At 40.6% G+C, this 1,105,088-nt stretch overlaps 5 protein-coding genes, 6 long non-coding RNA genes, 1 other non-coding gene and 4 pseudogenes across 38 annotated transcripts; 8 read left to right on the top strand and 8 right to left on the bottom strand.

The window, feature by feature from the left end:
- The first annotated feature begins 8,060 nt into the window (after positions 1 to 8,060).
- On the top strand, positions 8,061 to 54,320 carry WDSUB1 (WD repeat, sterile alpha motif and U-box domain containing 1). 8 transcript variants are annotated; one of them, XM_032355663.1, is made up of 11 exons: positions 8,061 to 8,168; positions 10,714 to 10,915; positions 12,773 to 12,957; positions 15,167 to 15,259; positions 19,562 to 19,655; positions 29,377 to 29,410; positions 30,732 to 30,772; positions 30,853 to 30,959; positions 31,819 to 31,995; positions 37,603 to 37,743; positions 53,923 to 54,320. In XM_032355663.1, the coding sequence occupies exons 2-11, from the start codon at positions 10,791 to 10,793 to the stop codon at positions 54,078 to 54,080; spliced, it is 1,155 nt and encodes a 384-aa protein (XP_032211554.1). In that variant the 5' UTR covers positions 8,061 to 8,168; positions 10,714 to 10,790; the 3' UTR covers positions 54,081 to 54,320. The 8 variants fall into 8 exon arrangements, with proteins under 8 accessions (XP_032211554.1, XP_032211555.1, XP_032211551.1 ...); XM_032355664.1 differs by having other exon boundaries at positions 8,075 to 8,243; XM_032355660.1 differs by having other exon boundaries at positions 8,075 to 8,243; positions 10,494 to 10,915.
- Positions 54,321 to 58,205: 3,885 nt separating this feature from the next.
- TANC1 (tetratricopeptide repeat, ankyrin repeat and coiled-coil containing 1) lies at positions 58,206 to 290,222 on the bottom strand. Of its 8 annotated transcripts, XM_032355656.1 has the most exons (27): positions 289,836 to 290,222; positions 242,150 to 242,201; positions 211,330 to 211,409; positions 183,299 to 183,499; positions 143,889 to 143,993; positions 131,738 to 131,868; positions 130,482 to 130,668; positions 117,050 to 117,313; positions 111,755 to 111,877; positions 110,686 to 110,967; positions 109,578 to 109,735; positions 108,560 to 108,791; positions 106,911 to 107,077; positions 104,596 to 105,203; positions 97,588 to 97,696; positions 96,623 to 96,745; positions 89,780 to 90,016; positions 87,590 to 87,775; positions 84,961 to 85,039; positions 70,308 to 70,441; positions 68,189 to 68,312; positions 67,696 to 67,871; positions 65,052 to 65,184; positions 63,583 to 63,674; positions 61,546 to 61,692; positions 60,359 to 60,459; positions 58,206 to 59,718 (listed from the first exon to the last, which is right to left on the bottom strand). In XM_032355656.1, the coding sequence occupies exons 3-27, from the start codon at positions 211,388 to 211,390 to the stop codon at positions 58,287 to 58,289; spliced, it is 5,592 nt and encodes a 1,863-aa protein (XP_032211547.1). In that variant the 5' UTR covers positions 211,391 to 211,409; positions 242,150 to 242,201; positions 289,836 to 290,222; the 3' UTR covers positions 58,206 to 58,286. The 8 variants fall into 8 exon arrangements, with proteins under 8 accessions (XP_032211547.1, XP_032211542.1, XP_032211545.1 ...); XM_032355651.1 differs by lacking the exon at positions 242,150 to 242,201 and having other exon boundaries at positions 289,836 to 289,917; XM_032355654.1 differs by lacking the exon at positions 242,150 to 242,201 and having other exon boundaries at positions 111,776 to 111,877; positions 289,836 to 289,917.
- Positions 204,820 to 222,779, top strand: LOC116597660. The gene is made up of 3 exons (XR_004288724.1): positions 204,820 to 204,830; positions 210,919 to 210,924; positions 222,722 to 222,779. It is a non-coding gene; the product is annotated as an uncharacterized LOC116597660 (long non-coding RNA).
- Positions 222,697 to 222,804, top strand: LOC116598029 (annotated as a pseudogene).
- A 24,395-nt stretch (positions 290,223 to 314,617) lies between the features above and the next one.
- Positions 314,618 to 317,191, bottom strand: LOC116597659 (annotated as a pseudogene).
- Positions 317,192 to 321,190: 3,999 nt separating this feature from the next.
- On the top strand, positions 321,191 to 321,379 carry LOC116598031. Its single transcript, XR_004288938.1, has one exon. It is a non-coding gene; the product is annotated as a U2 spliceosomal RNA (small nuclear RNA).
- Positions 321,380 to 340,305: 18,926 nt separating this feature from the next.
- LOC116597661 lies at positions 340,306 to 348,202 on the bottom strand. Of its 3 annotated transcripts, none has more exons than XR_004288727.1 (4): positions 348,060 to 348,202; positions 347,576 to 347,752; positions 345,738 to 346,313; positions 340,306 to 340,656 (listed from the first exon to the last, which is right to left on the bottom strand). It is a non-coding gene; the product is annotated as an uncharacterized LOC116597661 (long non-coding RNA). The 3 variants fall into 3 exon arrangements; XR_004288726.1 differs by lacking the exon at positions 340,306 to 340,656 and having other exon boundaries at positions 345,527 to 345,945; positions 346,117 to 346,313; XR_004288725.1 differs by lacking the exon at positions 340,306 to 340,656 and having other exon boundaries at positions 345,527 to 346,313.
- Positions 348,203 to 380,883: 32,681 nt separating this feature from the next.
- LOC116597658 lies at positions 380,884 to 383,575 on the bottom strand (annotated as a pseudogene).
- Positions 383,576 to 386,502: 2,927 nt separating this feature from the next.
- Positions 386,503 to 407,178, bottom strand: DAPL1 (death associated protein like 1). The gene is made up of 4 exons (XM_032355650.1): positions 407,037 to 407,178; positions 397,955 to 398,042; positions 395,360 to 395,420; positions 386,503 to 386,785 (listed from the first exon to the last, which is right to left on the bottom strand). The coding sequence occupies exons 1-4, from the start codon at positions 407,092 to 407,094 to the stop codon at positions 386,669 to 386,671; spliced, it is 324 nt and encodes a 107-aa protein (XP_032211541.1). The 5' UTR covers positions 407,095 to 407,178; the 3' UTR covers positions 386,503 to 386,668.
- LOC116597653 lies at positions 395,129 to 395,353 on the bottom strand. The gene is made up of 2 exons (XR_004288722.1): positions 395,215 to 395,353; positions 395,129 to 395,184 (listed from the first exon to the last, which is right to left on the bottom strand). It is a non-coding gene; the product is annotated as an uncharacterized LOC116597653 (long non-coding RNA).
- A 78,955-nt stretch (positions 407,179 to 486,133) lies between the features above and the next one.
- LOC116597649 lies at positions 486,134 to 502,807 on the bottom strand. Of its 2 annotated transcripts, XR_004288715.1 has the most exons (4): positions 501,794 to 502,807; positions 492,795 to 492,923; positions 486,803 to 487,024; positions 486,134 to 486,334 (listed from the first exon to the last, which is right to left on the bottom strand). It is a non-coding gene; the product is annotated as an uncharacterized LOC116597649 (long non-coding RNA). The 2 variants fall into 2 exon arrangements; XR_004288716.1 differs by lacking the exon at positions 486,803 to 487,024.
- A 1,823-nt stretch (positions 502,808 to 504,630) lies between these two features.
- LOC116597650 lies at positions 504,631 to 514,678 on the top strand. Of its 2 annotated transcripts, XR_004288718.1 has the most exons (5): positions 504,631 to 504,932; positions 505,025 to 505,149; positions 506,496 to 506,585; positions 513,741 to 513,869; positions 514,239 to 514,677. It is a non-coding gene; the product is annotated as an uncharacterized LOC116597650 (long non-coding RNA). The 2 variants fall into 2 exon arrangements; XR_004288717.1 differs by lacking the exon at positions 513,741 to 513,869 and having other exon boundaries at positions 514,239 to 514,678.
- PKP4 (plakophilin 4) lies at positions 511,712 to 755,971 on the bottom strand. 8 transcript variants are annotated; one of them, XM_032355642.1, is made up of 22 exons: positions 755,866 to 755,971; positions 679,447 to 679,583; positions 620,934 to 621,046; positions 591,721 to 591,755; positions 572,286 to 572,417; positions 571,986 to 572,176; positions 568,000 to 568,552; positions 562,635 to 562,823; positions 560,208 to 560,427; positions 552,475 to 552,607; positions 551,191 to 551,404; positions 536,657 to 536,840; positions 533,476 to 533,593; positions 531,542 to 531,733; positions 531,169 to 531,342; positions 526,994 to 527,144; positions 523,511 to 523,706; positions 519,556 to 519,640; positions 519,315 to 519,432; positions 516,482 to 516,610; positions 514,671 to 514,744; positions 511,712 to 512,720 (listed from the first exon to the last, which is right to left on the bottom strand). In XM_032355642.1, the coding sequence occupies exons 2-22, from the start codon at positions 679,576 to 679,578 to the stop codon at positions 512,472 to 512,474; spliced, it is 3,582 nt and encodes a 1,193-aa protein (XP_032211533.1). In that variant the 5' UTR covers positions 679,579 to 679,583; positions 755,866 to 755,971; the 3' UTR covers positions 511,712 to 512,471. The 8 variants fall into 8 exon arrangements, with proteins under 8 accessions (XP_032211533.1, XP_032211539.1, XP_032211534.1 ...); XM_032355643.1 differs by having other exon boundaries at positions 512,472 to 512,720; positions 560,208 to 560,424; XM_032355644.1 differs by having other exon boundaries at positions 512,472 to 512,720; positions 572,292 to 572,417.
- On the top strand, positions 574,108 to 614,081 carry LOC116597651. 2 transcript variants are annotated; one of them, XR_004288721.1, is made up of 4 exons: positions 574,108 to 574,187; positions 586,277 to 586,358; positions 604,505 to 604,607; positions 613,982 to 614,081. It is a non-coding gene; the product is annotated as an uncharacterized LOC116597651 (long non-coding RNA). The 2 variants fall into 2 exon arrangements; XR_004288720.1 differs by lacking the exon at positions 613,982 to 614,081 and adding an exon at positions 613,093 to 613,189.
- A 51-nt stretch (positions 755,972 to 756,022) lies between the features above and the next one.
- On the top strand, positions 756,023 to 1,024,613 carry CCDC148 (coiled-coil domain containing 148). The gene is made up of 16 exons (XM_032355649.1): positions 756,023 to 756,647; positions 820,524 to 820,586; positions 821,628 to 821,749; positions 828,946 to 829,049; positions 834,957 to 835,039; positions 835,246 to 835,397; positions 837,035 to 837,130; positions 837,210 to 837,391; positions 856,368 to 856,506; positions 858,672 to 858,878; positions 913,437 to 913,577; positions 941,890 to 942,008; positions 987,626 to 987,743; positions 990,147 to 990,287; positions 994,480 to 994,649; positions 1,022,332 to 1,024,613. The coding sequence occupies exons 1-15, from the start codon at positions 756,623 to 756,625 to the stop codon at positions 994,624 to 994,626; spliced, it is 1,839 nt and encodes a 612-aa protein (XP_032211540.1). The 5' UTR covers positions 756,023 to 756,622; the 3' UTR covers positions 994,627 to 994,649; positions 1,022,332 to 1,024,613.
- LOC116596847 lies at positions 961,101 to 961,972 on the top strand (annotated as a pseudogene).
- Positions 1,024,614 to 1,105,088: the final 80,475 nt, after the last annotated feature.

Genomic DNA, 1,105,088 nt, shown 5'->3' with positions numbered 1-1,105,088 from the left:
CCCTCTCCTCAATTCATGTCACATTCTTCACGTTATTCTTGTAAAACCCTTCTTTTATTTCTTTACTTCTTCACTCAGCAACTCTTCAGTTTCCTTCCCCCACATACAAATATTTTTATATATCTTTCTAGGTAACCCTTTTTGTATTTATTTAGCAACACAGGTATCTTTACAAATACTGAGAAAAAAATTATTTTTAATTTTGTCAGTTGCATTATGCTACAAGTTTGTTTTTCCATTTCTTTTGAGTTGAAAAAATACTGTGTAAATCCGGTTCATTACTTTTCACTGCTACAAGGCATTCCATCACAGGCATGTACCACATTTTACTTTCAAATTTCTCTTAAGAAAGAAAACCTGGGGTGCCTGGGTGGCTCAGTAGGTTGAGGCCTCTGCCTTAGGCTCAGGTCATGATCCCGGGGTCCTGAGATTGAGCTCTGCATTCAGGCTTTCTGCTCAGCAGGGAGCCTGCTTACCCTTCTCCCTGCCTGCCTCTCTGCCTACTTGTGATCTCTCTGTCAAATAAATAAATAAAATATTAAAAAAGAAAGAAAGAAAACTAAGGGGCACCTGGATGGCTCAGTCAGTTAAGCATTTGGCTCTTGATTTTGCCTAAGGTCATGATCTCAGGGTTCTGGGATTAGGCCCCAGATCAGGCTCTGCGTTCAGTGGGAAGTGTCCAGGGAGATTCGCTGCTTCTCCCTCTGCCCCTACCCCCTGCTCACTCATGCTCTCTCTCAAATAAACCTTTTAAAAAAAAAAAAAAAAGGAAAGAATGAAAACCTGAGATGCCTGCAATTTCTTGTCACTGCAAATAATACTGCAGTGAATGTTGTCATACATATCCAAGGTGTTTCCAGATGACCTTCATTTTCTGGTACGCATGCCCTTGTATAATCCTTTTCCACACTGTATCAGGCTTAGCCTGTGTGACCAACATCACACACAGTGATAGACTATGAATTCCCAGATTAGGTCATGAGATACATTTCCGCTTCCACCTTGTTTTCTTGGAACATTTGCTCTGGATAAACCCAGCTTCTGTGTTATGAGGACACTAGTGGCGCTCTGGAACAGCCAATAGCTAGCATCAACCTGCAAACCATATGACTGCTGCATCTTAGAAGTGGATCCTACAGCCCAAGTTAAACACTCAGTTGGCTGGAGCCCCAACCAACATCTGGATTACAATTTCATGAAAGACCCTGAGCCAAAACTACCCAGCTAAGCTGCTCCTGAGGATTTTGTTGTTGTTGTTGTTTAACTAAAGGATAGTTGACAGATTCGTGTCAAGTGTACATCATAGTGATTTGATATTTTTATACAGTATGAAATGATCCGCACAATAAATGTAGCTACTATCTGCCATCATACAAAGTTATTATAATATTATTGATTCTGTTCCCTATGCTATACACTACATCCCCATGACTTTATTTTATAACTGGGAGTTCGTACCTCTTGACCCCTTTCACCTATTTCAGGCTCCCAAGCCCTCTCTTCTTTGGTAACAGTATGTTTCCTGTATCTATGAATCTGTTTCTGTTTTGTTTTTCCACATAAAAGTAAAATCATATGGTATTTGTCTTTCTTTGCCTGATTTATTTCACTTAGCATAATGCTCTCTGTGTCCATCTTTGTTGTCACAAATGGCAAGATTTCATTGTTTTTTATGGCTAAGTAATACTTGTGTGTGCCTTATCTTTTTTATCCATTCATCTGTTGACAGACACTTGAGTTGCTACCATATCTTGACTATTGTTACAATGAACATAGGGGTGCATATATCTCTTCAAATTGGTGTTTTTGTTTTCTTCAGAAAAGTACCCAGAAATAGAATTGCTGGATTGTGTTGTGGGTTTTAATTTTTTGTTTTTTAAGAACTTCCCCACCATTTTCCATAGGGGCTGCACCAATTTATATTCCCAACAGTATACAAGGGTTCCCTTTTCTCCACATCCTGGCCAATACTTTATGTCTTTTTGATAATAGCCAGTCTAACCATTGTCAGGTAATATCTCATTGTTTTGATTTGCATTTCCCTGATGATAAGTGATGTTGAGTACTTTTCATGTGGCTATTGGCCATCTATATGTATTCTTTGGGGAAAAAAAAGTCTTTTTTTTTTTTTTTTTGCATTCTGTTGTGTGAATTCTTCATATATTTTGGATATTAGCCCCCTTTTTGGATGTATGACCTACCATGCAATAGGTTGCCTTTTTGTTTTGTTAGCGATTTCCATTACTATGCAAAAGCTTTTTATTTGATGGAATCCTATTTGTTTATTTTAACTTTTGTTGCCCTTGCCTGAAGAGACTGGTCCAATAAGATATTGCCAAGATCGACGTTAGAGAGCTATGTTTTCATCTAGAAGTTTTATGGTTTCAGGTCTTATATTTCAGTCTTTAATCCATTTTGAATTTATTTTTATATATGGCATAAGATAATGGTCCACTTTCTTTCTTTTGCATGTAGTTTTCTAGTTTTCCCAAAACCATGTATTGAAGAGACTATCTTCCCCTTGTGTATTCTTTCCTCCTTGGTCATAAATTAATTGATCATATATGCATGGGTTTATTTTTGGGGCCCTCCAGTCAATTCCACTGATCTAAGTGCTTTTGTGCCAGTACTGTACTATTTTGATTACTATCACTTTGGATTATACTTTGAATTCCAGAAGCGTGATGCCCTCAGCTCTTTGTTCTTTCTCAAGATTGTTTTGGCTATTCCAGGTCTTTGTGTTTCCAAACACATTTTCAGCTTGTTTTATTTCTGTGAAAAATGCCATTGGTATTTTGACAAGGATTGACTGAACCTGTAGATTGCTTTATATACTATGGACATTTTAACAATATTAATTCTTCCAATCCACAATCATGGAATATCTTATCTTTCCATTTATTTGTGTCTTTCATCAATACAATATTTGTAGAATTTGGGTTCCAGGTTTTTCACCTTTGTCAAATTTCTTCCTAGGTATTTTATTTTTGATTCAATTGTAAATGGGATTATTTTCTTAATTTTTGTTTGATAGCTCATTATTAGTATGTAGCAATGGAACTGATTTCTATATGTTACTGAATTATTGACTCACAGAAACTATGATATAATAAATATTGTTGTTTTAAGTCACTCGGTTTTGAGTAATTTGTTACATAGCAATAGAAAACAAACTGTGTGATAAAAGTTTCTCTAGAATGTGCACAGGTTAGGTATATCCATGCTGTTACCATACTGCTCTCCAGATAATTGCACCAGTCTACACACCTACCAGCAGTGAAAAAGGATTCTTTTTCCCTACCTCCCAATGAGTGTTCAATATTTGTATTATTTTTCACTAACAATTTATTACGGATTTTAGAATTTGAATACCATGTTTTGAAAAGTATCAAGCAATTTATCTGCTCATATTAGCAGCTTCAAGTTTGATGTGCATTTTGTACTGTTTGTTTGTTTGTTTTTAATGTAAATGTCATTTCTAACCCTATCTGCTTTCTAGGGACTGTAAAACCTGCACCCAATTTTATTTTCAGCCAGTGGTATTCAGGAGATGAAACATTTGTGTTTGCTCTAGTTAGCTGGAAGCATTGATACTGCTAAAGAAAAAGCTCAGGTATATGCAGGTGAATAGAAGATATTGAGAATTCTCAGGTATTGCTGGGACTTGCGTAGATTTATGAGTTACTATAGCAAAAGTAGTGCTTGGAAGTGTGGTGGGTAAGGGGTTGGCTAAATATAGGGTTAAAGGAAAAGCTAATTTGGATCCTCTGGACCTTCATTGGAAGAGAACTTTGCACCTTAGCATTTAAATCAAGGGGGAAGGCAGGAGCACTTGGGTGTCTCAGTCGGTTAAACAGCTGACTCTTGATTTCAGTTCAAGTCATGATCTCAGGGTTGTGAGATGGAGCCCAAGGTAGGGCTCTGCACTCAGCAGGGAGTCTGCTTGAGATTCTCTCTCCCTCTCCCTTGCCCTTCCCTCCCACTCTCTCTCGAATAAATAGGTAAATCTTTTAAAAAAAGATAAGTCAAGGGGAAGGCAATACCAAAATTAGTATCTGAGATCTGTTTGTTATTTCTCTACCTCGACCATACATGTGAAAATCATTCGAGTTGTTGTCTTTGGATGACTAAATAAAAGTGTTGTGAGGTATAAGTTATATGTAGTTCATTTTTGAACTTTTTCTTATTCAGATTTATTTATTTGAGAGAGACATTATTTATTTGAGTGCGTGCATGCACTCAAACAAGCAGAGGGAAGAGGCAGAGGGACAGAGAATCCTTAAGCAGATTCCTTGCTGAGCAAGGAGCCTGATGTGGGCTCAATCCCATGACCCTGAGATCATGACCTGAGACAAGATCAAGGGTTGGCCTCTGGACTGAGTCACCCAGGTGCCCCATTATTAACTTTAAAAAAAAAAAAAAGATTTTTTTTTAAAGATTTTATTTATTTATCAGAGAGAGAGAGGGGGAGAGAGCGAGCACAGGCAGACAGAATGGGAGGCAGAGGCAGAGGGAGAAGCAGGCTCCCCGCCGAGCAAAGAGCCTGATGTGAGACTCGATCCCAGCACGCTGGATCATGACCTGAGCCGAAGGCAGCTGCTCAACCAACTGAGCCACCCAGGCGTCCCTAAAAAAAAAGATTTTAATTAAATTTTAAACTAAGTATCCAGCTCGATTTCTAAGGGTACTCTTATCCTCCTCGATCAGAATCCTTACCATGTCCTTTAATGAAAAAACAGCCCTAATAATCATGGTAGTAGATATCAAAGAATATGGTGAATCTTGAGGGAGAATTTGGTAGTGAATGATAGAGGCCTAAGGCTTAGAGCCAACTGGGAATAGATCGTGGGTTCTGAAGTGAAAAGAAAGCTCGGTGAGTTCATTAGATCACCAAAGGATAATGAGGCATTTATACAACATAGGTTTGTATGGAAACAGTATAATGTTTTGAGAGGCTGTATACTTATTCTAGGGATTCCTCCAATTCTTAAAATATGTTTACAACTCCTTTTTAAATATTGCTTTCAGCATTTGTAATACACTTTTCTGAATATTTTCATTATAGGAAATCTCAATTCTTTTTAGTATAAGAATGACTTTTTAAAAACAGATTCTATTCAGCCATTCAAAACTATCATGTGAGGGCATGCTCTCTCTCTCTCTAATAAAAAAGTCTTAGAAAAAAAAAAAAGACCTAACCAAGTAGGATAAATTTAGCTGATAAATATTAACTAGTGAATATACTGAATAACGCTATTTAAAAAGGATTAAACATTGAGGCATAACAATTGAGATGTGGCTTATTTCACATCTATTGAGTTATATAGCTTTCTATTATATAGATACTTTCCACACGGAAGATACTTTAACGTATGTAGTAGCTGTCTTGTCTCCTTATTTCCTTCCACCTACTCTAGTAGATGTTGGTTGACCATATGCTTCAGGGGAATGTGGATCCTTTTCCAGCCTCTGGAAGGTAAATCTTAATTAATGGCAATTCCATTACTCTTGAAAGTGGTTGCTTAACACATGGCATGTGATACAATTCTGAGCAGTGACACAAGAGAGAAAAGCTGCTGCGGGGCTTCTGAAGAATTGTCCAGAGGAGAACTGTCCAAAAGGGACATCAGTGTTTGTCATACTTTCTTTCTTTCTTTTTTTTTTTTTAAATATTTTATTTATTTGACAGACAAATCACACGGAGGCAGAGAGGAAGGCAGAGAGAGAGGGGGGAAGCAGACTCCCCGCTGAGCAGAGAGCCCGAAGCGGGGCTCGATCCCAGGACCCTGAGACCATGACCAGAGCCGAAGGCAGAGGCACCAACCCACTGAGCCGCCCAGGTGCCCCTGTCATACTTTCTTGTGTAATAAAAAAAAAAACCATGAAACTTGGGGTGCCTTGGTGGCTTAGTTGGTCAAGCATCTGCCTTCAGCTCAGGTCATGACCCCAGGGTCTTGGGATGGAACCCTGCTTCAGGCTCCCTTCTCTGAGGGGAGTCTGCTTCTCCCTGTCCCACTCCCTCTCCCTAGCTGATGTTATTATTGGAAAGTAAAGATAAAATAGGATTAATTATTGACCACAGTTATATATTTTTTTCAGTTATATAATTAAAGCAAAGAATGCATAAAATATGAATCTTTAAGATTCTAAGTTTAAGTTCCAACTATTTTGATATTCTGTTGTGTAAAATAAGATAACCAGCTCACTTATGTGATCAAAGATCTCTACACATTCTTAAAATGTTTCTCTACTATATTGGCAAGATATTTTATTTTTATTTTTTTATTTTTTTTTTTTTAATTTTTTTTTTTATTTGTTTATTTGACAGACAGAGATCACAAGTAGAGAGGCAGGCAGAGAGAGAGAGAGGGAAGCAGGCTCCCTGCTGAGCAGAGAGCCCGATGCGGGACTCAATCCCAGGACTCTGGGATCATGACCTGAGCCGAAGGCAGCGGCTTAACCCACTGAGCCACCCAGGCGCCCGGCAAGATATTTTAATTAACATCTCATAAATTGCAAATCCATAGACTAGAGACCAGCCATAAGAAGGCTTCTTCTCTCTAAACTTGCCTTTCCCTGAAACCATATGGGCCTGGAGGTCTCTGGGCTAAAAGATTGGCATGTGTAGGCAGAGTTATTTTTACATAGTTTACTTATTAGAATATTATAACAAATTTGCTCATCAAATCAGTGAAGATAAAATAAATATTATCAAGTCTGTCAAGAATGAAGAGAGACAGGCACAACCATATGTTGTTGTGCAAACCACACAACCCCTCTGAAAAGCAATGTGGCAGTAATTATTAGGAATTTTACACCCTTATGCCCAGTAATTCCATTTCTATTTTTTTTAATTTTGTAAAAAGATTTTATTTATTTATTTCACAAGTAGGCAGAGAGGCAGGCAGATAGAGAGGGGGAAGCAGGCTCCCCAATGAGCAGAAAGACAGATGGGGAACTCCCTTCAAAGGACCCTGAGACCATGACCTGAGCTGAAGGTAGAGGTTTAACCCACTGAGCCACCCAGGCGCCTCTCCATTTCTATTTAACAATTTAATTAGTAAATGTTCATGAATGTGGATAAAGATTTATGTACAAAGCCATCTAATCCAGTATTATTTATAATCACAAAAATATGTAAACAACCATCCAACAACGGGGAAAATGTTAACTAAATTATGGTATGATTCTGGAAGTGTGGATTTATGCAGGGAATAATGAAGCTACTGGAGAAATCTTAGACATGGAAAATACTCAGGATGTAAGTTTAAGTTTAAAAACACAGTTCACAGTGCTTTTTTGTAAAATTATTGATATCTATTTGAGTGAAAGACTAAAAGGAATTATTACCTGAGTGGGCTTTTTTTTAAGTGTAGCTGACATACAACGTTGTATTAGTTCCAGTTACTCACACAATGATTCAACATTTATATACATTTTGAAGTGATCACCATACATCTAGCTGCCATACAAACGTCACATATTTTAAACTTATTCCCTATGCTGTACATTGTCTTCCCGCGTCTTATTTCATAACTGGAAATTTTAATCTTTTGATCTTTTAATCCCCTTCCCCTATTTTGCCCATGCCCCACCTTTGGCAACCACCTGCTTGTTTTCTGTACCTGGGAATTGGTTTCTGTCCAGTGAAAAGGGCCCTGGGGCTCAGGGGCGAGCGGACCGCCCTGAAGAGATATGGGAAACCTTAGCACAAAGATGGCAGAAAACACCAGGTTATGGACGGCTGAGGGTAGAGCTAGCCTCAACAGAAAAGGGCAATCACGGAGGCTAGAGGAGAACGGAATACAGGGCAGAAATACCAGAGAGGAAGGAGATTCAAAAAACCCTGAGCTGCAATAACCAGAGAGTGGATACAATGTCACCTTTAAAACCATATTTCAGGCACATGCTGAGCCTTGAGACTTCAGCTTGCCCAGCTGGGAAAAAACTGCGAATAAACGCTCTTCCCAAAATTGAACTCAGGTCGACCTAAGGCCAGTACTAAGAGACGCCCGCCGCGGAGGGTGGGAGGCCACGCATGCGCCCTGGCGCGAGGCGTGTTCGGGGGGCGGGGCCTGTTTTCTTTCTTGCAGGGTTTCTGCGGTTGCCAGCCCCGCCCGCCTCACCTGCGCGTCACGTGGTCCTCGCGCGCCTGGGGACACCTGAGGGTGGATCCGCGCGGCTTGGGTCTAGGAGGTGGAGGTGGCCGCGTCCGTGGGCCGGCTGAGCAGCGGCGGCGGCAGGTGGGAAAGCACGGCCAGGCTCAGCTCGCGAAGCCTCCCTACTCGGGGTCTGGTTCTCGAAGTCTGGTTCGAAGCGCGCGACGGGGGCCGGCCAGGACTAGGACGGGAGCGGGGCGCGGTGATGCTCCCGGGGCCGGGGCCCGGAGCCCGGGGCGGCCCTGCGGGCGTTGCGTGGATACATCAGCTGGGCCGAGTCGGATGCCGCCGCCCCGGAAGGCCCGGCTCCCCGGCAACCGTCCGTCCGCCTGGCGGGGTGGCTCAGTTGGCTGAGGGCCGGCCGACTGTCAGAGTGGGGCACACTGCATGCGGGGGGTCACTGCGTGAGGGGGAGTAAGTCGCGGGGCTTTATGTGGGGAGATTTGGGGCACATTTCCGGTTTGCTTTGGATTAGATAGGAATGCGTGTGTTGACACTGGCGAGTTGACCAGCCCCGGGACTGACCCTTAGGCCTGACGGCTGAGTGGACCGACGCTCGCACCCCGACGAGGCAGGTGGTGGTAGGCTTGAGAGTGCTTTTCAAACAGACTTTGATTCAAGTGATTATGTGTCTATTTTACCATCTGTTTGGTCTGGAACTGCAAAGGGAGCCGAGTGCCACAAGGGTGTGGAAGCCGAAGTTTGTTTGCAAGATTACCTAGTGTCTTTGCACAGTTGGGATTTGGGAGTTCTTCAAAAAGACCTCATGATCTTGCTTGTTTTCCGTGCGGTAAGACAGGTGACAATCCACGAGGACATTTCGTGGGTTTTTTGGTTTGGTTTTGTTTTATCTTGGCTTGTTTTTTAGACGTTGTTGAGGTTTGTTTGGGGGGAAAAAAACGCTGAAGTTTTGGGATACAATGAATATAAATGTGTTACATATATTTGTAAAGAATTCTGCAAAAAAACCATGCAACAAGGGATTGCGAATTACAATCTAAGGGTATACCTATTCCTTAAGACCTGATTATTGTTTCATTTTGCATTATTTTCCACTGCTGCATTTTTTATTTTTAGTATTGGTAGCTTTATTTTAAATTTTCTAATTTTATATTGTGTTTCATATATGATAGAGGTAGAATTCAGGTGGATTTGGAAGAAATCAACAAATATTTATTTGAGCATATTAGGTTCTGACACTGTTTTATGTGCTGTGGATAAAGAAATGAGCAAGATGGACAAGATCTTCACTCCTTTGGAATTTACATCCTCGTGGTGGAGAGACAACAATTACATCCTTGGTCGTAATTGCTACACTGAGGATTGAAGCAGAGTTATATGTTAGCCTGGAGGGTGGCTGTTTTAGACTGGCAAACCCTCTCTGAGGAGAGACACTGGAGTTGAGATCTGAATTAAAAATAGGATCCCAAAAGCAAAGGGAAGAGAATTTCAGCCTGAGGAAACAGCCTTGTGAAGATCTAAGAATCCATTTGACCAGGCAGGCTGAAGGAAATGAGGGAAAGGGAAAGGGGCAGGACTTGAGATCTGAGAAGTAGGTGGCAAAGAGCCAGATACATACAGTATTTTGTAAGCTTTGAGGAAGGGTTTGGATTTTTATCTAAATTCGTAACTTTGTTCTTAAGTTTAGTTTGGCTACGTTCATTTTTTTTTGCCACTCTTTCTCTTTGGTTTCCTTCTCTTGGTTTTCTTGGATTTGTTAAATTGGTTCTTTACCTCAAATCTTCTATCATTTTATTCGTTATCAGACAAGGTGGCACACCATGACATAGGAGCTTGTAGCACTGCCACTGAAATTTTGAATGAAACCATTTCTTAGTTTTTATGAGTGAAAGGTACAGTTAATGCATCTGAAAGGCAGAGCTGTCTCCTTGGCTCCATTCTGTGGAAGGAGCTGCTGAGACAGTTTTTTAAGAGTGGAAAATCTTTTTGAGTTGGGATTAGCAGATCTGGAGTGAGACATTTTTGAGAAACAATTAGTTAAGGGAAGGGCTTCAGAGGTGAAATAAACACCCAGTGTTTTGGATGTTCAGTGTCAAATCAGTTTGATGTTATTTGACAGTGTTCTTTTTCAGGAGTTAATGGAAATTTATTGGTGTGTCAGGTGTGACTGTGATCATCATTAGAGTTTATGGTCTTACCGGTATTTTCTCTCCAAATTATTCTTATCTCAGGTACAATAGTTTGTCCTTTAAAAATATGAATGTAAGAGCTTTCACTGAGCAAATCCTTAAATTGATTTTGACTCTTTTCTACGGATTTGAGTTGCATTTATTTGACTCTAAGGATGAAGTAACCTTTATTTAAAAATTGCAGGACATTTTACCTCAAGTAAAGAACATGGTGAAACTAATTCATACCTTAGCCGATCACGGTGATGATGTCAACTGCTGTGCGTTCTCCTCTTCCCTCTTGGCTACTTGCTCTTTGGACAAAACAATTCGCCTGTACTCCCTAAGTGACTTTACCGAGCTGCCCCACTCGCCATTGAAGTTTCACACCTATGCTGTCCACTGCTGCTGTTTCTCCCCTTCAGGCCACGTTTTGGCATCCTGTTCAACAGATGGTACCACTGTCCTATGGAATACTCAGAATGGAGAGACTTTGGCAGTGATGGAACAGCCCACTGGTAGCCCCGTGAGGGTTTGCCAGTTTTCCCCAGACTCCACTTGTTTGGTATCAGGCGCAGCTGACGGAACAGTCGTATTATGGAACGCCCAGTCATACAAATTATATAGGTATGAATATTTAGACCCTTTCCGTTTTTAACCCTATTAACAAGTTTGCCAAGAAAGAAAGAAAGAAAGAAAGAAGAATATGTTGATGACTTAAAGGACCAGATAATTTTCCGATATTGCAAGGAAAGACATTTTGACCTGTCTTTTGAAGGTCATAAAAACAAATGTTTAATATGGTTTTTGTAGTAGATTTGCTTAGCCCTGAGAGGTTTTTTTTTTTAAAGATTTTATCTATTTATTTGACAGAGAGAGATTACAAGTAGGCAGAGAGGCAGGCAGAGAGAGAGAGGAGGAAGCAGGCTCCCTGCTGAGCAGAGAGCCTGATGAGGGACTCGATCCCAGGACCCTGAGATCATGACCTGAGCCGAAGGCAGCAGCTTAACCCACTGAGCCACCCAGGCACCCGCCCTGAGAGTTTTAAATCTCCAATCTTTCTCTTGTAAAATACACGTTAATTTTGTTAGACTTTTATGGATTTTTACTTTAAGAGCTAGATGAAGAAAACAGTCTTTTGAATAAGATTCAGTAATTTTAGGCTTTATTTTTGTCACTTGTGACTCAAGCATTCGCAGTAATAGAGTAATGGTAGGTAAGTCTCACCTGAGAAACACAGCTGTTTCCTGACTAGGATTCTACCTGGGGAAATGATCAACCCCAGAAAAAAGAACCTTGTGATTAGTGTGGTGTTGTCATTAAAACAAAACAAAACAAAAAACTACCTGAAAAACTGCTTTTAGATGAAAATACATCAATTAATTTAAACTTGTAATGTTCTATTGCAACTTGCCAACATGAAATCTATGTACTTTTATGTCTATTATGGTGAGCTATATATCACGTAAAGTTGACCATTTTAATAATTTTTATGTGTACAGTTCAGTGACATTAAGTACATTAAACACCATAAACTTAAATGTTACCAAGTGAAATAGCCCAATACACTTTCTCCTGTCCTTAGACCATTCAGAGCACAATTGTTGCTCATTAGAATTAGGTCGTGGGTTGAAGAAGGTGATGTGTTTTAAGTGGCATTAATGAACCGTTTAAAGAGACAGCTCAGAAAGAAGGAATCGTTCAAGGTTTTTTTTCTTATATATGAATGAAATATAGCTGTCAACTAAGAAATTTTCTTTTTCACTTATCAGGTGATGAATTCTGCCTCTCTGTCATTACTTCCCTAATGTATGCTGCAGTATAAAGATAACACTGCAGTAGCACTGGATGGGACCCTGCACTAATTGTTAGGCTTTTATCAATTTATTTTTCCTAATTGAGAAAATTAAAATTAATACTGTCGGCACATTGCCTCCTTATCTTCCCAAGATAATTTTAACTTGTTCACAGAATTTTCTTTTCATAAAGAATGTATATTTCTAGTTTATATTTATTTGTATTTTATATTTGAAGGTGATGCTTCTAGGTGATTTTAATACAAAAGTTGAAAGTACTTTTGACCTAATAATATGTTTTCCAGCAAAAGTAGTTTTTTAAAAAATGTGTACCTTTAGTTGATATTTTGGTTGTCAGAGCTTTTTTGGTTAAGTTTCGTAGATTTTAATGCGTTCATACAGACTTGGCATATGGAAAAACATGAAGCTACATGGACTTTGGTTTGGATCTATATAGCTTAGGCTTGAATACGTTACTCAAGATAATGTTTAAACCCGTTTTTTGGAAAAGCACGTCTTAGTTCATAGCATATGATATTTCTACAGACATCTGTTGCCCTTTCTAGTTCTCTATTAGCCATTTTTCCTGTTTTTACTATAGTAAGCTGCTGTTAGAAATTGTAATATAAAGTAAGAGATACTCCGAAATGAAATGAAACCCCCTGCCCTTTTTTTGGTTTTATTTCAGATGTGGTAGTGTTAAAGATGGCTCCTTGGTGGCCTGTGCATTTTCTCCGAATGGAAACCTCTTTGTCACTGGATCCTCATGTGGAGATTTAACAGTGTGGGATGATAAAATGAGGTGTCTGCATAGTGAAAAAGCACACGATCTTGGAATTACCTGCTGTGATTTTTCTTCACAGCCAGTTACTGGTTAGTATTTTAATCTTTAAAGCGCTAGTAGTTCCTATTTGTAATTTGTGTGCGCCTTTTAATTCTTTTATTCATTTTCATTTCATCTTCAATAAATGAGAAGCCCTTTTAATTCATTCCTGTTGAGGAATCATTCTTGTTCTTTATTTGATCAAAATGAAATCATGAAATATCATAAGGGAAAATCAGGTTATTTAATATACATTGGGGAATGACTCAACTTTGTATAGTAGATCTGGATTCCTTAAATATGGTAATTTAGAGGACCTCACCCTATTGGTTGTGCTGTGGATTTTTAAAATACAGTATATTGATCTTCAAAGAGAAATGTGAAATTAAAGAATTGGAAATGTGAATTAAAGAATTGGAAATTTTCAGTTTACTAATTTAATCTTCCAAAAGCTGAATTTATAAAATAAGATATTTAACAACACAATTAGCTTTTAAAGGGAGAAATACAAGCTCCTGAATATAGATAGACTCTTGTGTTAAATAGAGAACGGTGGGGGCCCCTGGGTGGCTCAGTGGGTTAAACCGCTGCCTTTGGCTCAGGTCACGATCTCAGGGTCCTGGGATCGAGTCCCGCATCGGGCTCTCTGCTCAGCGGGGAGCCTGCTTCTCTCTCTCTCTCTCTCTGCCTGCCTCTCTCTCCATCTACTTGTGATCTGTCTCTGTCAAATAAATCCATCTACTTGTGATCTGTCTCTGTCAAATAAATAAAATCTTTTTAAAAAATAAAAAATAAAAATAGAGAATGGTGAATTGGGAAGCTCTCTTCTGTTTCATCCTGTGTGATAGGATGAAGTTTAGCTTTTGTTGCTTCAAGTCCTGTTCCACCACCAGTTCTGTCCTATTAGCAATATAGTGTGAGCTACATTGTAGATTTAAGACTTTTTAGTCGTAGGTGAAATTAATGTTCATGGTAAAATTTTATTCATGTATAAAATATTTCAATAATTGATAGTAACACATAAGGTATTTCACTATTTTTGATACTAGGTTTTTGAAATCTGGTATGTATATTATGTCACGTTTAAATTTGTCCTAGCCATGTTTCAAGTATCCAGTAGCCACATGTGGCTAGTGACTACCTTATTGGATAGCTCAAGTCCAGAGGTGGGCAGGATGGTTTTGGCACTCCCCTAAGGTTAAGGTAAGGTACAAATCCTTTGGTACAGATCCAAAACACAAAGCCTGGAAGTACCAGACACATTGTTTGCCTGCCTCCTCTCAACGCACACTTGGTCTCAGACATTTTCTTGCCACACTGGACTCCTTTTGTTCCTTGAATGTTTCTAAGATGTTTCCAAGCATTTTGCCATATGGACCCTTCAGCTGGTTCACTGTTAGTTATCCTTTAGATTTCAGGTAAAAATCGCTTCAAATAAGCCTCCCCTGTGCTTACTTACATAGTTGTATCTTAGTATGTATCAGTGCCAAAACTTCCTTTGATGAACTGTAGCTGTGAAGTTAGGTGGGACTCATATAAAACTGACTTGATGATATCAATATATACATTAGCTACAAATATTTAGGAACTTATCTAGTGTATATATAATTATACACTGAAATTATCTCAGCATTAAAAACTAGTGGGTTTTTTGTGACACCAAATTTACTAATTACTTTCCCTGATTTGTATAATTTCTACCAAATAAAACAGACCGAATTAATGTTATTTTGGATTTATATAATTCCAGCCTTTGTCTTGATTCAGCCGAAGGGGGGAAAAAATCTCTATTATTCCATGTGAATTATAGACTAAGCTTTTAAGAAATGGGTATATCCTTAAAAAAAAAAAAAAAAAAGTTGGGAATATAATTAAATGTTGAACACTCATAACTTTTCTTCCTTATTTTTCCCATCAGTGCTAGCCTTATAGACTCTAAAATGGGTTTGAAGGATGGCCCAGGCTTAGTAGCTCAATATTGGCCCATACCCTTGAGTTACATTCTTAGTGGAAGGAAATAAAAAGGCAAGTTGTTGTAGTAAGTTCAGTGGCCAGGGTTATAATCCTTTGATGCACCTTGTTTAAAATAAATTCTTTAATTAGCATTTCATTCTATGGTTTGTGTTTAGTTAATGTCACGTTTGAATATGGTTTAAGTGAATAGAATTAACAGATCTCGATATAAGAAATTGAAAATTTTTTGTTTTAAATATTTTACCAATTCTTGTGTATTTATTTTTCACAAACTTACATTTTTAGATGGAGAGCATGGTCTTCAGTTTTTTCGATTGGCCTCATGTGGGCAGGATTGCCAGATCAAAATTTGGGTAGTTTCTTTTACCCATGTCTTAGGTATGTATGTGTGTATTCAACCAGTAGTTCTCTAAAATTGAGTATCAGATAGAATTTCTGTTTTAATTCATCTTTTTATTTAAGGAACTCTGGATTTCTAAAAGTGATTATAAAGTATGTATTAATTATTTTTAGTCAGAGCAGTTACATCCATATGCATGATTTAGTAATCGGATGCTCACAGCTCATAATGACCTTGCCGCTACCACCACACACATTCCTGCTCAGCAGAAAAACCACCTTACACTTTATCTGTTTGCAACTCTTGGTGGTTTTGTTTGTATAACTATTGTTTTTCCACCATATTTAAAATTTTTTCACTGTGGTGACTGTTTTTTGGCAGTGTGGGGGAGGTCTTTCCTGCATGTAATGCACTGTTCCTTCAGGTGATCCTTCAGTCAAGAAACTCACATTGTTCAGTTTCGGAAAACTTTTAAGTTAAAGGTTTGGAAAACCTTTAAGTTATTTCTTTAATAATTTCTTCCCCATTTCTTCTCTTTTTAATAATTCTCATTAATTGAGTGTTGGACCTCCTTGATTTCTTTCCCTGCGTCACCCACCCGCCACATTTATCTCTTTATCTTTTCCATACTTTCTGAAAACACACCTTAACTTCATCTTTTAACCTTTTGTGTTTTTTATTCCATCATATTTTCAATTTCAATAAGTTCATCTTCTTCTCTGTTTCCTTTTTCTCCGTGTTCTCCTTTTATTTTATGAATGCAAGGTCAACTCAAAACTCAGGATACCAGTTAGAGGTTTTTGTTTTGTTGTTCCCTTCTGTTTCCTGATTATCCTTGTTTGCTCTTGAGTCTTTTTTTTATTCGTTTACACTGATCTTTCTCTTTCATATGGTTACTAACTTCTTCAAATTCTGGTGATCCTTGTATTCCATTGACATTTAAGAATTAGGCAATAATAAGCTGTTTAGAAGCTCTGTGCACATAGTGGTTTGCTATTGCTGGCTTCCCTTTAGGGTGAGGAAGCAGGTTGTTGGCCCTGACTGGAGCAATTCAGGGGCTTAGAGAATTGCCCTGGAGCTGCCAGGGAGCTCCCCAGAAAGCCATTCTTTTCCCCTAGAAATGTTTTGCCTAGAGAGAAGCATCTGGCTTTTGTGCAACATGCTGTGGGTGGGACGAGGGAAGGATTGGAGGTGGACACCAACTGTTCTATCAATAGACTTTTTGCTAACTTTTTTGTTTTCAGGTTGATATCTGTGTCATCCTGATTTTCCTTTTCCCCAGCTATGGATAAGTCTTTTGGGGTATTCTAGGGCAGATTAACTTTCTTCTGGGCTGTCACCCCTCCCTTTGCACTCTGAGCTATTACTCCTCTATACTTCCTCCCCAGTTATTTTGCTTTCTGCCTTCCCAAAACTGGCTTCAGTTTCCGGATTGCTGATGCCTCTCTTTCCATTCTCTTCACTGATGTGCTTTTATATCTTTATTAATTCTTTCACTGTCATTTTAATGGGAACTCCGAAATTAACATGGGCAATTGTCCATCTTGCTTTAGATGCCTAAAAAGATTCTTTATTGATACCTAATAAGCTTCAGTTAAATTACAAACTGCATTTTGTTGTTTACAGTTATTGTTAAAGAGAAACAAAGCTGGACACTAAAATATAAGGACAGAATTTCACCAGTAGTATACTTTTGCAATTGGGAGAGAGTCAAACATGAATGGTACTTAGCTTCTATTTATACAGAGGTGACTTGGCATTTTGAAGGGAGAATGAAGAATAAGGAGGGAGGTCAGTGGGGCTCAGTAGAGTCAGGAAAGTGAAAAATTACAAACAGGAAGGATAGGGGCCATGCGAAACTCGTCTGGGTTTGCTAACTGGCACCTAGGGAGATAGGCTCCTACTCTCCCAGAGAGTGGGAGACAGGGGTCCTATCATCAGGTTCTGGCTGGAAAGAACAGCAAATTCTATTGGCAATCTTGAGTTTTCTCAGGCAGGTACTTTAAGGGGGCTAGGATTATCCTAGGCATGCAGCCTTGAGCTGTCAGAAACTAGGTTAATGTTAAGTCTTTATAAGCTAAACTCAGGGCCTTAGTTGAGAAGAGGGCTCAGAAGAGCCTAGCTAGAGTTTGATCAAGGAGAAAATCTTTGTCATTATACCAGTGTATAGAGAATGGCCCATTATCTGGAAGTAAGTAAGTATTTTATTAAAATAAATTTCTCTTTGTGGAAATTCAGTTAATTTATTGCCTGTTAGGTTATATTTAAACATTCTTTTAAATGTGTTCAGTGACATACTGGTGAGGACCTGTTGCTTTCATTGGTCGATCCTGTCTTCTTACTCCTGCCAAAGTAAAATTCTTAATGAGAATCCATAAATATAGTCATATATTGGATGTTCTCAATATGTCTTTAATAATTGTTCAAAAATCTAATGGTTTATGTTGTTAAACCATTAAGTTTGAACACCGTTTAAACTTTTTTAAGTTTACGGTTAAAGCCTTTTTATAAAGTGTTTATCATCACTTGCATCTAATTTTTTTAATTGCTTATTTGTTAGGGAGGAGTATATAGACTTATGGATCTTACACTTGAGAATATAGCCTATGGCGATATTGTAAGTTTTATTGGTCTTCATGTGGTTTACAACTGAACATTTTTGCTGTGTTCGATTGATTGTGCCAGCTCCTGATCTGTATGTTCATAGTGCTTTCATGGACTACATCTCCTCTCCCAGATAAAAATACATGTTTTTTTCCTATTATGAATAGAAATAAAGTGTGTGTATTTAGTAACAATAATACATTTTTTTCTATTTGTTGAAGCTTTTACCTACTTTAATGACCTTTTTGTTTAATTAAATGCAGTTATCTTAAGAGGAATTAATGCTTCAAAAAAGTTTTTATTCTGAGAAAATTGATAGCTTTCACTTATTTTGTCTCCTCAGATCAACTTTTTTTTTTTTTTTTAAAGATTTTATTTATTTATTTGACAGACGGAGATCACAAGCAGGCAGAGAGGCAGGCAGAGAGAGAGGAGGAAGCAGGCTCCCCGCTGAGCAGAGAGCCTGATGCGGGGCTCGATCCCAGGATCCTGAGATCATGATCTGAGCCGAAGGCAGTGGCTTAACCCACTGAGCCACCCAGGCGCCCCTCAGATCAACTTCTTAATAGTAATTTTTATAGGTTGTCACGAAAAACTATTGAATTCCTTCGGTTTAGCTTTAAAATAGTTGTGATATGTCTTTTCAGTGATTACAGAAAGCACAGAAGGGAGTTTAGTGTTACTGTACTTTGTTGGAGTATTATAAGATATAATTGGAATTATAGGATGTATAAATTACTATTATTTTTTATCTGTGAAATGAGAGAATATTTTCTTGATATCAGATTTTAAAAACTGATATTTGTGGGACACCTGGGTGGCTCAGTCAGTTAAGCATCTGCTTTTGGCTCAGGTCGTGATCCCAGAGTCCTGGGATTGAGCCCTGCCTTGGGCTCCCTGCTTAGTGGGGAGCCTGATTCTCCCTCTCCTGCTCCCCCTGCTTGTGTCTGCACATGCTATCTCTCTTTCTCTCTCTGTCAAAGATATAAAATCTTTTCAAAAATTAAAAAAATAAAAACTGATCTTTGTTTAGGTATTGGGGCAATTTGATTCTTTCTCTGTATTCAGGCAATTGGTGTATGTGTATATATACTTGTGTATATATATATATATTTTTTTTTAATACTTATTTTATTTTATTTTTAAGTAGGCTTCATGCCCAGCATGGGGCCCAGACTCATGCTCCTGAGATCAAGAGTCGCATGCTCCACTAAGCCAACCAGGCACCTCAATTTTTTTCTTATATTTTTAAAAATTAAATGCCAAGATTATCTTAATAGTTTAAAATATTTTTTAAAAAGATTTTATTTATTTATTTGATAGACAGATATCACATGTAGGTGGAGGGGCAGGTAGAGAGAGAGAGGGGGAAGCAGGCTCCCGCAGAGGCTTAACCCACTGAGCCACCCAGGTGCCCCAATAGTTTAAAATTTTAGCTTAGCTTAAAATGTTAAATTTTTATGTATTTTATAGAGTTTAAAATTTTAAAACTACTTGATCATTATAATCCCTCCACATTTGCTGAGTGCACCATTTTCTTTACCCATTACTGAACATTTGAAACCACTTAATCACACTGCATTCCAATACCTGAGTTGCAGGAAGATTTTTTCATTTTTTTATTCTTCAGGCACTTAAAGATAATTTATTAAAATAAATGAGTGAAATAATTTTAACTTAAACATAAATTCTAAGCACAATAAGCTTGCTAATTTTTCTTGCCTTGTTATTTGCAGGTTTTGAATTAAAATATAAAAGTACACTGAGTGGGCACTGTGCTCCTGTTCTGGCTTGTGCTTTTTCTCATAATGGGCAGATGCTAGTCTCGGGGTAAGCTATTTAGTTTAATTTCCTTAAGCCATTTTGATATGAAGTAGAACAGATATACAGAAAAGTGCATAAAACGTAAGAGAACAACTTTGATAAATGGATGCAAACCTGTGTAACCACTACTCAGGTCAAGAAATGGAATGTCAGTGTCTTCCCTTTCCAGGTGCCCCTTTTGGGTGACAACATCTTAAGTCATATGCAATATCACTTTTTTCTTTTAAACTGATTTATAACAGATCATATAATGTGTATTATTTTGTGCCTGGCTTCCCTTAATCAACATGATGTTTGGCACATCCATTCATATTAATGCATACAACTCTGGCTTGTTGGTTTTCATTGCTATGTAATATTCCAGTGAATGTATATACTATAACTTATCCATTTTAATGTTGACAAAAGTGGATTATTTTCAATTTAGGAGCATTACAATAATGTGTGAAGCTGTCTGTGTCTTCTAATGTACATGTTTGTGCATTTTTCTAGGAAAAACACATAGGAATAGAATTTATGAGCCATAGAATAATTGTGTTTTCAGCTTTGGCAGATAACATCAAATTGTTTGCCAAGTAGCCGAGCTCCTCTATAGCTGTGTTATTTCACAGCCTAGCTTATACTCAATATTTGGTATTTTTGGTTTTTTTAATTTTTAGCCATTCTTATAAATGTGAAGTGTTATCTTACTGCATTTTAAATGTGCATTTCCCTGAAACAGTGAGGTTAGAATCTTTTCAGAAGTTTATTGGCCACATGTGTTTCTTCTTTTATGAAGTGCCTGTTCATGTCTCTTGCTCATTTTTCTTCTGTATTTTTCTTATTGATCTATTGTTGAAATTGTATTTATTGTCTCTATAGTTCAGTGTATGAGCCACTTATGTGTTGCAGATATCTTTTCCCTTCTGTGTATTTGTCTTTTCAGAGCTTCAATTTTAGTGTAGTCAGTTTATGTTCTGAGTCCTGAGGATATTTTCCCATATTAACTTCTAAAATCTTTATTGTTTTTACTCTATCAGATTTGATTTGTGTGTATCATGCCCAGTACAGTAGGAGTCCAGTTTTATTTCTTTCCATGTGGATATTCAATGTCCCAGTAATACCCATTGAAAAGATCATTTTTTCTCATATTCTGCTACCTTGTCAGAAATCGCTGGCGATATATGTGTGGATCTGTTTCTCAGCCCATTTCATTCTCTTATTTTATTTATCCTTGCTCTAAAACCATTCTTTCTTTCCAAGGCTTTATATTTTAACTATTCCTGGATTTTTGACATTCCATATAGAGTTAGCTTGTCAGATTGCCTCCAGCTATCCCCTTTACACACACAGACCTGTTGGATTTTTGATTGGGGTTCTGTGGAGTCTGATAAATTTGGGGATAATGGACATCTTTATGATTTTGAGTCTTTTAATCCATGAATATGGCATTTTCTCCATTTTTGTTTTGATGTCTCTCAATAATTGTCTTCTATGTAGGTCCTCATCTTTTACTGGATTTATTTCTAGGCACTTAATTTTTTTGTTGCTATTACAAAAGACATGTCTGATATAGGGATGTGTATATGGAAAGACAAAGTTGAGATCTTATAAGGGTCTTAATTTTTATATTTTTTATTTACAAAATCATACCACATGTTGATGGCTTTTGTTTCTTTCATTCTAATTATTATACCTTTGACATCATGTATGCCTTATTGAACTAACAGTACCAGGATAATGGATATAATGATAACAGCCAACCTCTGATTCCTCTTTGCAAAGGAAAGCTTTCATTATTAAGTGTGATCACTGTAGGTTTGGGGAGATAAATTTTATTAGCTCTTCTGTCCCTTCTAATTTGTAAGAGGTTTTGTTTTGTTTTTATCATGAAGATTCTCTTCATGTTATGATTCTCTTGAAATAATCATGGTTTTTCTTTTATTCTATTAGGGTGGTAAATTATATTGATTTCTCAAATGTTAAACCAGCTTTGCTTTGTTGGAATAAACACAGCTTAAAAAGGATTTGACTGTTTTTGTGCATTGCTATAGAGAAGCCTGATTCTAACTGTTGCTTTTCTCTGGATGTAACTTGTATTTTTTTCACTGGCTACTCCACAGAACTTTCTCTTTGTGGGTTTTTTTTTTTTGGGGGGGGGTACTTACTTTGTATTGAGATTTGGATATCTTTTTACCGAGTTTCCTTTGAAATTCACTGAGCTTGTTAAATATATAGAATGAAAATTCAAACTTCAGATCTCTTCAAATACTGCCTCTATCCTTCCTCTCCTCTAAATCTGGGACTCCCAACTAAATGCAAAATATACTTTCTTACTAGAAACTTTATATCTTTTCTCTTCTCTTCTGTATTTTCATTCTCCTATTTCTTTGGCTTTATTCTGAGTGGTTTCCCCTTTGCTGATGCTCTCCTTAGCATTATCTGATATATTAAACTGGTCCATTGATGAATCCTTAATTTGGTTTATTTTGTTTTTTGGTCCTGGAATTTGTATTTGGCTATTTTTTCAGGTCCACTGTGTAACTTTTTGATTTCTAGTTCTCTGTTAAAAATCTTAACATTGGCTTTATTTTTCAAAACTTTGTTCTGTAAAGCAATTGGTTTGGTACACAGTAGCATGGTTCAATTACTTTGTATTCTCTTTGTATACTTTGGTATATTTTCTCCTTGCTGCCATTGGATTTTCTCACCAATGCCTGTTTGATATCACAGGCCACATATTCATGTCTCTTCATAAGCAGCTTTTGTTCCAGCCAAGATATTCAGACTCCTAACAATCATTTAAAATATTCTGGACTAAGCTTGATTGTTCTTTTCCTATATGTTCCAATTCTTGCCAAATAATAAGCCAAAAAATTAGTTAGATTGCCATTATTTTAGATATGAGTCTTTTATCTCAAAAGATGAAAATGGTTCATCATAAAAAACCAAGTATATTAAAAAAAAAAAAGCAAGTATAGTAACTCTCTTTTGATAGAATTGAAGTCAGTGAAAGTTTAAAGAAAGTTGGATTTTCTTCTGTTGTTTTGGAGGATATATTGTGCATTTCACTCTTAAGAGTTTAAGTGACAAAATGATAATATGAAATTCAGCAAGTATTTATGACTGTCTTATGTGTCCAAGTCTCTGCCAGTTGCATTACAGCATATAAAAGGAAGTAAAAGACAGTGTGCCCTTGGAGATGTTTTAATTCTGTATCCTGATGTTCACTGGAAGATCTGACATGCCTTTGCCTTCTAAATCTTAAAAGAAGTGTTAGGTGAAACTCAGTAGAGTTTTTATGTTATGAAAACTATTTGTTATTTTAAAATGCTATTTTATAGCATTATAATTCCTTATTAGCTTGTTTATCTGTCAATTGTAATTAACATTTTATGTTAACTAAAATATACCTTTTTCAGTCATTGTGGATAAATATTATTTTGCATTATTACATACCTTTTGGTATATGGTATCGCTGTAGGTCACATATATTTTTTCTGAATAGTCTTAATTCATTTGAATAAATACATAGGCAAGTGAATGGGTTGGAAATGTAAGATGGTGAAATATAAACATTTAGTTTTTTAGGGAAATTGGGAGATATCCCACTTAAATCCCACTTTAAATCCCACTTCATGAGTAGGTAAAGAACAGGTTCATTGGTCAGTGATAGATTCCATTTGTGACTAAAGGTATTGGTGAGGTGGAATGGATACATATGCTAAAGAGGGAGACAGTGGGAAAAAGTGAGTAGAATAAAAGATACTTGAATACAAGGGGCTACATAGGAAAAATGAATTGACAACAAAATGGGATTATACATCAGGTGTGCTGAGGAAGTTGTATGGGGCACAGATATAGGGTAACCATATAAAAGGCATCATGGAATTTATGCGGATATGGGAGGATTGGGAAACTAAAGGGGGATTCCAAGAGGCAGGAAATTCTTGAGTGGATTAAAATGTATGATAAATATTGGGGCGCCTGGGTGGCTCAGTGGGTTAAGGCCTCTGCCTTCGGCTCAGGTCATAATCCCAGGGTCCTGGGATCGAGTCCCGCATCGGGCTCTTTGCTCAGCGGGGAGCCTGCTTCTCCATCTCTCTGCCTGTCTCTCTGCCTACTTGCGATCTGTCTGTCAAATAAATAAATAAAATCTTTAAAAAAAAGTATGATAAATATAAAGAGGAGTAAGGAGAATTGAGACAGGAAAAATAGATGGTAGAGATGATAGAGAACTAGGATGTTATTACTTTGTATAGATTTAGGAAAATGAAACTTTCAAAGCAATTCTAATATGCATTGCGTAGCTACGGGAGATGCATGCTAAAGGTGAAGTACAGAAATGGAACCATGATTTAGGTCAGTGGTTCTCCTATGTTTTGGTCTTAGGATTCTTTGAAATTCTAGTTCTAGTTCTTATTGAAGACCTCAAGGAGCTTTTGCCTATGAGTTATATATATTGTTATTTACTGAAAATAAAGTTGAGATAATTCTAAAATATTTTTAATTCATTGAAAAAAAATTCAATGCATGGCAACATTTTTCCTTAGGGAAAATAAAAAAATAGGGGCGCCTGAGTGGCTCAGTGGATTAAGCCGCTGCCTTCGGCTCAGGTCATGATCTCAGGGTCTTGGGATCGAGTCCCGCATCGGGCTCTCTGCTCGGCAGGGAGCCTGCTTCCCTCTCTCTCTCTCTGCCTGCCTCTCCATCTACTTGTGATTTCTCTCTGTCAAATAAATAAATAAAATCTTTTAAAAAAAAATAAATAAATAAAAAATAAAAAAATAGAAGAGCGGATTGTTTTATTTTTTAAAATCTCTTCAGTATCTGGGCTAGCAAAACATAGATGGGTTCTCATATCTGCTTCACACGTTCCATTAGCTCTCAGAGCTATGATGGCATCACATACATCATGGAGCAAAATATGCAGGAAATTCTTCCTTCCATCTTTCTTTGCATCTCTCCTCTAATAACCTCCTCTAGCCTCTTAGCAGAATTTGTCTTTTGTTCCACCCTACTTCTCTTGATCAACCAGATAAAACGATCGTTAATGTATATCAGCTTCTATTCAGGCAGAAAGATGAGTCTTCATAATTCAAATAGGTCTGCTTCTTTCCATAAATTCTCAGTTTTAGTAGCTAGGATTTCTTGGAAAGCAGTTTTAAAATGCCCATTGTTAGAGTTTTAAGAGTTTGATAAATAACATCCTCTTTTCTTCTTCTTGAGCCAAAAACCAGTAAGAGAGAAATAGAAGACAGACCGGGTAACATGACGGTAGTTCTGCAGCTGAGCTGCTCACCTGCTCTCAGGCACCTTGGACCATTGCAGACTCCTCTGCAGGGGCAGATCAGATAAAGCAACATACAGAAGGGCCTGGGCCACATGACCTAGCATCTTCCCCCAAACTTTGTAATAATTTGTCATTCTTTTTTCTGCTAACCAGGTGAGGGAGAAGAGAGGCCAGAAACCTTAGTCCAAAAAGTGGGAAGTGTCCCTTCTCATCCCAATAAGAAGTCTGTTTATATTTTATCTATTTTATAACCGTGAAGGATAGAGTTTTATTGTCATGAACTTGGAGTGGCTTTACAAGCAACCTTTTCTTGCTCACTAATGACTAGCATGAGAAACTTAAGATCACTTTTCCAAATCTCAAATCATCTTTTCCCCCCATCTCTTTATAACATTGTTCATAATCCTATAGAACAGATTAGTTCATTTAGTAGCCTAAAGGTACATGAGGCTGTTTATTATGGAGGGTGATTAGATATCTCATTGCTTGAAATTAGGTGTCTTATGAAAGCTTTAGTGAAATTTGAATAGCTGTGCCACCTGCTTTATATGTTCTTAGGCTAAAAATGTCAGGGTATGTTCCCATTATGAATCACTTTTAATTTTAATACATTCATGGGGGATGATGATCTAGGAAGTGTAAAGTCCAAAAACTTGTGTTTGAGGATCACATAGAACTGAGTTTTCATCCCAGCCCTTCTACTTCCTAGACATGTGACCTTGAGCAAATTCTAATTCCACATCTTATTTCAGCTTCACTTCTCTGATTTATAAAATGGGGAAAATAATAATACATTCCTAATAAGATTGTTCTGAAGCTTAAATAAGAAAATGCAGGCAAAGCATTTATCATTGGAAGGCATAATAATTGTTCAATACATGATTATTAAATGTTATATTTATTTATTTATTTTTAAAGATTTTATTTATTTGACAGACAGTGATCACAAGTATGCAGAGAGGCAGGCAGAGAGAGAGGAGGAAGCAGGCTTCCCACTAAGCAGAGAGCCCAATGCGGGGCTCGATGCCAGGAACCTGGGATCATGACCTGAGCCGAAGGCAGAGGCTTTAACCCACTGAGCCACCCAGGCGCCCCATATTTATTATTTTTTATGTAATCTAAAAAATTGGACATTTTCTGTTTTCTGCTTTTTCTGAGTTTTAGCCATTGACCTATCCTAAGGGGGGATTATAAAACAGCTGTTTGAAATTTACCATGGTCATTCAGAAAGAGTTGTTGAGGACTTGTGTTGTAGCATCCTCTATGTAAAGCCCTTGGGGGTAATAGTTCTTTCAGGTCTCAGTCTGAGGAATTGATGTCTCTTTTCCAAACTTTGGGGTTTGTGTTTCTATCTTATATGGTGTTAAAAGATCATGTTTTCTTTTTTGAATTGCTGTTGAAGAAGCTCAAAACCAAAATTGCAGCCCTCCTGTAGCAGGGTGGACTAGATTTTATGATGTGTTCTGGACAATGCATTTTTTTAAAGATTTTATTTTTTTGAAAGAGAGTGAGTGAGTGTGAGTGGCGGGGGAGGGGAATAAGAGAGAGAAAGGTACGGGCAGACTCTCATTGAGGGTGGAGCCCGATCCCATGAATCCTGAGACCATGACCTGAGCTATCATCAAGAGTCTGACATGTAACCGACTGAACCTCTCCAGGCACCCCTTGGACACTAAATTTTAACCTTCATTTCTCTTGTCCACTTCGTCTTGGTATTGTCTTCCTCTCTAGTCTCTCAGATAATTTTTACCTTGTTTTTGCTACATCTTTGTAAGAGGCTGCAAATACTTTCTGAATGAGAAGAAACATAGGTAGATATATTTAAAATGAAAACACTTAAGTGCAAAATAAATCTTTAAACCTTAGGAATACACTTGCCCTAAAGAAATGTTGGTAATTTCATTTGATTAGCCTCTTCTCTCTCTTATTTTTTTTTTAAAGATTTTATTTATTTTCTTGACAGAGAGACTCAGTGAGAGAGGGAGCACAAGCAGGGGGACTGGGAGAGGGAGAGAAGCTGGGTCCCCAATGAGCAGTGAGCCCGATGCGGAGCTCAGGACTCTGGGATCTGAGCCGAGGACTCTGGGATCTGAGCCGAGAGCAGACCCTTAACAACTGAGCCACCCAGGCAACCCTGATTAGCTTTTTGGCTATTGTATAAAGCTAGTTTAGACCAAAATGCTTTAGGTGGCTGCCCAATGTTAGTTACTGTAGTATCATGGATCACCCATGAGTCTATGGTTATACGCTCTTCCGTATCAGCCACATAACATGTATGTTGTTGCTCTCTCCCAGTATCAATGTAGATATAATTGACATACTTACAGTCTTGAATGAGCAGTGTTGAGGTTTTAGAGTGCCACAGAACTGAAGAAATGGAGTATCAAAAGGCGTGTATACTAATGCCTCCTTTATAAGGAAATGTGGGGTTAGAGCAACAGGGCAGACTGTGGTGGAATGTGGGTACTGAAAAGTTGGGGTAAGATTTACGTGCAGTAGGCAGGAAGTGTATAACGAAACAGTTGGACTTCTTGTGTGGTGTTGGTTCAGGTTCAATTTAGGAAATATTTTGAAGTTTTATATTGTTTGAGTGGTTTCATAGTATTTTATTTTGTGTCTGTTTACAGTGGCTCTGTTATTCTTCTAGTCTTTCAAACTCCAACCTCAAATATTAAAAACTATTTTTTTTTCTCAAAGCCTAATTTCCTTCCCCCAAGTCTAATCTGTTATCAAATCCTATTGTATCTTTTCTTTGAATCCCATGACCGAATTAGAGACTATAGGAGGTGAGTTGACAAACTTTTTTATCTCCCAGAGTTCACAGATCTTCGTTTATGATTTCCATTCTTCTTGCCTGGATTCTTTAGACTTTTAGGAATTCTTCATCTTTGGCCTTTTGTTTCTCAGATTCATTTTTATACCTCCATAGCAAGTGGCCCTGTTCCATTGCCATCAGAGCTGGCTCTCTGTTGCCTACCAGACTGTCCAAATTTCTTGGGTGCTTTGTGTTTTTTTGTTTTGTTTTGTTTTGTTTTGTTCTAGTCTGTTTTTGGCCTTATTGCTTGCTGTTCCCATAGTGGACCTTGCTTATTGCCCTAATTTCTGTCTTCGCAGTATACGGTGCTCGTAAAGATTACTAATGGTGATCCATCTCTTCAAGTGTTACAGTATTAGGATGAGTTAGGGTTTTGGTTTTTATATCATTAAAAGAAATCATGTAGAGTTCATATCAAATTTAGAATTATAATGTTCAAAAAAAGAAGTCACAAGATGTGTGTGTGTGTGTGTGTGTGTGTGTGTGTGTGTGTAGAGAGAGAGATTAGTAATTAAGCCATGGCCATATCATTGATAAAGAATAGTGCTGTCTGAAACCAAACCCAAGAAACAAGTACTGTTGACCCTTGAACAACATAGGTTTGAACTGCGTGGGCTTACTAATATGCAGATTTTTTGATACAGTACAGTATTTTTTCTTAAGATTTTAAGATTTTCTCTAGCTTTATTGTAAGTAGACAATATTGAATATATATATCATACAAAATATGTGTTAATTGATTGCTCGTTATTGGTAAGGCTTCCAGTCAACAGGAGGCTTAGTAGTAGTCAGGTTTTCAGGGAGTCAGAAGTTATACAAGGATTTTCAACCACATAGGGAAGGGGCTCAATGCCCTGAATCCTTGCATTGTTCAAGGATCAACTATAATAGCTTTCCCTTGTAGTGGGTGTTCCCTTTGAGTTATTAACCCGATATGGGATTGTGTCTTATTTATACACTCATAAATACTTACTCTTTTTATGGCTAGATGGTATAAATAGCATATGTGACTGCTTATTGAAGTTCGTAATTTTCATATAAATTTCATATATGGCATGTAGTTTTTTGAATAAAATGTCATACATAGGAACAAGAAGAGGCTGAATTCTAAATATTTGCACAACAGGGGCACCTGGGTGGCTCAGTCAGCTAAGTGTTGGGCTTCAGCTCTGGTCATGATCTCAGGGTCATGGGATCAAGCCCCCCATCGTATTGGGCTCCCCACTCAGTGGGGAGTCTGCTTCACCTGCTGCCCCCTCAACTTATGCATGTGCATTCTCTCTCTCAAATAAATAAAATCTCTTAAAAATAAATGTTTACAGGGCTCATGGGTGGCTCAGTGGGTTAATAAGCCTCTGCCTTCAGTTCAGGTCATGATCTCAGGGTCCTGGGATCGAGCCCTGCATGTCTGCTCAGTATGGAGCCTGCTTCCCTCTCTCTCTCTCTCTGTCTCTGCCTGCTTCTCTGCCTACTTGTGATCTCTGTCAAATAAATAAATAAAATCTTAAAAAAAAGTTTGCATATCAATATTTCAATCTTTTCTAAAAAAGTTACTTAAATGATTTAAAAATACTAATTAATAAATGCTGTACTGTGTTTTTATAGAACTTCTCACCCATAATTTCCTTTTTCTTTTAAAGGTCAGTGGATAAGTCTGTCATAATATATGATACTGTAAGTATTTCAGAATTTTTTGTGTGTGTGATGTGTGTAAAATACGTTTATTAGGCTACTGAACTAAAAATTTAATTCGGCAAGATAAACAAAATGTATCCTTTTTTCGAGTGCCTAAGAGTATACATTTTAAGAAATGGTAAGATAGTTATATAGGGAAAGATACAGGTTCTGGGACAAGACAGATGTTTAATCTGATCAAAGAAAATTGATAGATTTATAGAGCACCTATATCCAAAAGAACAAAATATCATTTCAAATTGATTATTCTTAAATTTTTATAGCAGGTTTCCATAATAGCAAAGGATAAATGTTTACCCCGGATTGTGGAAGTACACTAGTGTAAGCTGAAAGTGGCCTACTGCCGGCAGAGTTCTGGCTGGGTTTAGAGTATAAGGAAGAGTAGGATTTAATGGACTTGGGAAAATGCGAGGTTTTGATAGACCCATCTGAATAAAGACCAGAGTTGCACAAATATGAAGAAAAATGCATGTTTTTTATTATAAGTGAAGATGTGGTTGATGAAAATACTCTCCAAGAGAGAATGGAGAATGTTGAATGGAGCCTTATAATGATGAGTTCAGGCCACAGCTGTGCCAGCAAATGAAACAGACGTAAATCATCCAAGTGTAGTGGGTCAAGCAAGGAATCTATGTTAGTCCTCCACATGAAAAGTTCAAATCACTTGAGCACTCTGGCAGGAGACGGGCAAGAATCCTCAAACTGAGTGAAGTAGATCCTGAATGTTTCTTAAGAAATTGTCATGAGATTTTACAAGAATAGCTATAACATTAAATTTTCTCCATTAAATATGAGTCTCAGTTAAATACAACTAATTGTACACCTGAAATGAATATAATACTGTATATTAATTATACTTCACTTTTTAAAAATTAATGAAATAAATATGTCTAGATGCTAGATGGCCAGCTAAGTATACTCAGAATCTAAGTGACTAATTTCTACTCACTGGTTCTGCAGTGGATGCAAGTCAAATGTCCTAGCGAAAATACAGATCATTTCCTGTAACAGATGTTTCAGGTTACTATGAGTAAATTCAAGTAAGCCAACAAAAGCCAAGAGTGTTTTACACTAAATTTCTAGGAAGATAGTCAGCAGGCAACAGTGCTAACTATTGAGAAGGAGTGAAGTAAGTACTTGATAATATTATTAGTTATAGATGCTATCCTCTTTCTGTTGGGTAAAGTGTTAGCTTACATATGTGACTAATAATAATATTAAAACACAGCATATAAACCATTTATGTCAGTAACTCTACTCTTGCTCAAGTAAATATAAAGCTGTTTTTACTGTTTTTCAGAATACTGAGAGTATACTTCACACATTGACTCAGCACACCAGGTCTGAACTTAACCTCATTTTGCATTAATATAATTAAAAAATTAGTCTGAGGATGTATAATAGTTGTTTTTGTTAACTAGGTATGTCACAAGTTGTGCCTTTGCACCCAGTACTCCTTTACTTGCTACTGGTTCAATGGACAAAACAGTGAACATCTGGCAGTTTGATCTGGAGACACCTTGCCAAGGTTAGTAAGGGCATCATATTTAACCCATTTCAACCCACTCACCACTAAAATTTTAAATTCCATAATTTTTTGGCAAATTATTCTCCTTTTTCCTCAGGATAAAGTATACACCCAAATTTAATATAATTTAAAAATAATTTTAGAGAAGCCAGTGTTTAAAGTAGTCGGCCTGTGTTAAAACTGTTGGTAAGTGCTTTTTGGTGCACATTCATGGATATCATACCTCCCATAGTTTTGTAAGCTATTCATTTGCGCTGCATACTATTTTTTCAGAAAAATACAGCCTGGGAAAAAATAGAAATCACAGTTTTAAACTTGCTTATTTTATTTTTGGCCTCATCAAATAATGTTGATACATAATTTAGGAGTTTTATTTTTATCACTGCCAGAATTTACGAAATAGTGGTGCTGATATTCAGATGATAGAGCACATCGAGTACTCTTGCTGATAGGAGGTTTTTGGTATTTGTTTTGTTTTGTTTACAGTAGGCTTTGCGTGCAGCATGGAGCCTGATACAGGCTTGAACTCATGACCTGAGGTCAAGACCTGAGCCAGCCCTTAAATGACGGAGCCATCCCAGCACCCAGACATGAGTTTTATATAATAAAAAAGAATTGTTGTTCTGGAGTGAAAAGAAAAAGTTTCAAATGAAGAGTATTTAATATAGCATTAAATAATGCTATAATTATACATAGTATTATTTGATTTTTTTTAATTTCTTAAAAGAATATTAAAGTAGCAAAACACAGATTTAAGGAAATTTCATTTACTTTTTAATTCCTGGGATATTTATGAAGGAAGTACTTTTCTTTATTGTTATTTTACCTGCCTTTTTGTTTGTCGATTTGTTTTTAAAAGCAAGGAGCATGGAAGATCAAGTGAAGTTTACTGAAGATTGGTCAGAGGAAGATGTCTCAGTGTGGCTTTGTGCACAAGGTTTAAGTGACCTTGTTGGTATTTTCAAAATGAATAACATTGATGGAAGAGAACTGTTGAATCTCACCAAAGAAAGTCTGGCTGATGATTTGAAAATTGGTAAGATTAGTGGAAGATAGTCAGTCTTTTTTTTTTCTTTTTCCCAAGATCTTATTTATTTACTGGACAGAGAGAGCATAAAATTAGGCAGAGAGGCAGGTAGAGGGAGAGGGAGAAGCAGGCTCCCTGCTGAGCAGAGAGCCCAATGCAGGCCTCAATCCCAGGACCCTGAGATCATGACCTGAGCAGAAGGCAGATGCTTAACCAACTGAGCCACCCCAGAAGTCCCAAGATAGGTGGCCTTAAAAGTGACTTAATAATTTACTTTGAGATTGGTTTTAATTGTATTAATAGTCCTCTTAATATTCTGGCATAGTAATTATTCCAGTATATATCTTTGTAGATATATAGATATAGATATAAGGATATATAGAAGGACAGTATATTTTTATTAGATTATGGAAAAGAAATGTTATGTAGTGTTTCATTAAAGCGACCATTAACTAATTTTAAAAATGTATATATTTTAAAACTTGAGATAAAATTCACATGATAAAACTCACTCTTTTGTAAGTGTACAGTGGAGTGACTTTTAGTATATCCACAGAGTTGTACAGCCATCGCCACTGCCTAATTCCAGAACATTTAATATATTCAGAAAGAAACCTCATGGCCATGAGCAGTCAGTCCTCTTTCCCTTTTTCTCTAGCCCCTGGCAGCCATGAACCTGCATTCTCTCTCGAAGGATTTGCCTCCTCTTGACATTTCATAGAGTGGATCATACAATATGTGGCCTTGTCTGACATCCTGCTTAGCATGTTTTCAAGATTCATCCATGCCGTAGCATATAGTTAATACTTCATTTCTTTTTTTTTTTTTTTAAAGATTTTATTTATTTATTTGACAGACAGAGATCACAAGTAGGCAGAGATGCAGGCAGAGAGAGAGAGAGAGAGAGAGGGAAGCAGGCTTCCTGCGGAGCAGAGAGCCCGATGCGGGGCTCGATCCCAGGACCCTGAGATCATGACCTGAGCCGAAGGCAGCAGCCCAAACCACTGAGCCACCCAGGCGCCCCAATACTTCATTTCTTTTTATGACTGTTTTAATTCTATGGATTTATCACTTTTTGCTTATCCATTTATCCGTTGATTGAATTTAGAATGCTTCCAATTTAGCCATTACAAATAATGCTGCCCTGAACGTATGCATACAAGTTTTTGTGTGGTAATGTTTCCAGCTTTCCTGGGTGTATAATTAGGAGTGGAACTGGTGGGTCATGTAGTAACTCAGTGCTGACATTTGAGGGACTGCTGGGCTCTTTTCAAAGCTGGCTCTTTTTCGTTCTTACCAGCTCTATAGGAAGATCTCAGTTTCTCTGTGTCCTCCTCAACACTTGTTTTAATTACAGCCTTCCTAGTGGTTTCTTATTTTGGTTTCAACGTACATTTCCTGGTGACTGGTGATATTGAACATGTTTCCATGTGCTTGTTAGCCATTTGTAGATCTTTGTAGAAATGTCTTTCAAGATCCTTTGGCCATTTTAAGAACTGGATTTTCTTTTTTATTGTTTATATAAATTTGGATATAAGACTTAACAGACATATGATTTGTAAGTATTTCCTTTTGGACACTTAATTGACAGAGCCACGTAGGCACCCCCACACTGTGTTAATTACTGTGGCTTTGTAGTAGGTTTTGTTTTAAGATTTTATTTATTTATTTGAGAGGAAAGAGTGAGTGAGAGTGAGCACAAGCTGGGGAAGGCACAGGGGGAGAGGGAGGAACAGACTCCCCCCTGACCAGGAAGCCTGAAATGGGACTCGATCGCAGGACCCCGGGATAGTGACCTGAGCTGAAGGCAGATGCTTAACTGACTGAGCCACCAAGGCACCCTGTAGTAGGTATTAAAATGAAAAGTGTATGTCCTCCATCTTTTTTTTTTTCCTCTCCAAGATTGATTTTGCTACTCTGGGTTCCTTGCATTTCCATATGAATTTTGGAATCAACTTGTCAGTTTCTGTTTCCAAAAAAAAAAAGGGGGGGGCCACCTGACTTTTGAAAATTTTAAATTTTTAAATTTTTTAAAAAAGATTTTATTTATTTATTTGACAGAGATCACAAGTAAGCAGAGAGGCAGGCTCCCCACTGAGCAGAGAGCCGATGTGGGGCTTGATTCCAAGGTCCTGGGATCATGGCCTGAGCCAAAGGCAGAGGCTTTAACCCACTGAGCCACCCATGCGCCCCATAAATTTTTTTAAGTTTTAATTTAAATTCCAGTTAGCATGCAATGTATTATTTAGTTTCAGGTGTACAGTATAGTGATCCAGCACTTCCCATACAATACTTAATGCTCATCACAAGTGTCCTCCTTAAAAAGCCACCTATTCTGGTATGAATTATATTGACTCTTATGAGTTAATTTGGTGATTATTGTCATCTTAATATTAAGTCTTGCAATCCATAAGCACAGGACCTTTTTTTTTTTTAAAGAGAGCACGTGTGATGGGAGGGGAGAGAGGTTTTTTTTTTTAAGATTTTTTATTTATCAGAGAGAACACAAGCAGGGGGACTGGCAGAGGGAGAAGCAGGATTCCTGCTGAGCAGAGAGCCATCTAATTTCAGAACTTTTTTTTTTTTTTTTAAGATTTTATTTATTTACTTGAGAGAGAGACAGTGAGAGAGAGCATGAGCTAGGAGAAGGTCAGAGGGAGAAGCAGACTCTCCATGGAGCTGGGAGCCTGATGTGGGACTCGATCCCGGGATTCCGAGATCATGACCTGAGCCGAAGGCAGTCGTCCAACCAACTGAGCCACCCAGGCGTCCCTCAGAACTTTTTTTTTTAAAGATTTTATTTATTTGACAGAGATCATAAGTAGGCAAAGAGGCAGGCACAGAGAGGGGGGAAGCAGGCTTCCCACGGAGCAGAGCGCCTGTTGCGGGGCTCGATCCCAGGACCCCTAGGATCTTGACTTGAGCCAAAGGCAGAGGCTTAACCCACTGAGCCACCGAGGCGCCCCCAGAACATTTTTATCCCCTCAAAAGAACCTTGTTCTCAGGGCACTTGAGTGGCTCAGTGGGCGGAGTGGCTGCCTTCAGCTTGGGTCCTGATCCCAGGGTCCTGGGATTGAGTCCCATGTCAGGCTCCTTGCCTGGTGGGGAGCCTGCTTCTCTCTCTCCCTCTGCCTTCTGCTCCCCTACTGTCTCTTTCTGTCAAATAAATAAATAAAATATTTTTTTAAAAAAGAACCTCATTGTCTTTATCTAGCCCTGGCAACCACTAATCTACTTTGTCTTTATGGGTTGGCCTGTTTTGGACATTTCTTTTAAGTGGAACCATTAGTGGGTGCCCTTTATATCTGGCTTCTTTTAGGTAACATAGTGCTTTCAAGGTTCGTCCATGTTTTGTATGTGTAAGTACTTCAGTGTGTGAGGTTTCCAGTTTCTTCACCTCCTTTTCAACACGTGTTATTACCTGTTGTCTTGATTAGACAACATGTGAAGTGGTACTAGATCGTGGTTTGGATATGTACTTACCTAATGATATAGAGCATCTTTTCAAGTGCCGATTGGCCATTTATAGATCTTCTTTGCAGAAATATCTGTTTAGATGCTTGGCTCTTTTTAAATTGATTTATTTGTCTTTTTATTGTTGAGTTGTAGGAGTTGTTGATATATTCTGGTTACTAGATCTTATCAAAAATAGTTTGAAGTCTTAGTGTCATGCTCTAATAAAAATAATACCACAGGGCGCCTGGGTGGCTCAGTTGGTTAACAGACTGCCTTCAGTTCAGGTCATGATCCCAGAGTCCCAGGATCGAGTCCTGCATCGGGCTCCCTGCTTGGCGGGGAGTCTGCCTCTCCCTCTGACCTTACCCCTCTCGAGTGCGCGTGCACACTTTCTCTCTCTCTCTCTCTCTCATTCTCTCCCTCTTAAATAAATAAAATCTTTAAAAATAATAATAATACTACTACAAACTACTATTAACATACTGTAATAAAATCTTCATGGGAAAGCTTGGGAAAATAGGATACCCATAATGAGGAGTTGAATAACAACAAAATAATTAAAACCATTTTAAAGTACAGTATTATCTTTCCTTACATGGTAAATAAAGCATGTGAACGTATTTAAATATCTTGGAATCTTATGTCTTTTTAAGAAAGTTAACAGAATGATGGTTTGTCAGATAGTTGTGTTCTCAGGCCATACTGTGAAAGCCATTTTTGTATCTTTAATAACTTATATCCTATATAATTTACTCTTTCCTCCTTAAAGTGGGTGATAGAATATAGGGTTTTGGGGGGAGGTTGTGTTTTTTTTTAAGGTCTGCTGCATTTAGCATCTTCACTGGTTGATTTCTCATTCCTCTCTCATAATTAATCTTTACCTTATCATGCAGAAGCACTTGACAGTGTAAAGCGGTAATTTTGGATTTCAACAGAGGGTGTTTGAAAACATAAAAGCAGCATAGTAAAAACAATTAATAGCAATAGAATTATATTCTGATAAAGAATAAGAAATTTTTGGATTTAATTAATGGTTTGAAATCGTTTTTGAAGGATGAGTCTCAGGTTTAGTAGTTAGAATCATTTTAAACTTCAGTGAAATAAATTTCAGAACTATCAGCCCAAGCCAAAATTGAAATGTAATTTAATTTCTGTGGTAGTTTAATAGCAGAGTTAGGAAAATCATTATTATGAATGGAGACATTAATGTTAACATTCTATATAGTAAATTAAGGAATTTGTTTCATGTTTAAGATTTTAAAAGTTAGTAAATTGAACAAACAGAATAAATTATTAAATAAATAGACTAGGGCATTTATTTTTTCCACATCATTCTGAAATATTTTAAAGTTCTAGGGCACCTTGGTGGTTCAGTTGGTTAAGTGTCTGACTCTTCATTTTAGCTCAGGTATGATCTCACGGTCATGAGATCAAGCCCCATGTTGGACTCCATACTGGGTGTGGAGCCTGCTTAAGATTCTCTCTCTCCCTCTTCCTCTGCCCCTACCCCCCATGTGTGCTTGCATTCTCTTTTTCTCTCAAAATGAGTAAATATTTAAATAAAAATGTGAACAGCTAATAACATTAAACCTCCTAAAATTATACTAAACTTCCTGAAATTAAAATTTAAAATAATTTTTAAAACTTGATAAAAGTAAAACTATGAATGAGTGAAACGTGTGTGTATAGTCTTAGACAAACAGATAAGCTTTTTTAATGATTGTGTTTCATATGAGATCAGCAAATATATCTAGTTTCAGAAATTTTTTAAATATAAGATAGAATTTTTACATTATTAAACTGAAGATCTTTAAAAATTACTGTTAGGAAATTTTTTGTTTAAACAAAGTAACCAATAATAATGAACCTTTTCTGATTTTATATAGTTTATTAGTATTCAACAGTCTGAAATTCTCCAGTCTTCAGAATAAAGTTATGTAGAATAAACTCTCCATTAGTTGCTGATTTATTCTAGCCCCATGGTATTCTGTACTACAAAGATTAAAGGTTTTATAAAGAAAACAGTTCTGTGTGGTAAAACGGTATGTCTGAAGATTTTTGGTTGTAATAGATACGATCTGTTTGCTGGAGACTTGGATAGAGGTTACCCAGTGCTTCTCCCACCCTAACAGAATCTCCCCCCCAACCCCACCCCCCCAGAATCTCTAGGGCTGCGGAGTAAAGTTCTAAGGAAAATTGAAGAGCTCAGGACAAAGGTGAAAACCCTTTCTTCTGGAATTCCTGACGAGTTTCTCTGCCCAATAACTAGGGAGCTTATGAAAGATCCTGTCATTGCATCAGGTATGTGTGATGCTTTTCTAAGTTTCAGGGCAAATGTGCAAATGAAAAAATAATGTAGGTATTTCACAGGAGTATGTTTAAATATGGAAAATTTTAAAAATCTGTCTTACAGATCATAAGTAGTTTTTTTTAACTCCTTTGATCCGAGGTAAACTAGTGAACATTATATATTAATAAAATTAGATGAAGGAGGTTTGGATGAGATTAGAGACAAAGGGGTAAGTTTAACAAGCTTTACTTGTGAAAGGTGTTTTTGGTTACAAGAATGCAAGGTAAAAAAAAAAAAGAATGCAAGGTAAAATACTGTTTTTGAGATAGACTGTTGAGATCTCTTATGTTTATTTTGTTTATAATGAGTTTAAACAACCTTATAGAAATAAGACTTAAAGATTATAAATTGTATCTTTCCACATGAATTTCTAACCTTTGTCAGTAGGCACAGACATACATACATACAGACAGACATAAAGTACAACTATGTACTTTACATAGTTGTAATCAGTAAATCCATATTATGTTTTTAAAAATTTTTCTCTAAAACAGTATACATTTCTAAATACCAGTTTAGTCTACATAATTTTCCATTTTTATTCCACTGTGGCTCTATGCTACATTTTGACTCCTGCAAACACATACGTGTACCAGATAGTGGAAATCTTTATATTGTAAATAGCATTGCAATGATATCTTGTATTTCTTTTTTTCTATTACCCATTACTTAGGGTTATTTTTATGGCATGTGTGCCCCAAAGCAGAATTAACCAATCAGAATATTTTGTGAACATGAAAAAGAGCGGTTTTGATCATTTTCATTAGAATATTCAGTGGACATTTGAAAAGTGTGGTCTTTCCCCATTTTGTAGTCTTGGCACCCTTGTTGAAGAGCATTTCACTACATATGTCAGGGTTTATTTCTGGGCTATTGTGTCCCATTGGTCTGTATGTTTGTCTTTACGCAAGTACCATGCTTTTTTGATTACTATAGCTGTGTTTTGAAATCAGGAAGTATAAGGCTTCCAGCTTTATTTGTTATTTCTCAGGATTGTTTTAGCTCTTTAGGATACTTTGGGATTTGCTTATGACTTTCAGTATGGGTTTTCCTATTCCTGTAAAAAGTGGCATTGGGATTTTGATGGAGATTGTATTGAAACTGTAGATGACTTTAGTTAAATACAGACAATTTAACAATATTAACTCTTACGATCCATGAATAGGATGCCTTTCCATTTATTTGTATCTTCTTTTACTTCTTTCCAGTGTTTTGTAGTTTTCAGTATAAAAGAATTTTCATCAGAATGGTGTTTAATCTATTGATAATTCAGAACGGACAGCTCCAACTCATGAATATCACACAGCTTTCCCTTTTCTTTTTTATGTCTTGTTTACATTCTGTTAGCAGTGCTTTGTGTTTCAGTGTATAGGTTTTGCACACACTTTGCTAATACTGTCCTTAGGTATTTAGTATTTTTAGAAAAAAGATTTTAATTCCTAATTCTTCATTGTTTGATATTTCACAGTTGATTCTATAGCTTGACTTTGTATTCTGTGATGTTGCTTTAGTTTTATTAGTAATTATACTAATATAGATCCTTTTACTTGATTTTCTTCATACATGATCATGTTATCTGCAAGTAGACATTTGTATTTCCAGTCTGTGCCTTCCTCCACCCCTACCTCTTGTCCTGTTTCTTGTTATGTTGGCCAGGATTTGCAATACAGTGTTGAAAAGAAGTGGTGGGAATTCCTTAATCTGCTTTTAAGGGGGAAGTAACGCAGTTCAATTCAGTCTTTCTCCATTAAGTATGACGTAAGCTGCCTTCTATCAAGTTAAAGAAGTTCTCTTCTGTCTCGTTGCTGATAGTATATAAGATGCTTATCCACTGAAATCAGATGGTTTTTCTCTTTTATCCTTTAGTATGATAGATTACTATATTAGTTCCCTGTTGCTATCATAACAAATCACCACAAAATGAGTAGTGCAACATTTCTGTAGGTCAGAGGTCCAGTACATTCTCACAGGCAAAAGTCAAGGTATTGGCAGGTTCTGTTCCTTGCTCAAGGCTCTAGGGAAGAACCCATTTATTGCTCATTTAGGTTGTTGGTAGAGGCCAGTGCCTTGTGATTTTAGGACTGAGGCCCCTCTTTTTTTGCCGACTATAAGCTGAGGGCTGTTCTCGCTTGTGGTAGGCAGAATGATGGCTCCCTGAGGATGTCCGTGTCCTAGAGCCTCAGAGCCTATCAGTGTTATTATCAGGTAGACCCAGTGTAATCATGAGGATCTTTGTAAGTGAAACAAAGGAAGCAGGAGAGTCGGTCAGAGGAGAGGTGACAACAGAAGAGGTTGAAGCGATAAGGACCATGAGCTAAGGAATTCAGGCAGCCTCTAGAAGCTAATAAAGACCAGGAAACAGATTCTCCCTTTGAGCCTTCAGAAAGAATACCATCCTGCCGACACCTTGATTTTTAACGCAATGAAACTGATTTCGTATTTCTGATCTTCAGAACTTTAAGATAATAAGTTGTATTAAGTCACTAAATTTGCAGTAATTTGTTACAGAGGCAATAGGAAACTAATACAGTGACTCCTTTTTCCAGCGTCAAACCTAATATCTCCTTGTATCACATTGCATCTCTTTGACTCACTTTCCCCTTCCTCTTCTGCTTTCAAGAACTATGGTAAGATACTTTACTGTCTTAAAATCAGCTGATTAGTGACCTCAGTTCCTTGGCAAGCTTAATTCTCTTTTGCCGTGTTAACATAGTCAAAGATTCCAGGATTAGGAAGTAGACATGTTTGTGGGTCATTATTATGCCTAACAAAATTACATTCATTGATTTTTTTTTTTATTGTGGTAATATACAAATACATAAAATCATTTAAACAGTTTTTGAGTATATAGTTTAATGGTATTGAATTTATTCTGGATAGCTCATATAAGGAGAGTCATGCAATATTTGTCCTTTTCTGTTGACTTACTTGGCATAATGTCTTCAGGATTCATCCACATTGTATCATGTGTCGCAATTGCTTTTCTTTTTAAGGCCAAAAATATTCCATTGTATGTTTATACCATACCTGGTATATACATCCAACCGTGGACATGTGAGTTTTTTTTGGTTTTTTGTTTTTTACCACCTTTTGGCTATAGTGAATAATGCTACTGTGGATATGGGTATACAAATATCTGCTCAAGTCCCTGCCTTCAGTTCTCTTGGGGTATATACCCAGAATTTGAATTGTCTGGTCATATAGTACTTGTGTATTTATTTTCTTGAGGAACCACTCTACTACCTTCACAGTGGCTGCACCATTTTACATTCCCACCAGCAGTTCACAGGGGTTCCACTTTTTCTACATCCTTGCCCATACTTATTGCTTTTTAGTTTTTGTTTGCTTTATAATAGTCATCCTGATGGGTATAGGTGGTGTCTCATTTGGGTTTTGATTTGCTTTCCCCTAGTGACTGGGATGTTGAGTTTCTTAGGTACTTATTGGCCATTTTCTATATCTTCTTTGGAGAAATATCTATTTAAGTCCTTTACCGTTTTTTAATCTGTTTTTTGTTGTTGTTGTTGTTGTTGAGATGTAGGAGTTCTTAATATATTCTGGATATTCCTTATCAGATATGATTTACAAGTATTTCTCCCATTCCACAGATTACCTTTTCATTCTGTTATAGGGCCTTTTGATACACAAAAGTTAATTTTGATGAAGTCCAGTTTTTTTTTAAATTGCATGTGCTTTTGGGATCATATTCATAGGATATCCTTAGCAAATCCAGTGTCATGAAGCATTCCCCCTATGTTTTCTTTTAAGTGTTTTATTGCTTTAGTTTCTACATTTGAGTTTTTGTTCCATTTGAGTTTTTATATCTCACGTACTTATCCTTTTGTACGCAGATATCCACTTTTCCAGCACCATTTATTAAAGAGACTGTTCTTCTGCCATTGAATGGTCTTGGCACCCTTGTTGAAAACACTAGGCTATATATTGGGGGGTTAATTCCGTATTCTCTTGGGGTGCATAGCTACCTTTATGCCGTACCACCACTTTGGTTACTGTGGTTTCGTATATAGTAACTTTTGAAATCAGGAAATGGGAGTCTTCCAACTTTTTCTTTGAGATTGCTTTGGTTCTTCAGGATCTCTTGCAATTCCATATGAATTGTAGGATGGATTTTTCTATTCCTTCAAAAAAATGTCTTTTGCATTTTGAGAGGAATTGTGATGGGGATCACAGTTCCCATGGACTCTTTAATTACTTTGAGTAGTATGGGAATTTTAACCATTGTCTTCCAGCCCATGACCACAGAATTTCCTTCCTCTGTGTCTTTAATTTCTTATAGCGATGTTCTATAGTTTTCAACATACAAGTCTTTTATCTCCTTCCTTAAGTTAGTCTTTAAATCTTTTTGATGCTGTTTGTAAATGGAATTTTCCTAATTTCCTTTTTGGATTCTTCATTGTCAGTGTATAGAACCACAGCTGATTTCTGTATTTGATTTTGTATCTTGCCACTTTGCTGAATTGATTTTAGAACTTTTTTTTGTGGACTCTCTAGGGTTTGGCTTCTTCGCTTATTGCTGGATTTGATATGCTAATATTTTCAGGATGTTTATATCTGTGTTCATAAGAGGTATTGGAGTTTTCTTTGTAGGAGAGTTTCCTAGTAGGAGATTTGAATTACGAATTCAAATAGAGCTTTTAATAGGTTACTTCATCAAATTAGATTTCTGAGTATTCTCTCGGAGGTTTGCATTTTCTATTACTTTTAAGATATTCTTGTTGGCATCATTTTAGTGTATTTTATGTTGAATTGTATCATTTGTTTTAATCTTGATTCTCTTGTTTTTTGTTTATAATTGCATGGTATTTTTCTTTCAGTCTACTTTATTTATTTTTTCAAGATTTTATTTATCCATTTGACAGAGATCACAAGTAGGCAGAGAGGTAGGCAGAGAGAGAGGAGGAAGCAGGCTCCTCACCGAGCAGAGAGCCCGATGCAGGGCTCCATCGCAGGACCCCGGGATCATGACCTGACCTGAAGGCAGAGGCTTTGAGCCACCCAGGAACCCCTCTTTCAGTCTTCTTTTAAAACAAACAGTATACATCTTGAATTTTCACATAATATTTCACCAAGGGTAACACATTGCCTAACTTTTAACATTATAGATGGATAAAAATGCTTTTCTGATTAAGTTTATCTAAATTGAATCATAAACTAGGTCTTTTGGGGGTCTCACTTTTTGCCTTAAGCACAGTTTGTGTGATTTATCCATGCTGTTTATCCAGCACAGTAATTTATTAATCTTTCTTTTTTTTAAAAATTAATTAATTTATTTATTTGACAGAGAGAGATCACAAGTAGGCAGAGAGGAAGGCAGAGAGAGAGAGAGGAGGAAGCAGGCTCCCTGCTGAGCAGAGAGCCTGATGCGGGACTCGATCCCAGGACCCCGAGATCATGACCTGAGCCGAAGGCAGCGGCTTAACCCACTGAGCCACCCAGGCGCCCTTTATTAATCTTTCTGTGTAAATATACTACAAACGATCCATTCTATCATTACTGCCTGCTGTGGACTTTTATCTTTTTCTTTGGTGAATACACAGGTGCATTGTTATTGGGTATATTCCAGAGATTAGATCTGTACAGCCTGTTACCCAGAGCTGTTTACCCAGAGTGGCTGAAACAGCTTATAACCCCTCCCGGAGTATGTAAGAATTCTAGTTGCTCCCTAGCTTTATGTTTAGTACTGCCTGTGTCTTTCAAGATTCACATGCAGTTCTAAAAGAATAACAGATCCTGTACACTTTGCCCAGTTGTTCTGCTAGCATTTTCTGGGGTTTGTGCAGTCCTGCATCTGCTCTTTGTTGTCTGAGTATTCACCTTCAGTCAGGTTTTTTGTTTGTTTAAGATTTTATTTATTTATTTGACAGAGATTTCAAGTATGTAGAGAGGCAGGCAGAGAGAGAAGAGGAAGCAAGCTCCCTGCTGAGCAGAGAGCCCTATGCAGGGTTCAATCCCAGGACCCTGGGATCATGACCTGAGCCAAAGGCAGAGGCTTTAACCCACTGAGCCACCCAGGTGCCCCAAGTTTGTTTGTTTTTAAGATTTATTTATTTGATGGAGGAGCAGAGAGCCCCATGTGGGACTCCATCCTAGGACCCCGGGATCATGACCTGAGCTGAAGGCAGATACTTAACCGACTGAGCCACCCAGGTGCCGCACCCTCAATCAAGTAGTACCTGTGGAGCTTCCTTACCCATGCAGGAAGAGGGCATATAGCTCCAGAGAAGTGCTGGGCTTGCTTTGCCCATTTTCCAGGACAACAGGGGGACTGAGCAAGTTTTTTTCTTCAACAAAGATAAAATAAATTCAGAGCCCAGGCCAGTGAGCTTATATTTTCTACCTGAACCTTTCATAAGGGTGAAGCCACTTGAACCTGAAGTCAGATATACATGTAAAAAGATGTTTCTTTTAGTCACATATCTAAGTATAATATAGCAAGATATTTGGGGTTTTAATTGGCTTGATTACCAGAAATGGAAGTCTAAGAAACAAATCTTTTAATAGGTATCATTTCTTTGGTGTTTTACCAAAGAAATGAATAGGTATCATTTCTTTGGTGTTTTACCAAAGAAATGAACCTGTGCACCAGAGTATATTAAATTATTAAATACTGTTTATTTCCTAGAACTACTAGAACTACCTGCTGGTACAGTTCTTGATTTATGCACTCGGTATTTTGGGTTATAGCAAAAGTCAAATGGTACTGTTTGGATAAAAAAATTTTATGGAAGGATTTAAAACCAAGTCAATTTTAAAAAGTAGTAAAAACAAGCAAACTTGTAAAAAATTGTCATTTTTCTCTTCTAGCCACACCTTTGATTTAAATAAGCTAACTCTAGTTGTAGTAAATTTCATGCTTGAATTTTTCAAGGAGGCAGGAGTGTCATTTTTATTATTAGTTATTAGTTATAATAATGCTTCGTGCCCTTTCATTTATACATGAAAGACTGTGTATGTGGAGATGGGAAAGGGTCTTTACTTCGGAGCTCTGATAATCCCTCTTACTGCTCTGAAAGGAGATTTAGTAGAACAGTGTGAAACCTTATATATCATTAGCAATGCTATAGATCCAATCCAAATTCCTGCTTTTCCTGTTTGGCAAATATCTGTTACCAGCAGAAAACTGTTGGTTAAAGAATCACTATTTTATAATACCATGAAAAGCTGATATTGAAGTATATGTAAAATATGGGCAGTGTAACTGACTTTGATATAGTAGGAAACCTGCCCCTACCTCCATAGACTGATTTGACATTTTATTCACTACCACCACCCAAGAAACCAACAATCTGCAAGCAGGGAAGGAAAACTTATTCACTTGTGGGAATTCAGTTAAAGATGATAAGATGCTCTAATAGTATGGTAAAAGGGAGAGTAGAGAATATGAAAAGCCTATTTGAAGTTTTAATTATTTTCTTGGTCTCTTTTTAAAAAGATTTTACTTATTTGAGAGAGTGAGTACAAGAGGGACAAGCAGACTGCCCACTGAGCAGGGAGCCCAGTGGGGGCTCAGTCTCAGGACCCTGGGATCATGACCTGTGCTGCAGGCAGACACCCAGCTGAGCCACCCAGGTGCCGTTCTTGGTCTCTTTTTAGAAGATACTAGGATAAAGGTAATTAGCAGATCAAAAATACCTCTCTAAGCACTAAAATTGATGAAACCAGCTCCTATAGTGAAAGTTTATTTATGTGATATATAAAAAAGAATGATAAATATTACCAGTTTATTGTTCCATAATTCTGTAGTTTGGTTTTAACTCCTCCATAAAGAGTAAAAAGATTTGAGATTAGCTAACAAAGCACAATACAACCTAAAGGATTCAGGAAGGCTAGATATAAAAGGATAGGTAAACATGACACAATTGCAAGTAAAAATGAAGAAGGGGGTTACATACATGTCTGTAAAAATAGAATTCAGACCCCCCCAAAATTTTTTAAGACACACACAGGAAAATACTATGTAACACCGAAGACCACAGTTTTCAGGGAAGGTGGCTATTACTAGCTGTGCAGTCTTAGACACTTCAAAAGCACAGTAATAGGCTTGATCATATCTCTCAGTTTAAAATAGATCTATGTACCAAACCCTGAACATTCAAAATAGAAAGTATATGTTTTTAACAGATATGGGACATTCATAAATATTAACTATATTTAAGCAACAGACACTACCAGAACTAACACAAAAACTGGGCCCCTTTCACCTGGAAGGTAAAAAACATTCTATTAGATTTATCTAGCCTGGTGGCAAATGAATTAACTATTACTGAATTCTTAATATCCCATATAATAATAATATTAACATGGACATTATCATTAATGGGCCAATGTGATGGTAATATAAGATTAAGGTTCATTATACTCAACCTTTCATAAAATAAAAATTGAGTATATTTTCCTACTTGCTATTCTTACAATTCAACAGACCAATTAAAAAATAGACCTTTCTCCATAAGAAATATACAAATGCCCAATAAGTACTAGAAAAGATGTATGGTATCATCACAGAAATTAAAATCAAAACCACATTGAGATACCACTTGATACCTACTAGGAAGACTACAATCTAACATGTGTTAGAAGGATTTGCAGAAACATTGCAAGTGGCAATGTGAAATGGTACAGCTACTGTTGAAAATAGTTACCATGTGGTGTAGCAATTGTACTCTGAGGTATATATCCAAAAGAATTGAAAACATTCATCCAAAAAGTTGTACATCAATGCTCAAAGTAGTCTTATTGCTAAGAGCCAGAAAGTGGAAATAACCCTAATGTCCTATCACTGAATGAATAAAATGTGGTATATACAAAGGAATGTTAATCAGCTGTAAGAAGGAACAAATACTTGCACATGCTATGTGGATGAACCTTGGAAATGTTCTGCTAAGTGCAAGAAGCCAGACACCAAAGGTCACATAGTGTATGATTCTATTTACAGGAAGTGTCCAGAACAGGCAGATGTAGAAAGAAAGTAGATTTGTGGTTGCCAGGAGAGGGGAGAGTGAATGATCTGGGGTACAGGGTTTCTTTATGGAGTAATAAAAATTGGTATAATTCAGAGTTGTACAACCATCACCATTAAGAATCTGAATTGTAGGGGCACCTGGGTGGGTCATTGCGTTAAAGCCTCTGCCTTTGGCTTAGGTCATGATCCTAGGGTCCTGGGATCGAGCCCCGCATCAGGCTCTCTGCTCAGCGGGGACCCTGCTTCCCCCTCGCTCTCTGCCTGCCTCTCTGCCTACTTGTCATCTCTGTCAAATAAATTAAAATTTTTAAAAATCCTAAAAAAAAATCTGAATTGTATACTAAAAAGGGTAGATTTTATGTCAACTGTATCTCAAAAGAGAAAGGCACTAACTGTATCTGCAGAAATCATCTACCATCTCTAGGACTCCAGGGAACAAAAGGAAGTTGAGGTTATCAGAACCTCCCATGAACCAGAATTTAGGTCTTTAAGAAGGGGTAGCTTCTGGCTGGTCTTTCTAAAGGGGGGAAGGATAAGACAAATTTGGGTAGTACCTTCAAGGAAGCAAAGCAGAAAATCTGCAGAGTATAACCAGCCTCCCCTGCCAGATGAAGGGCCATGGCTAGGCACAACACTGGTAGGAGTCTTCACTGTTTTTTCCTTCTTCTAGAGGAATCCAATTGCAAGATCTAACAAGGAGCCAGGTATAAAGCCAAAAAGTGGTTTGCATTATCCTGGCTCCAGCATGTGGAATCCTCCGTATCATGCATGAACTTAGAGCTGAGAGACAATAGCTTAATAAGTCCAATCAGCATTTAGCAAGTCAAATCAAAGAGGAATCAATAGTCCTCAGTGGGACTGAGAGGGTATTATGCTAAGACAGAGAAGAACAAGTGCCATAGGATTTCACTTCTATGTGGAATCTTAAAAAAAGTGAACAAGAAGGAGAACAGACCCACAAATATAGAGAATAAACTGATGGTTGCCAAAAGGGAAGGGGGGTAAGGGAATGGGCAAAATGGGTAGAGCAGGGAGGACATAGGCTTCTACTTGTGGAATAAGTAAGGGGGACAAAAGGTACAGCATAGGAAATATAGTCAAGGATACTGTAATAGCTTTGTATGGTGACAGATGGTAGCTACACACTTGTGAGCATAGCATGATACACCAAATCACTGTGTTGCACACCTAAAACTAACATTGTGTGCCAACTTCAACTTAAAAAAGAATGTAAAAGGGCACCTGGATGGCTCAGTCATTAAGTGTCTGCCTTTGGCTCAGGTCATGATTTCAGGGTCCTGGAATTGAGCACCACATAGGGCTCCTGGTTCAGTGGGGAGCCTGCTTCTCCCTTCTGCACTTCCCATGCTTGTGTTCCCTTGCTCTTTGTCAAATAAATAAAATCTTTAAAAAAAATGTACAACAGAGGACTTAATGTACAAGGTAGTTATGAAGAAAACTATAGAACATCCCTGCAAAGTAAATTTAGAACAAATGGAGAACATACCATGATGACAGGAAGACACAAGGTCAACAAGATGTCACTCTTTCCTAGTGAATATAGAAGATAATGATTAGCTTCCACTGGGAAAGGCCACCCAACAAATAATCTAGAAAATAGGGGTGCCTGGGTAGTTCAGTCCTTAAGTGTTTGCCTTTGGCTCAGATCCTGATCCCACGGTCCTGGGATCAAGCTCCACATTGGGTTCCCTGATCAGCAGGAAGCCTGCTTCTCCCTCTCCTACTCCCCCTGCTTGTGTTCCCTCTCTTGCTGTGTCTCTGTCAAATAAATAAACAAATATTTTAAAATGAGGAGTGTCACTAACCTTATCAGATAATGGAACATGTTTTAAGCCTTTATAAATAACACAGAATGGCACGTGAATAGACAAAACAATGGAAAAAAAATTTTTTAAACCCAGAAATTGATTCAAGTGCATTTGGAAATTTAGTGAATGGTAAAAATGGCATATGTTAAATCAGTGGTAACAATAAATATTTAAAAAGTGGTATTCTCACAACTAAATAGCCATATGGGAAAGGGTAACACTGGCTTCATCTCTTACGCTGCACATCTAACTTTCAAATGGATTAGAGATGTAAACATTAAAAAAAAGTCCCAGAAGAAAATGTAGATAAATTCCTTGATAATATGGAAATTATTTTCCTAATTACTTCCTAACCTGGACTCAAAATCCAAGAGAAAGGTGTGGAAAACTAATGAAGTGTTTATATTCCAAAGATATTAAAAATATTCAAGGAATACCAATTTTCAAGTGTACAAAAACTAGAAGAGGGAGTATTTCCAAACTCATTTTACAAAAGCAGCATTACCCTGGTAGTAAAACCATATAAGAACACTACAAGAAAATTATGGACCAGTATCCCTATTGAACACAGATGTAAAATTCCTCAGTTTTAGCAACCAAATTCAATACATTAAAAGGATTACACACAGTGATCAAATGGGATTTATTCCAAGGTTTCAAGGATGGTTCAACCTCTGTAAATCAACATGATACACCACATTAATAAAAGGATAAAAATCCTATCTCAATTGATGCACAAAAAAACCATTGACAAAATTCAACATCTGTTATAAAAGTGCTCAACAAAATGGGTATAGAGGTAATGTACCTCAACATAATAAAGGCCATATATGACAAGCCCGCAGCTAACATCAATGTCAGCAGTGAGAAGCTGATGTCTTTTCCAGTAAGATAAGGAACAAGCAAGAGGACCTACTTTCCTCACTTTTACTTAACATAGTATTGGAAATTCTAGCCTGAGAAGTTAAGCAAAATAAAGTAAAATAAAATGCACCCAATTTGGAAAGGAAGTGATAAAACTGTATTTGTAGATGACATGTTTTTATATATGGAAAACTGTAGAATCCACAAAAAACCTGTTAGAACTAATCAACAAATTCAGCAAAGTTGCAAAATATAAAGTTAATACACAGGAATTTGTTGTATTTCTATATACTAGTAACAAGCTCTCAGAGAAATTAATACTCCCATTTACAAATGTATCACAAAGAACAAAATACCTAGGAATAAACTTAACCAAGGAGGTTAAAAAAAAAAAAAAAAACCTGTACACTGAAAACTGGAATATATTAAGAAACTGAAGAATATACAAAGAAATGGAAAGACATGGATTGAAAGAATTAAAATATCCATTCTACCCAAAGCAATCTACAGATTCAGTGAAATCCCTGTCAAAATCCCAATGGCATTTTTTCACAAAAAAATATAGCAGATTTGTATGGAATCACAGATCCTGAATAGCCAAAGCAATCTTAACCAAAAAAGCTGGAGACTTCACAATTCCTGATTTCAAACTACATTACAGAGCTGTAGTATTAAAAGAGTACGGTATGGGGCGCCTGGGTGGCTCAGTGGGTTAAGCCGCTGCCTTCGGCTCAGGTCATGATCTCAGGGTCCTGGGATCGAGTCCCGTATCGGGCTCTCTGCTCAGCGGGGAGCCTGCTTCCTCCTCTCTCTCTCTGCCTGCCTCTCTGCCTACTTGTGATCTCTCTCTGTCAAATAAATAAATAAAATCTTTAAAAAAAAAAGAGTACGGTATGGGCATAAAAACAGATAGAATAGAGTGCCCGGAAATATACCTACACACATATGGTAACAAAGGAACCAGGAATATACAATAGGGAAAGGCCTCGTCATTAAATGGTGCTGGGAAAACAGCAACCATGTACAAAACAATGAAATGGGACCACTATCTTACACCATCTACAAAAATTAACTCAGAATGGATTAGAGACCTGTAGGACACAAAACCAAAAAACTCCTATGAGAGGGGCACCTAGGTGGCTCCGTCGGTTAAGTATCTGCTTCTGGCTTAGGTCATGATCTCAGGGTCCTGGGATTAAGCCACACATTGGACTACCTGCTCAGCGGGGAGTCTGCTTCTCTCTTTGACCCTCCCCCTTCTCATGCTCTGTCTCTCTAATAGATAAATGCAATCCTTAAATTAAAAAAAAAAAAACTCCTAGGAGAAAACATAGTTGGTAAGCCCCTTGATATCTGTCTTGGCCATTATTTTTTTGATGTAACAACAAAAGCAAAAGCAAAAATAAGTGGGACTACATCAAACTAAAGAGCTTAGGCACAGCAAAAGAAACCATCAGCAAAGTGAAAAGGCAGCTTATGAAATTGGAGAGTATTTGCAAATCACATATCTGATAAGGGTTAATGTCCAAATTATATAAAGAACTCCAACTCAGTAGAAAAAAAGAAAAAAGATGGGCAGAGGATGTGAATGTTCATTTTTCCAAAGATGACATACAGATGGTCAACAATCAGGGGTCTACCAAACCACAATGAGCTGTCACCTCGTAACTGTTAGAAATGGTTATGATATATATATATAAAGTGTTGGTGACAATGTGGAGGAAAGGGAACCCTTATTTGCTGTTTGGGAGGAATGTAAAATGGTGCAGCCACTATGGCAAACAATATGGAGCTTCCTCAATTTAAAAATAGAACTACCTTGTGATCCAGCAATTCCACTTCTGGGTATTTTTTCAGAGGAAGCAAAATCACTAATTTGAAAAGGTATCTGTAGCCCCACATTCATTGCCAGTATTTATAATAGCCCAGACATAGTAACCACCCTGTCCATTAGTGGTTGAGTGCAAAAAGAGAATGTATATATGCACAATGGAATAGAGCCTTACAAAAGGAAATCCTGACATTTGTGCCATCGTAGCTAGACCTTGAGGACATTGTGCTACGTAAAATAAGTCAGAAATAGAGAAATACCCTATGATCTCATTCACATGTAGAATCTAAGACAAAACACAGAATTCATTGATAGAACAGATGGGTGGTTGCCAGAGGCAGGGATGGGGGAATGGTCAAAGTGTGCAGGGAGTCAATAAAAACCTCCAATTACGAAATTAGTCTAATTGATACAACGTTCAGCATGGTGACTATAGCAATAACGTATTTTAGAAAGTTGCTAAGGGATTTAATTGAAATCTCGTTGACCCAATTAGTTTGAGGCATACACACAGTGATTCAGCAAGTCTATACACAATGCCTCACTCACCACAAACGTCGCCAGCCTCCGTCTCCGTACAACACCACTACAAGTCATGGACTGTATTCCCACTGCTGTGCCTTTCATCTCCATGACTTACTCATTGTTTATGTGGAAGCCTGTATCTCTCTCTCCCTTTCCCTCTTAAAGAAATCTTACAAGTCTCCCATCACAAGAAAAAGGAAAAATTCGTAATTCTGTGTGGTGATGCATGTTTATGAGAGCTATTGTGATTTCACAATATAGCAAAGAATTATGTTGTGCATCTGAAACTGGTATGTCAATTACATCTCAGTGTTTAAAAAGAAAAAAATCTAAGTAAAGCCTAATAGAAAAATGGCCCCCAAATAGTTAACAGTTCACAGGAAAAAGAAAAGCAATTGGTTCTTAAGCACTTAAAAAGAAATGTTCTATCTTCCTCCAAATAAAGCTGCCTGATACACTGTAGCATTGTTTATGAGAGACTGGTAAAAATCCAGTTTGACAACATATTCTCTTGGTGAAGCTATTCGGGGAAAAAAGCACTCATCAATGTAAGTAGCAGGAATAAAAATGGTAGAATTCCTATGGAAGTATTGGCATATCTAGCAAAATTATATACTTTTTTAAGATTTTATTTATTTACTTGACTGAGATCACAAGTAGGCAGAGAGGCAGGCAGAGCTGAGAGCTTGACACGGGTCTCGATCTCAGGACCCTGGGATCAGGACCTGAGCTGAAGGCAGAGGCTTTAATCCACTGAGCCACCCAGGCACTCCAAAATTATATACTCTAATGCAGCAATCCTGCTTCTGGAATCCCCCCCCAAATAAGACTGTCCATTGCAACATCATTTGTAAAAGGCAAAGACGGGAAACCGAGATGTCCATCAGTACATCTGTACAGGGGACCACCATGGGGGAATAAAAAGGCAAAGGGTATAGTTAAAACAGGTGCAAAATAGTGCACCATATGCTAGCTCTAGTAAGAATGTGTATGCATTGTGTTTACACACGCTTATATTTCCAAGAAGAAACAAAAGGATAAAAATATACATGGTTACCTGTTTGGGATGAGAACAGACTCCTCTGAATGTACCTGTTTTACAGTTTTTACTCTGCAGTCACTTAAATGTTTTACAGAATTAAATCATGCAAAACAAACCGACCTAAAAATTGAGAGGCTAAAAAAGGGAAGCAAATTAACACAATTATATGTCAAGTTGGTAACATAACTGAATGGAAGAACTTTTTTTTTCCCAAGTGATTTTCATCAAACACAGTATTTCAGTTAGAAAACCCTAGTGGATCTATTCTTGTTGACACAAAGAGCCAGAAAGAAACCTTAAGTTTCTTTCGCAGTCTATGTTAGTCATATATTGACACTGTTAGTTTGAAACTGTTCTATGTTTGTAAATTAAAGCAAATAAATGTGCACATGTAACCAGGAACTAAGATTTTTCAGTTTAAAGAGAAGGAGCTAAGAGTAAAAAATAAAGTAAAGCAAATACTCATCTTTATATGTGCAGAGGCAAAGATTTTTGCACAAACGTGTATAACAAACCTCAGCCCTTGGCATTTAAAAAAAAAAATCATAAATCCCTTTATTATCAAGTCCTTAGTGGGATGAGTTCTATAATCTCTTGGTATCCATTTCCCTGAGTTTTCAGTATGTCAGAAAGTTTGGCTGAGTTATTGCTAAGGCTCTCCTCGTTAGCGATCTTACTTTTCACACACCGCTGACAGCTCTAAGGCAGTTCGTCTTCACAACCGCTCTCCTCGACCTGGCTCTTTTCCTTTCTTCTTTTCTGCTACACCTAAATTGTGGACACAGAACTTTGCTGTAGTTTTTATGTTCAAAATTATCAGTAAAATACTGACACCGTTGCAGGTAATTTGTGCAATCTCAAAGCATCTTCTAGGGCAGAATTTAAGGTGTGGTGGCAAAAGTATTTTAGGAGTAGTGATACAAGATTACCACTTAAATCACAATAATGGCCTTGGCAGTTGAAGTTGGTATATTCAACTCCTTTTTGCTAATCCAAACCTCCCTTTCCTACACTGCAAATAACTTGTGTGGGGGGGTTCTTTTTTTTTTTTTTTAGATGGCTATTCATATGAAAAGGAAGCAATGGAAAATTGGATCAGCAAAAAGAAACGTACAAGTCCCATGACGAATCTTGTTCTTCCTTCAGTGGTACTGACACCAAACAGGACTTTGAAAATGGCCATCAGCCGATGGCTAGAGACACATCAAAAATAAAATTATTTATACTGTTTATATTCTTCAGTGATCTCGATTGAATGATTGAAAGGTAAATACGAATCAGATATTATTAAAAGCAAAACAGAAAGAGTGAATTTAGTTACCTATAAAAACCTTTTCTTTAAATTGTATGGACTAAGTAACATATCTGACTTCTATTTTTACTATAAAAGCCTTTTTGTATTAGTGAAAGAAATCTTAACCTGTAGGAAAATAAAGTTTCACTCTGACTTAAAATTGCAGTGCTCATATTTATTCTTGCTTAGATACAGGTCATGTTCTCATTACAACTACAGATCAGAATAATCTAGAATACAACACTGAAATCCTAGTTAATAGCCATTAATTTGATAACTCTTTGGAATCCTTTTAAAGAGAATTTATAGGAAAACAGTTGCAGTTCTATCACTAAATTGAGAAAGTCGTTTTGAAATGCTTATTAATGAGCAGTTCCATTGGATTCTAAATTTGCAAGGTGGTAATGATTTTTCCCCACAGTCCAAACCTGTGTAGAAGTTAGATGGAGTAAATTATCATGAATATGTCATGCCTTGTTGAAATATAGTAGCAAACCAGCCTCCTTTTAGAGTTCAGAATTCAAGTTATCATGGAACATTCTAAACTAGGGTAACGATACACTTTTAAAGAAGAGACTGGTGTTTAACACAACACCCTGATAAGAGTTCCCTCAGCAGAAAACATCAAGTTCACAAAGTTGAGGTGGTAGTGACTTTCCCTGCCTGTCCTGAGCTGTGTCCCAGAACGGAAGGCACGTTAGAACCCAGCCATAAGAGCAGGCAGGGCCCAAGACTCTGTGCTTACCCCCCACCCCAAACCCTCTTTTTAACTGGTCAAAAATTCACTCAGAAATGAGAGGAAAAGTGATGTAACTATGTATATAGTCTTTTTCTATATTTTACAAATGTACATCTAATATGCTCTATGTTCACAGAACTGTGGAAAGCCTAGCTACCACAAAAATCTGCAAATAGCTTATCTTATAATTGCTGCCCTGTAGAACTTCCATCCTCCTAATGGATTACTAAATTTTATTTCCTTTGTGTCCTAGCTGGGATTTACAGTCTGATTCCACAAGAGGATTTTCTTTTTCATGCCACCCATACTTCTTACATTCAAGTGAGAACCGGAAAAAAAAAAAAAAAAAAGGTTGGGAACAGGTTTTAGGTGTTTTTTCTATTGTATTCTTTAGAGGAAGTATATTAACATAATTTTAACAAAAGATTTTTTTTTTAAGTGACACAGCCCACCACTGGGCCAAATATCTTTTGTTTTGATTGACAGACTTATTTTCCGAAAGAGGCGGACTGATTTTTTACATAAAAATTACTAAAAATCATTGACATAATTGATAGAAAACAAAGACAAAAGACCGGTTATCTTTTAAATGTGTTAAAGAAGGCGATTTTCTCTTCTACATTTCACCATCATAGTTTCTTATTAAACAAAATGGTTGAAAACTAAGATACCAATAATTTTTACTAAAGTGAAGTGCTTCTGTTTATGAATGCAAATAAATTCATAACCAGACAACTCCTCCTCCCTGCCCCCGACTCAGACGCACAAGCAAACCAAATCCAAAACCAGCCAGAGGAAGGGTCCCCCCAAGGTCCCTCCGCTGTCCTCCCCAGGCTGAGCCCTTCTCCGAGGACAACATGGGAGCAGTGCTTACCTGCCCGCAGCCCCGGCCCAGGACTGACTCGTGGCTTCCCAAGATGACTTCACTCCTTTCTGGGGTAACTGGACCAAATAACTTTACTAAGACTATATCTAAATCCTAATGTAGTTTATAATAAATTCCAGTAGTCCCACTGGTAGCTTCATATCCAGAGTCATCTAACAATCATCTATGAGTTAAAAACTTATCCCTCCCATCTTTGTTTTGTTTTTAACCTCTAAGTTTAATATACAGCTTTAAAGAAGGTCTGCAAACACTTTCTTCAGTCTTGCTAACAATAGCCATACCCAGACACGAACCTGAAGGAGTCCTGGGGACACCCTGGCTTAAGACTCCCCATCAGGGTTTTATCACAATAGAACCCAGTATGATGTTCACTTTCATTCCCACTGCTCCGAGACAGAACTGTGTGGGTATAAAGACAAATGCATCCTTTTAACTGAAAGATTATATCATCAACACAGTGTTCGATGTATTGCCAAAGTGAGAGTTACAGTATGAAAGGGCTTCTGTTGCCAGTAAAAACAGACACCAAGATTTCTGGAACATGAAGTACAGAATGCTCTTCCTCCTACTGCAGGCAAAAGGACTAATGTTAACCATGAATATTCTGGGATGTCTTGAAGCCTCTTCTTTTTCTGAAATTATTATTCAATGAAATTAAATATGCATCTGGTAGTATTACTATAAACACAGACTTATCACTGTTTCCTTTAAGGCAATAAGATCACCCAGGGTTAAACCGAAGCAGATCGTTGTCATCACGGCAGTCTCTACTTACCCACTGTTTCATTTACTACAAAACAGATTCTATTAATACTCTTTATTCCATATGGAAAAGTACAGTAGTTGTGCAGAAACAAAACTACATAAAGAAAAAGACTTTCACAAATATTAAAGAAAACAATGAACAATAAATAAGCCATAGTAATTATAGCAGAACTCATGGAAAGCCTATAAAAACGAGAGAGCTGTACAAAGTACGCTTACACACTCAGGAACAAATGTTGAAGAATGACACCAGAAGACCTCCTGTTCATACAAAACCATAAGGATGCTCACAAGAACTTCAAGACAACTATTCATTTTTAAAACATTCTGTAAATATAGAACTTCCTTCTCCCCAATTCTAGAAAATAAATTTCACATCCCGACATATAAAACAACTATACTCCCACTTCTCTCAATTTAGCATTTTCACATCCTCCAATAGCACACCATTTTCGTATAAAAATACCTTTAAACCAAGGTTCATTCTTGTACCTTATTTTTACAAAGGAATAATACATCAGTTTGGACTTAGTAGCACCTCAAAGGTGTTCATATAAATGAGATAAAGTGCTGTTACTGGTATACTGTTAACATGCCTTAATAACATTGTTCAGTGCAATAACCAGCATGAAGGAAGCTTACCAAGAACATGCAAATATATGAGCTTTTTTATGATTAACTACTTGAAATAGTTATATTTACAAGTCTGAATACAACTTGCCTATCTAATATGTACAACATGTGACTATAAAGTCATGATTGTGTAATGAAACAAAAGCAACGACCAACCATACTTTAAGTATCCAAATCCAATACTGTCCTTAAAGGACATGGGAACACCTGTTCCAGGAGTGCGATCATTGTTAAAAGCAGTCTGGGAACCAGCTGAGAGCGAATTTACGTTATAAACAGTGCTGTATTCTTGGTATTTTAGCCTAAATCCAACTTTAGCCTAAAACCACCAATCATGATTCTAAATGGCTTACGCTATTTCCAAATGTTAAAAACACCTTGAAGTGGGAATATAGTTCCAAAAAAGGTGCTATAAAAATATTTTTAATGAGAACCATAACATGGAACTAAATGTTTAATCCTCTTAAGGGAACGATTACTCAGGGAGCAATACTTGGATGTTCTCGTATTTTGCTTAGAAAAACAGAAAAAAATCAGCTGTATAACATTTATAGTCACATTTATGTTCAGCTAGAAACTTTTATATATTTATGTATAAAAAATTGGAATTTGACTCAATGGAACTGAAACTTGAAAATTCCATCTTTTCCAGAATACATTGTGCCATGAGTTAGACCTATCACTAGACACTGACATTGTGCCATGAGTTAGACCTATCACTAGACACTGACATTCTCTAAGAAATAGTACAATTTTCCCACATAGCAAAGGCTAAGAGAAACGTGATAGAAACCAAACCATTTCATAGAGAAAAGCGTAAGTTAATGTCTTCTTGGCATTTTTAAATGTTTAACTGAATATGCATAACTAGTTATAGTTTTTAATTCTGGTTAACATTTTTATTTATGGTGACTCCTAGCTATTTATCAAAGAAATTTTATCCCACATTTTTTGAATGTATCAATGGCACCTGATCTGCCCTCAAGGAAAAAAGAAAAAAAAAATACATAGCTGACAGGTAATTTTTCTCATTAAAAACCTTTTAATTACCACCAGGAGCTAGCACATGGTTTTCCCAATCCCACATGTGGTTCTCTTAAGGCTCACACATTTGATTCTATGAATGATCGCTTTGGTTTGGCTGAAGGGAGGTGACTCCTGTGGGCTTCGTTACTGACGTGAGGCTGCTGTTTAGAGCTGCTCTCCTGATACAGATGAGACACAGTCTTGGCGATCCTGTTATCTTGACAGTGGACTGCCGTTTGGCATTTCTTCTCTTCCAGCTCTTTCCCCGGTGCCCCATTGTGGACACTGCCACCCAGGGTAGAAACAGAACAGGTTTTGGCTTGGCTAGCGTATCCTCCCGCTTGTTTGAGAGAGGGCTTCTCCGAGTTCAAGGACTGCAGGCCGGCTGCGGAGGTCGCGTTCGTCAGGAGCCCCTCCGGCAGCTGACAGTGCCAGGCGCGGCCGGGGGGATTGCTCTGCTGCTGGAACCTCGCAGTCTTATCCATGATGCCCATGAACGGAGTGTTGCGCGGCCTGTGCTCCGCTGTGCTGCTCTGCACCGGGTTAACAGCCTTGTCTTTAATGCGAACGTCCGGTCCTTGGCCCTTGAAGCCGTCGGAAAAACTGCTGCTTGACGTCAGACTGCTGGTGGAGCTTGACATCTTGATGCTGCCGGACGGAGAGCCAGAAGAGCCCGAGCTCAGGGAAGCGGGATGTCGCCCGTCGCCGCGGCTGGCCAGCCCGCCCTGGTTTAAAGGAGCCACGTCCATAGCAATGGGGGCATGAGACAGAAGCCTCTCCGCAGTTTTTATCTTGCTGGGTAAAGGATAGGCGGCAGCCCCCTCGCCGAGCGGCCGCTGGACGCCGTGGCTGGGGCCCAGCCGCTCTCCGAAATGGCCGGAACCGGCTCCCACGGTCAAAGTACCTGTGCCCTCCAGACGCTGGTTTCTGCCGCCGGCAGGAGCGGCCGCCATCCCCCCCGGCAGAGGGCTCGGGGAAGGAGTCTGAGCGGAGACCTGCATTTTGGTGCTGCCGCTTCGCACGCCCGCCTGCCCGGGCCCCGGACGCTGGCTGGTCTTCACTATCTGCGCCTGCCGCGTGGGCTGCATCACCAGCCCCGGCGGAGCCACGGCCTCCCTCGGCGCCTTCCCGACCCCCGGCCTGTTCTGCGGGGACACCGGCCTGACTCTGGACTGCAAGCCTTCCTGAAGGTTTCGGATGTACGGGGAGGGGACACACGAGGGTGGCTGAGGCCTGGGCGTCGGGGAAACGGACTCTTCCTGGGAGGAAGTTTCTTCTTCTTCGGCCTCCTCGAGATGGAAGTGGTCGTTCAAGCCAGGGGTCGGGGTGTCCTCTTCGTTATCCGAGTCGTTGGGTGGCGCTGGTGGTGGGCCCTGCTGTTTCTGCTGTTGGCTCCTCTGGACTTGCTTGCATTCCTCCTCCACACGGGCCAGGAGCCTCTTGATTTCCTGATTGGTGGGACACAGTTTCACAGCTTCCCGTAGGTCAGCCAGGGCCGCCGCAAACTGCCTTTATGGCAAAACAGAAGACGGAGTTACAAGCTGTGTAGGAACATGCTCTGAAGGTCACTGTTGATAACAGAGCTCTGCTAACAAGAACGAGTCTGGAACACCGACCAGGGTGGACAGGAGCCATTCTGCACTAGCTTAGAGCTACTCAGCCACGTGGGAGCGAATTCTGACCCACACCTGCGCCTTGCCAGGGGCCCCCTTTCTCTGTAAACACCCACTGGGCCAGGAGCGGGAACAGGCATAAACCAGTGGGGGTCGGACTCTTTCTTCACCACCGCCTCTCACGCGGTCCATCTCTAACCTAAAACTCCTACAGGCCTCTCCTCCCTTCCCCCACCTACCTGCTCTCGTGTCTCTCGCCGGCAGCTTCCCTGCGACACAGACTAATCTAAGGATTCTGTGTTGCAGTGTCAGCTGGAGTGCAGGGAGGAACAGGTACTGGGATGTCAGGAGACACACGTCTACCCGTTGCTAATACCCACTGTGGCGCCCCTTGGAAGCTACCAATTTAGTATCAAAAGGGATGAGAGGCATTTGAGTAATGCCTGTGAATGACACCCCCCAAGTCAACCAGCAGCGTCGGTACCAGAAAGCCCCGAGAAGGCGTCTCTAGTCGCAGATCGCACCCCGGACAGTACCTGCTATTTCTCTTCGCTCTTGCCCTGGCATAAAAGGCTTCATAGGACTTTGGTTTCAATTCGAGAGCCTTGGAAGCAAATTCTTCTGCCATGCCAAAGTCCTAGTGTCAACATTTAAATACAGGAGTCAGAGGAAGCCCTGAGACAGGATTACGGGCAGCTTTTTTTTTTTTTTTTTTTAAAGATTTTTATTTATTTGACAGACAGAGATCACAAGTAGGCAGAGAGGCAGGCAGAGAGAGAGAGGAGGAAGCAGGCTCCCTGCTGAGCAGAGAGCCCAATGCGGGACTCGATCCCAGGACCCTAGGATCATGACCTGAGCCAAAGGCAGAGGCTTTAATCCACTGAGCCACCCAGGCACCCTATGGGCAACTTTTTAATAGGAGTCTTGTTCTACAGGTTAGCAGAGAATTGGGATCGCTGGGAAGGAAAAGGCCAAGGGAAGTTTTATTTCTCTTGTTTTAAAGTAGGGAGATAGTTAAAGCTTATTAGTATCTTAAGAGAAGCATTCAGTAGAGAAACAAAAATTAATGATACAAGATGGAGAAAACAGCAGTAGAAGCCGTGCACTGGCAGGTGAGCGTGGACGGGAGCTGCACACCCAGGAGCAGACTCAGAGAGGGGCAGAGACGCCCCCACTGGCACAGCGAGGCGCCCGAAACGCGGACACAGAAACAGGCAGGTCAACGGATTTGGTGGTAAGAAGAGGAAGTTAAAAAAAAAAAATAAGTAGGAGAAAGAAGTACTGAAACAAGTCCACTAGTTACTAGTTACAAATTAACTATGAAGTAACTACTACTAATTACAAGTTAACCAATTACTGGTATAGCCTCTGGGCAAACGCAATAACCACTAGACACATCCTTCCCTTCTGCATGGGGAGAGCGCTGCCCGTGACCATGTTGGCCATACCCAGCTGGGAATGGGCAGGGCGGCATCTGGTGGCCTCTCACTGCTGAGGCAGAGGACAGTGCCCTCCTGTGCATTTTCTCGGCACCTTGAGAGGAGGGCCGTGACAGAGCTCACATGACGACCACCCAAGAGAAGCAGCTCCCCACACGCCAAGTTCACAGAGATGTGCGAATAAATCCCACAGGACACCCAGGCCTTGGCCTGTGCAGGGTTGGCCCTCACCGCGAGCCAACACTTCTACTACTAAAAGAACAGACTAAGGGCCCACAGCTTACATTTGTTTTTCTCCGGCAGCGAGACAAATTGAGATAGAGAGAAACTCTTAATTCATTGAATGGCCTCATATCCTCTCCAAATCCTTCCCGGGGAAACTTCCTTAAGGCATACTGGTACCTCTGGGCTGCCTCTTTCATCTTCCCTTTCTAGGAATCAAAAAGCACAGAAATTGATCCTTTTTCAGATGCTCCAAGACGAATAGGCTCCCACAACCTGAAGACCCTGGCAAGGCTCTCCCCCCATCACGGAAACCATCAGAACACATGGGAGGGTCCTGCTGAGGGTGCTGCGACCCGGCTGCCATGAACCGGCCTCACTGTCCACACAGGCTCCGGGAGCTTCCGGCCTCATGCAGGAAGACACAAGCTGGTTTTTTTACAAAGCAGCCTGTACATTGCCAAATTGAGAACTATCAATCTTAATAGATCAGATTATCCAGTTATATATATTTTTATTATTATTTTCAGAGAAAGAGAGAGAGAGAGGAGACACACGCGGGGGTCGGGGGAGGGCAAGAGAATCTTAAGCAGGTTCCATGCCCAGCTCAGCCGGGCTGGGTTTCATGACCCCCAAGATCATGACCTGAGCCAAAATGAGGAATTGGAGGCTTCCCGGACTGAGCCACCCAGGTGCCCCTCCATTATACATTTTTTAAAACCATCTCTGAAATTATCCTCGTCTAGAGATGTTTTAATGCTAAGTGTAATAGAAATCAGATGAAGAAATGATGCAGTTCTCAAGGCAAGTACAGTCTTGTGGAGAAGCTTAGAGCTTGCTGCAGAATCATAATTTTTCTTTGAAGAGGAACTAAACTACGGGCTTTAAAAATCGAACAGCGCTGCACGTCATTTTCAAGGCTAAAGAAATCCATTTGCTCAGTCAGTTCCACAGCGCAGCAGGTATGAAGTCTGTTGAAAATGGCTTGATAGTTCTAACATAATTGCCTACCAAAATTCATATTAAAACCACTTCAAAGCCACAACAACACACACTCTGAACTCAATTTCAAAAGGATTCCAAGGCAGGAACCCTGCTGGGTTGTGCTAGAAGCCTACTTATTTGTTATTATTGAAAAAAGAAAAGGGAAAAACTAAACGTAGCCTGTGCAGCAGCCTCACGATAAAAGGATTAAAATGCTCATAATGCCGTTTTTTGTTTGTTTTCAAAACATTTAATTTTGTCTAATCACAGACCTGGAAAGAGCAGTGCTCCACGTAAATGGCCTACCGCATCTATCTAAGCCAAGGATGGGCCAGCTACAGCTCCCAGGCCAAATATGGCCTGCCACCCACATTTACAAACACAGTCTGACTGGGCCACGGCCACGCCCATTTGCTCATGTGTCACCTGTGGCTGCTTTCCTGCCACACCAGCGAAACTGGAGAGCGAGACAGAGACCACACAGCAGAGCCTAAGACAGTTACTGTCTGGCCCTTTACAGGAAAAGTCCGCTGGCCTCCTATCTAAGCTGATGTCTTATTTTGGAAATTTTACTTTAAATTTTATTTGAAATTTTTACTTTTAAATTATAAGTCTTTATATTTCCATTTTCAAGGGAAAATGGGGGAAAAATTAAGTCAGTCTCCTGAGTAACAGAGTATTATATGCTCCCTATCTTAAGTGAAAACATCTCTAGAAACCATTTCAAATGGCAGAAGCTTATGGCTATTAAAACTAAAGTAATAGAGTCTTAGGAGATTTAATGATCCTTTTTTTCTGAAGCTGTCTCTTGAGTGTCCCTTTCTCACGTGTGTCCCCATGCAGTGTGCTAAGGGACCTCCCGCTGGGAGCCACTGTGCCTTCATGCCAAGGCTTCAGGCTGAGTCACAGCCGCAAGGACTCCTTCCGAGGGAACAGTTCTCACACAGAGAGGGGTCTTCTCCCTGGAAGGTCCTGCTGTTAAGGCACAAAAGCCTGGGCCCCGGGCCTCGCAAGTGGCTCCTGAAGCCAGGCTGTGGCTCCTGAACCGGTGTGGTGTGCAGGCTAAGAGACCATTCGCAGGCCATCACATCCTAGAAAAGGCCAATACCACTTACTTTGTACATCATGTTTCCTTCCTCCATCAACTTCTGTAAAAGTATAATCAAAATATCAGGCTTGGAAGTGGCCATTGCCCAGGCAGCATTTCCTGCAAAACAAAGACGCATTTAGACACATGTCAGTGCTCTGAGAGGAAAGGAGGTCATGGCTTCTGAGGCAGCGCCACAGTGAAGGTCACGGACAGGAGCATGGTGTGTCCGCAGCCTCCAGGCAATGGTAAAATGAAGGGGACACGGGCTGGCCCCGGGGAGTGGGTCTCCCTTCGACCTGCCTCACGCTGAAGGAAGCACCCGAGAGGGAGGCTGTTACCCTGATGAAAATGGAGTGCCGGGAACGGGGGCATCAGAGCAGCTGTGCCCATCTCCCTGACCCTGTTCCCATGGGGAATTTGGGGAGGATCAATTAAACACGGCTTCTGAATAATCTCCTCCGCTTCCTGCAGGGAAGTGGCTGGCGAGTGCAGGCGTGTGCCCTCAGCAGCCTGCGCACTGCGGCCGCCCCGCACCCGGCTCTGGCCAGGCTCGCGCTTCTGCGGCCCACAGCCCTGCTCCCACGCAACCCCGCTCCTGAGCACAGGCAGGCGATGTGGCTTACGGAGGAGCCAGGTCAGGAGCCACAGCACTCAGCTTCGAACACGGGCTCTGCCGGGCACTACGGCCTCAGGGAAGCTATCTGCCCCCGCTGTGCCTCGGTTTCCTCCTCTGTAACATGAGGGGGTTATCACTATCTACTGAGAGGGCAGGTGAGGATGAAAGAAGCTGAAACTAGAAACAGCTCAGAATAACTCCGCAGACAGTGAACTGCTTAGTAATATCCGCTGACCTTCTCCTCTTCGCCAGAGTCCCCTCGTCACGACCACCGCTGGGCAAAGTTCTGGCACACTAAACTACAAAAGCCCTGTTCTGGTGGCCCCGCACCCACACATTCTGGGTGGTGGTGGGTCACGTTCCGGGCAACCACACAGAAGGGGCTCTCCCTACGGAGACCCCTCTGCCCCCTTAATGTCCTCAAGTGACCCCTTCCATCCTGTTCCCAGTAAATTCTGTGACTTCCTTCACAGAAACTGTTGGGGCTGCCCCTGACGGAGGTTCTCAAACTCAGAGGCTCAGCAGAGGCACCTGTGAGCTTTCCTAACCATGATACCCAGCATCCCCCCCAGAGACGAATGTAACTGCTCCCCACCACAGCACCTGGGCATCCCTAACACCCTCAATTCTAGACTGCTTTTCAACACTGGCTGCTGCTCTCAGCCCACACTACAGTGATGATGTTATAAGCTATTTAAACATTTTGGATAACTGTGATTAAATGAGCCTTAAAGTAAAGGAAGAAAAAAGAAAGTCTCTAAGCACCTGACATCTTACTTCCTAACGTAGGAGCAGGTTAAGTCTTTATGGTCCCTGCCATACGCTAGGATCTGGAGCACACCTCCCTCTCCTGCTGCTGAAACGAGGGGTTTACTGACCTAATTTGGCTCCTTTTCTCAGCAGTGTAACCACTACGGATGTGTTTCGACAGCCAATGGCTCTGTCCAGGGGGCGCATGCCGCTGTGGTCCACGTGCTCGATCACGGCTCCCTTCTCGACCAGATACAGCACCTGCGGTGGGAAAGACAGAGCCCTGAGCGGTGGCCGGTGCCACTTGCTGGTGGCAAGAGGGCCGCGCCCACCCACCTCTGCCTCTCGGGGAGGGGCTGGCAGTCTGAGCTTTACTGTGACTTCCCTACCTCTGCCCATTAAGGACCCTAATGGAAACGAAGCAGACAGGAAACAGGAGCTACAATCCAGTCTGCCGCTGGCAAGGAGGAAGGTGGGTGAACACTCCTAAGGAGGGACACGCTATGTACATGCACCCGCACTCCGCAGAGGAGTATATGCAAGTCCACTTCCCAGCCACAGAGATGGCCACAATCCTCCTTTCATCTCCAGTTACTGAGGAGGCAGATGTCAGCAAACCGCCCATGGGCTGGTAGCCCAAGGCAGTGGTATCTCAGAAACATGCGATCCACACTGCCTGTGGCCCGCAAGCTGGAGAAGCTCGAGATCAGATAAACTCAATTACAACTCACTTTAAGGCTTAGGAAAAAGACTCAAATACTGGGAATGTAAAGGAGCAAGTTTTGAGACCGTGCTACAGAGACAGATTTGATGTGGTATGACAGCAGTCACCTGGACATAGATCACAGAGGTAAAAACCATTCTGGCTTCTCAAACTGTTCTAGTCAGTAGAAAAGAAGTCTGTAGCCAACTTAACTTGTCATGTGAATCTGATAGTCCACCAGCTGCTTAAAATGACACTGGATTAATTTCCATAATATATAAAGAGCTTCTACAACTCAACAACAAAAAAACCAAATAACCCAGTTTTTTAAAAAAAGGACAAAGGACATGACCAGACATTTCCCTAAAGATGAGATACAAATGGCCACCAAGCATCTGAGAAGATACTCAACATCACTGATCATTAGGGAAACGCAGATGGAAACCACAAGATTATCACCTCACACCATTAGGATGGCTGCTAACAAAAAGAAGGAAAACAAAATTGTAAGTGTTGGAGAGGATGTGAAGAAACAGGAACACTTGTGCACTGCTGGTGGAAATGTAAACTAGTGTGATCCCTCTAGACACAGTATGGAATTTCCTCAAAAAATTAAAAACCTGACTATCACCGGATCAAGCCATCCCACTTCCGGGTATACATCCCAAAGAATACAGTTAGATATGGAAGAATTTACAGGACCTGGAAGCAATACAAGCATTCATGGACAGATGAACTGATTAATACAGTGTGACAGAGCCACATGACGGGATGTTAGTCAGCCTTAAAAAGGAAGGAAATCCTGTTATAGGCTGCAACACGGATGAACCTTGAAGACATGATGCTTTGTAAGGCAGCCGGTCACTGAGGGACAACTACTCTAGGACTCCACATAGATGAGGTAGGACAGGAGCCCATTCACGGAAACAAAGCAGAACGGTGGCTGCCCGCGGCTGCAGGAGGAGAGAACCAACGCCTCGCTGAGTGGGTGCAGTGTTTCAGGTTACGGAGAGAAGCGTGGATGTTGGCTGCACAGGAATGTGAAGGGTACGTACACTACTGAACTCTTTGCTTAAAATGGCTTAAGATGGTAAATTTTATGTTGTGCGTTTTTTAATCACAATGGAAAAAAAAATTACACTAGAATGCTAAGTGCTTCACACTTCCCTAATACTGATAAACTAGGATTTGGTAAGGTGATAAAAGCTGAAACATAAAAGTGTGGATGTGGGAGATTTAGTTACACAACTGTTTTTGAATATCGACATTAAGTACAATTTACACTGTCCAGGAATTTGAGACCATTGAATGCCAACATCACTGCCTCCTAAAAGCATTAAGGCACAGACATGCAGGATGAGGACAGCTTCTGCTCCAAGCTCCACTGCTTCCAGCAACCCAGGATCTCTCTGGCTAATGTGCACATGAGAACATGAGACATACTTAATGCTTCAGAAGTGGTAACTCTCAAGGAGCCGAACATTCCTTTAACATCTGCTCAGTGACTGGGACGTGGAACCTGACAAAGACTTGGTTCTCTGCCCTGAGAGACATTTTGCAGTTCTTAGCTTATTAACATTTTGTCCTTTCTTATCTCTGTTAGACTTGGACACCTGGCAAAGAGATAAAGATAGTGCCCTAAGCATTTACTATTATTTCTAGACAATGGTACATCCATTTAAAAACAAACCAGATAACTATGTGATTAGTAATTTCTCATATAAATAAAAAAGCGATTTTGAAATGCTCTGTACAGGAATTCTATTTATATGGTTACTGAAAGAAAATAAAACTACATACGCACGTGTGTATACATTTTAATTGTGCTTCTACTGGAGACGGTGTGTAATTGAGTATTTTGAAAATTTTAAGAGTCTATTAAAATCTTTACTAATGTTCTGGAACAGACTGCATGTCACAGAATAAGAGAAAAATGAAAGCAACCCCACAGCATGCCCGCACACGCTGACCACATGCAGACACGGCCTCACACACACACGGGGACCGGTTCGACTCTGAGAATGGTTTCTGTGTGCGGCTGGACAGCGGGACCACCTGCCGGTACCTACCGTCTCCGCGTCACCGTAGAAGGCGGCCAGGTCCAAGGGAGTGCGGCCGTTCTTGTCCGTCTGGTCTATCTCGGCTCCTTCCTCAACCAGGAACTGGACCACTGCTCTGTGACCTTTCAGACAAGCCCAGCTTAAGGCCGACAGCCCCTCTTTGTCCAGAGAAGAAAGTGCGGCACCTGCAGGAACAGTGCATTCAGAGAACATGAACTTGTGACACAAAGCCCAGAAGCAAACAGACTCACACCTGCAAACACCTGCACTGATGGGCAGCAATCAGGCCTCTGAAATCTGAAGCTGGCGAAATGATCACCGCTGTGCAAGCTGAGAAATGGGTACGACATTCACTGCCCACTCTTTCTACTTATGTGCAGATAAAAAATGTCCGTAACAAAAACACTTTGCAAACTTGAATCAGAGTATGGTCAGTAGGTCTGCCAAAGCTCTTTGTTTTGTCCTTCTGGAAGAAACCTCACAGGGGCTCCCGCGCTGCTACCTTTTGAAAGGAGAAATTCCACGGTGCTCAAGTGTCCTTCACAAGCGGCCACCATGAGGGGCGTCCGGCCCTGCTTGTCACTTAGGCTCACGTCACAGCCGCGGTCCAAAAGCAGTCTAACAATCTGAAAGAAACACTTGGAATTACAATCTCCCTGCTCCATGCTCTCTACCCAGGCAGATTTTTCTACACTTAAAAGTAGCACAGGAGGGGCGCCTGGGGGGCTCAGTGGGTTAAAGCCTCTGCCTTCGGCTCAGGTCATGATCCCAGGGTCCTGGGATCGAGCCCTGCATCGGGCTTTCTGCTCAGCAGGGAGCCTGCTTCCTCCTCTCTCTCGGCCTGTTTCTCTGCCTACTTGTGATCTCTGTCTGTCAAATAAATAAATAAGATCTTTAAAAAAAAAAAAGTAGCAAAGGATTATCTTCTTCAAATGCCTCTCAAAGTTGTGTGATTTGTAGGGCCTGTGCAATCTTTCCATTGTATTCCTTTCAACAGAATCTTCTTGCAAATATATACTCTTTTTTTGACAGGTTCAATTCATTACTATGCCTGTGGAACACGTACATACAAGGCACGAACAGTAACAGGGAGAAGGGGAGATACCGATCGCAATCAAGCAATGACCAGATGGCCACAACAGGGCATAGGGGAGACTGGAGAACTGAAGGAGGGGGCGAAGGTCATTCCCACCAGCTACACTCTGGTAGGAGACACAAGCTCTCAGGAAAGTGGTCACCCACCATACCCCCAAGCAACCTGCTTTTCTAAGCCTCAGGGGCTTAGTGGATGGCTTGACCTTCATAGCAGGCAATTTTTAGCAAAGCTTCCTGAAGACATTCTCAGCCTCAGAACTGTGCCTTCAATCAGTGCACGGTGATAAGGCTGGGGAACAAAAACAAAAAACCAGAGGCTTCTCATGCAACTACCATCCCAGTGGGAGGGGCTTTACGGAGGGGGTGGGCTGGAGTCCCCCCTCCCCCTGGCACAGTGTCTGTTACACGCGGACAGCAACAAAAGGCGGCATATTCCCCATGCTTTCCTGTTCCTCAAACACTGACCTGTGCTTTCCAAACTTCCCCATGATTTAGGAAGTCTGAGACCCAGAGACAGGATGAGCAAGGGCAGCACAGAGAAGTTGTGAGGATGATAGGGAGAAAATGGTACAGACCAAACTCTTGGAAATGGAACTGAAAAGCCAAAAATCTTGGTGGGGAGCACTTGCAGCTCCTAACAATGGGACGAACAAGGAGTGACATGATTCCATGATGCAAAATTGGATCTAGAAAATTCTTCCTATAATGCACATGGTAGGATCCATTTGCTTGCAGCTTGTGTGGAACCTGATGCCAGGCATGGGGTAGGTCCATGGCCACTGTTTACAAAATGAATAAATGACCGAAATGCTATTCTCAGTGATCCCTGGTCTCCTGAATTAAGGCAACAACAAGTCACTCCTAGTCAAAGAAACCAGCCTGATGGGGCAATCTGGGTGGTGCAGTCAGTTAAGCACCCAACTCTTGGTTTCCACTTAGGTCATGAGCTCATGGGGATCCAGCTCATGGGGCTTCCAGCCCCACATCAGGCTCTGTGCTCAGCAGGAAGTCTGCTTGAGATTCTGTCCCTCTCCCTGCCCCTCATGCTTGTGTCCTCTCTCTCTTTGTAATAAATAAGGAAATCTTGAAAAAAGAAAGAGAAGAGACAAGAAGAGACGAGACAAAATCAGCCTGAATCACAGTGCTAGACCAGAGAGAAAATGCTTCCTTCTCTAAAGAGCACAAGAGAACTACTCTTCTTCCAAGTATGCCAGATGAGTAGGTCACACAGTCGGGACAACAGCTGTCATGGCTAGTCCTCTGTTATGGTGACAGGGTGCACCCATTCCACTCTCCCTCGCAGGGTCAAAGGAAGCAGCTGCGGGTCTCCCCCGGCCGCGGCCTAGCTCCTGGTTACCAGCCTACAATGGCGGACTGTGCTTGCTTGTCAAACATTTATGGTTACCGAGACCTGACAGCACAAGCAGAAGCCAAGTATGTGAAAAACCCAGGGCTCAGGGGAGACGGGCCACAGTGAACTCTATCCCACCCGCTGCTTCTGCGGCCTCCACGGGCCCACCAGGTACCTGCCAGTGCCCCTGGCGTGCCGCACAGAACAAAGGTGGGACCCCTCTCCTGTTGGTCCGGGACACAGCAGCTCCGTGCTCCAGCAGCAGCTCGCACACCTCCAGCTTGCCTCTTCCGGCAGCGGCAGTCAGGGCTAGAGGAAGGTCACAGGAGAGGGGGAGTCTGTTAGTGCGGGGTGGCCCCAAGTTCTCCCGTCAGCCTCCCACTGACAGAAGACGGCTGTGCATCCTCCCCGCCGCCTCTGAACCTGGCTGGGCTCTGCGACAAAGGAACACAGAAGAAACGACAGCGTGCCAGCATCTGAGCCACGTCCTGAGACGGGCAACATCCACTTCTCCAAACACTCATTCTCAGAACCCAGCTGCCATGGCCAGAGGAAGCCCGAGCACCCCGCAGTGTCACTCACAGGGAGAGGAACCTAGGCCTGTGTGTGCCTGACAGTCCCAGGTGAGCTCTGAGCAGACAGCGAGCAACAACCCGGCAAGCGTGTGTGTGTGCGCCGTCCTGGCAACGGATCCCCAGAGTCTAGCTCCACCATGTAAAGCAGGTGAACAGAGGGGAACCTTCCCTGGCAAGCCCAGGCCACACTGTGGATTCAAGAGCCACTATGCTTTTGTTTTACTGTTTTACTTTGTTTTTTAGTTTTGTTTGTTTTCTCCCCATAGCAAGAGAGAACCAGAATATAGTGCAACACACACACACAGATCAGTATATTACCCAGTCCAGCCTCTTCCCTTAGAGGCATACATTTCTTTCTTTCTTTCTTTTTTTTTTTTAAAGATTTTATTTATTTATTTGACAGACAGAGATCACAAGCAGGCAGAGAAGCAGGCAGAGAAAGAGGAGGAAGCAGGCTCTCTGCTGAGCAGAGAGCCCAATGCGGGACTCGATTCCAGGACTCTGGGACCATGACCTGAGCCAAAGGCAGAGGCTTGAACCCACTGAGCCACCCAGGTGCCCCAGAGGCATACAATTCAATCAACAAGAACTAGTTATTACTGAGGGAGCCAAGGGCATATCAAATCATCCTGTCTTTATGGAGTTGAAAAGCTCTGTAACTAGTCAAGATTCTGCATTAAGACTGTCAAGAAAGCAAGAGAAGAGGGTTGGATCGTAGGTTTTCTTGAGTGCTCGGGTGACCGGCCCAGGGAGATTCTGAGTGAGTGGCCCGCTGTCAGCATGCGTGTTCTGGGGAGGTCAGCCAAGGATAAAACAAGAACAGTATGGAAGGAAAGAGAACACATCGAAAAGGTTCTCATGGGACCCCCACATGAGTGACTGTGCCCCATGATCCCCCAGGTCATGCATGATTCCTGATTGGGTGTGGTAAAAAGAGGGGTTTCATTGAAGAGGGTCCACTGCTATGTCTCATGAATCATCATCTAGAGGAGAGGACAGCGGTCGATTTGGAGGACAATCCCAAGCCAGGAGGACACGTGTCAGTGAGTAAAGGACAGGAAGGGGCTGTGGTGGGACAGTGAGGCCACAGGAGGGAGCACCTACAGGAGAGGCTCTCTTCCTGTTGCTGGCCTGTGACAACTTTGTTTTTAAATACAGCCTCATACTGACACATTTCCAGCTTCCAGAATAGATGGAGTGTTCCTACAAATCAGTAAGACATGTCAGGATGAAATCAGGAAAACACGGGACTAGGCTGTTGACTAGCCTAATGCCAACGAATTCATGAGCAGTGCACAGCCTCGTGAGCCGTCCAGCGAACTGAGGACCAGGACGCGCGACCTCTGGCTGAAGACCCACCTAGTCCATTCCACAGCAGCCCCCCGCCGGGAGACACGTGCCTGGGGATGCCCTGTCGCGCACTGAGGGACGTCCTCGCAGCCGCCCCAAACCGGAAGCAACTGCGTGGCCATCAGGAGTGAAATGCATCAACAAACGATGGTCCGGTCCACCAGGGGAAGATCACACAGCAATGACAAACGATATGCAGCTGAAGGCCACACATGGGCCAATCTCCCCAGCACATCAGCAGTTCAAGGAAACACCACACCACAGAACCCCAGGGTGAGGGGGCCTACAGCGCAGCAACAGAGCCCCACCCCGGCCTGGCTCCACCGCCCACCCAGGGTCTGTGCCCTGCTCTCCTGGGCACCCACAGGAGTGAGGCCCAGGGGAGCCACGTGCTCACAGGTCCTTCCTTCCACACGCACATCTCTGTCCCTCTCCTCCTCAGACCCTCTGAGCGCAGACGGCCGTACCTAATCCAGCCCCAGTCAGCCTGGCCACAGCTCAGGGCCCAGGAGCCACACACACCCAGAGATGGAAACCTGACGTCTGGGCCTAATCTCCCCGTGACAAAGAGCAGTTCCTGTGAGAAACAAAGACGTCCCCTCAGGCCGTCTCCAGGGACACAGGTGCAGCGGGCCAGCAACTTCGCCTCTTGACGCAGAGGTGCCATGTCCGCCAGGCAGATACCTGAGCTCCGCGCCGTCCCAGGGACCTCATGCGCCAGCAAAGTGAGGAAGGCGGCGGGACTCGTGAGCAGATGTGTCAGGCTGTCCTACCCCTGGGGCCCTGAGGATGTGAAGGTCAGGCTGAGGAAGCCGGTGGGGAGAGCAAGCCCTCTCTCTCCTTCCAAAAGAGAGTGAGCACTCACCTCGCTCCCGGCCCAAGTCCCCAGGCAGGGGATGCGTCCCCAGAGCAGCCTGTCATGGGGCGATCTCAATAATGCTCTCCTGTCATTAGCCAGAGCATTTCTGACAACTACAAAAAAGAGCCATGTTTAACGACAGTTGTCCTCTGCACTGCTGACTTTCTCAGGATGGAGAGGGGGAAGGTACTGCGGGGTCTTGAAGGCTGGTGCCTTTCCTATGTGTGTTACACAAAGAGGCTCACAGCCACTCATCATACATTGAAACATGTAAGTAAATTATAAATAAATAGCATAAACAGAACAGTATTTAAATCAGTTTTACATACCAATGCACTGCGTTTGAAAACCAGTGGTGAAGGCGATCCTTTGTATATCACACAATCTAAACCAGCGTGTCCTGGCCCCGGCGGTCCCCCCCGCACGTCCCACACAGTCCCTTCCTGCCCGGGCGTCAGTGTTAACTCCTGACGAACAGGAGCCTTGGGGCACGTTTATGTGAGCTTTCTGGACGGATCGGAACATGACCACGGAGTGGCTGGCGAGGTGGGAGATCCAGGTGACGAGCCACCCCCTGGACCTGCTGCCCCTCTGCAACCCCCCTCCAGGCAGGGGTCTACTCTTTGCCCCCCTCTGGCTACAGTGACCACAGCAAGGACAGGGGGAACAAAGGAATCCACACGCATGCCTGAGGCAGGATCATGGCCAGCAGATACACAGGACGCCCTGGGAAGGAGCAAACTCGGGGCCCTGGCGCTGGAGGAGATCTGAAGCAGCTCACTCGCATTCCATTATCTCGTGTCTGGTAAACAAGCCCCAACCCTGTTGTAAACAGGGCCTTAAGTCAGGACTTCTGGTGCAGCTGCTACTGAATCTTTGCCACAACAGCCCATCAGAAAGCACAGCCCCGCCTAAGAATAGGGCCACATGCTTCACGGAGGCGCCAGAGAAGCCTGAAGCCTGAGCAGCTGAGGAGATGAGAGCGCCCCCCACAGGCCTGGCAACGGGGCCGGACTCCAGTCTCTTCCTCTCCAGCCAGGCCCCTGTGTCCTTGTGAGGGATTTCTTCTGAGGAGAAAGCACCAGTGAGCATAGGCTGGTAGGCCGCGTCCACAGAACCTGCTCAGACCTGACACGGCCCACGTTCTGCACACACAGTTCTAGTGAGGGGCTCGCATCTTCCAGTGACGGAGACCAGCAGGACCTGCATGTCCCTTTTTCTACTCAGAGTGAAGAATTTTGGCCTCATCAAGACCCCTGAGGTTAGAGGGCACCTTAAGCTCTAGCAGCCTTCGAGGGAAGGACATCGTCTTCCGAGACAATCAAGACTGAAGAATGGTCAACTAGTCAACTACAGGCTTAAGCAAACAAGGTCAGGCAGGACTCTGTTCAGAAATGCCAACGACGCTGTGGGAAAGGCTGACCTCCGAGCCGACCCTGGCTCCGACGAGGGTCCGTGGGCTCCGTCTGGCCAGAGAAAAGCAGTGCGGGGAGGAGGGCAGGAGCAGCGGGCGCCCTGGCAGAGGAGCGCTGCCTGTCTTCTGGCCAACGGGGTCCAGAGACAAAGGCAAAAAGAGACGCTAAAACTCAATGTAAACATATGGCACTTTCTCTGACTCAAACCAAACACAAATTCATTTACTTGCAAATTCTTTAACAAGATGGCATTTTTCTAATGAAATTCCCATGAAAGCAAATTTCCTCTGACGATCCTGAATAATTGTACCTCGGCAATACTGTCCTGTCTTCGGAGCGTGAGATTTGTCACCACAGATGTTCATTTTAAGAAAACCCCATTTACTCCCAGTAACACCAACTTATTGAAGACATCAGATATGGTTCTCTGGAAACCAGATCATTTGCAGGAATCCTTGACACATTAAAGTTCTCTGGGCAGACGTGTGACTTACAAAAACTCCCCTGTCAACTTGCCAGAACTCAGTCATTCTGTGAACGGGGCTGTTCATAACATTTTATGGCAGCTCTGTCCCTCAAGTACACAGGTGCAGGATGGCCAGCTCTAGGGCCTGAACTATGGATAATCATTCCCTCGCCCCCTTGGATGCTTCTGTCCCTAATTTAGAGACTTTGAGAGAAGGGTGACAGGTCTGTGCACACGAGGTGGTTCCCACTTCCAGAAAGCCACCTTTTCCTACATTCATCCCACACTGAGCATCCACACAGCCCTCCCAGGCCCGAGGTGGGCACGTGAGAAGAGTCTACACCTGCAGAGGGGCAGTCCCGCCAGCCGAGAGGGCCTCAAGCACGATAGGGACAAAGTGGCTCTGCATTGCTTCCACACTGACCTTTGCTGGTGCATTATTTCCTAATATATTGGCTTTTCGACCTTTTATAAAAACAAGAAGATTAAAAAGAGCAAAGTCAGTAATGAGCAGGATTCTCATAAATGCCCTCTAGCTGCAACCAAGATGGAAACCGCTAGATGTGCCAAAGGCAGCGACGTCTGAGGCTCAGCTGGACGCCTGCTGGGCTACCCCTCTCAGCAGTAAAGGAGAAGGAAAGTAAAGAGCGCGCACACAATCCCGGAAGAGCCTCCACTATTTTATCTAGAAGGTAAAGTGTAATTGGGGATTTTATGATTTTTTAAAATCTTTCTGGGCATGGCAGCCCCTCTCCCTTGATTTCTGACAACGGACAGGTTAAGTGGTGAGGAGGGAGGCCCCCATCCCTCTGCTGTGTTTGGCTTTCCTGTCTTTGAGTCTGGGCTGACTGACAGGCTGGCCCCAAAGTCCTGGGCCTGAATGAAAGCAGCACCAAGCCCCAAACAAAAGCTAGGCAACGGTCCCTGTTCCAACTTCTAGGAACGGAGCAAGATTTATAAAAGCCAAATCTCCTGGCCTTGCTTTGTTAGGCGTTTGCTTCCATCACTGAGGGGAAGGGAGGGCTTCTGTTCAAGAGAACAACTTGCCGACAGCTATAAATCCTTCCTCTCCACAGAGGCCGGGCAGTTATTTGATCTAATCCTTAACAAGGTAAAGAGTAAAATGAAACACGAGAAAGATTATATTCTTACTGAAAAATACTACCGCACTGGGAGATGAACCCCTGAGAAGCCTCCAGGTCTGCCAGCCTTGAACAAAGCCCTGCTGAGCGAGCTCCGCACCCTTAGGAGCGGGCAGCCAGCCCTGCCCAAATGCCCCATGAGTCTCCTAACTCGTTCTGCCCCTGCAGCGTGTTCTCCTTTTGCCACAAGTTCCCCAGGAGGGCCTGGGGCAGCCAGGATGGAGGGGAGGGCATCTGTATAACCAGGGGACAGGGGGCAACTGAGCATCACATAAAACGCAGACTCCCCTCCACATGGTCCCAGCTCCCAGTGAGCTACTATGGAGGTTAAAACAAGGCAGGAACCAAATCTGAGTAGCCAGGACACTCCAGACACGTTACAAGTTCTGTAAAAACACACTGTCCATCTCCATGGGAGGATTAAACATGAACCTCAAATGGTCAAGGAATTCAATGAGGAAATAAAAAGTACAACTGCCACTAAGCAGGACTCTCCATGTAACCCAAATCCATTTCTGTCCCTCGTACCTGCAAAATAATCCCAACGTGAACTAAGATTTTATCACTTAATCATCTGCTTCAATAATCTATTAAGACCAAATAAATGTCTAAGTAAGTAACATTAAATATTAATCAATTTATCCCAACCCTGGAAGCCTGCTGCAGTTGTTGAACACTTACAACAGCCAAGCTCTGGGTCAAACACTGTGGGTGAACTTTTATTCAATCTTGACAAGAATCCTTTGAACGAGATGATTGTTCTGTCCATTTTATTGAGGTGAAAGAATTGTTACATGATATGCCCTGAACCCAGACCCCATCAGTATCACTCAGGAGTTAAACCAAACAGCTGAATGAAGCTAGATCTATGCTCTCAACAGAAATAAGAAGATCCTGACATATTTTATTATTCTACTATGACACCTATAAAATCCTTCCTACACTGACACTTCATGGCTCTTTAAAGTCATAAATTCATTTAATACACAACCAACTTCTATGAGGCAAGTATCACTCACCTCGAATTACAAATGAGGAAAATGAGGCCCAGAGAAGTTAAGCAACTTGCCTGAGGTCACACAGCTAGTGGGAGACAGGAGATAGGATGTGAAGTCCAAGATCCTAAGTCCTCTGCTCTTGCCTCCAGGAAGTTTTCTTTAAAAATAGTCAACTAATGAAGCCGACCATAAATGCTGTTTTAGACCAAGAGTGCCAGAAAATACTTTTCTTTTGAATAACCATTAAGCTTTCTCCCAAAGACAATAAGAATAATCTGCAATGACTATGTTCCCTTGGAACTCTGGTCACATAGCATCCTAAAGCCAACGAACAGGAATACCGTGCTGCGCCCTCTGCCCTGGTCTTGACTTTAGTTTTTTTCCTATTCCTTCATATATTATTTCAAATAATCCTCTTTAAATCCTTTGAGGAATAATGTGTACTATAAATAACATAAACTCAATTTAAGAACAAATTCCTAAAACGTGGACAACATAAATCACATTTCATGCAGACTTTGTTCTGAAGATCTATCAGAAGGACACAGCTTCGAACAGCTGTCACTTCTGAAGTGTGCTGAGAATGCTCACATTCTTTGATAGATCCTCTTACACACCAAATATTTAAAGCATGTATAACGTGTGGTTTTGCTCTCCTGAAAGGGCTGGGCAGGCAGTGAGGACAGTTATGTGCAGAACTCCGTACAAGGAGGCAGGGTTAAAAAGGGCATTTCCACAAAACCATTCTTTCTTTCTTTTTTTTTTTTTAAAGATTTTATTTATTTAAGAGAGAGAGAGAGAGAGAGAGAAACCATGAGTGGGGGGAAGGGAAGAGGGAAAGGGAGAAGCAGACTCCCTGTTGAGCAGGGCATCCCAAGCAGGGCTCGATACCAGGACCCTGAGATCATGACCTGAGCCAAAACCAAGAGCCAGATGCTTAACAGACTGAGCAGACCAGGTGCCCCTCCACAGAGCCATTCTATACAAGCTCATGTTCAGCCTAGAAGGAGGGAAGCAAGGAAGGAAGGAGCCACACATTTCAGTAAGAATTTGAAGGAACAATTGGGATTTTTCTGTGGAAGTGCAGACGACCATGCACAGTCCTCCTAGGACTGAAAGATGAGCAGCAGTGGAGGTACAGACGCTCTAGGCACCGAAATGTAGAGTTTCTAATGCTGAAAAGTTTCAGCTGAAACTTTAGAAGCCAAGCTTCTAATGCTGAAAGCAGACCTTTGTTGTGGTTTTTTTTTTTTTTTTTTTAATATTTATTTTTTACTTATTTGGCAGAGAGAAAGATCACAAATAGGCAGAGAGGCAGGCAGAGAGAGAGAGAGAGGCAGAAGCAGGCTTCCTGCCAAGCAGAAAGCCCGATGCGGGGCTCGATCCCAGGACCCTGAGATCATGACCTGAGCTGAAGGCAGAGGCTTAACCCACTGAGCCACCCAGGCGCCCCTGTTGTGGTTTTTTAATGAACAGTAAGGAACTACTCATGGGAAGGATGGACTCCATGCACAGCAAAAGCAACATTTTACACATGGTGAACAGAATCCCAGTCCATGGTCAGGCTACCAGCTCATTTGCACCTGAGGTGCACTGTGTGGGTTTTCAGCACTCCCTGCCCCCACGTCCCACTCCCTGCCCCCACCTCCCCGCAGGCACACACCGGTCAGCTGGTTTCTGCTGTCCTGCCAGCAGAGAGGAATGGCTCTCCACAGCGTACCCATGCCAGGGGCAAATCCCAGGGGTCTGATAGAGAAGGAAGAAGGCAGGGTACAGACAAACCCAGCCCCTTAGTTCTTATCCCCAAATCTCTCTCTACTCTAGGGTGTCCTTCATGCCCATCTCCCTCCTTCCAGAGCCTGGGTTAGCCTCTTCTCCAGGGTCCTACATTACGAGGCTTTGTCCTCCCCCTTATAGGGTCCTGGGTTAACCTATCCTGCCCCACTCCCAGGAGGGTCCTAAGCTACTCCCTCTTCCACACCCTCCAGGATCCTGGACTACTACCCTCATCATCCTGGTTTATTCCCCCCTACACCCTCTAGGGTCCTGGGTTACCCCTCTATCATGCTTTTAGGCCCAAACCAATCAAGAACATCTACCTTTGTTTGGACTGACAAAATCTGAATTTCCACTAATCTTATGTACTCTCAAACACTAGCAGAGGAAGGAATGTCTTGACAAGGATATTCTCAAACAACAGCATGGTGAGATTCTGAGGACCTCCAAAAATGGAGTATCCTTGCAGTAGCAAGTCACTTCGCTTGTCTCAAGAGGATACATTTAGAGAAGTCCTCACCACAAATTCTCCACATGCCTCAGTGGCAATGGACAAACGCTTTTCCTTCCAGTCTGTCACCTGAAAATCTGCTCTGAGATGTCCATACATACATCAATGCCCAACTCAATGCCGTAAGTTTTAAATGTACTCTAAACAGTGAACAAGTGACAGCCCTCCTCTCTTTAAAAAATGTCAAGTAAAATATGAATGAACAAAGGGTTGTTTTTTTTAAAATTAAGGTTTCATTTGTTATTAATTTGTCAGAGAGAGTGAGAGCACAAGCAGGGGGAGTGGCAGAGGGAGAAGCAGGCTCCTTCCTGGGCAGGGAGCCTGACAAGAGACACAATCCCAGGACCCTGGGATCATGACCTGAGCTGAATGATGGCAGACGCTCAATGACTGAGCCACCCAGACATCCCACAGAGGGTCATTTTTTAAAAAATTAACATATAATGTATTATTAGCCCCAGGGGTACAGGTCTGTGAATCGCCAGGTTTACACACTTCACAGCACTCACCACAGCACATACCCTCCCCAATGTCCACAACCCAACCACCCTCTCCCTACCCTCAACCCCCAGCAACCTTCAGTTTGTTTTGTGAGATAAGTCTCTTATGGTTTGTCTCCCTCCCAATCCCATCTTGTTTCATTTATTCTTTTCCTACCCCCCAAACCCCCTACGCTGCATCTCCACTTCCTCATATCAGGCAGATCATATGATAGTTGTCTTTCTCTGATTGACTTATTTTGCTAAGCATAATACCCTCTAGTTCCATCCACGTCATCACAAATGGCAAGATTTCATTTCTTTTGATGGCTGCTTAGTATTCCATTGTATATCTATATACCACATCTTCTTTATCCATTCATCTGCTGATGGACATCGAGGTTCTTTCCATAGTTTCCCTATCCACAAAGGGCCATTTTTAAGCTAACAGTAAGGCATCCTGTTTCCTGGGGTGTGTGCACCTTAGTGTAATAAGCTCAGCTGTCCATGGCCTGGGTCCACCTGCGATTCAGAGCTGAAGGTCACGCCTCCCCTGGGAGGGTTAGCAGAGCCACAAAGTGGGAAATTAAAGCAGTTTCAGGGAGAAAAGATGGCAACTTTGAAAACATCAAGGATGCCGTGCAACTCATTACTCAGCTTCATGGTCCAGCACAGAAACAGATGTGAGTAACCCCTGCACCCAACACCAGCTGACAGGGCTAGACCTCAGATTCAAGTTCCAGAGGCAGCCAGGTCCTACCCAGAATTCTGTCCAGAATAAAGAGAACAGTGAGCCGTGATTAGGACACATGCTACACCAACCTGCCCCAACCCGCCAGGAAAGGGAGGGCCCTGGAGCTGAAGAAGCTACCCAATGGACAGCAGAGGAGAGTCAGCTCTTTGAGAGGCAAATCAGGTATTAACAGCTTTGGCATTAAAAAAACCATAATATTTAGGGGGATCTAGGTGGCTCAGCCAGTTAAGTGTCTGCCTTCAGCTCAGGTCATGATCCCAGGGTCCTGGGACTGAGCCCCGCACCGGGCTCCCTGCTCAGCGAGGAGCCTGCTTCTTCCTCCGCTTTGTGTGCACAAGCATTCCCACTCTCTCCCTGACAAATAAAATCCTTATAAAGAAAAAAACCCATAGTACTTACAATACTTAAACTTCTTTAGAAAGAGTTTACCAACCAAACTATCTTACCAACTGAAATAGCCTGAGCAACGTAAGAGAACATTTGACAGGAAGGATTTCAGTCAGACTTCTGACTTCCCCTGACAGGACAGCCCGTTGCAGAAATCAAGGAAGGGGAGCTCTGGGAGCTGTCTCCGACGCGCACAAAGCCCAGGGCCTCAGGCCTGTTGACAGACCAGCTAGAAAGCGGTGGGAAGGGTTTCTGAGGGAACAGTGTGAGGGCACAGCACATGTGGGTGAGCAATGGAGCTGGCGGCAGAGGGAGGGAGGCATGGGGCCGTCAGGGACACAAGGAGGGGCTGGCACGGGTGCTGGGTGCTATCCGCCACACCCACACCCCTTCTGGTCGCTAACAGCCATGTTCCTGCGTTTGCGAGCCAGCACCCTGCTCCACTTTCCACACGTGCACGGCGCTGCTGACTCAGACGAGAGTTTCTGAGCCAGCCCAGAATCCAGCAGGACACCACCTGTGCGATGACAGACACAAAGAAACTACAAGACTGGGGCCTCAGGAGCAAGAGGATTCTTACCTCTTCCTCTCCAGCAACAAAATTTGTCCCAAATTATTCTGCAAGGTTAATGTCACCTACCCTATAAACTATACGGTTTTGTTTTCTATAAACCCACTTGTTCACTCAGCCAGCACCCAAGTGACAAGCACCAGCCGAGGCCAGTGGCTCGAAGCCACCAGGCTGGAGAGCACAGAGTGCATTTCCAACATCACAGAAAGTTCTGCTGGACAACACCAGAATCAAGAGTCGCCATTCACACAAGAGACCAGGAAACATCTGACGTCTTAAAGCCCACAGTTTGGGGACAACAGCCTTTGATAAATAAACAACATCAACAACTAAATATATAAATGGCTGACTTGCAAAATGTCCCAACGGAGTCGGGGTGGGGGAAGGCTCTGCTTCAAGACAGGCACATAAAATGACAAAGGCTGAAAGAGAAGGGCCTCTGTCTCCCTACAGAGCAAGAGAAAATTTGACCCAACACCCAGGGAGCAGGCTCACAGGCTTGAGAGCAGCCTGCAGCCTGGAACCACAGCTCCTCGGACAACTCGCCATGGCATGCCATCACCAGTGAGGCATCTCCCATCATTTCAGTCTGAGCTCATTCACCACAAACACAGATATGGAAACAGTAACTCGGTTGGGCTGGGACTTCGTGGGAGCCAGCAATTACTTGTCATGACTGAGGAACGCCTGAAACAGATAACAGAAGCATCTGACAGGTTGGTGTTCTGTTCCAGGGTGCCCTGAGACCATGGGCCTGAGACCATCTGGCAGCATCTGTGAATAACCCTCACGGAGCAGAGGCTCAGAGGGGCTGTGGGTAGAGGCCCCCTCCAGCCCCTCCCTCCTTGGTACCTCCGTGTCTTCCGATGGGTCCCACCACCTCTCACCAGACTCTAGAGTGGGACTCTAAATGTCAACCAAACATGAAAAGCAAATGGGCCCAGGTGTTGGTGAAAGGGAGACTTACATAAATTAAGCTCTCTGTTCTTAAAGGCAGTAGACACGTCCTGTAAGTTTTCTAAAAGCTGCAGGTTTACGGCAATAAACTTTCAAATTAAACCCTGTTATTATTTTAGATGAAAGTCTTTAAAATCTATTATACTTTCAACCTCAGATAGGAACCATCCCCTTTTGTGATGACATTTAGTGACTCCCGGTCTTCAGCAGGGAGATGCTCAGGGTACAGAAGGCACATGACTGTCCCTACTCCAACCAACCCTGCCACGACTGGCCAGAGTGACCAGAAACCTCCAAGAGGACTGCTGTTCCCTGGGCTCCTTCCTCTCTGGCCGTCAGCTGTCATCGCGGATGACTTGCAGCTTCTGATCAGCAACAGGCATGAAAACAACACTTTTGCAACATAAAGGAGATACACAAGGTGCTCAACGGTCTCTCCCGGCAGCAAAGTGGGGAAGGATTTTGTGCACAGATGTAGCTGCCCCACTTCTGGAACATGGCTGTGAGAGCAGGGAGGGGCAGGGAGCTGCCATCAGCAAACCGGGCGGCACCGCTGCACAGAGAAAGGATGGGAAGGCGAGCCAAACACGGGCCAAGGAGACCCTGCCTGGTGACCCCATCGGTGGGTATCCTAAAGCCAAGCTGGCCATCGCTGACTGTCTACTGAGCAGACCTGTATTAACCTCCACAGAGGTTCAAAAAGAAATGCCGAACTGCTTTATCCATATGCTTCCAGTTACGCCCGTCTCCCTCCCACGTTCCCGAGAGGATCTCTCGGGGGATGCTACCCTTGGGCTGTGCCTGGAGTCCCACAAGCTCCAGTTCAGAGTGCTTGAGACGCAAAGCACCACGGACCACATTCGGGAATGATGACCAAACACAGCCAGGAAGTAAATAACTTCTTTTACTTCCGAGGGTTGTCAGCGAACAGAAACGGGTCCCGCAGTGAGGCAGTCCACATAGGGATGCTGACCTCTGGCTCAGTACAAAGCCAAGTCCTGCGCTGTGACCTGGCGGGCGCCACACTGCTACCTGCCACACAATATGAAAGTGGATGGACGCTTCTCTTTTGCCAAATTACAGAGCAGCCTGTACTGCTTGAACAGGTGGAAGAGAGGCTCCACAGAATCCAGGACACTAGTTAAACCTATGCGCGTTCAGCCCAAGTGTAATCAAACCCCATCTGGGCCTGCCTTCTCCGGAGGTACCACAGCGAGCTTCCTAAGCCAGTCACATGGCAACAGCCCCAGAGAGAGGGCGCCAGGAGGCTCGGGAGCGCAGGCCCGTACTCCCTGCTGGGCACTGGATGTGCTTCCCAAGTGTGAGTTAGCTGAGCAGCTCTACCCACTAGCGTTTGGCTTGCTAGGAAACAACTGGGAAGCATGTGGAAATACTGCGCAGGTACAGACTGAAGGCCGACACAGGCATACCTTGTTTTATTGCACTTTACTGCAGGTCACAGACACTGTGTTTTTTATAAACTGAAAGTCTGTGGTAACCTTGCCACCGAGAAAGGGTTGTTTTCCAATCATAGTTGCTTACTCCATGTCTTTGGGTCACATGTGGTAATTCCTACAATACTTAAACTTTTCCATTATTTTATTTGTTTGGTGATCTGTGATCAGTGATTATGATTCACTCAAAGCCTAAAGGATAGCTTTTTTGGGCAAAGATTATTTTTTAATCGAGGTGTGTATATTTTTAAAGACATAATGCTACCACACAATTAGCAGGCTACAGTACAATGTGAACATTTACATGGACTGGAAACCCCCAAAATTCATTTGACTTGCTTCATTTTGTTATTTGCTTTATTGTGGTGCCTGGAGCTGAACCTACAGTATCTCCAAGGTATGTATGCCACAAGCCACAGCCTGGAAATGCATTTTAACACTCTTGGTTACACCGATTCAATAACAACTCATCACTTGGAGTCTTATCTTTTGAAACCCAACTCAGTCAAATGGAAAATTTCAAAGCAGCATTATCCGCACTCATCTGACAAGTAAGTGACTCAAATCTTCATCAGGATGTACTCACCTCGGGCTTCCCTCCCGCACTACAGTTAAACACGATACCCCACACACTGATGAAAAGGGATTTAGTATCTTATAATCAGGACTTTAAATAGTTCCCCACCCCCACCCCCCACCCCGGGGTTGCAGTCCTGTTCTCATTCTGCAAGACTGGCTGCAGCCTTCCTTGCCCGGCACCATCGATTCATCAGAATACCAGGCTGGAAGTTCCTGCCCTGCTCAGGCTACATCATTCACAGGAAGACCAGGCTAGTTCAGATACAGAAGACTCTATCACGCAGAAACTACCATCATATTTCGGTATTTCTAGCTGAGATTCATTAGATGTTGCAGGAACTGCTAGTCTAATTCAAAAATTATTTTACTGGTGTCGAGAAAAGTTTTTACTACTCATTTGGGAAGTTTTAAAAGCTCTACCCTTCAAATGCCTCGTGATAAAGTAACAATAGGACTACATGCATCCCAAGTCATTTTTAAGACAATTCAGGCCAAAACGGGGGCTAGCCCATCAAGAAAGCTGGCCCAGACCACAAGCCGGGGAACCATAATTACCTGTTTCTCCCCACAGCGCGTCAGTGCCATTGACGTCTATTTCGTGCTCCTTCTCCAGCCCCAGCAAGCACTGGACCACCTGTCAGAAGTGGCAAGGTGACTTAATGAGTTCTCAGAGCCATATGTGCTTATTATATCCCATGTATCAAAGGAGAGAGGGTGTTGTTTTTGTAACCATGATTATCTCATGCTGCACAAGGAGACAAAATACAATGAAAACTGTTTTCAAGCATAATTCATATGCTATTCACATTTTCACTTTTAGAAGAATAAAAAAAAACCTCAGTGAATGTCAGCAACATCGTTCAGGATTACTAGGCACTCAGAATTCTAATGAATTCCAACATGACCCAAATATGCCAGCCTAATCAACAAAGGACACGGGAGATGGTACAAAGTGCAGTTTCTGCATAAATCGCCATGAGACAGGGAATCCGTTTTTTCACAAAGACAGAAAACAAAGCAAGATACACCTTTTCAATAAAATAAAATAAATAGTATCATCCAGATGATTTTTCTACTGACAACATTCTTCTTCTTTTCCCTAGCTCTTTTCCTTTCTCCCTTAGCAAACAGAGCATTGGATCCCAAGTGTGCAGGCAGGAGTGCTGGCTCGTGGGGAAATGGCAGCACGTGAGCCCCAAGCCAGCGTTCACCCTGTGCAACAGTGCCAAGAGGAGATCGTCACAAGGCCCTTTTCCATTCTCCCAAGCCATAGCCTTTGTGGCAGCCTGCATCACGGCCCCAATATGTCCACATCCTCTGCCTGGAAACCTGTGAATGTTACCTTATAGACAAGAGGGAATCCACAGATGTGATTATGAACCTTGACATGAGATGAGTATCCTGATTATCAGGTGTACATCTCACAGAGACCTGACATAATCACTCAAAAGAGGGAAAGGAGGAACCAATGTCAGAGCAAGGAGATGGGATGAGAGAAGCACAGGTTAGAGTAACACACTTTGAATACAGAAGAAGGGGCCACTACCGAAGGAATACAAAGCTTCTAGAAGCTCTAAAAAGGCAAGGAAATGTTCTCCTCTAGATCCCCCAGAAGGAACACTGGCTTTCTGACACCTGAATTTCAGCCTTCAGACCTGTAGAACTGTAAGAGAATAGGTGTGTGTTATTTGAAGACATGGGAGCTTGTGGTCACTTGTTTCAACAGCATTAGCAAAGGACTACACCCTTCAAGTCTTCTGGTGAAGGAGCCCTACCCCCTTCCCGGAGACCATTCCGGGCCCCACAGAGGCTGCTTCTGCACAGCCTTCCTCCCAGCCAGCTTTGAAACAAGTTGAGTATGACAGGAGTTAAGACAACGGTCACATCTATACATGGCATTCATTGTCCTCCTTATGATGATTTTTCACACTCTGTTCCCACACAGATTTAGGGACCACTTTAAAAAGGGAAAACATCACTATTTGCAAATGTGTGTATTTAACACTCTCTCAGTGCATCTACATATATGGCAATTTAAAAAACACATTCATAGTTTTATTTTAAAGGAATAACTATACACCCATTATACAATAACATTTAACATATTGCTACAAAATATGTATTTTTGAAATGAAATTACTACTTTTTTCCAAAAATAAAATACATAGGTAGGTTGGCTGGCATTGTTTCATATTTTCGTAAATCTTTTTTACATGTCTTAAGAGAAGACAGCTGCATTCTCTTGTATTTCTGCATTTGTTGCGATATATCGTGCTGGCTTAAGTACACTATCTACCTGTACTTTTAATGTTTTAAATGCCACAATTAAGCCAGCTTTCAGTCCATACACATGCGTGCATGTGTGCACAGGGGTGTGTGTGCACATGACCGTGTGTCTGCCCTTGTGTCTTAAATGCCAGAAAGCCAGCCAGCCAGCTGGCTTTGGCTTTGCACCCAAATTTACTATAAATCATTGTGGGTTAGGATCTTACCAAATATTGGCAACTCTAATTGCCTGAAAGCAATAAAGAGTGAGAAAGAGGTAGAAGAGAACAGGTAAAATGTTATTAAGTCCCAGACCCACGGGTCTGGAGATGACAATTAAATCCTCAAAGGGAGAAATACCAGCACCTACCAAAAATAAGAGCTCTATTTAACTACTCCACGAAGCTTTCCTTCAGTGCCGGGACTAGGAATGACAAACATTCTCACATGCTAGCAGAACTTTCAAGTCCTATTTTTAAAAATGCTTCAAATACTCACCAACAATTTTAGAATTAGCATTCCACGTGATTATTTTTAAACCATCACAAGGACAAAAGAATGAATCAAAGGGAAAAACTGGAAGACAGCAGGGCCGGTGAGTAAACGTACAACAGAGGAGGAACTGGGACACTAACAAGGAGCAGAGAAGGAGTACCATGCGGGCCCCCTCCTCACCGACCCTGGCGCAGAGCACGCATGGGCACTGAGACCCTGGACTCGGGGGTCTCTCCCGGGAAGGGTGGGACACCAGCCCAAGGTCTGAACACGCGGTCAAACCAACTGCCATTTCTTGAAATCCTCATTTCCTTTCATTCCTTATGTGCATCACAGGCTAGCAACTAACTAAGAAGACCGGAAAAGGCACCCGACACACTGTGACTTCCAGTTTCCCAGGAGGGACCCCATAGTGCCGACTCACCGAGCTGTGGCCCATGCTGGCGGCCGCCGTCAGTGCCTGCTGCAGGGCTTGGCTCTTCCGCAGCGCGCCCGGCTGGGAAGGGCCCGCCGACCACTCACAGGTCAGCAGGTACCGGAGAATGTCGCCGTGACCCCTCAGTGCACTGTGCACCAGGGCGCACTGGCCTTTCTTATCCAAGTGGTCCACCTGGGGGGCAGGAGAAGGGCCCGGTTTAGTATCACCTCCCCTCAGAGATCACGGGTGCACCCCAAATGAAGTGCACAAGCCCCATCCCACGGCAGGTGCTTGTGGGGTTCCCATTCCAAGGCAACTTTCTCTAGAGCACTGATTCTCCATTTGAATGACTTTCTTGTAGTGAATGGACCCCAGGCCACTGGGACCCTTTGTAGATCTAGCAATCACTTCCTGGCTCTCCAGCAAATGACTTTAGAGCTCCAAGTTCTCTGGGAGACATGGGTGAGGACACAGACCAAAACCTCAGCCAAAGCCCTGGCCTTCCCAATGCTGGTCGCATGAGTGGAACACTCTAAGTCTGCTTTGACAAGCTAGGATTTGGGGAAATAAAGCAGTTGAGTCACTGAACCAGGAGAGCAGCAAAAGGCAGGGATCTGGAAAAACCCAGCTATGAACAGGAAAGAGCAGCAAGGGACCCTGAAGGTTATGTAACTGGGGAAGGAGGTCATGTACAGTCAGGTGAGCTAGGACGAGTTAGCAGGTAAAGTGGGGGCTCAAAGCCAGGAAGGTCAGCTCGCCACAAGGTCAGTGTCTAAGGGCGGCCTACCTCCTAAAGGTCCAAGAGGCCGCAGACGATGTGTCATTCCCTATCTAATCCCAGAAATACTGCACTTGAAAGGAGCTCAGGGTCTGCCCTCACCCCCTTGCAGATTCTGGGGACACTCTGCACCCCCACCAGAAAGCTCTGCAGGAGCCCCCTGAATGCCACCCAATCTCCTCCTGTAGGGCTGTCAGCTGTGCTGGGAAGGGCCGGCCAGCCTCGGAATAAAGGTGCCACAGTTTAGATGCAAAAATGAAGGAACCCACTACTTCACTGCCAGCACTCTCCTTCTTCCGGGAGCTAAAGTTCATTTGTCCCAGATGTTGTATTTTGGAGGGGAAAACAGAAAGGCTCCACAGTTACTGTAAGCCTAATAAATGTCTTTTTGTTGAAACTTAATTCACCATAAGGACAAATATCAGCAATTTATTTCTATTGCACACCCCCCCCCAACGAAATGCTTATAGTAAACCTATATAGTTTACTGTGAGCTTGGCACTGTTCTCATTTAATCTCTTCACATTGATGACCCTAGAGTAACTTACTTAATAACATGGTTACATTTACTTAATGCTCACACAGCAGCCCTGTGGTAGATCCTGTTGTCATACTCATTATACAGATGGGAAGCCCGAGGCACACAGGCTCCACAGGGTGTCCAGTATCCTCTCTGGCAGGTGGAGAAATGGGGATTCCGGCTGTCCGGCTCCTGTGCCACATGCTCAAGCATGTGGCTTCTAAGACCCACAGGACTCATTTGATTGTTTAAAAAAAGAGACATGAGGGACGCCTGGGTGGCTCAGTCGGTGAAACATCTGCCTTCCACTCAGGTCATGATCCCAGGGTTCTGGGTTTGAGCCTGGTGCACTGGGCTCCCTGCTCAGTGGGGAGCCTGTATCTCTCTCTCCCTCTGCCCCTCCCCCTGGTTCACATTCACTAGCTGTCTGACAAAATCTTTAAGAAAAAGAGAGAGAGAGACATGCAATGAAATGGGGTAGGCAGAAGAGAGGGAAAAAAAAAATCAAACATCTAAAATCTTTTCAATCAATCCAGCGCTGTGTTACAATGTGTGACTGAGCTCTAGGTCACCATCTCCAGGCTTTTGGAAGGATAACTCCCCCCTCCTACGGCCAGTGGCCAGGGGTGTTCTTGGTATCTGCCTCGTTTTGGACAGTATGAAGCAGAGTTCAAAGTTTATGAGCAAAACACAGGACCCTCTCTCCCCGCCAAGGCTGCGCCCCGAGCACCACCCTCAGGCTCCGCCTGACACAGGCTGCTCACCCTTTCTGTTTGTGTGGCAATTTCTATCTGTTGCAATTCGACAAAGCAGAGAGGCTGGCCCTGCTGACGATAATTCTAATAAGGCTCTGAAGACATCACCCCAGCCCCACCCACTGGGGAATGCCACGGCTTACCCTGGCACCCTTCTTGGCCAGCAGACACACCAGCTTCATATGGCCGGCAGCTGCGGCATAGCAGAGGGCGGTCATGCCATTCTCCGACGTTCCCTCCAGGCAGGCGCCAAATTCCAGGAGCAGAGTGACCACCTCCTCATGGCCGAGGTGGGACTGGACGCAAAGGATTGGGGCGTTATTTAACACTTCTGTCCTGTAGTTCACGTTGGCCCCTCCCAAAATCAGGAGACGGCTCACCTGTTGATTGATGTCCCCCAACAAGATTAATTTTTCACATAAATATCAGTCACAATAGCATGTGCAGAGAGGGGCAGCATCTGTACTTTAATCCGGGGCCCTCAAGCTAGAGTATGCAACAGTATGACCCAAAACGCACAGACCGTGTCCTTTCTTGGCGGTGGAAATCTAAAATGGCAGCTGCTGTGGAAAACTGTGTGGACCTTCCTCTAGAAGCAATCCTACTTCTGGGACTATATCCAGTGGAAAGGAAATCAGGATCTCAAAGACATATCTGCACCCCCGGGGATCACTGCAGCACTCTTCACAGTAGCCAAGAGATGGAAGCTAATTAAAATGTCTGTGGACTCATGAATGGAGAAACAGAAGTGGTGCCTACATACAATGGAGTATTATCCAGCCTTTATTTATTTTTTTTAAAACCTTTTTTTTTTTTTTAAAGATTTTATTTATTTATCAGAGAGAGAGAGAGCGAGCACAGGCAGACAGAATGGCAGACAGAGGCAGAGGGAGAAGCAGGCTCCCTGCGGAGCAAGGAGCCGGATGTGGGACTCGATCCCAGGACGCTGGGATCATGACCTGAGCCGAAGGCAGCTGCTTAACCAACTGAGCCACCCAGGCGTCCCATTATCCAGCCTTTAAAGGAAGGCAATCCAGGGGTGCCTGGGTGGCTCAGTTGGTCAAGCAGCTGCCTTCAGCTCAGGTTGTGATCCCAGGGTCCTAGGATCGAGACCTACATCAGGCTCCTTGCTCAACAGAGAGCCTGCTTCTCCCTCTCCTTCTGCGTGCTCTGTTTCTCAAATAAATAAATAAAACCTTTAAAAAAAGAAAAAGGGAAGGCAATCCTGTCACATACTGTACCATGGATGAACCTTGAGGACATGAGACTAAGTTAAAAAAAAAAAAAAAGCTGGTCACAACAAGAAAAGACAAACACTGATGTCCCCTTACATGGGCTGCCTAGAGAAGTGAAATCCAGAGAGACAGAAGTAGAATGGCGGTTACCAGGGGGTATGGGGAGGGGAAAACAAGTTGTTTAGTGAGCGCAGGGTTTTAGTTTTGTGATGAAAAAGTTCAGGAGATCTATTGTACAATAACAGGAGTACACCTAACACTACCGAATTCTGCACTTAAAAAGAGTTAAGACAGTAAATTTCATGGTTTTTTTAAACAGAAGTAAAAAAACCACAAAAACCTTTTATTTAAAAAGTATATTTAAAATGCACATCTTCAGGTCCCACCCCCAGATCTCTGACTCAGTAGGTCTGCAGGAGGGCCTGAGACTGTGCATTTTTAATGAGTTTTCCCAGATGATATGGATGCTGTTGGTCAGCAGACCACACTTTGAAAAATCACTGCTTAATCTAAATAAAAACAGAAAATTCATTTTTCTGACAGGTAAACAATCATCACAGGATTAAATAATTAACAGTGAGCTACTAAAGCCGAAAATAACGGCAAATACTCTTTTCTTTACAAAAAAGCATCCCTAAAAGAAAAAGTACAATACATTAAAATGTTCATGTGCCTCTGGGACTGTCAGCCACAGAAGACTCCCAGAAAATCACCAGCTTTTTCTACTAATTACTACATCCACCACACACTAAACTTGCTGTGAGACTTTCAGAAAATTACTCAATCTCTCTGTGCTTCAGGGGTCTCCTAAGAAAACAATAGTATGCCATCCCATCTTACCCCATAGGGACTCTGCTAACAGTGTTGTACGTCTAGTACGTCCTTGCTGGGTTCCTTGCAAGACTTTATCTGGAAGGTATGCACTTAGAGGCAGAGCTCTCCTAAAGATATCTGTCACCAACCCACAGTTCATCTGCTTCTTGGGAAAAACATTTCCTTTGCTGGTGTGATGCTACTGGTATTTTTACCACTTAACCCCCAATTGGTCTGTGGCTCTCTCCCTAGCCCACAGTTCCTAACCTCACTGCACACGGAAACCCCCCTGGGAACTTCAGAGTTTCCAATGTTTGAGGCCCACACTTGGAGATTCTGACTTGGCCATGGTATCAAGAGCTCCCAAGGGATTCTAGTTGGCAGCCGGGGCTGTAAACACATCAGGTGATAAATGCAGCTGCAAAGCACGGGCCTGCTCGGAGCCAGGCACCCTTCCAGCTGTGAGATTTGAGACACGCTACCAATTGTCTCCAGGCTCCACATCCTCTTTGGAAAAACGGACATAAGAGTTTCACTTCTCTGACTTGTTGCAAAGATTAAAAATGAGCATGCCTCACACACATACAGTTCTTGGCACAGCCCTAGCATCCTGTAAGTGCTAAATAAATATTAATTGCTATTGTCAGTCACCTTCCACAGACTCTTTAGAAGGGACAAGACTCCAGGTGCCTGGCAACCCAGAGGTCCACCTAACAGCCCCTGCCCCGTCACTAGCACAGAGCAGCAGGGAGACCTCCTGCTTACTTGAGGGGAGATGTAGCATCTCCTGTAACAGGCACTGGGAAGGTACATCCAGAAGTTCTCAGGGGCCTACAGCAGAGTCTCAGTTCCCTGAGAGTAGGCAAAACCTAATAAAAAGAACTCACTTAACCATCATTAAAAAGAAAACCACCAGTCCAAAATGGATGGTGTTACTTGGGCCAGCCCAAGTCACCAGACCGGGGCTTAATACCTAAGCCCTGGATGCAGTTTCAATCTCCTCCAGAAACTAAGTCTTTATTTTTTTTTTTAAGATTGTATTTATTTATTTGACAGACAGAGATCACAAGTAGGCAGAGAGGCAGGCAGAGAGAGATGGAGAAGCAGGCTCCCCCCCGAGCAGAGAGCCCGATGCGGGACTCGATCCCAGGATCCTGGGATCATGACCTAAACTGAAGGCAGAGGCTTTAATCCACTGAGCCACCCAGGTGCCCCAGAAACTAAGTCTTAATCTGTCAATCTGGAATTTTCTGATCAGCATTAGTGAGGTCATCTGCCATAGGAGCCTTCTCTACCTGCCGTAGGAAGATGGAAAATGAGATATCTGCAAACAAGACCCCTCTTACCCCCAAGCGTTTGCCTTCAGCTCAGGGCTCAGGTAGTGATCCCAGGGTCCCGGGATTGAGTCAGCAGGGAGTCTCTACTTCTCAGGGAGCCTGCTTCTCCCTCTCCCTGCCACTCCCCCTACTGTGCAGGCTCTTGCTGTCAAATAAATTTTAAAAATCTTAAAAAAAAAACAAAAAAAACAAAACGCCCTGCCCTTTCCCCTATGGGAAAGTGACCTTGCCTGGAACAATCTTTTCTTTACTTTTGCTTATAACTTTCCTCCCCCACTCTCCTTCCTCTGAAAACCTGCCATTTTGTACAACTCCTCCATGCGCCCCTCTGCTCACTAGATGGGATGCTGACCCATTCATGAATCCCTTAATAGAGCCAATTAGATCTTCATATTTCCTTTGGTTAAATTTTGTTTTTTACTATCACACAAGAGATGCCAGATGTTCTTCCAAAAGTGGTAACATCTTGATGAGGTTTCGGATCGTGTAAGACCGGTTCTTTGGTCACCTCCTATTTGACAGGTGAGAAAACAGAGGCTCCGAGGGGAAAGGCACAGATCAGCTCTGGGCACAAAGCTCATTACTGTTGTGGTTCAGTGGCGGCTGCGGCAGCTCTAGCTAAGATTACTCCGCATTCAAGGAAGGGACTTAATGGTTCATCCTATACACTAATTCCTAACCCCATGGAAATTTCCTCTTCCTTCCTACCACATAAGCTCTCCCTGCCTAACATTTGGAAATGGAAATATTATCTATAAGCGTCTGGTTTAATGAATGGAAGAAAATTAAAAAGGGGTTTAAAGAAGACAGGCAAACCAATGAGATCATGAAAAACCAGAAGAGGCACCAGAGTTCCAGTTTTCCCAGTATCCCACAGGTTCAGACCAAAAGAACCCCTTTAAATGAGTATTGCCTACTGTCATGCAGAATATGACCAGACGCTTTGCATCAGGGCAAGTCCGGCCAAAGTCCAAGCCTAATTCCCGTCTCCCCCCCTCCCTCTGCCTTCAGCCAGAAGAATCACAGCCCCAATTCTCCCAGTTCATGGCTCTGGGAAGCCCACAGCTGGCTGCCACTCTGATGGGACCACGTGAGCAAAACAACCCGCCAGGCGGGTGCCTAGAAGCCCTGGCAGCCAGGACCCAGTGGGCCGGCATGACCCCGGCCTGCAAGGGGAGACTACGCTGTTAGAAATCACTAGCATGCCAGTAAAATTAAAACTCATCTACCAAGCAATCATTCTGGAGCAAGTCACTTTAATTTACCAAAGTGGCAAACTGCAATTATTGCTCAAAATGACATTCATTCCTGTATGACAACATTTAATACTCTCTAAAAAAAGTTCCTTAATTGCATGCATAATTTTAAATTACTGTAATTTGTTCAAGATTCTGTGAAAACCCTTTTTTTCCCCCTGAAACATAAAAGAAACAGAAGGATAATGGAAAGCCTTAAAATTCTATAACCAAGTCATAGAATTCTGGGCATCATGTAGATGTAGGTGACACTGGAGTTCTACAAAACAAAGACAACTCTTAAAATTGCGAGTATGTTGAAAAGGGAAGTCTATGATCTCAGGCGGGTCAAGCTCATTACATTCTCACTCTGTACCTTTTAATTCACTGTCTTAAAAACTCGAACTCGACAGGGTATGACACTTCCCATTTACTTCTCTCCACATTCAAAGAGTAACTTCTGTGCCCATAATTCATTCAAGTAATGAAAACAGATATGGACATTTTTATTATTTTTCTTCCTCATCATTACAGAATTTTACTAATTATGGAGAAGCCAAAAGATATGCTTTTAGCTGAAAGAGGAAACCATGTTATCACAGTAACCTCGACTCTCATTTATGTAAAATCTAAGTAAAACAAAAATTCTTAATAGGATTTCTTCCGTATGTGAACTTAAAACTCAGCCGTGGTCTCCACCTTTCTTCTAGAGTACCTCCACCCAGAAGGGAAGAGCTCCCAGTGAGCAGGAGCTCCACCTCCTTCCCTACAAACATCCACATCCCCATCCACCCGCCTTGCACGGCGTTCCTGTGGGTTCAGCCGGCACGCGGCAATCACACCTATCTGTCAGGTGAGGGAGCAGGGCAGAGCACAGCGTCCTTGTGAGTGGCCGTCCATGGTGCTCTGCTATCAGAGGCCCAGCCAAGAGGGGAGGGAGGCTGAAATCCAAGGTGCCCTGGGCTCCTCAAGCCTGGAACCCTAACAGAGGGCTGAGGCTGCCCGAACGAGGCAGTGCTCCTCTTTGCAAAGTTCCACTGTGCATCCGTCCAGGCACAGTGGCCCTTGTCTACCCAACCCCGGGGCGCTGCCCGGGCCATCAGGGCCCGGGGGGGAGCTGCCCCAGACTCAGAGCACTGCCACATCCTTCCTGACACGTGGCCTCCTCTCCTCGGTCTGCTCATTCTAGCTTCTCCCAAGCACCAGGAAGGCAGAGGAGGGAGCGCGGGGGCAGAACTCTATCTACCAAGGAAGCGGTCTGCAAGGTCCATTCTTGCAGACACACAGCTAAGGCAGAGGCACTGAGGGTGGGGTGTGCAGACGGCAGGGGAGGAGAGGGGCAGGAGCCCCCAGGAGTGTCCCCAGAGCACCCTTCCCAGGTGGGCCTGATGAACTGGAGGAAGGAAGAGGGAAGGGAGATGCCCAGAAACCTCCAGGGCTTCGCTCCTCCTTCCCCACATGACCACTTACTTACACTCGCCCTTCATGCTACTGAGCAGGGAAGAGGCAGGACTGTGTTCATGGAGGTGTTGGAAGGGGAGAACCTGGCTCCTTGAGAAACGGCCTCAGAGGTTCTGTACGCAGCAGGGCACGTCAGCACCCAGGGCTGAAAGGCCTGGAGTCTCGCTGACATGTCCAGTGGAAGACATTTGTGATCTTTTTGCCTTGCACCCCACAGGATGGTTGTAAGCGGCTGTAATGTAAACCAGTCATTCCCACACTCTTTCTCGAGTCAGCCCTTCTCTGCTGCCATAACAGACACTTGGCCCTCATGTGTTTTAGATTCCCAGACTGGGCTAAACAAGGAAGGAAAATCTACTCTAGAAACACAGCAGAACACCGTGACATGACAGCCAGTGATCAAGAGTGAGGACACTCCTGGCCCAGCCGTGGGCCGACCCCTGCCTGCTATGCCTCCCATGATCACAAACACACGTACATGCAACTTCTAGAACAGTGTGTCTCTGTGTACCCATTGCTTTATTGTCGCCCATCAATGCTTAATTTCCTATGAACCATAAAGAGATGGCCCAGATTCGAAACCCAAGACATTTTAAAAATCCATTTCCCCTGGAAATCTCCCTTCGACCTTTGCTCTCCTTTGTGAACTGCTTCCTCATCACATCCGCTCTGAAACTGTCACCACATGCTCACGCGGCAGCACCCATTCTCCCGCCCAAGCAAAAGCTAAACTTCTGGAGAGAACCAGTCATAGGGCATTCAAGCCTCTTTGACTTATATTAGTGAAAAAAGCATCATCAGCAGCTCGGCCAGCTCCTCTGGTCACTCCCCAGGGCAGAGGAAGGCAGGACGGCTGGAGGAACAGTGGCGGGGGCTGGGGGCTCTCCATGCAGAGGGTCGCTCACCTTCACATTGGGAGTGTAGAGGTTCCTGAGGGAGGCGAGGGCAGCAGAGAGCCCCTCGGTGCTGTAACCGATCCACAGGGCTTGGAGGTGACTCGAAGAGATTCCTGTCTTCTTACTGAGGCCCTGGAAGCAATCAGAGACAAATGGGCGTCCATGTCTCTGTTCCCAGGGGTGTCTGGCTGCAATGGGGGTACACCTGGGAGGGGGCAGCTGGGCACTAAGGCAGGGCATATGCTGTGGCACGAAGAATGGCAGGACCTGGGAGCCTGACTTCCTTCCCTAAAAGCGAGAGTCAAGGAACGTGCCTGCCCTTGCTACATACACTACAGCAGAAGAGAAAGTTTCTTTTTATAGAAGTTCTCCAATCACTTCATAAAGGAAGAATAAAAACTGGGAGTATCATCATTCTGCAACCCTTCATGAAGAGTCCAGGCAGACATCAGTAGTCACTGGTAACAGCCATTAAGAGAAGCAAGCCCAAATGCTACCCCTCCTGATGCCAGAAAGCCCCAACAGACTTAGAAGTTTAAACTCAAAAGTAACTGTGACATTCTGCCCACCCCCAAGAAAGCAACAATCAAACCTGAACCTGATTAAGCCTCTAGATATAACTACCAAATGACAGGAAATCTAGAGGAAAGAGAAAAACAAAAAACAAAAAACAAAAAACAAAAAAAAACGTTAAACTAGACCCCGAGAAATGGGGACGCAGAAAATCCAAGGAGTACAAAACCCCACAGGTCATGTAGTTCAGGCTCTTCAACATCTATACACCCAAGAAACAACAGGGAATGAATGAAGTGGAATCTTTAGGTGAAAATGAAGTTTTAAAAGAGACTCAAAGGGGGAAAGACAAATGTGGCTCATGGAAAGCTCTCCGAGGGTTAATCAAGCTGTTGAAAATATCCAAAACCAAAATCCATCAAAATGGTGACGAAACTTTTCCTGGCAGTGATGTGTCTCACCTTGAAAATGTGTGCCTTCAGGATGTGGTGGCCAAGCTCCATGGTCTGCTGGCGGTTCAGCTTGCCCTCTTGTCGAGAGAACATGAAGGCCAGGAGAGCATGCCCATTCCTAGAAGAAGAAACACAAGGGCTGGGAACAGAGCCTCCACGAACTGTAGGCTCTCAGGTGTGAACATCTCCACACGACTCTTGAGCTGTTCTCCTGGTGCCTCAGGATCGCCACATAAAATAGATGAAAATCTGCCTCTTTATAAAGACGGTCCATGCTGTTTATTCTTCCCATCATTTTAGGGCTTTCTCTGGATTCCCCTATCTCTGTGGAGTGACCTAGAAAAAGGCCCTAGGACAGGACAGGTCTTAATCTTTGAAACCATCTCACTCTCTGTCCCTCATCCATTACTCCTCACTTCACTTACTTATGTCCCTCACAAAAATGTAAATTCCACGAGATGAAGGGTCTTGCCTAAGGCACACTGACAGTCACACGGCCGAGCAAATGCCCGCCCCTCGGCAACCATTCAAGTATATGTTTCTTGGATGGAGGGACAGGCAGATGGAGCAGAACCATCACTGGACCAGGAATCAGGCCTCCCCTCAGCATAATCACCACTGGGAGGAGACCTGGCCAAAGGAGAAAATCTGACCATGAGAAGGAATGAAAAATCAAGCCAGGCAATGCAACAGCTCATGACAGAAACACCTAGAATTCTAGGCAGTTCTTGTCAGGGGGAGAAAGTTAAATGCACAAGTGAACTTGCTAGGTCTGGGCATATGGTGGACATTCAACTAACACCACCAACTCATCCCCCACCAACCCTTTCATGAAGGAGCCATCCCACCCAGGATGCTCTCCACATCCGCAAGCCACATTCTGTCCCCTGTGGGCTCCAGGCCTCTGTCTGAGCCCATCTGTCTGGGGAAGATGCTAAGGGCTGCTTACTCCAACAGCACTGACTTCTGTACAGTGTGAATTATTCTCATTTCTGGCTCTCCATGCAGAGGGTCTCATGGAGACCCTGAAACTGAGGTGCTGGGGTTTTTTTGGGAGGGGGGGCAAAAGAGATGAGCAGGTAATTGTAGAGAAAAGGATAAAGGCTAAGATAAAAAAAAAAAAAAATGCATTCTCCCAAGTGTTTTCTGATAGTTGCTAACCTAGATGATTAAAAGCAGGCATTACTTAAATACTGTTTAGCTGTTCAGCTGCAGGCCTGTTTTTCAAACAGGTCACAAACCATGCTGGAGATGAGGAGACCAAGGCAGGAGACCAAGAGATTGCTTTTTACACTATAGGGTAACAACCACACTGACACCGAGTGTCCTGTCTGACGTCTTGTAAGGGACTAGAGCTCTTCCACGAGCACACATCCACCTCCCAGACCTCAAGCGTGGGTTTGCCCTCTCAGGTGAGATCCTCCCATGTTCCCACCCCTCCTGCTCTCTGCCGCCTTCCAGTGCTCCCTAGCCATGGGCAGGTCCCAGGCTTCATCCCGGCCCACATTCCCCAGCCATGGGCTAAGCTGTTTTCAGTCTCCCATTCTGCCGAGCTCAGTGGCCATGCCAACCGTGTCCACCACAAAGACACGAGAGGCTAAGCAGCATGGCTGCCCCTTATGGGGAGACGATACATCACCCTTCAGTGGCGAGATCAACAGCTTCTACTCACCTCAGCTTAACCAACAGCTTCTTGCCTGAGGAGACAACTCACCATGTAATCACTAGACACCTGCATTCCTCTATATCCCTTTCACCATTTTGTCCCTCCCTCCTGGTCTCCGGATCACATGCTCCTCTTCTACCTGCACTCGTAAGTCTGTTCTCCAAAGCTGCTCCATATCAAGCTTTCACTATATGCCAGATGCAGAAACTGAATTCTTTCATTCATCTGCACAACCCCGTGAACCACCAAGTATCATAATCTCAATTTGTTTACATGAGGAAACAGAGGCCGTACAGGTTAAGGGACGTGCCCCAAAGACCAAACAGCTGAGAAACAACAAGCTGGGAATCTGAACCACCATCGGCCCAGTGCGAGGGCCTATGCTCTTCGTCAATGCCTGGTGATTTTTCATTCATACGTAACACCACCTCCTAGCTAGCACCGTGCTGGACACAGGATTCCCTGGGGAACGAGGTGAGGCGCTTCCCTGGAGACACTCTCCGCGACCGGAGGAGAAACATGGTAAACATGCTTCAGTAGAAATGTGCCAGGAAGGGCCTCAGCAGGGACACTGAGGAGGCAAGCTGCCTATACCCCTGCCCCAGTCCCCTTGCATGTCCAACGTCTCCTTCTTCTTCACGGATTAGGTTTCCCCACATTATTTCAACACTGTTTCCAACAACACCTGCACCTCCTGTGTCAAAAACAAAACCCTCCCCCACCCTGCCCCACACAAACAGTCCTCAGCAAGCATGATCATCAGCCGCTCTGAGAGACACTGTGACACTGTGTGCCTGGGGCCCCCTCCACCCTTCCCCTTCCCATCCCAGGACCTCGGCTCTCCCCTCCAGTGCCCCTCACGGCCGGATGCAAGGAATCTCTGAGGAGGGAGGATCCTCCCCTCACACGAGGAAGCCAATGGCTCCCTCTTGGTCTTCATCTTCCTTCAGCCCTCAGCAGCTCCTGAACCCCAGCCTCCTTCCCGGAATCCTGCTCCAGGCCCCACAAGTCAGGAGCTCCCTTTCTAGGTAACGACACTTGCTACCCAGGCACTTCCACCACTTCTCCCACCAATGATGCCACGTCGTCGACTTCCCCAGGCTTCAGACCCCCCATTCACTTCCCCACCAGAACCTACCCACTGGTGGCACGGGGTGGCGTGGGGGCTTCTGCTCACCCCACAGGCTCAAGCTGCATGAAGCAAAACCTGCTCCTCAGCTCCTACTTCTCTTAGCCTTCCGAAGCCCGGCGCCACTCCTGGTTTCCGAGGCTTGATACCTCAACATCGTCTACAGCACCTCCTCCTCCGCGACTCTGCTCAGAAGGCCACGCTGTGCCCCGCCATCTCACACCAGGGCCTGCCTCTACCCTGCTGCACCCCCAAGCCAGGGTCACCGAGTCCCCACTGCCTGTAACACAGGTCCCCAGGCTCTACACCCTCCACACTCCTGCCCACGCAGGCAACCTGCGTCCTGAACCTGCTCAACCGTGGGTTCTCCGCAGACGACTGATTCAAGTCCACTTTCCCCAGCACACGCTTTTCTGTTAACTCCTCCAGTCCCTGACAAAAACTCGAGCCAAACTAGACTTCCTGTTGCCAGAACACACCCTGCTTATTCTGTCCGGACGCCTCAGACAGCTCTTCCTGTCCGCGGTAGTTCATGCCACCCCTTGACATCCCACCCGGTCATTCCTCAAGTCCACGACATGTAGAAAAGAGGACAGACAGGAGGCTGTTCAAGACATTCAGACTCCTCATGCAACCCTAATGAACGGACAGATCTGGGAAAGGATCATCAGCAGCCCTAAGGCGTTGTGGGCATGATGATGGGAGCAGACGTACCACCTATTAAGGACCCTTGCAAAAAATACTTTAAGACAAAATCTGATCAAGTCTCTAGATTTAAACACCAGTTTCAGGAAATAGAGGTGACAAGTGCATTAAATACCAAGAGGTTGCAATCAGCAAAATTCAGATTATAGGAAACGATACAGAACAAATTACTCCATCATTTTATTTTATTTTGAGAGAGCATGAGGAGGGGAGGGGAGAAGGAGACAGAGGGGGAGAGAGAATCTTAAGTAAACTCCATGCCCAGTGCAGAGCCCGACACGGGGCTCAGCGCTTGATCTCATAATCCTGAGGTCATGACCTGAGCCAAAATCAAGAGTCTGACACTTAACCAAACGCACCACCCAGCTGCCCCTCCATCATTCTCTTAAAGAAATGTAAGGACAAAGCAAAAAGAGGAGGAGGAGAGAATCTAGAGATTAAAAGAGACCATAAAACATAATTTCATAGATCTCATCTGGATCATGATTTAAATATACCAGAAAAATATGAAGGAAGTAGAGAAATTTGAGCACAGCTAAATGTGTGAAAATACTGATGAATTAGTATTAATATTTCAGGTGTGGTGATGGTGTTGTGGTTAAAGATGAAAATGTCTTTCTGGACACCTGGGTAACTTAGTCAGGTAAGTGTCTGCCTTTGGCTCAGGTCATGATCCCAGGGTCCTGGATGGAGTCCCGCCTCGGGCTCCCCACTCAGAAGGGGGCCTGCTTCTCTCCCTTGCTCCTCTCCCCTGCTCATGGTCTCTGAGTGTCAAATAAGTAAATAAAATCTTTTTAAAAAAATGTCTTTTGGAGGTCCATAACCCATTCCTTAGGAGTAAAATGTCATGGTGTCTACAACTTGTATCAGCAAAAAACGACAGACATAATGAAATGTGAAGAATGTTTAAGCCTAGGTGATGTGACTGTAGACTCCAGCAACTTACTCTTTATCTTTTTAATTCTGCTCCTGTAATTCTGACCTAAGGAATAATCAAACCTGCGAGGAAAGTTCTATTGCTTCCCTGCAAAGCACCAAGACATTCGCAATAGGTTTTTTTATGTATAAGTAACCAGAAACAACTGCCAAGCCCCCCAATAAGAGTACAGTAAGGCGCTTTATCACTCGGCTACTAGGAGGTTTACACAGCCCTGAAAAATGATACTTTCCTAACATTTCCAAACCGTTCGCTGAGCTGTCCGTGATGTGTCAATTTTAAAAAAGCGGTTTGGGAATTTTATAGAAAAATTGCTTTGGAGAATGTTTAAAATGAACAGAAAGAGGCAGAAATAAAAAGTAAAATGTCTGGGGCTCAGTAGGTTGAGACTCTGCCTTGGCTCAGGTCATGATCTCAGGGTCAAAGGATCCAGCCCTGCATCAGGCTCTCTGCTCAGCGGGGAGCATACTTCCCCCCATCTCTCTCTGCCTGCCTCTCTGCCTACTTGTCATCTCTCTCTCTCTCTCTCTGTCAAATAAACATAAAAAAATCCTTAAAAAAGAGTACAATGTTATTATCTCTGGGTGTGGGGTTTTTCTTTGCTGCTTCTCCATAATTAGGGCAGAATTACAACTAATTGAGTGGCAAGAGAAATGCTACCCATCCTTCAAGGTCCAACCCAAATGTCCTCAGGTATGTGAAATATCTTCCAAAAATGATCTCCCCTAGCTGGAATATTCTCTTCCCTTTTCCTTACACATGGTCACCTCCCCTCCTGTCATCCCCGCCCCTCCGGTGTGGGAAGTCCCCGAGAGCCAGGCCCTTGTCTCAGAGAATTTGTGTATTTGCCACAGTACCCTGCAGGGGATGGGTCTGCAAAAACTTTTGCTGAAAGGCATCCAGTAGCATACTCATACCATCTCTATGTGCAAAATGAAGCTCAAGAACTATAGGGGTCTTGGGTAAATGCTGATGTACACAATCCTAAGAAGTAGCAACTCCTTACACTTTGCACTGGGTGTCTCTCCTGCCCTGGTGCAGTCCTGGTCCTACCCTGGGTCAGTCCCCACGGCTGCTTATTGGAAAACATCAGCACTTGGGAGCTGCCAGTCACGGTGCAGTGGGCTCTGTCCTCAGCTGTGTACCCTCAGTGCTGCCTAACCCCTCAAACCAGAGCGATGCTTCATGGTGACTCCAGTCCAATGACTTCTGCCTCTAACTCCAGTAACAAAACTACACACCCTGCTGAAGTCTTTCAAACTTGTTTCTATGTTTCTACAAACTCAACTATAGCCTATCTTCCTAGACAATGATCTGACTTGGCTAACTGTATCAAATACAAAGTGGCATACATTTCCACTCAGTTATGATAGCCTGCAGGCTACAAGTTTATTGCCTCAAACCAGACTCAAAAGAACAAATTTTTAGCCCAGGGTTACCTACGAAAACAAGGCTACCCACAACATGAAACAGCAGCCAGACCCGTATTAGGTCAATGTTAAGTCAATCCTCGTGGGGAGGAAGGTGGTGTGCAGCTCACTAATGCTTTTTTACCTCTTCCTTTTGGACCCCAGCAACTGGTCAGTTGCCCCCCGCCCCCCCAGCTCACAGGCGACAGTCCAGTCTCTTGCTGTCTCTGTTACAGAATCGGGGACAATTCTGACTCATGGAGGGCAGAAGCTCCCCCAGACAGCAGTGAAGCAGGCCAGGGCCCGGCAGAAGTGGCGGGACAAGAACCTACCCTTACTGAAATGAAAGTATCTGCACCCTCAGATACCCTAAACCCCCACCCCGACTAGGACAAGACCACCCGAGGGACAGGTATACCTCCCAGCCCCGGGCAGGGAGGTGAACTGCACCCCAGACCAGCCCTGCTTGAAGCCTCCATAGAACCTTCGACTCCCTGGATGCAGCCGCCCTAGCGCCATGTTGTAAACGGGGCATCTGAGGTTGGAACCTGAATCCTGCTGAGCCCAGGTTCCAACCTGTTACACCACACAGAACCACAAATGCAAAATAAAGCAACCTAATGTGATCTAGTGCTCCAGTGTGGGCTCGCAGACACACCTGGTCCCTGGGACTAGAGGCTGCCTGCCCCAGAGGTGGTGGCACAGGGGGTGGGGGTGGGGTCCAAGACAGTCCACAGACTGCAGGTGAAGAGACTGAGCTGCGAGCAGCCTCTGGAGAAGCCTGCTGTCCCCCAGAGCACAGAGCACACTTTCCCACATGTGATTCCCACAAAGGGCCCCGAGGTCTAGAAGGGAACAAAGAAAGGGAAGCAAAGAAGGGAGCAAAGAAAGGTCACCAGGTGTTGCCTAGCTTCTGTCTCACCAAAGGTACTGAGGAACCCCCAAATTCTAGCCATTTGAGGAAGGAAACTTTTGTACAGAAGCAGGGTAGTCTGTCGCCCTCCTGAATTATTCATCCTGTGTTGCCTTTCCATTAAAAAAGGTGAACTATTGGAGGTGGGGGGGCGGGGGAAGGTGAAAAAAGGAAAAAGGAAAAAAGGTGTTTCAAATCCCTTCCCCAGCCGCACACCGGACTCCCCACGAAGCGCTGACAGGAAGCGGCCTGCCGTACCTGGGCTCACACAGGAAGGCTGTGTTCTCGCCATCTGCTCTCCAAACGAGCCACTCCCTGAAGGACGGGTGGCAGAACATGCGGGTCTTGTCTCGCCTCTTAATGAGGAAGCAGGAGAGCGCCTCCATCCTCTGCTGGAAGTCCTCCCACCCCTGCTCCCCTTGTATGTGGCCTGCATTAATAGCCTGGAAGATCTGCTCGTCAGTCATGGGGTGGAGGGACGCCAGGGCCACGTTCAGAATGGGCAGCGCTCTCTCGAAGGCGGACTGGGTCATGAACTTCATGTTGCACTGCAGCAGATAGAGCTCGGACAGAGACACGGGCACCACCTTGTAGCTGGCGCTCTTGATGACCAGGTGTCCCCTCTGGAAGAGGTCCAGGGTGAGTTTGAGGTACAGGTAAGAGCCCAGGCTCCGCAGCACCAGGTGGCTGCTCACTTTGCCAATCAGGGCGGCGTCGGCCTTGCCGTTCAGGGAGATGTTGCTGAGGATGTCCTGGCTGCTGTGGACCCGGTGCTGGACGTAGGCATGCAGGTCACTGTGAATGTCCTTGTTGTCCGGGAAGTCATCTAAGGAAAGCTTGACGAAGGGCAGCGTGCTTACGATTTCCTGCGGGGGAGGGGAAAAGAAAAGGAAAAAAAAAACCCACAGCGTCACTCCACAGAGATTTCTTTTTTATGGTAGCTGCATTTCAAACCAGACTCACTAGTTTTCTTTCAAGAAGGATTTTCATGGATTACAGGGACTCATTGTTTTGTATTAAAACATGTAATAGGATAAGTTGAAGATAAAAAGCTTATGTGAAAGAAATCCTGATGCGAGATCGAATCAGTAATGGCTTTCCCGAAGCCCTCGTCCGAAGACTAGGAGCCGAGGGAGACCGGAGGGCCCCAAGCAGACAGCGAGCTGGCCGCACCAGCCAAGGGCCAGGAGCTCCTGAGGTGACCTGATACCCATAATCCTTACACTGTGCAGAGGTTACACAACAAGCACAGACACAAACCAGCACTGTGTATCTAAGAACATGGCCAGGCACCGAGATAAGAGGCATCCCTCACCATGCATCAGATACTGGGACTGCAGAACCCAGCCAGGAAATCCGAAACGGGCCCGCCCCCCGCCAGGCTATGCCCCAGCCCCAGCCTGCCCTGACATAGCTGCCTACTTCAGACTTCAGTAGAGCCTACCATCTTTTTTTTTTTTTTTTTTAAACTGCTGTCCTTTCAAAGTCAACTTTGAAATGGAAGTATAACTTACAAACCATAATGGCATGGTGTCATTAATTTTCACAAAGTCAAACATACCTGTGTAACCAGCAGCTAGAAACAGAACATCGCCAGCTCCCGGAAGGCCCACGCCCCCTCCCAACCCAACCCCACCCCCAAAGATCAGCACTATCCTGCCACCTCACAGCAGAGACGGTTTCGGTTTTTTCTTTAAACTTCCCACTATCATCTCTGAAGAATTAACTCCATGTCCTTACTGAATGTAGTAATTGCAGCGGGCAGGCTGAGTTGAAGCACTCCCATTTTACAAAGATGCTAACAGACCTGTCAGAACTTACACAGCTAGTACAGAAAATATGGGACGCTGTTCCTGTGCTCTATCGATTGCCAAATTCTGCTTCCTGTGTGATAAATGACTGTAAAGGGTATGAATCAAATGGCCAGAAAAACAAACATCAAGCTTGGCTGAGGCCTAATGCCACTTCTAATGAGGAAAGAAAGAACCCAAATGCTATTTTTAAATAGACATCATCATAAAAGGCAAAAATCAAAATCTAAGAGTAATGTCTTTACTAAAAAAGGACAGGGGTAGAGGGAAGGAGTCAAAGGTTGTTAAGATGTAATTTAGGGGTCACATGAGGGGAAAGATGGGGAAGAGAATTAAAAAAAAAAATCAAAACACCGCTCTATCTGGCTGCGTGAGGTAGCTAGCTCATGCTTAAGTCGTATGAAAAAAACGGACCTTCTTTAGGCCTTAAAACTATTTCCTTTCTTCAAAAAACAAAAACAAAAACAAAGTCCCACTGCTACCTCACACAAATTAACTAGCAGCAGAGCTGACACTTGCATTTTAGAAGTGGAGGGACAGTGCCATGCTAAGAGGAGACTTTCCTAACACCCTGATTCATGTGCCTCAGATAGTAAAAAGGTTCTGGTTTCACCCATTTGGGGCTCTGTGGACTAAATATTTCAGAGTCCTAATACAGTTTTCAATTCAGCAGCTACATGCTTTATAACAGTTAATGTTGTTAATCACACCATAAAATTTAGGTATGGGGTCTTGGAAAGAGATCTGAGACTTCTTTCTTACCTGAAAATTCGCTCTTACAGTCACAATCAACTTCAGCCAGGCAGGAAATTTAGAAATAATTTTGGTAATAAATGAAGAAAGCGTATCTCCATAGTCAGGCTTATGAAACTCAGCCTCGTTTAAGCCATCTATCAAAATAATGTATTCTTCTTCAGGAATTTTCTGCTCTAAAGGATAAAATAATTTTTTTAATTAAGAAATTATACCTTTCTATAAAATGGCATCACCCAGTGTATTTTAATGCACATTTTAAAGTGTGAAGAAAAAAAGGCTTACATATCACAGAACTGGTTTTCCCAGAAGCCTACTTCTATTAAATTTATAGTGAAAACCAGAGCACACAGCCAAGAGAAAAACAAATCTTATAAACAGTGTTCAGAAACACATTGCATTACACCCATTGGCAGAATCTCACCTGCATATATGATACCGTTAGCTTTTCATAAACTCCTGTCACTGGGGTGAGCTATGGCAAAGATAACTAGCACACATGGAGATTAACTCTGGAGAAGACTCCAGGTCCTCCCCACAGAACCCTCTCAGTGGATGTCAGGGAATAAAAACAGACCCTCATAGGCAAAGCACCTGGCCCAAGGCACACAGGCAGCCCATAGTGAGAACCTCTCTTTTATAGACTTCTCAAACAGGGCTCTTTCCCACAAGCCTCCAACTAGTTTCCCATTTATTAGCACCAACTTTCTGCCCATGAAAATGAGGAGAAGTGATGACAGATCTGTTTCAATCCCCTTTTCTCTCACAGAAGTGTTAATGCAGGCAGGTAAACTCACCCACAGGTGAGGGACAAGGAGGAGAAAGGATAAGAAATGCAGAAACCCAGAAGAGCACACGGACATCTACCTTGCTGGATATTTCAAGGACGAAAGAAAGAAAGAAAGAACGAACAAATGGAGAGAAAAAGCGAGGGGAAGGAAAGAAGGAAGGAAGGAAGAAAAAAGAAAGAGGGGGAGGGAGGGAGGAAGAAAGGAAGGAATCAAATGAACGCTTCTAGAAAAGCCTTTAGGTTCAACTCAACTGAGCAGAGGCGCTGTAAAAACATATGCTGGCAAGTCGCTCAGTCGAGCAACTTATTCCCCTGCTAGGTAGGAAGGAATATGAAATATGCAGGCAAGAGTTTACAGGACATAAGTCCTCTAAATAACCTATGGTTATAAAATTAGCTATTTTGGAAATGAATATTCAACTGTGGAGGTAATTCTTTTTTTTTTTTTAATTTAATTTATTTTATTTGACAGATAGAGATCACAAGCAGGCAGAGAGGCAGGCAGAGAGAGAGGGAGGAGGAAGCAGGCTCCCTGCTGAGCAGAGAGCCCGATGTGGGGCTTGATCCCAGGACCCTGGGATCATGACCTGGGCCAAAGGCAGAGGCTTTAACCCACTGAGCCACACAGGCGCCCCAGTAATTCTTTATTAGAGGCGTTCCTTTACAACAACACCATTCAAGAAGCATGGAAGGGCTTTGTTCCGGGGAAGAGAAGGAGCTGTACACAGATGCACCCACATCCTCCCTAGGCGCCCACCCTCACTCCCAACCAAGACCTTTGGAGGACAATCCTGGGGACTCAGGCCTCCTAATGAGTGAGGAGACAGAGAGAGCGAGAGAGAGAGAGAGAGAGACTGCTCCGAGGTACCGTTTCTTAGGCTGGTGAGTGGTTCCAGCACCCCCCTCCTGAAGGCGGCCACGGGGTCCTGCACGCAGGACCTGAGGCTCAGCACGCTCTGGAGCTGGGGCTCCTTTATCAGGAGGTCCCTGTAGGCGGCCAGCTGCTGGGACCGGCACAGCAGGGCTGCGATGCTGTGCACGAACTCGGGCACCAGGCACGTGTATGTGTTGTCGGCTTGGCAGTAGTGGTAGGCCACGACCTAGGCAAGAAGCACGGCCATCAGTGTCCCCTTCCCCCCATCACATACTTCCTCCCAAACCCTAACAGACACAGTGTTCCCGTCCACCACGGTCTCGAAGCACGTCGCCTCTATTCGCCAGCATGGAGTCATGATTTATCCTAACTGGTTCAGCCATTCTTTCATTCACACGCTTTGCCAAGTTCTGGGCAGACTTTTAGTAGCCACAAATCCATCTTGATTAGCACTAAGATCGGTACACCTTACTCCTTACGGAAAACAAAGAAATAAAACTCATTCATAAAACCTGAAGCCTACCCTGGCTTAAATCAATGCTGAATAATCCCAATGTATTCAACAGTGGGAAGTGCCCTAGTCAGCGTGTTTCTGCTTTGACAAACAGCAGCATCTCCTTGGGAAGCTCATCGGCAGCTCCCCCGGACCAGGTAATGTTGGCGGCTGGGGAGCTCTGCCGAAAGTCACAGCTGCTGCTTTTCCCAGACAGGAGGGCCGGGCAGCCTGGCTCAAACCCCCTCCCCACACCTGACACGGTGGAGAAATTCAACAGCAACAGAGTTTGAAGGACCCAAATCAGAAACCACCAACTGTCTGCCTGTCCTGTCATTAAGACCTCTTACCTGGGGTACTCTTGCTATTTTACCAAGAGCTCCATTTTTGCATTATTATACGCAATTACATCTGTTTTAAGATCCCTCCTTAAATTCCTTTCTCAGAAGCCAAACTAACAAATCTCTCTCTCTCCCCTGACTCCTCTCTCCAGAAGGCTCCCCCAGAACAGGAGATTACCTTTGAGGCAAGGTATTTCACGGCATCCTCTCTCGGTCTCTGGTTCTCAGGAGCATCAGGCGCAGACCCAGGGGGTGTTCTAGCTGTGTTGGTAACACCTGCAGAAGAACTTGGTGAAAGCAGTGGGGTGACAGGAAGATCCTGGGAAGAATCCAAAGCTGCAGAGAAAGAGACCGATCTCATTATTACAACCTCAAAACAGGGCCACGGTGAGACACTGAACATATTTCTTGATTAAAGGCAGAGAGTATTTTAACAGGTAAGGAATAAACACGGTCCCAAATGCAAAGGTCCAAAGGAGGACACCAGCATCCCTCTCAGTCTTGCCTTCTATCCACTCAGATGCCTTCCTGGGAGAACTGCTGTTTCTTGTTTCTTTTACTAAATTCCTTTTGCTTTTAAAAAAAAATCATACTCGGGGCACCTGGGTGGCTCAGTGGATTAAGCCTCTGCCTTCAGCTCAGGTCATGATCCCAGGGTCCTGGGACCGAGCCCCGTGTCAGGCTCTCTGCTCAGCAGGGAGCCTGCTTTCCCCTGTCTCTCTGCCTGCCTTTCTGCCTACTTGTGATCTCTATCTCCGTCAAATAAATAAGTGAAATCTTAAAAAAAAAAAAAAAAACATACTCTTTCACAGCTCACTCATTCCTGTGTACCATGTTAGAGACACCTTCTTTTAACAGGCTTATTTTACATAAAATAAGACAGGACTAGTTAGGTATTTAACTATAACCCATATTTAGTTTTTAAGCCTTTGGTAAATCTAGCAGAGAGGGCACAGGCTGAAGAGAACAGGGAATAAGAAAATTGTGCACAGACTCCTCCTGGCTGCTTCCACAGCCTGGTTTTAGGACCCAAACTCCCCAGGACAGCCGATCAGGCCTCACTGCCCACATAAAGAGGGAGACAGGCCCTATAGGGAGAAGGATGGCCTTACCCCAGGGGAGGGAGACAAGGAGGGGGCGTTCAAACGGTTCTCCCATGTGTGCCGGCAGATCTGACCCGCAGCTGGAGGGACGTGGGGAGAACAGAGAAGGGATGCCTATCCAAGCCACGCCCCACCTCTGCCTTACACCCCATCACCTACTAACCGCATTAAACACGCACATACTTTTAGGCGGTGAACCGGGGCTGCTGGAAGCAATCTGCCTCATGCGGCTTCCGTGGCAGCTAAGTGCCACCAGCTTAGAAATGATGGCTGTCTTCCCAAAGCCCACGTTTCCAACAACCACGGCGCCTCTATTTTCTGTCAGTTCTGTGTTCCTCAAGTTTTCTTCTATCTGGTGAAAGAGCCAATCCCTTCCCACAAACACAGAGTCTGTTGTTATGCTTGGTACTTCAAACAACAGGGGTTTCAACAAAATGTCCTGTGGCTTGTAGGGAGCAAATCGTGCTTGGGGGGAAAAAGAGATAATTATTTTAGAAGAATGCCATCATTTATACACTTAAAAACTCAAGTTAGCATTGCTTGTAAGTTATACGTAGTACTATATAGCCTTTAATTGTATGCCACCAGGGATCTGTAAGTGTTTTCAATCTGGTTCTATTAATACTTCTGTCATATCTCATTTATAATCCTCTGTGGGTTTTACAAAGGGTCCTATTAAAATGACCAGATAGTTCTGTCCTCACGACTCAGGACAGACGTGCAGAGGATTAGAGAAAGCGATGCAGGAGGCCAAACCAGGTCTCATCAGTTTGTGTGAAACAGTATCTAAGACCGGTCTCTTCCACTACGGTAGAAGGCGAAGGGAAAGGCATCTGCCTGGAGACAGGGCCCCAGCTCTCATCAGGCCGTGACGACGAGAGGCCCCCTCGGTGAGGCTGCGGACCACCCGACTGTGAATTACAGGAGGTGGCCAATGGCTCATGGACCTGAAACAAAGCTGATTTTCTGTTGGTGACAAGTGAGTGTTATCCAGGGCGTGTTAAATTACCCCTCACTTCAAAATAACATATTGCAGAATTATTTTTCAACTGCAGAAATGAATTGGTCACACATTTTTAAGGAAGAAGCCCCAAACTGTCAAAGAGGGCCTCCCAGCACTGACAGACCCACTTTTAGCAGTACATGTCATGTTTCTAACTGAGCTGACTTAAATGCTGGTCATCACAGATCCTCAGTGTTGGGTGACCCCATTCACGATATCCACTGTCCCAGCAGAAACAAAGGTAAGTACCTTGAACTTCCTGTGCCCTACCTCCGGCTGTATTGTGCCACGGCAATCTAATGGACGTTCGAAGAGGGGCATTTCTCTGCCCGTCTAAATAACTCAGATCTTCCAACTTGGTGGAGCTTGTCGCTGAAACAGTAAACTCAAGTTTAGTTTTTTCAGAGTTGATTTTAATATCATACCCAAACTACTATCAATCATAAATCACTTAGCACTAAGCAACTGTGTTCAGGCTTTCAACAAAAATGACTTCAAGGTAATTTCGGTTTTGTTTGCCCACGCCAGCTTGTTTTTCCTGGCAGTGAGGTTAACTGAAAAACGGTAAACACCAAGTGTTTCTCATTCTCAACGTTGTGTTGCTAAGATTGCTGGAATTCTCCATCATTCCTGGGAAGAGACAGACTTCACCAAAAATGTTTAGGAAGGAACCTGACCCTCACACATCACTCAGTGAGGCTGCAGTACTACAGCAAACACACAGCTGGGTGCTAGAGACTTCTCGGACTTCTCAGCAGTTCCGGAGAGCCTTCCAGGGTGGCTGGAATTCCAACCTTATCAATTAAATGAGCAGAGTCTGCAGTTCCATCCCACAGAGCTCGAACACGAAACGTCAGCTCCCGGCTTGAAAGGAGTCATGTGGATTTCATCGGAAATAAACATATTCCCAAACTTTAGATTTTTATGTATAAATGATATACTATACTACAGGTATGTACTTATTTAAATTCTAAAAAGAAGTAGTATTTACCAGTGATCAAATCAGTAAGACTCAGGGCACACAGGTACCCATTATAATGCATTAAAATCTGCTTGAGCATACATACCAGTTGGATTATAAAAACAATCAATACAAAATAGTGTTGCTAATTCTTACCAAATCTTAACAATAAATACATGATACATGTTTCTGCCCAAAAAGAAAAAAAAAATAAGAAGAAGAAAACCTCCTCTTATTTGCATATACAACCCAGGCGACAATGAGAGAATTCTCAATAAAATTAACCTAATTTGCTTGTGGGTTAAGTGGCCCAACATAATGTACCACTGACCCAAGACATAACAGTTCTCTTCTGGGACATAAGCACAGGCATCATTTGAGGGTAAATAAGTGGGGAGCAGGAGCTGACTTCCAAGGGCGAAGGCTTCCAGGGACTGGTGCAATCATTGGGACCAGGTTTCGAGGGAAAGAAGTCAAGTTGGGCCATCTCTCTGCTGAAAACCTTCTGGCTCAGAGCATCCAGCCACTGGCCAGCACCACTTGCTCAGTCTGGGTCCTCCCTATTCCCCCCCCCCGGCTTTCATCCTTTTCCTCCTCACTGTTAACAACCCCCACGCCCCACCTTGACTCCTTCATTCAACAAGACCTGTGTGGCTCCAAGCTCTGGCTCTGTGGTGGCATGTCCCCCCTTGCCGCATTCCCCAGATGGCAATCCACCACACGCCCGGTCCCAGGAGAGGCATCTGATGCCTTGACTTCACAACAGCGTATACTTAATGTTCCAGTATCCTTCTGATGCATAGCCACAGTTTATTTACACTTATGTCAATACCCCCACACAAATCTCTCCTATGAGAAAGATTCAGCTAATTCCTTAGGCAGGACTTCTAAATGGACCCAATTTCTGGGAATCCAAAAGCAGCCTCTAGCTTCTCTCTGGGTTCTTTACAACTAGGTGTGTGAAACTCCCCGGTGGGCCACCGGGACCCTCACCCTGGCTCCCGACACTTAAACCGCCCGGAACATATATTTCTGGGCTGCTGCCTGAGACCTGGGACTCTGACCCAGGCCTCTGCAAATGCCCCTCTCCTCAACACATCTTACCATGAACGTGCCTGCATGCCGGCAGCTGAGGGAGGAGCATCCACCGCTGTAACCTATAAGCCAAGTGCAGTACGGAGCCGGCACAGCCTCAACTATCTGACCGGCCACTTCAGCCCTGGGCACCTGGAGCCTCCCAAGGGTTTCCTGTTTTCCTTCTTCTCCTGACCCCTCAGAACACAACATTCAGTTCATAATTTCGTGACAACTGGAACGATTAAGAACATGAGACTCTATAAAGGCTTTGCAAAGAGAGGATCGCGATGGGGCCCCAGCTGGACCCAGATACAGGAGATGGTGACGCTGCAAACAGCCCTGTTTTGAAATTTCCAGTCACTACATCTCTGGCTCCCAAGTATGCAACAAAGTGGCCTCACCCACTCCGCAGCCTTCCTGATTCTCTGTTTCAAGCATGATTAAGATGCAGTGAAATGGAGTAGCTCGGAGAGGGTGCTGCCAGCCAGGAGCTGCCAGTCGCCTCTGCTTCCTAAGCTGTTGTCAAAGCCACTGAGAGAGACAAGTCGGGACAGCGGAGCTCCAGCCACCTGCTAGGCCCCTGGTGTGCTCCCCCGGCAGAGCAGGCTACCAGGACCACAGGGTGCCTTCCCACACATGCGCACAGTAGGTTCTCAGACACAGAGACTCACTTCCGATATTTAATAATAACTGTTTTCAAAGTCTCAGCTGGACTCAGGGTCAAGAAAAAAAAAAGCAATAATTTTACGCTGCAATAAGCCTGCTGCTAGTAAACCTACAGTTAATTTATACACTCACTGCACGCGCGCACACACACACACACACACACACACACTGCATCTAACATCTGAGTGAGAAAGACATTTCCGGATGCTAAGGAGGAGAGAGTTTTTTAGGGAGTGGGTAGAGTGGAGGGAGAAGCAGAAGGAAACATCCCTAAACTGAGCAAAAAGAAACACCTGTTGAAACACCATGTCCTAACATATTAAAGGTAAATGCCACAAAGTCTAGGCAATTTCATGAAAACTGGCTGGTCATTCTGTTTGTTGGTTTCTTGGAAAACTAAATACTGTGTCTATGATCCACTTAGGAAGCATTTCAAAAGAAAAAAGAAGTTCGTCAAAAACAACAGAACCTAATCACCCAACTTCTAGATTATCTAAGATACCACTTTAAAGCCTTCTCTTCTGTTTTCTAACAAAGGAATGAGGTGTCCATGCCGCACATTTGATGTGGTATAAAGTAATAATCTGAATGTAGCATTTGAAACCAATTCCACTCCAACAAATACCTTTACAAAGAAAGTCTTTCTACAGTGAATCTCCAAACCCAGCCAACTTATTTTGATAGTCTCCGACATAAGAATTTTACTGTACTAGACACAACAGTGAAGAGATAACCACAGTTCTTGGTAACAGGCTCACTGACAGCAAAGGCTGGCAACCTCAGGAACCTGTTTCCATACTCTCACCCCCCAGGGGAGGCCAGAACCCTCGGGGCAGCTGTGAACAGAGGCTTGGCATCCCCGTTCCTCACCTGCCAGTCCTTACTCTGCTCTCATTAGCCCAATTTAATCGTTTGATGTTCCCCAAATGCCAATTTATTTGTGTTTATGTGGATCTTCACATGCAAATACTTCCAAGGGATTGCAATAATGGTCTTGGACATATTATTTTAATCCTTCCAACACTGAGGGTTGCCTACTGCCCCCTCTGAAGCAGCTGGCCTTCTAATCACTAGAAAAAGTGCTACACACAGTCTACACAACCTGAATCTTTTACTCTTTTCAACGACACGTGGAAAAATCTTGCCATGACTTCTGAACTGAGGTTTGGCTTGAGGGGGAAGGAAGATTGGCAGTGAAGGCTCTCCCAGACTCCTAGCTTGTTAACAGATACCATGAGGTAAGGAATTTGCTTGTTTCCAAAATAAGCTTTTAGCTGATAAAACTTGCAACACAGAAGAAGTGAGCCAACCCATTAGGCCAGGCAGACACAGCTCAAACCTGGAGGTAAAACCCTCCCATTCCACAGGAGGTCTAGCTCCAGTGCACACATAGACCCTAATGAATGAGCACAGCAGAAATCTGAAAGCCCTGCTCTATAATCACTGCATTGTCCTGGAAAGGCTCAGCTCCTACCCATTGTTGCCGCACATGACAGGCCACATGAAAGAACATCAGGCAGAAACATCACCCCAAATGGGGGGCTTTCAACACTAGCAATGTGTTTACTAATTTTAAAACAGCTTGGCTAAATTGAATACAAGTTTTCTATCTTGTTGAAGTCAATAAAACTATCAAGTTCTGGGATCGTACACACGAACCGCTCATCCTCATGAGGTAGTCGCGGTATAAAATGCCTTGGGTGTGTCATGCTGTACAGTTGGGAGTGGGGAAGAGGTGGGAGGGCATAAAAGCTTTTGGAAGAGCCATCACTGAATATGCAGAACGCTCCCCAGAACGTCTCTCCGGCAGACATGCCAAATCCCTGTTCTGGAACAAGGCCATTTACATCCTTTGAAAGTGAATTAGAGCTGCCTCTCAGACTTTTCCATTAGGGCCATTTATGTATCAGCTGCTTCAGAGTTCCACTGGAAAAAAAAAAAAATGCCCCACAACAACCAGACTGACCTGCCATCTCCCCAAGAAGCAGTATAAAAAAAAATTCTTTGATGTAGGGAGAAAGAACCTGGGTCTTTGTGTTAGTAGAGGAGAAGTTTTAAGTGCTCGGTTGGAGAAAAAGAAGGACTGAAACAAGGTCATCTTCTAAACTCAACCCAGGAGCATGGAGTTCAGAAACTCGGGACCATAAAAGCAGTCAGCACAACTTAGAACCAGGGTTCTTTCCTTCGCCCACCCCACTGCTCTCCCCGCTTGGTGACCACTCACTATCAACCAGGAACAGTCGCCCCTTTTTGGGTCCTCGTCTCGCTCCAGCTGCCCCATCTTGCTGAGGGGCACCTGCCTCGCCTGCCTGCATGCCCTCGATTGAGAAGCCTCACTTGCACCGCGTAGGTTTTAAGCTGTGAGCTCCCTTGTAACTGAACGATACAGAGAGCAGACCTCCCCTCTCTAGGATGCGCCTCAATTATAGAAAAGTAAGTTTGAAAGTTGGATCAGAAATTCCTGGAGCTGATATTAACAAACTAATTCTAAATAAGGATTCGTGTTTACCAAGATGTAATAGAAAGTTATGAATTTACTCAAGCTTAAAATATCAAAACAAGGACAAAGTTTTTGGCACTTTCTTCTTTCGTACACAAAAGAACAGAAGATTCTAAATATTAGTTTTACAGAATTCCAGGGTGAAAGGATCACTTAAAGACCATGAAGGACAGTCTTATCATTGTCACAGATGGATAAACTGAGGCCTAGATGAGGTAAGTGCCCAATCCACGATCACAAAGCTGGCTTGTGTCCGGATGCGATCCCCAAGTAGAGACAGTGAACATGGGGCACCTCGGACCCAGAGAGAAAACCCTCCTGGAGAGAGGCATGGCCTTACCTGCAACTGAGTTGGGCCGTGGCATTACTAGCGAGTTGGAGCTCTGAGAATAAGGGACCGGACCATCTCCAACTGAGGCTTCAGTGTCAGGCAGCACGCTCTCCGCTGACCCAGGGGGCTCCTCTTCTGCCACTGGGGAGCAATTATCTGCCCTGCGATCATGAAGGACTCCTTTCTGTACCCCTAACCTTAGGCTTCCGTCCTTATTCCATTCCAAACTGGAGCCACTCCGGTCATCATTTTCGGATGAACTTGTAATGGTGGCTGAAATGAGAGACCAAAATACTTTGAAGGAGGCCAGGCTGAGCTGGGGCTGTTCAGAGTTAACATAAGCACCCTGCCCTCCCCGTGATCAATGGAAACTTTTCTGGTCCATGCAGATTTTTATCCAAGTATGTTTCAAACAGTGTATTTTGGTAAATTAGAGGAATGTTGCTTATCAAGGAAAATAAACTAAGGCATTCTACAGGGGAGGGGAAAAAAGCTGGTAAGATAATGAAAAAGCTGTCTAAAAGTATCTGAGAGTTAACAGTAAATCCATGTAATTTAGAGATGATGTATCCGTCTTTTTAACAAAGATAAAATGCTCACAAAATTCATATCTCATTAAATTCCTCTGAACCTATAAATATCTTTTCCCAAATTAGGGGGCGAGGTGATATCAATGGCTAATGCAGAAAAGAGGAGAAAATCTATAAAAACAAAAACATGAAAACAAAAATTATAAAGTCAAGCAGAGAATTTGATCCTTAGATTTAAACTTTGTAACAGCTGTTGACGATCAACCGGAGAGAGTGACTTTATTCCTTTAACAGCACAGAGTGGAAGACCTCCCAGGACACACAAAACAAGCATGGCAAGGGATGCTGGACTGCAGAATTATAACTTAGCCTCTAAGAAAGGAAACCAGTATGGAAAACCTTCTTGGCATAAGAGGAACATGAAGCAAGAAAACAGCAGTACCCATCCTGCGTGGCTTCTACAGACAGTCACTTCCAACTTAAACACCTGAGCCCCTTGCAAGCCCAGGTTACCATGGACCCAACACTGGCTTGTGTCCTTGAGAACAAGGGCCATGTCTTCTGATCCCTTTGTGTTCCCTGCTGGGATCACCACAGCCCAGACCCTTAACAGAGACAGCCAATGGGATGCGGCCAGAGTGTATGGAGGACTCGGCCACCTGGATTAAGCAACTTCATCAACGTGACCTGATGACACACTAGCAGCAGGCTGGTGAGTCAGCTCCAACAGCCTGTTCTCCAGAATCAAAGGGTCTGAGTTTTGTTTTGTTTATTTGTACGATGCTCTTTAAAGGTTTAGCAGTAAAGACAAAACCATCTCCTCCCTGTGACTGCAGGACTTCTGTCACAGTTCCTCCTGTGGCTCCTGTCCGGACTCCTTATCCACTGCTGTCTCCCTCTTCAAAAATCCCTCCTGCGTGCTAAAGCCTCAGACTATCTCCCTCTAGCCAACAGCTCCCTTTTCTGAGCAGCACAGCACGTGGAACATACTAAGCGCTCAATAAACGTCTCCTTAGTCAATAAATAAGCAAATGAACACACTTCTCTTCCAACCATGGTCAGAGACACTACACTTAATTAATCTCATTGTTATGTATTCAGGACTCGATATTCTGTCTCCAGCCAAAAGCTGAGTGGATCTGGGATGCGCCCATCACTGGCGTCTGCCATTACTCCCAGCATTTCCAAGTGTCCTATCAACAGTATTAAAACTAACCTCTCCATCTCTCTGGAATCAGTGTCTTGTGTGGTTTTTTTCAGTGGACCACTCCTATGAGCATAAGTATAGCAAGAATGACTCTTTCCACGCTGAACATGCTGGCGGTGGTGGTGACAGCAGCCACTGACGTCTACTTAAGGTTCCTACATGTCAGGGACTGTGCTAATGCTTCACAGTAATAGTCTAATTTATTAATGAGATCATTGCTTATTAATAATGATTGAGGGTAACCTCCTTAAGTTGTGACTGTGACTGTGAGCTTTTCTTATAAGTCCGGTGTTAGGGACTCAGAATGCTTCTCCCACAGACGTAATTAGTTAGGTTCCTGGGCTATGCCAACATCTAAGTTACAGGAAAAGTGTCAGAGTGAAGATGATCTGTTTGGTTTTCTTTTGTGGCCGTTTTTTCTGGGGGCACATACTGTTAAGGGAAAAAACACACAGAAAATCCAAGTGGTGTTTCTCCGCATTCACTTTCCCTCAGTGCCATGTACTGCAGGGTCCCAGCCCCAAGAACCAGAACCCTGGGTCAGACCTCAGGCAGTGGGAACAGGAACTGGGACTTCCCGACTGCCTGCTGCAGTTGCAGCAGAAGAAGCAGCGTTCCGGAACGGGGACGGCCTGGTCAGGAGTCCCAGACCGCAGGGACGAGCTGAAGGTCCTGCTCCCACCACACATGCCCAGGTACTGAGGAGGACAGTTGGGTGGGAAGGGTGGGGTGGTCACCCAGCTACAGAAACAGGAGGGAAGGCAGGTCCAAGAAAGGGTTGCTGTTTCAAAAGGAGGAGAAGTTTATAATGGGTTTCTAAATTAGGAGACTCTCACAGATGCCCTTGTGATGTTCAACAAAGACACACATTGCACTGTGCAGGTAGGCGAGCTCCGAAGCCGCAGGCGTTCCTGCTAAGATTGCCCCACTTGATGATGTTCTGCCCTGCCATCCGGCTCCACTGGGAGCCCACAGCGTACTTTCCTCTGAGTTCAGGCACCATTAAGCCCTGATACAGACTCAAGGGGGCCGATGAAGACCTGACACATTTCCCGTATGACCCAAGAAACACACTGCATAGGGCAGCTCCACAGTAGCCAAGAAAGGGAAGCTGGTTCCCGAAACAAAGGACAGACTATTCAAAAATCCCGATTTTTCTTCCTGGCTACCAAATTCCAGCTCCTCATCAGGTTAACCTGTCACCTCCAAGTTAACACACACGTGCACAACTATGGCAACGTCTTCAAAATGATGGCTTCAGAAAAACAAAACAAACCTCAAAAACTGACGTGACATTTGACATTTTCTGGAGACTCCAGTCATCTTTCAAGGTCTGTAACAACTGAAACATCCTAACATTTTATTCCATACATCAGTACCGATGGCAGCTTTTGTCATTGAAGACTGGCCACCACCATTCAGATGGCAGTTCAACCACTCTCCCGACACACAGCGTTCGGTTAAATGAGTGATTTGTCAGATCTCAAGTTTTATCGAGCTATGAGGTTAGGCTTTGCTTCCCACAATTTAGTATTACTTTAAGTCTGGTCCTGCTCATTGATTTACGTGTGCTACTTCCGACGCTCTGTATCATTTGAAAACTCCTTTTAAGAAAGGACAGCATACTCTCTTCCTCTGTTGTAAATGGCACGTTTAACCAGACTTACGGGTGCACAGGGCTACACAGCTTCCAAAGCATGTCCAACACATAGCAGGACACATACATGATCACCACAGTCCTGGAGAAGAGGGAGACAGGCTGAGAACCATCAACCCACTTTAGAGATACAGAACAGACTTGGGAGAAACTCCTCTCTCTCCCCTTCTATCTTGCTTCCCTGCCTCTCTCTCTCTCTCTCTCTCTCTCTCTCTCACACACACACACACACACACACACACACACACACACACAACTTACTGGTAGGTCTAACACCAGCCCTTTTGCCTGCCCACGCACTATATTAAAACTCCCTTTGCCCTGCATAGCTCTCAACAAGCCAAAGTTCTCTAAGCATCCGTGACTACAAAGTATGTTGCAGTTCATGAAGGCTGCCTTGTTAAGAACAGCAGTCCCCAGGCAGGGGCTGGTAGAGAGAAGCCAGTCATGAGTGCACCGCAGCCCAGACGAAGCTTCCGGTTGACTAGGAGGTTGGAGAGACAGACAGACCCTCCGTCATTACATGTTTTGCTATATAAAGTACTGCAATAAAACTGCATTCCTTCTCCTTCCCTGCTTTGCCCACTTCTTTGCCCACTGAAGGCTCTTTCACACGCTGAATGTATACTTAAAATAGAATTTAAAAAAAAAATCAGTGTAAGTTCAGGGTCCAATAAGTAGTTTGGCAGGATCTAAACCAAGTTGTGGGTTTAAAGGAACACGAAGAAGAAAATTAAAATGAGTACAGTGTTAGTCCAGAATTGTTTAGGAACGAAGGGTTTGACATCAAATGGATACATGTAAGTAGAGCAGAATTCACCCGCCTTTGAGGTGGAGAAAAGTTACGAGGTAAAAAATGCAAAGAGCTTGGGTTCAAACTTTGGCTTCTCCCCCCTGAGGATCCACCAAGGGCAAGTCTCTCCACACTGAATACTGGGAATGCGTACCTTTTTTTCTTCACCTTACAAACATCAACTTATGTATTTGAGTTTCTTTCTTTCTTTCTTTTTTTTTTTTTAAGATTTTATTTATTTATTTGAGAGAGAGTGAGCGAGAGAAAGAGCACAAGCTGAGGGTGGGGAAAGATTGGCAGCGGGAGAAACAGACTCTCCACAGAGCAGGGAGCCCGACATAGGGCTCCATCCCAGGACGCTGGGGTCATGACTTGAGCGGAGGGCAGATGCTTAACTGACTGAGCCACCCAGGCGCCCCTGAGTTTCTCTTTACACTGGCTACTAGGAATTGTCAAACTTCCTAGCCACTGATAAACAAGATGAAAAAGTCTAATAAAACTCATTCCCAGCTTCATCTTTTCTTTTTTCTTCTTCTTCTTCTTTTTTTTTTTTTTCATTTGACAGAGAGAGACACAGCAAGAGAGGAACACAGGCAGGGGCAGTGGGAGGGAAGCAGGCTCCCCACTGAGGGGGAAGCCCGATGCGGGACTCCATCCCAGGACCCTGGGATCATGACCTGAGCGGAAGGCAGACGCTTAATGACTGAGCCACCCAGGGCACCCCCCACGCTTCAACTTTTCTCTTGTATTTTTTTTTACTGGAGTATAAACAAATGTTACCTTAGTTTCAGGTACACAACATAGTGATTCGGCAAGTCTATACACTATGCCCCACTCACAAGTATAGCCAGCCTCCGTACAACGCCACTACAAGCCCACAGACTTGTATTCCCACGGCTGTGTCTTATATCTCCACGACTTATTCATTCCTGAACTGGAAACCTGTACCTCCTTCTCCCCATCCCCCTCACCTCCCACCTTCGTTCACTTGCTCTTTTGCTCTTACTTCCTTTCCCCAAGTCATACCTTTGTTGGGGGGGGGATCTTCTTTTACTAAATGTCTATTTGTAAGCATTTCAACTGGGGAGCGGGGAGGGAGAGGAAGGGAGTACGTATAAAGTAGCCTTAGGAAATAATAGCAGTGGCTACCATAAATATATTCATGCTTCCTACTGGGGGCTCTGATCTCAGCTCGCTGAATACTCGGACCAGCTCCCAACGCGGGAAGCTCCGTGAGGCCTGAAGCCACGCCCCAGGGCTCTACACAGTTTTGAGCATACCATACTACCAGAAAACGTGGAGCAGGCACCCCTATACATGCATTTACAAGATATGTACCTGCAGTACCCTAATTTACAGTACACACACACACCCAGAATTTTGAAGAGACTTTTCTTAAAAACCCAGAAACTGCCATTTTCTTCGGGCACTCCACAGATGGCCTTGCATTCTCCATTTTCAAAGCCAGGGCTCTATGAAGAGAGTCCTTCGTCCTTCCCTGGGTTGTGGAGAAAATCAGACACAAGGGCAGGTAGGTAAAGTGCCTCCTATCTCACGAGTACCCAAGAATGTTTTTCTCCCATACAATGAAAATAAAGTAGCACTGAAAAAAACAAACATTTTTTAACTTCTATATTCAGTTTCATGGTTGACACAGCGTTTAGAAGTTAAAACACTGGACCAATGAATTAAAGATCAAACAAGAAAAGGACGTAATGGTTGCTGGGAGAAATGCGAGAAGGGAATGAGAAAAGAAAATCCAGCTACTGCAGATACCGCCTTTGACCTGACAGAATGAAGATCACTAACAACTATGGAAGGAAAAACAAGAGTTTAAAGCAGATGGGGTGAAGAACCAAGAGAAAAGTCAGGGCAGCATCATGCCCGACCCCCTGGCCTTTCTGGCCTGCCAGGATTCAGTTCTTCCCTTGCTCGCCCCCACATCTTACACGTGGTTCCAGCTGCTGTGATGTATTTTGGATTTCCCCAACGGACGAAGGAAAGGAAGGATGGCAGATATGAAACCAACCTGCCTGAAACCTTCAGACAGAAAGGCCAGTCTGGGCTTCTCCCTCCTCAGCCCCTGCACGCTAACGAACACACAGGGAAGAAAGGCGGCTGACCTGGAGGGACAGCTTTTACCTCCCACAGCCCTGCCAGGAGAGGACTCCAGGGAAAGTGGCCCGAGTTACCTCTGGCTCCAGGGGACTTTCTGGCTTCTCCTCCCACAGCTTCTGGGGGACCACAGTTGGCCTGTGTCAAGCACCGCAAAGCCTGGCTCTCCTTCTGGCCTTGCCCGGGGCGCCGGGCTTGGGCTTGCAGCAGACAGATCTCAGTAGCACATCTCCGCCTCAGTGCTCCTGGCATTGCGCAAGCCCTGCTCTGCTAGGACATGCAGTGAGGCCAGGGACCCAAGCCATGGCGCACAGCAGCACCTGTCGGTGTCTTGGACTTTGGAAACCCCTTGAGGGTCAGCAGGGACAAGGAACTGGAGGGGCGGCCACACTGCCCACACACAGTCTGATATAGCAGGTAAGAGCCTCCAGAGAAAAGCCTGTGGATCTGTACGATGTGAAGTTTCCTAGCAATAACACCCAACGCCGTGTTTCCGTAAAGCCTCGTCTGACCTATACACTGAAGGCGTAGACACTGGAGCTTCAGACACTGTCCAACGACTCTGCAGAGTTCTGGGCTCTTCCAGAAAAGAGCACAAGGCACTATCAGTGGTTGGTATTATTATGCACCTACAGCCTACATCTTCCATCAAGAGGTGTCAATCACTGCCATGTTTTAAACCCTTTTCAATAACTGACAACTTGCCCAGGTCTCCAAGGGCAGATGCCCACTCTTTGGTTCCTCAGGTGGACAAGTTTTGAAACAGATATTGTACCTGAGCTTTACTGTACCAGTACGAACAGACTTGCTCCTGGTACACAGTAGATGCCAATAAATGCTTGCTACACCGCCAGAACAGCTGCCTGAAGAATCCAACCCCAGTGTGAAGGAATACAAGTACAGTAGGCATTCTGTTGCCTCGAATCATCGCTACAGATTTCTTTCCCACGTTAAGTATATCACCGAATTATATATGTAAAGGCAAATTTTCCTCCTTCACCCGAGATGATTAAAAAAAAAGAAAAGCTTCTATAATTAAGGATGATTTTTTAAATTGCAGGCAATGTAGCAAAATGAATATTAACACAGATCTGAAACACGCTAAATAGTTATTACCAAATCAATTTCAAAGCATTTCAATTTAGTAGCAAGCAGGGCAATACAGGTGGCAACAAAGTAGGATTAGCATGAAATCAAAAGGGCAGGATTCACAACAAGTTAAAAATGAAAATAAAATACAATTAATTCCTCTTTGTAGGCCTCTCTCCGCATCTGATCATCTCCCTTGGGACACAAAGTCCAGGAAACAGAAGGAACAAAAGGTCTCTAGCTACCTCCAGAATCACTTTCATTTTACAAGCCCAGGAGGGAGTCTGGTCAAGCCACAAGATAAAAGTCAGCACAGGATAAACTTTGTTTTAATATCTTAAGAATGGCCAGAAAAACAAACAGTATCAAACTCTAGTAAGCACCAGCAGGACACAATCAAGTATCCAGTACTTCCTGCAAGCCACTTCTGCAGGAGAAATGTTTCTGGGAAGGTATTCCCCTGCCTAAGTTTACACCTGCCTTCCAGCTTCAAAGGAAGAGCAAATGCAAGCCACACCCACCTCCCCACCAGAGAAACGGGAAAGGCGGCAGGAGGAGCCTTGGTTCTTTACCCTTTTCATATTCTGAGCTCCTGAGAGCTTTCTGGCCTGGTGGAATGTGGTGGCTCAGGTGCTGGGAAGCCGAGCAGGTGAACAACACACCTGCTCTAAGTGGGAGGCAAGCCCAGCGTGGGGAGATGTGGACACCGTCCACTCGGAATACACCTCCTCCTCCCAGGGGCTGTCCCAACTTCAACTCTCAAAGAGAAACAGATCTGGGATTCTACAAAAGTAATTTGGAGATGATAAATGTCAGCAGGTAGAAGCAAATAGTAGAGAAGGACCTGGAAGGGACAGATAACTAACTTTTAATGGTCTCTTACTCAGCCAGATTGCTACCTGTAAGTCCTTCCCCTGGGCACACCTATTATTAATACATAGAAATGATTTTTTTTTTTTTAAGTCTTGATAGGAAGGCTGGGTTTTGTTTCTCCTCATCCAGTATCCGTTCCCTTTCTTCCTAAATAGAGCAATAATCCATTTTTTAAAAAAACACAGAAACACACACAATATCGATCATGATATGGACACAAACAAAAACGAAACAGTACATTTAAATCAAAAGGTGCTTGTTAAAACCTATTGCTTTCAGTGATGTTTTTGGAAAAAATCAGATTGAGGGCACCTGGGTGGCTCAGTTGGTTAGGCAGCCAACTCTTAGTTCTGGCTCAGGTCATAATATTGGGGTCCCGGGATCAAGCCCCACATCAGGCCCCGTGCCCAGCGGGGAAGCTGTTTGAGGACTCTCGCCCTCCCCGGCCCTCTGCTCCTCCCACCACTCACATACCCTCAGTCTCTAAATAAATAAATAAATCTTTAAAATAAATAAATACTCAGATTGGCTTTCATACACATTCTAGTGAGTACACCTACTTTATTTTTTGTCTAAGATGATATTAATACAGTTTACAATTTCCGTTTGTTAGCAGTTGGAAGCAAGTTTATTCAAAGGAGTGTCACTGAGGAAAAAATGTATTCTCAGGCATGGAGGAAACACCTGTAGAAACCACTTTATTTTTGTAGGCAGAGAGGAAAGAGGGGAGGTGGGGGTGGGGAGCAAGCTCCCTGCCGAGAACAGAGCCTGATGTGGGGCTCGATCCCAGGACCTTGAGATCATGACCCAAGCGAAGGCAGAGGCTTAACCCACTGAGCCACCCAGGTGTCCCTAAGAAGCCACTTCTTTACAAAGTTTTCCTTTTAGAGCAAGTTAATAAAAAGCTACTTTATGCTGATTGGGTTTAAAAGTTCTTTACACTGCAAATTTAAAAAGTCAGACATTAATTTCTAGGTAATGCTAATGATTCTTGTATGTCAAGAGTAGGAATTTTTGCTTTCAAAAATATACATATTTGCTTCCAAATATACATACACACATACTCTGGTTTCTCTTCAGATCACATAAATCTTTCGCCTTTTACCAAATATACATACACATATTTGTAGGGAATTCAGTTACATCCCTCCCGCTGAGACAGTACTTGTACATGACAGATTACAGCCTGAAGAACATTTAAGAACTCGGACCTCCTCAAATCACATGAAGCGAGACTTCCCTCTGCAAAACACAGTAAAGTTGGAAAAGAGGGCACAGAGGTCTGCAAAGCTCTGACCTCTGCACAAAGAGACAGGAAGGGGTCCGACAAACTCTTCTAATGTGCATGGTTTTACCCTTTCTCCCACTAAGCCATTCCTAAAAAAGAAAATCCTCCTCACCTCCAGTACATCAAAACCAGCAGAAACAGAACACAGAAAGGGCAGCCCATGGCGGCCCCAAGAAGGCTGTCTGACCACATGGGAATGCTTTCCCTAAGTAGCATCTGTTGGGCAAAAATATGTAGATTAAATATAATCACCATGATGGAAATCAGCTTACATACTAAGAAGAGGGCTAGGAATTTCTAAGGCTGGGTTAACACTATTTGAAATTTCCCCTAAGTGCCCTAAATAAATGGTCCCAACACTGTACATGCAGCTCTGAGCCCCATGTGGGCATCTGCAGCCCCGAAGCTCATCACGCCGTGCCAACTGTGTGCACCTGTCACCAGCCCCCACCTCCCGACACCTCTGCTGCTCCGACCTAAGCTCTAGGGGTGGACACACCTGAAACAACCAGAAATGGAAAATTCAATGGAAACTTCTTCCCCCTCTCTCCAGAGCCTGAAGAATTTAGAATACGGATCCTAAGCAGCCTATCACAAGCAGCTGCCAGGCCTTCCAAAGCAGGAAGCCAAGGTATCGTCACCTTCATCTTTGTCCACTAAGATCACCGTGTTCTTGAATATTTTATTCTGTTAAGCATTTAAGATGCCTAAAGGCTGCCGTTCCCAGGCTACACCTTATAAAAACAGTCCTGTTCCTCAGGTGGAAAAAAGCACACACCCCAGCCCCAGTGATCACAGAATCACAACTGAGTCACAGATCCCCGCTCCGTGACAAGACCATGAAACCTGCGGACCCCACACTGATTCAGGAGGACACGCTCTCCCTCCTCAGGCCCTCCCACTCCCACCTCTTCAAGGAGCTGTGACTACTGTCTGCCTGGAGAGGAAATACTTGCTTTTTCCCCTTCTCTTCCCCACCACACCTCCCATGTGTCCCTTGGCAACAGGTTCTAGTTCTACAGGTCCCGGAAGGAGAGCGAACAGAGGAACATTGTCACCAACACTGAGCTTCCTGCTCAGCCACCTACAGTCCTTACTCCCGGCAGGAGGCCAGCTAAGCAGTGAGAAGCACCATCCCCAATGTTGGAGGGACTTCACTTCCTCACGACCCCCAGTTTGTCTCAACTGTCACCGTTTTTATGTGAAGCTGCGTTAAGGGAACATGTCTGACTTAAGCCAAGGAATGAAGGACAGCCTCACATGAAACGTGTCATTTAACTTTAATGACAAGACACAGCTTACAATACAGGTGCCATTAACAGACGTGACAATGCCAACTTGGAACGGGAATCTTGTACAGCTTCTTTAGAAACCAACTAGACTTTTCCTCCTCCCATGCAATGTGACCGTGGCACCAATTCTCTTTTCCTTAATTTCTCATTCTCAAACCATGCTAGGAGCCCAGATAGCCAGAATAATATGAATGAGAACTCCCTCTTTCCCCTACATATAGAGACAAAAATAATAAAACATGATCAAGTAAATTGAAGGAAAACATTGAGGAGCTATGGAGAGCATGTAATAGGGGGACTAAGCACTCTGGGACCAGAACGGACGTATTCAGTCGAGTTCTCATTCAGAGCCTTGGTGTTCCTGCAGCTCGAACTTGACAAGACAGAAAACCAAACTGGTAACTTCCCCTTTTTAGAATACTTTTTCTTTTTTTAAAGATTTTATTCATTTGACAGAGAGATCACCAGTAGGCAGAGAGGAAGGCAGTGGCGGGGGGAGGGGGGGAGCAGGCTCCCTGATGAGCAGAGAGCCTGATGCGGGACTCGATCCCAGGACCCTGAGATCATGATCTGAGCTGAAGGCAGAGGCTTAACCCACTGAGCCACCCAGGTGCCCCTTAGAATACTTTTAAAATTACAGCACTGTATCTCAATGAGAGAGAGAGAGAGGAGAGAATGAAGGGATAAGGGTCCTCTTTGGTCACTGAAAAAGTCTCTGTCACAGTAAGAAACTGGCTTGGTTATAATCAGAGACATACAATGCCAATGCCAGATCATATAATGAGAAGAGAAAAGGCGGCCCAAAAAACCGTGTAGCACTGAACTTCTCGAAAGAAGATAAACTATAGTGAGGACAGGACATTTCAGGAAAGTGAAGAATGCTGTAAGGGGAGATGCCTGGCCATCGCAGACCACCACAGGCCTGGCAGTGGCGGACAGCTCAGAGAGGGCATGAGGGCAGAAGGTAACATGGGGAAAAATGAGTTGGACTAAAAGGCAGGTGGGGAAGCAGAGTGAGGTGGGAACAGGAAATCAGAAGAATACGTGAAACAGTTTACAATTGCTACAGAAACCTCAAGCCACCACTTTAATGCAATGTCCAGAGGCAGCTAATATCTACGGAGACAGATGGTAGACTACTCGATGAGCAAGGCTGGGGATGCAGGGCGAATGGAGTGTGACTTCTAAAGGCTACAGGGTTCTTTCTGGGGTGAAAGTTTCTGAAATCAGATTGTGGTGATGGCTGTACAACTCTGAACAGACCAAAAACCATTCAGTGGTTTAAATGAGTGAATACTATGGTATGTGATTGCATCTCATTAAAACGATCAAAACCGAATGAAACAAAAACCTACTGGAGTGGAAACTAAGGGCAGAGGCAGCCGTCCCTGTGTAAAGGGCCCCTGAGATAGCTACAGTGACGTCTAGGTCACAGAGCCCACCACCCAGCCCCAGCGACCTCACAGATCTTCTGGGGCAATCTCCAAAATATGAAGTTCACGAACCTGCAACTTGGTTTTGCAAATTACACTTGAAATAGCAGGTGACAGAAGAAAATAAGGAGCTCAAATGTCATTCTCTCTGATTACATACTTATGTGGAAGTAACTGGGGTTCATTTCATACTAGAATGTAAACTGCCCCTCAAAGACACACACGTATATCAGAAAAAGGGCAGGAGCTGTATGTGCAGTAGAGCACCGATGTTTAACAGCAACACAATCCGGGAGCAGAGGAGGGCCCAGGCAACCCATCCAGTAGTCCAGCACACCTGTTACCTGAAAGGCACCGCGCCGGACACCTGAGACACACAGGTGCACAGCCCCACCTGCAGAAATGTAAAGGCACTGTGCCTGGGATAGGATGTGAAAGGTAAGGGCTCTTTCCCCTAGTTGATTCTAACGTGTACCTGAGACCAGAAACTACTGAACCAATCAGAATCCTTACTTTAACAGAGAAGGAAAGGGCAAAGTATGCAAAGAACTCCAATGTTATGCAAGTGTTGACCTAGCTAAGCACCCTAAGAGTTGGGACTAGAATCTGTGTCTCCTCCTCCACAGTTCAGGGCAAGGAAACCCACTGGTGTGGGTGTGGGTGTGGGAGAGCGGGGGTCCCTGGTGGACATCCTGAGAAAATTCTAGCCTCAAAAAGAGTGGTCAGATCCCATGAAAAGAAACTAAAGAGAAAATACCTGGATCTAAGTGTAGAAATGAATGACCTTGAGATTGGGCTGGGAAGACGCCTCAAAACACGGGAACTTATTGCCCAGTTCTGTGTCCCGGGGGGACGAGACATCCAGCAAATGGAATTAATTGACGAGGAGGTAAGATTTTGTAACTTCACAGGTCTGATGCGATCAGGGAATTTTTTAACCAAATGAGCCCAGAGTGATAAAAACCAACACCAAGGAACGTAAAAAGGTGAGGAGGCTTCATCTTCTCGGCCGTCCACAGAGCCGGCACCGGCTGCAAAGAGCAGGGCTGGGCCCTGGCCAAGCGACCTTCACGGAGCAGGCTACAGTCCTCTGCAGTCACGCCTGGTGGGCGCTCTGGCTGACGGGCACGGAGCCATTCCGTTACCGAGCCGTGTGCTTCTTACCTATAATTCCACTGTCCTTGCTTTCCAGGGTGGAACTAGGGCTGCTAACGGTCTCACAGGGACTTTTGTTGGCTGCCGTCTTGCTGACACAGCTATTCAGGGTTGAGCAGGGGCTATCGGTGCTGGGAGAGGCGGTGCTGCTGGTTAGTGTGGAGCAAGGACTGATGCCTTGGCTCAGAGCTGTGCGCTGCAAGGCGAACGGAAGGAGGGTTAGCATGGCTTCACACACGACGCTTCCACGCAGGCTTCTCTTTCTGACACTAAAGCAGTAACACTGCAAACAGGAACGGGAAAACCGTTTTTCCAACTGAGGGGGCTTTATATATATATATGTGGCCTCTCAGATTTTAAAACAAGAAATCTCTTTGTTTTGCCCCCTTCCCCGGTGATTTTTTTAAAAAATCATTATTATTAAAAGGGCAGTCTCAGACATAATTTAGTGGGAATGCACATTCATAAAATAGAAATAGCAAACGGGCAGACTTCCTTTCATTTAAAGTCTGCAGAAGACAAATGCGTTCTTTGACCTCTGTACGGAAAACCTGGGAACTCTGTTTTTGTCATGTTTCATGAGCACTGCAGCCTGATTCAATTCTCAAAGATTTATGGGCTCTGCAAGCAGGGCCAGGAGGCTGGTGGCCACTGCCATCTCAAACAGTGCGTGACACCCTCACAGAGATCCTCCCGGGGCGGGGGCGGGAGCTCTGGCTCCTCACCGCTGCGCAAACCTTACACATCTCCACTCTGAAGGGACAGGCTGTTGGCTCCCTAGGATGCAGAAGGCTCCTCCATGCACGACTCATTTGATCGTATCTTATTTTGTCTCTGCCTCACCTCCTACAAATCTTTCCTCATCCCACCGACCCTCCAAAATCTCAGCCTTTAAAAAAAAAAAAAAATGCACAGGAAAGCATATCCCAAAGCAGCCAGGTGAGAAGAACCATGTTATAAAGATAAGAGTAGTTATTGTGACGATGGGAGTGTTTCAGCCACTTCAGTTCATTTAGCTACTCTTCTCTGGGGGGTGACTCAAAGATTAACGTGGATATTTTCTTCAGTTCTGCACCCTTCTGCCTCACCCCACCTCCCTACTGCAGAAATCACGAACTGTTGAAGTAAATTTCGATACACAACAGCCCAGACTCTTCTGACTGAACCAGGCCTCCCCCGACGCAGGGAGGGGGAGAAGAGGGTTATGCCTTCCTTCACGCATCCTCTGAGCCAGTAGGATCTGCAGTGTCTTCCTCAGGCATTACCATGGTCTCATTGTTTTCTTCAATGGTTATGTGTGTGGCACTTGGGATCCCTTCTCCCAGTAAAAATCCCAGCCTTGTCAACAGTTCTTGAGCTGCTGGCGAACAGCTCGGTTCATTATTGGCCTTTGCTTCTGGAACAAAGAAAGAAAACAATGAAGACGCCCCTCTGGGGAATTTCAGGTTTGCATCTGAAGTGTTACAGCTGTTTGTGGGTGCTTTTGTGTATTCTTATAAAATGCACAAAGTTTGACAATGCTGCCTGTCCTCTAGCAATACATTATAATTAAGAGGCTGTGACGGGTTAAGAAAACAGTGAAAGAGAAACTCCAAGTGCTAAGAGTGAAATATTTGACCTGAATCAGAACACAGTGTGATTAGAGGATAGCAATCCCTATTTCCACGGCATGTGAAAAATGGGCACACCTCCCACGCCAGAGGCAGAAAGAGGCCTTCGTCTTAACTCTTTAAGAGGACAGGGTGGCCAGTGCCCACAGGAGGCAGAGATAAAGTCAAACCCAAGTGGCATGCTGGCAGAGTCCCACAATACTTAGATGTTGGGGTAAAACTGAAATCCAAGCTCTCATTAACCAAAAACAGGGGCAGGACTAACTTTGGTGGAAACGTGGTGTGCCTACAGCCACAGCAGTCAAAGTCAAAGCCAGGACCCCAACTCGAGGGTCAGTCGTCAGGAATCCACTCTGAAACAAAGGTTTTAAATCCCAGCAAAATGTGTCCCAGGAGACAAAGCCCAGTGACACATTCTCCTGTTCGTAGGAGATGGAGAGAAATCAGGCTGTGTTCTCTGCACACTCCACAGTAATGCTGGACACACGGTTAACCTGAAGGTCACAGCTCACACTCGCCACCTTTCCCTTCTCTGGCCTCCCCCTGAGAAGCTGGTCATCTAGCTTTCTGCACTTTTTAAAGAGTTCTGTTGTTGGGTTTAAATGTTGAGCTACAGGTTAACCTTGTATCCAAAAGACTAAGGGAACTTAATTACAGCTGACGAAATGATGGTCACATCATTCTAACACTTCTTGTCTATTTTTAAATCAGCATCCATCAGGGAATGAAATAACGTATAAAGCAAACCCTGCTTACAGAAGTTAGAACTTAAGAACAATATGTCACTTGTAATATACTCATTCATCTTAATGTTTTGTTCTTTTTTATTAATCATCTAGAGACACAGACCCATACATTGACGAATCCGTTTTTCCTAGATGTGGAAATCTACAGATAAGTCTTAGAAATATAACATGAGGAAAGAACAAAACAGCAGTGTTACCTTTAAGCTACAGTATCCCCACCCAAGTTCAGTGCTAACTCTGCCTTTTGTACGGAGCCATAAAATCAAAACCAGTAGAGCTGAGAACCATTTGTATTATCTTCACTCACATACCAGTTTTGCTCAGTCATGCTCCCAGGATAGCAGCTACAAGGGAAACCAGGCTGGCTGTATCCTCAAGGAAGGAAAAGCATCCTGCCCCTTGCTTACTCTCAAAAGCTCCTGATGTTTGCAGTAAGAATTGTGGTTTGCCTGCCTGGATGGTGTTTTTTTTTTTTTTTTTTTTTTTTTAGCTGCTCCAGAAAACTGCAAGGGTAAAATAACCACGGGATTGATTGTTCTGGGTTAAGAGAGCCTGGATGTTTCTGGATCATTTGTGTTAAACTCCTGCCAGGAAGGGGCAATGGCCCCAAGCCAAAAGGGGTAAGAGAGCACCCTGGGGCAGGTCAACCACACCCAGAAGACCACTCTACAAAGGATCCCTTCCCACCAGAGATTTCCAACCATATTTTGATTACCAGGGTACTTGGGCATTTGGGAAAAGCAAGCAGGAACCAAACCAAATCAGCAAAACCCAGGCACACCCAAGGGCTGAACCACTTTGGAACAGGCAGTCCCACCCTCCCTCGCCCCAAGGCTCAGGCGGGACGGCCCTTTTATCTCAGGTGGCGGCCGGACCAGAGCGGGAGAACAGGATGCAGATGGCACGGGGAAGAAGTGGGGAAGGGGGCGGAACTCCGCAGTTTCTCTACTCCACACCCCCGTTTCCTTTCGAAACAATCTCTATACTGCTCCCCAACTGTGAATGTGCGCCTGTCTAGCTTCTGGTTCAACCTGAAATTCCAGGGAAAGCGCCAGAAACGACTCCCAGTTGGCAGCTGCTGTGGAAGCACACAGAACAGCTGCACGGGCTTGGCTGCCACAGAATTTACCCTGACGACAAACGAGGGCACAGCCTGTCGCTCACACGGGGCTCACTCTGAGACCCTGCATCCCACACAGGTCCTGGGGAATGGGGTGCCCCCTAGGGCGCCACTGCTGCCTCCACACTGTGTCCATAGACAGACACCCCAAATTGCCAAGGTTTTCATGAAAACATACATATATATATATATATATATAAAATATGTATACATATATATTCTACATATATATATTTTACAGATTTTACTTATTTATTTGACAGAGAGATCACAAGTAGGCAGAGAGGCAGGCAGGGAGAGAAGGTGAAGCAGGCTCCCTACTGAGCAGAGAGCCCGATGCGGGACTTGATCCCAAGACCCTGAGACCATGACCTGAACCAAAGGCAGAGGCTTAATGCACTGAGCCACCCAGGCACCCCCAAAACATATACTGATGCAAAGACAGCTGACTTCTCATCCAAACCTCCCCCCTTCAGACAAGCTGGGAGCTGTGGCAATCCCTGGGTTCAATGTCTGAATTGACAGGACACCCCTCCAAGCTCACAGCCAACTTGTCCTCTTAACCATTCAGTCTGCACTCGTTGCCACCAAAGTTCCCCAACTTTACCTGGGTTCAGGATGCGTGAATAGACATCCTTCATTTCAGGTTTAGCAACTAGTAAGTCACCGCAATTTCATTTTGTCCAAAAGCTTCCCAACTGTCTTTTCATATTTTTCTCTTTGTTCTCAAATGTCATTCCAGTGACCTTCCCTTCAGAAGCCTCCTTCAGTTTGAATCCCTTAATCTACATTAAGCTGTCCACAATTTCCCCTCCCTAACGTACAGATTTCTCTTTCTGAACTTTCCATTCTGGCAGAAGGACCCCTGGGTGAAGAGTGACAGTGCCATTTTGGGAGAGATGAGTTGCCTACAAACTCACACTGATACACTGGACTGTGAAATTAAAATACATTTCTACTTCCACAGCCGATCAACAATTCTAAGATTTGAACAGTCAGATAAGATTTCCTTAGAACACATTCATACTCCAAAATGAAAATCCAGTGGGACACTCTAAATGGAAAGTATTTTCATTCATGTAGCTAATATTAAAACACTCACCAATAATAGGTATACCTTACCCAAAACCACCGTTAGGATACGAACTGGAGATAAAGATATCACATCTTAGCAACACTTTACATCTCACAAATTCCAATATCCAAAGAATTTATGATGGCTGTATTTGGAGTGGAGAGAATAATTGGCCTCACACTTTCTGGGAATCCATTAGACAAGTGGAGAGTGATTTCTCCCCCATGATGTTCTCATAGAATCCTCACTATCACACCATAATGGAATAATCAAGTGGAAAAAGGCAAAGGGAATTTCTTGGGTCACTTCCTGTCTCTTTTTTAACTAATCACACTTGGAATTGTGGCACCAACCCTCAAGTACAGTCCCTACACTGACCGGTAACTCCCCAGTTACCACCCCCATAATGTCAAAGCCATTTGTGCCTCTTATAACCATCCCCCCATCCTTCCCTTCAGCCTCAGAAGAAAGGTTTTCTTCTCCCTACCAAAGCTATTCTGGACCACTTACTGTGTGAACCTCTTTAACCCTCAAGCTCCTCATGAGGGAAGTGACCATAACCACTTCTTCAAGGTCGTGAGCTTACCAAAAAAAAAAGTGAGAAAATAATTTATATACCAAGCATCTTCGAGATAAGATGCTATATCAAAGTTGGTCATTATTTCTACCAACTCTAACAGCAAGAGTCCACTTTCTCACTATTATTTCATTTTCTGGTTTCTCAGATTTCTATCTATATTCAATTTCTCTTAGCTAACAAAAAATAGTTGTTTTTTTGTCGATGACTTTTCTGCCTTAAGTAACTTTTTCTGAACCTCATTACTTCTTGAAGACAACACAAAATTTCCTTTTTCTAATTATCAAACTGTTCCCACTTGGCCCACACTAATTGCTTTCATTTCTTAACTCATCATTCTCTCTTCTTAAAGTCGGACTATGTTAAAATGGTGGAGGTTCCTGGGGATGACCAAAGATCATTCTATCAAGACACGCCCTTTCCCTTCTCTCCTCCTCCTCAAACTCTATGAGTTTGGACACCACTGACAACGTTCAGCCATTTACTACCACGTGACCCTGAGCAACTGACTTAATATCCGTTTCCAAGATAGTACTTCTGAACGGAGCCTGTTAAATGAGACACAGCCTTAGTGGATGTTAAGTCCCACCCTCTGCTTCTAAATGTCCATGATCTGCTTCTTGCTAAACTTCTTGCCCTCCTTGCCTTCTATTTACATCCTGTTTCTTCCCTACTGCTCCTTCTCCTAAGCCACCTTCCCTCCTCCTTGAATTTTCAAAAATAGTATTTACAGAGGAGTACCTACCCATGGACTGACTGCCCTTAATTGGTTTTTAGTCCTGAATAAAAAAATATACTTATCACACAATTTATCTTTAAGCTCTCCATCCCATACACCCCGTACTGAAACTGTTATCAAAGCTTACCACTTCCTCTTTCAAAATGTCCCTGAATTAGTCTCTTTCTTTCTAGTCATACTGCCATTTATCAAGTCCTCATCCCCTCAAGTCTAGATAATTATCAGACTCTGGACCAATTTTCTCATCTCTTTTTATTTTCTGTCTTCTTTTCCTTCCTCAAAGCCAGTGGTTCTCAAACTTTTTGTCTCAGGTTTACTCTTAAAAATTGGGGACTACAAAGACCTTTGGTATAGGTGAGCCATTGATACTTATCATGTTAGAAATTAAAAGTAAGGGGCGCCTGGGTGGCTCAGTTGGTTGGGCGTCAGCCTTCGGCTCAGGTCATGGTTCCATGGTCCTGGGATTAAGCCCTGCATCGGGCTCCCTGCTCTGTGGGGAGCCTGCTTCTCTCTCTCCCACTCCCTGTGCTTGTGTTTGCTCTCTCGTGGTCTCTCTCTGTCAAATAAATAAAAGCCTTTAAAAAAAAATTTATTTTTTAATTTAAAAAAATTTTTTAAAGAAATTAAAAGTAAGAATCATTTTAAATCTACATCAATTAATCATAAGTTCACAAAACCTACAAGTTAAACATTTTTAAGAAAAAAATATTTTTGGGGCGCCTGGGTGGCTCAGTGGGTTAAAGCCTCTGCCTTCGGCTCAGGTCATGATCCCAGGGTCCTGGGATCAAGCCCCGCATGCCTGCCTGTCTGCGGACTTGTGCTCAAGCCCCACATCAGGTTCTCTGCTCGGCGGGGAGCCTGCTTCCTCCTCTCTCTCTGCCTGCCTCTCTACCGACTTGTGCTGTCTGTCAAATAAATAAACAAAATCTTTAAAAAATTAAAAAAAAAAAAAGAAAAAATATTTTTTTCAAAGATTTTATTTTTAAGTAATCTTTACACCCAACATGGGGCTTGAACTTAGAACCCTGAGATCAAGAGTTACATCTCTACCAACCCAGCCAGCCAGATACCCCACAAAATATTTTCAGTTTAAAAGGTTAAGAATAGCATTGTTTTACACTTCTCCAAATTCTTCTTAATGTCTGATTAGTAGAAGACAGCTAGATTCTCGTGTCTGCTTCTACATTTAATCTGTTGTGATACATTCTTTTGGTTAAAGCATGTGAAGAACGGTGGCCTCAGAGATATGTAGCTGGGAAAGGGAGGAGCCTTCTCAATTAATTACAGATATTCTTCTTTGATACCACACCAAAACTTGACGAGTAGCAATTTCTTAAAGGTTAGTTCTACTGTTGACTTTGAATCTGTATGAATACACTTTTTGTACTGGGTTACAGCAAAAAGTCAACAGTCTAAGAGTCAAATGGATTTTTACCCATGCAGGATTTTTTAACATCCTGCATTGAGTCATTTGGAAAATACTAGTTTTGCAGATCTTAAAAGAGCTGACACATTTTATTATATAAGACCAAAATATCACATTAATATCACTGCATCTCAAATGAAAGGTCCTGAGAAGCCATCAAGCTCAAGGTGACAGAAAGAAATTCTCAAAACTTAATTTTTCACTTGAAAGGTCAGATTTTATCATTAGCAAGGAATCCCTCTCAGTGTTTTTTAATTGAAATGACATGCTCATTTTGCTCCTTTTTGAGAAAATGTGTGCCTAATACCCAATTCTGAATAACCATGGTTCGCCAGTCATTCTTTCAAGTAAAAATGGTGTTCCACTACAAAACTGGCAATTCCAACGGTCACACAAGTGGTTTCCTTTGAGACCATCATCATACTTCAGCATGCAGTAGAAGTGCTTTATGGAGACTTCCCGTTTCATCACACACACTATTAAGATGATCAATCTAGGGACAAGATTTAATAACCTTATTTCCAGGGCTTTGTCAGGGACGTTACTGAGTTATTATTTTCAATGCTAGTGCATGGTGGTGGAAGATACTACATCTGGCCCTAGAACAGCAGATGCCCCTACCTTAACGTGCACCAATGCATCAGAAGTCTTACTAGCAATTGCTTTTGCACCATCAGTGCAAATGTCAATGCAAGAGATATGAAAATATCATCCTAATATCATTACAAAAAGGGTTTTGACCTCATAGACCTCCGTGAAGGGCTTGGGGATGCCTAGAAGTCTGCAGCCTACATTTTGAGAGCCTTTGCTTTAAGTCTTCAATTGTACGAAGTTGTCCCTTTTCTTTAAAATCAACAAAAAATGATTGCTAAATACACCTCTCAACCTATTAACTGATCTCTCATCTCCCCTTACCTGCTCAAAATCTTGGGGTAAAAAGGCAATGGTCTATCCCCACCAATTCCATTTCCCTTTCGCCTACCTACAACTTAAAGTCATTCACCTTCACTAGCCTCCTGAACCAGACCTGGTAGGCACAGTAATTTTGTCTTTTTAAAAGGCTGATCTCCTCTTTTGATTTTCCTGTAATTTTTGACCTTGGAAATACACTGTCCTACAAAGAGGAAAGTGGCAACTCTCACATCAGATACTCAGAGAGGAAATCCTTAGTTTCCAGGATGGAAACTTATGGTCTAATGGGTTCTTCTTCTACCCATTCTCAGTTCTCTTCTCCTAATGACCCTTTCCCTAGTCTGACACACCCTCATTTCATCACATTCCCTCTAAACAAAAGTCCATACCCAGAATTTTTGAGACCCAGTTTGATTTTCCACTGTTCACGGGCATTTGGGCCGAGATGTTCCACTAACATCTCAAGCACAATATACCTGAAACTGAACTCAAACCGAAATGGACGGTTCCCTCTTTCAGTCCATCTGAATATTGTTTCAAAGCCTTGAAGTCATCAGCTTTGTCTCTTCTGGCTTCCAGGCCCATTCAATTTCTCCACAATCTTCCTATTCCCCACCTCTTCTTTCCCAATCCTGTTCTAATTTGAGACCTTACTCTGTCTTATCAAACTAATGAAATCTCTTCCTCACCATCTTCCTGACCCTAGTCTCTTTCCTGCCCCACTGTATCCTATACTTTATTGTCAGGTCAATCTTAAAGTAATCAAATCCTGGGGCGCCTGGGTGGCTCAGTGGGTTAATCCTCTGCCTTCGGCTCAGGTCATGATCTCATGATCTAGATCCCAAGGTCCTAGGATCGAGCACCGCATCGGATTCTCTGCTCAATGGGGAGCCTGCTTCCCTTCCTCTCTCTCTCTGCCTGCCTCTCTGCCTACTTGTGATCTCTGTCCGTCAAATAAATAAATAAAATCTTAAGAAAAAAATAAAAAATCCTTCCCAGCTCAGCTCCTCCACTGGCACCCAGTTTGGATTAGTCAACAGTACTTTTCCCCCTTGTATTACAGTCACTCTGCATGTAGACAGGTCTTTAATCCCCAACCAGACTCTAAGGCTCCATGGAGAAAGAACCTATGCTTGATAACACATCTCAAATAGCACCTAATACAGCACGTTTCACAGCATCAGAATTAATATTTACTTAAGGAAATGCATAATGAATGGATACCCTACCTCTGGCCACTTTTCCATGGCACACATACCAGGCACATCCCCTTTCTGAACTCTCATCTAACTCACACCTTAATCAACTATTAGTCAAATGGCGTATCACCATTCTAAGAAGCTGAATGTCTGAAATAATAACCAAAAACATAAGGTGTCAGTATTTACTGAAACATATCTAAAAAATGACACTCCTCCCAAGATAGCTTTGCATGTCATTATTCTGCTGTTTCATATTGTTAGTTTTTACTTGCTAACAGAATGCCAGAAGAAAAGTTTCATCATATTTTGAGATTGATCTTCACCAAGCAATGACTCACTAGACTAAAACTTTCTCACCCCTCCCCATCGAAGCTTGCTCAAGTAGCTAATGACAGATGGAAGGAAACCTAAATGGATTATGGTTGCCCCTAACTCAAAGAAATATAGCTGTGAATCCTACTGTAATTTAATAATCCTCTCTAATTTATCTGTTGTTTTTTTAAAAAATTTCCCTTAAGGCAGAGGTATTGTCTTGTAGGCAAATGACATTCTCCCCCAAACAATATGTTGGTTTAGCAATAGGAAGCTCATTCATGAAAACATATTCTGTACGACACACAAGTTATTAGAACTATTTGACAGAAAAAGGGGAACTGTATTTTGAGGAACTGATTAAGTAACTTTTTTTTTTCTCCAGAGTAGAAAAATGCTATTTTTCCAAAATATTTTAGAATATTAAATAAAGTAGAATATATTTCTCTAAAAATGTTCGCAGGTAAATGTAAACTTTAACAGATTGATTCTTTGCATATAATAAAGATATTCATCTGCCCGTATCCTACAACCCACTTTCCAGATGGCTAAGATATGCAAATTCACATAAATAAAATTACTTATAGATTAATGAACAAATTCAAAGTGCTCTATGGTTCTGCTTTACTTTGATTTAAATTTCAAATAGCTAAGAATCAAGAATTTATGGTGCTAAACCATAAAATGAGGCAGCTTAGTCCGGGAAGGGTATTTCAGACATTTAGGAGTAACTCGATATTTCATGAGCCTATGGGAAATTCTGAAAGCATTTCACAAAGAGCTGTTTTCAATAGTTTGTTAGTCTGGAGAATACTGAAATGCTATCATTGAGAGCATCCAGAAAAACATCTTAAGGATAGAAAACAAAATTCCCAAAGAAAATATGAAAAGCATAAGTCCAAATTTTAAGTCAAAACTGAAGTGATAATGCTGGATAGTCAGCCCTAGAGAGTAGGTCTGTCTACCATACATTAGTGTGGTCTTGGATTAATACCCAAACTCAATTAGTTGTATTCTGCTCCAGCCTCTCCTTTAGGTTCACTGACCTGGATATAAAATTTACACTTTAATACAGCAGATTTAATTAACCCTATTGAAATGTAAAAGATTCCACGGGGATTACAAAACACACCATCCCTTACTAATTGCCGAGCTGAATTGTGTCAAGCAACCACTTTCTCTTGAACCAGTAGATAACTGCGGGGGCTTCCACCAACATCATGACGATCCACACAAGGCCATAGGCTTACAAAGAGGAACTGTATCTCTTTCTCTTTGCCTGAACACTGAAAGGCAAAGTGCACCCTCCTTCTTATTCTAGGCCAAACTTCTGGAAACTTCTGGTCTGTATTCACAGCCCAGATATGTCATGAGTTCAGTCCCCTCGGAGACAGACAATGCCGAATCTGAGGGCTCAGGTCTCAGGAGTGAGTGCACGTGCAAACTGCAGGACATGCTAGCAAGACCAATCTTGACACTTTAATTAGTTCAGCCGGCAGCCAAGCAGGAGAATGCCTCCCCCAAGAAAGATAGCTGATTCCGCCTCGGGCAAGAGAAGAAATGTTGACAATGGGAACTCTTTTTAACCTCTCTTCTTTGCCCAAAACAAATCCTAAATTTCTCCCCATTCTTACCCCAGAGAGAGTCCTAAATGTTACACAGGACCTCAAGGAGGTTACATCATGTGGTCTAGGCCAGTCAAAACACCAAGGGCATAAATGACCAGGACTTCAAAGGCTTTGGAGGGTGGGGATGAGGGTTAGGCCCGGTTTATTCTGAAATGGGCAAAGAGCTTGGTAAATCTGGTTACTGATACTCACTTCAGAGGACAAAGCCTTTATTTTTCTTTCAAAACCCAGCATAGAAAGGAGAGAAGAGATCTGAAAATGGACACCCTCACACATGAATTCACCACCAACAGGGTCCTCATGTCTCTAGAATGGCCAGATACCGCCGGGGCCTTTCCCCTCTTCACCACCATGCACCTGGCGCCCTGCCCTCCTCAGCACCATCCCAGTGGGAACCTCTTACCCAAACCAAACAGCTTGGCGCCTGGACAGAAGGGAAAGGGTACAATTTCTCATGCCAAGACGCAGGCAACAGCACCTCTTCCCTGCCCACAACGCCCAGCTCCTGGCCCCCTCTCCTCTCCCACCAATTCCAAACGCCCCCTGCTGAGGTTTACCTTCTGCCAACTCCTCTTTTCAGCTCATTTTTAGGTTTATTTTCACCACCACCCTCCTTACTCCATTTTGCTACCATGTCCTACTTTGTACCACTCCACCCTATGTATCCACAGAAACACAGTGGTTAGGGGCGCCTGAGTGGCTCAGTGAGTTAAAGCCTCTGCCTTCAGCTCTCAGGTCATGATCCCAAGGTCCTGGGATCAAACCCCACTTCGAGCGAGCTCTCTGCTCCATGGGGCGCCTGCTTCCCACGCCCCCCACCCCCCCACCGCCTGCCTCTCTGCCTACTTGTGATCTCTGTCAAATAAGTAAATAAAATCTTAAAAAGAAAAAAAGAAAGAAAGAAAGAAACACAGCGGTTAGAACATAAAGGAACTGTACCCCTGACCACCCACAGCTAGGAAGAGGATGCTAAGTATTCCAAAGGGGAAGTATCGATAAGCTTTCTCTTTCAGCAGGACTACATAAACTTGTACCCACACTGAAGGTAAAATGGGCTTCTCTACATAAGTCAGGATTCCTAACCACATGTTTCTGCAGGGAAATGGGATACAAGTTCAAAACATACAAATTAAAGGATCATAGAATCATGAGCTGGGGACCCCCTGATACCACGGAAAGAAACAAATAGAAAATCCTCTAACTGATTTAAAAAATAAGAACAATTAATATACCTATGAAATACTACAGTTTGTAATGTCTGTTACACTTATTTCCAGATCTAGGAAAAAAAAGATATAAAATATCTTTACTAAAAGATTTCAATTAATTTGGGCTTTTTTTTGGTGGGGGGATACTCTCAGTTCAGCATTCCCTAAAGAAAAACTTTAGATCTTAAAAAACAAAAAGCGGGGTGCCTGGGTGGCTCAGTTGGTTAAGCGTCTGCCTTCGACTCAGGTCACAGTCCCAGGGTCTTGGGATGGAGCCCCACGTCAGGCTCCCTGCTCAGCAGGAAGCCGGCTTCTCCCTCTCCCACTCCCCCTGCTTATGTTCCCTCTTTCGCTGTCTCTAGCAAATAAATAAATAAAATCTTAAAAAAAAAATTAAGATAAAAAGCAAAAAGCTTTCAAAAGCTATCAAATGCTTTTAAGAAGGCGAGTTATCAGAAACTTGTCCAGTGAAAGTGTCAGGTTTTCAGCCAAAGCCTGTTGAATTCTCCAAACGGTGGAGTACCAAAAAGCAAAACAAAGCAGCGTGCTGGAAACCGTCTACGACTGGCTTTCCTTATCTCCCCACGCCAGGGAGGTCAAAATTGAGAGGAAATAAGGCTCAACCCTTAAATAATGCATATGCACCCACTCAACTATTCCTACCGGTGTATATAAATCCAAGAATTTACATTAGCTCACCACATCTCTGGAACTGGCCGGGGCAGGGGGGAGTCCTCCCAAACACATTCAGTTTGGCAAAGCATTCCTACAAGAGGCACTCCAGTTTCACTCAGAAATGGAATGTCATTATGTAAAATCCTCTGGGGGAGGGGAAGGGAATCATTGAAAATATATTCTTACCATTCTCACTGGGCTCTGCTGCCTTGGACACTTCTCGGAACGGGATTATAACTGCATCTCCAGGCACTCTGGGGCTTTCCACATACTTGGGCTTCCTGACGGGACCTGTGGTGGAAAAGATCTGAGTGTGGCTAATTTTTTCCAGACGCAAACAAAGCTTCGGCATGTACAGTGTGTGTGTGTGTCCTCACCAGGACCCAAATATGCCTCAAGGAAGAGCCGGCCCCTTCTCCTCCCTTGAACACACACACACGGTCATTCCAGCACAGACGCGGGAACGTCCAGCCTGGCTGCCAGAGCAGAAATGGGTAAGCTCAGTTTCGAGAATGTCAACTCTGGCAAAAACAAAAGCTGCGCGTTTGCTGTGAAGACGCGACAGCTGTCTTTGGTGTACATCAAGGAAGGGATTTTGACATGTTCAAACCTGGACAGCTTCTGGCAAAGGGTTTTTTTATTTGGAATCTGTCTCTAATTGGGACAAAGACGATTGGGTTGCTTGCTATCTCCGAAGTCAGGAGGCAAGGATTACAAACATCAACACACTCCGGGCGGCCACGGAGCACCGGCATTTTATCGCCCTGGTGACGCACTGAGATTGTGTGAGGCAGGGAAGGCGACAGTTTTCTTGGCACGTGACAGAGCGGCCTTCAAAAAGGCACAGCAGCCCGTCCGGCATGCGACTCGGGGACACAAGAGGCCCGTCGGTCCTATTTCTCACCTTCCCCTCAACCTCAACTTATCATCGGAAGATCTGGAATTCTCAGGAAGGCTGAATGGACCCTTCACACGCCGGCGGGAATGAACAGGTGCAGCCACTTCAGGAAACGGTTTGGCAGCTCCTCAAAAGGTTACACACACAGTTATTAAATGGTCCAGCAGTTCCGCTTCTCTACTCACACACGTTCACACAGAAGTTTGCACACCCGTGCTCGTGGTAGCATTATGGAGAGCCAAACGTCCATCAACTGATGACTACAAAATGTGATCTGTCCATGCAGGGGGACAGTATTAGGCCACACAGAGGGATGGAGTCCTGATTTATGCTACAACAGGATGAAATCTGAAAACACGATGCTACGTGAAGGAAGCCAGTCCCCACAGACCACATATTATAGGAATCCATTCATATGGAATATCCGGAACAAGCAAATGTATGGAAATAATGAATGGCTGCCAGAGGCTGAGATATGCAAGCTAGTGGGGTGATGGCTAAAGGGCAGGAGACTTCTTTTTAGAGTGATTAACATGTCCTAAAATTAGTGGTGGGGGCACCTGCGTGACTCAGTCATTAAGTGTCTGCCTTCGGCTCCAGTCGTTTCCCAGGATCCTGGGATCGAGTCCCATGTTGGGCTCCCTGCTCAGTGGGAAGCCTACTTTTCCCTCTGCACCTCCTCCTACTTGTGTTCCCACTCTCACTGTCTCTCTGTCAAGTACATTAAATCTTTAAACAATAATAATAAAATAAAATTAGTGGTGATGGCTGCACGACCTTGGGAATATACTAAAAACCGCTAGAGTGTACACTTTAAATGCGTGCATCGTAGGACATGTGAATTATATCTAAATGAAGCCGCATAAAAAAAGAAAAGGTTGCCCATCCTGTCTGTTCCTTTCAAGCATCACATTACACTTGGCCCAGAATCACCCACTCGACTTTCATTTTCCTTGGCTGCCTTATACTTAAAGTAAGCTTTTACAGGGCCACAGAGGCAGGGCATGTTCCACAGCAGTGAGGGAAAAGCTGGTGGGAAGAGAGGCAGCCAGGGGTCTGCAGCCCTCCCTCCTGCTCAGCCGACCCTCCGGGGCCTCGGCTCCATCACCACACACTGGTTCTGTGAATCAGGCGGGTCCTGAGCGTCCTTGGGCATGAGACACTATATGCCTCCAAGGAGTTCTGTTCAGACTGTGGTTTGTGGTGAGAGATGCTGCCATCTAAAGGCTTCCCGCATAAGCATCTACATCAGTCTAACAATATCCCAGTTCCCAGCGCCTACAACGGACTACACATGAAAACAGGTGACATTATCAAAGCAGCGTCTGGTGCTTGACAAATAGGGATGGTGCCTCAAACTCGACAAATCATGGTTTTTAAATAGCTAACAGTATTTAATCGCATGACTGTCTCCACAATTTACTTAACCCTGTCCGAAAGGGGATTTTTCAGAGGTTAAATTGGAACGGTTACGGGGAAGAGGGAGAACATGTTCACAATATGAAAGGAGGATGTAGGCTCTGCAGCAGAATACAAAGCATTACTCAGATTTTATCTAAAATCTACACATACCCTATATAAATATTCAGGGAGAGAAGACTAGGGGGAGGGGCATAAAGGAAAATTTAACATATTTGCTATGGGGGAGCCACACACTAGGAAGAAGGGCTCTAACAGGGCAGGAAAAAAATGGAATCAGGACAAGCACAAGAACATTTCTACACTTTTGGTTCCTGACCTATTCTCTGTGGTAGAAGAGATCACAGGGATCTTTTCCCCTACCATCTGCTATCTTCCACTTAAAGGACTCTGGGGAGGTAAAGCCCTTTATTATTACTGCCCAATGATTCAAATTGTCCCAAACAGCAACCACCCCTCAATGGTTGAGGGATGACAAATCAAAGGTTGAGGGGTGCTCAAGAGACACCTGTAAATTTCTGCTCCCCTTAACTTTTCAGGGTATAGTAACAGCAAATCTAAGCAGGAGATCTATTTACAGGCTCCAATCTACCTACCCCATATATCCTTCAAAAATAGTCTCTGACAGTGAGTAGTCCTAAAACATGGGACATCTCACATGGATATACAATGGTTTTTATGAATGGCTGGAACAATGAACCCCAATGTCATCCAGAGCCTTCATAAAGCATCCAGGCCTATCCATCTAATGCTCTATCACCATGTTCAGCCAGGAGGCCAACTGCTACCTGTAAGAACTACTCCACACTGAGGAGTCAGAGTGTGAAGAGCAGAGCCTCTGGAATTGGGCAGACCCACCTAGGTTCAAATACGGTTCCCTCCCCAGCTCGAGCCTCAGTAATATCCTCAAGATGTAAGATGACCAAGTAAGCCTCCTGTTCCAAGGGGAACATCCAGGAGAGCTAAGACGTGGATCTGATTCCCAGGCTTAGCTTAGTACCTGGCACAGTAAACAGTGGCACTAGATGGGAAAGGAGATATGGAATATCAAAGTAAAGAGAACATGTATTCAGTGGGTCACACGAGGCTAAGCACTTACATACATTAATTCATTCAGTGGTAGTAACTTAGGGAGAAGAGTACTACTTGCATTTTTAGGTCAAGAAACTAACGCTCAAATTAGTTAAAAAAGTTTGTTGTGGCCCACACATGGCAAAACACTAGTTCTGTGGTCCATGCAGGTTTGAAGCCCGAGTACTCAACCAGCACGTAGCACCGATAAAAGCAGGAAACCCAGATGAAACATGCAGTCCTAGAAAAGGCCAGAACAACAGAAACTTCCACCACCACCTAGTCACCCATGGACCTGCCCAATGATTCAAATTGTCCCAAACAGCAACCACCCCTCAATGGTTGAGGGATGACAAATCAAAGGTTGAGGGGTGCTCAAGAGACACCTGTAAATTTCTGCTCCCCTTAACTCTTCAGGGTATAGTAAAAGCAAATCTAAGCAGGAGATCTATTTACAGGCTCCAATCTACCTACCCCATATATCCTTGGGATAGGATAAGTTGGGATAGTCAACAAATATTTTATTCATACTTGTCTCTGATCATCCCTTTTACTAAGAATTGAGATATTCTACAGTGGTTACAGGCATACTTTAAATATTGGAGATACTGCAATAAAGTGAGTCAAATGAATTTTTTTGTTTCCCAGGACAGGTGACATGTTTACACTGTGGTCTGTTAAGTATACGATAGCATTATGTCTAAAATCAATGTGTATACCTTAATTAAGAATTACTTTATTGCTAAACAATGCCTACTATCATCTGGCCTTTCAGTGAGTAGCAATCTTTTTGCTGGTGCAGGGCCTTGCCTTGATGTTGTTGGCTGCTGACTGATGAGGGTGGTGGCTGTGGCCATTTCTTAAAGTAAGAATCCAATGAAGTCTGCCACATCAATTGGTGCTTTCATGAATGACTTCTCTGTCACATGTGATGCTGTTTAACAGCATTTTTACCCACAGAACTTCTTTCATAACTAGAGGTGAACCTCTTAAATCCAACTACTACATTATCAACTAAGTTTATACAATATTCTAAAATCCTTTGTTGTCATTTCAACAATCTTCATGGTACCTTCACCAAGAGTAGATTCCATCTCAAGAAACTATTTGTTTATCTGTAAGAAGCAACAGTCCATCATCCATTAAAGTTTAATCATGAGACTGCAGCAGTCCAGTCCCATCTTCAGGCTCTACTTCCAGTTCAAGCTCTCTTGCTACTTCTACCCCATCTGCAGTTACTTCCTCCACTGAAGTCCTGAACGCGGAGAGTCCTCCATGAGGGCTGGAATCATCTTCCGAACTCCTGTTAATGTCGCTATGTTGACCACTTCCCATGAATCATGAATATACTTGGGGCATCTGGAATGGTAAATCCTCTCCAGAAGCTTTTCAGTTTAACTTTGTCCAGATCCATCAGAGGAATCACTATCTGGGGCAGCTACAGTCTTACAAAATATATTGCTTAAATAACACCTGAAAGTTGCAATTATCTCTTGAACCATGGGCTGCAGAATGGACGCTGTGTTAAACAGCGCAAAAATATTAAGCTCCTGAGACATCTCCACCAGAGCTCGAGTGACCAGGTGCGTTGTCAAAGAGCAGTAACATTTTCCGAGGAATTTTATCCTGAGTAGTAGGTCTCAACGGTGGGCTTAAAATATTCAGTAAACCATGTTGTAAATAGATGTGCTGTCATCCAGATTTTGTTGTTCCATTTATAGAGCATAGGCAGAACACATTTATATTAATGCCTAGGGACCCTAGGATTTGGAGAATGGCAAATGAGCACTGATTTCAACTTTAAAGTTACCAACTCCATCAGTCCGTAACAAGAGACAGCCTGTCCCCTTTAAAGCTTTGAAGCCAGGTATCGACTTCTCTTTTGTTAGGAACGTCCTAGATGGCATCTTCAGGAACCAATCTCTATTAGCATTCAACTTTTCTTCTATAATCTCCTCATCTCTCCTCAGCCTTCATGAACTGAAAAAAAATTAAGGTCTTACTCTGGATTAGCTTTTGTCTTAAGAAAATGTGGCGGCTAGTTTGATCTTGGACCCAGACCACTACAACTTTCTCGGTATCAGCGATGGGGCTGTGTTTGCTTTCTTATCATTCAGGTATAACTGGAGTAGCACTTTTAACTTCCTTCAAGAACTTTTCCTCTGCATTCACAGCTCAGTTAACTCTTTGGGGCAAGAGGCCAGGCTTTCAGCCTAACTAAGCTTAATCATTTTTAGCTTTTGATTTAAAGTAAGAGATATGGGACTCTTCCTTTCACTTAAACACTTAGAGGACATTGTACGGTTATTCAGTGACCTAATTTCAATAATGTTGTGTCTCAGGCAACACCAAGGCCCGAGGAGAGAGGGAAGAGACAGGAGAATGGCAATTTGATGGAACCCAGCCAGAACATACCCAACATTGATCAATTAAGTGTGCCGTCTTATACGGGCACAGTTCATGGTACCCCCAAAACAACTACAATAGTAACAAAGATCACTGACCACAGGTCACAGTAACAGACATAGTAATGAAAAAGTCTGACATATTGCAAGAATTATCAACATGTGACACAAAGACATGAAGTGAGCCAATGCAGTAGGAAAAATGGTGCCAAAAGACTTGCTGGACACAGGGTTGCCACAAATCTTCAATCTCAAAACTGCAACATCTAGGAAATGTGATAGAACAAACCTCCATAAAACAAGGCATGCTGGTGCAAGCAATGGCTCTCCAATATGATCCTCTTATTTAAATTGCTTTCCACAAACAGCTGAACCTCAAATGCTATAAAACAAGAAAAATTTATAACTATAGAGGTTTTGTTCCTTCCTCCTCTCTATCGCTCATTAGAGACTCCTTGCACACTTTCCATTAAATAACCAGATGAACACTCGTTTGCCTTTACTCCTTTCCAAAACATCATTAGAGTTGCAGTAAAGGGATTTGAGAGAGACTGATGGGGAGCGGAGAACACCGCAGGCAAGAAACCAAACTTCTGAGAGTGGGAAACAGTTTGCCAAGGAGCAGTGAATTGAGTGGGCTAGAAAAGGTCAGCTCTAGGGTAGGGGATGGGACGGCTCAGCCTCAGAGATGGGAGGCACTTCTGAAGACAGGGGCATGGATGGGGCCACGCAGGATCAGAATCTATTTTAGGGAGAGTCAGACCCTCAGAACCAGGAAGCATTCCCTCTCACCCTGGAAAGGCATAATGCCAAGAGCACAGAGACTCAAGAGCTAAACTCTTAAGTGCTAAACTAAAAAACTGGGATTAAGAAAAATTCCACATGTAGACTGGTGGGCCATTGGCGTGGGTCTCCAATGCCCCCCACCCCGAGCTGTGAGACCAGCGACAGCAATCTCGCACACCAGGGCAGAAAGACATCAGAGGATTCCACTCTGGGGAAAGTCACTAAGAGAAAAGACCAGTAAGTGAGAGTTGGGCACATCCCCTCAAAGAAATGGCACATCCCCAACCAACCATGGTATCACAAAGCCTGTCCTCAACACATAGCCAGCACTTTCAATCAGCCTCTTTGCTCTTCAGATACGAACTAGGATCAGACAGTCGAGGAAGACCTTACCCTGAAAAGCAGCCACTGGAACAAGAAGAGCGCTGTGAGGGGTCCGAGAAAACAGGAGGAACCCCCTCCAGAATGAGGAGTTATTGCTTCCACTACCCAAAGGACGACCATCACGAAGGGCACCTAGGGTCCCTGTGGTGGGCCGCTGAGCAGACTGACTGACGGACGAGGAGAAGAAAGGCCACGCTGGCAGGAGCCATGTGACCTCCAGACACCCATCTTACACCTGAGCTGCTATTAAACCACAGTGACACTGATTTCTACACCTGAAACAAACTCCCCTAAAACAAAGTGGCCACCATGTCAACAGGGACCCAAACTGAGAATTCCATCACCCTGCCACCCTCTTACTCAGGGTATACTACTGCCCAGCACCTTTCTAGACACAGCTTTTTGTTTAAAATAAAATGTTCAGGGGCACCTGGATGGCTCAGTGGGTTAAAGCCTCTGTCTTCAGCTCGGGTCATGATGCCAGGGTCCTGGGATCGAGACCAGCATCGGGCTCTCTGCTCAGCTGGGAGCCCACTTCTTCCTCTCTCTGCCTGCCTCTCTGCCTACTGGTGATTTCTGCCTGTCAAATAAAAAAATAAAAATCTAAAAAAAAAATTTTTAAAAAATAAAACAGAATGTTCAATGTTCCCAAGCATAAGCTAGCTTAAAGTAAAATAATCTCCCCCCTTCCCTATCAGGTTAATCCCCACAAAATAATCAAAATATAATACTACATAATAATTATGCAGAAAGCATGGTATGTTTGCCACTAGTTGGTTTTTTTTTTTAAGGTGGGGGGGGGCAGAAGGAGAGAGACAACCATGCAGGCTCCATGGCCAGCACAATCTCACAAGCCTAAGATCATGACCTGAGCCAAAATCAGGAATTAGACACTCAACGGACTGAGCCACCCAAGGTGCCCCTGCTGGCTACTGTGTTTTAAGGCAAGCATTCCTTAAAAACTATATATGACCATCAGGTATTAGCTTGAACATCAGCAAGGGGAACCTGGCTGGCTCAGTCCAGAGAGCATGCAACTCTGAATCTCAGGGTTCTAAGTTCAAGCCCCATGGCAGGTATAGAGATTACTCAAAATTTAAAAAAAAAAAAAAAAAAAAAAAATTGTGAGAAATTCAGCTCAGGTAAAGGCCAACATGTTTCCCGGTCACGACGGCCTCACTTCCCAATCACTCCTGGGCAGCTCACCCATAACACTGGTATAAAGCACTTTTCAAGTTCTACTGTGTATAGAAATCGCCTGGGTGGGGGGTGGGGGAGCCTATAAAAATGAAGATTCTGATATCCTTACTAGGTATATAAGGCTGGGACCACAGCCACACTTTAGTAGCAAAGGCATCAAGTAGGGCAACAGAGCCACCATGGGCAGGGCCCCTAAAGAAGACCACCCTTTCATCAGGTCTGAGAAGGACCTAGGGTTGTGTGGCTGGAGCACCAACTTGACCAATTTACCAGGTTTTAGATAAATGAGGATTGTTCTCAGTCAAATGGAACTCATTCTTTTTTTTTTTTTTTAAGATTTTATTTATTTATTTGACAGAGAGAGAGCGCGTGACCGAGTGAGCACAGGTAGGCAGAAGGAGAGAGAGAGAGAAGCAGGCTCTCCACTGAGCAGGGAGCCCGATGTAGGGTTCAATCCCAGGACCCTGGGATCATGACCTGACCCAAAGGCAGTCGCTTAACTGACTGAGCCACCCAGGTGCCCCCAAATAACTCATTCTTGATCATAACCCATTTTTTAAAAATTTATTTGACAGAGAGAGATCACAAGTAGGCAGAGAGGCAGGCAGAGAGGGAGGGAGAAGCAGGCTCCCCACTGAGCAGAGAGCCTGATGCAGGGCTCAATCCCAGGACCCTGAGATCATGACCTGAGCTGAAGGCAGAGGCTTTAACCCACTGAGCCACCCAGGTGCCCCGATCATAACCCATTTCACAGCAACTCCAGATTCTTTACCTCATCCAGTCTCCCCCACCGCTCACCCACATTCTCTACTATTTGATACAGGGGAAGGGCCCTCCACTTTAAAGATGAAGGGCTCCAAAGATAGACAGACACTGAAGGTGTCCCAAAGAGGTTAAACAGGTTCCCGGCATGCAGCTTGCACGAGAAGAGCTCCTGCCAGCTCTTTCCACTGTACAGAACAGCCTGTGTGTGTCTGGGAGGGGGATCGGTGAACCTCGCCCTGAATCACGTCAGTCTACAGCCTCCAAGGCAGGCCTTCTCCCCATTCAGTCCACAGCCTTTATGTAAAACTCCAAATATACTTTTCCCAGCGGTCAGTTTTCCAGCTCTTTTAACATTTTAATCACATAGCTGAGTATTCGGCTGCTTAGAAACTGCCATATAAGGAATATTTTTTAAAAGGGATGGCAGAAATAAACCAAACTGGGCTTTATCTCCAGGCAGTGAAAGACAGAAGGGCAGGGGTTACTTTTCATTTCAGAGTGTTTCAGTTAAAAATAATTATATATATAAAAGCAATATTTGGGACACAGAACACCTGAGGCTACTTAATGCATTTAATGCAGTCTTACATTTTTCACATCTGGAGAGGAAAAGTGACACTTTGAATTATCAATCATTTTACAGGTTTTTGTTTGTTTGTTTGTTTGTTTTTTGTTTTTAGCATCTTGAACTAATCTTGGGCTAGCATCTTGGGCTAATAATACATTATATGTTAATTAATGTTATTAATTATGAGGTTAATTATGTTAACCTCAGACAAGGTTCCTGTCAATTTTATCTGGTCTGGGATTTTCATTTTACAATGGGAAATGTTCATACAAAGAGGGGAACAATAAAAAGGATAAGTAAGAGAATTTTCTTTGGGGGAGGGGAGCTTTATCACTAAAGCAAATGTCATAAATAGTCAATTTCCAAATGGTGAACTGTGGCAAACTATCAGATGACAGTTGGGATTTTTAAAGGGCATGATACTGAGAGCTTCCAACGTCTGACCCTTCTCCTGCCTGTATCCCAAAAGCCCAGTGTTGCAGGGAGGAAGAGACACATGCTTGGAACTGAGAAAGGGGGATATCTGGCCTGAGGGCATGAAAGGAACACCTTCCCGAGGACTGGGCTGTCCTGCCTCCCTGCTGCTTTGTCCTGTGCTGAGCTGAGGCAGGGCAGGTAAGCTGATGGGACTACCCACAACCCTACCTGTGAGTGGTGAGAGCTTCTTGGGAACAGTCACTTTGAGGGAAGGAGGAGCCAGAAAATGAACTGACCCAGTCAGAAGCCTCGACCCAAAGGGAGGGTAATTTCAAGCACAATGTGTTGTCCGTCATTTGAATTTCTCCCACAAGAAGCAGGGAAGAGACTTCAAATAAAAACCTAAAATGCTGCTTGAGATGGCTCCACTCCACGGATGGATAGAGGCAGCCCAAGCCTTCCCTACCCCACATGCCTGGGTATACTAGGAGCTGATGAGAGGCAAGGCACCAGGCGAAGTGCCTCAGCTGCCTCAGCAGGAACTTCTCTGGTCTGCTCTCTGGAAGCTTCCAGAAACTTCTAGAAACAGTTTTATGACTGACTGGGGCCTTGTGCAGGGAGAGAAGGATAGTAACTCAGTGCAATCGGAGTTGTCACCACTGGGTATAACCTCCTCCACACTCCAACACAGGTAAGGTCTAGGGAAATTCAGACTAATTCTAGGGAAGAAAAATACAGGTGAAAACCACAATGAGATACCACCTCACACCAGTCAGAATGGCTAAAATTAACAAATCAGGAAATGACAGATGCTGGCAAGGATGCAGAGAAAGGAGAACCTTCCCACACTGTTGGTGGGAATGCAAGCTGGTACAGCCACTCTGGAAAACAGCATGGAGGTTCCTCAAAACGTTGAAAATAGAGCTACCCCATGACCCAGCAATCACACTACTGGGTATTTACCCTAAAGATACAAATGTAGTTATCCGAAGGGACACGTGCACCCAAATGTTTATAGCAGCAATGTCCATAATAGCCAAACTATGGAAAGAACCTCAATGTCCATCAACAGGTGAATGGATAAAGGAGATGTGGTATATATACACAATGGAACACTATGCAGCCATCAAAAGAAATGAAGTCTTGCCATTTGTGGACCCAGATGGTATTAGGCTTAGTGAAATAAGTCAACAGGAGAAAGACAACTATCATATGATCTCCCTGATATGAGGAAGTGGAGATGCAACATGGGGGGTTTGGGGGGTCAGAAAAGAACAAATGAAACCAGATGGGATGGGGAGGGAGACAAACCATAAGAGACTCTTAATCTCACAAAACAAACTGAGGGTTGCCGGAGGGAGTGAGGGAGGGAGAAGGTGGTGGGGTTATGGACATTGGGGAGGTGCTCTGTGCTGTGTGCTACAGTGAGTGCTGTGAAGTGTGTAAACCTGGCAATTCGCAGACCTGTACCCCTGGGGCTAATAATACATTAATATGTTAATTAAAATTTTTAAAAATTAAAAAAAAAAAAAAACCAGAAGGTGAGAGGAAAACAATGGGTCACCTAATGGTAACTGAAATAGAAGAGTTACCTGACATTACTCTTAATAAGCCTCCTCTTTCTTATTTCGAATACCTTCTTTTTAAAGAGTGCATAGAGAAGGGCACACAGCCTTTACTCCATGGAATGCACAAGGCCCTGTGTGATATAAATGTGCATTGCCATTTGGGCACTTAAATCTAGTAGGAAAACAGTTCCAAAATGGAGCCACGTTCCTTTCAATAAATCAGCTTTAAAATAAATGTTGACAATGATTTTCTAGTCTCAGTTTGCGGTGTGCACGTTTACAACACTGTGAGTATAATAAACCCCTAGCTCAACACAATACCCTGAGTCATGTTTTTCCACTTTCTCCCAGCGCAGTTTGGTCCATCATGCTGTTCCTGTACTGAACCTGTTTTTATGCACTAAGGCAGGGAAATGCATTCATTCACCTTACTTAGTTACTCAACAAGCACCCCTGGCACCAACTGCACACCAGGCACAGGGTGAGAACAAGACATGGACACGCTCTCCTGGAGCTCCCAGGTTTCTGGGACAGAACTCTATCACATTGCCCAAATTTTATCTCCAAACACCTCCACATAACTAATGTGATATAAATGTGTGTCAGGTGCCTTCAAGCTAATGCCTAAAAGCAATTAGTTGTCTTAATCTGGAATAGGGACTCTAGAGGTTAACTAGTCTTTTTTTCCCCCTAAGATTTTATTTATTGGAGAAAGAGAGCATATGGAGGGGGGAAGGGCAAAGAGAGAGAATCTCAAGCAGACTCCGAGCTGAGCGTGGAGGCTGATACAGGGATGCAATCTCACAATCCTGAGATCTTGACCCCAATTGAAACCAAGAGTTGAGTGCTTAACCAACTGAGCCACCCAAGCACCCCAAGGTTAAGTAGCCTTTTTTTTTTTTTTTTAAAGATTTTATTTATTTATTTGACAGAGAGAAATCACAAGTAGTCGGAGAGGCAGGCAGAGAGAGAGGGAAGCAGGCTCCCCGCTAAGCAGAGAGCCCGATGCGGGACTCGATCCCAGGACCCTGGGATCATGACCGGAGCTGAAGGCAGCAGCTTAACCCACTGAGCCACCCAGGCGCCCCCGTTAAGTAGCTTTTAAACAAAAGGCCTGGGGCACCTGGGTAGCTCAGTCAGTTAAGTGATTTAACTCTTGATTTCTGCTCAGGTCATGCCCTCAGGGTCATGAGATCAAGCCCAACATAGGCCTCTGCCCTCAGCAGAGTCTGCTTGAGATTCTCTCCCTCTGTCCCTCCCCTCCACTCAAGAGCACAAGCGTGCATGCTCTCTCTCTCACTCTCTCTCTCTCTCAAATAAATAAAAGCTTTGAAAAACTAGGGGCACCTGGGTGGCTCTGTCGGTTAAGGATCAGACTCTTTTGCGGGGGGGACAACAATACTGATTTTTTAAAACTGAAGTATAATTGAAGTATTGAAGTATAATACACAATGTTACATTAGTTTTAGGTGTACAACAAATCAGATTCTTGATTCCAGCTTAGGTCATAATCTCAGGGTGGTAAGATCAGACCTACAGGGCAGGGGCTCCACGCTCAGCACGGAGTCTGCTTGAGATTCTCTCCCTCCTCCTGCTTGCTCTCTCTTTCAAGTAAATAAAATCTTTTAAAAAATTTAAAAATAGGGGTGCCTAGGTTGCTCAGTGGGTTAAAGCCTCTGCCTTCGGCTCAGGTCATGATCCCAGGGTCCTGGATTGTGTCCCGTATCGGGCTCTCTGCTTGGCAGGGACCCTGCTTCTCTGTCTCTCTCTGCCTGCCTCTCTGCCTACTTGTGATCTCTGTCAAATAAATAAATAAAATCTTTAATAAATAAAAAATGAAAATAAAAATAAAAAATTTAAAAATAAAATAAAAGGCGACACTCAAGAGCAGACCACCGCCAGTTAGTCAGGTAGCCATCCTTACCACAGTCACACAAGTTAGTACACTTGAGGTAAAAAATGGACTTCCACGCTGGCTAAATCACTAATTTTGTTCATCGGTATTATGGAGCAGAGTTTCAGGTGGCTCCTTCTGATGCCATTATGTCTGTGATGGGTTCCTGTATAGGGTGGGGGTGGGGTGTGTGTGTATGTGTCCAAGGTTTATCGAAGGAGAGCGGAGAAGTCTGGACCTGGCCACTGTGGAAGAATGGGAAGAGAGCTGTTGAGTGAGACGTAATTGCTCTTCTCCTGCCCTCTCTTGAATGGTTGGGGAGGGCTCATGGAGCACCCGCCTACGGGTGGGAACCTCTGGATGGATTGGGACGCATGCTTTTCCCTCCCACCTCTTCCCTTACCTCCCAAATCTCCCACCCTTAACAGAAAAGATGAAAGAGGATTGAGATGAACAGGATTCCATAATAGTGACTGTGCTGAATATTTGAAAAAATGGTCCCAAATCAGGATATTCCTTAGAAGTTATCAGTTTATAGCAAATAGGTGTAGTTCTTTTAAAGAGAAGCCACTTCTCCTCGTCAGAAATAGTATTTGCGAACTCCTTGAGTAATAGTACTCTAAGGGAGCCAGCAAGGGGCAAGGTTCTCTGCCTCAAGCAGCTTTCATCCTGCGTGGGAATGGGAAGAGGAAAACACTGCTCCACTCCATGCTCCCACTTCCTTCCAACAGTACTCATCATCCTGTCCCACCATGTCAACCGATCCTTCTGTGTTCTTGGTGACAAGACCAAGGGCAAGAAAAGACAAGAGATTCAGACTCCGCAGGTCCTATAGAGAAATAACTGAACTGTTGCGCTGGATAAGAGGGTTTACAGGCCTAATAAGAATAAGTTGAAAGATCAGCAACAGATATTGTTACAATCTCACTAGGTTGCCTTGAGAATTACCACAATGTACCTAGCAGAACGGTAGAATTTAAAAACAAAAAACTGAGGAGTAAAAAGTGATGTGAGGATACAAATCAATGAGAATTCTTCTCTACTGTTGGCGGGGAAGCAAGATGGTACAATCACATTGGTAAAGAGTTGGCATTTTTATGTAAAATTAAACACACCATGGGACCAAGCGATTCCACAATAAGGCACTGACCCAAGAGAAATGAAAATGTATGTTAACCCAAAAGCCTGCATTTACATGTTTATGGCAACTTAATTCATAATCTACCAAAAGTAGAAGCTACTCAAATGTCCTTCAATTGGTAAATGGATAAACTACAGTATATCCACACAATGGAATAGTACTCAGCAGTAAAAAGTAAAACAACATTGATACCCACTAGAGTAGAAATGAATTCCAGGGGCACATGTCTGACTCACTGGGTTAAGCCTCTGCCTTCAGCTCAGGGTGTGAGCTGGGATCGAGCCCCGCCTCAGGCTCCCTGCTCATCTGGGAGTCTGCTTGTCCCTCTCCCTCTGTCCTGCTCATGCTCACTCTCTCAAATAAATAAAATCTTTTTTAAAAAATGAATTTCAAATGAACTATACTCAGTGAAAGACGCCAGACTCAAAAGGCTACATACTCTATCATTCCATTTATGGGACATTCTGGGAAAGGCAACTACAGATTTAGACAACAGATCGGTGGTTCCCAGGGAGCAGGGGTGGACTACAGAGGGAGCAGCCTGAGGGAATATTTTGGGGTGAGGTAGCTGTTCTGTCCCTGACTGGTGGGGTGCTGATAACACAACCCCAGGCATTTGTTAAAGTGCACAGATCCGTACAACAAAAAGTAAACTTTATTGTATATAAACAAAAATGAAAAAAATTTTAATTAAAAAAAGAGAGGTCTGACTTAGGGTATCCATCTATATGGGGGAGAAGCACTACTTGTCGGAAGCCTCTTTTTCTGACCTACAGAGAGAACAAGGCCGGTTCCAACATCTACCATTCCCTTCTACTTTGGTAAGAAAGCCATCGTTTCTAACTACTTTAGAAGAGTTGAAGTTTTAAGAAGTACCCAATACATAGAAAGAGGCAGAGAGATGACAGAGTGTCCCTTGAGTTGGGTGTTAGGGGGGGATTACATAAAGCAGACTTTCCAGGACTATCTCATTCTACACTCTGGGCTGACTGACTAGCAACTGGACTATTTCACAGTTCTGCACACTCTCAAAAACGTAGTAGCAATGCAAATGATTCCCGTCCATAGCAATGGAAACAAATGTTGTGTGGCAGAGAATATAAATCGCCGTAAATCCAAATTCTCATTTAAATTGGCCTTAACATCTTACTCATTTCCCTCTTTAATTAATGAGCTAAATAAAATTATTGACATATGACCTTTACCATTTGCATGTCCTATTTTCGCCTTCTTGAAAATTATGCTTCAGCAGCACAGGGAATTAAATAAATCAAAAAGTGCCTTTCCCAGCCTCCTTGGCAGCGATGTAAATGCAGTCACTGCGAGGAAATCCAGTATTGGGTGGGATTTCAAGGAAGAGTGTTTAAAACAAGCCAACCAAGCTGAGAGGGGCCCCTTATGACTCTTCTCACTTTCCTCCATCTGGCAGGAAATGCTGACTTGCTAGCGCTAACAATCATGCAGGACCCTGAGGTGAGCTTGAGGGAGGAGGGTACAGCAGGCTGATAATGGCACCCAAAAATATGTCCATGACCTAATCTCTGAACCCTGTAAATGTTCTTTATTTGGAAAAGTGGTTTGTGTGATTAAGCTAAGGATTCTGCGGTGAAGGAATCATCCTGGATTATCCATATCCATAGCCCGAAGTACCATCATGACTGTTCTTACAAACGATACAAAGGGAGACCAGATCACCACACAGAGAAAGCCATGTCACGACAGAGACTGGAGGGAAGCTGCCACACAAAAAAGAATCCCCTGGAACCCCCAGAAACTAGGAGAAGCAAGAACAATTTTCTCCAGAACCTTTGGAGAGAGTACAACTGTGCTAAGACCTTGATTTCTGAATTCTGGTCTCCAGAATGGTGAGAGAATGAATTTCTGTTGTTTTAAGCCATCCAGCCTGTGGTACTCTGTGACAGCAGCCCCAGGAAACTAACACAGAGGGAGAGGGTAGACACAAGACAGGGCCTGGTTCCCTGACGACAGATACCTTGAAGTCACCTCAGCCCAGCATCATCTAACTCTAGACTGTTCACAAGAGAAGAATGAATTTTTATTTTATTTATTATGTATTTGATCATTCTTAATTGAAACCAAACTTAATCCTAATATAGTAATAAACTGTAATAATCAATTATTGGCCCCAACCTCAACAATCATATTGGTCACCCTAAAACCTCAGCAAGGTTGAGAATTAAATCAAGAGCTGAAGAAGTTGAACTCCAAGTATTGATAGGACAGTATTACCTTTAGAATAACTTTTCCATTGCTGACATACTCAGGGAATATGTCTAATAGAGAATTTTTTTAAGTTTTTTTTTTTTTTTTAAGATTTTATTTATTTATTTGACAGACAGAGATCACAAATAGAGAGGCAGGAAGAGAGAGAGGAGGAAGCAGGCTCCCCGCAGAGCAGAGAGCCCGATGCGGGGCTTGGTCGCAGGACCCTGGAGTCATGACCTGAGCCAAAGGCAGAGGCTTTAACCCACTGAGCCACCCAGGCGCCCCTAATAGAGAATTTTTAATGTTTTTTTAAAATGTGGCCTACCAGGACTGATTAGCTTTGTGATTCCTATTTGAAGTATGTAATTTTTAGCTTTAAGTGAAATTCATATTTAAATATAGGACTTTAGATTACAAATATAAGATTTATAAATTGAGTTTAAAGGCTATGGAAAGCTATGTTTAAAATTATTTAACCATAGTACCTTGCACAGTAATTTGAAACCCTTATCATCATATGTATACAAAATGCTGCTCTCAGACATCAAAAGACTCCTTTTAGTAATGGTCTCTCCACAATATAAAGTCAGTCTCTCACCTTCAAAATGCTCACTGGAAGGAATTCAAGATGGAAGGAAGGAGGGAGAGAGAGAGGAAAAGAGGACCTAAAAATTCCCTTAACTCCAAGTTTACTACAGTCCATAACCCACGGCCCTTCACAGCCATTAGCCAGCCAACAAAACCAGCCATCATTCATTTCTAGTCCTTCAGCTAAATTCTAAAACCTTCCATGGGCCACCACAGTCCCCAGGGTCATCAGGCTATTCTTGTTAGCATCCCCCAGACAACTCACTCCTCTCTGTTCCTGGTGTCTGAAAAGAGGCGGCACTCTGCTTTGAGACATTCTCTCTAAGGTCAGAAGCAGCCCATGGTGTTGCTGTACATGGCCAGAGGTTGGTGCATAAGGCCACACGCTCATGGCCCCTGACAATCCAGGGAGTCCCACGACAGGCTCATTGGAGACTGAAAGCAAGAGCAGAGCGGAGACTGGGCTTGTGAGCCTGAGGCAAATGTTCTTCTGTGACCTCTTTGGTGAGAAGCTCACTCTTGAAAGCATGTGACTGCCATTATCTGAAATACCTCGTGGAAACATCGGGAACCTAAGAGAGCAGCCGCAGAGTGGTATCTGGAGGCTTAGCTGTTATCTCTTTCAGTTTGAACAGGACAAATTGCCCTCACAGATGACATAGGGAACACATGACACCACTGACAAAGAATTAGCTGAAGAGCCACTGGCAGGGCACATCTCCTTATAGGCAGCCAGCCCCTAATGACAGAGCCCTCTCAACCCCCCTCCAGCAACATCTGTCTCTCTGTGTCCCAACCGCAGGAGTAGGGTTTGTCCACAGAGTTACAGGACGGTTCTATAGAACTTTTCTTATCCACCAAAACAACTACAATTTTATCTCACTTTCAAAAGCTTATCAAGATTAACATTCAGGGGTGCCTGGTGGCTCAGTGGGTTAAGCCTCTGCTTTCAGCTCAGGTCTGGATCTCAGGGTCCTGGGATCAAGCCCTGCATCGGGCTCTCTGCTCGATGGGGAGCCTGCTTCCCCTTCTCTCTCTGCCTGCCTCTCTGCCTACTTGTGATCTCTCTCTCTGCCAAATAAATAAATTAAATCTTTAAAAAAAAAAAAAAAGATTAACATTCAACTTGGAATTCCTGATTCCACACTGGCTTATGACAACAAGAGTAGCCACTCGAGTAGCTTCTTGATTTTTTTCTCTTTAAACCAATCCCAAGAGGCAGTCATGCTGACCTCCAGCGTAGCACTTGCTACCAGTCACCAGGTCAATCACGAGGCCCTCTAAGTTACCCCGCCGACTCTCCAACCCCTCCCATTCCGAAGACTCCTCCTGTGGTTTTGAATGTTCCAGAGGGCAGAGATCCAGGAGCCCCACCCCTCCACACACATTGCCACACATCATGGTGGGTGTTAGCAGCCTCCCTGCCTTCCTTCCACACAGGCTCGAACACCTTAAAACCCTTCAGCAAAGGAGAATGACACTCTCAAAATCAGTCCCCAACCTGCCCAAGCCAAAGAAAAACAGCTCCAGAAGTTCTAGGTTTCAATCTGTGGCACTTTTATGTCTCAGCAAATTTTGAATAATCAGAAAGAAAGCTTACCTTAAGCTATCCAGACACCCTTTGGGTTGGGTGACCAAAGTTAGCAGTTACTATGCCATAAGAAAGAACTATTGAGAATTTTAACCTTCAGGTGTTTATTTTGTAGGCACACCTGGTGATGTATGAAGACAAAGTCGGAAGTTAGCCTCTTTTAAGGATATGGGTCGGAAGAGTCCCAGAACTAGGCAGACACTGTTCCTGGAACACACTCATCATTCAGCATCTACCACACGGTGGCGCTGCTTCAATGTGGATTTCAGACCAAATCCATAAGGGCATTTCTTCACCATCTGAGAACAATGCCTGCACCCATTAGAAGTTGGGAGAGTGAAACGGACAAAAGCTTCTTGACAGTTCAGGTAACACCCATGAGGTCAACAGTCTACATAGAGGACAGCAGCTCTTTGCCCAGGTTTTAGGCCGAGCCTCACAGAATTCTGACATTCCGGGCCCCTGCAAAGAGCTTCCCTTCACTTACAACCTAGCCCACAAGGCAACATGTAGGGCAGAAGGGCTGAGGGTCCCTGAGTTGGCCGTCTCACAGCACAACCTGAAATGTCATCTGCCTGTGACTCCAGACTGATATAACCGAATGGGGAAGAAGAAATGAATCTCCATGTGGAAAATCCCAAATTTATGCAGATACCTCATTGTCAAGGAGGGGGAGGAGAACACCCCACCCTTCCTATGTGGGCTGCTCACAGCACCTTCCCTCCAGAGAATAGGATATGGAGAGCAGCATAAGAAGGGAGAGTAACTTCATTATGGAGAAACCTGAAAACCACTACGTTGGCTGGGTGGCCAAAGTTAACATAAACTGTGAGAAGTCACATTGCTGGTGTTCACCATCAACATGTTGTGATAAGACGGGCACTTCACCTCTACGGTCTTCCTCTCCAAAACCCCCTAAATCTAATCATGACAGAAGCATTAGACAAATCCCAGCAGAGGGGCATCCTATAAAATTCCAATCAGTCCACATCAAAACTGCCCAAGTCATCAAAACCAAGTCAAGTCTGAGAAACTATTACAGCTGAGAGGAGCCTACGCAGACATACAAATAAATGTAATGTGAGACCCTGAATAAATCCTGGATGTTGGTTATAAACTAGATAAATATGAATGAAGCATAGATTTTAGTTGCTAATAATGTATCAGTATTAGTTTATTAATTGTGAAAATACATAGGGTGCCTGGGTGGCTCAGTCGGTTGGGCATCTGTCTTTGGCTTGGGTCATGATCCCAAGGTCCTGGAATCAAGCCCATGTCAGGCTCCTTGCTCAGTGGGGAGCCTGCTTCTCTCTCTCCTTCTCCCTCTGTTTGTGTTCTCTCTCCCTCTCTCTGTCAAATAGATAAATAAAACATTTTAAAAATATTTGTGACAATATATCATTAATGTACTCTGTTAATAACAGGAGAAACTGGGTATGTGCTAGATGGGAACTCTGAATTACATTTACAACTTTTTCTATAAATCTAAAACTATTCTAAAATGATAAGTTTAGGGGCACCTGGGTAGCTCAGTTGGTTAAGCATCTGACTCCTGATTTTGGCTCAGGCCATAATCTCAGGATCATGAGATCGTGCCCCAGGTCAGTCTCCATGCTCAGTATGGAGTCTACTTGAAATTCTCTCTCTCCCTCTCTCTCTGCCTCTCCCCCTGCTCTCTCTCTCTAAAATAAATAAAATCTTTAAAATAAAATTAAAAGTTTATGTTTAAAAAAAGTCCATTCAAGGCTCATATGGTAACCAACACCTTCACATACAGGACAATGCCTTCTGTATTCAGGAATTCCAGCCGTGTTCCTGACAGTCCTGATACCCACCGCAGAAGAAGAGGGTTGTTACAGGATGAATGGTGTTCCCCCAAATTTCATGGGTTAAAGGTCCAACTCCCAGTATCTCCAAATGTGACTGTACTTGGAGACCAGGCTTTTAAAGAGGTAATTAAGTTAAAATGAAGCCACAGCTGTGGGTACTAATCCCATCGGCGTGGTGTCTTTACAGGCAAAATCTGGACCCACAGACACACACCAGGACACACAGGCACAGAGGAAAGACCACGTGAGGACTCAAGGAGCAGAAGACCCTCTGTAAACTAAGGAGAGGGGCTAGAGGAAGAAGTAAAGCTGTAAGCACGCTCATCTGGCACTTCAGGCCTCCTGAACTGTGAGAAAATGCATTGTTGTTCTTTGAGCCACCCACTCTGTGGTACTCTGTTATGGCAGCACCAGGAAACTATACAAGGGGGAGGCAAAAATCCCCGGCGTCAATGAAGGTCATGGGGATGAAGAGGTTGACGGTTTCCATGCCTCATGTCCCCACCGGGAAGAGTCTGACCAAATGCTGCCCTTCTGGGCAGCGATGAGGTGAAATGGAACTGCCCAGGGCGTTTGGAGTCAGGCTGCAGAACTTCAAGCCCCAGCCAGCCAGGAACAAGCTCCACAACTTTTGGGCAAATTATCCACTCCTGGGTCTCTCCATCAGCTGCAAATGGGGTTAGTACCTACACCTCAAGGTTAAATATAGACTGTCTAGCATGTGGTCAAGTACTAAATAAATATTTTCCATCCCCCCTTCCTTTCCTTTAAGCTGACAAACTATGCAAACAGACTCCCTGCATGTTTCTATATTAGTGCCACAGAGCCATGACCCTTCGTTTATGGGCCAACTGTGGCTGATCTGTGCTACGACGAGAAGGCTGAGTAGTCACAACACCAACCCTATCGCCCTCAAAGCCTGAAATATTTACCATCTGGCCTTTGACAGAAGAAATATGTCAGTTCTACTCTGTCATCAGTTACCCCATTTCCACAGGCGAGCACCTTTTATCCCTTATTGTACTTGAACTTCCCAGCCACTGCCGCAGATGCCACGTCTTGAACTCCTTCCTCCTCCCTTGAGCACTCGGCGCTCAGGCTCTGCGCTTGCGACTCCCCGGTGCTCTTTATGAACAAGGCTCTGTGGAGCGTCTAAGGTTCAAGACACTCAAAGTCAAAATCTCCCCCCCACCCAACCTACCTGTTTCTGGATCCTACATTGTAGTTCATGACACAACACCTGCGCCTTACAGCAGCACAGAAATAGCAGGACTTGAAATCCCAGGACCCGGGTTGAAATTCCAACTGTCAGAGCCTTACCTAAATTGCAAGAATAATGATCACCATGGAGTCACTTCCTAATAATTACATAGCAGGGAAGGGTAAAGCCACTAGGGCAACAACGGTTTTTTGAATCTAGACCCCCCTGAGAAAACCAAGCCAGAGCCCTTGGCAAGATTCCCAACTGGTTTGCAAAGAAGGAGGAAAGCATGTGCAGAGATGTGGATCCCTCCGCTGTCTGGACTGCTGGTCAGTGCCCCAAGGGACAGTCCATTTAGCCCAAATGCCGAACAAATCTCTCCCATGTGCCACGGTAGGACAAGAGACAGCAAGGTCTGGTCAGAGCCATTCTGCACTTGTCTTCCTTCCCTCATTCTCAGGTACAAACAGGTACACCACAACCTATAGACTCTTTTCCCTACAACTTTCTCAGACTCGCACTTCCCTCCATTCTCCTGTCACTGCAGAGGTTTCGGTTACTAGACTTCAACTGAATCATCACAAGAGTCCTAACCAGCTGCCCCAACTCCAAGTTGGCCCATATAAAAATAGTTACTGTCTTAAGACCCCGATTTATACATTCTTTCTACTTAAAAATAATGGCCAAAAAAACACCACTGCCAAAAGACTAAAATCACTCCTGGCTCCCGCTGAAGATCCATGCTCTTCTCAAACGCCGGCTGCCTCACTGTGCCTTGTGAGCTCCAGCCAGGGCTGCCCAGTCCCTCACATTCCTGCGTGCTCTCCAGACTTCACACAACTGTCCTCCTGCCCACCCAAGCCCCGTTAGCTATGCAAACCCTAATTCACGCATTAAGAGCACCTTCTAATGTCACATTGGCACCTTACCAGCTGCCCCCAGAGATTCTCACTCATTTCCATGACATCGCAACTCTGTAGACAGCTCGAGGTCTCACAAGTCATCACCTCTCTCGCTAATCTGGGAAGTGCCCAAAGCTTAGGGCCAAGTGTTTGTTTACCTTTCTACCTACCTCACCTCTACCCCACCACCCAACACACAGCTAATGCTCAATTAGCCTGAATAAGACAAGTGTTTATGGAACCTCATGAAATCACCAAATCAAAGGAAGACTGAAGTAACTCAGGGGGCCTCAGAGGACATTCGAAAAAATAAAGGTCACCATCACGAAAAAGTCACATCCACCTACAAAGTATCCCCTTATGATGAAAGGGGCCCTGGAAAAGTCTCTTGCCAACTCAGCTGCCAGCCAGCCCAGAAGAGCTGAGGGAAGCAGGAACTCCTGAGAGCACCAGTGCACAAAGAGGGACTATTTTTAAAAGCCAAAGGGCACACGAACTACGAATTTCCAGTTTGAAAGGAAGAAACAGGGAAACTAAACCACAAAAATAGTAAGAATATCCAAACGCAAACTAAAAATGATTCTCTTGAGCAGTCCTCTAGAAGGTTTCTTTCTCATTTCAGAGAAAACCTATTGGACTCAATAAGTTTTATTTTTTCCTTACACTGTATCATTAAGAAATCTATAAGCAACAGTGAAAAAGTCAAGGTGACTCACAGGTATGAAGCTGTAGAAAGACTTTTACTGCCTTGAAAGGGCCTGTTTTTCTTCAATTGCTTATTAAAATACCATAAACTTAAAAAAAAATGCAGCAAAACCTAATGTAGAATAAATATCACGTCTCAGAAACTGTTTAATGTGTGCTTCCTTGACCCGGGCCTGTTGACAGCATTTCTTTGTGAGAGTCCTACTGGGCCCAGGTGGCCATTCTGAGGAATCTTCCACACAGGGCAGAATCAATCCCCCCTCAAAACAGCGTAGAGATGCAGGGTGATTTCCCCACCCTCACCCCAAAATCTCCGGTATCAGCTTGCTTCCTTGTGAACTGTTTCTCACACTCCAGATCTTGGTTACCTGTATTCTCACTGATCTTTGCCACTTTCACTATGAATTCTGATAGCACCAAGAATAAAGAAACAACGCACTTGGCTGGGAGGAACACCTACTGCAGGAAACGAAAAGCAAGGAAAGATGGGATGAGACCTTTCACACAAGCTGTGGAAGGGCGACCTCTGCAAAGCCAACACCCAGAACTGAGAGAGGCAAATCCAGCAAGATGTTAGAGGTCCCTGCTCGGAGACAGCAGTGCCTTCCCCACTGTGCAGGTCAGACGAACAGAAGAGGAGGAAGTATGAGAAGCCAGCACATGGGAAAGGGGGCAAGTTATCTGAGCTCAAAAGTTGGGGCAACAGTACTTCCCGAGCGTGTTTTAAGAGCTGGACACTTTACCGGCATCCCCTCTACCCTCTCAAAGAACTACAAGGAAACCAAGAATCAGAAAGCTTGACAAGTCACTTCCAAGCACACAGAACTTAAGAACAGGACTATGGATTTGAACCCCAAGTCTATCCAGAAACTTCCCACAGCACAACATGGCTTGGACAGAATTTCCCCCAGCAGGGGAAAGACGTGTACAGAAGTTCACCTTATATAATGCAGACAAGATCTGTTCAAATCTCACCACCACTTCTAAACAAAACCATCCACTCTGAGAATCCTTTAAACGAATATACTCAAATTTAAACGTATGTTTGAGTGCATACATACATTCATTCAAATCTTAAAGAACACATACCTGGCTCTAATAACTCTAGAACTGAGAAAAAAATGTTGTAAGTTATTTTGTAAAAGCAAACCAGTTTTAAAAAGAAAATGTCTATTGAATTTTCGCTAAAGATCTCAAAGTTCTTTTTAATGAACAAAATAGGAGATTCCTAGCCTCTAAGTTTCACTTCCAGACCTCTAATTCCCAAGTCAAATATAAACACCAGAACCTAGGATGTATACAACAGGCACATATTTTGAGTCCTGAAGACCCTCACATCCAGAGTCCTTGTGAAGTATCAAAATGTCCAAGACACAGGTGTCCATAATCCTGCCTATGTTCTCAGATGACGCCTCCCTGCAGTGTTACAGGGGAGTTGTGACCTGGGCACAACCACGTCCCCTGCATTCAACCACATGTGTGCCACAAGGTGGGGGAAAGGTTCTAGAGGATGAGACCCACACATCTACTACTGTCTGAGCCAGCCCCGGCCCCTCAGGCCCTCACGCAATGGGATTCCGCATATAAGGTACTTATTGCTGCTATAACACAGACCTAAGCCCAAGTTACCTACTTCATCAGGCACGTATGAATAAACAACCCTGTGTGTCAACGGCAGAGAATCAACCGTGCCATCCAGTGACAGCATGTCTGCACGTGGCATGTCTGAGCAGCCTAAGGGATGTCCAGGAGTAACCCGACAGAGGTTACTTACGCTCCATCAGCGTCAGCCGTCACTTGCTCTGGTTTGTACAGAGCTCACAGGAGCTTCACAGATCACTGAGGCAGGGCGGCACCACCACGCACCCCACCTTTGCCTTGCCCAAATGTCTCTTTTCTGCTCAGAAGTGCTTTCTGAAACCTTTGCACGAGCATCTCAGCTCGCAGAGCTAGCTTCCTCTACAGGGCAGTGGTACAGACACAACTCTAATCTTTTCATACAATCTCGTGCAAACCAAGGGAGGAATAATAGAAGTAGTTGGTGGCCAAACTGGGGTCAGAACCCAGTGGCTCAGTCACTGCCCTATCCTGTTTCCGTGTCCTGTTCACAGAGAATAAAGCCTTCTGCCCATGAGGAAGACATATGCTTGCCAGGAAACACAGATATTGGAGGATGATATCCGTTGGGGGCAGACAGCAGGGGGATCTGGCTGAGGATGGAGAACTGAGACGACCGGTACTGTGAGATTCCATTCTTGGCCACCAAGTCAGATGAAGGAAAATGAAGATAGGCTCCAAGGCAGATGGCTACATTCAAACAACAATCCCCAAAGAAGAGCATATGCATCAGGCCCTTCAATTCACAGTCCACATCTCATTTAAATTTCAGTTACCCTGTAAAGAGAAGCTTTCATTACCCCCATCTCCCAAATAAGGAAACACCTACCCAAGCACACCAAGTAGGAGGGGTGGCTGCCCAAAACTGGCGTGGCTGGAGACTTCTGCACCTGTCAGTATCGTTAATATTTTAGTTAGTTAAAAGCAGAGTCTCACAGGTTTCTGACTGATGGCAGGTGATACATTAGGCTTTTCAAAATATGAGCTCCATCTGAATAGGCCTAAAAAGCTGTTAAAGAAATTGAATCAACAAATAACCTTCCAAAATAGAAAGTGCCAGGCCCAGATGGGTTCATTGGTGAACTGTACTAAAATCATACGAGTTCTCTACAATCTCTTTCAGGGGACAAAAATAAAAGGAATACTTCCTGATTCACTGTAACAGATTCTATGAAGCCAGCATCCTTAATACCAAAACCAGAGACAGTACAAAAAAACTACACACCAATGGCTCTCATAAATATAGATGCAAAAATGCTCAACAAAATATTAACAAATCAAATCCAAGAATGCATAAAAGAATTATAGGGGGGGGCACCTGGGTGGCTCAGCGGGTTAAAGCCTCTGCCTTCAGCTCAGGTCATGATCTCAGGGTCCTGGGATCGAGCCCTGCATCAGGCTCTCTGCTCAGTGGGGAGCCTGCTTCCTCCTCTCTCTCTGCCTGCCTCTCTGCCTACTTGTGATCTCTCTTTCTGTGTCAAATAAATAAATAAAATCTTAAAAAAAAAAAAAAAGAATTATAGGGGCACTTGAGTGGCACAGTCAGTTGAGCGCCTGAGTCTTGGTTTCAACTCGAGCTGGGGTCTTGGGGTCATGGGATCAGGCCCTGCATCAGGCTCTGTGCTCAACACAGGGTCTGCTTCAGGTTCTCTCTCTCTTTCCCTCTGCCCCTCCTGCTTGTGTGCACACATGCTTTTTAAAATAAATGTCTTTAAAAAAATAAATTAAAAGAATTCTATATCACAGTCGAGTGGGATTGATTCTAGATGTGTAAAGCTGGTTCAACATCAGAAAATTAATGTTCTCCATCACATTAATAAGCTAAAGAAGCAAAATCACATGATCACATCAATAGATGCAGAAAACACATAGCAAAATTCAATACCCATTCATGACAGAAACTCAGCCAACTAGGAATAGAGGGGAAATTCCTCAACTTGATAAAGAATGTCTACAAGAACTCTAATATCATACTTGATGGTGTAAACAAGAAGTTTTCCCACTAAGATTAGGAACAAAGCAAGGATATTCCCTCTCACCGTTCCTTTTCAACATTACCCTGGAAGTCCTAGTTAATATAAGACAAGACAAGGCATATAGATCAGCAAGAAGAAGTAAAGCTGACCTTTTCCACAGATGACATGATCATCTACGTAGAAAATCTGAAATAATGGACCAAAACATTGCTGGAACAGGGATTATAACAAGCTTGTAGGATACAGAATTAATATACAAAAGCCAACTGACTTCCTATATACCAGTAATGAACAAGTGGAATTTCAAACTAAAAACAATACCATTTGCATTTGTACCTCAAAAAGTGAAATCCTATGGGTGCCTGGGTGGCTCAGTAATTAAGAGTCTGCCTTTGGCTCAGGTCATGATCCTAGGGTTCTGGGATCAAAACTGGCATCAGGCTTCCTGCTCAGTGGGAAGCCTGCTTTCCTCTCTTCCTCTCCTCCTGCTTGTGTTCCCTCTCTTGTTGTTTCTGTCAAATAAATAAATAAAACCTTAAAAAAAAAAAAGTGAAATCCTTCAGTATAAACAAAATGTGTAAAAGATCCACATGAAAAAAACTAAAAAATACTGATGAAAGAAATCAAAGAACTAACCGAATGGAGAGAGATATTCCATATTCATGGAAGGGAAGACTCTATATTGTGAAGATGCCAATTTTTCCATCTTGATCTACAGGTTCAATGTATTCTCAATCAAAATCCCAGCAAGTTATTTTGTAGATATTAGACAACTGATTCTAAAGTTTATATAGAAAGGCAAAAGACCCAAAATAGCCAATAAAACTTTGAAGAAGGGTGGACATTTACATGCAAGAAATTAAATCCAAACACCAACTTCACACCCTTCACAAAAATTAATTCAAAATGGATCACAGACCTATATATAAAAGGCTAAACTATAAAGCTCCTAGAAGGTAACATAAAAGAAATCCTAATGACCTTGACTATGTCAATGACTGCTTAGATACAACCCCAATTCACGAAAGAAATAACTGATAAGCTGAAATTCATTAAAACTAAAAACAACCCCTCTGTGAAAGACAATGGCAAGACAATGAGAAGACAAGCCACAAACTGGGAAAAAATATTTGCAAAACATATATCTGATTAAGGACTAAATCCAAAACATACAAAGAACTCTTAATAAGAAAACGACCTAATTTTGAAAATGTCCAAAACCTTAATAGCTCACCAAAAAAAAAGATATACAGGTGAAAAATATGCTATGAAAAGATACACTACAACATATGTAATCAGGGAACTGCAAATTAAAACAATAAGAGACCACCATACACCTGTTAGAATGGCCCAAATCCAAAAAAATAAAAAATAAATAAATAATTTTAAAAGCCTGGGGCGCCTGGGTGGCTCAGTGGGTTAAGCCGCTGCCTTCGGCTCAGGTCATGATCTCAGGGTCCTGGGATCGAGCCTCGCATCGGGCTCTCTGCTCAGCAGGGAGCCTGCTTCCTCCTCTCTCTCTCTGCCTGCCTCTATGCCTACTTGTGATCTCCCTGTCAAATAAATAAATAAAATCTTAAAAAAAAAAAATTCAAAAGCCTGACAACCCCAAATGCAAGTGAGAATGTAGCACAACAAGAATTCTTTTTTTTTTTTTTTTAAAGATTTTATTTATTTGTCAGAGAGAGCGAGCGAGAGCGAGCACAGGCAGACAGAGTGGAAGGCAGAGTCAGAGGGAGAAGCAGGCTCCCTGCGGAGCAGAGAGCCCGATGTGGGACTCGATCCCAGGACACTGGGATCATGACCTGAGCCGAAGGCAGCCGCTTAACCAACTGAGCCACCCAGGCGTCCCAACAAGAATTCTTATTCACTGCTTGTGGGAATGCAGAAATGGTACCACCACTTTGAAAGGAAGTTGTCAATTTTTCATAAAACTAAACATACTCTTAACCATATGAGCCAGCATTCACACTTCTTGGTATTCACCCAAAGGTGTTAAAAACTTATGTCCACACAGAAACTGGCACACAGCTGTTTACAAAAGACCTATTCATAACTGTCAAACCTGAAAACAACCAAGATGCCCTTTGGTGGGTGAAGGGATAAACAAATTGTGGTGCATTCAGACAATGGAATATTACTCAGCACTAAAAAGAAATAAGCTATTAAGTCATGAAAAAGACATGGAGAAACCTTAGATGCATAATTATTAAGTGAAAAGACCAGCATGAAAAGGTTACATACTATAGGATTCCAACGACATGACCTTCCAACAAAGGCAAAACCATGGAGATTATAACTACAAAGGTGAGTAGTTGCCAGGGCTTCAAGGTGGGGTGCATGTGATGGACGGAATGGAGCACAGAGGATTTTTAGGGCAGTGAAAATACATTACGATACCATAATGATGGATACATGTCATTATATGTTTCCCCAAACTCAGAATGTCTAACACCAAGAATGTGAACTTTGGAATTTGGGTGATGATGGCATGCCAATGCAGGTTCACTGGTTGTGACAAACGTCCCACTGTGATGGGGGATGTCTATAATGGGAAGGCTGAGCGTGTGTGAGGAGGGCAGGGGTGTATGAGACACCTCCAGACATTTCACTTAGTTTTGCTGTGAACTGCTCTTTTTAAAAAAATTCTATTAAAAAAACAGTAAGTGACCTCATCAACTGCCACTTAGGACCTTTGACCAATAAAGGAGGATCTGGTTGGTGATGAAAGTGGTAAGAAAGTCACACTTTCCTGTAAGGGTTTCTTACATTTTATTTCTCAGAACGCTTGTGCAAACAAAGGGTTCCATATGTAACTATTTGCCAGCTACTCTCCATAAACCACCAGAGGCAAAGTTTACTGGTTCAACACACCAGGCCTGGATAATGAAGATTTTCCCCATGGTCCCAGTTTTCCCTTTGTAAGGCGCTCTGGTTCTTACTGAGCTCTCCTCTGGAGATCCCCATTCTGTGTTCCCTTCAGCTTTCCAATGCACACCTTTGCCCCTCCACCTAGAACACAGCTAACCATTCCTGCCCCACCCCACATACACACTTGTTTCACGACCAGCTTGAGAATTCAAGATGGCGCATCAAGCTTTCCTTCCCATCTATTTCTACTATAACATTCATCAGTGTTAACTACAGGAACCATAGCTTCCATGGGCTTCTGTTACTTCTGTCTGAGAATCAGAAATGATCGAAAAGAAGCGAGTCCCACCACTGCTCTCCCTGTCCCCATCTGTTTTCTTTCTTTCTTTTTTTTTTCTTTAAAGATTTTACCTATTTGTCAGAGAAAGAGAGAGAGAGATCACAAGAAGGCAGAGAGGCAGGCAGCACGGGGTGAGGGGAAGGGAAGCAGGCTCCCCGCTGAGCAGAGAGCCCAACTCGGGGCTAGATCCCAGGACCCTGAGATCATGACCCGAGCCTAAGGCAGAAGCTTAACCCACTGAGCCACCCAGGCGTCCCCCCCCATCTTTTTCTTGAGGTAAAAAGACTCATTTCTGAGCATAGCACTGGGGTTTGTTCTCGCTGCCATCTGACACCACCACAGGGTGCAGCTGACGTGGCTGTAAGTGTGAGTGGATAAAGCCTCCAGTCATCATTAACTGCAGGCGGTGGGAAACATGCAGCAAAAATGCCAAGAGGCAGAGAACATGGCAGAGTGACAGGAGCATAGAGAAGGAGCGTTGAGGGATGCCTGGGTGGCTCAGTCGGTCAAGTGTCTGCCTTTGGCTCAGGTCATGATCCCGAGGTCCTGGCATAGAGCCCCACATTGGGCTCCCTTCTCAGCTGGGAGCCTGCTTCTCCTTCTCCCTCTGCCCCTTCCCCCTGCTTGTGTGCTCTCTCTCTTTCTCAAATAAATCAAATCTTAAAAAAAAAGAAAGAAAAGTAGCATTGAGAAGGTCTCTGACAAACCCAGCTTAAAAGATACTCCCCTTTGCTCACTGCCAATTGATAGCAAAGTCCTGACAGAGTAGTAAGACAGGACCTTAATTATAAAGGACCAATTCTCTCTATATATGGGGGAAACTATGTTTCTAACTTTAAAAACCTAAGGTACCATTACATTGAAATGGCTTATGTATCCATTACTATTTTCAACCAATCACATGGGGCTGATGACTGCTAATTACTAAATTCCTATCCATTTTAACAGGGTAACTGAAAGAAGTGATTAGATCCTATTTCCAAGGCTTCCATAGGGAAACAAAGTCAAGAAACAAAGACAAGGAGCTCTGGGAATGTCAGGGAAGAGATGTGCAACAGACGTCTGTGCAGAGGGAGAAGGAAGCACCGTGCTACAAGTGTTTGGAGCAAGAAGTTACTTCTCACATGGGGAAAAGGAGAGACACAAAGGAAGGCTGGCTGAAGCAAAAGATGCAGGCCACACATGAGGTCAAGTCTGATAGAAGTTCTGACCTCAGGAACTGGGAGGGGAATAAAGTGAAGGGGGAAGTGGAACATCGGGCTGGTTTAGAGCATAGCAGTGACTTGGTCAAAGGCCATTCAACAGGGGAAAAGATTGTCTTTTCAGTAAATAGCACCAGTTCAAATGGATAACCACATGTAAAGGAATGAAGTTGGCCCCTATCTCAAAACATGTATGAAAAATCAACATAGTCATACGTATTTGTGGCTTTAGATTAGGCAATAGTGTCTTGGAGCATCAAAAGGACAGCGACAAAATAAACTGGACTACATCAAAGTTAAAAACTTGTGCTTGAAACAACAGTTATCAAGAAGGTGAAGACAATTCATAGAATGATAGGGAATTTGTATACTGCATAACTTGTAATTAGAATAGAAAAAGCATTATTACAACTTAATAATAAAACTACAAGGAGATGCCAGTTCACATGCAGTAGGACAGTTGTAATTAAAAAAAAAAAAAGATGGACAACAACCGTTGAGAAGAATGTGGAGAAACTGGAAATCTCACACTCTGCTGGTGGGACTCCAAACTGTTGCAATAACTTTGGAAAATAATTTGGCAGTGCTCCAAAATATGATTCAGCAATTCTATCCCTAGGTATATACCCAAGAAAGGAAAAAGATATATACACACAAAAATGCACACACAAATGTTCATAACGTTATTATAAAAAGTAGAAATCCAAATGTCCACATACTGAAGAACGGATTTTTAAATGAGGTGTATACATACAATAAAACATTAGGTAATGAAATGGAATGCAGTACTGATACATACTACATGCAAAGTGGATGAACCTAGAAAACACTGTTATATGAAAGAAGTCGGTCACAAGAGCCCACGTTACAGGACTCCATTTATATGAAATGCCTGGAATAGGCGACTCAGAGATAGAAAGTAGATTACTGTTTGCTTAGGGCTGCGGGATGGTGGATTAGGGAGAGGGGGAGGGAAGTAGGCAGGAATGTGGAGTAATTGCTAATGTGAATGGGTTTTTTTTAAGGGAGATAAAAAGGTTCTAAAATTAGACTGTGGCAATGGTTGCACAACCCTGTGAAAATGCTAAAAACGCTGAACTGTAAACTTTAAATGGGTGAATTATATGGTATGTGATACATCACAATAAAGCTGTTTTTAAAAAATGCAACCGGATAAATCACAATGGAAAAGTATGTAAATTTGAACGGAGAGAACAAAAAACTTTAGTAAGTCATAAAACACTTATAAACATAGTTAAATGGAAAACAACGATCTGGGGAAATGCTTTTGTGACCTACATGACTGATAGCCTTAAAGCGAGTAACAGGAAAGCTATGATGATCCGGTACGACATACAGATCGCCCAAGTAGAACCTTAGACAAATACCACAAAAAAGACCCCAAGGAAAAAAGTACCAATGACTGGTAAGTATATCACAATCCATTCTCAATATTAGTATCCATCCAGTTATCCCACTTGCATAGTCTATCCAATAAAATATTAGAGATGCCTTTAAATATTAATATAAAAGTATGTTCTGGGTGCCTGGGTGGCTCAGTGGGTTAAGCCTCTGCCTTCGGCTCAGGTCATGATCCCAGGGTCCTGGGATCAAGCCCCACATCGGGCTCTCTGCTCAGCGGAGAGCCTGTTTCCCTTCCTCTCTCTCTGCCTACTTGTGATCTCTGTCTGTCAAATAAATAAATAAAATCTTTAAAAAAAAAAAAAAAGAATGTTCTTCTACTGTTCTTCATTTGGTGGAAAACTGGGAACGTCTTATATGCAGTGCTCAGGCAAATGGTCAAATCCATCACATCTGTACTATAAAACAGGGCAGGAAAGACACTGAACCGAGTGTCAAAAGAGGTGGTCTTTCTGGGGGTACGAGGAAACCCAGATTTACTGGTACCTTTATTTAGTACATTTTTGTAATGTCTTTTCCTCCTCAAATATAATTTCTAAAATTTAAAAACTAAAGCTAATATCAGTGTATTTACCTTCATTAAAAAAGAATATGTGATTATGTCCTATAATTCTAATTCCTTACCAGTGGCTCTCAAACTTTGCTACATATTAGAATCACCTGGGAAGTTATTTTTGTTTGTTTTTAAATCCCAATGTCCAGGCATGCTTCATATACATTAAATCAGAATCTCTGAAGGCAGACCCAGACATCGGTCTTCTTTAAAACTCTGGGGCGTGTCAGAGGCACGGACAAAGTGTATATGGATGACCTAGGATCACAGGTGTGAAAATAAAGGGCACTCAGAAAGGTCCTCAGGTTCACAGTGGAGAAAAGGAATGCATGTGGGTTCAGTGTGTAAACACAGAACAACAGAGTGTGTGTGTCCGGGTCACGGCTGGGCGTGGCAGTGTGGCACAGGCAGCCGCCTACTCCTTGGAGGAGGCTATCAGGTAACAGGTCTCTGGGAGGAAACAAAGAATGTTTTCCTATTCACCACAGGAGGAGGAACTGTCCTTGCTGAAAATCAGAGCCCTAACTGTGGCCCACACCACTTAGGTGAAAGCAGGGCCTCATACTAGCCCAGTGCTACAGGCAGGCTTGGGCTGGGACTGGGCCATTTCCTGAGTTATTCTCTCCCCTCCCCCATCAAAAAGCCTCACAGAGGCATGTGGGTACATGAAGCCCATAGCCTCCTGTTGTGCATGTAACCAGAACACAAAGCCCTGTCATTTACGGCTCATGTGTCAACAATGAACAGGCAGAGAACAATGCAGAGTGGCATCAGAGAACATGCTGGGGACAGAGCGAGGGACCTGGGCGTAGACCAAAGCTCCACCAGTAACTTCCACACTGGGGCAAGTTCCATGCCTTCCATACTTGCAAAGAGGCCTGGCACGGATGGCCTGACCTGGTCCGGAGGCCTCACCAACTTGAAAATGTCTATGATCCAGGGACGCCTGGCTGGCTCAGTGGGTAGAGCATGCAACTCTTGATCTCAGGGCTGTGAGTTCAAGACCCATGTTGGGGGTAGAGATTGCTTAAAAATAAAATCTTAAAAAAAAAAAAATAGAAAATGTCTATGATCTTCCCCACATAACAGAGAGTGTGGTTGTAGCTAAAACTAGAGGCCAGCTGAGTGTTTTTTTCTGACCGTGAACTTGATCTGACTCAGCTGCAACCATTCCCCTGACACAGTATCATGGAAGGAAAGAAAACGGGAATTGTCTGAGCAGTGCAGACAAAAGGGAAGTTCAAAAAGAGGAAGGTGACAGGAGGACTTCTCTCAGCCCCTTCTATCTAATTCGGACAAAGCACTGCACCAGCACTATCCATCTGAGATGGTTCCCAGAAGACTGTTAACTTCAAAAAGAAGCCTCTCAAAGAATGCGGGAGGGAATGTGAAATCAATACAGCTTTTCTGGAAAGTGACTGGGCGGTATGCACCAAGAATCTTTAAAAACACAGTCCATTTAGTTCAATAATTCCACTTCTGGGAACTTGCCACTCTTACAATATCAGATGTGCGCAAAAATTACTGCACAAGTACAATCACATCAGGAACTCTGGAGACTGGGTGCACAATAATGTGAATGAACTTTACATGGCTGGGCTACACATTTTAAAATAGTTAAGATGGTGAATTCTGTTACTTGTATTTTACCACAATTAAAATTTCTGAATTCGTAGGTACTGAACAGCAAAAACAAAGCAAAATATCTTGGCTCATGCTACAATTTTAAAACCTAAAAAGTAACAAATACCCAACAACTAGAAATTAGTTAAAAATCAACCATGGAATATTGAAACAGAAGACATTAAATCACAAGTTCTTCAGGCAAACTGAAAATTGTTCATGATATTATATTAAGTGAAAAAAGACCATGCACGTGTGGTTTCAGGTCTCGTTGAACCACCCTGGTGCTCCCTTGATGAAGTAGAATAAAAAAATCTTTTTAAACAAAAGCGCTAATTTTCTATAAGAAACACTTGCAGGGTGAGACAGGGAGGGCCTGGACAGACAATTAACTTATGGTCCAAGAATCAAAGGGCAGAATGACTTCCACTTCACAGTCTGTCAACTTGGAGGTTCCTCTCTTAAAGAAACAGCCAGCCAGGGCGGTTTCCAAAATGGCTACAGCAAGAAATGGACCTGGAACCGAGTGAAAGGGCCGGCACCAGCAAGTCTTGCCACACAAGCACAGATGAAAAAAGCAGTATCTCCCACTTTCCACCCTCTACTGCTGTACCCCATCACAGTATTTTAAAAGCGTGCTTCCCGTTCATGCCCTACCTTTTGGAGTGTTGCATAATGGGCCCAAAGTGATCTGGGAAATATAATCCAAATATAAAGTAACTAATGATATTACTAATAAATAAACCACAGGAAATGGGCTTTGTTTTCTCTGGAAGACAAAAGGATACATTACAAATATTAATGATTTCTTAATCCAAAAAAGCTTGCAACCACCACAGGACTATAATGGATACTGGCCCTTGTTTTCTTTACCAGCAAATGTAGTTTCCATTCCAGGGGGGAAATAAATTGAAACAAAACACAAAAACTGCATCTTTAGACTAACAAGTGAAAAAATATAACTATATGGAACAAGGTAGTATGAGAGCAAATAATATTACCGAGCAATATGAGTGGAACGTAAGAAACTCAACCATGAAAAATGCAGGGTCACATTATTGCAAGGTTAATGAAATTGTCTCTGGCCCAAAGTTCCCATGGCTCAAGAGCTAATCACCTATTGTATTAAAATACAAGCTTTCATTAAAACAGGCTACTTGGAGTGCCTATTATAGGGGTTTATAGTCTTTGACCTTTGCTAGAAGTTTCAGTCCCTGACAGTTTCTTGATTAGCATCAATTAGTGAAGAGTTTCTATCCAAACAAGTAAAACAGGTTTAGATTTTCTTACTTTTTTTTTTTTTAAATGCACCTTCTTAAACAAAAGAGAGAGAAAAGGGTCTTATCATACAAATGAGAACAGAAGTCATCTCTGTAATTCAGAGCTGGTTCTGAATGATGACAAGATCCTGAAGCCCAGCCGGGCAGGTGTAAGGGGAACGCAGCGGGGAGGGCTCCGTGCCTATGGGCACAGCACGCACACCGTATTTACTGTATCATTAGCAACAACAGTGTGAGCTTTTTAAATAGATGGCTATTTTTAAATCCAATGCACGTTCACAACCATATGCCAACTAATCTTACAGGCAGGTAGAACACTCGGTCTCTGGATACGTTTCTAACAATTGGGCTTAAACAGAAACCTATGAGCATTAGACATTGTGGAAAAACATTGTTTATTGTCTGTTGTACTCTGAGTCACTGCCATTTTTAAGCAAGCGTATCTGCCCTTAGCTTCCCTTTTGAATTAAAATTGCCAAGATAATGAAGGCAAATCACCACTGTGAGACACGAATTTGCTGCACAAATTTGGGCGAAGCACAAACATGGCTCCGTTAGAGAAGGATCTGCTTAGTGTATTTAATTTGGACCCAAAGCATCTAATATGGAGAATATTCTCTTTGATCCATTAAAAGTTTGAATGTCACACAACTACTCCCTTCTGTTCATAAGGCCTTGCCTCGCAAAGAATTCAGCAGAAACAAATTTTATTCCTATGGAGAAAATCAAACTATACAATATTTTCTCAAAACTAAAATACCAAATTTGGTCAGGCGTCCTCAGGGCCTTCTGGCCCGTGAGAGCCTGTGGCCTCTGAGAACCTTCAGGATAGCCATCCTTTCCGTGTTCACCATGACATTCATCACTACTTAGCAGCCCACTAACACCCCACAAAATAAACACACTGTAGCTATGAGAGGATGGATGTGCTAACCTCACTGTCACCATTTTGCCATATACACACGCACATAAGATCATTATGTGTTACACCTTAAACTTACAAGTTATAGTTGTGTATCTCAACAGAGCTGCAAAAATCAAGTTAAAGATTAAAAAGATTCAAGTCCCACTAAAACAAACATCTGTTAATAATAAAATTCCCAGGTCCCTGGGTGGCTCAGTGGGTTAAAGCCTCTGCCTTCGGCCCAGGTCATGATCTCAGGGTCCTGGGATCAACTCCCGCAACGGCTCTCTGCTCAGCAGGGAACCTGTTTCCCCCCACACCCCACACCCCCCACCCCCCGCATGCCCCACCCCTGCCTGCCTCTGCCTACTTGTGATCTCTCTCTCTCTTTCTGTCAAATAAATAAATAAAATCTTTAAAATAATAATAACATTAATAAAATTCTCTCTGAAATACATATTCCCTAGGCTCTTAGGTAGTCTCACCAGACCTAAGGCCCAAGATGCATCATTTCATTTGTAGCAGCACAGACTATAGGAGAGCAAATTCTACCAAAGGTCGAATCTCTGCACTTAGCACTTGCATTACCCTCAACCAAGGTCCCCTAAGAATCCAGATAGGGGGCACCTGGGTGGCTTATTCAGTTAAGCATCTGTGTGCCTTTGGCTCAGGTCATGATCCCAGGGGTAAAGAGTCTGCCTTCGGCTCAGAGCATGATCTCAAGGTCTTGGGATCGAGCCCCATGTCTGGCTTACTGAACCAGCTTCTCCCCCTCCCCCCTGCTCATGCTCTCTCACACACTCTCTCTCTCTCAAATAAATAAAATCCAGAGAGGTTCAGAATTCTCTTATCAGTTTTTATAGATGAAGTATACTCAAAGAAGCCATCATGCCTATCCATGCCCATCAGACACAGGCTACACATAAAAAACACTGACTCGACGGGAAAAGGACAAATGACAGGGCTGATAAAGGAAAAAGTAAAATGCTGTGCACAATTTGTAGGGAGAAGATAACTCCAATGGGGTAACCATCGAGAAAGGCAGTGTGGGAACCACAATTTGAAAGAAGGAAAGAAATCTGACCAAAAGATATAGTGGTGGGGAACGGCAAAGAGAAAGAAGGACATTCCAGGAATTTCCCCAAATACTGATAAACAGGTCAAATTCCTTGGCACAGGAAATTGCTTCATACCAAAAGGGTTTCCAAGTTCCAGCTAATGACTGGATTGTAAACAATGCTGTCCAAAATAAGAAAGCTCTAGAACAATAAAGCGTTTTGGACACTTACCAATTCATAGCACCATTTCTAACATTCAGAGCCTCAAGGTTTGCCTTCTAAATTTTGTCACCACACAAACTGCAAATATCCGCTAAAAGATTCAGAAATCATGCCTATCACGTGTCAAGTAATACAAATACTTAGGAAACCAGAAAAACAGATTCCAATTTTATAGCCCCAGGACACATTTTAGACCAATTCCAAATTCATTTATGTGTATGTGAGAAGAATCCTTACCCTCTCCACCCCCCCATATGGTCAACAAAGGCCCCAAACTATACTGCCCTCACTAAACAAATGCTCAGCAAACCTAAAACATCAGAGGAATGCTCATGATTGCAGGTTTCCAGAAGGCTTTCCTCACATCTGAACCATAACCTCTCAAAGTTAAGTAACATTTGGTTTTCACTGGTAATGTTAAGTGCAAAAACTTGGTCATGATGAGGGAAGCCACAATACTTTAAAACAAGTAATCTGTAAGACCCTTGCTCCCACCCCTTTATAAGTCTGAATTTTCAAAAAATTTATAATTGTTCCAGGGCTGGGTGATGTAATCAAAGAAAGGACATCAGTTTGTAACACTAGGCAGTAATAAATGAACTGTTGTCAGATAACCCTTGCCAAAATCCAGAACTTTTAAATGTACCACAGTGAGTTTAGATTATAGCATTCCCAAATTCATGACCAAGAAAACAAGACCAATGATTAACATCAATATTGATAACAAGATCTTGACTATTTATAAAAGTCTAGCCTGAGCAATCAAAAGTTTATACACAGGCTGAACTAAAGAAATGAGTGTATTCAAATCATAACTTTCTTTTTTAAGATTTTCTTCTTCCAGAAATTACTGTAACAAAGCAAACAACTTCCCAGAAAATTCCTTATAAGCACCAGTTTTGCTTCATTTCAATAAAAGCATTACATCTATAACCAAACTAGTTTGAGTGCTGTTTGGTTGTTCAGTTACCTGGAGATTTTTTATTTGATCTTGATTGCACTGAGTGAGACTGTCGAGGCAGCAGAGGTGATGAAGGCAGAGACATGGAGACACCTTTGGCCAAGCTCACCCTGTAGGTGTCCTCTGCTACAGGGAGGCTGCTCACGGAAAAGTCGCCACCATGGCCAGAGGGCAGGACTTGGGGGGACGTCTCTGGACCAAAGTCACCTCCTGGAGTGAAGAGAGAAAAACCTGAATTTAGATCATCAATTATAGGTCAATTAATTCCTAAGAACTACATCCTTGGAATGTAATTCCCATATGTCTTATGTGTATGTTGTTTTCCTTAGTAGTTTTTTCTTTTTTTTTTTTTTTACCATTCTTAGAGGACTTTTTATCATGTGAGAGAAAATTCAAGTTGCACCACTCAGGTATCAATGAACTCCATACCTCATACCCTTTTCTGTATTCTATCAACTAGCCCAGTTTTACTCCTAACAATGGGTCCAGAAAGCCACCAATCTGAGATTATATATATTTTTTTAAGATTTTATTTACTTATTTGAGAGAGACAGAGGTAGCAAAAGAGAGCAAAGCAGGGAGAGAGGGAGAAGCAGACCCCCCGCTGAGCAGGGAGCCCAATGAGGGGCTCGATCCCAGGACCCTGGAACCATGACTTGAGCCGAAGGCAGACGTTTATCCAACTGAGCCACCCATGCACCCCAAGATTAGATTTTTTTTTTTAAAGACTTATTTTTTTGAGAGAGTACACGAGCAGGGAGGGGAACAGATCTCAAGCAGACTTCCTGCCTGCTGGGCACAGAGCCTGATGCCGGACTCGTTCCTAGGATCGTGTGGTTATGACCTGACCTGAAATCAAGAGCTGGATGCTTAACCGACTGAGCCACCCAGGCGTCCCTTGAGATTAGATTAAGACCAAGTATGAATGATCCATAAGAAACTATGATTTCGGGACGCCTGGGTGGCTCAGTTGGTTAAGCTCGTGCTCTCTCTCCCTCTATCTGATAAATAAATTAATAAAATATTAAAAGAAAAAAAGAAACTATGATTTTAGCTCAAGTAAGGGAGGGGATCTTACATAGGTATCATAGAATAGATTCAAACACCCAGATGCTTTCCAGAACTCCCTGGCTTCCCGCCACTTCTCTCCAATAAGAGAACCCAAGGGAGAGTCTCCCAACTTCAACATTCCTCCCCAGTACCATAGACCTCTTCTCTCATCAGATCCACACCACAATCCCCACAGCACAGCAACCACCTTCCTACAACTCGACCAGCCCAACTCTTAGTCATGGGACTGGAAACAGGATTCACTGATGAAGCAGGTTCTCCCTGGAATTCAGCCCCAAGTGAACTTAAGGACAAACAAGCTTACGATCATGAAATTAGATACTCTAGTGTAAGCAGATCCAATGACAAAATACAGAGGACACAATTACAGTATAGAAAGGACAAAAGGAAGAGTATGTTGGCTAAGACCAGCCTCTCTGGAAAAGATACAGCTGGTCCTCAAGCATTCTGATAAGAAGCTCTCCTCTATTGCTCCTCCCCTATCCATCCCTTCCTCCCCTCCTGAGTGCACTAAGAAGCAACTGAGGCTGGGTGAGGAGGGAAGGTAAACCTTTACCCTGATGATGAAAACATCTACAAGCTCTAATTTTTTTTTTTAAGATTTTATTTATTTATTTGACAGACAGCGATCACAAGTAGGCAGAGAGGCAAGCAGAGAGAGAGGAAGATACAGGCTCCCTGACGAGCAGAGAGCCCGATGCGGGGCTCGATCCCAGGACCCTGAGATCATGACCTGAGCCGAAGGCAGAGGCTTAACCCACTGAACCACCCAGGCGCCCCAACAAGCTCTAATTTTATATACAGCAGAGCTGGAAAAAACACAGGAAGCTTTTCATAAGCAAACTAGTCTCTCTGCTAACTACTAACCAACTGGTCCTTACCAGACCTTCCTGACTGAAAAACCAAGGCTTGGATTTGAATCGTAAGCTCAATTTTTGTCGGTCTTTGTGTGCAAGACTCAAAAGAGACGTGACCTAAACTCTCAAGTTCGAATTGTGTCGCTGTGCTCATTCACCATGTTGGGAGGTATGGTAAAATAAGTAGTCACCCCGTGCACAGATGGGGGGTGAGGCTGGGGTTAAAACAGGCAGACAGGCTCATGCCTGGCTTTCAAAGGCAACTCAGAACCAGCAGAGCTGTGAATGGAAAAGCCATGGGTCCCACAATAGGTAAGTTTGCAACATCAGAAAGGTCATTTGAGTTTCCCCTGGGCCAGCTATGCCTGAAGGGTTTTTGTTGTTTGTTTGTTTGTTTTTAAGATTTTATTTTTATTTATTTATTTGAGAGAGAATGACAGAGAGAGAGAGCAAAAGAGGGGTAAGTCAGAGGGAGAAGCAGGCTCCCCACCAAGCAGGGAACTCAATCCTGGGACTCCAAGATCATGACCTGAGCTAAAGGCAGTCGCTTAACCAGCTGAGCCACCTAGGCACCTGCTTTAATAGGTTTTAACAGACCTGGGAAATTAAAGATTTATCACTAAATGTCCAAGCGACTGGTATTTGAAAAAATAAATAGAATTACCAGGAAACCCTCACTAGAATTTTCAAAAACAAGAACATCCACACAAACGTTCTGTTCCTGGGGGAAGGAAGCTGGAATTAGTGGAAATCCTTACATCCTGAATCTATGTGAATAGCAGCAGGGCCCCAGTCTGGTCCTCCTATAACCCTCGCTTGCCCCACTTCCTGATCTGCACTGTAAGAAGTCACCACCAATGGCCAGGCCCCCAGAGCTGCTCTTACACCCCTGGAGATCAGCCAGAAATCCTTTAAAACTACCTCCTTGAGGTCTTGAGCCAGGACACGAGGTTTCCCGGCTGCTTCTCTGGTGATCTCTGTCTATGGAAGGGAACTTAAGGCACAGCTGCGGGTACACTGTAATGCAAACTCCCTCTGGGGCCGAGCAAGCTGCACACTGAGGAGATTTGAGAAAGCAGAGGGAAGGAGAGCAGTCTTCTCTGGTCCAGTCTCTGGAACACATGACCACCACCACACTGGGCTTATGTAGGGAATGCAAGCAGGCGCTACGCCTACAAGAATGGTGCCTGGTTGCCTGATGTCTTGGATATCTGGCAAGGAACACTAGGAGATGGAGAAGAACTTGGAAAGCACGGAGGCCAGAGCCCCAAAAGGTACGCACAGAGGAGGTGGGGGGCACCTCGAAGAGTTACCCATGTGGTTTGCCCTGTGGCTGTCCTCATACTATCTAAATCATAGACCTGCTAGTTCAACAGCTAGACTGGCCTGAGAGGAGCAGGTGCTGTGACAAGGTACCATCTTCCCTACTCACACACAACTATTTCCAACCTGTAACAACAACAACAAACCCGAGACACCTGGGGGGCTCTGTTGATTAAGCATCTGCCTTCGGCTCAGGTCATGATCTCAGGGTCCTAGAACTGAGTCCCATACTGGGCTCCCTGCTCAGCAGGGAGCCTGCTTCTCTCTCTGCTTGTGTGCTCTCTCACTGACAAATAAATCTTTAAAAAAAAAAAAAAAAAAGCAAACCCCAAACCAGACTTCAAGCCCCTTAATTTGTGGGGACACAACAAAATTAGGGAGAAATGTATCTATTATGTCAACATCTGAAAAAAACAGTAAACCTTGTTACTGAAAAAAGGTTTATTTTCTTAAATACTTAGTATTCTCCAATGTGATACAAGCAAAAAACTGGGGAATGAAGGGTAAAAAAAATTAGAGAGTTATCTAATTACAAATTCTGCCCATAAACTTTGTTTATATCAAGCAAAGCAAATATTTTCATTAACTCCAAGTATGGTGAGGATGTTTCCAAAGCAGGCCGTAACCATGAGGACCTCCAGCCTCCGGAACAGCTGCACTCTGACACTGTGATTTTATGTGGTCTGCAATAAAACGACACTTGGAGTTGGGGCTCGGGAAGGAAGGATTTCTATTTCAAGTTTACTTTGACATCTTACCATAATATCAGTCCCAAACATGCTGTCCTGTTGCTTTGTTTTTCAAAGTGAAAGACCCCGAACTTCCAGCTCCCTTTTATTAGAAAGGCACAGAGCTGGAAGAGAAGTTTTACCTATGAACAGGCAACATGAAATGAGTGGGGTGAGCCGGCAGCCTAGAAGCCGGAGGCGGCATCCTGGAGCCTGGTGCTTTAACTTCACGCGAGCTAAGGCGTTCAGGTCAACATAAATCCAAGAGCAACACAAGGACGCAGACGACGCCAGTGGCAGAGAGCGAAAATCTCTCAGGGGCATCCACGAGAGTTATCCAACATGGCTTCTGGGCAACAGGACACCAGAAATTCTCTGGCTGACTTAACATTCCTCAGCAGATGCTCCAGGAGATTTCGAGAAGAATTAAAACCATTTCACTGAAAAAACCGGCACTGTGAGCACAGTCCCCTTAGCGCTGGTGTTCTTTGAACTGTGACCTATTTTCTTCCCTCCTCCACTAAGTGATGAGATACACTCGGATCACCCTTCTGATTGGTATGGCAGAAATGCCAGCCGTGGTAGGCCGAGGTGTCCTCTCCAGAGTAGGAAAATCATGTTATCAACTACCCATGATCTGCCGGGCTGCCTCCGGTCCCACCAGCAGGTGTTTCCCATGGAACACTAATGGATCCCCAACGTGCCTTCAGTCTCAGAGAACATCCAAGTCCAATCAGACTGCTTCACAGACAGGAAGCTGGGACGTGGAGGTTAACTATTGGGAGCAAGGGCCACATACCTAGAATGACCTCTTTTCTCAATGCCCGCAACTGGCCAGCTCACACTGCTCTACACATTCAAGGACTTTATTTCAAAAAAAAATGGAGGTCCCCAAAACAGACATGATTTTAAATTAAGACAACTTTAAAGGGTCAGAACATTTTGCTTTTAAGGATTAGGCTTTGCAGGTCATGTACAGCCGCTGTCATACACACCCACACACACGCACTTTTCTTATTTTAAAATCACTTCTTTGAGTTCCGAAAATAAAAGACCATAAAGGGCATAGGGGCATAAGGTTCTTCCCATGTGTCATAAATATAACTACACACATACATATGCACATACTATAAATTCAAGTCATAGTTTACAAAGATAATGGAATTATCAAAAGGATAAAGCCATCCAATAAGGCATTTTAAACTGCAGAAACGGCTTTTGATAATAGTTCTTTATTTTAAAATTTTTTTCACTGGTACAGACTGTGAAAAGGGATTTAAGTTCATAATGGGAAGAAAATGCAAATCTGGGAGATGATGAATGTTTAAAGGTGTCTATGCAGCATGGCAATGTCCAACATTACAGATTAAAGTAAATGGAGTGCAGGATTAGAGAAAGCTTTAAAAAAAAAAAAAAAAAAGAGGGCAAAGAAGCTAGGGAGATGAAAGCAAAATCACATTTCAGAAAGAACAGACCCGAGAAAGGCAAGGGGGAGCTTAGACATTCAGGTAAATAGGTCTACAGATGCAGGAAATAAGATTTCCATTTATTGTGCCATTGAAGTGACTAGGTGGAGAGGGGAGGGGGACAGAAGCTCAGAATAGAAAGAAAGGATGTTCTGTTTATCCAGTTCCAGAAAACGAGACTTGTGCAATACATTTAACTGGGGCATTAAATGTGTTAGGGCATCTTTTGTGCAGTCCCTGCCTGGGAGCACATTCATGTTTCCCAAACATATTTCCCATCATAAGGTTTTATAACCACATAACTCATATAGATTTACAGAAACCTAGAAAATTGGAAAAGATTTCCTCCCACAAGATCCAAGTATCATTCCGGGAGCCTCTGGAAGGCCTCTCTGCAACTGAAAACATTTTACGCTGTTTTATGTCTTACAGGATCTTCCCCCAAGTAACCAGCCAGAGCTACTGATTGTTAATGTACATTTCCAAAAAGAGAGCTAAGATAAATGTATCCAAGAAAGCAGTTTTCCAGAACATTATTCAGAATCGTGACTAAGACTCAACACTGCCAAGAGGCAACAAAGCAGCGAACTCCCCCCCTCCCCCAGTGTAGAAAAACCTGGTTAATGGGACAAGTTTATCCATTTGCCTTCAAAAACCCACCAACCAGATTCTAAATGGAGATCAGTAAATACTGTGTACCTCACAATTTTACTCTCAATTTTCAGTGCTTAGAGAACTAAATGTACTTTGCCCTGACCCAGGTAATGGCGAAAGAGACAGGCATTTGCTCTCTTATTGTCAAAATTCTCCTTTAAGCAGGTCACCAGGAAAGGGTTTCTAAGCTTAAAAAATACCAAGACCTCAGAGCACCTGAGTGTCTCATTGGATTAAGCATCTGCCTTCATCTCGGGTCATGATCCCAGGGTCCTGGAGTCCCTGACTCGGGCTCCGTGGTCGGCAGGGAGCCTGCTTCTCCCTCTCCCCTACCCCTGCTCATGTGCTTCTGCATTCTCTCTAATTAATAAAACAAATAAAATCTTAATTAAAAAAAAAGATACAAAGCCTCAAACATGTCCACCCCTAAGCCCCTGGGGGGCGGGGCGGTATTTCAACACAATAAATGCTTTCCTTGGAGTACTATGCGTTAGGACAGGGTTCAAGGCACTTTATACCCATTATCTCCTATCCTCACAAGGACCTTGAAAGTGGGTGTTGTTTTCATGCTCCTCTGACAACAAGACCACCACACAGAAAGCACCGGGTATCCTGTTCACGGACACTGGCCAATGGCAAAAGCAGAGTCTGAACCCAGGAGGTCCAATCCAGAATCCATTCTGCTACCCTGAAAAAGGGCTACTGAGCTAGGTCTTTCAACATTACGTCATTTTGAATACTTAATAGGGAATGCCAAAAATAGTATTTATAGGTCTATACGCAGTACCAGGCCACCGTGAGAAGAAACCTGTTCCCTCATCTATTTTCACGTTTCGTGCCGGCTGGTTAATTAGCTCCACAGCATTCCTGGATCATTCCATTTGGGAGGCACCCGGGCCCAGATCGTTAATTTTCTTTCCGTCAGTCACACCTTATGCTGTCACCATACAAGCGAAGTGGATCCGAGATAGATGTTTAGTCACCAAGCACCTGAAATAGTTTCTTCTCCTCTTCCTTTGCGTTCTAAGTTCCTTTAACTCCTGCAGCCTTTGGGCCTGCTCTCTCTGCCCAGGGTGGAGGCACTGAGTGCCGCTCCCACCCCATCTAACCAAGAAGCTCGCCACTCAGCCTGCCCCAGGTGAAGAAGAAAGGAGTGGGCCGCTTGCATCAAAAGCACGCTGATATCTGCATGGAATCCTTTACTCCCCATTTCCTCGCCAGGGGTACTCAGGGCCCCGAGCCCTGTGGAACACCCCCCACGGAGAGTGGGCGGATCTGCCAGGCCTGCCGCTCCCAAAGCCACAGTTCCCAGGCCCTGCACACAGGGAAGCCGCCGGACCCAGGGAGGCTGTCAGAGCAGCGCTGGGGTGGGCTCAGGAACCGGCAACTCTCTTCCCTGAGTGCCTCTCAGGCCTGGCCGGGGCTGAGAACCACCAAGGCAGCAAGGCAGACAAATAATATTTATGCCCCTCTCCAAAGATAGGTGAGAGAGATGAAAAAGGAAACTCCATCATACAGATGATTAAAATCCAACGTACATTCCTTTAGTGTGTGTGCGTGTGTGCTTATGTATGCCTCTCTGTATACACACGTGCATATACACGGTATCCTTATGTATATATGAAAAATGTAAACATACACAGTTGTATGTGAGCGGAGGGTCTCTAGAAGGACACACGGGAACTGGCAGCAGTGGCTGCTTCCGGGAAAGGAAGCGCACCAAGGAGGAGCGTGAATGGGAGGGTTACGCTTTTACACAGTTCACATTTTATGTGCCTATGTTTCCTGTAAATATTTTAAATTTGCATTCCCCAAGACTGCAATGTCTAGATACAAAGATCTTAAGTCTAAATGGGTCACCCACCATGGCCTGACTTGGCAAATGGGTGAAAAAAAGATCAATCCCACAAAGACCATTCAAAGTGCTGGCGTGGGGGGCTGACTGCCAGGTGGTGAGTTTATTTTCTATAGCTGAAGTGGACGCAGTGCGGGGAAAGCACTAGGGCACCCTGATCCAAAGGAGGTGGGGTGTTCAGTCTCACTGAGCACTCATGCCCCCCTCCCGATCATGGACGGGCTCTATGTAGGCACGCGCTCCATTCCTCCTCTGCCCACCCTGCATTCGGGTTCACTTCCAGTCCAGGGCATCTCCACCGCTGGTGGGGGAGTGTGGGCATGCCTGCGGTTGTGGCACACACAGAGTAATCCGGGAGAGGGCAGGAAGAGGGAAAGACAGGCTAAACAGGCTCTAGAGAGGGTAGGAGGAAAGCAGGGACTGCAAAGGCTAGGAATGACGCAGGACAGGACCAAGGAATATGGGGGTACAAGGAAAACGGGGAGCATCCAGGAGTGCAGTGGGTGGGGTGGTGGTAGGCTAAAGGTGATAAAAGCAGAAAATCCTGTTTCCTTTAAAGCTGCTAGCAAAGCGTCTCCCAAGATCCCGATAAGATACTTCTAACTACAAAGTAAAAGAAAAACTCATAAATGCAAAAAGCATATGGAAAGATAAGGGAGTGCCAGAAAAGGAAAGAATTCCCAATAATGTTAAGGGTAACAACAGGGCAATTTTGTTATTGCAACAACTGAGGGCCTAAATGCACTTAGCCCACTGGGTCAGGGAGCGATCCGGGCCCTCACCCAGGCATCCACTCCTGTCTTCGCCCCACGCCCACCAGCAGGAAGCAACAGATCCATGTGGGTAAAACAGGGCTGACTAGACTCTATCTCTTTGATAAAAAGCCTCCCCCTCAAACCTGAAGTAATAAATGGTGGGAGAATGAGAAAACACACAGCTTATGAGAGAGAGGAAAGGGAGTATCTTTCTGAAGACTCAAAAGAAAAAAGGCAGAATTCATTCCATGAAGGGCATGGCATCCTCAAAAGAATACAGAAGAACATGGCCTTCTAGATCCTTCATGCGTTGCGTTTCTTTCTTATTTTCTCTATATACCAGACTCAGATTAAAAATAAGGGAAGAGGGGCGCCTGGGTGGCTCAGTGGGTTAAAGCCACTGCCTTCGGCTCCGGTCATGATCCCAGGGTCCTGGGATCGAGCCCCGCATCGGGCTCTCTGCTCAGCAGGGAGCCTGCTTCCTTCTCTCTCTCTGCCTGCCTCTCCGCCTACTTGTGATCTCTATCTGTCAAATGAATAAATAAAATCTTAAAAAAAAAAAATAAGGGAAGAAAAGCAAGGAATTTAAAAAGCTGTCACCAGATTATGATCCACATTCCAGGCATGGAAGAGTAGAATTCACACTAGAGAATATCGACTCCATGATGAAGAAGTCTCCCCAGATGCAGAGACACGTGGTCAACATGTTAGTAAGATTACAGACAGGAAAAACAAAAGGTGTTTCTGAGAAGAAATGAGGACATGATCATTTCAAAACCTAAAAACAAATCTTTTATTTTTAATTAAAGTATGCAGATAAAAAGGACTCCCCATACCCTGGGCTGTGTCCCTGAAGGGAACACACCTGGTGTTCATCCTGGCATAGGATGAACTATGGACTGTAGTCATACCTGGACTTATCCTGGCAAAACTAGGTTGATAATATTTTCTTAACCATAAAAATCCAGGTAAATACAGAGTTTAAAAAAAAATTGATGGGCTGCAAAATGACAGATTTTCAAAGAAACAAGAGCCCAACTGACCTATCTTAGGTCCTCAGGCTACTGTAACAGCATACCACACCCTGAGTGGCTTAAACAACAGAAGGTTATTCTGCCCCACATCTGGAGGCTTTGAGTCCACAATTAAGGTGTCCAACAGGGCCAGGCCCTCTCTAAAGGCTCCAGGAGAGAATCGAACTCATGCCTCTCTTGATTTGTGGCACTGCCTGTTATCTTTGGTTTGTAGATACATCACTCTAATCTCTGCCTCTGTCATCACATGGCATCATCCCCAGTGTCTGTGCTTTTCTTCTAAGGGTGGTCCTAGTAAATTAGGGCCCCCGCTAACTCGGTATGACCTCGTTTTACCTCTGTTACATCTATGAAGACCCTACTTCCAAATAAGGTCACCTGCACAGGCACTAAGGGTTAGAACTTCAACATCTTTTGGGGGGTAGGGAGAGACACAATTCAACCCACAACACTTCTCCTCTCTGGTACCAAAACCAGAGGTGGAAAGCAACACCTACAAAATTTGAAGGGAATAGAGAGACCAAACCTTATAAAAACCACACCCAGTTTTCTATTAAGTATAATATCAACCAAAAAACAGTCTCATATATTCAAAGGTTCAGAAAATACCCAGCCCATTTATCCTTCTTGAAAAAATAAAAAAGTCTCTTAAGAACCAAAATTAACTTTTCAACAGTGAAGACGTTATCATTAAGGGGACAAAGGGGTGAGGGCTATAAACTATAGCCCAAGCCCAGTCTTCAAACACTTCACTCAACTGTCCCTCTTCTGCTTCCACTCCCTTCTCATTCAGGAAATGTGGTTTTTGAACCATATCCTTCACTCCATAGTGCAGAAACAATCTCTTACCTTATCTGGCAACCTCTTAAAAAAATAGTGCCCTGTGCCAGAACTGCAAACAATGGCTAACATTTTTTGCAATGGTTGTGACACTGGGCAGAAAAAGCTCTCCCACACGCCCCACCCCACGCCCCAACCTCTAAAGAAGCAGAAGAGCACAGAACACCACAACCACCATCTTCATTGCCAAAGAACCAAAATTACAAAAAAGGAAAATTTGAGTTTATCAGACGATCAACATTTTTAAAGACATATGGAAGAAACATTTAAGCCAGTATACACAGTCTTGTATATGTGATGACAATAGGAAAATATGTATAATTAAAAGCTAGAAGGAGGTTCAATAAATGTTGATGGTTATTCTTACGGGGGTGGAAACAGCAACCGTTGTTCCCTTTTACATTTTTGGTTTGACATATGTTCTGACATTTTCATAATGAGAATATTTTAGAAGAAAACATACTTTATTTTCCATTAAACATTTATTTGAGACATTTGTATCCATTTCTTTCTACACTGGGAGGTTTCCCAGCAATCCCCTCTGTTGGACACCTGCCAAGTTATCACTCTCATGAAGCCCCTTCCTCAGGAAGGAGGATTCACCTTTCCTTTATCTGAGCATATCCAACTGTGTCTACTCATCCACCTGGTTGAGACTTGCCTTTGTCTGTGTAGCTCAAACTGTCCATAGTCATCTCTTCCCCAGGGCTTACAGATACTGAATGGTCTGCTTTACTGACTGCTCTCACAGTGAAGGTCTGGACTGGCTTCCTCTTATCGTCACTGTGTGGCTCAAGATCCAGTTCCTTATTCTATGTACTCTGTCTGTAGTACTACACTGGCTACTATACAAAGTAGTACATAGTACTGTATGCAACATCCAAAGGAACCGCACTGCCCCAGCTCTATCTACATGCCTGACTTCTCTGCTTACAACTTTCAATCTATAACCAATCACTCCTTAACATTAAACTCTCCTGAGGTGTCTGGGTGGCTCAGTAGGTTAAGTGTCTGCCTTCAGCTCAGGTCGTGATCTTGAGGTCCTGGGATGGAGCCCAGCGTCAGGCTCCCTTGCTCAGGGAGAAGTCTGCTTCTCCCTCTGCCCCTCCCACTGCTCATGCTCGTTCCCCCCCTCTCTCTCTCTCAAATAAAGAAAATCTTTAAAATAAATGACCTTTCTCAAAAACAACATCCTGAATATGACTTCTTTTTTTTAATATTTTTTTTTTAAGATTTTATTTACTTATTTGACAGGCAGAGATCACAAGTAGGCAGAGAGGCAGGCAGAGAGAGAGGAGGAAGCAGGCTCCCCGCTGAGCAGGGAGCCTGATGCGGGGCTCGATCCCAGGACCCTGGGATCATGACCCGAGCCGAAGGCAGTGGCTTTAACCCACTGAGCCACCCAGGCGCCCCCTGAATATAACTTCTTACAACATAGAAAACTCTCCTTTTTCTGTAGATCTTGGGTGTGATGTTAAGAATGATGAGGATAGGACCACCATGCTGCCACTGTGCTGTCTCACATCCATGTGAATGGGGCCCTGGGCCTGCAAGGTGGCGGCCCCAGAGACTGAATATCTGACTCCTAAAGGCATTCTCTACCTCAGTTACACGTTCAGCCCCCTACGATTGCTGGAGCCCACTTACCCTTGAATTTCATGTTAAAGCAAGTACCCAAGTAACACATCAGGACCTCCACTGAGTTCTCTATTCTAAATATAAATGTATGTTCACCAAATGTATCTGTCCAAATAATAATGAGGGTGATCAAGTTAGTAGTAAAGCCTTACATGCTACACCAGACCTAGCTAATAAGCACTTTACATATATTAGCTTATTTTTATATTTTATATTTTATATTTTATATTTATATAAAATTTTTATATTTTATATTTAATTTTTATATTTTATATTTTATTTTTTCACCCTGTTCCATTTGCTGTCATTGTCCCTGGGCTACAGATGAGAAAACTAATGCCTAGGGAGGCTACTAAGTAAGCTGCCCGGGGCCCCACAGCCCACAAGTGGTAGATCTGGATTTGAACCGAGGTAGTCTGAGCCACTGTCCGAGCTCTTCATCATGGCTGTACGCTGGTTTGCCTTTGTAACGGTGGGTCCCCTGACCAAGGTGCATACCAAGCACGGAATGCTGTTAGGTGCTTAAGAAATTCTGATCGTCATCCACAGATAATTTAGCGAGTCATGTTTCTCTGAATGGTAATCATCGGGAACATTCTGTCACATTGGACACGATGACATTTTGGGGGTGGAAAAATAAGTGGAAGGGAAAAAGACTTTTAGAACAATGCCAAAACCAGCACATCACCCCCTCACTAACTAGTCGAATCCAAACTCTGGCAATCCCACCCGCAATGCTGCTGCCAACAGGCCTCATTACAAGAGAAAAGAAGGACAAGAGGGAGCTGCTACCATTTATCTTATTTCAACTCCTTAGAAGGAAAATGGGACCTATAAACATTTAGGGGGAAATACCTCCAAGTTTCTAGGCAGCACTGAAAGTTTCCTCCCCACAAACACACGTTAAAAATGCTATATAACCAATTCAGCACACATTCTAGAAAAAAGCAGACTAAGTCAATTGTGTACATGTGGCTGTTTAACAAGATCCTTCCTAGGCCTGTACTGGGGGGCAGGGAGTGGAGAGAGAGAATGAGAAGACTACATTTTCTGCATCTATTATTTTTTTTTTTTGCTATATTCCTACTCCACTAGCACCACAGAGGAGGAGAGGGGAAAAAAGGCAGCATTGCTCAGTTTTCAAAACAGCAGCCTCAATGACATGTCTGGTATGATATCTTAGCAACAATGTCAATATTGTCTCACCACAACTAACCATATTAACATTCCACTCTAATCATGATTTCTCAAATATAAAATGGAATGCGCATTACTCCATTCATTCTCTGAGCATCGCTCTTGGAAATGCAGTCCTGCAACAGTTTCTATAACATTGTATGTCAATTAAGCATCAAAATTATATTCAATAGCTATCACCTCTGTATTAACTTGGAAGCATGAGAATACGCAAATATTGATGAGGAATCGACAATAAACACAAGAACCAAATAAAACATACTGACAAATTGCTTTGATGAAACCCTGTCCCTGGTTATTTCTGGAATGGAACCCTTGTCACTCGTCTCCTTGTAGAGCTGCATTCCAGTTCACCTCTGGAGGGCTGCCAAGAACAGGGTTGACAAGATAATGGGGGAGCTCCTTCTTGAGACCAGGAGTTCTCCCAGTCACATATATGTACTTCTGCCATGGCTGGCTGAGGCTGGCCCTGCACAGCATCCTAATAGTTCTCAAACCTGACTAACCATTCAAAAAGCACTACAAACTCCCATTGCAGGTAGGAATTTGACTCACAAAGCTCTCGGGGAAGCAGCCAGGTTTAGGAATCCATGCACTGGACAACTACGCGAAAGCCCATTCTGACGAAGACAAAGAGAACACCAGATCACACAGGCACCGCATCTTCGAGTACACACACATCTTCTTGGATACCAAGGCCTTCTGGTGGTGGATCCTTGTGTTAGGGGCTTAAACCTTTTCTTTTCCCCTTCCCTGCCCAGGTAGCACATGCCATCCCAGACTGCTGACAGCAATTGCCCCCACAGCACTCTGCTAAGGCCAGACCCCTCACCATGGCTCTCTTCTGTCCGCACCAGATGAAATGGCTAAGTTGTATCTGCCACACAGGCAAGGAAACAAAACTATCCAAGACACTGCCATTCACTAAAGCCTAAAGGGATCAAAAGAGGGTGTAGCAGGGAAGAGTCCAAATGACACAGAAAGTGCTATCAGTCATAGTAAGAGCAAATGTAAAATGCTTACGATGGTCCAGGCACTGTTCTAAGCCCTGTAACTCACAGGATCCTCAGGACTACCAACCACCCCAGGAGAGAGAAACTGTCATTCACCCCGTGTTGCGGATACAGAAGCATACATAGCTTCTGGCTGATACATTACAGAGGACACCGGCTTTGGAGACAGACAAACGGGTTCAAGTCTTGGCTCTGCCATCCCAGCTGAGTTACCCCAACTGTAACTCACAGTTACTGTGAGTAACTGCACAGTAATTAAACTAGCTCTTTAATCTCCACTAATAAGCTATTGATTATGTGGGCTAACTATTTACAGGCATTTAGCACATGGATACACAGTAAATACTCAAACTCATAGTAAATACTCATAGTAAATACTCAAAGAAAAAGTTGCATCAGTGCTGCCCTATTCTCTCCCAGGGGGTTCACTTCCTAGCTTCTCTACTATGTCTGAGGAAGAAAAAGAGATCTCACCCCTCCCTCAAAACATCTGGGTATCAAAAGTTCCTGATATAAATTTAAATATTTACAGGAGTGTATCTGATTTCCTTACTTGACAGGCATTTCCCCAAACCAAGGATATCATGTGGTAAAAGTGAAACAAATTCCCCTCAATTAAAACAAAACAAAACAAAAAAAAACAAAAAACACAAACACAAACAAAACCTTCATTTCATTTGACCTTTATCATTATTGTATGGCAGATTATTACCTTCATTTTTTTTTAAAGATTTTATTTATTTATTTGACAGACAGAGATCACAAGCAGGCAGAGAGGCAAGCAGAGAAAGAGGAGGAAGCAGGCTCCCCGCTGAGCAGAGAGCCCGACGCGGGGCTCGATCCCAGGACCCCGGGATCATGACCTGAGCCGAAGGCAGAGGCTTTAACCCCTGAGCCACCTAGGCGCCCCTATTACCTTCATTTTATAGGCAAGAAAACAGAAATTCAGAAAAACGAAACACTTGTTCAAAAGGAGCCAGCAGCTATATCAAACTGGACCTTCAGGAACAAGTTTCCTGACGCCAAGCCAGCAGACTGCTCGTTCATCTTTGAGAAGCTGTTTCCATGAAGTCAGACAGGATCTGAAGTACTGTTTGGGGAGTCCAATAACCATGGAAACCATGTAATGGATGGAGGGGGAGGAAACTCCAGAATCTCTAATCTTCATAATCTTAGAGCTAAGGATGTAGCTTTAAGAGGTTTAATAAGATTAGCAGCATCAAAACTCTCCTACAAAGCAGGGAAAGAGAGCTGACCTCCCTGAAAGAATGATGTGTAACCTCTCAGTTTTCAACACTGAAAGTACAGAATTAAAACAAAATCTCTCACTTAATCCTACCAAAAATGAAGATGAAATATACATGAATCTTTTTAGGTTTTATAATTCAAAATTAAACATTACATGTGTGATTTGCTTAGAACTCTAGCTGGTAAACAATTAATGGTTAACCACTTAAATGCATTCCTTAAAATAAACATTAAAGAATATTAAAATGAATACTAAAGAATATTAAAACAGATCCTAAACTCAACAACAACAACAAAAAATAGGTAAGCATACAGGCAGGACAGAGAAACAAATTTAAATCTCTCTGATAAATACTTATATAATATATATGTTGTGTCAAGCATAGATTTAAGCACTTCATAAATATTAACTCTTTTAATCCTCATAAGTGACCCATGAGGCACAGAAAGTTTAAGTAATTTGCTCATTTTCACACAGCTGGTAAACTATGGCACCAGGCTACAAATCCAGGCAATAAGATTTCACACGGCCAATAAACATAAAAATGCGTTTGAATTCATTCTGAAGAATTACTTAATTAAAACAATGAGATACAATTTTTGCCTACCACATTGCAAAGATGAAATAATTTGATTATAACCAGTGGTGTTAAGTGTGTAAATATATATTCTCATATACTGAAAATGGAATTGGCAATTTAATGCCATCTTTCTGAAGGGCAATTTGACAAAAATCTAGGAAGATTGTAAATGAACCAACTTGTTAACCAACAATAGGAGAATAATGAAATAAATTATGAGCTATCTGTCCAATATAATATTAAGCAAATTTTGAAAAACCTATCAGTATGTGCTAATATGAAAAATGTCTAAAACTGCAATCAAATTTACAAAATAAAACAGTGTAAATCTGTGCATTTTAAGGACCTATGCATGTGTGTACATATGCATGCATATACACAGAAAATATCTGGAAAGATCAAATAAGAAACATTAATTGCCTTTAGAGGCAAAAAGGAAAGCAGAGAAGAAATAGCAATGTACCTATTTCTAATACCATTATATAGCTTTTTTTTTTTTTAAGATTTTATTTATTTGAGAGAGAGAGAGAGGAGCATGAGCAAGTGGGCAGAGGGCCAGAGGAAGAAGCAGGCTCCCCACCGAGCAGGGAGCCCGACATGGGACTCAATCCCGGGACTCCAGGATCATGACCTGAGCTGAAGGAAGACGCCCAACTGACTGAGCCACCCAAGCATCCTAGCTTTCTTTCTTTTTCTAATAATTGTATATTTAACTATTTACATTTATGGTGCTTATATGGTTTTACAAAAACAGAAAAGGATAGGTTTGTAATCTCAAAGACACCAAGCAGAAATGGTCCTTAAGATATAAAAAAAGGTTGCACCTGGGTGGCTCAGTCAGTTGGTTGTCTGCCTTCAGCTCAGGTCATGATCCTGGAGTCCCCGTGTGGAGCCATCATCAGGCTCCCTGCTCAGCAGGTAGTCTGATTCTCCCTCTGCCTCCCAGCCAGCTTTGTTCTCTCTCTCTCTCTCTCTTTTGCTCACTCTCTTGCAAATAATAAAATCTTGTGGGGGGGGGGAAGTTATAGAAAAAGAAGAGATACTACTCAGTTACTGAGTCTTGGTAAAGACCATATAAGAAACTCAGAAATAACCCTTTGGGCCTGGGACAGGGTAGAAATCACTTTTCCTGGAGAGAAAAGTTATAAAGGAAATCTACTGCCTTCTGTCTCAGGGATAGCTTTTCCTTTATATTTATTCAGTGCTAGAAATAAAAAAAAATAATGGGAGCTATCCAGAGACATAGTAGAAACTGAACTCGTCTGGAGTCAGAAACTATACTTTGATTCCATTTTTGCTTTAACTAGCTATATAACGTTGGGCAGTTGATAAATGCCTCTTTTCTAATTTTCCTCAAGAAATGAAGACACTGGGGCACCTGGGTGGCTCAGTCGGTTGAGCGGCTGCCTTCAGCTCAGGTCATAATCCCAGGGTCCTGGGATGGAGGCCCATGTTGGGCTCCTTGCTCAGCGGAAAGTCTACTTCCACTCCTTCTGCCCTCCTCCCCCATCCCCCCTTGTACTATCTCTCTCTGTGTCTCAAATAAATAAAATCTTAAAAAAAAAAAAATGAAAGACACTGGGACACCTAGGTGGCTCAGTAGATTAAGCATCCAACTCTTGATCACAGGGTCCTAGGATCGGGAGACTGTTGGCCAGGCTCCCCACTCAACAGGGGGCCAGTTTCTCCCTCTCCCCGTCCTTCTGCCCACCCCCTGCCCCAGCTCATGCTCTCTCTCTCTCTCTCTCGCTCTCAAATAAATAAAATCTTTAAAAGAAAAAAAAAAAAAAGAAAGAAAATGAAAACACTGAACTCAATTTGTAAAACTCTTCTTGGTCTAAATCCTTTAATTTCATTACTTTACCTTAGTTTAAAAAAGAATCCCTACATCTAACAATCTAAGATTATGAACCATGGACCAAAATATTTACACTTAAGACTACAGCAGTTTGGGGCACCTGGATGGCTCAGTCAGTTAAGCGTCTACCTTTGGCTCAGGTCACAATCCTAGGGTCCTAGGACTGAGTATTGCTTCCGGATCCTTGCTTAGCGAGCAGCCTGTTCCTCCCTCTGCCTGCCACTCCCCCTGCTCTCTCTCTCTCTCTTTCAAAAGAAAGAATACAGCAAAAGTTATTAAGGAGATGCTTAGCTATCCGGAACTATCCCTGCCAGCTGGGAGCAACTCACCAGAAGCCAGGTGTCAGGAGGGACTGAGACTTTTCGTGTACAGAGGCAGAAACTCACCAAGTACTGTAGAAAATCTGATGACTCATTTTGAGTTGGTTTTATGCCTTCATTTTGGTTTCTCTGTAAATTTCTTAAATAGAAGCCATCAGACCAGCAGGCTCAACACAAACCTGAAATTTTAACAACACCAGAGACACTTCTACCCATGGAACACAGGCACGTTTTAGTAACTTCAATAAAAATTCCCCAATGAGTGACTTTATAAGGAAATCCCACTACTATGCACCAGGGGCCATACCAGGGTAAGGGAAGAACCAGACTGAAATGGAAAAAAATGTGCAGTTGACCCTGGAACAACACAGGTGTGAACTACACAGGCCCATTTAGATGCAGAACTTTTCCAGTTAATACTGTGCAATATAGCAAATGTATTTTCTCTTATTTTTACATTTCTTCTCTCTAGCTTACTCTTTTGTAAGAATACAGTATATAATAAATATATAAAATGTGTCAGGTGACTATTTACGTTATTGGGAAGGCTTCCGGTCGACAAGAGGCTATTATGTTCTGGAGAGTTAAAAGTTATACTTGACTTTTTGGGTATGGATGGGTATGGAGGAGGGTGGTCAGTGCCTCTAACCCCCATGTTGTTCAAGGTCATATAAAGACAACGAGGAGAAACTATAAATGGGCAATGAATATTTAAGAGGTCTACCAATCTCAAAGAAATGCTAATTAAAAACAAATATATGCTGGGACCTACAAAATCAGCAAAAATTATTAAAATCTACAAACACCCAAAACTAGTAAGAGTCAGGCAAGCAGGCACACTCACACACCGCTTACACAGGTGACCACACACTCCCTCTGGAAAACAATCTGGCAAGAGGTACCACGAGCTTCTGAAAAGTTTGTTTTCATTATTAATTCCTTGCCTAGAAACATTCTATTAAAATAATCAGAGATTTGTACACAGGTACCTATTTTCCAGAGGCTTTTTTTTTTTAATGAATGAAAAAATCATACCCACACAAAATCATTCATTATAGTACAATAAAATATTAGGCATTTATCAAAGACTAATGACATCAAAAAGGATAAAGCAAAAGACAAAAAATATCCTGGGGCTTTTTTCTTTATTCTTATTAATATTTTCCAAATTTTCTACAAATGAGCACATATTATATTGGGCACAGATTCAAAGACCCATGTTGATTCTCACCTTACCTTCTCTAAAACCGAAATGTAGATACTAGCTGACGGCATCTTTAAAAACCGGCATCAGCCAGGCAATGACTGCAATCTCACAGCCGCTGACTGCAAACCTGGGCTGTCACATCTGGTCGAGGGACAATTTTAGCTCTTTCCAGGTTTCAGTCAACAAATCACTTAGGGTCAACTGTGGAAGAAAAATGAACCCTGGAGTTTATCTGAAAGCTTTCCATTAAAATCTCCTTTGAGATCATGAAAGGATGGTGTCAATGTAGTGCAGAGAAAAATGGATATGGACAACTAGGTAAAAAAAAAAGAAGAATTAGGCTCTGAATAGAAATCAGAAATGCTTTAACAAACCTGTTTATATTTTCCTCCAGCTTTTTCTTTTTAAGATTTATTTATTTATTTGAGAGAGAGTGCATGTGTACGAGCACAGAGGCAGGAAGGGAAGGAGAGGGAGCAAGAATCCCAAGCAGATCCCGTGCCAAGCATGGAGTCCAAGGTGGGGCTCAATACCATGACCCTGAGATAATGACCCAAGCTGAAACCAAGAACTGGACGCCCAACCAACTGTGCCACCCAGGCGCCCCTAATTTCCTTGTTTAATGAAAAAGATTGAGATACATAAAAATAACTCTAAAGAAAGGAATTCTTCAGTAAGTCAAACATTTAAAGTAATAAAGTACTATCCGTTAATTGACAGTTCTTTCTTCCTCAGAGGTACATGAAATAGGATATGTTTTATAATCAATGAAATACAGTATGACAGTGCTATGGGTTGAATATTCCTATGTTGAAGCTTTAAACCCCCATGTGATGGTATTTGAGATGGGGCCCTTGAGAGATAATTAGTTTTAACTGACATCAGGGGGTGGGGCCCTTATGATGGGATTAGTGTCCTTATAAGAAGTACCAGAGAGCTTGCTATCTTCTCTTGCTGTTTGAGGACACAGGAACTAGGCATCTGTCTACAAGCCAGAGGAGTCTTCACCAGAGGGTGGAGAAATTCAGATTCTACTTTCCAGATCCATGATTGCAGATGTGAATAAAGGGTTTCTAAACTTGAGGCTAAGGCTATCCAATGGTTAGCCCTGGGGGCTAACATGACAAAGCTCTGGAAAATTAGGTATATAGAAAATAAGATCATTGTTTTGGGGTTATTTTACAGAAAAGCAGCTTTAATTTTTTGAAAAAGGATTTATATAATGAAATTGGATTTGACCCAAAAAATGAGACTCTGAACTGTTATTTTATATTCTCTATTAAGTTTCCTACTACCTTTACACATATACAGTTGACCCTTAAATAAAACGGGTTTAAACTACTCAGGTCCGCTTCTACATGGCTCCCCCCCACCCCGGTAAATATAGTCAGTACTGTAAAAGTATTTTCTCTTCCTCAAATTTTCTTAACAAAATTTTTTTCTAGATTGTAATATAGTATATATAATGCATATACAAAATATGTGTTAATAGATGGTTAATGTTATCAGTAAGGCTTCTAGTCCAATAGGTTATTAGAAGTTCTGGGGAGTCAAAAGTTTTATGTAGATTTTCAACCATGTGGGGGCTGGAATCCCATAACCTCTTCATTGTACAGGTGACAGCTGTACATACAAAGAGGGACCGAAATAAATGAATGTTGTTGTTTGAGAATTCTGCTACCAACTTTATGATGATTTGGATAGGCTGTGACTTCTTGGGGGGTCTTATTAGCCAGAAAACATAGAAGATCCATGAGGTGTCTTGATTTCACCTTCCCCGTCCAGAGCGTTCTCTAATTATGCCCTTCACAGAAAATAGGCTCTAGGATGAGCCAGCTTGGTCGGCGATGTGTAGGTGCCTGACACATGACCAGTGCTAAGTATCTGTTCTCTTCCGTCTCTCTTTCCTCCGTTGTACTTCCCTAAAATGTATGCAAAAGCTACAAAGAGGATGGAGGGTAGATTCTTCTACAGAGGAAGACCTTCATCAATTAAGGATGTGTTGAAATGAAACATCCCAGAAACTATATAAACTGTACTTAGAAATCTATTCTTAAAGCTGCTGCTTACTGACTCCCAAAATCTCTTTAGCAAGGGGAAAGTCTTTTAGTTTAACTTCACAAAGAAAAAGGACACAATACCAGTACTTGATATAGGCTGAAAGGTAAAACAAGTATTTCCCAAGTATAAATCACCATATAAGAGACCAAGGACCCAACTTTCCTAGTTTTGTTATGAGGAAAAGGGTGAAGATGGCACCAAAGACTGCAGTATGCAAGCGTGATGGCAGAATCCATATTTGAAGATGGAAAGTCATGCAAGAAGCCTCCAGAACATCACTCCTCTGCCTGAGAGCATTCCTGCCTTCTCTTCAAAAGGGAAAGAACAAGAACTCTGACAATGGTTTTGTTCAAAGTACCATACAGTTTTCTCAGGAAAGCAAAGGTCGCAGGGTATCTAGCAGAAGCCAGGTGTCAAGCGATACCCTTCTGCAAAAAGGTTCTCTTATTTAACCCTGATGACATCCTTGTCAGGCAGCTTAGTCAAGTTAAGGAATTTGTCCAGATTCATGTAAATGGGAGGTGATCAAGCTGGGAGTTGAATCTGTGACTTCTAATTCCAAAGTCTGCTTTTTCTAGACTGTGAGACAGGTATAAGAGACAACAAAGAGAAACTGCTAACCGGGCTAACCAGAGGGAACAGTCCTGATTCTTCCAAAAACCAGCTTGGCCTCTATTCTGTGTTTATATCCTGCCCCAATATTTTACAAAATTTGTTTAAGTGCCCTGGTGAAGAGAAATACAGTATCGTTAGATTGAATTATTTCTGCCTGTTTTGTTGCTTGGGAAACATTTTTGGAGTCCGTTAACAACAAGATACCAAATATCCACAGCTCAGCAAGACAGTCACTGCACTAAATTCCTAAGTAATAGTCCCCAACCACAGAAAATGGGCAATGCAGCACAGAATAATCAAAAGCAGCTTCATATTTTCCGGATAAAACAAAGCATCGTTTGTACTGGGGCATTTTTAGAAGGTACCACTGAAAACCAGACTGCAGCCTGGAAAGGCTTAAAATACCACATTTAACAATCACATCAATGGCTTTTAAACTTTAGAGGCAAACAGCTTCCTTTTACTACAAATTCAAAGTGAAGGATTAGATGCAAAGCTAACAGATTAATTCAGTACATACTCAAGTTTATAGAGACTATCCAATGCCTTAATTAACACCATTAAAAGTGCACTTAGCCGACCAGCTGGGTTTTAACGAAGAAAAGGTGAAGGTCAAATGTCTTTTTTTTTTTTTTAATAAATTGCTTCAAACTTAAAAAAAAATAATGAAACTGAAAGGAAAAGACTAATAAACGATTATTTTGGCATATTAAGTAACCCTTCCTTCATCAGTCTGTATTTTAATTGAGGCAGTACCACAATTAAGTTCACCAAACTTTGTTCTTCTGCCTCAGTGTGGAGCTACTTCCACACCAAGACAGAGCAACTAGAAAAGGTGGACAGGACAAGAGGCTATAGTTTCAAGATTAGCAGAAAACAGGAGAAGGGATGCATACAGAGGGAGAGGACCAATCCTCTCTTGGAGGGCGATGGGTCTTGTCTGCCTAATGCTTCCAGAAAGATGCCACGATCTCTGGGATTAAAAGAAAAAAACCAAAACTGTTATCAGCTGTGAGCTATAATTATTGCAAAGATGTTAGATAGGGGCGCCTGGGTGGCTCGCTCAGTCAGTGATGTATCTGCCATCAGCTCAGGTCATGATCCCAGGGTCCTGGGATCCAGCACCACATTGGGCTCCTCGCTCAGCAGAAAGCCTACTTTTCCCTCTTCCACTCCCCATGCTTGTGCTCCCTCTCTCACTGTGTCGCTCTGTGTCAAATAAGTAAATAAAATCATTTAAAAAAAAAAAAAAAGATGTTAGATAAAAATCAGGATTCATTTCTTGGAGACCAATAGGGGGAAAAAAAGGTCCAAAAAACTAACCACATCATTTATTCACTATGTGGATGCAGTAGTTATTCTAACGAGCTATACTAAATATCTATGCTTGGTTTTTGTAGTAGAGGGCACCTGCCCATGTCGATGACAGAAGAATCCTCCACAGTACACGGCTTGGTGGGAGGTGAAGTCCACTTTGCCCTACAGATGCAAAGAAGTCAAAATACACATTTGTCCAGCCTCTCTTGCAGCTAGAAGCCAGGCATGGGAATCAGGCTCAGCCATTTAGATACACTTGCCCCACACTTTCAGTTTTTCCTTGGCTCTCTTAAGCATTTTCTCTTCCAGATGAATTTTTTAAACAACTAGTTATGTCGTGTTTAAAAAAAAAAAAATGACAGCGCTTTTCTGGGCAGTGAAAATACTCTGTATGATACTATATCAATAGATACAGATCACTGCGTATTTATCCAAACCCAGAGAATGTACTATACCAAGAGTGAATCCTGATGTAAACTGTGGGATATGCGTGACTATGATGTGTCAGTGTGGGTTCATCAGTTGTAACAAACATACTGCTCTGGTGGTGGGTATTGATCATGGAGGAGGCTCTTTATGAGTGGGGACAGAGGCTACATGGGAAATCTCTGTACCTTCTGCTCAGTTTTGTTGCAAACAGAAAACTGGTATAAAACAACAAGGTCTTTAAAAATAAAATAGTTGGGATTTCATTAGGGATTAAATAGAATGCACAGGTAATTCTGTAAGAGATAGTTGGTTTAAAATATTGCATTTGCCCCTTTGGAAACACTGTATTTCTTTTCATTTATTAGGTCTTCCGTTGAGTGCTTCAGCAAAGTTTTCTCTTCAATGTAAGGTTTGCACATTTTTTCTTAGGTTAATATTTAAAGTTTTATTATAAATTGGGACATTACCCTGTGCATTATCTAAACAGTGTTGTACAGAGAAGATATTAATTCCCTACACTGTTCTTCTATCAGCTCTAAACTCATTTTGGTCCAGATTTGTATCAGAATACTCTCAATATACTCACAGTACAGTAATTATTTAATTTTTAAATTAAATAGATTTAGTCATAGTAACATGAAAGTTTTTTTATAGCGAAGTTCACTTAAAATAAAAAGATGTGGTTTCTCCTTGGAGAGCCTCAAATAAATACTACACTGTTTTGGATCAAGGTCTTACATAAGAGCAGGAAAGGAAGGAGAAAAAGAAGAAGAAGAAAAAAAAAATATATATATATATATGCCCTCATCTACCTCTCTCCACATTGTGGTTTAATATGGATTTTTGCTCCCTCAGGCCTAACTCAAGGTCAAGAGAAGCACAGTGCTCATTTACACTGATGGAACAGCAAGAACAAGGCAAGTGTACTTCCCCCCAAAACATTTAAGTTTTTAATACTGTACTCTGACACAATTCTACTGCTTCCAGAAAACAAGTTTTGCTTAGCTGTAAGCATTTCTTAGGTTAGCCAAAAAAATAAAAATGCTATTTTTAAGATTTCAGTGTTCAACAGTTTAATACTATACATATTTCAAATACCTTTATATACATATAAATTTCAATACCTGCTAAAATTTTACTGGTAATTTAAAGTAGATACATGTGACATTTCCTTTTAGGGATAGGAACTGAAGGTGTACCAACTTTTCAATATTTCTGAAAAGTATTTGTTTTCTTTTGAATACTAAATTTAACTCAATGATTAGGTTTTCTAAATTCTCAAAGCCGATTTTAAAAAAAAGAGGTTCAGGGCGCTTGGGTGGCTCAGTGGGTTAAGCCTCTGCCTTCGGCTCAGGTCATAATCTCAGGGTCCTGGGACTGAGCCCCATAGCAGGCTCTGCTCGGCGGGGAGCCTGCTTCCCCCCACCCCGCCTACTTGTGATCTCTGTCAAATAAATAAATAAAAATCTTTTTTTTTAATTTTAATAAATAAATAAATAAAGGTTCAAGATTATAAAAACAACCTACAAAGGATATATAAAATGCTGAGCTCAAGGTTTTGGACAAAAATATTTCCTAAATTTCTGTAATTGTGAGTTCGAGTACATAGAAATGAATTTTCCTTTGTCTTTGCAACAAATATTGGTTTTAATTGGAAACAGTAGAGCAAAAATTTTCCATATTGCAGGAGATACTATTACTCAAGTTTCAGGGCAGTCTCTGTAGATTAGCCAGCTTTAATTTACAGAGAAAACTTAGTTATGATCTACTTATATAATGAGAGTTGGCACAGAGCTCAACATATGAATGGTCAAATTCCAAGTATTTTCCCCAATGATCTTGTGACATAACTTCACCAAGATTTAAAATTCCATCTGCTTTGTTCCCCAACTAACACAACCAGGTTCTAGTTAAGAGAAAAAAAAGGCACATACCATACAGATTTTATGAGAAATGTTCCCATTGCTTTTTCAAGTTGGTTTGCATTAGGCAAAAGCCATACTGTGGGAATTATTATGTAGAAATGATTCAGAAAAAACAGTAGTTGCTCTTAAAGACCTGAGAGGGGAATAATCCCCAAATCACACGCTCTAATACTGGAAAAGTTACAAATGCAAACTATGTTCACTGTCTGGCCATTCTGAAAGGCAGGGTGCCCCAAATCGTTACTGTACTGTCTGTCATTTCACAGGCACTGGTCAAAGAGGATGGGGAGGGGGTGGGTGTCTGTCGTGAAAGATTCCATTACTAAGTAGGGAGTTTTGGCTTGGAGACCCAGGCCACTGGTTGGGCCGCTTCAGCTAGACAGACAGCTTAGGACCTAACTTTATGCTGGAAATTACAAAGACATCTAAAGAAGCAAGTAACAAAGTCCCTAGGATGAATGTCAGATGAGCCAAAACTTGGAGGGGGAGGTGGTTTTTTTAAAACTGCTTTCAGAGAAATAAAGAGAAGGATATTTTGGCCTTGAACCAGCAGAGGGTGAATGTACTCCTGGACAGAAATTATGTGAACTGAAAATTCTCCATAGTAACAATTCTAATTAATTATTCAATGGTAGGGGTTGGTTTCTTAAGGTTAAAAGCTGACTCTGGTCTCTTACTTCTGTCATTAAAAACTGAATTCTTTTCCTTGTATCTGCTTATGCAGGGATAAGGAGAAGCTTCTAATGGAATCTTAATAGTAACTTTTAGTAAAGTTACTTTTAGTAAAGACTCTACTTTTAGTAAAGTTTGCCATTCTGCAGGCTTTTTAGTTTAAGGGGTAACAGAAAATCTGTTTAAGTTCTATGTAACTAAAAAGTTTAAGCCCGCTTATTCTATTATGTAAGTAACTATCTGTAAACAACAGATAAATGTTGTCATAACATTACATACATTATATGTAATTATATACATACATTATATGTAATAAAAGGTACTACAAGATCTTTTCAATTGAAGAGTTCACTATAATTCAGTGATGTTTTGGCAGTAAGTACTTATTTATACTTTAATAGAAATTAAAAACTGAAGTATTATTCAATAAACAGTAACTCAGGAAACCACTTTCCAACTCTGAACTATCATAAGTTTGCAGAATAAAATAGCACATTTTGGGGAAATTAATTCATGCTAACAGATTTTTATTGTACAATAATGGTAAACAATATGTAATTTTTCTAGAAAAGTAGACCACTAAGCAGTCACCAAAATAACCTTAGAAGAGTTTGTCGCATGGAATGCAATGAAGAGTCACACTGACCACATAAGCACCAGAAGTTTATAAACAGAAATGAAATCTAAGCCAAATTAAGTAGCTTTCATCTAATGAAAACTAGCAGTCTGGCACTGAGTGAGGCTACACCTGTTACGCAGAAAATTTGATACTCAAAAGACGAGGACCAGTCAGCCAGCTGTTGGTTAAACATATAAAATACAATCACATGTGGGAAAAAGGAAAGGGCTTTCTAGAAACCAAATTCCTGGACACACCCGCTATCCCTCCATGTCTATAACTCTGACTTGTCTCTGAATCTGAATGATCTGTTAAAATCATGAACCTTCGAAGTGTTCTGGGGCAGGATTTGGTTTGTAACACAAACTCACTTTCCATAAGAAAGCTCAGAAACAGGGGCACCTGGTTGGCTCAGTTGGTTGGGCATCTGCCTTGGACTCAGGTCATGATCCCAGAGTACCAAGATGGAGTCCCACACCAGGCTCCCTGCTGAGCGGGGAGTCAGCTTCTCCCTCTGCCCCTCACCCCACCCGTGTTCTCTCTCACTCTCTTGGTCTCTCTCAAATAAGTAAAATCTTTAAGGAAAAAAAAAAAAAGTTCAGGAATACATTTAGTTTTCTCATAGCTTCCAGTATTAGTGCGTCCTAACCCAAAACACTCCTCGAACCCAACTCCCATGCAACAGCTCCGCCCAGCCTAGAGTGCGCAAGTGTCTCTGCCCCACAGCCCCCTGCTTGTTCGCGCTGCTTGCACATACCTGTTTCCTTCCTGCTCCCCTTGCCTCCCTCTCGGCTCTTCTTCAGCACAGCTTTTAACATTTTCAACACTCTTTTTCTTCTAAAGAGAAAAGGAGGGGAGGGAAGAGGAATTAGGGGTTGTGAGCTGGAACAGAACTTACATATTGACACAAAAGGTAATTTGGCCTCTAACAGATTGCTTAGCAGAATATAAAGATACCTGGAGTTTTACAGTCATTTTCTGTGAAAAAACTAAGATGGGGAACTAAATGTTAAAGACAAAAGGAGTATTTTATAACTTTTAATGAAGTGATCGTAAGTTCATGGACTTGTTATAAAAGTTAAACACACACACATACACACACACAAAACAGGCCCTTCTCAGCATTCCACAACTAATTAAGGTTACGAGGCTAAATCTGGGCACATGACCGTAGCAGGTCTGGCATAAGAATTCAGATCTCCCAGGCCCAGCTCATCAAAAGAAAACATTAGAACGGAGAATCAACGAGATAATAGTTAAGAAGAAAGCTGCATGGTTAGAGGCATGGTTTGCAGATGCTACTGATTACATAACCACAAGGAAAACATTTTGGAAGTTTATCAGATTAAAACATACCTTATAAGCATTTGCAAAATAAATACAATGGAAACACATTTTAAAGCTGACGTTGGGGGACCCAATCAAACAGCATTCGCGGCAGTGGTTTTTTTCACTACATACAGTTAGGACTTGGGGTGGGGGGTTCAGGAGGAAAGCAGAATAGTCTGTGGCACTACAGCTGAATCCTTTAAATGATAAGCTGCATTTTTAAACTGGGTTGTACCAAGCATGGAGAAACAACACAATGGCCCAGGCCTAAGATGAAACCTAAAACCCTCCCTATAGCAAGAGACAGACAAAAGGACCATTATTTCATCAGTCTCCTGCAGCTCTCTTTTCCCTCTAGCAACTCAGAGGAGACGGCTGCACAACTCCCCACAGTAACAAATCCGCATGGGTTATGTTACCCATCGCACCCTTGTTAACGCACTAAGGACAGGAAGGCGGAAGGCAAGCAGGTTGCTCCTGGAAGAAGGAAGGGGGGAGGGGGCTAAGAGGGAGAAACTCGTTTATGAAGAGGGCCTCCCTTAGTCCCCCCTCCCCGTGAGCCTGAATGCTTGAAAGGGCCTCCGTGTAGCTCCCCACACAACTGTTCCAGCCCAGAGTTAAGCAGAGCCTCTGCACAGAGAGGAAAGGGTCCCTAAGCACCACACACGGTGACCTTCGTATCATTTCGTCCGGGCCTGTATTTATTTTTCTGGGTCCTTTGTTTGCCTGACAGAGAAACAGAGACTCTGTAAGGCTGACTGCCCAGAGGTCACACAGCTAATTAATAGCAGGGCCCGAATCCAAATCTGCGGACTCCCAGCCAGGGTCCTCCTCCTCCCACCGCTCTGCCTCTCCTCCCAGAGAATGAAAGCTTGGGGCAACAGCTATGAGACAAGTGAACAAACAAAAATCAACAGACCAACCCAGCCTAGAGATACCAGAAAGACAGTATCATTAAGCAGAATTTGGAGAAAGCTGTAGCACAGTTTGATAGGGTTAAATCACCTTACAAACAGGTCCTCTACACACAAAACAGCCATGGCTTACAGCTTAATTTTTGTTTAAAATGCTGCTTCAGGGGCACCCGGGTGGCTCATGACTTAAGGGTCTGCCTTTGTCTCAGGTTATGATCCCAGGGTCCCTGGATCGAGCCCCCCATCAGGCTTCTGCTAAGCAGGAAGCCTGCTTCTCCCACTCCCCTGCTTGTGTTCCCTCTCTCGCTGGGTCTCTTTCTGTCAAATAAATAAATAAAATCTTTAAAATAAATAAATAAAATAAAATAAAATGGTACTTCTGTGAACCCAGGTGCAAAGATTTGGGTTTCACCAGAAGGGCAAGCACTGAATCCGGGAAGACAACCACAGTGTGCTTCTACAGCATAACTACAGAAACACAAATTTCTCTTGATGGTCATGCGGAAAACACCGCAAAATGTTGTGTAAAAAATGGTGGACAAAATTCAGTAATAGCTGCCTGCTCAGCACAGATACTTTCTTTCCCAAATCAATCAACCTAACTTCAGGATTTGTCATTTCATGAAGACTACATACTTTATTTTATTTTTTTTTAATATTTTATTTATTTATTTGACAGAGAAATCACAAGTAGATGGAGAGGCAGGCAGAGAGAGAGAGAGAGAGGGAAGCAGGCTCCCTGCTGAGCAGAGAGCCCGATGCGGGACTCGATCTCAGGACCCTGAGATCATGACCTGAGCCGAAGGCAGCGGCTTAACCCACTGAGCCACCCAGGTGCCCCAAGACTACATACTTTAAAAAGAAAAAGAAAACATGCCAACAGAGCTTAGCCACGGTCCCTTGGCGAGCTCTCCGGGAGCCCCACACTTCTCTGGATCTCAGACTAGCTCAAGCCCCACTGTGGTGGTGAGGCTGCCGGGGATCCATCACCCTGGTCATCTCCAACCTGCAGCAGATCTGCTGTGCCACTGGGAAGATGTGTCCCACGGGACAAGGACTAGGACACGCTGACTCGGGAATCTCATGCCAGACACCTTGGATGCCTACTTTGGGGAGCTCAGCTGTTTTCAGGATCGTCATATCTTCCACATCAGTGGTCTTGAGTCAAGTGAAAGAGGCTATCAGATAGCCACTCTCACTTTTCTTTCCAGTTCCTGCTTTCCTCCATAAATAGCAAGTCAAGGGGAAAAGCTTTAATTTATATTCTAAGAGCCATTGTGACCTGGAGAAACGTCCAATGAGTCTACCTGAGTGCAAAAGTCACTTCGGCTGCCATTTCTTTAAATTATATACTTTTGAAGGAGAGAGAAAAGACCAGCCTCCAGACCAGCTTCTGAAATTCTCTAATGGGAGAAAACTTCCCATCATTTTCATTTAAAAGAAAATAAAATGTGAGAACAGGACATTAACCTTAGAAGACCAACGACCTGCAGGTACCTACATTTCCTTACTTTTCGACTGTCATTCAACATGTGAGTTCCCCAAACACCACAGGTTCTTCTTTTTAAAATGCCCAGAAGTTACATAAAGTACAAAACTGACTTTCACTTTTTGATTTCTCATTTACCACACAGTCTTTGAGGATAGGTACAATGTCTCCATGTTCTGTGTTAGAATTCTGCACAGTGATTACAGTGATAGATAAAATATAACAAAGATCACCCTGGGTAAAATGGGGAGGATTTCAAAGCAAAAGGCAAAATCTTTTTCGGCTTGTAATTACAATAGCACCATCATAACCATGACCAGCTTGTCTGAAATCACAGAATAACACCAGTATTAAAATTTTCCTCTTCTGGAGTGCCTTACTGCCTGTTTACACAATTCCAAGTTGAATCTGTGAGCTGAGGGCAGGGACTATGTTTATTCTTTAATACAAACAGAAGCCAGAACACAGGCTTCGCACCCACTCTGTTCTCAGTATTTGTTGACAGATTTAACTAGGCTGCAATGAACACAGATGAGCGATTTCCTCCAAATCAAGCGATTAGCCAACATTTACAGCAGTTTATAAGTTACAAGGGAACATTCCTATATATTTTCATTTGCAAGGAATGCCAGAAAATGCCATTAAATCCATGTGACATCAGGCAATGAGATACTAGGGAGGAAAATGCTGCATTTCATAATACCCCTTCATGTTCACACCTGAATTAACCTTAAAAATCTCAAGATCACAAAATCTTATTATCCAGTTATCCTGAATTTGTGCACAATCCATTGGAAGGAGCTTCTTCCATCAAACAGTTTATCTGACCTCAGAGCAAAGCTGCTTCTGAAGGCGCCTCCCTTCTTTTGTCAACATCAAGCAAACCAGAACAGCAATATTTACAAGTGAAACACTGAAAACTAAGTTGTACTTAATTAAGGGTTTCCACTCCCAGAAAAGGGAGACATCAAAAACATCCTCAACTTTGAGGGTTTGAAATTTTTTTCCAACCAAGATTTGACTCAGCTGTATAATACCCATATCCTCTGTATAGCTACTTTTAGAATTTACTTTCCATTAGCAATCTTTAATGGTTACTAAAAGAAAGGAAATGTGCGGCGGCAGTGGGGTGTCTGAAGCACCTTTCAAGATAAATAATATATAGAATAGAGCAAGTCAAGAAAACAAAGCAGAACAGAGACCACAAAAGGAAACAAAGAGGCCTGCTAGATGGGGCACTGGCTGTTGGCTGGAAATTCACGGAAAACTGCGTTATAGAAGCTTCCTGAAAGCAAGAGCCATATCTCAACATTCTTTCAGAGCTCCCATGAGGCTGGGAAAAAACAACCCTTGATGAATACTTGAAATTCCAGTAGGTCTCTCTCCCCACTCCCCACTTTTTTTTTTCCCCCTATAGTAGAAAAAGCCCAGGAACAGACTTAATCCTCCTAGCCCTGGTCAAGTCACTGAACTTCTCTAGGATTTAGGATTCGTCCAGAAAAGCTGGGGAAAACAAAGAGTGGTTACTGACCAATCAACCAGAAAGTGTATGATGTTACTGCCCAATTTCCACTGCTGCTATGGTATCACTGGGCTATAGTTTATTCACCAAGACATGAAGGCTCAACCATTCACTTTTTATTCAAAGCCACTGCACAAACGGTACCTCTAATTCTACTGCTCTTCATAGTTAGGCTTGTTGTAGACAAAAAGACTTCCAATTGGAGTATGCCTTATTAAAAAGCATAGCAAATTTACAGCCCCACGTAATCTGAATTTAAAAGATTTCTGGGCATGAAGTCTTAACTCAAACATTTTCTGATGCACAAGTGGAAACGCTCCATTAGACTGAAATCGCTTTCAGCCCATATTTTAAATATTATCTAAAATAGAGAAGTTGCTGGGGCGCCTGGGTGGCTCAGTGGGTTAAGCCACTACCTTCGGCTCAGGTCATGATCTCAGAGTCCTGGGATGGAGCCCCGCATCAGGCTCTCTGCTCAGCAGGGAGCCTGCTTCCTCCTCTCTCTCTGCCTGCCTCTCTGCCTGCTTGTGATCTCTGTCTGTCAAATAAATAAATAAAATCTTTAAAAAATAAATAAATAAATAAATAAAAAAAATAAAATAGAGAAGTTGCTTTAGGGAAAAAAAAAAAAAAAAAAAAAAAAGCCACTCCTGGGGCACCTTGCTGGCTCAGTACTAGAACATGTGACTCCTGAACTTGGGATTGGGAGTTGGGAGCCATATGGTGGGTGTAGAGATTACTTAAAAAAAAATTTAAAACCTGACTCTCTCAAGCTGGTATTTCAAGTTACTAGAAAGCTACTAATGTGCAAGTGTGTTCAAAGAAGTTCTCATATTGTGAACTACCTGGCAAAAAGGGTATTTCACTTGAGGAGGAAAATATGAACAAGCTACTTCCTTCTGGCTCCAAGAGCCTTTTTTTTTTTTTTTTTTTTTTTTTTTTTTTAAATTTTGTGAGATCTGTTGAGCCCAACTTTTAACACTATTTCCTCCATAAAGCCTTCCCAGGCCATGGGCAGTCAACTCTACTAATCCCTCCTGGCACCTAGCAATGTACCTTCCAGATAACAAATACTAAGTACATTTTTTTAAATGAATGAATAGCAGGTTGTCATAGAAGGGAATTCAAAACCAATGGCCATTCTCCCCCACAAGGGGTCTGGACCAATAACTTCAGAAATTTTCTGTTACCAACCACTAGTTTCCAAGTTTATGGTCAAAGTTATCTGGCCCCTACACAATCAACAACTCAATTCCACAGCAGGATCTGTTCTCTTATCAGGTCTTCAGAAGGCTGCCAGGAGGTTTTATTTCAGTATTTTAAATACACATTCAGAAGGGAGAAGTACAAGGACAGAAAAGCCAAAATCTGAAATCAATACATTCTCCTTCAAACTAGGAAAAGCTCAGATAAGGAGATAACCAAGGGCAGCATCCCTGGAGATAAGCCTTTTGCCTCCCAGGCCAAGGGCTGTCGCAAAGGACTGAGCACTGGTCTCACAAAAGCCCCTGCTTACCCAGAAGCAGGCTTCAGGTTGGATGCTCCTCTCAACCAAGCAACTCCCTCCCCACCCCAACAGCAAGATGCTCCAAACCAGAAGACAAAACAGCTGCAATACTAAAACCACACCACCATCCAGACATTCATAGATATTTAGATTTATTTGAGAAAGTAAAGGCATTTCTCAAGTCCACTTCAAAAGCCACCTCGGGACGCCTGGTTGGCTCAGTTGGTTAAGCAGCCAACTCTTGGTTTCAGCTCAGGTAAAGGTCTCATGGGTCCTGGGATCAAGCCGCAAGTCATTGTCGGGCTCCACACTCAGGGGGGAATTGGCTTGAAAGAGTCTCTCTCTGCCCCTCTCCCTACTTGTGCAAGCTCTCTCTCTAGTAAATAAAGGTTAAAAAAAAAAAAAAAAGCCACCTCAAAACTGCTCAAAGCCTTCCTCCAGTAGGCTGTGAGCCAGGACAGTCAGACCTTGCCCCACTCCCCACCCTGGCACAGTATTTGTTTTGTTGCTTCAATACCAGGAGACACGTTGGGGAGGAACATAATTATAATCCATCTGTAATTCTCAAAGGGAATGGCTGTATCTCAAAACAGTCTACCATCCTTTAATAAATTTAAACAAATGTAACAGCCTCATCTAAAATGCAAGGTCCTGAGCATCAGAGGAACTTATCCTGACTCTCCTGGGTCAGCAAGCGGCAGACAGAGCTGGGGTGACAACCTGATTGTCCAATTAAGGAAGCAGCACTGGGCTAGAGATGGCAGTTTTTCATTCTACACAAATTCTTAAGTATCTGTACCAAAAGCAAAGAGAGACACAAAGTCAAGCATAATATGATAGAGAAGAAAAGAAAGTCAACAAACATAGGCAGGAAGCTAGGAGTTCATGCCTCCATTTTCTCTATGAAGTAAAAATAAGACGGGGTGCTTGGGTGGCTCAGTCGGTTAAGTGTCTGCCTTGGCTCAGGTCATGGTCCCGGGGTCCCTGCTCAGCAAAGAGTCTGCTTCTCCCTCTGTCCCTCCCTTCACTCGTGCTTATTCTCTCTCTCTCAAATTTATTTTAAAAAAACCTTTAAAGTAAAAATAAGGTATGAGAGGAGCAGTAAAAGTTGAAAACAGCCTTTGTAAAAGAGAGGAAGGCAAGCGCAAGATTACAAGGACAGCTGAACAGCTCTGACTGCCCAGTCCGGGTTGCAGACCAAGACTTGGCACCAAATAAGGAATCTATGCATCTGTGTCTTCTGATGTTCAGCCCCAGGACCCCCCGAGGACGAGATCAGTGATCAGTGACTGAGTGTCTGCAGCACAAGTCCAGGAGGACTGAGAAGGTTGCCCACGTGACATCCTTGGAGCCGTGGGCCACAGAGTCAGGACTGGCCAGGAAGGCAGTGAGGCCCTCAGAGGTCTGATGGCCCGCAAAGACAAGGATGGGGTCTCAAGGACATCAAGGAACAAACACAGCCAGACGAAGTGAATGAGGGAGTTGAGAAAGAGTCCAGTCCTTTAAATGAATTTTTTAATTTTGGATATGGAATAACACCAGGCAATGAGGAAGGCCACATGATGGCCAAAAGCACGGTTTAGTCAAGTGGTCGGCCTTCCAACGAGGGTGGCCAGAAATAACTTGATTCTTAGTGTGGGAAAGGGCCATTCAGGTGCTTACTACAGTAATGGAGGCAGCATCTGGGCTATCAACTGTCATCCTAATAGCTAGTATTTAATAAGCATTTACTGTATGTCAGGTAAAGAGTTTTACATACATATGTAATCTCTTTTAATCCTTAAAAAAAAAAAAAAAAAAAAAGACCCCAAAAAACCCTGTGAGACAGTTTATGGATTCTTTTTTTTTTTTTTATAACCAAGGAAGCTGAGAAGCTTTGATTCACAACTTCCACAAAGTGACACAGTGTGTAAAGGTAAAGGCGGTCCTGGGACTTGAAAGCTCAGGCACCAAGTGGCTGCTTCCAAAGCCTTCAATGAACCTGAGGGCCGGGGTAGGGAAGTGACCAGGAGAGCGCATAACACATGCCTCAAAGACAAGGCGGCTTTTGCAGAAGGGTGAAAGTGTAGCTGTTTTGGATTCAGCCACGGTGAGCTGGGAGAAAGCCAACATCAACTCTGAGCCCCAGCGGCCACGAGGTCAGAAGCCCACAGAGGACCACCTAGGGTTTGAATATGGAGCAGAGTCTTTGAACGTGCTCCCATCCTCTTACAGAGCCCTGTAGAGGACGTGACTAGGGTCACAGGATGTTGCCCCACAAGGTCTGCAGCAGCTGGAGACCCAAGCCCCGATCCTCACCATGGCAGTTAGCTCCACAGACAGCCTCTCGGAACCCATTTTTGTCACTTTCCCCTTCTTCCTTTCTGTGAAGTTTTCCACTTGTATCGTACAACTGAGCTATCAACTCCCAGTTGGTCCGTACAACTACACGGACCAACTTCTTGATATCTGGCAATTACAACTCCCTGAATAAAGATAGAAAGCATTCCATAAGCAAGATGACTTTAGGCAAGTCATCACTGAATGTCACCCCTTCACGAACTCATCTGTCTGACAGGGATTCTGCTCTTTTTCCTGCTTGACTGGACAATCAGGCCTCTTCCACCTGCAGGTACTATGATTTTATGGGGAAAACTTTATTTCCGGTTCATAAGACCTCTGTCATCACAGTAGCTGAAAAACCATCACCACAGAAGAGAAAAGAGCTCCTGGCTGGAGTCTTGGGCAGGGTGATAAGCCTTTACAGGAAAAGGAGAAGAGACCTTGAAGACACGTCAGAAAGTCCATTTTTCAGAAACTGTTAAAAGGCAATCAATCAATGCCAGCAGAATGAAGTCTGGTATTATAAATCTAAAGAAATTAAATTTTTTAAATTGCACGGCATCTGGCCTCAAAGTGAAAAAGGTCAAACAACTTCAAAGATGCCCCGTGAAAGGCAGCTATTCATTACACAAAAATCTCTTGCTTATGTAGCTGACAGATGGATCATTCACTTAAAGCCCTGGAACAGAAGACATCAAAATCCCTCCTCCACTTCTGTCAGTGACTCTTGAGGATGCTCCGAACAAGGTTATAACCTGCCCCCAAGCCCTTGATTTCATTAGGATCGGAGTTCCCAATACCCAGTGTAGTTTTTCAGAACTCCCCCAGGTGACTGAACTGTGCAGCCCGTAACATCTATTTGACACGAACTCTGTACCAGGTCCTGTTCGAAGCATGTAGAACACAGAGAGTTACTCCTCACAACCACCCTCTGCAGAAGGTACTATAAATATCTCCATTCTACAAAGACACGGAGAGGCTAGTGATCTGTTAGGGTCACATAGCTCATGGGAGCATAGCCAGGTTCCCCATCCCAGTAGTTGTGCTCTAGAGCCTAACAACACAGTCCCTATCTTATGCCTTTTTTTTTTTTTTTTTAATGGCTAAAAATGAGACAGACTAGCTCTCAGGGGCCTGGTGAGGTGGTCAAAGAGACAAAACTCCCTAATAGGACAGAGGGAAAAAAAAATCATCTTTGGCCGCACACACACACCCCTCCACCCACAGCAGCATCCCATGTCTCAAATCTAACCTGAAAAAAGAAAAACTGCCTCTTGGGAGAGAATCCTACTGTGTACTCACTCAGGCACCTCGGAGTTATTTCAAACACCAGTGTTGTCAACACTGGTGACCTGGAGGCATCATACCCCAAAACGCAAGCAAGCACTTGGATTTGTGAGCTTACGGAAGAACAACACTGGAAGTTGGGCCATATCACCAGTGGGGAAGAGTATGTGGGACAGAGACCACAGTGTCACATGGGCAACGCTTCCCCTATTCTTAACACCCCGAAGTTAGGAACAGTGTGATTCAAGAGAGGCTCAAAAACCCCACCCCCCATCTCACTGAATGAACTGCATAAAGCCTGAACTGCATAAAGGGGATGAAAGGTGGCAAAGGTGTCCTGGTGTCCAGGCTTTCTTTCTCTGGGCAGTTTTACCCAGATATAGATATAATAGGGTTTTAACCTTGGTTATCAAGTTCTAAAATAAAACTAGGGAATGCCTGCCATGGTAACACAATGAATAGCTAAATGAAATTCATACAAGTCACACGGCATTCTCCCCTCCATAGTTAAAGCAAATAATATCAACACACAGAGCACTGTATAGTCTTAAACCTGAAATTTGTAAGCGAAACCATTTTGGCCATAGACACTTGGTTGCAGTAAGCAATCTTAAAGGGGACTGCTTACAGGGGCCCATTAAGAAAGGTTACCCAGAAATGGTAGAGTGTCATTTTTTTTTTAATTCACTCCAACAGCCCCCAAATGGGGGAAAATCAGAGTCCCCCAAATCAAAGACAATTCATGCTAGGAAACAAAAACCAAATGGGTTGACTTCCCCCCCTCCCCACGTTAACGAATCTGGTCTCAGAGTATGAGAGAGCTCAAGGGTGCCATCTGAGGCAGGAGTCTGTGACCTTTTAAGTATCATGGACTGCTTCAATAATCCAGATCCTCTCAGAGTGTTTCTGAATGATTCTGACAAAGAATATACCCTTACAAAGAAAATCAATTATACTGAAACACAGATATAAAAATATTTAAACAGCAAAAGGGTGAGAATAGTCAATGTGTGCTTAACGCACACAAGACACAGCAGCAGGTCTAAAAGCTACTGCCATTGTCTAAGCAAAGATGAGCATAAGCGATAGTTTCAACTATCTCCCACAACATGATACAAGAATCTAATTTCTACTTGCCAAAGCCACAGGTGCTACTGACCATATGTGAGGCTGCCCACTTTCATGACAGAGAAAAAGCGACATTCTAGTTAGAGATCTTGAAAACCAAGAAGTCGTTTTTTTCCCCACCCACCCACATTTACAGATCCCCTGAAGTGCATCCAAGGACCCCAAGGACTAGAGACTCTGACCCAAAGAATCAGTCAGACTCAATGGGACAATTACGCAGACGTGCTAAGTGCTCTGCTAATAGCCCAGGAGCCAGGAGCTTCTAGAAACACAGTACAGCAGTTTTCTCCTACTCACAGAACCACTGCAATTAGACAGAAAATTAGACAGTCATTTACTGACTGGCACAAGATGGGCAATCCCACACAGGCACCACTCCTGGCAATTAAATGCCAAGTCCCATGATTAGTTTTCCATAGTGATCTATAAAAGTTCTATTTAACAAGAAGGTCCATCACCACCAGATTACTGACCAACCCACCCACAATAACCAGCCTGGCGCTGCAAGAGAAAGACCTGTGGGAATTTACACTGTGAGACAACAGACACAAACAGGAAAGCCAGGCTGAGTATATGGGACAAGCGTATTTTATTATGGTTCTGTTGTTTTCTTGGACGCTCTCCTTATCGCTTCTCGGCCTTTTGGCTAAGATCAAGTGTAGTATCTGTTCTTACCAGTTTAATATCTGATACGTCCTCTATCCTTATCCTTTTTTAAAGTGTTTAAAACCCAGAAGATGTAGCCTCCAATTAACTGGGTCAGGCTTCCTAGCTCAGGGGTGTCTTCGAGGTTCCCCCACCCGCACTGCCTCATACAGTCAGGCCATTCCCCAGCTGCGTACCCTAAACCAGGGGATGCCTATAGTAAGACAAATAAAATTTAGAGTCCAAAATACATGGACTTCCACTGGGCCACTGCCAAGTTCTCATGGATCCTGGGTAACTGAGATGGTTTTTGTTTTCACGGTCAGGACCTACAACAACAGCTGCAGGAGCGTAATACTTTTTCTAGACTAATAAAATTACCTAAGTCTGGCTCACAGTTTCAGCCATGGCAGCCGCTCAACTTCCCAGAAGGATGCGAGCCTGGCATAGTCGTAGAAGGGCTGGGAGAGCAGTGCCGTGCTAAACCGGTGGCTTTCACACCCGACCCAACTGCAAACGGCACTGTGGTAAACTGTGAATTACAGAATAATTCCTATGCGTGGAGATTACACGTGTTCTTTTCGGGAGTCCCGTAAGCATTCCTTCAAACCTATGAAGATCAAGCTTTGCACGGGAGTGAGGGCACATGCCACAGACAAACATCAGACTTCTCTTCTCAAAAACCCAGGGAAAGGTTCAGTTAAAGCCCTTCGCAACTCTGCAGGGAAACCTTTGATCATGGATTCTGTCTCTGCGTATTGTAACACATACAAACAGTATGAAACGTATCTCAGACCTAAGGACCAAAACTGGAACTGGGAGATGGCGCAGAAACCACACCCACATATCCCTACAAATACACCTAGATCACGCTCCTTTCCAGTTGGGGGAGCCAGTGTGGAAGGGTGAGTTTCAGATGCTACAGTCTCCACACCTACAAGGTCCCTTGTACTTGTAGCACAGTTACAGAGTTATTTTCTAAATACAAGTGTGTGGTCCCTTTAAGGAAAAACATCCCGATTGGAACCTAGTGAAAAACAGGAACACATGTTCCTTGAACAACGCTGAATTAGAAACCCTGGCAGTGCAATTGTTCTCGATATAATGAAGATGCTGCACAGATGTACTAAGTTTTCATGATCTCAGTGAAACATCTTTCAGCTACAGCAAAATATGTGGGTCTACAACAGAGCTGGATATAAAATAAGCTTTTTAAATGCCTGGTCCTCGTTTTTAGGCAAACTTCCCAAGCCAACTCCCTCTGCCTTCTCATAAACCTAATAAAACGCATATTTCTGTGTATGGATAATTCATTGAAAAGTACGAAGTCTTCCATCTCCAACTGAGACTCAGGACTACTTACAATTACCTCTTCTTATCAATACTGTAAACCCGCTACAAATACAAGACTTTTACTCCACAAATTCAACAAGACACCATGAAAACGACAGCACAGGTGGACACAGAAGCAAACTTTGGCTGGCACTGTGGGGTTTTCCACGGTGAGGGGTCCTGTCCAGTCCTCACAAAGAGGAGGTAGAACTCTAATTGTCCCCTTGGACACAGAAAGAACTTGGGACAGAGAAACACAGGAGCCTGCCCCAGGCCACCTTCACTCTGAACACTAACTCCACTTCTCTCTCAGAGGAAAAAACAATAGGAACCTTGTCTTTGGAACCCTAAGCCTTGGATCCCCAAGCTTGGATGATGTACAAGACCAGCCGCTATCACACAGCAGGGGGCCTCTAAAGATAGCATTATGACAAAACTCCAAAGGAACTGGGATAATCTGGTTTTATTTAAAACTATTATCACCACATATTCCTAAATTTTATACTTAAACTTTATACTTATGCATCTGACAGAAGCTGAATGCAATCATCGCAAATATCCCATTCCAAACCAGTCAACCTCAGCTCTTTTCTCTGCACCATTTTCCTTGGAAAACTGATGTGAATTCCCACTTCAACGGCCACCTCCATGTGGGCAACTCACAAACAGGTCTTCCCGTCATTTCATCTGGGCTGTAGTTTTCATACTTTATTTCCAGCTCGCTGACATCAACTCTAGCAACACAAACTCTACATGTCCAAAACTAAACTCATCTTCCTGTTCCCTGGAACTCCAACACCCACACCCCCCGCCACCCCCTACCAGTGTGGGTTCTGGGTTTCTGTTGATAGCACCCCCACCCCGGCCTCCCCGTTTAGTCCACAGACTCCAGGCCTCTACCTCCTCCTCATAGCCTTCTTCCTGGTCTTATCTTAAGAAGTAGCCAATTGAATGACTAAGTCTCACCAGTTCCAGCTCCTCTCTACTCCCTCCCACCACTCTGGGGAGGTAATCATCATTCCCACAACTGGACCACCTGAAGGGCCTGCGGCCTGATTTCTCTTACTTTCCACCAGTTAAAGTGCATCAAAATCACCCCTAGGGCTTGTTAAGCCAGACTGCGGAGCCCCACACCCAGTCTGACTTTTAGGTCTGGTTTGAAGCTGAGACTTTCTTTCTAATAAGTCCCAGCTGATGATGACACACTCTTCAGGGTCCAATACCAAAGAACCACGGCTTGTGACTCTCCTCTTCCCCTTCCATCTCACATCAATTCTTCCAGAATTTTTTCTTGATGGACCAGCAAGAGTCTTTTTAAACCTAAAAAATGTAGGTCTCTGGGGTGCCTGGGTGGCTCAGTCCATTGAGTGTCTGACTCTTGATTTTGGCTCAGCTCATGATCTCAGGGTCATGGAATTAAGCCCTGCAAAGGCTCAGCAGAGAGTCCACTTGAGACTTTCTTCCCCCACTTGCACACACGTGTGTGCTTTCTAAAATGAATTAATCTTTAAAAAAAAAAAAAAAAAGGAAATAAAGGCTTTTGATAACTAAATGGGGACAATAAGACCTACTCTTCATTGTGGACCTAACTCTTAATTGCAGACAGAGATTATCTCTGTCACGTTACAGTGACAACCCTGCAAAATACAGCACTGCCTCCAAGTTTATAAAACAACTTTGTAAAAAAAAAAAAAAAAAAAACTGAGACTTTGAAAGGTTACACAGTTTCTAAATTCCACAGTGACAAATTGGTTTTATGTATTGGTTAAAGGGGACCCTCTCCTTAGACAAACTTTTGTTACCAAAATCTGATGCAGGAGGGAGAACAGTGATGGAAAACAAAGAATATTTCCTTCCCAGGACAGGGTAAAAGGTGAGACCTATAAGGATACAAAGTGTAGGACACCTGTCCGTGATTTAGTTTGTCTGGTATAGCACAACTCATGTTGAAATCCATCCTCCCAAGAGCAATTTAACCAAATAAAAAAAACATCAGTAGACTCTGCTTTTATTTACCTGCCTCTACCTACATATGTACTCTCTGCTTTCCATAGGTCATACCCTCATCTATTCTAGCACATTTAACCTCAAGCTAACAACTAGGTCCATCTATGCTATTCTCATTAACAAGGTCTTTACTTGAAAGGGCCTTTTCTGCCTTCGTTATGACCAGCATATGAATGATTCAAACAGCATGACCAGAGAGTCAGAGGATTCTACATTTTCACATGCTGTCATTTAAAAACAAAAAGGAAAGGCTCTTCAATAGACTCATTTCAGACCTAAATACACCTGCAGATTGAAAGCAAGGAGATAGAGAACCATTTTCCTCACAAATGGACATCAAAAGAAAGCCAGAGTGGCAATATTTATATTGGACAGAACAGACTTTAAAACAAGGACTGTAACAACAGACAGAGAACACTATATAAAAATAAAGGGGACAATCCAACAAGATGTAACAATTATAAATATATATTTACCCAACACAGGAGCATCCAAATACATAAAACTGATAACAACAAACATAAACTAATGGATAACATTACAGTAGTAGGGGGACTGTAACACCTCACTCACAGCAATGGACAGATCATCTAAACAGAAAATCAATGAGGAAACAATGGCTTTGAATGACACACTGGACCAGATGGACTTAACAGATATATTCTGAAGGTTCCATCCTAAAACAGTAGACACATTTTCAAGTATACATAGAACAGTCTCCAGAATAGATCACATAACAAACCTCAACAAATTCAAGAAGATCAAAATCATACCATGCATAACTTCTGGCCACAACATTATGAAAACAGGTCAATCACAAGAAAAAAAATCTGTAAAGAACATAAATACATGGAGATTAAATGACATCCTACTGAAGAATGAATGGATCAACCAGGAAATAATTTAAAAAGTACATGGAAACAAATGAAAATGAAAACAATGGTCTAAACCTTGGGATGCAGCAAAAGCAGTTCTAAGATGGACATTTATAGCATCTCAAGAAGTAAGAAAAAAATCTCAATTAACCTTACCTGACACACAAAGGAGCTAAAAAGAACAAAACCTAAAGCTAGCAGAAAGAAGGAAATAATGAAGATTAGGGCAGAAATAAATGACACAGAAACTAAAAAACAAAAAAACAGCAGAGACCAATAAAACCAGGAGCTGTTTCTTTGAAGGGGAGGGGGCAATAAAACTGATAAACATCTAAAAGACTTAGCTAAGAAATTACTCAACATCACAGATGAGGAGAAAGAGTCAACATCACAGAAATGCAAATAATCATGAGAATATTATGAAAAACTATAGGCCAACTGACTGGACAACCTAGAAGAAACGGATAAATTCCTAAAAAACATAAGCCACCAAAGCTGGAAAAGGAAGAAAGAGAAAACTTAGACAACCAGAAAAGAAACTGAATCTGTAATCAAAAAACACCCAGACAGCTTTACAGGCAAATTCTATCAAATATTTAAAGAAGCATTAATACCTGTTCTTCTCAAACTATTCCAAAATAGAAAACTTCCAAATTCATTCTATGAGAACAGCATTACTTTGACACCAAAACCAGATAAAGATGCCACTAAAGGGGCACCTATGTGGTTCAGTCAGTTAAGCGTCCAACTCCTGACTTCAGCTTGGGTCATGATCTCTCAGGGTTGTGAGATTAAGTTCTGCTGTGTGTGGAGCCTGCTTAAGATTCTCTCTTCCCTTCTCCCTTTGTAACCCCCCCCATACCACACATGCAAGTGCATACTCTATCAAAAAAAAAAAAAAAAGACTACTAAAAAAGGGAACTACAAGCAATACCCCTGCTGAACATATATGCAAAAATTCTCAACAAACCAAATTCAACAGTACATTTAAAGAAAATCATTCACCATCATCAAATGCGATTTATTTCTGGGTTGCAATGGTGGTTCAATATTCTCAAAACCAATGTGATACACCAGAGATGCAGAAAAAGCATCTAGCAAGATACAATAGTATTAATGATAAAAATTCTTAACCAAGTAGGTTTAGAAGGAACATATCTCAACATAATAAAGGCCATATATGAAAAACCCACAGCTAACATCATCCTTAGTGGGGGAAAATGGAGACCTTTTCTAAAGTCAGAAATAAGATAGGGATGTCCACTCTCACCACTTTTATTCAACACAGTAATGGAAGTGCTAGTCATAGCAGTCAGACAAGAAAAATAAAAGGAATCCAAATCAGCAGGTAAGAAACAGAACTTTAGCTATTTACGGATGATATGATATTCCATATAGACAACCCAAAGACTCCACTAAAAAAACTGCTAGAACTGATTAATTCAGTGAAAGCTCAGGATTCAAAAATCAATGTACAGAAATCTGTTGCATTTCTATACACTAATAATGAAGCAGCAGAAAATAAACTAAGGAATCAATCCCACTTACAACTGCACAAAAAAGAATAAGATACCTAGGAATATACCTAACCACAAGACGTGAAAGACCAGTACCCTGAAAACTATAAAACACTGATGAAAAAAACTGAAAATGACAAAGAAATGGAAAGACATTCCATGCTTAAGGACTGGAAGAACAAATATTGTTGAAATGTCTCTACAACCCAAAGCAATCTACCCATTTAATGGAATCCCTACCAAATACCAAAAGCATTTTTCACCCAACTAGAACAAACAATCCTAAAACCTGTATGGAAACACAAAGACCTCAACTAGCCAAGGCAATCTTGAAAGAAAAGCAGAGCAGAAGGCATCACAATTCCAAAAGTCAAGTATATTACAAAGCTTTAGTAACTGCAATACCTGGCTGACTCAGTGGGTAAAGGACATGACTTTTGATCAGGGGGTTATAAGTTCGAGCCCCACAATGGGTGTAGAGATTAAGTCCTAAAAACAAAAGAACTAAAAACCCAAAGCTGTAGTAATCAAAACAGTATGGTACTAACACAAAAACAAACACAAATATCAATACAACAGAATAGAAAATCCTGAAATAAACCCACCATTATATGCTCAATCTTTGACAAAGCAGGAAAGAACATTCATCAGGATAAAGTCTCTTCAACAAATGGTATTGGAAAACTGCATAAAAACATACAAAAGAATGAAACTGGACCACTTTCTTACATCATACATGAAAATTCAAAATGGATTACAGATCTAAATGTGAGACCTGAAACCTAGAAGAAAACACAGGCAGTAACCTCTTTGACATTGGCGGTAGCAACTTCTTTCTAGATAGGTCTCCTGAGGCAAGGGAAACAAAAGCAAAAATAAACTATTGAGACTACATCAAAATAAAAAGCTTCTGCACAATGAAGGAAGCAAAACAAAATGGCAGCCAAGAGAATGGAAGAGGATATTTGTAAATAACATATCTGATAAAGGGTCAGTATCCAAAATATATAAAGAACTGATATACCTCAGCACTCAAAGGCAAATAATACAATTTAAAAATGGGCAGAAGACATGAACAGACATTTCTCCGAAGACATCCAGATGGCCAACAGCCACATGAAAGATGTTCATCATCATTCATCCTCAGGGAAATGCAAATCAAAACTACAGTGAGATAACATCTCACACCTGTCAGAATGAATAAAAACAACACAAGAATGATAGGTATTAACAAGGATGTAGCGGTAAAGGAACCCGCTTGCACTACTGGTGAAACGGCACATTGGTGCAGAAGCTGTAGAAAACAGTATGACGGTTCCTTAAAAAGTGAAAAATAGAACAATGTTATGATCCAGCAATCACAGTTTCCTTAAAAAGTGAAAAACAGAACAACCTTATAATCCAGCAGTCACACTACTGGATATTTACCCAAAGAATACAAAAATACTAATTCGAAGGGAAACATGCACCCCTATGTTTACAGCAGCATTACTTACAATTGCCAAATTATGGAAGAAGCCCATGTGTCACTTGACTGACGAATGGATAAAGCAGATGAGGCATATATATTCACACACACACACACACACACACACACACACACGGACTATATACAATGGAATATTACTCAACCATAAAAAAGAATGAAATCTTGCCATTTGCAACAACATGCATAGAGCCAGACAGTAAAATGCTAAACGAAATCAGTCAGAGAAAGACAAATGCTACATGGTTTCACTCATATGTGGAATTTAACAAAACAAGCAAAGGAAAAAAAGAGACAAATCAAGAAACACTCTTAAAAAAGACACTGAAGGTTGCCAGAGAGGAGGCAGGTTGGGAGTAATGAGTGACATAGGTGATGGGGATTAAGAAGTGCGATGGGGGGTGCCTGGGTAGCTCAGTGGGTTAAGCCGCTGCCTTTAGCTCAGGTCATGATCTCAGGGTCCTGGGATCGAGTCCCGCATCGAGCTCTCTGCTCAGCAGGGAGCCTGCTTCCCTTCCTCTCTCTCTGCCTGCCTCTCTGCCTACTTGTGATCTCTGTCAAATAAATAAATAAAATCTTAAAAAAAAAAAAAAAAAAAAGTGCGATGGACACAATGAGCACCAGGTATTATACGGAAGGGAAGTACTGAATCACTATATTGTACACCTGAAATTAATACAATACTGTATGTTAATAAAACGGAATTAAAATAAAAACTTTAAAAGACAAGAGAGGCTAGGGATGCCTGGGTGGCTCAGTTGGTTTGGCATTGGACTTTGGCTCAGGTCATGATCTCAGGGTTGTGGGATCAAGCCCCATGTCCAGCTCTGTGCTCAGCATGGAGTCTGCTTGTCCCTCTTCGTCTGTTCCTCCCCACCAATTCCACAATTACATGCACGCTCACTCTCTAAATAAACACTATCGTTTAAAAAAAATCTTGTCTTTAGCACCTACTACGAAGAAAAAAATATATAAGACATAGAGATTTGAGTAACACCCAGTTCCTGCCCTCAACAAAACCAACCTACCAACCAGAAGTCTAAAACTGCATAGCATGGGAATACAGCAAGACAGAGTGACATGGTGTCAAAGGTTTTGGAGTCAGGCTTAATATCCCGCAGTCCCAACCCCACCATGCTTTACTTGCCCTGTGATCTTGAGCCAGTAACTTAAACTCTCTGAAACTTAAGATTCCACACTTATGGGGCACCTGGATACCTCAGTTAGTTAAGCATCTGACCCTTGGCTTCAGCTCAGGCCATGATCTCGGGTTTGAGAAACAGTACCACCCACCCTCCCTCCGCAGGGTTCCGAGCTCAGTGTGGAGTCTGCTTAAGTCTCTCGCTCCTTCTGCCCCTCCTCCCCACTCACCCCCACACATTCTAGCTCTAAAACAAATCTTTAAAAAAAAAAAAATCCTCAAATATAACAAATATGCCACAGAATAGTTGTGAAAATTAGAAATAACATATGACAAGTATCTAGGATTATGCAGAGTACAAAATGTATATTAGAGAAATGGTCATAATTGTCTCGTGTTACTGGGTCTGCTTATATAAGCCCAACTACAACTTTAATGCCCATATTTAAATGTCAGTGGAATGGCCTTTTCCTTTTTTATTTAGGTTATTAAAATGATAGAATTTAATTGCAAATGAAGATATGGGACTGGCTGAGGGAGGATGAAGGATGAGTCACACATTTTCTGGCTTGAATAATGCCAATGACCAAAGTGGGAAAAAGCAGGCAGGAGTCTGGGGATGAGGAGACTCGTGGGAGTCGGGGGGGTTGGGGGGAGGGAAGCAGGGAGACAGACAGAAGGAGACTTATGTGAGTGGGGTAGCGGGGAGCAGGGAGACAGGAAGCAGGCAAGTACTGGGAGGGAAAGGAGTTCAGTTTGGAGATTCCTACTTAGAAGTAAATAGGAGTCATCCAAGTAGAACCGTCCAAGAGATTGTTTGAGACAAGAGGATGAACTCACAGAAAGACTTAGGGGTCATTAACACGTGGGTGGTGCTGAAACCACAGAGGCACTAAGGTCCCCCAAGGAGGCTCAGCGGACTGAAAGAAAAACCACCAAGGATCAAATCTCAGGGAACATGAACATTTAAGGGCAAATACAGTACGACCTAGGAAGAAATTAAAAAAAGAAGACATGTAGTCAGAAATGATGCAAAGGAACCCAAGAAGGAAGTTTCAAATGAGGACTGGTCAGTACTATCAAGTGCTACAGAAAATTCATGCCAAGGACGCCTGGGTGGCTCAGCAGGTTAAGCCTCTGCCTTCAGCTCAGGTCATGATCTCAGGGTCCTGGGATCGAGTCCCGCATCGGACTCTCTGCTCGGCAGGGAGCCTGCTTCCCTCTCTCTGTCTGCTGCTCTGCCTACTTGTGATCGCTGTCTGTCAAATAAATAAATAAAATCTCTAAAAAAAAAGTCATGCCAGAGAGTTCTATCAGAGGCCATGCGTAACCTTAAGAGCGGTTTCCATGAAACTGAGGCAATGAAAAGCAGGTAACAGGTCATCTGTCAGGTCCCGCCTCAACAGTAAGATTCTTTGATCTCAAAATATAAATTCATTCTCCATCAAACCTTTACGTATTAAAACTTCAAATAACAAGTTGCAAGATTTTCCTTCAGAGAAAGGGAATTTGCAAAAGAGACAGTTAAACATTTAACATGATCTTTGCTATTAAAGCTCCTATCGACTTCCTGAAGTTGGTCCCAGGGAAGGAATAAAGAAAAATTAGCTAATTCTCTACCACCCAAAAACCTCCTGGAAGAGGAAAAAAAAAAGTCTATCCCTTACTAAATAAATTTCCTGTCTAATAAATCTCTGGGGGCAATACATTTAAATTACTATTTCAATACTACTTTGAAAAATGTGTTACCATAGGTCAAAAACCTTTGGTTTCAATATGCAAATCTCTGCATTCTTTGGGTGAAATTCCATTTAAGCAGATTCCCACCTGGATTCCTAAATAAGCATTAACTGTTATTAAATTTAGAAAACTGTTCATCAGTGTCATTTTTCTATTTTATTGTATACTTACAACAGTAAAAAGTGTTGTCCCGGGCAATTCTAACTTAAAGTTATAAAATGTTTCTACCATGCAAATTATGGCACAATAAGGGAATGTTTGGCTTGGCTGTATGAACTGGTTAAACTAGTTAGAAGAGCTCAAAAATAATTCCCCCAGACATCTGCTCAGGCTAAGAGTTTGTTTTTAAGTCCAGTCCACATACAAATATTTTTCAAGAAGTTATACACTATCTCCATTTGAGGAGTTTTAAGAAAACATAGCAGGGACTCCCTCCCCAACCCCGAAGTTCTAGTTCAGCACACCTGGGGTGGGGGGTGGGGGGAGTCCCAGTATTCTAATTTTTAAAGCTTCACCTTGGATTCTGCTGTGTACTCCCCAGCCACGCTCCTGCTGAGAAGCTTTACCTTTCCGCAGGATCCCGCGAAGTTTTAGGGGAAATGTGACCATTGTGTTCTTTATGACAAGCAACGCAGGGCAGGAGGGGTCAGGGCAGAACCTGAAGTCCTGCCAGCAAGCCACAAAGGACATATGGCAGAGTTCACCTGCATGTTACATGCACGTTTCAAGAATTAACAGTGGTTTGGAAGCAGCTTTAACCTTGACTCCCATCTCCTAAGGGGACCTCTTCCAACACCCACAGAGAAGGAATATAGGGCAGTTTTCAGAGCCCTCAGTCAACCAGTCTATCCTGGACCTCCTGGGGATGCCTGCTCCATGGCCTCAACTGTGAGCAGCTGAACATAAATAACTAACAATCCTCCAAGCTGTGCTCACTTAAGATGGAATTGGAAGACCCAGTTCTCAGCGAACTCTCTTCTCAAAGGAAAGAGGGAATATTTGAGTCCTGCTAACTGCCACACATTAGAGATAGGGAATGCAACTAACAATGTGAACAGAACAAAAGTTTTACCCATCAGGAGCCTCCAGGCTTACCCAAACCCCTGAAGTAGGGATTTTTGTTTGAAAATTCACATATAAAACTGCAGCACAAGAAAACTATAGTACAGGAGTTTAACAGGTTTCCTAAAGTTTCTGAAGGGAAGGGAAAAGACACAACTCAGAATAAGTTAATAGGACTTCTGTGTTTGCAAACTGTCAATAGTAAGGTATTAAGCTAGTCACACAACATGTATTATATGCTTTCAGTGCGGTACTGTGCTATGAACCATACAGAGACCCAAATCTTGATATGGGCACCAAAAAATGGAAAGGGGGAAGAAAACCATATTGAAGCATCCCTATTAATAAGAGTGTTTTAACAAAGTAATTAAGACACAAATTTTTTTTTTTAATTTCTTTGACTAAAATCCCAATTTACTTTCAAAGCCCTCAAAATTTTCAGAGAATAACTCATCTTGGAAAGCAGGGTCTCTCAGAGGACGGATTCTCCGTGGGTCCCACTCACCTTGCCTCATCCCATCCACGTGCTGGCAACAGAGAGAGGTGGTCTCACTCGGGGGTGTGGGGGGGCACCCAGAAAGCTCCCCTGGACAAGTTGACCACAGAAAGCTAGAGAGAGAACTGGACAAAGGAAATCCTGTGAGCACACTCCCCTAGGAGACAAGAAGCAGAGAGTTTATAAAAGCAGCTACAACCTCCCGGAAACTCCCGACAAAGCCATGATGGAAAGGAAAGAGACGTCAGCACATAACATACTCTTAACAGAAGGGAAAGCAAGGTTACCGGCTGGCAAAAGCAAGAAAATTCATTCTTTCTTCTGATGCCCTCCATCTGAGCTGACAGGAGACACTTACTGAAAGCCTCCGGTCAGGAGCAGGGTACTGAAGTATTTGTTTACTTCTCCCATCTCAGGTTTTCCCTTTAAGTGATGCTAATAGGTCTGCAGCCCAGGACACAAAGAAATGTTTCAAAGCTTTGAGATAAGGGGCCAAGAACCTCCCTAAAACACGCAGGGTACTGAAGTTCCCACATTCCCTGCCCCAGTCCTCACAGGTCCCAGCTCTCTACAGAGCTCACTCTTTCTGAACACACTGCCCAGTTTCACACCTCTGCTCTCCTGTTCCCTCATCCTGAAGCACCTCTCTCCCACTCTGGAAATTAGTCACCCTCCTAGCACAGTTCCAATATCCCCCTGCATGCCCTGCCCCCCTCCCCCCCTCCCCCACGGAGTTACACCAGTCCTTCTTCTCAGGGACCTGAGCTCTAGCATCTGCTTCCTTCTGCCTCTACCTCCCCTCCTACCAATTTCTCTAAGGCTTGTCTGAACTACCACCCCTACCCTGACCTCCTGCCCTTGTCACATGAAGAGGCAGGTGCCCAGTACATGCTTGTTGAATGAAGGACTCCAAAAGCAGGTTCCCATGACTGACTCGGCCTACTTGCCAGGGAAATGTTCTTCTGCAAGGGTGCGACCCATGCCCAAGCAGACCAGCCGTCAGGTCCAGTCCACATCAATGCCCTCACAGCACTGCTGCTGGGCTTCCCTGCCAAAAAGGACAGAATCGTGTATAGTCACGTTTAGGCCCACAAAACCATCTTGGCAGGGCAGCGGAGCCTAATAGGTTCGTGCACGCAAAGGCTGGGTGGAGGCCTTCTCTCCCCTTTAAGTCTGTTTAATGAGAAGCTCTAAGAGACATGCCCCCCTTCCCCACCAGGACTTCAAAGATGAGAACAGAACATAGAAGCCTTTCTCGGGGAGCAAACCGAGGACGGGTTCAAGTCTTGCCCCACTGCAGAGACAGCAGAGATCCTGCTGGAGCAGAATGCGGAGGAGAAACCGACATGGACCGGGTGATCACCTTGGGTCAAACGTTTCCTCAAAAATGGCCTCATCTTGAATTCAGCGACAGCCTACAAATGCTGCCGAGGCCTCCAGGCCCCAGTCGTCAAGCTCACGGGTAACACTGGAGCTTCACTGAGAGACAGCACCACCTGGTGAAAGCCGTGGCTCTGGTGTCCCAGGGCGGCCCTATTATTCGCTCATAAAAGGGATCACCTGCCTCCTTACAGAAGGTTCTGGCAGCCAGGGAGTGGCTCCATCTCACAGCTGACGCAAGCTCTTCAGCCAGCCTCGTTTCTTAAAGCAGAAAAGGCAGCCTTCTCATTTGTCCCAGCCACACCTACACACAAGTACTCAAAGAATACCCATCAACAGCTCACAATACACCAGCTGTCAGGCAGACCCTCTGCCCAGAGGACCCACCGATGTGCGGGCACCATCAAAATTACATCTGCAACAGGTTATGCACACGCACACTTTCGCTCTAGCCCCTTCTCCACCTAGAGCAACCCATCTGTTACACCACTTCTGTAAGGACAAGGGGAAAGGTCCTTTCTGAGTCCCAGACTACAAAGGCACCACTATAAATTACAGAGTCACAGAGGTCCCAAGGGGAGGCGGCTTCCTGCAAGAAGAAAGACTGTCCCTACAGCCTGTTTTTGTGGTGATGAGATCACAGAGTTTAGATTCTGTATTTGGTCCTACATGGGTTTTAAGGGTCATCCATATTCAGTAATTACAGAAAGGGGAAAAAAGCAGGTCAAGGAGACCAGAGGAACTCTGAGTGGTGTTTGAGAAGTTACTTAGAACTGCAGTGAGATCACTCACCCCAACTCAGAAACTGTGCCTTCAGAATCAATGTTAGGTGAGAAAAAGGGACAACTTTCTTTTTACTTGCTTTCCAGTATTCCTCCATTCGAAGGGCTCCATTCACTTTCAATGTATAACCCAAAATTTGGGCCCAAGAAAGTTTTGAAAAACTAGCATTATGCCACAAAATATTCTCCTGTAAAATTCAAAAGGCAAAAAAGTGTACTTATTGGAAGAATTTTTATGGAACGTAAAACACAGGTGTTTAGAGACCAGATGAATGATAACCCCCAAATGCCAATCAGTAGCTCTTAATTTGCAGATCTAATTTTTAATTGGCACCTGAAAAAAAAAAATACCTTAAGATGCTTTTGAGAATTATTAGGGTTTACTTCCGGGCCATCACTCTCTTTCAAGGATGAACAAAGACACTCCCAAGGTGTTTATCCAATCGAAGTAAGTATTCGTCAAAAAGAATTTTTATTATCCCTCAGGTTATATCCCTAAACCCTACCAATGGGCCTCCTCAGACCACAAAACCAATTACCGTGCATGTTCGTGGACCAAAGCCTGTGACCCCTGGTTCCGCGTGTGACAGTCCACATCCTCTCCTTGCACAGAGTTCTGCAGCCTCAACATTGCTTCCCTAGGAATGAGGCCCAGAGCGGGGACGAAGGTCACATGAGAGTTCACGGAGGTGCAGGTCACAGTCAACTGTCAGAGTGGAAAACAATACCACAGAAATGCTAACATGAGGAAAGGAATGTTCTCGTTTTGTTTCATTTTGAATGCTGGTGTTTAATAGAAAGCAGGCTTAAATAAAGATGGAAGGCAGGGAAAGAACCTCAGGGACTCCGCATGCCCTGGGGACAGGAGTAGTAAAAGGCATTATTTTAAAATATTTATTTCCTGGAATATTATGCAGCCAACAAAAAACCCCGGAAATCTTGCCATTTGCAACGAAGTGGATGGAATTAGAGGGTATCATACGCTAAGTGAAATAAGTCAATCAGAGAAAGACAATTACCGTATGATCTCTCTGATATGTGGAATTTGAGAAACAAGGCAGAGGATCATAGGGGAAGGGAGGAAAAAATGAAACAAGACAAAACCACTCTCAATTTCAGGAAACAAACTGAGGGTTGCTGGAGGGGAAAGGGGAGAGGAATGGGGAGGCTGGGTGATGGACACTGGGGAGGGTATGTGTTGTGGGGAGAGCTGTGAATTGTGTAAGACTGATGAATCACAGACCTGTACCCCTGAAACAAATAACATCTTCCATGTTAATAAAAAAAAAAATAAAAAATAATATAAAGTGCCTATTTTCATTTCAAATCCTGCAGCTTCCATTTTCCTTGAAACGCAGGCACTGCTTGTGTCATTACATGCCATACCAAGGTAGCTTTCAATCCTAACCGCCGGATCAGAATCTCCGGGCGAGCTTTAAAAATTCTGATGCCAAGAAAAATGAAAACAGAATCTCTGGGGATGAGGCTCAAATGCTGACCCTTTATAAAGCTGATCAGCTGATCTTAAGGTATAGCCGGGCCTAGAACCACTGCCCCCCGCCCTATCCCGGGGCAGTTTTCTTTTTACCTGACTGGTGTGGGGGCAGCAGGAAATATTTATGCCTTAAAAAGGAGGGTGGAAGGACAAACAAAGGGACCAGGGACAGAGCTGGAGGAAGCTGAAGTGCATAATAATTTGCAGGTGGTGTGCACTGGAGTGGGTGCAAGGCGTGGCCTGCAGGGCACACTCCCTCAAGGAGAAGACAGGAGTGGCACAGCCTGGGCCGTTCCCGGAGTTAAGCCCTGGAGGGCAAGAAGGGAACAATTCAAAGCTCATCTGTAAAGAACATTCCCATGTCAAGTGTTTGCTGTGTAAGAAGGGATTAAAATATGGTTTTCATATGGGAAGAATCTACTGAACCGTATTTACCCCATGATTTCTCCCGGTTATTCCAGTAACAGTATTAACAGGGTTATTGCTTGGCTTTGTTTCGTTTTTTTTTTAACTGACGATCCGCATTTCCTCGCTCACCAAATCTAACAAAGCACACAATCATTAAAGGAAAACTTCCTAGAGTTACAGCACCCAAAAACCACAGCTTCCCTAGGCCTAAAACCCAGCTGGCTCAAACAAGGGCTGACCCCGGACGTGATTTTAATTTAGCATCGTCATGCTCTCCAGTAGGACGGTGACTGGCTGAGGAGGACACGGACATTTGGGTGAAGGATGAGGACTACGGGAAGGCCGTCTCCAGTTGAGCAGTTAATTCTATTTTCCCTTCCCTGGTCCTTAATTCTTAGGCTACCTGCTCTACACGTCCTTCTGAAACAGTGACAAAAATCAGGCAGCCGAGCTCGGATGCCTCCTTCCCAATTTCTGTCTCTCATGGGAAAATTAATCGGCTTTGCCTAATCCATCCTTTGCCAGTGTTTCCCAAAGTCTGTCCTGCAGGCCACAGGAGCAGAATGAGGTCATCCCTGGACACCACCTCGGACCTCATGAGAAGAGGACCACACTACCCCGAGTAGAGCCCGAGGGCCTGCACTTTAATCAGCCACACAGACACAACAGTCAGCAAGCCAGTCACAAACCCTCACGCACTCCCCTTTTGAAATGGGTTCACCAGATGTGCTGCTAAGCGTCTCCAGAGCTTCTGCCACTTGCCCGCTGGGGTTACATGTTCCCAGGGAAGCTGGTCTCTCCAGCGTCACTGCAAGAGCACTTTCTCAAATACCGCTTGGCCCCCAGCACGGTTGGCTCAAGGTTCCCGACTCAGTCCCTCTGCTCTGAACCCAGAGCAAAACTTCTCCAGCACTTCCACTTGGGATTTCGGGTCTGTTAGTTCTCTCTCCCAACCACATGCTAAGCTTCTTAAAGGCAGGCTCCACATCGTGCCTCTGTATCTTCCACACAGCTCCATGCCTCTTGGTTTCGAGAATAGTGCCTGACTGACGGAACCCTCGCCTCAGCCCTGAGTTTTTCTTCCTTTACCTTCTTCTCATTGTCCCTGAAAAAACATTCATGCTCTTCTTGCCAGGACAAAATCGCTCAGGCATGGGTGGGAGAAAAGAATTACACACTAGTGAGGACAAGAGGGGAGGGGACAGAGTCCTAAGCTAAAAGCAGCTAGGAACCAAAATTTAGTCTTTCCAGCTGCCAACATCTGCAATCCTTCAGACAGCTCAAAACACATACAGCTAGAAGAGAACTCGCCAGCCTCTCCCCACCTCTATCCAACACCTCTTTCGCAGGCCCTCCCTGAGAGCTCTTCTAGATAGGATTCTAACAGGAGGGAAATATTTGGTTTCCCAGGCCACTGCAAATTAAGAGGGTAGTGGGTAACTGCTAAATTAAGGTACAATGCCAGCCCTGAGACAGTATGACTGACAGGGACAATTTATAAAATCCCAAACAGTAGATTTCAGGTTGTTATAGTTTAAATAGACTTTCAATCCCCAAAAGTGTCCAAGGACACCAAAACAAAGCATTTCAAAACAGCACAATTTGTGGCCCTGAAAGATTATCCTGGGCACTAAGAGAAGGTTATTTTCACTTTCTGTAGGTCTCCAAGCCACTCTATCCCAGAGGGAAGATGCCCACATGGCCAACCTCAGTCCTCAGGACCCAGGTGTTCTCAAAAATAGGAAAAGATGCTCTATCCAGCTGCAGAGTGCTGGCTCTTGGTGGTCTCCAACACTACTGAACCCCGGGACAGACTTTCAAAGGCAGGTACAGCACTGCCATTCTGATGGGGAAGCTTCTGTCTGCCTACTCCCATCCTCGCCACACACTGGCACTTCTCATCATCTACATTTTCTTGTGGTGCTTACAGTTAACATCCTTACCAGATTTAAACTTCTTTGAGCAGAGGGATACCATGCATGGACACCATGTCCCCAACCTCTGCAACTCACAGCTGATGCCTGCTTGCCCTCCCCCAGTTCCCTTTGTCTAGAAGCCCAGATGGTCTTAAGGAAGGAGGGATTTTTTTTAAATTAACATATATTATTTGCCCCAGGCATACAGGTCTATGAATCATCAGGTTTACACATTTCCCAGCACTCACCACAGCACATACCCTCCCCGATGTCCATAACCCAACCACCCTCTCCCTACCCCCAACCTTCAGCAACCCTCAGTTTGTTTCCCGAGATTAAGAATCTCTTAGGGTTTGTCACCCTCCCAAGCCCATCTTGTTTCATTTTTAAGGAAAGAGGGATTTAAATAAGTGTGTTTTAAAATAGCTCAAGCATTTCTTTTTTCCTTTTTTTTAAATTCTAATGCCAGTATAGTTAACATAAGCCCAAGCATTTCTATAGTCTTTAAAGATGATGATCTTCCTGCTTTCGTAAGGAGTTAAAAAATAAAAGTTTAAATGTTAGGATTCTATAGTCAATGGGGCAAGCTTCGGTTTAGCTTGGAAACTAATCTATATGGGACATAGAGACAAGGAATAAATTCTGCATCATTGCATGTACCTATCTGAACCACAAAGGTTAGGGTGAGTTTTTCCTCATCTAAGAGCAATCTAACCCTCCAACAACTTCAATCATTTATCTATTCCGGAACTGATTATTGGGTAACTTCATATTTTTTTGTCTTGGTAAGTAATAGCATTCAAAAGTACTGCCTTGCTTTGGGATTAGTAAAGAGAGTAGTTTAATGCATTTAAGTGGCAATTCCATAATAAAAGGTCATGGTTTACACTTCCTTCAAGGGATTTTTTTTTTTTTATCTAAAATGAGTTAAAAACTAAATCTATTTCCAGATTCACAAAAGCAATTCTGAGTTTTGTTTCAAGCTCATTGTTGAATGTGTCTCAGACCCACTCATTTTACAAACAGGCTACAATGACCTACCGGGATACGGGAAACCTCTCTATTTTAAGAGGGTGGAGGTCAAGGTTGTCGGGACATCCAGGCCTGGCCTGCTGTTTTCAGCTTCTACAGCCCTTCCTTCCCACAGCTGAGGCCTCTTGACCCTTGCCCCACCCCGCTGCTTTGGCTCAATCCAGAGGGAATTTCTAGAATAGAGACTTAAACAGTTAGGGCCAAGTTGCTTTTGCTGCTTAACCGGCCCTGACCCAGTGTCTAGTGACTCGACTTCTTTCTCCTGCTTTCCACAGGCCTCACTCACTTGGTTCTGATAACCTGCAAGTCTCTGGAGGCTGAGGCCCTTCCTTGCCCTTGGCAATCCTCCAAGGGACCAGAGGTCTTTTCTAGACCCACAGGGAACACGGATGCCCCGGTCAGGCTGCTGTGCTGTGCTGGGCCGTTCCAAACCACCATGTGCCAGGCCACTAGCACTGAAGACGGTGTTCTTTCCTCCTGGCACACTAGACTTCCTCCCAGCTGCAAACAGTAGGTCTGTTGCCCTGCTACATGTCTCCCAGCCCTGGGCAGGGAGTTCCAGGCCCAAACGGGGCCTCAATAGGAAATGACTCAGATCACAAAAAGCAGAGGGTCCCCTGGCCAGAACACAAATAAGTCACAAGATCTTAACCTATCAGAAATGCAAATCCCAGCAACAAAACATCAACAAAGCAAGAGAACATAGGACTTGTCTGTTCTATGAGAAAAATGCCCCCCTCCCCGGCCCCCTCACCCGGGGCTGACCGTGGATACGCTGACGCCACTGCAGCTTCCTTCAGGAGTTCGAAGGTGAAACCTGAGGAAAATCGGAGAAATGGCTACAACTGTGTCTTTCCTGGGTGGAGGGGAGTGAAATTCTTACAAACCACTCCAAAGCTAACACCTATAGCTACTGAAATTACAAATATAAAAACGAGATAAGTCTTCTCTCCAAAGAAATCAAGTCATGTTCTAAAACCCTGTTAACAAAGATAAATTTATATGTACATTTTTAAATCAACATTTAAAAAAAAAATTAGACAACATTAAAAACTCTAGTTGGCTCAACTGTATCCCAATTCAAAAATAACATGAAAAACTGTAACCTTCATTTTCTGGTCAAAGCTTATTTTTGCAACACCTATCATTTACTACAGAATTCTAGCATTTTCTGCTTTCCACCGCTATTTTATAGAAAGACATTTCCCCCTTGGCTTCATATCTTTGCTTTTTGATCTTGTTAACAATCCAGAAAATTCCAACCTTGCAATTTTTTTCAGTCCTGGGAAGGAATAACACACAGTGATTTAAAAACCAAAAGCAGTGTTAACACTTCCTCAGTGACACAGCTGCTGTAAGTGACCAGCGAATAAAAGCTTGGTTTGGTTTTTCCCTTTTGGAAAATGATGACTTTGCCTCAAAATAATTCTCAAAGTTCCTGAACACATGGTCAAAAACAGTAAGGCATCAGGAAAGCAAGAAGCACTAACTACCTATGATCACATACAGCGAATACATGAACAAGATGGTCTGTCCAATGACTGTGGACAGGAACGGACCCATTCTCTACGCCATGAATTACGAAGAGCACAGATTCTGTATTACTAACCTAAATCGATATATCAGGCCTACGATCCAGCAACCCCACTTCTGGCTATATTAATCCAAAAGAACTGAAATCAGGTTCCCAAAGAGAGATTTGTACTTCCATGTTCATCGCGGCATTATTGACAATAGCCAAGCCTACAAGCAAACTAAATGTCCGTTGACAGATGAATGGATAAAGAAACTGTAGTACACACACACACACACACACACACACACACACACACACACAGAATATCATCCAGCCTTAAACTAGGAAGTAACTCTGTCACGTGCTAAGACATGGATGAACCTTGAGGACTATGCTGAGTGAAATTAGTCACAGAAGGTCAAATACTGTATGATTCCAACTCATGAGGTATCTAAAGGAGTCAAACTCAGAGGCAGAAAGTAGAATGGCTGGTTGCCAGGAGCTGAGGGAAGGGGGAAATAGGGAAATGTTGTTTATCGGGTATAAAGTTTCAGTCGTGCAAGATGAAAAGGTTCTAGACATCGACTGTACAAGCTTGTGCCTATAGTTAAAAATACTGTATACTTACAAATTTGTTAAGAGGGTAGATCTCATGTTATGTACCTGTGTGATCAACCACAATTTAAAAGAAGGAGGAGGGGAAGGGGAGGGAGAGAGGAGGAGGGGGAGGAGAAGAAACCAGAATTCAGATGATGCTGGCTTCAAATTTCCCGTCCCTTCCGCTTCGTACTGCCTACATGCAAGAGGAGTATGTATGATAGAGGCGAGCACAGAATTCAATGCTAGAGCGCAGGGTAGGGAGAAGAGAGGGGACAGGGAGCCAAAGAAGCCTGAAGCAGTTGAGGAAAGCATCAAAATGGAGGGTGACTCAGCTCCACCCCTGAAGGAGTAAGCTGAGCCTGTGGCGCCTCCAACAAGCCTGGCATGTGAGTATGGACACGGAGCTGGTCCAAGCCAAGAAGGCATGCTAGGAAAGAGACTTCAACGGCTGTGGGGGCCAAATTATGTAGAACGAACTCCACACTTTCAACCCATGAATTACTCACCAACAGCTAGAAACTGAAGCAAAACCGAAGGAACTGGTCTGGGTATCCTAAGCCATTTATAATCTACCCCTCAGAGTTTCAAATGTTTTCCAAATCCTGGAATAGATCTTGCAATGTGACAAGTAAGTAATATAAAAAATTGTAAGGCACAGCTCTCCATCAAGGCTAATCTGAATTAAAACAATCCAAAGTAGGACCAAATAAAGTGTATAACATTTCTAAAGAAAGGAATAAAAATACGGTATGAGAGTAATGCCCCATCTATCCAACATCCCTGAAAAATTAGGTATGCTAATTAAATGAATCTTTTAGATAATAAAACTGCTCCCTTTAAGTATAAAACCTGTGTTAAGGGGCACCTGGGTGGCTCAGTCAGTTAAGCCTCTGCCTTCAGCTCAGGTCATGATCCCAGGGTCCTGGGATTGAGCCCAGACATCGGGCTCCCTTCTCAGTGGGAGCCTGCTTCTCCCTCCCCCTCTGTCCCTCTCCCCTGCTGGTGCACATGCACACTCGCTCTCAAATAAATAAATAAAATCTCTTAAAAATAAATAAATAAATAAACCTGTGTTAATAGGGGACATCTGCATATAGACTGGTGTGGGACAGATACTTTGGAATTATCTCTATTTTGCTGTGTGATAATGGCATGGGGGATCCTTCTTAGAGATACATAGTGAACTCTTTGCAAGGAAAATTACATAGTGTCTGGAATTTGCTTTAAATTGCTCTAACCACATAAAAATCAGTGAAGGGTTAGTAAAACAAGATTGGCAAATCTTGTTTTGTCAGTATTTGTGAAGCTGGTTGATTGGTACATAGCAGTTCATTATATTCTCACTACTTGTATGTTTTTTACAATTATCCATAATAACTTTAAAAACCCCCAGATGACCCATTTGGAATGAAATTGTCTCTAACATTTACAATCCAGATTCCAGCTACCCTATTAGCATACACACATCTCTCTCAACCTGGAATATCATTTTGGTTTTTTTTTTTTAAGATTTTATTTATTTGTTTGACAGAGAGAGATCACAAGTAGGCAGAGAGGCAGGCAGAGAAAGAGGAAGGGAAGCAGGCTCCCTGCCAAGCAGAGAGCCTGATGCGGGGCTCAGTTTCAGGACCCTGAGATCATGACCTGAGCCGAAGGCAGAGGCTTAACCCACTGAGCCACGCAGGCGCCCACAACCTGGAATATCTTTTTACTTCACCTGGACAACTCCCATTTATTCCCCAAGTCTCTACCACGTTGTGTTCACTCCAAAGTGGAGGTCTTCATTTTCCCTCTGCTCCCACTATATATCCCATTCATCTCTACCCTGTACCCCTTATTATGCTGTCTTGTATTTGCATACAAAACCATCTGCCCCCTTGGAGCGCCTGGGTGGATCAGTGGGTTAATCCTCTGCCTTCCGCTCAGGTCATGATCTCAGAGTCCTGGGATCAAGCCCCACATCGGACTCTCTGCTCAGTAGGGAGCCTGCTTCCCTCTCTCTCTGCCTGCCTCTCTGCCTACTTGTGATCTCTCCCTCTGTCAAATAAATAAATAAAATCTTTAAAAAACAAAAACAAAAACAAAAACCATCTGCCCTCTTAAATTTTAAGTAAGGAACCCTATTAATTTGTCATCATATGCCCAGAGCCTGGCACAGAGTACACAACAAGTAAGTATTTGGGAATCTAACAAAGCCTAACCTGGAGTCATCACAAAAACCCAGTTACTATCCTGCCAAGGGATCTTAGAAAGGCCTGTCAGGCTGCACAGCATGTTTTCTTTCCAAGCTGATGTCCTTATACAGTCAAGCATGCCTCCAACTTCCATACTGTCATTTCTATGGGTAGAATCCCCAAATACACATTAGTGCTCACAATTCAAATGGCCTCCAGCTAAAAGAGCTCTGGGCAACACTTAGGAGACAGGTGTGTATAAACACACATGATCTATTTATTATGGACTACTCAGAGGGCTCTTCTGTTTAATTCCAAAAGTGCGACTGTGTTCAGAACAACTACATTGCCAAGGGATACATAACTGTCCCTGTACAATACCTACATCTCCTGCCTGAGGAGATCACTAAAAGCACCAGCAGAGAGAGAGTGGCATTCTGGCCACTCCCCTGACAAGCACTGTCACCTTGAGGGTGGTGTGCCCCCCCCACCACCAGCAGACTCCAAATCTCAATGAACAGGAAAGAACAGACCTCCAAAGGCTGTTGTGAGCAAGTAAAATCATGTACGCCCAAGACTTTCAAAACTATTTTATGTAGCAGAACTCTTTTCTTGTACAATGCCAAAAAAGACATTGATCTACTAATTTCCATAGGAAAATTTTTCAGTTTAGGTTTTAAGGTTTTTTAAATGAGAGTTGAAAGTCCCCTTTCCTGTCCTCAAACTTTGACTTAAGGCCTGTATCACATACTCTAGCCCTTAATTATATGTCACTCCATATTTTTTAACCCTTCTCTTGCACATGGACAAGAGAACTCTAAAGTCACAGTAATCTAGATTCTCATACTAGCCTGTCAATACTTTACATACACTATTTTTTTTAACTTTAGAGCAATATTCTTTGGGGTGTGTGTGGGAAACATTAAATTTGAAAATAACATTTAAGTTCAGCAATTCCTTTGGGTTTAATTTCAGTTGTATTTTGTTCAATTTAAATAAAATTAAATTTATTGTCTTATTTTAAATGCGTGCAGGAAAGCTCTGAATGATAAAATCACTTTTCTGCATTTTTTTTATTTGTTCCAGAAGCATAGATTACTTTTGTCATTGGGAAAATAACCTAAAAAAGGGGGGGGGGCTTAATAATTTTCAGTTGAGTGAGAGAAGCATCCAGGAGACCTGCCCTCTAGTTTCAAATGTAAACTGGAAAACCATGGACACCTACCAAGTGTGCGGGGGGGGGGGGGGGGGGGGGCTGTGCTGGGTGGGGGTTGGGTGGGAGGATCAAATATTAGATGACCGTGATGATTACTCTATGTTTCATATGTAAATTATCCTTTTTAAGTTAACAATTCTCCTTATATTCTCATTTATAGTATTATCTCTTAGATGATCAGATATTTTAGTTTAGTGTCCTATGCTAATTAGGTAAGGAGTTGGGTATCTTAGCCTCCAGTAACTTCAGACTCCAAGCATCTCACAAAAGCTCAAAAGATGATCCAAAACCACACCTGTACTTGAAAACCACTTCAAACACTGTAGTGATGATCCACAGCTCAGAAGGTGTTCGTGTGAGTGATAACACATTATTATACTTTAACTTAACAAGCCCCGTTTTCCCACGGATGATGGAAAGATCCAAGCAGCAGCACTATGGTACCTAGAAAAAGACCATGGGACCAGAGGTCAGGGAAATGAGAAAAACTGGCTACACTATTCAACAGATGTGTGTGTCCAAGAGAGTGATGTCTATACCACCCAACAGAGGTAAATGTCCAAGAGGGTTATGTCTATACCATTCAACAGAGGTGAATGTCCTACAGGGCTATGTCTATACCACTCAACGGATGTGTGTGCCCAAGAGGGTTCTGGCTGTACCACACAACAGATATATGACCTTGAACTAGGCTCTTAAATTTGTTGGCCCTGACCGGCTTCATATACAAAGTCAGCTAATTGGATTAGATGTGTTGAAGTGCTTCCAATTCTAAAATTCAATCTAGATCCAAATTCTTAAATGACTGAATGAAAAGAAATAGGTGTGTACAGTCCTTACCACATGGGCTAGCGTGCAGCAAGCACGTCACAAATGCTAGCAGCTGTTATTAGAATAAGGTGGTTTAGGTTTATATGTGTTAATATAATACATGGCATGTATTTGAATTTCTTTGGTGGGCTTTTCTAAAAACACACACATGCACGCACACACACGCACACTTTAAAGTCCTATTTTAATCAGCGTTGTTAAGCCAAAAAAGTCCTTCATAAATTATGAAGCTCTGCATGAAAGGACATGAACATCTCAAGATCAACTGGCTTTGTTTTGTTTTACGTGAGACACTCTTGCAGCAGCAGGAAGAACTCACGAGTGCTGTGAAGACTCCGCACACATTTACGGAACATTGCTGCCCGAAAGCTGCAGCTGGGGAGGCAAACATCAGCAAGGCCTGCCTCTGGGTCCAAACAAGGGCAAGTGATGGGAGTGTCAGGGTAACAAACTGTAACAACTTTTACCTGCTTGGGTAGGTAAAAGGTTATCGGGAGACCTCCAGAGCAGAGGTCTCTTAACTAACCGGTGACAGAAATTCTGTCTGGCCCTCATGCTTTGTTTTTGCTTTTAATGGAGTTAGGTAGCCAAGACTCAGAATTAGCGAAGTCATACAGAAAGAAGGAGTTCTAGCTTCTCTTGGAAATTTGGAAGTGCTGGCAGTATTGAGCCACATTTCCACTCAGCAGCACTCCAGCCCTGCTGCTCCCTTAGTCAACCCCAGCACCGGGGCTGAGGACCGGACGCCATTCACCGCCCCGCTCGCTCTGTCGCTGGCTCAGGCTTCCACTGGCCTTTGTCCACGCCACTGGCACACAACCAAGTTCAGGCTCTCGTGCAGAGACCACTGAGCTGGCATCTCCGCTCGGCCACATACTAGCCATGTTATTATCTTAGACAAATAATCCATCGTTGTTTCCCTCGACCCAACTGCAACATGGAGAGTATCCCCGTCTCGGGGCTGGTGTGAGAGGGGATGTGCTGTTACCTGCAAAGTGCTTAGAGCTGTTTTATTTATAAAGCAACTGCTTTATGAATATGAGATGTTACTACCGTCTGGCCCCCGGAGGCACAGGAGTTTTGAACTTCTGTCCTAGAGCTTTAATATCCTAACGTTCTCTACCACATTATTTTATGATCAAAAAGAAAATGGCATATGGTGAAAGCTAGTCGGATAGAACTTAAGAGTTACCAGACGTTAAAAAAAAAATTACCAGACCTGCCAGACACAAAGGACAAATACATAACTGGGCTTAGATGAGGTACTCAGAATGGGCAAAGTCGTAGAGACAGAGAAAGCAGACTCTCTCTGAGAGGCGCACCAGGGAGGTGGGAATGGGGGCTTACTGTTTAATGTCGCAGTAATTTTAGAGTTTCTCTTGGGGATGATGAAAATTTCTGGAGGTGGGATGTGGTAATGACTGTGCAACAATCTGAATGTTCTTGACACATGGTTAAAGTGTACATTTTGCCATATATATTTTAGCACACCTTTTTTTTAACTAATTATTAGAGGGGCATCTGGCTGGCTCAGCTGGTGGTGCACGTGACTCTTGATCTTGGGGTTGTGAGTTTGAGCCCCACACCGGGTGTAGAGATTACTTAAAAATAAAATCTTAAAAAAGATGAATTATTAGAGCCTACATAATTCAGTCTGCCACTATTTGCTAGAATTAAATTGTTAATGATCTCAGAGACCCCAAATGTACTATAAGTTCATGTTCTCAAAAGCCAGATACTGTATTTCCCATAATAGCTGAGGAAGAAGAGTATTAACTATTTTAACAGCTGTGCTGCACAAGAGTGGGCTTTCTCTCCATTTGGTGGCCTGGTGGGAATGCATCTGCAGCAAATACAGTATGAGGCCAGTGGGATAGACTTTTAATACCTGCCTACAGCAGTCAGGCTGTTCTTCCTTCATTATAAAATGCTCCACACAGATGCCTCTGTCTCTCTCTTCCCTCAACAAATATACAGAATGGGAGGCTTCCTGCCAAGCACTATGTAACTGGCTGCCTTTGAACTGTGGGATGCTGGGGCAACAGTGACAAGAGGTTTTGATCTCCATGCCTGTTCTATAACAGCATTCAAAACACATACACACACACACACACACACACACACATACGAGTCTTGCCAGGCTATAAATCAACATGCACAAGACCATGTCCCAAACCATTTCAATCAGGGTCTTATTTTAAAATTTCAACATGCTGACATCTGTCCTTCATTTTTTAAAAAAAAAGTATGTAAAATATAAGCAAACTTAAAACTCCTTTGAAACTTGAATTTAACCTGCGCGCACACAGTACAACATGTATCTGTAGTCTCTTCCGACTCAGAACCACTGCAAATAGTTACTTCCTGACATTTACAGAGCCGTTTCCTACTAATTTACAACCCCGAGTCAGACAAAGTGGACCTGGCTCTAAGAAGAAACTGCACTACGCTTGCAAATTTCTTAAATAAACCGATATTTTTTTTGGCACAAAGTTTATTTGGTAGGAACGATCCCTTTAAATATTACTGAAAATTCAAAGCCATAGGATATATTTTATCTTTTAGATATTATATTCTGAGTACCAACCCAAACTTGGGGTGGGAGAACTACCTGGTGCCTTGATTTTTACTGACACCTGGTAGCTAGGAGACCCATCACCCAGGGAGCTGCATATCCTATATATAAACCCACAAACGCTGACAGTCATTTTCTCCTGCAGACAGAAAAAGTGTTCCTAAAAAAGAAAAGATCACAAAGTGCACATATATTGGTTTATAGCTCTTAAATCAATGTGTACATCAAATCACAAGAATTTTTATATTCCAGAGATCAAAGGGGGAGAAGATTAATGTTTTTAAAAACAGTAAAAAACAGCTTCAAGTAAAACTGTTGTGGCTTAAGAAATGACTTCTGTCTGTAAACCAGCATGTCAGGGAACCAAAAGGATAGCAATTGGCATTTCTAAGAGTAAAAAATTCGGCTTTCCCTGTCCAGGCTGTATATATAAACCAAACAACAAATATTTATTAAACAAGGTTGAGAAAGTTGCTAAATTCGGGAGACAAAAGAATGGGACCCCAGATATACTGCTGTTATGAACTGAATTGTGTCCCTCCAAAATCCACTATACCTAACTCCCAGTACATCAGAAGGTGAGTTTATTTGGACACGGGGTCTTTATACAGAAGAAATCAAGTTAAAATGAGATCATTAGGGTGGGCCCTACAATATGACTGGTGCCCTTTAAAAAAAAGGATAAATTCGGACAGATACCAAGATGCCAGAGGAAAGATGACATGAAGGCACAGAGAGAAGAGGGTCATTTAAAGCCAAAGAGAGAACTGGGAACAGAACCTCTCTCACAGGCTCGGAAGGGGCCAACACTACTGACACCTTGATCTTGGACCTCCAGCCTTCAGAACTGTGAGACAACACATTTCTGCTGTATAAGCCTCCCAATTGTGGGACTTGTTACAGCAGCCTTCACAAACCAATATAGCTAATCCAGACTAATACAGCTACCAACCGCGTGGCTTAAGACTCAACCAAAGCCAGTCATCAGGGGCCTCTCCTATCAAGTGAACTCAAGACAAGACCCATGTGAGTATCTTGCAAATCTACAAATGGCTATGTAGCTAGTCAGCACTGGGTCAGGCACAGTGGGTTACAGAAGAAATCTAAAACTCTCTCTACCCTCTCCTCCCAAGATATTACCATCTAACTGGCACTTGTATAATATATAATGCACTGCAAATTGACCAGACGGCTATAAATCAAGGCTAAGAATATATTTTTAAAAAATCAAATTCTTTACTTATCAGCCAACAACCAAAAAAACAGAGCCAATTTTTAGGACAGGATTTTTTCCCAGGACAAATGGCAAGTGTGTTATAAAAACTCCCATGTTCTGTGAGGTTTGGGCACATTGGGATGTGTTATCATCTGTCTCACCCCCTTGGGACACAATCTTACTGCAGGAATATGACGTAACTGTCCTGCTTTGTCCTCCAAACAGAATACAATATGCCTTCAATATGTCAGCCTGTTTCATCTCCCTAAATACATAATTGATTTTCAACATTTTATGCTCCAGTTACTGCCCAAAGCAGACTGGGATAAGTTCACATGTCAAATGGTCCTTCCTTTAAAGTACAAAAGGAGTGATCGCAACAATTAACGAACGGTCATTAATTTTTGTGGGAGGAGTCGTTTGGTTACCAACTCTCCAGCTTCTTGCTCACTCACATATATATATCCCTCAAGTATCAGAAAAGATACAGAACTTACACAACGTGGTAAAAAACAGAGCCATATATACCATGAGAAATAACCAAAAAAAAGAGAGAGAGACAGAGACAGAGAGAAAGGAATTTTCTTTATTTAGAACACTGAAAGACTAGCTACTTACATTCCCAATAGAAGCAGAATTAGGACCAATGTCAAACAAAAATTAAAAGCTTAACTTCCCTTAAGAAAAAAAAAGTAGAACTATATATTTAGGTCATTTTATTTTTAACCACAGCCTTCTGAATGACCTGAATATCCCAACATCCACTCTAAGTGACAAGTTTTAGAATTCGTATGAATAATTTAGTTGAGCAAATTTGTTTTACTTGTTGAATAAAAATGCTACTTAAGAAAATGACAAGCCAGTTGCCCACAGTATTTTTCAGTCTGAGTATCTTCCATTACTCTTAGGGGGAAAAAAAGTGTATGATGGGAGAGAACAAACTTAAAAACTGGGTCTCTCGCAAAAAAAGAAATAAATAAAATAATGACAGGATCTCTTGCATAGCAGAGACTTCAACAGCCATGTGGATAAGGGCGGGTTTTGTTTACCTGAATTGTTCAACCTACTCACCATCTCCCAAAAAGACTAGAAGCGCCAAGGTATTTTAAAGTTCCAAAGGCATGCATCTGAGTTCAGTTTCTGAAAGACACTGCTACTAGCACAATGACCAGGATTAGAGCATGGAGTGAACAATACAGGACATGACAGTTTAATTTGACTCCTGCTAAGATGGAAACCAGAGGTGCTGGGCCCCAGCAACAACACAGGTAAATTGTTTTGCTTTGAAATCCAATTTCACTTTTACAAAAGTCAGGATCTCAAGTAGAAGAGAACAATTTGTCCCAAACTCCAGAACGTTGTTGACTTTGGAAAACAGAACAGCATTTAATATGGGGAGGGTGGCAGGGGAGGCAGGGGAACAGGTAGAGGGAGTGGATACCTAGTTCCTGTTTCCCTTCACGGGGAGAGCAGACCTCCAGCCACCATCTGGGTCTCCCCACTGGCCCCCTCACTCACCCCCTCCTAAATGCCCTAGCGACTTATCTAGTCCTTGGGGTTTGGAAACAGACACTAGGGATGGGGACCCAGCCCCTCCCAACTTCCTCTCCTTGGGTGCCAAGCTACTCTCTTAAAGCACATAATCAAAACAGACAGAGGGGAGGAAAAAAACAAAACAAAACTACCACACAATTAAGTCTTCTTAAAATGCTGACTATACGGGTGCAGGCCTCCGGGTCGGGAGCCTCAGTGGTCCAGCGCGACCTGTGAGCCGCCGGGCAAGCCTGCCTGCCGTGGGATTCAGAGTTAGAAAGCTCACCGTTGACACATACGTATGTCCTCTTCCTATTCCCTAGTATCGGTAAAAACGGTGCAGTCTGGGGGCACCTGGGTGGCTCAGTGGGTTAAAGCCTCTGCCTTCAGCTCAGGTCATGATCCCGGGGTCCGGGGATCATCCTTTCCTCTCTCTCTGCCTCTCTGCCTCCCTGTGATTTCTGTCTGTCAAAATAAATAAAATCTTTAAAAAAAAAAAAAAAAACGGTGCAGTCTGAATTCCCAATGTCTTCTTTCCCCTGTCTCTCTGTCAGAACTGGTTCAGAACTCAGACTGACCAGAAAAACTAGGGTGTCACTTCCCCAAATCTGAACAATCCAAAAAATGAGTTTTTCCACTTCTAGGGGTAGAATCTGAGATCTTGCTATCTTTTAAAAAGTCTGTTTTACTTCCAAGTAACCGAGGAGAGAAGAGAACAACCCCAATACCCCAAATGCTGACTTTTTTTCTCATTTCATTAAAAAACTTATGATGAATCACTGTTACTATTATTACCACCATTTCCCTCCATATTCCAGCTCAGCCACTTATTAGTGGGAGCTAATAAGAGTGACCTTGTCCACGTGATTCACAACCATTTGTAAAATGGGAACAGTGATGTCACCAGCTTACGGGGAGGATGTAGAATAAAGAAACGATGAGGATTAAAGGAACTTTTGTACGCAAAGCACCAGGAACATACGCAGTAGTGTTAAATAAATGTCACCTCTCACCCTCGTCTACTCAAAAGAGACACACAATGATCTCTTCTACTTGAGATCATCTCTCTCTAGATTATTCCAATAAACTGCTCTTTTATTTTTAGAGGAGGAACTTGAGACCAAAGTGAACAAGTGATGTACTAAAGGTCACTCGGAAAAAAATTCCAAAGTTTTTCATTCATTTCCACAAACACTTAGTTCTGAATGTTATCCCCTTCCCACATCCTTGAAATAGGGTTTGGCAGATTATAATCTATACACAAGAGCCACACATTCCTATGAATTCCTTCACCGTCCGAACAATGGGTTTATGGGCACCCCTGCCATAGGACAGGCCCTCCCAGGCGCTCCCAAGGCTTCTCATTCAGAGAGGAAGGGCTCGGTTACATTCCTCTAATGAGTAATGTTTCTGGAATCGACATAACTTTTCCTTGATTCACTCCTTTAGTGAGGCCACTTTTCTCAAGGAATTTTCGCAAGAAAAGTGACCTCACTAAATCCTTATTTTATCAACCCCAAATCCTTATTTTATCAGTCTCCAATTCTATCCGTGGCACTGCTAAGTATTTGCCAACTATCACGGTTTCTCAAATTCCCCATTAAGCCACAAACACATCAACCAATAATTTATGAGTGGCTAAGCCTTTTTTATGTAACATTAAGAACAGCAATAGTCACGTTCTTACTAGTCACGTTCTAAAATACTCTATCATTTTTAAAAACTTCTCCAGAGCCGAATGCTGCCAAAGACCAGGTACGTTTAGAAGAAGTTCTCAAGGGAAAAGAAGGTACCCATCAATGGCCCATATCTGCTTTTTCCTCTGGTTCCTTAATATCCGGCTCACCTATTCCCAGAAGAGGCTTTTTACCTCTTTTGTTGTGGAATGTCTCTCCCAAAAATATTACAGTAGTTCCCAGTACAATAGCACCAAGTATTGTATTTGTGGATGATGAATATAATGCATCACGGAAATGCTGTCACATTGTACTTTCCATTCAGTACTAAGTACACAGCTTTGTGCATTCGCAAATGAAAATGACGCTTTGAGCAATCTTTCATTTACTTCCCTGGTCTGCTTATAGTTGTTCAAGAAACAAACAATTTGAATTCTGTATCTGTCTGTAATTCCCCACTTGTCAAAGTAGATCCACCCAGTCCCAAGCATCAGCAGAAAACTAGATGATCATTCTGTCCCAACCATCATCCCAAATAAATTCATATTCGTTACCACTGGTTGGTGTGAGGCATTTACCAATGGTGCCAGGCTGAAGACTTCTACCACAGAATGCCACCTACTACAGCACTCTCCCCAGATGCTCTACTTACTGAGCCAACTAAGTGAGCCTCACTCAGGTCTACTTTTAAGTTTGTTGACTTGATAGTCTCACTTTCCTGTGATCTTTTAAATCAGGAAACAGGTAAGGTATTTGACAATCTTAGAAAATATTAAATTGTGGGAAACTAAGACTAATTCACCGGCAGGTATTTCATAAGGACAACAGTAAGTGCCCGACTCCCCCCTCTACTCCTGGCTTTGCAGAGACCTCAATGGCCCACTCCTAGGGCAACAGTCTTCACCTCCTCCTCACCCCTTTCTCCATCCAGCCTCTTGCCAAGGTCAGGTCTGGTGATTTCATCTTACTGCCACTTTCTCATTTCCAAACTTAACTTCCTTACTACTCCATTCAGGTCTATCCCTTTCAAACAGTTCAAATACCTTTCAAATTTGAGAGCAATTTTGCAAACCTTAGTGTATGCACCATATTTTTTCCCCTCTAACTCAGCAAGGCTGGCATAATCAGTCACGAGGAAGTGATGGGACCATTCTAATGGGAACACTCTAATCCTTGGGAGTTTGGTTTATGACCACCTTACCAACATTTTCAAGCAGATGGCCAGGCACAGCTTTCTGGTTCACTCCGCGAAACATCCTACACTCAATCTGCCTGACAGTTTACCTCTCTGTCAATTTCTCATCCACACCCCACTCCATCTAGCAGACCTTCCTTCAAAAAATACTACGTGCTTTCTCTTCTGGATTACTTTCAGTCTTTCTAAACCAGATCAAAAGTGGAAGGTGCAAGGTGATCTCCTAGATGTAAAAAGAAAACATCAGAGTGTCTAATCATGTTTACTTGTCTGATTCTTTTATTTTATTTTTGTATTTTTTTAAAAGATTTTATTTATTCATTTCAGGAGAGAGAGAGCACAAAGGGGGGAGAAGGGGCAGAGATAGAAGCAGGCTCCCAGCTGAGCAGGGAGCCCAATGCAGGGCTCGATCCCAGGATCTCGGGGTCATGACCCGAGCCAAAGGCAGATGCTTTACCCACTGAACCACCCAGGCACCCCTATTTTTGTTTGTTTTATAATGACTATAATTCATAAACATACAAAATATATAAAATGTTACAGGTATGAGCAAAAAGTAGTTTACTGATAGGATTCTGTGTCAAAAATGTTTAGACTACCAGGTCAAACAATAACACATTCTTCTTCTTTTTTTTTTTTTTTTAAATATTTATTTGACAGAGAGATAGAGAGATCACAAGTAGGCAGAGAGGCAGGCAGAGAGAGGAGGAAGCAGGCTCCCTGCTGAGCAGAGAGCCCAATGCGGGGCTCGATCCCAGGACCCTGAGATCATGACCTGAGCTGAAAGCAGAGGCTTTAATCCACTGAGCCACCCAGGCGCCCCTAACACATTCTTCTAATAAACCTTTCCTGGTGCTGTATGGACTATTCCTACCAAACTACTGTATTCTAGTAGTTTGGCTAAGAAAATATTTTGTATTCATGCAGTGTAACATAATATTCTTATTACTAAAATTAGACCTCACTCTTGGTTTTCCTGTAATATCTCTGAATTATATTTTCTCACCCAACTCTACCTTTTTTTTTTTTTTTAAGTAGCCTTCGTACTCAATATGGGGCTTGAATTCATGACCTTGAGATCAATAACCATATGCTCTACTGACTGAGACAGCTAGGTGACCCTCACTCAGGTCTACTTTTAAGATAAAATTTAAAAAAAATTTTTTCGTTGTTTTACTTCAAAATTAAAACTAAGTGAACAATCAAACATCCTTTAAAAGATAAATGAGACTTAAGGCAAATTTTCAAACACATACAGCTCTTATCAAGGTATAGGCAGTGTTCCAAGTTCTTATTTAATCTTCATAACATTATTATAATTATAAAATTATATGATTAGGTTTATTTTTAATAAAACTAATTATAAAAATTAGTTTTTAATAGATAAACTTTTGTAAAACTCAAGACCTCTCTGTAACCACAGTAAATCATATTTTCAATCAAGAGGTTCTGAAGAGAAACCTTTATTCTCTGTGCCTTCCACTTTCTGTACCTATTGTCAAGGTATCCCAGTTATTAATGGTGTGGCCTCAGGCAGGGAACTTAACCTCTCCATGCCTCAGAATCCTTATCTGTGCTAAATTCATTCGCTGGAGCGCCTCCTCTATGCTGGGCACTATTTTTGGCTGGGGGATATAGCCTGAACAAAAGACAAGATCCTGTTTTCAGAGAGACTTTCAGATAATACCCAGAAGGCACTTGGCCCAGAAGACAACCACTCATTATGTCAGCCATTGTTATTTCCCAAACTGAGGGCTACCTTCATTATTGTTATTTTAGTGCTTATTTTCACTCTAAGGTAAATCCCACTAGCCTTCCTCTATCTGGCCCCCAAGTGTTTCTTAGCCAGAGAAAAAGGACAGAAAAAGGGACAGTTAAATGATTGATCAGAATCTGGCACCAGCAGGTACACAAACTCCCTTCCCTTGCAAAGCTTCCTTATAAAGCTCTATAGATCCAGCCAGCTACTGGGGGTAAAACGTATCACAGGCAGGAACAAGGTTCTACAAAGGACTTTGGATGGAGAGCATCCCGCTGAGCTCAGATCCTCCCAGAACTTTCCAACAATGCTGATGAAAGTCTGTTTACACCTGGAGGTTACAGCCCTCGTAAGGCCGCATCTCTGACAGCTGCAAGATCCGACTGCAGTGCAACTTAATCCCTTCTGATGCCAGCTTCCAGGCTGCCCTTGCAGGACCTGTCATGAGAACAGCTCTTTATTTATTCAAAATTATTATATAAGCCCAGGCCACACTCTCCAAAGTCCCCACTGTTACACAGAAAGCAATGCTCAAGGAGCCTGCCTCACAGCACAGAATCTAAAACCACCAGCAGGAGAATGAAAGAGTTCTGCTGAATCCAATGGCAGCACGTGGAGTGACACACTAACAGCTCTCAGCAGAGCACCTCCCTTACAAACAGCTTGGATCACCTCACAACCACCTCGCTGAACCCAAAGATCTGAGCTAGGCCGCTCTCTGCAGCCCCGGGGTCACCACCGCCCTCAGCCACCACTGAACACAGGATATGCTTTCGGAGGGTCAGGTTACCCTCAAAAACTTCCCGAAGAGCCAGGTGCATCTATTTCCTGATACAAGTATTTCCCACCATCGTGTAAAAAAGAAAGAAAAAAGTTTGGATTTTGCAGGAAAACGTTTGGCTGATCGGCTACCAAGGCACAGAGCTGGCCACGATCTGACCTCCCCTTTAGTATTTGCTCTGTCAGCATGAGAAATACAGCTGAGCCCCCTCACTACCACCAGCTCATCTCCTCCCAGATTCATCCACTAAAATTCACCATCAGGCTGCTGACTTCGGAGTCAACAGGCAGTTGGAAAGAAGCTCAGGAGGAAGTTGAGAAAGGAGGTACAGGCTAAGCCCCATCTCTGCACACTGCACCCCTCTGGCCTCTGCTACACAGGTCTGAGAAGAAACTTCTCCCGACAAAACTACAGATGGCAAGACACCTCCCCTCACAGTCTGCCCTTAGGGGTCCCGACAGTCCCAGCCCCCTTCAGAGACCGGGTCAGGCAGGGTCCGTGTCGGCTGGCCTTCCCACCAACGCTGTCAGAGCTCATGCCTAATCCAGACACGGAAGGGCAGTCCCTGCGTCCAACGTCTCATGGCCATGGTCCTGCTGCTCCCCACTTCACCCAACCTCATCACGTCGCCAAGCGTCTTCCTTACCCCACTTCTTCTTCCACCAACAACCCCACGCCTGCCCTCTCCACCACCTCTGCCTCTGGAACTTTCTTTCCATCGTTCAGTTCCCTAGGGGTTAATGGTAGTAAGGGCTTTGGAGTCAGGAGGATCTGGTAGCGCCTAGCCTCTGCCATTTTCTGCATATATGACCTTGGCCGAGTTGCCTAATCTCTTCAAATTTCAGATTCCTCCTCTGCACAACAGAATTTACCTCATTTCTGAAAGTGAGGATTACATAAAAATACACATAGAGCACTTTGCAAAATCCTTAGCAGACACTCAAGTATGTAATAAGTGCCCGCTCTGTACTGAGAAAATCATAAATGGTCACAATTATCATTTCTCTGTTCACCATCTTATTTTGTATTGTGGTAGAACATACTACCAACATAAAACTTACCATTTGGGCCGTTTTTAAGTGTGCACTTCAGTCGTATTAAGTGCATTCACATTGTTGTGCAACAGTCACCATCATTCATCTCTAGAACTTTCTTAGCTTCCCCAACTGAAATTTTGTGTCCATTAAACACTAACCACCCCTCCAATCCCTCTTCCCACCTTTCACGGGGCCTCTCTCTACCAGGAGGCACTGGCTGAACCCACTTCTCTTACAAACACATGTAAAAAAATTCACCCTCCTTTGAGTTTGTCCCCCCCTCTGAGACTCACAACCCACAGTCATCCCACTCTCCACCCCCATTCTCAGCTGTCACTTATCTGTTTTTGGTAACTTCTCAGACACTAGAAAAAGGAAGGGGGGACTTGATTTACAATTTTCTCTTCCGCCAAAGGTCAGCTCCTAAAGGAAGGAGAGCTTAGGGATTTGGGGGTAGGGGAAGGACACCCTAGGTTAGAATTCCATCATCTATTAATTGTGTGACCTTAACCAATTACCAGTCTTCCCCAGGGCCTCAGTTTCCTCTGAATGGGGATAATAACAGGTCTATCGTCCACAGAGATGTTGTTGAACAGTTTAAACAACATACAGCAGTTCCTAACACACAGCCCTTAGTCACTGACCTGAGTTACCATCACTGTTACTGCACTTGGGCTTCTAATCCTTGGCTCCTGACTCTCGTCAGCCATTCCCAGGACCACACTTCAGAGTCAGAGAGCACAATTCAGTGCTCCAGCATGAAGACCAAATCTGCTATCCTTCCAGTTCTCACGCGCCCTCACTCCCAGGGTACTTGCTCTTTGCTGCCCTGGAGTGTGTCCCCTTTGTCATTTCTTAACAGTGGACCACACCATTGATCATCCAACTCACCCCCCACCCCCTTGCCACCACCCTCCATTCTCTGCAACGCTCTCCTTTTGCTACACCCATGGGAATCAACACCACAACCCATTTCCTCATGCCTAAACGCTAAGCCGGAAATCCCCAAAGAGAAGCCACTCTACGCGCGCAAGGATGCCACTGCACTTGAATGTCTTGGACCCAGAAAGACGCTCAGTGCCCTTTTTTTTAAAGTCCCCTCCCAGTCTCCTTAACAACTATCTCAAACTTATGCTTCTCCTCAACCCTGCTCTAAGAAATGCCCTTCCCTCCCACTTCACCCAGAAAACCAAAGCTGGCAGACTTGACAGGCTTACACCCCAACTTCCTGCCCCTGACCTTACCCACCAGCATCCTTCCCTGGCTTTTCTTTTTGCTTCTTTTCCAAAGTGACCTTTACATGGGTCTCTCCTGAACATCCCACTGCGCTCCATGTTCCCTCCACTTTGTTCCCACACAAAGGTTTACCTTCCAAGTCTCAGCTCTATCCTGTCCACTCAACCCACACCTTACCTGGCCACTCCCAAGCTGTGGCTCAAGAATTACCTCCTCCAGGAAGTCTCCCCTTGCTCCTCCACTGACCGCTTCAATCTTCTACTCACACCTCTGCAAACCACTGTGCCATCTCCTCTGATTGTGCCTCTCCCCGAGAGCAGAGGCCACAAGGTCCCCTGTGAATCCCTGGTGCCCGGCACTCAGGGGTGTCGACAACTTTGAATAAATCCAACGATGGGTACCAGGGACTCTGCCTTCTGCTCTGAAGTGTTTCATTAAATGTTTGATTTAAATGTTTTCTTAAAAACGTCACCAATTAAGATTCACAATCAGCCACTTACATATGGTGCCTTACATCTTCTTCCTCTGATCTAGTCTGAGAAACATCCCCTCCCCCTGCTTTCCCAGAACAAATATTCCTTTGATGAAAGAAAAAAAACAGAAACAAAAACACTACTTCCTCCTCAACCAAAACAGAAAACCCAAAATAGCAAGGCAGATTATGAAAAATATCCAGCTGACACTGGCTTAGGTGGGGATAAGTACAGTTGTCTGCACTTAAGAGGAGAAAGGGAAGTTTACTTTGGATGGCTGTTCAGGGAGGCAGTGATCTTCAAGTACTAAACAAGAAAGCTGACCAAAATAATAAGTCTCAGGTCTATTTATAAGGCAAAGGAGGAAAAGGAAGTGGGTAACTCCAGTGGAAATTTCCTTCCTTTGCCTACTTTTACTTCAGGTATGTCTTCCATACTAATTTCTCAATCCTAACTTACAATGATTCAATTTATAGGAAGTGATTTCGAAGGGCCCAGGGAGCCGCAGATGGATGATACCTCAGGGGCCCATCTGTTGAAGGATGAAAGCTTGGCACACACCATGACATCACCCTGACCTTCCTCAGCAACTTCCTATCCAACAAAATCTAGATGTTTGCTCTGTCAACAAGATATTTGTGTTTGTCCCCTCTGCCTCCGGCTTCGGTTCCTGATTAGTTTAAAAATCATTATGCACCCCAGCTGAATAGGGCTACTGTTAGCAGCTGTAAGGTCCTCTTCTGGGCAAATCCCCAAGTCTGTGGCCTTCAGGGAGTGATTTCTGTCCTTTCCACATAATTACACACTCTCCTGATTGATGAGCTGATCAGTCCTCCTACCCCTGTTCAGAGCTAAAGCCTCCCTCTTCCCGCTATTTATTTTCCCAGGGGACCAGAGAGGAGGGAAGAATGGCATGGGCAGGGAGGCCTTGGACCCTCCCCAAATAAATGCTTAGGCACTATCCATATACCTGAGCGTTTCACACCATCCCATTGCAGAGCCCCCATCCCTTCCCGCTATCCTGAGAGCTGCCTACATCGGTGTGAGGTACTGGAACCACGTGGCAGGAAACCAGCTGCTGTTTCCTGGACGCTCCCAGACCCGACAACGCCCCAGCACCCGCAAGCACAGCTCCATTTCAGTCCAGCATGGCCTCCTAATCACATGCTACTGTGATCACCGCTGGAAAGTGCCGATGTAACCTTACATCCTCTCTAACCGGTCGTCCTCCTCCGTTCTCAAGAGGGCACAACCACAGACATAATGTCAACTGTGAGTGCCCAGTGGGCACTGGATAACAGCCTGGGCAGAAATTACATTCTAAACAGGTTTTGCGATCTTTTCTTGGTGGAGTGGGGGAGGGGGTCACACGTACTGATGTCTGCAACTTACTTTGAAACAGTTTTAAAAATAAGATGGGGGCGCCTGGGTGGCTCAGTTGGTTAAGCGACTGTCTTCGGCTCAGGTCATGATCCCAGCATCCTGGGATCGAGTCCCACATAGGGCTCCCTGCTCCTTGGAGAGTCTGCTTCTCCCTCTGACTTTCTCCCCTCTCATGCTCTCTCTCACTGTCTCTCTCAAATAAATAAATAAAATCTTTAAAAAAATAAAAAGAAGATGGATTGGGGCACCTAGGTGGCTCAGTGGGTTAAAGCCTCTGCCTTCGGCTCAGGTCCTGGGATCAGGCCCCGCGTTGGGCTCTCTGCTCCGCGGGGAGCCTGCTTCCCTGCCTCTCTCTCTGCCTGCTTCTCTGCCTACTTGTGATCTCTGTCTGTCAAATAAATAAATAAAAATCTTAAAAAAAAAATAAAATAAAATGGATTCATGGGTGGATAGGTAACAAAGCAAAGACCACAAAATCCTAATTGTTGAATCAGGGGGAGGGTATGTGGCTGTTCACTGTACATTTCTTTCAACTTTTCTTTACATTTGAATGTTTTCATAATTAAATGTTGGGGGGATTTTAGAATATTTTGAAAAAATTAATCAAATTCCAGACCTCGGGGGTGCCTGGGTGGCTCAATGGGTTAAGCCGCTGCCTTCGGCTCAGGTCATGATCTCAGGGTCCTGGGATCGAGCCCCGCATTGGGCTCTCTGCTCGGCAGGAAGCCTGCTTCTCTCTCTCTCTCTCTCTCTCTCTCTCTCTCTCTCTGTCTGCCTCTCTACCTACCTGTGATCTCTCTCTGTCAAATAAATAAATAAAATCTTTAAAAAAAAAAAAAAATTCCAGACCTCATTTGGGTTTTTCTAGTTCTTCCATAAACATCCTTTTTCTACTCCAGGATCCCACTTTGTAATTACTGATCCTATCTACTTCGTTTTCTCTGTTCTGTCACAGTTTCTCAGTCCTTCCTTGTTTTCCACGACTTTGACAGTTTTGAGGAATACTGATCCAGTACTGTGTATAAAATCCCCAGTTGAGATTTCGTGATGTTTTTCTCATAGTGAGACTGCAGACGAGAGGGGAAACCAGAGAGGTAAAGCGCACTTCTCCTCACATTATAGTAAGGACACATGCTAACAGCATGACTGTCAGTGATGTCAACCTTGATAATTCAGTTAAGCTAGTGTTTGTCGGTTTACTTCACTCTAAGTTTACCTTTCACCCTTTCCACATTGTCTCCTTCAGAAGTGAGTCACTAAAGTCAGCCCCACCCTCCAGGGAAGGAGGGAAATTAAGCCCCAGCTCCTGAAGGAGTAAGAGGAATTAACATAAACTATTTGGAACTCTTCTATGAGGGACTACTCAAAACACCATTTTCCAAAGTTGTCAGGTTCACGCTTTTTGTCCTTCATCCCTTTCAGTGAGGTTTTGTCATATAATTGTAATACAGGTAGATTGTTTTATCAAAGTCTACATTCACCCTGGGACATACGCCGCCATACACACCCCTCTCCAGTTCTTTGTTTTAATTTATATACAGTTCTTGCATAAAATTATTTTTCTTGTCCAGCTGTACTGATGTTTAATTGACCAAAAAAAAAGCTGTAAGATATTTATTGCGCAGGGATGCCTGGGTGGTTCAGTTGGTTGGACGACTGCCTTCGGCTCAGGTCATGATCCGGGAGTCCCGAGATCGAGTCCCACATCGGGCTCCCAGCTCCATGGGAAGTCTGCTTCTCCCTCTGACCTTCTCCTCGCTCATGCTCTCTCTCACTGTCTCTCTCTCAAATAAATAAATAAAATCTTTAAAAAATAAATAAATAAATAAATAAATAAAGATGTTTTTTGCGCACATGGTATTTTGATACATACGCATTATGAAAGGACTACCCCCAAGTTAACATACCCATCATTCCACATATTTACTTTTTTTATTTTTGATGAGAACTTTTAAGTTTAACTTTCTTAGCAAATTTATTTCAATTACATATAAAACAGTATTATCAACTACAGTCACCCTGTTATACACCAGATTCTCAAATTTTACTCCTCTTATAACTGAACGTTTGTCCTATTTTGCCAGAATCTATTCCCCCAACCCCCATCCACTACTTTTCTACTTGCTACGAGTCTGAATTTTTTTTTTCTTTTTAGAAATGATTTCACATATAAATGATACCGTACATTGTTTGTCTTCCTCTGTCTGGCTTATTTCATTTGGCATATTGCCCTCTAGTTTCCTACACGTTGTCACAGACCACGCAATTTCCTTCTGTTTTAGGGCTCAATATTATTCTAGTGTGTTTGTGTGTCTATTTTTTTTCTTTATGCATTCATCCACTAATGGACACTCAGGTTATTTCCATAAGTTCTTTAGTATCTATTTTATATATTGAAATACCTGACACCCTATTAGTATACCTGTTTATTTGATCATTCATACTTTAATATTTAATTCTGAGAGAACCCCACAACAACTAGAACAGTCCCAAACCATGGAGATTACTTGGACAGTAATAAAATAACAGATTCTACAACTTCATTTTTTTAACTACTGTATTAAATTGATTTTAATACAGTTAAATTGTTGGAAGTCTTTCAATAAAACTGTGGAAGGAGAGGGACACCTGGCCAGCTCAGTTGGTGGAGCATGTGACTCCTGATCCCACAGTTTTGAGTTCAAGCCCCACACTGGGCATGGAGCCTACTTTAAAGAAAATTAATTAGGGCGCCTAGGTGGCTCAGTGGATTAAGCCGCTGCCTTCGGCTCAGATCATGATCTCAGGGTCCTGGGATCGAGCCCCACATCAGGCTCTCTGCTCAGCAGAGAGCCTGTTTCCCTCTCTCTCTCTGCCTGCCTCTCTGTCTACTTGTGATCTCTATCTGTCAAATAAATAAATAAATAATATTAAAAAAAAAAAGAAAACTAATTAAAAAAAAAAAAGACCACTAGGGTGGCTCAGTCAGTGAGGCATCTGACTCTTGATTTCAGAGGTCATGATCCCGGGGTTGTAAGACTGAACCCCACACATCAGGCTCCTATTGGGCAGGGGGCCTGCTTAAGATTCTCTCTCTCTCCCTCTAACCCCCCTTCCCTCCCTCCTCCTTCTGGCCCCCTCTACCCTTCTCCCTCTGCCCCTCCCAGCCCCCCAAATTAATTAATTAATTAATTAATTACAACCAAAAGCTGTGGAAGGAGAATGTTCACTGGGGTATTATTTAAAATTCAATAATAAATAGTTTTAAAAATTATGTTATACCTATAGGCTAGAATATGAATGATACACAATCATTTCAAATCACTTATAAAATACATCTTAATATAAAATAACACATACCATGTATATGTAAAACAGCAAACTATATAATAGAAAACATACCAAGTCGTTTAACATACATATCATGTGCATGTATGCCCCTGAAAAGAAAACACTGAAGGAAGGAACACATCAAAAAATTATTTTTTAAGATCCTTTTTATCCCTCCTTTTTTTTTTTTTTTTTTTTTTAGTTAAAAGTAAAGAAGAGAAGACTAATTGCTGTGTGGGAAACCTTATATTGGACCAGACGAAAAGGAAGAAACAAAATCAGGAGCTGTGTCCTAAAAGTCCTCATTGCTTCCAGGTAGGAGATGTAAAGAAAAACAAGCAAAAGTCACAGCTGGTGGGTGCCCACGGGTCAGCCATAATCAAAGATGAGGACAGCGGTGCCTGCGCTAACATGTTTACCGCAGGCAGAAGTACAGAGTGGAAGTGAGCACTGTCTGGGAAGCATCCTGAGAAATGTGGGGTCTGGAGAGAGCCTTCACCGCCAGGAAAGATTTAGTGAGAGGAAGGGGGAGGCAGTGTGAATGCAGACAAGTGTTAGTATGACAACCTATCCAACTGGAAGTTTTCTCTTTATCCCATTCTATAAAGACCCAAGGAAGATCCAAAGCAATTCCAGCCATTTGGGGAGCTTCAGTTTGAAGTATCAGACCCTCTTGCTAGCTGCGCTCTGGCCAAGGGCTTGGGGATGGGTGGGGAGGATTACCCAATAGGATCTCGCTAGCCTGTAGCAGATTTGATAACATTCAAGTGCCTGATAACAGGAGCCTAGCTCCCGGTTTTCAAAGATTAACATTTTTAAGGGCGCCTGGGTGGCTCAGTTGGTTAAACAACTGCCTTCGGCTCAGGTCATGATCCTGGGGTCCTGGGATCGAGTCCTGCATCGGGCTCCTAGTTCCACGGGGAGTCTGCTTCTACTTCTGACCTTCTCCCCTCTCATGCTCTTTCTCACTGTCTCTCTGGCAAAAAAAAAAAGATTAACATTTTTACCCTGGAATTTGCACTTCGTCCCTATAAATCTTGTTTTTGTATTTTAAGATTTTATTTATTGAGAGAAAAAAAGAGAAAGAGAGCACATGGTAGGGGTGGTACAGAGGGAAAGGGAGCAGCAGACCCCCGGCTGAGCAGGGAGCCCAACGTGGAGCTCGATCCTAGGGCCCTGGGATCATGACCTGAGCCGAAGGCAGATGCTTAACCCACTGAGGCACTCAGGGGAACTCGTATCTTGCTTTATAAAAGAAAGTAAGACAAACACTGGTAACTGGTAACCATCCATTACACTGAAAAGTTCAGTGGCAATAATGACCAAATTCCAGCTTGTCCTAACATTTCAGGGTGCAGCACTGGGCCCACCAGCTAGCTAGCCAGCTCCAGCTAGGACCATAGCACACACAGGTGTCAACACAGAGAAAGAACTGTCATCTCAACCGCAAGAGTGGAGAAGGAACTCATATGTGCTGGACATTTAACTGGACAAGGATCAGACATTTCATGCACTGTCTCTCTGTCTTCACAACCAGCAAGGCAAGGATTGGTCTTGGAAATGGTCACTCAGTGTGGAAATGGCAGAACTTCAATTCACTTTGCTCTGTCCAGCTCCCAGCCTTTCATCTTTCTAATGACACTGGTGTCATCTGTTCCAACAAACTGGAAAGCAGACTTAAACATACATTTCGTACCACTCCTTTAAAAAAAAAAAAAAATATATATATATATATATATATATATATATATGAGATCCATTTTCTCCTCAAAATAATAGTTCTTTTATGATATGATTCATATAGAATGCCAAGAATTCAATTTTAAAATCTAAAGTATCTTTTCAAGCCCTAATACAGTAAAGTTGATCAGATATGATCTAGCAAAACAATACTACAAAGCCCTCAAATAAGTCAACTTGATTGTAAGTTGTTTTTCCTAAAGGAATGCAAATCTAAAATATTAAAAACTCAACATTTTTCAATATGAAGATCTCAAATTGAGATATGAACATCTAGACTGATTTTCTTCATTCTCAGTGAAAACGAATGTAGTTTGCATTCTAAAATATACGACCTTGCTCCTTTCTACCCCGTCTCCCCTTCCATTCACTCTCCTCTCCGCACAAACAGATCCTGCTTCTACAGTTAATTACAAAACAATGAATCTATTCTGTGATCTACAAACCATGAAGTAAAAAAAAGGCTAAGACCCACCGATAGTTTAACCTCCACTGTACTGAGACAGAAACTTCCCTTGAAAGTTTAAACTAGATTAAGTCAAATATACTAGAGTTACTTTGCCCAAACCACCTGAAAAGTTTTTCATATTGGGGTGCCTGGGTGGCTCAGTGGGTTAAAGCCCCTGCCTTCGGCTCAGGTCATGATCCCAGAGTCCTGGGATCGAGCCCCACATCCGGCTCTCTGCTCCGCAGGGAGCCTGCTTCCTCCTGTCTGCCTGCCTCTCTGCCTACTTGTGATCTCTATCTGTCAAATAAATAAATAAAATCTTTAAAAAAAAAAAGTTTTTCATATTAAAATGATTTAATTCGGGGCGCCTGGGTGGCTCAGTGAGTTATGCCTCTGCCTTCCGCTCAGGTCATGATCCCGGGGTCCTGGGATGTAGCCCCTCCTCGGGCTCTCTGCTCGGCAGGAGGCCTGTTTCCTCCTCTCTCTCTGCCTGCCTCTCTGCCTACTTGTGATCTCTCTTTCTCTGTCAAATAAATAAAATCTTAAAAAAAAAAAAAAAGATTTAATTCCTTCAGCACCCTTTAAATGATTAAGAGTGATAATGTCAAACACACAGTTGATGTTTGAATCATCACTACCAAACCAGCACACTCATTCGCGCAGGAGACACCAAATGCTATTTGTTATGGAGGAAACACAAGTCAGGACAAAAGACAATTCCTTCTCTCTAGACAAACCAAGAGAGAGCTTTAGTAACCACGTTTTTAAAATTTTAAGAAGAAAATTTTAATTTGGAGCAGCCGGTGGCTCAGTCAGCTAAGCGTCCAACTCTTGATTTCAGCTCAGGTCACGATCTCAGGGTGGGGAGATCCAGACCCCGTGCTGGGCTCTGCTGAGCATGGAGTCTGCTTAAGATTTGCTCTCTCTCGGGACGCCTGGGTGGCTCAGTTGGTTAAGCAGCTGCCTTCGGCTCAGGTCATGATCCCAGCGTCCTGGGATCGAGTCCCACATCAGGCCCCTTGCTCCGCAGGGAGCCTGCTTCTCCCTCTGACTCTGCCTTCCACTCTGTCTGCCTGTGCTCGCTCTCGCTCTCTCTCTGACAAATAAATAAATAAAATCTTTAAAAAAAAAAAAGATTTGCTCTCTCTCCCACTCTGCCCCTCTCGCCCGCCTCCCCTGCTTGGGCACACATGCTTTCTCTCAAAAAACATAATAAAACAATAAAAATAAAATGTGCGGATCCCAGGGTGAAGCATGTAAATGGTTCCTCTATTAGGAAAAAATAGTATAGAACTGATTTTTTAAAATAGGGCAGGCTGTTCAATCCTATCACCCAAAGATCTTCCAGACTTTTTTCTACCTTCACAATCCATTTAAATGGGGCTACAAGCTACACACAGTAGACCCTCAAAGGTGTCAGTTAAATAATGCACACTTTCAAGAAAAAAAGCACTAGTGCGATTATGGCATGCATACTATTCTACAGCCTGTTTTTCAACTTAACAGCGGAAAGAAGACATCTTCTCACATCCCCCCATTCAGTTCCCTCTCAGTCTTCACAAAGCTGCTTATTATTCCACTGTATGGGTCACCAAGTTTATCACCAAGCTCCTTTTGAGATAAATATTTGGTTTCCCCACTTTTTTGCTATTAACCAATATTGCATTGAATACCCACGTAATATAACTTTATGTATTTATAAAATTATCTTCTGGGGCGCCTGGGCGGCTCAGTGGGTTAAGCCTCTGCCTTCAGCTCAGGTCATGATCTCAGGGTCCTGGGATCAAGTCCCACATCGGGCTCTCTGCTCAGCAGGGAGACTTCTAATCCCCGCTCTCTCTCTGCCTACCTCTCTGCCTACTTGTGAATTCTCTCTCTGTCAAATAAATAAATTTTTAAAAAAATTATCTTCTTAGCATAAATTTCTAGAGCTAGAATTTCTAGGTCAAAGAGCTGGCATATTGTAAATTTGCACATTGAAAGATTGCCCTCCAGAAGAGTTATCCCCATTTATTCCCCCAACACTGTAGACTACTCATTTCCCAATTACCCTTACAAACACTGGTTATTCTTTTTCACCAAACCATGAGAAGAAAAAGTTATATTAGCATTGAATAAGTCCCTAGCATGTGCCAGGCACCATCTTAAAAGCTTTATGTGTACTATGATAGCCCTGTGGAGGTAGGCACCCACACACACTTTAGATCTACTTAACTAATTATAAACTAATGCCCAGAGATGTTAAGTAACTTGCCCAAGGTCACACAGCTTGTCAAAGAGGCTGCTGGGGTTTGAACCAATTTCACCCATTGCCAGAACACACCAGAGCAATTAAATTTTTCAAAAAGGTCAAAATCCTCTTCACTCATTCTAAATGGAACCCCACCATCTCTTTTCCCAGCAAAACCTACTGAAAATTCTGATTTCAGTAATAGTGGGAAAATGGCTGAGGTCAGGAGAAGTGAATTCAAGTTTGAGTTCAGCTACTTACAGGTTGCTGCTATGTGAGTTTGAGGACTGCATAACCCAAATCTCTTTCTTTGGCTGAAAACTGCACGTATCTCCCTTCTTGCCCTTAAAATGCTGTTGTAAAGCCCAAAAGGAACAACCATTCCTTCAAAACTACTTGCTGAGTCCTTTCCCCATGCCCTGCAGTCTGGTAACAAAGGGGCATCGTAGCTCTGAGGATATAGTTAGAGATGAACATCAACCCAGAAAACCAGCACACCTGTGATAGCATGTAAGCATGAGTAAGTCACAGGGGCCACAGAGAAAGGAACCACCTCATCCCCCACCCCCCCCAAAAAAGTAGGTTTTCAAGAAGATAAGGAGAACAATTACACAACGCTCAGCAAAACACATGAAATCATATAAAAAGAGAAGTCCATTAAGTAAATGTGCATTTGCGTTGTATTTTTCACAAAGGCTCATATACAAAGAATGGACGGGAATAAAACCACGGATGTTGCATTAAAGAAGTAATATTCTCCTTTTCCAAACTTTACAGAGCATCATCTAACATGTACAGTTCTTAAAACATTTTAATTGCTGTGAAAGTACAGAGGAAAGTGATTAATTCTGACTGAAGTAATGTATGTGGAAGCGGAACACTCTAAATGAATGGGATTATTGTCAGAGCATGAAATAATTTAGCATTCTGCATAATAGCCTTATAGAGCAGCAGCCCACATTATTTTTACACTGCTGCTTGGTTTCTGCCTCACCTGATAAAGTACAACACTGGTCATTTCTTTACAGTATTTTCCTTCTTTAAAGAAATCCATGCATGTGGAAAAATGGACAAGTGGTACGAAAGGGTCTTCAGTAAAATGGATGACTGTCCTGCATCCGTCAGAAAGAAAATCGTGGCTTATATATACAGATATGTACTTCCAAAGACACCCTGTGCATATATATCTTTTTCATTTAAAAATATTCTTAGAAGTTTTTCCTTAAGAGCACATATAAACTGACCTCATTCTGTTAACACCAGCAGATCACTCTCTCCTACAGTTGCGCACTAATCTATTTAATTCAGACCGTGTGCTATAAAAATGCCCAACAATGCTATTAAACACTATTTATGTAACTCTTTTTCCTTACATTTTGATTTTCCATCCTAGCAAATTTTACATCTAAGTTTCTCAGCAAAGGCCACCAGGCTCTCCAGGCTCCGTTCCCAGGACCTCCTGCTTCCCACCAAACCCAGGCTGCGTACAGTTCTCTTAAACACTCCATGCCTTGCTCATGCTATTGCTCTAACAACAACCCATCCCACCTTCCTTTGCTTGCTTAATTCTTACTCAGTCCTTCAAGAGAGGGCTTAGGTATAACCTGCTTCCAGAAAGCAAGGATTTCCCAATCCTCAGGGCAGAGGAAATGCTCCCATGCGTGGCTGCCCCCACAGCCTATCCTCCCTCAGAATAAATTTGTGCAAATCAAACCCAGTCACTAGATTTTAAATGTCTCTGGGAAAGAAAACATTGCATTAATCTTTGCGCCTGCCAGAGTTTAGCACAGTATCTGGCACACTGAATCAAGCCAGGACGAGAAAGGAAGCTCCGAAACACATACTAGCGTGTAAAACCCTCCTCTAGATGTAGCACACAAACACTACTCCTCCCTAACCAGCTTACAGATGAAGAAACCAACCATAACCAGCTTACAGATGAAGAAACCAAGGCCCTAAAGTTAAGAAACCTGTCTAAAAGCGTTAAGGGGTGGGGCGCCTGGGTGGCTCAGTGGGTTAAAGCTTCTGCCTTCGGCTGGAGTCATGATCCCAGGGTTCTGGGATAGTGCCCCATATCTGGCTCTCTGCTCGGCAGGGGGCCTGCTTCCTCCTCTCTCTCTCTCTCTCTCTCTCTCTCTGCCTGCCTCTCAGCCTTCTTGTGATCTCTGTCAAATAAATAAATAAAATCTTTAAAAATAAAACAAAATAAAAGCATTAAGGGGAGCGAAAATTTGAGAGCAAGTCTACTTTACTCCAGAATCACTGATCTCTCCATTCAGCAGTTAGCCACACGTTCTGATCCTGAAAGTTCATTTGAGGAGGTCAACTAGGCAGTCCTGAAGGGTAGGACACCTTCATAACTGTTGTGGGTAACCCAAATCCCCCCCTGAAAGTCAGCCAAAAGCAACCTAGAATGCAGGACCAAAATAGCAGAAAGCAAAAAGGAGGTCATCAACAAGCAAATCTCACCTACAGCATTCACGAATGTGCACGTTGCACACTCAGGCAGGGTCTTTGAGGAGCCATTCACAATAAAGAGGACAAGCCTAAGTAAGCAGCCGTGATATCCCCGCGTAATCCCACCAGCTCACTCTCCCAGCGAGCACTCCTCCTCTCTCCCCACCCCCAACCAAGCCGTATCCACAGTCCCCATAACCACTGACTAAAACCGACCTCTGGGCCTGCACCCATAAAGGATTTAAAAGCTGACCAGTTCTGCAGAGAATGAGCCACCCCTGGAAAGGGCCATGGGTGGGTGAGAGGCAGGACAGAGAGCAGCTTGCAGGAGCAGGCACCAGAGTCCTCCTGGAAACCTGCCAGGAGGCCCCAGGGCCAAGGACGGACCCTCATCGGCAAGCTGAGCAAAGACTGCCCACTCCCACGGCCTCTAAGGGTATGAAATCGGACTATCTAAGAATAACCACAGACCCCAGAGCCTGGCACCGAGTCAGAGATTGCACAAACCAATCAGAGAACAAGTGGCTCCCCTTCTATGCTTTCCACCAGGACAGGGATTAGAATATGGGACAGAGAAGTCCTATAAGGAGCACAGAAAGTAGGAGTGGCATTTAGCAAAGGTGGAAACACAAGATGAGGCTGCTCCTCCCTCCCACACAGGAGAAAAATGAACCACTCAGCAGCAAGCAGTTAATGAACCCAAACCTTACTTCCTCAGAGAGAAAAAGCAGCAGAAATTGTCCCAATGGTAACCAGACATCAACGCAAAAGACACACAGGCTGAAAATAAAACCTAAAAAACCCTTTTTCTCCTATTATCAGCCACAACCAAACAAGAATGCCTACCTCTTTAGGCAAGGTAGGATACGGTAGGTAATGGTTCAAAAGAAATGCACTGCATGGTCAGCCCTCAGTACGTGGCCAAGTGGAAGAAGCAGGCGCTGAAGACTTGTTGGATGAAACAGATTCCCGAGTCTCACACTCCCTCCCAGGATTAAGGGCGTAAGGCTGGGTTTAGGCCTGGGTGTTTGGACCTGATGTCACTCAATTCCCAAAACAACCTTCAAGAGTACTCACATTCCCAAGTCTTGGAATAATCCAAATAACTAAAAAACAGCCTTGGCAAAATTAAATATGAATGTCTGAACATTGCTAAAAAGAAGCAGTTTTCCAAGGTGTTGGTTCTTACCAGAGATCAACATCATGTTATATAAGGAGCTATTGAAAGGCCCCGAAAAAAGTAAAGTGAAAAGACAGCCTGAGCCACACAGAGCCAAACATTCTCAACAGTCCAGTCCTGTTGCCACCTGCCTGGCTCACTCCAGGATCCCAGAATCCTGAAAGAAACGCAGACTGCCAACCCTCACTCCAGACCAACAGAAACATCAACAGGCACGGGCTGGAAAGGGCCCTTCGGATTAAGTGCAGTGCAGCACTGTTTAGGACTGGGGCTCAGGAGGAAGGGCTCATTACTCATCTCCTCCTGTAGAAGTTCTAGTCCAGGCCTACCTGAAGGACTTCAAGGAGTTCCCACAGGGAGGATAGGATGTCCTCCAAGAACCAAACTTCCAACTGGCCATAGGGAATTTTCAAAAGGGTATCCCCGAGGGGCCCTAAACCCTGCCCCACACCTCCTCAGCAAGGCCCTGGTCATGGCTATCACCCATTGTGCACACACACCTTGCCACCTTGCCTGGAAACAGCTTTGCCATCTACCTTGAGTCAGCGGCTAAGAAGTCCTACTCTGTTCTGGGATCGGCCTCCACTCTGCTGCAAAAATCATCTCCCAGGCTCACCCTCCTCTGCGTTCTCATTCCCTCTGCTGTGAAAGCACGGTGGCACAGGGCTGTCGACCCGAGCACATCTTAGTGGAGCCAGGGTACTTTAAGCCCCTTTCCTTCTCTGCAAAATGAGGGTGAGGACAGCCGCACTCCATGAAAAGTGCTCTGCAGCAATGACATGAGCGAATGCACAACAGAAGGTACTGAACTGACACTGGGACTCTTCCTCCTCCTAGCGCAGGCCCCAAACATCATCTCTCACCTGACCTACTTCAAAAGCCTCATAACAGGGAGCCCTGCTGCCCATCTGTGCCCGAGCCAGTCTCTCCGCCACGCCGCCGCCTGAGCTTTTCTCCCGAAACATAGCTGATTACATCATCTCCCTGCTTTCAAAACCTGTGACAGCTATCACTTGCTTTACAGGATCAAATCCATACTTCTCTGCCTAGCATGCAAGGCCTTCTGCAATCTGGCCCTTTCCTCCCTGCCACGGTACCCAAATGCCAAGCACCATCTGTTCTAGTAACAGTACCCCAAACATGACTTGTATTTTCACGCCTCCCTGCCTCTGCTGCTCCTGCCCCCTCCCAGACAGCCCCTCACCCCCTACCCTGCCTGGCAAGGTATAACGCACCCTTCACCCTCTCCCTGAAGTCCTCCCTGACCACCAACTCCCCTTTTTCTTCCTCCTCCTTCTTCCTCTGCCCCTCCTTCTCTACTGTCCTGCTGCACACCTGCCTTCTATCACTGATACTATGCATGCACTTGTCTCCTTGGATTGAGGCAGAGCTGGGCCTTGACCTCAGAAGGGCGCAATGGACCGCCCTCGAGAAATATTTGTTGGAAAAATTATTACAAGACTTCCACCAAATGAAAATAGTTTCTAATTTGTTAAACAGTTAACATCTTCATGGTCCCTTCTTACTTCTAAAACTCATAAGGATATTATATTCCTTGAGCTAGCTAAGATTGCTCTTTTTTTTTTTTTTTAAAGATTTTATTTATTCATTTGACACAGAGAGATCACAAGTAGGCAGAGAGGCAGGCAGAGAGAGAGAGAGAGGAGGAAGCAGGCTCCCCGCGGAGCAGAGAACCCGACGCGGGACTCGATCCCAGGACCCTGAGATCATGACCTGAGCCGAAGGCAGCGGCTTAACCCACTGAGCCACCCAGGCGCCCTAAGATTGCTCTTAATAAAGGAAGCAAAAAAGCCCTGTGAAGGTGAAATGCCTTTGCAAGTTCCAACTGCTTGGAACTCAATCACTGACCCTCTAGAAATGACATCTCCTCCCTTTTTCCATGATGGGAGAGGGGAATCACGCTCTCTGATTCTTTCCGGCTTGACTTTCGGTATGTGGAGCTGGACAGCTTAAGGGGTCCCTCTTGCTTAAATAAAACATTTCAGAAAGGAAGGGATAAACAAAACTGTTACTTAATGGTAGTGGGAAAAGTATAACAAGTTCGAGTGCACAGGACTTGAGTGCCCTTAAGGAATCAGGTTCCTTTCTCAGAGAACAGGTGCTGCCTGGGCGGAGAGCACTGTGAGCCCTTGTCTTAGAAAACACAGGTCCCAAGACTCAGGAACAGCTTATTGGAGGAGACTTCTTGGTTTACCCAAAATCCCAAGGAGTCAAGACCCATAAGTGTCTATTTAAGCAGCCTCCAAAATGTGTTCCTTGACTTCTTTCATTCAGAACTTAGGATATAGTCATTCTCCCTTTACATGAGTCTTTAACAGGGCACAGGTCAGGAAGGAGAAGCTCCCCTCGTCCCCACTGTGAAGCTCTGAGGCCCTTCAGGGAAGCACCAGCCCCACTCCACTGCAGGACGGCTGCTCTTCTGGCTGCCAGTACCCTGTTCATAAACACACACGTGTTACTTGATTGAGTCTGGTGCTACAGGCTTAGTTCAGCTAAGATAAAGTGTATTATTTATTCTAAGCCACATTCAAGTGAAACTCTTCTGAACTTTGCAGAGCTTCTCATGTTCTCACAATCCTTAGTAAATAAATGGATTTGTAAAATACTGTTTTTCATTTAAAACCAGACCATTTATTAGCAATACCCTCATGCCAATTAAAAAAATATCCTTTCTGGGGTACCTGGGTGGCTCAGTTGGTTGAGCGATTGCCTTCAGCTCAGGTCATGATCCCGGAGTCCTAGGATCAAGTCCCATATCAGGCTCCCAGCTCCATGGGGAGTCTGCTTCTCCCTCTGACCTCCCCTCTCATGCTCTCTCTCTCTCTGTCTCTGTCTCTCTCAAATAAAGAAATAAAATCTTAAAAAAGAAAAAAAACCTTAAAAAAAAAAAAAAAAGCCAACTTACGTAAAAAAAAAAAAAAAAACCCTTTCTGGGGCACCTGGGTGGCTCAGTGGGTTAAAGCCTCTGCCTTCGGCTCAGGTTATGATCCCAGGGTCCTGGGATGGAGCCCCACACTGGGCTCTCTGCTCAACGGGGAGACTGCTTCCCTTCCTCTCTCTCTGCCTGCCTCTGCCTACTTGTGATCTGTCTGTAAAATAAATAAATAAAAATATTTTTTTAAAAAATACCCTTTCTTCTCTGGTTCCTTCTGCTTTGAAAATTACCCCCTAAAAATGTCCCACTTGTTTGTTCAAAACATTTCATATAAACATCTAATTGTTTTAATATAAGCAACAAACTATACCAATTATCTTGAAATCAAGGTCTTATCCAGACTTCCATAACAAGTATCTTAAAATTAGCAATTTTTAAAACACTAAGAACAAAAATAAATAAATAAAAATAGAAACACTCTGGACAAAAACTTCCATACAACGAATGATCCAAAAAGTTGAGCTTAGAAATATAGTCAAGAGCAAAAGAAGAGAGAAGAGGGTGTGTTTCGACACCTACGAGCCAAGCACCGTCTAAGCATTGTTTTGTCTGTTTGTTTTTTAAGTTTTTTATTCCAATTAACAGAGCATGCCATGTTAGTTTCAAGTGTACAATACAGTGACCCTGAACTCCCATTATGTCACTTGATGCTCATCACCAGTAGTGGTGAGCGTTTTATACAGGCTCTCACCTTCAGTCTTGGCATGAAGCCTATGAAACAGGATTACTACCCCCATCTTACAGATAAAAAGACAGAGGTCAAGGAAGCTGCCCAGAATTACACACAAAACCACAGTTCACTAGGCTTCAAAGATCAGGCTTGTTTCACTAAGTCTTATATATTTGTATTTTTTTTTAAGGAGGAAAAAAAGAGAGCACTCTGTGTGTATTTTTAGTGTAGTACTATAGTTCCAAAGTACTTACTATCCAAGGTACCTTATTATTCACAACAAACAAATTTTAATATATAGAACAGTATTCCTGCCTTCTAAGGGATTAAATCAAGAATGTGCTGGGAACTACCTATGATAGCTACCATTCATCATGCAAGGTTACTTTATATACACCATGCTATTCTTCATTGAGACACACAAAATTTCTTTGAGTTTAATTTTTCCCAGACATACAAGTACTTGGAAGGATATCAAGGGGAAAAAAAACTTAAATATCAAATTAAGTTAGCAAAGTCAGTTATAATAGGAACTTTTATTTACGTGTCTGAGTTTCTAAACAATGTACATATAAAATTATGACCCTGAGGGTATGCTTAGATTAATAACTGTACTTTAAATTAGCATAAGCATTTATCAGAAAAATATTCTGTTAGAATTTATCCAGTAGAGGTAGAATTAATGCATATTACTAAATTAATGTGCTTAGAATAAATCTTTATAGAATCGTGTTTTACAATTACAACTCAGATACCCTGTCATTTTTTCTTAAGATTTTTATTTATTTGTCAGAGAGAGAGCGAGCACAAGCAGGGGGCAGGCAGAGGGAGAGGCAGGCTCCCCGTTAAGCAAGGAGCCCGGTGCAGGACCTGATCCCAGGACCCTGGGATCATGACCTGAGCGGAAGGCAGACACTTAACTGACTGAGCCACCCACACATCTAGATACCCTGTCATTCTCAATAAAATTCAACCACCAAAAATGTTTAATGCTCAAGCCACTTTACCCAGTAGGCACATGGTTTATAATCTTAAAATATACTGAAAAATTATAACCATTCAACCAGGCCAACTATTCAGAATAACACCACGCTTCCAACCACAACTGGAATAAATTAAGCTTATACCTCCTTGTTATACTAATAAAATTAATTTCCAAGTGAACTCTAAGCCATTACATATATTTATATAGCATATATATATATATATATACATATATATATATATATATATATAAATTGCTAAATTAAAATGCCTGTTCCCAAATCCTAGGGAAGAGAAAAGCATAGTCTAGAACCTATTCTTTCCCAAAATATTCAACCTGAATTTAAACCAGGCCTTGAGATCTAACCTCTAATTTTTAGAAAATACAGAGGACAAAGGACAAGATAAACAATACCACATATGGGACATCATACAAGATCTCTTCTAAAAGTCAGAAGGGAAAAGGAAGGAGTGGTGAGATAGCATCATTCTACATTTAAAAAGACAAAATCAACAAAACCCCACAGTGCTACTATGAAAACCTTGATCAAATCTCAGTTCCAAGAAAACAGAAATGGTGACAAATGCCATCTGGGGAACAATTCGATGACATTAAGAAATCACTTAATTTTATGAAAAGTGATAATGAGGTGGTAGGGTTTTTTTTAAGTCCTTAGCTAGAAATGCATACTAAAGTTTGTTAGGATGTCTAGGCTTTGCTTGAAAATATTTCAGCAAATTAGGGGCACCTGGCTGGCTCAGTCAGTGGAGCAACTGAGACTCTCAATCTCAGGGTTGTAGGTTCAAGCCTCACACTGAGTGTAGAGATTACTTAAAATTTTGTCTTTAAATCTTGAAGAAAATAAAATAAAATAAAAATATTTCAGCAAATTACATCCAACATTGTTCTCAGGCAAAGATGCTTTGCAAAAGAAAGTTTCTACAATTCAATGTATTTGGGAAATGCTTAAAACTTTGTTTCCCTCCAAGGAGATTCACAAGGATCATTAAAAAGAATGGTGCTCAGGGCACCTGGGTGGCTCAGGGGGTTAAAGCCTCTGCCTTCGGCTCAGGTCATGATCCCAGGGTCCTGGGATCGAGCCCCACATCGGGCACTCTGCTCAGTGGGGAGCCTGCTTCCTCCTCCCTCTCTCTGCCTGCCTCTCTGCCTACTTGTAATCTCTGCCTGTCAAATAAATAAATAAAATCTTAAAAAAAAAAAAAAGAATGGTGCTCAAAAGTCTTGCAGTTAAAAATAAAGAGATCTATTTTATTTTGGTTAACCCAGATCCTCCCACTTATTTCAACACAGAGCCTTTTAGCACTGCATCACATCTACTAATTCCCTGAGAATCAGTTTCCATGGAACTCCCTTTGGGAACTGCTATTTTACCCAGCTAACTTACTCTGAAGTAAGGCTCTCTTAAGTCACATACATGCTCCAAGAACCCTAAATAATAATAATAAAAAATAAATAATTGCATCTATTTGCAATTTAGGAACCTCTCACTTTTTTCTGTCTTTGCATCTATCAATAAGTATACATTGACTCTTTAACATGTTTAATTTCTAAATCAAACTCTTTGTATAACACAAAATTGCCACTGCCAAATTTCCCTCAGTGGAGTTAAATTTTACTTATTCAAATCCATTTCCTTTGAAATCCACAACGGAATAGATTTCAAATTCATAAGTTGTCAAAGCACACCATGTTTTCACTTTCGAAACTTCCTTGATACAGTTCAAAGACTCCTCAAACCCTCACCAATGACTTCTCAGAATAAGTTACTGGCTTCACAGTAACAAAACACAAAAATAAACAAAACCTGAAATCAAAACTCTTTGACTGTCTTTCAGGTAATTCTTAAGGGCTTCTAACAATTTACCTCAAAGTCCCCCAAACTGCCATTTTTAAGCACCAAAAGTGGTCCTATTCTTATAAAGGGTCTTTTGGGTACTTGAACAAATTACATCCCAAGACAGACTGACCTTATCAAAAATTCTATCTACTCTATGGCTAAAAGTGTAAAAGCAAGCTTTTGACTAATATCTGCAATTCATTTGAGTAAAATATATGTACTATTCCATTTAAAAGCATCAACACTTAAAAACTCTTGGGGAACACACTTAAAAGAAGACAAAAATGGCTAACAAAGAAATCTGAGTGCAAAGTCACTGCTATAAGGGAACAATAAAATTTGATGTCTCCCTTGCATCAAAGAGGCAATTTACAACATTCAAAACCCTTTCATAGACATTCTGTCATTTGACCCTCAAAACCCTGGAGAGATGTCTGTTTTCCATCATGATAGCATATATCTAACATGGCTCAACTTGAAAGCCAACAACTTGTCAACCCTCAATTATCCTTACCATGGAGAGAATAACAGCACATGTAATTCGATTCAGCTGAACCATGTAAAGTCCATCACCTCCTCCAGCAGGGACACTCAGGCCAGACCCTCCCATGGGAGTCCCCCTGTGATTTTTCTTGGTGCGACTTGCAGGCAGCCCACTGTCCATGGGCACTTAGAGCTTCATACAACACATCTTCCAGGCTTTGGGGAGGAGACTCTCCTTTGAACTGACTGCCCCTGCCTAGCATTGGCCCGTGATGTTTCTGCAGCGTCAGCCCGCAGAGCTTCCCGGGTGCGCCCATGTCACTGTTCCCACATGAAAGGAAAACAATGTCTAACTGTGGACAACACATATGAGGCCAGACAAAAAACTCTGGTATAAAAATTCGCCGGGTTTGGATCCAGGATCCTCCCATCTTAGCCATGTGCATTCTTTGCCCTCAGATCCCTTAGACGTATATGAGCACTCTACGGCCGAAGGCTGTTGAGGGCTGGAGGAGAGAGGAACCCTCCCTGCCAGCCAGTAACCAGCACAGAGCTGAATTTAACAACTGTGTGTTCTCTGCTTGCCTCCCTTTGCTCCCAAGAAAGGGAAACAAGCAATTTAAAAAACTGACTAAGGTAAGGCAGGACTCCAACCATCAAGACGCCTACAATCCATGGTGCTAGCTAGCTTCATTGTTAGAGCATGCGATGCAACTCTTGATCTTGGGGTGGTGAGTTCAAGCCCCACACTGGGTATGGGGTCTACTTACGAACCCATAGGCAAAGCAAGCAGGCCAGCACCTTATAAAAGGCAAAAAGGAAAAAAACACTGTAATTGTCCAAGTAATGCTCCCCAGGGGAATTAAATAGAAGGAACCAACCATGCAAATACAGAAGCAGAAGACGAGAAAATGTTAATAACAAAGCAGTATTTGAGCTTGAAGGACAATGGAAATAGGGTGGGAAGGGGCGCCTGGGGGGCTCTGTAGGTTAAACATCTACCTTCAGCTTGGGTCCTGATCTCCCGTCCTGGGATTGAGCCCCATGTTGGGATCCCTGCTCAGCAGCAAGTCTGCTTCTCGCTCTCCCACTGCACCCACACACCCCGGCTCATGTGCTATCTCTCTCTCAAATAAACAAATAAAATATTTTTTAAAAAAATTTTTAAAAAGAAAGAAAGAAAGAAAAGAAAATGTAGTGGGGGATGGGGAGGACAGCCTTCCCTGAGGCAAAACTGATACACAGTATGTGACAGTTACAGAATGGGCAGGACCTGAGTGACATTTGCAGAGACAGAAGACAACTGGGTCTGGAAAGGAAAGTAATGAACCATATCGTGGAGAATCTTGAAAGCTGTGAGTAAAAGGGAACAGCCATGGCTCTTATCGGTCCCTGCATCAGTTGTGCCTTCAGCTACAAATAACAATTCTAAAACTACAGACGAAAACACAGTCTCAAAACTTTTTGGCCATGTAGCCCTAAAGGTGAAAAAATTAAACATGTACCCCCAACATGTTGTAAATTGCATATAATTTATACATAATTAAAACTCTGGGGTTATGAATTACATGTGTATAATGTAGTATGTACATTATAAAATATCCATTAAAAACTTTTTAAAGGGTAAGAGTGATGCAAACAGTATTCTTAAGTTTATTTTTATTCATACAAATCCATACACAATTTTTCTGCCAATTTACTGAGTTCAGAGTCATTTCCTTGGGGCGCCTGGGTGGCTCAGTTAAGCTTCCAACTCTTGGTTTCGGCTCAGGTCATGATCTCAGGGTCCTAACATGGAATACCTCAACAGGCTCTGTGGGGGGTCTGCTAGAGAGTCTCTCCCTCCCCCTCCACTCTTCCCTGAGCCCCAGCTGGCACTTTCTCTCTCTAAAATAAATAAAATCTTTAAAAAATAATCATAAAAGGGGCACCCAGGTGGCTCAGTCGGTTAAGCATCTGCCTTTGGCTCAGGACATGATCCCAGGGTCCTAGAATCAAGCCCCATGCCGGGATTCCTGCTCAGCTAGGAGCCTGCTTCTCCCTCTTCTGGTGCCCCTGCTTGTGCTCTCTCTCTGTCAAATAAATAAAATATTTTTAAAAAGTAAAATAAAAAATTTTTAAAAATTCATTAAAAAAGTCATTTTCTCATCTCCTAAAGACACTTTCTTCATCCTATAAACTTAAATCATTACCATTAAGCTTTCTTTGCAAGAATCTTTTTAAGCCATTTGCCCATTTTGTGGGAGTCATTTTACTCAAAAATAGGTAATATAATTCATAAACCCATATACATGGATAGAGTTCACCAAAAGCAAGAATAAAAATGAGAGTACCCCTGGCAATTCCACTAGGTTGTAAAGTGCCCACTCATCTCTCATGTAACCTAAGTAACAGGAGATTTTCAGGTATACCAACCAGTGTCAGCCATCTATTAAACATTAGTAAAGCTTTTCTTTTTGGAAAAAGTTCTAATAGTTCCTTCCTTTCCAGACTGGATGGACTAGCATATTCCATTTGGAGATAATGGCCTCAAACAATAATAAAGCTGTTCCGAGTCGCAGTGGTTTCAGGGTTAGTTCATTCAGCAGCTGGAAAAGGTCACTGTTTTCTTAGGCACATCCATCTTTGTTGTCCTCTATGATCCTTAGAGTGTCAACCTGTTCTATTTTGCCGACAACATTCAGTTCCCAATATGGTGGTACCTAATACTTGTCATATAAATATTCATTAATCAGTCACTAGCAAGAGGTATGGTATTACTAAAGATGACTTGACTTTATCAAGATTCACTCCCTAGGGCAGAGGATACACCCGACGTGCCCTGAAGTGCATGGCCAATGGAAAACTCATCAAAAGCAAGATGACAATTCTAAGTAATGTGGAAATTACTATAGTGGTGGTCCCCATAAAGAATCATGTAACCATTAGAGTGTGAGTGAGCCTAAGCCCAGGCAGAAAAACCAGCCAGCTGAGCCCAGCTCCAATTTCCACTTCTGGATCAACTAAAGAGTAGCTGATTTAAACCACAAGAAGCAAAAGGGGCCAGGATGCGGAATGCTATGATTTGGGCAACAAACCATCCCTGGTATAACACTCTATGCACACAGGACAGTGGGGAAAGAAAAAACTACACTGTCTCATTTCCACTAATTTTTTTTTTTATTCAAACATCTAGCTCAGAGTAAGCAAGCACTCAATAAACATTACTAATTGATGTCACTAACCCCAAGTAATTTAGAATAAAGCATGGCAAAAGAGGGAAGTATAATGGGATACATGATAATAATGACCAATTCCCAACTTTTTTGCAGTAATTCAATATCCTGTTATACAAGCGCCTGTCTATGCAGCAATTCAAATCTGCAAAGAATGTGGAAAAGTCTCAAGACTGTAGGGTGTACATCACAGGAGCGTTAAAATCGTTCTTACCCTCTGGTACATTGGTATGTTGTTATGACCAGCAATACCACTTTTGGTAACATATCCTGCATCAAACAACTAGCTCTTTTTGTTTAGCCTGCTCCCTCCCTCTTCCATTAACAATGAACCCCTTCTCTGTGGGACACTTTGTCTCCCCACAGCCCATCTTGTGGGTCTAATGGAGACTGCCAACCGTAACTGTCCTTTGGGTGGCATCAGGCCAATCCGGTTCTCTCCACGGTTTTCCCAAACCGGAACTAAGAGCAAAGAGTCCGTTTCTTGATGATGTGAGATTCTGAAGCTACCAGCAGCCGGTGCCCCTATGTGGGCCCTGTAATTTAATGATGAGTAAACCACATCTGAGCCAAAGGGCTCTGATAGCCTAAGAGATACTTTTCAACACAACTAAACATCCAAATAGACTGGTTAAATAAATTATGTTAACATATGTAATGGATTTACCAAACAGCCATTAAAACAGTGCCAAAGAATATACCAATATGACGGAGGGGGAGAAAGCACATTACATAAGCATACACTATGCTTTAAACTGCGCAAATTGTATGTACCCTTGTATGTCAAACCTTTCTCACATTTCTTCAAAAGCACATGTAATAAAAGATCCTGGTTTTGCATGAATATATATGCATGAGAGCATAACCAAGTGTTCTTTAGAGACTGCCCCACCCCCCACCTGGACTCAAAGAAGTAATAAGCCATTATTCATGACAGGCAAGTAACCCTAGGTGTGCTGGGTGGGGCAGGGAAGGTGGTGAGTCACGGTGGCTGTGGGCTATATGACTGAACATATATATACTCGGTTCACATTTACCTACAACTGTGGCTGGAAGATTTTTACTAATAAATTCCTTCACGGTAGCAGCAAAAATCAGTGGGTAAAATCCAGGGACTATACCATCCCTCTGCACCAATTTCCTTGTCCTTGACATTTTTGCCTATGAGGCTCTTCTTTCCAGAATATTCTTCTTGATCACACGTACCTGCAAGAGCCCTTAAACATCTACTTGAGAAGAGCAACCGCCATCAGTACCATAGCCACACCACACCAGAACCCCTTTCACTTTCCACAAGATAATGTTTCCTGACAGCCTTCTTTTTACCAAAAGTTTTCCTCTATCGTTCAAAATCCAATCTTCTGCTTTAAAAAAAATAAAACCAGGAGCTCTTCTGCTTTGCTGCACTACTTCCCTTCAGGTACACTGATAACAAAGTCTCCCTCAACTTCATTAGCAAATAGTGTTTCCTTATGCTCTCTACTCACACACCTGGAAATGGCAGCCTTTCCAGTCAGTCAATCAGTACTTCTTGGGTAACTACTCTTTTTTTGAGGTTTAAACCCCACTGCTTCATATTCCGAAGAGGCAGTCTTCTGAGAATAAGTTTAAAAAGCTCAAGATGGACAGGCTGTTCAGACATAAAAGGGCCTGTAGCTTTGCACATAATTTTATTTTAGAACCTTTTAAAGAAAATCCATACCAGCTTTCAAATGAGTGTCAAGTTTCACTCTGCTCTTAAGCAGGCAAGCAGGACACAGGACAGACATTTAGAGTCCCTGTGAAAATGGGTCACCTGCTGCCTAATCCTTACTTCTTTACTGTTACACCAACAGCATTCTTCCCTAAGAACTTATGTAGCACAGAAAGTGCTGCAAAATTAGACTTATCCAGACATCAGTAGAAAGAACCCAAGAATGATGACACCAAAAAAGGGACATTTATCCAGGCTTTGTAATTCTGCTAAGAAATACCAAGATAAAAGGCAAATGATATGTTCATTTCTTATTTTTAAAAAAGACATACAGATTTGAGAAGTGATTTCCTTAAGAATGCTGTCTGGGTTACCAGTCTGGATTATAAATCACACTAGACCCTGAAGCCTACTTAATAAAAGAGAAGTTGAAAATAAACAAATGATTAGTTTGAGGTATGTGAATTTCTGAAACTCTCTTTGGGGAGAAAGTTTTATTACCATTATCACTGATCTGTTTTTAATCTCTGACATCAAAGCATAGATGTTAACCCTGGGGTCCTGAAACCAGAATAACCCATAAATGAAATATGAGAAATTGCCACATATTAACATTAGTCTGTTTGTCAAGTTTTTTTTTTTTTTTTAAAGATTTTATTTATTTATTTGACAGAGAGAGATCACAAGTAGGCAGAGAGGCAGGCAGAGAGAGAGAGAGGGAAGCAGGCTCTCTGCTGAGCAGGGAGCCCGATGCGGGACTCGATCCCAGGACCCTGAGATCATGACCTGAGCCGAAGGCAGCGGCTTAACCCACTGAGCCACCCAGGCGCCCTGTTTGTCAAGTTTTAACCAATTCTCAGGTGACTCCATAAATGGGGGTGGGGGGGGGAATCAGAGGATCTAGCTTCAAGTTTAACTCCACAATTTATAGATGATACCCAGTAAACTGATCTAACTGGCTCAGCCTCCGTTTACTAAACTGAGAATTAAGTGTGAAAATATGTAGGTAAAGCCCTTTGTAAACTCCAAAGCACTGTGCCAATACTACAGCACTGGTTACGGAATGCCTGCATTTCTCTAACTCTCAGAGAGAAGTTGAGCACTGAAAAGATAATTCCATTTTAGAGATGACAATGATGAGGAAAAAAAAGGCCCAGAAAGGTGTTGGAGCCTTGCACAGAAAACATTTTTATAAACTGGTTGGGAGGAGGTTATTTCCACCACTGAAAATACACAGTTAAAAGACAGTCAAACAAAGTTATCCTAGAAACTAAAATCCCTCCCCAGCAATATGAGTGTGCACACACAGATAAACACACACACACTCACTCACCCACACACACAGATCCTCTGCTTCATTTTGCCTTTGTGAACTTTACTCCTGTAACAACTTAAACTAAACTTTTCATCAGAAAGATAAAAATAAAGCCACTTCTCTGACTGTGAGGCTCACAGCCTACTTTCAACCCAGCCTAGACAAAACCTTTACAATTGGGTTAGAAATGTCTAAAAGAAACATTGACATAACATTAACCTCCGGCTATGCCATACGGCAGGCATCATTATAATATGGATTATAGTTTTAGCAGCCCAGGGATACTGGTTTTAATGTTCCCTGGGAGATAAAGAATTAATCAGCACTCTGAAGGGGATATTGCCTAAAAATGGACAGTTTAATCAAGACAATTTCATTGTCTTCAAAATTGTGCCCTCAATCACCCAGTATCAAAAACCCAGTATGGCCCCAAATAAATCGTGTGTGGTGAAAGAGACAAAATGTTCTTTTTTTCTACAGGCTCTTATGGGAAGCAGAAAAGGGCTGACTATGAATCAGTTATGCCTTAGTTCCACTATGGACAAAAATTATGATAATTTGGACATTCTGGTGGTTAAACCGGGAAGGCAGAAAAACATTGCTTTCAAGTCCCAGCATTAAGTTTGTGGCATCTCAGCTGAAAGACAGGGTCATGAAAAAGTAACCTTACATTTATTTCTGGACTTTCCTGCCTCCTCTAAAATGGATGACACTATTTCCCATCCCTTATTGTCAAATCAGAACAGTCCGGAAGCCTGGACCAAGTTCACTTGGCAGGTAACAGGAGCAACGCTAGGAGGAAGTCCTGAAGGATGTCAGATACCGTATTTCCTTTATCCCTGCATACTTTTCATCTCAATACCACCAGGACGTATTTACCACAAGTTCTGACTGACATCTACCAAACATTCTGGCTGACAAACTCTGCAGAAACTGGCATACTCTCAGGAAGGTCCTTGGTGAGATTTCTAAGTAGATTAGCTGACTGAAACATTCAGACTGTACTATAATGACCATCTCTCAGTCGCTCGTAAATTCTCTCATTCCCAGCAATCAAGAAACAGCTGTTAAAATCCAGGAACGTTCCTAAGGAGTAGCAGATCTAAAATACCTCCAAGCTGGCCGGAGGAGCTTCACAACCGCTGCTTCTCCTTCCCCTCCCCCATCCCTGGAGTGCCAGGAATAAAGATGACCCAGGAAGGGGGAGGGGAAAAGTAGGGTAACGGATCTGGGGAGAGTAGATTTCCCTCATTTCCTCTATAGAGGAATACCATGTCTCTGTACCAACTAACTGGATTTCTCCTTTCCTCTCCCATCCCCACCCCCTCCAAACACATTATTAACCTCTGCAGTCTGGTGGTCTGGCATTTCCAGAGTTGGTGACCTCAGCAGTCCTAAACCCTTTCTCAAAGATTCTAAGCCAGGAACTTCTCTTCCGTGCCAGAGTTCGAGGCCCATCCCACGGTTAGATACAGCTTGCCTTTACCTTGTAACGCGCCCAGACGGCGCTGCTCCTAGGGTCAAGTTCAAGATGAAAGTGCCCTCCTACCTTCCGCTGGTCGACTCCCGCAGGGACAGCGTTACCGATAGGAGTCTCATCACCAGAGAAAGGCACAATGATCTGGGGCTGCCAAAACTCGGCTGGAGGGGAAGACTGTAGCCGAGGCCAATGTCCTCCGAACCCCTGGCCGCGACGCGGTGTTTCTACCTGGGCACCCCTGCATTTCCTCCCGGAGCCTTACACAATAAGTCAAGTAAGTTTTGAGACTACCGATCCCGAGACCTTTCTGTCTCCAAATACGCCACACAATGCTTAGGGCTTCCTTCCTCGCCAGCCCTTCCGGAAAGGTGTCGCGCCAAAGCGGGAGCCCTCCAAGCCCCCAGCGCTGAGCGCCCGCACCCCCAAAGTCTTCCAGTAAGACGTGAGCCTTGACATAAATTCCTCCAAAAGTGACCACTCTACACTACCCACGAACAAGGGAAATCACAATCTTGATACAATCATCGTCTTTCCCAGCTCCCCCTCAATGTCTAATCCTACCCCCCCCCCCAAACACATAAAAGAACGTGGATATGCTAATAGCTGTGTTTGGGAAGGGAAGCAACAGACTTTCAGCCCAGACTGGGGAAATACCACAACCCCCACTCCGCCCTCCGGCTTAAGTTCAACCGGCAACTTCACGACCCGAGCTCCCATACACTCCGGGGGCGCCCTGGACCCCGCGGTGCCAGGCGCGCTTCTCTCCGCTTCCCCGGCCCCAGGTACCAGGCGCAGCCCGAGCCTTTGCCAAGCCCGCGAGCTACACAGGAGGAGGGAAAGGGGGCGAGGAGGCGGGCCGGGCGGGGGTGGTCCCGAAACTCCAGCGTGCTGCCGCGCGTCCCCGGTGCCCCCGCACCCTAGTTCTGCCCGGGGCGATTCGGTCCGGCGCGGACCGGACCGCGAAAGGAAGGCGCCGACTCTCCAGAGCCGGCAGGACCAAGGCCCGGGCGCCCAACATGTCCAAGCCTATCCCGGGAAAGCTCCCGGGTGTGCCCAGCGAGGGGGGGCTGGCGGGGGAGACAAGCTCCAGAAACTTTCCCACATGCCTTTCCACTCTCCCCATCTCCCTCTCCTCCTCTGCGGGACCCTCTCCTTCCCTCTGCGCCGCTGCAGCTGACCCTGCCCGGGACACATGGGAGGCCGGCGGCGGCGCCAGGGCGGCGGGAGTTACCTGCCGGGAAAGTTTCCAACTCCGCGGTGCGGTTCTCCACCCCAGGGCCGGGCCTCGGGGCGCGGCCAGCTCGACGGTCCGCCGCTGCCTCTCCTCCGGCTCCCGAAGCGGCCACTGCTCCGGCAGCTGCCACAGCGAAGGCTGCGCTCCGGCCCGTCCCCCACCCTCGCACGGCCCACACCCGGGCCTCATTGGCAGCGCGAATCCCCGCCCTTGCGCGTGTTCCCGAAGGCACCTTCCTCTCGCGCGCCCGCCCGGGCCGCGCCTCCCGCGCCCCTCCCCGCCGCGGGCTGCGGCGTCTCCCGGGACCCGGTGGGACGCAGCGCGCGAACTTTCCGCCCCGCGCGGGCGCAGCGCCTTCCCGCCTCACCTCTGCGGGCCGGGTCTCCAGCGCCCCCCAAGGGGGCTAATCTCTCGAGGCTGCGCCTGGGCCCCTCCGGGCCTGGATTGGATGAATGGTCGTTTTTCAACCCCTTTGGAATCAGCGTAGTGACACGGCGTCTCCTTCTTGCCGCGTTTTGAAAACAGCCAAAGAAGACATATGGGAGTAATTAAGCTGAAGTTTTTGTGGATGCTTCACGGTGACTTTTGTGGCTTTCTTGAATTTTCTTTCCCTCACTTAGCATACACATACACACTCGAAAACTCACTTTCTGGGGCACGAATGAGCTAAAGGAGATCGAAGGTGTAAGGGGCATCTCCCCTGCTGTCTTTTTCTTCCCAAAAGCGAAATAGGGATGTTCAGGGACTGTTGATGGCCGGGGGTGGGGGAGGGGGGTCCCCCAGGTCCCAGTTCTGCAGCCTTCTCCAACCCCTCCGTGCTGGCCCTGTGTTGTCTATGCTACATTCACAGAGGGCCAACATCGTGTTTCTGTCGGTGGGAGGAGGGAGGTATGGAGAGAAGGGTAAGACAAAGATGTTATTATTGTTTCGGCTGGTAGCAGTAAATTAAATTCCCGAGTTCCCAAAATATTTTGTTATTTCCCAGCAGGGCGAAAGCCAGGATAGGGCCTACAGATTCTGGAGTCCTGGGTTCGCTAGCACCCCGCAGGAATCCCAGGCAGTCAATTCAAGCCAGGGGAGAGCTCAGCCCACTCCACGCCTGAAGCCTTTTGGACCTGCTGCGGTCGCTGAAAGCAACTAGGACTGCTGCTGCCTTGTGTGGCCTGCGGAAATTGTGCACGGGTCACCCCAATGGTGTGTCTGGAGCTGGGATTACAGAAGTTGCTATATGGGTTTATTGGCAACCCCTAACCTTGCTGTGGCAAACCCGCCTTTAATTGTGTTTTAAACAAGTTCCCCATAAAAATTTCAACCTCATGCAGAGCTTCCCAATATAAAGATACCCCCAGAGAGGAGTGTCCATATTTAGAGTTCTTATTGAAAAGGACAGGAAGCAATCTTCCTACATAATCTTCCTACATAAATGAAAAATGACTGAAATTCGCTGGATTTCTCACCTATAGTTTCAAAGATCTGATTATTATTGTGCTGATATTTGAGCAGTAAACACATCCGCAGCCCAAAGTCTTCCTCAAACAAAGCAGGATATGAATATTTATAGTAACATATAAACTTATTAAACTGAAAAGAATTGACCTATTTCTTCACTCTGAAATGTCTCATTGCTGAAAAATATAGTGATATGTTTTATTTAATTTCTCTCAAAATGAAATGTATAAAAGTTACCAATCTTTCAACAACAGATGAAAAGGCAGTCTTTATTTTTAAGGCAACCTTAAAAATAAAAGAATGACACAAAACAAAACAAAGAGTCTACAGTGATCTAACTAAACGGAAATACTAAAATATAAAAGAAACCATCCTAGGGAAATACACTGGTAAAACTGTCTGCCTCAGACTTCTTTATAATGGGTGAAATGTATAACAGGTGAAATTTACAATTTGAATCACATTCTTCTGTCTTTGGCTCCTTTAAGCCATATCTCCAAGTTTTTGATGAAATTGCTTAAACTGGGCTTTGAAAACAATGATATTCATTTTCCCCCTTCTTTCCTCAAAGCATCCAAAGTAGCAAGTAGAAATCACAGAAAGTATATATTTTCATTATCAACATTATCTTTAAATTATTTTTAATTGGGGAATTCTTGTCTTTATAGTTCCAGAAGTCACAGTCACTAAAGAAGTAACTTCATCACTGCCTAGTTAGGAGTGTTTAACATTCTAAACAGGCATATAGCTAGCAATCTGAAATTTGTACACAGAAGGGCCCCGTCTCCTCTTCTTCCTGTAGTGTTTATATAATCCAAACTACATATGTTATTATGCACAATCTGATCACCAGCTTTAAACAGCTAACATTACATACAGTATGTATGTCATACTAAGAACATCAAAGCTGTCTTAAGCTGTGAGTGAAAATGGTACATTTTATAGAAGACAAGGCCAAAAACACAGAGTAATCAGAATTCATGCATGAAGGGGGAAGGGGGGGTTCATTAAGATTAAGTGTGTAAGAGAAAAATTTGAACATTTTCTAAGAATCTAAAAATATGAAATATTAGCTGAGCCCAAGTTCAAAAAACAAATTTCAATGTTTGCTAAGGATCTTCTTTTCCCTTAAAAAAAAAAAGATATTTTTAGTTAGTTGTTAGACAATTGTTATTTTTAGGGGGAGAGGGGAGCAAGAATCACCTCTTACATTCCTTAGGACATTTCTGATTATCCCATTGAATTTAAAAAAAACTCACTCATTGCATTTCTGTTGATTCCAGCTGAAAAAAATAATTGAAAGACAAATATAGATCACATTAGTGTTATATATTCACCAAGCATACATGCAATACGTTGGATTCCATTTTAAAATTTTCTGTCGGTTTTGCCAGCAATGGTAGCTTTTCTCGGCGGAGTGAAAGAAAACAGCAAATAATAAACTGGTTATTTTACTGTAAAATTTACTGCCCAGGGCAATAGGCTGAGGAAGGCGTGAGAAAAGAATGTGTCTCGTGAGTGTTAGTATGCTTTTTTCCCCTTGCTCAGATTCTTAAGTACTTCTATTTTAAATCAAGCCTAAGTTAGGATCAGAGCCAGTGTTTATTATGGTATGTGTGGTATAGAATACATAGTGAGAAGTGAAATGTTTAAAACAGTGTAGGAATTAAATACAAAAACTGAGATGGAAGTAAAAAAAAAAAAAAAAATTAAGGCAAGGTAGGAAAATCCAGGCTTAATTCAGCCCACAAACACTTTTTGCCTATTTTGGAGTATCTTTTAAAGTCTACATAATGCATTCTCCTTTGGTCCACTCAGTCTTCCCTTCCCTTTTAACACTTTGGGGACAAAAAGCATTTTTAAAGAAGTGGGGAATGCTGAAACAAATTAGGCCATAGTTAGAAATCTGCTGGGAAAAGCAATGAAATTGCATACCCTACACAGTTCCAGGGTATGTAACAATTCATGGTCACACATGTGTATCAACACCATGGTCAGAGGTGGGCTAACGGCAGACATTCGCCCTGGGATATCAAAAGCCGTATTTGTGTACAGTTAACCAGGCAGACAAATTAAAAGTCATCTAATGGGACATATAAACCCCTCTGCAGGTCTAGCACATGGCCTCCCAATATTGTAGAAACTCATCCAATAGGGGCTAGGCAGTGAGTTATTTAAACTGAAAAGGAACCCACTAAGGGAAGAAAATAGGGAAATAGATGCAGGGGTTCACATTTCCTTGTAAGAATATAGGCATAACTAAAATCCCAGGAAAATTTTGTTTAAGATGGCATGCCATCCGATTAACATTTTAAACATAGATTTAATTCAATCTTCTGACAGTGAAATAGTCTATAGGGAGAAATCGAAATTTTCCATCGTGAGGAAGGGTGAAGTAATGCAGTCAAGTAGTAATCCCTCCAATAAATGTCTTTGAGTCTAGTTAATATGGCTTAAAAAGAAATGTGCTGTTAACTTTGAGTATAAGAAATGCATTTTAGGGGCGCCTGGGTGGCTCAGTGGTTAAGCCGCTGCCTTCGGCTCAGGTCATGATCCCAGGGTCCTGGGATCAAGTCCCGCATCCGGCTCTCTGCTCAGAAGGGAAGCTTGCTCCCCCCTCTCTCTCTGCCTGCCTCTCTGCCTACTTGTGATCTCTGTCTGTCAAATAAATAAATAAATAAAATCTTTAAAAAGAAATGCATTTTAAGGGGTGCCTGGGTGGCTCAGTCATTGGGTGTCTGCCTTTGGCTTGCGTCACGATCCCGCCGTCCTGGGATCAAGCCCTGCGCTGAGCTCCCTGCTCAAAAGAGAGTCTGCTTCTCCCTCTCCCACACCCCTGCTTGTGTTTCCTCTCTCACTGTGTCTCTCTCTGGCAAATAAATAGATAAAAATGTTTTCTTAAAAATGCATTTTAGGGGCACCTGGGTGGCTCAGTGGGTTAGGCCTTTGCATTCAGCTGGGGTCATGGTCTCAGAGTGCTGGGATGGAGCCCCACATGCATCGGGCTCTCTGCTCAGCGGGAAGCCTGCTTCTCCCTCTCTCTCTGCCTGTCTCTCTGCCTACTTGTGATCTCTGTCTGTCAAGTAAATAAATAAAATCTAAAAAAAAAAAAATGCATTTTAATATTCTCCACCTTAAGAATGGTGCTTTCCCTCTTCTTAGCAAGTTGTATAAAAGGCACTGACACGAGAGTCGTGAAATCTAGATCCCGGGTCTGACTTTGGCAGTTTCTGTTGGTGATTCCTGGCAATTCCTTTGAAATAAGGAGGAGAGCAAAAAATCTCTGCCTCACAGGTTTGTTGGGGGGATTAAACAAAATAAGGGGAGCAGCGCTTCAAAAATTAGAAAGTGTTCCACAAAAGCTAACTTTTATTTAGTAGACAATAAGCTGTGCTTTTCCCTCCCCCTGACCCGAGGCTGCTTTGGATGGAATAACAACCTAAAGTCTTGATCAGAGGAGTCCAGAATGCCCACATTTGCCAAATGTGAAAGGAAGAGTGCCTTAAAGATGATTTACTAGTAGATAATAACTCCAATTAAGCTCTCAGAGGCTCATCTGGGGGTAAATTGACAGTTCTTCTCTCTAACAGAAGCAATCGGGAGCCATTTACAGAGTTACCTTTTTCTCCTGTGGAAAAATCACATTTTTCCTGAGGAAAAATCACAGCATATATATACAATAAAAGTGTACCTCATGTTATGCAAATCAACATATGGAAATTCTTAATCACACAGCGTATGAATTTAAAGGAAATGTCTCCTTAAAAAAAGTTCTTGCTCAGATTCTTTGCAAGTGCCACTACAATGTTATTTACATTACTAATAACTAACCATGCTTTCAATTCTGAAATAGCACTGATCAACACAAATGAGATTATGAACTTGAACTCGTATAAATATTTTCTGTAAGACCAGGCACTAGTCAAACCTCCTTTGCAGTTGCATATTTACTTGAAGAAATATAAATCAGGGAATAGCACCTACCAAAAGATTCTGTTTAAACCAGGGGGTGGGGGTGGGGAGCATAAATATGGACAGCTTAGCCAAAATGAAAACTTTGGTTTTATTTAAATATCAGTTTGCTGTTCTTCCTTTGATGATCAGACAGCATAATCCAGAAACAGATGAGGAATATTGATGATGATGATGATGATAATCAATTTTCTAGAACTGAGAGAGGTTTCTCCCCTAAGAGGAGATGCAGGATAGACAGGTGTAGCTTCCAAAACAAAATGTACATAAAGCAGGCTTCCTGCATTTAGAAAACTATTTTTTAAACTAGTCTTGGGATTTTAATCCAGTAATTAGAAGCTCTATCTAAAACAGTCTATTAAGGATCTGAACATTTTAAATTTGGGGCAGAAATGTTTAAATATAAACTTTTGCTCTATCTTCTGTGTGTGTCATGACTAAATGTTTCAGTAGCTTTAACGGGAGTCATGTCTGCCTGAGAGAAAATAGGACACAATGTAATTATCACGAGAAATTAAACCACTGGGCTTCATTAGAGAAGTCACCTCTTACTTAGAGCATTTGCTCTAAAAACCAGCTACTTAGTAAAGATTGATTTGACTACCTAGTGAGCTGTAGCTAAAGCCCTGCTACCTTTCAGTGGATTCAAAGCTCTTCCTAAGCCTCTTTTCGCTTTTACAGTTCCTCTTTTGCCTCTCTTCAAGGTTTTCAGTGCCTTTGAAAAGACCTCCTGAAGGGAAAGAGATTACTGATACAATTACAATAGAAACAGGTTAAAACAAGACATCAGGAACCCAAAATAAGACAGCAGTCACTGGGGGTTAAAATTAGATGGTGTCCTCATCGGTCTTCATCTTCTTTCTAATTCTTCATACCCTCATCCTACCCTAAGAGCCAATCAGAATGTTAGAGGCCTAAAGCTTGTTACAAAGAATTGGTACCTGCGGCGGGGGTGGGGGGAAGGGATGATCTAATATTTATCTGGGAAACTATATTTAATTTACCATTCAAAATCAGGTGGCATGCGGAGAGACTGAATCACTCATACATTGCCGATGGAAATATAAAATGAAACAGCACCCTTGAAAACTGTTTAGCAATTTCTTTTGAAAATGCTACACATGTAACCACCATATGATCCACCAACCACACTCCCGGACCGTTACCCCAGACAAATGAAGATGTGTGTTTACACAAAAACCCAAACACAAGTATTGGTAGCAGCTTCCTCTGTAATAGCCAAAAGTGGAAATAATCCAAATGTCCTTCCGCTGAGGGATGGTCAGACAAACTGTGAATACTAGTGAGCAGTAAAAAGGAATGGATATTGACGAACACAACTTGCATGAATTTCCAGGGAATTATGCTGAATGGGAGAAGCCAATTCGAAAAGGTTACATAACGAAAGAACCTTTTACATAACATTCTTGAAATGACAAAACTATAAAAACAGAGGACAGATTAGTGGTGGCCAAGAGTCAGGGATGGTGTGAAGAGGAGGGAGCCATGAGAGGAAATCAGAAAATATCCTCGTAGTGATAGGAATGTTCTGCTTTTCTTTCTTTCATTCTTTCTTTCTCTCTTTCTTTCTTTCTTTTCTTTCTTTCTTTCTTTCTTTTTTTTAAGATTTTATTTATTTATTTGACAGAGATCACAAGTAGGCAGAGAGGCAGGAGAGGGTGGGGGGGAAGCAGACTCCCTGCTGAGCAGAGAGCATGATGCGGGGCTCAATCCCAGGACCCTGGGATCATGACCCCAGCCGAAGGCAGAGTCTTTAACCCACTGAGCCACCCAGGTGCCCCGAATGTTCTGTTTCTTGACTGTGTCAACATCAGTATCTCCATGGCAGTACACTATAGCTTTGCAAGGTACTACTGTTTGGGATAAACTGGGTAAAAGTGACAGAAGAGATTTGGTTTTTGTCTGTCTGTTTTTTGGTTTTGGGTGTTTTTTTTTTCTGGGGGGGGGCTTTGTATTATTTCTCACACCTGCGTGTGTTATTAACAATGACGTCAAAACAAAAAGTTTAATTTTTTAAAAAATCAGATGGGAAAAAATACTCAAAAAGGTGAAAACCAAAATAATACTTTTTAAAAGAACCATTACAAGAAGGTCCTGTGTGTCATCACTTACAGTGACAAATGTATCAGAAACAAAGACTGGCTCCAGATGTTGATTGAAACATAACTTCCAGGGGCCCTTGACAAGAGCGATCTGCACAGTAAATAATGCCAGTTTCCAAATGGCAGAGTGGCTGAAAAGTTGACGGTGTTTTCTGCTAGAACGTGAGCTGCATAAGGACAAGGAATGTGTTATGTGATTGAGTGAATATAAATTCCACATTTTTCCAAGTCACCTAGCGCTGCGCGGAGAAGCACCGCAAACATGGTGTCTTTGTACATGACGATCCCCAGTCCGGGCTCAGCCAGGCAGTCCTCACCCGGGATGCATCATGAGTTGCAATCAGAGTACAGCTCAGCACGGTCTGGCACCCGGAAGAGCTAGGGCCTCCTAGGCATCTCTCTGTCTGGTTGCATGGTTTCTCCACGTGGCAGCCCTGGCATAGCCAAACCTCCCACATAGCAGCTGGAGGCTTATAGAGCGAGCTCCCGAGAGCAGCAGCCGCAGCTCTATGACCTTCTCTAACCTGGACTCAGAAGTCACATAATCTTTAATGTTCTCTTTGAGAGTTGCCATGCCAGAATAAAAAGGCGTTGGGCTTTAGAGACAGGCAGACCTGCTTCACGTCCCACCTCTGCCCCTTTTAGCCAGTAATTTCACCTCATTGCACCCCAGGGTGAAACTCTTATCTTAATAACTGGCATCTGAATTTCCCTTTAGAAGATCTTTACTGGGAAAACATTTATTGGGTCAGGAAGTGAGACCTTTGGTCCCGAGTACAAGTTAACTAGCAAGATATCACAGACGAGGGCCAGACTGCTCTGAGTGTGACAAGGACAGGAATTTGTGTTTGATTCTAAGGAGAGGAGGTGAAAGGAAACTGTAAGATAGCAAAAGGATGAAGCAGTGTGTATGGAGGACCCCCGTCCCTGACCCAGAAGTTTCCTGCAATGAGTACACCAAGGAACATTCTTTTTTTTTTTTTTTTTAGGGGCACCTGGGTGGCTTAGCCAGTTAAGCATGTGCCTTCGGCTCAGATCATGATCTCAGCGTCCTGGGATTGACACCCCACATCAGGGTCCCTACTCATCAGGGAGCTTGCTTCTCCCTCCCCACCGCCCCCTCACCAACTCATGTTCTCTCTCTCTTTTTCTGCTCTCTTTCTCTCAAATAAGTATATATTTTAAAAATCTTAAATAAACTTTTAATTTTTTTATGTAATCTCTAACCCCAGTGAGGGACTTGAACTCATAATCTCAAGATCAAGACCTAACCAGGCAGCCCTCAAGAAACGGTTTAAGGATGAGAGAGTGCTTATTATTAAATTTAAAACTGGGATGCCTGGGTGGCTCAGTGGTTGAGCCTATGACTCTTGATTCCTGCTCAGGTCATGATGTTAGGGTCCTGGGACTGAGCCCTGTGTTGGGCTCTGCTCTCTGCAGCAAGTCTGCTTGAGGATTTGTTCTCTCACTCTCCCTCTTCCCCGACTGGCGCATGTACTCTTTCTCTCAAATAAGTCTTATAAAATAAAATTGTGGTAATTCATTGCTTCTGTGTGTCCTTCTCTGCCATTCTACTGTTCTCTGCAGCTGACATTTGAGCTATGTTTTTTTTTTTTTAAAGATTTTATTTATTTATCAGAGAGAGAGAGGGGGAGAGAGCGAGCACAGGCAGACAGAATGGCAGGCAGAGGCAGAGGGAGAGGGAGAAGCAGGCTCCCTGCGGAGCAAGGAGCCCGATGTGGGACTCGATCCCAGGACGCTGGGATCATGACCTGAGCTGAAGGCAGCTGCTTAACCAACTGAGCCACCCAGGTGTCCCTTGAGCTATATGTTTAATGAGTACGATTGTAACTACTTTTCTTTTTGTTGTTGTTGTTTTTATTTTAATTCTGGTTAGTTAACATACAGTGTAATATTAGTTGCAGGTGTATGGTGCAGTGATTCAGCAACTCCATAACAACACTCATTGCTCATTAAAACAAGTGCACTTCTTAATCCCCATCACCTATTTTACCTGTCCCCTCCCCTACCTGCCCTCTGGGAACCATCAGTATGTTCTCTACTGTTAAGAGTCTGTGTCTTGGTTTGCCTCTCTGTCTCTTTTCTTCCCCTCTTTGCTCATTTGTTTTGTTTTTTTTTTTTTAAGATATTTATTTATTTGACACAGAGAGAGAGCCAGAGAGAACAAGAGGGAGGAATGACTGAGGGAGAAGGAGAAGCGGGCTCCACACTGAGCAGGGAGTCCAATGCGGGGCTCAATTCTAGGACCTGGGGGTCATGACCTGAGCTGAAGGCAGACATTTAAAGATTGAGCAACCCAGGCACCCCCATTTGTTTTGTTACTTAAATTCCACATACGAATGAAATCATATGGTATTTGTCTTTCTCTGACTTATTTCACTTAGCATTATACTCTCTAGCTCCGTCCATGTTGTTGCAAATGGCAAGATCTCATTCTTTTTTATGGCTGAATAATAGTACCTACTTTTCAATGTAATGGCACACAACAAGTAATAAATGATAACAGGTGTCATAATTATGGGTCAAAGATTCAAATTTACGTGTCTTAGTAAAAATAATTATTTCTTGATAAACCAGTTAAGGCTAGAATCAGGAAGAACTCAGCTTCAAAACACTTAACCAATAACAGTGTTAGTGGCTCACATAAGTGCCAAGGTAAAGCAAACTTCAAATTAGATGACCCAGAAACTCACCAAGGTAATCAAAGATCCATTTTCTTTTCCTCCTCTACTCAGGTACGTACAATGTGAGCTTCATCCTTCATCTTAACACCTCATAACAATGTAATAGAACTATCAACCTCAGCTGAGCTGTATGCTTCCTTGTTTATATCCAGGAGGAGGGAATACACATTCCTGTCCCAACATTCTGAGCAAGAGCCCTGAAACTGACCTTGACTGGACCATGTGGTCCAATGTCCTCTTCCATCAAATCAATGTCAGTGGACGGGACTGGAATGTGCTGATTACCTAAGTCAATCATGGCCTAGCCCTGGCGTTAGAGAAGATGGTTAGTTTGCCTTGAAGCATGTGGGCTACACCACGAAAGGAAGTTCCCAAATGAGTATCTGACTGGGGAGAAGCAAACCAACAAATATCCACCACCAGTGGCAAAAACAGATTAAAGACCAAAGTCTCCAAATAAGGAACTAGATGGGGGAAAATCATCAAGGGTATCTCTGGTGGTCAAAAAATAAGCATGTGTGTTTTACCACAATGTTTTTTTTTTAAGATTTTATTTATTTATTTGAGAGAGAGAGAGAGAGCGCGCGCACAAGCAGGGGGAGGAGCAGAGGGGGAGGGACAAGCAGACTCCATGCTGAGCGCTGAGCAAGAAGACTCACATGGGGCTTGAGTCCATGAGCCTGGAATCACGACTGGAGCGAAAAGCAAGAGTCGGAGGCCTGGGCAAGTGAACCACCAGGCACCCCTTACCATAAAACAAACAAACGACAACAACAACAACAACAAAAATAGACTGGGAATTACGTGTAAAAGGAGAAGCCAAAAGGGGGGAAAAGAATAGATAATAATAGATGGATTGTAAAAGGAAAAAAAAAAAGGAATGAAAGGAAAAACCATACAGTTGGTCCCTGACGGATGGTTCGTTGACTATTTTTTGACTTTATGATGGTAGAAAAGTGATACACATTCCATAGAAACTGTCCTTCCAGTTTTGAATCTGGATCTGTTCCAGGTGAGCGAAGTGTGGCATGATCCACTCTGATGGCACCCCCAGTCCCCACAAGATCTCAAGGGCGATCATCCTGTACGATTGCCACCATCCTGCACCCACACAATCATTCTGCGTTTCACTTTTAGTGCCATAATTCCATACATTACATGAGATTTTCTGCACTCTTAAAAAAGTTGGGGGGGGGGCTGCTTCGTGTTTGATGGTTTTGCCGAGCTTGTAGGCTAATGGAAGTGTTGTGAGCATGTTTCAGGTAGGCTACGCTAAGTTAGGCTGTTTGGTAGGTTAAGTGCTTTACTTTTTATTTTTTATTTTTTTTAAAGATTTTATTTATTTATTTGACAGAGAGAAATCACAAGTAGTCGGAGAGGCAGGCAGAGAGAGAGAGAGAGGGAAGCAGGCTCCCCGCTGAGCAGAGAGCCCGATGCGGGACTTGATCCCAGGACCCCGAGATCATGACCTGAGCCGAAGGCAGCGGCTTAACCCACTGAGCCACCCAGGCGCCCCAGGTTAAGTGCTTTAAATGCATTTTTTACTTACAATAGTTCCAGTTGATAATGGATTTATTGGGATGTGGCTCCATGTAAGTCAAGGAACATCTGATAGACAAAGACAATGATTTGTAATAGTCTTGGCTCAATAAAAAGCTATTAGGTTGTGTTTTTTTTTTCTCTTGAACGTGAATGACACAGAGGCCTAATTATCAGGTTTATTTGAGTCATCAGCAAAATGGAACAGAAAAGAACAGAACAACCTGTAATAAATCTCACCTAAAAAAAGGTGGGAACAAACACTAAATAAGAGATGGATATAAGTAAAGAAGCATCTGAAACCCAATTCTCAAATGGCAATATTGATGTGTTCCTTTTCCCTTTTACTTATTTTTTTAAATATTTTATTTATTTATTTGACAGAGAGACATCACAAGTAAATGGAGAGGCAGGCAGAGAGAAAGGAGGAAGCAGGCTCCCTGCTGAGCAGAGAGCCTGATGTGGGACTCGATCCTAGGACCCTGAGATCATGACCTGAGCCGAAGGCAGAGGCTTTAACCCACTGAGCCACCCAGATGCCCCGTCCTTTTCCCTTTTAATGTATAAATACTTTGAATATTACAAATGGAATAAAGAAAAAATAGTTTTTAACAGGAGATATTTAAATGATACAATATTTGTCTGAGTTTCCCGTGGCTGCTGCTGCAAATCACTACAAACTCAGTGGCTTAAAGAAACAGGGATTTCCTTTCTCACAATTCTGGAGGCCAGCAGTCTAAAATAAGGGTGTCAGCCTTCTCTGCAGGCTTCTCTGCTCGTGGCTGTGGGGGAGAATCCTTCCTTACCTCTTCCAGCTTCTGAGTCTCCCAGCATTTCTTGGCTGTGGCTGCATAACTCCAGTCTCTACCTCCAACTGCTCACAGCCATCTCCTCCTCTGTGTCTGTGCTTTCTTCTCCTCTTCCGTCTGGCTCAAATCTCTCTCTGCCTTTTTTTTTTTTTTTTTTTAAGATTTTATTTATTTATTTGTGAGAGAGAGTACAGGAACAGAGGTGGGGGGGGGGCAGAGGGAGAGGGAGAAGCAGATTCTGCACTGAGCAAGGAGCCCAGACAGGGCCTTGAACCTACACCACTAAGATCATGACCTGAGCTGAAGGCAAACGCTTAACTGACTGAGCCACCCAGGCACCCATCTCTGACTTTCTTCTATAAGGACACTTGTAATTGCATTTGGGGCACTACTCAAATAATTCAGGATGATCTAATACCCAAATCCTTAATTTAATTACATCAACAGACCCTTTTCCCAAATAAGGTAGCATTCATATGTTCCAGGTACATCTTTTGGGGGTCACCACTCAATCCACTACAGGATTTGTTAAAATGGGAAAATAGGCTAGCAAAAGTGAGTAAAGATTCTAAGACTAGATTTCAATCTATAATTTAATTTTTTAATGAAATGTGTACAGTTTTATTTTTTTAAGTTAAAGGCACATAATTTATTGTCTTTAAATAATGCCCGTAGATGTAACCATCTAGAGATTTTTATCATCGTAGAGACTCGCAGAACAATTAGATTGATGACAAATGGGTCAGATGTTTACAGGTTTAAGAAAATCCGTTTCCACTAGCAACTTTCACAAATGAAAAAGAAGACTTTGGGTAGCCATCAAACACCAGTCACTTTAATAAAATACGTAGTAGAATTATAAGACCCAGCTTGTAAATCAGGATCTAGTCAGGAAAATAGAAACCAAACTAGGTATTTCAGAGAGACAGCATTTAATATAGGCAATTATATTGTTGCGAGAGCTAAAATGTCAAAAAGGGAAAAGTCAGTAACCCTGAGGTTCATAAGGACAGAAAGACAAACGGCAGCTGAGGGAACAAAAAAGAGGAGGTAACACTGTAAGAAAATAGGATTGCATTTCATACTGTGTCACTGGAGATGCTAAGCAGGGTGCTGGGAACACCAGAGAGAGGGCATCCAGAAATGAAGTCACTACTAGAGATACTGCCAGAAACAGAAAGGGAGAGAACTATGACTTCTCCTCTCTTTCCTTCGAAGGCCTTCTAATTTGCTGCTGGAAACTTCTATTGGCAGAACCTAACAGAAAGCCAGCTAGAAATGAAGCCTGAGAAATGAGGTTTGCAGGCTCCTAGCCCCAGCATTCTGAAGTAGTTTGTGTGGAAGGGTAAATGGGGAATTAAGGGACAACAGGCAAATAATCAGCATGCCCTGTGATGTGGAAAAGCGGGTGGGTTTCTACATTGCTGAGGACACTGTGAGTCAGAGCACTGAGACAAGTAACTCTTCATACCTATTGATTAAATGATACCATTTGGGGGAACATAACCAAAAGGAATAAAGAAATAACCTCAAGGGGAAAAAAAAGAAAAAAAATTTATACAAAGATGATGGAAGTGGCATCATTTATAACACAAAACCATGAAAACAACCCATAATGCTCAACAATAAGCAAACGATAGCAGATCTATGTAATAAAATACACTAAAGCTTAAAAAAAAGAAATACATATTTCAAATAAGTATGAAAATGTTCATATAAAATAAATTTAAGTGGAAAAAGTAGAACCCAGAATTGTATTTCTACTATAACAATTGTAATTGTATAAAACTGTATGAAAGTATCTGAACAAAAATCAGGAAAGAACTGGAATGATGTAACCAGTTTAGAGTTAATGTTTCTTAGGCTTCTTTTTTCCTATAAAGTGCTTAAGTTCTTAATTAAAAAAGAAAAGTAAATGATTCTTTATTTTCAGATTCTAAACCAGCTAAAAATTATGTGTTTCATGCTAAGCTGCTTTGAAGGAAAAAAACTAACACACACACACACACACACACACACACACACACACACACACACAACAACCTGGCTAACCATTCCCACCATAGCACTTTTTACAACTCTGGCATTAATCACTGCCATGGCCCGAGGCCAGTGTCCGATTGGTCTAGAGATTTTATTTTACAACCTGAGAACACTGGCTAGCTCCCAGTGCCTGCGCTTTCCTGCCCTGAGCTGAGCCTTTTTTCTTGTTACACTACTTCATGTATTTTACCACAGGCCAGGAGCTGTTAAAGTTAACTAAAGCAATGAATAAAGATAACAGGGTAGTACAAACCGCTCCCCCCACCCCCATCTGCATTTTAATGACTATTTAAATTTTTGTCAATATTTGTTGCTTCAAGATGATTTGTTCTCTCCCCGAGCCCCAAGTGCCCACACCATTCCTAAAACAAAGCTCCCTCAAGACAGAGGGCAGAAGGCCACACCTTGGAAATCACCCTCCCCCAACCCATGTTGCTTCCCAGAATCATGAGGTGCCAAGAAGTTTTTTGCACTCATGAACTCTGCCTCATTAGCAGGCTCATACTGATGCTTGTCACAGCTGCCTCAAGACCATTTGGAGTCTGAGAGTAGGTGGTTACATCAGGGAAAGTATGACAGCATAACTGCCTCCCATGGGGACCTGCTGGCAATCAGCCCAAGAGACCTTGGCCATGCCCCCAGCTGGCTTGCTGTGTGATTGATTAAGCAGCGGGAGGACTCCCAGGACAACCAAGCTCCAGAGCCCACCAGCTTGCCATTTTTACCTTTATGAGTTTTGAGAAGCGTCTTCCACAGGGTGCCTAGCTCTGCCCACCGCTGCCACCGACCACCTTTGTGTAACCCTTGGTAAGCGATTTCAGCCCTCAGTTCCTCAATTTCCTAATGTATAAAATGGGCAAATAATAGTAGCTGCTTTGTAGTTTTGTTGAAGAATCTGGGATAATGCCCTTGAGGCTTAATGGAGGATATTGCTAGCTGTTTATCCAAGATCCATTCTACCTTTCTCTCTCTCTCTCTTTTTTTTTTTTATTATTAAAAGAAACACGATTTCATTTGGGGTAGCAATATGCCCAGCTAAAATACTCCCTCCACAGACTCCCTTACAACTATAGTGACCATATGTTTCTGTTCTATAGAGAAGAGTTTCCAGAAAAGCAATAGTTCCTGATTTTTCTTTCGTTTTTTTTTTTTTTTTTTTTTTTTTTTTTTAAGAAAAGTGGGGGACAGAGCCAGCCAGGATGTGTATTTTGTTTTTTGGTCTTTTTTCATTCTGTATCAACATGAGCACACCTAGAAGAAGAGCAGCCATCTTGTAACCAAAAGGACAAAAGCTAAGAATGTTAGATCAGGAAGCTAGGAAGACTCTGGGTCCTTGAAGATATTCTCAAGCAGCCAGGCCAAAAGTGAACAACCTACTTCCGAACTTCATGTACATGGAAAAATGAACTCTGTTTGGCTAAGCCACTGTGGTTGGAGTTCTGTCCTACGAAGCTGACTACAATCCTGTTCCAAACACTCAGCAGACTGCCTGCCAGCAGTAATACCTGACTAAAGGTTACCTTTTATTTTTCTATAAAGTATCCCAGTTATGAATCAGCTGTCATAACACTAAGCACTAAGAGAGGCTCACCATTATTATTGTGGAATTCAGTTAACAGTAAATAACACATAAAATCCTCCATTATCAACTTGGGCTGGAAAACATTCTCATTATTCAGAGACACTGGCTGTAATAACGTTTGTTAAAATAAAATTTGCCCTCCTACTGCATTTTTTTATTGCTACTAGCTCTCTGAGGAAATGATTTTATTGATAAATCTAGTAATTGAATGAAGAGGAATGGAATAGGACATTTAAATACTCTAACATTTATTTTTCTCAAAATTACATTTTATTTGGTGAAAAGAAATATTCCTTTCCAAGAGATATGGTCTGTACTTTTATTTAAAAATAGAGCATATTCGTTTCTTTGGAACTCAACAATGCTTTCTAAGTAAGACTGCTAGTAGAGGTAGGGAGAGTACACTATTGTTGATTTAGCTGAGAGGAAATCTGAAATACATAAAAGCCCTAGGAGATGTCTCAAGATTTCCCCAAGTGTCCATTATGACCATGTATATAGTTTGCCCTCATATCTCTGCCTCCTCAAGCTCCCCTACTTGGGCTGAAACATGAATCTGCCTCTACCACCAGAAAAGCTGTTTCTAGATTCAGTCTGGGAAATACAACTTTACCATAACACCAGGGAGAAATCAGAAAATCTGCCAGATGTCTCCACAATCCACTAATTACATTGTGCTCCTCTTTTCTCCTTGTTTTTTTTTCTTTTTTCCTTCTCTCTATTTTTAAACTTTGTTGTTCAAATAGAGGAGAGCAACAGGATAGGTTGGGTTATCCTGTAATAGTAACACCAAATCTCACTGGCTGAAAAATGCCAAAATTTGTTTCTTGTTTATTCTATTCACCCTTAATGGGTCAGCAGGGACCTTCTCCTCATGATAACCGTTGAGCCCAAGCTGAGAGAACTGCCGCCATCTTGAATGTTGCCTATCACCATGTCAAAAGGAGACTGCACGGGCACTTTCAAATATGCATCATTTTTGCTCACAATTCATTAGCTAGACCCAGTTTCGGGGCCCCATACAGTCAAAAGTGGACCATGAAGTTCAGCCCTACCACATGCTGGAAGCGGCGTAGGGGGGGAAGGGGGACAGCGCTAGTAACAGGAGAGAGTTCGCATGACGGAGAGGACCACCTACCTATAGCTGTGAGTCATATCACTCATGTTATCTAATTCTCATAACAAACTTTGATATTGTTTAGCTTTAATTTTCAGATGAGAAGTCCGGGGCTTAGACAGGTCAAGTAATTTATCCAAGAATCCCATCTAACGTGTACACTTGATTTCAGTTTCATCTGATTCCAAAGTCAGGGCTTTTTCCATTATTTCCCTAAACCTCCCGGTATCACATGCTCAGTGGCTTACAACCTCCCAGCCTTGGGGGGTCGGGTGGGATAGGGGAACAGAGAGTGAAGAAAAGGTTTATTGTTAAGAGAGAATTCTCTCCACAAAGCCAAATGGTGCAAACTTCTGTGGCCTCATTAGTACAATGAGGTGACCAACTGAACTAACTTCACTTGAAACTAAACCTGACACAACCAGAAGCAACATCGACTAAAATGAGATTATGGAGAAGGAGATACTAGGAATGCCAAGTTGATCATACAGACATTGCCACAAAACTGAGAGGCAGCATTATGCTATTTCTGGTCCTCAAAAATGATCCTTCAGAATGCCTTCTAGTACCCAGGGTGATACCCAATTGTTTTCTTTTTTCTTAAGATTTTATTTATTTATGTGACAGACAGAGATCACAAGTAGGCAGAGAGGCAGATGGTGGGGAGAAGGGGAAGCAGGCTCCCCGCTGAGCAGAGAGCCCGATGCGGGGTTTGATCCCAGGACCCTGAGAACATGACCTGAGCTGAAAGCAGAGGCTTAACCCACTGAGCCACCCAGGCACCCCAACCCAGTTGTTTTCAAGAGCTCTATTTGCTACTACAGAAATCTCACCTTTAATCCCTAGAGAGTGCAGGTAATTTTGTTAAGTTTGTTTAAAGCATTATAGACACATTTTTGTTACTGCTCCAAATATACTGATTTGGGGAGGGATTCACATTTTGAAGTGAGCTCTGCACTCAAGCACTGCCAGAGAAGCTGATCTAACCTAGACGTCTCATGTAGAGGATGGTTGCGTAGCCCTGACCTGCTTCTTCGAGGGATGTAATTGTCAGCAAAAGGGGGATGATCCTTTAAGCTTTTAAAATAGTTTTTACAGGACGCCTGGGTGGCTCAGTTGGTTAAGCAGCTGCCTTCGGCTCAGGTCATGATCCCAGCGTCCTGGGATCGAGTCCCGCATCGGGCTCCTTGCTCGGCAGGGAGCCTGCTTCTCCCTCTGCCTCTGCCTGCCATTCTGTCTGCCTGTGCTCGCTCTCTCCCCATCTCTCTCTGATAAATAAATAAAGAATCTTAAAAAAAAAAAAAAACGTTTAAAATAGTTTTTACATTGTGTCTCATTTCTACTGCACAGCTAACTGTAAGACCTTAAGTATTCTACCAAAATTGAAGCTGTTGATGTAACAGAGCTCGATTTTGACTTTTCAAAGTATATTCTAAAAAAATTACAAACATGAAGGAATAGAATTCCTTGTTAGGAAGACCTTACTCAAAAAGACTCATGATAAAACATGATCTGTAAAAAGCGGTCTGTACACGTATGCAGCCTTTTGGCTCTAGGGCTGTTAAGTAGCCAGTATGTACCAGTTTCAATACACCATGGATGTGCTTGGCTGAGTCACTGTCCCACCTCGCCTCTCTGTGGGTCTATTTTAGCAGCACTTGTATTTGAGTCATAGATTATGGATGATTTTTCCCTCTGTTTTTTAATTTTTCTTTAGTGTTACTTTTCTGTTTAAAAATTTTTTTTAACCTGAAGAGCATTTACAATATGAGTTCAAATACTTCAGATTATGCACTCCTATATTCCTAATAGATTTTTTTTTAAATGAGAAACACTGTGAAGATAGCGTATCAAAGACTCAAATAGTACTCTTAAAATAATCAGTAAGGCATGAAAGTTAAAACTCAATTTTAAGAAGAATGTCCTAAAGTTGAGGGTCAACCCCTCCTTAGAACAGCCAAAATTTAAGTCACCTGAATAAATAGAGAGACGAGAAGGAAAGGGCACTCTGAACTCTGCAACCTCTCATATTTAAAAGAAGAAACAGAAGAGGTAATTCCAATTGACCCTTTGTGCTTTATGGGTTTTGCATCTCTGGGAAGGTTAAGATGACAGCCCATTCTAAACACATGTCCATTTACATTACCAGCCTTTTCTATGGGTGACTTAAGTGCATATTTGAAACATTCCAACAGAGAAACAAAAAAGACATCAAAGGACCAGATAAATCCATGCAAGCATGGGGATTTGAGAGCCAGTTTATTCGGACTTTATCTCACTCTTATTTACCCACCACAATCCAAATGAGACCATAACACAGTCAGTACCCTAAAAGACCTGCTTTCTGTAGTCAAAACAGTATAGATCTCCACTATCTTCCGGGAAACTCATAGTGGATGCTTTAACTATGTTAGCAAAGGGGACTAGCAGAGGATATGGGGACGGTTATTTTACAAACATATTTTAAGTGTGTCGAATAGGTGTCGAGTTCCTGTCTGAATGCTAATTAAGCCTGGATACTAAAAATGAATGAGAACAGGTTGAGAGCAGTTTTTATACGACTTGGGTGGTTAGCTGGAATAGCCATGATTGAAATGTGCTGAGCACCCCAACTTGGGTTGATGATGTAATTCAAGTTGAACAATTACTTTAACTTCAAATAGTCAGGCTAGGTCTAGATTCCTTTGAAATGGCCAGCCTAACATTCTCTTTTTAATGACTTTTCCCCTTCTTCTCTTACACTCCTTGCTCCCTTGATGGTGTCATTACATATGGAAAATTGCAGATGTTTAGTTTATACGAGAGGAAAGATGAATATTCACTTTTTAAAAAATCTGGTACATGAATAAAGTCCCTGTAACAGTACATCCGATGCTTACTCGATAAAGAACTCTGGGACCCTTAACTTTAGTAAGAGCTAAAGAATGTTTTTAAGTAGAGAGGAAGAAATGATGGGAATATTTGCTGCAGGATACAGACATCAGTCCCCTGGTTCCATTAGCTCAACAGGAATTAAATGTAACTATGACCAGGGGAAGTCATTAAGTCATTGTTTTGTTTTGTTTAAGAAGTCCTTGCTTTGCAACCTGGCTGGACTGATTTGTTGGGTTTGTCCAAGGAGTACAGAGATACAATAATTGGGTAGAACACAAGAAATAACATAAACAAAAGACAAATACTGAAGTTCAAATGGGTACAACCCAGGAAGGCTATGGAGTGTTGAGAAAGAAGCAGATGTTAAATACTTACTTAACTTCTTCAGCTGGTGTTTTAACTAGGGGCATTACCATTAATCAAAACTGCAAGTTTAAGTACTGGTTCTCGAAGGAAAAAAATCAGAAAGGGGTTCTTTGTCCTTTGTTAACACAAACACAAACATTTGTACAACACAGAGAAATGCCTTTCTGTAGTTTTCTCCTTTGCAAGTCAGGGATGATTGGGTAATATTCAGGCAGAAAAACATAATAATGATCGACGACTGGCAAAGTCTTTTATTTTATATCACTATGAGTAGATATTTTTAATATATTTTTGGCCTGTTTTTCTATACATGCAGTCACTTCTGCTAGTCATTGGAAGAGTTTCTTAGACAACTTTTGAAATATGTATGATTCTTTATAGGTCCCACAAATGATGAGCTACTACTTTTCCTTAGAGTTTGCCCTCTTCAACTTAAATTTTTTCTTTTTTAATTTAAAAATTACAAATGTTGGGTGCCTGGGTGGCTCAGTTGGTTGAGCGACTGCCTTCAGCTCAGGTCATGATCCTGGAGGCCTGGGATCGAGCCCCACGTCGGGGTCCCAGCTCCATGGGGAGTCTGTTTCTCCCTCTGACCTTCTCTCCTTTCATGCTCTCTCTCGTTCTCTCTCTCAAATAAATAAAGAAAATCTTTAAAAAGAAAATTACAGATGTTGGGGCACCTGGGTGGCTCAGTGGGTTGAGCCTCTGCCTTCGGCTCAGGTCATGATTTCGGGGTCCGGGGACCAAGCCCCGCATCGGGCTTTCTGTTCGGCAGGGAGCCTGCTTCCCTCTCTCTCTCTCTGCCTGCCTCTCTGCCTCCTTGTGATATCTTTCTGTCAAATAAATAAATAATTAAAAAATCTTTAAAAATTATAAATGTTAACTGTAAAAATGTAAACAATGAAGAAGAATAGAGAAAAAAAAATTTTTTTAAGATTTTATTTATTTATTTGACAGACAGAGATCACAAGTAGACAGAGAGGCAGGCAGAGAGAGAGAGAGAGGAGGAGGAAGCAGGCTCCCTGCCCAGCAGAGAGCCCGACGCGGGACTTGATCCCAGGACCCTGAGATCATGACCTGAGCCGAAGGCAGAGGCTTAACCCACTGAGCCACCCGAGAAAAATTTTTAAGTAGTGCTCTCCCTTACCTTTCTCTTCATACTCATTTTAGTTATCTACTATTGCATAACAAATTGCCCCCAAAACTTAAAGGCCTAAAGCACTAAACATCTATTATTGTACCAGTTTCTGTGGATCAGAAATCCAGAATGGCTCAGCTGGGTGGTTCTTGGCTCAGAGTTTCTCACAAATTGCTGTGAGGATGCCAGCAGGAATGGTAGTCATCTGAAGGCTTGACTGGGGTTGAAGAGTCCACTACCAAGGTAGGATCTACTCCCACAACTGACTAGTTAGGGCTGCTTGTTGGCAGGCCTCAGTTCTTTAACATGTGGACCTCACCTTCAAGCTTCTAGTTTCCACAAGGTAAGAGCTAGCTGTGTCAAGGGTGAATGGTCTAAAAGGCAGAGTAAGGAGGCATCCAAATGTCTTTTATAACCTCATCTCTGGAATCACACACACACACACACACACAATCCAGCCACACTCGAGGGGATAGAAATTGGGCCCCACGTTTGCAAAGAGGAATACGGAAGTACTTGTGGACATAGTTTAAAACTACCACAGTGCTCTTAATCTTTAAAGGTAATCACTACTAATATATTGGTCTATAACTTTCTAGATGATTTTCTATGTATGTATAAGTATGTATAATGTACACATGAATTTTTATATATAAGATATATGTTAGATTATGATTCTATTATATTAGATTATGTATTTATAGTTGTTTTACAAAACCCAGAAAATGCTATGAATATTATTTACAAATTTTTATTCATTAATTTATAAAAGACATCATTTATCCTCATGCCACAGAGTTTCATCTTTTACAGAGCTGCATAGCATTTCATTGGCTATTTATATCATTTATTTAAGCATTACCCTAAAGATGTACCTCTGGGTTGTCTTCAGTTTTTTGTTACTGTGAATAATGTTGCAGTGGACATCCTGGTACATAAAACCTTTCCTGCTTATTTAAGTATTTCTGTATGAGATATTCTTATAAATGAAATTGCTGCATCAGAATATTTCTGCTTTTACAATTTTGATAAGTACCATCCAATTGCCCTCTAAAAAAGTATAACACTTGTTTAGTCATTATATTAGTTAGGGTAGGCTAAATAGAGCTAAAAACTGTCCATGGTTTCAAGATAGTAAGTTCACTTCTCTCTACTGTAATCGTTCAAAGCAGATTTTTCTGTTGGTAGTGGTAGGACTGGAGTGATGGGAGGTTTTTGCCCACATGGCTCTTATCTACATGGTTCTCCAGGGATACATGATTATAGTGTGTCTGCCATTTTTTTTGATATTCCAAGGTGACTTTGGTTGTCGCCATCATCATTCTAAGAAATGAGGAGGGAGGGGAGAACATAAAGGGATAAGTCTAAAAATTTTTATTGGCCTGGCCTAGATGTGACATTCATTGCTTCCCCTGGAACTTCACTGAAGAGAACTGCAGAGGATACTGGGAAATATAGTAAGGTTGGCAAGTATATGCCCAGCTAACATCTCTGCCACAGGGATTTTAAAATATTTAAAATTGGCATGTCCCAGATGTCAGGTAATCAAAGTGACTGCTAATTAAAAACAATTAGAAGAACCAAGCAGTACCTATTGGCTCAATATTAACCCTACTACTGCCATGAAAAACTTAGAATAAAAATCCCAATAATATTTTTCATGGACTCGAGAGTGTATTTTGTTTTGCAATTTAAATGTTAAGCTTATCCAAAAGAGCAACTTTTGAAAAGGAAAAATAATGAGGATGTTCTTGTGTTTTTAGATATCAAAGCATAATATGAATACAGTAATTAAAATAATGAAGTACATAGGAATAGATCAATGAGAATTTATAAAGCTATAAATTCTGCCAAACTCTCAAGTGTATTAATCATCATTTTCTTAGAGACCACCCTCTCTAAGACTGCTACCCTCCTGCTTCCCTGTGGAGTGATTTCTTTCTAGGTCTCTTGCATGCCTGAGGTTTTTCTTTGGGGCCCTCCCTTTCCATTTTTATTAAGATTTTATTTATTTATCTGGGATAGAGAGAGAACGTACACAAATGGGGCGGGGGTGGGGGCAGAGGCAGAAGCAGACTCCTGGCTTGGCACAGAGCCCGACGACGTGGGGCTCTTATCTCTTATCTCTTTGAGATCACGACCTGAGCCGAAGTTAGATGTTCAACTCAGTGAGTCACGGAGGTACCCCTGTGACTTTTGTTTCCTTTGTTCCATGCTATCTTTTTTCATGGTTTACATAGTCATTTTGCTGGAGCCCAACCATTGATGGCTTCCTGAGAGAGAGGAAGGTAAATCTTCCAAGGCCTTGTATGACTAAAAATACTTTTATTCTTCCTTCAAGCTTGATTGACAGTTTAGCTGGGTATTAATTGATAACCCCCTCCCCCACCCAGAATTGTCTTCTGGCATCCAGTGTTGCTATTAAGATGTCTAGTGTTATCTCCTACCTATCCCTTTATGGGTCACCTTTTTTTTTCTTTCTTAAAGCTTTTAGACTCTTCTCTTTTTCCTTGATGTTCTTGGCCTATGTCCAGACATGCTCTGGCTTTTTGTCTGTTGTTTGTCTCATTTGTTTCACTGAGCACTCAATGGGACCTCAGCCTCTGAAGATTGACATCATCCAGTTGGAGGGATGCTCATCCATTATTTCTTTGCTAATTTCCTCTACTCCATTTTTTTCTGTTCACTCTTTTTTAAAATCCCTCTTTCCTATTAATCAGATGATAGATTCCTAGATTGATTCTCTTTCTTATTTTCTCTCTGTTACTTTTCCACCAGTACTTTGGAAAGAAGGTTTTCATCTTGTCATCCAGTAAGATATATTATTAATTGCCTATAGGCTCAGGCTCTCTTTTTTTTTTTTTTTAAAGATTTTATTTATTTATTTGACAGAGAGAAATTACAAGTACACTGAGAGGCAGGCAGAGAGAGAGAGAGAAGGAAGCAGGCTCCCTGCTGAGCAGAGAGCCCGATGCGGGACTCGATCCCAGGACCCTGAGATCATGACCTGAGCCGAAGGCAGCGGCTTAACCCACTGAGCCACCCAGGCGCCCCAGGCTCAGGCTTTCTTGATCATCATCCTCTTAGCTTGATTATCTGCCCCAAACTTTTTTGTTTGTTTGTTTGGTTTGGTTTTTAGGATTTTGTTTATTTGAGTAGTTTGTAGTCTTCTCTGAGAGGCAAGCAAGGAAGAAAAAATTCTTCCTTTAGAGTCTGAGATATTGAGGCCGAAGTGTGCTCATGGCAGGGTCAAAGACACAGCTGGTAGGGAAGACAGCTCTAAAGCTGCCCGAGGCTGTGTCCCAGGCAACAGCAGCCCCAACCCTGCCCCATATAGCCATGCACAGAGAATTGTGTCCTAGCTTGGGAGGGGACAAGACAGACCCCTACCCGATCTTGCCCACACCCTCTTAGCTGTGCCATTCCTAGGCCCTGGAAAACCCGCCACCTGATAACAGCCTAGATGGTGGTTCCTGTGCACACTCACATAGACACACTCACCCACCATGCACACGGCTCCATAATAGGCAGCCCAGGCAGAGGCACACAGCTGTCCCCATGGGCACATTGCACACCTACACTACCCTATATGGAGCTCACGTCCTAGCAGAAACACCTGTGTCCTTGCCCATCATGGGCACAGTGGCATGGTAGGGGGGTTGGGAGGGTGGTCACTGGGTAGGCAGGTAGTCATGGCCACTGTGGCAGCTTCACCAGTTGGCCGTCACTGCTTTGATGTCATTCACAAGGCTCTGGGCCAAAGAGATACCAAAGATCTGAAGGAGAGTGACGGCCACAAAGACTCCAGCCACAGCATTCAGGTTGTCCTGCAGCCACTTGTCGAACTGGTCCACGTAGCAGCCTTTGGTGTGGATGGAGTTCTGCTGCTCCAGCTCCAGTTTGAGCCTGGAGTCCGAGCCACATTGGGTGCTGAGGACATCTCTGCAGGGTCTCTGATGCAGCAGGAGGACACCGTGCAGTGCTCCCAGCTAGAGTTCAAGTCAGTGCAGTTGAAATAAATATTGAGGTTCCAGTCATTAGGCCCCATGGCTCCACAGCAAGATGGCTATTACCGAGCAAAGTCAGTAAGGTTCTGGAACTCAATGTTGTCCCGAAAGGCCTTGACATTTTTGTTGAGGAAGAAACTGAGCAGGTCTCAAATTGTGTTCTCAAACACAAAGGCCAAGATCCCTGATGCCAGCTCCGGGAAGACGATGAGACCCAAGAACACGGAGAAAAACTTGAGCAGAAAGGTGATCTCCCAGAGGGCCTGGATGCAGCAGGCAAAGCCTAGCACCAACATGGTGCCTCTGATCCTAGAGCTGCCCAGCGGGGTGGAGGCCTCCCGGACCTTCCAGCACCGAGCGGCTGGAGAGAACGCCCTTCTCACCCCAGGCCCTGGAGCCAGCACCCAAAAGACAATGTTGAAGCCAAAGGTGGAGTATTTCCTCTGGCAGCCCATCTCTGGTTGCTGGGAGAGCTGCTGCTGGCCCCAGAGCCACTGAGAGTGGCCTCCTGCCCGCCCGGGGAAGCAGGGTAGGGGCTGCACCGGCCCCTCACAGTCCCACGTGGGCCAGAGCTCCTAGAACCCCAGCCGGGCTGGGATGGGGAGGGGTTTCCTGCCACACAGAGCACCGAGGGGTGGGGGCCACCAGCCCAACAGGTGCCACCAGAGATAGAGGCTGCCCTGAGCCCACACAGCGACAGGAGTGCTGCTCCCCCATCATTATGGAAACCTGGTCCCCCTGAAATCTTTGCTTCCAGTGCTCCTGCCAGTGTCATTCAAGTAACTCACCTTCTGTTGGTGTCAACAGATACACATTTTCTGTTCACGGTCAAGCTGACTCTGACCCTACTCCCTACTCTTGACAGACTCACTCTCCCTCCTTATGGGGCCTGTGCACAACTGGCTCATCTCTGGCGTCTTGTAGCTTTTCCTCTTGTAACAACAATTTCCCTGTAGTTTTCACCAAACGCTCCCGAGATAATCTAATTCTCCCTGTAATCATCATCATTCCCGTCTGGGCAGCTCGTTCCTGCCGCCGCTCCATCTACCTCTGCCCTATAGCTTGGCTGCCCTTGAGTCAGGTGGCGTCTTCTGGCAAGATCAACTGTGGGCTGGGAGTGGCGGTGGGTGGGGAGATAACATCAAACACTCCCGCCTGAGGAACCCCACGGGGTCATTTTCTGCCAAAAGTCTTCGGGTATGGTAGGTATTCAGAAGTATGGCCAGCCCTTTACAGTGACTTTAGATAAAATACTCAAACCTTAGGAGCCTCGATGGCCTCGTTGAAAAGTAAAAGAAAGTAGATATCGCCCATCTATTTCATAGGATTGTTCTGAAAATGAAATAAGCTGTTGTAAGTGATAAAACACTGCTCCATGTAAGCAGCTGGCGAAATGCCTGGCGTATAATAGATGCCCCGTCCACAGCTGTAACGGGATGCCGTAAAGTGCCTGGGACCAAAACGGGCTCTTTGGGGCCACTGCTGAGAATGACATCGCTAAGTGCCACATCGCTTTTCGTCCAGGGCCCTCCCAGGTGCTGGGGCTACCTGCGGGGCCCACTGACAAGGCCTGTCAGAGAGCCTCCAGGTCTGCCCTCATTCCTGCCCAGAAGGCCTGGGGGGAACAAGCTGGGGGTTTTGTGGGGGTGGTTTGGGGGGAACTTCAGAGTTCTTAAGGAGAGCCTGTGCCCTCTTCTTGCCCACCTGGGAAGAGGAGCGAAGATGCTCTCTCGAGGCACAAGGGAGGGAAGCCTCATGAGTGTGTGTGCACGTGCGCTCAACCACACAGCCCTCCTGCCTCCCTGAATCAGGGATGAGTGAGGGTCTCCAGTGTGAAGCCACCAGCGCCGGGACTAACAGAGGACCCGCGGACACCCTGTGCGAAGAAAAGGGGCGGGAGAAGGATGAGCGAGCCGAGAAAGAACAGACGGTCTTTTATAAAAAAAGCTTCCCCGGAAGCTAAAACTTTTAATTAAAAAGACTAATTTTTCCTTCTTAAAAACCCCTTTTTATAGTAAAATACAGCACAGAAAAAAACATCAAATGTGCCGCTTAATGAGTTATCGAGGCACTATCTGTGTAACCATCACTGAGGTCAGTAAATTGAACATTGCCAGCCCCTCAACTGTGTCTACTTGGGTCTCTCCAAAATCCCCACAAATGTAACCATAACTTTGTCCTTTTTTTTTTTTTTTTTAAAGATTTTATTATTTGACAGAGAGAGGGAGAGAGAGAGAGCGAGCACAAGCAGGGGAAGAGGCAGGCAGAGGGAGAGGGAGAAGCAAGCTCCCTGCTCAGCAGGGAGCTCGATCCCAGGACCCTGGGATGATGACCTGAGCGAAAGGCAGACACTTAAACAACTGAGCCATCCAGGCGCCCCTTGATCTTTATCACAATTTTTTTTTATTACTTTTTTCATGTAAGTATGCACTGTGAAGCACTGTGCTTTAGTATTGCTTGTTTGGGGACTTAATGTAAGTGGAAACATACAGTATGCATATACATCAGTTTGTCTATCTAGCTACAGTTGAGAGCAGTTGGTTTGTTTCCAGTGCGAGGCTGTCATGAACATACTGGCACGAACGTCCTTGCACGTGGTCCTGGTGTGCGTATGTATAATCTCATGGTGGCGTACAGCCAGGAGTGGAAATGCAGGATGGTAGGGTACTGGAATCCTCCACTGGACTACAGCTGTTTTCAAAGTGGACCTTCACTGTACATTTGGGGAGCAGTTCTGCTTGTTCCACATCAAAGCTGATAATTCTTCACTCCGCGATCATGTACTTCTAGAGAAAGAAGGCCTTTAGGGGCACCTGGGGGGCTCAGTGGGTTAAGCCTCTGCCTTCAGCTTAGGTCATGATCTCAGGGTCCTGGGATCAAGCCCTGCATCAAGCTCTCTGCTCAGCGGGGAGCCTGCTTCCCACCCCCCATCTCTGCCTGCCTCTCTGCCAGTTGCGATCTCTGTCTGTCAAATAAATAAATAAATAAACAAATAAATAAATAAATATTTTTTAAAGACCTTTTTAAAAAAATGAAAAAATAATGGCAGAATAAACAGGTAACTCTTTTTGAGTGACTTTACATGGCAAAGCAAAGAGGTAGTAGTTCCACTTAGACCTATTTTCATCCCTTGAAAAATCTCCTGGACCATGCCATCTCTAATGCTGACAACCACTGTTCCATATAACATGCTATCGATTGTTCCTATTTACCTTTTTTTTTTTAAAGATTTTATTTATTTATTTGACAGACAGGGATCACAAGTAGGCAGAGAGGCAGTCAGAGAGAGAGGGGGAGGCAGGCTCCCTGCTGAGCAGAGAGCCCGATGCAGGGCTCAATCCCAGGACCCTGGGATCAGGCTTAACCCACTGAGCCACCCAGGTGCCCCATGTTCCTATTTATCTTTTTTAACATAAAAAACCACATGACACATCGAGCATTCAGCCTCCAAGGTGACAGACCCAGTGAACCTCCACTCTTGGTATTTATGCCTTTGCATAGACGTCGCACCCTGAATAAGGGCTGGTTTTGTGACCATTTGAAGTGTCAGCATATGAATTCACAGGGTAGGTAAGGAAAGACACTGCCACTTCGACATTGCTCTTCTGGACTGATCAGTGTGGAGGAAGTCAACTACCATGATGTGAAGTTGCTCAAGGAGCCCTACAGACAGGTCCACATAGAAAAAGAACCCACTTACTAATGCCAACTTGCTAAACAAGTGAGTGAACCAGCTTGAACGAGGCATTCAGCCTTTGGTGATTTCAGTCTAGCCTCTGAGTTTTTCAGCTTGACCCCAGAAATCACAAGGCAACAAGCTGTCCACCTGTGCCCTGTCTGAATCCCTGACCCATAGAAGCCACGAGATAGTAGATAATGACTGTTGTTTTAAGCCACCACATTTGGGGATGATTTGTTACACAGCAAGAGACAACTAACGACATACATAACTGCCTAGGAAGTATCCTTGCCAAAAATTTGAACCTGAATTTGAACATGCCTATATGTTTAATGACAGATTTAGAAGAAAGAGAAGGACAGGGGACACCACAGAGATGCAACTAGCAAAATCCAGAATATAGGAAATTCTACAGCGCAAATTACCCAAGTTCTTCAACTGGTAGATTGTTGGGTGGGGGGGAGATGAGGAGAGAAACCTAATATTGAAAGAAACTAAGAAGTTATGACAGATTGCATTATTCTCAATACATGTGGCCCTCCGTTTTGGGAGAATTATGCTTCTTTTTTTCACATGACCTCAACTTTGGCCACATGATTTTCTTTGATCAATGAAATGTGAGCAGATGTGATATTTGCTACTTCTGAGCAGAAATTTTAAAAGTCAGGCACCTGGGTGGCTCAGTCGTTGAGCATCTGTCTGCGGCTCAGGTCAGATCCCAGGGTCCTAAGATCAAGTCCCACATCAGGCTCCCTGCTCAGCAGGAAGCCTCCTTCTCCCTCTCCATCTCTGCTGGCTTGTGTTCCCTCTCTCATTGTCTCTCTGTCAAATTAATAAATAAGAGCTTAAAAAAAAAAGAAATTTTAAAAGTCATTGTGTGTTAACCATTTCTCATTCCATCTGCCAGGAAGTGGGTGTATCCCAAGCAGGGACTGTTTCTTCAGCCTGTGGCCAGGAGTGAAGGGTACGTGAAGCTGATTCACAACGGAGATTCACGTGAGCAGGAAATAACCCTAAGTTGCTATAAACTGCTTTGATTTTGGAGCTGCCTGCTACCATAGCATAACCTTAGGTAGTCTGCCTCCTGTAAGAAATGTTTCAGTAAAATGAAACAGATACACCTTATTAGGATCTCACTTTATGAAACCATTGTAGAACTTTATTACTATAATTTGGAAATTTCCCATAATAAAAATTTTTTTAAAAATAGTCTAGGGGTGCCTGGGTGGCTCAGTCATTAAGTGTCTGCCTTTGGCTCAGGTCATGGTCCCAGGGGCCTGGGATTGAGCCACGCTTCGGGCTCCTGCTCAGTGGGGATCTGCTTTTCCCTCTCCCTCTGCTGTTGCCCCTGCTAATACGCATGAAGGCTCGCTCTCTCTTCTCTCTCTCACTCCATCTTTCTCAAATAAATAAATAAAATTAAAAAAAAAATAGTCTATTCCCTTGAGACCCAGAGTTGTCCCTGCCTCTCAAAGAGGTGCAGAAAATATGGGAGCTGGGGGATGGAGCCAAACAATTAAGTTTAATGAGTTAGTATAGGAAGGAGGGGTCTGAATAAGGCCCCACGAAGGAGACATCAAAACTAATCATCTCCATGGCGCCTGGGTGGCTCAGTTGGTTAAGCTTCTGCCTTTGGCTCAGGTCATGACCCTGGGGCCCTGGGATGGAGGCCCGCATCGGGCTTCCTGATCAGCGGGGAGTCTCCTTCTCCCTCTGCCCCTCCCCACTGCTTGTATGTGCTCTCTCTCTCTCAGATAAAGAAATAAAATCTTAAAAAAAACACACACACAACAACTGATCATTTCCAGTAGGAAATATTTTTCTTCAGGAGCATTTTAACAATTCCTATCAGGGCAAGATTCAGAGCACTGGAGAGGTATGGGGAGCTCTGGAATAGTAGCTTCCACCTCAAGGGTGAAAAGGAAAGGTGTGGCTTAAGTCGAACCATTATCTCTTCTCTGCCTAGTAGCTAAAATCAAATGCAGTATCTGCTTTCACCAATTAGAGCATCTGATGTGTTCTCTGTCTGTGTACTGGGCATTAAGTTACTGCCTGGAATTAGATGGGTTGGGAGTTTGCTCTCTCCACTCCCCGCCTCAGCCTGGAATTGCATTACTTCTAGGAATGATGCATTCCTTTGAGTTAATGACAGATGGTTTTCTATTGTTCCACTTGTTTCCTACAAAGTGCTCTAATTCACTCTTCATGAGGCTCCAGACTGCATTTCCGCCATTTGCACAGCAAAGATAGAATTTCCTCTAAGTGGAGTAGACCCAGTAACTGAGCCCGGCCATTTTGCCAGTACCACATCCAAGAGAATGTTGTAGAAGAGGGCCACTTGGGTAAGGGGAGGCCTGAGCTGAGAGAAAGAAAAAGTGGCTGAGCTCGAGGCAGACCCCAGGTCAAGAGACTATGTGGTAGGACATGTGCTCCCAGGGAGGGTGAGGCGGGCAGCTATGCTGGGGAAGAAAATCTGTTAGCATTAGAAAAGCAGCAGTATGGGGTGCCTCAGTGGGTTAAAGCCTCTGCCTTAAGCTCAGGTCATGATCCAGAGTCCTGGGATCGAGCCCCACATCGGGCTCTCTGCTCAGCAGGGAGCCTGCTTCTCTCTCTCTCTGCCCGCCTCTCTGCCTACTTGTGATCTCTGTCTGTCATATAAATAAACAAAATATTAAAAAAAAACAAAACAAAGGCAGCAGCAACCTTGGCCCTAGCACCCACTGCCCTCCTGCCTCAAGGAGCAAGTGAAGAGATCCCGCCTCTCATTCCATCCCCCAAACCTCGGGTGGTCATCTCTAGGACAGAAGAAGAAGATGGGTGTGTGAAGGCAGACACATCTCCCACCCCCACCCCCACTCCCTCTAGATAGACGTTTAACTTTTGTGTTGTTTTGTTCTTGAGATGGAAGTGGAGAAATAAGGAGAACCGAACATTAGAAATAGGACTGGGGAGTTCCAGAATCGGGAGGGAATGTCAGTCAGGTATGAAAGGAGCCCACGGCCCAGGGATTCCACTAGAGGAGGCTGGGAGCGGTTAAACAGCTTCATGCTTACATCCTAGTGAATCGTTATGCCTCCATAAGCATAGAGTTCCTTCATTCCCCCTGACAACACAATAACAAGAAATAAAACCAAAAAACTTGGGTTTGGGTTTTTAGCGATACACCATCTACTTTATTTTTTTTATTTTTATTTTTTTAAGTAATCTCTACACCCAACGTGGGGCTGGAACTCACAACCCCAAGATCAAGAACCGTATGCTCTAGGGACTGAGCCAGCCAGGTGCCTCATACCACCCACTTCGCACTAGACAAACCCTGTCCTTGGCAATTGCCCTTCTTAATCTTTCCTGCCTTCTGCCTTCTCTCTCTTATCCTGCAGAAAAGCTATGCCCCCTGCTGCCCTCTGTGCAATTAACTAGAGCCAAACTTATGTACCATCAAGGACACTAAAAATAAATATCTATATTTTCTTTTAATATTTTGCCTACTGTGACCCACTTTTAGCTCAATTTCAAAAGCAAGGGAGTGAGGTGTGTCCTAAATAAACAGGGCATTGAACTCTGTTCTACTGTTTTGGCTGCATAGCTTTTTACAAAAGTTGTTTTCTACAGACAGTAAGAGCTTAAAAGACCTTCTGTGTCAATAAATTGATATTTAAGCTTCATCAAAAATCTATTTCCTTGGGGACCGTTTCCCACTGAGAATCCTGGTATTGAAAAGCTCTGGTTACGATCAGCTCTAAAGAACCTGAGTCACATGTAGAATCACTTACAACCCACCCACGTGTCTGAAAACACATTTTTCAGCAATTAAAAAGTCAAGAGCTGTGAAGATTTCTTGCAAAGAGAGTATTTCATCAGCTGGTGTTATTTTAATTATTTGCCTTTAATGAAGAATCTACGAATGTCTTAAAAAAAATCAGACTTAATAGGTAGACTGTCACTTAAAAAATATCAAGTTGCGGTCTGAAGGTTTCACAGGCATTGGGCGATTATTGTCATAATTTAAATACTTCAGTTTAGACAGCAAGATATATGTGAGTGCTTTAAAAGTTAGTTTTAATATTCACCCTAGGAGTTGTTAATGACTACTTTAAAGTGCTCTAATGGGGAATACAAACTCCAGGGGGTGGTTTGTGAGCACTGATGGGCTCTAATCAGAACTTGGCCTTGGGATCTGGGGCTATTACAGCTCGTTGAACAATTCATTTCTGAATCTACACTAGAGGATTTATTCTTTAGCATAAGAGACGCTAGAAAGAACTTTTTATTAGTGAAATGCGTGGTTTTTGCGGTGCAGTGTAGAGAGCAGGAATCTCACCTTTAAAGGAAAGGGGCGTTAAGTTTTGGCTGAGTCCTGAACAGGGCTGTCAGTTTGGGTGTTCATTTAGTCCTGTGCCTGCTACTTCACGCAGGATTCTGTCACCTGAGTCAGTGAGAAGTGTGGCCAGGTCCTGCTTTAAGAGAACGTGGTATGGTTCAGGCATATATTTCAGTACAAGGTTCTGGTTGGGAGCCTTGAGTTCAGGGAGCTAACAAGGACTCTTGTGTTTGTTTGCCAGTGTTTGGGTGTGGAATTTGGTCAGACACTGACTTTCATGGACCTCACTGTCCAGTGACCCTATGGAGGGCGAGATGCCCCAGACTCCAGATGCAAATTGGCAGAGGCCCCACCAAGACACTGACAACGGTGTACCATCAAACTGACTTAAGCCAGTGAACCAACATTTGGTCCACAAATAATTACCATGAGATGTAATGACAAAGAAAAAAAAGAGGGCCAAATAGAAAAAAGAAAATGTACTTACAATGACAAAGATTCAGGGAGATTCATAGAGAAAAATGAGGTTTTTGTCTGCATAACGATAATAATGTAAATGAAGTATATAAGGCTTCCTATATGTCCGAAACTCTCTCTTAACATAAACATATACATGTATTCACTTAATACCTGCCCCAGCTCCATGAAGAAACACTATTATCATTTTTTTTTTAAAGAGTTGTTTATTTTAGGGAAAGAGAGAGAGAGAGAGCAAGTGGGTGGGTGGGGGGGCTAAGTGCTGAGCCCGATGCGGGGCTCTATCCCAAAACCCTGAGATCATGACCTGAGCCAAACCCAAGAGTCAGCCGCTCAACCGACTGTGCCACCCAGGAGCCCCTGATTATCATATACTTAACTGTGTTTCAGGAAACAGGAGCACAAAGTGCAACTTGTCCTAGAGCCTACAAAGTGAGTAAGTGGACAAGCAGTGATTTGAACCCAGGTGGTCTGACTCCAGAATCCAGGCTCTCATTGTTTGAGAAACCAGAGTCTTCTTCCTGAAACACAGCCATCGCTAAGTGACTAGAAGCCACAGGAGTTTATAGAGTTAAAGAAAACTGGACTTGCTCTAAGGGCCCAAGGGGAAAACTAAGGAATTCTGCGGTTTTCCTTGGCTTGAGAAAAGGCCCTTGCCAACAAGAGAGCTTTCTGTCAGGCATCATTTGGGCAGCAGGGCTTCTGCGATGAATTAAAATAAAGACCTGTCACTTGGTCGATGATGTGTATAACAGTTCTCCTAGACGCAACAAAGCTGCCGAGTATTAGAAGACTTTGAAGAAAAAGGCAGGCAGCAGACAAGCTGTTTTTCTCTCTTCCACATTTCACTTCTTCCTTTTCCATCTCCCTATATCATTCCATACCAGATCAACTGTTCACACATGTGAGGTTTGATGTAAGTCACAGCAAACATCCCTGCATGAAAGCACATTTTTCTCTGTCCCTTTCAATCCCTCAGCCAGGGCAAGAGTTGGTTAATTTTTTTTTTTAAGATTTTATTTATTTATTTGAGAAAGAGAGAGTATGAGAGAGATCATGAAGGGTAGGGTAGAGAGAGAAGCACATGTCCCACTGAGCAGGGAGCCCAGTGTGGAACTTGATCCCAGGATCCTGTGATCACGACCTGAGCCTAAGCAGATGCTTAACCTACTGAGCCACCCAGGCTCCCAAGAGTTGGATAATTTGATCACCGGCACAGTTTTTTAACGAACTCTTGACCTGCATCTACAAATCTGATCTTGAGCCTTGCTTTTGCAAGATCCTCCATGGATAGTTCTTCAAGGGGACAGAAACCACCAGCCCACAGCTGGCATTCTACAGATCCTTTACCATTTACTTGCTTTAATTCCTGCAGCATAATTTTACCCACGTCTCAAAGAAGTGAGTGTTTGGAGGGCCACTCAGGGCCTTTTTCTATTTTCCTGTCCTTGAGGGGATATGGTGTGCCTCTCTTCTTATCCTCTTTTTTCAGCCTATTTCTGTGTATACTCATGATCCTGGCAAACCACTCACTCGGCCACATCACAGAACTACAGGAAGTTCACCGTGAGCTCAGCAGACCTAACATCACGGCTCTGGCGGCTGCCAGATCCACAAACATTTCAAGGTTCTAGGACTTTTAGGGTTCTTATAACTGTTACTTGGTAAGTTCCAAATACTTTTTTTTTTTTTTAAGATTTTATTTATTTATTTGACAGTAGATGGAGAGGCAGACAGAGAGAGAGAGAGAGAGGGAAGCAGGCTCCTTGCTGAGCAGAGAGCCCGATGCGGGACTCGATCCCAGGACCCTGAGATCATGACCTGAGCCGAAGGCAGCAGCTTAAACCACTGAGCCACCCAGGCGCCCCAGTTCCAAATACTTTTTTAAAAAATCCCCAATATTTGCATATACCAGATCAATTTTATATAAAAGCATAATAAGTAATTAATGTATTCATCACATTTGAATTGAGACCAGGAATTGAACCCAATGCTAGAAACTCAAGAGGAATAAGATATGGATCCTGCTCATTTGCTGGGACTCGTTTTGCTTATAGGTAGTAGGAATCCAACTTAAAGTAGCTTCAACAAAAAATGAAATGTGTTGTTTCCTGTAACTGAAAAGTCCGAGCATGAATTTTAGGCATGGATGGATCAAGGGAGCTTCTCTTTTCACCTCTGCTCATCTTTGACTCTCTTTCTGTGCTGGCCTCATTTTCTTAAAGATACCCTCTCCCCAATATAACCTGAACCAATGGCTTTAAGAAGCTTCAATTTAGGGGCGCCTGGGTGGCTCAGTGGGTTAGCCGCTGCCTTCGGCTCAGGTCATGATCTCAGGGTCCTGGGATCAAGTCCCGCATCGGGCTCTCTGCTTAGCAGGGAGCCTGCTTCCCTCTCTCTCTCTCTGCCTGCCTCTCCATCTACTTGTGATTTCTCTCTGTCAAATAAATAAATAAAGTCTTAAAAAAAAAAAAAAGAAGCTTCAACTTAAGTCATTCTTAGGGATCAAAATAGCAGAAGAATAGAGACCTTCTCTCTCAGATCCATTTGGCAAAAATCAAGGAAGATTCTGACTGGCTGCAGTTGATGGCGTGCCCATTTGATTGCCCACTCTGGCCAGGAGAATGGAATATTCAATTAGGCCATGCTTAGGTTCGCTGCTTCCCTCCCCCCAGATGAGGAAGGTTCAACTCCAGTTGTACAACATGAAATGCATTTCCCACACAGAGAAAGGGGTGAAGGAGAGAGAAAAAGAATAGATATTCACTATGGTAGTTAGCCTCAAAGACGACCCCAAAGGATTTTCACCTCCTGGTATTTATATCCTTGCACAATCTTCCACACTATATCAGGACTAGCCTTTGTGACTAAAAGAATCCTGCAGATGAGATGGTGTGTGACCTTTAAGGCTAAGTTATAAAAGGTATCGCAGGCTTCACCTTGCTCTCTCTTGGATTACCTGCTCTGAAGGAAGCCAGCCACCATGTTGTGAGGACGCCCAGGCCACCCCCTGAGAAGATCCCTGGGGAGGGGAACTGAGGCCTTCTGCCAACAGTTAGTTCCAACTTGGTAGCCACTTGAGTGTGCCATCTGGAAAGTAGATTTTCCAGCCCCAATCAAGCCTTCAGATGACTAGCAGCCATCGCCTTCACCTTGACTGCAACTTCTTGAGCAACTACCCAGCTAAGCTGCTTCTGTTCCTGAGCTGCAGATACTGTGAGATCTGTGAGGTCATAAATGTTTATAATCCTTTCAGGCCATTAAGTCTCAGAGTAATGTGCTCCTCAGAAGTAGGAACTCACATCCAAGTAGCTCATTGCCCAGCCTAAAGATGTAGACATTAAATGACTAACTTTAATTTGTGAGTGGGAAGGGAAGATGGAAGAGAAGCGTCCATGCAGTTTCACAGGAGAGACCACCTCTGAGCTAGGCTCAGGGAAGAATGTGACAAGGAACTGAATCCAGGCCAAGGGAACAGTCAAAGGCTCTCAGAGACTTGAAAAGTAAGCTGTGTGTTCACGCAAACGCAAACAGAATAGTGTGCTTACGGTTAAGGCAATGGTTCATCAGAGTCACAAGGAGAATGTAAAAAATACACAGCTACTCAAATCCTAGACAACCTGGTGATTAGGAAACAGTGGTTTGGGTTCTCAAGGTTGTTTTGGTTTGGGGTGACGTGGTTAGCTGTTTGCTGTGAAGATGTGTGTCTGGTGCAGTGTTTTTGGTGCAGTCTTTGAACCACATGCTACAGAAAGCAGAAAACATAGGCGCTTGGGGCCAAATCAATCCTAATAAAATAGAATATGAGTGAGCAGGTAGAGTGGAGTCCAGAGATCTGCATTCTAACAAACATTTTAGGAAATTTTATGCACACAAGTGCATTAGCGTATAAGCTTGAGAGATGAGTGATTTGTGGAAAACCCAGGAAAGAATTGTCTTGTGGAAATAAGGAGAGTTTCAAGGAGGTGAGGAATTCTAAATTGGATATACATATTTTCCATAATGATGTAAAAATACACTTAAGTAAAACGACTAGCAGGAAATACCCCAAAATGGCCATGCTTATATTATGAATTATGATGGTGGCAGCTGTAGACATTAGGGTTTTGGTTTTGGTTTTGTTTTCTGTAGTATAGGTCCGTTAGCACCACAACTTAATGATTTTTCAGAAAGTTTAAGGAGCTGTGTTAATGATGTGGAGAAGTCAAGTCGACAAGGGTTGAAAAGAGGTCATTGGCCTTCACAAGTGGGAGGCCATTGGAGACCTTTGGATGAGGGGGTGGAAGCCAGATTACAATGGCTGGATTCAGTGAATGGGGAGGAAGTAGAGGGAACCACTAAGTCAAGAAGTTTGGCAGCAAAGGCAAAATTTAAAATAAAATTGTTCTCTTTTTTTGTAGACTATAAAAGTAATACTTGTTCGTTATATAAAATTGGGTAATTCAGAATATTAAGAACAGAATAATAGTCACCCATAATCCCACCACCAATGCCAAAACAGGTTAACAGTTTGGTATATTTGTTGAACATTTCCCCTTTGCAACAGTGCTCTGAGGTAGAGAGAATAGCTCAAAATCGTCCACATTATTTTCAGTTGAGGAAACCAACGCTCAGAAAGAGATTTTTCCTGAGGCACCAGAACAATCCATAATAAAGTGTTTGGTTTCCTGGTTGCCCTGCCCACCGCAAGAAGTGGCCAGTCTAGCCATTTCCTTGTGCCCTACGGTGTCCTGAACCAATGTTTCAGCCGCAATGCCTCTAACATTCCACTGCACCTATGGATTTACATTCTTCAATTCTTTCTAAGAGTAGGACCTGGGTCTCATTTATCTTGGTATTTCCAGATCCTTGGATAGCATTTGATAAAGAATCATTGCACAGCACATTTCCAGAATGACAGATGATGGGCAGTATTTGATATAGTAACTGATGCAGCTTTCATTCTCAGTAGTTCTATTCTTTGTAATACTTCCCCCATCCTGGTGGCAGCTAGGGTGTTCTGTACACAGACTCTCTCAGATAAGAATAACAGTAGAATCAGAGTCCAATGATTTGTTTTTGACTTTTAAAAGTGCAGGTGGGGGCGCCTGGGTGGCTCAGTGGATTAAGCCGCTGCCTTTGGTTCAGGTCATGATCTCAGGGTCCTGGGATCGAGTCCCGCATCAGGCTCTCTGCTTAGCAGGGAGCCTGCTTCCTCCTCTCTCTCTCTGCCTGCCTCTCTGCCTGCTTGTAATCTCTCTCTGTCAAATAAATAAATAAAATCTTAAAAAAATAAAAAATAAAAATTAAATAAAAGTGCAGGTGGGTATACATAACATATATGGAAGAGCGGCTAAAGGGCTGTATTACCCTTGACTAAATGTGGTCAGATTGAGAAGAGAAAGGAAGGTGTATAAGAAAGGATACTAGTGTGAGTTCCCTCCCAGGAAAGGGGCCTGGTGAATCCCTGGTGAATCCCACTCTGCTCAATCCCATTCCAGAATAGAGGTAATAAAACACGAGAGCTGTCCATGCTTCAGTGTGGCTTTAGAAGAGCAGCAAGAAATGGCCATGTGGAGAGTCTAGACCAGCACGCTGTCCAACAGAAATACAATTTGAGCCACATATGGAATCTTCAGTGTCCTAGTAAGTAGCCACATTAAAGAGAGTAGAAAGAAACTGGTGCAATGAGTTTTAATAAAATATTTTATCTAACCTAATATATCAAATATTATTGCCCCATGTAATCAATACAGAAATTGTGAATGAGATATTTTGTATTCTTTCTATGAAGTCTTTGAAACCTAGTATGTATTTATAGTCACAGCACATCCCAGTCTGGAGTAGCTATATTTCAGTTTCGTGTTCAGCAGCCAGCTATAGCTGATGGCCATTTTATACTGCCCAAGTCTGGACAATCAGACATAAAATGGCCCCGTGGAATGCCTAATCACCTGTCTGAAAATTGGAGCCTTAGGATTTTTCTTATGTGCTCAAGAATACATTGACAAGCCCCAAAGAGTCAGGTGACTTAAGGACCTCATGTTCCAGGCTGAGTGGGGTCTCATCTGCATGCACTGAGCAGACAAAAGGCCATCTGGATGTCTCAGTGGATGCGATGGAAACACGGCAATCCAGGGTAAACCCCCAGGAACTTGGACACCACCCTGGGGAAAGGTGAAAGTCCACCTAGTCATGATTAAGAGTCCACTATGTAATAGAATAGGACAGGGCTCAAAAGAAGTTCTATATAGAAAAAGAAAGTTACAGTTATTTTGAAGACGGAGAGTCAACCTCACTACAAAAACAATGAATGAGCATAAATAGAATTGAGGTTATTGGAAGCCCCGTCTTCTGTTTTTTATGGACTGCCAGAGCTGATTTCTTTCTTTTTTTTTTTAAAGATTTATTTATTTAAGAGGGAGAGCGTGTGTGCTAGAGCATGGGGAGGAGCGGCAAGGGGAGAGAGAGGATCCTGAAGCCGCCTCCCCAGTGAGCACCAAGCCTGACTCTAGGCTCGATCCCATGGGCTCAATCACAGGACCCTGCGACCATGACCTGAGCCAAAATCAAGATTCAGATGTCTAACTGACTGAGCCACCCAGGTATTCCAACCAGAACGTGATTTTTTCTTTTTTAAGATTCTATTTATTTATTTGACAGACAGAGATCACAAGTCGGCAGAGAGGCAGGAAGAGAGAGAGGAAGGGAAACAGGCTCCCCGCTGAGCAGAGAGCCTGATGCGGGGCTTGATCCCAGGACGCTGGAATCATGGCCGGAGCTGAAGGCAGAGGCTTAACCCACTGAGCCACCCAAGTGCCCCCCAGAACGTGATTTAAAGGAGGGTGTAGCTATTCATCAAGCCAATGTCAGGAGAAAAGACAGGTGGGATAGCACTCTTCTATTAAAAGTATTCAAGAGACTTAATAGCAGAATGTTAATATATTCAAGCGCTGTATTGACTGGATCCTGATTTGAACAAATAAAAGATTTTAAGGAAATCGAAGACACTTGTATTTTAATTGGGTTATTAGACGATTGCTAATTTGGATGCTATTGTGTGGTTATGTAGGGAAATGTCCTTATCTCTTTGAGATAAACATAAAAAAATTAGGGGTAAAATGTCATGTTCCTTGTAGACCAATGTTCGTAGCAGCCTTGTTCATAGTAGTCCCAAAGTAGAAAAAAACCCAAATACCCATCAACTGATGAATAGATAAATAAAATACGGTATATCTAGACAATGGGATATTATTCAGCCATGAAGTACTGACTCATGCTACAACATGGGTAAACCTTAAAAATATTATGTTAAATAAAAGTAGCCAGTGGGGTGCCTGGGTGGCTCAGTGGGTTAAGCCTCTGTCTTCGGCTCAGGCCATGATCCCAGGGTCCTGGGATCAAGCCCCGAATAGGGCTCTCTGCTCAGTGGGGAACCTGCTTCCCCACCCCTTCTCTGCCTGCCTCTCTGCCTACTTGTGATCTCTGTCTGTCAAATAAATAAATAAAATCTTTAAAAAAAAAAAGTAGCCAGTAACAAAAGGTCATATGTTATGATTCCACTTATATGAAATGTCTAGGGCACACAAAATGTATAATAGAGACGGAAAGTAGGTTAGTAGTTGACTAGGGCTAGGGAAGTGGTGGGAAGTAGGGTTAACAGCTAGAGAATTTAGTTTCTTTTTGGGGGTGATGACAGTGTCTTCAAATTGATAATGGTAATGGTTGGACATACCTGTAAATATACTAAAAACATTAAATTGTGCTCTTTAAATGGGTGAATTGTATGCTATATGAAGTATACCTCAATAAAGCTATTTTTAAAAAAGAAAAGAAGGGAAAAGAGTCATGCTCTATAATTTTGTTTAAAACAAGGAGCAAATAGGGGTTGGTTAAATATCTGCCTTTGGGCTTGGGTCATGATACTGGAGTCCTGGGATCGACCCCCACGTCAGGCTCTCTGCTAAGTGGGGAGCCTGTTTCTCCCCTACCCTGTATCCCTCCCCCACCCTTGTTCTCTCTCTCAAATAAATGGAATCTTTAAAAAAATACTAAAAAATAAAAATAAAACAAGGAATATAGCAAAGTTCACATCGTTAAATCTGGGTGTTGGATATATGGGGGCTCATTATATTATTCCCTCTACCCCTTTGTATATTTGAAAAAAAAATTTTTTTTTTTTAAATGAAGAAAGGAGGGTAGTGGTTCTATTTAACATCCATGCTCTTGGGCATTCATTTGAGAAGGCATTCCCTTGCCTTTACTAATTGCATAATAAAATAGAGGAAGATAGCACTTTCCTCTCTTTTGCAGGTGCCTGCAATGCAGGGAAGTGCCTGAGGGATAGTAAATATTATTTCATTTCCTCTACTACTGATAAACTCTCTGGGGAGCAGTCAGGGGCTACCTGGAGAACCAGGCTTTGGGGGCTGATAGGAATGACCCCTCACACTTCCCGGCCACCCCAGATCTGAAGGGAGTCCTGCGCTGGCAGAGCAGAATCATGGAAGAGAAACGCAAAGACAGGAGACAGGGAGGAAGGAGCATTAGAGTTGTGTCTAACTGTAAGAAAATGTTAATTATAGAAAGAAAATGCCAGAAAACTGAGAGATTATAAGACAATTATTCGTTTTATAGAAATACTTCTAAGGCTTTATAAAAACATACCTAATAATTTTCAGTGATACATGCAAATACATGTAATGATGAAAGTCAATAGTTGTATATAGTACTATATTCGTTGTTCCACTTTCCACAGAATTAACTCGTTTAATCCTCATTTTAATCCCCATTTCACAGCTGAGACCACGGCAGGTTGAAAATCCAAACAACAAAAGGACAGACCAAAGTTTCCAGTGCCAGGCTCTTAACTGCTACACTTGACCTGCCCCCTCCTACAAGACACAAAAGGGCTCTTCCCCTCCCCAGAAGCCACCACTGCCACCAGCTTCCTGGGGATCCTTCCAGAAGACAGATAATGCAAGGAAACTTTTCTCTTGAAGGCTCATTCAAGCCCATTTTTCAATCAGCAGTTTGGAAAATGGATTCAAATGCTCCTTTCCATGCACGCGGTTAGTTCTGACTCATAAACTCTAAGTCCCGAAGGCGCCCGCAGAGAGGCACAGCCCATTACATTGCCACCTGTAAGCCCACAGACCCACAAACAAGGGGCCTCTGATTTACTAGGCTTCTCCCTGCTGGTCCACAGAGCCGTTAATCTTCTGCCCGGGGGCAGCATTTGACAGCTCCCAAAGGTCCCGTGAAGTACTCTTTTCAAAGTGAAATTCGCAACCAAATAAACTTGAAACAGACTTGGTCTGGATCCAGGTACAGACCTGCCCCCCCTCCCAAGACCCCAGGCAGCAGTTGGCTACCCTTCACTTCCTGGGTTTTTTGAATCCTCTGGTGCAGACTCCGTTTTTTTCCTTCAATAAAACAGTGATTTAAAACCTTCATTCTTCCTGTTTTAAAACGGTGCCAAGGCATAATCATCCTGTCTTCACCAAGGAGGACACAAAAATCAACTAGGGCTCTGTAGTCACTCCCGTGGTGGATTGTCAGGTAAGTAAATCCTTAGACCCGCCCAGCTGCTTTTTGAAAAATCTCTAACTTTTATCCAATTAGAACTATTTTTTTCATTCCTCCTTTTATTTCCCCCCTGTTTGAAATTTTGATTCTTTCTAAGCATTCAGTTTCCCTTTAAACATCCAGATTATGCCAACTTTTTGGTGAGTGCCTACAGATTCTCCTCACCTTTACCAGGGACTTCAGTGGTTTCCACGGTGACTATAAAAATACAAGTTTTCTTTGTTTTTTCCTGTAAATTCTGAGAAGAAAACAACGCAAGGAATGACTTCTTATGGCATAGTAGTGGGAGAAAGGATTTGTGAGGGACAGAGGTATACAGTAAATTTCTAATATCTCCACAGTTTATTTTATTTTTTTAAAGAGTTTATTTATTTATTTCACAGAGAGAGAGAGAAAGATCACAAGCAGGCAGGCGGGGTGGGGGGGGAAGCAGGCTCCCTGCTGAGCAGAGAGCCCAATATGTGACCCCATCCCAGGACTCTGAGATCATGACTTGAGCTGAAGGCAGAGGCTTAACCCACTGAGCCACCCAGGCACCCCCTCCACAGTTTAGATTCACAGTATTTCAGAAAAAGTTCAGAATAACCACAATGAAGAATCAAGAGCATTGTGGATCTTTGCCTCAGACCATGAATACAAAAGACAAGGGCTGTCTTGCCACCTGATGGAGGGATCTCAGATGAAAAGCCAATTCTATTGATTCGCTTAGCAAATATTTATCAAGGACCTCCTCTGTTCAAAGCCTTATTAATAAGGGTAACAAAAAACTTTATTTGGTTATCAGGACAGTTTATTTACAAGACACTGAAATGCCAGATAATTAAGAATAGCCAAAATAACTTAGTATATAAGATGCTGTGCAATTTCCCGTTGTCTTTAAGCATTTTCCAGCTATACAATTTTTAAAGGATAGATTTCTAAAAATGGTAAAATCATGACTCTCAAGCAGATATGAAATGAACTCCTGTTAAAGATTTTACTTAATTCATTATTCAGTGAAGAAACAGGAAATACAGTGCATCTGGTTCAAAGGAAAAATCAAAAGAACACCATTTTATATGGAGTAAAGAAATGTTGAAATGAATTCATGTAGGGACACAATACTGGCATTTTTCACTTGGGTGGGGCTTCAGGGGTGTGGGGGAAGTCCATTTGAATCACCACACCACAGTTTCACCATAGAATTTATTCCCATGATACTAGATAATTATTTCTCAATGCTATCACATATCTACAAATTGAATTATAAAATAGCTCAGTGAAAAGCTTGAATCGAAGATAAAGGAAAGGGTGTGTTCAAAGAAATGTAATTTTTCATGAGAAACATCCAGTAATCTCCTCTGTTTATTCTAAATTTCCTTACAGAGGGGCGCCTGGGTGGCTCAGTGGGTTAAGCCTCTGCCTTCTGCCCAAGTCATGATCTCAGGGTCCTGGGATTGAGCCCCAAGTCGAGTCGGGCTGTCTGCTCAGCAGGGAGCCTGCTTCCCCCCTCTCTCTGCCTGTCTCTCTGCCTGCCTCTCTGCCTACTCGTGATCTCTGTCAAATAAATAAATAAATAAACCTTTAAAAATAAACAAACAAATAAATTTCCTTACAGAATGAATTCCCAAAATAAAAAGTAAATAAAAATAAGTAATGCTATTCAATCGGTGCTTTCCAAGTCCTAGGCAATATGCTAAGGTCTTTACATACATTATTATTAGATGGACATTAATATTACCATTTTACAGATAACTGAGAATAATGTGCCCAATACCCTGACATTTATTTATTTATTTATTGAAGTATAATTGACATAGTTGAACTATAATTGACGTATCCTATTAGTTTCAGGAGTACATCATAGTGATTAGATATTTTCATGTGTTATGAAATGATCCCCATGATACCATCTGTCATAAGTCTGTCACCATACAGGTACTACACTATTATTGACTATATTTCCTATGCTGTACATTATATCCTGGTGACTTACTTATTTCATAACTGGAAGTTTGTACCTCTTAATCCCCTTTACCCCAACTCCTCCCCTTCTGGTAACCAACAGATTGCTTCCCAAATCTACTCTGAGTCTGTTTTGTTTTGTTTTCTAGATTGCCCATATAAGTGAGCTCAATATTCCAATATTGAAGTGAAAGCAACTGATTCAGAAGCTTTCAAAAAATATTTAAGATGTTGACTAAATTTTTATAAAGATGTAATAAGATGTTGACTAAATTTTTATAAACATGTAATTATAGATTCATGTAACCACAACCACAATACAGGACTGTTCCATCACCCCCCAAATCTCCTAGTGCTATTCATTTGTAGTCCTATCCTTTCCTTACCCTTGGCAACCACTGCCTGTTCTCTGTTGCCATACTTTTGTCTTTCTGAGGATGTAAAAAAAAAAAAAAAAAAAAAAGGAATTATACAGTATATAACCTTTGAAAATTTTTTTAAATTTTGAAATAATTATAGGTTCACAGGGCGTTGTAAAAATTAACGCACAGAGATCCTGTTACTCTTCACCCAGTTATCCCAATGCTGGAATCTTAACCTTGCTACAGTGCAATATCAAAACCAGGACATTGACCTTGGTGCAATCCACAGCCCTCATTCCATGTTCATCAGTTTTGCGTGCACGCATTTGTGGGTGTGTATACGGTTCTGTACAATTTTATCACGTGGGGGTTTGTATAACCACCACCACAATCAAGATAGAGAATTGTTCCATAGCTGCAAAGACCCTTGTGTTACCCCCTTTCAGTCACAATTTTTGGAAGCCTTTCCTTATATGTTCCCCTCCTTTTAAAAAAGACCTACCATAATGTAATTTAACAGAATTAATCCAATTCTTTTTGCGGGGGTTCTGTAAGTTATATTATATTTTGTTTTTTACTGACATGATTATTTTTAGAAATAAGTAATATGAGGACGGCTTGGGTGACTCTTTCAATTAAGCAACTGCCTTTGGGTCAGGTCATGATCCTGGGGTCCTGGGATCAAGCCCCACCATCAGGGAATCTCCTTCTTCCTCTCCCTCTGCCCCTCCCTCATGGTTTGTGTGTGTGTGTCTCTCTCTCAGTGTCTCTCAAATAAATAAATAAAACCATTTTGGGACGCCTGGGTGGCTCAGTTGGTTAAGCGGCTGCCTTCATTCAGCTCAGGTCATGATCCCAGCGTCCTGGGATCGAGTCCCACATCGGGCTCCTTGCTCCGCAGGGAGCCTGCATCTCCCTCTTCTACTCTGTCTGCCTGTGTGCTCGCTCACTCTCTCTCTCTCTCTCTCTCTGTCTCTGACAAATAAATAAATAAAATCTTTAAAAAAAAAAAATTATTTATTTATTTATTTATTTATTTTTAATCACATAGAGAGGGTGTGTTAAAAAGTAATCTATCCCAGGTAGATCACTTTGCTATGTGGGTCATTATTTGGAAACCAGAATCTTGGACTTCCCCAGGCATCAAGTATGCAGTAGCCCATCGCTAAAAATGAGTTCAAACTCTCTTACAGCTGTTGAGCCAAATGGCAGAACCTTAAAATAATTTTTCTTCCTCAGTATTTTCTTGAAAAACAAATTTTATAATAAAAAGTATAACATGTTAAACTTATACAAATGTCATACTTTGGCAGTAAATAGATGAACTATGGAAATGGAATAAATAGAATCTGTCTTTAAGTTAAAAAAAAACTTTTTAAGGGGAAAAATAGTTTCCAACCCTATAAAATTATAGTGTTTCCTTGAGTCTCTTTTTCTCCTCCCCATCCAATCAGATTTTTATTATTACTTTTTAAAGATTTACATATTTGCTTTTAGAGAGAGAGAGCGTGAGCATACTGTGGAGAGGGGTACAGAGAGAATGAGCGTCCCACGCAGACTCTGGGCTGAGTGAGGTATCCGAAGAGGGGCTCGATCCACAACCATGAGATCACGACCTAAGCTGAAACCAAGAGTCAGACACCCAGGCGACTGTGCCACCCAGGTATCCCTCAGATTTATTATTTTAAGGTAATATATCCAATATTACTTATTTACGCACTTCATCTCTAATTTTTTTCTATTTGCTTATAAATTAAAATCAATTTTATTCGTAAAGAAGATTGCTGCTTAGGAATTACCAGACTACTATCCGATCATATTGATTTGTGAGGGACACTCCTTTCTTATTGGCCCCATTCATTTCTTCTTTCATGTTGTTTCTGTCATGAATTAATATTTATTTTAAATGTAAGTTTGGTTCCTACCTTTTGCTCAAGTTATCCCTCTTGTTATCCGGTCTGTTTAGCTTCTATTCGTGATGGAGTTTTTCTCCGAACACCTGGACAGAGACATTCCATTCAGCTACTGATGGCGTATCTTTTTGCAGACACGTGGGCGGAAATAATAAAGAAATCAAATACTAATGAGAGGGGACAACAAGAGAAGTTTTTACTTTTTCATTTTTATTGACTCTTAATGAAAAGTTTGCTTTTCTGTTTTTATTGACTTTTTTAATATGGAGTCTCTTTTCCATATAATTGGAATTATGAGCCAAGATGTGGGCAACTTTCAGAGCTGACTTAATGAACTCATTTTCATGATTGGGTAAATACATTGTCTGTGGTTCTTTGTGATTGGCTTTGCCCCAAGGTCCACAGACACGGCTACAAATGAGCACAGTACAACATTGCTCCTTCGGGTAGGAGGAGAATTCTCCATTTGCCCCTCCAGATTGATGCTCTACTCTTCCCCACCTAGGGTTGCCAGATTTAGCAGAACTACAGGATGAAGAGCAAGGTGGGATGTTTCCCCCCAACTCCTCCTCCTCTGGCTCCTGAAGGTCATTTGGGTCCCTCCACAAAGCCGCAGCCCCTGCAGGTGGCCCATCTTACAGATAGATTTATTCTCCACTCCCAGGAACTCTCTTGTCTCTTGACCCTCGGGCACGGAAAAGGCAAAGGCTCTCTCTGTTCTAGCCCCAAAGTGCTTCATCAATCCCATTCTGGTTTCCTTGAACCCTGACACACTACTGAAAATGGTCCCTCCCTTAAATTCTGCTCAGTTCCCCATTGGAAAATGCCATCTGTTTTCCGTCAGGACTCTGACTGACATAAAATCTGATTAGCAGAGAACATATGACCTGTTCTGTAGAAATATAAATTGTAAATTGAATCCTAGTTTTCCATTTACATAAATCTATGTTTGTGGGCTTCCAGAATTTCAAGGGTGCTGTAGCTTAATTTATGATTATCTTCAACTGAAGGGGAATACTAATATCTCTGTTTTTGGAGGTGTTGGAGATGGCTCTAGTCATTCACTATTAGAAGTAAGTCAATAGTGAAGATGTCTATGTGTATGATATTTGATATTCTTTTGATCCCTTCCTTGCATAAATATGATGAATATTTATGCAATTTATTCACTTAATTTACTTACTTTCTAAGATAATGTAAATGTGTGCATGTATAGATGTGTATCTGTGTGCCTGCATAAAAGGTAAAAAGAGTGGGAAAATGATTAAATAAATCATGATAAATTCATACTGTTGAATACTATGTAGTCACTAAATAGAATGAAATAGGCCTTTAAGTACTAATATGGAAGTAGCTCTAAGACATTTTGTTAAGTAACAAAACCAAGATCTGACCGAAAAAGACAGAACCAAATCCTGTGTGTATGTGTGACGGTGAAGAGGAGATGGGGAGGCTGAGCCTGCCAGCCCACAGCCAGTGCCTTGGCTCAACAGAGAACGGTGCTTTGCTCTCTTCGCTTACATGTGGCAGAGGACTGTTGAGTATCTTTTATTCATTTATTTATTTTTAAAAATATTTTATTTATTTATTTAACAGAGAGAAACACAGCGAGAGAGAGAACACAAGCAGGGGGAGACGCAGAGGGAGAACCAGGCTCCCCACTGAGCAGGGAGCACAGCGTGTGGCTCAACCCCAGGACCCTGGATCATGACCTGAGCTGAAGGCAGACGCTTCATGACTGAGCCACCCAGGCTCCCCTCTTAAAAGATAATGTATCTTTTAGAATGTGTGTTTTGTGTTCATTAATGATTTCTCCTAAAACCTCACCAAAATGACAGTGAAGACATAAAGAGACAATACAGGGCGAGTAGAACAGAGACCGCGATTGAGGATTAGAGACAACAGCATCTGGAAGGTTAAAGTGGTGGCTAGATAGTACCTGAAGTATTACAGCAGTAAGATCTGAAGCTTACGCCTCTGCACAGGGGCTTGCAAGAGAGAAGCAAACTGATTCATGGCCCAGAACACCTGAAAGACTCAGAAGCTGGACACCTTCAAAGGAGGGGCAAGATGTGAGATAAACATAGGATAATTAGTTGAGAGTTTGCATAAGGAGCAGTTAGATGCCTTGAACTTCTCCCCACCCCTGAAGTCCAATGATTCCAAGGAAATAGGAGGTTTGGTGATGGAGAGATCATGCCCAAGAGACTGTGGACTCAGGGATGATTCCAGGCACAGTTGAAGGTGGGCATGAGGCATGGGACAGAAGACAGCAGGACTGAGTGACCCTAACGGACCAGTCGGCTACTTGCAACCAGGCACAGTTCTAAGATGACCAAAAAAAAGGTGAGGGAATTTCCATGCAGCCCCCATACTCCCTCACTCTGCCCTATAACTAGAGCCCCTCCAGAAGAACAGAACCAAAACATGATAACATATGAATGTAATATATTCATTATAAAGAATCAGCTTACTTGAACATGGAGACCAATTAGTCCCGGATCTACAGTCAGCACGCTAGAAACCCAGGAGAGCCAAAGGGAGAGCTCCAGTTCTTGTCGGAGTCCAAAGGCAGGAGAGCGCCAACAGCCCAGGTAGTAGGCAGTCAGGAAGAGAAAGTGAATTCTCTTTAAAACAACATTTGCTCCTGTCCCTGGAGTTTCAGTGAATTGAGTGAGGCCTACCCACACTGCTGAGGGCACTCGGCTGCATTCAGTCTACTGATTCTGATAAGGAAAGTCTGTGTTCTGAGTGGCTGACAATCCAGCAGTGGAATCCCAGTCCCGGCCTCAGGGCCATTGCAGGCTTTCCCCTAGCCCCACGGGTCCCAGCTGTAAGAGTGGCACAGATACGGAAGTACAAGTATATGAGATAAGTGTGTAAGATACCCACTTTGTGCTTGGGGCTCAGACCTTGAGAGATTACTCTTTTCTGGGCCTGCCAGTGTGAAGTAAACCTCAGATCCTCCAAGGTCTCCGAGTATGGCTTGGTTCTTCTGCCAGAATCCAGTCCCTAACAATTCAAAAGTAATCTCATCCTGAAACGCTCACAGACACACCCAGAATAACGTCTGACCACGAATCTGGGCACCTGCGGCCCAGCCAAGCTGACACATAGAAGGAACCATCATAGACAGATATGCAGCATAGCCCAGAATAAAGGATAGGAAGGGTCCCATTAAGATAGAGAAATGAGGGGCGCCTGGGTGGCTCAGTGGGTTAAGCCGCTGCCTTCGGCTCAGGTCATGATCTCAGGGTCCTGGGATCGAGTTCCGAATCGGGCTCTCTGCTCGGCAGGGAGCCTGCTTCCCTCCTCTCTCTCTGCCTGCCTCTCCATCTACTTGTTATTTCTCTCTGTCAAATAAATAAATAAAATCTTAAAAAAAAAAAAAAGATAGAGGAATGAAAATGACCCATACCAAGGCACAACATGGTAAAAGCCCCAGTAGGGATTAAAAAAAAAAAAAAAATTAAAGCTTCCAGAAAGAAAAAGAAAGGTCATGAGGAAAAAGAGTATCGTTGAACTCTCAAGACCAAGGGTTGAAAGCTAATGAAGCAATGCCTTCAGAATTCTGAGGGAATATCTTGCCAACCCAATTTTCTGCACAGCTTAACAATCAAATATGAAGATAGAAAGATACTTGCAACCAGGCACAGATGTTTTCAAACAGGTAAATCTCCAAAAACTCTGCTTTACATCTTTTTTTCCCACCAGGAATTTCTGGAACATGTATGCTACCAAAGGAAGAGAATAAACAAAGAAAGTGGAAGACATGAGGAAGGAAACAAGAATTCCAACAAAGGAAAAAGGCAAATTGAATTTCTAGTGTCATGAGAAAGAAAATAGGAGGCTGACAAAATTTAGCCATTCTAGAGATCAACCAGTCTTGATAGAAATAGCAAGATGGAAGGGTCTGAGAGAGATGGCTCCATTAAGAGCAAAAACAAAAACAAAAATCACAAGAGAACTTGAGGTGCTTGACAATGTTGCTGGGAAGAGAATTGGAGAAGTATAAGAAAAATTATACTCATGCACATACAACTTCCATTCACACATACTAAAACAAAGCAAAACAAATAAATAAGCAATATTTAGCTCCTGGAAAGATAGAAGTACAAAAAAGAAATGTATACAATGCATTGCTTACTTGCAAGCAATATTTGCATAATTATAAAAACTGAATATTCATTTAATACAAAATTATGATTAAAATACACAGGGTTGGGGGAGAAGAACGTGTGTGTGTGTCTGTGTATAGGAGTGGTAAAAGAATATTAAGTCCTTCCATAATGGGAAGTCAGTACATAACGTCTAAAATTGTTTAATCAGTAGCTGCATACTAAAACTAAGGAGTAAAATATAAGCGGAGAAACAGCTATTGAATTAAAAATTGCCTCTGCCTTTGGGGAATCTAATTCTAGGGCCAACTACTGTTTTTTTGTTGTTGTTGATTGTTATCATAAATTTGGTGGTATTAGTTGATCTTCCAAAACACATCTGAGTATTTTTTGTTGCCCAAAATATTTTTATAACCAAAAGAAATTGTGTATAAGGTGATACAAAAGATATTTATGTTAAAGGTTTCCTTAAGCTTTCTGGAATAGGTTGAGCCCAGATAAACAAGATATGTTGATATTAATTACCTACTAGTTATTAATCACTATTTTCCTAATTCAAGTGGCTAAATACATTAGGACATATATTTTATTTAATCTTAATTTTATGTAATGCAAGAGCCTTCATAAAGAAATGAAGATCCCGGGGCGCCCGGGTGACTCAGTGGGTTAAGCCGCTTCCTTCGGCTCAGGTCATGATCCCAGGGTCCTGGGATAGAGTCCCGCATTGGGATCTCTGCTCAGCGGGGAGCTTGCCCCCCCCCCCCCCCCCCCCGCTGCCTGCCTCTCTGCCTGCTTGTGATCTCTGTCTGTCAAATAAATAAATAAAATCTAAAAAAAAAAAAAAAAGAAAAGAAATGAAGATCCCAAGAAATGGCTAAACCTGAGTGGTTTTATTCTCAGTTTGAAGACGAATGGAAAGTAGTGGGAAAATGTGGGAGGGTGAAAATGTACAAATTGAGAGTGCTAAACTGGGGGAAACTTAGCAATATTTCTTTGGATCCCTCTCAGAGTCCCTTTGTCTTTTTTTTTTTTTTTTTTTTTTTACGACAGGGATGGGGCAGGAGGAGCAGAGGGAGAGAGAGACTCTTCAGCAAGCCCAACACCCAGCACAGAGCCCAATGAAGGCCTCAACCTCCCAGCCCTGAGATCATGACCTGAGCTGAAATTAAGAGTCAGACACTTAACTGACTGAGCCACCACCCAGGTGCCTCTTCCTCTGTCTTTGAAAGAAAGGATGGGATGCTTCTTTTCTATGGGTATAGGGCTTCTCATATGAGGGGGTTTTGTTGTTGTTTTTAAAGTTTATTTATTTGTTTGTTTGAGAGAGAGCAGGAGTACGGGAACACAAGCCGGGGTGGGGGGAGGGAGACAGAGACTCCCCACTGAGCAGGGAGCCCAAGGTGGGCCTGGATCCCTGGACCCCGGGATCATGACCTGAGCTGAAGGCAGACGCTTAACTGGATTGACCCACCCAGGCGCCCCTCATTTGAGGGTTTTATGATCTAATTCAGGGCAGAAGGGAAGATCATTGAGTCTTTCCTTGCACCTACCATTTCCCAAATTCCTTGAGCTTAAAACATTCCATATGCCAAGGTGCCATATTTGGGAGTAGTGTGTTCTCAACCCTGTCACCATCATGAATTAAATGTATTAACTCTTTGAAATATTGTTGCTAAGAATCTTTATATAGAATCAGATAATTCTGTCATTTTAGTTCACTCTTTTACATGAATTTTCTACCATGTTCTCTTAATAACCATCAAAGGAAACAACCCTAGATTAATACTTTAAAAGTTAATGAATTATTTAGACATATCCTTTGGAGATATTTAGATATATCCTCTCTCATTTAATTTCCTCCCTCTAATCACTGTTGAAGTATTAATATCCAGTGTCAAAACCTTGGCTGAAATTTCTTTAAATTATCTTTGTGTAAGTAATACTCTTCAAATAAATGTAGTTGTGCAGAAAACAAGCTGGAGGAATATATAACAAAAAGCCTACAGTATCTGGTAAGTGACATTGGGGAGGGTTTTCTAAAATGTTTGCTAGCATCTGTTATTTTTATAATCAGAATATATCTCTGTATAAGCATGTGTATGTGTGTATATAGAACGAGAGGTTGCACATAGTAGGTTTGGGCTCTATTACTGCTCTTCTTTCTGGTCTTCACCTTGATCACAAAAGGGTTTCATGAGTATAAACCTGCAAGGATTTCCTGTTGAACTTCACATGGCATTCTAAGATATGATTTAGCTATTCTGACCAAATGACTCTGAACCGAGGGGACCAAAGGCAGCTGCCCTGCTTGAGACTGTTAGACCCAGGCTGGGGTCAGCATGTTAACGGTGTGGTGAGGAACGTCCACGCTAGGCTAATGGGCAATCACTCGTCAGTCCACAATCAGCCACAGCAAATACATGTGCAAACATGGAAATGAACTTTACACAATTAAAAAACAAACCAACACATGAATTATTATTAATTAATAAGCAAAATATATTTCAGCTAATTTTTTTCTTCTTCTTCTCTTGTTAGGCCATTTTATGTTGACCAGCATATAGAAGTAGCAGAATTTCATCTTTTTGGTTTTGCCCTCCTGGAGAGGAAGAATCTTTTTCTTCCTTTCTTTTTTATAAAGCTTATTTATTTTTTTAAGTAATCTCCATACCCAGTAAGGGCCTGAACCCATGACCCTGAGATTGCAAGTCCAAGTTCTTCTTGGACCAACCAGACACCCCCATAGTAGCCCTTCTTAGCTGAGAAGACCCAGACTTGGTTTTTTTTTTCCCTCTAATTTCTAGGACAAACCACTAAAGGATTCTTGGTCTCATGTTCGCAGTTTTCACATTATTATTCCAGTCCTTGGCACACACTTAAGAGACCCTAATAGAGTTCTGCAGATAATTCATGGTGGCATTGGGACTAGAACTGTTTGATAATCTCTGCTCTGCACCTGCCTCATACGTGTATGTGCAGGTCCTCTAATTCCTATGTTGAAACCTACCCCCCACTGTGGTGGTATTTGGAAGTGGGGCCTTTGGGAGAGCATTAGGTCATGAGAGTGGAGTCTTCACAAATAGGACTAGTGCCCTTATAAGAGAGACCCCAGGGAGCTCCCTTCTGCCAGGTAAGACACAGTGAGGAGATGGCCATCTCTGTCCTCCCCAGAGATCAAATTCTTCCAGCGCTTTCAGAAAGGTGAGAAATAAATATTTGTTCCTTCAACCATCAGGTCGTTGGTATTTTTGTTATAGCAGCCCAGATGGACGAAGACACATGGGAGATAAAAGAATCTTTGGAGTCCCCTTTGACAACTCTCAGTCTCTCCTGACCCATAGCCAGTCCATTAGCAAGTCTTCCCATCTGACACTCCAAAATCTGTTTCTAACGGGCCTGCCTCTGTCCAGTTTCACCACCGTTTTGGTCCTGGCTCTCAGGGGAGGTGTCCCAGAGAACTGCTGTAACAGCTGTAATTTTATTTTTGTTTACTCTGGTGTGTTTACCACATAGCAACCAGAGTGACCCTTCTAAAGCACAAATTTGACAATGTCTCCTTCGTATTTTGCTATTAAAAATGTTTAACGTCAGGTTTGTTGAGGTATAATGTATATAACAGTAAAATTCACCCCTTTAAGCGATACAGTTCCTTGAAGTTTAACAAATGTACACCACATCCACAATATAGAGAAATTCCTTTGTCCCCCAAAGTTCCCTTGAGCCCCTTTGTAGCCAAACCTTTCTCAACCCACAGCCCCTGGCCACTGATCTGTTTTCTGTCTTTAGAGCAGTACCTTTTCCACAATGTTACAGAAGTGCAATCACACTATATGTAGCCTTTTTGAGTCTGGTTTCTTTCACTTAGCAGAAAGCATCTGAAATTCATTCATTAGCCGCATGTGTCAGGTCTTTCCTCTTTATTGCTAACTGGTATTCCAGCAATTATAACTCATTATCCATCATCCGTTGGTAGACATTTGAGTTGTTGCCAGGTTTGGGTGACTACAATGAAAGCCACATTTATGTTCTGGTTTGTTGGATTTTTTGGATGGAGAGACTTAATGTATCCATTTCTCTTGGTAAAATACATAGGAGTGGGATTTCTGGGCAGTATATAGTAAATGCATGTTACATGTTACAAGAAACACTCTCTGCTTTCCAAAGTGGCCATACCATTTTGCATTCCCACCAGCAGGGTATGAATTCCCGGGGCTCCCCATCCTCCTCAGCACTTGGTAATGTCAGGTTTGTTCACTGGAGCCATTCTGGTTTTAACCTGCATTTCCTTAATGATTAACGTTGTCGAGCAGCTTTTCATGTGCTTCGTTGCTACCCATCTCTTTTCTTTGGGGAAGTGTCCAAATTCGCCACTTACCAAAAAAAGAAAATTGTTTTGTTACTGAGTTGTATTGTTATTATTTTAAACTTAAAAATCCTGAATAGATAATACACTCACATAGTCAAAAAACCAGAAATGTTCAAAAAAGTCATTCATGTGCCCTCTAAACCTCTGACTGCGCCGCTTTAGAAAACATTCTCATTAACTTGTGTTTCCTTCCAGAGTTTCTTTAGGTAAATACAAATATATATTCCTATCTCCTCTCCATTCTTACAGATATAACATACTATGTAGACGTTCAGCATCAGTATTTCCTGGAATGCGTCCTCATACAGTGTGTTTTTACCACTGCGTGTGATTCTACTGTGGGGATAAGGCTTATTTAGCCGGTCCCCAACTGATGGATGTTTGTTTCCAATTACTTCTTTACAAATAACACTACATACAATGAATAACCTTCTACAGAGGTTCTTTGGTAATGTAGGCAGTTTTATCTGTAGGCTATATTCCAGAAGTAATTTTCAGATTACTATTTCTTCAAGTATGACTATGTTAACATCTATGTAAGTTTCCTCTGTTAATTTCAACTCAGCTCAAGGGCTTTGTGTGATCCCTATTTATAAAAAAGAAAACTGGTGTGTGGGGGGGAATGGGGTGGGAATAGGGAGGTTATAGATTGGGAGCTCCTCATATCTCAGACTCTACTTGCTAAGAAAGGTGTAGGAAGAGGAAGTGCCCCGGCCCACAAAGTTCCTCTGTGATACAGTGACATTCTTAACCCTGCCCCAAACCTGACTGTGTCTGTGTTCTGTTTATTTTACAGCAGATATCTCATGCTTCTATCTGTGTCTTTTGCTTCTGATCTCTATCTGACTAAAGAAAAATTTTTTTCTGATGTGTATTTCAGACTCACTAGCGATTTATGGCGTTTGCTCTTCATAAGTTTTTCTTCTGATCATCGCTCACCCTCAGTTAATTTGCTCAAGTGAAGAGCGAAATCTCGGGAGGAGATCAGCAAGAAGAAGAGCATTTAGCTTTATCAAATGAAGTGTTTCTGAATTTGATCATTCCCTTCTCACTCAAGGGGAAATTTAAGTTGTAGTAGTAACCTCTTTGATACTTGACAATCTCATTGATGGTCTCAGTTACTTACGTCTTAAAGGGCCACACCGACTTTAAATGCCCATTATTCCTTTAAACCTTATTCACATGCTAAAAGCAGAAGCTGAAGGCAAAACACAATCACCAACCAGACTGCCTTCTCATTAGCCCTGAATTTAACTGGAATCTTACCTTGAGTATTAAAGAGACCTTTTAATTTTGGCTTTCCTCTGTACACAGGGGTATTGTGGAAACTGGGAGCTGGTTGTTTAAGAGGACGAGACGATTGTGCAGTGAAGTCAGAGAGCTTTGCCCGCACATGTACCACTGGTTCACCTCTCCTGTCCAAGTTATTTTCAGAACAAAATGCTGCAAATAGAGACCATAATATTTTTCTTCCCACATTGTTTATTTCAAGAGACATGAGAACTATCACGAAGAAGATTCATAGGCTTAAAATGTAAACCCTGCAAGTCTGCTTTGTTTGAGTTTATGAAGATGTGATTGTGGGGTCTCTTCTTCCTGGGTCTCACCTCTGCCCTGAGAAAATGTCAGGTCCTGAAATTTATGGGAATTCTGACCTCAGAGGCCAGGAAGTGCCTGAGACTGGAGAAGGTGGGAAGCGTGGTGTTTGACCCTTGATGGGGTGCATTCCCAGAAGAGAAAATAATATTACCTGTAGCTCTAATTTCCACAGCACTGTTTTTAAACACGCAGAGATTTGTTGTTCTTGAAATAGCCCCAGGCATATGGAAGATACTAGATTTAAGTAACTTCCCTTCCTTTCCAAGTCCGAAGGCTGGAAGCTTGTCATTTTATCTGGAGGGGAAAAAAAAAATTCCTTGAAGCCATTAGAAAATCCCTTGTCTTAAAAATGTAGACACAAATTGCCCATGCACAGTACAAACAAAGTTTTAGGGACACATGATTGATTTTAGGTTGAAATTTACTGGGAACAATTTTATTTCAAAAAATCAATTTTTGCCATTTCTATTAAGCTGACAAGGACAAGGCTGAAAGAAGCCTTAGAGAAGTCATGAAAGCTCCAGATTAAAAAATATTTTTTAAATGGTCTCATTGAGAAATTTTTCAAATAAGAGTCACACTTGAATGAATGAATGCTGTATCAAATTATCCGGAGACAAAGAAGAGAAGCCATTCTACCAGAACAAATGCAGCCTGCTTTGTTTAGAGGACAAATCATTCTTGCAGCCAGTTTGGAAATGTCACTTTTAAGTCAATGAGAGAGTTGTGTTCAAATAAGAGGGGGAAGCAAGACCCCATTATATTCACGAGGATGTGATGTTTTGCCTCTGAATGGTTTCTACAGTACATGAAAATTCTTTTTTTTGGAAGGGGGTGTGTCTTTTTAATGTCTTAAACTGTTTTCAGGTTTTACAAAGTGCTTCAGTTCTTACATTGAAAGGGCAGACATGATCACACTGGAACACCAGTTGTCCAACTATAGAAGCTCTGGACTTTTTGGATAAGACTTTTGAACTCTTGGTAAAAATCAGATTCATTGGCTCCCGTGGGGAAGCCATCTTCTGGAAATGATCCAGGGCTTGTGGTGGTCCCACCCAGCCGTTTTCTCCATCTTTCCATGATAAGGCCACTGGAGCCCTGGCTGTAATGGGGTTGATTCGAGCAACAGTGGTGTCCAGCGGAACAGGAAGTTCAGAGGTGAGACTGAGCAAAGCTGATGGGGAAGTCAGTCCGTTGCCAGGCATTGAGCAGACTGGCTGGCAACTGTGGGGTTTATATGCAATCTGGCCTTCTTGGTTCATTTTGGCAAATGCTAAATCCCCCAATACTATCGGTCAGGTCAAAAAATCACTTCATTTTTGTTGCCAACATTAAAAATAATTTTTTTATTACTGAAAGAGACTACAATGCTAAGCAACAGTCCAACACCATCAAATTATTATATCTTCTGGCAGATATAATAAAACACTCAAAATGACTGATGATGTTTTTATATCATTTTGAAGTCTGATTTTTATTTATTTTTTTAAAAGCAAGCTTCTCCATGGAGATAGGAGGATGTAAGCTGGGCTGCAAAAAGCCACCATCCTTGCTCAATGACAAGGAAGCCTGGGCTGACACCAGCTGAGAAAGCAGACACTCACCGGGATCTGTCAAGGTCTATCGAGAAAGAAACAAGGGAGGACACCTAGTGCACAGTCTCACAGCAGAAACTCAGAAGTTTTTGAGTGATCCAAATAAAAGATCTCCTTCCAAAAAGAAAGCAAGTTTTAAAAGGGCACAAATTCCACACATTATCTGTGGACAAAAATAAAATTCTCCACTTAATTGCATGACTTTCCAGTTTGGTTTTCGAGTAGAAAGCAAGCTTTACAATAGTGGGGAGCAGTCTGTGGACAGGGTACTGTCTAGCTTTGGGAAGAATCAGAAAATGTACTTTGTGTGGCTACTTCTCAAATGTGCCTTAAGGTAAACAATAAATGGCACAAATGCCTGTGACAAGTATTTAATTCCAAGTCTAATGATACTGTCATTAGTATTTATAAAAGGAGTATTGAAAGTAATGCTAGGTGGCGCCTGGGCGGCTCAGTGGGTTAAAGCTTCTGCCTTCAGCTCAGGTCATGATCTCAGGGTCCTGGGATCGAGCCCCACATCGGGCTCTCTGCTCACCGGGGAGCCTGCTTCCTCCTCTCTCTCTGCCTGCCTGCCTCTCTGCCTACTTGTGATCTCTGTCTGTCAAATAAATAAATAAAATCTTAAAAAAATAAATAAATAAAAGTAATGCTAACAGTAAGCATATATTACATTTTACTATATACAAGGCACTGTTATGTGCTGATGTACATTTATTTGTTTATGTATTTATTTATTTGACACAGAGAGAGAGAGAGCAAGCACAAGCTGGGGGAGCGGCAGGCAGAGGGAGAAGCAGACTCCTTGCTGAGAAGGAAGCCCAACGCAGGGCTCTGCTCGATTCTAGGACCCTTGGATCATGACCTGAGCAGAAAGCAGCCACTTAACTGACTGAGACACCCAGGCACCCCGCTGACGTACATTTAATCTTTAAGCAGTCATAATCGGGTTGGCACTGTTAGCCACATTTTACAGATGAGAATAACAAGGCTAAGAAAGTTATGTCCATAGTACTAAGCTATTTATTTAGCTTAGAACCAGTATTTGAAGCTAGACAGGGTAACTGCAGAGCCTCAGTGCCTGAAGCTTTAATAAGAGCTCGCGCTTACGAAGCATGTGTCTACTGTTATTACTATCATTTTACAGATAAGGAAACAGGTAGGAAAACTTTCCCAAGGTCACACTGCTATTAAGGATGGAGGCGAGATGTAAACCCAGTCATTCTGACCCTAGATTACGAACACTACATGTCCAAGGTTGTTGAACCAGTTAAAATGTACATATTCCTCATGAGAGTTAGTAAAGGTATTTTCATTCTGAGTTAGAGAAAAATGGGACCTGCATGGTTTTGCCCAAGTGGCCATTCTGAAGAAGTGGCTGTTTACCATGGCTTAATGGCTTAGTTGGTCTCAGGACCAGGCCTCCGCGGGCAGGATGGCTGGGCTTTTTGCTGGTGTATACTGCCCTCTAGTGGTTGATAGGAAATTCTGATACTACACCTATTTGATGACAAAGGAATAGAATGTTGTTCATGAACACTCCTTTAACCATAAAGTTATGAACATGTATTGATAGTATTTGTACTTTTAGTATCTTTTGACTGAGAAAAATATATAAATCCAAGGAGCTACTATGAATTTAGTATCTCTTTTATGCGGATGCATTTTTATTCATCTCAATGGTATACATATAGATTGAAAACAAGATGACATACATGTATTATCCTGGATATATGTACATATACATACATACATACATACATGTATATCTGTATATATGCACATATACATAGATAGGCATGTGTGTGTGTGATTTATTTGTAAGTCTTAGACTTACATTTTTTTATAAGTCTAGACTATGCTAGGGTGCATTGATGGATTTGAAAGCCCTCACAACTGACTTTCCTTCAAGGATCTTTGGCTGGAACTTCAACAAATACCCATACCGAAACCAATCACAGACAAGAGAAATTGAATGAACACAAAATCTTAATCAGTATATTCTCCTGAACTGAGAATAGGGTCCCCTTCCTTGAGAGCAAGAGACCTGAAGAAAATTGATTTTCTGTTTACAAGGAAGACATCCTACTACAGGGTACAGAGCAGTCTTACTTAAGTCTCTCTTGTCCCCTGGTCTGCATCCCCGGCTGACTTGGAGGTGGAGGCCTGGAGCTGAGAGGATGCTGGGAACAATCCTCGGGCCATAAGGAGCGCATTGTCTAAAGGGAATTTAAAAACAATAAACCAACTAAAAGTGGTTTTTATTATCACCATCAGTCTGCAATCTTAAAAAAATGACAGTGATAAAATAATTCTCCCTGAAAATTTTTGTTGTTGTTTAACTTCTTTTTTAAATTTTATTTTATTTTATTTTTAAAAGATTTTATTTATTTATTTGACAGAGAAATCACAAGTAGGCAGAGAGGCAGGCAGAGAGAGAGGAAGGGAAGCAGGCTCCCTGCTGAGCAGAGAGTCCGATGCGGGACTCGATCCCAGGACGCCGAGATCATGACCTGAGCCGAAGGCAGTGGCTTAACCCACTGAGCCACCCAGGCACCCTCTTTTTTTTATTTTATAAGATTTTATTTATTTATTTGACAGAGAGAGATCACAAGTTGGCAGAGGCAAGCAGAGAGAGAGAGAGAGGAGGAAGCAGGCTCCCTGCTGAGCAGAGAGCCCGATGCGGGACTCACTTCCAGGATCCTGAGATCATGACCTGAGCTGAAGGCAGAGGCTTAACCCACTGAGCCACCTAAGTGCCCCTGTTGTTTAACTTCTAAATAACTACTGTGGTTCCTATTTAGTATATGTGTGTGTGTGTATAGTTTATATATATACATATGTATGTATATATATAGACATGTATATAAAAAATATATATATATAATATATATTTATATAGAAAATAAAATTAAAAAATATATTTCCAATTACATTTTTATTACTCACATTTTCATAAACACTGTGTTTTACACCATGAAATTCATCTGGAGAACTTCTGGTTATGAGCTGGCCTAGGACACATACAGACTCAGCTATAAGTATTTGTTTTAGGAACAAGTTCGTGATCAGTTGGAATCATTTAGACCTCAGTTTGGGCACAGCTGGTTACATACTCCTGAGTCTAAAGTGTAGATCTGAACTAATCAATGATAACCCAGTTATTGTAAAGATCAAGAAACGGAACTAGAGCAACTTTAATTCTGTCCACATGTGACCATGCAAACATATTTGCAAACCATCAGAATCAACCTAGAACAATGTACAGTGAAATGATAGGCTTTATTTATTTATTTTTAAAGATTTGAGAGAGAGAGAGAGAATGAGAGAAAACACAAGTTGGGGAAAGGCAGAGAGAGAAGTAGACTCCCCGTTATGCAGAGAGCCCAGCTCTGGGCTAGATCTCAGGACTCCTGGATCATGACCTGAGCTGAAGGCAGATGCCACCCAGGTACCCCAAAATGACAAGCTTTTAATTGTTCATTAAAGACTGGCACAGAGAGGGGCACCTGGGTGGCTCAGTGGGTTAAGCTTCTGCCTTTGGCTCAGGTCATGATCCCAGAGTCCTGAGATCAGGCCCCGCATCGGGCTCTCTGCTCAGCAGGGATAGTGCTTCCCTTCCTCTCTCTCTGCCCGCCTCTCTGTCTACTTGTGATCTCTGTCTGTCAAATAAATAAAATTTTTTTAAAAATCTTAAAAAAAAAAAAAGACTGGCACAGAGAAACTGTGGAGAACACCACCAACTCTGCAAAAGCAAAACACAGGGAAATGGGCATTTCAAAGAAGAATGACAAGAATGTCTTTTCAACAAAAGATACTGGTCTTGCACATGGCCAGAAGAAATCAAAAGGACAATATCGGAGTGCTTCAATCATTTTCACCATGAACTACACCCTCCTTCTAAGGTAAAGGATCACAATCAATGTTTACTATCAACTTTCTCTGGTTTTTGTAAAAGAAAAATTGGGGGAAATTTTAATATAATAGAAATTAGTGTTTCCCCCAAATTCATGTTAGAGTCCTAATCCCCAATGTGATGGTATTTGGAGGTGGGGCTTTGGGAGATAATTCGGTTTAAGTGAGGTCATGAAAGTAGGGTCCCCATAAAGGGATTAGTGTCTTTAAAAGAAGGGGGTGAGACCCCAGAACTCTCTGTCTCCACACATGTGTACTGACAGAAAGGTCCTGTGAGAGGCAGCTGCCGACACACCAGGAAGAGGGCCCTCACCAAGAACCTGGGGGCACCCGTATCTTGAACTTCCCAACCTCCAGAACTGAAAAATAAATGTCCATTGTTTAAACCATGCAGTATATCGTATTTTGTTATGGAGGCCTGAACTAAGACATCCCACTAAGAACAAATTGGTAGACTATTGTTTGGATTAATTGATTTCTCAGGAAATCCCACTTTATCTTCCTCATCAAGAATTTTCTGGAAAAAGAAATTTACACTACTGCAGACAGTAAATTGTGTGACTGCACACAGTTTCAATTCTCAGTGTATGCAATAGGTGCAATAAAGAAGCTCAATAAAATAAAGTTCATGCTGTTTGCATTTCTTTTCTGGCTATCATTATTACTCCTTTTTCATTTCATGATTATATCTGAAATTCGGTTGTTTAGGAGAGGGTTATTAAAAATGATCTATTCTGGGAGTGTCTGGGTGGCTCAATGGGTTAAGCCTCTTCCTTTGGCTCAGGTCATGATCTCAGGGTCCTGGGATCAAGCCCTGCATCAAGCTTTCTGCTCAGCAGGGAGCCTGCTTCCCCCATCTCCTCTGCCTGCCTCTCTGCCTACTTGTGATCTCTGTCTGTCAAATAAATAAATAAAATCTTAAAAAAAAAATCTATTCTGGTTGCCGGTTATGCAAGGGAGTCCTGCTGGTGGGGTTATATACAAAGAGCCTGTGTCAGTGTGGCATGGAAAGAGTAGGGTCCTTGTATAATTCCCACAAAGGGAAATAGTTTATAAAGTAAACCCAGAGGTACTCCAAAAGGCCCAAAGGGTTACTCGTCATGCAACTTTTTTGAGTACGTTTAAAACATTAAACTAGATGTGGAGAAAGGGGAACCCTCCTGCACTCCTGCTGGGAATGCAAGCTGGTGCAGCCACTCTGGAAAACAGTATGGAGGGTCCTCAAAGAGTTAAAAATAGAGCTACCCTATGACCCAGCAATTGTACCCCTGGGTATCTACCCCAATGATATGGATCCAGTGACCCAAAAGGGCACCTGCACCCTGGGGTTTATAGCAGCATGCAGCATGTCCACAATAGCCAGCCATGGAAAAAAAACCCCAGATGTCCATCAACTGATAAATGGATAAAAAAAAAAATACAGTGTACACACACACACACACACACACACACACACACACACACTGGAATACAACTCAGCCATCAAAAAGAATGAAATCTTGCCATTTGCAATGCCGTGGATGAAACTAGAAGGTATTATGCTAAATGAAATAAGTCAATCAGAGAAAGCCAATTATCATATAATCTCACTGATTATGTTGAATTTGACAAACAAAACACAGGATCATAGGAGAAGGGAGGAGAAAATAAAATAAGACAAAATCAGAGAGGGAGACAAACCATAAGAGACTCTTAATCATACAAAACAAACTGAGGGTTGCTGGAGGGGAGGGGATAGGAGATGGAGTGACTGGGTGATGGACGTGTGATATGATGAACACTGGGTGTTACACGCAGCTGATGAATCACTGAGCTCTACCTCTGAAACTAATAATACACTGTATGTTAATTAATTGAATTCAAATAAAATAAAATGAAATTAAAAAACAAATAAAACACTAATTTGTACACTCATGTTCATACCAGCATTATCCACAACAGCCAAAAAGTAGAAACAACCTGGTCTGTGAACAGAAGAAAGTTCAACAAAATGCGGTACACAAAACAATGGAATATGATTCAGCCTTAAGAAAGATGTTCTGTCACATGCTGTTAACATGGATGAACCCTGAGGACATGACAGTAAGTGAAATAAGTGAAATAAGTCACAGAAAGACAAATACCATATGATTCCAGTTATATGAGGTACCTAGAGTAGTCAGATTCATAGGGACAGGAAGTAGAAGGGTGATTGCCAGAGGCTGGGGGCGGGGGTTGTTGTTTGATGGGTATCGAATTTCAGTTTTGCCAGAAGAAAAGGGTTCTGGAGATTGCTTGCCCCGGATTGTTAATGTATTTGACATTATTGAATTACACACCTAAAAATGGTTAAGATGGCTAATTTTATGTTATATATATTTTATTGCAATTAAAACAATACCAATTTATTTCATGGAAACATGGACAACCCACCAAGATTTGCATAACCTTAACTGGAAAAACTTCCTTTTTTTAAAAAAAAAGAGGGAGAACACCACAGCAGCCAACACTCAGTTTCTTTGTACGACTAAGAAAAGAAAGCTTTTCCTTCCAACTTGCTGCTGTCTGCCAGAAAACCATTCTTTTTTTTTTTTTTTAAAGATTTTATTTATTAATTTGACAGACAGAGATCACAAGTAGGCAGAGAGGCAGGCAGAGAGAGAGGGAGAAGCAGGCTCCCTGCTGAGCAGAGAGCCCAATGCGGGGCTCAATCCCAGGACCCTGGGATCATGACCTGAGCCGAAGGCAGAGGCTTCAACCCACTGAGCCACCCAGGCGCCCCTGCCAGAAAACCATTCTAATGCATGTACAATTCTACGGCGATCTCAGTATGAAGGGTGCCCCCTAGAATTGTTCAGTGTGCTGCCTGCACTGCTAAAGAGCCTCAGAATGCAGGGACCCAGAACCCTCCACCTCTGAGAGGCTCTGAGAATGGTCAGGGCATGAATGGTGGCTTTTGTCACCTTTGGGAGATAAGAAAACACAAATGTTTGATAGAAGAGTCTGAACTATTCAAGTTGCAGCAGTTGAAAACGATGTTGCATCAAAGTCCAACATGAAGTTTCTCAGGGGGTTGGGCTGGCAACTCAGCAGGTAGCTCGGAGTCAGAAGTAGTGGCTGAAGAAGTCAGAAGTAATGGCCACGAGCCACTAACAGAAGAAGCGATCCCTAGGGCTGGCCTTACTCACAGAGAAGTGACATTACCTGGAAACGCTGAAAAGGCCCTCCACACAGTAATAATTTTGCTATTATTTGGGAATGCCTGAAATTCCAGTTACTTGCTTTATGACTTACAGATTGTTAGAACAACAAATAACCTTATACATCCCTTCATTCAAATCCCTCGTTTTGTCAATGCGGTCTAGAATGTTATATGACTCACCCAGGCTTGCACACTAACTGTGGTGTTCGGCTTTGCTCTGGCATCTGGAGCTGGAGAGGCTCTGAAAGGGCGAAGAGGGCATCAGTAAAGAACAGGTAATTCTACCTGAATATAGAGGTAATTTTACCTCTATATTCCAGAGACAGGGTTGCCCCACTTCACAGTCATTATAATTTCCCTTTTCCCATAACCTCTAAACCCCAGGAAGAATATATGGGGAGGGAAAGGGGGGTGCACAAGAATATCCATACTATTGGAAGCGTACTAAAGCTTAAGAAGAAACTAGAAGCCGTGTGTATTAGACTTTTCATTAACCTATTCACTAAATATATTAAACATCAGCTTGTGAGAGAGATTATGTACTTGAGGACCTTAGAGCCCACTGGGGGAGATATGCAAATAGATGAATTACAATAAACCTAGAATACATGGTGTTAGATGTATCAATTCAGTGCTAAGGGGACCCTGAGGAGGGAGCCACCATCTTTCCACACAGGCTTTGGAAAAACTTCCAGAGGAAGGGAAATTGTAGAAGGGTCTTGAAGGGTGAACAGGAGTGGGGTAGGTGGAAAGGGTATGAGGGAAGGTCCTAGGAATCCTGGCGGGAAGGAATAGCCCTGGACCCCAGGGCAGTCTAGAGAGCACGGCTGCAGGTATCATCCCTTTAGGAATGACTGAAGGGTCATGTGACAGGAGCATTCTGTGATGAGTAGAGCACGGGAGGCGACCCAGGCCAAGTTAAGGAGTTGAAGTTTTCTCCTGTAGCTCACAGAGTCATCAAAGGCTGTTGAGCAGAATGTGAGCAGATTCCTTGTTGAAGGAGAGAACCCTGGCTTCCGTGGAGGGCGAATGGCGTGGGAGAGAGCCGTGCGGGGAGGCCGGGGAGGCGGCTCTTCCAATACCCAGGCTGTTCTATGTCTGTGAACTTGCCAGGACAGGACCAGCCTGGGCAGGGAGGCGGCTCAGCCTTCACCCACGGCAGCCATCTGCTCCCTCCCACACAGACTGTGCCTCCTGCCTCCTCCCACTCTTGAGTCCACAGAATTTCTGCCATGGACATTCCAAACAGTGGGGAAGGCTCAGAAACAGGGAGGTGTGCGGGTGAATACCACCCCCTCCCCAACTCCCACCTCGAGGAGATGGGATGGTGTTTATGGTTTCACAGGCAGTGCTTGCCTCCAGCAGTAAGTAGGTAGAGAAGGAATGCCTCTTTATCCCTTCTGGGGAAACAAGCTGCCTTGGATTCCAAGAAATAGAGGAGAAATCGGGCATCCAGGTACAAAGCTGGAAAAATGGTTGGAGGAAAGGGAGAGGCTTTCATTTGGCAGCAGCTGGACGCCAGGGGAACCATATTAGAGTGAGCTCTAAGGTTGCTGCCAATTCCTGCGGGAGCAGGCAGGGGCCTGTGGCCAGGGAATCGGCTGAGCTCCAGAGGACAAGAGGACCCTCAGCTATTGGGCTCCCACAGCCTTCCCAACTGAGGACACTTTCAGCTGAGGATTTGAGAAGAGTTCCTTGTTTGGTAACCCCCAGCTCAGCATAATGCTGTTTTCAGTAAAGGATTCTTAAATGGAATCAAACTCAAGTGATTAAGATACTGAGACTCTTGTATGACTGTGTATGCCTGGATATAGTCCCGGGGGAGGGGTGGGGGGTTTGTAGCAGCTTTTTATTATTATTTTTTTTAATCTGCCCATTATTATCTGGGCAGGTTAACACTGAGAGAGATGAACAAAAAGGGTCTTCAGAGGGCTAGAACCAAGAGCAGAAGCAGGGGGTAGAGAGAAGGCTGTGCTGAGCAGGGTTTCTGAGCTGCTCTCTGGAAACCCAGTAAAGGTATTTTCTCTTCAGTTGCCTGACAGAAATACGAGTGTCCCAGGAGAGAGGTGGTGGTGGTAGGCACTTGCGGGACTTGTATACCTGGTGGGGAATTCTCAATATTTTAATTATTTCTTAACAATGTATTTACTTTAGAGAGAGAGGGAGAGAGCATGCACATGAACAGAGGGGGAGGTAGGGGCAGAGGGAGAGGGAGAGAGAGCATCTCAACCAGACTCCCTGCTGAGTGTGGAGCCCAACGCCAGGCTCGATCTCACAACCCTGACATTGTGACCTGAGCCGAAATGAAGAGTGAGACGGTTAACCGACTGAGCCACCCAAGCGCCCTGGAAGTTCTCAGTATTTTAAATAGCTGTGGCCATCCAGGTGCCCCCAGTTACTGAGGGGGCGTGGAGAGCAGGCAGCAGACCTGGGGCAGGTGCTACCGAAGGACTTTGCCAAGATGTGCTCATGGCATAACAGACTGCTGCAGAACCCAGGCTGGAGAAAAGAGGAAACAATACTAAAAATCCTTTTCAAGCCTTTTATATGTGTGTAACTCATTTAAACCTCACAACAATTCCACGAAGCAGACATTTTTGTTCTCCTGGTTTTGTAAAGGAGGAAATGGAGGACCGCCCAGCATCATACACTTGAGAGATGAGAACAATGGATACAGTATGAAAAGCATCTGGCTCTTTCATAAGGGTTTGAGAGACAATAGCCTCCCTATCACAACCTGCTCTCATAGCCCAACGTCTCCAACAGCTGTAACCTTGGTTTGTGGTTGATGGACTGGAAGGCAGGTGATTAGAGTAGGAAACATGAGGGAATTGCCTTAAAAATTTACAAGTAAATTAATGAGAACTGAAAAACAATTCTCTGTTCCTGTGTTAACCGATGCTGGGATAAGGCAAAAATAAGTTAGCTGCCTGCTCCAGGACATTGCTACCCGTCGGAGATAAGAGGAGGAGCCCCTGAACAGCTTCTGGATCAAGCATAACAGCTTGTGCATGGAGAATTCTCCTCGAGACCATTGCCTCACTGAGCCCATGTAGGCAAAGCCATTGTGTCATAAAAAATCTGATTAATTCCAACCAGCTCCTCACCTTGCAAGACCTGCCTAAAAAAATCATTCCGCCCAGGCCTTGAAAACCTGAAAATATTCTGCCCTTCAAGGTACTGTGTATCCATAGGCTTTTCTGGGATTCACGACTGACATTAGGTATATATTTAACGAGAACGCTGTGGTAACATTGTGACCTTACCAGCAAGATGACCCGGTCTTAGAGCAGTCTCGTGGGTGTAAGACACGCCTGCGGAGCCTCCTGCAGCCATGATCTGTGCTCCCAAAGGGCAACCTTGGTCCTCTGACCTGGGGAGCCCAGGGCGACTGCCTCCCTGTGGTAGAACGTGGTCATTGCAACGTCTGGCTCAGTTTCCTCCAAGGGCCCAACCATCCACAGCCCCTTGAGTTCCTGCCATGCACCCAAGTTACCAGGAAGTATGAGACCCTATCAACCCGGCCATACAGATTGAACCAGAAATAGGGTTCTGACCAAGGCGACTCTATTTGTAAGAAGTCAAGAGAGTGGAGGTTTCTTTCTTTTTTTAAGATTTTATTTATTTACTTGACACAGAGAGAAAGACACAGCGAGAGAGGGAACACAAGCAGGGGAAGTGGGAGAGGGAGAAGCAGGCTTCCTGCCGAGCAGGGAGCCAGATGCAGGGCTCCATCCCAGGACCCTGGGATCATGACCTGAGCTGAAGGCAGAGGCTTTAACCCACTGAGCCACCCAGGTGCCCCTGCCTTGTCCCTTCTTAATTCTCCCTGACTAGTGACACGTTTTATTCACATCTAGCAAACACCCTATAGATGGGGCCCCCCAAACCTTGCTGGCCAGTCTCTCTCACTTTGGGTGGTATTGTGTGGATAGCCCCATCACCACTGCTAAATATTTATGTTCTTTGTTATCTGAAGAATCTCCTGTGTCCTCTAAAACCTTATCTGAACTTGCAGGGCACAGCTCTTTGTCACAACTCAGCGATTTCGAGAGGTGGGTCACAGTAATCCTTAAGTTTACAGAAGAATAATGAAGAATCCCATGTGCTGGGAGCATCAGGGAGGTAGAGGAATTGACAAGAGCCGTAAATCTTCAGGGGTCAAGGGGCTTGGGAAGGCCTCGTCCATCGGACAGCAGAGAACTCTGCAACACAGGGAGCGAACAAGGCTTTCCTACAATGACAGATAAAGAGTACAATCAAGGGCAGAGGCTCTGCACAGTGGGAAGCCTGCAAGGAAGGGGTCCCCCTGCCCTCAAGAAGCTGTTCAAGGTGCAGCTGACCAAGAGCAAAGAAGGTCCTGGAAATGCTGCCGAGAGAGCTCCGGAGTTTAACCCGCCACCACCAGTTTCCTGAGTGGTGTTCTCAGGGTTCCTCAGGAGCAATGCACAGACAGGATTGGGTTGCTCTCCCCTGAAATGACTCAGCGTTCGTCTGGGCTTGATGGGTCGCAAAGTAACAGCCTTACAAAGACACGCAAGGCCTGGTCCTGTATTTCTTCAAATTCGTGTTTCTTTTCGCTCCCTCTTACATGCCCAAATTGGGAGCCATAAAAGGCTACTCTTTTTGGCTATCTGGCCAAATAAACCAGACAAAACACCCCTAAACTTTTTTTTTTCTAGTATCCATCGAATGTCAAAGCATTTTACGGGTCGCTGAACAAGTTCGAGTTCAAGAGAGGAGACTGAATGTACAGGACAGCAGAAAGGCATTTCTTCCTGGCTGTGTAACTTTGGGTAAATGACTTAATCTTTCTGAGCCTCAGTTTCTTGGGATGATAATAATACCTGTCTTCTATATTTATTACAGGCATTAAATGAGGTGACGAGTATATAAACACCCCCCCCCCCACCACCGCATATCATAGCACTTATTAAATGTTAGTTCTCTTTCCTTTTCTGTCTGGGCTTTACTTACTTCACCTATAAAATCAGACTTGCCTCATGAGGATCAAAGGAGAAAAATCTTTGTAAGCTGTGAAGGGCCACATGTGGTAGTTATTGTAGAACAGGTCATTATGTTTTCATCGTATTTGTCTCAGTCACTGCTTTGTTCTCCAGATATTCCTTAAAGTCAAAGCAGAGCGTGCATGTAGGTCCCCAAACTTCCATTTTAAAGGGACTAAAATATAAACTATCAGGGTTAAGAGCTTGAAGAGTTAGGAGAAAAGAGAAGAACAGAATTTTAATGGGAGGGAGAGAAATGCCCAAACATCCTTTCAGACAAGGGGATATTTTTAGTACTGTCTTCAAAATACAGCTTGAAAAGCTATTGGATTATGAAAATAAATTGTATGTCCTTTCCCATGTTGTAGAATCTCAGACACCGAGAGGCTCTCAGGCATTGATGAATGGGCTCTAAGTTATTTATTTTGAAATTATCCTCATAATTCCTAACCACAATAACATGTTGAGATGGAAATTTCAACGGGAACCTAAAATGCCATAGATGTGACCCTCCAAGGGAGGCCCTGTAACCGTAAGTAGAATGAAGAAGTAATTGGTAACCCAGAGGGAAGTGAGCCCCAGAGGTTTCCACCAGGGCAGGGACAGTGGGGGTTGATGGGGATGGGCCTTGAGAATGAAATGCATTCCATATGTCCTGAGAGTTATACAAGTGATTCCTGGATAGGAATCTTTGAAAAAAACCACAAAAGCACCTCCCCAAAGGAAAAGTCAGTTGTGATTAAGTCTTTGTCAAGGAACTTGGAAGTTCCCCACTCATGTTAGCAAGCTGGGGTCTGGAGTGCGATATGGGGAAAGTTGACCAGAATCCCCTTCCCGACTGTAGATTTCCCCTGTTAGCCACCCAAATTCCATCAGAGTTTTGGTTTTTACATTGATCGGGCATCCTAATCATTGAATAGAAACTGTGTATGTGACCTAAAGGAACCACAAAAAAATCAGTGTCTGAAGACTTGAGAGTGAATCGGTCAGTCACCATCCTGCCTTTGACCAGTGCCACCTCCTGACGAGTCACTAGGATGTGTATGGGAGCGTGTTTTGATTGTCACAATAATTAGTGAAGAGGGTGCTGCTAGCCTTTGGAGGGCTAGAGCCTGGGATGCTAAAAATCCTGAAAATTGTCCTGCTTGAAATGCTAACAGTGTCTCCACTGAGACACCCTCAAAGAAGAAAAAAACAGGAGAATGCTTTGCCTGAGTAAAGTTTTAAAAAGACAGTAGAATGGGGTGCCTGGGTGGCTCAGTGGGTAAAGCTTCTGCCTTTGGCTCGGGTCGTGATCCCGGGGTCCTGGGATCGGGCCCCGAGTCGGGCTCTCAGCTCAGCGGGGAGCCTGCTTCCCCCTGTCTCTCTGCCTACTTATGATCTCTCTTTCTCTGTCAAATAAATAAATAAAATAAAATAAAAAGACAGTGGAAGACAAAAATAAAAGTGTATTTTGATTATATCATAACATATAATTCAGGTTCTTCACCATATCCATTTCACTTGCGTTGAAATGATTTTGTGGGCTCTTTGCTGTGATGCAAGAGCTCTTCTCTATGGCTGTTCAGGCTCTGTCCTGGCTGCTTGGCTGTAGATCATGGAGTAAGGTAAGGATCCCGAGCCCAGATTAAACTTGATGTGGTAAATGAAGACTAGATCAGTCCCAGGTTTGAGGAAATGTGGCCAGCCCTGGTGTGGTAGGCTGAACAACGTCCATGTCCTAATCCTTGAGACCTGTGAATATGCTGCCTTGCAAGGCAAAGAGGACTTTGCTGAGACAGTTATTGTGAGATCTTGAGATGTGGAGATTAACCCAGGCTATTGGGTGGGACAGTACATTCAGAAGGGTTCTTTTAAAAGGGAGGCAAGGGGATCTTTCTACCTCAGAGAAAGGCGGTGTGACCACAAAGGAAAGATGGAGGGTTCAAGGTGGCCTCTAGAAACTGGAAGCAGCAAGGAGATAAATTTTAATATGGAGCCTCCAGAAAGGAGCACAGCCATGCCAACACCTTGACTTTGACCCATTAGACACATTTTGAATGTCTGATCTCCAGGACTGTAAGATAGTTTAACTGCCGTGTTTTGTTGTTGTTGTTTTAAAGATTCATTTATTTGTTTATTTGAGAGAGAGAGAGAGAGAGCAGGAGCAGGAAGGGCAGAGGGGAAGGGAGAGAGAATCCCAAGCCGACTACCCAGTGAGTGCAGAGTTCACCTTCAACGTGAGGTTCAATCCCCAGGACGCCAAGACCACAACCCAAGCTGAAACCAAGAGTCAGATGCTGAACCGACTGGGCCTCCCAGGTGCCCCATGTTGTTGTTTTTAAAGCCACTAAATTTGTGGTAATTTGTTACAGCAGCAGTAGGAAAACCAAGCAGCTGGTTTAAAGTGTAACAGAAAACTGCCTACTCTGGAGACCTGTAGATTTGAATTTTTCCTGAAGAGTCTCCACCCCAGCACACACCTCTCCCCATGATTTCCCGAAATTCCGGGGAGATACAAAAGCCAGTCGGTATCTCCCAAAAGACCTCGTGGACATTTGCAGTCATGGCACATTGCTATGTAATAGAAAATGTGTGTGCACTGGGACAAGCGTCCAAAGGGAATAAAAAGGATTTCCATATTATCTGCGGTTTTCCTCACTAAAATTTCTCACTCTCTACGAGGATAGTTGATAATGTAGCCCATTCCATGGGGGGTATCAAACAGCTTAGATTTTCATAAGGACTTCCCTTACCCTACCAACTCCTGGATCTGATCCAGGAAAGCCTCAAGGGCTTGTGAAAATCTCAATTAACAAGGTGAAATAAAAATTAGAGAAAATTAGGGGTGCTTGGGTGGCACAGTCGGTTAAATAGCAGGCTCTTGATTTCGGCTCATGTCATGATCTTAGGATCGTGAGATCCAGCCCTGTGTGGAGCTCTGCATTCAGTGCAGAGTCTGAGTAAGACCCTCTTCCTCTCCCTCTGCCCCTTCCCCCACACCATGCATGTGCTCTCTCTCTCTCTCTCTCAAATAAATAGATCTTTTAAAAAAATTAGAGAAAATTAGGTAGACATCGTTTTGAAAACAAAAAGAACCTCCTTTACTCAGCAGAGCAGAGCCTTTAAAATGACAGTAACTATGTCACCATTTCCAGACAAATCTGTAGCTACAAACTTGAAGACAGAAGAAAGCTAGACTTTCAATTTATTTGACAAGTAAAACTTAGCATCAGATATTTGAATCATTAAGGAGAAAAGACCAGGCTAATGAGTCTTAAAACTAAAGATTAACCAGCAGTCAACACAGATTGCCTTGTAGCGTGTGTTTCACTCATTTCGGTAGGAAAAATGTTAATTCATTCAGAACTGGATATTATGCACAGAGTACGGGATGCCCTGAGAAGGTCTGTTTTCTCTCAGGAATACTTTAGTCTGGCACAGGGCAAAAGAAAACAAGTCTTAAAAAAAGTCTTTCCTGGGTAGTAATTTTCTCTGGAGACTTAACAAAGAAAACAGGCATTTATGCAAATGGAAAACTGTCTCTGCCATCTCACTGTGGATGTCAAATGAAAATGCACAGAACAGGCGTCCCCGGGGAGCTCAGGTCCGCCTTTCACTGACTAAACTCAAAAATTTCAAATGATAGTATGTTTCCTTTTGTCGGTTGAAAACTTGGGAAGGACAAGTTTATATGTGTGTTTAATTAAAAAAAAAAAAAGAAAGCAGTCCAATAGAGTTAATATTGCACATATAGATCCTAATTTCGCTGAAGTCTGACAAACAGGAGAAAAATAATCAATGTTATTAATCAATTTGTAATTCTGTTAGTATTCCATGTAAACTTACTACTCAATTAACATGCCTATGGCTACATTAGATGAAGATCCAATTATGGAAACGGGGCATCTGGTATCTGTTTATGGTTAGGAGGCCCTCCGCTTTCACTGAAGACTGGCGCCTGACTCCTCAGTCCTACCACTTCTTTATCCTGGTGACCTTCACAGCAACCTGTGCCCTTCCCTAGCCCAACTTGACGGCCGCAGCCCAAGGCCTGCGCACAGGGGCTCTGACCACACCCTTACAGCCTCTCTCCTACCTCACCAGCTCTGACCTTGGGGAGCCCTCTTTAACCTGAGACCTCCTTGTTCTTCTCTTCATGAACACCTTTCGTGGTTAGCTTGTCCAGATACCGTTGCTCAGGTACTCACTCCCCTGGAAATCAGGGCCACGGTAGAGCCCTAGGCACGGAAAACGTTATGGTGCCGTTGTCCTAGATATAATTCAGAGAGCAGAAGGAAGTCCAATCTCTGATTTGTTTCCTGTAGTGACTGCTTTAGTGTTTGCTTATTTGTTTGTGGAGAAGACGAAGGAATTGAGGGGAGTATATACATGTTTTTAAATTTTATGTATGTATTTGAGAGAGAGAGTGCATGGGTGGGGAGAGGGGCGGAGGGGAGGGAGAATTTCAAGAAGATTCTGCTCTGGGCGTGGAGCCTGATGCAGGGCTCGATCTCACGGCCCTGAGATCATGACCTGAGCTGAAACCAAGAGTTGGATGCTAAACCGACTGAGCCACCCGGGTGCCTTAAGAGAATATTCTTAGAAAAATTTTTTTTTTCATTTCTGGGTGTCCCTGCATTGTCAGCACTTCAAGAATGATTTTCATCTGCTCATCGGGTAATTAGAATCGTTTTCGGAGTATTCTCATCTCCTCTGCACACTGTTCCCCGACTACCCAGTGAGGCAACAGCCAATGCGAGCTCCCTGTGCTCTCACTTCAACATGCCTTAGAATCTCCTGTGATGCGTATTTCTGTTGCTTGCTACCCACCTCAGCTCCCACTGGCCGTGCCGACCTCCTGATGGTCTGCTCTGACTGGGATGGGTACAGGGTTGGCTCATCCCTCATGATGGTGACTCTATGGCTTGCCGGCCACCCTCTCTGCTCATTTCTCCATCTCCTCTGAGGCCTGAGGGAAATTCTAGTAGCATCCCGGCCTCTTAGAGTCAGGGAGGCTTGTCAGAGCAGAGGCTAATTAAGTCTCTCTGTCTGTCTAGACTTGTCCTACTAAAGTTGCTACTGGAATATGGCTGCCCAATCCTAGTTTGGAAGACATTTCCTCCCAGGGGTTCAAGAGGGAAGTAGGGCATGAGTGACCCCTGCCCACTCCCCACCCACCCCCACTTCGGACCTATCTGGGCATTTAGGACTCACTCTCCTATCTAATACTCGTCCCCTCCTCGCTGCTCCTGCCAACCACATGATGACACTCTTCTCCTGAGGCAAAAAACAACTCCCACATCTCATAGAAATCCTTCTCCTATGGGCTCTGTGAAAGCCAGGTTCCTGCTCTAGATATCTAAGAGGAAGTTTTTAAAATACAGAAACACTTTTCTCTCTCAAAAGGGTATCAGTTCTTGGCTCTGAAAGCTTGAATTTCCAAACTATTTTTTTCTTCTGGGTTCCTTTAAAAGGCCTGTACTCAACATCACAACTGAGCAATGATTTTGTTATTATTCTGAACTCTATCTCACCTCCCACCAAAACAAGCTCCAGTGAGTTAAAATGTGTAGGGCTATAAAGACATAGGGGAATAAAAAAAAATACTTCAGGTAATATTAGGAAAAAACAAACCATACCATACACACATACACGCCCCCCCTCCAACAGCAATGGACTGTTAGATCTTGTTTTGGCCTGGACAGCGTTTGAAACATTTAACTACCTGTCCATATTTTTAGTTGGGTGATTTAATCTAAAAAGCTGTATTTTGGGTGCTTGGGTGGCTCAGTCAGTTAAGTGTCTGCCTTTGGCTCAGGTCATGATCCCCGGGGTCCTAGGATCAAGTCCCACATGGGGCACCCTGCTTAGTGGGGAGCTTACATCTCCCTCTGCCTGCCACTCCCCCTGCTTGTGCTCTCTCTCTCTCTGTCAAATAAGTAAATAAAAACCTTTAAAAAAATCAAAAAATGAAAAAGCTGTATTTCTGCTTTCTCTTGGAGTCATGGCCACACTGGGCTGTAACAGTCACCGGGCTGTCCCAGGGGATAACCCTGCCTGCCCCAGTTTGATGAGGTTCAGGGTTTGCTGAGCGCAGGACCGGGCTCCAGAAGGCATTTGTAACCTCTTGTCCTCAGCAACGTTTTTCAGTTAGCCTTACCCCTTCTTGTCGCACCTCTTCAGGTATTCCAGACCTCTGTACTGTCCTTAAACTCCTTACTCTCCTCCTAAAACCCATTCCCCTGTACTCTCAGTGGAGGACTTATTCTACTGAGAAAATTGAGGCCAAAATTATAGACATTTCTATTGTCCAACCTACAAAGTTTTTGACATCCGTACTGGTCTTACCTCCACTCTCAGGATGGACAATCCTCCTCTTGGTCAAAACAACCTCTTCAGTTATGCTATTTAAAACCACAATGTTGGGGAGCCTGGGTGGCTCAGCTGGTTGAATGATTTCCAGTTAGGTCATGATCTCAGGAAATTGAGCCCGGAGTCAGGCTCTGTGCTCTGCATGGAATCTGCTTGAGATTCTCTCTCTCCCCCTAACCCCCTCTCCCTGCTCCAGGTACTGGGATTGTGCCCTGCATTGGGTTCCACACTCAGCGTGGAGTCTGCCTGAAATTCTCTCTCCTTCTCCCTTTGCCCATCCTGTTCGTGTTCCCTCTCTCTCTTTCAAATAAATAAATCTTTTTTAAAAAGCAGGCAAAAACCAAATAAAAACCATAATGTTGGGGCACCTGGGTGGGTTAGTGGGTTAAGTCTCTGCCTTCGGCTCAGGTCACGATCTCAGGGTCCTGGGATCGAGCCCCAAATCGGGCTCTCTGCTCAGCAGGGAGTCTGCTCCCCCCCACCTCTCTGCCTACTTGTGATCTCTGTCTGTCAAATAAATAAATAAATAAATAAAATCTTTAAAAAAACACAAAAAACCCATAATGTTTCTATAATTATAGAAATGACATACCCTAGTAACTGTTCAACCAAAATTAAAAATAAAAGTAATCCCCTCCACAAATCCACAATGATATTATGCCCCAAAAGTGAATACTGGTAAATTACTGGTAAATACATGGCATGTATCCTTCCTATTTGGACACACTCATACCCACACAGAGATAAAACCCCATATAAAGCTAAACATATGTATATACACATAATTCTTTTTTTTTTTAAAGATTTTATTTATTTATTTGACACAGAGAGATCACAAGTAGGCAGAGAGACAGGCAGAGAGAGAGGGGGAAACAGGCTCCCCACTGAGCAGAGAGCCCGATGTGGGGCTAGACCCAGGACCCTGGGATCATGACCTGAGCCAAAGGCAGCGGCTTAACCCGCTGAGCCACCCAGGCGTCCCTATACACTTAATTCAATTGTGTTTTTCCAACCCTGTGATTGTGTATTGTCATATAATATGTTTTTTTCTACTTAACAAGGATTGTGAATGCCTTTATGTGTTAGTACATGTAAAACTACCTCCAGCGGCTGCAAAATGTTCCATTGTTGGAGTATACCATACTTATTAGAACCTTACCAAAAATACAGAAGCAGTATATGCCCACTAAAAATAATCCAGATTATACAGAAGTATAAATGGTGCAAGATTCTTCCCGTCGCATACTCCTCCACACGCATTCTCCCTGTGGGAATTATTATTAGCGGTTTACTGGGAACCTTTACAAACTTTTTAAAAAGTCAGATGTATTGAAGTGTAATTCATATGCAGTAAACTTTACCCTCTGTGATGTATAAATGCGTGCAGTTGTGGAACTGAAACCACAATTGAATTAAGGAATGATTCCATCACAACAAACATTTCTCTTGTGTCCCTTTCAGGTGACTTCCTTCCCGACCTCCAGCCCTGGCAACCACTGATCTGTTTTCTGTTCCTATAGTTTTGCTTTTTTCAGGAGGGTCATATGGATGGAATTACATTGCATGCAGCCTTTCAAGTGTGGCTTCTTTCACTTAGCATAATGCATAGGAGATTTGTCCATGTTTGTATGTTACTGAATCCTTATTTTGTCTAGTACACGGAAACAGTTTTTGTTTCCAAAAATGGAGCATGCTATACCTAGAACTTATATATATATAATACATAATATTTTATATTAGAAATATAATATACAATAGATAATAGATATAAATGTATATGTATAATGTATATATAATATATAAAAACATAAATGTATAAACGTTTTTGTTTGTTTTGCCTAAATATTATAACCCAACTTCATATAATTTATTAAATCTAGATCTAATTCTTCCTATCTCATAGCTTCCCAGTATTCCATCATATATTTGCTACATAATCTATTTCACTGTTCTTCTCTCAATGGACATTCAGGTCACATCCAATTTTTCACTATTTCAGGCAAGTATAAAAATAGGTACCAGTAAAACACATACTTACTCATAATTTCTTGTGTCTGTATAGAGGTATTTCTGTAAGATAGACTTTTAGAAGTAGAAATGCTAAGTCAAAAGTCAGGTACATTGAAAATTTTAATCGATACTTCCAAAGTGCTCCCTCAAATGATTGTATATATTTAAATTCCATCAACCCTGTCTGTGAGTATCTTTTTCCCCAAAACCTCACCAACAACAGATATTAATCCTTCAAATTTTTGTTGATCTTATTGGCAAAATGATGGTATTACTGCATCTCTCTCCTCCCTAATGAGATAGGTCATTAAATATACATTTATTAACTATTTGACTTTCATCTTCTATGAAATGCCAGTTAATTGTTTTCGTCCATTTTTCTATTAGATTGTCATTCTTATTTTATTTATTTATTAAAAAGATTTATTTATTTTTTAGAGATAGAGAGCAAGTGGGGGGAGGGACGGAGGGGGAGAGGGAGTCAGCGTGGAGCCCAACACAGGGCTCCATCTCACAACCCTGAGATCATGACCTGACTCAAAACCAAGAGTCTGATGCCTAACTGAAATGGGGTGCCTGGGTGGCTCAATCCGTTAAGTGTCTGACTCTTGATTTCAGCTCCTATCATGATTTTAGGATTGCGAGATGGAGCTCCGTGTAGGGCTCTGTGCTGGGCATGGAGCCTGTGTAAGATTCTCTGTCTACCTCTTCCTCTGACCCTCCCCACCTCTCCTTGCTCACTCCTTCTGTCTTGCTAAAAAAAAAAAAAAAAGAAAGAGAGAATTTGAAGGGTTCTTTATATATTAGGTAGACTGAAATGTTTTTTCTAGTTTACTTGTTTATAGGGTCTGTAGAAGCTGTTCGTTTTATTATTATGTAACACCTTTCTTTACGATTCCTGGACCATATCATATATAAGGAAATCTTTCCACCCCAAGATTTTTTTTTATATAGATTTTATTTATTTATTTGACAGAGATCACAAGTAAGCAGAAAGGCAGGCGGCGGTGAGGGGTGGAGGTGGGAAGCAGGCTCCCTGCTGAGCAGAGAGCCTGATGCAGGGCCTGATCCCAGGACCTGAGATCATGACCTGAGCCGAAGGCAGAGGCTTAACCCACTGAGCCACCCAGGTGCTGCCCCCCTCAAAAAAAATTTTTAAGAAAAATCTATGTTTCCATCCACAAAGGACAGAAACAAACAAAACCTAGATCTTGGGTTGCAAAATATTCTTTCTTTTTTTTTTTTTTTAAAGATTTTATTTATTTATTTGACAGAGAGAGATCACAGTAGACAGAGAGGCAGGCAGAGAGAGAGAGAGGGAAGCAGGCTCCCTGCTGAGCAGGGAGCCTGATGCGGGACTCGATCCCAGGACCCTGAGATCATGACCTGAGCCGAAGGCAGCAGCTTAACCCACTGAGCCACCCAGGTGCCCGCAAAATATTATTTCTAAATAGTCTGAAATAGCTGTAGGGACTCTAGGTCTTCAACTTGGGCCTGGGGGGCAAGGCTAGCCTGCCTTCCTTCATTGGACCTCTCGGGCTTACCTGCCTATCCATATTTCTCCTTTTTCCAATAGAAGCAAGCTCAGTAACAAAGTCAGAGACTAAAAATGCACCCCAAGATTTCAAAGCCATTCTCAACTCCACAGTTTACTAATCTTTTGCTGAGAGACATATAAATTGTTTCAAATTTTCCCTATTATAAGCAATACTGTCTTGAGCACCTTTGTACGTATCTCTTTGCCTTTGAAGAATCTTGCAATCTTGTATATTTTTTCCTTCTATGTGAGCATTTTTATACATTTTTTGGTAAGATTTCTTTTTGCAAGATAAATTTCTAGAAGGTGGATCAAAGGTTAGGCTTATGTCAAATTTTATTTATCTGAGCTCCTGGAAGCCACATCATCAGACTACTTGGGGACCTTGTTCTATTAGGTATCCCCGCTCTTCCATAAATCTTTGGTGTCTCTCAATCTATGAGCTCTTTCCTTCCAACCTACAAGTATGCTCTGGACTCACACTCTCCTAGAGACAAAGCAAAATAAAACAAAATAACTTCTCTTGAGTCTGCATTTTTTTTTTCTACTTGTCATCATATCTCTTTTCTTCTTAGCCAAATTGTTGACCGGGTGGTCCACCCTTCCTCATCGTCCTTTCACACTGTCCATTGCCATCTGTTTTCTACCCCCTGTACCCCATTGAAGCTGCCGTGGAAAAAGACACCTCGGGACCTCCTGGTGGTCTTCTCAATTTCATCTATTGACCACTCCCTCTTCCCTATTAGTTGTCAGTTTCTGCCTCCATGACACCAGCTCTTTCCTGGTACTCACCTTCTTTCTCCATCTCCTTTGGGTTCCTTCTACCAAGGCTCACTCCCTTAACTTTGGTGTTCCCACTGTCCTGTTCTTGATCCAATGCTCTTCTTTCCATCCACACCTCTACCCCACTGACTCTATGTACGTACTCTCATTAACTTAATGCCAACCACACATGTAGGCTAAATAATATCCCTTAGCTATATCCAAGTCCTGATCGTTGGAGCCAGTGAATGTTGCCTTATGTGACAGAAGGGACTTTGAAGTTGTGAATAAGTTAAGGCTCTTAAGATGGGGAGATGTAACCACAAGTGTCCTTGTAAAAGGGACACAGAGGGAGACTTGACAGTAGAAGATACAAGTGAGATTCTACAGTGCTGGCTCTGAAGATGAATGAAGGGCCACAAGCCAAGGAATGTAGTTGGCTTCTAGAAGCAGGAAACAGTAGGGAAAGTTCTCCCCTAGAGCCTCCAGAAGGAACTAGCCCTGCTGATACCTTGACCTTTAGCCCAGTGAGATGGATTTTAGACCTTCCACCGTCAGAACTGTGAGAGAATAAATCTATATTATCTTAAGACACTAAGTTTGTGGTAATTTATTACAGCAGCCTCAGGAAATGAACACAATGCCCAAATCTATATCTCTAAATACCAGAACTCTTTTCTGATTTTCAGGGTCATAGCTGCATCTGGCTGTTACCTTCAAATTCAACTTGACCTAAAAAGGTCCCTCCTCCACCTACCTTTCCCCATTCCATTTAAGGGAACCGCTATTCCCCAAGTCACGCAAGTCAGAACCCAGGGGTCTTCCTGGCCTTCTTTCCCTACACCCATTAGTCAGCGAGTCCTGTAGTGTTTTTTCAAATATGCCCCATCTTCTCCATCCCTATAGATTAGATTGATCCCCTCCTCAAATCCACCTTCCAGGCAAAAGCTAAGATGAGCTTTCTAAAGGCAAATCTGCCCAACTCCATCCTTTAACAACTGCCCAGCATCAAGCCCCAGCTCTGGCACAGACCATCCACGGCCCTCCGCTTGCCAGCTATGTCTGTTAACACCTTGAACTCTAGTGACATTGAGCCGTTTGCCATTTCCCCATCTATACTGGCTACTTTTGTGTCTTCATGAAGCTTAATGACCTGCCCCTCTGCTGCCCCAGCCCTTTCTTTGCTCAGCATTAACCTGTCTTTACAACTGAGCTCATTTTCTCTAATAAGGCAGGGCTCCGTGTCCTTTCTCTGTTCTCCTGCAGCATTTTGTGTGTGTCTGCTACAGCACAGCAGTGCCCACATGAAGGGGACATTCTTCGTATGCATCCTGAAGCCAGGACCAGTGTCTTATCCATCTTTTCAATAAAGCTCGGTAGTTTATACCAGGCCTAGTAAATGTCTGTTGAACTGAACTGAATTGCACTATGGGCAGAAAAAAAGTATTTCATTTGCTCATAATATTTCAAAACTTTAGAAAGTTCTCTTTTATAAAAACTTAATCTCTTCTGACAGTTCTGGGCTATAGCCACATAGAGCAAAAAGCAAGAACACAAAACTGACATTGTCTGGAAATTCCCAGAGTGAGGCATTTAAAAAATGTGGTCAGCCCATCTTTTCAGTGTTCTTTCAAGAAACACATCTGAAATTTTATTGTTCCTTGATGTTCAAAACTGGCCAGAATATTTAAGAAAATGTCTTGGTATTTTGGATTTGACCTTTGACAAGCCCAGAAGCTGACTTTTTGAGTCAGCTGTGAAAGGTAAATGCAAAGCACATATGCTTTCACCCACAGCCAAGCCCTCGGGTTGAGCACACATTCTGTGTAAATAAATGAAGCAGCTATTAGAGCTCTTTCTTTATAAACAAAGATAATATCCTAAAGCGATAGAATGGAGAGATCTACGTGATATACTGCTAGGGGACGAGAGCAAAGCACGGAATGGTGTGTACAGCACAGCCCATTTTCTGTAAGGAAGGGAGGAGTGATATATTTTAGCATACATAATCAGAAGCTAATAAATGTAGTTATCTGCAGATATGAGGTAGCTTAGTGGACGGGGATGGGGCAGGAGTGACATTTCTCAGTATCTACCTTCTCATAGTGTAGATTTTTTAAAAAATATTTTATTTATTTATTTGGGAGAGAGAGTAAAACTGTGGGGGAGAGCAGCCGAGAGAGGGAGAAGCAGCCTTCCCACTGGATGGGGTGCTGATGTGGGGCTCCATCCCAAGGCCCCAAGACCATGACCTGAGCCAAAGGCAGATGCCCAATTGATTGAGCCACCCAGGTGCCCCAGTGGTCAGATTTTTCAATCATATAAACATATAATCTATTTAAAATAATTGTAAAAAAATAAAGTAATATCAGACATAGGCCAGTAATATCGCCAAAATGATATGTTACCATTTGAGAAGCAATAGTGTATTTTTAGTTTCTGGCCTAAAGTCTTCTTTCACTTTTAACACTTGATTTAGAAATAATATCAGATTTTTAAAAAATTACAAAAATAAAAAGAGCACAAGGAAGATCTGTGTGCCCTTTACCAGATAAATTTCTTATTAGCATTGAATCGCATATGAAAGTACTCTAGCTATGATCTACTTCTAATTTTGTGTCTGAACCATCTGAAGTTCATGATCCTCTACTTCTAAATATTTCCACATGTATTTCTTTCTTTTTTTTTTTAAGATTTTATTAATTTATTTGACGAACAGAGATCACAAGTAGGCAGAGAGGCAGGCAGAGAGAGAGAGGGGGAAGCAGGCTCCCTGCTGAGCAGAGAGCCCGATACGAGGCTCGATCCCAGGACCCTGAGATCATGACCTGAGCCGAAGGCAGAGGCTTAACCCACTGAGCCACCCAGGCGCCCCTCCACATGTATTTCTATAGACTCTAAGCACAGTAGGGTGACCAGGTCCCTGAATTGGCAATGATATGATGTGAACCAGAGAGTCTTCTTGTGGAAACCAGATGTCTCCTAAACCTAAGACCATCTTAACTTTCACATTGTACAAAATGGACTTCGGGCCATCTACTGTTACAGGTGAGGAGCTCATCAAACACATCCCATAGATTCCCAGTCAGTCTCAGAAGATCAGTTTTTCCTTCTCTTAATGGTATAAATCAAGCCATTCATTTCTAAAAGCCTGAAGCTTCCCCAGTGTCCCAAATTTTAAAAATTCTACATGCTCTCATTATAGCTCAGTAACAGGCTTGGAAGAAGATTCCTCAATTTTACATTGTTTAAAAGGGATTGTTTTTTGAAGATTTTATTTATTTATTGACAGACAGAGATCACAAGTAGGCAGAGAGGCAGGCAGAGAGAGAGGGAGAAGTAGGCTCCCTGCTGAACAGAGAGCCCGAGGGGCTTGATTCCAGGATCCTGGGGTCATGACCTGAGCTGAAGGCAGAGGTGTTAACTCACTGAGCCACCCAGGTGCCCCAAAAGGAATTTTAAAAATATAAATATTACCTATTTTGAATCCAATTGTTTGTTTCCATCTGCAACAGTGGTAAATGTGGTCAGGTTCTGGCCCTGCATTTTTTGTCTCTGACTTAGTTACTGAGTTTGCTCCTGTTGGAGAAAGGAGAAATATGGATAGGCAGGGAGGCCCGAGAGAGGTCCAACGAAGGAAGGCAGGCTAGCCTTGCCCCCCAGGCCTAAGTTGAAGACCTAGAGTCCCTACAGCTATTTCAGACTATTTAGAAATAAATATTTTGCAACCCAAGATCCAGGTTTTGTTTGTTTCTGTCCTTTGTGGATGGAAACATGGATTAAAAAAAAAAAAAAACTTTTTTGGGGAGGGGGTGCCTGGGTGGCTCAGTGGGTTAAAGCCTCTGCCTTCGGCTTAGGTCAAGATCTCAGGGTTCTGGGATCAAGCCAGGCATCAGGCTCTCTGCTCAGCAGGGAGCCTGCTTCCCTCCCTCTCTCTCTGCCTGCCTCTCTGCCTACTTGTGATCTCTCTGTCAAATAAATAAATAAAATCTTAAAACAAATTTTTTTGGCTTATTACTATGTATATAACACCTTGATGAAAATCCTTCTGTTAGTATATATCTGTTCATTTGTTTGATGATTTTTTATTTTTAAGATTTTATTTATTTATTTGACAGAGAGAGAGAGAGAGAGAGAGAGAGATCATGAGTATGTAGAGGGCCAGGCAGAAGGGAGGGGGAAGCAGGCTCCATGCTGAGCAGAGAGCCCGATGTGGGGCTTGATCTCAGGACACTGAGATCACAACCTGAGCTGAAGACTGAGGCTTAACCCACTGAGCCACCCAGGTACCCCTGTTTGATGGTTTCTGTAGCATAAATTTCTGAATGTAGGGTTGCTGGATCAAAAAGTGTGCCTCTATTTTTGATGTTTGATGCCTCCTGCCAAACTGTCCCCCTGAAAGTGTTCTACAATTTCCAGTCCCACTAATAGTGTACGCAAGAATGTGGTGTCTTACTCTTAGAACCCACCTGGTCTCTGGAAGCTTGCAGTTCACAGTCCCTACCGAGACATCAGACTGTCTGGGTTCACACCCTACTTCTGCAACATACTAGTGCTCTTTTGTAAATGATATGATCTTATTAAATATTTCCTTTTCCCTCCAAGGGGAATGATAATAACACCCTTCTCCCGTGAGATACTGGCACTTGTTACTTCTAGCTCCTGTCCAAGCCTCAAGAATAGCCTTTCAACTGCCTTGTCTAGTCTGAGGCTGGGGGCAGAGCCAGGCACTAGTACTGTGGACAGTGAGCCTGAGGATGGGACCACGGGAGGGAGCTGGAATATAAAAACAGAGCTACCTTTATTACTTTCTTTAGGTGTGTCATGACACATGACCGAGGATTCAAAACCAAGTTTTCTGGTTTTGTTTTTGCTTTTTTTTTTTGGTAATAGTTTTTTTTTTTTTTTAAGATTTATTTATTTATTTTAGAGAGAGAGAGCACAAGTGGGAGGGGCTGAGGGGAGAGAGAATTTCAAGCAGACTCCGTGCTGAGCGAGGAGCTCAACACAGGGCTTGATCTCATGACCCTGAGATCACGACCTGAGCCAAAACCAAGAGTCAGATGCTTTTTTTTTTTTAAAGATTTATTTATTTATTTATTTGACAGAGAGCGATCACAAGTAGACAGAGAGGCAGGCAGAGAGAGAGAGGAAGGGAAGCAGGCTCCCCACCGAGCAGAGAGCCCGATGTGGGACTTGATCCCAGGACCCTGAGATCATGACCTGAGCCGAAGGCAGCAGCTTAACCCACTGAGCCACCCAGGCGCCCCCCAAGAGTCAGATGCTTAACCAGCGCCATTACCCAGGCACCCCAGGAACAGTTTTTTAGAGGTAATGTATATATCATATAATTCACCTACTTAAGTGTATAATTCAATGGCGTTTAGTATTTTCAGAGGTGTGTAAGCAAAAGTGCAATCAATTTTGGCTTATCTTCATCACTCCAAAAAGAAACCCCATAGCCTTTAGCTGCCACCACCAAACTTCTGCTTCCCCCTTTCCCCCAGCCCCAAGTGACCCCTAATCTACTTTTTGTGTCTATATATTTGCCTATTCTGGACTTTTCATATAAGTGGAATTTTACAATATTTGGTCCTTCATGACTGGCTTCTTTCCCATAGCACGAAGTACTCAGGATCCGTCCATGCTATAGGAGGCTCCCATACCTCATTTGACAAATAATATCCCCGTGTATAGATATACTACATCTTGTTCACTCATTTATCTCTTGGTAGCCATTTGGGTTGTTTTCAATTTTTTGTGGTTAGAGATAATGCTGCTATGAACATTTGTATGCAACTTTTTGTGCGGACACGTGTTTATTTCTTGGGTAGATACCTAACAGTAGAATTACTTGGACATTTGTTGTTTTTTAATATGAATAATGTTGTAATGTATGACTTGGAAAAAGATGAGAGAAAAATGTCCACATCAAAGGAAAAGAATATAGGGGTGACTGGAGCTTAACCTCTCTGAACAATGAATTTGGCTCTATAAAACATGTTGTTGTAAAGATTCGTGGATAGATAGAACAGAAGGTCCTTGGGGCACCTGGGTGGCTCAGTGGGTTAAAACCTCTGCCTTTGGGACGCCTGGGTGGCTCAGTTGGCTAAGCAGCTGCTTTCAGCTCAGGTCATGATCCCAAGGTCCTGGGATCAAGCCCTGCATCGGCCTCCCTGCTCAGCAGGGAGCCTGCTACATCCCCCTCCCTTGTCTGCCTTTCTGCCTACTTGTGATCTCTGTCAAATAAATAAATAAAATCTTTTTTTTTTTTTTAAAGATTTTATTTATTTATTTGACAGACAGATCACAAGCAGGCAGAGAGGCAGGCAGAGAGAGGAGGCAGAGAGAGGAGGCAGAGAGAGAGGAGGAAGCAGGCTCCCCCCTGAGCAGAGAGCCCGATGCGGGGCTTGATCCCAGGATGCTGGGATCATGACCTGAGCCGAAGGCAGAGCCTTTAACCCACTGAGCCACCCAGGCGCCCCAATAAATAAAATCTTAAAAAAAAAAAAAAAGGGACAGAAGGTCCTTGGTACAAGTAAATTCTCAAAACACGATAGCTACTATTCTACACCTGCCAAACCTGGAAGTAAAAATCCTCATGGACCTAGCCTCTTCGTCAGTCCATCCTGTCAACAGTATCAGATTTCCCCGGTTTTTCTTTTTCATGACCTTGTATTTTATTTTGTCAGCCCCGACATAAGCCTTCTCTAACTGCCAGACTTCTACCGCCTGTGGAAACTGAAGCCGGGCTCTGCCCAGAGTGAGCTGTTCCTCATCATCCTCGCATCCGAGCTCCCGCTGACTTCTCCGGGTTGCTGACTCCTGTCCCCGCACCCCCACCGCAGGCCCTGCTCTCATATCCCTCAATTCCGAGACACAGCAGAGACCATCCATCATCTGCCCAGGTCTTCTGTGACCCCAGCACCATCTCTCCTCTCCCGCTTCTTCCCCATGGTCCTTTACCCCCTCTAAGCCCCCTGGCATGTTTTGTGATCTTGCACCAGTCTAGGCTTTCTTTTTCCACTTTGTTGAGCATTCTGTTATGGTGTGGAAAATTTCCTACAAAAGTCCCCTGCTCCGCGCTTCTAAAGATAGTGGCAACTTGTCCTCAGTGTCCTCTTTTCTTTGTAAAGTACCACAAGCTCCTTGTTTCCCTATCGGGCTCACTTCCCCTTCCCCTTAAGTGTCTGCCATTGAAAATAGCACTTTGCTCAGTTCTTAAAGGTGTGGGGAAGCTGGACCGCATGTCTGCCTGAGCTGGGAGGGCTTCCGTGCTTCCAGATCCGGCTCACTGAGAACCACTTGACCCACCATGTCCGCTATGGGGCCACTCCTTTCTTCGGCAGCCATGGCCAAGTGCATGGCTCAATCTTTCCTTGCACTTGATCGGTCTGGTTAAACCTTCTATTATCTCGGGCTCTCTTCGGGTACTGTATTCTGCCCATTTTCAACTTGCAACAATCCTGTCTCTTTTCATAAACCTTTGATTTTAGAATGGAGTTTTTTTGTTCTTTTATGACCTGGTTCTGCTCTTAACACCCCCGTTCTGCTTCATCTATTCTTTGATGTCACTGTTTCGGCCCCAGTGTCTTCACCTTGGTTTTTATCTGTCTGTGCTCTCCCTTAAATGCTTCTGAGGTAAGATCTATTTTATTCTTGGAGGCCTTTAGCTATATTCCTTTAGACAGCTCTCTCTATGTCATTGAAAAAAAGTTCCATCATTCTGAAATCTTTAAAGGGGAGCATAACTTCAGTTCTTCACTCTTTTACCTAATTCCCTACATTTTAAGAAATTAATTTCAATCTCTGACATCGCATGAATAGAAATAATAAAATTTTTCACTCTGCGCTTTATGATCTCTGGCATTTTTAAAAAAGATTTTATTTATCTGACAGAAAGAGAGAAAGAGAGCCCAGAGCGGGAGTGGTAGCAGAAGGAAATGGAGAAGCAGGCTCCCCGCTGAGCAGGGAGCCCCATGTGGGGCTCAATCCCAGGACCCTGGGATCATGACCTGAGCTGAAGGCAGACGCTTAACCGACTGAGCCACCCAGGTACCCCAATCTCTGGCATTTTTGCTTATAAGAATCTGAGTCCTACGAAATTCAAATGGCTAGCATCGGCTGGAAATATCCTTCTCTCTAAAGTAATGGCATTTAAACTTGAGTAATTGATGGACCTTAAAAAAAAAAAAAGTTTTCTGGACCTGTATCACTGACGTGATAATTTTATTTATAATAAATTGCTGTTTTAATAGTTATGGTCCTGGCTCATTTGGACAGTTTCTTGATTTTAGCAACCCTATGGTGACTCAATTCACTTGCATTTTTCCCCCAAACTATCCTGAAACTTTTGTTCATGAGGAAGATTTATGTGCCATCTTCCTCTTTTCTTTTCTCACAGGTCTTTGGTAATTATAACAGTGGTATGATCGAGCCCTGCAGGGTTGAAAACTACCAGAGCAAATGTGGGCCTGAGGCCTGTTGGTATGCCTGTTCATGAAGTGGGCCTACAGGTTGTTCAAAACATGCTTTTGCATCCATCTATCTATCTATCTATCTATCTATCCATCTATCTATCTATCATCTATCTATCTATCTATCTATCTATCATCTATTTATCTACCTCTGAACTTTTTATTGACTTCCTGCTCCCCAAAGGGTACCCTGTTTCTGCTGCCTCAATGTCTCAGAATTTTAGTGTCATTGGTCTCAGATACCACATTGCTGTCCTCAATCCTGCAGGTGCTGGTCTTCTGGATAGTTTGCAAGAAATTGTTGCTGTCCAGAGTAACACCAAGACACAAACCCTCCCCGTCTGCCAGCAAGCAAAGGTGGGTGGTGATCTCAGTGTCCAGCCTGACCTTGATTTTCAGCAGGGCCTGGTACTCCTGGGTCTGGCACTGTGCCTATTCCCAGGTCTGGGACAGCTCTGACTCCATGTGCAGCAGAACCCACTGAGCTGCTCCATCTACATCGTGTAGAGGGCCCCCAACTCCCGCAGGCTGTTCTCCAAGCTGGCTTTCAGTTTTCTCATCAAGTCCAGGTTGACTGGGCCGTATGTTTCAGCTCCGTGAGGGTCATCTCAGCTGCTCTTATCTCAGCGGTTATCGAGGTGACCACTGTGATGCTGTCTTCAGTCTGCTGGAACCAGTACTTGTCCAGCTCCTCTTGCTTCTTCTGAGGCAGCTCATCATACTGGGCCCAATGTCTGCTGTGATCTTGAGGTCCGGAGATTTGGGGCATCCAACTCCACCATCAACCCAGAGTAAGCAGTTTGTTTTGTAGACCCTTTACTTCCTCCTCATGGTTCTACATGAAGAGTACCTCCTCCCTGAGGGCCTCGACCTCTGTCTCCAGCTGCAGCTGAGTGACATTGGTGTCATCAGTGATCTTGCAGAGTCTATGGATGTCATTCACAGACTGGTGACTGGTCAGCTCCATCTCATAGTCAACTCTGAAGTCATCACTGTCTGTGGCATTGGCCACAGAATTTGCAAAGATCTGAGCCCTAAGCTCTTGATGGTCTTGAAGTAATGCCCCCAGTCTCTGACCTTCTCTAAATGTTTCCAGATTTTAATCTCTGGTCTCTGATTATCAGCCTCTAGGCTCCTCACTATCTCCAAGTAGGAGGCCAGGCAGTTATTCAGGTCTTGCATGATCTCCTTCTCACCTGGATGCCCCCTATGCCTGCCAGACCTCTAGCAGCAGAGCCCCATGTCTGGCTTCTTGCTCAGTGGCCAGGCTCCTAGAAGCTGGTGGAGAGGGATATGGAGAGATCTGGGAGCTTGAGCCTTTGGGCACCTGCATAGACGCTGGCCAGCCAGACCGGCTGGCTAAGCAACTGCATGGAACCTAGGGACTGATAGTTGGAGAAGAAGGGGGAGTGGGTGGTGAAGCTCTGCTGTTCGGGGAGTATGATGAGAGGCCAGGACTCAGGCTCAGGCCACTGCTCTTGCAATTATTTAGCTTGATTTGAAAAGCCCTTGTAGAAAACATTCACATCTCTGTTATGTGTTTCACTGTCGTTTATCCACTGCCCTGGCTCCTTTCCCAAGATGCATCATGGGCATCTCCTCCAGCCTCATACCTTCACTGTGCACAAGGGAGGCGTCCAGTCCTTAACTAAAGACTGTGGACATTTTCTCTTTCTCTCTCTCTCTCTTTTTTTTTTTTTTTTTGGTTTTCTTTTTTTCTTTTGGGGGTTCATATCTATAAATTATTTATTTTCTCCCAATCTGGTTTGCTTCTATGATCTTTCAAACTTCCACACTGTGTCTTTTAAACAAAAACCTGAAAATCTGAACTTGAATGGCTCTTCCCCTATTGAGGGATTTGATTAGTCCTAAACCAGTCTGTTCACACAGATTTCTCTCTCCAAATGCAGCTCTATTTTTAAAGTAGAATTACATCCAGGTCCTCTCTGTTTGGAGACTCCTAAGCGTTAGTTCCAGCCTATGTTCTCATGGGGTCACAGAGACAGCTGTAGTTTGGGATTAAGAGATTCCCAGAGAAATTCCTCCACTTAAACTACAAAACCTTGGAATCTCTTAACTTCCCTGAGGCTCATGTTTGTCATTTGCAAAATGGGATAATGACAGCTACCATCTTGTGATTCTTGTGAAGAGTTCATGAAATACTGTATGCAAAAGCAGGTTCAAAATTCTATGTGGATTCTATATTTTTAGCTGAAGCTCTGTTCACCCTAATTTCATGTGTTTTTCTTTCAGTCCTTCAACATTTCCTTTGGAAGGTCTCCACTTTTCCCTTTGGCTCATTTTTCTTGGCTCAAGTTCTCAGTCACTTCAGTCTTTCTAATGAATTAATTAATCAATCAATTACTCAGCCATTCCTTCATATTTGGATGAAAACGTTGACATCCTGACAGTTGATGTCAGACTTGGTGGGAGCAGGGTGATTATTTGGGGATAAGGTGACTCCCACAGGATGTGTTTTCCAGGAATCAGGGCAACATAAGAAGTACTAATGTTGATGTAGAACTGAACAGAAATCAGGAGGAAGGGAAGGGTTGGAGAGTGAGGAAAGGGGGGTGGGAGAGAGGAAGCCATCAGCAAGATGGTGGGAGGAATAGAAGCTTGCCAGGGGTACAATGAGCAATGAACAAAATCGTGGGCTGGAGGGAGTGGGAAGTAATAGAAGGTCATACACATAAAATCTGGGAAATCTAATATTCTACTGCAGGTTCTGGTTCCTGTGGTATGAACTCTGCTAAATCTTTTTGGTCAGCTAATCACCCTCTGCAGTAGGCTTTTGGTAAAGTTATGGAAAAGGGCTGAATCCCAAGATGAGATCAGGGAGCCCGATGTGGGGCTTGATCCCAAGACCCTGGGATCATGACCTGAGGTGAAGGCAGACACTTAACGACCGAGCTACCCAGGTGCCCCTCCTCTTATACATTCTCTGAGATAATTTCAATTCCTTTCATATCTGAAGCTCTCATCAAACTTCTTACTTTCTACGATGTGGTGGTTTGAGTGACTGTAACTGTGGACCAAAATCCATGCTGGGCTCCTGACTGCACAGCGGTTTCCCTTTGAGCTGTCTCTCTTCCCTCACAATACACCTTCCAACTTAGAGGGAGAGAATGGCATCCTCTTCTTCTTCTTTTCTGGGGGTGGCTGGCCCTCCTGCCGCCCCGGGAGAGGCAAATCTATCAGTGCCACCATCCCAGCTTCCCATTTCCCTTATCATCCTCTCCCATTTACTCCCCTCTTCCATCTGGCCCCAATCTTCAGCTTTTCCCTTAATTCCTATTCTAGATTCATGTTATACCATCTCTAATCGTTCTCCTGCTACTATAGTTCTGGCAGCTTCTAGAACTGTCATCCTGGTACTACCATGCTCTCACTACTCTTGAAATGGCTTATTACAAATCTCAGTGTCCTTTTGTCTTTTCCTAGTGTGCCACTGGGAAGGTTAAACTGGGGGTGGGAGGGTCTGGTGTCATTATGCCCATTTGACAAGATTCTGAAAGGCTAAGTAGCTTGTTTAAGGTTGAAGAACTAGTGAAGATCAGGGGCGCCTGGGTGGCTCAGTTGGTTAAGCATCTGCCTTTGGCTCAGGTCATAATCCCAGGGTTCTGGGATTGAGCCCTGTGGATTGGGCTCCCTGCTCAGCAGGCAGTTTGTTTCTCCCACCCTCTCTGCTGCTCCCCTGACTCTTGCTCTCTCTCTCTCTCTCTCTCTCTCAAATAAACAAATAAATAAATAAAATCTTTAGGGGAAAAAAAAAGAACAAGTAAAGGTCAGAAGTGGAAACTTAGTCTCCTAATCTCCGTCCAGTGTTCCAGCTAGCATCTAACATCCTCTTTATATTCTGCTCCTGTACCCTGGGGAGTCGTGTCTGACCTTGAACTTCTGTGCATTTACAAGAACAATGTGCCTTGCAACACTTACCTTTCTGGAATATTTCTGACAATGGTCCAGAGGACTGGGAACTGAGCTAAGCCAAAGTGGGGTGGTTAGGACTCACTGTCTTATTGACTCATGCTGGCACTGACTGAAATTTCAATATTGTCTCTCCAACAATTTTCTTATTTCTGAAAAAGAGCCAAAATGCAGGGTAGGAGGCAAGATGCAACAGCAGGATCACTGGACTTTAGCCAAGCACTTCTGGAGTTCCAGGAATCAGAGCTAGGCATGGCACCAGGTCACACTCCAAGGGTTATCAACCTATAACATGATGGCCTAGAGTACTGACCACTTTTTTGGGTCAAGACAGGTGCTGATTGTTGGATAGCATTATTAATGAGAAGTGCAGAAGTGATGCTGTGACAGCTAAGCTTTGTAGAAAAAGGATGTGGTTGCCCCTACTATCACCTGAAGGTTCCCCTGGATATTCACATGTGAGTATACAGAGAGAGAGAGACAGAGGGAGAGAGTGTCTGTGTGTATGTGTGTGTGTGTGTGTGTGTGTGTGTGTGTGTGTGTGTCAGCGCGCGCGCGCACGCAGTGGAGGGTAGGAGAGCTAGAGCTGGTTTAGCCTGGCCACACTTTCCCTCCTGTTCCTCCCTTCAACTAAAACAATGGGTTAGGGATGCCTAGGTAGCTCAGTCATTAGGTGACTGACTTCGGCTCAGGTCATGATCCCAGTGTCCTGGGATTGAGCTCCACATCTGGCTCCTTGCTCAGTGGGGAGCCTGCTTTTCCCTCCCCCTCTGCCTGCTACTCCCCCTGCTAGTGCGCTATCTGACAAATAAACGAATAAAATCTTTATTTAAAAAAAAAAACAGGGACGCCTGGGTGGCTCAGTTGGTTAAGCAGCTGCCTTCGGCTCAGGTCATGATCCCAGGGTCCTGGGATCGAGTCCCACATCGGGGTCCTTGCTCGGCAGGGAGCCTGCTTCTCCCTCTGCCTCTGCCTGCCTCTCTGTCTGCCTGTGCTCGCTCGCGCTCTCTCCCTCTGTCTCTGAAAAATAAATAAAATCTTTAAAAAAAAAAAAATTTAAAAGAAAAAAAAAAAAACAAAACAGGGTGCCTGGGTGGCCCCGTGGGTTAAGCCTCTGCCTTTAGCTCGGGTCATGATCTCAGGGTCCTGGGATCGAGCCCCACATCGGGGTCTCTGCCTCAGCAGGGAGCCTGCTTCCCCTCCTCTCTCTGCCTGCTGCTCTGCCTACTTGTGATCTCTCTCCCTCTGTCAAAAAAATAAAATCTTTAAAAAAAAATAAAAAAATAAAACCAACATCTATACCCTAATCACAATGCCCTACAGCATCATGACTCCCCACCCCCAAGTTCAAGAGCATGAACTTTGTGGGACGCCCTGAACAAATCTTCTGCTGAAACTGTAATTCTACCTTTCATCCTTGATAGCTTTACAGAAGACAATATGTTTTTAACAAACCTAAGGCTTTCATTGTCCCTCACCAAACCTTCGAAATGAACCTCCATATTTATGTGGGGAGCCGGAAACGACATTTCACCTCAAGTGAAAGCTGGAGCATCTTAGGATAAACATACTGAGAAGAATCCCGCCTCATGTTTGCGTAGAGTATTGGCCTCTGCACAGCTCAGAGTGTTCCTGTCTCCCCTCTGTCCTTGCGAGCGAACTCACTGTGGGTGGAAGAGCTCAGAGTCAGCATCAAGGAGAAAAGGGCCTAACCCGGGAGGTGGAGTGGAATACCCAAGTGTTCTGGATTCTCCAGGTTTCCACAGGATTACCTATGTAATCATCCGTGGGGTCCTGACCTGGACCAAAATGAGGCCCAAGAAGGCACTGGATTTATAAATTTGGATGCTTTATTATCTAAAGTCAAAAGAGAAGATACAAAAGCTGTTTTATTTACCAAGCAAGTGTACTAGGCCTATGGAACATTTTGGTCCTTTTCCCTAAGCTGTCAGATGTTCGCAGCAGTTGGCCAGACGCCTGTGTTTTACGTTCCAGCTTAACATTTTCGAGGCTGCTGAATAATGTAGATCCTTTTCAGTGGAGTGACCTTCTCCAGGGCGGGTCTGGGTTTTTGATGTGCCATGTGCATTACTGCTGGAAATTTATGGCTGAGCTAAAGGTGAGAAGGAAAGAAAAAATAAGCGCATTGGATCTCTTTGGTCATGAAGTATTACAGTAGTAGAGGGCCATATGGTTGGTCAGGGCAACTTCACAGTTCTGGTTACTTCTCTCATACGTCTTTTTCCCATACCACCTCCTGCTCTGGGCTCACATATGTATGCATTCATTCCGTTTCTCTTATTAGCTTGTTCTTGATTTTGAAAACTATCAACTATATTATACCCAAGATGATGTACAGGATACACATATGCATTTATATGTATGTTTTGAAGTGACACTTTTAAAGGTAGGAATGCTTAATTATATCTCATCAGTCCTCCAAGATTAACAAGTATTTTGGTGTATATATAGATCAGTATATATAGATCAATATATATACAGAATATATATTCTAAGGAGGCTGTAGGGAACACCAGAGAAGATCCCACTGGGGAGGAATTTTGTAAAAAGATCAAAAATAAGGAACCTCTGAAAGAAGCCATGGAGAGTTAGGGCCAGTTAGTATGTTGAAGCTTGAAATGGCTGTTTCTGTAGGTAAAAAATGGTCCAATAATGGCAATTTCCTATGGTTCAGTCTCCACAGCCTCATAAAAAGAAAGCTGAGGAGTGATTAGTAGCTCCAGGTAACAAAAGTTCTTATTAGTCATCCCACAGAAGATATCGTGAGGAAAAGGGCTCCAGTGAACAAGTGAAAATGGCTCAAGTGAACACAAACAGCTTTTGACAGTAAGAGGAATTTCATATGGAACCGAGCGACCTTATGGAATTCACACTAAGGACAGCTTCAGATGGAAAAGGTGCCCAGTGCTGTAAACAATTCACATGCAGTTCTCCTAGGAGAAGAATTTGGACCCAGTGACCTTTTGGGTCCATTCCAGTTCTTGGTTTCTGAGCCAATCAATACAACAGAAAGATACCTAAGGACACCCACCTTAGCCAGCAAGGAAGGGATGCCTCAGCTCATGAGGAAATTAACATCGCTGCAGAACTTACATGCCCTTGCCCTCACACTCAAGCTAAATAAAGGGGGAGATGAACTACACATGACCCCAAGCATCACATTGTTTATGGTTTGTTTGGCCTCTTCTAAGCCAGGGAAAACATTAGTGTCTTATATCTCTTCTCAAATGTCCCTGAGCTCTAGGCACACAGCGTTCCCTTTCATGTGCTACTTGACTCCAGAAAGTCCTTTCTTCTTGGTCTTAAACAATTAAACACCCCAGAGGAGTATACGCTGATGTGTTAACAGTGCTTATCTCTGAGGAATTATGAGCAATTCCCCATCTTCTTCTTTACTTTGCCTGTGAGTATTTTTCTACAATTTTTCTTTTACCATGAGCAGGCAGAAGTAATATCATAATGAAACCCAGGGATGGTCTCTGTGGGCGTTCTAGCAGGAAGGAAGAAACATAATCGAGGTATTAGTCATAAATGTTGCTTTATAATCTAAAAAAGAGCGAGTGACTTTTTTTTTTTTTTTTGGCCAGATTAATTACCATTGGGCCACAAGGTATTTTAGAGTGTGGTAAGGGCAGTGTGTTTTGTTTTTGTTTTAACATTAGAACCAAAAGGAAACTTAAGAGGCCACTGACTTCAGTAATTTTCTTCCAGACTGGGTGTCTTCAGTGTCAACTAAAACAGATAGATTGTTTCAGGTTGGCTCTAAACCACATACAAGAGATTACAGGTGGGAGGATCGCCTGCCAGGTTACATGAAGTCAAGCACAAGATGAAGGGGGTGGGAAAGGAAACAACAAGTAATTCTGACATAAAAGAAAAGTGGGCAAGTAGACAAGGTGAGATAGGGCAAGATGACAAGTCGACGCTGAGGACACAAAGCCACAGAGTCACTGTGACAGTGACCACAGCAGGGGAGGGGAGGCATCAACTCATGACCTGACTGTCTCTAGGCTTATCTCCACACTTTAGAGGCTGTATTTTTTTTTTTTAATCTCTTAAAAATTTGTAAAATCCGCAGGACAAAATTTATCATTTCACCCACTTTCAAGCGTACAGCTTGGCGGCATTAAATGCATTGACACTGTTGTGCAACCATCTCTGCCATTCATCTCCAGAACTTTTACATCACATCAAACTGAAGCTCTGTATCCTTTAAACAACAACTCCTCGCTCCCTCCTCCCACCTTCCAGCCTCTAGCAACCACATTCTACCTTCTGTCTTATGACTGCTGACTGCTCCGGGTATCATGTGTAAGTGGACTCATGCGGGATGTGTCCTTTTGTGTCTGGCTTCTTTTGTTTCAAGACTTACCCAGTTGTGATATGTGTCAGAATTCCCTTCCTTTTTAAGGCTGACCAGTATCCCACTGACTGTGTGTATACCGCATTTTGTGTATGTGAGATGATGATATGATGATGGACATTTTGGTAGCTTCTACCTTTTGACTATTGTGAATAATGTTGCTATAAACAATGGTGTATAAACATCTGTTCAAATCCCTGCTTTCCATTCTTTTGGGTATATACCCAGAAGTAGAATTGCTGGATGACAGATTTCTATGTTTAATTTTTTGAGGAGCTGCCATATTGTGGCTTTTTTTTATAGTGGCTGTAAGATTTTCCATTCCCACCAGTAATGCACAGGGGTTAGGGGCTACATTTTTACTAAGGCATTTAACAGAGGTCCTCAAAGTTCTGCTCAACTGCTTTTCAGGAGGGCAATGCTGCAGATCAGAATTAATGGGAGGCTGTCCCTGGGGCCTGTTGGCCATCTGTGAACTGATCTGGGAAAGTTTAAGGGAGGAAAAAATCAACAGGATTGAGAAAGAAATGGAAATAATTCTGGCAAAGGTAACAGCCTTAGGGAAACTGCCCATAATTATTAAATTACAAATATACAGGTCTTAAGGAGCCTGGAGCAGGGCTGTCCGGCAACTCTTGAATATCCAACAAGAGAATCAAGTTCTCTTTCTCATATGCTCCAGTCCCTCAATGGAGAACACCTGAATGTAGAAGGACTTGCGGGTTGCAGGTGGAGAGTCTACAAAGAGTCTTCTATCAGAATTGAAACTGTTAGGGACGCCTGGGTGGCTCAGTTGGTTAAGCAGCTGCCTTCGGCTCAGGTCATGATCCCAGCGTCCTGGGATTGAGTCCCACATCGGGCTCCTTGCTCGGCAGGGAGTCTGCTTCTCCCTCTGCCTCTGCCTGCCATTCTGTCTGCCTGTGTTCACGCTCTCTCTCTCTCTGACAAATAAATTAAAAAAAAAAAAAAGAATCGAAACTGTTAATAAAATGGCTAACCTCGAAATAGACTAAATCTTTGCTGTAGATTTTGTATCAATGGCAATAGGACGATTGTATTTTCTAGCGGGAACCAGAAATAAATAGGAATAGCTTTCCAGAGTACCACCTCCAGCCAGGCTTCAGTCTGGCATCTGAACCTTGGGGAAGCTTTGGATTTTTCATCATTAGTCTTTATAGAATGACAGTGTTTGTAAAAAAGAAAGGTGCTTCTTGTCTGATTCATTAGGATAGAGAATCTCGGGTAACCTTGTAAGGGAAAGAATTCAAGGCCAGTGTGTGTACAAGAATTTCGGTCTTGCTGAGACTCCATCATATAAGGGGCAACATACTGAACTTGAAAAGCAGATCAATAGAAACTCCCACATGCAGAATTTACCTTCATCTTGGGTAGCTGTGACCTCAGAATCTATAGTTTTCGTTTCCGAGAAAAAAGCAAAAGAAGCATAATAAAAGTCTTTATGATCGGAGCTGTGAAAGAAATTCTAGATGCAAGAAAATGAGTGGCAGGTTTTGTTTTAGAGCCTGAAGTTAGGTAGTATTCACAGACTGGCTGTTCTTCTATTCATCTTTCCAGGGTGTTAACTTCCAGCCTGAATGTTAGCACTTAGATTTCCACACCCCGTTAAGCAAAATGCTTAAAACAAAACATTCAGCTTGAGTCAATGAAATTCAAGGCTACTCCTACTGTGACGTTCATCTACAGAACAAGAGACACCTTTTTAGATTTGCAGATGCCTTTGATAGTTTCCGCTCCCTTAGGATCTCATTTCACATACATCTCACAACTCTGGCAGTGGTGACACATTTGGCAACTTGAAAAGTGGCCCCAACTTTAACTAGGCTTCAACAGTCCACCCCACGCCACACCATAACCCGACCCTGTTACTAACGCTTCAACTGGATACTTTCATGTTCAGAGTAGCTTCACAATGATTGCCAAATTTTATTTCCATAACCGTCTACAGAATTCTATTTGGCAGTATCATTGTCTTTCACTCTCTGCCTTAAAAAAAAGAAAAAAGATTAAATGAACGACCATAAATCTCAGAGGAGCTACGTGTCTTCTAAAGAGTCAAACAGCCTTGAAGGAGTTGGTGGAACTTGGTCTGAGACCGGTTCTTCCAGATTTTCAGCTGAGAGAATTTGGGGGTTACCTAAGGCCTTTTCTGCAGGAATACCAGGTTATATGGCCTGTCACCAGGCAACCTGAGTTTTCTCATTAAGGAGGGCTGGAAGAGGCAGGAAGGGCTATCTGGAGAGGGAAAGAGGCAAGGAGAAAGGTAGTGGGAGACAGAGTTCTGTGTGCAGAGAAGAGTTGGGGGAAGTAGTGGGAGGGGAAAATTTCAGGCTGCTTCCCACCTAGATTCATACAATTACAGGCTTTGGGGGATTGTTTTTCAATCACCCACATCTCAGCCCTTAGGTCGGTTTTAAAGCACGGTATCCAGGGATGAGTGACATATGGATAGAAATGTCTTGCCATGTGTAAGTGGTTGATGAGATCCTATGAATAAGACTGTCCTCTTACTGCCTTAGACTCTTTTTTTTTTAGAGAGACACAGACAGACAGAATGCACATGTGCATGAAGGACAGGGCAGAGGGAGAGGGAGACACACTCCCAAGTGGGGTCCATGCTCAGCATGGAGGTGATGTGAGTCTCGATCTCACAACCCTGAGATCATGACCTGAGCTAAAATCAAGAGTTGGACACTTAACCCACTGAGCCACCCAGGCACCCCACTGCCTTAGACTCTTAAATTCTTGCATTGGTATGAGAATTAACATGGGTTCTTGGGACCAGACATAACTCTAGCTGAGGGCATGAATGTTTCTAAATGCAGAGGATATGACCCTCATTTCTGCTACTGTCTTTCTTCTGGCCAATTATATATTGTTAGGTCTACATGACAAAGATATTGTGGGGGAATGGTAATGCTGGTGAAAAGCCATCAGTAGATATCTATACTTACATTTCTCTATCTTTTATATATCTTAATTTTATTGTATGAGGCAGTATATAGTTTATGCATTTTTCATTTTAAAATTAATGTATAATTTATTTACAGTAAAATATACCCCTTTAGTGTACAGTTCTATGAGTTTTCATAAGTACATACAGTCTGTGACCAAAATTAAGAGGCAGAACCCTCAACCCTCAGATTTCCTCCTGTCTCCTTTTGGTCAAACCCTTTTCTCACCCCTAGCTCCTGACAACCACAGATCTCAACAGATCTATTTTTAAAATGTCTTTCCATCCCAAGTTGACCTTTACTATAAAATCTTAAGAGGCTCCTAGGTGGCCCAGTGGGTTAAGCCTTGGATTCTTGATTTCGGGGTCAAGAGACAGAGCCCTAGTGTAGTGCGGGCTTAAGATTCTCTTTCCTTCTGGACGTCCCTCCTTGCTTCCCACCCTTTCTGTTCTCTCCCTCTCTCTTATAAAAAAAATCTTATTGTGCTTCAGGTTGAACTACAGACTCCGGAGGGATTTTTTAGTGGTAAGAAAACACATGGATCCCACCAATTACCATACTCAAGATAGTCATATATGGTGATCTTGGGACTTGATTTTGTTGCGGGCCTTTTATCCTTTGCCTGGGATTCCAAGTGAGATCCTGTAGCATGCTTGCCCGGGAATAGAAGCTAACATTTATGAGGGCGAACTGCACTTGGCTCTGCTAAGTACTTTGTGTATATTACATAAGGTCATTTTATTCTCACAACATTTCTGTGAACTGGATCCTATTAACCACATTCCCATTTACAGATGAGGAACCAGAGGCATAGGAAAGGGAGGAAATCTGAGTGACAGAGCCATCAGGAGACACATCTGATGTCTGATGTCAGCCCTGTTTTAACCAGTAAACAAACTCTGTACTCTTAGCCACAACCCTACAGCAGTAAACATTGAACTAAGAGTTAAAATTGTGTTTTTCTTTTTTTAAATAGGTACAGTTGCTGTTAAAAATATTTGTAACAACACACCATCTCAATGTTTTCCTGTGGTTTACAAATACAACTTGTTATTGTCGTTGATTTTCCTTTTAATCTGTGAAATAAGGAAGTGATATTTTTAACTGAAAGGGAAAGAACTCCTCTATGTCATGACATAAGCATATGTGTCTATCAAAAACAATATAGACTCTGGCACCATAACTCATATATAGCCTAGTGGTGCCTGGGTGGCTCAGCTATTAAGCGTCTGCCTTTGGCTCAGGTCATGATCCCAATGTCCCAGGATAGAGCCCTGCCTCAGGCTCCCTGCTCGGCAAGAGGCCTGCTTCTCCCTCTCTCTCTGCTTGTTTTCCCTCACTGTGTATCTCACTGTCAAATAAATAAATAAAATCTTTTTAAAAAAATGTATAGCATAATCAGCTTCTACTGACCACTCCCTTTAAACATTTTATTTGGGGTTAACATATATTCTAGAGGACTGTGTCCAGTCCCTCCAGTTCCATTTATGAGTGCACCCAGTCCGTGGCCCCCGAGGAAGAGGCGTTTTGTGGGCAGGCGCAAGAGGACGTGGGATGCAGAAGCCGACAGACAGCCTGTTTTGCTCTGGCACATTCATCCCAGCCCCTCTTCTAAAGCCAGGGAGGCAGGGGGCTGTTTATGACATCACCTCAAATCTATCTGTGGGAGAAACAAGCCCCTCACATTAGAAGGCTTTGTAGCGGTGGCCTATAATCAAGATCTCGCCTTGTACTGGGACACCTGGCTGGCTCAGCCAGTAAAGCATGCCACTCTTAATTTCGAGGTTGTAAGTTTCAGCTGATGTTGGGCATGGAGATGACTTAAAAAAAAATCTGCTTAGTACCATCTGCCTTGATACATCCCGTGGACTTCAGATATATCTATTTATTTTGCTGTCACAGAACCAGTACTACTAACCCGAGTGCAAACAGGTTACACTGTGCCAGGCACGGTTTTAAAAGCATCACACGGGGGCGCCTGGGTGGCTCAGTGGGTTAAGCCGCTGCCTTCGGCTCAGGTCATGATCTCAGGGTCCTGGGATCGAGTCCTGCATCGGGCTCTCTGCTCAGCAGGGAGCCTGCTTCCTTCTCTCTCTCTCTCTGCCTGCCTCTCAGTGTACTTGTAATTTCTCTCTGTCCAATAAATAAATAAAATCTTTAAAAAAAAAAAAAAAAAAAATAAAAGCATCACACGTACAAACTCATTCCACACAACAACCCTGTGAAGGATATACTCTTCCTTATCACCATTTTTTTTTTTTTTTTTTTTTTTTGTAGACTCCATGCCCAGCATGGAGCCCAACACAGGGATTGGATTTGTGACCCTGAGATCAAGCCTCTGATATCAACACTTGAGCAGAGATCAAGAGTCAGACACTCAACCAACTGAGCCACCCAGGCGCCCTTCCTTATCTCCAAGTTACAAATAATTTATCTAAGGCACAGTATGAGTAATTTGCTCAAGGTCATACCAATAAAGTAGAGAAGCCGCTACCAAATGGAGGCCCCTAGAGGTCTAGCTGCTCAGTTTCTGCTCCCATCTTTTCCAGAGCCCTGATTTTGGCAGTGACAGTCTTCCTTCTATAAATTATGCACAGTCCTGTCCCTTCCATTAACAGGAGAGCAGCAGAGTGGTTATTCTTTGCTTTCAATGCAAATTATCTGCCCTAGCAGGGTAGAATAAGGACCTTCACTTAGTTTACCTACAAAATTCAAAAACAAACTAGTAAATCCAAAACCAAACCACTGTTAATCTGGTAAGAGTTTTCCAAGTTTCTGGAGCTACTTAGAAGAAATACAAGATATAGAATACATTTAGCAACGGCCAACCACCCGCACGAACAGATTTTCCTGGATAAACCTAGCCAGTGCTGAATGTTCCTCCAGCCCTAACCTGTGCAACTGTCTGCCACTCACTTTCACCTCAAATCAAATATTGCCTTGTGGGTAGGAAGTGGTGGGTAGCAAGGTCCCGCACTGCTCAAGTCCCAATCCACAGGCTGCCTTTTTATAAAAACATGCCGATGATTCTGAGAAATTTCAGGATGGCACAGTACAACTCTGCCACTTCGGTGTCATGATTCTTGCCTTGTTTTCTGTCTTATTTTTCACATGATTTATTAAACAGACACTAGGAACTTGGGAGAAACAGGTCTTCTCACCAAAACCTCTTTGTGTTCCTTGGACTGAGAGTGCAGTCCTCCCCAAGAACGGCAAATGTCTGAGTTGGATAAAAGCTCAGTGCTCAGTTTTGTTCACTCATTCGACCTGACTGTTGGATAAATCCTGAGCGGGAGCGTCCGTGAGGGGCCTCACCCACACCCCGCCTCACCTTCTCCAGCGTGTCATTCAGAGCATCCATGGCCTGGAGTTTGGCAACGCTTGCAATGGCACTGTAAAGATGAAACAAAATTTCACTTAGGACCCCAAAATTTTCCTACTAAGGAGGTTAAATGATTGCTACAGCGACTGTCTACTTGGCCTTTAAGCTTTTATTCTGCTTCGCAGTATCCAGAAAAAAAAAAGATTCTGCTTTTGTGTGTCTGTGTGCTGTAAAAATCTTTGTAGGCCAAGTTATTATTACTGGTGTATTTTTATTTCATCTTTCCATGGGCGTATATAGCTTGGTGACTCTTCACAACTAGCCAAACCAGCTGACCCCAGGGATAACCACTCCCCTGACTTAGAGCCCTGCAGATTAGTTTTGACTGTTTCTGTACTTCATAAAAGGAATCACACAGCATGGGCTCTTTTGCGTCTGGCTTCTTTTTCTCGGGCCAATTTATTTTGAAGGAGAGCGTCAATCAGGGCTGAGCCTGCTTGTACAGCTTCTTGATGGAAACTTTGCATTTGGCACTTTTTTTTTTCTTGGATGGCTGGCATTGGTGAGGGGAAGTTATTAGGACATGGACATAGATTGATGGTACTTAGAAATTTATTTTCTCTGATACATTTTGCAAAAGCCATCCTCCAAGAAGATGTAAGGAAGGATGTTTGTCCATGAAAATGAGGGCCTCATATTTCCTGCACGCACTCCCGAAGCACAGGAATGCCAGCGGCTGAGGGAGATTGAGGGTGGAGGGAATGAAGCTCCAGCTTCAAGGCCTCGCCCTGCACCGGCTCCTTCCTCCTCACGGTCAGGCCAGTGCCCAGCCCTTTCATATCTGTGAAGTTTCATCACTTCTCTTTAAAGTGGCCCCCAAATCCTACACACATCAAGCCCCCTATAACTGATGCTAGTGAATAGGGCAATAGAGAGGTGAGCTATTTCCTGCTGTTTATGTTCTGCTGTGGACCCATTCTCATTTTTTAAAAAGATTTTATTGATTTATTTGGGAGAGAGAGAGAGAGAGAGAAAGTGAGCATGAGAGGGGGAGGAGGGTAGAGGGAGAAGCAGACTCCCTGATGAGCGGGAGCCCGATGCAGGACTCCATCCTGGGACTCCAGGATCATGACCTGAGCTGAAGGCAGTCACTTAACCAACTGAGCCACCCAGGTGCCACCCCTCCCCCCATCCTCATTTTTGAATGACTATAAGACAACACCTGAATTTTTAAAGAGGGTTCCAATCTCCACTTTGTTACTCTCTGGTCAGCTCTTCCCAAAATGTTCGGCTGATGCCAGAATTCATAGTCGAGTCCCCATTTCCTGAGGTGCAGAGGAACAAATTCCTCGTCTACTGGCTGCCAACTGGATGTCATTTCCAAGCCATGACTTTTTAGTTCCCGAGTCCCTGGCCCAGGCATGATAACTAGGGTCACCATGAACACGGCTTATGCTTGATCAGGTTTTAGTGACAGAATCAAACCAGCCTGCAGTTCAACAACAGCCTGGTGTCGTTTCAAGGGCTTTCTCTGTTCTAAGAACTGTCCTAGAGCTCGGTCAGCCGCTGAGGATTTACAGCCTTGGCTTTCATTGTGTGGCAATTATTTCTGATATCAGAAGAAACAAAAAACATAACTGGTAATGGGGCCAACGCGCATTTCGTTTTAAAAGTGGAACAAATCCTCAGAAAATTCTCTTCCCAGAAACTGGGAAGAAAACTTTAAAAATGATTTCAAAATAATTTTGTATGAAAGAGCCAGAGAAATTCCACAGTCTATTTCCCGCTGCATTCCCTTCTGAGACTACTGTTACACATCCCTACGCATCCTTGAATGTCCTCTAACTCACTCTGTTTGAATCACTCTTCAACTCATCTGTGGAACCCATGTTGAAATTGTCTCTGAAGTGTCCCCATCACCTCCTTGGAGTTTTGCACGTTTCTTTCATTTACAACACAGTCATTTTCCTTAACCACAGTCCTGTGCTTGGGCCATTTGCGCACCTCCACAGCCCACAGCTCTCTGATGAGCTGTGCCTTTTGTCAAGGTCACAGCAGAAGGAGCAGAGAGAGACCAACTTCAGTATCTCTATGCCTTCTGGCTATGCCAAATATCGCGGCCATTATTTTCTAAATAATTAAGTGATGGATTTACTCCCCCCCCCCCCCCCCCCCCCGCAAAACCCATTTATTTTTAATTCAGAAGATTTGCTACAGCAGAAAGCATACTATGTAAACAGGGCCAGCCTAGGGACATTATTTTAAAGGCTAATTTGAAAATAGGATCAAGGAACATGATTCGGGTTTGGATGCACTCAGGATTGTGCTTTGTAAGTACAAGGGAGATGGGCAGGCTGCAGAGAGGAGGAGGATGTGGGTAATGAGTGGGCCCAGATAGAGTTTTCTAGAAGGTAGCAACCTTTCACCTGAATGTGCCTTTCTTTAGCCCCTGCCCCCACTCCTCAGCTGGCTGGCTCTAACTCTGTTCAGTAAAGGCCTGGGGAGCCTTGGTTTATCGTAAAATTCAGGGAGGCCTCTGACTTCTGGAAGCAGTCACTCAAAACTCCTTGAGGTGATGAAGAGAAGAAATTCAGTAATCCCTACCTTGTTTTCTCTAATCCTGTTTTTTTGTTATGTCTCTCCAGGACACCAATTTCTTGTTTTTTGGAAATTCGCATTCCTCCAGCCTTTACTATAAACAAATAAGCACCAAACAAACAACAAACAAACAAAAACAAAACAAATAAACAAACAAGCATCAACACAGGAGTTGTGATTAGAATAAAAACAGTAGGCTTGCTTTTCTTATTCAAGGTATGAATTTAGATTTGAAAAGAAATTTAGAACTTACTTTTTGAAGATCTAAACTTTTATCTAAAACAACACAATAAAATGTTACCTTGAACTGAATAGAAGAAAAAATATTGTGTTAGGCAGACAAGGTGGGGAAGCGGAGAAGGGCTGAGGTCTGCTTGTTTATGTTCAGAGAGCAGGAACTGAGGCTAAGAAAAGTAGCAGAGGTTTACACCTTTGGTTTGGGGAAGAGAATAGCAACATACTCCCTACTCCCTTAGGCATTTCGCTGAAAAACATTTTTTCTTGTTATCAAACCAACTATGCTTTTTATGATAGCCACAGACAATTACAATGTGACCCTCTTGTTTTCCCACAAGATTAAAGTTTGTGCAAGGCTTGCACTTTTTTTTTCTTTTCAACTAAAGCATTCAAAAGCACAGATTCTGAGGGATGAGCCAAAAGTCAGGGCATGTGATGGTAACAGCCATTTAACTCAAGAGAGATGCCTCTGATCCCACCGGAACCCCACCTTCCATCTCAGACCCCAAACCTCCAGACATTGGCCAAGCTCAGATGTTCTAATGAGTAATTAAACTACATTAAAAATCCTGCCATTCAGGAGATCAATTAGTGTTAATTAGGCTACAGATGACCTAACAGCAATTCAAGTGTTTAACAATGTCAGATGAAATCAACTTTTGAAAAGGAACAACCCATTTCAGATTGCAAGTCAAAGCAAATACTTCTTTCTGTTCCCAGGAAATTTGCACATCTAAAATCTGACAAGCTCAAATGAGAAAAAGCTAAATGGACATTGATTTGTTTGAACCTGTTAATTCTTTTTATGGAAATGTCAAACTGATAAATTCCAAAGCTCAGTCCAATAAAATGAAAAGTAAGGAAAACCTATTCTATTTCTCAATGCACTTAGAAATTTGACTTTATCACTGTTCTTTAAAAATTATTATATATATTGCTGATTTTGTGAAATATGCATAAGGCCCATAATTCAAAAAGTGTAAAAGAGTCTGCAGTCTCCCTCCCACCATTATTTCCAGCCCCTAATTCATCTCCTAGATACTGCTAATGGTAGACAAGTCCTATGTTCATCCCCAGATACTGCACATATTACTCTTGTTTAAATGGCAGCATAAGATACACCTTGTTCTACATCTTGTTTATTTACATTTTTCATTCAATCATATATTCTGGAGTAAATTCCCTATCTATCTATATATAGAGAAATGTGTCGTTCTTTTTAACATCTGCTTTAAATTTTCATTATGTGAACGTCCTGTATTTACTTAACCAATTCCCAAATGTTAGACATTTCAGATGTTTCTAATTCATTGATGTCACAAACAATGCTGCAACAAATATCCTTTTATACGCATAATTTTGCACAAGTGCAAGTATACCCGTGGGAGAAATTCCTACAAGTGATCTTGTTAGTTCTGAAGGGTATGTGCATTTAAAATTTTGTTACAACTTGCCAAATCGCCTTTCCCAGAGGCTGTACCAGTTACAGCCTCAGGAACGAAGATGACAGTGATTTTTTTCCTCCTACTTTAACAACAATGGGAGCTGGGAAATATTTGGTTTTGATGAGCAGGAAGGTAAAAAAGAAAGATAACGTGTTTTAATTTGCATTTCTTCTATTTTACTAAAGGTTGAGCTTATTTCTGTGTTTTAGAAGCCATTTCTATTTTCTCTTTATGAGCTGTTAAATTTTTTTGTCCATTTTTTTTAATGGTCTTGCTTTAAATTTAAAGATTTTTTTTAAAGGGAAAATTCATATGTTTATATTTCTGTAGACTCTCTATTCAAGAACGTGGTATGCATTTCCATTGTTCACATCTTCTTTGGGGTCCCTCAGTAACTGGTTTGCATAGATCTTACACATTTATTGTCAAGTTTATTCCTTAAGCATTTTACCTTGGCTGTTGCTATTGTAAATGGGGTCAATTCTTCAATTATAACTCTGACAGATTGTTGTTCTTATATCACTGACTTTATACCCAGACCTTATTGAGTTCTTACTGTTTATAATGTTTTTTTTTTTGTTGCTGATTCCCTTGGGTTTTTCAGGTAAAAAACATTATATAACCTGTAAAGAATTATAGTACTACCTCCTGTAGAATAATGTTAAATAGTCATGATGGTTGACATCTTCATTACAATAAGTTTTAAGGGATTGTTTTTAAATTTTTCATTACATATGATGTGTACTTAGGTGGATACACACACATATACACAAAAATATATATGTATATGTAATATATATATATTTTTTCAAATTAGGGAAATGTTCTTCTATTACTATTTTGTTGGGCTTGAAAATTACAAATGCCTTTTTAGCATTCATGCATATGATCCATGATTTTTATCCTTCATGTGGTTACTTATATTAACAGATATTAATCTATAAAGATAGATTAATGGTTGTCTTACTATCAAACCATTCTTGCATTCATGGAATAAACTCCACTTGGTCATTTTGAATCACCATGTTGTTTTTTCATTGACTATAAAAGCTTCTCATGAGAATTTTGCAGTATTAGAGTCAGTCTAGGAAAAGAATGCTATTTTTACACATGGTCTGCTTTAAATTCATGCATACCCAGAAAGAGACACATATTATATGAGAAAAAGGCATGCAGAGTAATCAGCAACAGAAATCAAATGATGAGAAAACATCTTCTGAACAGCCACGGAATGTAGATGTGAAATAAACCAAGGGATGGCTTTTCCAGGAAGACGGAGGAGGGAGTGCCTCTGTGTGAAGGGGCTAGTGTTCACAGCCCCTGACTCTTGTGCTGAGAGGAGCCAAACAGGAAGTCTAGAGTTTGGGCCTTCAGTACCCCTCCCAACTGTGTTTTTCTTTCTCCCTGTGACAAGTGCTTTTGAAATATGGAATGCTGTAATTATTTTCTTATTAACATTCCTTGTGTTTTCCCTGATGCTGTTGTTTCTATGTATTTATTCTTTTTTTTTTTTTTTAAGATTTTGTTTATTTATTTGACAGACAGAGATCACAAGTACACAGAGAGACAGGCAGAGAGAGAGGAGGAAGCAGGCTCGCTGCTGAGCAGAGAGCCCGATGCGGGGCTCTATCCCAGGACCCTGGAATCATGACCTGAGCCGAAGGCAGAGGCTTACCCCACTGAGCCACCCAGGCTAGGTATTTATTCTACCTAGACTGATTATTATCACCAACTATAGAAGCAAACTTGTTAATAGTTAAAATAAGCAAGAGTTAAAAATGAGATGCCCTTTGGACTGTTGAGTTCTGTGCTACTGATTTGCAAAAATCTTGACAACTTAGACAAGTCAAGAGGAGATGGGCCAGTGTGAAGACGGGAGCCACATCACAGGAGGAACTAGGAAGTATGGAAACGTCACTTCTGAAGAAGATAGACTCAAGAGAATGTAGGTGGCATCTCCAAACATCTGAGGGGCTATCATGTGGAGGAGGAATGGTTTTCTGGTGAGGAATTTTTTTTTTTTTTTTTTTTTTTTTTTTACAGTAGATTCCAGGTGTGGGGCCCAACATAGTGTTCAAACTCACCACCCTGAGATCAAGACCTGAGATTAAGACCTGAACTGCGATCAAGAGTCAAATGCAGGGGCGCCTGGGTGGCTCAGTGGGTTAAAGCCTCTGCCTTTGGCTCAGGTCATGACCCCCAGGGTCCTGGGATCAAGCCTCACATCGGGCTCTCTGTTCAGCAGTGAGCCTGCTTCCCCACATCTCTCTCTCTCTCTCTCTCTCTGCCTGTCTCTCTGCCTACTTGTGATCTCTGTCAAATAAATAAATAAAATCTTAAAAAAAAAAAAAATGGAGTCAAATGCTTAACCAACTGAGCCACCCAGGCACCCATGCTGGTGAGGAAATTTCATGTAGGGTCAGATAGTTCTACCCCTACTGAGCTCTGGGACCTTGAGCAAGACACTTAAATCCCCCTAAGACTCAGTTTCTGTATCCTTCAATAAGAATAATTGTTCAGGTTACTCTAGACAATAGAGGTGACAGGAGCACCTGATTTATGGTAATTGTTATTATTTATATTTACTTGATGTTGTTCCAGAGGAGAGACTGAAGACCAAAGGATAAATGTTCCAGAAAGATACTGGCTACTGGTCTGGCTAGTTTGTATTATTCAAGGGGAAGTAGGTGCCTAGTAGAACAGTAAGTCCCTTGGCTCTCAGTGTGTTCAAGAAGTGCCCCTGCCATGAACATCTTAGGAGGACGTGGGGGAATCTGATGGAAGTTAAAGTAGGTGATCTTTATCATTAAATCTTTGTCTCCAAAATAAAATCACTTTCCTCCCTTTGGAAAGAATATAAGGCACTTAACAGAGAAGTAAATGCCAGAAGAAATTGAAGAATGTATTCTTAAGAATAATAAGACAGAGAGATTTGAGGGGAAATTAAAAATTCTCCCAGAAGATTCCTACTTTCATCCAGGAGACTTTGAATCCTCTCTCTGATGGGGCTGTATGCTCTAACTCAGTGATTTAGGAGACATAAGTAAACCACACACACCTTGGATTTCCAGAGCACAGTTCTTGTATCAAACTTGTTCTGGTAGGTAATTTGCTTGGTCAGCCACATATAGCAGAAAGACACAGAAAACAATATCCCCATACTCTACATGGACATACTAAGATATAGATTAAGGCTCCTCACACTACTTGGGGTGATTGAACCAGATGGAACCGGTTTATGGGAGGGTCATCATCAAAGCTCTGCTGGGAACACTAGTCACACTGGTCTCCCAGAACTGAGATAAACCACTGTAAATAAATATTTACAATCCGACACAATCAGATACTGCCCATGTTCGATAGACCAGGTAGGTCTAACTCATGAGAACTCTTCGAAGTTTCACTGTATCTAACTTAGCTTAGTTAAAGCTGTAGTAATTTACACAATTCCATGTTTGGGACTATAATGCCTTTTGAACTTCTATAGAAGGACCAATCAGAATTGGGCAAGGTAAAATATGAACTGATTTTAACATTTTAATAGTTGAGTACAAATACATAAGATAAGACTTTATGCAAAATGAACTAGAGATTTAAAAAATGTAAAAGAGAGAGATGCCCTTCTGGATAATTTCATTAGAAAATCTAAATTTATGTGGGGGAAAATGAACCTTTGCTGAGCGAGCATTATACTCTTCTGGTTGCTTTTGTAGTTTATAACTTTGCAAAAATAGGCACTTGAGTTTAGGATGCTATATGATAATCTTCCAGTTAAGATCTTCCAGACAACATTTCTGGTAGAGGATAGTCAAGATAAAGAAAGACACATCTGTCCGCAAAAGAAGCTTTTCTCTTTCACGAATCAGTGGAAAATGGACGGGAAAAGGCCGAATAACACAAAGGTTTGTGCACACGCTGCCTTGTGACTGAGCTGTTATATTTGAAGATTTTAACTAAAAGTTGAGATGTGCATAAAACATTCACTTTGCATTTAGAGTCAGTTTGTCAGCCCATTTTAAGATGTCAATCGAGACCCAAAAGGAAAGTCAGGAAAAGTTGGTGAAGTAAAGAGAGAGGGCTCTAGAGCAGGGGAGCATGGGGCTCCCTTTATTTTCAGATCTCAGCCCCACTGCCCGAACTAGCTGCATGGCTTCGGGCTAGTCCCTCGACCTTGCTGACATTTAGTTTGCTCCTCTGTGAAACAAGGACAGTGCATTGCCGGTCTGCAGGGCTGTGGCCGTGTCTAGGGAAGCAGCTGGTCTTACAGTCATCCAAACCCCTGTCCCCGTGATGTCTGGGGGACTGCGTCTCACCACCTCTCCTCCAGCCTCACAGATCAACCCGCATACATTGACTTGAGCGGACGGGAGTTGAGAAAAGGAAGCCTGTGGTGTTTATTCTATTTTAAATGATCCGGGCCCTTTTGTAGCTATGGTTCCCCCCTCATTTTCTGTATAAGATTCACACTTGCGCATGTCTCCAAACTTCCCTCTCTCATTAGTGAGCCAGAAAACTGATTCTCTCTGGGGGTTTCAAAGTGAGCCCTCTGAAGGCTCTGATTCATTTGACTTAAACCCAGTTACAACGTGCAAGAAATACAGAAAGCCTCGGAACTCCTGCTCTTTCTAGTTCCTTGTGTACTTTGCTTCCTTCTATCACCTTCCGCTCACAGATTTTTGGCCATTCACGTGATGGATTTCCTCTAAAACTGAGAGCAAGGCAAAACAAAAAAGCAGCAAATCCAGAGCTAAGCTGAATAGCACCTAGACCACCTCAAGCTTAATGTAGTCTTGTTTCCCAGCACAAACCGATAATCAGGGCTAACCAAACTGAGATGTTTATTATATTAATATACAAAAAAGAAACGTGACTAAGCACTCCACACGAAGGTGGGAAAGAGTGACAGCTGGTTGATTTCTGAGAGGTTTCATTTTCAACTATGAGGAGGCAAGCACATTTATCTTGTCCCTTTCCTTCAGTTCCCTTCTGTTCTGACTGCCGCAGTCGTGCCTTGTGCAGCTGTGAACATCAGAAGCCCTTGCGAGCGACTGGGAAGGATCATTCCTTCTGCCAGAGGTGTGTTTCACTAGGGCCTGCATTTTAAGGAGACTAACATTCACGTATCAGCTGCTTTACATGGGTTTTCTCCTTTAATTATCATAACAATCTAATAGTATCAATTCTGTTTATTAGCTGCTGCTTTAAAGAGGAGGATTCTGGGGCGCCTGGATGGCTCAGTGTGTTAAAGCCTCTGCCTTTGGCTCAGGTCATGATCCCAGGGTCCTGGGATCGAGCCCCGCATCAGGCTCTCTGCTCAGTGGGAGCCCGCCTGCCCCTGTCTCTCTGCCTGCCTTTCTGCCTACTTGTGATCTCTGTCAAATAAATAAATAAAATGTTAAAAAAAAAAAAAAAAAGAAAGAAAAAGATGAGTTTTCTGTGGCCAGGGGTATGGAATGAAGGCAGAGGGTAAGCCGAGACTCTGCCCAGTTCCAAAGGTGGTGTCAGTCCCTTCCCGCCACATCGCACCTGCTGCCCACTTCAGGGATTTCTATTTTGCTTATAAAAATCAGGTGAAGATTTAGTGGCGTTTTGGCAATGAATTATTGTTCCATCAGTAACATTTTGCACCACAGCAAACTGGTTCAGACTTAAAATATGTAGCAAGACAAGCTGAAGGAGGAGGTTTCTTTGTTCGCTTGCTCTCTGTGGGGAGGCAAAAGTCTGCCTTCATCTCCATCCTAATTACCCCAAACCTCTTATCTGTAGTGTCACAGTTCATAATAATTAATTGTCATGCCAGGGGCATTGTGACATGCTTGATGGAGTCATGGTGTGCTATGTACACAGAGTAATTAGCAATCATTAGCGGTGGGACAGAAAGTTCCTGGTGGTTTCATTCAAACTTTCATTTGGTTAAGTTTATCTCGTGTTCTTTGTGCATAAATGTAATTTAGTGAATCAGGTTTTAGCTTCTCCTTTTCATGAAGGATGGGGGTGGAAGAGGTGGGAAAAGAATGTATTCTTTTTTTTTTCCTTTCTGTAATGAATGTTGCTTCTAATAATTTGCATATATAGTTCCTGACCATTAGTTAGCATCAACTCTATTTTGTTTATTTTGTTTTGTTTATTTATTTTAAGAGACGTGGGCAGAGGGAGAGAGCAGCCCAAGCAGGCTCCACACCCAGTTCCGAGCCTGATATGGGGCTTGATCTCACAACCCTGAAATCGTGACCTGAGCCGAAATCAAGAGTGTGACGCTCAACTGACGGAGCCACCCAGGCGCCCCAGCATCATTAACTTTAAATACAGATAATGTTAACTATTGCCAAATCCAATTGCAAGTATAAAAGGTCAGGAGTCTGCCACAGGAAACTGAGGCACAATGCCTAGAACTTAAAGCTCAGAATTAGTAGTAAAATTTAGACTCTTTCAGGTGAGCGGTCCGCCACAAAGCTATCGAACCTCTGTGTTCCTTTTCAAAGCTTTCTGAAGGTGATTCTTGCCAGCATCCCCTACAGCAAAGATAACTGAAAAAACCTTGGCTTAGAGGTGCCAAAGCATTATGCCAATAAATTTTGTCAATGGAGAAAGGCAAGAACAAAGTGGTCAAGATTTTGAGATGTTTCTTAAGGAAAAAAAGAAGGAAGACAGTTGAAAGAACATGAAGCTAGCTAAAAATAGACCTGCTCACCTCAGCCAAGCTATATGAACAGTAAGTACAATAAAGCTAACTTTCATATTACAGAGAGTCTACGTTAAGAAAAAGAAAAATAAAGAGAGAAAACTATGGCTACTTTGCCAAATACTTTGATTGCTACTTTCCCTAGTCAGCCCCCTCCAGTGCTTGGGTCTGCATTAAAAAGTGCTCCTCAGCTTGATGACAAAGCAAACTACATTCTGGATAACACTGCCAAACCCCAAAGCCTGAGAAGAGAGAGAAAAATAAAGTTGCTGTCCTCTGTGTGGAAGCTGGTTTCCCTGGGTCTGAAGTCAGAGGATGCACAGTCATCCTGGGGCAACTGAGACTTAGAGCTGGCTCCTCTTGAGAAGAAGGTTGCCATGGCAGTAAATTGCCTTCCTGTGGATGCCTCGCTGCTTACCTATGGCCCAGGAGGGAAGGTCCAACCTTAGCTCTCCCCTTTCACAAGCTCTGAATCCCTTATCCCTTCATTTCTAATGAGGTTTTAATTCAACTGGGGCTTGACCAATCCTCAGGTGGTGTATACATAAGCCCGGAGAGTTCCAAGATGTAGGAGGCAATGAGGTCGTGTGATGTGAATGTGACAAGGGAACGCTGGGAACCTCGGCTCTGTTGGGGAGCCCCTGTTGCAGGCACTGATGGAAAGAGGAGCAGCAGGGAGACCGGTGCGCTCTGCAGGACGGCAGAGGGCAGGTGGGTAGCCTACCTGCAGGAGGATGCCCCCCTTTCAGCGGGGAGAGCAGGACTTGTACTTCATTTGCCATAGCTTGTGCCAGTGCCAGTGCCAAGGCCAGGACGGTGCTCCGGAGGCTGGAGGCTGCGTGCCAGCTGCTGCCGCCCCAGTGCAGCCTGGCTTTATATGGGCAGGGGGCGGGGCCCCTTAAGGGCATTGCTGAGCAGCAACAGGGCTTGTCACCGAGCTTTGTGGGAACCCACATCTCCTTGGCAAGCTTTCTCTTCAAAGAAAACTTTCTTCTTGGTCCCTTTATCTCAGAAAGCAAGGTAGACAGCTGAGGGAAACTCCCATTTTCTTTTGCCAGAGGAAGGGGAGAGGATGAAGTTCAGGGCAATCCTTTTTCTTTCTAACTATCCCTCCATCAAGTATATATCGTGCACCTACAATGGGACAGAAACGACAAGGAGGTCAAGATTTTTGTTTCAAGACATCCGTAGGCTTGCTGAAGAGACAACTAGAAAACAAAGACAATGTCTTTTCCCCAGCCTTTGCAACCGTAAGCATTCACAGTAAGAAAGGAAGCGGGGTTGTGTGCAGAGACTTCTCTACAAGGATGTCAATCATGCATTCCTCTTTCGTTTTGTTATTTTTTTAGATTGACTGGTATCAATACAACATCCCAAATTAGAGAGGGAGAGTTAAGATATAGCCATGAGAATCCTATGTACACATAACGTATCATATTCTCAGATAATTTTTAATGATGTGAAAACTTTCATGATCAGATAGTGAAAAAATAGGCTAGAAGCCAATGGATGCCAATTTTGCTAAAAAGGAAAAGTCCAAATTTCAGCTTTATTGTATCTCCCGTGCTGATCAAAGTTGGGTGTATGGCAGTTACTAAGACATATTTCTTTGTTCTTCAATACAATTAAAAACTTCTGCTCTTCAAAAAGGGGGGAAAAAAAAAACCAACCTTCTGCTCTTCAGAAAGTATTGTTAAGGAAATGAAGACCAGCCACAAGCTGAGGGGAAGAGAAAAAAATGTGTAGAACACATTCCTATAAGTACTGGCATCTAGAATACATAAAAAAACAACTCAGTAATAAGAAAACAAATGACCCAATCTTTAAAAATGGGCAAAAGATTATAAAACAAAAACTTCACATAGCAGAGATATGGACAGCAAGTGCATAAAAAGATGTTCAACATCATTCATCATTAGGAAAATGCAAATCGAAACCACAATGAAGTATACTACATATGTATTAGAATGGCTTAACCAAAAAAAAAAAAAAAAAAAAAAGGAAAACACAGCATCCTAATGAAGATGTGGAGCAACTGAAACTCTCATCTGTGGCTGGTGAGAATGCAAACTGGTAAAGCCATTTTGGAAGCTGGTATGACAGTTTCTTATCAAATTTCTTATAACATTAATCACATGCTTACTGTATGACTAACAATCCAATTTCTAGGAATTTTCACAAAAGAAATGAAAACACATGTACACAAAAATGTATATATGAATTGGGCATAGCCATACAGTAAGATATTACTCAGCAAGGGGCTCCTGGGTGGCTCAATCGGTTAAACATCTGATTCTTGATTTCAGCTCAGGTCATGATCTCAGGATCATGAGATCGAGCTCCATGTTGGGTTCTACACTGAGCATGGAGCTTGCTTAAGATTGTCTCTCTCCCTCTCTCTCTGCCCCTCCCCAACCCCTGTGCTCTCTCTCTTTAAAGAAAAAAAATTATTCAGCAATAATAAACAAACAGATATTTACATGCAACAACACAGACGAATCTCAAAAGCATTATGCTAAATGCTAAAGAAGTATGTCTTAAAAAGCCACTTACTGTACAACTCCATTTGTATGACATTCACGAAAAGCCAAAACTACTGGATAAGAAATCAGATTTGATTGCCAGAGGAGGGGTTAAGGAGACGGGTCTAATCACAAAGGGGCAGGAGGGGATTTTGAGGCTGTTAGAAATGTTCAGGAGAATGTGGTAGCGATTACATTCATCACATATCATACACATATCATATAAAAGTGGTGAATTTGGGGCACCTGGGTGGCTCAGTGGGTTAAAGCCTCTGCCTTCAGCTCAGGTCATGATCCCAGGGTCCTGGGATCGAGCCCCGCATCGGGCTCTCTGCTCCGTGGAAAGCCTGCTTCCTTCTCTCTCTCTCTCTGCCTGCCTCTCCGCCTACTTGTGATATCTCTCTCTGTCAAATAAATAAATAAAATCTTTTAAAAAAAAAAGTGGTGAATTTTACTATATGCAAATTGTACCTCAGTAAACAACAAAAATATCTATTTGTTAAATAAATGAATGAAAATATCCCAGAATGTTAAGAGTGGTTGTCTATAGGTGGGACAATTATGTGTTGATTTTATTATCTTTTGTATTACTTTTATTTTATTTATTTATTTACTAAGCCTTTATTTATTTATTTATTTAAATTTTTAGAATTTTAGTTATTAAGCTCAACATAGGGCTTGAACTCATGAACGTAAGATCAAGACCTGAGCTGAGATCAAGAGTCAGACGCTTAGCCGACTGAGCCACCCAGTCACCCCGTTTCTGTATTACTGTAAAAGCAATAAAACTCAATAAAAACTTTTTTGGGAGAAAGGGTGTTGAAATGTTGTGACTAAGGTAGGTGCCTGCTGTGGGAACCAAGAGAAGGGATTGTCCCTATCTAAACAAACAAACAAACAAACATTGGTGAGTGCCTTCCCTGTAGAGTACGGGACTAGGAGCCCGGGTAGGTCCCGGTGACAAAACCCCACCCCGGCTTTCAAAGAATCTCCCAGTCTCATGGGGGATGCAGATGATGAGATGAGAAGAAGGCGAAGAAGCTTCCTTCTGTGGCTGACAATAGAAATGTCATTTCTATTAAGGAAATGAAGACCAGCCAGTGATGATGGAAATGTTCTATATCTGCTTGGACCAGGAGGGGAGTCACAGCCCCATTTGATGTAGGCACTTGAAATGTGGCTGATGGAACAGAGAAACCAAATTTTCAATCTGATGAAAATTAAGTAGTTACATGATAAATTAAAATTTAAATAGTCATATAAATAGCTACCTGTGACTTGTGGCTACCATTTTGGATAGCACGGGTCTGCAGCATAAAACCTAGATGCATGGTTTGTTGCCCAGAATTCACTGATCAGCCTCGATTTCTGCAAGGTGCCGAAGGCTGGGAAGGCATCAAAGAGCAGCCAACCCTTCTGAGAAGCTGCGCGGAGGGCAGCCCAACTGGATCAGAATAAGACGCGTGTCTGGTCAAGGCAAGTTGCTTCTGAGCAAACACTTGTTTTACCATGAAGTTACGATAAATAGAATTCCTTTCACTTCATTCACGGGGAAGGCTTTTGACAGTGGATGTGTGCTTTGACCTTCTGGAGAGCGAGTTAGTGGGCAACATTTTCACGATGGAAACCAATGTTCTCACAGCCCTAAATAAAAACCCTTAGACTCTGTGCCCTTGACATCCATGAAGGACCACTGCGATCTGAGGTAACAGGAGTGATGGTGTCCAGGAGCTGATGGTTGAAGGAGGAAGAACCAAGGCAAGGCGAAGGGTGTAAGTAGAGTCAACAGGCCTCCCCTCTCTCTCCTATCCTTCCTAACCCGATGCATTTCACATGAGCCTCCCAGACGAATATGTAATGTATTAATTTTTGTCTTGTTGACTTCTGCCCCAAATAGAAAGTAACCACAAGTTATTAACAGGACTGTAAATGGGGTTTTGTAAGGAGTGGCATCACCTACAAAGAGACGGTAGACCTGCTTTACTGTGGAAACATGAGAGGAAGAGGGGAAGAGCGAAAATGAGGCCCGTGTGTTTTCCCTCCAGGCCTCTTCCAGCATGTTCCTTCCCACCCCGCCACCATCTCTGCGTCCATGGGAACAGGAGGTCTGGAGTCCCAAATCCGACTCCCTGGGTGCAGGGGCACCACTGTGGGGCGGCACCGTGGCAGGGTGGGGTGCTCCCTTGCTGGATCTTACAGAAGTCATTAAAAGTCCACGCCTATTTTGCAGGCTGTGAGGTGAGGATAGCCTGGATTTCTTTGGGGATGGACTACAGCCTCCAGCAGGATGAAAGTCTCATCCAAAAAAAGGTAACATGTTATTACACTTTAAAAGGAGGCTTATAAACCTCATTTTAAGAGGGTTATTGGTCTAGGTAATTATAATGGGAGAGTAGTTCTGCTAGGACCAAAGTATTTGAAATTGTGCTTAGTAATGCTAACGGCCTAGTAAAATGGCTTCGCATGACTGTGAAGTTGCCAGATAGCTTTTTGCCTTGTAAGTGAAGGAACAATATAACATTAAAGACATTAATAATATTTTAAAATTCTACAACACTTTCATCGTAGTACTTTCTTCTTTTAATTTGTGTGTGTGGAGCCATCATTAGCTTCTTCATATGATCACAAGTTTGCAGTGGGCAGTTCATTTTTATATTTGGCTTTTTTTTTTTTTTTAAGATTTTATTTATTTACTTGAGAGACAGTGAGCAAGAGAGAGCATGAGCGGAGGCAGTAGCAGGGGAAGGGCCAGAGGGCAAGGGAGAAGCAGACTCCTCCTGAGCAGGGAGCCTCATGTTGGGCTCAATCCCAGAACTCTGGGATCATGACCTGCACTGAAGGCAGATGCTTCACACACTGTCATCTGCAAGAAAGCTAACCAAGAAGGGCCTGACTCTCCTGTTGGGGGTGGGGGAGAGGGAGGAAAGGGTGGGGTGGTTTTGAGGGAAGCCCCCTTCAAGGGGCCCTGTCCCTGTTTTGTAAGATGCATCTGAGCTTTCAGTGCCTGCCTGGGTTTACCAGCTTCCTCTGTTTGTTTTTAAGATGTAGTATGTCCTGGGGCGCCTGGGTGGCTCAGTGGGTTAAGCCGCTGCCTTCGGCTCAGGTCATGATCTCAGGGTCCTGGGATCGAGTCCGGCATTGGGCTCTCTGCTCAGCAGGGAGCCTGCTTCCCTTCCTCTCTCTCTGCCTGCCGCTCCGTCTACTTGTGATTTCTCTCTGTCAAATAAATAAATAAAATCTTTAAAAAAAAAAAAATAAAGGACGTAGTGTGAATGCCTATATTGACTGCACCCTGTCCTAAGGCTCCTACGGATTAGTCAATTAAACATCTCTGAAGTTTGTTATATTTTTAATTTATTCAATAGTTAACATGTTAATTAATTCAAAACTCAAAAGATACAAAAAGTTATATAGTGAATCTGTGTGCCCGTCCTCTGATGGCCTTCCCAGGAACCTCTAGGTCCCCTTTCCAGGGCAGCTGAAGTAATCAATTTCTTAAGATATTTTAGACATTAAGAAGAAATTCATACATAAATGTTTTTTCCCTCTTATAACACATATGGTAATACACACACATATTATTATGTACCTAATGTTTTCCAGTTACAGCGTATCTTTTTTAAAAAAAATATTTTAGGGACGCCTGGGTGGCTCAGTTGGTTAAGCAGCTGCCTTCGGCTCAGGTCATGATCCCGGCGTCCTGGGATCGAGTCCCACATCGGGCTCCTTGCTCCGCGGGGAGCCTGCTTCTCCCTCTGACTCTGCCTGCCACTCTGTCTGCCTGTGCTCACTCTTGCTCTCTCTCTCTGACTAAATAAATAAAATCTTTAAAAAAAAAATAAAATAAATATTTTATTTATTTATTTGACAGAGAGAGAGATCACAAGTAGGCAGAGAGGCAGGCAGAGAGAGAGAGGGAAGCAGGCTCCCCGCTGAGCAGAGAGCCCGATGCGGGGCTCAGTCCCAGGACCCTGAGATCATGACCTGAGCTGAAAGCAGAGGCTTAACCCACTGAGCCACCCAGGTGCCCCCAGTTACAGTGTATCTTGAAGATAGTTTCCTAATCAGACATAAAAGATTTACCATTATTCAGTGATTTTCATTTTATGGATGGATTAGACTTTATTTTACCAGTGACTTTCTATAAAGATTGAAGTTGTTTCTAACCATTTACTATTTCAAAAAATGTTGCAGTGAATAATCTTGTACAAAAGCAACTTTGCCTGCGTGTGTCAGCTTATCTATAAGATGAATTCCTAGAAGTAGGGTGGTGTATTAACACGTAGGTGTATTTGTGAGACTGACTCTGCCAAGTTGCCTTCCATAAATCTGGAGGGCAGTTCCCCCAGAAATATATGAATGCTTTTCCCCCATTGTCTTGCCAATATGCCAATTTTTGATCTTTGTCAAGCTGATAGGTGAAAAATAGTATTTATTTTTAACTTTACGTTTCTCTTACTATGAAGAGAAGTTGAAATAAAATTTTTTAAAGATTTATTTATTTATTTATTTATTTATTTATTTATTTTACAGAGAGACATCACAAGTAGGCAGAGAGGCAGGCAGAGAGAGAAAGGGGGAAGCAGGCTCTCCGCGGAGCAGAGAGCCCGATGCGGGTCTCGATCCCAGGATCCTGGGATCATGACCTGAGCCGAAGGCAGAGGCTTTAACCCACTCAGCCACCCAGGCGCCCTGGAGTTGAAAAATTTTTAATGTTTAAGACACATTTATATTTTTATTTTGAATTGCTTATAAATTATGTTGATTCTCTTATTAATTTTTTTTGGTGTTTTGGTCATTTTTAGTATTGCTTTTTCGAAACTCTTCACATACTGTTAGCGTAACAAGCAACACTTTGATCATTTTTTGTATAAATTAGAAAGCATGTATAAATTGATGCCTATGTCAAAAATCTCTTCTGGAGGAAATTTTGTTATTTTTAATGCTGTTACATATTCATTTAACAAAAACCTTTCTTTAAAAAAAAATTAAAACAATTTTTTAAAGATTTTATTTATTTGAGAGAGAGAGCAAGAGAGAGTGAGAGCATGGGGGGTGGGGTGAGGCAGAGGGAGAGGGAGAAGCAGACTCTGTGCCTGATGCAGGACTTGATCCCAGGACCCTGAAATCATGACCTGAGCTGAAGGCAGATGCTTAACTGACTGAACCACCCAGGCGTCCTAAACTAAAACCTTTCGTTATTGATATTTTCAAACATACACAGAAGCAAAGCAAACAGCGTAACAAATTTCCACGCATCCTTTACCTAGCTCCAGCAATCATCAGCATGTGGCCAGTCTTAGTTAATCTATAACCTTTCTATAACCCCCACCCTCCCACAAAATTTCTCCTGTCTCTTAGACCATTCAGATGCAAAATTCCTGGCATTCTATAATTTTGCCATAATGATTCCTATCATTTAAAAATATCACTTCTATGTCTTCTATGCAAAATTCACTGTCATTCTTTAATATCATCAAATATTTCAGAAGGGGGTGCCTGGGTGACTCAGTGGGTTAAGCTGCTGCCTTCGGCTTGGGTCATGATCTCAGGGTCTTGGGATCGTGCCCCACATCTGGCTCTCTGCTCAGCAGGGAGCCTGCTTCCCTCTCTCTCTCTGCCTCTCTGCCTACTTATGATCTCTGTCAAATACATACATTTAAAAAAACCTTAAAAAAAATTTCATCAGTGTTCAAATTTGCCTGATTGTCTCCAAAGTTTTTTGTTGTAGATGGTTTGTTCACATCAGAATCCAACCCAATGTACACTTTGCATTATGTTGACAGATCTGTTAAATCTTTTCAACCTATATAGGTTCCCCTCCCTTATTTTTTTCCTCACAATTATTATTATTATTATTTTTAAAGATTTTATTTATTTATTTGTCAGAGAGAGAGCGAGCGAGAGCGAGCACAGGCAGACAGAGTGGAAGGCAGAGTCAGAGGGAGATGTGGGACTCGATCCCGGGACACCGGGATCATGACCTGAGCCCAAGGTAGCTGCTTAACCAACTGAGCCACCCAGGCGTCCCATTTCCTCACAATTATTAAAGAAGGTGGGTCTGTAGGGGCGCCTGGGTGGCTCAGTCAGTTAAGCGTCTGCCTTCGGCTCAGGTCATGATCTTATGGTCCTGGGATCAAGCTCCACATTAGGCTCCTTGCTCAGCAGGGAGTGTACTTCTCCCTCTGCCCACCCCCCTTGCGTTTTCTCTCTCACTCTGTCTCTCTCTCTCTCAAATAAATAAACTAAAAAAAAAAAAAAAAAAAGAAGAAGGTGGGTCTGTAGTCCTGGAGAACTTGCCACATTCTAGATTTTGTCAGATTTGTCATATTGCTTTTTAACATGCTTTCCTCTTGTCTTGTATTTCCTGCAAATTGATGTTTAGAACTAGAAGGTCGATCTGATTCAAGTTTGATTTTTTCTTTTTTCTTTTTTTTGGCAAGTAGACTTCGGGGGTGTTAGTGCACACTTCCTGTTGAATTATGTCAAGAGACACATCAAATTTTGTTGTCTCTCTGGGTATTCTGTGGAGTTTGATCGGGCATTTTAGCTGACATTCTGGTTTTGAAGAACACTATTAGATATGGAAAACAAAACTCTCTCTATAGAAAATGAAGTGCTAGAGGGGAGACCCCTCCCAACTTCATTTTGGGTGGAGAGAATATGCAATGTGGGGAGCCGGCTTTCATATTTAACATGGTATAAGTCTCAGAACAACACTGTGTTCCTTTGGTTCAGATTCCTTTTCGTGATTTTATTTATTTATTGGAGCAGAGAAGGGGAGAGAGTGTATGCGCACAAGCCTCAGGGGGAGAGGCAGAGGGAGAGGGAGAGGCAGACTCCCCGCTGAGCCTGATGTGGGACTCTATCCTAGGACCCTGGGATCATGACTTGAGCCGAAGGCAGATGCTTAACTGACTGAGCTACCCAGGTGACCCCAGGTTCTTTTTAGACTTAAGGTCAGGTATTTGTGGGAAGAATATGTTGGTTTACTGTGACAAAATGTATTTGTATTTCAGGCATATTTATACCTTCTTGTCCTTTTCATTTGAATTTGAATAAAGATTTCTTCAACTTGCTTATTACATCTCAGTTTTAAAAATGCTTCTGCAAGCTGACTCTAAAACTCCAGTGAAAGTCTAGGAGCTTGGAACATGTCTTTCCAGGAGCCCCGGATACCTGCGTCTCAGCTGGGGCCATGCCGGCTCTCAGTTTCTATGTGTCTTGGGGCTCTAAGCTTTCCCTTCCCTCTTCTCTCTGCACTGCCCCGCTCTGGCTGATCCCAGCCTTTCTTGACCTCTACCATCTGTGAGATGCTTCTCCTATCACCCACATCTCCCCAGTTATAATTCTTTGTACAGCTAATAAATGAAGTTTCATGGTATCTCGGGTTTGGACCAACCCATGGGTCCTCAAAAAATACGTGTTGAAAGGCAATCAAGTGTCTGCTTTTTACTACATTAAAACTGTATTTCTTCAAAGACAAGTAGCCAACACGGTTTCTCAATGGAAAATGACTTTTTCTAAAGCCATGCTACAATGTCTGCAATGTTTCTAGTGCTTACACATTTAGGTGACGTGAACTTCATGGTCATCTTTGGTAAGAGAACATTCCCTATTATTCACATAAGTAGAAACACAACCGTGAATAATCTTATTTTCTGAATGGTTTGAAAATTCTCTCAATCCTATTAGTTAATCCTACTTTAACCATAAAGAATGACTTTCTTAAACATAACTCATGATAATCCTGTTGTGAAACATGAAGTGATAAATGACACAACTGCAAACAAAGTATCTCTCTCTTTTTTTTAATATTTTATTTATTTATTTGACAGAGAGAATGAGCACAGGCAGATAGAGTGGCAGGAAGAAGCAGAGGGAGAAGCAGGCTCCCTGCTGAGCAAGGAGCCCAATGTGGGACTCTATCCCAGGAGTCCGCGATCATGACCTGAGCCTAAGGCAGCTGCTTAACCAACTGAGCCACCCAGGCGTCCCAAACAAAGTCTCTTCTTTGAAAACTTTCCACGTATGTCCCTACTCTGGGCCTCCTATTTCCTGTTGATCTGAAAGAAACGACAATAATCTGTCCTCAAGTTGAAGACGTGTGCTGGTGTGGGTTGAGGAGTGGATGTACTTGGAAAGGAGGCACCTTTCTCTCTTGGAGATTGTGCTGTTGGTGTGTGTGGTGATTGAGGAACTTCTGAAATTGAAAAATAAATGAGAATCTGAAGACACTGACAGAATCTGATTGGCCTTGTAGAATCTGATTTCAACTGTGGTTGAAGAGAAGTAGTGAGAAAATGCCCACTGTCCTAAAATAATATGCTCTTTAATAGCATTGGTTGGTGATTAAAAAAATAAGATACACATACATGTTAACATTTTATACTATGTCACTAATACATTTTGGGCATTATGTAACCCAATATCTGATTTCTGAATAAAAAACCTGTTCAAGGAGATAATGATAAAATAATTCCTCCTTTCTTATAAGATAAAAACTAAATATGGATTTAAAAACATAGTCCCTGGGCTCAGTGGGTTAAGCCTCTGCCTTCGGCTCAGGTTGTGATCTCAGGGTCCTGGGATCAAGCCCTGTGGGCTCTCAGAGAGAGAGCCTGCTTCCCCCTCTCTCTCTGCCTGCCTGCCTGCTTGTGATCTCTGTCAAATAAATAAATAAAACCTTCTAAATAAATAAATAAAATAGTCCGTTCTATTTGCTTTGCTTGAATTACATGCTATTTGAAATCCTATATTCTGTGTGTGAGTGTGGAGAAAGTCACAGATTTTAAGATGCAGGAAGTCAGGACAAGAACCTTGACTCTGGATTCTGGGTCTCTTCAGCTCCTGGATGGATTTTAATGCAGGCTAATTTGCAACATCTGCCTTTTTCTCCTTGCATGCACTTATAGGGGCGGGGGGTGGGGTTAGGAGAGTGGAATCTGCTTGTTATTCAGATCACATGACATGTGGTCGGCACAAAATAATGCGTGTTATTGGTGCTGAGAATACTAGGAAGGACAGTGGTGAAAGGGGTTTTGATCTCTATTGTGCGGTATCAGGAAGAGTCACCCAGGAAGCTGGCTTCTCCAACTTCCAGAATTTCACCTCAGAAAGGGAGAGCTGTTCTAATTCAGGTCACCTACGAATCTTACTGATGCACTTGGCAGACAAAACGCCAATCACTTGGAATAAACAGTAATTTTAACGTTTCTCCCTATGACCAGTGTGTATCCCATGAAAACAGAAATGACAAGAAAAGCATCTTAAGCCTGTGAACTACGGAAAAGGTCAGAAAATAGCTGTGGTAGCAGGCAGTGAATGGAAATGTTAAAAACTGGGCAGGAGAGAGAGACTAAAATAAGAAAGATGCAAAGAATACATTTTAAAGGATGAAAGCTCGGTGGAGATGAGGAGTCAGAGGGGGAGGGGAGCTGGTTTCTCCAACTCTCTAGATAACTGGGCCCTACTGAAATGCCAGAGGGTCTGTATTTTGAAGCCAGCAGGAAATGCTCAGAAAAGCAGCAATATCCTTTGCTGAAGGATATTGAACCATTCAGTTTCCAAGTAGAAATGTCAATAAGGACGGTGTGCCTGTCCTTCCAACCCAGAGGCATTCTCATGCCTTGTGTAGGGAAATAGAATATGGAGCCCTCAAAAGAGTATTTCTTCTAAAAATAAGCTTACTGAAAATCAACTTTCATTAAATTTTCTCACACGAGCCAAATGCACTCTGGCTCTTTTCCTAGCGTGCCAGATCTCAATTCATTTGGAGAGAAAAAAAGCTCTAAACACCTCTTTCATTGTCTTTTAGCCCATGGATGCCATGTTCTGAAAGAATTTTGTCAGCCAAAAGGCATTTGATAAGCACGACCTATTTCTCCTGCCTTCACCAAAGCTTTGGCTGGGCATTTCTTCCCTGCTGCTAAAGTCTCAGCAAACTGGCTGAGCTAGCCTGGGAGGCAGGGGGCGCCATTTTGCCCCCTGACTGGAATGGCTCAAAGTTTATTTGGGCAGTTTTGTTTAAACTGAATTTGAATACCTTGAGGTGGGATGAGTGCTCTGTTAGTCTGCCAGAATTTACACCACCCTCTATGGTATTCCTTCTGCTTCATACACTGGTTGGATGGTCTGGCTCTTGGAGGCCCCTGCTGGGAGAGTGGATAATTTTGCCACATTGAAAACAGATTTGGGTCATGAGTGCTCCTCTTTATAGTCTCCAAGCAGCCTGGCTATCCCAGAATGGGGACCGAAATTATTTCTACAAGGGAATCCATGTGGTTGGGGGGATGCAATTATGTCCTGAGGGTCTCTTAATCATCAGCTACCTCTTTGAAAGATGGGTTATTATTTATTAACTTTTTCATTTTTGCTTAACTTTTGTTGGCCCCATTTGGCCACAAAGTCCTTCTAGCAAATGATCACTAAGGCAATATCGAAACTCTCTCATCACAGGTCCTTTGTTCTCTGTTTGTTTATTTGGTTCTTCTTTTCATCGTTCTTTGATCTTTAGAGAGCAATAGAGAGAAAAACCAGCTCTGTGCAGAAAGGAATGCAAAATAACCTTTTAAAACATACAGTAATATCCTCCCCTGCTAGAATCTTGGCTAAAAAAAAAAAAGAAAAAAGAAAAAAAGAAATAGGAAACTTGATCTCAGTATCAGAGATAAAAATAAGCTTTAAGCTTTGCCTAAAAAAGTCGTATCTATTTGACGCTGTGATTACCATTTTACAATTAATGAAGATTTGTTTAAAAAAAAAAAAAAGGTGAGGGGTGCCTGGCTGGCCCAGTCCATAGAGCATGTAACTCTTGATCTTGAGTTCATGAGTTCAAGTCCCACTTTGGGTGCAGATTACTTAAAAAAAGATAAAGTGAGTTTCTCTGGTATAATCTTAGTTTTCTCTTTATAATGTAACTTGTTGTTAAATTACATTGGTATCAAAATACACAGCCCCAGCTTTGCTGCTGAAATTCTGCCTGGATTCAAAATGAGGCAGAAGAATATAACTCTGTGGAAAGCCTTCAGCACAAGAGGAAAAGAAACAACAGGTGGTAATAATGTGGTTGGAGAACGCCAGGCTCTCGGGCCAGGAAGAACCCTTAGAAATCAGCTTAACAGACTGCTTGTACTTTATTTTGGATTATAGTATTATTTCTGCAATACCTCCAAATTTCTATTCCGTAAGTCCATTCAAGATGGAAAATACCATATATTTTTTAATATAACTAAGGATTCAAAGCTTCAGCTAAAAGAAAACCTCACCCTCTTTTGACTTTAACTCTGTAGATCTGAGAAGAGTAATTTAACTGGCAGGAGAGCACAGGGATTTCGACATCTGAAGAAACTGGATTTGAATACTAGTCTCACCACCTATCAGCTATGAAAGTTGGGAGATAGCTCTCTCAGAGTCTCACATTTCTGCACTTGCCGTAGTTTTTGTATCAGATCATCTTTCCAAGGGTGTTTGTATAGTAAACAGCCTTAGAAGATAAAGCGTCTCCCTCCGGGGCACTGGTCCCATTTGTTGTTACCCAAGATAATACAAATAATGTCACTTTTGAGGGGAGAAGTGGGCAAGTTTACTAACTGCTATCTTACAAGACTGGGATGTTCCTGAGCTGGGGTGGGGGGTGGGGGGAGCTCGGTTGTTAGTGTAAAAGCATCACACCTGGGCTGTTCCCCATTGCCTTTGCAGGATTTGGGGGCAAGGGGAACTGGGATGATCCTCTGCCCTGGTTTGCCTGGAACTTTTTTTTTTTTTTAAAGCTTTTAATCTTTTTCTAAATTTTATTTATTTACTTGAGAGAGACAGAGAGAGTGAGAGAGCAAGCCCAAGGGAAGGGGGGCAGGTAGGAGCAGAGGGAGAGGGAGAAGCAGCCTCCCCCAGCAGGGAGCTCAACATGGGGCTCCATCCCAGGACCCTGAGATCATGACCTGAGCGGAAAGCAGATGCTTAACCAACTGAGCCTGGCACCCCACCTGGTACTTTCAATGCAGAAACTGAAACAGTCCTGGGCAAGTGGAATGGATGGTCACTCTAAGTAGAAAAGTGATGTGTATGCAAAGCTCAGGGGGTCTGCTACTCCAGGAAAATGAATTTTTAAAAAGATTTATTTATTTTAGTGGGGAGGGGGAGAGGGAGAGAGAGAATCTCAAGCGGTCTGTTTGCTGAGTGCGGACTTCAACCTGGGACTCAGTCTCATGACTCTGAGATCATGAACTGAGCTGAAATCAAGAGTTGGCTGCTTAACCAACTGAGCCACCCAGGCACCCTAGGAAAATAATTTTTTTCCGTCTCCAACCCAGGAGTTTCCTGTCTTCTGCCAGCATGTATGAAATTGGCAGGCTAGTTCATTAACTTATAAGTAGTGTAAAATCTCAGACCCTTCTTGACAGTGAGATGTTTGGTGAGTACTTCCCTGCACCTTAGTTTTCTTAAATGTAAAATGGAGATGATAACATCTGCCTCAGAGAGTTGTGAAGATAAAGGAAATGGTGCGCATTAAAGCCTAAACACCACGCCCAGGATATAACAGGTTCTCAACAGACAGTTGCCACTTTATTACTATAATTCTTGTTTGGTAGAAGTGTTCTAATATAATCGCTTCTTTCGTTGGGTTGTGCATATCTTCCTCTCGGGGTCTTCACACAACAGAACACAGCAGATGGAAAAATGCTCAATTATATATTTTTGATCATTTTTGTTACCAAGATCAAACTGATTCATGGTTGAGTCTAGTTACTAATTAAAATGTCCCCCAACTGGATGATTCCATGACCCTATTTAGTTATTACATGTTTTGTAAAGGTCTTTTTAACCTGGCAAAACAGTGTCTGGTGGTATTTAACAAATCAACTTTGATCTCTTCCCTTAAGATCTCTAGGAGATAATAAGATTAAAGTTCCAGGCAACACTCTTCAGAGATTTTTGACGTGGCATCATGTGGAAGCATTTCACTTCTTTCATATGAAGTAAATGTCATAGATACACCTGTTAATCTCAGCTGCTCTGATAAACAAAGCTGGGGGAAAAAAAAAAAAAGAACATTTCCATCATGATTTGTATTTCCAAAGATTTTATAGATATTTTTTGTAGTGAATATATATTTATGGTCCTTTCTTATAAGAGTCAGAGCCAGTTTTCCTCACAAGAAAAAAAGACTCCAGTTTTGTTGTTTCTGTGTGTGTGTGTGTTTTCTTTTCTTTTTTCTGTAGGATTCAGAATAACAAACATCTGGGCAGTCTTGTGCTCGTTTGGAAATGTGGATAATGTTCATATTTTGTGTGACAGAGGAATGTAACATTTCTTTCGTGGGTTACAAGGAAAGCATATTTCAACTGAATGTGGTTATGAGATGATTTGAAACTGTCTAGGAAAATGGATCCATTTGGGGCACTATGATTATACCTCAGTTAGCTAGTTCATTTTTGTGTGGGTAAGACGAGAATGCCAAACAGAAATGAAAACCCAGTGCCTCTGCCTCTACTCAGATGTGATCAAGAGCAGAGAGAGTTCATGCATTATTCTTTTTTTGTTCTGAAACACTATTTCCATTTTACTTGCAGGCTCAGTTCAGTTCTGGTTGTTTTGCAAATGTAACGTGAGACTCCGTAAATTCACTCCTAGGCCATCAGACTTTATCTTTTCCGAACTGACAACTGCCTTGGTATTTCCCTTGGATCAAAAATGCAAGTTATGGCTTGATGTTTATCTGTAGGAAATAGAAAACATTCAGACATTTTGCCTAAAGGAACCAATTAAATTCTTAGTGTGATGGAATCATAAAGGCATGGGGTATTCCTCTCTGGCCAGAGTTGAAAATCCTTCAATAGCCTCAAATGTTCTGTTGGTTTCTGTACATAGTAAGGAAGCTAGACCCACCAGTAATAAGCACTAATATACATTTTGGGGATTTTTTCATGTTTCTGTTTTTTACCTTATTTATTTTTATGAAGGTAAATGGACATTTTGAGAACATAATCTTATTTTTGAAGAACTGTTTTTTTCTGTTTTCCTTTTGCCCAGTTACTTTGATTTGAATTAGGAATATCTTTCTCTGTCTTTGAATGCGTCAAGCTTCTTAGCTCTGAATGTGATTTCTTTAGCCCCAAAACCTCCCCTTTAGACCTTGTCCCCCTTATTCTCCAGGCCCAAGGCCCTACATTTTGTCTTAGTCTTGTGCTATTGGCAAGATGTCTGCTGGCAGTTACCCCCACAGGCCAAGAGATGGTACTCCCATGACTCTGACTGGGCCTCTGTATACCTCGGCCTTCTTCCAGAGCTGGCCTCCATCCCTCCCCCATAAGTTTGCAGCTTTCAGCCCTTCCTGGGCACCATTTTTTTGTTTCTGTTATATGGCTTCTATAGCACTGAGAGAGAAGTTTGGGTGAATTGTGGCCTCCGTGGAATTCTTTCTGGTCGAGGTCAGACTCCCAGGCTTTGCATTCTGGTGCAGCCTTCACTGTCTTCCCCTGTATTAGTTTGCTAAGTGCTGCCATAACAAAGTACCAGACTTAACTGGTTAAACAACAGACATTTCTTTTTTTTTTTTTTTTTTTGAGATTTTATTTATTTATTTGATAGAGATTACAAGTAGGCAGAGAGGCAGGCAGAGAGAGAGAAGGGAAAGCAGGCTCCTTGCTGAACGGAGAGCCTGATGCAGGACTCGATCCCAGGACCCTGAGACCATGACCTGAGCCGAAGGCAGAGGCTTAACCCACTGAGCTACCCAGGTGCCCCAAACAACAGACATTTCTTGTCTCACAATTCTGGTGGCCAGAAGTTCAAAGTCAATGTTAGTGGGGCCATGCTCTCTCTGAAGGTGAGAGAGAATGATCTGCTCCAGACCTCACTCCTGGCTTCTGATGGCCTCAGACATGTTGGCTAGTAGACGACCATCTTTTTTAGTTTGTCTTCACACTGGCTTCTCTCTATTTATGTCTGTCTCCATATCTAAATTCTGCCTTTTTGTGAGGATGGTCATATTGGATTAGGGCTCACCCTCCTGACCTCATATTAACTTGATTTTTGGCAAAGACCCCCCCTTTTTTTTTCAAATAAGTTCACATTTACAGGCACATCTTTTGGAGGGAAATAATTCAATTTATTTAGTCCCATTGCCTTTATATCTCCATTCTCTGCTTTCAGTGCAGGCCATGGGGTGAACCCAGGCATCCAGCTCAGGGGCGGTGAGCACTAAAGTCCAACCAGGACCCTCACCCTGGGTCATGATTTTTTGTTTTGCCATAATGCACAGCCATGTTCCCCCAGGATTCGGTCACCCAAAAAGGCCTGGCTTTTTCTAACCTGTACAAGTTTCCCTATAAGCCAGCTAAAGTCTCATGGGGTCAGCTTCCGATTTATTCATGGACATTAGCTATACAAAGAGATTTTCCCACAATTCATTTTGCACTCGCCTTCATGTATAAACTATGTAGTCTGTTTTGTTCTTTAAAATGGGCTTAGGAACGCCTGGGTGGCTCAGTGAGTTAAGTGTCTGTCTTTGGTTCGGGTCGTGCTTCCAGCATCCTGGGATGTGGTCCTGCATCAGACTCCCTGCTCAGCGGGGAGACTGCTTCTCCCTCTGCTTGCTGCTCCCCCTGCTTGTGCTCTTTCTATCTTTGACAAATACATAAATTACTTTAGAAGAATAAAAAAATTGGGGCACCTAGGTGACTCAGTTGGTTGGGCAGTGGCCTTCAGCTTGGGTCGTGGTCCCAGGGTCTTGGGATTGAGCTCCACGTGGGGCTCCCTGCTCAGTGGAGGGCCTGCCTCTCCCTCTCCCTCTACCTGCCACTCTGCCTACTTGTGCTCTCTCTCTCTCAATCAGCCAAATAAATAAATAAATAAATCTTTAAAAAATAAAATAAAAATAAATTTAAAAATAAAATGTGCTTAGCCTTTCATTTAGTAGAAATAGCCCCTCATTGTCATCGTTTTCATACCCAATGCAAAATATATTTTCTGTAAAATTTCAACATTCAGAGTAAGGAAGCCCAACAAACCTATATTATGTATCAGATGAAATAAAATCCAGATCAGAGACTTTGCCTGGCTTCCTGCTGCCCCTTCCATTCTGATTTCACAAGCATCTCACAGGCTCAACACACAAAAATCTGGAAGGAACAATTATTGCCACCATTTTTCCACAGTATCCAATTGTGGAATGAAAATTGAGAGCTGGACTGGCTTATTATTTGCAAAATTTCAAATCTAGTTCACTAGTGGCTTGTAATTAACAGAAAATTCCATCTACCACAGTTGGAACCTCTCCCAAGAACATGATCGAGAGCTGAACACATTTGAATCACCTTCAAATCTTGTCATTGTCCATTAAATTCATTGGACAACAATAGCCGGGGCCCAGCTTTCTAATTCTGGAATTTGGCAAGCACGGATGGTATCTCAGTTGCTCATTGGGGATGGGAATGCCAGCTTTGGGGAGACCAGCCTGAATAGCATCTGCCTCTCCATTTAATGCTGACTCCGTGCGGGGTCTTGCCATGGATTCATCTGCCTGGGCATCTCTGCCAAACCAGTAGGGTAAATTTGAATGGGCCCGGAGACTGTGTTTCCCTGCCCATGACTTCTCTAGAGAGCTCAAAGGCCCAGGACTCAGATAATGACCTGCTGATTTAGCATGGTCAGTGGCTCATGTGTAAATCCCTGGTTGAGCATTATTCTGAGATGCTGGACAAGGTCTGTAAAAAATTGCTCAATATAAGGCATAAAAAAAAAGGCAAGGTATATCAGAGTCCACTGTGGGGATATATTTAGGTGTAGATTAATGATTTTTTTGGTCAGCATATACTGCTTTTTTATATAAAGTCTGAGCACTTATAATATCTTTCTAATGTTTTTAGATTAAACAGGATTGTTACATTGCCTTTTTCTTCTTTGTCTATAGTGACGGTTTTGAGCCTCACCAAAGAGTCTGTTTTTCGCTCATTAACTTGTATTTTTTACAAATACTGGAATAGAGTATTTCTTGGTGGGAAAATCAGGGACCTGGGTGCTCCAATGTGGATGGTAGAAGAGACTTCAGAAAAGCATCGTAAGAGTGAAAACTGTAGGAGACGTGAGAAAATGACCTGGTGAAAGGGTCAGCCCTGAGCTCTACTTTGTAAGCTTTCCTGCAATGGGAAGAAGCAGGGGCCATGGAAAGTGCGCTCGGGCTGCCAGTGCTGGCCAGAGGAGGGTCTGGTCCTAGGCCTGCGGGGTTGCCATATAGGGGCTGGGAGAGAGAGGCACAGTGGCCCTCAGGGGCATAGCACTCGCTTCCATCACCAGACATCTTCTGCAATGTGGTTTTTGGGTAGTGCCCCCAAACGTCTCACCTCCGAGCACGATTCTCCAGCCTTCCTGGAAATTTCTGGATGAGCCACCTGCCTCCTTATAATTCTTTTTCTGCTTAAATCAGCAAAAGTCAGTTTCTGCCATATGTATCTGAGGACCTGAACTGATCTGAGTACTCTGGAGGGGAAACCAGAATTTGAATCCAGACAGTTGGACCAAAGAGTCCGTATTCTTAAGCCCTACAGGCACCACCTGTAACTACAGGCCAGTCACTGTGTTAGTACCAGACTACAAATGCTTCACACAGGTGACCATATCTAGTATTGCCCAAAATGGGACATTTTTTGAGAATGGAAAGAACTTTTTTTTTTTTTAACACTGACTCTTTTTTGTTTTATTTAAGCTTTTATTTATTTGTCAGAGAGAGAGAGAGAGATCATAAGCAGGGGGAGTGGCAGGTAATCGGAGAAGCAGGTTCCCTGCTGAGCAGGGAGACTGATGCGGGCCTCCATCCCAGGACCCTGGGTTCATGACCTAAGCAGATGATTAACCCACTGAGTCACTGAGGTGTCCCGAGAATGGAAAGAACTTCTATTTATAATTATGCTAGGACTGTCCTGGACAAAGAAATGGTCTTCCTACCTACATGCCCTACTAAAAAAAATTATGCCTTTTTCCTTATGCTATAGAGGCTAATGGGATCAGCTGGAAACAATAGGTGTGATTTAAGGCCCAGAGCTAAGGGTCAGACTCATTTGATTCTATTTTCAATTTCCCAGAATAAAGTCTGTTATGTCCATTCTGCTAAAAGTCCATTTAGTTTCTTTACCAGCAAATATTAAAACTCAAGAGCAAGTACTTTCCTAGAGGGACAATGCCTACCTGTTCTTAAGTATAAATGTAGAAACATTCTAGATCATACTCATCACAAACACTAATTTTAAGAAAACAAAAAAGCAAAGGGATAAGCCCTACATTTTTTCAATCAACTCATGAAATTAACAAACCAGGAAATGAACAAGTGATTGAAAATATACTTGAGATAAGGTTAGTGGTTACAGGGAGATCCATAAGGCAGAAACAGACATTTTTTTCTCTTAGCTGCTGGTAGATTTCTTCTTGAGAAGGGAATTGTTTTTGTTTGGAAGTAATACATATGATAAACTGGGAGGGAAGGGTGAGGCCCCAAGAGGCGAAGTCAGCCAGCAAGAGAGAATGGATACACTGGCTTCCAAAGAAGGTTTCTGTCAATTGCCAGGCCTTTGGTTGAGCACCTTGGAGAACTTGAATCTACAGAGATGGGCTCTGCAAAAATGGGCTCAAAGCTGAGCAAAGTTCAAATGCCCCGCACAGAAAATGGTGTAGGAAGTAGGGAGGGAGAATGGAGGTGGGAAGGCAGAGGGGCTGGGAGCTATCTAGGAACCTCTTGAAAAGAAAACTGCTCTGATAACAATGTTGGGGGGGGGGGCGGCGGGGGAAGGCCAGACAGAGCCTCCAGGAGAACAGACGTATCTAATGTGCTACTTCATTTGACCTCTCTGTGTGTGGGACCTACGGAGTATCAGGAAAGACCAGAGAAACAAAGTCAAAAAGCTTGGAGTAATGGGGTTCTTGTGATAATCGGTGAATGATCTGTGTTCCGCCTCTCAGCTGACATGGGATCAAGAAGCATGTAGTACACCTGAAGAGATGGCTGAGTAGTGCATCTTACTTTGATGGGGTCCGTGATCAAAGGAGCGAGACTGATACAAAGCGCAGGTCAAGCAAAGCTTTATTTCGTGCCAGCATCGAGAATCAAACTGACCGGCCCGGGCTGTCTCTTATGGGGAGAGCGACCACTCCCAGCCTCACAGACTAGCTTTTATAGAGCAAAGGCCATGTGGTTGAGCCTGGCCAATGAGATTGTAATACACAGAGAAAGTTGCATAGTCATGCTAGGTCACACATGGGTGGCCAATTGAATTACAGTTTACCCTGTAGTAGCTGTTTGAACTAGCCTATCACTCTGGTCAGAATTGGCACCCTAGTTTGGCACCCAAAAGGCAGGGTTTACATTCTTTGGTGGTTAGGGAGATAGTATGTGTGCTTTACTGATTGGATGTCTCTACCTGGCCTGACTCGTCCTTGCATTCTGGGCTCTGTTATCTCCACCAGACCTGACCCGTCCTTGTATTTGGGCTCTGTTATCAGGGACTGGTCGACCATATTTTACTGGTTTCCCAGACTTGCTTTTAAGTAAGTTCTCCTGGAGGTGGAGGCCAGGGTCAGTTTAAGTTTTACTGCATAAACAACAAAATGGCTGTTTAACCGAGATGGGAGTCGCTCTGGCTAAGTAGGGCCCCTACAATTTTGCATCTTCCCAGAGAGCCAGGATTGGTGGGAGAAAGGGCATCTTCAGGCCATGAGAGCTGAAATTGATGAAATGAGGACAAACAGCAGGGAAGACAAAAAGGGCCAGTGTTCTAGAGAGAATCTGGGCTGAGAGCGCTGTCAAGGTTCTAGCTCAAGTGCAGACATAGAGTGACAAAGGATGGCGGAGGGAAGGGGCAGGTAACACAGATTCCCCTGCATCACTGAAGGCATGAACAGCTCATGCCAGGAGTCCTAGAGAAACGGGGTCAAGAGGCCCAGTTAAGCCAGACACTTGGGGCACCAGCTGACAGATCTCAGCAGTATTGTTGATGCTGAGCTTTGGTGGAGCCTTTGGCTATTTTCCTCCAGCTGCTTTTATTATTCTTTCTCCCATTATGCCAAGAGATAAACTAGGTGGAAATGTGAAGTGGAAAAAGGCAAGCTTGTGACTTATTTTTTACTCCTGCTTCCTACTTTCCTCTATTTACTTCCAACTTCTGCCCAACTCCCAAAGTGTCCAATATTTTTGAGAATAAAGACATTTATTTACTTATTATTTTTTAAAGATTTTATTTATTTATTTATTTAACAGAGAGAGAGAGAGAGAGAAAGAGAGCACAGGTAGGGGAAGCTGCGGAGGGAGAGGGAGAAGCAGGTTTCCCACTGAGCAGAGAGCCCAATGTGGGGCTCAATCCTAGGACTCCGGGGTCATGACCTGAGCTGAAAGCCAACAGTTAACCAACTGAGCCATCCAAGCACCCCTTTTTAATTTCTTTTTTTTTAGGTACCCCTTGAATAAAGATTTTTTTTAAATAAAAAAATCTCCAGAAAAGCTGCAATAGTAGCTTCTTTTTTTGACTGATAAAAAAATACACATTTTCAAAATATTGCTAATGTAATATATCTTTCAATTGGACATTATCTTATTAATTTTAATGGTGTCTAAATACAATTGAGAAAACAGCAACACATATATTGGTTAGGATTCGATGTAACTGAAACAGATCTGAAAAACAGGCACTTAAACAGTAGAGATATTTATTTTTCTATCACATAAAAGTCTAGTATGGGGGCTCCTCAGTCATTGGCAACTGAGGGTACCTTTAGCTTTCAACTTCACAGTCACTAGGGTGTGGCTCTTGAGATCGTGGCCCAATTTAGGATTCTATAAAGGAAAAAGCAAAGGGCACACGTCTCTGGTTCTTCTTTTTTGTTTTTTTAAGCTTTTATTTATTGGGATCCCAGGTAAGAGAGGGAGCCTGATGCAGGGCTCCATCCCAGGACCCTGGGATCATGACCTGAGCTGAAGGCAGATGCTTAACCAACTGACCCACCCATGCATCCCTCTGATGTCTTGTGAGGAAATTTCTGAAAACTTCTATGTAGTCTTGCCTCAAACCCTACTGGCTAGAACTTAATCACAGGGCTACATCTAGCTGCAAAGAAGGCTGGGAAATGCAGTCTTTATTCCTAGCTGTCACATGCTCAGATACATTTGCCATTGCCAATTATATGCAATTACGAATGAATATTGGGGTAATTAGTACTTTTCCCCCCAACAGATGTGTGTGATTTGCCCACAGCCACCCAGCAAGTGATTGCAGAGTCAGGACTACATAAAACCCAGTTCTCCCAGATTTCCCATTGCTTGTCCGGTATCTTTTTTATTCTAGCTCTTTATCTCATCCACTGGACGGCACACATAGCTCTACCATGGGTAGATGCCTCTCTGGTGACATACCAGGTTTCCTTAAATTGCCGTTTTCCTTTGTGTGTGACATCCTGGTAATGTATGTAATGCTGTGTATGAGTCCTCTTGCCACACTTACTGCCACATGGTAGAATATTCTCAGGTTACAACAGATGAGGGATTTGGGGCTTAGGATTGTCTCTTGGGCCCCTAAGAAAGAGTGGAGAAAGCAAGGAGGCAGACAAGAATTGCCAGCAGTTCATGGAGGAATTCACAAGATAATCAGGAGACGCTGCATTTCGCAGAGGTGGAGATGAGACCCTTGGGGATATGTAAAAGGATGAAATATGTGAATAATAAAGGAAGTCTTCGTGTTTGGGAGATCTCTTGTGTAATATACTTTCAGAAGGTGGAAAAATATTTATGATGGCTCTGTTGTTGCTGCGCACAGCTCAAGACTAAAGATGGGACTCTTACCATTTAAACAGAGCCTAATCCCATGGCTTCCAATTTCCTTTTTCTTTGTGCACTGCTGAGAACTAGCAGGTAAAATTGGGGCATCAACATTTGCCGAAAACTGATACCCGTCCTATTTAACTATCTTTGAAATCCAAAAGGACAATTAAAGACTAATAACTTCTGGGGGTGCCCAGGAAGCTCCATCAGTTAAGTGGCTGCTTTTGTCTCAATTCATGATTCCAAGGTCCTGTGATTGAGCTCCGCATGGAGCCTGGCATGGGGCTCCCTGCTCAGCAGGGAGTCTGCTGCTCCTTCTGCCCCTCCCCTACTCATGCTCCTCTTGCTGATGCTCTCTCATAAATAAATAAATAAATAAATAAATATCTTTAAAAACTAATAACTTCTTAGCCCTTTTACAAAGCCAGGCTCTCGTTTTAGAGCTCAAGAAAGAAGGTAGACATAGCATATTGCCTTACAGTGTTCATCTTTATTTCTAGTGAGAATTATTAATACATATATTAAGTTTAGTATTGTACATCTTTCTTCAGGAATGAGGAGCATGGAGCCAGATCCTCATTCTGGTGTGAAATCTCTTTGGCTGGTTGACTGCTTCCAACACAGTGAGGCAAGCGACTCCGTGAGGGTTTAATTAGGGACGCAGAATTATGGAGGAAGGAATTCAGTGTACAATGGTGGGAGAGGATGGCGAAGTAAGATCCTGAAAGGAGGCGCTGGAGAAAAGTCACTTATCTGCCCCCTCGATGGTGGACTTGGTGGGCAAATTGCAGGGGCATCTATGTGGGAAACCAGATACATGTGGTTGCCAGAATAGGACCATGAAAGAGGTCATCTGTGTGCAACTATGGCTTCTGAAGGTCTGCAGCTAAGCTCCTCGTGGGGGCCCTGGGGAGTGGGTGGTCAGTAGTGTTGGCCGTTGAGAAGAGCTGGACACAGAGTAGGAGAGAGTGAGGATAGGCTGGACCTTGTCCATACTGCTGTGTCTTTCTCCTCCAGAGAATAATGGATACTGGTATAATTCTACCTTCCAAACCTTGCCCAAATGCCTCTTTTGGCCAACTCTATCTCAGAACCATAAGGGGGATCTGGAAAACACAGTTCCAGATAAACCACGTTGACACAGTACATATAGCCAAAAAAGGGGGAAATCATACTTTGTACATTTCAAGAAACTTTCAAATGAGTCCCAGTCCACCCGTTTCTTACAAGTATAAAAATGAGAAAAATCATAGAAAATTAAACAGCTACAAATATCACGTGATATTTATATTTTATAAGTGTGGAACAGCTATAAAATTTTACCCTTAAAACTCCCATTATAGTTATGGTTTTGATTTCTAGTAGTTGCAGGGGGAAAATGTCCCGGAGAGTTGAAACACGGAATGCTTTCCTGGGTTTGACAGAGTATCAAGAACAGAGTGCTGTACTCTGTGGACCACAAAGCATCTCACACCATTTAAAACGGCGATTTATCCCAGTAACAATCCCACTAATAGTTTCACACTTAGTGCTTATTAATGCTCATTACAGATTATTTCCCTTTGCTCCATTAAGCTTTAATCTCTACTGTTTTCTGGCACATTAACAATATGGCAGACCACCAAAGGCTGGTCACAGACCTAATGTTATGCACAAAATAATTTGGCCAGTGAATTGAATAGATTGGAAAACCAGAGCAGGATCCCATTCTATTCAGAAGATTCCAAGGGGCTGTGAATCTTGAATGTGACAGCCTTGTCCTCTTTACAGGGTAAAGGCCTAAGAGGAGCATTAGGTTGATAGCCTCCAAAGAAGAGGACTCAGTAGTTTTGGGAAGTCACACAAAATGGAGAGCATACTAGCATTTCAGTGTTGGCACTCCATTTGTTCTCTTCCAGCCTGAGGCTAGGTTGGGAGGCACTGAGGGGTGGTGTCCCTGTTTCCAAAGACTTCCATGAGCTATGCTCAGGGCTGGCTCAGGGCCAAACCATGGGGAAGGCCACTCCCTGTCTGGTGCCTCTCCTACTCTCTTTTGCCTTTTAGATACCTCCTCCCCTGATGGTCTGCATTAAACCTTTGGTTGCCCAAGGTCACTCAGAATCTTTTGCTCCTTATGCCAGCTTTCTTTGGTCAATGCTTTATGCTTTGGTTTCTTTTTTTTTCTGCCCCATGTACCATTTGAGTGTCTCTCTGAGACATTCCTTCAGCTAATATCACAATAATGCTAATGGGTCCAGAAATACTGAGTCAACAAGAGTCTTTAGTGGTGGCAGCTGGGTGTGTCTGGCTTCCCAGCTTTCCCTGCAAGTTCTAAATTGGGCAGTCTGACAGAAAGATAACTTGGGTGAGCTTAGGCAGTTTACACTGGCCACCTACTCCACCTACAATAGGGTAAATCACAGACATAAATGTCTGTTTAGTTAATTATTAATGTGATTGATGGTTACTGATAGCTCAAACTCAAGATCCCAAGCGTTTTGCACCTACTAGGTGCTTAATAAATGCTTATTGAATAATGTAGTTTTTGAATTATCTTTGTCTAAGGATTTTACTCTCTGAAATGTCACGGACAGGTGGGGCACTATTATGCCAGGAAAGAGTGAGCACTAGCTCCAGAGGAAGAGGAGCAATCATGGATGGCAGGCTGGGCATGTGGCCTAGTGGGCAGGATCCACAGCAAGGATGTCTGTAGTTCTAGGCCAGGTTTGTCAGCACACCTGAGCTTGTGGCAAGATATGGAAGAGAAGGTGAGTCATTGTTGGGGTCTATTGCAGAAAAGGGTAAAGAAGACCCAAGGGCAGCTATGCCAGACAAAACAAAGGGCAGACCAATGCAGTCAGTGCCTAGAAGCAGGGAAGAGTTCAGATCACTCATAGGAGCTCATCTTTTCTAGGGGTTCTTGTCTAACAAACTCTTTTCACTGGTCCTGCCAGAGTGTTAGTCTTATACCATGTAGGTCCTGCCTGCTCCTGTGCAGGAGTTGTAGGACATGGAATCTGAAGCATTTATTACCTATTGGGTGATTGGCATTGGGTGATTGGCATTTTTTCCTATTGAAAAAAATTCTTCCTTTCTCACTGAACCATCTGTTGAGGGAAGGGACTCCGTTTGGGCACTCTAGAGTCAGCTCCAGGTTTCGGATACAGTAGAAAGCCACAACTGGTGGTTACCAATGTTGTTTGGCTAATTGCTTTGACCCATACAATGTAGTAGTATAAGCAATAGACTTGAAGATATTTTGGAGTAAATCTTGGTTTTCTTGATTGATCACTTATAATTTTGGGCCACACACAACCTCTCTGGGCCTCAATTTTCTCATTTATTACATGGTGGCTTAATGAACCTACCAACCTCCCAAGGTTTTTGGCAAGATCAAATCTGATCATGCTCATGAAAGGGCATGGTCAACTCTAAAAACTAAAATGTAGGAGGCATATACACATATGTATAACTAGATCAAAATTCTTTTATTCACCAAAATATATTTAGAATGAATACTTGTTTGAAAAGAACTTTCTGATAAGCTTTCTTGGGGTAGCAGCTGAAATTCCAGACTCTAATGTTTCAGGGAAAGGAATGAAACTCCACTTGGGATGAGTTGAGTTGAGTTCTGTTTCATCTTGGGGTGTGTGTGTGTGTGTGTTTAGAAGAAAGGAAGAAATAGATTGAAGAGAGAGAATAGATACAATGAGAAGAAATGATTATCTCTTGACTATATGGGCCAGATTCCTTTCACTAAGATTTTCCTTTTTTTGACAGAGAGAGAGAGCACACAATCGTGAGTGAGTGAGAGAGTGAGTGAGTGGTGGGAGGGGAAGAAAGAGAGGGAGAGAGAGAATCCCAAGCAGGTTCCATGTTCATCATGGAGCCTAATATGGGGCTCAATCCTATGACCCTGAGATCATAAACAGAGCTGAAATCAAGAGTTGGACACCCAACAAACTGAGCCACCCCTTCCACCAAGGATTTTTAAAGATTTTGTTTTATTTTATTTGACAGACAGAGATCACAAGCAGGCAGAGAAGCAGGCAGAGAGAGCGGGGGAAGCAGGCTCCCCGCCTAGCAGAGAGCCCAGTGTGGGGCTCAATCCCAGGACTCTGGGATCATGACCCAAGCCGAAGGCAGAGGCTTTAACCCACTGATCCACCCAAGCACCCCCCACCATTTATTCCCCACCTTGTGCTTTTCAAAAGCACAAGGTGGGGAATAAATTCTACCCTCTTAAGCTCATTGTCATCCTTAGAATGCTATCTGCCGGGACACAGGAACTGTGCCCTTTATTTGTTCTGTACAGAGCATGTTGGTACTCTGAAGGGGTTTTAGATGATGATAGTGTTGGGTGTTGTAGAACAAGAAGTCAGGCTCGACCTGTAGGGTTAAAACATGGAGGGACAAGGTCAGCCAAGATGGCTGTGCCTGGGCTAATTGAGCAGAAACTTCCATAGGTACTGGTTGGAACTAAGGGAGAGCAGGGGGGGACCAGATGCTGAGAGAAGGAGAGTGTGAGGCTCAGGATGGAAAATTGTGAGCCGGATGAGACTATTAGGCTGATGATACCAACAACTTTTGAAATCACAACCAGAAAAATCAACCAACTTCCAGAAGTAGAAAAGGATCCACTTGAACACGGATCTACATATATTGGAATTAATGCAAAGTCTTTCTGTGGCCTAGTGACAGCCTTTAAAAAATTATTCTGGTAAAATATACATAACATAAAATTTATCATGTTAGTCATTTTAAAATGTACATTAAGTGGCATTAAGTTCTTTCTAACTGTATGACTGTCATCACCATCCATCTCCAGAACTAGTTCATCTTCTCAGATGAAAACCCTATAACCACTTAACACTATCTCCCCATTCCCCATCCCCCCAGGCCCTGGTAACCACAATTCTCCTTTCTGCCTATGTGCCTTTGACTACCTTAGGTACCTAAGTAGAATCATTAATATATATCCCTTTGTGACTGATTTGTTTCACTTAGTATGTCTTCAGGGGTCGTCCATATCATAGCATGAGTCAGAATTCTCTTCCTTTTTAAAGGCTGAATAATATTCCTGTGTGTGTGTGTCTCTCTCTGTGTGTGTGTGTGTGTGTGTGTGTGTGTGTGTGTGTGTGTGTTTATTTTGTCAACTCATTCAACCATTGGTGGACAACTTAGATTGTGTTTACCTTGCTGCTATTACAGGATGATGCTGCTGTGAACTTGGGTGTACAAATATCTGAAACACTACATGACATGAATTAGTAGAGCCAGCAGCTGGTTAACCAAGGGTAGTGATCTTATTTTCATGGCACATCTATCTTACAAAGATTTTGTAAGTTTATCTAAGTGCAGGTGATTTGAATTGTGATATCTGTACTGTGGATTGGTTGGTCTTGTTTTTGGTAGTCTCTCCATGTGGCCTCAGGGCCACATATAACTCAGCCCTGCTCCCAGAGAAAGAAGCATCACTGGGTTAGAATTTCTAAACTCTCTTGAGGAAAATGTTGTTTTCTACTTTGCTTCAGACTGTGCTTGCAGCAGACCTAAGGTCTAGACAACATAAACTGCTTATAAAGCCCTTCTGTTACCTAAACCTGGCCTAGAAATTTGCTGATTTTAAGCAAATATGAACACAAAAATAAGACAGTTTACAAAAAGTGGAGGATGAAGACCTGTAGGGTGGTAGTGGTGGGAGTGGTCAGACTTGTCCTTTGATGGGGGTGGTGGAGGGTGGAGGTGATGGGGAAGTGGATGGGTGGACAGGAAACTCAGCAGGCTTCCTCCCTCCCAGTCTCCTCCTCCTAGGGCAGGCCGGCTGCCCGCAGAGGAGTTACTGGTCATGTCATAGGACATTAAGGAACCACCTTTCCTGTTTGGGCTTCTGATCATTGATGTTGGCATTTTCAATTTCCTGATATTTAAAGTGTCGGAAATATAATCGAGGGTCTATCGTTTTCCAAATTGATTTTTATCTTTAATTTTATTTAACATCTTAATTAAATTCCCCAAATGGGAATTCTTCATCTCTGCCCTTATGAAATGTTTTCTGAGCCAGTTAATCCTGATTCTTCATGGTTTCTTCTAATTATTCTGAGGAGGCTCTCATGATTTATGCTCCTCATGACCTTTCCCTAGGGTGATAGGGAGGTGAACCTCAACCAGTCAGCAATCCAGCTCTTGCTGAGGGAAAGAAGTCAGCTCAGGACATGTTTCCACCTGCCTTCAACCCAGGGACAAGCCAGCTTTAGACTTGACCATTGACCTCTAATGAATTTCCTGTTAACTTAGATCAAGTATGATAAACTTGGGTTAGTCTGGGCAAAGAGTCTCAAGTTCCCCATGAATTTGTAGTAGGTAATCCAGTGCCTGGCCTTGTTTCACGGAGTCATTGTAGCCAGTGACTCCCCTATTTACCACTGTGGTAACTCCCTTCTCCTACACACATTCTCCAGACAAGTTCTTACCTGACCTGGGAGGGATGAAAGCGGGGAGGGAGGGACTTTAGAGACAGGAGGCCACCTTCTTGTTCAGGCAGTTATCAGAGACTTGTACTGACTTGGTTAAGAACATCTGCTTGAAACTACGGTGTTCAGTGATGCATGTCCCTGAACAGACCTGGGAAATCTATTACCTTTTGGTTGTCCCTCTATGATTGATTAAAATGTTCACTGATTTTTGAGGAAAGTTTTATTTGAAAATTAACAAGGTTTTACATTTAAACCAACTGTACAGAAGGGTAAAATATAAAAGCTCCCAATTCCCTCTTCCTCATCTCCTCATCCTATCTTCCCAGTGCTGGGTGTGATCCTTTTGGGTATATTCTAAACACAAACACATGCATATGCTTTAAAAAAATACTTAAAAGGTCATATCATAATACTGTCACATGATGTGTTTTTTATGGCAGAAATATCTATGTTAATTTGCTTTTCTTTCTTTTGTTTTTAAAGAAAAAGTTGTAATAAGAAAAGGAATCAGCTTTCTCATAGGTTCAGACCACTTAGCTGAGAATCACAGGCCCTGGGCTGTTGGCTCCCTGGCCATGACCGCCAGCCACCATCACTCATGTGTGTGCCCACCACAAGGATGCTGGCATCTTGTTAGGTGCTTATGGAGGGGTTAGGCAGGGACTCCTGGAGAGGAAGACTGAGCACATGGCCAGTTTGGCAGGAAAAAGAAAAGTCTAGAACTACTCCTGGTTCCATGGTTTTCCTGGGGTTGGCAGAAGACTTCAAACATTGTCTGGTTCAGTGGATGTTGGTACCATTTCTCATTATGAATGGTCCCACATCAGCTGCCAGCCAGAATCTCCAGAAGCTTATGGACAGCTAGTGGTCCAGACATGCCAAGGGAGTCAAATCACTAGAATCCTGGCTGTTTTATCCCTGCCTGTACTTTGGAGGAATTTGGGAGTGTGGGGATATGGGAGCTTTGTCATTGCATGTAAATTAAGAAAGAACTTGGAATATGACACATTCCTTTGGAGAGTCATAATTTAAGTGATTTCTGGCAATTCAGAGGTTAATTCTCTCAACTAACACCCACTCTTCTGAACTGCATCTCTGTGATGATGACTTCTAGGCCCTACTGTCCTTTGCTGTGAACTCCTTGAGCTCCCAGTCTATTGGGCCAACTTCCTTCCGGAAAATTCACCCTGGATTCCTAGGCCACTCACGTCTAATATGTTCAAATTGAGGTTATTATCTTTACTTGAAAAAATATATATATATATATAGATATAGATATATTTATATATTTATATATACCTAATTCTTTTTTTTTTTTTTTTTTTTTTTTTTTTTATTTTTTTTTTTTTAAAGATTTTATTTATTTATTTGACAGAGAGAGATCACAAGTAGGCAGAGAGGCAGGCAGAGAGAGAGAGAGAAGGAAGCAGGCTCCCTGCTGAGCAGAGAGCCCGATGCGGGACTCGATCCCAGGACGCTGAGATCATGACCTGAGCCGAAGGCAGCGGCTTAACCCACTGAGCCACCCAGGCGCCCATATATACCTAATTCTTATTTCTACCTATCTGGTCACCCAAGAGAGAAACTGCTAAATTATTTGTAATTCTTTCCTAATTGTTTCAATAAGTCCTACAGAGTCTAGCTCAACATCTCTCAACATTGCTCCCTTTTTCCTAGTCCCACTGCTGCTGCCTACACTAAGACCATCACTGTCTCCCAATTCAATAAATACTACTAAATATTACCATGTACCTCTTTATATATAATGGAATACTCTGCAGCCATCAAAAGAAATGAAATCTTGCCATTTGTGACGACGTGGATGGAACTAGAGCGTATCATCTCAGCGAAATAAGTGAATCGGAGAAAGACAACTATCATATGATCTCCCTGATATGAGGAAGTAGAGATGCAACGTGGGGGTTTGGGGGGTAGGAAAAGAATAAATGAAACAAGATGGGATTGGGAGGGAGACAAACCATAAGAGACTCTTAACCTCACAAAACAAACTGAGGGTTGCTGGGGGAGGGGGGTCAGGAGAGGGTGGTGGGGTTATGGACATTGGGGAGGGTATGTGCTATGGTGAGTGCTGTAAAGTGTTTAAACCTGGCAATTCACAGATCTGTACCCCTGGGGCTAATAATACATTATATGTTTATAAAAAATAATTATTTGTTTTTCTTTTTTTAAAAAGATTTTATTTATTTATTTGACAGACAGATCACAAGTAGGCAGGGAGAGAGAGAGAGAGGAGGAAGCAGGCTCCCCACTGAGCAGAAAGCCTGATGCGGGGCTCGATCCCAGGACCCTGGAATCACGACCTGAGCCAAAGGCAGAGGCCTTAACCCACTGAGCCACTCCGGTGCCCCCAAAATTAAAAAATGATTAAAAAAATATATTACCATGAACCATGATGTTTCTGCCAGCCAGGGGCTCATTGTTGAATGATCCCATTTAACCTCCAGAGGGATCTTGATAAATTACAAATCTGCCCATAACTCTTCTCTGTTCAAAACCCCACATTTGCTCCTTGCTATCTACAGATTTAACCCAACTCCTCGGCTGGACCTCCCCCCCCCAACCACGCCCTCTGTGGGCTCATCCCAGCACCCCACCCCCACCCCACATCGTATGTTCCACAGATTCTTGTTCCTGCACATGCCAGTTCCTCAGCTTGGAACATCATTCTCCAGATTCTGCATTTCTTACAAGCTTGTATTAGTCTGCTTGGGATGCCGTAAAATAACAGAGAGTGGGTGACATGAACAACAGAAACCTATTTTCTTAAAGTTCTGGAACCTAGAAATCCAAACTCCTGGGAAAGTCCCACTTTACGATTCTGTTCAATGCTAACTCCTTTGTTAAGCCTTTGCTTGTTCCCTGTCCTCTCAAGATTCTCCTTCCCTCCTCTATCTTCCCATAAGGCTTTGCTCATAGCTCTGTGACGGCACTTATCATCTTTACTGCATGATTTGCTCACATCTTTGACACTCCACTAGCCCCAGTTCGCAGCCTGTCAGCAACTTGAATTCAGGGGCTACACCTTCATGTTCGTATCCCTGGCACCTGGCTTGATATAGTACTTACTATGTGGGTACCAGATTGGTTCACCTCTGGACTGAATGTTGCAAACAAGGCTTGTGAGAAGTGTGCTAATACCTAAATATATTGATTGCACATGACCGAAACCCATCTCCCTGTAAGCATAAATTGGTTTATAGAACGGGTTAAGCCAAGGGTCCAGCTGGATTTGGGGAGCCCACACAGTGCTCTCAGGGCTGTCTCTCACCAACTCTCATCTCTGGTTTTCTTTGCAGGTTGGTTTTATTTTTTTTCCTGCTGAAGCCTGGCCACTTTATACCTATGTCCTTGCAGTTTATGATCCAAAAGAAATCTTCTCTCTTGCAGCATCCACACAGCAAATCATAAGGAAGTCTGCTTGGACCTGATGGTTATATCCCTGTGGGAACTATGTGACAAATTCTCCAGCAGGAAGAGGAGTGCTAGGCAGACAAAGGCATCAGATGTACACGCCAGTTGCATGTGTTTGTCATTAAAAAAAAAAAAAAAAGGTTTCATCTAATTTGTCTGTGAGCTCTCAGTATAGCTGAGGTTCATGAAGGGCCCACTGTATGAAAAGCAGAACAAAGCTTTAACACAGTAGGTGTTCTAAGGCAGTGCAGCTCAAACTGCAAAAATGTGAACAGGAATGAACCTTTTTAAAATCCAGGTTCTCATTAGTTGGTTTGGGGGTGGGACCTGGGATTCTGCATTTCTTACAAGCTTGTATTAGTCTGCTTGGGATGCCATAAAATACCAGAGAGTGGGTGACATAAACAACAGAAATCTATTTTCTTAAAGTTCTGGAACCTAGAGATCCAAGCCCATGGTTGCTTTCTGGTGAGGACTTCTTTGCTGGCTTGCAAATGAGAGCCTCCTCCCTGTGTCTTCCCATGGCCTTTCCTCTGTGTGTACACGGAGGAAGCAAGAGCTCTTGTGTCTCTTCTTTTTAAAAAAAATAAGGATACCAGTCCTATTGGATTAGGACCCTGCCCTTACAATTTCACTTAACCTTAATTACCTTTTTAAAGGTTTTATCTCCAAATATAGTCTTGGGCAGTGGAGAGGGGGAGGGGGCGGGAGATCAGGGCTTCAACATTTGGGTTTTGGAGGTAAGGGACAGAATTCAGTCCAAAGAAAATGTACAGTTGAAGGGACCTCATGGCTCAGTTGGTTGGGCATCTTCCTTCAGCTCAGATCATGATCCTGGGGCCCTGGGCTCCCTGCTCAGCAGGAAGCCTGCTTCTCCTTCTCCCCCCATGCATGCTCTCTCTCCCTCCCTCTCAAATAAATAAATAAATAAATAAATAAATAAATAAATCTTTAAAAAATAATCTGCTTCTACTTCAAACTACTAGTAAGTTTATACTGGGGATGCCTGGGTGGTTCATTTGGTTAAGGATCTGCCTTTGGCTCGGGTCATGATCCCAAGGTCCTAGAATCAAGTCCCACATCAGGCTCCTTGCTCAGCGGGGAGCCTGCTTCTCCCCTTCCTTCCTACTCATGCTCTCTCTCTCTCGCTATCTCTCTTGCTCTCTAATAAATAAATAAAATCTTTAAAACAACAGCAACAACAACAGAAACCAAAATGTGGAGTTGAATGTGTCCTGCAGCACGAACAGTGTCTGCCTGACCAGCAGCCCCTGGGGAAATTAGCTGGAGGTGGGTCAGCGGCTGCAGTGCAGCTCAGAGCACAGAAGCCACGTTCTGGGGATCTGGAAGGACCAAACCCTGTGGTCGATTCTCTCAGATTCTTTGAATATTGCTCTTTGAGGAGGTCTCCAGTAAATATTAAGACAAAAGTGTCTCTCATTTGGTGATTATTAGTTGTTCAGTTATTTTGAAATGGATCCAAAAGTTTTAGAAGAGGCTTTCTTCAATTTTGAGAAAGTGTGACTGTGAAATGTTTTCTAAGTACCCCTTTAGCTCCAGCCCTGCTCTGGAGAAGTTTGCAAAGACATTTACTACCCTAGAAAAAGGGCCTGTGCTCATGTGGGCTCAGTCTCAATTCACTGGGCTTTATATTCATTAAGATATTTAAATGGCAGCACAGGAAGAAGGGGCAGCAGTGGGGTGCAAACCCATTCATTGCCGCAGGCGCCATCTACCCTGCGCAATGAATTGTTCCAGACCTGTTAATAGGCCAAACTGTGTCTCCCCTCAGAATGTCACTGTATTTGGAGGAAAGATCTTTAAAAGGTGACTAAGTTCAAATAAGGATGTTAGTGTAGGGCCCTAACCCATTAGGTGCCTTTGTAAGAATTGGGAAAAGGGCATCCGGGTGGCTCATTTGGTTAAATATCCGACTTTTGATTTTGGCTCAGGTCATGGTGTCAGGGTCATGAGATGGAGCCCTGTGTCAGGCTCAACACCCAGCTCTCTCTCTCCTTGCCCCCCACCCCCCCCACAAAAAAAGAGTAAGCAATATCAGGGTTATGCATACACAGAAGATAGGCCATATGAGGACACAGTGGGAGGCAGCCATCTGCAGCCAAGAGAAGCCTCTGGAGAAACCAAACCAGCTGACACCTTGATCTTGGACTTTTAGCCTCCAGAATAGTGAGAAAATAAGTTTCTGTTTGTTGAAGCTACAGAGTCTAGGACATTTTGTTATAGCAGCCTGAACAGACAGATGTAAGACCCAAACAGCTACCTTCTATTGTATTTGGTGAGTATTAATTTGACAATTAAATGTCAATTTATTCAACAAATGTGGCCTGGCTCTGTCCTGGTGCTGAGGCTCCACTGACGGAAACAAAGCATGGTACCCATCCTCGCCTGGTGATGGAGACAGATCCTTGAGTGGCCAGAGTGGTGGAGATGGGTCTGGAGGTGAGGGAGCCTGGCCCATCAGGGAAACTGAGAAGTGGGTGGCCCAGCCCCGCTGGGTGTCAAGTGAGGGTGGCAGAAATAACTAATGAAGAGGCTGTGGGGGGAGGTCATCACGGGCAGCTCATATTGGGCCTTGGGGAGGCAAGCTGAAGAGGGATGGCATTTTGGCACAGAGTATGGAAGGGTCGGGGGGAGAACGGGGGACGGGGGTGCACACACATTCAATGGCCATTCCATCCAGGCACCCCTCATGGTCACTACAGGGAATGAGGCTTTGTAAAATAGGGGGTGAGTTTGCATTATGGTTTGTATTATTAAGAAGCATATGGCTCTGAGTTGGGTTTTCTCTTTCCTTTACGATATGCTTGGTAAGAGCAATTTCTGGGGAGCTTTTTCTATATATGTTCCACCCCTACACACACACACACACACACACACACACACACACACACACACACACTTGCCTGAGCAAAAATGTCATTCCTAACACTCTGCTTAGTTGGTGGTTCACAAACCTTACTGAGCAGGACTTGCTTGGCCAGTTCTCCAGAGAGGAAACTGCAGACACCATCACATTCCCAGCCAGCTGAGCAGGTAGGAAACCTAAGTGCCACCTAGATGTCTTCCTCCTGCTGACTGTGCCCTTTACAGTCTCCCTGTCCCCCGGGGCCCTGCCACTGCTCTCCTTCAGCTCAGCCCATCTGCCTTCGCCTGCTGTCTCAAACCCAGCTGAGAGGACCAACCTCAGCCAATTTGGCCAGGCACAATTTTTCAGTTCTTTTTGTTAAACCCCAGTGACAACCAGTCGCTTTGAGGAATGAGAGTTTTAACTTCTGCCTCCTACCTTCTGGGTTGTCACTCGGGGGTTCATAAGCTTTATTTTCATTAGCGTCTAACTGAAATTTAGTATTCCCCTCAATCATAAGTAGAAGCAACAACCACAGTGTTAGCATAGTGACTCCTTCAACAGGAAAAATCACGGATATTTTTATGTCACGTTAGATTCATTGCAGGTATCTCAGAATACCGTGTATGCTCATCCTGACAGTGTAATTATTAGTCATCAGTAGATTATGTTCTCAATTTCTGCTAACAAGGAAGCACAGAGGGGCCCATAGAACAATAAAGGTTAAGAGCCTCTGCCCCAGAGGGTAACTTAGCAGTGTGAGAAAGCCCCAGGAGAGGGGACTGTGGTATGGAGTACATGTCTAGGGTGTTGATCATGCATTTGTTCAAGGGGTGGTTGGATAGAGACCTAGAAGTGATAGCTTCTGGGACAAATCTTGGTCTTGGCCTCAGGTGAGCCCTGTTCTGCTCTGTCTGGTGCTGTGATGGCCCCTGGCTGGCCCAGTTCCTACCTCACTTGGTCAGTTGTCTTAGTATTTGGAAATATAACAGGACACTGTGACAGGACACAGAGACTTAAAAAAATTTATCTCTGAACTATTTGCTGTCTACTTTCCTGCTCCCTGGTGGAGCCCTCTTCAAGACCAACTCCCCCTGTGTACCTCACAGGGGATGACTCTGGCCGCTCCAGACACACCACCCGTGCTGTTTTGTGCTTTCCTCTTGTACACGATGCTCCATGTGGCTTCCACGCCCTCCTCCAGGCCATCTGTCAGGATCCCACTGTCCTCCCGTTCCCAGGCATCTCTTGGCTCAAGATTTATTATTACTATTTTTTAAGATTTTACTTATTTACTTGAGACAAAGCAAGTGTGAGAGAGAGCAAGAGAGCACAGAGGGAGAGGGAGCACAGACACATAGGGAGAAGCAGACTCACTGCTGAGCAGAGAACACAACTTGGAACTCAATTTCAGGATGCCAGGATCATGACCTGAGCCAAAGGCAGACTCTTGACCAACTGAGCCACCCAGTCACCTCTCAAGATTTTTTTTTTTTTTTAAAGATTTTATTTTATTTATTTGACAGAGACAGCAAGAGAGGGAACACAAGCTGGGGGAATGGGAGAGGGAGAAGCAGGCTTCCTGCCGAGCAGGGATCCCAGGATCCCAGGATCATGACCCGAGCCGAAGGCAGACACCTAAGGCCTGAGCCACCTAGGCATCTAAGACTTACTTTTTAAAAACAAATTTATTGGGGCGCCTAGGTGGCTCAGTGGGTCAAAGCCTCTGCCTTCCACTCAGGCCATGATCCCAGGGTTCTGGGATCGAGCCCCCCATTGGGCTCTCTGCTTAGTGGGGAGACTGCTTCCCCCACCCCCGTCTCTGCCTGCCTCTCTGCCTACTTGTGATCTCTGTCTGTCAAATAAATAAATAAAATCTTTAAAAACAAATAAAAACAGATTTATTGAGGTGAAATTTAGATAACATAAAACAAACCATTATAAACAATTTCATGTCACCTAGTACACTCATGGTGTTAAGCAACCGCCACCTCTGTCTAGCTCCAAAACATTTCTATTATTTCAAAATAATATATATTCATTAAGCAGTCACTCCCCATTCAATACTCTCTCCAGCCCTGGACAATGACCCATCTGCATTCTGTCTGTATGGATTTGCATATCCTGGATATTTTGTGTAAATGGAATTATATACAGTAAATTACCTTTCATGTCTAGCTTTTCTTTCCTTTTTAAAAAAATTTTATTTTTTTCAGTGTTCCAAGATTCATTGTTTATGCACCACACCCTGTGCTCCATGCCTAGTCCTTTCGGCCAAATTTGTCAATCAAGCATAGAAAACATATAAGCAACAGTCACTTTGGTGAATGGAAATTCTGATTTAATTAACTTAATCAAAAAGAATTTAATACTGTCTTTTCAGTTATTTCACTTACAAACTTTACTTTTTAAACCCTTCAATAACTCCCTCCCTCCCCTTTGTGCCCATCCCAGACTCCCCACACGCATACCTAATCCATCCCTGCAGCCCTGCTCTTATCACACGATATCGTAATTCTATATTGCAATTCTGCCTTCACTTGTCTCTCTCCATTGTTAGCCTTGGCAGGCTGGGATTGCTTGTGGGTGGAGATGTTCTGGTGCCCACAGCACAATGCTGGCCACTTAAAGAGGCAATAGGCAACTCTGGCAAGAAATGTGTGACTGGGGGGCTCGTGGGCTCCCCCTTGTGGTGAGCAGGAATGAGCCTACCTACCCGACCTGGTCCTACCTACCACCACCAGCACCACACCCTCTGTTGATTTTCACAAGGATGAAACAAAGACAAATGAGACACCAGATGGGCAAGCATGCTGAGCTCTTGGAGAAGAGAGGCTGTGTAAATCCAAGCCTTTCTTTTATTGGGGGCAACAAAGCAAATGACTCCAAATTGTCTTCTCTTTATCCTGCCTGCACAAGTCAGTCCAGGGGATGGAAATTGCATTTGGAGGCTATTGAATGAATCATTATGCAATTACCATAGGACTCTGGAGAAACTCTGACTCTGGTGTGCAGTGCTCTAGACTAATGATGAGGTGAATGTGTCCCCTGGCCTGACTTAGCCCTTTCTTTTCATTTGTTGTCTCCTGCCAAAAAATTGGAGGAGTATACTTCCTCTTCTTGCTGCCCACTTTTGAGCATTTCCCCACTGCCTGTTTACTGAAAGGTGCCCAAAAGGTGCCAGGCCCCAGGAAGCAAAGATGAGTAAGATCTCACCCTGTTCTCAATGTGTCCATGTGCAGGACAGTATATGTTAAGAAGTCATATCCCTCGATTATTTTGGAGGAAAGAAATCTCATTGGAAAGGGATCTAAAATTTGTTTCCAGGCATACATGAAAGATTTGGGAAAGAGCAGTTACATGTGCTTTACTTTGGTTTTATGTGGTCAATGGGGTCCCTTCCTCAGATGAAGGGCTAAATATTTCTCACATGGGTTGGCAGTTATAGGGCTGTTATAACACTGATTTTCTAGTACCAAAAGAAAGCAATAGATTAGGTCAGAGAGAAGGATTTGACCATGTGCTTTTCTCAACAGAAGTTATTTCACCATAAAAAAAAAAATAAAAACAGACTCTCTGTGTGGAACAGGCAACATAGGATATGAGAAGAACATGGGATTTGTGATTAAAAACTTGGGTGTGAATCCTAGATCTGCTACGCATGTGTCATGTTCCAACTAACATGGGCCTGGGGGGCCCTGAGTTGCTCATCTGGGTTTGGGTTGTTATCCCCCAGCCACCTTGGCAACAAAAAAACTAAAGCCAAAGAAATTTCATCAGCTTATTACATTGTTTTAAGATCATAGGCTTTCTTCCTGAACCTCAGTGTCACATTTTTCATTTCTGAATTGGCAAGGATCATTATGATGGTGTCTTACTGCTTTTGTTATTACTATGTATTGGCATGGGTTGCAGGTAAGTTTGGAAGTTGTCTCTAAAAACCGAAACCTAAACATCTACCTTAACCACTTCTGCCTGTCCAACTTAACAAGGTAGGATGGGTTCTCCTTCCTGCTCAGAGATCTGAATTCCTGGGACTTACTTCCTGTGCTTCTCTAGCCGCTGCTCCCGCAACCCCAGCCCCTGCACATCTGCCTCACTTCTTGTGCTCACTTGCCGTCTTCCCTTTTGCACCAACTCCAATGCAGAACTCAGCTGCCCTTTGAGATGCCCCCAAGCCCCCCCCTGACACATTAGTGGGCAGCAGAGCCCCATTGCAAGGCTTGGTGGGGGTTTTGGTGGAGCCGGCCCTGGGAGAGCTCACACAGCGGGCAGCGGGCAGCCTTCCCTCATCTGGGTTTCTAGCTTTTCCATTTGTCCTTTTCATTTACCTTTCCTCAAGCTGTATTTTAAAAAAAAAAAAAAAAAAAAAAAAGCCAATCCTCCCAGGTCTCCTCAGAACCATTCTGTCCACACAGGTCTCAGCTTCTTAGCAATTATTTCCCACTGGAAACAGCCTTCCCTTCCCAGGAGGAATTCTGGTGAGTGGATTTCTTCCAGCTCAGCACCCATGCTTTGGGTAGCCATCCATGCCTATGGGGGCTCAGGGTCAGGAGGCCAATGCCAGGGCAGCTTCCTTAGAACCTGCCAGGACTTGTGCACAGCTTGGATGTCCATTTTTAACTCCCATAACTTATATTTGGTATTTTAAGTAAAATTTTAAAGCAAGTGGCTCTCCACCATTAAGGGTTATCATTTAAGTGTTCTCTCTTTTGTCTCCCACACTCCCTACTGCTTTTCTGAGGAAATGACCATCTGGCGGGACTTCCTACAGATGACCACTAGAGGGCACATGGTTTCCAGCTCACACGGACTCTCCACAGCCAATTCGGGTGGCTTTTGCTGCAGAAAGGACAGTTTTTGTTTGTTTGTTTGTATGTTTGTTTTCCCTCAGAAACAGGAGGAAAGCACTTGAAATTCCCTGGATGCAGCTAAGGCATTTTCTACGGCATTCATCTGTGAAATGCTGGCTGCAAGAGGCACACATTCTGGTGGGTGGAGGAAAGAATGCGTCCTCTGTTCCTGTCATTCATTCCCACCAAGGGGAGGAGAAGAGGGCTGCAGATCGCTGAATGAACGGGTTTTGTTTCTAAGATTACTAGGAGAATCTACTTGTAGGCTATATGTGTCTATGCAGGCCTCTCGGGATAGTGAAAATAATGCGTTTTGGAATTGGGCATGTATGGGATTCACCTCCCACACCTGGGCTTCCTGCCAAGTTGGCAAACTAGTGTGGGCTGCTGGCAACCCTGGAGAAACTCCAGTACTAACTCGATGGGAGGTAGGAGAGGAGTTAAGGAGACCAAGTGACATGGGAGTGTCCCTTGGAAAGCCCCTTGGACCTGTCTCTCAGAGGAGGGGAGATGTACCCTACTTGCTAGGGGTGGGGAGAGACAGAGATAGTGATGGGCTTGAGAAGTTAGTAGGAGTAAATAAGATCATGAGTTTGAGTCAAAAGTTAGGAGTGACCAGGATAAGGTCAAAATTAGAATACTTTTTTTTTTTTTTTTAAAGATTTATGCATTATTATGTTTGTGAGACAGAGAGCGCAAACGGGGAGAGGCAGAGGGAGAGAGGAAATCCTCAAGACTCCAGGCTGAGTGAGGAGCCCAAGGCGGGGGTTGATCTCAAGACCCTGAAATCATGACCTGAGCCGAAATCAAGAGTCGGTGCTTAACTGACTGAGTCACCCAGGGGCTCCTAAAAGACTTAACTTCTAAACTAACAGCAAATATTCAATGGAAGAGGAAATGGGGCGGGGGGAAAGGGAATTTAAGAAGTCCTGTGTTTGGGGCACCTGGGTGGCTCACCGGGTTGGGCTTCTCCCTTGGGCTCAGGTTGTGGTCTCAGGGTCCTGGGATCGAGCCCTGCATCGGGCTCTCTGCTCGGGGTGGGGGGGGCTGCTTCCCCCCCAACCCCTGCCTGCCTCTCTGCCTACTTATGATCATCTCTCTCTCCCTGTCAAATAAATAAATAAATAAATAATAAACTCTTATTAAAAAAAAAAAAAGAAGTCCTATATTATAAATGAAAAGTCTCAAGATGCTGAACTAAGTCCTCATAAAACAGTAATTAATTCCCAGCTCCAGCACTTACTAACTCTGGAACGTTGGGTAAGATACATGTTTTTTCTCAGCTTCAGTTTCTTGTCTCCAACACGAGTAAGGCTACCGTGGTTATGGTCAGCTGTGAAGAATACTAATGTAACATACGTAAGTGAGCCCTCTCCTGCCTGCTTTTGCTGGATGGGCCACTTTCTGGTTGTTTTCTCTCTTCTCCCTCGTTAGCATGTGTAGCTTGTAATCATTTATTCATTCAAGAATACTTACTGAGGACCTGTACTGTATCTGTCAGGTGGCTTTCAGCAGCAAGTGACAGAAAACCTCACCTAAATGGCAGTAAATAATAAGGAAAAGGTATGATCTCATTCAGGAAGTCCAGAGGTAGAATGGTTAATGCAGAGTCTTAGCAAAATCACCAAGGGCTCAGATGGATTCCATCTACCATTTGGCTCTGCCATCCTCAGCAGATTCACATTTGTCCTGTTGTCTCTCTTGTCATGGCTGCGGGATGGCTGCCACTCCAGTCACCTAGAGACAGGCATGGGCTCCTTCTTCTCACGCAACTCTTCAGAATCTTCTAGGACCTGTTTCTCAGGCAGCAGACCTGCCTTCACGTCTCATGGACCAGAAGTGTCCTTTGTCCTTCCCTAAATCAGTTCCTGCCACGATGAACGGGTTTCCATCCTTGGGACAGATCAGTCATGATTCATGCGAAGAGTTCCCTTAGTCTATGGGAGTCACTGATATCAGAATAAAATAGGGTTCAGTTAGGTTTAACAAAAGGGGGGAGGTAAGTAAGAAATGACTATTGGGGGACATCTGGGTGGCTCAGTCAGTTAAACTTTTGCCTTTGGCTCAGGTCATGATCCCATGGTCCTGGGACTAAATCCCACATCAGGCTCCTTGCTCAGTGGGGAGTCTGCTTCTTCATCTGCCTACTCTGCCTTCTCTGCCTGCTGCTCCCCCTGCTTGTGCTCTCTCTCTCTCTCTCTCTCTCAGACAAATAAATAAAAAAATCTTAAAAAAAAAATGACTATTGGCAGGCCATCAAGGTGTTTTTCAGGCACTGTAGTTAATGTTGAGCATATAGAAGTTAATTAAGTCCAATGCCATTCCAGGGGAGCTTGTTAGTTCAGGTAAACTGGCATTGACAATATAATGTGTAAGTGCTGTGTGGGGAGAACCATGAGGAGTAGCCCATAATTGGTGGTCAGGCAGACTTCTTAGAGAAGATGATCTTTGTTGGAGAGCTGAGAGATAAAGCAGAAGTTTTCCAGATGATTAGGCATAGGAATAGAATGAGAGCTTGTGTGAAGCCCTGGGAGCAAGAGTGTTTATGATATGCTCAGGTAACTGAAAGAAGTTCATCATGGGAAGGGAGACTGGGATGGAGGAAGCTGAGTGGTTAGCAGGGCCCATCATGAAGGTCTTGGAAGCCATGTGTGCTGCGGGGGAGGCAGGGAGAGTTGGAATTCTTTTCTGACAGCAATGGATCAGATACATTTATAGCAATAATCTTCAAAATGTGGGTATGAAATCAATACAGTGGTTTATAATGACTGTATAAAAATAACGTAGTAATGGTAAATTCTTAAATGGTAATGATGACATTCAAGGTGTTGTTCTGAGAGTTTTTGTATTCACTATTAATTCCATGACAAGTTGAGGCTGGCACTACAGTTTTCCCCTTTTTGCTGATGAGGAACCGGAAGCATTTGCCTAAGGTCTGTTTTAGGTTGAATTGTGTTTCTCCAAAAATAGACATGCTGAAGTGCTAACCCTCATGACCTCAAAATGCAACCTTATTTGGAAGTAGGGTGGTTGCAGATGCCATTGGTTAAGATGAAGGTTGTACTGGAGTAGGGTGGTCCCCTTCTCTGATATGACTGGTATCCTTTTAAGAAGATGGCCATGTGAAGACGGAGACCCAGGAAGAGCACCATGGCAAGATGGAGGCAGAGATCAGAGTGAGATATCCACAAGCCCAAGAATGCCAGGGACTGTAGGCTGTCATCGGAAGCTGGGAAGGAGGCCCAGAACAGATTTTCCCTCACAACTCTCCTAAGGAACCCACCCTGGCCACAACTTGACGCTGGACTCCTAACCTTCAGAACTATAATAGAATATGTTTCTGTTGTTCTAAGCCACCTAGTTGGTTGTGCTTTGTTATGGTAGCCAGAGCCACCTGATATGGTCACATGGCTAGTAAGTGGGGAATTGAAATGGAAAAGTCTGGCTCCACAGTCATCCTCTCAACCACCATTCTTTCCTCAACAGAAAAGAGAAGGCAGTGTTAAGTAGTTGAGGGTAAGTTGTATGTGTGTATGTGTGTATGTGCACTGGGTCATAATTTAAGATGTATTTCTCCAAAATTTGAATGTCACTGCCTTAAAGGGGTTTGAATGAAGTAATAGGGCCAGTTTGCATTTTAGAAAAAACTATGAAACAGGTCAATATTTCAGGACCAGAACTCAAGGAGGTAAACTCTCTTTTGTGGATGAGTTTAAAGGCTTCATTCTTTGTCAGGGTGTGATGGTAGGATATCTACATTGGGTAGGTGGTGGTTGTGCAAGTCCAGGGGGACCTGTTGTAATCTAAGTGTATAGTGCTCTAGGACATTGTGCAGTGTACAACCTGTACAGCTGTCCTTGGTGGCTCTAGGATTGCCTTAGAGATATTCACTGAGCAAGAAGTAGGAAGATAGGAAGGAAATAGCCATACTAGTCCCTCTTCTTAAGCACGTTCTTCAAAATGGTTCCTTTTCAACAGATCCTTAAAGGTAATATGCTGAGGGGAGCTTGGGTAGCTCAGTGGGTTAAATCCTCTGCCTTCAGCACAGGTCATGATCTCAGAGTCCTGGGATCGAGCCCAGCATCGAGCTCTCTGCTCAGCAGGGAGCCTGCTTCCCTTCCTCTCTCTGCCTGCCTCTCTGCCTACTTGCGATCTCTGTCTCTGAAATAAATAAATAAATAAAATCATGGGGAAAAAAAAGGTAACACACTGATATTCTGGGTATAAAGTTTATAATGAACATCACTAAAGGCAGCATGACTGTGAGACCCAGGTATTAGAATATAGGCTCCTCCAGAAGGTTAGCTCCCCACCAGAATGTAACTCCACAATGACACAGACTATGTCTATGATACTACTGGTCCTCAATCCCAAGAATAAATACCCAGCAAGTGCTTTATGACTGTTGAAGGAATATTGCAGGAAATATAGTAAGGAATATGAATGAGACTAAGTCACATGGTGGTCATTTTTAATGTTTGCGCTTGCCGCCCCCCATCCCCACTGCCTGTCCCCACTACCCATTGAGCACCACCCCCCTCCCTACAGGCTGCTGAGCACACATCTCTTCCATGTCCCTTCCACCTCTGAGACTCTACAATTCCACATCTGCCTCTCCTGATCATTATGCGGCCAGAGGAAAAGGAAGCTGGTGGCAAGTCGTGTGGCCCCTACTGACTCACATCCTCTCTGACAATCAGCCAAACACTATTAACGACTCTAAGTCGGCTTCAGAGGCGCGTGTGACATTTGTGGCTGCCCTGAGCCCCAGTCCACAGCAAAGGATTATAGCAGTGTGCACAAATCCTTGTCTGTAAGAATACAGTGCTACCGCAGAGTGACTGACAGAATTAAACATGGTCTAGACTGATGGTGAGTCCAAGGAGGGAATTATGGCCCAGTATATAAATATGTAAATTTTTTTCTCATTCAAACCATTCCTATGCTATCACTGATATTTGTTTTCTCTAGCTGTCAGGATTAATTCAGCCTTCTGCAATAGGAAGTTGACTCAATCCTGCGTAGCCCCTTGCCTGCCCAGGCTCTGAGTTCTTGGATCTCTCTGTTTCTCTGTGTGCTCCCTGATGGGAGTCTGTGGCTCACAGACACATCATAATGCCCCAGCTATCACCTGAGCTGTGCTTTGAAGGAGATTGTTCCAGCATGATCTGAATGCAGGGGCCCATTAAAGGTGACCAACTCTCCCAGTCTGCCTGAAACTCTCCCAAGTTTTAGCATCAAAATCCCCATACATAAGAAACCTCTTGGTCTGGGGCATAGTGGGACAGTCAGTCGCTAGAGCACGTCACACTCAGAAGGGAAAGGAGCTTGTGCCTACTTGTTGGCACAACCAAACTGGCTCAAGTCAACTATTGAAGGGCCTGCCGAGATGAGGACTGCCTTCCTTCTCTGGCAAGACCACATTTTATTAATGAAATGGAAATGCAAGATACCCAGAGATAGAGAGTAGCCCTGATGGTTTTGTTCCCCACCCTTCCCACTGCCCCTAAGTAGGTGGTAAGGAAAATTCAGAGTACCTACATTCAAATTCTGACCCGGGCACTTATAACTACAAGTTCCTCAACCTCGGTGCCTCAGTATCCTCATCTGTGAGAAGGAGGTAATCAAAGTATTGGTCTCACGGGGTTGCTCTAAGGACTAGGAGAGGAAATACATATAACAGTCTTTCAACTGGAATTAGTTGGAGTAGGTACTCCAGAAATGTGAGCAATCATTAGATCTCTCTAGAGAAACAGGGTTCTTCCCATTTTCTGGGGCTGGCACTGCTTCCTAAGCAATGGGGGGAGATAATCCTGCAGCTGTCTACAGATGAACACAGCTAGGAAACAGTTCCAGTGGGAAAGTGTGCCCTGTCCTCCCTCCCCCTTTTTATCCTTTAATGTTAAATGTAACACAAATATAGAAAATTGCATAAAACAAATGTGTAGCTTTTACCAATTATGATGTGAAAACTCATAATAAGCACTTTCACTGGAAGGGAGAATGTTGCCAGCCATCCAGGAGTCCTCCACTGCTCTGTCCAAAAAAAATAAAAAAAAAAAAGAACAAGAAAAAGTGGCATTGTGTTGCTAGCCAATCACAACTCTAACCTCAAAACAGAAGGGCTGGGCCTCTTTTTTTTTTTTTTTTTTTGGAGGAAATAAAAAAGCAAAGGAGCATGATTTCTAAAGGAAAAGGTTTAAGTAGGAGTTTACAAATGTTACCTTCCTTTTTGTGACTATGCATGCTATCTCCTGGAAGGGGTGCATAGATCTCAGTGTATGTTGCTTAAAGAAAATAGACAACCGTCACAGTCCATTAAAATCCCATCTGCTTCCCATAAACTGGAAAAGTCATTACTGGCTGAGTCAGGGGGTCTCAGCTCATGTCGAGGAAGTGATCACCTACCAGTTCTCTCCTTACAACCTTGCAACTTGCGAAGGGCAGAGCCACCCCCTTATTTTTCTACCAGGTCAGTGCTTTTTACACCAAACCATGCTTCTCCCCAAACAGTTGTTAGTATAAAACATTCCTAATACTATTTGCATTGGTGCTGAAAAGAATACAAAGCCCAGATGTGTGATTGCAGTATTAATTGCTAGATTTAGAAAGGGAGAGGCTGGGTGGATATGGAAAAGGTCACTGGGACTTAGGACTTGATTCAGACAGGGAGGGAACACGCTTCTCTGGGGAATGGGGCGTGGAAGGGAAACGTGGCTTAATGGAGGAAATTGTTCATTGATGGGGCAAGCAGTTAGAAATTAAGACCAGGAAGCACAATTTGAAATACAATTTGCTGTATCTGTTAGGATTAGCTTCATCTTCAAAGAGCAGAAAACCCAAATAAGAGTAGTTTAAATACAACAGGGGCAGTTCAGAGTACGTGTGTTGATTCCGGCAGCTCAGAGTAGGTGTGCAGCTCAGAGTATTTATGCAGGTCAGAGTAGGTGTGTTGATTCCAGCCCATGATGAGTAGGAGCTTCTGCCTTCCTGCCTCATTATCCTAAGCAAGTGATGTCCATCCCTGGGAAACTTATGGTCCAAAACGGCTGCTGTAACTCCACTTATCACCTGCAAGTTTTAGGCAAGAGGAAGCCTCAAGAGTAGAACATAGTATGTCTTGCAACAGTGTAGCCTTTTAAGTAACCTTTCCAGAAGCTACACCATACAACTTTTCTTCTATCTCATTGAACATATCAGGCTGAAAGGGAGCTGGGGAATGTAGTTTTGGCCTTCTAGACTAAAAAAGATTCTTCAGAAAAGGGAGACAGGGAGAATGAATAGGATGGTGGAGCAAAGAACAATCTTATCTCAGTGTATGCTGCTTAAAGAAAATAGAGGAGGAGGAGGCCGTAAAACTTTATGGTTAAACATGGAGCCTTGAGGTTACCTGGGTTAACATCCGGGCTCTATAACCTACAGGCTGTATGATCAACAGATCAAGAAGACACCCAACATTTCTAAGACACAGTTTCCTCATCTCTGAAGTGAAGAAAGTAATCAAGCCCCTCCCAGAGGATTTTCGTGAGCGTCAGGTAAAAACTGTGATGGAGAATGAAAGCTCAGTGCAGTGTTTGACACATAAAAGGGCCCCAAGTTGCAGACATTATTATGACTCTGATTTAAGAGACCAGGAAAGCAAAATTTCAACCACCTCTATGTTTATGTGCGACAAAATTAAACTCCACACAAATACATGTGCCATCCAAAGAGCATGACTGAGGGTTCCAAGCCTGTGTTGATGGCTCCTTTTGAGTGCAGTCCCCATAGGAGTAAATGTTGTGAGATATCCCTGAATTTCCATGTAAAGGGGGTTGGACCAGTGTGAGGGACTCCTCATGACCTGAGGTGATGTGGGCTTTCCCTCATCCCACTGCTGCCAGCCTGGTAGGGACAGAAGGGCAGATGCTGCACTGACCACACTTAAATGGGCCAGACAGCCATGGGAAGTTCTACAGACGTTCTGCCTTCACACCTGATCTATACTCACTCCAGAAGTAAATTCCTCCCATTCTTTTCTCCATCTCTGGGCTTCAGGCCATTCTGCTTAAATTTTCAACCTCCTTCATCTCTCTGGAAAACACTTTGTTTCTATCTTTTGCTGGTCCTAGTTTCACCTAGTTTCATTTTCCGAAACTGTATCTTAAGGATATTAGTCTCAAGTTATCATAACTATTCCATGACCAAATTCACGTGAGAAACATACTCTAGCCCTCCTTTGGGAGGTCACAATGCACATAACATAAAGGCTCTGAAAAGTACTGCAAAAAACTAAATTAATGTTCTTTAACTCAACATTTCCCACTTATTGACTAAAAAACCTTGACTTGGAGGTCAGCTTTAGGAGCTTGTATCCTACACATCTCAAATTTCCTAAAATTCCTAGCCAAACATGTGTTTTTCTGATACAGTTTTCTTATTCCTGAGGGAAATCTCCTACACAGTCTCTCTTTTCAGCCAAGGAGATATCTTAGGCTTGAAGCCCCTTTATAGATCTGAGATGATCACCACTTTCTTGAAACCAAGACATGAGGCATCCCTTTCTGGTGCTATTTATAAACTTTCCCTACCTTCTTGTGTTCTTGAGATGAGGAATGAGATCATGTCTGTGAAAAGAGCTTTATAAACCATTAAATGCTATATAAATGTTAGTTGTTACTATTCTGATGACTCACTCCGGTCTGCGATCCCCCTCTCCCTGGGAAGTGAACTTTTCAGAATTATAGTCTCATTACAGAAAAGTAACTGAAACCTACACATACAGCAATAACCATTTCTGTTAAGAGGGCCCCACTCTGGTCGTGCAATAAGAAGGTGAGGGTAAAGTACACAATCCGTGCTCTACAGAACGCAGGAAGAAGTGTGGACAGCATCCCCTCCAATCCTCAGGCTATCCCCAAGCAGAAACCTGGAAACCACCCCTTGCACATGTGCGGACACTCAGGGCTACCTCTTGCCTGCCTGGCCCAAACCTCTGCGGTCAGAATCTCTGCAGTGGCAACCCCTCTTGTCAGACTTCACGGTGACAGCCTGCTCAGGATCCCTTTCAAACCAGGCCAGGAAATGCTAGCCAAGGCCTGATTCATCTAAGCCCCCAAACAATGGCCCCTTCCTTGTTTGTTTGGAGAGATCTGAGCCGGTGGGTGGCTCCTCCTTTCCTCAATTCCACAGCACTTTTCAGGGGCACACCCAACCGGACAGCTCAGCCAGGGTTGGCAGTGGCTCAAGGGCAAGGTTTAAGTTCATTTTGCTGACTTCTTTCCCATCTCTACTTGAGAGAAAAAAGAAAAGAAAGACAGGCCTCTCTAGCCCAAGTCAAACAGCCACAGCTAAAAATATTTGGCTCAGCCAGACACAAAAGGACAAAAATTATATGATTCCATGACCCAGAATAGGCAAATTATCATAGAGATGGAAAGAAGGATTGAGGTGACCAGGGGATACAGGCAGAAATGGGGAGTTGCCATTTAACGGGATGGAGTTTTTTGTTGGCCATGACAAAAAAGCTCTGGAAATAAATCGTGGTGATGGTTGTAGAGTATTGTGCATGTAATGTCCTGCACCGTATACTTCAACATGGTTAAAAAAGACAAATCTTGCGTTATGCATAATTTACCACAATAAAACAAACCACAATGGCACCAATAAAACATGTGGTATCGGTTCCCCTAACATGGTATCCGTCCCCAGGGACACCCACGTGTGGTTGTGTGGCACAGATGCAGTCAGGGGAGGAAGGACAAGATGGACTGGATCTTCGGTTCTGGCCACTGCGTGACCTGCCCCCTTCTCCCCCCACCGCCGTGAAGAACCCAGCCACACTGCAGCACCGAGAGAGTGCCTGTATGTTTGGGACATAGGCAAGAAGTCTCCTCTGGTCTCTCTCAAGCATCTTCCTTAAGTCTTAAGACAGCCCGAAAAGTTCTGTTCTTTTGACAGAGGCTAGAAAGTATTGGAAAGTATCCTTGATTATGTGGGCCTCCCTCAGGCCGAGAGCACTGTAAGGGGAGGGTTTGGGAATCACAGAAAGCCAATTTTGAGTTGGTAGAAGCGGAATGGGGTCTACTCAGCAAAGAGAGGTGTTCTAAGGTTTTTTGCTCCAAGTGAAAAAATGAGAAAGGAAAAAGACACAACAGGTTGGCGGCCGGAAGTGAGGCTGAATTTAAGACAGTGGCCTCTAGGTGGCGCACACACCGTAATAAAGACCCCGAGAAGAGCTTTCATTTGCAAATGAAGCTTCAAGGCTCTGAGCTGAAGTGGGGGAGATTCTGTAAACAAGCTATCCCACCCCAGCTGAAAGATAACTCCTAAATCTAAGCCCTTGGGTCCAATTTAAAGATGGTAGAGCTTTGATCATCTTGAAGACAATAAGAAGAAAGGGATGGAATCTACTAGAGGCCCATGGAGCCGTCAACTCTGGCTTTTCCTAGAGGAGAGAGAGAGAGAGAGGTAATGTGCACCCACGGAAACGTTCAGCTCTGAGGAAAAAGGGCCTCATTCACCGGGGCTATTGTTATTCCCAAGAGAGTGTCAGTGGTAGTGTTTCCTGAACACAATGGTAGAAGGGGTGATTCTCTCACCTGTCAAGCAAGAACGTATTCGGTTTGCTCAGTTCCTCTAGTAGGCTTTCCTCAGTTCCTCTAGTAGGCTTTCCTCCCTCCCCTTTTCAAGCCTGCTTGCTCTCTCAGCAGGTGCCCAAATGAGCAGGAGACCAGGACACGAGACGCAGAAGGAAGGGCCAGGAGCCAGGAAGATGAGGACCAGTGGCTCCTTCACCCTTCCAGGGCCATTCTTATTTACACAAACAATTAACAAGCACACATGCAAACCCAGGCAGGGACAGACTTGATAATGAGCTGGATAATGAAGCAATCCATTGCTGCAGAGAACGGAGCGAGCAGCACTTCACTCTCAGTGCCCGGATTAATTCCATTTTTCTCCATTATACTGCACAGCAGTGAGGGGTCAGTTATGTCACCTTTGCTGAACGGGTCTATTCATGATTCTCTGCAAACGGGGATCACTCAGGCACTCGGTCAGCCTCATTTACAAAGGGCCTGCTAAGGGCCCCACGCTTGACTCCAGGCTGTGGCAATATGAGGAGGAAGCAGAAACTTCTGTCTCGGCCTCTATGAAGCTACAGTGTAGAGCTGTGTTATCTATTATGATAGCCACCAGCCACATGTGGCTGTTCAAGTTAAAATTAGAAGAACTAAAATAGAAAATTCAATTCTTAAGTGGTACTAGCCACATTTTAAGTGCTCAATAGTCACTTCTGACCAGTGGCTACTGTCTTGGACAGCACACACACACAAACCACATTTCTATCATTGCAGAAACAATCCCCTGGACAGTACTGTGGCATTTGGGGCACCTAGAGGAACAGTATGAGGCCACTTACAAGGGTGGTAATTCACTAAAAGCAAATTAATGGGAGGAAATGAAGGCTCAGACATGTTGCATCTCCCAGCCTCTGGGTGGTCTTCCGATTCCTATTCCAGGTTATGGGAGCATCCCAAGGGTACCTCCATTTGAGATGGGGGTTTCAGAAAGGTCGCCTTCCATTTTTCTTTCACATCTTCTTCCTTAATAAATGCCCGTTGGGGCGTGTGTTTGCCCCTGAGGGCTAGTCCCCATGGATTCACAGTTAAAGTCAGAGGGTTTTCTGGTCTATGGCTTTGTCTAGTCTAGGAGTTCTGTCTAGAACTTTGGGAGTTCTATCCTCAAGTTATGGATTCCTATTTCCATCTCAAGTGCTTCTTGCTCTGGTTCCCAAGAAGTTCCTATTCTCCTACCTCCACTCTGCAGCACCCCATGGACCAAGCTGCCCTCTTACCAACTGCCCCATAATCACCCAAGGGAGAAGCTGTGCCCCCATCCGCTCACTCTCTGCCCCCATTCTGGACAATCTGAACCCTGGCTCCCTGCTCTCTCTGCTTCTAGCTATCCTCTGCTCCACCCCCAAGTCTTTGCTCTTTTGTTCCAGCAAAACCATTCAGCGTCTCCCACTCACCCACGGGATATGGCAGGAGTAAGGACTCCTAACAATGCATCCAGCTAATTTCCCTTACTAAGGTCTGCAGGGGAGGGATCTCATGGGCAGATACACAGCAAGAGAAGGTAGGTGGCTTATGAATTACACATAGACAATGCCAGCTACAGCTATAGGAGGCAGGCTCTGTTTGGTTTCTCCTCTGTGGTTCTGATGCCTGGCTGAGGGGAGAGGATGGAGGGAACCATGGATCCTCCAGGATCACAACAGCCACCTTGGATAGGGTCTGAAGCTGGTGGGCCAAGGCATGCTCTTTGGAACATGGTTCTGATTTCACTTTGCTGATATTGGAACTTGTGTTTGGGGAAAGCAGAAGCTGAGGTTCCCCTAGCCCTTTAGGTTTCCATGGCTGATGTCCTGTTCTCCTTCTTTGCTTCACCAGACACACCTGTCTGGAACACTCTGATGGTGTTTTATGCCATCCAATCACTTATCTGTGACATTAGTTACAAAAACCTTGACCCTAGGTGCTCGGACTACACCAACTCCATCATCCTACTGGGCAGATGGTACTTTTGTCACCAGTCCCTTTGGTAGGAAGGGTCCCTGAATGTTGATGTACAGAATTGCAGACCTACCTGGTACCCATCCTCACACCCAAACAATGGAGAACTCTGAAGTTCAGAACACCTGGGTTCACTTCCCAGCTCCTCCACCCATTTGCACATGATCTTAGACAAGTTATGCGACCTATCTGTGCTTCAGTTATCTATAAAGTGGGGTGAATTTGGGGTGCCTGGGTGGCTCAGTCGTTAAGTGTCTGTCTTCAGCTCAGGTCATGATCCCAGGCTCCTGGGATGGGACCTGCGTTGGGCTCCCTGCTTCTCCCTGTGGGAAGCCTGCTTCTCCCTCTCCCACTACCCCTGCTTGTTCTCCCTCTCTCACAGCCTCTCTGTCAGATAAATAAATAAAAATCTTAAAAAAAGAAAGAAAGAAAGTGGGATGATTTTAGTATCCACCTAAGAAAGTTATAATGAGGCTTAATAAGCTAATAACATGATGTGTTTAGAATCGGACTTAGAAAGTGCTTGCTGTTCTTGTTGATGGTAGACACAGCATTACAGCAACACACGTCCTAGTACAGCTGCAGAGAAAGCTACCACAAACCACCTTCTAGAGTGGCAACAGCCACCGCTTGCTTGGAGACCAGCTAAGCCAACAGTGAAATGTGATCTACGCCACGAATAAATACATGGCTTGCTTCCTGCTGAACTATGGCCAGGCTATTCCTAAAGACATCCAATTTGCCCCTGTCCCCATCAGGATCAAAGCAGTATCCCTTTAGGAGAGTTGAGTCCCTCTGGCTTTGGGGTGGCTGCTCCTTGCCAGGCTCCTGCTGAGGTCCTGGCCTGGGGCCAGCTGCCTGGCTTCCTGGTCGTGAGCTGTACCTGATGGAAAGCAGGCATTGCCTTCATTCCCCAGGTGGCAAGAACCTGACTGTCTTAGAGACAAATTAGGAAGAATTTGTTTCTAGTGACTCCTGATGTCTAGTGATGTCTCTCCAGTGAAGGAGAGAATAAAGAAGGTGGGAGAGGTGCCAGTTCCTTGCTCCGTTTGGCACTGAGCATGGGACATCTGCTGATCTTTAGCCAAAACCCGCTCACTGACGGTCCACTGCCAGGTGAGACTGTCCTACCCACGGAGATTGCCTCTCAAGTTTCCCGCTCTCTTTTCTTTATGTCTCTGAAAGTTAAGGCTTTGGGGTATGGGAGTGTGGAACCATGTGTACTGATCCTGTCCCAGATATCTTGAACCCAAATCTCTGAGGACAGAGCTCAATCCCCTCGCTGATTCCTGTGTACTTCTCTGCTGGAGAACTAAGGGTTTATGGGAATCATTGGACCCTGAGGGGTCTGGAGCCAGATGGTCATTTAGTATAAGCTTAGCAGGTTTTGTCCAAAGGCAGACAAAAACTGGTATTTCTCTGTCCTGATTCTAGTTTTCTGAGAACTGCCTCAGTAAGTCAATAGTTGGGTCCAGATGAAAATGATCTTATTTTTACTAGCTGAATTTGGACGCCACGCTGCAAAGTTTCCCAGCCTTCCTTCTGCTGGATCATATGCTGAGATGGGTGCCATCACCTAGGTGAGGCACCCTATCTGTGTTGAGGTGTGCCCTGGTCTGAGTGGCAGAGCAGATTGCATGGGAAGGAACACACTGGCCTCAATGGGAGGGAAAGTGGGAGTCATAGTAGCTCATTAACCCAGGCTGCAGAGAGGTTCCTGGTGGCCATGAGCAGGCTGCCATGGATGAATGAAAACATCTTCCATGGATCCTATCCCTCACTAAGAGGCTGGGGGCTTGGTGGGGGAGCCCAGGCACCATCTCAAGCACACACCTCACTGGACAGTTTGGCAGCCTTTGTCGTACATGAGAGCACACGGCTGAGAGATTTCCCTGCAGGCTCCTTCCTAAGGACAGCCATTCTGGCAGTCAGCAGGCAGCTTCTGGACAGACCCCAGGCCTGGGAGGTAGATGGGCTTGGGATTCACATAGTGTGAGCCCAGCTCTGAGAAATGAAGCTCTTCCTGGGGCAGGGCCAGCCAGGCGCCGAAGACTGTGAGAATAGCCCAGCAAAGCCCTCCTCAGTGGATTTCATGGGAGAGGAGCCTGCAGGGGCTGAGGGCCAGGCATTTGCCTGTCTTTAACATAAAGAGTTTTGTAATCTCATACGCTGTTGGTGGGGCTGATAATGAGGATTAAACATCTGTGAGGTGCTGTGTTCCTTTATCAGACAAATCACGGAGGCCTGTGCTGTTAATCCCGTACCCTGTCAGCAGATAAGGGTGGGCGCTCATTGGTTTCTAAGGCTGGAGAACTGCTGTTGGCATTGTTTGACTTCTCTCCTCTAGACTTGCTGCAGAATAGCTTTGTAATAGTTATTTGCAAAAGCAGGTGGAGCCCTTTGAAGAAAAGCCCTGTATAAACAGAATGAGCCAACAGCAGAATGTTCCACTTTGAGGCTAATCCCCCCCATCCCTGTTTAGGCTCTGTCATGTCAGTAGGGCTGTGCCTTCCATCGAGAAGGGCCCTCTGAGGTAAAGGGGAGAACACCCAACGTGGCATCCTGGTCAGAAGATCTGAAGCTAAGCCCTAATCCGACTGTGTGACCTTGGCTAAGTCGCTCAAGCTTTTTCCTGACTCTGTCATCTGGGAAATGTGGGGAAACAGAGCTACTTTGGTGTTGTGTGAGGATTAACTACTCACTGCACCAGAAATGTATTGACTGATGGCTGGAAAGTCCTTAGAAAGTCCTGGTTTCTAAGTCCTTCCTGCCTGAAGGCAGCAGCCTTCAGAGCTCTAAGGCTACCACCAGGTTTGCCCCTTGGTCTTTCTTCCCCTGGGTAGACCCTGTCTCTGCATATATCTGGCAGCTCTGGCCGTAGCCTCTCACCATGGCAACACCTAGAGCAGCAGAGAAAAACGTGTGCCTCCGGCTTGGCATCCTGGCATCCACTTGGAGATTCAGTCTGCCCAGACCAGGTTAAGTCACCTGCCCATCCCTGAACCAAACACTGTGGCCAGGACACTGAATGCATGGACCAGCTTCACTGGCTTTCTCACCTGTTCACCAACTGTTGACTGAACAACTACTATGTGCCAGCACTATTGTATATTCTGGGGACTTAGTAGGGATGAGACAGATCAGACCCCAACCTTGTTGGGACTTTCTTCCCAGTAGGAGAGACAGAAAACACATACATTGTATAAAAGGACACAAAATTGGGAAATGATGAGAGCTATTAAAAAACAAACCAACAAACCAAATAGATTAAGAGGGTAGAGAGTGATGTGGGTCAGGGTGGAGTGCTACTTTAGATAAGATGGTCAGGGAATGCCTCTGTTAGGCGGTGGCATTTTAACAGAGATCTGAATGAAATGAGAATAGAGACTGTGTGAGGAAGATCTGGATACAGATCATGCTGGGCAGAGGGAGGAGGTGCAAAGGCTCTGAGGCAGATTAAGCCAGGCTTATTAAGGAAGAGCCACAAAGGCTGGTGTGGCCAGAGCAGCACGAAGAGCGAGCGAACGCAGTGGGAGAGGAGGGGAGAAGGGGCAGAGCCATGCTATACTGGGCTCTGCAGGCTGAGGGAATGAGACAGAACTTTATTCTGACCATGATGGGGAGTCTGGATTCTTTCCAGAAGGGAAGAGACAAAACATGAGTTATGTAGGAAAAATACATCCACATACAAATGGCCAACAGGTATATGAAAAGGTGCTCAACATTACTGAGCATCACAGAAATGCAAACCAAATCCACACCTGTCGGAATGACTATCATCAAAAAGAGATAATGTTGTTGGCAAAGAAGTGGAGAAAAGGGAACCCTTGTGCATGGTCAGCGGGAATGTAAACTGTTGCAGCTATGATGGCAAACAATTTGGAGGTTCTTCAGGAAGTTAAAAATTGAACTACCATATGATACAGCAATTCCACTTCTGGGTATGTAAGTAAAATCAGTATCTTGAAGGGATTCGTGTACCCTCCCCATATTCATTGCGGTATTATCCATGATAGCCAAGACACGGACACTATCTGAAGGTCTGTCAATGGATGAATGAATAAAAAACATGGTATGTATACAACTGAATGTTATTCAACTATGAAAAAGAAGGAAATGCTGCCATTTGCAGTAACATGGATGGAGCTTGAAGGCGTTATGCTGAGTGAGATAAGTCAGAAAGAGAAAGGTATACTGCATGAACTCACAGGTGAAATTTTTTAAAAATCTGAACTTGTGAAAAATGGATTAGAATGGTGATTACCAGGGACTGGGGACTGGGGGATGGGGGAATTAGAGAGATGTTTTCTAAGGGTCCAAATATATAACTAGTGGGTAAATAAGTTCTGGAGATCTAATGTACAACCTAGTGATTATGGTCAACGACACTGATTGCTAGCTTCAAAGTTCCTAAGAGACTAGCTGAGACTAGCTCAGCACAAAAAAGAAATAATAAATGTGTGACAGGACGAGGGTTGTTCACTAATGCCAATGCAGTCACGATCGTAGTATGTAAATGTATCAAACCAACGTGTTGTAATTCTGTCACAACTCTAAAAAGACACACGTATAAAACAGGTCATAACAAAAAGAGGCCTTTGCTGCTGTGTGGAGAGGGCTGGGGGAAGCAGGGACAGACAACAGTGGCTGGGACCCAGCAGCTAGACTTGAGTATTTTAAGTTATGGGTTCCATCCCTGGAAGCAGAACCTTGTGACCTTCCCACATGGAAATGAGGGGCTGTCACCAGAAGTGGTGAGATTAGAAGCTGGTGGATGAAAAGCATGAGCTCTCTATGCTTTGATCATTTGTAGTTTCATGCAGTTTTGCCTTTTGGAGGTTTATTCTCACTCACTATCATTAGCTTTTTTGGGTTAGGGACTGTATCTCCAGTCTTGTTTCCTTCCTCCGAGGCCTAGAATCACTGTGAAGGGTTTTAGAGAAGAAGTGGTCCAGCCCCAATCTTTATGGATGAGAATCTTGGTGATGGTGCAAATTCCCTCTGCTGATTAGAGCTGGACCCAGGATGCGGCTCTCCTTACCCCCTGTGCTGGCTTCATTCACAAACACAGGCTCAGTTTGAGAGGTGCTGCCAAGGGTGATGGGGATGATAGAAGGGAGTTTAACCCTCCGGCAGCCTCCGTCAGCATCTCCCAAATAATCAGTGTGCTCAATGAACAGGGCCCCCCTTGACCACAATGCCACCTAAGGCCCCTCGTATAGAAATCCTCGAGACACCCCCGGGCTCTGTCAGTAGCTTTTCATCAGCAACTTCAATAAGAGTCAAGAGTCCAGGCCATAAAAGGCAGGCACACAGATGGGAAACACAGGGTAGTGCCTTATTTATATTATTATTATTATTTTCTTTTTTTGTAGCGGAAACTTTATCTGAGGCATAGGATTTCCATTCCTGCTGGGAGAGCTGCCAGTGGACAGTTCATTGCTCCCAAGCCAGAAGGATACATGTTAGCTTTTGAGCAGAGCTGTAGTTCTACAGTCTATAAAGCAAGATGCATGGACAACTTTGCAGGATGGAACAGCCAGAGATGGACTGTCAGAAGTCCTCCTGCAGATGCTTAGCCCTGGCCAGGCTCCTCTGGGAGGGGGAGCTGGGGACACTTAGCTTTTGCACTCGGGACCCAGCACAGTGCATGGTGCTCAGGAGGAATTGCTACATGCTTGGTGAGAGCAGGGCCAGAGTGGCTTCCCCAAGATATGCACCGCCCTCTGGCCTGCCTCCGGGGTGACTGGGAGGCTGGGTGTCACAAGAGTGGAGATGGACTGAGTAATCTGTGGTTCTCCCCAGGGTCATTGCAGCCCGGGGCTCTCTCTGACTCTTTCTCTCCCCACCACCTGTCCCCTGGCTTTAATTCTCTTCTAAAAAAATAATCCAGCTTCTTGTTAATCAGTAACCACTGTGGTCAGGAGAAGCCATCGCAGAGGTCCGGAAGCATGGTTAGGGGGTTTAATCATGGAAATGGCCGGGCTGTGCTCTCCGAGGAGGGCAGGGAAGTGATGTTATGGGTGGCTATCTTTCCTCACCCTCCTTGCAGTGGGGAGGCAGCTGGCAATGTAGGGCTGCTGTCTCTCGGTGTCTGTGTGGTGCTGAGGGAGCAGGCAGGATGCATAAATAGCAGTAATGAGCTCCCTGAGAGTGCGGGAAGTCTTGATGGAAGAAATGGGCAAGAAGCGCATACAGCCTCTCTGGTGGGAAGCAGAGAAGTGGGGACAGGAGCCCAGGGATACACGAGGTGGGGAGGCCTGACTTCAGGACAGGCTGCTGACCTTGAGCACTGATCAAAGATTCTTATGGGCCATTAGATGCCCGCCAGCCAAACAAAGAGGGATGTTGCACTGGGGCAGGGGTGCAGTTGGGGAGAGGGGTGAGGAGAGGCTGGCATTATATGATTTGGCCCAATATCCCCAACTCCTTAATTCTGACTTTAACAAAGAAGGGGTGGGGCAACACACACACACACACACACACACACACACACACACACACACACACACACACACACACACACACACACACACACACACACACACACACACACACACACACACACACACACACACACACACACACACACACACACACACACACACACACACACACACACACACACACACACACACACACACACACACACACACACACACACACACACACACACACACACACACACACACACACACACACACACACACACACACACCTTCCTGCTCCTGATCTTAGACAAGAGGGTGCAGCGGCTGCCCTGTGCTTGGGTGAAGGCAGCTCTCCATAGGTGCTGGCACCTGGGAGAGCACCCCCATCAACAAGGAGAGGGAGTCGCTGAAAGTGCCCAGGGGGCTTCAGCCTCCAAAGATGTCCACCAGGAAGGGGTGCAATCCTGCTTGGATCTTTTTCTGTCATTCTGCCCAATAGCCCAGCTCCCCAAGGCGCTCAGCCTCCTCCCCAGGCCCTACCCAGCGAGTAACACCCTGGCTCCTGGGCCTCCTCCTCTCAGCCCTTAGCCCAGTACTATGTGGAGCCTCTGTGGCTGGTGAGGACATCCTCCCGGATGGCTTCTATGTGTGTAGGAACACGCACGTTTCCATCTCTAACATTTCCTCACTTCCCGAGGTGGCAAACACAGCTAGTGGAGGGACTAGCTCCTGTGCCTTACTTTTCCTCTCCTGTTCCCTGTGGCCAGGGAACACTCTGAAGCAACCAACACACCTCTTGCTCTTTGAGCCCATGTGTCCTAGAAGAGGCTGCCATCTGTCCTTCTTACAAAATACACACACATACAGACAACAGACATATTTTTCTAGCTATGCTGATTTCAGCTTCCCCTTTAATCAAAATTTCAGCTCTCAGGATGTATGTGTGTGTATACATGGGTGTGAGCATATGTGTGTGGGGGTGTGCACATGCATGTGTGCCCTTGTACATACACATGTTGGCCAACTTCTGCCCACCTTAAAAACAAATCAACTCAGGGGCGCCTGGGTGGCTCAGTGGGTTAAAGCCTCTGCCTTCAGCTCAGGTCATGATTCCCGGGTCCTGAGATCGAGCCCTGCATGGGGCTCTCTGCTCAGCAAGAAGTCTGCTTCCCCTTCTCTCTCTGCCTAATTCTCTGCCTACTTGTGATCTCTGTCTGTCAAATAAATAAATTAAATTTAAAACAACAACCACCCCCCCCTCAAAAAACAACAAATCATCTCTAATATCTCTCTTGCATCACAGAAACCCAGCAGGCATCAAAGTAAAGCCATCTTAAAAGGTGGTAAATTTACCGAAGACTTCCCTCCCCCCACCAACCCACAACTCCAGGAAGCACACTGAAATGTCTGGGGGAAACGGCACCGAGACCCGGAGCACAAAGGCACAAAAAGCATCTCTCCTGCAGGAAAGCAGTTGCTATTATTTTGGTCCCACGTGAGCAACATAAAAATACCAGTTGTCTTTCTCTGGCAGCCACTCATATCAGAGGTACCTCTGTGGCCCTCCTCTCACAGATCAATTTAATTATAGGCACGAATGCCCACCGAGTGCAAGGTACAAACTGGGAGCCTTGGATTTCAATAAAGTCCAAACTGCTTTGAAATCCAAATACAGCCAACCCTCAATTATCCACACTGAGGAAAGGGAGCGTGGATAATCCTGAACAGCAGATGATTAAAAAATCATTTCTTCTGGCTTTTGGGAGGTACCATATGCTATTTGCAACAGAGCAGCAAAATTTCCTCTCTGGTTATGTTTTGCAGAGATTAATATTGCAATGAGCTTGCATTTCTCCTCATGCACCAGCTGACAGCAGTGGGAGTAAGGCAGAGGAGTCTGCAGGAACAAGCTGAGTGGCAGGGGAAGCCAGCTTGAAGGGAAGGAGGAACATGGCCTGAAGCACTGGTTTAAAAAAAAAAAAAAAATCCAGGCTCTGGGTGTCTTCTCTCTTAACTTGAAAAGAGAGTAGAATGGAAAAGAAGGAGAAAGAAGAAAAAGAAGAGTAAACAAATTTCAAACTCTAATTGCAGAGACCAGCTTTAAGAGAGCAAGTTCTCCTGGGGCATGGCCTTACTTCTGTCAAGCTCTTTGAACATACAGGATTCTGTGACATGATCCATCTCCTTAGAACACCCAGCGTGCTCTTTGTGGAGCATGACTAGTGCCCTCCTGCCTCATTTTTACTTATGCTGAACCACCTGCCTACAATGCCCTCTTCTCCTGTCCTATCCAAAGTTCATCCATCTTTCAAGATCTGGCTCATTTCCTGCCATTCCAGAAAGTTCTTTTATCCTTGTATCCACTGGAAGCAATCCTTCCTCCTCTTCCACTCCCTTCCCAAATGCCTGGAGCCAGTGTTTTATCTGCTAACCTATTTGGACTGTAGGCTCTAGGAGCACAGGGAGAGATACCGTGCCAGATGACTCCGTGTTCCTCATTCTGGTACATGGGAGGTGCCCCTTACCTAGAAACTGAGAGACTAAGTCCTGTAGCAAGGTGTGAAGACACTAAACCAATGATTCTCAAGCTTGAGTGGTGTTGGGCTCTCATGGGGGACTTGGTGACAGGGTTTTCCCCCGGATCAGCCCCCCGGAGATGCTGCTTCAGTAGGTTGGGGGGACTCAGAGTTAGGCATTTTTCAACAAGTACTCAGGAGACAGAGCCCTGAGAAGTTAGCTGTAAGCACACATAACACCAAGGCTCACACACTGAACTTCCCTCCTGGCATTCCACTTATATCGGTGACGCCAAAATGTTAAGAACAGAGACACTGAGAACCACACTGGGGTTATTACTGTTCTCCATCATACTTCCTAAGGCTGAGGTCAGCATTTTCTTAAGTAAGACAAAAAACAAATAATAATAAAAAAAAAACCCTGCAAAAATGGCGGTAAAAACAGTACAGAGATTTGCAACAGATTCTCCGTATTTCCTTGAGCTGAAGCTGCATGTTTTTGCACTTTTTAGAATCTCTGATGTTGGGGTGCCCCTTACTATCTACATTTGGGGCACAGCCCTGACTATGTGTGCTAACTTATTCCTAGCTCCTCACTCTGCCATCATCTACACCAATGAATGATGTGTGTTCCTGGGGCTACACATGTTGACTTTCACTGCAATTTAAATATTTTTTTAAAAGATTATGCTAGGGGCACTTGGGTGGCTCAGTGGGTTAAGCCTCTGCCTGCAGCTCAGGTCATGATCTCAGGGTCCTGGGATCGAGCCCTACATCGGGCTCTCTGCTCAGCGGGGAACCTGCTTCACCCTCTCTCTCTGCCTGCATCTCTGCCTGCTTGTGATCTCTGTCAAATAAATAAATAAAATCTTAAAAAAAAAAGGATTGTGCTATAATTTGGTGTTAAATGAAAAATTGTGAGTACAGAAGGGCATGAAAACTGCACAGCAAGGACTAAATTTGATATTAGTGAAACAAACATCTACTAGAAGAATAACAATACCTCTAAACTTTCTTGCAAAGCAGAGACTGAACCAATTGCGTGATAGCATTGCTATTTGAACTGCAGTACCGTTGGTATGGGAGCATATGAGAACTAGAGCAATGCAGACTCTAGCCCACACCTCTTTTATATCTGCTTTAAAACAGCATCCTCAGGTGATTTGTATGTACATGAAAGTTTGAGAAGTATAGCTTTATAGGACTCAAGAAAGGAATATATCTGCCAGTAGATAAAGCTGAGTTATGTTTAGTTACCAAGATAAGTACAGAAGGATTGCCTATCACACGCTAGGCAAAAAGGCCTACAAAAAGAGATGACAGTGACTTAGAGAAAAGAATACGGGTAATAAGGAAACATATCATCAATTCACTTGCAAGTCTGGAGGACATGATTGTAGAAAAAACTATGGCCATGGGTGACTTAAAAGTGATTGGGAAAAGTTCAATTGAACGTGAATAAATTTTGCGCAACAACTTAACCAATTTATTTCACGGTCTCCCTTTTTAGATATGTATGAGAGTGATTTGTGGTAACAACGGATGTTTAAATTAATCCAAAAGAGCTCTTTCAATGAGAGAAAAAAATTATGAGGAAAGAAAGCATCGTGTCATAGTTTAATTAGGAACATTCTTTGTTCTTAATGATACAGAAAGTGACAGGGAATCTTACAACCAAAGCATTTCAGATTTAAAGAAATGCAAGTAAAAGTCCCACACACTTCACCACCTTGCCTTTTCTTCTTAATTTAAACTTCAGTAATCATTGTTTCAACTCTGATAATTCCTAACATCAAGTTATTTTACATAAAAATGAAATTTTCAGATTTACTCTGCTTTTTCTATTTTTACTTTTTTTTTTAAGGTCCACCAACTCTGTGCCATTAATCTCTTACTAAGAAAAAAATATTTTGTCTCCTCTAGCCACCATATTTTAGAACCTAGAGAGTTAGAGAAGAATGAAGAAAACATCTCATGACAGATGGAAATGAGGTGGAAAGATGTTGGTCCAGGCTGACCCTAATAGCTATTGTACCCCCTTTTCCTCTTTCAAACAATGGCAATCACAAAACATGTGAAAAGCCTATTGGCTGTTTTCATAATGTTCTTATTTAATCCTGAGAAATCTGTTCAACAGCTACTATTATCCCCTCCTTTGCCAGTGAAGGGAATGAGGTCAGAGGCATGAAAGAACTCACCAGAGAAGACAAGGTCCAGCATCGGGGGTACTGGGACTAGAAGGACGCATCACAGCAGTGCCTCTGAGCCCAAGGCTTGGGAAATGGAGTCCCGCCAAGTGCATTGTTGGCTGTCACCAGGGCTGCACCACAACCACAGCCAGCCTCCAATGGTGGACTGTTCAAAACTCATTCCTCAGAGTCAGTGAGTAATCCAGACACTGTCTTCTGTGGCCGCGAAGGCCTGCAGCTGAGTTGCTGGCCCAACGGTGCTCTTGGCTGAACAGCAACCACTTAGACTGCAAAAGCTCTTGCTTGCCTCTGGTGCAGGAGAAGCTGCTACCCGTTCCTCACTGTGCCAGGGCCTCCTGGACCTCAGATTTACTTTCCATGTAATATGCCTCCATGTCTTGTAGAGTTTCGTGCAATTTTCTTTTAGATGGCGTTCAGCTCACTTCACACCTGGCTATCATTTGCAAGCACACTGTGTGACTGACCCCATGCCAGACCCTGGGGGTGCTCACTGCTAACCTTTGAGCCTGCTTCATGGATTCACTGCAAGAACCTTCTCCAGGAGATTCCTGCTCCTTTCTAATGAACTCAGAATGCTATTCTGAAAAGTGAGCTCTCTTACCTTTTGCTAATTATGTTAATGGTTCTCCATCTTTGCTTATGTTAGAGTCACCTGAAGAACATGAAAAAAGTCTCTAGCTCTCAGGCCATGCTGCCTCCTGCTGATTAAATCAGACTCTCTGGAGGAATCTCTGGAGGGACCCAAGGTCAGTATTTTTTTTTTTTTAAGATTTTATTTATTTATTTGACAGACAGAGATCACAGAGAAACAGGCAGAGAGAGAGAGGAGGAAGCAGGCTCCCTGCTAAGCCGAGGGCCCGATGTGGGGTTCGATCCCAGGACCCTGGGACCATGACCCAAGCCGAAGGCAGAGGCTTTAACCCACTGAGCCACCCAGGTGCCCCCAGGGTCAGTATTTTTTAAAATCTCGCTGGTGATCTCAATAGGCAGCCAAGTTTGTGAGGCAGCAAATCACCTCATCTCCTTAAGCTGCAGTTTTTTCCCCTTCCAGTTAAGTTCTCCACTTCAAGTTAAAACCCCTCTAATAATCTTCCCTCACCTACACAGCCAATCCACAAAAATAGCTTTTGTTTTTATTCTGAAAAAGCCCCACACTTATTATACAATCGTTAGCCTTGCAAATACAGCCAAGCAGAGGGAAGGAAATGCTAATCACCAGTCACCTCACTAGGAGGCAGTAATTGCTGTTAGTGTGTTCCTGAAGACAGGCCACCCATCTTTTCCTTGTATCTATTCTGTGCACGTGTGTTTCTTGTATAGACATTTTTGTAGCCTGTTTTTCTACCATAAACATCCTTTCATTTGATCTTCTTGACCTCTTGCCTTTTCCTCTTCTGTCCTGACCTCCATAGCTTTCATAATTCCATCTTTGTTGGGCTTTTCAACCTGGACTTCTGTTGTGAATTCTGAAGCCTCTTTATCCTAATGGGTGACTCAGTTCAGAAACACAAAACATGTTCCTTCTGGAGCCACTGTCTTTCCAAATGGCTCTACCATCTGGCTGCCCAACTGCTCAAGCCAGACGTACCTGAGGTCATCCTAGATTCCTTGGCCATCTCACAATTCATTTCTAACCAATTATCAAAGTACACGTGTGCCTTTTTTTTTTTTTTTTTTGAGTCTGTACATATCTTTGTAACTCACAGCTGCAACTTCCTTCCATTGAGACCACTCTTGTTTTTGCCATGGCCTCCTAAATGGTCTCCTTCCCTTGCTTTTCCCTAGTCCACTCCCCACACAATCTGAGTGATTTCAGAAAGGCATTCCCATTACCTTTAAGGTAGAGTCCACACATCTTACGAAGGCTTTCAAAACCTATAGGATCAGCACCTCTTTATCTCCTGTCTCCCCCCAATGTCCTCCTACAACCCCACACATTCCTGGTTCAGGAACACCGAACTGCATCCCTCTTCGTTCTGCCTAAAACATACTTCCCAATCCTTTTCTCTGATGTATGACTGTTCATCTTGCAAGTCTCGGATGGTTTCTCACTTCCCTGGAGAAGTCTCCTCTGACTCCCTAAATCTGACTCCCTAAATCCCTCTTTGGGGCCCCCTAATGTCCTGCTATCCCTGCTACCAAAGCTCATAATCACAATGAGTTGCAATCATCTCTGTGCTTTTCTTTTTTTTTTTTTTTTTTTTTTTTCTCTGTGCTTTTCTATATTCCCCTCCAGATTGGGATGAGGGGACACATCTGTTTTGCACATCACTATGTCCCCAGCATCTAGTAACAAATACTTAAAACATTTGTTGAACAGACAATGAATGACTGGATCCCTTCATATTATATCCTGTAATCAGTCTTTAAGCACAGGAGGGGGTCTCTTCCAGATTGTGATCTCAGTGGCTACTTAGAACATGAGCAGAGGCTTGGTGATGCTTTTCTCTGTGCTGCAAGGGGAACCCTGGCAAAGGGGATGGCTTTTTCCTGTCCTATTGACTGGGCTTCCAGTCTTCCTCTGCCTCATACCCTTTCTGATTTTCTTTTTTCTCCTCTTCCTGGCTTCCTCCTGCTTTGCAACCTCAAACAACCTTTGCAATTTCAAGTCAAATTAGCCAAGTTGAATTGTGTATGAGCTCAGTTTTATTTTTTCACAGCAGAAGCTCCATACCTCCTCATTAATAGGAGACACCATTGTAACCCAAAGCTCTGCAGCTTTTCAAGTAAAACCATGAATATCTGATGAATATCTGATGTTAGCTTGTTGCTGATGCCCGCATCTTCAACACTTAAGCCGTGGGAAAAACAAAAGGAGTTGGCAAAAGTAGAGATAAAATTGTATGATTTCTAGTCTTTCAAGGAATTTGGGTTCCTTCTTCAAAATGTTGTGCATCTTTAGTGCCTCGGAATTAGCTACATGACCCCATCTGGGGATGAGTGAGGTTTTTTTTTTTTTTCAATTTATTTATTTTCAGAAAAACAGTATTCATTATTTTTTCACCACACCCAGTGCTCCATGCAATCTGTGCCCTCTATAATAACCACCACCTGGTACCCTGACCTCCCACCCCACCCCGCCACTTCAAACCCCTCAGATTGTTTTTCAGAGTCCATAGTCTCTCATGATTCACCTCCCCTTCCAATTTACCCCAACTCCCTTCTCCTCTCTAACACCCCTTGTCCTCCATGCTCTTTGTTATGCTCCACAAATAAGATGAGTGAGTTTTTACAGAATATTAGGCACGTATAATCTGGGGCGCCCCTTGAAAAAAAACCCACAAAATTATAAATGTACTACTTATAAGCCTTGAAAAGTGCTTGTGGAGGTTTGAGGCCCCTGAAAATTATCCTTCAGTAGGGAAGCCTGCTCTCTGTCTTCTGCGTTAATTTTTTAACTGGAGAAACTGAAGCCCAGAGTAGTAGTTCCATCTGTGAGTTGTCTTGAGAACTGACGGCTGACCTCCCTGTCCCCACAGGAGGACTTCTGCTCACGAGGGAGCTAGATGGGCTTTAAAAACTAGCTAAGTCTTCAGTTTCTTACTCCATTCACACAGGCCATGACAGAAGGATAAAAATATAGGCAGGTAAAAAAAATTTTTTTTCAGCGAAGTCAGGTTCTGTATGAGCAACGGGTTTTTTGTTCTGGTGGGAAGAGCTCTAGGCTGGGAGGTGGGAGAGGTGGTTCTGTGGGATCTTGTTCGTACTGGTATGTACTTACCAAAAATTGAGCTGTTTATACTGATTCTGAAACTGATTATTCTTGAGTCAGTTAATAAGTTTCTATTCCATGTGAGCAGGAAAATAAGCAGATTCTGAACTTGGTAGAGTTGAGCAATATAGGCATCTAGCCAGTTTTATAAGAACAGGGAAGCAAGATCCGAGTACCACTTGACCATCCAGTCACCGTGGGACTGTGCAGGGGTGGAGGGACTCCTCAGAAGCACCCCATCCCAGCCCGGAAGCCATCCTGACGCTGAGGTCAAGTGCCTGGATTCCCTCTGTCTGCTCCACTTCCCTAAGACACTTTCATCAGTCTGTGTCTGTTAGTAACTTCAGTTTTGCCTCCCAGCTCTCTCATGGATCACTCTTGCCCACGCAGGGCCCCAAAGTCTTTCCTGCAAGCTCACACTTGTCCAGGACTGTGGCTCCAGATCCTTGTTTGGGGAGAGTACCGGTGGGACACCAGTTACCAACTGTGTCGTCCATGTTGTCATTCTGCCGGCAGGAATATTAATGTATTAGGGCGTGGGGTGTGGTCACACAATTTAAAACTCCAGTCCCAGTTGTGTGTTTTGGAGGGCATCCTTGCTCCAGGTTCGTAGTTTATAAACCTAAGGGCTGAACTTCACACATTTTTTTTTTTAACATATAATGTATTATTTGCTCCAGGGGTACAGGTCTGTGAATCATCAAGCTTACACATTTCCCAGCACTCACCATAGCACATACCCTCCCCAATGTCCATCACCCAACCACCCTCTCCCTTCCCCACACTCCCAGCAACCCTTAGTTTGTTTCCTGAGATTAAGAGTCTCTTGCAGTCTCTCTCCCTCCTGATCTCATCGTTTCATTTTTTCCCTCCCTACCCTCTAAGATCCCTGGCCCTGCCTCTCAAATTCCTCATATCAGAGAGATTACAGGATAATTGTCTTTCTCTGATTGACTTATCTCACCTTGCATGATACCTTTTATGAACTTCACACTCTTTTTTTTTTAATTTATTTTTTATTTTTTAAAAGATTTTATTTATTTATTTATTTGACAGACAGAGATCACAAGTAGGCAGAGAGGCAGGAGGAAGCAGGCTCTCCGCGGAGCAGACAGCCTGATGCTGGGCTCGATCCCAGGACCCTGGGATCATGACCTGAGCGGAAGGCAGAGGCTTTAACCCACTGAGCCACCCAGGCGCCCCTGAACTTCACACTCTTGAAGGCCTTTTGCAGCTCCGTAGTCTGCAGATGCTAAGTTAAAGTTGTAATAAAAATAAAATTAAATTAAAAAGGACCCAGGTGCCTGGGTGGCTCAGTCAGTTAAGTCTGCCTTCCACTCATGTCATGATCCCAGGGTCCCAGGATGGAGCCCCGAGTTGGGCTCCCTGCTCAGTGGGGAACCTGCTTCTCGCTGACCCTCCCCACTCTGTGCTCTCTCAAATAAATAAACAAAATCTTTAGGAAAAAAAAATGAAGGAAATTTGCTCCTTCATCTTTTAGGGGAGCTTTTATTTTTTTGGTTAATGAGGTCATAGTTAAGCACAGTCAGTCCATATGCTATACCTGCAGCACTTTTTATTTTAAAGGATGAACTTTGAGACTTGTCAAATTTCAGTGAAAAGAGAGAGGGCATGCTGCCAGGAGGGCTGGACCCGAGCCCTGGAGCCAGCAGGCACTGGCTGTTTACATCGGGTAAGACTCATGACAAACAGGGGTGGGGTTGGCAATGAACAGGCAAGATGCTGAGCAAGCGGGGCGGGGAGCGGATCTGTCGCACCACCCTCTCTGAGGGGTTGGGTTACAGGCCAGTTCTGGGGATTCAGGGCAGCAACTAGAGATACCGAGGAGGAGCAGGTAGGTTTAGAACTGAGGGCAGGAGGTTCATTTGGGAAAAACTCACTGAAGCCTTGGGGCAGAGCCATATGGCATTTTTAGAGGGCCTGGCCCTTCACCTATGATGGTGAGGTCAGAGGTGGCATACAACGGTGCTCAGTAAAGGGCAGATTCCCTCCCGCTGTCCACCTACCACCAGGTGCCTGTTTACTCAGGCAGTGCCACAGTGGTTTGCCTGTGGGCACCCCGGGCTTAGTGACCTCCAGAGTCAATGTTAGGCAATTGTTGGGCCAGTTGTGTTTGCTAAAGCTCTTTAAAACAATTTGTACAATCTCAGGCTTGTCACACACTGTATTCATGGCTCTGAAAGGGCTTCTTGTGCAGGCAAACCCCCCAGAAGGCCCGGGGCAGGGGGTGCGGTCACTCCCTGCCTTTCCCAGTCTGGCTGCCAGCTCTGTGGCTGCAGCTGTCACTGGGGTGAGGCTAGGCCTGTTGAAGACCCTGAGCAGGCTGAACAATACTGTCCTTGAAGACCACTGGGGTCCATGTTGGCGTTGGTAGTGGAGAACAAATGGGGAATTGTCTTGAGGCTTCCTTGTGCTCTGCTGAGGGTTAATAATGGACTCCTTGGGGAGGCAGAAAGGCAGGAGCCAGAAGGGCCCAGTTGCTGTAAACCCAGGTGTTCCTCTGTATTGAAACCCTCGTCCCAAGAAGGCCAGCTCAGCTGGCTGCATGCCTGCCTCAGGCTCTCTGGCTGGGCAGGAGAGGGAGGAGCCCAGACTGGGCTCTACTCTCTGCACCTGGACACAACTGGGAACACACATATTGGTTATCTGGGCATGTTTGGGCCAAATGCCATGCCCAGCACCATGCTTATCTTCATAGCAACTGACCCCAGGAGACAGATGCTTCCTGCAGCAGTACCCCCAAGGTTAGAGATGAGCGAGCAGGTGCAGACAGGCTGTGTCCAACACTACATGGCCAGTTAGTACACGGTCAGGATGTGAACCCAGGTCTGTCCAACTTAAATGGGAGCTCTTCGCCTTGATGGGAGTCAGCAGATGGACATGCTGTGTTCCCATGAGCAAACTGCTTCTTTCTGAGCTGCAAGTTTCTCATCTGTAAAGGGGAGCTAATATACCCCCTGCCTGGGAATTAGATAAACAGAGCCCAGCTCTGCACTTGGCACACAGTAGGAATTACATTTGATTCTTTATCCTTCCTTTGGACATGGGGTACTTTCATTGGAGTCCAAGATGGGCATGAGAAAGGTTGTGGTCACTTCCTGCTTGCCTTTCGGCCCCAGAGCATGTACCAGGAGTGCTTGGGTGCCCGTTAGGTCAGCCATGGAGGATCTGTGAGACAGCACAGTGACCTTGGCCCCTGAGTGCCCCCTGGCCACTCTTCCATGACAAATGGACATCTTAAGCCAGTACTTCCTGCTGGGTTGGCACAATGCCCCCAACACTCGGAAGCTACAAAGCAGTGTTCCTACCTTTCCAAGATGCCCATCCTTTCCCTAAACTCGCTCTTCCTCTGGCCAGAATCCTGAACCTTGATCTCTTTTTCTTCTCCTCCTTCCACTGTGACCCCATTCCCCAGAACCCTGACAGATTGCGTAGTAGGCTAAAAATGGCCCCCAAAAGATATCCACATCCTAATCCTGAAACCTGCAAATGTTATCTTGTAGGGCAAAAAAAAAAAAAAAAAAAAAGGACTTTACAGATGTGATTAAGGATCTGGAGATGGGGAGATTATCTGAGTAGGTTTTAAATACGATTACAAGAGTCCTTGTAAGAGAGACGCAGAGGGAGATGTCACACACAGAAGGAAGAGAAGGCAGCATGAAGAGGGAGGCAGAAATTGAAGGGATGTGGCCATAAGCCAACAATGCTGGCAGCATCTTGCAGCTGGAAGAATCAAGGAACAGATTCTGTCTAGAGCCTCTGAAGAGAGTGTGGCCTTGCTGACTCTCTGAGTGAGACCCAGTGATACTGATTTTCAAATCCAGCCTCCAGATTTGTGAGAGACTAAATATCTGGTTTTATTTTTTTAGTTTCTTAAAATTCTGTTAAAATATACATAACATGAAATTTATTATTTTAACCACTTTGAAGTGTACAGTCTGTGGCATTAAGGACATTCACATCATTGTGCTATCATCACATTTATTCATCTCTAGACTATTTAATCATTCTAAACTGAAAGCCCACACCAATTAAACAGGAACTCCCCTTTCTCCTGTCCCACAGCCCCTGGCAAACAAACCTTCTGCTTTCTGCCTCTGTGAATTTGACTACTTTGTATACCTCATATAAGTGAAGTCATACAATATTCTTTTGTGTCTGGTTTATTTTACTTAGTATAATGCCTTCAAGTTTCACCCATGTCACAGCATGTATCGGAATTTTCTCCCTTTCTAAGGCTGAATAATATTCAGTTGTATGTAGTATATACATTTTATTTATCCATTCATCCATCAGTGGACAGTAGGGTTGTTTCTACCTTTTGATAATTGTAAATAATGCTACAAACTTCTGTTGTTTTAAGTCACCAAGTCAGTAGCAATTTGTTACAGCAGCCATATGAAACTAATACATAGGTAATTTGACCTCTGGCATTCCCATTTTCCTCTCTATAGGTCAAACAATAAAGTGGTGTTTCTTAAGGTATGGACAGCTGATCCCCTGTATCAGAATCACCTGGAGGAAATATAGAGACGAGACAGATTTTTTTTAAAAACATACAGATTCCTAGGTTCCACCTCATATCTTCAGAATCAGACTGACAGGATAGGACCAGGGAATCTGTATTTTTAACCTGTGTATCAGAAGATTTTATTTATTTATTTATTTTAGAGTATGTGTGTGAATTGGGGGTGGGTGGGGAAGGGCAGAGGGAGAGGAAGAGAATGAGAATGCCAAGCAGACTCTGTGACCAGAGTGGAGCCAGATGCAGGGCTCAATCTCATGACCCTGAGATCTGGACCTGAGCCAAAATCAAGAGGGAAGGCTTAACCGACTGAGACACTCATGTACTCCCGAGGATTTTTGTATATACTGTGCTTGAAAACCAGCTTAATGGGTCACTTCTTCCAATACAATGTTTGATTATATGTATCTTCTGGATATAATCCCTTAATCTGAAGGAATGAACTTTCTGGTGGGGGTGTTAGGCATAGAGGTCAGAAGCACCTCTCTGAAGTGTCAAATCACATGGCAGGTAGAAATGGACAGATGGAGAAGACACCTGTTATGTCAGAAGTTGAATGCATATTTTCTTTTTTTCGTCTGGGAGGAAGAACTGTTTTCAGTGAGAAGAACTGCCTTTTTGTTGTTTCTCACGCTACAGGAACCTAGCCTCCCCAGCGCTGAGAGAGAAGATCACTGGGCCTGAGCTGGATGGAGAAGGATGAAACTAAAAGAGGCTAAAAAGCTCTTGTATAAATTCAACAAGAGGGGGCGCCTGGGTGGCTCAGTGGGTTAGAGCCTCTGCCTCCAGCTTGGGTCATGATCTCAGGGTCCTGGGATCGAGAGCCCAAGTCGGGCTCTCTGCTTGGTGAGGAGCCTGTTTCCTCCTCTCTCTCTGCCTGCCTCTCTGCCTACTGGTGATCTCTATCTGTCAAATAAATAAATAAAAATCTTTAAAAAAAATAAATATATTCAACAAGAAATGTTGGAAGTTTTGTTAGCACCCAGGAGGGGGAAGAGATGAGAGACAGAAGAACAGACTTGCAGGAGTTGGCCCAGTGGTCTAGAGGGAGCTCTCAGGAAAGCATGGGGCACAGTGTCATGGCACAAGGCTACAGCACATGAGAGGCAGAACCAGAAAGGAAAGCCCTGCTGGTAAGCAGAAGCCACCAAAATTAAGAAAAGTGATGTCTGTCTGAGAGTGAATTTGTTACAGAACCTGGACTGGATCCTGGCCAAAAAAACAAGCAGTACTTGGAGACCTTGGAAGATGGGAGGTTTGTTTAACACTGGCAGGCTCAGAGGACAGTAATTTCCCAAGGCCTAAGGCCTGAGCACAAACAAGGAGGGTAGTTTATATACTTTTACTTCCATATCAGTGGCACTTTTTGGGGCCACGGCAGGTGGGGAAGGAGGGAGAACCCAGAATGGCCCTGGGGCCGGGACTGGGATTTCCCTTCTGATTTGGTGGCTGCCTTAGAACACAGATTTCCCTATCAAATTTACTTCCTACTTTGTGCTATAATTACCCTCTATGGCCACAAAACCTTCAGTAAATACTTGCATGAAGCTGTGTACAAAGAACTTTTCAGGAAAGGAGGACAAGAGGTTTTGAGCTATGCCAGGACATCTTAAGAAAGGAGAGAGGTGGGAACGGCAGGAGTTGGGGTGATAGTGAGGAAGCGGGTGGTAGCAAGGAGTGGCCAGAAGAATGTGAGCCCCTACTCCTGGAAATTCACACACAGTTTAGGGAATGCCAGATTTTCTGCAGTAGGTGAGATAGAGGGTTTCCTAATCCATTTAATTTGGTATTAGTGAGTCTCTCTGACAGAAGCTGTGTTTGTGTGTGTGTGTAAAACAGAAGATCCATCAAATTACTGGAAGGCTGATAAAAGGTATCCTGGAGATAGAGAGTAATAAAAATACAAACTTCTCTTTTGGATATTTTTTTCCTTCATTCTCCTAAGGCCAATGCTCAAATATGTGGAATTTAAATAATTGTTTTTAAGTCGAATCAATTTTGGAACAGAGAGTTAGTGGTTTATAGACTCCCTTGGTCGTCAGTGATTGCTGATTAATGATGCTGGCGTCGGTAATTATACTGCTGTCAGGAGGCTGAGTGTCCTCGATAAATCCAGGCTCATCTGCCTTCCCAAGACACTGGCAGAGGAGTGTCTTGATTTATCCCCCAATTGGCACATATTCTCTTTACCGTACCTTAGAGAATGCTCAACTACTTAATAGTATGAGAGGTCAATTTTCATCTTGCTTGTATTGAGCAACCTAGAATTTAAGTGTCCTTGCCCACAACCATAAAGACATAAATTGGACATTTCTTCTTATTGCCTTTTCGGTTCATTTTTCTCTCCCTAACTAACTTCTTTCATTCAAAAACTGGGTGTGGTAAATTGCAAAAATGGTGATAACTTGCCACTCCTTTCTGAATCCATGCCTTCCAAAATGTGACACTACTCCTCCCATTGAAAGCTGTAATGATGGAGCCTGTTTTGCTTCCCTTTGAATCTGAGCTGACTTTGTGACTTGCTTTGGCTGACAGAATGTGGTAGAAGGGACGTTGTGCCAGTCTCAAGGCTGGACCTCATGACTTTCTCTTTTCCACTCTGAGAACCCTTCCAGCGGCCATGTGAACAGACTCAGGCTCAGCTGCTGCTTGAGGAAAGACATATGTCCATCACCCTGTCCCACCATCCCCTATCCTCAGGTCAGAGCCTATACGACCTGCAGCTAGGCTCAGCCCATGCTAGAAAAACCACCCAACTGAGCCTAGTTTAAACTGCTTAATTGCTGAATCATGAACTAAATAATGATTGTTTTAAGTTTGGTTTGCTATGCAGAATTATTATGGCAATAAATAGCCAATACACTGGGTACCTACTATACACTAGGAGTCTGGAGTCTGGAGCCACACGGAATGAGAGACAGAGATATGAGTAAGACAGAGTTCTTACCTTTGGGGAGCTCACAGCCCAGTAGGGCAGATAGGTTGACGTATATTTGTGATACGAAATGAGAAGGGGACAAATATTTATTGAGTACCATCTATATGCTAGGTCTAACGGTAAGCATTTTATATTACATTATCATCTCACTAGTCTTTGCCACAAACCTCTGAAGCTGACACTATTATTAACCCATTTTAAAGATAAGAATACTGAGATTTACAGACGTTAAGTCAGGTCCTAACTCCAAAGCCCATGGTTGTCTTGACAGCTCCCGGTGCCCCTCTACAACAGGGATAAATCTTTTTTTTTTTTTTTTTCATTAAAGATTTTATTTATTTGACAGGCAGAGAGAGAGAGGAGGAAGCAGGCTCCCCGCTGAGCAGAGAGCCTGATGCGGGGCTCGATCCCAGGACCCTGGGATCATGACCTGAGCCGAAGGCAGAGGTCTTAACCCACTGAGCCACCCAGGCGCCCCCACCATGGACAAATCTTAAAGAATCAGACAAAGTGGCAGCTGGTGGTTGGGGGAAAGAGGCAAAATCTTGCTGGGACCGGGCTATTGGAGGAGACTGGGAGCCCGAGGTCACAGGCCACTGAATCGGCCTAGTATGAGGTGTTGGAATGATGACCTGGAGAAGTGTGATAGCATGCATTTGGGCTGGGGGCCTGCTGAGGAGCCTGGAAATGTCTTCAGCTCATTTCCATAAGCTAAGAAGGCAGGACATAATGTGGGGAAGACAGTGGTGCATGGGGACAGGAGAGACTTTGTTTGCTCTCTTCATCAGAAAGCATTTCTGCATTCCTCTACTACAGAATGCAGTATTCAACGCCAGATAATACCTGACCGGGAATTACTGCATTGAATGGATTTTTTAAAAACACGTTATTATTGATAGGAAAGTCATTTTTTTCCTCTGTTGCCTTTTCTGGAATGCTATTTTCAGATTCTTGTTTTTAAATGCATTGCCCAGCTTCCTTTTGGACTCCTTTGGCTGAAGGGATTGCACACTGTCACTGTGTGTGATATGCCAGTCCTGGGAGGCTCCTTATCTACTCTCTGCTCTAACTAGCATTTCCTTCTTTCTGTAAAGGAGCCATACAGAGGGGCAAGAACAAACACAGAGTGGGTCCTGACATTTGCCTGGGCGGACTCTTTGCAGGTAGCGCCCAGGTCTGCTATATTTATTGTTCCCTTACTATAAGTGGAGGTCTGCCGCAGTAAATATATAGCTAATGTGTATTGAAAACTGTGTACCAGGCACTGCTGCGTTAATTTGTAGTGACAGATATACAATTATTTTCCTAGTTTTACAGTAGAAGAAAAAAACAGAGGAAAACAGCTGTGTTCAAGGCCCTGGAGCTGGGAAGGAAATGGATGTGAACCAGGCCATGTGGTTCTGAAGTCCATGGTCTTAAACTCTGCTCCAATTGGGTGGAATGAAATCCCAGCGGCAATGGTCTGGGAGAAGTGGTTCAGGGGAGGTGGGTAGGGATCTTTCATTTTTTACTTTATACACTTCTGTAATTGGTTGAGGTGAATATGTAATAAACATGCAAATCTGAGGAAAAAGAATTTTAAAAATTCCAAAATATTTTTGAAAAATCATGCAATGGAAATGACCTTGGAGATGATCTAGCCCAAAGAGTTCTGGAATTGTCTCTCTCTCTCTCTCTCTATATATATATATATACATATATATATATATATATACACACATATATGTATATATATATATATACACACACACACACACACACATATAAAATTTATTTATTTACTTGAGAGAGAGAGAGAGTGCATAAGCTCTCTGTTGGGGGGACAGAGCAAGAGGGAGAAAGGGTCTTAAGGGTCTTAAGCAGACTCCCCACTGAGGACGCTGAGATCATGACCTGAGTCGAAACCAAGAGTCTGACGATTAACTGACTGTGCCACCCAGGTGCCCCTCAAAGAGGAAAATATCTTGAAGTTGAAGCAACTGCCCCAGGGCACACAGTTAGGTGCTGACGACAGACTCTGGAGGAGAACCTGGCCGTCTTCCCGTGTTTGTTTCTTCCTTTTAACTCCACCTACAGGACAGTATTTAGGCCAGGGTCCCCTGCGGGTGGCGCTGTGGTCTGAGGTGAACTTGCCCTGCTTGTTCTTTCACTTCACCGTCCTTACTTAGCATAATACCCTCAGGGTCCATTCATGTTGTCACAAATAGCAAGATTTCCTTCTTTGTGGTGGTGAAATGATATCCCATTGCACACATATGCCACATCTTTATCTATTGATGTTGTTGAACCCTTAGGTTTCTTCCAGGTCTTGGCTATTATGAATAATGCAGCAGTGAACACGGGGGTACAGACATCTCTTTGATATTCTGTTTTCATTTTCTTTGGATATATACGTAGAAGGACTGCTGGATCACAGTGTAGTTCTATTTTTAGTTTTTTTGAGGACCCTCCATATTGTTTTCCATAGTAGCTGAAGCAATTTACATTCCCACAACAGTGTACAAATTCTCTTTTCTCCATATCATTGCCAACACTTGTTATCTCTTATCTTCTCAATTATAGCCATTCTAACAAATGTAAGTCAGAGAAAGACAAATACTGCACAGTATCACTTCTATGTGGCATCTGAAAAAGCCAAACTTGTAAACACAGAGAAGAAAATAGTGGTTATCCAGGTCTAGGAGGTAGCAAATAGATGAGAAGTTGTTTAAGGATACAGACTGGCAACTAGATCTACATCCTGGAGATCTAGTGCAGAGTATAGTGAATATAAATAGTCAACATGTTAGAATCATGGAACTCACTAAGGCACTAGGTATTAACTATTCCCACTACAAAAAAGAAGTAATTATGTAACATGAGAGAGGTGCTAATTATTGTTACAATGACAATCATGTTAGACAAATGTAGCAAATCAACACATTGTACACCCTAAATTTATACAATGTTTTGTATCAGATATATTTCAATAAAAAAATGAAGTATATCTCTCCCTCATTCTCACCATCTCCTCCCTGCCTGCTTCAAGTACTTGGGGTCCTCATGCTGGCTCCAGGCTGACCACAGTGGCTGTTCTGGGCCCCATTTGGGCCTACTGTTCAAACATGTTCCATATTTTTCTGATGTCCCTCCCAATCAAATCTGCCTCTTGTCCACATCTGCTTCCTTGAGCCTATCTGGTCAAGCTGGAAAAATGAATTCAAGTTAAAGAGTTAACGACTGACACTATTCCCCCCCGCCCCGCCCCTCACATTTTGTAGCTGGATTTTAACAGCAGTCCTCAATGACTTGAAGCAAAGGACTTTTAGAGCCATTGCAGCTGCCAGGCCTGGTGAGTGAAGAATCTATTTAAGAATGTAATGCCTCAGTTAATGTCCCTAGCAGCAAGAAGAATTGCAAAGTAGAAAGAAGAACTAATTGCAGGCAATGGTAAAGTCCAAGGCAAGGCCAGCAGAGACAAGTGATGTCAACCCCAAAGTCCCTTGTCCTTTCTCTTCTCTTTCCCCACTAAAGAACTGCTCTCCTCTCTGACCATTTGCAGAGAAAAGGGGGGCTATGATGTCACCATAGAGAAAACAAATATCAAGGCCTTCAGACAGGAGCTCTTTTCTGGGACAAATGTTTAGTTTTTCTAACACCATCTAGTGTCTCACTTTTTTCGATGATTTTGCCCTTGTGCTGAACTTTCTTCAAAATAAGAGAGTGGTCATTTCCTCCTCCTGATTCCCTGAAGGCAATGTGGCAGACAAATCACTATTGTGTTGTTCTGGGATCACAGGGCATGCTGCTTGGATGTTATGTTTCCTGGGAACATTTCTTCTCTGTAAATGCCTTCTGAAGCCCAGGCCACTTCCTGTCTTGAGTCGCACAGTAGGCTGTGGTGGCCAAAGAGGAAGTGAGGGTCAGGGAGCAATTTTGATCCTCATCCTGTATTTAGGATTCTAGCTTCCCTTCACCTCCCCAGAGGTTTTGTTCTCGAAAACAGCACTTGTTTTCCACAGAACAAAGGTTTCTGGAAAGCAGGAAGGCCATCCTGGCAGAGCCCTGCGTAGAGCCAAGAGTAGGGAGCAAGGTTCTAGATGCTTCATTGGTGTGCTTCTGCTAGGGGGGCCTAGAGAGGGAGGCCCAGCTAGGATTCAGGGCATGGGATGCCAAAGGGCCATCCCAGGAGGTCAGACTGCACCCATATCTAGCAGGACAGGGCTCCAGTCAGAAATTGCAGGGACTCTGTGATTAGGAAGGACCTTTAGGAACACACTTATATTTCTTTGGGTCTCTGTCACCTAAGAAATAAGGATAGTAACACTTTCCCCTCTTACCTTGCAGAGGTAGTATACAGATAAAAATAATTAAATTGGTAAATAAAAGAGAGTAAAAGCAAAGGTTATTAGTGTTGGGAAAATACAAAAGATTACCATGCTCCCTCTACCACTCTACCATATGTGTTCTGTCGAGACAGAATGTCCACCTTCCTGGAGACCAGGGAGGACAGCTTGTAAAGTAAGATGCCAGTCCCTTCCTTGTAGAACCTGGGTCCTGAGATGACCCCCTGGATTACGTGTGGGGCTCAGTATTTCCAAAGTGGATGCTATTAGAAGATATTACTAGATATTCTGGAAAAACATGTTTTATGCTCAAATTAATTTGGGAAACACTGGATTAAAAATTAAGCATATTCATTACTGCAGATTTTCTCAGAGCCTTTAGTATGCTAATTGCATTGAGAGTCCCAAAGGGAAGGACATAAAATAAAGACTTTCCCAGATGTTTTTGATCATAAAAGAATATTATTCTCGTGGCACAACTATTAATGAGTCTCAGAACAGAATGGTAAATGCTGATGCTCATTCTTACGCCTTCGGCTATACAAAATTTCTATAGTCTTTATTGATTTTGACAAAGTAAGATAATGCTGTTCTTGATATCAACTTCATTTTAAAAACATGGCTAAAATTCATTCTCTCAAACTTCTACTTCTAGGGAGATGGACATACTTTTTCCTATTCCTTCTGCAAACTACAACTGAAAACATAGATATTGCATACAAACCAAACATAAGAAGACTTTGAAAAGTAAAGAAAAGAAGGCAGTTGGGCGCCTGGGTGGCTCAGTGGGTTAAGCCTCTGCCTTTGGCTCAGGTCATGAACCCAGGGCCCTGGAATCGAGTCCTGCATCAGGCTCTCTGCTCAGTGGGGAGCCTGCTTCTCCTCATCTCTCTCTGTCTGTCTCTCTGCCTACTTGTGATCTCTCTCTCTCTGTCAAATAAATAAATAAAATCTTAAAAAGAAAAGAAAAGAAAAGAAGGCAGATAGGCTAGAAAACTTAGGACTTGAGGAAAGACACAATGATGAGTTCTCTGAGTTTTCTTTTTGCCTCAAATATCCAAGATTTGGAGCTGTAGAAATTCAAAACAGCAATAAGCACAGGCAAAAGAAGTTCCTGCACAAGTCTGTTTTCTCTAGCCAAAGGACCTGAAAAGTGGCCTTCTAAGCCAGAAAACTTTTATTTTTTATTTTTAATATATTTATTAATTTGTTTGAGAGAGAGAGCAGGGGGAAGGGCAGAGGAGAGAGAGAGAAAGAATCCTTAAGCAGACTCCCACTGATCCCAGGACCCTGAGATCATGACCTGAGACAAAACCAAGCTCTGGACTCTCAATCAAATGAGCCACCCAGGCACCCCTAAGACAGAAGACTTTTAGATAGTAACAATTCTACTCCAATAACAGAGAAACATATTGTGTCCCCTCCTCCACATTTAGTAGTAAAGGTCAAGTGGCGAGCCTAGATTTCCACCCTCATGAAGCTATAATGAGGAGCTCCAACGCCCCCCATCAAAGTGATACTGGAGAAAGCCAAGTAGGGAGGCAGAACTTTTACCCCTGCTGGCTGGTAATGTTGCACCCTCCTCTCCCACAGTGTTAATGGAGACCACATAGGGAGCCTGGAGTTCTACCCTGACCTAAGAGTAATAATGTATCTCCTGCTCCCTCCCCCATCCCTGGCTGGATAGCATCACAGGAGACCTAATGGAGAGTCAGGATTTTTACTACTGTCCAGTGGCAAAAAGACTATCCCCAATAATGATGTCAATGGAAACCATGTTAGGAGCTAGAACTCCCACCTGGCAATAATAAGGAGCCCCATCACTTCCAGATATCAAGGGAGGCTGGATGGGAAACCTGGAATAGTACCTCCACATGGCAATAATGATGCAGCTTGAGTACCCCCTTCCCCTGCTAGTGAAGTGTCAAAGGATACTAGCTAAAACAGAAAACAATATAAAAATGTCCAAGTTTCAATTAGAAATCACTCATCGTACCAAAAAACCAAAAAGCTCTCACACTGAATGCAAAAAGACAACTGACAAATGCAACACTGAAATAACAGAGATGTTTGAATTATCTCATGATTATTTTATTTTGTTTTTTAGTAATCTCTATACCAAATGTGGGGCTCAAAGTCATGACCTGATATCAAGAGTCACTAAGCCAGCTAGGTGTCCCTGATGATTTTAATGCAATCATGATCAAAATGCTTTACGAAGACATTATGAACATGCTTGAAACAAATGAAAGAAGAGAAAATCCCAGTAATGAAACAGAAAGTATCGGCAATGCAATATAAGAATAATATAATTAATTAATAATATAATACAATGTAAATAAAAAATCAAAAGGAAATTTGGAACTGAAAAACACAATAACTAAAATAAAAAACCTCAATATATAGGCTCAACAGCAGAACAAAAGCAACAGAACAAAGAGCAAGAAATATAAAACGACGGATTTAAGAAGCTGAGGGAAATACAAATGAGATAAACTCAAATCCACATCAAGACACATAATAATCAAATTTCTAAAAACCAAAGACAAACAAAATAATCTTGAAAGCAACCAGAGAAAAACAATACCACATCTATAGGAAAAAACTTATTTGAATGACAGTGCATCTCTCATCAGAAACAATGGAGGCCAGAAGGAATCAGCATGACTGTTTTAAAGTTCTGAAAGAAAATAATTAGCATTAAGGTTAGTGTTCTATAGCCAGTAAAAATATTCTTCAGAAATGAAAGGAAAATCAAGATACTCTGAAGTGAAGGGAAACCAAAAGAAATTGTTGCAAGCAGACCTATCCTGAAAGAATGGCTAAAGGAAGTTCTCTAAACAGAAAGGAAATGAAAAAAAGGAATTTCAGAATTCTTCTTTTCTTCAGAAAAGAAGAAAGAATATGGTAAGCAAAAATACTGATAATTACAATAGTCCTTACATAGCCTTTTGAGTTTTCTAAATTACAATATGCAAAAATTACAATATGTCTAACATGGTTCTTAATGTATGTAGAGGAAATATTTAAGGTAGTTATATTGTAAACAGAGGAAGATAAAGGATATAAAAGGAGGTAAAGTAAAGTTTCTATACTTCCCTCAAGCTGGTAAAATGACAATACCAGTATAGCGTTATAAATTATGTGTGTACAATGTAATGCCTAGAGCAACCACCAAAAAGCTATACAAAAAGATACACTAAAAAATTATAGGTAAATCCAAATGGAATTCTACATAATGTTTAAGCAAGCCACTGGAAATCAGAAAAACGAAAAAGATCAATTAAAAACAGAGAGAACGAACATAAAAAAAAAATGGCAAGTTTAAGTCTTAACATGTTAATAATTGCTTTAACTGTATAGAGTCGAAAAACATAAATTAAAAAGCAGAGAATGGCAAAGTGGATCAAAAAAACATGACCCAATTCTATGCTGTCTATAAGAAACTCACTTCAAATATGATGACGAAGGCGGGTCAAAAGTAAAAGGATAGAATCACTTCACATCCATTAGTATGGCTATTAAAACAAAAACCAAAAGAAAAGAACAAGTGTTGATGAGGGTATGTAGGAACTGGACCCTTTGTGCATTGCTGATGAAAAAGTGAACTGCTGCAGCCACTATGGAAAATGGTATGGTGGTTCCTCAAAAAATTTAACATAGAATTACTCTTCATTTGGCCCAGCAATTCTACTTCCAGGCATGAACCTAAAGGAAATGAAAGTGGGGATTGCAATAGCTATTTGGACATCTGTATTTATAGAAGCACCATTTACAATAGCCAAAAGGGGGAAGCAGCCCAAGTGTCCACTGAAGGATGAACAGATCAATCAAATGTGGTATATACATATAATGGAATGTTATTCAGCCTTGCAAAGGAAGGAAATCCTGACACATGCTAACACATGGATGAACCTTGAAGACATTATACTAAGTGAAAGAAGCCAGTCACAAAAGGACATATACAGTGTGAGTCCACTTATATGAGGTACGTAGTCAGATTTAAAGAGGTAGAAAGTAGAATGGTGGTTTTTAGTGACTAGTGGGGATAGGAAAATAGGGAGCTGTTGTTTCATCATATAGGAATTTCAGTTTGGGAACATAAAAGGGTTCTGGATGTGGTGATGGTTGCACAACCATGTGAATGCACTTAATGCCACTGAATTGTACACTTAGAAATGGTTAGAATTATAAAAAATAAAAATGTCAAAGCACAGAAAAGGATATAGCATGTAAACATTAATCAAAAGAAAGCAGGAATGATTATATTAATATTAGATAAAGTACATATCAGAACAACAAAAAAAATGACCAGAGACAGAGAGGGACATTATGTCATGATAAAAAGAGCAATTCACCAAGAAAACAATTTAGCAACACTCAATGTGCACCCACCAAACAGCTGCAAAATATGTGGAGCAAAAATGAACAGAAGAGACAGGAGAAATAGACAAATCTGTGATTATCACAGGAAACCTTACAACCCTTCTCTTTCAACACCTGATATTAACAACTTTGCTGGCATATCTGAATCTGATTCTGACACTCGCTGTCTCTTCAAATTGTATTTTCTGGCTTTTAGTATGTCTTGTAGTTTTTTGTTGAAAGCCAGACACGATGTACTGGGAAAAAGAACTGAGGTAAATGGCTGTTAGTGCTGTAGGGGTGAAGTATGGAGGGAGGAGGATATTTTACAGTCTTGTGACTAGAACTCAGTCTGTCAGTGATCCTGTGCTCCTGGACTGTAACCTTCACACGTGCTCCTCAGTTACCCCCAATTTAGGTGGGACAGGAAGTCAAGGGGTGTTGAGTTAAGTATCTGTCTTCTCTCAGGCTCGTTAGGCTCTGTTAGGACCTCGGTACATAGGGCTCTGATAAAACAGTTTCCCTTGAGGGCAGGCCTTGTTAAGAATAGATTATTCTCCTGTGTTTTAAAATGACACTCTTTCCCCTCTTCCCAGAAGCCTGAGGAGATATTCACTGTGAGAACCTGGGAGGGCTTACAAAAATGTGTCCCTCCTCCACTAAAACTGGAGTCCCCTGGAGTTCTGAACTGTTAAGAGTTGAGACTGATGAATTATTGAGCTTCCACCAATTCATTGACTACAGATGAGGTATTCCTACCCAGCAATGGTTCCCACAGAAGTTTTGCTCTGAGGGCAATTTCCATTTCCAGGATCACAACCAAAAATTTGTGTCACTTTGGCAAATGTTCCCTGGAGGCAAAACAGCCCGCTGGTTGAGCCCACTGCAGTAGACAGAGAAGCATGTGACCTTGGAGACAACTGCTCTGAAAAATCAGTAACACTTAGGTTTTTACCTTTTGGGTTGTACTACAGGCTGCTAAGAGACAGGTAATAAAATTGATTTGATGATGCTCTTGTTTCTTCTGATGATTTCTCTCTTTCTGCTGTGGAAAATTCTATAGCTCATCTTCTTCCAAGGCTGCCTGGTGAGCGAGAGAGAGAGAGAGAAGACAGATGGTTGTTAAACCCAACATGGCCTTACCTGGCCTTGGGTGGAGCCCTCCTAGGAGGTCATATTAGAAATCAGTTCCCCATGGGGCCATATTTTCTGTGGTGGGAAGGGGAGTCACACACCTGAACCTAATTTGGCTTTTGGGGCAATAACTATGAGGGACAGGGGAGAGGAATGCTGAATGTAGGTACAGCTCAATTCCTTGGAGGCCCAATTCCCCTTCAGAAGAATATATCTGGTTCAAACCAGACTTACACATCCATTAATTTTTTCCCCCTTTAATCTTGACATTGTTTGTTTTCATTGCTGAAGAGTCAGCTCAGTAATTGTTGAGGTGTAGCTGCTTTTTAAATTTGTAGTGACAGGAATCCCTAATTTCTGTGTACCTAATGGGAACCACAGATCATCCCTGCCTTCATTGGAGTCCCTCATCAGGGCTTTAACATTTCAGTGGGGGCCAGGGAGACAAGAAATGCCCAAAGACAAACCACAAGGAGGGGAAGCAAGACATCTGGGCGATTCACAAGAATAACCTGAAAACAGCTATTTGTCTTGATTTCTTGATTTTTTTTTTCCTGCCTTGGTTCTTTGGGTGGGAAAGCCATGCATAAAACTGAATCAGCAGTCAGCACATCACCTGGCTTCTGGCAGTATTTGGAGCATCTCTGCCCTTTCTCAGGTTTCTGGTGTCCAGCAGACAATAAGACACCAACTGTCGCTTATTTGGTAGGAGAACTCACCAAGGCCCTTTGTGGCCCTGCTCTTAGACTTGGACAAAAGGGGTTTCTGCTCTAGGCTTGGTACATAACACACACAGCCCTCGGTCACTCAGGACCTGGTGGCTTTGCTGAGAGAGCCTAGACCCAACTGGGTCTCATCAACAACTGCTATCCTTATCAGTACTGCTCAGGACCCACAGAGAAGCTTCTCCATACCTCTTGCACTATAAACTTACAACCAAACACTGTTACAGAAGGCCAGGAAAGTGTATGTAGAACAGTGGCCTAGACCAGAGACAGATCTTGTTTTAGAATGCAGGAAGAATTTCAATAGTGAAAATGCTTAAGAAAAAGAAAAGTTATAAAACAGTGTGTCAAATCTTCATTCTCAGGTGGTATGAATGCAGTAGACTGCCCTATCATAAAGTATCATATCCTACTTGCGGCAGGCACCCAGTTAAATTTGTTTCTCAAGTTCTCCCCTGTCATCTTGGGGGTCTGCACTTTATTCCGGAAGGACAGTTGGAGTCTAGCACAGTGTGGTTCTGAAAAGTAGTAATGAAGCAAAATTGTTTCAGGGGGCAGAAGTTCAGTCTGCAAATCTGGTTGTACACATTCTATAGAAGGACAGGCCTGTGTAGTCCATTTGGGCTGCTATAACAAAATACCACAGACTGGCTGGCTTATAAACAAACTTATTTCTCAAGTTCTGAGGCTGGGAAGTCTAAGATTAAGGTATTGGCAGATTCAGTGACTGGTGGGGGCCCATTTCCTGGTTCTTAGATGGCCATCTTTTTGCTGTATGTTTATATGGCAGAAGGGGTAAGGGAATTCTTTGGTATCTCTTTCACAAGGGCAAGAATTCCATTTGTGAGGACTCAATACTCGTGACCTTACCACCTCCCAATTTCCCCTCCTGATATCCTCACATTGGGGATTAGGTTCCAATAATTTTGGAGGAAACAAATACTCACTCCATGGCAAACCCTATGCTTAATTTTCTTCTGAATTATTGTGTAGTCTCTTGAACTATTCATTTATAGTTTTCCTCCTTTTTGCTTCTCTGGGCTGCACTTTGGGTAATTTGTTTAGAACTACTGTCTAGTTCAGTAATTCATACATCAGGTCCAGTAAGCTACTTAACCTTTCAATTGGTATTGTTCATTTAAATTATATTACTTTTCATTTCTAGGAAATCTATTTGGGTCTTTAAAAAATATAAGCCATCACTTTTTAAAGCATCTTGCTCTGTGGACATTTAAATGTTATTTCTTTAATGATATTGAATATGTATTTGGCATTATTGTCTCTGATGATGTCAACATTTGATGCATTTTTACACCTGTTTTTCTTATTTGTAGTTTCTGCTGACTCTTATTCAGGGTGGCTTATTTACTTGTGCATTATGTAATTTAATAATATTATATAATCTATTTTTAGTTAATTATTATAAAGAGTGTAAATTCTGTATCTAGATTCATTTTTTTTTTTTTGAATGTAGATACCCTGACATTCTAGCACCATTTGTTGAAAGACTATTTTTGCTCCATTGTATTGCCCTTGCAATACAATTTGTCAAAGATTAGTTGATTCCATTTATGTGGGTTTATTTCTGGGAAAGCTCTCTGTTCTGTTCCATGAATCTATTTGTTTGTTTCTTCTTGAGTATTACAACTGTCTTGATTACCGTAGCTTTACAGTAAGTCTTAAAGTTGGGTAGTGTCAGTTTTCTGACTTTGTTCTTCTCTTTCAATAGTAAGTTGGCTGGGATGCCTGGGTGGTTCAGTCAGTTGAGCATCTGACTCTTGATTTCAGCTCAGGTCATCAACTCGGGGTCATGGGATTAAGTCCCTTGTCGGGCTCCACACCTGATGGGGAGTCTGCCTGGGATTCTCTTTCTCTCTCTCCCTCTGTCTCTACTCCCCTCCTGCCAACCCCCCCCACCCATGCTCTCTGTCTCAAATAAATAAATACATCTTTAAAAAAATGTTAGTTCACTATTCTGGTTCTTCTGCCTCTCCATAAAAACTTTAGTTTATTGATATTCACAAAATGACTGGCTGGGATTCTGAATAGGATTGCATTGAATTTGTAGATCAAGTTGGGAAGAACTGGCATTTGACAATATTGAGTATTCCTAACCATGAAGATGGAATATCCCTCCATTTATTTAGTTCTTCTTCGCTGTCTTTCAACAGAGTTTTGCAGTTTTCCTCATAAAGATTTTTTTACATATTTTGTTCAATTTACACTTAAGTATTTCATTTTTTGGGGGATCCCAATGTAAATGGCCATGTGTTTTTAATTTCAAATTCTACTTGTTTATTACTAGTATAAAGGAAAGCAAATGATTTTATTAACTTTGTATCCTGCAACATTGCTACAATCATTTATAAGTTCCAGATTTTTTGTCATTTATTCAGATTTTCTGCATATACAAAATGTCATTTTAAAACAAAGAGTTTTATTTCTTCCTTTCCAGTCTGCCTACATTTTATTTCCATTTCTTGTGTATTTCATTAGCTAGGACTTCTAGTATGGTGTTAAAAAGCAGTTGTGAAAGGGATATCCTCGCCTTGTTCATGATGACAGAGGGAAATCTTCAGGTTTCTCACTATCAAGTAAGCTATAGGTTTTTTTGGTAGATGTTCCTTATCAGTTTGAGGAAGTTCCCCTCTATTCCTAGTTTGCTGAGATAATTTTGTTTTTACAATCCTCAAATATCTCTCTGGCCAGATAAACAGTGTTTATTTCAAATCCCAAAGGGCTGACTACTCACTGATCATGAATATTTAAATTATACACACACACACACATACACACATAGACACACTTTCTGTACTGTGGTAAAAAACTGTAACTTGAAGTTCACTATCTTGACAATTTTTAAGTGTATGATTCAATATATTATTAGCATATTATTAATATATATTAACATTGTATATGTAGCTAACATATTGTTATAGTATTAAATATATTCACATTTTTGTGAAACAGATTTCCAGAATTTTCTCATCTTACACTGAAACTCTATACCTATTAAACAACAACTTCTCCTTTCTTCCTCCTTCTAACCTTTGGTAACCACCATTCTACTTTAAATTTCTATATATTTTCTACTTTAGCTACATCACGTAAGTGGATTCATGCAATATTTCTTCCTTCCTTTCCTTTCTTTCTTTCTTTTTTAATAACTGGCTTATTTCACTTAGCATAACGTCCTTCAGGCTCACCCATTTTGTAGCATATGACAGGATTTCTTTTTTTCAAAGGCTCAGTAATATTCCATCATATGTACAGACCACATTTGGTTTACCAATTCATCCATCAAAGGACATTTGGATTGTTTCCATCTCTTGGCTATTGTAAATAGTGTCATTATGAACATGAGTGTGCAAATATCTCTTCAAGGGCTCGCTTTCAATTTTCTTCGGTATATACCCAGAAATGTGGTTGCTGGGTCACATGACAGTTTTATTTTTGTTTTTTGAGCATGCTCCATACTGTTTTCTATGGTAGCTGCACCAAGTTACAATCCTACAAATAGTGTACAAGGGTTCCAATTTTTCCACACCCTTGCCAACATTTGTCTTTTTAAATTGTTTTTTATTTTTTAAAAGATTTTATTTAAAAAAATATTTTGTGGGCGCCTGGGTGGCTCAGTGGGTTAAGCTGCTGCCTTCGGCTCAGGTCATGATCTCAGAGTCCTGGGATCAAGTCCCACATCGGGCTCCCTGCTCAGCAGAGAGCCTGCTTCCCTCTCTCTCTCTCTGCCTGCCTCTCCATCTACTTGTGATTTCTCTCTGTCAAATAAATAAATAAAATCTTTAAAAAAAAAATATTTTGTTTTTAAGAAATCTCTGTACCCAACATAGGGCTTGAATTCACAACCCTGAGATTAAGAGCCACAGGCTCTCCTGTTTTTTTGGTAGTAACCTTGTAACCTTGGTAGTAACAAGGGTAGTAACCCTTGTTTTTTGGTAGTAACCATTCTGATGGGTGTAAGCTGAAATCTCATTGTGGTTTTTTTTTTTTTAAGATTTTATTTATTTATTTGACGGAGATCACAAGTAGGAAGAGAGGCAGGCAGAGAGGAGAGAAGGAAGCAGGCTCCCTGCTGAGCAGAGGGCCCGCTTCGGGGCTCGATCCCAGGACCCTGGGATCATGACCTGAGCTGAAGGCAGAGGCTTTAACCCACTGAGCCACCCAGGTGCTCATTAAAACCACCCTCTCATTGTGGATTTAATTAACATTTCTCTGATGACTAGTGATGTTGAGCATCTTTTCATATGCTTGTTGGCCATTTGTTTATCATCTTTGAGAAGTGTCTCTTCAAGCCTTTTGCCCATTTTTTAATTGGGTTATTTGATTTGCTGTTGTTTCTCCTTAAGTTCTGATATGGGGTTCTTTTTTTTTTTTTTTTTAAAGATTTTATTTATTTATTTGACAGAGAGAGAGAGCACAAGTAGGCAGAGAGGCAGACAGAGAGAGGGGGAAGCAGGCTCCCTGCTGAGCACAGAGCCCGATGTGGGGCTCAATCCCAGGACCCTGGGATCATGACCTGAACCGAAGGCAGGGGCTTTAACCCACTGAGCCACCCAGGTGCCCTGATATGGGGTTCTTAACAATAGTAGGGAGCAGTGTATTCACAATAGTTGCACATAGTAACTGGGGAACTTTGCAGTATTGATCTATGTTACTTTAAATTTGTACATATGATGATTTATAGGTAATATGCATAAAGCATGAAAATAATTATTTTGGTAACTAGGTGCACAAGCATCTAGAATTGCAGTTTCATTTTTATTGAAATAGGTAGTAAGGTTTAATCAAATTTCAAAAGTGAAATTGATGTCAGCTTTATTTAAATTCTTAGATTAAAAATTTTCTATTTATTAATTAGAATTTATATTTTGACTTCTATACTTTTGAATATATTAGGAGGAAGATATTTTGGAAACATGAAAAGTAATTTATATTTTTGATCTTTACATGCACTTTAGTTTGCATTTTAGTAAAAATATAAACCTACACTTTGAATATACCGTCCTTTAAAGAAAATTACATTTTATTAAATAATTTTTAATATGACTAGAACGCATATTATATAAAAGTACTGATCATAATCACATCATTAATGATTTTGCCAAAATGAAGGCAAGAAGGTATTATATGAAAAAAATGTTTACAATAATGAATTATGTTTATTATCCTTCCAAATAATGCTGCCCTCAAGATATATGCAATAACTAAAATCAGTCATATCTGATATTTTATAAACTTTCAGTCATATAAAAACCATACCTGTAGGCATGGTTTAAAGTTTTTGTTGTTATGAAGAATATCTCTTGTTGAGATAAATACATGAAACATTTCATATAACAATATTAGCAGATTTAGATCTTAAATGTCTATATATTTAAATGATATGTGGGCCTCTGTTTGTATCTCCCTGTGCACCATCAATGTTAAGGGTAGCCCTGCACTTTTGTGCCTCTAGTCATGTTAGAAGGAAAGCAAACCAATGACAAGCACTTACGCATAGGCCAGGCACTATGCGAAGTGCTTACATGCGCTATCTATCTCAGCAAATCCCACAGCAACGCATTCTATAGGTGACGAACCTAAATCTCAGTGGGCCATGTGCTTTGCTGGAGGTCACTCTGCTAGTTAGTGGGTGAGGGTGGACTCTGTCCTATCCACTCAACCCCAAAATCAGAACTTCCACACCTCATAAACCCAAGTTCTTACACAGGAAGCTGGTAGTGGCTACTGCCATGGTATATAGCAAGATCCTCAGGGTTTCATTTTCTCTCATTTTAGCCCAAGGCAGAAAAGTTGTTAGCTCTGTCTGACTGTTCACCTGGGGACTCTACAGAACCAGGACCCATCTGGGTCCTACTTATCTAGAACCATCTCTTGCTTGGTCCTAAGAGGCTGACCAAGGGAGCATCTCTGGCACAGGTGCAGCGTGTCACCTTTATGCTCATATCTACCAGAGCTGGTGTCTGTCTTTCCCTCTGTTCTCCTTTGTGTCTGAACTTCAAACCTCCCCAGGGCCAAGATAAAAGACTGTTTCATCCTCCTCCCATGTGTGAAGAAAAATAAAAAAATAGCTCTTCTTGGCTCATTCATATCATGGACCTACTCAAACCCTGCAGGAGAACAGGACATGGATTATAGATAAAGCTTAAATCCATTTTTGAAGGAATTAGGCGGCTTACAAATGAAGGCAATATCTGTGTTTGCACAATGGCTACCTTGGGGCCCTTATGGCTTTAATGAAATTCTATACATCAAAGCTCTTTAAAAACTTCTGAGTCAAGAACATGCAAACTGACCTCTACTCCTCTGGGCTCCAGTAATCACAGTGAGAAGCGATAGGAGTGGGGAGGAATGGGTATCAGCCAGGCCAGAGGACGGGGGGTCCCTGAGAAGTGGATCCTCGTGATCATATACATGATACTCCCAGGAGCAGGGAGACCCATCCAACCCTCCACCCTTCTCAGGTATATACAGAGTTAGAAGGAACTGGGCTGATCATCTAAAGTAGCAGTTCTCCAAACGTGTTACTGTGACCCTGGGGCCCTACAGACCTTCTCAGGGGGTTCACAAGATCAAAATTATTATTTTCATAATATTAATATGTCATTTTCCTTTTTCACCCTTATTCTCTCATCAGCATACAGTGGCACATTTTGAAGACCAGATGACGTGTGATGTCAGAACAGACTGAAGCTGGAACTGGGTATGAGGATATACCTATATTCTATTAAGCCAGGCATTAAGGAGATTTTCAAAAATGTTAAGCGGGCGCCTGGGTGGCTCAGTGGGTTAAACCACTGCCTTCGGCTCAGGTCGTGATCTCAGGGTCCTGGGATCGAGTCCCGCATCGGGCTCTCTGCTCAGCAGGGAGCCTGCTTCCCTCTCTCTCTGCCTGCCTCTCTGCCTACTTGTGATCTCTGTCAAATAAATAAATAAAAATCTTAAAAAAAAATGTAAAGCAATGCCATTCTTCTTACTGATTTATTTTGTTTTGGAAAATGATAGTTACTTTTCCTAAAATGTGTAGTTTATGTTAGCATATAATGGGTTTTTAAAAAAATAAATTATTAAATATTTACAAGTTTTGAGCTTTTAATTTCTAATATCATAAATATCAACAGATATAGCCCACATATACAAGAATACTCCGGGTATTCTCAATATGTTTTAAGAACATAAAGGGATCCTGAGACCAGAAAGTTTGATAACTACTGAAGCTATGAGTATACAGAACATCCCTACATCATTCAGAATCAGTACCTAGGGTCATATTACATGCCTATTCCCTACAGCTACAGAATAAATAAATGGGTTTAGATTTTAATTAGGCTACCTTATATTTAAGGGGATCTTAGAGTCTAAGAAGATAAATTTTAATTATAAAAGTACAGAATATGCAAGTAAAAAAGAAACCTCACCTATGAGTGAGGGAAAAAACAAAAAAACTTTTATCTACTTTCACATTGCACAGAGTTCTGCTGAATACTGTTTCTAAAATAGGTACTCCTACCCCAAAGAAAAGGCTTTTTGGTCTAATAAACTTGAGAAATACTGGACTTCTGAATCCAGTGTTTACCACAAAGTTCTCAGAGCCTTCAATATAAGCATTAAAGATATTGTGACATCTCTGAGACACACCATGCTGCATTTTCCAGACTCATCTGACCATAATGCTCTTCTTAGGGACAATTTTGTAGAACTCATCTTTCAAGGAACATGGGAAACTTCTCCACTTGGCAAAAGGATGAAGAGGTCTTCTGTGTGCTGAGAGCTGCTTAGAACAGGGAAATCCACCTGCTTGCTTCAGGAAGGTAAGTTAGGGAAGCCTGCATCCTCACTCAGAGGTCTGCAGGAGTGTCTGGCTAGGGGTGGTACCGTCTGGGAAGTGTACACCCAAACCAAAGTGATTAATGAGTCAGGGGGATAGAGAGGTGACTTGAAAGCCCAAGTCAGACCTTGGGGAACAGCAGAAGTGAAGGCTTTCTAGAGGAGAACTGGGGAGGAGAGAGAACGCCCCAGAATGGGGACAGTGACAGACTGAGGGAAACCTATGGCAGGTCTGACCCACCCTACTCACCTAGCCACAGGCAGGAAGCTGGAATGGAGTTTCCACGTTGGTCCACAAAAGATGAGACGTCTGCACTAACCCCCAGAGTGCCATGGCTGCTCAGAGGAGCTCCTGCCCCTTCTTCCCTGCTCTCTCCAGTAGAGGAGCAGTTATTAATCCGACAGGCGACAGCCGAGAGACTGATACTCATTTAGGAAGGTGGCTCTGGCAGCAGATCTTTGCCATTGTCACCTGGGGTGACTTTCTTAACCTCCCTCTACTGGGCTTCCTCATCTATAAAATGGAGTCAACAGTGGCACCTGCCTCATAACCTCTGAGTAAAACAATCCATTGTGGCGTTATTTCTTGAGCCACATTTCACCTTGGGGTGGGGGGTGCGGGGAGCACTGGGCTCAAGGGGGCGGCCCAGCCTCTACAATGCTCAGACGTTCTTTCCCTGCCAGGACTCCTGCAATGCAGCCTTTCTCTAGTTTCCCTTCCAACCTCTGACGGGAGGGAAGTTCTGCTCAGACCTGCATCGTGGACTTGACTGTCAATGTAGGGAGGCGAAAAGAAAATAGCGAAATCTGACTTCCACAGTCAGGTCTTGAGCCAGGCACAGCCGAAAGAGCACACCGGAAACTGGTTCCTGGGTTCCGGTGCAGTCCGGGCTTGTGAGGCGGGACTTCCGCCCGGAAGACAGACTCTCTTATCTCTTCTCAGGGAGGTGGTTGTCTCACAGCTTGACAACCTGACAGGCATTTTGCGGTTCGGGTGTTCCGCACATAGTCCTCTTTTCTCAGGGGAGCAGGCACTGGAGTTACGTGTGTTAGAACGCCAGATGAGCGTTTTCGTTTGCGAAGTGGGACTGATCGCTTGAACCAGAGCAATAGAGTCTGTTCTGTGGATAACTGGATGAACCGAACTCACCCTGAACTCCCCAAAGCAGGATTTCAGGCCTCCCCGAGGGCAGAGCGGGCCTGGTGATGCCACTGTGCAGATCCCACCGTCCGGATCCCACAGTGCAGGAGGCTCTGGCCGTCACCTGGGACCACGAAGCGCCCTAAGCTGACCTTTTCGTCCTCTCATCACATGGCCCCTCTCCTGCCCTTGAAGAGGAGTGAGGAGTAAAAAGTGAGTGGAGCGCCAAGGGAAACAAAGAGTTTGCTTCAGGGTTTACCAGAATGTCCATAGTTCCCTGTTTAGACTTGCAGGGCTGTGAGTGACCATTGTTCAGGAAGGTCTTTTTCCACAGAGTTAGGCTCCCTTTGAGCCTCCTAAACTTTTCCCAGGCGGAACTGCTGGCCTGACCCCCACCTCCAGCCCAGGCCTCAGCTCCAGCTGAGTTGCCTGTTCAGGCTGAGCTGGAGGCAATGGGCTGGCCCAGGCAGGGGCAGAGCTGGGGGAGGGTGGGATGCTCTCTTGGGTTCCTTTGATCTTCGAGGTCTTTTGCTGCCCATCTGGGGAGACTCACAGCATAGTTTGTGAACAGGCCACTTTGTAGTTTTCTGTAGTTTTAAAAACATCAACTTTGATTTGAGCAAATAAGGTGTTTTCCTAGGTATGTTTGCCCAGGCAAACATTAAAACTAGTTTGCATTCTTTGAGCCTAATTTGGCCCAGGAGCTAGTAGGACTAGGAAGGATGTTCCTGATTCTGAGAGAGATTGTCACATGGGTTTACTTTAGCATAAACACAGAGTATGTGAAGGTTGGAGCCTTCTGGTCTCCTCCGAGACCCAAACGGCTAAAGGGGCTCCAAAATCCAACAGATCTAAGTTACAGTCTTCGACTGATGTGAGCTTGAACACTTACTCTCCATTTCTTAGGACAGTTTTTTCTCTTATAGTCTATCTTAGGACTGTTGTAAGATTAAATGGGATAGGGGCACCTGGGTGGCTCAGTGGGTTAAAGCCTCTGCTTTCAGCTCAGGTCATGATCCCAGGGTCCTGGGATAGAGCCCCACATCGGGCTCTCTGCTTAGCAGGGAGCCTGCCTCCCCCCTCTCTCTGCCCGCCTCTCTGCCTACTTGTGATTTCTGTCTGTCAAATAAATAAATAAAATATTTAAAAGAAGATTAAATGGGATAATGTGGATAAGGCACTAGCACAGTCTTTGACACCAGTAAACATTCAGCAAAGGTTTATTCTAAGGTTTGTTTTTACTCAAAATCAGTGAGAGAAACTCGCTGTTGTTTCTTTTTCTTTTGCTTGACCTTCTTCTTGTCCTGAGTTCAGCTGATTTTCTCCTTAACCCCCTGCCAATCGTATTTATTTCCTGACACCTTTGCTTAGAATTAATCTGAAGTTCAGCTTGAGTCCCTTTTGCTCTCTGAGACTTTCCTTGACAGCTCAACTCAGACTTGATGGGTTCAGTGAGGCTCAAGTTCTTGAGGTAATGGCAGCCTCATAAGCCTTTAGGTTTTTCCAAGATGCCTAGGTCATTGTATGAGAATACTCCACAGACTCATAATGAGTTAAAGTGACTCACCTGAAGAAGGTGGCTGCTGTTGTGAGTCTACCAGGCTTCAGTCAGGAGCACACAGAGCTATAGGTCTCCAGCCAGTTGCCTAAGGTCAGTCATGGACTGTGCAATGGCTATTACTACTTTGTTTGGTTTTACTGGAGAAATTTTGTTAATATAATCTTACATGGACATATGGTATAGAAACTGCTCATGGTGGGCTGCTATTGATACAGTGGGGAGATGGGTCCATAGTCCTTCTCCATTGACTCCTGAGGTGCTTTTGTGGACACCCATGGCTTTGCCCCTTGGAGACTAGAAGTCATAATGAGGGCGGGGTTTCTGACCACAGATTACTGATGGTAACTGGCTTTTGATGGTTAACTTCTAAGCTAGGAGATGGAATAGTAAATTGAACCTGACCTGCTGGGGACAACCTGAACCTGAGAAATTTCATCCACTTTTGGTTATCTTTCAAGTCTAAGGAGGGATGGGTACTATGGCTTCTCCCCAAGCACGGAATTAATACAACACAGGTCTCTGGCATGGGGCTTACATTCATAGGAACCAAAATAATGGAAGGGTAAGCATCACCTCATAGAATCATCTGAATCCTACACAGAGACTGATTGTGACTTTCCCTTATCCATCTCCTCATTTTCCTTATAAACAGAACCCCTGCATGGGTAGAGATGGCAATGAGCCCAGGTAAAAATAAGATGTAGGGGTGAGGAAAGGTCTTTTAAGAGAATGATTTAGTTGGCAGGTTCAACTTTCCTACTCCTTTCTCCTTGTTAAAGAATGAAGATGTGATGGCTGGAGATTCAGGCGTCAGCTGGGAAGCCATAAAGATGAGGCCCGTGCCCAGAGAATACGATGGAACCTGGGTCCAAGAGGACATTTTAGAGCCACCATCCTAGTATTGGTCTGTTTTTCTATGTTCATTCCAATATGTGAAGGAGAGAAAACCCAAAACCTGTAACTCATCTTGTTGAAGCCACAATTTTGGACACTTTGTTATTACCAGTCAAGTATAATTCCCTAGTGATAATACATCGCCACTATGACTCAGTGATGTGGCCTTGGAGGACAATATTAGTAATTTCAAGTGGTATTGGACCAGCTTTTCTCCAATTAAGATGTTTTATAATTATAGGCTTGAAGAGTTTCAGTACCACCTCACATTTCTGTTGATAGTTTTTCTTTATAGAAGAGTTAATTATCAAAGAAACAATTAAAAAGTATGGCACATGAGAGAAAAATGAAAAAGGAGGCACCTAATTATTTGTAAACTGAATAAACACACCATTATCTTTTGACCACAGTTTACAGACAAGAATGATCATACAGGTTACTAAGTCTAGACATAATTGCAGTGATGTTGGTGGACGTGTAAATATTTTAATCACTTAGCTATAGAATGTGCTTCCTGGTTTGTCTTCAGAAAATATTTTTGTAAAATCTTGAAATACATTCCTCACAGCACAGCCATCTCTATAATGGCCAGATCTCCTCCTATGATGGTATTTCCATCCTGGAGCCCATCTGGATTGAATTTTTTCCTCTAGTTCTCAGGAAGCTGGGCATACCTCATTCTACTCATTCTCATACCTGGGAAGGAAAGAGAGTTCCTTGCATTGGGCTGGGACAGCCACTGTCTCTGAAGAACTCTGAAGAGAGATGCTAGAGGGATGTCACCCTCCCTGAAGTCATTTTATTAGATTAGTACGCAGTGGATGGCAGCTCATCAAGGCCAAAGCTCAACATGTTACATTTTATTGCCAGCAAATGAAGGCAAATTTCAGGGGTGTTTCCTCTGGGGGAGCAAATGAACAGTTATAGGGGATTTTTGAGGGAAGAATCGGGTATTTTCCCATTGAGCTCAGAATTACACCTTTGACCCAGCACAAGTTGTGTTTAGTTGTATTTTACAAGGTAGTGCCTTGGTCAGCTCTGGAATCACTGGGTTGTGAATGGAGGGTTAAATAGTCCATTGTATTCTGAAGTCTTTATCAAAATTTCCCCAACCATTGGATGGGCTTTAATAATGAAAGAGCTAGTTATGGCTCATGCAGACAATTATGATAGCACAAAATGCTTTTTAGTGATTTTGAGTTAGAATTAGGCAACAGCAATAGGCACAAACAGCCACTTATGGGACATGCCAGCTGCTTCCAGCAAAGCTGCTGACATAAAACAGGGAATGGCACTAAAACAGATACAATTCAAGTCATAATTTGCTTGCTAATAATTTCTTTTTTGTCTCTACAGCCTTGAAGGATTGTCCTGAATAAGTGCATTCATCAAGACAGCAAGCCAAGCCATCAGGCAGATGAATAACAGCAAACTGCCATCACAAGGGTGAGTGAAACTGGAGACAAAAGTCATGGTCTTCTAAAGTGAGGCATCAGAAAGGATGAATACCCAACTTTCGTAGCAACATGGACGGGACTCGAAGAGATTATGCTGAGTGAAATAAGTCAAGCAGAGAGAGTCAATTATCATATGGTTTCACTTATTTGTGGAGCATAACAAATAGCATGGAGGACATGGGGAGTTAGAGAGGAGAAGGGAGTTGGGGTAAATCGGAAGGGGAGGTGAATCATGAGAGACTATGGACTCTGAAAAACAATCTGAGGGGTTTGAAGTGGCGGGGGGGTGGGAGGTTGGGGTACCAGGTGGTGGGTATTATAGAGGGCATGGATTGCATGGAGCACGGGGTGTGGTGAAAAAAATAATGAATACTGTTATGCTGAAAATAAATAAATTAATTTTAAAAAAATAATAAAGTGAGGCAGAATTGACAAGTACCAGTGGTGAATTGTTACCGTGTAGGGATGGCCGTTCAGGGCTGCACATAGCTCTCTGAGGCTGAGTCCATTCCTTGGCACAGGCTAGCAAAGGGCAGCTATCCATCAGGATGGAAATCGGCTAGAGAATTCCAAACATGGTTTGTATCCTTTGTTCTTTTCCAGCTCCCTCCCCAGAGGCATTCTAATTAAGAGTAAGACTGTTCTCTACTTCTCTAGCAAGGATTTCCTTGACCTACAGCAAAGATCCTTTTGGATTCAAAGTCTGCTCTGCATTTGTCGAGTTAAAAGTCCCATTAGCTGCTCTGCCTCTGATTTCACTGACCTGTTTGTTTTGCTGCTAACACCTCCCTGGTACCTTGCTGAAAGGATATTCTCCCCACACTCCTTCCCTATGCCTTGGGAGGCACTGAGGTGGATGAGGTATTTATTTACACCTCTCTTTGGATCATTAGGTAAAAGGGGTGACACACTTCTCTCTCTTGGCAACATGTTTAAATATGAGCCTGTTTTACTTCTCAACTTACTTTCTTGTCAACACACATGTAAATCTGTATAAGCATAGCTCATTCAAAAGACATTCCCATACAGTGCTTTTCAAATATGTATTTTCTAGATTTCTGCTTAAATTTAACTTTGGTGAGCTGTCAGCCTTTAAATAGACTTTGTGTATATACTACAAAGAATTTTGTACTACAGTCTTTTGTTTGAGAAACTGCTTTTTGGTCTGCAAACGGTCCTCTGTAGATGGAGGGCCAGGAGAGACTGAAGAGGCGGACCATCCAGATATGTAGGTGACAGATTTAATAAGCAAGAGAATTTGTGAGGCTTGTCTTGGGTGGTGACAAAATGAGCGGATCTCTGCACCTGCCCACCAGAATCTTTAAAGTTTATATAGAAGCCTTAACTGAGTTTAGTAACATATGCCATTCAGATGGCCTCAATGCCATATTACTATCTCAAGGCTGTGTCCTTGCAGCAGCTTCTAGGGTGGTGAAGGCAAGCAGAATGCTTCTTCTAAGGATGTTTGGGAAGGGGATCGGGGGCCTCTGATTGCTTAGGTCCAGCTCTCAAGTCAGTTGGTGTTCACATCTTCTCCCTGAACATCTCTAACAGCACATCTTAAGTAGATAATTTTGGAAGGTTTAAAATTTATAAACAGATTTTTCTCAACTCTGTAATCACTCTGATTCTAAGTCATAAAACTAAGTCTCAGATAATGTCATCACATATTTCCTTAGTGCCTTTTAAGACAAATGTTAATAACTTTTTAAATTGGAATAAACCTTATATGTGGTAAAATGCACAGATCTTAGGTGAACATTTTCATGACTTTTGATAAATGTATATACCTGTGTAAGAGCACCCCCCCAATCAAGATATAGAACATTTCCATCATCTCCAAAAGTTCTGTAGTCAGTACCCACCCACAGAGGCAATAATGGTTCTGACTTCTACCAGCATAGATAAGTTTTATCTGGTATTGAAATAGGATCATCCATTCTTGTAAGTATCTGTGGCTATTCTTTTTAAGTTCTGACTAGTATTCTATTACATAAATGTATCATTCTCTCTTCTCCTGTTGGAGATTTGGGTTGTTTCCAGTTTTTGCCTATTATGAATAATGCTGTTATAAACAACTTTTAAAAAATCTAGTGAAGTGAACAGCAGGGGCCAAGTTTACGAATATTTTTTTCCTTATAATCTGATTTGATCATAGAAATAATATCACCATCCAGTGGATTTAGATCTGTGATGCTTTAAATGTATTACTGAGGCCCCCCAACAAAAGGGTTATCTTGTGGAGGATTTTATTTCAATGGGCCTATATTCAGAGGCATGACTGAGAGTTCTCAGCCCACCTAAACTGTCATACACACCAAGACTGATCAGGACCCAAGTTTCCCAAAACATGGTGCATGTAATACTAGTTGTGGCGGACAGTGAATTCTGGTGGTCCCTGGAAATTTGTGTGTTTAGTAATTAAGTGTTCATTTTTATGGTGACTTTTTAGGTATGGCAGGTGATGGTTTTTCCTTCAGGGATAGAGTTTCCTTTGGAAAATTAAAGACAAATATGAACATTTTTCATTAACTAATAGCTCAGTTGGAACTCAAATGACTGAATTTTAAAAACACTGGTGTCGTAGTAAAGATAGACCGTGGTACTAATCTGGCCTTGGCCACTTACAGACTGTGTCATTTTCAGCAAGTCGCTCCATGGGTGCTTTAGGATCTGTAAAATGGGATATTAGTACAGATTTCATGCAGTTACTATAAAGGATAAATGATAATATATGTAATACTTAGAGCACACAGTGTGTGCTCGAGGAAGTGAACTATTGGTATTTCACTGCAATAATTAGTCATGTGGACAACCAAATATTGGCCAGGGATTAATTATTGGATTAATGGGTCTGTAAGGTCAACATTTCTGATACTCATGAAACATCCTTGGGCTTGAAAAGACATAACTTTAAATAGTGCATAAGCAAAAGATAACATACTCTGGCAAGAAAGAAAACCTCACCTCTCACATTTCACATTTAAAATCAGTTATGGTACTCCATAACTGTATCAAAAGTAACAGTATCTCTGTCACTTTATGATACTCCATAAATTATGATACTCCACAGTTATGATACTCCATAACTGTATCAAAAGTAACAGTATCTCCGTCACTTTTCCAGGCAAACTCCACACCTGAAATTCTGACAACGAAAATGTCAGGTCACAGGAAGGTAGAGGATAATGGCATGTGGGCCAAGTGGCTTTCACCTTGACTGCACATGACAGTCATCTAGGGAACTTTTCAAAAATACTGGTGCCGGGACCCCATTTCTTGTGCTTTTGATTAGTCAGGATAAGGCCCTCCTAGTTGTGAAAGCTGCCCAAGTGGTTCTAAAGTGCAGTCAGGGTAAAGACACACTGGTCTAGCTCTCCAACATTGGCTCAGTTCAGCTCTGACCTTGAGGGATGCAAGTGAAACTGCACTGAGCAGAACCACAGACCTCTTCCTGGGGGCTGAATTCTGCATGCTATCTTGTAACGGAAGGGCAGCAATGCAGTCAACTTTGGGGGCACCTGGGTGGCTCAGTTAGCCAAGTGTCTGCCTTTGGCTTGAGTCATGATCTCAAGGAGTGAGACTTTAAAAAAGAAGTCAACTTGATTATAGCAGAGCTTGTTTATTCTTACACTTTGGAAGGGAGAGTTGGATTAGCTTTTTGATCAGTGATACAGTTTTGTATCTTTCAGGCTCTGTCCATAGCTTCTTATCTCTAGTCATAAGGAAGGAGCCTTATAGGGCATCTGATCTTCTGCCCATTCCTCACCCACAGGTCTCTTTCTGGCCCATTAGGAGGTCCGGGTTGATGCCCAAGTGAGGAGTTCTTTGTAACCCAAATTTGGATGTTTTCTGAAATGCTCCCTGTCAAAGTTAGGGACCTGGGTCCACTAAGTTACCCAAAGATAAATGAGGTCACTAAAAGCAATAGTCAGTTACTGTCACTTAGCTTATGCCAGCTATAGATTCTGTTGTATTCCTGACTCCTCGAGAGAGGGCCTTCAACCCAGACATGAAGATGTCAGGTTCAAGGAAGTCAGTGATTCAAAGCACAGATGGCTACCTAGATATCTCAAAAGTTTTAATGCCATTTCCTTGGGAAAGTCTGGCAGTGTCTGCCATCTAGAGGGCTGTTCGCTGAAATCTGCCAGGGTATGCGAGGCCTGGGGCAGCTGGGCAGTCTTACTGTGGGTCATTTCGGAAGGCATGCACGTCAGAAACTCCCCCACTGACAGACTTTAGGAATATTTGTTTGTATTTGGATTTCCATTTCACTTTGGATTCTAATCTTGGGCTGCAGTTCATCAACAAGAGAAAGCATTTTTCTCCTAGATCTCCTTCCACATACTCACAAATATAAGCACATGTTCTAACCTAGGATTTATACATCATTTGCAGGATATACTGAGCTTAGTCAACAGCTCTGGGTTTGACTTGCCATATGGGCTGTTTGCCATGTAAGATCCAGGGTAGAAACTGTACGACTTAGGAGGCCTCCTGGGGCTTATGCCCCTCGTCTCGACAAATGGAGAAAAAGCTTACAAATAATGCTTCTTGGTTATTGGAACCCCTTTCATGGATGTGGGGCTTCCTCCACTCTCTCTCTAATCCAGGGATTATTGTCTCATGGGATCATTCAGCAAAATAATTATTTAGAATTTGTTTTAGTTTCCTGCATTGGTGTTAGCTAATTAAGTGCCCAAACGTTATTTTTACCTAGTTATTGAGTTCTTTAAAAAAAAAAAAACTGCCAAAAGGAGTCATTATCAGTTTAGTTAGGGCTTGTCTTACCAGATGTAATTTCATTCAGGTGAAAAGCTGTGTTAAATACATACAGCAGTCTGAAGACAAAAAAAAAAGAAAAAAAAAAAAAAAAAGACAAGTACATTAGATTCAAAACAGATTCCTCCAAATAAAAATATTAAGGTAGATAAAGATGAAGAAATTTCATAGTTTCATTCTTTGGTATGGTCCCTCTCATAAAGTGTATAAAACTAGGAAAGTCCATAATACTCAGATATATTTAAGCTATTTCCAACATGCAGTTAGGTTCACATTTATAGAATGTGCTTTTCCATATTATACACAGAAAATAAAAAAAGAACAGGGAACAAATTTCCAAGGATGAAATTTCCACATTTATTTTTCTTTCATGTGCATAGAAAATGGCAGTGAAGTGTCCTATGAAAAAGGCAGGGAATGGGCATGGCGCTTCTATACCAGACTGGACTTTGTGCTTCAAAGGTACACTATTCATTTTGAAAACAAAGGATGTTATAATTTGTTTTTCATTGCTAACAACTCCTTGGGTTTCCCATTTGTTTTTTAAGCTGTCAGTTTTCTTCAAATCTCTTTTCAAATGACACACTGCATTACAAATGATGGCACTTAACCAATGTGGCATTTCCATATTTACACCAACAAAAGAAATTTACAAGACATAATAGCATACAATCTTGACATTTAGTAATAGCAATAAAACATGAAGGGCATCCATTTTATTATTTTTTTCTGTACAAACTATCAGAACATAACTTTATTCACATTAAAAAAATCATCTTTAATTTGATTTGACCTACACATCCCCCAACTCATTTCACCCATTTCTCAAACCTCTCATCACATCGCCCACACCTTCACCCGACTACAGAATCTACAAGTAATTAGATCTAACACCTAAATAGAGCTTAGAAAGTCCTCTCTCCCAAAGGTTTCCTTACTCCCTGATAATTCCTCAAAAAAGAAAAAAAAATATGCTCTTCACTCAGTCCTTCCATTTCACTTTCACATTTCATCAGCAAATCAGCAAGACGGATTTTTCATTTCAATCCAAACAAGGTTAGAAAGAAGAGTTCCTCTATCGAGCATCTTGATGCTACACCCACGAGTCTGGGGACCCTGGGTACTGTTCTGCCCTATAAGAAGGTCGTTTTGTGGAATAAAAGTCTACATAATTTGTGGTCGATTTCAGTCCATACTGTGTTGAATAATCAGAAGAAGCTGGAAAGTGAACTCGGTCATCAAAATAAGGATCTTCATAGCTATGAGGAGACTGCAAATACAATCTGTATGCGTCAAAGTTCTTTCTGTTGGAGTCATCTTGACTATAGTACAGCTGTTGATGCTGTTGATGAAATAAAAAAGCAAATAAATGAAAGCAATTTTTGGAAATATGTGTTTAAGGGAAATTAATGTGGGTTTCCTGCTTCATATTTTTAAAGCAGTATTTAATATTTGTGCATATATGATTCAGAGTTCTTTCTGGTACACGCTGTATATTTACTATTAGAGTGTAAGGATTTTAAACTATGTTTACAAGTGGGCTGGCAGAGTTTGCTCAAGTCCTGTTCTAGGGCCTCTAGAAGCTGGTGTGTCTGGAGAGCCCAAGATGGCCCCTTGCTACCTCTTTCCCCCTTAGAGGTCCAGTTCTGTGCTCTGCTGTGGAGCGGTCTGTTACCTGGGCATGCCCAATGAAAGGATAGCCTTGATTTTTGCTTTGACACAGGGAACCATGAGTAGTACATCATGAATTTGACTGTAGATTAGATATTCATGCTTCAGATAGTTGTGTATGTACAGAACCATCCTTTAAAACATTTACCTCAGAGATGAAGATTGAGTCCATCCCTCAGTTTTAAAAGAAATGTGAGGTATTGTTAAAGGAGTAAGCAATCTCTGGGCAGCAGGATAATAAAATTGGGAGAGACACGTGAGCAAATAGGTCTAAAGGAAACACCTTCCCCATGTCAGGATTAATAGATTTGTAAGAAAGCAAGGTGAAATCCATGTGGGCATCCACCTCAGGGTACCCTCCCCTAATTTCCTTTTGTGTTACCTTATCTCATCTCTGACCTCACATTAATTTCTTCAAATATGTTTGGAGAAAAACTGTCATGGCTCTTAATGTCTGTTTTCCCTCTTGATCATGCCCCAAACCCCCCACTTAGTAAGATGTAACAAATTCACCATGTACATATAAACATCATGTTCTGAAACTAAATTCATTCTAACATTAAAAGCATTTCAGAGCTAAATTCCCTTTTTAAGTTAGTTATGATTTTAAGATTTTTTTTTTTCTCCTGACTTAAAAACTATAGGATAAATTATGAATAATTTGGGAAGTTCTTTTTTTTTCCATCTACAGAGAAAAAATGATGAAATGGAGGGAGGTCTTTTGAGTATCCTTATCTGAAGTTCAGGATGCAGGGTTGTTTGGAAAACCCTAGCTGCTTTTGTATTCTTGGAAGGTAAAAGGAGAGATCAGATAACCTATGTGAGTATGGCATCACGAAGGACTGATATAGGGGTGCCTGGGTGGCTCAGTGGGTTAAAGCCTCTGCTCAGGTCATGATCCCAGGGTCCTGGGATTGATCCCTGAATCAGGCTCTATGCTCAGCAGGGAGCCTGCTTCCACCCCTCTCTCACTGCCAACTTGTGATCTCTGTCAAATAAATAAATAAAATCTTAAAAAAAAAAAAGGACCGATAAAAATTTTAGGCCCTGTGAAAGCAGAGCTTGGATGCCACAACCATTAGTTCCCACTCTGATGGAGAATGGGGTCCACCCCAGTAGGGCTGAATCCCCTTGGACTTCTGAGATTAATGGAGACCTGGCCACTGACTCAAGTGTTTTCAAACCACAGATGCTTGGATATGGAGGGAGTCATGAAGATGGGAAATGAGATGTACAAAAAAGAACAGTGAGATGAGAGAATGAAGTGTGCTTACCACCTTTTTCAACCCAGAGGATGGAAGAGAATTTGGAGGTTAACAGAAAAAAGGAGTGGGAAAAGGAGATTGTTGGGCAAAGAATACGTATTAAAGACTTCTCAGGTGGTTCCCATCAGTGGCAATGGTGGTCTCAGCAGCATGGATTTGAGTACTCAAGCACATGAGGCTACTGTGGAAGTGCTTTGCTTAAACCACAGATGAGCTTCTGAGGAGCAAAGATCCCCAGGGAAAGCTCCTTGGCCCCTGCTGTGTTGGGCCAGCTCTGGTAGGTCAACCGACGCGGACCCCTTACGGTGTTGATCCCTGCTAATCGGCCTTCTGTAAAAATGATACTGCAAATTCACCTGTAGCCGTCTATTTTGTTCTCTTGCTGGTGAGGAATAGGAACTGATGTAAATTGGTGAAGGTTTGCTGGAGCCTGTAAGAAAATATTTTATGAAATTAAAACTAATGCTCATTACTCCGGGCCATTAGGCTGTGTGGGCTTCCTGCACTAGGGCTGGTGCAGTCCCTGACAGGGCCTGCCTTTCCCAATACCAGCGGAGACCTGGACAGGCAGCCGTCTGAGTTCCCCAGATCTAGCCTGGCAGCTGCTCACCTTAGGGCTGTTAGGGGATAATGGATATGGCAAAGATAAGTCACGTGTGTGTTTCACCAAAAAGCAGTATCAATCCAAAAAGGTTGCCTTCTCAACCTCTGGTCACTGTGGGGAGCTGTGCATACCTGTGAAGATTTCCCTGGCTGTCTCTGAACCAGGCCTTGCTCCTTGAGCCAATGGACATCGCTTTTCCAGGGCTCTGAGATAGAGCACTGGGTCAGATGGGGTAAGGGAAACATATTAGAACAAGCTCCCTGCCTTCAGAACAGATAGGATCCAAAGTCCTGGGTCCCGAAAGGAGCAGGCACAGGCGTGTTCTAAGCAGTCTGGCCACATGGGGGCACAGTCTTGTGTCTGCCATCTTTAAGTACATTTTAAAACAAGAATCTGATAATCAGATGGCTATCTTGTTCAAGAGTCCACAACAGACTCCCGATGATGTCACTGGCTACCATTCTAGTACTGTTAGGGCTAGCAAAGATTTTTTTTTTTAATGAGGAAAATGAAACATACTTGAGGCAAATTAGTTTATTGAAGCAAGCAAAAAAGATACAGAAGGGCATGCAGGCTAAAGAGGCGATCTTTAAAATAAAGCAGGCTGCTGCAAATCTGAAGCAACAATGCACTTCAGTTTGTGCATTTCCTTTGCAAAGAGCTTGGTGTTTGAGATGTAGCATCTGCAATTTTCTGAGCTATTAATTGCCATAGTAACAATCGTCGATTAGTAAACAGTCCTGTGAAATCACAATTTCAAAGACAACAGCACAACTGAGACGGCTCCCCCAGCAGTTGTTAAGTTGCCACCAGCTTTCATTTCTTTTTAATAAATAGGTTTTTTTTTTTTTTTTTTTTTTTTTGGAGGAAAGAGTATTCTTTTGTGGTAGCTCAGTCACACCCGTATTTGAAAGCTCTAGAGTAGTTATAATTTGCCAGAGAGTTGAGAATGGGGACAATATGAAATCTTGGTAACTCTTCGGGCTGGCATCCTTTACATAAATTAGATGCCCAGCTTTCTGAATGACATAAAAATATGAATACTATGCAACATTATTTTTGTTATTCTTAAAATATAATCACCGCGGGAAGAATCACATTATACATTTTGTTATTCATTCAAACTCTTTTCCATGAAAATGTAAATGAAATTGATCTCCATTCTCAGATTTGAATTTAAGAGATGCGCCAGTCTAGGAGATGCAGCCTTGCAAAGCATTCCGGAATGCAGAGTTCTGACACAGGGGAAACACAGGGAGACACTGCAAGGACAGGGCGGGAGCAGAGCGAAGGGACTGCACTGGGGGACAAACAGAAACCATCTCTCTTGGAAGCGGTGCTCTTTTTATTTGTGGTCAGTAGGCCACTACCTTAACTTGTTTTCCTTAAAACAAGCGGAAAAGACAACAACCCCGGAAGCAGGAAATGGAGAGACTAGAATGGGGTCAGCTGCTGGAGGACCGTCTCAATACAGGCAAGGGCTACTTCCCAGGCCACTGGCAGGGTGCCTGGAAATGAGTGGCTTTTCAAGATAGTCTATCACACACCCAGCTGGCGTCTTACCAGGGTATAGGCCTTTATGTGTGGCATCCCCTTGGCTATTGTAATACTGCATAGGTGGCTGGGTCCTATCGTATTCAGAGCGAGGGTCTCTGATTCCTAACAGTGCTGGTGAGGAGGAGGTGCTGCCGACTGAAGGGAGAGGCAGAGGAGGAGGGAGAGAGAAAGGAGAAGAAAGAGAAAGCAGACTGTCAGTGTCTCTGCAAAATCCTCTCTGGAAAAATAAAGGTCAGCAATTAGAAATGCCACGCAGCTGGTACTGAAAATCAGCTCTCAGAGATACTGTGCGTTGAAGAGCAGCCAGCGCTAAAGCCTGGGAAGGACCCCCAGGCCTGCTGCTGAGAGACCTGGAGCCAGCATGGCCCTCCCAGAGCTGCCGCAAGAGCTGAGGTGCGGGCTGCCTGGTTAGGGGCGCAGGGCCCAAGCCGTGCAGCCTTCTCAATGGTGGGCCTCCAAGACTCCAGTCGGTCTTTACAATTGTGGGAGAATAACTTATTAGCCATATAAGAGTTCCATTTGCTATTTTATGATCTCAGTGCTGTTGCTTGTAAAACACCCATCTATTATCCTTTATGGACAGCTCTTCAGTAAATAGGTGTTTTATGGCATATTTTGATTTTTTTAGTTATTTCAAAAATATCTGCATCTTGAAATGTGTTTGAGTATAAGTGCCCAGCCCATAAAATTTATAGTTCTTTTTATGGTGATCAGCTGTCAGGGAAATTTTGTAAACTCAGTAAGACTGGTTTCTCAAGAAGTTCACAGTGCTAACAAGACGAGCCTTGCAAAAGACCAGACATTTTTTTTATCCCAGTTAGAGCCAAACATTTAATAATAAGTATCTACCCATAGGTCTCCTTTTGAACATTTCTACACAGAAGGAAAGCATCACACTATTTTTTTCTCATTAAAAAGTCCTCTGGCTTGCACGGAAGTTAATTCTAAAAAAAAGTGGTCACTTGCTCACTTGACCCACTGGAAAGCAGATGCCCCCCACCCCCAAGCCTTGCAGCCAGGGGTTCTGCAGGCCTTGATGCTTTCAGAGGCAGACTGACACTGAAATATTTTCTCTAAAAGGTCCCTTCACTGACACAGGGTTACTGTGTGTTCAACAAAGGTGGGTGTGCACAGGCAGTGTCTGTGTGCTACTCACCTTGCTTACTTTCTGGAAGGTAAGAGGACAAAGAACGTGCCCACCTACTTTCCACAAGTACATTAGCAAGGCATCAGGTTAGTGCTGAGAGATAGGAGGATTAGCCCTTAGAATAAATGGAGCAACAAGTATGAATTATATCTTACCTCTGAAACAGAATCCAAACAGGTACCTAGGAACTTGGACGGGCTCATCAGCACTGTCCAGTGTGTACATATGAGGTCCTCAAAATAGGTTCATTGCTTAGTAACTACGCCCTCATCAGTCTGAAATTATTCTTTTGCCTATACTACATATGCCTTTTGTTAAGCAGCCAAATCTCTTGTTTCCCCTGACACCCCTATTTCTAAGTTCCTAAAGGATTCTGAGCTTTTTTGTAAAAGAAGACAGCCTCAGGCTACACCTGGGAGCTCAGCAAGGATGTCAAAAACCAAGCATAAGTCTCTTTGAAGAAAACAACTCAAAATTTAAAAACTAAGATAAAAATATACACCATACGCAGCAGGCACAGATAATTAAAAAAAAAAATTCCTCATACAAGTGGAGATGTCCAATTATGTGGCAAGAACCGCCAGTCCTATATTTGTCTTTTTGGTCACATTTGTCCACATGAGAAGTAAGACTGCCAGCAGTAGCACAGTTGAATACAACAGATAATATTTATATGTCAGAATGGGGGATTTAAAGCCAAATAAAAAAGGTCTTTATTACTTTTCCTATTTCATTTAGTTAGGAATTAAATTTATAGAACTTGTCTTGGCAGTAATATTCTGCCCTTACATATAAAAAACAGTCTGGGGGCTCCTGGGCCGTTAAGCCTCTGCCTTTGGCTCAGGTCATGATCTTAGTGTCCTGGGGATGGAGTCCCAGTTCTCCCTCTAACTCTAACCCCAGCCCAACTTTCTCCCTCCCTCTCTCTCTCTCAAATCTTAAAAAAAATAACAACCCCTTCTCCCCACCAGTCTGAGTCTCAGAACATTCTTTCTACTAAATTAGGCACTAAGAAGTAGGTAGTGTGGTTGCCAAGATTCCCAATTTACACATCAAAGGGAATTCCTGCAAACCCACCTGTAGGGCCTGTTGCCATCAGCCCTGGATCTGGGGGTGGGTGGGGAGGCAGTCCTGGAATACAGCCAGGGGATGGAGGTTTAACTGGGAAGGAGGAAGGTGCAGAAGATTGTGGCTCCCCCAAATGCTGGTATGAAGATCATGTCTAAAGGACTCTGTTTCTAAGAGTTCTCACCAAGAAAACTAAAAGATCACTTTGGAGGAGATTCCAAACGTATGGCCAGTGGGCAGGTAGGGCAGCTGTTTTCAAGTCTAACTAGTGGTTCTCGAAGTCTACTCCTCCACTCCAGCATCCACATCACCTGGCCTGTCAAACATGGAGTCCCCAGCCCCTTCTCAAACCTAGTGAAGCAGAACCTTGGGGGAAATGGGGTAGAGGGCCTCGGGATACATTTACGTGTAAACTTGCATAAACTTAAAATGGAAGGAGGAAAGTGGGTCTGTGGTTTCCAGTGGCATGTAATTCCCAAAGAAGGCTCTTGGATTGAAAAGCAAATACACCTCCTAAGTGTTTGGAGGTGACAGGCTTAATGGTCTACGTTCAGTCTTCTTTGGCTGGAAAATGACATCTGTCACACAAATGTTCCCGCGAAGGAGTGGAGTTTGCCTACTGACCTGACTGAATGATGGGTGACATCTGTTGGTTGGTGGTAGACAAGGAAGGATGTGATTTGAATCGGTCTCGCTCTAACGTTGACACAGGTGTAATAAAATGGTTCTGATTCCACCCATCCTGTGGAGTTAAAAGAGAAAAAGAAACCTCTCAAAATGAATAATGACATTTCATTACAATAAATGACTATGAATGTGTGCTCTGATGAATGCTAATTATGCCAGAGCTATTCTTGTAAGTTACCTTTTTATAAATGCTCCGGAGGTCCCGATATTGCCATAATGTATTCAAGACCTGGGCTGCTGCCTTCACCACTTTCAGAGATGATCTAGGGAGACAGCGAAGATGTTAATGAACGTGGGCGGCACAGCCTCAGGCTCACTTGCAGAGATTCAGGCTGCAAAACAGCGGCCAAGAGGCCATCTCTCCAAGGACCAGAGGGCACAGGGGCCGCTGCTGGAAAACATAACCAAGGGATCCGGTGTACCTGGGAGTTGGGCAAGTTCAGGGCCAGCCAGGGTGGCAAGGACTGAAGTGAGGCTCTCAGGCAGTCAAGTCTGTGGTGAGAGGCTGTGACTGGGATAAGCAGTGACTCTCTGAGCTGGAGGCCTCTTTCGGGTGTCAGCCCCTAGCCTCCCCTTGTATCTCCCAAGGAGCTGACCTTGCTGGTGCTTTGGGATGAAAGCAACCACGACCACGAAACCTGAGGGTCAGAGGACCCTCCGAGTTAATCTGTTTTCCCATAAATAGGGCTTTATATAAACACCTGCATTGCCTTATCATTTATGCCTCTACATTAACAAATGTACACCTGTGCCCTAATGTTCAATGTGGAAAACAGGGTTGGTTGTAAATTCTCCTCTCTGAAGACATTTGCTGAATATTGGCCTTTTGTTCAAGCACTGCTGGCCATGAGTCACTGCTTTTCACCTCGGGAGCTGCTCCCCTAACTCAGTGGCCTCAGCGGGAAGTGTAGCTTCCTGCCTCAACACAGGCTCCAGACACCACACCAGGGGGTGGATCAGTGCTTGGGGAGTCAGCTGGAAGGATAATGGAATACTTCTTGAGAATTCATTTCCGCACTAAAAATTTGACTTCAAGTGTGTATCACAGGATCTAAAATCTGATTTCCTCTCCTTATCTTCTCAGTTAAACTCTCATGAAAGGGAGGAGTAGCAAGGTGAGCAGACTGGAAGTATGCTCTCTGCTCCAAACAACAGGATATGGGTTGCAGTGATTCCAAGGGCTTCAGCAAGGACAAAGTATTGCCAAGTTCAGGGGTGGCACAGTCTGTTCCTAGAGGTTGGGCATTTCTGCATCCATCTCCACTACCACCTCCCATCCAAGACTCCCCACACCTCTTTTAAAAGATTTATTTATTTGACAGAGATTACAAGTAGGCAGAGAGGCAGGCAGAAAGAGAGAGAGAGGAGGAAGCAGGCTCCCCGCTGAGCAGAGAGCCCGCTGTGGGGCTCAATCCCAGGATCCTGGGATCATGACCTGAGCCGAAGGCAGAGGCTTTAACTCACTGAGCCACCTAGGTGCCCCTCTAAGACTCCTTATCAATGTTCCTCATTGAGTCAAGGCTAGAACCAGTTCAGACCAACCCCCTCAAAGCTATTCTAAATTTTCTATTTCTTTAAAAAAGAAGAGTTACATATTTTCATAACTCTAATTCTGCTCCTCCAATTTCTCATCTTCTCGGAAATGTGTGACTTCAGTAGTGTTCAACTGGACAAGTCTCAGTCCTCATCCTCCCTGGCTGAGTAGGAGCACCTGACATGTGCTCACCCTTGACACACCTCCTCCCTCGGCTTCCTGCACACCCTCTTCTGTATGCTCTGGTTCCTCATTCTTGAGATGTTTTGCTGGCTCCTTGGCCTCTAGCTATGAGCCCTGAAACCTCTTTGGTTCTCCATCTACATTTTTCTTCCTTATTCATCTTAGCCTATTTCACTTTTCTAAATATGCCATTTATACACTGACTCCCAAATTTATATATGTAGCTTGGACATCTATCCTGAACTCAAGTATATTCTACTGCTGACCATACATGGATATCTAATAGAGGTCTCAAATGTCACTTGTCCAAAACAAACACCTGGTCTTCCCTAAAAAATCTGCTTCTGCAGGCTGCTTCACTTTGGTGACTGCAATTTCATCCCATTGTCTTTTTTGCCAAAGACCTTGGGGTCTTTGACATTTTCCTCCTCTCCTGCTGCTCATCTGATCCCTCAGCAAATTCCATGGACTCTTTCAACCATGTCAGAATCAACCGCTTCTTCACTGCTACAATTGTTGACATCATTAGTCTCTACTTGGTAGAAGGGAAGATTTGTCAAGTCACAGTGACCCCTTTAAGGGAAGTCAGACCATGTCCCTCCACTGCTGAACAGTCTCCAGTGGCTTTCAGTTTTCCACAGAGTAAATCTAAGTCCTTACGCTGACCCACAGGGTCCTATATTTCTGGTTACGTTTCCTCCCCCCAGCTCCTCCTGACTTGCTCTGTTCCCACTAGCTTTCCACTGTCCACCACACGTGAGGTCCTTCCCTTCCTTTTTACCACCTTTCCTGATTTTATTATTTGCTCCATCTGCATCTGACAGGTGGTGTTTCTTACTCACTGGTACTTCATCTATGTCCCCCAGGAACATAAGCTACCATGGGGTAGGGGTTGTTGTGTGATCTTGCTGCTGTAGTACATAGCAGGTGGGCAGTGAACTTGGTGAATGACTCCTAATCGAAGATCAGCGTGTGTTCAGAGGCCAACCTGAGCTGATCCAGGACTTTCTGAGTCTCTTGTTTTGAAAAGAGATTACACTGGATGAGGGTTTTTTTTAAAAATATACAAAGGTTCTGGCACCAGTTCAGAATCTCTCTAGCTTCTTCTTACGCCTTTCACAAATGAAGGCCCTTTAATGAAATTTTAAGAGCACAAGAAGTGATTATGATTACCTTAGCTTTATCTGTAACATTTCATTTCCTCTGAAATAAAAAGGTGTGTGTGCATTTATTACTAATGAGATTAAAAAGATACAGAAGAAAAAAGGACTGAAAGGAAATGTGGTTAATGTTGATAGGTGTGACTTGAGGGGAACGAGAACTTGTCTTGCTACATTATTCTTCTATTTTAGAAATTCCTACAAAAGTATTACATTACAAGAAATAATGTGAGTTTCAGCACTGTCACTCAGCCAAGTAATAAATACTGACCGAGCATCTCTCATAGGTCAGGTTTTGTTCTACATGTAGAGGGTACAGCAGTGAAGAAAAGACAAAGTCCCTGCTACTCGGGGAGTCAGAGGCCTTTAGAGGAAACACTAAATAGCATATCAGGCAAGGGTTCATCAGTGCTGTGAAGGAGAACAGAGCAGGGGTAGGGGGTGGAGAGTGGGGAGACAGGTGCCATTTTATGGATTAGGTGGCTATAGTCCTGTGTATTGAGAAGGCTTTGAACAGCTCTATATCCCACTTCCTTGAAGGATTCTTTGATCTGATACTAAGGCAAATTTATAGTCAACTGCTATAAACTGCTATAGCTCTGTGACAAAAAACAAAACAAAAAAACAAAAAAAACCCCACAAAAACAAAAAACCAAAAAACCAAAAAACCAAAAACCAACCAACAAACCAAAACCGAAAACCTTCCATTTTTGCCACCAATTCCCTAATCCCTTCTTCTGCTGCTTCATCAATTAGGTATCACCCAGAAGAAAAGGGAAATGTATGATCCCAGCCCTGGGCACATCCTGAGGCCACACAGCAGGCTCTGATGCAGAGCAGTAATTTTAATCCTTTTTGGGCACCTGGGAGTGTCAGGTGACTGGCACCTCAGTCCCAGAACTGAGGATTCAATAAGATGTTCTTGCACAACAGGCCCTAGAGCCCGGGTAGTCAAAGGTGAGAGGGAAGGTGCCCTCAGATATTCCTCATCATAGCATTTCTGATTCTTCCAGGGTCAGCAAAGGCAAACATGGCTTTAGAGACAAAGCGAATGTAGGGATGTTAGAACCAAGTAAATATCAGAAAAGGGGCCACCTGGCTGCAAATGCCCCTTCTCTACAAAACAGGTTTTCATTGGTGGAGACTGTAAGAAATGCAGAAATAAATCCTTTCCAATAGCAATTTCCTTCTCAAAGGCCCTTATCACAGGACAATCCGAGTAAGAAGAGCCTCGTTCCTCATCTCCTTGCACTTGCCTGTCTCCTCTTCCCTTGGTTATATTCACCAGCTTCTCTATTCCCCCTGAGTCGGCCAGGGCTTTGGCGTTCTCCATGTTTTTGCTGGTGACCTCGTGCAGAGCACAGCAGATGGCGGCCATGGTCTCATCGGACAGCACACTGGGGCCAGTGCCGCCAGGAAGCCGGTTGACCAGGTCTCGCATGGCATATTTACCTGCCAAATGCAAAAGATTTCATTCCACTTTCAGAAGGTGCGAGGGTTTTGTTATTGTTGCTACTGAAAGATCCTGACAGTGTATTCTCTCTGAAAAACAGAACCTCAGAAGATAATAACATGGCAAAATAGAAAGTGACAAATACTATAACCGAAGGGGGGAAGTTAATGTTTATTACAGTGCCACTTGACGAAATGATTGGTGTATAAAACATTACAGCAAGCCACTGCAAGAAAATGTAAATCAGTGTATAAAATTGGGTATACCAATCAAGTTGCTTTAGTTGAACTATTTTCATTAACAGAAATAAAGAAATGATAATAGTTTTATTCTCAATTGAATTCCTATGTATCAAAAATACCTTAACTTCTTAAAGCTTTTGAAGAGTTACCTTTGAATAAGTTTTAAAGCTGGACCAAGTAAAGCTCCCACACAATACTTTCCATTTTATCTCTCTGGGTTTTTAAGTGTGAGCTGGCTACCATTACACATTTTTATCAAGTTGAATGTAAATACCAGCTGATTGTTTCTTTTAACAAGACACAAGTGACATTTGGAATTAAAATGATGGCTACATTATCTGGTAGGGATAACAGAATTCTTGACAGGACAGGGCCGGGGAGCCCCTTAGCTACTGAAGCATTTCTTTATAGATACTCAGTTTCTCTTCTATCCAAAACCAAAATATCTCTAGCTTGTTCAATGTCAATTACTGTCTAACTAGAATAATTGCACGACATGCAGAAGAAATGAACTAAAACTCAAGTAAATATTTTCTTAGTTTTTTTTTTCCCATGCTAATAATTGAGTGGATACAAAATGGTGTTTTATTAAAGTCCTATTTATATTACAATGGTAAGCAGTAGAAGACAGGCGCTGACTACACACTGCATAATTTACAGCATTTCAAAGGGAAGGCTCTGGCTTACTCACAGTGAACACTGTTGTGAATAGCAGAAAAACAATGTTGACATTATAAGCCAGAAGATAAATGTGGTTTTCAGAACAGATGGAAGTTAGCATTGGTGATTTTGAATACTCAAGAAAACCCAAAATGTCCATGACACACAATGCGTCATTTTGCTAAGGCACAACTTTAAGCTGCCCCCTGAGATTGGCTTAAGGCAGCTCACTCTGTCTGTGAGTGAGGCCGGTGGTCCCCTTGGAGCCTGCAGCTCTGGATAGCTGGGTTGGTCCAACTCAAGTCCAGTATATGCAGTAATTTTTGTAGAGTGACAAAACTTTGTTTCCTTGTGAAAAATGGTTCTGAAGAGAAAGTCCATCACTAGTGCTGGTGATGGACATGAACAGAGAGTGAAAGGGATGAAGAAGGGGATGGTTCTTAGGAACAGAAGTACTGAGTGAATTACAGTCGAATACTGAATCTGGGAGGGGCTTAGACCTCAGGAAAGAAGGGAACTTTATAGAGAAACAAGAAGGTCATTCATGAAACCATTTAAGAGTGCTCCAGTTGGGTAAAAATATGCTCATAGCTGGCGAGAGAAAATGCTCGTGAAAGTTTACAAGAGCGTCAGGACCTTCACAGAAAACACAGGGATGCACTGAGAGAAGCCAAGACTCTCATACACTTTCATCTTTCCCAGAGGTCCTGGCCCTCAGTGGTGCGGGCCCATATCTCTGCACCTCTGTGTCCCCTTCCAGCTGTGGAATGATAGGCCATATGTCATCACATATTGTCAACCCTTTCTTTTTTAGCATCAGGAATTCCCTAACTATATGTGCTTCTTATAAGAAATTCAAACACTATAGATTTTTAAATAACTTAAAAAACAAAACAAAACAAAATCTCTTTAGGGACCTAAAGGATTTCTCTCAAGGAAGTGCGGGAACTAAGAGTTCTGGTTTGCGTACTGGCAACAGGCACCAGCTGGACTGTAAGAAGGGTGTGGAAGAGGCTGCTTTTCTCTCCATGGGGGACAATTTGGCTCAAAAGAATGGTGTGTTAAGAGCAGGTTAATCTAGGTGATAATTTAAAATAGCAATTCTGCCAGGCCCTGTGTAAGTGCTTTCATGTAAGGTGCCACAGTGAATCCTCTTTAAAGTAAATATTACGGCCCTTGTTCTTAGTCTCCCCCTGCCCCCGACCCTGGGCAGGCATATTTTAATGAGTTCAATACCTATTCACTATTCCAAATAAGATCCTGTCAAATCCCTCCCCTTCCTCTCTCCTGGCCTGTCCTCAGCTGTGGGACTGGCGGGGAGCGTTTTCTAAGGAGCTGCTTCATTCTCTTGTTTGAGTTGCACAGCAAACCCGTGGTAAGGACAGCAAGGTGGTCAGCTCCCTTTCAGACACAGAATTAAGGAAGAGTTTTCAAATTTAGATGAAAGACTTGAAGCTGAGTGGGCTCACTCACAGGACACAGCCAATGAGAAGCAGATCTGGGGTTCAACTTGAGGTCCACTAGAGAGTCTCTGATCTTTACCCTACACTCTGCTTGAGAGTGTGGCAATGGCCTTGGAGGCAAGCATGCTAAGCTGCCGAGGGTGTCAAACTTGAAGACGTGCTCAGTGTCAGGTTCATGCAAGTGCCAACCCTACATTTGGACAGCTCTGAGGATGGGTGCCTCCTACCATTTTATACCCTATGTGTCTCCCTTGCTTTAGCCTTGTCCTGACCCTGCTCTGGTGTGGAAATGGCCTTGGGACAGTGGTTCTGTCTTAGCATGTACACTTAAACAAATCTGAGAGAGAAAAGCTACAAACCATTTATGTTATTTTTAAAATTTAGAACATGGTAGTGTTGGTAAATTAGCAGATATAAGTCTCAGAAATCAGAAGTGAGAATTAACTTCTCTTTTTGCTCAGGAAATGAATCTCTCTTGGGAAATAGAGACACCAAATCAAGCAATGTAGTAATGTGTAACTGAAATTGCCATCTTTTTTGAAAATTTTCCTTCCCTGATCAATGTTTAATTAATGAGCTTGCCTCCTGCTGAAAAGGAATGGTCACAAAGGATAGATAGCACAAAGGGTACACAGATATGCCAGGAAACCAGAGAGTAGAACTCAGTTACTGATCATTTAAAATGTTGTATTTTTACAAATCAAAAGAAAAGGTTTTTTTGGTTATTGTTATTTTTTAAGTAGGCTCCACATGCAGTGTGGAGCCCAACATGGGGCTTGAACTCATGACCCTAAGATCAAGTCCTGAGCTGAGATCAAGACTTGATCTCAGTCTTGATGGCTGACTGAGCCACCCAGGCACTGGTAGTTTTATAAATGTAGTTACTTTTTCTTTATAACTTACCTTGTTACCAGAACATACCTATGAGCTCCTTGTTGCGAACATCTAGCGCCATATTCCTCAAGGCAGTTGCCACCGAAGAAACAACTCTATCATTATCCATTCTCAGCAGTTCTACAAGGATGGGGAGCCCTTTTTCTTTGCGGACAGCTGCCCGTATATATGCTGCAAACTAATGAGTAAAACAAGGCAACAGTAGTATAAAACACAGTTCAACTCTCAGATGTTACTGTCACCTAAAAAAGATGTTTCCAGAAGATAAACTAATAGATTAAATGTTTTCTTTTCAATCAGAGATTAAATCTGTGGTGTCAGTAAAGAAAAAGCTATAGTTAGAGATAAAGACAGGCAAGGATGACTGATTTAAAAAGAAATCCTGAAGCCTAAAAATCTCAAACCACCATCTGCCATATATTTTTGTGCAGAAAAAGAAGGCAGTGATTGCTTTCTATCTCAGATACATAAACATGATTAAGGAAAGATCTTGGGTCTTCTCTGCAATTGGCCCCATGCCAGGTCCAGAGGCTATAAATAGGATGGCAGAGATGGTAGCTGATCAGTGCACATGACAGGAGAACCTGTCTCCACCAGTACATTCTTTTCCTGTATTCTCTGCAACAATATTTAGAGTTCAGTAACCTTTCAAAGAGATTGACTGAAAAAAAGCCCTTGCCTCAGAAGAAAAGAATTCTCCAGAAACATCAAGCATCATAATTCATACAGACTGGTGAAAAAGTATATTTGTGTGCAAAATGCTTTCTTATGCAAGATTAGTTTGCTGCTTTTTTTAATTCATAGTCAAGAAATTCTTTTTGTGGCTATGAGGCAAGTCTGTTCAGCGAGTCAACGTGTGTACCATTTGAATTGGAAACGAATGCTAGCTAAGTCATCAGGGATATTAAAAAAAAAAAAGTAGCATTTGAAAATTGGGTCCTTAATCTTGTTTTGAGTTTTTATTGACATATTTTACCAATGCATACTGTTTTTCAAAATTTAGGATAATTGAAAAATGTTGCTCATAAAACATCTAATACCTTCCTGCTGTGGTCAAGATAGGAGGACAAAGATCGGCCAGCCTTTTGTACTATTTTGAACATTAAAATATACGGTTGACCACTCAGTTTCTTGAATACCAACAGAATAGATTACTTTAATAATACAAGTAAGAGGAAAAATGCATTTCAAAGATCCTATTAACATTCTTCATATGAAAAAAATACTTCTATTTTCTAAATCAAATGAAATCTACGGTGGAGCGGTGAGGGGAAGGAAATGGAATACATGACTTGCTATAGAGTAAAGCATCCAGGCAGCTTTCTCAACCTCTCTCTGAAATCTCCAAGGACAGAGCCAATACCCTTCTCATCCGGAGACCACCTAGCCCAGCCCAGCCAGCCCAGCCCAGCCCAGCCCAGCCCAGCCGAGAGTGTTTCCCTCTGGGGACACTACAGTTTTCATCACTCCCAAAATAGCTTCTGACTTGATAACATCTGTGGTTATGACTATCTTGTTTTCTTAATGAGGCTCTAATATTTTGATTTATTATTTTAGATACTTTTGAAATGATTGTAATATAGTATTTATATTTTAAACGAGCTAGCCATCTAACTTTCATTCACTAAATGACTCAAGAGGTGAAATTAAACACAACTCAAATCTCATCTCTGTCAATTACTATCTTTTTTATTGTCATCAAATGTATCTCTTGGGTTACAAGAAACTGGATGTGAACACTGGGTCACCAACATAAATATTTATAAATACTTATGTGCTATACACTGTCCTAGGTCCTTCACATTTATTATCTCATTTAACTCTTACAACCACCTCATGAAGTATACCACCTCATGGTATTATCTCCATTTTACAGATGAAGAAATTGAGGACGGAAAGTACAAGGCCCCTAGCTATTAAGTGGAAGGGCCAGGATTCAAAACCAAGGCATCTGACTCCAGAGCCAGCACTTAGATGCTGAGCTATTAGCATGTTACTTAAGAGCAACAATAACGAAATGACCATGCTGGCTTAGCACCAGGCCATAAATAACTTGTATGCATTCATTATAGCAGGTGACTGCATGAAACAAACCACACCTAGCTTGACCAATGCTTTTCACTCTCATGGATAATACAGTGGCCAAAAGATTCCCCCTTTGGGAGGTGGTGGTGAAGGAAGAAGCCAAAAACAAGCATTATAAAAACTCTACTAAAATACCCTTGTCAGAAAACTCAGAGGCAACCTACGGAATGGGAGAAGATATTTGCAAATGATGTCTCTGATAAAGGGTCAGTATTTAAAATCTATAAACAACTTATTGAACTCAACATCCCCAAAACCAAATAATCCAGTTAAGAATGGGCAGAGGACATGAATAGACATTTTTCCAAATGGCCAGCAGACTATGAAAAGATACGCAACCTCATTCATCATTAGGGAAATACAAATCAAAACCATGATGAGATACCACCTCACACCTGTCAGAATGGCTAAAATTAACATCACGGGAAACAATAGATATTGGTGAGGATGCGGAGAAAGGGGAACCCTCCTATACTGTTGGTGGGAATGCAAACTGGTGCAGTCACTCTGAATAACAGTATGGAGGTTCCTCAAAAAGTTTAAAATAGAGCTATCCTATGATAGCAATTACACTACTAGGTATTTACCCGAAGGACATAAAATAGTGACTCAAAGGGGCACATGCGCCCCGATATTTATAGCAGCATTATCAGCATAGCCAAACTACGGAAAGAGCCCAAATGTCCATCGACTGATGACTAGATTAAAAAGCTGTGGTGTATATGTAGATGTGTATCTCTATATACATATATACATACACACATACCACAATGGAATATTACTCAGCCATAAGGAGTGAAATCTTATCATTTGCAATGACGTGGATAGAATTAGAATACATTATGCTAAGTGAAATAAGTCAGTCAGTGAAAGACAAATACCATATGATTTCAGTCACATGTGGAATTAAAAAAAAAAACGGGAACATTGGGGAAGGATAAAAAAAGGGAGGTAGGCAAACCACAAGAGACTCTCAACTATAAAGAACAAACTGAGGGTTTCTGGAGTGGAGGTGGAGGGCTGGGCATTACGATCAACACCTGCTGGGATGACTACTGGGTGTTGTGAGTGATGAATCACTAAATTCTACTCCTAAAACCAACATTACACTATGTGTTAACTAAAATTTAAATAAAAACTGGAAACAAAAAAAATACACTTGTCAAGAAGTGTTTAGAGGCTGAAAATATTTCAGAAAAGGATTGTCTGGGAAATTGGTAGATGATGTTTATAAAGTTTTGAGAACCTCTTACAGTGGTAACAGTAGGAAACCACTTTCAGTTTTCATAAAGAAGTTACACACCTTTAAGGAGACACGGTAACTTTTGCCACACATGTATGTTCTGTAAGCGTGTGAGAGAGGAAGAGGGGTCCCTTTTCCCTGCAAGTGCTGCCCTAGCTCAGCTCTAACTTAGGCCTCTGGCACGTTTAGCACCGAATCCTAGTCTCTACTTTCCTCTTCTTTGAATTCACCTTCTGTACTGTGGCAGAGGGACCCAAGAGTATCCACATCTGTATGACCTGTCTGCTTGAATCCTTTTAGTGGCCCTTCTGTTTTGCAGGTCAAATCTCAGCTCTTGATGCTTGGCCGCCAGGCCTATCTCCAATGCCTGGATCCAACCTGGGCCACGCCTGTGCTGTCCTTGATGCCCGGCACCCATCTTGCAGTCTCCACCATGCTGTCCTTTTCTCACCTCAAGGCCTTTCTTTTGTCCCTTTCTCTGGATCACTGCCTCTACACCCTCAACCTCAGACTCTGCTGGCTGGCTTCTGTTCATTTTGAAAGATTCCACTGGGGCAGCACCATCTCTCCAGGAAACCTTCCGTACTTCTGGTCTCCCCTCTTTGCCTTTCTCTCACCTGCCAGGCTGGGTTAGATGTCCATTTTTGAGACCCTACAGTACTCATATTCTACACTATACCGACTTGATCTGTACTTTCTTCCTGCGAGCTTTCAGTTTGTACAGGGAGGGCTATGTCACATTCATCTTTGAGCCTAAAGCCAACCGCTATCGCCCCTCTCCCGTTTTTGCCCTAATAACTGTGTCCCTTTCACTGTCATTGTTGGTCTGGCTGTACAGATAGAAAGAAGTGGGGACCCCTGGAGGACATCGTACCTTCCAGTTTCCGGCAGAGAGGTTCTGGAGAGATCCGGCAGAGCCTTCCAAGGTGGCTGGGTTGGAACTTTCTGCTAGAAGAGTCAGATATGGTTTTACCACGGATGGATGCCACAGCATTTCAACCCCTTTGGGGGACTTTGACAGTCCTGGGATAGGACCAACTCCATCCCACTGAAAAACAAAGAGCACACATGAAATGGAAGCAAATGAACACAATCTCCAATACTTGAAAACATTCCTCTCTGCTGGATTCAGCTACAGTTAGGTAGAAAAACTGTATAATGAGAAATTTTCTTTTCTTGCCAAATATGTGATTTCTTACTCCTAGAAAAATGAAACTTTAGAGTTTCATGTCAAATAAAATGCTAACTTGATCCTCTTGTGGCGTTCTCTTTTTCTTTTTCTTTTTCTTCCCCCAGCAGCTTGGCTCCGAGTCCTTGCTGGGAGACTCTTTTCCTAGTAAGTCATCCAGCTCACTCAGCCCCAGCAGCCGGGCCTGCGGGACCTCCAGTTCCAGCCGATAGGACAGGTTCCTCAGGGTGCACACGCAGTTCTCCACAGTCTGCAAACCAACACGGCGTATAATTAAAATCATCGTAGCACATTACTGCAAACGCTTCTGTACTGAGCAGCAGTGAGCTTAAGTAAATGCAGAATCTGAGAAGACTGCTTTTTCACTTATGGGAACCTGAAACAATCTAGGAAAAGAATGATGATTCTATAATTTTTGTGGGATACCCAAATGACAGAGTGCAGAGCTGTCCCTACTATGTCTGTGGATCTGATTTTGGGCTGATTAAAATGTGCAAGGCTCTGGAAGAGAAAATGCCCAGCGTTTCTGCTTCGGGGTTGCTGCAGGGGCAGAGAGGCACCTAAGTTGCCAGAACCTCACTCCTTCTTGCCACTAGAAGTCTTCCCCATGACAAGAGGTGTGAGCGACCCCATCTCTGGCGAAGGCCCTCCCCCCAAGTCTTGTCTTTGGCCTTTCCATCCGTCTCCGAACTCTCCCCTCCCTCTTCGGAAAGTTCTATGATCTCTTTGTGCCATTCTGCCTTCTGTATATGGTCTTTTGCTTCTTAAGGTCTGTATCACACCTCTGACTGCGGGGCTGTCACTTCATTGAGAGCACCTAAAGCCAAGCTCACCCCTTTCCCAGGAAGCTCTCCTTCCACTTGCTTACTCCTCTCAACTTCATCTACAGATCTTCTGGTTCAATGAGGTTCAAACAAAAGTCTGGCCATCACTTTGAACTCTTCCCCTATCTTCTCCCTGAGCCTATCACTCATCGTTCTTTTCTCTCTCAGAGCCACATTTATGACACAAGGCTTACTTCTGGCCTCTCATCTAGCCTGTCCTGAAAGGCAAGTATCTGGCCTACCTTGGAAATCCTGACACCTTTAGTCCCTCCTTCCTATCTTTTCTTTTTTTTTAAATATTTTATTTATTTATTTGACAGAGAGAGATCACAAGCAGACAGAGAGGCAGGCAGAGAGAGAGAGGAGGAAGCAGGCTCCCTGCGGAGCAGAGAACCTGATGCGGGACCCGATCCCAGGACCCTGAGATCATGACCTGAGCCAAAGGCAGCGGCTTAACCCACTGAGCCACCCAGGCGCCCCCTCCTTCCTGTTTCTTGCCACCTTCCTCAGCCCCTGCGCCTGGGGCAGATCCTAGGTGGTTGTCACAGCTAAAAAAATGAGTAGTAGAAGGCTCTGTGCTGGGGCAAGGATGGGGAAAACAGGAGGGGAGCAGAAGGGGCACCTACTGGGAACAAACTAACCAGCATGGCAACAGAGGGAGGGATGAAAGGGTATGACTGGGGATGTGTAGAGAAGGGTATCCAAGTGGGTGTGGGGTGGGGGGCTATGGCCTGCACTGGGGCTAGAAAGGCAGAGAGGCTGGTGGGTTACAGCACCTGACTAGGAACGTTTATTCAGTAGATACTCAAATACAGATGGATCAGATTCTAGCCATAGGGCACATGACTGGAGGCAACAGCAGCAGGGGCAGTCACAGTGAAGATTAGCTCAAGACAACCATAAAGAAAGTCAGGACCCTTCCATCCTATGCTTAGTCCTTGGCCATACGGAGTTACTCAGTTTTAATGGTTTTTAAGGCTATTTTCTTAAATTGTTATGTCTCTGTTAATTTGTAATTTTAAGAGAACCCCCCCCCCTTAATCCGGAGTATAGTGTAATGAGTACGAAAGGGTCAAGAATTCCAGAAAGAACAGTGGCATGCAAGAGCAGCGTCAGGCAGCTATTGTCACCTGCCATCGCGCCCCTCGCGTGGCCAGCCAGCACTGACCTTGCTGTCGTAATCGGAGGTGTTCACACACGTGTGGATCACATACAGCAGCGAGTCCACCAGCCCCTCACAGGAGCGCATTTGCTTCCTGGCTTCCTCCCCTGCGGAGCTGAGGTTCCTGAATGGCAGAGACACATGGAAGCTGCTGAGATGAACAACTCACTCCTTAGCCATGGAGCCTTACCGGATGGTCTGAGGGGCCGGACGACCGAGAGCAGCCATGTAGATCCTGTGTGAGGAGACCCTGAGAACTCCCAGTGACTAACCCCTCATTATCCACTCAAACAGAAGGGAGCAGGGCCATCTGAAACTCTGTATCCCCCCTATGATAAACCACTTTTTAACCTCTTAAAAATGGTTTTGAGGTCCATCCTCCTCAGCTTCCTCAATATGTAAAAAGGGGAGAATAATACTGACCACCTCACAGGGTCATGTGAGGAAGCAACGCTCCTTATAAAAGAATTAGCAAAGGGCCTGCAGTGTCTGTTAACCATGGTTGTTATTTCTAGACATGCTCTGCTCTGGGCCACCATGACTGGCAGTCCCTGCATCTATTACAATGTTTTGCCTGTGAGAGGTGGTCATAAATCCTTCCTGAATGAACAGATGAAATGTCATTTCTTGTATAACCATTCATATTAAATATGGACATTTGCTTATGGTACAATTTTCCTCATTTTTTCCCAAATATAAAAAGCCCTGAAAATTGTTTTAGGTCTCATCCATATTAAAACATTTTTCTTTTTAAAGATTTTATTTTTAAAATAATCTCTACACCCAGTGTAGAAATGAACTCCCAATCCTGAGATCCAGAGTTGCATGCTGTACCGACTGAGCCAGCCAGGGGCCCCCATACTGAAACTTTTGATATCAGTTTGCCTTAATGAATTGACACCAAATTTTAAGGAATCAATTTTATATCTTATTAACAAGAGTTCTAGGCTAAGTCTGAGATTTTGTAAAAGCTTAGGCCAAATAAGGGGGTTTTGGAATGATTTTTCATCTGTATTTTTCTGGGGCCAGAGAGTGTCACCCATGTCCCTTCTCTGCTCTTATCTTGTGTCACTTCTCAGCAGCAGTCAACAGCTGCCGTCTTACGTTCCTTTACAAGCCCCCGGGACTCTTTACCTCTTTAGTTTTCCTCCCATCTTGCTGCCTTTCCTTCTCAGTCTCTTTTGCTGGTGGGTCCCTCTGGAGTGCCCAGGACTACCTTGGTCCCTTCTTGTCTTTATCTTTACATTCTCATGGGTGTTCTGCTTCTATCCCTTGGCTTTAAGCCAACCTGCAGGCCCAGGCAAGACTCCCAAACATTTACCTTTAGGCTGACCTCTCTGTAAAACTCCAGGCTCCTTTATCCAACTGCTTTCCTGGCATCACCACGTGGAGAGCTAATCAGACATCTCAAAACTCTCAACAGCTCATCCCTCCACCCTTTCTTCTTCCTGTGCTCCCAGTTGATCCAGCCAAAGATTTAGGTATTAGCTCTCCCTCCACAAAAATACCCTCTATTTCCTGTTTTGCTCCAGCACCTGGTCTAGGCCACTGTCGTGGTCTGCCTGGATTGCTGCAACAGACTCAGCCTCCTATTTCTTCTACTGCTGCCCTTGTTCAGTCTTCACACTGAAGCCAGGATCCAGTCCCGCTACTTCCGAGATTAAAACCCTCTGACAGTTTCCTGAGACATCTGGAATAAACTGTAAACTCCTTCCTCTGACTTCAAAAATCTTACATAATCTGGTACCACTCTGTGCCTCACCCATTAAGCTCCAGCCTTGAGCCCATTTTTGTCTCGAGCCATTCTATTACCTGTTCCCTTTGCTAAGAACACGCCTCCTCCTGACCCCACCCCATCCTCCAATGAGCAGCTCCTGGTGGGATTTCTGATCTAGACTTTAACTTCACCTCTTGTGAGGGGCACCTGACCATGAAAATAATCTCCTAATGACTCTTACATCACCATGGCACCTACTGTTATTTTCTTGTTTGTTTTCAATAGAATATGGTTCTCTCAAAGCAGGGACCTGTCTTGTTCATCACTGATTTCACACGGGGGGTGTGCACCAAAAATGGTTATAGCCTGGAGCCCCCGTGGGAACTGGACTGCTGTGTCCTGTCTCTGGGAAGCCGGCAGGCTGGCCAAGGAGTGATCACAGCCTCCCTGGATCCAGGAGCAGAGAAAGGATGAAACGTTCCTTCCACAGACCATCGGGAGGTAATATAATCTGCCCTCTGATGCAGGCATCTGAGTTAGGGAGCTGGCCTGTTTCCCAGGATCCTGACTCTTGTCATCCACCCACAGCAAGGCGGCTGACAGTCACTTGTCATAACAGTGCTGCCTCAGAGTAGCAACTCAGGCTCCCTCCCCATCTTTCAAGCTGTTATAGGGATGCTTAAATGTTAGCTAGTGCCCACTGTGTGTCAGCCACTACGCTAAGCACTTTATATGAGCTGCTTCTTCACAAATGTGAGATGGTATTTTAATGCCTATTCTAAAGATGAGGAGACCGAGGCTCAGAGTGGGGCGGGAAGCCAGGCTGCCTCTCAGAGTCACCACGCCACTCTGTCCCAAGGCTTCTGCTTCAAGTTCCCAGAGCACTGTATGCTTGGGACACTGGGTAGAAGCTGAGCTGATGAGTATTAACGGTAAACAATAAGCACGCCTGTCCACACTTAAAGGAGCCCTTATGAGTTTCACGTGCTAAAGATAATGACTTAAAATAGTATTTGGGCTCATTTTCAGTTATTTATAAATTCAAACCCAGTAACTGTTTAAACCACACACCTTTTTTTTGCAGCTTTTAAAAAGCAGGGAAGTCTTAACCATCACATTTTGAATTTAAACAAAAACCAGGCTGCAAACACATTAGCAGTCAGGATGTGATAACCAGGAAAATGCTGTTAAGTAGAAAACACTGGAATTTTGGCAGTAATTTCAGCCTGAAAGGGCCCTTTTTACTAATCCACAGAAGAGTCATTTATCAGATAATGTCTTTCAGGCCACTAGTCTGTGCTCATGGTGTTTTCCTCACAGGGTAAGAGTCCAGTGGCCTAAATTTTGAAGCAAACTTAGAAAGGTAGGTAAGTGTTTATAAGATGAAATAAATCCTTCTAAAATCAACTCAACCATGACACATGTTATTTAATCAAAGAATTCATTGGAAAGAAGAAATAAAGAACTTACCTCAGGCAACCTGTAGTATTACGTAGAACGAGTGACGTCTGAAATTTAATTTTATGATCATCATCAAAAGAAGAGTTATTCCATCCAGAATGTGGAACGATCACAGTGTTTGTTAAGGTTGAGAGCGCATCTCGAATGATTGTCATCTTTACAGCATCACATGAAGATAAATTCCAAAGAACTCCTAAAAAATGAGATTAAAAAAAAATCAAACCATCAGTTAGAGATCCTGTAGGTTCAGGAATAAAACAAACATATTAGCCCTAAGTGATGTGAACTCAGTCTGTTCCATATCTAATCTATGGCCTGAATTTGCAACCAGGCAGGGGACGGACCTCTAATAAATGTTGAGTGAACATATGTGAGCTTCTGGCAGCGTATTACAAAGCGCTAAGAGTCCTTAAGTTTTAGAGCCTATGTGTCTACCAGACAAGATGACTGTAGCTTCAGCAAAGCAAATTAGAGCCACTCTTGGAGGGGGAGGGGCATAATCCAATCAAGGGTCATGAATTTAATGCACCTGTGATTGTTGTAAAGCTGTCGTGCATCATCCCTTACATACAATGTTCTGTGTGACAAACCATTTTTAGAATTTTGTACTTGGAAACAATTTCTCTTTCTCAAAAGGCTGACACATTTCTCTGTATCATGCTTCCTTTTTCTACTTTTGCTCCTGGGAAGCTCAAACTTAAGTATGCTTGCAGTAACATACGTAACATACACTGCAGTTCCATTTGCTTCGTCTCCCTCATTAGGATAAGGTTTAAACACTTTTATTTCCACATTAAGAGTTTTATTACCATGTGCAAGTTATTGCTATTCTCTTTTGGATACAGGTGAGACTAACAAAACATTAAATCCCTCATATTGTAATTCGTATCAGGATTGCCCAACAGACCTTAAACGGAGCTTATTAGAGGGGTATTTAAATTGTATGCATATTAGAGCATCTTCATTTCTGTGTCAAAGATGAGGTGGGTTAAATTATTGTTACAGCACACATATTTTCTAGGAATTATCCTTTTAGAAATTAGAGCTAACTCAAGAGTAGACCTACTCTACGTCATTTTCACATTACTGCATTTCCCCAAGGAAAAGGAGGGGCGAGGAGAGGGGGCGCATTTGGTGCTGAGGTTCCTTCTGAGCCCCGCACTCCTGGTGGATCCCTGACAAGACACTTAAAAGCCCACACGGTGCTTTTAGAATTATCAATACACAGAAACGCTTGAGGCCCTGTGGAGGGGAAGGAGCCGGCAAATCTGCTCATTTCCGTGAAAGCGTGTGAGGCTTGTGAACATGACCGATCAAGAGTGTGGGGAAAACTGCTGCTCCAGTGCCTGCCCGGTAACAGCAGACTGTCTGCTCAGCCTTTCTGAGGCCGGGAGAAACTGCAGGGCCCTCTACAAAGGAGGGAGGTGTGAGAGCTGACAGAAGCTCTTCCTTTGGAGGAAGGAGAAGTACAAGCATAGAGCCAGAACTGCAGATAGTAAACTGATACTCTGAGTGGAGAGAGGACTGCCCCTTCCGTGCACATCACCCTGTCCTATCCATGCTACAGAGGGAGAGGTCGCTGATGGAGGCTGATACTTGGGCTCTGGTCTGCGAAGGGGTTCTGCTCCGCGCTATGCCTGGTTGCTCTCCTCTTACCCTTGGCTTTGACTTCTGGACCTGGCTATATGGTCTTACCCTTGTTTCTCAAGGTCTTTCGCCCTTTTCTTGCTCCTACCCTTTGGGGTGGGTTAGCTCACCATCACCAGAGGACCTTAGCCTCGGCAGTGGTTCATCTAGCTAGGCTCCAAACGGGAGGGAGGTAGACAATTTGTGATCAGTAAAAGTAAAGACCTTGATTTGTCTCTGAAAGCTTGTTCTGTTGACCATTATAGACCTTTGTTTATATAATCATCACGTGGCAAACAAGAAATGGGTTCTAGTCAGGAGTGCAGCATACACTGGGGGTGCTTCTGAGATGAACTTCAGTTCCTCAGGTGGAGCTATTTCTCCCTGCATTCTGACAGAATTGGCCAGAAGTTTCTATATAAAATGGTTTTAATCTAGGGAGGTTGTGTTACCTATTTTCTGGAGGTTTCACTGGACTCTCTCAGGGGCAGCCGTGTGAGGTGTGGGGAGAGGAGGATTGGCAGCAGGCTGCCAGGTCCCCACCCCAACTCACCCAGAGTGGCTCCATACTCATCTGTTCTCAGGACTGGGCCACACTGTGTGTTTCTGTTGGAAACAGAGTTTCATGTGTAAAAGACACTTGAAAAGCATTGTTTCAGGGGAAAGGTATCAAAGGACTGATGACCAAGGGAGAGACCTGGTTGCTAAGGATGAAAAACAAGTCCCTGGAGGTTTAATTTTGATGCAAAGACGGGGGAAGGGAGAGAAGATGGAAGAAAGAGTGGGTTGAGACACAGAAGGGGGGTGATAAAGGCTGCCATGAATGGGGCTTTAGCACTTCTTGCTAAGAGGACAGCTATAGTCGACCTAGGGAACTGCCGGGGCCTGCTGGGGCTGAGCCAGCCACAGGCAGCCCGTAGCCCAGACACTGTTGGTGAGGAGGTCATCTCCTAAACTCCTCTGACAATTTTATAACATATTTTCAGATTCCTCACTTCACAGAATTCAACACATGGGGGAGGGCACCATTTTCTAATAGGCTACGTTGTACTTCACAGAAGAAATGTATAAAACTTAACCGTAAGGCAAGGCCTATGGAAAGGAAAGCCTATTACATTATAGGCTATAAGTATAAAATTAGATATACGGCTACAGAAAATGAAACAGGGTGAGTCACAGACTTCAGGTGAAAACAGGACTAAGAAAAGGGGTGGTACTTTAGCACGATGGGTCTAGGAGTTGATGCCTAGTTTTCTGATCATTGATAGAAAGTCTTGTTTTTCATGGTTCCTGCCTCCCCTCCTGACTCCTGCTAACACCTACTTTTGGGAAAAGGCTATTTCCCAGATTTGTGGATTTCCCTGCCTTTCTGTGCAGGTACCAGAATTCTGTCCTCCTCTTTCTTTTATCACGTATTTAGAATGACCAGTGGAATTATGTCATTCTATGGTTTGCTATTAGCCTTTATCTACATGGGATTGAACAGGATAAATGCTCATAAATCAATATAAACTACAGTAACATGATCATTTACTGTGATTTTACTCTGTGCCAGGCATTGTGTGCTTTACATATAGAATCAAGCTGCACAAAATGAATTAATTTGCCATTTAATTATTTTGTGGGATTGAAATATTCTGCATGTTGACTTTTTAAAGAATGGTTATTTTTTTTTCTAAATTTAATTTTAATTACATTAGGCAAGTATAGTGAGGAACAATTCTACCATGATCCATTCCTTTACATGTGTTGTTACACATATGCAGCACACAATAGGTGCTCACAAATATTTGTTGGTGGGTCCAACTTAATAGCATGTATTTATTTTTGATTTCCCTTTTATTTCCTTTCCGTCAGACTTAGCTCATAATTATTACCTGACTTCCTTAAGCTGAGTATTCAGCAGTGTCTTAAGTTTATAACTACAGGGAGAAGTCAGAACAAAATCCTGGATCTTTAAAGGAATTTGCCAGCATAGTTTTGCTCGCCTTTCATATGAAGACTAAAAGAGATGGTCATTGAAATCACCATCTTAGCACTGAGGATAGAAGAATTCCGTTTCTGTTACATCTCTAGAACATCTCCAGAAGTTAAGAGTTACACAGTAGCAGGCCAGAATCCTAACCCCTCAAAAGTGCAATAAAGAAAAAGATTGGTGTTGCCCAATTATAAAATGTTAAATTGTCTGAAAATATGTAACCCTTCGGTACACAAGGTAACTGTGTTATCTTTTGGTCAGGTGAGACGACTTACTGATTGTAAAGCCAGTCTACTATATAAAAGTCTACTACAGGCTTTCTGTAACCTCAAAAAATGTTCAAAATTATTCTTGACCACAAAAAAGGGAACGATTCTATTTTTGCTAAGTCCGCAGCATTCAGAGGACCCATACCAAGGCAGCGTGATGATTTGCACTGAGTTACATTATCCCTCTAATCCTGCACTTCACCATGTAACACAAAGCTACAGCACTGGGTGTGGATTTAAACCAGCCACTTCAAATATCAGAGACATTGATTTTTCTCTTCCCCACCTTCTATTTCAAAAACAAGATTATGGAAAGCCTAAATAACCAGTTCTGATCAACCAATATTGGATGAAGAAGGTTCAATTAAACTTAAAAGCTTTAGCTATGGAATGATTAATTTGGCTGATCTATTCGAAGTAAAAAAGCACCATTCTTATGACCAGCTAATAATACCTGTGTATACTCTACCTCACTACAGTAGTAATAAAACAATGTTCTCCCCACTTAGTCTGTCTAGGCCTTCATTTAATGGGTCAGGAAGAATGTTGCTAGAGCAGTAAGTAATGAACTGTAAATGCACCAACTCCCAGATGTGGCGAGACTGTTGAGAAAACAGAGAGCCAAAGGATTAGCGTCCTTAGTAACATGATAAACCTCCAGCGGCTACATCCTTATGCAAAGTTTGCTTCAAAAATATTTAGCAGCATACTTCATTATCCCCCGGTTTCTAAAGAGAAAGTTACAAATAATCTATAATTTGGTTTAGGAAGCTTGAGGTTTTTATTTAATTTAAGGCAATTAGCTATTTGTTGTGAGGACTAAAAATATACACATACAAACTAAATCAGAAAATATTAGAGCATTTCATGCATATTATTCTAGAAAAAGCTGTTTCTTCTCCACCGCAGGAAAAAGTACATGCAATTATGAGTAACCAATAATTGCAATGAAACACTCCCATGAAAGATGAAAGTTCATTTCCCCCACAAAGAATGAATAAAGTAGTTAAAATACTACTTCACATAAATCCTACACTGCAGAATTTTGAAAGAGCTTGTATTTAAAAATAGCTTTATAGCTATTCTAACAACTAATTGATAATTTTATAGTCAAATTAGAAACTGATCTTACTGATTAATTAAAGTAATAGCCCTATTTGAAAAATGTGTTTCTTAATGGACATTAAAAACCAACCGAACAATATTTGGAAAATATTATTTCTCTGGTAGCAGAAATATGTAACAGCTTACACAACTGCTTTCTGTTATGAAAGAAATCTAAAAGCATGAATTTTTACATAACATTCAATTCGTGTCCAGTTTCCTAATTATAAAAAGCTTCCCCCCCCAAAAAAAAAGAAAAAAAAAAAAAAGAAAAAAGAAAAAAGAAAAAAAAAGGGCCAAAAGAACTAGTGTACTTCTGGATATGTTCCTGCATTTTCTTCCATGAGTAAGCCTTATTCTGTCAGTCCTGCTCTTTCACAAGATGTCCATGAGGTAAAGAGAACTACCCAAGCCTTAGTGGGGAGGAGAGTATTAGATCAGAGAACAGAGGATGCGGTCCCACTATTCTGACAGAGTGAGCGTCATGACAGGTCACTCTCATGTCTCTGCTTCAGCTCTGATATACGTCTCAGCCCCTGCCACCGCCCCCCCAACCCCCGCCCCGCCATCTCTGTGTGCGCCTTGGAACACAATGGTGTTGGGATACCCACCCTGCAAATACTCTTGGTTAAGTCGGGATACAAATATTAGGCTAACAGTGAAAATATAAAACCTCAAGGCTTCAGATTGCATATGAAGGTCCAAGTGTGTGTGCATCTTGCAAACTCAGTCTGTGGATAACAAGGCAGGAATATGGGCTTCTGAAGCTAGGGCCGCTGCCTGTTCTGAGCATGTGCTTCCATTATTATGCCCCTAGACAATCTTTTGCTGAAACACTCATGATCTAGCAAATACACCTCTCCCATTTCTGCTCACTGAAGCTGCTCCTGAAGCTCTCTCCTAACCCCTTATGGTTTTGTTTTGTTGTTGTTGTTGTTGTTGTTTTTTAAATCAACCTCTGAGGCTCTCTGTTGGGAAGACAGTAATGTCAAGATTCTATGGCTACTACATCTGGTCCCAGTATGGCCTCTTATATCCCTGCCCATGAAGGCTGTGCAGCTCAGGCCTTTCACATGCATGTTACTAATACCCAAGCATGGTATAGATCTGTGCCGCCCTACTGAGGAACTATGGGTCAGATGTGGCTAGCCCAAATTGAGACAGGCTAGAAACATCTACATAGTGGAGCATGAAGACTTCGTATGAAAGAGATGCATGTAAAACCTCATATTAATAATTTTATATGGCTTATAAATTATTTTAGAAGAATTGGGTCAAATAAACTACATTTTTAAAGTAAATAATACCTGTTCCTCTTTCCTTTTTCATGTGGCTACTAGGAAGTTCAGAATTACATGTGCCCTACATTATACGTCTATTGGGAAGTGCTGGGAGAGATACTTGTTCACTTCATGCCAACATCTAAGGGAGACCTGTAAGTGAGCCCCCTGCTCTCAGAGGCCTTGCCACAAGCAGTTACAACCCAGAGTAGCCATCACAAAGCATGCAAGAGCCGGAGGAGCAACAAGCACAGCTTGCATGTCATCTGTGCTAGGCACTCCACACCCATCGTCATGCCAAGCAACAGATACTGGGCTTATCACTGGGAGATCTGGTGCTGGCAGGGGTGATTTGCCTGGGGCCCCAGAGCTGGGAGGAAACAAGTCAATCTCATCCCAAACCTCAGTCACTCCAAGCATGCTGCATCTCCCTGGATGTTCTTCTGAATGTAGGAACCTGTCTGGTAGGAGTGGGCACCACCACACCTGAGCTGCAGTGTGAAGGGCCAAGGCCAGGGAGAAGCACTGGGGTTGGGGGAAACCCTTCCAGGTGGGCTGCAGCCTTGGGGGAGGGGCAGGAGTTGGGGAGCTGTGAGGCTTGGGCTGGCCTAGAAGGGAAGGACAGGGGCTGCAGACATGAACAGCGAAGTGGAGAGGTGTAGAAGGGAGGGACAGGTTTGATCCCAGGGGTGATGGGGGTGCTCATGGACCAGGAGGGGGAGAGCCTATGTTCCAGGAAGGAGTTTAGGGGGAATGTGATGAGGATGAGATAGATGGGAAGGCAAAGAGGAAGGGTGAATGCTTGTGCTGACAGTCTGGAGCCTGATGCAAGGTGAGGGTAGCCTGCAAGCTGAGCCCCAGCTTGGCATCTGTGTGAGAATCTGGAACTGTAATGGGAAGGAGGAAATCGAGGGGTAGCAGGAAGAGATCACTACAGTGAAAAATGCCTACCATTTGTGGCTTCAGGCAAATCACTCAAGCTTTCCACCAGGACTGGAATGCTGTGAACAAATTATGAAACAAATGGAACTGAAATAATGGGAAAGCAATTATTATGAGAGTGAACAGAAGTACTGTCTTTAATCATAGAAAAGTCTTTCTTTCTCTGGCCAAATGCTGAGGACACAACACTCCTGGTGGTGTCTAATCGCTCCCAGGCTTCCCCCGATGCTCCCATCTCAGCAGAGGTTGGCTGAAGTGTGTGCAGTGATTCCTGGTAGAACATGCCGTCATGGATTCTCATGGCTTCCTTCTTCCTGCCCTGCTGCCAGGCTAGGCCTGCTTGCTGTCCTCCCTGCAGGCTGGCACAACTGCCACGAGGGCTGGGTCCCACAGAGAGGCCTGGCCTTGGTCGCCTGCATGTTCCCTGCGGTTCCCCGCACACAGCTACGGCATACTCCCTGTCAGGCATGGACAAGTTCCCTTGGGCCCAGCTATGAGCATAGTGGTCACCACATCTGGTTTCAGCAGCAGGAGTGAGAAGGCGCTTAGGTGATATGGAAGGAGTCTTCCCTGGAGGGGGCAGTGGGGAGCCATGGCCTGGGCTAGCTGCAGAGGCTGCACACAGTGGGGCTCTAGCCTACATATTCAATTTGAAGGAGATTTATCCTGCTGTTTTAAGTTTTCCCCTGCTGAAGGGCATGAGTGATAGATCTTTAGAATCTTTAAAGAACAGAAGGGTTAGACTGCGTTTCTGTGATTTTTCAGGTACAAAGGTGTATCACAGCATCTTTTAAAAGATCTGTCAATTTCTAGAGATCCGTTTACAGACTCACATTTACATTTTAACATACTCTTTTTATTTCAGGTTATTTTGCAACTTCATGGGTGGGTTGAGAGGATTAACTACATAATGTAAGTATGGAGTCGTCCAGACCCTAGAAAGGCATTTCTGCTGAAAATAAACCAGCAATTCAGAATTGCTGACTGTAAGGGATGTAAATGCCCGTAAGGGATGTAAAAGATGGCTCTTTCATTCGGGGGAGTTTGTAAAAGCTAATGGGGTCACACACGGGGAAATACTCCCAAGAGAATCACAGTGATGCCAAGGTGGCAGGGAGGGCAGCGACCTGGCCACCCTGATTGTTCTTCAGGTTACTTCAGCCTCTGGCACAGAATTAGGTCATTTACTGTCCTAGAGATGTGCCTGAGAAAAAGTCACTGAAGTTACGTGTTCCATAGCTAACTTTGAAGGGTTCCAGGAATGTGCTTCTTCATGGGCACAGAATTGCTGACCTAGCTGTCTGGTGCCAGCAGAAGCCTAGAGGCAAATGTACCTCCAATACTAAGCCATGAGAAGTTCTACAGACTCAGAAACTGCGAAGTACTCGAGAGACCTGGGCTGGTGTCTCTTGGGTGTCTTCTTTTTAGATTTTTGTCATATGCCTTCATCCTTCTCAGATATACTGACGGTCTGATCTCCCGAGGGAGCGTGTCACTATGGGGCCTTTCTTGTACTTAGAAATTCTGTTTTGAGCAACAGCTGACCACCTGGGGTCTGTAAGTATTTTTTTTTTTTAAGATTTTATTTATTTATTTGACAGAGAGAGATGACAAGTAGACAGAGAGGCAGGCAGAGAGAGAGAGGGAAGCAGGCTCCCTGCTGAGCAGAGAGCCCGATGCGGGACTCGATCCCAGGACCCTGAGATCATGACCTGAGCCGAAGGCAGCGGCTTAACCCACTGAGCCACCCAGGCGCCCCCCACCTGGGGTCTATAGGGACCCCGAGACCCCCCACTTGACTGCCTCATTTTCCTTGGAATTTAGAAGCCTACACATTAAATAGAAGGTCATATTCTACTTACAAGTTTGAATCTTTTCATACTTAAATCTGTCATACTACAAATCTTGAAATATTCACAAGACTAAATCACATTTCATGTTTTCTAAGCAACCTGACACTTTCTGATTATACCTACTGGTTTGATGTGACCGTGCTAGTGGCCAAATTCAAACACATTTCTCTACATTCTTGGGCAAAATTCAGAAAGTAAAAGGTGTTTTTTCTTTCCTTTTTGGTGGTAATTTGAAAGAATTAAGGGAGCTGACACTTGAAAATGGGCTAGCACACCCCCAGATTCTGCCCCTGCTCAGCACTTTTCAGTGGCCCAGGGAAGGGACAGGGAGGAGGCAGAGGAAGAGGCAGGGAAGGACGTGCTCCGGCCTACATGTTAAGAACCCAGCCACGACTCAATCATGCTGGACCCCAGTTTCCCATCTGCAATATAGGGGGGAAGAATAGAAGATTTTTTTAAGACCCTTTCCAGTTCAAAGTTTTGTGACTCTGCCTTATAAGTTGTCCCATTTATAAGACACCATTTTGTCTTGTTACCAATTAAACTTCTTTGTCATTTTATTTCTTATTACCAATTTTTATGGTCTGAAATGTTCAGTAAATAAGAAAGCACAGAATTCTGTTTTTCCTGTTTTATAAAGTGGGGCAAGTAGTTAAGGATCCCACTAACGTTGGCTGGGAATTGGGAAGAGGTATTGCTAGATTTCTGGAAATTCCCCATGTAACACCTGATGGCTCTAGTGGTCCACGAAAAGCAAGAGAGAAATAGGCTAACTCCTCTCTGGACCAAAGAAGAAATGACTTTTTTGAAGGCATAATAATTAGACCAAGGGGACATGTTTAGTAAATTATTTCATCCCGTAATGGCACTTAACAGTCCAAATGGCTGAATGCATGTCCACTAAGCTCCTGCTCTTTATAGAACATCCTACTGTTTGCTCAACTTTAGACTGGCCCATCTACCCTTCCTTAGTGCAGGGCTATCATTTTCCTCTTAATTTATTACCTAATTAGAAACATGGTGCTAATGATCGGTGAGGGAGTAAACCTAATTTCATGTTCTGCATAGTGTCTGAAATCCACAGCTAGCATCCAAAAATTTTTAAATAAACAGTGTGGAAATATTTTACTTAGCCATATGGATGAATAATCACTTGCTAAATTGGAAAGAATGTGAATATAGCAGTCATTTAAACAAACTCAATTATTATTCAAGAACAAAGGCTACTTTTTGATATTTAACACTAGTGTTAATAGGGATAATAGAAGTGTAGTAGTTTTAGGACATCTAGTATGTTAAAACGTAGGCCTCTGGATTCTGTGCACTATCAGTTTCGATAGCTTCTTAAAAAATGATGCTTTCAGGATGCTCAATAACTCGAAACTCATATTTCCTGGCTTAGAAACACTATTTAATTATCTTGGGCAAATGAGTTCCACATATCTTTCCTAGTGACAAGATGTTCCCACTTTCCACCCATAGTGTGTGGCCTAGAAGACATTCATTTTATAACCCGACTGGGAACAACCATACTTCATGTAGCTTTCAAGTTTAAGCACAATAAAGGCAAAAAGTGTCTTTGTGATTATATATGTATTAAAAAAACCCCAAACCAAAAGACCCACTCCAAGCACCCATATAAATTAGCAATTACTAAAAAAAAGCTCATCAGGTTTCAACCTGGAAAATGTTCAACACAATTAAGAAAACACAAGAATCCTGTTACATTATTAGAGGACCATTTTAATTAACAATGACAGCCCTACTGTCTTGAGAAAATACACCTCGGCAAAAGCATTTTTCCTTGCCAATAAAGATGTGGTCCAAAATGCAGGTGCTGGGCATTTATTATATTCCAAGCAAAAGAGAGGCATCTTTTTAAAACAACAGCTAAAATTTCTTCACTTATGTACATTAAAATGCCAAACTGAAACAAAGGGGACCAGAAAAAATATGTCTTTGGATTAATAACTAGGTGGAATTACTTACTACTAAGAATAAAATAATTTCAAAGGGGATAGTAATTTTTTTCAGAAAACACAGTATTTTGAACATATAGCAGTTCATTGTGCTTTAACAATGCACGATCCTAAACTGACTATAATCCCCACTAAGGAACTTCTACACCACACCTGCAAAGGGCAAGCATTGTGCAAGGCTGGCCAGGGCCAGAGTGATTTGTGGAAACACTGCAGAACATTGAAGTTTGGAAGAATAACGTTCTGTTTTCAAAGAGGATTTCACAGGAGATGGGCAGCTCATATGGCCTGCCGAGTGATGTGGTCACATAGCACCCAACTGCCCATGTTTGGAGCAGACATGTTTTAATGAGAATGGTCTGGAGTGGGACACACTCTCCAGGTTAGGAGAGATCTGGGATGCTGGATTTAGGGCCTACTGGTCTTCTCTGCTAGGGCTGTTCCTAGCTCAAATGAGCTCCTGAGGGCCTATCTTTCTTGCCTTCTCAAGCCACACTTAATGTCTTCTTGTTGCTCTTTGGATAACATGCCACTCAGTCTTAACCCCACAGAGCCATGGGTTCTCTGTCCCTGTGGGCCCAAGCACATCATGGGTGGCTACTTTACTTGGAAGCTGTACAAGGGATACATGCATTGGATAGCTGAAGGGACAGAATTTATTTTGAGGTCCCCTCCAACCCTGTGATTCTATGGTTCAAAGATGGCTTAGGAGTATTTCAGTTGAAGAAAGAGTTAGTGAAAGAGTGCAAGGGTGTCTTGATATTGTCATGCTTTCAAACACTTCAGGGACTACTTATTTTTTAAAAAATTGCTGAACAGCATTTAAAGGTGGTACCACTAAATTCTGGAACTGGAAAATGTGAACATATAATTTTTCTTGTCTTCATAAATCTTGGTCTATAAATACATGCATGCACGCAACAGACACACACATAAGCAGCTAGATTTATATTATGACTTTGTAGTTTGATATTAGCTGGATAATGTTTATATACAAATCAAACTCAGGCTGATATTTAGCATTTTGGAGCTGGAGATTCACTTCTGAAGTCCTCTGGTCCAACTCCTTTATATAAGTCAACTGAGTCAAGTGTTCACAAACTGACCACTCCCATTCCAAAGCAAAGACAACTTTTGAAGAGAATCTTTTGTAAGCAATCAGCTCTTCTATCAGTATAAATTATGAGGAGTAAAAGTACAGAGTTTAAAGGCAATTCCTAATTTTCCCTCTCCTAAAAGTATGGACAAAAAATATTTCTTAAAGCCTAAAGCCAACTGGCAGTTGTTTAAAAAAAAAAAAAAAATCAGAGGTTGTTGCTAGTTTTACATTGAAAGCAATATAATCTACTGGCAAAATAGACCTTTTCGAATTAATAAACACTCATATCCTCCTTTCAAGGCTAGGGCCCATGTATGAAAACATCTTGTGTTCTCAGCAGCTAATACTACACCCACACAGAAATAGTGGAACATGGAGGGAAGCCTAAAGTAGCACTTAGAGCTGGAGTACGCGCCAGGTGAATTAGTACCTAAAAGCTCTTAGTAGTAAAGTCTGGCTCTCTACTTCAAATAAATCGGATTTACTCTCAAATGAAAAAGAAATCACCAAACTTTCATGTACTTGCTTCTTGTTTATCACTAAATCCTACAAATTCCTTGAGCTTGGCTCAGGACAGGTACTGTAACCATTTCACCCAAGGATAAAGCCTGAGAAACAAAAATCCAGCAAAGACTTATTCCTCCTGTGACAAATTATGACAGAAGAGAAAAAACCCTGTATATTTATCATGACTAGCTAATCAAAAGAGAACCAAATCTGAGTAGAAGCTGTGCTTTGAACATCAGGATATCCGTGGATCACCACTGATCTCGCAGGGAGCCCACACAGGTCAGTCTGCCGACTCACTGGCTGCCCAGGTATTACAGGGAGAAAGTATCTAGACAATTCCCAGGAAGGTAGCAGTGATGGAGAAGAAAGCACTTATATGCTTCAAACATGCCGTCTCCTCTAAACCTCCCTAACAGAGAACTTAATGCTAATTTTGGGGCAGAATCACAGTGATTGTATTGACTTCTAGAATGGTTATATCTATATTCTTCCTTTTCCCTTAATTCTATTTAGTTTGTCTTAATTTTCATTTTATACACATATACATTTAAGTAGAAATAATTTATTTCTTGGTGTGAGAGGGTTTGATGCATCCAAAACATTTGAAAAAGGAAACATACCAATAAATCAATATGTAATTTAGATGTGTTGAAACAATAATATTCAAACTACATTAAGGCAGGCAGTTCATTCCAGAGTTTAGGATTATACATAAAGTGTATTCTACTTTTATTATGTAAATTCCATACCAATATTATTTGGAGTACAGGGTACTATATTTTCAACATTATAATACCTTGTAAGAAAGGTGATTCTCTTTAAATATTAGATTCATGATGGTTTGCTACCTTCCAAGTGTTACTGAGTTACATCTGACAGAACCTACAGCTCTAACTTCATAGTGGAAGCAAGTGGAGAATGGGATTCATTTTTTAAAAAAACGTTCTTAGAAAATTTTAAATTAAGTATCTCGAGCATGAACAATAGCATAGCAAATATAAAACACCCAGGTAACTACTATCTAGTTTTGTTAAATAATATTTTGTCTTATTTGTTTCAGGTTTTTCCTTTTAAAGAAACAGAGCTGGATGATACCCCTCAACCCCATTTTTCTCTACCTGCAACCCCTAGAGGCAGCTACTATCCTTAACCTAGCTTCTGTCCTTCCAATGAAAAATTTTAACTGTAAGGCACGTGTATATACCAAAAATTAACGTATAGACTCAACCTGCATATTAGAGACTTTACACCAATAGTATTATGCTGTGTATATCATTCTGCCAGTGTTTCTGGGTGTTTATCTGTATTGCCACAGATAGCTCGAATGCATGTTTTAACCCTTATCTGTAGTTTTGCTGTGAATGTGCTGCCCTTTATTGAGCAATTTTCCTATCAGTGAATACTCAGCATTTCCCCCTAACTCTCTATTATAAATAATGCTGCCATTAATTTGCCTTGCTGTACAACTGTTCTTTCGTCTGGACCTCAAGAACCTTTGAGTCCAGCTGACAGTGCTGCAACACTCCAGTCTCTTAAGACAAAGCTTCACTCACTTCCTCCTGTTCTCTCACTCCCCACACTGGACCACCATGCCCTCACGGTGAAATGTCTCTCTCACTGTTCCCTCTTCAACTGGCCACCCCTTCTTTCTATCACCAATGCAGTTCAAGGATTACCTCCAGGCTACAGGACTCCCAGACGTCAGGTGCATCTACTTCAAATCAATCCCGCACCATGGGTCTGCTGGAAGAATGCACTTAAAGGCCCCAACCGGCCATGCCATGCCCTATAATCACCTCCAATCATCTCCTACTGAGAATCCCCAACTCCCTCCCAGTGCTACCATAGTTGTCTAGACAGTTTGCAACATTTCCTCCAGGACAAGATCACATTGTTCACCCACCTGTAACAAGCTCCCTTACTTCTGCATCAATAGATTTTCTCAACAGTCGCAACAAGGCAGGTATCCCACCAACATTCTTCATTGCTATTTTATTTTCATCTGTAGACTTGCCAAAAACAAGGTTTCGGAGGGCACCACAAGCATTCTTCTGAACTTCCAAAACTCTGTGGTCCAAAAGGTCAACCAGATGCTTGATTCCCCCTAACTTACACACCTAGAATGAAAAATATTAGGTACCAGGCCTAAGTGACATATGATTAATCAGTGATCAAACAAAGTCTGTTATGGAAGGATTACGGGAAATGGACAACTCCAGATCATTTCAAAAGGCTGCTTTTCATTCTAAGTAACACATCTTTTATAAACATTAAGGACACTCTCCAAGATGGAGCTGTTTTTCTGGGTTTGGCTTAAAAAAAGGAAGGGAGAACTAGGTGTAGCTAGCACAATCCTACTCCAACCTCCTAAACACACAGAGGGATTATGCATATACTTCTGAGGGCAATGAGCAATACACAAACATAACAAAGCTGTTGAGTAGGAACTGAGGTAACATATAGGAAAGGATTTTTGACTGAAGTCTCTTGGTTTACACAACTGTTTCTCTCTAATCTTTCATTTTGTCAATTAGTACATTACATAAATATTTCTGGGCTCTATTTCCTTTATCCACCTTTAGCTCAGTAATTGGCATGTTGTTTTACACAGTAGGTTGATGAAAAACACTTAGGTTCCATATGCCAGTGCAGGGGGAAAATGCTAAGATGTTAAAAGAAAGAATCTGTATGTCATAGGACACTAGTTGATAACCAATGACTCACTGTATTTCTATAAATGCCAAAAAACTTTAAAATCTCAAATAAAATATGCACATAGGGTCAGTATTAGTAATGGTTATAAATTCTCTGTAATGACTTAATTGTATGTTGGAACAGATCTTGACCAGAACCTCGTCAAGTACATAAGATCACTAGTTTCATACATAATTTTCATTTAATAGAAACTACTCTAAAAATGCAGGTTAAGTTGATTTTTGCTTTATGTTTTATAAATAAGCTAATGGTGGACACACGATTTGAAAATGCTAACAGCACTCCAAGAGTATAGTATACTCATCCTGGTTTCTCCTGAGAAATATTGCAGTGCATGGCTAAGAAGTAACAGGGTAGCTGATACCAAAATATCCCTTTGAAAGGGCCTCGGAACTGCATCTGGTAATTTCTAAAGCACACAAGCATGGACTGCTCCACGGAAGGGGGGCCTGCCTGGCGCTGGGGGCTGTACCTCCATTTTCACTTTGTTGTCGCCGAAGCACAGGTGCTGCAGGTAGGCGGCCGCGTTCGCCTGCACTGACGGGAACTGATGCTGCAGCATGTGGATGACTTCGGGCAACTCGGGGTCACGCCACGCAAACTCCCTGTGCGAGAAAAACACAGCTTCAAAAAAGGAAGGACCATGCCTTAACGAGGCACTCGAGGAAGCACTTGTCAGGAGAAAAAAGCTTGGCTGAGGCCAGAACTGGAAGTTACAGGACTCCTAAAATAGGAGAAGTATAAGTAACCCTCCTCCCCGATCAACATGTGCAGAGGCCCAGATGCTTTTGATCTTAAAGAAATCACGATAAACGGATGCGCAGAAAGAGATTCAAGAGAACAAAGGAAGTTCTTAATATGAAAAACTTCTCCATTCTCCTTTTCCTCTGCGATTCTAATTTTATGCCTTTCTTCCTGTGTCAGAAATTTGCTGGTGCAAGGCTCAGGCGAACAGGAGCATTTTAGTCAGGTGAGAAGTCATGCCTGAGCAGAGAGAGAGGCTGGCGGGAACAGGGCAGATCTGGTGTCAGCCTGGAATCTGCAAATAACATGCACCCGAGGGTTTTTATTTATTTATTATTATGTTTTTAAAGACTTTTGATTTTGTTTATTTGACGGAGAGAGAGAGAGATCACAAGTAGTCAGAGAGGCAGGCAGTGGGGAGAGGGGAAGCAGGCTCCCTGCTGAGCAGAGAGCCCGATGCAGGACTCGATCCCAGGACCCTAAGATCAGTACCTGAGCCGAAGGCAGAGGCTTAACCCACTGAGCCACCCACGCGCCCCGCACCCGAGGGTTCTTTAGAAACTTAGAATTTATGGTTGTTCTTGATTATAAGATAGAAACATAGAAAATTATTTAAAAAATTTAATCAATAATTCTATACCCAGAAAAAAAATACTGTTAACATTTCCTCCTGGTCTTTTTTTTTTTTTTTCCTTTCTATCATGTGTGCAAATGTGCATGTGGGTCTACAGAACTTTTTTCAATAGTTAATTTCTGAATAACTGAATTATTTTTATTGAAATATTTAATTGAAATAATTTTTGAATTGAAAATTTCAATAATTTAAAATTAATTTTCAATAATTTTTCAATAATTAAATAGCACTTAGTTCATGAGTACTTATTCTGGGCACTTTATGTGTATTAATTCATTGATTCTTATTGTAACCACTTAGATATGGAGGCTGGGACAGAGAGGCTAAGTAACTTGTCTTAAGTAACTCAGCTTGTCAATAGTAGAGCAGTCTGCTTTCAGAGTTTGTGTTAGCAACCCCTATGCTACCCCAACTTCTTGTATAATGAGTATACAATCATACTAAGCTCATATACTCTTACACTCTGCCTTTTCAGGTAACATCACATTGTTAGAATTTTCCTATGTCAACGGACTGGCTCACTGTTTGGGATCCTTGTTAAATATGAATAGATGCTTATATCATATGAAGACCAACTTCTTAGAAATGGTTCACAAAACAACAAATTTGCAGACTTTGACTACAGAATGAACTATTACCAAAAAATGGATACTGAATAAACGTTAAACCTTTAAATTAGCAACCTAGTGATACTTCTATTGTGCAGTTTATAAAGGCCTAGAGTCTTCTTAGTCTGGGAAGGCTCCATGCATTCACTTGCTTGTCCACTAAAGGGGTAATCTACCCCTGCACAAACAGACATACCCATTCAAATGAACAGTGCATCCTTTCTATGTTGCAGGTGCCATAGCAGGCGCTAGAAAGATACAAGCATTTGTTTCATATACAGAGTCTTATGTGCCCAACTAAAAAGTTTAGTCTTGATTATTTATTGATGGTTATTATTTATTAATGGCATAAACTTTATATGCATTGCCTCATTTACCTTGACTTGCCCCATGAGGTAGGCACTATAAATAACATTTAATAGAGACAAGGAACTGGGATTAGTAATTAAGTGACCGGAGTGTGTGAAACCCAGGTAGTCCATATGTTTCCCCTTCACATAAGGAACAGAAGGCAGAGGTTTTGAGGCAGAAGAGTGAGACAAGGCAACATTTATAAGGTCACATTTAGAAGGAAGATAACTCTGGTGGCCAAGTAAAGAATGTAATAGAATCAGAAAATACTGGTGACAAGAAGACTATGCACTATTTGCTCAAAACAAAATAGAGCCATCCTTGACTTCTCTCTTTCCTAAATCCTTCTTATCCAACCTATCAGCAAGCTTTGTTGACTATCTCTGTAATATTTCATATAAACCCAACCCACCCATTCTCTCCATCTTGTCTGGCCCATCTAACCATCTTCTATATGCTCTCTCTGCTTCAAACAACCCCCCCCCCCCCAGCCATCTACTCTTTGCACAGCAGCCAGATAATTTTCATAAAAGTGAAGCCAAGGGTGAGATGGAGATTTCTGGTTTGGGGGACAGACTGGGTGAGAATATCATTAATAAACAAGAAGAATAGCACAAATGCCAAGAGAGGCAGGCTAACACAGCAGAAAAAAACAAAGAATTTGGAGTTAGACTGCCCATGTTCAAGTTCCAGGTCTTTTATTTACTTTGTAATTTTGAAAACTACTCAATTATTTGGAGTGTTACTTTCCTTACCTGTGTAACAGGAACAATAAAACTATCATCTCTACCTCCCTCTTAGGTTGGCTGTGATGATTAAATTGTGATGATGTATATTAAAATATTTTATATACTTTGAAATAATATTGATGGGTGTTTTATTAATATTCGTCAGCCCTAAAAAAGGAACTATTCTAAATAGGGTCATTTGCTATTATAAATAAATTCCCTTTTATGCACTGTTAACTATTTCTGGTCAAAATCTGTCTAAAGCCTATTATGTAAAACTATGCTGTAACTATTAACAGAGTGCAAGGAGTGTGACTTCATCTTTCCTTGATGACTCACAGTCATTAAATGAATACACATTTTTTTCCTCTTTAAATGGCATAGACGTGGTCAAGATTTCCTGGTATCCTTGGGTAGTATGAGGGCCAGACAATACAAAAGGTGGGCTCCAGCTGGAGATGGGCAATTAGGCTTGGCTGACATCAATTCCAACCCTGGTTTTCAGCAGAAATTTACCCTGAAAAGACTGCTGTCAATTCATGGGCTGGCTGGATGGCAGGCTTTGCATCATTAAAACCTAAGCCCAGCACGTGCGATAATGAGCACTGGGTATTATATGCAACTAATGAATTGTTGAACACTACAGCAAAAACTAATGATGTACTACTATATGCTGGCTAACTTAACATAAAAAAAAATTAAAAAACAAAAAGACAACAAAAATACCCCACCTAAGCCAAGACTTCTGTTTTCAGCCATGATAGAGTAACTGGTACTGCACTTTGCCCTTCCACTAAATGTAGGAAGGAACCGTTTTTTAGGTCCTGGAGAATGGGTGACACAAGAATTTTAATCCTTGAGAGAAGGGAATCGTCACAGTAGCCCCATATTCCCTGGCTTTCTGCCTGAGGGCATTTTTTTGAATCATAACATAGGAAGTTGAGTCCATGAAATAAAGCAATGGACTTAATGAACTGATGGGGAGAGACTAGAATCTGGGGATACCAAAGTGGTTCTGATTTGTGGGGCAGGATACCGGGGAGGAGGGAACAATGCAGAGGAGATTCACTGGGCCTACAGGAGGGTTACTCACAAGTTTTTAGTTGAGTGCTGGGCTGTACATGTCCATGATACACGTACAGGTTGGTGCAGTAGCTGTTGGAGGACAGAGATGAACTTATGCCATGTGATGTTGGACCTCCAGCCCAGTCAGAGAGCAAACCTCAGGGACCACTCCAGGATTTAGTCTCCACAAAGAACTATGCCACAGAGTAGAAAAATACACTAGGAGTAAAACAAACCTGAAACAGACCCATCCTAGAAGAACAAAACCAGTCTTGACAGGATCAAAAGCATCTGTCAGTAATATACTTATCTGCTGCAACCAAACTCACAGCCCTAATAGGAGACAACAGAATCCAGAGTCCCCACAATGTTATCATGCACCAATAATTAGTATATGATTTAAAATTGCTCCACATAAAAGGAAAATAGGAGGGGCACCTGGGTGGCTCAGTGGGTTAAAGCCTCTGCCTTCGGCTCGGGTCGTGATCCCAGGGTCCTGGGATCCAGCCCAGCATCAGGCTCTTTGCCTGGCAGGGAGCCTGCTTCCTCCTCTCTCTGCCTGTCTCACTGCCTACTTGTGGTCTCTCTCTGTCAAATAAATAAATAAAATCTTAAAAAAAAAAAAAAAAAAAAAAGGAAAGTAGGAAAATATAACCCACAAAGATGTAAAAACAAAAGAAAACAAAACAGGGGAGCCTGGGTGGCTCAGTGGGTTAAAGCCTCTGCTTTCAGCTCAGGTCATGATCCCGGGGTCCTGGGATCGAGCCCCACAGTGGAGAGCCTGCTTCCTCCTCTCTCTCTCTGCCTGCCTCTCTGCCTACTTGTGATCTCTGTCTGTCAATAAATAAATAAAATCTTAAAAAAAAAAAAAAAAGACTGTTCAAAAGAAAACAAAACAAAAACAAAACACCCAAATAATAGAAACAGACCCAGAGAAAACCCAGATGTTGGAATTATCAGAGGAGGACTCTAATGGTCATTATAGATGTGCTCAAAAGAAAAAACAAACAAACAAACCCAACAAAACAATACAACCCCCACCCCAAAAAAACAAAGGAAAACATCCATGTAGGGAATGAACAGATGAACGTCTTCTGACACATGGAAACTATAAAAAAACCCACCAAATTCAAATACCTGAAATAAAAAATTCACAACATGGGCTTAGCACAGATTGTGGAGACTATAGAAGACAGTAAATTATGAAGACAGATCAATAAAAAATACCAATATGAAGAATATAGAGAAAAAAGATTTTAAAATATAAACAGAGCCTTAGTAATCTATAGGATAATGTCAACTTATTCCAGGGGAGAATGATTTCAGGGCAAAAAAAGCAATAATGGTTAAAGATGTCCCAGTTTTGGTAAAAATCATCAACCAACATTCAAAAAAATCTCAGTGAAACCCAAGCAGGGTAAATGTACAAAAACCCCACAAACCCACATACCTAGGCCTGTCAGAGTAAAATTGCTGAAAGTCAAAGATAAAGAGAAAGACAGCTAATGAGAAGGTATATTACATAATAAGAATGATGATTTCTCATCAGAAACAATGGAGGTCGGAAGATAACGAATGACATTTTTTAAAGAACTGAAAGGGAAAACCCATACCTGTCAATCCTGAAATTTATACCTAGTAAAAATATCCTTTAAAAATGAATTAAATAAAAAACATTTTCAGATAGGGGCGCCTGGGTGGCTCTGTGGCTTAAAGCCTCTGCCTTTGGCTCAGGTCATGATCCCAGGGTCCTGGGATCGAGCCCTGCATCGGGCTCTCTCCTCTGCAGGGAGCCTGCTTCCTCCCCTCTCTCTCTCTGCCTGCCTCTCTGCCTACCTGTGATCTCTGTCTGTCAAATAAATAAATAAATAACATCTTAAAAAAAAAAAAATTTTCAGATAAATTAAAGCTAAGAGAATTTGTTGTTGGCAGTCACAAAACACAAGGAAGGCTAAAGGAAGGGTTAGGTTGAAGGGAAATGGGTTGAGATGGAAACCTGAATTTACAGTAAGAACATATAAGAAGATAACTATATGTGGTAAACATGAAGTGAATATCAAGATCACTGTTTCTTCTCTTAATTTCTTTAAAAGAGAATTGAATATTTACAGTAAAAATAATAAGGCTACGAGTTTTATTATGGACGTAGATGTAAAATATTTGACAATATAAAGGTCAAAGGGACAGTGAATGGAATTATTTTCCACAGATCAGGCCCTGCTCAAAAGTAACCACCATGAATGCTATTATTATTTATGTCACTATCACTTTCCATAGGAGGTATTTTGGTTACTCCTTCTAGATGTGTCACTTATACTACTAGTCAATTTTGCTTCTACACTAGACAACACAGATTTCCATTTATATAGAAAACATCAATAACTCCTTTAGTTTTATAAGAAATTTTCAGGTTAATTATAATGCAGCATTAATGGTAAAGAACATGGGGTTAGAAATGACTAAAGATATTACTTCAAGTTTGCTATTTTCAAAACTCAAAATTAAAAGCTGTCATGAGCTTTTTATTTTGGTTGAATATTTAAACTTCAGATTCACCTGGATTCTAGTTTCATCTAGAATAAACACAATTATTATAAAATAATCATTTATTCATCTTACCAAATGCATTATCAGTGAAGTTTCACATAATCAAAGCTAGCCCTAACAGTTTCATGCATTAGACTACAAAATTATCATACTATGAATAACTAAAGTATATTATCATAATCGAAATCCTTATTTATAGTGAATCAACTTGTATCAGAGGTCAAAACTAAAGTCTTCAGGGACACATATTAAACTCAGAACTCTAATCACACTTCACTGTCTTTCTGGATAGCCATTCTTTTCTCTGCGGGTTCAGCAGAGGTATGGTCTAAATTGCGTATAATTTAAAACTCTTTTGGGAATTTTTGCATCTATTAGGGTGCCTCAGTATTTTGTCATTTTGAGGTTTTAAAAAATGAAATCATATAACGGTATTTTTATATACCAATTATATTGGAGGTACTATAAGACAAATCATTTAAAAACCCTTAAAATGGACTAGCAGAACCAAATGAATATATGAACTATAAAAACTTTAGGAAAAAGAGCGATCAGGTGGAACAGTTTTAGTGAAGCAGTGGGTTTCCCATTCAACTCAAAAGTACTTTTATTTTGTTTTAATGAGTAAAATCTCACTCATGTATTTAATTCACATTCATTAGAATAAGTTGGTAGGTTGCTGAAAATGAATTGATAATTATAATAATTTTCCAGTAAAACAACAATTTGTAGGCAGAGTGAATGAAATCTTGCTAATATATGCCTTCATATAATACTCAAGCTGCTTAAAATTTAGCAATAATTCCACTTTCAGAAATTAAAATTCTCTTTAGATTCTAAATATCTTTTTTATTTCCTGAATATTTTAAATGGCTTTCATTACAGATGAGGCTATTTTTCAAAATCAATCAAGTACCAAATGACTTATACTTATCTTAATAAAACAGGCTTTCTACATGGCCAAATAAAATTAAAAGGAGGAAACATGTACCACTGGCCGTTTTTTGCTTTTAAAATATAAGCATTTCTTGTCAACTATTTTCTCCTAAATGGCAGAAGGTAATAGTTAATAAAAACACAACACAGCATTGACTAGTACGATTCAAAATGTACGCAACACTGGTCTTTTCCAGTTTAAAACACCATACTTTTTTTCTGAAGCCCTCATCTAAAGAGTAAGGATAGAGGAAAAGGGGTAAAATGATCCTTTAAAATCTTTCATATAATTCAGACCAAGAGGTTATCCCAGGGAGTTGTCTCGCTGAAGTATGTTAGCGATGAATGCTGCAGATATTCATGCAGACCTATGTGTTCTCTAACTTACTATTAAGGTATTGAAAGAAGGAATCAATCTTGAAAATGAAATTAACCTCAATGACCGACTGTGTCAAAATACAACTGGAAATACTAGAGATAACGAGTTAACTGATACTATAATAGACTCAGCAACTTGAATAAAAGCCAGAAGGAAGGAACTGTTGATGCCCAGGATACGGTAGCATTCTGGAGACTCCTAACCAGTACTTGCCTGGGGTCTTTCTGAATGCTGTCTATTGATGGCGATCTCGTGGTGCCATCGTCAGCCGGCGCTGCATGCTGAAGCCTGTTATAATTGCACTCTTGCACTCGGTATTGTATTGGCCTGTAGGGCTCCGCATAGGTAGCTGTTGTGTTCAGAGCATAATTATTTCTTTGGTATGTAAGGGTGCTTCGTTGGCTGGATGTTCTTTGCAGATTTCCAACACCTACTAGAAAGCCAATATTTTACAATGATTAGTATATTCTCCATGAGGTGATACTTTCCAAAGTAAAACTATTTTTAAGAAGGATTACAGATTTTAACAATTATATAAATTGCTTTATAGATTTCATCAACATTACCAATTTAGATTTTACCAATCTAGCTCATTAGTGCTAAAAAGGCACTTAGGTTTTTAATATACACAAACAATATGCCAATTTCATTAGCAGAAAAGAACAAAAATAAAATGATCAATCTGCTTACATGATTGAGCTTACTATGTTTATTAAGATTTAGTAACGAAAGTGCAAGGGAAATATAAGAAAAGAATTAAACAAATTTGAAAAATAAATGACAAAATGTCATAATTTCATCTTAGCAAGAAAAAAAAATTATTCAACTCTGTAGATAATTGAGGTCAAACTTCGAACATGAAGCATAAACAAGTTACTTATTTCGATATACATTTTATTTATAGACCTTTGGATTTTAATAATCCTGGAAAATTTACTTCATAAGAAGGAAGACTGACACTACAAATTCTTCTATAGCTACTCCCCTAAATTTTTGCATAATGCTATGTTTAAGAGTACTGCATACTGTATGTAATAGTTCTTTCTTAATTATTGGAAAAGGTATCTCTCCAATGACTGCAGATGTATTCTTCCCACAATTAAATGATTTTAATAACATTATTTATTTCTTAATCTTATGAAAGAAATTCCTTGGGAGTTCCCTTATACTTGATTGATAGGATGCTGAATCACCAATCATTTAATAAAGCCAATTAGATCCTTAAAAAAATCCCTCAATTGACAGAACACAACAAGTACAATATTTCTTCATTAATAACTATTAAAAATTGGTACATTCTATTAGAAGAAAAATCCTGCAACAGACCAAACTGTCAGTGTTTGGCAAAGAATTGGTTTAGATACAGTTTCCTCTCTCCTGGTATTCTGGAGGTATGCCTCCTAGAGTTATGCCTTTAAGGGGTTATCACTGTTGGCATGTTAATAAATCTGTCCTATCTCTTTTGCTTTTTAAAGATTTTATTTATCTATTTTAGAGAATAAAGAGAGAGACAGACAGAGCGTGAGCAGGGGGAGGAGCAGAGGGAGATAATCTCCAGCAGACTCTGCTGAGTGTAGAGCCTGACACGGGGCTCAATCCCACAGTCCTGAAACCATGAACTGAGCTGAAACCAAGAGTGGGATGCTCAAAAAACTGAGTCATCCAGGCATTCCTGTACTAGCTCTTTTCAAAAAGAAAAAAAGAGAAAGAAAGAACGAAAGAAAGAAGGAAAGGTGGACAAGTGTCTTGGAATTCCATGAGCCAGACCTGCAGCACAATCTGGTAGCTCACGTGGCCATGAGTATAGCTTCTGCTCTAACAGCCACTATGGTGTGGCATATATGTGAGAGGGGGTGCGTGGGTGTGATGCATTAGCTCGCTATTTTTATAAATGCTGTTATTGTATTTTGTCCCAGATAGGGTCCATCACAAGGAATATTTATTTCACTCTACACTTGGACATTCAGAGGACATCTAGTATCTAAAAAGGAGTAATACGAAATATACTTGGGCTGCATACAAGCTAACTTGAAGACAGGCAAATAACTCATAAAGGGAGCTTCTCTAAATACACGTTCCAGGCAACAAAAATCACAAAGGAGGGCACCTGGGTGGCTTAGTGGTTTAAGCCTCTGCCTTCAGCTCAGGTCATGATCTCAGGGTCCTGGGATCAAGTCCCGCATCGGGCTCTTTGCTCAGCAGGGAGCCTGCTTCCCTTTCTCTCTCTCTGCCTGCCTCTCTGTCTGCTTGAGATCTCTCTCTGTCAAATAAATAAATAAAATCTTAAAAAAAAAAAAATCACAAAGGAATATTCCAACAAAGGTTTTCCTTTCTAGATCTGGTATGTTTTAAACCCAAGGAGAGTCAGATTTAGAGCTCTATAAACTTATCTGTGAATTAACAGTATAATCACCATGTTCACTGATTAGATAAAACTAAGGTTAAAAAAAAAATCGCCTACAAATATAGGTATAACACGAACTTCTATTTTACTGTTTATTGATCAGCTGTCACAGCTGCTTATCTGACAATCAAATGGGCAACATGATTTCATACTAACAGGGCACCCAATCTCAATAAAAATCTTCTGCTCTTGGGCCTATGCATTTGGGAATCAAGCTGAACTGCGCTGAGGCCCACCTGAGCCTGTGCGGTACAGTGCTGTCTGAGATCCCTGGAGCTCCACGGTCCCGTGGTTTGGGCTGCGGTACACTGGGCTGTAATAGGTCCTCCCCTCATATATAGGAGTGATGTGCAAGTCAGGAGACACAGCTGAACGAAGGTCTTGCCCAAGCTGGCTGTGCTGACTAGCGTAGGAACTCCGTAAGCCTAGAGGCAGGAAAATAACATCATTAAGAAATTGAGAAAACTGTGCTGAGGTTAAAAGCCTCAATTAATAGGGCCTTACCAAGAGGACCAAATGTTAAGTCTGAACACCAAACTTACGAGTTTTACAAAAGGAGGATGCCAGATATGAAAGACACCATATATATTCTTAGAGGCAAACTTTCTCTGGCAGCCAGATAAAGGTAAATTTTGTAAGAAAAAATAGGAAATTATTAGATGGTTTGCTACTCTGAAATCCATCCCACAACTGTAAGCTATTTTATCATGGTGACCAAAAAGACACCATGTCCTCTTCTACTGTTACACAATTTTCATTGTTAAAACATAATAATAATGGTTCACGCCGTTCTCTTTGCTGCTCCACAGAACTGGACTACCAGCTCTTTGGGGGCAGGGCCCGCCATGTCCCACACCTCTTAAATCTCAACATCTAAGACAATGTCTACATAATAGTGCTTGATAAAGGCTGGTGTTCAAGAACACTTTTGAATATGTCTCTAAATTTACCCATGAGTTTTACAGGAAAACATGGAATTTTATGTTATAAAATTCAGAATATTATCAGTAAACTAATAATGTTTGTTAAATATTATGAGGTATTATATTACTATTTGTCGTTATTGTATTTTTCCTTTTTTTTTTTTTAACAAACATAGCTGTTTTTGCAGGAACCCACATGCCAGCTTCTTGTTTACCTTCCTTCTAGTGCAAAGGAAAAGTACAAAATTAGTACATCAATACCAAATCATCTGAAATATTCTTTCATTTAAATTGCTAATAACTAAAAAGTCAACATTTTTTAAATGGGACATGTGATAAAAAAAAAAAGTACAGTTCAAACCCAAGCATTTTATTTTCTTAGAGAAAGTAAATTAGTACATTCAATATTATGATGCTCCGAAGTTTATGATTTGTCGATATTAGGAAGTAAAGTCTATCACTTAGTAAGAATACTAAGGTTACATTCCAAATATGAGCAAGAGAAAGCATAAACATATCTGAAGTCAGCACTTGTTTTTTAAAAGACTGCAAATAATAATTGACACAATAACTAATTACAAAAAGATAGGATCATTCACCTCCTATTAGCTCTGTTAATCATATCAGAACTAAAAGCAAATGGGCCTGAACATGAGTGATACTGTTGCTTACTGAGAAGTGGCAAGAAAGTTTCGAATATGTAGAGGTTTTGAGATGAATGATTACTATTACCTACCCTGGACAGCAATGCGACATGGGAAGAATCTAAATGAACCAATGTGGGTTTTAGCTACTGGCTCTCTATTTGCTAAAATGAAGATCACAGGATTAAACAATCATACAATTGGGAGATGGTCTGGCCAAACCTCATTTCAAAACCAAGGAAACTGAGGGCCCCAAAAGAAGGCAGATTCATCCCCATCAGAGAACTCCTTCCTGATAGGGCTGAGAGGAAATTCCCAACACTGGACACATCAAACCCTCAAGGCTCAAGGAGACATGGTGTGAGCAATCTTGAACTCAGCAGAGCCCTCCATGAGTTAAAAGGGCCAGGTCAGCCCACCAGGGGGACATGGGAGCCAATATGACTCTAAAGATGATATTGTGATCCTTACTGTAAAGTTCTCATTTGGGGATTTCAGCTTCTTAATCACTTGCAGATTTCTCATTCCTCTTAGTAGAGGGATGAGAACCCATTTCTTTATGGAACCCATGAGTATTTTGAATAAAGGTGCAGGCACTGTATTTGTCAATGGTGATATAAAGTGGGCAGGTAAACGGACCCAGTCCTTGGTAATCTTTTCAACACAAGGTGCTATTTTAACACTCAGTGGAGCCACAAATTCTTGTGATTTGTTGTGGGATTCTGTGGCTCATTCAACACTTGGGCACCAGCGCTGGATGCTCCTGAAGTCATCTGAGCCGCCACGCTCCCACCACTCTCCACTATTCCATGAAATAAGACTAAAGCATTCTGCAGCATTCTCAGAATGTTACAATGTCGCTCTGCAAGGATCTGGCTAGATTCTTCACTGGAAACCATGCAGTATGATTGGATTCACAAATATTTGTACGTATTTACTATAATTTTGTGGGAAAGGTAACAAAATGAGCTTGTTGATAACTCTAAAAAGCATCCAGTAAATATTCACTTGTTATAAGTTTACTTAGTGAGATGAAATTACTATATGTGACTACATGAGACTACATATATTACTATATGACAGACTATAATGGGAAACAAAAGCTCCAGAACTAGAATGAAATATACTACTTTTTGATTTTAGAATCTTTGTGAATAACCTAACAGTGATGGTTGCTACTTTTGTTCATCTATTCATGCACGCAAATAAAACACAGTCCTATAGATTTACATTTTAAAAAAATTAAAAAAATAATAGCCTCTATAGAATAAGTAAAATGATTATGTGTAGAAAGTCCACCAAAACTAAGTATCTTTTAAACTGGAAGACAAATTATCTTCTATAATTGTTATTAGAAATAATTTTTCCAGAAGTATTCACAGAAATTAATTTTTAATAGTCTTCTCTCCCCCTCCAACTAATGGAAAACACTGATCTTCCACAATATTATTTACTTATTCAGTTCCACATACTAGTTTAGCTATTACAATGACATATTCCCTGTGATTTAAAACTTTATATTTAAGATACTAGAAATAAACACAAATTTATCTTCCAAATAATATTCCTTGCATTCCCAAAACTTTTCTTGACATGCTATGATTTTACTTAAAGTAGTATTTTAGGGCAGGCACATTTTTCTGTTGTAGGATGTAATTTATACACATATTGTATCATCATTGAACTTATGATCACCAAATATCCAAGTGTCTGAATCTATTTCAAAATATTGCTTCAGGCTTATCAGTTAGAAGGTTATTAATCCTTTGAAATCAAGAACCACAGTAAATATCATGACAAGTAAAACACTTTCTGAAGTAAGAATAAAAGAAAGGAATTCATGAAATGGGATCCACATTCAGAGTAAGTAGTAGGCAGATGAGAAGCAAAGCTTCTATACACCCTTTATATAAGAAAATATTAGGAAAAAAAAATCTGTGATAGGCTAGGTCTGCCTTTTCCCCCCTGAAACAACATCTAATTTCACCTGCAGTGTCAGAAGGCAGGCTTTTTAAACCAAAGGAGAACATCTGTCTCACAGTTAAATACAGACAGTAATTTATGTACTCATTTCCTTTCCTGGGTTTCTACTTCACTCTATTGCAAACATAGATTTCTGCATAGCCATTCTATACATTCACAGAGAGGAGTATAGAAATCCTCAGAACTATTTATCTTTCAAGGTTTCCTTGGGAGACAATATTTCATAAATGATTCCTACCTCACTTTGCTACAGACTTTCAGAGCCATGCTAGAAAATATCTAAGCCAAGCACTCTCCTCTGATGACTGAATGAATAAGAGGTAGTTTCTCCACTAGGACTTTCTCTGAGCTTAAATTCTAGTTCAATATTAATTCTTCATGCAAAATTATTGAATTAGAAAATCTCAAAAAGGCTTTACCTTTCTCAAAAGCCATGAGGAAAAGACATTGATTTTGCCACACCAAATATTTAAAAACTTGGATAAGAAATATCAAAAACCAAGTCAAAAGACAGGTTACAAAATGGAAAAAATACTTGAGAAGCATATTACAAGAAGCTATTTTACTTCGAGTATAAAAAGCTTTTACAAGTTATACAGACAAAAATCCTAAACTTGTGGTTTTTAGAAAAGACCCAAAATGGCTGATAAACATGTACGATCCTCAGTCTCAGTCATAGCTCAATAAAGGCCATGGGAAACCATGAGATGCAGCTTTTAACCTATCCCACTGGCCAAGATGCAGCACTGGCAATACGCAGTGCTAGTGAAGATGAGGAGGACAGATATGCTCAAAACTATTGGTGGAAATAGAAATCTGTGCAGCTTTCCTGAAATGCAGGAGGTAGGACAGTATTTCTTTAAGAACACATAAGCACATTTTTTTGACTCAGCGATTCTACTTTAAGAAATGGATCTCATAGTTATCTTAATATCTATGTGCAAAATATGCCAGAACAATATAGAACTAACAATATATACTGCATTGTCTCTAATATCTAAAAATGAAAAACCACCTAAATGTCCATTAATAAGGAAGAGATTAAATTAATTATAATACATCTATAAAAATTGGGGCCCTAGGCATCTACTGACAGAATGGAGCTCTCAGACATATTAAAAAAGAAGATAAGTATATTACAAATACTTCTAGATGTATAAGGTATATAAATATACTGATTCCCATCAGTATAAAAAAACAATGTGTTCACATGTGTATGTAATATATATATACTTACACATGTGAACACAGACACATACACTGGTGGGTGGGACTGGGTGAGAGTAGAGGAGCTTGAGATTTTCACTCTGCATTCCATATTTTCTTACAGAGCTTTAATTTTTCCCCATTGTTTATATGTTACTTTAAACACTTGTAACTTAAAACACTAACTAAAGGTAAGTTATAAAAAGAACAATGTCTATACATTATGTGGGAAACCCTCCATGAAAATACCCAGAAGGAAATGGCTGTAATATCAGGCACCTTCCTGATGTCTTTCTGATTTAATCCGAGTGGCATTTGAAGGTAATCATAGGAGCTTTGTGAATTTCCTCTCGCGAAGCTAAAATCAAGGCAGTTGGTGAGAAAAATCCATATCATATAACATTAAAGCATTTCTTAAAAAAAAAAAAAGCTCAGTATCTCAAGAGATATTCTGATACCATCTTTTAACAAAACTTAGGGGTTTGGAGAGGGGTAAGCTTAGCTGGTGAAACTCTTTCATTAAAAAACAAAACCCAAACCCAACAAACAGCTTAAAATTCCAACCAGTGCTTCTACAATGCAAAAACATACTTTTCATATCCTAATATTGGGAGAGGGAAGAGTGTATTCCTTGTGAAAAAGATTTCTGGCTGATAGAAATGTACACACTTTCATGCATTAAGAATTAGAGCTTGAAAGAAGTCAGCCTGACGTCAGCAATGTAAACTTTGAGAGAAAAACATGAGCTTTTCCCACTTCATCGTGCTCTGTTTCAGCTCCGACGGCACAACTGCGCACAACGCTTCCTCCCTGGGCTTTACGCAGTGTTGTCGCCTTGCACTCACCTGTCAGGCTGTCTGGGCGAGGTGGAACCATTCTTTCGTAGATTTCATACTGCTGCTGTCCAAATTGTTCCATGTCGTGAACAGTCCTTTGCAGTGAAGGTCCCAGATGTTGTGGTACAGCAGTCATCCCTGAGCGTTTGGGGGACGACGACCCCACCTGGCCTTGGGATGGGGAAGCTACTCGAGTCTGTGCATCCATCAGGGTCAGCGGGGACCCCACTCTGGCGGTAGTTTGGTACTGAGGAGTTGGTCCGTTGGGATTGGAGGTCTGCCGGGAGGTGACTGACCCAATCCGACGTATAGCTGTTGGGGAGGCGGGTCTCTGTGTGGCGTATGGAGAGGCTGCCCGCTGAGCAGGTAACGTGGTGGAAGAGTATGCACTGGGGTTCAGTGGTCGGGAGTCGGTCACTGACGGAGAGCCAAATCCACTACCCAGAGAAGTTCTCAGTGACCCCCTTGAAGGAGACACGCCTGTGCTGATAACATAAGAAGGAGACTGTGCTCTAGATGGAACTGAACTAACTCTTCTCATGGCCCGATTGGCTACTGATGGCTGATGAAAGGGGGGAGAAAAGAGAACGGGTTTATCCAGGGTTTTGTGTCCACTGTCATTACAGAAACAAAATGCACATAGCTCACTAAAGAATGTGAATTCACGGTTTTCCCCTTTTTATGCTTTAGAGCTGGGCATTTGTCCTTATTGTGCTTTACTTGGTCTACCTTTTCTTGGTAGTTTTACCTCTATCTTTTCCCCTTCAGAATACTAAAAACCAACTCGTAAAGAGAGATCTGAAGAATACTTAATATTCCTTTTTCTTTTGTCTTTATATATTTTACCCTCTTGCATATGCATTTTTCATAACAGGTAAGATGTTGTATTCGATGCTAAGTGAAATAAGACAGAAAGACAAATACCATATGATTTCACTCACACAGAACTGAAGAAACAAATGAAGGAACAAAGAAAAACAAGACAATGGAATTAAAAACAGACTTCTAATACAGAGAACAAACTGGTGGTTCCCAGAGGGGAGGCAGGTCGGGGGATGGGTGAAATTATCAGATAAAGGGAATTAAGAAAACACTCATAGTGATGAGCACTGAGCAATAGAATTGTTGAATTGCTATATGGTACATCTAAAACTAATATAACACTGTATGTTAATTATACTATAATAAAAAATATGCTGTACTGCAAGTGTAAAGGGTCACTGGAACAATCTACTTTATTTTGTGCCCTGTGAGTAAAATTTTGGCCAAGGTAATGCATTTATGTAAAACAAAACAAAACAAAACAAAATTTGAATGCATCAATCTAAATGTAGTTAGAGGACTGTCTATAATTTACTCATCTTTATGGACTGGCCCCATTAACAAAAGGAATGTTATCTCAATGTGGAATAAATGAATGTTTGCATAGGACCTGGGTCCAAAGCTCTCTGTTTATCTACTGTTTATCTGTCTGTTTATCTACTCTCAAGGGACAGCTTGGTTGCACAGCCAATTTCTCTTCTTTTGGCTCAGGCGTGGCTCCTGGTCATTTTGGGTATTTCTTTCTACCTCCTTTGATGTATGAGCTCTTAACTTTAGCTGGTGGATTTAAAGAGATGCAAAAAAGTACCCCAAAGTCTGCTGCAGCAGGAGGAATGCTCAAAGTCTCTGGTGGGTTCTTGGCTAGCCAGCTGGAAAAGACCAGAATGGGAAATGAAGAACATTTCTGCTATGGATGGTCCTACTATGAATCTGCATACCCTGCAAACACTAGGTCTCAGAGGCCTTTCTTGATGCAGCACATTGAGGGATGTTGGCTGGACTGGGGCACTAGCCTGAGAGGAACAGGCCTAGGATCTGATAGCAGGGTGCTGAGCTGCAAGCCCAGGACTAGGCTACTGGAGTACAGTTCACACCAACCCCCTCTCACCTTTAATTAGGACACTAAGAGGACAAACTGGAATAAGGCAAGGACTCTGTACACTCTTAGATGTCATTAAGAGGAAGAATGCTTTGTCTTGTGAAGACAAGCAAGCAGACCTATGCGTGCTCAAACTCAACAACTCTGGGAGGGCAACAGCCATGGAGAGAAGATCTGGGGTGGGAAAGCGATGGTAAATAAAACAACAAGGCAAGAAAGAGGGAGTTTGCAAATGAGTAGACAGTTGGAAAGTTAAAATCTGTGCTCAGCGTTTAGAAATAGTGTTAAAAATAAGTTAAGAAGATCACACATATGAGCGATTTCCTACCAAAATGGGATACTTGGTCTAAGAGCTAGAAATGTGTTGCCCAGACTACATGCAAATCAAGAGATTTCAGAGACCCCCTTGCAACCTAATTCTTCAGCTCTAGGAACGAAATCAGCTTACCGTAAGTTGAGAAAAAATAGGTAACATGCCCACTTTTGGGGGAGGGGAGGACAAATTTTTGTAGTTAAGATCATTACTATTCTAAAGTGTGACCAAACCAGCCAACATAAAAATTCACCTAAGCAGATAAATTCCTGTAAGCACTTAGTCCAGAGCATCCCTATCATTAAAGGAATAAATGTATACTCTAAGGACTAGGGGTGTGGCTTTGCTTAAAAATGCATGCAATAGGAACATGATGATTGGACAAGAAAAAAAATTCATGAGCTGTATTTATTTTTGTTTTAATACAGAAATGTTTCTCATTACTTAAAAATTTCTGGGCGCTTGGGTGGCTCAGTTGGTTAAGCAACTGCCTTCGGCTCGGGTCATGATCCTGGAGTCTTGGGATTAGTCTCACATTGGGCTCGCTGCTTGGTAGGGAGTCTGCTTCTCCCTCTGACCTCTCCCCTCTCATTTTCTCTCAAATAAATAAATGAAATCTTAAAAAAAAAAAATGAAATCCATTAGAAAAAATTTTTCTTCTATATTGTTGAGCCAAAGTGCCAAAGCCCTCTTGTGTTTCTCCTTCGACATGGAAAGCCTGGTCCACTGTGGTTTTACCTGTAGGGCTCCCTCTATTACATCATCATCAGATTAGTGGCTGCCTAACTCCTTGGATGATCTTGCCATTTTTCAGCTCCACAGAAATCAGTGGGGTACCTGGACAGACTGTCATTCTCACTGGTTACTTTCACTCAGGATCCTACTGCTTCCATTAATTCTGGTCCATGCTAGTGGACTGATGTGAGTAAAGTGGCAGTGTGGGAGGAGCTAAGGAGTTTTTGTCAACATATACATAGGCTATCTTATATTTTGACCAAGTTAGAAAATCCTAACTTAACAGAATGGCTACACTTGTCTATGATAATCTTCCATAGACAAGAATATATACAATCTTTTTTCTTTTTTAAAGATTTTATTTATTTATTTGACAAAGAGAGAGATCACAAGTAGGCAGAGAAGAAGGCAGAGAGTGAGAGGGGGAAGCAGGCTCCCCGATGAGCAGAGCTGGATGTGAGTCCCAGGACCCTGAGATCATGACCTGAGCCGAAGGCAGAGGCTTAACCCACTGAGCCTCCCAGGTACCCAAGAGTAACTACATTCTAACAAAGAATAGTGATTTCAGGGAACAATTCCAAAGGTGAAGGCAAAAAACTTTGGTTGGAACAGGCCAGTTCCATTTTATTCAGGCGTGAGAATAGTGTTCTGCCCTCTGGATTCTCTAGAACATATTGTAGCTCTAGCAGTTTCAGGAACACACGACCCCTAGAGGTACTACAGCGATGCACCCAGTTTTCCCATACTCCTGCCTTGGACACTTCCTTCCATGCCAAACTTGCTTCTTCTAAAAAAAATTATTCTCCCGTATCTGGAATTTGTCTGAATTCATTAATTGGAGCTAATAAATAATTCCTACAAGATTTTTTTTTTTTTTTAAATATCACAGACCTGAATAGTGTTAAAATGATTCTACTACTTTGTCAGAACTGTACGAACTGATTTTACATCTAATACAGAATACTTACAACAGATATTCGGTTAGGAGGCTATTTCTTCACAAGGCTCTCGATGTGCTTGGCTTACCTGAACCAGTGTTTGTCCTTCAGCTCTTGAATTCCTCACCAAATGGTTATTAGTTGATCCTATGAATGAATGCTGTGGTCTACTTTCTGCTTTACTCAAATTCTGGCTGTTGTGGAAACTCCCTGCTTCCTGGTATCCACTGTCAGAATAAGAATTCATTTGTGTTGAACTTCTTGAGTTACCCAATGATCCTGAAGGAATGAAACCAGCAGGAAATATGTTTATTTTACACTTCTGATGCTCATTTTCAAATAGCACAAATTAAAAGCAAATCGATACTTAAAAGATAATACAACAGACCCTCACTTTCATGAAGAGATGTCTGTTCTGGTGAATAGAGGGTCCCCTGTTCTGGCTCTGTCCTGATGAGATAGTTGTTGGGGTGGACAGCGTCAGAAACTCTAGGTTTGTTTACACCAGTATTTGGCACATCTGTAAGAAGATAAGTTTAATCAGCTAAATCTAATGACAGTATTACATCAAAACTTGCTATAAAGGTTCAGATATTTGTAACTTCTTATAATCTACATGTTCATACTATACCATTTTCATTGTAAACTGCACAATCATTTAGACTTTTTATGTGAAAGTGTTTCATATACTCATTTTATTAATGTTTAATTATTAATTAATAAGATTTATAAATTTTATGACAATTTTTCATCCTGATTACCACCCCAACTTAACTTATATTTCCTAATTAAAATCTGAAAGCTGACCTTGTTTCTCCTTGAAAAACTCACCTCTCAAGTGACTTCTTCCAAGAGGAAGACTCAGGGTAGGGATGGTGGCTAAGTGTTTAATAAAGGATCCTCCATACCTCCAAATGTTAGAAAAAAAAAAAAAAAACAAACCTTGCATGGTGTTTATATTATTGAGCTTGGTAATGAAATCTCTGAAGGTAGAGCTAGGGTTTTATGTTTTATTTCATGTTACCTAAAATCAATGGAACTCAGTATGGTGTTCTCAGAGTTTCAAATGATGGAAATTTTAATTTTTTATCTATTTGCTTACCTTACTCTTTTTGTCTTTTTCTGAATCAATATAGACATATCTAAACCTGATTCTTGTTTCCCCACTCCGAATCTGTCTCTCCCACTACCTTATTTTACTTTCAACTGTGTCATTTTGCCCTCTTGATCTTAAAAACAAAACTATTTATCCCCTTCCCTATCTCCGACATCTGTTTTGTATGCTGTAAATTGGGGTGGTATAAATCACACAATCTTGCCCCATTTCCATTCAAATGTGACCTCTTTTCTCTATTTCTTCAAAATATATTTGCCCATCTTCTGATTATCTTCAGAAGTCTCTTCCTCAAACTTAACCTTCAGGTTGCTAACAAACATTTTTTTCAGGAATGCTGCTTCAGGATCTCTTCGAAGCTTTACATAAAGTCCTTATCACATTTTGAGTCCCCTAAGGATTTCACTGTTTTCATTTGTCTTTCCTTTCTTTCTTCCTTTAACTACTTCTTAAGGCTCTAAGAATGATGCAGCTATGGGAAAAGATAGGTGTGTGTGGGAGACACAGGAGCATCTGGGGGAAAGGAGCTTAGGAAAAATTTCCTATAGGAAGTAAAGCTTGCCCCTTCTTTACCACATGTAAACTCTAGCCACTAGTGTGTAAGCTTAGCGCCAGCAGGGACTTTTGTCTGGTCTGTTTATGTTATGTCCTCAGTGCCTGTGATAGGTACATTGTACTCCGTAGGTGACTGGTAAGTATTTGTCGAATAAATTCCCAGGTAAGAAGAGCAGCTTCTCGTTATTGAGTGTGGATTCACACCTGGCACTGTGCTGTGGCTTTATTATGTTCAATAAAGTTTATCTATGCAAAGCAAAGTAAAACTTGTAGGCATTGCTGATTAAGCTAGTTTGGAAAGCAAATACAAGTTTTATAGGAGAGCGGGGAGCCCCGCTGCATTCTAAACCTTTAAGCCTGACACTGAATTCAATCCAAGGTTTTGTTCCCTAGCCTCCAGAAAGATTCACTGACATTCTTAATATAGGTTTTTAACAACCTGCCTCTTGATTTATTATTTGACAGTACACTTCTAGTGGTAGAGTTCTGTGACGGTTCTGAATTCTGAAGTTTGGAATTTCCATAAAGATCACAGATTGTATATGGTTTCCTTGGTACACACTGAAACCTGATCTGAGGCTCTGTCAGGCTGATGATCCTGGGGAGTGATCTGCTTCATTCGTAAGTCTCCTGTTACGAACTCGGGTTCTACCTATTCTTATGTAGCACTTCTGGCTGAAATGCTCTGAAGGACTACGGAAAATACGTAGTTTGCTAGGCTACTAGAGTATTATGTGGAGTTTGTGTGCCAGGGAATAGCGACATGAGGGACAGCCGGACAGCAGGGCTGTGCCCCAGTCTACCTTGACTTCATCCAAAATGGAGCTCTGACACATCGACTGTGAAACGACAACCCTCTGGAGATATGGAAGCACCCCTGTGGGAGCTCCAAGACTTCTCCTACGTGGAAAATGTACCATTTTTTAAAAGAAAAAGAGGTTTAGACAGTTCTTAGCTTCAGCTTTAGTACAAGATTAAAACATGGGACACCAATACATCAAAGCTTTCGGCCTGGAAACACCAGGTGGCATGCAGTGTCAGGAGCTGAAAACTTATCACCATGGAAACCAAAACCCATTAGAGTCCAGGCATGCCTCTTTTTTCTCTTTTTAACTATTAGGAACTAGTATTTAAATAGGAAAAGAGAAAGAGGCCCCTAAAAGATCTGTACCTCAGCAATTGTGTCTCCTCATCCAGTGGAACAGTTCTTCACAAATCGTGTGACAAACAACTGTGCTCATTTAAACTCTTCTTTAAGAGAAGCTATTTAAAATAAATAATCTTAAACAGATCAAGCACAAATTGTGGGGTACAGGATTCCACAATGGCCACCCTAATTAACAGAATTAGTATCTCAAAAAATACAAAAATAAACAAAATAAACAAAATTACCCTGAAAGTAACACAACCATGTACCCTCTTTAAATATCAGTATCCATTTCTTATACTTTTAAAGATTTATTTATTTGAGAGAAAGAGAGGAGCAGAGGGAGAGAGAGAGGAGAGGGAGAGGGGGAGAGAGAATCTTAGACTCCCTGCTGGATGCACAGTCCTATGTGGGGCTCGATCCCACAACTCTGAGATCATGACCTGAGCCACGATCCATAGTGGGATGCTTAACCAAGCTACCCCGGAACCCGTTTCTTATACTTTTAAATGTAAGACCTCAAAAAAAAATAGAACATGGAAAAGGACAGTGAGATGGTAACTAGAACACTAAAATACTAAATTCTCATGTCCTCCAAATCTAATTTGACGATTTAAATACCTGAGTTATTTAGAGAACAGGGTCTAAATTTTATTTCTTTTTAAAAATTTTTTTATTTTTAAGTAATCCCTACACCCAGTGCGGGGCTTAAGCCCACAACCCCAACATCATAAGCTGCCATTCCACTGACCAAGCCACCCAGGTGCTGCCCCTATTTTTAAGTAAACACTGAAGTTAAAGTTTTAAAAAAGTTGATAAATATGTATTTATATTATAACTATGATACATTAACATATTAATCAGCTACAAAGCAACCAATTCTAAACTATCAAGGGGGTCTTTGGTCATTTTTCTACTTCTATAATGAAGCCCAAAGGTAATATATATCTGCAAAGACAAAAAGATATTGGTATCTCTTCTCAATCATTAAAAGAAAGTTAAATCATTTTCATACTGTTTTACTATTATTTACTGTTTTCTTGACAACTTGTAATTCCCAAATTACATACAAATAAATATATACACACATGGTTGTTATTAGTAAGAGGGCCCAGTTCCCCATCATTGTAGAAGGTATTCTTATTGTAGTAGGGAAAGGTTCAAAATTATTAACTATGTATTATTTATGTAGTCTTACTTTAAAGTTAATGTCTTTTAAAAATAAGTGCTATCAGAAATAAAATAAGACACTAGTCAAATTTACCAGAGAAACCAGTCTTACAAGATGGGATCACTTCAGGATCACTGCCATAAACTAGAGTGAAATACCTGGCATGTTGTGATTTAGCACAATGAGAACATGAAACTGAGAGACGTTTTGATGAACAAAAATGGCAAACGGAGAACAGACATTTTTCCAAGCAAGACATACAAATGGCTAACAGACACATGAAAAAATGTTCATAATCATTAGCAATCAGGGAGATTCAAATAAAAAACCACATTGAGATACCACCTACTACCAGGTAGAAGGGCCAAAATCAACAAGACAGTAAACAACGTGTATTGGAGGGGATATGGAGAAAGGGGAACCCTCTTGCACTGTTGGTGGGAATGCAAGTTGGTGCAGCCACTCTGGAAAACAGTGTGGAGATTCCTTAAGAAATTAAAAATAGAGCTTCTCTATGACTCTGCAATTGCCCTACTGGGTATTTACCCCATAGATACAGATGTAGCAAAAAGAAGGGCCATCTGTACCCCAATGTTCACTTTATTATTTTTTTTAAAGATTTTATTACTTATTTGACAGAGAGATACACAGTGAGAGAGGGAACACAAGCAGGGGGAGTGGGAGAGGGAAAAGCAAGCTTCCTGTTGAGCAGGGAGCCCAATGTGGGACTCAAACCCAGGACCCTGGGATCATGACCTGAGCCAAAGGCAGACACTTAACAACTGAGCCACCTAGGCGCCCTGCACCCCAATGTTCATAGCACCAATGGCCACAGTCACCAAACTGTAGCAAGAGCCAAGATGCCCTTCAACAGATGAATGGATAAAGAAGATATGGTCCATATATACTATGGAGTATTATGCCTCCATCAGTTAGGATAAATATCTAACTTTTGTATCAACATGGATGGGAGTGGAAGAGATTATGGTGAGTGAAATAAGTCAAGCAGAGAGAGTCAGTTGTCATATGGTTTCACTTACTTGTGGAGCATAAGAAATAACACAAAGGACATGGGGAGATGGAGAGGAGTGAGATGGGGGAAATCAGAGGGGGAGACGAACCATGAGAGACTGTGGACTCTGAGAAACAAACTAAGGGTTTTGGAGGGGAGGGGAGTGGGGGGTTCGGTGAACTTGGTAGTGATACTAAGGAGGGCACGTATTGCATGGAGCACTGGGTGTGACGCATAAACAATGAATCTTGGAACACTGAAAAAATAAGTTTAAAGTTAAAAAAAAATGGAAAACAGAATGTCTATGCTACTTCTTTCATCTGTGTACTTTAAGAATATGTGTTACTTTTTCACAAACATGTTTTGTGGAACATCAGAAATATTTTAGGGGGCATTTTCAAACATCAAATTAGCATCTTCTATGAAAATGCATGTCTAAGAATATGGAACTTTAACAAACTTCAAGGAAGAATGAAATAACCTCCATTTATGTTTTGTGAATGGGAGATTATTGGAACCAGGGTCCTTCTTGCCTGCTACATTTCATCTGAGTGCCCCCAAATCACCTAAACAAGGGCAATTAATTAGAAAAAGCAGAAGGCTGCAGCTAAGAAAATACTAGGCAGTAAGGGACACTAATGCTGTAGGGCTACATAAATCTCATGTATTATCCACCATTAAGCTCACACTGAAAGATAAAACACAAAGTGTACTATGATTTATCTCCCAAATACACACCAAGTGTGCATTGAAAATAGGCTCAGGAAACAGACCAAGGTCTCTCTAAATAACCTGAAATTACTGAAATTGCTCTGCTTTGTTAATCTCTGTGTCTTACTGTTTATGGTATATGAAATGGAGGTCTATACTATGTGTTAAATCACCATGGAAACAGGAACCTAGAGATCAGTAAGGAGATTTTAAGTATATACAACTCTGTAACTAGTCTTTCACAGTCCAGCATATTATAACTTTTTGCTAGATTCTTCTTGTTTGTGCCTGTTCTGAGTTGCTATGGTGTTTAAAGGTTTGCCCTTACATAAAAGATAGTGCAGTGTGAGTTTTGGCAGAACTCCGGGGATGGTAATGGAATGTAGTGTTAAGGCAGATGATGCTGTCTTTGACAGTTAAGGGAATTGAGTAGCTCTCTTTTCTTCCAACTTTGGCCTGTGAGCTGAGGTTAGGCTTTCATACTCTGAGTGGCAACACTTTATGAAAATATGAGTAGAAAATTTTGTCTTTTTTTTTTTAGTTTTGTCTTATGGGGACTCAACTTCCTGTCTGGCTCTGGTATTCTGGCTTCTTGTAGGGCGACAGGTTCAGGAGGGAGTCTACATTCCACAAAGCTACAACAATTTTCCAGTGCCTTCTATGGTTAAGAAGTAAAGCTCTATTCCAAATTCTGGAAGAGAACATGGATGAGGGCCTTGAAGACTTCTCCTCTTCAGTAACTTCTTCGATGTACAAGATTCACTTCTACAGCAGGTAACCCAATTACTGGAGGAAATGAGATGATTGGGAAATACTGTTGCTGAGTGGAAATGTGAATAGGGTAATGGAAACATGAACCATGAAAACATTCTCTGATTCACAGAAGACACAGATAGACATTGACTAATAACTTAAGATCATAGATATGTGGGGTGTATGGACTCAAAATATGAATTACTATTTACACATGATATCCTCTAAGAGCTGGGCTTTAAAATAAGTTAAAACCTGCAAGAATGGGCAGAAGCTCTTGTTTACTGAACTATTTCTTGTCTGGTTCTCTTGAGTGTATCTAGATTCTTGGATCTTATACATACTTATGCTATCTTTTAAAATATTGAGACAGTGGCTCTAAAAATTTTACTCATCTAGAAAATGTTCAGTGAAAAGCCTTGGAAAATGGAAACCATTAATGAAGTATCTTCTAGTTCACTTTAAACTTTGCTCTAAACATCAATTAGCCTGCCTTAAAAACCACTGTAAAAGCTTATCAGTCTGAATTCAATTTTGTGGCTTAAGCAAACTTAGTTTCTGCATAAGCTGGTATAAAGCACTTTATTTAATTTCTATAATGCAAATCTAAAAGTCTTTTATAGTTTTATATGTCACCAGAGAGATCTCTTCTTCATAATATTTTAAAATTCCTGAATTCTGTTCAGAAATACAAAATGATTAAAAAATAATCATTAGAAAAAAAGGTCTTTCTGCAAATAGTCATATTAAAATGAGTATTTATCAATTTTGAGTATTTTGAGTCCAGGCATGAATTAAAATACAGGTGTTACACTTACCATAAAGCATTTATACATGTAAGAGGAAAACTAGAAAAATAAGGAGTTTAGAACTATAAAGATGAAAAGAAATAGATCACACATGTCAAGTTTCCAACACCGAGTTTACAAGTAGGTGATCATAAAAGGCCACGGGCCTCTTGCTTCCTACAGAGAAAGCTAAAAAAGAGTCAAGGATTTTCTGTGATGTAAAAAAATCAGTGATCTATGGAATATAAGTGCTCAAAAATCATTCAAATTCAAAGATACACTTCATTTTAGGGCAAAATAATGTTACCAAATATAGAAAAGGGTATATTTGATAGTAGGTGATACAAGACAGATACCCTCTGCTAAAACTAAACAAAAAAAACCCCCCAAAACAAAAGCCAAGAAAAGCTTTTTTAAAAAAAGATTTTATTTATTTACCCAAGAGAGAGCATTAGCAGCGGGCGGGGAAGGGGAGTGGTGGAGAGTAAGGGAGGAGGGGGAGAAGAGGTGGTGGGGGGCAGCGGGAAAGGAACAAGCATATTTCTGCCTGAGCAGAGAGCTTCGCTCAGGACTGGGTCACCTAAGCCGAGGGCAGGTGCTTAGCCAACTGAGCAACCTAGGTGCCCCAAGAAAACTTCTTTAAAACAAAACAAAACAAAACCCATAGAAATCTGTAAGGGTAAAATGATATTCCTATCAAAAAGAATAGAAAAGGTCTTCTAAAACTAGGTTTTACTGTGGTTTTCTATTGGGCTATCTTTTTTGGTATAGATTATAACGGTAGAGCTAAATGCAGACTAACTCTGGCTTAGGAATGAAATGTGGGGTTACAGATGGTAGCCTTTCTGACATTTCCCAAAGCAAGCAACAGCTGTAAACTGAGGAAGTATGTGGCTCTATGTGTTGAGGAGGTGGTAATAGGAAAAGGAGCTTTTAAACTTGATACTTTCTATTTTATTTTAGGCAGTTAATAGAATATTTGTTCACATATCACTAAGAGAGAAAAACACTTAAATATTTGTTTAACATGTTTAAATTAAACATAAAATGTTAGAGGCTAACATTGGATATGTGATTTTATTTTATTTTTTAAGATTTTATTTATTTATATGTCAGAGAGAGAGAGTGAGTACACAAGCAGGTGGAGCAGCAGAGGGAGAGGGAGAAGTAGGCTCCCTGGTGAGCAGGGAGCCCAATGTGGGACTCGATCCCAGGACCCTGAGACCATGACCCGAGCTGAAGGCAGACGCCTAACCAACTGAGCCACCCAGGTGTCCCGGATATGCAATTTTAATACAAAGTCCTACCCCACCAGGCACCTGGGCGGCTCAGTTGGTAAAGCAAAGTGTCTGGCTCTTAATTTTGGCTCAGGTCATGATCTAAGGGTCGTGAGATCGAGCCCTGTGTTGAGCTCTGTGTTGAGCACTGAGCCTACTTAAGATTCTCTCCCTCCATCTTCCTGTCCCTCATCCTGTGCCTGTGCTCTCTTTCTCTAAAAAAAGCCCTAATTTAGTATATTTAAGTCTTACGGGGATGTGTAACATACATCCCCATAAAGTATGAGTAAATGGTGTAGGAACATTCAGATACATATTTGCTAAAGCAAAATGCTAACATTCTTATTTGGTGCCTGCCACCCATGCCCATACTCTGTCCAGTCTTTTCACTATAACCATCTTTGCTACAGATTACTTTACCATAAGCAATTTCAACACACTTTTGCTGTGTCACTAACTGGCTGTGAGCCAAGTTTGCCATACAAGATAATTAAAAAAAAACCTGGTTGACAATTTGTTTTTTCTTTATTGATGTAGTACTCTTATTTTTTATTTTAATTAAATCTTAAGCCCTCGTAATAGTCTATATAGTGGTGCAGAGTTCTGAGCCCACTTTTCGCACACAACTTTGGGACATCTATCAATGGACATGTGAAAGTATGCCAAGAACAAAGAACAGCGTAGAAGCGTTATCACAGCACAACACAAAATTCAGGTTCAAAGATGTATTCTAGTATTTGAAACCTGATGCCTCTCCTAATAAAGAAAACAGAGAAAATGTGATGCCAAAAACGGAGACACATCAGCAAGCCAAAGTGTATAATGCTATCAACCAGAGATTTGAAGATAAATGCTGGGGTCCAATCTGCAATATACAAGCAGTATTGCTAGGACTCTACAATATACGTTTTGAACGTACTCAAATATTTTGCCCTTTGCAATAGTCTTCTACATTTTGCTACTCATTTTTCTTATTTCATTATGTCCTTTGAATGAATCTCTTTTTTTTCCATGGTTTTATCTTTTACAGCACAACCGCCTTATGGCTAACTAGTTATGCTGCGAAAGTATCTGCAGCTATGATGTGTACAGTGAAGCGGCCTAGAACCTGCACAAACACAGCGGTAAGTGCAGAGTTCTAAACTAGCAGAGAGGCTGATGTCCAGCACAGCAGAGGTAACTCGGCTTAAATTAGGATTCATTTAACAAAATCCCACCAGTGTGGAAAACAGACATTAAATCATGTCTACTGGCTGGAAACTGTCATCTCATACTGCATTCATCTGTGTCATGGCTCACACTGGCAGTATGGCCAACAGCCGGCTGGACTTAGCATGTGTCAGTGTGATGTACTGTTTTAACCCCCAATATGCTGAACTCTTTGTTTAAAGAATTTGTATTTAAGTTTTTTAGAATTAAAGTTTTCAAACATAAAAGGAGAGAGAGAAGGGGCGCCTGGGTGGGATAAGTGCCGGACTCTTGATTTCAGCTCAGGTCACGATCTTAGGGTCATGAGATCAAGCCCCGTGCCAGACTCCATGTTTAGCATAGAGTCTGCTTGGAGCTCTCTCTCCCTTCCCTCGAAAATAAATAAATAAATATTTAACCAACCCCCCTCCCCAACAAACAGAAGTATAACTAGCATCCCTCCCAATTTAATTATTGCAACATTATGCCATACTTTTTATGCTCCACTTATTGCTTTTTCCTTTCTTCTGTTAAAGAATTTTATAACAGATCCCTCACATAAGATCATTTTGACTCTAAATACTTCCATATGTAGCTCTGTAAAATACGGACTTCAAAAAACGACATTTATTCCATCACACCACATAGAGTTCACAGTCACATTTTCCTGATGTCTCAAAAATTTTTCTTCAGTTGGCTTGTACTTGTCAGGCTGAAATAAGACTTACAGATAGTGCTGGACTCTGATCGTTACTTAGTACCTTAAGTCTAAAAAGGGCTCTCAGGCCCTCATTTTCATTTTCTTGGCTCACTGAGGGAACCACAGCAATAAACTCAGGATGCTCCATATTCTGAATTAGTGTGTAGGTTTCTCATGGTGGCAGGTACGTATCCTCTAACCTCTGTATGTCTTTTAAGCACAAAGTTAGAACTAGAAGCTTTCAGGCCAAACTTTTGTGGTTAGAATACTTTATGGATGGTGTTGTGTACTTTATGTCCTGTCGTATTGTAACTTTAACAGTTAAGATCAGTCAGTCAATTCAAGCGATGGTAGTCTGATCTTTCCATATTTTCAAGTTCACCATCAACCTCTCTCCTAATGTAATGATTCCCAACCTTGCTTGCGTACTGTAATGGCCTGGGATAGGGGTTGGTGTAGAGCTCGGAAACTATTGCTGAGTCCCATGTCCAGGGATTTGAATTCAATCAGCCTAAGCTGAGGTCCGAATATTAGGAGTTTAAAAACTCCCAAGGTGGTTTTAATGTGCAGCCAGGATCGAGAATACAGAGGTTTCTGCATACACTGACAATCTTTGCTTGAATCAATTATTTCATTAGATGATGCAAATTGGTGATTTTTCTAATTTTATTGTCCTTTCTACATTTATCAGCAGAAATTCCTTTGGTATATTTTAGATATCTTTAAAATCTATTAATGGCCAGGGTTATTTGGTTATCCTAAAATATCTGTATAGGACTGGCAGGATAAACTTTTAATTCTTTTCTTTCATTACCAGTAATTAGATTAATTTACTTATGAGTAAGGCAGTATTCTCAGACTGTAGTATGGATCATGGGGGGATCGTCAAAGACCGTTGATGCCTGGTTCGGGGCCCAGACTTATCAGCTCCGCAGGTGACGTGAATATACAGCAAAGCTGGGGACCTCTGGAATGAGGTGTTGGTACTTGATTACCTCCATAGTGAAAAGTTTGTTTTTTGCTTATTCTGGTAGGCTGTTGCATTTTTGTTGACAGAAAAATGTATGTGATCATTTTGATCCAGATATGAAAAGAAAAGAAAGACAGGAAACATGACAATGTTATGAAATTCCAAGATTGGGTTGATTCCTAACTTCCATAAGAACTAATCAAATGGAAGGATGGTCAGTGGTATGCTGGTCTTCACGTAATGTTCTGACTTAACAAATATTTAAGAATCATTTAAGTGATTTTACTATTTAATCTGTCCATAATAAAGCTTATGATATAGGGGAACTGGAAGTAAATGGCTTTTTTAAAGTCTAATAACTTATTAAAATTTTATATATTCATGAAAATTTACACTCCTCTACTCTGGCAACATAGTAAGCACTGATAGACGTAACAATTGGTATAGGTGGGAATGGGTATTTGCAGGGACCCTCTCAGACTCTGAGAGTTGGCATAAAGGTTATTTTAAACTAAAGACATTTGCGATTCAACAGACGTAGAAAGAAACCTTTATGGAGCATCCCTTATTTCACCAAAAAGCAGAAACGTCTGGGAGTGAGGCTGCCATGGGTCCTCTCTGGGGAGATTTATGGCATGAAGAAACAAATGGGAGGACCACTTGCACCTGCATAAACAAACATTATCACAAGATTTCTTATACCTGTTTGTTCCCCTAGAAACCCATTTGTTTTTCCCCACAGAAGCCTTTTCTGCTCACTTCCTCTACTCTATCAAGTTAGGTAGATAAAATATTTTATCTATTATTATATTTATAATTTAAGTATATTTATTATTATTATTTAATATTTACCTAAATACTTTCGTGAGCTCCTATGTGTATACGAATATTTGGGGATTATTCTTCTATTGTCCGTTAAATCACTGGCCACCCCCAGTCACTTAACCTAAGAAAGCAGAGGAAAAGACTCACCCCTCCCACATATCGCTAGGCATTTTTGGTGGGCAATTTGACAGTATTTGCCCAAAAAGCCCCATTATACTTTTGCCCAGGCAGTTCCACTTAAAAAAAAATGTAATCGACAAAGATACTCAGATAGATGTGTAGAAAACCTATATCACTGTTTGCCGAAGGAAAAATTTGGAAAAAAACAAAATATTTACCAGTAAGGGGCTGCTTACATAAATTTCCTAAACCAGGTCTATTCAGCCATTTATGGACATTGGTGAAGGTGTGAGTGCTGTGAGTGAGTGCTGTGGTGAGTGCTGTGAAATGTGTAAGCCTGATGATTCATAGACCTGTACTCCTGGGGCAAATAATACATTATATGTTAATAAAAATAATTTTTTTAAAAAAGAGGCCGATATTGACATATTGATACAGAAACACGTTTGGTTTTTCCTATACTGTTAAGAAAAAAACCAATCATACGACAATGTATAATATATCCTCACTGAATTAAAAATAAAACAAACCCAAAGGGTGTGTGTGTGTGTGTGGGGGGGTGATGGCCATGATCTGGAAAGATGTGGGGAAGAAGGAAATGTTTACCTTTACTCCAAGTTCTTCCAGACTCAATTTTTGTAAAATATAAGAAGGCCTTTAGTAATAAAACATTAAACGTTAAGAGAAACTTCATACTGGTGATTCAGGAAGCTACAGTGCTGTAGCTGTGGTAAGAAGATTATCAAGACTGTGTGGCTCAAAAGGCCTGAAATAATAAGGGTGGAAAAACTTGGCTGATTTTCACAGAAATTCGTATCCTCCTGTTATTTAGAAGAGAAATAGGAAGGAATGACTGTATGATGAAATTTTGTCATTAGTATAATTTATAGGCACACTAAATCATAACATCCAAAATCCTCAATAAAATAATGGTCCTTTATACATGATTGCTAATCTAATATCCTATTTAGGAACATGTATAATATAGCTTCCAATTCTATCGCCTTCATAAACCGGTTACATTTCTACTGAGGCAGAAAGTGTCCCCATTTAAGTCTGTGTCTTATCTCCTGATATGCTGATGCTTTCTTGTGTTGTAAATTACTTGCTTCAGATGGAGGGGAAAAAGAAAGATAAATTGACTTAGGGCTAGTCTTTCATTCCTCTTTAATCTTCGGTATTTATGTTTTTGTTTGTTTGTTTGTTTTAACCCACCACAGTGGAAGAAACTTGTGTCCATTCCTTTTGGAACAAAATTTAAATATATAAACAAAATGCAAAACCTAATCCCAATAAAGTCTTAAATTTCGTAGTGTACATGAACTACTACTGTCAGTATGTACCACATACCACATAATGATTTAAATGGACAGTGTGTGAAAACTGTGGCCCTCCAGTACATATTCCTCAGCAAAGGGATGTGGCACTGTGATGTTAAATCATCTTATCAGTTTAAAATTCCTATTTTATCACAATCTTTTTCATTCTCTTTCGTATTTATTATCAAATATCAACTCTCAACTAAAGTCATTAATATTTTCTTTCCTACTTATTACTTACTATAAAAGACTCAATCAAGTCTCTTTACCCTTAATGCTTTCTAGGTCAACCAGAAATTCCCCTTACTTTGATTTGCCTGCGTCTTTTGCTAACTTGTTGCTTTCAGAAAGACTCTCATCTTTTGGCTTCTTTACTTTCTTAGGAGTGGTAATTCCCAACCAGTTATTTAACATACATTAATATCTGCTATTACGACTACTTCGCAAGTGCAACTGAGCCTAATTCTTTGGCCTGCGGGAACAGACAGTGTGCTTGGGTTTGGAAGGAGGCTCCTTCTCTTAAGCTGCAGGGAAGGTGGCGGGAAGGTGGGAGGGGTGGTGTGGTGGTGAGGAGGGAAGGCTAGGATTCTCCTGCTAATGCCATATTGCTCCCCGCCCCTCATTTTACACATAAGTACTAAAACTGGAAACTGCCTAGACTCTAGTAATTTTTTTCCCTGGAACAGAAAAACTGTGAAACTGTGACTTGTGGTACAATTCATTTTACAGGATATGGCTGGAGGATTTAAGTAACAACCAATGAACACTTTAACAAAAGGACTCAATTTATGGTTTCAACAGCTTCTGTCTGGTAGGTAACACACACTATGTATGGTGGTGTTTTTGTGTGCGTGTGTGTGTGTGTGTGAGTAAATTGGTGTGCTTTTTTTAAAAGAGAAGTAAGCCTGAGGTATTTTTTTCCTTTTCTTTAAAAGCTACTCTGTATAATATTTTCCATCATGAAACATTATAATTACATGTGAATATATATGCATCTCACTTTCCTCAGGGTTTTACCTATGACTTTATTATATATTTTCATGATTATGGTGTTTATCTTCTATTTTATTGTCTGTGTTCTCAAAAGCTACCTCAAATTCTGGCAGAACAGAAGAGATTGTACAAATGCATAAATTTTTAAGAGATATGAAGATGTGATTGGTGGAAAATGGAACACTAATAAAAGAGAAAATAGGAAGGAACACTAAGACAACATTCCTTCCTCACTCATTTTTAGCAGAACATACATTAAAAAAACACAAAAATGCAAGGTTATAAGAAATGCAAGGCTAGGGAAAAGACTGAGCCAAAACAGAAAATGATAAACTCTCTCCACAAAAGACAAAAAGATGCGCATCTATGTTTTTAGACAGTATATGTGTAATGCTGGAAAGCTAGAAAATACAGAACAATGAAGAGAGGAGGAACAGTAAAGCAAGATAACAATAAAGCATAAATGCTTCAAGACAACTTTATTCCTTCTGGGGAAGCTTCTCCTTAAGATTCCTTCTCAAACTGCCGGAGGACACAGATATATTCTGCAGAGTGGACAGTTCTTCCTCATGCTTTGGGAAGTCATCTCTTTGAGCACCAAGCTTAAAAAGCTTTGGCTTTTTACTTTCAAACAGCCAACCAACCCTCATACAAAAACCAACCAAATGACTGACCAACCAAACTCAAGCAAATGAGCAAAGGGATACTGCTGAAATGAATCACAAGCAATGGAAATCTTTTCTGCCTAGGGCATCCTGAGCTCTTCCTTAGAAAATGACTCTGCAGTAAGTTAGCTATTTAAAAACAAAATTCAGCAGCTGTTCTCCGTTTCTGGCGTTTCAACAGAATGTACCATCCTGAAAATACCTGAACAGGTAAGGATCTCTCCCAGGTACTGATCAAACCACGGCTCCACTAACAATTCACCTGACTGCTAAAAAGCTTTTAAAATGCCAGCTTTTCAAGTCAAATTTGTTATATATATATATATACACACATATATATATGACAATATATATTACAATATTACAAATATATTTATATATATTACAAATATATTTTACAAATATTACAAATATTTGTAAATATTACAAATAAAACATTACAAATATTACAAATATGTATTTGTAATATTATAAATATATACAAATATATTATTACAAATATTACAAATATATATTTGTAATATATAATATATATGTAATAGTTGTAATATATTTGTAATATACATATAGATAATTTCTCTACCTTTGTATATATATATTTAGGAAAACATTCAAAATATTAAAGAAAAATGGGGAACATTAAGAGACTTTGAATCCTAAATCTTTTCATGCAATCCTTTCTTATTTAAGAAACCAAGAAAATTGAATAGATATGTTACTTTTGTCAAGATCTAGTTAAACAGGGTGCCTGGGTGGCTCAGTCCTTAAGGTCTGCCTTCGGCTCAGGTCATGATCCCAGGGTCCTGGGATTGAGCCCCCGCATCAGGCTCCCTGCTCAGCAGGGAGTCTGCTTTTCCCTCTCTCACTCCCCATGCTTGTGTTCCCTTTCTCACTGTCTCTCTCTTTGACAAATAAGTAAATAAAATCTTAAAAAAAAAAAAAAAAAAAGATCTAGCTAAACATGGACTGGACCGAAGACCTTTTAAATACATATATATTTTTACTTTTTTTTTTTTTTAAAGATTTTATTTATTTATTTGACAGAAATCACAAGTAGTTGGAGAGGCAGGCAGAGAGAGAGAGAGAGGAGGAAGCAGGCTCCCTGCCAAGCAGAGAGCCCCACGTGGGACTTGATCCCAGGACCCTGAGATCATGACCTGAGCCGAAGGCAGCGGCTTAACCCACTGAGCCACCCAGGCGCCCCTATATTTTTACTTTTAAGCCACCCCTGCCCCTTATTCTGTCCAGGACAGCCAAATTCTAAAAATGAGATGATTTTTCTAATATGTTTAGTATCTCTGCATGCAATGTGGTAAAGAGAAGATAGCTGTTAAACTTTATAGGAAAGTAGCAGCAAAACTTCCATTTTATGCCATTATTTACTTATAGTCAAACTTCTAAAGACACCTCTAACTACTGAGGAAAAGAAACATGAAACAAATCAGATTTTACTTTTATGCATACAATCAAATTTCAATTTTCTACCCTTATCTTTGTAGCTTATTGCCAGAGTTACAACTTAAATGTCCTAAGTATGGCTGAAAAGTAGGCAAATTCGAGAAACACGCAAGTAAGGTTAATACAGTTTAAATAATAGAAAGTGGAGTAAATAGTAGTTGTGATGGCAGTGGTTGAAGATTAATACACTCCTCTTCCCCCAAGAGAAAATAAGGGTATGTAAATGCAACACCTGCCAGCTCTGAACAGGAGTTCGGGTAAGAGTGTATTCTGACAAAACTAAGAGATGAAACATAGTTATTAGGTGTGATTTACAAATATAGCTGTCCTGAAGACAGATGAATTACTGGAGCTGTATTTCCCTAGTGCTAACGTATTTAGGGAGCTACTTGGACAATACACACACACATACATAAATAATAATATATCTATGTTTAACTCATGAGTAAATCACGAGGGTGGTGGTCAAATGACTGAAACTGAGTAAAAGTACCAGAGGGGAAAGAAGGGGAGGTAGAACGGACACCAAGGGCCCAGATATTTCATTCTCGGTTATGTGTCCTTCCTGATCTCAGTTCATTCTCTCTGTATGTAAATCAACACATTTATACCCTGCGCCTGGCTGGCTTTAGGTAGTGAGAAACCACACCACTTGCCTGTTGCAGCTCAGCTCAGCCAGACGTTCTCCTGCTCTGCTCTAGGCAGCACTTCTGGCTGGGCTTTATCTCCTTCCTGTGTCCAGCTAATGCTGGAAATCGCCCCTGACCCCACTTAACCCACTGCCCCCTCAGTCCTAGAAATGGTAGCAGCTGCAGGTATGATCAGTCTCTTGGGTGTTTCAGCATGCTGTTCAATTCTCCCAGACCTTGCAACTTGCACCTGAACCATAACCTCCCAAATCAAATCCCTCATGTGGAACCACCTGGCATGGGCTGGGTTTTCCCTGCCTGACTGTTGACAGCCATCAGCCTTGGGCTGCACAGAGTTCTCGCCTACCAGACACTACCACTCAACAGAAAAGGGCAATGTATAGGAGATTTTAGTATTTTGTAGCTAGAAGGAAATATAAATGATGATGTCAAATGAGGAAGTACAAGAGGATCAATGTTATATACCTAAAGGGAGGGAGGAATAATACAGTCTTTTCGGGAAAGCAACATGGTTACCCATAACAAGAGCCTTAAAACATGCTCATATACTCTAAATAATATTTTATTTCCTAAAAGTCTAACCTAAAGTAAATCAAAGGTACAGATATAATTTTATATACGGGGTATTTACCACAATGTTATTTATAACAGTAAAAATTAGAAACAGCTCAAATGTCCAGAAATAGGGAATATCAGTAAATATGATATATACACCTGTAGTTTTCCTTTATAGCTCCTACCACCACCAAATTTTGAGTGTATAGAGTTATATACCTCCACTAGGCTTGAAGCACTTAAGAGGACAAGGATATTTAAACATTGACAACTACATGCTAGACAACCGTTTAAGGCTCTCAAGAAATATTCTGGAATAAATTAATGATGCACTATTGCATTATTACATGCACTGTAAGAATTTTACATTAAGTGGTAAATTTTTTGCTATAACCAAGTACCAAATGCACTACTGTGTGCTTTGCATTTTTCTTTAAATTCTTCAAATCAATTTTTAATAGTTACACAGTTCTGATATTTCTCCTGAGGAATATTTCAGTCAGGTGACTTCTTGCTCAGAGAATTTCCAGTGTTGCCCCATGAGCTAAAGGAGAGTTCAATTTAGAGTTGTATTTACACATCTCTGTAATTTGAACTGATGTGGCTATCTAAACTTTCCACATTTTACCATCTCCCAAACCAGTTTTAAAAGTTTGGGTGTGACATTTCTGTCTCCTCTGCTGCCCAGTGACAAAGCACTCTCCAGAGCCTGGCTACCCGTCAAACCCTATGCTCCAGTCCCATCTTCTCTGCAAAGCTATCTCAGAAGTAGGTTGTCCATTTACAACAACGTTTCCCACACGATTATTTCTGGCTTCTAACCGCATTATTATCTCGTGACCTGATTTTATATTAAACTACTGCTAATGAGTCTTAGTGCTAAGTAGCTTTATGTATGTCTTTGGTTTGAAAAAAAGCTACAATTCTTGGGAGTAGCTTCTTTATAAAATAGCAGAATGTCTTGTATGCACTATGAGTAACACCAAGATCCCGATAACAGGTTCTGGTAAACTGAAATACCAGGCGTTTGGTGATTTTTGAGTTCTAATCAAGTTCAAAACTCGTTTAAAAGTTGTCAAAGTATTTATATCTCAAGGCCCATTCTACCATTTATATATTGATGACATGGTCCTTCCCATTGTAAGTGCCACAGGAAGTGCAGCAACGTGCACGTGTTGTGCCCATCACTGTGTGACCAGCGATGTGTACAGTACTGGGTCCCTGGTGCAGGTGCTCGACAAACAATGAATTAACAGCGAGTATGAAGACATCAAATATTTGTGAAAGTGGCAGACACCCTCCTTAATGTAATTCATCCTTTCTATGAAATGAACTTGGGGTAAAAAGGAGATTACATAAGAAGCTTCTGGACTATATTAGAAGCTACCATATATTTTATATCTGGATACATAAAGAATATGAATGCTTAAGGCAACTCTTCTCTTGAGTGTGAGAAACACTATGAAAGGAGAGACCATGATTTAGATAAACGATTAGCCAACGTTCCCAAATGATGCTGTAACTTTTGAGGGCACTGCTGTACTTTCTTATGACAGAAAAGAAAATATTTAGGTAATATAAGTTGATATTAGTGTCCAGTGATTATAACATTGATACGTTGATGTCCAATGCTTGAACTTTCTTTATAGCTGACATATACAAACCTACTTCATAATGTTCAAAAAATCTAGTAAACTAAGAATTACTTCAAATCAAGGTAGCTCAATATTGTCACTGGTAAAGGCTTTGTTTGGCTTATTTCACCAAGAGGCAGTAAATTGAGAAAGCATGCTATGCAACTGTTCTTGTTGTGTGTTTAAGACATAAAGATTTATATGATAAAAACTCATACCTGTTGATCTCCAAGGAAATGACTTCTCAGTTGAGCTAGAGAAAAGGGAAAAAAAAAATGGAACATTTACTTCCTTTGTCATAAAACTTAACTGTGGGCCTATTTTGCACATAAACATTTAATTTTCACATTTTATTACATAAAAGAGTAAAAATCTCAAACAAAATTTAAAGCTACGCTTCTAACTAAGTTAATTTTTAGACAATTTAACCTTCCATATCAATTTGGGGCAAAACTTTATTTCTACTAGAAAATTAAGGCAAATTATTAAGTGACATAAATTCCCCTTGGATAAGACAAATAAAATAGTATTACTATTTATGATATTCATGGTACTTATGACATATTATGTTGCTTTTTGTGATACTATGTAAATTGTATACACATTAAAAAGAACATCTATATTATACACAAATTACTTCTATATGTATACACACATCAAAAAGGACCCGAAAGGCTGTTAAGAACTTCATTCATTTTAGTTATTTTCAAAAGAAGCCCTAGAAACTATAATACACAAAAGTTAATAGGTTTAGTTTGAACTGAATGCTACCTTATAAAACTTAAGTCATATAATAAATATATCAAAAATACAAGGTTTGAAAATCCGGGAGCATATTTTAGCCATGTGTCTTAACAGAGTTTAATAAATTTAAATTTTAATAAATTTGTGCCAACATTATCTGTGCTTCCCTGCCCTTCTGCCTCACACTCCCCACCCCCCAAATACAGGAAAGCAGGGTGTTAAGGGACAGTGTGGTAGAACACAGGAGCAAGAGAACAAGAGGCTGGACTATCAAACATTTGCTTAATGAAGTACTTCACTTCAGTGATCTCCTTTATATTATTCACAACAACCTTATGAATAGATACATTATCATCTTTATTTTACAGGTAAACAAACTGGCCCAAATCTTTGCTATTAACCATAACTGCTGAAATTTAAACCCAGAATGGCCTGATTCCAAAGTCACAGTAGGATTCTCACTACTATATATGGCAGAAGGGCTTCTGATGCCATTTTTGCATTAAACACGTACAGATACGTACATACAATATGCCTAGAAAGAAGTCTGGAAAAATAAAAACCAAAGTGTTAACAACAGTTATTTCTGTGGAGTACAACTAAAGTGTTTTTCTCTTTCTTCTTAAACATTTATACTTTTTTGAAATCAGAAAAAAAGCATATATTGACAGATTTTTGGAGTGTATTAAATTTCAGTAAAAGGCATGTGACTTTGGATTTAAGGAAACACTATAAAACAAAGGATTTGGAACAGAAGAAGGGAAAAATGCTTTGAGTGCTATAGTTCTAAGATTTTAAGCTCTTGTTAAGCCCCTGATATGTCCCCAATTCATTAAGTGGTTAATGAAACACCAGATTCAGTTAAGAATTCCCTAAACTTCAGTTTTGTGTGTGAATTGCCTTTCCTTTGTCAGAGGCAAAGCAGTTTCCACTGGGGACCTTGAACTAGCTGCAAGCTGGGGAGTGGAGGGAGGGGACAGGCTCCCAGTGAATGGAGTCAATCAGCTAATTCAAATCTTAAGCACTCTGCTGACAGCTCTTTACCTGGCACACTCCTGATTTCAAAAGGGACTGATGGGACAGGAAAAGATGCTGACTTGGTCAAATATCAGTAAGGGCACATTTGTTGTCTTTCTCTTGAGGATTGGTTATCACATTCTGTGACACCAAAAGTGGTTCCCTACATGGAATCAACTTTTCTTGAATCTGTTTTTTTTATTTCATTCTATTGTCTAAATTAGCTTTCTAAATACTGAGGTTGATATTACCCATCTGTGTTCCTATCAAAATGTTTATCTGGTCTGCCAATATTAAAATATGTGATAAATTAAACTGCCATCCAGAAATGTTTACTATACCTCCAGTTTCATGGGAATACTATGAAAATTTTCTTCTGAGTTTGAAACTTACATAAACTTTAATGAAATACCTTTATAAGATTTTTATCCCCATAATTAGAGATCACAGAATATAATTCATGTTAATTGCTCAAACTGGGAAAAGGTTGTGGCTATTTTGCTCATCCTTTCATGTCGAGTGCCTGCTGTACTGCCTCACACACAGCAGATGCTTAATGTATGTATGTTGCAACAAACTGGGTAGAAGTAATATCGAGTTTTTGTTTTTTTTTTTACAAGATTAAAAAAAAATTATTATTTATTTACTTGAGAGAGAGGAGAGAGAGAGAGAGCAAGAGCAGGATAGAGGGACAGAGGAAGAGGGACAAGCAGGGCTCCATCTCAGGATGTGGAGATCAAGACCCAAGCTGAAGGCAGACACTTAAGTAAGCCACACAAGCACCCATAATAGAGTTCTTAATTGCTCTGAATGATCAGGTATATATAAAGTATCAGTTTACTTTCCTCAACCAGATCAACTTATTCTCCTCCACTCTAGGTAGGAAATTCCTATAGCCTCAATTAGGTAAACAGCATTTTTACTGCTGAAAAGGCCGTCAGGGTCATCGAAATACAAATGATCTCACTCAGATGTGGAATTTAAGAAACAAAACATAAGATCACAGGGGAAGAGAGGAAAAAAACAAAACAAGACAAAATCAGAGAGGGAGACAAACCATAAGAGACCCTTAATCACAGGAAACACACTGAGGGGTGCTTGAGGAGAGTGGGTGCTGGGTGATGGACGTTAAGGAGCACAGGTGATGTAATGAGCACTGGGTATAAGATTGATGAATCACTGACCTCCACCTCTGAAACTAATAATAGATTATGTGTTAATTATTTGGATTTAAATTAAAAAAATACAGGGGCGCCTGGGTGGCTCAGTGGGTTAAGCCTCTGCCTTCGGCTCAGGTCATGATCTCAGTGTCCTGGGATCAAGCCCGGTGTGTCGGTGTCGGGCTCTCTGCTCAGCAGGGACCCTGCTACCCACCCCCACCACCGCCTGCCTCTCTGCCTACTTGTGATCTTTCTCTCTGTCAAATAAATAAATAAAATCTTTAAAAAAAATTAAAAAATACAAATAGCCATTCCTAGATGAAGGTAACAAAAGCCTCAGTTAATATTCTTATCTATTTTAGGTAAAAGATAAAAATCATTAGGAAAATAAACTAGTATTGGGATTAAAAATGAGCAAAAAGTTCCATGGTATTTTTTGAAGACTGTATATTCAGCCCAATTACTTCACACTAATCTTACAAATTCTGTTATAACTGGTCATGTTTTTCAGAATAGTGTATTTTCTTTTGAAACACTCATTTTATTTTATTCTATTTTTTAAAAAAGATTTTATTTATTTGACAGACAAAGATCACAAGTAGGCAGACAGGCACTCAGAGAGAGAGAAAGGAGGAAGCAGGCTCCCTGCGGAGCAGAGAGCCTGACGAAGGCCTCGATCCCAGGACTCTGGGATTATGACCTGAGCCGAAGGCAGAGACTTTAACCCACTGAGCTACCCAGGCGCCCCTGAAACACTCATTTTAAATGATTCTTAAATTGTTCACTACTCTGGGATTTGGGGATTAGATAATAAATATGTGTAACTTTAAAATGCTGTTATAAGTCACTGAATGTAACCTGCTTTTATTAGAACAATTAGAGGCAGCTCCATATTAGCAACAGGCTTATACTTGCCTTCTTCCCTTCCTCTCTCCAACCATCTAGTCCTAGAAACACTTCCCCAACTTTTATTGACTGTCTACAATGTGTCTATAGGCACCGTGCCCACAAATGATTCCATCCCACTCCCTTTCACTTCTTATCTGAAGACGCCAAGTAGCTTGTGTTCTAGGAGTTTCCGCTGGAATGTAAAACACATTTTAAAATATGAGAACTGAATCATCCACGATAACTTTGTTTCAGTGGAAGATGCATTCAAAATTTCTAATGACTTAATTATCAACAACCTTCTAGAAAGAAATCCATTCATAAGTTTGGGACTGGCTAGTCATACAATGAACAATTAAAAGCAAGTTCACCAGCAAATTAATATATTAATGTGAACAATATTAATTTTAAGGAAGACACCATACCTTCATCACAATGTTACATAAAAATCTGAAGTAAACCACTATAAAATTCTACACACTTCAGAAATTAAATGTTTTTCATTTCACAGACATAAATGGAGGCAAAAATATGTTTGCTAGACATGTATGGCTGTGCAGTGTCTTCAAAACCCTGCTTATTTTGGATTGTCCCACAAGGCAGAGAACATGTTTGCTCATACTCCTCTGCGGGGAGGGGGGGGACCAGTGATTGAGGGTCTGTAGGAAGCCATGTGAGGGGGTGGCAGTGGTATAGCGCAGGGCATCTACAGTGGACCCAGCAGTGGCGGTGGGCACTGTTCCTAGACACCCTCCCTCAGAATGAGGTTCTCTGGCCTTCCTAGAGATTTCACCAAGATGATACCAAAAAGCTTTTAGTAAGTTCCTGTGGTACTTACAAGTCAGAGAGGCTTCCATTTGCTACCAAAACCCCTGACTAATGATACCATAAAATGAAGAATTACAACTGAAAACAAATACAAACGGGCCCTCTGAAAAGAGGCCAAATCTCATTCTTGAACTCTAAAGCTGAACTTCCAAGTGCATACCGGATATGGCACACTTTGTGTTCAACGTATTGAAACTCTTCCCTCACCGCCCCCTGCAAACCAACTCCCACGTAATCATGACCACCTAGTCACTCAAACTGAAGAACATGGAATCATTTTATTGTGTTCTACCCACCAGTGTGGAAAGCTCCATGAAGGCAGCAAAGTCAGCCTTATTCACAGCTGGACTTCCAGATGCTAAGGCATCTGGCCCGTGGCAGTCATTTAAAACATAAACCTTCTGAATTCATCCCTACTATCACATTCAGGCCTTAATCTTCTCAGTGTCTTTTGGCTGGATCATCCTTTCAACTCTCCTAATTTGTTTTCCTGGCTCTGACTTCTCACCCTTTCAGGCTCTCTTCCATGATGCTGCTACAGTGATTTTTCAAACCTCTGGGGCTGACTTCATTCTTGTGATGCTGATGGGTAACAGATCCACAGAGGGTACAATTTAAACATCTCAGTATGCCCTAGGCAGTCCTCTGCCAGCTGGTTCCTTCTTGTCACCCCTTTTCCACACAAGTCTACGTTCTAGGCACTTCTAATTACTTGCAGTTCCCACACATACCATGTTGCTTCAGGCTACCAATGCTATTTTGGGGATAGAATGTGTAGAAACAGTCTGGAAATTCTTTCAGAATTATACAAATTCTAGAATGGCATATAAAGGTACCCTGTTACAATATGCACGTTATATACCCATGAAATTGAATATTCTAATAAAAAGTTTATTTTCACTGTATCACTTAGGAATAATTTTGAAAAATGGTTTACTTAAGTCTGTCCCCAGTTTCCTTCTACTGTGTCTGATGTGGGCTAGCCTGTATTAGTGGACACTATCGGTAAGCAGGAGTGGAGGGGGCAGTGGAGAGTTTGATGATACCACATAGTAATGTTACTTTGTCTTTCCCCTCTTTCTCCTAGGTCTAGATGGGGTTCTTCTTATTAGAAGTAAGTGCAGGCTACTACCATTACTCTCCCAAGACACACTCAATGGAACAGAACCCAAGAGTTACTTCTCTGTTGCAAAGAAAACCAGGCCACAGCCTGAGACTAGAACATAGTCAAACTATAAAACTTACCTGTTTGTTAAATTAAAAAAAAAAAAAAATCTCCATATTAACAGTGAAGGGAACCATCAACAAAGCTACTGAGAGGAAGGAGATATCTGCCAGTGATAGCTATCTGCTAAGGAGTTAATATGCAAATATACAGAGAACACACACAACTCAACACCAAGAAACCTCCCAAATAATCTGATTAAAAATGGGCAGAGAACCGGAAAGCATTTTTCCAAGAAGACATACAGATGGCTAACAAACAGGTGAGAAGATGTTCAATATCACTATTCATCAAGGAAATGCAAAATAAAACCACAATGAAATACCACCCTCCACCTGTCAGAATGGCTAGAACTAAAAAAGACAAGAAATAACAAGTGTTGGTGAAAATGTAGAGAAGTAGCCCTCGTGCGCTGCTGGTGGGAATGCAAATTGGTATAGCCATTGTGGAAAAAAGGATGGAGGTTCCTCAAAAAATTAATAGAACTAATACATGACTCAGTAATTCCACTCCTGGATATTTACCCAAAGAAAATAAAAACACTAATTTGGAAACATATATGTACTCCTATATTTATTGCAGCATTATTTACAATAGTCAAATTATGAAAGCAGCCCAAGTACCCACTGAGAGACGAATGGATAAAGAAAATGTGGTGCATACATACAAAGGAATATTACTGAGCCATAAGAAAAAAAGAAGAGAGCGAGCTTAACATTTGTGACAACATGGATGGACCCAGAAGGTATTATGCTAAGTGAAATAAGTCTGAGAAAGACAAATACTGTATGATTTCACTTACATGTGGAACCTAAAAAAAAAAAAAAAAAACCAAAACAAGAAACAAATAAAAAACAGAAACAAACCCATAAATCTGAAGAACAAACTGATGGTTGCCAGATGGGAGGGCAGTGAGGGATGGGCAAAATGGGAGAAGGGGAATAGAAGAAGAAGAAGAAGAAGAAAAAAAGAAAACCACTGCATCAAGAAATTTTATAAGCACACGTGCACATATGTGTTTAAATAGAACCCTCATTAATAGTTCAAATATTAAGCATAGTCACCAAACTATGACCGTCTTCTTGAGGATAAAGATTGTGTCTTAATTCTGTGTTTTTCAACTAGCATTGAATAGGATTCTAAATAACTGATAGCTGATCTTAATCTTAACTCTTTAATCTTTTCAAGGTAAATCTTATGTAAATTTTAGAAACTGTTCTATTCTATGAAGGAGTCAGATCCCCTTGGCTCCTTGATTTGGCTCTTTCTGTATCTTATAGAAAAGATGTTTATTGTACATCTAACATGAATCCAGTTAATACTTGCTGATTATCTACTGAGTGCCAGACATTACTGGATGTTGGGTTGTAATAGTGAAAAGACACAAACTCCATGTCTTCCAGGTTACAACTATCTTATAAATACTCATTACAGCACTTGTGTGACTCCCCCCACTGGATCACATGCCCAAAGCCAAGAAGGTGTCAAGAGACTTTTGGGAGGCTGTTCTTAAAGCCAGAAACCTTAAGAGAGGACCCTGACAAGCACAGCAGCGTTTGATGGAAGAAGCACTCAGGTATCTGTGACAACCCAAAGTGCGAAACATTTGTCTTAAAGCAAAAAACAAGATCTAGCTCTTTTCCTAACTCACCTATCAAGAGGCAGTAAGTTCCACTCAGGTAGAAATTTGAATGTGAAGGCTCTAGTGGGAGACATATGAAGTATGAAATGTATTGCCATATTCTAGAGTTCGCTTCAATTGTCACAGCTCAAAAATTGTGAAGGTCTGGGAGACCACCAACATAATTTTCGACATATCCAAGTAAAACGAAAATCTCTCACCTTTGTGTTATGACAATGTCTTCATGTGGTTGTTTAAACCATCCCAATTTAGGAGCATGACCTGATCTATTTATTTCACTATTACAACATATTCTTTCACAATGTTTCTAAAACAATTCTTAGCTGATCTTCCTTTACTGAACAGAGGTAATTAACAGATGAACACTCATTAATCATATGTTCATTAACTATTTTTACTATTAGTTTTACTCTTTTGAGTTCTGACTAGAAGTTCTGAGATCCATACAAAAGTTCTGTATTTTTTCCGCACATCTTAACTCTTCAAGAACTACCACATGTTTACAGATAAGATCCTAGTAGCTAAAATAAATTCGAAATTGCACTTGTCTTTTTCTACCAACTCATTACTGTCTTATTTCCAGTTTGTGATTTGCTTATTTTAAAAATTACCTTTCAACTTTTTCACTTGTTATTGGGTGGGCTTTATTACTCTATTAATTGGGGTTATTCCATTAGCAAATATATAGATCTTTCAGATTCTAAATCCATTGTGAAAAATTCCAATGACTCTCTATATTAGTTTGCTGTAATTTCCTTTTATAATCTACTGCTCTAATATTTATAAGTCTACTTGTTAACTGATTCCAAGGTCCATTTTTCAGTTAAAAAGAAAAATGTCTTGTTTGGGTTTTTACTCTTTGGCAATGAATTCACATTGCAATTACTTAGCACCTTGTTATTCCTCTAGGCATTACAAATTGCTTTTTAATGAAATGTATCATAATCTTCTTAGATATGGACTCTGGACTCCAGAGTTCCCAGGTCATCCCGTATTTCCTATTATGCACCTAGGATTTTCTACCCCAGGAATCTGGCAAAATAACTACTAATGATTGTTAAGTTTTAGTCTCTACGTGGGAGTGTTACAAGATAAATTTAAAACAAACTCCCTCAAATGAGTAACCATTCTGTTGAACACAAATTTCTATGTCTTCTTTAATTTTAATTAAATCTTCAATTATGACATGGAGATAATATTATAGCATACTTTTAAATAAATATTTATTTAAGAGAGAGAGGGAGTGTGCATGTGCACACATGAGAGTGTGTGAGTGGTGGGGGCGGGACCCAGGTGGGGTGGGAGGGAGAGAGACCATCTCAGGCTAACTCCCTGCTGAGTGCAAAGGCCATCACAGGGGCTCATCTTAGACTCCTGAGCATGACCTGCGCATGACTTAACCTGACTAAGCCATCTAGGCGCCCTAAATATCATAATATACTTTAAATCTTTTTTATTTCAACTTAGTATTGCTTTGACATCCTTTTTAATCAGCACAGTTAAAATTTTACACTGTTTCTCTTAATGCATTTACAAATATTCTACTGGTGTCTTGTGAGTTCTTGGCTAGGTAGATAGAGCTCATTCTGTGCTTTAGCTGTCTTGAGCGCTCTTGAATTCCTGAGAATGTTACTTCTTGAATATAATGTCTGTGGAAGCCCCAAGTCTTTTCCAAGTCTCTCTCTCTCTTTTTTAAAAAGATTTTATTTATTTATTTATTTGAGAGTGAGCAAGAGAGATAGCCGAGCAGGTGAAGGGACAGAGGGAGTGGCGGACTCCCTGCTGAGCAAGAAGTCTGACACAGGGCCCTGGGACCATGACCTGAGCTGAAGGCAGATGCTTAATTGACAGAGCCACCCATGCACCTGGTAGTCCCAAGGTCTTAAAAACATTCACCATGCAGGTGGGTCAAATTTCTCTCACCCCCTTGAGTTTATTTTACACTCACCATTAGCAGGGTGAAAAGTGGGGTCTAGAAGACTGAGATGGAACCAAGAACTTAACGCTATAAGTCAGTGTCTGATGTTCCAAGAACTTACAGCACCTACCAACAGGTAACTGATATTTATAACTAGCTTCATTTTTCCTATGTTTGGGAAATAAGTACCTCATGTTTTTTAGTTAGATAATAATTAACTAGGAAATAGGGGTGCCTGAATGGCTCAGTAGGTTAAGTGACTGACACCTGATTTCAGTTCAGGTCATGATCTTTGGGCTGGGCATGGAGCCTGCTTAAGAGTCTCTCTCCCCCTCACCACCCCTCCCTCTTTAAACAAACAAACTAACTAACAAACAAACAAAGGAAATAGATCCTTTACATTAAAGAGACTCTCTATCCTACCACCAGAACAACTAGAGCAGTCAGACAAAATCAAACAATATATTATGATTGTTCTGCCCAAGACAGATGTGGATAGCTCTTCATTCTTCTATTAGGCTATCTCAGTAAGTCAAAGGTAGAAAGGCCAATATGTAGAACAGATAATGAAAGTGAACTGCTTTCCCTGGCTGATGCAGAGATGGGGAGCCAGAAGGAAAACAGCTATCCCCATCTACTATATTATTGTCCTAACAGGGCTCTGAGGACCCTAGTTTGAGAAATCACTAGCCTATAGACAATAAGAATATCTTTGCAATAATACTCAAAAAGCAATCCTTTTTGGTATCTAACTACTTTTTAAGAGTTTCTTCTGAATTTATTGTCTGTTCACAATCTCAAGAAAAACAAAAACTCTTCCTTTAAATTTATAATTTTTTTTTTTAGGACTGAAGTTCCTTTCTGTATTTTTATTATGGTATCCGACCCTGGACAATTCTCTATTGAGTGGAAACCGATTCCTGCTTCCTAAGAGAGGACCACTTGCTCAGGAGTCAGGAAAAGGGAAACCAGACAACATACCTGTAATGGTGTTTATTACTGTTTTTTGTGTGTTATGACTCTAAAATGCCCCTGAAATGGTATATACCTTGTACCTATATGGTATATACCTATATACAGTTGTTATGCCTTTGGACTAAGCAAGGCATAACAAGTGAAGACAGGCCAAAGGATCTCTTTTCACAATTGTTTATATGATCTGAGGGTGATACTGAGGTTAGAGAAAAGAAAGGGCACTCGATTGAAAAATGATGTCCTTCATGTAGGATGTAGTTGCTTCTGACCCATCAGCACCAGGACATGAGCCCTGAGTCATTTTCTTGAGTGTGGATGGATTTGGGCTGACCCATCCACAATCAACACCCAATCACCTGTATGACCAACAGAAGGTGCAAACAAGAAGGCCATAGAGGTGTAGGACTGACAGCTCATGGAATGTGGGAAAGATCTAAGGCTTACAGTCTGACCCATACATTCCCTCTGTGACATTCTACCTGAAAAAAAAAAATGGCTATACTCTCAGAATGTGCTTTATAATTTTTGTCTTTAAAATATCATTGAGTAATAGAGACAGCAAAGTCTTGGTTTTCATTGTCTGTTAGCAAGTTTAAAGTAGAATATATAACCAGCCACTGTTATGAACATTTTGGTTTCATTACTGGCTCTATTCATTCTTACCCTTATTTTCTTAATTCTTCATTCCACTTTTCCCCATGCTACTCTATCATATTTTGGGGCTCTTATAATGGCTGTGTAAAATGAATTCCAGGAAAAGGTAAGATACAAACAAATAATATTCCAACCAGTCTCCTAAAGAGAAAATTATGTATTTAATGCAGAGCCAAAACATTAAAGGAACAGAAAATACTAGTCCTTTCACAAGTCAAGTAACTTTCATAGGGTCTGGAGGCAAACACATTTTAGAAGATGTTAAATATTCTTTGACAAAAGCATTTTGTGTTAGTGCTTTGAATCTATGAATAAAAGATCCAGAAGACCATATGGGAAGGGGAAGATCAAAAAGGATGTAGTAGACAAAAATGAAACAAACAGTTCCCTCTGGTATCCCCATAAATTATACAGGAAGCATGATTTCTGTTTAAGCCCAGCCCAGAACAGGTGTTCCAACCAGTAAAGGTGGAAATCAGAATAGAAAGGTTTTCTAACATTTCAGTTGACATTTGAAAGAGTGAAAGCAAGTGAGATGACAATAGTAAAATGGTTAAATACAACACTAGGCTCTCTTTCCTAAGTATTTTGCCATAACTTAGGGTGCTACTAAGGCCGAGGGTCAGCCTTGGAATAGATGGGCTACTGCAAATTGTTTGCATCCATGGTCTAACAACTGCTATTGTCTCCCTCACTTCCGTTCTTCCAAAAACCCTTTAGAGGTTAAAAAAAAAAAAAAAAAGTGAAAAACATTTTTAAAGATTTAAAATAAAAAAAGAAAAGCACACACACACAAATATACTCTTAGAAATGTGTAAAACAGTTTAAATCTTATATATATATTTTAGATACTTATTTATTTGAGAAAGAGAGAGAGAACAGAGTAAATGAGAACACGAGCTGGGGGGAGAGGCAGAAGGAGAGGAAGAAGCAGGCTCCCTGCTGAACAGGGTGCCCAATGCAGGGCTTGATCCCAGAACCCAATGCGGGGCTTGATCATGACCTGGGCAGAAGGCAGACATTTGAGCCACCAAGTTGCCCCTAAATCTTACATATATATATTAAAAGAGCTGGCACTGGTAGGAAGCAGGGAAAGGGTCCTGTTTTTCTACTTGCTCTGCATGAGACTGTGCAGAATGACCATGGACTAAACAGTAGATCTGTAGTAAGACACGCTGGCTGGCATCCAAACCCCTTAAAACTTGTCATTATAAATAGCTTTGTTTATGATGCATACAACTTCATTATTTTACTTTAGGATTTAATTGTTTTGAAAATCCTATCTAAAAATTTACTTAAAAGGACTTTTAAATGATCATAAGCCCCAGATTTTTATTGAACATACACTCCCCTTGATTATTTATCCTATTTGGCCATTCAAAAGCAAATGATTTATTCACATACAATTCTTTATACTCTCTACATAAAGACACTTTAAAATTTGGCATGTCTAAAGAATGCGATTCACTTTCTTTCCATTGACTACCAATGTAAACATTTATTTTTTAATTTTTAGGAACAGTAAAGTTTAATTTCTGAAAAAAATGTTTATTTTCATTTTAGGTATGAAAAGAAAGAACATATTTCTTAAGTTTCTGCTTTGCTTTTTGAAAAAAAAGTGTTTCTCACTGTTACAGCATTTTCAGTTCTTAATTCATGGGCAAGCACCATAAATAGCTGTTTTAGTGCTGAAGGAGGAATGAATTCACACGTGAGAGAGAGTACAGAGCAAGGATCACCAGTAACTGTTCTGGAAAAAAAAATGGACACAAGGATACAGTCAACATTTGACATGGCATATGTTATGTGTCTACATAGTAAGACCTATGGAACTTAGGAAAGTGGTTCTAGAATGCTTTAACATCTTCTGAAAGCTCTTGTGGATCCCTAATTTGTCACACATCCTTTATCCTAACCTTGTTTTCTTCCCTTCTTTGTTTATCCCCCACAGTCAAGTGTGAAGGATTTCACTCTACCAAACGGAAGAATGAAAAAGATAAAAGCCTATTAGAACAAATGAAAAGGAGTAACAATCATGATGATGGACGGTCAGGGTAAATTCTCTTTAAAACACAAAAGCACTGTTCGGTAGTTTAACAGGTATATTCCACAGCAAACAGACATGGAAAAGTATTTGGGCAAGACTGTGTTAAATTCCTAGCTTTAATGGCCAGCAGTTTTCTTTTGAGAGATATGAATGAAAAGAACAATGGTTTACAACAGGACAGAAAGAAAGGGCTGATCAGCTTTATCTTTCTTTATCCCTTTTACTTCCCCCTCCCATTCATTGCCATAACAAGCCAACATTATTGACAGAGAAGGCAGCATGAACTGTGTGGAGCACGCCTTACAGATTCCCAGTCTATGCAATTTAAATAGTCTTTAAACTATTAAAGAGAACATCTACCGAGCAGATTCTAAGAAATAGAACCATCCTAATTTTATAAAAGTGAAACAAATTTTATCCATAATTTCAGTCAGAAAATAAGGAGCTGAATCACTTAGCATTTAAAAACTTTGCTATACAATATTTAAAACACACATGCATATAATAAAAAAGAAAACAGTATAATAAATCCCTTATGTATTCATTACCCAGCTTCATCAAAAAAAGGAACATATCACATTCATTTCATCTCTACCCTCACCTACTATTTTCTCTTAATTACTATTTTGAAGCAAGTCTCAGACATCGTATTACTTCACTAATAAATACTTGAGATGTACCCCTAAATAGATATTTTAAAAAGACCATATTTACAACATTATCATACCTAAAATATTAAAAGCAAAATGCTTTTTTAAAGAAGATTTTATTTATTTATTTGAGAGAGACACACAGAGAGAGAGAGAGAGAGAGAGAGAGAGAGAAGCAGGCTTCCCAGTGTGCAGGGTGCCTGACGTGGGGCTCGATCCCAAGACCTTGGGATCACGACCTGAGCTGAAGGCAGACACTTAACCAGTAGGCCACCCAGGCTCCCCTAAAAGTAAAATTTTTTTAAAAAGATTTTATTTATTTATTTGACAGAGAGAGAGAAAGACAGTGAGAGACAGAATACAAGCAGGGAGAGTAGAAAAGGGAGAAGCAGGCTTCCCGCTGTGCTGGGAGGCCGATGAGGGGGTTGATCCAAGGACCTTGGGATCTTGACCAGAGCTGAAGACAGACACTTAACTGATGGGGCCACCCAGGCTCCTCGAAAAGTAATTTTTTTTTTTTTTAAGATTTTATTTATTTGACAGAGACAGTGAGAGAAAATACAAGCAGGGAGAGTGGGAGAGGGAAAAGAAGGCTTCCCGCTGAGCAGGACGCCTGATGTGGGGCTGGATCCCAGGACCATGGGATCATGACCGGAGCTGAAGGCAAAAGCTTAATAACTGAGCCACCCCAGGAACCCCAAGGAACCCCCAATACTAGTCAGTATTCAAATTCCCTGTTTTGGTTTTTAAAAATAGTTTGTTTGAAACTAACCAAATCAAGTTCCACTAGTTATATTTGATTGTTAGGTCTCTAAACATCTCTTCTAATGCCTAGTTTCATTCTCCCTCTCTTAATTTTTTTTCCCGTTTGAAATTATTTCATTTGCCTATAGGCTGGATCTGACTGATGGCATCAGCACACTGTCCTTTAACATGTTCCCTTGGCTTCATATTTCTTATGACTAGGTATTTATATTTAGAGGACTAACAATTTGGGGGGCAATACGTCACAAGTGACGTCATGTCCTCCCATTGGGTTACATCAGGATACTAAAATTTCTGACTGTTTCCCATTTTGCAATATTAACATAAGATACATGGATGGGTTCAGATGCTGTCGATAATTACTGATCTAGATATATTAATTATTTCATTAATGGTTGCAAAGTTCACCCAAGTTTTAACTTCTAGACTTATGTACTAGTTCTGTCAATAATATAACCTCTACCTTCGTATTTATGTTCACAGAAATACAATACTGTTTTACTCACTATTTTCAAATAAGTTTTTACTGGGAAGTATTTTACTAATGCCACGGAGAAAATAGATACAGATCTGTTCTCTGTCCTTCCTAAGTACCTAAGTTCTTGTATCATGGTTGATAATTTCACTTGAATTTTCTCTGTGACTCAAATAGCCCCATTACTGATATTGTAACTAAAGGTGGAGGTAGATCAACCTTTAATTGACTTGCTCTGAAGCAGAAACGACACATCACAGGATGCTAGAATAACTGGCTGTTACTTGTTCTTTTCCAATTAAAAAAAAAAGCTAAAAGAAACACACACATATACCCTAAAGACATTCCTCCTTGGATTATAAGAATCTATTAATGCAAACCAAACGTTACATCTAAACTATGTGACAGTGGATAAAATGTATAATTATTTAACATAAAATTTTTTTGGCTGTGAAATCTGTAGCCTACAGACTTTTTCCTCTTCAGTTTTAGAGTGTTTTCCCCCCTATTTCATAGTGGAGTAACATGAAAGGAGACTAGACAAAGCCATGCAACAAATAGATTAGACTGATTTGTTATTAAATAGATTGTGAAGCCTCCGGGAGGAAAACCATAATAACAATTCAGTCACTACAAAGTCTGGCAAACTTGTCGGCTGCCTCCCCTCCCCATCCTGGCAGACATGCCATGTTCAGTTTTAGGACAAGCTGATTAACTGCTGAAATGCACTAAAATGGATGGCACTCACTTTTAGGCAGCTAATCACATTTTCTATTTCCTTTTCCTACACTGGTTTAGACCTAGATATAGTAGTTCTCAGAAGGGTTAAAGAAACATCTCATTACTTTCATCAGTCTTTCTACTCCATGGTCCTTAAACTGCCAGATGGTAATGAGAATGTGAACTTAATACTAACCTCCTTTCATTTCATCACGGAGATTAAAGTGATTAGATGAAGAAATGGTAAACTTTTCTCCCTAAAATAATGAAACTTAGAAAGTACATTAATGGGAATATGTTTTTCAAGATTGTTTTCTAGAATCTTTAAATTACTATCTACATGACTTCTTTTAATATGTTTGTGATCGACCAAGAATATAAATGGTAACCACAGCAGTTTCCATCAGGGAGAGACAAAATAGTAGTAGTAGAGATGGAGCTGGTGGCTAGGGGTTTTACAATTGTCTTTTGTATGCTGCACACCATTTTATATAGGCTGTGTCTATTTGAAGTGGCAGAGTAGATGTGAGAGGGATTCTTAGTCTTCTTTCTTCCTTTTTTTTTGTTTTTTAAGATTTTATTTATTTACCTGACACAGAGAGAGGGAACACAAGCAGGGAGAGTAGGAGTGGGAAAAGCAGGCTCTCCGCTGAGCAGGGAGCCTGATGTGGGACTCGATCCCAGAACCCTGGGATCATGACCTGAGCTGAAGGGAGATGCTTAATGACTGAAACACCCAGATGCCCCTTAAGCCTTCTTAAACCATTTATTGACAACCCAGTGGAAAAACCGATAAAATAACACTATCTTAAGAGGACAACACCATCTTAATAATAAATTCAGGTGTACAGTAATAATTAAAACCAAAGCAAACTAAAACAAAAAACACCAAAAAGGAAACACTGTTGAAAAGTTAAGAAGATAAAGGGTATAAAACATCTATTAGTACAGGTGTCTGTTACGGAATAGGTGCTCGATGGCTATTGTTCTCTTCCTCATACTATAAAGTATTTTAACCTGAGGGTATGAAAATGAAAGACACCCAGGCAGAGCCTCCTGGGATAGAGCTAAGACAATGTAATCTGGTCAACATGGAGCTCTTCACAAAATTAAAAATGAAAAAAATAAACATATACTTAACATTGTTACTAAGCACGTTTGTCATATTGTTAGTTATATAAAATGGTCCCTTCTACTAGACTGGAAATTTCCAGGCTTTTTTTTTTTTTTTTTTAAGTTTACGTTTGTTTATTGTTGTAACGTCTTGTTTTGAACATCAAACACTGCACCAAAATATGAGCCATTTATCTTAGGATAACTGTCTTTGCCATGACTGAGAGTACTGTACTGATGTTTACAATTAATTTCTGACAACTTAAAACTTATTAGTGGCATTGCTAATAATCAAATACTTCATCAGAGTCTAAATGTAATAATTAAATTAAAACAACAAAGTTTCCCCCTCCCTCTCTTACATTCAAAACAAACCAAAAAAGTAGTTTTCACCTGGAGAGAGCACTTAAACAAAAACTCAATTTTTAACCAGTTTCATTAAACACAGCATATTCTCAAACGGGAAAACAAGACTTCCCAGAGTAAACAGGATACTTAAAGACGCTAAAATTCCCTGGAAGAGTTTGTTTTCACCAACTAGCAAAAGGAGAAAGCATTTACTTTGTATTTCTGTAATAAAGTAAAGGTATACATATTTCCTGAGTGAGTTTAGAGAAGACATCATAAATATTTTCAAAAAGTATGTAAGTAAATGCAAAATCATGAAAGGATATCTAGAAATGGAAAGTAATGTTAGTATCATCTGGTTGGGCTCTTACCTTCCCTCAACTGCAGATGTAGATAATTAGGTCTCCATTATTATATATCATATAGAGGTTGTATCTCCTATGTACTTGTATTGATACTAAAGGACTTGTATTCTAAAAATGGATTAATACAGTGTACTTTTAGTGCTATGATATACTAAGACCTGTACTATTTTAACATATACATCCCAGAGTTTTTTCAGTGCAAAAAAACTAATGACAGAACCAAAGACCATAAGCCAAATTACTCATTAAAAAAGCGGGCAAGGGGGGCGCCTGGGTGGCTCAGTGGGTTAAGCCGCTGCCTTCGGCTCAGGTCATGATCTCAGGGTCCTGGGATCGAGTCCCGCGTCGGGCTCTCTGCTCAGCAGGGAGCCTGCTTCCCTCTCTCTCTCTGCCTGCCTCTCAGTCTACTTGTGATTTCTGTCAAATAAATAAATAAAATCTTAAAAAAAAAAAAAAAAGCGGGCAAGGGCGCATCGGGCTCTCTGCTCAGCAGGGAGCCTGCTTCCTCCTCTCTCTCTCTGCCTGCCTCTCTGCCTACTTGTGATCTCTCTCTGTCAAATAAATAAATAAAATCTTAAAAAAAAAAAAAAAAAAAAGCGGGCAAGGGGTACCTGAGTAGCTCAGTGGGTTAAAGCCTCTGCCTTCGGCTCAGGTCATATCCCAGGGTCCTGGGATCGAGCCCCATATCAGGCTCTCTGCTCAGCAGGGAGCTTGCTTCCCCTTTTCTCTCTCTCTCTGCCTACCTCTTTACCTACTTGTGATATCTGTCAAACAAATAAAAAATCTTTAAAAAAATTTTTTGTTTGGAGCACCTGGGTGGCTCAGTGGGTTAAAGCCTCTGCCTTCGGCTCAGGTTGTGATCCCAGGGTTCTGGGATCAAGCCCCGAGTCGGGCTCTCTGCTCAGCGGGAAGCCTGCTTCCCTTCCTCTCTCTGCCTGCCTCTCTGCCTACTTGTGATCTCTGTCTGTTAAATAAATAAATAAAATCTTAAAAAACAAAACAAAACAAAACAAAAAACCGGCAGGCAAAGAGGGGAGCCTGGGTAGCTCAGTTGGTTAAACGTCTAACTCTTTATTTTGGCCCAGTCGTGATCTCAGAGTTCTGGGATTGAGCCCCCCACTGAGCTGCATGCACAATATGAAGTTTGCTTGTCCCTCTTCCTCTGCTCTTCTCTCTGCTCTCTCTCTCTCAAACAAATAAATAACATCTTTTTAAAAAAAAGAAAGAAAAGTGGGCAAAGAATATGAATAGAAGAGGAAACTCAAAAGGATCATAAAGACAAGAAAATACTCAATCCCATTAGTCATCAAGAAAATACAGAGTAAAATGAGATAACACTAGATTGGTAAAATTTAAAAGAGCCTGCCTAATCTTAAATGTTGGCAAAAAAAAAAAAAAGAGTGAGAGAGAAACAAAGACAAAGAGAAGAGACAGACACACACACACACACACACACACACACCCTGGAACTTTAACACATACTGCTTGAGAAGGTACAACTGTTGAGATACTAACTGTTCAGAAAGCTATTAAGAAAGATCTAGAAAAACTGGTATGGTACATTTATTACAACCCAAGTAGTCTAGTTATCATGATGCATTTTTCATGATCTTACAGGTGTAAACTAAGAGATAGGTTCAAAAATGTTCAGTGCTACATATTTACAGTATTAAAAAGTGGAAGGAAAATGTTCTTCAATAGGAAATGGCCAAAATTTGATCACTGTATGAAATATCTATGTAACAGCAGTTAAAAACACACATCAACATGGAAAGATTAGAAATACTGAGTAGAAAAATACTTAATGCACAATGGTAAACACTACACCATATGGTGTAGGCTAAAAAAGAAACACAAAAGTATTGGCCAAGGAAGTATAATGATATAAAAGCACACAACGTAAACTGGAAGACTACATACTTGTGGTTAGCTATTGGGAAGAGAGCAAAGAAGGCTTGAATTGTAAATAAATTTTAAATAAAAAGCCAATATGATGAACTGTCAACAATTTTCAGTTCTGGGATGTGAGTACTTGAGCTTTTGTTGTATTATTCTCTGTGCTTCTCAGTACTTTCTTAAGATAAAGATTTAAAAAATACAGATAAAACCCAGAATGACAGTAGATACAAGATACATGATTAAAGTAATTATTAATTCCTATGAAGCAAAAAAGGTAAACTTTTTTTCAGGAAGCATCTTGAAATATCCTCTGTGGCTTATTTAAATTACTTTATGATTTATCAATATAAATAGTTTAAAAAGCCTAATGACTAAGAGTGGGGGCTGGTAATATAACTCCTGTATTGACTGAATAATTTATCACTGTTACATAATTTGAGAATAGTAATTATAGAATGTGAACTATGAAAAATTACAGAAAATGAAATAGTATTATTTTAATTAAAATGGTGCTTTAAAAGAATTAAATAATGGCACGATACATATATTTTAGAATATGGGCCTCTGAATTTTAAGAAGTATTTTCCTCTTCATTAATTAGAAAATTAATATAGTTGGGCTGCCTCTATATTTAACCAGATACATTAAAATAGTCTTAAGATAATGTGGAACTTTGATGCAAACTATAAACTTGATTTCTTTTTGTGGTTCCTTCTAACCTTATGACCCACTTAACATTTTTAAATATTCAGTCTAAGAAAAAGGTAATTCATTTTGAAATATTTATTTACTGTGATTAAAACATTTTGTTGCATAATGTTGTAGGTCCATAAAAAAGTATTACTTATGGAAACTACCTGGCTTAAAATCCACATCCTACATGGTAACATTCTTAGGTTAAAATAGGTTAGCTTAATGGAATTTTGGTTGAATTACCTTGGGCTCATACGCCCTGCAGAAGACCTAGTTTATGCAAGTTTAATTCAAATCAGCAGAGATAGTTGCCACTTGGATTTGTATGTCCCAGAAGAAATTGGCTTGTGACTGGAATGGCAATGAGAAGCAGTAATTAAAATGCCTTCTGGAAGAACTGTGCTTAAGTAAACTGCTCAAGATAAATGACTTCTGTAGAGCTGCAGGTCAGCCACAGACTCATTTATGTATCTTTCAGATGTGGTATTCTTTACTGTGTTTACAATAGGAGTTACATCTTAAAAATTCAGTGTTACTAAATTTGCTCATAAGAGCAGCCATTTAATAAATATTCGCTGCACAGATCCCCCAGAGAGTTTCTGATAATTACATTCAAATATCAAATAGTTTATTCCTCATTTGGTCTGAATTAGAAACGAAATCAGAGAACTTTTATTTGTTTGACCATTAAGAGAGGCACTAGTGACCAAAGACAATACTTAGGAATGGAAATTGGTTGAGCTACACCCTGATGAATATTACTGGATTCCCAAACAGCGCGCTAAAGTAACTCAACACAGACAACTAGCTCAGCAGTATTGCAGAGATTTACCGTAACAGAAAGCAGAGGGGAAAGAAGGCAAGTTCTTGTGAGGGAGCAGAAGGATGGGTGGAGTGGCTCAGGAAAACTTCTATCACTTCCTGACCCCCAACTAAGTTTGCCTAAAGCAAACCCCTTTCAACACTTGAGGCTTAGTAGTATTATTTACAATAGTCAAAAAGTAGAAATAACCCTAATGTCTATTAGCTGGTGAATGAATAAAAAAATGTTATATATATCCATACAGTGGAATAATTACTTGGAAACAAAAAAGGATGACGTACTGATACATGCTTACAGCATGAGTAAACCTTGAAAACATTATGCTCAGTGAAAGAAGCCAACTCACAAAAGGCCATATATTGCCTGATACTGTACATAGGGAAATGTCCAATGGACAAATCCACAGAGACAGAAAGCAGATGCATAGTTCTCAGGGGCCATGGGGAGGGGAGAATGCGAAAGGGGTGCTAATATGTAGAAGGCTTCTTCACAGGGTCATAAAAACGCCCTAAAATGGAACAATGGTAAGGGTTGAACAAAATCTGTGAATACACTAAAAATACTGAATTGTACACTTTAAAAGTATGCATTCTATGGTATGTGAAATATATCTTAATAAAACTATTATCTAAAAAACTCAGGTTTTGCTGGTGAGAGCTCTCTCTGGAGGTCAAAGGGACAGAACTTTATCAAGCATCTTCCTGAAGTGGTACATTAAATAAGCAATAAACTGTCAAGGCACAAACATTCAATCTTTTCAAAGACTCTTCATTTTTAAAGAATGTATCATTTGAGGAGGTTTACTTTGCAGTGATTTAAAAATATTTGCTGAAGAAAAGACCTGAACCATGAAAAAGCCTTTTCTGCTACTGTCAGCCTAAAACATTTTTAGAATTTTTAATAGTATCAATGGAAGCCTGATGGGCACTAGCAGATGACCCCATAAAGTGTAAAAAAAAAATATGTGAATGGCAGTGGGGAATCAAATCTTTTCATTAAAAAATAATAGTTCTTTTCTTAAGTGGCGATAAGAAGACTATTTGTCAAGATTGTATGACCTTTTCAAAACCATAAAGAATTCTATTTTATCAGGGCTTTAAACTAACTTGAAAGGAGAGATAATCTTGGGAAGAGTGTGAAGTTATTTAATTTCAATATTGCCACCCATTTCCCCCCCTCACTCAGTTGATATGGACAGGATTTTTCTCAGTCTAGGGTAACTTCCTAACATCAGTAGTAGCCAGTCAAAGGATTGACAATGTGAAGGGACCAACTGTTTCTGAACGGGGTCATCAAAGTTCAAGACAATGTACAAAAATCAAAATGAAAACTTAAAGCTGTACTTTGATTCCCAAAGCTGAAATTAATGTTTTCTGCAATTATTAAAAGGTCCATTTTGGGGATTTTTTTTAACTTCAATATAAATGAAAACTTACTGCTTCATCTTAATAAGTAGACAAACTATGATTTACAAGATAAAATTCATGGAACCAATTTATGTACCCCAAAGAAATAAACTTTTTCTTTCAGCTTGTCGAGAAGTAACTTTGTTTCTGGACAATGAATGGCTAGATTCCAAGTCTGCAATCAGGGATAGTTTTGAAATTCTGTACAATAAAATCTCAGAAATAGTTTCTTAAAGTCGAAGCTGGTCATATTTTCATTTACTGACTTTTCATTTCCAATTCCATTTTCTTCTTGCACAGCTTTGTTACCCAACAAGTTGAAACACTCATGTAATTTTTCTGCTTACATGAAACATGAAGCACAGGCCACACCTTGTATCCGTGAGGCTGAATCTGCCCTCGAGTATTTCCCCTGGCTAAGGCTTCCTCCCACAGTGTGCCGCCTGCCACTGGAAGGCTGTAATGATCTCTAAGCACTGCTGAATGAGCTGCCCTAGGTCACTGGTTCAGCCTCAAGCTTTTTGTCCCATTGGGAATTCCTCAGGCAAGTGGGAGCCATTAAAGTTTGGCCTGGCAGGTCAAAGTGGGACTTTAGGAACAAGACACAAGGTTAGCCAGGGGGAATGGCCTCAAACATAAAAACAAACAAACAAAAACTGAAGACAATGAAGTGTAGCAAACATTTAAAAGTGGTTGCCTCTTTTTTGGGGTTAGTGGAAATGTTCTATGTGGTAGTGGTTATACAATGACATGCCAAAAATCTAAAAAACCATAAAACTGCAAGTTAAAAAGGGTGAATTTTACTGTAAGTAAATTACACTTCAATAAGCGTGACTTGAAAATAAAATGGTTGTCTCTGAATGGTAGAATTATGGGTTTTACACTTTATATAATACTTTTTTGAATTTTACCAGTTGTCTGAAATGACCATTATTTAACTTCACAGTCAGTAAAACACACACACACACACACACACACACACACACACACAAAACCAAAACCCAAAACAGAGGAAGAATACTGCTCTAGTCACCCCTCTCTCCCTTTGCCCTCAGGAGTAGAAGTGGACAGGGGAATTATTGGGATGGGGAGGTGGGCCCCTCACTCTGGCTACTGGGACCTTTTATTGTCACCCTATCCAGTGAAATCTAACCTGGACTATTGTCAGAAAGAAACCCAGTTGATAATGCTCCAAGGAGAAAAAGAATAAATTCCATGCTCATCAAAGCTTGAATTTGAAGGCTGTTGCTTAGCACATGGGAGGCAAAATGATGAAGGAGTAAACTTTCTTCCGAGTTAACCGTGATGAGATTCTCCTGAGATGAGCTGTACAGACCTCACCTCCCATGAGGGACATGTCGCTTGTTAAGGCACGCACACCAGGTAGCTACACAGTGACCTGGAACACAGGGCACCTCACATGGTGGCACCCATTGTTACCAGGACTGTACAGAGCGCAGCAGACAGAAGTAGTCATTATGGGATGCTGCCTGCTTGGAGGACCTGAAATTAACCCATCCATCTACATATGCTAAATATCATCTTTGATCCGAACTACAGTGTGTCAGAACTGGCCTCCTGGGGAATTATTTCTATCCATTTATATTCCATTTAGCAGTGTAAGAAAGAGACCTATGAGCCTGATTTCGTACAGTGAGAGACTACCAACGATGCTGTCTGCCACATCATGAAGAGGTCTCTTGGTGGTGGCTTCCAGGAGAAACCACTCAAATCTCCGCCCTTGGAAAGGTAGATTTTCCTGAGCAACCTGGTTTGTTTTTATTCTACACATATTTTCAATATAATTCATTCATGTTTCTCTCTTTGGAATGGGTACTAGTCACTCCGAGCCAAAGTGGCTGTTTACTTCTAGCAAATGCATGGAATGTTAGCAACATACAGTTTCATACTATTTTAACATTGGTTTCATCTTATTTTTCTAATCATTATCTTCCATGTGCTCTAGTTTCCTCACTCCATTTTTGGGTTTTGTATTTTTAAAAGATGTTTCAAACACTTTTGGAATGAGGCAAAATATTAAATACATAGATAACCATAGTATACTCGAAACAAGGAAAGAAAAGGGGAGTCTTCTCTATTAACTGATCCCACAGCGCACTTTAAATGAAATGAATATTACATATATAAAGAACTATACTGCAGTCAGCACAAATGGAGAAAAGTCATAACTTCCTTATTAAGTATTTCCATAGCCTACCTTCAATGAGGTGAAATAGTAACTACATAGGTAACTATAGAGCACTTGGCACAAAGCAGACAGGCTCTAACTTCTCTATTAACTAACGTCATAATTCATTTTCAGGCTTTTCAAAGTCACGATTATTTTTGGCCTAACACATCATCTTAGAATATAAGCACCATCAATTCCAGATTAAGGATCATTCTAACTGACGTTGCTTGGGTTATTAGTGCTTTTTTGTAGTAAATAAAGCAAATGAGAAATCATACCAGAAATGGGGTTTTTATTAACCTTGTTTAGAACTAGATTTCCAAAGAGGCATTAACAGAGAAACTAAGTGATTACTTTAATCATTAAGATTTTAAAATGATTTTTAATGATTTTTGTTTTTTAAGTTTGCAACAAGGCACACTGCAAATAAACTGCCAAAGGCAGTTTACTTTTTAGGACACTGTTTTAAATAAATATAAGCAGAGTCTCAGTTTCTCCGCCTAGAAAATGAGAACATCTCATGGCATGGGTTAAAAATTCATCGTTGGGGGACACCTGGGTGGCTCAGTTGGTTGAGCAGCTGCCTTCAGCTCAGGTCGTGATCCCGGCGTCCTGGGATCAAGTCCCGCATCGGGTTCCTTGCTCGGCAGGGAGCCTGCTTCTCCCTCTGCCTCTGCCTGCCATTCTGTCTGCCTGTGCTCGCTCTCTCCCCCTCTCTCTCTCTGATAAATAAATAAAATCTTTAAAAAAAAAATTCATCGTTGGTACTACAAATGTGAGGGAACTAAACTGTTCAGTTTTAGAGTTACTCCTTTGGGAGAGGGTTCCATGGCATATCATTTAGCACAATGTAAGAATCCTTTATTAAACAGGACCTCATGCTACTGCCTCTGGCTTCTTATTCACAGGGTAAGGACAATAATAGCAAATGCTTTGAACAACAGAAAAAGTTAATAAAAATATGCTTTTCATTTCCCTTTGGGTTATTATAATATCATCTTTGGACTAGGAAACCTAAGAAAATCTCACAGATCACCTTACCAACTCTGCCACAGATCTCAATCAAACAATATGAAAGGTAACTAGTTATCAAGTCCCCTGTTCTGCTGACTACATTCAATTCACATAAGAACGACCTGAATCCAAAGAAAACTTCATGGCCATAAGCAGTGGTCGTACTTTTAACTTCCTTTGAGCAAATCAGAAATGGCTAACAAGGAAGAGACCCTGGGTCTGAGAGCTAATTTCTGTTTTTCTGTATCTTTAGATCTTGTTCTGAGAGTGACAGTTGGTGGGGACTGGAAGACACAGAGGGGTCTCTCAAGTGACAAAAACCTGTGCTCCCTTCACTAACATTGCTTTCTAATGGGCTCCTTGCTAGTGTGGAAACCTGGTGGTCAAAGAGCAAAGTAACTGTGTCAAGAGTCTTCTTGAGGTCCACCGAGAAGCACACTGAAAGAGAGAGCAGGTATGAGAAAGGGTAGACAGAAACCCAAAGATGCCAAGCAGATAACCTCCCAGTGAAGCATGCTTACTTGATGAGCTTAAAACACACAGGGCTTTGCTGAGGTTCATTATTCATTCAATGAGCATTTGTCTGGGAGCCGGCCTGCTGAGCACCAGGCACTGTGCTGGGGCGGTGGGGGTGGGGTGGGCCTTACCATCTCTCTCATAGGAGAATTGACAAAGGCACAAATAGCTATGAGTTCAGATGAAGAGAGATGACCTTCCCAGTGAAACTTGGGGAAGGCTGTGGTTAGCATTATGTTGGGGATATCAAGAATATAGGAGAATCCAATGTGATGTGTGAGTAGGACAATCAAAATGGATCATTTATGATTCTAATTCACTGAATGACAAAACCAGCCTTTCTCATAACCCTAAGATTCCATAATAAATTCCTGGCCTGCTGCCCAGGTCTCTCTTCATTCTGATCTATGCACTACACTACCAGGACAACTACCTCCGAATAACAACTTTCTTTTTTCTTTCTTTTTTTAAAGATTTATTTATTTGTCAGAGAGAGAGAGAGACAGTGAGAGAGAGAACAGAAACAAGTTGGGGGAGTGGGAGAGGGAGAAGCAGGCTTCCCACCGAGTGGGGAGCTCGATGCGGGTCTTGATCCCAGGACCCCAAGACCATGACCCAAGCCGAAGGCAGACATTTAACGACTGGATCACCCAGGTGCCACCAAAAACAACTTTCAACAGGTCTCCTTTAAGACCTAATGAAGGTTACTTATCATCACCTTAGCTCCCAGCTCTCCAATCAGATGCCAGCTTTACCCTTCCAAACTCATAAACCATTAGGTTCTTTTAGGACACATCCTAGGTACCTAAACCTCTTAGTGCTCCAATACAAACAAAGTGGGGAATCCTGTATTACCTCTCTGCCTGCTTTCCCTCTTTCTCTGGCCAACTCAGTTTCCCCTTCTGAAAAATCCATTCATTCACCCAAAAGTCACTGACGGAGCCCAGTGACATATCACACACCACACTAGGCACTGAGACCCAGAGACAAAAACACCAAAATCACTCAGAGTAAATACTTTAACATGTATTTTTAGTAGTATTTTAAACAAACCCATAATATTAGCTTTCTCATATCTTACTTTTGCAAATAATGCTGTAATGAACACCCTTGTATCTGTCGTACTGTGCACACCTATCAGAATTTCTCCAAGGATAGCATGTTCTTCAAGTTTTAAATCATAGGCTTCTACTAGCTGAGACTCATGACTCAAGTTTTATATTACCTGATTGTGAGCTCATCTTTAGTGATGACAGTTTCTCAGCTGGGGATTCTGAACAATGTGAAGAATCATATCTGGGCTCCAAACCCACATGTGGTACAAGGTTGGGAGATTACCACGGGTGCAGCCCTTTGAGGGCTACAGCTTAATACAGCAATCTTAAGCACACATGTACCATCTTGAATATATACAAGGCCTCATTCTTGGGTCACTGCATGAATATTAAATATAAGATTCCAGTGCTTTTGGAGGGGAGGGGTTGACTGTCCCTAAGTCTCCTGTAGAGGCAGCTCAAATGCTCCTGGGTCTAGCGTTCAGTTTCTCTCCTATTTCTAGTATCTGGGAATTTTCCTTTCTAATCTGTCATTTTCTCTAAGTACTGACTTACTTTATTGATATACCAAGTATTTATGGGGGTTTATCAAGAATTTCAATGTTAGTTTAATAAGCTAAATTAACCAGAATAAAGTCCTAACTGAATTTTTAAATGTTGAATTAAATTTTCTATGTATAAAATTATGTATTTTTAAATCTATGGCTCTTTGTCTTTGGAAATATATACAATACCATATTATTGAGTTTGTGAATTGTTCTTTCTGGTGTTAAAAAGCCAGATGGCTTTTTAAAAATACTGAATAAAAATACTGAATAGAATTAAAATTAGTAGAATTAATTAAAATTAATAGAATTAAAATTAATTTTAACAACTTTAACTTCCTTGATAAATTATTTCATTGAGTAACTATAAAGCCAGAGTTAGAAATATTTGATTTACAATTTTACTCATTGCTTGTAATTTCCCTTCCTAAAAAAACCCCACAAAACTGCCTGGATAACTAAAAAATGATCACATAATTTAATATTTATGTTTTAAAAGTTTTATTAATCTTATTTACTTTATGCCTTACAAAACATACCAATATGTACAACTCTTAAGGGTCAGAGATGAAAAAAATTCATAAGAACACAACTTATCAGCCTAATATTCTTAAATCCATAGCAATAGAATTAGACAGAACAGAGGAACTATAACAGCACTCTATTCATTAAGAAGGTTTTCTTGGGGGGTGCCTGGGTGGCTCAGTGGGTTAGGCCGCTGCCTTCGGCTCAGGTCGTGATCTCAGGGTCCTGGGATCGAGTCCCACATCCGGGCTCTCTGCTCAGCGGGGAGCCTGCTTCCCTCTCTCACTCTCTCTGCCTGCCTCTCTGCCTACTTGTGATCTCTGTCTGTCAAATAAATAAATAAAATCTTAAAAAAAAAAAAAAAGTCAACTTTAAAAAAAAAAAAAAAAAAAAAGAAGGTTTTCTTGGCTAAGAATAATAGATGGTACTGCCAAGTAGAACAATAACGATGTTAGAAATAACTAAAGAGACAAGTTACTGTTGGTACATACCTACATAGGAATAAAGAAACCAAGCTTAAAAATGTAAGCAATAGAAGTTATTTTATGGTAGGCCTTACCAGAATATGTAATTAACAAGAAAGAAATCCACAAATAGGATAAGCAGTGATTTCACCATTTGGTGCTTATGGCAGTAAGTTTTTATAATAATGATGTTTTTAAATAGTTTATGAGGCATTTAAAAACAAAACAATAATTCTGATTAAACATGGCTTTTTTCAGTAATATACTGGTTTTCAATTTATTATGTGAATACACTGAATTATTTCATCTAGTAATTATTTTGTATGGCATTTTTACAGAGTTCTAGCAAAACTCAAAGTCAACTGAAGACATTTTTAAAAGCTACTTAAATGTTATCATTTAGAAATATTACTTTGTTTAAAAAAAAATCAATACCAGGTTTTCAAAGTCAATTAGCCTTGCGAAATAATTAGTAATTACTGTGAAAAACATCCATTAACTGTGTCTACATATGAGAAATCAAACTTCTAAAAGTAGCATACAGAAACTTACCAATGCCATATAAAACACTTTAAGCACAGGACTGAAGAATAATCAATATTGCAAGAGGCTTCTCAAATTAGGATAAATTGACAGTTTTGGTGTCCAATTCAGAAAGGCAAGTTAACAGTGACAAAACTAAGAGAATCGTTTGCTGCATCCAGGACAACTTAATAAGGCATGGAACTTGAAGGCATATAAAAAGATAGAGCCGTTGGCCCTGTACCTGGTGCTGGCGATACTGGGGGATTCTGCTCCAAGCCTACATCTCTCTAGCTGACTGGCAACGATCTGCCTTTCCACTTCCAGTTCTCGGGTGAGTCGTTGAAACTGAAGCTCCTGTGATTCAAGGAAATAAAAGGCATATAAAGTGCCAAGACAGATATATATGTGAATGCATGTCACAGGAAACACAGAAACATGCCCATAACATAGCACTGTATCTAGTGTGGCTTCGTGAAATTAAAAAGTTTTGGGTGGAATTGCAGGTCTAGATAACCTACCAATTTGTGCTTTTTTCAAACTGAAAGGCACTAGAATATTAAGTTTTGTTTGGGATGGGAAACACAGATATTTATTGGCTTTTCTGTCTGTTCTTCCAATTGAGGTTTGCAAACAGGGCTCTCTATTCAATGTCAAGATCTGCAGAGTCCTTAATGTGTCTGCATCAGGGGCCCACTAACCAATGTAAGCTCTATAGCCTCAAGAGCTACTTTTTTTTATCCTGTATACTGTACTGAAAACATGTAAATTCCCATGATGTGAATCACTTTATCACGTTTGATACAGAGCCTTTTAATTGTTAAGGGAAAAAAATCCTTCCAAACCCCCAGAAAAAACCTTGCTATATTTATCTTCAATAGAAGCAATAAAATTCTTCTATTGTTATGAAATAACATGTTCATTGTTCATGTGTCACGGTGTGAGGGAAGGAAAAATAAAGTCTGAGCCACAATATAGAATTTAAAATGGTATTTAAAAGCTGGGAAGATTGTTTAAAGAAATGATATTATTCATTCTATGCTGCATTATGAAGGCAAATAAGTTCTATCATAGGAAAAGATGCTTTAACTTTATTAGTACTTATCTCATTGTTACCTTGACAAGTTTTTAAAAAACAGGAAGAATGCTATGCTATAAAACATCTAAAGATCAAATCAGTATATCCAAAGGCTTTAAGCCACAAATAACACCTTCAATAACACCTCAAGCTCCCCCGTACCATATTATCTCTTTACAAGTCTACTCAAGGCAAATGCTGAACTGTAAGTAGTTTAGTTGGACAATGACTGCTAGTTCAAAATACCAGGTATGTGAACCCTAAACCTAGAAACTAATCAGAAATAAAACTACCTTAAAAACTGCTTATGACAATATATACATAATTTGTTTGTCATGCAAAAAATTAAAACATTTTAACTGACGTGTATTAGCTCCCTGTGGAATCAGGCAAACATGCTATTACTGACAGCACTGGCTTTGTAAATTCTTCAAACTATTCTTAGAATGATTTCTAAGATATAGTCCCTGAACTCCTTAACTTCTTTCTGATACTGAGAATACTTTTTAATGAGCCCAGCTGGTGTGGGTATATAGGGCATGGCCTGAATGAATAATACTTGGCTCAATAATGTTGTACAATATGATCAAAGTGGGACGCTTCCTATCTCTGCTTAACATTTCTTGGACCTCTGTTCTTAATAAATGTTTAGCAACGGAAGACCAGATAGATAATAACTTTACAACATTCAGTATCAGGCTAAGATAATTGATTTTAAGGGCAAATAGTCTTATGCTTATCTCATATTTGAGTCTTTCTTTGCCCTTAAACAGCAGCATATTTCTGTGACACACTTCCATTCTTTCAATTATTTTACTTCGCTGTTTGTTATCTACTCTTATCCCAGAAGACTGGTTGCGTGTATCAAGTTGGGCCAGAAATGGACCACCTGTGAATCCAAAAATATTCTCAGAGCCATCATATTACCTTTATGTTCTGAGTTCAGCGGCTACTAGGGATGGAGGGCTGCTGAGTTTTCTTCATCTGGGGATGGCCAAAAATTACCATGGTAGGATTAAAGTATGTTTCAAATTAGAACAGAAAAAAAATTTCATTCATATAAAAAAACTCCATTTCAGCACATTCCTGTCATGTTCATGGCTGTGTATGACCTTTTGAGCATCCTTTCAAGGAAATGGTTGGGAAATTTCCCACTTGAAGGCAGAAGTTGGAACTGACTGTCCCATAATTCCTTCTCTCAGAAGCAGAGATACAGTGATTTTGGCTCTGCCAAGATGTCAGACTGTGACTCAGGTACTAAAACTAAGACTCTGACATCAGAAAACACGAAGCTTATTTTCTCTTTCACCTTCTTGCTGCCCTGCAACATGTGTCAGGTCATCTATTACAGAAATCATCTCCACAAACTGCTATGTTGATGCCTGGTGGCAGCATTGGTGGTTTCTTTATCTACCCAATTTTGTGCCACAGATTTAGACACTGTTTCTGGAAGTTAAATCTCAGAGCTTGTTCTCCAGCTCTTGCAACAAATGTGGGAAATCACAAATACTTGCTTATAAATACCTTTTTCTGCACAACTAGCTATGTCAGTCTCTTTCTTGCAACTAGAAATCTTGACTGAAGCACCTATAGAAACCATTTACAGTAGTCCAGTTGCTGTACTACATGATGTACCTACATTTTTCATTTAAAAGTTAGGTAATTCCTTCAACGTTCATAAAGCCTGAGTAAAGTCTGCATTTTATCACTACTGGCCATGGACCCAGAATATTGAACATCACAAGCTCCTTTTATCAAAATCATTCTGCCCATTGTTTGCTCCTGCTTCTCATAAGCAGGATGTCATTAAAGCCCTGAAAGCAGAGTATCAGGAAGACATAAAGAATGAAATTTGTAAAGGTTACCTAATACCTGTGAATATTTACAAGGAAAATATATGTATGCTTTGTTGTAAAATCATTAATATCACACCTACAAAATATAAATTGAACACCCATATGGGACTCACACCAAGATGGATGAGCAGAATTTGACAATTCTGTCTCTACCAGCTTCTTAGACTGCTTGATGAAGAAGATAGTATTACACAGTCAGACAAAAACACACCTAATCATTTCTAAAGTTAACACTCATTATGATGATTACACAGAGATACCACCTATAAATGTAAAATTTGTATTTTACCATACACTCTGGTTTATTAAACTTATATTGTAAAGGCTAATTTTTAAACCAGTATCCAAAACTAGTGCATCTGAATTATAAGGGGACCCTGTATTTGTTCTCCTTTGAGATGACAATGAAAACAACATTAAAAGCATTTGCCAATGATTTAGCATATGACAATTTCCTCTTAAATTCTGGCACACAAGACCATAAACAAACTTAAAGAAAGTCAAGGCTACTAATATGCTATAAAATGGAGTGTGTTCACATGTGTTTAAAAGATTTTTTTTATGTTTACCTCATTTCTCTCAGGTAAATACACTGATAAACACTCTTACAGTTAGCCAAAGGACTAGGAGAAAACAGAGCTTCATTTTCATGCTTTGTATGGTGGACAGAGCTGGGCAGGAAGCCCAGGGAAGCACTTGCTGCCCCAGCTCTCGGGCCCTCAGGGGTACCTCAGCAGCAGAGAACAGCTAGCTCAAGGGCATGCCCTCTGGGCAGGCTGCAGCCAGCCACTGACTGAGGTGGGTGTACAAAGGCGGGGTCCATTGCTCCAGAGCTCCCCATGGGCTGGGCCAGACTGCACAGTATTTGAACTTTTCCTCTACCCAATCCTGCTTTTCCTTCCCCTCCTCCACAAGTGTCTACCTGTAATAAATACTCTGCACCCAAAACTCCATCTCAGTGAGAACCCAACCTAAGACAGTATTTATTTTTTTTTTTGGCCTCCTTTTATATAAAAAGAGGTATTTCCTCTTATTCTTACTTTTTAAATACCATGAGATACTTCGAACATACAGAAAAAGTAGACAATAATACAACGAGCTTTGAGAACCTGACCCAGTTATAGTAAATCTTAATGATTTGCCACATTTGCTTCAGGTTTTTTTTTTTTTAAGATTTTATTTATTTATTTGATAGAGAGAGATCACAAATAGGCAGAGAGGCAGGCAGAGAGAGAGGAGGAAGCAGGCTCCCTGCTGAGCAGAGAGCCCGATGTGGGACTCGATCCCAGGACCCTGAGATCATGACCCGAGCTGAAGGCAGCGGCTTAACCCACTGAGCCACCCAGGCGCCCCTGCTTCAGGTTTTTTGAAAAACAAAATATCACAGATATACTGAAATACCCTGGTTTCTCTCAAACGGATCCTATTTCTCTCTCTCCCTGCCTCTTCAGAAGAAACCATTAACCTGAATTTGTGTTTAATATTCACGTGAGTGTTTTATATTATTATTACTACTCCATATCTCCAGATCCACAGATGACATATAGTATTGCCTTGCGTGTTCACATAAGTTACATCAGTGGTAATACTGTGCAGACTGCTTTAATTATGATTTTGAGATATATCAGTATCTGAAGACATAGAACTTATTTATTTTCCTTGCTCAGCAGTATTCTATTGCACAGTTAGAGTGCAATGTATTTATGTTCTCAACATGATGAATCTTTGGGTTGTTTCCAATTGAGTGCAATTCTAAGCCTACTGCCACATCCTTGTACTTGTGCACGTGTGCCTGACTTTTCCATAGCAGAAACCTAGAAATGGAATTACTGGGCTGAAGGTAATGCACATCTTTACAGATGATGACCATCACAGCTATTTTCCTAAGTAGTTGTACCAATTTATATTCCAGTCAGCAGTAGAGGACAGAGTTCCAGTGTCTCCACATCATCCTGGACGTCAATTTGTGTTTGGGGGCTTAAATATCCACTTCCTTTTTTTTTTTTTTTTTTAAAGATTTTATTTATTTATTTGACAGACAGAGATCACAAGTAGGCAGAGAGGCAGGCAGAGAGAAGTGGGAGGAAGCAGGCTCCCTGCTGAGCAGAGATACCGATGTAGGGCTCGATCCCAGCACCCTAAGACCATGACCCGAGCCAAAGGCAGAGGCTTAACCCACTGAGCCACACAGGTGCTTCCCACACTTCCCTTTATGGTAAATATGATAAATATGGGAAGCTACCGTGCATTTTTAAAAATTTGTATCTCCCTGATAACCGACATCTTTTCATATATTATTGGCCATTTAGATTTTTGTAAATCATAGGTATCAAACTCTCGCATGTGTGAGAATGTTTCCTATTTCTAGCACCCAGGCTTGTCCTCCTCTATGGGGCAGGTTTCTTATTACCCTTATACTAATGTAGTTTTATAAAATTTTAGCTTTGGGTAAGGGATTTCCTGCTAAGACTCCCCACCTTGGGCAGCCCTCAGTTGGAAGTAGGATTTAACTGTCAAATGGCCTTCTCAAGATCACCTAGGTTTGGCAGGTACCTTCAAGCTGAAAGCCAGGTTTACTTATTGCTTACTTAGTTTAAGATTTCCACTTTCATTTCAGTTTTGGTTTCTGTGAATACTTTCTTTCCAGCTTAGCTCTGCTTTAAAAAAAAAAATAACAACAACAATAATACAAAAGATTTTACTCAGCATATTTAGTTTTCTTCAGGGAAAGGACTGGCTAGGGTATGTCAGAAATGAGATTCTTAACAGATTTTTCATATTTTCTCTTAGTTTCTCTGAACTATATTCTGGGGAAGTTTCTCAGTATTACTTTCAACTCAGTACTTCTCTATGTGCTATGCTAAGGGTTTATCTCATCGATTTTCCTTGTTTTCCATTTCCATATTTTCCATTTCTGAGACTTCTACTTAGTTCTTTATCATATATAGCAACCTGTTCCAACTGCTCATTGACAGTGGAATTTCTATCTTCCTCTCTTCTTATTTAGGTTTACCTTTCTTTACTCAAACTCCCAGGCACCTACTTCAGTCCTAAATGAGGCCTTGCATTGGTGATTCAGTGTTCTTTTCAAACTAGCACTATGGACCCTGCATATCAGTCATGAGGCTATTGTCTACTTCTTCTGGTTTCCAGAAGCTCCAGGAAGCTTTTAGCATTAGGTACTTCCCCTCTCACCTTCTTCAGTAAGCAGGAAGAACTCCACCTTAGCTTCAAGGACTCTGTTCTTGGCACTGAAAACAGGGCATACCTTACTTTCCTTGGCCTCCTAGTCTCTCTTACCCTTTGTATGTCCTCGCTGATGGCCAGCAGTGATGTTATCTCCTGACTCTTTCCACCTGTGCCTTCTGGAAGCCTCATTCCAGTTTTCAAATTCTCTCCTTAGAAACTCTTCATCATTTGCTCAGAATATTCCCCATCACTGGGCTACTAAGAAGCCTCGACAGGTTTTTAAGTGAAATACAGTTCTTTCCTGAAAATAGCACTTTATCTGTGCCATGCTCTCTGGTGAAGACTATACATTCTTCACAGCCCAGACCTGAAGTACCCCAAAGTCCTGGCTCCTCACTATCTCTACTTCTTAGCATCAAGTTGCTTATAATATTTCTCATTGTCATCATGCCAGTTAAGACCTGGAATAACATTTCCTCTTACATTCCTCATATTAGTGTGTTGTGCTCTTTTTTCCTTAATTCATAAAAACCATTATTCTTCCAAATACGTGCAAAAGCTCATTGTGCTTTGAGGCTCATGCAGTCCAACTATGGTTGCCCACTTGCATCACTATTATCTATTTTCTTCTAGTTATTCCGATTTACTGCTTCAGGAGTAGGTATAATGGTTATTATTGCTGTGGTGATGACAATTAAGAGCAAGCAGTGGGTATCACAGCAGGCCATGAGTGATGATACCCCAACTTCCTTCCTGTCCCCACGTTCAACTAATCTTCAATCCTCTTCCAGACTCAGTGGAGGGAGTGGTCCCTTCCTGTCTACAGCTACCTTTCTACACTCTCTGGCCTCCTCCAGGATTTTGCTTCTTTGTCCTGACTCTTCAGTGTTTCTTCTCAGTTTAAAGCTCAAATCTTTCTTGTCAGAAAGCATCTTCTTGATCTCAGGACTCCTCAGTCTCTGCTTCCTTCCACTTTGACCTATACTATCTTTTGCCAAATATTTTTCTTTAAATTGACTCGTTTTGAAAATGCAGTGTCTCCAGTATTAAAATAATTAAAATTCTGGTTTCCAAAGCTTTTTATAATATTCTTAATATAAATTAAAATATGTGATAATTATTAAAGGGCTTCATCTGTGTGCCAAAAATCATTTCACACAGCAGAACGTGTACCACACACCACGGGTCAACATGCCTTTCTATGACTATAAATCTCAGCAGGAAGTACTGAGTACTGGTTTGAAAATGGACATGATCATTATATGGTGCAATCAGTGGTGAAGGAAGAAAGCATTTTTATTTCAATCACTCTTGCTTAAAAATCTTCCAAAAAATAATTTACTTTCTTGCCCTAGTATGCTGGGGGAAAAAAAAAAAAAAGTTTTGTATCACTAAGACTATCACCAAACAAAATGTTAGATTTTTAAAGTACATAATAGGTTTGTGCTGGATAGGTCCTGCTCTCAGGATATACTATAGCATTTTTTTCCCTCTTTCTCATGTTCAGAATATGAGTAAATTACGGTCATGATCATACCTTTGAGGGTCTTGAGCCAGGTCTAGGGAACGATTTTAAAAATGATTATTTAAGAGCAAATAAGCACTATTCTTTAATCTAGGCTGGTACAAAAACAAAGAAACCACATTTTCAAAGGGTCCTTGAACTTCTCAGCCTCCAAATAACTAGTCAGTAATGTAGAAGAGATTAAATGTCCTGACTTTCTATCACATTTTAATAACTGACAAATCATCAGAAGGTCTACTTGTCAGTCTTTAATTTGTACATAATTAATTGTAGAAATGCTAGGCATATCATGTCCATCTCTCTTGTACTGGCTAGTTCCCTTTGTTAAACGGAAATTCAAAATTAAAAAGACTTAAACAACTAACACTGCCTTTTTCTAACTGTGCTGTGAGAACATCAATGTCCCATAAAATATGCCCTGAAAGGAAGGGTTTTCCGGGTCAACATGGTTTGGGAAATGCTGCCCAGAAGATTCCAAATCTTGGAGATTCATGGCAACACTAGCATATTAAAAGTTCTGAGAAGTCCTATCAATAGGAAATCAGCTTACTAAGTATACTTTTTCATTTGCAAAGAATAACTATTAACATCTCAAGAAAACAATAGTGTCTTGTAGAACACAACTTAGGCAATACTGAAAAATAAAGCCCATTTATTGTAATTAGGGATGGTTGAAGTAATATATTTTATACACTAGAAAACAAAATTTTAATTACTTTTGTCCAGACAGAATATTCACAAAAGGCTGGGTACCACAAAGGGTTAACCTTCAAATGGAAACTGCAACCTCATCCCACTCTGAAGATATGAAGGGTACATCTGATTAGCACACCTTTGCTGGACTATGGCCTATACTATGCCCATTGCTTCTTACATTTAGATCTTGTTTAAGATAAAAGAAAAATACAAGATAATAATTACTGTCTGATTTTTTGGTTAAACTAGCTAGCATTCCAATAAGGATGAGCAACAATAAGATCTTTATTGTTTCATCCTATGAAACCACACAAGATTATACTAGGTTCTAGCTTTGATATCTTATCCTGACTTTTTTTTTTTTTTAAGATTTTATTTATTTATTTGACAGAGACACAGAGAGAAAGGGAACACAAGCCAGGGGAGTAGGAGAGGGGGGAAGCAGGTATCCCACTGAGCAGGGAGCCTGGCGCGGGGCTGGATCCCTAGATCCTGGTATCATGACCTGAGCGGAAGGCAGACAAGTAATGACTGGGCCACCCAGGTGCCCCTCTTATCCTTCAGTTTTAATGAAGCAGAGAATAGCAAAATTTACCTGATGCTCTAAATGTTTACTCTAAAGCTCAGGTTCCTATCTGTAACACCGGCACCAAAGTTCCTTTATTAGAAGTCCAAATAAAGGAAGAGAGGTTTACAGTAAAACCCAGGAAAGCTGGGTTTTAGAAAGAAAGGAAAGCTTTCTGCCTAGAACCAGGTGTGGATGAGAACATCAAGGTAAATAGGTAAAGTCGGAGCATTTTTTATAGCACCACTGATGGCTTAAAAAAAAAGTGTCGCCTTAATACTAACTCATTGCTGTTGGCTCTTCAATCTCTCACCTGGCAATCTGACCATCACTCAGGTCCATACACTGGTGACCCACAAGTTCACCATCTCTGGTCAGGTTCAATGTTTGGCTAAGTGGCTGTACCTGAAGACACGTCCTCCACTCTGCAGTACCTCTCCTGCCTCCTGTGCTTTTGCTCTACTGTAGTGATTCTCCAAGTGTGTGCCCTGAACCAGCAGCATTAGCATCAACGCTGCCTGGAAGCTTCTTTGAATCAGAAGGGGTAGGGTCCAGCCACCTGTGCTTGGACAAGTCTTCCAGGAGATCTCATGCAAGCAGAATGTCAAGGACCAGTGTCCTAATGGAAACAGCCTTCTCTTCTCACACAGGCTCAAACCACAAGTGTTTTCACAATTTCCTTCCTTTTTTTTTTTTTTTTAAACTTCCCTTGATTCTCAAGGTAAATGTTTTCCTAAATCCTGTCACTCTGCCTCTCTAATATGGGTTGAATCCATTCCCTTCCCCACCATTCCTGCCATTCCCCCTAATTTAGGCTCCCATTAACCTAGGACTACTGCAGTAATTCTTCTCTCTTGTCTTCACCCACCATGGTGGTAAAAGGCCTTGCCTCTGTTTCTCACATTTTTTTCTAGCTATATCTGTTGAAAGCACAATTCTAATCACCAATAATCTCTATTCTATACTGAGAGCTGTCTGGGCTCCAGGATCTCTGCTAAATGCACTACTTGGTTAACTTCCCATTCAGCCAGCAAAGTAGTCAGGGTTACTCTCATTCCATGGATGGCTGACTTGCCTCAAGTCATTCAAAACCAGGATTTGAAATCAAATGACCCTGACTCCTAATTCCATAGTGCTAACCACTGTGCACCATGACCTTCCTACCCCACCCATAATATAACTTATGAAGTCAACTCAGCAGTATTTTAAGACCCAAAATGGTGTACCCTTCCACTCCCCGCCTCAAACAAATACTTCTTCTTGGTTTGCTGTCACTCTCCCTCATGCCCCTAGACTGAACTATTTATGATTTTCTATACATACCACTCAAAACTTTTTCTCATGTTGTTCCATAACCCTGAAGCATTACACTTCCATGAATGTCTATACCCCTTTATCTAGCCCTTGGGCAAAGTGCTTGCCAATACATGTGCTCAATACCAAGTTGGATTCTTCTTAAAGAAGAGTGGAATCCATTTCATTAATCTTTGTATCCTTCCAGCTTCCTGCAAAAGCAAAACAAGAAAATCCTGCTAATTCATTCAGGGTGAATTTTATACAGCACATTTTATTTATATTTATAATTGATTGCATAAATTTTTAAACTAACTGATTCCTGAGTATTTACCAGAGACAGACATAATATATTACAGCTGATCCTATTTTAGGTTCTTAAAGCATTTCGGATATGATAATGATCATATCCTTACAATGCAGGTAATTAATGGTACAAAATAACGTTCTACTTTTATTTAAAGTCATAGGGCTATGTGGGGGCACAGCTGGGACTAGAATCTGGGTTTCCCATAATTTTGTAGACTGCTCTTTTAACAAATTAGTTTTTTTCCAAGATTTTATTTATTTGACAGAGGGAGAAGCAGGCTCCCTGCTGAGCAAGGAGCCTGATGTGGGACTTGATCCCAGGACGCCGGGATCACGACCTGGAAAGCAGATGATTAACTGACTGAGCCACCCAAGTGTCCCAACAAATTAGCTCTATCAGGAATTTCCTATTATTCATGGTAACATGGGCAAATTAAGGTTTTTTTTTTTTAAATAAATAATGTACACATAATTTCAGTGACACTGTGATCTACTGCCATTAATACGACTTATCTCATGCCACTGCTTACCTTTCCCCACCCCACAAATGCTTATATCTACTTCTACCTGTTGAATTCTCTGATCTCTTGGGCTTCATACCCTGGCTCAGAGAAAATGAGGAGTTTCCCAGGAGTGGCACACCATTTTGAAAACCTGCCCTCCAACTGACCAACTGACCAAGTTGTTCAACTAGCAATGCCTTGTTTTATTTCCATTTATTTTCTCTCCTAAAAAGCAGAATATATATGTGTGCATGTACATGTAAATATAAATAATTCTAGTTGTCTTTTATTAGTTGAGGTTTTACTGCTGCTTAAAATTATGTATACTTGGAGGAATCGTAGCACTAAAATAAATACTGAGGAAGGGTGACAACATGGAAAATGGATACCTGGAGCCAGTGTCAGTTGCAGGTGACAATAAGTGTTGTTGTCATTTTTTCAACAAGATAAGTTATTTGGTAGAATTAATGTCAAAACACAAGAAAATTTTTCTTTAAAATGTAGTATCTTGAAAATTTTACTAGCAATTACTTCAAAGTTCATTAAGAAATTATGAAAAATAATAATGACAACATTAACAATTTATCTGGTTTTATAGTACATAAATATTTCAAAATTAGTAAGATCAATGATGCGTATCACGTAATGTTAGATCCTTATTTGAGAGTTAATTGACTGCACAGTAGATGATAATAATGCAAATAAATCATTACTTGCTGAAACAGAAAACTGAGAAAAATAAATGAGCAATCTTCCACTTCCTCCATGTGGACTGGTTATAGCAAGCACAGCAAAATCCATAAAAATGGTAAAAGAAACAAAGGCTAAATTAAATCTTCCTTTCTTCAGTAAGTCTAATAAGTAACACTAGGGAATAAGGCTAATTTAAAAAATGATTAATTCAAGATTTGGTTAGCAACTTAATGAAATGTAATGGGAAAAGGAAACAAACACCAAGCAGCACAGGTAGATCTTTTCTTATGGTGATACTTTTTTAATTACTAAGCTTAGTTTATAGTTGTTCTTTAAGTTTTGCAGATATTTTGTGGCTAAAGTGTGTTGGGAATTAGTAGAATTAGAATGTACATTTAATGGTTGGGCCCAGCCAATTAAATGGTTCACTGTAAAGGCCTGTTATCTGGCTCAAGAGGTATAAGAGGTGTTGGACTTATTTCTGTCTTATGAACTTTTTAATTTTACATTTTAATCCGTATGGCTCCATAACATTATCTTGCCTTTCTAAACTTCCAGAATGTGTCCTGAGATTTGTGAGAAATAAGGTTAAAAAAATCAATACATTATTGATAGCCATAGGATATATCTAACCCACAAAGAGCGCTAAAGCCTTAGGACAGAATTGGGGCATGTCTAGTTAAAGGTCAAGTCCAATCTCAATATGGCTGGGTCCAGACTCATGCCCACTGCAGTTTTCAGGTTCGCAGTGTGCCCTTTGTCATTCTACACTCAAGATCTCTCTTTCTCTGACTCTTCTGCTTTATCCTCTGATACCCTGCTCCTTCCACTGGTTAGTATATAAAAGCAACTTTCATTTACTCTTTGTTACCCTTATTTAATAGCCTTATTTATTTCCTCCACTTACTTAAAAAAGCAAAGTTACATGCTATTGCTTTTCTACTTCTGTGAGGTCTATATGGCTCTCATTAGGAAAAAAGATAAAAAAGAGACATGTTTTTAGGAAAAAAAGGGACAGATTTGAATATGTTATTCTTACTGTTCAGATTAATATATTTATCTGAAAGAATTATTAAATTACCACAATTAGAATTTTTTTCTCTTGTATATAATATACACTCATGAAGAAATACATCTGCTTATGTTTCAAACAAGTACAATTTGATACTAAACCTCTTACTTCCTTATGTCTTGTTAAGTCATAGCACTAATAATAACACTGAATGAATGTCAACTGTGGGTCAGGCACTCTACATACATTTTCTCTAATCCTTACAAAAGTACAGAACAGTACTGAGTTGAGCAATCTAATGGTGGCAGAAGCAAAATAAATGACTTGCTCAAGGTTACATAATTAATGAGTGAAGAACAGGAATGGAATTCTATATTCTTGCTCCTTCCATTACAGGTAGCTGAAAAAATTGAGGTTGTCTCATTTTCTATTCCTGAAGGTTATATTTAGAACTGTAATAGATTTTCCTGTTTCAAAACTTTCTTCCCAAATCAAATAAAGCCCTGAAATGTAATAAGAATTAAAGAGCCAGATGCTAGTATATATGGGAACTTCCTAATTATGATCAAGGTAGAATTTCATTCAATGAGAAAAGAACTGCTGGTATAATTAGAGAAAACAAAACTAGATTACTATCTCAAACTGTGTGTGCACATACACATACACACACCACACATGTCCTATAATCAATGTAGAAAAACCCCAATTATGTAAAGATAAACTACAAGAATATGTTTATAATTTTGGGATGATAGAAACCTCCATATGACAAGCAACCCCAAAATCATAAGGGGTAAGACAGGAATATTTAACTTCATAAAAATAAAACTTCATATGCCAAAAAATCTTGCAAATAAAGTCAAATGACCAGAAATGAGAGAAGTGATATTTATAATACATAACAGACATTTAAAACCTCATATAAACAGATTTTTACAAAAACACAGTATAAATAGGCAAAGGGTATTAAAAAAAAAAACAAGTGGCTGGAGATGAAATGTAAATGCAAATTAAAGTATTAGAAAAAACTGCTAAATTTCATTCATAAGGAGAAAGAAAATCAAATAACAATGAAATGTTATTTTCATCATATTAGCAAACAGTTTTAAAATGATTTATATATTCATTTGAGAGAATGAGACAGTGCTCACTGTCTGAGGAGAGGAAAGGGGGCACAGGGAGAGAATCTTCAAGCAGACTCCATACTGAGCATGGAGCCCTGTGGGGAGGGGAGGGGGTGCCTGATCTGACCATGCATGAGATCATGACCCAAGCCAAAACCAAGAGTTGGAGGCCAACCCATTGAGCAACCCAGGTGTCCCCATATAATCTAACATTTTTAAAAGTGGTAATATCCAGGGCGCCTGGGTGGCTCAGTGGGTTAAATCTCTGTCTTTGGCTCAGGTCATGATCTCAGGGTCCTGGGATCGAGCCCCACATCAGGCTCTCTGCTCAGTGGGGAGCCTACTTCCCCCTTTCTCGCTGCCTGCATCTCTGCCTACTTGTGACCTCTCTCTGTCAAATAAAAAAAATCTTAAAAAAAAAAAAAAAAAGAAAAGATAACATCCAGACCTGGGGAGGAGCCAGGTAAAAACGTACTTGGACATACTATTCATGTTAGTGTGATTTGCTACAACCCTTTTGGAAAACAACCGGGTAACATCTATTAAAATTACAAATACATATTTCCCATGACCTTGCAGTTCTACCTCTGGATATCTACTCTATAGAAATAAAAGCAATCATGTATATGAAATATTAAGTACAGCACTATTAGAAACAATTTGAATCTCTACCTACATGGCAATATTTTAAAAAACTATGGAATCTCCACACTACATGTAATGACTAAAATTAGTTATTAAAAAGAATAAGCTAACCTTCATCCACTGCCTCAGAAAAACCACTAAATGTGATTAAGTGAAAAAGCCAGTTGGAAAACTGAGTAAAACACACAAAAATAATAAAATAAAAAAATACTCCATGAGTTTGTCTGACCATGGAGAAAACTGATAGAAATGTAGCAGGTCAGTATGACTGGTAGCTTCAGAGGGTAGGATTGAGAAAGGGACTGAGATACTATTTAACATCTTTATCTTATCTCTATATTATTTCACTTTTTATAACTAGCATAGGACTTCTTTAATTAAAATCTAATTCAGAAAATTAAGAAAGAAAAGAGCACTAAAGAAATGAAGTATTATTGGGGCTCCTGAGTTGCTCAGTCAGTTGAGTGTTCTGTTCTTGATTTTGGCTCAGGTCATGATCTCAGGGTCATGGGATCGAGCCCTGTGTCAGGTTCCATGCTCAGCATGAGTATGCTTAAGATTCATTCTCTTCCTCTCTCCCTGCCCCGCCCCCTGCTTACTCACACTCTCTCTCTAAAATCAATCAATCAATCAATCAATCAATCAATCTTAAGAAAGAAAGAAGTAAGGAAGGAAGGAATTGTTTGAATAAACAGATCCTGTTTTAGAAATAGTCTAATTCCTGGAAAATGGTATTCTGATTGAGGAGAACTGATATTTTTGCTTTTTTGAAGCTATTAAAGTACTCTAAGGGGCTCCATAATATTCTAATGACCTATAAAGATTCATTCTAACAATGAGATAGGACTTAGAAGATTTCACAGTGTGCAGCACTGGTAAGGGTGTGGAGAAAATGTTCTGTGAGAATGTCAGTTGGTGCAAACTCTTGGAGGGTAATTTAACAATATCTAAAAAAATAAAAAATGTAGCTATCCACTGGCCCACCAGTTCCAAGGCTGAAACTCTGGATATACTTGGGAAAGTACATTAAATAAAACTGGCAGCAATCTAACATCCATCAATCAGGAATTGATTACATACATTATATACATATATTAATAGGACTGCATGCGATCCTAGAAAGGATGTAAGTGAATCCACATGCATTACTGTGGAATAATCTCCAAGAAAGATTATTCAGGAAAGGTGAGCCAGGCACTTATTTTTCTAAAGACTTATTTTTTGCTAGAGTATGCAGAAAAATTTTTGACATATACTCAAGAAACTTAATTTTGGGGAAAGTGTTAATGGTAGGAAAGAGAACCCTACATTTGTAGGATGGCTCACTTTTAATTTTATATTTTACTGAATAATTTTATCTCTTTTAGCTTGGGCTCTCATTTGTTATTACTTGTATAAATAAAATAGAAAAAGAGTTGTATATTCATGAAAAACCATACCAAGATGCTAATTTTTACAATTAGTTAAATGTTCTAATTTTGACCTATTAAAGGAGTTAAGAATTAGTTTTCATGAAAGGCATGAAATACATGACAATGGTGGTAATTATCTTGTTTGAAAATATCTGATGTTGATGAATTGACTGATCTAATAGATTCCACTGTATATATATTTCTCTTTAATAAAGCATTCTCTTTAATAAAGCATTGGTACCTTTAGAAAGGTGCTTCTCAGCTTGCTCTATGGTTTTAATTAATTTTCTTCCATAAATTGCTAATAAGGAAGAAAAGATCAACTTATGCTCAGTGTAACCATAAAATCAAATTTATACAATTTTTCTCATAAATTCTCTATGTCAACATACATTTTGGAATTAAATATGAAAGAGAATGCTATACTTAACCTTACACTTTAAATAATTTCAGGGCCAAATCACTCAGGTACTATATACCAAATGGTAAATTTTTCATCTGATAAACTAAAGGTATTAATAGTTTGAAAGAGTAATCATTTTATTGTATTATATAATTGACAGGTATACTAAGTTTTTTTTTAAATAGCTCATTACATATATATATATATATATATATATATAGTCTTTTTATTGTGATAAAGTATAGATGTATAAAACTTCATCATTTTAACAATTTTTTTTAAAGATTATTTATTTATTTATTTGACAGAGAGAGATCGCAAGTAGACAGAGAGGCAGGCAGAGAGAGAGAGAGAAGCAGGCCCCCTGCCGAGCAGAGAGCCTGATGCGGGACTCGATCCCAGGACCCTGAGATCATGACCTGAGCCGAAGGCAGCGGCTTAATCCACTGAGCCACCCAGGCGCCCTCATTTTAACAATTTTAATGTGTGTAGTTCAGTGGCATTAAGTACATACACACTTCTGGGCAACTATTACCTCCGTTCATATCCAGAACTTTTCTGCTTTCCCAAACTGAAACTCTGTGCCCATTAAATAATAATTTCTAATTCTTCCCTCCAACCAGCTCCTGACAACCAACACTTCATTTTCTGTCTCTATGAAATGGACTACTCTAGGTAACCCACTTAAGTGGAATCATACAATATTTGTCCTTTTGTGACTGCCTTATATCATTTAATACAATGCTTTCAAGTTTCATCTATGTTGTAGCAGTCATCAGAATTTCCTTTCTATTTAAGACTGAACAATGTTCTATTGTATGTTTATGACACCTTTTGTTTATACATTCATTGTTGATGGATATCTGGGCTATTTCTACGTATTTTTAAAAAACCAAAATTCTACAACAAATTTAAGCCAAATTCTACAATAAAAAGTATCTTGAAATTCACATTTTTTATACTAGTTTCTTCTGTCCAAGACACTAACTATTAACTTTGACAAAATTCAGTAGTGAAAGGCTTTATCTACAAGGATAAAACCAGTATTACAGCTTTTCCTTTGATAATTTAAAAGACTAACTTGATTAAATATTCATTTGTTTAAACTTTGAGTGCCTACTAAGCGACAGCCACTATGGTGGGCGAAAGGAAGCGAGAGAGAGAGGAAGGAGAAGGGGAAAGGGGAGAGACAGAGAGAGTCTGAGTGCATGGGTTTCAGAAAAAACCAGCCCCATGAGGTCTTTGGGAGTGGGCGGGGTGGGGTGGGGCAGTCCCAGGAGCAGAGAGGATAAACTCTGACATGACGGTTTCTCTTAAGGACAATGAGAAATTGGATTACAACATTCAAGCTGAAATGTCAAAATAAACTCCCACTTAAAGATGCCAAATAAAATTAAGTACCTAGAAAGCTAGTGAACATTAAAAGCTGTGTGGTGCTGATGAGACCACGTGGTTTGGCATCCATTTTCTGGTTGCCTGGCATAAGAAGGCAAACACCATCTGCCTCTCTAGCTGTCGGGACCATCAAAAGACCTAAGGTGCGTGTGTGTGAAAGCTTTCATGAATTTTCATGTTCCACAAAAAACTTCTAATCTCAGATTTTGATACTGATATCCTAGAGCAGGAGTTGGCAAACATTTCTATAAAGGGCTGGATAGGGGCACTTGGGGGGCTCAGTTGGTTGAGTCAGTTGGTCAGTCAGTCAGTTGATCAAGATCAGGTCATGATCTCATGGTTCTGGGATGGAGCTCTACATTGGGCTCTGCACTCAGCAGGGAAACTGCTTCAGGATTCTCTTCTCTCCCTCTGTTCTCACACATCCCCACCCCGCCCTGCTCTCTCTCGCTCTCTCTCAAATAAATCCTTAATAAAAAAGGGCCAGATAGTAATATGTTAGGATTTGTTGACAATAAGCTAGATTTCTGTCACAACTAGCCACCACTGTCCTGGTAGTATGACAGCAGCCATAGAAAATTAACAAAATGAGTGTGGTTGTTTTTATTTATGGACACTGAAATTTGAATTTCATCTAATTTTCAAATGTCATGAAATATTCTTCTCATTTTTAAACTGCTAAAAAATGTAAAAAACAGACAAACAAACAAAAAAACAAACCTCTGCTTGTAGGCTATAAAACAATTTTAAAAACCCCAAAACAGGTAGAGGGCCAGATTGGCCATCCCTAACTCCAGAGTTTAAAGAAAAAGTTTATAAAAATTCTTTACAGGCCTATCCTTTCAGAAACAAAGATGGAACGATTAGGGGATTTGGAATCCAACCTATATCTGAATCTCAGCTCTATCACTTGATATCTAGAGCCTAGATACCAAATATCAAATATATTTGATATTGGACAAAGTGATATTGGACAAATCACTTTAACATTTAAGAACCAGTTTAATCATCTGTTAATGGGTATAATACCCACATCATATATAGGAGCTGGTGTGAGTGTATAAACAGATGCTAAATGTTGTGTAAACTGTCAAGCTGTTAGGCATTATAAAGTAAAAATATACAAAAATGCACCATATCTTCCTCTGAGGATTACTTACCAAAAAATTGGGAATTTATTTTCAGTTCCTAAGAAAAGGAAAAATGAAGTAATTTGGAGCAAAGATAGATGTCTTGGATTTCAGTTTTCCTAGGCTGTTAGCATTGTACAATGTTATAATACCACTCAGTTAATAATGTATCTTTCTTTCATCATCTGATCATATTCTGTTCTCAATAGCTCTGCTTTGTCATTTTTTGTTCTCTCTTAATCTTCATTTAAGAGGATCCAATTTTATATATAAAATCATAAGAAGAGAGCAGTGGCTGAAGTACCTTTCATAACAAATGACTGAAAGAGAGTGGTTTCTTCTTGCTACTATCATATGCTCTATTTTTGATTTCTTAAATTTCAGAACAAGCAATCTCAGCAAATTCAGGGGCTCTCATGACTCTCACAAAATTAAAATGCATAAGTTCTTTATATAGCCAGCTTGAAGATATAATATCAATGCCAAAAAATATCAATGCCAAAAAACAGTATGGAGATGGTGGGTAAATATATTAAGTTCTTTAATACTCAGATACTGAGTGAAGACACAAAGCCTTTATTCAGTATCTTCTATCATCCTACCCCATTAAGAAATTCCTTAACTACACTTACTATGGTGATCATTTAGCAATATAAACATATACTGAATCACTACACTGTATACCTGAAATAAAATGTTATATGTCAATTAAATCTCAAACTTTTTAAAAAGGAATACCTTCCTTATGTCTATTTTAGGAACATAAAAACAGCAGTTTTCCTAGGTTATCTCAGTCAGTAATTTTCTTTTCTTTTTTTTTAAAGGCTCATTTATTTTAGAGGGAGAGAGCATGCAAGAGCTTGAGCAGGGGGACGGACAGAGGGGGAGGGAAACAGCCTCCCTCCTGAGCACAGAGCCAGACCCGGGGCCACCCTGGGGCCCCTCAGCCAGTCATTTCCAAGCCCAAAGCTCATACATCTAATGGACAGATAGGAAAATACCAAGCTGAGTTAACTCTCTTTTCTCCTTCCAAAAGCAAGAAGCCAATGTGGCAAGAGGATGCTTCTTCTTCTAAAGTGAATGCTTGGTGCAAATGGTCAGCAGACTATTAGGTTCAGTCCAGGGCCTTAGGCACTGGTAAGCGGGTCTGCACCTGCCTCAGAGGTGCCCTCAACCTTAGGAGCTAGGACCGTGCCTGCCTGCACGGATCTGAGCAAGGATATGGAGACTGGGTCCCACAGGACAGAAAGGTTAACACAGTTTGCTACAGGAAACCTGAATCTACAGGCAGAGCGAATAAAAGGGATGTGGAGAAGATCACCACAGGCAGGCTCTAGCTATTCCTTGCTCTCCTTGAATCTAAACCTAAACAATCAGTTTAAATCCATATCTGTGACATACATATTTTAAAATACTGTATGTAGAATTAAGATGAAACATAACAGCACTGGGTAATGAATGTAGAGAGTATCAAACAGGAGGTAAAAATACATGATTTGGCAAATCAGCATTTTCTCAGGAGTATACACTAAGTTGAATAACACCGTGTCTCAGAACAGAACACACTTAGCTGGATAGATTTAACTGAAGAAAGGTGACATTTTCATTGCAAAGGCTGCAGGCTGATGACTCTAGACCCAGCAGCCTTGCAACTCTAGGACAGTGTACAGAAGGGCCTGGATGTCTTCTGGCTCCCTATCCCATCTCAGTCACTTGGCGAAGATTTTCTTTAAATTATTTTTCTTAACATATAATGCATTATTCACCCCAGGAGTACAGATCTGTGAATCATCAGGCTTACACATTTCATAGTGAAGACTTTTTATTACAGAATTACATCAAATTTTAACCATTCCCTTATATTTTGTCCTATTTTTTAAAGACTATATCTGGCACAGATTCATTTTAAAGAGTTATAATGACATTAGGATAATTGGCTATTATTTATTAGGTCTTTACCATGAACTAGATACTGTACTAATGCTTTCTCTGCATATTATAAATGATAAATACAACCAATATCCAATGAATGGTCTCTATGTGCTAAGACCTTATTCAACTTCTGCAACAGCCCTATACGGTATTATTATTACTCTTATTTTTGAGATTCAGGTCATAAATGTCTAAGATCACACACCTGGTAGGTGGCAGAGAAGGGATATGAAGTTAAGAGGTGTGATTCCAGAGTCAGTGCTCTTTATCACTGTCTTTCAGCCTAACACCATGACCTACAAAGTGTGGCAATGAAATTGATTTCAAGGTGAAGAGGGGAAGATAATAATCTCTGAAAAACAATACAAGCCTAGGTAATCCATCAAAGGTCTCAATGCCCAGCTTGTTACTTAACTCGGATGTGATCGTCTCCTTCAATTTAATAACCGCAACTCATAAGCTCTTCTTTGGCATTATCTAAAGAAGATGGCACTACTGAATGGTCTGAATAGTTCGATGGTCTCAAACAACGAACACAGTTTCTAAAGTTGTAGGCAAGGAGCTGCGGATGGAGAAAATCAAGTTTGCAGTTCTCAGAGATGATCTTTTCCATGGTTTCCATCTGATGAACAGTGCTTTCTATGACATCCAGCACACTTTACAGTGAGACAATAATGCCTTCAGTGGATCTTAATACTCTTGGGATCATAAATAAAAACTCTTAAGTGCAAGTAGAACAAGAAGGGAGAGCCACCTTGCTTCATTTATCTCTCTGGATTTCTCCATTCTGAATTTTCTATGAGGATTTTTGTTTTTTTAGCTCATTATTGTCAATATATCTGATTGAGAAAGAAGCTAAACAAGTCCCAGGTGAGAATGCACCATAGCAACAGGCTTGCTATGAATTCTTCCAGGAGAATTTCACAGAAGTATTTGATTGCCTATTCACACTCTTGATTACAACACACCGAGCTGTTAAACTAAATTGTATGTCATTAGTGTACTGAAGGAACTTTAAAAAATAAACTACTCCATGTGAAGATAATTTTCACACATACATTCACATTGATATGTGTTTAATTGCATGCAGCCTACTTCTCTTTTATTCGGAAAACAAGAGAGACATCTTTAAACTATTTCAGAACTTGCCAATGTCAGAGTGTTGTAATGTGATAAATAAGGCATTACCCTCTATCACAGGTAAATATTGATAGTTTATAAATATTTGTTTAATGTTTCATTGTTATTACGACAGAATAGAAATTACTGTTCTTAGAATTTCTTCAGGAGTATTAAAGTACCTTGGGCAAAAAATAATTACAGAAAAAACAATCTGACATTAAAACAACCTCAGTCTCAGATTTTACTTAGCATATGGCTTAGCTGGGATAGCACACTGATAACCTTACCCACCCCCCAAAAAAAAGGCTGCAGAGAAAAGAGTAGTTTATGTCTGTGTTTTATCACAGAATGTCGGCCACCCTACAAATAATGTCAAAATCCAAAGTAAGACGAGATGAAGATACAGATGGCATGGGCAAGACCCATCAAAACCACCAGAAAATCATCTCAAAGCAAATCTAGATGAGACTGAATTATTACCCTCCATCTTCATGTCTGGATAGAACACATTTAACTAACTTTTCCCACAGTTAACTATACAAAGGGTGCTAGAGAAAGAATAAAGTATTTTACAAACATTCAAATCAAAAGAATGAAGTGCATTGATGACGAGTTATTTTTATACAACCAATTCTGTTACTTATGCTACTAGAGATACCCAATGGTGTGCATCTAATCCAAATTATTTACATTTGGTTTTGCAATGCATGGTATAATATTTCTGTGGAAGACTTGCCTTTCTAATTGCATTTTGCTCTCTTGGTAAGATCAGTTTACATGTCCTTAATATACACCTGCTGTTTGGGAAAGGTGGTTGTCCCAGAAGCCTGCTGGGCAGGAGGACAGCTGGCTCACAATTACAAATACACCAGACAGGTTCTAGAGAAAAAAGAAGTGGCCAAACAATCTTAAACCTTAATTACTTTAGAAACACTTAAAGTTTACATAAGATTGGTTTAAGTTACTTGTTTCTTTTCTTCCATTTTTGTTGATGTTGCATTTGACCTTCTTAGAAGATGGGGAAGTACCTTAAACACCTAGAGCACAACTAGAAATTATCATTTCACTAAATAAACATGTACTGATATTTAACCGATTAGACATGGTTTTGAAGAGACAATTTTCTTAGAATCTAATCATGTAATTGGAATATTCAAGACTATTTATCTCAAGCAAGATAAAAAATAAACCAAAATACAATGGAAACATGCAGTGTTGCAAGTATTACTGTGATCTGCCACTTACCATCTTTTTACCATTCTTGTAGATATGGCATTCTGATTTTCCCTGCCTTCCCTACGCTTGGACCATGTGAATTTAATATGTTAAAAATAGGGCTGGCTAAGCCAAGACTGATGAATAGGAACTTTTAATGAAGATGAAGGATTACTTCTGGAAGTGAGCTAAAGGACAGTGGTTTTTGGTCTAAGAATACAAAGTTTAAAGGAAAAGGCCACTCAAGGTGAGGATGCCAAGGGACTGCTCTACCACAGATTGGATGGGCTGTCTTGGTGGATACTGAAGTCACTTAGAGATGCACAGCAGAAGCTGAGTTTTCAGTGAATGAGGCTAAATAACCAGAAGGCTGCTAAATGATAGTAATGAGAAGGAAAGGGTTATATTCCACGACTTCCAGGTATGGAAGTCTCAAAGGAGCAGGGACTTGTGCAGGGTGCCTATAAGTAAATGATTGGGAATTGAGGAGGAAAATGATCCTACTCCCCAAATTTGAGAAACTCAGAGGTTAACAGGATAATCAGATGTCCCTAGAGAAAATTTTAGGGTATATGGAGTCCCCTTTAGGAGATAAGTAGACGGCTATTAAGGGTAAGAAGTGGGGAAGGAAAGATTTGAGGAGGTTGAGAATGTGGGGTTAGTGGCTGACCACAGAGCAGAGGTTCCAGAGAACACAGAAGAAGAGTTTGGGAGGGAGCATGGGGGAAAATGGGGGTTAGATTGGGCAAGAGAATAAATAGAAAGATGGGGATGGAAGATTGGCAGCTGACAGGATAACCAGACAGGAGCAGACTTCTGGTGTTGAGTGAAATAAAGACAAAGTGAGGTGTGAGAGATGAAGTCCTTAATGCCTCTAGACTAGTACAGAGCAGGAAATTGTGAATTGTTGGCAGAAAGGGAAGGAAAGAGCTGAATACAGCTGTCTTATTGAGCTTCAGGTACAGGGATGGTAGGTGCTCCCGGTTTGAGAGGGTCACAGGCCTCCGGAGGGTGAACTGGCAGTCACCTCTCCCTGGTGTCACAGATCTTATACCTGGCATCACAGCCTGAGAGTTAAGGAGGTCCTGATCCACAGCATGATCAGGTCATGTCTGCACATTACTGGACTATGGAGCCAAAAGAACCCCCCCCCCAAATATTCTTACATGGCAGCCCCAACCAGCAACTTCTGTTTCCAAGTTTTGCTGACATACCTAGAAACTATCCTGCAGAGATTACCAAATGTATCACGAGAAGTGAAAAAAATCAAGGCAGGCAGAAATGAAAGAAGAGTGTTCCAAGCAGAGGGAAGGACAAGTGCAAAGGCCATGAAATGTACTTAGTGTGGGTTACTGAGGAAACCTGGGTATCTGAAGCAGCAAGTGACAAAAAGGAGAAACCACGGGTCTGATCAGGGAGGTCTTTGGAGGTTCTTGTAAAGACATCTGGCTTCTATGCTGAGAATGGAAAATTGCTGGAAAATTTTTGGAGTAAAAGGTGACAGAATCTCTTTTAATATCATCCCTCTGCTGAGACTAGACTAGACAATGAAAGGCAGAAACAGGAGGTCCGGTCAGGAGGCTTCCCCAAGTCCAGGCTGCAGTTTGACGAGGGTGGTGTGCGGACCATGGAGTGGTTGGGCAGTACAGAGAGACAGTAGCTGGCTTCTGGACATATTTTGGTGATAGAAGCCCATGGGTCTTCTTCTGGTTCAAGAACTTTCCTAACTAGTACAGAGGAAGCAGTGGGAAGGAAACATGAGGAAAAGAACATTCATTCCTTAGGTTTCAGCTTCAACACCACCTTTTAAAAAAGACCTTATCTGAGCATTCCTTTTAAGTAGGTCCCCCAAGATATTCTCCTTTAATATCCGTTCTTTTCATTTAGAGCACTTCTCAAAATCAATTCATACACACACACACACACACACACACACACATATATCATGAGATTGATTATGAGCCCAGTATGATAAAAGACCATGAAAAAAGAGGTGGGAAGGAAACCATCAGTAAATAACAGGATGGATTCTAATGATTAGAATTGCTGAATCTGAGTTACGTGAGGATAGGGACCATGCATTTTAAATTTTTCTTCATTACTATATTCTTACCAGTATTCATATGTTGAAGGAATAGATGTATAATTATTTGTCAATATACTTTTTAACTGCAAAGTATTGCCTAACACTGCCATTTAACTACAACCATGTTAAGTTTTAACAACTGAAGTCCACCTCTGATTAAAACAGCCAAGATAATTACAATGTCTTTTAGAGCTCTTTTGTCATATGTATCTGGAATACTCACAAGATAAATATAAATCAAGGTAACATTGTTAAAAATTACTTCTACCTGAGACTTAAGAATAACAGGAAGAATTCCTACAAAAAGGAATAAAGATTCTTAGCTAAAGCAATACATATATATGAAGACCAAGCATCACATTTTTAAAAATCAAGAGTCAAGAAATTACTAAATTCTTTTTTGATAAAAAGGAAAAAAAAATCTAAAAGTACAATCAAGTATTTCTTCAAGGGGTGCCCAGTGGCTCAATCAGGTAGACTGGATCAAGCCCTGAGTAGGGCTCTGTGCTCAGCAAGGAGTCTGCTTGAGAGTCTTCTTCTCTCTCCCTCTCCCCTCCCCCTCCCCAACTCATGTGCACAGGTGCTCTCTATCTAAATAAAATCTTAAAAAAAAAAAAAGTATTTTCTCAAATGTTAGATGATTCTTAGTAATGACTTGGGATAGATCAAATTGAAATGGAAAATAAAGCAAACATTTATTAAGGGCTAAATGTATAAGGGTCATTGTATTAGTTTCTTTTGTTTGCTTTAACAAATTGCCATAAACCTGATGTCTTAAAACAACCAAACTTTTTATCACAGTTCTAAAGTCCAGAATTTAAAGATCGATTTCAGTAGGCCAAAATCAAAATCCAGTAGGGCCATGATACCTGTGGGGAGACTCTAGAGGAGAATCCATTCCTTGCCTCTCATGCTTCTGGTTGCTGAATGTTCCTTGGTCTGTGGTCTCATCACTCCAGTATCTGCCTTCACCTTCTTACTGCCATCTGTGCGTTAACTCCCCCTCTGCCTCTCTCTTACAAGGACACTTGTAATGGTATTGGGCCTCACCTGGATAATCTAGGATAATTTTCCTCTCAAGACCCTTAATCACATCTGTAAAGACATTTTCCAAATAAGGTAACATTTATAGGTCCAGGAATGAGGATGTGACATCGTTAGAGGTGGGGGCCAGGGTCTGGTGGGAGATATGACACAGCATTATTATGCTTACCACAGTCCATCCTTGGGCAGTCAAAGATTTGTGTCTGTCCCATGAGCAAAATATGTGGACCACACCCAACACAATCCTAAATCTCAACCTATATAGATAACATCAACCAGAAGAACCAAATCTCTCATAAACCTCATCTGCCTAAAGTCCTAAATCTCATCATCTAAACATCTAAATCAGGTATGGGTGAGATTCTGGGTATGATCTATCCTGGGGCACAATTCCTCTCCATCTGTTGATCTGTGAAACTAGAAGGCAAGTTATCTGCTTCCAAAATAAAATGGTGAGGCAGGCATAAAATAACAGCTATGACATCCCCCACTCTACAAGGTAGAAAACAGAAGTCATGTAGCCCAAGTAATTTCACAATCCAATGGGGCAAGGTTTCAAGGCCTGTAAGTAATACTCCATAGCTTGAGGCTCTACCCTTGGAGTCATTTTCCTTTTTCTTAAGGGGTAGCACATATTTGCACCTGAGTAGTTTTATAAGGCTGTTTTCTGCCTATAGAATTTTGGAAGTCCAACAGCCTTCTTACATTTCATCCTGTCTCTGTGCTTTCAAAAGTCAAGTTGGCATTGTTTCTGCTGATTTAACAGTCTGAAAAACCATGTGGGTCTCTTGTATTCATGCCATTAAACATGAGAGTCCACTACAGATCTTTCCTGGAAAATCCCATCTCTGTTCCTGTTTCCTGTTGAGATGGTTGAGGGGATCCATGAGTCACACACCTAATTCTGTCAGCACTAAAGACTGTCTAGTTACACCTTTGGCCTTCTCTCCAGAGCACACTTTCCAAACAATAAATTTCCTAATTTTAGTGTCTTTGCAATCTGGATAGACTGGAAATTTTCCAGATCATCAAGCCGTAGCTCATTTCTGTCCTGAGAGTTTTCTCCTCAATTTCTATCTTTCCTCTCACATTTCACCATGAGCAGGAAGAAGAAACAAGGCTGTACCTATAGCATTTTGGCTGGAAGTCTTTTCAGCTAAAAATCCAAGTTCATTGCTTACATGCTTTCTACACAACTCTGGTAGCCAACTGGTAGCCAATTTAGCTAAGTTTTCTCCCACTATTCCTCTAGTCTCCAACTGTATCTTCCTCATTTCCTTCCGAGCTGTCACCAGAAGCACCTTCAAAGTCCCTCTTTCTTTTTTTTTTTTAATTTTTAAAGATTTTATTTATTTATTTATTTGACAGATTAGAAGAAGGCAGAGAGGCAGGCAGAGAGAGAGGGGGAAGCAGGCTCCCTGCTGAGCAGAGAGACCTATGCGGGGCTTGATCCCAGGACCCTGGCTGGGATCATGACCTGAGCCGAAGGCAGAGGCTTTAAGCTACTGAGCCACCCAGGCACCCCCAAAGTCCCTCTTTCTAACCAGAGTGTGTTTAAGGCAATCTAGGCCTTTTCTAGGATATGCCTCAAATTTCTTCCAGCCTCTACCCACTGTCCGATTCCCAAGTCACTTTCACATTTTTAGGTATTTGTTACATCAGCATTCCACCTCCTAGTATCAAAACCTGCCCTAGGCCTACTGTAACAAACCATCACAGATCGGGTAGATTGTAACAACAGAAATTCACACTGCCACGGTTCTGGAGTTTCACTTGGCTTTGGCTGACATCATGGTTGTAAAATGGGATATAGTCATTCCAGAAGTTGAAGGGAAGAATATGTTCTTGGCCCCTTACAGCTTCTGGGGGCTGGTGGTGTACCAGGCTTGTGGCCACAACGCTGCAATTTCTATCTCCACCTTTACATTGCTTTCTCCTCTGTACATTGTCAAATCGCCCTATCTCTCTCTTTCATGGACAGTCTGAAGGCATTTAGAGCTGACCTGAATAATCCACGATAATCTCCTACCCTCAAGGCCTTTAATTACATCCATCAAGATCTCTTTTCCAAATAACCTTACAGGCAACAAGTACTGGGACTCATGTCTTTGGAGAGGGGATCATTATTTTGCCCACCATACTCACACTTTAGAGGCACAGCATATTAATTTACCATAACTCTATTATGTCTATAAAGAAGTATTAAAATTGAATTTGGCTCTTTCAAAGTGACCATTTGTTACTTAATACTGCAATAAAAAGCTGCAAAAATTACTTTTCTAATGCTATTACGTTAATGTGAAACACTTCTTCTGATTTTTCCATTTACAGATAAGTGTAATTAACTTTGCAAACATAATTTTTAAATGAAGTTGACAGTACAGCTAAATACAGTAAGCACTGGTAAATTAGCAAATATAAATAGTTGCAAAGATAAAAAAAAAAAACTTAAGCAGAAAGTCGAAAGACTTTAGGAACAGATCAGGAAACTACTCTTTAGGAAAATATTTTCTTCCTTTAGGAGTGGCTAAGTAAGTAGCCGACATCTCTCTTTTAAAACTTATTCAGGTTATACTTTGACACTTTGGGATAAAGAATGGCCAAGGGTGATCAAATACCGATGGGTGAACAATGGCTGGGATAGTTCTGGTAGGGCAGCAGGCACCCAGTCCTTGCCAATTTGATCAGTTACCATAGGAGTGGCTTCACAGCCAAGAAATTAGTTTCCCACCTGTTTGCTGCTATCAGAGAGACGGGAAGACTCAGAAGTACTGGTAGTGTTAAACAAATTAATCCCTTTTCTTCAACCTAGAAGCAAGCAATTTGCAATTTTCCCTCTAGAGCTATTAACTTCCAAATGAAAACTGTGTCCTTATTAATAGTTTTAAATGTTTTGGTAAAGTTAACCCGAAGGTCACAAGTCTGGTGCAAATTTGAACACCAAGAAAGGATATTGTTCTTTTTCATTTAAGCCTAGCAAGCAAACCAGAGTTATGTTAGAGAATGACCATTATTATTTATTTAGTAAAAGGAATAAAGTTCACCAAGTAACTGCATTTGTAAAATGTTATTCTAAAAGACAATGATTCAAGCAAATCACTTTGAGTATAGAGATGTATTTTGATGTAAAGAAGCATAAATAAGGGCCCCTGGGTGGCTCAGTGGGCTAGGCCGCTGCCTTCGGCTCAGGTCATGATCTCAGGGTCCTGGGATCGAGTCCCGCATCGGGCTCTCTGCTCAGCAGGGAGTCTGCTTCCTCCTCTGTCTCTCTCTGCCTGCCTCTCTGCCTACTTGTGATCTCTCTCTGTCAAATACATAAATAAAATCTTTAAAAAAAAAAAAAAAAAAGAAGCATAAATAAGCAGCAAAGCAACCTAATCTGTTTTCTCCGCTACTCCCGGGTTGGTTAGCCCCTGAGATCCCCATTAGGGCATGCCATTTGTTTCCCAGAAGCTTATATGCTTTCTCATAAAGTACTTATTTTGTAAACCTAAACTAACAAAACAAACAATAAATGTTGAATACTTAAAATATAAATGCCCAGTCCTGCACAAACGTAAAAAATCCACAGGTGGAGGACACTAGTGGTAAGAGCAGTGCTTTTCACTGGAACACAGAGTGCCAGAAATTCTCCATTGGGTCTGACTGAGAAGCAGACAAACTCAGTGACCCTAACTGCAAAGGTCTTACACAGAAGCTAAGCTGCCACCCTTACAGACAGTGCAAAGAGAAGGACCGGAGATCACCCCATTAGGATCACAGCGGCAGTTGGCAAGTGCTTATTGGGTCACACTGTGTGTGTCCAAAGACTCCAAACATTCCAACTACCTTTTGGAAACCTTTCTACAGAACATCTTCTGGGGTGATGGCAACGTTCTATATTTTGATTGTGGTTCCATGGCTGTTTTCATTGGTCAAAACTCATAGAACTACTCACTGAAAGGGTACATTTCATTTCATGTACATAATACCTCAATAAACTTGCGTTAAAAACGTTAACACACACCCTTCTATTCTCTTTTTATGAAGGTACGACATTCTAATGTACATGTGCCTTTCTCACGTTTCTGGCAATACCGCTGTAGAGTCATTCCCTAATCCACCTGATGCACATTATATTTTAGGCAACATCGCCCCTCATTAGTAGATTCTTCAATTTAACTTCTCCTGGGAAACAGAATAATTTTTTCTTGAGAGATCTATAAATAGAACTTTGGAACAGAGCCACAGAAAGGGCCTCTGGAAAGTGAGATTTTGGTCCTCTATGTGAGCCTAACCCTTCTGGTGTCTTCTCCAAGATGTTGGAATGATACTTAACTACCATTAGCTATGCTGCTCTAAAGTAAAATATTACTTACATTAGCTTGAATCATTTTAGAACCCTTTAAAAAAACATAACCATTTATATTAGTCATACTCGTAAGTACTTTTCACAACTAGATATTCTGTTTCTGTAAACTCATACAATTTTTTAAACTAATGATTGAAAGAAAGTTTTATCAAAATAGCTGCTAGATCTTCTATAAAATAGTTGTAATTAAATTGAGAAAACTTTCTAATTCTAAATTTTGTTAAAAATTGCAAATATGGGCATTGGAATATTAACTCTTTCCAAACTGATTAACACTAAATATGACAATACTGCACTATAAAGCAAATATCATTCTCAATGGAGAAAAAGTGAGAGCTTTTCCCCTAAGGTCAGGAACATGACAGGGATCCCCACTCTTACCACTGTTGTTCAACACAGTGCTGGGGGTCCTAGCACCAACAGTCAGACAACAAAAAGAAATAAAAGGCATTCAAATTGGCAAAGAAGGAGTCAAACTCTCAGTCTTTGCAGAGGATGTGATACTTTCGGTGGAAAACCCGAAAGACCCCACCCCAAAACTGCTAGAACTCAGAGCAATTCAGCAATGAGGCAGGTATAGAAATCACTTGCATTTCTATACCCTAATGATGAGACTGAAGAAAGAGAAATTAAGGAATTGATCCCATTTACAACTACATGAAAACCCGTAAGATACCCAGGAATAAACCTAATCAAAGAGGTAAAGGATCTGTACTCTAAAAACTACAGAACACTTATTAAAAAAAAAAAAAATGAGGAAGATAGAAAGAGATGGAAAAACATTCCATGCTCATGGACTGGAAGAATAAATATTGTTAAAATGTCTATGCTACCCAGAGCAATCAACATATTCAATGCAATCCCTATCAAAATACCATCAACATTTTTCACAGAGCTGGAATAAATAATCCTAAAATCTGTATGGAACCAGAAAATAGACCCCGAATAGCCAAAGGAATGTTGAAAAAGAAAACCAAAGCTGGGTGCATCACAGTGCCCAACTTCAAGCTATATTACAAATCTGTGATCATCAAGACAGCACAGTACTGGCACAAAAACAGACACACAGATCAATGGAATAGAATAGAGAATTCAGAAATGGACCCTCAATGCTATGGTCAACTAATCTTTGACAAAGCAGGAAAAAATATCCAATGGAAAAAGAACAGTCTCTTCAATCAATGGTGTTGGGAAAATTGGACAGCTACATGCAGAAGAATGAATCTTGACCATTCTCTTCTACCATACCCAAAGATAAACTCAAAATGGATGAATAATCTAAATGTGAGAGAGAAATACATCAACTCAGAGGAGAACATAGGCAGCAACCTCTTTGGCCTCAGCCACAGAAACTTCTTGCTAGACACATGCTCAAATGCAAGAGAGACAAAAGAAAAAATGAACTTTGGGGATTTTGTCAAGATAAAAAGCTTTTGCACAGCAAAGGAAACAGTCAATAAAATTAAAAGGCAACCTACAGAATAGAAGAGGATGTTTACAAATGACATAGCAGATAAAGGGCTAGTATCCAAGATCTATAAAGAACTTATCAAAGTCAACACCCAAAAATCAAATAATCCAGTTAAGAAATGGGCAGAAAACATGAACAGTAATCTCTCTAAAGAAGACATACAGATGGCCAACAGACACATGAAAAAATGCTCCACATCGTTCACCATCAGGGAACCATAAACCAAAAACACAATGAGATACCACCTTATACCAGTTAGGATGACTGAAATTAACAAGTCAGGAAACAACTATTGGCAAGGATGTGGAGAAAGGGGAACCTTCTTATACTGCTGGTGGGAATGCAAGCTGGTGTAGCCACTGTAGAAAAGAGTATGGAGGTTCCTCAAGAAGTTAACAATAGAGTTACTCTATGACCCAGCAATTGCACTACTGGGTATTTACCCCAAAGATACAGATGTGAAATTAAGGGGCACCTGCACCCCAATGTTCACAGCATCAATGCCCACAATAGCCAAACTGTGGAAGGAGCCAAGATGTCCTTCAACAGATGAACGGATAAAGAAGATATGATCTGTCTATCCATCCATCCACCCAATGGAATATTATGCAGCCATCAGAAAGGATGAATAAATACATTTTAATCAACATGGATAGAGGGTATTATGCTAAATGAGATAAGTCAGTCCAAGAAAGACAATTTTCATATGGTTTCACTCTAGGAGGAATATAAAAAACAGTGCAGAGGACCATAAGGGAAGGGAGGGAAAACTAAATGGGAAGAAATCAGAGAGGGAGACAAACCATGAGAGACTCTTAACTATGGGAAACAAACTGAGGGTTGCTGAAGGGGAGGTGTGTGGGGGGATGGGTAACTGGGTGATGGACATTAAGGAGGGCACATGATGTGATGAGCACGGGATCTTACATGCAACTGCTAACTGCTGAATACTACATCTGAAACTAATAGTATACTATGTATTGGCTAACTGAATTTAAATAAAAATAAAAACCAAAACAATACAAAATAAAATAAAATATTGGGCTATGTAGCTGAATCGATCTCTACCTTTTTCCACTGCTTAATAATACATTAAAAGAAAAAATAAAGTTGCTTGTATTCAATTCCTAATTTGCCTGTGTAAAACAAATTTTAGAGGAGGACAAAAGATGTTTTCCACCTGGTAAAAGCTAGAGGGTGTCTGAGCTAGTCTCTGGTGATTCTGTAGAATCTTATATGCAGGGCCACTCACAGAGAGGAAGCAACACTGGCTTCCACCCTTCTAGGAACAGAGAGCTAATAAATGGTGACTGCAGAATCTCACACTGACCACTAGACCAATGAAAGCACTGATGTTTGCAAAGTAGGTTCATCAAGGAAGTGGATCAAGTGTTGGTGATGAATAATATAACCTGGGACCCGGTCCTACAGTGATACAGGAATACATAGCCAATTAGCCTTAACAAATCCAATACAGGTCTCTATGGATATCTGTGGGCCATATCCCTTCTAACAGCTCCATCTGGGAACCAAAAGTAATACTGCTCAAAACTTTAAAACAGGTTATTTGTACAGAGAGGAAAGCACCTAAGCAAATCACCTAGCTAGTTTATCTGTATGCTTTCAAGGTGCAAAAATACACCAGAGTGTTAAAAATACTATGGCATATAGCATAGTCTGAAGGGAAGCCAAAAAAAAATTTTTTTTTAAAGATTTTATTTATTTATTTGACAGACGGAGATCACAAGCAGGCAGAGAGAGAGGAGGAAGCAGGCTCCCTGCTGAGCAGAGAGCCCGATGTGAGGCTTGATCCCAGGATCCTGGGATCATAACCTGAGACGAAGGCAGAGGCTTTAACCCACTGAGCCACCCAGGCGCCCCCAAAATTTTTGCTCCATATTGGAAATCATGGTCCAGAAACACTGGCTAGGACATTTTATACACAGAAATGATCAGAAGGAAGAAAAGTAGACCTAAATTTTAGCTTATTCAGATTCATCTATGTATGTTAAACTAAGGGGGAGGGGAAAGTAGGACAAGGCACATACTGATTTGTCCCATTAATGTTAGTTTGGACTTAAATCCCATGGTTTAAATGGTCTGTGCCAGGTTTTCTCACTGTTCAGCTCTTATTTTCCTTGGTAATTAATAATATATTGTGGGGAGATAATTTGAGACTATGTAAGCAGATCATGTTAATAGATCCTGTTTCTCATACTTACATCCTAGTTTTAGCACCCACTGGTGATCCTTACCTGAAAAAATTACTACTGTAGTAATGTTGCCAACTGTGCACTCCCCACCCCATTCTATCATTTTAGAATTAACTTTTCACAAGCAGACATAATGGATGATTCTGAGGAAGACGGTCTATCAACCATACTCCAAGAAATCCGTATCTGGTTTTTACTACCTGAAAGTAAGTCTGCCAGAGGAAGGCTAGACCAACCCCACTAAGAACCTCCACCAGAAGGAAACAGTCCCATTTGTCAAAATACCAGGTCTGGTATGTATTAAGTACCAAGGGACTGCAAAACATTTCGTAGGAAATTATAGGTAAATGAATGGGGCTGGGGTGGGGTTAATTTTCTTCTCTCTCCAAGGACACATCTATACTCAGTTATAAGAGGTGTGTAAGTAGAACACGATGCATTCCTTGGATTAACCACATTTGTTGATCCAAACAAGCCCACGAAACCAAATAAGTGAACTCTTCGTAACAGGCAAAGATGAGCCAATAAATTATTGCAGTAAAAAAAAAGTAGACTGAAATATGGATGACTTCAAAGAAAGCACTCTTCTCTTACAAGAATGTAGGTGCGGGGCCACTGAGAATTTTCCCCCAAACCCTTGAAAAGTACTGCAATAAAATTTTAAAGGACTAAAAAGCAGAATACACTGACTCAAGTTTATTTTTCAGGTGTGAAATAAAACATGATCATCCCCTGTAAAACTACCCTTCTGGTAATACTGGAAACGTAACATTTATGGAGCTGTATAACCTAAAGCAATTTCTCCAGCGTTAACACAGAGAAGCCAAATACAAATATTAAATTTTTCCACAGGGTTAAAGTTTTACTTATCCACCAATTCTGTTTCTTCCTAAGTAAATATGAATATAACTGTTTCAATCTTAAAATACTCCTGAAGCACAAGATGTTATTTCCATAATCTTGGCCCTCAAATAGATGAGTCAGGTTCGATTTTATTAAAACTACCAACCCAGGCTTCTTTACGTTATTTCAGTCAAATCATTTCCTAAATAAAGTACTCCACAGTTAATCGTCTGAATCTCTGTCTGCCATCCACAAGACTTTATCTCTAATCCCACCCGTGGCCGATTACATTGAACACATTCCTTCCAAACAGAAAATTACATGTTAGGATGAACAAAACTAAAACAAAAATTTTATATCCAACAGCTTCACGTAACCTCTGCTAGACTTGAACTCTGGCCCTAGAACCTTGCTGGCTGAACTTTCCAGGGAATTTTGTTCTTCTATTCCTAGCCTATAATGTCACCTTGCTCCTCTCTTTCACCTAATATTTACTGGGTGCCTGGCACCAAGCTGCATGCTGGAAGTTTAAAAAAAAAAAGAAAAAAAAAAGTGTATCAAAGATCTGTGCTTTACTTAAGTTCAGTGTCTAAGCTAAGTCATATGGAATTAAAAAAAAATAAGTTAATATTTTTTTACCTTTAAAGCCAACACTGTTGAAATATAACTTACATACCATAAAACACAGCCATTTTGAAGGTGTAGCTTGATGGGTTTTACTATATGTACATAACAATGAATTACAACTCAGATTACATTTAATTTCTCACCTCACCTCTGAACACTGCCTTAACTCCTTTGTAGTATGGCTCCTCCCCCTGCTCCTTAGCAACGGTGATTTGCTGTCAGTATAGATGAATTTTGTCTGTTCTAAAATTTTATGTAAATGAAATAAATGCACTATGTACTTTTTTATGTCTGACTTCTTTAACTCAGTATATTTTTGAGACCATGTTGTATCAGCTTTTTCTTTTTTGTTGTTAAGCAGTATGAACATTAAGATACTTCGCTTATTTATTCACCTACTGATAAAATTTTGATTTGGAGGTTCTGTAAATAATGGTTCCATGAATATTCATACATAAGTATTTGTGTGGACATATTTCATTCATTTCTGGGTCATATCCAGGAGAATTGCTGGGTCATACAATAAGGGTATAAGTAATTTCATAAGAAACTGCCAAGCTCTTTTCCAATATAGTCATATTCATTTTACACCTACACTGGCAAAAAGTATAATATCCACCTTAGACACAGGTCATGCAAAAATAGGTGATAGACCAAATTTGGCTATAGTTTGCTGACTCCCATTTTGGAATATATACATATAAAATCATGACTCCTGTGAATCAAGACAGCTTTACTTTTGGTTTCTTATCTGTGTGCCTCTTATTTCTTTTTCTTGCCTTACTACATGGCCAAAATCTTAAAAGGGAAAGTCATTAGTGTTTCAACATTGAATTTACTAGCTTTAGGTTTTCCATAGATAGACTTTATCTTAATTTGTTGGAAGACTTCATTATAACTGGGTGCTGAAATATATCAAAATTTTTTTTCTTTATTGAGATATTAACAGAAGTTTTCTCCATCCTTCTATCAATGTGGTGAATTACACTGCTTAATTTTCAAATCCTAATCCAACCTTGCATTCTTGGGATAAACCACACTTGGTCATAATGAATTAACTTTTTATATATTGTTGGACTGGACTTTGTAATATTTTGTAAAAGCATTTTGCATTTATGATTATGCAAGGTAGTGATCTGTAGTTTTCTTGTAATGCTTGTTGATTTTGCTCTAAGTGTAATGTTGCACAGACTATATAAGTTAAGATACATTTGAAGTTCTTAACTGTTAATCTGTTTTTCTTCTTTAAAATATGCAAAGAAATGCAAAATTGCACTTCACAGGCAGTTTTCTGGATCAAATTCTAGAAACATACTTGCTACATATAAGTTACTACCCTGATTTAATTCTTGTCATTCAAAAATGAATTCAAAGTTCAAGACTGGCCAAACTCCAAAGGCTATTCTCTGAACTGCCATGCCATAGGTTACCTTGTCAGTAGGGAAGCTGGAATGCTAAGAAGTCATGTGTCTCTTCTGAAATCATTCAGTGTACAGTGCTAGAATGAACATTAATAAGTAAGTAAATAAATAAATAAATAAAAGCAGTCCATGGCTTACTCTAGCCTTGTGCTTTGTGATTCCAACTTATTGCTTTTTTTTTTTTTAGATTTTATTTATTAATTTGACAGACAAGAGATCATAAGCAGACAGAGAGGCAGGCAGAAAGAGGAGGAAGTAAGCTCCCTGCTGAGCAGACAGTCTGTTGCAGGACTCGATCCCAGAACCCTGGGATCATGACCCAAGCTGAAGGCAGAAGCTTTAACCCACTAAGTCACCCAGGCGCCTTGATTCCAACTTATTTCTTACGTTTAACTACCAGATTATGACTTTACCTAAGTATTTCTTATTTGCAGGCTTCTCTGAACAGAGTAATAAGAGACAGTTCTTATAATCTTTCAAGGAGAATACATCAAAAATCTGGAGAAAAAACAACATTTCAACAAAACCGTATCAAAAAGTAAACTGGGGACAGGAGGACGCCTTGGTGGTTCAGTCAGTTGAGTGTCTGAGTCTTGATTTCAGCTCAGGTCTTAATGTCAGAGTCCTGAGATCAGCCCCACCTATTGGGCTCTGTGCTGGGCACAGAGCCTGCTTATGATTCTCTTTCTCTCTTTGCGCCTCCTCAAAAAGCAAACTAAACAAAACATAAACAAAAACAAAAAATAAAAAACTGGGAAAGAACTTCATATAGCAAAGGAATCTAAAAAGACTGGTATTTGTAATCTTATTATTCATTTTATTTAAGACCACTTAGCGTGTATCACAGAATTCTCTACTTAAACAAATTCAGTTCAAATAAATCCCAGAATAGTGGCACAAATTCAGTATTCATTTAATACACAATCTGACAGTCTAATGCAGCAAGGCTGATGGGTAGCTTCCAAAAGTCAGAAGGCATTCCAGGTATAAATGGCTGAGGAAGTTATCAATTTAATCTGAGTTTACAGTTAATTTTTTTCCAGATTAAAACCAGCAAGAATAATCCAGTATCCACCTCAACCAAAAATATGCTTCTAAGGTGAATACTGTCCAAGATATTACATATAAACCTTTCTTGACTGATCATGTGAGAAACTCTATGCAGGAGAAATCGAGGCCTGGGAATTATATGAAGAAAGTGATAATAATTCTTGGCATTTATGAAGAGATTTTACCTTCAAAGAATTTTTATAAACATTAACTAAATCATGCAATGCAGTTATAAAGTCTCATCAACAGTTAAAGACAGGAAAACTACAGTACCAGGTTTGAATCAAATGTGAGCCTAGGTAGTAAATTTGTACATGCCTCACACACATACACATACATAAATATAAATGGATAGTGATACTGGCTCATGGATATGATGATGAACTACTGGAAGTGGCTTTAAATAAATATGAAGACTATAAACTGAACGCAGGTATAATTAGGAAAATCCTAACTTCTTCATAACCTTAGACCCCATAATAGTTGTGTTGTTACTATAAAAAGCAGTTAAACTCAGGAGATTTTATCAGTGCTCTGCAATGTGTAACAAGGGCACTCATCCACCATTGGTTTACAACTTGAAAGAACAGACTCGACCATACCTCAAATTTTAAAAACTCTTCTCCATCTCCCTTTCTTTGAACAAACAATAGGAAACAATGCTGCTGGTAGGGTTGTAGGAAGAGCAAAAACGACAGAGTTGTGGAAGCAGGAAAAGGAAACAGCTGTTAAAGTAAGGGAATTGGAGGGAGAGTGCGGAGGCGCCTGGTGAGGAAGCCAAGCCTCCAAAGAGAGAAGAAGGACTTCTTTGGGAGGAAACAAAGCTGATCAGAAGTAATTCTCCACTGTCTTCCACCCTGTGGCCCCCAAATAAACATGGACCTACCTGCTCTCTTTCATGCTCTGAACTGAAGACTGTAAATGCTGGAACTCTGGCTACCCAATAATACTGTGTACTCATGTGGAGAGGACAGAACTAGATCTTGGTCTTTTGAATGAAAAGCCTTGAGGGTAGAAGGCACTAGCAGGACAGGCGAGTTTCATTAAGTTCCAGCTTCCTGAAACGTCTCTTCACTGTTACCATTTGCAGGTAAAGAGGGCCTTCTCTTGACATGCTTTCTGCTGTCCTGAAGCTCCAACAGATGATGAATGAGAACTTGCCTGACATTTAGTTATATATGGAAAATAGATGTGTATATACTGAGTTGGATGGATGACTGCATGTGAATACAGAACCTTTTGGCTTCTGGTGGTATGTTCAATTCAAACCACATTCACTAATCACAGCAAAAGGAATCACCAATCAAAACAAATTCTCCACTGCTGTCACTGCCTCCTTTATGCAGCCTACATATCAATGGAATGAAACAAACATAACATAACCAGGACTTTTTTTTATTAAGCTGGGGGCGGGTGGTGAGAGTAGAAAAAGAGAATATTTATGGCAGGGAGAACCAAATTAAGATTTCTAGCTTGAAAATATTTGAGGCTTAAATTAACCATTATTTCCTAGTCCACGATGCCATATTATACTACTTCTTAAATGGAAATAACTTTATTTTGTTATTTGATGTAACAATGCTGCTGTATGATACAACAATATCATAACAATGCTTTAGAACACTAATTTTTACAACTTAAGAGGATTTCTACATACCTTTATTCTCATGAGTCTCATAATGACCTCATGTAGTAGGCAGTCAACTAATCACTCTTATCCCCATCATCCAACAGACAGACTGAGGCTTGCAAACACTACAAGGCCTGGCTAGAATTACACAACTAGAAAGTGGTTTTGCTTCAACTAAGTGTGGCTCTCCTGAACACTGGCCAAGAGCATAAGCTCAGCAACGGGGTGGAGGGGCAAGAAAGAAGATTCCTGCTAACTGCTTATGAATTGTGCGACCACAAGCAGCAATCCCCAGTTCCCTCTTATTTAAAATGAAAAAACCCCGGTAATGCCTAAATTACAGGGCCATGGGGGATTAAGTGAGGCACACACTTGGACAGTACCTGACCCATAAGAAGTGCTTAGTAAGCAATAATTGTATGTCTAGCAATAAAATCCTACCCTGCCTACTGGTGAGGATAACTAGATGGGTAGAAATAATCTAGTCCCTCAGTGATGTTTTCCCTAGTTATGGCCTTCTAATGCATTCCTTTTTCCAACTGGTTAGTTGGATCCTTTATACGAGGTAATCATTTCTCATATCTCTGTCATCTTTTACTAAAAAGCTGTTGACAGGAAGGATTAAACTTCTGGATATCCAAAGCATATTCTTCAAATGCCAATTTATTTTCTAATTCCAAATAGTCCTAAGGTATCGTACTTCTTCCAAACTTGTTAAATAAAATATACGGAAGATACACACTTTTCTTGATAATTGAGTGCATTACTAAGACCACTCACAACCAGATGAACACGTCATTAATCTCTGGACATACCCATAAACTGTTCTATCTTCTTTCTTGACTTCAGAATGTCTGCTGGAGCTACACTCTTCCCCTTCTAATTTTGATCTCCACTCTTTCTTGTTCCTAACATTGGGATCCTCTTCTCACCACCTCTTCCCCATCCCGTAGCCAAATCTGCACATTTAAAACATAACCTACAAAAATATAACCAAATTATGTATTTTAAATTAGAATGAATGAGGTTGAAGATAAGGGCCCAAAGAGCAAAGTATAGGACCCATGTAGTTATCCAGAGACATTTTCATTGCAATTTTTAATGTGTTTCAAAGGGCTGAAGTTGCCAACAGCCCGAGATCCAAATAAACACGAATGTGCACATAAGTGGCATGTGTGTGTATGTGTGCGTGTGCAGTATGTGGATGTATTGGGCATTTGGAAGGTAGCTGCTATTCAAAATATTTTAAGTATTCTATTTTACAGTTTTGAGTACATTAAAAATTGGAAACTTTTTTAATTAAAAAAGTTAAATATGATTTAGTCAACAAATATTTGAGTATTGTACTTACCATGGGCCAGGCACTATTCTAGGTACCAGGAATAAAAAGTTGAATAAATAGGTATTTTTCCTATTCTTATGGATTAAAATGTTTGAATGACAATTTTTTTTTCTTTTAAAGATTTTATTTATTTGTCAGAGAGAGAGAGCACAGCAAGGAGAGCAGCAGGCAGAGGGAGAAGCAGGCTCCTCCCTGAGTAAGGAGCCCAACATAGGGCTCAATCCCAGGACTTTGGGATCATGACCTAAGTGGAAGGCAGACACTTAACTAACTGAGCCACCCAGGTGTCCCGACTTTTGTTTTCTTAAAAGCAAGTTGCTTTAGTTGAGATTATATTTTGAAATTTACTCATTTCCAATTATAAATTGTAAAGAAAAAAGTTTTCAAATAATGGGGGATTATCAGGATTCAATATGCTTACAAATATAACTTGAGACTCCAAATTCTCTGAAGAGAAACCTGGTATTATAAAAAAAAAAAAAAATACTTAGGGCGCCTGAGTGGCTCAGTGGGTTAAAGCCTCTGCTTTCAGCTCAGGTCATGATCCCAAGGTCCTGGGATCGAGCCCCACATCGGGCTCTCTGCTTAGCAGGGAGGCTGCTTCCTCCTCTCTCTGACTGCCTCTCTGCCTACTTGTAATCTCTGTCTGTCAAATAAATAAATAAAATCTTAAAAAAAAATACTTAAACTTAAGATGCTGCAGTAATACAATGATTTTTTTCCAAATATAAGGAATGAGAAGTAAAGAAATAGAAACAAAACATTTAGGATCTCATAGCAACATTGATTTTCATACTGGGTATATTCAGCAATTTCCATTACTATTATATTCAAGATGGTAATAGCATGTATAGGGTCCCAGGGCAGGCCACCTCAAAATGTGCCACAATGGCATACTGATCATTCTGAATTGAAGCTACTAGGGAAACAGTGTAAGGATACTCACACTCAAACTCTTCTCTGCCCCCTGAAAGCAGTAAACAAGTCTCCATATGAAAAGTACCACCCCTGTAACTAAGAAGTAAAATGATCAGAGAGAGGAACTTTAAAGTGGTGAAAGCTATAGAAAGATACCTTGTTACATTTTTTCACTAATCTACTACCTCAGCCCAAATTCCACTTAGAATTCTTTACTAATTAAAGCTCCCAAGGATCTGCCTTCTTTATCCTGCCAGTTTTTCACTACTTAATGTCTCTTTGTCTAAAATGTATAAAAACTGCCTGCCTTGGTTACTCCTTTGGGTCCCAATTTCATTATTGGGCCTCCATGCACATGTAATAAAATTTTGGGCTTTTCTCCTACTAATCTGCCTCATGTCAATTTAATTCCTAAGCCAGCTGGAAGAGCCTTGACAAAAAAAAAAAAAAGGAAAACTTTTTCCTCCCCTACATGTGAAAAGCTCAATATAAGAATATTTTTTAAAAATTTAATTTCCATTATCGTTTTACAGATGGCAATATCATGAGAAGTTCAATATGAGGATTTTTAAAAATTTAAGCAGTATTTGCAGGAGAGACGAACTTGAAGAAGCATTTTTAAAATAAAAATGTACTGAGAACACAAGGGGACCAAATTTTACTCTATTCTTCATAGCAAATGTTTTTGTTACAAATGTTACAAATGTTAGATAGAAAATCAAAATCATCTTCAAAGAAATATATAAATCAGTGTGTCCTTTACGGACCTACCATGAAACAGCCAGTATAGCACAGCCCAGTCCAGTGATAACCTAAAGGAGGGTACAGTAAGGCAGGTTGAAAAGAGCTGAGGAGCAACTAGGCCCAGGTGCCAGCACACCCATTCTCTTCCCAAGTAGACTGAATGGTTGTTAACAATCATTTTCAAGGGGCGCCGGGGTGGTTCAGTGGATAAAGTGTCTGCCTTCAGCTTGGGTCATGGTCTTAGGGTCCTGGGATTGAGCCCCCCATCAGGCTCTCTGCTCAGCAGGAGCCTGCTTCCCCTTCTCTCTCTCCCTGCCTGCCTCTCTGCCTACTTGTGATCTCTGTCTCTGTCAAATAAATATATAAAATCTTTAAAAAAAGATAATTTTCGATGATCTCATTGTCGCTCAACTGAAGCATACATTCCCAAGCTTTGGGGGCTTCTTGTTCTGAAGAATAAGCCTCATCTTGACTGTGTTCTCCAAAAGAAAGGTGTGTGTGTTTCCCTGGTTCTTTACCCCTACTGCCGGCCACGTCCTAATGACAACTGGCAGCTACCTCAGACCCAGAGAAGGCAGCCAGGCGGCACTCTTGCTGTGGCTAACTCTGGACCACCACACTCTAGAATGTTTCACGAGAGAGATTATATTTCCCTCTTGTTTAGGCCACACTATTATGCTGTCTCATCACAGCAGCTAAACTAGAAGCCCAGTGAGCACATATTTATGACAAAGCTGACTATCTGCCTCAACTCCTACAAAACTACTTGAATGTAATATGTCACAGAGCACTTGTGACCCAGTATTAAAAATGGAAAATATTAAACACTTTCGAGAAATAATTCCTCTGGATTCTTTTCAATAGGAGAGGTTGGGAATCTTCTTTAAGGGGGTCAAAACAGAACACGACGCACCCCCCGTGATGACTTTAATCCCTGGAGCACACCATCCTGCACTGGGAATCAGACCCTACTGCTTCTGCCCACAGCTCATATTCTCAAAACAATCAGTGGCTTCTTAGGTCCAAACAGAGAGCTCTTGTGGAATAACTGTATTACATCAGTCTAGACAACAAAATGTTCAAATGCATATCAGGTAAGAGGAGACCTAAGGCAGGTTCTAACAGAGAAAAAAATGGAGCTTTTTCTCAATTCACCAAACAAAACTGGAAGATTGGGAGTTAAAGATTTCTGGTAGATAAAGATGAAAAATAAACTTAATGCTCTGCAGGAAATAAAGAGCAACAGAGTAAACAATACTCCACACTGGGCGGGTGGCTTCATTTCACTATAACAATTTCAAGAGCAATTAGATTTGAATGAAGCTTTAAAACTACCCCCCCCCAAAGAGAAAGCATCGTTATTCATGAAACACCTGAGATAGCTCTGCTTCTAAAGAGACTTGACCATCTACTAAGTACCAAGCATTATCAGCATTTTAAATATACAACCAACAAACTATACATTATTATTGTAATTTTACAGAGGAGGAAACAGGATAGGACAGGTTAAGGGGCCTGCCAATATAATAAAGTTATCTGTGAGAGTCTGTATTTGAAGCCAGGTTGGTCAGACGTCAATGCCTCCATTCTTTCTGCCATACCAGGAGGAGTTTTAAAACTACTAGAAGAGTACAGTGAAATTCTATTAAGGGTTCACTGATGAGTTAGGATTATCAGATTATTACTTGTAAATAATACTGAGGTTAACCTCATACCATAATCACTATGGTACAGTGGTATCCTCAGGACAAAATGAAGCTCCCGGGGCTCTATGTGCCTCTTCTAGAGGATTCTCAGAGTGGGCTGGCAGGCTGGCCAGCTGGGAGGATGCCCTGGTGATGGGCTGATCATCATCAGCCCAACCAGAAGCACATTCCAAAACCCAACTGAAGGTAATGGGAGGGACCTGTGTCTTCTTAGCTCAGTCCTCCTTGTTGGCCACACCCCCACCCCACCCCCACTCCCTGGTCCCGAGCTCTCATGGGGCCATTTCACATTTTTTTGGAGTTGTCAAGGTGCTTGTAATAGTGAACATGGTTTCCTCAAAATGTTTAAAAACCTAGTTAGGGCAGTCAAAATGCTACCTAAGATAGCCACGGAATAGCAAATTGTATCTTTTGCTTTGCAATATTTTGTGGTCAATCTATTCAATTTTTTGTGCATTTCTAGTCTTCCTGGGATAAAGGACTCTGAAATTGGGTTGCTATTTTTCAGAGACAAGAACTACATTGGATATGGCTCCATATTTTTTGCATAGTTCTAGTCATGAGACAGTCCTAATTACTACATTTACCTTTTTGTGTAGGAATGTATCATAAAGGAACATTTAGAGTACACCAGTGTCAGTTCTGCCAGATCAAATAAATCAGTCCAAGTGATTACAAGTGACTTTGGACTGCATTCAGATTATGGAAGGCGAGAATAGACTAGGGGTATATACCATCACAGCAATGACAAATTTTCAACTTCTTTGCAAAAGCACAGTATTTCTTCAGGTTTAGACATGACTCACTAAAGCTACATTTTCAATGAAATATAGCTGGAAGGATTTAAAAGCTAGAAAATATAGTCATGTCAGTACAGATGATCCCCACTCCCCACAAAAATGCGTGACATCATTTTAAGATGTAGTCAGTCTGCTGTCACTAAGCTGTTGGGTTGGACAGACTGATACCTATCTATACACACCGAAGCAGCCAAAGCGTTATGTGGTTCTGGTTAAGATGCAAAGACCACCATTACACTTTAGAAAACAAACATTCATTTCTGAACAATCTCTTTTCACTACTGATTTTCTGCAGAATTTATTTTTCTAATAGCAAGAAAAAATAATCAGGTATCTATTATAAATGTCATGAAGAAACTATTTACGGTAGATATGCCCTTCCTACACTGTTTTTTGGGGAGGGGTTCTTATGTACTCCCTCACCTTTCCTAGGTAATTAATGTGAGTCTGATGTACACTAGTCTATTTGTGTTTTGTTCCCTATTTCTTTTCCAGGAACACTCAAACATTTTCAAAATATGTATTCTACAAGCACTGAGAGCTGATTAGTACCAGACATTATGCTAAGCTCTGGAATACTGTGGAAAACATCCTTGGAATTTTTATCCTGGAGAGGGGCAGTCCAAAAAAATGGGTATTTATCACACTTCTCTCCATCTTCCTTCTTTTACTTAATGATACACGGTAGAATTCCCTCCAAGGTGACTGGTAAAGATTTATCGGAGGAATTTCTTAGTGAGATTCCTAAATATACTCTAAAGATAGTTGCAAAGAGTTGAATTTGCAAAATTATTTTAAGATGACACAACCCATATCTCCATGGATCCAGACAGACATTGGCTCCTCCCATTAGCTTCCTCATCATGATGATATAAGGGCCCTTAGGCATGTAATCTCTGTCTGGTCCTTTGCTTGGTACCCTTTTCATGAGCCAAGTCTTAGCCTGGGCCCATCCCTCTGAGTATTCCTCTTTCTGGATCCAGGTCCCCCCTAAGTGGTTCCGGGGTTGGAATATGTTGCTTCCACAACTGTTCTATCATCTCAAGGATAACAACTGTAGTGCATGTTTACTGAGTATCTAACTATTTTAGTAAGATTGGAACCATTATGAGGACATAGGAGCCTTCACCCAAAGTTCAAAGTCACATAGCATAGCCAAGGGCAGAAGTGGGAGCTCCTGATCTTAACCACTGCCATGATACCCTTCTGGTATCATGGTACCTTCTGGATCTGAAGACTGATAGTTGTGCAAAATTTTCCAATTCAACTATGGTTCATTGACAAGTTAATACCTTACAACCTGTATATGGGTCTGTTCTTTCCTTCTCTGTCAACCAAACTCTGTAGTAACATTTTATTGTAATTTTTATAAAGGCTTTTTTTCTTCCTAGGTCATCTTATTTTGTGGCTTCAGAATTTTTACTACGTACTACATGTGTTTTATAAGAAATTTAGAAAATACACAGGGAAAAGCATACCTCCTTGAAAGTATCTCCTGTATTATCGAGTACACGTGTGTATATACATAAATATGTATTTCTATAGAAGATTCTACACATATAGTTAGATAACTTGCATTCATTTGTATTGTGAACACCTCCATGTCATTAAAAATTCTTTAAAAATGTGATTTTTAATGGCTGCACAAACCCCATCAAATACATATACTATTATGTAATCTTTTTACTCATATTGGGCCATTAGTTGTTGCTAATTTTCAGATATTAGAAACATCACTGTGATTAATATCCGTGTGTTAAGAGTAAATATTTCCTTAGACTGGATCCCTAGAATTAGAATTACTAAACCAAAGACACAACCATTTTTAAGGCCTTGATTACAGATCATTAAAGTGCTTTCCAAAATGGTTCTACCAATTTTACTCTTCACGAGTACTCCATGAAATTGCCAACACCACAACACGCATGCTGTTTTACCTTTAATAGTTGCCAGCATAATGCAGATATATTCCCATTATTTTAATTTATATTTCTGTGATACTAGTGAGTTAAGAAAATTACTTCATGGGGTGCCTGGGTGGCTCAGTGGGTTAAAGCCTCTGCCTTCGGCTCAGGTCATGATCTCAGGATCCTGGGATTGAGCCCCACATCGGGCTCTCTGCTCAGCAAGGAGCCTGCTTCCTCCCTCTCTCTCTCTCTTTCTGCCTGCCTCTCTGCCTACTTGTGATCTCTGTCTGTCAAAAGAAAATAAAATAAAATCTTAAAAAAAAAACAAAAAAACAACCAACTTACTTGATGCTTAACATTAAAAAAAAAAAAAAAGAAAATTACTTTACTTCATATGCATGTTGGTCCTTTATATTCCTTCTGTTGTCAAATACCCCCTTTCTCCTTACTCATTTGTAATTACTCTACATAGATTACATTCATTTTATTTACTCATCCAACAGGTGTATGCTAAACTATTGTTGCCTATCTTGTCTTGTGCTAAGGATACAAATCCTTTTCTTTGCAGTCCAGAACACCTTTGGGAATTTCCTTACAAGACATTTTCTGTGTAAGTATATATCCTTAAGAAGATCGTATTACCAATGTTGACATTTTAAGCATAATTAAAATAATACTCCAAGAAAGATAGAAATTTGTTCCCAGCTCAAACTGCAGATTTTTTATTTTTGGGGGGGTGTCTCTACAAATTCAATAAGCCAACAAACCATGACTTAAGTTACTCAATATAAGTGTACAGGTTGCGAAATATCATACATGTGGAAACAATGAAAAATGCCACCAAATTCCTAAATCAAACTCTGTACTGACAGGGTATTCTCCCTGTGGAGTGTCTACAACTTAGCTACTATTATCAAAAGTGAATCAGAACAGTAACAATGGCCAATAGTGGCAGTCACCAGAGTAACATATCTATCCATCCAAGGAGTATGTGTAGCTCCTGGACAAGAGGAAGCAGGAAAGCACAAGAGAATAACTGCAAAATCTAACTGATAACATGTAGTAATCCTTAATTTTTGGTTTGGAGTCTTAATTGAGTAAAGAAGATGCACTAGTTATTTTATAACATGGATTTCTTTCTTTCTTTCTTTTTTTTAGATTTTTAAAAATATTATTTGATAGAGAGATAGAGAGCACAAATAGGCAAAGCGGCAGGCAGAGGCAGAGGGAGAAGCAGGCTCTCCAGTGAGCAGGGAGCCCAATGCGATCCCAAGAAGCTGGGATCATGACCTAAGCCGAAGGCAGCCGCTTAACTGACTGAGCCATCCAGGAGCCCCATAACGTGAATTTCTTATTTGTGAGTCTTAAATTTGGTTACTCTCTGAAAAAAACACAACTTCAATTATCAAAAAGGATACCAGGGTGCAAGGGTGAATATATCTCATGAGATTCTGAATGTCTGAGAATATCTTGTTAATCCTTCACACATCAGACGATTTAGCTGGATGTAAAATTCTTAGAGTACAAGCATTTTCCCTTCATCACTCTAAACACACTGCTCTATGCTCTCCTTATATCTACTGTTTCAGCAAAGCTAGATCTCAGTCTGATTTTATCTTTTGCAGATAAATCATGTCTTTTCTCTGGATTCTTGTAGTTTTTTTCCTCCTATATCTTTGTAAATATAAAATTTTGTCAGTTACTCCTAGAATGGTCTCTTTTCCATAGTGATGCCTGGAATGTGATTACCCCTTCAAATCTGTATATTCACAGCTTTACTTTCTGCTTAGAAAAAAAGTTTTAAAATTATATTAAAGTATTGCTTCTGTTCTAGCTACTATAAACTCTTGAGAACATTCACAATGCTTTGCTTATGTTGGATTTATTTTCTGTAGACTCCTTGTCTAGTAACATCTATCATATCCTTTTTGTTCTTTTACTTCCTATTCCAAGATAACTTCTCAACTACTCTTGTGACTGCCAATGATTTACCTTTCTTCTATATCCATTCTTCTCTTTATTGGCTCCACTGCAGATTTTAATTGTCTAGTAAGCATCTCTGTAACCTAACTTCCTGGATATGGATCCCAGATTCCTTCCTAATTCACTGGTAAGTTTGGGTGAGTTAATCAACTTTCCTGAGTTTCAGTTTCCCTATAAGTAGGGGCAATAATAACAACTATCTGAATAATTCAGGGTTTTTGGTTAAAAGCAACAGAAAATGCCGTAGCTAATTTAGGATTAAAAACAATTTACAGAAAAAATTTGCCTATATCACTTAAGACTACATATTTTCCCATCAAGTCCACGAATGTGGGAAAATGCACGGAATAAAGAAATTTGGATCAGATGTTCAGTGGCCAAAAAAATGGAGATTTTCAAAGCATTAACTCATGAAGTTGTGATAAAGAACACCAGAGATCCTCCATGTAAAGCACCTAGCACAATGCCTGGCACATGATAAGTAATAATGTTAGCTATTAGTATATTTTATATATATTCTATATATATACTAATACACTAATATAGCATATATTAGTGTATTAGTAATTCCTAATAGATTTCTATTCCATAGAGTTCATTGATTCTTATATCCTATCCTTATGATAAAATCTTTTCCAAATTAATCATGTTTTCAATAGTAGGGGTGGTAGCAGTGATGATGGCAGGCAGAGAAGAACACAGCAGTCTGGCTGTACTAAGAGGCAGCAAACCCAGTAAAACAATGGGGGGTCGGTCTTTGTGATCACAGAAGCAGGACTGGTATAGATAACCCACTGGCCATTGTTCTTCATCCTGCTCTACTGGCTTTACAACAGGACAACTCTCCAACTCTGACAATAGGGTGAATGTCCCCATAGTTTTTAATGGGGAATCAAAGTAAGTTTTATCAAGGGCTCAGAAATTTAAAAAAAATTCAACCAAATAAAATAGTTATACACCAGTAAAATAAGTTCTCCTTACTCTGTGGTGCAAATCAAATAAGCTACCTGTAACAGCATTCTGTTCAGTACACATAGTTATACAAATAGAAGTTTCCTATTCTTACCTACAGACCATCAAATCTTCTCATCAGCTTAAAATAATGCCAACAGTAGCAATTACTAAGATATATTTCTCTGCAAAATAATTTAATAAGAATCCACTTTTTCATTATACTTTGCTAACTGAATAAGAGAAAAATCAAGACCCTGCTGTGAAGCGCTTACATTATATAAAGAAAACAATATTCACCTTATTAAGAAACAAATGAGAAAATGGGGGCAATGGGAAACTCCAGCCAGCTTCTCCCCTTACAAAAGTTATAGCTTTAAATCAAGAAACACATAAAGCAGCTAAGGTCATGAGTGAAAAAAAGGAGGTGCCAATTACTCTGAGCTTGGGCAAAGTAGGCTTACTCTTTATTTTTTTAATAAAAAATTTATAAAAATAGTTGCAAAGGGGAGAACTGAGAGTTTACATCAACTTTATGATGGAAAGGAATTTTCTAAAGGAATAATAGGACGCAGAAATGCTCAATCTGAAGGAAATAGTAAGACTTAATTCTGCCAAAATAGCATTAATAGAAGGTCCTATGCAGTGACTAAGGACCTTCATCTTGATTTGAAGCTTTATTTAGGAGAACTTGCAAATCAGATATATTTCCATTACAGAGGATGATACCACATGATGAATACTTTTCTTGTGTCATGCTGCTCTATAGGAATTTTCATATGTAAAAGTCTCTAAATTAAAATATAAAGAGCCTATACATTGAAAAATGCCTTGAGCTCCAATTTTTAAAGGAAAATTACATTTTTTCAAGAGCCAAGAGACTCCAATTCTAAGAAAACTATCTTTCAATTCATGACAGTCACATTCATATCTGAAATGTAATTTATATAAAGTTAATTGCATAACATGCATTTATCTTCAAGTTTCAATAATGTGCTCTTTCAACGTGCCTGCAGACTGTTTCTAATAATGCAACCCCTGAATTAAGGTCTGAGTATATAAAAACTCCTAAGACTCTATAAGCTAAGACAGAGACTTGTCTTCAAACTACTTGAAGAAAAAACAAAACAAAACAAAACTTAGGAATGTCTAAAATGAAATAACCATAACCTAAATTACTTTGCTGAAGTACAAGCAGATCCAATCACTTTGGAAACAATACATTCATAATATATAAACAGATACAGTAAGACCATATGGACCCATTTCTGCAAAAGTAACAAAAATGGTAATTGAGAAATTGAGAGCACTTCCACATAAAGACAGGCTGTTTTGCTATAGCTATAAAGTAACTGCAGGGTTAGACCTGAGGGAAAAAGAATGTTTCTAAAATATTTTTCTCTTCAGAAATGATTCTAAAAAGAAAAATGATCACACAGTGCAGGGAATTCGGTGCTGAACAATCCTGTCACCCGTTTAATCTCACTGAATCAGCAGTCAGTCATTTCCACTTTAATAGGATAAAGTTTGCATGTACAGGGGAAAAATTATATCATATATTCATAATTTAACACTGAACAGGAATGGTTATTCAACTGAAAAGGAAATTATCATTTTAAACATGCCAAGTGAGGCTTAAAGTGTTAATAAAGGACAAAAACTCTATTACTTTCAAATGTAAACAAAAGGTAATGCTAATTCAACAGCAAAAATTGAAGTTAAAAATGCCTAAGTTAGCAAATTTATATAAAACTGATAGGATACAATACATATCTATAGCCACATATCTATAGCCTGCTTAATAAAAAATGGGGCAAAAGTACACATTCTTGGATTTTGTGGTTCCATTAATGAATATTCACACTGTGCCAATTACTTCACATAAAAGTATAAAATATGGTTTGTCCCTCTGCATTCTTCTGAGGGTGGAAACTGCACATAAGAGATCATCTTTGTAGGCCTCCTTACCATCTCTCTCCTCCTTTTCCAGGATAGAGTGCTATGATCACAGCAGGCTTTCAATCGATATTTTTTATTTAGATAGAAGCAAGCACTAAAGCTAACTACAGCAGAATTATAAACATTTTTACATTCTCACTTCATTAGCCCAATAAATATTTTGGGGCACCTACTATGTATTTCATGTCTGCACATGTGATCTAGCTATGCGTGAAAAGCGAGATAGAGTCTGTTCAAATTTCTGGAATTGAAGAGCTCTTCAAAACAAAACAAAACAAAACACATCAAAACAAAACAAATAAACAAAACCTAGAGTCTGAATAAACATAAAAAGATGTCTCCAACTGGATCAAATAGAACAAATACACAAATATTCGGGATATACCTCTGGGACCTCTAATACTGGGCAACTTTGCTAACAAGTCCAGCTGATCATTTATAGGGCTACCACAAAACGTATATACTTGTTGCTAACCTGGCAGTCTCATTTTTTTATGTTGCTGAGGACAAGTTTTTTGCATACACTCACATACTAAATAAACCTGAAGGCCATACTCTGTTGTATTCCTTAACCACAGAGATACCTGAAATGGAAGATACCCTACACCATGAACACACAGAAGAGAAACCTTACGTTCTGACCACAGTACACACAACTGAAGAGGGCTGATCGGAAAACCAACTAGGAGGGCGCAGAATTTTTGAATCCAGACCAAACAGTGTCACAAGAGCTCTGCCACTTGACCTCATGCTGAACCACATCTCCATAATATTAAGGAGGTAAAGCTGTAAAATTTGATGATCCCACAGAAATCACTAAGAAAAGATCTTACCTTGTGTTTGATGATGCAGTTCAGGCACGGAAGACTTCATCATACATAATTACAATTGCCAGGATAAGTCAGTTACCAGTGGGAAAAATGACTAAGTTACTAATAGGAAAAATGTGAAGTTTTAGGCATTGTATTTACACTGCTTTTAGCTAAGCAAAAAACTATGTTTGTTTACAGTTAAAATTAAAATTCCATCTTCTGCATGTGGTTGAGGTGTGTCAGAGAATGATTTCATTGTAAATAAACTTGGGGGCCAAATAAAAGGAAGCTGCTAAGGCAGGTGCACAACAGTTGAGTTGTTTCAGTTTCGGAGGAATAAAGTAAATAATTGTACTGGAATTTGTTCAGTTCTGGGCATTCTGCCATACAGGAAGGGTGTGCAATTACTGAAGCTAACATATCCATGTAAAAATGAAGTAATATCAATAGGGCACAGTTGGCTCCAAAGTTCCTTACTCTATCTTCAAAAATTAAGGATCTTTAATGACTCTCATTTCACTCTTTGATATTAAGGTTTCACTTAAGTTACTATGGCCACACTGAAGGTAGAATTGAAATTTTCACTGAAGTCAGAAAATATTGTTTTGAGGCTTCTCTCTAAGAGCCTCACAATTAAAGTACACTGCAATTTTCACTCATCAAAGATAACAAAAGAAGTACAGTACATAATTTAGGACTTCACCAGAGTAATAGACTACACATAAAATGAGCATGTTTCACCAAATCTATTCTGTGCTTATGATTTCATGCTATCTGGATTGGCCTCAGCCTTAAATGTGGTTTCCAAACGTCTTAAATTGGAAGCCAAAAATAAAAGAGTGCAGTTTGTGAGGGAAGAGCAGAATGGAAGTTAAAGGGCCTGAGTATGGCCAAGTTCAAATAAAGATCTTCAATTATGCAAGTAATTTAACAACAGAAAATAAGAGTGTAATAAAAATTATGTGTGATTCTATAGAATGCAAATCAACTTGTATCCTATATGGAGTCAAGAAATATGCTTGTTAACCCTATGATTGGCCATATGGTCTTTTAAAGAGTTACTATAATCCAGATCACATCCTATCAGTTATAAAAACTACAATATACTGTTCCAACTGATAGTAATGGCCCTTGGCTCACTGTTTCCTTTGTGCCTGTGAAGGTAGGACACTGACACACCTATGTGGCAGGGGGTGGTGGCAAAGCTCTGGATGAGGAGCCAGTGTGTCATCAAATTCCAATTCTTCTATATCCAAATACTTACCAACCACTTCAAGGAGAAATCAATCATTTAAACCTAAGGTTTTCACACAAGGAGGCGGGGCCCTTTTGAGAGTACCACATCTGGCATATTTCTTTATTGTACTAGGTGTAAGATAATAAGTTAGGCACAGGCCATTCTTAAATTTGCCAGATATTTGAAAACTACCAGGATACAAAAAAATTCTTTATTTCCAGTATCTGTATTCATCATGGACTCCTGGATCCTTATTAAGCAGTTGAGCTGAACAGGAGAAACTGTCCAATGCTGATCCTGATTACAGCCAACTGGTGGTTTCCGTTTAACTGGAACTTCATGTAATTCTGGATTTGAGTTCAAGGATCACATTATTTTGTTATTCTCATAGGATGACTTTCACTTCTCTTAAAGCATGATTTCTTCAGGGGTTAGCTCTATCACTTGGTATACATGATGCTGGTTGATATTTTGTGACATTACCAAGATAAACCACATCCTCTTTTCCATTCACTTAATTTTCAGTTAAGTTGGATAGATGGGAAGAGAAATTCATAACACCTATGTCACTTTTTGACCACTAATAGGAAATAAAATTTTAGTTTGCTCCATGCAGAGATCAGATTTAATTCCTACATCAATATGGATACATTCAATTCAAATTGTGTAAAGGATAAAAATAAACCACTGAATAGCCACATTTCTCAGTGCTGTCTCTGTGAGATTCTCATGTTCAGTAATGCTCTATGAATGTGGCTACAGGTCCCATTATCTTCACAAAATAGTTAATTGCTGACAAAGTAATCTGAGAGCCAGTATTATTCACCCACTCCCTTTCTAAGCAATCATTTCTTGCAAATCTAGTATCATTAAAGGCAATGGGGGGGGGAGCCTGTAAAATGTGTGTGAAATAATGTATAAAACATGGCTCTGTTGTTAGGGAGCTGATTATATTAGGCAAGGGAGCATACAGTAAGAGTCAAAGCAGTGGTGTAAACTGCTAAAGAGAAGAGGGATCTGACTTCAGCTGGGGTGCAAATGGCGTCCCCAAAGAGACAGCACTTGAACAGAAGCAGGCTACTTCTTTCTTTCTGCCAAAGAGCAAAGGATGTTTTCTATGACTGCACAGGTATGCATCTAAGTGACTGACATCAATGTAAAATGTTATCACATTACAAAAGGGAGAGAATGTGAATCTCAACATTTTGCAGCTTTTGTCTTTGGGATCCTAGGGAAAGTATGGCCCAGCAGAGGAAGATTTAATTGTGGTTTTACACCCAAAATCCAATTTCAGATATTAACAGACTAATGCTTTGTTAACAAGACTGCTTTGGTTGCTTGCTAACCCTTCCCTACTGCTTACTGTGAATGGCCCAGGGGGAGTAAACGTGAGGTATTTTTAGTGGCTTGGATATACTTTTACTCAAGAAGAACCCAGACTTCCTATCTCAAAATTCAGGAGTGTGTTAAAAAATAATACTCTCCAGGGTGCTTGGCTGGCTCAGTCTTTCAGTATCTGCCTTTGGCTCAGGTCATGATACCAGGGTCTTGAGATCGAGCCTGCATCAGGGTCCCTGCTTGGCGGGAAGCCTGCTTCTCCCTCTCCCACTCCCACTCCCCCTGTTTGTGTTCCCTCTCTCCCTCTGTCTCTGTCAAATAAATCAATAAAATCTTTAAAATAAAATAAAATAAAATAAAATACCTTCCAATTTTTTAACCAAGTGCCCTAACATTATGTTTGAGTTGCACAAAATCAGCATGTTGGTAAAATTTATTTTTACACGCTCTATTTCTTATAATACATATATAAGGCTGTTCTAATTTGTGAGCTCAGCATGGTGAAGTTTTCAAAGCTTAATGCCATATAGAAATAAAATACTGTCATAGCATAAATATAGCTCAAGATACACAAAGTTGTTTTATCTTCATATCATTGTCCAAAGAAGGCTCACTGGTTGTATGTGTGTGTATATGCATCTATATATATATGTATCTATGTATATGCATCTATATGCATATACACATACTTAAAAATAGAACCACCAGTTCCTCCTAAGAGGTGCCTTTTCTTCTTAGGTAGAAATGCCATTTTAAATAGTAATATTAGCACATACTGTGAGCACTTACTAAGTGCTGGACACCACTGTAAGGATTTTACAATGGTTAATTTAATGTTCTCAATAACTATCATTGTCACCAATTTTTAGAGGAAAAACTGAGGCAGAGAAGTTAAGAAATCTTCCCAAGATGACACAGAAAGCAGTGGGTGCAGGGCAGGAACCCAGGCTATCTACTCAATTGCTCTGAAAGGGTCTCTTCCTTCTGTACCCAATGAAACATTCTTCCTGACAGATGGCTGCCACTCAAGGTCTTTTTTTTTAATCTCAGAGCAGCTCATGTTTTCACTCCATGGCTGTGAACATTGCATTGTAGTGAGATTAAAAAAAAAAAAAAAAAAAGTAATACATCCTATCCAAGAATATTATTCTTTTGATATTAAATATTATCAAGGACATTAACTATTTCATTTGGGCCTAACACAATTAAGAATGTCACATCCTGACTATTTTCAAATCAAATATATAAGGTGCAGAATAACTAGCTTTTTAATGACTAACTGTTCTGTACTCTGTCTCACTGGGCAGATCATAGGGACTGACATTTGAGAAAAGTCGTAAGAAGTTTCTACCCCAACTATAAAGAAATCAGAGGATCTTGCCTGGAAGCTTGAGTTGGTTATTTAAAATCAGATGAATATCCTGGAACAAGAGATGGATATGGTCTTGGGTTGAATGAAATGCTGAGCACTGAGCACTGATAAACAATTTTAAAAGAAATTAAGCATGAAAATTGCAAACATATATTAGTGGATTCATATTCTTAGAACAGGAATAGAAGAGTATAGCCTCCCACTAACTAAATAATCTGAGATATATATGGTAATTCTTCTCATAAAGAGCAAATACTTGTATTCTTTTGGCTATCTTCAGAAACAGGGACACTTCAAGCTATCTCCCACAAAACAAATTCATTCAGAACACTATCACCAAAAGATAGAATGCTGATGTCATCTGAGGCTGCCAAGGAATTCCAGTGCCAAAATCATGATAGGTTTCCAATTTTCTTCAACATGCAGGGTATCATCCAGTCTCAAGGTACAAATGCAAAGTTCCTGTAGCTATATTTACTGAACAGTTTCTAGCTTTAAGTCAGTTCTGGGCATTTTGATAAATTTACCATTATGTTTCACCAAAATGGGGAATACACTCACAGCTCAAAATAAATCAGAGTCTTCTCATTTTACAGCTCCTTGGGTCAAATCTCAACAGCTATGAAGTGCAATAAGAAAAGAGTCCTTTCTTTCTCCATAAAGGTGAGAGAAGCTTGATAATCTATAGTTTAGTGGAAAATGGAAACAGTACTGACTACAATTTTTTTATGTCTTCTCAAATTCTTAGTTTGTGGAATGTTTTGAAAACTTCAAATTTCAGTGGGGGAATGGAAAGTAATTTAATATCTTGCCACTCGAATAAGCTATGAAATAACTTTTCTTGAAAACACAGTTCTAATGTCAAATATTCTGGAGTATTCTTTCACCCGACATAACTAGTTGTAAGTTACAGCAAAGAATAAAATAATGAGGTATTAAATATTCCTTTACTCTGTCATCATTAGTCATCTGAATTGCTGATACTGATTTTTGAAAGAACATTCCATCAAATATACACCTAAGTTTATAACTCTTGAGAAGAGGTTTAATCATAAGGCTTAAAAAACTGTAATATTAAATTATTTCCAACAGAAAAACCCTCAGAGAAGGCAAATACATCTGTTTTGTTTTGTTTTTGAGGGAGGGAGTAGAGGAAAAAAAAAAAAAAAACTATCCCTGGAGCTTTAAACTTACATTCACCTTATTAAGCTTCTAAATCTGAAGAAATTCAGGAAATTCAATTTCTCTAAGCACAATAATTTAGAAAGCTACTTGTATTTGAAGGATAAATAGCATTAAGTACCTTAAAATAAAAAGTCAACATAAACATGACATTGAAGCAAACTGGCACAGTTTGACAAGTTTTAGAACACTAGCTCACAAAATGAATATACTTTGATTCAGACAAACACAACAAATATAGCCTTTATCCAAAAATCACAAAGACAGCCTATATAATACCTATATTAAAATGTTAAACTGTTCAACAAATCTAAAGATATTACAGGCCTCAAGTTGCCAGAGTCCTGACAGAGGAGTCAGCAGTGTAAAATATGCTTCACAAGGCTTGGCGTGCATGCACACACTCTGCAATGTGGGAGAGACAGAGACACCAAGCACCATCGATATTGTCCTTACTTGCAGACGCACAAGTATCCTGCATGTTCCGATTCTGACTGGCACCTGGAGCGGCTCTACGTGCCAGTCATCCCAATGTACTCAGGGATGTAAACACCTTATAATTAAAAAACGTGAAGGCATCAAGGACGTTAGACAAGTTTAAAACACATCCAAAGATTAATTTTTAAAGGCATTGAAGAAATAATTGATTGCAAATTCCAATAAGAGGCTATACCTGCTCCTTCACGGAAGCTAGAATAGTGGTGGCTGTGGTCTCGGGTTCCATGCCTGGGCCAGTGGAGGCAGCTTCCTGGCGGGTCTGTGGTTGCCCTTCCTCCACCAGTGAAGCCTGCTCAGGAGCGGGCATTCCTCCTGCAAACGAGCAGACAAAGAGTTAACACTTGTTCATGCTCTCCTGTGGAAGAACAGGCAGGGACTGAGGATTTGCACATGGTTCCTAGGATATACTATGGACTTCTATGTACAAAGATCACAACTCCTTACAGCTATTTGATTTTTAAAAGCAACATTTAGGGCCAAAAGTATAGATAGTACGACTGAATAGTAAAATAATAATAGTAGTAGTAGCAGTAATAATACATACTAAGAAAATGTTTAAACAACATCATAGCAAAAAAAAAATGACTAAAGTGTTGGGGAAGAGGGCTCTTAGTTAAAAATGTACTAAGGACAATAAAACTGTTAGAAGCTTGCTGATCACTGATTTTTCTAATCAGATAACCAATGAGTAAATATGATTATATCATAAAACAAATAATAATAAATCCTCTAGATTGCTACAGGGGCCAGTTTGTAAAGTTCCGATACCAGAAGACATCTACAAATACACAAATGCTTTAGCAGTTACAGAAGAGGATTATGCAATTAAAAAAAAAAAAAGGTTTTAAACTTGGGCTAGAAAATAAACAAAAGTCTCCTGTATTTAAAAGAAACGGAAGTCATTAATAACTAGAACAAGGATATCTTTGGTGGACTATTATAGCTAATGTGGTTTCCTTAGAAGAATCTGATTACCAGGGATGCCTGGGTGGCTCAGAGGGTTAAGCCTCTTTCTTCAGCTCAGGTCATGAATCTCAGGGTCCTGGGATGGAGCCCCCAGAGTGATGGGCTCTCTGGCTTCTCCCTCTCTCTGCCTGCCTCTCTGCCTACTTGTGATCTCTGTCAAATAAATAAATAAATAAACTCTTAAAAAAAAAAAGGAATCTGATTACCCAAAACTGACAATGGCAATGGAGATGGTATTTAAGGAGGCTCTATTTTTCAGACCCACAGATTATGAAAGGATGAGTTCTAAAGCGATGGAGTGCCTCAACACACCAAGAGTGATGTGCTTGTCAGACCACTGACCTGCTAAGGATTTTTCATGAATGCAGAAGACTGGAGAAAGATTCCCACCTAAAATGCTGTGAAAATTTTAATAACTTGTTTGCACAGCAGACTATTTCCTTGAGAGCACAGCCTATCATACCATGAGTCTAGTCTACTGCCTGGCATATGTATTTAATACATGTTTGTTGAATAAATTAATACATAAATGAAGGGCTGACCATCTTTTCCATGTCTCATTGGAGTCATCAGGCAAATCTCACCAAGTATGTGATACTCATGAGATCTTATTTGTTCAATGTGTTAGTCTGTAAACTCATATATGAATATGTCAGACCATAAATACTATTCTCAACATTCTTCATAGTTTTCTCATAAAAAGTTACTCTATTGTTATATTTCTATTTTTTTATCAACTTCCACAATGTTCAATTCCATAGTATGATCTGGGGATTTTTCCCCCATTCCCTCAAATTTCAGTATCAGTTTGCTTTTTCTAAAATCATCATCTGTAAGAGAAGGGAAGATATACACATACCACCTGACCTCTCTCCATCTCTCATCCTCAGTCTTCTGACTTACACATTAGTGAAGGTGGGTTTGGGTTCCAGGCTTCTAATAGTAGTGGCTTTATTCTTGCCATATTAATAGGCATAAATGGGCAGTGAATGTGATGAGTTTGTGCATCTTCCCTAATGCCAGCTTCATGAAGAGTCCATATGCCTACTCTAGCAGGTGAATTCTGTCTTTCATTTCTATGGTGCCCAAGCTTAGGTAGAGCCTTACCTTCAAGGAGAAGGATCTCCTTAAGTGTGAGTAGAGGAGGAACTTCATTCAGTCTTGGGATAACTGGGGCTAGGATCAAAACCCAAGTGCCCTTGGACAAGTTGCCATTGTTGAGTCCCACTTTCATCCTTAAAAAAGGATTTACTAACTCTTTCTACAGCAGAATGGAAGCATTTTATGGGAATCTTTATTTTTTAGTATATATGGTAGGCCTGAGATATAAAATATACTTACAATATCATCAATTGAATAAAATAGCCCATTTCTGTATTTACTGGGTACTCAACAGAAACAAGATATGAGGTCTATAAAGAAAAAAATGCCACACATAAAGATCTTAGACTAACATTTAAGGCAAGTAAAGATATGAAAGTAGTCTATGCCACTGAAAAGCTACACACCTTAAAATAAGCAGATGGTTTCAAAGAACAAAAATGTTACTATGCAACAGTGAAACAAATAATGCCAAGAATCAAAATTTTTAAATGTCAAGAGTATAATGCCACGAAATACCAATGTGTAAGGAAAAGAGAAACAAATTCAGTGAACAAAGAAAATCTGAGAAAAGGAGAAAACAGAAGCATCACTGGGGAAGTAATTATTAATTATTTACATAAACAGGAAGAACCTTACTGAAACATATAATTATATTATTCTAATTATATCACTGTAAGTATACCACACTTATTTCACCATATTTACCCTGATGATTCTGACTGTCCAGGACCAATATCAGAAGAGCATTTTCCAAATACCACTCTGCCCACATGTGCAGGGGAGAGAGGGTTCAGGCATAAGACAGGGTCACTGACCATTGTAGTGCTTCATCACCCAGCTGAGGCAGCAAAATATGATTAGATCAAGGCTAAGTATAGCAAGATGGAAGCGATGGATTAACAAGACCAAAGTTGATGGCTAGAGGCTGTGAAGCACTTAGGAATTTGTAAAAGAAACCAGTACCAGGTAGGAGAGGGGTTTTTCATAGGCAGGGATGATATTTTTTATTCTCCAATTTCTCCAAGACAGAAAGGTATTGCAGGCACTCGCTAACGCTGCTGGGCTGAAGAATGACCATGGTACCTATGCGTACCTAAGAGATACTTCACTGCCCCTCGTTTCCCCAACAGTCCCCAAATAACAGAACCCAACACTGGGCAGAGGAGGGATGCCACAGGACTAACAAGTTCTAATTGTAATAAGGTCTTCTATCCAGTTCCCTGTAGTTCTCATAACAATTTAAGGAGTTACAGGAATCGAGCTATGATTAGAATCACAGAGTGAGATTATTACTTCTCCCCATTAGCAAAGGAAAAAAAAAATAACATCAAAAGAACTTTTGGTGTTCTTTGCTTCTACAGCAAAGGGACTGTGAGAAATAGGGCCTTGTGCTTCCTTCCATGACTTCAAGTTGCCTGATCTGGACAAACACATTCTAGGGACTGAGAAAACTGAAGCATTCTGGAGAATCACAGGGAATGGCACAGGTGCCAGAAAACTGGCAGCAGGAAAATGCCACTGCTGTTTTTGAAGAAAAGAAAGTAGACTCTCTTTACATCATAAACTAGAGAGCTAGACATGGATTTTAGGTGAGATTCTTATAAGGATTTTATCCAAGAGATGATCTGTGAGAACCAGAAAGGGGTACACCAAAGAAAAGTCATGTTACGCTGTTCTAATTTCTGTCTCTGGCAGTGTAACCATGGAAATGTAGTGTGTCTAGACTCCAGTGAGGCATGTATATTAGAAGTCCCCCAATGATATTATAATCAGCAGAGAACTGGGGCTGGCACAGGGCAACTGCTGACTCTCACAGTCTTTTAATGGCTGAAGGAAACATACTATCCTATAAAGGTTTCTAATGTAATGCTGGAGAACTTTGATCTTGACTCAATCCTAACCAAAAAGTTTAGCTATAGTGTAAATGATACACAGGCATACTCAAATTCTTCAATGACTATGAATACTGAATTAATTCATATAATAAAATAAAAATATAGAAAACATTGCTCTCTAGCAGTAATGAACTGCCTCTATGTGATTAAAAACAAGAGGAATAAATCTGGGGTCTTATACTGAAGTTAGCTTAGCAGCACACCAGGGAAAAGATTTAGGCACTTCAGGTTTGAGAGCAGAAAGAGTGAACCATGCATGAGACAAAGGTGCTCCAAAGACAAGGTGATTTTATACTGTATTGACATCAGTATTTAAGATGACAGGAAGAGAGGGACATATGAGTGTACCCATCTCCTTCAGGATCCTTGGGACATGTTCAGATACAGTTACAGATGGCACATCTGTAGAAACAGACACAAATGTATCCATTCAGAAGAGGATGAGTAAGATGGTGAAGGTATTCAGTCATTCCTACCAGTCATAGGAATAGGGACAAAATGAATTATAACTCCTGCTCCTTAGGAGCTCAGACCTTAACAGTGTCGGGGGAGGGGGGCACACAGGAAGGGCAGTTAATGGAACAAGAAGAGTAAGTCTGATCTCAAGAAGAGGACTGTACAGAGAAGCAGATGTCTATAAACCTTTGAAGGACTGACTGCCACTGACAAACGAGGTTAGACATTTTAGGCTATGATCCTAAGACTTAGATTAAAACCTAATGGTTTTGTAACAAAACTTGTATTTGCCTTTATTACTGTCTTTATACTTTCAATCAAATTTGGCTAATGGTTGTATTATTTTTAATCAAAATAAAAGGTTGAGCCATGAGAGGAAGCTCAACAAATTCTTTCCTTTTGAAGCAAACATTCATTCAAGTGTCTGAGGCAGACACTAAGATAAGACAACTTCTATTTCGAGCGTATCATGCTTAGCGAAATAAGTCAAGCAGAGAAAGACAACTATCATACGATCTCCCTGATATGAGGAAGTGGTGATGCAACATGGGGGCTTAAGTGGGTAGGAGAAGAATCAATGAAACAAGATGGGACTGGGAGGGAGACAAACCATAAGTGACTCTTAAACTCACAAAACAAACTGAGGGTTGCCGGGGGAAGGGGGGTGGGGTTATGGACATTGGGGAGGGTATGTGCTTTGGTGAGTGCTGTGAAGTGTGCAAACCTAGCGATTCACAGACCTGTACCCCTGGGATTAAAAATATATGTTTATAAAAAATAAAAAATTAAAAAAAAAAAAGACAACTTCTACATTCCGAATTGATGTGAGTATTCCTCAGTTTTCAGAATGCTGTCTATCATATCACAGCTATCTGTTAAAAGGAACCTGGAGGGCAGGAAGCTGTACTTTTCCTGAAGGCATGATGGACACTGGAAATCTTCATGCTGTTTCTCTGGTTGTACAAAGCTGAGATGAGTTTGTGACCAACTCTCACAAGTGTCTTCTTATTTTATCCCAGGCTTTACTTACTAAATTTCCCCTCGCCCAGGTCTATTTTTATCATTTTGTTGAACCGGATTCTTTTATACCTTGTAAAAACACTTTTTGTAAGGCAGAATATGTACTTTCACTGTAATCTTTATTGAAGACAAAGAAGCTTTTATGTGCAACTATTAGTATTTGTGTACATGTGTGTATCTCAATCTTATAGTGAACTATCACTGACTAATGGGAAATTTTCTGCCCAAGGTTGCAGGTTAGATACATTCAAGAGTGAGTACTGAATCTTGATGTGGATATAATAAATGTAGGGTATGGATGTAACATATAGCTATGCATGTAATATATCTGGGCAAAACCTATGACTCAATATCTATAATCACTTTTACCACAGATGATACTAATTCACAAAATTATCTCTGAGCTAAATCTTTATGGGATAGAAGATCAACTACATACTGTATTGTCCTCTATTTACTCATTTCTACTCTCCTTACTGATAATTTTTGGCAAAAGTATACTAAGTATACTGTGCTTCATCTTATCCAGTGATATAAACTGGTGTCTATATATTTTTCTCTCCTCTCTTGCATTAGTATTTTGGACTATAACATATCTCATGATTTCATTTTGAACCTCAGAAAATGCTATGATGGATGATGACAACCATTTCAAAACTGACAGGACAAAATTATGAAGCCTAAGAACAAGTTAAGAAAAATAACAGAACAGAAAATAAGCATGATTATTTAAATTTTATTCAAACTAAAATAGAGGATAATAAAGATTTTGGAATAAGCATTCAGTGAACAAAACACTGTAACAGTAAAACAGAAAAAAATCACTGAGTATCCTATGTAGTAAAGACAAGTTTCTTTGCTTTACTTATAATGAAAGTGCAACTACATAAGAATGAGGTACTGGGAAATCAGGAATATGCCTCAGAAGTTAAACACCTTCAGGACCATATGGAATCTATTCTAGAATTCTAAAAGGAGTACTAGATGAACTTTTCACAGTTAGGTTTTTAAAATATCCTAGAAGTAAGAAGCATTTCTAAAATCTGCAACTCTTTAGGAAGCTTACAGATAGTTACATACTAAACTTCTAATCAGACAGTTCAACCAAAAAATTGAAACTTCTTGGCAAGAATTTGTTTAGAAGGGAGTTATATGCCAAACAGCACAGTAATTCCAGAAAATAAACTATATATAGCAGTTAAGTGTTTTGGCTTATAGATTTTACAATCAAAAGATCAGTGCAAGATAACCCGATATTTTTAAAAAGGCAAAAGGTGTAAACAGACCTTTCAGAGGAGAGGAAATCTAGGTGACCAAAAATGAGGTGCTCAACCTCATTAGTAACTAGAAAAATGCAAATTCATAATACAATGAGATATCAATAAACAAACCCCAGAATGACAAAACGTTAATCAATATCAAACTCTGGTGAAGATGCAGCAGGCTGCTGATTGGCGGGGAAAGGAGCCAACACTTGGGAATACATTTTGGGATCTACAGAGTCAAGCTGCTGATACATATATTCCATAGCCCAGTAATTCCATTCCTGATATACAGAGATATTCTTCACACAAATACAGAACAGCCATATAAGGAAGGTCATGGCCACACTGTGGAAGTTCTGAATTGCAAACACCCAAATGACAATAGTGAAATGGGTAAATACAATGTGGTACAGTCATGCACTGTGTTTCATCTACAACAAGTGAACAACAGCACTATACAACAAGAATGACTCTCACGAGCATACTGTTGAATAAAAGAAGCCACAAAAGAATACAAACAGTAAAATTCCATTTAAGTAAAGTTTAAAAAAGTAGGCAACATAAATCTGTTTATTTTTTTTAAAAGATCTTATTTATTTATTTGACAGAGAGAGATCACAGTAGGCAGAGAGGCAAGAAGAGAAAGAGGGGCAAGCAGCCTCCCTGCTGAGTAGAGAGCCAGATTTGGGGCTCCATCCCAGGACCCTGAAACCATGACCTGAGCTGAAGGCAGGGGCTAAACCTACTGAGGCACCCAGGCGCCCCATGATAAATCTGTTTATTAAGGATGAATTTGTACGGCAGCAAACTCTTTGACCACAGCTACAGCAACTTCTTCCTAGAAACATCACCAAAGGCAATGGAAGCAAGGGCAAAAATGAACTATTGGGACTTCATCAAGATCAAAAGCTTTTGCACAGCAAAGGGAACAGTCAACAAAACCAAAAGACAACAGACAGAATGGGAAAAGATATTCACAAATGACACATGAGATAAAGGGCTAGTATCCAAAATCTACAAAGAACTTATCTAACTCAACACCCAAAGAACAAATAATCTAATCAAGAAATGGGCAGAAGACATGAACAGATTTTTTCTGCAAAGAAGACATCCACAAGGCCAACAGATACATGTAAAAGTGCTCCACATCACTTAGCATCAGGGAAATAAAAATCAAAACCACATGAGATATCACCTCACACCAGTCAGAATGGCTAAAATTAACAAGTCAGGAAACAACAGATGTTGGCGAGGATGTGGAGAAAGGGGAACCCTCCTACACTGTTGGTGGGAATGCAAGCTGGTGCAGCCACTCTGGAAAACAGTATGGAGGTTCCTCAAAATGTTGGAAATAGAGCTACCCTATGACCCAGCAACAGCACTACTCTACATTTACCCTAAAGATAGGAATGTAGTGATCCAAAGGGGGCACGTGCACCCGAATGTTTATTGCAGCAATGTCCATTATAGCCAAACTATGGAAAGAACCTAGATGTCCATCAACACATGAATGGATAAAGAAGAGGTGGTATATATACACAACGGAATACGAAGCAGCCATCAAAAGAAATGAAATCTTGTCATTTGCAACAAGGTGGATGGAACTAGAGAGTATTATGCTGAGCGAAATAAGTCAATCAGAGAAAGACAATTATCATATGATCTTCCTGATATGAGGAATTTGAGAGGCAAGGTGGGGGTTTTTGGGGGGTAGGGAAGGAAATATTGACACAAGATGGGGTCAGGAGGGGGACAAACCATAAGAGACCCTTAATCTCACAAAACAAACCGAGGCTTGCTGGAGGGTAGGGGATAGGGATAGGGTAGCTGGGTTATGGACATTGGGGAGGGTATGTGCTATGGTGAGTGCTGTGGAAATGTGTAAGCCTGATGATTCACAAACCTGTACCCCTGGAGCAAATAATACATTATATGGTAATTGGAAAAAAAAAAAAAAGGATGCCTTTGTAGGAAATGACTCTCAAAATCAAAGGAGTGGTTACTTTTGCAAAGAAGGTGCGGTTCGTGATTTTACAGGGGACATTAAGAGCTTCTGGAGTGCCGACTAGTATGGGCAATTATTAACGGATGTTTTTTAGCTATATAAGCATTTTATGGGCTTTTCCATAGCTTTTTCATGAAAAAGGAAAAATAATTTGGCAGAACAAACTCACATGATAAATTCTTATTATATATGATCTATAAATAGAAAAATTTAGAGTATTTATAAATAGAATGCAATAGTGTTTAACAGCTTAAATACTAAAGACCATCCTTTTTAAAGAAACCGATCTACTTCTGGTTATAAAACTACGCTAAAAACTACACTAAATTTTATAACTCATAAATGTCGTGAAGGTATTTACTTCAAGAAAAAAAAAAGGCTTACACTAAAGACTATATCACTCACTAATAACTTCTGAAAATAAAACACGTAGTTAATATATAACATCAGGATCAACAGTGCTCACACCTCCAAGCAGCAGTTCCCACTGTGTTCTATACGAACGATGCTCCCTGGAGTGTGCAGAGTATGGACATGGTTCCTGTAACACAGGTAAACCCTGAAAAACTGTTAGTAAAACCAAGAGGTATCTTATTTGTTATGGACAGCAAAGGAAAAATGGAAATCGCTTTTTGGAAAATGCTACAGGCTCACCTTGTATGATTTGGGATCTGTTACACAGATGAGGAAAAAGGAGAAGAAGCATTGAATGTTAAGGGCTGATAAAAAGACAGGACGGGGATAATCAAAAGGCTAAGAATGTATTTAAAGCTGAGGGGTGATTACTGGATCAAAAGGCATGATGAGCACATATTTCCTCTCTTCTCCAACTTGAAACACCATGAAATGACAGAAAAGTTATTTTTCTTTTTTAAGATAAGAAAAGTAGCTTAGGAATTTTAAAAATGCCACCAGTGTTCTAAAAAGTCAGAAAAATAATGAGTATGAACCTATGGCAAAATACCAGAAGGAACCACAGCACCAAACAGAAGAGGGATTGCTTTGGAGCAGGCTGAGGTAGGATGGAGGGCAGGCTGCACACTCAGGCTACTCAGGTAATAGATCCTAGGTTCTTAGGTCAGAGTCAAGATAAGATGATGAAGGGTAGAGCTAATGCAGTAAGGTGGTCTGCCCTTGTCCTGGACATGCTCAAACATTTGCCACAGGCAAAGGAGGAGTTGATCCAGACAAAGCAGGGCCTCAGTCAGCTACTGATGCCCAGAAGGGACAAATTCCCTAAACAGGAAAAGTGAAGAATGTAGAAATAACATTGAAGGAAGCTTTACTTAGCCAGGGGGTGGAGGCTGCTTAAGATTCTCTCACTCCTTCTCCTACTACACCGCACCCCTCCCAAATAAATAAATAAATAAATAAATAAATAAGAGTGAGTAAATAAATAAATAAATAAATAAAGTAAGTAAGGAAAGCCTGGGGGTGGAGGCTGCTTAAGATTCTCTCACTCCTTCTCCTACTAGAACGCACCCCTCCCAAATAAACAAACAAATAAATAAATAAATAAATATGAGTGAGTAAGTAAATAAATAAATAAAGTAAGTAAGGAAAGCCTGGGGGTGGAGGCTGCTTAAGATTCTCTCACTCCTTCTCCTACTACAACGCACCCCTCCCAAATAAACAAACAAACAAATAAATAAATAAATATGAGTGAGTAAATAAATAAATAAATAAATAAAGTAAGGAAAGCCCGGGGGTGGAGGCCGCTTAAGATTCTCTCACTCCTTCTCCTACTACACCGCACCCCTCCCAAATAAATAAATAAATAAATAAAGTAAGGAAAGCTTATTTTAGTTCCTTGCCAACCAAGACCTGTGTGAAATTTAAAAACCACTGTTTGAGTCACTGAGATTTAAAAGGACTTGTTACATGACAGGCAAGTGAAACTAATACAACCATTAATGAGGATAGGGGAAAAAACTTATATTATTTTTAAGAATCATAAGATTAAAAAATTAAATTTTTCATGCTGAATTATAAAGATATTATTTCTTTAAAGCATTATTGATCTTCCACTTATGTATTACACTATAAACTAGATGTTATTGAGAGTTTAATGATGAACAAGACCCTGGCCTCCAATCCAATTTACAGTCTAAAAGGGAAGACAAATAAAAAAGCAACAATTAAAATGCAGCTTGAGATGAACAGGGCCCTAAGAGCTCAAACACAGAAGGCAGGTGCTCAAAGAGGGGTTTCAAAAGGCATGAATAAATGCGGATGCTATTCCAGGTGCACCAGAAGGACCCGGGGGGGTGGGGAGCCCATCTATAATGTATTAATTAATTTTATTAAGCTTTTACATTTAAAATTTTGCTTTAGATTCAATAGATTTCTCAAAAACCTCCCTAGACTATTGTTTCATATCGCTCACAATTAAGAATATCTAAGCTGTATCAAATCTCAAGCTGTTTAAATAAAAGATTTGTTTTTATCATTAGTTTTTCATATCAAATGATAGTGTTAACAAAGATTAAAAACTAATGAAATCACTAACACAGCACATATGGGGATTTTGAAATATGGTAATTTATAAGTGAATTACTAGAGGCAATAAAAATAATGTAAAATTGTTTAATTAAGGACTTGGGCATTTAATAATATTTATAAGGTCTATTAAAAATAAAAAGTATACAACTATAGTAACAACCCGCTATCTTATGCAGCGCTTGTCTTTTTAGTTCATTATATTGATTTTTCTTTTTACATGGACTAGCTAAATGATTTTTCAGTGTCCTGGGATTTCTACTAAGCTGTCTAGCTGATAATAACCTACTTATGTATTAAATTTCTTAGAAGTTCTGCATTAGGCTTCTATTTAAATTATACATTCACTTGTAATTTGAAAAATTCCATTTAAAATTTAAAATTCAAAGTATAGTCCATAAATGACTTTCACTACATCAAAAACAAGGTTCCTGGGATTAGTACATCTGGAAAATACTACAGAGCCTATTTCCTCTTGAAGATCCCCCAAACCTTATTTTCTAACGGATGATCTGTGGACCAGTTACACTGGCAGCACCTTAGACATCATAAGAAAAGGCAGAATTTCAGGCCTCACCCAAGACTACTGAATCAGAATCTTCACATGAATAAGATCCCTATTGTACACACCTTCAAGTTTAAGAAGCAGCAGTATAGAGCATTTTAAAAACTTTGAGAAATCTTATAGTAAATGAACCTGTTTAATCACATCTTACTCAGCACCACACATTTGTTGACCCCTATGGTTTTTGAGGGTCACCTAGTAACATTTTGGGAAACGTACTTTGAGAATTTCCACAATATAAGAATCCGTATTATTAATGAGCAAATGTAGCTAGAAAAAGGCATTGCTCCATCCTTTACAAGTAAAACTGGGCTCTTCCCAGCTTTTCCAGTGATGTCAGTTTATTAAAAGAAAAACATTAAGTACTTTTAAGAAAATGGAAAAGAAAAATTTAAGCTCTTTTCAATAAAGATTCCTGCCAACAAAATTAAGCATGAAATTGTGTTTTGGCTGTAAGTTGGGTACCAATTTCTTGGAAAACTTAATTTCTAAATGAAGGAATAAATGATTTTCCAGAAAAAGAACCCAGCCCGCTCCAGGCCAGGTGTGAGTTTTAATTATATTTTTCATGCTCGCCTCACGAACACTCATGTGGAAAAAGACTAGGTGTGTATATAGTGCCTATTGGTGCTTTGGTTGGAGAGATCAACTCCCCATCTGGGATATAACAATTGGTTTAAAAGGTGTGAAGTTTGGGGCAGGTATTTATCTGTAAGATGTCTTACTGAAAGTACAAGTGAAAAAGAAAAAGTTGACAGTTCTGAGTAAGAGTATCATCAAAAATACTGATTTTATACATATTTAAAGTTACTTTTAATAATGCTGATTTGGGGGCCTGGGTGGCTCAGTGGGTTAAGCATCTGCCTTTGATGCAGATCAGGATCCCAGAGTCCAGGATGGAGCCCCAGAGCAGGGAAGTCTGATTCTCCTTCTCTCTCTGCCACACTCCCTCACTTGTGCTCTCTCACTGTCTCTCTCTATGTCGAATAAATAAAATCTTAAAAAATAATAATAATGATGATGCTGATTTAAGCAATGATGGATCTAATGATTTCCAATTTCATAACAGTTCTTTAGTGTACAAGGGAAAATTTTAGGCATCAAAAATAAAGCACAGGAGATTAATAAATGTACTAAGAATCCTTTCTTTCTGTCCCTGTCTTCAGCAAGTTTAAGTTAAGAGACCTGATAGTTGTCGTTTAGTTTCATTTATTCAGTTTAGATTCTGCATGTTTAATGCTGTGTTTTATTTCCAAGAAGACAAACATATTTTCACACCTAACATCTCCAAACAGCTTTCTGAAGAAAGCACAAGAAAAAATACCAACCATCACTAAGTTCCTAGAATTTTGTTGATTACAGATGGTGCATCAGTGAACCATACTGTAATTCCCAATTCAGTGTTCTGTATCCCTCAACCATATAGTCTAGGTTCAGTGAGAGCGGGGACTATCTTCATCTGTATCTCCACTGTACTTTCAGCAGCAATAAAAATGCCTGAACACAGTAGGTGTTCAACAGGGTTTGTTCAGTGAAAGAATGAAACAAACTGAGGGAGAGAATGGCAGTATACTGGTAGAAGAGAATGCTAATCGTCTAACCTTGGGAGGGAGGAGGTGGAAAAAAGAAGGAGAAAAACTCTGGAGATGAGAAGATGAAGGAACCATGACGGCAGGGAAGAGAGGGATTGCCTCACATGATGGTGAAAGCTGAGTTAACAGTTTGAGTCAGGTGTCTGCCCCCGCGAAGGTGGGAATGTGACCTGGAGCTCGACACCATGGATAAGGAGGAGCGGAAGAGGGTAAAAACTAGATGGTGTCAACTTGGGAGAACAGTAAAACATCTGAAAGATCCAGTGAAGAGCTAGAAAGCAACTGAGGGGAACGAAGCAACTTCACCTAAGACGACTTCAAGAACATGCCACAGAGAGCCTGTAAGAAAAGACGATTCTTCCTTCCTTAAGGTGCCAAGTCCCTGGAGACAGAATGATAAACACAATCCTAGGTGTTTCATTATCCAGGTGGTCAGTTTAAGAGGACTACAAGGAAGTCCTCATGTATCGCCATTCTCATAGGGCACACTTGGACGCAACAGGGAGCTGCTCCTCAAAATCTAGAGGGAATGAAAAACTGCTCCCAGGAGAAGAAATTTAGAAAAAAAATAGTAAGATTATATAATAGTAAGATTATATACGGGCAGAAATAAACTAAGAATCAGTAAATGTGCTTTTCTAAAGGACTTTATAACAAAATCAGGGAAAAGATCTTAACATCCAGCCCAAAATCAGAATGTGATATGATCCAGCATGCGTGATTACCATCAGAATTAGAGAAGAGTTGGTATGAATCCCAGGAAAGGAAAACCTCGCTTCTGGCTCGTCTAGGGAAGTAAAAAAAAATATGAGATCTTCTCTGAAAGGGACAGAGACAGTCCTGAAATGAATTCTCTCTTGAAACTCTCTCTTCACCTTTGACAGGACTCCTACAGCTACCCCGATGGCCAGAAGGGAGAAAGAGAGCCCTGTCTGGCCAACATGGACATTTTGATAACTATGCATTAACAAACCAGCACTCTGGTTTATATATTAGTCCTCATTCTTAGAACCCAAACACTGAGGACGGGCTCAGGACTGCAGTAACTTCAAAGCTCAGTGGTGTGATTTTAGGGGGAACCTCATTTCTACCACTATTTGTCCTCCCCAGACACCAACCTAGTTGACTGACTGGTCACTCATTCTAATTCAGAAATTTAAGAACAGTTAGTCACCATGAGTAACATACATCTGTTAGTCATTCTAGAACAGGATGAAAACAGCTATACTTAACAGAGCTGCCTAGGAACATTGTCCATGCCAACTGTTCCACAAATCTCTACATTGCTGTGCATTTGCAATGTCTGTGCTTTGCACTGCCAAAATATACATGTTAATTAAACTAGATTCTTTTTTTTTTTTTTTTTTTTTTTTAAGATTTTTTTATTTATTTATTTGACAGAGAGAAATCACAAGTAGATGGAGAGACAGGCAGAGAGAGAGAGGGAAGCAGGCTCTCCGCTGAGCAGAGAGCCCGATGCGGGACTCGATCCCAGGACTCTGAGATCATGACCTGAGCCGAAGGCAGCGGCTTAACCCACTGAGCCACCCAGGCGCCCCTTAAACTAGATTCTTATAGCATTCACTAGTTTAGATCAACTTTTGCAGAACCATACCTTACTTGAGATACTATTTATGTCTAATAATCCATTTCAAAATTTTACTTAAAAAAAAAAAAGCGCAGGGCACCCGGGTGGCTCTGTTGGTTGGGTGTCTACCTTTGGTTTAGGTCATGATCCCAGGGTTGTGGGACTGAATCCTGCATCAGGGGCTCCCTGTTCAGTGAGAGGCCTGCTTCTCTCGTTCCCTTTACCCTGTCCTTCTCTCTCTCTCACTCATTCTCTCTCTCTCAAATAAATAAATAAAATCTTTGAAAAAAATGCATTTCATTATTTGAAGGGCAATTTTAAACCAAGAACCACAATAACATGGTTCAGTATTCCAAACATGATATCCAGAAAGCACCTAGGCAATTATGTCTATTTTATAGATTTTTAAATAAAGCCCATCATTAAAATTCACAGTGCTGTGTTATAATTCATATCTTACCATTTCTGTTGGCTTTAACCCTACCCATTTTTATGACTAAATATGCTTTATTCAGGATTTTTTAAAAACACCCAATGGGACTGATTCAGAATAGGTATCTGGTTTTTTTTTTTTCAGAGTAGGTATCTATTATGCTTAGCTTGTATTTACATATTCTCCTATTTCATGTATAAAATTAAAATGGCGTGTGTCAGTCACAGGAAAGGTAAAGAAGTGTTTTCTGTTTGAAAACCTAAACAAAAAAAAATTTCACAGTGGAAGTTTCACTTTGCAAATGTCTTCCCAACTGGTGTCAGTGTGTCTGTCTGTTTCCCTCACTCCCACTCCCACTCTCAGATTTCCAGAAGGAAATTCAATCAGGTGACATACTTAACTAAGCAAATGTTATTCATCAGATAAATAATAAATTAAATTGTTCAAATTTACAGCGAATTCTCCAACTTGCTAATTTCTTCCAAACATTTGTTTGTTTGGAGGTACTGGTAAGTTTTAGCATTTAAATCCAATTGTGTAATTCAAATTAATTGAAAAACATACTTTTGTTCAACCTATAATTTTATATATATGTATAGACACACACACACACACACATATATATATATATAAAAATTTAATTTAATTTAAAGGATTTGATTTAAATTAAATTTAAAGGATTTGAGGAAAGGTTCCATGGCATGGTAACACAGTAGGGCTCTAACATGGGTTTTAAAGACCTCTGTATGTTCCTTCTCCCTTACATTTCTCTGGGGCTCTCCCTCAACTCACTGAGGCTCACATGCTCATAGCTCTTCCCTGATCACAAGGTGCTCCTTAGGGACAAAAGGAATTGAGCTGGACCTTGAAGAATAAAGAACTGTAAGAAAACAATGGGGCAGAAATGTTCATGCGAACCACTAGAAAAATCAGAGGCCAAAGTTAGGTAGAAATTTGGAAGGGGCCCCTCTGTGTCTGCTTGTCTGCAAACTGTGGGCGTCCTTGCTAACAGCAGCTCCTTCTCAACACAGCCCCGCTGTGGGGAGCTATTTTCCGGCCTTCAATTCAGCCCCCCAGAGCTCCAGCCCTGTGCTTCCTGCTGCTTCCAGAGCACAACCCCTCCAGCTCTGAAAGTGTAAGCCAAGCTCCCTGCCTCTGCTTCACCCCACCATCTCCCTTCCACACACAGACTTTGTCTGTGCCTCACCCTTAAGAAGGCATTCCTCAATGTGCTCTGGAATTGCCTTTTTTTCTGATGACTCATCCCTCTAGTCCAACTAATCTAGTTAGAGTCTTAACCACACACAGTGCTCATTCTCGCCCACTTGTATCTGTTCTTAAAATGCTCCCTTCACCTATTTAGAGTTAAGTGTGCAGAGACAAGGATCCTGTCTGCTATGTCTGTATTTTCTCGGATACCGAGTATGTGTGCTCGGGCATTTCATACAATGCCTGCTGACGGAACTGGTTTCACTATGTGAGGGGCTGAAAACAGAAACTGGCACTACCCTTCTGCACTTGCTGAAAATGTTAAATATATTGGTTGGCTCCTATTCAAAGGCAAAGAACCCCTGAACAAAGAAGTTCCTTAAAGAAGTCTTTTGTTCAGTAGTTGGCACTAAAAATGTCAAAAAGAATCAGATTTCATTTTCTCTCTTCCTGGTTAGGTAACTTGTTTCTTTTTAGGTGAGGGTTTTGACTTCCTTAAGGAAACAATTTAGGAAAAACAACCATGCTCAAGGAAGCTACATTCCATTAGTAGGAGATAACCTACCCCATGTCACGATGTGATCACTCTGGTATTTCTAAATTCTTGGTTACAGATCTTAGTGTATAACTAAAGTGTACTTTTATTTATTTATTTATTTATTATTTTTTAAAGATGTCAGAAAGAGAGAGAGCATACAAGGAGGCAGAATGGCAGGCAGAGGCAGAGAGAGAAGCAGGCTCTCTGCCGACAAAGGAGCCCGATGTGGGACTCGATCCCAGAACCCTGGTTTCATGAAGGCAGCGTCTCAACCAACCGAGTCACCCAGACGTCCCACTAAAGTGTACTTTTAATGAGACCCTATAAATCAGAGCTATGATTCCCACAATAATCTAGAAAGCTGTTATCAAATTCTTGATTGTGTCTCAATATACTGATACATTACCCGTTCAGATTAAGTGGGCAGGAAAATGAAAAGACTGGATTATTCTGTATTATAAAATTTTTTTTATTGCTGCCATTAAAAATACAGGTACCTGTGCCCTGATTTAATGAATGGATCCAAAGCAGCATTTAGTGATTCTAAAACAGTGTGACAGAATACCTTAAAGATGAACTACAAAGATGAGCTACATCTAAATCTCTTAAAATTTTACTTTTTTTTTTTTTTTGGCTTAATATTTCATTTATTCAGAAGGTAAAGGTAACTTCAGGCTATCAAACTGATCACAAATTCAGAATCTAAATGAATGTGATAGAACCAAGTCTCAAAAAATAAGTATTTTGAGTTTAAAATATTGTGCCCTAGGTGCATGTTCCTGTCATTTTCATTTCGGGAGTAGGAGGAGACTTGCTTTTATTAATCTGAAGATCATAAACTGTGATTTGAAGTTCACTGACAGGTTGACAGGGACATGCTCATATTTTTCTTAAATACTGCAGAGAACCTACCTAATGCCCTCTGAGAAGTGGAACATTCACCAATAAAGTATGGCATTACAGAGTATAAATAAGTAATGATTGATAAATATTTAGAACCTTGGCAGTGCAAAAAAGAACACATGTTAGATAACTTTCCACAGCCACCCCAGAATCTCTCTACAATTAAGGTAATAGTGTGAATATAAAATTTTGATGTCCAATCAGCCTGGATTATTGCGGTTGTGTCAAAAGTACCACCTATCCAAATGGAAGTACATACCCTCATAACTTTTAAGAATACAGCAACATATATAAATTTGAACATCAGAGGTACTATGATAAATTAGACATTTAATTTAATGTTTGATGAAGATGGAGCAAGCTGCCACTTTGATGGAGTAAAAAGACACTGAAAAGGCAATCTGCTCACTTTCTAGCCCAACGATTCTCTCTTCTTTCTGAGTCACTACTACTGCTCTGAGAACAGCTGGATCTCTCACTATCAATTTTCTACCGATATACCAATGGTAAACTAGTATGAAACACACGCAAGCATTGTCAGTGGGAATTAGGAAGGGCCTGGTATTTGAAATGGTTTCTAACTTTCCCTCACTGGCATCTTTATTTCTGTTTTCAATGTTTTAGATGGAATGTCTGAGGGATAAAGTACTTTTTGGGTAGGGAAATTCATGTACCTAAGAAAGGAGAGAGGCAGCAGCCACCTCGTGGCACAGTCACAGTAACAGAGGTAGAGAGAGTCTACTACTGGGGATGGATCCAGGAATTTTTCAGTCATGAACAAAAAAGCTCACCATGGAGAGCACCGGATTCACATTATCCTGCATTTAACTGGCAATGAAGATTTAGAGAGCTTTGTCTAGTAGTGGTCTAAGAAATTCCATGGTCCTAAACGTCACTTTCTTATCAACTGTTTAATATAGTATATTTACTCTGCTCTTTTGATATCTGTGAAAGAAATAAAAGAAGTTTCAGCAAGACATCAACATTAATAATCTTAAGGTCATAAAATAACTGAAAGACAGTAAACTCATCAAGAAGTCCAAAGTCTGTTTTTTATTTTTTTAAAGATTATATTTATTTATTTGACAGAGAGAGATCACAAGCAGGCAGAACAGGAGGCAGAAAGGGTGGGGGGAAGCAGGCTCCCTGCTAAGCAGAGCCCAATGCAGGGCTTGATCCCAGGACCCTGGGATCATGACCTGAACCGAAGGCAGAGGCTTTAACCCACTAAGCCACCCAGGTAACCCCCAAAGTCTGTTCTATCAAGACTTACAATTCATCTTTTGAAGAAAGTGCAGTTTTTCAAACGGAATAGGTAGGCTAGAGATGGAGCTGGGAAAGTGTCAGATGAAAACATCTGAGAATCAGTTGGGATAGTCTCATGTTGCCATAACTGAGTCCCAGGTTCATAGTACTCTGTGACACCTAAACCAGCTGGCTTTCAATTCACCTTTGACTAACAGCTGCCATGAGCTGCGACTGAAATTACATCCCAACAAAGCCACTATATTAACAGCATAGTCGTCTTCGTACCCTCACAGTGGTCAGTCACACAGAAACATTGAGAAATACACAGGTCTCTCTCTAGACTTCAATTCATGTATTCTGATTCAGTATGTGATACCAATTCTTTATAGAGCAATGTAACTGCACCATGCAAAATACATGTATCATGATAAATGTGCAAAATATGAAAACATGCAAGTGAAAGGCGTGTCATATCGGCCTTCAAAGTAAAACAAAGTACAGAACAGCCTAAGGCTGGATGTAACAGGCTTTAGGTTGACCAAGGGAATCACTTGACCATTTCTCACCTCTGAGTTTCCATATTGTCATTCAAGGGAAACAAAATAGCAGCAACACCTGGCAAGACCATGTCTTCAAAAGTTGAGTGCAACCACAAAGAATAACCATTAACTAAATATGGTACTTTTAGAAACACTCAGACTTTTTTTATTAACCACTTTTTATTTATCTTCCCTAGTCAAAATATTTTTACCAGCAGTTGGCTGGCCACCCATCCTAAGAGTATACAAGACAAAATTTTATCTACAGGAACTTCTTGGCAACAGTTCATAAAAGCATTTTAGTCAGAGGGAATAGGGAAAAGTTCCACTTTCATGTTTCTTTGTTATTCTCTTCAGAGAATTATAATATTCTAATTAATAGAATTTTACTAATAGGTGAAAAAAGTAGACATAAGTATATATTTTCAAGAGATAAATGTGTCAATTCTTGATTAGATTTCAAAAATAATCACAAAACAAAGAGTATTAAACATAGTAGAAACTAACACTAAGGAAGCCCTTTAACCAAATACAAGATTAGTCAAGAAGCACTTCTGTCAGAAATGCCTGAGATCACCAACAGATATCAAACATTGTTGTGGCTAAATTATGTGGTAGCAACATACACTTGAGGACGAATAAAAACAGCTTCACAGAACTCTAGAAAGAGGAAGGACCTTGAAGATCATCTACTTGGGTGGTTTTCCAAGTTCCTTATTTATTTATTTATTTTTAAAGATTTTATTTATTTTTTTGATACAGAGAGAGAAACAGTGAGAGAAGGAATACAAGCAGGGGTAGGAGGAGCTGGAGAGGGAGAAGCAGGCTTCCCATGGAGCGGGGATTCTGGGACCATGATTCTGGGTCAGCAACACTCTACCCCTCAAACTGATTCTGTCCTTGCTGTTCCAGGAGCTGGCATGCTCCTGTTCTAGTGCTTTGTCCCTTACTTCATACTGCTGAGTCACTTGCTTCAGCTTCACCTTCCTGACCTTGACCCTTCCCCTCCCAGTCATCTCATGGCCCTCACTTCTTCCCCTCAACTGACCCTGCTTTTTCTTCTTAGCACTTACTACCACCTGGTCAGTCTCCTCTTTCCTCACAAATATAAGCTCCATGTGTGTAGGAGAGACTTGGCTCATCAGTTTATCAAAAGGAACAGCTGTCCATAGGCAACATGGTGCAGGAGGAAGAACCTGGTTTCAGTGAAGCCCTGGTAGAACGACTGTGGTTCAGTTTTCTGATTCCTCCTAAGCTCCAACAGTTCCCAAGGGTTTGTCTGGTTTTCTTGGTAAATCTACTTCTGGGAGTGGGGTGGAATCTTGAGGCTCTGATGAGCACTGCTAGGCTAACCTCTAAAAATATAATTCTGGAGTCCTGAGCTCAGTTTCGATTTTCATGTTTCTTGGCTATCAACAGGGTGTTTCCTTCCCCACAATCAAATTCAGCATGTCCACAGCTGAATTCATTGTTTTCCTAAATCTGTGTGGCTTATGGAGTACCTTTATTACCAGTATCTTAAGCCATTCAAAATAGTTATTTAATTCACTCTTACAATACCTCATGAACTAAGGAGGAGCAGCACAGAAATGTTTTATGAGGGGCACCGTCTTTATTTCAGCTCAGATTATGATCTCAGACTCCTGGAATCAAGGTCTGCATCAGGTTCCTTGCTCAGCACTGAGTAAGTTTGAGATTATTTCTCTCCCTCTGTCCCTCCCATACCCCCCAACCACCCCTTCCCGGTTGCATGTGCACGTGCTCTTTCTCTCCAAAATAAATTTAAAAATATAGTTTTAAAAAAGGAAATGTTTTATGAGCTAGAGTCCATGAAATTATGGCATCAGAGCCAGGACAGGAATGGAGCTTTCTCTTAATTTCCACCTGAAAACACTTAAGCTCTTCTGTCCATTTTCTCATGTGAAAGAAGCATCTTTGTGAACAGGTATGAGCAGGCAGTTTAGCACTCTACAGTGACTCTTAATCTGTTATAATGAACAGGACAGCCATCAAAAAACAAAGCAAAAACATAACTATAATTGCACTGAAATTATTAGAAAATATAAGATTTCAATGCATTCAATACTTTGGGAACTATCGTAATAAATGGGTAGAATATAATAAAGAATTGGAAATTCCTGTGTATTTGTAAGAAAGAAAAAAATAATACCCAACTTTGTATCACTTACATTCCAGATCAGCTAATAAAAAGTTTTTAAAAATATGTTTAAAAGATCATCAAGGCTAGCTTGAATAATGAACGTAAATCATCCCCAAAGGAATTTTAACCTAACACCACCTATTTCAGTGAGTAAGTATTACAAACAAGTAAGAAGGGAGGGCTTAATTTCATGTTTAATTTGTCTCTCACTCCTGTGACTAGAAGGGCTAAATTATCAGTGAGATTATCATCCCTCAGGAATATAGGCATAAGAAGCAAAGACGGCAAAAGTGGCAAAGTCAATACACCAGATAACTCTGATATTCAGAGTCGGACCAGCCAAGTTTTTAAGGAGTAACTGTGTTATGGTGGAACGAAATGGGCTGCTTGTGCACTCACTGTTCATTCCAAAATTTACTGAGCATCCACTGTGCATCAGGTGCTGGGCCCCATGCTTTAGAGAAACCCATTTATATTGACTTTCTAATACTGATGCAATGTAAACAGCATAAAAGTCACTGCAATGCTGCAATCGCCACCTCTCCAATAAAACTAGCAAATGTACATTCGGTAATTTACCAAGTAATAGCAGTCATACTGTCAGCACTACATACATTTAAATCCAAATAAGTGTAATGCAGTATCCTGGGAACAGCAAGAAAGGGAATATGGTTTAAAAGCATCTTAGGGAGGCGCCTGGGTGGCTCAGTGGGTTAAGCCGCTGCCTTCGGCTCAGGTCATGATCTCAGGGTCCTGGGATCGAGTCCCGCATCGGGCTCCCAGCTCCATGGGGAGTCTGCTTCTCCCTCTGACCTTCTCCTCGCTCATGCTCTCTCTCACTGTCTCTCTCTCAAATAAATAAATAAAATCTTTAAAAAAAAATTGTTCTAAGTAAAGGAATGGCATAAACTTTGCCCAGCTGCTATTTTTTTTTAAAGAGGGAGTGTGCACTTGTGAGTGGGAGGGGCAGAGGAAGAGGGACAGAGAATCTTAAGCAGGCTCTACACCCACTACAGGGCCCTTCATCTCAGGACCCTAAGATCATGACCTGTGCCAAAATGAAGGACGTTTTACCAACTGAGTGACCCAGGTACCCCAAGCTGCTTAAATTTTCAATTAAAAAACAGGTGTTTAACGGGTGCCTGGGTGACTCAATCAGTTAAATGTCCTTGATTTTTGACTCAGGTCATGATCCCAAGGTACTGGAATGGAGCCCTGCATCTGGCTCTCTGCTCAGTGGGGAGCCTGCTTCTCCCTCTCACTCTGTCTGCCACTCCCCCTGCCTGTGCTCTCTCTCTCCTCTGTCAAATAAATAAATAAAATCTAAAAAAAAGTGGTGGAGGGGTGTTTAAAATGCTTGGAAGTATCCAAAATTTCACATAAAATTTCAGTAATATAAGGTCTTAAAACCACAATTTAAAAAACTTATAAGTGCGGGGGACCTGGGTGGCTCAGTGGGTTAAGCCACTGCCTTCGGCTCAGGTCATGATCTCAGGGTCCTGGGATCGAGCCCCACATCGGGCTCTCTGCTCAGCGGGGAGCCTGCTTCTCCCTCTCTCTCTGTCTGCCTCTCTGCCTGCTTGTGATCTCTCTGTCAAATAAATAAAAATTAAAAAAAAAAAACTTATGAGTGCATCCCCACTCAGAAAATATTTGATAAAGTGTTTCAATATGAAAATATAATTTCATTTTACAGAAATTACTCAATAAAATTACTTATGAAATTTATTTTTTGTAGCAAATCCTCTTAGTTAAGCCATTGAATCATTTGTTTATAAGGTATTACAGTACTTTTGAATCACAGCAGGAGGCAATTAGAGGTAAAAGAATCAAGAGCATGGGAAGGGGAAGTGTTAGAGATGGCTACCAATTAAATTAAACATGAAACAAATTAAAGATAGAGCATCAGTGAAATTCCTCTTAACATATCTTCTACATGAGGTGACATGCACCTATGAACTATCTGAAGCACAGCAAGTGCTGTTAACAATCCGGATGTTGCTTGTATCATCTGACAAATGTCACTTCCAGGAGCTTTTCCAATTCCTTCACATGTGTTATGGCTCAAAGTTTTAATTAGGCTAAAGAATTCCTATGAGGGGAGGTTCTCACTGGATTTATGTAAAACATGTGGATAGCAAAGCTAAGAGAGGTGGAAGATAGGCCTAAACTCTTTTAACACTTCTTACCAAGAATTCCCACGGCATTCTTAAATATATAAATAGCAGACCATGGAGCAGAAAGCCTCAAGGATTTGTGCCAAAAGTTAATTTTAAAACAGGGAGAGCTTACTATTCTTTGCTTTTATGAATGTCTACTTTTATTCTTACAAAAACGATTTCTAACACACCGTAGGCACCGCAGCACAAGTAAACATTCTGTATCACCATCAGCACCTATTAGCATGTGACTTGACACAACTTTGGGAAGTACTGTTTGTCTCCAACTACTACGAAGTGCATTTGAGTACTTCTCTAAAGGGTAGTGGTGCCTTGGAAATGCTTTTTGTTTGCCCTGAGACTAGCTGGGCTGAGGGAGTGGAAAGAAGTCTGGTAAAAATGACTACAGTGATCCACGTGGAAGGTGAGCGGGGACAAAGGATAGTGCTGAAGGTGAGGGGTAAAGGGAAGACACCGCAGCTGCAGACCAGATGGGACTTGGGGACAAGTAAGATAGCAGGCAAAGCGCAGAAGCAGGAACTGAAGTAGAGGCATTCTGTCATAGAATTTTAAAGTTCAAAGGGATGTGAGAGATAATTCAAACGAAGGTTTACTAGCTTGGGCTCTAGCTGCTCTGAAAGCCTTCTGGGGAGCTCCCACACTAGGAACAGGAACAGACCAACCTCAGAAAAATAGAACCGGAGTTCAGACGGACCCTAAGCTACAAGGCAGGAATCTGGATCCTAATGGACCTATATCCTGTCCCTTACTTCCAGAAACTGACATCAAGATATTCTGTAGTCCTAAAGATACTAAGGACTGAAATGTTTGTGGGCAAATCAAGGTCACACCCTATTTTAGTCGAGAAAATCTTATATCTGCATGGTGATACTGTGCATGTGCTAAGAAGCCAGTATGAAAATGAATCAAAACCACACATTTTAGGGGCACCTGGGTGGCTCAGTGGGTTAAAGCCTCTGCCTTCGCCTTAGGTCATGATCCCAGAGTCCTGGGATCGAGCCCCGCATCGGGCTCTCTGCTCAGCGGGGAGCCTGCTTCCTCCCCTCTCTCTGTCTGCCTCTCTGCCTGCTTGTGATCTCTGTCTGTCAAATAAATAAATAAAATCTTAAAAAAAACAACACACATTTTAGGAGAGATTTAAATGACATATCATGTACCTTTCACAGAGCTATCAACTTAGTTCTACCCTCACTCAGGTATTTAAATCTGCCTCTTTAACAAAACAGTATCAGATGGCAAGACAGAGACAGAGGGGCAAAGTCCTGGAGCATAGCCAGGTCACCAGCACTGAAGCCATGCTCACTCCAGTTTAGCTCAGTTGGCTGGACATGTGCTGTGGAAGGATATCAGCAGGGTATGCAAGCAGTTGCCACATAAGAACACCAAGTAGGGAGGCTGTGCAGGGGAGGGAGGGAGAAATCTGTGAAGATGCACTAAAGCACAGCTTTGAGTAATGTGGCATCTGTGGAACGCTGAGAAACAGAAGCGCATAAACCAAACTGGCATGTAGCAATTAGAAATAAAATGGTTCATTTTAAGTGACATCAGTGGATACCTAGAAAGGCCAAAAAGGCAGAGTTTCAAGGCAACAACAAACACTGGGTTTGTTGTTTTGCTTTATTAAGTGAGACATTAATATTAGCCTTTTTAATACCACATCTCAGAAGTCAAATAGCCCACTTGAGGCCATAGCCCATGAGGCACTGCGATCTGGTGCAGCAAAGTGGGGAAGCCTACCCCCAGGGAGTACGATGTTTGCAGATTGCTGTTGAGCCTGGGCCCTTCCTCAGGGAGCTTTGAAGATGCTGTCCTTGCCAAGTTCAATCTAAAACCCATCTGTGCCCAGGTCTAGCAGCCATGTTACATTTTCCCAGGTTTCTGAGGTTTTAGACAAAGCAACGGTTCTACAAAATGGCTCCAGTTAGAGGCAGCCTCAAGCAGCCCAGTAAAAAGTGAGGAGGCTGGGCACTGTGATTTGGATCTGTCATAGCTCTCTGGTATCCATTCTGCTTGGCCCAGAGCTGCTGACCAGATAGCTCCTGAAGGCACAGTTGTCACAGTAGCTCAGAATATAATACCTTTACACTAGTCCATGTCCTCTTCCAGATATCTATATCTCTCTGAATTTTCTTTCCTCTAATATTAGAGAGTCTAAAAGGTTCTCTCTTACAGGAAAGCCTCCCCCCACCCTTTTTTTAAGATTTTCTTTATTTATTTGACAGAGACAGATCACAAGTAGGGAGAGAGGCAGGCAGAGAGAGGGGGGCAAGCAGTCTCCCTGCTGAGCAGAGAGCCAGATTCGGGGCTGAAACCATGACCTGAGCTGAAGTCAGAGGCTTAACCCACTTAGCCACCCAGGTACCCCTGGGAAACCTTTTCTAATTAACAGAAGAATGGAAGTCATTTCCCATGGTAGTCAACCCTTATGACTTCTTCACCAATATACAAACTCCTATGGCCTATTAGATATACTAAAAAATGCATTTAACATCTTACCAAGTTGACCGAGAGATTTTTACTCCACAGTATAAAAGGAGATGTCTCCATCCTCATTCTGTTATAAGCCTGTCTTTCCCCACTCATAAATAGAGCATGATAAATGCTACAACAAAATCCTCATAAAATTGGTTAAAAAAACAAAGGAATGTTAGTTTTTCTTACAAATGGTCAAGAATTAGTTTTCTTAACATTACTTCTATATCAAAGGTACTTTGTAGAGAACAAAACACAGATAAGCAGGAATCTTAAAAATGAAGATCTGTGGATCCATTTATTTATTTATTTATTTTAAAAGGTTTTATTTATTTATTTGACAGAGAGAGATCACAAGTAGGCAGAGAGGCAGGCAGAGAGAGAGGAGGAGGAAGCAGGCTCCCTGCTGAGCAGAGAGCCCGATGCAGGACTCAATCCCAGGACCCCGAGATCATGACCTGAGCCGAAGGCATCGGATTAACCCACTGAGCCACCCAGGCGCCCGCTGTGGATCCATTTACTGATGCATATGGCACCATGCCTGGTACCATGGAGAGTAGAACAGTGAATCAGAAATAAATTCTAACCTCAAAGAAATTAAGTTCAGAAGTAAATAAGACATATGGCTATAAACACAATGTGTTTATAGCCATATGTCTTGAATGAAATATTCAAGCAAGAATGAAAGTATCACCTTCATATTTTGGGAAGACCACTCTGGCTACCAAGTTAGACTGGCTGAGAAGAAGAGGGGACAGGAGGGCTTGTTGGGAGCTTATCCTAACAGTTCAGGTAGGAAGAAAAATAAAAGCAGGAATTGAGCTGAGACTACCAGTTTGAGATATATTATACAAATAAGTCAATCAAACAAAGACAGCGACTGGATATGGGGGGAAGCGAAAGAGACAACTCAAGAATGAGCTACGGTTTTGTCTGGTACCATTAATAAAACCAGAGAAAACAAAAGGAGGAGCCAATGATAAGGGCTCTCAGTTTGGACACATCAGATTTGTACACCTGGTGGGTCACTCTGAGGGAGAAGGCCAGCAGAGAACCAGAAGGGACCTAATGTAGAACCACAGCTTTGTCAGCTACAGGCTGCTTTTCACCAGCTAGGCTCAAGGTCCAAGCAGGCCAACTCTCCAAGAGTAGCTCCACTGCCCAAGGGGACCCTAGGCCAACAACACGGGAGAGCTGGCTCAATCTCATGCATGCTATCATGGCCTCCACGGCTGAAGTAAGCCACAGATTATGACTTGGAGGTACATCTGGGGGGGGAAAATGGAGGCCATTACCACTTGCAGGATTGTATTTTTCCACGGTATTGTTGCTAAGCTAAATATGGACTGCATTTTCTGTTGCTCAGGAAACAAAATATCTATAAACAGGGAAAGAGGGAAGCCTTTTGTGCCTTTTCTTTATGAACTCAGGTTTAAGTAAGAAAAGGTCATCTTTATTTTTTGTTATTATGCATGTTTATCAAACTTATCTGCCAAATAAAATTTTCTGCATGCTTAATAACAGACCTTGACTGGTATAATCAACAAGGTTGTCATTACTGGCAGTTATCAGGATGACTGCTTTCTCTACAGAAGCAAATGAGCTTACTAAGGCCTTCATGTTTGCCACTGTGCTGTGGGTGTGTGCACTGCACTGCAGTTAGGATGTTCCAGCTTCTTGCAGTAGAAAGAGAAATGACGGCAATGCTAAAAATAGAATAATTAGGAAACAAACATGCAAAAGTAGTCTGCCTTGATTACTCATGAATATAAAACATGCTAAATTACCTTATATACATCCCTATAAGTGCCAACAACTTACTATAGAAGAGGACTTTCATGACTACTTTCTCTAGCACGAGTGCAATAATTTGTACTAACATTTATGGAAAATTAGCACCTCACTTTCTGATACCGTTACTGTGCATAATAATAGAAACAAAAATTGTGAATTCAAGTCTGGAGAGGAGAGACTTTGATCAATTCATGCATCCTGCACTTTAAACTCTGAATCTCTATGCTCTTCATGTTCAGATTTTCTTCATTTTATTCAAGAAAATTAGACAAATCTATGGGCAGGGGCATTTCTTAACCTGGTCCAAGTATTACCAAAACTTTTTTTTCCAGAAATAACTGAACTAATTTCTAACTAAGTGGCTGAAGAATAAGTAGAAAGACAATGGCATGAGTTAGAACACACTGCCATGAAGTCAGGCCACTGAGCTTTCAAACTATGTCAGTGGTGCTCTACTCTACCACCCACACAAATATAAATTTTCCTTTAGGCCAGTGGACATGTGACCAATCATCCTTTAGAATTAGCAGAACACCAACCTCTACTATTCTAACATAAATGAAGACATGGGTTGAATATTATCTGACTGGGGTACCCAGGTGACAGAGTCAATTAAGCATCTGACTCATGGTTTCAGCTCAGGTCATGATCTCAGGGTTGTGAGGCTGAGCCCCGAATCAGGCTGAGATCTGCGGAGAGTCGGCTGAAGTTTCTCTCTCCCTCCCCCCTCAAATAAATAAAGAAATCTTCAAAAAAATTATCCAGCCAAAACTCAGTGGTGTTACAATTTCTCTACAGCTAGAGACACAACTGGGTCACGAAGAACTCACTTCTCCCAAGAATAAGGTCAGAAACTGAGCAAGGTGGGTCAACAGCATATTTCACTGACAGAAGGTAGGGGATGGGGAGGGTTGCTCAGCAGGAAGGCTGTTGCACTGCTCTGTGTTCAAGGTGGCCCCCCACCCCCTGGAACAATGCCTACTTGGGTTGGCAGTGATGCATCCTCAGGCAGCATACATGTCTAGAGTGCTGATGTAAAAGGGGCCCATTTCCTAATTAAAAAAAAAAAAAAAAAGCCCAATGGGTCATTCAGTCTTATGCATTTAAAATGAAGTTTCCAAAGGCTTCTCTCTTAACCACCATTATCAACCGCTCAAACATGCAGAGAATCTAAAGTAATTATTATTTTGGACCCCTGAAGGTACCCTTACACAGCCTCTTTCATGTAAGGTATTTTACTGTTCTTACTGTACATGCCTCATACTTATTTTGGATTCAGGAGCACTGAAGTAATGCACTAGCCCCATGGGCTCAATCTGTGGGCAGGAAGCTCTGCTCTTTTCTGTAGCCACAGGCTATGATGTCACCATCACCAGCTGTGCTGTGAAAAGTCCCAAGGTCAGGAGAGAAAGAACTGGATCCCCCCAACTCTCCTACCTGTGAAGAAAAATCCATTTACAACCCTCCCACTGGGGGCAAAAGAGAAATAGCATTATCTGAACAAAAGGAGCGGAGTACGTTTAAGAGCAAAGCAGAGCAGAATAAGTTCTAGAACAGCCTAAGACTGCCCTACCAACTTATTTCCATGGTTTAACACTATAGTATCCCCAGATATTAAAGAAATATCCTGGAGAAGGTGGCTAAATGGTCAACATCAGCATAATAAACTACATTCCCAATGATTTTTACCATTAAATGAATGCTTAAGAGAAATATGTAGCCCAAGAAACAAAATTACTTTTCACAACACAATGAACATTTCTGGAACACTAGGTAAAACTAATAACATTAACTAATAAAATTCTGAAACAAAGTACCAAAGTATGGAATCCATTATGAGAATGTAGTGAAGAATGTAAAAATGTTTTTTATACCTGAATAGGTTTTTTTGTCCATTTCAAATCACCTAAACCTTCTAATTTTACATTCACATTCATTTAAAAATGTGTGAAAAGCTGTACAATTTAGTCTTCTTGCTCTCCCCTTTGGCCATTCTCACATTGCCTCAAGGCAGTCATCCATTCATCATTTTTTAAAGGTAGGTGAGAACTAAGACTTGTTTTTTTCTCCACCCTTTTTCTCCTTCCCTGACACACTCTACATCGAAGTTTATACCATATTTGTATGTAAAACACCAGATGAATTTTGAGTTCTACCCCCCACTTCTGTTGATTTGTTTTTTGGGGTTTTTGACTACACACTGAATAGGCAATGTTTACTGGCATTTTTATCAGTTGACACAGCATTTGAAAGAAGATGTCTGGCCTCCATCTCTGAAAAGTTAATGTTATAATAGCAACATCAGCAACAATCTATTGAATACTTCCCATAAGTCAAATATTACTGAGCACTTTATAAACACTGTATTATTTAATATTCAGGACAAAACTGAGCCACACATTATCCCTGGTTGATGACTGTTGAAAATACAGAAGCCAGAGTAATTAAATAACTTGCCTAAGGTCACATAAATAGCAAATAACACAGTCTGGATTCAAGCCCAGGTCTACCTGTCCCCTAAGCTCATTCTGTAAGCTTCTAGTAAAACTGAAAGACCATTTCTAAAGTCACACTTTAAAGAATTGGAATTTTCTTTTTTTTAAGAGAAAGTAACTTCTCAACCAGCATTTATTTTTTGCATGTGATATATATCTAGCACTGGGCAAGCAAAAGCAAAGAAACTAAAGAGGAGTAGAAAAAGCAGACACAAGGGAAGGACACTTGGAACTTTAAACTAGGCAAAGAGCCAAGGGAAAAAGGAAGGTCATTCAAAAATGCAAAAATGCGAGGGTAGCCCAACACAGAACAGCAAAAGTTGGCCAGTCGTGTAAGTCTTTTAAAAAATATGTTTAAGCTCATATCCATTTATCATAATGAAAGGCTAAAAATGCAAGCTTTTTTTTTAAACATATGACTATCTTTAATGGATACACAGAAGTCTATTATATGATGTATTAACTTAATAGATTTACAGTTTTTAATACTCTAAAACAACTCAGCAGAAAACAATTTGTCCACTTGAGTGATTACTGCCTTTCATTACATTAGAAGTCATGGACCAAATGTACTTTTTGGATTTTTTTAAGGCTGTTGATGTCTAGTGCCAACTTCCTTTCTAAAAGAGTGGCAGTAACGGGAGCTCAACTCAATGAGCCTCATCTGTACAAGGTTCAATCATTCCTTCCAGTCTTTGTGAGTCTGAAAAACATGATACCATATTGTTTTAATAGTTACTACTAAAATGGAGAACTTAAAAAAGATAGAAACATGACCATTTATTTCACCTCATTCAGTTAAAAAAACCCACAAAAACCCTAAAGGTAGGAATTATTCTGACTTCACTGATACAGAAACAGGTTCAAAGTGATTAAAATATTTGCTCAAATTTAATGGACAAGCAAATAGCAAAACTAAAATTCCTACTGATTCCAAAAAATCATAACTGTTTACTTAAAAATTGAAAGAAATATTAAATGCATTTTTTCTATAATGAGAATATTTAGTACCTCAAGAAACTCTTTGCAGTTGGTCTAGAAATTTTCAATTAAAAGTCTAAATTAAAAAAATAGAGTAATGAAAATAATCTGCCAAGATATTTTTTGAAGTGTTTTTACCATCTGTGATTGCCTAGTTCAAATATTTTATTCTAAAACAAATCATCCTTAATGTTATTAATCATCACTTCAGACTTATCAGGTTCATAATTTCATCTCATTTCAAATAACTAATGTATACGTATTTAAAAGAAACTTTTTAAAGTTTTTTTTTTATTCATTAGGGAGAGAGAGAGAGACAGACGGATGGGGAGAGAGAGAGAAAGCATGAACCACGGGGAGAGGAAGAGGGAGAAGCCAACTCCCGTGGGGCTTAATCCCAGGACCTGGAGATCATAACCTCAGCCAAAGGGACACTTAACCATCTGAGCCACCCAGGTGTCCCATTTTTAACTTTTTTAAAGATTTATTTATTTATCTTAGGGATTGAGAAAGAGTGTGTGAGCATGTGGAAGAGCAGAGAGACAGAGAATCCTGCAGCAGTCTCCTTGCTGAGCACAGAGCCCTACTCAGGGTTGCTTGATCCCAGATCCTCGAGATCATGACCTGAACTGAAAGCCAGAGCTGGCCACTTAACCAACTAAGCTACCCAGGCGCTCTGTAAGGTATATTTTTAAGTTACCTATTCAAACTATTGTAAGGAACTTTCTAGTTCATGGTATATTTTGGCACAGTTGATACTTTAACTGAACTTTAGGTTAAATTGTATAAAGGTTACAATTTTTGCTACTACGAAGTCCTTTTTGTTTTAAACAGAACTCAGTTGCCCCTCCACAATCTATAAACACAATTTTAGTGCTGAGGTGAAATGATTTTCAGGATGCACATATGAAAATATATAACCTCTTGTCCTAGAGTGCTGAAAACAGAGCAAATGCCTAGAGTAGTATAACAAAGAAGTATCTTGAGTTGAAGTATAATGAGAAATATTCAGAGTGCAAACAGCATTTCCCTCTTCAACAGTAATTGTTTGAAAGTTCCTGAATTTTAAAAAGAAAATGATCCATTTTTTTTTATAACGGCAATTGTCTGCCTACTTCCTGTAAGTCTGAAGATACCAGACTTATTTTTTAAAAAAATCTTGCACCCCTGCATTCCATTCCCTTCTTTCCAAAGGACCAAAAAATGTTAGCAGTACAATCAATAATCACAGGGGAGAATGAAAGACGATTAAGAGAAGGGATCTCAATGGGGCAAAGAAAGGGGAAAGGGAAAGAGGAAATCAATGGGGAGACCTTGACCCGCATTCTTTTAAACATCAAGATGTGTGCTGACAAACAAGTGGGCACACACAAATCGTAATGCCAGGGTGAACCACCATTCACTTTTAGCATCAAGTGCTTGACACCTAGAGGGCCTAGAGACTTTATGAGACCTCCTCAAATTACCAAATTTGCTAACATCATTGTATCACTGAATTTAACCCCTGACATGGAGTGCCAGGGATCTGTTTGCTCCCTTGATGACGGTTACTCAGGTGCAGTAACATTCAACTGTGAAGCAGACCTAGAGGGCAACCAACCCAGTCTGGTGCAGGAAGATAGGGCTGGCCCCAAAAGGGTGGGTCAAAAGAAAACAATGAAGTTCACCTCACTGCTAGATTGATACCATAGGGGAAATGCTACTAAGGGGCTGAAGAAGGGTGTGGGAAGATTCAGCCATAAATCAAAACAAAATTAAGGAAATGGAAAATGAGGGAAGCATTTCCACTGGAGGATAGATACCGGTACAGAACAAAAGACAAAAGACTACATGGCTTATTGATGAATGATATTTACATATTGTAAAAAATGCAAACAATGAATAGTGATTTAATTTTTAAAAACTTGTGATTTATCAGTATTAGAAAAATGGAAAGAGGGAAATGAGGTGTAAAGGCAGAAATTTTCACTTACATAAAAATAGGTAAATAGGGGCACCTGAGTGGCTGGCTGTTAAGTGTCTGCCTCAAGGTCAGGTCATAATCCTGCAGTCCTGGATCAAGCCCCGCATCAGGTTCCCTGCTCAGCAGGAGTCTCCTTCTCTCTCTGCCCCTCACCTCACTTGTGCTCTCTCTCTCTCAAATGGATAAAAATAAAATCTTGAAAAAATAAATAAATAGATAATGTCTAATATTAATGATTCAAGAAATAGTATAACCACATTATTTACAAACTAGGAGATAAATATCAGGAAAAGTAGCTAAAATAATTGAAAGTATGCCTCTGGGGAAAAGAATAAGGCAAGAGGATTAATCTAATTTATTACATGCTTTTCAGTATTATTAGTAGTTTAAAAGAATTTTTAAAAGTTCAAACACTGGGGTGTCTGGGTGGCTGTCGATTAAGTATCTGCCTTCAGCTCAGGTTGTGATCCCAGGGTCCTGGAATGAAGCCCCGCATCAGACTCCCTGCTCGGTGAGGAGCCTGCTTCTTCCTCGGTTTCCTGCTCCCCCAACTTGTGCACGTGCGAGCTCTCTCTCTCTTTCTTTCTCTCTCTCTCTGTCGCTTGCTCTGACAAATAAGTAAAATCTTAAAAAAAAAAAAAAAGTTGAAACTGTATCCAACATTAAAAACAAACAGGTTGATAAATATATATTATTGGGCAGGGAGGAAATAAAGGTTATGTATAAAAACTGCATATGCAGCATGATCCTATTTTTCATAAACAACCAAAACCAAAAGGTTATTTTTAAATGGTCTTATATTTGTTAGTCTATCTTTTAAGAATTTTCCATATTTTTTACTCTAAACACATGGAACACTTTTTTAAAAAGAAAAAAAAAAGGTAACAAGAAACAAGTGGGAGAAAAGTAGTCAACAAGAAATGGAACCTTCTAAGAAACAGGAGTTGGAGGGTGGCCCAGTTGTTTAAGCAGCAGACTCTTGATTTTGACTCAGGTCATGATTTCAGGCTCCTGGGATGGAACCCTGAGTCACACTCCAGGCTCAGCGGAGAGTCTGCTTAGGATTCTCTTTTCCTCTATCCCCCACATCCCCCGCCACTCTTTCTCTCTAAAATAAATAAATAAAATCTTAAATAAATAAATAAGTAAATAAGCAAATAAATAAATAGGAGTTGGAAAGATAAAAGAAGACACAGGAAAATAAAAAAGTATCCTAACAGGCAAGGAAGATAAGAAATGTCACCAGGAAGTGGGAAGTCAATAGAACCAAATGCTGCTGCGTAAGATGAAGCATTAAAAACCTCAGTTAGGAGATCACAGAATCTTCTTGAGCAAAGTTGGAGCAACGCTGGAGCAGAGCTGCAGGAGCTGAGCAGAGAAAAGAGATGGAGGAAGAGGGGACAGCATCAGGCACTCCGCTGTGAGAATTAACAGGAAGCCCAGGCCAGCTCTCAGGAGGTGAAGGCAGGTGTCTGGCTGTTAAAATCTGGGGAGATATGTTTAAAGCAAGACAGTGGAAAGGAAGTGACTGAGGATAAGAGAAAAGATGATATCCCAGGTAAAAAACAAAAACAAAACAAAACAAAAAAGACAAGACTAAGTAAATTGGAGGGGGGAGGCTTTTAATTTTTATACATCTTGGTTCCTACTGAGTGACTGATTATATTCTGCCATTTGGCACCATAAAAACAAAGAACCCAAAAGAAGTCTGGCCATTCATTATGGGTGTTGACAATCTCTGAATTCTAACGTAAAAAGGGAAGAGCCTACTATTACTACTACTGTGTAAGTCAAAAGTTACCATTATTCACAAGAATACTGAACCACTTTAAAATAATTACTCTATAATGCTATTCAAGTTGATTAACAGGGCTGGCATACTTGATAACATGTTCAAAATAGTTTTTCATTATGGTTCAAATTTTAACCTGAAGGTAGAGTTTTAAATCTCACTTAGCAAGTTCTTCTGGGGAAAAAAAAAAAAAGGATGCTGAACAGTATGTTTGGTATGACCCATTTTGATTTTTTAAGTGTTATAAGAATTGTGTTGTAAGAAGTGTTGTATATCTAACACTGGCTACATATTAGAGTCATTCTGGGATCTATTAAAAATACCAACACCCGGGTTGCACCCCCCAGCAGTTCTGGTTTATTTGGTCTAGAACACGGCCTGGGCATTAGGACTTCTGACATCCCTCCCTGGCCCTCTACCCTCCATGAGTGTGTATAAAGAGAAGAGTTTGTTGAAAGGATTGGTGTTCAGAATTTTTCATTTCCTACTCTGCACTATTCCATATTGTTTGACTCCTGAAATAGTAAGAATGCACTACCTTGTAGAATTTAAAAAGAAGTATTTCTGTTAAAAAATTAACAAAATAAACACCTTCTACAACTTTAAAATGATTTTTTAAAAGATTTTATTTATTTATTTGAGACAGAGAGAGGTAGCACACAAGTGCGCATTGAGTGGTGAGAAGGGGCAGAAAGACAGGGAGAAGCAGGCTCCCCACTGAGCATGTCCCAACATGGGGCTCGATCCCAGGACCTTGAGATCATGACCTGAGCCAAAGGCAGATGCTTAACCAACTGAGCCACCCAGGCACCCCTAAAATGACTTAAATAGGGAAAATATTTTTGAATTATGTCACAATGCTCACTTTTCTGTTACAGAACGTTTTAGAAAACATCAGATTTTGTGTACTTGTAATACAAGGGTGAATAAGAGGCAGTATAGGCACATCTTAATGGGAGAAAAGATATGAGATTAATGTGGAGGGGCTTTCATATGCCCTCTGAGTGTTCTGGTTTAACTACATAGGCAACTTAGACCACTTGAAGGCTTTTAATCAGGGCCATGACATGATGCAAACTCCAGATGAGGGAAAGCCAAATCATGAAATGTAAAACAATAACAGAAGAAAATGTTGGAGAACATCTTGAAACCTAGGGGCAGGGAAGGATTTAGTACCTACCTGCCATAGGGCAAAAAAAGAAAAAAAAAATGAAGTGACATCCCCAAATTTGGTAGCATATTTTAATTATTTCTTTTCAATGGATAAAGTTTACAGGCAGATGTGAGATTAGAAGATTTTCGCAATGCCCTGATAAGGGACTAATGTCCAGAATATGACAATGTCCCTCAAATCAACATAAGAAGATAGGAATCCCAACAGAAAAGTGAGCAAAATCTATAAATTAAAAACTTATATAAGAGAATATTAAAAAAGACAACAAGCAGATGAACAGATGATGAAGTTCACAAGTAGTCAGAGAAATTCAAACTAAGCATGAGGTTATCATATATCTGATAGACTGGCAGAAATTAGAAAGCTGTACCTCACCAAGTGTTGGTGGGGTGTGGGGATATATAGACAGACGCAGCCATCCTGGAGACCGTCAGGCACTGCCAATGCAGATTAAAAAGTATTTACAGTCCATGACAAAGTGATCTGCATAGCTCCAAAAGAAATTGTCATACAAGTTCCAGGGAACATGAATCCCACTTCATGATGATGGGGAGGTGGAAGCAGTCTACATCCTTATCACTGAAGTAGTAGAGAGGTAAAACTAGATGAACATATATCATGAAATATTCAACTGTAGAACCAATAAGGTAATATTCACATAGGCCCAGGGACTGCTCTTTAAATGAAAATGCTGAGTGAAACATTAACTAAATGAGAATAATACCATTTATGTAACAATTTACATAATATAAAATATACATTACACCAAGACAAACAAACAAAACATACAAACAAAAAGCTGCACACTAAACACATTAGAACAAATGGTTATGGAGTGGAGGGTATATGTAGGAGATAGTTAACAGGGAATAAATAAAACACTGACTTGGCCCAGACCAATGATGACAAATTGTCATCAACTGAAATGTATGAACAACTCAACTCTCATTTCAGTCCAATCTGTACAAAATAAAAATTAGCAATGCAAACGAAGTATGGATAACAAATAGAAGAGAGAAAAACAAATGAAGGCAGTTTCACTAGTCTTCTAGGGTGTCCACTACTGAAAAACAAAAAACTCGTGCCCTCTTCAAGACAGATTAGATAGATGTTAAAAACCATTCCATTCCCATGTTCCTCCTAGGGAACACTGCTATTTGTACTTCTTTCTCCAGGAAAAATGCCTCAGTATTCCAACTTGTTATTTCCCATTTCCAAATTTCAATCATCTAGGAAAATCAGCTATTATCATCATTAAAAGCTTAATAGCGGGGTGCCTGGGTGGCTCAGTGGGTTAGGCCTCTGCTTTTGGCTCAGGTCATGATCTCAGGGTCCTGGGATCGAGCCCCACATCGGGCTCTCTGCTCAGCAGGGAGCCTGCTTCCCCCTCTCTCTGCCTGCCTCTCTGCCTACTTATGATCTTTCTCTCTGTCAAATAAATAAAATCTTAAAAAAAAAAAATAAAGCCTAATAGCAATTTTTATAAACAGCCATTAAAGGCAGAAATTTGGGGGCACCTGCTTGGCTCAGTGGGTAGAGCATGCAACTCTTGATCTCACGGTCCTGAGGTCAAGCTCCACACTGGGTATGGGGCCTACTTAAAAAAAGACAGATATTTGGGCACCTGGGTGGCTCAGTGGGTTAAGCCGCTGCCTTCGGCTCAGGTCATGATCTGAGGGTCCTGGGATCAAGTCCCACATCAGGCTCTCTGCTCAGCAGGGAGCCTGCTTCCCTTCCTCTCTCTCTCTGTCTGCCTCTCTGCCTACTTGTGATCTCTCTCTGTCAAATAAATGAATAAAAATCTTAAAAAAAAAAAAGATATTTGTTACAGGTTTTTGAAAATTTAGAAAAAATGCATATACTTTACTTATGTATATTTTAACCCCCTCAAAAACTCTAATAAATGTTTTCCTTTTTTGTTTTTTTTTTAAGATTTTATTAATTTATTTGAGACAGAGAGAGTGAGCAAGAGAGCATGGAGGGGAGGCAGACTCCCTGCTGAGCAGGGAGCCCACTGTTCTCCACCCCAGGATCCTGGGACCATGACCTGAGCTGAAAGTAGCCCGTTAACCAACTAAGCCACCCAGGCACCCCATGTTTTTCCTTGTCTTTTCACATTTGCTTTCCGTCCAGAGTTTTTAAAATTTGATTTGGTAACCATGTCTATCATCACAAAGGTACCAGAAGCCTAGACAGAAAGAAAGGTGAACAACTAATGTCCTAGATCCCCTCAAATATCCTAGGTAGATGCCATCTGGCATTAATGATTTACATACCCTTAAACTGACCATATTTGAAGTAAATCCAACTGTTTGGTCTAGTATCACTTAACCTGTCCATTTAAAAACACAATTTGAGAATAAGATTTCCCCCCTGTTAATCCTTAATGACCAGGAGTTAAAGAAACAGGATTAATACTCCTAGTTGCTTTCTCTGGGGAGGTGGTAGGACTGTAAGGAGAATTTTAGAGCTTGTCAGCACAAGCTAGACCTGAGAAAGCCAGACTCCACTCACCTCAATGCCCTTATCTTGTTAAAGTTTTGCTGGACACAATTATATTTTTAACATATATACTTCTGTTTGCTTTGATAGACATAGCTTTAAAAATTATTTCCACGGATTCCAACTTGCAAGAAAATTTTGTAAATTACATGGATAACAAAGGCTTAAATGCAGTGAGCAGAATTTAGTTTCTTATATTCTGGAAAAGGTTAATAAACCTTAGGCCTGAACGGTAAGGAACTCTGAAAAGGGAGGGCTCTTGGCAAAAAAAAAAAAAAACATCTGCCAGCATTCACGTAAGGCAGGAAGCCAAAGGGATAGGGAACCCCATATCAGCATTCTGAGGGCCATCATTGGAGACCAGGAACATCTAAGAGGACAGAAGATGATTTCAGCCATGCCATACCAATTCCACAAGAGGAAGAAAATACATGCAGCATAGACTAAGGGACACATCATTTTCCCTTAGCCAAGTAATTTTTAGTTTCAGAAACTTATTAGTCAAGGACACAAACTCAAAAAGATTAAGATAGTATGGCCACATTAAAACTGCCTTCACAACTATAAACGGTATAACTGTAAGAAATTACTAAAAATAACTAAAAAAAAAAACCCACCCAGATATGCTAATATATGAAATAATATCAGAAGTTTTAATAAATTTCATAAGGACAACATGGTTTCTGAAGGAAAAAGTTTCACTCTACCTGGGTGGTACTTTTTGTTTGTTTTAAATGAAACCTCCTGGGGCGCCTGAGTGGCTCAGTTGTTAAGCATCTGCCTTCAGCTCTGGTCATGATCCAGGGTCCTGGGATCAAGCCCCGCATCAGGCTCCTGGCTCAGCAGGAAGCCTGCTTCTCCCTCTCCCACTCCCCACTTGTATTCCCTCTCTAGATGTCTCTTCTTCTCTGTCAAATAAAATTTTTTAAAAAATAAATAAATAAATAAAAAATAAATGAAACCTCCTTATCAAAAAGAAAAATGTCAGATTTCTTCATGTACAGAATGTGAACTGGAGAGATTTATCAAAACTCTCAAGTTTAACTCCCTCCCACTGAAGAGAGGAAAAAATAGTGGCTCAGAGAGATGAAGGTAGCCAACAAAAAGGAAGACAAGCCTAATTTGAAGGCCTAGTGCCTCGCTCACCTGCTTCTATCTATTTCCAGATAACTCTTGGATAGCTCTTTTTTTTTTTTTAAATATTTTATTTATTTGACAGAGAGAAATCACAACTAGGCAGAGAGGCAGGCAGAGAGAGAGGAGGAAGCAGGCTCCCTTCTGAGCAGAGAGCCCAATGCGGGGCTGGATCCCAGGACCCTGGGATCATGACCTGAGCTGAAGGCAGAGGCTTTAACCCACTGAGCCACCCAGGCGCCCCTGGATAGCTCTTTTTAAGCAGTCACAGGCCTTGTACTTTCCCTGACTCAGGAGCGGATTGGAAGTTTTTTCAGCAAAGGTATCAAGAATCACAATATTGGTAACACTGCAGTTCTTTGAAGTGAAATTCCATCATGCTAAGGAATATTCTATTCATAAGAACTGAATAATAAATTCAGGCCATGAGCAAGGGGGATTACATGGAGGCATGCATTCTATATCACTGGAGGCTATCTTAAGAACTGTCTACCATATATTACCATATACGGGATAACCACATATAAGTGAGGTAAGTAAGTACCAGAGTCAAGACAGGGTTGGGGACGACTCCTTCTTCTTTGTGAATGCTTCCTCACCTTCTTTATAAGTGGCAAAACAATATAAGTGATATGGGAAAAAAGGAAAGAACACACAGTAGATTAAGTGAATTCAGCAAGGCACCATTTTTGGAAAAGCCTCAGTAATCAGAGTAAGACCAAATGAAGATTCATCTCTGTGGGGAATGAAGAAAAAGCAAAGGAATTTTAGTAGGGATAGCATGTGCTAGTCAGTGTTAAGGAAGAGTATGCTCCCAGCACAATAAATATTTGTTAAATTTAGATTTTTTACATTTTTTAAAGTTTACACCCTATTTGCATTTTATAACCTTCCCTCACCAAATTTTTATATTTTTATAACTTGGTTTCATTAGAATGTAAAATTTGATTTGGAGTGCATGTGTATAGAAATCTGCAGGATCACCCAGACAATGGTTAGAAATGATTTAATAGGTGGCAGTGATAAAGTTGTGGGTATATACAGAAGAAACTGAAAAAAGTGAAAGGTCTAACCTAGATTATGGTCATATACTATGGAAGAATTCAGAGTGAATCATTCTATAACTGAAGAAACAAATTAACATTTCCTGTAATGATTTAGGCACCTAGGAGGAGTTCTCTACTTAATTTATTTTGCATATTTCATCATCATATTTATTCCCAAAAGAACTGTTCTTACAAGACACTAACATCTGCCAAATAAAGACAAGATCTTTGGACCAGGGCTGTGTATGGCAGTGGTAGAATACAATGTCCTTATTTGGCAATCAAAATGATATAAAGAAAAAAGTGTCTGGGGAGCCTGGTTGGCTCAGTCAGTTAAGCGTCAAACTCTTCGTTTCTGCTCAGGTCATGCTCTCATGGGTCCCCAGATGAGACCTCCATCGGGCTCAATGTCAGCAGGAACTCTGACTGAAGATTCTTCCCTTCTGCCCATCGCCCTCCTAATAAATAAATAAATCTTAAAAAAAAAATTAAAAAAGAAAAAAGCGTGGAATAAAAAGAATAGTTGTAGAAACTAAATATTTATTTCATTATTTATTTTATAAAGAGAGTATGCACATGAGTGGGGGGGGGAGGGGCAGAGGGTGAAGGAGAGAGAGAATCTCAAGCAGACTCCACAGTGAGCGCAGAGCCAGAAACAGGGCTCAACCCCAGGACCCTGAGATCATGACCTGAGCTGAAACCAAAAGCTGGTCATTCAACTGACTAAGCCACCCAGGTACTCCTGCAGAAACTATTCTAACATTTAAGTTCTTTCAGCACAAGTCTATTAAAATGTAACTTGAACAATGGGTTCTTTCTATATGTGACATAGCCCACATTAACTCAGAGGAACAGCATGGTTACAGAGGCTTTTTATTTTTAGTAACAGAAAACTAAGGTTTGTATTCTGAGTCTATTACTTACTAGTTGCAAGATCTTAGGCAAGTCAGAGATCTTTCTTAGTCTGCTTCCTGGAGTTTAAAATATGTATGATATTATTATTATACATTTCCAAAGATTATAGTTAAGACAACTGGTAAATTAGAAAATATAAAGAAGCACTGTATGGTTTATTCAAAAGCAATTTGGTGTTTTATTAAAAAAAAAGTTTTATTTTTATTTGGGAGAGACAGAGAGAGCATGAACAAGTGTGCAGGGAGAGGAGCAGGGGGGCGAGAAGAGAGGATATGAAATACACTCCACAATGAAGTTGGAGCCCAATGTGGGGCTAAGTCCCATAACCCTGGGATCATGACTTGAGCTGAAACCAAGAGTCAGAAGCTTAACCAACTGAGCCAACTAGGTGCACCAAAAATGCAATTTTAAAAGAGCTTTGTGCCAGCTGAAAACATCCTATTTACATATGCCCTTAGAGCTCCACTATGTTACTTACAACTGTTTTTAACTAACACACAAAGTTGAGAGGCTAGTGCTGATATCACCAAAGGTTCAACTATTTTGTGATAAACTCCATGGTCTGGCCACTTCTCTATCCCACACCTGTTTACAGTTATATCTTATATAAGGTATAAGGTTGACATAACATTCATAAGGAATATATCTTAGCGCTGGAAGCAAGTACATGAAGATGAAGCATACGAGTTACATACAAGTTACAAAGAAAATACTTTTGAGTTCAAAATGTTAACTTTAATTCTGACAAAAACTATCCTTCAAATGCACAGCCATGACTAAAATGACCAGTCCCCAAAGTCTTATTCAACCTACAAAGAATGTCATTGGAGTCACACATTTTACGGTCTCTAATCCAGCCTTGAGTTGTTCATGCTCAAGATGGACCATCCTGGGGCGCCTGGGTGGCTCAGTGGGTTAAAGCATCTGCCTTCGGCTCAGGTCATGATCCCAGGGTTCTGGGATCGAGCCCCACATCGGGCTCTCTGCTTGGTGGGGAGCCTGCTTCCCTTCCTCTCTCTCTCTGCCTACTTGTGATCTCTGTCTATCAAATGAATTAAAAAAAAAAAGGTCTTAAGAAAAAATTAAAAAAAAAAAAAAGAAAAAAAAATGGACCATCCCAAGAAAAAAGACTGACTTTCAATCACTGTTTTCTATACTGCATGACAATGATGTGTTGCTGGTGATACTCAGGGTGCATCCTTCAAGTGTTGACACAGACCACTTCCCAAATTGGTCTTGCCATGTAGCAGGTACCAGTTTATTATGCTTTATTTAAAAAATTCTCTACTTTATGATTTAGCCAAGAAGAGTTGGATTAGAATATGGGCCACTTGGTTCTAAATTCCACATTTTATTTGAGCCTACACTACTTTTAGTAAACTGAAACACTGCTCAGAAAGCTGCTGGAGATCTGCAGGGCTTATGAATCTCATTTAAAACTTTGTGCTTTAGTCTTCCATTTCATCTAAAACTCAGTTTGACATTGCTGTGAAAGTATTAGTTTTTCAAAAACCTGTAAGATTTGATACAATGGAAGATTCAGCCATATTTTGCTTAAATTTCTCAACTTCATCATTTGTTACTTTAATAATATCCTCAAAGAAAAAGATCCTACTTTTTATGATACAATATTTTCTCCATACTTCATATAACTTAATAACATTTTTTTAACATTTTCTTCTTATATCATACCTACATATTCAAATAGGAAGAAAGTAGTTTAATTATGGCCTATCACAAAAGAATTGAGAAACTGAGCTGCCAACCATCTCCAAAATAATTTTACCATAATTATAAATTAAATGTTACAAAATACAATTTTCCTTAGCAAATTCCATTTTTGTAATTCTTTTAGTTTGAACTCTATTAGTGATTATATAGATTCACTTAGAAATAAAAACTCAATGGGACTCAAGTAAAAATGTATGTTTTCTTTCTGTAACAAAATTTAAATGCTGTTAGGTTTTAAATAGATTAAAATAACTTACTCTAAACATAACCTTAGATTACATATGCCATCATATTATAATTATTGACATTACTGATGGACAGACCTGAACATAAGCTAATACCTATTTTTATACTTGTGATCAAAACAAAACTACAGAGGGGCCTGTGTGGCTAAGTAAGCTAAGCATCTGCCTTCAGCTCAGGTCATAATCCTGAAATTCAGGGGCTGGGCCCCACCATCGGACCCCAGCATCAGTTTCCATGCTCAGAAGGCAGTCAGCTTATCTCTCTTCCCTCTGCCCCTCCTCCTTGTTCATGCGCGCGCGCGCGCGCACTCTCTCTCTCTCTCTCTCTCTGTCTCAAATAAATAATCTTTTTTAAAAAAACAACAGAAAAAACCCCAAAACAAAACAACAATAGCAAATCTTTGGCCATTATGAAGTTACACATTTTTTGTATTAGAATTCAACATGCTTTACAGAAATTTCAATATCATTTTAAGATTTTACAGATGATAATGAACTAAAGAATTAAATAATTTTGCTTACAGAAGGGCCGAGTCTCATGTTCAAGCTCAGTAATGGGTCACGTCAAGTCACTTTCATTTATTCATTTGACAAATATACATGGACCACCTAGTACAATGCTTGTAAAGAGCTCTAAAAACAATGGTAAAGGGAGAAAAGACATAATTCCTCCTTCATGGAACTTACAGTCTTGTAGAAAAAACAGACTTCAGTCAAGTGAAATTATGAACAGCGGCGATATGCGTTACACTGAAGGCCTATCTCGGCACAGCAAGTGGTTATGAGCATGGCTTTTAGGATAAAGTAGTATGGACTAAAATTCCTGCTGTGTCACCTCCCAGCTGTGTATGTCTAGATGACATACTTCACTGTTTGCATTTCTATGTTTTCTTCTGTGAAACAGAGCTAATAATACCTGGCTTAAAGGGTGGTTGTAAGGATTAAATGAATTAATTCACATAAAACACTTAGAATAGTTCCTGTCATATAGTCAGCACTCAATAAGCAATGACTGTTATTTGAAGAGAAGCTGGAAATCTGGACTTGTTTGGAATCTCTGCTCATTGGGAAGGCAGGTCACACAAGGTCTTGTAGGTTACAGTCAGGCTTTCAGTCTTAAGTGACCTAATCAAATGGCAGTTTTTTCCCTTCTTTTTTAGAGATCTGGCACTTGGGGACAAGAAGTGAGGTACTCTGAGGTGAGATAGCAGGATGCTAAGGGGAATGGTTTAGTATAAACAATATCTTCGTTATCTTTCATTCTGATTGCTACTACAGAACTTTCCTATTGTAAGCACTCCCTTCTAAAAAGTTCGCATGTGGCTCTGCTGGCACCCCACTTATTAGCAGTGTTTACAGAATCTCAGTCAATGAAGTGTCTGAGTCTTGGTTTCGGCTCAGGTCATGATCTCAGGGTCATCAGAGAGAGCCCCAGGAAGGGCTCTCCGCACTGCAGGTAGTCTGCTTGGGATTCTCGCTCTCCCTCTGCCCCTTCCCCAGCTCACTCCACTTTCTAAAATACATAAACAAATAAATCTTTTTAAAAATATTAAAAAACAGAACAAAACAGAACAAAAAAACCCAAATAGGTTCATGGGTAACAACATACTTAATGGAAAAAAGTCCATCTATTACAATTTTCTAAAATGCTATTTGGAATAAAGTTCAATTGTGATCATCTTCATCACAAGAAATGCACCAGAGGCCCCATTAGGTAAAGTCTTCCCTTGGGAAAGGCATTTATGTGTATATGAGTGTGCAAAGGAAGGCATTCTTCCTAAGAATAGACAACATACATATTAAGGAACACTAACCTTAAACTAGAAACATTTCTAACACATTTACTAAATCAGGAAAGCAATGGGTAGTTCAAACAGCAGAACCTCGATGCCTCAATTCTCAGAGTCAAGTAGCAGAACTGATGCAGTTAGTCCAGAATCAAAAGATATGGAAAAAAAAAATGTGTATTTATTCATGCTGGTATGCCGAACTTTTTAATGTTCACATACACCCTGTACAGACTCATTAGTCAGACTGGCAAAAGATGAGAAAATAAAACCCAAACTCGCAGACAATAAATTTTACTAGCTTTAAAATACTTTGCAGAAAAGTAACACCTTTCAGATTATCTGTTAACTTTTCCTCTAATTTATACATATTATTTTAGTACAACCTAATTCCAAATTCAGTTGGTTTTAATAAGACGTTAATAAACTCAAGAGCTAAAAGCAATAATTAACTTTAATAAAAACTATCAGTTATTTTTAATGTTAAGGGCTTTAAAAATGTTGAAAGTACAACCAACATAATCAACAATTAAATAAGCAAAAATCACTCTTCTAGACTGTAGGTTCCCCAAACACCATCTCAGTGCACAAAACATTACTTTTTTTCCAACCTGCTACATTAACAGTTTGTATTACATATTATGTCACTAATGTCCAGCCAGAGCTAATTAATCTCCAGGTGGCTCTACTGACTCAAAAAATTTATATGAAATGATAGAGATCAGATTGCAAGTAGAAGATACAAACCTCAATAATTTAAAGACAGCATGAGAGGAAAATGATAAAAACACAAACACATGAAAGGAAGAACAAACTAACACAGAAAGGAAAAAGGAGAGAAAGGATCAAGAGTTCTCAGAATGGCACTAGAAATTAGTGAGGCTGTAAGAAAAGTGCATTAACAAAGAACAGAACAGGTGGCTGAGGTTAAAAACTAACTCCACCATGAGAACTGGACAAAACCTATGATTAGGTCCCTAACACTTACCTCAACTTTTCAAAAGATACCAACTTCTCCACATCAAAAATACTGATTTTCCTCAGCATATACTAGGAGGAGACAGCTTCACTTGTGATTTAGAAATGGGCCAAAAGATGACTTTTAATGTCTAAGTTTCAAAACCTAGCTATGAATATTTACTATTTTCACAACGGGAAGGGGAAAGCTACTTCAGTTTTAATTATTTATTTATTTATTTTAAGAGAGAGAATGTGTACATAGGCATGCACTGAGTAGAGGGGTGAAGAGGGACAGGGAGATAGAGAATCCTAAGCAAACTCTACACCAAGCAAGGAGCCTAACACAGGGCTGGATTTCAGGACCCTGAGATCATGACGCGAGCCTAAATCAAGAGTTGAACGCTTAACCAACCAAGCCACCCAAGTGCCCTGGGAAAAGTCTTTAAAATAATCACTTGGTCTATGTACAGGTAAAAACTAGTACACTCTAAACCTTCAAAATTCAGACTGGCAAAAGATTCTTTTATACTGTTCTTTTTATTCTTTTATACTGTTATATGCCAGTCAATTCTTTTATACTGTTATACGCAAGTAAAATTTCAAGAATTTCAGAAGGGTCAACAGGCATTAAGAGAGAAGTCAATCTGACCCCTCTGGGGAAAACAAGAACAAAAACTTTACACAGCAAATGACATTAGAGGTCTTAAGAAGATTGCTACAAATAGCAAAGACACATGAAATTCACAGGAGTGAAGGACAATGTTAACAAGAATAATATAAACAGCTGTAATTACCATCCACTACAGTGATCTGTACCTTTGCTAACGTTTCTGTATCAAATGATAAGTCTCTAAGAGAACTCTGGTAAAAAAATTATTTTTTACATTCCAGTGATAATACGCCTAGGTAAGAAACTTCAGAATAAAATAAATCTAGACCAGCACTCTCCAACTGAATTGTCTGTGATGATAGAAATATTTGTATTGTCCTACATGGTAGGCATTCAAAATGTGGCTAGAGTGACCAAAGAGCTAAGTTTTTCATTTTAATTAATGTAAACATACACAGCCAAATGTGGCTAGTGTACTCAACAGTACAGATAATTAAGACAGGACCGCAGCTAACAAACCTGCAAACTTTACTGATATTACTCTTAAGTAGAATACAGTAAGATATCACTAGCAGTAACAATGTTTTAAAATTGGACACTAAAGTTATTAAACAAAATTGGCACCATTTCAAGAATATACGGTGGGGGTGGGTAAAATTCATATAACCAGTTTTGCTATATTTTTGTATGTTATGTGGGATTCATTTCTCCACATGTATTTTACTCATTATCATTCATCCTTACAAATATTTCTTTCCCCCAAATATTTGTAATACTTGTAATAAAAGCACTTGAAATAAGCCAATTAAAAAATGGGCAAAGAATGTGAAAGACATTTTTCCAAAGAAGACATACAAATCGCCAATAAATACATGTTAATATGATCAAATATAGTTATTAAGTTAATATAGTTACTAAGTTATTAGTTAAAAGAAAATATAAATCAAAACGACAATGAGATATCACTTTACACTCATTAGGAAAGCTATTATCAAAGATGGATAATACCAAGTGTTGGTGAGAATGCAGAGGACTGGGTGCACTCAGATATCCGCAGTGGGAAAAGTGGCAAAGGACGAAAGTACAGCTGCTTTAGAAAGTTTGACAGTTTCTCAAAAAGTTAAATACAGAGTTACCATATGACCCAGCAATTTCACTTCTAAGTATACGCCCAGAAGAACTAAAAACTTATTTACACAAAAACATACAAATGTCGGGGCGCCTGGGTGGCTCAGTGGATTAAGCCGCTGCCTTCGGCTCAGGTCATGATCTCAGTGTCCTGGGATCGAGCCCCGCATCGGGCTCTTTGCTCAGCGGGAGCCTGCTTCTCTCTCTCTCTCTGCCTGACTCTCCGCCTACTTGTGATTTCTCTCTCTATCAAATAAATAAATAAAATCTTAAAAAAAAAAAAACATACAAATGTTCACAGTAGCGTTTTGTTAATAGCAAAAAAAAAAAAAAAAAAGGAAGAAAACAACCAACATGTGCATCAGCTGATAAATGGATAAGCAAAATGTGATTCGTATATGCATCCAAAAGAATATTATTCAATTATAAAAAGGGATTAGGTACTAATTCATGCTACAACATGGATGAATCTTGAAAATATTATGCCAAGTATAAGAGGTGGACAAAAGTCCAGATATTGTATGATTCTATTTATGTGAAATCTCCAGAATAGGCATATCCACCAAGTAAATTAGTTGTTTCTAGAGGCTAGGGGGAAAGGGGAACAGGGAATGACTGCTTAACATCATTGATTAACGTGGACCAGGTTTATTTTGGGGGTGATGAAAATGTTCTGGAGTAAGCCTGATGATGACCATGCAACTCTGTGAATGTACTAAAAACCACTGAAGGGGTGTCTCGGTGGCTCAGTGGGTTAAAGCCTCTGCCTTCGGCTCAGGTCATGATCCCAGTGTCCCAGGATCGGGCCCCACATCGGGCTCTCTGCTCAGCAGGGAGCCTGTTTCCCCCTCTCTGTCTGCCTGCCTCTCTGTCTACTTGTGATCTGTCTGTAAAATAAAGAAATAAAATCCTAAAAATAAAAAACAAACCACTGAGTTCTACACTTTAAATAAAAGAGCAAATTTTATGGTATGGGAAATATATCTCAAGTTTAAAAAGCACTTCAATCTGGTTCTAATTTTTTTTTAAGATTTACTTATTTGATAAAGAGAGAGAGAAAGAGGGTGCACAAGTAGTGGGGTAAGGGGCAGAGGGAGAAGCAGGCTTCCTGCTGAGCAAGGAGCCGATGTGGGACTTGATTCCAGGACCCTGAGATCATGACCTGAGCTGAAGGCAGATGATTAACAACTGAGCCACCCAGTTGCCCCTGGTTTTAAATTTGTAAACTTCTGCTTATATAATTTTTCTTTATCTATCCTGGGGGTGTTTATTTTTTCTTTGTAGAAATACTGATCATTTCAATAAGTGGTTTTGTGTAAGAAGAGAGATCTGAAAACTAAAGTTCTATATAGGAGGCAAATTTTAAAGGTTGCTAGTTATTACTTAAAAATATATTCTTTAAAGATTTTATGTTTTATTTTTATTTTTTTGAAAGATTTTATTTATTTTTCAGAGAGAGCATACAAGCAGGGAGACTGACAGGCAGAGGGACAAGCAGGCTCCCTGCTGTGCAAGGAGCCCCATTCGGGACTAGATTCCTGGACCCTGGGACCATGACCCAAGCCAAAGGCAGAGGCTTAACCAAATGAGCAACTCAGGCATCCCTATTTCTTTTAGAAAGGGAAGAGGGACTTAGGGAGAGCAGAAGAATCTTAAGTAGACTCCTGCTGAGTGGGGATATCTATGCAGGGCCTGATCTCAGGACCCGGAGATCATGACCTGATCCAAAATCAAGAGCAGAAACTGAGTAAGATGCTCAACCGACTGAGCCACCCAGGTGCCCCACTAGTTACTTAAAATTAAGACAGGAAACATTAAACAGAAATCAGGAAAACCTCTGAATTGGCACTGACTTCTGAATAGAAAAGGACAAGTGTAAGCCCTTAACCTAGAGATACAGGGTAAGTCTGTAATATATGCTCTCATCGAGAAGCAGCAACAGGTCTGAGCTAAAGTCTGGGAAGAAAGACTGAGTCCCCCTGTTTCTGACATTCTCCTCAGGTGATAAAGGAGAGAATCTGAGAGGTTAAGGTTTAAGTCACATGGGCAAGCACTGGATTTCAACATTAAGCCAAGGAAACGTAAGTAATGGGCTGAAATTTCTCTCCTTGAAGATATAAAGAGAAATTGTGGTGAACAAAAAGGCAAAAAAGAACACAGAAGTGCAAAATTTGCACAGATCCTAAAGAGAAAGCACAAATGCTTTAAAAATGCATTTGTGGAAAAGGATTGCCTGCCTGGGTCATATAATAAGACAGAGACTAAATGATAAATCACAGAGCAATTACTATCTATAAAGTCTTATTCAGCTGTCATCTTAATCAAATTACCACCTGTTAAGGGTTAATGAAGTTTTTTTCCTGTGACTATGGTTGCTATTAGTTGAATTCTTTTCCAAATTGATAGATGTATTAAGATTCTCCTTTTAAGTGCAAAAATGTCAAACTGCTTATAGAAGCTTAAAAATGAATATATCAAGGAAAAATTACATTTTAAAAATTATGCTACATTTAAAAGTTAGGTAATAGTCCATCTAAATTGCTGGAGAGCAGAAAATGTTGAAAAAAAAAAAAAGTAATGCTGCTTAAGTAATTCCTACTAACAGAAAAAGAGAAATAACAGCAACAGAGTGGGCTGGCTTAGTACTCCAGCCTAGACAAGAAATGGGAGTACCTCCATCAAAGTGCTTAATAGGCTAAATTTACTAACTAATACCAGAGAAAAAGGAACAGGAAATCATATAGCCATAACAAAGATTTTCGGCTAAAAGTCTGCCTAGATTTATAAAAATGTACGTAGTAAAAATAAAAACATGATGTAAAGGACAAACACCAACTTCAGAAACCTTAAGCAAAACTGGCAAAACAAGATATGTTAAGCTTGAATGAGTTTCATGGGTTCTGTATTTGAAATATTCCATAAAAGCCTTTAACAAAAAAGTCTCATCATCATTAGCGATTGCCAGTTTCATTTACCCCAAAAGCCAAAATTATGGGATTTTCTTTTCAGGTGCAATTGACATTTAACATTATTATTAGTTTGAGGTGTATAATGTAAGGACTTGCTATTTGTATATATTGGGAAATGATCACCATAGTAAGTGTAGTTAACACTCATCACCATAGTCACAAAATTATTTTTCTGTGGTAAGAACTTTTTTAAGACCTACTTGCTTAGCAACTTTCAAATACGCAATATAGTACCGTCAACATCCTGTACACGACATCCCTATGACTTATTTATATGACTGGAAAATTTGTACCTTGTTGACCCCCTTTACCCATTCAATTCAAATTACATTTTTGGACAACTACCAAAATATCATGTAAATAATTCATATTTTGTGTTTTACCATGTTAATTGAGAGATTTAAGCCATTACTAATAACTTAGGCAATTCAATCAGAAATATTACAAAGCTATTTAACAGAAAAAGATGAGATACTGCCAAGGAAGAGAGGTGGACAGCAGGCAGATGACACGCACTTGCTGACGATTCCATTTATCTCAATTAGTATGGTAGTTAGTACAATACTTCTAACACATGTGACTATCTTTTAGTACAAAGAATTTAAAGACCACATTATATCGTCAGCACAGTCCAAAGAGTTCATTAAACTTTGAAAGTCAAACTCATAGCAAGTTACCAGCTTGTGAGCATGTCATCTTACAATATTCTAACTCACTGAATGGAGAAACAAAGTATACAACATAATGTGATTACTTTTAAGGTACAGAATTTTTTTAAATACTTCTCTAATTTAAAAAAACTCAAAGGGGCGCCTGGGTGGCTCAGTGGGTTAAGACTCTGCCTTCAGTTCAGGTCACGATCTCAGGGTCCTGGGATTGAGTCCCACATCGGGCTCTCTGCTCAGCAGGGAGCCTGCTTCCCCCTCTCTCTCTCTCTGCCTGCCTCTCTGCCTATTTGTGATCTGTCAAATAAATAAAATCTTAAAAAATAATAATAAAAAAGAAAAAAACTCAAAATACCCTAATGATTGTCTTTATAATCTGGGATAAAGTTAAAATTCCTCTTTATTCAACAACCTCATACATTGTAGCTAACATGAGTTAAATTTCAAACCATACCCTTTCAGAAACAAAACTGCAAATTTAAAATCTCTAAGCTTTGCTAGTCTATTTTAGAACACTTAGAAATGTTTTTAAGCCCGAACGAGAAATTTCATTCTAGAACACAACAGTTGAGAGAATAAACTTTGTTCCTGGCTTATTCGTTACATATATCAAGCATTATTACAGCTATCAGATTATTTTTTTGCATACCTCAGAAGCTAGTCCCTATGGCTTAGCCGGCATGGAATTTTACCATTTTTTTCATCAGCAAACTATGGCCAGGAAATTGAACCTCAGTCTAATCCTATATGATCAATATGACAATAGAATTTTATGGACCCTTGCTATAAAACTGTTACTTCACTTTTCTTTACAGTGTCTGTCCCTTGCTGCTTGGCCTCCAAAGAAATCAGGCCATAATTAATATTTCAATGGTATAAGATATTTCTTTTGCACTCAAGTAGTTCATTCACTCTGTCATGATTTTCTTCCAATTCCTTGTTTGTAAAAAGGACCTCCAGGTGAGTTGGCCTAGATCACTTCCTGTTTTTAAATTTTGGGGGCAGAGTTGGGAGGGCGAGATTAAAGTCCTGAATTCTCATCTAAATTAGCTAGTAGGAAACATGGTGCCTTGCCCAAGATGCTGCTATGTATTCACACTGGACCTGCAGTTCTGAGAGTTTCCTGTGGCCTTGAAACAACTGGGCCCACTATCTATTGCTGCCAATAAATTCTCTTCCTCTCCTTAGTATACATAATAGAGGAAGACTAGATTAAAAGCTCATGGAGTGCACTGAGCTCCCTTGTGTCTTCAGTATGAGGCACAGTGCTATTTAGATGCATGTAGACATCTAAAGGTTTAAGACAATTCTGGCCAAACCAATAGATCAGGTTCATACTCTAGACCTAAATATTTGGCCATTGCCAGTGTTCCAAAATAACAAATACCTAACCAAGCAGTTATGATTTCTGTAATTATTGATGCTGGTTTATTGCTTTACTTGGCTATAATGATTAGCAGATACCAAAGGGTCCCTATCCTGAATTTCTTCCTGGTCACTAACAAATGCAGGATAGGAACAAGTCTGGAACTTAGGAAGGAAAGACTTTCTGTAATGAACAAGTCACAGCAAGATCTTATGATAAGTGCCTTACAACTATACAAATTAGAACAATATAAATTCACATATGAAAAATGTATAGGGCACCTGGGTGGCTCAGTGAGTTAAAGCCTCTGCCTTTGGCTCAGGTCATGATCTCAGGGTCCTGGGATGGAGCCAGCATCAGGCTCTCTGCTCAGCAGGGAGCCTGCTACCTCCTCTCTCTCTCTGCCTGCCTCTCTGCCTATTTGTGATCTCCATCTGTCAAATAAATAAAATAAAATCTTAAAAAAAAATTTATGTATAATCGAACTGGCACTCAAACTCCCAGGATTTGTGCTTGGCTAGTTTCAGAGGCAGACTTACTTTGGTGACCTCATTAACCTTGTACTGATCCAACTCCACCTTTCACAGGACTGAATTTTTTGAATCCCATTAATACTATTATGGGAGGGTTTGACTGTGCCACTTAAGAGATTGTTTTTAACTTGGCTAGCTAAAGGGGTGCCTGGGTGGCACAGTGTGTTAAGCATCTGCCTTCAGCCATGGTCGTGATCCCAAAGTCCTGGGATCGAGCCCTGTATAGCAGTCATTCTCTGCCATCTCACCGACTTCTTTTATGTAACTTCTAGGACCTAGGATTTAGTTCAATAGTATCTTATGAACAAATAGTAAATAGTATCATCACAATGTATCACTAGATCAAAGCTGTAAGTACTGCAGCCAGCTATTTAACATGAAGCAGAAAGATGGTCTTGGCGAGGCTACTTCATCAAGATAAGCCCAGAAACAGAGAGAGGGGCCCTTGAATGTTTTGGTAACACAGTAAGAATGTGTTAGGGATCAACTACTTGATCCCTAGGAATCTAGGGATCAACTACTTGATTCAACTTACACTGAACATCTGAGTTATCCTGGAAACTGTGTAACTTGTATTTACTTCTTAGAAAAAAAGCTTATTTTGAATATGCATAATAGCTTGATTCTACTTTTTGAAAACATCTGAATATCAAATCTGGGGCTACATGTGGATTCCATACCACTTGCATGTATTTTTTTTTCCTTCAGTACTTCCTAAAATTTAACAGCTTAATATAGTAATCACTGTACAAAGTTAAAAAAGGAACTCCTACAAACTAAAACATAAAATCAAAATTAAACCCATGAAATTAATCCATAAAGTGAAAGGAAGAGATATTAACTCTCAGTAAATTCAACATATGTTTTACGACCAATTTAATAATTTTGGGTTACTAAGATGGTATCTGGCTTAGCTTCTGGCCAAGGCTTAGGTCTCTATCGTTTTTTAGCTTTATGACTTAGGACTGTCTGGGAGACTGGATGACAAAGATATCAGTAACAAAGATTCCAAAGATGCCGCACACCTGCCACTGCTTCCTGAAACTCAACCTAGAGTCTAGTCTCAAGAATCACTCCTCCCCAGTGACCTAAGGCAAAGTGACCCCTGAAGCGGCAAACTGACCACCTGAAGAAGTAAAAGAGGGATATGGCATGCAGAGAATAATCTGGCATCCATCTCGGGAAGGACTCAGTCATAAGCCTGTGAGGCCCAGCCTACAAAGACTATTCCTCCAAAGGATGACCAGGCTGCAGATACACACAGACACAACTACTTAAGGAATAAGTACCTATACTTCCCGATATAGGTACTTCCTATAAGGAGTAACTACCTATACTTCCTGATTCAGGCACACAAATGAACTTGAGTAACCACCTCCCCAGAACTCTGGTCATTTACCTGGAAAAGGAAGGGATTGCATGTGGTGATTTCTGACCTCCTTCCCTGGTCTGAAAGTCTTTGATTCTGTAAGCACTGACCTTGACAGCAGTGCTATTCTCCAGTGAGCATAGATCACAGTATCTGTGGCTTAACTTTAACATTACCATTAACATTACCATAAATTTAAAAATGAACTTGATTATTTACAACAAAATGGCAACAGTGGCCACCTCTGGGTACAAGTAAATATAGGTTGATTTTACTTTCTTCTTTCGTGCTTCTCTGCATTTAAAGATTTTTCTACAAAAGTATGCATCACATTTATGATCAGAAAAACAGTATAGTGAATTTTCCTATATTTAAAACAGAAGTTCTCTATTCCAAGACTAACACTATTTTACTTCAATTAAAACTTCCGAGGATGAGCCCCAATTCAAAAGCATAGGAAAGAAACTGTAAAATGTGACACATTTCTGCTGTGCCACATGGACATAACCAGTAACATCAATGTAATCTGAAATCATATCTTTAAAATTCAGTTACTGAGATCTGATCACATGTGTACCTACAATGCCCCCAATGATTTCCTCATCACATCTAAATAGAATCAGTATACCAGTCTTTTTTAAAAGGGAGTTACTCTAAATTCTTTAGAGAAAAAAGGATATTTCTTTTCATTTATTGCAATTATCCTAACTCTTTGGGGAAAGGAGAAATAAAGAACCATTTAAAAATCTGTTAAGGGATGTCTGGGTGGCTCAGTTGGTTAAGCCACTGTCTTCGGCTCAGGTCATGATCCCAGGGTTCTGGGATTGAGTACCACATCAGGCTCCTTCCTCAGCAGGGAGCCTGCTTCTCTCTCTCTGCCTCTGCCTGCCACTCTGCCTGCTTGTATGCTCTTGCGCTCTCTCTCTGACAAATAAATAAATAAAATCTTAAAAAAACCAAAAATCTGTTGAAAGCTCTAAATGGTCTACGGCCATACCACCCCGAGTGTGCTCGATCTCATCTGAAAGCTATAACTGCTCCCCATAAATAAGTAAATGTATGCATGTACGTACGTACGTATGTTTGCCTATACTCAAGTCTCCTTAATTTTGCAGACTTTTTCTAATATATAGAACTACTTCAAGTGTCTAAATATTTATGTAAATTTAAAGTCTCCATAGCGAATGAGACCCCAAGGATTTGAGTACAAACAACTGACGTGGGAGCTGGACAAGTGGGATAGGCCAGGGAAGGACATAAATACAGCGTGCATTAGTGAGCAGGTCACTACTGTGATCAGGTAGATCCCATGCTTGCTGGGGACTTCTGAAGTCTACAGAGAGCAGGCTATAGAGATACTCTGATGGGGTGAAGAGGCTACTGGTCCAGTTCCTGTTTGTTAACGGTTGAGGGCTGCTAGGGTGATAACTACAGGTGATACACTCCTAGCACTTTTCACCTGAGCTAATGCTGGCTAGAGGCAGAGAAAGTCTTCAGGATAAAAGTGCCAAGGGCTTGCAGAAGGAAGCTACTGGGTCAGAAGACAATGGTGAGTGCCATGGGATGTGGGCAGGACACAGAATATGCTGCCATCATTAAATACAGTAAGAAAAAATGTCCTCACTTAAGTTAAAATGTTACTACAATGTCTATAAACACAGAGCGCCTACTCTGTGTCAGGTACTCTGCTGGGTGCTAAAGATTAAAAAAAGAATAAAACAAAAAATAATAAAGTCAGTTTCATGACATTTAGTCCACAACTTAGTGGGGACATGGATGATAAGCTACCAAAAAATTAAAAAAGCTCCAATAAAAGGATTTAAAGAGTGGGGCCATGGATTCTTGGCATTTCAAGTAGAAAGATTATATTCTTCAAAGCAGCTATAAATAGTACTTGTAACATTTCTTCAAGGAGATAGGAAGGAAAATCAGAGACCTCACCCTGATGGCACCAACCAATCTGCTAATTCACAATTTTCCTCCAACCCATCAAAAAGCTGAAACCTCAGTATAATATCAATTAACCTGGAATTAAAGGATGAGAGGCACCTCCAAGAACAGACTGACTTACTTGTGCAGATGCTGCTGAATGCTAGTAAGAAATGAGTTAGAATTTTTAGGAAATCAGAAAAGTATGAATGTGGGCAAGCAAGAGAACACAGAATCCTGCAGGGCTGCAGTCAAGAGGTGAATCCACACTCAGGTTGTCCTTAGAGAACCTCTCAATAGGTGCAAGCCTGGTGCACCGGAACAGCAGCTGCTGTAGGAAAGGCACAAAATCTTGCCTTGATTCTCCTTTCCTATCTCTACTATGAAACAAAGCCTCAAACTGCTGAGGGCAGGGCGAAAAGCCTGTCATTCTTAGGACACCAGTGAAAGCCCACCGCATCGGGGAACTCCTGTCATGATAGCTAAGTCACCCTATTTCATGAATAGTCTAAGTTAAAAATACCATGCTTGTTATAAACACAGCTCCAAGACTCTGGTCCTACCCTACGTCCCAGGTTGACAGTCCAAGCCCCTTTCAACAAACACTACTAGAGCCACCCAGGACAGCAGAATCTTTCAAGACCTTAGAGGTCAAGAAGAAATAATGAGGGCCCAAGAGAGGGTTTAGTAGAAGAAAAGTTCTAAAGTGGTGTGAGCATGGCTATGGATGGAGTGAGGAAGTCAAAGAATAGGATTAATAATAATTGGTGAGTAAAGATGGGTTATAAATCACTTGGCATGAATTTTCTTCTGAATGTTTTATCAATATAGTTGCTTAGACATGCAAGTTTAATTTTTGTTTAAAATAAGGGAAAATCCTACATGAATAGATTCCTGGATTAAATTTAGTATCAGATTTAATTTTTACAATCAAGAACAATTAAACTGTCTGCTCGTATTTTCTGGATCATGAGAGCTATTCATGCTGAAATGTCTAACATTTTGCTTGTTGTAAAAAAAAAAGCCTTCAAGTGCTGACACGAAGAACTGTGCTTTATTTCAAATTGTGCACATCACTGCAGTAACAGAAGCTCATCACACATATGAGAGGAGACACACTGGAAGTAAGATTTGTCTCTTCATCTAGTTGATTTGACATAAACAGTAGCATCCAACCTAAATATCAATGAATGCCTATTTTAATATTTCTCCAATCTTATTCATAGTTACAAGATCAGGATAATTTCCTTCTTCTATTAACTACCATTTATCAAACTAAGCATTATTTCAAAGAAAAACAATACTAGTCATTGAAAAGTAATTCCATTTAAGTTACCACATTAAACCTAACAAAAGCATTTAAACACTTTTGATTATTGAAAATTTAAACAGCCTTAAACTATTCAGACTCATTCTACAAGACAGCCAAAACTTAAATATAGCTTATCAAATCAAATGGTTTCTAAAAGATACAGAATAAAAATGCATTCTTCCTCAGCTCTGTTCTCTGCTCCAGAAAGCTTTAAGAGGCTTAGTACAAAACTGAAAGTTAAAATGAATCCAAAAAAGGTGAATGAAAAACTATCTTCAAACAGACTCTATCAGTTCTCCTGTCTTTACAATCAAACTGAGTCAGAGCTGGGAAGTGGCCTGTACAAGTTACAGCCTATATGTTCACATGAAGAGAGTGAATCACCTAGTTTCTTAAAAGCAGTGAGAAATAAAACCATAGCCTATGTTGCATAGATCTATTAGGTGTCAAATATTTAAAACAAGAAATGTTGAGATATATCAATTTAAAGCAATTAAAATTGTACATCAGCATTTTTGTTTTGAAGTTAAATTATGGATGTTTAAAATCAGATATGTCTGGGTCTTGGGGGTTGGGGGAAAGTGGTAACTGGGTGATGGACATTAAGAAGGGCACATGATACAATGAGCATGGAATATTATATAAGACTGATGAATCACTGACATTTACCTCTGAAATTAATAATACACTATATATTAATTGAATTTAAGTAAAAAAATTAACTAAAAAATTTATAAAAAAAGAAATGTCTGGGTCTTAAGTCAGCATTAATGGAAAACATAAGAGAAGGGGGAGGACTCTGCTTTAACTATGACTATGACTATGAAGCAAGGGGACTGTCTATATACTAAATGAATTACTATCGTGCATGTGGGTTAACAAATTCCATATACCCATATATCTATGTGTTCCAGGCAGTTTTTAATTTTAAAATTTTCTTTTAAAAAAAAAAGTTGTTTTAATTTATTCAAAAGAGAAAGGGGTGAGAGAGAGTGCACAAACAGAGGGAGTGGCAGAGGGAGAAAGGGAAGCAGGCCCCAGCATAACAGAGAGCAAGATGCAGGGCTTGATCCCAGGACCCTGAGACCATGACCTGAGCCGAAGGCAGATGCTTAACAGTCACCCAGGCGCCCCTAATTTTAAAATTTTCAAAGCAAAACTACAAATGGAAGCTGTTCAGCACAACTACTTTCCTTCTTTTGTCCCCAGAATTATGTAAAAGTTTTAATACAAGCTTCCTTAGGACAAGTTCTTTGCCTTCTATACTTTTGCTGTCCCTGTAGGTCTCAGCATGTAAATGGAATAGAGGAGAGTAAAAGGCTCTGGGCTCTGGTGGGCTTGAAGTTGCTACATATGTGAAGACAATCAAGCTTTTCTGTAATCAGTAGTGACATTTCTGGGATCTCTGAGGTTCAACTGCTACTACAGTATCACTTGTAGAGCAAATATCCTTAGTGTAGGACATTAACAAAGAATTAGGCCTTTTCTGCATCATTTCCACATCCCTCCTCATGCCTACCACAGGGCCTCAAAAAAAAAAAATGGTCATTGACTAAGATTCACTGAGCTCTCTTAAAAATTTCAAAAGGAAATGAATTGAGTTTTTTTTAACTTAGTGAAATTTTAAGTGAAAGCAAAAATAACACACATTCATGTACATCAAACACATTCCAAAATTCATTAATCAAATATTTATTTACTATTAAATAACAACTGTTTTCAGTATGAAGAACTGAACCACAAGCTTACAGTATATTTTAATGCCCTTTAAGAGTTACTCTTTATTTCCCACTGTGATGTTCACAATTTCCTTGCATGTGAAATGAAGGTAGAGGATCACCTATTTTACAATTATTATAAAGATTAAATGAATATTAATATAAATGTTTTAAAGACTGTAAAGCTATGCTATTTTGCTTTGTTACTCTAAAAGCATCTATAATTTTCTTCTTTATTTATAGCTGGTCCCAGCTACTCTCTACACCAGTTCCAACAGAATTCTCTGTAATGACAGAAACATTCTGTATCTGCCCATTGTAACAGCTACTTGCCACATATAGTCATCAGCAGTTAAATCAGCAGTTAAATCAGCAGTTAAAAATCCAGTGGCCAGTGAGGATAAGAAACTAAATTTTTTTTTTTTTTAAGATTTACTTATTTGACAGAGAGAGATCACAAGTAGGCATAGAGGCAGGCAGAGAGAGAGAGAGGAGGAAGCAGGCTCCCTGCTGAGCAGAGAGCCCCATGCGGGACTCAATCCCAGGACCCTGAGATCATGACCCGAGCCGAAGGCAGCGGCTTAACCCACTGAGCCACCCAGGCGCCCCAAGAAACTAAATTTTTAATTAAAAAATTTAAATAGCCCATGTGGTCAGTAGCTACCATAATGGACACCACAACTCTGTAGCTTCAGAAGTATATAGTCTTTTCATTGTTAAACAAAAACTTAAAAGAGGTAAAAGTTTGTTTTCTCAGCCACAGGTTTCACTCTTTTCATACGTGGTGCTAATATATAAAAATAAAAGACAGTAACTTAGAGAAGCAAACTCTCACTTAATACAGACTATTTCACAGATGGAGTCTTTTAAAGACCAAACTGAGGGGGTTGCTGGAGGAGAAAGGAATGGGGTAACTGGGTGACAGATATTAAGGAAGGCTCGTGCTGTAATAAATACTGGATATTATGTAAGACTGACATGACAAATTACTGACATCTACCCCTGAAACTAATGCATTATATGTTAATTAACTGAATTTAAATTAAAAACAAGAATTTTTAAAAAATCAAAACTTCACTTGGATCTAGTTATTTGGCTACTGAGGTCACCAAAATATCTAAGTGACATATTAAAGACCGCTAAATGCTAGGTGCTATGCAAATAATTATTAATGGAAGGACAAATGAGAGACTGCCTTTTCATGGACATTTGGGTATGCCTAAGTTAGAGGCTAATTCCACTTGCCAGCATCACCAGCAGACACAACCTCTACTTCCTGAATGACTTCTTGAAATGTGTCACTGGTTATACCGAATGTGCAAGACAAGGACCCTTCCCTCAACAGACTATAATCTACTTGGGAGAAAGAGACAAGAGAAAACCATCATGGTGAGATTATGTTTAAAAGCCAGAGTACAAGTAAAAACATTTGGAGGAGAGAGGACAGTCAGCCAGGGTGGTCCTAGAAGGTCACTCACAAAAGGAAATATTTGAACTAGGTTTTGGAGGATTGTGAAAGATTTAAATGTGGAGTGCAGGAAGGCAAAGGACAGTGTGTAGAAACTCGTTTTGCAGATGTGGAAGGTTCAGAAAGTACACTAATTAGGCTTTCATTGTAAAAGGACTTAAATGGTAGGCAGGCTAAGGAGTTTGAAGCCATCCTGCAGGGTAAACAACCAGGAGTTACAGAAGGTTAGGGGAGGCAGGGACAACTAAGGTTAGTTATAAACAAAGAATTTAATTGTTCGTTCACCAAAGCAGGCATCTGGTACATATTATATGGCAGGCACATTGCTATGTCAGAGCTGTAATGATGGCGGCAACACAGCTCTAACCTGACCAGGGTTTACAACACAGCCAGGAAAAAAGACACACAGAAATTTGAAAACAATGTGACACGTGTTCATAGCACATTTACGCACAAAGTGTTAAGAAAAGATGGGCCAAAGGAGGCTTCACTATGAAAGGGTCACCGAGTTAGACCTTGAAGAAGAAAAAAGAAAAAAACCATGGGCTCACTTGGCAGAGAAGGAATACTAGTTACCTAGAGAAAAGCCTTCAAGAAATATACAAGTTGTTGGGAAGATCATACTGCTGGGAAATTCAAGGGCACTGAGGATATATCATTCAAATATAAAGAAAGGATCAAATCTTTAAAAGCACAGTGTTAAAAAAGAATGTTACTGTATAAACTGTATTTCAGGATTGCTTATGGCCATCAATTGTCTTCTCAGCTATGATTCTGGAAGACTATGAATGCTAAAAGCATTGATAAAAAATATTAGACTAAAAATATAATACAGAACATGATATAAAACTAAATGATCTGGCGGTATTTTAAACTATGAAGAGAAACATATTTGACATTCTAGGTAGAAAGGACATTAATTTAAAAAATCAAATTATCAATAGTAAAGACTTTATTTAGGCCAGACACAATTTCAACATTTTTTTCTGGCAGAAATTGTATATAGTCATGCAAAAAGCAGGTGGTGGGGAGAGAAAGGGAGAAAGTGAGAAAACTGTGCTTTAAAAAAATGTCTTCTTTTCAGGAAGAAAGAATCCTTGCCTTTAAAAATATCAGGTATGCTTGTTGTCTTCCACCTGACAACTGCATCAATTCCAGTCACCTACAAGGATACTGTTGTCTTTACTGTACATCCCCACTTTGCCTGTTAGCGTGGTACACAATAAACAACTTTTTTGAAAGAACATTACCTATGATTACTTACATCCAACACAGATAAAATACAGAACAAAACCTAATGTTAAAAATTGCATTTAAAAATACAGTATTGTTACCAGAAATTGAATATACCTGCTGTCCAAAACAAAATAGAAAAACACAAATACTGAAATTGCTACAAAGCAACTGCATGATTTCCACTTAAAACGAATGATGGAGTTTTGCTTAAAATGAGGTAAACTTGTAGTAGATAGTATTTATAAAATCAGTAAGAAAAATAAGAAAATTTATATATATATATATATATATATTTACAGACAAGATGTTTATAGACTTTATAGACAGGTGTTTATAATTTACCTAACTTTTAAATTACTGAGGTCTCATGTGATTCAATGTATAATAACCAAAAGAAAGCTTCAAAAAATTTATAATTCAGGGGTGCCTCACTCGCTCATTTGGAGAAGCATGTGAGTTTGAGCCCCATGTTGGGTGTAGAGATTACTTAAAAATAAAATCTTCAAAAATATATATATAATTCAATCCACCAACTGCATTCCTGGGCATTTCCCTCAAAGAAATCTAAAGCTTGATAACACAGCTGTACACAGACATTTATAGCAGTTATATTTATAAATTAAAAATTATTAATTAAAAATGACTGAGATGTCCTCCACAGGTGAATTATTAAACAAACTGGTAATTCATATTATGTATTACAAAGCAATAAAAAAGAAGAGATACTTATACATGTAACAACCTGAATGGATCTCTAAAGAATTATGCTGAGTAAAAACAAAAAATAAGCAAAAAAACCTTCAAAGATACATACTCTATGATTCTATTTATATAACATTCTTAAAATGAGAAAATCATAGAAATGGAGGACACCTGGTTGCTAAATATTGATATTAGTTGCTAGATATTGAAAGAGAAGCGAGGGCGCAGCTGTAAAAAGGCAAGATGGGGGATGCTTGTAATGATGGAAGTTAATAATATTTCTAATGTTTATGTATTTTTATAGTATGAATTATACCATTATAGTAACTTGTTTCCTTTGAAAAACTTCACATATTTAAAATTACACCTACTTTTGACCGCAATTTGTCAGGTGAGTATATAAAAGCTATTACTAATTCAAAAAGATAAGAAGACAGAAAGTGCCAAAGCCTGACCAAGCTGGTCTTGGTACTTGATGGCTGCATATGGATATCTGAGAAAGAGCACTATGTAAATTCATGGCACCACAGTTATAATCCAGGCAATTAAAATTAATATGAACATGAATCAATCTGTTCTAAATCTTCTAATTGATGATTTTTTAAAAAGATTTTATTTATTTATTTGACAGAGAGAGCAATCACATGTAGACAGAAAGGCAGGCAAAGAGAGAGGGAAGCAGGCTCCCTACCGAGCAGAGAGAGCCCGATGCGGGGGGCTCGATCCCAGAACCCTGAGATCATGATCTGAACCAAAGGCAGAGGCTTTAACTCATTGAGCCACCCAGGTGCCCCATAATTGATGATTTTTAGTAAAGAATTTGAAATAATGAATTATTAATCTAGAAAGCTGTATTACAAAGGTAATCTCTTTAAAAAGGCAGATGCAGTTTTTCCTCTGAAATATGCATGATAAACAGTTTTGAGGGTCTAAAACCAGTTTCTAAAAGTAGTTTATAGAAGGAAAGAAGGTTGCAGACAGAAGTTCATACAAAAGTAGTAGAAGGTATTCCAAAATCATAATTTACAACTCATTCATTCATGGGAGAAGACATTTTCAAAAGATGTATCTCCTAAGGGGTTAATATCTAAAATATATAAACAACGTACACAACTCAACACCAAAAAACCTAATCTGATTATTAAAAAATGGGCAGAGGATCTGAATAGATCTTTTCCAAAGAAGACATCCAGAGAGCCAACACATATGTGAAAAAATGTTCAATGTTACTGGTCATCAGGGAAATGAAAATGAAAACCACAATGAGTTACACCTTATACCAGTTAGAATGGAATGGCTAACATCAAAATGACAAGCAATGACAAGTGTTGGTGAGGATGCATTGTTGGTGGTAATGTAAACTGGTACAGCTACTGTGGAAAATAGTATGGAGGTTCCTTAAAAAATTAAAAATAAAAATACCACATGATCCGGAAATTCCACCACTGGGTATTTACACAAAGGAAATGAAAACACTAATTCACAAAGATACATCATCTCTATGCTTATTGCAGCATTATTTACAATAGCCAAGATATGGAAGCAACCCAAGCACCTATCAATAGATGAATAGTTAGAGCATATGTAGCATATATATATAGTGGAATATTACAGTTATAAAAAAGGATGGGAGCTTTCCATCTGAGAAAACATAGATGTATCTAGAGGGTATTGTGCTAAGTGAAATAAGTCAGAGAAAGACAAGACCATGACCACACTTATATATGGATTCTAAAAAAACAAAAACAAAAACAAAAAAGACACAAAGGTCAGAATCAGACCTATAAATACAGAGAACACAATGATGGTTGCCAGATGGGAGAGGTGATGGGCAAAACGAGTAAAGGGAGTGGGAGATACAAGCTCCCAGTTATGGAATGAATAAGTCATGGGAATAAAAGACATAGCATAAGGAATAAAAGCACGGGATTGGGACAGATAATTACATTTGGGGTGAGCATCATACAACATATAGAGAAGTTGTATCACTATGTGGTACACCTGAAACTAAGGCAATATTGTGTGTCAACTATACTCAAATAAAAAATGTTGGGGTGCCTGGGTGGCTCAGTGGGTTAAGCCTCTGCCTTCAGCTCAGGTCATGCTCTCAGGGTCCGAGGATCAAGCCCTCCATTGGGCTCTCTGCTCAGCAGGGAGCCTGCTTCCCCCCCACCCTCTCTGTCTACTTGTGATCTCTCTGTCAAGTAAGTATTTTTAAAAATGTTTTTTAAAAAAACAAACTTATTCATACAAAGTATCTAGAAAGACTAGAGGTCAAGAGTAAGTCATATAAAAAGACAAAGTCCCTACTATTGAGAAGTCCCTACTACTCAGAGAAGGATGGGAATCCTAGAACCAATATATTCCAGTTACATCTTAGGATAGTGAATTTCTGGATTTATGTTGCTTCTATGGAAAATTGTGTTCAGAGCTCCAATCAAATGACCCACAACAATATTTTTGAAGACGGACACCTGCCAATACACTGTACAAAGATTTCAGACCAACACATATTTTTCATCTGCCGACAGTCTGAATTAGACATTTAACAGCTGAGTTGTCACAGATCCCAAAATAATAACAGTTCTTGTGCAAGTCCAACTGGGTTTTCTGATTCCTTTTTCAGTGCCTTAAAAAAGCTGACTTTTCTGCTTATTCAGTCATTGACAAATTGACAATAAGTGGAAAATTCCCATCAGTCCATCAGTCTGAGATGCAAGGTAAGATTCAATGAGAGTATTCTAGCAGATGTCACAAGAGATTTTCAAAGCATTCTTGTGTTTATTCATAACAACGGAAGAGAATATTTTCAATAACAGATAATAAGTTTGGATTTAAAAAGGCACACAAATTGCATAAAGAATAAAGAAAAGCACAAAACACAATAAAGCAAAGTACTGCTGTATGAAAATAAGAACTTCCTTAAAATGGCAAGTCTTGAAAAATAAATTGTGGTTTTTCCACAAATATTTCATTTTCACCATGATCAATTATTTCATATAGACTATATGGTAAAGTATTCCAAGAACTATAACCAAAATAATCAAGTTCATGATTAAAATCTTTTCTGAAATCTCTAATTATCGGTAAGGGAGCACTTTTTCCAATGAAAAGGTTTTTTCCCAATGAAAGCCACTGACAATGGTTAATGCAGCAGCTGTCTATCCAGATTCTGGCAATGTATCAAGTAACACATACTTAAAAAGTAGATTTAGCTAAAGCCTAGTTAATATAAAGTCATTTTATGGCTCGTTCTTAACACTTAAAGAAAAATTTTGCATGTTTGTTTATATACCAAGGTTTTCCAGGACATTTTTTTCCAGTTCATATGTCTTATCTTTCCCAACTACACTGTAAAATTAATCACAGATTCCTTAAAGATGGAGACTTTCAATACTGAATACAACACAGACTACAAAACTCTTGGGGGAAATCATTACTTGGCCATGAGGCCTAGCACAGTCTGATTAAGAGCAAGGGAACTGATAAATATTGCTTGAAGGAGCTAAAATAAATCCTGTATCTTTTTAAATAAGAGGTATTCAAAACAGAACATAATACTTCACCCACAGTAGGGTTCCAGTAAATATATGAAGCACTAATCATGCTCAGTCCCCTTGTTTGGATCCCTGTTAGTACTCAGGAATTAGAAGTTACTTCCAACTAAATCAGTCCTTTTTCCCCATTCAATCCAGGGTACAGGTGTCAGGAAAATATGGCGTACTTCACTTCAAAGTGGTTATTACTAGTTTCTATTTTACATGAGTGTTTCTAATTCTTGTGAAGGTATGGAAACTAGAAATCCTATTCAAGTGTTTACTTTGATCATGACATTGAAAATTCATTTACTATTGCATGCATTAGTAGTATAACTGATTCTCCTTTTGAAAGTAATGTACTTAATGCATTAGCAAAGGAAAACAATCTCAATATTTTTAAACTACTATTTATGGATGTATACATATATAAGTGCTATAAGGATTTTTCCCCCCTTTGTAAGGGGCAGGATCTAGAAGCAGCTCTCCTCAATCGAGTTTTTGTTTAAAAACAAAACAAAACAAAAAACCCAAAACTATACAAACCCAAGAGCACAAATTCAAATACAGCATCCTTCTGTTGAAATCCGCTAGTTTCTGAACACTGATATGTTGTCCGTATTTAGAGATTAGAACTAGAAGAAAGATACCTATATTCTTTAATAAGATATGAATTAGGGAGTTCCTAGGCACATAAAGTATTTATGGAAAAGCAAGATGCTTTCAGAGGAACAACTTTGCCCAGTTAATTTCTTTGAGAACAAATCAAAGCAAATGGTAAGTGGGTTTTTCTCCATATAACAGACTAGTCCCCTCGTTACACTATCTAAATCCCTTTCTGTTTCTATCCAACTTCCAGAAAATTTAGTCTCAATTAGGGGCTATGACTCAAAAGTGCTCAGGAGACCGACTTGACAAATGAATCCAAGAAGCTGGCTACTAATTCAGCCAGTACGGGGTCAAATACATTTTTATGAGCTGAGCATTTCAGGTATACAACTTCAAGTTTCTCCTCTTATCCCAAAGAGTAAATTATAAGAAATTCTTGAGAAGACAGTCTTCATTTTTGCTGAGGGAAAAATGAAATGGAATGAGAATGCATAATGTTCTAAGAAGAGCAAAATAAATATAAGTACTAGAGTTCTAGAGAGCATCTAGTCCAACTCCCTCATTTTATACACGAGAACACTAGAGCCCAAGAGTTAAATGACTCACTCATGAGATACACACAACTCAGTAGTACAGCCAGGTCTAGAATTAGATACTCTTTATATCTGTTAAACCACTGTCTGTTGGCTTATTACATCAAATATCTTCCAAAGGTCTCTTCTAGTCCTTCCTGGTTTGGCTGTTTCCTGCCAATTTCAAGTGTGATCTATTCTGGACAGAAAAGGCAGCTTAAAAAGTTAGTTTACAAGCTTTAGGTGCATGAGTCCATAAATGATTAACACTAGCACTTTCTACAGGTACTGACTAGCAAGGATATTGTATAAAATGACTCCTACTCAGAATTACAAATGCAATAGTTATTTATTTAAATGTATGTTTTACATTTTGCAAGGTTTCCACTCTGACCCCAGCAATACATGATTATCAGTCTTTATGTTTTACTTTTTTACTTTTAAAGATTTTATTTATTTATTTGACACACAGAGACCACAAGAGAGGGAATAAAAGCAGGGGGAGTGGGAGAGGGAGAAGCAGGCTTCCCGCTGAGCAGGGAGCTTGATGCAGGGCTGGATTCCTGGAACCCGGGACCATGACCTGAGTCAAAGGCAGACACTTAATGACTGAGCCACCCAGGTGCCCCAGTCTTTACCTTTTAAACATAAGTTTACTAAGGAATGTTGAACCAAATCTCTTACGTGTGTTGGTTTAGCAGTATTTTACATGCCTCTACGTATTGCCTACCTACAAAAAAAAGTATTAACTTCCCTATTTTAAAAAGGTCCTTTTTTTATTTATTTTGCTGGATTTTCTTCCTTATGGACAATCTCTTACAAACTATCAAGATCATCATTTCTCTTTAGGAGTTTATTTCTTCCCTGAAATACTATGTTTAGATTCATAATCTTGTTGACTAAGATCAAAGAAAGCAAGCCATTAATTTGCCTGATATACAGCAGAAGCTACAGAAGGTATCATTAAGGGGGCACCTAGGTGGCTCAGTTGGTTGAGTGCTGACTCTTCCTTTAGGCTTAGGTCATGATCTTAGGGTCCTGGGATGGAGTCCCACCTTAGGCTCTGTGCTTAGTGGAAGTCTGCTCGAGTTCCTCTCTCCCCCTCCCTCACCCCCATCCCACTTGCCACTTTCTAATAAATAAATACAGCTTTTAAAAAAAGTATTATTGGGGCACCTGGGTGGCTCAGTGGGTTAAGGCCTCTGCTTTCAGCTCAGGTCATGATCCCGGGGTCCTGGGATTGAGCCCCACAAGGGCTCTCTGCTCAGCAGGGAGCCTGCTTTCCTTCCTCTCTCTCTGCCTGCCTCTCTGCCTACTTGTGATCTCTGTCTGTCAAATAATTAAAAAAAAAAAGTATTATTAAGTACCACAATGGAAGAATAATGACTTTAATGTATTAAAAGCTGCCCCAGAGCTTGAAATGCTTCACATATATTAACTCATTTAATCCTGATAAAAATGATATTTTTAATCATTGTTTTACAAATGAGTAAATGAGATCTCATTTTAAAAATGGGATCCACAGGGCACCTGGGTGGCTCAGTGGGTTAAAGTCTCTGCCTTCAGCTCAGGTCATGATCCCAGGGTCCTGGGATTGAGCCCTGCATCGGGCTCTCTGCTCAATAGGGAGCCTGCTTCCTCCTCTCTCTCTCTCTGCCTGCCTCTCTGCCTGCCAAATAAATAAATAAAATCTTAAAAAAAAAAAAAAAAAAGGGATCCAGAGGGATTATATAGTGTACCAAGTCACATACCTAGCAAATAAACAGAACTGAACTATGACAGTCTGGCTACTAACCACACACCTCACTCACTGCCTTAATGACATTTTTTATGGAATTCACTCAGTGTCAAGGTGAAAGCCCAAGGACTTTTTCTGGCCTAAACTGCCATAGTTAATCCTGGATGAGGGGTGGGGGTAGACAATCAAGACTCTGAAAACACTGTATATTTTGATCCCTCCCCTCACTTCCCAAAATGACATTGTTAAAAAAAGGAAAAACAACAATTTAAGATGAACGTGAGATTCAAAAGTCTCAAAAGAGAACCCCAACTATCTTGTTGCTATGATTTGTATGAGGAGGAGAAACGGGACTCATTACATAAATGAATGCTTAGGAAACCTTTTCTTAAAAAAACAAAAAACAAAACACAAAACAAACAAACAAACAAAAACAACAACACTTGGGGCTTTGGAAACCTTGAGCTGAAATGTATCTTAGATCAATGCAATCCAAACCCTGGCATTTTCAAAAGGAGAAAGCTATAAATCCAAATGTTTTAAATGGTTTGTCACCATAGATTTAGATCTCCTAATTTCTGGAATAGGGCGCTTTTCATCTCCCCCTCATGTCTGCAATTTAAGAGAGAGCTTACAATGGACCAGAATTTCAAACACTACTTACCCAGTGTTTTAAGTCAATTTGTAAGTCAGTTGTGGGTGTCTATGAAAAACAGTATTCCAAGTTCCAGACCAGGCCCCCAAAGCCTTTACAATAACTCTGATAATCCCTCTTCAACTACACATTTTACTCAAGTTTCATATATAATGCCATTTTTATGACAAAAACTCACATCCACTCTAAATTGAACTTGGAACACAAAGCACCAACTTCTATATCAAGTGGTCCCTGAAAAGGGGCTTTCTCTGCCTCTCCAAGCAGACATATGCATTGTGGTGATGGTGTGTGTGTGCTGGAGGGAAGGGAGGTTAGGGAGGGGATCCAGATTAGGGAAGAATAGAATAAACTCCCTTTACAACTCACTAAATTTACAAAATTTAAATTTATTTACAACTCACCAAGTTTATATTTAACACAGACAATAATCACAGAAGCCAAATATGCCTTGGCTATTTGAAGGAAGAGGGTTATTGATTCGCTTGCCCCCTCCCTCCCCAACCCTTCATTTTCGAGTTCTTTATGAGGGCTATATGATATAATATCTACCTACGAGGACTGGCATCTACCCAATTGGCAGGCATTATTCAGTTCAAGAAAAATGTTTCACAATGACGTGACTTAAAATAATGCAGACACTTCCATATTTTGATTTATATATTTTATAGTAGTAAAAATTTACAATCGGGGCACCTGGGTGGCTCAGTGGGTTAAAGCCTCTGCTTTCAGCTCAGGTCATGATCTCAGGGTCATGGGATCGAGCCCCACGTTGGACTCTCTGCTCAGCAGGGAGCCTGCTTCCTCCTCTCTCTCTGCCTGCCTCTCTGCCTACTTGTGATCTCTGTCTGTCAAATAAATAAATAAAATCTTTAAAAAAAAATTTACAATCAATCTCTAATGACATTTTATCATCTGCAGTGAATCATTATGTATTAGTCAAATAAACTATAATATCATCATGACTATGAATAATAAAATGATCAGGACTGTAGCTAACATTAGTGTACCAAATAAAAGTAAATCTAAGTTACAAAAAGAAAACAACTTAGGGGCACCTGGGTGGCTCAGTGGGTTAAAGCCTCTGCCTTCAGCTCGAGTCATGGTCCCAGGGTCCTGGGACCGAGCCCCACATCGGGCTCTCTGCTTAGCGGGGAGCCTGCTTCCCCCTTCCTCTCTCTGCCTGCCTCTCTGCCTACTTATGATCTCTGTCTGTCAAATAAATAAAAACTCTTAAAAAAAAGAAAAGAAAGAAAGAAAACAACTTAGATCCATGACAAATGGAATGTCTGCAGCAAACTGAAAAGCAACATCAGATAAAATCCTCAATTTAATTATGATAACATAGCCCCCAAAAGATGAAGATAATTCCACTGAATTACTAAAGTGGTAATCTAAACAATATTTGAAAGTCATACAACTTCTCAAATGAAACCAGCAAGCACATGAATGATTGCTCTTTGTGACCAAGGGGCCTTTTCTCCTTATCCTAAAAGAAACCTGTTATTTCTTACAGCTGGCCATCAAACTGACCTCCTGAGTACTGGCAGTTTATGAAACCTTACATCCAGTTATGCTTAAAGTTTTACTTCCTCACTCTCACACTCTGAAGCTATTTGTAGTTACAGTTTGGGCATGAAACAATTACCTAATTTTCCAAACACAATCAGTCCACTGGTGTTCTACATCAGATTCTTCTTCCCCCTTCAGTGCAGGAAAGGCACTACAAAACCATTTAACACACTGAAGTCATTATCTCCCAGTACACTGAAGGCGTGAAGGCAACTTCCCAAAGTGTCATCTAATTCCATGAATGTTTACGCCCTAGAATAACCCTATAATAACCTCTATTTCATCTTCCAGTTAATAATGAAAATATTACTTCATTATTATGATTCCATTTTACAAATAAGCAAATTAGGGATTTACCTCTTGGTTGAAACAGGAAAAGAATATTAGAGAGCACTCTCAAAATATCTTAATATTTCAAAGCAGTCCAGTGAGACTGGACTTCTCAAGTGATTCGCATCATCTAGGATACAAAATTCTCTATTTAAATCAATTCTTGGCCAACAACAAGGAAATAATTCAATTTTAAAATTGGCAATAACTGGATTTTTTAATTAAGTGAATGTAAAAGTTTTAAATTTATTTTCCCAGTTTGCATAGAAAAGAAAAAAAAACTGCAGTTCTGAATTAATATAGACTTAATTCAAATACTCAAGGTCATACAATTGCTAAAGTTTTTATTTAACTGAGTTTGAGAGTAGTTTTTTTTTTAAGTCTCAATATATAAGAATTACAGAAGTAGATGAAGTAGATTTGGCTTATTCAGCTTATAAATGCAGCATTAACATCCCTCCACCCCCTCCATGAATACCAACTGCTCCTACTTCCTGCTTACCTTCTCTTTTGCTTTCCATCACTACTACCCCGCTCCACTATCTTCCTTCAAAAACAGCATAGGTAAAAATTAAGATAACTGGACACCTAGATCCACAATTTAGGATCTTCAGTATAACATACAATACATGAAATGCTGCACCTTCTCCTTACATAATAGTGGGGGTTGGTGAGGGAATATACTTTGGCCAAAACACAGCTTATGTTATTGGTTGTGAATGTTACTAGTTTTGAAACTTCTCCTCAAATATCTATAACTAGAATATATTTCTAAGTGAAAACCTACCTTTACTTGAAGCAGGTAAAATTATCTGCACATTTATATACATTATCTATGCACCTGAACCAGTTATTTCAATTTCTAATGTAGCAGGGAAACTGAATGTGCTTTTACTTTCTAATCTTCACATCAAATCAAATAAGCAGGTGCTAAACTCTGCTGTAATGTGATATTGTTACATAACAAGTTTCCTGTTGGCATCTATAAACACCTCCCGGTATCCTATACTATGTTACTAACTCTAATTTAGAGTTAAACCTGTAAATTATAATATCTACAGATTAAGTATATACCTGAAAAACAATGTGGCAGGCAGAAGACACAACCTTTCCCAGTGCAAAGTTTTTGTTTGTTTGTTTTCTTCCATTTTTCCTTTCTGCTGAGTCCTTAACCAAAAGATTCTCATCTTATACTTTTCAATGCATTTGATCCATACAAAGTAGGTACTGGAAGACAGCTGAGACCATCAACCTATTATTTTCCTGAATCTGATACATAAATAACCAAGTGTGGAGAGGCATATAGTAAACTCAACCTCCAAAACAAAGTGTCAAACAAAGGCACACACAGTATGCTTTACAACATCCAGAAACCTTATTTTGGACATCAGTTGTTCTCATTTTTATGTTACCATTTCCATAAGTGCTTCACAGGCACCAGAAAAGAAGATACTTCCATATCAATATATTGTATTCAAAGAGAAAAGCAGTCTTCTACTTCCCCTTTTAAAATAAAATAATCTAAGCCCAATTCTAGAAAAGCACCGTCTGTCAAAAATTTGTTTTTCTGCATTAAAGAAAATAAAATTTGACCAAAAATGTATATGAATCATTACTGATTGTATAATTACTATTCTTTAAAAGTTGGAAGACTGTATTTATTTTTTTCAAACTTAGTAACAAAAAGAACTGCGACCTCAACTAATAAATCGCATCTCGAAATATACATGATTGCGTTGTCCCTGTGTTACTTCCAGTGGTAACTGACACGCCCCGAATTTAACTGTACCAGACAGTTCTATCTGTCCCATCGCTGACCAAACACTGCTTCTCTGTTTCTATTCATTATGTATTATAAGAGGTCTAAACACAACCCAGCATGACGAGAAAAAAATTACAATTCTTATGACAGCAAAGTGATGCATTCAAGTTCTCTCTTGCAGTACATCCCTATCCGTGAGCATTAACAGACATTTTTGATAGAGCTAAAATGCGTTGGCTGCAAGCTCATTACTCTAAGAACCTTGGGCACCTTTCCTGAAGGTTTTCAGAAAACCCTCGTAAAAACCAGGCACTATTCAAACCCTGCAAACCAAACTTGCCAAGAACCTTGTGCAACGATCAATAACCTTGGCTCCACCACCAACCGCCTCAAATTCACGGTCCCTGAGACGAATGCAGCAAAACCCAGGCTAACGGCTAGCTAAAGCCCGATAACTGCCGCGCTTCCCCTCCGCGCCCTCTCTGCCGCATGGAGAGAGGTTAAGGGAAGAAGAGGAGTGGAGCTAGGCTCACCAGCTCCGAAGATGCTCCGGTGACCTCTGGCTGCGTGGCGAGAGCTGGGCCGGGAAGGCGCTAGTGCAGCCGCGACGGGCCGTGTGGACTATGCCCCTGGTGCATTCCTCGCATTCCTGCACAATCTGTCGCCAGCCGAGGAGCCCGCGGCGCGCGTTCCCCCCCCTGGACACACACACCTGCCTACTGCTGCGCCCCGAGTGGCCACGGCCGCCGCGGCGCCTCCACTGCCCGCGCTCGCTGTTTGTCGCACTCAGCCAACACGCAGCCAAATCCCAGCCCCGCCGCTCAACCCCTTGCTTTCCCGGTCGGGGTAACAGGGAGAGAGCCAGGCAGCCCCAGCAGTGGGCAGAGACACCAGAACCCCCTGGGGGTTGCGGGGGGGGGGGTGCCGCAGCTCCGCTTCAACTCCTGGCAGGGTGAGGGGAAAGCGGCGGCGGAGGAGGGCAGCCGGGGAAGCTCCGGGCTCGGGAACCCGGAGGGGTGGAGCGTGAGGATACGCGGTGAAGAGCGAGGGGCGCGCTGGCCAGAGCCGGGTGGGCAGGACCTGCAGGAGCGCGGGACTCCGAGGGCAAACGCGAGACCACGCAGGGAGCCGGGGCGTGGGAGGAAAGAGGTGGGCCAGGATGCAGGATCTGGGGCTGGAGGGACGCACAGACCGCCCCGAGGGCCGGGGAAGGCGGGAACCCCACGGTGTTGGGGGCGCGGGGCGGCGTGCCAGGCGGACAAGAGCGGGGGAGCCTCGGGGCAGACGTCCGGGAGGGTTCTGCGTGGCGCTGAAGTTCGGGGCCGGGGGCTCTGGATCCGAAAATGCCAACGTGGGGAGGGTCCTGCGCGGCGTGCAGTGGAGACCCGGGAGAGTAATAGCCGGGAAAAGCAAATGGAGGGTGAAACTTGTGCGCCTGCCGGGGGGAGGGGAGCAGGCAGGCGAGTGCGGGCAGGAACACGAGGCGGGGCAGGAAAGCCGAGGCGGCCGCGAGGCGGTGGGGACGGAGTAACGGGAGGGAGGCGCCCGTCCCCCAGCGCGCCACTCACGGGCAGGTCCGGGCTCGGGCACGAGAGGGCGAGGGCCGGGGGTCTCGGGGGCAGGAGTCCTCGTGCCCTCCCGCGAGCTCGCACACTTACTTTCCAGGTTAGGCTGCGCCCGTCGTCGCTCGGAGAATCAGGGACATCTGCGCCGAGGGGTCGCCGCTGCGGCACCCGAAAAAATTAAAAAAGTGCCGCGGCCGAGCGGCTGCCCGCCCCTCCCTCCCCCACCCGCCCCCTCCCCCGAAGCGGCTCTCCCACCACCCCCGACGGCGGCGGTGGCCAACTTGCCCCTCTACCCGGTGCCCATGGTGCCGCCTCCGCGGCCGGCGTCGACACGGACTCAGCCCCGGAGCCCCCTCTACTGCCCAGAGGCCGCCGCCGCCGCCCGCCCAGCCGCCAGCCCGCCTGCCCAGCCAGCCCCGGGCTCCCGGGAACGTCAGCACGCCGCCGTCTCCGGACCTGCTCCCCGCCAACCCCATTGGTCGGAAGGAGAAGGCTGGCCCTCCCCATTGGCCCGGCCCTCATATTGAACCGGCCAATGCGAACTGCGGTTTCAGGTCGCCATAGAGACCGATGCTGTTAAGAGCGAGAGGGCCTGAAGAAGGTGGGGAGTGAGGCTGAAGGTGTCTCAGGCTTTGCGAGCGGGAGGGGCTGTAGGGAAGAGGTACATGGGGGATTCCTGCATGCTGGCTCTGAAACCCGAGGCAGCTTGTGCTTTGGCTTCCTGCCAACCCCAGCTGTGCGTGGTAGGGTTTGTCCCTCATCTCACCTCGAATCCATGAGAGTCTAGGAGTGGGCATTTCGTTTTTCCTGCGACGGCGAGCCCCTGAGACGTTGACCTTTGACCTTTGACATGTGTGCAGCTTCTGCTACTCCAGGTGAGTTTGCACGCCATCTCTTAATTCGCTGCTTCCCGACGTCGCTGATCCACCCGAATACTACTTGTTTTTCGTTCAACCACTCCCCTTTCCCTGGGGCGGATCTTGCCTCAAAATGTTGGGTCTAAAAACTTAACAGACTTACCTAAAGGAGACTCAAAGAATATTTCCTTTGAATGATATTTTGGTAAGGAAACAGGCTGACGTATATTATGTTAGTTGTCATTGAGTCATCGCATAAGATGATGTGTTCTCTGGTTCTCCAAGCAAACCTCTAATCTCGCCATTGAAGGATTTTTATTAAAGACCCACCTGTGTGTACATTATGCACTGTGAGCTTGGCAGGTGCGCGCTCTTTCCCCTAAGAGTTTTCAGAGTGAGGAAAGACAGGTGACAAAGTCGATTCTTCATGCCTTCTGGTGATCTCACAGAGTAAAGAGAATAGTTTACAGTTGAGAGGTGTTGTTTTCTGGGTATTTTCCAGTTTACCTCAAATTTGAGAAAGAAATGAACTGAGACATGTAGTTAGTACACAGAAAAATCTTGAGCTTTAATAACAAGTTCTTTGCTTTCCTTTAGTCACTTTGTGCTTGTTTGTCAATACCAGCTGTTTTTTGTAAATAACTTTGATATTTAGATACTGGCTATTCAAGTGGGTCTTCATGAAAATATTACACTTTTAAGCATTTTATAGCTCTCTCATGTAACCACTGACATTCTTTTGGTGATTTTGCCATGTTAGTAAGACGTAAGAAAGCAATGTTTATGTTACCACCCTAGAGGGACCATATTTTGTGAAAAAGCTGATAGGATTTTGGAAATTACAAATATCTATTGAGAGAAACAGATGAGTGTGTGTGCAAGCTACATAGGTCTAACTACTGTATGGAATTTTAAGTTGAATAATATGCTTTGCTATTAGTTTTTATCTTACTATAATTGGAAAATTACATAAATAGATAAGACTTAATATGGTGCTTTGATTGGAGAAACATCTCTTACAATTTGTAGTAAAATTTAAACCTAGTTGATAATCCTATGCAGGGTTGATCTGTGGAAGAAAACAGTTGAACATATGAATGTTCCCCCTAAATATTTCTAAAATGGAAAAGGAATCAGCAGGGACCATAGTGTGTGCTTGTCTCATGTCTTGCCATCGTGGAAGTTTGCACATCATGCTTTTCATTTCTGGCTTTTGTATGTGTGTTTGTTTTTGGAGAATAGAAAAAATAAAATGCAAATTGTATGACTCATTTTTAATGTACTAAGAAGATACCAATGATTTGGTTTTTAAAAAACATCTAATAATAATGAATAGAAGATGTGTCTAATGGAAAGAATTACACTGATGTTTCCTTTATTCTTGCCTTGGGCTTGCGTAGAAAGAAGAAAACAAGAATTAATTTTTTTTTTTTACTCCAGTAATCTTTTCTTTCTGTATTTTTCTCAGATCACATGTGATGAGTATTTTGATATTGTATTCAATGTTTGCAGTGATTAAAATGTCACTAAAATCTGTGAATAAAGTCCCTTAAAATGTTGCTATTTGACATTATTATTATTAGTTATTTTTTGTAATTCTTATTTGCAGTTGAAAATTTTCTTTTGAACTTGCTCCTGTACTACCATGCTTTGCTGGATAAAGGCTAAGAAATCACTTTGTTCCAGTGAAAGTCTATGCTATCCAGACTTGGCTGGGTCTTCACCAGTTCTCTAAATTCCTTTCTTCATCAGGTGGTTGATTAGACAGAACACTTAAGCAGGGACATTATCCAAGGCACTTCTCCCAACCTGTCCCATTTCTGTTCAAGTCCCCACTGTACTTTGTCTTCTTCCAGTTCTATAAACTGAGGATCCATCATGAGGTTTCTCTCTTTAACTCTCCTAAACCCCATCTCAATTTTTATACCTGAATCACTTACTTTAGTCCTGACTGAGAAGGAGTGCCACTCTTCTGTTCTAGACTCATTATCCATTTCTACTCCCAAACATGGGCCGTCTTGTCTCCCCAGGATTATCCTCTATTGATCATAATTTCTCCCTTAGATAATATGTTATTTTCTCCTCCAAAAATTTTTCTTCCCTACACCTTACAACATACCTGACCATTTGTGAAACCACTCTTCTTCAGCCTACCTCCCTCTCCATCTTTTGGCTTTTCTTCTCACAAAAAAAAAAACAGTCTGAAGGGACTTTCTTTCTTTCTTTTTTTTTTTCTTTTTTAAGATTTTATTTATTTACTTGACAGAGATCATAAGTAGGCAGAGAGGCAGGCAGAGAGAGATAGGAGGAAGCAGGCTTCCCACTGAGTGGAGAACCCGAAGCGGGGCTCGATTCCAGGACCCTGGGATCATGACCTAAGCCGAAAGCGGAGACTTTAACCCACTGAGCCAACCAGGCATCCCTGAAGGGAATTTCTTAAGGCTTTTATTTTTTAACCTTCAATATCCTGGCCCTTGAATACAACTGAAAAGATTCTGAAGGTTTTGCACTTTCTTCTCAAAATCCTAACTCATTTTGTCAGTAAATTTCTCTCCTACAAAAGGACCTTATACTTGCAAGTTGCAGTTCCTTAATTCCAGATTTCCAGTGAAGGGTAGAAACCATTGTCTCTCACTCAGAGGTTCCATATTAATGCAAACAAACAACTTGAGAAGAGGAAGCATTTAACCTGCTAGCCAAACCACCTAGGTAGGTGGGTCTTACTACTGGGAAGAAGTGTGGGAAGAGGGGTCTCTGCTGAGCCTGACTGAATGTGGATCTAGGGCAAAGTTCTAAAGACTGAAGAGGTTTTGGTGAGCACCACCTTCAAGAAAAAAAGTAAATTGCAGAAATCAAAAGGATTTTTTTTCAGTTACCATCTCAGGAAGAAGTCTGTCAGAACCTTTCACGATTATGAAAACTTTGTAACTTTCCAGTGTTTGTTATTTTCATATTAGCTCATCATGATTAGTATTCCTGAAAAATAATAGCAGAGGCAGCAAGGGAAAGGGGAAGAGCAGAAACACTGGCTCCTTTCTCATTCTTGGAAGCCTATGGAGAAGGTAGAAGAAGTAAATACGAGAATTCCAAAAAACACACTAATTGATAGTTGCTTTTTTTGTTTGTTTTTAAAAGGGATGTTAAAACAGAGGCAGGTGGCAAATGAAGGAAAGAGAGCAGTGAAATAAACTGGTCCTGAGAATGGCTGCTAAAGCTTAATAATAGTTCTGCTCAGGATTTCAGAATCGACTGTGTGCCACTATTCTCTGACTATACAAATCCTCCCCTGCCCTTAGAGGCCCAGCCCAACTGATAACTCTAAATCCTTTCTGAAAATTTCCCCCCACCTTACTCGCACCTCTGGAGAAGGTGATTTCTGCCTTAGTATTTTATTGTGTCACTCTCTACCCCATGGTATGGTTATTTATGTGTAAGCCTCCTCTCCTAGAAGATAGGATACATGTAATAGTTATGACTGTATAACTATTGAGGTTATAGTTATATAACTATATATAGTTATATATATATAACTCCATAGTGCCTTGGACTACTAAAGTATCTCCCACACCAAGAAAAGCCAACACTCATTAATCCTTTTTTTCAGTCCTTCGAAGAATTTGACTTCTAACAATGAAAACATAGAATCAGTAATGTAGGGAGGTACTTACAAAAAGATGGGACTAGAGGTTCAATGTAGAGACGTGAGATAACTTATTACAGAGCAGAGGGGAGGTTTCTGCGGTGCAGCCTCCCAAGGGAGAAAAGCTTTAAATCTTAAGAGGACCTATCTCTGCCACTCTATGAGGGAGGGACTGTGTGAGAAGGACTGGCTGCATGTGCTTTGGGATGAAGTTACCACACTGCGAGGTAAAATTCTATGTTTTGGGAAAAGCAGTTGAAACTCAGCTTTGTCAAGCAGATTAAATAAGAGTTACCTACATTTTTTTCCATCCAAAGTATCCAGGTTGCGCTGTTTTTTGGAAACAGTAGAGTCCTGAGAATGTAACAACTTTATAAAATCGTAAAGGCATCAAACATCTGGTAAGTGTAATAGACATGTTTCTAAGTACTTATATCCACAGCCACTGAAGTATGCAGCCCTGCAAGCTTCCTGACCTAGCATCTGGCCATGGTATCACCCAGAGAGACCTGATTCAAATGTAACCAATTCACTGCAGACCACTGGTCACAACCTATAACAATGCCAATCAGATTCATTTCCTGGAAATTTGGAATTGAGAGAACAAGTGAGCTAGAGAGAGCCCTGATGTTTTCAGGGCTCCTATTCTCCCCACAAAGCCCGAATACACTTCATTTTTTAGTATTCCATGAACTATCTGTTTCTCATAGTCACCCCAATACTTTCTTTTCCTGGTTTGCATTTAGTGAGTCTCTGTTTCTTACGATAAAAAGATTTCATTACAATATTGTGCAAATATCTGACAACAAACCAGAACATGTATTATGACCATCTTATTGTACTATGAAGAATAACAGTCTAAAACTGTCTAACAAACTATAAAAAATGACCTAGTTTTTTAGTTCTAAATATTGCCAGTCTCAGTTAAAAGAACTTTATTTAGTGTGGTGTCTATTACTCCCCACTCCCCAACCTCAAAGCCTTATATTCTTCAATCAGTTCTCCTCCCATGAAATTGGAAACAAAAGAAGAACTTTGAGAAGATTAGCAATATGACTGGTTTTTTTTTTTTAATTAATTAATTAATTTATTTATTTATTTATTTTTATTTCCAGCATGACAGTATTCATTATTTTTGCACCACACCCCGTGCTCCATGCAATCTGTGCCCTCTATAATACCCACCACCTGGTACCCCAACCTCCCACCCCCCGTCCCTTCAAAACCCTCAGATTGTTTTTCAGAGTCCATAGTCTCTCATGGTTCACCTCCCCTTCCAATTTCCCCCAACTCCCTTCTCCACTCTAAGTCCCCATGTCCTCCATGCTATTTGTTATGCTCCACAAATAAGTGAAACCATATGATAATTGACTCTCTCTGCTTGACTTATTTCACTCAGCATAATCTCTTCCAGTCCCGTCCATGTTGCTATAGAAGTTGGGTATTCATCCTTTCTGATGGAGGCATAATACTCTATCCCCAGGGGTACAGGTCTGTGAATCACCAGGTTTACACACTTCACAGCACTCACCAAAGCACATACCCTCCCCAATGTCCATAATCCCACCCCCTTCTCCCAAACCCCCTCCCCCCAGCAACCCTCAGTTTGTTTTGTGAGATTAAAAGTCACTTATGGTTTGTCTCCCTCCCAATCCCATCTTGTTTCATTTATTCTTCTCCTACCCACTTAAGCCCCCATGTTGCATCACCACTTCCTCATATCAGGGAGATCATATGATAGTTGTCTTTCTCTGCTTGACTTATTTCGCTAAGCATGATACGCTCTAGTTCCATCCATGTTGTCGCAAATGGCAAGATTTCATTTCTTTTGATGGCTGCATAGTATTCCATTGTGTATATATACCACATCTTCTTGATCCATTCATCTGTTGATGGACATCTAGGTTCTTTCCATAGTTTGGCTATTGTGGACATTGCTGCTATAAACATTCGGGTGCATGTGCCCCTTTGGATCACTACGTTTGTATCCTTAGGGTAAATACCCAATAGTGCAATTGCTGGGTCATAGGGCAGTTCTATTTTCAACATTTTGAGGAACCTCCATGCTGTTTTCCAGAGTGGCTGCACCAGCTTGCATTCCCACCAACAGTGTAGGAGGGTTCCCCTTTCTCCGCATCCTCGCCAGCATCTGTCATTTCCTGACTTGTTGATTTTAGCCATTCTGACTGGTGTGAGGTGATATCTCATTGTGGTTTTGATTTGTATTTCCCTGATGCCGAGTGATATGGAGCACTTTTTCATGTGTCTGTTGGCCATCTGGATGTCTTCTTTGCAGAAATGTCTGTTCATGTCCTTTGCCCATTTCTTGATTGGATTATTTGTTCTTTGGGTGTTGAGTTTGCTAAGTTCTTTATAGATTCTGGACACTAGTCCTTTATCTGATATGTCGTTTGCAAATATCTTCTCCCATTCTGTCAGTTGTCTTTTGATTTTGTTAACTGTTTCCTTTGCTGTGCAAAAGCTTTTGATCTTGATGAAATCCCAATAGTTCATTTTTGCCCTTGCTTCCCTTGCCTTTTGCGTTGTTCCTAGGAAGATGTTGCTGCGGCAGAGGTCAAAGAGGTTGCTGCCTGTGCTCTCCTCAAGGATTTTGATGGATTCCTTTCGCACATTGAGGTCCTTCATCCATTTTGAGTCTATTTTTGTGTGTGGTGTAAGGAAATGGTCCAATTTCATTTTTCTGCATGTGGCTGTCCAATTTTCCCAGCACCATTTATTGAAGAGGCTGTCTTTTTTCCATTGGACATTCTTTCCTGCTTTGTCGAAGATTAGTTGACCATAGAGTTGAGGGTCTATTTCTGGGCTCTCTATTCTGTTCCATTGATCTATGTGTCTGTTTTTGTGCCAGTACCATGCTGTCTTGATGACGACAGCTTTGTAATAGAGCTTGAAGTCCGGAATTGTGATGCCACCAACGTTGCCTTTCTTTTTCAATATCCCTTTGGCTATTCGAGGTCTTTTCTGGTTCCATATAAATTTTAGCATTATTTGTTCCATTTCTTTGAAAAAGATGGATGGTACTTTGATAGGAATTGCATTAAATGTGTAGATTGCTTTAGGTAGCATAGACATTTTCACAATATTTATTCTTCCAATCCAGGAGCATGGAACATTTTTCCATTTCTTTGTGTCTTCCTCAATTTCTTTCATGAGTACTTTATGACTGGTTTTTTAAAGTAGAATCATTTGCCATGCTACTAATGCAGAAAGAAAAAATTAGAATTTATATTTATTTTATACATGTCTAGTAATTTTTTAGAAACAGGGCTAAAAAATAAATATTAGATAGGAAAATTTGCCAGAGATATCAGTGACCACACAGCTCCGTGGAAACAGATTCTGAGATCTAATTTCCAGCAATTTAAAGAAAATCTTTCAAGAGGAAAACCAGAATTGATCCAATATTGCTATATACTTAGCTAAAATCATAGAGTTTTCAACAAAAAATTTTGAGACATGCAAAGAACAAAACAAAACAAAACAGGGAAGAATAACCCAAATTCAGAAAAATACGTAGCCAGTGGACATGCTCAGGAGCCCACTAGTTGGATTTTGTAGGCAACTAATCCAAATGAGCTACTATAAATACATTTAAAAACTTAAAGGTAAAATGACTCAACAAATAGGGACTCGCAATAAAGAAATAGAAAGTATAAAAAAGAAATGAAAACTACCCACTCTGATTAACAGAGAAAAAATGTTTGAAGAAAAATGAACAGAGTTTCAGAAACTTTGTGGAGCAGCTGGGAGTACAAGAAAGAAAGGAAGGATAGAAGAGTATATAAAAAATATTTCAAGGGTGCCTGGGTGGCTCAGTGGGTTAAGCCTCTGCCTTCGGCTCAGGTCATGATCTCAGGGTCCTGGGATCGAGTCCCACATCGGGCTCTCTGCTCAGCAGGGAACCTGCTTCCTCCTCTCTCTCTCTGCCTCTCTTCCTACTTGTGATCTCTCTCTGTCAAATAAATAATTAAAAAAAAAAGAAGTCAATTAACTTTAAAAAAATTTCAAGAAGCAGAAATCAAAAACTTCCCAAATTTTATTAAAAAATTAATCTACAGATCAATGAAACCCAGCAAATCCTAAGTAGACTAAACATAAGAATCAAAGCTAGATATATCATCATCAGATTGCTAAAAACAAAGACAAGAAAATTTTGAAGCAACAAGAGAATAACAACTCGTTATGTTCAAGGAAACCACAGTAAAATTAGTAGCTGACTTATCATCAGAAACAGAAGAAGCCAGAGAGCAATGGAAGAATAGATTTGAAGTTCTGGAAGAAAAAAAAACCTATAGATCAAGAATTCCATATCAAGCAAAAATGATCTGTCAAAAATTAAGATGACAGGCTTCATAAATGTATCTATGTTGATATGTTGAAAGTGTACTAATTACTGATGGAATCCGTTTTGTTTCTAGCATAGAGCGAAGCCTAAAGTGAAAGAAGGCTGTCAGACAGATGCGGGGCACTTGGAAAATCAACAATTTCCATTTGTAAAGTAGTTCTAGACTCAGTTCCAACCCTGGGATATCAAATGATCACCACACCAAACTGTTGTATAAGGTATAGATTTGAAGTTATTTTCCTTAAATAAATTCCGTGAAAGTATGACTTCAGTAGTTTAAGTCCAGAACTATCTGCCTGCTTCATAAAGATGGCAATGAGCTGATTAGAACAGTAGGGGAGAGAATATAAATAACATACAAGAGTTCTCCTTATATCCTATCTTCTAACCATAGCACCCAGCCCTTCTCATTCCTGGGCACCTGTTTCCTTTACAAACCAGGTCAGCTAACTCTTATCACAGGGCTTCCACACAGCTTGTTACAACTTCTGTGCATCTCAAGTTGGATTAGGGCCATAAGTCAACAGCACCTGCTGGTACATTATCTTGTCAGGAACCACAAGGCAAGAAATGCCAAATTTTTCTGTCATTTAATCGCTTTTAAAAATGAGGAAAAAATGATGAAAATAGATGAAGAAAAGGTAATTGACAAGATAGAACAACCCATTCATGATACAGAGTTCCAACAAACTAGCAACAGAAGGGCACTTCCTTGATGTGATAGAGTGCATCTATGAAAAACCTATAGCTGTCATCACATTTGTGGTAAAAGACTGAATATTTTCCAAGATTGAGAATGAAATGATATCCACTCTTATAATTTTTATTCAACATTGTTCTAATGGCTTTAGCCATTGTAATAAGGAAAGAAAAATAAATTAAAGGCATATAAATTACAATGGGAAATTTAAAGCTATCTTTATTTACAGATAACATGATCATATACATAGAAAATTCTGAAGAAAATTCAACACAAGTAACACTAGAAGTAATAAATGAATTTAACAAGGTCACAGGATATATGCGATCAGTACATAAAAAACAATTGTATTTTCATATGCTAGGAAATAGCAATTTGAAAGTAAACTTGAGGAAACAATTCCATTTATAATAACATAAAAACAAATATATACTGAGGAATATATTTTAGTAAAGTATAAGATCTCTGATCTATAGATTCAATGTGATCCCTATGAAAATCCCAGCTAATGCTTTATATAGAAATTGATAAGCCAGTATTAAAATGCACATATAAGCGTGCCTGGATGGCTCAGTGGGTTAAGTGTCTGCCTTCAGCTCAGGTCATGATCCCAGAGTCCTGGGATCCAGCTCCACATGGGGCTCTCTGCTCAGCGGGTAGTCTGCTTCTTCCTCTCCCTCTGTTGCTCCCCCCTGCTTGTGCTCTCTCTCTGAAATAAATAAATAAAATCTTTTTAAAAATGCACATACATGGAAACAAGAATAACAGCTCCCTCCAAAGAAACCCAACAGAGTAGGAAGAATAGCAATATCCAATTTAAAAATTTATTAAAAAGTTGCAGTAACAGAATATAGTATTGGCATAATTATAGCCATGTAGATCAATGACATAGAATAGAGAGAGAGTGCAGAAATAAGTCCTTACATTTATGGTCAACTGAATTCCAACAAAGATGCCAAGGTAGTTCAGTGGGGAAAGGGGTGTCTCTTCATGAAGTGCATTGACTATCCATATGCAAAATCATGAGCTTTTATTCTTACCTTACAGCACACAGAAAAATTAACTCAGTTTGCATCATAGACCTAAGAACTCAAATTATAAGACTTGGGGGCACCTGGCTAGCTCATTTGAAAGGGCTGCAACTCTTGATATCTGAGTCATGGGTTCAAACCCCATGTTGGGCATAGAGATTATCTAAAAAATAAAATCTTAAAAAAATAAAATTATTAGACTTCTAGAAGAAAACATAGTACAAGATTTCTGTGACTTTGCTTTAGACAAAGATATCTTGAATATGATACCACATCATGATCCATAAAAGAAGAAATTGATAAATAGTACTTAATAAAAATAAATTTTTTAAATAAAACTTTTGTCTTTCAAAACACAAGAAAATGAGAATATAAGCCATATAAGCCATAGAATATTTTCTTTTTTCTTTAAGTTTTTTGTTTTGTTTTTTCTTTCTTTCTTTTTTTTCTTTTTATTAATCTCTATCCCCAGTGTAGGCCTCAAACTCTTGACACTGAGAACAGGAGTCCTACATCTTCCCACTGAGCCAGCCAGGTGTCTGGGGAAAAATATTTTCTAATCATAGTCTGATAAAGGACTTATATAGAGAATATATATTGAATTTCTAAACATGAAAAGTAAGAAGGCAAGCAACTCAATTTAAAAATATGCAAAATAAATTTTATTTTATTTTTTCAGTATTCCAAAATTTATTGTTTATGTACCATACCCAGTGCTTCATGCAATATGTGCCCATGTGCAAAATATTTGGATAGACATTTCACCAAAATGTTATATAAATAGTTAATCATAATAGAAGAAGATACTCGACATAATTAATCATAAAGGAAATGGACATTAAAACCACGATACAACTATATAACCACTACAATGGGTATAGGCAAAAGATTAATAATACCAAGTGATGATGAGGATGTGGAAAACTGGAACTATCATAAGTTGCTGGTTTCCACTCTGGAAAACCACTGGATGGTTTTTTAAAAATATAAGTATAAACTTACCATATGACTCAGCAAGAAATAAAACCACATGTCTACACAAAGATGTTTATATCAATAATATCAGTATTATTCATAGTTGGAAAAAACAAAATAATCAAAATATCTATCAAGTAATTATTAGATAAAATGTGGTAAAAATTATTTACTTATTTTAGAGACAGAGGTTGAGTGGAGGGAGGAACGCAGGGAGATGGAGGAGGCGAAAGAATCTCAATTAGACTCCATGTGTTGTGTACCCAGCTTGATGAGGGGCTCGATCTCACGACCCCGAGATCATGACCAGAGCCAAAACTGAAAGTGGGATTCTTAGCTGATTGATCCACCTAGGTGTCCCAAGACCACATGTTATATAATACCATTTGTATGACACTTCCAAAAAACAAAAAAAAATAGACAAAAAGCAAATTAGTGATTGCTTTGAGCTGGGATGCAAAGATTGAATGTAAGTGAATATGATAGAACATTTTCAGATGATGGAAATATTCTAGAACTGAAGGGTGGTAATGATTGCACAATTCCACATTTATTAAAAATAATCACATTGTATGCTTATAATGGCTATATTTTCATGGAATATAAATTATGTCTCAATAAAGCTGTTACAAACAAAAACTTTAAAAATGATGTAAGCATATCATCTTACTAACATCATCTTCTAACATGATCGAATATCTTCCAAATACCATTTCAGTGGATTGAGAAGCTGTTTGTTAATTGTTAAAGAAAAAAAAAAAACTTGCAGGGAAAACTGATTGATAGGGAAGTCAGAAAATTATTAGAGAAAAAGCCTAAATTACAACCTTCGTATAACTATTGGTTGGAGTTGAAATTTGAGTGTCGTAATTGAGTACATGAAGACAACTTTGTATTTCTTCCATATCTTTTTGTGGTATCTATTTTAGCTTTTATAGCCCTTACAACCAAGTATGGGGATAAACTGATGTTAAATTTGAATCTTTCTATGACCAGGTATTAAACCATGATTTTCAAGGTAATGCAACATTTTCCATCACAAAACTCTCACTAAAATTTATTTAAATTATCAATACTACAGGGGCACCTGGATGGCCCATTTGGTTGGGCATCCAGCTCTTGGTTTCAGTGGGGGTCATGATCTCAGAGTCATGAAATCAAACCTCATGTTGGGCTCTGTGCTCAGCAAGGCATCTGCTTAGGATTTCCTCTCTCCTTTTGCCCCTCCCTCCCTCAAATAAATAAATCTTTTAAAAAATCACTAATATATATTTCAGTACATCTTTTTTTTGTACTTGTGGATTGTTCTTTGTGTTTTATATGTTAGGACATTACATTTAAGTGATTTATAATTATGTTTGGTAATAGAGGTATGTGATTGAGAATGTTTACAGACCTCATTTTTAATAGAACATCTTTAGATAAAATGTACATTCTTTCCCTCTTGTTCGCTTTGTTTCTGTTGGTTTTTTAGTTTTTTTCCTCTGTCTACCGCAGGTGATATAAATCTCTGGAAAACTACATTCTAATTTTTTGGTGTTTTCATTGTCTTGAAGATCAGTTAGATCATTTACCTCTATCAAGTCACATTTGAATTTCTACCATCATTAGAGTCACTAATCATAACTGTGATCCATCTTGAGAGAGGTGAAGTCTCAAGTGGTATTGAGAAGAGTATTCTTTTGACACAGCCAAATGATGTAGAAGTGAGACATAACACAAATACAGTAGAGAGAAGGCTAAGGAAATTGCCATAAAATAGAGAATTTGAGATAAAAAAATTCCACCCACACAGAATTAATTCATTTCTATGGTCAATAGAAAACCTGATTTCAAAACTCTAGGCTTTCAATGATTTACTATTTGGCTTTGGAAAACTCATTTATTTTTCCACTGACTGCCCCCACATTAATGAAAATGGGGCATAAGATACTTCTCCTTTCTCACAAACACTACTCATTAACTTTTAAACCTAAAAAAAGGGAAATATGTAAGCTTCTGAACTTCTAGTATGAGTATAGTACTATACCTATCACAAATACAGGGGTCCTTGGTATCTAAGAGATTATATGAGAAAAGATCTCATTTCTACTTTACTTCAGCTTTCCTTTTTGCTTTCTTCCTTCTATTTTTCAGCAAGTTAAAAAAATTTTTTAATCAATTACCATAGTCTGAAATGCCACAGATGATAACCATCAGCATTTTATTAACTTTTAAATCTCCCCTTTTTGAAGTCACTATAAATAATCTTCTCATAGACTTAGGTGGTGTATCGTAATCTCATTGGGTCAAATATACTTAAATTATAAAAATATTTTATCTAATTACATCTTATTACCAGTTTTCTAAAATTATAGAATTTTCGAGCTGGGAAGAAAATTAGAGATTACAAACCAGCATTAACACTGGGTATATAACTTTCACCATCCAACCTTTTCAGTCTCTCTAGTAAAGAACAAATTAGTATGATTTAGACATTTCACTCTTTGCTATACATACATGTGTGACTAAATTTTTCAAAGCTCAAATAATTTCAGTTTAAAAATTTGTGTAGGGATAAAATATTAGAGGTAAAAAAATATGCATTTATGCCAAGAACTCTCTTCCTTGCATTTATAAATGACTACTTTATCTTCATTGCTCCTCTATAATACTATTTGACTATTGAGAAGATGAAACTTTAAGAACTTTAAGGTATTTTGTGTTTAATCTTCAACATGTTGAACATAGAGGTGGTGGTCCTTAAATTGAGTCAAAACCTATTGACCACCACCTCTGTTTTAAAAGCTGACAAAATGTGTTTGCTATAGTTGGTGGAAGAGCATTGAGCTCAAAAGTCAGGAGATCTGGTTGGGTTCTAGCCTCACCTATGCTACCTGCTTCCTCACGTCTTAGACAAGTCGTTTAATCTCTCTGGCCCTGTGTTTACTGATCTGTAAAATATATCAGTCACACTCAACTCTTTTCTGGGTTTAGGTTAATTTGTGTATTATGAAATGCATGATCTCATTCTAAATCTTGGTTTTGTTTTCTTTATTTTCTTGAAGGAAATTTACCACAAATGTTTATCACTTGGCCTTTGAGTCTATTTCCACCGCCCTCTTTGTTCTCATGTTCTCATAAACTGCCTTTAAATACACTGCTTTCTTTTTCTTGGTTCAATATCTGTCTCTCCCCTTCACTCCCACTTGTATCTTGCCTTTTTTTCTCTCCCTCTAGGACCTTCCCTTTCCCCTTAGGGAACATCTCTCCACTAAAAAAATCGTGACAGAGGTCCATTTCTCTGCATGTTGAGGAACACTGACAGGGAGAATAGAGAGGTTAGGTGCATGGGCTCTTGAGCCTGGCTGTGTATCTGGTTTCTACCACCCACTAGTTGGATGATCTTTACCTCAGTTTCCTATTCGGCAAAATAGGAACAACAGTATTACCCAGATATCACTGTGAATCTTAACTCAATCAAAATAGGTAAAGCTTTTAGTATAGTGCTTGTCTTATAAGAACTTGATCGATAAACATCCACAATTATTGCACGCGCTCTGTGGACCCTCGTATGGTGGTAATCACTTCAGCACAAGCTAGAAGAGGAAAGGATAAAGCTGAGGCAATGGAATAGCTCTGGGTAAATTGAATGGTGTGTTCCTACACTTCGATGCCTTTTGTGACAACATTCTGTATTTCCTACACCTTGCCCTTTACTTTTCATCCTACTGGAATGTAAATGTTGGGCAAAAGCACAATCAAGAGGAAGACTGGCACAATTTGTGGGTGATGTACCTTTTATTTAATTTGCAGGAATGGCTACCTAATGGCAACTTTTTCCTCCAAGTAAATTATCTGTTTGAAACTTGATTTTGTTTTGTTTTGTTTTCTGCCAGTCTTTTGAACTGGTATGCCATAATTATTATACTCTAGAACATTAAAGAAAAAGCCCAAGCATTGTCCTTTGGGCAGCTCTATTTATTTAATGCTCCATTTGAGAAATAGCACTGGAAAAAACTGTTCTTAGCAAAGAATGTTAATTGATGAAAACATTTCTTTGCTAACAATCTAAGGGAAGCAATCTGTTCTTAGCTCTTCAAACCACAAAATAGATTTAGCCATTCATGAACAAAAGCCAATTATTTATTTTCAATACTACCTTTAACAAGTCTTTGTTTTTGATAATGGAGCTCTCTTTCTATTCTCTATAGAAGCAGGTTTTAAAAATATGACTGCTCTTTTAATAATAAAAAGGCAGCTAAATCTAAGAACAAGATTGTCATTTGGGTATAAAACATAGTTTCCACCTTAATATTCAACTACATGAGCTTTTTAAATGGGGAAGGGCTTATCCATTTTGATTAAGGAGTCTATATACCTAATATTCTGTAGAGCTAGCATAACAAAAGTCATGTAAAAAAAAAGTACAAGAGATAATTTTGACTGGTGAGAAGCCAAAATTTTATAGTATTTAGAAAATTATAGTACTGTACATACTTGATGAGCATTTTTCCAAGAAGATATACAAATGGCCAGCACATACATGAAAAGGTGCTCAATATCACTAATCATCATTGAAATATAAATCAAAACCACAATGAGATATCACCTACATCTGTCAGAATGGTATCATCATAAAGACAAGAGATACGCATTGATGAGAATGTGGAGAAAAGAGAACCCTTGTGCATTGGGTGAGAATATAAATTGGTGTAACATGAAAAACAACATGGAGGTTCCTCAAAAAATTGAAAGTAGAATTACCATGCAATTCAGCAATTCCAATTTTGGTATCTATCTGAAGTGAAAAAATAATTATCTCGAAAAGATATTGCAAGCCTTTATTACAATAGGTCATTGCAGCATTATTTACAACAATCAAGATATGGAAACAACCTAAGCATCCATCAAGGGCTGAATGGATAAAGATGTTGTAATACACACACACACACACACACACACACACACACATGCTGAACTATTATTTAGTCATAAAAAGGAAGGAAATCCTGCCACGTGGATGGACCTTGAGGGCATTAATGCTGAGTGAAATAAGACAGACAGTAAAAGATAAATACTTTATGATTCTCATTTATATGTAGAATCTAAAAAGCCACAATCCACAGATGCATTGAACAGATTGGTGGTTGCCAGAAGCAAGGGTGAAATGGGTACATTTCAAAAGGTACAAACTCTCAGTTATAGATAAATAACTCCAGGATGTAAACAAAATTGTGACTAAAGTTTAAAATACTGCATTGTATATTTGAAGGTTGCTAAGAGATTAGATCTTGAAAGTTGTCATACAAACACACAAAATTTCTGTGTGAGGTAATAGATGTTAACTAAACTAATAGTGATAGTCATTTCACAGTATATACATATATCAAATCATCATGTTATAAACCTAAAACTAACACAATGTTGTATGTCAATTATATTTCAGTAAATGGAAAAAATGTTAAATGGTAAATTTTATATTTTATCACAATAAAAATTTTTTATTGTTATCACTCCTACTAGCAAAAAGAAGCTACAATTACATAAAAAAATAAGGAATTCAATAGATGTTCCAAGATATATAAGGTAATTAAATTCTGTGATTATTTTGCAACCTTCTAATTAGATGTTTCTGATTTATTTTAAGTTCAGAAATGTTAAGGTTAATATAATTAGTTCTAATAATCTCTTCATTCTGCTTCTTATATATTGTGCATTTAGAGTTTTCACAGTTTAATTTGGCCAGTTGATGGCTCTAGAAAGCAAAATCCCATTTTTAATAGGATCCATGTAAGAGATGTTTAACATCTCCTTAGTTTGTCCAAACTTGGTGTTGTATGCTAATTCACCTCAGGATTATAATAGTACTTCAGATTTTGTTCCAAGTTTTCTTTCCATGAAATCTTTGGACAGTCTGCTTATATAACACATAGGAGGTGGTTCTCATTGTTGAGCATATTGCATTTACTTTTTACTAGACTACTGAACATCCGTCAGATAAAACCATTCAGATATGAGCAATGTGAAGTAGATTTGTAGTCATTTTTATTTGCACTGTAATATCTAACATTTATATAGCATTTACTGTATGCCTGACACAGTTCTAAGCACTTCATGTATATTATTTCATTTATCTCTATAAGAACTATATGAGATAGTTATACTATTATTATCTTCACTTGATATTAAATTATGGCACAGACAAGTTACTTCGCTTGTCCAAAATCACTCAACTTCTAAATAGCATAAGCTGGGATAACATCTTTATTTTTTTTCCTGTTTCATATTTCTCCTCTCTATCAACATGGAACATTAGAATGGAGATGAGTCATTTCATTTTTAAATCAACTTTAATAAGATATAATTTACATAAAACAAAATATACTCATTTTAAGGGCATGGTTTGATGAGTATTGATAGACCATTCATCCACATAAGCACCAATAGAATCATTTCTATCACTTCAAAAATTTACCTTACTGGCCCTTGCCAAGCAACAACTGGTCTGCCGTTTGTCATTATACATTAGATTTATTTCATTTAAATAGAATCATACAACATGTACTCTTTTGTTTCTGACTTCTTTCACTCAGCATAACGATTTGAGATGCAGCCATATTATATATATCATTAGTTCATTCCTTTTTATTGGTGAGTAGTACTGTATTATATGTATATGCTACAATTTGTTTAGTCATCTACCTATTGATGGACTCTTGAATTGTTTCAGTGGTTATTATAAATAAGCTGCTGTGGACATTTGTGTACAAGTTTTTGTGTGGGCATATATTTATATTTCTCACGGAATTGCTTGGTCTTATGATAAGTTTATGATTAACCATTTAAGAAACTGCAAGTTTTCCAAAGTAGCTATGCCATTTTATACACCCATCAACAATGTATGAAGTTCCAGTTGCTTTATATTCTGGTCAATATTAGTTGTCAATATTTTAAATTTTAGCTATTCTAATGTGTGTAATGGTATTTTATTGCGGTTTAAATTTGCATTTCCCTGATGTCTAAAGATATTGAATATCCTTTCTTGTGCTTATCGGACACATGTAGATCTTCTCTTGGGAAGCATCTGTTCAAATAATTTACCTTTTTAAATTGCTTTCTCTTACAATTATAAGTTATAAGGTATTTATATATTCTGGATTCAGGTTGTTGGCTATATGTATCCAAGATACATACACGTTTATCATACATCAGATATGTGTACCAGTTACATATATCTCCTAGTGTTTTCTTTGCAATTTATGTTCCTGAACAGTGTCATTTGAAGAGCAAAAGTTGTAATTTTGATTAAGTCCACTGTTTCTATTTTTTAATTTATGGCTTGGGCATTACTGTCTTATCTGAGAATTCATTTTCTACTCCAAAGTGATGAAGATTTATGTCTGTTTTCTTCTAGAAGTCAAATTTATAGAGACAGGATATAGAATGGTGATTTCTAGGGGCCAAAGAGGACAACAGTGGGGAGCCAGTGTTAAATGAATATGGAGTTACAGTTTGGGAAGGTGAGAAAATTATGGAGATGTATGGTGGTGATAGTTGCACAACAATGGGAATGTACTTAGTGCCACTGAACTATATACTCAAAAATAGTAAATTTTATATTATTTTTATCTTACCACAATTTAAAAAATCAGCTGACCATATTTGTTGATTTTATTTCGAGACTTTCTTCTCTTTCATTGTTGTATGTTTATCCTTATGCCAAAACTATAATATCTTGTTATTTGTATTTTTTTTATAGTCTTAAGATGAGATAGTGTAAGTTCTCCAACTTTGTTGTTCCTTCCCAAAATTATTTTGGCTGTTCTAAGTCTTTTGCTTTTCTGGATAAATTTTAAAATCAGATTATCAAGTTCTATTTTTTAAAGAAGCCAACTGGGAAGTTTATTGGGATGGCGTTACTTTGTATATTACTATGGGTAGAACTGACGATAACATCAGTTTTAGAAGTGAATATAGTATATCTCTCTCTTTTTTTTTAAGATTTTATTTATTTATTTGACAGACAGAGGTCACAAGTAGGCAGAGAGGCAGGCAGAGAGAGAGGAGGAAACAGGGTCCCCACGGAGTAGAGAGCCCAACGTGGGGATAGATCCCTGAGATCATGACCTGAGCTGAAGGCAGAGGCTTTAACCCACTGAGCCATCCAGGAGCCCCTTTCTCTTTCTTAATTTAGATTTTCTTTAATATCTCTTGGGACTATATTATAGTTTTTAAGGTTGAGGTCTTGAATGTATATTGCTATACATTCCTAAGTAGTTCATAGTTTTGACACTATTTTAAATTTCATTTTCCAACTGTTCATCACCAACATGTAAAAATACAATTGAATATTGTATAGTATTCTTATATCTTATGACTTAGCTAAACTTGCATTAGTTTTAGTGGGTGTTTGTTTGTTTTGTTTTGTATATTACTTGATATTTTCTATAGGCACAGTATGCTGTCTTTGTTTTTTTTTTTATTAATATATATGTATTATTTGCCCCAGGCGTACAGGTCTGTGAATCACCAGGCTTACACATTTGACAGCACCCACCATAGCACATACCTCCCCAATGTCCATAACCCAGCCACTCTATTCCTACTCCCCTCCCCTCCAGCAACCTTCAATTTGCTTCCTGATATTAAGAGTCTATTATTAAACCTTAAGTTTGTCTCCCTCCGTATCCCATCTTGTTTCATTCCCCCTGCCACCCCCCATGACCCCCAACCCTGCCTCTCAAATTCTTATCAGATCAGTATGTCTTTGAATAGAGATGGTGTTAGTTCCTCTTTCCAAAGTCTTGGTATTTTGTGTCATTTTTATCAAGTTAAAGAACTTTCTTTGTATCAAAGTTTGTTGAAATCCAAGGGATGCACAAATGGGCTTCAAGGTTTTATTAACCCTCTGGAAAGTTACACATCTTATATGCTTATGAGTATCATTTCAGCTCCTCCAAGAAACAGACATCAAAAAAGATTTAGACAATTTATAGGAAAATGCCTACCTATGGAGGATAAAGGAGAGGGAGCAGGAATAGGTAACAATGAGAGCACAAGATAGGTCTGACATCTGTGAAGGGAAAAAAGGAAGGAAGAATTGGGTAGAAAGTCTCAAGTGCCAGTACCGTTCCAAGAAAGCATCAGCCAGGCTGATGGGGAATCCCCATGGAAAAGCTGCTGAGTTTTAAGGTATCTTGTGTCCAGCAGAAAGGCACTGGCACTAGTGTCCTGCCATGCTCAGTTATTGGCTCTAAGCATCCCCAGGGGAAGTGTGGTTTTGCTATGAACACTATCGTGAATCCAAGGGGCAACAGCTGGGGCTGTCTATCAACTCTGCTCCTGGCAGCAGTTCTCTGGAAGAGATTAAGTGGTGAATTTCCAGCACCATCTCACTATGCTTATGTGTGTTCCTTTGGGGAAAGCATCAGTGGCTCTTGTCATATTTGCTAAGAGGGTGGGTTCCTCCAAAAGTTCAGAACCACTGACTGTTCTGACCCCCACCTGATTCAGTTGTGGCCCTCAAAGAATGCAAATTGGTGTGGCCACGTGGAGAACAGTATGGAGGTTTCCCTAAAAATTAAAAAAAGAAGTACTATATGATCAAGTAATTTTACTACTGGATATTTACCCAACGAATACGAAAATACGAAATCAAAGGAATATATGCACCCATATGCTTATTGCAACATTATTTACAATAGCCAAATTATGGAAGCAGCCTGTGTCTATTGATAGATGAAAGGATAAAGAAGATCAGGCATATATACAGCAGAATATTACTCAGCCATAAAAAAGGAATGGAATTTTGCCATTTGCAACAATGTGGATGGACCTAGAGAGTATAAAACTAAATGAAATAAGCCAATCATAGAAAGACAAATACCATATGATTTCACTCATGTGGAATTTAAATAGCAAAATAAATGAAAAAAGGGGGGAAAAGAGACAAACCAAAAAACCCAGACTCTTAACTATAGAGAACTGACGGTTACCAGAGGAGAGGTGGGTAGGGAGATGAGTGAAATAGGTTATGGGATTAAGAGTACACTTATCTTGATGAGAGCTGAATAATATATGGAATCATTGAAACATACTGTATACTTAAAACTATTATAACACTATATATTAACTACATTGGAACTAAAAATTACAAAATAATAAATGTGGCCCTCGGCAACCAAAGTATGGACTCAAATTTATTACTAAAAGTCAATAAGCAGGAGTCATCAAACCACTGAAAATTGGCTTTGTTCCCATTATTTCTTCATGAGTGACAGAGACATACTTTTCCTATATGTGTTTACCACAATCAAAGCAACTAGTGTCAGAATATGATGGCAGGGCTATAAGATATGGTGTGTATGATCCTATTTTTCCTTAGGGGAAGCCCTAAAGATTCAGAACATGGATGTTGGAGACAAAACTTCTCTGGGTGCATAATGTGATTCTGTCCCTAATGAGATACTTGACCATGAGTAAATTACTTCTCTGTGCTTCAGATTGCTCATTTCTAACATGGACATGCCTCCTTGGATTGTGGGGCGGATGCAGTGAGATCATCTCCAGAAAGCGCCTCATACAATGCCTGGTACACACTATTCCTATGGTGATAGGCCCTTGGGGGTGAGCACTGCAGTATGCCCGCTTGAGCAGATTCAGCGATCTCCAAAACGTGAACTTAGGGATGAATGAATACATGAAGCACTGATTCTTAAGCTGCAGAAGGATCCCTTGAAGAGTGAGCTCTTGTAAAACATTTGAAAATTATTCAGTTGAAAAGTACTATCTCTGGTTTGTAGTATTTGAGGAGATACTACATTCCGTTTGTGTACTTATTTGTATTTTTAATTTAGAAAGTGAATATGCATCGCATTTTTATAATTTTATGCCCAGTTCTTTAACACATCTGCATTTTAAACAAATTTAGAACTATAAAGGTGATATTGCGTAGAAGAAACTTTATCATACTTGCACTATAGATCTTTACCTTTCTTCATGAATTGTTTTCTATTTAGGTGACCCTGCCTTTCCTCCTTTAACAACTTCCTGAATTCTCTCAGCCTATTTTTTTCTGTAATTCTTTAATTACCTATCTCCTTGGTATAGCTGCTTTTTACTATTCCTGGCATAAGCATTTTTAGTAGAGTGGATATGAAAAAAGGTTAAATACATATTTGAAAGGTTAAGTAAGCATTCATAAATTATTTAGTCTGGTGGTTGGCAAACAAAAGCCCAAGGGCCAAATCTGGCCAGCAGTCTGTTTGTGTAAATAAAGTTTTATTGGAATGATGATTTTTAGATTACATATTGGCTGCTTTCATGCCACACAATGGAACTGAATAGTTACAATAGATACTGTAGACCAAAAAGCATAAAATATTTATTATCTGACCTCTCACAGAAAAAGTTTGCCAACCTCTGATTTAGTTTACCCAAAATTTTGAAAAGCAGAGTTAACATAAAAAATAGATCTAGAACAGGATATCTTCTTGAGGGTAGGGACTGTGCCTTATTCGTCATTTTATCCTTAGTAGCTAGTCTAGAGCCAGGTTTGTAGTAGATATTAAACAAATATTTGTGAACTGGAACTGATTGCATTAATTTAAAAAATTAAATACTTAAAAAGAAATTGCCTCCCAGTATGTTTTTTTTATTAAAGCTGGCACTATAGAATAAACTAGCTGGGCTTGTGCAGTAGAGTGACCATTATAAATAATTTTCCTGGGGTGATTTGTAATACATTAGAAAAACATTCCTTTTGTGAATAAACTATTAGTTTAATGAAATAATATGTTTGAGAGAGAATATTTGATCCCCTGCTGCTTCTTTCAACTTTTGCTTTTTGTACTAAGATTCCTTTCATAATTTCTTAATACTGTAGGCATGATAATTCATCAAATTCCTAGACTCACATGCATGAAGCTCTCTAAATATTTCAATAAATGTATTATAGTACCTGGTTTGGGAAAATTGGGTAGAAAAGCCTTTGTATCTGGTTACAGATGAATTACAAAATTAATACTTGTTATATTACTATAAAGGTAAAAATGTTCTAAGCTATTATAATTGATTAATCATTTGTATTCAAAATTTCACAAAGAAAGTAATCTAACTTTAAATACATGATACTTTTTAAAAACTAGGGCACAGGCTTCTGTGATTTTATTTTCTCAGTCCATTTGGTTTTGTGTAATTAACAAGGACATTAATTAATAGGAGCTTTCAAAAATTTCCATAAAATTCTTGTTGATAAGAATCATCACTTCAAAAAAAATTTCCAGGGGGAAGGGATGAATAGGCAGAGCAGAGAGGATTTTGCAGGGCAGTGAAACTATTCTGTCTTACATTTGTTCAAACCCATAGAATGTACAACACCAGGAGTGAACTTAGAACTATGGGCTTTGAATGCTAATGATATATCATATGAATGTAGGTTCATCAATTATAATAAATGCACCACTCTGGTTGAGATATTGATAATGGCTTGTTTGCATGTTTGGGGGGCAGGGAGTGTATGGGAAATCTCTGTACCTTTCTTTTAATTTTGCTGTGAACCTAATACTATTCATGAAAAAATAAAATCTCAGAAAAAAAGGAATAAAAAATTCTTAGGCCTCTTTCCTCCAAATTCTGAATTAGTATGTGTAACATGGGACCCTAGACTTCTTGTTTTCTAATTACAAGCAACCCAAGTGATTCACATAATCACAGAATTTTAGGAAATGCTACTTTAAAGAGTTCCTTCACATTTTTCTTGAACATGGATGAAGTAATATGGGCTTGAAAAGCTTACCTGGACCTAAAATATACTGCCACCAGTAATGAGACCATTTTAATATTAACACATAGAATTTAATATTTGCACTTAAAATAGGTTAAATACTAGTTAATTTCACCAATTACTTAGAGTGAAGTTCTTTTGATGTTTCAGTCACTGACACTCCTTCAATATTTTAAGCTTATTTGGGTCACAGATTCCCTCTGAGAAGTTGATGAAATCTGTGTAATCTCTCCCCAGGAAAATTAACACACAAAAATTTTGCATCTAATTACAAGGTTTTTACTAACCCTGACATATAATAATGGACTCCATCCATGGGCCAATTTAAGGTCTGATTTTTATTGGACCCCCTTTATTTTAAATTTTGCTCTACCTCCAGAAGCCTTTAACCTTAATTTTTTTTTCTATCAGATGTCATACAGCCAAACTTTCATAATTGTGTTGGCATCCTGATTGTATGCATCTCTCTTTCCAGTTAAATAGGACATAAACTGTCATTGTACTTCTTTTGCTTACCATGTCCTTTTAAAAAAATTCATGTATTTTTATACAGCTGTGGATTTGGAGAATGCTATTTATGTAAAGAACAAGAAGTCGACAGTTTGATGGAGGAATGATAGAAGGATAGATACCTTGAGATTGAGTGACTTCTGATAGACCATGTGATCAAAAAGATGATGCCTGGGGGGAAAGCTGCGGTAATCAGAAACCAGCAATGAAAACCATAGGGCCGACTGGAGTAAAAGGGGTGAATTCAGAGGAAGCTGACAGGGTAGGCCCTTGATTCCTCCCTAGTTTTAGAAATGAGAATTCACTGAGGGATGCAAACAGCTTGGGTGGCAGATGGCTTCTGAGAGAACTGTTTCAACCCGAATTTGAGCATTGTATCAAAAACTCAGGCAGAAAGAATCTTGTTTTCTTCAAGGTCTTAGGGATGAAGTTGACAGGGAGAGAGAGGGGGAAGAGAGGGAGAAATAGTGAGGGGGGAAGAGAGGGGGAGGAGAAGGGAGAGAGAGGGAAGTGGGATAGGGAGAAAAGCAGACAGACGGAGAAGTTCAGGAAAGAAGACACACTTATTTTAAACTGGACAAAACCAGGCTCACGGATACACTGGAAATGTAATCTGTCTACCTGGCTACAACCTCAAGCGTGTACTTGAAAATGACTTTCCGAGAGTGTACATTGTAGTGTTTTATGTCTCACTGTGAGAGGAAGAGTATCAGAGAATACAAAAGGGCCAGTGTCTCACCTTTATGTCAGATAATGACTCGGGGCTCACAGTAGCCCACGGGACACTTTTGTGTAAATCAGACAGGTGCAGCCCCACACCACGGCATGTGGCTTAGCAAGCAAGCACAGTCAAGACTTCAGCCACCATTTCTCTTCATTGCCAAAACCTCTTGGGTAGTGAACTCCCTGCCCAGCCCTATGTGTCAGCCCTGTTACAAAGAACTGAATTGCTCCTTAGGCTTCGGGCAGTAGAGAGGACAAGGAGAGCCTTCATAACTGTGTGAAGACATTTCAGACCTCAGCCAGAGCTTCTACAGCATAGTGATTATTTTTTTAAAGATTTTATTTATTTATTTGACAGAGAGAAATCACAAGTAGTCAGAGAGGCAGGCAGAGAGAGAGAGGAAAGCAGGCTCCCTGCTGAGCAGAGAGCCCGATGTGGGACTCGATCCCAGGACCCTGAGATCATGACCTGAGCCGAAGGCAGCGGCTTAACCCACTGAGCCACCCAGGCGCCCCATACAGCATAGTGATTTTTATCTAGGGTTCCAACTATCTAAGGAACTGTGAATCAAGGTAGCAAGGTCACAGATCAAGCTGGTTTGGGGGAGATTACAATGAGAAATCAAGGAGGAAGCGCTGGTCCAGCCTGCCCCATCATACAGAACCTCTGGCAGTCAATCCAGAGGCAAATGTTTCAGCCAGATTGCTCTCATAGTCAGGAAGTAGTTAGAATTTTCATGTTTTTACAAATAATCACTGAAATAGTTTTAGAAGTCATAACATTCATATATATAAATTATAAAACAGACACACACACACACAATTCATATACATGCTTTGTATATACATATATTTATGAACCCTAGCCATTCTTCCATGTGATTTACTTTAAACTATTACAATATCCAAAATATACTATCCAATAAATGCAATTATTATAAATAATTCCTATTGTGTCTACTACAACAAAGTATGAAATATGTAAATAAGGAAGTCATTAACTTGCCTGGGGAACTTTAAAAAAAGACGATTGAGTCTCACTGAACTGCTAATTTAATGTTTAATGCTAATCAACTAAACATCTATCACATTTTATTCATGTAAATGATTAAGTTTAAAATATTTTGCACATATTTCCAATATTTTCTTCAGTTTTTCCTCTGCTTCTATCTCCATTTGCAAATTCACTGAAAATATGGGTAATAAGAGATTGCTAATCAAATGTGAATTGTGTCCGTGTGTTTTATTGTCTTTGTATGGATTACCCTTATAAGGCTGGCCTGTTTTCCTCATTTAGACTTGCTCATCATCATCTGTCGTGACCAGTAAAGTTTATAGTTGTAAGAGGTAGGGAGGTACTTTTTCTTTCTCTATGTTTAAATTATTTCATTGTTTGTAGATTCAAAACAGTCTCTTTAAGACTTTTTACTTAAAAAAACAAAGACTTTTTACTTTTTAAAAACCAACAATTTAAAAATTCTTTTAGTTTTAAGAAAGATTTATTTATTTATGTATTTGAGACAGAGTGAGCGAGAGAGAGAGAACATGAGTGGGGAGTAGAGGGGAAGAACAGAGGAAGAAGGAGAAGCAGACTCCCCACAGAGCAGAGATCCCGACTCAAGGCTTGACCCTGGGTTCATGGCCTGAGCCAAAGGCAGACACTTGACCAACTGAGCCACCCTGATGCCCCAAAATTCTTTTAATTTTTTTTAATATTGAAAACTTGATATGGTTCAAAAATTAAAATGATGTCAGAATGTATGCATGGAGAAATCCAACCATTATTCCATTTGGGGTTCCATGTTCCTCTTGCCTCATACACAATCATTTTTAGTAGTTTTTTTAATCTTTTCTGTGTTCCTTAATGAATACACAAGAAAACCCAAATATGGGTTCATGTTTTTCTTGTAGTCTTTCAAAAACAGGCAAAATTTAAAAACTCTTTCCATAATGCCCCTTTTTTCAATTTTTAAAAAATGTGTTTATTTTCTCTAAGAAGGAAAGTTACATTATATATTGCTTACTCAGAATATTTATATTAATTAATTAAAATTTAAGAATTAAATTTTTTTTTAATTATTTATGGGACCCCTGGGTGGCTTAGTAGGTTGAGGCCTCTGCCTTTGGCTCGGATCATGATCCCAGGGTCCTGGGATCGAGCCCTGCGTTGGGCTCTCTGCTCAGTAGGGAGCCTGTTTCCTTCTCTCTTTCTGCCAGCTTCTCTGCCTACTTATGATCTCTGTCTGTCAAATAAATAGATAAAGTCTTCAAACAAAAAAAAACAAAAACAAATTTTATTTATTGTTTTAAGTAAACTCTAGCCCTTCCCCCAACGTGGGACTTGGACTCATGACCCTGAGATCAAGCGTCTCATGCTCTACTGATGGAACCAGTCCAGTGTCCCCAAAATATTGATATATCTTATACTACTAGCTTGTCAAATCATATTATTAAATTTGAAAACACCTCACACATCTTTTTCTTTTTTTTTTTTTATTGAAGTATAGTTGACACACAGTGTTACAGCATAGTGACTCGACAGCTCATTCCAAGTATAGCTACACTCTATCACCATCCAACACTATTAAAAAACCAGACTATATTCTCCATGCTGTACCTTTTATTCCCATGACTTATTCATTCCATAACTGGAAGCCCGTGTCTTCTGTTCCCTTTCACCCATTTTTCCCATTCCCATTCCCCAGCAGCCATCATATATTTATAGGTCTGTTTCTGCTTTAGATTGATTATGCAATTTTTAAAAGATTGTATTTTCCTTTTTAAAGTAATATCTACATCCAGTGTGGGGCTCAAACTCAACCCTGAGATCAACAGTCAAATATTCTGCTAACTGAGCCAGTCAGGTGTCCCTGTTTTGTTTTTTAGATGCCACATATAAGTGAAATTATATGGTATTTGTCTTTCTCACTCTGACTTATTTCACTTAGCGTAATACTCTCCGGGTCCATCCATATTGTTGCAAATGGCAAGATCTCATCATTTTATATGGTTGAGTAATATTCCAGTGTGTATGTCTGTGTGTATCATATATATATGTGTGTATGTATACACACACACACACACACACACACACATATATATATAATCTGCTTTATCCATTCATCTGTTGATAGACACTTGGGATTCTTCCATATCTTGGCTATTGTAAATAATGCTGCAATAAGCATAGATGTGCGTATATCTTTATGAATTAGTGTTTTCATTTCCTTTGTGTAAAAACTCAGTAGTGGAATTCCTGAATCATGTGGTACTTCTAGTTTTAATTTTTTTAGGAACCTCCATATTGTTTTCTACAGTAGATGTTCCAGTTTACATTCCCACCAACAACACATGAGAGTTTTTTCTCTATATCCTCGCCAACATTTGTTGCTTCTTGCCAGTTTGATGTTAGCCATTCTAACTGGTGTAAGATGATAACTGATCGTGCTTTTGATTTGCATTTCCCTAATAATGAGTAATGTTGAGCATCTTTTCACATGTCTGTTGGCCATCTGGATGTCTTCTTTGGAAAAATGTCTATTCAGGTGCTCTGCCCATTTTTAAAAATTGGATTATTAGTTCTTTTGGTGCTATGTTGTAAAAGTTCTCTACACATTTTGCATATTCACCCCTTATTGGATATATCATTTGCAAATATCTTCTCCTATTCAGTAGATCACTGATGGTTTCTTTACTGTGTAAAAGCCTTTTATTTTAGGGTAGTTTCAGTAGTTTATTTTTGCTTTTGTTTCCCTTGCTTCAGGAGACATCTAGAAAAATATTGCTAAGGCTGATGTCAAGGAAATTACTACCTGTGTTCTCTTCTAGGATTTTTATGGGTTCAAGCCTCACATTTAGGTCTTTTTTTTTTTTTAAGATTTTATTTATTTATTTGACAGAGATCACAAGTAGGCAGAGAGGCAGGCAGAGAGAGAGAGAGAGAGAGAGGGAAGTAGACTCCCTGTTGAGCAGACAGCCTGATGTGGGTCTCGATCCCAGGACCCTGGGATCATGACCTGAGCCGAAGGCAGAGGCTTTAACCCACTGAGCCACCCAGGCACCCCTCACATTTAGGTCTTTAATCCATTTTGAGTTTATTTTTGTGCATGGTATAAGAAAGTGGTCCAGTTTCATTCTTTTGCATGTAGTTGTGTAGTTTTCCCAACACTTTTTATTGAAAAGACTGTCTTTCCCCCATTATATGTTCTTGCCTCTTTTGTCATAAATTAACTGATTATATAAGCATGGGTTTACTTCTGGACTTTCTATTGTGTTCCATTGATCTGTGTATCTGTTTTTGTGGCAGTGCCATACTGTTTTGATTACTACAGCTTTGTAGTGTATCTTGAAATCTGGGATTGTGATACTTCCAGTTTTGTTCTTCTTTCTCAAGATTGCTTTGGCTATTCAGGGTCTTTTGGGGGTTCCATACAAATTCCCATAACAAATTCCCTTTTAATATTGCTACTAATTCGTTTGTCAGTTGGTAATTCACCTTTTCTTTGCAAAGAGGGCTAATGAAATCCTCTATATACACATTCACAAGCTCTTCATAAAGTTATCAAAATTAATGAGATGATTTTAGGTAAACATTTATTGATTGCACTCCTATAAATTTCTGAATGGATTAGCTAATTTGCTATAAGCATAATGTTTGAGTTAAGGATGTCAGAGAGGAAGCTGGTCCTCTCTAGTGACTGGAATGTTTTGGTGCACTATCCAGATTACTGCCTTCCTGGCCTGATTATTTGGATTATTGCTGTGCTATTTCTTCCCTAATTTAAACATTAGTTAAAAGCTATGCCAAAAACACCACATGGGAAGATATATATGGACCTAAGGAATGGTTAAGAATGTTATATGATAAATGCAAATGTTAAAAACCCTTAATTTCAAAGTGTTGTGTAAAGTGATGTTGCAAAAAAGCTTGACCTGTTTAAATTAGAATGCTAGAAAACATTTTGACACTGACAGTAGTCTCTGGTATGATCATACCACCAGTTGATTACAAAACTTGAAATTTTTATTTTTATTCATTTTTTATTAAGTTTTTCATTTTATTTCCAGTATTGTTAACATGCAGTGTTATATTAGTTTCAGGCATACAATATAGTGACTCTATAGTTCCGTACATCACTCGGTGCCCATCACAACAAGTGCACTCCTTAATCCCCATCACCTCTTTCACCCATCTCTCCACCCACCTCCCCTCCGCTAACTACCAGTTATCCTCTATAGTTTAGTCTGTTTCTTGGTTTCTGTCTCTCTCTTTCTTTTCTTCTTCTTTGCTTGTTTTGTTTCTTAAATTCCAGATCAGTGAAATTGTACAGAGTTTGTCTTTCTCTGACCTATTTTGCTTAGTATTATATTCTCTAGCTTCATCCATTTTGTTGCACAAAACTGGAAATTTTTCATTAACCTGAGTCTTTCCTTTGCATAGCTAGGTAGTTAGGCATTTTCCTTTACTAATACAATTTTATATTTCATGTGTCTCATCACTAAAATCTTGCTCCTAGTCTATAGTTACAGTATTCTATGCTACTAAACTGTGCTGTACAATGATTAGATTGACTTTCTATCCCTGCCACCATATGGCTAATAGAGTTCCCTTTCAACCTCAAAAGTATCTTGGCTTGGAAGAGAAATTATATGATCACCCTATGAGATTTCTCAACTCTATAATGGCTAACCTTTAATGGACATCTGCTCTACACCAGGCACTGTGCTAAACTCTTCACATATGATTTCATTTGTAACTGCATATAGTATAACTTCCAATAGACAACTAGTATTATGATACTTATGTTACAAAACACAGTGGAAGCTAAGAGGTTAACTAATTTACTCAAGTTCATGCAACTAATAACCCAGGAATTAGGACTTGAATTCATCCATCCAATAACTATTTGATGTTAAGAGTGTTTTTAGGGTTAGCCTGTGGCCACCAGTGTGCAAGTTAGTTTGGCAGCTTGAATTGCTGGGGCTTAAATTTATTCAGGCCATTCATCAGATAAATAAATAAATTAGTTCTTTTTCTTTTTTAAATAATTTCCAGAGAAAAACAATAATTTTTTTTTTTTTTTTGGACACAGGACCAATAATCTTGGCAGTGTTTTGTTACAATGGATTTTTAAATTTTGTGCTAGATGTCATTTAATTGTTCAATTTGATGGGTGCATTAGGGACAATGGTTCACTCTTCTACTTTGGAAAAGCTGCTCTCTGTCAGGTTTGTGAACAGCTTATTGTTTAGTTCACATAAAGGTCAGTAGCTCTAAAAATATACACTTTAATGGGTGATGTAATAGATATTTTATATGTGTTGCAGGTGCTTTCCCTCAGTGGTTGAAATGAGTACCTTTGGGCCTTCTGGAGAGAAGATCCATGCATGTGTGGCATGTAAATATGTGTGTCTGTATGTCTGTGTGCACTTGCACACCTTGTTTGCAAGCCCCATCTTCCCATCTTACAAACCTACACGCTGGATTCTTAAATCCCTATCTTATGAAATATCAACATCTGCCAATCTATTGTATATCATTGGGTTTCATAGGCATTTCACCTAATTTTGAAAGGCAGACTTTGGGTCAGAAAAAATGAAAAATAGGTTTGTGTTGAGTTTTGTTTGATTAAAAAAAAATTGAATCAATTGATTCAGGTTCACTTGGCAGCCTTACAGGTAACTTCAGCTTCTGCATCTTCAAACTGAGCTCAGCTTTTCCTGGCCTAAGAGACTATTTCTTTCCTTTTGTTTCTTTTCTTAGCTTGATGAAGTGTTAAGATTTGCTCATTTCAAAACAGACCATTTAAGAGTGAAGAAACCACATTGTTTAGTTCACTGGACTGGGCGCCTTAGAGACATGATCTATTCTCAGCTCTGGAAAAATCTTTTAAAGCAAAATCACATGACCTGCAAAAAAAAAAAATTACTCCAGTTTGAGATAATACATTTTACTTTCTAATCATTGTTGAAAGCATAGTATTAACTGGAAAGTCCTTGGCAAACTTATACTATCTAAACAGGCAAGTTCCAAATCCTGGCAGAGAATATTCCTTTGAGTTACATTTTCCTACAACTTTTTTAAGTCTCTTCTTGACTGTAATCCTTCATTCCGACAAGAATAATACAAGATTAACCTATCCATTGGGAGGATAAAGATATTTTGGATGAAGTTACTATAAATCCTGTATGGAAATGTTATTACATTGTAATCTCCAATTCCATTGGTCTGGGCTGGGTGGTGGTAGGGAAATCGGGTTACTTTGATTTGTACTTGGAACTGTTGGTGACCCTATGTCTGACACCCTAGAGAAATTGATCTTCTTAGCTATGCTGGCCCAGTCTTGGACAGGTCTTTTTTTGGCCTTTCTCTTCCATATTCAACCAAGTCATATCTATCTGCATTCAGACAAACAAACAAATAAATAAACAAACAATAACACAAACTTCCTTAGGCAAATTAAGAAAACTATAAAGGAAAAAACAAAACCTGGAAACTACTTGGTGATCAAAATGCAATTTCTGAAGACGGTGCAGCAAGCAGTGCAAAGTAATTGGTTTCAGAAGAATTAAGCTCTAGCAGTCTTCAACATTTACTGATTTTGTGCCTTTAAGCAATTGATTTAATCTCTTATTCACTATTCATCTCTAGAATAAGAGGATACTATATCCTATAGCTAGTCTGGAATCAAATGATAAACATGAAAGTACTTTGTACAAGATGGATGTTAGTTGTTGTGTTGGTGATGAAAGTCCTGCCTTGGGGCTGTTAGGTACATTAGGTACACAGCCTAGTTGTTTTTCTCCACTTTGTGGAAGCCCTAAGGAGAAGTAATTTCTGATTGTGTGCCATCACACATGGTGAAATTCGCACCATCTACATGATCTCCCTTCTCTTATAGTCTTGTCTTTGGTTCTTTAGCTGTACTCTCCCACTCCTCCATTGTTCTGCCTCAGTACCTCTTCCCCAAAGAGAAAGGCTTGTCTTCCCTGGGTCAGTACCAACTTGTGGGTACCTCCCTCACCCCTCTGGAGCTTTCTAGCCCCATGTCTTTAGAGGTCCTTTTCCCCATTCTGGTTCTGTCTGCTGGATTATCTTATCTAAAACGTTTCTTACAGGGATGGGGATTTTGTGACACATTCTTGCCTTTCCTCACCTGGGCTTGATCATGAGTCTGGCTTGCTGGTGGTCTCACTGCCTTTGAGATTAGAAGCTCTCTTACTTCATCCCATGGCCCATTTCATTGTGCTCTTGCACAGCATTAGACAGAAACTGCTCTTTCCCACTTTTGAAAGGCTCCATGTTCCCTAGGGCTTTCCAAACAATTTCAGTTTTTAGCCTGTGAAAACAGAAGTGTGAATGAAGTAAGCCCAGAAGTGTGTTTATCCTTCTTGACAAACACTAGTCTAGTAATTGTCATGGTACTGCTACTAGCAGTAATGGTGAGAGTCACAATAGCAGCTGTCATCAGCATTGTCCTCAGCATTGTTGTCACTGTGGTAGTTAACGTTTTGCCCCTTTTTACAGCCAGGTGTGAGGAAAAGCTCTTCTTATGCATTATATTACTTAAACATCACAATGGTTCTGTGAGATGAGCCAGTTACTCGTTCTCTTGCACAGTTGAAGAAACTGAGGCTCTGAGAGGTAAAGTAACTGGCCCAAGGTCACAAAACTAGTAATCTGGAGAATCAGTATTCAACCCAGATTATCAGGTTTCAGAACCTGAATACCCTACTGCGTACAGTGGAATACGCTCATTAGCTCTTGTGGCAGAGATCACTAACTCAAATGTCCATAGGAACTAGGCCAGAATTGAAAATTAGTAGGGAAAGCCTAAAGTTAGCAAGGAAACAATGCAAGTCAGATGACTAATGGCAACTGACATTCTTCCACCATGTTGGGACGCTACAAAGCATGACAAGGACCGTGGCTAACTAGAGAACATATGTTCTAACTAAAAAAGCTAACTGCTGCTTACTCAAGCAGTTGTTTTCATTAGGGAATAAGCCTTGAAACATGAATTTTTTAGAAGATTTATTTATGTTTTTGAGAGAGAGAGAGAAAACACACCAGTGGAGGGAGGGGCAGAGGGAGAGAGTCTCAAGCAGACTCCCCACCGAGTAGGGAGCCCAATTCAGGGCTCAGTCCATGAACCTGACTGAGATCAGGACCTGATCCAAAACCAAAACTCAGATGCTCAACCGACTGAGCCACCCAGGCCTCCTGGAAATATGAATTTTTTTAAAAAATGATGGAAATATAGATTTTATGACATATTTCCTTATTGTTAAATGCTGGCAACTAACTAACTCAGATAAAAAACCTAAAGGTTAAAGTAATTATGACTGGGGACCAAATTTGGCCTGGTTTGTAACCTCTCTTAGGAGAAGAATTTTGTAACATTCTAACCATTTTGTTCCCCCTTGGGTAGTAGTTAGACTTTCCTTGGCCACTCCATCAACTATTGCTTAACAAAAGACTGGCAACCCCCCAGTTTATCACATGTTGTATAGACACCAAAAGAATAGCACAAAGAACAGTAGCTCCTGTTTTGTGTACCTACTGTGTTCCAACCAACCTTTATATATGCTCTTTTATTGCTTTTACTCCCCAAAGCAATCCTGCATCACAGGTGATGAAAGAGGTCTGGAAATCTCAACAGTAATAGCAACAGCATTGTGCCCAAGGCATTCCTCCAGCTAGGTACAGTGTGGGTTTGAATCCATTTATACCTTTGTCCAAATCCCTTCATCTTGCTGCTCAGCTCTTACCTGCTTTTCTAGTGTTATATCCCAACCAGATGAGCATTATGCTGGAACTCAAGCGTGCGCAACAGTGTTTCCATGTGATTTTCAGTTTCACTGGGGGTAGTTCCTCGAATCAAAATTATCTTTGCACACTACTGAAGTTCTTCCATTTCACTTTATCATGCACCTTGAAATTCTAGCCTTTAGAGATACTTTTGTGTTAACAAGCATGTTCCTTAGAAGGTCTCTGCTAAAGTAACCATTGTTTCAATCATGTGTTAATGTGAAATTAATCAGAAAATATTCTTCAAACAACTAGCTGAGATCTTGGGATTTTCCTAGGACAACAGGGGAGAAAAAGGGGCTGTTCTCAAGTATGGGTCACTGTTCAGGTGGAGGAACTGCTTGGAGTAACTTGGGATAGGCTCCTAGTCTCAGGGTTAGGCTTCTGGCTGCCCAAGAAGCAGGAAAGCAGAAATGCAAGTTTGTTAGCTACTTCACTTTTTGCCTAGAGCTATTCCTTTAAATAGATGAAACCATATTATTGCTTGGTGGTTTTTATTCCATTACATTTATGCTAGAAGAATGCAGCACTTTTATACTCTTGGTGAGCATAGCATAATGTATAGTGAAGTTGAATTACTCTGTTGTACACCTGAAACTAACGTAATATTCTGTGTCAACTATACTCAACTAAAATTTAAAAAGAGAGAGAGAATGCAGCATTTTTGCTTTGATAGATTTTGAACATCTTTTATATTTCTAAAATAAAAAATATAATCTTTAAAAAATTGGGTTTTTGGTCTTTTTCGTTGTTGTTGTTATTGTTCAGATTAAGGAACCCAGTGAATAATGAAAGAGAAAACAAAGCTGAAGAAATAATCACAAAATGGCTGTTTCTAAGGGAGAGGATTATGATGGGTGTTTTATGCATTATTTGAATTTTTTATAATAAGATAACTCATTTTAGAAGAAGAACAAACAACAGAATTACATTATTGAAGCATAGTGAAAAAATTCTTAGTTGTCAAGGTGTGGTAAGAATAAGGTGGTCAAGTTTTACTGCTTATGAGCTAAATCTGGAATTATCTTAAATGAGAGGGGCCCTGGTAAGGGTGTAGGACACAAGAAAGGGAGCAGCAGAAAAGCTGACTTTCAAAGTTTTTCTCTCTCTTTCTCCCCACTCCTAGAGCCTTATGGAGTGTGGGTTTTCCCAGATCTTTTTTCCTTCTGCAAGCAAAAATGAGAAGAGTTGGAAGAATTCAGGGTGATTCGATGCTAAGAGTTCCCTGACATCTGCTAAGCCTTAGGACTGCTATTTATTAGACAGCTTTGCCTAAAACATCCCCTTAATGTAGAATTTTCTCATGCTTCCTTGCAACACAAATCTCTTTTCTTCTTTATGGCTATCCCAGAATATTTCTATTTTTTTTCCTTTGAGAAACCAGTTATAAAATACTATTCTTTTATTGTGGTTCAAATGCAACCTGGGATCCTCTACTGAATTTCCTGGTTATTTGTTAGTGGCATTTTTTGCTTTAGCTTAACTATAGTATATTGTCTTTCTTCGTAAATTTGCATTTTCCAAACATAGAATAGTAATATTTTTTCCAGCTTTACTGAGACATAATTGACAAAATTATAAGACATTTAAGGTATGATGTGATAATTTCACATAATAAGAGTGGTGTTTAAATGTATGCATACATTAATGGATAGCTAAGTTTTACTTTTTGTATATAAATTCAAAGCTGGTAGACAGTGATAGGATACAGTTCAATGATAAGGACTTGTTCAGCTGTTTGGACCTAGACATCTCCCATTGGTCAATCCCCAGAGTCTCTTAGAGGTTTTGAAGAGTAACAAGGCTACAAAGAGGAATACCTGGCGCTAGAATTCAGAAAGCTCTTTGGCCATTAAAGGCAAAGTGATCATTATATCCTTTAAAATCAAATTTATTATGTAATTATTCCATTTGTCTAACTCACAAATAACTGGTACGAGGAAAGGCTTTTATGGATAACTGCTCTACTCTGTGATATTCCAGGAGATAGGACTGATTTATTTGGTTACCAAGAAAGCAACTCTACAGCTGTGTCTTTTAATATGACATGTTCCTCAGTGATTTCTCTTTAAAAATCTATCCACCTCTGTGATCTGCTCTCTCATCAGCTCATCTATTTAATTTTGGCTGCCCTTTTCTAAATTGAAGCCATCAGTGTTCTTGGCACCAGCAGATTTCTGTCAGCCCTCTTCTCATCCATTATTTCTGTCTATATCTTAGTCTGCCCACTTGGCCCCCTCACCTGTAGGCATGCAGAATTGCTTGCTGGTATTCCTCCAAACATGTCCTGCTCTTGTGCTCCCTGATTTCAAAAGCTGTGTCTTCTGAGGCCTTCTCTCTTCCTATACATGATGAAACCACCTTACTGCGTTTTAGGAGTCACCTTACACGTCTCTAGCCCTACCTCTGTCTACCTTGGCCTTTCACCTCAAGCGAAATGAAGCTGTCTGCCCTTTATGCTCCAGTGTCTTGGATGTCAGGATCTTTGTCTCACTCTGCAGGCCAGTATTCTCCCAGATGGAGGACAAATTGACCCCATGCTGGAAAGTATAGGAAGGCAATATTAATCTTTTTATAGTTATTTTAAATCTAAGGAAATAAAGTTAACTTTTCTTATCTTTAATGCATGGATACATCCTGGTACTTTCACTCAGTTCCCCCATTATACCAAGTTTACTCTAACTCATTTCCTCATATTCAGCATATTTTAAAATGCTATAAATTACTTTAATGGAAAAATGTTCCATGCTCCTGGATTGGAAGAATAAATATTGTGAAAATGTCTATGCTACCTAAAGCAATCATATGGTTTTAAGTGAACTTAACGATGTTAACTTGTTTTATTTTTTAAAACAAAACTAACCTTTATATAATTGGGCAAATGCCTTAAGTATATTCCTTCAATTCTTAATGATATTTGTAATGTAGGTACAACAAGTAACAAGAAGCTATCAGAGTGGACTCTTCTGTATGTCTATGAGGACTTCCTGGGCAGCAGTATGGCATGTGGCTGTCAATAATATGCAGGGGCCCAGCTGTCAAACCTATTAGAAGTAAAAACAGTAACAGTAGCAGCCTGATTGTATTTTGAAGAAGACTTAAATTATGAAGATCATTTAAAATACAGATTTACTTTGGGGTGCCTGGGTGCCTTGGTTAGCTAAGTGGCCAGCTTTTGATTTCAGCTTAGGTTGTGAGCTCAGGGTCCTGGGATTGAGCACAGTGTCCTGGCTCTGCACTCAAGATCTGCACTTCAGGATTCTCTTTCCCTCTGCCTCTGCCCCTCCCTCCACTTCTGTTCTCTCTCTCTCTCTCTCAAATAAATAAATCTAAGAAAAAAATAAATAGGGAGTGCCTGGGTGGCTTAGTTGGTTAAGCATCTGCCTTGGGCTCAGGTCATGATGCCAGGGTCCTGGGATTGAGTCCTGTGTCAGACTCCCTGCTTGGTGGGGAGTCTGCTTTTTTTTCTCCCTCTGCCCTCCCCCACTGCTCCTACTCTCCTTCTGGCACAGTCTCTCTCTCTCTCTCTCTCTCTCTCCCATGAATAAATAAATAAATAAATAAAATCTTTCTAAAAAATTTAAATTAAAAGAATCCATAGATTTTTTTTTTTTAAAGATTTTATTTATTTATCAGAGTGAAGAGGGAGAGAGAGTGAGCACAGGCAGACAGAATGGCAGGCAGAGGCAGAGGGAGAAGCAGGCTCCCTGCTGAGCAAGGACCCCGATGCGGGACTCGATCCCAGGACGCCGGGATCATGACCTGAGCCGAAGGCAGCTGCTTAACCAACTGAGCCACCCAGGCGTCCCAAAAGAATCCATAGATTTATATCAACTATTGCTATGTAGGAACATTATCCTAAGGGTTTATTTTGCCCTGAGATATTAGATGAAAGGAATACAATAACAGTAATAACCTATTATAGTTGTGATAATTTACAAATAGTAAATATCCATTATTGACAGGATATAATAAAAATTTTTTTAAGAGTATGGATTAGAAAAGTTGAGAGAGCACTATCATGAGCTTAGAGACCAAATGCTCAAAGCTCTTAGAGGATAGAGACCGTGTCTTCCTCATCTTTGTAGCTCCAGCACCTGGCACAGTTACTGGAGCATAGTATATGCTCAGAAAATAAGTGAGGAATAAATCAATGGTAGAATCAATGCAGAAAGGTGAATGCTTTGCAGAGAAACCCAGATCTTTTCTTCTATTTTAAACTGGTACTGGTACAACCTCAATCTAGAGGTGAGAAACTAAGATGAAAAAAATCAGATGAGTCAGATGAAGGAAGTAGGTTTATGTCTGAGTACATGCAGTGAAATGATGACCCTGTAATGTGAATATGTCTGGTGAGGTCAGCACTTCCTGTCTCATGGGGAAAGAGAGACTGCCAGTCAAAGGAAGGAATTTGGGATCATTCTCTTGTGATTTTATCTTAAAACTGAACCTCAATGCTCAGATTCAAATCCAGGTCTTGCCCTCTCCCACCTTCTACTTGTGCCTCTGTTACTGTAAAGACTTATGGAACTTTGAAATACTCACCTGCATTCCTGAATGATTTTATTTGTCTCTACTATGGTAACAGTCCCCAGAGTATTTTCTGATAAATGATTGCAACTATACTTATATAACCCTGCAAGCCCAGGCTTGTCCTTCAATATAGTGGCAAAAATCTTTCAAATTCATGTCGTGGTACTACACCAAAAATCTCACCTTAGGACTTAATTGTTTTACTATTTAAGGATTAGTTATCCTTAGAAGATCTTGGTTTGTAATAAAGGAATTCTTTAATCATTTCTATGCATAAGTAATCATTTTAAGTGCTAAGGAAAGTAATGTGGGCTAGCAATTAACATGTTTCAGAAGTAAAGAAAGATATTTTCTCAATATTTTAAAAGAAAAAAATGGTTTCAATAACTAGTATAAAATAAAGCCTCATTACTTTATGGCAAATGTTTAATTCGTCTCTATCGAATTCGTCTCTTGATTAAATGTTCTATGAGATTTTAAGGTAGTTATAAACTGAGCTAGTATGTCTTAAGACTGGTAATATAGGCATTTCACAAATAATATTGATCTTTTAATTAAGTGTTCATGATAAATATAGAATATTCATTTGAGCACTAATATTTTTCATTGCATTATTATGCAAGAGTAGCAACCATCAATAGTGAGGGAAGCTTGCTTTCTGTAATTCATTGCCCATGATCACACCAGGCCATTAGTAAGTACCATGAAAGCAGGGAGCAATATGTCTCTTTTGTCTACTGTAGTGGACCATATGTGTAGTACAATGGCTAGCACTTAACAGAAATCCAAAAGATATATGTTGAATGAATAATGCAGTATGTGTAGGTTCATCCCTGACACCAACCACACATTATACCTATTTCTGTCTAGAAAAACAAGTCTCAAATAATAGCTACTAGGGCAGGGAGTTTCAGTTTTGGATCTGCAGAACATTGATGTTCTGTGGAGATGCTGAGGGGTTCTGCAATCAATAAATTACTTTCTGCCAAACCTTTAAATGACCTGAGAATATTTGTCAGGATTCTTAATTACAATAGAATATAGCTTAAGCAAAACAAAACCAAAAACATTTGCTGAGGAATACAACAAAGATAGAACAAATGAAGCCAATGAAAGGGCAAGATTCAGTGTTTGCCTCAGAAAAACTCACCACCTCCATCTCTCAAGATGTTGGCTTCATATATGCTCACTGCAGACTGGTTACTGTTAGTAGGAAACATAGCTTGTGACAGCTGTTAAGCTTTATGTTTTAGAACTTTAGTCATGGATAAAGACTGACTTTTCAGGCTTTCTTTGGCCTTAAGTTTAAAATCTTGTAAAAGGAATTTTGTTTACCAAACAGTTTGGCTATTGAAAACAGTCTGAAAAATTTTTACTCTAAGCAATTAATTTGCAATCCCACTCCTCTTTTCTTATCCCCATCTGCTTTCCCTCAGCATCATTTTCCTCTTTGTGAACGTGGATGTCCCTGCCTTGTCTTTCCCCCTTCTTAACTCTACCCCCTAGCATGTTTGGTTTTGAGATTTCCTGTTCTTCAGGCTTGATATGCCTTTGAGTCCTTCTATCCTCTTATCTTGAGTGAAGACTCCCTGCCCAGGGAATCCCCTTCCAGCTTTCTGTCTGGGAGGAACTGAGCATATAATGTGCAAGTTTCAAGAGTACACATATCATAACTGTATTAAATCTTCCTGCTGCTTTTAAAAGGTTTTCATTTAAGGACAAAGGCAGTTATTTTATATCCACTGTACTCCCAAGCAGCATGTAAATAGGATAGAAGTTCTTAAAATAACTTCTTTTGTAAAGTGGGACACCTTCAATCCTCAGACAACTAGAATTTTCTCTGAAACAAGAACTCAGAAATGACCTTGATTGGTAAAGAGGTACATGCATATTAAAGCATAAGAATGAGCAATACAGTCTTTCCTTTCTGTTCCTGGACAATTAAGATTCCTTTTTTGTAAGCCATAGCAGAGCCTAACCTCAGTCAGTGTTTGCCAGTGACATTATTTGGCTATGACCAAGGAGTTGCCAGACAGTTTTTAGGGTAGGATATTTCACTTGCACTATTCCACTTAAACTTTTGAACTGAATTCAGAAAATGTGAGAGACTTGTCCTGGAAAAACATTTTAAATCTTGAGAAAATAATTACTAATAGAGTCACAGAGCAGAATGAATCTAAGTGAGTAAGGGAGTAATCCTATGGAGCATTCTACACTGATCTCTCTGGTGAAATTGTTTTTAAATGAAGAAAAATGAAGTTGTACATTAATAAGTTTATGAGGATATGGATAAGTGCTTTTGAAACAGTAATGATCTTGTCCATAAGAGAATGTAGGTTGAAAATTGGAGTTGATCTAGGATCAGCTCAATTAAGTTCATCATAATCTTCTCATGTTCTGCAGTTGATTAGCATGAATTCCATCATACATAAACTTTCTCTCTCTCTCTTTTTGTTTGTTTCAGGTGCTTCTTACTGAGAATAATTGAAAGAAGCCCTGACAATTTAAACTAAAATAAAATTCATTAAAAGGCTATTTAATCTTTGTTTATATTACTTCAAGTTATAGAGAAAATGAAAATGTATTATTCTGTTCTAAGGAGTTATTGTCACACTAGAGATCACCAATATATGCTAGGAGATTTAGAAGTTTCCTATGAGAATTTAACTATTTCTTGTTTTTATTTCAAACACAATCTTTAAGGGAAGAAGATAAATATGTAGTCTTTTTGGTGCCTATTTTTGTGCTCATGGATTTATGATATGTAAGTGCCAAGTGATCACCTAAGTGCCAGAGTCTACATTTTAATATATTGTTCATATCAGGGTCTAAGAATCACAGAGTCAATGGACACATTTTCTGGTATTTGGGAGTATTCTTATAATAATATCAATAAATAATATTTTATAATATTTTTGATGCCAGATGCTTCTAGGAATTTTTCATATATTATCTGCCATAATCCTCATGACTCTAAGAAGTACCACTGTTATCTTCTTTTTACAGATGGGAAAATCAAGGCACAAAAAAGTTAAGGAACTCTCCAAAGACCTCAGAGTTGAGTTTTGAATCTAATATTCTAGCTCCAGAGCTCACACTCTTGATTAGTATGATATTTTCCCTCCCTAAATGGAAAAATGGGTACTATTCCCTTTCTTTGCCATTGGTCACCTATAATTATGATCACTAAAAAGTAATTACTTTTGTTAATTTAATGATAATAAATTTTAATTTCTTAGAATAAAAGGACTTCAGAAAATGTTGACTGGTCACTATTTTTTTAGAAGAGTTTATTCATTTATTTATTTGAGAGAGAGAGAGCAAGTTGGGGGAGGAGCAGAAAGAGGGGGACAAGTAGACTCCATGCTGAGTGCTGAGTTGGAACCCAAAGCAGGGCTTAGTCTCACAACATTGAGATCACGACCTGATCCAAAATCAAGAGTCAGTTGCTTAATCAACTAAAGGACCCAGGTGTGGCACTCACTGATCCTTATTTTAAGAGTATGATTCAGCTTATTAGATAAATTAATTTATAATAGAATATATTTTTAGAGTTAGCAATAGCAAACTGTTAAACTATAGTAAGAATAAAGTACAGATTTCTGTTGAGGTATATTACCTATTTAGGAAGGCAACAATGTTTTCTCTACACAAGTTCCTCTTCTCTCTCTTCCCTTCCTGAACAATCAGTCCTGAAGCCATTTGAAGGGGCAGAACAAGACTGATCTCTGCCCTAAAGGAGGATAGAACTGCAGTGGCTCAGGGCATGGCACTGGAGCCCAAAACAGGAAAGGAGGGGATTCATTTGGGAGGGCTGACCAACCAAGATAAGGACTACATCCATGTGGAGGGGCAGCCTCATATAGGTGCCAGAACGCAAGAGTAGCTGGGGGGGGGGGGACCTATGAATGGGGGTGATCTAGTGTAGTGTGTTAGAGCTCAAGTAGGATGAGTAGAGTGTGAATATATAAATGGACGGCAGTCTGACTTGAGGTTTTGAAACTCTACCGTAGGGGAAACCATGTCCATGCAGTGGGCTGCGAAGACAGATGGGGAGTCAAAGTGAGAAAGATGTCTATTTAGAAGATTCTAGTCTGCCATGGAATATTGGTGCTTATATGGTAGTAGTGGGGTACCTGTTCTGGATTGTTGGAACACAAATGGGTTGAAGAGGGAGTTGGTGTAGAGGAGGAATGGAATCAGAGATGAGAGATTGGTTATATATAGAGTGTTGATGAAATAAAAATATATAAAGGGTAATGCAGGGCCAGGTATCTCACTATTAGAATAAGTTACAAAAGTAGGAAAGGAAAGAATGAGAATGAACTCCATACTGTTGTATTGCAGTTGGACATATTACTGTACATGGTGTAGTCTCTCTCTCTCTCTGTCTATCATCATCATATAAAAAATAATACAATAATACTAGGGTACTTTAACAACCCCTCACTGCAATGGACAGTTCACCTAAGCAGATGATCAAGAAGGAAATAAGGGCTTTGAATGACACACAAATGGACCAAATGGACTTCACAGATGTATTCAGAACATTCCACTCCAAAGCAACAGAATACACATTCTTTTCTAGTGCACATGGAACATTTTCCAGAATAGATCATATCCTGGGTCACAAATCAGGTCTCTCATCTGGTACCAAAAGACTGGGATCATTCCCTGCATATTTTCAGACCACAATGTTTTGAAAATGGAACTCAAGTCACAAGAAGAAAGTTGGAAAGAACTCAAACATGGAGATTAAAGAGCATCCTACTAAAGAAAGAATGGGTCAACCAGGAAATCAAAGAAGAATTTTTTAGAAATCATGGAAACAAATGAAAATGAAAACATTAACTGTTCAAAACCTTTGGGATGCAGCAAAAGCAGTCCTAAGAGAGGACTAAATAGCACTACAAACCTTTCTCAAGGAACAAGAAAGGTCTCAAATACACAACCTAACCTTACACCTAAAGGAGCTGGAGAAAGAACAGCAAATAAAGCCTAAACCCAATGTTCAACAAAGTACCAGAAGTCTTAGCCTCAGTAATCAGACAAAAAAACGAAATAAAAGTCATCTGAATCGGCAAAGAAGAAGTCAAATTCTCATTCTTTGCAGAAGACATGATACTCTATGTGGAAAACCCAAAAGACCCCCCTCAAATTGCTAGAACTCATATAGTAATTCAGCAAAGTGGCAGGATATAAAATCAATGCACATTAATGAGATTGAAGAAAGAGAAATTAAGGAGTTAATCCCATTTACAATTGCCTAGATACCTAGAAATAAACCTAACCAAGGAGGCATAGGATCTGTACTCAGAAAACTTTAGAACACTCATGAAAGAAGTGGAGGCAGATACAAAGAAATGGAAAAACATTCCATGCTCATGGATCGAAAGAACAAATATTTTTAAAATGTCTATGCTACCTAGAGCAATCTTCACATTCATTACAATCCCTATCAAAATACCATAAACTTTTTTTTTCACAGAGCTGGAACAAATAGTCCTAATATTTGTATGGAACTGGAAAAGACCCCAAATAGCCAAAGGAATGTTCAAAAAGAAAACCAAAGTTGGGGGTATCACAATTCCAGACTTCAAGCTCTATTACGTAGCTGTAATCTTGAAGGTACCATGTTACTGGCACAAAAACAATTATATAGATCAGTGGAATAGAACAGAGAGCCTAGAAATAGACCCTCAACTGTATGGTCAACTAATCTTTGACAAAGTGGTAAAGAATATCCAATGGAAAAAAGTCCGTCTCTTCAACAAATGGTGCCGGGAAAATTGGACAGCCACATGAAGAATGAAAGTGGACGATTTCCTTATACCATACACAAAAATAGACTCAAAATGGATGAATGATATAAATGGGAAACAGACATCCATTAAAATCCTGGGAGAGAATAGAGGCAGCAACCTCTGTGTCCTCAGCTGCAGCAGCTTCTTTCTAGATGCATTGCCAAAGACAAGGGAAGCAGAGGCAAAAATGAACTATTGGGACATCAACAAGATAACAAAAAAAAAACTTTTGCAAAGCAAAGGAAACATTTGACAGAACTAAAAGATAACCTGCAGAATGGGAGAAGATATTTGTAAATGACATATCAGATAAAGGCTAATATCCAAAATCTATAAAGAACTTATCAAACTCAACACCCAAAGAACAAATAATTTAATCAAGAAATAGGCAGAAGACATGAACAGGCACTTCTCCAAAGAAGACATTCAAATGGCCAATATACTCATGAAAAAATGGTCAACATAATTTGGCATCAGGCAAATACAAATCAAAACCGTGATGAGAAGCCACCTCACATCTGTCAGAATGACTAAAATTAACCACTTAGTAAATGACAGATGTTGGCGAGGATGTGGAGAAAGGGGAACCCTCTTACACTATTGATAGGAATACAAGGTGGTGCAGTGACTCTGGAAAACAGTATGGAGGTTCCTCAAAAAGTAAATAGAGCTACCCTATGATCCAGCAATCACACTACCAGATATTTACTCCAATTATACAAATGTAGTGATCTGAAGGGGCACGTGCACCCCAATGTTCATAGAACCAATGTCCACACAGCCAAACTATGGAAAGAGCCAAGATGTTCATTGACAGATGAATGGATAAAGAAGAAGTGGTACATATACACAATGGAATATTACTCAGCTATCAAAAAAAAAAAAGAAACCTTGCGATTTACAGTGATGTGGATGGAACTGGAGGGTATTATGCTAAGCAAAATAAGTCAGTCGGAGAAAGACAATTATCATATGATCTCACTCATACATGGAATTTAAGAAACAAAACAGAGGGGGGTGCTGGGTGGCTCAGTGGGTTAAAGCCTCTGCCTTCGGCTCAGGTCATGATCCCAGGGTTCTGGGATCAAGCCCCACATCAGGCTCTCAGCTCAGCAGGGAGCCTGCTTCCCCCTCCCCCCGCCTGCCTCTCTGCCAGCCTCTCTGCCCAATTGTGATCTCTCTCTGTGTGTGAAGTAAATAAAATATTAAAGAAAAAAAAAAAGAAACAAAACAGAGGATCATAGGGGAAGAGAGGAAAATATAAAACAAGAGAAAAAAGAGAGGGAGACAGGCCATAAGAAACTCTTAATCATAGGAAACAAACTGAGGGTTGCTGGAGGGAAGAGGAGTGGGGGTAACTGAGTGATGTACATTAAGGAGGGCATGTGACGGTGCACTGGGTATCATACAAGACTGATCAATCGGGGCGCCTGGGTGGCTCAGTGGTTTAAGCCGCTGCCTTCGGCTCAGGTCATGATCTCAGGGTCATGGGATCGGGTCCCGCATCGGGCTCTCTGCTCGGCAGAGAGCCTGCTTCCCTCTCTCTCTCTCTGCCTGCCTCTCCATCTACTTGTGATTTCTCTCTGTCAAATAAATAAATAAAATCTTAAAAAAAAAAAAAAAAGACTGATCAATCAATGACTTCTACCTTGGAACTAATAATATGCTATATGTTAATGAACTGAATTTAAAAATAGATTTATATGTATTTATTAACTTAAAAGTATTTATAAATACTTATTCACTGTAATTTTTATTAATGGAGAAATCGTTTCATCAGTTGAGAGTACAGAAAAGCAACATTTGTATATAAATAACCCTATTTTTAAAAAGTTATTTCAAAGCAAAAGAAAAAAAAAGAATTGTGTCATAGAAAGAGGTAGAAGAAATTATCCTTGGTTTTTAGGTCTATGGAAGGATGCTGGTTCTGAACATGGAGTTTGGAGTATCTGTCTTTAGGCTGAGAGAGCAAAGGGAAAAATTGTTTCAATCTGAATTTGTGGTGATATCTGGATGCCCCAGTTAAAAGAGTATCTCCTAATTTGAGAGTAAAAGTCTGAGAGGCTGGAGCTGAAAAAAGCTTAGGAGAAAAAAATTAACCACATTGCATATGGTTAATTTGCTTTCAGGTTTAGTGAAGCAGTGATGTGTACATAGTAGGTCTTAACCTTGGCTAATCGTTGACATTTTGTAGGGAGCTTTTAAAATACATAAATAAAAAATATACATATATAAATAAAGTGTGTGTGTGTGTGTGTATATATATATATATATATCTCAGAAATCACCAGAAATCACTGAAGTGGTAAAAGGGAGAAGAAGCCAGTGGCTTCAAAACCTATTTTTACCATTTCTTAAAAGTATGTCCTTGAACAAGTTATTTAACCTTTCTGAGCCTCAGTTTTCTAACCTATAAAATGGGACTAATGGTAGCTATTTTATAGTATTAAAAGGGTTATAGGTGCTCTCTCAATAAAGGGAAACTTCTGTTCCCCCTTTACCCAATTAATTTACCAAACATATTTCTTACTCTCAGATGCCCCTAAACAAAAATTATACTCTAGAATCTAAGCTGAGAGTATAATTTAACCAATTTAGTATAAAGTGGATTATACATTAGAAATGAGAAGCAAGACCACACTTTTTTTTTTGCAATTTAAGGCCTTGGTTAAGGCAGCAGTACAGCAAAGCAGGAGAGAAGATGCAGAGCCTTAGTCTTCAGGATGCTTCTGTTGCTTTGGCAAATGGGCATGACCAGAGAGGTTGTGCCAGGGAATGTTCTCCCTCTTTTCATGTTACCTTGTGTTGCCCAAGGACCACTTCCCACTCCCAGAAACATGCCAGGGCTCCCTTAGCAGTTGCCAGATCCTTATTTGACCTACAGCAATGTGAGCGAGGCTAATACCTGTCTTTCCATAACATAGGCCTTTAACTATAACAGCTTAAGAGAGAGAGAAAATCAGGAATCCATTTGGTGTTTGACTAAAATTGGGTAAGACTAATAAGGGCAATTTTGTAACCTGTAATTCCTTCACTTCTAACATGAGTATGTTCCTTCCTTATTCAATATTTTTCATGTCATGTATTTTTGTGTTTTGTTGTTGTTGTTGTTTTAAGGCTTCATAGTATTCCATTGAAAAACTACACTGTATTATTTAACCAAACCCCTAAAAAAGAGATTTTTAAATTTCTTTTAAAGTATTTATTATTATAAACATACTATAATTAAAATCTTCTTTCCTATATCTTTGTGTGTACCTCTGTTCTAGGATGAATTCCTAGAAGTGAAAATACTAGGGTTTCAATACACATTGCCAAGTGATCTCCAGAAACGTCTAACAATTTATATTTCTTTGATGTTACATTGAAGTATCATTTTACTACATCTTTGTCATTACTGTATCATTGCTATTTTTTAAAAAATATTTTATTTATTTATTTAATAGACAGAGATCACAGGTAGGCAGAGAGGCAGGCAGAGAGAGAGAGACGGGAGGAAAGCAGGCTCCCTGCGGAGCAGAGAGCCCGATGTGGGGCTCGATGCCAGGACTCTGGGATCATGACCTGAGCCGAAGGCAGAAGCTTTAACCCACTGAGCCACCCAGGTGCCCCATCATTGCTATTTCTAAAATTTCTGTGAGTCTGTGAGGTAATGAATAATAATAATAGCTAATGCATGTATAGTGCTTACAATGTGCCAAGCACTGTTCTAGAGCTTTACATCGTAAGCAATAGGAGACAGAATGCTAAGATGGCCTCCAAGACTTCCTGTTCCCTGGTGTGTCTGCTTTGTGTAATCCCCAGGAGTATGAATATGCAGAGATATTACTTCTGTGATTTTGTTATTTTATATGGCAAAAGGATTTTGCATAGGCAATTTAGGTCCCAGATCAGTTGACCTTATGACAGATAGGTTATTGAGTGGGCTGCCTTTGTCACTTGAGTCCTTTAAATCAAGGTTTAATGGTCAGAGACAGAGGAAGTCAGAGTTTCAAAGCATGAGAGAGATTTAACATGGGAGTGATTATCCATGGTGGTCTTGAAGTTGGAGGGAGCCACTTGGCAAGGAATGCAATCTCTAGTTGCAGAGAGTGGCCACTGGCTGAAAGCAAGCAAGGAAAAGGGGCCCTCTGTCCTATCCCTGCATGTTACTGAATTCAGCCATAACAATAAGAATAAGATTGCAAGTGGATATTGTCCAGAGCACCCACAGAAAAACTGAACCTGGCTGATATTTTGATTTCAACTTTGTCATATCCCGAGCAAAGAACCCAGCCATACCATACCAGATGTCTGACCTGTGGAACTATGAGCTAATAAATGAGTATTATTTTTTAAAAACACATAAGACACAGGAACCAACTTGAAGAGCTATCTCCTGGCTAAACTGAAGGTAATTTGAGCATCAAAATAAGTAATTACAGTAACAGTGCACCTGGCTGGTGCAGTCAGTAGAGCTTGAGACTCTTGATCTCAAGGTTGTAAGTTTGAGCTCCATATTGGGTATAGAGATTACTTAAAAATAAAATATTTTTTTAAGGATTATATTTATTTATGTAAGAGGGAGAGCAGGAGCTGGCAGGGGTTGGGAAGGACAGAGGGAGAGGGAGAAACAGGCTCCCTCATGAGCAGGGAATTGGATGTGGGGCTTGATCTCAAGACCCTGGGACCATGACCTAGCCAAAGGCAGATGCTTAATCACCGAAGCCACCTGGACACCCCTTAAAAATTAAATCTTAAGAAAACATAATTATATTAACAGATGATAGCCCACTGAATAAAATCAATCTATACAGATATAGGCAAAGAAATATACAAATTAAATGTTTAATTTGGGATACTTATAGCATTTCAAAGACTTACTTTTTAATATTTATTAATTAGAAGTGGAAAAAAGTGGCAGATGCTACCTTGATTAAGTGTTCAAAATGAACATCATCAGTAATGGACAAATGGAACTCAGGTGATAGTATGCAATGAGAAGCACGCAAATCACTTCTGTGACATTCCTATCAAAGACGTATAACCTGAGTCTGTGAAGAAACATCAGAGAAATCCAAACTGAGGATCATTTTACAAAATAACTGTTCTATGATCTTCAAAGTTATGAAGATCATAAAAGTCAAAGAAGACTGAATAGCCATTTCAGACTGAAGAGACATGACAATTACATGTAATGCTTAATTCTGAACTGAAGTTGTTTAGTATAAAGAACATTATTTACTATAAAGAACATTATTGGAACAATGGGCAAAACTTGAGTGGGGTCTGAGGATTAGTTGATAGTAGTGTTTATCAATGTTAATTTATTATTAATAATCATCTTGCAGTTATGCAAGAGATTGTCCTTGTTAATAGGAAAGACATCCTTATTTATCTTTAGGAGTGATGGGGAATTAGGGCTGCAACTTCCTCTGAAATGGAGTCTTCCTTCAGAAACATAAATTTATGCTGTTCTTGCAAATTTTCTGTAAGTCTGTGATTGTTTGAAATTTTTAATAAATTATTAAATTTTTAAAAAATATTTTTTCTTCAATCACTTGCAAATTTGTAAATACAGAACAAAAAGAAATTAAAAATCTATTCATACTTTTTGTTATATGGTGGTGTACAGTTCTCAATCATTTATTAAATATTCATGTAGGCACATATGCATACATACTTTTTATAAAATTAAAATTCTTCCTATTTTATATCTTGCTCTAAGATTTTTGTATTTATATGTAATCTATATCTCATTAAATTATCTCCTACAATATTAATTTTTAAAAATATTTTATTTATTTGAGAGAGAGAATGAGACAGAGTGGGAGGGAGAGGGAGAGAGAATCTGAGGTAGATTCTGCACTGAGCATAGAACCCTACTTGGGTCGATCCCATGACCTCAAGATTATGACTGAGCTGAAACCAAGAGTCAGATGCTCACCCGACTGAGCCACCCAGGTACTCCTACAATATTAATTTTTCTGGTGACTTTTTTTTGCACGTGAAATATATTATGTTATTGCTTGAAATGTTCAGATTTGATTTTATCATAATTGAGTGCCTCTCATTGAGTTTGTCATCTCTGTCGCCATGGCAAATTAACATCAGCTAGCAATTATAAAGAAATAGATATCTTAAACAAGTAAGTTAGGCAAATATTAAAGAAGAATAATGCCTGATATTAATGTATCCTTTTTCTTATGAATAGTTCCCCTTGGACAAAGCCAGAAGTTATCATCTTGTCTTCTTGGGGCAAGTTGTCTTCTTGACCCAAGAAGGCACTATTACTGATGAGTATTTGACTACACACTTCTTATCATAGCCTTGTTCCTAATGACTAAAGTCAAATAGTAAATTTATGAATATACCACAGTTTATTGATTCAACCACTGATAGAGTTTGAGTAGTTTATGATTTGGGGCTACTAGGAATAGTGCTTCTATGAACATTCTTATACATACCTTCTGATGAATGTAGGTACACATTTCTGTTGGGTACATGTGGGAGTAGATTCACTGGGCCATAGTAGCTGAACTGGCAGTGAATTTTCTAAAGCAGTTGTACCAACTTATACTCCCACCAGCAATGTTTGAATGTTCTGGTTGCTCCACCTTCTTTGCAACATTTGATATTTTCTTTGTCATTTTAGCCACTCTAGTATGTTTTTAGATGTACTGAATTTTGGTGTTAAATTGATTTGCCTGGGGTGCCTGGGTGACTCAGTTGGTTAAGTGTCTGACATGATTTTTGCTCAGGTCATGATCTCGGGGATGTGGGATTGAGCCCTGTGAGGGTTTCACACTCAGCACAGAGTCTACTTGTCCCTCTCCCTCTGCTCCTTCCCTACTCGGGCGCACACACTTTCTCTCTTAAATAAATAAAATCCTTTAAAAATAAATTGAATTTCCTAATGAATAAAGTTGAACCCTTTTAATATGTTCATTGACCATTTGGTTTCCTTTTTTTGTGGAATGTTTATTCAGGTGTTCTGCCTCATTTTCTATTGGGCTCTCTGACTTTTCCTTATTAATTTGTAGGTATTTAAATATATTACATTAAATATATCTATTTTCTGCATACAAGCCTTTTGTTGAATATATTATTGCAAATATATTTTCCCACTATTTATAGAGGGGGAAAAGTTGCCTTTTTACTACCTTAATGGTGTATTTGGATGAACAGTTCTTAATTTTAGGATTCCCCAACTTATTACATTTTCCATTTATGATTAGCTTTTTTTTTGGTGAACTGTTTGAGAAATCTTTGCCAACTCCAAGGTCATGAATATGTTTTCCTATGTAATCTTCTGAAAGCTTCATTTTTTTTATCTTTCACATTTGGATCTCTAATACATCTGGAATTGATTTTTGTGCATGTTGGGAAGTAGGGCGTCAAGATTCATTTTTTCCATATGGACATCCAGCTATCCCAGGACATTTTATTGAAGGCTGTTCTTTGCACACTGCAGTGTGACTCACCTCTGTCATAAATCAGGTGACTATATATATATATATACATATATACACACACACACATATATATATGGATCTATTTCTTGCTTCTCTGTACTGTTCATTGGCCTATTTGTACACCGCTGTGCCAATAACACATTGTCTTAATTACTGCAGTTTCATAATGGATCTTGATATATGGTACTATAAACCCTCCAGCTTTGTTCTCTTCTTCAAGATTTCCTTGGCTGTCCTTTGTCCTTTGCATTTCTATAAACATTTTAAATCAGTTTGCCAATTTTTGCCAAAAAATCTTCTAGGATTTCAACTGAAGTATATAAATTAATTTGAAAGAATTGACATGTTTACAGTATTCAATCTTTTCTATCATTTAAGTAATTTGCTGAGAGTTCCATAATTTAAAATTGGTGAGTTGGAATTCACTCTTTGTAGTCTCATTCTTTTTTTTTTTTTAAGATTTTATTTATTTATTTGACAGAGAGAGATCACAAGTAGGCAGAGAGGCAGGCAGAGAGAGAGAGAGGAGGAAGCAGGCTCCCTGCTGAGCAGAGAGCCCGATGCGGGACTCGATCCCAGGACCCCGAGATCATGACCTGAGCCGAAGGCAGTGGCTTATCCCGCTGAGCCACCCAGGCGCCCCCGTAGTCTTATTCTAAAGCCCAACAGTCCTCCAGAGTTCAGGTGTATCTTAGTTTTGAGAATGTGTGTTTTCATATCAATTAAATTTTAAACAAACCCCATGTTGTTGGCAATGTTTTCTACAGGAACAGCTTTAAAAAATCTCCCATTGCATGGATAGCTCATGCATCTGGTGTCTTCAATTACCACTGACAAGTAGTAGTCATATATTAATGATCATTTTGTGTATTATAGACCATTATATTTTGGACCAAATTACTTCGATGGTGTTTTTAAAACCAAGTGGAAAATCTTGTGCAGCCAAATTCTTACTGTTTGTCCTTGTGTTACATGACATTTGGTCCTCTCATTACCCTCCTCCTTACTCTCCTCTTGCACCACCCCAGGCAGAAAGAACTCTTCTTTCACACTTCCTTTTTTTTAAGATTTTATTTATTTATTTGGTATATAGAGAGAGACAGCGAGAGAGGGGGCACAAGCAGAGGGAGTGGGAGAAGGAAAAGCAGGCTTTCCGCTGAGCAGGGAGCCAGACGTGGGGCTGCATCCCAGGACCCTGGGATCATGACCTGAGCCACCCAGGCGCCCCTTTCACTCTTTTTGTTAAAGGAGAGAAATCTATTTTTCTTCTGTCTCCCCCAGCTTTCATAAGATATTATTGAGATTTTTCCATCCAAGGACTTCCAACTTTATTCAGATAATATGGATCCCTGTGGAAGGAGAACATGAGATAGAGAAGAGTAGAAGGTTCCTTTCTCCTTTTCTGTGTGAAGAATTACGTTGAAACAAAAATTGAAACAGGAAAAGACTGACATCTCTCATTTTATCTTCTGCATTCATCCCATCTGGTCACACCAAATAGATATTCCCTTTCTCTTCTCCAGAGTGGAACTGCTCATCCTGAGTTAGTTGCCTGCTGCCAGTGGGAATCCCACCACACCTGCCTTAGTTAGGGCCCTCCTTTGTGTTTGAAAATTACCTGCTCTACATCCTCTGTAATAAGACTTCTAACCACTTCAGTGAAGCTGATCTAAACTGTGAGTTTGCCTTTAGAGGGAGGAGGATGCCTTCTTCTTTGACCAAACTTAAGGGAACTAGAAAGTAGAAACAAGAAATGAACACAATTTTTTTCTTCCCTTGTTCTTTTTAATTTTCTTTTTCTTCATACTTTCTTTCCCTCCTTTAAACTATCTTAATTTCTTTAACCTTCTCCTTTCATTTCTTCATGCCTTCACCTTAGAGATCTTTCCCTTATACAAAAATGAGTTAATATTTCCTACCCATTATAATTACTTCATGCATTCAAAATGTGTTAGTGCTACTGTGTTCCAAGCACTATCATTTAATGGATTCTTATAGTCCTTATTATTAAAGAGTGCTAGGGTGCCATCTTTTATTTAAAAATTTTAAAAATTGTGTAGCATTTTAAGAGAAAATTCCTCTTCAAATAGTTAATCCTTTGTGGAAAATTATTTATTCTGGAGTACTGAAAACCCACAGATACATTCTTCTGTGTTATTTTTTGATAGTGAAACTAAGTTTCTCAAGATTTTTCTTCTTTTCCCTTCCAGAACCACCTACACTCTTTACCTACTCTCTTTCAGTAATGTTGAACTGCAAATGAAACTCTATTGGAGTTTTCAAATAGGAAATTTTTCTAGCTGTGATTTTCTCAAACTACTGTGGAAAAGCAACCACGTAATATTTTCTAGTATTTTATCCTATGCGTATTGATGGGTGCTTTTCTAGAAGAATTTTTATACTGCTGTATATGGAAGGGCATCAATACTTCTTGGATGCTTCAGATTTTCCCATTCTGTGTCAGCTGGGAGTTTTGTTAGACTGAAACTTATAAAACCTGCTTGCAGAAGCTTGAGATTTACTTCTCTCATAACAAGTCCAGAGAGAAGTAGTCTATAGCTGGTGTAGCAGATTCTTGATATCATCAGTGTCCCAGGCTCCCTTTGGCTTTCTTCTCTGGGATACTTAGTATATATCTTTTATCCTAATACTTACTACATAGTCACAGATGTCTTCTCCATATCCAGTTTCACGTTCACATTTCCAGGCAAGAAGAAAGAGGAGGACAGAGAAGGGATAGTACTCATATGAAGAAGCAAGTCCTGTACCCCAATTCCCAGCAGACCTCTGCTTATATCTCATTGGCTGGAACTGTGTCACATGGTCACTTAGAATCTAAGGGATATCAAAGACGGCCAGTCTTTTAATCCTGAATAAAACTGGGTTATGCTAGGAAGGAAAAAGGGAAGAATGGCGTAATTTTCTCAGCAACAATAGTGGAATAGTAGAAAATTCCATTTAATTGTTAAACTCTATAACCTTGTTGTGGCCTTGATATTAATAGTTCTCTTTTAACGAACAAACTTGCAATCAAAAGAATGAGCAGTGCTTTTGTGACCATTAAGTAAAATTTTAAAATACTGTGTTTTGAATCATTTTGTTAAAGAAGATGTCAGAAGAAATTTCTAGTAGAAGGCACAACAAATTTGTATAAAAATTATTTGATTAGGGGCACCTGGGTAGCTCAGTCAGTTAGGCATCCAACTCTTGGTTTCAGCTCAGGTCATTATCTCGGTAAGGGCTGTGAGATGGAGCCTGGCCTCAGGCTCTGCACTGGACATGGAGCCTGCTTAAGATTCTCTCTCTCCCTCTCCCTCTGTCCCTCCCTGCCCGCTGCTAGCACATGTGCACTTTCTCCCCCCACCCCCACCCCCAAGTTTAATTATATTCAAAATTAAAGCTAAAGTTAACTGGATATTTCAGGCTGGGCTTTACTGGTTGTCAGTCCTGGGAGGGTCAAGTTCCTTTGGAAGTAGACCACATTTAACAGGTTCTGAAATGCATGCAATTGGGTTGTTAGGCCCTGGGGCTCCACTGATAGAACCCACTGGATAATCACTTATAAACTCAAATGTAATTGTATTAACTATACAATAGATAATATAATTACTTAGAAATAAGATCTTTGGGGGTAATGTTTATTACTCTTAAGTATATAAATATATATAAATATAAATATATATATACACACACACATATACATTCTCTTTGTAAAAAGGCAAAGATTTCGTTACAGATAGTTAGAGTACCCTTTGAAACTAACCTCCAGTTTCAGTATCCTCTCTAGTTTGGTCTATTTATATATCCTTTAGACTTTTCTCCCTAGATGTGTAACCCTTTGTAGAATGCATGTGTGGGAGAGTGTGTGTGTAATATACATAACATTTTTTGGTGTCTTTGTATGTTTATGTAATGGTATCACATGACATGTATGTTGGTGCAACTTGCTTTTTTCATTGAACAATACATGTTGAAGATAAAACCAGATAATCTGTGTGTACTATGCAAAGAATGATCTTCTTATCCTCAAACTCTTGAAGAGAGTTTGAGGGTAAGATGACACAGATGTGTTATGGGCTGTGATTAGCAGCTGAATAGCTGCTCAAGGGGCACCTTCAACTGTCATTAACATGAATTATAGTCAGAGCTGAAACTCACCAAGATGAAGTAGGGGTATTTTTCCTTTCTTACTTCTTGACATATGCTTTAGTACACTGACCATTTTGATTTGGAATTTGTTTTTATAAAACTTTTCATCTCATACAAGTGAGCCTAGATTTTAAACATTGAAAAAGAGGAAGGGAAACTATGTGTTTGTCTCTTATATTACCATGCCCTAGGAAGAGGACCATGATCTGTAATGCAATCACTTGATGCTTTTTTAAGCAAATATCTGTTGAGTGTCTAGTATATGACATACACTATTTTAGGCATTCTGGAGAAATAGAGATAATCAGCTAAAGGCCTTGATTTTATAGAGCATACATCCTTGGTTGTAGAAGTGAACAATAAGCAGATCAACAAATGAATGAATATATAGTATAATGCCATTTAGTGAGAAGAGCTATGAAGGGAAATAATTAGATTAAGGGGATAAAGAGTGACTGAAGGTGAAGGGGGCTACTTTAGATGAGATGCCCAAGGCAGGTCTCTCTGTAGAGCCTGAATAAATCTATATCCCTTAGACTAGTCTATGATAGATGTTCAATAAACACTGAATAAATGAATAATGGCATCAGCAGGGATACACAAAAATATAATAGTAGCACAAGAGAGAAGATAAATAATCTATATCTGGATTAAGAGAAACTTCAGTAGGATGCTTAAAACGAGACAAAGTATGTAGTCATTGGCCAGAGAGGCCGTGATTGAGAAGGGCATTCCAAGCACAGGTAACAGCATATGCAAAAGTAGGGAGGTATAAAAGAGCACTGTCAATTTCCTATTGCTACTGCAAAAATCTACATAAAAGATTTGGAAGGGGTGAATTACATGATGCTCCTCTACTGATGAGAGTTTAGAAATAAAATGAGCGGGGGAAGCAGATAAGCCTTTAACTTCAAGTCCAGCTATATAGGATGAGGAACTGGATTCCCAGATTGTATCAGAAGGTTGACAAAGTCTCCAGTTTAAGCATGTCCAAAATGGCAAGTGAAGAAGGACAAGTGATGAGTGTTCTTACAACAGAGGATCACTTTGAATACTCTCCTTTATGGGTTGCACTTTTAGGGAGAAAATTTAGGACAAAGTAATATTTCATCATAAATAATTATTTAATCTCCCTAAGTTGTTTTGCCGGAGCTTAAAACTGCCAGTCATGTCTTCTGGTTGGAATTTCTGAGGCAATCAACGTGAATTTCTCAGGGAGAAGAGGGAATAGATAAATTCAATTTCCCTCCTTCCCCCACCCTTTGTTTTCACCCTATACTACTTTAAACTAGATACACATGCAATTTCTCTTGTATTTTTTGAAATGATTAAAACAGCTTTGAGGATGTAGGAGGAATAAGGGCATGGGAGGTTCTACAGAAGTTATTTCTACTCTCTGGAACTCTGAAATCTGTCAGAAACTTCTAAGTTCCTTGCCTTAATTAATTCTGTTCTTTCTACTTGATTTTGCTCCCCAGACTTTTATTGAGAAAGCGTATGGGATAAATAGATTTTTATTTTAATCACTTTCATTAGTGAGGTTGATTTAGAGTCTCCTCTTTGAGCTATTCCAGACATAAAAAAGGGATATTCATAAAGAGTGACTATATGTAGAATTTGCTTCATAAGTGAATTTATATGAATTATGTAAAGGGCAGAGGTTTTATAGAATTACCTTTGTCTACTTATGGATTTTATTTTGCATAAAAGGGTAAAATATTTTTTGAAGAATTTCATTCTTGGATTCTTGTAGTGGTTAATAAATGGTGATTTTGTGAATTAGTTATTTAGCAGCCATTAAAGATATACCCATATATGCATAGACACACAAACAGAATGATGCGGAAAGATGAATTATTAAATGAGAAGCAACTTGTAGAATTGTACATGTATCATGATTGCATTTGTGTAAAAATTCGATATGCATGTGCCTGTTTATATGCACAGAAAATCTTTGAAAGAATATACAATAAAACATTGAAAATGACTGCCAGGACTAAATACATCTGGAGTATTATGGCTAAATAGGGCTGGAAACTTTAATTTTTACCATATATTTTTCTGTACAGTTTCATATTATTTAACCAGTACTTTTATAATTGAAAGGATCGTTTAATATATTTTTTCCTCATACAACATTAAAAAGTGACCTTGTGAATATTTTAATGCTAACATTTTCAGGTTCTAAAAAATGCTACCAATGTATTTACATACCCTGTTTTTTTAATAGAAGAGGACTAGTGAAAAATATTTCAGTTCAATATTTCAGTGTGGAAAACTATATTGTATATACAAGTTCACATCTTAAAGATTTCTTGGTGTCATGAAATCCAGTTTCATTTCTGACTGGTAAAATATGGAAACTGTGGTATCTTTTCCCCTAATTTATAGTGAAATGAGTATTGTCTTGGCTTAATATTTTTTAAAGTGTATTTTTTTCTTCCTGTAAATATTTTTGAAATTCTGCTCAAACAAAAAAAAGAAATCAAAATCAACTATAATCCTACTATCCCCAAATTGCCACTATTAAGTATTTGACCCACAAAATCAGAATTAAGTTTTGTTTCCTTTAATAAACTTTTGTGGTTTTTTAGGGTCTGAGTCCTGTACAATTCTTGTATAGTTTATTCCTAGGTATTTTGTTTTTGTTTGTTCTGTTGTAGTTCTTCCTTTCACTGAGAGCCTTCTGCATTATGTTTGAAATTATTATTTATTATGTAACTGAACACTTTAACTATTTTTGTTAACTTTAATAGTTTCACTTTTGCTTCCATTCATTTTCCAGGACAATATTTTTATCTTATGCTGACTACAATGTATAATGTTTCATAATGGAAGTAATATGCACTGTTCTGCTTATAATTTAAAAGAGAATTTTGCATGTTAGAAAACTATTGCTTAAACCAGACTTTGGCCATAGTATTTGAACTCACATTTGAAATGAGATCTTTCATATGAAAAAAGGCTATAATATGATGCTACATCCAAGGTATTTTATTTCATATTTGCATTGTTCTCACACTATTTGGCCTGGCAGAATCCCTGCCACTTTTGAAAACTTACCTTCATGGGGTGATTGGCTAATCTACATATCTATACAGTTAGGCAGTTTAGAGTTAACATACTATCCATGCGTTGTACAATTTTAAGCCTAAGTACAACTGAGATTTTCTTCCTTGGAGTATTAAAAGAAATTTTCTTAGGAAAGAGAAGAATACAGATTTTAATACTGTAAAAAGATTGCCTTGTTATATAAATGATCTCTTTGCTATTTTTTTCTCATCTCTAGAGAAGTCCTTCTTGCTCACCTACCCCACAGAGACCAGTTGAGGTCATGTAACTTTTTAAGTTTAGATTCTCTATCAAATCTGTAAAAATTAACTTTATATTAAAATCTTTATTCAATCCTCTAGCTACTGTGAAGCTGTCGTTACATTATATATTATAACCTTCTTCCTATACTATAAGAAACTTCTCATAAAGATATATTATTTTAAAATATTTTCAGTAATTGAGTAAATCTAAAAGGTTTAACATTTTGATAATACTCATAAGCAATTTCTAAAATGTCACATAATGTGAACTTGGAATTAATTTCTAAAACTAAGTGCTTTAAAATTGTTTAACATGGAAAATTCTGTTCAAGTAGCTGTTACTCAGTCAAAAGCATTTTAACTGCAGGCTGAAGTAGCCACTTTGAATTTCACTGGTAAGCATAAAATTGAAATGGCCTAGATGACATATGCTTGTTTGGGAATCAAGGACTGTTTGTTTTAGTACAGTTTCATACTCTCTTATCTGAAGTCTGTGGTGCCAGATGTAGTTTTGATTTTTCAGATTTTTAGAAATGTGCTATAGAGCAAATGTAATATAGAGCATATGCCCTATATTACTTAAAACTGATGGTATCTAGGCAGCGCCCTATAATAAAGCACATTAACACTTTTGGACAAATGTATGAATGTTTACATTAAATAAAATAAACTTTGGTTTAGGTCAAGTTTGCCACCAAGTGATTTCAGCTCAGATTGGATTTGGACACCATCTTGATTATGATATACACCTTCATTTTCAGAGATTTTTGTATTATGAAAATGAGATTTTGGACTTGAAGTTCTCTGTGATCTTGGTCATTTTTCTGGGCTGCAATCATCTCAAACGCTAAAATGAGAAGTTAGACTAAGTGAATTATATGTGAACTTTTCAGATTTTAAATATAATGTCTATTTAATTCTCTGATATAAGAAACACTACGAATGTCATTCTTATATTATTTCAGTTTAACAATTATTTAGTTTAGAGATCCTCAATATCCCTGGAATGTAAGTGGTAACTATTTATGCTTTATATATAAATATTAGAAAATGTAGGTCAAGAAGTGTTTTTGCTTGCAAGGTCTTCTGTATAGTTGCAACCAAACTAGATTTCAATTCATGAAGACAGAGTAGTTTTTGTTTGCAATTTTGATTTTCAGAATGTATTCTACTTTGAGTGTCCTACAGTCATAATTAATATTTGCACCATGCAGAAATGGTAAGAAATGTTCTGTGGACTTCATGACTTTCCTCTGGAAACCTGAAAATCTAAGCAATGTTCAACCAAGGTAACCTAAAGGGAGTCTGCAAAACCCCACTTTGTTTCAGGGCCTCATTCATGCAATCTAAATCCCCCCAAAATGATTCCTAAATCTGAGGGGCTAGGCTCCCCACTGAGGAAAAACCTAAAGCTAATCAATTAGAAAACTGGTGAGATCTCTCCAAGATGGAGATAGCAAGCTCATGTCAAGTTCCTGGTGGGAGACAGAGAAAACAAAAGGTGAGATTCAGTCAGCTAGAGTTCACAGAGTGCTTGCTAAATGCAGCATCCATTTGTTTTGGATACTGGCTTTATTTGTGGCATACCTTTGTTAATTAAAAGAAAAAAATGTATTTGATTATCTTTGGGCACGGAATGCTCTTTCGTGTTCTATGTTTTCTGCTCTCTCTGTCCTTGTGTACCTTGTCACTCTCTCATTGACTCGATGGCCTCTGAAGGCATGTAAATGTGCCATTTCTGCCTGCAGGCTATACTATTAAGGCAGCCTTTTGAAAAGTGAAAATTTATTGTTGGAGAGGGAGGCTATAGCATGGACTAAGGAATTGGTATTGCAGCTCTTCCGGGGGTTAGAAGACATTGAGCTACCACCAGCTACCTTTTTTACTCACTTTCTCAAATAGTATTTATTGAGCATTTACTACCTGTGCTGGGCACTGGGGATGCAATCAGAAGACACACATAGGCCACAAAGTCTATGGAGGAAGAAGACATTGAGTCAGTAAACATGAGGTTGTGAAGACCAATACAAATTATAATGGGAAAGAAAGAATAGGATGAGAGAGAAAAACAAAGCGTTCTCCTTTATTTAGGTGGAGAAGTCTGGTTAAGTCTCTGAGGTTTAGCTGAAAGCTGAGTAGGAACCAGCCAGGTAAAAAGAGGAAGGAAATAGGGGTGCCTGGGTGGCTCAACTGGTTAAGCAGCTGCCTTCTGCTCAGATCATGATTCCAAGGTCTGGGGATTGAGCCCTGCATCAGGCTCCCTGCTAAGCAGGGAATGCTTCTCCCTCTGCCTCTGCCTGCTGCTGTACTTGTGCTCTCTATTTCTCTGTCAAATAAATTTAAAAAAAAAAAAAAAAGAGGAAGGAAATATCTTTAAGGTAGAGAGGACAGCATGTGGGAAGGCCTTAAGGCAAAATGAACTTGGTATATTTGAGAAGCAGAAAGAGAGTGTGGTTGGAATGTGTGAATGAGATCAGAATGGAGAGATGAACAAGGGCAAGGTTATGCAGGGCTTTATGGGCCATTTAGGGCACTATTATAAAGGATAATGGAAGCTGTTGAAAGGATTCAGCAAGGTCAGACTAGAGTTGTTAAAGAGGTTGCTTAGGCTACCCTGTGAAGAATGGTCTCTAAGGGTACAAAGTAGAACTGCTGCTGTCATCAGTCAGGAGGTGATGGTGGCTTAAGGCAGTGCAGACTGACAGGTGAAAATCTTTCCCCCCAAAAGAAAAATCCTTATGGATAGGATGTAGATGTGAGTAGAAACCAGACTATAGGGAGGAATGTCAGTGTTACCGAAGGCTTAAAATAAGAATTCCCTGACGTACACACTGGAGTTTATTGCTGTATTCTGAAAGCTGGTGGGCAATCACCATGATTCTTAGTAACTTGGAAGAGTTTCCAAAATATCATGTACTTGTGCTACTTCCTCTTTCATTTAAGAAGACTTAGGTTACCTCAAAAGCCATCAGACATGAGTAGTTGAACCTAGTGGATATGGAATAAAAATTTATGAAAGATGGTACTGTTACACCATTTGACTAGTCTGTTGTCCTGGAGGTGCCCTAAAATGATGCCAGTTTAGTTTGGTGCTACCGCAGGTTGAGATCTCAGGAAGGAGATGCTGAGGCAGAGCTTGGGTGCTAAATATTCATTAGGGATCCATATCTGTGAAAGGAAGAAGGAGGAAGCAGGATTGGACAGATGAAAAAGTCAGTTTCACTGCAGGTCCAGCAAAAACCCTGCAGGGAGCTCTGGATGAAATATTGCTCATTGGGATGACTCACATTGGATCCAGACTGGTCAGAATTTAGAATCCTGCCTTGCTCAGTCTTTGGGTGTAGGATGCCCCAGCATTTGTATATCTTTGGACGAGGTTACTCTCTGAAACTGAATCCAACTCTCAGAAAGAAGGGACCGCTGGGCATCGAATGCTTTCTAGAAGTGGATGGCACATCTAAGCATCAGCCACAAAGGCTGATTGGCTTAATGGTAGTAGTGAGTCACTTGGCCTGCTGCTTTATTTTTTTATTTATATATATATATAATATATATATATATATACTTAAAGATTTTATTTATTTATTTGACAGAAAGAGTGAGAGACCATAAGCAGGCAGAGCAGCAGAGGGAGAGGGAGACACAGGCTCCCCACTGAGCAGGGAGCCCGATGCAGGGCTTAATCCCAGGACGCTGGTATCGTGACCCGAGCTGACGGCAGTCACTTAACCAACTGAGCCACCCAGTTGCCCCCTGCTGCTTTATTTTTTAATTTATGTAGTTTTTTCCTCCTAGGGACTCAGGATAAAGTTTGCACAATTTTTATCACAAAATATTTATCAGTCACTAAGACAATCCAAGAGAGGGGGATTAAAACATCTGAGGTTGGAAGGAGACACCAAGAACAGGAAAGGCATGGAGGGAAAAAACTAATGGAAGGAAGAAAACTCTGGAACTTGGAGAAGAAAATTTTAGTAAATACAAAGAGTTATGGCATCCAGCCATGGGCCTTGTTTTTAAAAATAGAAAGAAAGAAAGAAAACTACAATTAACACATCTTTAAAAACACTTGGGAGATAACATTGTGAAATCTTAGCTGTCTCTTGTTTCTTCCACAGATATGGAGGACTTGAATAAAAGAGATCAACCATTCATGACAATTCAGAAAAACGATAGCTCAGGTATTTTTTCTACTTCCAGATCTGTTCTATGATTTATAGTGGATTATGGATGATGTGAAGTTGGAATGTTGATTTTCAAAATTTTAATGGAAAGCTCATTGTTTGGTCATACTGAAGGTTTCTCCAGTTCTCTTACAATGCATACTCTACAATGTGTACTTTAATTTTCAACAGTGGTCAAGATAACAATAATTTCCTTAACTGTGTTTGTCCTTAAATCATTTGGAGTCTACTTAAAAGTAATGTGACTCATGATATACTTAATCTCAATTACTTTGTATGGTACAGATTATTTATATAATTGGGGCAAAAATGCATTTTTTGCCCTCGAATAACTCAGATTATTATACTTTATGCTACGTGGCCTTTGAGTACCTTCTACTTATGTTTTACTTTATCAGAAAAGCGAACATCATACTAAACTAGGATATTTTATGTATTTGGATGGCGAATGCCTACCTGACCATTTTACATCATTTTATTCTTATTTGGCCCATTAAATTTTTTGGCTTTAAGGTTCAACCTTTTTTCAAATTTACTTGAAATTACTTCAATTTTTTCTATTAGAAATGCAGCTATGACTTTAAAAATCTACTTAATTTTATTTATAATAGGATGATACTTAAATATTCACAGCTGATGCCTAAACCTTTTTAAAATAAAAAGACTTGTTACACTTTGACAATTTTCTAAAATTCTCAATAAACTTAATTAAGTGGAAGTATTCCCTTTATGTTCTTTTAGAAGTAATTTTATGCAAAGTATATAGTGGTAATTATTTTTAAAGTTTCTAAAGATAGAGGTTCAGCTATACTATGAATGTTATAATATCATTTCTTGTTTTTGCTTAAAAATATTTAAAAATAATACAACAACATAACTATTTTGTGCTAAATAAAATAAATAAATAAAAATAAAAACTAAAATAAATAACTAAAAAAATGAAATAACTAAATAGTTATTGCCGCTAACTTCCGATTATGAGACTTCCAATAATGTGATATTATTTTTTTTGTCATTTTCTGTTTTAATGAAAAACAGATAATCTGGTATTCCATATGAAAAATGGAATGAGAAACATCAAGTATAAACCAGTAGACTATCAACAGTTGCATGCATTAACGGAAGCAAAAAAATTAGCTTCTGCCTCTACAGAGCTAAAGGTTAGAAGTGTGTATGTGTGTATGTGTGTTTTCTAGTTTTGGAAAATTGAGTTTCCTGGAAGTAAAATGATATTTATAATATAAATGTGAAAATTAATGACATTCTAAATAGTTTTTAGAATCTTCCAACTATTAATAATAGTGAAGAGCCGTTGACGTTTATTGAATGCTCTCAGACTCTTTGCTATATAGTTTACATGTTTATATGTTTTAATGTTCATAACATCCCTGAGGTCTTTACTTTTAGAAAGCTAGCTATTTTATTAGCTTTTGACAATTTCTAACTTGCTCTGAAAAATAAGAACTGCAAATAAGTGCCAGCCATGGATTACCATCTGATTGAAGGCTCCTTTTGCAGCATGATACAAATATGCCCTCAAGTGCCTCTCTTTTCTACAATTCCCTTTTTTGCCCTCATCTCAGAAAAGGTGAACCTGGACTAGATTTTTCAAAAGCTTTTTGTACAAATGATTGTACAGTATTTTAGGACCAAGTGTGGTTTAGGATTACTATTACAGTATGTTTCTCTCTTGTGCAAATAATAAAGTACATTATAAGCAACATTGCTTTGTTGCATTAAAAATCTGATTTGGCAAAGTGACATATTAAGTAATTAAAAGTTTTCATCCATTTAGTATTTTTTGTGTTACATTATTTTTACATGGCTTTTTCTGGTTAATGTCTTTTTAAAATGGCAAGGATTATGATTCCAAAGCACATTTTGTACCTATTTTAAAGAAATGACTATCTACCCATGAGATATATCCCCTCAAACTAAGCAAACTTCTTAGAAAGGGCCTTGTTTTTTCAGTTCAGATGTAACTTTGAAAGAATTTGATGTTCTCAGGACATTGAAAGAAATTTTATGGGAAAATCACTTATATAACCATCATCCTAATAAAGCTATCTTCATATTTCTGACTTCTATTCTGACCCATTGTATATACATCACATATATTCACACATATATAGACATAAACATATACATAGATATTTTATTTTCTCCCATGATAAACATAGACATGAAATCCTGTATACTTTCCCCCTAACACTTTGCCACATAATCTTTTTAATATTTATTATAGAATATTTAATTGCTCTCATAAATAAATATTTATTATGTGGCTCAATAATACAATAATGAGCAAAATACATCCCTTGCCCTCATGGCATGCACTGTTTGTAGGAGAGAAGGAGGAAAGTGAGTGTTTTCAAATAATAAAAACATGCTGTCTGGTGTATACTAAGAGGACTTGATCATAGTTCAGTGGGAAGGCTTTTTTGAGACAATGACATTGGAATTGGGATGTCAAGGCCAATAAAAATTAAGCCAAAACAGGAGTGATGAGTACTTCAAATAGAAAAAGATAATATACCTTATCACATCTCGATTTTTGGATATTTGGATTATATCCAATTTTACAATATTAGAAATCGTACTTTGGTAAATATCTTCATGCAGAGACATTTTCATGTTTTAGAATCTTTCACCCTCATAGGATAAATTCCCATGATTGGAGTGATCAGGCAAAAAAAATTTGGATGTTTTTTAAAAAGCTCTTTTTTAAAGTGTTCTAATAAAGATACCACCACAGGTACTTCCTCTACACCCTTCCAGTATTGGAATATGTACATATATATTCATGTATATACACACATACATCTTAAATATTATCTATATATCTGCTTGTCTCTGTCCATCCATCATGTTCCAAAAAAATTTTTTGGCTGAATGTAGAATGGTTAAATGTCAGAACTCATTGCTTGACCATGGGGAATTTCTCTTTGGTAATAGAATCACTATCAAAGAATAAACATGTTTAAAAATGTTAATCATTGATGTGGCTTTCAGTTTTTGATATTAAGTGCAAGGGCAGTAATTTCTCAGCCCTGTCAGCTGTTAGATTGCTTCTCTGGTCACTGTGTTACACATTCATGAGATTAAACAGATGATTACTTTCAGCTGACATTTTAAATAACATCAATACCCTTTTTGTTCATAGAATATAATTCAGGAAGAAGCTTTTTAGTTACATATTTTCTGGAAATAACTGTACCTGGGATTTATAGCTTGGCAAATCTCAAAAATCCCTTGTCTTCAACTCCTGAAAATGGTCCACACTCTGTAGTAATCATTTTGATAAGCTTCTTGCTTCCATTTTTAGTCTCCATAGATTCATAATGATAAGGAATTGTCCTGTTAGAGCATTTTTATGGTATCTGTTGTTTTGAATTTCAGTTAGTGAGAACAAAGCGTATCCTGGATACCTCATCATTTTCTAATACTTTCTTCTTTCCTTTTATAGTTTTCATTTTTTAGTACAGCTGGATTAAGAAAGATGTACTGAGAATGTTGTTTCATGTGATTTTTGGTCTTTCCTTCTCTTTTAATTCAGAGATAACAAGTTGATATTTTGCTTTTAATTGACTCTTACAAAATGTGTACAATTCCTAAATAAGACTTTTCCTTGAAAGATTCATGGCTTAAATGGAATTAGATAACTAGAAATTAAGTATAATTCTTAAGTTTATTTTGTTTAATGTTATGAATGCTAATATATATACGAACCAGTCTATACCAACTGGGATTATTATTATAATGTTATCTCTGTTACTCTTTCTTATATTCTTATTTACATTTATATAAAATATGCCTTGGCTCAAGAAGAATATTTTTCTTCCTCATATTACATAGTTAACACATTTTTTCAATATTTTTGTTAAATATCAGTTCATTTCCTACTTTTTACCTAACTAAATATGTTCTTTTCTTGCATGTGAAATTAACAGCTTTAACAATCTTGTTAATTACTATAGCAGAATATTCTGGCAATATTAAGTGTAAATATACTTAAACTGAAGGATGGAATGTTAACACTAAGGATGTATTTGCATTAAGTTGGATCTAGAGTACTTAGTTATATTTGATAATTATTGTTAATTAGCAGTAAATTCAGACTTGCCTTGTTTCTGTTACTCGTATTGGTATATTGATCAGATGTGTCTATGTTATTGATCATGCACAAATTGTGGACTGCTAGATAAGATACTGATGTGAACATAGAGTGATCTAGTCTTTCACAGGCTGAGATTGAATCTGAAGTCAAAAAGTAGATTTGGGCGGAAACAGAGACCAATTTTTGGTATATTATATGTTAACTGTTCACATATAATTTAGGTTAAATATAAAAGAGATCTTTACGATTATTTTTATTTGAATAGTTTTGCTTAGCAAGAATAAATATTTCTTATTATCTATTTGTCTACTAATTCTTTTTTTAAAAACATTATCAGAAATTGTAAGCACATGCAAAATGAGAGTGAATGATTAATAATCTCTTTGTAATTTATCCAGCTTCAACTATGATCAACTCTTGGCTATTGTTTTCTCTGTAGTCCTTACTACAACTTTCCCCTCTGCCGGGTTGTTTTGAAGTAAATCTCAGGCATCATAATATTTAACCATAAATATTTCAGCATGTATCTCTAAAAGATGAGGGCTAAACAGCCCCACCCCAAACCTTATAAGACCATTACCATTAGGATACTAATAATTTCTTAATTTCAAATATCCAGTGTTAAATTTCCGTGATCGTCTTCAATTCTTTTTACTTGGAGTTTGTTCAAATCAGTGTCTAAGTAGGATCTGCATTACAGTTGATTTTATTTTTTAGGTCTCCTCCTCTATCCTCTTATATTTTTGTAATTTATTTTTCGAAGAAATTATATTGTTTGTCTTTTATATTTTCTTACAGTCTGGATTTTGCTGATTACATCCTGGTGGTGTCACTTAACATGTTTTTCTGTCTCTTGTATTTCCAGTGAATTAGTAGTTATATCTGCAGACTGGATGAGATTCCGGTTCAACTTATTTTGGCAGGATCACTTATTGATAGAATTTTTGTACTGCAGTCTTTTTCCATCACAAATAGTGCTGCAGTGAATAGTTTGTTGTTCATTTGTCTTTTTATACTTTTGTCAGTATAGTCTTCTGTAAGCAAATTTACTAGGTCAGGGGGTAAATCCATTAGAAATTTCACTATACACCTCCAGATTCCCTTCCGTGGGAGGCAGCACCATTTTGCATTCCCACCAGCAACAGGAAAGAATATGTTTCCCTATAGCCTCACAGGGTGTTTTGTGACACATCTGAGGTTTTCTAGCTTGATAGATGAGGAATTGCATCTTAGTGTAGATGGATTTTTTTCTTTTTATTTATCTTAACAGTTCCTTATACACTTAACTGTTCTTTTACCTTTGATGAGGTATAATAAGTACACAGATCTTATGTACATCTCAATGAATTTTGACAAATGTATATACATATGTAACCAACATTTAAGTTGTCCACTACTTATTGTTGCTTATATTTAAAAATGGACCATCTGCCCAAAGGGTTTTCGTGCATTTCAGGGTGCCTTTTTAGAGCCTTATTATCTTGGATCATCACAATAGGCCATATAGGAAACCTCTAGTTTCTTATTCATTAATGAATTTATTATTTTTGCTATTTTTAATTCATTAGCATTCTGCATAAATCATCATCCACCTTAAATATTGATTTCATATGGCTTATTGCCCAGCAAAATACATTAGATTCACCTAGAAATCTCTCTATTGAAAAAGATACAACTTTAAATCTTTTTATTCTTTTAAGACTTTATTTTTCCTTCATTTTTGACCTGAGGATATAAGCAGAGTCAATGAGTGAACTTAAAAAAATCAGGATGTTCTTTAAAATATTGGAAGTGTCTAGTGAAAAATAGTAGCTTTATTTTCACTTTTATAGTCTACTTAATTGGTCTTACCTTGGGCTCAAAGGCTACAACATTGATTTTTTTAAGCTATAAAAATGTGTCTACATCTTTCACCAATGTGTTTTAATTTTTTTTGTACAACATGGACCAAATATGTCAAAGAAATCTAATTTTAAAAGTTGTGTCTGCTGCAACAAACTTTAGAGGTTATAGGTGGCAAATAATTGAAAGGGGTTTTAGGCATTCTTAAAGCAAATACGAGAGTGTCAGATTTTAGAAACACTATGTACTTTTATGTTTTTAGTAGGTGAAATAAGGATTGCTGAGTGTTTTTCTGCAGTTTCCTATTTTTTTTTTAAGATTTTATTTATTTATTTGAGAGAGAGAAATAGAGTGAATGGGAGAGAAAAAGAGAGGGTGCAGCTGCCAGAGGGAGAGGCCGAGGGAGAAGCAGAGTCCCGGCTAAACAGGGAGTCTGATTCTGTCCCGGATCACAACCTGAGCGGAAGGCAGAAAGAAGCTTTCCCCACTGAGCTGTTCAGGTGCCCCTCCTGTTCTTATTTAAATGTACTTTTCCTAATTGTTACACTCCTAAGACCTCCTGGGGAAAAGATTTGACTTTGACTTAATGTTTTTGTTTTCCTGTACCCCTAATTTTGAATCAGTAACTGGAACAGTGAAAAGATAAACTCAAGGTTAAAGCAATCAGTGAATGACAGCTAGAAATAGCATGCATTATAAAGAGTCTCTTTTTAAGACTGTCTTCTGAAATTTTTTTATCTTCAGCATTGATCTGTTAAAGCTTTCAGGCTACTAAGTATTCTAGTAGCACAGAAAACATAAAATATGCATATTTCATCAAATTTCTGATTTGGGAGTAGCACTTTTGTAGATGTTTAGAAGTACTAATATTGGATATGTGAATTCAGTGAACACATGAATATCAGTCTAACAAGGAAACAGACATTGAGGATTTAAATATTTTATTCATTTATTTGTGAGAGAGAGAGCAAGAGAGAGGAGAAGGTCAGAGGGAGAAGCAGACTCCCTGTGGAGCTGGGAGCCTGATACAGGACTGGATCCAGGATCATGACCCTCAGCCACCCAGGCATCCAGACATTGAGGATTTTAGGTGTCATTAATGCAGGAAATGGTTACACAGGTTGAGAAGCCAAATGGGGCCATGAAGGAATACAGGGGTTAACAACAGCAAAAGTCACTGCCATGCTTGGGTCAGAGGGATATTAGAAAAAGCAAATCTGTACCACATTGTGTGGACTGAGTTTACCCAGAAATTGTTGGAACCATAGTAGAACTGTCAAGAAATGTTAGAGCAATGGAGAAGATGCAGACGCTTCTGGAGACCACTCTGAGAGTAGAAAAGGCAGGCAGAGTAATCCTTTGGCTTCTGCTTTCCTCTCCCTCTGTTCAGTCTCTGGGCCGAGATCGAATAGTGGTTAGTACTCTGCGTTGTGTTCAGTCTCTGAAACCAGTTTCTCCCTTTGGCTGAAACCAGCTGGAAGCCTGTTAATAGGGTTGTCTGGGAAACGGGCTGCTCTGTGATACGGAACAGATCAGGGAGATGGCCAAGAATGGATGTTAAGGCAAACAGATCCAGGCCTGATACAACTTGTCAACAAACTCCAAAGCACTAATTATGAACTACATTTTCAAAAAGCCATAAAATTTGAGGAAATTTTAAATTTAATTACAAATGCAGGCTTTAGTGTTACATGATTTTTCACAATTTCTTTAAGTTCCTTCAAATAAATATTTGCCTAAATTTTTTAAAACTTTACTTATGAAGTAATGGAGTTGAAAGATTAAAACTGGATTTCAAAGTCGTATTTCTAGTAGGTGCTGAAGCTGAAACTAAAGCCAGACTTTCTAACAACTTATCCAATTGACTTTTCCCAGTCCTCTGCTGAAGGAGCATGTAAAAGCCAATCTGAACACCAAGGTCTATGTGTTTCTGATGTTTATGAGCTTCATGATCTTGACAAGTTTTTTTAACCTCTCTGAACTTCAGTGTCCTCATAAGTCAAATGGGGATAATGATGGCCATAATGTCTGGCAGGGAAGAGGTATCAAAAAGAGAAGAAATATATGGAAAGCTCTTGAAAAATTTTCTGAGACTCTGTGAATTAAGGTATTTTTCATTGTATGTAAGGAAAATAGAATTACATCATCTTTCTTTTCATAACTACTTTAAAGACAATTCTTGACTTGGACAGTATTTCAAACCATTTTCTCTTTCACCGTCCTGCATTTTGTTTAATGAATTACTTATTTTAAGGTGGATTTTGTGTTAGAAAATGCACTATTAGGATTGAAAAAGGATAAATATTTAACTTAGAAATGACAAATTAAACAATTTCCTTGTGGAAAACACACTTAGAAAATATTGGAATTGCTCCTTTTTTGTTCTTCTAAATCTAGATCAGGAAAGCAGTGGAGACTTCAAAGATATCTAAGGAACAAACACTACTAAAACAACACAAGCAAGTGTGGTGGCAGGAACACCAACGGCTAACTGATGTCAGGTAAGAACTGAGGGAAATCTCTACAAGAACATGTGGGACTTGCTAAGAGCTGCACTTAGTTAGAAGTTCCATAACTTTCCATGTTAATTGAACCACTAAAAAGAGTTAAAGTTACAGTTTGATTGTGAGTTAAATTAAAATTCCTTCATTTCCTCAATTTAATTTGAAATCCAGTGAATACATTAATATGGTTTTTGCTTTCCTTCGGGGAAAAAAGATCATCTTCTATATCTGCTGATCATTTATTCTTCTACATTCCCTCTCATACTTGTAATTATTCATACTGCCCTTAGCACATTGAATTATAATATCTTGTTTACATGTTTGTCTTCCCTATGAAGTGCCAAACAAGGGCAAACATACCATCAGTTTTATCTTTTCGTTGTAGGATTCATAGGAGGAGACAGAGAAAAGATTTCAATAAATGAATAAAAAATGAACTAAGGGGTTCAAGTTGTTCACTGATTTCTAGATGTAGCTGCCTCATGACTAACTTAGTCAATTTGCATTTTTAACTTTTGTTAGTATTTCTAGCACTTGTTTCATGATGAAGCAACAAAATAACGATTCTATTCTTGTTCTTAATTGCAATCCTTGAAAAATACATTTCTTTCAGAGGTTAGGGCAGAAAGAGAAGGCAGATATGTTTCCCCTCCATATGAAACATGTATACTAGTTTTAATGGTGGTGGTATTTATAAAGTATGCTTTTTAAAATGTATATTTTAATCATATATTTTATATTAAAATAGGTTGTTTTATGGTCTTATTCTAAGTCAAATCCAAAGGTCATTAACTTTACCTTTGATAGGTACTTTTGTAGGTACTTTTCAAATTAGTAGGAGTTTCTTATTCTGGTAAGAGATTCTGAACTGAACTAAAAGACTCATGATTGGAAATGGTTTTACAACATTGTATAACTTAAAACAAACAAAGACAAAATTATATAGACTCCATCACCATGCTGCAACATAAAAACAAATCAGTCCCATTATATGTCTCAAAAAGTCACCTTTTATGGAGAGGATGTTTGAGCCCATTAGAAATTTTTTTTTAATTTGCATAACTTGGTAGAAAGAAAAGCTGTTAGAAAATTTTTATTACAGCCCTCACTGATGCAAGCTCAAAGGTAAAGGAAGACACTGGTGAAAGTTTTTATCTTGGCTGTTCCACATGCTTCTAAATGTGTGCATTAGCTGTTCTAGAGCTAGATAGAAGAGGCATATACATATCATTATGGAAAATGGTTGACCTGGAATGACACAAAGGTAATGGAAGGGAGGAGCATTCAAGGAATAGCCTTAATGTGTTGAAACTTGTAAGTGCTGAAAACAGAACAAAAAGAAGAATTCTAAGATAATTTTCTGTGTTATTCTAGAAAGCGGACTCATTTCAATATGTTTTCAGTGAAATAAAAACTAAGAGTGAAAGGAAGAAAGTTAGAGAAGTGGCTTGATTTGTGGAGAATTTAGGGACCACCAGTAAGTCAGGAGTGTGAGCTCCAACCTTTAAAAACCTATACTCCTTTTTAATAAAAGATTAAAAATAAAATATTTTTATGCTTCACCATAGGAGAGTCTGTTTGAGACTCTCAGGCCCACAGAAGGTGGGGGACTACAATGACATTGAACTTTTGTTGGGCTATTTAGTATGTGCCAGGTAATACGGTAAATAATTTATATGCTTTATTTCATTAAGTCCTTATGACCACCCTACAGAGTAGGTATCTTTGCGTCCCCACTTTACAGGTGACAATCTTGAGTTTCAGAGGATCAAAGTTTTTCACAGAAGGCAAATCAGCTTGTTTATGTGAAGACGGCATTGGAGCACTTGCCTTTAACTCCTGCACTTCAGGAACTTGGAGTTCAGAAGCCTATCTCCCCCACAGGGTTCCATTCATATCACCTGATTATTGAATTGGTCTAATCTTGCTAGCAAAAAAATTTTTTTGGGCCAATTTTAAATTCTTTGAAATCTGTCCCAAGGAAACCAGACATACATAATTTCTAAATATATAGTTTTTAATATAATATTTAAAATATATAAAATTTAAATTTATAAAATTTCACACTTAAACTTATAAAATTACATTTAGTATTTAATGTGCTTTCCCAAACTATACCTCTTGGAAACCTCGATATACTTTCTTACAGGCACTTGCTTCCTTGTTTCAGAATGACTGGTGTAGAGTTAAGGAGGGAGTTATTTATATTGACCATGTGGTAAAGAATTACAATTTTTGTTTTAGTCAGAATTGTTGAATCATAAAATTTGGAGGGTTCATTTGTACACTTTACTACTTGTATGATAATTCCTACAAGAGATGTTTTATAACCAAATCCCTTAGAAATACATGTAGTCTCTTGCTCACAGTTTTAGTTTTATTTTCTTTCTTCTTTTTTCACAGTTTTAATCTTAAAATATTATTTTTTAAATGTCTCCTTTTTTTCATTTTTTAAAATTAATTTATTTATTTTCAGAAAAACAGTATTCATTATTTTTTCACCACACCCAGTGCTCCATGCAATCCGTGCCTCTATAATACCCACCACCTGGTACCCCAACCTCCCACCCCCCCAAAATGTCTCCTTTTTACAGAGGATATCATGGGGTTTAACCAACAACAATTAAATGTCTATAAATAAATCTTTAAAGAGAAAATTGACACCAGTATTCATACTGTGCAACTCAGAGCCTCAAAGAACTCTCTAAGCCCAGCTCCTGAGTGCCTTCCCCTAGCCATTGGTTATGAGACTCCCTTCTCTGCCTCTGTGGTATGCTCACTTGGGACAAACTCAGGTGAGAAGTGGATCAAATAGCTGAGTGTTAGGAACCAAGCTGCCTGACCTGCTAAGTTCCTTCCTTGTGGGAGGGACAGAACTTTGACCTTCAGCCTGCTCTGGTAGCCTAATTTTCTGCAGGTCTCCTGGCTGTTAATTTCATTAATGAGACTTTATCATATTCTCTTGCTCTGCCTTTCATGATCCGTATCCCTTTGTTTATTGTTTGCTTATGGCTTCTGTCTCTACCATTCTTGTACCCCATGTTTTGTTTGTTCTACCCAAATTGGTAACCAAGTGATTACCCTAGAAATCTCAGGAAGCTCTGGCGATGTTTGATGTCCTGAGGAGACTGATTTTATACCTAGAACTTTGGCACCATCCTGGAAGGATGAGGACATGTATGGCAGTAGACTCCCAAGAGTTCAATAACACCCACCACCAGGCTGGTTTACCTTGCAGGTGGTTGCATTGCAACTAGGCAGATCTAAGAAGTAGGTGAACATATCATCTAGGCAAAAACTCAGGAGACTTTTTTTGTAGTGCCGTCAGATTCACTGGTAACAGAGGATAGGCCAAATAGCATTAGGAGGTACTTAAATTGGCAGATTTGGGCACAGAAAGCTGCCTTACATTTGCTCACTCTTCAGAGGGGAAGACATTGTATGTGCTGCAGAGCTCCACCTTGGAAAACACCCGAGACCTGGTTTAGCAAGTCAGTGATGAATAGGGCAGGATTCTCTTCTCCAGAGTTACAATTTTTATTGCTCTTGAATCCACCAGAATTTTTTTTAAAAGATATATAGATAGATTGATTGATTGATTTTAGTTGGGGGTGGGGAGGGCCAGAAGTAGAGAGGGAGAGTCTTAAGCAGACTCTACACTGAGCATGGAGCCCTATGCAGGTCTCAGTCCCACAACCCTGAGATCATGACCTAAGGCTAAAAAGGGTCAGATGCTTTATTGGCTGAACCACCCAGGAGCCCCCAACCACAATTTTTATATTTACTAAATCAAATTCTATAAAACAGAAATATTCTTTGAGATACTCCATTGAGAATAATGAATTTCATGTTCCTATAAATTAGAAAATCTATTTCTCAATCACCTCAAGAAAATCACCTCAATGCACTTTAGCATAATCAAGTTTTTGAGAAATCCTGTGCTGAAACATATGATAAGCTGAAACATATCAAATTTTGTTTAGTTTACTATTTCCCATTCCCCCCAATCCCAGCATCTCATTGACAGTATTGTTTTATAGAACACAATTCGGGAAATGTTAGCTTATATTCACAAGCTAGTTTCAGAGTCTCATAGTTATTGAGGACTTAAAAAAATGCTTTTGAATTTTGTTGGGCAATCAGGACTATCAGAGAAAAAGCCTGATCTTGGCAGATGGGTTAGGTTGTTAATCTAGGAAACCAAGATGGAACTTACTGGAATTATTGCATGTAAGCAGCAGGTTGGTCTCCTGGATGAACAAAGCCAATTCTCCTATTGGCTTGTATGTTTTGCTATGATTTTCTGGGTGCTGAAAACTTAAGGGAGTTGAGCTAGATGGTTGATAAGTGCTGTGTTTTTGTTTAAACAAATCCACCATGAAATAATTTGTTTTGATTCCACAATTATGCAACCATCCTTCATGTAACAGTTTCAAATATTTTTCTGGCAAAAACTACATGTTAAAAAAGTAGACAATGAAGTATCATCTACAATAGTATCCCTCTATTATATATATATACATTTTTTTAATCACTAATTTTTTTAAAAGATTTTATTTATTTATTTATTTATTTATTTATTTATTTGACACAGAGAGAGAGATCACAAGTAGGCAGAGAGGCAGGCATGGGGGAGAGGGAAGCAGGCCCCCTGCTGAGCAGGGAGCCCGATGTGGGGCTTGATCCCAGGACCCTGAGATCATGACCTGGGCTGAAGGCAGAGGCTTAACACACTGAGCCACCCAGGCACCCCAAATCCCTCCATTATAGATACAAATAAAACCTCTGTCCATGTAAGTAAGTTGGCTTAGAAGATGGTGGCACATATATAAAATAGAATACTATGAGGTCATTAAAATAAATGGCAATTGTGAGAATTACTTAGAAGTATCTTTTTAGAAAGATTTTATTTATTTATTTGACAGAGAGAGAGAGAGATAGCAAGAGAGGGAACACAAGTGGGGTGGGGGTAGAAGAGGGAGAAGCAGGCCTCTGGCTGAGCAGGGAGCCTGATGTGGGGCTCAATGCTAGGACACTGAGATCATGACTGAATGGAAGCCACATGCTTAATGACTGAGCCACCTAGGTACCCCTAGAAATATCTTCAAATGTTATTGAAAAATCCCAATATAAAATGGTAAATATGCCATAAGTATAGTTATTTAAAATATATATGCATGTAGACAGGGACTGGAAACTTATATGCAAAAATAAAAATAACCATTGTATTAAAGTAATTGATGCTATTTTCTTATTTTATATCATTTCTGATGTTGATAAATGATAATCAAAACTCTTTTCTATGATTTCATTAAATCTGCCATAAGCATGGGATAAACTACAATGTTTTTGGATGTCCATTTAGAGCTGGTTATGGTTTTATTCTAAAAATGACTGTATTTAAATAATATGACAAAAAGTCATTAAGATGTATTACTTTTATTAGTAATTAAATTCTACTTGTACTCCCATTTCCCTATTTCAGGACCTCATGATCTCTTAACTTTTGAAATAACCTCCATGTTGGTCCAGGTTTACCTGATCCATCCCCTCTCTCTTCATTTTCTATTTTTATTGACCACTCCTTCTCCCAGCCCACACCCCATTTTGCTGCCTTGGGAATCTTTCTAAAACACAGATCTGCTTGGCAGGTGAGGTCAGCTGAATATCCCTCAGTGGCTTCCTACTGCCCTAAGCTCTTTCCACACAAAGCAATGCTAGGATGTGCCATGCGCTTGCCTTTATGCTCATGCTGTTACTTTTACCTGGGGTGTTCGCTTATGCTTCTTTCTATCTCCATGTCTAGCAAGTGTATGGTCTGAATAAATGAACAGGTGAATTTTAAAATCTATGTATGTTTATGATTATTTAAAAAAAAACTGATGGAGATAATGTCTATTTCAGATGTAAAGTGGAATCTGAAATAAAATCCTTTCTCTGTGAAGAAAACATTGGAAATGAATGTCTTTCTGACCTTCTAAATTTTGGTGAGTTGTTTTCCTTTTTGATCCTATGTTTAAAGGGGAGATTCATTTTGAAGATGAAAGTGGGCCACTCACCATAGGTTCTCTTCCTATTAACTGCTTGTTTTTTTCTGAAGGAATCCAAAGCTAAATCTGCATTGTAATGACCGGTTCTTGAAGGAACTTAAAATAATAAGGGGTTACCTGGATGTAATTTTGTTTCTTCATAGAACAAGAGTTATCAGAACAATGGTGCACATATCTTAAGAATGTGATAAGTCCTATTCAGCAATTGAGAGCAGATCTAAAATACAGACAGCATCACATTTCACAGTATTCATGCTCACATATTGAGCTTAACTCGGTGAAAGTACTGGAAGAGGTCAGTATATTACCATTACTTCTAATAATAATGTAATATTTCATTTTTGTTCCAACTAGAACAGTTTGACATAAGAAATAAATGTGTGCCTTGTATTTAAATAGAAGGTAGGGGCACCTGCATGGCTCAGTCCTTAAGCTTCGCCCTTCAGCTCAGGGCATGATCCCAGGGTCCTAGGATCAAGTCCTGCATCAGGCTCCTTGCTCCTTGGGAAGCCTGCTTCTCCCTCTCCCACTCCCTTTGCTTATATCCCCTCTCTTGCGCTCTCTCTCTCTCTCTCTCTGTCAAATAAATAAATAAAATCTTTTAAAAAATGAAAATTAAAAAAAAAAAAACAAGGTATAGCAAATTGTGTCTCTTCAGTATCTTAAACATATCCCTGAATCTGTCCAAGCATGCTTATTTCTGTCCTGAAAAGTTACAATGACCTCATGACAAGTCTCCCTGCACTCATTCTTGCCACTCTTCACAGTACATTTTGGGATTCTACCTTGGGTGGAGGGAGATCAAGTCATCCCCCTGATAGATCCCCTCAAGGCCCGTAATTCCTCCTGATACATCGTGGCTTCTCCCTTCTTAAACCTCATCTCTTGCCTGACACTCCCCTTTTTCCTAGACCTTGTCACACTGAGGCTGACCTCCCATCTAGTCCTCAGAGGTGCCAGACTCCTCATCTCAAAGTCTTCCCATCATCTGTTTTCTCTGTCCCACTGATGCCACTTTTTGTCACTTAGGTCTTAGCTTAAGTGTCTTTTCCCCTGAGAGGCCTGTCCTGATCATCCACATGAGAGAAGCTACAGTCATTCTCTATTACATTACCCTGTTTTTATGTCACTTACCTCCTCTTGATAATCATCTTATATATTTTTTTAAAAAAGATTTTACTTATTTATTTGAAAGAGAGAAAGAGAGAGAAAGAGCGAGTGCGCATGAGTGGCTCAGGGAGGAGCAGAGGGAGAGGGAGAAGCAGACTTCCCGCTGAGCAAGGAGCCTGATACAGGACTCGATCCTATGAACTTAGCTGAAGGCAGTTGCTTAACCCATTGAGCCATCCAGGAGTCCCTAGGCAAGGAATTTTCAATGCCTTTAAATATATATATTATTTATGAAAGCAAAATAACAACACTACAGAATAACTGAAAAATGGTAAGAAAAATCATCTAAAAGCATATATCTAGTGCCATTATGACTGTGGAGCTTATGCTCTAGTCAGGGGAGGTAGTCAATAAACTAATAAGAAAATAGATAAGGGGTGCCTAGGTGGCTCAATTGATTAAGCGTCTCCCTTTGGCTCAGGTCATGTTTATGGTTTCTCTCTCTCTCTCTCTGACAAACAAACAAACAAATAAATAAATAAAATCTTAAAACAAAAATGCATGTCCAGCTGGGGATTGGAGGCAAGGATGCAAAGCGAGGAAGGGGGTGATTAAACCAGAGACAATCTGGTAAGCTCTGTCTTAACACAAACAAAATCCAAATGAGAATGCAGAGTGGCTATGATCCCACTGTACTTCCTAGGCCCATTTTTAGGATATGTGTCTAGAGGTCCACTCTGATAAGCACTATCTGGCTATGGCATTTCTTGAACCCTTTTCCACAGGTCTTCAAAGAGACCTTCTCTTATCTATATCCTCTAGATTGACTTCGTGAAGAAACAATTGAAAGCTGTCTTCGAAAGTCTTAGTCTGGAGCAACAGAAAATAGAAAATTATCTTTCAGACTGGAGTATGAAGGTAAGTGTGATGTCTATAGTAATTTGTTTATCAATTTGTCATTTATGTTAAGTACAATAATCATATAATTTTTTTTCAGTTACTAGATTATTCTTCAGAAGAAAGAAGTAACCTGCTTAGGGAACTGCCTGTGGAATTAGAAAATTTGGAATGCCCATTCCCTGATTTGAAATCTTCAATTCTTCATGAGTTCTGTAACTTTACAGAGAATTATCAAAAGAAACTTCAAGACGTTGATCTGCAGTTAGAAGACATATCCAGGTGATAAGATAACACTACTTGAATTATGTAAATTTCTGCCACTACATTTTTATTTTTATTAGGGTTTATTATACTTCTGATTTATTGTTTTCATAGTTATTATGTGGTTGGAACATAGTCAATCAGCAAATGTTTAGATTGACTATTTGCTGTGTAAGGGTTATCTTTCCTCCAAGATAATTTTCCTGAGCAATGGCTTTAAAAATTTTTATAAGGTTAAAACATGATGAAAATATCACCTCACTGAGCTCTTTACTGAATAATTAAGAAACAGTTTTCAGTAACCATGAATTTTGATTTTAATATGTGAAGCTCCTCTTCAGTGGAAATTTATGAATCAATACTAATAATAATTGATTGCAATAGAAAATGTATCCATGGAATTATGTTACTGGTAATCTGCTGTGATTTGTTCTACAGTAAACACAAAGTATGTTTTATAAATTTTTAAAAAATGTTAATTTTTTTTGGAAAATGGGACTTCTGGATGTATCCTGAGAATGACAAATCCTCTTCTGAACGACAAATACAACATGAGGGGATTTATTTTATTTTTTTTTTATTAACATATAATGTATTATTTGCTCCAGAAGTAAAGGTCTGTGAATCATCAGGCTTATACATTTCACAGCACTCACCATATCACATACCCTCCCCAAGGTCCATAACCCAGCCACTCTATCCCTACCTCCCACCCCATAGCAACCCTCAGTTTGTTTCATGAGATTAAGAGTTTTGTCTCCCTCCTGATCCCATCTTGTTTCATTTTTTCCCTCCCTACCCCCACGACCCCCTGCCCTGCCTCTCAAATTCCTCATATCAGGAAGATCATATGATAATTGTCTTTCTCTGATTGACTTATTTTGCTTAGCATAGTACCCTCTAGTTCTATCCACGTTGTTGCAAATGTCAAGATTTCATTTCTTTTGATGGCTGCTTAGTATTCCATTGTAGATATATGTCACATCTTTATCCATTCATCTGTTGAAGGACATCTAGATTCCTTCAATAGTTTGGCTATTGTGGACATTTCTACTGTAAGCATTCAAGTGCACTGCCCCTTCGGATCACTACATTTGAAGCTTTAGAGTAAATACCCAGTAGTGTGATTGCTAGGTCATAGGATAGCTTTATTTTAAACTTTCTGAGGAACCTCCAAAATGTTTTCCAGGGTGGCTGCACCAGCTTGCATTCCCACCAGCAGTGTAGGAGGGTTTCCCTTTCTCCACATCCTCACCAGCATCTGTCATTTCCTGACTTGTTAATTTTATCCATTCTGACTGGTGTGAGGTGGTATCTCATTGTAGTTTTGGATTGAATTTCCCTAATGCCAAGTGATGTGGAGCACTTTTTCATGTGTCTATTTGCCATGTGGATATCTTCTTGGCAGAAATGTCTGTTCATGTCTTCTGCCCACTTCTTGTTGTTGTTGTTTTTTTAAAGATTTTATTTATTTATTTGACAGACAGAGATCACAAGTAGGCAGAGAGGCAGGCAGAGAGAGAGAGAAGGAAGCAGGCTCCCTGCAGAGCAGAGAGTCCCATGCGGGGCTCGATCCCAGGACCCTGGGATCATGACCCGAGCCGAAGGCAGAGGCTTTAACCACTGAGCCACCCACGCGCCCCCCCTTCTGCCCACTTCTTGATTAGATTATTTGTTCTTTGGGTGTTGAGTTTGATAAGTTTTTTATAGATTTTGGATATGAGCCCTTTATCTGATATGTCATTTGTGAATATCTTCTCCTATTCTGTCAGTTGTCTTTTGATTTTGTTGACTGTTTCCTTTGCTGTGCAAAAGCTTTTGAGCTTGGTGAAGTCCCAATAGTTCATTTTTGCCCTTGCTTCCCTTGCCTTTGGTGATGTTTCTAGGAAGAAGTTACTGAGGTCGAAGAGGTTGCTGCCTACATTCTCCTCAAGGATTTTGATGGATTCCTATCTCACATTGAGGTCTTTCATCCATGTAGAGTCTATTTTTGTGTGTGGTGTAAGGAAATGGTCCAGTTTCATTCTTCTGCATGTGGCTGTTCAATTTTCCCAACACCGTTTGTTAAAGAGATTGTCTTTTTTCCATTGGACATTCTTTCCTGCTTTGTCAAAGATTAGTTGACCATAGAGTTGAGGGTCTATTTCTGGGCTCTCTATTCTGTTCCATTGATCTATGTGTTTGTTTTTGTGTCAGTACCATATTCTCTTGATGATTACAGCTTCGTAATAGAGTTTGAAATCTGGAATTGTGATGGTGCCACTTTGGTTTTCTTTTTCAACATTTCTCTGGCTATTGGGGTCTTATCCAGTCCATATAAATTTTAGAATTATTTGTTACATTTCCTTAAAAAAAATTGATGGTGCTTTGATAGGGATTGTGTTACATGTGTAGATTGCTTTAGGTAGCACAGATATTTTCACAATATTTGTTCTTCCAATCCATAAGCATGGAAGGTTTTTCCATTTCGTTGTGTTTTCCTCAATTTCTTTCATGAGTACTTTATAGTTTTCTGAGTACAGATTCTTTACCTCTTTGGTTAGGTTTATTCCTAGGTATTTTATGGTTTGGGGTGTAAATGGGATCAACTTCTTAATTTCTCTTTCTTCTGTCTTGCTGTTGGTGTCTAGAAATGCAACTGATTTCTGTGCATTGATTTTATATCTTGATACTTTACTGAATTCCTATATGAGTTCTAGCAGTTTTGGAGTGGACTCCTTTGGGTTTTCTACATAGAGTATCATATCATCTGCAAAGAGTAATAGTTTGACTTCCTTTTTGCTGATTCGGATGCCTTTAATTTCTTTTTGTTGTCTGATTGCTGAGGCTAGGACTTCTAGTACTGTGTTGAATAGTAGTGGTGATTATGGACAGCCCTGCCATGTTCCTGACCTTAGGGGAAAAGATCTCAGTTTTTCCCCATTGAGAATGATATTCACTGTGGGTTTTTCATAGATGGCTTTGATGATATTGAGGTATGTACCCTCTATGACTACAGTGGAGAACTTTCATCAAAAAAGGATGCTGTACTTTGTCAAATGCTTTTTCAGCATCTATTAAGAGTATCATATGGTTCTTGTTCTTTCTTTTATTAATGTAGTGTATCACATTGATCGATTTGCACATATTGAACCAAACTTGCAACCCAGGAATAAATCCCACTTGGTCATGGTGAATAATCCTTTTAATGTACTGTTGGATACTATTGGCTAGTATTTTGGTGAGAATTTTTGCATCCATGTTCATCAAGGATATTGGTCTGTAATTCTCCTTTTTGGTGGGGTCTTTGTCTGATTTGGGGATCAAGGTAATGCTGGTCTCATAAAATGAGTTTGGAAGTTTTCCTTCCATTTCTGTTTTTTGGAACAGTTTTAGGAGAATAGGTATTTATTCTTCTTTAAATGTTTAGTTGAATTCCCCTAGGAAGCCATCTGGCCCTGGACTCTTGTTTGTTGGGAGATTTTTGATGACTGCTTCAATATCCTTTCTGGTTATGGGTCTGTTCCGGTTTTCTATTTCTTCCTGGTTCCGTTTTGGTAGTTTATACGTCTCTAGGAATGCATCCATTGTCTTCCAGGTTGTCAAATTTGCTGGCGTATAGTTGCTCATAATATGCTTTTATAATTGTTCGTATTTTTTTTGGTGTTGGTTGTGATCTCTCCTTTTTCATTCATGATTTTATTTATTTGGGTCCTTTCTTTCTTCTTTTTGATAAGCCTGGCCAGAGGTTTATCAATCTTAATAATTCTTTCAAAGAACCAGCTCCTAGTTTCATTGATCTTTTCTATTGTTCTTTTGGTTTGTTTCATTGATTTCTTCTCTGATCTTTATTATTTCTCTTCTCCTCCTGGGTGTAGGCTTCCTTGCTGTTCCTTCTCCAGCTCCCTTAGGTGCAGCTCCTTTAGGTTGTGTATTTGAGACCTTTCTTGTTTCTTGAGAAAGGCTTATATTGCTATATACTTTCCTCTCAGGACCACTTTTGTTGTGTCCCAACGATTTTGAATAGTTGTGTTTTCATTTTCATTAGTTTCCATGAATTTTTAAAATTCTTCTCTAATTTCTTGGTGGATCAACCAATCCACTCTAATTTCTTTGTGGATCATTCTTTAGTAGGATGCTCTTTAGCCTCCGTGTATTTGAGTTCTTTCCAACTTTCCTCTTGTGATTGAGTTCTAGTTTCAGAGCATTGTGGTCTGAAAATATGCAGGGAATGATCCCAGTCTTTTGGTACTGGTTGAGACTTGATTTGTGATCCAGGATGTGATCTATTCTGGAGAATGTTCCATGTGCACTAGAGAGGAATGCATATTCTCTTGTTTGGGATAGAATGTTCTGAATATATCTGTGATGTCCATCTGGTCCAGTGTGTCATTTAAAGCCTTTATTTCCTTGTTGATCTTTTGCTTAGATAATCTATCCATTTCAGCAAGGGAGTTGTTAAAGATCCCTACTACTATTATTATCTTATTGTCAATGTGTTTCTTCAATTTTGTTATTAACTGGTTTATATAATTGGCTGCTCCCATGTTAGGGGCATAGATATTTAAAATTGTTAGATGTTCTTGTTGGACAGAGCCTTTAAGTGTGATATAGTGTCTTTCCTCATCTCTTATTATAGTCTTTGGCTTAAAATCTAATTGATCTGAAATAAGGATTGCCACCCCAGCTTTCTTTTGATATCCATTAGCATGGTAAATTGTTTTCCACCCCCTCACTATAAATCTGGAGGTGTATTTGGGTATAAAATGAGTCTCTTGCAGACAGCATATCAATGGGTATTTTTTTTTTAAATCCATTCTAATATCCTGTGTCTTTTGATTGAGACATTTGCCCATTTACATTCAGGGTAACTATTGAAAGATATGAATTTAGTGCCATTGTATTGCCTGTAAGGTGACTGTTACTATTTATTGTCTTTGTTCCTTTCTGGTCTGTTACTTTTAGCCTCTGTCTTTGCATAGAGGACCCTTTTAATATTTCCTGTAGGGCGGTTTGGTGTTTGCAAATTCTTTTAATTTTTGTTTGTCCTGGAAGCTTTTTATCTCTCCTTCTATTTTCAATGATAGCCTAGCTGGATATCTAGGCTGCATTCTTGGCTGCATATTTCTCTCGTTTAATGCTCTAAATATATTATGCCAGTCCTTTCTAGCCTGCCAGGTCTCTGTGTATAGGTCTTTTGCCCATCTAATATGTCTGCCATTGTATGTTACAGACCTCTTGTCCTGAGCTGCTTTCAGGATTTTCTCTTTGTCTCGGAGACTTTACTATTAGATGATGGACCTATTTTATTATGGACCTATTTTTATTGATTTTGAGGGGGATTCTCTGTGCCTCCTGGATTTTGATGCTTGTTCCCTTCGCCAGATTAGGGAAATTCTCTGCTATAATTTGCTCCAATAAACCTTCTGCCCCCCTCTTTCTTTTTTCTTCTTCTGGAATCCCAATTATTCTAATATTGTTTCATCTTTTGGTATCACTTGTCTCTTGAATCCTGCCCTCGTAGTCCAGTAGTTGTTTGTCTCTCTTTTGCTCAATTTCTTTATTCTCTATCATTTAGTCTTTTTTTTTTATCACTAATTCTCTCTTCTGCCTCATATACCCTAGCAGTAAAGCCTCCATTTTTTATTGCACCTCATTAATAGCTTTTTTTATTTCAACTTGGTTAGTTCTTTTATTTCCTCAGTAAAGGATTTTATTTCCCCAGAAAGGGATTCTCTAACATCTTCCATACTTTTTTGAGGCTGGCTAGTACCTTGAGAATCATCATTTTGAACTCTAGTTCTGACATATTACTACTGTTTATATTGATTAGGTGCCTAGCCTAGCTGTCAGTAGTGCCTCTTGTTCTTTTTTTTTTTTTTTTTTTTTTTTTGCGGTGAGTTTTTCCACCTTGTCATTTTATCTAGGTAATAATAGATGAATGAGAGAACAAAGTACTAATAAAAGGGTAGCAACAATCCTGGAAAAAATATATACTAACCAAATCCAAAGAGACCTGAAACTGGGGGGAGAAAGATGGGAGGGAAGAAAGAAAAAAATATATAGATATATTAGACTGGTGAATAGAACAGATCTACACACTTGATTTTGGGTGTATTTTGGTCTTTTAGAAGAAACTACCTCCCCAAATTTTAAAGACAGAAAACCTTACATACATATACAAAAATAAAGATAAATACAATAAAGGATGGAATATGAATGTAAAGATTAAATTTTAAAAAGATTCTAGAAAAGGAATTGATAAGATAAGAAGTTGGTTGAAAAAAAAAGAGAGAAAAGAATGTGATCAGGCTGGAGATTAGAACAAAGCTATGCAGTTAATTTAGGATATATTTTGATCTATAAGAAGAAATTGTATCCCAAAATTTTAAAGAAGGAAAAGCCTATATGTATACAAGAAATAAGGTTAAATACAGTGAAGGGATAAAATATGATTATAACAATACAAATTTTAAAAAGATTTTTAAAAAGGTATTGATAAGGTAAAATAGTTAAAAAAAAAGTTAAAATAGGAAAGCGGAAAAATTTTTAAAAATAGAATGAGAAAAAAATAAAATTAAAAAAAAAATTAACTTTGAGGGGTGCCTGGGTTGCTCGGTGGGTTAAGCCTCTGCCTTCAGCTCAGGTCATGATCTCAGGGTCCTGGCATTGAGCCCTGCATCGGGCTCTCCGCTCAGTGGGGAACCTGCTCCCCCCACCCCCCCGCCTGCCTCTCTGCCTACTTGTGATCTCTCTCTCTGTCAAAGAAATAAATAAAATCTTTAAAAAAGATTAATCTTGAAAGACTAAAGAATCATGGGAAAAGAGTCATGAATTCTGTGTGTTGCATTCCCCTAGCTCTGGAGTTATACAATTCTCATTGATTGGTGAACTTGGTCTTGTCTGGGTGTTCTTGAGATCTTCTGGGGGAGGGACCCATTGCTGTGATTCTCATATGTCTTTGCCTGAGTCAGAATTGCACCAACCTTGCCAGGACCAGGTTAAGTAATCTACTTGAGTTCGCTCTCGGGAGCTTTTGTTCCCTGAATGCTTTCTGTATTTGGAGGCCGGGAATAAAAATACCAGCCTCCCAATTTCCAGCCCAGAGGAGCTGAGAGATCAGGGCCCCCACTGCTCAGTACAGCCTCAGAGAAAAGCTGTTAATCACTCCTGCTCCCTGGTCTCGGGCTGCACTCTGAGCTCATCCAGCCTGTGATGGAGCATTTCTATCTCTGGTATATGGCCCCGTTTGGAGTCTCCAAACCAAGCTTCTACTTGTCTTACTTGGAGAGGCAGTCCTTGGTGATGTCTGACTCCTTCCTGACCCATGTTTTTCTTTTATCTCTATGGGGATGGTCAGGTGTTTATTGTAGGCAGACACTTTTTGGTTTTCTAAGAGTCCCTTCTCTCCCTGCCTCTCTGCCTTCCCTTATTCCATCCCACCTTGCATTAAAGCTGGGGGAAAATTAATAATATATCTTTTATATGTGTTGATTGATTAATTAATTACATTTTAATTGAAACTCAGTCACAGTGAAATGTTAACCCAGCCGTGCATAGTTGAAGTCTCTAATTGTAAAATAAACATCCTCCCTCCCTTCCCCATCCCAACCTGTTAAGGAGATTTTAGAGTTCATCAAGTAAGAAGGAGAGAGTTTTTTGTTTTTGCTCTTTTGTTTTTCTGGGGGACGCATTATAATTAGACTGCTTGTGGCTATGAAGAAGGTAATTTTGACCCTTTCCTTTTAAAGGTAACTGTGTCATCAAGAATCTTTATAAATGTGAGCGATCATTGTTTAGAAATAATCTTAAAGGAAATAATCATGGAAGTGAAATAAATAGTTGGCTTCAAGGATAGTCAATATTGTTTTTTTCCTTTCTTTAGTGATGGCAAAATCTTCAAAATGACAAAATAGCCAACAATTAGAGGATTACCTTCATCAATTATGATATATCTATGTAATGGAATGCCACACTGTCATTAATAATTATATTAAATAATTTTTAATGATACATATAATTTCAATAAGTTGCTGTGCAATTAGAAATTAGGCCACAAAATAGTGGAGTCTCTTTCTCTCTTTTTTTCTCCCTTTTCCCTCTGAAAGTGTTACATCTACATCTACAAAACTACAGAAAAAACTGGAAGTTTATCCAAACCAGCAATAACAATAGTTATCCCCAGGAAGTAAAATTATAAATAAATTTGGCATTCCTGCTTTTTTCTATTTGTAAAGCAAAACACAGACTTTAAAAATTTAAGTTAAAGAGTGTAGGGGATACTATTGATATTTAATGAGTACCTGTTAAATGACATGACAGGTACATGCCATTTTGACTGTCAATATAGCCCATTTAAAAAATGACTTTACAAACGAAGAAACCGCAGCAAAGTGGAAAGTGAACAATCTCTCCAAAGTTTCTGAGTTACCAGATAGCTGAACAGGAATGAGTTTCTTCTGCTCATCTGAATTGAAAGCTTTCCCTCACCCGATTCCAATTCAAGCATTTACATGTATCAGTTGTGTTGGTAAATTGCAGTGCTGTTGAACAGAAGTACGATGCAGGCCACAGATGTGAACAGCATATAGAATTTGAAGTTTCTAAGTAGCCATGTTAAAATACTTTTTAAAGGATGAAATTTAATAGTATATTTCATTTAACTCAATAGTTCAAAATATTAGCATTTTGACATACAATCAGTATTTCAAAATTATTAATTTGATACATTACATTCCATTTTTCATATGAAGTCTTTGAAATCTGGTCTGGATATTAATTACACTTGCAGCACACCTTAATTGGTGTGCTAACCACATGTTAAGTCCTGAATAACGACATAGTGGCTCGTGCCTACTATCTTGGACAACACAGCTTTAAAGGAGGTTGTCTTTAACTCTAACATATTTTTTTTTCTTTAAATCTGACAGCAATTGAACCTATTGCTTTATTCAATATGTGTGAAGCTATTTAGATTTTATTTAAGCTGTATTTCATTAGTAACACGAAGACAAGTTTAATTGCCTGTTTTAGACTCAGATGAGATTGTGGCTTTAATTTCCTAACATTTGGATGAATTAATCATATAGATGAGACATAATTGTCTGATGCTCCATTTAGCTATGTCAGATCTGAAGCCAATATACAGCAAAGCTATAGAGTGATAACGAGTAATTTCTACTTTATTGTCTGATAGGCATATTAAATTTTAAATATTGATTCATAATTATTATCCTGTTATTTTGTGAGATCAGAATCTGAATACTATTTAAAATCTACAATGATTATAACAGTTTTGTCCCTCTATGTGTACATTGTCAAGGCCTATAGTTTCATATTTTTTCAACTAAATTATTTCAATTTACTCGACTTGTTACTTGAAAGTTACTAAATAGTAACTAGTAACTTACTACTTGAAAGTAGTAACTTTCAAGTAACAAGTCCAGTAAATTACTAACTAGTAAGTTTCAAGATAACTAGTAGCATTATATATGTTTCCTTATATATGTATTTTTTCTTTTTCTTTTTTTTTTAAGATTTTATTTATTTATTTGACAGAGAGAGATCACAAGTAGGTAGAGAGAGGAGGAAGCAGGCTCCCCGCTGAGCAGAGAGCCCGATGTGGGGCTCGATCCCAGGACCCTGGGATCATGACCTCAGCTGAAGACAGAGGCTTTAACCCACTGAGCCACCCAGGCGCCCCTGTATTTTTTCTTTTAATACAGAAATAATTACATTCATTACAGAAAATGTTTAAAAAACCAAGGCAAGCAAAGAGAAGGAAGTAAAATTAGTCTTTAGTTCCCAACACTAAGAGACAGTCTCTGGTAACAACTTATATATTTAAATTATATGTATGTTTATAAAAATGAAATGTTTATAAAAATGTATATTTATACATATACATTAAAAATGTGTGTTTATAAAAATGAAAACATACTCTACACCTACTCGTTATTTTTCCTGTTTGTGAATCAAATCTAATATTATTCATTTTTCCAATCAGTGTTTACTAACCTATGTCTTAGATCACTGTATTAAATATTGCTTTACAATGTATTTTTTATTATACACATGACATTACAATATGTAATTTTCTTTAAAATATATATATTTTAAAGATTTTATTTATTTATTTGACACACACACACAGAGAAAGATCACAAGTAGGCAGAGCAGCAGGCAGAGAGAGAGGGGAAAGTGGGCTGTCTGCTGAGCAAAGAGTCTGGTGTGGGGCTCGATCTCAGGACCCTGAGATCATGACCTGGGCTGAAGGCAGAGGCTTAACCCACTGAGCCACCCAGGCGCCCCTGAAGTATTTTTAATAAATAAATATTTACATATGAGGATATTGCTTGATGAATACAAGATAGAAGAAAAAGAAGAAAAGGGACGGAATAACTGATACTTGCTTAGTTGATGACGTTACAACGAGTTAAAACAACGGGGCTTTAATTACCAGATGGGATTCTTTTTAGAGAATGTAGTCTCAGAAATTTTGGAAAATTTCCTTGCCTAGGGATGTCCAGTCTCAGGCTCTACATTTCTGGTCTGGGCTGGTTGTATGTCAAGGGTAGTTAGTAAGTGGAAAAGTGCTCAGAATTAGGAACATGGTTATTTGAACATTGGTGTGTTCACTTAGTTACATTGGTTATAAGACCTACTCGAGCAACACCTGGGTAACTGCAACTCTCGTTTTCTCTTGAGGTATTCCAACATGGTTTGTCCAACCTGATTTTGCAATTTATATTTTTTAGAGGGAGGTCATAATTGTAGACTATGATTTATTTTTTGTCATATATATTTAATAACTTTCTCTTAAAATAAATACATCATTGAAAATACTTAATTACTTTATGACTCTTGAACTAAAAGCCATATTTGACAACTGTTTAACCTACTTCAGGTTTGTTGTGGGAATAAAGTATATTTTAAGTTCTTTTGGCTATAGTGTAATGCATTTTATCAAGGGAGAAAAATGGATTCATTTTCTATAGGATACCTGAAAAGCTAGTCTTAGAGTTTGCCTTGCTTGATTAATAATTCAGCTTGTATGTTTACTTGGATGTTATGTTTGTTTAAATGTATCTGTGAGGATAAATCTAGAAATAGTAGCTGTAAGTTTCTAGGTTCAACTGTCCTTATTGTTAGTATCACTGAAGCCCACACCTACCTTCTTGATAAAATTGTTTCAGCTAGAAACTACACAGTGTAGTGGTGTTTGAGGCTACATTTTTTAATATTTTTGGAGACTGAAAAATCTGCTTTTTATAGGATGAAGGAGTGAGAGTCATTTATGAGAGGTTTCTGTTCTTTGGTGGATATGAAATCAAATTAATCTTGAGTAAATCAGATTGGAGAAAATGGAAACACAGCAGCTTGAGAGATTTGTGTCCAGGACAATTGACATATGTTATTTTTTAACCTGGATAATACAGATAGAGTTTATTATTAACATAATAAAATATGTGTAGCTATAAACAAAGACAAGATTAAAATTACTATGGACAGGATTGCCAAATTTTGACAAGAGAGGAATTATAATGCCTATTTTATATATCAAATCAATTGTTCATAACAAGATTTTCCTACTCCTTGTACCTTGAGGTCCAATCCTTTGAGGAAACTGTATCATTAGAACTGAGTCTATGGAGAACCAGTAACATAAGAAATTATAATCACCATTCTCAGGCTTATGTTTATCTGCCGTCTTAGTGCTTATATAAGAACATAAAGTTGAATATTGATAATGTCTAAAAAATAATAAACTTCTCTAGGAAAGAGAATCATCAGTCCTCTAATCTACTCTTATAATTTCTTAATGACAACTGATAGTTGGTTTGAGGTGATATTACAACATTTTTATGTGGCATTTAAAATTTCAAAAGCCTGAGGCACCTGCCCTGCTCAGTCATTAGAGCATCTGACTCTTAAACTTAAGGTTGTGAGTTTGAGCCCCACTTTGGGTGTGGAGCCAAATAAATAAATAAATAAATAAATAAATAAATAAATAAAATGTCAAAAGCCCTCAATGGTTAATTAAATGTTTCCTCATGCCATCCCAAAGTAATAGGCCAGCTTTATTATTCTTGTTTTTGAATCTGGGAAACTGAGTCATAATGTCTATATAAGTAACTTTATTCACTTCACCTTTATTGCAGTTAAAAATGTTCTTGTTTCCCCCAAATGAAAAATAACTGGTACATGGGGGCAAGTTCTGGCTCAGTAGGACTAAAAAGAATAGAGCACATTGTGTGTTTGTAGGTGATCTTTTACTGATTGTATACATTCGAGTTTGAGCTGGTTTTGTTTAGTTCTGGGTCTTTGCCTTTAAAATGGTCCTTGATGTGGAATACTTGTCAGTTACCAATCATCAGAGGAATGTTAGTGTAAATGTAAAAAGTAAAAAATGTAAAAAGTCATTTTTCTTTCCTTCAAGATACCCTATCAAATAGGGTATCTTTGGCTGTAAGTAAGAGAATCCCAACTTACGTCATTGTCACTTAAACAACAGTGATGTCTTATTTCCCATAAAATGCAGAAGTAGAGAAGTCCAAGCACAGTGAAATCTGGTTTTCTGCATTCTCTTGCCCTGCTTTCCTGCAAGATAGATGACTTCCTGCAGCAATTCCCACCATAACACTCAGAGGCAGAAAAAGAAATTTTCTTCCTCATAAGCTAGGAAACCTTTGCCTTAGAAGACTAGTTCTCACATTTCATTGGCCAGAATTGGGTGTTTTGTCGATACTTATACCAAACATTGGCCAGAAGAATAGGAAGCTTGTGAATGGATGTCTGTAAACGGCTTAAAATCAGTCAAGATTCTCTCTCAGGGATGGGGATGGTGCCCACCTTCCCTGGAGTGGACGCTCTATGGAGAAAGGTAGATCTTGAATAAAATTAGGATTCTGATGAGCAGAAGCAGGAATAGGGAAAATGTTTGCTACTTTTTACCTTTTCCTTACACTTATGATGAATATAATTACTTAAAACATAGCATGTGGAGTGGTTGAGCCATTATGTGTTACTTTTAACAGGCTGTTTTATCTTGATCATACGATCTCAAAACTTCCACTAGGAATTATATTGCCTCTTAAAACTGTGTGGATGGATGTAGGGACAAAGGATGGTTTAGGAGCCTTGCCATCACCCCAGCTACTGCACTTCTAAAAAATATACATTCTAAGTAAAAAATCGAGCTTTCTATGACAATTCCTCCTCCTCAAAAAAAATCTAAGAAAAAACAGTGTGCTTGCCATATCAATAGCAGCTTCCATATAAATCACTTAACCTCCTCCTCTGGCCAGATTCATGCCCCTAAACCCTTCTGGAAGAAATTCTGGAGTCATCAGTTTTATAGCCCTGCCATATTTTCACTTTCCTGTGGCTCAGGAGACTCTGGCTTTGGATGCTGATGTAAGTTCTGGCTTTACCCTATAGGCAATTTTGTTGTTGATTCTTTAATTCAGTGGATTTTGGCCATACATCTACAACTGATCGTAGCCAAAAGGCTGAGAAGTGAGGGCCTTACTTGCGAGAGCCTACCTTATTCTAGCCATCAACTTCCACCTAAGTAGGCAGACTGGGCAGAGCCTGAGGACCCTGGAAGTGAGAACTGCTAAGTAAGAATGGGTCTCTGGAAAGACAATATACTTACTCAAACAAAATCTAAGGAGAAGATTCTGTTGGTCAGAAGTAACTCTAAGGCTCAGGAGCCCCCTGTAAAGCCGTCCCAAAACCAAAGAGAGATTTATATTTGGATAATGGGAGTGGGGTATTGTGGTAGTTGGGTGGGGTGACAGTTTCAGGAATCAGGCTAATTAGATTCAGTGTTTGGGTCTGATTTGGAAAGACAACATTAAAAAGTAGAGTCAAGTTATATCTCCTAGAGGGTCAGACCCAATACAGCCCAAAAAGCCAATTACATCAGAGCTATCTTTTACTCACATTAATCCACCAGTGTTTCCTTGCAATCCTACTTCTTAGTGGAGAGAAGCACTAGATGTCTCCTGCCACTGTTACACTAAAAGAGATCAGAGTTTTTCTCCAGGCCAGATTCACTGTAGCCAGTTGCCAATCTTGAGCTAGCTATTAGATGTATCAGGCAGCTTCAGGAGGTACTGCCATTTTGCTGGAAATCTCCCTTCACTCTGAGAAAGTTATAAAACAACTTTCAGCCATTTGTGAACATAATGGTTAATTTCATAAACTTGTCTCTGCTGATAAAGTACTTGTCACCTTGTTTGCCACCATTGGTTGCCTCTCTGCTTCTCCCGCCACCACAAATGTGTGCTGATGTCATAGAGCTGAAACCTTAAGGAAATGACTTAAGCATGACTAAGAAGAAAATTGGTGGCTAAGTTAATTGTGAGTCAGTTTAGAATTTTTGGAATGATTCAAACAGGTAGAATTAGGGAGACAGTCAGCCTTGGTGTAGTTAGATTCTTATAGCTGTGATTCTTTTCTGAATTACCCATTTTGTATCACATCCTGGGATATCATGTTAAAATTATATCATGGGACTTCATTATGGGGCGGGGATGGTAGGTGGAGACTGAACTGTAGATATTTTACACTTCTGCAGTCTGGAATTTCCTGAAGTATTAGAAGTGCCCAGTAAGCCTAGAAACTGTAAAATCTTGGTATGCTATTATAAAGATGAAAACTATGAAACATTTTAGATCAGAAAATTTGGATGGACAAAAAGAATAGAAATTGCACAGACCTGCCAAAGATTTTTTTCTCTAAAGATAATTTTAAAATTGCAAAAGTTTAGGATAATTTTAAAGCCTTCTTTAAATTTTTTAAAATTATGGAGTCACTTTTCAAATTCAGAAAGTAGGTAAATGATTAGAAGAGCTTTTAATAGCTGTATAACTTAGCTACTTCTGTCATTGGAATCACCAGCAAAGCAATTAAATTAAATAGGAACTTTGAAGGTAAAATCTAACCTGAGCGGCACCGGGGTGGCTCAGTTGCTTAAACAACTGCCTTTGACTCAGGTCAGGATCCCAGGGTCCTGGGATTGAGTCCTGGGTCAAGCTCTTTGCTCAGTGGGGAGCCTGCTTCTCCTGCTCCCTCTGCCTGCTACTCTGCCTGCTTGTGCTCTCTCTCTGTCAAATAAATAAATAAAACTAAAAAAAAAAAAAAGCTAACCTTTGTTATTTTGTATAGCTTAGCTATTTTACATAGGTTTTTCAGTACAATGAAAAGATGTTTGATTAGGAAAGATAAATGTCCAGATTGGAATTTAGAAATTCAGATTTATTAAATTGGATTTTATTTTAGAGGCTAAATAGAAAACAGCTACTTTGTCATTCTGAAGAGGCCATTATATTTGAATATTCCTCTTAGATTTTTACTATCCAGAAGACTCAGTATATATATAATGGTGGGGGCTTTCTCCCTCACAAACAGCATCCTAATGGAGATGTATGACTATGCTATTACTATTGCCAGTATGAGTATTTGCCTCAAAATTTAAGCCGTTGGCTCTAAAAAATGCTATAAATACTCTAAAATAATAATGTTGTGAGTATTTATGTATCATTTTAAAGTATGTTTTTTGTTTTTATTCTATGTATACTAGAAAAATGACTTACAGTTTGCATAATTGTGGTAATTGAAAAAAGTTGTTGAAATGTGAGGTTTCTAAAATCAATAAGAAGAGTAAAATGGATGTGATCTTTTGTGGCATACTTGGTTTGAAATAGTTTCGATGTTATATTATCATTTCATATGTTTAAGTGGTTTTAATGTTGTCACTATAATGGCACGTAATTAATACATTCGCACAATACGTAAAAATGCACTCAGTGCCAAAGATTCTCCTGCTGCTATATTTATTTATAGCAATGCACACTGCTTAATGTGTGCTTTTATTTGAAAAGCATTTTTGTAAATGTTTGCCATTTGCACTTTCTCTTTGAGTGTAGCCGAAATCTTGCACCACCATTCAATATGAGAGATCATCAAAGCAATTAGCTTAGAAGTACTTCTCCATTTACCAAAGGATTAAAACTATTTTTTGAAAATTATGGGTAAGATGGCTTAGATACAATCTTAGGTCAGGTTCTATAGAAGCAAAGCTGAGACAGGAATTGTAAGAACAAGTGATTTGTTGGGCAATGCTCTCAGGAGAAGGATGGTAAGGAAAGAAAGAAAGAGGAGGGGAAAATGGTTCTGCATGGAGGTGAGCTCAGTAGAAACAGTCTGCAGTTTGCTTCCACAGTGAAATTCTAGAGCATGAATGGTATCACAGAGTTGGTTCCATCATAAGGCAAGTGGGTTGACCTTCTGTACCCCCATATCAGCCAAACGTTGGTGGCAGCTGCCCTCAAAAATGGGTGGGAGAGAAGCGTCCTGGGCTTCTCCCATTTGGTCTGGGGCAATTCTGCAGAGAAACAGGAGCATCTGTGGATTATCAGCATCTTGGTGATGGGACTTCTAGCTAATAAGGGAGATCTAGCATGGTACCAACAGCATCCACCAAATAGATGGATGACAACTTAAAGCAAATGGACATATCTTGAAAGAAGTTGCTGTGGCTGATATCGAAGAGATTACTGCCTATATTCTCCTCTAGGATTCTGATGGATTCCTGTCTCACGTTGAGGTCTTTTATCCATTTTGAGTTTATCTTTGTGTACGGTGTAAGAGAATGGTCGAGTTTCATTCTTCTACACATAGCTGTCCAGTTTTCCCAGCACCATTTATTAGAGAGACTGTCTTTTTCCACTGTATATTTTTTCCCGTTTTGTTGAAAATTATTTGCCCATAGAGTTGAGGGTCCATATCTGGGCTCTCTACTCTGTTCCACTGGTCTATGCGTCTGTTTTTATGCCAGTACCATGCTGTCTTGGTGATCACAGCTTTGTAGTAAAGCTTGAAATCAGGTAGCGTGATGCCCCCTGTTTTATTTTTGTTTTTCAACATTTCCTTAGCGATTCGGGGTCTCTTCTGATTCCATACAAATTTTTGGATTATTTGCTCCAGCTCTTTGAAAAATACCGGTAGAATTTTGATTGCAATGGCATTAAAAGTATAGATTGCGCTATGCAGTATAGACATTTTAACAATGTTTATTCTTCTGATCCAAGAGCATGGAATGGACTCTGAAAAACAATCTGAGGGTTTTGAAGGGGTGGGGGGTGGGAGGTTGGGGTACCAGGTGGTGGGTATTATAGAGAGCACGGATTGCATGGAGCACTGGGTGTGGTGCAAAAATAATGAATACTGTTATACTGAAAATAAATAAAAAAATAAATTAAAACAAACAAACAAACAAACAAACAAAAAATGGACAATTTATTGACCTCAAATCTGTTATTTTCCCCTCCTCAGCATACTCTGCCACATACATACACATTTGTAATTAAAAGTGGAAAGTCAAACTATGTTCAAGTCCCTGTGATTAGAGAAATAGTTTAAAAGCATAAATGAAGACATGGACCGCAGGTCTATTTTTTTGTTGTTGTTGTTACTTGTGGTATAGTAATAGAGAATTTATGTGGCTGACTTTGCTATTAAAATGCATTTTTGTTATTGTGAACAAAATGAGTTCAAGAGAGGACCTTAGGTATTACCCATGAAGTCTTGAGGGTGTTCTAAATGCCAAGTACACTTAGGCAAGTGTTTCCACAGACTTAATACCCCTATATGAAATGCTTTGTTTGAATGTCTATACATTCATACCTGATTCAGACAGAAGCAATACACTCAGTGTGTTCAATGAATGAACTCGTCTCAAATTATTTCTCTGCAATAGATTATGTCATATAGAAAAACTGTGGAGTATGCTTCTTCTGGTAAAATACCTCCATGCCTCTTTTTCTTCCCATTATAGAGCTGTTAGTGAAGATTATCTTTTTTGAAAGAGAATTTTTTTTTTCTTGCTACTTACCAGAATAGTGAAACACTTTACAAAAACCAGGTAACTTTGTACGATATGAGGACAGTGGAATTCCCATTAGTATCACTGATTTAAAGAGGTTTTTATTCATTTTAAATTGTCAAGTATTTTTCAAGGGCATAGAAGATATATTATGAATTCTTTGAATTGCACTATTAACTTTAAAGTAAAAGATCATTGGTATAGTAGAAATAAACAATAGCAAGTCTCCATCTTGGATCAAAGAAATACTTGCTCCTAATAATATTCACTCTGATTGCATTTGTATTTCATTATTCCAATTTATTAAACAAGAATAACAATATGCAAATAAACCCAGAATAATAAAGAGGCATTAATTCACTTCAGAGTTTAAGCTGATATCACACCCTTTCCACTCTACATAGGGCTTTGCTAATACCTTATGTAAAACACAAACCAGGCCGGTGCCTCGGAGTGCCCTGAAATGAAAAAGGCATTTTGGACTGGGGTGGACATGTTACTAGGTAGGGCCTTGAAGAGGTCCTGTTTACAAATGATTTCTTCAGTGATCTGAAATCTAATGCCATTGGTAATCTTCTCACTAACATTATCTAGTCTTAATCCTACCACACGAGAAGTTGAGAGAGTAAATTAATGATAATTTTAGACTTGTTTTAAAGTGAAACCTTAAATAAGTGCTTTCCTCAGGCCTTAATTTCCTTTGTAAAATTGTTCATTTAACTGTGTACATTTGTGTTTTCCTCCAGGAATAAAAATTCCATTTTAGTCTGTATGTTTTATTTCCCAATGTTCATTTATTTCACTCATTGATTGTGAATTTTTAAATATTCTTATAGGGAGGATAGAATAAATATTTTAAAAATATTATGTCACTTTGCAAACTTCTTGAAATTATGCCTGGAACTTGTGGTAAGACCAATAAAGGATTGAAGAACCCATCATATTAGGATTTAGAACCTTTTCTATAGCAGACATATAGTTTGGCTATAATGTATTTTAAAAAACCAACCCCAGACTTCATTTTATATAATCAGTACCATTTGTTAATAGTTTGAGCAGTTTGAGTTCCCTCAAACTCGGTGATTGCTTAACAATGTGTTGTGACACTTTTGTTGCTTCTAGAAACTTCCAGTTAAGTGAAGAAGACCACTGGATTTACCAGGCTGTTCTGGATCAGTATCCCGGAGAGCTCTGTAACAGAAGAACTCTGTATCTGAACATGTTACAAAGATATTTTCCTCACAGATCTAGGCATGATTTGGTGAGTACAGGACCCTATATAACAGCAAGTTAAATTGCTTTAGTGGTCAATAATTACTAGGCAAAATTTATATTTTTAGAATGGTGCTCTAAAATTTTTTTTTCCTACACTCTCTCAAATAATAGAGTTATAAGTTGAAAGTCTCCCATTTTTCAAGTCATATGGTGCATAAGAATGTAGAGAACCCTTCAGGCAACATTCATTCTTCTATGCTTACCTGCCCGAGAGATCTTTACTGTGACTTCCTGGGTTGCTCTGCCCGTAATTGACCTCTAGGTGTCTGTGCATTCACCTGCCCGCTCTCAGAGGTTCTGCAATCTCTGGCTCTTGCCTGAAAGTGGGGTGCCTGCTACCCATCTATCTGCAGAGCCTGCCACATCGCAGCCCTTCTAGTCATGGGGAAGGCAGCACTTGCCTTGGGGGCTGGTGTTTACTTATATCATCCCCACAACATCATCTCCACTTGATCACCCTAGATGGATCTGAAATACAAATGCCCCAAATTAGAACTCAGAGTATGACTGAAATTTCCCTGAGAAGGGTCTTTAGTTCATAAGACCACAAAGACAAGAAAACAGAAGTTACCATGTTGCCAATTAACTTTACAATGACTCATCTTAAAACATATATGTAAACTTTTAAATGGGCCATGCTATAAAATATTATTACATACTCTGCATTTTGTAATTATTTTAAATAAGCAGGTAACAATAGTACCGACATGTGTATAGAATGTACCTTATTTCAGTCATGAGTAAACTTCTATAACACACAGAAGTAGATGAAAGAGTACTATTTTTATTATATTTTTCAGATAAAGAAACTGAAGCAAAGGTCACACATCTAGTATGACCATTCTCTCCTATCCCCGATTCCCCCACCAAATGATTATTTGCTTTAATTTTGATCTTTATTTTATAGCAGATACCTATTATATAAAAAACATGTTATATAATAAATAATTCACTCTAGCTTTTTAAAGTTTTATTAAATTAGATCTTTCTTTTTATTCCCTGTTGATTCTATTTGTTTTTGTGACCAGTTATGATTTTTAACTTTTTGTATTGACCTATTAACATGATAAAGATTTTTGTATTCACTTCTTACAATGGGTTGATTAGTATGCATTTCTGCATGGTATATGCTTCCTTTCTTAGTGTTTTAGAGATTTTTAGTATATTTTTGACTTTTGGGAACAAAGCTCAGAAGTTTCCACAACCTATTTTAGCAGCTAATATTTGGTTTAATTGAATGCATAGCCTGTTTCATCATGTACCTAATTAACCATACCTGGATTATTATCTTAGAACAACCTTATCCTTCTTGCTTGATTCTTTTCTCACACCACTTAGGCGTTAAATAATGTATAAATTCAGAGATGTGGTCTATACTGGCAAGATAAAGAATTATGAGGGTCAGTGGCTCTCAATTTCAGAAGATACAACTTCATATAGAGAACATTTCAGAATCACCTACAAAGGCTTTTCAAACAACTCAGGCAATCTCCATTCCTGTTCTTCCCCTCAAGACTTTCCCTCAAGACTCTGAGATCTCTCATGGTTGGGATTCACTGCCAGCAGGAACTACCAGTACCCATGTGAGAATATCATGTCCATCAGGACTGCAGGATGCGAAGAACTAATATGACTGCTGTAATTCCTTTGAGTTCAGACATCCTAAAACCTGAATATATCAGTAATCAAGGGCAAACTGAGTTTTGGGGATTATGGTAGCAATTTATGTTTATTAGCATGTGTCTAAGTGAAGCACTTGAAGTAATTGTTAAAATACCAAAGCTAAATTACAGATGGAATATTTTTGAAATTATATACAAGGGAAGTAATACTTTCTGTGAATAAATTCACTGCCATGTAGACATGGAAGATGTTTTAGGGCTGCCTAATCAGACTCCATCACATACAAGGAAACTAAGGACTTACAAACATTAAACAACTGGTCCTTAGTCACCAGTTAGCCACAGGCTCAGAACTTGGGGAATTGTACCCGGTCCTGGTTGCTGCATTCACTATTAAGATGTTTGTCTCCGATTTTTCAAAATTACTGGTTATAATTCACTTTATCCATTTTTTGTAGCAATGACATAAAGCATAGTCTCAGTTTCATCAGTATCATTCATAAGTGTTTGCCATCTGCTTTCTTTTCAGGTGGAACATGAGAAATATTGTGATCAATATCACTTTGCCAGGGAGCAGCGAAGGATCCTGATATCAAATTGGAATAAGAACAGGAGAGACTTTATCCAGAAGGCTGTGCTGACCCTCACTGAGGCCTGTGCAACACACGCAATGGAGGACACATTGGCTAAGGACAGGAGAAAGCAGCAGGAACTGTGTGCACATCTGAAAGCCAAGGTGAGATGTTCTGATGATGGTGTTTAGGGATTTGCCCTGGCATTCATTTAAGAACCCACTGTCCTGTTTGCTCAAACCCAACCTGAAGTTCAGTTTTCTCTAAAAATTTTATTTTGAATAAAACTTTTAGTTGGAACCATATGAAATTACAATTGTTTTAGATCAACAGTAGTCAACAATCAACAATTTCTTATGGTTCAAGTGGAAGTTACCATGACAGGTCAATATTCAAATTTGGATTGAGCGATATCCAACACAAACTACAAATGCTACTTAAGAGGTGCTGGATGAAAATGCAGAAAGTAACTAGAGAGTGGAGTCTGATTCGAGCTCACTCTTGGACTTCTCATTCACATTAAAGATGTCAAAAAAGGTAAAATTATGAAGAGGAGAGAAGATTCGTGAACAGATATGTTGGGGGGAGCTTGATGGGCAAAGTGAAAGGTGGAGTGGATGGGGTATTCCTCTTCCTCAGATCCAATGAGGGGGTCTCCGGGATGGCTTGGAGAGGTTAGTGGGGACTAGTGTTTCATGGTCACAGGAAGCCAGAGGATCTGCCGCCATGGCAGAATTGAAAACAAAGATGGCTGCTGTGTTGGGAATAATTTCATTCCCCAGACTGCTCACTGGTGCATGAGTCCTGAAGGCCTGAGGTGGATATAGCCTTCCTTGGCAGGACTATTAAACAAATTGTGTTGAGGTACAGCATATCTACAGTAAAGTACACAAATATTTATATATTTTTATTATTTTTTTAAAAGATTTTATTTATTCAGTTGACAGAGAGTGAGATCACAAGCAGGGAGAGTGGCAGGCAGAGGGAGAAGCAGGCTCCCCACTGAGCAGGGAGCCTAATTCGGGGCTTGATCCTAAGAGCCTAAGATCCTGACCTGAGCCAACGACAGATGCTTAACCAACTGAGCTACCCAGGCACCCCTGCAAACCTTTATTTATTGATAAAAGACATGGTAGGAGAATGATGGCACAAGAAGTTTTATTCTATTGGTAGAAAAAAAAATAACCTGCAATTAATCGTTATACCACAGCAATTAACAGCATGTAAAAAGAAATGTCTCTTTTAAAACATTAGAGGAGAAATGCCTACTCCGTATTTTTTTTTTAAACAAAAAGATACTATATTGGGCATTGCATAAGCTTGGGATCTAGAAGGAAGAGAAGCTGCATCAAGCCTGAACTGCCTACCATGGACTATAGAGCTAATGCACATTTCTTCTCCATCTGCAGCCGATAAGAAACACACATGGGTCAGGGACAAGGACAAGTCTCTATATACTCCAGAGTCTTGTTTATATTCATTTTGTACACAGTATCATTAGACTTTTAGCTTTGCTGTGGGGGATTATTTTCTTTTTATTGTATTGCATTGAGGTAAACATGCAGTAAAGAACAGAAAAGGGAAGTGGGTGATTGAATGAAATTTTACAAATTTATACTGCCGCATGTAAAAACCACTGAGCTGAAAAGAGAACATTTCCTGCAGCTCAGGTTCCCTCATGTCTCTTCCTAGCATATACTACCCACACGCATAACCACTATTCTAAATTCATCACTATAAATTAGTTTTTCTTATTCTTGAATTTCATATAACTCAAATCATGCATATATAGACATATACCACAATTTATTTATAGGTTATCATGTTAATAGAAATTCATGTTATTTCCAGGTTTTTGCTATTATGATAATGGGCCTGTGAACACTCTTGAACATGTCTTATGGTAGACATATGCACTCATTTCTATAGGATTTATACTTCGAGTGGGATTGCCAGATCAGGGGTATTTAGCTTTAGTAAATACTGCCAAATAGTTTTCCAAAGTGGTTATACAAATTTGCCGCTGGTTTCAGTTGCTCCACATCCTCACCAACATTGATATCGCCAATCTTTAAATTTAGCTAGTCTCCTATATGTGTAGTGGTCCTTCAACAAGGTTTTCATCTACCTTCAGAACAGATGATGAGCATCTTTTCACATGCATATTGAGCCTTAGGGTATCCACTCCTGTGAAATGTCCCCTCAAGACTTTTGCCCATTTTTCTATTTCAGTTGTCTGTTTTTTCTTATTCATTTGTGTGTTCTTTATATATTCCATATGCAAATTCTATTTCCTTTCTTTCTTTGACTTTTCATTCTTTTAATGGTGTCTTTTGATCAACAAAAGTTCTTAGTTTCAATGAAATTCTTTGTTTTAATTTAAATGTCTGAGATATAAATTATATGCAATAAAATCACCTGTTTTAGTTAGTGTATAGTTCCCTGAGTTTTAACAAATGCATGACATGTAACTACCACCACAAGCAACATACAGACTGCTTCATCACCCTTCAGAAATTCTTCTTGCCCTTTGTGCTCCACACCACATCCACCTTCAGCCTTCAGCAACTACTGATCTCTGTCCCTGTACTTGGCTGTTCTAGAATGTCATATAAATGTAACCATATAGTATGTGGAAATCTGGGTTTGGCTTTTACCACTTAGCATATTGCATTTGAGATCTAGCCATTTTGTTATGTGTATCAATAGTTAGTTCCTTTTTATTATTGAGTAGTAGTATGTGGTTTAATCACTGTTTATCCATTCACCAGCTATTTTCATTATTTGACAATTAGTGTTATTTTGGTTAGGGTGGAGTAGGCTTTAGGCTTTCCCTGTGAGCTTGTGCCTCAGAGAGACTTGCCACTGGTTTTCCTTGCCTGGCAGTAGATTCTTATTAGACACTTGATGGGCTGTGTCTGATAAGGGAGAGGCATTCTGCCTTCTTGGTTCAGCCATAGGCTCAGGCAGGTTTTTTTCACTTGGTCTTGGGACCAGAACCTACTCAGTGATCTTGGCCTCCTCACCATGGCAGACAAACTCTGTCCTGTGTCTTAGTGGTTCTTGTGTGGGAGAGAGCTTCCCCTGTTACCCCAAGAGAGGAGGGTATCTTTGTTTTTTGTCTTTCCCCCCAGCTGTAATAGGTGTACACTTGTACCCGGTGGGTTCCCTGCTCTACATCCCTTCCCACCCCCAGTGACTTTTATTCTGTAGGGCTTTGTTCTTCTTCTTCTTTTAAAGATTTTATTTATTTTTAGAGAGAGACAGAGACAGAGAGGGTGGGAAGAAAGGCAAAGGGAGAGAATCTCAACCAGACTCCCCACTGAATACAGAGCCCAGATAGGGTGGGGGGTAATATCTCATGACCTTGAGATCATTACCTGAGCCAAAACCAAGAGTTAGCCAATTACATAGGGCTTTTTTTCCTCATTTCTTGGACCTGTATTAACTTAAGAATCTTCCTCTGCTTACCTCCCTTGACCCCAATCTATTTTTTTGAGCTTTCTGTGGAGAAAAGCCTATAAGGAGGTGTAAATTCCCTTGTGCCTGTAACTTCCATGGGTTCTATACTCCCTGCTTTATGACAACAGCAAATTACAAAAAATTTAACTGTTGACTCATTACAGAGTATTAGCTGCAATCTTCTTTCCCACGTATACAGTGGCCTTGACTTTTTTAGGTGCTCTGTCTCAAATAAGTCAGTTTCTGTATTGCCTCTTTTCTTGGAAACATCGCCCGTTCTTTCAATCTCAGGCTTATTTGCCCTGCGACCTCAGTCCTGGATTTGAGAAAAGTTCGGATATAGTTTTTCCTTGTGCTTAAAGTGGGAGGTGACATTCTTTCCGGCTTCTTACATCCTAAATGGAACCTGGAAGGTCCTCATGAAATACTATTTATCAATCTTGTGTGTGCCGTGCTTAAGAAATCATTGCATAGTAGCACAGGGTTGTTTTCAAAGGCAGCCTGCCTGAGATTTTTCTTACCAATAGGACTTCTGCTAATGGGGAGGGGACCCTCCAAATGTGGGGTAGAAGAGCCCTAATTGGGAACATGATAGATGGAAGAGAAGCAGCTAGACAAAGGAAAATGTAAACGACCCACATCAGGGGAATGTTTTCAGGAATGTTTCCCAGCTGGCAATCAAGATAACAAAACTTATAGGAGGGCAAGAGTCAGTATTAACCACCTGCCAGGTTTACTGGGGAACATTGTCAGTCACCAGGCTAATGACTACTCTGCTGGCCTCTCCTATATGCACAATATACAGATTGTTCCCTCTCCCTCCTACTCATGGAGTCTGATGGTCTAAACATCTAAGGAATAAAATGAGAGGTCATTGTCTGAATAAAGAGGAAAGAGTTGATTAATCTCTTAGAACTGAGCAATTTGATTTTGAATTAACTATATTTTGTGACTTAAAGTGACTGTAAGACCCTTTGTAACCCAAGGGTGAACCATGGGTTCTGCTTAGTTTTCATCTAGTGGCGAGTGAAATATCTAAATGGGGAACAAGAATAATGCTGTGTTTTGATTATCTCCCATGTATCTTGCTGTTCAGTGTATTGGGTATACTCTATGAAGTGTTCCTGCATCTCAGGCATTCTATTAGCATTTTATCATATTATCTTCAGTGACAAATCCAAGATGTGTAGTGGTTGCTGTGGAGTACCCACCCACAGAAATCAGGGGCTTGGTTTCTGGAAGCAATATAATATGGCGTCTCCTCAGAGACCCATGGTCACAAGATGGTGAACAAATGTCTCTGAACTTTTGGAGATGAAGCCTCCAAAGAGTAAATATGAGCAGAGAATGGTGGAACATAAACTAAATTGTGATGCAAAATATGTTCTATTTCCCATAGACATGGTATTATCATTAGAGTTTGTGTTCCTGGTCAGGGACTGAGGCTCAATAAGTTGTAGCTAGAAACAAAAGGAAAAACAAAAGCTAGAATCATAAAGGAAAAGAATTAATCCTATCAATTCTATAGTAATTTAAAATACTAAATTATGCTCTTTTTTTTTTTTTTTAACCTGGACGAAAACTTGGAGATTTATCCCCATCCTTCATTTTACAAGTCTAAAAGCTGAAGTCCTGAAAGATAAAGTGATTTGCCTAAGGTTCATGCCAGCTCATTTGACTTGAAATTCAATATTATCTTGGCCCTACATAGCTTTGCATACAAGAATCTTGCAAAAATAATAGAAGATATTTATTATACTTTGAGCCCCAATGCACTATAAAATAGACACACAGAATGTGAAAAATATTACTTCATTGTATCATAAATTTGACCTTTCTAAAACTAACATGCTAGCTATAATAAACATTAATTAAACATTTAACCATAATTTTGTTCTTAGTCTTGGAATTTAAAAAGGATTTTTGGGGATGATTTATGTGATTCATGTCTTTTAAGGAAAGTGTTAAAGGAATTTTGAAATAATGAGTTTTCTCACTCTCTTTTACCCCTTATATGTTTTATTTTGGTTTTCTATCGGTAATGGATGCTGTACCAACTAGAGAACTCTTCCCAGAGCAGTGAGGAAAGCAGGGAAATGGAAGTCTCATTCTCCTGCTACCACAAAGCTCACCCTTTGATCCCCCAAAATCCAGCCCTTCCCTAGCATCCAGCCTAAAGCACTCTGTTAGCTGTGTACTTGATTTTTTAGCATGCTTTTTCCACCATGGCTGGGGAACTTTACTCCCAGGTCTATCTTAGTTACTTTCTCTGCACCCTTGCCAGTTGGCCAAGTGCTACTAAGTTTACCTGGACTCTCAAGGCCACGTGAGAGACCTTAGTCTTATCCTTTGTTCGCCAGTTCTCCCCATTCCTCTTAATGACCGTTTCAAAAGGTCACCAGTCCTTTCAGTACCTGGAACCTAATGCCACACACCATCCCCTTCCAGCCCCTGGAGACAACCTGCCTCTATTTTATCAATAAAATGAAGTCATGGAGTTGTGAAATAGATCCCTAATTCCTGCTGCACCCTGTGTCCTTCTGCTAGTCTACCCACTCTCTTCCTGATGCAAGATGTGATGCCTTCTAAGTGCTCATATCCAGTCCTTCCCCCAGTCTTCGGGCCTCTAACCCATTTAACCACTTTAGGAGCTTGGTTCTACTGATTATCTCCTTTTATTATTATTTTTCTTTCTTATCCTCTGAGTATTTCTTCTAGCCTGTAAATATGGTTAAGTCTTTCTTACTCAAATCAAACCTTCTCTTCTCTGAAGTCATCCTCTAGCTCCTGGGTAGTCCCTAATCTCTATCCTTTACTTTGATATCAACCATTTGAAAGAATAATCTATATTTTTTCAGGACTTCTGACTTCTCTACTCTACCAAGATCCTCTCCTCTCCCCAAGGTCACCAGTGACCTCAATTAATTACCTAATCCCATCAGTGCTCTTCCATCCTTAGGCTAGTAGACCTCCCTGCTTCATTTCTCATTGTTGGCCATGTACTCTTTGTTCTAAAATATTGTTTCAGCTTCTAAAATATTATTCTGTTTGCCATATCTTAGTCTGCCTATGTGTTTGTCGTCTTCTGCACCATCCTAAAACCCTGGTTTCCTCATTTGCTGTCCTTGCTCTTTCCTTTTCTCTCAGAACTTCACTGGCTCCTAATCCCACTTATGTTTTTACCTATCTTTATATGCTCTAAGATTTATGTACGTATTTATTTATTTGGCAGAGAGAGAAAGAGAAAGAGAGAGAGTACAAGCAAGGAGAGTTGCAGAAGCGGGCTCCCTGCTGATCAGGGAGCCTGATGTGGGACTCAACCCCAGGACTCTGGAATCATCACCTGAGCTGAAGGCAGACGCTTAACTGACTAAGCCACCCAGATGCCCACTCTTTTTTCCCATCTCTGAACAGCTCTCTCTTGAACCTCATTTATCCATCTACATACTGATTATATCAACTTAAAAGTCTATAGATACCTTGAAGTCTATGTCCAAAATGGGAATTTTTGTTTCCCTCCAATAAATTGACACTCTTTTCTTGAAACTTATTTTAACTTCCTCTTCAGACTCTCTCACCCCCATAGCTATTTACCAGCTTTAGAAATTTTCTCTCTTAACCTGGGCTTGGCCATTGTTCCTGGACTGTTGCAGTGGCACTCTACTGGCTTTCTCTGCATCCATGCTGGGTGGTCAAATCCTGCCCTTCTGAACTTTCCCTCCTAAACAGTAGGCAGAATGCTATATCTAAAATGCAATTTGGGTTATGCCCTCCCTTGATGATAACACCTCTGTAGCACCCTTTGCTTATAATAATGGCCAAACTTCCTGGCATGGCTTTCCAGGTCCTCAATAACATGAACTCCAGCTCCCTTTCCAGCCTCCTTTCTTGACACACTCCACCTCATACTTTACAATTTAGAAATGTCAAACTCCTTGTAATCCACTTCCGCTCTACCTCTGCCATTGCACTGTACAACCTTTTGTTTCCCGACTGTGCCTTTGCTCCTGCTATTGTTGATTTTGTCCAGAATGCCTCTGCTTCCTTTGTCTGGCTAAGTCTCATTCATCTTCAAGATTCAGCTTATATGTTTGCTACAGGAAGACTTTCTTGGTATTCCTTAGTCCTTGGTCAGATTCAATCTATTCTTGGTTCTCCCTTACCCTTTGTACATAACCCTGACTTGACAATGGTTATGGCACACTATGGAAATCTATGTCGCCTCACAAATGCAAGCAGGAACCCCATCTTATTCATCTTGGTATAACATACACCCCTTCCAACTCCGTTATACCTTCACCTTCCATTTGAACCCACCACTACCTGCAACTGTTGCAGATTTTTTAGTGCTTGGAACGTAGTAGGTACTCAGTAACTTTTGTTGACGTGACATATTTAATAAGCCTTGGGCATTTTTTTCCCTCTTCTTCTCAGTACCTTCTGATATAGTACTATTTTCACTATCTTCTTTCTAGTTAGAGAAATCTAACTATGGAAACAAGTATATGGATGTGCAAAGCATTAAAAAATGAAGTCTAAGTCTTAATTGTCAATATTGAATTAAAATCTCAAATGTGGTTTTATTTTATTTAATTTTTTAATGTTATTTTATTTAGTTAACATACAGTACAGTATTGGTTTCTGGGGTAGAATTCAGTGATTTGACACTTATAGACAATACTGGTACTTATCACAAAAAGTGCCTCCTTAATGTCTTTCACCCATCTATCCCATCTCCCCACCCACCTGCCTCCATCAACCCTCAGTTTGTTCTCTATCATTAAGAGTCTCTTATGGTTTATATCTCTCTCTCCCTCACACCCCTCCCATATGTTCATATTTTTTTCCCTTAAATTTCACATATGAGTGAGATCATAGATATTTGTCTTTCTTTGACTGACTTATTTCAGTTAGCATAATACACTCTAGCTCCATCCATATCATTGCAAATGGCAAGATTTCATTCTTTTTGATTGGCTGAGTAATATTGCACTGTGTGTGTATATGTGTGTGTGTATACACACACACACACACACACACACACACACCATATCTTCTTTATTCATTCATCAGTTGATGAATGAATATTTGAGCTCTCTCCATAGTTGATAATGCTCTTGTTGATAATGCTACTATAAACATCAGGACACATGTACTCAAATGTGGTTTTAAAAATAAAACCTGATGACCTATAAAACTGAGGTACATTTTAGGCATGAACAAAAAGTGACCAGGCACTTTTCCACTTTTCTCCACTTCATCTTACTTTTGTGCTTCTTGCCCCATCTCTAGATGATCAGCTAATGTAATCAAGAAGCCATAGTAGTTAAAGAATCAGATTGTGATGGAGTAGAAGATACTTTTTGAATAAATGCCATATGGACACCCTTTTCACATTTTGATAATTTCTTAGAGCATCAACTCCTTTCACAATCTCCCTTCTCCATAGATTTCAGGCGCCTTTCCTAATGGAGAACAAACTTGGACTTAGGTTTCACAAATCTGATGGGAAATGATACTTTAATTTAAAATAGAGAGTTTTCTGGGACACCTGGGTGGCTCAGTTGGTTAAGCAGCTGCCTTTGGCTCAGGTCATGATCCCAGCGTCCTGGGATCGAGTCCCACATCGGGCTCCTTGCTCCGCAGGGAGCCTGCTTCTCCCTCTGCCTCTGCCTGCCATTCTGTCTGCCTGTGCTCGCTCTCTCCCTCTCTCTCTCTGATGAATCAATAAAATCTTTAAAAAAAATAAAAAAAAAATAAAATGGAGAGTTTTTTGAGGTCCAATTTCAGTGATAATGAATAGTTGATATGGTAGATATCTATAAAAACTTAGCAAAATATTTTTTAAAATATTGTTTGCTGGCATTGGACAAAAAGTACATAGATAAAATTCTTGAGATAAGAAAAGCTGTGAAGTTGAGCCCTTTATTCACACAATTAAAATGGTCAAGTGTTCAAAGAAATAAGAAAAAATAACTAACAGATAATCAAGTAATAAAACAAACTCAGAAATGATATAGATATTGTAGTTAAAAGACCCCCAAAAAAAGACATTCTAGAAATGTATGTAAAATTTAATACCTGAAATTCAGAACTCATTGGATGAGCTTTTAGAGCAGATTAGACATAGCAGGAGACAGAATTAATGAATTTGAAGTCAGGTTAAGAGAAAATATTCAAACTGAAACATATAGAGAGAAAATAATAAAATGAAGAGCAGAATGGAGAACATAAGAGAAATATGGAACATAGCAAACAGTTTTAATATATATGTAATTAAAGCCCCAGGAGGAGTGAGAGAATGAAATAGAGGCAATATTGAAGAAATCACATCCAAGAACTTCACAAATTTGACAAGCAACAACCATGTGTATTTTCAAGAAGCTTAGCAAACCCTGAGATGGATATATACAAAGAAAATAATACTGAGACGTATGATAATCAAGCTATGAAACAAAAGTTAAAGAGTTATGTGAAGAGACAGATATAGCATGAAGATCCATCCTATTGGTGCAATCAAGAGCAAAAGCAGCATGTGCTGGGTCAGTGGTGATAGTAGCAACTTCCCAGTTGTGCTAGAGTCAGTATGAAGTGACCAAGTCTGTGATATGTGGTTCTGGATGTTTTTCCTGGAAGCTTAGTCTAGAGCTTGCTTCTCTGACCCTTACAAAGACTTTGGAAACTTTCTAAAATCCTGAAATTAATGCTTTCCTTCTTAAACTAACAAGGGTAGATTCTGATGTGCAACTAATACCTCAAACCCAGGTGACGTATGCGTTCTGCTATGCTATTCTAACTTGCTGGCTTGCTGACTGCAAATTAAGATGAACAGGAGTCAGAATCAATAATGGCCCGTTACTCACCTGGTTCAAGCTGGAATTGATCCTATAGGCATACAGGACTCTATAGAAGACCATGTTAAATGAGGAGGTGGCCACAAAAAACTTACCCATAAGTCACATGGCTTGCGGGACTAGATGCCAAAGAGAAAGGATATTTTCACCACATGATAAGAATCTCTCAATCTCCATAGTTGTAATTCATTTCCATTTATATATCTGATGTCAACTCTGGGGTTTTTCCCTTGGTAATGGGAGATATAGGAAGTTTCTTCTTGGCATTAACGATGCTCATATTACATGCTTCCTTGATTAGAAAAGAAGAAGAAACAAAGTAATTGGAAAAACTTAGATGTCTTGTTTATCACAGGAACTGGCAAGAATTCAGTAGTTTCTGCCAATTTAGGAAATTTGTTTATGGATGTCTTAGTGTGGTCAACTGTGCTATGCACCCTCAGCATAATCGATGTTATTGGTGAATCTTTGTGTTGTTGGCTTCCCTATAGTCTCTGCAGTTGGGGACATTCAGAGAAGTTCGCTGTGTTTAACCATGGGTATAATATTGGCAATATCAAGAGAGCTCTGAGGAACCATAGGCAGATACTAGAGTGATTTTTGTTCACAAAGGCAGATGGTATTTCCTCTATACAGCTATATTATGCTATCTGTGGCTCTTGGCAGGTAGCTAATTGAAATTCCACAGGGCCTGGGGACTTGATGAATCTATGTATTAGTTCCAAGTTAAATAGTTAGACTAGTCCTACTCTTAAAATGTCTTAGTTTTAAAAAGCATATTTGTCTGCATTGAGGTCTATTTAATGAAGTCTAAAAGAAACTGTACTTTTTAATGTTCTTTAAAATGAATGCCTTATATTTCAATGGCAAGTCATAAAAACATCTCATAAGATGTTTTACAAATGAGGATACTTGTTGTGACATATATTGTATGTTTGTATTTTAGAGTGAGTTTATGCAATATAACTTTAGGCAAACATAATCACAAGGACTAGGTAATTTAAGAGAAGAAGCCACAACTTGAGATTGGAAAGCTAGCACTTTAAAAATTCCTATTAAAAATAAATATATATTTATTAGAAAAAACTTTAACTGTGTCTCACTTAACAGAATGGAGAATCCAGAAATAGACCCACACATCCATGCTCACTTGATTTTCAACAAAGATACAAAGTAAGTTGAATGGAGAAAGAGTAGTCTTAACAACAAATGGTGTGGGAGCCATTGAATATCCAGATGCAAAAAGAAATGAGCCTTGATACATAACATGTGCTTTATATAAAAATTAACTCAAAATGAATCATTGATCTAAATGTAAAACTGAAAACTATAAAACACAGGAAAAGACAATAAAAGAGAAAATCTTTTTGACCTTGGGTTGGGCAAAATTTCTTAAACACAACACAAAATGCACTATCCCTAGAAGAAAAAGTTGATAAGCTGGACTTTCTCAAAATTAGGAATTCTGGGGTGCCTGGGTGGCTCAGTGGGTTGGGCTTCTGACTCTTGGTTTCAGTGCATGTCATGATCTCAGGGTGGTGAGATGAGCCCTGTGTGGGGCTCTACGCTCAAAGGGACTCTTTTTCTAGCTCCCTCTCTCTTTGCCCCTTCCTCTGCTAGCACATTCTCTCTGTTTCTCTTTAAAATAAATAAAAAAGGGGTGCCTGGGTGGCTCAGTTGGTTAAAGCCTCTGCCTTTGGCTCAGGTCATGATCCCAGGGTCCTGGGATCGAGCCCTACGTTGGGCTCTCTGTTCAGTAGGGAGCCTACTTCCCTTCCTCTCTCTCTGCCTGCCTCTCTGCCTACTTATGATCTCTGTCTGTCAAATAAATAAATAAAATCTTAATAAAATAAATTAAAAATTCTTTAAAAATTAAGAACTTCTGCTCATCGGAAGACACTGTGAAGACAATAATAAAGCAGGCCTCCCACTAAGAGAAAATATTTGCAAATCACATATCTGATAAAAGGCTCATATCAGATTTAATGAAGAATTTTCAAAGCTTAATAATAAGTAAACAAGCAAGTCAATAAAAAAGAATAGTCAGTTCACAAAAAAGATATTTGGGGAGAATGGGGTATCTGGGTGGCTCAGTGGGTTAAGCCTCTGCCTTTGGCTCAGGTCGCGATTCCAGGGTCATGGGATTGAGCCCTGCATCGGGCTCTCTGCTCATCGGGGAGCCTGCTTCCCCCTCTCCCTCTGCCTGTCTCTCTGCCTACTTGTGATCTCTCTCTCTGTGTCAAATAGATATATAAAATCTTTTTTTAAAAAAAGGTATTTGGCAAATATCTTTTGCCAAAGAAAAGATGCTCAATATCATTAGTCACTAGACAGATGCAAATCAAAACAACAATTGGATATTCCTATAGATCTATTAAAAAGTCTTAAAAAAACCCCGACCATTCCAAATATTGACAAAGATGTGGAACAGCTTGAACAACTTGAATCTCATACATTGCTGCAGAAGTATGCAATGATGTGTATATGATGCAATGAGATGCAAAATGATACAATCACTTTGTAAAACATTTGTGCAGTTCTTCATGCTCTTAAATGTACATTTACCACAATCCCCAGAAGTCCTACTCCTAGGTGTTTACTTATTTAAATGAAAACCTATGTTCACACAGAAACCTATAAGTGACCATGTGCAGCAGTTTTGTCATTGCTAAAACCAAAAGTAACCCCAATACCCCAATGTCCTCAACTGGAGGAGGGATAACAAACTATGATACTTCCATATAATGGAAGCATTTTACTTAGCAATAAAAATAATGAATACGGAAACATGCAACAACATGGACAAATCTCAAAGGTACTACAAGTGAAAAATGCCAGATGCAAAAGGCTGCATACTATGTGATTTCAGTTATATGACCTTCTTGCAAAGAAAGAATTATAAGACCTGGGGAAGGAGGGACTTCCATTATCAGCAGGAAGAGGAAAAGGAGAAGGCCACTTACCTCCAAGTTAACTTTCCAGAAATTTCACTCTGATTCCGCTTGGCTTCTCATGAACCAGCACTTGCCTCACACCTGCCATATGTGACTGCAAGGTGAACAAGGTGGTCTCTTTTACGTGGTTAATGTCCCACCCGAGTTAGGAGGTCACTTCCATAAAAAAGGGGGAGAGTAAGTAAAAGGGATAACCAGCAAACTCTGGCTATGAGGTGTCAGCAAAGGATTTGGGGTCCCTGCCTCCCCAAGAATTTCCTATTACTGCAGGCAATCTCGCAAAAGCTTATTATCTGTTAGGACAAACACAGGGCCCGTAGAGGCACAGTGTTTTCTTCGAGGGCTGAGTCTATGGTATTTTCTAGCAGAAACCTCAGGAAAAAAATAGATTCAGCCGAAGGGTAACTATAGTCTTTAGCTTCTCTCATCCCTTTTGGTGCCATTTACTCTTCTCTGCATGCCTCATCCACCTGCCCTTGCTATATGATGACCAAATATTTGTAGAATAAATAAATGAAACTTTTTTTTGAAACCCATAGGATAAATGGTGTCAAATTCCTGTTTTTGTAGATCAGAAATGGCTAAATATTAATACTATCCTATGGCAAGCCCAGGCTAATATATAGATAAATATAAGGTGTGCTGGCTCCTTTACATTATACATAATGGTATATTAACAGTGTAACTTTCTCTAGAAATCTAATTTTTATATGTATTGCAATAGATAAATGTGTTCTTCCTTCCTCCCCCACATTGTCTTCCCTATGTTCACCTCCCACATTCCATTTATTATATCTGATGCTAATGTTCGTATGTCTGTTGCTGAACTCTAAACATATGAAGAGAAAGATACATTTTTCATTCATCTTTGTATCCCTAAGGCCTAATGCCAGTTATAATCCATAATAGATACTCAAAAAGCCCATATTGATTTTATATACCCTTGAATAAGTTGTATTTGTATAAAATCAACCTTTAATTTTTAAAAAGTGCTATGTGAAGAATCTTGTATGCCCATTTATGTTCTCTTACAATCTGCTTGCATTTCATATTGTTCACATCTGGTTTTTATGCTTTTTTTAATGTTAAAAACTTTTTTGCATTTTAAAATCAAATGGTATGGTATGGTATTATGGCATTAATTCGTCCAAGTCCTTTTAAGACAATCCCCATAGTTTTCATGACACCAGAGCTCATTCTGGTTTCTATATATACTTTTCTCTAACTAGAAACTCAGAGGGCAGATCTGCCTGCTTTTTATAGTTTGCCCTTTTACCCTGGCATTGTTTGATTGGGAAAACTTTAGGCAGTGAATGAGAGGATAATTGGGTAGAAAAACCTAGTCCTGATTCCTTGCTCTTAGCTCCAGATGGAACAGGAAGTCTTTTAACAAGAGAGTTTCAAGTTTAAGATTAACAGTTAATAAATGGACAGATGAAGGTATCTTTTTAATGTGAGATGTATCTTCACAGACCTCTCTGGGTAATAATGGAGAAATTAAATATATTAGTTATTAAAAGGAAATCTCTGTTGTATTATCTATGGTATATATTTCTACCTAGTGGAGCACTTAGTTCTCTGAACACAATGACTGCTTATCTCTTGTCACCAAGCTGATTCTTACCCAGTGAATTCCCATTAGCCTATTTTCACTGCAGACTACTTGAGAAAATCCCCATTTTGCAAATGTCAAAAATAATGTATATGAGTTTCTCCTATATTGTCTCATTATAACAAATGTTACATTTGGTTATGGTGGTTCCCTGAAAGTTTTTTTTTGTAGGTGAAAGAGGCAGAGTAGTGAAGGGATAAAGTTGAACAAAAAAAAAAAAAAAAAAAAAAGAGAAAATGATCTGTTGGTGCCTGAGGCATTTACAATAAAGAGAAGCAAATTTCTGGGCATGAAAGAACCATAAGAGACATGTTAAAAGTGATTCTTCTGGGCTCTGTGCCTATTTCTTTACTTTCACAAAAGATGGAATTTGTAAAAGACATATGTTGAATGCCTGAGTATTTGCAAGTGACACAAGTTGCTTGTTACCAATTTCCTTAGTGATTATTACAAAAATTCCTTTTCTTTGTGTATAGCTTAACTCTCTTATTTACTCAGTCAAATATTTTTGAGTACCTGCCTATGTCAGGCAATGATAGAGGCACTAAGCATACAGAGATGACTAAGACACACACAAAGATCTTAGGTTCCAGTAGAAGAGAACAGTGTATAAATATAGTTATGACAGAGTATGGTAAATGTCACAGGACAGTGTGTATGAAAATTATGGGAGTATGGAGGAGGGTACATAGCAAACGGGACAGGCAGCAATAGTAAGCCCTGGTAGAGGCAAGCATTTGAACTAAATCCTAAAAAATGGTATTTATTAGCATGGTAAAATGAGAAGTGGGAATACATTCTTAACGCAGGACAGATGAGTCAGTCTCCCAGAAACATGTTAGCATACAAATTTTGGGGGAGGTGACCCATTAGAGACTGCCGACTCTGAGGAACTAACTGAGGGTTTTGGAGGGGAGAGGGGTGGGAGGTTGGGTGAGCCTGGTGGTGGGTATTGTGGAGGGCACGAAATGCATGGAGCACTGGGTGTGGTACATAAACAGTGAATTCTGGAACACTGAAAAGAGATTTTAAAAATAAATAAAAATTTAAACAAACAAACAAACAAACAAACGAACAAAAGCATTTTGGTGTTTCCTGATAGTAAATTGTGGTCCGGAGTAATGAGAGGAGGGCTAGAGAGGTAGGTGTGTGCTAGATCTTGCAGGGATGTGCAACGTCAAGGAACTGGAATTGTAATCACCAGGTGTGATGAGAAGCCATTGAAGGGTTTTGGGAGATCGACCTGTTTTAAGATCAATCTGATAGTTTCAGGGTGGATGGATTTTATGGGGCATAGACTAGAGGAGGGGTTAAAAGTCAGATATCTACGGTCATATTCTGGGTGAAATATAGTGGTCTGAGCTAGAGTGATGGAAATAAAGATGAAGAGGAAGGGGTAGAGGGATATTTAGAAAATTAAATAGATAGAACTGGGTGACAGAGAAGAAAGAGGAAAAAGTGCCCAGGTTTCTAGCTTTCATTACTGGATGGGTGGGTTTGTTGATTAATTCAACAGATTTTAAGTGAATGCTGAGTATATACTGGCATTCTTCTAAATACTGGAGAGTCAAACATGAAAAAGACCCCTAAGTCCCAACTCTTGTTTGTATATCAGTACTTAAATTCTAATAGAAGTTAGGATGCTTAGCAAGGTAAATAAGTAAAACATATAATGCAGGAGAGTAGTATTAGTAAGAAAAATATTTAAAAAATGAAAGAGACAAATTAGGGGGTGTGCTGTTGAATATTTAGATAGCCTATCATTGAAAGGCCTTAGAGAGAAGATGACAGGTGAGTAAAAACCTGAAAGAGATGAGAGAGCAAGCTAGGTATCAAGTGGAAATGTAATGGGCAAATCTAGGCAAAGAGCATAGCAAGTGCAAAGACCCTGCCTACTGTACTTGAGGAACAGAAATGAGGACATTGTGGCTATAGTGAATAAGGAATGACATGATCTGACATCAAGAGTTTAACAGGATCCCTCTAACTGTTGGTTTGAGAATAGGCTAGAGAGGCAAGGGAAGAAGCTGGCTGACCCATCTGGAGGCTTTTGCAGTTAGCCAGGCTAGAGATGATAGTATGGAATGTTAGGTATAACAATAACCTGACTGCCTGGCAGAGCATGCCCTGTGCGCAGCTCTTGCCCACTGGTAGCCTCCTTCTCCATTAGCTTGCTGTGGTGACCCCACCTCCTTAGCCTGCTGCTGCCCCTCAGCTCCCTTTCCTGTGTGACTCACCTCAACTTCCATATCTGCATCTTACTTACCCTCCAGGTCTAGTTCTTCTTCGCCTCCTCCTCTCCAAGACTTCTGTCCCACCCCAGTCCCTTGGCTGTGTTCTTCTCTTAGTCCCTTTCCTTCAACCTCTACCCAGTTTCCCTCTCAGGCTCTACCCTAACACCAACCCTTAGCCTCTGAATAGTATAAGCAAATTTTTGTGATAATCATTTCTCTGCTTATACCACTGGATATGCATTCCTGAACAGTACAAATTAGTTTTGCCTGTGTTTGAACTTTTGTGAATAGACTCAAACAGTATGTGATTTCATTGTGTGTGGCATCTTTTCCTCTATGTTTTGTGATTGTGTGTGACTTTACTACACTACAACTAAGTGACCCATTTTGCTAATGATGATATTTGCACTATTTGCATGTTTAGAGTTTTTAAGGGACTATGTTGCTATGAACATTTTTACACATATTCTCTGGTACCACATTTCTGTGGAGAATACCTAAGAGTTGAATGCTGGGTCATAGCATATACATATTTACAACTTTGCAAGGTACTACTTGCTACTATACTTTTTCCTCAAAGGGTTTGTACCAGTTGACTCTTACAGCAGCAGAGCATGCAAGTTCCCATTCCACATTTTTGCTAATGGTTGTGTTCTCAGAGGTTTTCATTTTAACCAATCTGGTGGGTGTGAATTGATATTTTGTTGTGATTTTCACTTGCAGTTCTCTAATTTCTAATGAGGTTGAGGGTGTTTTAGCATGCTTAATGGCTATTTGGATTTCTTTGTAAAATTGCCTATTCAAATCTTTTGCTCATTTTTTTTCCCTGTTGAACAGTCTGTGTTTTTCTTATCAGTTTATACTTGTTCACTAAGTATTTTGGATATAAACTCTTTGTGGATTTTATGTGTTTCAGATATGTTTCCCTGCTCTGTACATCTCATTTTCATTGTCTGAGTACTAACTTTCTGCATAGGGGAGTTTTTAATTTTTAAGTAATGAACTTATCAACCTTTCTCTTTGATGGTTAATGCTCTTATATTTTGTGTAAAATATCTTTCTCTACCTCCATGGCCAAAACTAGAATTCAAAAAAATTCTCTTAAGAATAAAAAAAAATTGTTAGGACCAATTACAACAGATACCGTAAGTCCAGTTATGGATCACAAATAAATATTGTGAGTGTATTAAGACTGTATCATTACTGAAAACTATTCCCAGGGCTGCTAAATGTTAGCTGTGCAAAGTAAATATAGAACACAGCTCAAGGGATGGTGACATTTGCAGAACTTAAAGTTGGGCAGTGCACAGGCTGAATGACTAGTCACAGCAGGATTGACTATTTCATGCAAAAAATCCTTTTGAAGAATTGAAGAGCTGCTCTAACATACCCTACACTTCTTTGAGGTGTTGATGGTCATTCTTGATACTTAACAATTCATACCTACCAAACGTTCCAAATTAGGCTAATGTTATCATTTTTCTCTCTGACTCACAAACAAGGGAAGTAATGCCTAACATTGATGAAATGTTTACTGCATTTTAGGGACTATGCCATATGATTTAAATACATGGCCTCATTTAATACTTGCTATAACATAGTAAGTTAGGTCTTTAATTTTCTCTGTTTTATAAAATGAGGAAACAGGAGCTTAGAGGGGTTAAGTAACTTGTTCAAGTTTAACAAGCTCATAAGTAATCTGAAGGAGATATGACCTAGTATTTTCAGGCTTCTATTTTCTGTCAAAGACAAGAGTTGAACTAAATTATCTCCAGTTCCAAAACTCTAAGATTTGCATGTAACATGTGATTTTAGTATCTCTGCTGTGAGCTTGTGTCTTTGAGTCAATTTCTAGTATTAGCTACATAGGTTGAAATTTATGTTTATAGGCTGTTAATTAGTAGGAAGCATCATAGCATCATAATTTTTCCATTTGTCATATTAACAGAGCATCTGTGTTCTAGAACAAGTGGGTGGCATTTAAAATAATGGGGTTTAGTCTGATCCAAGAGACCTTTTCAAGTCTGGTCCGGAACCATGATTATCCATGTGTAAATGACCATTTTAGATGCCTACTTAGTTCACAGTATTTCATATGGCTGAAAAAACTCCTCATCAGTGATAATGGAAATGCCATTTTGTGTGTGTGAATGAAATTGCAGTGCACTTAATGTAATACTTCATACTTAAAGTTGGCTCAATGGTACAATTAGGTAATTTTGAACACCAGCCCAGTAAACTTCTAATGCCTCATCCTGGTCTGATAAGACTCTTGAAAAAATTCAACTTATATAAATAATTTATAACTATATATCATTTTATAGTTAATTAAAAATAAATTTAATTTTTTGGGAGAATTTAGGCATCTTTTTCTTTCTCTAAAAAAAGAAAGCTTGTCAGAAATTTATAGGTATACTAGTAATACTTTGATTTTAAAATGCATATATGCTCAAGCCATAGACTTCTTTGGATACTAACAAATACTGCTAATGATGTGCATGGGTGATTCTGTCTGGAACTTACATTGCAGGAAAATAGCTCACCATAATATGGACCTTTTCAAAGTCATCATGACTACTTATACTTTTCCAAAGTAATAATAATTTCTCCAGAGACTTTTTTCAATTTAAAATTTCCCCATCAAGAATCTTTTACAAAATACTTTGAATAAATATAACGAACAGCAACTCTGACTTCCAGCTGTCACCAAAGGTCTCCAAAGAATGTACTTTGATTATAAAACAAGATTGACAGGGATTTGAGGAAAGAAAAAGAGACCCAAAAAGGCACAGAACTGTTAGGCCCCTTTGTTCACATAAATTCCCTAGCATGAAGCCATAGAGAAGTGTTAATATCAGAAAGTTCTTTCTTTCTTTTTTGAGAAAGGAAAAACCTAATTACTACCTAGAAGTGAGTGGTGTGGCTCCCACTCATGCATACTGATGCTCTGAATGGAAACCTAATATATTGTCGAAATCTAAACAATACAACAGTCACAATTTAGTTATCTTAATTCTTCAAAAATACTTTGACATATATGTTTCTGTCACCAAAGCTATCTTAAGAGAGAAGAAAAATTATTACCCCTAAGCCCCAGATAAGGACATTGAGTCAAAGAAAATAGGCCTGTCAGAAGTGACGTATTTGGCGTTTGATTTGGGACTGGAATTCATTCTGCAGAGTCTTACCGCTGCCATTTTCTAAAGACTACAGGATCACTTACAGAGACAGAGGAATAAATGGGAAAATGCTGCTCTAAGAAAAGCAAGGAAGTGTTCCTTCCTCTTTCTCCTTTTCTGTGTCCTTTTCCCTCAATACTCATGCCACAGCAAAGTGAGTTCGTCTTGATATTCCCAGCTGTATGGGGATGGGCCACATTTTGTGGCCATCTGGCTACCAACTTAAATAAATTCATATAAATCCATTTGGTTCTATTTACTTGCCTCTTCCTTCTTGATTTCTCTCATCCTTGTTTCTGAGAATCCTCCTTGTCCAAATTTTTCTTCTAGTCTATGGCCACTCAAGACTCTCTTAGACTGCAGTGATAGTCTCCCACACTGGTTCCTCCAACACCAGTCTTATGGGCCTAAATCTATCCTCCAAACAACTGCCAGAAGAGTCTACCTGAAACAAAATATCTAGCCATGTTACTTCCCTGCTTAAAACTTGGAATGGCTTCCCATGGACCTTGTCAGTGTTTGTCAATGCCCTCAGACCAAATGCCTTTTATTTGTAATGGTGTTCTATAAAATCTCCTTACTCTCCTAAAATCAAACACATAGAAAATACAATCAGCCTATACACATAACTTGAAAATGAAATCAATAAAATGCCCCAACAATAATGTAAAAGGGAAGTGAAATAGTTTAGTATAAAAGAATATGGACTTAAGTATGTAAATGTGTGGGTGTGACACCACCAGAAGACACAATGGTCAGATACTTGTGCCTATATTCAGGATCACAGAGACTGTGAAGGCTGCAGATACAGATGCGTACAGATGTATATATTCATGACTCAAATCCATGAGCAGTGTTGGTGTCAGTGATGTAATTTTCTAAAATGGTAAAATTTATGGGGTGCCTGGGTGGCTCAGTCAGTTAAGCATCTGCCTTTGACTTAGGTCATGATCCCAGAGTCTTGGGATTGAGTCCCACGTGGGGCTCCCTGCTCAGTGGGAAACCTGCTTCTTTGCCCCTACCCTGATTCATGTGCGCTGTTGCTGTCACTCACTCTCTATCTCTCAAATAAATAAAATCTTAAAAATAAACACATAGGGGCGCCTGGGTGGCTCAGTGGGTTAAGCCGCTGCCTTCGGCTCAGGTCATGATCTCAGGGTCCTGGGATCGAGTCCCGCATCGGGCTCTCTGCTCAGCAGGGAGCCTGCTTCCCTCTCTCTCTCTCTCTGCCTGCCTCTCCATCTGCTTGTGATTTCTCTCTGTCAAATAAATAAATAAAATCTTTAAAAAAATAAAATAAATAAAATAAACACATAAATAAAATGATAAAATTTAGTGATATAGTCTGTAACACTGTCTCTTCATACTTGAATGTAAATATGAATCACCTGGAGATCTCCGCAAACTGCACATTCTAGGATGGAGTTTGAAATTATGCTTTTCTAATGAGCCCCAGGTGAGCCTATACTGTAGGTCCATGGACTACATGTTGAATAGTCGGAGCCTAGGCTGGGGGGATTTCATTTGTTTGCAGAGGCTAATAACATCTAGGGATATTCCAGTAAAATTTTGAAGTTCCATGCAAGACTTTATGAATTCTAATATGGGGGTCATCTGAGCATTACAGTAACTGCTATTATGGAACTTAGCCATGGAGGTCAGGAAACTCCCAAAAGAACACTGTCCCCTTCTCAGAGAAAGAGTCAGTGGCTAAGGCTGGAGTCTCCTCCAAGGGATTGTAGTATTTTGCAGGTAGTACAGAGGAGCAAGATAAACCCTGCCAAACCTAAACTGATTCTATAATTTCATGCCATGTATCTATTCAGGTATTCAGGTGCCTTAGACAAGTGGATGAGAGATTATGATGGGGGGATGGCATGGAATCTGAGTCGTTTGAGACAGAATAATGAGCATGATGTATTACTGTAAGGAACCTAGAATTGCTATGGTACAGAAAGACTGGAGGGAATGCAGTGCTAGCTAGCACCTTAGCATTTGGTGGCTTTGCTAGCACCAGGAGAGAGCTTGCAAGGAAATCCCTTGCAAGAGCTGCAGACTTAGTGGATCAGATGAGAGATGGCAGATCCTCCCCTGACGTCTAAGAAAGAGGCAAATGCCCAACAGATATGTAAACATTTGTTAGTATACTCTCTGTTAATTTCTAGAAATAATTTGGGAGCATTTTACAGTGGGCTGAAATCCCATGGGAGAGGGTAAGCATAAGGAGGCAGTAAAATTTGTCCAAAAATGCTAATGTGACTATTTGTAGTCACAAGTTGAAGTCTGGGGACCTTGTTATTTACTACTGGAGATTGGATATATTGTTATTTATTACTGATAATCATCAAATACCTTCTTTACTGTTGTTCTCTATATATCATGCCTGTTATCACCATAATGTACACTTTTTACCCATCTTCATTTCCTCATAGTTTGCCATCTTTTATATCAGATCTATATGATTCCCACCTATATTTTCTTCCTGATCTTTATAAAATGCTCATGTAGGGGTTTGGTAATCCAGAATCCTACTTTGTGGTATAGAAAGCAAATCTTTTCTTAACTCTTTGTTCAGAACCAGCCATTTACTCTCACATTCTCTAGCTTCTTCCAAATGCACAATCTCTAATTAGAAGAAAAATTAATCTACTTCTTGGGTCTCCAGGCTTCAGTTTGTGAGACAAGTTTTTTTTCAGGCCCCAGAGATATCTATATTCTGGGTTTCATTATTTCAATTCTTTCCCAATGAAGAAACAGAGATGTGGGGGTTGGTATGTTTGATTCTAGGAAGCTCTTCTTGAGCCCTGACTGAGTATACCGGGAAGATTGACTTCCCACAACAGATTTGCATCCAGTGTCTCGTCTTCTGCAGTAAGACCCACACATCCAGGCCCGTGCAGTACTGGTGTCCTGTTCTCTGGGCGAGGCTTCTGCAGCTACATCAGAAGGTCTGCATCTTCTCTGCTTGGGGAGAGTTTCATACTTGATGGAGAGTTAGGCATTATAGAGTTTCCTCTTTTTCTTCTCCGTGTCAAAGATAAGAATTGCCAAAGCATTGAAGTAGTTGTGCTCTTTTTCTTCTTGACTTCTGTTCAAGGATACTTTATTCCATTCATCCAAGAACTGTACTTCACCTTCCATAAACCAGAGATGTAGAAGGAGTTATGAAAGTCTCCTCCTTCATCAAGGGGACTAACTTGGATTTAGGACCCATAGGTTTGTCTCCACCTCTAGCACATGCTTTACTTGTCCCTGAGACTTATTCCACAATCATTCATAAGTCTAAAGTTGAGCTACAGCTCTTTGTGCTTTCCCACCATAAAAATTCCTGCTATAAATCTTATGAAAACCTCTTGGAATGCCATATTTAAGCTTGTCAGGTAATTTTCATGACTTCTCAGAGTTCACTTACAATTGGTACTGATAGTAATAGAGCACCAGTCTAGTCTTTTGGACTTGGAAAGGAGGAGAGGGAACAGAAAGAAAGAAAAAAGAACTGAATAAAACAAAGGATGAATTAACTAACTTATTATAGGGAGACAAAGATGTAAGAGTCCTAAAATTTCTAATCTGAAGTGTCTAGAATAACAGAAAAGAGAAGAGAAATTACTTTTGTGCCAAAATCACTAAGTTTGTTTGTAAGGCATATTGTTTAAATGATAGTTGTACTCCTAAATAAAAATAATCAGCAGTCAAGATTTTCTCTGAATTCAGTTTAATAAAATAGATATGTTGCAAGCTACTCATGTACTGGTGAATTATTATCTAAAAAGTTTAGAAGAGTACACATAAAATCTTCAAAGTAGCTTATTAACTATAAAAATCTGCATCATTGGGACGCCTGGGTGGCTCAGTTGGTTGGACGACTGCCTTCGGCTCAGGTCATGATCCCGGAGTCCCGGGATCGAGTCCCGCATAGGGCTCCCAGCTCCACAGGGAGTCTGCTTCTCTCTCTGACCTTCTCCTCGCTCATGTTCTCTCTCACTGTCTCTCTCTCAAATAAATAAATAAAATCTTAAAAAAAAAAATCTGCATCATTAACTCCATTAGCTGATGAAAGAGAAGCAGTTTCACAAGACAATATGTTGTAAATATTTATAATGCTTGATTACTATAAATAGTAAGTTATTTGTATGATTTTCTCTTAGGTATTTTAATTTTTTATTTATTATTATTATTACTATTAGAGATTTTATTCATGTATTTGTCAGAGAGAGAGAGAGAGAGAGAGCAAGAGTGCCCAGGCAGGGGGAGTGGCAGGCAAAGGGAGACAAAACAGAGGGAGAAGCAGGCTCCCTCCCATCCAAGCAAGGAACTGGATGTGGTATTTGATCCCAGGGCTCTGGGATCATGACCTGAGCCAAAGGCAGATGCTTAACCAACAGAGCCACCCAGGCATCCCTCTCTTATGCATTTTTTATCTAGAATCACATCACACCTAAATTGTTCATTTTTCCTAGGAGCTTTTCTTCCAGGATTCATCTATGGACCTAAAAACTGTGAATGAAATTCAGGAACTATCTTCTAATAGTGTACACATATGTGGCTTCTGTCTACCAGTATGTAGCTTCTAGTTCTTACAAAGATACTAAGCATGCTTTCTGCAATAGAAAAGAACTCCCACAGAAAGAATGCCTGTAGATATAATCAACAAACATGTATATAAATAATGTATATGTTCCAGAAAGATATGTGCCAAAAAGTGTTGAGTTATACTTGTATTGTCATCAAGAAAATTTAGAGATCTAGCCTTATGAATAGACTAGCTTTCTCTTGCCTGCTAACAAAAGCTACTTTCGTATGGACAATGAGAAAAGTAGTATCTGTTGTTAAAAGCAATGATAATAATACAAACCTTTGTAAGTTCCCAGGTTTACCTATAAATTATTTCCCATATGGACACTTAAAAGCATAAGATTTATCTGAGCCACTTGAGTATGGTTTTGGTGGTCAGACTTATCAGGATCAAAGACTGTGTTCCTTATATGAAATAAAGTAAACTTTTCCTTTGCTATTTGCTTCTATCCTAAATGACACAAGGGTCACTCATGTCCTCTTTTCAGAACTGATGTGAACCTCTGTACACAGTAACACCCCCCTTCCATAAGAAACCACATTTAAGTAAGCCACCCCTATTTTTTTCCATTATTCCCATAAGGCTCTGTCACAAAACATGCAAATAAAATAAAACAATGCAAATTTACAAATTACTGTAGAATAAACATTAGATGTTAATGTTTAGCAAGTTGACATTAATATTGTTTTCAGTACATCTAAAATGCTGTCTTCACATATCTCCTTGAGATGCTAATTCAAGAGACATATTTAAGTATTAAAAATCCAACAATTTAGTCTTATAACTTAGTGATCTTATGCTTTATTTAGACTTGAAGGCATGCCTAAAAATAGTGCCCACTAAAGTGAAAAAAAAATGTATTCTTGTGTTTCTTACAGAGAATATTAGCATAGGTACTGCTTGGTTCTATTATTTTCTTCCTCTTTGAGCTGAAGTACTGTCTAAAAGTGGACTTAGACTGGATATCACCTAAAGCAGAGCCCAAGACAAGGGCTTGTGTACAGATAATTTATTTTGGAAAGTAAATTCAAGGGAAAAAAGTAGGAGCATTGAAAGAGTTAAACAAAGAAGGAGGGAAAGCCTTTGCTGAGATATATTATTTTGCTGATCACCACTGCAGGCAACACAACATTTAGTCTGTACTCACTCTCACTTGGGATCATCTGGGAGCTATCAAGGACGTGCCTTCAAACCATCCTTCCAAGGGATGGAACCATTCTTCCAAGGGAATGAGTATGTATTCACCAGCTTCCATCTACCATTGGTCAAAAGTTCCCCAATAGAGTATAAATGTTCTTTTTTGTTTCCATTAAAAAAAATTTTTTTTAATTTATTTAAATTCAATTTAATTAATTTATACTATATTATTAGTTTCAGAGGTAGAATTTAGTGATCATCAGTTGCATGTAAAGTGCTCATCACATCACGTGCCCTCCTTAATGCCCATCACCCAGTTACCCCAACCCCCAACTGACCTCCCCTCCAGCAACCCTCAGTTTATAAGTAGTTTATATATAGTTTATAGTTAAGCATCTCTTATGGTTTGCCTCCCTCTCCTGTTTTTATCTTATTTTTCCTTCCCTTCCCCTATGTTCATCTATTTTTTTTTTAATTTTTAAATTTTTAAATGAACATATAATGTATTTTTATCCCCAGGGGTACAGGTCTGTGAATCACCAGGTTTACACATTTCATAGCCCTCATCATAGCACACACCCTCCCCAATGTCCACATCCCCACCACCCTCTTCCGTCCCCTCTCCCCCCAGCAACCCTCAGTCTGTTTTTTGAGATTGAGTCTTTTATGGTTTGTCTCTCCCGATCCCATCTTCTTTCATTTCTTCTTTTCCTACCCCCCATACCTCCCACGTTGCATCTCCACTTCCTCATATCAGGGAGATCATATGATAGCTGTCTTTCTCTGATTGAGTTATTTTGCTAAGCATGATACCCTCTAGTTCCATCCACGTCATCGCAAATGGCAAGATTTCATTTCTTTTGATGGCTGCATAGTATTCCATTGTATATATGTACCACATCTTCTTTATCCATTCATCTGTCGATGGACATCTAGGTTCTTTCCATAGTTTGGCTATTGTGGACATTGCTGCTATAAACATTTGGGTGCACGTGCCCCTTCGGAGCACCGCATTTGTATCTTTAGGCTATATACCCAGTAGTGCAATCGCTGGGTCATAGGGTAGCTCTATTTTCAGTTTTCTTAGGAACCTCCACACTGTTTTCCAGAGTGGTTGCACCAGCTTGCATTCCCAGCAACAGTGTAGGAGGGTTCCCCTCTCTCTGCATCCTCGCCAGCATCTGTCATTTCTTGACTTGTTGATTTTAGCCATTCTGACTGGTGTGAGGTGATATCTCATTGTGGTTTTGATTTGTATTTCCCTGATGCCGAGTGACGTGGAACATTTTTTTATGTGTCTATTGGCCATCTGGATGTCTTCTTTGCAGAAATGTCTGTTCATGTCCTCTGCCCACTTCTTGATTGGATTATTTGTTCTTTGGGTGTTGAGTTTGCTAAGCTCTTTATAGATTTTGGATACTAGCCCTTTATCTGATATGTTGTTTGCAAATACCTTCTCCCATTCTGTCAGTTGTCTTTTGGTTTTGTTTTTGTTTTTTGTTTTTTTAATTTATTTTTTATTTTCAGCACAACAGTATTCATTATTTTTGCACCACACCCAGTGCTCTTTTGGTTATTTTAACTGTTTCCTTTGCTGTGCAAAAGCTTTTGATCTTGATGAAATCCCAATAGTTCATTTTTGCCCTTGCTTCTGTTGCCTTTGGCGATGTTCCTAGGAAGAAGTTGCTGTGGTTGAGGTCAAAGAGGTTGCTGCCTATGTTCTCCTCGAGGATTTTGATGGATTCCTTTCTCACATTGAGGTCCTTCATCTACTTTGAGTCTATTTTCATATGTAGTGTAAGGAAATAGCCCAATTTCATTTTTCTGCATGTAGCTCTCCAATTTTCCCAGCACCATTTGTTGAAGAGGCTGTCTTTTTTCCATTGGACATTCCTTCCTGCTTTGTCGAAGATTAGTTGACCATAGAGTTGAGGGTCTATTTCTGGGCTCTCTATTCTGTTCCATTGATCTATGTGTCTGTTTTTGTGCCAGTACCATGCTGTCTTGATGATGACAGCTTTGTAATAGAGCTTAAAGTCTGGAATTGTGATGCCACCAACTTTGGCTTTCTTTTTCAATATTCCTTTGGCTATTCGAGGTCCTTTCTGGTTCCATATAAATTTTAGGATTATTTTTTCTATTTCTTTGAAAACAATGGATGGGATTTTGATAGGGATTGCATTAAATGTGTAGATTGCTTTAGGTAGTATAGACATTTTCACAATATTTGTTCTTCCAATTCATGAGCATGGAACATTTTTCCATTTCTTTGTGTCTTCCTCAATTTCTTCATGAGTACTTTATAGTTTTCTGAGTATAGATTCTTTGCCTCTTTGGTTAGGTTTATTCCTAGGTATCTTATAGTTTGGGGTGCAATTGTAAATGGGATTGACTCCTTAATTTCTCTTTCTTCTGTCTTGTTGTTGGTGTGGAGAAATGTAACTGATTTCTGTGCATTGATTTTATATCCTGACACTTTACTGAATTCCTGTAAAAGTTCTAGCTGTTTTGGAGTGGAGTCTTTTGGGTTTTCCACATATAGTATCATATCATCTGCAAAGAGTGATAGTTTGACTTCTTCTTTGCTGATTCGGATGCCTTTAATTTCTTTTCGTTGTCTGATTGCTGAGGCTAGGACTTCTAATACTATGTTGAATAGCAGTGGTGATAACGGACATCCCTGCCGTGTTCCTGACCTTAGCAGAAAAGATTTCAGTTTTTCTCCATTGAGAGTGATATTTGCTGTAGGTTTTTCATAGATGGCTTTGATAATATTGAGGTATGTGCCCTCTATCACTACACTTTGAAGAGTTTTAATCAGGAAGGGATGCTGCACTTTGTCAAATGCTTTTTCAGCATCTATGGAGAGTATCATATGGTTCTTGTTCTTTCTTTTATTAATGTAGTGTATCACATTGGTTGATTTGCAAATGTTGAACCAACCTTGCAACCCAGGAATAAATCCCACATGGTCATGGTGAATAATCCTTTTAATGTACTGTTGGATCTTATTGGCCAGTATTTTGGTGAGAATTTTCGCATCTGTGTTCATCAAGGATATTGGTCTGTAATTCTCTTTTTTGACAGGATCCTTGTCTGGTTTTGGCATCAGGGTGATGCTGGCCTCATAAAATGAGTTTGGAAGTTTTCCTTCCATTTCTATTTTTTGGAACAGTTTCAGGAGAATAGGAATTAATTCTTCTTTAAATGTTTGGTAGAATTCCCCTGGGAAGCTGTCTGGCCGTGGACTTTTGTTTGTTTGGAGATTTTTGATGACTGTTTTCATCTCCTTACTGGTTATGGGTCTGTTCAGGTTTTCTATTTCATCCTGGTTCAGTTTTGTTAGTTTATATTTCTCTAGAAACGTATCCATTTCTTCCAGATTGTCAAATTTGTTGGCGTAGAGTTGCTCATAGTATGTTCTTATAATTGTTTGTATTTCTTTGGTGTTGGTTGTGATCTCTCCTCTTTCATTCATGATTTTATTTATTTGAGTCCTTTCTCTTTTCTTTTTGATTAAGTCTGGCCAGGGGTTTGTCAATCTTATTAATTCTTTCAAAGAACCAACTCCTAGTTTCATTGATTTGTTCTATTGGTTTTTTTGTTTCTATTTCATTGATTTCTGCTCTGATATTTATGATTTCTCTTCTCCTCCTGGGTTTAGGCTTTCTTTGTTGTTCTTTCTCCAGCTCCTTTAGGTGTAGGGTTAGGTTGTGTATTTGAGACCTTTCTTGTTTCTTGAGGAAAGGCTTGTACCACTATATATTTTCCTCTCAGGACTGCCTTTGTTGTGTCCCACAGATTTTGAACTGTTGTGTTTTCATTATCATTTGTTTCCATGAATTTTTTCAATTCTTTTTTAATTTCCTGGTTGGCCCATTCATTCTTTTTTTTTTTTTTTTTTAAGATTTTTTTTTTTTTTTTTTTTTTTTACAGAGAGAAATCACAGTAGACAGAGAGGCAGGCAGAGAGAGAGAGAGAGAGGGAAGCAGGCTCCCTGCTGAGCAGAGAGCCCGATGCGGGACTCGATCCCAGGACCCTGAGATCATGACCTGAGCCGAAGGCAGCAGCTTAACCCACTGAGCCACCCAGGCGCCCGGCCCATTCATTCTTTAGAAGGATGTTGTTTAGTCTCCATGTATTTGGGTTCTTTCCAAATTTCCTCTTGTGATTGAGTGCTAGCTTCAGAGCATTGTGGTATGAAAATATGTAGGGAATGATCCCAATCTTTTGATACCAGTTGAGACCTGATTTATGACCCAGGATGTGGTCTATTCTGGAGAATGTTCCATGTACACTAGAGAAGAATGTGCATTCTGTTATTTTGGGATGGACTGTCCTGAATATATCTGTGATGTCCATCTGGTCCAATGTGTCATTTAAGGCCTTTATTTCCTTGTTGATCTTTTGCTTGGATGATCTGTCCATTTCAGTGAGGGGAGTCTTAAAGTCCCCTGCTAATATTGTATTAGTATTGATGTGTTTCTTTGATTTTGTTATTAATTGGTCTATAGAGTTGGCTGCTTCCATGTTAGGGGCATAGATATTTAAAATTGTTAGGTCTTCTTGTTGGACAGACCCTTTGAGTATGATATAGTGTCCTTCCTCATCTCTTATTATAGTCTTCGGCTTAAAATCTAATTGATCTGATGTAAGGATTGCCACCCCAGCTTTCTTCTGATGTCCATTAGCATGGTACATTGTTTTCCACCCTCTCACTTTAAATCTGTAGATGTCTTCAGATCTAAAATGAGTTTCTTGTAGGAAACATATTGATGGGTTTTGTTTTTTTATCCATTCTAATACCGTGTCTCTTGATTGAGGCATTTAGCCCATTAACATTCAGGGTAACAATTGAGAGATATGAATTTAGTGCCATCGTATTGCCTGTAAGTTGACTGTTACTGTATATTGTCTCTGTTCCTTTCTGATCTACTACTTTTAGGGTCTCCCTTTGCTTAGAGGACCCCTTTCAATATTTCCTGTAGAGCTGGTTTGGTATTTGCAAATTCTTTCTTTCTTTCTTTCTTTCTTTTTTTTTTTTTTTGTCCTGCAAACTTTTTATCTCTCCTTCTATTTTCAATGATAGCCTAGCTGGATATAGTACTCTTGGCTGCATGTTTTTCTCATTTAGTGCTCTGAATATATCATGCCAGTTTTTTCTGGCCTGCCAGGTCTCTATGGATAAGTCCACTGCCAATCTAATGTTTTTACCCTTGTATGTTACGGACTTCTTTTCCTGGGCTGCTTTCAGGATTTTCTCTTTGTCGCTAAGACTTGTAAATTTTACTATCAGGTGATGGGGTGTGGACCTATTTTTATTGATTTTGAGGGTCATTCTTTGCATCTCCTGGATTTTAATGTTTGTTCCCTTTGCCATATTAGGGACATTTTCTACAGTAATTCTCTTCAATATACCTTCTGCTCCCCTCTCTCTTTCTTCTTCTTCTGGAATCCCAATTATTCTAATGTTGTGTCGTCTTATGGTGTCACTTATCTCTCAAATTCTCTCCTCGTGGTCCAGTATTTGTTTGTGTCTCTTTTGCTCAGCTTCTTTATTCTCTGTCATTTGGTCTTCTAAGTCACTAATTCTTTCTTCTGCCTCTTTTATCCTAGCAGTAAGAGCTTCCATTTTTGATTGCATCTCAATAATAGCTTTTTTTATTTCAACTTGGTTAGACTTTAGTTCTTTTATTTCTCCAGAAAGGGCTTTTATCTCTCTGGAGAGTTTCTCTAATATATTCTATGCCTTTTTTGAGCCCAGCTAGAACCTTGAAAATCGTCATTCTGAACTCTACATCTGTCATATTACCAATGTCCGTATTAGGTCCCCAGGCTTCAGTTACTGCCTCTTGTTCCTTTTTTGTATTGAGTTTTTCTGCCTTGTCATTTTGTCCAGATAAGATTTACTTTTTCCTCCTCTGGAATTCCGCTGTTCTCCTTGGTGAGTGAAGTTGGTCTTGGCTGGGTTTCTTGTTGATCTTCTTGGGGAGGGGCCTATTGTAGTGATTCTTAAGTGTCTTTGCCCCAGGCGGAATTGCACTGCCCTTACCAGGGGCCAAGCTAAGCAATCCGCTTGGGTTTGCTTTCAGGAACATTTGTTCCCTGAGCGCTTTCCATAGAGTTCCAGAGGATGGGAATGAAAATGGCGGCTTCCTAATCTCCGGCCCAGAGGAGCCAAGAGCTCAGGGTCCCACTCCTTAGTGCACCCTCAGAGAAAAGCGCCCAACTGCCCCCATCTCTCTGGCCTCTGGTCGCGCTTGGAGAAAAGTGCTCGGTCGCTTCCATCTCCCTGGCCTCCAGCCACGTGCTTGGAGAAAAGTGCTCAGTCAGTCCATCTCCCTGGCCTCCAGCCACGCTCTGAGCTCACCTAGCCTGTGCCCGGTTCAAGGTAACCCCAAGTTGAGAGCTCACTCCTCAGCTTTGTTGCTGTAGCCAGCTTCCCCGCTCTAATACCTGTGAGCTCTGCGACACTCAGACACCCACAGTCCTTCTGTGACCCCGCGGGACCTGGGGTTACACTGACTCCGCCTGGGGTTACCCCCAGTTTAGCCTCTGGAGCGATGTCCCTCAGTGGAGCAGACTTTTAAAAGTCCTGATTTAGTGCTCCATTGCTCCACTGCTTGCCAGGAGCCAGCCCCTCCTGCCGTGGTCTATCTTCCCGTCACTTTGGATTCACTTCTCCGCAGGTCCTACCTTTCAGAAAGTGATCGATTTTCTGTTTCTAGAATTGTTGCTCTTCTTCTCTTCGATTTCCCATTGGATTTATAGGTGTTCTTAAGGGTTATATAAGCTATCTAGCTGATCTTCTGCTACTTGATGTCGTCTCAGCCTGCTACTTATCCGCCATCTTGACTCCTCCTCTAGAGTATAAATGTTCTTACATTTCTAGGTTTACACATGCATCAGAATGAGAAGGTTTTTGCATATATTTCATGTGGAGGATGGGGACAGAGATGCTGCAGGGCAGAAAGGAAAGATACATGGTGCATGTGAGGTGAAGCTGAGTTGCTTTCAGGTCATCCCTGTGAACAGCTGGTTTCACAACAATGATGCAGTTAAAACATTGGCCAAGAGGATGTGAGGCAGGACACAGAGATATCTGTTGTATAGGTCAGAGATGTCTGATATATAAAGATGTCAGCTAGTAAGGAAGAATAAAGATAAAATCATTTATAGGAGGTCAGGCAAATTGAAGCCAAAATGAGATCCCATGATGCTTCTGTTGGAATGGTTCCAATCATTCCTCCCCTCAAAAAATTCACCGTCCCCGAATTTGACAACATCGTGACCTGGAGAGGTTGTGAAGCAACTGGAACTCTTTTACACTGCTTATGGAAATGCAGATGGGGACAGCCAATTTGGAAAAACAGTTCGGCAATTTCTGATAAAGTTAAACATACACTTACCATATGACTCACTGATCTTACTGGGTATTTATCCAAGTGAAATGAAACTTATGTTTATACAAAAACCTTCAGCAAATGTTTATAGCAGCTTAATTATAACCACCAAAAACTGGAAGCAATCCAATGTCCTGGATCTAGTGAGTAGATAAACAATCTGTGGTGCATCCATACAATGGAATACTCAGTGATACAAAGGAATTGGCTTCTGATACATGCACCAACATGGAGAAATATCAAATGCATTATGCTAACTGAAAGAAGCCAGACTTCCAAACTACATGCTGTGTAATTCCTTTTTTATAACATTCTGGAAAAGGCAAAATCATAGAGTCAGGAAACAGGGCTGAAGTCACTGCATATGAGTGAAGGACTGACCAGCCTGGAAGAAGAGACAGATTGTCATCATTTTTCGATTAAAGCTAAAGTTGTTTTATTTATATGAAAGCAAAGTTAAATTTATTCAGACATGAGTGAAGGTCTCTATTTGTTTTCCTACTGTTAATACTTTATTATAAACTGGGGAAAATGGCATAGTCACTTAGGTCTTATTTCTCTCCAGTATACTATATATTCAATAACAGGCTCTGGGCTGTGAATAGATGTAAAAGGCTGAATAAGTCCTTGCCTTAAAAGAGCTCCATTATCTGATAGGATAGACAAGTATAAAATAAATAATATCAAACTGTGATTAATTCTGTAATAAGTGCATGTTTTAGTATGGTGGTCACAAGGACAAGTAATTGTCTTACTGTGGCTGGATCTGGGAAGGTTTTACAGAGAAAGAGATGCTTGATCTGAGTCTGGAAGAGTAAATAATTTTCTATTAAAATAAGAGGTGAGTAGGGGTAGCTGCGTGTTCCAGAAGTAGAAAAGCTGCTCAAAGCCATGAGAGCCTAAGGGAGCATGGCATGTAGTTTGTTATGAGTGGAACATGGAGGCTGAAGAAAGAAACGTTCTTTGACGGATAATGGGGTCTGGTATGTCACGCCAGGAGTTGAATTGTATCTAGTAGATGAGAGGTTGAAAATGATAGCCTAAATATTAAATTAGGTCTTCATACGCTTGTTTTTAAGAATGTAGGTCTATTTTCAACATTATAATTTTGGAAAATGCCCATACAAACCCAGGCTTCCAGCTTCTCTTGAAAAGTTGGAACATCTGGTGACCCAGAACTTTTGTTTCTATGTGACAACAACTAGCTAGTCAGTAGCAACTGCCTCCCTTAAGTGCCTTAGGTGAAGCATGTGCCTATCTGTCTGGGTACAGCTCCAGCCACCACCTGTTATTTTATATCCACCCCCTTTTAAGAACTGGATACTCACCTGGCCCTGACAGATGTTTGAACTTGTGCCTCTGCTAAAGACAGTAGGGAACCATTAAAAGCCTTGAGGTAGTGGAGAAATATGATCAGATTTTTCATTATAAAAGGATTAGTCAGACATGATGTGAAGGATGGATTGACATGGTATAAATCTGAAAGTGGGGAGCCCAGTTAGGAAATAATTTTCATGGTGTAAGAAAAAGATGATGAAGGTTTGACTGAACATAGTAGTTTTGGTGCTGGAGATGAGATAAAAGAGTCTAGATATATTAAGAAGGATTTGATGACAGGATGGAAGGGGGTAAGGAGAGAAAAGAGTCTGGAGTGGCTCTTAGCTTGGACAACTGGATTTTCTATGATACCATCAACCTAGATAGGGAATATAGGTTCTGAGGGAAGAATAGTGATTCTTTTTTTGAATGCATTACTTTTAGAGCACTGTGGATTACCCTTCAGGCAATTGTGTATATGGATCTGGAGTCATGAGTGTGGGAGCTATGAGCACATTCCTTTGGGTTGAGTCAAAAGGAAAGAAGGAAAAGGAAACCCTGGGAACACAGAGGGAACATATAGGAGGTGGGTTCAAGTAGCCAATGAAGATGTACAATTGGCATTATTAATTCTGACATGTTACTAGCTCTTTAAAGTATGCTTTTATTCAATGTAAGTTAGACAGTCTTTCTTGTTAATGTCATAGAATGTCTTAAACACTAATGTAATATTATTCAAAGATCAGAGCCTCTTTCTATGTGATTCATGGAATGCACATGACATAGAGGACTCACACATATGAGAAACCTGGATTGCCATAACTTGTCTTACTCCTCTGAAAAGACAAATTTGTTTTAAATGTAAAAAATGCCCAAGGTGTTTGCAAATAATGATGTACAGAATTATCGGACAGTAGATTTAGCCCTGTTGTAGCAGATAGGATCTTTTTTTTTCTAGCTGGGAGCAATTATCTGTAAGCAGGAAAATTGCAATAGAATGTAGACTTAAAAGACCAAATTCAAATTTCTAAATCTTGTAGCTTAAGTGCCAATTAGATTCACACCATCATGCTTTATATGTTCTATTTAATACGTTTTTATGGATTAGGACAGAAATGTCTCCTTGGCTGAGTAGTATAGAATTTTATGTAAAGGGTCATAGCTTATTCCTGTGAGAAAAATATGCAGAATAAGTAATTAGAAGTTTGGGGAAGGTAAGGGAATATATAAATGAGATTCAGTGGAGTTGTCATTTAGAAGTAAAATTGATTAAATCTTGAACATAAAATAAATGAATTCAAAATAATGCACATTGTTCTAGTGTTTATTTGCTCAGAACATTCATTTCAGAGGTTTACTAAGACTTTATGGAAAGGAATAAGATTTCCCATTTCCATGAACATATTGTAATATCAGTATAGCATCCTGTTTCTTCCTTAGTATCTGTTTGGAAAAAGTTCAAGATGACAGGATTTATCATCTTGTGAATGCTTGAGGAATTATTATGTGTAACATCTATTAACATTTTGGAGGATAATCTGGGTGAGGTCCCTGTGCATAGATACAATGGCACCTTAATTTTCATTTTAATTTTTGTCTTCCTCAGCTCCCCTTTTTTCCTTTTGCTTTTTTTCCGCCATAAGAAGATAGGTTTTTTTCCCCTCTAATATATTCTGACTGTGCTTTCTGCAGGAAGCACTCAGGCAATATGCATATATCAATATGCATCTAGTTTGAAATATTTATTGCTGAATAACATCCCAAGTGAAGGGGGTTCTGCTGATGATAATGGAAGTCACTTTCCTTTATGATTTTTCCCAGTTAATCTTTTTGTGATCTCTGCTTGACTTATCTTCTTGGCCCCCATATAGGTAAGATATAATGAGTTTGTGTGAAGAGATTAAAAGTACTGCCAAGTTCTGTAAATTATCTGTTGTTGATTCTCTGCTATATCTAAAAAGAACTGAGCTGATGTGGGAGAACAATGTTCTCCTTGTAAGCTTCCTATTTGGGTCCTAAGAGTTAGGAAATCCATAACTATAATCATTTTTATCACATTCTATAATCATTTTCCTTAATTTTTGTTCTCAGCAGTGGTCTCCACTTCATAGTTTCAAAATCATCTTATTCTCATAAAAAAAAAAAAAACTGTTCCAGTGGTTACTGATCTATGAGCATTTCTCTTGAGGTTCTGTTCATTAAAATAATAACTCTAGGGGCGCCTGGGTGGCTCAGTTGTTAAGTGTCTGCCTTCGGCTCAGGTCATGATTCCAGGGTCCTGGGATCAAGCCCCGCATCAGGCTCCCTGCTCAGCAGAAGGGCTGCTTCTCCCTCTGTCTGCTGCTCCCCCTACTTGTGTGTGTGCTCTCTCTCTCTCTTTCTCACTATCAAACAAATAAATAAAAAATTAAAAAAAAATAACTCTAAGGGAAATATCAGAGCTGTAAGGTATAAGCTATGCTATGTAAACCTGTGCATTTAAGAATAGTTTACTAATTTTTATTTACACTATGTAATACACATCTTCCACTTTCTCCCTCTAGAAATCATTCCATCCTGAATACAAGAATGGATTCTAGATAACTCCTCTTCTCAGTAATCCCTTTCACTTGTATTAATTAAGCAAATGCCTTGTTAGGCAAATTTTATTTGTATTTTATTTTTAACCATAGCCCAAGGTAAGAAAGCTCAGAATTGCAGAATAAAATATGAAGCCATTCTGGGGTTGGTGTCTTTATAGAAAATCTCTGATACAAAACTACAATTACTGCCAAGCCGAGAGTTGTCTCAACCTTTTATAGGATGTTTGTAAGATCACAGATATCTTGTGGGCACCTGGGTAGCTCAGTGGATGAAGCATCTGATTCTGGCTTTGGCTCAGGTCACAGTCTTGTGGGTCCTGGGATTGAGCTATATCAGCCTCCATGCTCAGTGTGGAGTCTGCTTGAATATACTCTCCTTCTACCCCTCCCCCATTCACAAACATGAATGCTCTCTCACTCTTTCAAAAATAAATAAATAAATAAATATTTTTTTAAAAGGTCACATATATCTTTATAAAATTTCTTAGAGTATCTCCTATGAGTTTGCATTGTTGTGGATTTTATTGATTACAAAACTGCTTAAACCTTGATCTAGAATATAAGTGATATATAAACTAGTTGGAAAGTGGGATGTGCATGTGAAATGGTTAATAAACAAAACCTCTTTTATCTTTTAAAAAAATGAGATGTAATTGACATGTAACATTGTATTAGTTTTAGGTGTACAATAAAAAGATTTGAAAAGGTATATATTGCATGGAATGATTACCACAATAAGTTTAATTAACATCCATCACCACACAGAATTATTACTTATTTTTTCTTGTGGTGACAACTTTTAAGACTAACTCTCTCAGCAACTTTCAAATACACAATACGTTATTGACAACCATAGTCACCATTTTGCCTATTACAAACCCAGGACTTACTTACCTTACTGCCGGAACTTTGTAACTTTTGCCTTCCTGCATCTGTTTTACCTCAACCTCTCCACCTCTAGCAACCACCAATCTATTCTTTGTGTCTATGAGTTTATTTTGTTTGTTTTAGATTCCACATATAAGTGAGATCATACAGTGTATGATCTCTGACTTATTTTGCTTAGCACAATGCCCTCAACGTCTTTTCTTCTTTTTTTTATAGCTGAATAATATATATGATATATACATATATATTATATACATATACAAATACACATGTATGTGTATGAGACACATTTCCTTTATCCATTCATCCATTGATGGACAATTAGATTTTCCCCAAGTCTTGGGTATTATAAATAATGCTACAGTGAACATGGTTGCAGATCCACTATTTTCAAAATAGTGATTCCATTTCTGTTAAATAAATACCCAGAGGTGGAATTTCTGGATCATATGGTATTTCTATTTTTAATATTTTATATTGTTTTCATAGTGGCTGCACCAATTTACATTCCCATCAATAGTACACAAGGATTCGCCTTTTCTCTGTATCCTTGCGAACACTTGTTATTTCTTGTCTTTTTGATGTAACGGGTGTGAGGTGAGATCTCATCATGGTTTTGATTTGCATTTCCCTGATGATTAGTGATGTTGAACATCATTTTTTTCATATACCTGTTTGCCATTTGTAGGTCTTCTTTGGAAAAATATCTATTCAGGATCCTGCCCATTTTCAAATTGTTTTCTTTTTTAATGAGTTGTGTGAGTTCTTTGTATGTTTTGGATATTAACCTCTTATCAGATATATAATTTACAGATATTTTCTCCCATTTGGTAGATTGCCTTTTTGTTTTGTTGATGGTTTCCTTTGCTGTGCAGAAACTTTAGTTTGACATAGTCCCACTTGTTTATTTTTGCCTTTTTTTTTTTTTTTGTATTTACTTTTGTGAGGCTTATAGCCTAAGCAAATATACAGTTTATGGGGTCCTGGGTGGCTCAGCCATTATGCAGCCGCCTTCGGCTCAGGTCATGATCCCGGGGTCCTGGGATCGAGCCCAGGCTCCCTGCTTAGGGGGAGGCTTGCTTTTCCCTCTCCCACTCCCCCTGCTTGTGTTCCCTCTTTTGCTGTGTCTCTCTCTGTCAAATAAATAAATAAAATCTTTTAAAAATATACAGTTTATAATCTGAGTTTTGGACGCTCATTCATCTATCTAAGAAATATTCATAGAGAAACTACTTTGGGTGAGGCTGTTCCAGGAGTGGGGTTAGAGCAGTTAAAAAAAAGTCAAGTCCTTGTTACCCCAGAGCTTAAAGTTTAGTGAGAAAGACAAGAAAATAAAATCAATTAATATATTATTTTTTTCATTTTTATTAAGAAATAATTAGTATATCACTGTATAAGTTTAAGGCATACAGGATGATAATTTGATTTACATGTATTGTGAAGTGATAACCACAATAGGTTTAATCAATATCCATCATCTCATGGTCTACAGTGTATCTAAATGTATCTAACAATAAAAAGAAAGAAAAAAATTCTTGTGATGAAAACTCTTAAGGTAATATACTTTTATAAGTGATAAATGAAATGAAAATAAATCTAGACAGACTAGAGAGTGATTGGATAGTGTCTATTTTAGACACTATTCATGAATACAGACCAGAGATGGGATAGCAAATGTTGGATAAAATAATTAGGAAGAGACTCTGAATGACCCTGAAGGACAGGTGAATGGAGTGAGGGTTTTCTAGGCAAAGGCCTGGGACAGAGATAAGCATGAGTGTGTAGGAGTAGGGAGAAGAGAAAGAGGCAAAGGAGGAAGAAGAAGGTATGGACTGTCTACCCTGGAGAATAACAGGAAATAAGGTCATATGTATGGGTTGAAGTCCAAATATGCCTTTAAAGATTAAATCCTCCTTTTGAATAAAGTCGTGTCCAAATAAATAGTTATAAAAGCCACTTGAAATGATAACCATTGCAAAGCCCCTATTATTAAATCTTGAGCAAAAATATGTAAGAAATAATGTAATAGACAAATGTATACAGAATAGGTTGAATCAAAGTGACACTGAAGTCAGGAAAAGTCAACTGGAAAATAATTGCAGCAGTCCAAGAACATGGTTAACATTTGTGTAGCACTTATGTTTTCTTATCTCATTTATTATCCATTCAGGATTATTTATTAAGCATCTGTTAGGTGTCAGGTGGTATGTAAGATGCTGAGGATGTAATGATGAGCCAATCAGGTACAGTCCCTATCCTTGTGGAGATCACAGTCTGGTGGGGAAGCAGACACTGGTCATGTAATCATGAGACTGAATATTTCATTTTAAACTATGAGAAGTATCTTGAAGGCAAAATAAATTGTTATGGGAATGTGCAACTGGGAAGGAGGAAGCTTTACCTCATAGGGTGGGTGGATAAGGCTTCACTGCCAGCATTGGAACTGAAATTTGGAACTGAGTAAGTATCGATTAGGAAAAGGTGTGGGGAAGCAAGGAGGGAAGAGCATTCCAAGCAAAGGAAATGGCATGTACAATATCCACATGGCTGAGGAAACGTGGCCTTGTCAGGGATTTGTAAGATGGACAGGTGCACCTGGAGCACAGAGAATGACTCTATGAGTGGTATGGGGTTATGAATTGGGGCTGCAGACACAGGCAGAGCCAGACCCTGGAGGCCTTATGGTCCCTTATTGGAAGCAGTGGAAACCATTGAAAATGTAGGCAGTGAGATGGGGATGTGGGCATGGAGTGAAATAAGAGCAGATGCCAGATGCATGCTGGTAGCATTAGGATGGGAGCTGTGAAGATGGAGAGAAGTGAATGGGGGTCTAAGAGATAGTCAAAGTATAGTCAGCTGGACTTAGCCATTGATTATAAATGGAGTGCCAGGACAAGCAGAATGATTCTTGAGTTTCTGGCTGGTACAAGTTGACGGTGTTTACACAGAAACCCTGTAAGGCATGCATCACTGCTGTCCCATTGTACATTAGTCTAGTTCTAGGTGGTTAAGCAATGGACTCCAGAGAATGCCATTAATAAATTAGTAGGACTCAAGCTCTGGTTTATTATTGCAAAACCTGGGTTTTCTCATCTATATTATGCTTCTGGGTTGATTGCAGAAGGAATAAGGGCTGTGGCTTAATGATGGCAACACAATAACTCTTGTCTTTATATTACAGAGTCATAGAATTTTAGCATTGGAAGGAATTATAGAGAACTTCGTACTGTATTTTTGAAGCTTCTTTGACCATAGCCTACAATGAGAAATGTATTTTATATCACACACACACACACATACACACTCACACAAATGGAAACAAAAATTTCTTGAAACTGTGTTACTATAATAATATGAGATGCACTCTGATATTTTCTGTTCTGTTTTCTTTTGTAAGAAAACACTAGTTCCCATCCACAAAATCAATTTCATTATCTACTAATGAATTGTGGCACTGTTTTGAAAAAGGGAACTACTCTTCTTCATTTTTTTCAATGAGGACTTGAGGCCCAGAAATAGGAACTGATTTCCCTGGATCTCATAGCCAACAGGCAAGTGATTTCCTGACTGTTAGCCCCATTTTCTGACAATAATATACAGTTTGGCTTTGTCAGCTTCATACATAAAACTGACTGATAGTTTTCTGCTTATTGACATTTAGTTTGTTTCCTTCTCCACAAGTTTTGTTTTACACTAAAGTTAAGACCCTGTAGGACCCAATTAAATGCAACTTTGCAAGACTTTATTTGAAAAGTAAAGGACATGAAACAGTCAAGATAATGGTGAATAATCTTTGAGATTCTGCGAAAGACTAATAAAAAGCCATGGAAAATGGAAAGTGGTTATCAAAGTGAGGTGATAAAGAATACACTTGTGAAATAACCCAAGAAACCAAGGGGGCAGTTATGAAACCAAAAGAAAAAAAAAAACAAGTCTTTCTGCTAAGTAAAAATGCCAAGGAGAGAATGGAAGGCTTTAATAACATACGCAAAATCACAGGTACCGTATTTCATGAGTAAATTTAAACAAGAATGGAACCCATGAGATTAAAAAGCTTAGGTAATTTTGAAAAATAGTAAGACAATTGGAAAGAACTTAATGAAACTATTAGCTTAAGATTTAATAAAATGAAGATTTGAAATTTACTCAGCTGAACTGAATCTAGAAACTTATAGGAATATTGAAGGAGAAGACAGAGAGCTTACCATTTTTTTTACACATGACTTCTCATTGCTAGAAATGTGAATTAGTGACTGAAAATCCTGACAAGGTTTTCTGGATATTTTCCCTGTCAGGCAAGCAGAGATGGAGCTGTGGAGGCATGGAAACAACTAGGACTGGGGAAATTAAGAATTAAAAGTCTCCTGTGGGGGAGTCAGAAAACGGTAGCATGTGTGGTGGGCAGGGGTGTGTGTGTGTGTGTGTGTGTGTGTGTGTGTGTGTGTGTGTGTAGTTGAGCATGGTTGCCTTTTCTTTCTAAAGATCAGTCCAGCATGTGTGGTGGGCAGGTGTGTGTCTGTGTGTCTGTGTGTGTCTGTGTAGTTGAGCTTGGTTGCCTTTTCTTTCTAAAGATCAGTCCAGTGTAGGGAAGGGGAAATGTTGTCAATTTAACTGCCAAGGATGGTCTCAGAGCCTTATCTGTGCATTTCCCAAGTAGTTCTTGAACTGTTTTTAAGTACCAGATGCCATGATAGGCTCTGTAGAGAGGTTATAGATAAAACAAATTTGATCCCTGCCCTTAAGAAGTTTATAGCCAAGTTGGAAGTAAAGGTAAATGGTTTAATGCATGTTGTAATAGAAGAGTAGGACAATGTGCTAGGGAAATGGAGAAGAGACACCTAGCATGGACATGGTAAATTAGGGAAAGCTTCCTGCAGCAAATGATCTCTAAGCTCAGACATGAATAAGGGTAAGTAGAAGTTAGCCAGATGAAGTGTGAAGAAGACAAGTTGCTTGTTTCAAAGATTACATCATACCATGAGTTCAGTGTCTTTATAAAGCATGGGGCTGGCATACAATAAGCCCTCATAAATGGCACTTTTTAATATTTTATTGCTGCCGGTTATAGGTAGTGGTCAGACAAAGCTTTTCCTGTATAAGACAACACACATGACACAATGTTTCCATAAATATGAATGATAGAATTCTATATTAATATTTGTCTATTATTATTTAACAGGCCTATAAAATACTGTTATTTCTCATTGCAGTTCATTTTGCTTGCAGAAGAAAATTGCAGGTGTCATATATTGCAGTCTCTCCATATAACAAAAATGTAAAACAGAATCAGGATAATATAACTTAAAGAAATCATGAAGTCATCTGATCCAGTCCTCCCCTTTAACACACAAAAAGACTGGGTTAGCCATTTGCTCAAAGTAACAATATTATTGGTTAGTGGCAGAGATAAGACAAAAAAGGAGATGTTCTGCCAACAGTTCATTATTTGTTTCCTTCATACCACATTGCCACTTGTAGAATTTTTTCAAGGCCTTCAACTTTGCTGTAAAATTGTGTTACTTTTGTTACCTTGATATTAATTTCCACTATTACCTTTGAAGTTTTGATGTGCTTTTAAAAAAATTGTTTATTTTTTTTTAAATTTCTTTTCAGTGTTCCAGAATTCATTGTTTATACACCACACGCAGTGCTCCATGCAGTACGTGCCCTCCATAATACCTACCACCAGGCTCACCCAACCTCCCATCCTCCTCCCCTCCAAAACCCTCAGTTTGATTCTCAGAGTCCACAGACTCTCATGGTTTGTCTCCCCCTCCAGTTTCCCCCAACTCACTTCTCCTCTCCAGCTTCCAATGTCCTCCATGTTATTCCTTATGCTTCACAAGTAAGTGAAACCATAGGATAATTGACTCTCTCTGCTTGACTTAATTCACTCAGCATAATCTCTTCCAGTCCCATCTAAGTTGATATAAAAGTTGGGTATTCATCCTTTCTGATGGAGGCCTAATACTCCATTGTGTATATGGACCATATCTTCTTTATCCATTCATCCTTTCTAGTAGTTTATTTACTCTGAGAATATGTGTATTTATTAATTTCACTTGAACAATTTTACTTTTACATTAAGAGCAAGAAATACATATAATGCTACTAACCATTTTCATTTTAAGCCCTTAATTTATTATTTGCAGTAGATGAACATATTTTAAACCCCATTTGTTCTTTGTTGGGTTAAGGTTTCATTCAGACTGTACCTTTGCAGGAATATTAAGGTATTAACTAAAGACCTGGGAAAATAATCTGTAGTTAATAATCTAAATAATGCTCTCCTTCTAACATGCACCTGACTGCCACGGTGGTAATGTTCTTTCATGGTTATTATTGTTGCACAGTTATGCTCACATGCTCTGTTTAAAGCTATATAATTAGCAAACCACTAAAATGTTCTTCTGGGCTATTCTTCCTTTTGCTCACTGTTCACTCAAGAGTCTTCTATATTTTAGCTTGTTGTAATAATATTGATTCCTTTGCCCACCTGCCAGCTTTCTTATTCTTGGGCATCTGAAAAACACCATAATTGGTTGTCATTCTCTCCACATGGGAGCCATCCAAATCCCTTGACTGCCTCTGGGAATCCATTGGATAAGGATTTTTTTTTCAATGGCACCCGCTTGCCACCAGATTCTTCACTGCGTCCATTGTGCACTCTGAAAAGTCCTGTTTACCTTACTGCCTGGAAACCGATTACTGCAGAGCCTGTTTCTTGTCAAGATCTCACAACTCTAACTACTTAGGATATAATGCTACCTTCAACAACCTTCTCTCCTTTATTCTTTACCTTTTTTTTTTTTTTTGAGTGTGGTTATAATTACAGATGATATTGTAGGTTATTGATTTCAAGCAGACCTCTAAGGGGCCCTAACGATTCTCATAATTCCAATATTGGGTGCAGCAATTTAGCTTCTAAAGGTTCATGCTGACTTGCTTGAGAGTCTTTTCCCCAGAATTTCATGTATATGTGTGTTATCTGACATCTTAACCCATTGGCTTTTGATTGCTGAACTTCAGTTTGTTTCATGATTTTTTCAGTGTGTTTGTCCCATTTCAAAACCTACCGTAGCCTCTCAAACAGTTTTTACTTATGTGGACTTAATATAAACTTAACGAGCTAAGAAAACTTAAAAAAATAACGACTACCATAATCTTTTCTTCTCTGGAGAACAGGAGAAACATCATTTAGACTTGCAAATACAAAGAGGGGTAAATTGGCTAAATTGGTGAATGAAGTGTGTTGCTCCAGTTTTATTGGTCTGGTTTTTGTTGTTGTTATTATTATTATCATTATTATTTTGCTATATTTGCCTTTGGAAACAGACATCTTCTCCAATTATAGATATTTGCTTATGCATTGACTTCTTTTTTTTTTTTTAAAGATTTTATTTATTTATTTGACAGACGGAGATCACAAGCAGGCAGAGGCAGGCAGAAAGAGAGGAGGAAGCAGGCTCCATGCTGAGCAGAGAGCCCGATGCGGGGCTCGATCCCAGGACTCTGAGATCATGACCTGAGCCGAAGGCAGCGGCTTAACCCACTGAGCCACCCAGGCGCCCCTATGCATTGGCTTCTTTAAGTCTTAAGCATCACATATAATCACATTATAATTCCTGGGTTAGTCTTCTTTTTTTTTTTTTTTTTTTAAGATTTTATTTATTTATTTGACAGAGATCACAAGTAGGCAGAGAGGCAGGCAGAGAGAGAAAGAGAGAGAGAAAAGCAGGCCCTGCCGAGCAGAGAGCCCGATATAGGACTCAATCCCAGGACCCTGGGATCATGACCTGAGCCAAAGGCAGAGGCCTTAAACCACTGAGCCACCGAGGCACCCCTATTCCCATGTTAGTCTTAAAAGGTGAGAAGAGTAGTTCTAAAACCCAAGCTTCTTTCTACTGAAATTTATAAAACTAGTAGTCTTAGTACTCAGAAAGGCTAAATTTATGCTACTTTTCTTTTCATTAGTTCAATGTGCCTCAAATCTCCCTTACTACTGTCTGAGAACCTTGAGACTACAGTATTTTATTATATAAACCTCTTTGTACATACATTATATCTTATGGTTTCTTTATTTTTACAGAATTTATTTTACAGAATTTATATTTACAGAATTTTTAGAGTTTTGAATTTTGGAAAAATTTAAACATATACAAGTCTATTATCACTCAATGGCAACAATTATCAAACCATTAGTCAAATTGGTCTTATGTATACTGATACCCTGGAGCATTGGGTAATAGTGAGCAAATCCCCAGACATCATACCATTAGATCTGTTAGTATTTCAGTATATACCTCTAAAATTAGAAAGACTCTTTAAAAAAGCATAGCTAGGGGTGCTCAGTCAGTTGAGTGTCTGACTCTTGATTTCAGTTTAGGTCGTGATCTTGGGGTTGTGGGGTTGCGTCCCCCATCAGACTCTCTGCTCAGTGAAGAGTCTGCTTCTTTTCTTTGCCCTCTCCCTTTACTCCTCTCCCTTCTCTCTCTCTCTCTCTAAAATAAATAGATAAATCTTTAAAAAAATTAAAATTAAAAACCAGAACTATGTTATAATGATACCTAAAAGCTTCAACAATATTTCCTTAATAGTATCAACTAATCAATATCCAATATTTTTGTTTTATAATTTTTATTTAGTTTATTCAAATCAAAACCAAATATAATCTATACATTGCATTTGATTACTATATTTCTTAAATCCCTTTATCAATAGTTCTCCTTCCTTTTTTCTTGTAATTTGTTAAGGTCCTTTAATGCTTTTCAAATTTCAGTTTTGTTGATGACATCCCCATGTAACTATTTCTCCATTAGTTGAATTTCCCATAACATAATAGATAGGTCTAGCAAGTTGATGATATTCATTTCTATTTTTTGGCAAAAATACTTCAAGGAATGCTGTATATTTCCATCAGGAGACTAAAATATCTTCTTGTTTCTCTGTGATGTTAACATTGTTCAGTGTGTTCAGTTGTTACCAGCCTGATTCTTCTATTATAAAGTTTCCCATCTACTATTAACATGAAGTATTTAGTAGTCATTGATGATCATAAACAAGGATTTATGATTTCATTAGCTGTTACAAAATGGTATGTTCTAATACATTTATTTCTTCTTCATTTATTAGGTTTTGTCTAAAAATGTTTGTTTTGGTAAATTACATAGAAGGTAATTATTGGGCATCTATGATGTGCCAGTACTTTGCTAGACGGTATAAGGGGAAGACAAAATACATATGTATCATGGACCCTTCTGTAAATAAAAATCAAACATTATGCTCAAAATGATTAGAGAACACCTATGGTATGGTAAGTGAAATAAAAAAAGAGAAACGATTATGGTTTGAAGAATATTCCATGGAAGAAGTGGAACATGTACTGGGCCAAGAAGCATTCAATGAAGTAGGGGGAAATGGAGGGTGTTTCAGATGGGAGAGCAGTTTGGACCAAACCATGAGGCTAAGAACAAGAATGATCACATATGGAAAGGCACAGGAAGAAAAAAATCTATGTAGAGATTACAAATTAGTTAAATTAAAACAAAGCATCGATTTTGAATAAGAAAAATAAATTACTTAAGTCCTATTGGGATAAATTGGCATCACCCCATGAAATCTGGCATTTTTCTCAATATATTTGGCATAGACTTTGGGTGAACAAAAAAACTACAGCAAAGTGGCCCAGAAAAATTCAGTACTTTAGAAATTGATTTGTCATAAGTAAAACTCATCTGATCTTAAGAAATATAAGATTGCCCAAATCACATGTAAAATGTAAAGAATTAGTTGTTTTGATAGGTGTACACAGTAATAAAAAATACAAACTATAGCGATACTTGTGGTTCCACAGAACAAACCAGGATATTTGAAAAAAGAGGCAGTTTCACAGGGCTTGTGAGGGTGGCAAAGTTAAAGATGTTCAGTTTAATTTTGAAAATATTGTATTTTGAGTACATGTGCAAATAGTAAAGACCTTAAACATTTGTTAGGATAGAGTTGCAGACAAAAAGACAAAGCTGATATTGTGCACTTTAGTCATATACACACAGAAGTGATAGGTTAACTCTTAGGAGACACACATAACAAACATAGAGAGGCTGGGTTCATAGAAAGAGACTAGCAATAGGAGCACCTGGGTGGCTCAGTCTGTGAAGCGCTGGACTCATGATTTTGACTCAGGTCATGATCTTGGGGTCATGAGATTAAGCCCCAGGTCAGGCTCTGTTCTCAGCATGGAGTCTGCTTGAGATTCTCTCCCTCTGCCATCACTCACCACCACCACCACTCATGCTCTCTAGCTTTCTCAAAAATAAAAAAAAAGGTAGCAGGAGAGAGTTGAGTTGAGAATGGAGGATGGACAGAACAAAGAAGAGAGTAGGATACATTAGTAGAGAAGCAGAGATAACGTTGTTGTGGGTCAGGAAGGAAAGAACTTTAATTGGGAAGAGATGGTCAGCACCACCATCACTAGCAACATTTGACAAGACACTTGATTTTTTTTTTTTTTTAAAGATTTATTTATTTATTTATCAGAGAGAGAGCGAGCGCAGGCAGACAGAATGGCAGGCAGAGGCAGAGGGAGAAGCAGGCTCCCCGACGAGCAAGGAGCCCGATGCGGGACTCGATCCCAGGAAGCCGGGACCATGACCCGAGCCGAAGGCAGCCGCCCAACCAACTGAGCCACCCAGGCGTCCCAAGACACTTGATTTTAATACAGTATGTTACAGATGGAAGATGGCTTACAGGAAGGAATGGTTTGAAATTGAGTGGAATGGTTTGAAATTTGAATGGAGTGGGAGATCAGGACAGAAGACATGTGATCTTATCCTAGGAATGGGCTTCCAAAAGAGATGGTAAATATAAGGACTAGGGAAAGCAGCAGATGGGGAAACCTAGGTGTGTCTGAAAACCAAGAGTCTGAATTTCCTTGTTTTGGGGGGTGGGGAGATCTATTTATTTATGTTAGAGAGAAAGCACATGTGAGGAAGAGAAGGAGCCAGGGGTGGGGGAGAAAAGCAGACTCCCTACTGAGCATGGACTTCCCCCCCACCTTGCCCCGGGCTCCATCTCACAACCATGAGACTATGACCCCCAAATCCAGAGTTGGGCACTTAACCAAATGAGCCATCCAGTCACCCCTCCTTGGTTATTTTGGTAAATAAGACAAAGTATATTTTTAGAAAACAAACTTAGAACAGTGAAAGTGCATAAAGAGCTTTACTATTTAGTCACTTTAATTCATTATATTTTAGGATATTTTATTTGTTCTATTCTCATTACCATAATGAGTCATCCTTATATCAAACACAAGATATGAGGTATTAATTTGGAAATGCTAGTTCCTTTCTTTTCTGAAAAGAATTCTGCATCCTCATCTTCCTTCTTTCTGCTTTCTTAATTTTCTTAAGTGTATGTAGAACATGTAAATGTTTGTTTCTATTTTGTTAGTTTCATTGGTTTGCTGCCTACAAAGAATAACACATATTTATTGTAAAAATGTCACTCAGCACAGAAAGGCTTAAAGAATAAATTTTTTGAATTTCATGAAATGATGCTATTCAGAGATAACCAGTATCATTATTTTGGTAAATCTCCAAGTCTTTTTCTAGGTATAGATATAGAGATGAATAGGGGAGGAGCAAGATGGCAGAGGAGTAGGAGACCTAAATTTCCTCTGGTTCCAGGAATTCATCTAGAGAGTTAACAAACCATTCTGAATACCTACAAACTCAACAAGAGATCCAAAAAAAGAATAACAGCAATTCTGTAGTCAGAAAAGAGACCATTTTCTGGAAGTTAGGACTTGCAGAGAAGTGAATCTGAGATGATATATGGGACAATAGACTACAGGGGATGGGGCCAGCTCCTGGCAAATTATTGGGCAGCAGAGCACAAAATCAGAACTTTTAGGAGTCTGCTCCATGGAGGGACATCACTCCAGTGGCTAAGCAGCGGAGTGGAATCCTTTCAGTGTGGTCTCAGGATCCTCAGCGTACTCCCAGGTATCAGAGTGGGGAAGCTGGCTGCAGAGATGGAACTGAGGAGTGGGCTCTCAGCTCAGGGTTGCCATAAACCATGGTCTCCGGGACAGTTGGCCACTACTCTTCAAGCAGAGACCCAATAAGCAGCAGCTCTGGAGTGGCACAGGAGCATGCTGTAAGACTATGCTAGGTTTGGAGACTCCAAATGGGCCATGTGCCAGAGATAGAAATGCTCAGTCACAGGCCAGATGAGTTCAGAGTGCAGCCCGAGACCAGAGAGATAAGCATGATTGACTGCTTTTCTCTGAGGAGTCACTGAAGAGGGGGGCCCCAAACTCTCAGCTCCTCTGGGGTCAGAGATTGGGAGGCCACCTTCTTCATTCTTGTCCTCCAAAGCTGTATGGAAAGCATTCAGGGAACAAAAGCTACTGAGACCAAAACTGAGCAGATTAATCAGCCTGGTCCCTGGCAAGGGTGGTTCAATTCTGCCTTGGGCAAAGACATTTGAGAATCACTGCAACAGGCCCCTCCCCGCAGAAGATCAGCAAGACCATCTAGCCAGGACCAAGTTTCCTTACCAATGAGAACTGTAGAACTCCCAGTGCTAGGAAAATATAGCACATAGAATTCATGGCTTTTTCCCCATGATTCTTTAATTTTTCAAAGTTAAATTTTTTAAATTTTCTTTATGATTTGTTTTTCTATTTTTAAAATCTTTTCCTCTTTGCTATATTTTAAAAAATATTTAATTTATTTATTTATTTATTTGAGAGAGAGAAAGACAGCATGAGAGGGGAGAGGTCAGACGGAGAAGCAGACACCCTGCCAAGCAGGGAGCCTTATGCGGGGCTTGATCTTGGGACTCCAGGATCATGACCTGAGCCAAAGGCAGTCACTTAACCAACTGAGCCACCCAGGCGCCCTCCTCTTTGCTATTTTAACCAACATCTTATCAATACCTTTTTAAAAATCTTTTTTAATTTTCATTTTTATAGTCATATTCTATCCCTTCATTGTATTTAACCTTATTTTTTGTATATATAAGCTTTTCTTTCTTTAAAATTTTTGGGATAGTTTCTTCTAGTAGACAAAATATACCCTGAATCTAGTGTATGGCTTTGTTTTAGTCTCCCATCTGATCACATTCTCTCCTTTTTTTTTTGTTAAAATTTTTTCTTTCTTTTATCAACCAACTTATTATCTTATCAATTCCTTTTTTAAATATTTCTAAATTTTCATTTTTATAGTCTTATTCTATCACTTCATCAAATTTACCCTTGTTTTTGTATATATATGTTTTTCTTTCTTTAAAATTTTGGGAGGCAATTTCTTCTAACAGACCAAAAGTGCACTCCAAATCAAGTGTATGGCTCTATTCTATTTGCCAGCCTGGGCATATATATTTTTTTTCCTTTCTTTTCCTCCTAATTTTGGGTCTCTTCTGATTTGTTTAGTGTATATTTTTCTGGGGCCTTTGTTACCCTTTTAGTGTTTTGTTCTCTCATTCATCTATTTTGCTCTGGACAAAATGACAAAGCAGAAAAACTCACCTCAAAAAAAGAACAAGAGGCAATACTGACAACTAGGGACCTAATCAATACAGACTTTAGGAAGCCATCAGAACTAGAGATCAGAATGATGATTATAAAGATGCTAGCTGGGCTTGAAAAAGCATAGAAGATACTAGAGAATCCCTTTCTGGAGAAATGAAAGAACTAAAATCTAACCAAGTTGAAATAAAAAAAGCTGTTAATGAGATGCAATCAAGAATTGTTACTGCTCAGATAAATAAAGCAGAAGAGAGAGTTAGTGATACAGAAAACCACATGATGGAGAGTAAAGAAGCTGAAAAAAAGAGATAACTGCTGGATCATGAGGGAAGAATTTGAGAGATAAGTGATACATAAGATGAAACAATATTAGAATAATTGGGATCCCAGATGAAGAAGAAAGAGAGGGGGAAGGGCAGAAGGTATAGTGTAGCAGATTATAGTGGAAAATTTCCCTAATTTGGGAAAGGAAACAGGCATCAAAATCCAAGGGGCACAGAGAACCCCCCTTAAAATCAATAAGAATAGGCCCACACCCTGTCATCTAATAGTAAAACTTACAAGTCTCGGAGACAAAGAGAAAATCCTGAAAGTAGCTTGGGACAAGAGGTCTGTAACCCACAACTGCAGAAATATTAGATTGGCAGGAGACTTATCCACAGAGACCTGGCAGGACAGAAAGGACTGGCATGATATATTTAGAGCACTAAATGAGAAAAATATGCAGCCAAGCATACTATATCCAGCTAGGCTGTCATTGAAAATAGAAGGAGAGATAAAAAGCTTCCAGGACAAACAAAAACTAAAAGAATTTGGAAACACCAAACCAGCCCTACACGAAATAACAAAAGGGGTCCTCTAAGCGAAGACAGAGCCTAAAAGTAACATATACCAGAAAGGAACAGAGAAAATATACAGTAATATTCACTTTACAGGCAATACAATGGCACTAAATTCATCTTTCAGTAGTTACCCTGAATGCAAATGAGCTAAATGCCCCAATCAAAAGACACAGGGTATCCGAATGGATTAAAAAAAGAAGACCCATATATATGCTGTCTACAAGAGACTGATTTTAGGCCCAAAGACACCTCCAGATTTATAGTGAGGGGCTAGAAAATCATTTACCATGATAATGGACATTAAAAGAAAGCTGGGGTGGGCTATCCTTATATCAGATAAATTAGATTTTTAAACCAAAAGCTATAAAAAGAGATGAGGAAGGACACTATATCCTAGTTAAAGGATCTGTACAGTAAGAAGATCAAGCAATTGTAAATATCTATACTCCTAATATGGGAGCAACTAATTATATAAACCAATTAATAACAAAATCAAAGAAACACATCAACAATAATACAATAATATAGGGGACTTTAACACCCTCCTCACTGAAATGGGCAGATCATCTAAGCAAAGGATCAACAAGGAATAAAGACTTTACATGACATACTGGACCAGATGGACATCACAAATATATTCAGAACATTTCATCCCAAACAACAGAATACACATTATTCTCTAGTGCACGTGGAACATTCTCCAGATTCTCCCGGGTCACAAGTTAGGTCTCAACCAGTACCAAAGATTGGGATCATTCCCTGCATATTTCAGACCACAGTGCTTTGAAACTAGAACTCAATTACAAGAGAAAGTTGGAAGGAACTCAAATGCATGGAGGCTAAAGAGCATCCTACTAAAGAATGAATGGACCAACCAGGAAATTAAAGAAGAATTTTAAAAATTCATTGAAACAAACAAAAATGAAAACACAACTGTTCAAAATCTTTGGGATGCAGCAAAGGGGATCCCAAGAGTAAAGTATATAGCAATACATAGATGTTATTTTATGTTGAGATCATAATATTAGTGTAGTTTTGCACCTGCTTTTTTGCATCTAATAATATGTTGTGGACATTATTATGTCAATGAATATAGGTATAGACCATTCTTTCTCAATGGCGGTCATTGCATGATGTATCAGAATTAATTTAAGACATCTCCTGTTGCCAGACATCCTGTTGCTGTGAATGCGTGAATGAATGTTTTGTTGTCTGAGTTTTGATTGATCTTGGTGTTTGACATGGAATCAATTAGACTCTTTCCAATTTTTCTGCTTAAGCAGCACCACAGGGAACACTCCTGTGGATACATTTTTGTGTACTTATCCAACAGATTGTCTTCTTTGAGTAACATCCTCAAAATGTGGTTGTGGGTCAAAGGCTATGCATATTTTATATTGTGATACATATTTATTTACATATTGTCCAGTGTCCTTTAGAAGTGCAGTACTAAGTATGCTTCTACCAATAATATCAATCAATACCCAGAAAGTTCTTTTAAAGATTTTTTTTTTTTTTATTAATTTGACAGAGAGAAATCACAAGTAGACGGAGAGGCAGCCAGAGAGAGAGAGAGAGGGAAGCAGGCTCTCTGCTGAGCAGAGAGCCTGATGCGGGACTTGATCCCAGGGCTCTGAGATCATGACCTGAGCTGAAGGCAGCGGCTTAACCCACTGAGCCACCCAGGCGCCCAGAAAGTTCTTTTAAATGTCTTAAAATTTCATAGGATCATTTGAGAATTTTTGAAAACTGATTAGAAACTTGAACTGTCGTTTCAGAAAAACAAACCTGTGCAAAAATAGAGAAATTTATACGTACTATTTTTGAGAATTCATAGATTCTTTGAAGTCAATTCACAGACTCTTTAGGATCTCAGTCCATGAATCTAAGTGAAGAATCCCTGAATGAGATGATTTTAAAGTTGCTTTCTCTTTTAACACTTACACACACTTGCACACACACACACACACACACACACACACATACACACACATCTTACATACACATCATGCACACGTCACACACACAATTTTAATGTGTATTTGGAAAAGCTTTGACACCTGCTTGATATAGAACATAGTCTTATAAAACCTCTGTAAAATCACTTGACTGGGTATAGTTATTGGAATGAATTTCCATTTATTACAGGTTCTTCAATGGCGAGCCCACCAGGAAGAGGTAGCACAATTGGAAATGGAAATTTCTGCCAGAAGAAGAGAAAAGGAGAAGGAGAAAGAGAAACTTTGGAAGGAGAAGGAATTGTTACAAAGAGCAGAGAAGAAAAAGAAAGTATGAAATCTGCTATTTCTGCAAATGCGTGAATGAATGTTTAGTTGTCTGAGTTTTGATTGATCTTGGTGTTTGACATGGAATCATCATAGTTCTTAGAAAGATTCATAAGGTTCTAGTAGAGTCTTGCTTCAGTTCACTTAAGCTTCAAAATTTGTGGATATGGAGGAGAATCCACTTTATTAACCTACATGAGTACAGGTACCTGTGGTTAGAAGAAAGGCCGTAGCGAAAGAAAAGTCAGGGTTTATGACTTGTTAAGTCTTGTTCTAAGTAGGAACATGCAAAGACAAGAGGATACCAGGGTAACATTTTGGTTGACTGCAGTGTAGCGACCAACTGTCAAAAGAGGTCTTTGCTGGCAAAATACATCGTACCAAGGTCAGAGCAGCTTATGGCACACCAGAAAGCCCTTTAAAGAATTTACTTCCTGACTTATTATTTGTTAGATTGTTTGTCTTTCATTTGCTGACACAAATTCATCACTCTACTTTTGAGCAAACATTTGCTTCCCAGTTTTCAAAAAATTAATCACAACACTTATTAACAGCTTCAAAATGATTGCTGATATTCCATGGAAGGAAAAAAGTGAATTTGAGAAGGGATTTTAAACATGTATCTGGGGTATTTATTTAGATGTTTTTGTTTATTTTAACAATTTTTGTGGTGTAAACAAACACATTAGTACTCATCACCTAGCACTGAAACTGTTTAATGTTTTTTTATTCTTTTATAGATTTATTTTATTTTACAGGTAAAGTTGAAGTTCTCTCTTGAGAATGTACTCAGTTCCATTTTCCTTCTTACCTCCTCAGAGTCAGTCTCGATCATAAATTTTATTCCTATCTTTACAGGCCATCAATTGCTTTTAATATTTTTTTTTTTTAAGATTTTGTATATTGACTTGACAGAGCGAGAGAGCACAAGCAGGGGGAGGAGTGACAGAGGGAGAGGGAAAAGCAGGCTCCCTGCTGAGCAGGAAGCCTGATGTGGGGCTGGAATCATGACCTGAGCAGAAGGCAGACACTTTACCGACTGAGCCACCCAGGAACCCTGCTTTTAACATCTTTTAATATGTAATTTGTGACTTACATTTTTTCCTGAATACTTTGGGACTGTATCATTCTGTGGCATGTACTTCTTCATTTAACCTTAACTTTTGAGATACAGCTATATTAATAAACAGAGATGGAGTTCACCCCTTTCCACTGTGATATACTGTTTCAACAGAGAACAAAGCTGCCTTTCATCCCTTCTCTTAGTGGTTGACATTTATGGTTCTGAAGTTTCGTTCTTGCAACCATGCTGGCATAGCCACATTGAACAGGTCGACTGGGTTGTGTGTGCACAGCTCTCTCCACGGTACACCAAGGAGGAGAATTAATGTGTGGTAGGATTTGTATGCTTTTAATTTTATAAAGTTTCTTTTAGTTTATAAGATAATATAAATCTTCTTTTTGACTTTCACCAATCGGATGAATGTGAACGGTATGTCAGTATTTTAAGTCAAGTTCTCCTTCAATCTTCAAAACTGAAATTGAAAAATTTCCTCATGTTTATTGGGCCATTTTCTTCCTCTGTAAATTGCTTATTAGTACTTTTTGTTTGTCTGTTTTTCTTTATTAATCTGTAGAAGTTATTTATAAATTCTGGATATTGTTTCTTTTTGTCAGTTATATTTTCTTTCATTGGTCATCTGCCTTTAAATTTGGTCTATAATGTCTACGGTTCAATGGAAATTTAAAATGATCAAGTAATCAAAGTTATTAAACTTTTCTCCTTTGTAAACTGTGCTTTCCTTTATGAACCACGACCTGATAGTGAGAGCATCTTTAGAGTTCTTGATCACTTCTGCTTAGGACCATGTACATTCTACTGGCCCAGGACTAGTGCATGTATTGTGTGAGATTGGGACCTGTGCTGTGAGATTGCAGACTGTGCTAACTTAGCACTAATACACAGCCCCAGCTTGGCTTCCTCTGATGACCTAACCAGAAAGTTAGCCCCCTTATCACTTTTCTCGGGAGTGGTCTTGGTGTGTCTGAGTCTCATTGTGTGCATGGACAAGTCCTACAGGACTTAGTGCTCTTCTTAAGAGGCATGATTCCAGCTCCCATGAATGAAAGTCTCATAGCTACTGTTAAAGACCCAGCCACCAGCTCCTCAGGCCTGTCTCAGGCCCAGTTTTGTACAAGAGCCCTTTGACTCTGGCCCCCTCTTACTGCTCTGACTTTGAGTTCCATCTTTATCTTCAGCACTGGGGCATTTGTGTGTGTTTGTGTGCAGTTGTGTTATAGTTTGTCCAAAATTTCTATGTGTTTAAAGTAGGAAAGGAGATTTCTATGTCCGCTCAGACAAACTGACCAAAGTTCTGGCTGCCTTTATATATACTATGAATCCAGACTCTCTTTGTTCTATTTTCTATGCTAGAGACAAATTTTAGTTCTTTACTGTTTTGGCAGAAGCCCTCCTATAGTTTCTCAAATCAGCAGCTCCCCCTGACTTGAGACTGATTGCTTTGTTAGCTGGTGCTCTGGTTTTCCTCATCTACTGTTTCACCTGCTTGGATTTCTCTTCTCATAAGCTAGCAGCCATAGAGGTAGAAAAACTATACCATGTATAATACCCCACCTGAGGATTTCTGAATAACAGATCGTCTTTTTTCCTAATTCTTCTTCTCGGCAACTTGTCTTTTAGGAAATGACACTGTATTTTTTCTGGAATAACATTTTTAATTTGTATTCCAAAGTTTACCCTGGTAGATGCCCAAATCTTTTCAAATCGACCTTTAAATTATTAGATTACTTTTTCTTCTGTGCTTTAAAACTTGAGTTGAATATAGGATACCCAGTTTTCATAGTTTTATCTCAAGACTCAAAGTAAGTTGTTATTCCTAGGCTGTTAGGTGATAATGGTAATATTTCAGAAACATCTCTTCACTTTTGAAATTATTGTCATGATAAAAATCAAAGAATAATGTCTTTCCATAAACTATCCCTAGGAGCTATTGTAAGAAACAAAATTACTGTGCTAGGTGAACCTTAAAATGCCTGATATGTAATATTGGCCCCAGTACCACCCTTTCACTAGATGTAGCATTTTGGATGGCTTGAATAACATAAAAACTACTCTGCATCACAGCGTTTTAGGAGGTTTTTTACTGTTTCATGCCTGGAGTTCTATGGGATCAAAGCAAGAATAGTTTCAGCCTCACTGCAAAAATAGAGATTTCAAGCAAGGCTTATATTAAAAGGAGACAGATTCCTTCCTTGCTCTAGCATGTTACATTTCTCTCCCAATTTTACTGGTTCCTAATCCAGCACTGAAGCCCCCACATTGTACTGCTGAAGGATGGAAAGCATTATCAGGAAAGTCAGAATAACTTCAACAGCCATGGCCCACCAGCCATGTGACCTTCAGCCTTACCTCTGAGATGTTTCTGGGGAGAAATCTATCATTTTGTGATTTCTCAGCCTCAAGGGACATTATATCAGTAACTATCAATAGACCCAGGCATCAGTAGAACCTTGGCACTTATGTGGTTTCCCCTTGACCTCAGGTGATTTGGCAAATACTCAGAATTACATTCATCCTACAGAAAACCAGGAGACAGTAAAAACAGTCTAAAATAAAAAAGGGTAGGTTATCATAAACAGAATGCAGGCTAGAGAGCTAGGCCAGTACTGCTTCCTAGAAGATTTAAGAAGCTCTGCTCTTTGGAGGGTGTCTTCTCAATCCATATCAAAGCTATTCTCTGAGTGTGGGAATCTGTGCATTCTTATGAGAACAGTTTATCATGAAATCCCCTCCCCATTGTTTCTTAATCTAATAATATACTGACCTAAAGAGCTAAGAGTAGTGGGGTGGGTAGACAGACACTGAAGAATGATAAAAAATAAATTCCCTATAAACTCTACTTCAGGATTGTTGGGACTGAAAGGGGCCAATGAATCACACCTGTGATAAGCGGGCTTCTAAGATAGGCTCCAATATTTCCTGCCCTCTTGGGATACATATCCTTTATAATCACCAGGATTATAACTTCCATGGGTTAGGATATGTTATGTGGCACAGACAACCTTGGGAAAGGGAGATTACCCAGAAGGACTTGATCTAGTCACATGAGCTCTTTAAAAGTACAGAGTTTTCTTTGGCTTGTCACAAGAGGGGTCATCAGAGATTTAAAGCATGAAAAGGACATTACTAAATATTTTGGCTTGAAGATTGAGGAGGTCACATGGCAAGGAATGTGGGTAAACTCTAGCAGTGGAAAGTGGCCCTGGCTGACAGCCAGAAGGGAAATGGGAACCTGTAACCTATAGTCCTACAACTATGAGGAACTGAATTCTGCCAAAACCAAGAATGAGCTTGGAAACATATTTTCCTCTGAAGCTTCCAGGCGAGAACTCAGTTTTTTCAGCACCTTGATTTCGTTCTTGTGATATCATGGGCAAAGAGTTCAGGGACACCATGCTGGACTTCTGAGTTAAAGGAGTCTGAGTTCATAAGTAAGTTTGGTCTAAGCTGCTAAATTTTAAGTGTTACATAGCAGTTAAAAAACTAGTACCGTTTTTGGTATCTAGAAGTGAATTGTTGCTGTAACAAATACCTGAAAATGTGGAATGGAATTAGGAAGTGGGAAGAAGTAGGAAGAATTTTAGGAACATGACAGAAAAAAGTCTAGAATGCCTTGAACTGATTTAGTAAAGATGTGGCTCTGAGTCTCAGAAGGAAGTGACAAGCATGTTCTTCAAAACTGGAGAAAGGGGGCGCCTGGGTGGCTCAGTGGGTTAAAGCCTCTGCCTTCGGCTCAGGTCATGGTCTCAGAGTCCTGGGATGGAGCCCCGCATCGGGCTCTCTGCTCAGCGGGGAGCCTGCTTCCTCCTCTCTCTCTCTGCCTGCCTCTCTGCCTACTTGTAATCTCTGCCTTTCAAATAAATAAATAAAATCTTTAAAAAAAAAAAAAAACTGGAGAAAGGATCACTGTTATGTGGTGACAAGAAGCCTAAGGAATTAATTCTGCACTGCAGTTAGGCGGAAAACATTCCTGAGTAATGAACTTCATATGTGATGAGCAAAGATTTCTGAAATGTTGAAGGTGTCACTAGGATTTTTTGCTGCTTACAGTAACAAAGAGAGATTTGATGCTTTGGGAAAATTCTCAATTTATGTAAATGGCAAAAGACTCCAGAGTTAAGAGATTATTGCCACCATCATGCCATAGAGAAAAGGCTGAAAGTGTGAATATACAATCCTGTTACAGCGTTGAAAAGATCACAGGGTCAGAGTATTCAGTCATATAAAAGACCCTTCTAGGAGATTAAGGGTGTTTCTCTTAGATCTCAAACTAGAAAGCCTCTGGGAAGTTTAAGGGCAATTTCTCTCAGCCATCTCAATAGAAAACCAAGAGAGAGAAAGGATTATCTCAAAAAGACCTGTGGGTGTGTGACTTTTGTCTAATGGAGTGAATCCTCATAAAATCTGGGAAGGCTCACTTGATTCTTGTGACAATTTTTCAGAAACACTGCCAGCTTGACTGAAAGGGACAGAGCGAGTATGAAATGAAAGGAGGCTCCTGGACCTCCCAAAATTCTCTTGGCAGGAAGCAGGCTGATAAAACTACTTAGGAAGTTGGCATTCCTAATACTTCTACCACTGGACCAACCCACCCATCTAGGCTCAGGAAAATCTTGGCTTTACTTTTCACCACCTTATACATAGAATGGTTGTATCACCTTCCAGTAAGATATACTGACAGAAGATTGTATATAAATTCAAAGGGGTCACTAAAAGTCCTATTTAGGATTATCATTCATCCATGTATTATTCATTTATTCATTAAGTATTACCAAGTGTCTTTAATGTGACACACATTATACCCAGTCCTTCATGAAATTGTAAGAGGTCACCCTACTCAAAAAAAAGTTGCCCCTTTTCTGATATCCATCTATCTATCTATCTTTTATTTAAAATAGGCTCCACACCCAGTGTGGAGCCCAATGTTAGGTTTGAAATCATGACCATAAGATGAAGACTGGAGCTGAGAGCAAGAGTTTGACAGTTAACCAACTGAGCCACCCAGCCACCACTTTGGTATCTTTTTTTTTTTTTTTTAAAGATTTTATTTATTTATTTGACAGAGAGAAATTACAAGTACACTGAGAGGCAGGCAGAGAGAGAGAGAAGGAAGCAGGCTCCCTGCTGAGCACAGAGCCCGATGCGGGACTCGATCCCAGGACCCTGAGATCATGACCTGAGCCGAAGGCAGCGGCTTAACCCACTGAGCCATTTTAAAGGAATGTGTTTACCTGCTCCATTACAAAGATAATACACAATTCTTGGTTAGGTTAGTATAAGCTCTAACTAATAATACAGAAGGGTTTCTTTTATCTTCAAACTTTATGAGTAAGCAAAAGGGTTAGCAGAGAAAAATTAAAAATACAAAGTGGAGTGAAAGATACATAGTTTGCAATTAGTTAAATTAAGCATGACTACGTATAGTAAATTAAATATATATGCATATATACACAGTATTTACAAATGGGTATATTTGTGTAGGTACATACACACACACACACACACACATAAGCACAGTGTGACTTTCCTGCCTCTCTCACTGGGTACTGATTGCTTAGAGAGTTTAGGATGGTGCCTTTGCCTTCTTTTATGCCTAGACCTCCTCTTCTCTTATTTCCTGGTTCTGTATCAACAAACCATACTTTGGGTATCTGTCCTCACATGATGGTCCATGCTAGTCTGATTACTTCCTAATATGAATCCTCTGATGCCAATAAAAGTTATTAGTTTTGCTACCATTGATCAAAGTTTAGGCCTTAGCATATGAACATTTTGCCCTGACTGACTCCAGTAAGGTCCATCAAGTCTCTATTAATTTTTTCTTTTTGTTTAGGCTTTTAATTGCTACTGTATGCACTTGTGCACTGCAGGAACTGCAGAATATAGAACTGTCCTGTGCAATTTCCTTCAAATGCCTATGGCTGATTACCTTTTATTTCCAGTGCAAGCTTTGCTATTCCAGAGGGTGGGGGATATAGATTTAAGGACTTAGGTAGTGGGAAAAAGGATGTTTAAGATAAGAGCACTGACTGGAAAACATCCCCTGACTGATTAAAGGAGTGTGTGTGTGCAAAAGAGGGCTAGTGATCTAACTGGATCCCACTTAGAACTAAAATGACTTAAGATATAAATACTGTAAATTTTGTAATGTATCACTGGGGACCAACTGAACTGTGAACTTACAAAAACACTATGGCAGCACTCAGCAACACAGTAATGCAGTGGCTTTCAGGTGATCTAAATCTGCTTAAAGCACTTTTTTACATTTTCATAAATGGAGAATATGGAATATAAAAACTCTGATTGATGCCTTGGACCTTGAAAATATGTCTTTGAAACTCTCTGAACTCCAGTTTGATGTCTGCTCTAACATACACCCACCTAAACCTCTCACTTGCAAACATCCTCTTAAAGGAACCACCTGCTACTAAAGCCAAAGTGTTTCCATCTGGCTGAGGTCCAATCTGTTGAACTATTTCCCATCCTCAGTTTTGTGGTTCTCTCAATTACTAATTCCTAAAAGTGTGAAGTTGCAGTAAATATTTGAGGAGGTGTTTGTCTTTAATTATTGGTCTTTTTATTTGGGAATCTGATGAAATATCCCAACTAGGGAACTATAAAACCTAGTGAGTAAAATAACTATCAGGATATTATAATCATCAGAAGGAGGACATAGTTAATATATATTTTATGTAAAACTGACTCCAAAGAAACTGGGGTTCAGAGTTTATTTTCTAAATTTTTAATATTAGTCCTCTGAATAATATTATTTAAATAAAGAAATTAATGTAATATGGGAAGTTAATTATCCAAAAGAAATCAAAGATCATGTAATTTTAAAATGTTCATAACGTTCCTTATTTTGTTATTAAAATTTAGAAATGAACATTAACGTAAGCTTATTAACTGATTCTAACATTCTAATATGAGACTGAATGTAGAGCCAGCTATCAGTATATTAATGAACAGGTGACATAAAGGTAGGATGAAATAGGGCTACACTGAGACACATGATAAGTAAACTGTCAAAATTCAAAGACAAAGAATGAATTTTAAGAGCAGCAAGAAAAAAAGAGAGAACTTACATATAAGGGAACCCTGATAAGACCATAGGTAGGTTCCTCCACACAAACATTTCAGGCCAGGAGACAATGGAATGACATTAAAAAAAAATTGAAAGAAAATAATTGTCAATGCTGTCCTTCAGAAATGGAGGAATAAAGACTTCCAAACAACAAAAGCCGAGGGAGTTTATTACCTCCAGACCTGCCTTATAAGAAATACTAAAGAGAGTTCTTGAGTGGAAGTAAAAGAATGCTAATTAACATAATAAAAACACAAAAAAGTAGCATAAACCTCACTGGTACTGGTAAATATATAGTCATTATTAGATTCTGCAATATAGTAATAGTGGTACATAACTCAAAAGTCTAGCTTAAAAGTTAAAAAAAGAATATGGGGGCACCTGGGTGGCTCAGTGGGTTGAGCCTCTGCCTTCGGCTCAGGTCATGATCTCAGGGTCCTGGGATCGAGTCTGCTCAGTAGGAAGCCTGCTTCCTCCTCTCTCTCTCTCTCTCTCTGCCTACTTGTGATCTCTCTCTGTGTCAAATAAATAAATAAAATTTAAAAAAAATAATATGGTAAAAAGCATCAATACAACGATCTGTTATTAGTTACACAACGAAAAGAAAACACCTGTAAATTGTAATAGCAATAACCTAAAATATGGGGGAGGAAAGACGTAAATGTGTAAAATATATTAATTCCATTGAAGGTAAGTTGTTATCAGTTTAAAATAGGTTTAATATAAATTTAATAGGGAGGCCTGGGGGACTCAGTTGGTTAAGCATCTACCATTGGCTTAGGTCATGTTCTCAGGGTCCTGGAATCAAGTCCTGCATCAGGCTCTCTGCCCAGCAGGGAGTCTGCTTCTCTCTCTGTAGTCTACTCGCTCTACTTGTGCTTGCTCTCTCTCTGCCTCCGAAAAATAAATAATATCTTTTAAAAAATGAAATAATAAATAAATAAATTCAATATATTTTATATAAGCCTCATGATAACCACAAAGGGAAATCTTATAGTAATTATACAAAAGAACATGATAAAGAAGTCAAAGCATATTAATACCAAGACATCAAAACTAAAAAAAAAAAAAGATAAAAAAAAAACAGTGGATCTACAAAATAACCAGAAAACAATAAACAAAATGACAATAGTAAGTTCTTACCTATGAAAAATTACTTTAAATGTAAACAGATTAAATTCCCCAATCAAAAGACATATAATGGCTGAATGGATTTAATAAAAAAAATAAAAATCCCACACCCAACAACATGCTGCCTACAAAAGACTCTTTTTAACCTTAAAGATACACATAAACTGAGAGTGAAGGGATGGATAGAGACATTTCAAGCAAATGGTAATTAAAGCCAACCAACCAAACAACAAAAAACTAAACAAAACTGGAAGAGATTATGCCGAGTGAAATAAGTCAAGCTGAGAGAGTCAATTATCATATGGTTTCACTTATTTGTGGAGCATAACAAATAGCATGGAGGACGTGGGGAGTTAGAGAGGAGAAGGGGGTTGGGGGAAATTGGAAGGGGAGGTGAACCATGAGAGACTATGGATTCTAAAAAACAATCTGAGGGGTTTGAATTGGCGGGGTGGGGGTGGGAGGTTGGGGTACCAGGTGGTGGGTGTTATAGAGGACACGGATTGCAATGGAGCACTGGGTGTGGTGAAGAAATAATGAATACTGTTATGCCAAAATTAAATAAAAAATAAAAAATAAATTAAAAAAAACTAAACAAAACAAATAAAACTCCAAAAGTAGCTATACATACAGCAGATAAAATAGACTTTAAATTTAAAATGGTAAAAATAGACAAAGAAAGTCAGTATATAATGATTAAGTGTTTAAGACATCACGATGGTATAACTGTAAATATTTATGCACCTAACATTGGAGCACTTAAATATGTAAAGCAGAAACTACCAAAGCTAAAAGGGGAAATAAATAGTAATACAGTAATAGACATTTTAATATTCTACTTTAAACAACAGATAGATTTACAGAGAACCAATAAGGAAACCGTGGATCTGAACAATACTGTAGATCATGTCATCTGCAAAGAGACAGAGTTTAACTTCTTCATTGCCAATTTAAATACCTTTTATTTCTTTTTGTTGTCTGATTGCTGTTGCTAGGACTTCTAGTACTATGTCGAACAAGAGTGGTGAGAGTGGGCATCCTTTATATGGAAAACCCAAAAGACTCCACCCCCAAACTACTAGAACTCATATAGCAACTCAGTAATGTGGCAGGATACAAAATCAATGTACAGAAATCAGTTGCTTTCTTATACACTAACAATGAAAATATAGAAAGGGAAATGAGAGAATCGATTCCATGTACTATAGCACCAAGAACCATAAGGGGAATAAACCTAACCAAAGAGTTAAAGGATCTGTGCTTGAGGAACTACAGAACACTCATGAAAGAAATTGAAGAAGACACAAAAAGATGGAAGACCATTCCATGCTCATGGATTGGAAGAATAAACATTGTTAAAGTGCCTATACTGCCTAGAGCAATCTATACTTTCAATGCCATCCCAATCAAAATTCCACTGGCATTTTTCAAAGAGCTGAAACAAACAATCCTCAAATTTGTATGGAACCAGAAGAGACCCCGAATTGCTTAAGGAAATGTTGAAAAAGAAAAACAAAACTGGGGACATCATGTTGCTGATTTCAAGCTTTACTACAAAGCTGTGATCACTAAGACAGCATGGTACTGGCACAAAAACAGACACATAGACCAGTGGAACAGAGTAGAGAGCCCAGATATGGACCCACAACTCTGTGGTCAAATAATCTTTGACAAAGCCGGAAAAAATATACAGTGGAAAAAAGTCTCTTCAATAAATGGTTCTGGGAAAATTGGACAGCTATGTGTAGAAGAATGAAATTCCACCATTCTCTTACACTATACACAAAGATAAACTTGAAATGGATAAAAGACCTCAACGTGAAGCAGGAATCTATCAAAATCCTAGAGGAGAACATAGACAGTAAACTCTTTGACATTGGCCACAGGAACTTCTTTCATGATATGTCTCCAAAGGCAAAGGAAACAAAAGTGAAAAGGAACTTTTGGGACTTCAAGATCAAAAGCTTCTGCACAGCAAAGGAAACAGTCAACAAAACAAAGAGGCAACCCACAGAATGGGATAAGATATTTGCAAATGACATTACAGACAAAAGGCTGATATCCAAGATCTATAAAGAACACCTCAAACTCAACACACACAAAACAGATAATCACGTCAAAAATTGGACAGAAGACATGAACAGACACTTCTCCAAAGAAGATATACAAATGGCTAACAGACACATGAAAAAATGTTCATCATCATTAGCAATCAGGGAAATTCAAATCAAAACCACATTGAGTTACCACCTTACACCAGTTAGAATGGCCAAAATTAACAAGACAGTAAACAAGTGTTGGAGAGGATGTGGAGAAAGGGGAACGCTCCTACACTGTTGGTGGGAATGCAATTTGGTGCAGCCACTTTGGAAAACAGTGTGGAGATTCCTCAAGAAATTAAAAATAGAGCTTCCCTATGACCCTGCAATTGCACTCCTGGGTATTTACCCCCAAAATACAGATGTAGTGAAAAGAAGGGCGACCTGTACCCCAATGTTCATAGCAGCAATGGCCACAGTTGCCAACTGTGGAAAGAACCAAGATGCCCTTCAATGGACGACTGGATAAAGAAGATATGGTCCATATATACAATGGAGTATTATGCCTCCACCAGAAAGGATGAATACCCAACTTTTTATCAACATGGACAGGACTGGAAGAGATTATGCCGAGTGAAATAAGTCAAGCAGAGAGGGTCAAGTATCGTATGGTTTCATTTACTTGTGGAGCATAAGGAATAACACAGAGGATATTGAGAGATGGAGAGGAGAAGTGAGATGGGGGAAATTGGAGGGGGAAACTAACCATGAGAGACTGTGGACTCTGAGAAACAGAGTTTTGGAGGAGAAGGGAGTAGGGGGTGGGGTGAGCCTGGTGGTAGGTATTACGGAGGGCACACATTGCATGGAGCACTGCGTGTGGTGCATAAACAATGAATTTTGGAACAGAAAAGAAATAAAATAAAATGGAAAAAATATTGTAGATCAAATGGAAGTAACAGACATATAAAAAATATTCTATGCAACAAAAGAATATGCATTCTTCTTAAGTGCATGTGCAACATTTCCTAGGACATACCTTATGTTAGGCCACAAAACAAGTCTTAGCAGATATAAGGTTAAAATTGTACCAAGTATCTTCTCTGACCACAATGGAATGAAATTAGAAATTAATAACAAGAGGAAAACTGGAAAATTCACAAACATGTGGAAATTAAACAATACTCTTTTTTTTTTTAGAATTTGATATTTCTTTATTTCTTTATTTTTTTCTCAATTTATTTATTTTCAGAAAAACAGTATTCATTATTTTTTCACCACACCCAGTGCTCCATGCAATCCGTGCCCTCTAGAATACCCACCACCTGGTACCCCAACCTCCCACCCCCCGCCACTTCAACCCCCTCAGATTGTTTTTCAGAGTCCATAGTCTCTCGTGATTCACCTCCCCTTCCAATTTACCCCAACTCCCTTCTCCTCTCTAACACCCCTTGTCCTCCATGATATTTGTTATGCTCCACAAATAAGTGAAACCATATGATAATTGACTCTCTCTGCTTGACTTATTTCACTCAGCATAATCTCTTCCAGTCCCGTCCATGTTGCTACAAAAGTTGGGTATTCATCCTTTCTGATGGAGGCATAATACTCCATAGTTCATCATCATTAGCCCTCAGGGAGATTCAAATTAAAACCACATTGAGATATCACCTTACACCAATTAGAATGGCCAAAATTAACAAAACAGGAAACAACATGTGTTGGAGAGGATGTGGAGAAAGGGGAACCCTCTTACACTGTTGGTGGGAATGCAAGTTGATGCAGCCTCTTTGGAGAATTTAAATTTTGGCATCTCATTCATCAAGATATTGACCTATAGTGTTTTGTTTTGTTTTGTTTTTTTCTAGTGTCCTTTTCTGATTTTGGTATCAGGATAATGATGGCCTTAAAAAATGAGTTTGGGAATGTTCTCTCCTCATCAAATTTTTGGGAAGAGTTTGAGAAGGATTCGTGTTAACTGTTCTTTAAATGCTTACTAAAATTGAACAGTGAAGCCACTTGGTCCTAGGCTTTTCTTCATTGGGAGACGTTTTATTCCTGATTTTATTTATTTTTTTATTTTATTATTTTTTTTTATTTTATTCCAAGGATACAGATGTCGTGAAAAGAAGGGCCATCTGTACCCCAATGTTTATAGCAACAATACTCTTTTGAATAACCAATGAATCAAAGAAGAAATTAAGAAATAAAGTTTCTTGAGACAAATGAAAATAGAAATTCACCATACCAGAACTTATGGGACATAGCAAAAGCAATTCTTAGAGGGAAGTTCATAGCAATAAGTGCCTACATTAAGAAGTAAGAAATATCCCAAGTAAACAACCTAACTCTATACCTTAAGAAACTAGAAAAAGAAAAACAAAATTAGCCTAAATTAGAAGAAAGGAAATAATAAAGATTGGAGAAGAAATAAATAGAGAACAGAAAAAAAATTGAAAAATTAACCAAACTAAGAGTCAGTTCTTGAAAAAATAAACAAAATTGACAAACCCTTAAGTAGACTAAGAAAAAGAGACGCAAACCAACAAAATTTAAATGAGTAAGGAGACATAACAACTGATACCACAGACAAGGAAAGAACCATCATAGGCTAGTATGAACATGCATATGTCAAACAAACAAACAAACAAACATACAAACTGGACAACCTAGGAGAAATGGGAAAATTCTTAGAAACATACAGATTACCAAGACCGAATCAGGAAGCAATAGTACATCTGAATAGGCCAATTACTACTAAGAAGATTAAATCAGGAATAAAATGTCTCCCAATGAAGAAAAGCCTAGGACCAAGTGGCTTCACTGTTCAATTTTAGTAAGCATTTAAAGAACAGTTAACACGAATCCTTCTCAAACTCTTCCCAAAAATTTGATGAGGAGAGAACATTCCCAAACTCATTTTTTAAGGCCATCATTATCCTGATACCAAAATCAGAAAAGGACACTAGAACAAAACAAAACAAAACAAAACACTATAGGTCAATATCTTGATGAATGAGATGCCAAAATTCTCAATAAAATACTAGCAAACTAAATTTAGAAGTACATTAAAAGTATCATTCACCATAATCAAGTGGGATTTATCTCTGGGATGCAAAGATGTTTCAACATGCACAAATCAACCAATGTGATACATCACAGTAATAGAATGAAAGAAAAGGATTATATGATCATCTCAGTAGATGCACAAAAATTATTCAGCAAAATTCAACATCCATTCATGATATCTCAACACAGTAAAAGCCATATAGGACAAACCCACAGCTGACATCATACTCAACAGTGAAAGGATTAAAGCTTTTCCTCTAACATCAGGAACAACACAGGATTCTCATTCTTATAGTTTTATTCAACACAGTACTGGAGGTCCTAGTTAGAGCAAACAGGCAATGAAAGAAAAGGAAGAAAGGGTGGAAGGGAAGGGCTTCAGGATCAGAAAGGAAGACATAAAATTGTCTCTATTTGCAGATAACATAATTTTATATATAGAAAATTCTAGAGTCTCAACCCAAAACTGATAAATCTAATCAGTAAATTTAATAAAGTTGTAGGATACAAAATCAACATACAAAAATCAGGAACATTTCTATACAGTAAAAATGAAATTTTTAAAAACAAAGAAATCAATCCCATTTACAAGTAGCATCAAAAGCATCAAAAACAATAAAATACTTAACAAATTTAACTAGGGAGTGAAATGTGTTCATGCTAAAAACTACAAGACACTGATAAAAGAAATTGAAGAAGACACAAATAAATGGGAAGGTATCTCATGTTTATGGATTGGAAGAAGTAATATTGTTAATATGTCAGTACTACAGAAAGCCATCTATAAATTCAGTGCAACCACTATCAAAAGTCTAATGGCATTTTTTATAAGAGTAGAAAAAACTCTCCTGAAATATATATGGAAACACAGAAGACCCTGAATAGCTAAGGAAATCCTGAGAAAGAACAAAGCAGGAGGTATCATACTTCTTGATTTCAAGCTGTGCTATAAAGCTATAGTCATCAAAACATTGTGGTACTGGCATAAAAATAAGCAAATAGAATAATGAAACGAAATAGAAAGCCTAGAAATAAATTCAACCCTATATGGTCAGCTAACACTTGATAAGAGAGCCAAGAATACTCACTGGAGAAAAGATGGTCTCTTCAATAAATGTAGCTGGAATAATTGGATATTCACAAGTAAAAGAATGAAACTGGAACCATATATTCTACCACTCACAAAAAGTAACTCAAAATGGATTAAAGACTTAAATAAGACTTGAATCTGTGAAACTCTTAGAAGGAAACAGGAACAGAACTCCTTGACATGGGTCTTAATAATGATTTTTCAGTATGAAACCTGAAGCACAAGCAACAAAAGACAAACAAGTGGGACTACATCAAACTAAAAGTTCTCAGTCAAAAGAAACTGCCAACAAAGCAAGAAGACAACCTATGGGATGAGAAAAAGTATTTGCAAACCATATATCTGATAAAGAGTTAATATCCAAAATATATATATTAAAAAAAAACTCATACAACTTAACAGCAAAAACAAAATAACCCAATTAAAAATTTAGGCATTTTAAAAGGATCTAAACAGACATTTCTACAAGGAAGACATATAAAAGGCCAGAGGTACATGACAATATGCTCAACATCACTAGTCATTAGGGAAATGCAAATTAAAATCACAATGAGATATTGCCTAATGCTCTTTAGAATGGCCATCATCAAAAAGACAAGAAGTAAAAACACTGGCATGGATGTGGAGAAAAGGAAACACTTGTGCACTGGTGGTGAGATTATGTGAATTGGTACAGCCACTATGGAAAACAATATGGAAGATCCAAAAAAATTAAAAATAGAACTATCATATAATCCAGAAATTCCACTTTTGAGGCTGTATTCAAAGGTATCAAAAACACGAACTCAGGGACACCTGGGTGTCTCTGTTGGTTAAGAGACTGCCTGCAGCTCAGGTCATGATGCTGGAGTCCCAGGATCAAGTCCTGCATTGGACTCCCTGCTCTGCAGAGAGTCTGCTTCTCCCTTTAACCCTCCCCTCATCTCATTCTCTCTCTCTCCTTCTCTCAAATAAATAAATAAAATCTTTATTATTTTTAAAAAGATATTTATTTATTTTTAAAAAGTTATTTATTTATTTATTAATAAATTTAAATTTATTTAAATTATTTAAATTTATTAAATTTAAAATTTATTAATAAATAAATAAAATCTTTATTATTTTTTAAAAGATATTTATTTATTTTTTTAAAAGATATTTATTTATTTATTTATTTATTTATTTGAGAGAGGGAGAGAGAGCATGAGAGGGGAGAAGGTCAGAGAGAGAAGCAGATTCCTTGTTGGGCAGGGAGCCCCATGCGGGACTCAATCCTGGGACTCCAGGATCATGACCTGAGCTGAAGGCAGTCGCTTAACCAACTGAGCCACCCAGGCACCCTAAATAAAATACTTTTAAAAACACTAACTCAAAAAGATATCTACACCCCCATGTTCAAAGCACCATTATTTACAATAGTCAAGATATGGAAACAACCTAAGTATTCATCAATGGATGAATGAATAAAGAAGTCATGGTATATATACACAATGGAATATTTTCAGCTACTAAAAATGGGGAAATAAACCATTTGCAATGACTTGGATGGACATTGAAAGCATTATGCTAAATGAAGTAAGACAGAGAAAGTGAAATCATAATGCTAAGTGTAGTCAGAGAAAGTAATTATGCTAAATGAAGTCAGAGAAAGGTAAATACTATATGATCTCACTTGTGTGGAATCTTAAAAAAATATCTCTGATAAAGAGATCAGACTTATGATCACAAGGAGGGGTGGCAGGAGGGAACATTAATGGAAGATTGTCAGAAGGTACAAACTTTCAGTTATAAGAACGACACATTACAGATATTTAATGTACAACATGGTGTCCATATTAACACTGGTGTATACAAAGTTGTTAAGAGAGTAAATCTTGGGACACCTGGGTGGCTCAGTTGGTTGAGCCGCTGCCTTTGGCTGGGGTTATAATCCCAGGATCCTGGGATCAAGTCCCGCATCAGACTCCTTGCTTGGCGGGAAGTCTGCTTCTCTCTCCGCCTCTGCCTGCCACTCTGCCTGTTTGTGCGTTCTCTCTCTCTCTCTCTCTCTCTGACAAATAAATAAATAATTAAAAATCTTTAAAAGAGAGTAAATCTTAAGAGTTCTCATCATAAGGAGAAAATAATATTTTCCCTTTATTCTTTTCTTCTTTCTCCTCCTTTTATTGTATCCATATGAGAAATCGGGTGTTAGTTGAACCTATTATGGTAATCATCTTACAATATGTAAATCATACCATCATACTACACACCTTAAAGTTATAGAAGGATGTATGCCAATTATTTCTCAATAAAACTGGAAAAAAATGAAATTTTCTACTAGAACTTTTCTTTGAAAAGTAAAACTAAAACAAAAATGTGATGATAGGATCTTCCTACTTTTTGTCAGGACACAGTTTTAAGAAAAAGTCAGATGGAGAGGGAAAAAAAAGCAGCCTAGATTAGTCAAGAGCCAGATGTATGTTTCTTTTGAAGAGATTTTTCAATAGGCAGTTTTAAAATTTTTTTAAATTAACCCAAGGTATCAATTTTTGGGTATATCTTCTGTCTAGGTCTTGGTTATTCATGGTGATTTGATTTAATTAATAAACATCTATACAATGCTTGCTTCATGCAAGGCCCTGTTCTATGTTCATTTAATCTTCTTGACAACCCTAAGGGCAAGGTACTAATGTGATCTTCATTTTATAAAAGAAAAACCTGAGACACATAGAAGGTACGTAATTTCCCCAAAGCCATACAACCATAAAGAGGTTCAGAATTTGAACTCAGCAGGACTAACTCCACATTTCGTGATTCTAAACACTGTGCTATGCTGTGTACCATTGTGATTGCTGTTTGCTATTAGTTTTGTGATTAATAAATTTTGAGAAAAGTCAGTTTAAAACTTTTTGCTTTAGGGTCATTTTCATGGCGTTGGTCCTGTCCTAGATTACTCAGAGTTTCTAAATAGGTAGGAAACTGATAATTTTAGAACTCTTTAGTCATCTGCTTACTAGGAGTATTTGTTGTTCTATATGTGCAAACAGTTTCATTGTGTCTGTCTCCTTTTTCCTCTTAATAGTTCTTCAGGATTTCTCTCCTTGGGCTAATGAACCACTGTGACTAAACAATTTATAAGAAACCACACAATTATAGGTGTTTCCCCCCAAGTATTTATTTAAACTCCAGCTAGCTAACATACAGTACAATATTATTTCAGGTGTAGAATGTGGTGATTCATCACTTACATACACCATTATAGTTTGATCACAATTGAAGTATCAAGTGTAAGACGTGTTATGAATGGATTTTTAAAACCACTTTCATTGCTTCTTTGGTGCTCTTCTTTTGTTAAGGAGACCAAAGAAAATAATGATTTCCATGTGATTTTTTTTTTTAACCTCTTGGTATCTTACTTAACAAGAAGACAATCTCCACAGGCTTCCAGTATCACATCTACCAACCGATCAGAATTTGTACCCATTACCCACTTTCCCTTTTACAATGCATGAAGTATCTGTGCTCCTAAAGCCAGCCCCTTCATACACTACACCCTATCCTCTCTCTCCTATTCAAGGTCATCCCAGTCTCTCCCACCACCATTTCTCTCTTCTCTTCTAGATCTTTCCTATTAACCTACAAATATTCCATTATGACTTCTATTTAAAAAAAAAATACTCTCCTTTGACCCCATACCTCCTCCCTTAGAAATTGTACCATTCTATAGTCTACACACTGTCTCCAGCTTCTTTCCATTCACTCTCTCATGGGCTATTTTGTCCTACCACTCCAGCAAAGCTGTGGTTACCAAGGTCATCATTGATCCCATATTGCTCATTCCAGGAGTTAGTTCTCAGTCCTCACTTTATTTCAACTATTGAAACAGAAGTGATCACCACCTCCTCCTTGGAAAACTTGATACTTGGCTCTCAGGAAGCCATTCTCTCTGCTTTTATCTCCCCTTGCTCTTTTACCTCACTGTTTTTTCCTTCTCAATAAACTTGGATGGATCCTGCACATCATTCTAACTTCTGGGCCTTGGAGTGCCCTGAGGGCTCTAAGTAAATGTACTTCCTAGGTGATCTCAATCAATGCAGTATTATTTAGATGTCATTTAGATGCTGACAATAGCAATTAACATCTCTGGTCTAGGCTTCTCTCCTGAACTCCAAATTCATGCATACTATTGCCTCAAATATAGTACGCCCAAAATGTATTCTTGTTTTTCCCTGCAGGCCTACCCCTTTCCCAGTTTTCTTTTTCTCAACAAATGGAAACTATTCTCCTAGTGCTCCAACCAAAAGCCTTAGTATTATCTTTGACTCTTTCTTTTCCCCTTGCACACCTCCTACCGATACCCTCATCTATTGTCATAAACAAAGGCTTTACATTTTAAATCGGAACTATTATAATAACTTCTTAATCTCTTAATTTCTCTGCCTCCTTCTTTTCCATTCCCATTCTCCTTCTCCAGGCTATTTTCCACACAGCAGTCAAAGAAATGTTTTTAAAATTCATGCCAGATTATGTCACTTCCTGCATTACATTCTATATCTCTCGGATCTTATATCCTGCCACTTTCCCCCTAACTCATCTTGTGCCAGCCATACCAGTCTACTTCCTCCTCTTCCAACACCCTGGCACATGTCGTCTTAGGCTTCTGCAGTGGCTGTTCTGGGGCCTGGAATACTACCCTTCCAGATGTCTGCATAACTCACTCTCACTTCATTCAGGGTCTCACTTCAATATCGTGTTATCAGAGACAAACCTCATCCTCAATTACGAAACTTAAAATAGCACCCTCTTTTTCTGTCACTTTGTTCATTTGCCCTACTTTTATTTTTTTCTTAGCACTTATCATCCCACCTGATACCCATTTATTTATCTATTGACTGTTTTCTCTTTCTCTTCTACAATAAAAAAAGAGGGTTTTTTCTATTTTTGTGGTTTTATCTCCAGTGCCTGACACAAGGCACTCAACAAATAATAGTTGAATGAATGAATATAATGAAAGAGCAGTATGCAGCTGTACTTTAATGCTGAGGAAAATATGCTGAACTAGGAGGACCTAACAAGGTGGGTGACCTTGGGGGGTGCCTAGGTGGCTTAGTCATTAAGTATCTGCCTTTGGCTCAGGTCTTGATCCCAGGGTCCTGCGCTCAAGCCCCACATCAGGCTCTCTGCTCAGCGGGAAGCCTGCTTCCCCTCCCCCATTCCTCTTGCTTGTGTTCCTATTCTTGGTGTCTTTCTCTCTCTGTCAAATAAATAAATAAAATATTAAAAAAAAAAAAAAGGTGGGTGACCTTGGGCAAGTTATACAGCTCTGTGGGATTTTGCCTCCTCAATTGTAAAATGAGGTGTTTGGATTAAATGATTGCTAAAATCACCTCAGCTCTAAGAAGTTATGATTGAATGACTCTGAGGTTTGATTACTTTCCACTTTTCAGTCTCCGTGACACCTCAGGTTGTGAAATACAACATCCTCAGTATATATACTCCCTTCCTAATGAACAGTGAAAAGAGAGAAATTAAACAAGATTATAGACAAATTCATTTTAGCAATATCAACATATGACATGATCGTTATGTAATATTTCAATGCCCATACTGAAAATAGACTTTATTTTTAAAGAAGACATGACAGTAATTTTTTAATCCACCTGGCATTTCAATTAAGAGGGAGATAACTAATGTGTTTACCCCAAAACACTTCCTTGGCTCATCATTGTTCTAAGGGCATAAGACTACATCACAGCACAAAACAGCTATTGCCAATTCAAGTAGACAGCTCTTCTGTGGAAAAATGATCTCACAAATGACCAAAGTGAACACCACCTAAAAGAGATTAATATAATTTATCTATGCATATAGACATCACCTACTTCCATGCAAATTATAAAAGAGGCATTAACACGACTGTGCTGAACATCCTCCCCTTGGGTCATATCTACTCTCCGTTTTTTTTAGTTGTCTTGTACAACTCCCTTGCCCTCTGGCTTCTGGTCAGATTCAGTCAAAATGGAACACTAGAGATGGGGATGAGAAAGGAGACTGACGTTGGGAGAGTTGTTTCCCCAGCTCCTAGCTCTGCAGAGTTGTAATGACCAGCTGTGTCCTCCACCAAAGTTCTCAGCCCCTCCTGTCCGGTGGCCCTCCTCACACAGCTTTCTCTGACTCTAGTATTGGTGATAAAGGAGCTTAGCTATTGCATGATGTCTTATGATTGCCCTGAATTCCAACTCTCCTTTGTCAATTGTCCCCTTATTAGATTCTTCTTCATTTATTCTAATTTTGAGCATGCCATCTGTTTCCTATTAAGAATCATTAAAATAGAAAATTAGTAAGAGAATGTAAGACAAAAAATTAAGAGGATGGGAATATAGTTATGTCAGCAAACCAGGACTAAAAAGGGGTGCTGTAATTGAACATGGTTAAAGTTAAAAGGAAGCTTTTAGCTCTTATTTGCTAATAATAGACAACATCCTAGCACATCAGGAGCTGACAGCATGTACTGGGGGGGAGGGAAGCAAACCACCCAGTGGATAGCATTTTTAGTAGAACTGCTTTACAGAAGAATCTAAATCAATCCTCATATGATATTGCATCAACCTTTATAAGGCCTAGGATATAAAATTAAACCATAGTCCTGTGAAACTTTCTCTAGAAAGTGAAAATGATGCTGCATGCAAGAGTGATAAAAAGTGAAAATGTTATATACAGGAATATACAATGTTCTTGTCATCTGACTTGCTATAGAAATAGAGTTTGGAAATTTCTGGAATGAATAATAGTCATGTCCCTTAGACGTTCCTTCTAAACACTGTTGTTTTTTTTTTGTTGGCCAGACTTTCAAAAAACATACTTTTGTAATTGTATTTATGTCTATTGTAGATAGTTTGGAAAATACAAATAAGCACACAGACTACAATAAAAGTCACCCCAATTCCTAAACCAGTACTAAAAGAAAATTATAAAGTGTTCTTATATTCCTTTTTCTACATACATGGGGAATTTAACTTAACTAGAACCATACTGCATATATTATTTTTAACCTATTTTAAAAATTTATCAATAAATCTTATATATTTCCCCTGTTTTCCTACCACATATTTTTTAGTGTTTACATAGTGTTTCATCATGTGAAATATTGCATTTAACCACTTTCTTATTTTGGAGTATTAAATTATTTCCAATCTTTCACCATTTTAAGGCTGTAATGAATATACTGATACCTAAGTCTTTGCATATGTCCCTGCTTATTAATTCTAAATTTTGTTTCTTAATTTTTGAGGCTTTTTGCTAATGATTTTCTTACTTATTCTTTAGAAAGAGTGTGTCAATCTATCCTCTTACCAGTGGTGGATGTACTTGTTTATCAGGCTGGAGATTGGTGGCAAAAATCTTCAAGTTTAGGATACTGGTAAATAGCTGAAATACAAATAGTCTGAATTGTGGACTGAAAGGAGATCTATTCAAATAACCAGGCAGGAAGTTTGCAGATTTGACTTTCTATTTCGATTTCTTACCCATATAAAAAGTGTTCAAATGTTTGCATAAAATTACTTTGCAATGCAAAGTAATTCTTTTGGGGCCGAATTTTTATTGAGAAGCTTCACCAGGTCCTGGGTTGAAGCCCACAGAGCTCTCTATACCATAAACTATAGAAGAGATGATGTTGGCTGAAAGATTTTGAGGGTAGAGTGACAGAGTGTCCCTCTCTAGAAGAAGAAAAAAATCTTTAATCTGACCCTCACAGATGACCTACCTTGAGAAATACCATACCCCCAGGATTTTTTGAGATTAAATGCACTTCTACCCCACACATGAGTTAGTGGAGTGAACCACTGACTGTTTGTTGTCTGTTTTTATTGTCTAATTGAATACTTTTTTAGTAGTTTTGGTTGTATATAAGTTGAAATAAGAGTTTTGTGCAGTGTTGCTTTTCCATATTGTTTGTTGCTGGATTTGTTTAGCAGAGGTATATCATGTATTTCTCATTTGCAAGATGCAGTACTAGATACAAATACGTATTACAGTGTAAGCATGTTCCTTACCCTTCAGAAATTCATACAAATGTGTGAAAGATTATGTGATGAAATATAGATGCTTATCAAATCGATTGTAGGGAAAGAATAGTCATACTTCAATTGGTGGCGATTTTATGGGATACAGGCTGATCTAAATGGAGCAAATGGAAAAAAATTAAAGTAAAAAAAAAAAGCACAATAATTTTCTTTTAAGAGGACCTGCTGCTTTTACATGTAACAGTATCACTATTTTGTGAGATTGCATATTCCATACCAAAAGTAGAAAGATCTGTAAGATGCAAAGAATTAGCTAAGTAAATTAGAATCTAGAAAATGGACTTAAAGTCCATTATCTCAGTGGCTTATGAGTAATGGAGTTGGATATTTTGGATTTCCTATTTCATATATTTTAAGTATCTAGTTAAGGATTATGACCTCCTCCTGAATAAGTCTATAAAGCCCTTGAAATAATGACCTGGGAACAAAGTATAGAAATTTATTTGTTCGAAGATTCAACATCATACAGATTGCTTGAAATCAGAAACCAAACTGTCTTCCTTCTACAATGCTTTAGTCCTAACATTTTGCTTTCTATGTGTAAACAAGAAATTCTTATTTTATGCTGAATTATAATAAATCTTGGACTGAAGGCATGAAAAAATATAATTTAATGGTTGTGTAGTATTAGTCTAAGTTTTTTAGAATTAAACTTTGAGGTACTCTAATGCTGTCAACATTGTGTCCTAGTGGAATTTTTAACAGGAAACATGTTTGGAAGATTAGAAAGGTAAAGTGGGGTATAAAAATGATCTCAGGGGCGCCTGGGTGGCTCAGTGGGTTAAAGCCTCTGCCTTCGGGTCAGGTCATGATCTGCTTCCTCCTCTCTCTCTGCCTGCCTCTCTGCCTACTTGTGATCTCTCTCTGTCAAATAAATAAATAAAATCTTTAAAAGAAAATGATCTCAAACTCTTTGAAATTTAGCATAGCATTATTTTACATAATAGTTTCTTTGGTTTATTTACACCTTTACTGGCTTAACTTCTCCAAGACGAGCAAACTGTAGGACTGTGAAAGGGGAACATCCAATATGAATCTGAGATAATATGAGGAGATGGGGAGGAATGAAGTCCTGTTTTGTTTTTCAAAAAAGCAAGCTTTTCCTAAAAATGTCATCTGTGAAAGTCATGGAAGAAACTTTAAATTCAACTCTTATTACTTGAACTTATTTTCTGATTTCCCTATCCCTAGAATGTCATAAGGATCACTCAAAAAGTAAAAAAACAGCATGTTTGAAATCTGTGTCTCAACAAATGTCCCAAAGAACTAGCTGGATTTCCTTAGCCTTAACTTTAGTTTGCGGCTTTCAAAGTCAATAATTCTTGACACACAATTCCTGCTCCTATTAATTGTCAAAAAGTGAATGGAACTGTCCTTAGGGAAGTTCTTAGTTCAGACTTTACCATCCTGCAACTAAAACTTCTGGCCTTGTTCCCATCCACAACTTTGTTATTCTTGGACCAGAGACCAGACGAAGCTTCCACTCACCTAATGATGATCAGTTAAGCCCTGTGTCAGACATGATACAAGATACTATAATACAAAGATGAATAATGCAGACCAATATGGAAAATGCTATGCTAAGGATACATAAATAGTGCCTTAGAAGGTACACCTATGCCTGGAGGAGAGGGAGAAGGAGGAAGGCTGAGAAAGCAACACTAAAACTGAGTCTTAAAGAATGGATAGGAGGGACTTAGCAGGCTACAGGCAGGGCAGACCATGCTGGGCATGTAGTAAATGCCTAAATATATCAGTAACAATCCAGTGGCAGAATCAGGGAACTCAAGGCAGGACAAAATGGAGAGTATAAACCTTCACCAGGGGTCGTTGGTGTGTCAAGGATGGAGCTAAGATATTTTCCTGGAAGGGTTCAGAGGGTGATTCAAGGAGGAGATGACGTTTGTTCTGATAGTAAGCATAGAGTAAAACTGACAGGTGGAAGAGGGAAAGGATGTTATCCTAGCTAAGAAATTTTGCAAAAGGCAAATAGGAAAGAAAGTACATGGTCATCTTCTTCTATTTATGCTCTCACCCTAGAGATCTCACCTAGTCCTGTGGCATCAAATATCATTTTAAGTGAATATTTCCTTAATTCAGATCTCCATCCTTGAATCAACCCTTGAGCCACCCATCGGCACCCTCCATTTGTTTATTTGGAATCTTCACTTCAAGGTCTTACAGTCCTGTCAATTGTTCAATGAGCTCCTGATGGTCTTTCTTTCCCAAACCTGTTATTCTTTCAATTTTCCATCTCAGTTATTGGCTTAATCATTTAACTGGTTGCTCTAGCAAAAATCTAGATTCCCTTTTTCTTCAAACTTCATATCCAATCCCCCAGTGAGCAGTCTGGCTCCACTCAAAAGCCATCTCAAGTCTGCACACTTCCCTTCATCTCTGGTCCAAGTGATCATTTTTGCCTTATTCTTCTATCTGGACTCCTTATTTCTCCTTTGTTCCTTTACTATCCATTCTTCACCCAATATCCAGAACTACCTTTTAAAAATATTAGTCAGATAATGTCACTCCCTACTATGAATTCTTCAATAGCTTTTCCTTGTTTCCAGACCTTAAATCCTCACCTAATCACTTAGCCCCCAGCTAGCTTCTCAGTCTCACTTCCATTTTTAACTCACACCACATGCTCAGCCATACTGGCTTCTTCCCAGACCTGAAAATGCACAAGGTCTTTCCCTACTCAATGCTGTTGTACCTAGAGCTCCCACTTCTGTGGTGATCATTCTCATTGTCTCACAATCATCTTTCAAGTTTTGATTCAAATGTCATTACAAAAATATGCCTTCTAATGAAAATTCTACCCCAAATTTTCTAAATCATTACTATACTTTTTTCCTTCTTGGAACTTCACATGTAATATTCTATTCATTCATTTATGTGTTTATTCTCTTTCTCTCTTTGTTTCTAGAAGTCCCAGCTCTATGAGGCTGAGGCCTTATTTCTCTTTAAGCATCATATTCAAGTACACAGCACAGTACCTGGCTTAAAGCATGTGTTCAATAAATATTTGCTGAACAAATGAGTACTAAAGTCAGTAATATCTTAAGACTGGAGATAACGGTTGACAGAATTAAATACACAAGAGACATTATGTAAAATAAGGATTGAGAAGGATCATTTAGTTTGCTCATTTGGATGTCACTGGTGAGCCTAGTGAATTTGGTGGGAAGGCAGAGGTGGGAAAGTCATGGATGAGAAATAAAAATAGGAGATGTGAAATTCGAGAACAGTAAGTATTCTAAGATGTTTAACTGAAAAAGGAACAATGAAGGGACAGTCTTGGGGCTCTAAAGAAAATTATTTTAAATTTTGTAAATGGGTGAGATTTGTACATATTTCCATGTGAGGAGAAGGAAGCAGCATAGACCAAGAGATTGAAAGTACGAAAGGAAGAGAGGTAGATGATGGAGAAAGGTTATGGAGAAGATGGAAATGGGGAGTAGAATCTGGAACCCATCTTGTACAAATGAATGACATCTCTTCTTCTGAGGGGCAAGGCATCAAGAAAGGTATCATTTAGAGCCTCCATTTTTCCTGGTAAAAGTGAAGAAAGAAGTAGTTATAGATCTTAACATAGTGAACAGGTTTTGGAATGTAGCCATGAGAAATTAAGAGGCATTAACCAGGAATTCATGAAAGGAATGCTGGTTATTAATGAGGATTCAGTTGAAACCATAAATTTGTAGAAATTTTGTAGAAAATTTTGTAGAAAAACTTTCACAATTGTGTAATTAATTCATCAATCAAAAAATTTTTTTGGTATATACTATGGTCTAAACCCTTTAATTAATGTTGGAAGTACCAAAATAAATCACATTTTCTGAGTCTAGCGGGGGAGAAACAAGCATATTAATTAGTGTCTTCCACAACGGACCTTCTGCTGGCAGTTACTCACTATCATTCACCATTGAGGTACTCTGCTTTTTCCAGCAAGATCCAGTCTCTTGACTGGACACACTCTTGACACACAACATGACAAGCCAGAGTGGTTGAAGGGGCCTCTGTCAAATAAGCATTAACTTCAATTGTCCCACCTGCGGAACTAGGGGAACCCTGAATAATGGTTTCATCCTCCTGAAAATCCATATGAGTGCTTTCAGTTTTCTCAGTCGGCCTCCATTTTCAGAGAAGGGAAGTAAAACAGGTCTAGGAAGAACAAAGCTCTCACCTTTTTGAGCTTGATAAATTTGTCCTTTATTTTACCACATAAGTCAGAACTACTATATATCACAACCCTGCTAATTTTTTCTTCTCCTCCTTCCTCCCACCTATCTCCTGCCACTTCCCCAGAAGCATAAAGCTTTCAACATCCTGCTGTCCATTAGCATAAATAAACTCTTGCTTTTAAAGTAAAAATAGGTTTAATGCCATATTTGTTAAAGACTGCATTATCGTAAGAGGATAAAAATATTCTTGAGTAACAGGTAGATCATAGATTTTAGAGACAATAACATGCTTCTATTGTGGTTCTCTGAAAGTCGATTATTTTAACCATAGATTTAAACTTCAGATCTCAGCATAAGTTACATTTCCACTTTAGAAGTTGTTAAACCATGCAGTTTCTCAAGACATGTACCTTCATGTTCTCATTTTTATTTGTTTTCAATATACCGTAGGCAGATCTAAGAAATGAAAAAAGATAACATGCCATTAAATTTAATATTGGCTATATGAACCAGGAGATATGTTGTTATAACTTTTCTCTTCATTTTAACTTATCTATTGTTAATTTAAATTTTATGTATCATTTGTACTATAGATAAGAAAATACTGGGCTAAAAAAGAACAGAAATGGCAAGAAATGGAAATAAGAGATCTTCAGCGTCTGGAAGAACTGAAGAAATTAATGGCTGAACAGTCAGTGAAAGACAGAGAAAGGTAAAAGAAAAATCCTAACTTGCGTAGTAATGGAGGTGGTTAGAGTAAACAGAGGGAGCATTTTTCTATACTTAATGTATTCTTACAATATTTATATTCACAAATAGATAAAATCACACTTATAATGTATTTCAGTCTCTCATATTCATACACAAAGTTACACTTAGTTACTTAGATAGCTTCCACGCTAAAACCCTCACAGATGATTTCATAGTACTTGATTGCCCATTGTGTGCATGAAATGATACTGGCTGCTGCTATGACTTAATATGGTGACCTAGAAGGAGGAAACCATTATTCAGAAAAGAAGGGAGACCCATTTATTGTGACTATGGCTGGGGAAGACAATGCACAATTATACTGTGTATGCGATTAATTCTAGTATACTTAGAATGTACCCTATGTAGGAAAACACAGAGGATTTCTTGGAATAATGTAATTTTAGAGCTGAAGAGGACATTTGAGATCAACTAACCCAGTGTCCTCATTTTGTGAATGCGTACCCTGAGAAATTAAAATCACTTTTCTAAGTTTACCATATCAATCAGTGTCAGCAAGGAGCCAGAGACAACACAGTAATTTGAATAGGGAAAGTTTAAGATAAAGAATCACTAATTCTAATAGAAAACCTCCGTTATATAAAGAAATAAAGGGTACTTTAAAGAAGACCCCCGGGCTGAAGAAAGTTTTCCATAGAAGAAACGAATATGGATTGGGGCGCCTGGGTGGCTCAGTGGGTTAAAGCCTCTGCCTTCAGCTCAGGTCACGATCCCAGGGAGCCTGCTTCCTCCTCTCTCTCTCTCTCTCTCTGCCTGCCTCTATGCCTACTTGTGATCTCTGTCTGTCAAATAAATAAAATCTTAAAAAAAAAAAGAAGAATATGGAAGCCACCCCCACCCCCATGGTTAAGACTCAGACCTCATTGTTGAAGGCATGGTTGTAGCCCAATGCATGGTAGAGAAGTTTTAAAAGGGCTCAACCAGAACTTGTTCATAGTCACGGGGCAAGCAGGAAATGCCCTGCTTGAGTGTAAGAGGCCAAAGCTGGAAGTCAACCATTGGGATGCTTGCAAAACTCAGTAGGAATCTGATCGTGGGAGTGCCTCTAAAATTTGATGGGAAGCTGACCACTGGCTGCCATTGGAACTCCATGGGCACAGGGGCCACTGTAAGTTCCCCACACATGCAGCAGGCAGCCATATGGTAGGAGCAAGAAGGGGTACCAGAAAAGGGGAATCAGAAAAGAAAGCCTCTTCCTTCTTCAGCATCTTTCCAGAACCCATTTCTAACATAGCTTAACATTGTGCCAGACAATAAATTGGTAACTGGCATAGTTATCTAGTTAGCTAGCTTCTGAGTAGATTTTCACAAGAGATAAATTAAGAATAGCTCTTTTGTTTCATAACAGAAATCACAGTAAGTTTACTGTTAGTGTAAAAAACCTTGCCTGGAACTCTGTACTTTCTGCTCAATTTTGCTAAAAATAAAGTCTATTTAAAAACTACCCCTTAGGGGTGCCTGGGTGGCTCAGTCAGTTAAGCCTCCAACTCTTGGTTTTGGCCCAGGTCCTGATCTCATGGTTTGTGAGATCGAGTTGGGATCCACACTCAGCAGGAATTTGCTTGGATATACTCTCTCCCTCTGACCCTTCCTCTCTCTCTCTATCTCTAAATAAATCTTTATTTATTTATTGTAAATAAATAAATACAAAATAAAATTACCCCTTAGACTTATGCATAACCTTGGAAGACATAACCATTTTATACAACAAGTTTCACTTTTATCAAGGAAGCTTCCTTTGTGAGTCATGGGACAGTTATCTCAAACTCTAGCTACCAAACTTGCAGAATAAATCTGGAGTTCCACATAGATGCTGGGCAATTCCCAAGGATTCTCCAGATGAAACTTACATAATTTTCTAGGTATCTCAGGATTTTAGTGTTCAGTTTAATCTATTATGGAGACAAAAGGAGAATACAGCAAAGCAAAGTCTCTAGATTAAGAGGTGAACAGCTAATGAGAAACCAGCCAAAAAGCACAAACCAAGATAAAGTGGATACCAGCAGGTAGGTCATGCCATAGGTCAGAGACCAAAATCCCACTAAAGAGCAAGACAATGGTGAGGTCAAAGGCTTGTTGGATAGTCTGAAGCTATGCTGGGGAATTGAGAGCGCCACAGGAGTTAACGCGGGGTGGGGAAAATGAAAAGATATGAGGTCCCAACATCTAGCAGACATGCTTCTAATAGACTCTCCTCTCATAGCCAGGGAGTTTCTTTGATTAGAGAGCCATTTCAGTCTTTTGCTTCCTGTTTCAATAATTATCAAGATTAGCTGACTCAGAGCTCCAATTGAAAAGAAGAAAAGGAAAATCAGATTAATCTGCATTACATAACAGGAAAAAATAGGCATATCACACATAGCAGAAAGGTACTAAGGACTAGGAACCAGGGGACCAGGGTTTTAGTCTTAAATCTCCTTGGAATACTGTATGACTTGGCAAAAACCATTCATTTAACCTCTGTGAGGCTCTGCTTTGTTCTTCGTAAAATTGAACTGGATAGCTTCTGAGGGCTAAGTGAGCTATCGACTTTAAGGGGTCTATGATCTGCGTATTCAACTCACGTGACATGTTGTAGATATGGATTGTTATAGTCCAGTACTTGCATGCCAATGGGAAATCAGTAAGGAAGGTCATTAAAATATCAGGATAATATGATATAACAAGAAACAGTCCCCAGAAAATTTTGGATAATGTATATGAAAGTATTGTCCTCATTCTGTGACTTAGGGAGATGGAGTTCCAACATATAAAGACTGTTGGTTGCTTTTGCTTCTGGCAAGAACCAGAAGTTGTGTTCTTTTGTAACCACCCTGACACTACGAGATTTGGGTAATTGCTTTTTCTCTACTACTGAAATACAGTTCACAAATCTCATGTTTAATTTTTTAACCGGAGGCACATTTTTTTTTCTTAATATCAGAATAAAAGCTTAAAACAGTTTCCAGATCTGTTAAAAACACATACATGGCCTTGAGGGTTTAAAATTTTCTGTTGTTTATTTTCTTCTTCTATATTCGAAGTGTCTTGAAAATAATATGCATAAATTAGCAGATTGATTAAGTCTAACCAGAAGAAAATTCCTTTTCTGCAGGTCAGAAATGGTTAAGTATTGGCAGTTTCATGTGGTTCAACATAAAAAAATTCAGTGATTCATTTTATTTATTAATTGTGTTTCCCTTCTCAGTTATATTCTGTATTTTGCCCTCATTTTTAAAATGTTTTATTCAAAGTAAATTTAATCAACATATAAGTGTATTATTTGTTTCAGAGGTAGAATTTAGTGATTCATCCATTGCATATAACACCCAGTGCTCATTCCATCAAGTGACCTCCTTAATGCCAATGCCCATCACCTAGTTACCCCATCCTCCTACTGGAGGTTCCCCTCCAGCAACCCTCAGTTTATTTCCTGTAGTTAAGAGTTATTTTATTTTATTGAAATTGTTTTTGCCAAAGTTTCCACTAACCTCCTCATTTCCCTATTTTCTTTCTGAACATGCCAGAGAAGTTAAGAGGAAAGGTTCTTTAATCAAGTTGTTGACATTAGAATCCTGGCTCTATTCTTTTTTTTTTTCTTTAAATATTTTATTTATTTACTTGACAGAGATCATAAGTAGGCAGAAATGTAGGCAAAGGGGGTCGGGGGAGGAAAGCAGGCTCCCTGCCGAGCAGAGAGCTCCATCCCAGGACCCTGAGATCATGACCTGAGCTGAAGGCAGAGGCTTTAACCCACTGAGCCACCCAGGCGCCCCTCCTGGCTCTATTCTTTTTTTTTTTTTAAGATTTTATTTATTTATTTGACAGAGAGAGATCACAAGTAGGCATAGAGGCAGGCAGAGAGAGAGAGAGGAGGAAGCAGGCTCCCTGCTGAGCAGAGAGTCCCATGCGGGACTCGATCCCAGGACCCTGAGATCACGACCTGAGCCGAAGGCAGCGGCTTAACCCACTGAGCCACCCAGGGGCCCCCTGGCTCTATTCTTTATAGCGATGTGAGTTTTGGGTAAGTTATTCAATTTCCCTGTGCTTAAATTTCTTTGTACGATAAAGACATATCTAGTGTCTACTTCTTAGGAGTGTTGGAAGGATTAAAGAGGTAGTGAATGTAGCACATATTAAATATAAGTGATTATTATCAACTAAATTTTTAAAACATAAGATACCTTCTAACAATAATTTCTTAAAATATTTAAGCATTTTGGGGCACCTGGGTGGCTCAGTCAGTTAAGTATCTGCCTTCAGCTCAAATCATAATCTCAGGGTCCTGGGATCAAGCCCTGCATAAGGCTCCCTACTCTGTGGGGAGTCTGCTTCTCCTACTCACTCTCCCTCTGTGCTTTCTCTCTCTCTCAAATAAATAAAATCTTTTAAAAAATATTTAAGCGGGGCACATGGGTGGCTCAGTGGGTTAAAGCCTCTGCCTTCGGCTCAGGTCATGATCTCAGGGTCCTGGGATTGAGCCCCTGCACTGGGCTCTCTGATCAGCAGGGAACCTGCTTCCTCCTCTCTCTCTCTGCCTGCATCTCTGCCTACTTGGAATATCTTTCTCTCTCTGTCAAATAAATAAATAAAATCTTTAAAAAAATATTTAAGCATTTTAATATTTTCTCTTTTTTCTTTTTTTTTATTATTTTATGTTAGTCACCATATAGTACATCATTAATTTTGGATGTAGTGTTCCATGATTCAATTATTGCATATAACACCCAGTGCTCCATGCCCTCCCTAATACCCATTTTAATATTTTAGATAAAACATGTAACAATGAGGACATTTTTATTAAAAATAAAAAACATGAGGTTAAAGCAAAAGTGTCCCTTGATCACTACTTTCATACAATGTCTTCTCTGGAAGTCCTTTCTGTTATCAGTTGTCTATTGATAGATATGCATACATACTATCTCTATATACCTATACAAAAAAAAATGACTTTAAGAACAAAAACAAAAACAAAACCCAATACATTTTATAATATACTACTATTGTATTAGCTCCAACTGCCATAACAAAGTACCATAGACTAGTGCCTTAAACCACAGAAATTTATTTTCTTATAGTTCTGGAGACTAGAAATCCAAGATTAGGGTACCAGCATGGTGAGTTTCTGGGAAGAACGCTTTCTGGCTTATAGACCAGTGGTTTCTTGCTTTGTGCCCATAGGTGGGGAGAGAGACAGTAGCTCTAAAATATCTCTTCTTAAGGACACTAATCCCATCCAGAGGACCTACCCTCATGACCTCACCTAAACGTAATTATTACCTAGGGTCTCATCTCCAAGCACTATTGCATTGGGGGTAGGGTGGTAGGACTTCAACATATATGAATTTCAGAGGGACACGTTCAGTTTATAGCAACCATTTGGGTTTAAAAAAGCATTTATGAATCTACAAATTACCTATTACTATTAACTACTATTTATTGGTTACGCTAGCAGATAAGGTTTTTGTGCCAATTAGAAAAGGTCCTCTGTTCTGGTGGCAAAGTGCATAGATTCCCTACCTGAATAGACAAATTAGGAAAAGATGGGGGGACCATGGCAGGCAGCTTGGCAAGCAGTGACAAAGCTGGATGCCATTCTCTATTTATACTCCTGGGCCAGCATTACCTTTGCAAAGCACAAACTTCAAAATGATATATAGCACCCCTGCAAATAGATGTACTTATTTTTTTTAAATAGTGTGTATTATCCACATTTCTTCTAAAATTTAGCCATCTGGAATTTATTTCCAAGAATGATATGACTTAAAAGTCTGATTTTCATTTTTTTGGTCTAAATTGATAGCAAACTCTGTCAACACCAATTATTTAATGATTCATACTAACCCACTGAGTTGAAATGCCACCTTTATTATATATTATACTTCTAATTATACTTTCATATCCATATGGACTCGAGTAAATTAAATAAAACTGATCTATATTTATATTTCTACATCGATACTGTGCTGTTTTAGTTAATCTGTTTTGCTATCTGATAGAACAAGTGTTCACTCATTATTCTTTTCAAAAATATCTTATTCTTATGTCTAATTTTATTTTTAAAAATCCTGTTGATTGTTTGCATTGCAATTTTGTTAGAGAATGCTGACATACATACCAAATTTAATCTCCAATCTAGGATCATCCTTCTGGAATAGCTCTCCAGTTCAAGTCTTCTCTCACTTCTGCAAAAGATTTCATAGTTTGTTTGTTTGTTTTCTGGTGAAGGCTTGGAAATTATTTTGGAATAAGTAGAAATTGATGACCAAGAAGCTGATTCTAAATTTCTTTAGTAGCTGTGTGAGGAAAAGTGTATGAACTAGGAAGTGGTAGTGGGGATGCCAAGGTGACAAATGTTCATCAAGTATTTAGATTAGGTGAACTATGATAACTTGTTTCATTGGGAGTGAAGTTTGAGGGAAGAACAGAGAAAGAAGCATCGTTCTGAATATTATTGAGCTATTTCTATACTCTTAGGTTGAAACTTTAGTTAGTCAGTTTTCAGTCTCTTTTATTTTCTAATAAATTTATTTGGCTATGGGTTCCTTTTTTTCTGTGTATCTTTGGCTGCGTTCTACAAGTTTTGAAATTGAGTTTCATTATCTAATTTCTAAATAACTTACATTTCATTTTTGATGTCCTAACAATAAATTGATTGATACTGAAGTGTTTGCCAAAGGCAGGGTTACTGATAGTTTTCAATTTTTTTGATGAGTCTATGTTCCACATCTTTCCATAACAATGTGCAAAAATTTAGAATGGTTTATGGGAAGCTACTGACCTTGCTACTTTTTTTTTAAAGATTTTATTTATTTATTTGACAGAGAGAGATCACAAGTAGGCAGAAAGGCAGGCAGAGAGAAGTGGGGGTGGAGGGAAGCAAGCTCCCCGCTGAGCAGAGAGCCCGATGCAGGGCTCGATCCCAGGACCCTGAGATCATGACCTGAGCTGAAGGCAGAGGCTTTAAACCACTGAGCCACCCAGGTGCCCCGACCTTGCTACTTTTTTTTTTTTTTTAAAGAATTTATTTATTTGACAGAGAGAGAGAAATCACAAGTAGGCAGAGAAGCAAGCAGAGCGAGAGAGAGAGGGGAGGAAGCAGCCTCCCTGCAGAGCAGAGAGCCCGATGCGGGGCTCGATCCCAGGACCCTGTGATCATGACCTGAGCTGAAGACAGAGGCTTTAACTCACTGAGTCACCCAGGGGCCGCGCTACTTTTAACATTAAAGAAATAATACCTTTTTTTTGAAGAACAACTTATATATTACAAACTTCCTTGTTTTCAGTGTACAATTAAATGATTTTTAGTAAATTTGTATAGGTGTACAACCCTTGCTATAGTCTAGTTTTACATCATGATGTAAATGTTTTACAACATCCCAGGAAGATCTCTCGGGCCCATTTCCATTAATTCCCGGTCCTACTCCCAGCCCGTAATGACCACTAATCTCTTTCTGTCTCAGTAGATTTGCTTTTTCTGGCTATCTTATATAAATTTAATGCATCTGGGTTCTTAGCATAATGTTTTTGAGGCTCACCCATGTTATACCATGTATTATTTTTTTCCTTTTATTTCCAAATAGTATTCCATTTCAGCATTACTTTTTTAATCTGTTTTGCTAGGGCAATATATATTTTTTTCCTGGTGATGAGAGATTAATGTATGCAGGATGATTAACCAAGTAGGGTTCAAAATGTGTATAAAAGTATGATATGAATTCTGTATAAGATTTTACTTTGTACTAAGGTCAAGTATTTACTCACACCATTCCCAAATGTGTGAAGAATAATAACTGATCTCAACTTCTATATGAGACCACTTCCTGCAGGGTAGTGAAGAAAGATGAAAACTTTTCAATTAAAAGTCATCTCAAGCACTTTCATTTCAAAATTACCTCATTTTAGATTATCTCTACCCATTTAGTGGGGCAAAATACCAACTCCCGACCGGTCAGGTAGCCTCCTTCAATGGAAGGATGTAATGCCTGGTTAGCCTATAGGTTCTGACACCCTTAAGGGTCCTCATTCCCCTATGCAATTTCATCTCATCCTTCTATCTCCCCAGGGGACAAGGGAGTACTATCCAGTAGAAATATATGCTAATCACACATATAATTTAAATTTTTCTCATAGCCACACTTAAAGATGTAAAAAGTGACAGATGGAATTGGCTTTTTTTTTAAAGACATATTTATATATTTTAGAGATTGAGAGAGAGAGAGAGCAAGAGAGCACATGAGCAAGCATGGGGAGAGGCAGAGGGAGAGGGAGAATCTTAAGCAGGCTCCACACCTAGCAGCACAGACCTCGAAAGGGATGTGATCTCACAATCCTAAGATCATGACCTGAGCTGAAATCAAGAGCCAGGCACTTAACCGACTGAGCCACCCAGGGCCCCCCACAATTTTATTTTTAAGTAATCTGTACATTCAAGGTGGTGCTCGAACTCAAAACCCCGAGATCCAGACTTGCATGCTCTTCTGACTGAGCCGCGTGCCCCTTTACAGAGCATTCTTCATGTGAGACATGCACAGGGAGGAGAAGAAAACATCATTGCTTCCCATTACGTTGAAGGTTGTGGAGTAAATAAGCAGAAATTAGATCATCCCTCAATGCGCGGGACCCTCTCTCCTCTTGTCATTATGACATTTTGTAAACACTTATTAAAATGTTCAGTTTCTAACTTCTCTGAAGTTCACTCTCTGAAGTGCACCTAACATACATTCTCCTTCCATATTTGTCTATTATTTTTGCAAGGATGGGTGTAAATCTGACCTTTCACTTATTTATATTCATTGTTGTTCCTTGCAATTTAATAAAAAGCCTGCCTGTCCCACTTAACTTCCTTGTAGTAACTTTAACATATTTTAATTTTTAACTATATGCTCTGGAGGATAATTTAAAGATTTCTAAAGTAGACTTCCTTGGCTAAGTAGCCCCTCTGGATAACATTTCTTAACCAGAAGACTGAATGAAGCTTGCATGACCAACAGATGGAAGGTAAGGATATAAGAACTTCATTGGTCAATGCTAGTGTAGTACTAGAGCCCCAGTTGCATTCTTTCCTAGAACAGAAAAAGTCCTGAAAGTCCTGATGCTTAGGCCAGGACCCAAACCAATTAAATCAGAACCTGTGGCAATGGGATTTTGGTCCCAACAGTTTATGAAAATCTTCAGGGGATTCTAAAATGCAGTGAAGTTTGAGGACTATTATACTAGACCTCTTTTTATACTTTTTGAAGTATGGACCCAAATCTTCTATTGTATTCTTGAGAAGATCCCACTTTTTGTAGACCTGCCTCTGAATTTTTTTCTTCTGATCCTATTCCCTCATTGAAATAGTGCAGGGAAGTCATGGAAATGAAACTTTATATTCATGGAGGAGTTTATCAATTCAAGAATCCTCTGCAAGCAAAAATCTTGCATGTTTCTGTCTAAGCAAATGTGTATGTGTGTGCATACGTGTACGTGGGTATGTGTTCAATGGAGAAATTATTATTTAGTTGTTTAGTTATTTAATTATTGTTTCCAAAAGAAAGGAGTTTTTCTATGTTGCAAAAAGTACATCTTTGAAGTTTAAGATGGTGATGACCATTTGGGAAGGAAGAAACTAGAGCCAGCTGCCGTCCTAACACTAAATTGGCTTTGTTAATCTAGTGTGTGTTTGGGGGTGCTTGCCAACAGCAGGGAATTGACAATTATTGCATTTTCTAAGTAGTAAAACCAGATGTTTCTATTTTCCGTGTCTTTTCTTAACAATATGCAAAATTCAGCATGTTGTATTAGAAGACATTAAGGACATTTAAAGTGGGTTCACAGTCTAATCTGTGATTTTTAAAGAGTATGTTTATTAGGGTGACTTCAACAGAAACTTTACAAACATTTGTTATGTTTTTGCTTCTCAGCAAGAGATTTCCCAAAATTAGTGGAATGCTCTTGTTCATTAAATCTCTGTCAACCAAATCTCCATTCCAAGTAGATGTGCCAAATGATGCCGACCAAGGATCACTGTGAGGCATTAAACAAATAGAGTTCTTAGTAAGACTGTCTGTTTTGTCTTTTAGAGGATATTAAAAATGTTTCACAAATTAGAAATTTAAAAGACTGAAATAGAACCCACAGGTAGCCAACATGCTATTTTCCAACTCATAGAGGTAATTCTGTCTAAAAATAATAAAACTGAGAACCTGCTCATCAGTATAACATAATGAATTATGATGTGTGTGTGTGTGTGTGTGTGTGTGTGTGTGTGTGTGTTTCATACATTGGAACATGAATACACAGATTATTTGACTTAATTTTAATGGTCCTTGAATGAATCTTAGCTGAGCAAGCATAAGAGGGAAGCTAAGAAGTTTATGAACAAAGCAATGTACAATAATTTTAATGTGAAAAGAAACAAGCAAGCTTGTGCCAGTGGGCAGACGGAGCACCAGCTGCGCAGAGATGGCTCAGCTAAGGGTCATTGTAGAGGTCTTGGATGACGATTTATCTCCTGATCATCAAGTCCAGCTTTAGATTTATGATCCTTACCAAACCACAACAATCAGAGAGCATCTTTTGTTTAGTACTTTGGGTTGCTTTAATTTATTGTTTACAACTTTGATTTTTGATTTTAGAAATCTTTGCTCATTAAAAAACTACAGGATTTCTACCATATGCCACATTGATCTGTCTGTTACAGTTACATGCTTAGGACATAAAGTGGAATGTCAGTAGGTATGTGTTTGGTAGAGGGCTGGCAATGTTCAGAACCCCTGATAATGCATATTTTATACAAAATGTTCGTTATTGCTTCCTTTTAGTACCCTTTTAGCATTATTTGTCCATCATATGTATGTATCAATGAAGTGACCACAGATGCTACCATTTCAAATAGAATAGCTAGATAGCTGTGTTTTCTCAAGAATCACTTACCTCATATTCTCTCCACAGGAACACAGACTTTTATCTTGTCTTATTAATTATTAATTAATTAATTGTAATTATTAATGAATGCTACAGATATTCAAAAATTTCTTACTAGGGATTGGATTGTTTTGAAACTGCATTGCCTTTCTCCTATTCAACATTTGTACCAATACGTAGAGGCAAATAATTTGATATGTCATTTCTACAGCAAAGGGATGCTAGTCCTCTGATGCCCCACACAGTATTTTTGAGTGAGGGGACAAACACTCTTTAGGTTACTGAGGTTTTTATTGCTAACTCCTTAGTTAGGGAGTTTTACTAAGGACTTTCAGGTAATGAAATACTGACCTATTAGGCATAAACTCTAGGAAGATTTTCTAAAGCTGTGGGGCTAGGTAGGCAGAAACTTAGCAAGCATGGTTAAATGAAGGATGTTTAAAGCCATGAGCTAGGAGAAATGTAATGGTAGCTTTCACGAAATAACACTACTGTGATGGATACAATATAGCTTCGAGCACTTGTTTATCCTTCCTTCCTTTGCTTGGAACTATTCCTGTAAGGCACGGGCGCACAGGCACATACACACACACACATACACACACACACAGCTATCAGATGATATTAAATAGTAATTACTCAGTGAAAGGAACATGTTTACAATCTAGGTTGTTTTCTTATTTTATGTATTTTAATATGAGTTTTATAGAGTCTTGTAATTTTAGAGCTGGGCGGAATCTTGGAAAGCACCTAGCCCAGCCTTCTTGTATTAACTAGGGTTCTAGTTTGCAAACATAAGAAACCATTTCTGCTTGAATTTTGCAATAAAAATATTTTATATTAAGGTAGCTTACAGAATCAGTTGCAGACCTGAGCTTAGAAAATGCTTGGGAATAATCGAGGCTGGGAAGATAAGAAGAGTCAAGGCTGTACTCCAGCTCCCTGCACAGAATCATCCCAGCAAGTCCAGCCACTGACCACCAGATGCCATGGCTTGTGCCTCCTCCACTGCCATCTCTGGATTCTGGACATCCTAGTTGGCAGTGCTGCTTTTAATCATACCCCTGCCCTGCTGCTCTGCCAGGAGCCTTCACAGTGTCTCCACAGGCCCTGCTTTTTTTAAAAAAAAATTTTATTAATATGTAATGTATTATTTGTTTCAGGGGTGCAGGCCTGTGGATCATCATTCTTAAACAATTCACAACACTCATCATAACACATACCCTCCCAGATGTCCATCCATCAGCCACCCCATCCCTTCTACTGTCCTCCCCTCTAGCAACTCTGTTTGTTTTATGAGATTAAGAGTCTCATGATTTGTCTCCATCTCTGGTTTCATCTTGTTTTATTTTTTCCTCTCTTCCCCCATTATCCTTTGCCTTGTTGCTCAAATTCCACATATCAGTGAGATCGTAGAATACTTGTCTTTCTTTGATTGACTTATTTCGCTTAGCATAATACCCTCTAGTTCCATCCACATCATTGCAAGTGGCAAGATTTCCATTTTTTTGATGGTTGTATATATTCCATGGTGTGCATATATATATATATATATATATATATATACACCACATGTATATATATAAATACACCACATTCATCTGCCAATGGACATCTACACAGGGCCTGCCTCTTTGCATCACCAGCTTCCAAGTGAAGCACCCCTGGGCTGAACTCAGGTCAAATGCTCATGAGCTAGCTGCAAAGGTGGGAAAGCAAGTATCTGACATCATTTTATAGAGTTCTTCAAAGGAAGGAGGGGGATTCAGGAGCTGAAAAAAGAAAAAGAAAGAAAAGTAAAAAAAAAAAAAAAGAAGAAGGTCTCTTACTATCTATAACTGTAGTTGGCAATATCAATAGACTTTTCTTTTTATACTACACTGCCAAAAAAATTTCCTTCCACCTAACACTCTGACTAATAGATATAACTCTAAGAGATATCTTTTTGCCTTATTGTCCTCTGGTTCTGTTATGATCCATCCAAATATTCCATGACCTATGGAATAAATTTTAGTTTACTACCAATAAACATGTCTTAAGTAAAATTATAAGGAAAAGAGAAGTGAAGAAAGCAGACAGAAAACTCGTATATATAATGAATTCAGGATTTGGGATCTTTTCTTGGGCTAGTGATGTGCATTTTGATCCTCTCTCCTGATGCTGGGCAGTGGTGGTGAACTGCAGCTTCCAGTCAGCCACACAAGAGTGAACAACTGATAGATACACTTATACTCATACAACCATTCCTTTTTTCACTTTTAGTATAGCATTTAATAAATTATATGAGTTATTCCTACACCTTTTTATAAAATAGGTTTTGCATAAGACAATTTTGCTCAACTGTAGTCTAATGCAATTGTTTTGAGCACATTTAAGGTAGGTGAGGCTAAGCTATGATGTTTCATAGGTAAGGTGCATTAGATGCATTTTCAAATGATAATATTTTCAATGTATGATGGGTTTATTGTAACCCCATCGTAAGTCAAGGAAGATCTGTATTTATACATACTATATGTATATGTGTATGTGGCAGGTGATGAACACCTTCAGTAAACAATCAAGATGACAATTCAAATTTGTGATTTTTCTTTTCTGCTAAGCATTACATCTGCTCTTTGCTTTCAACCAGCATCTTGGCTGGGTGAGTTTCTTTACCCAATGGGTTGATTTACACTGGCTTGTATATGATAACTTTTACCACTGGCCATGCAATACTGGAAGGTATCCTAGGAGCTCCTTGGATTCCATTTCCTTCTTGCCTCTATTTAAAAACAGCATTCCTATTTCCCTCTGATGCCAACTGTTCCACCACTGTAAACTCCTTTTCTACCTGCTTACTTAGTGCTATGATAAATCCCAAAAGGCAAATTTATTTGTATCAGCTCCCAGTTCAATGTAACCATTGTTATCCTCCTAGTGGCAGTATTCAAAGTTAAAACCAGGAAAGATAAGTGTTTCAGGAATGGGAAAAAGAGATTTTGGAAATGGGCCTTTAGGGCTAATAATGAAAAGCACCATTCCCTCTGTAAGTGATCTGGCTGTGTTGAGAAACAGCACAATATATTGGCCACTACTTCAGAACAAAACCACCTCCTGTAAAATAGCACCCAAGCTCACGAAATACTATCTCACAGCTATGACATATCTGAGTCTTCAAGAGGCCATTTCTTTGTTCGATTAGAACAGCAGCATATGGGCTTCAGCCCACTGCCTTACTTCTTACACAGTTAAGGAAGTTCCTTAGGAAGAAGCATCATCTAGTGGGATGTACTAAGAGTACACAAACAGTGCACACATGGTATATAGGGAAAGAAAGTCCAAATTCTTCTTGCCTTTCCCATTACAGAATGAGTGTGATACAATGTTATAACCAGCTAACACTTCTAATTCCCCTGGTGTATTTTACCCTGTCAAGGGCTCATACTGACAGCAGCCAGTTCAGTCTTGATAAGGATAAATTCATGTACCTGAGCAATGTATAAGTTTTGTTCCCACCACTGGGAGAATTTTATTGTGAGCCCATTGAACAAGTACCCATCTGCTAGGGAAGAAGACTGACACACTTATAGCAGATCATCTCTTCTACCTAATTCTTTAAAACCACTCATAAATTATTCCCACAATTTGAACCAGTTCCATTAGGTCCATCCACATAATCTCTCTGAATCTTCCTGTCACAAATCCTCCAATCATATTCCTTCAATATCCCTAACCAGCTGACCAAACCATTCACTAGTGTCTACAGATTTTTAATTCATTATTTATTCATTTACTTAAAAAATATTTGAGTACTTAATGTGTGGCAGTCACTAGTCCTTAACCTCAGGTAAAGTGTACCCTGAGACAGTCCTCTTGAAATTACACCTACATGGAAGATTTCACTTTTTTACCTTGTTTTAGGGAGATTTCAGAGCAGAACTATCCACCATAGCTGTCTACTTTTGTTTGGGGCCAGTTTTTGTGTAGACCTGGCTATAAAACTTGCTCATTTTTGCCTTCTCCAGTCAACTAGTTGTTGGGAATGCCCCTTGGGCCAGATGTGTGTGTTGAGGGAGGGAGGTCAGTGTGGACAGTGACATACCTGTTCATACAAATTATCTGTGTCTTCTGGTCATGTGCATGCTCAAGCTCAATCTACTTTTGTTTCATTAGTCTGTGCTGCCAGTCACATCCAGCTTTGTGGCTGGGTGTCTCAGATAGCATCCAGTTCATTATGAGTAGCTGAATCTCATTGTCACCTGCTGTCTTAAAGTCAAAAGTCTAATTGATACCCATCGTCGTCTATAAAAGGTAGATTAAAAAATAGTACCTATCTCATTTGGATTTTTATGAGAAATTAAAAAGTTAAAACATGGAAGCAATTACAAGATGCCACATTGTGCCTGCTTGACAAATGGTAGTTATAGTAATTATCATGGTCCCTCAGTAAACCGAGAGCTAGTTCTTCAAAGAGAAATCACAACTTTCAAAGAAGGCCTGAGTATGCTGAGTATGCTGAATCCTGAATATCTCACTAGCCAAGCTCCATCGAACATTCTGATCATCCAGAATACATCAGTGAATCCATGGGGTCATGGGGCCACGTGGCATTGCTGTCTGCCCTGTGGCTTAGATCAGCGCGACAGCTTTCTTTTTCTTTGGCCCCTTTTCAGCACTTCATCACCCCTTCTAATCTGTTCTTCCTCCACTGTTTCCTTTCGGGTAAATGATAGCACTACTTAGTCCACTGCCTCGGTGACTCCTCCCTCTCTCACTTCATGTTCTCACAGCCAAAGGCTTAGTGAGTCCCACGAATTTACCTTTTGAATATTGATCCCTATGGCTATCCTGATCAGCCTACTGTTATCTCTCACCAGAATTAAGGCTCTAACTTCTCACTATTTCATCCTTGCCCACAATGCAAACACATCCAGTCACATGATTCTGATACCAAAACCCCTTCAGCAGTTTATCTTCACAATCCTGACAAAGCTCAGATGCCATGATCTTGCTTATGAGATGACCATGGTCAGACTATTTCATCTTTTACTTCCCACCTGACTTTTGCGCATCCTACTCCTTTTTAGACTACTACACTCTACCAGTTCCTGAAGGACCCAGGTATTTCTTTTGCCTCCACTGCCTCTTCAAACTGTTTCTTCTGAGAACACTCTTGTAGCTAATTTTACTCCTCCATTTCTCGGCTCAAATATGATTTCCTCAGAGGACTTCTCTGGCCTCAAGGTTATGCCTTCTTAATACATGTTCTCATGGGCCTGTTGTGATGAACTGTTGTTACAAACCACCCCATAACTTATTGGCATGGGATAACAATGATGTTATTATTATGCTTACGGATTCATTGGGTCAGGAGTTTGGACACGTCCCAGAGAGGATGGCTTGTCTCTGCTCCATGATGTCTGGACTATCAGCCTAGAAGGCATGAATGGCTGGGAGTGACTTGAATGCCTAGAGCTGGAATACTCTGGTGAATTCCTTTTTCATTTGGGCTGGGATGACTAGAAAGCTGGGAGTAGCAGGAAACCATCAGCTGGAGCTCTGCCTGGTCTCTCTCTGAAGCTGACTTCTTCAAAGCACAGTGGGCTCAGAGTAGCTGGACTTCCTACAGGGTACCTCAGGGCTCCAGAAACTCATCTTCCAACAAACAAGGCAGAAGCCACAGGACCTAGAAATCGCATAGTGTTATTTCTATTTTATCTATTGGTCAAAGTAGTTATAAGCCCAAACAGATTCAAATGAAGGGAATTTAGCCCCAAACTCTCAACAGGGGGAGTATCAAGTAATTTGTCATCATGTTTATTTTTTTAACAGATTTTATTTATTTGAGAGAGAGAGCACACACAAGTGGGTGGAGGGGTACAGGAAGAGGAAGAAGCAGACTCCCTGTTGAGCAGGGAGCCAACTTGGATATGGGGCTGGATCCCAGGACCCTGAGATCATGGCCTGAGCTGAAGGCAGACACTTAACTGACCTCCGTCATCATGTTCAAAGACCATCACAATGCCCTATATCTACACAATCTCAACACCCATATTTTAACTATAATTACTAATTAGATTTTTATCTTTTCCAACAAATTATAAATTCTATGAGAAAAGAATCTGTGTCTATACCATAATATCCTCATATTTGGCACATTGTAAATGTAGATAACACACAGTCTCAATAAATAGTCATTATATGGGAGAATGCATATAACTAGTATAAAGCACTATTCAGGGAATGATAGGGCCTCAATTTACTGTAGGTGAATGAGCCACACTGGTCTTTGTTGTGGTTAAACTAGAGGAATAGGAATTGCCTCACTCTTACAATTATTTATCTTTGCTCCTTTTTTTTTTTAAGAAGAGTGCCACTTCAAAGTGTCAGGCCTAAGTGTTAAGTGTCATAAATCTTAAAAGTTACCCAGTTCAATGATTTCAATTTTTGAATCTTGTGTCCATTAAGTACACCCTAGGTATGTGTGTATCTCTGGATACTGAACTTGCTATCTTCCAGAGCAGTCCATTTCATCTTTGGACAGCTATTGAATTTTTTTCTTTCCCTCTTGTTGTTTCTTTAGTTTTTGGTAGTAAGCCCAGCTCTGTCTCAGCTTCCATACATTAATTCTCCTTCTATTGCTTGAGAGCAAGTGAAAAAGTCTGAACCTTCTTTTCCTTGACAACCATTTAAATACTAAGAAAAGTTACCCAACTCCATCTCCATCCCTATAAGCCCTTCCTTTTCATAAGCTCTTCTTGGAGAGGTAGGTTTTCAACTCACTTGTCATTTGCAGGGAAGAAGGGGCTTAGGGGAAAACCCTCACTGGCCAAAGGGACCCATCATGATTCAGCACATGTCATGGTTCAGGGTCACTATGGAAATATTATCAAAGGATAGAAATTATTGTAAGTAAAAGTTACTACTTAGGAAGTTATTTGTGTACGTATCTACCATATATTTATTTAAATAAGACAAGTTTACATCTACAGGCAAACTAATTTGATTGCACAGAGGTGTTCACATGACCTAAATCTGCCATGGCAAGGCCCCAGAGTAAAGACAGTGGATGAGGTGACTTTACTGCAGAAGGAAATAAATGAGAAATCATCTAGTTCCAGGTGGATCCTGGGCTGATAGACCAAGATTCTAGTTGTTATTACCTACATTATGACTTCTCCTAATTACACTGATTCCTAACTTAGAACAAGCCTTACTATTTAGAGGAGCTGATGGACTTCTTGGATCTTGGAGGTCTGGGAAGAGATTTACTATCTGTTTGATGGTTTAAAAGCACAAAGCTGCTAAGCCCTGTCATCCCATTCAAAGGAGTCCCTTTCCTTTACCAGAGCTAAGTGAGGCAGCTAAAAGACAGTCAGCACAAAGGCACAATTGTAAGTTTTTCTCTTTTGTTTTCTGAACCACATCTACCCTTCTCTCTACTTTTTTGTATTGTCTGTAAACAAAGAATATTTTTTACATTTTTAAATGGCTAGGGGAAAAAAGATCATGTTGTGTGAAAACTATATGAAATTTCAGTTTCTGTGTCCATAAAGCAATGTTTTATTTGAACACACCATGTTCATTCATCTGTCTCTGGATGCTTTTGTATGCCACAATGACACATATAGCAACTGTATGGCCCACAGTGATAATGACAGACAGTGACTATATGAACAACAGGCCTGAAATATTTATTATCTCACCCTTTAAAAAAGGTTTGCTGATCCCAGGTCTAGTGGGATTGTAGAAGGGAAGGGCATTAATGCTGTTGTTTTTTGCAAACTATCCTTATGTATTTGGGTTCTATCCTTAACTAGCCTCTACATAAATTGAACTGGAATGAAGGAAAGCTAGGAAAAGCTGACATTCTACTCAATCCAAAGCACCATCCTTTCCTCTGAATACATTCTTTTTTGTCTATTCCCTTCCACATTAAAGCACTTAGAGCTCTAGGTACGCTCTACCCCTCTGCCAAAGCAGAGCACAATTAAAGCTTCTTTCCAGCACAAACATCTTAATTAATCTTGCCCAAGGTGACAAAGCGTTTATGCATGTGTAAGTGGATCTCTTTTAAAAATCTATATTAAACTCATGATCCTCTTTCTCTTTTTTCTCCACCTCTAACTTTTTGATAGGGTTTCAAATTTAAGGACGAGTTGCAAAAATGGTACAAAGGAATTTCTACCCAGATTTACGAACTTCTGGTATTTTGCCCTATTTCCTTCATCACCTGTACTCTTGCTCTCTCTCTTTCCCTCCAGCCCACCCCTCACACTGAGGTCTGCCATACACGATTAGAAGAAAGTTGCAGGCAAGCAGCTGGGGTTGCTGTGTTTCCGTTCCCTCCCCAGCCCCTTGTCTCCATGCTCCCTGCTGCAGTGAGCTTCCTTAAAAGTTTCTTGCTGCCGGGCCCAGCTGAGGGGCTCTGTGCGGCACAGCAAGGCATCCCAGCACCCCTTACCTCACTGAGAGCCATCTGTCTTGGTTAGATGGCTCTGGATTAGGATTCTCACAGGAATACCCCACCAGTAGTGTCCAGGGATCTAAGTGCCTATCCACGAGAGTGTTTCTATGTTATGGTGAATGCCAGATCTGGGGAAGAATCAAAAGAATCTGTTGCTGAAGAGAAGACATGATGATAATGTTGAACCTCTTGCGGAATTTAGATTTGTGCTTAGTGATAAATCAGCAATGCTCACTGCACTGTGTGAATGCCAGGCTTTGCATCCAGATCCTGAGGATGATGATTCAGATGATTGTGATGGAGCAGAATAGGATATGGAAGCCCAGGATAAGAGCAGGGAGACATCCCTTCATTTTACACCTATGAAGAAGGATTATTCCATTTAACAGCAGAAGGCCAAGCCGCACTGACGATATCAGAACGAATGCTCTCTCAGTGTGTACGCAGCCTGTGTAACATGGCTGGAGTCTGGACAAGATTCAGTAAGGGACTATGAAGACGGGGTGGAGATAGCTACTATACTAACGGTTGCTGGACAGTTTGAGGATGCAGATGGTGATCACCGAGAATGATTTATGCAGCTGTGAGATTCTACTCTCTATGTAGATTCTATTCTATCTAGGAAAGAACTTGGTGCCTCTTATGTGGAGTTGGTGCTGACTAAAGTCTTTTTGCTTCTCCAAAATTTATCTGAACCAATTCTTTTTTGAGAAAGACTATACTGAGACAAAAACTTGTTGTCAGCAGAAGAAACTATGATCTTTATTAACAAAGGTGAATTAACCAAGAGGGTATTTGTAGTTTATTGTCTACCACAAAACTTTCTATGTATAGGTCCCCTCTGAGTAGGACTATACTTGCTGCCTTCACTCTAGGGACCTTCTGTAACCCCGCAGGTCCACACGTTGAGAATGAGCAGGCGTTTGAAGGTGTAGGTAGACTGGATGGGAAGAAGGGAGGCTGAGTCCAAGCTATACCCCTGCACAGCCTAAACATTCCCTCACTCCTTAGAAAGAAAGACAAAAAGATCTCAGACAAATCCTGGCCTCTGCTCATTCTCCACAGGGGTAATGGTCTTTTCACTAACTGGGGACCCAGGTTAATTCACTCAAGCATCTTCAGGGGAGCATTTTGGGAAACATCCTAACCACATATACTACCACTAACACAAGTGCTTCTGACTAGCTTTTACTCCTTTTCCCATGTGTCACCAGTCTGTTTTGTTATAACCTGTTAGGTTATATTCTTTAATTTCTAACCTCTTAGGTCGGTTTCCATAACAACAGTGAAATTGGGATGAAGTCCTCAGAGTACTTTGGATGATAATTTCTTGTCTTTGTAATAGTTTAACAAATCTAGGTTTACTAAAAAATTGAAAAATAAAAAAAAGAAAAGAAAAGAAAGTTGCAGACACCATGAAATCTCACCACTAAATATTTTGGCATGACTTAGCTAAGAATAAGGACAATCACCGATGTAACCACAATACCATTATGATAGCTAAGAAAATGAACTTAGGCTGTTTTATTTTGTCATCTCATAAATGTTGAAGGCATGATAGATTTAGAAACTGGCACTTTTCAATCTCCAATGTAGTAATTATTTCAGGTGAAGGCCATCAATAGATAGTAAAATCTTTAGATGGAAGAGTTTTAGATGGTAAATAGGATATTTACACAGAGCCCAAGTATCACTCCATGAATTACTTACTAAATGAAAAGAGGGGGGAAACATGCCTGTACAATGAAGAAATCTGGCTATTGCCACTTTAATTAAATATACAAACAGCATCACTAGTGGAAGACTAATAATCTCCTGAAATGATGCAATATGAAATACATCATCTTTGTGCCAAAAATACTTTATCCCAATCTAATAAATTTTCTGGTATAGGAATTGGCAAAGATTTTTTAGAAAGAGACAGACTGTGATTATTTTAGGCTTTGTGGGCCATGTGGTCTCTTGTCACCACTGCTCAACCTGCCCCAGGAAAACAACTATGGACAATATGCAAACTAATGGGTGTGGCTCTGTTCCAATAAAACCTTATTTACAAAAATAAAGTAGGGGATTGGATTTGGCCTATGAGTTATATAGCTGATCAAGTCTTGTTTGAGACCTAACTTAAAGGAAAGGCAGGGGGAAAGAGGAGTGACAGGAAAGGGTTTGATACCAAAAGGAAATAATCAGACAAATCCAAAACAATGGATATGCTACAAAACAACTTTAAATGCTTCAAAAAGTCAGTGTCATGGGTAAAAGTGATGGAACTGTTGACTGCTCAGACTAAAATAAACCAGTAAGGCATAATAATCAGTTTGTATGTGTAGATCTAGATAGATCTAGCAATCATCCTTTTTACACACAGTGCCACTAAACCCTGTCTCCACATCCCTATTCTTGTGCAGATGATTTTTTGGACCAATGTGCAGAATCATTTGGTTATCCTCTCTCTTTCATTGGAATGATTTGCAATCACTACCAGAATGACTTGTTTGAGAGTGTCTCAACACTTCTGGGTTGCTTTTCAGAGTCTTGTGACATAAAATCAATCCTATTTTTCTCTAAACTTTTGATTAAAATCATTAAGAAAGCAAGTTTATGAAGAGCGAGGGAGGCAGAAATAAACAACAACAACAAACCTCGCCTATGCTTTAATCACCAATCTTTAATTATTATCTGTCACAAGTAGGAGGTTTGTATCATTTGACCCTTTTATTCCCAAAGGTAAAGAAAAATTTGCTTGTTCCTAATAACAATCTAAGTAGATAACTGTATTTTTACTAACAATTATAATGAGGTGACCTTCCCTATTCACTGCCATTTTCCTATGAGACATGAATTGGAATTAAATCTCAATTTATTTCACAAAAGGCCATTTAAAACTCCTAAGTTCTGTTATAGGGAAATAACTTCAAAATAACTTACCAGCTCAAAACTGGTTTTAAATTAAAATCAACATATCTTTTTAGTTGAAAATATTTAAAAGACAGCTATTTTCCAAGCTTAAGTTATCATATTTTAAAATTTAATTTTATTTTATTATGCTATGTTAGTCACCATACAGTGCATCATTAGTATCATACGCTTTGAGCAAACTAATAAAGCCAAGTAAGATTTCTTATAGATCAACATTTTTTTCCCCCAGTTCACACCTTATTGCCATGACAATCTTCTGTTCTCCTGGTAAAGCCTGTACATGACTTTAGAGCAAATGTCTTTACGTTCACTTAATCTTCACTAGTCTGATCATCCCTGCCTTTATTTTTCCACTCTTGTTTTGGTTTCCTGTCTTAATAAGTCATCTTTGTGAGGACAAAGCTGTTTCAAAGTCAAGGCTTAATTTCCCTCATCACAATTAAAGTTCTGCTTTTGTTCCTTAGGGGAGATGTTTTTGAACTTCACAGTGGCTTTTCAGTTTTGTTTAACAAAGGGCTGAAGCATGTGCTACCAATAACATACAAAATCAAACAAGACAAATTTAAACACAGTTCACTGTTTTTGCCTTTTTTATCCTACAGACCATTCTCGTAGGGTGATAGTTTTAAAGTCTCTTTTTCAACCTGTAAAATAGATCTTGAGGCCACTACAAGTATTGCCTGAATATATTAGCCAGAAAGTTCAACGGAAATCCCAGACACCACTAGGAAAGAAAGCAGAAACATGACTTGACATGTGTACAAAATCATCATAAATTTGTATTTGGGAGACTGAATTATTCCTAATGTGATTCAGAAAATGATGTCTATAATGACCATGAAATCAAGTCATTCTTGTAAGAGTTGCCAGAGTTGATGGACGGAACCTCAAGTATGGAATATAGTGGTGATACTATTATTTAAATCTATTAACCTATTTAATTTATAAGTTTAATAATTATAACTGAATGCCTACTATGTTGGCAAAGAGTGATGAACAAAAAGGACTGTCCCTGTTTTCAAGGACCTGACAGTCTAATGAGGAATTCAGATATTCTTGGTGAAGGCAAGCACAAATACAATGGGAACATATGGGAGCGGTGCCTAAACCAGGTAGGAGGTGGCAGGGGGAGTCAGGAATTCTTCATGGTTGAAGGAAACATCTTCCAGAAATGGGAAATACCTTTCTGCCAAATACCCATGGCTATTTAAAGGAACTGACAGTGATTTGGTATAGTTGAAGCATATGATTTGGAGAGGGCTAGGGAAATTTTGTGGTGAAAGAAAAGATTAAATAGATAAGTTGAATCCAAGTTATGGGAAGTTCGTAGAAGCCTTACATCTTATAGGGTTTGAGTTGGGTAAATTCTGACTTTTAATTGATTAATTATAATTAATTGAATTAAACAATTAATACATTTAGTGGCTTATACTTTTTCTATTTCCAAAAGGATTTTAATATATGCATAGAGATTTAACAAATTCTAGAATACTAGAAGAAAAAAGAACTTGGGAAGTAATTAACCATGGGTGGGTTTTACTTATTAACACCTAAATGGCTTTAAAATGGGATTAGACACACAAATGGTAGGTTTTTAAGGAAACTTGTTTATTTAAGGCCATCCCACACCTTCCCAGAAAGGGACCTCATGTCTGAGTCTCAGACAGAGCATTTCTTTTGGTCTGATCTGGTATTATGTGTCCTGGGTATTTTTATCCTCATCCCTTATGTATACATACCCATCTATTTGAGGTAGGCTCAGTAAATACGATCTTCAGGTGAGCTTAGAACATCAGAGAATATTTAGAAAGCTAAAGTCCCTATCTACTTTTGGAGAAAATCCAGACATCCCATCTTCCATTGATTGCATTTTTGAGTGACTTTTTAGCAATAAGACTCTCTACCTCCAAATTAAGCTTCTGTGGAATCATTGATTAAAATGGCCGATTAAAAACAACTTTAGGGGAAAAAAACCCTTAAGACAATTTTCTCTTACTGAATTCTTCTCAAGTTCTTTCTATGAAGTGCTGTAAGTTGAATCTCTCTTAGCTCATCCCAAGTGGAAACAGAGAACAATGATTCCTCTGTATAAAATTCCTAGTCATTCTCCAAGATCACTTTCAGTTTCCCATTAGCCTTATCATTGCTATATAAGGAGTCTTACTTTCTTTATGTTTTCTTGAGTCAGTTCCTGATCCTTTAATAACATTTGCTGACCTCCTTCTGAATTCCCTCTTAAGAATTCAAGTATTGATTCTGAGACATTTAATGATCTCCCTTTCTAGTGTCTTAGTAGATAGATACAGAGTTGGGCTTAAATTGTAGTTATTTGAGGTTCAAGTTAGCTAATAAGAAGTAAGTATACAGCTACTGTCCAGAGCACATGGATATGCACAAACACTGACACAAACACAGGTATAAACACACATGTGCAGAATAGGGTCTAGGGGATAATGTAGACAAAGGAGCAGGGATTTTGAACAGAAAAAAATCAGATATAAAATTTATATAAAGGAATTTCTGACTTCACCTTAGGAGAGCCAATTAATAAAGTAATGACTCAATATGAACATTATTCAGGTCAGTTGTTTGGTATAGGTTATGGTTCCACATGTTTTGACTTGGGAGAAGTCAGACCACTTTGAAAGGAAGGCAGGTTGGAGGAAGTGGGGAAGTGAATTAAAGTTGAGAAATTTCACATAACTCTATCTTTGTGTTTTTCCATTTTACTACTAAGGGGATTTACAGTAATAATGTACTAGTAAATATTTAATGACTTGCTGGGGGTTGGGGAAGGGGATGGGGTAAGTCCTGATTTGTAGTATTTGCTGATTTCTGTGGTATACATACTTTCACCATGGCTTACTTCAAACAACCAACCTGATGTCACCTAACACAGAATCTGGAGGAAATGTGCAGTTATATACCATTATATAGTATTCCTACTGTACAGACACAACAGATATAAATAAACTCAAGAGCATAGGTAATAGTAAAATAATTTGGAAGTGATGAATTTTGATTATTTATTACCTTTGTTATTCTTTTAGTGTTGTATTAAGTTTTAACTTTAATTCCAGTGTAGTTAACATACAGTGCTATATCAGTTTCAGGTGTACAATACAGTGATTCAATGATTCTATGCATTACTCGGTGCTCCTCAACACAAGTGCCCTCCTTAATTGCCATCACCTATTTCACCCATCCCTCCAAGACCTCCCCTCTGGGAACCATCCATTTGTTCTCTATAGTTAAGTGTCTGTTTCTTGGTTTGCTTCTCTTTTTCTCCTTCGCTCATTTGTTTTGTTTCTTAAGTTCCACATATGAGTGAATTCATATGGTATTTGTTTTCTCTGACTTATTTCACTTAGCATTATACTTTCTAGCTCTATCCATATTGATGCAAATGGCGAGATTTCATCTTTTTCATGGCTGAATATTATTCCATTGCATATATACCACATCTTCCTTATCCATTCATCTATTAATGGACACTTCAGCTACTTCCACAATTTGGCTATTGTAAATAATCCTGCAATAAACATGGGGGTGCTTATATCCCTTTGAATTGGTCTTTTTGTATTTTTTGAGTAACTACACAGGAGCACAGTTCCTGGAATGTGGGGTTCTATTTTAAACTTTTTTGAGGAACCTCCGTATTGTTTTCCACAGTAGCTGCATCAGTTGCATTCCCATCAACAGTGCATGAGTGTTCCCCTTTGTGTTCTCCACGTTCTCGCCAACACTTGTTTTTTCTCATGTTTTTGATTTCAGCCATTCTGACAGGTGTGAGGCGATCTCATAATAGTTTTGATTTGCATTTCCCTGATGATGACTGATGTTGAACATCATTTCCCATATCTGTTAGCCATGTTACCTTTGTTTTTAAATACGACTTGTTTCATTGTAAGTTAATATAATGTTTATTAATGGCTGTATTAAAGAACTAGTTTGCAAAGGTCCTGAACGTTTGGCAATTGGCTCTTTCCAGCTGGTATGACAGCTTTGGCACTTGACTAAGGCTCACAGTTACCCCAGCAGATGAAAGCAATCATAGGACTTAAGTCTCATGGAGAGATAATTGAGATTCCCTGTGGCTTGCTATGGAATTGCCTGTTTGCATACCTGCTGTGCCATATTAGCTGTTCTGCCTCCCTGTGAATTCTCCCAAAATTCAGAAGTGAGGTCCTAAACATCATGCACCTACTGGACACTCTTCACTTATTCTGGCTTGTCGGGTCAGTTGGAAGAAAAGTAGAAGGTTTTCCAGAAACTTGGAAGTCTTGAGTGGAAGACTGAAGGACCTGGATACAGGGAATATTTTCATCTGGTGTACTTACTAACACTGGTAGTTTAGGAAGCAGAGTCACACATAGGTAATTCTCAAGTTGTGCCATATATGAACTTTAAAAAATAGTTTTCAAGGTGGTCTATGACCAGAAAGACAGGGTCTGAGCTACGAACAAAGGTACTTCTTAAGATGGAGCAAATATTTTTGGCAGAAGTCTTCACAGTCCTAATGAAAGTCAGTGGTGGGACAGAGGATTACCTTAAATTTTAAGAGAAAAGGCAAAAATTCACAGGGAACAAGAGCAGCAAAACCTTGGGGCTACATGGTTGTTGAATGATGATGAATTCCCAAACATTTGACTGGAAGATTGATAATTATAGCACAGAAATTAGGACCATGAACTTTAAATTTAATTAGAATGTTGGACATGCCTTCAAGTGAATGATGAAACACAGGAGACAACTGTATAAGCCAATGAATATATTGGGGAAAGTGGAAAATAACAAGAGCAGTAGATTCTGTCTGAGAGCATTTGGAGAGTGGGAAAATATGAGATATGTACTTCAAATATAGAGAATAACCCAATAAGGTCCATTAACTGGAAATAACATCAAAGGGTAGAGAACAGATAATTCCTCCTACATAGGTTCACATTTGGGCATGGATGGCCAGAAGCCAGGGAGGGAGGATCTCACATGTTCCCACAAACAGCAGTGGAGTACATTATCCCCAAGCGAGACAAGGAGAGAATACAGCATGTGCAGAGCTATAAAAGTGAGCCTGGAGTTACCAGCAGGTGATGGAACGTACACAAATATCAGGAGCCTGTGGCAGGAATCAAAAACAAGCTGATGAGCAGGAAGGGGATGGGATGCTGGAAGGAGAATATTATAGTCAGAAAAGGCCAAGTGTGTGGGAATATCCAAAGTAAGATATTAAGTGATTAGTGGACAAGGCATTGGAAGTAGTATGAACACAGAGCAGAAATAGGGAGGCAAAAAGCGGGATCCAAGAGACTGATTACCAAAACAATTTTCTACTTTTTTTTTTTTTAAGAGAGGGAGAGAGGGTTGGGAAGGGGGCAGAGGAAGAGGGGAGAGAGAATCCAAAGCAGACTCTCTGTCCAGTATGGAGCCTGATGGGGGGAGGTGGGGGGGCTCTATCTTACAACCCAGAGGTCACAACTTGAGCCAAAATCAAGAGTTGGACACTTAACCCACTTGAACCACCCAGGTACCCCTTATTTTCTACTTTCTTGGTGCTGGGTTTTCAGTTGTTCTCATGTAACAAGCACTAATCCAGAGAAGCAGTGGTGTCCAAATTTACAGAGCAAAAAAATATATATAACCTCACGATTATGTGAAAATATAATCCCAGAATCCTACCACTGGTGATTTTAGGTTAAGCCCAGGAATTTGCATGCTAAAAATAAACACCACTGAAAATCCCATTTCAGTTAGTTCACCAACCACTTTCTGAGAAATACAGAAGTATCATCAATCCAAGGGCCCTGATGGTGAGATGGTTCTGTTAATAGCCCAGAGTTTCCGCATTTCCGCCTGGTGAGCAAATGCTAACTCCTGTGAGAGGCAAGTTCATGGCCCAGCTATCTCAATTTGTTGCAGTTGCTTGGAAACATCTATTCCTTTTACTTGGTTTTGTATCTTCTTTGACTTTTAATGTTGCCATTTTACCTTGTGTTTAATATTACGCATCATTTTAAATCTTGTTTGGAAACAGGTAGGATAAACATCCTAATTAAATTTAAAATTAATTGATGATGGCCTCTCTCATGTAATCAGAAGTGGAAAAAGTAAGTAATGCTGTTTAGATATTAGTTGAATAATAAAATGTGCTATGCTGAATCTTTCATGGTAATGTATATGAGAGTACCTTGAAAACTAAAGTTTTATACAACTAGGTGATATTTAAAATATCCGTACTTTAAATCTACCAAATAAGTATGTGTATTTATTATATTCCTAGAAAGTCTTTATATACTCAAAGCTTCTTGTACTTATGATATTTTATTAATTGAAGGGGGAAAGTCCATATTTTCCATCACATATGCCTAAAGAGAAGAATACATCACTTTGTCCAAATATTGTGGCTCTTTATTCTTTGTAGCTCTTCCAAATCCTACAAACAGAGAGAGGATTATCAGTACTCTCTGAATGTGTGTGGGCTTGAAAGCTCTACACGTTTCTAGAAGAGCAAGGCTTTTGATACTTTTTTTTTTTTTAATACTTGGGAGCTTTTGGTGCAAGTTAATCCTTATGATGTCTCAGACTAATGCTCCACAAACTATACCTTCCTAAGACTTCCACATAGTGGACATAACTGATTTTATGTTGGACCAGGTTCAGATAGGGTCTTCCTACGGTCTGTTTGGCAATTGGCCTATTTGCAGAAAGACTCACGTCCATCTGCAATTATGCCAATGTCTACATAAAGTGTTTTTATGCATTCAAATGAAGCAATTCAAACAAACATTTCTGCTTGGATTGACAAATACCTATAAGAGAGAAATGCTGGGGGCGCCTGGGTGGCTCAGTGGGTTAAGCCGCTGCCTTCGGCTGGGGTCATGATCTCAGGGTCCTGGAATCGAGCCCCACGTTGGGCTCTCTGCTCCGCAGGGAGCCTGCTTCCCTCTCTCTCTCTCTCTGCCTGCCTCTCTGCCTACTTGTGATCTCTGTCTGTCAAATAAATAAATAAAATCTTTTAAAAAAAAGAGAGAGAGAGAGAGAAATGCTGGCTATGCCTGGCTAAGGTGACAAAATTATTTTCAAAACCGAGGATCTAGGCAGAAGATAGATTTATTGATGTGACAGTCTTCAGGGAAACCAGAAACTTGATCTCAGAAAGATGTATATTCAAAAGGAGGCCTTAGGGAATATTCTTGTCTCTTGAAATAATGGAGAATCTGGCAGGAGGAGTTGTGACATCTGGGAGAGGACAATAAAGATTAAAATTTAGAGTTACTCGGAGAGAAAATGTGAGTTGCTTTTCATATATGTGACAAGGTTGGCTGGATCTTTAAGAAATTAGAACTGTGTGTAAATAGAGGACAGACTAATGGTTGCCAGAGGGGAGGGGAGTGGGGGAATGGGCAAGATGGATGGGTGAAGCGGTATGGGAGATACAGGCCTCCATTTATCGAATAAGCCACAGGGATAAAAGGTACAGCATAGGAAATACAATCAGTGGTATGGTAATAGTGTTGTGTGGGGACAATTGGTAGCTGCACTTGTGATGAGCACAGCTTAACATATGGACTTTTCAAATCACTATGTTGCACACCTGAAAGGAATGTAACATTGTGTGTCAACTATACTTCAATTGAAAATAGTAAGGATGAAGGATGTGTACATATAGTGTTAATATTTGAAGAGCGAATTTAACTATTGCCCATTGTGTTAGTCATTTGGGGCAGCCATATTTAATTTTTGTTTCAAAACTATTTTTCCAGTTTTATCAATTTTGATTACTTTAATAAGTAAGGTAATTCCTTATGTTAAAAAAAAAAAGAAATTAGAATTGTGTCCACCTTCAGGTTATAGCTTTTAAAGGAAAAAAAATCACTTTCTTTTGCTATCCAGGCCATTGGATCACCCAGTAACTTGAATTAGGGTAAATAATCTAGGCCTTTCGTTAGTTTAATTTAGACTAAGTGGATTTTCCTGTTGGCTTACGGTTTGGGGGTCATGACTAGGGCTCCTGGGAGAGCCAGGCTTGTTTCTTTTCTGAAGTTGATAACTAAGAAGGTCTTAAGAATGGAGAGAGCTCTTCTTCCTAAGGAACCTCTCGTGCTATTGCTTTACACTCTGTGCAAAATGTGAACAGAGACAACCCATCTCCTGGTGTCTTTGTTAGCTGTCTAGAGAGGCCAACATCTGGCTAATGTAACCCTTCTTTTTTTTTTTTTTTTTAAAGATTTGATTTATTTGACAGAGAGATCACAAGTAGGCAGAGAGGCAGGCAGAGAGAGAGAGAGAGAGAGAGGAGGAGGAGGAGGAGGAAGAAGCAGGCTCCCTGCCTAGCAGAGAGCCCGATGCAGGACTCGATCCCAGGACCCTGAGATCATGACCCGAGCTGAAGGCAGAGGCTTAACCCACTGAGCCACCCAGGCGCCCCATAACTCTTTTTAAAATGTAACTTTTATTAAGTAAAATTCCATGAAAGTTAATTACCTGTTTTGTTTACACCAGAAACTTACTTAGGAAACTCTGCATTACTTCTCTTCTAGACTGTCTACCTTTTTCCCCAGCTGCTCCCCAAGCTTGGGATTAAACTATAATTCTGATATTCTATTAAATTGTACAAATTGTGTGTTTTTGTTCACCTGCTTTACTGTACTTCTCTGATCCACGACTCTCCTCTAGGAATTTCTCCGTTTCTCCATTCAAAGAGAGGTTGCAAGGAATATAGGTGTGGATATCTCTAACTTAATGTAGGAAAGGAAAATACAGGTTTTTTTTGAAATTTATTTCTGCCTGTAACTCAACAGTGTTGTTGAGAAAATAATACATATCCTTTAAAAGGGGAGCTGAAGGTCAGTGATGTAAGTATTATTATTTTTAAAGAGTTTACTTATATATTTGAGAGAGAAAAAATATGAGCAGGGCGGGAGGAGCAGAGGGAGAAGCAGGCTTCCCGCTGAGCCGCATTCCGAACATGCAGCTCAGTCCTAGGACTCTGGGATCATGACCTGAGTCGAAGGCAGAAGCTTAACGACTGAGCCACCCAGGTGCCCCTGTAGGTATTACCTTTAAATTTATCTGGATCTCTGCCCTGTTTATTATTTTCTCTTTTCCAGTAAATTTGGTTTCCTGCCACTTCAGTCTATAGTACTATTTCCAATTTTGTTTATCTGCTTGAGCTGTGGAGAAAGCCACACATCTCTCTCTTGGCTGCAAGTAATAGCCTTTCTTGAACGTCGGCTTCAGCATCTCACCTGGAAAAATTGCAGGACTGCCATTAGAGCTCATGGAGCTGGCCCTGGGGATGGGCCCTCTCCCTTGAGATCCAAACATCACTGTTCACTTGACCAGACTGTAGGGTGCACTGAATCTGCCTCTAAAGAGAGAAAACATACAGTGATTTCAGAGTTCAGTCCCTAAGGCTGAATTCTGAGACCGAAAGGAGATTGCTAAGAGAGGTGTGACTGGGCAGGAAGTCACTGGAGAGGCGAGCCGAAACTTGGGAGGCAGAAACTCCAGGGGCGACGAGAGTCTATCAGCTTTTATGCGAGCCAAGGAAAAAGGTATGAGGAAAATCATGCCCAAAATACATTTCATCTTTTGTTTTTTTAAGAAAACATACTTAAAATGTCTAACCAAAAAGAAAATATTTTCGTGGTAAAGAAAATATTCTATGTTTGTAGAGGGAGGATTAGCAGGGTTACTTAAAAAAAAAAAAAAAGAGAGAGAGAGAGGAAAAAAAAAAGCCCCCAAAGGTGTTTATGAAAGTAACCATTCTGCTACATTGATTTTTTTTTTTTTAAACTTCAAATGTTAAAGAGGCTGTTTGTGAAGCCTCTTTGCTGATCATTTCCTAGGCTGAAAGAAAATCAGGGTTTACTTCATTGCTGTGGGCAGCTGAATCACTATAAAAATCTTTGGTCCTTTTGATGTTTGCTGTCTACAGAAGTTCTGAGAGACCTGGGAAGGAAGAAAGAGAATGTAAGGGGGATTTTCAAACAATATTAGAGAAGGCAAGTTTTATTAATCCTATTTACTTAAATCATTTGTTTGAAGGAGAGGACTGTGGTTTCTTTTGTTCTCAAAGCCATCCCATTGGGATTCCTGAAGAAGAGAAACCAGTTCCATCAAAATGACACAAATGTCTATCTCTGGAAATAAGGGACCAGTTGAAGTCAGAAGTTGAAAATAGAAAAACAAACAAACAAACAAAAAAACCAAACTGAAATGTTATAATTTGATAACCGAGTGGTGTATGTTACTAGTACGGCTTTTAAAAATTTCAGTCTAGGGGCGCCTGGGTGGCTCAGTGGGTTGAGCCGCTGCCTTCGGCTCAGGTCATGAACTCGGGGTCCAGGGATCGAGTCCCGCCTCGGGCTCTCTGCTCAGCAGGGAGCCTGCTTCCTCCTCTCTCTCTCTCTGTCTGCCTCTCTGCCTACTTGTGATCTCTCTCTGTCAAATATATAAATAAAATCTTAATAAATAAATAAATAAATAAATAAATAAATAAAAAATTTCAGTCTAACATGATGCTTCTTTCAGTTTTGATTATTCTGAAAACACTCTTCTTGAAATTAGGGTCATCAGAAATTATACATATCTTATAAGAATTCCTCAGAAAAAAATCCAGTAAAACAAAACACCCATGCTTGTCACCTTCTTACCTTTAAATTATTTCTTTTTCTTTACAAACCAAAGTACAAAAATTTAAAGAAAGCTAATATTGTGAGGTAAACCCTCAACATGAGTTCCCTTCTTATATAACGGATAAAATGATTAGATAGATTCTTGAAGATTTTTTAAAATGCAATACATATTAGCTGTAACACTAAACTTTATCTACTGTGAATCATTTGTGAGTTCAAGAGTCACTGTGCCAATTACCTAATTAGTGTCAAATGACAGATGTCTCTTCTTAGTGAATTCCTATGATGGCAAGTGGCAAGCTTCTGGATGGATTAAAAAATATGTGTTTGTTTACTTGATAGGTGTTTCTAATTGCTCTGGGTTTATCATAAAAAGTACAGGATTATGATTTTTACATATTCATATATGTGACACTTAATAAAAATATGTTGAACAAATGAAATAATGAAGGCAATTAGGCAAATAAATGCTGCTGTACTGGGGTAGTCTGTTACATTCCAGATCATCATAAATCATTGCTGAAAGCCAAGTCATTCCTGTCTCTGCTGCCCCTCCAAAACCACAGGACTAGCAAGTCTGTGTCATGGATGTCATAGTTTTTAGCATCCATGGTTCCAGATTGTCCAAAGGATCTAAACACCTGATTTGTTTTCCAGTGTTTCAACTTCTCTTACTCCTCTGTCACCTCCCCAAATGATTATATATCTTACAAGGAATACCCACTGATTAGACAGGCTTAACAGAAGGGTGTATATTCACCTTATTCTTTATTTTTTATTCTGTCGACTCTGTTATTTACCTACAATTTAGAAAATTTTAATTGAATGTTTGCCATTACATTTAAAATTTTGTCATTTATTCTTTCATTTTTTTGATGAATAATGAATATTGTCTTCTGTTTTAGGCACTATGCTAGTTGTTAGAGACACAAACTCATTTAAGACACAGCCAATGTACTCAGGAAATGTCTAATACAAACAACACATGGAAACAAATCACTGTAGTGCAAATGAATAAGTGTATATCTGTTTATGCCTATTACTTTGCTTACTTGAATATCTCTGCTTGTTCAATGGAAAGACAAGTAATATTTCCCAAACTGGATTCTATTAGAAAAAGCTATTATCAGATAATTTGGGGAAATTAGCATACTAGTCTTCTTTTTGAAAATTCATAATGCATACCACCATATTCTAATAAATATTCTGAGAGATTCTACTATAAAGAAACCCATTTCACTTTGTTTATCTTTCTGAAGCTTACTTGAATAGCCAAACACATTATCCATGGCACACATCTTAACATCCTGTGGGATATTAACATTCCATGGGCCATCAATTTTGAAATGAGCTGATTATCAATTGGGACAGCTGGGTACATGCCCTCCTGTTATAGAGGATGAAAAGATAAGTATTCTCTTATACATAAGTGATATGTTGACTGGTCAGGACTCCTCAGAAGCAACTGAGAGAAACCTAACTCAAACTAGCTTAGGCAGACAGGAGAATAGATTGAGTCACACGAATGGGAATCCAAGAGTGGGTCTTGCCTCAGGGGCTCAAATGGCACCTTTAGGTTCTTCTCACTCTCTTTCTACTTCTTTACTCCTACCTGTTCATGCATTGGTCTGGACTTTCTCATATGTCTGGGCTGGGGAGACTGGGGAGAAAGGAGACTATTCCTGAACAGCTCCAGGCTTATTTACATTATTTTTACTTAGTGACCTTGAAAAGAAAAGAAAATTTTTCTTCTTCAAAAGCCATATAAAACCCCAGGAAAGATTCTGATTGACTTAACTGAAGCTCACACTTCAGCTGATTGGACAATCACTGGTCACCAGGAATGTTGAGGGGGGTGGTATTCTCTGATTAAAGGTTTTAACAGACCTAGAAGGAATGAGGAAAGGCAGTTTGAAAGGGATTGAAGTTACTAGGTTGATGTTAGAGGATAAACCAGACAGATGTCTACCACAATGTGGTCTAATTATCAAAATCTAGATTTGGCCATAATAGGTAGTTAGCCCTAGTATCTAATTACTGCCAAAAATCAAGGATAAAAATTTAAGAAAGACAACTTTTCTAATATTAAAGTCATTATTTTTAGAATACCTCTTCTAATTTATAAAATGGTTTATTGCTAATAATCCCAAATATTGTGACCTCAGACAGGTTTAATTATATAAAAGATTTTCTTGGCTCCAAGAAGTTGTATTGTTCAAAGTTATATATTCTATGATTTTTAAATACTTGAAATGATTATCCCTGCTATAAATATTTCAGGTTAAAATCACTGCATACATAAGGTATTAAGCAATAGGAACTTATTTCTCTGCCTTTGGATTAGAGCAAACCTAAAATAACAGACTAGGTAGAGGGGTACCTGTGTGACTCAGTCAGTTGGGCATCTGCCTTCAGCTCAGGTCATGATTCCAGGGTCCTGGAATCAAGCCCCACATCAGGCTTCCTGCTCAGTAGGGAGCCTGCTTCTCCCTCTCCCCCTGCTTGTGCTCTCCCTCTGTCAAGTATAAAAATAAAATTATATATTAAAAAAAAAAAAAACAGACTAGGTGGAATCTTGGCCCTCTCAACTCTCAGGAGGATGTGGGGTGGCATTCCAGACTTCTCATAGACATGTGTCGTTAGGTTTGTTCCTAAGATTCTTTTGTGTGTGAAAAAAACTATGCCAAACTCAGATGCCCATTAAAGCAGATGTTCTGTATTATTGATAGTTATATATGAATATGAAGTAGTTATACTTGAGAGATTTGTCTGAAACCACTTTTGTGATATTGCATAAAGAAAAAAATAAAAGATCCGAGTATTTGGGGGTTTGAAGGAGGTGAAGGCTACAGATACTGATGCTTGAATTATAGCAGGAGTCAGATTTGCCAGGAGATGTTTTTAAATTAAGAGGATTTTTCATGTTGGAAAAATCTTGGGTGGACAGATGAGGAGAAACCTGTGAAAGAAAAGGAGGGGAAAGCAGAGGGGTAAGATGTGCATTTCATGAGGAGTCCTTAGTAGCAGTCACTGTGGACAGGTTAAGTCAGAGGAGCTCTAAAAGAAGCTAGTTTACATTTGGGAGTCCCTGGTGATATTGGGGAGAATGGTTTCCAGGAAGTGGAGGAGGCAGACTGCATGGGTTTTGGATTAAATGAGAAGTGAAGAACTGACAAACTATGGCTTTTTCTTTTAAAATGTTTTGCAGCGATGGGAAAATGAAAAAGAGGATGGCAGTTGGAAAGGGATTCAGAGTTGGGAGACATATTTTCCCCCATTTGAAGAAGTTTGTCTATAGAGGGAAAAGATGCATGAAGGGGGATCAAGAAGGAGACTGAAGAAATAGGAAAGGAAGAAATTCATTTCGGAAGCAAGGTCCTAGAAACAACCAGGCTTATGGGATAAAAGCCCAGGTTTAAGAAGCAAAGGACTTGAATAAGAACTAGTCTTAACATAATTGGAAGTGGGCAAAGCATGTCAGGGAAAGGAATGCTTATAGCCTTTCCAGTGAAGTAGGAAGGGAGGTTCTCTGCTAAGAGGGAGAATGTTAAGCAGCTGGTGAAAATACAACTTGGAGGAGGGAGTGTGGAGTGTTCAGGTAAAGTTCGACCTCATAAATACATAATAAATTCAGCAAAAGATTGGAGCTGGGAGTTGGCAGGACATATGTAGAAAAAAAAAAAGAAACAACCAAGTAGGGGTTACTAGTCATAATACCCTTACATAGACCCAGGGATACACAGCTGAAAAGAGAATGAAGTACATAAAATCTGGCTGTGTCTCATAACCTGGGGGCAGGGGGTAAGATGTAGAACAGTAAATTTCATGAGGGAAGATCTAGCCCCGTGTCTGGCACACAGAACACAGTTTAAATAGATCATTGAAAAATGGAGAACCAGATGGGCTAGAGTAGCTGGTTGAGTAAGGATAGATGATGAGAGCATAAGAAAGGTAGTCAGTCAGCAGGCAACCCGTGCCTGGAGTTGTGCAGGCTTGATCAGTATATGTGGTGGCCCTGAGATCAGTCAGAACAGAATTCCTCCGTTTCTAGATTTTGGCAGGAGGGGCACCTGGGTGGCTCAATTGGTTAGGTGAATACCTTCAGCTCCAGTCATGATCTGGGGGTCCCAAGATGGAGACCCACATCAGGCTCCCTGCTCAGCGGAGAGCCTGCTTCTCCCTCTCCTACTGCATGGCTCTCTGTCTGCTTGTGGGCTCACGTTCTCTCTCTCAGTCGAAATATAAATAAAAAAAGTCTTGGGGCACCTGGGTGGCTCAGTCATTAAGCGTCTGCCTTCGGCTCAGGTCATGATCCCAGGATTCTGGGATCAAGTTCCACATTAGGCTCCCTGCACGGTGGGAGTCTGCTTCTTCCTTTCTCACTTCCCCTGCCTGTGTTTCTACTCTCACTGTGTCTGTCAAATAGATCAATAAAATCTTAAAAAAAAAATCTTTTAAGATTTTGGTAAGAAACAGTTTTAAGTGATACCAAGCTCCAAGTCTGGTCAAAGGAATGAGCTGCTGAGATGGGGAGAAGTGCAGGCTGTTGAGGCTCAAAGGACTGCAAGGGGGAGTTTTGAATAACCCTCAGTAAGTGTTGGGCAGTGACACGGGCAACTAGTAGTTGATTCCAAGAATCCTATCAGAAAGGGGGTGGTATAACCTCAATGTCAATGGATAAAGCTTTCCTAGAACTGGTGCTAGAACGCCAGGGAAATGCCAGCCTTCTCCTTCCACAACTTCAAAGGGAAGCAATGGGAGTAGTGTCACCTGGGAAGCACTGGTTTTCAATTAAGAAAAACTATTAAAAGGAGCAACCAAGAGTGACGTGGGAAGGGGTTATATGCTCCAGTGAAGGGAATATTTCATCACTTGCCTTGTTTAGACTTGCTAGTGTGTGATCAAAAAAAAAAGACTTTTATTCTTGTTTTTAATTCTTTATAGAAGGTGCACCTCTTGAAATGCTATTAGAAAGGAGTGTGCTAGGCAAATTTTACTGAAATCTAGAAGGGTTAGGAAAGGGTCAACAAGAGGAGGGTAAATAAATTGTTGTAGAAATGTCTTTTGGGGGCACCTGGGTGGCTAAGCGACTGCCTTTGGCTCAGGTCATGATCCTGGGGTTGTGGGATCAAGTCCCGAGTCAGCCTCCCCCTGCACTTCGGGGAGCCTGCTTCTTTCTCTCTGCCTGCCATTCCTCCTGCTTGTTCTCTCTCTGTCAAATGAATAAGTAAAATCTTAAAAAAAAAAAAAAAAAAAAGAAAAGAAAAGAAAAAGAAAAAGAAAGAAAGAAAGGAAAAGAAAAAAAATTTCTTTCTGCACTACTATGGGGAAAGAGCTAATATGATATTTGCGACATTCTTTCAGTAACCCTCTCCCTACATCTTATCGTGTATTCAACTCTGGATTCCTAGGCTTCAGTCCTTGTTTCACTGCTGTTTATAAGACCGTACTTCTAACTCAAGTGAAGTCAGTCAGCGAGGTTGAAATTGATCACAGCAACCAGGAAAACGTACTTCACTATCTTTTGTGGGTTTTCACTCCATTGTGAGAAATATCCACCCTTTTGGAGCTACAAGAGTTATTTCCAAAGGAAGTGGCTCATACCTCCCCTTTTTTCCCCCCCTAGAATTTATTTATTTATATGATAGAGAGAGAGAGAGAGAGAGTGCACGAGCATGAAAGGGGAGAAGGACAGAGGGAGAAGCAAACTCTCCAGGGAGCTGGGAGCCCAGTGCGGGACTCGATCCTGGGATTCCAGGACCATGACTTGAGCCAAAGGCAGTTGCTCAACCAACTGAGACACCCAGGTGCCCCATCATACCTCCTTTTTAAGGCTCAAATGCTTTCAAGTGTTTTCTTCCTTCTTTGATTTTACTGAGTGTACCCTTTAAGTATCTCCAGTAGCCTGATGTTTTCAACTGTCATAGGATAACCAGCGCTTTGTCCACTGGGGAGAAAGGAATTGGCTCAGTAGTAGCTGATCTCTCAACTGCTCGTCACTGACACTGGCCCAAGGCTAAGAGGGCCACTGTGGTTGGGGAAATCTGTCATTTGTGTCTGTAGGGTCATGGAGGGGGAGGAGAAGTTGAAATATTCTGCTCTTGAAAGTCAGTAGCACCAAAGCAGGAATTTCTAGTTTGGATCAGTCCTGAAGCATATAACTGTGCTATTTGGCACATGCAAACCGAAATCAGCCCTGTCTGGGTAGTAAGCCGTACCTGGTTTGGTCTTGATAACAATAGTCATGCAGAATCTCTATAATCTGAATATTTATACTCTAATTCTCAAAATGTAGTCCTCAGGCCACCAAAATCAGTGTCACCTGGAAATGTCTTATAAATGTAAAATTTCAGACCCCACATCATTACTACTGAATCAGAAATTCTGAGGGTGGTATGGTGGTCTAGGCTTTAACAAGCCCTCCAAGTGATTCTGATAGCTCAAGTTAGGGAACCAACGGGCCAAGGGGTGTAGCTCTCAGGACTGACTGTACACTAGAATCATCTGGGGGAAACTTTTTATAAAATACTGATGCCTGAGCCCCACCAACATAACACCAGATTCTGATGTAATTAATTTGGCTTAGGACTTGGCATCAGAACTTTTTATAAGTTTCAGTGGTTCTAATGACTGTCATAGTTGAAGACAATCACTCTATAGCAATATAAGAAGGGGCTAATTTAAGACTTTGTGATAAATAATTTATTAAGAACAATCTTATATATTTTATTAGAATGTTAATTTAGGCCTGCTTATTCAAAAAAAAAAAAAAAACAACACACAAATACTCTAAGACTTGAGAGGGCAGGGATCTTTTTGGCCGAGTTTTAATTTTTCCCTGTTGTATCCTAGATCTGGGGACAGGGTTTGGTACGTAGTAGGTGCTCAAATAACCATATGTTGACTAACTGAATCAATCAGTTAAAGAATAGAGTTCCAATGACAACTTGTCTTTACATCTCACAAAGGAACCAGTAAGTGCTCTGAGCTGGAAGAATAGTCTCTGTTTGGGGCTGGCGTAGGATCATCTCTTGGGTCTGTGAATCCTCTTTGTTCTTTCCCCATGCCTCTCTGTACCAGGATGTCACTTCTCCATATCACGATTCACATTCTATTGGCAGAAATTGGTCTCTGCTTATGCCCCTAGACAGAATGCCCAGGCTGGAATCTCATTGTCCATATCATTAGAAGCAACCAGGGGCATCCAATGAGCAACTAGTTATGTTATTTTCCTTCTCTTCTCTGGGCTGGCTTCTGCTTCTCTCTCAACCCTTCCCTGCCACCATCTACCTCTTGACAGATGATGCCACCTGGCCTGCCTGTGTTTCGATCCATGGATTCTTCCCTGTTGGGGTACCCTATGGCTAAGAGAAGAGTTTGTCTCCACTTGGTGGGCAGAATGACTTTCTGAGTGGGTCTGAGCCAAAAATGGCTTTCCCAACAGGCAGGAAGAGGTTCAGCATGCTGTTGCTCCAGGGCCTCTGCAAGCAGCACCCCGGCAGGTGTCTGTGTAAAGGGTTCTTGTTCAATAGTGAGTGAGCCACGTGACCTCAACACTAAGCAAGTTTGCACATAAACTGCCTTCAATTCAGTAGGGCAAATTACTTCCCTGAAAAAATTTCAGGGGATATTCAATACTGGTTCCAGTACCCTGATTAAGACGTGCCTTAAGGTTTTATTTACAGCCCAAACTTTTATCTTTTTTTATTGTAGATCCTGCCACTATAGCCTACCAACCCCCTTGGTCGCTATAGGTTTGTTTAGACTGAAGTCACCTGGGCTCCAGACAGGAGGGAGGTCAAGATTTAGTATGTAATATTTTGCCCAGTTTTCACTGAAGTTTTACTGAAGTAAAGGGATGCTGCTACTAAGGTTCAAGGTGTTTACAAGCCATTTGCATTTGTCCATTCAACTGTTCAAGAGCAGTACACACATACAGAGTCTCCTAACCTACCTCGGCTCTCCCTTTCTACATGAAAGCTTCCTGTCCCTTCAACTACTCAGGCCTGGAGGCTTAAAGAAAATCCTTCCCAGATTATTGTTAATGCTGGGCCTGATTCTGTAGCAGCTGTTGCTTTTGAACAATAGGATGCCTCTCCTCCTTGACAAGAAGCTGAAAATGCCCATTTTGCTACACTTCCAACCTCTGCAGACGCAGAGAGCATAAAACGGACTGAGGGATGGACTCAAGACTCCTGTTCGGGAATTCTGTGCACAACTTAAAAACTATTGAGTTTAGCCACTTCCTGACATTGACTTTCATAGCAACAGTTTAATTTGGAGAAAATCTGCCACCTCAAATAGCTAAAGGTATTTATGTGGAAAATTTTCCAAATGATTGACTTTACTGTGTTGCTATTTTCTTTCCCCATGAATATGTGAGTATTTGGCGTCCTCCCTCAAGTTTTTCTGCATCACTTCTCTTTAGGCAAAGAAAAGTTTCTATCCAGACTGGGAGAAGAAAGTGGCACCAAGAGTTTCCCCCTTTAAAGGAAATTATTATTTGAGTTTAAACCATAGCATCTGTATAAATGAAGAATTTCGGACCATAGCATCTGTATAAATGAAGAATTTTGGTGTGTTGCCTGTATGCTTAAGTTTTCCATGGCAAATCCTCAAGGTGTCCAGAGTAATCTTGATCATCACTTCGGAGGCAACACAGGTGTGATGGGTTGCGAGCTCCCAGCAGCAACCCCCCCTCTCCTCTCCACGGCAGCACCAGTCTTGCTGAAGGGGTTGTCTCTAGACCCTCACCCACCTCCACCTCATGGGCTCCGCTAATTCTTCAGCCACCTCTCTTCTGAACTCTCTTTCCAAGATCACCAATAACTCCCTCCTATTCTGTCCAGCGACCATTTGGTGTTACATCAGAACTTGCTGTATCATTTGACAGTGTTAATGTTACTTTCCTTCACTGCTTTGGCACCATTTCTCCCATTCTCCTAGACAGTTTCCTCCTCTGTCCCTTTCTTAAATGTTTCCTTGGCAATCACTCCTAGACCTACTTTTCTTATTGCCTCACACTCTCTTCCTGATTGATACCATCTGCATCATTGCTTGGATTCCATGCTGTTGATTAAGATCCCCCATCTCCATCTTCAGCCCAGATCTGTGAAGGCTGGTCCTTGTTCCAACTGAACCTATTTTCCTTCTTTTCCCTGTTTTTCTAAGTTCCCAGATGTACTGAGGGACACTGTTGCTCATTGTGCAAGAAAGAAAGGTTAACTCCTTTCTCTCTATATCTCTTCTGCTATCCCATGAACTAAACATTCCAATTTATTCTATTTCCTACATAAATTTTAAGTCTGTGTCTTCTTCAGTATCTCCTCAATATCTACCTCCTTCCATTCCCTAGGATAGGAAAACATCAGCTTGCCTGTGGATACCTCTCTCTAGTCTTGGCTCTTTACAATCCATGTCCATATTACAGGAGAGGTTTTTTTGATCATCCTATTTCCCTAATCAAGGCCCTCATGCTTGCAAAGCCCGCATCTGGCCTCTTCTGCCCCTCCAGCCTCGGCTCTTGGCACTCTGCACTTTGCATCGTTCGCTTTTGGTCATCCTTTGGGGCCTTCATATGTTGTTTTTCCCTGCCTAGAACATTCTGTTCTCTCCCCTTCTGCTCCTTTTTCAGGTCTGAAACTCGGAGAACTTCCTCTTGGGTCTCCCTTGAATGCCCCCACTCTGCCAAGGTGCCTCTCCCAAGGCCTATGACACATGGCTTCTCCAGAACTACCCCCCCTCCCCGCCCCTTATCAAAATGGCCTGGGTCTTTGTATCCTCACTATGTTGTCAGTTCTGTGAGGACAGAGCATGCCTCCCATGTTGAAATTGTATCTCCAGCACCTGGCACAGTGGCCGAGGCAGAACAGGTGCTCGGTAAACGTTTGTTGAATAAGTGAGTGAGCCTCAGAGTAACCCGTGAGCCAGGCCTCTTCAGACACAAGTCCAAATGCCTGATTCTCGTTTGCAACCTCTTCCTCACTAGTCAAGCTCCCTTCACTGGAACAACTATTACTTTTTCACAGCAGACAAAACTCTGATGCAGACAAAGCAACCTATATATCCCAGAGGAAGAGAAACTTTTCAAAGGTTCTGAGGATTAGCATATGGTAATTATCAAATCCCAGGGTATCTTTTAATTGAACCTTCACAGTAGTTCCCTTAACTTGTACTCAGTACATAAATTGAGTAGAACCTCATTAGGGAGGTTGTATCATGCCTTTAGTGAAAATGGGGAGAATGAGCAAGAGCTTCCCGTGATGTGGAGGCCTCCCATGATGTGGAGAAAGGGAGCAATGTGGTTTGTGCTCCTTTAATCTGTGTATCTGACCACCGACTCCTGATATGGGGATGAGGAGGACAGCCATGGCCGTCAGAGGAGTTTAGGATCGGCCTTCTAAATCCCACTGTGGGTTTTGTACTCTGCAAGTGTCTACTGCATGCTTCCCTCCTCTCCTCTCCTGTGCTGCGACTGCTTTAATGTCAGCCTCAGGAGCAGCCTGATTTTAAAGACTTTTTCCTCCCCAGGAACAAATCTTCCTGAAGGAACCAAGGGACTTCCAGGCTCAGCCTGCCAGTACTTCCCTGGGCTTCTCTTTCATTCGCTCACCCAGCTCAAATGACGCAGCTTCAGATGCCTTACTCTGTTCTAGCCGCCTTGATCTCTTCCTTTCAAAGGACTGTGACCAGTAAGGCAAGCACAGTGCCCAGGGGGCAAAACTTAAAAGTCACCTACTCTCAGGGACGCCTGGGTGGCTTGGTGGGTTGGGCTCGGCCTTCGGCTCAGGTCATGATCTCAGGATGCTGGGATCGAGCTCAGCATCGTGCTCTCTGCTCAGTGGGGAGCCTGCTTCCTCCTCTCTCTCTCTGCCTGTCTCTGCCTACTTGTGATTTCTGTCAAGTAAAATAAATAAAATCTTAAAAAAAAAAAATTACCTACTCTCAGATGCCAACCCAATGTTTTGTTTTTTTGTTTTTTTTTTTAAGATTTTATTTATTTATTTGACAGAGATCACAAGTAGGCAGAGAAGCAGGCAGAGACAGAGAGAGGGGGAATCACCCTTGTCCTGGCACCGTCTGCCAGGAAGGCCAGCCTGCCCTCCACTACCATGTCTCTCCAAATGCTAATCCTTGAGACCCAGCTCAGATACTGCCTCCCCCTGAAGCTCTTACTGAAACCTCCCAGTCCTTCCCACAACCTTGCAAATCCCAGTGGACCTTTTTTATACCTCTCTGAAGGCACTACATACCTTGACTGCTTCTTAGGCCTTTTTGTCTCTATATTAAACTACAAGTGTCTAAGAGCTGTCTTTTTCTCAATGTGCTTATAATATCTAGCACAGGGGAAGCACGCAGCAGGTATTCGTGTCAGTGAGGGGAGTGGAACAATCAAGGGGAGAAGAGAGAAGAGCATACTGGCTAATAGCAGGGGGTGGGAGGGTCAGGGTCAGCGGGAGGTCTAGGGCCAGTCTGCCTGGGTTGGATCTCTGGATCTGCCACTTGCTGGGTGTGAGAACATGGGCAAGTTACATCACCAGTCTACCTCCATTTCTTTGTCTTTAAAAACTGGATCAACACTGGTAGCCCAACATCAGGTTGTGGTGAAGTCTGAGCTAAAACATAGAAAGCACTTAGCAACAGAGTTGATGCGTTGTGAACAGCTACCTCAGTAAACCTCAAGATCCAGAATTAAATAGGTCTAGTGAGGGTTCATCTGTGGAAAATGCAGGTATACACGCTAAAGGCAAAGCACATTTGTGACCGATGTCTTAAAGTTAAATCTAAACTATCAATAATGGAAGACAGAGGCAATGACCTCATACTCCCTTGAGAACCCAAGTGTCTACTTTTTTAGAAAAGACAAATCTCATTCCTAAAATTCAATAGAAGAGTGGCTTGGGCAAGAAGATGGGAAGGAGGCTGTCTAAAAAAGGCAGCAAAAGAGGGTTAAATGAGCTTGGAGCTATTGAAATGTTCTCTGGGTTAGTATCTGCTGATTTTAAGGAGAATAGAAACAATGCTAAGGGAAAAATTATGTTTTTGCTGCCATCTACAGTCAAAATGCAATTTTTAGACTTAACACACACACACACACACACACACGCACGCACACATATACACATCCAAAAAGGGCATTCTTGACCGAATGAGTGACAATATAGACAAGTCTGGTTTAAGTTCCAGTAATTTGGCATATTATTACATCATTTTATTTACTATTCTTTCTAAAAGTATGATGTTTAACTAGGAACACAGCCTTTTTAACATCTCAAACTGTGCTAGAACTGCTCTTCAGAAAAAAGCTGGAATAATCACTCAGGAGTGAGACTGTCGTCTGCTGGGTCAGATTAGCTGCAGCTGTGGCAAGCGAGGGACAGTTTGAGAGTCAATACAATGATTTCAGCGATGAAAGAGATGGATTGGATTTTACCCTACGTTTTCCTAGCCTCTGATCTGCAGTTCTCTGGTTCTTAGAATTGCTGTAGCCTGCATTTTATACCAGTATATTTGATTGTGTGGCTGTGAGAAATCAACCAGAAGCAAGTAAAGAACAAATTCTGGCCATGATGTCACCTCAGACATGCCTCCTGCCCCTATGCTCCTATCCATATAATTTCTACAATTATCATAATATTTTCCTAATGTCCTTCTGCCTTATTTTTAAAGGGTTAAATATAGACAAGAATTACTGGAAAAGCGTTTGATGGAGAAAAAAGAAGTGGCCCTTCGAGACGCTCATGAAGAAGAGGAGAGAGAGAGACGTCTAGAAGCCCTTAGGAAACAGGTGTTTTTAATTTGGAAATTTTCATGGGTGGTTTCTGAGTGTCCTTCATAACATTATTAGTAGGCTTAGATCACAAACTCTGTGATATAAAATGTAACTTTTCCAAATTGGGACACTGGTCTTCACTCCTGGGAGCAATTAGGTTTATGTTGAACGATTTCCAGTTTCTTAGTGTATTAAAATAACTTTATCAGCATCTTTCAAAAAGCTCTCCTAAGATTTAAATGCATCCATATTACCTGTAGTTTAATAGCTGAAGAGTGTCCATTTACAGAAGGGAAACTCTATATCTACCAGAAGGATTTTATGCTCTCAAAAAACCTGGGGGAGCTAGAGCAAGGTAATCCTCTTTGGGGTAGGAACCTCTGTTTAGAAATACCCTATAGTTAGCAAACATGCGAAAAACCACTTTTTAAAACTGTTCTGAGCTAATTAAAGCCTCCCATTGCTTTGCCTATTGAAAATAGGCAAAAGTTTTTAAAGTAGAGAGGAGATGGCAAAAGCAGGAATTTGAGAATTTGAGGAATGTGATAAAATAGTTTTACTTGGTAATTTTTCAGAGGTTTTGATTTGAAAATAATTAGCTCAAATCATAAGCTCCAAAGTCCATTGACACCATTTCCTGGCTGAGAGGAAATGACTCTCTCATTTGCCTTCCATGGGTGGAGGAAACATGGAATCTTGAATAAGAACTTGGCCTCCAGTGTCCTTCAAACCTGGTACAACCTGGCTCGGTTCTTATCGGCAGAGGAAACTTGGATTTTTTACCTAACTTCCCTAAGCTTCCTTTCCTCCTCTGAAAGATGGGACTAATGATAGTACCTGCCCCATAGGTTTGCAGTAATGTGTGTTCATATTTTCTTTTAAAGTTTTTATTTATTTATTTGTCACATAGAGAGAGATCACAAGCAGGCAGAGAGGCAGGCAGAGAGAGGGGGGGAAGCAGGCTCCCTGCTGAGCAGAGAGCCCAATGCAGGACTCGATCCCAGGACCCTGAGATCATGACCTGAGCTGAAGGCAGAGGCTTAACCCACTGAGGTACCCAGGTGCCCAATGTGTGTTCATATTTTAAAATTAATACTAAGTATAAAGCCCTCTTCTAAATGTTCTTAGGTTTTATCTCAATCTCTATAGCAACCCCATGCTATTTTATAGCAATATTCCTGTTTTATAGAAGAGGAAACTGAGGAGGCATAGGTTCCCCAAAGTCACACAGCTAGTAACTGTCAGACTGGATTCAAACTGAGGAGGTCTAGTTAAATGGCATAGTTTAGGGGAAGTGTTAATGCATACAACTATTATATCCTCTTCCTTGATAAAATAGTTGACAGAAATAAATTCAAAGCATAGGAACCTAAGACCTGTCATCCTAGATTCAACAAACGTTAAATTACTCTATCATTAGCAAATAATTACATTCCTGGGGACAAAACTTTAATGTCACTATTTCTAAACACATTCTTGTTCACAATATAACTTGGATAACTACGGAGTCCATATAATTAGAATTCTTCCCATCTGTGAACTCTTTGAAAGAGGAAATATTCGTGCCCATTACCTGTAATCAGTGTTTAGAACTATAGTATAAGACATTTTGGCTAGGAAACCTATAATAATTAAAGTACGTTCAACTCAGTTATGTCATTACGGTTTCTAAATGGCATTAAAAATGCCATTTTCTTAATGCTAATTCTTGACTTTAGGAATTAACAGGCAGGTGTTACTAATGGTGCATATAATTTACAAAATTAGTGGCTTCTTTTCATTAGGATACAGGTTTGAATGATTTCAATTATCATAAAGGACAAGGGCATTTATGTTAAAATGACTGTACAGTTTTTCAGTAGAAGGGAAAACAATGGTTTACAACAATCCTTGGAACTCTAGTTACTTACACAATGGCATTCACCCATCTTGCCCAATGATGCCAACACAACTCAACTTAACCCATTAACAATATATTCTAGATTGAGCTTGATCAGATTAAACTTCCTAGAAAGCTTCATGGGGTTGTTACCATGGCCATATGTTGCTAGTGGTTAAAAGTCAATGTTTTTTACTTTTGGTTACTTCTAGGATAGTTCAATATGTAGGTTTTCTAGGCTTGATTTCCTCTTAGTACCAGAAATATAAATTTTTATCTAAATTTAATCATAACTGTAATTATTCAATCCGTAGCAAACAATATATATCATGGCCTTTTAATATATTTTGTTTTTAAACCATTAACTCCTTCATGGATTTCTAGGACTGGCCTGGTTTAATATTCTGTCTGCCCTTCCTTCTTAGGTTTTATCTTCCTTAAAGTTAGGAAATTTTATTAGACATTAAACATTAATAGTGTTCCCCAGAAGTAGTTAGCTTGTATCTTAATCCAAGTAGTTGTGCTTTTTCTTCTTTTAGGTTGCTATTGTCGCTCAGTTTGATCCCGTTAGAATGATGTCAGATACAATGGCATCGAAAGCAAGGATGGGTATTGGAATTGAAGAAGAATTTATTCTTCAAAAGCCACTCTTTACATTGAATACATACAATGAATACCAGGTAATTATGGGAATTAGCATGATTGATGCAAAAGCCATGATGATAAGATTTATGGAAGTGTGCGTTTTGGGTTTCAGATTATTTTCAATATTTACATTTGAATGCCACATGGATTAACATAATTTTTACTGCTAAATGATAGCACACAATCACTGCCCAATTCATAATGTTATAAAATAGTTGATAGGTGACCGTGGAATAGTTTATCTGAACATATGAATCTGTCACTGAAAATTATTTTTTATTTTTTAAAAGATTTTATTTATTTGTCAGAGAGAGAGAGAGAGTACAGGCAGGCAGAGTAGCAGGTAGCGGCAGAGGGAGAAGCAGGCTCCCCACGGAGCAAGGAGCCTGATGTGGGTCTCCATCCCAGGACCCTGGGACACGACCTGAGCTGAAGGCAGCCACTTAACCCACTGAGCCACGCAGGCATCCCGAAAATTATTTTTTAAATTTACATTTTTATGTTAAAAATTATTTTTAAAACTTGTAAACGTTAAAGTTGTGTTAATACTGTATTTTGTTTAAATGTTTCTCTATCATTTGGAATTTGTTTAAAATCATAATATAAGTCCTATTAAAGTAACAACTGATGATACTGATAGGATAAAGCAGAGGGGAGCTTTCAGAAATTAAAATGAAGATAATACATCAGAGCTAGTGATAAAAGAAATCATTTTCTGTGGAAAAATATTAAGGTGTATTTAACTATTTCCAGGAACTTCTGACTCCTTTTAGTCTGTTACTGAGAAAGGATCATAAAAAGTCTTTTGGGGGGCACCTGGGTGGCTCAGTGGGTTAAAGCCTCTGCCTTCAGCTTAGGTCATGATCCCAGGGTCCTGGGATCAAGCCCCGCATCCGTCTCTCTGCTCAGCGGGGAGCCTGCTTCCTCATCTCTCTGCCTGCCTCTCTGCCTCCATGTGGTCTCTGTTAAATAAATAAATAGATAGATAGATAGATAGATAGATAGATAGATTTTTTTGGAAAAAAGTCTTTTTGGATGGATGGATGGAAAGCAGGAGGGAAGACCGATGAATGATTGGATATCACTGAAATTAACGGAGAAAGTAGTTCCCCCTAGTTTATTAATTTTATAAACCTAAAGAGCACAGCTCAATATTTAATTATTTAAAAAGTAAGAAACTGCATCCATTCACCCACTGACAAATAAATTGAGTGTGCCTCTTTGTGGACAATTCATTTATTAATTGGACAAATATTTATGGAACATACAGTGTCTCTGGCATTGTGGAGTTGCCAGGTCTGCATTCCAAACAGTATGGACTTGTTCTCTTGGAGGAAGTGAGCAGGGTAGCTGGGTTGGGAGGAAAAGTAGCCTGTGTGGCAGTAATGCCCCTGGGTGAGACTACCGCCGTGGTGGAGGTCTAAGGGCTGCAGTGGTAAGCAGAAGGGAACCCATGGAAACGTGACTAGGGGAGTCAGAGTGTCAAAGAAGAAACTAATCTACATCTTAGGTGAGGATTCTTAGCAGCAGTAACAAAATTTACTCTAGGTGATTTAACCTAAAAACAAACAAACAAAAATAGGTTGGGAGGAGGGGTAGGGTAGAAAGAAAGGGACTCATTATAAGGATGTAAGTTTGTCTGCAGAAGCCAAAGCAGGGAGGGCAGCCAGGGTTGGCAGAGAATTGGTCAGAAACTGGAAAACTTTCAGGTACCTAAGCTGAGGCAATTAAGGGTTTCACCAAGCAGAGGAGGGCAGAAAGGGGCCCTTATTGGCGTGTCTTCATTGTAAAGTAAGCGGCAAGCGTGGGTGCTGGGAGATGAGATTGGAAACCTAGATTACGGTCAGGATGAAAAGTACAGAAGCTCTAGTTTGCTAAGACATTATCTTGTGAGCACAGGCGAGACTCAGAAGCAGCTGAATTATATAATCAGATATGTGTTAGCAACATGTCCTGGATAGAAAGTTGGTGGGTTTGGGGGTCAGAGCCTTTTCAGATGGCAGAGGCCTCATCAACACGGGACAGAGGGGCATGAATGGCTTTGTCTAAGAGGAGGGAGTAATGATACCAAGCTAGGCAGCAAGTGATACTGAGAAGAGCCTGCATTTTGGATTCAAATCCACATCCGCTATTTACTGGCTATGTGAACTTGTGTAAGCTATTAACATCTTTATGTCTTGTTTACTTCATCTGTAAAATAATAATTTGTAAGGTTCTTATGAGGATTAGGATAATAAATGTCAATTGCCTAGGATATTGCTTGGCACCTAGAAGTAATTCAGTAAATTATAATCATTAGTTGTGGCTGCCATTAACCATATAAGAATACAGAAGTAAAAACAGACTTAGGGAGAAAGAGAATGTGTTTTGTTCCTGTCATGTCTATGGTGAAGATGTCTAGAACATATTTAAAAGAAACTGATTGGCTGCTTCTGGGGAGGTGAATTGGGGAAATGAAGGTCAGTTTTTGAGAGAGATCTCTGTTTCACTTCATCTATTTTAAAAATAGAATAATGAGACTTTTAAACCTCAGACACCAGAAGCTGAGAAGACAGGTGAATCCAGGAGATAATTAGGGAGCACACAGGTGGAGCCTGAATCCTTAGACGCGGATGAGGGGGACCACGTAGACTGTATCCAGAAGAGACGCTGGGTAGAAGGATCAACTATGTTGCTTCTCAGACACAAAATCTCTGTATTTTTGACTTGCATGCACCATTGTCTCTCATTTCCATCCCTCTTTAGTTGCTAGAATCTCTTGATTCTTCCCTTCATCGTGTTTTCAACAGTTCTTTCTTCCTTGCTGCCAGCCAAGTTTAGGCACTTATTACTTATGGGTAGACCACTGTAGTAGACTGCTACTCCATTGTTCTACCCAAACCGCCCTGGTCCCAAATTGACCTATTTCACCTCTAAATTTGCATGTGCCTTCCTTTCCTGCTCTGTTCCTCCCTACTCTGCTTTGTAGAATAATTGGGTGGACATCACAGTTAGCTCAAGTGCTGTTGCTTACCTGAGGTCATCCTAGTCTCACCTGCATGGGGAAATGCACCTTTCTTCTATTCTTAGAACATCAGTCACATGGGCCACGCGAGTTGTAGTTATCTGTATACATTCTTATTACCCCTGTTAGCTTAAGAGCTTCTTCAAGGAGGGGCTGCTTTCAACAGCTTATTATCCCATCCTCTAGGGGAACTTCAAGTCCATGTAAAATGCCTCATTAGCTAAAATCCATATGTGGCTACCTTATCATAGCAAGCAGTGTCTGTTGACATTTAATATTCATAGAAGAAGGGGAAGAGGAAAAAGGCCCAATCAGCTATAAATGAAAATAGAAATCGAGCTACTCATATTTCAATTCCCACTTAGAATCACATTGGTGGAAACATTTTCTAATCTTGCTTGAAATAGAAATCCAGCCTTGGAAGGAGAGTTTGATTGATTTTGTTGTTGTTGTTTTTAAAGTAGGGGCCATGTGTTTAAACATAATTTACATATTGATGAATGATGGAGAAATTGATGTTTAAAGACCAGTGTGTATAAGGTTGTGGTTTAGACTTATTTTAAATGATGATTGTCTTTATTTTCTAATTCTAGCTATCAATAATGAATCAGTGAATAGTACTGAAAGTAAGCTTTTTTCACCCCATTTTTAAATAATTTCAATATGTTATTTTTTTTTTTTACTAACTTAGCATGATATTCCCTATACTTTATGTTGGAAACCAGGGATACACTAGAAAATAATCATACTAAGAAGATTTAGACATTTCCTTTTCTTCTCTTTTTCTTTCTTTCTTTTTTTTTTAAATTTAATTTATGTGTGTTACTTTTCTTTTTTAAAAAGATTTATTTACTTATTTTAGAGAGAGAGAGAGAGAGCATGAATGAGCCCAAGCAGGGAGAGGGACAGAGGTAAAGGCAGAGGGAGAGAGAGAATCCACAAGCAGACTCCCCAACTTGGGGCTCTATCCCAAGACCCTGAGATCATGACCTGAGCCAAAATCAAGAGTTGGCCACTTAACCAACCAAACAACTCAGGTGCCCCTGGACATTTCCAGTAAAAAACAAACAAAACCCAACAGAATATAGTCACTGTATATACCAAGTTTATAGTCATCTACCCAGAAAAAAAGTTAAACAGCTTGAGGAAATATGAAACAAAATAATAAAATGTAATTTAGTTCAATGAATTGCTACTTATTTAAATGTATTTTATTTCTACAGATAATTTCTGACCCTAGACTCCGTTTTGAGTTAGCGCTTCGAGAAGCTGGACTTCATAAAACATTTTATGCCAAAGAGATCTTACCAAAAATCAGTCCTCAAAAACCTCCAAGAAAGGACATGGAGTCTACTGTATTTAAAATATAGTTCATCTGCAAATCCTATTATATGTAAGCAAGATTTTTCTTTGAAAACATTTATATGGATAACAATTACTACTTTGTAAAATTTTTAAATATCAGACATAGAAATCAAAGTATTAATTAAAACAACTTTGTCTTTTATGACTCTCAGAATTTCATGCACTATTTCCCATATCTTTATTATGTCTAATAGTACTAAATTCAACAAGACTATGAAACATAATTATGACACATATGATACATGTTTTATCATTTAGTAAATTGCATATTGAAGATTGCATTATCCCATGAAAAAAGCTCAAAATAACCATTTGCAAGAATTATAATTTATGTTGCTACTACCTGCTAAAGTTTATTTCTGCTTGTTATTTCAGAATTTGACTTTTTAATTATGGAAGCTCCATTATCATTAATACTTCTATTATTTCTAGATTATTATAAAAGGAGACTCAACCTTTCTCTAAATTTAGAAACCAATTTGGTATACCATGTTTACTGCAAACCAATCATCCAAACAATTTCATTTTGCAAATTAGCCTGTAAAAATAAGTTAGAAATTAAAAACAGCATTTCAAGCATGGGAATATCTGTTTTGGCTTGGGAAAAAAATGTATTTGTGTGGTTGTTTAGAAGGAGTATTTTAAAATTTGTAATTTAAATGCTATAAAAATTCCAAATTATCTATGTAAGATCTAGGTAGTATTATAGATAAGGAGCATTTTTTAAAGAAGATTTATTTTTTTTTAAAGATTTTTATTTATTTATTTGACAGAGAGAAATAACAAGTAGATGGAGAGGCAGGCAGAGAGAGAGAGAGAGGGAAGCAGGCTCTCTGCTGAGCAGAGAGCCCGATGCGGGACTCGATCCCAGGACTCTGAGATCATGACCTGAGCCGAAGGCAGCGGCTTAACCCACTGAGCCACCCAGGCGCCCAGAAGATTTATTTATTTTTAAAGAGAGAATATCAAGCAGACTCTCCATTGAGAACAGAGCCCACTGCAAGGCTTGATCCCACAGCCCTCAGATCATAATATGAGCCTAAATCAAGAGATTATGCTGAGTGAAATAAGTCAAGCAGAGAGAGTCAATTTTCATATGGTTTCACTTACTTGTGGAGCATAAGGAATAACACAAAAGACATTGGGAGATGGAGAGGAGAAATGAGTTGGAGGAAATTGGAGGAGGAGACAAACCATGGGAGACTGTAGACTCTGAGAAACAAACTGAGGGTTTTGGAGGTGGGGGTTGGGTGAACCTGGTGGTGGGTACTAAGGAGGGCACGTATTGCATGGAGCACTGGGTATGGTGCATAAACAATGAATTTTGGAACACTGAAATAAAATAAAATTTAAAAAGAATAATGTAAAATATCATTAATAACTGTAAATGCTTCCATGTCAGAATTAAAATATTTTGGATACACTGGGTTAAATGAAAGTATTAAAATTAAAAAAAAAAAGAAAAAAAAAAGAGTCAGCCAATCAACTGACTAAGCTGCCCAGGTGCTCTAGGTAGGAAACATTTCAAATAAAACTCAAGGATGGGGCGCCTGGGTGGCTCAGTTGGTTAAGCATCTGCCTTCAGCCTAGGTCATGATCTTGAGGTCCTTGAATTGAGACCCAGGTTGGGCTCCCTGCTCAGTGGGGAGTATGTTTCTCCCTCTCCCTCTGTTCCTCCTAACCCCTCCCCCACCTGTGCATTCTCTTTCTTTCTCTCTCAAATAAATAAAATCTTAAAAAAAACAAAAATAAAAACAAAACCTTAAGCATTTATTTCTCACTATTTAAAAAAAAATTGATTATTTAATCAGAATAGCAAGTTGGTGTTTTTGGAAGTTGCCATTATTACTGTTAGGAAGACTTCCTCCCCCACTTCATGCTCTTTTCCTCTCCATTGCAACTCCCTGCCATTTCCTAGGCGGGTTGCAGTTACTGGAATAACGTGAAAAAAGAGAAGGTCCAGTCTGACCAGTGGAATATTTGGCTTCGTGAGTATTCCAACATGAGGGGAATAAATAATGTAGCAAACCCAGCTCATTAGAATAAACCTTCACTGAAAAGTCTATTGGCAAAATCCCTTATCTCTATCCACAATTTATTACAATGCCCTCCCAGTTCAGCCTTTTGCATCATCACATCTCCTAGTAAGGAGAGGAAAAGCAATCCTTAACAAGACTCAGGGCTGTGAGCAATGGCAACTCTCTTGAGAATGTCTCCCACGGTCACAGTGTTCCTTCATGGGCCCTCAATTTACTTGACACAAAACTTCAGATCACAAGCCATGAAAGCCCTACTTTCTTTTTTTTTTCTTTTTTTTAAAAGATTTTATTTATTTGACCGACAGAGATCACAAGTAGGCAGAGAGGCAGGCAGAGATAGAGAGGAGGAAGCAGGCTCCCTGCCGAGCAGAGAGCCCGATGCGGGACTCGATCCCAGAACCCTGAGATCATGACCTGAGCCGAAGGCAGCGGCTTAACCCACTGAGCCACCCAGGTTCCCAAGCCCTACTTTCATGTCAGAGCACATCCTCTCTCTGTGGCAAGACATGTTGTGGTAATGTCTCTCTAGTGTTCCTTCCTAATCTGTAGGGATGTTTATTCTGCCTCTTAATCTGTTTTTTTTTTTTTTTTTCATGTTAACACAAAGATCTGATTCTTTTCTTTGTTCATTTATATTTAAAATTTGTTTTCCGGGCGCCTGGGTGGCTCAGTGGGTTAAGCCACTGCCTTCGGCTCAGGTCATGATCTCAGGGTCCTGGGATCGAGTCCCACATCGGGCTCTCTGCTCAGCAGGGAGCCTGCTTCCTCCTCTCTCTCTGCCTGCCTCTCTGTCTACTTGTGATCTCTCTCTGTCAAATAAATAAATAAAATCTTTAAAAACAATTTAAAATTTGTTTTCCTTAACTTCTAGAAATAACTGTAGCTCCAGATATCCTTCTAACTTCGCAGCTCTATAAGTTCTCTCCTTCGTTCTGTTTGTGTTGCTTACTTTCTGGAGCTATGTCTTCCCCTACTTTTAACTGGACCTGCTAATTCCTTGGACTTTGCCGCTCCTGTGGTGCTCAATTTGCATTCTCCTTGCAACATTTCCCATAGTGATGGAACTTTGTCCTAGAAGTAAGTTTTGGCTACTTAGTGTGGGACTTCATGGGACCCAGACCTGTCGCCCCTTCAGAGTTCACTGCAAGCTCTTTATGCTCATTCATTATTAGAGTATAAAACCCCTGTCAGTCTTCTGAAGTTTCCAGTGAGTACTTCTTGGCTCTTTGGGGTTCTCCGGTCTGTCTGATGTCCCTTGCTTCCCTCTGTCCTGAGCAGGTGTTGGTACAAGTCAGTGGTTACTCCTTACCCACTCATATTTTGTAGCATAAGGGAATTCCTTCTCACCTACTGTTGAAAGACTACTGTTTGGCTTTCTTGTGCTATTTTTGGTTTCTTTTTATAGGCTTCTTTGAGGAGATTAACAAATTATGCCACTTTTGCTGTCATCTTCCCAGAATCCCCCCAAACTGAATTCTTGATCCCAGTGACTTTTCTTGCACTAAACAAGCCCACCCCATCTCAGTAATGGCACCGCCATCCACCACAGATGCAAATGTGAAATCTGAGAGTCACTTGTGCTGCCCCCTCTTCCTCACTTGTAATATCTAATCTGTCAAGACCTCCTAACTTTTGGAGGCTATAATGGAGCCATTCTTTCAATGGAAAATGTGTGCCATGCCTTGTGGCTACCCAGCTACACCATTCCTACATTTGGGAATTGTCTCCCATTATGTACCCATCCCCAGAGTAGAAGCTAGCTACTCCATTTTCCTGGTTCTCATGGTATACAGTCAATGGCAATCCAATGCACCTATTTGAGATTTCATTATGAGAGAGCTATGTGAGATCCCAAGAATCCATTTTCTGGCAAGGCTAGCTATGGAAGCTTTCAAGCTTTGGGGGGTAAAAGTTGCATAACTGGTAGTATCTAGCAGTCCGGGTAGGTGATGCCCGTAGAGGTATGTGGGACTACCAGAGCAGCCATGGGTCTCCATGAAGCAGTTTCCTGGTAAGTGCTGAGCATCTTCTCAGTAGGATAACCTCAAATAGAGACTTTCTGGTCTTGAAGAAATACCTAGCACTCTTTAATAAATTGCTTTTCTATGTAAGCTAGCTGAAGTCGGTTTGCTACTGTGGTGGCAGGAATACACTGATCTTTCTTCAGTTCCTGTTATGCACCAAGCACACAGTCCAATGCTATCCACTGATGATGTGTCTTTGTAATCCGTCCTCTCAATTAACATCTCCCCTCTCTTCAGAAAGCAGGAAGAAGAAAACAGTTCAGCCTTTGTGTGTGTGTGTGTGTGTGTGTGTGTGACCTTAATTGCTGAGTACTGTTTTTCACAGAAGTGATTTTCACTCTAAGGATGGGCCAACTAGAAATTACTTTCTCCCTCCTCAAAGAGTTCAGCCCATTTCCCCATATCCAGAGTCCCATATGGCATTTTAAAAAAGCACAAAGAGGCTGAAGCTTCCTATATCTGGCATATATTTGCTTATTTTTTATGGAACCTATATTTTCTTGGGTTTTCTTCTACCCTCATTTAAAACAGCTCCATCATCTCCTTAGTTGTGCTAGATTTTAAGTCCAGGACACAGAGGTAAAGTATAAAGTCATTTAGAAGGTAAAATACATTTTTAAGGACACTTGGGGAAATTAGAAACTTTTTAAGATCATGACTGTTTGGCTGGAGAATCTAAAATACAGAATTTTTCAGATCTCAGTCAAATCCCAGGAATGATGGAGTTTGACCTAAGGAGAGAAAAAGATCTGAGAATTCTGTTTCTGACATCTGATCAATTTGTTTTGAGAAAATGGTACATGCTTCCTGATGCATTTGATGAAGAGCACTTGCTAGATTACTGCTGAGAACCAGAGCCGTCCTGGGGGGAAAGTTCTCAGGAACTTAGACACTAAGCATTGAGGAAGAGTGAATATTGCACTTCGAGGCTCAGCGTGGGACTGGATTATAATAATAGAACCCACAAGCAGTATGCCCTCGTGGGATCAAGTCTCGATCCTGAGAGAGGAATGTGGCATCAAATCTGTCCTGTTCTTGTCATGTTTTTAAAATCTCCAGAAAGACCTTTTCCAACCATAGCATTTCCTCTTTTTACACAAACGAGTGCCCGTGTTTCCTTTCCTATCTTCAATAGCATTTGAGTCTACATTTTCCACTGCTTCGTCTGATTCAGGTTTGTATTTAAGTATATGTTTTAATGTCACTGTAGGACTTACTAATTTGCCAAGTGCCTTTTTTCCCCCTCGGAGAATGTATTATCTTGTATGTGGGAATACAAGTGTGTGGAAAGAGTAGTTGCATTATCTCCTTCTGTTTTGCACATTTTCCCAGACATGTCAGTATTACTTAGCACCACATATGCTTAAAGTTCCTAATATTTATAAATAATTTCAAAAACAATTTGCTTACATTGCTTTAGACATTTTATAAATATTGTATTAATCTGAAATGCTTACCTTCACAGTATATTTAAAACAAATGCTGCAAAAATTGTCCTGTTACTTTGAAATATTACAAACTAACTTGATTTGGGAAGATTATTAAAAGTAGTATTTATTTTTAAACTTACCCAAATGAAATAAAGCGTTCCTTGAAAGCAAAAATAATTGACTTGCTAAAGGAAATCCAGCATAATGCAACATGAATTTGTGTCCGTATGGATTAGGACTCTGCTATCTGGAAAGAAAAGATCTAGATAAAATGAAAAGAATATTTTTTCATCCATATTATTATATCAATATAACATAGTTGTTTAAAACTGGCTTAAAGGACCAGCAGAAGCCTTGGAGCTTTTTTGTTTTTATGTTTCCAGACAACTTTCTTTTTTTTCTCCATTTTCTCAATCCAAATCTATAGTTTAAACCAATTGAACAAGTATTTACTGATCTCATGGCATAAGATAAAACAAAATCTCTGCAACCATTAAAAATAATGAATGAGGATTGTGGTGGTGGCAGCACGGCTCTAAATAATCTGAAAACCATTGACTGATACACTATTTTTCTAAAAAGATTTATTTATTTATTTTAGAGAGAGTGCATGTGAATGGGGAGAGGGGCAGAGGGAGAGAGAGAATCCTCAAGAGCAGACTCACTGATGAGCCCGGAGCCCACATGGGCTCAGACTGGGGCTCTATCCCAGGACCCCAATATCATGACCTGAGCCGAGACCAAGAGTCCAATGCTTAACTAAATGAGTTACCCAGGTGCCCTTGGGTATACTTTAAATAAGTGATTGCGTGGTATGTGAATTATAGCTCAATAAAACTTTTTGTTGTTGTTCTGAGAGAGAGAGTGCACAAGTGGGAGAAAAGAGAGGAGACGGAGAGAGAAAATCTCGAGCAGGCTTCTCGCCTAGTACAGACCCCAATGACACAGGCTTGATTGCATGATCCTGAGATCATGACCTGAGCTGAAATCAAGAGTCGGATGCTTACCTGACTGAACCACCCAGGTGTCCCTTGATAAAACTGCCCTTTTTTTTTTTTAAGATTTTTTTTTTTTTTTTTTTTTTTTTTTTTGAGAGAGATTGAGAAGGAGAGCCTGGGTGGGGAGGAGGGGCAGAGGGAGAGGGACAAGCAGATTCCATGCTGAGCAGGGAGCCCAAGGCGGGGCTTGGTCCCAGGACCCTGAGATCATGACCTAAGCCAATGTCAGATTCTTAACCAATTGAGCCACCCAGGTGCCCCTCCTCAATAAAACTGTTTTTTTTTTCCCCCTTAGAAAAAGAACAAGGAGAGTTACATGGCCTTATATGAAAAGAAAACCAAGATATATTGTATAGATGAGAGATGGGGGCAACAAGAGAAAAACACATATAGAATGATATTATTTTTGTAAAAAAAATACTAACTTCAGAAAGATAAGAAACCTTCAACCATTACTTTTGGACAGCTGGAATGGGAAGTTTGTGTGGAGTGGCAACCAGGAAGTCTTACTTTTCCCTTTACACCCTTCTATGCTGTGTTCGAGTTTGCCATGAGCTTGTATTATTTTCACAATTTTATCCCTTTATTTTTATAATTTCAAAGCTGAATATTTTATTTGGTGCCACATATCAGATGCTGAGCAATCTAATAATACCAGAACCCGCATACACTGCCCAGTGATGGGACTGCCCAGCAGAGGTTTGTGGTGGAGAGGAGTCAGTAAATGATGATTGACTCAGTGACAAAAGGGACTGATGGATGGACAGGTGAATTGTAAGAGTTTTGTCATTTTATGGAGTAACCAACTAACAATTATCTATTGCTGCTCTGAATAAGTATAAATATATAGAGTAGAAAGACACCGTTTAAAATAAATCCCTTCTTAGGTTGCCTGGGTGGCTTAGTTGGTTAAGCATCTGGCTCTTGATTTCAGCTCAGGGTCATGACCTCAGGGTTGGAGGGTTGGACACATGTCAGTCTCCACGTTCAGTGTGGAGTCTGCTTAAGATTCTTTCACTGCCCTCTCTTGCTGCCCCAACCCCTCTAAGATAAATAAATAAATCTTTTAAAAAAATAAATAAAATGCATCTGTCCTTTTCCCAAAGCATGCTCAGCGTATGACTGTGGAGATAGAACATTTCATGTATTTAAGAAAAAATACAAGTAAAAGGCGGTAGGTATGAGAGGACTACATAACAAGGCATTCTTGTCCTTGCTGCCCTCATGGCTTGTGTTGCAACTCCTTAGCTTCTTAGGCAATCAGAACAGCTTGTGTCTTCTCCATTTCTTCCTATCTTATGCAGAGTGATGAGAAAGGACTAGGCAGTGAGGAAACTGAGAGGATAGACCAGTATGAATGGGTGCAAAGGTTTGCATCAAGGGGTAAAGGGTTATGGTAAACACAGTGTGGCACAAAGGTAAGTCTGAAGTTGAAAACATGAAATTGGGATAGCATTGCAGAGGACCTCTGTGGTTCACCATGACTCAAACTGCCCTCCTGGAGAAATGGGAAATCCCCTAATCTCCTACACAGGTATATATAAGGGCAACTGTATAAGTTAAAGTGCAGACACAGGAAAATAGATAGTAGAATATTATGCAGCAAGATTATTGGGACCCAGAGCTCAAACATTGGGCATAGATGATTGTCTTAAGTGACATGGCTTGCTGTGTGGCTTTACAAGGTAGCAGAAGTTTTCTTCTGGGTGATAATGGGATCCTTCCAGTAGGAAAGAATGAATTTCTGGGTGCCCTTTTGTTCATATCTGGCAGATTTTCTTCCATCCCTGCAAGCTGCTGACCATTGTTACCTCTATGGTCTGTTCCTATGATGGAAAAAAAAAAAAGGATGCATCATTCAGATGTTTCCTTTGTGCTGTTTGTGCACCTGTTAGGCTTGATAAAGCTGGAAGATAGTAGTTCCTGGCATGCGAGTTTCACTTCTGTCATTCTCCAACCTAACCCCTCTTCTCAGGCACAAGCATGTGGACCCTTGAGTAAAAGCCTAAGGTGTTCAAACTTTATCATGTAGACAGTACTACATAGTTAAGCTTTCCTGGGCATAGAAACAAAGACAGTGTTTCTGGAAGGCTAACATGAGAGTTGGTACAAGTTGGGTGAAAGTGGGGAGAAGACTGGGGCTGGGGGGAGCCCTTTACAATTACTTAGAATAAATCAGGTGTGAGGTGATGTGAAAGTGGGGGAGAGTGGAGTCTGATCCTTATCAAATGATGGAGAAAAAAGAATTCTGAATTCATTCCTTCCTTTCCCTTGTACAAAATTCTTTTGGACCATACCCAGTGAACCATGCCTCCTAGTAGCCCCTTCCCTCCACACTGAATCTGGATGACCTTGTGACTTCTTTACCCAGTATTGTGGGCAGAAGTGAGGCTGTGCCAGCTCTGGACCTGAGGGTTAGGAAGGGCCTGGCAGCTTCTGCTTTTGTGTTCTCGGAAGAAACTTAACCATGGGAGAAGTCTGACCACCCTGCTGGGAGATAGCCCCCACAGAGAGCCCAAATTCCTTCCAGTAGTGAAGCATTTATGAAAATGTGAATCCTCCAGGAGGCTACTAATTTGAGCCATTGTTTCCAAGGTCTATTCTTAGAACTTTCTATTCAAGCACCAAATGATTTCCCAACTAGTGACAATTAAGTTTCACTTCCTTTTTATATTATCTTTAGTTTTGCCATAACCATCAGCTTTTATCTTTACCTGCTACTCCTCTCCACATTTCTGGAGATGCCTACATATCATACAAACTTGTCCTGGGTGCAGCTTGTCATCTTAGCCAGTCCTGTGACTCCACCCACAGTGCTAGACTCTGAAGACCATCTTCTGCCATCTCATATTTGGCCTCACATAGACAGTTGCTGTTCTCTCTCTAAGCTTGGCTCCAAACATGAAAACAGGGAATTTCCTTAATTCCACACACTAATAGCTTTGATCAGCCTGTGGCAATTCACAAGATTTATTGAAGGCTTAAAGACTTAAAGGGGATTATGACCAGAGAAGTAAAGGACTAATATTTGAGATGTGATCCCAGGCCAACTCTTCCACAGGAGTCTGTCCCATTCTCCTTGGTGTGGCTTGCCAGGATGTAGTAGTGCCATGATGTCGTAATGGCCTGCATCTGGGGGGTTCTCTTCTGCCTGCAGCCGGGCTCCAACTCTGTCAGGCCCCAAGGTATAAAATTATTCCCTTGAGACTACTTAGTCTTCCACAGTGAATGAAAAAAATGCACAGAAACAATGGAGAGAAAATGCTGGCATCACCTCCTTTGGAATACAGCTAGCTGATGGAGAGAAAGTGCCTGCAGAAATGGACCTTGGAGCCGGTGGGCTGCTTGTGTGGTGGGCATAAGAGCAGCACTGAATCTTAGCGATGCTGCCAGTTTCAGAGTAACTCCCATCTGGAGCAGGGTCATGAAGTTTCCTTATTTGTACCCTTTGCGAACAGTTAGGTATTCCCTCAACTCATCCTTTTACAGAGAAGACACTCATTTCAATAGTCTGACTCTCTTGAAGGAGTCTCTTTGTAATCTTCTTCATGGTGCACAGACTGAACTGATCACACTTTAGTTTTCTATTTTTAATGTGACCTGGTACTGTTTTTTAATCCCCCAAATTGATTTCTCAGTCATGTTTACCAGTGTCTTTGCTTACCATTACTTCTTGGATTCTGTACATTCTTCTGAGTTTTTTCCCCTGCTGAACTAGATTCTTCAATTAGCTGTTCTTTCAGCAGGAATCTAAGTGTAGGATTTTTACTTTGTCCTCCTGCCTGAATAATATCCTATCTGGGTATAAAACTCCACATTTCTGATATTTTTCCTCAGGACTCTGGAGTTATTATCTTCTAGATAATCTAGAATCTTTTAGAATTTATGGCTGCTCTTGAAATATGTGCTATTAATCTAATTGTTCATTTATAGTGAATCTGGCTCATTTTTTGCTTGCTTTTGATATTTTCTCTTAATTTTCTTACTTTCACTACAAAATTTCCATGTGTGATTTAACTTTACTTATACTGCACTTCTTTAATACTTATGTCTTTCACCAATTCTGGAAATTTCTGCCACTACGTTTTTAAATATTGTCTCTTTATTGTTCTTCCTGTTCTCTTCCTGCTTCTGTTAGAAATATTTTGGATCTTTTCATTTTATTTTCTGTATTTCTTATTCTTGCTTTTATATTTCCCATTTCTTTTTCTTTCTGGGCTATATTTTCAGATTTTTTTTCAGTTTTATTTTACACTTATTCTTTCTTCAGTTGTGCTTAATCTGCTATATAATTCATTTACTGAGTTTTGTCAAAATTACAAGTTTTTTTCACGTTTGTAATTTTCAAATCTTGAAAGGTTTTGAAATTTGGCATTTCATTTGAAAATAAACTTTGCTCTTTGGTCTGGTGTAGTGATTAAGACCCTATATTCTGGTAAATGGATTGAAAGTGTACCATTACCACCCCGACTCCCTGCAAAATCCTGTATTAAAATCCCACCCCCCCAGTATTGGTATTAGCATAAGGGGCTTCGGGGAGGTGATGAGGTCATGGAAGTAGAGCCCACAGGAATGCAATAAGTACCCTTGTAAAAGAGGCTCCAGGCAGTTCCCTTGCCCCTTCCACCATGTGAGGTTGCACTAAGAAGATTGCAGTCCATGAACCGGGAAACCAGCCTCACCAGACATTGAATCCTGTTAGCACCTAGATCTTGGTCTTCCCAGCCTCCTGAACTGAATTGGAAGAACCAATTTCTGTTGTTTATAAACCCCCCAGTCTATGCTATTTTGTTATAGCAGCCTAAATGAACTAAGACATTTGTACAAATAATGCCTTGTACAAATTTCAACTCTGCCACTTTTTTTTGTGACCTAGAGGAAGTTATTTAGCCTTTCTGTCCCAGTTTTCTCTTCTTTAAAATGGGAAAATACTAATACCTCATAATACAATGTTGCTGTGAGAATTAAATGAGCTACTATATTTTAAAAAGATTTTATTTATTTATTTGAGAGGGAGAGAGAGAGAGACAGTGTGCAAGTGAGAGCTCAAGACCGGGAGGGGAGAAGCAGGCTCCCCATTGAGCAGGGAGCCTAAAGCAGGGCTCTGGACTCTGGGATCATGACCTGAGCTGAAGACAGCCAATTAACCGACTAAACAAGCCAGGTGTGCCCAAATGAGTTAATATTTGCAAAATATTTGCAAAATGAGTTAAGATTCACAAAGCATTTAGAAAAGGGCCTACCAAGTGGCCAGTACTGTACTATTATCATCAGCAGCACCAACATTATTCACAGTAGCTTGTCTTTTTGCATTTCTCATTCCTGTGTTTTAATTACTCCTGTTACAGTTTTAATAATTTTAAAGATCTTTCTTTAGTAGTCACTTTCTAAGTTTCATTCTAGTAACTCCCATTATCGGGTCTAATCTTTTTGTATCTTGTGTCCATTGCCTATACCTCACACAAAAATAGTTACTTGCTTATTCTTTGACTTCTTATCATGGGCTCATCTGCAGCAAGCTTGTCACACCCTTGCCACATAGGTGTGTCTGTGTTCCCCAGTGCGGGTTTTGTATTTACTCATGCTAAGGGGTATCTCTGTTTCCTAACCAAATTTCTGTTTATATTTTAAGTGAGGTTTCATGGAATATACCATAAGTTTAAATTCCAAGTCTGAATGAGTATCAAGCATGGAGTTTGGATTTCTTAGGGAAATACATGTTTATTGGATTTGAGGGTCTTAGGTTTTTGAGGTCTTAGTTCCAACACCTTGCCTCCCCAAAAATGAGGCCTCATGTCTAAATAAGTTTAAACCCAAGCCTCCAGGTTATCAGGTATCTATTCAGGTCACCACTCTGATTTAAATTTTCTTTTTTAAAGCATATTTTAATTCCCTTCCCAAACTGTTTCATACAGCTTTTGTAGATGTTTCCAGTGCTTTGGAGATATGTTAGCTCTCCATCTTACAGAACCCCAGTAGACTTCTTCCTTCACATAACATGATTTTACAACTGCCTTCCTTTCTTGCTAGTCTTCCTGACCTCTCAGTATTTCCTTTCATTTTTTTTCTTATCAGATTCTCCCACTTCACATCAGTTTCTTTCCTTCTTTGGTAGCTTATTTTGATCCTACAGAGTCCCATATGTGCTATGTTAGCCCGCAAAGATAAATAGCCCTATTAATTGGTCTTTTCCTTTCATTGAGACACCACGGCATTTATACCAAGAGCCATGCATATTGGGTTGATGCAGGAAATTTTCACTTTAAAATCAGACTTTGATCCTGTAGAAATATTCCTAGATATCACTCCTCTTCTCTCTAGTGAGTATTTTAGATTTAATCATTCTTTATGATAGCTATTGATGTGTTTGTCATATTTTTTTCACTGGATTCGTGACTATGATGAACTGTGCTTTGAAAAATAGCCTTGGTTGGCTACACTGTCTTGAGGAATAGTACCCAGACAGGCTAATGCAAAGATTCAGACCTCCTTGGCAGATATATTCCTACATTGAAGATAGGAACATTGGGCCAAACAATCTTTCTACTGGTAGCCATTACTATACGCATCTCCTTTGCTCTGACTCCTAACTCCCTATGTAACCTCTTAGAGACCACGACTCCTTCTGCAGAACAGAGACCTGTGTAGAAAGGACAGCCTGTAGGCATGATCCTATCAGGTCACATAGTGATAATTTTCTCCCTAAAACCTAGTAAATTAGAATTTGGCATCATAAAAACCACAATATAGACCTCACTGAGCCCTTGCTTTTAAAAAACTGTAGAAAATATGCAAGCCATAACATTTACCATTGTAACTTTTCTTGAGTATCTAATTTGGTGGCATTACATACATTCACATTATTGTGCAGCCATCACCACTGTCCATCTCCAGAACTTTATCATCACTCTCAAACGGAAACTGTACCTATTAAACAATAACCCCTTTGTCTTCTTTCCCTCAGCTCCTGGTAACAACTCATCTACTTTCTTTCTCTATTAATTTGACTACTCTAGGTACCTCAGATAAGAAGAATTATGCAATATTTCTCTTTTTGTGTCTGTCTTATTCCACTTAGCATGACGTTTTCAAGGTTTGTCCATGTTATCCTATATGTCAGAATTTCACTAATCCTTTTTTTTTCAATATATTGAATTTTATACACTTTTGCTCGAATTCTCCTTTGCCTTTTAGCAAAAGAAATACTTGGGAAACACATCATCTTCACGTGAAAGGGAATTTCTATTCTGAAATATGTAAGCTGATTAACTTATTAGGTGAAAATGTGAGGGCACTGACCTTCACAAGTAGGGGAGCTGACTAGTCTAAAAAGAAAATGACGTCTTTGGCGGCCACAGCTTGTCTTTAATCCATCTCTGCCCTCCCCGCAACCTTGGGATATTGTGGAAGGTCGCGGTCAAGTCTTGGTCATCCACACCTGGACAAAGTTTCTTGTTACTGGTACTTATCTCTACCTTACTTCCCCTCCTCCCACTCACCTCTAACAGACTCCTCATTGGTTCTGTTCTATGCCTTTCAGCCACTTCCCTTTGCCTATCAAGACCCCATCTCCTTAACCTGATTTGTAGGGTCCCACAGAATAGAACCCCATTTTATCTTTCCAGATTCAGCCAAACAGGACATGACTAGAATAGTGATGTCCTATTTTCCTTCCTTGTCTTTTTGTTTTCAATGAAAATGCCTTCCCCCAAGTGTCTTTCAAAATTACAGCCCTTAAATAAAGCTTGTCTCAAATATACACCTTGTCTAAGAAATCCTAGCTTCAAATCCTAGCTTCATATGATCATTCTCTCTGTGGACTCCCCCAAATGTTTTTATTTCTACCTCTCTTTTGGAGTCTATCAGATTATCTTTTAAATTATAACACATTTGTCTTAGTGCCTCAAACTTAACAAGCTACACATTGTTGAAGGAAGTTACTGTGTCTTGCTTTCCCACAATACCTATTACTCTGACTTACATGAAGTAGGTTCTTCTACCATTTGCTTGTTGACTTAGTGCAGATCTGTGGTATTGCAATCTTAAATCAATCATTGTACCAGCTGTATAACAGGAGATATCTTTTGAGTCCCTGTGGAAGAAAGAGGAAGGCAGGACAATGAAGTGTGGGAAATGTATCTGAGTAGTGGATTGGTTTCCATTGCTGAGTATTTACACAGAATAAGTAGAACATTGATAACATTTTGTTTGTCTCTTAGTTTTTGTTTTTTGCAATGTTGTGAGGACATGTAAATGCAAAGGACCTTAAACTCAGATGAAAAATAATGTGATATGAAAATGAAAAGAAGAACCTAGATCTTAAATAATTCATTCTTCTTATTCTAATAGGGCATGGAGCAAAATCACTTTACTCCAATGATTTCTGTAACTCCAAATGCCCAGTGTTTCATGATGATAATGATTAAGCTACTGTAGAGAGAAACAGGTTTTCTAAGAAATTTTAGTAATTTAGAAAAAATAAACACAATCTTAAATTACTGCCTTTTGTAGCTAATTCTTGATTAATCATCTATAAAATATAATATTGGTTCTAGGTCCTTTGCTTGATGATTTTTAAATTACTTAATATTTACAATATTTAAATCAAGCTTAAAGTTTCAGGGGAAAGAAGTGGTTTAATGGTGGGTTTTGTTCTTTTGTGAAAATTGTCATGCTCAGTGTTTAGAAAAACAAATTATAAATACTGATTCTGAATTGAGTGATACCTATTTGGGGGAAGTAAAAAAGCAAATTAGAAATGGGGAAACAGTTAAGGAGTTAAATAATGAAGCAGGTTGCAAATTACAAGTCTTTCAGTTATTCATTTTAGGAGACACAGGATGGCAGAGCCACTGGCTATTGTTTTAGGATTCTTTGAAGACAGAAATCCTGAAGGACTGAGGAAAGAAAAATTATAGAGTTCATTTATTTTTTAAAAGGGACAAAGAGAGGGGCATCTGGGTGGCTCAGTGGGTTAAGCCTCTGCCTCCGGCTCAGGTCATGATCCCAGGGTCCTAGGATCAAGCCCAGCATCAGGCCCTCTGCTCAGCAGAGAGCCTGCTTCCTCCTCTCTCTCTGCCTGCCTCTCTGCCTGCTTGTGAGCTGTCTGTCAAATAAATAAATAAAATCTTTTTTAAAAAGGGACAAAGAGAGACCCCAATAACTAAATATTAATTTACTTAGCTTTAATTCCGAAATGAAGATTATAGATCAAATCCTCAAAAAACCTACTTGTGGTATTGACTTCTCCAGGCGCCCAGGATCCTGTAGAGGAACAGTGTGGCTTTATGAAACTCAGTATGTGTCAGACAATTTTAATTTCCTTCCATGACAGGATGACGGGACATGTAGCTTGGAGGCAAGCAACAGAGGCCATTTATCTGTCTTTTACTCAAGCTTTCAATGCTTTCAAACACGTGATGCCCAGCAGTCCTCTAGGAAAATAAGTCAAGCACCATGTTTCTCAAGCTTCAAGCCCTGGAGAATTCCATGAGAACTTTTATGTGTAAAAATAAACATTCTTGTATTAGAAGATTATCTTTTTGAAAGTATTCTACCAGTTAAAAGAAAAATACTAACTTCTGTTTTGCAGTAAAAAAATTGTAATCGAGGGCGCCTGGGTGGCTCAGTGGGTTAGTCCGCTGCCTTCGGCTCAGGTCATGATCTCAGGGTCCTGGGATCGAGTCCCGCATCGGGCTCTCTGCTCACAGGGAGCCTGCTTCCCTTCCTCTCTCTCTGCCTGCCTCTCTGCTTACTTATGATCTCTCTCTGTCAAATGAATAAATAAAATCTTAAAAAAAAAATTGTAATCGAAAGATCTTCACATGGAATGGAGTTTCTTAAGTCAGTGTTTTTCAAAACGGTTTTGGGTCCCCAGATGTAATTTGGAGGCTGTATTACCAGGTCGCAGCAGGAATCAGATGGTACAATTAAACTGAGGTACTGAGAGAGTTACTGAAAGGACTGTTTACAAAGGGGGAGGGGTCAGGACAGAGCGAACAACAAAGGATGGTGCAGCTGGGAACAGCTGTTACCAGCCCTGATCTGAGGGGGTAGTGAGAAAATTACCAGAACTTGGAGAGGACAACAATATGGCAAGGCCCACCAATAGGAGGTCTGGACATTGGTAGGTAGGGGACACAAGTTATCCTGCCATGCACAGCCTGAGGCCGGTGTCTAGACCCATGAAGTTTTATGCAGATTTGGGAATATATGTGTGACTGTGTCTCTTCCTGCAGAGCGGGCCCATAGATTTTATCAACAGTCTCCAAAATGAGTCCCAAATGTTAAGAGCGATATTTTTAAGTGATGGAAATAAAAATTCAAACTGACTTTGTTATATTCCTGAGCTTTATGGTTTATAGCACTTCTTAAGGATCTACAAGGTACAAAGCACGAAATAACATTCTACCAATAGATACAAATAAGCCAGGAGAAGTTTTTTAGTGTATTTTGGACCAAAGATTCAGTTTGACTAAGCAACTGTTAAGTGTGTCAGTTACTTATTTTGTTGGTGCTTAGAAGTGAAATGTGGGACTAAAGAGCTGATCATGGTTGTTCATGAGTTCACACAGCAAATTACACTGAATAATATACACATATTACTCTGAAAGGTTGGTTAAAAATATAATTTGGGCAAAATTAAGTTGACAGGCAGTTAGCTATATATTAACTTTTATCTGTCTATCTATCCTATTTATGGTGGCTTTGTTTGTTGGTTTTGTTTATTTTTGTATGTATATCATTATATACTACTACACACACACACACTAGCACTGTGCTTGGTACATTGCAAGAGTGAATGAGTTATACATGTAAATTCATTACGTATATACATACATATATAATTCATATATATATTATTATATACATACAAACTATATGTCTTAATCAGCTCAAGCTGACAAAATATTAAGTGGCTTAAGCAACAGAAAATTTCTTTCTCCCAATTCTGGAGGCTAGAGGTCCCAGATCAAAATTCTACCCTATTCCATATCTAGTGAGAAGATGGCCAGACAGAGTGAGCTCTTTGATATCCCTTCTTATAAGTACCCTAATCCCATCCAGTCAGGGCCTTACCCCATGATCTCCTTTACCTTAATAATTTCTTACAGATCCCATCTCCAGATATGGCCACACTGGGATCAGAAGTTCAACATATACATTTTGGAGGGGATAAAAAATTCCTTTTTAAAAAAGATTTATTCTGCAGTAAGGACACTTAAAATTTACCAGAAGAGTAAACCTTAAGTATACAATATAGCATTGAGTATAATCACCATGCTGTGATCCCAGAATGTATTCCTCTTGTAACTAAAAGCTTGTAACCTTTAACCAATTTCACCAGCAACTCCCTAGTTCCTTGACCCCCAGATCCTAGTAATTGCTATTCTATTCTGTGTTCAGGAGTTTGACTTTTTTTTTTCCATTTAACTATTTCACATGTAAGTATTACTATGCAGTATTGGTCTTTCTTTGGTTTATTTTACTTAGCATAATGCCCTTCAGTTTCATCCCTGCTGTCACAAGTGGCAGGATTTCCTCCTTTTTATGACTGAATAAAATAGTCTATTGTATGCATATGCCACATTCTCTTTATTCATTCATTGATCAACACTTAGTGTCTTTTCCCTATCTTGACTATTGTAACTATGTGAGGTAGTGGGTGGTGTCAGTTCACTTGATTGTAGTAATCATTTCACGATGTATATGTACATCAAATTATCACATTGTACACTTTAAATATATACAATTTTATTTGTCAATTATATCTCAGTTAAATATATATGTGTGTGTATATACACACACAACGAGGAATAAGAGTCAAGTGAAAGAGCTTGATCTTTATATAACTACTCCAGGGGACACTCCATCTAAAGACTTGTAGAAGGTGGGGTGCCTGAGTGGCTCAGTGGGTTGGGCCTCTGCCTTCAGCTGAGGTCATGATCTCAGGATCCTGGGATCAAGCTCCGCATCAGGCTCTCCGCTCGGCGGGGAGCCTGCTTCCCCCTCTCTCTTTGCCTGCCTCTCTGCCTACTTGTGATCTCTGTCAAATAAATAAAATCTTTAAAAAAAAAAAGACTTGTATAAGTCCACTTAGAGGAATACCCTGCCCTATTCACAGGCTACCCATTCTAATTCATTGGCTCTTGACCCTGGCAGCAAATCACCAGGGGAGGTTTTTTAAAATAGGGCTTCCCTGTCCCATTTCCAGAGATTCTTATTTAGTTGGCCTGAGGGAGGGCTCCAAATGGTGTTTTTTAAAGGCTTCCCTGGTGATCGTAATCTTCCCTAGTGTTGAGAATCACTTGGAGTAGATGCGTTGACCACCACTCACCCCACCTCCCACACCCGGGCCATCTGCTCCAGGGCCCACGCTTCTCACTGCACTACACTGTGACCTCTTAGAATCAGGACTAGTTGTTCTTCTCCTAATTATTAGTTCACATTTTATCTTAGAGACATTGTAAAATTTTCTCTTTATGAAGCAATGCTAGCCAGCCCAAAGCCAATTTATGGCCTGCCATCTGCCAATGACTAGACTGTATGGAACGTGTCTATGCATCTCAGTATCAGCTCCAGGCTCTGTGCCAGTGAAGCCCCTTCCCTTCACGGTTCCCTTTCCTTCCTCATTTATTCTAATTTATGCTATCTGGATGTGCTTTTATTATTCTTATAAACTGTTTCTAATTATTTTAGGGAAGAAGGAGGGATATGTATTTATAATGAATGAATGAACAAAGGAACAAACATATTAAAAAATGCACAGAAACCCCTATACATAGAATAACCAGAAGAGAGTTTTTGCAAGCCTATCTGTTTCTTGAAGAGTGTTCAAGGAAGGCAAGATGAAATGAGTGAGTGGAGAAGATGAAAATAGCAGTAAAGTGAAAGGCAGGCACAGGTGAGCAGACAGAAAATACCTACAGGGAGCTACTCCATGGCAGTTTTAGGATAGAAGGGAGACACGGGCCCTTCAAATGAGGACAAGCTGGGCAGTCATAAGCCAAGTTCATGAAAAAGGATGAATGTTCTCAAGACAATATCGGACTGAAAACAAATTGGTATCTCCTAGGGTAACCCTAGTTCGAAAGGAGCAAGAAGAGAAGTCATGATGGGGTGAGGGGGAATTAAGCTTAGAGACCTTCCTGAAGGTGGGTAATATCTGGGTTTGGTTGTGAAGCGGGGAAAGCCATATGCTCTAGGAGAAATCCAGGTTCTAGACATTGCCACAACTCTACACTAATGTACAGAGGCTCTTCCTCATCCAAAAAGTAAGATGGGAAGGGCAGTCAGGGGAGCCATGCTGACAAGGGACTGACTAAAGGAAGGATGAGTCTTGCAAAGATTTTGGGCATTTTGTGAGAGTTTATACAGTAAATGCTAACAAGAGGATTCATTCTTCATTTAACAAATATTTATTGAGCACTTAGTATGTGACAGGCACTGTTTTAGGTTCTTCGGTTACATCAGTAAATAAAACAGGTACAGACTTTGCCCTCGCAAACCTTATAGTCTAGGCAGTAGACATTCATTAAATAATGACCCAAATCACAACATAATTGCAAGCTGTGGTGAGTACTTTGAGGAGGCTGTAGAGGCACTGTGGGAAGCTGTGGGCAAGGCTGGCTGGGAAGACTCTGGGTTGAGGACCAGGAAGGTGGTGGACATATTGGAGAAATATTTAGGAGAATCAATTAATAGGATTGGGCAATTGACTGGGAATCATTGAAGAGGTCACCCAGGTCCCTGTCTTGTTCTGCTGATACCATTTCCTGAGATGGGAAATAACTAGTGGGGAAAACACACATTCATACACAAACTTATGTACTTATGTAGGCAGGGGCACACACACACGCACACACACACATGCGCACACACACACTCCTAGTCAGGAGCTGAGATGATGAGTAACTGTAATTCTTCTCTCTCTTTCATAACTTCCTCTTCTCCCAATAAAAAGGAAAATAAAGGAGCTTTTCCATGACCTGACAGGTAAAAATTCAACCCAAAGGCTAATGGATTGCACTATGAAATATTCCATGTGGTCTACAAAGATACGAAGCAACGGGAAAACCTCACTAGGGGCTGTGGTGTTATTCTACGTTACTCTCAGCTCTGATCTTTCTACCTGATGATCGATTTTTGGGGCACCCTAGAAATCGCACTCCAAACATCTCTATTGCCAAAAGAAGTCCTCAAATTGATGCACCTCTCAGGAGGGTTGTTTATTGTCACCGACTAAAAGAGAAAATCCTTTTCTGAGCAGGAGCAGGCTCCTGCAGACTCCAGCAGCCCAGACCATGTTGACCACCAACAGGGAACCCCGCCCTGTGCCTCCACTCTGTCACTCACATGGCAGATAATTTTTATTATGGTTGGTGTTAAGATTTATTTGAGTCATGACCGTATAAATATCTGTCCACAACATTACACACTATACAAGTGGGTCAGCCATCCTGCACCCATTCCCCCATCCACACTTCCCAACTGCTCGGGCTTCAGAAACCCCTCCAGGGGGCAGCAGCTCCCATGAAGGACAGTCACATAAAGCACAACTTTCTCATCCTGAACTCATCTAAACTCAGTTGTTATTAATTCCTCACCCTATTTGGTTAATACTGAAATGAGATTTTTAAATATGGCTTCTTTGAAACATTTCCTCAAAAGACAAGAAAACTGCTAGAAGGCAATTTAGTCATTTGTGAGTTCTGAAAAAAATCAGGATTATTCTTTGTTTTACCTAGGGCTTTCATCTGAATATAAATATATGGCCTAGAATTATTATACTCCATGATAAAATCAGAAATATAGGCAAACATAAGCCTCTAATCCTAGTCCATGTTGCACTGAAATCACGCAGCGGGTAGAAAAGAAGAGTGGTCAAATTTCCTGAAGGGTGACTTTCTCATATAGACCTACATCACACAAGCACTTTCTTTGTGTAGCTATTCTAAATGTGCGTCATCAATTTCTGTCACTTGTCCAACACCTAGTAAGTACCTGACAATGTTCCAACATTTCTGGACTGGTTTCAGAAACAGAGTGTCTGGAAACTGTATCTACAAGTGGCTAATCTATTTTGATGTGAGCTTAATTAATGCTACATATGAAACTCCAAATGTTACAATCCAAGAGTTTAAAATTTTTAATTATTAGACTAACTTAGTTATTCTAAGATGAAATTTTAATTTAATATTAAGCATTAAATTCCTTTACAATAAATTCATTTTTCAAGAGAAAGGGGTTTTATAAAACCACTCTGTAATGCTTGTAGCACATGGATAAGAACTACATAAAAACATCACAAATAATATATGACTTCAGCACTACAATTCAAACTGCAAACTTGCAGGGAAGGATTGGGCTACACAGTTATGACATCTGGTCATGAAATCCAAGCTGCTGTTTGATGAAGTTGGAGATTAGGGGCTGAGGCTGTTGCTCATGGGGTAAGCTGATCTGGTCACATTTAAGTCCGACAAGATGCGTCACATGGAGCGCAGGAGCTAGAAAAGCAGGTGACATCATTACTGAACAAATGGGTTTGTCTTTGTGCAGAAACCAGACAAATATCTCGATCTCCCTAGCATATGTACTTTGTATTATCTCCCATTACATAGATACAACTTCCTGAACCCTCTAGCTTTTCATATAATTCATATTTCTGTGGACTCCATCAAACATTCCATCTAAGTAAGTTAACTGGGATAATCTTAAGCACTCTCCTTTTTAAGGCTCAGGAAAGCTTTGTGTTCAGGACAAGAATACGAAGAGATCTTTGCCATCCTAGACACACAGAGCTCCCAGCTTCCTATCCTATTGCCAATTCTTAAAGAAGGATCTTCTTGCTTGAGGGTATTACCGGAGAACGAGCTATTACTCCTGAGATGACATTTTACTCTGTGGTGCGATGTTTGAGTTTGCTTGCTTCAGCCCCTGCTGAAGAGTAAAGTAAATAGAGAAGAGATATGAAAGCAAACCTCAGGAAATACCAATAAATGTGATCCCTGACCCTTGTGAAATTTGAGAAGGAAAATATGAAATGAAATGCATAAACCTAAGAGCCAGCACCATGAGGGAGCAAATTTTTTTAGAATTTAGTTTCTAAAGAATAGGAATAAAAATTTTAAGATAGATATGAAACCAGGGGAGAAGTACAAACATCTTTTTCTTAAAAAAAAAAATTACAAAACAAAAGAATCTCTTTTATGAAAAGTCACCATGAAGGTACATGAAGGTAGTGTCTTTGGTTTCTTCCACCAAGAAGAACCAGAGAGAAAAACTGGGTCCCCTACAAATTCTTTATTGTCAATTTCACATGAAATCTTTGATTTCAAGGAACATGGTTACACAGCTGAAATCAATGTTAACTACTTTAAATAGATAGCAATGTAGTAATTTCTATCTTCAGCTGTACCATTTTATTTTATTTATTTATTTATTTAAAGTAAGCTCTACAACCAATGTGTGGCTTGAACTGACAACCCCAAGATCAAAAGTCACATGCTCATTGACTAAGCCAGTCAGGTGCCCCTCATCTGCAACATTTTAGATAGTTATACATTTTGGTATACATAGGATTAGATGTGCTTACATTAACAAGATTCTAAGGCATGGAGATCAAGTTGGGTGTGGATGTGATATTTATTTTTTTGACCTCCACACTAATTCAGACTACTTAATAAGACCTTAATTTGGGAAGGAAAAATGGACTGTAATGATATGAGATGCTATCCTTTTTGTTCGGTTCAGTTCTTGTTATATGCCGACTATTTACAATATCACTGAGTCCTTACAGCCATACTATGAGCTAGCTATTATTTTTATCCCTTTTGACAGATGATGAAATGAGGGCTTAAGGAGGTCAAAAAATGGCCCGGAATGACGTAGTTAGTAAATCGCCTCCTGAAGAGCTGAGAAGAGTTCTCTGCCTTCCATCTACTGCTCCCCTGAGCAGGCACATGGTGAACCATTACCCAGACCTGCCCTGAACTCCTGGTCAACCTGATTCTCCTGTTCAGTGAAGTGAAAAGCAATGAAAATATTCAACTTGAACTGAGTCAAATATTTTCTCACCTAGGACCCCGTGTATTCAAAACTCACTCACTTGTAAAGCAACTTGGTTGAACAGGTAAATAAGCAAAGGGACGGGCTAGAAACTTCCTCAGTTCTTTGAGTTAATGATCAGCAAGTCTGTGAAGCCTGACTTGGGTTGGCAGTAGCAGGGAAAAGCTGAAAGTCCTTCTCTAATCCTTCACTTGGCAAAAGGATAAAAGGAAACTCGTGCTCTGTACTTTTCACAGAGTGGAAGCAGGCTTTACTAAATGTCTTTTCTGGTGATTTCAAGGGGAATGCCAAAGATGGAAAAGAACAGGTCATAGCAACCCCATCGGTGTTTTCTCGACCTTGGAGGACCCATTAACAAGTAGCATATAATAATCTTGTCACCTAAAATTACTATTTCCATGAGCAATTAAAATGGACTAATTACCCAAAACAATTTGTCAAAATTAAGCCTGACAGCTTTGCTACCATAATCCTCAAATTGGGCAGGGAGAGTGGCTCCTATGGAGAGATACTTAGTGATCTAGCTGTCACCAAGGAAGTTGTCAACTAACTGACCTTAGGCTGCCATGGGATGGAACACACCAACATGAACAGGGAGCTTGATGTACCTCAGACCCACCAGGAATTCCTAGTGGTTCTGCATTCTTTGGGATCATTTATTGTCCCTTTGAGCATCTGATGAAAGTTGTCGCTGGAACTTCGTTTCACAGAAATACACATACACACAAAATATTCATGTATCATTTCAGGGAATTCAGGGCCCCTGAAATCCACCACGCAAACCTTAGGAATCCACAGATCTCGATGGACCCCCCACTTCAGCCCTCCCTCTCTGATTCAGATGGACTCCCAGCAAGGTATTTGCATAAACTGTAGGCAAAGACAGGAAGGCAAGGCACAAATTGCCCTGTGCACTGCAGAACCCAAATAAGGCTGGGCCTAAGAAAATGGTGAAGCAGCAAAGGTTAGCTTTGGTGTTTCCAGGATGGCCCCTATGACTGCTCCTCTTCCACCTATCCCCAGCCTTTTTCATGGCCCCCTACACTCCCCATCTTTACGGGGTATATGTGTGGAATATAAAACATAGAAATCTCAACAACCCAGAGCCTATGCATATCCTCTGTCTTCCCTGAATCTTCAATTTCAGGCTATTGGCTGCTAGTCAAAACCAAGTGGAGAAAATTTATATTCAAAGGGGTGGATCCTAAGCTAAGGAGCATAGGAATAATTTGTTCTTCTAGACTGGTATTTCTTTGAATGTGTACCACTGGTCCCCTGGATCAGAACCGGAGCTTGTATTGTACGTGTTTTAAGATTTTGTTTATATGAGAGAGAGAGAGTGCGGGAGTTGGGGCAGAGGGAGAGAGAGAGGCAGAGAATCTCAAGCAGACTTCAAGCTGATTGCAGAGCCCCATGTAGGGCTCAGTCTCACGACCCTGAGATCATGACCTGAGCCAAAACCAAGAGTCAGAGGCTTAACCAACTGAGTCACTGAGTCGTCCCCAGGGCTTGTTAATAATGCCGATTCTTGGGCTCTATCCTGGACATACGGAATGAGGGATGAGGGTGAGGGAGGGCAGTAAATCTACATAGAAAAGAAAACCTTACCTGTAAGTTATTTTCACCTTAGTATTTGAGAACCATTGCTTTAAAAACTTTAAACTTCATCCTGAATCAAATCAAGATACAACTACATACCTGAACCCCAGTGCTTTAGGTTCCCAAAGAAATGCTGATTTTAGACAGAACAGAGATTTAGCATGAACTCTATCAAGAATTGCCCCAGATCTTTTATAAAAGAATTATTGAAGACATTATCTATTATAATATAGGTGACAATTTCACTCAAGATTAACATTCAGATGAACATTTGGATGAAGTCTTGAATGCTTTCTTTTATTAGATAGTGAATGTTATGTAACTCAAAGTGTTTCCATTTTCAACTTGGCCTCCAGGAAACTCAGAACTTAATCTAAGTATTTAGCTTTAGTACTATACTCCCAGGTGCCTATTAAACTTTCTTCCTTTATTGAAAGCTGCTGCCAATATCCATTCAAAAAAAAAAAGAAAAACAGAGAATACAAGTAATCTGTCAGTAGATAAATGTGTTACTCTTTTACACCTAAGGAATACTGGAGAGAGTAGAGATCAGGAGACAGGAAATCTCAGTTCTCATCCATATATCTTTCTCTGCCTAGCTGGGTTTCCTTGGCAGGTTGCCTCATTTCACCATTTGAGAGAGGGGCAAGTTGGATCTCAGAGGTCTCTCCCCGGTCCACACTCTCAGCTTATGCGCTTCCTATTATCTTGTTGGTGTGAGGGGCATGCTGTCATCTCCAGGAAGTCCAGCTGCAGCCTTTAGTCCTTGAGCATCTGCTGGATGCTGGACCCCCAACTGGAGGTGCATCAGGATTGACAGAGGACTGAACCTGATGTGCTGGGGGTGGGAGACTCCAGGAGGGGCACCCAGGAAGCCTCACTGGGGTCACAGTGAAGGCCAAAAAGGTCACAAGCAATGCCAACCAGACAAAGGGTTGAGTCAGTGGCCCTAAATGATCCTCTAATATGTGAGTGTATTGGTAGGGTGGAAGGGAGGAGCTGGATAGAGGGCAGGAGAGGACAACTAGAATAAATGAAATAAAACTATAGAGGCTTACCTTGATTAAAAATATATAAAAACCAACAAAGAAAAAAGAATTTTTTAAAGTCTTGTTTTTGTAAAAGTAATAAATGAATTACCTACCATTTATGCCTGATTTCCCAGATATACTAATTTTCTTTGCAAAATAATGGTGATACATCCTACTGCATAAGTGTCAAATTAATGCTTTATTTGATTCCAACTCTAACCATCTTGGTATATGCTGAGCCCTTAGGGTTTGCTGGCTGAGGGGAATGACTATCTGCTCACAACTTTTTTAAAATAAAGAAATCTGGGGACACCTGGGTGACTCAGTGGGTTAAGCCTCTGCCTTCGGCTCAGGTCATGATCTCAGGGTCCTGGGATCGAGCCCCACATCATGCTCTCTGCTCAGAGGGGAGCCTGCTTGTCCCTCCCTCTCTGCCTGCCTCTCTGCCTACTTGTAATCTCTCTCTCTGTCAAATAAATTAAAAAATCTTGAAAAAAAAAAAAGAAATCTTCACTTTTATTGTTGTTGCTCTTCTGAACAGACTGTGAACCTTGTGTGTCCATGGGGAGCTGCTGGGATGACACAGCAGGGCATGGTGCAAAGAGGCCTCAAATCAGAGTTGGGCTCCAGTCCCAGCTCAACTGTGTGTTAACTGGGGGACTTGAGGGTTAGTTATTGAACTTCTGCAAGCCACAGTTTGTCTCTTGGGAGAGTGAAGAGAGTGGCATTTAGTTGCTTCTTACCCTTATGTAATAATATTTAAAAACCTGGATTTTTTTTCTATTTTGCAGTTAAGAAATGCTCTAACTCCAGATCGAATGTAATCTTTAATCCTTGTTGTAATATCTTCTTTACCAGTGATCGCCATGCAGTTCCCAGAGCCCACTATCCTTCGTTGCTGGAACCAGCAGAAGAATATAAAATTGAGTTAAAAATCAAGATTCTGCTCCCTTTCATTGAATTGTAATGAAGTAATATCATAAAGACTGACTATATCCCCAAAGTTACCAGTATCTGGTAACTTTTATTTCAAAAGAAATAACACTGGATTCTTCTTTTACCAAAAACCAAAACCAAAACCAAACCAAACCAAAACAAAACAAAAAACCACAGTGAGTGCTGCAAATAACAGAAACAAAGACAAAGAAGAGGATTTAAGCAGAACTCAATCTTAGATAAATATTAGGTTTCACTTACTGCCATGCAAGCAAGCATATGTCAAAAGGTAGCACTGTCTTTTAAAAATGGGTACAAACTGAACATACTTATCACAAGTTCACAGTTCAAAAGGATTATCATCTTTAATCAGAGTGTTAGGGTTTTAATTGGATTTTGCTTGGAGGGAGAGATATGCATATTATAGAATCACAGATGAATTCATTTATACAGCATTGTACAGTGGGTTTATATTATTCTGAAGGTTTAGCCTTTCAGTGGGGAATAATTCTGTGAATGCCATCATTTCCCTTCACCCTAATCTTTGTTAAAGCAACACTGGATTTCCTCTGTTCTTTTTCAGGATAACAAGATCAGGATAACAGCAGTGACTTACAGGTGTCCGTGGCTACCTTTCAAGCAGTTTGTACACCTATCAGACATCAATGGATCCAAGGGCTAGAGCTCCAGCAGTGGGAGGGGATGAATCTTACAGCAAAGGAAGGCTTCACTTAAGGCTTTGCCTCTTCCTGTTTGGACAGTTCAGAGATCCTCTGGGGTCCATTAACAATTCCAAGCCATCAGTTATGCTCAGGGAATGAAGGAACCAGATGAATTTGCCATAGTCATTTTTCATGGTAAATGAGAATTAATGTCCATTCCTTCCATTCATTTATTCATTCATGTAGCAACTACTTACTGAATGACCAGATGGCAGATATTATTCTAAATACTGGGGATATAGCCAGAAAACTACAAACAAGTTCCCATGTTCTCATGGCGCTTATATTTCTAATGGAGAGAGATGTTAAATATATACCTCTAACTCATTAATATATGTAAAATAGTATATAAGTTAATATATAGAGAAACCAGAGTATAATTTATAGTGGTAAATGTGATACAGAGAAATGGAGTACAATGGGTTAGTGAGTTGAGTTGAGGTCATCATACAAGGAAGGCTTGCTGATGAAGTGAGATTTGTGGAGAGAGCTGATATGAATCATAAGATAAGAAGTGGTAATCCACTTGGACACAAGACCTTCTCCCCCGGGGATGAAGAAAGATCCAATTTTGCATCAATCCAAATTCCGCAAGTGACTCCTCTGAGTTAGAACAATGGCTTCTAGAAGACCCTTGTTTAAATAACAAGCTGTATATGAGTTGAAACCATTAGCCATCACCACCTTTGTATGAAGTCAGAGCGGTTATCTAGTCATCTGGTGATATCCAAAGGACAGAAAAGGCCATTAGAGAAGGTGGTCTGGACAGACAGGGTGGAGGGGGCCATTATTAACAGTAGGAACAGAATGGTGGGGGGCTGGGGGAGCAGGGGAATAGGCCTGAGAGGTCAGCTACAGCCTGTGGGCCCTGAGCCATTGCTACCAAGTGAAATGCATTGTCCAGTGGTACTTAACCACTGATGTCTTCTCCCTAAGTTCTTCCATGTTAAAGCAGCCTCTTGTGAAGGCTCTCTCAGTTCCCCACAGCAAGCTTTTTGAGCTCACACAGAGCTTTTCCAAGCTTCACTGGTGTGGGGGAAGGATGTTAAAAAGTGGTGATTAAAGATGGGGACATGGTGGCATTGTATGCATGGAGATTTGACCTGCTGGTCAATCTGCCGGGGGCACTGTAACAGGAATTCACCTTGAAAACAGTGGCGTCTGAGGGAGATAAGAGTCCCCATCACCACAGAGAAATTCAGACAGAAATACTCCCGAGAACTACAGGATGAGAGCTACAGATGCAACTTGTAGTGTGAATGTTGGCAGTCCAGAAGAGGTCGGCTCAGGGCCAGAGCTGCAGCAGAGGCTCGGAAGCTAGGTGCTGTAAGGCTGGGATCAGCTACCTATGCGTCCAGAGCCGCAGGGAAAGGAAAGGTCTGCAGGGCTTCTAGGGCTACAGAAAGCAGGAAAGATAAGAGTCTAGGAGAGCTCTTAGGAGCAGGGAGAGCAAGGTCACAAAGAATCGCAGCAAGGACAGAAAGTTCCCTCATAACCTCTCTCTGGGGTTTTGGCAACACCCTTAAAGAGAGATGAATCAGGTCCAGCATTCACAAGCCTAGATTCTTCCTGGCTGCCAGTCAGTGCCTCTTAGGAAAGAACTGATGGTCATCACCAAACTTACAACCAGGGCAGCACTATTCAGAAGGAGGCAGTTTTTGTCTAACTAAACTGGTTATTGATTCTCCACTTGCATATTACGGGGAGCCGTGGTTCAAGTGACCACTTGTTATTTCTATAATAAAGAAATGCGAGGAGCCGCTTCCTAGGGCAGACATGTCTAAATCCAGGTGTTCCTACAGATGGTGTGCTGATTGGACCGTTGCTCAGGGCAAGGTCAAGCCGCCACCACCTGCAGCTCTCACTCTCACTAACTTGTGGGGGGAAAAGGGTGTTAATGATGACCTTCTAAAGAGGATAAGGATGCATTTGAATTCTTCACCCATATATTACAGGGATCTGCATGTTATGTGTATTCTGAGAGACATGGTGGTCCTACGAGTAATCTCTTCGTATGAGCTGTAACTTCTTTCTTAAAATGTATTTTTAGAAATGTTACTGCATATATTTGTTTGTAGTTTTATATATTATAATTGATCAACTATAAGGACAAATATTGGAATTAAAATTCTACCTGTGATTAAAAGACACACTAACATGTTATAATTGTTGACGTCTTCTTTGGAGGTTTCTTATCTGGGAGATGGGACACTAGACTCTCCAGATGTACTGCCAGTTCCACTGGTCGCTCCTCCTTGGTCTTTGCTGGATCTCCCTTACCTCCCTTAACATTTCACATCTAATCGAAGACCTTTTCTCCTCTGTTTCTAGACGCTTTGTTATCTCATCTGCTGTGTGGCTTTAAATGCCAAATTTATGCTGTCAACTTACATTTTACTTCTCCAGCCCGAACTTCTCATCTAAATTCCAGATTCACAAATCCACCTGCTTACTTAGCCTCCATTTGATGTCTATTACTTCTAATTTTCTCCAGTCCAGTCATGTTAACTTCATCCTTCCAGTTGTTCAGGACCAAAACTTAGAAGTTGTTCTCAACTTTTGTCTTTCTCTCAAAATCCATATCAAATCGCCAAAAATCTTGTTGCATCTGTCTTCAAAATGTACCTTGAATCTGACTACTTCTCACTACCTCCACTACTATCACCCTGGGCCATCATCTCCCCCTGGACCACCGTACTACCCTCTTACTCCCCTCCCTGCCTCTGACTGTGGTGCCCCACCCCAGTAGGCTCTCCCCAACTCAGCAGCCAGTGGGCGCCTATTAAAATGCAAGTCAGATGTGGTCACTTCTTTATTCAGAGCCTTATAGTGACTTCAGAGTGAAATTCACAGTTCTCACTGTGACCACACAGTCTGCACACCCCCACCTCCTCCCACTCTGCACTGCTCTCCCTCCTCCAGTCACACTGGTCTCCTTGTTCCTACAACACACTTTGCATGCTCCTGCCTGGGAGCCTTTGATTTGCATGTCCCAGGCTCTTCCCTAGATATCCATGTGCCATTTTCCTGAATAGTACCTTCTCCATGCACTCTTCCCTGACCATGTGATTTAAAATTGTGGTTTCTGATCCTACTCTGTTTTGTCTCTGTTCCGTTCCCCTATCCAAATTTTTGCCATAGCACTCTTCAGCATCTAACATGTTACTGTTATTATATATCACTGTTTGCTGTTTGTCCCCCTCACTAGACACCACGGGGCAGGGACTGTCTGTGTCGTCCTCTGCTAAATCCCCAGTGCCTGGGCGCTCAGGCCACTAGGCTGATGGACAGAAGAAAGTCTTTCTTAGGGTTCCTGGGTAACTCAGTTGGTTGAGTGTCTGACTCTTGGCATTGGCTCAGGTCATGATCTCAGGATCCAGGGATCCAGCCCAGAGTTGGGCTCCACGCTCAGCTAGGAGTCTGCTTAGGGATTCTCTCTCTCCCTCTGCCCCTCCACCCTCCCATGGGTGTGCTCTCTCTCTCTCTCTCACTCTCTAAAATAAATAAATAATTTTTTTTAAATAAAAAAGAAAGTCCTTTCTTTAAGAAGGTAATAATTGAGATAAATCTTACCAACCAAAGATTTGACTTGAAAACTAGGTTTCTTAGTATTGTATCATGTACTCAGTAAGCACACCATAAAACACAGTTGAGATGATGAGATATTTTATGTCCTATTTTTTTTTTAATTTGGAAAAAAAAAGACAATTGTCTGAAAGGCAAAACCATCATTCTGAAAAAAATTGCTCCAACATTTTCTTGGATATCACTGTTAATATTTGGAGACTGCTTTCCACTAAAAACAGTATTTTAGATGATGTTATTCTGCTTTAGGTTTGAGACTTTCTTAATCAATGTAATGAAGAATATTTTATTTAAAAAATAATATTTTATTCACTTTATAGCTTCTTTATAGCTTTATTCTCTGCCATCAATTAAATTTACAATTTTTAAAACCTAGAGGATAACTATGAAATTATTGAAAATCATAAAGAATAGTTATTTGATGAGTGCTCATGAAAATTGTATTTTACTTCATCAGGTTTTTTTTGGTGGTAGCCAAAGGTTGGTGCTTCTATTGGAATAATTTCACCAAAAATTAAAATGCATGACACACTCATGTTTGGTTTTTTGTTACCGTTCTCCACCAAGAGGCACCAGAGCTTCCTGGAGAAATGGCTCATTCCAAACTTGAGGCAAGGAAAGTGCAAGTTGTGCCTCAACTGTTTGAAAAGCAAGAAAATTCTCAAGAGCTAAGAGGATTATGTCAAAAGGACAAAAGAGTGTGCTAGAAGGGGTTCTTCCTGGTCAAATTTGGGAGAGTTTGAGTATCAAAAACAATGACAGAAACCATTTACAACATATTGATTCGAACTAGATCCACAAAGCAGTAATAACTACTCCCCCACCCCCCACTGCCAGACAGAAAGAGAGAAAAGAGTATGAGAGAGAAAAACTTAAAGCAGAACGCCAGCTATTAAATGTAGGGGGAATGATTGCATTAAAGATCATCATCTTGCAGCCCATGCTAAAATCATTGGTAAAAGATGATTGGGTTACAAGGTGTTCATGCAGTTGCTAAATTGTCACTGCAGAGATTACTTGTTCCAAACAAAGAGAAAGGTTTAACTTTTCAGTGGAAAGCAATGGCAGTTACCCCCGTGAACCGAGTGATCCAATTTGAAATTACTAATAGTGGGACATCTTCACATTACATCTCCCTGAGGTGGTGCAACTGGAAGTTTACATTGCCATAAAGTGTTCTTGCCATAACGCTGAATCTAGTGAGGCCATGAGACGTCACTTCCACTTACAAGAAATGTGCAGTAAGATGAACAAGTGAAACTCTGATGAAACACATAGACAAATCTAGAACATGGTCTATTCGACAAGTTAACAGTCTTGACTCTTTAAGAAAATTCATTGTCATAGGAAGAAAAGGAAGAGTGGGGGACTATTCTAGACATAAAAAAAACAGAGATATAGTAACCAAGTAATATATGAAATTATCTTGATGTTGAGTAAGAAAAAAAATCTATGAAAGATGTTTTAGGGAAACTAGGGAAATTTAAATATGTGTGGATAGTAAGTGATGTTATGAAGCTCTTTTTACTTCCCTTAGTTTTGTTTTTTTGTTTTTTGGGTTTTTTTTTTTGTTTGTTTGTTTGATAATGGGATTTTGGTTATTAGGAGAATATCTTTATTCTTAGGAAATGATGCTGAGGCACAAGAGCTAAGTGGCATAATGTTTGCAATTCATTTACAAATGAATCAGGAGAAAAGCAAACAGGTATATGTGTACTTATATTTACACACACCTATTTACATACATATACATCTATAAACATTTAGAGAACATTCATAAATATGGCAAAATTTAAAAATTATTTAATCTTGGTCAAGTGTACATAGATATTTATTATTTTTAAATTTTTTTCTGAATTATGAAAAGTTTTCAAAATAAAAAGTTGGAAAAAACAAAACTGCATGTAAATTAATTTTGAAAACATACAACTCCCACTGATGTTTTGTCCTTTGATGAACTATTTTACGAATATCTCAATTGTATCATGTCTTGATACATTTAATTGCAACAGAAAATAGCAGCCACTACCAGGATCAAGAAGTGGAACTTGCTGTCAGGTCCTGACTATATAACCTTCATGACTTTGGGCAATTCACTTTTGACCCTTGAGACTTGGTTTCCTCATCTGCATAATGAGAATAATGTCCTGCCTCCCATAAGATATTATGATGATATTATAAACAATTACAAGGCATGGTTCAACCCCAAGTAATATACAGTTGGATCCCTTTTTCTTCTTCTGTGAAGTGAAAATAACTTCATGAAGAAGGAGAACTGGACCAGAGGCTTTCATGAATAGCTTACCTTTTAGACCACAAAATCTACACAGAGCAACAAACATTGCTGATTCCATTTCAGTATTTCTGACTCTGGCTTTATATGCTGCCTTCAAGCAATGTAACTTTTCTTCTCTGGAAAAGGACTACAGTGCTCCGCCTGGTTGACCCCAGACTGAAAGAGAGAGGAGAACTCTTAGCAACCTGATGTCCTACCAACGTGGCAGCAGTATCACTAAGCAGCTTGCTGGGGACCCAAGTGCTCAATGGCTAACTCTAATGCTTGGGTCTGCACTCCTGGTAGGACACATCCAGCCATCTGAATTTCCCCCTCAAGGCACCTGAAGCATGGCCATGCCTGGCTTAAGAGTCCGTTGTAGTGGGGCGCCTGGGTGGCTCAGTGGGTTAAAGCCTCTGCCTTCGGCTCGGGTCATGGTCTCAGGGTCCTAGGATCGAGCCCCGAATTGGCCTCTCTGCTCAGTGGGGAGCCTGTGTCCTCCTCTCTCTCTGTCTGCCTTTCTGCCTACTTGTGATCTCTATCAAATAAATAAATAGAATCTTTAAAAAAAAAAAAAAAAAAGAGTCCCTCATAGAGAGGAGTCTCCATAGTGTTGAACACTCCAGCTCTGGGAAAAGTAATCCTTGAGAGGCCACAGCAGCTAGCACTGTACTGGGACAGCAAGACCTGGAAGGCTGCCGGGAGATTTGCCCTTTGAGGCAAATCTCAGGTTGCTTCTGTGACTGGGGGATGGCTCAGGGATAGGTGCTGGTGGAGAAGAAGCAGCTTCAACCCTCTAGAAGCTATTAAGGATAAAGATGGTGGTTGAGACGTTGCAGTTCTCCATCCCCACGAGGACAGTGCTAGTCACATTCAAGCAATCAACTTGTCTCCCTTCTTCCCTGCTGCACATGTCTTGGGCTGCATGCCACCCTTTTGTGATTGCTTTTTTCCTTCTAGTCAGCTCTCAGGGTTCATTTATCACCTGTGTCAGCTATTGAAGCCAGAAGGAAGAAGCTTCCTTCTTCCTTCTGGAGAAGCCTGATGCTATTTTGCCTCCCCCACTGTGCCCGCGCAGCTCCCTCTTGAGTGAGTAGGGTTGAAGCAGGAAGGCTGATACACTGTCACCAACCATTATTTGCACAGTCCCCATTTTGGCTCCCTTTCCACTCTTTTTCTCCCTTTTCTCTTACACGCTCCTTCCACCCTGGCTGTCTGCTTCTCCTTCTTCCCTCCTCAGTGCTGCCTGCCAACCCCTCTAACACAGAAGCCAAGCAGGTAACATCAATGAGGTTTGCCTGGTCTGAAGGGAAGAACAGCCTGGCCTCACCTTCAGCCAACTTAGCCTGGATGATAGCTGGGGCTGGCCAGGACTGCCATGCTTATATTATTTTATATTTTTTATGTTATGTTATCTCAAGAAGCCAAAAATCTGGACTTTCTTGCGAAACCTCCAGAAATTTTCAACGTTGGCAAACTAATTCACATTTAAAAAAATACTGTGCAGGCCAAAGAAAACATTGACTCCAACAGGCCGCCATTTGCAAGCTGTGGCTAAAACCCATCAATGACCCTCCCAGTGAAGGGGCCCATGGCCTATGACAGAGTCTCAACCTTATCAGACCCAACATGCCTCCTATTCTATAACACATATGTACTGACACCCCTTTTACTAACCTGAAGTAACATTTGAAGATAATATAACCTGTTTCCATACATAATTTTAAAAAAACTCAATATAATACCCTAAGTCTGATCCAAGGGAAAAGAAAAGAAACATAATTTGAGATAATACCAAATTTGATGAACATACATGAACGGAACAACGCTACACGATTTCTAGAAGGCCGTTCAAGGAATGGTAACAATCCTGCTTAGGTTCTTTCTTCGACAATGAGCAGGGTCTGCCCTTGAGGGTGTTTTCTCCTGGCCCCTCTCCACCCCTTGTAGCAAGAGCTACTACTTGGCAAATCACCTGATTTCAGGACCCCTCATGGTTGAGAGATAAAAGTACCATTCTGAGACCACCCATCCCTTTAGACCTCCTCCCCAAATATTTCTCCCTATTTCCTGGTCCCCACTCTTCCCTGGGTATGGTTGAATGTACCTCAAAATGGCAGAAACATAGAATCGGCATTTCCTCTTTTTCCAGAGTCACCAATTTAAATTAAAGGCATAAACAGAGATAAGATTTGGCTAACATTGCTAATTGTATTTTAGTATTTGATTTGTTTTTGGAGGATTAAACCCACTCTCAATATAAATTCATTATGGATGTTTGTGTGCTGCTTATTATGTCCTTACATTCTTACATTCTAGTAAGTCAAAAAGGCTGTTTCAGTTCCTTTTGTAAATCCCCAACTATTTAATTTTCTAAAGCAGAGTTTTTAATGTAAAATATGGCTTTGAATAACAAAGAGTTGCTGACAATTTTCTGTTGCTTTCTCAGTTCAGAACTTCTTGTCACCTTCATAAAAATCCTAGGTATATATCACGTGTCTGATAAGGACTGTAAAGGGGGGGGGGATTCCCTTGCTAGAGCTGGGGAGCTCCTAGGGCAGTTCCTTGTCAAGTTTAGTACTTCAGGTGGTGGTGTTGTCCAAGATTACCTATTTGAGCCAGGGCTCAAGGAAGGAGTCTTCAGCGGCGTCTGTTATTACCCCAGACCCCAGGGCAGTATTGCAATGTGGGATTAAAAGAGTGGTTACAGAAAATGTCACTTAGAGTTTACTTTTGACATGTAGTATGTAATCCATTCTGCCAACATTAATTAATGCTGGTTGCTAATGATTCTCCCTATTTTCATCTTTTAAATTATTTTCTTTTGCAAATGCAATTAAATAAGAACATTCAGAACAGGCATTTACATTTGCTGTCTTTCCAGATTCACATTTACAACGTGATCAGGTTTAGATTTCAAGACAAACATGACTCTTGGACATGCAAATTAGTAGTGGCCTTCAGGCTCAAATTTGAGTAAATTAGGTCAGGAATAAAGTAAATGAGCCTGCCAGCAAGTAGCTTTCATAAAGTGATGGGACTACTTGATATTTAATCTTCTCTGCAACTCCTTGATTACTATAATTTCTTTGCATCTCTATCCTTTCTCCCTTCTGACTCTTGTCACATCGATCCTCCCCCACTCTAACCCCGTGTAAATTAGGCCTCGTGGCTGACCTTTCATTGCTGCAAAGCCTGGCTTGCTCAGGGAACTCAGGAACTCAAGTCTCAGGGACCCGAGAAACCATTTACTGCCAACTCCCATTCTCCCTGCCTACAATGCTGTCTTGTCCTCCCCCACACTCTTTCATCAAACCACCTCCAAACTCATTCTTCAGGTATGCACATAAGTCAGTTCTTTCAAAACTGATTCATGGAGGGGGAAAAAGTAAAAAGCAATATGCATAAGTTACATTAAATCTCCCCAGCCCAGCTTTTGATCTAGTTTTTGACCCATTCTGGTTTCTGTTTACAGCCTGGATAAGGGGACATATATTGATAGTGCCCTAGACTCTCTGTGTCTTAACATTTATTATACTTTGTAATTACTCACTGTTTGTCTATTGCTGGGATAACATACGAGCTCTATAAAGGTAAGAGCAATGTCTGTTTACTCTTGTCCTCAAACCTAGCATTATGCCTATTACATTATAACTACTCAATAAAAATTTGTTGAATGAGTGAATGCTTCCATAGAGATGCCATAGGGCAGAGATCTGTAAACTATAATCCATGAGCTAAATTCAGTCTGTCTTTATAAATAAAGTTTTATTGCAACATAGCCACATTCATTCATTTGTATATTATCTCTGGATGCTTACACACTACAACAGTAGAGTTGAGAAGTTCCAACAGAAATCATATGATCTGCAAAGCCTAAAATATTTACTATCTGACCCTTTACAGAAGAAGTTTATCAACCCCTGACTCAGAGAACAGCCATATCCTTCTGGGTTTTTATAAATTCCAATATTGATCAACATGAGATTGATTAAGAAGGTCCAGGGAGAGACCCATGATGAAAGAGACTTGGTGGGTCAGACACTTTTAAAATAAGTAAAAAATAAGTCAAATATGTGGCTCCTTGAATTATTCACTCTGTCCCAAGAACAGGAAAGTGATTGAGAAGGAATTTGAAAATGTGGGCATCAAAAGTGATATTATTCGCCTACCATCCTAAGATTTAGATATTTTAGAACATTAATATCTTGGTTAAAATCTCTCAGAGGCCAAAATACCATTTAATCAGGTATTATATCCTCGATTTGTTGGCTCATCTAAGGAGTGGGAACATGAACAAAGGAATGAGTTTTTCCTCCTTCTTCTCTGAATGCAATGCTGCTTAAAACAAAACAAACATTCTCATCCTATCAATAAGCTAAGGCTCCTAATGAGGACAAAACTTCAAAATGAAGGTCTCCACAACAGCACAGTGGTTTCATTTCCCACCATTCATATACTTTCATTGAGATACTGGGGCAGCCTGGATACATTGTGTTGCCACAGAATGAAAGAACTAGGATCCATGACTGTGAGCTGGATGGTCAGCAGAGTGCCTTGCACATGCTGGACCCTTGTTCATATCACGTGGCAGACACAGCATCAAGGGTGGTACACTGCATGGAATGGGCAATGAAAACATATCCTTAGAACCCACAACCCCAAATTATAAGCAATCTTAATAACAATTTTATGCATTTCATCCCCAAATCACTGTTATCTACCACCTATTATTTGGGGGTAACACTGGTGAAACAATCCAGAAGGATGCCTGATTTAACAATGATGGCCAACATTCTCCCTCTCTTTCTGGATGGGCATCCACAGATGTTCTTTATGCCACCTGTAAAGGGCCATGGCTGGACTTGACCCTATACAAAGTCAATTGGTAGAAAGGGCATAATCCTTGTGAACATGTCTGTTTCTAGTGAAGCATCAGTCCACAACCAGTGGTTCTGGCAATTGGACAAGTCACTTCTCTAATTCTTTGTCCAAGGTTTCCAAGGTCACACTTATTATGTTATTCTGAAAGCAAAGTCACAGCCCTTTTGACAATGCCCATGCAGTCCTGTCACACTGTCAACCAAACCTTCTTAGTACAATGTCCTGTCTTTATTTGCATCTGGTGACATGGCAAAATCACCTCCTTCCAACGCCTGCTCCTGGAGAAAAGATCGAAAAAGAAAGGAGGTTTCCTCAGAACTTGGCGTCAACTCTGTGTGGAAGTAGAGGCACAGCACCTGACCAGAGGAAAAAGGTAGGGGGGAGGGGGCCCTGGCCAAACCTTAGGAAACATCACCTGGCCCTTCTCTAAAAACTCAGCCTGATCTCTTCTGGTGCATTGATGAGGAAAATAGCCACCAAGTAATAGGATGTAGTCTCTGACATGAGCTAAAACAGAGCTTTCCTAAGGGCTCCGAAGTCTGCTTCCTTAGCTGACAAACGAGGCAAATCTTAGTGATTAATTTTTCCCTCCAAGCACTTATTTCTGTCCCTTATAAAATTCCTCAGCCTCAAAATTTACTCATACTTATACTCAAAACTTACACTAACCCTCATACATATTTGTCAACAATTCTTCCATTCTTCCCCTTAAGAATACCTAAGTCCATCTGGGCAATAGGCAGTGTGATCTCTCATGCCAGATTTCCACGGAGGAAAAAAGAGGAAGATAAAAAGGAAATATTTCTTTAGAATTCTTTAATTTTTTTTTTTAAGTTTAAATTTCTTTAAATTTCCTCAAGCCCAGCCTCCTGACACTTTCTAGCCCATCTGGGTATCTGCTGGGCTCTGAGTATGTTGCTCTATTTTGGCAGCTACCCTGTAGGGAAAAATCACTTGGATTTAATAATAGAAATCAACCCATCTCACCTATTCTCCCTGATGTACCAATTCTGATAACGGTAACATCACAGCACCAGACATGGTGCAGTAATTTGATGAGTTTGTGAAGCGTAGGCATAATGGAAATGGAGGGAATGCCAGTGCCATGCGGTTGAGAGAAAAGAGAAAGTCATTATACATCTTGCAAACTGGTACATGCACAGGACATATTTTCTTCCTTCATTACAAGTTAACAGCCCTCAGATTAATTTACATAATCATTATGACTTTGCCAAAGCTGATGAAAACGTAAGTCAGCTCTAACTGACGCCTACCTGACATGCTGATAGATGTGTCCATCTGCGAGGATCAGACAGAGACATCTCCCTGCCAGTTACACTGAGTTCAGCCCTCATTGTCAAGAGCAGAAGGTAGGGATGGCATGGTGTACGGGTGTGTCCGGGCATGGCCATTTCTCATCGCCCCACAGGGCTCTTTTCAGTGAGCCTTTGAAAAAGAGCTTTTTGCAAGATTGACTTGATTCTGAGGAAATATAAATTTGGCTGCCTTGTAATTAGTACTCTTCCACTGTACTAAATGAAAGAGTAAATCCATTTCATTGCGCTCACGGTGGCCTTGTTCATTCTCTGCTAACTCAGGGAGAACTCTGAAAGGTATGAGGGTAGAGGTATGGGTTACATTCACACCTCACCATTCAGAGCGTAGCTGAGGTTGTGTTGCTGTACTCAGGACCATAACCCTATTTTCCTCAGCATTTGCTACAATAAAATCATTATCACCAGAATAGGTTAGAAGATTTAGTAACTCCTGGTAGTTATAATATGTTCTAATAACTCTCCAGAAAGACCCTCTATGCTGGAATTTGTAGTAGCTGGAACTGAGTTTTGAATCAGTGGCTATTTCATTCTTACATAATATTTGAGGGTCAAATGTGTTCTTCAACATGTTCTCCTCTTGGGTACAAAGACTTTGCATTGGGCAAGCACCAGGGGCATCTTGGCAATTAAGTGATACCTGCTACTAATTCTCTCACTAATTCTGGAAACCCATTGTAACCATAACCACAATGTGCTCAGCTGAGTTCTCTCCCTTTCACCAACAAGAATATTAAACTAGGGAAAGTTTGAACCTCTGGCTTCCCCATTTTGGGTTTCCACTGAACATGTCCTGACTTCCAAAGGCACTGTAAGCCTCCTGGAGACATGAATCAAAGCTGTATTAATTTGTATGTCCAAGATTAACAAGCCTGGGCTTTGGCACTGGCTCTACCATTAATGACTAGACTCTCTAAATCTCATTTTCCTCAACTATAAATTAAGAGAATGAACTATTATTTGATCTATTGGGTTCCTTCTAAATCAGATATTTGATAGGTTTATGATTATCACTTATTATGCAACATGATGATAAAATGACAAATGGGTTTATATATTCCTGCTAAAGTCTGTCTCTCTCCCTCTCTCTTTCTCTCTCTCTCTGCCACACACGAGCACGTGCACGCACACACACACACACACACACACACACACACACACACACACACATACACACACACACCCCTTCAGCGGCTGCTGAAGAGAAAGAATTTTTAAAGAAGGAGTCCCAATTGGAAATCTCTGTCTGCCTAGTGAGGACTGCTCTTAATTGGCTGACCTCTGGACATGATATATATTTCAGGTCTTTTTCCCAGACAGGACAGCAGGATCTGTCTAGTGCTGTTTTTATTTCTGACTCTGAAGTTTTACTGCTTGTTTATGATAGTTTCATATTTATATAAATGTTACCTTTTTTGCATTTACCATTTACTGTGCAAAAAAGGACAAATGGTTGTAGTCTAAAAGTCAAGTGAAGATTAGTAAAACAAAATTTGCCAAAATTGGAGAATACTCAGCCTCCTTCTAATGTAGACATTCTACAATTGTTGAATGAACAATGACTAAATGAATGGGTTCCCCCATCTGAGCCTCACAAGCAGGTATGAGGCCTTCTTGGTCCAGATCAATTTAGCTGCCCAGCAGGCCTTCATCATCTTCCCTTCTAGGTACTATCTGGTGATTGACGGATGAGGGCTGTCCTCTGGGGTGGGAGCTGCAGGTAATTCAGCTCCGTAGAAGTGTCGCACATGTGCAGTGGACTCCTGCCCTGTCCTCTGGCATGCCTGGCTGGGCCTCTTAGGAGGGCTGTAGTGTTCAGACACATGAGAGACAGAGACTGATTGTTTCGGAATACGGACCTGTGGCAGAGAGACAAAAAGACCATCTGGGTGCTCACGTGTAGACATTCTCCTTGTGGGGATGCTCCCCGGAGTCCAAGAGGGAAATGATCTATGTGTTCCCTAAAATGGTAAATCAGTCCACTTTCATTTTGTCTTAGGACACCATGTGTGTCCAGAGCTGTTAACATAGTCCAGATCCAGGGAGCAGGTCACAAGAGCTTGTGGAAATGCATTAGCAGCTTTTCAGCAAGCTGATTATAGTGTTAAACAGCATGTTTTGACAATCCAGAAAATTGGTCCCTGTGTACGAAAAGCTCAACATTCCCAAAGCTGGATAAGGGGTAGAGGAGAGAAAATTGCTGGAGGCCTAATCAGTTCTAAACTAAAGAGAGGAAGTGTGCTTTGAGGGTCACCCCCCACTTGAATAGCTAAGTGGTAGCTAATAAACTAAATAAAGTGATGCTGAATGCCATGTTCTACCCCTAGAATTTTTTCCAACCATGAGTGCCACACCTGGGCACTTAGTTTAATGAAAAGCAGGTGAGGAGAAAGAACTCCAGTATGCAGAATTTCCCACCTTTTTCTGTTAGCTTGTAGTGACCGCCTAAAGGGCAACCATTGAGTACTTAGACCAATGGAGGACACAGGATGACTTTTGTGCATGCAACATCTGTCCTTCCTTTATGTCCTTTCTACTTTCCTCCACCAGCTCCTTGCACATGAACACTGCAAACTCTTTCACTGTGTTGGGGATCTCCCCAGTGCAGATTCTTAATAAATGTAAACAAAACCTGCCTTATAACCAAAATAAGAACCAAGGGTCAGCTTTCAACTTTAATGTTTTAATTTTATTTTTTCAATAATTTACTTAAGGGTATGTATAGACGCTATGGGTTATGTTCATGAGTTAGCTAATATACATCATTGCCCTGTAAATAAGGCAACCAGACGCCAAGCTTTATGTACTTAATTAGTAAAGGAAAAGATAATCACAAAATCAAAGTAGGTGTTGATTTAGTTCAAGTAGGTGTTTCCCGGTGTTGCTGTTTATAGTGAACATCAACCAGCCTCTTAAGTTGATACAGACAGCTCATTTGAGTGCTTTAGCAGGCCATATGCTTATCATGGCCATGGAATATAAGTAACAGGAGGAAAAAAAGAACTGTGAGTTTTAGATATGTCTTCTCATTCCATATTCCCAAACAGTAGTTTTCATTGTAAAATGTGCTACGTTAACTTAAAGCTTTAAAGAAATCACACCAAGACTTTCCAACTTCTCCTTCAGAAGAAATTTTCATGGAATAAGCCTTATCATGTAGACTGGAAATCTCGCCACGCTATTTCATCAATTCTAGTGATTTCTTTTTGTTTTTGTTTTGTTCCCATTTTAACATCTCTGACATTTTCACAGGTGTTGCAGTCAAGGGTGTCCAATCGAATAAAACATGGTGATAAAACTGTTTGGGAGTTTTATCAGCTTGTGCAAAAGCCTATCAGAGGTGCACCAGCCTTGGGAATGGTGAGCTGGAGACCAGAGAGAGGATAGCAGCCGCCTAACAGCATGGGCAGCCTGGTGAGCACCAGCAGTGACGTCAGAGACCCAAGGACATATAGCTCATAGAAGAGCATCAGAAGCAAAGCCATTTGGAAATCTAAGCTAAGCAGTGGGGTGCACAGAGTCTGAAGAAGGTCTAAGTCAGAGAGATAAGGCACCAAACGTATTGTTTAAGGGCCCGCCCCACCCTATTGCTGATTAAGTGACTTGCTTAGTGTTACACACAGTTTCTATGTGCCTCAGATCATCGTCTCCAAGATAGAAAAAATGCAGAACCATCCTTCGGAGGGCTTGGTAAGGACAAAACGAGATCAGATATGGCAGAGGACTTTGCACAAAGCCAGGTGACTTCTGAGTGTTCAACAAATGGCAACTACTATTTTTCCCATCATGTAGCAATTCCCTGGCCTTGCTTTTGAACTTGCTTATTGTTTCTGTATTTGCAGAACTTAGTACAAAAGAAACTGTTCAAATCCAGTAAGGAAAGGCAGTTGGTGCTGCCTAAATGATGTGGGCAGCATTAGGCAGAGGATCAGAAGGATTGCTGGTGAGCTTCCTCCCAGCGATGAAGAATACATGTCCAAGAAAGTACCCAACACTGAAGTTATAGACTAGGTGCCCTCATTCACGAATGATTTACTAGGACTATTGGGTGGTCTGAATGCATGATGCATTCTGTTTCCATTTAACAATAATTCCTGTTCCACACTCATTTTCAACTATAGGATGTAATTATCCTTTTACCCAGGGTCTCTGGTTCTCTTCCACCCTCATTATTGTCTTTTCTGTGCCCTCTTTTGGGTTTCTCTGATGGGCCTAAGGGTGGTAATGAACTGCAGTGAAAGTTAGTCATAAAAGCTGGGTAGCAAAGAGGGTAAGACTATGGTCTAAGGTGAGTTCTTAAGTTATTATTGATAATTCATAACATTTTTCCCTCTGTTGGTATGGGTAGTTAAGACTTGGCTCAACATCTAAGTACAAAGAGTTCATTTTTGTTGTTGTTTTTTTTACAAAATACAGTAGTTTGAAAATAACTTCACTGTGTAGTGCCAGCAAATGTAAATTACAGCTATTCAGATTGACCATAAAACCAAAACAGATGTTAGAATAGCTTGTGGTTTGAATTCTTCTTTGAACTATAGATACTGCTGTAATCAACAGGAATTTGTGAATGTTGCTGGAGACACAAAGATAATATGTATAGACAGAAACATTTTCATTCTTGAGGACTTACTCCTAACTCAGACTTACTAAGTATCACCTCTAGACACAATTTTCAGTCTGGCTGCTTTAATGAGAAGTAAAATATGGTAGAAGACCACCAACGTTGACCTTAAGTGGTACTCTCTATGATTTATATCCCACACAAAATTATCATTTCTCCTGGTTTTATCAAAGAAGATAGAAATGTATTGGGAAGGAATTCTTCTGAAGAATTATAAAAATATATTATGGACTTTAAAGTAATGACTGCCAGAATGAACTCACTTTTGAATATATCCCATGTCTTAAAGGACTTAACTTTGCCATGTTGTCGAAGTTGCATTAATCTGGTCTGATTTCTAGTCCATTTGATAAAGACTGATTAGCTGAGCACCACAGCTATTTCCCTTCTTTCCAGGCACATAACTCAATTCAACTTCCCAGCCTCCTTTCCAGCTGGATGAAGCTATATGCTTGAAGTTTCAGCAACTAGAATGTGAACAATTTTTTGATGGGTACCACTTCCAGTCCCAGCCCATGGAAATCTCCCACTGATGCTCTTCTTCCCTCTGCTGGATGCGTGTTGACACCCAGAGAAACCTCATAAGCCACTCCTTGAAGGTGATAGAACAACAAGATAGATGAAAGGAGCCTGGGTCCCTGAATCACCAGTTGGAGGAAAGTCACCAGGAACATTCTCTTTGTAGTCAATGTGAGTAAGAAATAAACTCACATTGTGTTAAGCAACTAATATTTTTCAGCACCAGCTAGCAAACCCTTTTAAAAATCTAGTAATCAAGGAAATGAAGGAAATAAGAAGGATTATCAGAATCTTTAAGGCTTAAATTTTATACACCCAAAGTTCTCCTTTTCCTTTGTAGATAGTACTACTAATAATGGTTATCAACTCTATGAAGACAAGGCTGAGTTTTCAGGTACTGATGGATTTTTTTGCTCTCTTCTTAGCTAGGATTGCTGCCCTGGGATTTGAGGGAGTCAAGAAATTGAACCTAGCATGCTCTCATTCAAAGATAAAAATGTGGCTGGAAGAAGACAAGTTTCAAGAAAATCTTCAAGGTGTATAAAACAGACTTTGCCAGCTGCCTCTAAAGAATCCTGCTATAGGTTTAACAGCGAGTTCTGATCATGTGGAACTACATTATCTGCTCCCTAATCCATGCACCACACAAAGACACAGACACACATATACAGAATTTTGCCTTCTACCCATCAAAATGGCCCAGTCAATAAGAGTTGCTCTCTGGTGGAAACACATAGGTTCTAAACCAGAGCATGTATTTATTTATTTATCCAAAAGAGAATCTGCAGAAGAGGTCCATAACCAAATAGATGTGAGTTTATAAGGTTGGATAGCGGTTATGACAGACAGTGTGAGAATAAGTGCAAATGGAAATCTATTGGGTAGAAAGGTAAAGGCCTGATTCCTGGGATTGTAACAAGGATCAGAAAACTGTGTGTGTGTGTGTGTGTGTGTGTGTGTGTGTGTGTGTGTGTGTGTGTGTGTGTATGAGAGAGAGAGAGACAGACAGACAGACAGGTGTGAGTGAGAGATAGAGAGAGCTGTAGTGTCATAATTTTCATGTCTAAGACAAAGTTTTCTATCCCAATGATTTCCCGGAAGCTAACCTTCAGAATACCAAAGTGTATTATTTTTTTCTTTCAAATAGAAAAAGCGCCGTTACTTTTTTCTTCAGAGAAACTTAAGATTTAATCCCACTCTTTTCCTTAACCAGCTGTTTTATGCCTATTACAGATGCCCTTGGAGACATGGGAAGCAATTTAGCACCAATGATTAATGAACATTGCAGATTTATTTCTTTTTCTACCTTCCCTCCCTCCTTCTTCCTTCATCTTCCTTTCTTCTCCTTCTTTCTCTTTCTCTAGTTAACCTCTACCTCCTCTTCCTCCCTTTATTCAATACTCCTCCCATTTAATGGACTATTCTCAGTTTCTATGATTCCAAGAGTGTACCTAGTATAGTAGGCAAGAAGCCTGGAAATGGGAGTTGGAGAAACTTGGTCCAAGTTCTAGCTTTGCCTCTATATGGTATAACTTATTTACCTCCTTGAAACTTTCAGAACAATTACCTTGTTTTATGGAGATTAATATCTGCTAAATTCACCTACAAGAGTTAATGTGAAGATTTAGCAAAGCAGTGAATGTAAGAACTTTGACTTTTGCTCTTTCACTGCTAAAGAAGTGAATAAAAGTCAGGTGAGCACTGCACAGATAGTTCACAGATTCTCACACAATTCTCACATGTGTGAGCACAGCACAACCTATAGGTTTGTTGAAACCTGATGTTGCACTACACTTGAAACTAGTGTACACTTCAGTCAACAACAAATAAATAAATAAATAAATAATAGAAAAGAAAAAAAAATCCTACAACTCATGGGACTATGAATAGGGGACCTTTTGGAAAACAGAAGTTCTTTAAAAAGTTTATTCCCTTGACCATTTCTGTGAATCATCATAAATAGTATGAAAAATCTTTAGGTATAAAAATATCCACTTGTGCACTGTTTATAATAGAAAATACTCCACCATAAAAGCCAACAATAGACAAGAGAACCGATGGCACAGCCACTTGACATCCATACACAACGTGTTTCAAAAAAAAGTCATAATATGGAGAAATGTTAATGACATAAAGTTAAGTAAAAAAAATAGAATGCAAATTATATAATTCCAGCTACTTTAAAATCTAATTAAAATCTATTTATTAAAAAGGGTTGGAAGAAAAAATAAAGTGATGGTGCCTGTGTTTTGATAGGAGGGTTTTTCTTAGGTGTATTTTTTTATTTTCTCCAATTTCAAATAATGAACATGAGTTGCTTTTATAATTAAAAAATATATATGATAAAATAAATACAGATGTACAATTTTCCTAACAGTATTCCATAAACAATTTTCTCATATTTCTTATGAAATAACACATCTTAGTAATATGAAATATTGGATAATGGTTACTTTCAAGAAGTGGAATAAGATAGTATTGTTAGTTTTGTTGAGTTATTTTATGATTTAATGAGACCTAGTGAGGTTCAGCTATGAATGTAGATGTTAAACAGTGAACTGAATTGTAATAAATTGTGAATACTTAGCAGTATTGTCAATAAAATTGTATTTATCTCTAGGGACCAGAGCAGCCAAATAATCATGCTTGTATTCAATTTAGTTTAGGACACTTTATGTTTTGTTGGGGTGGAAACAATTGTTCATGATGTGTACATTCTGAATGGTTTTAGAGTATGAACATAGCTTGGGTTCCTACTGGAATCTCTGACATTTTTCTAGCTGAAGGTATAAACTTTATATTAGAAAAATAAGAAACAGTAGCAGAGGAAACTCAATTGTTTTTCTTAAAGTTAGAAATACTTTTACATCCCCAAGCATTGCTGGTAGGTTGCATTTTAATTGCATAGCCATTCTATTAAGTAATACTAATCATCCAACTTACAAACAAGGCCAAGGCTTAGAGTAGTTGAGAAACTTCTGCAAGATTATACAACCAGTGGATTACAGAACACTTATTTCTCCAGTTTTGTTTGGCCCTCGTGGTCATTTTCTTTCCTTGCATGGGGACTGTGCAATATAAGCTACTGGACTGTGGAGTCAGACTGCCTGGGTTTTGGCGTAAGTTACTTTATCTTGGTTCTTTAGTTTCCTCATCTGTAAAATAGGTAGAGTGAAAATAATAACTTGCAAAATTGACCTAAAGCCTGAGATAATGTTTGTGACACACATGAGGTACAAGAAACAGAGACTAGTGAACTGTCATTATTATATCTCCCCAACATGGAAAATCTGAAAGATACCAGCTTTAGAGAGACCGACATGGAAAATAGTGTGTGGTAAAGTGTATTCATTAAACCCTATCTTTTTCCTCTTGGGGGCATTGCTAGACCATATTTCCAAGTTCTTTGCAGTAAGTTGATGTCATCTGACTGAGTTCTGGCCAATGGAATGGGGTGGAAATGACACACCAACTCCTAGGTGTGGCTCCTAAAAGCCAGAATCTCACTCAATCCCTTGCCTTCTGGTCAAATGCAGGAGATGGGAGGCCGTGGATCTCAAATGCCTACAGAGTAGACACCTCCCTTTATCACTATTTTAGATTGAGTAAGAAGCCACAGATTTTATTGATTGATTGATTGATTGATTGATATTTTTTTTACTTGAGAGAGAGACAGCCAGCGAGCAGCAGGAAGGGCAGAGGTAGTGAGAATCTCAAGCAAACTCCATGTTGAGCACAGAGCCCAATATGGGGCTCTATCCTATGGTCCAGAAGTTACAACCTGAGCCAAAAATCAAGAGTGAGGTGCCTAGCCAACTGAGCCACCCAGGTGTCCCTGAAGCCACTGATAATTTAAACAGCATTAGCCTACCTGACCAATAAGAGGTTTTTAATTTTGTCAACATACTTGGAAATGAACTTTGTCCCATTAGATTCAAGAGAGAAATAAATGAAATGGAGATGAGGTGGAAGCACAGAGCTGAGTAGGAACCTGAGAGCCTGGGTTTGGTTATGGTAGGGGAAAAGAAAGAATGAATGGGCATATAGTTCTGGAGAAACCAGATTTAGAGCTTATCAAGAAAAGGAATGCATGAAGAAGACACGAGGCTAGAGAGCTTGGAGAAGGGGGGAGTGAGACGTTAAAAAGCCTCATTTTAGCAAAACATGTGACAGTATAATACAAAATTATTGTAATAAGGTAAGTTAAACTGAAAAACAGAAGGTGAGAAAAGAAGGAGGAGACATTTTAATATAGAAACTGTTTGCCCAACAGCGTTCTTCCACCAGATTCCCTAGAGAGAATGTAGAAAAACTGCTAAGGAGCCAAAGGAAGACAGACTTACCAGAAAGAAAGGACTATAGCCAGAAGGCCCTGTAGCCATTTATGGTGCCAGCCCATCACTCCATCACCCAATGTGATTCAGTGGTTACCGTTCATTCCCACTCATTCTGGGTGTGACATCCCAGCACACCCTGGCCACAGCATCCATCCTAAGCATGCTGTGGCTCCCAGTCCTCTAGCTCCTTCCCCAATACATGAACATTGCATCCTGAATCAGCAGCCCAAGGTTCCCATGACAATCCTTCCATACGCCCCACTCTCCTGTCTCTCCATCTTAGCACACTTCTTTGCCTCCTTCTTGGCTTTCCATGGGGTCCTGTGTATGTCTATGTCTGATGTAAGTGTGCATGTAATCTATGAGTCCTGCAGCCTCTTTCAGCTCTGTAGACCAGAGCTTCTCAAAGTTTGGCTGACATAAGAATCAATGGACACTTCATGGGCTCTCCGCCAGAAATTCTGATTCAATAGGTTGGGGATGTATTTGTCAGAATTTGCATTTTTGATAAGCCCCTCACTGGTGCCAATTTTGCTGGTCCAAACAACATGCCTTAAGGAGCACTTCCATTGAGGACTCACTCCACCACCTGTGCTGAATCATCTTCTTTCCTTCCAGGTGGCCACTGCCCCAGCCCAGGCCTCCAGCAGAGCAGTGCTAGCTAGACCACCAACCTTCCCCTCTCTCAGCAAAACAATGCCAGCAATGTATGCAAGACTGTGAGATAACTGCTACTATAGGAATGACCTTAAAACAATCTAATCCATTTTTTATGAAGCCCATCATCCACAGCCTTCGGTTATTTCAGTAATAATTATATACTATTTTAATTATTAGTGATAATGAGTTTTCTTCTCCACACCACAGTGGGTCAAGCCATCTTTGCCAAGAACCATCTGGGACTTTTTTGCTCTGCATTCTTCCCATTTCCCTGCAAATACCTCAAAAAATCTTAACAAAAACCTGGTGTCTTTATATATCTCCAGTGATCCTGAACCTAATTGCCCATTAAAATCACCAGGAAGCGTTTCAAAAAAATACCGATTTTCAGGCCCCAATTAATTTAGACTCTGAAAGTACTTTTTAAATCTTCCCAGATGGTCTGATGTGCAGCCAAAGTTAGGAACCCCTGCTTTAGGCCTTTGTTCCTGAACCATCCTTTCCCTTCTCTTCCATTTTTCATGTATTGGAATCCTACTTGTTCTTCAACTTCATATTCAAATATCACCTCCTCCATCAAGGCTTTTCCAGGAATCTTTCCTTGCTGGTCAATCAATATGGATTCCCCACACTGAGCTTCTAGAGCATTGGTTTAGCATTTTACATGTTAATTTTCTGTTTCCCCAGAAAGACTGTGAATTCCCTCATGCAAGCTGTCTCATACATCTTTTTTTAATCCCTTAGGCTTAACAAATTCTATTTGTTGAATTAAATTTAACTGTTCAGGAAGTGGAACAGAAGTACTATTAACTTCCTCCTCAAAAACATTTAGGGTAACAGATTCTTAATTAGTGGATCATGGCTGGTTTCAAAAATAAAGCATTCCATGATGTTAGTATGCTCTCCTACTTCAGAACAAGCCTCAAAGCCTCCAGACAAAAGGACACCCTCTTTTTTCTCTTGGTGAAGGGTAAGAGGACATTGACTCATAGTCCCTTTTTAGACAAAGTGTGGTCAGTGGACCAGCAACAGCAGCCGCATTGCCTAGGAAGCATGTCAGAAACATAAAATCACAGTCCCTACCCCAGACATCCTGAATCAAAATCTGATTTTAACTAACTCTAACGCCATTCCTGTGCACATTAAAGTTTGAGGAAACATTGCCATCCACTTTCTTTTCCAACTTCTTTTACACTTTCTGTTTTACTCTACAAAACTGCTTTCGTTCTCTGAAGATTTGCCTTTGGGGAATCTGGAGATTTCCTCCATGGAATCTATAAATCATTATTCTATAAAAAAAAAAGTGCCATTCATCTTCTCTAATGATTCTAAACTCCATCAACATTTCAGATCACCTAGCGTGCTTAAAAGGTATTGATACCTAGTCTCTCACCCATAGAAATTCTGACTCAGTGGGTCAAGGAGATATGGATCTTACTATTTTTAAAATCACTGATCTACTCCATACTTCCTCTTTCAAGAAGAAATTCTCAAGCTAGAACAACTACTAGTTTTATTCTTTAGTCTTCCTTGATGTCTTCCCCAATGCCTGATAATCCTTTGGTCAAGAAATTGGAGGGCATGTCCATGAAAGATGTAAATCCCATTGAGCTTATCAATAAGCATTTCTTTTTTTTTTTTTTTTAAAGATTTTATTTATTTATTTGTCAGGGAGAGAGGGAGAGAGAGCGAGCACAGGCAGACAGAGTGGCAGGCAGAGTCAGAGGGAGAAGCAGGCTCCCTGCGGAGCAAGGAGCCCGATGTGGGACTCGATCCCAGGACGCTGGGATCATGACCTGAGCCGAAGGCAGCTGCTTAACCAACTGAGCCACCCAGGCGTCCTTCAATAAGCATTTCTAAGATGATCACTTTTCAATGACCAAAGAAAAAACCAGTTTGGTCATCACATCAAACTCAACCCAGTATGAATCTGACCATTGCAATACTTTGATCTTTCTGAAATAGATTTTTACTGAATAGAATATCTTTTACTATTTTCTCCTCCAGCTTGCTTTGTATGTTTTCTTTTCCAAAAACACAGGTCAAAGATAGGATGAAGGATAAAGTCTTTCAGCAAACCACGAGAAGTTATGCAGAATGGTCAGTAGTATATATTGGTAACCAAAGGAAAGTGCTTGTTGAGAAGTCTTTCATTTTACCCTTACCCTCATCTTCATAGTTTTTCCTTACCCTCTCCTTGGCTTCCTGAAGAAATGAACACATAAGAGGCTACCTCTGTTTAGGGTGGGTGAGCGGAGCATTTTCGGAAATGCTGACATGATAAAGGCTCTAAGCAATAGGTTTCCCACAACTCTCAGCAAATCAGAGGGAACTCACAAGAATTCCTTAAGCCTCATGAAGATTAATGCTCTATTATGTTCTGTGAACCTGGGGCAAGAATTGGAGCTAAATTTGCAGACAGCTTTGGCAGATTTATGTCTACCCCGAGATGAATAACATATACGGAATTTTAGAAGTGAATTCTGTGTAAAGTCCATCACAAAGCACATGAAATCACTTCATAATAGGCTGCAACACAGTTAAATCTCCCTTAGGCACTGGGAAGCTCCTTTAATTATTTCTTAGCTACAGCCCATGGTCCTAGAATTAAAGGCTGAATCCCAGACTGAACTTTGAGTTTGTTCACTCATGCAAGTTGGTTAACCTTTTGCATGTTTTTGTGACTTTTCTTTTTTGGCCCCATTTTCTTTTCTTTTCTTTTTTTTTTAATTGAAATCTAACTGATACATTCCTCCACTTTCTTAGATGAACCAAATGCCACCAAGAACCAAGAAATGAAAATGCCATTGGGAAGAAAACGTGCATTGTTTTAATTTTGTTTTGTATTATGAGCTGTGTTCTGACTGTATTGTTTCTAAACTTGAGAAACTTACATAACTGCAGGGGTCCATCTTATGAATATTTAATATAAAATCCAAAGAATATTTATCTCATCAGAACAAATAAAAAAATCAAAATTACTTACCCAACATATGTGTTCCTGTCAGATCTTGTGGATTTATTGGGAACAGGTAAATTTGAAGCCTTACTCTCTACTACATGGATAGTCACTCTTAAGTTGATGTCAAGAAAGAAAAATATTGTGATTTGCTCTTAAATTATATATCAAATCACAGTAGTTCAGCTCTAAGTTAGAATGATACCCTCCTTTAAAACCTATGCTTTCTTCTAAAATTGCCAGTGGAAATTTTTCCTGAGCATTCTAAAGTCCCTTATCAATCCAAAAATACCCTCCTCAAAATGGCCATTTTTACTCCAACCCAGCTCTCAGAAGCACTTCCCCAAGAAGATGGACTCTCTTTGAAGGTAGGGCATCTTGTCTTTTTGACCAGGCTGGTTAGTTTGTTAACTGCTGACCAGTGAACCTTTCTCTCACATCTGGCCTTGGTCCAGTGTGGGTCTGGTGTAGCACACTGACATTTATTTTGAGACAATTATACATGGATGTGAGTCCTCCATTGATTTCCATAACAATTCTGCTGGGTTATCTCAAAAAAGTGTGTCCCAAAAATGTCCCTCTTTATAAACATTTCATTTTCTTACCCCAACTCTACCTCTCACCAACTCAGTCTCATTCTTTGCGATCAGAAGTGAGGAAAACACCCAAAGTCTGGACCTCAGAACCCCTTCATCTGAACTTCGCTCATTCAAAATCATACAGAAGTTCTGATAATTAAATAAAATCTGTTTCCCATGGTTTCTTCATTTAGCTGAACCTAACCCAAAATCCAATTGTCAGAGGCCAATCCAGGTAGAAAAATGAACTGCAAAAAATCTTAAAAAAAAAAAAAAAGAACTGAAGTCCAATATTTTTAGAAAACAGAGTTTCTGTTAAGAAATCCATGAATTCCTAGTCTCCTGGGTGGCTCAATGGGTTAAACATTCGACTCTTGATTTCATCTCAGGCTTAAGGTCTGAGCTTAGGGTCGTGAGTTCGAGCCCTGCATCAGACTCCATACTGGGGGTGGAGTCTGCTTCTCTCCTTCCCTCTCCCTCTTCCCCTCCCCAACTTGCATGCTCTCTCTCTTAAAAAAAAAAAAAAAAATCCATGAATTCTCTACTTTGCTACTGCTTCTCACTTTATGCTTTTGGGATGGAAAATCTAAAAGACTTCAGAGGAACTTAATCTTGATCCTGTTTTGCCAACTCTCATGGCACTCAGCTAAAGTTCCATGCTGATAAGAGCTTCAAGAACATTAGTCTCACCATTTTCAAACAAACCAGAGCTCAAAATGTTCATAAGTGCCCAAACAACAAATATAAGACTTTGCATAATGTGAATGGATTTCTCTTGTAAGAATGTGCATGACAGTAAGTAATCAAGTGTCCATATCCTACCTGGGATCTCCATGTCGGAAGATGCTCCTCTTCGTGGTGATAGTAAGTCTGGACAAATTCCTTGAACTCCATGCTTGCCTCCTTAGGTCCATCTTCGCCAGGGAACAAAGCTTATAGAATGAGACAGAAAGAGACTAGAGAACCATTGTAGCAGCCTAAATCTTTCTGCTGCTACCACCAAATAGATGTTTGTAACTTTGCCCAAAGATTAAAAAATCCCTGAAGAAACTGATCTCAGTACAGGTAATGACAACTTGGAGGCAAAATAGCCCTGAATACTGTGTTGCGTCTGTGACTTGGGACAGTAGTAGCTGCTTGTGGTTTACATGCATCTCTTAGGTCATGACCCACCTCCAACAGCTCCACCTGCTGTCCCTTTCCAACCACCACTGGCCGTTCGGAACCACGGCATGCCCACTTACCACCGTGAAGTCTCCACACTTCTACTTGGTATTCTGTGCTGCATGTCTCCATTTATTTTTAGGGTATAATGAGGAGGACCACCGAATTCCAGTCTGGCATTTACCTCTGGCTCTGACAGGTGAAACTGTTAGCTAATTAGATAAATGTTAGATAATTAATGACTCCTGTGAATTCATTAGACTAATTAACAAGTCTGTTTCCAGTGCAAATTCTGTCGGCCAATGGTCTCGATCACGAACTGTACCAGCAAAGGCTGGCAAGGATTGATGGACCCCATACAACAAGTCCTGGGACATTAAGGCAAGTGGTCATCATTTGGGTGAATTGCAGAATAGTTTTGTAGAATCTATGAGAGCAGAGTACTGATGAATGTCTTCTGGCTTGTCTTCAATTATCTACCCTAGATTTCAATCTTTTCAGACTCAAACCTACTCTTAAGGTAGGTTGTTTCTGGATTTTTTATTTTTTTAAGTGTATTGCAAAAGGCCAGTCACCTTAATGGCAAAGAATTAAAAAGCTTTCATTTTTAGGAAGCATGTATACAGACCGCATGAGGCAAACAAAGGCCGTCCCTGGGTGTTGTACAAACAAAGGCCGTGTGCCAGGCAGCACTGGGTGACTCAGCCCGGCCTTAAGGTCAGCCCTGCCTCAGCTCTGCCAGATCCCTGCTTAGACAAAACCCTTTCCTGCCCACTGTCTTTCTCCACAGTGCCAACATTTTCATATTCTCACTTCTATGACCACACTGTCTCTGCACCTTTAATGCTGGAGAAAAGAAATCAGAGTCCTGGTGTACGACAGGATAACATCTGGGTCACTCTGCATTTGGCACGCTTTCTGCTTAACCTGTGGGATGCACCCGTGGAGACATAGAACCATACCCACTCCCCAAAACAGTGCTCCTCTCACTCTGGGGAGGGGCAGGGCTAGGAGGGTGGCTCTTAGAACCTTGCTGTAAGGGCTGGGCATCTGCCTCATGCCAGGCCCTGTGCTCAATTCTGAGAACACAAAGAGGGTGAGATGGATGGCGTCAGCCCTAAAGGCACTGACACTCAAGTGGGGGAGAGAGATGAGCCCTAAAGAACATGACAGGTGTTATGAAAACTCAGTGAGGCCCTGAGCCCAGTGGGGCAGGATGGCCTGGGGGGAGAATGCAGGGGCCTCTGGGAGGATGTGATGCATGAGCTGTGTCTTGAGGAAAGATGTAGTCCCCAAAAATATCACTGGGGGGTGGGCGTGAATGGGAGAGGCCTGTGCTCCTGGTCCAGGGAACAGCCTGTAAAATGCAGAGAGGTGATGGAGAAAGAGTTTCATTTAGGGAACGATGAGTAACAGTATGTGCTTTTACTTCCATGGATGTGTGTGCCCCAGAACATCTCAGACAGGGCCATGGTGGCTTTCTGGTTTTAAAATTCTGGCATTTTTAAAAAAATCAAGAAAGGCCAAAATGGGGTTATCCTAGTCCTACTTTAAAAGTTTGCACTTAATGGGGGCACCTGGATGTCTCAGTTGGTGAAGATCTGTCTTCAGCTCAGGTCATGATCCCAGGGTCCTGGGATCGAGCCCCGCATGGGGAGCTGCTTCTCCCTCTCCTCCCTGCTCATGCTCTCTCTCACTATCTGTCTCTCCCTCTCAAATAAATAAGTCAAATATTTTTTTAAAAATTTACACTTACCAAATTGGCATCTTAACTCTTTTAATAAAGAATCACAGTTAAATTGTGCCACAAGACAATGCAGGGCTTAGAAAAATATTTCTTAATTCATCCCACACTGTAAGTTTGATAGAACACAAGTTTAAGAGTAGCAAATATCAAGTCTTGTTCTAGACCAAATACTCTCCCACCCTCAGGCCCGCTAGGCCAGGTCTGCCTTCCTGAGGCCAGGCTTGGGGCTCTTTGCCTTTCTCCCAAGACCAACACCTTCTGCCCTGGGCCCAGAGTCTCTGCTCTGAGAGCGCCTCTCCATGAGGCACCTACAGAAGGTCCTATATTTCACCTAAGACTTGCAACAAGCACTCTTGCCCAGGAAACAATCACACAAGGGAAAACACACACACACCCTGCAAGAGACAGGGGTGGCAATGCACAGTAAAGTTCCCACCTCCATCCTTTCTTTTGTCCCCTCTTTCTGAAGCAGGTGTCTCATGGTGAGGATGGGGTAACTCTTTGGGGTAACCCCTCTTAGCTCCTCTCTCCCTAGTTCTCCCTATTCTGCTATGTGGCCCATGGTACATCAATGGCTTGAAAGAGCTCAACAGTGTCCTAAGTTATCCATTCTGATGCTAAGCAGTTTACTTTTTCATTTATTCATTGAACAAATATTTACTGAGCATGCACTGTGCTCCAGGAAGTGTAGGAAGTGCTGGAGATATGGGTATGACGAAGACAGCTCTTACTTCTCTGATTTATTCCACAAAATTATTGGCATTCCATAAACAGAAAAGATACCTCACTTCTCATGCTAACCTTCTACATGTCAAATCACACGTATTAAATGTATCTTTATCATTCTATTTTCATATTTTTTAGGTTCCAGTATAGTTAACACACACTGTTATATTCTATTCTTCATACCTGCTAACTAAAACTCATGGACTCTTAGGATCTTTCCTTTAAGTGTTTACTTTCCAATACATAGATTGTAGCTGCATCAAATCCTTTTTGGAAGCAGGGATGTATTTAAAAACATGTAGTTGTTTCTTTTATGGTATAAATATGTTGCAGCTTAAAGTTTTTACACATATGTTCAAAGAAAATGTACCTTATTTTCTATTAGCCATCTGATCTTTCCCACTATGCCCACCACCCTGGAAGTTGGGGCAAGGGGTGGTGAATTTAAACTTGCCAGTCATGTCTTTGCTTTAGACAGTCTCATTTAGATGGCTCGTTCTCTTCCAAGTTCATGTTTTCCTCCCTCTGCCCACCTGTCCCATGTGAGATGACGCATACTGCTTAGGATGGGTGGGGAGGAGCTTACTTGGGTTCTTGACATAAGGAAGAAGAGGGCTCTGGGATCCATGTGGTTAGGTCCCCATCTTTTGGCTCCACTGGGAGGTGGCAGGTCAGGCACTGTCCACTGTGTTCTTGTGAGGAACCTGTAGCTACTTGTGTTGGTCTATGGGTTTCTGAATGGAGTGACTGAGATGTAGCTGGGCCCATCTGGCACTAATGGGACATGATGCTGGCACCCACCCCTGAAGTCTTTGGCCCATTTGTCTCTTTGTCTCCAGCCTCAATGACCCCTTCCTTCTCTTGTAGTCTCTTTGTTCAGTCGTCAGGCTGCTGGCAGCCCACTAGTATCTGAGAACTTCTGTTCCCTTGTGAGAGCACTCTGCATGCCAGACATAAGCTTTGGCCTTGTCTTGAGCTGTCTCTCCCAATTCTTCTCTGCCCACTATTGGCGCACTGCTGACCCACACCATGCTAGGCAGAGACTCTCCTACAGACTTGCTGCCTCTCCTAGGTTATGTGGAAGGAGGCACATTTCTGGCTCCAGTAATGTCAGGTTGACCTATGCCTAGTTGGGTAGTTATATGGCACTTTTGGTCTTGATGAATTTTATCCTCAGGGGTAGATGGTGACTAGGGACCCTGTCTCAACTTCTTGCCCTACTTCTCCCTGCTCCCAACCTCATGACCCTCATCACAGGGAGGTGAGGTCTTCTTTGTACCTTTTCTACCTGACCCAAGTGAAAAAGCCATATATACTTAATTCTCCCTGGAATCTGGCAATCTCTGGGTTCAAGTTCACGGGACCTACCTTCCACTATGTTAATGAAAACAAACATTTTTAAAAACATCTTATTGTTCCTCACACTGCCTCCCTAGGGACTCAGACTTCTGTTAAGAGTCTTAACTCCCTAAGTGATTTCCCATTCTCCAGCAGGTAGATAGGAATATGGATTATGAAAATGGCCACATACAGAGAAAGGAAAGAAGAGCTTGGCCATGTGTTTCAAAACTACTCTCTCCATGAACACTTTGAAGCAATAAGAATTGAAGCTCTAGCACAAAGGCCAGGAATACCAGTGTTTTTTATTGTGCTCTGGATTACTTCTCCCTCCACAGTTCTGTTAGAATTCTGCACTTGAACTATATGACACTCTTCTAGACAGAGGCACACAGAGGGGCAGTGGATGAAGCCTGTGCCATGAGCGGGGTCACTTGGAGGGGACTCTAGTGGAGGCTGACCCATGCTGAGAGCATGGAGAGGATGCCAGCATCCCCCAATTCTTGCAGAGGACTGAAGCCTCTGTGTTCAGTGCCATGGGATGCTAGAGTTACTCTGGTTAGGTTTTAAAAGTTCCGTAATTGTGTATAAGATTAAAAATACCCCCCAAATAACATATTTTCCAGGACCCACAGAGCACTGACATCTGGAATCTCTATAAAGTTGAAATTTGCTTTAAGAAAATAACTGTTCCTTGAAACACAATAGAGAACCCAGAAATAAATCCATGACTGTATGGTCAATTAATCTTTGACAAAGGAAGACAAGAATACGCGATGGGAAGAAGACAGTCTCTTCAACAAATGGTGTTGGGGAAACTGGATAGCTACATGTGAGTTGAAACTGGACTACTTTTTTTACACCATACACAAAAATAAACTCAAAATGGATCAGGATGTGAGACCTGAAAGCATAAAAATCCTAGAAGAAAGCATAGGCAGTAATTTCTCTGACATTGTCCATAACAACATATTTCTAGATATGTTTCCTGAGGCAAGGGAAACAAAAGCAAAAATAAACTATTGGGACTACATCAGAATAAAAGGGTTCTCCACAGCAAAGGAAACAATTAACAAAACTAGAAGACAACCTACTGAATGAGAGAAGATATTTGCAAATAATACGTTTGATAAAGAGTTAGTATCCAAAATATGTAAAGAACTGATATAACTTCAGCCCCTCCCACCAAATAATGCAATTAAAAATGGGCAGAAAGATGTGAACAGACATTTTTCTAAAGAAGACATCCAGATGGCCAAGAAACACATGAAAAGATGCTCAACATCCCTCATCATCAGGGAAATGCAAATCAAAATCATAAGGAGATAGTACCTCACACCTGTCAGAATAGCTAAAATAAAAAAACTAAAGAAACCACAAACGTTGCAAGGATGTGGAGAAAAGGGAACCCTCTTGCACTGTTGGTGGGAATGCAAACTGGTGAAGCCACTGTGGAAAAAAGTATGGAGTGCCTCAAAAAATTAAAAATAGAATTATCCTATGATCCAATAATCACTCCACTGGGTATTTAGCCCCAAACAGAAAAACACTAATTTGAAGGAATACCTTCACCACTATGTTTGCTTCAGTATCATTTACAATATCCAAATTAAGGAAGCAGCCCTAGTGTCCATCAACAGATGAATGGATAAGGAAGATGTGGTGTATATGCACTGGGATATTATTCATCCATAAAAAAGAAGGAAATCTTGCCATTTCTACCAACATGGATGGATCTAGAGAGTGTAAAGCTATGTGAAATAAGTCAGTCAGAGAAAGACAAATACCATATGATTTCACTGAAATGTAGAATTTATTTTTTTTAATTTAATTTATTTATTTGACAGACAGAGATCACAAGTAGGCAGAGAGGCAGAAAGAGAGAGAGGGAGAAGCAGGCTCCCCGCTGAGCAGAGAGCCCGATGCGGGGCTCGATCCCAGGACCCTGAGATCATGACCTGAGTGGAAGGCAGAGGCTTTAACCCACTGAACCACCCAGGTTTCCCTGAAATGTAGAATTTAAGAAAGAAAACAAATGAACAAAAGGGACAAGAGAGAGAGAGAAATAAACAACAACAAGAGAGTTTTAACTATAGAGAACAAACTGAGGGTTACCAGAGGGGAGGGTTTCAGGTGGGGGATGGGTAAAATACGTGGAAGGGATTAAGAGCACACTTATGGCGGTGAGCACTGAGTAATATGTGGAATTGTGGAATCACTATATTGTACACCTGAAATAAATATAACACTGTATGCTAATTACACTGGAATTAGAATTTAAAAAAAATGTTTAAAGAAAATAACTCCTCTTGATTTACAAAATTTCACTGGTCTTTTTTTCCTTTCAGAATTATATTGCCTAATATTTAAAGTATAAAAACCCAGAAATTTCTCTTTGGACAATGATTTAGAATAATAAGTATATAATAAAGTAATAATAAAGGAACATATTTCAAGCTGTGAAGACATTTATTTATGGGGCTTTGTTGAAGTATGAGAAGGACTTGACTGTTGTCAATCATTCTAGATAGTTAGGACCTGCTCAGCCTCTTCAGGCTGCTATAACAAAATACCACAGACTGACTGGCTTAAACAGCAAAGATTTATTTCTCACAGTTATAGGGTCTGGGAAGCCCAAGGTCAAGGTGCCACCAGATCAGGTGTCCAGCGAGAAACTGCTTCCTGGTTCACAGACCACTATCTTCTCCCTCTGTCCTCACATAGCAGAAAAGGAGCAAGAAAGCTCTCTGGGATCTTTTTTATAAGAGCCCTAAATCCCTTCATGAGGGTTCCACCCTCATGAGCTAGTCACTCCTCAAAGCCCTCTACTTCCTAATACCATCAACTTGGAGGTTAGGATTTTAACATATGAACTTGGGGAAGACACATTATTCCGTAACATTCTGTTTTGAGGTGAATCTCTATAGGAGGTGTCATAGGTACATCTCGGTGATTACTCAGCACTTACTCTATGTGAAGTTTGTTCCTGCCTGAAGTTGTACAAGAGATATAACAGAATGTTCCTTGTGCTCAGATTCATTCTTCTGGCAAGCTCCAAATGAAAAGAAGTTAACTTACAACTGCCCTGGCTACTTTGGTGGAGTTTCTTAGTGGGAACATACTCCTGCAGTGTGACCAAAGCTTAAACTTCCTGTTCCCCAGTGGCGGACCTTAAATACTAACACTAGTGCCTCAGTTAGTCATTCGACCACACTGAGATGCCAGCGAAGGTCAGCAGAGACACTTAAGACTGAAACCATGTGGCTTCTGAATACACTTGACTTCAATCTTTTAAATGTTTCTGTTCTTAAGAATGTTTGAGAAAAGGAAATGTGAGGAAGACTATCAAACAAAAATTCAAGAAGAGCTATTTTATTGGGGATAAAGCATGATATTTTTAAATCAACAGCAGTCAGGAATAAAATTTAAAAGTTCTTCTCCAAATTCAAAATAATAATTCTCAGCTCAGAATGGAAATCTGAAGACCAAGGGGAAAGTGATTGAGAGACCAGGAAGAAGGAGAAAGCAGCAATAGTTCAATAGTTGGGACGAGTTCAGCAGAACACCAGGCCAGACTGCGGGTTGTCTCAGTCAGTCCCCACATCAGCCCTCTGAAATGTGTGTTAGTACTTCCCCAACTTTCAGATAAGGAAACAGAAGTCCAGGGAGGTTAAATGAGGTGCCTGGAATCCTGCAATGAGTAATCCAAGGCTGGGATTCAGAGCTAGCTCTGCCCAGCTACAGAGCTATGAGGACTCTCTATTTCACCACTGTTTTTACATGTCAGAGTCCTTTAAAGAAGACAAGAGTCCAAGGAGAATAGCACCAACAAGAGAAGGGAACTTGACATGGGTCATAAAGATGAGGTAGGATTGGGATGGGGGGAGCATCTCTCTTCATCACATTGTCCTGCTGGTGGTAAACACTGTAGACTTCACTGTTGGTAGAAAAGCATGGCCAAGCCACGGTGGGTGTGTGTTATGAGGATGCTGCTGAAGAACATAGCTCCTTAAAATGACAGTCCAATAGTGATGCTGATTTTAAAATCATCTCGTTTTGGGGCACCTGGGTGGCTCAGTGGGTTAAGCCTCTGCCTTCTGCTCAGGTCATGATCTCAGGGTCCTGGGATTGAGCCCCACATCGGGCTCTCTGTTTAGCAGGGAGCTTGCTTCCTCCTCTCTCTCTGCCTGCCTCTCTGCCTACTTGTGATCTCACTCTCTGTCAAATAAATAAATAAAATCTTAAAAAAAAAATCATCTCATTGTCAAAATCGAAAATGACCTTAAAAATGGGCCTCAAGTCCACTTTATATCCCACTGTCATTATCTCAGGCTTACCGTTTCCCTAAGATTTTTCCCCCAGTTTCGGTCCAAATTACCACCCTGCTTGTAGCCAGTTCTATCTGCTCCTGAGTGGTTTCTATAAAGGGAATGAAAAGGCGTAGGGCTGAGAGGCTCTTCACTCCCCATGGCTTGCCCATCATAGAGATGCAAGGCCTTGGAGATCAAAGCCCCGTGTTTGTTTTTCAGCACCAGATGAAAATGTGCCACCTGGGCAATGTCTGGCTGGGTCAGATGGTAGAGCACGTAACCTCGATTTCAGAGTCATGAGTTCAAGGCCCATATTGGGTATAGAGTTTATTTTAAGGAAAAAAAAATGTCCCACCTGGCAAAGGGAGTACACAAGGAAATCAGACTCTCAGTTGGAAAGAAGCTCTGTGAGTTTGACAGATGTTACCCTGAAATGAGAGAGGGAGTAATTTTTCTTGGAACTCAAGGAAGGTGCAGTCCTAACCTCTAACAAAAACCGAGGTTATTACTGCTGCTGCCCAAGAAGGCTCAAATGGGAAAATAATGCTAATACATTGTGAAGGTGATGAATTCCAGAAAGTCATGAAATTTCAAACCTGACTGATTCTAATTTGGGTTTAGCCGAGTGACAGAGAACAGCGTGTTCTTTGGGTAGTCTCCTAACCCACTAAGTGCAATACAGTAAGTTAAACTTACAGTTTTTCTAAAGTAGTCGAAAATCTCGAGTACATCATTATGGTCACATTCACGTTTCTATTAATGCCATCCTTAGGAATGTCATCACTTTTCTAAAGTGATTATTTTGAACACTTCACCTTGGCTCAGTGCTGCATTCTCTATTGTGATGATTGTTGGTTTTTCTTTCAGTATTTTCTGTTAGTCAATATTCTTTGAATTTTTAATTATGAACTATTTTGAACATGTAAAAACGTGCAGCTATAACAGATGCCTGTGTAGATTCCAGACACATTTACCAATTGCTATTATTTTTCCATATTTAATACTTTTTTTCTTTTTAAAGAATCCATCAAAGCAATTTCCTTCCTTACCTTTACGTTACTTCTGTTTTCTTTCCAGAGACAGTCACTCCCCTGAAGTTGGTGGACATCCTCCTATGGTACATTTTAAAACTTTTACTTATAAATGTGTACTTACAACTGCATGAGGAAGTTACATGTATGTCTGTACCTTAAACCCGATCGTGTGTGTGCGCGCATGTGTGTGTGTGTGTGTGAATACCTACAACCGCACTCCAATTAGATACGCGTTGGACCATCTCAGTCTGTCTGAAAGTCTTAACTTGTTCACATAGTATCTCTTTGCTTCTCTGCTATGGACTGAGAAATTTCCTCAGGTCCCTCCCCACGGATTCTCTCTGTAGGTGTGCTTAAACCAGCTTTTTCACTCAATCGCCATCTACTGTAGCAACTTCTCCACTCCTGTCACCCGAATCCCTACCCTCTTCCATGGCTGTGCAGTCCCACACCCTCTCACCACCACTGGAGTGACCTGTCCTGCCCGTCGACCAGGCTTGGCTGTGTCGCTATTTTGATCGAGAAAATGAGGCAGTGTGCTAGTTGTTCCTGTGGCACTTCTATCATTGTCATAAGGACATGCACTGGCGAGTCTGCTGGAGGATGAGAAATCAGAGACCAGTCACCCCAGGAACACCAGCTGAAGTCAGCCTTAAACAGCCAACAGTCAGCTGATACCTCAAAAGGGAGCAAACCAAGGATAGCAGAGTCACCTCCCCAGCCCCAGCTGACCCCAGGCTCGTGAGCAGGATATAGTTGTTGTGCCTCACTCGAGTCCTAGGCCACGGCATATGGCCGCTGTGGATAACTCTTACACCATCCTCTGAGGTCTCTCTTCCCACGACCAGTTTTCTCATGTGTCGATGCTGTAATTCCAATTCTTCAACTTTGCCTATTCTTTTTAAATTGTGTCCTGTTGTTTCCATATATTTCTATTCCACCTTTTGTCTCCTTGACAATTTTAAGCAGAACTATTTTATAACTTCTTTCAGACTGTTTAATTCTCTCAAGTTCTTGGGGGTGCTGATTCTCCTGCTTCTTTGTGTCTGTTGATTTCTCTCACAACTGATTGTTCCCAAATTTTATACATAAGTTTTATTTTTGAGCCCATTTTCTGTGAGCGTCCAATATACATTGGTTTATGGAAGTGTCACTAGGCAGTGGTTTTGTATCTGCTCCTGTCGGGAACACCATGGGTATCCCTAGACTGGGACCTGGTGTATATAAATTTCTTACCCAAGGATTTCAGCACCATGTCGCTGGCATAACTTGTCATTTTGCAACCACACGTCATGCTTTGTTTCAGTTTCTCACTAAAAACTGTGTTTCTATCCACATTGGTGACAAAAAAATTCCTTTGCATTTTAAGATGGGTCATGGGCATATTTAATTCTTTTTTACTGAAGGTACAGAATTTCCAAGGTCTCAGCTTCATGCTGGGGTTTCGGGTCCAAGGTCGGCCTCTGGCAGGCCAGGACCACGTGTGTGCATCCTGCAAAACCCCTGCCCCGTGGCATGAGGGTCTCTTCCAGGATTGATGCTCACTGTGCAAGGACAGCATCAGCTCATGAGTTGATGCTCTTCATTTCTATAGCTTAGCGTTAGCCCTTTCATTCCTTAAAGTTCACCCATTAACATTCATACCACACTCCTCTTGTTTAAGGGACCTGTCCATGTGGCTCAGTTTTCCATGTTGCTTGCACATGCTCTGTTCAATAAGCAAAGATAATAGTATAAAAACTGGAGAATTTCTAAACTGGCTCAGTCCTCAGGTGAAAGAAAAACATGGCTCAGTACATACTATATAGTTCAGGGCACAGGTATTTCTTAAAATAAGTTTGATTTTTGTTAAGCACTAAAATAGCCCTCTGTTAAGCACTAAAGAATTGACTGGGTATGGTGCAAAAACAATGAATACTGTTAAGCTGAAAAGAAATTAAAAAAAAAAAAAAGTACACTTACCTATTGCATGGAGCACTGAGTGTAGTGCATAAACAATGAATTTTGGGGGGCGCCTGGGTGGCTCAGTGGGTTAAAGCCTCTAGCCAAAGGCATGATCCCAGGGTCCTAGGATCGAGCCCCACATTGGGCTCTCTGCTCAGCGGGGAGCCTGCTTCCTCCTCTGTCTGCCTGCTTGTGATCTCCGTCTGTCAAATAAATAAATAAAATCTTAAAAAAAAATGAATTTTGGAACACTGAAAAGAAATAAAGCAAAATAAAATGAAAAAAAAGAAATCTTCTCCCATTCTGTCAGTTGTCTTTTGATTTTGTTAACTGTTTCCTTTGTGCGCTATGACCCAGCAATTGCACTACTGGGTATTTACCCTAAAGATACAAACGTAGTGATCCAAAGGGGCACGTGCACCCTAATGTTTATAGCAGCAATGTCCACAATAGCCAAACTATGGAAAGAACCTAGATGTCCATCAACAGATGAATGGATCAAGAAGATGTGGTATATATACACAATGGAATACTATGCAGCCATCAAAAGAAATGAAATCTTGCCATTTGCGACAACATGAATGGAACTAGAGCGTATCATGCTTAGTGAAATAAGACAAGCAGAGAAAGACAACTATCATATGATCTCCCTGATATGAGGAAGTGGTGATGCAACATGGGGGCTTAAGTGGGTAGAAGAAGAATCAATGAAACAAGATGGGATTGGGAGGGAAACAAACCATAAGTGACTCTAAATCTCACAAAACAAACTGAGGGTTGCTGGGGGGAGGGGGTTTGGGAGAAGGGGGTGGGATTATGGACATTGGGGAGGGTATGTGCTTTGATGAGTGCTGTGAAGTGTGTAAACCTGGTGATTCACAGACCTGTACCCCGGGGATAAAAATATATGTTTATAAAAAATAAAAAATTAAAAAAAAATAAAAAAGAATTGACCTAAGCAGTTTTTGGACTTATATTCTTTTCCCAATATCAGCATTTCACAGAATTCTGCTATATTCTATGATTTACTTTATGAGAATGTATCTATTCCTTTATTTTCCTGGTAACACTTGATTCTTATGTCTCTAACTCATTGAAGGTGTAACAACACTGCAAATCAACATTTAAAATAGGACAAAAGCATGGCTCACTATTTTAATACTAAATTTTACTTGAAAAAATTTTAAATACATGCCTTTAAATGAATACTTTCAAAATGCTACAACATAGGGTTTCCTAACCAATAACCCACATTCATGACATTCGTGAACGTCTTCCCTCTCTTCAGGCTCTTGGAGAAAGAGCCTGGCTCTTTCTCCATTCTTGGGGTGAGAGAAGGGGTAAGGGAACAGGACCAGAGAGATGCTCCACCTGACTCAAGTTCCCTACTTCTATGCCTTAATCCCTTCTTCATTCACACACTAATGAGGGCATAGTCTAGAAAACAAAATGTAGAGGCTGGGATTTTGGTAAAGGTGCCACAATTCTCTTTCAAAGCAGAAAAAAAAAAAGCATTTGCAAAGTTTGACAAGTTCCAACTTGAGTCAAGCTAGCTAGGAAAGAGAACTGTGGCTTTAATAAACTTGAAGAGAGTAGAACACGAAGATTTATAAGAATAGACCGACAACATACCAGATGATGCATTGTCCTTTTGTATAATCAATGTGTGGATAAATGGAAAGTCATTATATTCAGAGAAAAGCCATATTCTTGGCTCTGGAAGCAGGAGGAAAAAGTAAGCACAATTCTATCACAGTATATGAATGTCGTTTTGTTTCATAATGGTAGACTAACAAATTGCACCTACCAAGGCAATAGGGTGTACAGAAAAGATAATTCTTTTTATGTCAAGTGGATCCAAGTATTGTTGGGCAAGGTCATCATCTTTTCAGACTTCAGTTTGAAGGAAACAAACAATTTCCTGTAAAGCAGAAATAATAGTAATTACCACTCAGGAGTGTTGAGAAGATAAAATGAGAGAATATGTATTAAATATCTGGTTTATAATAAAAACATAATAAAGGATGGCAATTACTACCTTAATACTATCTATTATCTTATTATCTTATGGTACCCTTTTTAAAAAACTGTGGGACATTTAAATAGAGAAATGTGAAATGATATGTGGTTCGTGGAATCTGAATCTCTTTGTCAAATAAGAATGCTGCAGAAAGGAGATTCTGGGACAGCCATGGGGCTAAGGCCAGATATGTTGATGTGGGTCTCTTGTACATAAGCAGGACTCTGGCCCCAAAGAATCAGACTTCAAATACAGATGGTAATGACACTGAATGACCCAGACATTTCAGTGCAAATAGTGCCTGACAGACAGGAAAGTGATTCCTGTGATACATTTGTTCCAATGCAGTTAATTTTACACTTACCCACCTTGATTCCGTGAAGGAGCAATGAATCAGCCAGCACGTAGCTCACCCCTCTCCAATGACTGTGACTCATTCTAACTCATTCGACCTTTCTTTGCTAGATGCACACTTATCATGTGACAGCAGAAAGAGTTGCAAGTAAAGGAGAAATAAAATGGAAAAGCCTTTTGGAAAAAAACAATTTTTCTTAAAATATGCATGGAATTCTGGGTATATATCCAAAGGAAGTACAATCAGGACCTGGAAGAGATATTTGCACTCCCATGTTCATGGCAGCACTATTCACAATAGCCAAGATATGGAAACAACCTCAGTGTTTGTCAACAGATTAATGCATGAGGAAAACGTGGTAGATATATACACTGGAACAATATTAAGCCTTAAAAATGAAGTAATCCTGCCACTTATGTCAACCTGGATGAACCTGAAGGACATTATGCTGAGTGAGATAAGCCAGGCACAGGAAGATAAATATGACAGGATCTCACCTACAGGTGGAATATAAAATAGACTCATAGATGCAGAGAGTAGAATGGTAGTTGCCAGGGGTAGGAGAGAGAGAGAAATTGGGAGAGGGTTGATCTGGTCAGGAGGTACAAAATCTTAATTATACTAAATGAATAAGTTTTGAAGATTGATGTGCAGCAATGTCATTATAGTTAACAATACTATATTGTATAGGTGACATTTGCTAAGAAAGTAAATCTTATGTGTCTTCACCACACATAAAAAAGGAAAGAACAGGGGTGCCTGGGTGGCTCAGGGGGTTAGGGCCTCTGCCTTTGGCTTGGGTCATGATCCCGGGGTCCTGGGATCAAGCCCCGCATCGGGCTCTCTGCTCAGTGGGGAGTCTTCTTCCTCCTCTCTCTCTGCCTTCCTCTCTGCCTACTTGTGATCTCTCTGTCAAATAAATAAATAAATATTTTTAAAAAATAAAACTTAAAAAGAGAGAACAAAAAGAAGTGAGAATCTGTGAGGCAATGAACGTGTTAATTAGTTTGATTATAATGATTTTTCACAATGCATACTTCTTTCGGAACATCAGGTTGAACACCATGAATATATGCAATTTTTATTTGTCAGTTTTACCTCAGTAAAGCTGGAGGGTGAGGGGGAGAATGAAGCTTTATAACATATACCTGTACCAAAAAGCACCCTCTTTCTTGAAGACATGTTTAGTATCTTTAGTTTTATCTTACTGTAAAATCATACACCTATGTCATTATAAGTGAAATCATGCCTTTTTATAACCTTAAAAAAAATAAAGTAAAATATACATGAAAGAAATGAGCAAGCAGGAAAAATAATTGTGTGACATGAAATGGATTCAGCATGATTTAAGGGCTCTTTCAGCTGTCTGGTTTCCCTAAATGTGTCTAGGGATGACAAGTGATCCATGTGTATGATCTTGTTTCTGCACGACAAACCTGTAATGTAGATCTTTCCTTTTTAGAACAATGTTCATCCATTTGTCCTACTTCCCTCAAGTGGTGAATAGCCTCTGTGTCTCTGATACTAAATTCCATACTTTCCCCACCCCCTCCTACTTAAGAAGCATATCTTAGATCATTTTTTCAAATTTTAAATTTGGCCATATGCAAATGGTTGCTTAATTAATATTTTTGGTGAATAATGTCACTGTGGCAGAGAGGAAGGAGCACCAGATTGTGAGTCAAGCTATTAGGGTTCTGGTCCCCAGTCCTTAATTAACTGGCTTTGTGATCATAAGGAAATCATGTAATTTTTCTTTTTCTCAGGGATCTTACATATTAAATGAGTTTGGAGTCTTCACTCAAGGCAAGAGACTAAAGCATATATTGTAAGATATGTCTAATTCTAGGTAGAGATAGTAGAGATGTCTTACCTGGAATGGGTAAGGATGTCCTATTGGAGTGACACCAACATAAATGGGAGAGCTACTGAGACCTTCAGGGTAGTTCAGTTTGGGTCCACTCATGAAACAAAAACCACACAGTAATTTAAACAAGGGACAATTTACTACAAAGAATTGTTAAATCTAATCATCAATGAGAGTAACAAGACATCATCTACTGAGAAATGAAGAGAACTCTAACAAATAAAGAAATAGTAGCTATAAGGATCAGGCATTACACTTAGGGATGAGATAGAGCACCCAAGAAAGAGCTCTTCCACCTAAGGCTAAGATCCAGATCCATGCCCTTGTTGGAGGGCATGGCTGTGGCTCACAGATTGCCAGAAAAATCACCGTTGTGCCAAAGCAGTGGAACTTGCTGGAAATATTCCCTCTAGGGTGTTAGAAAAAGCTGTTAACAGGGAGTTGTCTTGCCAGAAGTATTCTGCTACAAAATTGCCCAAAGGTTTCCAGGAGCCAGACAGTGGAGAAGTTACATACACCACAGTAGACAGATGCTTAAGAAGTCACCCATGCTGGAGAAGCTGGGTGCTGGAGAAGCTCTTCACACCTTGTAGGAACAGGACACTGGGGAAATCATCATGGTACAGAATCCAGATGGTTGAGAAAGCATTCTCAATGCAGAAGTGGGCACTGAAGAAGTCACTGCATTGGTACTAGCGTAGCTGCATGCAGTGCAGGAGTCCAATGCTGGAGGAGTCACCTGGGATGCAAGAGCCAAGTGCCAGAGAAGCCAGGCACCTGCAGAAGCCGGACATGGGCGAAGCTAACCACACAGAGAGAGCTCACAAGAATCAGGAAGTAAACTTCTTTCTCCTGCACTCTTTCTCCAGTATCACCCAGCAATATAGCTTAACCCTGTGCCACCTGAGAGAAGAAAACCATCTAAAGGCCCACCTTAGGGGCACCTGGGTGGCTCAGTCAATCAAGCATCCAGCTCTTGGTTTTGGCCTGGATGCTGATCTCAGGGTGGTGGATTGAACCTTGCATCAGGCTCTGCACTCAGCAGGGAGTCTGCTTGAGATGCACTCCCTCTCCCTCTGTCTCTCCTCTTCTTCATTCTCTCTCTCTCACTGTCTCTAAAATAAACAAATGGGGGCACCTGGGTGGCTCAGTGGGTTATGCTGCTGCCTTTGGCTCAGGTCATGATCTCAGGGTCCTGGGATCGAGTCCCGCATCGGGCTCTCTGCTCAGCAGGGAGCCTGCTTCCCTCTCTCTCTCTGCCTGCCTCTCAGTCTACTTGTGATTTCTGTCAAATAAATAAATAAAATCTTAAAAAAAAAATAAAATAAACAAATGAATCTTTAAAAAAAATTAAAAAATAAAAGATAAAAGCCCATCTTCGTTTTCACAGAGCAAGCAAAAAGGCACATTTCAACCTGAGATGCAATGACAACTTGCACAGGTGGACATCAAAAACAGTTTCCTAAAAGGAAAGATGTGGGTTGGAGCAATATGACTTCTTGTATCTTAATGATCCTTCATTCACTCCAGAGGCAGCCAGCCCAGGGCCTGCTCACCAAAACACAATAGGAAATAATTAAAAATTTTTGAATGTGAATGCTTTTTTTTTTTTGGCTATTATAAGAGTTTATTTAACAAAAAAGTTCAATATGAAAATGCACACAACCTGATCTTTATATTGTAGTAAAACAGGTACTATGGAGAGGGGACATGTGAAAGCAGTTGATTCTTCTGATGAACACACCCATTGTTTATACTCTTTCTAAGGCTTCAAACATGATGATACTATTTCCTCATATTACCACCATTCCAATATTGTTCTGTTGCCCACTAGTTGCCATCTCCACGAATGTGAATGCTTTAAGGAAGGCCTTCAGGCTTACCAAATTCTCAATAACTCCCTAGTCTAACCTGCAGCAGGCAGTCTTCACCCAGTACATACCAGGTCCGCCTCTTCATTTACTAAGTGAGAAAACCAAGGCTCAGAGAAATGAAATAATCTGCTTCCACTAGCTACTCTTCCCTCTGTTCCCATCTCTGTCATATTCAAACAAAAGGCCCAGGGGAAGTAACAAATAAACCTGTCTTAAATATTGATTTGTCACAAACATTTGCACTAGATTTGGGCTATTTGAGTTGCATAGATTTTGCTCATTTACATATAATCAGGAGATTGCTGGAAGAAATGTGTTCAGGTAATCCTTTATGGCAAGAAAATATTCCAGAGCATATCAAGACTTGTTTTTTGGGGAGTTAACTACCTTGATTTTAAGTGTCCCTCGTGTAAATTCTCATTCAAAGTCTCCGACAACCAGATCAGCACTTCATGATCTATGATTATTACTCAAAAACAATTCCATTGATTTCCCTTTTTTTCCTTTTTCCTGTGTTTTCAAGCTACCACCCTCATGTGATGAGGTTGTACAGATTGCTATCACTTCATCAGAATGGGAAATCTAAGCTATTTCCATTAAGTAACTAAGTGTTAGGCGATGTCCAAATCTTAAATAATTTCACACTCTCAGTAAAGTGAGAAAGAAAACTGTATTACAAAGTTTTCTTGGGATTGCAGATAATGATGATAGTAGAAATGCCTTACTATTGCAGAATACTTAATGGTTGATGATATGCTTTTACATGTATTATTTAATTTAAGATAAACCTTCAGATATTTTATTTGCCAGTATATTTTATTTTCTAAGAAAGAAGCTTAATTTAAGACATGCTGAAGCGTAAAGATACTAGGTGAAACATAATTCAGAAAACATTTTAGTTAGTTCCAAATAGAAACTGAAGTAATATCCACAACCTAATTGTTTTATTATAAAAGAAAGACACCTCCAGAAGTTGGTAATTATTGAAAGTTTAGGTAAATAAAGGAATTTCAGAAATTAATCTGGGTTGCAGTATTTATAATCAAGTGAAGAACGATGGATGAAACATAAAATTTTGGAAACAGGACATGTGGGATTATACATCTTCTCTGATAGCAATGGGTTATCATTTAACTTGTCAAAGTTTTGTATTTTTAATCCATGGTGTGAGTGGGATTCCATGTTCTTTTATAAATTTTGCTCCTCCAGTAAAGAAAGATCTCTGGAGCCTTCTCTCCTTTGGCTTTTTCTATCTTCACCCCCAGAAGGGAAGGAGTTTTACTCATTTTAAAATACCAAGGTCAGGGGTGCCTGGGTGGCTCAGTGGGTTAAGCCGCTGCCTTCGGCTCGGGTCATGGTCTCAGGGTCCTGGGATCAAGTCTCGCATCGGGCTCTCTGCTCGGCAGGGAGCCTGCTTCCTCCTCTCTCTTTCTCTGCCTACTTGTGATCTCTATCTGTCACATAAATAAATAAAATTTAAAAAAAAAAGAAACGAAAATACCAAGGTCATACTATAAGGTATAATCTCAATGTTTTTTTTTATTCAAAATTAATCAAGGCACAAAATAAACACATGGTCAAAAGAAGAGAATAGAAAACCCAGAAATAAACTTACAATTATATGGTCAATTAATTGCTGACAAAGGAGACAAGAATATGCAATGAGAAAAGGATAATCTCTTCCACAAATGAGGTTGGGAAATGGACAGCTACATGCAAAGAATCAAACTGTACCACTGTCTCACACCAAACACAAAAATAAACTCAAAACGGACTGAGAACCTAAATGTGAGACCCGAAACCAGAAAAATCCTAGAAGAGAGCATAGGCAGTAATGTCTCTGACATGGACTATAGCAACATTTTTCTAGTCATGTCTCCTGAGGCAAGGGAAACAAAGGCAAAAGCAAACTATTAGGAATACATCAAAATAAAAAAGCTTCTGCACAACAAAAGAAACGATTAACAAAACTAAAAGACAACCTATTGAATGGGAGAAGATATTTGCAAATGATATATCTGACAAAAGGCTAGTATCCAAAATACATAAAGATCTTATACAACTCAAAACAAACAAACAAAAAGTAATCCAATTAAGAAATGGGCAGAAGATACGAACAGACAATTCTCCAAAGAAGACATACAGATGGCCAACAGACACATGAAAAGATGCTCAGCGTCATTCATCATCAGGGAAATGTAAGTAAAAACTATGAGCTATCACCTCACACCTACCAGAATGGCTACAGTCAAAAATCAAGAAACAAGAAGGGTTGGTGATAATGTGGAAAGAAAGGAACACTCAAGCACAGCTAGTGGGAATGCAAACTGGTATAGCCACTGTGGAAAACAGTATGGCAATTCTTCAAAAGTTAAAAATAGAACACCTTACATTCCGAAAATTGCTCTACTGGGTATTTACCCCCAAAATACAAAAATACTGATTCGAAGGGATACATGAAGCCCTATGTTTATTGCAGCATTATTTGCAACAGCCAAATTATGAAAGTAGCCCACACGTCCATTAATAGATGGGTAAAGAAGATGTTGTGTATACACACACACACACACACACACACACACAAATATTATTCAGCCATAAAAAAGAATAAAATCTTGCCTTTTGCAACAACATGAGTGGAGCTAGAGAGTATAATGCTAAGCAAAATAAGTCAGTCAGAGAAAGACAAATACCATTTGATTTCACTCATGTGGAATTTAAGAAACAAATTAACAAAAAGAAAAAGAGACAAACCAAAAAACAGACTCTTAACTAGAACACACTGATGATTACCAGGAAAGAGGTGGGTGGAGGAATGAGTGAAATAGATTATGGGGATTAAGGGGTACACTTGTTGTGATGAGCACTGAATAATGTATAGAATTGTTGAATCACTATAATGTACACCAGGAAAAAATATAACTGTATGTTAACTATACTGGAATGAAAATTAAAAAAAATATATTTGAGTACCTACCTTCTCTCAGGCAGTATTCTGTATTCTAGGAATACAGTCGTGAACCAGAGGATGTAGCCATATGCTAAGTGGGGGGACAGGAATTTAGTGAAGCAGGTAATCATAGAGTTTGGCAGGTGCTGATGAGAGCTATGGAGAAAAACGAAGCAGGGAAAGGATGGGGGCGCTGCCACAGGTGGGAGAGTGATGACCCTCAGGGATGGGACTAGGAAAGGCCTTCCAGAAGAGTTGATTGTTCAAAAACTGTCAATTATTCAAGAAAAGACTATGCTTATTTTGCAAGTATTTCCTCTAAAACTGTTGAAGCAGATTCAAAGAGATGATGGTGCAACTATATTTAGGAGTTTAGGAGTGTTGAAGAGGAAAAGACAAAGGTGGAAACCAGATAGGATTTTTTTCTAGCAATGGGTTGAGGACTTGAAACATTAGGTACTCAACAAATGTGTGTTGGATCTGAGCACAGTCAAGCTTCTAACCTTACATAAATCAAGTTAATGTAGCGGTCCTTTAAGAACAGTATTTTCACATGCCAGCATGATGACCCTCCATTATAGTTAAGCTGGTTTCTTTCTCTGTACCTCATCCATCTGATGGCCCTGGGAGGAGAGGAGAACAAATGTGATCTCAGGGAAGAGGAAGATAGAGCAGTAAAGGAAGTCTCAGCCACAGCAGAAAGGAGAAAACACTTGCCCTCCCAGACCCAGGGGGCCATGGAAAGTTAGAGTTTGTTCTTTGCAGCCTTTCTCTAGGGCCAAACCTAGAGCACATGTGGGTGGTACTAGATAGTAAATATCTGATAGAAGTGGAAGAATCTGGAACACTGGGGACTAATAGCATGTTCTTCCTCACTCCCTGAGGAAAGCTGCATACCCCTGGTATGCAGGATCTTCCTTGGATTCCTTGAGTGCAAACACATGTCCCAGAAGCCAAGGGAAGTGGCCAGGGAAGATCCTGAGGCAGAAATCCTAGCTCTCCAAGGCCTGTTCAGTGTGTCTATACCTGCACTGACCAATGCAGGTGTAGTAGCCTCTAGACACATAAGGCTATTTAAATTAAAATTTTAAGTTATCAAAAAGCGTGCCTGGGTGGCTTAGTTGGTTAAGTGTCTACCTTCAGCTCAGGTCATGATCTCAGGGTCCTGGGATCAAGTCTCTCATCAGGCTCTCTGCTCAGCCCAGAGTCTCTTTGTCCCTCTGCCCCTCCCCCTGCCCGTGCTCCCTCTCCCTCTTTCTCTCTCTCTCCGTCAGATAAATAAAAATCTTTTTAAAAAGTTTTAAGTGATCAAAATTAAACAAAAATTTGAATATAATTCCTTGGTTTTACTAGCCACACTTCAAGTACTCAATAACTATGTGTAGCTGTTGGCCACTGCATTGAAAAACACAGATAAGAAACATTTCCAACATTGCAGAAAGTTCTGCTGGACAGCATTGGTATAGACCAGTGGTCAGCAAACTTTTTCTCTAAAGAGCCAGATAGCAACATTTTGGCATTGCAAACCATGCAGTGTTATTCACGACTACTCAATACTGACATGAAAACAGCCATAGTCCATGTGTAAATGAATGAACATGATCATGTTCCAATACAATCTTATTTACAAAAACGGGCTTTGGCCAGAGAGCCATAGTGTGCCCATCCCTGTTCTAAAGGAACCAAAGCTCCCATGTGCTTCAGGGAAGGAACAGGAGCCACAGAAAGAACTGGCAGACTTGTGGAGCCCTGGGATAGGTCCAGCTTACCTGACCTTGCACCCAAAGGTGATGCAGGTCCAAGGGCAACTCAGCAGACACCAGCCAGGGACCAGACTTAGTGTTGCACAACAGCACACAAACTTGCACACACCGACTCAAGGTGTGCTCCATTTTGAGAAGGGGCAGAGGGAGTGGGAAGAAACCTGGAATAAACCCAGATAAGCCAAATGATCTAAAAGAAATTAAGTGGAAGAGACAGGATGCTGTTTGATGGCAAATATTGATGTCACCACCCACAGTCCCATACCCACCACTCCCTCTCTCCCCACTTCCCACACTGAGGGGCTGGAGTGGGACTCAGGAGGAAGTTTAGACCCATTAGAGAAAACAAGCCCCAGTCTCTTGTCATCTCTGAGTTAGAGCACAAATAAAAATTTAATACTGCTGCCCAGTGTTTTCTCACGGGCACAGTGAGAGCAGAAAAGGAAATCTTTGCCCTCCCTGGGAGTTCTGTTTTGAGCTAATTCATCTCTTCAGCCTCAGTGGGGCCTCCCTGTGACTGACGATGTGCACAAAGCCTTGTGTGGGGAGGATGCTGGCTTCAGAGGGAGAGAACTGGACTCTGGCTGTGTGGATTCTGCTGATGTTATTAACCACTCTAGGCCTCAGTGACCTCATCTGCTGCACGAGAATGTAAATCAATGACTCCTAAGTTCTTATCCAGCTCAGACAAAAATTTTGTGATTCATCTAGAAGACATCTGACTGGAGTTTTAGCCTGTGACTATAATTAATGCAGTGAACCAGATCACATGTCAATGAATAAAGTCTTAGCTTTATTAGTAAGTTTCTACCAGGTCACTGAAAAGTTCTGACATTTTATACTTGGATGGTTATAAGATAATCTTATCACTCAAAGTGTATTAGTCTGGTTGAGCTGACATAACAAAATACCACAGACAGGGTGGCTTATACAACAGACATGTAACTTCTTACATTTCTGGTGGCTGGAAGTCTGAGATCAGGATGTCAGAATGGGCGGTTCCAGGGGAGGACCCTCCTCTTAGTTGCAGATGGCACCTTTTTGCCATGTCCTCACATGGCAGAAAGAGAAAGAGAGTGTGATCTCTGGTGTCTCTTCCTGACCTCATCTCTACCTAATTAGCCTCAAAGGCCTCATGTCCAAATACCATCACAATGGAAATTAGGGCTTCTATATATGAATTGGGTAGAAGGGCACATCATTCAGTCCATTGCACAAACCTTGAAATTACTTTATGCTTGGATGCCGCATTCCTGGAATTTTGCTCTCTGGTCATGGACAAAACAAAAGGAAATGCTCTTCTCATCACTAGGAAACTTTTGAGAAAGAAGTATCAGATTGAGTCCCACCTTCTCTGAGATTCAAAGCAGAGGTGGGATGAGCGGGGGTGGTGACTGCCCTGATGATCAACTATCACGATAGATAACATTTCCTGGGGAACTTACTGTGCACCTGGCACTCTTTAAAGTATAGTGTATGAATTATTTCATTTCACCCTACAATTTTATTAGACCTGTGTAGAGGTAAAGAGGATGATGTGTGATAGCTTTAGTAACTTGCATAAGGTCATATAGCTAATATGAGACTGAGTTTGGATGTGATTCATCAGCAGACGAATTCTTGCACCTGCTCTCCTAATCACCTATGCTCTACAGCCTCAGGTTGGACACAAGTCATGGGGAGTGTACACACACACACACACACACACACACACACACACACACACCAGAGATGTGCTTCAACAAAATAACACATACTAATGACATGTACTAATTAAGGTATTAATGCTTATAAGCTATTTACACTTTGTAATGGACTACTTTAACCAACTAATTGAAGTGCTTTTTCTTTTTCTTAACATCTGGCTGAGATCAGAATTTCAGGAAATGGGAACTTTGATGAGTCATGACAAGCAGGAAGTTATTTTGGTGTGGGGCATTTAAGGAATGAGAGGCCTGGATAGAAGTCTGAATTTAGGAGCCATGAACAACTAGGGCATCAGACAAAGGCATAAATTTTTGAGGGGAGGAAAAAGGATGGAGGAGAAAGCGGAAGCCATGTTAGGGAGATGGGTACAGAAAGCAGGATGTGCCCTCTCCAGATCTCTGTGTGCCAGGTACTGTACTGAAGATGCTACAAACGTATTATCTCATTTCCCCCCACACAATTACCTTTCTTTTTTACATCTCAATTTCTCACTTTTATTTTTTATTTTTTTCCTTTTTTAAATTTTATTGTTTTATTTTAATTCCAGTACAGTTAACATAGTATTATATCAGTGTCAAAATATAGGAAAAATATAGGAAAGCAAAATAAGACTACCTATGCCAAACTTCTTGCCATTTCTGAAATGCACCATACAATTTCATGCCTCAGGACTTCCGGCATTCTCTCCTTGGCATTTGGAAATCTAACTTTTCCTTTCCCTTGCCATGAGGAAGCTGTGTTGTATCTAATAGCATACATTCAGTGCTAAACACAACACCTAAGTATAAGGAATTAGAACAAGTACAAAGTTAGAGGATACAGTCCCCAAGATTGCCCTCACTTCTTGACCCGAGGCCACACTGTTAATCTTTCTGGCCTGGCCAGCCCCATCCTAAGACTTATATAGTCAGGCAGCCCCCACCATAAATACACTGTTAAACTGAATAGATTGCTAGATATTCAGTATGACCCAAAGGCCCCTAGCAAACAAAGACTCTCATAGCAGGCATAACTTTCCAAAGCCTCAGAGATTTCCTCCCAGAAGTCAAAGGCAGAGGCCAGAACTTCTCTTGGACAATGCCAAATTCTTTAGTAAACAAGAGTGCATAGTAAGCTCTCAATAAATGTCAAATAAATGAAGGAATTGAGAATTGGAGAGTATATTTGCTGGCGAAATGTGATGTTACTTTAAAACAGAAACTCCCAGGGTGCCTGGGTGACTCAGTCAGTTAAACATCCGACTGTTGATCTCAGCCCAGGTCTTCATCTCAGGGTCTTGAGTTTGGCACCCATGTTGGGCCCCACACTGGGCATGGAGCCTACTTTAAAAAATTAAAAATTAAAAAATAAAGCAGAAACCCCCATAGGGATGCCTCTGTGTTTCCTCTGTACAGAGCTTCGCACAAGGTTATATAAAATTTATTAGTCCATAATGGTTGCCAGAGGGAAGGGGAGTAGGAAAATGGATGGAGAATGGGAGATACAGGCTTTCAACTAAGAAATGAAGTCATGGGAATAAAAGGCACAGCATAGGGAATATAGTCAATGATATTGTAATCATGTTGTATGGTGACAGATGGTAGCTACACTTGTGGTGAGCGCAGCAGAGCACATAGAGAAGTTCGATCACTATACTGCACACCTGAAACTAATGTAACATTGCAAGTCAACTATACTCCAATAAAAAAAAAAAAAAAAGTTAAGAAATTTTTAGCCCAACCCATGTCCATAGCAGCTTATTCACAATGGCCAGAAGACAGAGCCACCCATATGTACCTTGACAGATAAATAGATAAGCAAAATGTGGTATATACATGCAGTGGACTATTATTCAGCATTAAAAGGGAACGACCTTCTGACACGTGCTACAACATGGATGAATCTTGAGCACATGAGGCTAAATAAAACTACCAGACACAAGAAGACCACTACCATGTAATTCCACTTATATGAGGTACTTAGAGTAGTCACATGCATAGAAAGAGAAAGTAGAATGGTGGTTGCCAGGGAATGATAGGGGGTGGGAATGGGGAGTTGTTCAGTTAGTACAGAGTTTTAATTTTGCCAGATTAAAACTGTTCTGGAGGTGGATGGTGGTGAGAGTTGTACAACACTGTGAATGTTCTTAATGACACTAGAACACTTAAAAATTATTAAGGTGGGGAGGTGCCTTGTGGCTCAGTTGGTTAACCAGCTTTTGGTTTCAGCTCATGTCATGAACTCAGGGTTGTGAAACTGAGCCCTGCATTAGGCTCCATGCTCAGTGCAGAGTTTGCTTGGCACTCTTTCCTTCCTCTCTCCCTCCCCCTTTGCCCCTCCCTCAACTCGTGCTCTCTGTCTCTGTGTTTCTCTCTAAAATATAAAACAAAAAATTATTAGATGGCAAATTTTATGTTACATGGATTTTACTACAATTAAAATAATTCTTATCCCACTCTAATGTGAAATTCATGGTCTGCTTATGGGGATGAAAGGAGGCAATGAAAATACAAATGGCAATGTGTCTGGAGAAGGCTGTGATAAAGCTGCAGAGCTTGTCCCCGGAGCCCCCCGAACACACATTAGACTCCCACAAGTCACTGGGTATGGGATGGTTTTCACATTTTTGATTGCCTCACTCTTTTCCATATCCCAATACAGCAATTCAGCACAGCCTCATGTTATCAGGGAGAAATGACCTTCAATAGGCAAAACCCACAATTCTCCAAAGCATGCACGGAAATACAATGTTGAGTTTCCTTTCCATACATTGTAAGAATTTCCTTCTTCAAGAAGACAAAACAAAGAAAACCATGAAAAAATAAAGTAGGGCCTTATTAATCATTTGCAAACCTGCATTTTTTCCCTTTGGTTACTTTCCTGCATGCACAGATACTTACTCAACACGGCTACCAATATTTTGCTGGAAGTCACAGTGAAATTGTGCAAATGCTTACAGCAGATACACTGTCCCATCAAACCTAGCAAACAAACACCTTCTTTGGAATAACACTCTCTTATTTTCTTCACTAATTATTTTTACCTCTGGTCAAGAAGACCTTAATCTGTCTATGCCCAGCTCTCCACATTTGAGTTATAGAAGGTAAATCCCTCAGCTTTCAAAAGTGATGGCAATGAGTTCAACAACTTGTGAGTAAAATGCTTCAAATTCCCTGGAAGAATATGGTCTATAGCATAATACACCCATTCACTCATTTGCTCCTTCTACAAATGATTATAGAATGGTTCTGAGCCAGGCCCAGTATGAGGCGCTAGTGATATGGTATGGGAGTTACACACCCAGACACTAGAGTTGGACTGCTTGAATTTAACTCTGGCTGACTGTGGGATCCTGTGAATCCTTCCAAATCTTGGGTTCCTCATCTGCAAAGCAGAGATAGTTACACTACTAGTTTTTTTAGAGTTTGAGCTGTACTAAATAAGATAAAGTATATAAAATGCTAATGACAGTTTCCAGCACACAGGAAGCATCTAGTACCTGTTCATATAATGATAAAAGTACAGAAAATTCAATTCTTCCTTAAGAGGGGAGAGAGCCTACATGTTTCTTACTTAGTTCTCTAGGTCAGGACTTCTCAAAAGGCAGGGGTACTGGGAATAAATATTTGCAAAAGACCTATCTGTGACTCTTATTCAAAATATCAAAGAAATAATATTCAACAATAACAAAACAATCCTGTTAAGAAATGAGCCAGAAACCTTGACACCTCACCAAAGAAGATATATAGATGGCAAATAAGCAAATGTAAAGATGTTCCACCTCATATGTTATCAGGGGAAGGGAAAATAAAACAACAATGAGATTCTCGACACACTGATTAGAATGGCCAACATCCAGAGTACTGACAACTCCAAATGCTGTGAGCATATGAAGAAACAGGAACTCTCATTCGTTGCTGGTGGAAATGCAAAATGGTACAACTTCCTTGGAAGACAGCTGGGAAGTTCCTTACAAAACTAAACATACTCTTACTATACAATCTGGCAATCATACTCCTTGGTGTTTACCCGAAGGAGTTGGAAACTTATGTCCACACAAAAACCAGCAAATGGATGTTTATAGTAGCTTTATTCATAATTGTCAAAATTTAGAAGCAACCAAAAGGTCTTTTAGTAGGTGAATGGATAAATTAATTGTGGTATATCCAAACAATGGAATATTATTTAGTACTAAAAATAAATGAGCTATCAAGCCATGGAAAGACATAGAGAAAACTTAAATACATATTACTAAGCAAAAGAAGCTAATCTGAAAAGGGAACGTATACTATATGATTCTAACTAAATGACATTCTGGAAAAGGCAAAACTATAGAGAGGGTAAAAAGATCAGTAGTTTCCCAGGGGTTGGGTATTTGGGGCAGGATGAACAGGTAGAGCACAGAGACTTTGCAGGGAAATGAAAATACCCTGTATGATACCATAATGATGGATACATGTCATTACACTCTTGTCCAAACCTGTAGAATGTACAACACCAAGAGTGAACCCTAATGCAAACTATGAACTTTGGGTTATTATGCTGTTATGATGGAGTCAGTTGGTTCATCAGTTATAACAAATGTGCCAATCTGGTGGTGGATGCTGGTCAGGGGGAGGTTATATATGTGTGGATGCAGAGAGCATATGGGAAATCTCTGTACCTTCCCCTCGTTTTTGCTATGAGCTTAAAATTGCTGTAAAAAAAAATAAAATCACACATATGTATAGGTATATACATAAAGCAGTTGCCATTCACCATACACAGCTGAAGCCCTGACAGATAAATTCCTACTTAGCCAGCAGTCCCCGAACCTCTCTTTCCTTCCTTCCCTACAATAATGAGATTTGAGAGGAGACTGAGGATCCCTGCTTTAAATCAGTAGTTGACATACCATAGCCCACAGGCCAAACCTGACCCAATACCTGTTTTTGTAAATGAAGTTGTATTGGAACAGAGTCCCAGCCCTCCCTCTGCGTATTGTTTGTGGCTGCTTTCTCACTATAATAGCAAATATGAGTCCTTGGCAGGGACATTATGACCCATCAAACCTAAATTATTTATATCTGAGGCTTTACAAAAAATGTTTACCAGTTCCCATTCTAGAGGATGATGATGGTGTTGATGGTGATGAAGAAAGGCCACTTCTGCCATTCATTGAGTAAAAATACCTCTTAAAGAAAGTAATATCAACTCTATTATACAAATAAAAGCATTGAGGTCCACAGACATTATACAACCTGATCAGAGAGACGGAGCTAACAGTACATGACAGCTAATCTCCCTCCAGAGTTTGTGCCCTTTACAGAGCAGCTCCATACCTCTACAATGAGTGGGTGCTCTTGGTATCCAGAGCATTAGCCAATAAGGATATTATGCTAGATCTTATTCTAGATAATAAGCTGAGTCCATACTAGATGAGAGCAGCCCTTAATTCTGTCACTGTTTATTGAATGGTTACCACAAGGACACTTTTTCCAAGTTTATCTTATCATCATACTTTCTCCCATAGCTTTACGTGCAGATGGACTAAGTAAGGTCCATCTTTTTCTCCCCCCACTTAGGAAAATTCCTTGTTGTTCATGGGACTCTGGGCTCATTGTTGGGTTCCCTTGCCTGTTTTTTCCTTCAGGTTCTTCCCTTTTAGTAAATGTTAATGATCTCCCACATTGGATTGCCCATAAAATAAGGACATCAGTTATATTTGATTTTCAGATACACAAAAAACAAATTTTTAATATGGTAAATTTGACGTGACATGTATTAATCACAATTAAAGTCAATTTTTTAAAAGATTTTATTTATTTATTTGACAGACAGAGATCACAAGTAGGCAGAGGCAGGCAGGGGCGGGAGTTGGAAGCAGGCTTCTGGCTGAGCAGAGAGCCCGACACGGGGCTCAATCCCAGGACCCTGAGATCACGGCCTGAGGCAAAGGCAGAGGCTTTAACCCACTGAGCCACCCAGGTGCCCCTAAAGTCATTTTCAATGAGAAAAAACTGTCCCATACAATATCTGGGGCCCACCCAAGATGTCCTATGTTTATATTCGCTCCATTTGGCAACCTTAATCCCATCCCTATAGTTTTACAGCTAGATGATGAATTATCCACCGCAGAGCCGCAGGACATTTACATGGAAGGCCTTGTGGGTTAGAAAAAAGAACACATGGTTTCTTGTTAGAAGAAGTATGAGCCAGGACAGCTGGGCAACCTGCTTACATCTCAGTGTACCTGTATTTCCCGCCCGTGAAATGGGAATAGCCGTGTCCTTCGAGCAGGGTTTAGTGAAGACTCAGTAAAATGTTGTAGTCAGTAGCACTGTGCTCGGTAAAGAGTAGTAACTGTTTTCTCTCCAAGTGCCATTTGTTAATTCATTTTAGTCATTCCCTCTGATAGTTCAGATTCCTCAATATGCCTTCCGCATAGCCCAACTGGATTCTGTCCCCAAGCTCCTTCCTTTTCAACATCTAACTGAAGAATTTCACTGACCATTAAAGTTGATTTAAATAGTAAGTGTACAAAATTCTCCCTGGTTTATAAATTCCATAGGAAAAAATATTAAGTAACAAACTTAGGTTGCTATAAGATGAAGATCTGTTCCTGAGAGTGTCCCGCAATGAATTTTAACAGTTCATGACCAGTAATATCATCTGTTCTGCCCGCCAACCTTTTCCAAATTCCGTAGTCACATTTGATAGCAGCAAATACAAACTCATTTTTAAAAATTTCTTGAATAATAGAATTTTTGTTCTCTTTCTTCACTCAGTAAATGCCAGATCCTTCTTATTCTAGGATCTCTTTTAGAGACTGAATTTTATAGTTAAAGTCAATGCAGTGTTCATCAGCTACTTTATCAGAAAAAAGGACAGGACAAAGTAGTATGAAGGGGGGAGGGGAACAACATAGCCACATGATCCACATAAACAATAGGAGCAAAACTGTTCACTTCCTAGTTTTCACTTACAGTCTTTGCCTCTAGGCTTTTAGCAAATAGTTGCTAACAGTTCTCACACGTTCTTCAAAATGCAGACTTGAGAAAATAATAAGTTCCCTCTCTGCAGGAGATGGTCTATGTCAGAATATGCCCACGGAGAGCCTCAGCGCGTGAAGGTATTTATTCCTTGTGAATCTTTCCAGCTACATCTCTTTGCTACATTTCTTTGTCAGGAACAAAGCATAAAACCCTGTGCTCTTCATTATTGCCTATCATTCTTAGTATTTCCACTTTTCCACTCAGGGAAAAAAAAAGAAAAAAGAAAATTGAGGGAATTAAGGTTATTGACTATTAGGAATAAAAAAGAAAGAAATCAGCGTTGTGAAGGAAGAACTCTGGAGCGAAGGGGATTTTTGTTTCAAAAAAACAATACCACATAAGAGCCTTTTCGCTCAAGTCTCTTCCAAGTGAAAACTGTCCACAGGATTTAGGCCTTAAACAAATACATGTGAATTCTAATATACAATCATAACAAATGAATGGAAAACATTTACAAACTTCTTCTCTCCAGGTAATACTTCCCAATTCACTTAGAATTCCAAATGAAAGCTGACGACCATTCTAGCACAGACTGATTTTTGAAATCATTTTAGATCCCAAATCCATGAGTCGGTTAAAGTACTTGGTGCTCCTACTTCCCGTGGAGTCTGATCGCTCCAGCCCGTTCTCTCCAACTACGATTTCTGGGCACTTGTTGTTCCCAGTAGGGAAAATACTCATGACTGTGTCATGCTGTAAAATGAAGAGAGACTGAAAAACCCTTCTCTGCTCCAAAGAAATGCTGGGCCACAAACGGATGAGGAAATTTAGAAAGGAAAATGAGGAAAAATGGTTTGCATGGCTCTTTAAAAAAACGTGGAACTTATCTGATGAGATTAAGAGAGCAGGGGCTCAGCCTGGCTGGGGAAGCTTCTATCCCCCAGGAGCTGTGGTTTCCAGGGGAAACCGTCAGATGGCACGAGCCTCCAGATCACTCTCTCTCTGTCCCACAGCCTACCACGCTGGGTGCCTTCCTCTGAAATAAGCTACCTATTAAATAATTAATTTAATTAATAATGAAATTAATAATAAAATAATTAAATAAGCTATCTCTCATGCTTTACTTTTAACCTCTATGTCTTCTTCTGGGGAAGAAGTCCGACACGGAGCCATAATCAACCTTTATTTTAGAATATGATACTTTGGTAAAAGTCACTAGTGAAGCTCTAAGGGCATCAAACACGTAACAGTTAAGTTGTGATGGGGGTGGGCAAGCAGAATGTCTGAAGCCACACGGGGGAGACCTAAATTGTCAGGGCTCAATCCAAGAGCACTGGTGTCTGAATGCGGGGAAGGTGCTACCGTGGGAAAAAAGTGATGGTCGAGGACATACTCACTCACATCGCTTCTTTAAAGAGCCCGCTCTGCTTAGCTGCGAGAGGGGCAGGGGTTGAAACTAGGTGGGGGCTCACCTCTATTTCCAAACACACTTCAGGTCTTCATGCTGCTTTCCGATGTCCTCTTCAAGCCACTCAGATGGTTTAGTTCCTAGAGAAACTAGAAGAATAGGGTTAGACATGGTCAGGAATTTGGGTAGCTAATAATGGGCACCCCTTTAAACCCATGTTCTTCAAGTACTTGCCTGACTTAGAGGACAGACAATGTGCTACACCAGGACAAACCGAGAGGGAAGACATGTGTGTGGGGGGTCCTCATTATCTTTTTTTGCTTTAAGATTTATTTATTTTATTTTAGAGAGAGTGAGAGCAGGGGGAAGGAGCCAAGGGAGAAGGAGAAAGAATCTCAAGCAGACTCCCTGTGGAGTGCAGAGCTCTATGCGGGCTCAAGCCCATGACCCTGAGATCATGACCCAACCTGAAATCAAGAGATGGACTAGCCTGGGGCAAATAATACTTTATATGTTAATAAAAATTTTAGTTACTTAAAAAAAAAGAGAGAGAGAGAGATGGACTCAGCCAATTGAGCCACCCAGGCACCTCCCTCAGTGTCTTTACATTCATATGCACATTTCCATTCACAGCAGTTCAGCTCTGGCTAAGCCCACACCCACTACTCAGCAACACAGAAATACTCTTGGGGTGCCTGGGTGGCTCCGTCTGTGTTAAACCTCTGACTCTTGATTTCAGTTCAGGTCATGATCTCAGGGTTGAGGGATTGAACCCCTCATCAGACTCCATGCTGAGTGGAGTCTGCCCAAGATTCCCTCTCCCTTTACCCTGCACCCACATCTGTCTGTCTGTCTCTATCTCACTTAAAAAAAAAAAAATTCTCTTTAACTTTCACTGTCTCCAAAGCCTGCACAGTGCCCCTGCCCAGCTCACCCCTCTTGTCCAAGTATTCCTTCCAAATGAGAAATAAATACAACCTCAGAACAGTTCTTGCAAAAACCCGTGTTCTTTCTTAGTCAATGTCCTGTAACGCTGAGTGCCCCTTCTCGATTAGGTGGTTGGGGACAGAGCCCAGCCAACCTCATCCTTTAGTCCATCTCTGGTTGAAGAGTTGGCTGTGGATTCTCAGGCCCTCTCCCTGTCGCCCACCCTCGAGTAAATGCTGCTCAAGCCTGTTCACCCTACATATTTCTCTCTTCAGATTTTGAGCTGACCTGGGAGAGGACATCCCACAAAACATGCAAATGCCCTAATATACTAGGGTTGAGGTGGGAAGACAGCTAGCTAAGGAGATCTGTGCCTCAGCAATTTATAAAAAAAAAAAAAATTGCTGAATAAAAATAAATTAATGGATGAGCCACAAGGGCAAGGGATAATGTTGATTAGCTGTTCCCTACCTACAAGTATAATGGAAGGTACATTCATTTACACTTTGGCTCTATCCTAACCTATGTTTCAACAATTACCACTGATATTGAAGTGAATGTTATTTTCACATATGACATCAAGGAGTGGCACTGAATTAAAAAAATTAAAGAGACATTCTGTGTTTTCCCATTTCCACTGGTCTCATGCCTTTGAGTGGGTGATAATACCCAGGTTTAAAACAAACGTCATCTAAAAAACAAACAAACAAACAAACAAAAAAACCACAAAAAGCTGATGTTAACTAAGAAATCCTCATATTGGCATATTGCGCTTGACACTTACATACAAATTTGAGAAAAGAGCAGGCTGAAACTGATGCTGAGGTTAGGCAAATGAATAGACCCACAGTCAGTCGTCTGTATATACAAACCCCCTTCAGGTCACCCTGTGGCTTTCTCATAGGCTCTCCAGCCCTGAGCCTATGCTGAAGTGTGGATCACCTGGAACGGGCTTTCCGGTCGGCTCTCCTTAAAGGATTCTCCGCATCCCTGCTGTGTGGACATGAGTGGTTCCTGACAAAGACGTTCACGAGGGAGGGAATACACTGCAGGACACCTCAAAGTTGCTGTTGGATAGAATGAAATTTGGAGCGAATGCCCACATGAGAAAGAATTACAAACCGACTTAGACTGAGAGCCGAAACTCTCTCAGATGCACATAAAAAGAACAATGATAACTGATTTTTATAATTACAACCAAAGAGATTGCCAAATACTGAATTATCTTCAGACTCTTAAACAAGAATAGTGTGTTTGGGCATGGGATAAGTGATTTTAGTTGATCTATTCCAATATATTTGAATTCTTTGAAAAACCATATTCTACTTAGAATATATAATGGCAAAATTCTATTAACAGTAATATGTGAGCAACTGGAATATATATATAAAATTCTGCATAAAAAGAATTGACTGATCCCTGGCTCCCCGTATGGGAGAAGAAGTTGAAATTCACAGGACACCCTGAGATTATTTCTGGTAGGGGAGATTACAGAAGTCTACTGGCAAGACACAGAGGAAGGAATGTGTCTTTGAGATGGAACATTTTTTATGCCTTTACAGGATACTTTTCCAAGTTTTCCTTTGGTCATGACTTGAAGCACGAGTGAAAGAGTAAGGAATTGACTGACTATGTTTTTACTTTATCTACTTCAGATGCCCTCCTGGAACTTCCCATATGTATGGTGCTGGCTCCCATTTCCTGATGCAAAGGTCAGATCTCAATGCACAACGTGGCTCAAAGGGACAATCTAGTCCAAAGCAGCTTCTCTAACTGGGGAGTCCTTAAATGAACAAATAGCGGGCAGATGAGACACTTAGTGAGAAATAAAATTGTAAATCATGATTTAGAGCACAATCGGAAAGCTGGCTGGGAATTATGATGGACCATATTCATGTGGAAACTATGAGCCGGCAGACACCCTCATGGTAGGGTTATAAATTTATTTAGACTCTAATTCCAGAGCATAGAGAAAATGTAGCTTCCCCATTTGACTTACAGCTCCTTTAATCTTCTTCATGAGACCCCACTGACTGGGTAACAAAAGGGACAAAGCAAAATAAAACACCTCAGCCCAATTCTTGGCTTGAAGTAATAATTTTGACATTTCTTTGGGCATTACTCAGTGCGTTAGAATTTTATTTCCTTCCTTGCTCTATTTCAGTGTGAGATCTGGGTGTATAGGGCAAATGGGGATTAAGTAACCTCATTGCTGGTGGTATTACCTGTGATCCGGGCTCTTGCAGCTCGGACTGTAGCTGGTGGACGCCCCTCTCATGAGGCCTCCTTTTGCTCCTGCTGATGTGAAAGGCCGGTGACTCCCATTCATCTGCCACAGAATTAAAACAGTCTTGCTCAGAAATAGAGCTCCCCAAAGTCTCAGTTTCCTCTGTGTTGAATCTACACCACGGGAGTACCAAAAGCAGACCCAAAACACCAAAGCAACAGGAAGTCCATCTCTCCCACCACACGGCACCACCGGCTTGACTTTGATGAAGCTGTTCCAGAGGTGGCGTGGGAAGCGATTGCCTCCTGGGGTCCCAGGTAGCAGTGGAGCAGAATCCTCATGTTACTGAATACTCCAAGTTACCCAGGTGTTTCTCATCCGCGGTTCTTCAAGTGTGGCCTGGAGGCAACGGTGGGAGGTAAGAGGAAGGAGGAGGAACAGGTGTCTGGAATCTCCTTTCCTCCACTGCATCTCTCCCTTCTCCCCCCTCCCCAGTCCAGCAGGCCAGGAAGAGTGGGGTTTTCCTCTCTTCACTGCACTCTAGCATCCTCCCGCCAGTTCTAGTCAAGCCTTGGACCTGGTTAGACGGAAAAGATATTGCCATTCCCCGCGAGGAATTCTGGGATCTGACCCGAACAGGTTAGTTGCTGACCTTCTGTAGGTGTTTAGAAAATCTTTCTCATCCAAGCCGAGTTTCCAAAACTACTATGTTCTCATAGGACAGAAGATTTCGTGGCCGAGCCTCAGAGGTAAAGAGCTACAAAGAATACGATTTGAGAGGGGAAATAAGACATTAGTTCAATGTTTTGCAAATAGTATCCCTGTTATGCTATAGAGACTACAACATATAATCATGAAGGGCGAGGGAGGTGGTCAGAAATGAGAGACGGAGATGCACACGCTTGGAACAAAATTAAGTCTGTTATGGGTAGAGCACTGAAACGAAACCCACGAACATTTTACTAGAACGGTTTAGGTTCTAGAAGATTCTCTACTTACCATCTCCCGGAGGCCTCTTTAAGTTAGTTTGTTTAGCTTTTCCTGAATCCCTATGCTTGTGTACACATTTTTAATTACTTCATTTAACTTGAGTGCCTTTCTGTTCCTTAAAGCCAAAATATCTGAATAAACAAAAGCTTTCTGTAAGGCTTTGTATTCCACAATGTATACCCTGTGCAGGTGAGTGTCCCCAAGTCTCATTTCATGTTTCCTGGAAAGGTCTTTCATATCCATCCCTCCCCGCTACCCCAGATCCCAGTCACCACACACACCTTCCCCCTCCCCGGCCCCCACCAATTACCACCACATCACCCTAGTTGGCCAGCCGGGCTCCAGGCTCTGGGTTCTCTGTTATCTTGGAATTCGTGTCCTTTTAGTCATCCTGAAACTCCACCTCCCTGACATCCACTGCTGTTTAGAGGTTTTAGACTTCTTCTTCCTCTCTGTCTCTGAATTTGCCCCAGTCCAGTTGTTGTCTCTGCCCTAATAAACGAATCCAAATGCTTTCTTTGCTCCCCATTCCTCCAGTCCAGTCTGGGGCATGACTAGGAACACGGCTGTCTGGGACTCCTCTCATGGTTTTGTTTGTTTGTTTGTTTTTCATGTCCTGAATTGATTCCTGCCCCTCTCCACTGAGAATTTAAATAATGCCCATTTTTCCAAGCCCACACCAAAGAAACTCATTTTCTGTTTCGCTGAACTGTGGGTTACATTCTGCCATGCCACACTGCTTTACAGCTTTGTTATATTCCATCTTTGAATAATGGATAATATCAATAGCTAATATTTATTAAGCACCTTTTATGGGCTAAGTGCTTCACAGGGATAGGTCATTTGAAATGTGAGGTGGGCGCTAAGATGTGTGTGTCTGAAGACAACAAAAGCAATTCTCAGCAATGCAAAAGCTTGCCTAAGGTTATAAGGCGGTGAGCTGATGCAGACCGGATGCGTGCTAAGAAACTGGACTCCGGAGGCTAACCCTTCAGTTGGTATGGTGCATCGTCCTCAGAAAACTACCCCTTTAGATCTCAGCTGTCTTCATCCATCTTCCAACTAGACCGTAAGCATCTGTTTGAATGGTTTGTGACTTATGTGCTCTCTGGGTCCTCCTGCAAAAGGACATAATAGCCCTTTGAGTGATACTTCTTATCTCCCCCTAACTGTCCTTTCCTGTTGCGTCATCATGCTTCAGATACAAGCAACATGACCTTTACATTCAAGGTTTACTCAGACTCTACGAGGTCAGGTGACGCATTTCTCCTTTTTTCCACGGAAGTTCTGTGACCTCTGTGCAGCTAAGGTGCCCACCCCTGAAGGCTGGTTCATCAGTTCATCTAATGCCCTCATTAGAGGCCTTCACTTTCCCTCTGCCCATCTTCCACGCCTGATGCTGATGTCCCAGGACCTTGGCCACCACCTGAAGCCCTTTGGCAACGTCAGGGTTACACAATGTTCCTAAACCTACATACCAAACACCATTCTCAGAGGATTTTATAAACAGGATTGCACCTGTAGGAGGTGGTCTCAGGCAAACCGCCCTGCAGCTGGGCCTTTTGAGCAATGTTTAAAGGAGACCCCAAAGATCTCACGTTAGAATGCTCAACAGCCCTGTGCTTTATTTGGAGAGAAACCAGCTGCCTCAGAGAGTGAAGAAATGTGTGGTTTGCTAACAGATTTTAAACATCAGAGCTTAGGACTTCAAAGAGAATTTTCCCAAGGGGATTTCTCTTCCCTCTCCTAAATGAGAAGCTACAAGCATTTAGGACTGCCTTAAGATGTAGTGAAGTGAGGCTTTGAGACTGTCAACATTTGGCTTGGGTCTTTGTGGATGGTGTGCGGGAGCTTCACAGGCCTAGGCCTGGCAAGAGAAATTTCAGCTGCGGCCACTTTGTTGTAAAAGAACTTAGCAGGGTTAGGGGTGGGGGCTGGAAATCACTCATATCCTGGCAAGGCATCCTCCCCACAAGCAGTATGGTGTCTCCCTTCTTCTCGTGGTACCATAGCATTCTCTCCAGAGCCTCTGCCTCACCCCGCCCTCCAACTTCTCTCTTGTCTCTCTCTCTCTGTCTTCTTCCTGTACCCACCCACGGCCCTCCTTGGGAGGAAGGAAAGAACGAAGAACATTCAAAAGGGTCTCCCCAGTTCTTCAGAGCACAAGCTTCTCATCATACTAAGATCGGATTGCCGCCTCGGGGCAACACAGGGGCAACAATGACAGGAGCATTTCAAGATCCCCTTAAAAGGCCTGTTGTTTGTTTAAATTTTTGCCCACAGCTGCCTGGTTTAGGAAATTAAACAAAAGCACCGCGAAATCCTGTTCCATGTCCACCATACTTATTGCTTATCCCACAGGATAGGAGAGTGCTGTTTGGTTCAAGATGGGGGGAGGGTGGCTTTTGTGATGGTAGGAAAGATGGGGCCATGCTTCCCCGGCCTGCTTATGTCTTCAACCATCGACTCTTCTTGCTTGCAGAGGGTTGAGAGGAGCTGTTGCCCCACTGGGCAAGCAGGGAAGGGGAGAGGTGCTCCACAGAGGAATTCACTCTTACCCTGCAAGCGGGAAATTTACTTCTATACCTGGCCCTCCTGTGCCTACTTCAAAATGGCCGTGGGCCTGGCCCCATCCCTCCAGAGAGAAAAGTGAGGCAAGATCATTTGACCCCCCAACTCACTGAAGCAAGGTAGATACATGCTGCTTGAAAAAAACGTGATTCCTGGAAATCCAGATTTATGAAAAGTAAGATTAAGTCAGGGATTAGGTAGGTTTTTCATTTTACTTGAGAAACATCAAAGCAGGCCTTAAAATAGTATCTCCCATCTGAGGGCATTTGAAATATAGTCTGATTCTTAAGAATTTGATCCCAAATCAAATTCTCGGGAAACAGATCATACGCAGTCTTAATGGGAGCAGGAGACTCATTAACTACATCTAGTCAGTGCCAAGATTTGGTGAGGAAGCAAAAGTTGTCAGGAAGGAAAAAGATTCACTAATTAACTGACCACTTTTACAATTAGTTCCCATTTAATCATAACTTCCCATTATGCTGGTGTCTACTCTCACATATGGCATCAAGATCTTTGTTGGACACTCCCATGTGGTCAATAATACAATGCAAATCAAATGCAAATTGATTGCAACAAAGTGAAATTGCATATCCTGCAAAAGACGTGGGCTTTCATCTGACTTGGATGAGGACACAGTTTAAGCTTCAGAAGAGAGTCATTTAAATATCAGAGAATTAAAAGAGACCCTTGGGAGAATGAGTGAAGTCCTTTAATATTTTTGCAAAAAAAAATGACCTTTTCAATAAGTGTGTAGCAAGAGTCAAATGTGAAGAAAAGGAGGTTTTAACATCTTGCCTGTCAGGTTAAGACAAAAAAATGAACACTTCATTTTTATAATTCTAAAAATTAGCAAATAATTACAACCATGAAACTCTGGAAAATATAAGCTAAGCTAACTTGTTTTTATATGTTTCATTAAAAAAAAAAAGATTTATTTGAGAGAGAGAGAGAGATTAGGGGAGAGGGGCAAAAGGAGAGAGAAAGAAAATCTTAAGCAGATTCCATGCTGGACAAGGAGCCTGCTGTGGGGCTCGATCCCAGGACCCAGAGATCATGCCCTGAGCAGAAAATAGGAGTAGGTCGCTCAACTGCCTATGCCATCCAGGCGCCCCTCTATGTTTCATTTTTCAAAATAAAATTCAATCAGTACTTTAAAAATACCATTTATGGTAAAATTTTGGTTTCTGTTTTAAGTTATTTCCCCTTAATTTTTCAATTTTATTTTTTTATTTGATAGAGAAAGAGTACAAGCAGGGGGACCGGCAGGCAGAAGGAGAAGAAGCAGGCTCCCTGCTGCTGAGCAGGGAGCCCGATATGAGGCTCAATCCCAGAACCCCAGGATCATGACCAGAGCTCAGGGCAGCTGCTTAACCAACTGAGCCACCCAGGATCCCCAATTTTCCGTTTGTTATTTTTTTAAAAAATCTTGATTATCCTTAAGCAATGAGTACCACCTGAGGTTCTTTATCAGTTCATATGCATTATTTAATACTCACAGCCACCTGATCTGCTAGACTGAGTAGCTATTAGCACTCATTGTACAGGGAAGAAAACCGAGGCCCTGTTAGGATGATTTGAACAGCACCACAAAGTTAGTACACAATGCAGGCAATGCAAGTATTCTTATTTTGGTGACCAACTGTTGGCCACACAGCTAGGAATATCAGGTATATTCCAACTCAGACCTTCTGACTCCCAGGTCTGGGATTTTCTCACAGATAAAAATACCAAATTATGCTGTAACCAACATTTTAAGTCTACCAGCTACCATCCTAAGTGTCTTATGTGTTCCTCTCATCTAATCTCTTCAGTAATCCTATGTGCTTTATCTTTATTTTGCAAGAGAGGAAACTAAGGCTCAGAGAGGTAAGGAAATTGCCCAATGTTCCACAGCTGGTAAATGATGTTTCAGCCTGAATTAGAACCCACATGTTTATCTGTCTTGGTGCTCTTAATTGACACACTACTGTGCCCCTTTTCAGGAATAGATCTATTCCACAAAGTAAAGCTCAGGATCTTGGCCCTAAATAGTTATAGGACAACCATGCATCGTATAATGCATTATATTTTCGGAGGAAAACTGCCTGGAGCTCTCCTCAGCTGGTTTACTGGAAAGGAGAAGCTCAAAGAATGGGGCACCACATAGTTAAATTTGACAAAGCTGTTCAAGAGCAGGGTGGCAAACAACTTTCCTCCATGGAAGACAACAATCCTTTTCTATCAGTTGGCAATCACACCTAATGAACAGAGGCTGCTAGAATGTGGCCAGTCTTAATCTGTGCTCCATGGCAATGAGGGGTGTGAGCTTTGAGCAAGCCTGGAAGGGGACTGGCCCACATATGGGCCATGTGGTTCTTATGTACCCTAGAGGAGCGTGCCAAGGTGTGGCACTTTACCATTCAGCGGACTCATGAGGTTAAATTCCTGGGGCGCCTGGGTGGCTCAGTCATTAAGAGTCTGCCTTCAGATCAGGTCATGATCCTAGGGTCCTGGAATCGAGCCCATATTGGGCTCTCTGCTGCTCGCTGGAAGCCTGCCTCTCCCTCCCACTCATTCCCCCTGCTTGTATTCCCTCTCTCACTGTGTCTCTGCCAAATAAATAAAATCTTAAAAAAAAAAAAATTAAATTCCTTAATATTTCATACCATAGTGAATACACAGGCTTCCTGAGGTGGCAGGTGGGGACAGAAGGTAACATAAAGCGTGTCCATACTTCAAATTCAGGAAGGAAAGACTGGATGCTCTTTGATCACAGTAAAAAGTAACCACCAGATTCCTTTTTAAACCCTTCCCAATCAATTAAGGACAACTCTGAATTGGTAAGCAGGCTTCTGAAAGCCAGCCAATCAGCAGCAGCCACACTTGAGTCCTTCTTTTCACAGCCAATCCCTGACTACCGCTGCTTCCGAGAGGCCACCAATCTCTGAGCCCCGAGCTTCCCCAGACCCTATATAAGAGCAACCATCTGCTTCCTTCTGAAGGTTTGTGTTTTACCAACTCGGCCGTTATCAGCTTGGCGAATAATACATTCTGCTTTGTTTCCTTTATTTGAGTGGTAGCCTCTTCCTTGTCCAGGGGAAAGAGCAGAGGAGAAAAAAAGCATGGAAAAAAAACCTTGTTTCTAGCATCTGCCTTCCACTCAGTTCATGATCTCGGCTTGCTGGGATCCAGGTCGTACTCCCTGCTCAGCGGGGAGCCTGCTTCCCCCTCCACCCTCCTCCCGCCCCCGCTAATGCACAGCACTCTTTCTCTCTCTCCCTCCGTCAAATAATAAAAATCTTAGGAAAAAGGCCTTCTTTCATATATTTGTAAAGGTGAGAAGGAAATCTCTATCCAACATACATAATGAAAACACGGAAATCCCTAGAAATACACACACACACACACACACACACATTCTACTTTTGCCTTAAAAAATGTCTGAAGGAAACCTCTACAATATTCAGGAAACCAGGTTCTGTTGTAACCCCCATGCTGAGGGAGAGAGAATCACTATTAGATTAAAGTATATGTTTAATTCATTTTAGATTGAGTTTAATTGGCTCTTCAGTGGTGAGTACAGCAGCCTATATTCTTCTTCCGTGACCAGTTTGCCAGAAGTTCCACAGTGATTAGATACTAAGCAAATCCATACATAGCTAAGATAAAAATAGTACTCAGATGTTGAAAATCTAAACTTACCCAGCAAGTTTAAGCCTAGTGCAGCAAGGTATCTGGTATCTGTTTTTACTTATGGATTTCTATTTCTGGCTAGAAATCTGGAAAATGTTAGACTTATATACAAAAATCTACATATTTATTCAGAAATTGGTACTTTACTACTGATGAGTTGATATGAACAATATAACTAGGGCCATTGTAATGTTAAGTGAGTTTTGAACAAATAGAGTTAGAAATCCAATTATCTTTCCATAGAAAGCTTTTGTGTAGAGTCATTGTTAAATAAAGGAGGGAAGCCTGTGGGAAAGTGAGAACAGTAATTTCTCCTGCCTGCAAAAGGACATCAGAGAATTTAACCCTGAAGTCCATTAATCTGTTCACGATGGCCTCCCCACTGTGGTCAGCCCAAAGATACAAAGGTCTCTTCTGGCTACTGGAAACTTTCTTTTGGAAGTGGAACTGAGAGTCGGGAGCATATGACTTGGGTAAGAAATCTTAGAAGAAACACAGATCCTTGCCCATGGCTTGGAACTGCAGGAAGGAAGGTATCTCACCCCTCTCCTGGCCCCATAGTCTAGCGCCTTCAAGACTCACCACAAGGGACAGAAAACAGAAACCCCTTGCAGTGGTTCCAATGTGGCTTTAGGTCAGCCTTAGATCAGTGCCCCTTCAAGCTTTAATAGGCATAGCAATCACCTTGTTATCTGGTTAAAAACGCAAGTTCTGATTCTGCGTGGGATCTGAGATTCAAGAGTTCCAAAAAGATTGCAGGTGATGCCTATGTTACTGTCCATGGGCTGTCCATGGAGGAGTAAGAATCTAAGTTAACCTAAGCCTTAGTTGGGACACAGGATCTTCCACTTGACTTCCACAGGACCACCCATTAAAATTAGAGGAAGAAAGGAGCTTAGAGAGCCTCTGGTCTTTGAAAATTACTAACTGTATGATGCTGGGCAAGTTACTTATCCTCTCTGTGCCTTGTTTCTCATAAAAGTTTGGTTATAAGGATTAAATGAAATAATGCTTATTACCATGCCTGACAGTCAGCATTTGCTCTGTAAAGACTAACTAAAGCCATCTGGCTTCCCTCCTTCATTTTGAAGATGTAAAGTAAGTCATTCTGAGGGAAGAAACTTGGTTAATGTGCCAGAGAGGGAGCAAGAGTACTATCTCCTGATTTCCAGGCAAAAGTTCTTTTTGCTGTTTGGTTAAAGCCCAATGATAATTGAGAAAGCTGGCCCCAGCGTGCACACAGCCCACTTTCCTGCCCTAGCCTCACACACCCACAGAACAACTATGGCCTAACCTACGTGCCCAGATATTGTTGCTATGGCCAGTCCTGACAACTCAAGTCTTCTGCCATTCATTATAAAGATTACTCAAATAATTGATTTAATTGGGAACAGAGAGTATCTTACTGTAACCAGCCAACATGGATTAGATCTCCTTAGTGCAGTAGGCAGAAACCCACAGCTCTCAAGGGAAGGCATTTCCTCCCTGGGGAAAATTACAGATGCCCCATTGGTCCCTATGGTCTAGACCCGGCATACACTAGTCTTGCTGACCTGTTCCCCAGGGAGAAAGTTAAATCTAGTCCAAGTGTTGGACACATACAACCCCCTCTTTATCCCTATCATTTTTATAAAAACTCTCAATAGAGTTTTTAATGCCCACACTTGACAGTGATGACTTTGTGGAGGTCAGAAAGCAGACATTAAGAGTAAAAAATTCTCTCAATGTGGTTTTGCATTAGCCACAGGCTGTTCCAACTCAGTGGTGAAGAGTAGCACAAACTCCTTTTTCTGCAGTAAAAGGAAAGAGATGACTTCTTTCTATAGCACTGCTGAGATATGAATAACTGAACTGGAAAAAAATATTAGCTGTCTGTCTAGTGTTGCTGCATAATACAAAATAAATCATTCCAGCATCTTCCCAGTGAGAAGTTATAAACAACTAGCAAATGCACGCTACAAAGTATCATTACTTTGGTTGTTCTCATTATTAGTGCAGTCAAAAGGGAGTTATCTAGTTCTTTGACATCAACTATTCAAGTATCCACTTATCCTAAAGACACTACCTTTTCTAACAAATCAACCCCATATGATTTTAGCCTCTATGGGATAGTTTTTCTGTTTCTACATGTATTGAAGCCATGTCAAAAACCTGGTAGGTAGAAAACTCTGGGGAGAGAGGCCACCCGAACAAATACAGAAAGCTCATTATCGATACAAATACCAAAAGATGTGTTCCTGGCATCTTCAAATGCAGGAAACAAAAATAAGATGAATTTGAAAATTGGTGATGGGATATAGAAGTTTCTCTTTTAGGTGACAGTAGACATTCTAATCAAAGCTGAGATGGAAAAACAATGACACAGAAACACTTTTATCCATTGGGGGTACATTATTGGATGTCTTGGTTTCAAAGGCCCCATGGACCTGCCACCACAAATCAAGCCTATCTAAGATTTACCTTCTATGCTTTGGCAACATTCATTATTGACAGGGTCAGATAATTCCTCATTCCCTAATATGGGTTGTATTGTTTCCCCTCCATCCTGCACAAAAATCTCTCTCTGTCTCTGTTAGATAGATAGATAATGTCAAAGTCATAGATAGATAGATAGATAGATAGATAGATAGATAGATAGATAATGTCAATGCCCTAACATGTAGAATATCAGAATCTGACCCTATTTGGAAATAGGGTTGTTGCATATTTAATTAACTAAGATGATAATATGAGGTCATCCTGGAGTAGAGAAAGCCCCTAATCCAGTATTCCTGGTGTCTTTATAAAGGGATGGCCACGTGAAGACAGAGAAGGAACACCAATGTGAAAATGAATGTGAGAATTGGAGAGATGTATCTACAAGTTAAGGAATGCCAGGGATTGTTAGTCCTTAATCCCTGGATGTCATCAGAAGCTGGGAGAAAGGCAGTGGACAAAGGGTCTCTCGAGACCCTGAGAAGGAACTAACCCTTGATCTTGAAACTGACACCTTGATCTTGAAATTCTAGCCTACTGAACTGTAAGAGAATAAATTTCTATTGCTTTAAGCCACCCAGTTCGTAGTACTTTATTATCATAGCTCTAGGAAACTAATATATCCCCCTTATGGGGATTCTAACATGTCCATCCTCTATGTCAGGTTAAAGACTGGTTGACTTTCTGAGGTGAGAACGAATCTGAGATTTTAGGAAACAAATGAGCTTAAAGATAGGAAACCTGGGGCACCTGGGTGGCTCAGTGGGTTAAAGCCTCTGCCTTCAGCTCAGGTCATGATCCCAGGGTCCTGGGATCGAGCTCCACATCAAGCTCTCTGCTCAGCAGGGAGCCTGCTCCCCCCAACCCCGCCTTTCTGCCTGCCTCTCTGCCTACTTGTGATCTCTGTCTGTCAAATAAATAAATAAAATCTTTAAAAAATAATAAATAAATAAATAAATAAATAAATAAATAAATAAAATAAAGATAGGAAACTTTCCCAACCCAGGGCAGTCTTGAGACTGACCAGTGTTTTGTTGAAGAGCTATCTCTCTCTCTCTTTCTCTCTTTTTTTTAAGCACATACAGATGACCTTGGGTCTCCTTGACTATCTAGGACCTGTCAGTGTGAAGCAAAACACCTCTGGAAATGTGAAACCCTGCACCCTTTTCAACTGATTGCCATTCTTTGCTTCATTCAATGAATATTTATCTTCTGCCCACAGGGACAGGAAGCTGACATGTTGAGTACTTAGAAGTAACTGGTCTTATCTTCATTTGCCTTTCCATAAACATTTATATTCACAGCATCACTGTCACAATCTATACTTGATTGATTTTGAAGTTGTGTCTTTCTCTGAGCCTTACACCAGCCTATGAACAGATAAGAGCTGGCAAAATTTCTGCTCAGGGTCTCGTAAACATGTATCACTGATTACAGTTCATGCTGGAAAGTAGCTTTCATCTTGTGTGGCATACTGTAGGCCAACACTAATGGACTGGTAATGAATGCCAAGGTCACTTATAAGTACAAAGGTCAATTATAAGACCACCCCTGGACTTGGCAGGAACACGTGATGTCTCTGCTTAGCACCTGGGGCTATAACAGTGGTGAATGGACTCTTTGCCACCCCCATCCCTTTCAGGCTCAGGTAGAAAGACTTTAGGTTAGACTTTGACAAAGAAAACTGCAAAACACAAAATATCACTTTAATAACAGAATCTGTGACACTATGAATCTTGAAGAATGGCTTAGGAAACTTAGCAAGCACTTTTTCCTGGCCATTCTCTGATGGTAATGTATCCAATATCAGAATAAAGAAGCGAAGCTGGTATTTTGCCTTTTTTTAAATGGGCACTTTTACTTCTCAAACTTGTGAGCCTAGTTTCTTTCAAAGTCCATGGTCAGGATCCTTCTCCTGCTGGCCAAGTGTCAGATGTCAGAGCCTCTCCAAGGTCTCAAAAACCATTGGCCAACTATTTAACACAATTCTTGCCCTTCAGAACTCATTAATCTAAGTTTTAAGAAAATCAACTTCTTAGACATCACCTGTCCCACTAGGTTATAAGGCTAGTGCTGATTATCAGAGGAAAACCAATTTCAATACCTGTGTACTTGAACAACTGCATCCCACATACAACAAGAACATCTCTGCATCAGTCAATCCTTTCCCTGGGAAACTTAGGCTGATGTTCATATAGTGTTAAACAGTTTGGCAGATTAAACATCGTCAACCTATGGATTAGTTTCATTTCCTTTAGCTGTAAGAAATAAGGAACAAACATATAGAGATGTCAGCAGACTGATCAGCCAGGTTTGGTCACAATCTCACCCCGTGGTTGAAGGGTATGAGGTCTGGTTGACCACTCATTCAAGATCCTCTAAACCGGGGGAGGAGCTCCTCTAATTGGAAGTGAGCACAGTAAGAACAGGATAGAAATTGATCGACAATGACCTTGAATTCTGGAGTCCAATTGAAGACCCTGATCCCTTAAACTCAGGCACCCGACATTCTATCTCCCTGTACCCTTCATAGTTTCTAGCATTACCCCTGAAAATAGCAGTCTTCAATACATGGTGATCAAACAAAAAAGACGAAAAGAGAGGTAAAGACTCTTCTCCACACCTTTGCCTCCTCTTCGTGGAACCTGGTCTGATGGTAAGCCAGAAACAGGGCCCTAAGCCGAGCTATGGTGGTTCTAGTGCTTTCAGTTTGCACAATGATCTGTGGTGGAGGGTCACCTTAGTGTAGAGTGGCATGCCCTGGGCTGGACTGACAGTGCCTGGGCTCTTCACAATTACCTCAGGTCAGGGCTCATTCAAATTGAATGAGAAACCTGAGGCTAGTTGGAACAGGCTGCCTCTCAGTAAAGCCAGACGAGACTGTGCCCCAAGGCCGTGAAAAGACAGAATGAGCTGTTGTCGGGTGCCTTGCGATCTCTGCCTGGTCAGTTTTCTCAGCCTGGGCTCTAGAGCACAGACTTCCTAGAATCCTCAGACGCACGATAAATCTCAGTTCTCCTCTGCAAGGAAAGGGACTTCTACTTCTCCTCCTTGCTCTTTTCTTTGGGAACTCCATGACTCATGGCCCTTCAGTCAGTCACATCCCCCTGGGAAGTCCTTGAAAGCTAAGCCGGTTTGGAAAAGAGCACACTTGATCCTCAAGCCAGACTCCCTGCACATCTTAGAACTTACTGACACCTGCTGGACGGTTCTCTCTTAAAGCATCTGAGCAGAAGTTTTTGCTCTACATGGCATGGTCCCAGGACATTGGCTTCTGGACTGGCATAGAAGTGGAGAACTTGCCCCGCCTTCATGACTGCTGTGTCTGATCGAGCCTCCCTCCCACAGAAAACAGAGAGTCTGAGAGGCTCCAGCCAACATCAAAGGCAAGACCCTGATGGTACAAATGAATGCAAGAGCGCCAAACAGAGCAGCTCAGGGTTGGAAAGGTGGAATTGGTGGTCATGGTTAAACTCTGGTTTCCTGTGTGTTTTGCTGCTGGAGAAAGTGAACCTAAATCAGGGCTTCAGCAGTATCCATTTTAGAGCACAGAGCCTTACCCTGGGCTCTGGGACCCCAGAGCTGAGAGATGCTGCTTGACTGGGTCTGTGTCGGCCCACGGCAAATCCTAAAGGAAGCAAATGTGGCCCTCAGTATGCTCTGATCTCTCAATTCATAATATTCAGCTGTCTTTGGCTACTTTCTCCAACTCCTGATGCTTTCAGGCCAACGTACCCCTCTTACGAGGGAGGAATGACCCAATAGACTAATTTTTTTGTCAGGTGAAATTGCATTTTTAAAGAGAACCACAGAGGGATATTTACAAAAAACCGATGAATCCAAACTAACGGTAGCATTTTTAAACCTCAGAGTAGGCCAGTGTGGAGGGTGTTGAGGGGCTTCTGGATCCCTCAATGAGAACATGTGGGGCTGTTATCTGCGCACTCCTCCTCCACAGAGCCGGAGGGCTATTGCCACCATCTTGGCCAAGAAATCATGCCGCAGCAGACCAACTACAGCATTGCACACTTTCCGGCTTCTCCTTCTCTCAGGAAACCACAGAGGCACTGGCTAGCTGGGTGGCTGCCCGAGAGCCACTGGAAGATCCCTTCTGGAACAGGTGCCTTTCAGCACTCTCTGTTTGCACCCCCCTCCCATCTGGGGTAGCAGGGCGCAGGAGCAGCTCTGAGACTCCTCTAAGCTTCCCACCCTAGAAGTTCTGCTAAATGCAGGAAGAGGGAGAACAGGAAAGTATGTGCCTCTAAGGAAGCAGAGGGGCCAAGAGTAAGGCCTGCAGCCAGTGCTGAGGAGAGAGAGCCTCCCTGGAAGGGGAGCTGCTCCTCTCCCTAAAGGAGACCAGCCTGCCCATGCCAGCCTCAGAAACCACACGCTTTCACTGCAGGCAGGAAATAACCTCAAAGGCTCCCCACCTTTGTGGCCCCCTGCCATCTCCAAAATGCTTCAGGCCAGAATTTAGGGAGAGCTCTGAAATTTGAGTTCTAATAGCTGGGTGTTGCCTACACTTGCTGTTCTAAATGACCTCTGGCCTCCTGGGGGAAATTATAGAGTGGGCTTTGAGGGTTTAGGGGTGGGTAGGCTAATACCAGAAAATGCCAAAAGAATGTACCATTTCCCTTAAAAGCCTGTTAAGGCTAGAGACTCCACTGATGAAAGAGGTCAGGAAAATGCCATGATGTTATTTGCTTTCTACACTGACATTTGTCCTTTCTGAGGCACCGCACAAGGAAGCCAACACTGCCTGTCAAGTATGAAAGACATTGCTATTTAGTAATTCAGGTACCAGTAGAGAATTCACTCCAACAAACTAGAGTTCAAAGATTTCCAGGATACAGCCTTCCCAGCCCTGTGTTGGGACCATGAGGATGCACAGCAGAGAGGAGGGTCTGTGAGGGGAGCACTCGTAGGGATGGGGGAGAGCTGGGAAGGCCGAATTCTGGAAATCTCCCCAATCACTTCTCTGAGTCTCAGCCACGTTCCAACCCGCGGCCATCAGTATGTCCCCTAGTCTGTCCCCTAGACTGTTAACTTATATTTTTACTTATACATCGTTTCTTCTGGAAGACAGTGGGCACTTTGTCATACATCTATTTGCATCCCCAGCTTAAACTCAGACTTTCACCTCAAGCTACCTGGGATGCGTCTGGATTTGCGATCCCCGAAAGAGGCCCACCTCATCTCTTCGAGGACATTTCTCGTGACTTTATGACTTCACCCCAGCCCATTCCAAAGGTGGTGAGCCCCATGTTCTATTAAGCTCCTCCTTTTACAAAGCCAAAATGAGCAATATTTGGTCCTATTTCTCCCTGAATGGGCAGTCACCGGCTCTCAATTTTTAGGTTAAGATTCACTTCTCCAGGGGCGCCTGGGTGGCTCAGTGGGTTAAAGCTCCTGCCTTCGGCCCAGGTCATGATCCCAGGGTCCTGGAATCGAGCCCCACATCGGGCTCTCTGCCTGGCAGGGAGCCTGCTTCCCCTTCTCTCTCTACCTGCCTCTCTGCCTACTTGTGATCTCTGTCTGTCAAACAAATAAATAAAATCTTAAAAAAAAAAAAGATTCATGTTCATAATCCCATATCACCCCTCTCTCCTGGGAACTTTCTGGTTTCCAATACCACTCATGAAATGTGCTGCCCAGAACAAAATGCAACATTCAGCTCTCCCAGATGTACAAAGTGATAAGCCCAAACATAGGAGAGGAGACATTTGAGGGAGATTGGTTTTTTAGTTTTTTGTTTTATATTTATTTACTCATTTGAGAGTTGGGGAAGATGAGCAGAGGAAAAGAGAGTGTCAAGCAGACTCCACGCTGAATGTGGATCCCAATGTGGGGCTCAATCCCATGACCCTGAGATCACAACTTGAGCAGAAACCAAGAGTCAGACACTCAACCCACCACACCACCCAGGTGCCCCGCTGAGGGAGGTTTTTTTGGATGTTAATTGTGATCATAAACAGGACCAGATGGCTATGATCTTTGCTTAAAACAAGAAAGAAATGCTTTTTAAGGGAAACAAGAAGGTATTTTACCCAACCAAGAGATTCGTTTTAAGGAAAACCAAACGTGTAGACATTAGAACCACCTGGAATGCAACAGACATGGAATCTATCATCTCGGTTTTATCTCACAGCCTTTTGATGGTATAGTTATGGTCTGTATGGGTTCTACAGAGAAGACCATGTACCTGGTTATTCGGTAATGTGTTGCCAACCAAAAAGGCAACTAGAGCAAGTTGGAAAAGGAAGAGCATCAAAGCTATAAGCCTTCTAAACTGACACTGGCTGACTCTCCAGATTTTCTTTAGAAAACAGCCCAGATTGGGCGCCTGGGTGGCTCAGGCAGTTAAGCATCTGCCTTTGGCTTATCATGATCCCAGATCCTAGGATAGAGTACCACATGGGGCTTCTTGCTCAACGGGGAGCCCGCTTGTCCCTCTGCCTGATGCTCCCCCTACTTGTGCGCACGCTCTCTCTCTCTCTCTCCCTCTCAAATAAATAAATAAAATCCTTAAAACAGCCAGATCAACCAAGCACACCAGCAGTCCAGGAGGTGTTCCAGCACCACAGCTCTCCATCTCTACATGCCACTCCCATCCCTAAGCCTGCTCTTAGCACCTCAAAATCTCTGAAGTTCCTTCACAGGGCCAAATCAAGAGAATGGGGTCCTCAAATTTGAGAGGAAGGCCACCAGGATCAAATAATTTCCTTTCCTCCAAGGCACTCAACATACCAAGTAATACCTTACTTTAGGGTTTGTGAGGCTAGACCATTTTCTCTGGTTCTTAAGGGCCCTGTATGTATAGGCTAACGAAGTGAATTCTCCTCCATGACCCTCAGTGTACTTCTACTCCAAAATCTGTTAAACTTAGTCCACAGTAACGGAGTACATTTCTTTTTTTTTAACAAAAGCCTAAGAAACCAGAGGATTTCCCCAATCACTCCAGCACACTGACCTCGTTTCTTTTTACTTCTGAAGTGTTCATTTCTGTACCATTTATGTTAACATTTCACTGTCCTTTTGCTTCTATTTTCATGGATAAAATAAATAGCTCTGGAAGAAAACCCCTCCAGTCCCCTCAGAAAGTTTAAGGGATTTGCCTGAAGTGACACAGAGCTGGTTAGTCCACGAGTGCATCTTATCTGCCCCCTGGCTAGACTCTAAGCTTCCCAGGAGGCCAGAGGAGACCAGGATGACCCATTCTTTCCAGATCCATACAGCGGCTAGTCTTTGATAAATGTACCCCAGGCCACCTTAACACCAAATGGAGCTAGGGCTTGGGTCCATGATGGAGGCTTCTTAGAGCCCAGTGTAGCCCTGAGAGACTTTGCTTGGTGAGACCCTACTGGTCATCTATTAATCTTTAGGACCTGCTCAAACTCATAATCCCTTCCCCCTGCATGGTTGTATTTTGAAAGACAGCAGCTGGACTTAGGACAAGAAAAGACAGAGCTCACAGGCTCGATGTTGTGCTCTATCACCTAGAGTCGTGACAAATTTTCTGCCCAGCCAGAAAGTCAGGCCGACCCCCTTATCCACTCTGCCTGTTGCTAAAAACCTCCACAGAACCAGAAAGCCATGTGGTGATGACAACTTATGCCTGGATATAAGCTGCCCCAGATATAAGGTCATTCCCCATAAGAAGATCCAAAGGAAAGTTTTTGGGCAATTTGAATACATAAACTTTTTAGAATCTGAAAAAAATACTCAAGTGTCTAATCATAATCTTTAATTTATTAATTAAATTACATATTGATAATTGGGTTGCCTGGGTAGCTCAGTGGGTTAAAGCCTCTGCCTTCGGCTCAGGTCATGATCTCAGAGTCCTGGGATCGAGCCCCACATCGGGCTCTCTGCTCGGCAGGGAGTCTGCTTCCCTTCCTCTCTCTCTGCCTGCCTCTCTGCCCACTTATGATCTCTGTCTGTCAAATAAATAAATAAAATCTTTTTTAAAAATTATATATTGATATTAAAATCAGGTATTACATAAAATAAAGCTTAATTTTGCATTTTCCCCACTCTTACATTCAAGGTCCACATGCATGTTCTGTCTTCATTGTCTCCTTCATTACAAGAGCCCACACCTTGCTCTTCGTTGTTTGATGGGTAGTACTTTTAAAAATCAGGCTTCATGATGTCGCTGAAAATTCTCTTTTAAACCATTAGCTTTCATAAAAATAGGAATTTCCATTTATCCTATCGGTTGACAGCTCACCCACTTTAACTTTTTGCTTTTATAATTACAAAATCCAGCAACTGAAATTTTGAGGGATGACCCCCAAGAATAATTTCTAATTCTGGGTCAAATTTCTCCCCCTCCTTTTAAAATCTGTTTTCCATTAGTTGACCTCTACAGAAATGCAAAACTAGCAGTGGTTGAATCATTTTAGGATGTCTCGCCTAAAGAGTATTTTCTAGGTAACCGAAAAAAAAAAAAAAAAAAAAAAGGAGCTTGACCTGGAATATGAGTACCTTCATGAGAACCGGAGTAACATTTATAATGATATCTGCATCTTCCATCTTTCTATCTTTCTGAGGAATAACTTGGAAGAAAGACCTTGCCTTATAGGCAAGGAAGTCCCAGTTTATAACTGTTTTCTTGGAGTGATTATTAATTGTGCCTCCTTTTATTCTCAAAAGTATTCCAGTTTGGACAATAAATTACATACTTTTCCACTAACAGCAAAGAGCATACTATATATCATAATTCTGTGGCCTTGCCAAAGCATTCAACACATTGGCCATTCAGCAAGTTTCCTGTGAGACTAATACCCAAATGGCTGCCAGACAGAACTCAAAGGCACAGTAGTTGGAAATTAAAGCAATGTAGCTAATTATCTAAAGTGATATTAAAATGTCTAGGATTCTGGTAATTTGACTATGAGTCAACACATCATCTGCTTCCAAAGGAAACATTGTTTTTTTAAAATAAATCTTTAAAAGAAATCTAATTACAAGAAACTCTTTCAATTAGTTAAAAAAGGGCTGCTTTGATCTGAGAACAGTACACTTAGTTTATTATTCCTTTAATATTCCTAAATCTCTGGGGGGAAATTGTATTTCTTATTTTGTGATGTAACCATTCATAGTTGCAAAGATGTCTCAATTAAGGCAAAATTCATTTCCAGTTGTGAGTGTGTGACGTGTAGTGAGGGGTGCGGAAGCTAGTGGAGCAGCAGCCCCGAGCTCTGGGTCCATAAGACTCACACCAGAAGTCCAGCTGCTGCACAAGCCCGCGAGCTTTCCTCACTTTCTGTGAGCCGGGCTGACTGCCTGTGCAATGCTGACGGTTATGCAGAGACTGTAGAGGACAAATCTGTGCGAATCCACTCCCATTCATTGGAAAATCACCCCGAGCACCAACACCCCTCACTGTAGATCAGAAACCTCATCTTCAAACATGAAATCTGTCATGCAAGGAAAATCGGAACAACAACAACAACAACAAACTCAAAAACTTGCTTCTTGGGGCGCCTGGGTGGCTCAGTGGGTTAAAGCCTCTGCTTTCGGCTCAGGTCATGATCCCAGGGTCCTGGGATCGAGCCCCGAGTTGGAGGTCTCTGCTCTGCAGGGAGCCTGCTTCCTCCTCTCTCTCTGCCTGCTTGTGATCTCTGTCAAATAAATTAATAAAATCTTTAAAAAAAAAAAAAAAACTTGCTTCTTAGAACACACTTCTCTGTTTCTCCATTCCTGCCTCTAAGAGTTGATTGCCAGCATATACGTAAATCAACCCAGGTCAGCGAAACATGTACCCCAAAGTTAAGACACCTATCACACTGGATGGAGGATACGATTTTCATCTGGAGGGTCATTAAATAAGAATGCTTACCCTTCAATCACCTACTGTATCTGACATTACTCATGGCCCAGGCTCTCATGACAACTGGCCAGATTTGAGCTCATTCTGTATATCCAGCTTTGGGCAGTCCATCTCCGTAGATCCATGGATAATGCAGTGGGAAAACGATCTTCCCAAGGGGAATGTGTCTTAGATATCCCTTCTCCTCAGCTCTATAACCATCTCTCTCAGCTGCCTGGCAGCCCAGGGAAGGTTCTCACAGGACACTGTCCTGCAGACACATTGGCTTTGGAGGGAGAATGTCTAACCTCTCTGCCAAAGCTCTCATCTGATTGGCCTTGTAGTGAGGTGGCCTGAACAGAGAGAATAGCCAAAGGATAGCTGTCCCTTAAAACAACCAGGACCTCAGGGCCTTTGCACCAGCCCCATGCTGTAAAGAAAAGAGAAGAAAAGAGGGGTGCCGTGGTGGCTCAGTCGGTTAAGCGTCTGCCTTCAGCTCAGGTCATGATCCCAGGGTCCTAGGGTGGAGCCCCACTTCGGGCCCAGTGCTTACAGAAAGTCTACTTCTCCCTCTGTCCTTCACTGCTCTCTCTTGCTCTCTTCCAAATAAATAAATAAAATCTCCAAAAAAAAAAAAAAGAAAGAAAACCCTCATGATCTCTCCTGCACTCTCCAAATTTCTAAGAGAACAGCCCCCTCAGCTTTTCTTCTTCAGATGAGTTTTCCCGTTCCCACCATTTCTTACCCTGACCAAGAGCACAATGGGAGAAACAAGGAAAAGTAAAAGTGAGGAGCGCCCAGCGATGGAGGTCTGCTCTATCTCTTGCCCCCTTTTAGTCCTGACGGCCCTTCGTACTTCTTTCAGTGCTCTCGTCTTGCCTTCCAGTGTTTCTTCTTCCGGGGGAAGCTAAAATGAAAGGGTAAGATATGAGGTCAACTTTCCCACGTGCTCTTGAAAACTGAGGACTGATTTCTTTCCCACCACACCCTCCTCTTACTAAGCTTCCTAGACATACTGTTCTACTGT

The sequence above is a fragment of the Mustela erminea genome, chromosome 8, assembly GCF_009829155.1.
Source record: "Mustela erminea isolate mMusErm1 chromosome 8, mMusErm1.Pri, whole genome shotgun sequence".
Classification (NCBI taxonomy): Eukaryota; Metazoa; Chordata; class Mammalia; order Carnivora; family Mustelidae; genus Mustela; species Mustela erminea.
This window is presented reverse-complemented; position numbering and strand designations above follow the sequence as displayed.

Bases quoted from the DNA above. Each gene is read 5' to 3' on its own strand.
- WDSUB1 (XM_032355659.1), top strand. From the start codon at position 8,926: ATGATCTTGCTTGTTTTCCGTGCGGTAAGACAG. The intron at 15,260-19,561 runs GTATGTATGTGT...TGTTATTTGCAG, and splicing joins TTCTTTTACCCATGTCTTAG to GTTTTGAATTAAAATATAAA. The intron at 30,773-30,852 runs GTCTGAACTTAA...TTTGTTAACTAG, and splicing joins ACATTGACTCAGCACACCAG to GTATGTCACAAGTTGTGCCT.
- TANC1 (XM_032355656.1), bottom strand. From the start codon at position 211,390: ATGTTAAAAGCTGTGCTGAAGAAGAGCCGAGAGGGAGGCAAGGGGAGC. The intron at 87,776-89,779 runs GTAAGCCGTGGC...CCTGCCCCCCAG, and splicing joins TGGCCAAGAAGGGTGCCAGG to GTGGACCACTTGGATAAGAA. The intron at 68,313-70,307 runs GTACCTGGTGGG...TGTTTCTTTCAG, and splicing joins CACGCCAGGGGCACTGGCAG to ATTGTTAGACTGCTTTTGGA.
- DAPL1 (XM_032355650.1), bottom strand. From the start codon at position 407,094: ATGGCAAATGAAGTACAAGTCCTGCTCTCCCCGCTGAAAGGGGGGCAT. The intron at 395,421-397,954 runs GTAGGGATTACT...TCATCTTTACAG, and splicing joins ACAGGATTAGAGAAAACAAG to TGCCATTGCAAGCGTTGCCA. The intron at 386,786-395,359 runs GTGAGGCGGGGT...TCTCACCTTTAG, and splicing joins TGAATGACACGCTGGAGAAG to CTCAGCCATAAATTTCCAGC.
- PKP4 (XM_032355642.1), bottom strand. From the start codon at position 679,578: ATGCCCGCTCCTGAGCAGGCTTCACTGGTGGAGGAAGGGCAACCACAG. The intron at 562,824-567,999 runs GTGAGTGCAAGG...TCCTGCCTCTAG, and splicing joins TCGCCCAGACAGCCTGACAG to GCTTACGGAGTTCCTACGCT. The intron at 519,433-519,555 runs GTAACTTACAAG...TTAACTCCACAG, and splicing joins TCCGGAGCATTTATAAAAAG to GATGGGTGGAATCAGAACCA.
- CCDC148 (XM_032355649.1), top strand. From the start codon at position 756,623: ATGTGTGCAGCTTCTGCTACTCCAG. The intron at 829,050-834,956 runs GTAAGAACTGAG...TGTCTATTTCAG, and splicing joins CAACGGCTAACTGATGTCAG to ATGTAAAGTGGAATCTGAAA. The intron at 835,398-837,034 runs GTCAGTATATTA...TATATCCTCTAG, and splicing joins CGGTGAAAGTACTGGAAGAG to ATTGACTTCGTGAAGAAACA.